The 972,021-nt window shown below is 33.5% G+C and overlaps 18 protein-coding genes, 2 long non-coding RNA genes and 1 other non-coding gene across 59 annotated transcripts; 11 read left to right on the forward strand and 10 right to left on the reverse strand.

Annotated features, from left to right (window-relative positions):
* Nucleotides 1-11,420: 11,420 nt before the first annotated feature.
* Nucleotides 11,421-287,517, reverse strand: LOC413616 (tyrosine-protein kinase transmembrane receptor Ror). 5 transcript variants are annotated; one of them, XM_026442025.1, is made up of 16 exons: nucleotides 287,177-287,517; nucleotides 286,604-286,679; nucleotides 63,324-63,417; nucleotides 52,561-52,771; nucleotides 52,164-52,323; nucleotides 20,953-21,117; nucleotides 16,250-16,337; nucleotides 14,880-15,099; nucleotides 14,670-14,794; nucleotides 14,045-14,592; nucleotides 13,655-13,894; nucleotides 13,434-13,567; nucleotides 13,104-13,320; nucleotides 12,677-13,018; nucleotides 12,320-12,588; nucleotides 11,516-12,211 (listed from the first exon to the last, which is right to left on the reverse strand). In XM_026442025.1, the coding sequence occupies exons 2-16, from the start codon at nucleotides 286,674-286,676 to the stop codon at nucleotides 11,516-11,518; spliced, it is 3,582 nt and encodes a 1,193-aa protein (XP_026297810.1). In that variant the 5' UTR covers nucleotides 286,677-286,679; nucleotides 287,177-287,517. The 5 variants fall into 5 exon arrangements, with proteins under 5 accessions (XP_026297809.1, XP_026297810.1, XP_026297812.1 ...); XM_026442024.1 differs by having other exon boundaries at nucleotides 11,421-12,211; nucleotides 286,604-287,517; XM_026442027.1 differs by lacking the exons at nucleotides 286,604-286,679; nucleotides 287,177-287,517 and adding an exon at nucleotides 63,786-63,804.
* LOC102654234 lies at nucleotides 67,000-84,102 on the forward strand. The gene is made up of 3 exons (XR_407440.3): nucleotides 67,000-67,346; nucleotides 75,300-75,539; nucleotides 83,550-84,102. It is a non-coding gene; the product is annotated as an uncharacterized LOC102654234 (long non-coding RNA).
* On the forward strand, nucleotides 168,411-224,765 carry LOC102654281. 5 transcript variants are annotated; one of them, XM_026442029.1, is made up of 5 exons: nucleotides 168,411-169,502; nucleotides 181,820-181,978; nucleotides 187,193-189,127; nucleotides 220,813-220,949; nucleotides 221,338-224,765. In XM_026442029.1, exons 3-5 carry the CDS (start codon nucleotides 188,950-188,952, stop codon nucleotides 223,855-223,857), a joined length of 2,835 nt encoding a protein of 944 aa, XP_026297814.1. In that variant the 5' UTR covers nucleotides 168,411-169,502; nucleotides 181,820-181,978; nucleotides 187,193-188,949; the 3' UTR covers nucleotides 223,858-224,765. The 5 variants fall into 5 exon arrangements, with proteins under 5 accessions (XP_026297814.1, XP_006557334.2, XP_006557335.2 ...); XM_006557271.3 differs by lacking the exon at nucleotides 168,411-169,502 and adding an exon at nucleotides 172,196-173,664; XM_006557272.3 differs by lacking the exon at nucleotides 168,411-169,502 and adding an exon at nucleotides 172,196-173,588.
* Nucleotides 287,518-287,984: 467 nt separating the features above from the next.
* LOC100577817 lies at nucleotides 287,985-292,305 on the reverse strand. The gene is made up of 11 exons (XM_026442254.1): nucleotides 292,090-292,305; nucleotides 290,959-291,340; nucleotides 290,446-290,538; nucleotides 290,284-290,362; nucleotides 290,041-290,212; nucleotides 289,513-289,594; nucleotides 289,339-289,443; nucleotides 289,092-289,248; nucleotides 288,448-288,657; nucleotides 288,216-288,285; nucleotides 287,985-288,142 (listed from the first exon to the last, which is right to left on the reverse strand). The coding sequence occupies exons 1-11, from the start codon at nucleotides 292,225-292,227 to the stop codon at nucleotides 288,083-288,085; spliced, it is 1,548 nt and encodes a 515-aa protein (XP_026298039.1). The 5' UTR covers nucleotides 292,228-292,305; the 3' UTR covers nucleotides 287,985-288,082.
* Nucleotides 292,306-293,821: 1,516 nt separating this feature from the next.
* LOC413814 (transcription elongation factor SPT5) lies at nucleotides 293,822-299,038 on the reverse strand. The gene is made up of 11 exons (XM_003249035.4): nucleotides 298,637-299,038; nucleotides 298,061-298,143; nucleotides 297,731-297,986; nucleotides 297,136-297,368; nucleotides 296,556-297,054; nucleotides 296,123-296,474; nucleotides 295,449-296,035; nucleotides 294,976-295,325; nucleotides 294,444-294,845; nucleotides 294,182-294,357; nucleotides 293,822-294,085 (listed from the first exon to the last, which is right to left on the reverse strand). The coding sequence occupies exons 1-11, from the start codon at nucleotides 298,858-298,860 to the stop codon at nucleotides 293,843-293,845; spliced, it is 3,405 nt and encodes a 1,134-aa protein (XP_003249083.2). The 5' UTR covers nucleotides 298,861-299,038; the 3' UTR covers nucleotides 293,822-293,842.
* A 69-nt stretch (nucleotides 299,039-299,107) lies between these two features.
* On the forward strand, nucleotides 299,108-306,154 carry LOC726915 (leucine-rich repeat and death domain-containing protein 1). Its single transcript, XM_001122632.4, has 13 exons — nucleotides 299,108-299,191; nucleotides 301,209-301,457; nucleotides 301,900-302,167; nucleotides 302,243-302,526; nucleotides 302,630-302,819; nucleotides 303,184-303,339; nucleotides 303,648-303,792; nucleotides 304,553-304,657; nucleotides 304,750-304,832; nucleotides 304,898-304,962; nucleotides 305,041-305,090; nucleotides 305,199-305,316; nucleotides 305,424-306,154. The coding sequence occupies exons 1-13, from the start codon at nucleotides 299,108-299,110 to the stop codon at nucleotides 305,505-305,507; spliced, it is 1,881 nt and encodes a 626-aa protein (XP_001122632.3). The 3' UTR covers nucleotides 305,508-306,154.
* Nucleotides 306,073-315,068, reverse strand: LOC411905 (protein O-GlcNAcase). 3 transcript variants are annotated; one of them, XM_006557269.3, is made up of 13 exons: nucleotides 314,719-315,068; nucleotides 314,525-314,576; nucleotides 314,106-314,439; nucleotides 313,577-314,021; nucleotides 312,928-313,499; nucleotides 312,531-312,851; nucleotides 312,289-312,463; nucleotides 310,195-310,248; nucleotides 308,669-308,754; nucleotides 308,396-308,565; nucleotides 308,125-308,320; nucleotides 307,877-308,036; nucleotides 306,073-307,801 (listed from the first exon to the last, which is right to left on the reverse strand). In XM_006557269.3, the coding sequence occupies exons 1-13, from the start codon at nucleotides 314,786-314,788 to the stop codon at nucleotides 307,665-307,667; spliced, it is 2,772 nt and encodes a 923-aa protein (XP_006557332.1). In that variant the 5' UTR covers nucleotides 314,789-315,068; the 3' UTR covers nucleotides 306,073-307,664. The 3 variants fall into 3 exon arrangements, with proteins under 3 accessions (XP_006557332.1, XP_395374.2, XP_006557333.1); XM_395374.7 differs by having other exon boundaries at nucleotides 312,913-313,499; XM_006557270.3 differs by lacking the exon at nucleotides 310,195-310,248 and having other exon boundaries at nucleotides 312,913-313,499.
* Nucleotides 315,069-321,942: 6,874 nt separating this feature from the next.
* Nucleotides 321,943-502,454, forward strand: Amih (hyperpolarization-activated ion channel). 14 transcript variants are annotated; one of them, XM_026442017.1, is made up of 16 exons: nucleotides 321,943-322,290; nucleotides 360,201-360,284; nucleotides 416,262-416,671; nucleotides 430,271-430,541; nucleotides 465,194-465,357; nucleotides 470,603-470,739; nucleotides 472,030-472,173; nucleotides 478,704-478,778; nucleotides 484,998-485,105; nucleotides 496,272-496,421; nucleotides 496,665-496,883; nucleotides 497,295-497,441; nucleotides 497,521-497,638; nucleotides 497,781-498,069; nucleotides 500,177-500,312; nucleotides 500,716-502,454. In XM_026442017.1, the coding sequence occupies exons 1-16, from the start codon at nucleotides 322,253-322,255 to the stop codon at nucleotides 500,857-500,859; spliced, it is 2,634 nt and encodes an 877-aa protein (XP_026297802.1). In that variant the 5' UTR covers nucleotides 321,943-322,252; the 3' UTR covers nucleotides 500,860-502,454.
* On the reverse strand, nucleotides 500,263-516,062 carry LOC107964825. Its single transcript, XR_001703895.2, has 3 exons — nucleotides 515,891-516,062; nucleotides 500,457-500,532; nucleotides 500,263-500,353 (listed from the first exon to the last, which is right to left on the reverse strand). It is a non-coding gene; the product is annotated as an uncharacterized LOC107964825 (long non-coding RNA).
* On the forward strand, nucleotides 512,938-513,877 carry LOC100578113 (protein CUSTOS). Its single transcript, XM_003249034.4, has 3 exons — nucleotides 512,938-513,147; nucleotides 513,240-513,375; nucleotides 513,473-513,877. The coding sequence occupies exons 1-3, from the start codon at nucleotides 512,994-512,996 to the stop codon at nucleotides 513,807-513,809; spliced, it is 627 nt and encodes a 208-aa protein (XP_003249082.2). The 5' UTR covers nucleotides 512,938-512,993; the 3' UTR covers nucleotides 513,810-513,877.
* Nucleotides 513,963-515,896, forward strand: LOC100578259 (zinc finger HIT domain-containing protein 2). The gene is made up of 5 exons (XM_006557268.3): nucleotides 513,963-514,157; nucleotides 514,377-514,662; nucleotides 514,775-515,035; nucleotides 515,103-515,306; nucleotides 515,415-515,896. Exons 1-5 carry the CDS (start codon nucleotides 514,108-514,110, stop codon nucleotides 515,733-515,735), a joined length of 1,122 nt encoding a protein of 373 aa, XP_006557331.2. The 5' UTR covers nucleotides 513,963-514,107; the 3' UTR covers nucleotides 515,736-515,896.
* A 387-nt stretch (nucleotides 516,063-516,449) lies between the features above and the next one.
* Nucleotides 516,450-526,340, forward strand: LOC551182 (phosphatidylinositol 4-kinase alpha). The gene is made up of 22 exons (XM_006557267.3): nucleotides 516,450-516,605; nucleotides 517,337-517,730; nucleotides 517,806-518,320; nucleotides 518,407-518,722; nucleotides 519,323-519,547; nucleotides 519,627-519,813; nucleotides 519,921-520,131; nucleotides 520,234-520,488; nucleotides 520,611-520,963; nucleotides 521,067-521,487; nucleotides 521,557-521,664; nucleotides 521,755-521,961; nucleotides 522,028-522,304; nucleotides 522,383-522,875; nucleotides 522,964-523,099; nucleotides 523,183-523,515; nucleotides 523,587-523,874; nucleotides 523,971-524,198; nucleotides 524,293-524,639; nucleotides 524,731-525,007; nucleotides 525,155-525,561; nucleotides 525,771-526,340. The coding sequence occupies exons 1-22, from the start codon at nucleotides 516,516-516,518 to the stop codon at nucleotides 525,994-525,996; spliced, it is 6,294 nt and encodes a 2,097-aa protein (XP_006557330.1). The 5' UTR covers nucleotides 516,450-516,515; the 3' UTR covers nucleotides 525,997-526,340.
* A 133-nt stretch (nucleotides 526,341-526,473) lies between these two features.
* LOC724264 (NADH dehydrogenase [ubiquinone] 1 alpha subcomplex subunit 7) lies at nucleotides 526,474-527,452 on the reverse strand. Its single transcript, XM_001120056.5, has 3 exons — nucleotides 527,195-527,452; nucleotides 526,668-526,846; nucleotides 526,474-526,550 (listed from the first exon to the last, which is right to left on the reverse strand). The coding sequence occupies exons 1-3, from the start codon at nucleotides 527,258-527,260 to the stop codon at nucleotides 526,499-526,501; spliced, it is 297 nt and encodes a 98-aa protein (XP_001120056.1). The 5' UTR covers nucleotides 527,261-527,452; the 3' UTR covers nucleotides 526,474-526,498.
* Nucleotides 527,453-528,226: 774 nt separating this feature from the next.
* On the forward strand, nucleotides 528,227-529,471 carry Sod1 (superoxide dismutase 1). Its single transcript, NM_001178027.1, is given in 4 exon segments — nucleotides 528,227-528,476; nucleotides 528,562-528,658; nucleotides 528,921-529,108; nucleotides 529,203-529,471. Coding segments are annotated over 4 exon segments (459 nt in total). The 5' UTR covers nucleotides 528,227-528,413; the 3' UTR covers nucleotides 529,314-529,471.
* A 541-nt stretch (nucleotides 529,472-530,012) lies between these two features.
* On the forward strand, nucleotides 530,013-531,365 carry LOC409397 (signal peptidase complex catalytic subunit SEC11A). The gene is made up of 4 exons (XM_392912.7): nucleotides 530,013-530,192; nucleotides 530,292-530,401; nucleotides 530,766-530,915; nucleotides 531,007-531,365. Exons 1-4 carry the CDS (start codon nucleotides 530,145-530,147, stop codon nucleotides 531,239-531,241), a joined length of 543 nt encoding a protein of 180 aa, XP_392912.1. The 5' UTR covers nucleotides 530,013-530,144; the 3' UTR covers nucleotides 531,242-531,365.
* A 1,248-nt stretch (nucleotides 531,366-532,613) lies between these two features.
* LOC724175 (probable cytochrome P450 304a1) lies at nucleotides 532,614-534,867 on the reverse strand. The gene is made up of 7 exons (XM_001119928.5): nucleotides 534,734-534,867; nucleotides 534,336-534,587; nucleotides 534,068-534,240; nucleotides 533,720-533,989; nucleotides 533,353-533,639; nucleotides 533,019-533,275; nucleotides 532,614-532,944 (listed from the first exon to the last, which is right to left on the reverse strand). Exons 1-7 carry the CDS (start codon nucleotides 534,822-534,824, stop codon nucleotides 532,757-532,759), a joined length of 1,518 nt encoding a protein of 505 aa, XP_001119928.2. The 5' UTR covers nucleotides 534,825-534,867; the 3' UTR covers nucleotides 532,614-532,756.
* A 1,378-nt stretch (nucleotides 534,868-536,245) lies between these two features.
* Nucleotides 536,246-538,325, reverse strand: LOC100577931 (TELO2-interacting protein 2). Of its 2 annotated transcripts, XM_006557266.3 has the most exons (6): nucleotides 538,208-538,325; nucleotides 537,315-538,060; nucleotides 537,110-537,238; nucleotides 536,876-537,037; nucleotides 536,601-536,807; nucleotides 536,246-536,527 (listed from the first exon to the last, which is right to left on the reverse strand). In XM_006557266.3, exons 2-6 carry the CDS (start codon nucleotides 537,849-537,851, stop codon nucleotides 536,258-536,260), a joined length of 1,305 nt encoding a protein of 434 aa, XP_006557329.1. In that variant the 5' UTR covers nucleotides 537,852-538,060; nucleotides 538,208-538,325; the 3' UTR covers nucleotides 536,246-536,257. The 2 variants fall into 2 exon arrangements, with proteins under 2 accessions (XP_006557329.1, XP_006557328.1); XM_006557265.2 differs by lacking the exon at nucleotides 538,208-538,325 and having other exon boundaries at nucleotides 537,315-538,159.
* Nucleotides 538,278-541,454, forward strand: LOC414015 (abl interactor 2). 7 transcript variants are annotated; one of them, XM_026442239.1, is made up of 5 exons: nucleotides 538,278-538,340; nucleotides 539,073-539,738; nucleotides 539,939-540,271; nucleotides 540,348-540,605; nucleotides 540,681-541,454. In XM_026442239.1, the coding sequence occupies exons 2-5, from the start codon at nucleotides 539,123-539,125 to the stop codon at nucleotides 540,842-540,844; spliced, it is 1,371 nt and encodes a 456-aa protein (XP_026298024.1). In that variant the 5' UTR covers nucleotides 538,278-538,340; nucleotides 539,073-539,122; the 3' UTR covers nucleotides 540,845-541,454. The 7 variants fall into 7 exon arrangements, with proteins under 7 accessions (XP_026298024.1, XP_026298022.1, XP_026298019.1 ...); XM_026442237.1 differs by having other exon boundaries at nucleotides 538,308-538,624; nucleotides 539,051-539,738; XM_026442234.1 differs by having other exon boundaries at nucleotides 538,309-538,624.
* A 109,258-nt stretch (nucleotides 541,455-650,712) lies between these two features.
* LOC409692 (disintegrin and metalloproteinase domain-containing protein 10) lies at nucleotides 650,713-813,178 on the forward strand. Of its 2 annotated transcripts, XM_026442228.1 has the most exons (17): nucleotides 650,713-651,029; nucleotides 664,840-666,231; nucleotides 694,333-694,486; nucleotides 708,945-709,066; nucleotides 774,650-774,920; nucleotides 776,903-777,055; nucleotides 778,876-779,060; nucleotides 783,777-783,917; nucleotides 790,500-790,624; nucleotides 790,758-790,886; nucleotides 792,271-792,439; nucleotides 794,594-794,763; nucleotides 805,460-805,627; nucleotides 807,778-807,905; nucleotides 808,920-809,034; nucleotides 809,177-809,311; nucleotides 812,381-813,178. In XM_026442228.1, exons 2-17 carry the CDS (start codon nucleotides 666,141-666,143, stop codon nucleotides 813,086-813,088), a joined length of 2,964 nt encoding a protein of 987 aa, XP_026298013.1. In that variant the 5' UTR covers nucleotides 650,713-651,029; nucleotides 664,840-666,140; the 3' UTR covers nucleotides 813,089-813,178. The 2 variants fall into 2 exon arrangements, with proteins under 2 accessions (XP_026298013.1, XP_026298014.1); XM_026442229.1 differs by lacking the exon at nucleotides 664,840-666,231.
* Nucleotides 813,179-842,321: 29,143 nt separating this feature from the next.
* Nucleotides 842,322-842,397, reverse strand: Mir9883 (microRNA 9883). Its single transcript, NR_127364.1, has one exon. It is a non-coding gene; the product is annotated as a microRNA 9883 (primary transcript).
* Nucleotides 842,398-845,928: 3,531 nt separating this feature from the next.
* LOC411238 (LIM domain-binding protein 2) lies at nucleotides 845,929-970,231 on the reverse strand. 8 transcript variants are annotated; one of them, XM_006558218.3, is made up of 11 exons: nucleotides 970,084-970,231; nucleotides 964,622-965,273; nucleotides 897,699-897,767; nucleotides 869,846-869,939; nucleotides 851,222-851,324; nucleotides 850,370-850,542; nucleotides 849,753-849,956; nucleotides 848,047-848,179; nucleotides 846,715-846,839; nucleotides 846,339-846,581; nucleotides 845,929-846,240 (listed from the first exon to the last, which is right to left on the reverse strand). In XM_006558218.3, the coding sequence occupies exons 1-11, from the start codon at nucleotides 970,118-970,120 to the stop codon at nucleotides 846,139-846,141; spliced, it is 1,935 nt and encodes a 644-aa protein (XP_006558281.1). In that variant the 5' UTR covers nucleotides 970,121-970,231; the 3' UTR covers nucleotides 845,929-846,138. The 8 variants fall into 8 exon arrangements, with proteins under 8 accessions (XP_006558281.1, XP_006558284.1, XP_016768970.1 ...); XM_006558221.3 differs by lacking the exon at nucleotides 897,699-897,767 and having other exon boundaries at nucleotides 869,846-869,921; XM_016913481.2 differs by lacking the exons at nucleotides 964,622-965,273; nucleotides 970,084-970,231 and adding an exon at nucleotides 915,132-918,053 and having other exon boundaries at nucleotides 869,846-869,921.
* Between the last annotated feature and the right edge of the window lie 1,790 nt (nucleotides 970,232-972,021).

Genomic DNA, 972,021 nt, shown 5'->3' on the forward strand with positions numbered 1-972,021 from the left:
ATTATATAAAAAATTTCATTTTTAATATTCAAAAATAATGAAATTTTAAAAAAAAAATTATATATAAAATTTCAATTTTCTTAATGTTTGATTTTATTATTTTAATTATTATTCTTTGTACTAATATTTATTTTTTTACTTTGTCTGCAAATACCAAAATTATAAAATAAATGATCTCTTAAGTCTGTCTTTAAGTTTTTATGCATGATTATCGAATTTACCATTTAAGAAAGATAACTGCACGTACTTAATAAAACATTTTGAGAGAATAATTTTAGTATCCAAATAGATAAATGTATCACTAATATAATAAATAAATAATAAATAAATCTTATAATAAATAAATAAAACTTTTTGTTGTATAATCAATATCTATATGGAAATTATTATATTTATTATTATATAATTTAATTTATTATTTTTATTTATTATTATTTATTATTTATTTATTTATTTTTTTATTTAAAATAATTTAAATAAATAATTTCTTTTAAAAAATTTATATCATAAAAATTTATAACATAATCGCTATATCTTTTTATCTTATATATAAAGAATTAAAATAAATTTTTATATATTTAAAAATATTTTCTTATATTTTCTTTTTTTTAATAATAGTTATTAATGTTTTTTAATATTTTACTTGTATGATATGAATTATACATATAATGTAAATAGATAGTGTATATAAAAAATTTTCATAAATTAAAAGAAGAAAAATAAATTATTTTTATATATTTTTTATATTTCTTATTTCATTTGCTATATTATTTTTACTGTTATATATGCAATTATTTAAATTGATGTTATATCTTTTTCTGTAATTTTATATTATATTCTATAAAAATATTTCAATTTTCTATTTCTATATATTTTCAAGAAATTAGCATTTATTATTATTTTCATGTAATATTTCACCTCTTTTTCTATAAGGTATCGTAAATTGAGAAATTTTACGTTGTATATTATACACTCCCTATTTTCAATATCATTGTTTCGTTCTTTTATATAATTTTTAATAAACTGCGCTTATATTTACTTTGAGAATTTGTAATTTCTATATTTCAGTCATTTATAATAACCAATATCAATCTGGAATGTTTAATTTTCATTTAAAATCTATATTTTTCTATTTTTTTTTTAATATCCAACATTTTAATAAGAAATTTTGCATTACGTGAAATTTAAATATTGAGATAAAATATTCCAGACTCGCTTATTATTCCAGTGATTAGTTCTATTAATTTTGGCGATGATCACGTGCAATTTTTAAAAAAATATCATATAATAATAATATAATTAAAAAATATAAATTTTTAATACAAGAAAATATTTTTGCAATATTTTATAAAAAATAAGATTAAATATGTAAAATAAAATTAAATTTATTAAATTTGTAATTAGAGATTATAGTTAGAAAAATAATAAAGAAAAATTTGAATTTTTTTTTAAATTAGGAATTATTATAAAGTTCTTATCTCTATATGGAATATTTCATCTATTTTTCCAATTGATATAATAAATATGAAAAAAATAAAAGTTTGCAATAGAAATTTATTAAAGAAAACAAAAGAAGAAAAATAATACATTATTAAAAATTCATTAAAGAAAAAAATGAAGGCTTGTAATGAAAATTCATATATAAAAAATTAAAAAAAAAACCTTCAATGTAAATATTACAAAAATTATATTATAAAAATAAATAAATTTTTTATAAAATCATATAGGAAAGAAAAATAAAAAGTAGTGAATAAAACATTATTTTATATAAATATTGTAATAAAATTAATTACAAATTATATATAAAACTTTGTATAAATATTATTTTATTAAAAAGTTTGTATATAATATTATAATTAAAAAAAAAACAGAAACATTGTTTTTACCTCATAGCAAACGAAAAATAATATAGCTTCTTTCTTGGAAAGTAGTTATTTCTTTTTTTCGATTTTGGTTTTTTATTTCATAGTTCATCATTGCAAAAATAAAAATGTGCACAAAATTCTTGAATTTCTTATTCCATATTATATCAATCACGAATAAGTTTTATAAATACATGAATTGTGAGTAATAACATTAGCTTTTTCATAAAATAAAATTTTCTTGGATCGTTTTCTTCAAAAAACGAGAGCAGTATTTCAAAATTCTGTTATTTAAATTATAATAGTTGAAGTGTTATTATAGTGATATTATTCAATATTAAGACAATTTTTATTTTAATGCTATCATTATTATTTAATCAATCGAATCATTTTTTTCATGTTCTTTTATATTGTTGTCATAATATCAGTTTTAATTGATGGAATTATTATCTCATATGATGTCTCAACATGAATTTATTCTATTTTCAGAATAAAGTTTAATTTTTAATGATTTAAACAATCTAAAGTATCGAAGAATACATGAGAAAATTTTTGATTAAAATTTTGAAAAATAATTAAATAATATTTTTATTTTGTTTTCATACATCAATTATGATTAATAATTCATAATAACTGTTGCATTCTGTGATATAATAAAAATCTAAAAATTTTGTGTTTAAATAATAATAATAATAATAAATATTTATAATAATATCGCGTAATTATATAGAACAATTTAATATTTTTTTAAAACAAGAGAAAAGTTATAAAGATAAAGAAAATTTTGTGACAAATATTTTGTACTTTATCTAGATTTATTAGATTATCTAGATAAATTTTATAAAAAAAGTTAATTTGAGATTTACTAATTAATAATAACAATTAATAAACATAGAAAAGTTAGTTTGAAAATTTAAAGAAAAAAAAATTTTTTTTTTTCTCATAGTTTCTCAATTCTTTTAATAATCTTAATAATCCACATAATTATATACATATATATATATATATATATATATATATATATATATATATATATATATACATATATACATATATATATAATATATATGTATATATATATGTACATATGTATATATATGTACATATGTATATATATGTATATATATTATATATATATATATATATATATATATATATATTAACATACATATATATATATATATATATATATATTAACATACATATATTAAAAAAAATGATTAAAAATGATTGATAATTGTATGTCATTTATTAAGTTACAATTTCAAGTAATCAAAATAAAAATAACTGTATATAATAAAAAATATTACTAACAAAAGGTTACGTTAATTGTGCTAGAATTTGCTTTACTAAATAATTTGTAATCTCGCATTTTTATAACGCATCGATAATAAATATTATGATATTTTGCTGATAAACAATCATATTACGAAAAGTCAACCACGATTTAGAATACGAGCGAGAAATACATTAATTTTAAAATATAACTTTATAATTCATTATCATATCGATGGAAAATCAATCCGATCAAATGTTATTTTAAATTGATGTAGTTTGAAATAAAGCTCAAATATTTATATTTTTAATTTGAATATGATTTAATGAAAATTTCAAAAACATAAAAATATATGAAATATATGCATATTGTACATTATCTATAATTACGTGTTAAGTATAACCAAAATAAATAATGAAAAAGATAGAGATAAAATAACAAATTGAGGAATTGCCATTTTTAAAATGTTTTAGATCAAAAAAATACAGAAAACAAACAAAAAAAACAAATAATAAAAAAAGGATTGAGATTTATTATTGACTACTAACACTATTTCTCGGGTGCAATATCTATTATTAAAAGCAAAATAGACTTGAATATCTCTAAAATGCTAAAAATATCTTTCTTAGAAAATATTTAAAAAATAGTGCTAACTTCCAATTTTTAATTTACTTTATTTTATTTTTGAAAATATTTTTAATATAAGGAAGATAACATTGATTTTGTTTGTTTATTCAATTTTATATTGTTGTCATAATATCAGTTTTAATTGATGGAATTATTATTTATTTTTATTTTTTTTTATCACATAAAATATAAGATAAATCTAAAGATAGACATATAGAAGTAGATAAATCATATAATGTATTTTCATTTCAAATTATAAATATTAGAATAAATTCAATAGACGATACATACTTTAAAACAAAAATTTCTAAAATAAATATAGTTCTAAAATAAATGAGTAAAATAATAAAATTTACAAATAAGTAACTAAATAAATATATAAACAATTTTATAAATAATTAAGTAAAAAAAAAGCAAATAAACAAATTAATTAAATTATAAATGAACAAAATAAAAAATCTAAAAATAAGTCAACAAAATTAGTAAACAAATAAATAAATAAATACAAGAGTAATTAAATAAATAAAAATAAATAAAGAAATAAATAAATAAATAATTTGATAAGTGAGCAAAACAAATAAATCAATAGATAAATAAATAAAAATATGAATAGATAAATAAATAAATAAATAATTAAAAGAGTAATTATAAGTAATTTAATGTATATATAAGTAAATAAAATATGAAAGTTCAAAAATAAATTACTAGTTAAATAGATAAATAAATAAATAATTAAATAAGTAAAGTAATATATATATATATATATATATATATATATATATATATATATATTTAAAAATTCTTTTTTTTTTTCGTACAGATTATTATTTGATTACTGATTTAATTTGAAAGGCAAGAAAAATTTTAATATGACGCCATGTCTTTTTTGATGACTTTCTTTCATAGTAAAATTACATTTCATATGTAATTTTTATTCTATTTTATTGGATTATTGTTAAGCAAATGATTGTTGTTAACCAATTTATAATAAAATTAAAGAATTATAAAAAAGTGAAAAAATTAAAAAAATTTATGAGAAATTTTAATAATTTTCAGATATTAATAAATAATTAGCAATATTTTTATATATAATTCATACCCAATTAAAATAAAAAATAAATAAACATTTTCAAAACAAATTTTCGCTAAGAAGAAAAATATAAAGATATTACTTCTTCTTCTATCTCTCCGCATCACTTTACTAATTTATTAATTAATAACTTTTTATTAATTTCAGAAAATATTTGTGTGCAATGCAGTTAATAGAATCAGTGCTTTTGCTTTGTTATAATATTTTTAATATTTTTTAGAGCACGATAGCTCTGATTAAATTTAATTAGAATAATCAAAGACGAAGGTATAATTAATATTTGTTTACAGATTATAATTTATAAGGATGCGTTATTAGTTTCTTATTTTTATTTTATTTATTTATTTATTTTTTTCTATTTTAAATATTCGTTTTTGGTACAAAATAAAATCAGTGCTTCTCTCAAAAAAATAACGTGATCATCTATCACACGAAATAATTATCCTTTTATCTATTTAAATTTTCATTTATTAATTTTTATTGTTTTATATATAACTTCTAAAGAGAAGTTAATTGACACTTCAGTTCTAGTATTTCAATATCATTATTACATGTAATATATATTATTATTATATATTTAATATTTTGTATTTTTTGCAAATTTAATAGTTTCGTATTTTAATTTCTTCAAGTAATCAGAATCGTATTTTAAATTATACTGTTTTGTCACAGATTTTTTTTCATCCTCCTATCTGAGAACCTTTTTCTCAATGACTTTTAGGCTACAATGCAATGAAGATATTTGTCGCATTATATGGTGAGTTATATACTTTTTGGTTCCTTCTGTCATTCAACATGTACTAAGATGAAAAATCCGAATCGAGACGAATGATTGGTTATATACGTAGAATTTTGCACGAGCACAATGACCGCGGATATTTATTTATAATAAATACTCGCGAGTAGTAACAATTATTTCTTTTGTGTTTTATTTATTAGTTCAGAGTATTTCAGAGTCTTCTTATGTTTGATTTTAACCCTTTCCATGTTCATTGCCAACTCACGTGCCGCAGGTTACTTGAGTGAGGGAGAAAAATATAATGATTTAGTTCATAAGCTAATACAAATTTTTTAACGACTGACGATGCGTTAGTGTATCGTATATGACGTACTTTCCACATTGTGTGTGTATGGTTAGGCTGAGGAATTGCGTTATTTCAATTATTATTTCTTTCACTATTCACATATTATATCACAATTTATATATACACAATTAAATGTTGCGAATAAGTAATAAATAGCAAGATTATTAATTTTTAGTCTTCAATTACAATAATTGTATAATTTTAGTTCATAGTAATGGTGACTATTTTAGAAAACATTACATATTTATAAATATTTATAATTAAAATATAGATACACGCGTTTTCGCATTTCACGCAATAGTCAGTTGATTTCAGGAAAATGGTATATAAAGTTAGAATGTATGAGTTGTGTACTAAGCGGATTTTAGGCATACTAGATTATTTTTTTCAGCACTCCTTATCATTTCTTACGTTTATTATAGAAAATATTGCCATATATATATTTATTTTTATCGCTGGTGAGGAATTTTTTTAAAATTAAAATTTTTTTTTTACTAAATTTTTCATAATCAATGATATGTTCATTATAAAATTTATATTATTCTAGATCATAATATTTCAATTGCTTTCCTTTTCTTATTTCAATTGTTTTTCTTTAATTATTCTATTAATCTTCTAAATAAGTTTGTTTCAGGTATATCAACTTTGTAAAAGTACCAATATTTTAAGAAAATGTATTTTAGCTTATTTTACCCTTTGCTAATTAATAATTATATCTTATGGAATTTTATTAATTATTTATTTATTTAGTTTGATTTTTTCAGAGACTATTGCAACTATTAATTAAAGAAGATGCGTACTTTATATAATATCTTTTTCCCTTTCCTTAATAATATCAGTATCTTTTTATAAAAGGGATGAATTTTATATAGGTAGATAAATAACTTATAGATATTTTGAGCATTAAGAAAGGCATTTAAAAAAGCATTTACATTTTATAGGAATCATATGATTAAAAAATAAACTTATTTACACATATATTATATTTTTATAAGATTAAAATGATAAGAGTACAAAGTATAAATAAAACTACAAAAGATTAATAAAAATTTTAATAAATATAAGTTTCTACAATATATTATAAAATAAAATATATAAAAACTTAATGTAACTTATATTCTATAAAATTTTTATTAATCCTTTGTATCAGAAACTAATGGAATGAGCATGGAATAAGTGTAAAATGAATGTGGAATGAATCAATGTAAGATAATCAATGAATCAATGAAAGATACTTGTATTTTCTACAATTCTTTTGATTTTATTGAAATTTTTTTGTAGATAGCTTTATCTATTTGCAATTAAATCTTTGTATTATTATATATTAAACTATTTGTAAAATTTATTAGTATATTGTAATTATGTTGTACTTATGTTAAGAATTATCATTTAATTATATCATAATTATTTAAAAACTATGGTTTTACATTTAAAATTAACATATTTCTATGGATATTTAATTAATCAAGAGTTTGTGAAATTTTTTTATAAGAAATTTTTAAAATATAAATAATTGTAGAACTGCTGTTTTGAAAACTGTTTAAACTGCTTAAAATAGAATTTATAACTGCATGCATAATTAAACTAAATCCATAATTAATGGTAATGGAAATAGTGTTGAAATGGTCAATAAAATAATTGTAACTTTATGTGAAATATATTTAATTTTGTTTCCTTTTCGGAAATCTCTAATTATCAATATTTTGTATTTTCATGCTAATAAATGTATAAAGTATTGATGTATATATGCAACAACATATCTATATCTCATGTAGAGTTATATTTTACATTAGATTAAAATATCATTTTAATTTCAGATTTAGTTTATCACATTGGCTTTCCTTAAAATTTCTTTTGCTGTTTTGCATAACAATTCAAAGATTGAACATTTTACAAATCTATATCGAGAGGAATATTTATCATTGATTTGATATAAATTTTTGCTCTAAAGGAAGGTGAATAGGTGTATGGGTTTTTAATTATGCGATTATAAAATCCCTTAAGATGTCATGATATTTTGTTTTTGTCTGTGATAAGGAGATGCATTGATAAAGATGAAATGAAAAATTGATCGTTTATGCTTTTTTTTTTGCTTTTAGAAAAATATTTTTGACGCTCACAAGATAATAGTTTATTTTTGTTCTACTTTTTATCTTGCTTCTAGAATAGTATTTTGGATATTCAATAGATAGTGACCCATTTGTTTCATCTTTTTATTTTTCTTTTACTATTTTCACTTTACAGATGGAACTGATTCCCAAATTGTAGTCCTATTACTTTTTTTTATTGTTTATTCTTGATTCGTACTGATATTTATTATATTACCGATTCGTAATGTATATTTAGATTAGAATATTTTTAGATTTTTAGATTAGATAGTACAAACATCATTCTGATTTTTTTCGTAATTATTATTTTAGAAAATATCACGTATTTTGTTTTATTACATATCATGATATTATTTATTATCTATAATTTCGTACTCTTTATATTTCTTTAATTTTAATCATTTCATAGAGTAAAGATATTTATCTGATATGAAAAATACATTCATTTGTATTGTTACCGAGTATCACTACAAAGTTTTAATTTTAAATAACTAAACAAAATATAAGAGTGAGTTACAACGTTCGAATATTTGTTTAGTGTTGTAGTGTATTAAAAAAAAACTTCAATAATTAAAAATTAGAGATTTTTAAGTCCATTTAATTACACATTGTTAATTAGGAAAATTTATGAGAAATTTGATTTGTATTATCAGTTAAAATTAATCTGTTATCAAAGAGATCATTATTAATACAATCTTAGCGCTAAATACTCAATTTTTATTCTCCTAGTGTTTTTGTCCTTTTGTTTTCTTTTTCTTCATTTTTAGCGCATACAGTTACAAACATATTCCATTTTTTATAAATTTAAAAATATTTTCTTAATATTGACATTTGTCACTCAAGTCAAAAAATATAAATATTTATATTCTTATAAAAGTAAATATTATCAATTTAAAATCATATTTTGACGGGTTCATTTTTAATGTAATTGATGAATCAAATATTTTTTTAATATATTTTTATAAAATCGAAAATATAAATAATAATATTTTATTTATAGAAATTAATAAATCTTAATAAGAGAAAATAAATGAAAATACCAATAATTTAAAGTAAAAATGTAAAATATTGCAATTAGTTTTCATACGTTTCTTATTTTTTTTTTTTTTTTTTCAATATCGAATATCCAAACAAGTTTAAAAAAAAATTATTAGAGGAAGAAAAATTATCAAATTACTAAACATATTTACATGTTTTAACATTTATTTAGGGAACATATTGCTGCAGATCGAAAATAGATTCGTATCGAGATATGACATAAGGGAAAAAAAAATGAAATAATATTTGCTTTTATACAAAAAATATGGATCGTATATATATATATATATATATATATGTCATATTTGATCGCGCGCGCGCGCGCGTGTGTGTGTGTGTGCGCGTGCGTGTGTGTGCGTGTGTATATATATATATATATATATATATATATATATATATATATTTCGATTTTATATTTATGATCCTTCATCAAAATAGTTGACATAAATTAACTTAAGTCTAATAGATAATGAACCCTCGATGCGGTTACTAAAATTATATAATTAATAATAATACAAATACCGATTCGTAAGTTCATTATCTTCAAATAAAAGTTCCGTTTTTAACATAATATATTAAATCGTTAATCTAATCTCATTTAAATTGATTCTAAATACTTGGCAGCTTCCTCTCGGCTGACGAAATGTCTCTCTGTGACTCTCTTTCTTAATACAAAAATTATAAAATGTATAATACAATCTCGTTTAAATATTCTCACTCCTGGTTTCTGTTAATTACTTATAATTCGCTTGTTTACGATTCTATAATTCACACTATCGTAACGAGGCAGATGTTAATTTTTATTTACGTTTTATTGTTATTTATAATTTTAATCCTTTTTTTTTTTCATTCAAGTTTTGCTAGAGACTAGTTTCGAACTGTTTGAATACAGTTATAACGCCTGCTTTTTATATCATATCATAAATTCTACGCTTTATACATGAATATGAATATAATTCTGTATAATTTACACACAATGTCGACAACTTTTTCGAATAATCGAAAGTTGTTGAGTCTTCGTACATCATCTTCGCTATCAATAGATCTTAGATCTATTTTTCTTTAATATTATAAACTTAAAAGAAGTATGAAAATTAATTTTATAAATTTCAACGATAGTTGAAAAGCACGCAATTTGCAATATTCCTTCCTTCCCCACATGCAAAAGTATAGAATTTTATAAAATTATATAAATGATATAAGAAATTTTTTCATATTAAACAAATTGTTTTTTAATCAATTAATAGAAATTTTATTTAAAGACGCGCAGAAATGTTCGGTTGAACAGTATAATTTTTGTTCGCATTTAGATATGATTAGAATTGCTTTCTGTTTTTAAAATTAATCATCACTAGATAGTTGGTGAATTTTCACAGATAAAATGTTTCTTTTAAAAGTCTATAAAATGCACAATAAAATTGTGCTTTCAAATAATCTACTGCTACAACGTACAGCCGACAATTGATTATTGTGCCATTTTTAAAAATCGGTTTACGAAATCTTATTAGACTTATATACCATGGCAGACACATGATATTATATTTATATTACAATCTAGTAACAATAGATCAGTCAAAAATTCACGATTTCGCGTATGCAAAAATATAAATAAAATTAGTAGTACAAAAAGTCTCATAGAAGCTACTTAATATATAAAATTCATATCGTATCAATAGTATCACTTAATATTGTGATTCTAATACAACGAAACATTAAAATTTTCATATACTTATATATAAAATCAATATATAAGTGTATTCATTTTGTTGGTTAATATGTTTAAATACATATTAACGCAAATTTTTTTAATACTTTCAAAATATCATAAAACACAAGGAGAAATAATTATAAAATAATACAAGAGAAACACGACATTAAACGGGTTGAGCCTACATTCCATATTGTATGTATATATATATATATATATATATATATATATATATATATATATATATATATATATATATATATATATATATATTTCGTATTTATACTTATGTATATTCCGTTATATTATATGTATAAAAAAATTCATTAAGGTTATACAATGAATTTTAATGTGTTTATCGACAGTATAAAATATTTATATTTCGATCGAAAGAAATAAATATGAAAACATGGCAGTGATTAGATATTAGTGAGAGATCTGTTTATCTATCCTGCTTAACAAATGTTACCCGAAAGCTTCGAAGATCGTATTCTTTTACTTATGAAACGAATGTAAAGATATATATATATATGTAATATATATATATATATATATATATATATATTACATAACACACGATTTACAAAATTATGTAATATATATATATATATATATATATATATATATATATATATATATATATATTACATAACACACGATTTACGAAATTATGAAATTCATACAAAAATCGTCCAAGTGAAACAATCTTTAATTATTATATTCACTTCGATACCCTGGTCTCTGTAGTGACTTTACTAGGATCTGGTAACCTGACGACTAATTGTGCTCCGTTTTGTATTGGTCTAGTACCATTAGGCGTATTTATTTTGCTCATCGATTGAGGTGCTGGAGGCAATACTTTTTTTGCTCCGCTTAATTTTGGCGAGCAACACTGTTTCTCATCAAAATCATTTAAATTGATGTTTGTTGTTTGATTTGGATAGACAGAAGTTTTCATCGGCGTACCATGTTCATTAAAGCCACAGTTTGGCCTCTGCTCGACGGGATTCGTGTTCTGGAAGCTTGATGGCAACATCTTGATACCATTGCTGTGGTCGTTCAGATTACAGAACGAAGGTTGTTGATCCGTGTTCACTTTGAAGTTCATATCCTTCGGATCGCATTTATATATTGGCGCTGATAACTGTGTAGAATTGGTTTTATTTGTGCTTTTGTGACTGCTTCCGGAATAACTGGTGATAGATTCGTTACAGAAATCGCTCAGGTAAGTTTGGTTTATGTACCAGTTGTGCAGACGATGATGAATCTCCGGGAACTGCGGTCTGCGATTAGCCACCTCGTGCCAGCACTCTATCATTAGACTATAAATCATGGTTGGACAATCCTCGGGGCAGGGTAATAATTGCCGTGATCGAATCATGTCTATTACTTCTTGATTATTGTATCCGTAATACGGCTGTAAAGGATATATAACGTTTAAGTATTTTATAATGCTTAATACTTAGATAATTTTTTTATTTTTCCTATAACATTATTTAGTTTTTTTTATGATTTATTTTCTTACTTGTAAACCGTAACTATAAATTTCCCACAATACGACTCCGAAACTCCATACATCGGACTCTGTTGTAAATTTGCCGTAAAGAATTGACTCTGGTGGCATCCATCGAACGGGTAATAAACTCTTAGATTGAACTCTGTAGTAATCACTACTGTATATATCACGAGATAAACCGAAATCGGAGATTTTTACTGTTAAATTATCCCCAACTAGGCAATTCCTCGCGGCTAAATCTCGGTGAACATAATGATGACTGGCTAAATATTCCATACCTAATACGAAATTGATTTAATAAATTGATTTTGATTTAATAAATTATTGTACATGTATTGAAATTATTAACTAAAATTAAAATCTAACCAGATGCTATTTGTAATGCGATATGCAGAAATTCCGGTTGTTCCAGAATTTTTCCGTTTCCATTGTTCAATGGAACATCTGATCTTGGTGAATGGCAAATGAGAAACTCGTGTAAATCGCCTTGGGTCATGTACTCGAATAACATGCACATTGGTTCCCCTTTCAGTATTACGCCCAGTAGGCAAATAATATTTGGATGCCTTAGGTCTGTCATCAAATCGACTTCCCGTTTGAAGTCGCTCTGTGTTTTTGGACTTGCATTCTCTTTCAACGTTTTCACTGCCACATAAATTGGAGGTTCGCATTTATTGCCCGTTTGTAATTCTCCCTTATATACTTTTCCTATAAAAAGTTAAAAAATAAAAAAAATTATAATTCATTGTACCAGATTTGAGAATATATACTATTTTGTATATATGTAATATACCGAAAGCTCCTTCTCCAAGTTCTTGTAATAGTACAACATTATTAGTAGTAAATTGTGGTACTCTATTGTTGGATGTTCGACTACTGCCACTACTTAATGTTCCTGTTCCGGGTGTTGTATTACCGGGACCAGCTAAAAGAGAGCTCATTTCCATAGGTTGGGTTGTGCTTCGCCTTCCATCATATATATTTTTGTCACATTGAATACCGGTTAACATCTAATGTATAAAATATAAAGTATTTTAAATATATTATTAAATATTTAAATTTATCAAATGTTATCAATATTTACATTTATCAAATGCATAATGTCTAAATGTTAGAATCTTACTTTATTCGTTGGCAAATGATTCATTTGCCTTCTAGATTTCTTGCTTCTATAACAGCAGCAATAACAGACCAATATGGTAACAAATCCTCCTGTTAGTACAAAACCAACAACTGCATAGATCCATAAGTTTTCAACTGTAAATAAATTTCCATTCATTCTGAACTCTTATGTTAGTGTATTTTTAGTTGTGTAAAGTGATTAACAGAATGAACGCAACTTACCACATTTAGGTATATTACAAAATTCCTTTTGTGGTTTACTATCAACATAAACATAACACCATGGTTGTAATTCTTTATCACCTGGATTACGACAATACGAATGCTTTCCAGCTAGTTCGGGATAATCGGAAATCTGAAGATTAAATTCACCATGTGACCATTGCATACATGATCTTCCACTAATACTTGTTTTTATGATTCCACGATAAGATTTTCCACTTCCCCAGTAACAATAATCATCTATAATTAAAAAAAAAAAAGAAAAATGATTTCCATTAATTTTTATAAAAAAGCATTTAAAACTTATATTATTAATAACTACTTTTATCTTTTCAAATAATAATATAGTCTTATTATTTAAAAAAATATTAGGAAATTAAAAATACATACTTTCTTGTACATTGTTTCCTGAAGAAATTCCAAGAGTTAAACAATCACGAGCTTCGGGAGTATCTTCCATCGGTAAATCTGAACAATCAATTAAAGGCACTTGATGTCCAATCAGTGGATGTCTTTTAGCAATTGCATACTCTTTTTTGCACAAGTCATTTTCTAACATTTCACATTCTTGTCGACAGATTCTTCGTAATTTACGATTGATCTCCATTCTATTAGATGATTGTGTTTCACCATAGCTTTGATTTATTATTTTTTTATTGGAAACTTTTCCATCTTTATATGGATTGAATTCTGAGCTAGGACCCAATGTAGGACTACGTTTTTTGGGAATACCATGAGCTCCTGTAATATCATCTGCATCATCTCCATCACCCATATCTCTTGACAAATCACCTTGATTCGAATTTAAAAAATGAAATAAACTTGCACTAGCTTCAGAATTTTTAAGTTTAAGAATACTGTCAGGATCACGACATATTGGAAATGCAGAAAAACATAATGATGGTTTTGCATAACCTTCACAATTTGATGAAACTTCACTGAAACATAAAAATAAAACAATTATTTTAATATGATGCACAAATTTTAATACTATATCATTATATAAATTACTTACTTTGAGTATTTAATAACACCAAAAGCTTTCATCAATTTATCATCAAGTAATTCTTGGGTCATTGGATATGGAATATAAACAGATTGATTTCCTAAAAATTGTGCACATGTTTTCCCTACGTACACCTAATAGAATAGAATAATTTAAAACTTTAATGGATAATTCATAATAATTTAATGATGAATTAGATATATAATAATTTTTATGTACTTCGCATTTTCCTTCATGATTGTCTTTTCTGCCAGGAGATAATTGCATATTGACATTTCTAAGGCCGCCGATTGTATGAATGTCAATAGTATTAGTTTGAGAACTAGTTGGTTGTGGACTTGGTGATAATATGCTAAATGGATTTGTTGATGCCAAGTGTGAGATATGTGGCGTTGACATTCCAGTCCCTGAGAGTTCTAATCCATCTCCAGGCCCAATACTGTTGACAATATAAAAATTATTATAAATATTTGAATGTATTTATTCAATAATATAAAAAAAATATAACAAATCTGATAGGTTAGGAATATAGAAAGTATTATTATTTTCTAAAATAATATATTTACATCATAATGCAAGCATATATATATTCATTTTTTATATAAAATAAAAATATTAACTTTTTAGTTCATTGCGTAAATATTTTATGTCATGATTCTAATCAAAATAAACGATCAATTTTTTTCAAAACATAACCTTAATACAGCTATTAATAGATAAAATAAATACTAAATTATGAAAAAATGCTTTAAAATGAACATAAAATCATATAAATTTAAATTTTTTATTCTTTATTTAATATACGTAAATTTTATTTATTACATTTTATTTATTATCGTACAAAATTTGTGGATATTTTTTATAACCTCACTGAAATCAACAAAGAATGATCACCTTGTTTTTGTAATATTTGTAACATTTTTTTTTTTGACACTATTTATACCATGTACAAAAATACATGTATTATGTAACAATACTAGGTACAAGAGTAGCTTCATATTTATAAATTATCTATCAAAATTTTAACAGAAATTTTATGTCATTTGACATCACATTCAGTATCCATTTGTAAACTGACGCTAATTGAAATTTTTGGCGGTAAAATAAGAAATTATGAAATAAAGTAATATGTTTTTTATAAATATATTTTTTGAATTGAGTAAAAATATATAATTATGTAAATTTTGTAAATAGTTTGTATACATAATATTGTTTACCTAACTAATATTATTACAAAATATGTATATTTTTTTACATACTATAAATAATATAAAAAAAAAATGTTACAAATGTTAAATGTTTAATATTTTTCAAATTCTAATTATCTAAAAATTTTTTTAAAGCATTTTTTCTTAATAAGAAATATTCGAAATTCAAATAAGAAATATTCAAATTCAATTTCATTTTTAATATAGAAGACATTATTTTAGAAAATTCATTTACTTTACATTTGATTATTAAATACAAATTTTAAAAAATTTCAAAAATTTTTTATCATCAACAGATCTGATATAAAAAATAAATTTTAAAATGGATATTTTAGGATTTAAATATATCATATTGTATTAATAAATAAACTTGATATTTACTCTTCAATGAAATCACCACCACCAATCATATCCGGGGAAAATCTATCATCCGATGTTTGACTAATAGGATGATCGGAATGAATAGGAACTGTAAAATAAATTATTACTTAAATTAAAAAACGTTTCCTCTAGCGAACAATACAATAATAAATTTAAATTTTTTAAATTTATATTTCAGTTATATTTTATTTTTATTCATAAATATCTTATATTTATGAATTAAATATTCTATTATTTATAAATAATTTATAAATCTTGTATTCGAAATAGTCGACAAATAGTTACATAATGCGTCTAACAATATGATACTGTAATCTATAATAGATCAATTGAAATTGAATCTTTCTTTTTTTCAATATATTGAAGATGTTTTCGAAAGAAGGATATCTATCCTTATTGCTCTCTTTGTATGCTTGATACGTCGCATAATTCTTTTGAAAATCTTCAGATTCATGCAAATCTGCATTTGTAGTTATAGTTTATTCACTCTCCTCCATCGGTGTTTGTGTTTTTGTATTGTTATAATTTTAAAAGAATTGAGACACGATGAAAGAGTACGTACTGTATTCGCTAAAAATCCTCCTGCCGTCAAATTTTTTGATTTTTCTATTTAATTTCTTCGCGTTTATTTCTTTTTTCGTTTATATTTTCATTTTTTTTTTTTTTTTACTATATCCATAGTTTTATCCATTTATTTTTTTTTCTGGTGTTCTTTCTCTCTCTCTCTCTCTCTCTCTCTCTCTCTCTCTCTCTCTCTATTTTTTCTTTTCTTCTTGGAGATAAAGAGAAAATAATAACAGTTTTAGTTTCATTGTTACATTTTATTCGAAGAACTTCGTGATTCACGAAATTAAATGTAACAATGAAGTTAAATGCAGTAAATGATATCAAATTATAACTTCTTAGATAGAAATCTTTTTGTTTTCATTTCCTCGTTTTTAGGTGTAGATGTAAAATATTTTTAATTAGTTTTGCAATCGTAGAATTTCATTGGAATCAAATTATTGATATTATAATAGATTCTCTATTGAATATTTGAATATGATTTCAACATATCTCTTTGTGATTTGTTATTTTATAACTTATTTTCTCAAATTAAATAATACAAATTTTACGAATCAAATGAATGTGGAGAATATGATATTTTTGGAATAGTTAAAATTAATTAATAGTTTGGAATAGTTAAAAGAAAGTTAAATTTTATAGTATTATTTAAAGTTTATATTCAAATAGATAATTAATTTTCAAGACTAAATTTAAAATTCATTTAAAAAGTCTACTCATTAATAGACATTAATAGAGATAATAGAAAGAATAATAATTTATATATATTCATTAATAATATAAACTTCTTTTTTATCTTTTTTTCTCTTAAAAATACTATTAGATTAAATTTCTATGCAATTTGTTTATCATTAAATCAATGATTTTCGAATGATATCTAAGAAATCACGTCGAAGAATTTTTTAAAACAATGAAACTGATACAGAAAAAGTTCTTTCATTTTCATATTTAGGGATAGATTCAAATTTTCGATTTTATTTATCTTGCTTTAGACTAGACAAGCATTTTGAGAATAATCATAGAGAATGTTGTTCCATCTTAAAGACTGATTCGAGTATAATAAATAATAATGCTCGATAATAATTATAGAGCAAAATTACTTTTATTGTAAAAGATTTCCATTCATCACATTTGATATCGTGATTAAAATTTTCCGAGGATGGTGATATTATCATAAGAAATGTTTATCGTGTTTCAGTTGAAAATCTCGAAAGCAAATTTAGGAAAGAAGTCCACTCAATTCGATTTACTGATATTTTTTAAATTATTTCAATATTTGAAAAAAATTATAAACGAGAACTTTAGTTTGCAAAGAAATTAATTATGGAAATCAATGATATAAAAAATGAACAGCCATGTACTTACTGTATTTTTGTTAATGAGTTTCATTTGAGAGTTGCGTTTTTAATTAAGATTATCGAAAATTTTAGATAAATGAGTGCATTTTGAATATATAGATTTAATAAATTAATGATAAATTAATTAAAATAGGTTTTTTGTTCTTTATTTTATTTATTCAGAGTATTTTATTTATTTATTTATTTATTATTATTTATATTATTTATTTATTTATTTATTTAGAGTCTTAGATCTTTATTTGATTAATTAACAAAGAAAGAAATTTTATTGGAAGAGAAAATAAAAAATTAAAATTAATCAATTATTAAATATTATTTTCATAAATATTATTTTTATTTATAAATATTATAATATATTTAAAATTAAACAAATAAAATATATTATAATATATTTTAATTTTGCATGATTTTCATAATATTTTCCTTAGATATAATAAAGAGCTTATGAGCTTATAATTTATAAGGAAAATTTAAATTTTTTAAATATAAATATATAAATATATAATTAAATATATAATTAAATTACGTGCTGCATTAATGATATGTTAAAATTAAAAATGCAGCGACCAACATATACACATTATATCATGTTATTCGATCAACGTTGAATTGTATATTCAATTTTTATTTAATATTTAAATGTTGATTACTTAAAAACAAAAAAAAAAACATGATTTTATAAAATCTTATAATAAAATCATTTCAACGTGATATATAATAATAAAATGCGAAATATATGAAAAAATAGATGTATTCAAACATTTCATTTATTATTTAAAAAATGAACACTTTAAAAAAACATAAATATTTCATAATAAATAAAAAAATATCTAAATGAAAAATAAATTTATTTATATATATCAATCATTCATTATTTGTAAAATACAATGCTCGACGTAATTCAATTTTAATATAAAACGATAAAATAAAAATCGACGATAAAATAAAAATATCCTCAGTCCTCGTTAAATCCAAAATGGACATAACAAAATATTCCATTGTATATCAATTATCGAAAAAAAAAAAAAGGAAGAAAAGAAAACATAAACATGGAAATTCCACTTTAAATATGATGATAAATAAAATACATGATATAATTTTGTTTTTAATCATAGCTTTTTTTTTGTAGATATTTATACGACTATTTTTGATGGAAATGTAAGAAAGCCGAACTAAATAAAGAATATAAAAATAAAAAAAACAAAAAATGGGGAAAAATAGGAAATGTCATAAAAAAAACTTGTAATCTCGCAATGCTTTATATTCACATAACAGGATTTTTTACTTCATAACAACAAAACGTAATATCCTATATCGATTCTGTTTTGATTTCAATTATCTTTCATTACCTAGACATTTCCGGTCGTGAATTTGATATGCAATATGATTCAAGCTTCCGCTTGTATGGATTCGATTTATCGAATAGCGTTGACAATGCGCGGCCATCATCGATACTTCGATCACCGTTATTCTTTTTTATCACTCTGCCTCTTTTCAATTTCGATTGAAAAGGTTGCTGCGCGGAAAGAGAGGAAATGAATCTCGGCAAAATATAAATCGCGTGTAATTCGATTTAAAGAAAATTTGTTGACGTTTCGAAATATAATTGTATTGAATGTTTCGTGAAGTTAGAATAAGCATTCTATCTCATTTAAATCATTATTAACTAATAAATTAAATTATTAAATTATTAAAATTAAAGAAAAATATTATCTCTATAATATTTTAAAACTAAAATTAAATTTTTATTTTAAATTTATAGATTATCCCATAAATTTTTAATATAAAAATTTAATAAATTAATTAAAATTTAATTTATTAAAATATTTATATCTAAATTAAATTTATTTCTAAAAAAACTAGATATTAATAAGTTCGTTTAACATTTAATTTCTAAATTTATATTAATAATTTTATTGCTACAAAAAAAATTATATAAATTTAACTCCCTTATTTTCGAGATACTTAAAATTATTAAATAAATTTTAATCAATCCTGATACAAAAGGTACAAAAATAATTTCTACTTTTTTATATTTAAATTTTCATTTACATTACTTTTAACTATAAATTTTATAATTATTTCAAAACAATTAATTTAACTAAATAATATTTTACTAAACCTTTATAAAAAAATAAATAAAATAAAACCAAATACCTTATATTAATAATTTTAATTAATAAAATTTAAAAAAAAAAAAGAGATCTCTTTGAATGAATGTTTTATTAAATTATTTTTTTAAAGCCATCATAAACGAATCATTTTTCCAAGAGAAATTTTGATTAGGATTAAGATCGTTTAATTAATTGCTATTCTTTATCATTTTATTGTTACATAATTGAATAGCTTATAATTTTTAAAAATATTGAATAAATCATGCGAAATAAAATTTTTTTCTATCCTTTCAAATCCTTTTGCTACAAATTAACTTCTATGTCACAATTCAACAAGATGTGTAAATTATAATTTGAGAAAAAAGAAAATAGCTATTTTAATAGATTTAAATGCGATGATATTTCGATATCGTCAATACAGTTAAAGATAAAGATAAATTAAGGATGAAATTTCCACTATCACGATTGTTAGATTTATCAAAAATAAATATCAAAATAAATGAAGTGAAAAAAAATAAAAGATAAAATTGATAAAGAATTGTATTCCACGAAATGAACTTGAAAATGAATTGCCAAATTATTTACGAATAAACGACGAAGTGAATGGAGGAGCGCAAGTAGAGTAAGCTCCAGATGTGAACAGAACGGGGGTGAGGTTATTAATGACCTCGAGTTGTCTTATCTTTTCCATTTCCTGTTCGAGATACATAATACGTGGGTCGGACACGTAACCGCTGCTGCATCTCTCTAACATAGTGCATTCGACTTTGCCACGTACGATCGCGTGCTGGAACTCGTTTCCACCGATAAGAATTCCTTTCTTTTCTTCTTTCTGTAACCAACGCATTTATCTGTATCGCATCGTGATACATATCAAGGATGTTTTGGGATATTTATTATATCATTATTATTTGTTCTTATGGGTATATACGAATAGATTTCAATAAATATAATTATAAAGCAAGAAAATAGATAATAATTATAATTAACATTTTAATATTAATTAATATTAGTTATAATATATTAATATAATTATAATTATTATTTGTGCGATAGTTCTAAAAAATCAAAAAAAAATTTTAGAAAGTTTCAAAACACATTTGCTCTTGATTTAATATTATTTGATAAAACAAATTTCGCAAGTATTAATAACAAGTTTTATATTAAAACGAAAGTCAATTACAAATTGTAATTTTAATAATTATCTATATTGTTTAATTGGAATTGATAATTTATGTAAATTATCAATTCATTAATATTATTAATTACTAAATTATTATGGAAACGAATCCTGGTTTCAAGAATATTTTAGAAATATTGTAATACATGTATGTAATTATAAAACACATATAGCAGATGTTCATTAATGATAAACATAATAATAAACATGTATCATTATCGAAAAATGAATATAATAATAATAACACAGCAAATTAGAAAAATATTTTGGTGCATTGTAAATACATCAAATTTCTATTAAAATTTATAATTCATTATAATTATATCCTTGAATCAGTAAAGAATATCACACTTTAAATTGCTCTGTATAAATCTAATGCGGGGATAGGAATTGAAAAATAGTAAAGTTCTCTTTAGATTTTTTTCTTAGAGAACATATAGTTAAAAAAAAGAATTCCGATAAGAATAATAAATTATCCAGTTCTCGATAGAATCTGACCACCTCGCAAATTTTCATCGAGATCTTTCTCAAGAATAGAAATTACGATTTGAAGTTAGGAGTGAAGATAGCTCGAAGATCGGTAGGAAAACTGTCAAGGAGAAAAGAACAAAAAAATTTTCGGCCAGCTACGATGATGAAATAAGCCATTAAGACAGCCGGGGTCTCGGGTATAATATCAAGGGAAGGAACGTAATCTTGTCTAATGTCAGGCAATGAAACGTAATAGCATAATGTATCACCGCATATCGCCTGGCATTCTCGCTGTGTATAGCAGCTTCTCTGCTAAATTATATGCAAAGTATTGGGTTTTTGGTACAGTTCGCTCCTTTCTGAATTCTAATTACTTTTTCTCGCGCGCGCTTTTAGTGATTACTAGAGAAACAATAGCCAACGAAGCTGGAATAGTTCGCGTTTGGAATTAATTATCTCGCGGAACGATGACGTTTCCGGAATCTGTTTTCAGAATATAGATACACAACCGTTTTCAAGAAGAATTTTAATTAACTTTAAAGGAAGGGGAACAGCGAATTTTTATTTATTATTATTATTTACGGATAATTTATCATCATTAAAATTGTATTTTTTTTTTTTGAAATTATCGAATTAATAATTGGAACTAGAGCTCGATATCTAAATATACATAATATAATTATAATTGTAATTAAAATTATATGAAAAATAAATAAACATTCTTATTCTAAATTCTTAAAAGTTATTTTTTAAAAAAATAGATAACTTCATAGTAATAAAAAAAAAAATATAAAAAAGTACATTTGATATCAAATATATTTAAAAAAAAAATAGAAAGAAAAATCTCTCGCAAAATTAAGAATATATAAAATATAAATCATAATATAAATCATTTTTAATATCCTAATTCGAAATAATAAATTTTAAATTTCTTAATGTCGCTAAATACTTCGTTATGAAATAAAATATTTGATATTTTTGATCTTCTCGATCAATTTTGAAATTTTAATAATCTCCTCTGTCGCTTTTCGACAAGCATTAATTGTTTCCGAGGTATTGTTTCAAGGAGATTCAGAATAATTCGATTCTGTTAGACGTGAACCAGATATACATAGAGAGAGACCTAAAAGCGTAAGAACGTAAGAAGCGCGATTGGAAATCACGTTTGTCTTTGATGAATCAACGACCGTCTCATCTATCTTGGTTAAAGGGTCAACACTTTTTCGAGCACGATATCCGCGAATACTCACTCCAACGAATGCATTATTCATGAGGCTAGCGTAGTAAATGTTGTCCAAAATTCAATTCAGTAGCCCACGAAGGCAGTCGTGTACGTGATTTGCCTTCTGCCGGACTTGAAATCCTCGTTCTTGTTTTTTTTTTCTTTTTATTTTTCCTTTATTCTTGCCTTTCGTCCTTACTTTTTTCTCTTCGTTTTTTTCTTCTTTCTTGTTATTCTTCTCTCTCTCTCTCTCTCTCTCTCTCTCTCTCTCTCTCTCTTCTCTTGTCTCTCCATTTCTTTCAATGTTACTCGACTAATCGACCGGCGATATCGGGAATGAAATAGTTATCAAGCAGAATGAATTAAGCCCGGGCCCGTTTTGTTTCGACTTTTTCCTATTTTTCTCGTCATCCTTGTTCTATCTTCCTCTTTTCATTTGGTTTTTTCTTTGTCCGTTTTAATTGGAAGTCTCACGGCTGACCAAAATGGTTGGGAACGGAAGTTGTTGGATATTGGAAGGGATGATTGCGATATTAAAATCCTCGTTGTGAAACGATTTTCGATGTCTGAACCGTATCGGGTGTCTGATGATCCTTGATTCGTGCGGAAAATTCTTGTGACTATCTATACTTTTGTGAATCCTGATATTCCATTTAAAATATATCTATTTAATGATCAGGATAATATCAAAAATTATCATTTATTGAATTGAAAATTTGAAAATTCAAGTTATTAATTATTATTATTATTATTATTATTATTATTATTATATATATTATATATATATATATATATATATATATATATATATATATAAAATATTATATTATATTCGAGTTATTAAATTTATTTTTTTTAACTTTGTTATGACAAATATTCAGTTGTTTGAGAAAAAGAATCATCTTAGTATATAATCGATTAACTTGTTATCTATATACAAGTTTTCTCAACTTTCTGTATATTAATTATCTCTATCATATTATTCTCGTATCGATTCTCGAAATGTCCCAAGTATATTGTCAATATATCAGCGTAATCGTTTAAAAAAGTAAATAAAAAAATATGGAATAAAATTTAGCGTTTAATAATGTACGCGATGAAGGTTCTAGAATCATTGAAATTTCATCGGAGATTCCGCGGAAATTGGATATAGATGGCACGTATAGAATAGGTTAAAAATGCAGCTGAGAAAGGACGATCAGTATGGTCAGCCTCTGGCGCATCTAATTTCCCCGTAATTTTGCTAATGGGCTCCAGTAGTCCCATGATATAATGCCATTAACTATGCTATTAAATCGCTTTTATCGCATCCTATCGGCATTCCATTAATATTAATGGTATTAATGGTCGCGCAACTTCCTGATCGGCGACATTTCGACGTGTATCGTTTCCGCTTTAAATTGGAATACGCATCATTGAGATTTAATTCTTTGAGAGGGAGTTCGATTTTATCTGTTATCTGTAATATTTTTATGATTTTCTGGTAATTAACTTATTAAGCGTATTATTATAAGAGAATTTAATAATATTAATGATTTAAAAAAAAATTAGAAGATAAAAGAAACTCTGTATATGTCTTTCTTTCTTTTTTTTTTCTTTTTTTTTTTTTTTTTTGATTTTTTGATTTGAAAGAAAACAAGATTTTTGTTTTATTTTTTGTCAATTTCACGTACATATTCCTGAAATCTGAAAATAATTTTATAGAATTTAAATTGATTTCGATTAGATGTAAAAAAAATCGATTAAAATTTACAATTTGTATAAATTTTTTACAGATAATTTTATTTATAACTCTTTGAATTTTTTAAAGTTTCTTTATAATTAATTTCTATTCAATTTTTTCCCCTTGAAATTCTTTTATCAAAATCTTACCATCGAGAAATACGACGTTAAATGAAAAGAAAAAGTGGAAAGAAAAAAGAGAGAAAACTCGATGACGGTGATTCTAAAGTTATGGTAATTCAAGATAGAGCATGCAGGAAATTAGCCGCGAAAATATAACTCGGCAGGCATGTATTCTTACTACTTACCAGGCCGACAAGAATCCGTAACCTCGAAAAATAATCCTCCCTCAGTCGGTCGTATTAAACTAGATTATGGTTCAAAGCTGCACGAGGAAGTTTCACCTTAATATTATTCTATGTCCGGCCAACGGCTAATCCCCATTAGCGAAATTACATGAAATTATAATAAAGCTTGCCAACACCGTTTCCTTGTTAAACCTTCTCTATTTTGGTAGCGTGTCTATGCGAAATCTAAAGCTTGTGTATGCAAATCATAGTTAATACGAGCAGCAGGGGTTAATACAATATTTTCATGAGAGATCTTATAATATCTGTGATGACCTGAACGAATTAGGTAATTTGTCAATGTGCTTAATGAGAAGAAAATAGAATATACGAAAAATATATATTATATTCAAATTATACATTTTTATTCTACCGTAATAAAAAAAATCAGTTTAATATTGTATTTCATTTTCAATTTCTCATATTACATTCAATTTTTAATTTTATATAATATATTACGTTAGGAGTAGAGTGATAGAATTTTAAATAACATGTGAAATAAAGAAGTTATCATATAAAGTTAATTCTAAATTACATACTTATTCAGAATATGTTAGGAAATAAATAATAATAAATATAAATTTTTTGTACTTGAATCACACTCTTGCCAATTGTTTAATTTAGATTTGTTTTCATATTTTGTCATTTTATCACGTGCAAATCGTTTCCACCGATCCATTTCAAAATTCGTTATTTTTTAATCTTGTCTTAGCGAGATTTTTAGATATTGATTTTTTTGGATTTTCAATTTTCCTAAACATCGATGGCACGTTGCAGTTGTGGTTTGATCAGGAGAATTGATCGGACAATGTTTGAACGATTTGACCGCGAATATTTGCTTTTACCCCTGAATTCATCGATGAACTTTCATCGTTTGACGATTTTATTTCCTTCTGACAAGTAATTCCGGCGTTTTTGTTTCAATCGAAGGGACAATCTGGTAACGAACGATAAGGGTTGATGGCTGCCGGTTTCATTAAATCGTTCCGTTTTTAATTGGAAAAAATAATTGACATTTATCTTTGAAGTTTGTCCCATTTTTTTTCTTCATTTTATTTTTTTTTATCTGTAAGATTAAGATTTTTGTTAAAAAATTTTTTAAATATATTATAAAATAGAATAAATCAATATTGAATTTTTCAATTTCCGATAACAAATAATCTTTTAATGGTTTTTCATCTCGTTCAACTTATATAATTTATTTGTAATTCTTTTACAATTTCTCTTATATTCATTTAAAACTTCTTTATTTTAAACAAACATAGTCATAAATTTCAGCCATAATTATGTTGTATTCGGGGTACTGTGCTATCATACACCATCTAACGTGTTAATACAATTTGTCCTCGGAGTGAAGAGGTCTGGACACCAATAACAAGTTTAAAAAGCTACTTTGCAAGTCAATTTTTACCGTGGCCTTCATTTCTTTCTTGATTTTTTTCCTCAAAGGGAAATTACTTTTTGATGAATTGATTAAATTTGTATAAATTTTATTTATCTATTTCAAATACGATATGTTCTATCATTTGATTATTTTTTGCAAATGGATATTGATAAATGGTATTGATAAATGCATTAATAGCTGCTTTAATAGCTTTTGTAAGATAATAACATGCATCAATTAATGCATTAATTATATTATTCTAATTATATGTTAAAAAAAACATATATGATCTTCACATAATCTATATGAAATTATGAAAAATCTATTTGTCAGAGATAAAAACCTACTTTTCAAGTCAATTTCAAAGGAATTCTTTCCTGATGCAATTTATTTCTGAATTATTTATTCGTTCCATTTATTAAAATGATTATGTTTATAAAAATTTTATTTTCATAATAAGCGTTCATAGTCCAAATATGAATGATAAAGTATCGAATTAATTTTATATATTTACATTAATCTTGATGTAAATATAACAAAATTATCAACTAAAAATTTTAATTATAACACATATCTTATAAGATATATAAGATATAAGATATTTTGATTAATCATATTTTAATTAATATTGTTTTCAACGAGATGTTGAAAGTTTTATTATTAAGAATTTAGTCATTCAATACGCCGATTTAATAAATTATTGCGATGGATGATGGAAAATATATATGCACGTATACAAATTGACGATCGAAATTTTTAATCTATCGGTGGTTGAACGAGTCATCAAGAAGAATCATAATTTTCTTCTCGTTAATTGGAAACACTTCTGTGGAGGCCTCAGGCTAATAATCCTCAAGCTGATCTTTTTCCTGGATTATCCTGGCTTCAGGCGAATAGTTCCTGTTGGAAATTGCCTCCTTTAGTGACGCCATAATTCCCATGGAATTTATAGCTGCTTCAACACCCTTGGACATAGAGCAGACTCGATTTACCATAATTCGTGTAAAATTGAAGATTTACCGTATATCCGTGAAAGGGTTTTCTCTTTGATTGGTATTTTTTAATGTGATTTTTGGTGAGCAACTGTCGAAGAAAAGAGTTTCGACAATCTTCTTTTTTGATCTATGATCCAATTTCGTGATTTAATTCGATTGAAGAAATTTAAAAAGTAAATTTTCGAAAGATCATACGTTGATGTATATGAGGAAAGAAAAATTATGAGAGTAATTAAAAAAAAATAATCTGACATAACGAATGAGATAAAGAGAACTAATTATGAAAAAAATCTGATGTATAAAAAAATCATTGTATATTTTTAATTTTGAAGTTACGGATTATTTGATTTTTTAAAAGTATGCAAATAATTTTCACGTATTTTTAATGAATTTTTAACGAATTTTTACAATATTTTTATATGTAAAAAGCAAATGAAATCCTATCCTAAGATATAACAAAAGTTATATTTCATCATCTGTGTTTATACCACATGCAACACGAAGTAAATAAGCCTCAAGCAACTGGCCATCGAATTAAATAAGAACAGATGCTGGCAAATAAAATTTCGACATAATTTGCGAGAGAAGAGTTTGTATGCGACGCATACATAATTAAATTTTATTTCACACTTTTTCTTTTCTATCCTATTTTCTCCACATTTCCCGACATTTCCAACCGCAACCAGGCGTCCAACGTCGAAAACGAAGAACTGTAGTTTCCGGCTGCGCATTGCAAATTCCGCTTATATTGTCCCTGCGATAAATCACGGTAATTTCGTTCCATGTTATTAAATGAAATTAAATCACCGTTTAAACAGCCGCTGCGTGCGGCGATAAATTAACGAAATTGAGCAACTGCGTCGTGACGGGAATTAGCATGGAATTATGGAGTAAAACAGCCGTGTTACGGAGGGCAGACAAAGCAAGGAAAAAAAATATTTCTCGATTAGAAATGCAGCTGAGAATGCTGTAATAATTAATGCGAAGAAACGAAGTTCGTCTTAATTATTTAATTTACAAGTTGAGAGATATCAAACAAAAATGTGTATCTTGTGGATGAATTAAAATACGATAAAAAGTTGTAATAATTTTTCGAACTTTTATTTTCTTTTCTATATTGAATAGAATTTTATTGGAAAATTGTATAATTAATGAAATATCGCATGGTGTTTGATTAATTATGATTAACAGATACGATTGTTCATAATATTCATACTATTTCTGTTATTTATTATGCCGGTGGAAAAAAAGATCTCTTATTATTGGAAAATGAGTAAGTTATCAATTTTGATATTTAAACACCTGTTTACTCGAATAAATAGCAATTACAAACTGCATATTAATTGAATATTAATTTTATATTTGTTAATAACAGCCGCGGAATTTAAAATTATTAATGTTTTTACTTTTTTATTATAATTATGAAAATGATCGAAATTCAATGTTAATATTCTCGAACGATCAAGTGTCATTATGCAGCATATAATAATTAAAAATCGAATAGATAAATAGTGACCTAACTTTAAATACGATTTACGATTTCATGTAAACAATAAAACATAATCCAAGTTACTTTTTAACTTGCCCATCTTACTACTGAAGTTGAAAACTTGGATCGCAAAGTTTAATTAAAATGTTGAAAATTGATAAGAACTATTGGCACAAGTAGATACGATCGTTTTTATGAATTTCGAGGAATATATATATATATATATATATATATATATATATATATATATATATCTAATATATATATATATATATATCTAATATATATATATATATATATATATATATATATATATATATATATCTAAATAAAGGAACATAGATATAAAGGAAATACGTATCGCGAAGAAAAGCGAGATAAATGATAGTTAGTTCTTCACGTAAGCTGACTGCGATCCTAAATATCATCGGAATTGCTTGTAAGCGATGCAAAAAAAGAATCGACATCTGATTGCCGGCAATCTGGATCTGTTTTTTTCGTTTTGTTCCTTTTCAGCTCCATTCGTCGCTGGTTTTATTGCTTTATCGTGGAAAATGGCGGGAAAGATTTTACATCGGTAGTATTTAATGAAGGGATGGAGCTGCTTTTATGAGCTATTATACGGGCAATTTTTCTTTTTCCTTTGCTCTTCTTTTTATCATCAGCTTCGAATTCCTCAAATAGCTTCGAATCGTATCGGCAATTTCAGTTTCCTGAAAATTCCTCCGCTTTTATTTATTTTAGAATAGAAATTTAAAAGAATATCTTATTCAATAGTTTTCATTCTCTATATAACAATAAACAAGAATTAATATTTTGTTATATTTATTTATATTTATTATGTTTTAAAATATACAATTTACTATTAATTTTTATTTTTAATTCTTATATTTTTATTTTATATTAAGAATTGTATATTCTTGAGAGTGCAGATAAGTGATTAGTAGATTATAGATTTTTATATATTTTTATATATTATATTTTTATATACTAAAAACATATTCAAATAATTAAAAAATATACAAGTTCGCAATCTAGTAACTTATATTCTTTTCTGGAAATGTGTATCACTTTTCTAAGAATTCAGTTTTTCCAGGAATCGTAAAAAAGTTTTTTTACTACACAGAAATAATAAACGATTTAAAAATTTTTTTTTTTTCATCCAATGATATCTTCGAAAATCGTATCGATAAATGAAAAATTATTTTAAAGACAGATTCCATTAACACAACAAAATCAAACATTATCATCATGATGATATTTGATAATTATTTATAAAAATTCTATAATTACTTATTTCTTATTTCCGAATTACTTATTTCCGTAATCCGAAAATACATTATTAAACTATTATTATTTGCCTATTCCATTGCTCGTAGAAAAATTAACACGGATAAAAACGAAATAGTAACAAGTTCATTTCCCCTATTTCATTGCTCGTAGAAAAATTAACACGGATCTCGGGTACGGAACAAACGACCCATGCCCAGAGGGTTGGCGTTCGTAGCCGGTCATGTTTAATAAATACACGGCCGGTGCACGGTGGTGCATAGTTTACACAGCGGGGCATTTCTACGCGCCGCTGCACGGCCCCAGGATTATCCAAAATGTCGATACAAAGCTGACCGCCATTCCAATTTATCCGTTTTGCCGGGTTCCGGTGCCCCTGGTTCGCTCCATCAGATCTGTCGATCGTGCTGGCAACGATCTCTAAAGAGGTGGATTTCTAATGGACCGCGGGTTCTGGCATTAACCGCCCCTTCAATTTCGAAATTCGGCGCGATCGTGAATTTTGTTACATATAATGTGACATGTGTTACACGATCCTCGGGCGAGCGATCGTGGGTGGATTGTTTCTTCCGGTGGAAACAGGATTGCTCGATCTTCCATGAATAATAATTGCGTTTCACATAGGTCTGTCTGGTATTGAACATTGTTTCATTTACTTGGATCGATGAGTTACGATGAACAATTTCAGATGGTGATTTTGCATGATTTCATTATTTGGATTAATATGTCTAAAAGATTTTGATTAATGATAGTATCGAGTTTAATGTATATTTATGAATTAAAATGCAAATAATGTTAATAAAGTTTAATTGTAAGATATAATAAAATATAATTGATTGTTCATTTTGGTAATACATTTGATTTTAATTTGAAACTGGAAACTATTCTTTCTGAGATATTTAATTCTTAAGGATAATATTTGGTTTATAATATGAAAGTGAATGAATATGAAAAATGTGAAATGTTTTTCACGGAGGAAACGAAAATCTTATTTCTGGAACTATTTATAGAAGATTCGAATCTGTCATGTTAAGAGGTTTGCCAGTATGTTGAATCTATTAGTTCCGCTATTTAATCCTTTGTAAATGGATTCGATCTTCAAAAATTCGAAAATGGATATTTTAAAAATGAGATTATCTTACTTCTGATATATTTATCTATTTTATTTTACGAAAAGTTTCGTATTAAGACCGATTTATAATGAATTGAGAAATCTTAAGATTTGATTCTTAAGTCCTAAACGATATAGTTTTCAGTTCTAATGTTCATTTATATATTTAAGTCATAGAAGTAAGAAGAATTTGATCATCTCTTTAAATTAAAAACTTCAAATTTGATCAAGATTAGCCAAAAGAAATTTTTTCATCTACATGATAACAGTTTTGATAACAAACAAAATTAATTGATCGTGAAGGCGAGAGTTCAAAATAGATAATCTTGACGATTTAAAATTAACACGAATAATAAAAGAAATATTGCATTTTTTATAAAATTAATTATTGATTATTCTAATCATTTATATTGCACAAAATAATAATGGAAACAGATTTAAGTTTATAATAATTTTTTATATAAAATTCTGTATATTAAATATTAAATAAGTCCTCATTTGAGAATGGAATTTTTTTAGGATTTGTAATTAAAATTAAGAAAGATTTGTTCTATCGTATACATATAGCCTAATCTTCTTATATAATTGATATATTTTATCAGTATAATTACATAATTTCGCATAATGACGATTCGTTTTCACCATCTTGCATTTATTATCGTATTTTTGTGACAAGTACGGCCAATATTTCTGGTTATTTATGCGTATTCGTTATCGAAGCACGAAATGAACTGTAACGCTATTACGGCGTAAAACGTGTCGCGGGACGCGTATTTACAATGAACGGGGTTGCACTTTAACTCTCGTTTTATTAACACTCGTGTCACCGCCGCGTGCATGCGCGAATTATTGAAACGAAATGGAATTTCGCCTGGGAAGCCCTCGTTAATAACGATTCGTGCCTTTACCGAATGCCGCCCTTTAATTGCGCTATTAATCGATTATGGTGCGACCTTTCCCTCGGACGATACGAAACTAAATCTCTCTCGTTCCATCCTCTCAAATAACGTTTCTACTTTTTTGAACAATCAAAACAAGAACGTATTCTTCGTTCTCCGAACCGATTCATCAGAAAATTTCTAAATAAAACTCTGTATTGAAATCTGAGGCGATTAATCGACTCGTTTGTTAAATTTTTAATTCGAATTAGATTTCATCTATTGTAGTTAAATGATCTAAAAATTTTATTACACTTCATTATACAATGACGTATATTTCCGTATAATTATGCCTTTTTATTTTCACATTCATCGACATTCAAATATTAAGAAATTTTTATTTCAGTTAAATCAATAATTCTAAGATTCTACTATTCGCAAAAATTAATTCGTGAAATTAGTCAGCTAAAAAGAAAAAAAAATAATTCTTTTATAAAAAGGGAAAGAGGAGAAAATAATAAACACAAACTACGTAGTCAGTTAACTGTATACAGTTTCTCAGAGTTTGCGTATCAAAGTTTACGTATAATTTGTTCAAATGCCTCTAGGGAATTCTGGTTGCGCAAGATATGTGTAGAGTTGAACATGATACATGAAATCACGGTGTACATCTATATCTATCTGGTCAAATAAAATTAATATACCTTTTTATTGTTTAGATCTGCTTACGATTTCTTGCTTGCTTGCTTTCTTCGTATCTATTTCACGCACCACGAAGCGGTAAAATCTCGGTCCACCATTGGAATTATCTCGGCCCTTTTAACGAACCGTTACGTGAAAATACAATGACGCCTGGCCCCGGTCTCTTCTTAACCCGTGAGCAAGCAACTCACGATCCTCTTCCTCCTCTATTCATTTTTTTTCGTTTTGCTCGTATCCGATCACGAATGTTTCTTCGTTTCGTTCGTTAGCTTATCCAACTCCATGGATCTCTGCATCGCGATTGTAATTGGAGATTAGTTTGTTAACCGAGTTTTGTTTCAATTATATGTTTTCATTCTTTTTTAATAGCGTGTTTGTCTCTCCTTTTTCTTTTTTCCTTCTTTTTTTTTAATTGAAAGATATTTCATTCGAAATTTATATCCATTTCGGAATTTTTCGTTTATTTTTGTTCATTTTTTTCTTTTTTGATCGATGAATAATTGGTTTCGAGTTATTATTGGTATATGTGAACAGCAATTTAAATTCGAATACAGAGTTCTGCTAAATTTCAATTCCAAACGAAACTTCAGTCTTATATTGTGTAGATTCATTCTGAATTATTTTAATTTTTAAGGATATTATTTTTATTACTAGAATAGTTAACGCTAATTCTGTATCTTTAGTTATTATCCATACATATATACCTATTACTGTTATTTTCTTTCTTTATAAAAATATTTGAAGAAATATTCCCATTATATATCATATCCCGTATTATAATCCATTCTTTCATAAAAAAAAAAGGGAAAAAAATACAACTAGCAAAAAGAAAGAAAATGAAATAAAAAGAAAACAAACACAAAAAAAACTGACAAAGAAATTTAGAATAAAATTTATATAGATCTATATAGATGCAAAATATTTCACCGAAAGCGCGTCGTACACGATATGCATCAACGAGAGGATGTGAGAAATCAAAGTGTCCAAGTGGCGTTCACGCGAACGAAAACTGCGGCATCAATTTCGCGGCGGATGTTGGTTTCACGGGGTGAGGCTTTACAGAAAGCTTGGTCAGATAGTAGACGATGAAGATTCATGCGAGATTACGCGAAACGCGAATTGTTAAGTCCCTTAAGCCAGGCTTTCCGACAAGTAGTGACGGAGGGGTGAATAGTAGCTTCAAGCTACGTGAAATCTATACGTTTATGGACGATTATGTAGCTCGCGTTTCCGGTTTGCGCGCGCAAAAAATTACGATTTGAGGGCCGTACATTTGATACGCTTGTACAGAATGGAGTATGTAAATTTTGCAAATTTGTTGAAAATAAAATCGGAATCGATCGCTTGCGATTTTCGCGGATGAAAAATGACACGAGGGGAGATATATTGGAGAGATGGTATATTGTGCAATTTGACAAAAAACTGTAGTCAAATTTAATATTTATTTTTTAAATTTCACCATTTAATTTCTTTCGTTTCGATATTTCTCCAGTTTGTGCAAATGAAGTTCGATTTGTCGGTTTTTTCACCGATGATGGGAATGTATTTATCTTTTTTTTTTTTTACAATATTGTTTTATTTTTTTTTCTCGTTGTTGTTTTTAGCTTCGCTTTTATATTTTTTTATAAAGTGAAGTATTATTCGTTCGTTACGGAGTAATTTAATATTTTGTTCGTTATTCCTTTTATGGAATTCCTTTTTTTTTTTTGTAATTTGTAGAGGTCTTATTTTTTTTTTTTTTATTTCAGTAAATTTTAAATATTTGCTCGACTTTTGTTCGAATTTATTCAATCGTGAATTATAAAGCTACGAAATATTGTGTTCATTAAAAGCTTTGTGTTATTTAGAATTTTGTTGATGTGAAATAATGAACGAAATGAAATCCGTACTTGTTGAATTCATATTAAATTTTATAGAGTCGTTGTTGAATATCTCGTAAAATTTTCTCTTGCTTCGTCAAATCGGAAGAATTTTATTTCATCAAAAATTTCATATTATTCCGTCTGTTTTATATTACAGTGGAGATCGGATTTTTAATTAATTCACGCTGGAATTTATTCTGTACTCTTGTTTTCGATTCCCTAGTATAATATACGTCCTCTTTTTCGCAATTTTCCACGCGTTTAATTTTCACTAGAGATTATTATTATATTTCTAGGTAATAATGAATTTGAAATTTATATTTTCAAACATCCAATGTGAAATTTTATTCCGTATTTTAATCCGTAATATAGACTATTTAATTTTTTCAAGCGTATATCCATTAAATTACCAAAACTTGATAAAAATAAATAAAACAAAAATTCGAATTCAAATATTGAACTATTAATCCATGTATATATATATATTGTATAACCTTAAAGTATTATTTTTCTATAAAAAAAAAAGAAAAAAAATTGTTCAATATATCCAATGTAACCAATTTAATCTACTCGTAAAATAAAATAGAAATTAAACAATTAAAAACAGAATTTTCACCGATTTTGACAATGCGTTTGTAAATATATGCAATATCAATAGATATCCTAATATATTTATTAATGAAGATGTACATTGAAAGGAAAAGTGAATCATAACAAATATGTTCATAAGGAACAAATTGATGATTAACACTAGATTTACTGACATTGATTATATATCTTTTTTTACTGAAATCCGTCTTTTATATTAAAATGCAATTTTTTGTAAATTATTTATTTAAAATTTATAGATTTTTATTTATTATTGTCTTCAATACATTTTTTACATCTAAACTCTATCTTATATATATACTTTCCACATATATACTTGTTAAATTTAAATTTAATGCAAATATAATTTCTCCAGTCACTGAATTGAAGCTAATATTTTGTTCGCCGTGATAGTCACTGCCCAAATCTTCAGTTAATTGAAAGAGAAAATTCTTTTGAATTTTATTTATTCCAATTTATTACAATTTTGATTCTTTTGAATAATATCCAAGCATTGATGGCTGCCTAATCTGAAAACAATTATAAAACACATGAAGGAGTCATCTATGAGATCCTGTTTTCACAATATTTTCATAAATCAACATCTTTTGTTTTACTTTCGCTTTCAATATCTGAAATAATTTTTTTTCTTTTCTTCTTTCTTAAGCTTTCTTTTTCTTTTATATATTATAATATGTATATGATAATTTTTATTTCCACTGTCGTTAGAATCTTCAATTTCATTTATATTGTCAAATTCTTCCTCGCTTTCGCATAATTCATTTATATCAGAATCCGATCCAGATTGGATCTTCATTTATGCTGGTTATTCTTTTTATTTTTTTTTATTATTCATTTTATTATTCTTTTTTTATCAATTTCATGTTTTTTGAAAACTTGCTCATAATAATATAAATATAAAAAAATATTTATTTTTAGATAAGTTTTGAAAATATTTTGAAAAATTTAAATCTTACGAAAATAAATTTTGCTAAGCTTCCAAATAGCACCTATTTTTTTTTTTTTTTTTTTTTTACAAAACGCACTGTTGGAATAATCTTTCACATAAATTTATTTGTTATTATAAAATAATAAGACAGATTTATTTAGAAAAATCATTTCTTTTCTCTGCAAAATTCATCGTTGAAAGGATTATTTGTTATCATATTACAATTATAAATAATTTGATAAATATTTTTTGATTATATATTTATTGCTAAACAATTTCATTTGCTTGGTATTGTTTTTTCTTATTCATTATTATTTTATTTTTGTTATTTTGCAATAATTGATCTATATAAATTAACTTGTCAAATTAAATAACGAATTTTTGTAAAAATAAGTATACAACATCTAGAAATATAGAATAATAAAATATAAATATTTTAGAAAAAACGAATAGAAATATATATTTGCTATATTATATCATTAAAAACCAATATATAATATTTAAAGAATAATATTTGCATATTCAGAATTTTTAAGCATAAAATCAAAAATCCGTCAAATTGACAGGTTTCGTAAATCTAATATTAAATAGATGAAAATTGTATGAGATGACAGGAAAAATAAAGAATCTCTATATTTATCTTTGTTGATATTACGCGCGTGCTTGTATATACATGACTTTTTAATCAATAGGCCGATAAAGACATTCGGATAATTATATTCTGTTGTCCACAGAATCGTAGTGGAAAAAATCGAATCGAAATCGTGGAAACGAATCTGAACCGGCGGACTTATTTTATTTTTATAAGCATTTGATAGTATGTGGGCAGCAGATGTAGCCTTAATGTAAAACATGAAGAAATTTTTGTTCCTTTGAGCGAGATATTCAGACGGCAAAGACTTTTTTTTTGTCGAGACTTTTCGTACTTTTTTTTTTTTCGATGAATGGTATAAAAAATTCCCTTCCTCTTTTTTTTTTTACAGATAAATAGGTTTTTATGAAAAGTTAGATATATTTATATACCTATTATTTATATCTATTATTTTGGTCATAATTTATATTTATAAAAAATTTTCAAATTGTATTAATATTTATGTTTATAACAAAGATAAGTTAAAATAGCTCTTGAAATTTATCTCAAAAAAAAATTCTTGTACCTCCTCCTTAGCATTTCTAAATAAAACATGCAAAGTCGCCCATTTCATGCTTATTATTTTCGATTACATCCACCCTGTACAAAAATAACATCCTTGAAATATATATAGGATAAATGGCTAATCGTTAGTGGTGATTCCCGACATAAAATTACGGAGGATCGAAGGTAGGGTATTAACGCGTTATCAACGCAATTTATAAAGAGAAACTCGGAATTATAGATCGTACGCGATACCATCAAACGATACCAAAAAGCAACTGATCGCCTTAGTTCGCACATTTGATTATTGTCCATTTGCATTAATTAAATTTGAAATGTTATATTCTATACAAGTTTATCTGGATAATACTATAATTAATTTAGAGCTCATGTAGAAATAATTTAAAAAATCACTTTAATGTTCCGTGTAAAATAGAGAAAAATACGGAAAGAATAAAATTATAAAGTTTCATTTAAAAAATTGATAGTAATTTTAAATTCATTATAAAAAAAAAAGAATTTTTGAAATATTTTTTTTTTATTATATATCATTCAATATAAATAAATTTCAATTGACAATTTTTCTTAAATTATTATGATAGATTGTAAAATAAACATCTTGTGGTATTAATCAGAAAGGCTATGAATTTTCTAAATAGTAAATATTTCTTCACCGATTCTTTCATAATCAAAATCATTTAAACTATTTGTTTTACAGTAAAATTTTCCTCATATTAAATCATTTTTTATCTTTACAACAATTAATTATCATCAAAAAAAAAAATAGAGATCGTATTCAACTAATTTAACATTAACTTAACTTTTCTAACAATTAATTTAATTATTTTCGTGTATTACTCATGAGGCAATATTGCGATGTTTTATCGATTGTCCAACATAAATTTGTCGATTATCGAGGCGTTAATTACGATATGTTTCAGGATCATTGCGGTGTCTCGAGCGTTTGGACGTGTAAATAGATATCTGGAATGTAATTTCACGCTCGTTGTGAACGACAGAAAGGCACAGAACGTGCGGTTAAAATCGAGTGCTTTCACGAGTCGAACCGACCCGATGGAGAAAGAGTTCTTGCGGTCGTCTTTAAATCGAAGTCGCGCGTCAGTGGCAAGTTTCTAAAGTGAAGTTACGTGGAAGTTAGGAACAAGTCCCTGACAGTTCCCGACGGTTTGTTAACCGATATTGTGCGGCTAGTCACGCTGGCCGCCCGTCGAGAAAGCCTTTTCGAATTGAATCGTAAACAGTTCTCGTTTTAAGAACTTTGCACCAGCATCCACCTCCTCCGCTTCGTGGAACGGTACTGAATTTCGATATGATCTATGTTTCACTTCCGTCAAACGGTATATAAACTCGATGGCGTGTCGAGAAATCAGAGCTGTTGAATCTCGCCTAGAATTCGGTTAATACATTCATTCGAAAAAGTTTCGAAATTTTTTCTCTTTCGTTAGGATAGAATTCGAACATTGAACATTGGTCGGACGTTGCAATGGAAGTTGAAAGTTGTACGATAATTTTTTCCTATGATGAAGTTCATAGTAGTATTTTATACCACGTTTTTATACGTAGGTGGATGGTATTTGGCGCATTGGATAATGCGAACGAGTGACGAGAAAGTTTTTGCTTTGAGCTTTTTCCGAGGAAAGCCAGTTTTTTTTATGTTTTTTGGGGGGAAAAAATATTCTAAATTCAATCAGTTTAATTTTGCAATTATTTATAACGATATTAGCTATAGTTATGTGATAATCACATATCTATGTTTTAGAGAGGAACGTTTAAAAATTTTCAAACTTTAACACTTAAATTATTTTTATTTCATTTCAAATATTAAACACTAAATGTATTAAATATTTTGTCGAACGAAAATATACATTCCACTTGCTCCGTGAGTTTACGATTTAAGCACACGATATCTCCATTAATACTTATAATCTCAAGTACAGTTCAGCACCCCGTGATAGTTTGTCCTCAAGCGTTAATTAACGATCAATACGATCGTTAAAAGGGAGAAAAGTTGGGCGATTTATCGCGTTCATGCGAGTCCTTGGAAAAGGAGGGTATCGGGAAGGGTATTAAACGCGCCAAGTAGCGTAATACCGGTTATAAATTTTGATCGGTAGATAAGCAGTGGTGGGTGCCCGCTATTAAAACACGCATCGCATCGCGTGGAGGCTAATTAAGATAAGGCGGAATATTATTAAGATTTAAGTTACATTCGGAATATTCGTTCGAAACCCGTTCGTTCGCTCGTCGTGGCCATGGATACACCCCTCAGTGCTCAGGTTTTACCAGTGCGGTTATCCGAAATTATCCTTGCAACCCCTCCGGCCTGGGGGCCGTGTTATGTGTTTCGTGTGCATTAAACGTACATGGAACAGATGCCTACAGACACCTGCGGGTCAACACTGCGGTTCTATATTGCTGTACAGTTTACGGTTTGATTCAAGAGTTAGTCACTGATCATTATGCGCGAACGTGTTGTACGAAGATGGTAAATGGATTGACACAAAGGTAAGAGAGTGTAGTAATATGGAAATTTGATTCATTTTCGTTACTGATATCTTTTTCAGCTTTCGAGAAGAAATCGTTCGATCATTTTTTTTACGAGATATTCGACTCGAAAAGTTGTCTAAAAATTGAAAAAATCAAATTGTTCTTCAAATTAAAATAAGAGGAGAATCAAGAATTAAAGATTTGCATATTGTTGACTTTGTTTTTTACTTATTGATAAATAAAAATTAATGAGGATATTCATATGAATGAACATGAATATAAATTTTCTTTATGAAACTCAAAAAATGGGAAGCGCTATGAAAATGAATATTGATAATATTTCATTCAAAGTAGATACATAGATAATAAATTTCATAAAAGTTGTAGAAAATAAGAAAATGATTCGAACATATCTTTTCATAGAATTTATAAAATCATTTGGATTTGATTAATTATCATAATTAAATTCAAACCGGATCAATTAAATAAAAATCCAGTTTATTTCGAATAGGATGAATTTAAATTAGAGTGTTTCATATATTAATAATAGATTGTTATAAACAATATTTTTTTCAAAAAATAACATAAATAATTTATATTAAAATTGGATTAAATTCTATTAAAATTAGGAAAATTTTAAATCGTTATAAGTTCGAAGATAGTGACTTTCGATCAATGAACGAAAGATCGTAAGAAACGCATTTTGTCCTTTAAAACGCTTTTTCATTTATCTCAATACGATTTCTGATTCCCGAGATAAGTAAAGAAAAGGGTAATTTTTAATAGTTTACCATCTCCATCTTTATTTGCTATTTGGATTTTTCGCTCACATCTCGTCTCACTGATTTATCCCAAATTTCGGATAAGTAACAGACGAGATTCCTGGAAGTTGTACGCATTTCTAAGAAGAAATCGAGTCACACGCCCATTGATAATTTTTGTGTTAAGCGTTATAAATATTTTGAATTCTCGACAACGATTAAAATATCGGAATAAAATAAAAATAAAATAACTTCAATATATGATTTCCATTCTGAGCAAATTTTAATAATATTTGTAGTTTCTCCTCACATTTTTTATATAAAATTACAAAACATTTTTTAAAAAAATTTCATTTTTGATTTAATGACTTGATGATTTAAATTTATTTAATTAACATTTAATATTTACATAGGAGTAAATACAAAGTAGTAAATACAAAGTGATTTATGTGATTCATTAACAATTCATTTATGTCGAAAAGGAAGACTACAATATTGATGATTAACTGTCAATGAAAATAATTTCTTTTCGAAAAGAAATACAAAAAGAAATATAATTTCAAGTAAGATAAATAAATGTAACAAATATTGAAATGAGCTAAGGATAAGACGATTCTCGGAAAGTTTACCGATAAATTACCTAACAAAATTTCGAGGCGTATAATTACAGACGGCTCGTCTGGCGTATCATTAAACCGAGATACCTCTCGTTAAGCACGTCCACGATGAAATTGAAGGTTCTGGAGCTAGAGGCTCGTGAGCCGGCCAACTTTCGTATAAAGTTAAAGCCATGCCGAAGGCGCAAAAGCATCTTCGAGGCGTGACTGAACCCGCGATTCAAGATAAGCTCGATTCTTGCCTCGTTTCGCGTTTAGAGCTTGCGTTTCTTCTCGATCGACCGACATGCCATTCTTATTTTGATTTTTTTTTTTCTCCTTTCATTAACTCGCCGTTAATGTGTACTTGAGGTCACGATTGAAAAGTAATAGTAGGAAGCAAATCAATAGATTATCTTTTGAATTTTTATATTTTTTTACAAATTTTCTTTATAAATTTTTTTATCCATTATCATCTAATATATTTTTAAATATTAGCATTGTTAGTATATCATTCATTTTACGACTCTATTTTTTAATTTTCATTAAATAATAGACTTAATTTTTTTTTTTATTTTATTTTAATTTAATGAATAAAAAAAAAAGAACGAACAGCAATAAGATATTTTGAAATAGTCATTATTTATTCAAGGGTAAAATAATTAGAATATAATCATGACTCCGATGTCATAAATTTCGTTCAAAATTTTCTACAATCTGTAACAAATGAATTTCCTAAAAAACTCGTTAACAAAAATCGATTTGCCTTATCAACATCTAAATTTCCCTTAATCTTCTTGTCCCCTAGTCCGTCAATATTCCTCCTATTGGCGGAATATCTTTTGATAAACGTGCCCGACTAGCTCGAGCAGCAAGTTGCAACCGCACCAAGGAACTTGTCGGATCGAAGTTTCCGTTTCGAAGCGTAACAGAGAGTTTCGAGGCACTTAATCGTGGCTGATTGTAAATCGTACCTGGTTGCAACGTAGCCGATATTTCGTAGATAGGTGTTAAGCCTAGCATCGGGGAAATGTATTTCGCAACGAGCATTGTTGCATTCCACGAATAGGATGCCTCGTAAATTACACGATTTCCCTGAGTCGCCGCTGATAACTGCATCCTCACTTCGACGCTTCGAAACGAAACTGCTTTGCGATCGCCGCGGGCCACCCACGAATCGGTTTATTACGATCTAGTGCTTGATTAATTGGAGGAACGATTTAAGGCGCTTTTGTTCTTTGGAAATAAATTATCTCCGTGCTGCATCCGTGATTGTGCTCGTATCATGGCAGTTATGCTGTTTTGATTTATTTAATCGTTCGGTGATTATGTTCTTTCAAAATAAAATCATTTTTTGAATAAGATTTCTAATATTTCTAATATTTTAAGATAAATTAATGAAATTACATTTTTAGATTTATTTGCATTTTTTTTTATATATTCTAATTTTTTAATTAATTAATATTATTACAATTGACAATTGAAATATTAGATATATAAATTTTCTTTGTTAAACATTTCAATATTTTATAAATTTTTATCTAATAATCTAACGCCTTAAGTAAGTTCTACCCTTCTAGTGTCTACTTTCACAACTACGTAGAGAGATTCATAGATCCTTCGTTGTAATCTCCAAACTTTTAACATTTCACAATTTCTAAAAATCTTCCATTTCACAATAAAATTAGAATTCCAGAAAATTATCTATAATTGCAAAGACAGTGTAAATAATCAATCATTGATTTCTCGAAACGATGTTTCACAATTTTTTTTTGAAAAATCTTATTGTACAATAAAATCTATACATAAATCAATTCAATTATTGGTCTTCTCCGTGAAAAATTACAACCTTGCATTTTTTATCCAAAAATCTTTTATTACACGTTATGCTTCAAAATTCCCTAGAATTACATTATCGAGATGCAGCTATCTCGAGGTATATTACCCGGCTCATTGTATCATCGTGCACGATTCGATATCGCGAACCGAAACTTACCAGAAACCCTCTTCTCTCCCTCTGTCTGGCATACTAAATAACCCTACGAAATCACGTCGGAATCGGGCGTGGAGGCTTTTCACCAAAGTCCATGGCACATCCTCTTACACGTTGCAGCTGCTGCAACGATAGAATCTTGCCCTCCACCCGTGAATACGTACATTCCTTATCTGTATATGATTACACGGTTGTGTAGTTTGAAACTCCTTCCTCCTCCTCCCTGTCTGCCTTTAACAGAGAGTTTCTCCCGATGTTTCTAGTTTCTCTCGTTTCTCGATCCGTGAATCTTTGTTTCTTTCTTCATTGTATCTGTATACGTGTTCGCATAGCATATGTGTTATAGGTGCGAAACTATTTTTTTTTTTCTTTTTATCTCGTTTAACCAGGGAATCGCGTGGATTTTAATGAAACCCACGCGTTGGATGGATAAGAGGGAGTGGAAAAATACGTAGGGCTGCGCTTGATCGTGTGATTAGATAGTCGATGAAGTAATTTGCGAAGCAATGCGTTGCCGAGTTGTTTTTGTTTCGTGTATGGGGTGGAGCATGTGTTTTATCGCTTTCGAGAGGAGGTATGGCGGAAACGATGTTTATCAAATGATGAAGATGTATGTAGAGGGTTTTTTTTTTTGTTTTTAGATGGTCTACGTTTAACAATGGGGCGAATGTTTCGTCCGTTTTTTTTTTCTTTTTTTTTTTTATAGAGAATGTGCTACGAAAACTAAGTTCGTTTAATGATGAAAATATTTGTGCTTGTATAATGGAATGTATGTAGCGGTTTTTAAATTCTGTATTAGTTCTGTGCATATGATTTGTATATGAAAATTTTATTAAGTGAAATTGCAGTATTTTTTTCTTTTTCTCAAAGAGAAAATGGAAATTGAGTTTATTGGGACGATAAGATTTTATATAGTGATTTCTAAATTTTAAAAATTTTTAAATTTGCGGTAAATTTATAGTTATGAAAAATTCGAGAAAGAATGGAAAAAAAATGTTAATTTGAAAAGAATATTTGTTAAAAAGGGAATAAAAGTGTATTCATAAATGTTATTTTGTAATAAAGTGCGAATATTTATACATTTATGCAGAACTTAAAATTTAAGAATGCATATGATATATAAAAAGATATAAAATATCCAAAGTTTAATATGCATTATGATATTTCAGGAATAAAGCAAATCTTTTTTTTTTTTTTTTTGTTTCTTCTACTCTTATTTTTGTGAAAATTTCGTATCCTCCTAAATTCTACTCTTTCATTGATAAGAATGATCTTTTCTTTACGAAATTTTTTTTGTCAGTGATATTCTTCTCAAAATATCTCTTTATTCTCTGAATTTTTTATAGTATCTCATTTAAAAAATTTCTTTCTCTTAATCCCTTTTTCTCTTTTCTTCAGCTTTTTCATCATTTCAATTTTAAATTAAATTTGTGAAACTGGCAAAAATTTTATTTTACATATCCTTTGAATAATAAAGATTTAATATTGTCTTTTAAATTTTTTCTTTTAAGACATTTTTATCATTTGAATACTTACTTTGTTCTGTGTATTTTTTTTCTTTTTTTGTCTATATAAGTTTCATTGTTTGAACTTCTTTTTCATGGATTTCTTTTCTTATTTTCATAGTTAGTCTTCTTGAATCTTTTCATTCTATTTTTATCGATAGACAAGAAATCTTAAGCTTCTGTAAATTTTCTTGTTGATGAATTTTTATCAAATTTTTGTGTTTATAGTATGTTTCAAAATCTTATTATATATTGTAAAATTTCAATCTATTACGTATTCTTTAAAAGATCTTTTGAAAATTTGTCAGAATATCAACAATGTTTCTAAAATTATTTTCGAATCACAAAATCTATTCTCTATACTCAGATTCCAAATATTTTTCAACTCATTCAAATTAACAATTAACAAAATTATCTTTAAACTTTCAAATGTTTTTATTACATATCAAAAATTCTATATAATATCATAAAATTTTCTATTGTTTTCAAAATTTTTCTCAAATCTGTTATTGCCCAAACAATTTTCTACGATTCAGCCAAGATTACTCTAGAGTCACAAGATCTTCGATACGAATTTCTATACGAATTTCCGCCTTCTTTCTATCGATCCTCCCGCGCTGTTTGAAATTCCGCGCACCAAGCCCCTCTCTGTTTGAATTTCTCTCCATTAAAATTTCTCTCCGTCCCTCTCTGTCCCACTCGCTTTCGGCTTTGTGTTCATCGGCTTGTCCGTAAATCGAACGGCCTTTGAGCAAGGAGTGCAACGCGAGCAGAAACGTGCATTCAAACGTGCACACACGCGTATGCTACATGTGGTGTTAATGCACGTTCATCGCGACTGTCTTCGGGTGACAAGCGAACTTTTTCCATTATTCCACGTATATATCGGTTTTCCAACCTTGTATTCAGGAATCTTATTGCTGTGGAGATGAAGGCGGAAAATTTCATTACGCAACCTCCGCGTTATAATTAATAGAGTGCATTAATGAACAGCTCGTGGGCGAATGAAATGTTTTTAAAATGGAAATTAGATGTTTTATTTGTAGTGCATTTTATATCTTTATTATCTTTTTAAAAGGAAATTACAGGAGAAAATAGTTTTTCGAGAAGAAAAATTGATGCTATTCATATTCGTGTGTGTGTGTGTGTGTGTGTGTGTGTTTTTAATATTTTCTTTTTTGCATATTTGAAATTATTTTTTTTTGGATATTAATTATTAGATTGTTGCAGAAATTGAATTATATCTTGATATAAGAGTTTGATAGTTGTAAGTTTAATAAAAATATATTTTGAGAAGCAAGATTAATGTTATTTCAATCAATTGATCGTTATTAATAATTCCTTTCATTTATATAATTATATTTTATTTTTAATTCATATCTTGAATTTTATGAAATATAATTCGTTGTAACAAATAATTTATTTATTTATAATAAAAAAAATTAGCGAAACAATACTTAAATTATATTCATTTAGAATCAAATTCAAATTCTTTAAAAAATATATTTATAATAAATATATATTATAATAATTATTATTATATGATGTTTTCATATTTATTATATCTTAAGAAAAGGGATGATTGGATAATAATTATAATACAAATATCCTCCTGTATTCTTAGCATATTTATATTACAATTACAACTTAAAAAAAAGCAGAATTCAAAATGTTAATTTATTCGCATTTTATTTTATATATCTTATCTTCATTCCCTTCTTCATTACACTAAAGAACACGATTCATTTAGAAAAAAATACTGAAACATTGAAATGTATTCTTATGAAGAAATCAAAGGTACATACTGAAAAAATTTATGTAACTTATCGATTAATCATAATTATTCTCCTTACGTCTCAAAGGAAGAAAAGGATTGTCTCTAGCATGCGAAAAAAAAACGAAATCCTTCCAACTTTTTCAATTATTTCCGCGAAAATAGGTGGATCAAAGTTGCCAGGTGGCCCTGGTCGGATTAATAATTCCTGGATTAATTAAAATTCGGCTAGAACGTGGGCGAAATAAGGGCGCAGCGAAGCGAGAATATCCGGACGATGGAATCGATATTAACCGGGACGAGTATAATTGTGAATTAATCGAATCAGCCGTAAAATGCGACCCGTCAAAATCGTTGAATATCGTTTTCGAATCGTCGTGAAGGTATCCACCCCTTCCCTTTATATAAAATCACCCCCTCATCACTCTTTTGCGTTCTATCTCCCTTCTCGCCTACGCTTGTGCTTATTTCACGGCCATTTTACCGCTCTTTGTGCAAATAAAAGCATCGATTGTAAATAATCGTGACATGACTCGGTATTATATGAAAAATTATGGACGCTGTCTTGAATATTCATCAACGATATGAACGGTCGATCAGAGCGGGATTCTCTCTGTCTCTCTCTCTCTCTTTCTCTCTCTCTCTCTCTCTCTCTCTCTCTCTCTCTCTTTCTCTTATAATGTAGGAAACGTGGATAAAATTGAATACAATTATTATAGAGTATTTTTTCCATTCGATTCGATAAACGATGCTTATTTGTTTTATTTATTGTTTTTATTTCTTTTTTTTCTTTTTCTTTTTTTTTATTATTCACTCTTTCAGACGAATTTGGAACGAAATAATGGAATCGGAAATTTGGTGAAATTGAGAATGTTTCGCGAGCTTTTTTGCGATGTATAAAGCAATTTTTTTTTTATTGGTTTTATCGGTTGAATTGTTTAATCGTTTATAATCGGAATTTTGTTCGATATGAGATAAAGGGATTATTATTCTGTACAATGTTTTTCACTTTGGTCTAAAATATCAGAATCAATTGTTTTTTCTTTCTTTCTTTTTTTTTTCTTTATACGATCGTTATTTTTTTATTTTTATATATTAGGAGAAATTGTTATTTGAATTATTGATAGAGAATATCAAAAACAGATTATAAAAACTTTCAAATAGAGAAATTAATATTTATTGATTTAAAATTTGTTTGTAATAAGTGTGTCGAAAAATTCAATGATTAATAAATTTGACAATAGACAAATAATAGAACTAGTCGATAATTCTCATGATATCTTGATAAAATAATTTTATTTTGTTCAAAATCGCAAGTAATATTTCTCGCATATTCGTAAAAATTCTCTATTTTACATGTTTTATATAACGATGACATGACAAACATGTGAGGGTTCTTTGAAAGATTTCAACCTCGACAGATTAAGTAAACACGAATACCTAGCTGACAAGGTTTCAGGATAACTAAGTGTTCAGCCTCTTCGTTAAAAACGCGATGGCAACGTGGATAAGTGAATTAGGAAGGCGTGGGACCAGACATCCTTTTAGTGCAGCCATTTACCTTTCCCAATTTTCTATCCTTCCCATTTATATTCTACCATTATTCCCAGTATGTAAAAAAGTTGATGAAGAAAGTATTTAAAAAAAACTTGATCTTGTAATTATGATTTTTACAAAGAGAGAAACATATTTTCAAAATTTCAAATTTTTTAATATCTTCCCTTTTTTTCTCTACACGTTTATCAAGATATATTATATTCAAACTATTCATAATATAAATCTTCAAAAATTTTTAAAAAATCATTCGCTAAACTTATTTTTTTTTTTTTCGACTTCAAATTCCATATTCCATAAAATTTTTTATTTGTTCCAAGAATCATTTACCACGTACCAATATATCAAGCAACACTTTACTAAATTAAATCCAACCTATGCTCATTTCAAAGACTCATTTCTTGATAGAAACTCACCGAATTTTGAACATATATATAGTTTCTTCAAATAATCCAACTTTTTCCCATTTAAATCTGAATCGCAACAGTATTCACTTTACGAATCATTACCTTCCACGCCACTTAAACAGGTCAACACCATCCCTCGAAAACAACACCTTGCCATAAAAGGCCCATGACGCCCGCGCGCAACGCAAACTTGTTCCGATCGTGTACCACCGGTAAACAGTTTCGACACGGCTTATTAGGCCTGCTCTGAATAATTGAGCACCGTGTTAATTAACTCGACTTCTCGCCCCTTTCGAATTAAACATCAGGGGGTGATGAGCGACGCTCATCTCGAATCCAGACCATCGAACGATTAAGTTTGAAACGACAAGAATTGCTCCCTTTCGCTTGCTAATCATACAATTGTTTTTCTCTTTCTCTCTTGTCAGTGAATATTCTAATTAGATATGCATTATACAGGATGTCTAATAGGAATTTTATAAAAAAAAAAAATTTCTCCATTGCACAGCATATATTAATAGTTTTTCTTTGGATGGATGCGTAGAGTTACGAAGTAGAGTTAATTTGCAATGCAATCGATGAGATGAAAATCAGCGATTTGTATTATTTTTTTTTATTCATTTTACTCAAAAATATTATTTAAATTGTTCATTTTTCAAAATATATTCTATATATTAATCAATATGCATATTTGGAATCTGATTGTGAATATAATTGTTATTATATCTCATAATTATTGTGTCACACATAATTTATATTATTATTATTACAACACATTGTCGATTATTTTGTTAATCGGTTTATAATGCTACATATTTTATTGATATAAACACAGTGCAAAACATAGGAACAATATTAAATCTTTCCACCCTCTACCAATCGTATTCGTGCTCTCCATTCTTTTTCCAAATCTCTCGTTCCACTCTCTCCCTCCCTCCAAAAAAAGAGAATAAAAATCACCAGCAACCCATCTTTCAGAATCTCTTCAAACAAATCGATGCCAGGGATTTCGTATCTCTCAAAGGATCGAAAACGAGGGTGTGTCGAAACGAATGGAAAGAAAGTTCCTTCCTCTCGATGGTGGTCGAAGTTTAACTTGCAGAGTGCTAATATTAAAGTTTCGTGTCGCGAGGGAGGGAGTTTCGAAGGCTTGGCCATCGAGTCCATCGAGGGGTGAGAAGAGAGGAGAGGAAACGTTCCTTGCCGCGCATCGGCCTCGATTAGATTAGAATTTGTTAGGGGTGTCGAGCGGTAACTTCGTCAGAGGAACGCTGTCAGTTTTGTTTCATCGCTGCTGGGCACGGCAGCTTTACGAGGGGGTGGAAAGTTGCTCGCGAGAAATTCCGTTTCGAGAAGTTTCCGGCTGAATATCGACTTATGAGAAACGACAAGCTTTACGGGGATGAGGTTGAATTAGCCCTGGCATTGGTCTTAATACTTCACAACTTTTTTTCCTCCGTTTTTTTTATTTCTTCTGTTTTGGATCTTGTTTTTCTTTTATCTGTGGAAAGGGATATTGACATTTTTGAATTTGCCTCTTGTTTGTATAAATTTGGATGAAATGAGAGGTATAATGTTCATGCTCTTTGAGTTTTCTCAATCAAAATTAGAAACAAAATTTATAATAGGAATATTTTTTTTTCTGTTTAAAGAAATATACATTTAGAATATTTTATTTATAGTAATTGTTAAAATGAAATAATTGAAACGTGAATCAAAATATTTTATAATATAAACAAATTTAATTTAAATGCGATTCAATTTTAATTTAAATCTCATTTAATCTATCGAGATATCGCATAGAATAAATTAACAATATTGTAGTTTTAAAGTCAAATTATCTCAAAAATCATTATCAAAATTTTCATATATTGAGCAACATCGTACATTCCGCTTGATTCAATTCTCTCTTCGAAAGATTAAATTCGGCGAATACTTCGCCATCTGCTTAGGCTTGAAAACAAGGGTGAGAAGAAACTCTAACAACATCGAATTGGAAAGGGGCTCTTAACGCTAGCTCTTGGTTCTTCCAATGTTTCAAGCGCTGGCGACACATCCGTGGAAACAGATTAGAACTTGTTGGTGGTGTCGCGTCTGAACTTCCATTGGAGAACGTGGTAAGCCTGTTCTAATTGCCACTGTACACGGAAACCGTACACAGAGGCTATTAACACGAAGGAACACCACGGTAGAGATAATGGAAACGGAAAGGAGTTTGATTGCGAGTTGTGAAAACTTTTTTATTTTTATTTTTATTTTTACTCCATTAGATGTGTTGAAATTATTTTCATTTGAATTAATTTGATATTTTAATTTGATAGTTTCAGAGATATTCTTTTTTTCTAAGGTTTTATAATGAAAAATAAGAATAAGATATAATAGCATATTATGTAATTTCAAAGTATACAGCATAATTTTTATTGTAGTAATATAGAAAACCATGATAAAGGAATCAACGATGTACTACAATTTTGCAAATATGTACCTATGCTAAATATAGTTTATATATTTTGTGTAGGAATTATATTTAAAAATTATTAAATTCAATGAATTAAAAATTCAAAATTTCTTAGTAATAACATAGGATATATATTAAAGTATGTAAAAATTATAAAATCGTTCAATATTTGTTATTTATTTGTTACTAATGAAGTTTCTTCAACTATATTTTTCAAAAACAATTTAAGTTCACAAAAATTCTTTTTTATAAACGTCAAGTTGTATAATATTTATGAAGTCATGAAACATTTTCTTCTGAGATTTATTATGTGCGAAGTTAGTGAATTGTCTTTATGAAAATTCTACTTCTCACGAATTTAACGTTACAATAAAAAATTCAGGAATATATTTTTTTTCTCGACAAAATTTCCAAATTTTCGTAGGAAAGAACGTTATCGCCAAAAAAAATGGTCGAGGTTGACATTTCGGCATTTTCTAAGAAGAATCACTCTGCCTGGGGGAATCAATTTCCCCTCACGTTCCCGGCAAGTAGACGTCAAAGGGGAATTTCGATGAGTCGAATTGACAGTTTTACGATCCCCTGTTAAAGCTTCCTATATTTCGCTTGTCTCCGCTCGAGATCACGAAAAGCTTTTCTTCGTCATCGTAGATACTTGAAATCGTGACACGTTTACTTGTGAACTCAATTCGTACATTTTGATGCGTACAAATTGTTTCATAGAGTTATAATAATTCCACTTATAAATAGTACAAAGTAGTGTTTTTAGGAAAAAATTCATATTGATTTTATATTCATTAACTTTTTAATTTATAGATTTTTTTATTATTGAGTAAACTGTCTTTTCAAATTTGTTTTCTCTTGGGTTAATCTTTATTTTATCTTTTGTTATTAATTCTTGTTATTAATTTTAATTTTTTAATTACAATTTCATTTTGATTTTTTTGAGGCATATCAAGATTTTATAATTTGTAAATAAATTTTAAACGTAACTTACCATGTCTGTTTTTGGAAGAATCGACTCGAAGAGTTCCTTCGCTTTGAATCTGATCTTTTCCATTTGTTACGCGACAAGTGTAGAAACCTACGTCAGAGACATCTAAGTTGATGATCTTTAAACGACTTCCAGCAATATTCTTCGCAGCATGTTCATGTGCCTGAGAAATAAAAACATTTTCTCTTTTTCCTTTTTGATTTTTCAAATATTTTTTCAAATGTTGCAAATATAATATAAAATTTAAAACTTTTGAAGAGAAAAATATTCTTATTGTGTAATATTTTTATTAAAAATATATTCAATATAATTTTTCCTTTTTGATGAAATTTAATAAAATTTGTAAAAAAATTCGATAAAAAAGAAAAACCTTGATAGGTATATTGTTGGTGTTACATACTTGTGCATGTATCTTCTTAATTGTAATTTTCGGTCGTTTTTCTTCGAGAGGTGCTTCGTTCTTGAACCATTTGATTTTAGTTGGTGGAGGATCTCCAACAACCTCACATCGCATATGTGCCACACCGCCAGCATCTTTCGAAATATTAGTCAAAGTCCGTATAAATTTCAAAGTGCCGCTTTTGGCCCCAGACACTGCCTCCATTTCAGTCCTAGAAAATTAAAAGGAATCATTCATTGATTCAAAATTGGATAATAGAATCAAAAAATATTATATTAATAAAAAGGATAATAATCGAAGAGTTAAAAAATTATTAATAATCTTTATTTGAGTATTTTGAAAAGTAAATATATATCTATAAATATTACGATAATTTATAATTAAAATAATTTTCCAACCAACATTTATACATTTCAATATTCCATTATTAATTCCATTATAAATTTAATTTTTATACAAATGCAAAGAGAAGAATAATAAATTATTAAAAAAGATGATTTTGATAAATGTTTTTCGAGTACCCGTTAGAATGTTCTCATTGAAATGTATGAACGACATGTTGTCACGAGAAATTGACCAAAGAACGCGGGTTAAATTTTTTATCGGCTTCCGGTTTACATGCTCCGTTTAGCATTATTACATGCATGGAGTGGATCGACGTATGAAAATTCAACGATTATTATGCCTTGTATTTGGATTTTTACTTCGTGCACCCGCTCTCGTGGAAAAATATTTCCCGCGATGGCCGAGAATTTATTGCGAAACCTGTTATACATTTCATATTATATTGTTCGAAATCATTTATTAAAATGCAACGAATCGCGATGTTTTACGACATTTTCAAGTTTGAAAAGGGATATAATGGCATAAATAATAAATAAAAATAAAAAATTAAAAGTATAGAAAGAGGAGTAAGAATAAAAAAGTATTTATATAATAAAGAAAAAGATTATATATATATATTATATATATATTTCTTATTATTTTTCTTCTTTTTTCTATCTTCTAGGAAAATTACAATTTTTAAATTCTAAAGATAAAAAAGAAAAAAAAACAATCTCTGCTCCTCTCTCATCGTGATTCTCCATTATATCCCCTCTATGAAATTGAATTTTGAGCTCCATTGGTATAACGCGAACTACAAATTTTTTGTTCCTGACAGGGTAAATTTAATCCGGTTCCAATAACTGAAACACAAAATGTACTCTAACCACCACCCACTCTCCCATACTCTTCGTTGCTACATTAAATCATAGATGTTTATCCGTACCAATGAAACTGAATTGATTCATTGTTCGATACTGGGCACGGAAGATGCAGAAAAGAGGAGGGGAGAGAGGAGAGAAAGAGAAAGAAGAAAAATAAAAAGAAAGGGAACGAGCTCGAGTAATAGATACAATGAACACGAGTCAGTCGTGTCCCTGATGGATTTTTATGCAACGACGATCCCACGTCAGATGCCCTCAGGGCGAGCAATGGTATTCACCCACATGCAGATCGATCTCTCGAGCCACTTCGTGCTGCTTGGACGCTAACAATGTAACTTTAAAACGAGAAAGGGATCATTAAAGGGGGCCGAGTTTTCATGCTGAAAGTTTCGCCCAATTGATAGAATAGAATTTTGATTATGCCAATAATACGAGGGATGAAACAGAAGGGTGATAGATTTCTTTCTTTTATGAAAGAACGTTTGCATTGATGGATGTTTTCTTGAGTTGCAATTTTTGTTTATCGTATTTTATCGCAATTTAAAGAATTAGAGTGTCTCTTTTAAAATATTTTTTTCGAAATAATATTGATGTTAAAAAAAACTTTTTGATGATGTTAAATTTCTGATTTCATTATGGTTAAACATTAAACGATTTCTTCAATGAATTTAAAGGAAAATATTAAAATTTGTTCAGATTAAAATTATAGACTTTTTTTCCTTTGTTAAGAGAGATTTCTTTAAAGAAACCTCGAAGAAACCACGGGAGATTTAAGGGGGATAGTTCGCCACGAGATGTGATCTATGTGAGAAATTATGTTAGAGACTTGTCTTCCGAGGAAGAAAAATGTTTTCTTAGAGTTAAGGTGAAAGAGATAGGAAGTCTAGAATGAGTTATTGATTATGATAATTGTATATCAGAGGTGTTTGAGCTTTCATTGTAAGATTTACAAGGTAGTTTACGAGATACAATAGAATGAATATATAAAATTGGCCCTTTTTAAAATAAAAAGAAAATCCGTGTCAAATATCGAAAATTTTATCAAATTTTTTATTCAAATTTAATGAATATTCAATTAATTTTAATTATTAATTATTGTACAAAATTTTCATGTTTAGCATAAATTTTGAAGTTATTCATCTTATATATCATCTCACAATCATTATCTAGATTAAAGAAGTTTAATTTTTATTTGTCTTATTTTTTCTAATTTTTATTTATTCTGATTTATTGTAAGAAAAAATGAACATACGCGCATCTGAGTAAAATTTTAATGCAAAAAAATTATGATGAAAATCAACAGATACTACATTGTATTTTTTCCCAACCATTTCTATTCTCGAAGACAGAGCATGCATCCACATAACGTGTATTTACACGACTTCGTACATTTGCAAACGAAGGAGGATGCCAGATCCTCTCGTGGAAGTTGCAATCAATAGTGACTTCCGGTCGATCTTGACACGAGGGAGAAAGTAATCGCGTATATTAGGCCAATATAAATCCGGGTACAGCGGACGTTGTCGCGCTGCGAGCGGAATATTAAGTATGAATATGTTAATGGACCGGCACCCTATTCTTCTCGCCCTCTCGCATCGCGAAATAATGCATAGTCAAACCTGAACTTCCCCTTATCGCGGTAAATGATGTACGATCGCCTGAGTCGCGCTATTTATCCAAGTGTTTCTGAAAATGGAGTGGCCAAGATTTCATTTTTTTTCTCACCTTACTCGATCTTTCACGTAAAAATATTGACCCTATCTTTCTCGATCGATTTTCGAACGAATCGTATTCTATTTTCGTCGAAAGATTTTGATTAATTTTCAAGTAATATCGTATGTATAAAATTCTCGTTTATAAAATAGTTTTTTAATAAAATTAATAAAATTAAACTCATCGTAATAATCGCTAATAATTAAATGAAGATTAAATATTGTCGTTATATGTATAATTCAGTCCTTAATCCTAAAAATTATACATTTATTACGAGAAACGATAGAAAATTTATATTTCCAATATTATTATTGATTATTGAAATTAATCATTCCATAATAAAAATATGAAATGATTATTATACATTACGAAAGTTATTATTACATGTATATAATGAACAATATTATCGCGAGCAAAATGTAAATTTTGCCTTCCTCTCTCCTATTTATTCCACGCACGACACTCTATTTCCTTTATATGAGTCACTGTCAAAATTTATCTTCAAGTTTCGTCCCTTGAAGCTGAAGACGGTGCGCAAGAGCTTCTTCTCTAATACAATGACGAAACACGATCACAGGCAAAGGGCTTTTCAATTTGCATGCACGTCAGACGCACAGAGTCTGTTCCTGAAAATGCGAAACTATGCACAGTCAATTGTTGTTGCTTCCCGATTAATTAAACAGCAGCTTCTGTTCCCAAGTACTATATATCGTAGCTCTTTGTTTTGAGAATGTTTTCAATCAATGCTGTGGAAATCTTTACGAATCTCGAACGTTTTAAAAGTTATAAAAATATTGGAGGAGAGAAAAAAACAGATTAAATCGCACAATTTTTAAAACGTACAGATGAAAATTGTTAATTGAATTTTCCGCCAAGTCTCGTTTGCCTTTTCTGATCTCACGATCAATTTCAAATTCAATCTCGATTTCCATTGGATTAATGAAATTTTTTTTTTTTATTGGTTTTCATCTCGTTTCGAGTTCCTTTCTGTATTCAGAGGATATAATTGAAAATTGAAAATTCGTTTCATTGTTCAATGGATTATAGATATTCAGTTTTGGGTGAATTGCATTTGTCTTTTGAATAATTAAAAAAATTTTAATCGGTATGTGAAATTAAATTCACCAATGATTTTAATAATATTATTAATTTAAAAAACAGATATTTGTAGATTAAAATATTCGTAGCAATCAAAATAAATAAAATATGGGATATTATAAAATATTCATTAGAACTAACTATCAATCAAATAAAATTATTCAATAAATTGATTGGCCATAAAAAATTTTTAATCATTTAAAGAAAATAATATAATATTTATGTCTATAATTAGATATAATTATTATTAATAAAAATTAAGATTAATTATTCATTAATAAAAATTTCTAATAAAATTATTACAATCGAAAATTAAAATTTATATATAAATCAAAATAAAAGCTTCGATATTTTAAATAATTTTGACTATTTTAATATTTTACTAATAATAATAATATTTATTTACTAATAATAACTAATAATATTTAAAGAAAAAAAATCTTATAAATTTGTTTCTCTTCCATTATTATATTATAGAATCGACTTTTCAAAGATTATTTTATGAATATTGTAATATTATTGAAATATTAATTCTGTATCTCGTTAATAAAATTTGTAATAGCATTATTTATCATTTATTACTTTTTATTAGCGTAATCAATCTCGAATATCTCGCATAATAAATAGCGCAAACTTACTCTACCCTAATCCACTCTTAAACGATCAAACGTTCGAAAACTCGATCTACAATAATGCCAAACTTAATTATCAAGAGCTTGCCCTACTCCTTTCCGTCACAGTCAGACTATTCCACGGCGCATAATTACGAGTGATGCTATACATATGTATATCCTATGGAGTACAGCGACCGCCAAGGCAAGCAATAACGTCCATCAAACATCACGGAACTGTCACAGTAGCCTACACCGTTCTTAGGTATCGAGCAAGTGGAGCGCGCTGTTACGCAAACCGGAAGCTACCCCTTGGCGCGTGGAGGCAATCACTGCGTTTGCCGATCCGTCTGTGTGTCCGTGCTCCTCGATGCACGAATACGCGCACGCTTCCCTGTATGGGCGCGTGTTTACATTAGAAACTGATTGCACACAGTCGCGGCGAGTAATTCAACCCTCCTACCCTTGGTTATTGAATATAAATCAAGCTATGATCAGTAAGTCATCGGCAAGATCCGGTGCACCTGTGGCCTCCAGGGTTGACCGTTCTTGACGCACGAACCGGTTAAATTGTTGATGATATCGCCGATATCGAGATTCCGTTTATGATCGAAGTATATCCAAAGTGATGGATTCTATTGAAGAAAATAGGGGGAAAGGGGAGTGACGATCGATTCGATCGATTTTTTAATTTATATTATTTTTTTACATACGTGAACGGTTAGAGTGAGAATTCTTAATTATGAAATTTTATCTTTTTATTTTGAAGATTTTATTCTTGTATTAGAGAGTACAATAAAATTTTGGTTTAATTTAAATGTTAAAGATATTTATTTAATTATATATACGATACTTGCTATTTTTAATCTCTATGTCTCTTTTAAAATTTTCAAGGTAGAGGAAAAAATTTTACCGATTTTTCGAATAATTATGTTTTAATCGTATCATGTCAGCTTGGTTGGCGATTTTATATTTTCTTTCTTCTTTTTTTTGTCAACCACCCTTCCCACTCTACGTCTCGGTCGATTTTACACGCTGCTATTAAGGGATTATCAAATTACTAGGCGAAGGGAGAGGGGCCAGGATAAAAAGTTATATTCGCGAAAGTTTCGTAAAATTGAAATCACCGGTGCATGCATTAACGACATCCCGCTTGGTTTTCGCAAATCGACACGGTTTAAAATTAACAGCGCTCACGAAATTCGCCGTAAGGGTTGCGAAGGGACGGTTGAAAAAGACCTGGCCACTTTCTCCGCGTGTTTATCATGCAAAGTAATTCTATGCATTTTGAGGAGCTGTTTTCGTCACTCGTTTGTTCGACGCGCGATTCTTGCTCTCTCTCTTTCTCTCTCTTTACTAAATCGTGATAAACGCGTGAAAATCGTGGAAAAAGTGGATATGGATAATTTGGCGTTTTATATTCAGAGTTTGGAAATTTCGGAGAAGTTCATCCGTAGCTGAATACATGGAGAAAAAAAAATTTATGTATGTTAAAATTGAGATAATGAATATTTTATCGAATCGAAATAAAATGTCATAATATATTGTATATATTCTCATGATTGCATGATTATTTTAATTGATTAATTTATTTACCACATTATTTTTATATAATAAATGCTTCGTTTTAATGCTCAAATTATTGTACAGTATGTTATATGATATACTGTGAATTGTATTATTTATATTATCGTAAATGTACATTTATAATATAATATAAATAATAAATCATAAATATATAATATTATTATCACGCATTACTAAAAATTCTTGAATGGAAGCGTAATTTGTAAAAATTGTTAAAATTGTAATTGTTAAAATTATACATTTATTTTATACGAGATATAATGATATATATAAATATATTATATAATTGTTGCACATCTAGAAGAATTAAAACAACACTTAATATACAAAGAAAAAATAAATATAATTATAAAATAAAGAAAAAATAAAATTGTATCGAAAATTTATATTTTTAAATACGAGTTTAAAAATTTAATAAAACTTTTCAACAATAATAAATATCTAGTTTCTCTCTAAGAAATAAATAATGTAGAGGAAAGGGATAATAAATAACGGAGTGGGAACGTATTAATTCCGAGGACGTTCGCGATGAAACGTGGTTTCGACTCGTGAAATTTTCGTACACACGGAGCTCGTGATCGTAAATATCGTTTATTAAACGATGGCTACGAGTTAAAATTTCACGGTGCTTTACAACAGCCGTGTAACGCGTGAAAATTATGTAACAGGAGATCAATTTTCCGACTTTTGCATGTCATGTCGCACGATCGTCAGACAGTTTATCGTATCCATTTTTTTCATGAAAATTTCATGTCTCTGAGATGCGTGAAAGAGTAACTAAGAGAATCTTAACTGGATCTTTAATTAGAAATTCGTATGGTATGATATAAAAGTGTTTTTAGTTGAAATTAATATTAAATTTAGTTTAGATTTAAATCAGTTCTAATCAGAATTAAATTGTAGGAAGATTGAAAATGAGAATATAATTGTACGTATATTTTTTTTTTGTCACAATATAAACATTTATAAAGAACTGAGAACTTTTTATTTATTGAAAAATATTCATCAATTCGATAAATTAATCAAACAATTTTTGTAAAATGTACATAACTTTAATTCATCAATCAATCATTAGTTAGAGACATTTTATTCTTTTCAATTAAAATATTCAGTTTAGCATTTTATAATTTCAGGATTTATTCAGGATAAATTCAGGATGACATTTGAAGTAAATTTTTCAATTTTTGAAAAGTATGTATGCTTTTTAAAGATTTAGAATTAGAACTAATTTTTATCTAATATTACTAATGAAAACTTCAATTTTCACAAATATACAATATATCTATCTCGAAATGATAGACATTATAACTAAATAAGACAAAGAAAATTCATCATTTCTATAATACTTAACTTCAAACTATAATAATTTTCTAAATCCTTAAATATTACAAGATCATTTTAATATCGAATCGTTATTTATTAATACAAAATCAGTTATTAAATCAATAACCCATAATAATAGATTTTTCAAAATTTTTCTTTGATAATTCATCGATAATTCATCAAATTGAAGTTATGTGCAAAGTCTTGCAAAAACGATTTGATTAATTATTATTACCAAAAGTTATTCGCTTCATCCACTCTTCCACCACCAAAACCTTCTAAAACCACGAGAGACCAATAATCCTCGTAACTCCGTTCTTCAACTTCGACAACAATGATCAGATGAATCATTGTGAGACGAACAGAGACGATCGTTACCCACGCAAAGATCAAGCACGGTTGATGCACGCTTACAAGTTCACCCTGGCGCGGAGAAAAGGTGTTAAAACATCGCGAAGGAAAAAGGGGAATCGTTAACAGTTGGGCGCGCCCATCGCGTTACGTCACTTCCTTCGACTTTGCCAGCTTTAAGCAGTCAGAAGACCGTCTCAGACAGGGATTAGGCGTTCACAGGGTTTCTATAAATAATGCAACGTTTAACCTCGCTTGAGGGATCGGTTTTGTATCCCTGCCACTCGGAAACGACGTTTTAAAGTCACCATGCAAATGATCGAACACGACCGTATCGTGGATTATCGCGGAATCAGGCCTTCACCCGGCTGAATTTAGATTTACTTACTTTCAGATGAGATTAGCCTTAGTTACAGTGAAAGTTCTGTTTCAAGTACAAAATGTATTTACCCTATTTTTCTAAGATATTTTTTATCATGATCTATATTCCTCGTTTTTAAGTAATATCAAAAAATATAAAAGTATCGAAAAAAGAAAAAGTTTTATATGAAAATTTTTAATTGCATGATTTAATAAGTTATATCAAACGATACGGAATGTAACATATTTGGATCTAATTAATATTTTTTGAACATATAGATAAATACAAATAATTAGACGTATAATAGGAAATTATTTAATTTTCGATTACGTTGAAACTTAATAAACAAAAAATAAAAATATAATTTAAACGTCGGATGACGATATACGAATATTCGAATATATTTTTATCGAATATCTGAAAAACTAAAATCAAGCATCGATTATATATTTCTATAGAATAGCGATTTTAACAATATATCTTAAGAAATGTAATAAATATATGAAAAAACATAAATCTGCAAAATTTTGGAAACAATAAAGATAATCTGATAATCTGAATATGCATCTCAATATGATTATCATTCACCGATTCGGTTCAGGAAGAACTTGATCCCGCAGGATCTTTCGGATATGTCGCAACAACGTCTGTCAGTTCACCCCTCGACAAACCGTTTGCAGGAAGGGGTTGGAAGGGTGTGCATCAATATTAATGGAGGCACGTGGCGTTCGGGAATAATGTAGTTGGCTGAAAGTCGCCGACCCGTGTACGCACGATATCGTAACCATAATGTTCTCGCTTAGATCGGTTACGACACGTAATTTCAATCACGTTCATCGCATTACCGCGGTCATTACATCGTCGTGTAAAATTGAACCGCCTTGGAGCGTGGCCTGATGGAATAGTGGATGGAATATGGTTGTTGTTGGAAGTTAAGACATTTTATTTGTTTTTGTAAAAGAAATTGGAATTCACATGTTTTTGAAACGATCGTCGTGATTTCCCTTAAACAAGATCGTGATAGATCTGTTGATATTGATTTTCTAATTTTTATATCTTAAAAAGTGATTGAAAATTAATATTTTCAAATTTGTCAATCGAGGGTGAGAAAATGAATTTCTCTAAAAATTATATTATTAGAAATATCGATTTAAATATATATTTTGATTATTACACAGATAATTAGGATTAAATTTTTCAAATACATTTCAAAAATTTGAAATCAATTTGATAGTTTTTAAAATTAAATTTAAAAAGAACTTTCGATTGAATTGGCATATCGAATTTTTAACATAATAATAGTCCAAAAAACATGATTTATAATCTTCAAATATAAAATATTTTGAAATCGTAAGCAAATTTTATATCATACAATCGTTACGAAAATTTAGTATATTTTTATTTAAAATTTTTTTTTTATTTAGAAAAGAATTTTTTCAAACCGCGATTAATAAAAAATATAATAAATAATAATAATAATAATAATATTCTTTCTAAATATTCATAAGAATTTTATCCTCAAATATCGTGAAATTCTATTTCTATTTCTTCTAATTCTATTTCTTAAATAATCGTCGTGCACTCAATTCTCAAGGAATAAATCGAAAACATCGAGACCATTTCGTTTTCCGCGCGAATATTTCATTTATGAAATCTGGTTAAAGAAAAACACGATAAGATTCGACGATAAGTTACCTCTCGTAATCATAGAAATTTCGATTGGCCCTATCGACGCTTCCTGACCGATTTACAAGGAAAGAGAGATTTCAAATTTAATCACGCCCATAGCCTTCGCTGTTCCACCACGCACGGGAAGTGGCATTATTAGCTTTCGAATCGAACCAATCGAGCCGTTTCCTTATTAAACCCCGCGGCATCCCCTGCGCATAGCTTTTCCATCGTACGAACCCATGAAATCATTCCTTCTTCGATCCTCGTCTCTCCCTCTTTTTTTTTTTCTGCATTTACATTTCCGAGGGAAAATTTTACTCGTCTCTTTCCCCTTTGCGTAATTCTTCGCGAACTGGTAATTCTTGATCGGGATATTCGACCATTTCACGTCGAACGATATCGATAATATCACGAACTGATCTTATAGATGGCTCTCAATAACTCTCAACCTGGGAATAGGCGATAAAAACTATTGTAGAAAACACGAAATGAGAGAGATTTGTAAAAAGATTTGTAAAATCTCAACAATTATTTCTTACGAATAGATGATTGGATATGATATACATTTGTCAAACATCTCTTTTTTGTTGTACAATTGATATTTATTAGATTTATTTATTAATATGTGATGTATATTGATTAAATCGATATATTGATTAAATTGATTGTATATTGATACATTCGAAGGAAGAAAATAGAAAAAGTTGAGGATCGTTGTAATAAAAAGAAATGATATTATTTTTAAATAATTGTTTTTCGATTATTTTCAATTCGAAATTATCATAAATATGACAATATGCGTTTGGTGTTGAAAAATGGAAAAATATTTTGACGACATACCCGTTAGTTGTTGCATCAAAGACATCGTTATAATCTTCATCAGTAGTATAGTCTTGTACATCTGGATCCAAATTTTCCACATCGCCATTTCCACCTGTGAAAAGAGTATTTCTTTATATCCATATGCATTAATTTGTTAAATTAAATTCCACATTAAATGCAAATTTATTTTTAAATTTCCATATATATATATACATATATATATCTCTACATTTATTGTAAAATTTTGATAAACAATAAATGATCTATCGCTTAAAAATTAATTATTTTTAAAATTACAATCTTTGAAGATAAAGAATTAATGAAATCAAAAATTGAACGACATCAAAAATACACATCAAAGTACACACATAAGGATTAATCTTAATAGTAACTCCTTAACAATAATCTTGCATCAAAACCTAAATGTTTCAAAATCATCGATCGCTAGTGGATATTCACGTAATTAATCCTATTTCTTACTGAAACAACTCCTTTAGTAGGCCTCAAGATCGATCCATTGTATAAACACCTCGCCACAAGCATGCCAGCCACATTCTCAAGTTGTCCAACTACGTAACAATGAAACAGGCTGAGAACAACGTTGCGGCAACATTCGATATTTCATACACCTGCGCAAATACCGTCAACAATCTATTCCTAGAAAATCCTCAGCTCTTTCGCAATCTCGATGATTTTATCGAATTAATGATTAGATTCTTTCTTTACGTCAATTTTATCAGCTTTTCGATATATATATATATATAAGCTTGATGCATTATATTAAAATGAAGAAACTTGTATATCGTTGATTATGTTGATTATGTTCAAAATAATGGATAAAAAAATTTCGATGGAGTTGGAATATTTTGCAATTAGGGATGAAGAGGTCTCGTTTAAAAGTCTTTAGAAAATGTATAGTTTGCGTCGTATACTGTTTTGTGTGGAAGTTTTAAAAAGGTGTTCATGAGTGAAGTTTATTGGAAAAGTTTAAAGCAATCCCTCGGTCTTCGAAGTATCGAATCACACTCGTGGAAGGGATTATAGGTTCCGATTGAAGGATAGAGGAAAGTTTTAATTGTGAAAAGGTTTAGTGTCAACTCTGTGTTTTTAGATTGAAAATTATTAACAGTTAAAAACTGTGAAAAGATTTTATTTCAAATGAAATTTCAGGTTAAACAAAAATGTTGTTTTTGTATGACTCAATATTTATAAAGTTCGTAGATGTATTTATAGTAAATAATTAAATTTTAAATTGAATATAAATAATAAAAATATGCACATCGATATGAATTAAAGAATAGAATTAATGAATAGAATTAAAGAAACTAAAGATAAATTTTTCAATATTTAATTCTTAATAATAATTATTAATCACGTATCACACGTATGATATTCAAATTTCATGAGTACATTTGTAGGATCATTTAAGGGATCATCAATCTTGACCGAAGCATCATCATATAATTCATGCACACAATTTCTTGTTTAAACCCTCCATGATCTCCAAACCAAACTCGATACAGTGGCTTAGGGAATGAGACATCACAGAATAATCTGGATTATAATGTAATTTATCGCGAAACGATCTGTATCTCCCCATAATCTCTGATCTCGTAATCTAAATCACGTTGTGATCCCTAACCTTGTGCACTGCGTGCAATAATCTACAAATACCTAACCAATGTGTAAATTCGAACTTCCATAAATCAATATTCATCAGTTCCTCCCAACTCGAATATTTCAAACAAAATTTAAATCTCTCCTCTATTTCAATCGCGAATTTCACGCGATTTTAATATGGCATAATATTCTCGATTCTATAGCGAATTTCAATTTCAACATTGTTGCATGACAGTGCATGCTAATTCACTAATGTGATTTGGCGTGAGGCATTTTAATATATGAAATCATGGAGAATTCATGGTTCAAATTGGACGGTTCGTGGCCAGGCATGAGGCCAAGTTATTAAATAATCCAGCGAATTATACCCATATCTAAGGGTTGCACCCCTTGCCACGTCAGCCGATCAGGTGCCAAGTGCAAATTTAAACTTGCAAAGCGATGCCTCTTCTATCCTGAAAGGATGGAAATGCTTCTTCTTCCTTTCCATTATAAGGGATCTTTATTGATTTTAAATAAGGGATTCGATTTTTAATAAGATTCATAGTAAGAAAAAAAGTGGCATAATTAAATATTTAAATAATTTTAGAGAAATTGACTTTGAATGATTCAAGAATGTCATATCAAAGTGTTAAATTGAAGATTCAAAATTTGAAAATTTTGTTTGAATATTGATCCAGATTTTTAAACATTTTTTTCATTTTTTTCTAAACGTAGTTATAAATGAATATAATGAAATTAAAATTTTCATTCATAAGAAGAAACAAATTAATTAAATTAATCTTAAAAAAAGTTAGCAATGATATTCGAAACATTATCTTCTATCATCATCATCTTTTCATCTTCTACTTACGTATATGCATTTCCATCATTATCATATTTTATTTATTGCAATAATAATAATAATAATAGAAAATTCTAGTTTTTAATTATTAATACAGAAACAACCATCTTTTCTATCAACAGAGGAAGTTTAATAATATATTATATTCTTAATAATTATACTCTTCCAATTCGAAATTTTGACACGATATTCTTATAGAATGTTCTTATTCAACGATTGAAAACATTATATGTATGTTATTTCTTCCCTAAAAAATTACACTCCATCGGAGATAAAATCTTTTCAATCCCATCATTTATCTTTACAAATTCATTGTAGAAGAATCTCTACAAATCTTTACAATGGTAAGCTTGAACCATGATTTTAACCAGCGACACTGGTTCCGAAATTTCGCGTATTCGCCGCTAATCCTCAAATCTGGTTTCTGTTTTTGAACACGGTCGGCCACGAGCGACAGAAGTAGCTCATAAAAAGCAGACACACGCCGTGGCTATGATAGACGGGGGGGATGGAAAAACGCGTGCGATTCCCCGGAGTGTAACTCGCATCCAGAGGAGGGCCAATAAAATCGAACGCCATTGTACTCCCAGCGTTTTCTTTTTGTTTGCATTTATTTGCCTTCATTCCACCACTCCCTCCAGTTGTTCCGCTATTGTTCCTCCATGAAAGCGGAGTATTTTCAGAGAGTTAAATGGACAATATATACAGATAGGGTAGGGATAGCAGGGGGCAGCAAGCCGTCGAATTGCAACGAAATGAGGATTTAATTTTGCGAAAATGGTGTTTTGCTTTTTTGTTTCGATAGCGATACCCTTTGTATCCGGTGAATGTAAATTGTAATCGGATGATCGGACGAGGGAATTGAATTTTTGTGAGGTACTGCGCGTTACAGTATCCTTCAAAAGTTTGGGTTTGGGATTCGTGCGGTTTGAAAGAGAGTGAAATTAAATTTTTTTCGATATGGATCGTTGAAGAAAGGCGAATCGAATAAGTTGGTTTCAATTTTTTGAATATATTTTTTAAATGTAACAAAATGTGGTGAGGAATACATTGATTAAAAAAATGATTTATCGAAAAAAAGATTCTTATATTGAGTATAATAGATGTATTTTGTGAAGAATATTCGAATATAAAAAAATTACATCCTTAAAAATATTGCTAATTTTATAAAATAAAAAAGTTTTTTTTTTTCTCATCGTTATTTTAGAATTAACGATGAAAGGAAAGTAATGAGCTATTAAAGAGAGTGTTTCGTACAGTGATATACACGTAAACCCATCTTTTTAATTCTATATTTACAACCGAAACAAACTCAACAAACATTTATAGAGCCCAATCATATGTACCCAGCACTTCAAAGAGTTGACGAAAATTCAGTTACATCAGGACGTTTTTATTTATTCATCGGTGGAAGTTGGTTACATTTTTCCCATTCCCTCTCTTTCTCTCTCTCTTTTTATCTGTCGAATTTTGTTCATTTCAGGCGTACGTGGCCGGCATTTAAATCGCTGGAAAATGCCACGGATTCGATGGCCAGAAGTCTGGTGACATCGATAACGAGCCTTTATGTATACAGGGTGGGTATAACTGAAATCAAATAGAATAGAGATAAACTGTGACGATGAAAAGTAAAATAATTAAACGAAAAGATAAAATTAATTAGAAATTAGCTTAGTTCATATGTTAATATGAACTATGTTATTTTAATATCGTTTTAATCATTTGTATTTATAATTATATTGAATTATTATTCTTAATAATTGGCGTATAATATGATTTATTCAAAGTAATTATAAAGATAGAAGAATATATTGATATATGAAAATTTAATCACTTAATCATTTGTTATTTCACAGTCGAATTCAAGAAATAAATATAGATCATAATAGTCAATAATTTTTAAAATATCATCAATCAAAATTTCTATTCGCAAGGATAATTAAGAATATCTATAAGATTCTACAATCCTAAAAAAATTGAGAATTAGTAAAATAAAATAATGGTTGGTAATGAATTATCGGACACCCCGTATAACATTTGAAGCGCGCGTTTTTCAAGTTGGCGGACTGATGCGTGAACAATTCGTTTTGGGAGCGTAAAAACGCATTTCCGCCCGGGTTTTTCACGTTGGCCGATTTGAGATTATTTAAAACGCTCCGACTCGGTTTTTCGCCGCCGTTGCGCCCTGTTATTGTCGCGTTAATACTTTCCGCTTTGCTGCGACGCCTGATCACTCCTCTTCTCCCAGGGGTGAATTTATTTTCAACTCGTCTGCTTTCGATCCTCATCGATCATGTTGCACAGTTTAATTCAGAATCAACGAAATTTCTGTATACATTTTCCATATTTTATTCTCGATTCGTATTCCACGTTGATGGAAAAAATTTTATTTGTATTTTAGCCGTTAGGCATGGGGGTAGTAAAGGAAAATTTTTAAAATTTTATTGCAATGTTCAAATGGGGATAAATTGAAAAATATGTTTAAAAAATTATATATATATAAATAATTAATTAATATTTTGATAACATTAAGTTGATCTAATTTAAAATTAATATATTTAATATATATTTTCATTGCATCCAAAAGTTTATCCCCTGAATAAATAATTAAATAATTTTGCCAAAAAATTGCTAATTAATCAATGACATATACAGAATCTTTCTTCATTTAACGCAAATTTCGATTACTTATAAATAAATCTTATATTTTCAAATCTCATCGATATATTAATATCCCATATAATAAACATCCAATCTCTAAACTAAAAACTAATCTCAAATTTACAATATCATTCAATTCATTCCATTTTCCCATTCAATATGAACGTTAATTCGAATTAAATAAGATTGCATCCATCGATAAAAATTTTAAGCGGCTATTCAAATCCCACGATTCACCACCACACTGATACAATCCCTCTAACTCTTCGACGGCTAACAAAACTCAAACATCGCTAAGCGCGCATCGCAACGTCGAATAAACCCGTAACTGTTTCTGACAGAGAGTGGACCGAGGAAAACACCCCCTGGAGAGGTTCTGAGAACGGTTGTTGCAGACAAGGCTAAACTTTCAACCCGGGGTCCACTGTTGCGGCTTCCTTCGTCGCGCGAATCCGGGCCACCCCTGCGGAGAACGTAGTTCTCTTCAGGGTGTAATTGGCAAGTAGCGAGCGTTTGAAGCTGACGACGCCAACTGCAAACCGGCCCAGCCTGCGAAAAATCCATCAACTTTCGGGTCGAACATTGGATTTGCTCTTTCTCTTTCTCTCTCTCTCTTTCTCGTTGATCCTTGGATTTGGATGGTGGCCAAGGAACAAGTGGTTGTGTTTCGTTGAAATTCGCAAATAGGGGCACGCGATTTTTGTGTTTGGTGGACGGCTTTGATGATGACTTTTCGAATTATTCTTCTGTTTCTTGTTGAAAGAGCTCGACTATCTTTCTTTGTGTATCTTGGGATTTTGGATTTTGTTTTGATCTTCTTTTGTGTTCACTTCTTGTTTTTAGAAATTAATAATAGATTTAATATAGAAATTTGTGGATTGATATTAGCATTAGAAAGGAATTGATTGAATACTAGAAGAAGAGTTATTCAGTATATTGATTTATATATATTAGAAATGAATCGTCGAATCAAATTTTTAATTTTACAAAAGTATATTCTCGTTTCAAAATACTATACGATACGAAAAAACAGCATATACAAAATTTTTGTTTCTTCTGTAAAATCTCAAATTACTTCTCAAATACTTTTATCCGAAATTATCCGATGCTTGGTCTCTCGAAAAATTTCATTTCTCTAATATTTAAAAATCTCTCATTCTAATATTTAAAAATCTATATTCCCCGAAATCGGGGAATATATCGAAGAATAAGAATTTCGCGCAAGGGATTCCGCTTCAAAAATATTATGTTTCAAAATTCATCAGCGAATGAAATTTGTAGAAACGGGGGCAGCTATACGGATTTGGGATGAGGGAAAGTCGTAGAGATCCCCAGCGGGGAGCGTAATCTTCGTTTAGCCGGATGATAGCCATCGGACTGGTTGTCGAATGATCGAGGCGAGATCCGAAAATCCGCGGAAAAAGAGACACGGCAGGATGGAAAAAAGCGTAGAAAAATAACGCTGGGGACGGAATAATAAATGCCGCGCGGATTTAAAGCGCTTGTAACGCCACTTTTAAAGCTTCTCCATCCTCCCTCCGGTGTTTCCATTAGGAAAAGTCAGAGTTCGTCTGCCAACTCTGCAAAATGTGACGCTTTTTCTCCCGTGTCTGGTATCTACCATGCACACTGTGTGTGTGTACGCGTGTATCGCGTTGGCCAAATAATTTCGCGTCGACGTTGCTAAAAGTGGTTCACGCGGCCATGCTGCCGGGACGAATGAAATTTCTTCGCGGTTTCCACCGTGCCCGGATGTCGCAATTTCTGCTTGCGTTTTCCGCTGACGGCTCGAGTTATTGCAGTTATTACAGCTTCTTTGAAGGGTTTGTTCCACGTGAGATGAGGGTGCTCGGTGGACGGTGTAATTGGTGGAAATTGTTGCCTTTTTGTTGCATACGTTGGATACGTGTTGTGTTTGGGATGAATTTTTCAAATTGAATTTCGTTGTCGTTGATGTTTTAACAGGATGGAATTTTTTTTTTTTTATAAGGGGGCGGAATATTGAATTTTTCCGAGTGATTACTCTTGCGGGTGTAGTGGATGACGTGACGATTCGACGAAATGAGAACGTATGTTGTATCAATTTTTCTTATTGGATGCGCACTCGATGCTAATATTAATATTAAGAATAATTTATCTCATTAAAGTTCGAAAATTTATATCCATATTTTGCGTACATAGAATTGTACATTGTATAAATTATAATACAAGCTCGTATATTTCAAGTGTTTATAAAAAAGTATACAGGATGTCCCAAAGGACAAAAAGACAAAAGTTAACATGTAGTAAAAAGATGATTTTTCAAGCAACTTTTTTTTCTTTTCATCACGTACAAACGAGAGATTGTATTGTGAAGGAATAATACAGGGAATTATTTAAATTCTTGTTCGTGCAAACGATTACAGGATGGCTTAAGTGGGCCCTATTGAGTCATTCGGATTGCCGTCTGTAATGCTGAATATTCAACGGGAGCAATCCATTATAGTGATGTATAGTTCCATCGTAATATTCATGATGCTCGTTATTTTTCTCAGTGTTTTCGCGGCTGAGATATACCGCACATCGGACCGATGTGCTCGATGAATAATTAATAAGTACGGTTTTACAAGCGGCACCACGCTTGTGCGTGAAATTACGAGTAAACCGTTGTTTATGAAGTTTGAACAAACAAAGCGAGAAATTTCCTTTTGCTTCCGGGATTCCCTTTGCTTTTAATCTATTCCATGTTTCATCGAGGGATAATACAATTTTCTCGCGCGCGATATTGTCTTTGATATTCCCTTCCTTTTTTTTAAACAAATAGTAACTTTTGATTGATTTAAAAAATTTATTACTTTATAAAAAAAAATCTCGATTAATAATTTTATAAATTAATGGCCAATTTATGGAAAATTTTTCGGTTTATCGTTCTAGAATTTTCAAATTTGTAATACAATATCACAGTGAACGGTAAAAAAACTGTGAATAAATTGTGGTTCTTCCTTTTTATTTTTTATATTTATTATATCGCATTATAATTACAGATTTATATGAATTTATATAGAAGATAAAAATATTTGTTAATAATTGAGAACTTTTATTAAAATATTCAATTAATATTTAGAAACTATATCATAAAATACATGTTATTAAACTATGCTTAAAACAAAGAAAATAGAAATAGACAATAAACAATTATATACTGGATCAAATAAATAAAATTATCCTTAAAATTAATAATATCAAATATAAATATTTCTTTAATAATAAAACTAATAATTCTTATAAATCTAGTATCATTTTTAAATATTACAATTTTTAATCCATTTTTCTATCGTAAATCTAATTTTTCAACTCAACGATGTATAAAAAAATAAACATGAATCTTTTCGTTCAATTTTAGTTTCCAATCTATCGCAATTGTTTGCAGACACGAACGAACATTCAACTTTGGAATCTAAAATATACAATATACAATAAGAAATATATATATATATATATATATATATTGAGGAATGGTACCTTTCATGGAACAACCGTCAAAATAAAAAGGTAAAACGCTTTGTGCCACGTGTGAAATATCGTTCTGTTTAGGGTTTATCCTATTGTGACTCGATGGTTCGACGGTTCGTTAGAGTCGTTTAACGGTTAAGTAGCCTAGCCAGGGGTGAAATATATTTGTCCTAGCGGTGACGTGAATTATCTGCAGCCGGGGAGCATCATCGTGGGAATCGATTATGGTGTGTGTAAAAGGTGTGCCATCTCTCGAGATCGTGTACGTTGTCGAGGATTAATTTATGGCACTTTAGAGGTACGTGATGGAGTTTTGTTCGGGATTAACGGTTTGTTGGTGTTTCGGTTTCGTTGTGGTGGGAAAAGTTGATGCGACCGATTCGAGGAGAGTATACATGTGTGTAGCTTAATAAATTTTCGATTATTAGATTAATATTATTCTTTCGCGTGTATGCTTTGTGATAATTCACGATTAAAATAGTACAAATTTCGAAAGCGAAATTAATTTTTGGAAAATTTCAGAAATTCTTATTAAAGAATCTTTTATCAGAGAAAATTTCGTTTCTTCAAATTAACAAAATTCATCGCATAATTTTTTCTAAAATATAAATATCACCAAATAGAGTTAATGTGCAAATATTTAAACGATTATTAAAAATTACACGTATATTGGAAATATATCTCTTTCTTGAAAATAGAATATTCGCAAAAATTAGTCGGCCAATGCGTCTTAAAAAATTCCTTATTTTCCCGAGAAAGGGACTTCCCCCTTGATGTTTCGTGTGCAAGATCCCACGCAAGTAAAAACGTCTCAAGGCGCATTATCGCGTCACAATGGGAACAGGCCAGGCCAAGCGTAGATTTACGAAAAGATTTTTCAAAAGCTGCCGCGTTCCCTGTTCTTGAACGAGGACAATAAAGAGAGGGATGGTAAGAATGGCGGAGATCCGAGAGAGTGCGCCGTATTACCATAAGAATAAGAACGCCTGTCACCGGTGTCAAAATACGAGCGATTTCGAGACAGGCGGGAATGTTGCTTTGAAGAACATTTTTTTTTCCCCTCGATTCGTATTCTTAATTTTTTAGGGAGCCAATAGTTCGATCGTACGGTGGATTATTTTAATTTTTAATATTTAATTGATGAATGGAATCGAGAATGGTATTTATGAAGGAAGATTTTTGAATTAACAGAATAGAGGAAATATTTTCATTTATTTTGTATTATTATTTATTTACTTCAAACGAAGAATCGAGAATATGAAAATTCCATTTTTGAAAAATTGAGATATTTATTATATTATATCCGATATTTGCCATTCCAATTCCTTTTATCTAAATTTTTATTTTTAAAAGTTAAGATCTATAAATAATTGGCTCATCGTTCGAATGAAATGAAAAGAAAAAAAAAAAAAAATTCCACTGCAAATTCTTTCCTTAATTCATAAAATTAAGTCAGTAAGCAAAGTCATTAAGGCTTTCCGTTCCACGACAAAGATTCCCTTTGTAACCTCGTTTCCCTATAAACAACCCCCTCCTCCTCCTTCTTCAGAGGGAGATGCAGAAAGAAGAAGGACGCGTGACGGAGAGAAATGGGATTTCTAAAGAAGGCACGGGAGGAAGCATCTCTGACAAGGCCTACAATGCCACGCGAGACGCCCTGCTGGATTTATGCGCGTGTCAAAGCCTCGGTATGCACGCGCGAGACTGCACGCTGCACACGTGCAACGCGCGAGAAATGGAAAATTCTGATGGCGTTCCATGGACAAATGCATGCTCTGATGGGAGGCATTGTTGGACCCCAGTTCTTTGCTTAAACTTTCCGCCATTTAAACTTTCGGATATTCGCCGGCCGTGTTATCATCCTTTAGTGTAACATGCTTTTAGACGTGCTGTGTCCTTTGGAACGATGTACTTTTTAGACTTTATAATAAATATATATGACAAGATATATCGTTGACGAGTTTTGCCCACTTTCTTCTTCCATTAAAATTAATTCCAATTCTTTGATTTATATCGTATATGCATCGTTGTTTTCTAAATTATCGATAATTATGGAAAAATGTTTTTATATCGAAGATCGAATATTGTAGAACAATGATTGTCTTAAGAATTTTGGACAGGCATGATTATGTATTTATTATATAAATTTCTTAAATTCTTTTAATTGGATTTATTGATTGAGATAATTTAGATTTGATTTTTTTAAACTGATTTATATCTAAAAATTTTTTATAATTTAAATACTTCAAATTCTATACATATTATCTATACATATTATAATATATTACGATATAAAAGTTTCTAAATTTGATTTGTAAATTGATTATAAATTTTTTTAGGATTTTTTTTTGGTATTATTGGTTGGAACACTAAAAAATAAGATAGTTTGAATTCGATATAATGATGTTTAAGTTAAATTAAATGCAGTGGACATCGTTTGGTCACGTGCTTTCGATATTTGTGTATAGGTATATTTGTAGATTTGAATTGTAAATATTGTATACGTGAGATAGGTCCAATATGTCGTCGTATCGGCAATTGTAAATTTGAATTGTAGATATTTGAATTCAATTTTTACCTCTGGCCGTTAGATTCAATATATCGCGGTATCTACATTGAATTGTAGATATTCAGAATTCTGTCAATTCACCTTTTGGTGTTAATTGGTAAATATTATTCTTGCGCGAATTATTGATTGAAGTTATTTCTGAAATTGCGATTCTATTCATATTTTATATTTTATTTTCTATATTTGATATTAAACGAATAAACAAATATCAAAAAAAAATAATAAATTTTTTCAAGACATTTTATATTTTATTAAAATTAAATTCTTAAAAATTCTTAAAAATTAATTAAAACTTAAAAATTCCATATACAGAATTCTTTATATTTACATTCTACGAAAGATCTAAATTTTTTACGAATAATTAAATTACAAATTAATTTTATAAGCGAGGAATATAAATTCATCAAAATTTAATATTCAAACAAGGAGATCTTCTTTGATATTTGTTCGGTATTCTTTTTATTTATCGTTCAAGAAATAACAATACGCTATATCATTCGGCTTCTCTTCCTACTAAGCGTGATATACATATAGGGTGTTAAAATATTCATGAGAAAAGATCAATTTTAGTGATAGTAAAACAAATGTAAAAATTATATAAAAAAATAGGTTAAGATTCATTTAAGATTATTTAGTATTATTTGTTTATTAAGTTAAAAGAAATCGAAGAATTCACTTTATCTTTGTCATCTTGTTCTATTTTCATTTATCTGCTTCATCTAATACAAACTTCAATTGATAGTAACACATATAACAAATAATTTCAAATCGATATATTTCTCTACATCAACTTTTTCATTTGTTTTAGGATTTTTCAAAAGTATATCTCAGGATTATACCAACACCCAGTATGCAGAGTTTACGTTCGAAGAGAATAAACGAAACGTTTGTAACCAGGACAAAGAGACGAATCGTGAAAGAGAGAAAACAATGACACGAAGATTTCATTCGTGATCCACGAGCTGGCTTTCATTTCAATGAAATGACTTCGACCGACTCGTTTCTCCGCGAGGCACTGCCTTTTCTCTATCTTCTCTCATTATACAAGGTATCCTCTGAAATTCAAATCTTCTGTTTTGTATTAGAAGAAATCTTTTTTTATTTATTTTACAGAATATGAAATTAAATTTTGCAAATAAGTATCTCGTTGATTTTTAGTTTCAGTTTTAGATTAAGTTTGATTAAATCTTTTCCAGAAGAAAGATGAGAAGAATATTTAAAATATACGATTGATAAGCCAAAAAGAAAGCCTTTTCCTCTATGAAAAGATAATAAAGTTATTATTGATTTTCATTAGCAATATTATTGCTAAATAGAGTTAGATTTTATTCATTTCCTTCCAGCAAATCGAAATATATAATTTATTCTAACGAATTAGATTGGTATATGTTAATTTATTCGTCAAAGATGATTTTTAGCAAATATGTTTGATATCTCTACAAATGATCATTTTTTAAGTGATCTGTAAAGAATTGTGATGGAAATAAATCTTTTATTTTCAATTATGTATCGAAATCTTGTATAACTTTTTCAACTTTAACTCGAAAGAAAGAATAAAATAAAACGAAACACTTTAAAGATATAGGTATTCGAAATAAGCAAAAAATAGTTCGAAATTCAAGTATAGTTGCTGTCCGTTTAACTTATTTACGTTAATACATTAACAGTAAAATGTGTTGGTGGATAGTGAAGAGACAATTTCTAACCGACTTCCTCTAAGGCAACTCCTTTCACGTGCGGGCCACGTTTCGCCAATTTTATGTTTAATTTCGCGTCGTTCGTTACGTGATCCACATCTTTCTGTCTTTCCACGAACATGATCCTCCATTTTCTCTGGAGAAAATAGCCATTATTCAGAGACACGTCGCGTGTTAATGCGACAAAGAACATGAATTTCATACGTTTAATTAAGAAGACTAGTTTTATGAGTTTGATAAAGCAAGATTCTTTGAAAATTGATTTTTAATATAGAAATTTCAGATGAAAATTGAAGTATCTATTCATGAAAGAAAAATATTATCTTAAAATTTATATTATATTATATTATATTTATATTTATATTTATATTTATATTTATATTTATATTTATATTTATATTTATATTTATATTTATATTATATTTCAGTATTATAATCTAATTGATAATCTAATTGATCTTTTAGTTTTTTCTATCAGATTTTTTGGGAGTACGAATTTACGCAGCTATAAGACAGTTTCTTAGGGGTAGAAAGTGTTTTTTGATGGCTTTAGGATAAGTTTGATACTTCTTTGACATCTTGGACAAGGAATTGCTTTTTGCCTTCGGGTTTCTAGATTCTTTTCAAACTTGAAGAGTTATCGATAGATCGATATTTGGTGAGCACTCAAATTTTTATCTATTTAAAATTAATCTTTTATTATTCAAATGTTTAATATGAATATATTTTATATGAATACTTTAAATTACAGAAATCTTTTTTTAATTTTTTTGTTAAGTATAGAATATCAAAAATAAATTAACTAAATGTGATATAATATAAAAATAATACTTTTATACATTTATATAACTTCAATACATCTTTATCGTTTACCATTACTAAATTCCAAATTTAAGAAAAAGGAGTCACAAAAAAAATTTCATATCCCATCATACAAATAAACTCGTAGTAAATGAGTAAAATTAGAATCAAATTAAAAGCCTTACTTTACGAATTCAATCCCAAAAAGACAAATAACCATAAACTCCATCCAAATCTGCCTCTTTCGCAAAGCACATTAAAAGAACAAACAGTCAACTTACTTCTTCGTCCCTTATCACCTTATCACGCTCCCTTCGTCTAATTAATCTCCCCATCCAAAACTCAACCCCCATCTTTTCACCCTCTCCTATCTCCATCGCGTCGAAACGGTCCGCCCAACGGAGTCCAGAGGCTGGAAACGTGCGTGCAAAACTTAACCACCACGACAAATTTGCTATCTTGATCGGGATTAAAGGGTCCGTGACAGGCGGAAGAATTCGCGTGCCGAGCCGCGACAAAATCCAGCCGAGGCCGAAGGTGGCTGTCGCGGAAACGTGTCGCGAGAGCCACCGTCGACATATTTCCAACCGGTGAAACACGGCAGCGTTTGTTATCGCGGCGCATATTGGACGCATTATTCAGACGATGTGGTCGGGGGTTGTGGTACGAGTGTGTTGCGTGCGGCGACCTGCGTGAGGAGATCGCCGCGGACCGCCTGCGGTGAACACGGAAATCCGCTCGCCCCAGCGGCTTTCACTTCTACTCCTCCTCTTTCGGGGAACAGAGAAGAGGGATCGAAGGAATACGGAGGGAAAAAAAAGGTGCGGCGATAGAGGAGTGGCTTTGAAGATTCTCAGGATAGTTTTGGAGAATTTTTAAATCGTTTAAAATCGTTGAATTTCGTTTATAAGTGAAGAAACGTGGCGGAAAACTGATCGAATTGACTTTGAGGATTTTTATTTGTTGAAATTGAAAAAGTATTGAGGAAAGATGTAGTAATGGAATTTTTGGAGGTTTTGATGAGAAATGAATTCGGAAGAGAATTTTGGAATGAAATGTGAAATGAGTAATAACAGGAAGAAATGGAAGTTTTAGAAAATTTTTGTTTGAAGCGTAGATGAATGATTTAGAAGAAAAATTATAGTTATAGCGAAATTAATGTTAACGCGATGTTTTCTCCAAATATCTTACAAATTTGCTTATATTTTTAAAGTAACGAAGATTAAATATTATGCGAATGAAAATGAAAATAAAAGATGGCAACGAGTTAATCAATCACGTTATTCACCGATCGATTGTAATTATATTTACAAGCATGTTGGAGTAAAACTAAAGGCGTAGCAAACGCGCGCAAAGTTGGTTATTAATCACTATTTAGTCGAGTCTCTATCAGTGGAAGTGATCAGTTTCAGGCAAGAGCAATCAATCATTGGTCAGTGTTTAGTCGAGACAATATCTCTCGAAGCAATCGGACTTCAGACTGAAATGGTCATTTATTAACCGGCGTTTAGTCTAGTCAAGATCTCTTAAAGCAATCAGCTTTTTGACACTTGGCAGTCAATCAATATGAAAACTACAGAAATTCAGTTCGTGTCGATCAATACAATTTAATTTTAATAAATACTCTAATTAACTGTTTTAAAATGATTCATTATACATACATTCGTTAAATTATCCTTTTTTATTTCATAATAATTTAAACAAAATTTTCTTAATAAACTAATTATAAATATATACTTCATAAAGAATCAATATATTTTTACATATAAAAAACATATTTTTATATATAGAAATTAAAATTCTTATATATTCAATTTACACAAACTTTTCAAGCATCCGAGATGAAAATTGAAAAAATAATCGCGCAACGAATAAAAAAATATTAACGCGACACGAAGGCGTATATACAACATATATAAATGCATACAAAGGCTAATAGATACAAACGAACCCCGTAGGAACTGTGTTTTCGACGAAAAGCAGAGGGGTGGTTACCGTTTTCTTTCCAGCGGCGCGACATTAATCTTAAATTCTTAAGTGAAAAACAATGATTAATGGGCGAGTGTTCGCGCGCGTCCGTGCTAATAAAGCGATCACGATGAAGAGAAATATCTAGCGTTGCTGGTGGCGTGCACCCCTGCCGTGGTGAAAATAAATGCCGGCTGATATAGAGTAACCTCCTTCACCCCTCGCTGCACCCCTTAACTTAAATTGTTTCTCGCGTTTATTCCTTTCCAAGGGAGCGCAAATTGTTCCCCCTTTCTTTTCGCGAGCCTGCGTGTGAAATATATTGTGCACACTGCGTTTCTCGGTGTACGTGTACAACAATTGTATTTTGTTTCTATTATATTCAGTTGGTAAGGTGTGCGCTTTGAAGAAAGCGTTGTGTTTGAAAGTTAAATTAAAATGATGAATTGTTCGTGGCAGGTGGGTAACAGGGTTGGACATTGTTAGTTGAACATTTCGTTTCTGAAAATACGAAGAAATAAGAATACTTAAAAAATAGATTTTGAAAACAAAAGTGCGTAATATAATGTTTATATTAACGTATTTAAAATTACGTATTAATATAATTCAAAATATAATGAAAAATGTAAAACTATCGTTTAACTATTGTGTAGTCTTTTTTTAAGAGAGATCAATTGTTTACAAGTCGTTTGTAATAAATATAAAATTATTTATTACAAATATTCTATTTCTAAGAAAACCCGAAGAAAATTCAAATTCGATTTATCAATTTACATATATAATCGTATACATTGCATTATCTGATTTAATAATAAAAATTATACAATACATACAATTCACAACACGATTAGTATTCTACCATCAGCGGTGAAAGAAATATGCGTCTAATCAAGCAACGAACTTGTTGGAATACACGATTGAAATTTGATAAAGCCTTCGATTGCTGTACAAAATCACCGTGTTTTTGTGCGCAAAAAAAAAAAAAAAAAAAAAAAAAAGAAAAAAACAATCTCAGACAAAACGCGTGGTGCACACGTGCTCGTATCTCGATTTCTATGGCGCAAACAGGAAATGGTGCCGGATATCGATTAAACTGCAATCCTCGCCCGTTAATTCCTAACTCCGACCCGATATCGAGTTCGTTCGTAATTACTTCAATTAAATCAAACGAAAGACAGCTCGCCTACTGTACAAGCTAGCAAACGAGCTCGTAACCGAAAACTTGATTCGCCCTCCCTCCCCTCCCTCCCCGTTAATTAGTAGGCACCACTGAATACGCGTCGAAAAGTGTTTTCCGCCGGGTAAACCCTATTTCATCCCTATTCTCGTCGCACCTGTGACGCGCCTTTGACGGGATGGGACGTCACTTTGCGAACGATCAATCGAATTCTCACCACTTCACAATTGTGGTGTGCACGGATCGTTTCTTGCCCCTTCTTCTCTTCTGTCTCGTTTCGAATTCTCTTCTCGGATTTAGGATCGGTATTGAAGGTATTGAATCCCCTTGTATCTCTGATCGTTCTTCTGATATTAACTTTCTATGTTAACTTTGGAAGAATCGAGTAAAAATTTGTTTATTTTGTTTTCAATGTTACGTGTGAATTGGTCATTATTTTTGGATAAAGTGTTTTCAATTTTTGATTTGTTATTAGATAGAGTTTGAAGGAAGATAGATTGTTTTTGTATGATTTGAAAATTATTATGGTGGAAAGTGAAATAAGAAGCTATAAATATTTTATTTGGTTTATTTTCTATTCTATTCTTTCTTCTTGTTCAATTCTATTCGTTATTTGTTATTTTTATTATATATTATTATTATTATTATTGTTATACATTATATATTATATATTATTTATTTTACTATTATTATTTTATTTTGCGTTTTTAATTTATTTTTTATATAATAATCTTGTTGATATGTTTAATGATCTTTTTAATCTTTTTATTTTACGTTTATTTCTATTTTTTGTTATTTCTATTTTTTATTTATTCACTTTGTTTTACGTTATCCTTCTCTGTGTATTTTCTCTGTATTTTTACTTTTTATTTCTCTATAAAGAACCTCTTTTTATTCCTTCCTTTTTATACCTCAGAAATCAGAGTTAACCTTCAGATCCTCCACCCTATTTAATCTGTAACCTTGTCTTACTTTTTCCCCTTATTTTCTACCTTAGATGTGTCTTTTCTCGACCCGCTTTCTCTATAGTTCTTTAGTTTCAACTTCCTGATACCACGAATCATTTTTTTTCCGCTTTATCAATCTCTTTTTTATTTCCTTGCAATCTCCGCTGGTGGTTTAATGTTCTTTCTTACACAATTTCTCAACGTTTCCTCTTTATTTTCCTTATCCTTTTAACAATATTTTCCTATTTAATCCTACTTCAGTTTATATAAGTCCTCAATTTATCTTTTATTCATTTATATTTGTTTTATCATTATGCTTTTTTTTAGAATTACGATTTTTTAGAAATTCTTCAAAATATTATCTTATTTTGTTCGTTCTTTATAATTACACGTTGCTGATATTCGTTATTTCTTTCCTTTTAAAAAGTTTCCTTTCATTTTCATAATTTTATACCGTTTCCTCTTTGTCTTTCATTTATGTTTCCTTTGTACCCTCCTTAATTACTCTCTTTTTTTCAATTTTTTTCATAGTTTTCTTACCTCTAAATGCATGTTTCATTTATTTCTTTAACAGATAAAAAATACAATACGAGTGCACTTTTCTCTTCTCCTTTCTTCTACACGATAAATTTTTTCGTTTCTTCTAATTAAATTATAATATTGCAACAATGTATTATTTAATTGTTCTTTATAATAATAATATTTATTACACAATCCTTTTTCTCAAATCACTAATACTCTAAATGATACGAGATTTGCAAACGGTTAATTTATTATTCAATTTATTTTGTCAAAAAATTACTGTATTAATACCATATAAATACCGTATAAATTATTATAATCTATTATAATCTAAATATCCGTAAATTGAATCGAGAATCCTGATAATATTTAAATTCATTAAGCTCCCCTCGATTGTATCAGTCATTTCATCGAATCGATATTCTTACTAATTTGTTCCAATTAATAGAGTTATCTCTTATTTAATCTTTTTCAGTTTTCAAACAAATATAATATAACAATTGAAAAATCAAACTTATCAAAAAATATTTTTATCAACAAATTTTTATTTTATCAAAATACAAGATACATTTTTATTAAACATACTTCAATTTATTACCATCATTTTATTTTGCGAAATCAACACGACGAAAAACCAAAATACTCGAATTTCTTCAAATTCCAAAGTAGGTGAAATAACGAATTCGAATTCCAAAACGAAATATATCCGCGCGATTTCCAAAAATATACAAATATTGTATATACATATAGCAATCATACATGTAGAATAGCGTTGCTAAATTTCGAAAAAAACCTTCCCTTAAAATAGAATCATCTTCTACGAATTAATCTACGAATTCACATAATACTATAACAAATGCAATTCAATTTGACATTTGACGATCTGATTATTCCGACAATGTCACCATCGTTCTCCTTCTATCTTCTTCTCATACTTCTTTCGCTTCGCACTCGTTGACGTCATCCTTCTCTTTCCCATTTCGATCTCGTTCTAACCCACCTTGACAATGACATAATTGTTTCGCGGCAGGAAAGGCTCGCGAGACCGTAAGTAATTCCAGCCAAATTGGCAAAGCCAGGGAGAGGAGCGAGGGAAGGAGAGAGAGAGAGGAAGAAGAGTGAGGTTCTTGGTGTCGATCGCAAATTAACTCGGCCTAATTAATGGCTCACTTATCCAACCCTTAGGCTTCGACCATCCGTTCAACGATCAAGGCGAAAGAACATGCCGACATTCTGGTTTCGTGTAACCACCCTCTCTCTTTCTCTGTCTTTCGGGTAAACGTGAAATTGACAAAGGGAAGTATCTTGAGGAGGGGTGGATTCTTGCGTGAACGTGCGTTTAATTTTACTTTGATCGGGTGCTTGGAATTGGGGGAAAGGAAAGGGAAAAAAACAAGAATTGTACAATTACTTTCGCATGGTTGAAATAATGTGACTTTGATATATTTATAAATTAAAAAATTTGCAAATTTTTAAATAAAAAAGTATTTCAAATAATTAAGTTTCTAACTTTAACTTAATTTTTTATAATTCAATATGTTGAAAAACACATGTTGAAAAACAAATACTTGTATTGTTTATACATATACATCTCTGAATATCTCTATCTTATATAAATCTTATATAAATCAATCCTTCATAAAAATAATAAATATATGAAATTAGTATACGAATATTTCTGTATTTCTCTTTGATTTTGGCTACGAGAAAACCTTTGGCTATCCCCGAGAAAAAAAGGAAAAAGAAAAAACACTCGTGTCCCGGCCCTCGACGAAATTTCAATAAACGTCGCGCAAAGCCGAGCGCGGCATCCGGTCATTAACCCGACATTGCTCAGCCAATTTCTCGCCACTTCTCTCCCTCCCTTCCCTTTCCACCTGTATGAGCGGCTAGGCAAGGGTGGAGAGAGAGAGAAATCGATCGAAACTTCTTTTTTTTTTCCGCAGGAGAAAAGACGAAAACCTGGAGAAGAAACCGCGATAATCGGCGGAAACCGACTCGTTTTCTGTTCCAAGCAGAAAGGGATGGCGAGGGGATGGATGGATGAATTCGTGGATAGCGCAAGAATGATGAGGGTGGAGCATTCGGTTGTTTCACATCAAAGGGACGTTTTGTCCCGCGCTTGGATTTGCACGGTGACCGGAGGGGGTAGCTCGCCGCAGTGCGCGAGGGCATATAGGGTTGCCGATAGGAGGGAGGAAGTGGAGGAGATGAGAGAGAGAAGATTCGTGTGAGGGATTTTTTTTTGAAGGAATATTGGATTCGAGGAAAGACAGAGAATTTGAGTATTTATGCTCGAAGAGGAAAGCGAAAGGGATGATTTTTATTATGAAAATTTTATTATAAAAAAGTGTATTATTGTAAGAAATATGGATTAGGTTTTATTAATTATTTTTATCAAATTGCTAAGAATGAAGTTTCAAGTATTGTTATTTCGTGGGAACATGATCGAACTAATAAAGTAATTTATTAGATAAAATAAAATAAAGATAGATAATATATGCTAATTAAAAAATTCTTATAAAGTGATATAGTTCTTATGATTCAATATATTATTAGTAATTCAATATTTCACAATCGTCTGTTTCACGAGATTTAAAATAAAATTATCACGTGTATATGATAGAATATAACAGTAATATGTATATAAAAAAAATAAAAAAATTTGTAAATTAACTAAACTATCTCAAGATTTCTGAACCGACAACTTAATCAACCCTAAGAAAAAGAAATCTCTTTTTCCATAAATTCAAACAGCCAACTTCCAAACTATACCGTTTAAATTGTACTACAGGGATTAAAGCCAAGATTTCAAGCATCGCGGAAGAATCTTCTTTCCAAGGACGATACACTCGAACCCCATTAACCAGTCACGATTCACAATTAAAATTCTGGCCGTGGTGTGGTAGACGGCCTTATCGGCGAGGTGCAGCCGCGAAACGTTTTATTTCAGAAAGCGGCGTTACGTTGCTACAGGCGGAATTGCGGAGGGTGGTCGTCTCGACGTTTCAAGAGAATAAAAGGGAGAGAGAGGAGGAAAAGAGTCGTATGTGCATGCGCGCAAGAGAGAGAGAGAGAGAGAGAGAGAGAAACTGATGAGAGAAAGTGAACGATAAAAAAAACCAACAAAGGAAAAAGAGGTGAAAGAAGAGAAAGAAAAAGAAAAAGAAGGAGGAGGAAGAACGTTCACACGTGTTCGAAAGCTTAGTCTTAAGAACAAAAAGAAGAAATGTCTGAAAAGGGGAGTTTTAAAGCGCGTGTCAGACAGTAATGACTTTTACCACCCTTCTCATATCACTCGTACGATTTAGTAAGGTTTCACATCGGATATAGACATTGAGAGACATCGTGTTGTGCGCGGATCCATGGCTCGATCATCTATTTAACATGAATTTGTATTACGAATTTTAAGGCAGAAACTATTTTTTCTTTCTTATTTTATAAGAATAATATGATTAATTATTAAAGATTGTAAAGTGCTATTGTTGTGATTTTTTTTTTTATTATCATTTATTTAACTGATGAAAATCTGATGTTAATTACCGTTTAAAATAGATTCTTGCGTGTGATTTTATTATTAAATGTGTAGGGTCGTGTAATTGCTCGTAAGAAATTTATAAAAGTAGAAATCTATCGATTTATCTAACTCTTTCAACCCTCTTACTCGCCAGTTACTAAGATATTTCTGTACATATTAGTTCTATGTTAAAAATTTCTCATCAACAAGATTTTATCTATTAATATTATATTGTATTATCTATTGACAAATTGATAATTATAATAATGTATTTTAATATCTTTTATTCTACAATTTTAAATTCTATCTAATATTAAAATAACTTAATATGAAATAACAAAAAAACATATTTATATAATAATTATATGTTTATATAATTAATAAACATTGTAACTATATTATAAACATAGTTTCACTTTTCTTTTCTGTTTGGATACACTGATTCTATTAATTCTTCTATATTCTGATTCATCCTATACAACAACACATTGACAATCCATTATCCGACAGATAAAACAAATAATAGTAACTCCTAGAGACTTTGAACTAAACATTGGAAACTTGTTGTAGCACATGGAAATAATCCAAGAATTCTTAAAATAAACAAGCGAATCCAAATATCATTTTCAATTTAAGATAACCGAGCAAAGTAATCATTATAATCTAGACATAATAATAACAATTCCTTTGAAATTTAAGTGACTTTATTACACATGCTTCAAACACCAATTGTTACGAGATCATTCATTCATTCTCGACATTACAACAATATCACGTATTTTATGCAAATACTCGTCAACGAATAATATCTGCAATTTCGTATCCACTTTTATAAGATAGTCTCTGCGTTCTCAACCACTTCCAGGTATGATGATCGATCGAGGTACAATTACGAGGGATGAAAAGCTCGATTCTCGTTCGCGAAAGACACCGAGGAGAAGCAGAAAAAAAGCTTGTAACTCTTCGACGTGGAGGGAGGAAAGAGGGGTGAAAGGGAGGTAGAGGAACAGAGGGAGAGACAGAAGAGCCATAGAGGGAAACTCGTCGATATTCCGCGACTTTATCGGCCTGCGGAATAATTCATGAAAGAGGGCGGATAGTGCCAATTATAAAATAACGAAGCCGTGGTAGCGACGTGGAAGAGACTGTAGAAACAAGGGAAGAATAGACGAGGATGGATGATGATACGCGATGAAGGAAGGACAGAGTAAGAAAGGAAGAAAATGAAGGAAGAGCGAGGAACAAGGAGTTGAAGAGGATCTGAAAAGAAAGTGAAAGGGTGCATGAGAATGTAAAAGGAAAGAAAAAAATTGTTTAAGAATTATTATTTGAAATTGTTTTCGTTTTGATTATGAATATCGTTTCGAAAAGGGTTGTTTTTTGTTAGATTTCGATCTGAAGTTATTGAAAAGAGAGATATATTATATTCTCTTTTTTTCATTATTTTTACTATAATTATTTGGAATACGTTTTATCATTTATCTCTTTTTTAATTAAAAAGGATACAAAAATTCGAGAATTTTAGCAAGCTTAATTTTTACATTTCTCCAATATTCCAAAAATGACAAAAATTTTCATCTTCATAAATTCATAAACATTATTTAAAAAAAACATTATAATATAAACATTATTTAAAAAATCCTTATATTTATTTATTGATTGAAAATCATTTGAAAAAATCAAAATTAATTGCTTTAAATTTTTACCTATTATATTTATTTATTGAAAAGATCGTCAAAATTAATTGCTTTAAACTTTCACCTATTTTTCTCGATTCGATCCCATTAAAAAAAAAGAAGAATAAAAAACAGAGGGAAACTGATGAGAGACACAGTTCAGAATCGCGAAATAAGAGAAACCACCATACGAGAGAAAAAGAAAACAAGGAGCATGAAGGATAGAAAAAAAAGTGATACAAAGCATCCCCTTTGTCGATGCTTGGGAAAAGGGTTGAAGAGCTGGTTGCCTCCTACGAAACATTTCTTCTCTCTTTCTCCTTTTTTTCCCCCTTTCTCTATCTCTCGATCATCCCCTCGTTCGTGATGGAACAGTGGCGTATTTTAATTCGTAATACCTCTCTTTTTTTGAGGATAGGGGTAGCGAAAAAATTTCACTCGTCAGAATGAAAAAGAAGAAAAAACAGAAAGAGGGAAAAAATTGCAAAAAAAAAAAAAAAAGAAAAAATAAATTAAAAAAAAGTGTCCACCACCAGTTTCAGGGTTACGATGACCCTCTGACGTGGCCAGCAATTTCGTACGTCACTCGCAGAAGCTTCACCCCCATCGAGACTAGGGGAGGGATGGATAGTGCCTCTCTCTCTCTCTCTTTCTCTTTCTCTCTCTCTCTTTTTCACCGCTTGTCTTCGTCCTCCAGGAATTTTACCAGCTTTAATTAAACTTTAATTTACTTCGTTTCAGCCGTCGTAGTATGAAAATAGTAGTAATAATAGGAAGGGAGATAAAAATTTCAAATTTACATAAGATTTCTTCTCATAAGTTTTATATTAGCCGATCTTTCCTGTGATCGAATGATCTTTGATCTGAAATCTCAGTTAGTTTCCTCTTTGGAAATTTGAATTACATTTTCGAGTCTCGGGAGTGTCTCAGATATTTCTTTCCAAGAGTTTAATTATGTATATTCGTGATGGTTTGCACGCGTAGGAATATGTTGCTTTCATATCACGAAATTACTCTGAAAGTTTCATATAAGTAATTTTTAACAAGGAGGATATTTGAAATATATATTTCGAATTGAAGTATTCATGCTTGCAGAGATTTTAATTACAAATTAAGAATTTAGATATTATATAATTACATATCTATAATATTATATAATTTGAATTATTCGATACACGATCTATATACTCGTATTCAATACTCGTATAAAATGACTTTAAAATTAGAAAATAAAAAAAGGAAAAATAGTAACAGAAATACAAATAAAATTAATAAAATAATATTTAATATCTATTAAAAAAAAATTGTAATGAATTATCATTATAAATTATGAAAAAACTTTCGATTCGATGAAAATAATATAATTAAATAATATTAAATTAATACTAAATTAGTTATTTAAATTTAAAATATCGTAATAAAATGTAGAACACAGATTGAATAGAAACAGTGGTAACAATGTAACGAAAGCCGTGAATACGAATCATCATTTATCTACATAATCTCTTCTGGATCCACCTTTCAAGGCGGTATGAGAAATTGCCTGTGCTACGTTTTGATCCATACCACTTTCCCGACTTCGGACGTCACTTGCAGAGAATCATTTTATCCTTTCTAAGCCTTGTCACGGCGGGGTCTCTCCTTCATCTATACGGAATTTTTAGGCTTTAATTAAAATTCGGGCGGCGACACGGTGAAATGAAGGTTTCCACTCTGTCTCACCCCCGCGAAAGGACAAATGGAAAGTTTCGTCAAGAACGTCGATTCATTTTCTCCCGTTTCTCCTCTGTTTTACAACCGCTTGAATGTTTGGGTCGGTAACGGAAGAGTTGTGATTAAAATAACCGTGTTCCTCCGGTGAAATTTTCTTTGTAGACGAATATTCCTTCTGTTGTATCCATTATTTATATAAAAATAATATTTTATCCTTATTATTTACTATAAAAATAAATATTGATTGGAGTAGTTTATTAAAAAAATATTTGTATATTTGAAAGTTAATTAATTTTTTAATTTTAATTTATTAGAATTTTCTTTATCTGGTACAATTTATTTTAAAATTTGCAACTCTATTTTTATATTATTCTAAATTAAATATAACGATGTATATAATATTTTATAATTATGTATAAAAAAATATATATATATAATTATTCTTATATAATTATTAATTTTTATTAATGTGAATTTTATTAAGAATTTTATTCAGTATTTATTTGAACAAATACGAATATCATTAAAAAAATTTCTCACAATAGATTGTCCACTTTTTACGAGATACGATATTCATGGACAGTTGATTTTCGTTCGGGTAATTAACGACCATTCCTTGGCCTTAACCAGGCGAAAGATCGCGCGAGCGGATAATTAAATCGCTTTCTAACTATGTACTTTGCTCCTTTTACGTCAGATTAACGAGCACACCCCCCTGGGGCCGGAAGATCACGCGTAAGTATGCTGTTTTAAACAAATTTCCCTTCACACTTCGACGCCAAGGTAGGCTTTGGTGGCCAATAAGAAATTTCACGAAAAAAAATTTCCTGTTAATCTTCTGTCGTATGAAATGATGAAATTATAATTTATTTTTTCTTATATGGATTCCATTGGAATTCTGTATATTAGAATCGGTACGTTTGAATTTAAGATTTTCAAAGATTTTGAAATGAGAAAAAATTGGTATTGAATTCAAATTGAAATATAAAATTCTACTTTATTGGATTTTGAATTGTTTGGATATACAGGGAAGTTTCGGAATAAAACAAATCTTAATGAATTCTAATTCCATTGACATACTATATACTAGAATTCGATATATGAGATTTTGAAAGATTTTGGAATAAAAAAAGTTGTAATGAATTCTAATTCCATTGGGATTCTATGTATTAGAATTCTTTGGATTCGAGAATATGAAAAAAAGATTGGAATAGGATTGTTTAGAATTAATTTGTGAAGATTTTGAAGAATAAAGAATAAAAACATTATAAATTATCTTTTAATGGTTTTATTATAAATTTCTTTTAAAAATTAGATTTAAAAGTGTCATCATTAAAAAAATTTTCCACGAATTATAAAAATTATTTTATATAATTTTTATAATTTTTAATAATATTACTGGAAATTTTCATGTTCTTTAATTAATAATTTTATACACGTGGATCGAAACGAATAATTTTACGTATATTTTAGTTGCTCATTACCGAAGGATTAATTAAATGCATCATTAGCTAAAGTTAATTGATTTATTTTCGTGGAAGTTAAAGTTATTTATTTATATTTAAAAAATTAATTAATTCGTGCCAAAATTATTAATAATATTAATGGACAGTAAAATGATAATAATAAAACACAGTATTTAATAAAGTTATAATACAAATATTAATAACAAAATTAATTTTTAAATAACAAGAATAATAATATTAATAACGTTACATATGAAATAAAAATAGAAATAAAAATAAAATCGTAAATCGTATATTTAAATCAAATTAATTATGATAAGAAATATCCAAATAAATCATCCTTTTATAAACAATTAAATAAATCGATCAGATAAATAATTCTCTTTCAATCAATCCCATTTTCTAAAATAATATTATTTATTCGAAAACTGAAATAGTTTAAATAAATTTTTATTTTGGCTTCAACTGTTTTTTTTTTCAAAGAAAATCAGAATAAAATCGGATGAAAAAGAGCTCCCTTAAGTATCGAGAAGAGACATCGAAAATCTCCCCTTTATTTTCGTCTCCAAGTGAATCACATACCTCGACCGATAATTTTATTTGCTACGTATTTTCCCTTCGTTGTGGAATTAAAGATTCTACACGGAAGACCTTTTCGTAGAAACGAATGAGGCTAGGGTCGTCTCTCAAAAGACGAAGATCAAAAGGGAAGGAAACGAAATTGGGGAAAAATATAGTAGAAATACTGGCTTTCTATTCAATCAATGGAGTTTCCCTGCGTTTAGGGGGCCGAAATAAAATTTTTCAGTTCAGTTTCTGCTTTTCAGGGAGCAAACAAATGACATTTGCAATTTCAATTCTCTTAGAAATAGATATAGAGTTATTTAAACTTTTTGAATTTGTGAATTATTTATAGTTCTTTTATTAATTTCTAATTTCTTAGATTTCCAATTAAAAGAGATTTGAATACAAATTTTGTAAATGGTTCGTAAATGATAATTTTTGTTATAAATTTTAATTAATAACAATAATTTTAATAACAAAATATTGACAATATTCATTTATTCTTGCTTCTAAATAAAAATCAGAAATTATCAATAATTTTCATTAAATCAAATCATTTTAAATCTTCCTCTAAATTTCCAATTTTTAAATTTTGATAAAATTTCCAAATTATCCACAAATCTTCGAAAAGTAATCTGAAATAAAATAAAAATCTTTTTTCTTCAACTAAAAAAATTAATCGATTTTTAAATTTCAAATTTGTTCCAATAATCCAAATTCATTCCTTCTTTTCTAAAGTTTCGCAAAATCGTCGCAATAAAAAAGAAACAGAAAAATAAAAAAGAGAAGCTTTCAAGAACCTATCTTTATACTCTTTATCTCATCGCATGTAAATTTCAAATTTCCAATTTTATCTCGATCTGGGAATCATGATAAACGCGCCGAAATTATCCTCCGCTTCCCTCCCTTCTCTCCTCTTGTTTCCAAAAAAAAGTGAACCGAATCGAATAAACAGAACGAAGGGGAAACAAGAATCGTGTCACGTTTCCAACCCCTTGCCACTGGTTCACCCTGGATGTTTACCTCTCCAAACGTTCATCCCTTTGCGCTCGGTGTTTTCCTTTCCTTTCGAATCGGCAACGAAATCCACCGGGGAACAATACTTACTTTCCTGTCCAGGCCGATCCTGGCGGACGTGCTCGCTCGCCCGTGAGAAGGAAACCTCTAGGAGGGGGTTGGACACGATGAACTTCCGTTTTAAATCGAAATCGAGGCAAATGGAGGTGGATGCCTTCCACTCGATGGAGAATGGAACGCTTTCACCATTCTTCCCGATGAGGGGGGAGAAGGTTTTAAATAAAGCGCTGCTCCAAGACGAGGAAGAGGATGGGAGTGGAAGATGGAGATGCGAGAGACAATTAGTCGTTCGGTGTTTTTTTTTTTTTTTTTGGCTCGAGAAATTTGTTTAGGGAGGGACGAAAGCACCCTTTAATGGGGGTTTCTTTTAAACAGATTTGCAATGATTTGATTTGGGGTTTGTTGAGGCTGAAGTGTTTTGTCATGGAGATGGATCTTTTTTATTCGAGAATGTGTTTGGAAATTAAAGTGTGGATTCGTGTTGGAAATTATATTTCTTAAATAAATATTTCAACGTGTTGGTAATTATTCTTTTATATTTAAAATTGTTTAGAGTATTGATTTTATTTAGAAAGTAATTTTTGAAGAAATATTTTGAGAGTAAAAAATGCATTCTATTGTAGATTTTAGATATGGATTTCGGGGGAATTATTTTTATAATTGAATTAAAAGTTTTGAATAGAGTGTATTATCTTTTAAAAAAGGCTTTCTGAATGCTTTTTTTTAGATTGTGTAATATAAATGATAAAACTTTGGAAGGTTAAGAATATTTATCTTAACTTTCCATTACAGTGGAATATTTTTTAAAGAAACAGATCAAACTTTGAAATTGTAGGATTTCTGTAGGATACCGGTGAGAATTTCTAGGTTACTGGGAACTTTCTTAATAAAAAGTTTCTGAATAGAATTTTTTAAAGTAACGCGTCTTTTGAAATTGCACGCACTCTGAAAATTGTTTTCAAAAGTTATCAAACAATACATGAATAATAGATGATTTCGATTCAACAGATTTACCTTTACACAAAAGATAAAAATATTATTTATTCAAGAAGATTTAAACGAATTAAAAATGTCATAATAAAATTATATCGAATATCGTTATCATTTTAATATTTTTAATATTAGCAAATCTCTTATGAGATTAACACTTCGAGTTTATACTTAGTCTTTTCATTCGAAAGGTTAATGGAAATGCAATAAATAAATAACAACGACAGAGGAATTCGTTGGAATGGAATTTAGACGAGGCCCAGGTGAGGTTCCTTTAATTAGAAAATTAGTGGTTGTTCTCCGGGGGCGTGTAACCGGCTACCGGACTTGTACACTCCCTCAATTAACCTGCTTCGGCGCCTTAATTGCACCCGCTAGGTCTTTCCACCTGTTAGATAACGAAACCACTTATGCACGGTGCACGCGTGTGGATCGTGTACGTAAATCTCTTTTTCCTCTCTCAAAGCGGAACCACCCTTTCTCCACGCTTCCCTCTATCCATTGGCCCGTACAATATTTTCCAACATTCTCCTCCCTTCCTATTGAAGATACATTCTCCAAGATTTAAATTTTGATTGAAAGGAAGAATAAAGTATATAAGATTTATAATTAAGATTTATAAAAAAGATTTATATAAGATTTATAATTTCACATCAACGTAAATGTAAAGTAAGTATGTATAATTTTTGTAGAAAATAAATCGTTACGAAATAATCGTTTTTACATTCTTGAAAACTTGATTTGTCTTATTTTATTCACTTATTTTTTTTGAATATTAATATCTATAATCATGAAGTTACACGAAATTTGCATTAAATGAGCAAGTAAGATATCTCTATCTATCTATCTATCTATATATATATAATATTGCCATTTCAGTTAAATTGCTCACAATTTAATAAATAATTCATATCTTGTGTTTGTTTTAGAACAACGAAGCTCCAAAAATATCCCAAAATATATAATCTGTACGTACCAAGAAAATAATTAAGAAGGAAACTTTCTTCTCTTCGAAACACTATCCTCGTTCAACGAATAAATAAAGAAATAACCTAACTTTGAAAATCAGTTTACATTATCAGAGATAGCAATCGACTGTGAAACACAGAAATAACGATCGTTGCGGTTGCGTTGATACTCGGACGAATAGCGAAGCTGCGTAACAGAGCCTCAAAAGACGGTTAATTGGGGGAGCGCGTAGAGGGGTTGCAACACGAGTCCTCCTTCGTTGGCTCGAGAATCGAGCAGATCCTGACCTGGACATCAAAGCCGGGGCTTAAAGCGACGTAACCGTTCGCCTGCAGCGGGCTTAAGGGGTGAATTTCACCCCCCATTGCGACGCCACGGATATCCCAGCCTTACTGACCGTCGGCTGAACGCGTCCGGGAAATCCGGGAGAGGGTGGAGAAACAGATACCTCGATTGTGGTCAATCCAGAGAGAAATTCAGTCGATGTTGTCGGTGGAAATATGTTTGAAAGAAGCTTCTCGATCGAGACTGCGTTGAATGTCTCTGGTGGAAGAGATAACGTGCAAGGTGAAAATCGAAAAAGATTATTCGGATTATTGGTAAGGTTTGTAAAAAAAAAAAAATTCAATTATATTATTTGAATTTTTAAGAATAATTTTAATATAATGTAAATATTATGTAATTTGGAAGAAATTTCTGTAATGGATTATGGTTTTGGTGATTCAAATACGTAGAATTAATAAAAATTATCGATGAAGAAGATTTTAAAAATATATTATTTGGAATATATAACTCTTTGGATAATAATAATGATTATAGTGGTTGAGATATATATGAAAAATGAATCATTTAACAATTATCTAGAAGGATAGGACGTGGACGCATTTGCATTCAATATTTATAATAAATGATAATAAATTAACCCCATTGTCTCCCCAACGAGACACCAAACAACAGCTAACGATCAAACCCATCGCTATTTCACGATCCTAATCGTCCACCCAGTATATTGTGTTTCCCTTCTAATCACCGTCTAATGCATTAATAATCTCGTGTATTATTCAAAAATCGAGCCAACTTTCTCCATTCGAATCGTGTCGTTGGGATGGGTTATCGGCGTTGATAAGTACTCGCCAGGTGTACACGCGATCCCCACAGTGAAAATTGCAATCGAGACATTAAAACGAGCCGGTCTCGTTGACCTCTTTATCGCGGTCGTGATCGCGAGCTGCGTGCACACACACACACACACACATACACACATGCGTGCGCGCACCTTGCGACAAATATTTTTTTCCCTCATTTCTCTCCCATTTTGAAACCCGTTTATATCTGCAACACGGCGACGAGGTGTTTTTTCCCCTCCGCCGATCGATCGTATTTCTTTCCATTCGATTCTCGAAGGGACGGTCGTTTGATAGGCGACCAATCGATATCAGTAAACGTGTGTATATAATATACGAAAAGAAACTGTGAAACACAGTGGTGTTCGCTTGAGCGTGAAATTAGGTCGATAAGCATTTGAATAATAGTTCAGAACAGGGTACAGTTAATAGAAGAGATGTAGCATGAGCGAAATGTTAAAAATCAAAGTTTACAATATCATGACTCTAGGTAAATTAAATTGTGATAAATGGATCGAATCGAAAGTGATGAAAAAAAAGAACAAAGCGATTTGTCTTGTCAGTGGATTGATCGATAAAATTTTGTGGCTATGACGAATGTGGTTGCGAAAAACTCGATAGGATTCGTGTCCCTCTGGTGATAGAAATAAAAATTATCACACTGTGTTTCGTGAATTGGAATATTTTGAGATAAATTAAATAATAGTGATTCAGAATTAATTTTTCGTTTACAATATATTTAAAAAAATAGAATATTCGTTTTAATTTTCGATCTTACATATATATCTATTCATGTGATATATTATAAAAGTTTTATATATAAGGAATTAATGAAATTGACTTTATAATTAAAAGTATGTTTTCTTTTTTTAATAAATAAGAATTTGAATTGATGAAATGAATTTGAAAGAGAAAAAGAAAATATTCGATTAAGAAGTTTAAAAAGAAATTATAGAAATAGAAATAAAATAGAACAGAAATAAAATAATAAATTGTTAGTTGGATAATTTACTTCCTATGATTACTGTTTTTTTTCTTTAATTAATTAGATTTTTTATCAATATAGTGTGTAGTATTTTCTTAATTTATTATTATTTAGTTAATTTAATTAAATGAATATTTTTATGAACAAACATATATATTTATGTGTGTAAAATTTATTCAATTTCTTGATTATTTTAAAACAATTTTACAGCTAGTACTGGAGAAAGGACTATTAAAGGACTACTCAAAAAAAACTTTTTTTACGTTACATTTATTATCTCACGTAATAAAAACCTTATTTCATGTAAGAAAACAACTGTATCAAACACGTTCTGTTGTCATTCTCACCCCTCTTATTCACCCCTAGAGAAATAACTCGAACCTTATCTAAAAGGATTCTTTATACACTTGTACACCTTTTTTTTATCTTACATGATAAGAATATCATTCTATTTTACAAAATATGAAGATACAATTACATAAAAAAATTCTTCACTGATATTTTAGTCTTTAAAATCTATTATTGAAATTGATGTTTCATTATTTTTCTTTCTTATCACATTTATTATTTGTTTTGAATACTGTTCGTATAATCAATGCAATTTATTTATTTTTATGTTTTATATCATTATTATTCAATATCAAAATACTTTCAGACAAAATATTTTAATTAAAAATTCTATCGTTCCAATCTTAAAAAATTTTTTTTTATCCTTCCATCATTTTTTTATTCTTTTTTTTCATCCTTCCAATTTCATTATTTTCATCCTCACTATCAATCAGAGAAGAAAACACTTCCAATATCCTTCCAATATCCCAGAAAATTCACTCTCGCGATAAAACCTCCACATCGTTACCGTCACCCTATTAGCTCATAAAACAAGAAACCTTTCACCCCTTCATTGTCCACTCTTCGAACCCTTTAACTTCAGTTTAAAATCGAAGCAAACACTTCGATCTCCAACAGTTCACGGTTCCATGGTTACACAATTATAGTATATCATAATCCAAACAATAAAACACTCCTCCTCCCATCATCAACCCCCATAAAAAGAGGCAATGGATTTTCGGTGAGACAACGAACACTAACCAACAGTCCACCATATTTGTTTCTCCCTATTCCATTTTCGGTGTACTCGAAATCCTTCTGGGATACCCGACCAAATCCTTACTCCGTGTTCCGCGGCTCGTTCCTCGGATATACGCGGGATGTCTGTCGTTGGAATGGGTTCAAATAGATCAGCGAGTTAGATACAGAGGACACGTACCGGTTCTAACGTGGCTATGAGAGATAGAAAGGAATGACGTTTTCGAGATCTCGTCGTTTAAAAAATCTGATCGTTCTTATCGGTGATAGGATCTTCTATTTTAAATAAAAATTCGATAGATAAGTTTCCGTTCGAGAATCGATTTGATGATAAATGTGATTGGAATGAATTTTAAATGTCATTATCTCTTTAATCGAACGTATTGATACGATGTTTATATTATCATAATTATTACATTAAATTGTTGTACAGATATAATCGTATTTTTTCGATTATGTGGCTGACCAAAGCTTCATTTCTTCAATCATATTCATAAAAATTTGAATCTGTATAAAAATCTGTTGTTAATTTCCATTAAAATCACGCATATTCTATGAGAATTTCAATACATCATCTGCAGGATATCGAGCATAGTCTAGAATAATTGTCGCGCTGCGAACGACATGAATGAGGATGCTTTCTTTATCCAGTCCTCATTGGGAACGGCTCGACGCGTTTTTGGGGGACACGGATTGGATTCTTTAGAACTACCCCTCTATGAACAAGTCTGAAAACTTGATCGTGCTTTTCTCCAAGGTTGGGGTGACGAGTAATTCTTTGTAGCTACGAGGTCGGTCGCCCCTGCGGTTATGTTGCAAAATGCGGACCTTTCCCCATTAAACTTTCCCACCACACCCTATTTTTTTCACCCTCTTCTTTCTTCGTTTCGTCACGCGTTGTCCGTGAAACGAGGACCCACGTCCATCGACTGCATCGCTTTCGATTCACGATGGAATTTCGAGGGTGGCTGAACATCATTGTATATTTGTGTCATTTTAATATTCGTAAAACATTACGTGAATATGCATATATATTATTTCGAAAAGTATCTTTTTATGTACTTGTTTTCTTTTTTTCTTTTGTAGAAAGTGTCGATGGAAAGAGATTAGAATAATAGTTTATTATTAATTCACTTTTTTTTTAAATATTTGTTTAAAGTCTAAAATTTTATGAATAAATATAAAAATATTGAAGAATATTTTCATTATTAATAAGTAAATGCAATTTATTTGTTGAATTCTAATAATATACAAATTTAAAAGAAAAACTTAAGCTTAAAATTTAATAAAATTCCAGTTTATTAAACTTTATTTAATACTACAATAATAAATAAATATTTCTTTTCTTTTTCTCTCTTCTTCACACCTCATAAATTAAAGATTACACGCCACCATCATTTAAAAGTATCTCCAATAAACGCTTTATCTCGCGACTAAACGAAACTTAATCACAGTCCATTCACGAAACCAATACTTTGGACAAAGAGTCCAAAGACGAGAGAGAAACGATTTTCTTCTTCTTCTTCTTTTTCTTCTTCGAGATCCTAGCGTGTGTCTGGAATAGGTGGGTCCGAGATAGAGAAAAGTTCGCAACATATTCCCGACCTGTTGTCCCGAGAATTAGAAAGACAGACAAAGGTGTATCCCGGTGTTTGCGCCGCGGCTCTGCAACTCGATGGATCCACCCGTGTCGCCCCCGTGGGCTAAGAAGGAATCACGAACCCACGAGGAGCAGAGAGGGTGAGCCGAGAGATGGAAATAGAAGGAAAGAGGGAGGGAAAAGCGGAGCAGCGTAAAACGTGGAAAAGCCGTTAGATTGAGTTTCAAGTTGTATGCCAACAAAACTCGGATCCCTACCTCTCCCCCTCCTTCCGTCCTCTTTCGCTGGGACGAGACCTCTTATTTGCCTTCAGAAACGTAATTACAAGTCGTGTTTCGCTGTTGGAGAGCTATGAGCCAGCCAGACCCAGGCGTTATTCCCTCGGTCAAGATTTATACGCGGTTTCGTGACGGGAATGGAAAGTGGCTCGTTGCTTACTTCTCTCGATGACATCGCTGGCTTTTAGTGGCAAAAGGTGATTCAAATTATTATTTATTCATCGCGTTAAAATGGAAGAATTAAATTAGTGAATACTTGATTCGTTCGGTTGTTGTTCGAGAAATGTTAGTTTTTAATAGAAGAGAAGAAGTTTTGTTTTGAAAAATTATATCCGTTCTATTTTACTTAAGAATTTATTTCAACACGAGTTTATTTACATTAATTTTTTCTCTTAAAATTGCTTCATTCGAGATTATTCAAATAGGTAGGTGCAAATTAGGAATTAGTTTGAGATCATTGAGAAATTATTTCGCGTAGAAGTTCCTTAATTACTTCACGATTAATCAACATCGAGCACCCGATTCAGCGGATGTTAATCGACTCACTTTCACGAGTAACTTTCTCTGTTTAAGACTAATTGCTTCTTTGCCTAAACCGAATTGCTTCTTAATCAAGGAGCGAAGCCGACTGTGGCTCCTCTCTTTACGCTTCATCCTTCAAATTTAGATCAGCTCCCTTTATCCACTTGTTAATAAACGAAGTTTCACGACGCGCGCTTTCACCACCGTTATATCAAAATTCCAATCTACCCTCTGGCGAGTCTTGTACTCGCAACATCCATTACAGCATCGTATAAAAGAGTAGCAAACGGTTTAAGGTTACGTGTATCAAAGGATCTCTTACGTTACATTATTCATATTATAAAGATAAAGATTCCAAGTACTGTCGAAGATATCGGAATTTTACAATTTATTCAGATTTATTTTGAAATTTCACATTAATATAATCTTTCCAGATAAAATTTATTAGAATGAATAATGCAAAATATTTTTAAACGTTATTGAATAACACAACATTATGAATAAAATCTGTTGAAAATATGATGATTTTTGTATCTTAAATACAACTATTTTTTTAATATCAATATTACTGCAATTATTATTACAGTAATCATATGATCGATGATAACATAATCTGAATGAACATTTTTTTTATAATTTTAATATCTACATTAACTCTTTATAAACTGCAAACATTCTTTCGAATAATTCCCTCGCTTGTATCATAAAATACATATCTTTATAACGAACATTGTCATTATCTTTTAAATGACGAAATAGGTGAGGAAAGTTTGCAACTTCCTTGATAACGAGTCACGGTTGCGTTGTTTCCTCAAACAGGGTCCCACTCACTATCTCTGTCTCTCTTTCTCCCTTTTTTCGATGGACGTGTCACGTTTATATTTTCCTTTCAGAAAGAGGCAGAAAATTTCCTCCGTAAAACGAGACGTTGCCAGCCCATAGCCAAGCTGAAACTCAATCTAACAAGCCTTCTTTGCCCTTCCACGCCCGTCTCTTCCTCCTCGAACCTTCTTATCCTCTTGCATTCTTCTCTCTTTCGCCCCCTTTATTACCCTCGGGCGATAGAATCTCGGTTTCGCGAACGGGAGACGGTGTGCAACGTCTTGTAAAGGTCGCCCTCTGTCCTCGAGATTTTTCGAAGGCTGGCCGAGGCGCGAATCTTCCTTCCTCCTCTTCTCCTTCGCCGTGCCATCTGCTCACAGTTCCTGCGAGAATAATCTTTTGCCCGAGGTAGAAAAGCGTTCTATGCGAGATAACGTTGATGCTCGAGATATTCCATCGGTTTCTCATGGAATCGGTCCATCAGTTGTACTCTTTCGACGCTGGAAAATTCAATTTTCAAAGAAGAATGATGAAAAATTGTTATCACAGAAATCCTGATCGTGATACCTTGGATTTCGTTTAATTTTAGTAATTTATGAATGAAGTTTATCGAAAGTATTTTCTTTCTTGTGAAAGATTGTGATGGATTAAATTGTGAGGAGATTAGATTTTAACAAAAGATGCTTCTTATTAAAAAAAATAATTCAAAGTTTATTAAAATATATAAAATATATAACAAACCATCTTTCTCGTTATTTTTTTTCACAAAATACATTATATATTCTTAAAAAGAAAAAAGAACCATTCGCAAAATCCAAAATCACTTACTCTTGAAAAAAATCTATTCTCAATTCTACCCATGTTTCATAAGCAAACATATTCATAAGCAAATAAATTTGCTAATAACAATCTCCATATTTGTGAAAACAGCGACAACTAGCGGCGACTTCCTAGATGGCACGAAGAAGCATCGTTCAGATTGAGTTTCAAGTTGTGCGCCAACTCATTTCATCGTTTCGCGATAGAGTCCCTACTTGCCAGGGGCAACGGGTCAGGGGCGTATCCACGATACGAGCAGGGCGAGCAAAGGGGGTGGCAGTTGCTCGAGGGCTGGTTGATCGCAATACTGTCCGAAGCTCGTTCACGCGTGCTCCATCGGGAGTTCCGTTTTCCACTTCTTCTCTCCCCTTCGTTTCATCTTCGTCTTTTTTTCCTCTCTTTTGTTTCTCTTACAAGTATCTTCCACCAGTTCTGCTTTTCCTTCTGCATTTCCCGCTTCCATTCGAATCTCGCAGCGACGCTCCAATGACTACGCTTAATCAATCGACCGAAGTTCCCAACGATGAAAACCAGCCTCTTTTCCTAACGAGCCCTTGAAAGCTTTCTTCGAGGGTGCAGAGAGATGGTTTGCGGTAGAGTTTGATCGATTCTCGGGGTGGGTTTAAATGAATCTCTGATGAGCTGTTGGGAGATGAATTTATCATCGATGAACAACAATGATTGTTTAATAACTTTATTGTCGAGAGAAATGTGGAAAGATTGTACGTGCATGTGAGATTTTAATTCTTATTCAACGAAGAAAAAAATTCATCGCGTAAAGTCCAAAATATAAATAAATTATATATAATTCGATATAAATCTTAGTAGTAATGAAGAAGTGAAATTAAGAGTAAAAATTTCGTTTTCAAAAAGAAACAAAAATCTTTGCTATTATACATTAGTTTAATTAATCTAAGATTATTCCACGATAACATATAAATATCCACCAGTAACCCTCATCTCCAACCATCGAAAGAACCCAATCTTCCAAAGGATCTTCCTCCACCCATCCATCTATAGATATACATCCATCCAATGTTTCGACTTGCAAAACGCATCAACCCCTCTCCAACCCATGCCCATATCGGAACCCCAATTAATCCACGCTCGGATGCATCGATCCTTAATGCACCCTTCGAATTCGCGACTCGTATCCGGCTATAGCTCTATAATCGCGGTGGCGCGGCCCGGAATAAATTGCCAGACAAACAGAACCGTCTTTTTTTCGTGCAGGGAGGGGAACGGGAGGGAGGAGGGAGGGGGGAGTGAGATTTTTCGAGCGGACGGCCGCCAGGGATTAGCTGGGAAGAATAAACAGGGTCGCGTGGCGCATAGAATACATCTCTACTCTTTTTTTTTCGGTTGATAGTCGGCCGATGACGCGTATTGAAATCGAGTCGATTTTTCTTTCGCACGCAAATATTTCGCAGGTTGAAAGATTGATCGAAACAGATCTGATAACATGTAACTAGTAACATGACATAAGTCGGCCATGTTGTTGTGCATGCAGGTTAGAGAGAGAAATTTCTACGTGGATTCTCGTGGGGATTCTCTATCGTGCGTAGTTTGAACCCTTGAATGGTATCTTTGGGTCATAGGTGGTTGGAATAGTTTCAGACAGTTTTAACTAGATTCCGTGGATTCTCTAGTTAAGCGGCTCTTGTGAAAGAGGCTTGCGGTTGGATAAACGAGTGGCGGTTAATTTGAAAATATATAAGAAATATATTATTCGTTATTATTAATATAATAACTGAAAATAAAATAAAGAAAGGAAGTATAAAGTTATACATTTGATTAGAAGCTATCTGAAATATGTAATTCATATTGTCATCAATTAAAAAAACGGAATGTTTTGTTTTTAAATTATTTAATTTTTTCTTTCGTTTCATTTCGAAATTGGATTCTTCCTATTTGAACACTGTTGAGAAACGTTAATAGAAAATTTAAAGATCCTCGAAAGCATATCTCCAGAAAACCAAATATTCAATCGATCAACTCTCGGAATAAATTACATCCATTTTCGAGAAATTAACTCACGAATAAACGCTTCCAACCTTTCGAAACGCGACGATTTATCATTCGAGCACTCGTCCCCGCGAGTAATTTCGTCATCAGAATCGTCGAAGGGATTCTCGGAGGAGAGGAAAATTCCCTCTCGAAAATCGGCCGGACGAGAGAGAAGAGAGAGGGGGGGGTGTGTGTCTCCTCGTCACAAAAGGGGCGAAAGTGTGTGTCCCGCGCGTGTTCGACGACGCCAAAGTGAATGCCAAGGAAATGGACGACGACGACCGAGCGGAAAACGCGAAATAAAAGATGCCGGGGTGAGAGGGAAGGGGGTCGCGAATAAAGGAGAGGAAAGCCGAGCACCCTAATATCGAGCCGAGGCAAGAGGCAGCCGGCCAAAGAGAGAGCTGCAAAGAGAAGAAGAAAGAGAGAGGGGTGAAAGGAGAAGAGGGAGAAAAAAGAAGGGAGAAAAATGCTAATACCTGCCCTCTACCGCGGCATGGAAAGGTATTCAAAGGAACTTTTATGGATTTCCCGTCGTTGATTTTCATACCTCGGCTCATTTTCCAGTTAAACGTACCGTCAATCCTGCTCCAATATTAGTATTTCGCGTAATTATGGATCCTTCGATGTACGAGTTATGAATCTATGAGGATTGGAGGTTTTTCTTTTTTTTTTTTTTTTTTGATTCCTATTGAATTTCCCGTCGAAAGAGGGACAAATTTTTCCTTTTACATGTATTTCTAGCAATTTTATTTCTGATTTTTTTTTTTTTAGTTACCTAATTTCTCGAAGTTGAAATTGTTTTAAGACCATTATTGCAGTCATATATTGCAGCACCGCTCACCTGCAACAGAAGATGAAATTATTATTAATTATTTTTAAATTAAGTTTAAAGAAAATCTTTTAAAAATACGTATTTATTCGATAATAATGAGATTATTCGGTTGTTCGGTTAATTTAAAGTTGAGCATTTGCAATTTTCTGAATGGGCGTTGCGAATTATTTAAAAGTTTGAACACTGAATGGGTTAGTTTATATTTATAAACTTTATCCAATTTATATTTATGAGGACGCTTAAAATACGTGTAACAACTTGTTGTTTCAACATAAATAGGGAACGTGCGTTAATTTTTCGTTTTTGATGACTTTCGATACACATCGATCGAAATAGAATATCAACATACTTAAGAAAATTGTTGGATTATTTAAAATTTTCATTCCTTACAATTTACAAAGTTGAAAAATTTTTTTTCTACCTATGCGAAATTCAAAATGAATAAAATACTTTTTTGCATATACATATCTTTAACAGCAACACATCCTCCGCGCAACATTCTCCAGAATATCGTGCAATCTCCCTGACAATCACTTTTCCATGCTATTCAACGTAACGGGGACATTTCGCTTGAATAGAGTTATTGTCTCAGCTGGCACAATGTTCTCGTTCGAGAGAAAGAGAGAGAAAAAGAGAGACAGAGAGAAAGAGAAAGAGAGAGAGAGGGGGAGAAAATGATATATGTATATATAGAGAGTATAACGTTTGACAGTGGATGCTAGAGCAATTGTTATATAAATGGAGCAAATGATAAGCTGCCAGCTAAAACGTCATTTGTTTGCGTCGCGAAGAATAAGGGAGGGGAGGGAAAAGATAGAAGACAAAGAGGATTATGAGTCTGAAATGGAAGCATAAAGATATTATGTTCTCAAAAATTCGTTGTTAATCTTTTTGTTGATAATGTTGGAAATAAACATATGGACATTGCATAAAGAGTTATTGTTATAAGATTGAGTTATTAGCACGGAACGAAACGAAAGGATTTATCAGTTTATTACACTTTCTAAAAGGGGAAAAATATATGAGAATTTTTTTTATTTTTTTCAGAGGCAGAGATTAAAGAATACCTGCATTTTATCCTTGTTATTGTTACTTTTCGAGAAGAATTATAATACATAGAAAATTAAGAATAAAAGAAGATATGGTAAAAATAAAAAACACAAATGAGTAAAAAAATAAATATTTTAAGAATCGTCGCGAATCCTCACAAATGGAAAATAAAATATCATTCTCTCCCTTGTTTAAACTTTCAATAATAAATCTAAAAAATGAAAATTTCATGAAAACATCAAAGTGCATTAAGAAATTCGAAAGCTACGATTAATTTATAATATAAAAAAAAAAACTTTAAATCATCCAAAAAAATTACAAAACTATCATCCTTTAGAAACAATCGGAATCCCCTTGTTGGCTCAAGGATGGAGAGCATTCGAAATGGGGCGACGTGCGTGACACTCGAGCGGGGTCCCTCGAGTGCACCCCACGCGAGAAATTCGGGCACCGAACCACCCCCTGTGGCGAATGCAGCCCGCATCGGGGGCACAAGTGCCATGAAGCATACGTGCCGTGTGAATTGACTTCGCTTTTTCGTTATGGCCGAATCGAGCGTTCTGCTAACTCGATTTCGAGAGTTAACGAGCCCTCTGTGCTTTCTTAATGAATCACACGCTTCTCGACTTAGACGCCATTGTGAATTATTTATAGCTGTTCGATAGCGAAGATCTATTGATTCGAATAGGTTTAGCAATTGGATTTGAACTTTATTCGTGGATTTTTATGAAATTGTTCTCTCTCTTTCTCTTTTTTTATTTTGTTTTTTAATTGATAGAATGAATGGATTTTTTTTTGTTAGTAAGGATGAAAAATTTTATTGGATTCGATTTGAATATTGTTTTCACGGATGGAGAGAGAGATAGAGAGATAGAGAGATAAAGAGATAGAGAGAGAGAGAGATTTTTGTTTTGTTTAGTGGTAAAACATTTATTGTTTGCGGATTTTTCGATTTGATTCTTTCAATAGAAAAAAATTATATACTTTGTTGATCGAATTTCCTCCTATATTTATAAATCTTTTTAATTTAATCTTCTATTATTGAATTCTTTTTCATTGCTTAAAAAACAGAGATTGAAATTGATAAAAAAGAGATTAAATCCAAATAATTATTAAGAGATTTAAATCAAAATATAATTGAAACAATTTGAAATATTTATCAAATGAATAGATATATATAATTAGAATAAATATAATATAATATATTCATAAGATATTGAATATTGAATAAAAACAATAAATAAGCATCTTAAGATATTCGTAATATCTAGCAATGTATAAATATTATATTTTCTATCTCTTCAAATATTTTCAGTGGAGGGGTAATAAATTCATTATATCGGATCTCCATCGTTTAACGATCGTCTCGTGCTTACACGGCGACAATCTAAAAGCCATAATTCACACGAGTCCTGTCAGCGAGAATCGTGTGGGCAAGCTGTAAAACGATATTATATTCGAGCATGCGTCGACGAGAAGACCATCGCCTGATTACTCGCCAGATGTCCTCCCCAGTTTGATGCAATTCAAATTTGTATCAATTAACGCATGGAACACGTTGGCCATGACCATTGTGAGACTTCTGGTCATTGCTTGAAGGAATCTTTGAAAAGGTTATCGCGTTTCAACGATCCATGAAAGATAGATTAAGATCTTGAGTTCGTACGAAACGACAAATCATAATTTATTAATGTCATTTGAGAGTTAAGATTTTATTATTCGTTTAGTTGGGGATGTGTCACTTGTGATAAATTATATTCTATCCCAGGAAGTTTTAATTTATGATAGGTTTGGATAGGTGTGATGAGATTTATTTCTCTTAGTTTTATTCTGTCCAGAATTATTTTCTTTATTTTTTTAATTAGAGTTTTATTCTGAACTCGAATAAAGTAAAGTCAAGAAAGGATTAAAATGAATACTTTCCCCTCTGTCAAAGTATTTGTATTTATGAATGTTGATAAATTTATTGAAATGATTTAACATATTTTATTGAAATATTATTAGAATTTATATTCGATTTTTAGTAGAACTTATAACTTATATATTTTATGAATCAAACGAGTTAAAGATCAAAGATTTACGATAGATTGAAAGTCTCTGAATAGGCTATCCTCTTCAGGGTCAATCAGAGTGCAATATCCAAAACTGGTTGAACCAGATCATTTTATCGAATTCATGAAATGTGACATCTAAAAATAACATTTAAAATTGTAATCGTAAAATTTAAATTTGGAAGATAAAAATTAAAAAGTTCTTCTTTCATCAATTCTACATATTAATCTATAATAATCAATAATAATAATCAAAAAAACTTGTTGCCTCTATCTTTAAGTGATCATATAAAAATATGATTTTAGAAAAACATAAAATTTTTGCTATTTCAGTTTTACGATCGTAATAATAATATAAATATATGATAATCATTCAAATGATTGCAAATTACAAATATCGTACAATTTACTTACAAATTTTTATAGTGATTACCTTTGGCAATCGATTATTAATACTATGATATTAATGTAATGATTAAAATGTAGTTGATTACTGGTTAACTTTTCCTTAATATTACTATGCGCATATTTAGACTACGATTAACGATTTGCCCCATCAATTATTCAAATACTAATTATTCAAATTATATAGCTATTAAATAATTATTAGTTTATTCAAACCGATTAACCAAATGTAGAATAAACAAATATATTTAAACTAGGATATACTTGCAATCTAGGAACAAGTATCTAAAAACGATTAATTTATTTTTTTATAATATATTTCTCTCTTACTAACTATATATTTCTTTATATTATAAATATCTTTGATCTCTTGAAAATATCTTTCATAGCAAATTTGATTCTTTCTGATCGATCTTGAACGGATATCCCTCAATTAGTAATAAATATCGATGTTCTATTCTAATAACCGTTTAACAAGTAACAGATATAGACAAACTTCAATGTAACGTTTTCCCTTCTTATTTTAAATCATGCCCATCATCAATTTGCAATTTGCAAAAAATAGGAGAAAATAGGAAACACCCTGTATTTTTTTTCTCATAGAGAAATGGAAACCAGTTTTATCGGACGTGGCTATTAAAGACCCATACTCACGACAACAACGCCTCAAGTTGCATGATGTCCCGCCATTTTCTTTCCACCGAGAGACCTTTTGTCGACGTGGCTGGGAAGTGTCTTTATTAAGATTGGCCGAGTATGTTTTGCGTTTAAATGCGTTAGAGGCTCGTTAGAGGCTTGTTTTCGTGCTGACATCAGATACTAGGCCACGACGTATTTCGCCTTTTCGTTGGCTTGCGCCACCACTTTTCCCTTTGACGCTCGCTATGGTTTAAAACCGGCCGGATTAAGTTTTATTGTTCCGGTCATTTGTACCCGGAGATGGTATCTGATGTGTTTCCTTCCTATTTCGCACCTTTTTTTCTTCTTTTTCTTCTTCTTCTTTTTCTTTCTCTTTTACTTTGAATTTCGAAATACTTTTCACTTAAAAGTCTTACTCTATTTTTTAATTAAAAGTGACGGAATTAAGATGGAATTTTTCTGATGATTCATTATAGCAGATAATGATTTTTTTTTTTTTTAATGAAGATAGAAAATTTTTGATTTATATTTTTAATTTATATTTTCATTATTATTTATGAGGATAAAGATAATTTATTTAAATATTGCTTCTCATTATAATACTATGCAATAATAAATTCGATTAAAATATCCTGTTATTATGAACTCAAATTTATTTTATAAAATTTCGAAATAATAATAAACGAAAGATAAAATTCATGATAAAAGGAAGATCTTCAAATTTGTTTCATTTCAAAAAGATCACGTGCTGTTCGTAGAGCTCTTTTCAACGATACCCGAGAAAAGATCTCGAATGCGGTATCAAACTGAGCCACGGAATACAATGGTTGACACTATGAACCTCCGACGGTTTGATTTTATTGCGGTTTCGATCTCGTTCTCCGATGTTTCTTCTCTCTTATTGCCTATCCACAGGTAGCAATATTGTCTTCGGTGGTTCGCGTTTCGATCCTCCAACTCTGTCACGAAATAACACGCCAACGAAACTAATTTCCAGACGATTGTTTCCCACGCCATTTTATAACTTTTTTCTCTCTCTCTCTCTCTCAAATATAATATCTTACTGGTTTCTGTTCTTATATCGGACGATGTTAATTTAATATTTGAAATATTGAGAGAATATGGTTACGTGACAGTTATGATAGCGATTTAAAACCAATGAAAATTTCATTTTTATATCCAAAGGATGGTTAAATTGAATTTAAAAATTGCAGAATTGAATCGAATCTTTTTAAAAGATACACAAATATAATATACATAGTATAATATTGAAAGAAATATGATCAACTTTATGTTCATAGAAAATAAGTACTCTTTGCTTTTTTCTAAACTTATAAAGACGAACCTTTCAATTACAAACTTAAAATGTAAAATAAATCGTATTATATTTAGCACTTTAAAGAATAATATTTAAAAAATCCAGAAAATTCATTTTCCCTTCAATAATATAAATCATTTTCTAGTTATTTCTTGCAATAATTTCCAATATCAATAATCATCTCTTCAAATATTGGTCACACACAAAATTAAAATTGCAATATTCCTTTCGTCCAATCTCGTTTCACCCATCATTATATTACAAATCTAATCTCGCAAATTAGTTCAATTTCCTAGCACCGCAAAACAACGATCGCAACCGCTAATAACCCCTAACTTTCATGCCAGCCACCAACAATACCCAACCATTGGAAAACAATTAAAACCGATTTTCTGAGGACGGAAAAAGGTAAACGATCGCCAAAAGTAAGACATTGGACTTAACGAGACGATAAAAGAGAACGTGGAAGCGTTAATAAAATCCGAACGAGCCGCCTCTGGCGAGACATTTCGAGAAGATTTGCTCGGAGGCCATTTTGTAGGGGGCGCCCTACGCGTCGCAGGAGGCGCTGCATGCAACAAAGACGGCGGTAACACCACAAAAAGCCCATTAAGGGGTCGTTTCTATTCCATTCGGCTGGAACGCGACCACGACGACACTGGATAAAAGGAAGAAGAGCACAATAAAAACTAATATTCTCCATTTACGTTTACGGCTATCGCTCTGTTTGGCTCGCGTGGAAAAAAAAGAGGATATAAAAAGGGAGAAGGAGAAGGGTTAATTGCATCAAAAGCAAATTGAGAAGAGGTGGAGAGAGGTTTAGAGACGTTTCGTGATAAAATGAATCAAAGGTTTTTCAAGGTTGAATCTTCGTGGAAAAGATCAGAGCAGAAAGAGAGTTCCTTGTGATGATGTATGCTAATGAAAATGGCTACAGATTTGGTTCCGGTTACCAAGGAAACATCGTTGGATTATTCTTTATAATTATGCCACGGTTGATCTTACTGTGCTTTTCTCTCCTTTCCTCTCTGTTTTTTCAAGGATTTGTGAACGTTGTTTGAAATTATCTTTTGTTGGAAATTTTTAAATTAACTCGAAAATGGTTTGGCTTTCATCATTGTGATCTTTGTAACTGTGATAATGCATTCTATATGGAAATAATAAAAAGGATTACTGTTTGTATTGATTATATCGAAGAAAAAGTATGGATTTGAAAGTTGTATTTGAAATTCAAAAGATAAGATAAGCCCCATTTGATTTTCGAGTCAATCACGTTTTAATCGTGTTTAGTTTCTCTCTTTTATGTTTTAATAAAATACATGTTCGTGATCTCTTGTTTTAATCCCATGTCAGAGTTCATCGTAAAGAGCGTGACAAAGAATTTTACAGTGAAACATTAAATAAAAAAAGCCTGATCATCGAAAAGAAAGCAAACACCGTAAACACATTTTAAAATCCCCGAATTTTCACAGTCGACCATTTTTCTCTTCCTTCTATTTTTCAATTAACCCGTTGACAGATCAAGGTATTAAGCAAATCCCCGAATAATCTCGCCGTTTCATCTTAATTCACCGGCAGAAACTTCACTTTTATCCCCTCCCCTCCTAGTCAGACCTGTACCTATCGATAAGCCAGCCAGCCAACAATGATCCAAGGATTACAGAGTTGCTCATTCGCTTTCCCATCCGCTTATGCATGCCGTACCAACGTGGAAGGGCCACCGGGGCAAAAACTAATATTGCCTTTAACGTGGCCATTGTTTTCTCCCTTCGTACACGGCCGGAAGAGAGCGGCCACACGCTCGGCTACATGCTGATCCTAGATAGAAAGCCGGCGGAACAAATGCACCGGCCCCCATTTCTTCCCTTTCCTTTTCTTCCTTTCTTTCTTTCTTTTTTCTTTTTTTTTTTTTTCCACCCAAAGACCAGCAACAATCTCTCGTGTATATAATACGCGGGAGAGAGAGAGAGGGGAGGGGGAGAGAGCACTCTCGTCGTGAAAGTTTTTTTGATAAGGCCGCAAAGGAGGACATAAATGGGGGATCGGGCCACGGAGGCCGAGTGCATGCCCGCGGGGGGGCTTTTGTTATCCGCCAGAGGACACAAATCGTGCAACTTTCTACACCGTTATTAATTTCCGGGGATACAGGACCACCTATCCACTCTTCCACGCTTGCTTCCGGATGAATTGCGAATTTCGAGAAATACAATTGGTACGGGTTAAGTTTTATTCTGTTCTAGATTCGAACGAATTGGTTCTATGGTAGATTTTTTGAGGCACAGGTTGTATGTGCTTTGTGTTAAATCGAGATTTGCAAATTTTTTATGCAGTTTTTAATGAAATGAATTTTAAATATTTAACTTTAGTCAGATTAATTTTTTTTTCTATGCTTTGATTTTTAAGTAAAATTTTGATTAAAATTTTGGTTTGGATATTTGATTATATTTTTTGAAGTGAATTTTAAAATAATTGATATAGGTTGAATTTTTTTTATGTCGCAGAGCAATTTTGATAGAATTGTTTCTATGATAGATTTTTGAGACGTTTTCTTTTTCTTTTTAGAATTAAAATCTGCTTGTTTTGGACATTTGTTTTTTTGATAATGTTATTTTTGAAGATTTTTGTATTAGAATTTTATATTTATATATTTATTTATACAATTTTTTTGATGTTTTTAATAAAAATTGTTAATGATTGATCTATGATGGAAAATTTTGAAATAGGTTGAAGTAAATAGTTCATGTTATTAAATATTTGGATTTTAGTATAATTAATAAGTGAAGGAAGAAAGGATATGAAAGATAAAATATTGTAATTTTTAGAATATGCTCCAATAATGAATATCTGTTTCTTTCTTAGCTCTCTTTTAATTATAATTTTCATTTTTCTTTTTAAACCATTTGCTTGATTATTAACGTGTACCACGATATCTCGTAATCTGAATCAACAAGGAATTTATGATTAATTTCATCAAACCGATTATTATACCAAACTTGTTTTAAAACTCTTTCAAGTAATCAACTTCTGCTATAAATTATTTTCTCCTGTTTGCAATAGTTAATAATATATTACGAAGGAACTATATCTACGTAAAGATATCAAAAAATGAAAAAATCATTGCATTAATTACTCGTATCTTGATGAAAAAATATATGAATTTTTCTAAATTATTAGCGGTTCAAGTAGAAAGTTACTTTGCATATTTTGTTATTATTACTCTCTTTTTTAAAATTACAGAATAAAAACAAAGAATATATATTTCTTACATTACTACAACATCAGTTTAAAATTCTGATAAAATTTCACAAAATAAAATTATCCTACAATTAATCACAATAAAAATCCATTCTTCCATCTCTTCGTAAAATACATCAATAACAACGCGATCCATCCCTTCATCGAAATTATCGACACAATGAATGCTAAACTCGAAACGATCACGAAAAGAAAGAATCAGAAAACAGCGCCATCGATTCGACATTTAATTTACAACCCCCTTCGCTCGATACATCGTATCGAAGTTTCGCTCCGTTTGAAAACACGGAGAAAGAACGAGTTTTCCCCCCTCCCCTTCTTTATTAAACCGGCGCAGAAATATTAATCCCGGAATAACATCGGCGGCTATCCGTTTAATACTTCGCCCGCAATCCTCCCAGAAGATATTCAAGTCTGGGGCGGCCGAGAATCCGTGTTTCCCTTTCCGCTCGCCGAGTAATTCTCGCGGAGGCCACCACCACCACCACTACTATCAAGCACGCGTCAAAGATGCGCCAGCTTTCAAAGGAAGTGCTCTCTCCTTCCCGATGTCTCCGCTTTTAACGCGTATAACCCATCGTGGAACATCTTGAAACGCGTCTGCTTCTTCATCTTGGTAATATCTGGCAACGATCCGTCATTGATTCGTTTTCTTCCTGCTCGTTCACGCATTTCTACGTGGCGAGAAGGCGAGATAGGAGGATAGGATGGGTTGAGATTACGTGAAACGAGAAGTGGTTTTTTGCACTTCTTTTGCCGTTTGCGATGAGAAATGTTTGGAGAATGAAAAGTGGTTTGTTCTTTCTTCTTCTTTTTCTTTTGGTTTATAGTTTTTTGGAGGAATTATACGTGGTATTGTTTATTGGAAAATAGTTGGATTAGATGAATTTGAAATTCTTTAGGAGAATTGGAGAATTGAAAAGTTTGAATGGTAGTGAATTTTAGATGATAAATTGTGCATCATGTTTATTAGAGACGATTATTTCGGTTGATGATGATTAAAATATTTATTCTCTGGTGTGATGAAAATTTTAAGAACGGAATAATTTGAGATTAGTGTTTAAACGTGATTTTATCTGAAACTTAGTGCGGAATTCTACGTATTTAGGACAGTTAAAGGGGATATGCTGTACCATGATTTGGGATTTCCAAGTATTGGAAGATAGATTGAACGAATTTTCTTATTTTCTTTTGTTACAACTTTCGTTGTAACTAATTTTTTCCTACAAATACAATACAAAATACAATGCAAATATATACGAAAATTATATATATTATATTTTTTAATACTTTCAAAAATATTTTATCGAATAAAGATAAAAAGAAAGAAATCTTGAATATTGCATTTTCTAATATCTAAATGAAATAAAAAATTTCCATTTCTGAAAGTGTCTATTCCATTTGAAGAAGAGAAAAAAGAGAAATCAAAGAATTCTCCTTCTATCATTATTGTAATTTAATCACAACCACGAAGATAAGAATGTATCAACCAGAAACATGTATTCCCATCGCATCAATAAAAGAAATTAAAAAAACATCGCACACACTTGATATGAAACAACCCCTTTTCCGCCCCAAGAAAAAGCCTTCTCTCCGTTATAAGCAACGTTTCCTTTTGCTCGAATGGAACCAACCGCCTTTAATCTCGCGACAATTCTCCACGTTCTCGGGGAAAAACGATCATCCTACGAGAAGGGAAAGGAGAGGAGAGATGATCAACGCGTCGATGATAATCGAACGATGCTGGGATACTCGATGGATTGAGTAAACCGTGGAGACCGAAGAGACGTATTCACGTCCCATGAAAAATGTGTCTTCTTCGATTCATGACAGGCAGTTTTGAATTTCTTTTCAAGAGCTTTATGACAGATTGTTGGTGAAGAGAAATGTAATATTCCTTTTTTCTGTGAACTCGAAAATTTGAATTTCATTGAAAAAAATAAATTGATGAGAATACATGTGAAAGAAAAGAATAATTATTTCAAATATTTATATGAAATAATATAATATACATATGTTAATATAATATATACGTATATATAATATATACATAATATAATATAATACGTTTCTTTTTGAAATCGTTTGAAAAATGTCAAGTTTTCTCCAAAGATACACGAATTGTACAATTTTTAGATCTCGTAACGAATTAAAGGATACGTGGAACTTCAATCGCTGCTATATCTTGTAAAATAAAAACCTAGCAAATAAATTATTATTCTATTTCCATGACCACAACTTAATAAATTATTCACAAATGAATAAAAATTCGCAGTTCATCGTACGTTAAATTCCAATAAATATAATATCTATCCATCACCATATTAGACTTTTAAGTATACAAAAATCGTGCATAACATAATCTACATAAAAATAAACAAACCTCTCATTACTGATATACCGATTTTTTCATCTATTATTTCTAAGAATATGACGACGAGAAATATGAAATTTGCACGAAGGCAAATCTCCCAGTCAAAACAACTTTCGAGCCGTTATCCCAACCCGAGACCGCAACGTAAAATCGTCCGTATCTCCGGCTTCAATCTCCCTTCACCTGTGTTTTCCAAACACACCGATAGATCAGTCACATGAAGACACGAGAACAAATCACACCGGCAGTCGAGTGAAGAGAGGAATCCACGCGATGTCGCACCGTCCACTGATCTTTCCGCGCTTCCGGTTGGCCGAAATCGTCGAAACTTATCGGTTTCCAATCGTGCCCGTTCACCAGCAATTGGAAAACTTTCCTCGTAATCCGTCAGATAAATCACACGTCCCTTATGCATCCCCTATCCATCCACCTCCCTCATCCTTCCTCTCTTCCATTTCTGTCCTCTCACTCTCCTCCTCCTTTTATCTCCTCTTTCACCGTTTTCTTCCGACTGTCTGCCACAGATCAGGAAGGGAAGGGAAGGGAAGGGAAGGGGAGGAGGGAGACACTCAAGGAGAAACCTTCGAGACCGTTCTAACCGATTGTCTCACGCATCGGCGGATCAAGGATGGCCTTCCCGGCTGCCTCCCTCCTCGGGCGACTTTCCTTTGGAATTTACATCTGTTTTCACCGACAGACAGATGCGAGCCATGAAACCTGGCACGAGGGAGGATGGAGCCAAGATCCACTTGACGCGCCAAGACGAAAGCCACCCCTTCGTGGCGTGAAACGATCAAATTGGCGAAACCCTAACGCGCCCCTTTGCTCGGTGGCCCGTGACAAGAGCGGGGAGGAGGGGGATAGGATGTAGGGATTCGATGATAGGAGGAGGGAGAGGTTATTTCCGGTATTGGATTTTTGTCGGGTTAATAATCGATGTTGCTGTTGCGAAATCGTGAATCTTATTTGATTTGAGAAGGAGGAATCGTGGATAGTGATAAAATTTTTATTTGGATAAAGGAGAATGGAAAGGAATAAATGATGTTTGTTTTGTGTGGTGAAATGAAAGAGATTTAATTTTTGAAATATTTAAAATTACGTTTATTAGAAATATGAGAAAGAATAAATTATATGAAAATTGTTATTGAATTTGGATAAAGGATATAAAATTAACAATATTGGTATACAGAAGAGTTTGCTCAGTTAGAAGATCAAAATGCTGACAACAAAATATATCAAGCATCGAAATGCTGATACATCGATAAAATAACAGATATACCAGATAACCTTCCCAAACTTTCACTACTAAGTTCGAAACTATCACGCTTCCAATGTAACGAACAAAGTCCCCAAGTGAACAACTATAACACCCATCTCTCCAAACAACCAAAACTGGGTCTCTCAGACTTCTCTCAGGTAATTTCCTTTATCCGCCAAACTTGTCTCGACTATCGTCTGTGCCATATTTACCTATCATCCGATCATAAATCGAAATGTTCAGAAATCTTAAAATTCTCAATTGATAATTTACTTATTTTTATATAACGACAAGACAAAAAAAATAATAAAACTTTGATTTAATTTTATAATATATGTTTATATTTCAGACAAATTATTTTTAATTATGAAGGATAGAATTAACTTAAGATCCTATTAGATTAAATGAAAAGAATTTGAATCTAAGGAAAATCAAAAGAAAAAACAAACAATTGTTGATATTTTTTTTTTTTTTTTGGAAATTTCTAAATTCTTCTTCAATCAACGAAAATAAGTCAACAGAAACAAAATTAACAATAAATTAATCATTTTTTTGGGATGATACGACAATTTTAACTAAACGGAAGAATAAAAAAAATCAACGTTAAAAAACTCAAATATAGCGAGAAAATAAAAAATAAACGGAAAATCAATCGATTCGATCGATTAACGTGAGTAACACACGAGTAATTCAATAAAATCGCGTTACAACGTCCCTTCAATTTCTTCCCTCAACGTCGAGGACTTAATGCCGCTAATAGAAACCTTCATTCCCCAAATCAATTAATTGAAAACCAACCTCCGCCCTCTGTTATTCGATCGCGGAATTTCGACCATGAATCTACGCTACGTCGCGCAAACGACGTCTGAGCACGCGAACGACTTTCCAGAGACGCGCCAGCCACGTGACTGCAAACCGTAACTTTAAACGAGTCACTTTGTCCTCCCTCCGCCTACTAGTGTCGTCCAAGTTTCCACGGAGACTAACGGGTTATTACGTATACCAACTGGATATTTTACCCGTAATTGCATGCGGGTTCCCAAACTCATTTGTAAACTCTCTCTAAAAAATGGGATGGAAATGTGATGGTCGAGGATGAAAAATAGAAATGGTTTTTTCAGAGACTAATTATTTATGTGATCATCGTAGATAATACTTTGAGAATAAAATCGAGTTATTGAATGGTCTAGTTATGGACGAGAAGGCTTGAAATTTGAGGGAAGAGATTAATTATAGCTGTCGGGAATTATTCGTTTATCATTTAAATTTTTAATAATCTGAACTTCGAAAGCGATTTTAAGTAAAATAGTTCAAATCCTTCGATGTTTAATCATGGATCATTCAATCCCAATTATATAGTTCAAAATTTTAAATTATTGGAGGGATTAATCTTCTGAATTTCGATAAAATAATGACTTTAAATAGAAAAATAATAGATTTTAAGGATTTCATTCCTCAAATTTTAGAGAAGAGATTAATCATAGCTATTGTTTTCATCTGCTACAAAATTCATACTTGGATCTGAATTTATGTCATTGTCCAAACTTTTAGTTAGTTAGTAGAGGAATGTTTCGGTTTCACGGATGAAGGGATTAATCCTCTGAATTTCGAGGATGGGTGATTGGTTTAAGTGGAACGTTCTGGCCGAACCTTTCGATGACCTAGTTTTGGAGGGACGAAGGATTGGAATGTTAGGAGAAGATTGATTGAGAATTTGATGGATGAACATTTCTGTTTAATCTCGATCGAGATTTGGCATAATAAAGGAAGTTTATCAATTGGTTTAATTTATATTTATACTGATTCAATAATTTAAATAATATTTTCGTTGATTTTTTAATATCATTACATTAAATAAAGATATAAAAAATGAAAATTATTCTTCTAATTTTCATTTTCATTTTCAGAAGCATCTCAAGATTTCAACAATACAATTATAAATAATACTCTAAAAATATAAATATAAAATATCTTTAATAAATTGTATTATAGAATTATATTTATACAATTTATTAGAAAGCGAAAAATAACTGACTAAAAAAAAAATAACAAAAATTGAACAAACGCAAGAAGATAAAATCGACCAAGTAAAAGTTTACCAAGTGAAACTTTATGGCAACTCAGGCTATTCAGAGAAAACGTTCGAAAACTGTGGGAGAAGAGGGGAGCAAAATAATCAGCTGCCTGTTTACGTTGAGCCAGAACCGCGGAGGGATTACAATTACGCGTGTGAAAGGGCGGTTCCGCGAAAAAGTTCTCGCGACTATAGGAGAGTGGGTTTTAAAATTCATGTCGGGACTCTTGGAAGTCGGGAGGGAAGAGAAAAAAGTTTTTCTTAACCTCGAAACGTTTGACGAAGAGGTTAGAGCCGTTCCAGCCAAGAGGAACGAGAACCTGGGGAAACTAATAAAAATAAAGGAAAATTAATATTGCACGACGAGTTTTCTTCCAACTCGAATAAATATGAAAGATAAAAGATTGTCGTTTGAAAATGATTATAAACGGAAAAGTTTGTGAAATTACAACATTGAATCTGTGTTTTGGTTTAGATTAATGATAAAATAAATTTGACAAGATTATTATTCAGATTTTCTTATGCGATGGATATTAACGATTAATTTTAACAAAGGATACAGTTATAAAATTATGAAATTACACGGTTTAATTTTTATTCTCAAGGAAAGTTTAACGTGGAAGTTTAATTTTATCACGAATATAAGGAAACAGTTTCAAGACTTCCAACAACGATAAGAAAATTGTAATAATATTTCTTAACAAATTTATGGGATTAATGTGACTGCATTTATTAGCAATAATTACGTAAAAAGCTAAAATTACCTTCATTTTTCCCAACACGTTTTCGCACTCATGCGCCCTCTTAACCCTTTCCAACCCTCACAAACTTCCTCCTAACAATTTATAATCTCGCATTTTTTTCCTCGCTCTTTTTATTATTAACATAAAACCTAATTTTAAAAAAATATTAAATTAAATTTCTTAAATCGATTATACAAGAATTTTCATTATTTAAAATTGTTTCGCTTTGTCAACGCACAAGAATTTGATTAAATTTTTAATCTCTAATAATTTTAACGATTAATTTTAATATAAACATCTAAATTTCATATTTCAAAATTACTTAATCCTCAAAATTCTCTCGAAGATTTTCTATCTTTCTAAATATCTATATTCCTATTCTTTCCTTTTAGTACAAGTATTTTAATAATAGAAAAGAAATAACGGAACAGATTGTAAAATTTCAAATTCCAGACGTGAGAAGAAGAAATACGAAAGAAGAGGAAGAAACCGAGCCAGACACTTTTCCTCGTTACTTTTTACCAAAGTTCCCCAACAGTTCCGCGAAACTCCCTCCCTGGCGGGTAATAATATTTCATTCGAGATATCGAGCTCCTTCTCGCGGTGTTCTATTCGCGCTCAGCCGGCGAGCAAGTGAAAAATCACAGATGATAATAAATTCCACGAGCAGGTCGAGGATCGTTTCCGACAAGAAGGGAATGGTGCGAACGTGAGCTAGAATCGTCGTGAAAGTGAATCTCTTTTCATTGTCGAATAGAAAATTTATATCGTTAGTCTCGAATTATTGATATATTACTTTTTAAAATGGGGCAATATTATAAATTATTATTCGAGATATGATGTTTAATGTTTGTGAATTGTATGCTTGTGAATAATTCAGACTCTATAATTATACGTAATTGTATATTACATGTGCGTGTTTACATGTAATGAGTTTAAAAAAAAATTCATTGTTTGCTTCGTTAAGTCAATGAACTTTTATACGAAAAACTTGTTCGTGTTTTACAACAGTTTTACAACAGTGTGCGTAATATTATTACACAATTTATAATTGTATTTAATCCTTGAGTTGAAATTTTTATAAAAAAGTTTATATCACTCGTTTGTAAATCCAAAAAGAAATATTGTATATAAAAATATAATTATAAAATGAACTTAATTAATATAAAATAATTACACATATACGAAATTCAAAAGATTTTAAAAGAAGATTTTACAGTGTATCAATCTTACGGTGCTTTTTATTTAAAAAAAGTTTCATTAAACGAGAGAAACAAATACAAATATAAATATTGATATTTACACGAATATATTGATAAATAATAACTGATATTTATCTTGAAAATAAATAACGTATTCTTCACGTTCTCTTCACGATTGCAAAGAAAGAATCTGAAAAATAGAATTGAACATCGTACAAGGTAAACGAATCTCTCCCTCGAGTTACGAAATCTCGAGTAAAAATAACCAAAAAAAAAAAAGGAAAAGAAAGAGAGAGAGAGAAGAAAAAGAAAAACAGAAAGAAAGTGGAGGAAAAATAAACGATAGCTGGGAGTATCATCGAAAGCAAACGGAATCCTTGTAGGAGTAATTAAAGGACGAGAAAGAAAGATTTAATTCCCAAAAGACTGCGATCTTCCCTTCCGTCTAACTGAGTTTTAAGGGAATCAACCCTAGCTGGAACTCCTGGGGGGTAGTAATACGTCACATAAGGCTCATCCCTTAACAGTCGTCTAATGGCTCACAAAGGAGCAAGGGGCTGATTACACGAGAAAGAGGGTGTTTTATGTACATGGCGTGTATCTCGGCCACCAAGCGGGGAAATAATAAAAAAAGCGTTCGCGTTGATTGAGTTATGGTCGTACCAATTCTCATGAAAATTCTCAGGAGAAGGAATTCTCGTAGCAAGAGAAATTTAAAAAGTGGAAATATTTGGATTAATTCTTGCTCGAACTTAATATCTATTTTAGTTATTTATTTGAAAGAAGTTAATTATGATATTTATAATGATCTATAAATAAATTTGTCAATAAAGAATCTAATCAATAATCAAAAATATGATTAAACTTAATCAATTGATATTTAAATATTTTAATCCATATGTACAAATACTTTCTACTGTATCCATTGTAAGGATTTTAATCATTGTCTGTTTCATAATGAAAAAAAGTAAGAGACAATGTATTGATAATAATTCAATTTTATGAATATATAAAATATAATTCAATATTTAATAATTTTATAAATCACTAAAAAAAAAAAAAGAGAGAGAGACCATACGATGAAAGAAAAGAAGAAGATATAATTTCATTTTAAATATTTCATAAAAAGGAATTCAAAATTGGACAATTCCCCTTTTATCATGCAAATTCAATAACTTTACGTTAACAATACTCCCATGTATATTACAAAAGCGAAGATATTCGCGTTTCCTCTTTTATTCACTCTACATGTACACAATTCCTATACACGCTCAATAGGCTCACATAGATTCTATCTATTACATGGAACGGGCTTAGATCCGCTTAGAAGGTTCTTTGTCGTTGGGAACGTAAGGCCTTGCTGAAAGAAGGAACCTTTTCCAAGAGTTCGAGGAGCGTCGAGGACTTGGACCAAGGACTCTCGGTCCACCCTCTTTAATCTCTCTTCTCTTTCACGGTGTATCGAGTGATCTGTGTCCTCGGGTGATCTTCCACGCCGCTTAAATTCTCTGATACCACTACTCTGATACTAAGTTGATGTTACCTGTGTGAAAATGGTAATAAAATTCAATAGCAAATTAAATTTTAATTTTTATCATCATTATTAGTCATCTTCAATTCGTTCCAGAAAAATATTGATCTCAAAATTTTGAAAGAACTCTTCTGTGAATATATATATAAATATAATTCTTTTTTTAATAAATTCAATATTCGTATCTGAATTAAATGATATTAAATTGTAAAAATGTAATCGAAAATATTCAATTTTCCAACTAAAATCACAATTTCAAATTACAAATAGGTGCATTATTTTTTAAGAGATACAACGAGATTGATCTTTCTAAATGGATACGTTAAAAATGAAATCGCTTGTTGAAATATTTCTTTTTTGAAATTTTAAAAAATTCAACGATTCATCGCTGCCATTTAACGAGAACGAGATTCGTTTCACCCCCTTTCGCATTAACGTTTTTTCACCGCGCTATATCCAGAGACTGTACATGGATTGTACACTGGGACTGTGCCATTTTTATTCTCACAGCCGCGAGTTTCATTGGCTTTCCGCGACGCCGTAAATATTACATGTAACACTCGACTTGCTTTACGCTTCTATGAATTCTACACGAGACGGCAATTTCGAGTTCTTGAAATTCTTCGGTCCATAACTCGGCGATCTTATTCATGCATGTCGGGGGATGATACCGAAAGGGCGATAAAGATGGGGACAATTTTCATTCCTGTTGCACTTTAGTGATATTTCAATTTGAAATTTATTAATGAACAATTTTTTAACGTGCAACGAAAAATTAGAATGTATTTTATACATATTGATAATTTATTCATTACGATACGTAATATTCTTATTTTTACTCTCATGGTCAGACAATTCTTCCTATATGAATCCAATTGACAATAATTAGAGTTAAACATCTGTACATATATTATTAATTTATATTAATATTATAATGTGAATGATTTGAAAAAAATTTTGAATATTTGATAAGGTAAAGGATATGATAAAACACGAATCAAACCAGTATGCATATAATAATAATAAAATTTAATATTTAATAAAAATTATCATCAAATAAAAAAATAACAATGTCGAACGGTTCTGATAATTTCTTATACTAAAAAAATGCATTAGAAAAAATATAAATTCCCCTAAAACATAAACATTTTATCCAAATTTAAATTAAATCATACTTGTCTCGTAGTCTCGAATAATCGATTGTTGAATAATCAGATCGTGTCTCGATAATAATACTATCCATTGTATCGAAAAGAATAAACTTGCATTATAATCTCGTTCAATAATAATAATTATAATAATAATTTCCAATATCTGGATGCAATATATACTATTATTCAATTCGAGGGGGATATTAAACGAAGCGGCATTATTGCATCCCTTGTATGGACGACATCGTTCTAAAATGGACGGTGCTTTAACAGGCTCGTAGTCAAAAGAACTGATGTTTATTTCATCGGGCTCGGGAGCGTTGAGAACTTTCGCAAGTTTCGCGAACTCAAACAGCCTCTTGTTCGACTCGAGTGTTAAATCGATCTCCGCCGACGTGGACGGCTATGTTCGGATTTGGAAACGCGTACGTTCCATCAGACAACTTGCGCAACGTCGAAAATGTAAATTTCACGAGGGATAGCGCGCCCATTGTTACGCGAACAACGATTTCTTGTTTTTCTGACTGGGTTTCCCCATATGCAGCATGCGAGGAAGTTTATGAAAATTGTGAATTAAGTCGAAAAAAATTTTTTTTTCTTATTCGTGCATGATATTTAGGAGAATGGAAAGAAAATTTTATCATTTTATACAAGAGAGAGAAAGAAAGAAAGATAAAGAAATGATAATTCGTGCTTTGGGACTTTGACGATGAAATTTTAAAATTTAGTGTTGTTTTTTATGTTGGAAAATTTAGACGATAATAAAAAATAAACAATGATAATTACCTAATTCGAAATATAAATTTATTGCAGTTTAATTTCATAAAAAAATTTTATAAAAAAGATATTATTTTTAGACGATAAAAAAAAAAGCAATAGCAAAAAAATGTCAACAAAATGATATTTGAAATATTTCGAAATTTACTAATTTTTCATTTTTTTTAAGAATTTTTCATACACAATACACATGCTTCATCTTAAAAACATAATTATTTTTTACTTCAGTTTATAAAAAATACATTTTTGTAATGCTAATGAAAATTATTTTACGGATAAAATCATTAACAAAGACAATTATTCTTCAAAATCTACTCTTTTCAAAAAACACCAACTCCAAGCAATATTTTACACAACAACACCTCTCTCAAATCAATAAAAAACCAATTCGAACTTCAAAAGCGCTCGAATTCAAATTTAAAAAGTTAAAATTTTTCTCTCTTTCTAAACCAACCTGGAAAACCACTTCGTCGATCCTCGGAAAAAAAAAAAGACCTTAGACCAAGTTTCCCAAGCAAGTCTTCCAAGAAAGTGAGAAACGTCAGCAAAAATTCAACGTTAATCCCTGTGGATGTCCCCCGTGGTAATCAAACCGATTCCCGATTGGAGGGAACGATCGATAAAAAAGGTGATCGAAAAAAAAAAAGAAGGTACGGTCGAGGAACACCTGAGTTTGTGCAATTTGATCGATCCTCTCGATCGATCCCGCCGGGATAGATCGACACGCCCGCCAATACCTAAATCGATCTACCTCTGGAACGATGTAATGTCAGGTAATCACGGTGCCCGTAATGATCGTGATAACGAGCCACTTCCCGTCCGAAAAGGTGATCGTCCCTCTGGTAATTGAACGTTGCAAGGGGGAAGGGCGAAAGCAGGAACCGGTGCGTGTTCTGGAAACCGGCTGGAAATTGATTAGGAGACAGTATTTTGGGTGTGGTGTGAAGAATCTGCGGAAAGACCTGTTGGCCATGTTTTTATTTTTCGCAAAAAATTTCGTTTTTCTTTTCTTTTTCGATTTTTGATTATCGAAAATGCTTGATGAAATGGATGAATTCTTAAGAAAAGTTATTTTATTGGTGTTAGATTAAATCATTAATCGTTGTAGATAAAATAGCCGAGTTTTAAAGAAAATTATTAGATTTAAACGATGATATAGAAAGCTTGGTTTTATACAAGTATTACAATAATAATGGCAATTAAATTTTAGTCAATAACATAGATAATGCTTATGAGAAATTCGTGAGATGTAATATTTTAATTCATACGTAGAATTTATTTTATTTTTATCTATGGAATTGCGTGTCGGCTCATCTTATTTTAATGTTTCAACAATATTTCATTTGAAATTATTTCAAAATCGCGAGGGATACGATTGTTCACAGTTATAGCAAAATAAATTGCAACGAGCTTGATAAATTGTAGCGTGTAACGAGGTAAAAATTACTACGATACCTGAGGCATTTTTATTTTCTCTAATAATAGGTCACCAGATCTACGATCTTATGTAGCTTTCTTACTCTACTTATTTGACCGTAAAGTATACGATCGATATACGCAATTCTTATACATTCTTATACACATTCAGTAATAAAGTACAAAACGTTTGCTATTTCAATTTCATTTATTTTTCATCTTTAATATCTTATCATATACAATTTACTCGCGAATGAAAAGGATAGTTTTTTCTTCCAGAAAATCTTCAAAAATTTTCGTTTGTTGTCATTTTTATTCGATATCAAGATTTTTCAATAGCTGGAAAATTTTTAATAAAAAAAAAAAAAGGCGGATAATTCCATTGGATTGTGAAAAATCCTCTCGTATCGAAGCATCCCTTAAAAAAATGTTCGTCTTCATTCGCGGTAAAAAGAGAGAGGGCACGAATGAACGGACAAGTAAAAATTTACAGCGGCGCGCGGACGTGTCCCGGTCGATCGTGAAAGAACAATCGAATCACGCGTCGAGGAAAGATCCGAGGCAGAAAGAAAAAAGGAGGGAAAGGGAGAGAAAGAGAGAGGGAGAGAGGACGATTGCCTTTTCAAGGCGTTCGAACGATCGACCATGGAAAGGGGTTGCTTTTCAAAAGGACGTTTGTACGTGACGCCGTAGGATTCGCAATATTTCCTCTCTCTCTCTCTCTCTGTCTCTCTCTTCCCTCACCCTTTGATCTCTATCACCCTTCCTTATTTATTTCTCCCTGGACTGTCTCTGTCTCTAATTAACTGGCCTCCTATCTATCTGTTCGAATCTCTCTCTTTGCAATCTTCTTCTACTTTTCTTTTATTTATTCAATTTTTTTTTCTCCTGATTTTTTCGGTCTTTCGACATGGAATTTTCCATTTAATTGGTCGTTATATTTATCGCGTAGAAATTTCTTAATTGTTAATTAGATTAAATATTGTCTAACATCGGTTGCTAATATCCGATAAAGAATTTATTCTTGGTAAATCAAAAATCATAAACTTTGATTGTATCGATGATATTTTGTACTAATGGGGATAATTGCTATTCTTATTTGTGCTTGCTTTCTATAAAAGTGATAAGTATTTTATAAATTTTTTTAATATTATGTAATAACTACATAAAAAAAAAAGAAAGAAAGAAATAATTCAATCTACTCCACGTTTCATATCATCCCATCATCGAATCATTTTACACAAATTTCAATTCATGAATCATATATTTCGAGATTTCTAAAATAAAAATCCAGAATTCACATCCATATATATATATATTAACAATTGAACAGAATATAAACAATTTTTGAACACCGCTATTCCTTTCCTCTTTTTAAAACCATTTCATTAACATTCCCATTTGTCCTCTCGTTCAACCCTTTAACACCTCCATTCATACCCGTCCATTTTTACATCCCCTGTTGCCCTCATATTTCCGTCTCCAACGAGGCACGCACCTGCCCTCACCGCTGATTCGCCTCTATTTCTCCATCTGTCCAGCCATTTATCTCCTCCCTGTCCGCCCCCGCCGCCCCCTTTCTTCGCTACGTGTACCGAATAGACACGTGTTCCCCCTATTCCGAGGCCGACGATTGATTGATCGGCGGAAGAGGGACGTACGAAAGGACGCTCAGGAAGGATTCAATCCAGTTTACACGAAAGAAAGAAAAGGGAACCGGAATTGAATCCTTGCAGGAATGACCCGCCTCCTCCGACCCTTGTTTCGTCAGCTCTAATTATTTCCCATTTCCACAGGCCTGCCAAGAGTACGGAAGTAGGGGGTTAATTGAAGGTTCGCGAAAGCGTTTCGCTGTTTTTCAACGTCTTCCCGATAACCTCTCACCTTGTCTCGAGGGCTAGCTTTCCTTTTATGGACGATCGGGAGAGAAATGTTGAATATATTATATTTTTATTTTTTATGTAAATTTTGCCTTTCTTGATTTTTGGTTTATTAATATCTTTTTTTTTAACATTTTGTTTGTATTTAAAATTGTTTTCTTTAATATTATTATTGAATTAGCATCATTTTTTAAATTTTATATTTTTCATTCTTTTCTTATTTTTTTACGTATATATTATTCGTTATATTTGTAGATTCGTGAGTATTATTTTTTAAAATTTTTTAAAATTCCTTTTTTTTTTAAAAAACAATCTTCTACCCTTCGTTTCACGATTCTCCCATTCATCGTTCTATATTTCTTCGGAAATCTCCCCATATCTCCAAATCACCGATTTTTCATCCTTCGTTCCATGAACTTTCAATTTCATCTAATCCTTTACCCTTTACCTCTCAATTCTCTTCATTTTCCTTTATCATCACAATTTCTCCTCCTCCCGTTTCTTCCCATTTAAACCCGTTACCTATCTGTCTACCCTGTTCCTTCCTCCCGCGCCAGACTAAATGAGATTAATCGTTACGTCATAGTGATTCGATTAACCTCGCTCGAACATATGTTGCCCGCAAATCACGATTTTCCTGCCAGACAGACTAGAAACGTGCTATACGGTCATTCGTTATGATCTCGGCCCATCTATGTAGACATTTTCACGTCATCAATCGCAATAATTAAACGGAAGTTGCTCGTGTGTATTGGTCGTTTCATGTAATTAAAATTATATATAACTATAAATTATAAACTTTAAAGCATTTTCAAATTTGTCACTCTTTTTTCGTAATGTTTAAATTCATAAATAAAATCAACAATCTTAATCATTGAACTTCAGTCTCGCTCGAACGTAAAATGTGTTTATAAACTTTAACTGTATTCGAGAACGTTACAAAGTTTTTAAAATGAAATTATGCTGCATTTCGTTTATTTCTGATTTATTTTCTTTTTTGTTTTTTTTCATTCCGTTTCATGGATTTCAAGGTTTATGAATTTGTTAACAGACATTCGTTTACTTTTGAACATAAAGTTACCGTTTCCAATAGGATTATTTTATCAAAAGTAGAAATGGGGTTCGAAGGGATTCAAGGATAAAATTTAGACAAAAATTTAACGATAAAAGAAAGAAACTTCACCAACTTTCTCAAACGACTGAAAAATAATAATTCTTTAATCCTTTTTAATAAAATATTCGATGAATCAACTTTGCTTGAATGTCAACATGTAGCAGGATCGATATCGGATCGACTAATTGGAAAGCTTGGCCGAAGCGTGTTCAACAAAACGAACTCGAAACGGACAATTTCACCCGGATGGGATCCGTATTCGTGGTAAAGGGGATAAAAGAGGAAATATCCTAACGCGATTGAAATATCGCATTGACGAGTTGAAACACTTTTACCAGCTGGCCATCGATAAGTTAATCGAATCGAACAAATATCGAGAAAGGCATTTAATGGTTTTTATCTCCATACCGGGCTCGCGTATTGAATGCGCCGGTTTTTCAACCGGAGAAAGGTCGATCTGTCTTCTCTCATCCCCCCACACGGGCCATCCATATGCGATATTAGAAGTGAACTGGCCGGTTTTTATTGTACGCATCGCTATGCAGAAATGCGGGGGAATTTTAGGAATACAGTGAATGCATCCACGTGCGTTAATAGAGAGAAATTGTTCGAAATTTCTTCTTGTGAGGTATAGCTTTTTTTTTTTATTGAAGGATTGATTGAAGTAAATTCATTGTGCGTTATGCGTGAAAATTAATTTAGCGGATTTATTTGAATTAACTAACCTGAAAATGAACTTCTTTTTTTCTTTCTGAGATTTTTTTTATTCGATTAAATAAATGGTATTGTATATCGCGTTAATTGCGATTAGATATATGGAACGATATAAATTATTTGATTAAAAGATTTGATTTAAAAATATTTATAGATTATGTATAGTATTATATTATGTAGAATTATTAATATAAATATAGTATTATTAATATGTAATTCTTAATTTTAAAAGAATATTTATCGAATTTAATGTAAATTAATGTAATTAATGTAAATTAAACATCGTAGTTCTTTTAGATTTGAATTTATTTCATTCGTTAAGTTATGCGGTTGAATTGAAATTGAAATTGGAAATTGGAATTGATAATGACTTATTGAATTATTCAATTGAAAACTTTAGTGAAAAACAACAAATGAAAACATAAATTTTCATTTAAATTTTTTTTTTTCGTATAAGAAATTAATATATAACAGATTTAAATAAACTAAATTTAAATTTAGATCTTGTAGTTTATCGAAAACTAAATTTAAAAGAGTCTAAATTTTCTAGATATTTCATCTTGACCTAGTTTCGATCACCATAAACTTAGCTCTAAACTTCGTCATAATTTCGTCTCGTATGGATGGAAGCATAGTATAAATTTAATATTATTCCTCGTTTCAAAATTCCAACTTTGACCCAGTGAAATTCAACTTGAACTAAACTTCGCGAATTATGTAACATTGTCCAAGATCAAACACGAGCATAACCTAAATTACGTGAAATCTTAACTTAACCTAGATAAACTTAAATTTCGATCTTGAGTGAATTTCGAACTTTATATAAATTCACATACGTTTAAGTTTGAAACTTAAACATTATCAATGTTAATTCAAACATATTCAATATTAACATCATATATTATTTTAACGTAAAATTAATTTAAACATTTAATATTTATTGGCAATGTTTTCTAGCGAATTAAAAATAAATTAAATAGTCCAATTTTTCTTTTATTCTCTTACTATTTTATAGTTCTTTTATTCTATTTTATAGTATTTTATAGTTGTAAGGGGAGGATAAAAAGTTTCTCGAAAGAATCTAATCTAATGGAATACGTATTTCAGTGAATAATGGACGAAGGATAGCGATCGTGGCTAAAACACGTGCCATTGGGAAAGCCATAAATACAAAGTGAAAGTACTTAGGGCGCGTTTCTATGTTTCTGATGGATTCTTCCAATTGAAATGCTGTCGATATAAATTTCCTTGATCGTTTCTTAATGTAATGAATGCTAAGTCAGATGACAAATGCCTGTTACAATACGATAAAACCGGTTACATTTATCCTTTGTCGTACTCCATTACTATAAAATGTGTATTTAACGATCTCGAGACATTGGCAGAACGTTGAGAAAGATGATAAGAGGAATCATTGAATAAAGTTATTCTCATTTAAATCTCGACTTGTATCTGTATCTTAGAAAAGATGATATAAAAGTTCTTCAACAATATCACTCGAATTCATAATATATTTTATCAGTCTTCTATAAATAATACAAATGCATAAATACAATAAAATTAAAATATTTTTCACTATCATATAACAGTATATATAGCATATAATTTAATATAACTTTCATTATCTAATATTAAACAAAATTCTCATAAAATATTTTCGATCGTTAAAAGCACGAATCCAAAGTCTTCCAATAATGTTCTTATATAAAATAAAACTAGCCATAAAACTAGCTACGATATTTTTCTTCCGCCGAGTCAGATACAACGCAACGCTTTACAGCGCGCCACCAATCACAGAGCTATTCCATTACACCGAAACCGCAGCGTTCATGTAATATCGTGTCGTGCTCTAAAAGCGAAACCATCGAGATCCAAGCAGATGCACCTGATCGCTTCCTGTGGTAGCGATTTTCATTGAACTTCATGGCATGCACGGGGTATAATTTCGAGAACGAATCGTTCCAGCAGGGGACATCTTAGGCTAAGGACTTTATTGCGTATCTACATGGATCCCCATAATTTCAGGGATTCATATAATGCCGGTCCACGTCATGCTCCATGGTCTCTGCTCGTCCTTGTCCCCCTCTCCTTCAGTTGAGACATCGTGCGCAGGATGCAGCGTACCCCATAAAGGGAATCTTCCCTTCGAATATATGCAGACACGAATACGTGTCTACCTTTTTCGCTCCTTCGAAAAGATTCTCCGTTTTCTCCCTCTTCTTTCTCCTTTTTATTCTCGATATTTCTTTAATATTCTTCTCCTATTCTTCTTTAATATTCTTCCCCCTTATTCTTGGACTTCCGTTTTCTTCGTGAACTTCGTTATTTTCATTTAGATTTTTATTTTTAAAGTCTTGGTCTTTGATCGTTTTCGAATATTGTTCAATTTTATTTTTCAATATATTCGTTATATTTCTCTCTTTGAAAAGTTTGTTTCTAATATTTTTCTTCTATAATTGGCTTACCTTTAACCAACATTCCTTTATTTCTCTTCTTCGTTTTTTAATTTTTTAATTTTCTTTTTAAGATTTGATTTCGCTTTGATATTCTTTTACTAAGCTTGATTTATTTTATAAAGAGAGAAATTCCTTTCTGTTAAATATTATTGCAACAACGTATGAAATCATTCAAACCGAATATATAAATTAATCTACAACACTTGTAATATTTACGGGACAGGAAAAATATCAAAACATCCAAAAGTTTCTATCAAAACACGGCCAAATTAATAGACCCAAAAATCGAAATTTCAATCTTATCTGTGAAACAAAACAAACCGATGCAGCCAATCTATTCCATTTCTCTAACCTTTCTCCTACAACATTTACCCCAGAAAAATCAATCAATCGGTCCTGCCCTCGCCCAGATACAGACCTACCTCAATTCCACCCTCGTCGCCCCTGCTACACGGCTGGAACCGGGGAATTTACGATCTCGACGTGCGCCGCCATGTCGATGATGGCTCTCAGGAGGAACAACGCGTACACAGGGAGTAATATTCGACACCGTGTGCAGGCGAAATTTAATCATCGAGCAGAAGGCGGATTTGAATCTAGTCGTCGATAGATTGGCGGAGGTAGTAGCCTTTCCAAGCCTTTATTGCCCGCCGTTAATTTGCCATAGTGCTCGATCCGCTTTCAATCGCCGATGCCGCCCACTGGAAGCGGTTTAAGCCTCTATCCTCGTTTCTTTCCTTCTCTTTCTCTCTCTCTCTCTCTCTCTCTCGCGGGCGCGCGCGCGCGTGTTTGTTCCATTTTGTACTTTTTTGCTTTCTTTTTTGTTTTATTATTTTTTTTTTATTTCCTACGGCTGTTTGAAGGTTTTCGTTTCAACGAGGCTGTATTAATTAAAACGTATACCGGGTGTACGGATTCTATTGATGAAATAATATTTAAAAGAAAGAGTTTGTCTTGAGGAATTTGCATGACGGTTTGAATTTAAATCAAAGAAGGAGGTGAAAAATAAAAAAATATGAAATAAGAGAATGATATAGGATAATGTTAAAGATATTTTTTTTATTCATTTTTCATGTTTCTTTCTCAATTAGTAATTTCATTTTTAATTAGCTCGAGTTATATATCATAGATCAAAAAATAAGATAGATCCACGTGTGTAATAAATAAATAATAATAATTTCTAAATTAATCTCGATGTAAAATTATTTTCGAAATTTTGATAATCTATCATCATCTCTTATCCTTCGTATAAACATTTGAAGAGCTATTTGGAAGATTTTGAATCGCGATGGAGAGTTAGTTCGAGGAGTTTAGTTAGTTTTAATATAGTAACCTTCATGGTACAGAGAAGTTCTAAATTGATGTTTGATATCGAAACCCTAAGATTAAATTTACAAATCCTTCAATTCCTTCACGGAAACGATAACCATCCGCAAATTTGTAGGATATCGTAATAAGATACATAGCAATAAATCCATAATAAGGCCAGGATATAACATTCAATTTGCTTTAAAATGCTTTCTAATCCTCGAGATAGTATGGTATCTCTGGATCCAGTGGCTTTATAACTTTATCGCGTCGAGTTATCTGCCAACTCACCCTTCCTATCATTAATCTTCATCTTCTATTAGAAATTTATCCATTTCTCTCAAAGAAATATAATTTCGATGACTTGTTTAAGATAAATGAATAGTTTGAACCAAAAAAAATTTATTCCATTGAACAAAACGTAACAATAATTTCGATGATTTGTTTAAGATAAACGAATACTTTGAACCAAAAAAAATTTATTCCATTAAACAAAACGTAACAAACCCCAATTAATTATTAAGCTGCATTAAAAGTAATAGCATAATATGATAATGAACTTCTTGTTAATTTTAAATAACATTATAAATAATTATTTTACACTTCTTTATTAAAAATATTGCTGCTGATTATTTCATTTCAAACATGAAAAGAATTTTTTAATACATCTTTTTAATAATTTAATACAATAGATAATAGAAAACAAATACAGTGTTTATGTCGTTACTGCAAATTCATGCAAAGTCACGAATTCCATTTTTAAACGAATAATAATTTCAATAATTTTTCCATATCATATTTTATATAACGCGAATCATTCGACTAATTTATTTGTTTTTTATTATTATATAACATTATTATAAAACTGATCCTCGTTCAATTTCAAAATTTTATAACAATCAATAAAAAAAAAATAAAGAATTCCATGAATCAACCGTTGATGAATAAATCACAATGAATCGAGGATCAAAGATTATCACGAATCCACGTGTCGTTAAAGATATGCAAATAAATTCACGGGAAAAGAGATAGCCCATAATACAAGAAGATCCAAACCGAGTGAAGTTCAACGAATCAACGAAGCCAACTTACTTTCCAACAACTGCCTCTCCCCTTTTCCCAGGATACTATCGGCAGTTTCGAGGCGAGTACATCATCCCCTTCAGGGGTTGGAACTCCCTCGAGAGTCTTATCCCAACTTGCCTTCATAAAGGGCCGATCCAACCGATGCATACCCTCTGCACGACCTATATATCGCGTATCACGAAGGCCCCTGTCTAGATAAGAATTGGCGGAACGTATCGATGGGTGGGCTCGATTGCTGGAATCGTCGCGAGACTCGTAAATTTTCGCCAATTTGCAAGCAAGGAGCTTTCGTGGGAAAATGAGGGGTGCGAAAGAAGGATCGTGAACGAAATTTGATTTTCTTTTTAATGCGATTCAATAGAATAGTTTTTTTATGAGTTTGGAGATGGAGTGATCTGTTTGTTGCTTGTAGTTGCAGAGAAATTTTTTTTTTTGATTTCCTTGACCTCCTTAAAAAAAAAACAAGGAAATTCGGGATATTTATAAGAAGTTTGAAATTTGTAAGATTTTTTCTTTTTTTGTATAATAATTAATCCAGTTTGTTTATTTACGAATTTTATGTTTTTATTTTTATGACGATTCGATATTTTGAACGAATTGATTCTTGATGTTAAAAATTAAGAGTGATGGAGATTTGTTTAAATTTCGAGATATTTTAATAAAATAAATTCTGTAAATAACTTTTCAATTTTTATTTTAATTCATTTAATCTTCGTGAATTTTCTGCTTTCTTTTGTGATATTTCAAGATTATTTAGAGATGGGATAAAGTTGCGATGAAGTGTGATGAAGTTTACATTTGTTTATGAAGAATCTGTTGTTTCGTAGTGGATTGCAATGAAATAAATCGTGACTGTATCTTGGAAAAAAAAAGATTCTTATAGAGCCAGATTTATGGTGATCCTTCTTCATCTTGGGGATAAACAGAATACGACGAAAAAACTTGGTTATTTATTTTAGTGACGTTTTATTCTGAGCTTGGAAATTTAGTAAGTACTTTAAATAATCATGTATTTTATCAGAAAATAAAACGAGGATAAAGAAATAAGATATATTTACAATTTATATTTACACGTAATTGTTTTTAATGCTAATAGAAATTTACTTTTTTAGGTTGACCAACTTGTGATTGAAGATTAAATAAATCGCGAAAACTTCATTATTTTAGAATATAAATTTCATCAGCTTTAATTAAAATCTTACTAACTTTTAGCTTCTTTAAAACAAGGTTATTAATGTTGATTTCTCCGAACAGTAACTTCCTCAAAGGTTGCTGATTAATCTCATTAACTAACTGAATTTTCAACTGAAGCACGGTTCCCTCGGTGAGTATTAGTCCAACAAGTTCTAATTAAATTCTGAAAATTGATCTTATTAAGATTTATTTATCTTCCCTTTCAATATTTATCATTTCAACGATATTGATTTCAATATAGATTTTCTTTAAAATTCATAATTATTTATTATAAAATATTCAGTATCATATAGAATATTAGAATATATCGTGTCTTTTATTCATTTAATTTATTGAATATTAAATTTTCTCTGAATTTTTTCAATTCTTCAAAAATCAAAAAGAATTTGATTACAAATCTCTAGTTTATTATTATTTTATTTATATATATTTTAAATCTTACAAATTCTTTTTTCACGCATTCTAAATCTTGTAATAAATTTTTATTACAATTTCTGTTTTCCTTAAAATTCCACACAAATCAATCCTTTTTTTCCCTCCATCCACAATCACTTCGTTCTTCAAATCTTTAAACATTCATCCATCTAATTAATCCTTAAACTTAAAAACAAAATTATTTAATAATTTAGTATTCAAAGCATCGAATAAGCCAAATCTTATACAATTATACATCATATACAATCTATTGATATTTGATTTATAATACAAAAAGATCAAAGATCATAAAATTTCAAAGATTATAAAAGTGCCTCATAAAAAAACACATATGCTATAAAATGTATTTCTCGAAGCTATTTAAATTCCATATCTTGTAATTTTCATTACAAATGTTTAATAATTATTCATGATGATCAAATTAGAGCTATTTAATTATTTTTATTATTTACTTTGGCATTGAAATTATTAATTCAATATCTAATTAAAATTTTCTTTCTTTATTGTTTTCTCTTTAATAAAAAAATGTTTTTTTTATTAAAAAAATTATTTTTTTATTAAAAAAATTATCTTCTTTTATTTTCTCTATATCAAAACAATTTAATATCTTTATGTATTTAATATTTGTATTATATTTTTACATCTCAAAAAAATATAGTTATCTTTAATAAATTTTATATATTATTGTATTTAACTAAAAATTTTAGTTAACTAAATTTTAATTTAAACATTAAACATTCCAAACATAGACTTTATTTATATATACAAATATGCAAAAATTCACTAATTCATTTTCATTATAAATATGAAAAAATAGAAAAGATTTGTGAAAATCTTTTATCTTTATACAAAATCATATGTGGATCAATTATAATAGCTATTAGAATAAATGTTAATTTAAATTCCAATAACAACAAATACATCGTAATACATTGTAATGTATTCATCAATCAACCCCTTCCTTCCTTCTCTCCTTCCTTCTACTACCCACAATCGCTTCGTCCTTCAAAGACACCCACCCCTCGTTCACGAGTCAACGAACTCGCCAATTCGTTCATTTCCTTACCACAAAACTCGCGTGGTCCGAGACGCGGTGTCGCGTGCGAGAGTTGGTTGTCGCGTGCACACGACAACGTAGCCACAACGGATCGATAAGCTTGACAACGGGCCGTGTATCGCGAAAGAGGAGATAAAAACGCGGTGATGGTGGGAGGCTGTGCAGAGGAAACGCGAGCGAGAAAAAACGAGCAAACGTAGCGAACAAACGAGGGCCCCGTTCAAATGACAACAAATTGTATTCGAAAACAAAGTACGCGTAATTGCGAGCGAGCCTTCTTCGTGGCCTAGCACGCACCAGCCACGGTCCTCCTCCTCCTCCTCCTCCTCCTCCTCCTCCCCGAGTTTTTCCACCCGACGAGCCGAACTCCTCCTCCTCCCCCCTTCCTACGTGGCCTACGTCGCGAATGCCCGTCACGTAAGGGGATTGGTTCGCTCATTAGAAGGTAACTACGAGCATCCTCCGGCTGAGGAGGAGTCTCTCTACACCTTGCCCGCTTTGAAATTCATCCCGCGGCTTTCGTGGACACGTAATACGTCGCGGGATCCAGGTCCGGAAGTTGGATGCTGTTGATGGCGGTTGAAAACGTGTGAGATGTGCGCGCCCATGACGCGATCATTGGCCAGGAATTGATTGTATATTTTTTGAGAAACGAACTTGTGATTTTGTGTATAAATCATTCAAGGTGTTATAAAACTCGATTACTTGTTAGAAAGTTTACAACAACGGAATATTGTGAGATTTTAAAAATTGTGTGAATATTTTTAGATATTTTCAATTATCATGTTAAACAACGCCCTTCTCAGGCTTTTAATATTAAATAGAATTAAATTAAATATATTAACGTATTATTGGACTTTTTGAAAGAATAAATAAACGAGTTCCATTTGTATATTCGTGGGAAAAAATTATTTCTAATATAACGAGAGATATTTTTATGAATATACTGAGCTTGTTGATTTGAAAAATAGTTTGAGATGCTTTGATTAAAGAAAATATACGTAGAAAATGGTGAACAATAATGTAGATAATAATAACATTAAGAATCGAGTTGAACAAGTAGCAGAAGTAGGAGACAGTCGCTTATAACATCTGCGCGTTTCGTCGTTAAATACTGATCCGTGACGTGACAATGGTGAAAGGGTGTAACCGGCATCCATATTTTTATTCCGATTGATTTATTAAGAGGTTTATGGGCTCGACAAGTTTCACCAGTTGTTCAATCCGATGCAGAAATTTATTTAAGTGTCGAGGCAATCATTTTAATACGAATTTCACTGTCATTAACTGAATGATAACGAATAGAAATGATTTAGACAGAAGCATCGATTTATGGTGAATTGTTCAATTGGCAAAGCAAATTATTAACTCACGAATTGTCCTTTGATTGAAATTTATTGGAGAAGTTTAAATGGAGATATAATGTTTTAATTTTTTAAATTCATACAGAGAATGGAACCTTTTAAATGAAAAAATTTGTAACGAGAGCATTTATTAAATATTCCATAATAAAAGATCCATATTTTTTTAATAAGCACATATAATATTACACGATTTAAATAAATGTATTTCATTTCAAAATACACCGAACATCCATCACGAACATAACTTCATCAAACGTACTTCAAACTACGCGAATAACTTTTAGTTGGAGCGAGTTTTCCTCATGTTCAAAATAATCCAAATATGAAAAATTTTTTGCAATTTGTCGTTTCCTTCGCAATTTCTTCCTCCTTATTTACTTTCTATCAAACTTCACGAAGAGTAAAAGATAATCTAAGTTTCTTAGAAAAGAACGAAGATACGGTATTTTTATGATTTTCAAAATATCAATATATCAATATTATTATTTAGTTTCCATATTTAATATCTATATAATATTGTTAATATTGTTATATATAATATATAATAATATATAATATTATTATATAACACTCTGAATAATTTGTACAATATCTTAAACATTAATCATGTTTAATTCAAAGCGTGGATTAAAGAGGTCACCATTGAATGGAAAAACGAGTAGAAGGGTGGAAAAGAAGCTTAAACTGTCGGTGAACATTTATTTCACTTAAGAAGGGCGTTTGCAGGTGGCAGGCACTCTTCACCCTCGAGACGCAATTATTTCTAATTATTTTCACATCTTTGCCTCACGGGAAGAGTTAGGAGGAGATTGTTATAGTTTCGTATATTAAACAATCACTTTGGTAGAGAGGGTTGAAGAGTAGTAATTTTCTTTTACCCTAGAGGCTGTATTTCTCCAAAAATATCAGTAAAAATGTAAATCCTTTTTCATAAAAATAACTAAAAACTACTCTTATTTTTTACATCCTTCTAAAAAAATAAATTCCATCCATTTTAACCTCATCTTGGAATCGAGTCGAATACTTGTCGCGCTCTTCAATCGTCGAAATTATACAATTTCGTGGAACAATCGATACGAGGCGCGAAACACACCGAGAACGTGTAAATTCCCGGCGAATTCCCCCGTGAATTCCCCGCTGGAATTCCAGTATCATCGGAGAAGGGACCCAGAACTCGAGTTCCGTGGGAATTCGAGCTACGTGAATGCAATTTGATTCATAAGTTGCGCTCTCGCGATGAAGCGCTCTCCACAAGCCCAACGGCTGTCGTATTTACGCCCTTCTCAGGCTTTTAAACGAATTTCTCGGGGCGACGACGTCGACGGCAAGGCCTTATGCTGCACACGTCCTATAAACGGAAAACTCGAAGGTTACCCTTCTCTTTCACGGGAGAAACTGAAAGACGTACGCCGCATCGACGAAGAAAAGGACAATTTCCACACGAATTTTATCTAGAATTTTTCCTCTCTTCGTATCTCGTTTTATTATCTTCCTTCGCTTCCTCTGCCTTTCTTCTTTTCATTTTCAGTTTTCGTTTTTATTTCTATTTGGTATCTGTTTTCTTTTTGGATTTATTTTTTATTTCGTTTTTCATATTATATATTGTTTTATAATAAAGAAATGTTGAATTATGTTTTTTAGTAAATATTAAAAAAAAAGTATAAATAATATAGTTTTATAATTTGTATTTTTTATAAAATCTTTTTGAGATACGTAATAATAAGTTTATCTTTCTTTTTGCTTATCTTTATTCCTCTTTTTTTCTTTCTCTTTCTCGAATTTATATCTTTCATCTTTTTCCTTATTTTTTTTATCACATCAAATTTTTCTTTCGAATCAATCTTATTTTCTTTTTTTATCCTTTTTCCTATAACTCTATCTTAAGAACTTTTTTATTTCCCCTTGTGACCTACATTATTTTTATATCAAATTCTTCTTCCATAATCCACCCTTCCTTCTTCTAGATTCGTATATCTTTTTCTACCTCTTTTTCCTATTCTTCTTTATCCATTTATATGAAATTATTCTTTTATTTTTACTTATAAACCCTTTTTTCAAATTTCTCTTTACAATTAATTAATTTCTTATTCAACCACATTTTTTCCATCCTTTCATCTATCTCTATTCCTTCTTACTTGTCTATATATTCTTCAAACTTTCTTCTTCAATTTCTTTAACTTGTATTCTTTTTTTCATCCTTTTTTTTCAATCTTTTTTTTCTTTCCATCTAATTAATCTATTTTCCTACATGTTTTTCACTCACTTTCAACTTACATATTCCCTTCATTCCTATTCCATCTTTTTTTCTTCCTATTTTTTTCTCATCTACGAAATTTCCTTTCGATCTCCTCAATTCTCATGCTTTCCCCTTCAAATATTCCTCCTCTTCCAATCTTCTTTTCTTTTCAGCTAATTAATCCCCTGTTCACTTATATGCTCTTCATCCATTCCCCTCCCCCTCCCCCTTCGTTCTTAAACATCAAACTCAATTCTCTCTTCTTAATCTTCTCCTCGTTCACCCACATAATTTTCCCTCTCCTACCCACCTCTCTCTTCCATTTTCACGAGATTCCTTCTCGACTCACCTGAACAATCCCTCTCTTCCCTTCCACGCCATCTTTCACCCCTTTTCGTCTATTCCCCTTACCTTACACGTCATCGCTTTTCCTCCCCTTTTCGTTTCCACGCCTCGCTTCATTTCTCTTCCTTTTCGCCTTCCTACCCCTTCTCCCCGCCCACTTCTTCGTCCATCAACGCGTCAGCCCTTTCTCTTCACCCAACCCACCCACGCATCACCCTCTCCACAATATAAGCACGAGTCTCTCTCGCTAATGTAACGTGATCACGTAGCTGGCGGAGCTTGAAGGCTCGCCGCGTTACAAAGCGAAGGATTTCAATATCTTCTCGTCACTGTGGCTCAATATTCCACGGAACTCGTGCGTGCAACACTCGATCGCGACGATGGAGCATGCTTCATTCAGGCTCACAGTGTGACAACCAAGTTTCTTGACTCTTGTGTATTGTTTCAGGTATCCTCCTTGGAGGAAGTTCATTGATTTATTCGATCGCTGATTGATTTAGAAGTTTTGGTTCTCGAGTTGTGGAAACGTGAAAGGAACAAGGGGGGGGGGAGAGAGAGAGAAAGAGAGAGAGAGAGAGGTTTGGATTTTAAATAATATATAGATGTGTTAATTTGAGATAGAACTTTTTTTGGAATTATAATTTGTTTTTTCAAAATGATTTATCCAGTAATTGTTGAAATAAAAGAAACATGGATTAACAATTCCATAAAATATCAACAGAATATTTTGTTATCTTTAATTGACAATTCTATATATTACATATTTTTACATATTTTTTTTTATGTTAGCTTTATATATTTTAATAATTTAATATAGAAAATAATTTAATCTAGAAGCACAACAAATTTCCTTATCTTTGACAAGTCTCACAACGTAGATTTATATTTCACGCTATCCCTAAATTAACAACCCTATAAATTTCATCTAACCAACCCCAATAAATAATAAAAAAAAAACAAAAGCAAAAATAGTGCATAAATTCACGGTTACGTGCCACAACAACAGTTTCAAACAAACCTCGTATCATGTAGAGAAATTCCTATCTACAAATCTTCCTATCTTGAAAACTCGCACAAAAATATCCATCAATTATTTCCCACTAACCTAATAGATTATATCTAGATGGCTCACACGTCTCACACAACCTCCTAAATTAACAACCCAATAAATCCAATCTACCGATCGAGTAAATAAAAATGGAAAAAAAGAAAAAAAAAAAAGAAAAAAGATATCATTCCTCCGTAACTCACGTTCAATCCAAACAACTATCGACACTTATCACAGGGGAGGAATATTCCTCTTTCCTCATATTTTCCCATCGTTCCCTCCCCCGAGAGAGAGAGATCGATCCACGACAGAGCGAGGATTAAAGCGGGTAGATCACGAAGGAGGGGCGGAGGGCTAATAAACTTTCCGCGGTATTAACAGACGATGGCGATTCCTTCGATATTACGTCTGGTGGCGGGCCGCCCACGAAATCTTTCGATCCGCATTATCATCGAGCGAAATTACGTAGCCGCGGGTGAAGCGTGTCGAGGCCAATCCACCACCACGTTTCCACGGAGTAACGTTACACCCTCTGATCAACGGTATTTTATTTTTTTCAGATCCGAGGGAATCGGTTATATTGTTGCTAGGAATTGGTTCGAAATAAAGTTTCCTCCGGGGATGCCTCTGTTTTTTTCTTTTTTTTTTTTACGATGGATTGTAAAAATATGCGCGTATCTATGAGTGTTTCGAAATGTAAGATGATATTTTAGGAATAACTTCATCTCTCGATAATCATGATGATAGAATAGAAATATTATACGTAGCATTATATTTATTTATTTTAGCAGCAATGCTTATCTACATATTTGTAGTAGCAAAATAAATTATAATTTCACGAATATGTTTTAATTTTGCAAATGCAATTATATTTCTACTATGTATATCAACATGTATTGTATTATATTATAGACATTATAAATGTATCCTACAAAGTAAGATTTGAATATTAAAAATGATACGCATATCGAATTTCATTGTATCTATACTAACGATGATAGACACGATATACCCCTCTGTACATGGAATTTTTTCGTGGAACGATGAAGGATTAGTTCGAAAAATGGATGTTCTATGTTCTCTATCAATTTTGCTTTATCCTCTCGAAAAACAGAGGATAACAATTTCGATCGACATTATCAATCGTCTTCCATTTCCATTCCACGCGAGAGATTCGAAAATTCGCTTCATCAGATTCGCCCTCATCCCTTCGAGAATTCGCTATTCCAACGACACCTTTAAGAGTCTTTTAATACTCGAACCCGCGTAAATCGGAGCAGCGTGGCCAAGCAACACCCCGGCGTAATAACATAATGGCGTGTTACGAGTATTACACAGATTACACAGCTTCCGTTCAGTCACGCATGACGAATCCCAATTGGGGATGAGAGAAAGAGAGAAAAAGAGAGAGAGAAAGAGAGAGAGAGAGAGAGAAAGGGGAAAACTCCTGCCCTCTTGTTCACGGTGTTTATGCGGTCCAGAGGGGGTGGTTACGAGACGACCCATTAACAGATTACTGATTTCATAAAGGCCGGCTAATAAACGGTATTAAAACGCAGATCTAGGATGCGTTTCGCGATCATCGAGAAGGGGAGGATTCGTGATTTTCGATAACGATTGTTAAATACTCAAGGGTTGGTTATCTTCTTCTGTTCGATGGGGATCATAATGATGATAATTACTTAAATTTATAAGATATTTGATTGTTTTTTTTTAATGTTTTAAATATTATGAATTTATTTTAAAGAAAAGAGAAAATTTCGAAAAAATGGTGGCTGCGTTATAGGCCTATATTAAATATATACAATCGTGTTAGAAGAATATTTTTTTCTTTCGAATAATTTTATTAATTATTCGATCGAATTAACAAAATTTCATAGAATTCCAATAATTCTATTAAAGAAAAAGAAAATGTAGATGTAAATTTTATTAGGGGGATGTACGCGTAGAAATCGATCAGTTTCTTTTTAAAGATAACAATTTTTTATCCAACGAAACAAGGGATGTTTCACGAGAGATGGTGTTCCTTTCCTCGAAGAGGGAGCGAGAAATGAGGGTGAAAACACTTGACGACAGATCGAGAGATCCACTTTTTCCATAAAACAACACATGCTGATTTATGTTAAGCGAAAAAAATTCCTCGAGAGAGAGAGAGAGAAAAGAAAAATTCGAATCGTTATAAAATCAATTTCATAGGAATGAAAAATGGAATTACCTCGAATAAATATTCCTCTTTGTCACGGATCATTGGAACCATCGATTTTGTATTAATATTATATCTTTTAAAGTCCTTGAGGATTTGATTTTTAATGGAGGAAATTGAGATTTAATCGAGAAAAGATAGGATAGAATGGTACTATTTAATTAAAAGAAATTAAAAGTATTAAGTAAAATCTTTCTCTCTCAAATATTCATTAATTAAGAAGATAAAACTATTAGAAGAAACACGAAGTTGTGAAAATAAATTTTAAATTCAAATTAAAAAATCAAAATGTGTTTTTAACCACGTAATCATTAGTTATATTAAATGATGAAAAAAATAATAAAAAATAAATAATTAACAAAAATTAATAAAAACAATATAAAAATCCGAAAGAAAATTAATATTCATATATATTCACTTAATATTCATACATATGTATCTACCTTCAATATTTAAATATTTTATTCGCAATCTATGTCATACAACATTATTGCAACAGTATTACAAAAAAAAAAAACACAAAAATGAAACTATTAAAATTTACACAATATCCAAAAAAAAACTTTCTATTATTTAATTAATTCGAACAAAACCCAGATCTTAATTATCATTATCATCCTTTATCAATCTTTTGCAAAACACATCACCTGCAATATAATATCACGGTTTCCAAAACTGGAAGTTCACATGGTCGCGAAGAAAGAAGCGAAGAGAACAAATTTCTCCGCCATTTAGAATGCGCGCGTTTGGCCTCCAAATTGTGACGTAACTCACCCCTCCGCCAACGTGTCGTACAGGGCGGAGGAGGACACTGGCGATGGTGGATGGGTCTGAAAATGAAATTCCGCTGAGAGGCGAATTCCATTCACTTACGTGTTACGCGCACGGAAAATCTACTAGGAAGCCAGCTCGCGTTTACGTATGCATTACCGACGCGGCGAATTTGCGAGGGGAATAAACTGCGGCCCTGTAGTTAATTAACCAGCGTATTAATTAAGGCCGACCTTAAGGATTTCTCGCTACTTCATCTCGCATTTAACAATGCCGTTCAGGTATCATTTTGTTACACATGGTCAGACCTCGATTGCACCTCGTGTGTCCCAGTAAGTGTAAATTAACGCTCGAAGTTGAGAAATTTGCGCAAAGTTATTTGCCCCGGAAAATTTCACTTTTAAGGAAGGGATTTGATGGATGGAAAAAGTGGGAAGTGTGTTAATTAATAGCGTTCCATGGGATTTTTTATTTTTGAAAAATTGGATAAATTTAAATGTCGATAAGATGTTTTCTAAATCCAAAATTTGAATATTTAAATGAAACGATAAAAATTTTCTTAACGATAAAAATAAAAGAAAATTTGGCCAATAGCAGGATTCTAATAGAAATAATATTTTATGTAAGATAACATGGTAATTGAATAAATTATTAGATAATCGAATAATAAATATTGTTTTTCGAAATGAAAGATTTAAATATTAGATTAGATTTAAGATTTAAAGATTTAATATTTTATAAATATCGTGTGTGTTCTTTATAAAAACATCTTATGTATTTATGTCTTGTAATTTGAAAACTAATAAAATATTAATAATGAATCGACAAGTAACAAATTGGAACGTAAGAAGATGATAATTGATGAACTGGGAATAGTTTAAGAAGCAGCTCACGTCGCAACGCATTTGCACACAGCCCACGTTACGACAATCGACGGAAGGATACGCGTAATACTCGTTCAGCACGTGGAACAACGACTACCACGACGACGATAACAGACAGACAGTAAGGCCTCGATCGAGAGCTGCACATGCAATTCGTACACTGACATTTAAGTCGAGGCATGACTTTTAGCACCAGTCGTGTCTGGTGAATATGCAATTAGATCGGTTTCTGTGATCCAGAATATCGAGAACTTGTTTTAAAGAATAGAAAAATTTTCTTTTTCATCCTACATTAACAATAAAAGTTAATATCTATGATTTATTTCATTACTTATTAAAATTACTTATTATAATTTTTGATACCTATATTACCATTTCATTTCTATAAAAAAAAAAGATTCGATTTATTTCAAAATTTGTTTTTTTTTCAAGCAAAAAACAAGTTTTTTGTAATTAATCTTAAACGTTAATATTAAACGTTATATTAATCATTTATAATGATAATAATCTTCGAGATTGAAATTCGAATACAAATTTAAAATTTGAAATTGTTTTGCAATTGTACAAATCGAAGATGTGAAGCGAAGAAATGCAGAAATCTGCAAACGACATTGGTCAATTCCTCGAGGGAAAGATTCAACTAGTTTGAAAAGAAATATCCTGACACTTGCATTATTTTCCTCCGGCAATAAGTTCACGAATACGACTTCGAAGAACTAGGAAACTCAAGCAAAAAGTTTGAGATCGTAGGAACAAATGATAAGAATCAGCTCGAGTGAGACAGTTTTCCGATAATGTGCATTTCTTCGATCAAATAGTGTATGCACGTATGTGTCATAAGTTTTGCATATTATATTTTAAATTGTAAAAATTTTACAGATTAAATATTTTTACGTTTCTCTAAATCTATTTCTTATACATCGATTCGAATTGTATTTTAAAACTTTAAACACTTTAATTTTGGATATTTTCCCATGTATATATACAATAAATAGATATACAAATGAAATACTATCAAAAAAAATGAAAATGTATTCAATTTCAATTCTTGAAATATGTAGACAAATGTGTAGATATTGAATATTTTCTCTGTCATTTCAATTTGGAAAATGTCCAGGAATCTACTCTAAGTGATTGTTCGAAATTAATTTTCTAATAATCAAAAAAAAAAAAGAAAAAAACAATATCAAAAATTCTTCTAATAGAAAATATCTTCAATCATGTATATTAAAATCATCGATTCAACCGATCAGCTTCGCCGATAAATATTGGTATTATTCCTACTCATGCACCATTTTCGAGATCCTCCCAATCTTAAACGCAACCCCCTATGATATTCGAGTTTCAAGACTCGAATTCGAAAGACGATTCCCGAGGTTTTTCGTTCCTCGACTCGATCGCTTCTTTTTCCCTCCTTGAACGAGAGGCGGGTGACGCGATGGCAAATTGGACGTGGAATTTCATTTCACCTCGGATGAGAGGCCGCCCCGTGGCGGGAAGGAAGGAAAGCTTTCCGGAAGAATGCAATATTCCGGCCGGCCAAGAAGACAAAGAATGTCATCCGCACGCGAAACTGGATACCCAAATGAAATTCAATATGGCAACGCGGAAATCATCTCTCGTGGCGCCCCCTGTCTATAACCTATAGCGCCTATCCCGCGCACGAAACGTGAGTTGCACGTACCACCGGTGGTATGCGATTGGCGGCGCATGGATTGCATCCAACGGCTTTATGAAACCGATTCAACGGAGAGGATTCTTTATGGAAACCGTGATATCCCATGGATAGCGATACCACCCTTTCCCGCTTGATGGGGAGGGAATAGTGGCGGTATTTGGGGACATGGTTGTTTGGGATTGCGCCCAGGGAATCGGTATTTTATCTCGGTTTGTATATCCTTGCGAATTTGATCCCTCGATCGATATTGTATTACGAAGAAGAAGATCGGTAATTTCGGCAATATCGAGTTTATATACGATATATTTAGAGATTTGAATTTTATTCAGAGGGTGTTAATAATTTTATTCATGGAAGTTTTGAACTATGAAAAAAGAAAAGTTTAAATTTATTTATTACGAAAAGAAGTGGCATAAGAAACAATTTTTAGAAAGGTTAATTTCGCGGTTAGAGTATGATGTCTTTCCATTTATTTGCTCCAAAAAGGGAATAATCTCGAACTCGTGGAAATATCTTTTAATAATTCCTCCACTACCATTGTGCAATATTGGAGTAAAAGCGGCTCAGGGGAACCACTTAAATCACGCCATTTTGTACCTGGCCAAGTACCTTTAATTATACTCGTAATCTTCTTGATGTTGGTCCCGCAAAAATTGATCGCTTTTCCGATTGGAGGAAACGTTAATGAGGCTTCCAACATCGTCTCACGATTATTCTTCGACCTTTTCTTCGATCACGAATCCGTGATATAATAGCTCTGTTCTATTTATAAGATTTAATCAATTCTGCTTGCAAAATCTAATTAATTAGCATTGGCAATTATATTTCGGATTATACTTGTATTAAGAGATCCTCGATATTTTTTCTATTTTTAAATTCTCATTCTTTGTGATCTTTCTGATTTACTTAATTAGTGGATGACGAGATATTGCTTCTCTGCAATTTTTCAGAATATTCTCTCGAAGAGGATATAAACTAAGGATATAAAATAAAATGAAAGAGTTACGGGGAAGAGGATGTTTTATAGTGGAATTTATTTTATCGATGCTGATCTGAAATCCTTGAAAGATTGGATGGGATTCAAAGCTTGGGATATAAAAGGGTTCGAAGAGGGATTTTGTATTAGCTAATAACATTTGTTATGAGAATTAAGATAAATAATTGATTGTTGATTGTTTATTGAAAAATTGTAATATTTAATGGTACAATGAATTTTGCAATGATTATTAAAAAGATTTATTAATTTTAAAGATATTCCATTTTGTTTTTATTGTCTACAAGTTCAAGTTTGTTCAATTTAATAATTTCAATTCGTTTAACGTTTTATTTTATCAATGATAATTATTTACAATATAAACTAATTTTTTTCAATATTCAAATGTGAAATGAAATTGCAAGTTAAAGTAATAAAAATAATTCAAATATTAATAGCACTGATTAAATTATTTAATTTCAAACTATCTTTATCATTTTAATTTATATCTTCTAACATATGGAACTTTATCTCCATAATAATCACGAATAATCTTTCAATAGTTTCAACAGGAATCAATACTGTAATGATTTTTTTCAATAAGCTCCAAATTCTTTATAACAATTCAAACTCCTAATCTTTAAAATCATTCTCAAAATAATTTTCACAAAATAATTTTTAACCGAAAGAAACGACGTTCGCAATTCTAAAAATCATACGCAAAAAACGTGCAAAGCATCCCTGTTCCCGCACGATCCCCCAATCCATCAAAACGCAGCATCCGACAAAGGTGGGCCTGAATTTTCCATGAGGGAAAATACGATACATTTCGTCGCTCCTCCATTCGGTAGATCAACGGCGGACAAATTTCAACACGCGAGGATGGCTCGATGTTGGCGGATAGAAGGGATAATCTTTCCTGGCTGTGTGCACCATTATCCCGGCTAAATTGGTATCCATTGTTTGTTGATGGGCCTGCTAATTACCCGGCGCCGCGCACTGACGTCCTAAAGGGTTCGAGGATTAAGTAGATCGGTAGGTATTAGTCTGCGGTTCCCTGTAAATGCGCACTGTCTGCTACACCCAGCTCCTTGCAATAAGTTTCCTTAATGCCTCGCGCCACCCGCGTATCGAAACGGTCGGATTAATGAGTCCTTGTGTACGTGAACTCTGCTGATTTGCGGGTTAAGGCGGATCGTGTGTCGAGTACCGGCGTGATTCGAATGTGCATTCCTATTTATAGCGTGCCTTTGATACAGTGTTATTTCAATACGATAAATAATAGGTATGTTGTATTTTTTGAAGCAAATAAAATTGGGAAGAATGGAGAAATATTGTGCGAGGATTAATATTAATAGTCTGTGATTAAATTTTGGAAAGAATAGAAAAATATTGTGCGAGGATTACAGAATTTAATATTCGTATAGAATGTTTGTAATTAAATTTTGAGTAAAAAAAATTGAGAAGAATAAAAAAATATTTAATATTGATATAGAATTATGTATGAAGTTTGTAAAAAATTGGGAAAAATAGAAAAATATTGTGTGAGCATAGTATTACAGAATTCAACGTTGATATAGAATTGTTAAATAAAAATTTGATTGTTTTTAATTATTTCATTTATGACTCTCAATTGCAATATTACCACGATTGTATCGACATATCAATTTGCATTTGTTCGATCACCACGTTTATGCAGGAATCATAAGCCAAATATAATTATTTCTAGTTATCAATAATTAAACACGCAAATAAATTAATAGCTAATTATATAACGGTAATATTGTAATTAATATTAATTATTGTTATTTCTACACCGTTAATTAGATTGACATGGCAAATAAGATTTAGTACATTATTAATTTATAAAATATTCATCAATAACTATGTATAATTTCTACAAATAAATTGTATATTAAGAATATTATTATATTTAAGAAAAAAACATAAATTCAGAAATAATTGCATATTTCTTTAAATATTCAAATTATAGAATTAAATTTTAGAATTATTTATCACGAGTAATCTTTTACTAAGATATTAATATTTTCGATTAGATTAAAAATGAAACAATAAAAAAATATCCAATATAATTTTACAATTTATTCCATTATTTTTCAAACATTTAATTTATTCTGGCAAAAAATCCTACCTTAATAAAAATGAAATTCAATCTCATCATCAAGATAGCTTCAAAAAAAGATATTGTAACTCAACTGCAATCAAGACCAAGAAATAAGACAATCAAGAAATGAAATAGAATTTTGTACGAGTAAGCAAATTCGAGCAAAACGATCAATCGACGAAGAATCATAATTACGATTTCGTAAACGATAACAAGAAACAATCTTAATACGCTCAATGAGCTAATAAACATTCAAAAGCTAGGTGAATGCTCGATTCGATTTGAAAACAACAAAGTTCTTGTTGCTGTTATCGTGCTAGCACAGACCTTCCTAATAGCTACAACGTTCTATAATTAATTTCAACCCTTCCGGGAATCCATTACCACGTGCATTTGGTCCCACAGATATCATCTGTTATGTAACGAAACCACGGTCCATCGAGAGCCACACTGTTAGATTTCATTCGATCCCGTATGCAATCCTGCGAACAGTTGCATCGGTCGGAACATATTGTCAGTCGATTCGACCGATATCGGTTGTTGTTTTAATTAGCTGTAATAGAATTTCGGCTAATTGATTGGGAAAATAGAATAGAAAAGAAAACATTTCGTGGTTTTGATCGGTGAGTGAAAAAAATTAAACTTAAATTTTGATTTAATTTGACTTATCAATGTATATAGAACAGAATGCATAAGAAAATTGAATAATAGAAATGTTTGTACAAGGTGTTGAAGTCGAATCGATAAATTTGATTTTTAAAAAATTAAAATTCTTTCTTTAGTGAAACAAGTCAAGAATAAAAATAATTGCGTAAAATATATTTAGATATGTATATTGAAGTTAATTTTAAACATGATACGTAACTGCTATCAATAATATTAATTCTCATTTTTTTAAACAAAATGTCAATATATTCCTGAAACATTTTTGGAAGATTGATCTCTAAATACCAAAATACAAAAATGTTTATTCATCGAGAGCCATTTATTAAATTACGATACGAGTTTGCATCTCAATTATATATCTACCTAAAATATATTATTATTATACGGCAATAACGATTTACAAAATTCCACAATTCCCCTACACACATTCACGATTAACCAAACCAAATTTTCCATTCCATTTATCACCAACATCTCGATCACCCACACCCGACATTTTCTCATTTTCCCCTCGAACGGGGCAAAAGTATCGATACCGTGAAATCGAAAAAATCGAGAGAGAGATGAGAGAGAGGGAAAAAAATCCTCCATCCTTATCGGTTAGATATCTGTTACCAAACTCGATTATTTTATCAGTGGACGTTATTTAACACCGGTTTTCTGCGTCCAGCTGGAAACGAGTGCCAACGTTTGTTCGTTTATCGCCCTATGCCCAGGTCCCCGTGTCGACTACGCTTATCATTATCGTCGCCTGGCACGCACGACATTCCGAATCCGCTCGTTTTCCGGCCTCGATCCACTGAATCATCGCGTGTGACCCATCGGGGGTCCCCGCGGGGGCGGAAACGCCGCGGCGCTCGAAACCAGGGGGAGGGGGGGGGGGAGAGGGTGGGGGACAGTCGCGATTTTTGAAACGGCGCAGAAACACGTAGGCGTCGTTCGTTCCTATCCGTGCAATTTACCCGGTTGATTGAAAATATTCGAGGGGCGAGCAGGGACGATCCGACGATTTTCGATACCAAAGCTATCTATGATCACGCTTGATTGAGACAGAGATCGAGGTTGAATTTTAACGATTGAAGAATAAAATTATTTCGATAAGTTAATTGAGTAATTATCGAGTTACTCGAGTATTTGAAACGAAATTGATTTTAATTCGATTCTTCAATATTTCAATCAATTAGTTTAGCCCGATTTTGTTGTTATTGGAATGGGGTTAATTCTTTTTCTCTTTCTTTTTTTTTTTTCTATTTCATTGAGAATTGAAGCGACGCGTGAAAAGATTATTCTCTATGGTTTCTTATAATAGTTTTATTGCGATAAATCTAAATGAAATATTTTTTAGATAATATAGAAAAGTATTTCATCAGATTTATTTTTTAATCCTATACATCGTGGAAGATGATATTTTGATTGAGATTTTTCGTTGAAATTAATATATTCTCCCCTGTTCCAAATAATTACATCATCCACTTCTTCCTAGTTTCGCCAATAAGACGATACTCATACCGCGATACCATCAAGCCTCAGACATTTAAAAAGCATCCCTCGAGTAATTAGAATCGAGGAATCCGATACCTCTGTCCATCTGTAGCGTGTAACTAGAGATTTTAAGGGAGACGAACCTTAAACCGCTATCTCTCTCGGTTGTCCAGTAAATTCGACCAGTTTAATTCCAGCGCTATACCAGAAACATTACATCCTTTGTTCCGTGCCCGGTGGATCCGCTTCCTACGCCCTCGTATCGACGAGTTACGACCACTAGGGCCGGCTAAACAACCGAGAGGAATCGCCGCGGGCTTCCACTTCGCGTGCACACCGGCCGGAAAACTGAAGAAGCCATTGTAGAATGAGGAGAAAACGAGGCGGTGGGATACTTGACGACGTTTCCATCCTCGTTTCCAGAACAATGATGGCGCCTGGATCGTTGAACGGGTGAGGATAATGGTTTTTACTTGATGCCGAGGAATCCGTTTTAAAATTGTGTGCTGTACACTGCTGTTTAGTCGTCGTGTTATTTTTCTTTTGAGAAGTTTTTTTTTTCTTTTTCGCCAAGTTTTCAAGTCAGATTCATTTAATAAAAATGTATATATATTTTTTGCAATATAGTTTAAGAAATTGTTACATAGAATGTAAGTTAAATTTTTAAAAATTTAATAGAGCTACATATATATAATAGCGAATCACAGAAGATGTAAGAAATATAATTCTTGCATGATTATTGAAAGAGAAATAATCTTGAAGAATAAGTATTTTCTTTTTTGGTCCAAAATCATCTTAATGATTTATAATAATAACTATAAATAAATAAAACAATGTCTTTTTCATTACTATTTTTGCTCGAATGCATGCATTAGAAGCTTCATTTGTACGAAACTGTATTTGAGATGTACATTGAGAGAAATTATGGAAGACACGAGCTTAGTTATTTCGTAAATTGCATAAGATAGTTATGTGAAAATGTAGAAGCTAAATTAAATTGAGATTTGATTAAATTAGGTGCAAGTTTAAATTTCGTTCGAAGGTTTATTGAATTATGCTAGTTTAATTAAATTATGCCTCGTCAGTGAGAGCGAGATCTGAAGTTTCCCTTTAACAGCTTTAAAATTGCAAAGTTGGATTTTCCAAGTATCTAATACGATATGATATAATAAAATAAATCAGTTCATTTGATATAACGTGAAATCGTTCCTTCGCCAAAAATCAAATATCGTGATCAAAAATGAATAAATAAAATAAATATGTATAAATAAAGAGAGCAAACGCGAAATTTATCAATTCACGGTGTAAAGAATAAACGTATAAATTCTTTGAAATATATTACGCGCGCTTATTCGAATAAATTTCAATCTTTCGAGAATCGAAGATAACGAGTTACAAACAGCGCGATTTCAACATTGTCCAATCGTTTAATTAATAATTGTCAAATATACGTTAAAAACACGTTTGCCGGTAAAGAGAAACGATTCGAAATAATCGCAAACCGCGAAATGTTTACCGACAGAAGCATGTAACGTGGCTTCAAACGCGAGTGTGAAATCGATAATTAAATCGAAAGAAATTAAACGAACGTTTATACCGTATCGACGATATTAGTCGTAATTAGTATTTTAATTGGCAAATATGGATTGGGAATATAAGGCTATCGTTGCTCTGTCTAATTACTTTAATTCTCAAGTATAGATTAGGTAAACGAAAAAATTTTTGTTATAATGGCGATTCTGAATAATCGAAACGTTTTTAAAGCATGTTTAAGAATTGATATGATTTGTTGAAAGATGATAATCGAAATTATTAGAGGAGATAGATATTTTTAAAAAATAATGGAGAATCGTTATCTTGATTAATTGTAAATTGGCGGGTTTTTTAAACATTTTAAAATAAATTGAAATAGGTTTGATAGTTTGAATATGTTCAAGAAAGAAGAAATATTTAAAATAGTTAGAAAGGAAATAAAATAAATTGTATATTTGTATTTATCGAGATATTATATTATTCTTCAACTTACAAAAGTTTTAGAGATTATATAAGCGAATAATGAATTGAAATAAAATAAAATTAAATCAATTTGAGATTGCTAAATTACAAACAAAAATAGATAAAAGAAAATGGGCCCAATGAAATATATAAATAATAAATAATAATATAGAGTTATCAAGTCATAGTAAATTGATAAGGATTTATTACTAATAAATAATAAATTTGAATAAACTATCGAAATAAATTAGAGAAGAAAGAACTACTAAAAATGGAAGAAAGAAACAAAAATTTACAAATAAACCATCTTTATAGTTCACGAATAAGGATATTAGACATAAAAAAAAAAAAAAAAAAGAAAAAAATGCTTCGAAGAGATCAACAACAATTTGCGAACTCCCATTTCGCTCAATTAACGCTTGATAACGGGAGGCAACGGTGCTACTTATCACTGGTGCGATAAAAGACGATTCTCGGTGCTGCACGACAACTTCCTTTTCCCCTCCCCCTTTTCTTCTTTCTCTAAAAAGAAACGATGCGATCACCAGAATGATGGTTTAATTGTTCCAACCGGTACGAGCGATATTCTTCGTTCTCGTCGTGGAAGAAGCGGAAGAAAACGGTCTAGGAACAAGTGGCCGTCCACTCGCAATTAAAGATCGCTAATGAGACGTATGCAAATACCGGAGGCTCGTTAAAACTTGCCTCTCCTTGTCCCTGTTCGCGCCAGCGTACCTGCTCCCTCCTGTAGCCATTCCTGAAGTATCAACCGAATATTTCCACAACCGGATATTCTTCTTCCTTTTGTTTGAGATTAGCGAGATAGATTAGCGAGAAAAGATTTTCTGACGATGAGTTTTTTTTTTTCGAATTCTTTGGAATCAAGAATTTGGAATTTGATGGAAGGGAAAGCGAAGAACGAAGCGATTCGATCGAGAAATGGCTTTGAGAAGAAGAGTAAAAAAGGAAGAATGAGAAGAATTTATGGAAAATAATATATAGAGAATCGTGATACATATTATATGAATAGATTAGGAAAAAAAGAATTGCAATTTGTGAAACGAAAACTTGATAATCTTATTACAATCTTGTTATTTGTATTTTTATCTTCTTCTGATGCAATTTTTCCCTAGTTTTGCTGATATATTCGTAAAATGTTTAAAGGATCGATTCCAAAGGCTGAAACAAATACAAGAATCGGTGTACTTAAACCCGGTTGAAAGTATCTCTAACTTTTATCAAAGCTTAAACTTTCGAGACTTCTACAAAGTAGCTTTTCCAATTTTTCCAACTATGCAACCGTACCAAGTTTAATAAAGTGCCCGATAAAACAGTCCTCTAACCTTGCGCCAAGTTTCCTTCCTGCAGTCCAAACGCACAAACTGTCTTCCTCATCCCATCGACGAAAGCTGTTGCAATCTTCTCAAAACCCTTCTTCTTCTTCTTCTTCTTCTTTTTCTCCTTTTTTTAAACAAAAACTTATCAACCCTCGATTTATTCCATCTTTCTCGTTAATCAATTTCCACGAGAGAGTCACGAGAGAGGATTTCCTTCCCTTCCCTTCCCTACGTCCTCCCTCCCTTCCCATCAAGAATTTTTCTTCCGTCGAAGGAAATGGAACGAAACAGAGAAAGGAAAACAGAGCGAATGAAGTCGATCCCATCGAAATGTAAATTCACTTCGCGTTCTAGGGCCATTACTTAAACAACATACGGCCGGGAATTTCCGTTTCGAAAGGAATGGACGAGGAAGAAATTAGATAGTCCCTCGAAGAATCCTATTACAAGGAGAGAGAGAGATATGGAGGGGGAGGAGGGGAGTATTACGCCGCGAAATAACATTCCAGCAGGTATGCAGCAGCTTGCGAAATGCAAAACGTTCACCCATCGATTCCCTTCGATTCCTACTTGCATCTCTTCGTGTCTTCGTACCCCTTTGTTTATGAGCTTCCAGAAAATTTGGCTTGAAGAGAGAAGTGTGCTGTTTCCGTTATCGGGTGGAAATCATTGGATTACCGAGAGAAATTGAAAATTTTCAGCGAGGTTGATACCATCCGATTTAACTTTCTCTTCCGTCTCTTGAATTTTCTTGAATTTCGAAGAGATATTTGGGAAGATCGTGCGGGCAGAAGATTTTTATCCTTGACGCGATTCAATTTTTCATTTTGACAATTTTTTTTAGTAAAGTGAATTTACTCGATACTGAATTAAAAATGATCTTATTTGGAAAAAATGGATAATTATTACAATATGCTAAACAATATAGAGACTAATGAATTATTCAAAACAAATTGTAAATTGTATCAAGAAGATACATAGAAAAAAAATAAAAGAACAAAACAAAATTCTAAACTTGGAATATAAACCAAAGATAAATATGCCAGATAATAATGTAAATTTCGCGCTTCTCTCTGCGCTCAATTTTGCAACAGTATTGAAATTTTCAATCGCGAAATTGCAACATGCAATTGTAAATTATCAAACAAAATTTAATCTATCTAATGTTCAAAGAGGGAACTTGGAAACTATCGCACTTGACGATGTCCTCGCGTTTCAAGCTGCTAGAGAGTCTAGACAGATATTCCCTCGTGTATACCATCTTCCTCCCCCCGCCCGCCTAATTTTCTTCAACATCACAACGCTACGTAACAAGGACCCACTTCCCCCTCTCCTTAATTAATTAATCAAACTATACAGCATCGAAGGTTGAAAATTCAGTCGAAGAATAGGTGAAGCCTTTCCACGAAACTTGGTGAACGACGTACACTTCGCCTAATAACATGGAAGATAGTTAACGTAAAAATTCGCTTGCTCAGGAGGAAAACTGTAGTGGATAGAGGGAGGCAGGATCCAGACGGTCGTTGGAAGGTGATCCAAAGGACGAGGGATCCTGGCAACGCGTTATCTCGACCCTCGACGAAGATGGTCGAGCGCACCAGAAGATCGTTTAGATAACGATCGAGAAGTCCGGCAGGAAACGAAGGGGAAGAAGAGGGTCGACAGACAAAAGGATGAGCAACTCGATGTAACTAGATGGACGGATACTCGATCTTTCTGATGGATATACTTTGTTACTCGAGCCCTTCAAGTTTCGAGAATTGAATAATTTTTTTAATCTTTCGAGAATTTAAATTTCGATTTAGATAACTTGAGATAACTTTCATAGTTCTGATTCTGATTGGGAGTGAGAATATGGAAATTTGTAACAACAATTTGAGCAGCATTCGAATAATTAATTATTTGAATGGTATTTTTCCTTAAGATTCATAAATTTTCAAATTCAAAAAAATGATAATTATTTTTGATACAATAAAATAAATAAAATTCATTTCAATAATTGAGTAGAATTGAGACTGATGTAAAAGAAGTTAAAAAAAATTAGATTTAAAACTTTAAAATCAGAATAATATTTCTCACTTGAAACAAAGAGATTGTTAGAATTGAGAGAAATTAAAAACTATTCCAAACAATTACAAAACTTATTCAAACAAATCAAGTATAATTATTGAATAGCTTTCTCTCAAATTCTCAATCCATTAATAATTCTTAACTTCAAACATTTCATCCTTAAAATTCATTTTCAATCATATTTCAAACGAAATATCCATACTGTTCCAAAATAACCAAAGAAGCAGTATGCGAAATACATAAAAGTAACAAAGTATACACGATTTTAAAACAAAACCCAACAAAACGAATAATCTTTTACCAAATCACGAAGCCCTTTCGAGATTACCATCCCCGCACGAGATCAATGCGCTCCAACTCCCTGTTGGATCCTGTTCCTTCTTCCGGTCCAAAACAGCGGAAGGGTTGTATTTGCGTAAACATCGACGCAATTGTTGTCTGAAACTGTTTCCAGGGGAAACTAATCCCCCCACTCGGTTGGAAGGGGGTGGCGCATTGGTCGTCTGCATTTGCGGCCAGGGTTGGGACAGTTTTATCGTTATTGCAGATTTTCGTAAAACGTTTTCCACGAAACGATAGTGGTGGGTGAATGTGGATGATAACGGGACTATTCTTCTGAACGATTTAAGGGAGGTTTGGAACGTTCGGTTTGGGAATCTCGAAAATATGGAACGAGGGAGGAAGAAATTGAGAAATATTCAATCGAGATAGGTAATTGACAATTTATGGATCGGATTGATAATTTGTTTGGTAGATTTTTTTTTTTATTTTTGAGTGTTGGATGTTGGTTTGGCTGAGGAATGTTGGAAATTATTTTTGGGGATGGATTGTTGGTTAGGCGGCGAGGAATTTTACGGAAATTTTAGGGTTCTGAGGTTTTAAAATTACTGGTAGAATGTTGGGGAGATTTTAAAGTTTTGAGGTTTTATTATTGGGAATGGATATTTACAAGTCTTATTATGAATAATTTTACGATACCTTGTTTCCTTGATATTTGTAATTCAGTTTATTTTTACTACTAAGCTTACAAATTGAACTAACAATGATTGGTAGAAAAGTAGAGCATAGATATTAAATTATAATAAAATATTTATTCTGTAAAAAATAATATCGATATATTACAGTTAATATTTTTATTTTTGCATTTTTAAGATTGCTAATAAATACTAAATATAGTGATATTCATCAACTATACAAAATTACATTAATAATTAATCTTATTTATATAAATAATTGATAGATGAATAACATTATCAAAAAGATAGAAAATAGTATTCAATCAGTTTTTAAATAAATTGTAATAAGTATTCAAAATATTGATTTCTACAACATATTTGATTAAATTATTATTTTTAAGTTATCAAAGTCATCAAAATTTTAAGTTAGTAGAATATAGAAAAGAGATATTCATTTCCGGACAATGGAATGAAACAAGGAACAGAAGAATTCGCAGAATTTCAATAATTTTTGGCTCGAATAAACTTCGTCTATCAGAGTTTTATTACTTTTTCTAGCGTGAAAATAACAGTTTATTATCACCTCGTTGGAAGACTTGACGATTCCTGTGAAATATTCATCGACACTGGTCGATAAATCCGTCGTCGACGCAACAGGTTAAACGTAGAAGCTCCACTATCACGCTTACCCTCTTGCCGAATAAACGTGGCGGTAAATAATTAAACTGCACCCCAAACACACTATTGATATCATAAAATAATAATTGGAAACTGTTCAAATAAAACTCGGATGCTTTTTGTAAATATAAAATATAAATTATAAAATATTTTCGAAACGATCAAAGTATCGAAATTCTCTCTTGAAGTTACATTTCATTATTTTTTACACTTTCAACTTTATAACTATTACAAACTTTACAATTTTGTACTCTTTTTAAATTTCCCAAAGCTACGAATTCTTCATTTTTTCACGCATCTTCAAATATTCCCATATATGAATTATATATGAATTTTCAAATTTTATTTAATTACTAAATTTAAAATCCGTCAAAAAATAGAAAATCCAAAGAGAGATGAAAAATTTAGAAATTTCTTTTTATTCTTCCCAAATCAAAGAAATGCAAGATTTCTCTTGAATAAACTATAAATGGAAGAAGGCTCGTAAAATAAAAACGATCCCTCGTAAATCTCCTTGCAGAGTTCTGCTTGATCGGATTCCTGTTCTCTGAAAGATAAAGTCAATACGATAAGAGGAATAAAGTTGGGGAATACGTCAGAAAGAATGTCGATAAACCGTCATCGCACCGGTGTCCTCTATTGTTCTTGATCGGATCCAAGTTGCCCAGGCTCAATTTCCGGCGTCGTTGATCCACATACTTTCTCTCTTCCCCGGAGTAAAAGACGAAAAGGAAAGAAGTTTCCAAACGTCGATTCGTGTGCGTAGATACTTCCTCCCTCGATACAAATTTCCGGAACGCTTATTGGATTCAACTATTTCGATTTGTACCAAAGAATCACGAAATTTTCAAACGATTTCGAGGAACGGTTTGAGGATTTTAGAATCGAAATTTTATCTACTTAGAGGAAAATCAGGATTTTTGAGAGGACCGTAATACAAAGTTATTGGATAAAGAAGCAATTGTTTGAGATTTTTTGAAATAGTTTATATTTAAAAAAATATTGTTTCAATTCAATATGATCATTATTATTGACAAAATAATATGATTTGATAATATTTATGAATCTTATTTTCAATAAGATTATCTATAAATTTAAATAATATAATCTTAATATAATTTATTTTTTTATTATTTAAATATCAATTTATTAATTTAATTATATGAATATTTTATTACTCCACGAATCCAAAGGAGTTATATTATATTTTACTATTTAAACTCATAAAATAAGGAAATGATAAATTTTATATTATGAGTACATTTGCCATACACAGCTAACAAGTTAATTAATTATATCGATGATTTAGTTAAATAACACTTTAAAACCAATCACAGCTAACAGCTTAATCCATATTAAACCTCGCCTAATCGCGCGAAATCGAAGAAGACGATATCTCCATTTCCCTTCGAAGGAAATGGAAGGGGGGAGTGCCATTCCCAGAAGCGATCGAGCCGTTGTTTACGTCATCAGGAAAAACAAACGCCGATAATCGTCGACGTCGTCGTTCCGCGAACGTTCAACGCGACGTGGGGCCACCCGCGGCGATCTACGACGCGATCCAGAGTTAATTTGTCGCTTGATCGCCGATTCGTCGCACCCGCGGGATTTCACGGGACGCCCGACATGCCATAAGGCCCAACGTGGTTAATGGACCACCATCCGTGTCCCTTAACCCCTATCAACCCCCAACCACTTCCATGAAATAAACTGCTTGGGATGATCTATTTCCTCGTCGAGGTTTTATTCTTGACGATTTTAGAACGACTTTGGATATAATATAATCGGATCGAATAATTAATAATGGCGCTTAGAATTCTAACGCGAATGATCGAAAATTTAAAAACTGGAATATGTTAATATATTAGACGGATCTTTGAAAGTTTTCAATAATTTTCAACAGGAATATAGTTATTCTAATTTACCCACCAATCAAATCTCCATTAAAAACCAACAAACCACAAACTCATAACGATAAACAAAAAAAAAAATCCTATAGCCAAGCCACCCCATCGAGACGTTCGACTCCATAATGATCCGAGGAGGAGCCACCCCATTCCAATTAAAAGATCTCAATTTATCTAATCCAATCAATGGGCCCTTCCCCGAGCGAAGGCAATTGGAAAAGAGTTTCCCCGCAGCGGGGGGGGAATAGTTCCATTCAGCGGGAACACGCGTCACCCCCGTAAACCACCCTCAAGGGAGGCGGAGGAGAGACACCGCCACGGTCGTGCGCCGTTTCGATCGCTGCAATTGCGCGGACCGCTCGTTCCTTCGTTCCTTCGTATTTCCAAGTAATTCGATATTTCCTTTAGTTTCGTAATCCTAGATTTTCCGAGCCATCTGCCACCGACCGGGGGTCGGTTCATTTTCGCTGACCCCACAGCCACTTACGCCTTCCTATTTTAGTAGGACGATCGCGATGGCGGGCGTAGCGTGGTTAATAGGGGCGAAGCAACGATTGTCCCCGTCCTTGCTGCTGGGGAAAAAAGCAAGGAGGCGAGAGAAGGAGGAGCGTAGGAGTTAAATAGTTGACACGCGGGGGTTTATCGCGCGACCCCTCGTGTTTCCTTCGGTGACGTGAACTGTAAAATTGGGGTAGAATTGCTCTGGACTGGTTTGAGTTTTGCCGGCCGGGAATCCAAATGTGCGCCTTGAATTCGAGGGTCGAGGGTCTAATTTCGAGAACCCGAGTGATGTTGTTTGTCGTTACACGGAGGTTGGTCGAATCTCATATTGATTAAAAAAATAATAATAATAATAATAACGAGATCGTTATTGTAGGAATTATTAGATCGTACGTGAGAGATAGAGGAGATAAATTAATAACAATTTCCTCGTTTCTCTTTCATTCTCATCTTTCTGTGTCTCTCACACGTTCTAAACAGATTCTTTCGCCGCACACAAAGCGCATTCAGTCACGTCTCGATCCGAATCCTTGGGTGGCCTACGTATTCTCGTTCGCGCGATAAGCTGAAACAGCTCGATCCCAAACACACTTCTTCTTTCACTCATCTCGCTCATTCTAAACTCGGTAACTTTGTACTTCGTTACATGTACTCGTAAACATTCGTTTAAAGCGTTAGAATTACAAAGTGTATTAATTTAATTTATCTTTTGCATAATTCAAAATATATTTACAAAAAAAAGAGCACAGAAAAATATCAAATATCGTTATTCGAAAATTCTTCAAACTCTCCGATAAGAGAAAAAAATTTAATGGAATCGCTAAAAAAAAATATTTAAAACTTTAAATAAGTACGCAATAAAATTAATATTCTTCAATTTTCGAATGTAAATAATTCGAATAAATCACGCGACTTGAGCCTTTCGAAATTACACGTATATTCAAGAAATTGCCTCTTGCCAAAGAAAAACTGAAACCCAAGCCACCATCGATTGAAACGTAATTCGTATGGTAAATGGCAATTAGAGCGCATCGTTATCATGAGTTGTATCGGATTTAGCACAAACATCCTCCTCGCGTTATGAGCTTCGTTTCACGGAAGACGTCTACGTGGAGGATTTCACGTGAAGAGGAAACGCGAGCAGGAAGGCGGGTTGCTGACGCTGAGATCGAGAAGCATAAATCAGGATCTAGGCGGGCTATCAAGGGCGGCGGAGACTCGGGCGAAATCTTCTTAGAGCAATTTGTAGTACAAACGAGGCGAGCGGCCGAATAAAAGGGTCGTTTATGAAACGCGACGAAGCAAAATGCTTCCACGGCTTCCAGCTACGACAAAAACAATCAACATCTAGAGGGAGAGGATGTAAATTATCCGAGAAATAGGCCGTGGAAAAAAGATTAATCCTCCCCATACAGCGGATTTATGGATGGAGTAACGTGACTCAACACCTAAGTGTTTCGAGAGAAATATTTTGTTTTGTAAATTTTCTGCGCAGGAAGAAATAAATAGAAGAAAAGTATGTATAATTATTTTGAATATGGAAAGAGAATATTATTTTAAGAATATTGTGAAGAATATTGTGCGATAATAGCAACAATATCGTTTGAAATAATAAAATTGTTTCATTTTTATTTGTAAGAGTTATTTGTCAAACTTTTGGAAAAAAATTGAGGAATTATTAAAGTAGAATAGAATTGTTGAAGAATTTAAAATTGTGCACATACAGAAAAGTGCGGAGTGTTACAGGAAATGGAAGAAAATTGTAAAAAATTGCGGAATAGCGTGGAAAAACTGCAGAATGTTTTCTATAGAAAACTGTAGAGAATGATAACAAAATTGCTGAGAATTATACATACACGAGAATTGTAGAAGCGTTAAAATATTGTGGAAAAATCATGTGAAATTACAGACCAGAATATATATAAAATTACAAAAGAAAATTCTTCTAGAAAATTAATAAATATCTATAGTAAAAAAAAAAACAACGAACAAAGAAAAACAAAAAAAACTATTAAAAAAATTACATAGAAATATATATAAACCAAATATTTTTTCAAAACCGATCTCTTTCAAAACAAGACATTCCTTAAATATTAACGAAAATTTATAATTAACCATTAACGTGATAGAAGAAATGAAAGTGAAGAAAGAAGAAAGTGAAAAAATGACCTATCAAAATGGAGGAGATTAAAGCGCGCGAAATTCGAAAACGAAGAGATTTATTTTTAATTTCTTATAATGTAAAAAGAGATTTAAAAGCTTGAAGGCCATATGTTTGCTTATCCATGTCGTTTCGGGTATTCCCAGAGTTGACTAACAAGATTTAGGATCACCAGGATCACGAGGCACGTGTAATCCGAATCGGTGCATCGAGTCACGCGATGTAATCGCAGCATTCTTCGAGCACGCGAATTGAATAAGACTTCCACAATAAGACTGTCTAGTCGTCGAGACTTGGGAACCGAGCCTGCCGTGACTGGATATTAAACTGATGATTTATGGTTTCTGTTGTGGTAACGTTCAGCTTTTTTTTTTCAACCATTTTGATTCATTTTTTTTTCTTTCGTATTTTCTTTTTGTAATAGATTAAATTAATTAGAAGAAAAATATGAAAGAAATCAATTTAAAAGAAGAAATGTAAAATGAATTTTTTTAGACAATTGCGAATATTTTAGATTTTTGTTTTGCTTTGATATAAAAAAAATTATATTTTGGTTAAAAAAGTAAAAGATTTACTTTTCTTTGGATAAAGTATAAGAAATATGAATAGGAAGAGCAGAAATTTTATACGTATTGTGAAATCTTGTTTTTTAAAATCTTCAATAAATATTGTTTTTCTTCTTTTATAAAATAAGATTTAAATATTTCTGATATTCTAACATTCCATCTAATGATTTTAGGTATTTTATTTCAATAGTAAAAGTTTGATGGAAATAATATTTGAAGAATTTTGGCATACATGACAATAAATGTCACTTGAAAATTTAAATTATTTTAAAATTGTATTAATATTTCATTATATTTTATATCAGGATTTTATAATTTAGATTACTTTTATAATTATTCGAGAATTTTAATTGTTTCGAAATTGTATTAGTACTTGAAATTTCGAGCATTTAATAATTTTTATCAAGTAGGAAGGAAGATTTTATGAAAATCCAGGAGCATTGGCTTAAATAATGAGCGCATAACTGTGTATGTATGAATTTATCGAACATTAAATATCTTTAATGAATAAACAATGCAAGTAAATTAAGAGGGGTACTAGCGAAAATGAGTTACTAAATTTATGGATGGCGTTAACTGGCCACTTTATTGACCAATAAATTCCGTGTTAATGCCCGTTCTTCGAGAATTCCCCAATTCCTTTATTCCATTTAGGAAAACTGGGATCAGCTTAACAAAATTTACTCACTTTTTTATCATCATATATTGCTATAATTTATTCGAATTATGGACCAGATAATACCTTAAAATATTTTCCAATTTCTTTTCTTATCCATTCCTGTAAAACATTATAACAGTAAACCTTCGTTATATTGCATTTACATTATCAAATTATATTTTTAAATTAATGTAACTATTATATTAATATTTCTTTCATTCTTTAATTATATACGTGATTTAAGTTAATTAAATATCACAATAACAATTATCTTTTTTTTTTCTTCTTAAAAATTTTGTTTATAAAGTGATGCAAAAAGAGAAAAGTATATTAATCGAAGTATATTAATTGTTAATCAAAGATCACCGTTCCATTTGTGAAAAGTTGACATAGTACGTAGATTGATGGAGAGCATTTCTAAAAAAAAAACGCAATTTTTTCAATCGTTTTAAATTTTTCTGCCTGTCGAGCCATGGATTCCAGATCAAAGGCATTGTTTGCCTCGATTCCTGTAATCGTGATGCGCGATCCGACGGGTTACGAAACCGAGTTTTTGCTCCAACGATGGGGTGCATGCGAAAATCGAACGTAATCTCCATTTCCATGAACTCTCGCAATTATATGGATGAAAAATTTTATATTTAATCGAGCTCTTTGAACGGGACGCGAAATCACATTATGATTACTTTAATTATGAAAAAGTACATTTATTTATATAATATCTCGTAAAAGTTTGATTTCTTAATTTTTCAATTTTAATCTAATTCATCAGATAAAAATGTTTAACATCAAACAATTTGTTAAAGTGTAAGAATGCTATGTGTACACACATTTTAGTACGAAATTTAATATCTGTGTATTTCTTTATTTCAAAGGAATTTTTTGAGCATAATTTAAAATTCTATGAAACGGCATTTCCTTCTACTTTTGTAAGAGAAATAAGAATCTCAAAGGCAGTATGAAATTATAAAACGCAATTAACATTGATGCTATCTTTGTTTCGCTAAATACAAGGTCCTGAAAAAATATACAAGATTGTGAGAACAGAATATAATTCTATTCTATTCTATTTTTTATTTTAAATAAAATAAGATTCTGTGAAAAGATCAATACCATTATAAATGATTAATATTAATACTTTTTATTCATTCAGAATTTAATAATCCTTGAATCCAATTTATTAAAAAATTGAATTTATATTTTAATAATTTTGCTTGATATTAAATTTTTAATATATATTTGGATGAATTCTAAACAGAGCATTCAGCTGTATTTAAAAGTTGTCAACGAAAATATAAAATATTTTCAAATTTATGTTGTTAAATGAAAGAATCTATAATTTATCGAATATAAATGTATTCATATTTTCAATACATTTCATTTGTTTAAATAATTCCATAGTTGTGAAAATATAACGAATCCAGCAACAGAAGCGAGAAGAAAAATCTCGTTGCCTTCTCAAATCGCGTTACGCTCGCCACATTCCTTTTGCCTCGACTAATTTATTGTTCGTTACGTGCATTAGCTGAAAGTTTCATTAACCTCTATGAATCCAGGCTGCATGTGCCAGGTAATTTCGCGTTCCAGGCCACGCAATTTATTTTCCATACAATTTTCATGGGTCCTTAACGAGTTTCGTGCTCGCGACGTGTATCGCAATTTAATTTGTTCGCGATTATTACAATCAGCTTGTATTGCCAGGAATATGTCAGATAACTTTTGCTATAATTTCTACAAACCAAAAATTAATTTATCATTGTGATTTTACGATTGTATTATACGACTGTTCTAAGGTTGGAAATTTTTATTTATTAAATATCAGAGAGAAATTCTTCTGGAAAAAAATTGATTATGATAGTTGATATTTTATATAAATTACAAGAGGCAAACTGATTAAAAATTTTCTGATTAAAAATCTTTTAAATCTGACTTTGTAAAAATACTTAAATCTTTAATTTTAATCTCAAAATTGGCCTTCAAATATTAATCAAACATAAAATAATCTATAAAAAGAAACATCTCAATCTTTTTACAATTTTATATAAATCTCTTTATAATTTTTAAACAACTTAAAAATCTATCTCAAAGAAAAAACAAAACAATATTTTAATAATAAGAATTCATTAAATAAAATTCTAAAGGACTTTTAAAAAATTTTAAATTAAATTAAAAATCTCTAAATTAGAAGCTTCGTTGTCCACTCCCTAATATATTATATATTCAACGATAAAAATTCCTCCTAAGAAAACTCCACAATTTAAAAAAAAATTCCAAACAAATTAAAAAATCTTCCCTACGCGAAATTTCATTCTATACTCGAATACCAATACAGAACAATCAACATCGAACTCAATTATGAACATAACCTCACTTCGAATTCCGTAATACGCGAGCATCCGTCCACAAATCCACGGGGAGCGGAACGTGTTTGGGCCGTGAAATTCCCCAGGAGCCGGTGATCGTGGCCGTTTGTCCGAAATTGCTCCGCTTGTGATCGACGGAATATGCATTCCACGCTAGGAAGGGGGGGGGGGAGGAAAAAATTGCATCTTCCGTGCGGATGCGTATGCATATGCATACGGGTGGCACGCAGGAAACGCGGCATTGTGTGTCCACGGGGCTCGTTTCTCCACCTCTCCTCTCCGGGTCTGGCCTTTTAATTAACTCGTTTTTGTTTGCCCGCCCGCGCAACACTGGAATTTTCGAATCGGCGTGCACGCGAAATTGCATTTTTCTTCACCGCCATTCTTTGAACGCCAGACTGTCGCGCCTCTATCGGGGAAATTGGGTGCGAGAACGATAACAATTAGGCACGGTGCACACGAGCGATGTTTGTTCGTCTCACAATTGTGTATATTGTCTTCGTCGTTTCTAATAACGTGGAAAAAATGAGGGTAAACATGTGATGGAAAAAATTGTTATCGAAAAAAATTAAATTTGTTATTAAAAAAATTATTTAAAATTAAGTAAAAAAAAAAAAATTTACTTATGAGATTACGTGTATATAATTTGAAAGTTTAGTTGTCTTGTATTTATTATGATTTTTTATATTAATATTTTTATATTAATATTTCATTTATTATTAAAGATTGAAAGATTTAAATTATTTGCTAGGAGTAACTAGAATGTCTATTTGATAATTTAGAAAGTTTTTAAAGAGTGTATGATATAAAGGAGATTTGTTTAATGAAATGATGGAAATAAAGAAATTCAATCTCAAAGAAAGAATAGTTACATATTGAAAGTTATTTCTTGGAGTATGGATTTAAATTATTGTTGAATTAAATCACTTAGATTTTAAATAAATATAAGTTATTTAGGTTTTCAAATTTCATATGCGTAATAATTTCATTATAAAATGGTTGCATCTAATAATAGACGTTATACATGATTCTTGCCAAAGATATTTTGTTTATTCATCATTGAGATATTTTGATATTTACAATTAATAATAATAATAATAATAATATGATATATATTATCATGATTCTCTCTTTTTCTTTTCTACAGATAAATATAATCAACCCTTACAAATATTCTCAAGTCATACATAATTTACTTAATTTGCAAATATTTTATTCTCTACATTATAAACATAATCAATTATATAAAAATAATTTTTAAAAATCACAATCTCATATTCAAACTAATAAAATACTTTTCACATATATCACATATATACCTCCACCCTTTCCAAAGTTAAAATCATTGCAAAAACTTGCCAACGACAATTTATTTCTTAAATAAATTGCGAGGAAACGAAACGAAATAATCCAACCCACTATAAATCATTCACATAATTCGAACAATTAAAAAAATAATTACCATTAATTTCGAAAAGAAATAAGATTCGATTCAATCGAAATCACAATCGAAATAAAACAACTTCTCCTTGACAAAAATCACATTTCATTCTTAAAAAAACACACACACACGTGAACACACCTCCATTGCGTCCTCCTCAATCTCCAATCTCTTCCTCAAATTCGTCCCTGAACAATCTAACCGCGAAATAATGAAGCTCTTCTCGACTTATACCATGCGGCACTTACGTCTCGACAGTCCAATTTATAATAGACTGGAACACCGGTGTGTGGATTTAACTTGGGATGTAGGCCACACAGTGGCATGTGGACGCGCGTCCGGATAGCGACTGCCTCCTGAACGTCGTCCAAGCTTCTCCTCCGGGACGATCGAACCCGAAGAGGCGAGGGAAAACGATCAACGAGACAGGTGTATTTGGATTCGACGGATTTATTCTTGAAACTTGTACACGTAGCACGCGATTCACGCCGCTGAAATTAGGCGTCGTTATAACTGGACCGATTTATTCAGACTTCGATCGAGTTGAGGAAGATTCTTTCGTCTTTTCGCTATTTTGACAAGCAATGGTGAATGATTTGAGAAAAATTGCATGGATTGCGTAGAAAGTTATAAGAAGCAAGTGATTGTCGATGAATTTCTTTTTTTTTTTAAGTTGGTTGTAATTCGTTAGTGATTTGTGAAAGAAATTGTTAAGATTTGGTGGAGGAAGAGATATTATTTGGATTTTTTTTTTCTTTAATAATTTGTGAATTTTTTAATGTTTGTGCTTAGAATCTTGAGAGAGAATGAACATTAAATGTAAAATAAGTTTGTGATTGTGAAGAAGATATTTAGATTTTGGTTTTATAAGGTTTACGAGAGATTATGACATGTGATTAAATCGTGAGATCAAAATTAAATCGTAATTTATTGAAGAGAGAGGAGAATCCCATGTGAGTTGAAACTAAAAGTTATAATTATATAATATTTTGTAGATAATTAGTTTTTATAAAAAAAAAAAGAAAGGAATAGATTGAAAATAAATGAGGTGATTGTATTTAATTTAATATTCCTATATTAAAATTATTTAATTTTTATTTTAATTTTATTTTAGCGATTTAGATTTATCGCAATATATTTCAGTTTTAATTTAGCTTAAAAGTTATTTAAAATTACGGAAGCGAGTGCCAAAATGATCTTCAAACAAAAATACATAACATCATTCTTAAATCCAATATATTTTAATTTCATCAAAATATTCAAATATAAAGATAAAAATATTCGTGTCAATTTCTTTTTTTTAATAATTTTCAGAAAATTTTCATAAAAGAAAATAAATTACAACATACAGATTCGTTGAGAAAGAAATTATTATAAATTGCGAAGACAACATATATAACAAAATATCCAAATATTTTAAATTGTTATCAAATACAATAACAAGATAACAATAACAAGATAATTTAGATACTTTAAAAAAATTTTTTAACTGAAAGAAGTGACTCCATATATCTTTCAATTAACATTTTTTCCTCGATCAACGATGTTATATCTTATGCTCATAATCATAACATTGATACAATGAATACAAATAATTATTCATCGAAAGTAATTCATTTATTTCTTCCTTTCAGAAAGATTTCAACAACAATACCATATTTTCGACCACCCGTTCATCGTCATTCATAGCCTCGATCAACGACGTCCCCTACGATTGTAATCATTACGAATTCCCCGCGAAGCATGTTTATGGATCGACCTAGGCAAAGCATGCGAACAGCGCATCATGAACGCGTATATAAACAAGATCCGTGCCCGCTCATTCATAAGTTTATGGCGCGTGAAATCGTGGCGCAGGAATTTACATACCGCGCTCACTGTTCCGCGTATCTTCTATCCGGAACTTAAACCGCGACACCCTCCGTTGGGACACTGGCCACTCGTTGCAAACAATACCATGTAATTATCACGGTGCTCGTTTGTCGAATTACACGGGTTATTAACCGATCTTGGTGCTACTATGATCGTGATATTTGATCAAACAACTCTATCTTCTCTAATGAAACGTCTAGTATATTATTGAAAATGTTGTCGCATAAATTTTATAATTATATTCCTTTCTTTTCTTTTTTTCTTCCAGATATTTAGATGAAATGAATATGGGTGGTAAAATGGTGTAATTATTGATGATTATTTTAATTCTTAATTGGTAGAGTAAAATACTCTATAATTGGTTTATATAACTTTCTTGAATGTTATAACGATATTAATTAGGTTTTGGATTGTAAGTAATTGCATAAATTTAATTTAGAGGATATCGTTTTTATCCATTGATATCTTAAAATTGTATGATTTAACTCAAATTTAATTCATACATATTTATAAATATTTATTTCGAAATTTGAACCTATTTCGTATAATCTCAGAATTTTAATATGATTCTTATACATATATTCAAATTAGTATTCCGCGCATAAAATATCGCCAACAATAACTTTCAGTCATAAATATTTTAAATTAAAAATTATCACTAACCTTTTCATCCCAAAAAAGAAACTATAAAAATCTCAAACACAATACCAATACAATTTATCTTCATATGCATACATTCCATCTAAAAAAAAAAAAAAAGGAACTCAACATCCCTCGAGAAATATATCCAATTACTTAGTAACCTGACTCACGAAAAAGGATCAATGCAAACAGCATTAACAAACAGAATTAACAAGCACATTCCTCGAACGCGTTCATCTTGCCCAACACCGAGAAAGAAACCATCTCTTTCCATCTCTCGCCACTAGCCTCTTCACAAACTTAATTCTGTTATACCCGAAGGCCACTTAGGAAAACCGATCTCCATCGAAACCGAAACCGAAACCGATCGGCTCTATGACCCCACGATCCTCCACCTGGTAGGGTGGTAACTCGTGCTAGCACGCGCGAGGCGTGAGGAGCGAGTTGACTCGTTCCTCGCGGCCGTTCCTCGTTTTCTGGGGTAATTTTAGATCGGCGAGATAGCACAGTTCACGTGTGATCGCGTGTGTTACACGCGCGCGCCCAGGCGTGTGTTAGGTGTGGGTGGAGAGAGAAAGGAGAGGGAGGGGGAAGGAATAACAGAGTATGGAGGGGTGAAAAAAAAGAAAGAAGGAAAGAAAGAAAAATGAAAAAAGGGATTCGGTGAGGAGAACGAGAACGGTGTTTACGAAAGAGAAAACGAAATGGATGGACAGGGAAAGAGAAGGAGGGAAGGAGCGAGTTCCTTTGGGAGGAAGAAGGTTAGATCACGAAGGAGAGGATCAGGGTGATGGGATAGCGATGGGATTAATTCGATTTTTACAGTAAGGAGAGAGAATGATTTGGAACGCGGTAGTTGAATTTGACTTGGTTTTATTCATTGGATGAGGATTAAATTCGAATGTTTGTTGAATAGAAAGATATTAAAAAAGTGAATATTTAATTTTAATTAATTAATAATTATTTTTAGAATCACGTGGAATCTTTTTCTAATTATCAATCATATGTAAAGTTGATGATATATTATCCTTAATTTATCCCAATTTCTCTTTTATTATACCATGAGAAAATTAATTGTCGAGTATCAATTATTTCTTTCAAAATATAGTCCGTTATTTAATACACAATTAAAATATAATTATAAGATGAATCGATAAGTTTGAAATAACGAAGAAGAGATTTTTCAATACACTTGAAATCTCGAAACCGTGAAAGCACTAATTTACAATTTTCGAATCACCTCGAATCCATTACTACCCGACAAAGACGGCAATAGATCAACCCAAGACGAAAAAAGATCAGGAAACGGGAGCGAAAGAGAGGGAGAGGAGCAGCGAGGAACGTTGAGGAGAGGTGGTGGAGCCAAGCTCGAACGAGAGGCGTGGAGAGAAGAAGAGAGAGAGAGAGAGAAAGAGAGGGAGAGAGAAAAGGCGAGAGGCCACGAGTGAGTGGTCTACTCTACCGCAGTTATGCCGACCGGCTCAACTCGGGTGCCGCCAAATCGAACCCCGGTTCGAATTCCGCACTACCGTGGCCGCGAGAAAGAAGCCGAAGAGGAACAAGAAGAGGGTGAGGACGAGGACGAGGAAAAGGAAGAAGAGACAAAAACGACGAAGGAAAGATCTGTGAAAAAAGGTGACCGAAAAAGGAGAGGGGGAGGGGAAAAAAAAAAAGAAACGGAAAGAAAAAGGCACGTGTGTCGTGTGAGAAAGAAACAAGTAAAATAGGAGAAGGAAGGGACAAAGGGAAAAGGTACGTCGCGTGAAGAAACTTCCTGCCTTCCTGTGTACCTGTGTAGAAAAAACAAGGGGTCCAAAAGAGGTGGGATGGCCGCGGGGTAGAGAGTGGGGGCAGAGGCGCGTTCGACGATGGAGCAGCGGGTCGAGTGATAAAAAAGCGAGCAAAAAGGCGAGCAAGAAGGTTGGACAGCGTGCTCCCGGTCGTTAGTGAGGTGCAAGTAAAAGAAGGATGAAAAAGGCATTGTTGCTCGAGCCGAGTCCACTCTCGTCGTGTTTTTTTACCTTTCCTCTCTCTCTCTATCCTTCTTCTTTCCTTTCCATTTTTCTTTTCTCTCTCTCTCTCTTTCTTTTTTCTTTTCGCTTCTTTAATGCCTACTTCTTTTCGACTCAAGTGAATGTGTGTCGCGTGTGAGAAGGTTGGAGTTTTTTTTCACGTGCTTTGGAAGACTAACACGGTTAAAACGATGTCGTGTTTTTTTTGAAAAAGAAGAAAAAAGGGAAGGATAAAGGATTTGTGATAATTTTTTTTTTTCTTTTTCTTTGGTGTGTCGTTTCGAAAAAAGGGAAGGGACAGAAGAAAGATTTTGGAGAAAGGAATCACGTAAGAAGAAGAATTGGCAATATTTTTTTCGAAGATGGAAAGCGTGGAGTTGTACCTTCGGGGTCGTGGATATTTTCTGCGACGATGATTCAGAGACGGGCAGCGATCATATGGCGCGTATTTACGACGCGGAACGATCGTGATTCGACAGCGAGAGATTGACAAGCAGGACAAGAGTGAGCATAGTGAGTGCATGATTTTCAATACCTCTGTGAAATTTTTTTCTCAAGTTCTTTCTTCGACTTTTAGAAATATTTTTGGGTGAGTATACGCCACTGCGAATATAAACGCGTTATTCAAAACAAATGGATATTTGTTTGGATATTGGATGCAGTTATATACTTTGTATTTCTTTCTAATCTTTTATAACCAAATTTTCGCTTATTTATGAGAAAAAAATCATAATTTTGTATCATTTTCTCACATTTTAATTTGATATCTGGAAAGTAACACAACTGTAAATAAAAGATTTCGTGTTGATACGATAATAAATATAATAGATTTTGTTCAACGTGACGTTATATCATAGTTGAAAAATATAAAAAAATAAAATAAAATAAAATAAAATAAAATAATTCTCTATAATGCTTTATTCATTATTTGTGACAATTTTTTCATTTTTTGAAGATAAAAAAAATAATACTATTAGAACGAGAGAGGTTCATAGGCAAAGAATTGGAGGAAAAAATTTGCGACAAGAAAAATGTATTTCTAGATTGTCCGCGTGTCAGCTGTTCGACGATTGTCAGACACTGGTCGCTGAAAATTTTCACTGTTTTCTTTTCCGCCTATTAATACCCGACTGTTTGGATTACGAATGGTGGTTTTAGGAATCCACGTCTTCCCTTTCGTTCCATTCACGAAGAATGTATCTTCATTTGGACATTTATTTTTCATCCACGAGTGGTCTTTTGGTCTTTTGCACTTTTTGGTCTTTGATTCTCTTATTTTCCGGAAAAAAAAAACGTACAAGAAATGGCGTTTTCATTTTCTCTTATTTGTTAGAGATACTATTTTGTTGATACTGTTTTTCAGTTAAATATTGAATTTGAAATATATATAAGTTACATTTAGTTTATTTCTTTTATTTGTTTTATTGTTCCTCCGAATAATCTGCGCTAAAACAAATAAAGTAGGAAAGATTGTATTTTTAGTTTTCAGATATCAATAAGATGTTCAAATATATAGTTTTATTTATTTCTTAATCTGAAAAGAATATAACTTCTCTTCCAGTCTATAATTCTATATCAAAGTATAAAAATAAATATCAATGAATGTGGAAAATAAGATAGAAAAATCGATATTTATAAAAAAAAATTTATATTTTCTAATAAATAATATTAAAAAAAAAAAGTTCATTAACAATAATTTCGATTCTTCTCTTCAAAACGATTCCTCTCTCGTCGAAAAAGCCTTTACCTACAATCCAAACCAAACACAATTAGTAATCACGTGGACCATAAATGCGCGCTAAATTCCACTTAACGGCCTTCGACCAATCTCTTCCCATTTCACGCTATTAACCTTCATGAAGGAAAAGCAAGAGAGAAGCAATTCCAAGACCAAACGTGTCCTCCACCCCTTAACTCCACCCCATAAACTTCTTTCTCGTACACTCCGCTTCCCAACATGGAAGATCTTAATTCTTAGAAAGAGAAGAAAGGAAGAAAGCATCAGGATTGCCGAATATCGTCAACCAAGCCAGTGATGTGAATTGTGATGATAACTGTGGTTCGAAGTGAAAAAAAAAAAAGATATAGATTTTTTCCTTTTTTTTTTTCATTTAACCGCGTCACTTTATTGCCATCCCTGCCCTCCATCGTTTTATTGCGTTGCAACAGCCTCGAAATGACTTTGCAGAGTTTCACAGTGGTGGTCGAAAACGGTTGCACCCTTGAAATATAGAACGACAGGGGATGACCGTTTTATCGGAGCCCTCATTTTTCTGACGCAATTCCGTGGATCTCGATTTTTTTTTTTTCCGTTTGTTCTACCCGAGGAAAATGAAATTTTCCTTGTCAGCCATGTGAGCCGGGGGACAAGAGAAGGGGAGAGGGTGGAATCGTTGGGGTAGTTCGATGTGTGTTTTTGACAAGGCTAATTGGAGAGGTTGGAGGATGAAGAAGGGATGAAAATTCCGGTACCATTGAATGGAGCGAACTTTGAGACTGTTTAACTATTGTTCCCTTTTTCTCTGCACTTTTAATTTTTTTTTTGTTTTTTTTTTGTTTTTTTTGTTTTCTTTTTAGGTATAGAGTCTACGTTCTATATATATACATCTACGTTTAAAAGTTTGAATTTGGGTTTGAAAAGGTTGAAATTGGGTTTCGAGGTGGAAAAGGAGATGTTTTTGAAAGAAATTTCTTTTATAGAATATTCTTGTTTTCTGTTTATTTTGTGCCTGAAATGTTGAAATTTTAATTGAGAAATTTTGGAAGGAGATTTTCGAATATGAATTTATTGTTTTGCTTCCATTTAGTTAATTTGTGTTTAGAAGATTGAAATTGGATAATTTGAGAATATGAGATATAAGAAGTATATTTTATTTTTATAATAGATATTTTATATTTAATGAAAGTAAATTTTGTACGTTTTATATTATTGCTCTATTTATCTAAATTACTAATTAAGTCATTATTATGTATATAGTATGTATAATTTGTAAGAAAGTTTTGGAAGCAGTTATTCATATCTAATCAAATTATATATTTTTAATAATTACACTGAATAAAACGCTTTTACTAGTAGTTAAAATACTCTATATATTCATTGATTTCATAAACAATTTCAAATCTATTATCATCTAAAAAAAAAAAATTTTAAATTGAATAAAAATTTTAAAAAAAAAACCTTAACTTCATATTCTCAAACTTTTTCCCCAATGAGATAATCAATATAAAAATGTAAATAAAAACACGAACAAAATATGAAAGAAAACATTGTGTTAAATCTTAAAACAAGAGAAGATAAAGAATTTCTTTGATTTTTTTCCTCGTTTTATCAAGAAACAGGATTTAATTTATTGCTATAATCTAACAGGATGGTCGAGATAAAATTTTTAAGCTTTCGAACGTCGACATCATGCTATTTTAGCGTCGACCGACGTTTTATATTAAAAAAAAAAAAAAAAAAAAAAAAAAAGAAGAGGAAGAAAAAGATCGTTTGTCGAGAATCAATTCAGTTTTCGTCACGATACATTTGGTAGAAACGAGAACGAACGTTAATCTCACATCGTTGATGAGAGCTTTAATACAGTTCTTTCTTTACACGCTAAAATCTCGTTTTTTATTCTCGTTGAAAAAGTTTTGACTAGCAAAATGAAACAAAATGTCCAGTAAGATTTCTTCAGAAAGGAAAGATTATTTTCTTGGAAAATAAAATTGCAGAATGAAAATATTTGTTGAATAGAATTAAAAACAAAATTTGATATATATCAAATGAAATCATTGTAGAATAAAAATGCAAATATGATGTGTTATTGTTTAAAAGTTTGAATTAATATTTATTGCATTTTATGGAAAAAAACAAAATACAAATAATCTATCTATCGAATCGAGACAAATGTCTAATATTTATTCTTTCTAATATATTTTCTATGTTATTTTTACAATCTTTCGTTTAATTTATGCAGCTTAATGATTTTACATTAATTATAGGATTTTTCAATTTTAATGTATTATAATACTCATGTAATATAAAATGTCTCTTTCATGAAATATATATGATTTCAAACATTTAATGGTAAAAAATATAATACTTTTAACTTACGTCTGACGAAAATTGTCTACACACTCTTGAAGTCAAAAGATCATTTCAATAAATCCATTAAGAATACGCTTACCTGAAAAACAAAAAACAGAAATATAAAATAAATATTAATACAAATAAAGAAATATAAAAATTCAATTTTATTTCATCAATCATCCCCATTATTATCGAATCAATTTCCAATCCACCCTCCTACGTTTATCAAAAACTTTCGTTTCCTTTCACCTTCTTCCTAGTCGACTAACTCGAATTCCCTTCTCCAAACTCCTCGAATAGTCACGCAGCTTACCATTCTCATCCTCCTAACCCATGAATCACTTGCATCCCCTGAAATTTCATATTATCATCCCTCCATTTCGACTTGAAAAAATTTCACAGATCAATTTATTTTCCCAACATAGATATTTGAATACTTATCTTTTTTAATAAACAATCGATAAACAATGTAATTTTTATAAAACGATCTTTATTAATTCTATTATGAATATATATATAATAACATTTAATATTATATTTAATATTTAATAACATTTAATAGTATTAAAAAAAAATTATTAAGAATTTATACGACATAATATAGCAGTAAAAATTGTGAAATAATCATAAAATTATCAGTTAGAATATCGAGATCAATATGAGATGAATATATCGACGAGAAGGAAATTTAATTTTTATTAACGAAATATTAAACGTTGAATGCATATTCTCTAACGCGGAACAAAGAAAATATTTAAAATTTAATAGAATTCATAATAAACACGTTCAGTTGATATATGTATCGAGATCCTCGATCACTAATTTAAGCATAAAATAATAAACTTGGAATTATTTTAAAGCAGAAAAAATATTCTGTCACTGAAAAATTATAAAAATTCGTATTTGTGGAATCAAAATTCAAACAAGAATAAAACAATGATAAATTCACCAAAAAAAAAAAAAAGAAAAATTCAAAATACAAAGAAGCATTAAAGCTCGAAAAACACGAGAACCGAATATTGGAAAACTTTTTTAATACATAAATCCCCACCATGCAACATCAAATAATGTCAATATTTTTAAGACAACTTTTACAACAAATCTGTCAAATCTATTTATGAATGATAGCGTAATCCTTGAATTCTTGAATCGAGTAAGTTGGACCCCGCCATATTTGGAAGGGGTTTGATTCACGGGTGGCGCGACACGGGGGTGTGAGTGCACGGTAACCCGCTTTCGAGGACAGGACGATAACCCAAGTTTAAATTGGAGGGTCGGCCACTTAAGATTCAGTTCCATAAACTGGAAAGTTCGGCCCCACTTTCCATCTAGGGGTGGCAACCCCCGACGCTGCAATTAGACGAGTATTTTTCGATCGAATTCAATTAGCCCCCGAAACTCGAAATCGCGGCGACGAAGTTTGTTCGCCGCGTCTGGCCGCCTCGTGGATCGAATCGTGGGCGAAACTCGCGTCTTTCAAGGCCAGTCGCCGTGATTTATTTTATCGTGGAAACCGGAAGCTTTGGATTTTCTGAATGGAGTTATCGGCCACGTTGTTATCCACGCGCTTTCCGCTTCCGAGAAACGGTTTTTGGAGTTCGTGACGTGGCTCGATTTACGCGAATGCGGAATGGAAGTTGAAAGTATTCGCGTGTTTGTGAATGGAAAAGTTGAAGGAAAGTTGTTTTTATCGGTTGACGAATAAAAAATTTCTCTTCGCGAAAGTTTTCAATTTGTTAACTTTTTGATATAATGATTTTTACTGGAAGATCAACACATTTTTATCAAATTTCTCTTTTTTCTTTTAGTATTTATATGCGTCATCGTGTTTGCAAGATTGAAATTGTTACAAAGTTTTCGTACGATTGTTCACAGATTACTATCCATGAATCATCGAACGTTCCTTGCAGAGATATATATTGCTGATCAAATATTTAAAACCATTTCGTGGAAATCTATCTTCACAAAAAAACAAAAAATTTGAAGAAAGTTAGATTAAGATATTGCTAGAGCGAAAATTTCAATAATAACAATAAAAAAAAAGAAACCAACGAAATTCCTATCCCTTTTAAAACAATCAACGTTAAACAAAATTACCCCTCGATCACAAATTTCATCTTTGAAAATTCATTCTGTTTTATGATTCACTCCGCGGCACACGTTCAATCTCTTCTCTCCGTCTTTGAACCACTTCAAACCACTTCGAACCACTTCGAACCACTTCAAACCATCTTGTCACCGATTCTTCTTCCACGCGTTGGAAATCCAATCCACCGAGACAACAAACTCCCTCCTAAAAATCGCACGAACGAGCAGGTTTCGAAGCGTCAAACGGTGCGCAAAGTCGGGGCAGTGAACCACGGCGAGGATCGAGAGCGTTTGCGGAGGGAAAGTAGTTGTCCTGTGCGAGGCCAGCTGGCGTTGCGCGACCGCATGTAAATCATCCGCAACAGGATCGGCCGGCCGAAACCACGTGTACGCGTACTTCTGCGCGCACTTACGCGGAACGACGCCGATGCACATGTTAACGTGACGCGGGTAAACGTCGGCAACACGTGTCGCGCGAGTAATCCATAGCTTGTCGTTACCTCGACCGTGTCGCGAGTGCACACGACGCGCGCCTCACTGTCGATTCACTGCCCATTCGTATCTCTCTCTCTCTCTCTCTCTCTCTCTCTCTCTCTCTCTCTCTCTCTCTTTTTGCGTTGATTTTTCATCGCGATTCGCTATTTTTGCTGGAACGATGGAAAAGATATTTTGGAAAACTTTGAATCGTTTCATTGGATTCCATGAATTTTTAAAGGATTCGGTGAATTTGGCGGAAGATTTTTAAGGAACGCTTAAGTTCCTTGGAATCTTTGAATCGCACGAATTCTTTGCTTCTCTTGAATTATCTTGTACGAGTGTGTGTGTGTGTGTTTATCTTGGATTCATTATTTGAAATATTACAGTAGTTAGTACGAATATATATTATAGAACCATAATAACTCGGATATTTAAATCACGTTATAGGAAGATTTATGAACAAGTTACGAAGGGAATCTTAAGAAAATTAAATTTTCCCTAGGTCGTGTAATTTCATCTTAACATCTCGTCTGCTTTACATCGTCGGGTTTATCGAACGTAACCAACGACCATTTGAAATACGTATTGAAATTCGCAACCGGAAATCGTTAAATTGCGCCACCACCAGGTGGCCTATAGTATATTTTGCGTCTCAAAAATGTTTCTGAACCAAATTCGTGTCGAAATATAATCTTGATTCAATTTCTATTTTCGCGATAATAATAATTTGTATACATATATAATACGTTCGGAATATTAAATTGATTTCTGAATCTTAGCATCGAGCGAAATTTGTATTACAATTTTTTCCCGTTTTTTTTTCGTTTATGAATAAGAAAAAAAAGTAGAATATATTTATATAATAGAATTTGATATTTTACCGTTTCTTTTTAAAATAATTTTTTTGATTAAATACATAATAAAGTTAAATATTATTGTAAAAATGTTAAATTTAATGATAAAAATTGAAATTCTAGGAAAATCTTGAGAATTTAACATCTCCTTTTACGTAATTTATTTTTCTTTAGCATTCTGCGATTTTTCACTTGTGACTTTATTTACGAAAGATAGATATAATTTATTATCCAATTTTACATCTTTATGTAACTATAAATTATTTAAAAGATTAGAATTTTATAAAGAATTTTGTATATATATATAATTGCTTTAAAAAATTATGTATAAATATATATAAAATAATTTCGTTTCTTATAATTTAATTATAGAAGTTTTTTTTACCAAATTACAGTTATTCTTCTTGATAATTAAGGAAAAACATTAAGGATTACATTTCTCATCGTTTCCAATAAAGAAAAAAAATACAATCATAGATCATTTTAAAATCATTGATTATTTTAAAAAATACTATCCTATATTATATATTTTAATTTTAATTTTTTCACCAAAAATTGATACATCCATTTGAAATTAAACAAAGTGCTTGTAAAAGAATGGAGAATTAATCACGGAGCTGGCATGTGACACGTGAAAGGACACTCGTTAATCCCTCTCCACTCCCTCGTCGTTTGATAAGTGTCACGCACGTCCTTAACGAACCCTAAGTTTTTGTCCTGAAGCGACAATTTTTGAAATCTCCGCGATTTACACGCGGCATTAAAATGCATCCAGCTTCAAATGAACGTGATTACGCCCACGAATATTTCGTCGAAAGTGACGGGGAATCTTGGAACTTTGTTTCCATCTTCGTAAACTTCCCTCGAGGGAATAGAAAAAAAATAGAGGAATGATGAAAAGGAAGAAAGTTTTAAACTCTTCTTGATTGTCGTTTCGAAACTTTGTTTATTCTTCTTTTCTTCGAGGAATGAGCGTTGAATGATTTGATGTGATGTATACTATTAATGTAAATTAATAAATTGTAAAATTTGTAGGTTTTAATCTCATATTTATCGTTTATTATGATGTATTTTCATCATTTTTATATTTTACATATTAATTTTTAAAGATATTAATTTGAATAGATAATAATTTTTTATTAAATAAATTCATTTTAAGAATTTATTAAAATTTAAGACTAAGAATCTAATATTTATCTATTAATTATTTTCAAATATTGAAATATTATTTTGATATGAGTTTCTGTTCACAGCACTGAGAATATAACAAACATTGAAGTTTGAAACAAGTTTGGATCTATACTCTGAAGAAAATTCCACGTGTAAAAGAGAAATTCTTGCTTGCATAAAAACTATAAAGATCATGATACAATATAATTTGGCCAAATATAAATAACTATATGAAATAAAAAGTGAGTATATACTTTATTTACATATGCACACTAATATTTTACTAATATTTCTAATTTAATATTTCTAATCTAATTTTTCTAATATTTTTAATTTAATATTATTTAAATAATATTAATATTTTCAAAACTTTATTAGATATGAAAATGTGCTTAGAAATATTAAATAAAAACCTAAAAACAAAAATGTGGAAGTCATAGAATACTGAAATTTAAAAATTATTAAAAATTTACTAAATAAATACACATTAAAAAATCTGCCGCGGAAAATTAAAAAATCAAATTTTTAATAATCAACGACAGTGGAGTAATACCGTACCAGATCAGCCATGAGCAAACAAACATATTCGAACATGCGAAGCAAGCTTCTTCGAACAAATTAACCTTGTTTCCGCTGATGCAACTATAATCGCCAGATCGTAACACAGCAGAAAATCTTGCATTTTCTATTCTAATTATGGTATCCAAGAGAGTTCAAAATATTAGAGATCAAAATAATTGCAGAGGAAACTGCTGCGAACAAGTTGTTTCTAAGTCAATTGCAAAGTATCTCTTGGTATGATGAATTTTTCTTCAATATTTTTCTTTTTTTGCTTTTCTTTCATTCTTCTTCCTCTCGATCTATCTTTTAGATCTTTTTCTCATTTTAATTTTTACATTATAATGTTCAGATTTTTCTATTCGTAATAGAATTTTTTTTTATATATTTTAATAATTCTTTTGATCTTTACTATTTACTTTCTTTGTCGAATTTGATTAAATTTTTATTTTAATTATTCATTTATTTTAAAATTGTAGAAAATTATAAAATGAAATATATATTAAAAATAAAGTAAACTTATTTTTTAAAAAGACATTTGTATAGAAATTTACATTTCTTAATATTTTTTTTTTGTAAAATAATAATTTTTTAAATGAAAATAAATTTTTTCCATGAATCCTTCCATCTTCGGTTGAATAATATTCATATTTTTATTCTAATCTCTGATTTATTTTCAACCTTTCTTTTTTTTTTTTATTCTCATACTTACATCTCCGTTTCCATCCTCTGAACCACGCCTCTTTTTTCCGAATCTCTGACTCTTAATCCCTCTTCATTTGATCCCCTTCTCTCTTAATCCGCGTGTACGTCTCTTTGAGCTCCCCCTTTTCTAGGATTCCATGCCTTAATCTCTTTAGTCTCTGACCCTTCTTTCTCTAGGTTTTCTCCTACTCTTCTTCTACGAGTTACCCTCTATAGATGAAGAACACTTCTTCTGCATCCCTCTCTTTTAATTCTTCTATTTAGATCTTTCTTCAACCTCTCTTCAGCCTTGAATTCTCATATCTTTTGATCTGCCTATACGGTTTCTTCTAATGTTTCTCTGTTTCTCATTGATTTTTTTTCTTTTCTCCTCTTTCAAACTTGTTTTTGCTCCAGGGTTCTTGTTTCCTTTCATTCCAAATGTTTGAAACATTTCATATAATTCTGATTTTTTTCTCGCTACTGCATATTTTTAAACTAACTTTATTTTAAGTGTATTTTCATCTTGTTTTTTTATTAATATTTGCTTTAGATCCTTCAGATTTTTTCTTGGAATTTTTTTAAGCTTTAGGAGTTCTTTCCAAGCTTTTGGAGTTCTTCCTTTTTTTACTTTCTGTAACATTTCATTTTTATCATAATATTTTTGTCTTCATAGTACTTCACATTTTTAAATTTTATTTCAAGTTTATATTATCCAGATTTTAATTAATAAATTATTTCATATTTTTTTTATTGTTTTCTTTGAGTAATTTCTCAAGCTTTTAGATCTCTTTTAGATCTCTCCTCTTTAAAATCCCCTTCTTTGGACTTCTTTTCTATGTCACAATTTCACTTTCTATTAATGTCTCTTTCTGCATTTTTCTCTTTCACGTTCATTTTTCTTAATTCTCTCTTCTTTAGATTCTTCCTCGCTAAATTTTTTACCTCTTCATTCAACGTTATTTCCTCTACCTTCCTTTGTCCCAAACTGACCTATCTTATTTCTCCCTTCTTTTTCTTATTTTCATCGTCATGTCTCTTAAACTATCTCCCTTTAAGATTCCTTCTTCATTTCCTGGTATTTCTTCCAGCTTATCCTTTTCAATTAAACCCTCCGAGATATCTGCTTCATTTTTATTTTTTTTCTTTTATTATTCCACTATCTTACAATTCTTTCTTTCATATGTCTTTCTCGTTTTACACCTTTCTTAATCATTTTCTTTATTACTTCTATTTATTTTTCCTTTTCCTTCTCTATTTTTTTCTTTCTTCTTTAATTTTCATTTCATCCTCATTTCTATTTTTTCTCCTTCTATTTTATTCCATTATTGTAAAATACTATCTTTTATAATATTTCATTTTTCTATATTTTTTAATTCTTCATTATTTTCTCTTTCCTAGTCACATACAATGACTCAGAAATCTTAAAATATTTGTTACATTTGCTTGAGAATTTCGTATAAAACGAAGACAACAATTTCATTAAAAAATACAATTCAATTAAAATTATAATCTTCCTTCAAATTTCTCATTAGATATTCGACATTCCTCAATTCTTTCCCATGACGGTCACTTTATCTCTTAATCATCTTTCTCCATTCCGCTATTTTTTTTGCCTCTCTTTTTTACCCCAATATCTCTTCTCCATCCACCGCCTTTAAACCTTCTCTTCTTTCTTCCTCTCTCACCCTCTGCTTCCTTCAATCCCTCCATTTTCCAAACCAAAAACGCGGCAAACCCACAAACGAACGACACAACGATACGCACCTGTGCTTTCATACTCTCTGCCTCTCTCGCAACCTTCACCATTCCCTCTTTGATCTCGTGTCGCAGACTCTGTACACACACAAAGAGAGAGAGAGAGAGAGAGGGGGAGAGGGAGAGAAGGGAGAGAGAAGAATCAGGGCCAAAAATGGTCTTCAAAGCATAGATTTACATTATATCAACGCTTTCCGTCGAAAATATTTTTCTATTCCACTCATATCTCCGTAATACAAGTGAATGCATCTCCTTCCTCAGATCAGTTTGCAAGAATTTTTCAGAATTGTTCGTGAAAGAGAAGAGTACAATACTCGCGAATTTTTTAACCAATGTAAACGCGGCATTATAATTTTTGGTTGAGGAGGCCGTTATGCCACGTCCACACTTGTTTTCAGGGAGCATGGGAACGTGGACACTTCACAGTGAAAAATAAACAAGTTACAGTGAACTCGTCTGCGAACAGTGGATAGTATTTATTCGAGAAACAGTGCATCAAAGAATCTGTTTGCGAATTCAGACACTGTTGTAATGCCGCATTGTTCTAGAGTGGACACGATACTTTTGTTATTTGCAAACAAACGTGAATTAGAATTTGTGACTATTGATCATCGATATTGTATCATCGATTTTCAATGATTGATGATATTATTGATGAAATATCGTTAACGATTATTCTTATTTTTTTCTTATTCAAAGTTATTATTAAGACGCGTGAAAATAAATTTATTAAAAACTATATTGAAAAATTATTCACTTGAGCTAATTCTATTTACATTATTTTAATGATATTATCTTAAAAATCGTAAATTCATTAATTACGTTTTTAATAATAATATTTTTTTAATAAGGAAAGATAGAAGTTTCATTTATTTTCATCCATCAATATCTTGACACTTGATGGCGGTTGAACGACTTTTCCAAAAAATGAAAAAGAATTATCTATCGATTTTTTTTTTTTGCATACATGTTCAACAAATATTGTCATCAGTATGCACGGCCATTTTGGATTTCGTTGTATTTTTTCTCATCCTTTTTTCTTTTTTTTTTTTCTTTTTTTTTTTTTTCTTTTTTGATACCGCATTGAATGTGTTAATAGACTATCATTCAGAATAGTTCGCGCGGAAACCAGAATGGATCTCGAACTTTTGTCGAACTTTTTTTCCAAATACTAAATTTGTAAACCTGCTAACACTGCTTCCTCATCTTTTTTTCTTTTTTCTTTTTTTTTTTTCCTTTTCCGTTCCTATATGCCGTTGAATAATTCATTCTCATGCTATTCGGTTGGTTTTTTGCCTGGAAGGGTTTCAATTTCATGGCGTCTGCGTGGAGTCCTTTGAACGCATGTTCATTCGATTTTGTCTGTAGTTATGTTTTCCACAACTCGGTACAACGAGTGTTTAACTCTTTGTATGGTGGATACAATTCTTTTTTTTCCTTCTTTTTTCCGCGGAAAAAAGGGGGTGGATACGCTGCCTAGTAGCGAAGTGCTTTGTGTAATAATGTTTCTTCGTATGATGTGAGATACGCATGGAGATAGTGAGATGTAAGAACATGGTTTAATTATTTTCTTGTTCTTTAATTGCTGTTTTTCGTGAGATAAGATTCTTGGTACTGGTCGTTTCAAAGTGATTAATAAATAAGTGATAAAATTTATTTGGATTTTTGTTAAAATTAAAAAATAAAATTGATTGTAGATGAAATTGAAAATAATTGAATTGTGAGAATAGAAAGAGAATTAAATTATGTTTAATCTGATTTGAAGTCTACGAGTTAATAATGGATATGTGAGATTAATGTAGTGTAATATCAATCGAATTAAAGAAATTCTAAAATAAATATTAATCTTAAAACTTCGATTGTAAGTAATTATTTAGATTAATACAATTTTATAATTCTTCATAATGATTCGTAAAAAAAATCTTACTGTTCTGTTTTTCGTCTTTTTTTTTGTTTTAAAATTAAATTTAATTAATTTTTGTAAAATACAGAAATGAATTTTAAATTTAAAATTAATCGTGTATTTTTAATCAATTGTACATAACGATCTATCCTCATAATAATGATAATTAATTTTCGAATTCAATTTTAATAACATTTTACTAATTTTGAAACGCATTCGAATTTAATTGCATTTGCAGGCTTACGTGTTATATACAAGAATTACAATTTGGATCATCAAAGCAATTTGTTGCATTTCTGGTATTAAACTGATTAGCTGGTTCCAAATTATTCAGTTGCATTCTCGGATTCGATCGTTTCGCGTAGTAAACGCTCCATGAAATAAGCTGTTTAAATGGAAACAAACGTTTCACTCGTAAAACAATCTTATAACTTTTTATTTAAAATCAATATAATATACTTAAAAATTTCAAAATAATATATCATTGTTCATTTTAATTTAATTTTAAATTTATTTAAATTTCAAGAAATTAATATTTTGTTTCATTTTTCAGAGAAACGACACAGTTTGGAAACAAATCTATCCTCTACAAAATCTATACAGAAAATGAAGAACGAAATCTTTAGCATTTGAAGAATCTAAAGTTAAAACAAGGAAGATTCTACTATTTCACATAAGAATTAAAAAAGAACAATGATCTATTACTAAAAACTCATCTCTATTCTTCTAAAAAGTTCTTTCATAAAAAGGGAAAAAAAAAAAAAAAAGAAAAACTCAATTGACAAAAATTAAAACCAAGAATCCAATAGGATCCGCCTACGCGAAAATAAGAAAAAATTCCAAAGAAAATGCTCGTCAGAAATTTTCACCGTGAATCTCCAACATCGAATCGAAATTTCCTCGACAAAAGTAACGACGAGGAAGCAAGCAACCCTGTCTCAAAATCCATCTCCAATCTTCCGAAAGATCCTCTCCTCTCGTAGGGAAGAGAGAGAGGGAGAGAGAAAGAGAAAGAAAGAGAACGATACCACCGAGAGAATCTCGAGATTCCGAGTATTCCCTGTGAAAACAGATCTTTCGTAGAGGCAAACAGCGTCGAAATTTCACTGCAACCTATATGGAGAAACACGTTGGACCCTTGGGAGGGGGTGGGAGAAAAAATTCGGCCGCGATAAATTCGGATCAGCGGCGCGGATAAATCGAAGGCAGGGAGAAATCGAAGCGAAGGAAGGGAGGAGCCGGAAGAGGAAGATCGCGCGACCGGATAAAACCTCGCGCGAATAAATTGAAAGAAATAGACAAGGACAAAGGGCAGGTGGAGGGAGGGGTGGTGGACGGTCGAAAACGCTGATAAACGGTTGAATAATGGGCGGGCAAATTGCAGGAGCGGAGGAGGAGCGCGTGATAAACGTACGGACGATGCAAATCCTTTTGGGCGAGGCGCGGACGTTTCGGAACTGGATGGGAAGCGCGGCGTTTCCGCGCCTTGTGTGTCCAATTTTTTATCGTGGAAATGATGACTCTGATGATGATTGAATTTTCGATACATAGCTCTTTTCTTACATCTTTTTTAATCGATCGAGATGAAGGGTGGAAGAATTAAGGATCGGATGAAAGAGAGAATTTGGAGAGAGTAAGAGGGAAGAAAAAGAATTTTGAGACAAAGGATTTGGAATTGAAAGGAAAATCTGTATTTAATTGGGAGGAAGTAAAAAAAGAGAGGAGCCAAGACAAATTTAGAAGAAAAATATAAAACTCGCGAAATATCAAGGAGAAGAGAAGGATCTCGGGAAGAAGTTTGAAAAAAGAAGAATCGGAAGAGAAGCCCATAAAGGGAAGGAAAATCTGAAGGTGGTAGTTCAACGCCGCAAATCCAATTTTAAAAGCTTCACGTGAGATTAAACGCCACTTGAACGCTTCTCCCATGACTTTAAACTCGCTTCTTAATGGCGCAATAAGTTCCAACGTGTCCACGGCTATCAAGCGAAAGTTACAAACTATCCTGTTGGAAAAAAGTTAATAGCTGATCGTAAAGGGAGTAAACCACGCATAATAAAAATCAGCCTAAACGCGCAATTTTCTCAAATAGTGTTTCCTTTGTGTTCCTTTAAAGAAAAACTGCATCTAAGACAGTGATTCTAATCTCGATTTTGATTTCAAATTTCGATGATAAGATAAGATAAACGTAACACGACGTAGACGAATTAAAAGATTTAAAAAATTTATCTGAAGTGATATTTTTCGTTTCTTTTTCTTTTCTTTTTTTTTTTTTTTGTTGTTGTGATCGTGAGATTTTTGTTGTTGAAATTAATGAAAATGATGACGACTACTGCCGGTGTTGGTGGGGCCGGGATGCTGAGGACCAGGCGCAGGGATTGCAGCGTGAAACCGAACAGGAAACTCGACCGGAAATCCTCGAGGGGGATGATTTATGAGAACGAGGAGCTTAGACTGAGGACTATTCACATTAACGCCGAAGTGGAGCAAGGTAAAGGATTTATGATATTATCGGATTACTGTGTTGGTAAATGTTAGTGTTGTTCAGAGATGTTCTTCACCGATTTCGTAATAAATTTTTATTGGAAACAGTCATGTTATATAGGTATGATTTCAATTATGGATCCACGTTATTTATTACAAAATTCACTTTAAATTATCATAATCATGAATAAAAGTTCTTAATAACTTTATAATTCGATTAGTTATAAATAATGAATAATAAACATTTAATTTATATTTGTTAAAGAAAAATTAAGGACAATAAAGTGTTAGACTATTCTTATGGGAAGAAATAAAAATTAAAACACGATAAACTCGATAGAACGAATTTATAAAATGAAAAAATAAATTTCAAAAAGAATTCGAATAAATCGTCTCAAAAGAAATACAAGTTAGAGTTAGATGTTTTTGAAAAGGGAAACGGTTCTCACTAGGCCGTTAGAGAGTTTCGTTCGCAAACGTTGGCAGCACTGCTTGACCAGTTCTTTTCCGCCACAAATAGACGCACCATCGTCGAATCCGGTGCGAACTATTTTCGAAACTTAGCCAAACGCGCCAACTTCGTGTCTGGCCGGCAGCTGTCCATAGCAGTTCCAGTCCATTCAATCTCTCTCAATCGTGAATTTTATTTAATAATTATTATCTCAACAATTATTGATAAATATTACTGATAAATACTTGCTTTGTAAAAAAATCTCAAGTATCAAATTCAAATTTTGCAATAAGTAAAAAGAGAAAGAAGGTATAAAGTATAATGAAATATTTATTGCGTTAGAAAAATTTGTAACAAAGAAAAATCGAAATTTTCGAATTCGTCTTTGATTATCGCGAAAATATTTATCGAAATTTGATATATCGAGAGTGGAATTTTCGAAATCGTGGATAAAGACGAGTGACGAATATAAAATACGAGTGATTCAAATGGATCTCTTCACTATCTTAAACAATTGACTGAAAGATTCTAATGACGGTGAGTATATTGATTTCTTTTTTTTTTTCCTTCTTTCTTTCTTTCTATTTTTATCTGTTACATTTACACAAAGTTAGAAATAACGTTTGTTGTGGGTTTACATGCAGATTTATAGTATCAATATGGGTAATGTTGAAATTTTGAGAAGAATAAACGTGCGTTATATATTGTATAAACATTTTAGATTGAAATATGTCGTAAATGGACTGATTATGTAAGCAGTGTTCAATGGTGTTCGTGCGACGTGAGAAAGATATTCGAATCATAAGGATGATTTAGATGACATACGTTATATTTTCTAGAATCGTGTCGGATATTCTTCCGTGAAAATTTGTCAGTGGTTAATAGGGACGCTCTATTCTCTTGAGATTTATTAACTTTTAGAAAATTCATAAATTCTCACAAACTTTGAAATTGATTATAAACGTTTATAAATCTCTTAAACTAAATATAAATCTATTGAAATAATAGGAAAATCAAATTCAAAACTTTTAATTGAAAATAACATAAATATTTTAATATCATTTAATAAAAATAGAATAGGATAAAAGAAATGATAATAAGATGATAAATGAAAGTATATTTATTAAAACTTACACTTAAACCAAATATAATAAATACAATAAAAATTAAAAATTCATAAATTAGTAACTAAATATCCTAAAAAATTTGATATTAATTGACTAAAACAAAAAAAAAAGAAAAATAGTTTTAAAACTATTATCTGAATATCCAAAAGAATTATCGCACAACGAAAAATGGAAAATAGAAATGTCGGTAATTCTAAAATTTTTCATCAGAAAGCGCGTGAATGAAATTGTATGCGATAAGAAGAAAGTTTAATAAGGAATGAAAGAAACTTTGATAAAGAGATACAGGTGAACGATGAAATGTTTAAAACGTGTCGAATATTTTCATATAGGCGAAGAACCGCGAAAACTCGGCTATTTTCTCGAAAATTTGTTTATCCGTTGAGCCAAGAAAAGCTTTGTTTTGGCAGCAATGCCCGCCCACGAAGAACGTTCGCTCTACCAAAGCTCTAGAAACCCAGATGTCGTCTCTATACCGATTCTCGACGAGCGACGTTCAACTCGGGCGGGAGAAAATATATTTTGAAAGTTAAAACAGTTTCATATCGTGTTAACATTGCTCACCGTTTATTATATCGTTGTTGGAAATCGTAATAAGAAGAAAAATATACCGTTAAAGTATCCATGAATCTGTAAAAATCTTTATATTTCATTTAATATTTTAAAGAAACGAGAAGAAAGATTTCTTTATTTTTTTTATTTTTTTTTTTAATTCTCTTGATTCTTTAATTCTATATAATCTATTCTTTGAAGTTGAATACTGGCTTGAAATAATAATTTAATGTTTATGATAAGGACTATGAACTCGCAAACTGAATTCAGGTTTCGGCCAACTTTGTTTGGCTTTACGTTTCCTGAGAAACTTGTTTATTGAAATTTGTTTGTCCGTTCCATCTAACTGTATAAGTTTAAGTTTAATCTTAAGCTTTCCCTTGTAACTAGTGTAAACAATTTCGAGCAAGAAGTTGTGAATGTCCTACCAAATTAAAAATCATGCTATTTGTTATTGAAAGTCTTAAATAGACAAGAATTATATTATACATTTTTGTGGATAAAAATAAATTATCAAAATATAGCCAATTGTTTCAAAATAAAGTTTTAAGTTAAAAATACAATATTTATATACTTTTAAAGGATGTATCCTTTTTACTAAATCTCAATCATTCCAAACTTCCATTTCGATATTTTCTTTAAAAATAAGAATCTAAAAATCTTTTCTTTTTTTGCCTACAATTTAAAAACTTAAACTTTCAATCAAGTTTCAAATTCGAAGAAATAATTCGTTCATTTTTTCCAACTTTATTCGTCACAATTTTCACAATTTTTTCCCCGGGACACTTCGAGGAATCCTGAAATCCAGACGTCCCTTGCGTCACGCTTGGATTATTTCCAGGCATTTTTAAAACAGATTACATTGGTGCGTGAAGGAAACATACCGCGTCCTAATCAACGATTCGTCATCCCACGTATTTTCTTTCGTCCGTGTTTCACGCCTAGGGGAAAAGACAAGAATGTTTTCGTCACGATATCTATCGCGGATGAATGAAATTTGAAACTCGGGAAAATTTATTTTATTATTCTTCTCCGTGCTTAATCTTCCATCGAGATGGATTAACTGTGAAATTGAGATTGGAATTGAATGGAAATACTTGAAACTAAATTAATATGTATTTGTGATTGTGTATTTTAATGAAGATTCTATAATGGAAAATTATTGGAAATTGTGACAATAAATTTTGCAATTAAAGTGAGAAATAAATTTTTGGAAAGTTTGTTATTATTATTTTTTTAGGATTATATTAAATAAAGAATATCAAAATTAAAATTTTTAAAAAAATTATCAACTGAAAAGTTTATTTTTATTGTATTTTTATTTTAGTAGTTTTTAATTTAATTTTTAAATTTATTATTAAATAAAAAAGAAAATTTTATATCTATTTGATATTTTATGCTATAAGTATGAAAAGATGTACAATATTAATGTTCTACTATTTTTAATTAAATAATAGAAGAAGTAAATATACAAGAAATTTTCCAAGTAATTTCTGATAGTTTTTAGTAGCTGAAAATATCTGAATTAACAGAAAGATACGTTGAAATGAATTATATTATATTTAACCATTTATTGGAAATCCTTTTCCAAGGAATTTTCATATTTCTTAGTAAATTATTTTGAAATTTAAATTTGTTAACAATAACATTATATTATGATATACCAAAGATTGTTATTTCTACGTAGTATTTTACGTTGTTTTTTTATAAAAATTTATTTTTAAGAAAAATTGAGACAATGACACTGGAATTTTTACGTTTAATTTTTTTAAAATGTCATCGTGAAAATTGTTTAGAAAATTCTTTCTAAATTTTTTTTTAACAAATAACAAAGATTTGCTCAATATATTTATCAATTACGTGAAACTTCTATCATCTTCATAACCGAAAAATCAAACAAAAAATATACAACGAATAATTATTAACAAAACAAAATATTACGAAATGATGAAATTTAAAATAATAAAAAATGAAATTCACATCGACACCAGACAAATATTCCTCGAGCAACCACCAAACATTCACCAAACCACCAGAGAGAGCGAAATTCCAACAAAGAGTTTCACAATGAGTCAAACCCTCTTCCAAAGTATAAATTTTGGCCAACAGGCTTTCGAGCGGTGAAACCGACCAAGAAACCGCGAAAACCACCCCAAAGAAGATCCCTACGAAACGATCCCCCCAAGATCCCTGTCAAACCTGAACAAACCAATATCTCTTTGCCACGTGACGAACAGAGTCTTGGTCGAAACTGGTCTCGTTGCCAGCAGCTAGTACAAAAGATTTAAATAGTCGCGCGCGCGACCGAGAAATAAGGAGAGGGCTGACGGGCTTCATCCAGTCATCGGCTGACTAGTTTTCTTCAGAGATTCAAAACGACAACCGTGTCGGTCACGAAACATTCGTGTTTTTCTCTTTTTTTTTTTTTTCTTTCCCGACATGTTAAAGATTGTTGAGTCGATAAATTGATATTTTTGAAAATTGAAATAATTTGATGTTTGATTTTTAAAATCGAAAATCATCAGTTCGATCGAAGAAGATTGTTTGGAGAAAATTTGGAAAAATTTGAGCCGAGTTTATGGTGATCATAGAAGTTAACATGTGATTTGATGTGGATTCGAGAAATTTTGAAGAGAATTAAAGATGATCTTTAATTTTTGTTGAAAGGAGGAGATTTTTAATGAAAAGAGGATGATCGGTTTTAATGTATCAAAAGATATGTTGACTCTGAGAATTGAAGCATTGTATAGATTTCAATTTGATGATTCAAGGTTTAAGGATTTCAATTTTGAGAAGATTATTTGAGAATTATTATTGGAGAAAAAATTAAGCAAAATTTATGGTGATTTATTGGCGGTGTAAAAATAGCATTTTAATATGGATTCGAGGAATTTTTAAAGGGTTCTTTTAATATTTAATAAAGGAGGATTTGGTTTCTTCTAGTTGAATTTTAATAGAGATGTACAATAAAAGAAAGATGTACAATGAAAGAAATTAAAAAGTGATTTGATTTGTGAAAAGTGCATGTAAATTGAGTGACAAGTTTTCTATTCGATAAATTTTTGAAAAAATATTTTTGTGAAAAGGTGAATAATTTGCCCATTTTTTAATGTATTAATTTATGAATTCATTGATTGATTCGAGTGATTTTGGTGAATTTGAGGAAGAATATTTTAGTGATTTTTTTTATTTCTACATTTACTTATTTAAAAAAATTTGTTTTATATACAAGAAAATGGTTGAAAAAAGGAAATATTGTTTTTTTGGAAATTCTGTACAATCTGCGCTCCGTTTAAAAGTAGAATTGTTCCAAACGACACTTATAATCATCCGAATCGTAGCCAAAGCAAAATTTATGGATTCCACGTAACATTTATTGCCAAGTGCAAAATTTTATTTCTGTTGTAAAATAATCCAATGTGTTTAATGTGGCTAAATGTGATCGAAAGAAAATAATGTGAAAATGTGAAAATGATCTTTTTTTTTTTTTTAGATATTTCTCACGATTGTATCATTTTCAAAATTCTTAGAATGAAAAATATAAATTTCAAGTTGCATGGATCGTGAAACACTTTTTAAAAAATTAATTTTTAATCTGTCAAACTTTCATATTGATTTGAAACTTTTCAAATCAAATCCTGCAATTTATTTAAACAACTTTAAAAAATCATCATCATCGAACGTTGGATAAATCTTACAAAATTAGAGGAAAAAAAGAATAATCGAAGAATAAAGGCAACAAAGAAAAGAGAAAAAATAAATTAAATTTTCTCCGAAAATTCGACTTTCAATCAATTCTGCATCGAAGAAAAATCTCGAACTTTCACAAAATTCAACTTTTTCAACCATTATTAAAAGAAAAAAAGATTTCCTATATTTTCTTTTCAACGAGAAGAATTCCATCAACGAGGAACAAAGAAAGAAGGAAATCATTCGAAGAAAAATTTAAGAAAGAAAAATGAGATAAAAAATAAACAGACGCATATCCAGAAAAAGAAGAATACAAATGAAACAAGACGTTGGCACAACATTGGTCTGAAAGAGCACGATCGAGAGATTTGGAGCAAGGACTACAAGCCAGCTCTGTTTCAATGTCGTGCCAGATGAATGGGTTGCACGTTGCACGAGATCACCGATCCATCACACCGAGTTAAAGCCAAACCCTTGTCTTCGCGACAAGAAAACCGGACGTTTTCCTCCTCTCCCTCCTCGATTCGTAGCGAGCTGATTCATACTCAGCCTCAGCCGGGGAGGGTGTTTATTTGTTGACGAAACGTTGGCTTCGATTATTTAATGACTCTTCGAGGGAATAACTGGAAGGCTATGTTGAGAATTCGACGCGTACGTAAATCAACGAATGATCGTTGATCATCGGTGATTGGACACATTTGTGGGGAAGGGGAGACACGTTTGGGACACGAACAAGATAGATTTGGAATGGAGAGAGAATGGACAGAGGGACACGATGCAGAGGCGAGAAAGGGGAAGAAGCAGAGGCGAAGGAAAAGCGAGTACGTTTTCGAGACTGTGACTTTTCTTTTACGGCTACGAGATAATCCTGACCTGGTGTAATGGGTTTTCGCGGAGGAATTAGCAGTATTATCGTAATGGAAACCGGGCTAGTGATATTAGAAAGGGTGTAATGGGGATGGGTATTATACGGTGGAATTAATATAGTTAGATTGTATGAGAATTTTTCTTCGTGGATGAAGAGAATGTAAGTAGATAGTTCTTCTTTTCTTCCCTTTTTTTTAATTCGTTTCTCGCTGCTGTATTAATTAAAATGATAGGCAGATTGTTTTATTGCCTCGATAAGAGAAAAGAGAGAATATCTTAATTCATAGTATTTTTATTTATATCGTGATGAGAAACTCAATAAAAATTCGGATATACGTGATAAAATATGTAAAATATATAAAGTAAAATATTCATTATTTTTATTTAGGGAATTAATCAGAATTTACACGTACATCTGCAATTTAGCGATTATTAATATTTTTGCTAATTTTTTTATTGCTATTTTTTTCTTTTTTCCATTAAAAATATGGAATAGAGAAATGTGATTTAAATCATCTTCGTATGTTTGTTATTTAAAAGATATTTAATTATATTCTCGATATACAAACTAATATAATTGTAAATAATTTTGTATATTTTAATTCAACTACAAGCTATTTTTAGTAGTTAAAAATATTCTTTAATTAATTATTCAAATATTCCACTTTGTGAGATGACGCTTTATCATTAGCTTTGACGAACTTTTCCGCAATTAAATATCTCCTTCAATTAATTTGTTGCGCATTCGATTGTATTCCTAATCATCTTTGCGTATCCAATTTCCTTAATTAGCTCCATTCGCAAATATGCATTTCCAATTAACCTTTCGATTACGTCATCGTGTAGCATCGTGCTTATCGATCCATATGCTTTGTTTCTCCAAATATTTTAGGCAATATTTCTCCATTATCAACATTCTCCATTATGAAAACAAAAATTTTCGACGAAATTAAACTCGACTTTTCTTCGTAATGCAAATTTCATCGAACTGTCAATCGATGATGATGATAAATAAAATTGTAAAATATTTTTATGAAATTCTCGAATTTTAAATTTCGTAAGTTTTAAAACGAATTTAAATTTATTTTTTCGCGATTTTACAATTTGTACAAAATTTCTTTAAAAATTATTAAAAAAAATTCCTCTTAAAAATTCCTCTTAACACAAATTTCTTAATCGTTATTTAAGAAAAAAATCGACATTCATAATTTAAATATATGATAATTCATACAATTTTTCAATCAATCGAATGTTTCGAGATAAAAACAATTTGTTTCAATGCCAGATTATAATTTGCTTATCTATAATATATATATTTCTATAAAAATTATCTATGAAATGAAAATATAATCTTGAATAATTCTCGTATGTGATGAATATTTCCATTGTTTTTTATTAATCTTCCTTTATCAATATTAGATTTCAACACGAATTAACAAGAAATTTAAATTATAAAAAAGAAACTTGAATTACGTATGCCAATGAAAAATAAAAAATCCCTATCAATTAACCACAATAAAAATATTACATTCGTTTAAAAATCCAAAAAAAAAAGTGGTTTACCACTTTACTCGCTTGTTCCTCCATTGAAATTAAATTTCACTATCCACCTTGTTTCCTCTCCATCATTCCTGTCCCCGCGTTTATCCTCGAAAGAGGCCGCAGCGCGCTCATTTCGCCCGAGAGGCGGGAAAAAGAAGAAGGAGAAAAAAAAAAGGAGAAATCGCGAAAAAACCGTCTGAACTAATTCGGAAAAACCGGCGAGGATACGCTTGAAACTGCAAGGAGCAGGCTTTCATGCTCGGTCTAACGGCGTCTCGACTCGCGAAGACGCTTTATGGAAAAAGTTTTTAATATTCTCTCTCCTTCCAGTCCTCCCGACCCTCTCTCTGCCCACCTTTTCTCATTGAACGAAAAAAAAAAAAAAAAAAAGAAAAAAGAAAAGTGGAAAATGGAAGAAACAAAGACAGAATTAATGACTAGAGAGGGCACACTGGTGGATGTGATTTTCGTTGATGGAAATCTACGGTAGCTCGTGAAAAATATTCGAACATCGGCTTACCAGGGAAATTCGTCTAATTCGTTCTTGAAAATCCTGGTTTAATAAAATCCGAAAGTTTGCGGATATTATATATGTAAAATCTTCTTTTCAGTGGAAAAATCTTTTTTAGGAGATGAAATCTACCATTCGTTTCATATTTCAAATACAATTTCATACGAGGAAATTTTTTTCTTTTTTTTTAAGAGTGAGATGAGGATGTGATGTGACGAACATTTTACTTCACAATTTTATATAGATCATTGATTATATTTCAACAATTTTCAAACTTGATTTATTTTTGCACGTGATGCAACTATTATTCAACCACTTATCTGATGATTCAGAGACATTCTGAATATTTAATATTAAAATTAGAAATAATGTAATTCAGTGGAGAGATATAGAGGATTGAAATGTGAATATTTTATTCAAAATTTTAATTACTATTTAAAGAAAATGAAACTTTAATAATTCATTTCATATATTCAATAAAAAAAAATTAATACAATACTTGTATTGTGATATAATTATGACAATATTTTATATCAAATCGTTAAACATATTTCTATTTATATATATTATCATTTCTGGAAAAAAATATCAATTACTTGTAGAGAAAGAAATTTCCCTTTGAAAGAATAGAGGATATAATGAAAAAAGAAAGAGGATAAAGGGGATGAAAAAAACTCACGAGCACAGGAGAATCATCGTTTGTTCCTCGATATTAAATTCTACCATGGGATTTTGCCACTCCTTTAACATGGATAGGGGTTGATAGATGTTTCGTTTATTTCTTTCTTGCTTTTTCCTTGTTTTTAGGCCTTTTTTTGGACGGATTAGAGGAAGAATGTTGTGATTTTGGTATGAATGATAGAGAGAATGGTAATAATACAGTATTTTGAGAAATTATATATATATATATATATATATATATATATATATATATATATATATATATATATATATATATATATACTGAAAATTATTTTGACAAAATAAATCTTTATTTATAATAAGCAATGAGAAAAAAATTATTTTAAGTATCTATGATTGATATTTTTGATTCTAAGGAAACATAAATTTTTCCATAAATTTAAAATAATAGCAAATCAATCGCAAAATAAAATTTAATCTTTTCTTCAGAAAATTCTGTTTCTGATGATTCTATATTGATGAAATTTGTTCTATATATTTTTGATTATTTAATTTGATAATTATTAGTCATATTCAATTTTTAAAGTAAAAGCACTCTGATTATTCTTTTCAAGCTATTTCCATATTTGCGAAATCTTTCCGTGGAAATAACAGAGAACAGAATTTCATGAGCAAGTCACGTTGTAATTATATTAGAGTTTTAACGTAATTATCTGCTGTAATTAATGTTATTGGAGCTTATTAAGCGAAAGTACTAATAGCAGCTTCTAGTTTCTGCATTAAAGTAAAATTTATTTCGGTTTAAGAAAGGAATTGCGCGATCCCTTCTAGCCAAGACCCTCATTTAAAAAAAAAAAAAAAAACAAAACAAAACAAAAAAACAAAATGATATATTCTGCGTAGCTGAACATTATTTGCTTAATTTGACGATGCAATTACGAAAATTAAATTAAAAATTCTTTTCGTTAAAACACAAATCCTATCTTCAAAATATATTCAATTTCAAGAATATTAAAATTTATTGATTATTATCATATCATATAACTTATTAATTAAACAATAATTTCTAAATTTCCCCATTACATTTAACAAAAAATTTATTTCAACAAAAATTTCTCAATTCTCCTCATTTGTCAAACGAAAAACGAAAAAATGTTCATTTTCTTAAAAATCCACGCTCTTTTCCAATTCTGAAACCTCCACAAACCTCCCACCAACTACATCGAGAGACAACAATGCTAACAAAAGGGAGGACGATAAAAAAAATCGTGGAAAAGATGCGACGATACAAAAGCACAGGAGGAAAATCCCGGGAAGATTCATATTCGGCGTCGAGCGACGCCAAGCCGGTGCACTCGCGTTGCGAAAGCACGTGACTGCACCAGCAAAATTAGCATACGCGGAGAACACGATCCGGCGGCCGAGATCGTCAGAAAACGCGAGTTGACAACGCGACAATGAACCTCTCCCGGCAAGAAAACCATATCGCGGCGTGGAACGTGATCGATCGATGAGGATCTCGATCTCTTTTCGATCCTAAGATCGGTGAAGAATTCGTGACCCTCGAACACGACGGATGCAAGACAGTGAGTAGTAGTTTGTGAATCGCGAATGATTGTTCGAAACGTGATGGATGTATCGTGCGTTCTTTTCTCGTTTAACGGAATTTCACGTTGATTTAGGAATATTTCGTAGAGTGGAAATTATTTGTGAAAGTTGGATTTGCAGTGTGAAGAAGTTTCTGAAATTAGTTTATGTATATTGATCGAATATGTGACGAAGAGTTTGATGGAGTTTGACAAATAGTGGAATATATTATTGCAAATTGGATTATTAGGATTTATTATTTGCGGTTTTATTTTTTTCTGCTTGTTAAAATAGTTCAAAAGTTTATTTAATAATATATTCGAAGAAAGTTTTTGAGAATTTTAATCAACGAGAGAAGAAGTGAATTATTTTCTTATTTCGATGAATTATTTATGTAGCGATAAGATTTTTTTTTATTTGAAATTTGAAATACGAGATTTTTAAATCTTGGAAAAATATTTTGAAGTTTATCTTAGAGAATTATTAGGTAATGCACAGAAAATTTCTTTGTTGCAAAAATTAATGATAGTTTTTTTGATAAACCACGAGTTAAAAAAAAAGAAGAATAATTTGTAAAATTATATTTATTCTAATTTTGAAGTGAAGATGGCGAAGAGCGTGTACGCGCTTTAAATAAACCATACTTCAAATAAACAAGAATCTTAACTTGGAAAGTCGGATTAAAGTGGTTTAAATACCGCGAAAAATTTCACATTCGTAAAGACAAATGTGAAAGTTGTTCGGTTCACGAATATCTTTAATCTTAAAAATAACGAAGACGTGGTCTGGTTTGCACTTGAGGTAGAAATTACGTCAAAGAACATCTCTCACTTCCTTACGTTTAATTTTGGAGCCTGGGAATCTTATGAAGTTGGGTACGATAAAATACAGCGAGCATCCAGTGAATCATTTTACCAAGAATTTTCTTCATTTGAAAAACAAATCATATTCACATTTACAAATCGAAATTTTTTACAACTTTCAAATTTTTCTTCGAACTTTTCCAACGAATTTATCTGTATCATATTCATAATAATTATAAAGAAAAACGAATATCCCAATCTCGAATTATATTCGTGTAGAAATTTTCTTTCTCTCGAAAAATTGATTCGAAAATTTGGTGAGAATTGGTTATACCGTTGTTTCAGAGTACTTGATTAGATTTCATTAATTGTCCTGGAAGAGGAACGTCATAGAGGAATTACTAAATTAAAGGTCTTTGTAGTCCTCGGAGCAAAAGCACGACTGTAATCTTGCCAAGTGCGAGGAAGCATAATGGTATTGTAACACCGACTAATTTTACCGGCAATGGAAATGGCCTTTTCTTTCTTGACGTGATTACTCGTTAAGTTTGCAGACGAGCCACGCGCTCCACGTTGAATTGCAATTATTGCTGTCATGTTACTTAGTAATTTATGTCACCCCTCTGATAAATTTTCAAGGACATCTTCAACTATTATTAGATATTATTTCATACTTTTGTCTTTACTTGCTCGCTAAAAATATTTTTATCTATAACTGAAAAGCTCGAAGAGTTAATACAAATCGATAAATATTCGAAAGGAGATAGTGATTCTTGAACTATTATGGAAATATTTTAATTTGGAGAAAGACAAAATTAATATTAACATAGATACAAGAAGACACTAGAATTATTAAATTTCGTAAGGGATATAAAAAAATTATTTATTATAAATTATTAATGCTCATAGAAAAGCTAACGAGAATCATAAAATTTTTAAAAGAATCAATTGAAAGTGAAAAATGAGTGCAAAAATAAATGAATTCGATATGTAATTAAATATAATGCAAAGGAAAAATATTTTTTAATTTCTACATTTTATATTGCGATTTTTTATTCGTCACGAGTGTTACAAATATAAAATTAATTCGATCAAATTCTATCTCTATTTCTGGAAGATAATTGATAACAAATGTATACGCGTCGTGTAAATTTCATCAATCAAAATTTTACAATACACGTAATACACGTAATACACCAGCCAGATGCACCCTCGCAAGAAAGTGAGGCACTTAAGACCAACGAACGTCCAGTAACAAACGAGTTTCATCTCCTCGTCTTTAAGAACGCATCAGTTACTCATTTGTCGACAAAAGCGGGCAGAAATACCCGGCGACCCCGAAACCGTGTGTAATTTGCCGGCTCGTCGACGGAAAAATGGCCGAGGGCCATGGAAAACGTGTCGTGTATTTTCACCTGCGTTCCGCCCATCTTGCGTTGGAAAATCCGTTGTCAGCCTTTGGAAACTCAACTTCCTGCTCGTTTTTAAAATTGCACGACCTCTTTTCGCGCTTTCTTTTCAATCATCCGCGCACGATCGCGCCTCTGCAAGCGTTCTATCTCTCTCTTTCTTTCTCGTTTGAGGTTTCGAGATTTAGAGAGAGAGAGAGAGAGAGGGAGGGAAAGAGAGAGAGACTTGAAAAACGATTTGAAAACAGTTCGTCGTTTAGAAATGTTGATGTTTTATCTTTTTCGTTTTAGCACGTGACGTGAGATTTTCTTCCTTTGATGTCGAGTTTTTAGGAACAAGGGGAGTGAAATTGTAAGGGAGGTTCGGTTCAGAGGGTGCAGAGTTTTGAAATATTACGCGAGGATATAAGATCGTTGTGAGAAATATTGCTTTACTTTGTTTCGAAATATTTACTCGATAAATATATTAATATTTACGTCGATTTTCTCTCATAATTGTTTAATTGTATAATTTAATTTTGATTTTATGATTGATTATCGCATATTCTTATACGATATTCTATCATATAATTTCGAATTTGATGAACAGTTAAATAGCTTGAAATCATTAAATGAGAAAACAAATTTCCATCTTGGTCCCATTTCTTTCTTCTATTTTCTATAAAAATAATTGCATTCGCATAAGCATCCACGCAAACTAATTACCAATTAATTGCTTATTAAACCCATATGTATTGCTCCTAACATCATGATTTTCGTGGCGATTGACATATCGCAAATCTGATAACGCGTTGTAGCAATTAACAAGGCCGATAGCCTCTCAAACATTAAGGGTTTGTCCCTTTGCAAGCCAGCCTTCCGTGATGGAAGGAGTTTGACATCCTAGCCGTACACCACCCTTGCATATGGTAAAGGATTGCAACCCCAAAATGATTATTCATGAAGCTATACGATGAATGACTCGCGAAATATATATCTTCGATCTATTTTGATATTTAAAATGAGCTTTCAATTCAATTTTAATTACAATTACCATTTAGGTATCATTGTAAAAATAAACTAGAAGCATTTTGATATAAATTGACGTTATTAGAGTTTAATTTCATCGATTATATTTATTAAAAAGTTTCTAACTAAGGATGACTTGTACGAATTGCGATAAAATATTATTGATTAAAAAGGAAGAAAGAAATATAATATATAACTCGTGTTTTGCAAGTACTCTCGTTTACACTCTAGCGTTGCATGCCGTTTGGGTTAACGAGTTTGTAAATTTGTCTGACACTCGTACCCATAACACGACTTCTACACGCCATCTCTGTGATAAATTAATGTTACGGTGTCGAGTTTGAATTTTAGATGAGATAGTTGTTGGTTTATCGAATCGCGAGTTGCATCTAAGGTAGGATATCTCTTGTAGCTTGACTTTATACTTGTGGTTTACATACTGTGGTTCGGTTATGCATTCTCGTTCCCTTTAATCTCCACGTCTCGTTCATTTCTAATCCAATTTTAGGGAAAAGATATCATTTTGACTTTGAAAATGATATTTCATTTTGTATATATTTTGTTTGCATAAATATTAAACAAATTTATGTTTAACATTACAATAATGAAGTATTGAGAGGAAACTAAAAAATCATAAGAAAAAACCAATAATTTTACTATCAAAATCCATTCAAGAAATAGAGGAAACTATGCTACTGAAGTCACTTTTTGTTTTATTCAGATATCTCTATTAGTTACTGAGATACAAGGATTCAAAGTCTCCATAGTATTTAAGCAGTTATGAATGAATCTGCAATTTCATACAATTTTTCCTTTCTTTCAGAAATCGTGTCTGTCGTTTGTCTGAAAATAAATCAATGAAATAAAGCGAGAGATTCGAATAAACGATAAGGAGGGAAATAGTAAACGATTTAAAAAATTGCTCTTTTCTTTATACGAAAATATTTCGAGAACTGGAAATCGTATTAGGATAAAATAAAAAGACGTTTTAAAGGGGAAGATTCGATGCTTCTAATGCTCATTCATTAATAAGAAATTATTATTGTATTATCTTCAGAGTTATATAATGATTCAAACTTTTCCGAATTTTAATTTATTTTAATTTAGGATAAATTCTTTTTTCTTTACATAAAAATATCTCGAGAACCGAAAATCGTATTGAAATAAAGGAAAGAGCATTTCAAAGAGTAAAGTTTCGCCCTTCTAATAATCAATTGAGAAAGAATTAGTTCTTTCATCTTCAAACTTCATCTTCATCTTCATAATGATTTTCCTAATTTTAGGAATTGAAGTTTAATCAAATTTCAAGATAAATTTATTTATTTTTGAAAATATGTTGTTTACAAATATTTCACTAACATTGTATTAAAGATTCTAAATTTTAAGAGTTATCTTAAATTTTCTACCTTTCCCTCGAAATCCATTTCTCTATTCCTAATGCAACTAATTGCTCGAATTTCAATTTCATTCGCGAAGATATTCGAATACATCAATCACGCGCGTCCCAATTTAACATATATCAAGTCGATTCTCTATCTAATTGAAATTTCTTGTAAACATAACCTACAATGTATCGAAGAATCTCTGGGAAATACGTCAATGAGAAACGCTTCCACCTGCTAAACAACCTTTAAACCCGTACCCAATACAAAGAATCCATTTCCACCGAATTAAACATTTCCCTCTTTCTCTTTCTCTCTCTCTCTCTACGTTTCCCTAAAATTCTAAAAATAATCGAAACACATCTCGAACGCAGAACCAGCATACCATACCCTCCCCCGTGTTACGTTAGACAAACTAACAAACACGATGGATTAAACGTGGCGGATCAACGATAATCTCTTACTTTTGACAAGTTTTTGCAGCAACGTTTCGTTATCGTTCGTAGGTTTACCACCGCCATAAATTGCGAGAGTCCCCTATTATATCCCATCCTCGCGCGTTCAAAGTTTCCCGCCAAAGTTCACGGTGAACTCGACCCGCCTCTCTCCTCCATTATCTTTATCATTATCGTCCTCCATTGTTCACGTATTATTGTGATAATAATAATAATTATTATTATTTTCCAACCGAAATTTCGAATTGTGTTTCGCGAGAGAGGGAGGCAGAAAGTTGGTGAGAAGGGGTGGGGAAATCTATCGAGGAGGCGAGAAACCATCGAATTCCGGCTGGACTAAATTATTTTGCCTGTCGCACACCAACATCTCGAACGTAGGATAGCGATTCGTCGGTCATGGGACTGCGTATTGTGTGGCTTCTGCGAGATATATATACTCTGTATCTCTTCGTTCCGTAGGTGTGTATGTGTGGATGTGTCACGGTCTGAGGAAATTGGGTAATTCTGTTTCGAAAGTGGAGTTCCGTGAAAGAGGGAAGCCGGCTAGCTGGGGTAGTTTGGTTTGGAGCAACTTGGACGTTACATTGTTTTCTTTGGAATTGCGTTAGCTCGCTTTGAACAGGCGTAATTGAATGGTTTCAACACATGGTTCTGACGGTTTTCGAGGTAATTGTTTCAGAGTTTTTAACGTATCGAGTATTTCGTTGGGTTGTATTCTTTAATTATTTCTTCAGTTTTCCAGTTGTATTGTTATTTCTTATTGGATTTCTTTTTAGATTTTTTTTCATTATTTTCGAAGTTTGCCTCTACGTCTCTTTTTATATTCGATTTTATATTCGAATATTTCATTGATTATTTTATTATTTATTGTTTTAATTAATTTAAAATTTTTCTTCCATTTATCGAATTCTTCGTTCGCTCGATCAATTTAAATAAATATAATATTATCAATTGTTTCCTCGAAATCAAATCGATTTTCTTTATATTCAATTTTCCATGATCCTATTTAAATATTCTTCACGTTAAATTCTTTCCTACAATCGAATACAGAATTACATTACCTTCCCCCATTGTTGTATATCCGTGCAACAAATATTAAAAAGTTGCAATTCGCCTGAAGCGAAATGACAAATCCCACGCTTATACATAAAGTCGATAATAAAGTTAGCTCTCTGCTCTACACGCTACGTTTCCTTTTTTTTTTTCTTTTTCTCTTTTTTTTTTTCTTCCCTTTTCACATACGTATCTCTGAACAAAAAAGGAACGAGCACACAGATTGCGCACGATTCCACAGTAAAGATTAAAGATTCAATGAAAGCTTGTCGTCTCGACATTTTACAAACGTTTTCCGGGAACTACTCCTCCAACTTCTCCAGGTTAAAAATACCGGGGATGGTAATTATTCAAAAGCGGGCAAATGGGTATTTTGACATGGTCATGCTTGGGAACGACGTCATCGACCGTTCTATGGAACTCCATGCGTGGGAATATGGGGTGAGTCATTTGAATAGGGCCAATTTAGCGACTATCATATATTTTTATCACTTGCGAAATGTGGAGAATTTAAGATGCGAACATTGGGTTTGGAAAAAACGAAGACAACAAAAGTGTATAATAAACCATGACGACCACGAAGAATTTTAAATTGTATTTTTCTTATCGTTGAATATATAATGTTGAAAAAACATTGACAAATTAAATTTTACAATTTTATAATTGTTGTATTAACGAAATTAACTAGGATTATAAAAAATTTTTTTATATTATTATATAATAGATAAATATTCTTGCAGAACAGTTTGTCAAACAATGATATTAGTAAATTAGAAATTTACAATTTTGTGTTGGATTAACTATGAAACTTTTATTATTAAATTTATTAATAATAACTAAATATGTAACATTTCACTAATCATAATAAAATTTAATTATGTAAGAGAATGCTGGAATATTTCTTTGAATATTAAATTGAAAAGGAACGTTTATAAATAGATACAAATTTTAAATAGAATCTTGGCTCGGAAACGAAAAATATTTAAATTTGCGGTATTTTGAGTAGAGAGTTATAAAGAAACAGGACTGTAATAAAACGATCTTTCTATTTCTTCAATGTCACGAACAAAGCGATCATAATTGTTTTATAAATACACAATGCAAAAAGAATACTGTCCCATTTTTACATATTCTCTTTTTTTTTTTTTTTAGACCAATCTTTTACGACCAATCCTGTATAATAAGACAAGAAAAAAATTTACGAAGGAATATAGCAAAAAAAATATTACAAATTTGATATCTTAACTTAAGATCAATTTAAAGAATAAAAGAAGTAACGAGATTATCGCTTTAAATAATCGAAAATTTTAGACACACGATGACTCACGATTCCAGATCGCGTGAACCAAGATTTATCGATGCATGATAGCACGTTTTCCTGCAAGGACACCCTGTATACTTGCTCCAACGATAATTTAGTGTCAGAGAACTATAGTGGTTGTAAAACTCGCGCGCAGGAATACCTCGAAGCCTGTCTGTTGCTTGGAACCATAAACAACGATCTCTTATTTCAACGACATTCCCTACGTCTCTGTTCTTTCTCGTCGCAGGTGCAGTCGAACGTATGATAAATTATATTTGACAAAAGAATATGTTACTCGATCGAGGAACTAAGATTTCCACCCTAGGATGCTGTAAGTCGTAATTTATCTGGGAATTTTTGATTTACGCGATACGCGGATTTCTCATAGGTCATAGGTTAAATGAAAAGTGGATATATTTATTTCGTTATTTTAAGATTTATAGAGAGGATCGTAGAAATTGATACGGCAATTTTTTTTTAAATTTTCCAATTTTCACGTTAACTGATGAAAAGTACATTTGATGAAATTGGAAATATTGGATACATGAAAATAATTGCATATCTTCCAAAAAATAAATTTAATAATAAATTTATTTTCTATTATCATTGCACTTGTTTTTTGAATACAAAATAATCTTCAACAAATGAATTAAAACAAAATTGAATAATTTTTTTTTTTTTTTTTGAAAAATAAAACTGGCCGGTGATAAGATTACTCAGAAGTTTCGACCACTCTAAGAGATCGAACTAGCTTCTCACTTTGAGAAACGCGAATTTCGGAAGTTTGTAGACTAGACGCGGGAAAATTTGAAGATAAGATCGATTTCTAAGTAATTCTACTTTGAACGAGTACTTAGCCGTCCCTGCTTTCAAGTTAGGAACAGGCAATACCTCATTGGAGATCCATCCTCTTATACGAAACTTAGAGGATTAGGAAACTTGCGAAGATTCTGAAATATGACATCATAAGCTAGTGATATTTAGTCTTAGGGTTCGGAATATCCTTTAACAATCTATGCTAAAACGAATTACCTACATTAATTTTTGAAAACTCGAATTTTTTAATTATCTTTTGATTTGTTAAAATAGAAATGATATAATTTTTAATTCGTTGAAAAAATTAATTCTATTCTTCCATTTCTATTATTTTATTTAAAAATCTTGGAAAATCATAATGCAATAATTTCTCTCTTCATCGTAATTTATAAATTTTCATAAATTTTCCAAGTTCAACTAATAATAAAAGCAATTTCTAACTTTTAAATAGTCATTTTCCAAAATTTGTCAAATTTATTCTTCTATCTAGAAAATTACATAGAATGGATTCGATATGTTTTATTCGTTTTAGCGAATTTTCCAATCTTGTTAATTCGAAAAAGGGAATATTCTTTTTCAGAATCGAATAAATGATTCTATGATTTTTAACGATGTTGCGTATGCAACACTAACGCCTCGGGGAAACCGTCCCATTGACAGAATGACGAACGTTCCAGGTAGTTGTTGGTTACTCCCAGGGCTTATAAATCAGGCGATATTTCCTGTTTCGACGTTCACGGAGACGTCTTGTTTCCCGTTTGCCACCTTAAAGTCAATCCTCGCGAAACCTCTCTGATCGAAGTAACCTCTCTTTCCATTTTTAGATTGCTTGCAAACATTCGAATATATACTTTTGCCCGATCCTTCGCCTGCAGTCCCAACTTTTTCAAATTTCCTCGTTCAAATGGATGTATTGTTTTAACTTAAGTTTCTCTGGATTATTATTTATCTTTTTAAGTATTACGTTAATATCCCAAATATGAATACGTGATAAGAGAAAATTCTTGGAAAATTCAAGAAAATTAATATTTATAAATTTAAATGCAAATTATGGCATTGGTTATTTTAATTTTAATTTTAAACGAGTAATAAAGGAAGATTAATATGTGTATATTCAAAAGTGTAATTTCTGATTTTCACTGATTTCGGAAGCATTCTCGAGAGAAATATTTTGAGAAACGAACGTTCATTCTTGCAGGAAGAATTCATCCGATTTAAAAGAGAATATAAGTTACTCAAAAGAGGATACTTTTTTTTCTTTTTTCATTTATTCACTTTAAAGAAATATAAAAAGTTAAATTAATAAGGAAACTTTGGCAATCCTGAAGAACTTTCGTAATATTTAGAGGATATTAAATTTACAGCGCGCGTAAAGTTCTCAGTTCGAGAAATTAAAAGATAACAAAGGAGAAGATTATCCGATTCCAATATTTTTCAAGTTAAAAACTTGTGCAAGAAGATAGAGTTATTTGTTTAATTCAAAACAAAATATCTCCTCTATAATTATAAATTATTTCATCATTCGCGTTAGAAATTTACAAAATAATCGAAAACAAAAGAATATCAGGATAATGTCTACTTTCTAGATTAAACCATTACACATAATGACCAATACATTATGAATATTTTTTTCAAACAAAATTCTAACAATCTACTCCAAATTCCTCACTCGTACACGCATCATATTGTAAATCGATCAGAAAAGGGGGAAAAAAGAAACATATTTCATCGAAAGGGGGAGATTTTTTTCCAAGGACGATGGAGAAACTAGAATAGAGAGAGAGAGAGAGATGGTTAACTGGACGCTCGTTCATAAGTCATAAGCTCGGGAGCTTGTAATCGAACGTGACACGGCCGTCCGCCAGCGGCCAAAATTAGATCACGCCAATATCCCGTGTAAATTATCGCGATCAGGCATCCGGAGGGAGGCGAGCCGTTCGAGGAAACTCTGAGCGACCGATTACCATAATGCAGATTGCCTTTCGTATTTATAACCGGCGTTAATTAACTCGTCGCCTCCCGCGCGAAGATTAATCCACCTCGGCGAGCATTCCTTCGCCTCTGTTGATATTCCAACGAGATCGACGAATGATGAATCGGGAGGGGGGGAGGGAGTCGGTTTCTCGAGCATGCTAATTGGCGTTTTATTGTGTGTCTCCGTGTCCTCGGCCGGGTTGTTTCGTAGATTCAAAAGGTTGTAGTTTGTGATAATTTTAACTCGTCTTGGACTACGTGTTTTTGTTTTGGATAATTGTGTATGGATTAGAGAGATGTATGATTTAATTATGAGTTTTATATATTTTAACATTAAATTTACGAATACTGACTACATATTTTTTTTAAATGAATCTTTTTGACGGGTATATTAAAATGCAATTTTTTGTAAATTTTTTATTTAAAATCTAAAAATAGGTTTTTATTTACCGTTGTGTTCAATTTTTTTACATGTGAATTCTATTTTGGATATATAGAACATATATATATTTTTTAGATTTAATGCAATAATTAGACTCCAAATATTGAATTGAAGCTAATATTTTGTTTATCGTGATAATCACTGCTTTTTCTTCAGCTAATTAAAAGAGAAAATTCTTTCGAATTTTGTTTATTCCAATTAATTAATTTTGGTCCCTTTGTATAATAATCCAGGCATTGATGGCTACCTAATCTGAAAATAATTATAAGATACATGAAGGAGCCATCTAGAGGGAATCCTGCTTTCATAGTATTTTCTTTATCACCAGCATTTTTTATTTCACTTTCACATTCAATATTTGAAATAATACGCATTTTTTTCTTTTACTATATTGTGATAATTTTCATTCCTACTGTCGTCAGAATCTTCAATTTCATTTATATTATCAAATTCTTCCTCGCTTTCGCATAATTTATAGAAAGAATCCGATCATTATTTTTTTTTTTATTCTTTTTCATCAATTCTATATCTTTTGAAGATTTGCCCTTATATGTAAAAAAATATTATTTTTTTGAGGTAGATTTTGAAAATATCTTGAAAAATTCAAATCTTACGAAAATAAATTTTTGCTAAACTTCCAAATAACACTTATTTCTGTTTTAGAAAACGAACTGTTGAAATTATCTCTTGAAAATTTATTTGTTTTATAAAATAATAAGACAGATTCATTTATAAAAATCTTTTCTTTTTTCTGCAAATTCACCATTGAAATTATTTGTTATCATATCAATTATAAACAATTTGTTTGATTATGTATTTATTGCTAAATAATCGTCACTCGTTTGGTGTTGTTTTTTGTTATTCATTGTTATTTCATTTTTGTTATTTTACAATAATAATATATAAATTAACCCGTAAATTGACGGATTTTCGTAAAAATAGGTATACAACATCTAGAAATAATGAAATATAAATGTTTTAGAAATAATAAAATATAAATGTAAGAGAAAACGAATAGAAATAAATATTTGTTGCATTATATTATTAGAAACCAATGAATAATGTTTAAAAAATAATATTTGCATATTCAGAATTTTTAAGCATGACATTGAAAACCCATCAAATTAAAGATTGACGGATTCTATAAATCTAGTGTTAAGACATCAAAACTTGAAATATCTATCTGTATAAATTTGTGATTCAAAATGTCAGGATTTCCTCAAACTTCAAAATCCAAATGTTTCTAAATTCAAAACAGATAAATGGAAATAAAGGGAAATTAATTCATAGAAAAATTTCGAAGAAATTAAAGCTCAGAGCTTTTTAAAGATGAAACTTTGAAAATTTAAGAAAAATTTGAGATTCGAAGATAATATTTGCAAAAAGAAGTCAAACAATTCTCTCGATAAAATCTCCCTATTGAAACTTCCCTTTTTATAATTCTCCAAGTGTACCACAACAACAATCCAAATAATTTCATCCGTCTGAAAATATTCTTCGTCCGCAAACCCATCCACCTAAAATCCTCCCTCCTCCTTCTCGTTAACGTCCATCGTAAATATGGCGGAGCAAACAGGCGCGAAGTTTTCTCCATGATCAATCAGGCTGTGTTACTGCGACTTCTTGTTTTGAAGGGGGAAAGAGAAAGAGAGAGAGAGAGAGACAGCCCAAGGCCGTGTTTCCACGGCGTTCGTTTGCATCCGGGCACACGTAATTTCCATTTTTCAAAGGGGCCAACGCGGGCGTAGGCCGATGGAAACTTGACGAAACCAAATATGCGGCTGATGCTGCTTTGATCAGCTTCTTCTCTCCACAGACAGAGAGAAAACCACCCTCTTCCATCGCGTCTCCTCTCCTTTTTCCATCGAGCATACCCAATCTCCGAGTTAATGTACGTCGTCTCTGTTTATGTATCTCTTCCGGTCTAACGCAGTTGCAAAAATCTTTCCTCCAAGATGAAATAATTAACATAAATGATTTTATAATATAAGCTGATAAGACGAGATGATTGTATGGATATGTGTTGATTATATGTATATAAATAATGTAAATATATTTTCGATTCGATTTTTTCTCTGATTCGATCACAATTTGTATCGATACTGAATCCCTTCAAATTTAAAAATTTCAATTTTATTCTGAAGATTTTATAAAAGAAAAGAGATCTTGTTCAACATATGAAATATTTACGTTATCAATTCGTGATAAATTTTCATTCTCTAACAATTTTTTCCATCGAATTCTTTAAAATAATTGAAGATAGAACATCTTGCAAGTACACGGATGGATTTTTTGAAGTGTGTGAAATAATATTCGTAGAAAAATCTCGTTAAAACAGATCAAAGAAAATGTAGATACGTTTCGCTTTCACATTTTAAAAATGGGTCGATATTTTAGAAAGGTACAGAGCATGACAAACTGGCGACACGAACACGTGCTCTTCTTTGCTCCATCTTTGCAAATCACTTCCGTCGTGACATTTCGTCAACCTGGAAATCAACTTAAAATAAATAACTTCTGTTAAAAGGACGATATTCGTATCCAAACAAACTGAAGATGTTTAATAATTCGAACAGAAAAGGCATAAGTTATAATTTACAATCTTCTTTGCTAAAAAAGAATTTTTTTTTTTGAAACGGATTTATTAAAAAAATCGTTATCCACTTTTTTTTATAAAAATTTTTAAAAATCACAAGATCATAAGATTTCTATTCTTAGAAGATAATGTGCAATAAATACACCGTGATATCAATACAAATAAAATACCATGAACGATCAAATTCAAGAGTAGTAATTTATCATTGAACATAAAGAAGCTTAACTTATCTTGAAAACAGTTAAAACTTAAAGCACTAAAAGCATCCGTGCATAAAACTAGAATATACGTATTATAGAACAGATTTATATCCGGTAATAAAATCCAAGTAGTGACTTAGCATTGCAAAATACGATGCCTATAAAAGTCGCTAAATCTATAAATACGAATATACGTTAGATATCGATCCGGGCAATCATCCTTTTGGACATGTTTTCACTGTTTCGTTCTAGAAATTCATGTTTCAATTCAGTGTTTAATTTATTTCCCATTTTTCAGAAGATTTATCTGTTCAACTTTGATCAAACCATCGTTCTTCAATAAAAAACAAATTCATTTCGCGATCAAAAAATTAATTTCCTCCTCTCGAAACTCCTCTTAACATCCTCAACATCGAGGAATCGAATAAAACGATTTCTTCGAAAAGAAAGAAAAGATGGAAAAATGGCGAAAGAATGAAAGAAAAAAAAAAAAAAAAAGAAAAGAACAAAATTTAAAAAGAGACGAGGAAGTTTTAATAGGATCGAAATAGCGGACGATGTCCAGCCGGAAAATCCAAATTTATGAACCTCCGGAAGGATTTAATTTATTTAAATTTCCGGGCAAAGAGCTCTCAGCTTTAATCCTGATTTACCACGTGGCTTTTCTTGTTGCGCCACGCACGCCGACCACGAAGCTTAAGCGGTCTGTTATCACGCGACTGCTTATAAAGCGTGTTTGCACGGCCGATAAGCGCCAGTTTTCGAACAGGATAATGGTGAACGCCTCGTGACTTCCGGTACCGAGCGAAAGTTTCGTCGTCTTCATTTCAAAATAAGTTTTCAAAATATCCTTCAATTCATAATAATTATTAAAATTGTATATAATAAAAAATATGTATGACGGAGTCGAAGATAATTTTACAATTATTGAGATGTAATCAATTAAAATCTATATCTGTATAAATTGAAATTGAATTTTAATTTTTATTTTAATTTTTTTTTTTTTTGATCCGAGTGTCAATAACGTCGAATAATTAATAAGGTTTATTCAACATAATAAACATTTATGTATCGGATAGAATAATTAATCTCATATAATGGATATGATGGATATATATCTCATATATGGATTCGATCTCGATAATCATTTATTCAATCATTGATTCTAGAAGATATATCTGTTGTATATCTGTATTTAAAAAGTAATAAAACTTAAAAAGTATAGATATTCTCAATTGGAAAAGACAAAAACTAGAAATTTATAAATATAATAGAATAATGATCAGCAAAAATTTTATCTCTAAAAATTTAGAAATTTTTGAACGAATAAAAATTTCATAATAATTCAACAAATTTAAATAGAATCAATTGACAAGAAAAATATAATCTCTCTTGATCGAATATAAAAATTTTAAACTTCCTCTCATTCGCGATATCATAAGAATCGCAATCAAATTTACCAAAACCGAAGATCAAAGTCAAACTTCCAGCAAATTTCCTATTTAACAAACACACACAAACTTCCACATATCCTCTCGATTTCTCGTGAACCACAAGTGCCAAGAATACTTCCTGCACACCTGTATCTCGCGACAATACAGCGTGTGTTCCTTTCTATACCGTACTTCCTCTCGATGAGAGGAGAAGGGATCGCATTAATCACTCGAGAACGGACACAATGGTAACATGGCGTACGAAATTCATCTAATAGACTTCCTAATCTCTGAACGATCGATCAAAAATGTAACGGGAGAGAGGAAAAAAGCTCTCCCTATACATTTTTATAGAGAAGATTTTTATGCCAAGATGCATAGATTGATGTATCAAAAAAATATATGATGCTATTTAAAAAAATAAAGTTCGATAAGTTTTTATGAATTTATGACTTTTTATGAGAAAAAATTGAGAGCATCAGAATATAACTTTTTCGAAATCATTCAACTTTTCAAAGTATTTTTTAATACTATGAAGAATAAATGAAATATTTAATAAAAAAGATTAATATTGAAATTCCTGAATGATAGTAAAATTTTTATCCAAAAATTCGATTTTGTATTAGGAAAACATGATATGATAGGAAGTCGATCAAAAAATTTTTCCAAGAAATGACGTTAAATTCTTGGAAATTGTTCGAACAAACAAAAAATTCGAATTTGTATTAGGAGAATATAATATGAAGACATCGCTTGAAATATTTTTTTCAAGAATTTTAACAGTTCTTAGAAATGATAAAAATTTTGTGAATTTCTAAAATTTTTAGAACAGATATCAAGTTCTTGAAATTTTTTCGAATTATAGATTGAAAATTTTCTGCAATTTTTCGACTTTGTATCAGGAGAATATAATTTAATAAGAGATTTTAAATACTCATCTTACATTTATCATTTGCATATTTATTTTCTACCAACTAATTTTTTTTCAGAGCTTTAAAATATTTTTTGCAGTTTATTTAAATATAAATATTCCTTTCTATATACTTATCTTTCATAATGAAAGCTGTCATGTTTTATAATACTAAAGCCGTAATAACATTTTTTATTTGTAATAGAGTTAAAGAATATATTCATTAGAATATCTTTGTTTTTCATAATATTAAAAAACGTTTTTAGATAAAAGTTAAATGGTGTCGAAAAGGAAACATTCTTACGTTCTTAATTTTTCCATATATTGATCCATAGAGAATTTATGTTAGTATAGTTAATATTAATTTTTTAAATAGAATTTTATATTAACGCTTATTTTAATATTTCAATAAATGCATTTATCATTCTTTATAAAATAAAAAAAATTTTAAATCTCATATAATAAATGATTCATAGTTTAAAAAATAATTTAATTTAATTAAATATCTTTTAAATTTTGAATAGTTTTTTGTTATGAATGTCCTTACTACATTTTTATAAAGAATACCATCTATTAATTGTATTGTATCTATTAGTTCATTGAAAGATGTATAATTTTATTTAAAGAAACATCATTAATTTCCATAAAGCTTCAATACATTTATTTGTGAAATAATTTGTGAAATATTAAAAAAAGAATATTCCTCTCTTCAAACTATATAATTTTTATCTCATTTTTTAATATTTCATTATAGAACATTAATGAGATATTAAAATGATAGCTTATTCTATATTTTCCTTTAATCCTTAGAATTAATTAGAATTAAATTGTTAAAAACTGATTAATTCTTGAAACATGATTGATTAAAAGATAAGTACAAAAAGATAAGTATAAATTCTATTCTATTTATAATCATATTATTTTAATAAAAAGTTGAAAATGTCAATCTTAGAATTCTAAGAAAAATTTGTGCCAATTTATATTCTCCTAATACCATGTTAAAAATTTAACTAAAAATTTTTATTATTCGAAAATTGAACTTTATACTAGGAGAATATAATAGGAGGTCACTCTAGAAATTTTTCCAAGAATTTTGGTAGTTTTTGAAAATGACATCAAATTCCTGGAATTTCTAAAATTCTTGGAAATGACATCACATTTTTGGAATTATCGAAATTCATGAAATAGAATAAAAATTTTAACCGAAAATTCGATTTTGTATTAGGAAAATATAACTTGATAGGAGGTCGATCGAGAAATTTTTCCAAGAATTTTAGCAGTTCTTGGAAATGACATCAAATTCTTCGAAATTTTTGAATGAAGGAAATTTTTAATTTTTAAATTTTTTAATTTCACATATATTTAAAATTTTTTAAAAAAAATTTCGAAAATTTAAAGCCTTGGCACTAAAATTTTGATTTGTTTGCAAAGATTATTTATATTTTTAATGTTTATTTACATTCTCGTTTTGTTTATTTATGTTTTCAATGTTTTTTTACGTTGTCGGTTTGTTTATTTACATTTTCAATATTTATTTATCAAAATTTTCGAAAATTTTAAAAATTTTAGGCCAACAATTTAAAATTTCGATTTATTTGTAAACATTGGTTCGTTTATTTATATTTTCGATATTTATTTACATTGTAAGTTTATTAGATTTATTTTAGATTTATTTGTTTATTTAGATTTTCAATGTTTATTTACAAAAATTTTCAAAAATTTTAAAAATCATTTGTAAAAATCATTTGTACTTCTATACTTATCTTTTATAACTTACTTTTTTATAGCTACTATTCTTCGAAATATTAAATGTTTTTCAATAGTTTTCTTAATTCTAGAAATATTATCTTTATTTATTTTGTTTTCACTTATCTTTTTCACTGTTTCTTGATTAACTGTTTTTTTAACAGTTTTAACAGTTTATTTAATTCTAAAAGAAGAAATATAGATAATTGGAATATAGAAATATACACGATTAAGAAATATGGATAGTAGGAATATAGGAATACAGGAATGAATAGAATTAAGAAATATAGATAATAAGAGGAACACAGGAATATTCAGGATTAAGAAATATAGATAACAGAGATATAGGAATATAGGAATATTTAGGATTAAGGAATATGGATAATAGGAGTATAGGAACACAGAAATATTCACAGATTATAACACACATTAAGGAATAGGAATAGTAACATAGGAAAATATATATTGATTATATATATTGAATATATATTCATATATTTTTTTACAGCTAGCTTCTTGCGGTATTAAGTATTTTTCAACAATTTTCTCAATTCTAAAAATATATTTATTTCAACTTATCATTCATTAACTTACCTTTTTTTATAGCTACTTTCCTTTATATTCCTTTGTTACTAAAAATTTATTAAAATTACTAAATATTAGAAACATTCATCATTTAGATATTTCTCATATTATTATTTCAATATTTTTTTATTTTGGCACATATTAATCAATTCTTTTTTCATTTAAATTGACAAGAGGACTTTAGTTTTGGGAAATGAATTCCTTGGAATCTCTCAAATTTACGAAAATGATGTCAAAATCTTGGAAATTTCCAAATGATGAACACTTATCATATATTTACCGTCATATTTACTTTTTTACTATTTTTCTCAGTGATGCCATTTTTTTTCACAATTTACATAAATTTAGATATTTATTTCTCTCACAAATATTTTTCTGTTATAAATACAAACATTTTTTGCGTATTTAATTATTTTAACATTTTTAAATAATTTAAGAATTGAACATTGTATTTCTATTATATAAAATATTTTGTTTGCTTTAAATAATATTAATATATAATCATTAAAATAATATAATATTATTAAAACAATATTAAAAAATTTTTTAAATCAAAATTAAATGGTTCTGAGAGAAGCAAATTCTGTTGTTATTTAATTTTTTATAGATAGAAACACAAAGAATTTAAATGTGAATATTGTTTTTTTAAATAGAATCACACTTTGATATACCAGTTTGTTATATCTTAACATTTTCTATAAGAAAATATTGAACCGTATATACAAAAAAAACCTATAATCTCGAAAATAAATAAATTTAATTAAATATCTTTTAAATTAATGGTTTTTCATTATAAATAGTCTTATATATTTTTATATATTTATTTTATAGAGAATGCCAAGATGCATAGATTGCTATATTAAAAAATATATAATGATATTTATAAAAATAAAATTGTGATTGATAAATTTTTTATCAGTTCATCTTCGAAAAAATTAAGGGCATCAGAAAATAGCCCTTTTGAAACCATTCAACTCTTATTTGAAACATTTTTTAATATTATTAATATTACTTAAAAATAAAAAGATATTTAATAAAAGAGATTAAAATCGAAATTTTCTGAGCGATAGTAAAATCTTTGTCCAAAAATTACATTTTGTATTAGAAGAATATGATATATTAGGAGATCGATCGGAAAATTTTTTCAAGAAATGACGTCAAATTCTCGGAATCTCTAAAATTTTTTGAAAATAATGTCAAATTTTGAAAATTTCTAAAATTCTTGGAACTAATTCTAAGAATTTTTAAAAGTCTTGGAACTGACATTAAATTCTTGGAAATTTTCAAATATTCGAATAATGAATCGAAACTTTTAGCCAAAAATTCTATTAGAAGGATTTTCTATTAGGAAAATATAATTTAAAAGAAATTTTTACACATTTATCATACATTTATCGTTCTCCTATTTTTTTATCATTTTTTTTAGTATAGCCATTTTTTTAGAGCTTTAAAACTTTTTTTTTTCACAATTTATATAAATTTAAATATATTCTCCTTCCACATTTATCTTCTACCATAAATACTGCCATTTTTTATTATTTTTTTAATTTTTGAAAAATTCAAGCACTGAATTTTTTTTATTTAGAATATCACAATTGTTTTTAATAACCAATTACATAATATATAACATTAACTGATATATCACGCTTGTTTTTTCAAATATTAAAAAATGTTTCGAATAAAAGTTAAATGGTTTTGAATTAGAGACGTTTGTTTTATCGCGATATTTTCGTTTGTTTTCTGAATGTTGGCCGAATATCTGCCAATACGTCGATAAGATTAAGCTCGTTGAAAGTTTATTCGTATCTCTCGGTTAAGTAATTGGAAGATCTCACCCCCGGGTGATTTATAACCCGGTTCCTTGTACCGGGTGAAGACGAAGTGAAAGACGAAGGTTTAGAGATCATTGCCAGAGCTCTGACCAATGATCGATCGTTTCGATAGGTGAAATAGACCGATCGATTCGTGACCCAACGGTTTCAGTCGTGATTAATCCTTCAATGATGGAGATCGAGTTGGAAATTTCTTTTTACGAAGATGGAGAAATTTTATTCTATTTTATTGTTTCACCGTATAAAACTTTCGATTTTTTTTCTTTTTTTGATTGATTGATAATTTCGATTTAATTAGCACATGGGGATAAATAGTTTCTGAAATATATATATCATTCAACTTTTAATTTTTATAAAGATTCGAATAAAAAGCCTTCATTTGTTATCAACTACTGTTCTTTTTATTTATCATGATAAATTTTATGAAATTTGAAATATCTTTTAATTCTAAATTTAATAATTCTTGAAATTAAATAGACTAATACTTTTTTGTAGAAAATATCAACAACAAAAAATCAAGTAACAAAAAAAAAAGAAAACAATAAATGAAAGAACTAATAATATATGAAGTTATAATAAAATGTGAACTTTCTCTATTCAATCATTCAATTCTATCTAAAAAAAAAATCAGGCTGAATCACCTTGAATTATAAAAAAAAATATGATAATTTATGAAATGCATAAATATTGAGGGATTAAACGATCTTCAAGGAGGAAAAACGAATCGCATAACGAAATTTATCGTGGTTCTTCAAAATTTAATTCTTCGATTCCAGGTCAGAACGACATCAAGAAGCTGCGAAGAGAGAACGAGCAGCTACGTAGAGAGATATGGAGCCTCAGAGACGAGTACGACAAGCTCGAGGAGATACTGAAGAGACAGAAGAGCCGCGGAGAAAGCGAAGAATACGAGGTAAGGGAGGATGATATCCAAAGTTGGGGGGATTAGCGAAGATGAGTGATCGATGCGTCGATTTTCGGGATTTCGGCCGTTTGATTGATAGCGAAGTTTGTTTTCGAAGCTGGATTATGGTTTGTAAGGTAACTGATGGGATATTAATGTACGAATCTTCGAATTACGTCATGAAAATGAATATCGACGCTGATGCGTCAAACATCCCCTTAATCCAATTACCATAATTCCAGTTTTCGTGCCTTTCAACTTCAAAAAATATTTACGTTACGAAAAAGACGAACATTAACATTTTTGATCGAAAGGAACTAAATAAATATATTGAGATAACATCTAAAATTAGGAAAAAATTTTTTATATCAAAAACTAAAATAACCATCTATTTCAGGATCGCTCCGACGAGGATGACGATGTGCGATCGGACTACTCTTTCGAGGAAGGGGAGGAACTTAGCGAGAATGGACAAGAGGATGCGACCAAGGAACCGGAGCAACTAGAAAACGCGGAGAATCAAAAAATTTCCACTGAAAAAATGGCGAGTAGCGCGCTGCACAGGTTGCACGTGGATTTCGACGATCTTTCGGTGGTCGACGAGGAGGAGGAGCCTAAAAGAGACAAGAAAGAGATCTCTTCCGAAGATAATTCGCAATTCAAAGAGGAGAAAAGTTCCCTTTCCATCCTGAAATCGAGGCAGCTTCACGAAAACGTCCCCTTCTATCCTGGCGCATATCAATCACCGACTTGCCTAAGCAGCCCAGCTTACTACACCGAGTGTCCCTTCAAATTTCCAAGCACGTTGAATCTGATGATGTCTACCGAACCAGCGTCGATGCTGACCACTACTCCCTGCCCGCCAATAAACGCAGATCCCATAATCCCGATAGATCCACTGTTGCCTTCAGTGAGCTTGGGTGGGCCAAGCGTGGATCAAATCAACGACCAGATACTGCACGCGCCACCTGCAGGCTGGCAGAGCAACGTTATGATACCTGAAACGCAGGTGGCCACGTTTGGAACAACCGATGCTAATTTAACGAGCGTGCAGGCATTTGCTGGGATTCGTCAAGATCAGGCAAAACCTGTTGAGCAGATGATCGGTGATTTTGCCTTGCCAACCTCTTTCCACAGAAGAAAGATCGATGGTTCGATGATAACGAATAATACGATCAACCCTAGTGTAGCTGGGAGTACGCTCAAGAACACGGAGAATATTGTCGAGAATGGATGGAGCACGGGTGAAAATTTGAAGGATTCGTTGGATCGGAGCGAGAGGACGAAGGAGGAGAGTCCTGTGTCGGGAAGCGAGAAGCCGAAACACTTTTTCGCCCCGTTGCCTTCGAAAATAAAGAAACAGAGCGAGGAATCTTCGCCCACGATCAGTTATCTTGGGAATAGTTCGAGCAGCGATAAGACTGGATCCACTATAATCCTCAAGAATCAATTAACGAAAGGATCAGCTGACGTATACGTGAACGGGGCGGTTCCGTACGAGGACAATTTCCCGAATAACAAAGGTGAACAGAGAACGTTCCTGAGCACGGACAATTTGCTGATCGAGAACGCGAAATCTAGCAACGGTAATCAATTAACAAAATCGATGTCATGGCAAGATTTGTCCACGAAATCGCAACCTGTCTCTGCCAATCAGGCTGAAGGCAAGCAACAGATGTTGACCCGAAGCGACAACACTTTGGACAATATATCAGACTCGAAACCGTACAAGTCGTATCTGAACGTAACTTTGAAGCCGCCACGCGCAGAGAGGGTGCCTGCTGCTCTTGAACAGGCGGCCAGCCCCGACACGCCTGAGATCCCAAACTTGCCCACTATAGACTATCGACTTTTCAAGAATCCCTTTCTACGAAGTTTCGAGGCGGCCGCTGGTTATATGAACCAAAACAACATCACCAGACCCCTGTCGGTCCAAGTGAACGACGACAACCTGTGCTACTACCCAACGCCCCACCCTGAAACCTCCACCTTCAAGAGGGGGATGATACCTTTCGGGGACAAGTACAGGCAGGCTGATCAGAATCGTCTCCTCATTCCTACCAATCAATTGATCAACGGAAAACTGATGTCCCCGGCGAACAAGCATCAGATCCAAGTGACTTCCTTCGAAAGGCCCAGTCCCCACACCCTCGTAGGCCCGTCGACGCCTTACGAGTTCAACGCTGGTCGCAGATTGAACCCGAACCCGTATCTGCACGGACAAAACATTTACCAGAACGTGTCCTATTTTTCGAGGGGCTGCTCCACAGTGTATCCTCAGAGGGGGATGATGTACTACGATAACTTGGCGCTGAAGGTGGCGGCCCAGACTCAGACCTCCATAGACGGCGACTCTCATCACGAGGACGAGCACGCGTTGTCCCACGAGGAGAGCGCGCCCAGCACGCCGAGCGGGCAGCGTAGAAAGAGGACGGTCAGAAAGGAGAAAGGGAACGTTGGCAAGGAACAGAAGTCTTTGTCGCCGGCCGCTCAGAGGAGATTGAAGAAGCAGGGCAGCGTCACCTCGTCGGAAGTGCCCGAGTCTCCGGGCAAGGTGACCACCGCTCGAAAGAGGACAAGAAGGCTTAGCGTCACGACGACGACTACGTCAGAGGGGCAGGAGGACAAGAACGAGAGCAGGTCGTCCTCGTCGGGTCAAGATTCGCCGAAGAAGGAGCAGCTGAGGAGGGTGTCTCTGTACTTCAACGCGAAGAAGAGGCCCTCGTTGACCTCGATGAGGACAGTGAGGAGCGGCAGCCTGGACATGGGCAGGGAAAAGGAGGCGCTCAACTCTGAGAGGGAGAGGACTAATTCTGTTAGCAGCAGAGAGATTGGCAACGAAGCCAAGACGAGGAAGGCGAGCACCAGCAGTGGGAACGTGCCTTGGTGCGCCTGTTGGGGCAACGGGTGTGTTTAGGGACTTGGTAATTGGTTTTATTGGCGGATCTCCTCAGATCTAATTAAACGTTTTGTTTACGTTGCGGAGGTGGTTTATCAAGGGTCTGGCCCTTAGCTTTCATTTTAATCAGTATGATGCGTGATTCGTCGAATGAACGAGTGAAATTGTAATAATCGTCGATGTTACGTCGATTCTTTTTAAAAGAAGAAATTTCTCTCCAGAAAGTTGAAAAGATTCTCCTCTTAAGAGTCTAAAATGTCCTGTTAAATGTTGGATTGCAAATATTGGAAAGGATGTTTCTGAATTGCGGGGAAATATGTAAAAAATTTTTGGCGAATTATATTCAGCAAGAAATCGTTCACGTTTTCAAGGTGAGCCAGATTTGGAAGGATTCACCTTTAAGACGAGTGGTTTCTCGAGTGGCCAAGGGAAATATCGAACAGAAAGGAAGGGAGGACGAGGAGGAAGCGTATCGACCTTTGGCGTAACTATAAGGCAACCGCTGCAGCCAATGGGAGAAGTCGTAAAACTAGGGCCAGGCGGAACCAGGACACCATAAAACCAGTTACCATTCAAGTGACAGTCGCAAGTCGTGGTAGTTCTTGCCAAGAATACGAAAATACGGTCTCTCGACACTTAAGGTGCAAGTGGATCGAATCAGGGGATTAATATTTAATCGGGCCTCATCGATGATAGGTCTCGATAAAAATTTCATGAAGAAACTGAGTCGGTGGAAAGTGGTGTTGTGGTATTATTATATAATTTTTGTATCTTATCATTTCTTGATAACGTGAACAATTTGGATGGAATGAAAGTTCGATCGTTTTATATTTTATATTGGACTAACAATTTGAATTTAAGTTTAAGAATATTAAATTAAGGAATACTACGTCTGTGCATTTAATTATGATAAGGGGATTCTTATAAGAGGAATAAGAAATATAAAAAATAAATAAATGTTAAATGTTAAGTAAAAAATATATATATATTAAATAAGTTAAAACTGAAATAATAAGAAATTATAGTTCTATTTATAATTTACTTTTTGAGATATATAAATATATTAATTTATTAAAAAAAAAATAATCAAGATTAAAAATTTTAACTAACTAGTTTTTATAAAATATATTTTTCGAATAAATGAATAAAATTAAATATATTTAAAATTTCATTAATGACAAATTCAAAGTTATAATCGATTGTTTTAATCCACGTAAATTTAATTAAATCGTTTCTGTCTGTATTCTAATTCGACTCGTAATTTCTTTATCGAAAAAATGAAAGCATAATTATTTAGAAGAACAATATATTCCAATCGATATTTCTTAAGCATAATTTATTTCGTAAAATAAATGCGATTGATTAAAAAAAATGGGAAAAATGAGAACAAAAAAGAACCAATCTTCTCTTTCAATCTCCTTTTTTATACTAATTTCTGGAACATCGATACTTTAAAATACCCATCGATTTGCATCCAATTATTTTCCAATCCGCGATACCTCTTTCTCTCCCTTTTAACAAACCATAGCACTGGCTAAGAAATTATCACGAGAAAGCAGAATCCCTCGTACTTTCGCCGAGTCATTCATCCCTCTCCGTAATTCATCGAATTATTGATTATTCTATGCAACTTATTCGAACAGCCCATTTATTAATGGCCTCAATGCAGAGGATTTCGAGGGGCGGAAGTTAAAGTTCGCGAGCATCTTCCGTAAACTTCTCCCGTTATTCCACGCCTCTTCTGCCACCTCCACCCTTTTCGATGGAGCGGAGAAGAAATTTAAAGAAATCGAGAGAAAGAAATCGGCTGGGTAAATTGAATGTACTTACAATTAAACGCTTCCTCCTTTTTTTCCCGCTCCCTCCTTCTTTGCTATTCCGCGAATGGAAAGTTTAAGAGAAAAAGGGATGAAGCGAGGGGAGCCGCGGTTGGAGATAATTTCTTTTCGCGAAATGCCCTTTCATTTTTTTCAACAATCATGGGATATTGAATATTTGTGCAAGTATTTTTGCTTGTTAAGACATTCTAAATTCTTACAATTCGATTTGAGAATATTCGAAATATAATTTATTTTAAAATTTTTAATTAATAATTAATACGAAGAGAAATTAAAAACACGTAAAATAAATGTCTATTATTTTTCATTAATTTCTCAAAATTTTCCCTCATTCCATTTCAATTTTATTAAAATCCTATAGATAGATCGTGACAATCATTTTCGAAATTTAAAATTTAAAATTATCGTAATTATGATATCAACAAAATAAATAAAAAAGAAAAATTCGATATAATAAAAATATCGAAATCAAATCAAAATCGATCTATTAATGCAAATACGAAATCGCTACGATATCTAAATGTAGGTAACCATCTTTAATCTACCGTTCTTCGTAAAGGTATACGGTACAATAGCCTTGAAACAAAGGTTTTTTGTGTGGCAACGTGAGAAAAGACGCGGGGTGCAAGTGGTGCAAGGGTGCAGTTGTGTCAACGTAGTGGACGAGGGTGCAGAGAAGGGTGGAGTGGCGCAGACTGGCGCAATTAAAATGCAAATTATCTCTTTTCGCGCGGCCATCTTTCCAGAAGAGGCTGGTGCTCGCAACCCTACGCCGTCACCGATTAACTTGGAACTAATTTACGACGACGGAGACGACGACGACGACGACTCCGTAGTTGGAAAACGGCGTGAGACGGCGTTTTGTCTCGCCGCGGACAGAGTTAATACGGGACTAACGTCATTTGCAAGTGTCAGTCGCGGGTTGTTTCTTCGCTTCGAGCATGATTCTCGCCACCGTGGCATAAAGGATAAAACATTTGCTTTGTTTTCAGAAGTGGATGGAATCATTTGTCGTACGCTGGAAAATTACTGTTCTTCCTTTATTCGGGGATCGAGCAGCGTCGAAGTTATCATTGTTAATAAAATTAAAATTAAATCAGATAGTGTAAATGTGACAGTGTAAGGGATCGTTTAATTATTCATTCATATTAGTCCTCGACAAAGGATTTGATGTTACGCTTTGATCGTGATAGATAAGGGATTTTCGAGTGGAGGTATGATGGAAATTGATGTTGATGAGATTTGCATGCTATATCAGAATTTGTTTGTTTAAGAATTTGCTTTTTTAGAATTATATTAGTTTTCCTGGCTTATACAGATTTGGGGAAGGAGAGAGAAGAGCCTTTAAACCGAACTACAAAATAATGTTGCATAATATTATACTCACATCATCATTCCATATTACTTCTTTAAAATATAATTTTAATAAATCTAAATAGAAGAATAAAATAATTGAATAAAATATTTGAAAAATTTTCAAGAAGAAATTCTTCGAAAATGTTTCAAATTAAATTCATTCCTTAAATTCACTCTTATCTACAACGCAGTCCAGAATCTACTAAAATCAAAATATACCCTCTCACGCATCTTCAAAACCTGTTTCCAACGAATTCTCAAAAACTCTCGACAAAAAAATGAAAAGAAATAAAAAAATAAAAAATTAAATCGATTTCACGAACCACCTATTTACAAGGGCTCAAACGAAGGAAACAAGGCCTGTTTTCAACTATTAATTACCATCTCCCCTAAGGATTTATCGTAATTGTGCAACAACCTTCTCGAGAGATACGTTTATCACGTTTGCCTGGAAACGGAGGTGGGTATACTCGTCTCTAGTCCCCGATATCGCTTTGATACAACCAAGATTATCGTATGGGAATAGTATGCACTCGAGCCCATGAATTCCAATTAAAAGCCTATCGTAAGTATTTATAGGGAGAAGACGGGACCGATATCTGGCTGTTACAATGGCCGTTAAGATAATCAGCTTTAATTACGCACCTCGTAAAGCCTTTATGATTCCGATCAGGATGGCGTCCAACTTTAAGGGGAATTTTTGCACAAAGACGTATATAGTTACCTGAAAAGAGAGAAGTTAATTGTTAATTTGTTAAAAATTGTAAAAAAGCGAAATTATTAAATAAAAGTTTCAAACAATTATTGTTTTATTATATAATGTATTTTCTTTATTATTTAAAATTGATTATTATGAATTAATTATTAAAATAAAATAGAGAATTTGAAAAATTGCGAATAAAGAATGTTGAAAAATGATATATTTTATTAAATTATTTTACAAAACATATATCAAATAAAATAACAATACGTAAAATTTATTTCTATATATCTTAAAATCTTTTATCCTTCTAGCAAACATCCTTCGAAAAAACCAAAGAAGTGCAAAGCGTTAATACATTTTGAAGCACAAAAAGACCTTTAAAATAGTTAAAAAAAATGTTAGAAAACACTAGCATAAATTGTGATCCAATCAAATTCCAAATTCAACTCCCTTCCCTAATAAAAATAAACGAAGATCCAAAGGAAAAGAGAAAAATTTCGTTCCAAGCTTAAAATTTCGAGCTAAGCAGGATTTCCGGCTACCGTGAACAGCAGTGTCCAGCGATATAACGGTGAGAGAACGTAATAAAGCTTGCAGTCCGCGCGTCGAAATTGGGCGGCACGACGAAAGAGTAATGAAACTGCCGCGAGTGTGTAACACCGGTTATATAGTAGAGCGCGAAAACAACGGAGGCACGGATGCATTCTTTGCACAAGGCGGAGAACGCGAAGTGTTTGAAATTTCTTTACCAAGAAAACTTGTACACCCACTTTCATCCGCCTTTTTTATTGGACGCGGAGAACCCTTGCAGGAATATTTTCCTGGAAACTTCCATCCGGTAATTTCGACATTTTTTTTTTTTTTTTTCCCTCTATTTCCTCCTCCGCGGAAATTCGCTTCGTGCCGAAGTTTTTCTTTATAATTCCCGACCAAGAGGTTATTGGATATACCGGTCAGAAAAAAAAGGAAAATTCTGTCTTGCAAGGAAATTCATCTGAACTAAAAATCCTGATTTTAATAAAAATTTGTGAGTAATGCATATTTTTTTCATTTCTATTTCACTCTATAGCAATGTGGAAGAAGAGCTAAGAATTAATAATAATAATATTTTTCATTTAACAAGTTTTAAAAAAATTGGAAAAGTTAAAACTTTGGGTGTTGATTTCATTCATTTTTCGAATGATATTCTGTTAAAACAAAATTTGCTCCATATAACTTTACAAAGTTTCATATATTTCAGACTGGAACAAATAAAAAACTTGATAAATTTTATAATACGAGCACTTTAATTATAAGTTTCAATTATAGATAACTTTGAAATTGGTCTTCTAAAAAATTAAAAGAGTTGATGATTTTTCTTTAGGATTTATTATATCAAAAGATTTTATCTGGAAATTTCCTCTAAAAATATACATAGGTGTTTAACTGTTAATTTCGATTAATATATAATAGTTTACGTTCTAAATTGCGTCGAAATATTGGTTAACCGCTGGTAATTTAATAATTCAGTGTCCCATAATAATTAATGAACTTTCGGATCGTTCTATGCGAATTCTGTTAATTTCAAATGTTAGAATTACTAGAAATTTTGATAATATATAATATAATTAGAGGAAAACTTATATTCAAATTATAAATATATAATATATAAGTATAACAAATCTTAATTAATAATATTGAAAAAATTCTTATAATAATAATCTATCTCACAAATGAATATTCTTCCATACTTTTATTCGTTCAAAAAATTAAAAATTATACATAAAAATTACACAATCCTTTGATTCATTAAACTCGTAATTGCTTTTGTCATAATTAAAAATTCGATTTTCCGTTCGATTTTCTTTCATCGTAATAAATCCACATAAAATTAATTGTATAAAAATTAATTAATCCCGTCACATCATATGTACAATTCCTGCCACGAATTACCAGCTCTTTTGTTGTAATTAAAAATTCCTCTGAATAAGTAGCCGTGTAACGTAACTCAAATAACATCCGTGTATTTTCATTTCTCTGAAATGAAATGATGAACGAGAGGAAAAACTCAAGCTTACTTTAATCGATAATTCAAAGAAGCTTTAAACGATTAAAAACTCGAACGGATCGAAGAGAGAGAGAAAGAAAGAAAGAAAGAGAGGGAAACATTGCGCGGTACAAATGGTTCATTTACACGAAACATCCAATATCCTGTTATGAGCGCACGTATTGTACACTCAGAGCCGGTTCTGCCGGAACTCCACGTTTTTGCAATCCTTCCTCCGTCGCGCAAATATTTGCGAATTGCACCGGCATGCGAAACGAGCTGCATGCGCCGATGGATGAACTCTGAACAAACGATGCATTGTCGACGCACTAAATTGATACCTTTTGATCTCTTTTCACGAGCTAGTACGAGAAATTATGAAAATTATACGAATTGTCGTAGGGGAATCAAAGGATTTCGTAAATTTTTCATTTTACGATTATCGAGGATATTGTAAATATTTGCGAGAATCATAGAGTATTATTTCTAACAAATTTTTTAATTTATGCAAGAGGATTCCGTTTGTTGATCGTTTTCAAATAATTGCCATGAATTTGTTTTATTTTATAATCGTAGTTTTATTATGTTCAATAAAAGAATCTGTGTTTCAAATAATATGATAAAATAACAATCTTATCTCTTACGTTATTTTTTATAGAATAAAATTAAGTGAAAGTGAAAGTGCATTTTTAGAATAATTCTCAAAATTTTGAAAATTTAAAATATTCTTCAATTATTAAGAATATTATTCCTTAATTTGCGTTATTCACGCATGATCTACATCGTCGTCGTTGCAAGAATTATTGCATCTCGGATTTTGAAATTAAAAATATAGAATAATTTTTTTCTCTCGCGAAAATTTCACTCGTATTATACGATTAATCATAGGACAGTTTTCAAATATTAAAAATCTCGCAGTTTATCATCGAAATGCAATTTCCTCGGAGGCCTCCGTGCGACACACGTTGCAATTCGATCGTCGAAGAGAACGTTTCACCGAGCTTTCGACTTTTATCGCGGATGCTTCTCCCTCAGTTTCAAATTTCCTGGCGATCCGGCCCGCCATCCAGCCTCGATGGTGAAAAAAAAAAAAAAAAAGAGAGAGAGAGAAAAGAGAAGGGTGTTGGGGCTGTTCGAGTAGAATGTAAGCTGATCCGACGAGAAATAAAAAGTTCTGAAATTCCAAAGTGTGTTGAAGTGTCGAATTCACTTTTGATCCGAGCGAAACACCATTCGAAAAGTTGATCGTTTCGAATCTTCTGCAGAGAAGTAACACGAATTATTTTTTTTTTTAAGAAAAATTAGTTTTCCATGGAGGTTGATTCTTGTTTTTATCCTATCAAATTCTATTATTGTTTTTGAAATTTATTTTTAATTGAATCAGATATAATCATTTCATAATATTTGATTGTTTATATTTGTTTTTTTAAATATTTATATCGATACTTTAATCTCTATTATATATTTATAAATAATAATTTATTTTTTAACACTACATTATCTTCAAATATTTTTACAAATATGTCAACTATTTAATAGCTCAGAAAATAAAATGAGAAAGAATTCCTAAATTTCAATTATAAATTTTTCATTAAATAAATTATTACTAACTGTTAAAATAATTATTTATAAATTAAGGATAAAAATATTTCGAGTATGTAATATAATGTACAAATTAAAATTATGGAATGGAAACAAACAACGTTGTTCGAGCAAACCCACCATTTAATCATAAATCGTATATTTCTAAATTCGCGAGTAAAACGGTCCCCATTATGTAGACACGAACTCCATAATGAATTCATCCGACACTCTAATGTACTCACTGTAAACGCACGAATATATACACTTAGCAGAGCTCACGAGACACGAATGCAGTCGCAGAAGACGTTTCTCCCGTATCTAATTTTGTTCCGTGGATGCAGCGTTTCTAAAAAGAGTATCGAACCGCTTAAAAGTACGCCGGAAATGGGAATTCCTTTCCTGTGAACGCTAATGGACACGGGCCACGTGCAATTCTCCCGTGAACCCTTTGTCAATCTTCATATTTCTTCTTGAAACTATTTAACCCATGCAGAAATATCTCTCCAATCTTAATTATCTATAAAGATTATTTCGTTTAATTGTATGATAATTGTAGAGAAATGGAATGATTGATTGATTCGATTCATGGAAAAATGTATATTCTATAGCATACTTATCCATTTGAAGGTTATTTTATTCAATAGAATTACTATCTAATCTATAAAGTATTATAGATTAATTTATTTTATTATAGGTAATACGATGATAAATGAAGAAATAAATGATTCATAATACTAATCCTTGATCGTTTAATCGATACAAAATTCTTAAGTAACTTTCTTATAGATATTCAGATTACTTTATTTAATTGCACATAATATGATAATGATCTTCTTCGACTTGCATGCAAAAATATCTTTATAGATGTTATATAGACATACATTTTGAATTTATAAATAACACCAAATTTTTTTAAACAACAAGAGATATCAGAAAAACATCTATCCAAACCATAATAACTGTCTTAAATTAAAATAACTCGTCTTCGAATCAAATTTACTCGTTGCTTCTCGAAGCAGAAGGAATCAACAGCTGCTGGACAGATCGAGATCTCGCGCGGTTATCGTATCAAACGCATAAATCTCCTCCTTATTGCTGTTATATGCAAAGCAGCGAGAATCGGCACGGGAACGAGGCAATCTCGAATACCTAAGAATAATGCATTCCTTCGTAGATCGATGCCTCGACCCTTGTGTTTAGATATACATATATATGCACGCGTGTACCAAGGTGGGAATAAACGAAGGAAAGAGGGACAGAAGGGGGGAAAAAAAGAAAGACGATTCGATAGAGATCGGTGCGGACTTATTTAATTTGGGGACCGGTCGGCCTCCCGAGTTGTTTGCAGAACGATCGTTAACGCTGATTTATACGCTCATTCATTTCCACGATGAACCTTTCTCCCTCCATTCTTCCTTTTCTCCCACACGCACACGCACGCAATCTCTCTCTCTCTCTCTGGCTCTCTGTGGCTACAACTCGACGCGGTTCTTCTTCCTCGGTGTGCATCCGCAAAAATATACGAGTTCCGGGGACACGTGTTCAACGTGAGCGTGAAACAGAGCTGGTTTGCTAATAAGGGTTTTAAAAGATTGGAGGAGACCAAGGCCTTCGGGCACGGAGGACACGCGGGCGTGGTTGTGCGAGAATTATGATTCGTTCGGGCGTGTCGATTAACGGAGGTTTTCGAATGGTGGGATGAATGAGGGTAAACGAGGTGGAGGATTTATATACGGTTTTATTTCCGTGTCTTTAGGATAGAAGTTATTAATAGCGTGTATTTGTCATTGAATATATATATACAGATTTGGGGAAGAGAAGGAGATAATTAATTTCGATTTGACGAACGAGTCGAGCCAACGAGAGATCTTATTTTAATTTTTTGTATTTTTAATCCTATTAAATTCCGTTTAAATTCAAATTTTATTAAGTGAGAGGAGATAAGAAGAACGTTATTTAATATAATAATATGTGCACTGTCTTTTTCTATTTTTCATCTACTAAATTTTGCAAAATTGAAGGATTTCACGTGTAGTTTTATCCCCGTGTCGTTTTCCAGGTCAGAAACACACCGGAAATTCTAATTCTAGGACTTAGGAGGGACTTGGATGCTTCTTCCTGATTCTCCGGGCAACCAACGGAAACGTCAGGATTCAGACAGACCTGGATTATAGAGTTAGGAACATCAAACTTCTGGGAACATGGTTACGCCAACTATTCGACCAGGGAAATTAGACACTATTTCTTGCATAAGATTAGAATCAGAATTAGTCGAGCGTGTCGCTTAGTATCGAAGGATTTCTTCGAATTTCTACCAGTATTTGAAATTAAAAAAAAAAATATATATACTAATTGAACGAGAAAATTTCTAAACAAGATACAAAATCAATACATTCCAAATGTTGATTTGATTTGAAATTTAAAAATTTAACGTTAAAATGATAAATCATTATTTTCATCCTAACTCTCAAAAATTAAAATAAATAATCTCGAAGAGGTTTGCACACGCGTTCGCTTGTCAAAATCCAAAAAAAAAAATCCACCTAAATTTCTTTTTACCAAGATTCATGTGGATTTCACGCTAATTCCTCCAGTATACCAGGAACCTTTTTTCACAGCATCCAAGGATAGGATATATTCAGGGAACGCAGCGTCGGGATACAAGCGAAAATTAGGTGTCACGAAGCAGCGTGTTGCCCGACGGGCAAGGACGAAACGCGAAGGCCGAGGCGAGGTAAGAAGAAAAAGAAGAAACGTCGATGGAACTCCACGGGGAGCACAGACGGATACACGGGAATAAGATACACGATATACTGGTGCCGTCCTGGCTGCATAGGGGTAGGTGGATGTAACGAGTCGTCTATCGGTCCGCTTCCAATTTCCCAGGAGTTCGCGACGAAAACTTCCGACTTTACGGATTCGATAAATTTGCCCAACTTTTCCCGGTAAACGGAAGTGGACTTTTCATAATCTTCCTTTGCTCTTCAATCCTCTTTTTCTCTCTTCTCTCTCCCCTCTCTTTCTCTCTCTCTTTTCGACTCATACGATTGCAGTAGTTGCTGCGAGAGAGTTTGGCACCGTTACTGAAAAGTTAATCGAGGATATGAGTTTCGTAATAAATGTAGACAAACGATGGTAGGATTTTACGATACGATATATGGATGCTTCCAATTGGAAATGGATTTTGATTATTCTATAAGTGATGAATTTTAGATAGGATGATTTGAAAAGAGACATAGTTTAATAGAGATGTTTCTAAGAAACTATATGGTTTTACGATAAAATGAGCATTGATGTTTTGAACACAATTATACGTATTTATTTTCACCATAAAATTTAATAACACGTTTCGTTTCCTTCTCTATTTTATAACGCTCTATTCAAGTCGTTCTTCAGTATCATCCCAAAATCCCATCGATCAATCATTCCGGTTCTTTCGAATTAACGAAAACGCGTCGTGACAAGCACGTGCAACATCGTGTCATCGTATATCCACGGACAATGGGTCCGACAATTAATAATGCAAACGAGACGTATCTGTGTGTAACTGGTTGCGCAACTTCGTGGCTCATTTCGTTTCAAGTCTGCGTGCACGCGACAGAATTAATTCGATTGGCCGGCGTACACGAATTTATCGAAGAACGCGGCATCGGTGCGATTAATTTAATTCGACGTTTCGCGGAACAAGCCAGCCTCCACTCGCGATTTAATTACCGTCTGCCGATAACTTCGCCGCGCCACATTTACCTTCCCTTTCGTTCTATTCCATACTCTCTATAAGTTTTATCATTTTATTTTTTTTTTCTCATTTTTTTTCTCTTCTTTTCGACGACAACCACTGTTAAATTGAAATTTTGCTTTGGGAAATGGCTCGTTCGAGTAGTGGCGAAAGAGAAAGGAAAGAAAAAGGTGTTCCGGAAGTGGAAGACTCGCCTCTTGCGATTTTTGGAAAACCTATGAATCGTAGTTGAACAAAAAGTACGGGTGAAAGTATTTGAAAATAGTAATTCTTTATCTTTAATACGGAATAATTTCTTTTTTCTTTTTGTAGAAATATCATTATTAAAATCAACGATCGAAGTTTCAGTTTGTGCTCTCGTTGTAGCAGCGCAAGATAAAACGTGTACTTTATTACGTTGTAAACGAACGAACTTTCATTAAAATCGGAAATTGTAGGTTAGTCGAATTTCTCGCGTAAAATATTCACACGAACCACTGTATTTATAGCAACATTTACATGTTAATTAACTGGATTCTATGTATATTTCTTCATATGATCGTAAAAAAATTTGATATTATGGAAATGATATGTATGTAGAACGCGGTAAGATAATACTTGATTGAAAAGTAGGAATGCATGCAAATCTAACTCTTTCTAAATAAACAGATTTATAACACGTATTCCTTTCGGATTTAAAGATCCAGATCGTTTATAAATGATATTTTAAAACATCATTCATTATGTATTCGAATCCCACGAATTATACCTTATAGAATATTTTAGAAAGACAGATATTAACCATTAAAGATATGAAAAATTCGAACCCCCGTAGTATCACGAATGTTAAAAAGGCTAAAAGATCTCTGCTCTCCCTTATCTTCGCCAATCCTCGAAAGATCCAACGAAAGCTTAACAACGAAATCGAAATCCCGTTCGATCTAACTACTTTTCCTCCAATCCCTCCTCCCTTCCCTCGAAATCCATTAATCCACTCGCCCAGGGACGGATCCACGTTCGATCATAATCCCGTTGTCGGCGTAACGTAGCCGATTGAAAATCGGTCTCGGCTCATCGACCAATCGTTTCTTCTTCTCTCCTCTCACAACCAACCAACCACCTCCGTCCAGGAATCGCGCGAGCCCTAATTTGCATTTATATCGATCCGCGCCGCGAATGGAAATATTAAATCCATTTTCGTGAGAGGAGGGAGAAAGAGAGAGAGAGAGAGAGAGAGAGTTCACCCACGCGAGGCTAGCGTGGATGGAAAGAGAGGGGGAAAAAGAATCAATCGTGCAAGACGATGTCACGTAACACACGTGCAACGGCACAAGCTTATCTGGCTTCCAACGAGAGCTCGTCTCTCGATTTATCTCGAACGAGGCTCTCCACGTCGCGGACGCGTTCACGAGGATTCCTCGACGTGTACCACGGGATTGAAAAACGCGTCGATGAATAATGCGCGATCGAGGGTTCCGGGGGTGAGGGTGGTGGAGGGAAGAGAATAGAGCGTTGCACTGCAATAGCGTTGGGAAGAGACTTGGCTCGTGGAGAGCGTGGCGGAATGTGGATCGAAGGTAAATATCCAAGGAAAAGATAGAGATGGATGTTTTGATTTCGATTTTTTTTCTTTTCTTTTTTTTTTTTTTTACTTGCGATTTTTTCTTTTTGTCGCGATGTGAAAACGTCGAAGCGATGATCTCGCTCTTGGATTTCTTATTTTTTTTTCCTCGTTTCGTTCAGTTTATTATAGAAAATAAGAGACGGATAAAATTAAAATACGAAATGGAAAGTAAGAGTATTTGTAAGAGAAATGAACTCGTGGAGTTTACGAAATAACCAACATTTTCTCCGACGAAAAATAGAAAAATTTAAGAACAGGATAGTTGCGCGAAGAATTGAAATTATTTTTTTCGAAGGTTAAAATTGAATCGTTTCGCCGGAAAAATTCAAATAAACGGGAAATATTATGGTAAATATTACGACAAGTAGAAATTACGAGCTAGAATGAGAGTAGCACTTTAACAACTCGAAACATGTTTTAGCAACAGTTTCTTGCGACAACGGGGAGAGTGGGTACTACAAAGCAAGATTAAAGGCACTTGACGAATCTCTGACACGAACTACCAACTACTGCAATTCCCTCTAAGTGCTGAGAGTGCAATTTTCGTGGATATATTAGACTATTTAACGGGGAAAAGATGACGAAGCGGTTGCCGGTCATTAGACGAGCAACTTCCAACGGATCTTATACGAATACAGTTTCCGAAAGTAGAACGATGACAAATGATACTCTTGAAAATAATTACAGGGGAAAAGTTACTGGTACAAGTCGCTGGATTCCAACGATCCTTCAACGCGGATTAACCAGACGTGAAATATAAAGCTGTGCACGAAGCTCGAAGTATAAATTATTCGAATTTCTCCGGTGATCGGTCATTAATCGCGGGGAAATTTTCGAAAGAAATCATGTACCACGATAGAAAGTGATGGATATACGTTATTTTTAAAGTGTACGAGTGATATTTTAACTTATAGATTATCTGTGATTGATTACTTGTCTAAATAGTATGAGCTTAATAATCTTCGAAGGATTCTTCGATTTAAGATCTTGACTTCTTTCCAACAACTTGCGCGAATTCTAAGGATTCCATCATAATATTCAAATCTGAATATCTATTACAAATTTAAAAAATCTTTGAATAATATATTTGAAAATTAAATTCTGGATATTATTTTCGTTTCCAAATATTACCCAAATGATTTTATTTTCTTTCCAAAACAAATCACGAAGAAATTCATTTCCACAACGGGATTAGATAAATTCCGTGTCAGATATAGAAGGAAAGATTCGTATTATCTGAAATTCACGAAACGTGAACCAAGCGTCTGAATTAAAGCGGAAACAATAATAAGGAAATTCTTCGTTGCCAGCGAAATAGGTTGGCGAGAGCTTGGTGTTTCGTCTTCTCCCGAGGATAGGAGCCGTTACAATGGGAAACATTACAAAGCGTCGTTATTGTCGTCTGTTCGCTACTGATAGGGCTAAACCGTGGCTCAGTATCAAATTAACGTTTACGATAGGTCACCATTCAAATCTGGCTTAAAGCCACGCATACGCCCGCCATATTGGACAATTCTATCATTGCCGTGCACGCGGTAACTACGATACCACGCTGGTTAATTAATTGCGATAAAAAAAAAAATGGTAAAACTTTGGTCCCCGTTTAACGTTCCGGGCCGTGAATTTTGCGAAATAGCAATGGGGCGAAATTTCGAATAAAATCGCGAAAATTAAACCTCAATGTTGATTTAATCAACGATCAATTTTATGGCTTAATATTCATCCCGGTTTTCGATACTTTTTTCTTTTTTCCTTTTTTTTCTCTCTCTCTCTCTCTCTCGTGGAAACGAGAGTCTGCCGAAAATTGATGAAAAATTCGTGAAAATTTTCCGTTAAAACGGTTTCGCGGAACAGAGCTCTTGTTGTTTGCGGTTTGAACGGATTAATTGATGATTTTTATGTGTTTATTTCGATGATTTGATTGGGGGGCTCGAGCAGAGGTTATCTCATGACAATTGCTATCGATTCATTTTTATTCTAACGGGAATGGAAAGGTTTATTTTTGTTTGAATAATCGAATCTCGAAATTGAAACATTTTTTTTTTTTTTAGTTTATGTCATTTCTTATTTTAACCCGATAATCGATACCTTTATTAAATTATTTAAATTAATAAAATCTAACAATTTGTACATTTGTACATTTATCATATTCTATATCTAAATTTTGTTTTATGTTATAAATTTCATTAAATTTCATTTCATAAACACAACTTAATTTAACTACAATTTAAATAGATAGATTCGAGCTTTGTATATATATATATATACAGTTTCGAATAAATTTGACCATATAAACTCTCGACCGTATAATACGCTACAAATCATTTAGTTCAACGAATCTCCCCAAAACATTCATAACGTAATAAATAACTTTAGCATATAAATTAATCTACCGGTATTCCGTCGAGCGTTAAAGCTCTTATAAACTCCGAAACAACTGTTTCATCTGGCTACGTTATTCCGTTAAACTCGATTTACATTTCGCTGAATAGTGATTATACCGAAATCACTATTGATTGGGAAACAAAATTTCAAAGTTTAAAAAAGCAGAATTTTAATAATTGAGTAACTTTGTTCTTTCTTAAGTAATGTCCTAATTGAACCAACATTAGCCAATATATTTCACATTAAAATATTTTCACACAAAACATTCTTACAGATTTAAAGTTCCTTTTTTTTAATTTTAATAACATTAATGAAATAACAAATTATTTTTCATCGTCGAAATTCTATAGATTTATTTAACTAGAGAAAGAACAAATTTCCAAATGTCACTATACGATGATAAGTCTCTTTATAGAATAAATCTATATAATAATAGATGGAGATTCTTGGCTGAAAATCTACTTAGAGAAGAGCCAGTAATACAGAGCCTCGATCGCCGGAAGCAGCATGCGTGGCGTATTTGCGTCATTTACATACGTGTCGGGAGGATGGTGTGCGACAGATAGGCTGACAGCCCCGCTAGAAGTCACGGATACATGGAAAAAGATTATTCCTGGGTCTGAGGTGCATTATACGGGACAACCCAGCTAAATGTCTTGGTTGCTTTCCGAGACGGTGAGCTAAGTCTGCTGGGAAAGAATTTCTTGTCACTCTGAAAATTCTTCTTCTTCCTCCAGTAATTTCCTCCAAGGATCCCTGTATTCTTGTAATACGCGAGAGATAGATGTAAGGGTTCAGAAATGAATTAGAAATTTCTGACGTGGGATGATGGAACTGGAGAAAATTTCAAAAAGTCATGGTTTATATAGTCTACAAAGTTGAAAGAGCGAAAGATTTTCTCAAGCCTTAACATACGAAACAATCATTCTTTCAAAGAGTAAATCTTCCAATACACTTAATACAGAATTATCCAAACCTTTTTATAAAGATATTCTTTTTATAGAAGTATTCTTCAACAATTCTAACATTCACTTTTCAAAATCTTACCATACAAATCAAAATAGACAGATAACACGCATTTTTTCAAATTTTATCAAACAATAACCTCTCCTCAAGAATCTTAATAATTCATTTTCTTAAATTTTTCCAAATTAAACAATGATATATACAAATGAATATCGCTCATTTAATCTTTTTCGCTCGATCGAATCAGCAACTCCAGACGACTCACACATTAGATTCAGTGTTTTCTTACAACTAACTTAAAATGATTTCACACACAAATTAACGCTTTTATATTTTTGATATTTTATGTATTTTTACATGTAAAGAAAGAAAATATTTTATTGAATATTAAAGTCAATATTGTTTTATATAATATTTTACGAATTATCAAAATCCTCAGTTTGTCAAGACAAGTAGGGCAATGGTATTTTTCCTTCTAACTTTTTTTTATTACATAATTATTTATTTCGTGTACTATTAATAAATTCATCAGTAAAAAATAGTTTTAAAAAATCTAATGATTCATTTATATTCGAAGATACACGCAGTCCTGCAGATTTTTCGCCGGGTATAAATTGTATTCGTATTGTATAAATATATCTTCCGATTCTGTGCATTCTGTTATCCATTAGAATTTTCTATATCTTCTACTGATATCTTCAATTGAAGTATTGCTCTTACATTTATTATCTATTACTTTTATTTTTCGCCTTTTTATATTTCTTATTTCATCTTCATCTTCATCATTGATTTTTCTATGAATAGAAATAATTTCGTCATTCAATAACGAAAAATCAAACTCTTCACTTGAATTAATTTCATTACCGTATTCTATGCTTTACAAAACTCAAAAACTTTGAAAATAATATTTCTATTTCCACAACTATCAAACTCGGACTAACGTCAAAGATGAAGTCCGACCCGTAATCATGGTCTAATTTGAAATAAAAAATCTTTTGACAATATATTATTCTACATCTCATAAGATTACCACATAAAGAACTTAGGAATTTATGAAGCGATATTCTACAAAAATCAAATATAAATAAATATTGTTGCCTTATTGAAGTTGCCGCATTAATTCAAGTGATGTTGAAGAATCACCGCTCGAGTTACGGCATTAACTCATTCATAATGCCTGAAGAATCACCGTTGGAGCGCAAAGGATTAAACCTTATCAAACGCGTCCAAACGATCGTATTCTCGAAGAAACGTGATGACAAACGATTCTAACACAAATTTTCTCCATGATTCTGGCCGTGCCAAATCCAGAGAATCGCCCATTTCAAGAGGTTAAAACCGTAACACCGATCTTCACACACAGTCTAGAGCCGCGTCTCGAGACACCGCAAACGTTTATACCCTCATATTTGCCCCTTGTAACCGCTGGCAACTGTGCCCTTGACAAGCGGACCGCGTCTACGAAGGCGGCACAGTAACGTTTTAGGTGGCTCAATCCGAGGAGGTCGTCGCAGCCACTCGTGCACGTTCGCGCTGGATTACACGATTATCCGCATCTGCGGATGAGGTTCAAGAACCACTCGACCGGAATTTTAGCCCTTCCACAGTTGAATACATCGTAATTGGTTCGCGTCCCGTGCCCCTCTCTTCACGCTGCAACGAGATCATACGAGCCGTATATTCCTGTTGTCAACTCGGTGGACGAGATGCATACCGTGATACATGAGCATCCACATTTGATCAAAATTGTTTCGCGATTGAAAATTTCTGTCATTGGAATTTCGTTGTTATACGGTTTGGAAAAGTTTGGATTGGTTTGTTTGGAAGAGTTGGAATTTGTTCGCTTGTTTTTCAATGGAATTTGTGGCCTTCTTCTTGTTTAAGCGTGAAAGTTTTAAGGATATCTTGGCGGAGATGTTAAGGGTGGAAGGAAGGAAGGAAGAAAAAAAGGAAGGAAGGGAACACAAGTGTGTGCAACGGAACAATTGTTTGGAGAGTAAAGAATGGTTTTGATTTATTTTAATGAAAGGAACAGTGGAACTTTTGTGCGGAATATCTGGCTGGAAGTTGATATCAATTGTAAGTAGGTTGTTGGTAGATAAAGGTTACCGTTGCAGAATGGGATGGATAAAATATATTGCATAGAATAAATATGAACGCGAAGTTGAACTTAGTAGATGATATCTACATTTTCTTAATCCTAAGCTAAATTATAATTTGCGTTATATTTTCTGACAGTTATTTGAATAAATTTTTGCTTTCCACCGTTGAAATAATAATCGTTGTAATAATTTAACACAAAATTAACATTAAATCTTTTCTTACAGATATTTAATATAAATTATTTTTAGCATATATCGCGAAAAAGAAAAAGAAATTCCATTATTCATAGCTAACGAATGAAACAAAGTAATGAATCATCACTGACAATCTCCTACAAAAGAGACAATAAAATACACATTCCGGCTATCAATTCTTATCCGACAAGTTCCTGTTTTTAGGAAACAACGAGTCACCATTCGTTATCGTTATTGAACCCAATTCAAAATGGTTCTCAATCAAACTTGCATTAATATAATCCCATCTCCAACGAACGCCAAATCATGACTGAACTCACGAATCAAATATGTCGTCAGATCCATAGATCTCTCGTAAGAGAGTTTTTCCTCGATAATTTTAAAATAGTGGCCCAAATCCTTGGAGAGCAATGAAACTCTCGTCAGCCATGAATCAGAACGCGGATACTCCCGCGGAAGAATTGCACGAGGATCCGACCAATGTTATCAAGATTTATCCAGGTCCCTTTGTCGCGAGCTTAATAATAACGCGACGAACAGTGGCGCAACAATTTGTGGCGAAAATGGCCAGCAATGTAGACGATCGTGAAGAGGAGAGCAGGGCCGAATGATGCTCTGGGGAACTACTAAAGTGTTTTCGTGACAAGAGATTTTCAGGGCGTGGAGAAAAGTGGAGATTTTGTTGCATATAGGTTGTTTCATAATACTTGATTGCTTATTTTTAAGCTCGTAGAATTTTGTTTTGCGAATTGTTTTTTAATTAATATATTTCTGATTTATAATGTATTATTATTTTATATCATTAAAATTTGATATTCATATGCATCTTTTCTATTTATTAAATTTATGAATCAAGAAAAATTATATTTACAAATTCCATTATTAACGAAAAATATTCTTACATCATTTTACATTATCAAAAAATGATATTTAATTATCGATAGATCGCAAATCTTCATTTCCTCCACAAAATAATTCATCCAACGGCATGGAAGTGTTAAATCAATATTAAAAGAAGAAGAATCCTTCGAAAATTTTCGTCACAACAAAACAATGTTTTCGCGACAAACATTCCAAGAAACGGTTAAACCGGCTGCACTTCGTATCCATATAAACCGGAACGCATTTCCTCGTTGTCCACCGGTGCTACAACCCACCCACATATTGTGGAACAGGCTGTATACGTGTAGACACGCACGCTCACGAGGGCGTTGATACACGTTGACAACGGAGAAGCCAACGTCCCAACGAGGCACGTACGATTCATGGGGTTGCTTACGAGCTCCCTGACCAAAATTCGCCCGCCCACGCAACCCTCTCCCCAGACGACTATTCGCTGTCGAACCAGAAAGCTAAAAAGATATTTCTCTACGATGAAATCGGTACAACGATGTGCATTTTGGTTGTAGGAATAATGTCCAATTATTCCAGTCATTTTTTGATTTATATGCTTCTTTTTTTTTCTAATTTTAAATATTAATTGGTGCGATTAAATAAGGAATATATATGTTGACTGATTGCGTAAAAAGCAATTATTCATCACGTTATGATTTATTCTTATTTCTTGATGTTTTTCTTCTTTTTATTTTGAATATTTCGAGATCTTTTCTAATGTTGTTTTTACGGTGTGGAGATCTTTCGAGGCGGGATGGGGTATGGATTACATCGTTCGTTCCCACAAGAATTAATCTATTCTTCAGGTTCTTGGAACAGGGTGGAAAGAGAGAGTTTTATTGTTACGGAAATATCCGTCTCATTTGATGATAAGATGAATGTTTGGATATTTGAGAATGCTTGTGAGGATGAATAGGGTTTTGAAATGGGGTTTAAGAGGAGGTTTGAATGAAGTCGATGGTTATGGTAATTGTATCTTTTGAATAAAAAAAATAAAAGCTTTCATAGTTTCGATATTATGAATTATTAATAATAATTATAATAATTATTAATAGTTATTTATAAGTAATTAATATTTTATGCTACATGTAAGAAGAATATTAAAAAAATAATAATAAAAAAGTTAAAAAAAATATATGGAAAATCTTTTTATATTTCTGGAAGCAAAAGTTATAATTGTCTCTTTTATCAAAAACATATTTATCTCTTAACGTCATATCGTATACTTCCTATATTTATCATTTCTTATATACATATTTATCTCTTATAAAAGAGAAGTTAAATGTTCGGAACAAGTCAATTTTTAAATTAAATTTTATTGTAACGGATAAATTATTAAATATAATATATTTTAATATTAAGTATAATAATATTTTATGATTACTTAATATAATATTATATGTTGAATTAAAGTGCGCTATAAAAAACTTAAAACTTCTTTATTTGATGTCGTAAATCATCAAAATACTCGAGTAACTTTCTTATGAGTTTAAACTTGGAAAATCGTGCCATAAACTCTATGGAAAGTTAATAACTTTGGCATTTGGAAGAATCAAAAGTTGCAGAATTAACACTCTTTCATTAAACGCCAGAAAAACGTCATTTATAATTTTAAAATTATCGAGGATAATCTGAAGAAATAATAAAAGAGATATTCGAATTGAAACTAATTTTACTCTCGCGACCTCGCTTGGCGTAAATAACGAAAATGGACGAATGACATTTAAAAATAATTGACAGGAAGAAGCAAAAACTGAATGGAAATATCTACTTAGCCAATTCAAATGGAAATAAATAGAATCAATGGGAATTTTATTAATTACCATTTTTTTAAAAAATAAATAAAAAGAATCAAGTAAAAGAAAATTAAGAAACTTGAATATAAATTATGTACAATTCTGTTGCGATACATTAATTTGATTTTTCACGCTTTATATTCAATTATTGAGATTGAGAAAGTTATATATTATTTATCAAATTACCTATCTCTGCAACGATAAAAGCAATATTTCTAATGAAAAAATTTTAATGAACGGCAAGATTTTTATTTCGCATGGAAGAAGACCAGACAGAAGTTATTCCACATAGCAATCCAGAGGTAATTCGCGATCTGTATTTCCCGGAATTAAAATTGTTGGGTATAATTAATCCTGTTTCTGGTAGATCGTTTTGCACCCCTTCTCACCCCCTCCTCCCCACGGTAGTGAAAATACTTTCATTCCCCCAATGTCGACGACGACTCATATTTGACCCATGCCATGACGGGTTTTTGACGGAGAAAAAGCTAATTTGACATAGTTATAGGCTTCTCTCTTCGAGTTGAGATCACATTTTATTAAAATGATAAAAAGGGAAACGATGTTTAAAAAAAAAGAAAAAGATTAAAATTTCGAGCATCGATGATACTAAAAGATATAATTCTATTTATAATTTAATTTCATCGTTTAAAATATTTTAAAAGAAATGGAAACTGAGATGCACTTAATTTATAATATTACTTTAGCTTCGTGCTTTTCATATTTTTGAAATGAAGATATATTGTATATGTTATACGAAATTGTAAAATTTTTCTTCAATTGTAACACAGTATTCGGAATTTTTTCTAAGAATTTTATTTCGAATTGTCAAAATAAAATAAAATGCTGTAAAAAATTCATTAAAGAAAAATAATTACGAAGAGATAAAGGAGGAGCAATTTACTTTTGGCGATATATCAGGGAAACGTTTGAAACTTTTCTGTTTGAAAATTTCAATTAACAGAGTTTTCCGGTACGGATATAATGGATACCAGATATCGAATTCGGAATTATATAATTGTAGCAATGGGCAAAAGGGCGGCCATTTCAAAGTTACAGTTAGCGACCAGGTGTTACACGCCCCGTATTATTTTCCTGGTTGGGAATGGTAACAAATGGCACCTGACTAAGCTTGCGATTAATCAGCAAGGGATTCATTTAACGTTCGACTTACCACGCCTCGAATATTCTCGTCTCCAATATTACATTGAGAACTTCTTCGAGGATTCTTTCAAATTTCCTTTTTAATAAAATTTCGAAAAAATTTTCTGAATTTCTAATGCCATTTCCAGTCGCTTTCTGACTATTGTCAAGAAATATTCATGCAATAAACAGGAAATATCTCAAAAATTCCATTATCTAATTTACAGCATTAAATATGCATTCAAAAATCAGTTTGAGAAAATCATCAATAAATTTTCAACAAGCATTCGTAATAAAAAGAAACAAACTTTGCACCGTAAAAATTATCCATCGCTATAATATAATATCTAAAATATGTGTATTTAAATAAATCGGAAACAATTTTGAAAAATAAATATTCGATCAAATCGTCCAATTTTGCTGCAACAAACTGGAGGCCATCGGAATTAATACGATCGGGTTCAATACAAGGGTTCGAGGTCCGGTTTCCGGGGGGGTGTACGCGCGGATATACGCTTCCGTAAGCTTGTAAACGGATTTACGCTGATAACGCGGCCCAAGTAGACGGATAAGGCGCACTGTTGGCATTCGCCGGGCGTTCGGGATCGAAATTGCCAATAGAACGTGTCCAGGGTACGGGAACTGAATTCGGGAAAAACCGAGGGAGGAAGTTAGACATTAGCGGCCAAAGGCTCGACGAGGAAAAGGGTGAAACCGACAAGGATGTATGAAATATATATATATATCGTGGAAATTCGCCGTTATTTAATCGACTGCGGATTTAATCAAACGGAAGGTCCACTTGATTATAACGCCGATCATGTCGGAATCGGGTAGATAAATGTGGGGCGGAGGGAGGAAATGGCGTAATTGTTTGACCTTGCGGATAAGGTTTTGGATCACGTATCAAGATGGAGCCTTTCGATTTCAGTGAAATCAAGAGAATGCCGTGGGAATATTGGGAAATAATTTAATTTCTGGATTAAATTAATCGATTTTGAAGAAATATTCGTTAATCTTTCAAAGGATTAGACAGAGACAAAAAATAAATCGAAAGAGAATACAATTCTTTCATTTAAAATTTTATTTTTATACAAATGAAATTCTTAATAATATTTTAAGAATTGTTGTGACAAAAACGCGATGAAATTATAATTGTCAATAAAATCCTAATTCAAATATTATCCATAATGAAAATTTATTTTAGTTTGTATTTTCATTAATTATTTTTTTTTATATACTTACACGAGTATTTTACACTTAATCAAACGCTTTTTTTCAACTAACCCTTCTTTACTCCCTACGCCAATAATTAATACGTTAGTTTGAGTAACGGTTCGCATTAAAACCCCGCGATAAAGATACCTGGTGGAGCGAAACAGGAGCGTCACTGGAGATTGTTCTCGAAGCAAGCTTTGACTCGAGAGAAAAAAAAAAACGCGAGTGAAAAGCCATATGAAAATTGAAACGGGCCGCAAAGGAAATCTCGATGAAAGGTCCTCCACGGTTAACCGGCGTTTAGCGAGCACGGGGTAAACACAGTAAGCGGTAAAAACGTAGCGGCCCGCGAAGGGGGAGAGAATTTCAAAAGGAAAGGTAAACCAAAGAGGTTCCACAGAGCCTGGGCTCGATAGCGGTTCCACCGTTGGTAATTACCGGTTCTCCGGTAACAAGTTACTACTTCTGAACGCCGCTGTAATTTCCCAGAAAAAGGACTTTTCACGGGTCAAACATCTGTCTTCCACTTTGCGACCGTCGCTTACCCCTGTGACGATCGTTCGTGGTCGAGTGTCGGGCAACGTACCACGAAAGGAGGGAAGAGAGGGGGGGTTAAATTTATCTTGGGCGTAGTTTGAATTTCCAATGTACCGTTTTCATAAAGAGACCGGTACCGTCGTCGCTTGTTGGAGAACTTTTGTTTTACAATGTGTGCTCAGGTGTATCAAAGTTCAAACGTGGACGAAACATTTGGGGAAGGGAAGCAGCGCGCGGTCTCGATATTGAAGGTAAGTTTTGACGTCGAGTTCTTTTCGAGTGAAATTTTAATTACATTTATTTCATTTTTCTGGTAGCATCGATCTTTCTTCAAGTTGTATGATAATATCGTTAGAATGATACGTTGTAACATTTAATGAATGAACAAATATTTTGTGTTGCATATAACCCTTGTATTTAAATTTCTTTTTATCTATATCGCCAAAAATTATTTACATTTTTCAAAATTAAGTGATACGATAAATTTTTTCTTGAAGATGAATTACAAACAGAACACAACAGAATTATGTTTATCTAAGAAGAATCCATTAGATTCAATTTTCGAGAAGATTTCATTTCATATCTGATTTACTAAAAAAATTCTTCGACAAAATGGATAAGACGGAAAACTAGATTACACAGATTACTAAAACACGAATCGCATTAATTTCAAAAGCTTTCAACGGTTTCGAAACCGCGTCATTCCTTTTATCGAGGAAAGAAAGTAACGCCCTATTCCGAAGCTAAAAGCCCAGTAGTCGAAACCAGTCCATCACGGGTTGGAATGGTGGTAGCTTAGCGGAATTCAGGTCCAATTCTATAGCGATCCCGATGGACCGGGTCCCCCAGACAAAAGAGAATAACGATAGTGCCGATAAATAGAGCGGGTACAGGCGGAAAGCTGGCCAGTCCCGGGAAGAAGCAGCGTAAAACAAGAAGCGCGTGCGGTTTGCGGCTGTCCAACCTGAACCGGAGGTAAAGTGAACAGCTCTTGGACGCACGTGAGAAACAGCACACGCTGGTATCGGTTAAGACCGGTTTCCATCGCAGATCTCGCGTCCACGGGACCTATTTTCCAGATATACGCGATTGCATTTTGAAGTGTATCCAGAGTGATCGATCTTGGATAATCGGGAATACCTTTTCGATTTGGTGTATAAGAAAATAATCATGCTCGTAGTTTAAAAGAAAATATCGATTTGATTTTTCCTGCAATTTTATAAAAAAATTGTAAATATTCATTGGATCAATTTAGAAATTTTTATTGATGCTGTATATATATATTTTAGAAAAATTCACTTTATTTGAGTTGATTCTAAAAGATATGGAATAGTAATTTGAATTTTATATTAATTTTAGAGGATGCTATATTCTATACAGTTTACTAGACAACAATAATCCAAAATATAATTTTCTCTCATCTTACATCTTCAAGATTTTATAAAAGATATAATTTTTATTAAAACTTCATTTTATCTTCTTAAAAATTTTATTCAAAGTTAAATTACCATAAACTAATTAATTTCACAAATAATCAAATATATACTACATCCAAAATCTAACATAAAAATTTCCACAAAATTATGCATCTCAAGATGCTTCCATTAAAATCTCGCTGACTATAAACATCTCCTCAAATACCTCTTTCTTCTCACCACCATTACATTAAAAAAATACGAGAAAATTCGTCGTTTAAGAAAAAAAGGCTCAGGGTAAATCGGTACAAGTTTGTTCGTCGTTAAGCTACTAAGAAAAAGAGATTTCCGTACATGGTTATTATGTAAGTGTACACGTGCGCAATTGGCCGCGTGAAACACCGGCTACACGTATGTAAATGCGGTTTACGCGCATATATATGGCCAGGTTTGCGGAGTTACTGCAAATTGCGCGTGTGAATACGCGGCCGTGTACATCCATTCTGAACGTAGGTACACGCGAGAACGCGTGTGAACCGCGCGTACACGCAACGGACACGCGGGCACGCGATGTACAACCGTCTAAGGAAACCTCTTTTTAAGGAAACTGTTGTTATTAATGAGAGTAGGGGGGGATCGTGTCGTTTAAAAAATATGGGAACACATGAATATCGAAGGTGAGGATACCAAAGGAAAGGAGCGTAACCAACGCTTTGGATATGCGAGCACTCGTTGCGTGGAGTGAAAAACATGGTAGAGAGAAATGAGTGTGCTCTGGATGGTCTCTTCAGGGATTTTAATTTGTGCATGGTGAAAAATAGAGAGGTGGAAACGCAGAATTTTTAGATGTAAGATGTTAATTTCTTTTTTTTTTTTTTGTTTCGTTTTAGCTTTGAGATTTTCAACTCTTGGAGAATTTTAAGGATGATCTTTATATATTGAATATTTTATTAAAATTTTTTAAATTTGTATTTTTGATGAGATTATTTAATATTTCATGTTTTTAATGCAGTTTTGTTGATATATTTTTAATATAGAATGATATTGATTTTGACATGTGTTGTCATTTTTGATCTTTTAGATCTATTTTATATACATCTAAAGTACACATAAAATTAATAAAAATTTTAGGAAAGATGTTAAAATTCCAGTACTTGAATTTTTATCTAAATTTTAAAGATTGAAAATAAGATTTTGTTAATCGTTCATTTCTCTTTAGAAATATTTTAAGGTGAGTAACTAGCTTTGAAATGTATAGCTAACAATGAACTCTGTCTTAGACTTGCCATCTTCCTTTTTGACTTCGATAATGAGATTTCTCCAACCATTCAAATACAAACGAACCGGTTCAGTGATCAATCATGTAAGCTGATTCTTGACTCCGAATCAAAGACTCAACAAATAGCTATCGTCATTTTTCAAACACTATCCTATCTACTTCTGCAACCAGTTTGTTGAATACACAACGTGGAATGCATGAAACAATGACAACAAGTTTCTCGAGTTACTTTATTCAATCTCTTCTATAGAATACTTTGCAAAAATCTAATCACGTTGCTATTATTTTAATAAATAATTATTCAATTACTAATAATCTTATATAATTCTCCAAATAATGAACTTTCAATTTGACATTTTGATGTGATATTCTTATGCATTCTTGTTGTAATTTAAACCAAACTCGTTTTCTGCATTGTAATACTATACATATTATTTTATATTACTTACAAGTATTAAAAAACAAAATCTAAATATAACTAATCTTAACATTACCATATACTTCTTTTTCTTTTATTTTGTAGTCACAAATATCATTTCTTTCCCATCGACAAAAATTCATAACATAATTCTATTAAGACAAAAATCATAATTATAACAATATTATGCAAGATTAATCAAATAACAAGTTCATATGATTCTTTCTTATTACTCTTCGTTGAAAATATATACACTTTTAAAATATACCTCGTTTGTCATTTCCATCGTTTCTATCTTAATTCACAAAATCACATACACGCACATGCACGCTTCCTTCCACTTTTGCGCAACGTTGTACGAACGTTTAAAGATTTGCATATCCGACTTTTGAAAAGTAGCTCCTCCTTACGAGCGGCAGTTAGAGAAAATTTCACGAGGCGAGCCGAGTAACGTTTACGCGGAGTGGTTGCTCGCTTAGCTGGAAACGAAACGTTGAGAGCGTGTGAATCGTGGAAAAAAAAGGCGGGTTCTCGCCTGAACTCTGAAAGGGCCAAAGGGGGAGGGGAATGGACGCGTATCGGGAAAAGTTGGCGGCGACTCGCCCCGGCTTGTAGTCATTTGTAACGTTCGACATTGTATGCAAATGCGGTTTCTACCCGGTGAAACGCGCGGTCGTATTGATTTGTCTTGCGCTGGATTAGGTGATGCTGGTGGCTTTGGTATTGCGGGAACGATGCTGATTGTACAATGACGGGTATCCACGGGTGATAATTTTGGTCCAATGATCATCTAACAGCTATGCCGGAATCGTAACATAGGTGCTTTGTTAGTTGAACTACTGAAATAGAGAATTGATCGATTCCATTTTCTCTCCTTCCGTGTTAAATTAGATTTCATTAGATTTTAAATGATTATAGGTTAGCTCGGTTGATTAATTAAGTTTCTGGGTGGATCAAACGTGTACGAATGTTTTCAATGAAATAAAATTCGAAATTTTAAAATTCATTGCATTTGTCAATTTGTCCTCTGTTATTTTTATTCATATCCATATATAAATATATAATGTTAAAACTTTTAATATTGAAATATATGTTAGAGCAGAATAATTTATTTTAATGTATCAAATAATTTATTTCGAGAATTACGTTTGAATAAATATCGAAACTGATACATTCATCGAAAGATTACGATTATACTACAGGTTTGCGGTTCGACAAAGCTGTGATAGTGATGATCACGTTACAGTATTGATGTTGTAATACTTGTAACCTTATAGCTTTAGTGATCCAATAACGGTATCGATTCTATTGTCTCTTGTAATTACTGATTCTGTGTAACAGGAATCTTATTGTTAGAAGAACATAATATCATATTTTCACAAATATCCGATAATCATGTGTCAGTTATGATCACGATACTTTTAACAAGTATATTTGTAATATAAAGTAATAAAATTTCTTACTTTATTCAATAATCTGCAATACTATCTCTTTCGTCCATTTCTACCAACGCGAATCCATGTAATAATATCAAAAAAAAAAAAAAAAAAAAAGAAAAAAGATAAAAAGGAGTGATTTTTATCAAGAACATAAGAAATGCTGTCAGTTTCCTATTAAACAAATTTCGCAAAAATTTTAACAAAAATCTATCGATTCATTTTTACATATTCAATCTGACTCCATTACTCAGAATATTCGAAACTCCGAAAGTGTCTTTGCAATTCACCAGACACGCAGAAGTTGGTCTCCTTTCCTCGAGCTTCTCTCGAGTTTCTCTTTTGCCGAGCCACAGTTCTGCCGCCTCAAATCTGATACGAACGAATGAATATTCACTGTCGATGCCGGGTTCCCTAGCTACGTGCCCTATCTCAATCGCGTAATCGTGGCAAGCGCAAACAACGGTGTCAAAAGGGTGTCCTTTGAGCACGCTCGAAGAATGCGCGAACAGATGCTCGTCACGATGCCGCGACTCGTAATTAACCAAAAGCCGGATCGAACGTTCAATTGCAAACACGTTCGCCGATCTATCAATCCTCCGATCCGAATCGATTATTTAATCCGGCTAATTAGATTTAAGACGATTCCCTAACCTTCAACTATGAAATTAATTATGTGAAATAAGAGTTTGCGTAAAAGTTGAAATTTCTAATCTCATAGAAATTCGAGAATGGCGAATAATTTGTTTCGATTTTAAGAAAAGAAAAAACGATTCATAAATTTATACATCCATAATCGTCATAACAAGGATGAAGGAAATTTGTTTTGATGAAAAATAAACCAACGAATCAAGTAACAATTATATCAAGAGATAAAAAGTTTGACACATTTATGCAACGTCATATTCATCACAAACAATTTTCTTCGACGATTATACAATCCAAATTCGAATCGTGAAAAAAATCCATCAATCCCCCACAGACAATCCATGCACCAACAATTACCAGAACGTTCACCAGCTGGAAGACGTTTAATTTCCTGCTATCAATTGCAAATTAAAACGCGTCCTCGCGAGCTGTTGTTCCCGCGAAACAAGAAGAAAAACTTCCAACCTTCCAACCTCCCTTTCCACCTCCGCTCCCAACCCTTCTCCTCCTCCCTTTCTGCCGCTTCTTTCACTGTCTTCTCCCGCAATTACAGCAAAGGCGGCGGTGCTTAAAAGTCGATTACTTTTCGTCGAGGGGGACAAAAGAGGGAGGGAACGATTTCGTGTAAACGTGGGCGAAGGATGGAAAGCGGCGGGCAACAGCGCAAGGACGGCGAGGAGGCCTCGAGACTTCCTACGGAGTAGTGGATTCTGTTCCCGACGTACAAGATGTAATCTCAAAAGAGACGAGGAAGCGAAGCAGACGGGTGAAGGGAGGAGGAGATTATGCCCGATCCCTTCGAGCAATCTTGTTAGCGCTAACCCGATGCTCGGCCAAAGGAAAAGACAACGGAGCAGGGATTACTATGTTGTCCTAGCGGGCATCGGTGTAACACGCTGTTGCATCCCCTTGCCTATTGCGATACTACGTAACGAGACTACGTGTTTACGCGCCCTGAGACACTGATCAATCCTTAACCGCGTCATTATTTCGCCCCATTCTTTCCCTTCTTCTACTGGCTGGTTCGAAGATAGGGGTTGCATGTGATCGAATTGATTCAAATACGGGTTCCTTGTAGGATGATGGAGGATGGTGGAGGATGTGCTTCGCAGGAATTATTCCAGGTATTTTTTTATCCTTATTTTTGAATTTGCACGAGGCTTTGGATCTTGCACAACATTAGATCCATTCTTATTAACTTAATTATAATATTATAAGAAAAAAGGAAGTTTGAATTTTGGTTCAATTTTTAACTTAGCTTGAAGTGTGAAAAAATCAGATTACAATATTTTCCAAATCAACAAAATCAAACGAAATTACTTAAAATACAACTTTATAAATCACGAAAGGTATCAGCATCGATACATAAAATAATTTTTCGATAATTTTTAGCGGATATAATTTAACCTCTCGTCATTACACGCTTCGTTATAAAAATAAACAAGAAAAGGGAAGAATCTAAAATCATAACACGAAAAGAAACGCGCCTCGTATCGCATCGAATAAAAATACAACGCGTGGAATCTAATTAAAGGAAGCACGCGACGGAATAAAAGGCTAAGGAACACGAAGCAGGGGCGATTTACAACGTCGGGCCTTTGGGTCCGGCGGTTGTAGCCATTTTATCTTGGCCAACGGAGGACACGATCCACGGCCATGATTTACAACGCTCGATTTTCTGGTTATCTTGTTGCGACGCGTAATACGGGTAACGAGACATCGTGTTACTCGACCTGGGACATCGGTCAATTCGCGTGTATCCGCTAATAATCTGTCGTTCGTCTCGGCGATACCATCAATATCGTTACTGTACTGTGCAGACAGAGGAGGGGAGGGGAGGGGAGGAAAAGTTTAATTGACGCGTCGAGGGAAAATATTAAATTTGTTTCGCGAAGGGAGATCGATCAATTTTTATGGATGAATGGCGGATTTTGTCCGCCAAAATCGTGTAAAATTTAATATTTTACAATGGGTTACAATGGATCACGATTCGTTTTTTTTTCCTTTCCTTTCGCCTTTTAATGAATGGAACGTTGATGAATTTTTTTGCAATGATTTTCTGCTTTTTAAATTTGGCGAGTATACGCGAGTTATAATACGACGGAAAAAATTTTTTTTCTTTCTTTCTTCATTTTCAATATTCAAATGTAATTTTGAAGTAGTATGAGATAGAATAAAATTTTTAATTACGAATTTAATGATTTATCAGTCTCTCTTACAAAAGAAATTCCACATGAAAGGATGCTGAAATTTTGGGGATTGGTTTCTCAGAAAGAGATTTTTTTGTCGACAAAGGATTGGCATAAATTGTTATATTACATCTATTCTTTTATATTATAACTAAATTAAATATTCAAAATTCACATTTTCACTATAATTATTAAATAATATCGTGACGAGTATTTTCATTTAGATATTTTTATATCATGTATATTCTTTTTGAACATTTAATTTTATAAATATAATATTGTTATAAATAAATACTATATATATTTGATGAAATAACTATGAAAATATAGAAACATATAATAACTTTTAGAAATGAAATACAAATTAACTTGAATAAAAAATTATAAAGAATAAAGATTAAAATTTAAAAAAAAAAAGAGAGAGAGATTTAAAAAGAATTATTCGTGGATTGTTATTAAAAGTTTCCAATTCTTCCAGAATATAGACAGTAATTTATTTTCACGAAAGAACTCAGTGACGTTTAATTTCCGCGGAATACTCGATCATTGCTCAAGTATGAAACGAAAGGAGGAAGTGCACACAATTTGACGTCTTTATCGAGTCGTGACTGGAACAACCTAACACGGCTTGAAATTGAGAGAGGCGAGGCCTTCTTCTTCGTGAAACTGGAGACGGGGACGTAGGTTGAATTTGCGAAGAGCCAGATCGATGACAGTGTCAACACTTAATCGCATAGCTCCTAAGTAAGTTGAGGGACGGTTGAGTGCTTTGACAGCGCAAGGAAAACGTAAGGTGATAGCCGGTCGTAATAACACTTTCGAATATCAGTTTTTTTTACGGCACATCCTCTAACCGTGAAACTATATCTCCCTAATCTAAGCCGCTACAGAATGCTTACTTAAATTTCTTCTTTAAACTTCATTCAATTTTATAAAAAAAAGAGATAAAAAAAAATAAGATGAAGAATTAATTAGAATAGAATTTTTTCATTAGATGAAATATTTAATTTCAAATTTGAATGATTTGAAAAGTTAAAAAAAAGAAAATAGAAAAAGAGAATTACTGCTTTTCGAACAAATTTAAATATTTTTTTTTCTAATTATTCTAATTAATGAAAAATCTAGCAAAGAGAATAATATGTAAAATTCCCTTTTCAAAATTTAATTCAATGATCCATTGTGGATTAATAATTATTGTGCACGAAACGTAATTAATAAATTGGTATCATAATAAAATCAATCTGATATTTAATATAGTAACTTGGAAAGTCACTCTGTAAAAGAAAGTTTATCACGAGATTCATCAATTTCTTGGTCGATGTTATTATGTCAATTAGGAGTGATCACGCGGTATGCAAATGGAAGGTTGGCCCGAATTAGTTGGGCAAAAGTTTGCACAAATTTCACGTCGTTACTACGGCAACCGCGAAACCGAATTAACGCCATTGTGAACCTCTAGCTTCAACATTACATCACCAAGAGTTTGCGCAAATTTCACATCGTTACCAGGACGACCGTGAAACTGAATTAACATGCTCTTACGCACGCTTGCTCTCAACACTGCTTGATGTCATTTTACAAATTTCATTTGCATCTCTTTACAATAATTAAGAAGTAAACTTCGTAACCAATTTGGAATTTTCACACTTTCAAAGACACCACATCTAATTCGAAACAAATTTCCAATGTGTTTTTCTCTCAATTAACTTAATCATTGTGCGCATTTATGATTTTACACGTTTCTTCGTTCCTACGTTTCATTCTATACTTTTAATAAAATTATACGAAATATTGGAAAATATTTTAAAAAAATTATTGTTTCCCTTCTTAATGATCGTTTCTTCGATAAATCATTGATTCTCCAACAAAAACGAAACAGAAGAAAAATTTTCAGGGCGTTCAATTGAGGCGTCTGAAAGGAAATTTCCCCTCCGTCTCTTAATGGAACTTCGATATTCGGGCGCAGCCGGTATCACGGCTGACCGAGTGGCCGATAAATCTTTTAATAATGCGAAAATTAGAAGGGCATGAATGTATAACTGCGGAATTTTCGTCGACGAGCCTATTTCTCTCTCTCTCTCTCTCCCTCTTCTCTCTCCATCCTCCAGCTTTTTCTCCCCCTATCCCTTTCCCTCTTTGTCGAGGTTGCACTGCCTGCAGGCTATGCTCGAGCGACGCCGTAACACATCGATTTTCCATTCTGGCAAAATGTCCGCGGACGGTAATTTTCTTAAGATGACTCGTCGTAGCCCCGCATCCCCCTCTCTCCCCCTCTTTTCGTTTCGAGGAGGGTGATATTGTGCTGAATCTCGACCTACCATCGATTCCAGCCTCCAAACATTATAGATTCCATTCTCCTCGTTTCGAATCGACAGATAACCGACGACGACCTCCGCGAATCTAACGACTGGCTGATGCCACCTCTTTATGGGCCGAGATAGGGGAAATTATACGATACGCGTATATGTCTGTTTCGAATCTGATTTAACCCCTCGTTTCGTTCACGACTGTGTACATTGGTGTAAATTTCGAGGAAATGGCTTTAGTCTGGGTTCGTTTCTTTTTTTTTTTTTTTGGCTCGAACAACAAGGATAATCAGTTTGAGAATCAGCAGTAGTTTTTTTGTTGAGATTCGATATTAAAATATTACATTTTATACACGAGAAAATAAAATAATAATACGTTTTTGTAGAACATCAGAAATCGCATAAAGTTGATTTAAAAAAAAAATAACGAATCTCTATGAGAAAAGAATGATAAAAAATTGGAATTTTATTATCTCGCTACTTGGAACAAGATTATATATTTTACGTTACGAGGATGAATTATTTAATAACTAAAGTTAATAATCATATTACGCGTATCGAAGATGAAAGGATTAATCGTAATTATGTCAGAATCAAGAAGAAACGGATTTTGAAGGGGGTTACTTTTCCTCACGGACGAAGAAAGTCAACGAACATATTACACGAGAGCGGATTCGACGAGATCTGACATCCAATTTTCGTCAGAATTGATATTCAAGGCACTGCCGACGCACAGGTAATTACCTAGGCTTCCTTTGTGCATAAATTCTGTCGGTCAAGCCGCTTTGCTCGGCCAGAATCAAATGTATCCCATAGAGAATTCAATTTGCCACATCAATCTGGAGTTAAGCTTAAAGTGCTCATTATCGTCTTTCAAAATGGGGTACCATCGAGCACATATAATTATAATAACAATGTGGCCGGTTAATAGCTATTGGACATGTAAATTCGCTTTGTCCCTTCCACGAGAGAAATTCTCGTTACCACGATAAAACCACCGTCATTATTAATTTTGCCATTTCCGCTTTAGAGACTTGTTTAATTTATTTCTTTATACACTTTTCTTTCGATCTAAAAAAATCATTGGTTATATTTTTTTTTTTTTTTTTAGAAGATGCGAATACGTAACTTTGATCATTTTTTAAATAATGATTTCGAAGAAAATTGTTTCCAATATTTATTTCGAATAGTTGAATAGATTCGTGAATTATGATAAAATATTTTTCTAAATTTTGAAATTCTCCTTCTGAAATATATTTCAAATGTTTTCAATTTTTCAAATTTGACCATCATAGAAAAGAAAGTGTAACTATTACTTTTAAAAAATTTTTTATTTATAATAATCGATTACTCAAAATGGATTTCCCAACTAAAGTAAAGTTTATGAGGCGTAAATATAGATTGAATATTTTAATATGAAAATGAACCTCCAAGATTGTTTGAACTTTCTAGAATGAAAAGGGAATTTCTTGTCGCTCCCCGTATTTCCATTCTCTCCGTGTTTATAATTAATTTTTGTAATGGAATTATAAATTCGAAATGAAGTCATTACATCACCATTAGAGGAGTAGGAAGAAAAATACGGATAAAAAGATTTTTCAGGATCCTTAACGTTTATTTATACACTCGTACGGCTGATCGTTTTTCCAAGGAAAGACTATATAGATAAAACAAAAGAAACTTTGAAACAGCATGTAAGTACAAACACAAATTGCCTTAAAAATAAAATTACATTAATTCATTCGAAAATCCACAGTGGTTAAACGCGATCGAGACTGATCTGAATCTGGTTTTCATCATTCGTGGAAACAAGAGAGAGTGGATACCACGAACAAGAGAGTCCTTTGCCATTCACAACGAAGCGAAATTAGAACCTGTGATCGAGCGGAATACTCCCCCAATAAACCAGCCATCGGTATCGAGCGTTCCACTTTACTTAAACATACGATCGTGCAACGTGCTCTGGCCCCTGCGGTCCTCATACTGTCGTAAACAAATTACACCAACGACCAAGAGAGAGAAAGAGAGAGAGAGACAGACAGAGAGAAAGAGAGAGAGAGAGAGGGAGATCCGTTCGATCGATGGATCCTCGTTAAAATATTATTCGTTGTGCCTGGTTCTCTTGTTACGAAACGCGGGGAATCGAGCTTGTTACCTGTAGCAGGGGAAATAATTTCGTTTCGCGTAATTGCTGAATATTAAACGAGTCGACGCGCGACTATTAAAGGGACGAAAAATGAGAAATTTCCGGGAAAACGGTGTTTCTACGCGAAAAAATGCAATTATCGCGTCGCCTCTTTCTATTTTTCATCATCGTCGAAAGGAAAGAAAGAAAGTCCCTTTCTTTCTTTCTTTCTTTCTTCTCTCTCTCTCTCTCTCTTTCGATCGAAGCAATAGACGCGCTCGTGGAAACGCGATAACGGCGTGAAAAATTCGGACGACTGCGATTAAATACACGAATTGCCGCGAATAATGCGATTCCTCGAACAAAAGAAGTCTCGGTAATTAAACCGGATCCGGTGAAAAAGTAGTAAACGTCTTCGTCCGATCAAGTTTCGACGACAGAGAAATTTCGCTGCTTAAGAATGCTCGTTCGTTTCCTTTCGTATCCGTTTAATTAGAAAATCGCGAAAAATTGACGGTGGTTGAACAAGTAAGTATTATGAAAGAGAAATTCTCCTCGGGGAAAAATATAAGTTTTAAATTTAAATATTTATAAAATTAAAAAATTTAAATAGTTTAATTTAAAATATTGATTTGTGGGATCAATGATATAATATAAAATTATTTTAAATTATTATTAAAATATTAGTTTGTGGAATTTTATTATCTGGATTTAGGTTTTCAATAATATTGATAAGATTATATTTTTTATATTTAAATAAAGAATTTTTTTTTGAATGAAATATTTATACATTTAATTCTATAAAGTTTAATTTTTTATTATTAATTGATTATAAATCATTAATGTTTATTTTTTTAGTAAGAATAATTTTTTCTATAATTATTATTTATAGAGTTAGATATATGGATTTAAGAGAATTGAAAATAGATCATTTTTTATAATTAATAATTTTATTTTTAATTTCAATATATATATTAATTTTAAGTCCTAATATATTATCAATTATTTTAGGTTATTTGAGATGGTTTAGGATTAATTTCTTATTGTCTTGTAATTTATTATATAAAAATAAAATCATTTACTTCTGGAAGCTAAGTAATTTCTTTAAAAAGTTCCTGGAAAAAATCAATCTTGAGACTCACTTTTCCAATAAAAACTATAGCATCGTGTATATATTCAGAATTATATGATCTCAAAACGTTTATCATGATTAAATGTGTAAAAAATATCAACATATAAAATTCGATCTGTATATATCGATAATCCAAAAAAAAAAAAACAAAATCTTAATATCAATTAAATATAAAATCAATCAGAAGAAATTTATGGACAAGCCTCGAGGCAAACAGATAGATAAATTAGGGTACGAAGATTGGCAAGGAAGATCGATATACATCATCATCACGCAGGGAGTATATGATGAGTATTATTGATCGAGGAATGAACGAAGTTAGTCTGGAATATCGTTCGAGAGTCACGTCTTCGAGATATCAGAAATATCGGCGAGCAGCGTAAACGACAGTTTAATCATCCGTATCCCGTCCACTGAAATATCTGTGATCGGCGCGGAATGGTAGGGTTTTTGCGAGGTTGAGCGGGCAACACGCCACGCGGAAACTCATGCATCAACCGGCTCGACTCATGATTTCCCCATTAGAATGCCGTTCGTCGTGTCAACGCGCGTCGAGATAGATATTTCATGGTGAACGGGCAGATGCCTCACGGACATCGAGGAGGGAAAGGAGTGGAGGAGGAGGGCGAGGAGTTTGGAGAAAACGTCTCTCTCTCCAATGGAAACTATCTTTCCTCGCTCCGCGTATTATTATCTTCCATAAATATTATATTTGACCGTTTGATAGAATCGAATAGAGAGGGAGAGAGAGAGAGATATTATATCGAGATTTATACCTTGATATAAGAATAAATAATAGACGTGTATATAGTAGATATAAAAGTAAATAGAATAGTGTCTCGTTTCATTGTTTATACTGCACCCCTCAAGTTATCTGGGATCGTGTTATAAGATTTATACGATATAAGATGGATAGAGTTTATCTGTCTTATTATTGATTCGAGTATCCGGTCGCGAAGTTTTTGAAATCTGATCAAAATTATGCTATAAGATGAAATAGAGTGGTTGGCTTGTCGTATTGTTTATATTGTGTCGCCAAGTTATCTGGGATGATCGTATTATATACCATCCGTCATCTTTAAATCCGTTGAATATCGTTACAAAGTTTCGAAAAGATTTATACCGTGCTATAAAATAATAAAAATGTCTTAATTATTTTTATCTTGTAAAGTTATTTAAGATGAGATTTGTTGTATGAAATAGTGAAATAGAATATGATCGTTGATCTTTGAAATTTTATCCACGATAGAAATAAGATATTTCTCTTTAAAATACTTTTAAAATAAAGTATTAGAAAAATATATATAAAGTTCGAATTTTAAATTGTAATAAAAATCTGTCGAACGTATAAGTTCAATTTTGAAAAGAAACATTGCATTCTACTCGGAGAAAACTGTTCTCTGAAGCAATAATGAAAGAGAGTCCTATCGATGAGACAATATATGGATAAAGGTTTGGTCAGCCGTTTTAGAAATATCATATATTTCACGCGATGCTCCATATATCGTGTTATATTACAACCATACGAGGTCCTGGTGTACGGCTGCACATGGCGTTATTACCGTGTAAACTTCTAGAAAAGATTACTCTTCGCAAAACATTTTTGTTACGAAATATAAAACAGAACGAGCGACCGTGTGGAAATTTACTTCCTCGCGTGGTTTAGCGTGCGCGAGTGTATCGCTGCAATAAAGAAAAGCTAGAAGAATGAGCTATCTATATATCTTTCTGTATCTCCAAATACTGAATACTATGCACGAAGCATCGATTCCAAATAAGACGAATCTATCTATTCACATTTAATTGTTCAATCATTCATTTATTATTAATACATTATAAAAGAATTCTTGAAAAAAAATTCTTCTATGTCGATGAACTTTGTAATAACAAAGATTCCAAGAATCATTTAATAAAAAAAATTAATGATAAAATTGTAATAATTGACAAATTAATAAAAATGGATTAATATTTCAATAAAAAAAATTACATAGAGAAGATACTATTATACTATTCATAACAATGTAATTTTAATATAACTTCAAATTATATGTATATATTATAAATAATATATTTTATTTAAAAAAAAATCCGTGAGATACGAAAATAGCTCAACAATCTTACTTACAATATTTCAACGTACAAATAAATTAAGGAAAAAGAAGAAATACAAGACAATACAAAATTTACAACAACCATCTCTTCGCAAATCATTTTATACTACAAACTAACGAATCGTTACTTTCCCATCTACTCTGCTATATTTTCTCGAACCTTTCAAAATTCCCACGTTCACGCTCTAACGATCCGCCCTATAACCCACTCTGTAAAAGTACAGACTTCAACTATATATGTACATACGTTCTTTTCTTCTCCTCGCGTGTACATACACCATATACACGTATATACACGTACACGTATTACGTGTAAAAGAAAGAAGTTTGCACGAGTTTCCGGTGAACGGAAACGAAACAACCGACCGTTTTTCCCATCGCATCGATCACTCGGTCGGAATTTAATCGGCGACCACGAAGCGGTCGACATTCATTAAACAGCCCGTGCGCGCACTTGCTGCGCTAATAATGATCCCGAAGCCACGAAAAGCTGTGCACGAGGGCGCAAAGGGGTCTCCACGGTAACCACGGGCAGGCCGACCGGCACAAATTTAATATCTGCTAGTTCATAATGACACTCCTGGAAAATGAGCCCGTACGCGCCATTCCCTTCTCTCTTCGGGCTTTATTTGTGTTATATACAGGGCGCGGTGGAAATCGCGCGGCGCCGTCCTCGAGGGGGAAGAGGTCGAGTCTCGAAAAGAGGAAGAGAGAGTGGAAACGAGGTTTCAAGGGTGTGGAATGGTAGTCCTTATTTTCTTGTACCATTACCTTCTCTCTCTCTCTCTCTTTCTCTTTTATTTTTTGCTTTTTCTTTTTGTCCGGGGTGGAGAGAACTTGAAATTGAAACTCGATCGAGTGGGTTCAATTGCGCGTGCAAGAGGCGAGTTTCTCGAGGGAGAAACGGTGAAAATTGTATTATTGAGTAATAAGTTGGAGTAATTGATTATTGGTGTGACAGGAAAGTGGGGTGGATGACGTTTAACGCGTTCAGAGAGATCGTTGTATCGAATTGCGGGTGTTAATAGGGTGTAAAGATAATCGTATTTTCGTTTGCGGTGGAATATTCTCTACGGTAAATAATTTTAAAATTAGTGACACGAATTTTATTTATTTATTATTATTATCATATCATTTTTCCATCTAAAAAATTTACTCTTATCGAAATACAAAATTCTAACATCTAATTTCATCGGATATTGACGAAACAGAAACCTTCCCCTGTTACCTTTCCCTATTACAAAGAAAAAAAAACGTCGCAACCATTATTACAAACCAACACCACAATCATCGCACGAGGCTATACTTAAAATCACTCCATCCTAAAATCATTCCGCAGAACTCATTAAATTTTCACCTACCGCTCCCGAGAACACCTTATACACACATATACCAACATATATACCAACACCCCAATTACACGCCACCCAGCGCAAAAACGACCTTCCCTCCCCTACCCTCGATCAATTTACTAATTATTTCTCTCGTAATCGAGGGTTGACACGAAAACTCATTAATTCGGACTTACACACCATCCCGAAAATCCACTGTCACGACACCACGCACCTGGTGGTGTACATACACGAGCAGAATAGCTCGCGAATTCCTCGGCCAGGGGCGGCTTTATTAGGGGCTCGAGGGCCGGGGGATGGGTTGTGATCACGCTCGAACGACGCTTAAAGGAAGGGCCGCCGGGGACTTGTCGAAAAGAAATCGCTTGGATTTCGAGCAATTAAAAGCGGAGAGGAAACGGTTTAAAAGCGCGGGGTGAACATCGACTCGCGCCTTTTCGCGCCGACGCCCTTCTTCTTAGGTAAACCAAACCGACCGTTTTGATTTGTCCGCGAAATAACAAGCGGGAGGCTTGGAGCGAACTTTGGAGCGCGATTTTCAAGCTCACGAGAGAGGGAACGCGGCGTAATCGCGAGAGAGGAGGGTGAGGTAAGGGTAAGTCGTTCGTTAGAATGGCGTAATCCAAGACATCAAAGGGCATCACGCCGATTCGAGCAAGGATTTTTTCGCGTTTTTCTTTTTCGCCTGCGATCTGCGTTCTCTTTGTACAAAGTCGGTTTTAATTTCTACCCTCATTTTCGACGACCGTTCTGCTCGTGAATAGACATCGAAAGGGAGACATGACGCTTCGAGGGTGATTTTAAAAACGATGGAAATATCTTGACGACATTTTTCTGATTATTTTCTTAATTTCGTGAAACAATATTTGATATTGACACGTTTTAAAATTAGTTTTTATGATCGTAATATATTTTTAGGAAAAAAATTGTCCGAATTGTTCACAAATTACACTTTTTCCTTTCAACTTGTTTCAATAAAATTTAATTAATAAAAGTTTTTTTAAACCTAAAAATTCTTATCCGAACGATCCCCATTAATTCAGATACTATTGCGCTTCTACCTAAGAATTTATGTTTTCCTGTCATCACAAACTACCCTCCTATAAGACCTTAAAACCAGCCATAAAATGCACTTCTCCCAATCACCACAGTTTGCTTGCAATTTTAAACTAAAAGCTTGTTACAGCCTTACAACAATTATCCTTAAAATATTACTCAACAAACGTTACTCTAAAATCCTTCGTTTAAATTCAAATTAAAACATCATCCAACTAATAATTTTTAGACATTGATAAATCGAATAAACTTTCTTATAAAACAACATTGGCTAATACATTCAAAAACTTATAATACATCTAAATCAACTCCTTTTACCATTCAAAAATCAACCCTCCAAAGAAATGTCCCACAAAAATATATCAATATATCCCCGTGAATTCGTATTAAAAACTTCTTTCAATTTACACAGAAGCTTGTAATCAATTTACGATCGTCCACGAGCAAAAGTTTCGAGGAAACAGTGGAAAGTAGCGGGCAAGGATATCTCGATCGATCGTCTCGAGGGGGTGAAACTTGGGTCGATCCTGGCGAGTAGCGCGCGATTTCAGCGCAACCCGATCCGTCTGGATTGGGGATGATGGTGTGCAGACGGGATAACCCGACGTCCTCACGGGCAATCAGACGACGCGATTGTTGCGCGACTCGCAAAAGCCCCGGGAATCCGAAACGAGAGTGAAGTTCCACAGGCCGGCTTCAATTATTAAAACGCGTCGCGACACCGGATACGCGCCGGCTGAACTTCGAAATGAGGGGTTCCATGGGTGGTGGCAAAGGATTTACCCGTGACTATTAAATCGAGCCTCGAGTTCCACTCTCTGTTTCGAATCTATAGGCTATAACTATTGTTTATTCGAATAAAATTGAAACAATGTTTTGACGGAGAGGGGATGTGATTCTTGGAATATCGAATTATTTTTAACGTCAAGTTAATAATAAGTGGTGATGAGATTTAAAGGATTTATGTAAAGAATTGATTATTAAATCGAGCCTCGAATTCTCTGTTTCGAGTCTATAGGCTAACTATTGTTTATTCGAGATGGGAATAAAATTGTTGGGGATGTGATTCTTGGAATAACATCGAATTATTTTTTAATGATAACGTGGTGATATTTTTTATTTTAATTATTGATGCTTTATTAAGACGCGTTAATAATAAAGATTCGATAAGCGAGCTCCTTTCACACGTTCACTCGAAGGACGTTATTATTCTAACCCTTATTTAAATTTATGATCGCTAACATAGTCCCAAATTGGGAAACTTACTCTATGATCCCCGACCTCAGGGGTGTTTCAGTTTAAACACGTTTCAAGAGAAGTGGCGACTCGCCAATAGAATTATACAACTATTATGCAACAAATTTCCCTTTGCTTAATAAAATAATAATAATAATAATAATAACGGAATATTTTTTATCCAACATTCCAAAAATTCTTTTTGAATCTTTACCTTACAAATACCTGATTAAAAAAAAAAAAAAGAGAGGTCATTCTTTTCAATTTTCAATAAACATGAAATAACCCACGTGAAGAATCTAATCCTCAAAAATTCTCCTCTAATAAACCGAGGCTCGTCGATCGAAATATCCGAATGGCCGCTAGGCAGAGAGAGAGAGACGTGCATGCATATACCACCAGTATACATCCAATCAAGCAAATCGGAAGGCAGATGATTCGTAGGCAAACCGGCGCAAGAATTCGCATAGCTGTATTCCACGGACAGAGGAGAGAGAGAGAGGTAGTAGTGTATCGAGGCGAGCGTGTCGTTCGATTCGATTAGCTTTGTCCGGGAACGGTATTCGCGGCGCGCATATTAGCAAAGGCACGCAGCCGAGGGCGGGCGGCAAGGGTGGGTTCGGCCAGGTATTCCTTTCGGCCGGCAACCCTAAGCGAGTTAATCAACGAGATGCATTCAGAGGGAGAGAGAGTGGCATCGCGCACGAAACGCGGCATACCGGCAAAAAGGAGCAAGCGGACCGTGCATCCAAGCACAATGGACGGAGGCCAGGATATTCAAGCAACGGGGTTAAACCTCATCCCCTTGGTCCAACGCGTTCGACCGATCGAATACCGTTTACCTAACGCGGCTCATGGTATTTCGACCAACGAAATTTCTAACGAACTTGCGAAAATTTGAAACGAAACGACGAGAGAAGGTTGAAGAGGGATGAGAAAAGTGTATGAAGATGACGATATCGGGTATTCGGGACGAATCTACTCTCGTAGGAGAGTATGTTTCGTGATAAAATTATATATCATTTAAATAAAAGATTAATTTAAGTTGTTGACTGATGAGAGGTGAGAAGTTACGAGCATTCAATGTGCTTAAATGAGAGTGATTAATTTAAAATATTTTGTATATTATATTTTGATGTATTTTTTTTTTTTAAGAATATTTGAAATTAAACTCGTTCTTTGATCGTGTAAAATTAACTTTAAGTTGATTTAAAGTACATGAACAAGTTGAAACGAGAATGATGACTGTACTAATTCGATGCGAGTTAGTTTGGACTGAACTATAAATTAGAGTAAATTGATGTTAATTGAACCGAATCGAACTGATCCAGGCTACTCTTAACCGTATTAATTGTTCAATCGATAGTTCTTTGAACAATATTATCAATTTAAGGACAATTCAAGTTATAAATACACGTGTATACCCACTTAAATCTAATTCATTCTAATTCTTCATTTTAATTCTATCTTTCCCCCCTAACGACCTATCTTTTAATCTAATGATACATTTCTAAAATATTTTTAACAAAATTTTATTCGAATCGATAATTTACAAAAATAATTAATAAAGATATATTTCCCGATATTTTCTAATAAATATATTTTTATTTTATTTCTACGACCATATACAAATAATTCATTCGGGGGGAAAAAAATCATTTCGTACATTGGAATTCGTCAAAATCCCTTTTCATCGCTCGCCCCAATATTCCGCGCAATGTAACACACCCTCGTAAAACCTCATGAAAAAAAAAAAAAAGGAAAGGAGGGAAACAAGAGGGAAAGAGAGAGAGAGAGAGAGAGAGAGGAAGAATGAAATTTAATGCATCAATCGGATAGAACGAAACCGTATTGGACATAACGATTTTCCAAAACGCTTGACAAAAGTGCTTTAATCCGAAGATACGGGGAAAATCGAGCTTCACCGATCCGAACCGGAAACTGTAGCGGCCAGATGCGATCGCAATTGAACCATCGCCGATTCGCAGCGCGGGAAATCGGCTAAATCAAAGGGATCGTTCCCGCGGGCTCGTCATTCAGAATGGAACGTATCGCATACCGAACATTATCCCTGCGCTGAAAAAGCTTTGCCACCGATCTTTTCAGGCCGTTTCGAGGCCGGGATTCGGGATTCGAGAAGCAACAAAAGTAGCGACGAGCCCACCCCTCCCCCCTCCCCCGCCCGACCTTTCGCTTTCCAATTTCCCCATTAATTCCCCTTCGATCATTCCTGTCGCTCAAGCTTAAGCAGAAAACCTATTCTCTGTCGCGATATATTATTCATATACGCGTACCCCGCGTGCTACGTTAATAATCCCGCCCTCTGACTACACGCTCGACTATGTATATGCGCGAATAACTCTCCCGGCTATAAATATCATCCGGCGGATTAAAACGACCGATTCGAAATGTCTCTCTCTCTCTTTCTCTCTTTCCCTCTCTCGCTCTCTCGTTTTTCGACCCTTTGAAGAAAGGAAGGGAGAAAGAGGGAGAAGGAAAAAATGCGGATGGAATTCGATGGATGAGAGTGCGGTTAAAATAAACTGGACGGACCAAGTGTCTTTTCCTTTTTTGCGCGATAAATAATTAAATGTGGAATATATTATAGTGTCGATATGTGCTAGAAAGATTAAATTTAAATTAATGAAAAACCATTTGATGTAATTTTATTGACATCTTAATTTGCTATAATTTTATTATTTCGTTATAATTATTCGAATCGATAGTATTCGTTAGAATGTAAAAATATTTCCACACGAAGATGGCGAGTTTGATTCGAAATTTTCTATTTCGCTCATTTAGAATCATTCTCTTGGATCATTATAGCTCTACTATATCTATTTTTGAGATATTACGCGGATATGACACGAGGCGTTACGTGCGAGTAAAAGGACTCATGCGTCAATAATGCAGTTTCGGCTAAGTACTGTCGGCTTTGTACTATGTTTCGTAGTGAATTTACGCGGCGCGCAAATTTAATAGCAGCCATGCGTGCGCATCAATTACGATTACTCGATGCGACGTAATATAGGATTATCGATCGACTGCCACGCACTTACGCCGTTATATATATATATATATATATAATATATATATATCGGTGGGACGATAATAACGCCGGAACCCGTCGAATTGGGAGGATATTACTAACGATTTTAATTAATTCCACGATACACCGCCAAATCCCTTGCAAAACGATAGCCCTCGCCTTGCCCGGAGGCCGGCATAGTCACCCCTTCAACCGTTTCACCCCAGTGTTCTGTCTTTCAGTCTCCGCGCTCCTCTCGCCTGTCTTCGAAACGCGTGAAACGAGAACGGAGAAATGAAAATTGGACGATCAATTTTTAACCAATTTTATATCTTATTAGGGATATGTAAGTTAACTCTGATTTATGTTGCAATTATTTTCTATATTTTTTTGCTTGGAATATGTAATCTAGAAATGGAATATTTGTATTAAATGGATGAGAAATTTTTCAAAATCTTTTCCACGTAAAATCGAAAGATTTTAATTTATCATTCGAAATTCCAAGTTTCTTCTTTAGCTAATGATTTACCGTTGATTTGCCAAATTTTCATTCAGAATCGAATATAAAAATTAAAAAATTATTTTTCATTTCTTTTTAGAAAGAAATCAAAACAACGTATTATGCACATATATTTATATCAAAAGAAAATTTTTTGTTTAAATGTAGTTTAATTGAAATCTGATAAAAAAATCCCGATTCATCTATCACATCGCGGATCCATCAATAATCTATGTTTGTTCTATGTCAAACGATCGATTAAAAACGACTCGTCGCGTCATATTATTTTTCGTCTTGAAAATTCATTCACACGAAAGATATCGTATCATTTTTCCACCATATATCCATCATATTCAGTTTTCGAGCGGAACACGCATGGGACCGACATTCGTCAAACTTTTAATAGATTGTAACACTGTATATTCATTAGATCATCCGAAAAATCGATTGCTTTTCATTTTTCAATTTCAACAAAAAAAAAAGAACCTTTTTTCGTAGAGATGAATACACTAAATACAATTTAATATACATGCAATAATTTTATGAATTTAATTCACAATATATTTATAATTTATCTTAAATATACATATCAATTATTTTCACCTCTCACTTTGAGAAAAATTAAAACATTTTAAGCATAAAAATTAACAGAAAATTAATACAAGATATTAATTGAAAAAAAAAAAAAGAAAAACGATAACACAACTTAATTAAAAAATCTTTTTCTCCCGAGAAAAAATTTCAACTCGATAAAAAAAACTGAACGAAAAACATGGCCATTTATCATCGTTAATTGAAAGCTCCGCAATATTACCGAGAACGATGTCGATTTCCGGGCGAAGGGATGATATTTGAATTGACCGGTCGGATATTAATTATAGCTCCATGAAAGCGAGTATCGCGGTGAAAGCGTTTGCTTTCCCAACAACGGATTCCGCACGCGTTTTAGTTTATTTCGCCGTGCGGTCGCCGTCCCAAATCCACGCGCCGCGATTTCTCTGGGAAATCGGAATACGCAAAATTCCAAACCACCGCGAAACGACTTCGTGTTCCGATATCAAAGTTCCACTCGCATACCCGCTACTCGATTTCGGCTATACAATAACTGCCCGGATCACTTCCAGTCTATCATTTCCACTTACCCTGAAGCAACGAAAGTACATTTACAAATTTACATTTTACGAGTAAAACGAAAGAGAAATTTTATCCTTAATAAATAAAAATTGTTAAGGATGGTTTTATCTTTGCTTACAGTTTTTGGAATTTTACGTATAATTTTTTTCCTTATTAAATAAAAATTGTTAAGGATGGTTTTATCTTTGCTTAAAGTTTTTGGAATTTTACGTATAATTTTTTTCCTTATTAAATAAAAATTGTTAAGGATGGTTTTATCTTTGCTTAAAGTTTTTGGAATTTTACGTATAATTTTTTTCCTTATTAAATAAAAATTGTTAAGGATGGTTTTATCTTTGCTTAAAGTTTTTGGAATTTTACGTATAATTCTTTTCCTTATTAAATAAAAATTGTTAAGGATGGTTTTATCTTTGCTTAAAGTTTTTGGAATTTTACGTATAATTGTTTTATACGCGTGTTTCGAATTTTGAATTCCTTTGTGTTATTCTTTCTTCTCTTTTTTTATGATAATGTTTAATGAAATGATGTTATTAAAATTTATATAATATTTCTCGAATATATTATGTCAATCCATGATTTACGAAAGCCGACCAATTATGATAGCATTATCACGCGTCACGATCATTAGGGAGTTTTCATCAAACATTACTGTCTTCGTTAATTAACGCTTGAACCATGGCTGGAAACAATAACAAGCGGAACAAAAACGAAAAGCGAAATCTATGGTAGACGGGTTGAATATCTACGTGCAGACATATGCATCGACGATGACTCTTGAAACCACGAAACTCGGATGGTGAATGTGAACCGGTCATAAAACAGAGAACTCCAAAGGTAATTTTCATTCATAGAATATTTAATTTTATAGTCGAAACTGCGTCGCGAATTACCATGAACTCATCTTGTTTAATCAGTCTGAGATTACACAGCCTCATTTTCCAAGTACTGAAATACAATTCAAACGGTTCCCTGTATCCGGATTAAAAGGGATCATGGATTAAAAGGGAATTACATTGATATAACAAAATTCCGAACCTTAAGGATTATAATGTTACGCTACTTGTTCTTCTATTAGGGTGTCCCAATTGAAATTTTACTAATTTCTGTTTTATCATATAATGATAAGTCAGATTTTTCACGATTAACGATAATGTAAATAATTTATGCTGGTTGGAAACTTGCGAATGAAATTTTGTAAAAATTGATATTAAAACAAATAATAACAATCATTTAAGATTTCATTTTTTTTAAAATTAGCATACGATTAATTATCAATAGTTATTCTATATATATGTGAAAACGAATGAATTTTCTCGTTTCGATCCTTATCCTTGAGAAAATTGAAAATATACCTTACATAGTATCGATAAATTAATCAATTATTTTTAAAATTGATTTTTCCAATGAAAATAAATCTCACGTATATTACTCGCGTTTAAAAATTGCGCGAAGAACAAACGAATAGAATAAATTGTTAGAATAAATTCAAAGAAAAATCTATCAAAGAAGAGCATGTCCTTCATACAACGTCGTTTCCAAGCATATTCCTTTCCTGCTACTTCTCTTTGAAAGAAAATAGAACCTCGAGGGACCAGGAATAAATTCACCAAGACCAAAGATACATTGTGTCGCGTAGGCGGCTGTGCGAAATTGGTTTTCACCAATTCTTTCTCAACATTTCTTTACGAGCGCTACACGTACGCGCAACCTTATCTCCAAAATTTACCTCCTTAAACGCAAACTCTGAATCTTCTCTTGTACAAATATTCTCACGACTAAAAAAAAAAAAATTTCTCAATTCACGAAATAAGTGCTGGAAAAAAAAATCGAACAAAAGCTGGACAAAAATCATTCTCAGAGGCATCTTTCTTCTCTTCCAAAAAAAAAGACTGGAATCATCGGAATAAATTCGAAGAAAAATCTATCTATAAACTCTGTTCGCGTAATAATTCACAATAATAATCGGTGTGAAAGCAGTCGCATACCGTTCGTGCATAACGAAGAGTAGAGCCACTCAACCAGTCGTCAGACAAGATTCGCTAATTGGGATTAATTCGCGCTAATTAATTAAATCACGGAATGCTCGGGTGGAAGATGGCGGTGGGTGGCGGTGCGCGTGTACACCGGTGTACGCGTGTTTGTGCGCGCGTGTGGATGTGTGCACGCAACGAACCGAGGCCAGAACTTTGTGACACGCGTCGCTGATAAAATCGCCAATTTAATACGGCGAGAAACTGGCCGCGCGGAATTCAAAGTCTGATCGGATCGAGAATCGATCGGACGTTAAAAATTTACTGGCTGATAAAAGGCCTACGTTATCCATTGATAAGGACACCCATGAAAACGTGGAATTTAATATTTAAAAATCCCGGGAATTTTATCGCACGTGATCGAGGTTATTCTGAATTTTGAACCTTCTATTGATTTATTTAATAATTTTGATTCGAGTTAATAATTGAGTTTGATCGGGTGAAAAATGGCTGAAGATTAAAAGGGTGTATTCGTTGATTAAAGATGAAAGAATCTAACAATAATTTTGCATCTGGACAGTTATTCGATTAACCCTTCTTCGATTAATTTCATCAATCGATTAATAATTAAAATATGACATATTGGATTACTAGAGAAATGTAAGGAACGAAGGAGATATTTTTAAAATAACAACATTTATTCGGTGATTTGATTAAGCAATAAGCAGATTGAATCAATTTTATCAAACGCCTCTCGGCGGAGCTTTGATCAATGCTGTGTAAGAATTGGAAGATCGAAACTAATTTCCGCGATACCTGTGAAACGCGAAATCAATCAAATTTCTCGTATCAATTTCTAATTTTGATGTATAATAAAGTATCAAAGAAAAGAGCAATGTAAAAAATATTAACAGAAAATATTACTCTGAAGATTAATTAAAATAAATTGAATCGAAATTACAAAATTTCAAATGATCGTTTGAAATTGGTTTGAAATTGAAAGGGATAACGAATTTCTTCAGAGAAACAATAGGAAAAGAAAAAGAGCGAGAGACGAATAATCATTAAACGAAAAGAATCTCTTGATGCGTTTTGAAAAAATTCATTTATAGCGAACAAACTACGAGCTGATCGAGCTGTCAGTCAAAGTATAAACCAAGAGTAATCCGATCAGTTTTGAATCAACATCAAACGCAGAAACTCTCTGCAGAACTTGATTTTTCAGCATAGAAAAACCGAATATCGCCTCTCTGCCTTCATATTAATTACTTCCACAAACGGTTCTGTGTGTTATCCACGGTAAATACAGTATCTATAAATACGGGAATAATTAAATTTCTCGATGGTAAATATTTAACTGGAAACATCAATAATTCCTGTGTATATACATTATTCGATTCACTATCCAATCCCACTATTTAATCCGTACAACAAAAACTTTTCCTTAAACGATGTACGTGAAATATGATATATTTATTTCTCAAATTAAATTTTAATACGTTTCCGATTACAATTATTAAAATAATTTTAATCCCCCCTTTTCCAAAGTTTAAATTTACGTAAAATTTAATATAAGATTTCAAATTAATTCTTGTACTTAATATTATATTACACATATCCTGCAAATGAATAGAAAATATTTATTATATTTTTTTTTAACAAATTCATTTAATTAACCGTAATTTTTCGCTGAAACGACATTATACTAAGAATAAATAGTGAATCTGGAGAATTATATTCTGAAATATCTATTCACAATTTTTTCCAATTATGAAAATATTTTTTTTCTAACAGACATTATATCGAAGATAAAAATTCATTCACTCTTAATATCAATGTGTACTCGCGAAAAATATTTTTCGAAACCAACTCTCGAAAATTTTTCTTTGAAACGTACTCGTATCCCAATTATAAAAAAAATATTCTCATCGTCAATTTTCAACAAACACTACGTCGTATTGAAAGATAAAAAAAATTATTCTCACTCACTTCTATTGCCAGTGTAACGCTCCCTTGAAAAATAGAAAACAATTCTCCCTTTCTCTCTTTTAAAAGTTATTATTCTCAAACTGTATCCATATTCTACAGCTCGTAAAATTTATATACACATTCCAGAAAGTCGCGTTTAGAAGACGAGATAATTAAAAGCGAGCCCTATAGCCTAGCCAGTTGGTATAGCCGAATAAAATGGAATAAAGAAAAAAAAAAAAGAAAGAAAGAAAGAAAGAAGGGGGGAGGGAGAAAAAGCGAATTCGACGAAGCTCGGTGAAAATAACGACGGAAAACGACTCGCAGATGTTAACCGGTGCTCGAGGAGCACGGGGAACACGCTTTATTCGCAGATTGCACCAGTTAAAAACTGTCGCCAGAAATAACAGCAACACGCGGGGCGGGTTGTATTCGTTTCGTTCGGGCGGCGGACCCGAGAGTTAAATTTGTAAGATGCCTCCACTTACTGCTCTTTTACTAACCTGTTGACTGGGGAATTTAAAAAAAGGAAGAGGGGGCAAAGCTCGTTACTAATTCTAATTTCTTCTTCCCGCTCCTTTTTTGCGACACTTGGTTACAATGTATCCAAGTGCTTCTCGTTTCTTAACCCCGGAGGGCGAGGCCTGATGATTTTCGTCCGGATAAATTTGGATTCTTAGTAATAATGCAATTCTTTTTAAAAGATTTTTTTTTATTTTACCATATATATATATAGTTTCTTACGTGTTTAATAAAAAATGTTACTCATTATCTAGGTTCAATTACAGAAAGCTCATGCTCGAAATGTTATTCCCTTCGATTCTAATAATTCGACTAATAATAATTGGATGAATTTCTTTATCTCAAGGTATAAAGTAAATTATACCATAAATCAATTACGGAATAATTTTAAAATAATTCTTAGTATAATTTCTTTATCCTCAAAAAAGATTTCGATTCGTTTCATTAAATTCTTCGTTTAAGAAGAATTTCCATAGAAATCAAAAGATCGCAAAATTTAATTAACGGCTTTTCGTTCGCACAAAGTAATTTCTCATCAGAATCGAACTACCTAACTAAGAATTTCCGATCGGCCATTCTGAATACCTAAAAAGCTCGCGTGTGTACTTATCGAGCACGGGTACACAGTTCAGGGAACAGGGTTTCGCCCGAATTAATAATCTAGAAACGTTATTAAGGATGTCGATAAGGAAATGCTGACGCCAGAGGCGCGCGCACTTTTCCAAACAGTTTTCCCGACGAGATAAACTTTCTAATTATGAAACTTGGACCAGGGGCTAAAGTGTATCAGCAGCAACGGATCAAAGTGATACTCAAGATCGGGCTCGGCAAAAACTTCTCTTAATATCGGCTGGAAACAAAACACGAAATTGACTAAAAAAAAAAAAAAAAAAGAAGAAGGGGGAACTCTTAATTTTATCCTAACTTTTTGCTTTTTGAACGATATCGCTATATCGACATTGCCTTCTCAATACTTTTTTTGATATTTTCGCACGAAAAAGTTCATTTCTTGTTAAAGACAATTTTTTTTACGAATGAAAATCACAAATATATTCTGTGCTGCAATTATCAACATATTATTGATCAATTTAAGAAAAAAATAAATATAAAGAATATTTTATATATATTTATACTATAAATTATTATTTTAATCCGATTGTTCATATGTACAGGAAATATGTATTTTACAAAAATTTTATTATACTTCAATTTAAAATAAAGAATCGTTGTAAAATTATAGAATACAATGATTTATTAATTCTAATGAATTTTCCTCGATATCCAAATTTTGCGATTTTACACATCATGTTACTACTATATAGAAACTTTTCTCCTTTTTTTCTAACACGATCTCAAAATACAACTTTTACAATTGAATTATATTTTAAACTTAAACCAATACAATATTTCCCCTCTCCCCTCGATTTTTATTTAAAAGAAACACCTACGTTCATCCGTACTTTATTCTCCCTTGAGACAAAGAAAAATCGTAGCAAAGAACAAGACTCGGTTAAGTTGCTCTTGAAGGCGGTCGTAAAACATAACCCTGAACCAGTGTACGAAAAACCATGACCACAGCCAAGGAAACGGCCGGGAGCGCGATGACCGTCATAAAGAACCGCGAAAACGCGTTTTCCGGTTCGAGCATCCCCGACAGGGTGGCAGCACTGGCCGATGGAACTTACGTGGAAGAGAAAACCGTCTCAAAGACGATCTAAATTTAAGTTTCAGATTTATAACGCCCTCGCTCGCCGGCCATTGACTTTGCTCGGACTCACCCCGCGCCCCTGCTTCCCTTCCTCACCCCCAGCCACCCCTGCGCGGCCTGGATACGACTCTAACTCACCATTTTTCCCTCCTTATTCCGTCTGCCCGGGACTGGGAATAAATCATGCGAAACGGAAAGTGAAAAATGACGTTTCGAGCGGTAAATCTTTCGAATCATTCGATTATTTTTATCGCGAGGGTAATTGGATGGAAGTGTGTTGGATTTTTGTTACGAGAAGAAAAAGGAAAAAAAGATTATGGGGGATATTATTGAAAGTTTAGAGATAAATTAATTTGGATATCTTCTTTCAAAGGGAAATTTTTTTTTAATTTGATTTTGTTATTAACGATTGTTATTGTGTTTGTATTTCAAGTTTGAGCATTAAGTTGTGAAATATATTGAATGGTGTAAAAAATTTACTATTCTAATATATATATATACTTGGAGTATATGGAAAAGAAGTTGAAAGAAAGAATATATAATTCAAATTTTTATGATTTTTATGATACAAGTTGATGATATTTGATATAAATTATGTGTATCATAAAAATGAGAATATGAGATCTAAAGAAAATTACTTTTTTTTAAAGTAAAGGCTACAAGAGTTAATTATTCTCTTTTTAGATTTTAGATTTATATGATATAATTGAATGTTGTAAGCAGAATGACTAGAAGAAAATATATCTGATAAAATGGTTGCTATTAATATAGCAAAATGATGATTTGATAAATTGAGAAATTGATACAAGAATTAAAAGGTATATGAAAATTAGAATTTTTTCCAAACATCTATGAGAATATATAATAATAAAAAAATTTAATAGTTGAGAAGCACTGATCTATTTATGGCAAGTGAATTAATAGTTATATGGAAGACACGAATATTTTTAACAAAGCATTTCTGTTGTGCATATCTGTTATTTCTGATCGTAAAATGTAACAGATGAGAAAATAAACGAAGGTTATGGAGATGTAGTTGACGTCAAAGTGAAAACGATCGTAAAAGTTATGTACAGAATTTTTAAAATCGAATTTTTATGGATCATTCAGTAAATGTACGTAATTTTTTTTTTAAATAGAGAATAATCGTATTTTTAATTCGAAGATTAATACTGTAACTACAATTTATTTTTGAGAAATTTCATTTAATCATAATTTTATATTATATATACTTTAAATTAATAATTCTAATTTAAAATATATTACGAACAACGATGAAATATTAAAGAAACTAAAAGATATGAAAATCAAACTTTAATCATTACTCATTACATTCATTATTAGCACACTTTTCTAATATTAAAATACGAACAAAAAGAATTACAAAACATATGGAAAAAATTCTATGTAACAGAAGATTTCTAAAGAGAATATTTCAGCAAAAATCTTTTCAATTCCACGCTAAGCATCTTATCGTTTTGCAACTTTAACATTCCAACTGTAACAAAAGAAAGAGAAAAGAAGAAAAATCTTTAGAAATAGGATCCCTAAGTAGATTTCGCGTTTCACAGAAGAAAACACCGGAAAACCGGAACGACCATCATCGAATCAACAGCCTCAACTCCGGTGTCCAGGAGTACGCACGAGCAAACAGCTGTGTCGTCTCGTTGAAAGGGGAACAGCGTTGAAAGATTCGAAATATGTTGGCAAATGCCACATCCACGTATCCCTCATCGATTTGTACGTTGAAACGTTACACATCACTGTGTTTCACGGCGAAACGTGGAAGGGAAAACAGGAGAAAAACAGGAAACGCAGAAGCACGCGGCGTCGACATGTATAATTCAGTCAACTTCCCCTCAAAGTTTGTCATCATTCGCGTTTCCACATCGATCGTATCCAACGTAGACTCAGTATAAATATTTCCGCACAACGAGATGCGCTTCCGCTATGTCCGATGATCGACGAGGTGGTAAATCGTGCATTCGAAAGTAGAAGGATTACTCGAGAATTTGCAACGTTTATCGCGCGTTCTATGGACTAAAACTGCCTACATGGAATGGAACATGTTGCGATGCATGCAAAGACTCGAGCGATGGGTTTAAGTCAATGGTTTGTTATTACGGTGGAAGTGGTATAATGTTGTTCGATGTCGAATCAGGTGATTACTTAAACCCATCACTCGAGTCGAAACGTGCATTGTATAGAGACGTTTATTATGTTTTATATAATGTTGAAGATGAATCGATGAATGGAATTTAAAAAGTACGATTAAGTTAGAAATGAGATTGAGGTTTTGAGTTTAAAAATCACGATGAATGTTTGATTGATTATATTATGGAAGATGAAAATGAAAGAATTATTAATTGGGTATAGATAAGAAATCAGAAATTTTATGAATATTAAACAACATAATATAGAAAAACGAATCTCATTGTGAACGAATCAATCAATAGATACATTTTTATTAAACGAAACAGTACATAAATAAAATCTCGCCAACTTTTTACCAGAGTTTTAATATAGATTGTGCAAACTTAAAAAAAGACTATAAGAGACTTCCTTAAAAAGGAAAGCGTACAAATATGTACAAAATTACATGGAATCCTTTGAAAATTCAGTTCTGGTCATTATATGTAGTCATAAATTTCGTGAAATCTCGAGCAGTTCCTTTAAGTTTCATTCTTTTCCCGTCCGTTTCTACCGAGCTTCTTTCGATTCTCCTTCTTTATACTTCTCAATAAGAAGAAGATCGTGAAATAAATTCAAGATATAAAACATTATTAACGAATAGTTTATCTATTAATCTAGGAAAAAGGCAATACTAATGCTGTTACTAATTTATTAGCCGAAAATAAATATTTCTAATGTATTAAAGAAGAATTATACATTTGAATAATTACAGTTCAGATGAAATATTTCAAATTCAAGAGAAAAGAGAGAAATTTTTTAACTTTCTAATTAAATATTTTAATTTTGTATATCTCTAAATTTTCAAATTATCCGATTGTTTAACTTTTAGATCTGAAAAAAGTCAAAATCTTATCAATTTTTCTCGATCTCATTAATTCATCTGACAATATTTCAACAATATTTCTCTTCAACTTTCGTCACAAGTCCCTCTAAATTACTTCATTACAAACTTAATCCTCCGATTCATTGTTTCCTTTCTCTATAATAGCAATCTTCATCAATCTTTATTACTTCTATTTTTATAGACACGTAGATAAACCCTAAAAGATTTTTTTCAAACGTTTACAGACATATTTTGCATTCATGGGCGTAGCCAAAAATAAACGAGACACTTACAGGCTATATTCTTACCTCGTAATTAAAGTATAAAGTATGCAATCTTGGTAATTCTCAAAAGAAAATCTAAAATCTTCGATTCATCAAGATTTAACGAAAAAAGTTATAATAATTTTCATATCGATTTAATTACAATTTTAATTCAATTAATAATCAATCGAAGAATTAGAGGATAGAACAATACGATCTATTCTCTCAATTTCATCTAACAAAATTATATATAAATTGCTCGTGATATAATAAATAATCCTTACGATCCTTAAATAATCCTCCAAAAATATCTCACGAATTTATTATACACCTTGTATAGTCTCAAGTCTCGTCGTGCTTACACCCCATCCCTTGCGCCAAGTAAAATTGAACGCGAGCTAGCAAAATACGGCGAAGGAAGACGTAACGACGAGCGGAACCGCGCTTTTTGCGCTCGTAAATACCGTGGAACGCGTCTATAAAAGTCGTTGCTTCTCTGGGTGTAAGGTAGTTACACGCTTACCGCCATATTTATTTCATCGGCGCGCGAAGATGAGTAATTTAAACGCGAGTCGATAAACGTTTTGCACTCGGCCAAATAAATGTTTAACGATCGATAACTCTCGCTTGATCGATTTGCCATTTATTTACGAACACGTTATCACCGGACGATAACCGAGAGAGTCTATTGCCAATAAAGTCACGACGATTATCCCGAATGATCTCGACTTCGGTCTTCGCGCAAGTTTGCTCGAGGCATTGATAAATCGTTTCGCGGCCTAGAACGATCCAATCGATTGATTCAAAGTTTTCCAGAGAGTGCGACTTCCTCTTAAAATTATATATTTAAACTTCGAGAATGGGATATTGCGATTTATATACAGTTATATACCAGCCAACTATGGAGTAAGGCAATATCTATTGAAAAATCTATTCGCGACAAATCGATGTAAACTTTGATGGCTTTGGCTATTAATATTTTAAAGAATAGTAATGAAGTTATTGCCTCTCTCTCGTTTTTTATCCGATGTATTTTCTCCTAAGTAAATGGTAATTTTTTCTTTTTTCTTTCTTTTTTTTTTTTTAACAAAATTATTAATAAAATTATTGCCGTTTATTTATATTATTTAAGAAGCAAGACTCGCAACATTAACAAGTATCTAAAAATACAAAACAAGTTCTACATTTTTTTCTTTTTTTCTTTTTTTTTTTGTAGTTACTAGCTTCATCCATAGTTGGCCAATATAGAAAGTTACGTTCTACGCGCCGAGTTTATAAGATTGATATTTTATTCATGACAAATGTGTACATAGTAGCCTAAAGGGTTGCCCATATCGAGAGGGCAGTAAACTTTAATCAGGTTCACATGAAGTATATTTTAACTTTGATTCTAAGCTTCGTCAGAAAAAAAATGTTGTAACTTGACTCTAGATAAAGATTCTAGTAGTGAGATTATTCGATGTTTTAATATCTCGTCACATTATACAGTATATTGAATGAAATAATATTTGACGAACATTTGAATATTTCGTATAATTAAAATACACTCTGTTCTATCTTCTCCCTTCCTATTCTTGGCATTATTCCATCTCATTATTATTTTATGGAACTTTCTATTCTCTATTTTCTTTGTATTACTTTTATTCAACGTAAAATTTCCCTCATACGCGATACCTATATATATTATTTCTACATTTCATTGCAAATTGCGGAAATTCCCTAAATTAAAACCCCCGAGACTCTCTCTAATTTCCAACTTTCGCGCAAAAAAATATCAAAAATACGCTAATATCCTTCTCCCATAAATTCCAAATATTCTCCTCCCTTCCACGAAACTTTAAATTCGCTTCTCTTAGTTTCCCTACTTCCCCAAAAAAAAAAAAGCCAAAATGATGTAACACAACTAATCTCTTTCAATCCTTAAATAACAAACTCTCCCCAAAATCCTATTACGCGCAACGTGTATATATTTCTTCTTCCTCTGTGTTGAAAAAAAAAAAAAAAAAATCTCGTCCAATTTTCACGACGCTTGCACAAGGGAATAGGAAAGAAAGACAGGAAGAAGTTACGAACTTGCGAGCTCGGGTCGGAAATAAAAAATACGGGGAGAATTAATCGTTACGAACAATTAAACTAAACGAGGGGAGAGGGAAGGGGGGTGGGACAATGGCCGCGCGTGGACTGGTAATTAAAAGTGAGCCCATTAATTCGGCTTACGGGCCCTGGCCGCGTTTGAAATTGTTTGCAAACTAAAGTACACGTCGCCAAAGCTTTTAAATGCCCGTAATTACAGGTCGGGTTGTCCAGTTGAAATTAGAATAGCGAAAACGACAAACGGGTAATAAATATAAACGGCGGAATCGATTTCTATCTATTCGTCTTTCCGCGCGGGGGAGAGAGAGAAGACATTTTCATGGGAAAAAAAGCTGGTAAAATTCCGCGTCTCGCGACACGCGGCTCGCGAAGTGAATTGCATTCAAATTTTTATGAAACCCTCCCCCCCCGTTTAAAGCCCCCGTGTTTCGAGTGTTTCGAACGTTTCGGCAAGCAGAAAATTCACATTTTATTGCTGCTTTGCCGGGCTATTTTCGCGTGCCTCGTTAAATATGTCTCCTCACTCGTGTCAAACACGCTCGAAGAAGGGACAAGGTTTCTTATCGTTGTCAGTCAGAGATCACGCATTTGGAAAATTTTTGAAATATACCGTGTACAAGAAATTTATCAACGCAAATATTAATACATGGATTAACGAACCGACGATTATTAAGAATTATTAAAATTATTATTGTAATACAAATATAGTGTTTAATATTAGAACTAAATATTTATTTTATCAGTGTGAATCGAAACAAATTTAACAAGGTTTTTATTTTAATTTCTCCTCGAATAAATAATTATTACATCACTGATATCTAATCCAATCGAAAAATCTTCCATGGAAAAAATTTTACACGTCACCTACTACATTTTGCTTTGAAAGTTTCGTTCCCAAACTCGTGCTTCCTTCAAACTCGAGGAAAGTAGAAATAAGAAACTACATCGAAAAGCTTCCACTAAATTAAATTTCGCTCCACGAATCTCTCCCTCCGCCATCCATCCCAAAAGAAGACGAAGAAGATCGTGGATTAACGTGAAAAGTTGGTTGATGATAAAACGGTAGAAAAAATTCTAGCACGCTGAATTCGCAATCGATTTCGCCAACTGGGAGGCCAATACTTGGAAAGAATCTCGTTTAATCCGGCAAACTAAACATCGAAAGTTGGTCCTTTCGTTCCGCGGGGGAATACTTATGCAGTTCGATCGATTTTTAAAGGAATAGTCGGGGAACTGAGAAGTTTCCACGAGTCGATGGACCCCGTTGCCACTTGTTGAATGTTTATAAAGCGGAATGTAAGTCTAAAGTGGCCACCCAGATATTTTCCGGTACACGTGTCTCTTTGGAGAAAAGGGTACGATTGATGTATGCAAATCTTTATAACTCCTTTCTAGCGCTTTTCCTGTAAGATATCAACTGCACTGTTGGTGTACAGATATATTACTATAAATTGGATGAAGAAGATTTTGAAATGATAGTTGAAGAAGGATTAGAATTAAGAAATAAACGTATAACAAAGTGAAGAATTATTTATGTGAAGAAAGATGATATTTATTTAAATAATAACGAATACTTTGCTATGAATTTGCACTCTAAACATTTTAAAGTTCCTATGGATATGTGAACATGTATAATCTAAAAACAAAATTTATTTCAATTGAAGGAATACGATAATTATAAAAATATTAACGTTTTCTAATATCAAAAAAAATTTTAAAGAAAAATAAAGAAAGAAGAAAAAAAATGTATAAATTTTTCTTAAAAATTATTCGCTAAGATAAAGAGAAATATTAATAGAGTAATAATTGATTATATAATATAAAGCAGTAACAAAAATCTTGCGATTTTTTGGATTTAAACCATTAATTATAGAAAAATAAAATTAATAATTAAATTATGCGGATCATTCGTTATTTGTAGCAATTTCTCACTTTTAAATAAAATTATAAAAGTTTCTCATTAATACTAATGCACAAAATGTGAGTGAATATTATGAAAAATTGATTGTCAAATTATTATATACAAATAATTCTAAATTCATCATTTTCCCTTTCAATAATTTAGAAGAAATTGAAGAAAACCGAAAGGAAAAAAAAGAAAAGGAATAACATGTATGTAAAAAAAAAAAAAAAAAGAAGAAATAAGAAATTTACATGATATCTTCCAGTCTCATCTTCGATTTCGTATTTTTACATGAAACAAAACAAGGCGGATTATCTAAAACAGGGGAAACGGACGTTTCTAATCCGGATCACGCGTGTCCAGAATGAGATCGAACTTTGGAATGGGATTCGAAACGACGGCCAGAGCGAAATGAACCCCGCGTCGACGTTTTTCCATTCGAATTTCGGCACAAGCTTTGCCTTTTCCATTCCTCTTCTCTCTCTCCCCCTGTTCCTATCCCCATTCCTTTTTTTTTTCTACAGTGAAAAACGGTCATGCGGCTGGGAAATGCGAGAACTCGCATTTCGAGGCACGTATTGGTATTTATTTTCGAGGAGACGTAAATATTCTACTCTTTTTCCCTTCCCCTCCCCCTTTAATTCTCTTTGGATTCGTTAGATATGCATGGTTTGCAATTCGATTTAGTCAAAAGTTTTTTGCATGGGACGGCGTTGTAAAATAAAATCCTACATTTCTGTTTGCTCGTGTAAAAAAGATTAGAATTGATTCGATTTAAAATTTAGAATCCTAACGATTCTAAGTTTTAATTCTTGTTTTTTTTTTTTTTATGAAAAAATGAAAAAATATATCAATGTCTTATTATTTATTAAAGTAATATTTATTGTTCATTATAATATTCTTCTTATTCTTATCATTGTTATCTGTAGATGCAGAAAAATTTATATATAGATATCAAGTTAAGATATGAATTCATAACAGAAATTTGATGCAAGCTATTCTTTCTTATTAGAATCTCAAGAGAAAGAAAAAGAAGAAATAACGAAATCCTTGGAATAAAAAGACATTGATTATTTTCTTTATTTAATAAAAGAAAAATTGAATATAATAGAATATAAAAAATAATTCATTCATTACCAGAGAGTACAAATATAATAAATGGTATCCAAAACGGATCTAAAAAAACAATATAATTCAGACTGCATCGTGATTCCCTCGATACAAATAGAACCTATACATATATATATATGTGTGTGTGTATTTAGGATTCCTTTTCTTATTATATTCTTCATCATTTTTCATCAATGTAAACGATATGTTCATAATCATCATAATACCATATGTTTTGAAATATTTTGTATTTATATTATAAAAAAATATTATTTCTATTCTGAAACTTATTATATTTTCCCTCAATAAAATTTAAGTGTAAAAGATAAATTAAACGAATCTTTTATATTTCATAATAATATTCGAATATTATAAAAATTAATTGAAAATTAATTTTCGTTTGCTAATATTATTTCTATTTGTATTTATGAATAAAAGATTTATATCGAAATTTATGAAAAAATTATGGTTGCTAATTTGACTAACAATATGGCGCTAATAATAATCGAAGCTCAATTATTTATCGATCTCAAAGATATGATATCATATCTCTAATGAATTGAACAATGTAAAAAATAATTTAAAAAAAATTATTTCATATCTCTTATTTTTCATTGTATATATAATTAATATATATATGCCAAAATAATATAAGAATTATTCAATCTATTATTTGAAACATATTATATATATACATATTCTCGAAATGTGATAATACTTCGAAAGCTTTTCAGAAAAAGGAAAAAAAGAATATCACTCACCTTTTAATGCAGCTGCGAAAAGTAGCACGACGAACAGAAAGCACAGTTTACCGCAGCTTTGGCGTCCCATCATGTCCTTAAAGAGGAGAACACACTTCAACACCACAGTCAATTACGAACACACGAAACGCAAGTCGAGTATTTATTCGCAGTGCGCATTGTTCACTAATCGAAGCTAGTTCTAATCGTATCGATGTATTTCGATTCAAGAATGTCAATTATGACACATTCCCGCACTTTTTCCTTCCCTCAAATTCACAAAACTAATAACGAAATTGTTCCATGAAATCGATCAGCGTTAATCTCGATTTCTTTTGTTTAAGTACACAATAACGCGAAATCTAAAATCTCATGCTCAATCGAAATATGAATTCGAAAATTTTTCCCGACTCCATGAATCTTAAATAGCCGTTTCACTTAAACTTTACGAGCGACATCTATCGATGAATTCGATCGATCATTTTAAAATTAACCAATAAATTTCGTAAACGCGCGAAACGTTCCGATTCACGTTTCAATGAAATTCTGGACGAGAAATTTCGCACCGCAATTTCATTAATATTGTAGACTTACCCTTGTTCTTTTTATACTCGTTTTTTTATACCTTTACAAGTTTCAAAACACGATTAATCGGATTTAACCGAACAAAAACAAAGGAACCGACTTTTGTCACACGTGCTTCGCGTATAACGAAAATTCCAAACGATTCGATTGTTATTTAAATCATTAGACTACGAATATTTTCAAGCTTGAGTAACAAAATACGTAATAATGTTCACGCATATCACATCCGATATGAAATATTTACTATTTTTGAACACTTATGACAGTACAGACTCACGAATGTATCAATGGAACGACACAAAACACCTTTACCCTTCAACGTATCGCACGACACTGACTTCCCTGCTTGCCGGAATCACCATGCTTACTAGAGAGCAGATGGCGCTGCTGTTCCAACGCGTTTGATAAACCAGAAGATGCCGGCATTTGGTTCCACGACCCGGTTGCAACAAGTTGCAGCGCGTGGCTTCTGAACTGCACGCTTCGGGAACGTGCATTCATTGAATGCACTCCGCACGTACGCGAACGGCATAACGAAACGCAATCGAGTGCGAGCCATCTCTGTCGAACGCGATTGTAATAAAATTAAAACGGCCTTTTCGCGATCTCTGCAATAAATGGGTTGATGTTAGTAGATTTAGCATTAGATTTACTTTTAACATTGGAATTTGTTATGAAAAAATTTTTCATTAATAATGTATATTAAATAATTTTTTATAAATAAAAGATTTTATAAGAATAAAAATATTTTATATTATTTAGAGCATTGCAGTAATATTGCGAACTAGCTGTTTAACCAAAATTTGACTACTTTTAAAAAAAAGATTTTATTTGTAATTGACGGTATTTATTACATCATACATACTAAAAAATGTATATTATATTAAAAGATAAATGAAAACTTGTAATTTCTTATTATCTCTGTTTGCAAACACTCTCCGTGGTTAACGAGCCATCTGAGCTATAATATACTTTCTGCACAAATTCAAATAAATTTACAATTATTTTCCATCCATACTGTTAAAAAAATTTTTATCAAATTACGTACTCTGACGGGTACACGTTCCTTTCGGTAACTTGATAATGCCGCTGAAACCGATTTAGTTATTTTTCTTTTCCTGAAAAGGAATGAAAAATACAATTATTTAATGTTTAAATTTTAAAAGTATATCTTAAATTTTAAATAAAAAAATTAATCATTGTTTTATTTATATTATAATAGAAAATATTTTTATTTTGTCAATTATTTTGTAATAATTTAAAAATAATAAATTACTTACTGATAACTTCTGCTACTACTAACATCGATCGTATCTTTACTAGTATAACTAATTGCAGCTAAACAACGTTCCTCGTCTAATTGATCCCGAGTTTTGCAATGAAACCTGTTTTTTAAACAATCCACTATCTTCACTATATATCCTTTACGAGGCGCTTTTGTACACGTGTCGGGCTCACAGTAATCTTTATTTTCGTACAAAACGGCAACTCTATATTAAATAAAAAAAAAATTTATGAATCAAAAGATATATAATAAGAAAAATCTGATCTTATTATTATTATTATATAAACTATTTATAAATATATTATTATTTATATATTATTTATATATATTATTTATAAATAAGAAAAACATTTATATTTATAAAGAAAAAGTCAAAGATATAATTTTTTATCTTACAACAATTGATACTTTTTAAATTATTGAAATATTGATAAAAATACAAAATTCAAGAAACATATAATAATAAACAATTTGATTGACATATAATCAATATATTGAATATTAGAAAATGTCTTCAAAATATTCAATATATTATAAATACGTTTTATGTTGCTTTTTCTTTATAATCTTTAAAAAATTATTCTTTATAATCTCTATAAATAATTCTTTATAATATTTAAAAAATTCACTAAAACATACGCAGGATCAGGTTCACACGGGATACATTCATCCGAGTTTCTTATGAGGAATCTGTAGCAGACCAAGCTCAGTCCCACTAGTAACCATACCAACAATGCGCTCACTACGGCAATCGATATTAATTCTGTCGTACCAAGCGTGACTTCCGTTTCCTCCTCTAAAACCGAGAAAAGAAATTGACAACATTAGAAAGCAGAGATCATAGGAAATTCAACAATTGGAGCGGAGCACTACTTTCTCTTCTCACCTTTATACAAAGGTGGCATATCTTCCGGCATTGCAGTCGATGACGAGCCTAATTTGGGCATCACTTGATAGGTACCGCTTTTTCTTCCTTTCGCGAGACCCGCACCTGACATGGAAAAACGATGAATTACAAGAACGTACGTTGGAAAATTGCAAATAAGGAAAGGTATCGTACCAGCGTCCTCCAATGAGGTTATCACCCTTAGTACGCCGCCAAACGCTGGATACCATTTTTCATCATCGAGATGTCGTACAACCTGGAAAAATGATGAAAATTGTCTGATAAATTTGAATAATGTGATATGAAATAAAATATGAATTTTAGAAAAAAATAATATTCATTCAATCAAAAAAAAAAAAAAAAAAAAAAAATGTACTAATAAATGAACTATGAATTTTTTGAGTGACCTACGTCTTTTTGCACAAAATAATAAGATTAATAAATTGATAAATTAAAAGTTAGCTTATAAATTTTCTTTTTTTAAATTTTATGCAAAATAGAATAATTAGATGACTTAAAGCTTTATTATTAAATTTAATGTCATGCAAATAAAATTTCATTAGTATCATTTGTAACTCGTAAAATATTATTATTATTATAATATTTTGTGCAAAGAGATTTCTTATATACATTTAAACAGTTCTCTCAAATGAGATATTTAAGGAAAATTGCCACTCTCGATCACGGCGACTCACAACGTACGGATTGCTGCAGCCAATCGTAAAAATCCTGATTAAAATTTTCCAGATCAGTTTTTTCTTTCGACTTCGCAGAAATGCACTTCACGCTAGCTATGTAGTATTTAACCAATGCAAAAGTCGATCGTTCACTGTACATGGACTGCAAGGTATCTTTCTTAAATGGTAAAGCGATACTGAAAAAAAAAAATTCCATTTTAACGTCGTCTGTGTTGCTCATTGAACAAATATGGTTCGAGACGGATACCTATTTGGCTGTACATCATCGTCCAGAAAGGGAAGAGGGATGATAATCGATTCCTCTTCTGCTGACTCATGTTTGTGTCCTTCAAATGATATAAGGATATATTTAATATTAAAAATATTTTTGAAATTGAAATTATATTTATATTTATTCTCACAAACTTACTAGAATTTTTACTTCTGTTTTTGTGCTTCAAATGTTTCTTTTTCTGTTTGAATGTGAAACGTTTTACGTCTCGTTTATTAAATCCAATTGCAGCTAATAAACGAATGATAGGATAAAATAAATTACAAATTAGAATTAAATTTATATAATATAAAAATTATAAAATAAAAATTAATTCTAATTATATAATAATCAAAAGTATTATTGTTCCTATTATAAATATATAAATTTATTATTTATCTAAATATAAATAATAAATAAAATAATAAAATATATTTATGTAAAGAAAAAAAATTAATTTCAATTCTTTATACATGAACAATCTTTCAAATTATTTCAATTCCTACATCCACAAAACTTTATTCCAACCTTCAATATTCTCGCAATTTATTCTTCCTCAATATTAAACAAAATCATTTTCCCTGATCTTCCATCGAGATAATTATCATCAGTCCAAAATATTTGTGAATACATGTTACTCTTTTTTTAGAAAAGATGTAGCCATTTTCTTACATGTAGAATAGGTAATAAGGCCTTCGCACGCGATCAACGATTTCGGCGCCGTGATCATTATCGGTTGGATTTTCGCCTGTTTTATATCTTTGCAAGAGTACAGCCAGCCATTTCCATCAGTCCGTAAGAAAATCTTTAATTGCTCGTGCAGTTCGAACAGCTTTCTCGCGTTTCGGTATTTTATGTTCCCCGCATAATAGGAATGTTTGGTGAGGGGCAGGATGTAAACTTGCAAGTAGCCACCTATTGTGTCCGCCAGAGCTTTCAACATTAGATGCTTCGTTTTTCCTATCGATAGCTTACGCACGCTCTCGAAACAAACGTGAAAGTAATCCATCAGCAGAGCGATGTACTCATCGTTCTCACAATTTAAAACTTTCACCTGAGGAATCAGAGTAAATGGGGATGAGAGATGATGGCTACTTGGAGTGTGAATCAATGATGGAACGATTTCGAACTTTTTTAAAGGAGATAGAATGAAAAGTTGAGGTATTAATAGATAATTCAATAAATTTAAGTAATTTGTTTTTAATTTGGAAATTTTTATTATTATCTTTAAGATGTTGTAGAAAAAACTTATCAAGGTTAAAAAAGAATATTTATTCTTTATTTTTTAATCATTTATTTAAATGGAATTGAAATACATTTTGGAATGTTTAAAGAAAATAATATACGCATAAAATCATTATGTATATTTTAAAAAATACAATATATATTTGTATCCTTTAAAATCGTGCTGGAATTAAAGAAAAATAAAAAACACTTCAAATATCCTCAAGAAATTAAGATAAAATAAGTATGATAAATAAAATAATATTTGTAAAAACAAACTATCTTATTTATGAAGGAATTTTAAATTTCTTAAATTTATTATTAAAAGATTAATTTAAAATAAAATAAAATATTCTTTGTAAACTAATTATTTGCAAATTAAATAGATAAATTAAATAGATAAAAAGGTAAATAAAAAGTATGAAAAATTTGTAAATGTAACTAAATAAATAAAGAGTAAAGATTAATAAAAAACTTAATAATGAACTAAAATGCATAATATAGAAAAATTAATTAAATTTATAATTTAATTCTATTCATTAAAGCTTAATAAATAAAATAAGGTTAACGCATATTTACCTTTGGTAACAAATCTTGAAACATTCGTCGACTATTCAAGATAATAAATTCCTCTGTGGTCCAACAATGTTTAGTAGCATCACTTTTATCAAATAAAACCGTGCCAATATTTTGTTCATGTTTGAAAATAAAACCCATCACCCTACATTCATAATAATACTAACTAAAGAGATTATATATTATTTAAAACATATTATTGTTAGCTTTATATTATTAATTAATTATTCTTTCTCAATTTTTTTATATTATATTAATTATAAAATAAAATAAAATAAAATAAATAAAATAAATATGATGTTAATATTTATAATTGTACCTTTCTATATTAACGAGAGTAGTTGCTACAAATACCCGAAAGAACCATAGGAAGCATGATCTCATACTCCAATCGGTAAATCCCGATTAGTACGACTTTGCCTTGAAAAAATTTCCCTTGGAAAATTTATACCGAGCTTTTGAGTGTTCCCTAATCATCTCGCCACGACTTTCTCTCGTTTCTTATGCAACTGATTTCAGATCAATGAATCGTCATAAATGATTAGTGCACAATTTTAAGTATATAAATTCTTAATATGTAATTACTTCGATTTTGTTTTCAATGAAAGAAAAAATTAAATCAATAGTTTCATTTCTTTTTAACTTTCTTGTTGTATTTACATCAAAATACAACTTTACATCACAAAACAATTGGTGAAGTATTTTATACAAATCGTTGAGCTTTTTTATCTTGCAAAAAGTTAAAATTATCTTATTTAAGGAAAGTCATTTCACTAGTTCACAATAATAATATATATTTATTTTAAATAATTTGATTGCTATTTTAAACATAACAAGTACAACGTAAAATCATTATTACGTTGTTTGAACAATTTTTTTTAAAAATTCCTCAAGCGCTTAATCTTTGCAACACTCGCATGGGTCCTTAATGGATTTCTTTGGATTGAAGAAAATTTTATTAACTATATTTTATTTGTGATAAAATAATTCTTCAATTAGCATCAGTAGCATATAATTCGATAACTAATCTGAATCATAATTTTTCATAAAATATATAAAGCTCAATATAATTTAACTAAAGAAAGAAAATGATTCTAATATTATAATGTGAAGAAAATGAGAGGAAAAAAATTTTCAGAAAATTTGGCGAAGAACTAATAAATTAGAAACTAGATACTAGAATTAAAAAAATATTCTAAGAAAAGATTGTACAAATTAATTTTAATATAAGCAATAATAATTGAAATAAAAACATGTAATTGAAAAATTATATAATTGAAGTTTACAAGCATATGAGATAAAGCATATATGTGAAAAAAACAAGAAAAAAAAGGAAAAAATGTGTTATAGAAAAAACATTAAATATTGTCAAAAATATAAGTACAGACAGTAAGCAAAGTTTAAGAAAAATAAATATATAGATTATACAAAACTTTTTAGGGAAGATGATTCCTAAAAATAAAAGATTTTTTTCTTAAATAATTATTTAAAAAACTATTTAATAATTATTTAAAAAACTATTTAAATAATTATTTAATAGAAAATTTAAAGAAATAATATATTTTAATATATTATATCAGAAAATATGTTTCTGATATAAGTTAATTATTTAGAAATTAAAAAGTAAGTAAGAATTCTTAAGATAATTCTTTTTAAAATAGAAATGTAAAAGATCTATCAATGATTGTTCCTTAAGATTTTTACCCATGCGAGTGTTAGCTTTTTCAAGTTTAAAAGATTGCCTTGGAATGAAAAATTATGTATTCGGTGCCTTCATCTTACATAAAAATCGCAAATGTAACATCTTCACTTCGTCTTTATTCAATTTCACCACACCTTCTTGATTATCTATGGAGAGTAATGTTCCCACTGCTTCTCTGTCTTCTCCAATAATTACTTTGACTCGATCTCCCCGCGATGGAACTACTGGTTCTAATTCTTCACAAACCAAGTTCACTACTCTGTCTTCTACGGGTAGAAAGACCGCACACATCCCACCCTGTTTAGAGCATTAAAAATTTTTGATAGCTATATTTTTTGATTCCAATATTCAACTAATATCTTGAGTTTTTTATCACAAAATTGTTTCACTTACGGATATTCCTCTAATAACACCTTGCTGACCCGCCAATGCAGGATCTTGATGAGAATCACGGATTCGAACTTCAATATCTGTGGTATGCCATTCAGTTCCTCCAATAACTCCAGCACCAACGCCAGTATCTAAGCCAGCGCCTGGTGTTTGTGGATTGTATGGACTACCTGCTACTCCTAAAAAATAGAATAAGTATGAATAAGAATGAAATAATATGATAGATATTCTAACTAACAATATAAAAAATAATTGAAAGAAATACCAGGAGTCATAGGACTGTAACCCATCGGTGAAGGCGTAGCAAAAGCTCCATGAGGACTAGTGGTATAACCAGTACCACTTGGTGAAGGAGTAGCAACATATCCCGCAGGACTAGGACTTGCAGTAGCACTTCCTGCTGGACTTGGACTTGGTTGATACGAACTGAAGCTCTGCTCTGAACCATACATTGTCCCAGGCGTTTGTGGCGTGAACGGTCCACCTGTGGGAGGATATCCTGGTGCATAACCTGGAGATCCGCCTTCTTCCATACTATATCCATCAAAATCATTTGTTCTTGCAGGAGTATTGGTAACAGCTGGATCCCAAGCTCCAGATTGTCCAGGTGTACGTGAACCATCGTGAGATGGTGTCATCGAACCATAATGAGGTGTACGAGAACCATCTATTAAAAATTAGATTTAAAATATTAAAAGTTAATTTAGCTATATAGTTATTAATTTTAATTAGTCGTGATTTAATCATATATAATTATATTAATTAATTATACTTATATAATTACGTCAAAAACTTACTTTCGTACATAGGTGTTTGAGAACCATGCATGGGAGTCTTAGATCCATCTCTAGCGTACATTGGTGTCTGTCCGCCACCATATGCTGGTGTCCTATTATAACTGCTGAAACCACCATCTTTTGTAAGTACTGCAACGTTTGCAATATGAGACCTATCTACAGAAATGGTTTGACAGGTAGAGTGTAACTCTACACGAGCAGTCGTATCTATAGCATCTTTCACTATTCCAACATTTCCTTTATATGGGCCGCCTGTTATTTTGATAGTAGTTCCTATCAATTCTCTATCACGTCTAGCTCCACCGCCGCGACCTCTGCCTCTTCCACCTCCACCTCTTCCGAAACCACCACTAAAAAATAAAAAATATGAATAAAAATAAATTTATAAATAAAATATTATTTATTAATTTGTAAATAATAATAAAACATAACTTTAGAGAATTATTAAAAAGTAAGAAATAAATGTTACTAACCCACTAGGATGCATTGGTGAAGCAATTCTCGGCGACATAAATCCTGTCATTGGTGACATGGATGATATATTGGATTTACTTCCACCAGAAAGTTGTAAATGTCTCGTTTTACAAACAAAAATTCCACCATTATCAACAAACATACGCGAATGTAAAAATGCGAAACTTCTATATAAGTGTTTAATTTCACCACCTCTTCCAGCATGTGGACCATCTACCACTTTAACAATATCTTTTTTCTGTATAGTATTTTGTTGAGAGTCTAATGCTACCGCATTTCTATTTTCACGTCTTTTTGTAAGTCCTTGAGGTCTAGCTTCTATAACTTTTCCATGCATGGAAAGCACATGGAAATTTTCACGCTCGAGTCGAACTATCACACCTACTGTTTGTGCATCTAATTGCACTAAATCACCCCATTGGAATTGACCTAAACTGTCTACACCAGTTGCCATATCGGAGCAAAGTTGTAAGTCTCTCGGAAGAACTTCTAATTCATGCATCGAAAGATCTGAAAATAGAACTACTCTATTTTGTTCTACTCGAACTATCAGACCAGTATCACCCTCATATCTTCCTGCCACAACCTATATAGAATCAAAAATATAGTTTTAAGATAGAATATTAATATTAAAAATAATTTTGTATTATATTTATTACTTTTTCAATCTTACTTTAACATGATCACCCATAGTGAAATATTTTCGTAATTCAGAAGCTTGGAATTCTAAAGCTTCTTTAAGCTCCTCATGTTTTGGCATAACCATAATCATATTTCCATCTATTGATACGATTTTTCCTTGTAAATTGATCAATTCACCCTCACATACTTCAACATTGTCTCCTGTACTAAAAGAATGTGTCACAGCTGAATCTTCCTTATTACCAGATGCACCAGTTCCTGGAGCTCCACTTAAATCTAATTCAACTCCCTCAGGAGCTTCTTCGAATCTTTCTAATTCAGATAAAGTTGGTTTTACACCTTCAGCAATAATAGCACTTGTCGTAAAATTTTTATATAAAAATCTGTAATAACAACATTTAAATTTAGATAAATTTAAAAGAAATTTTTATTATAAATGTGATAATTCATATTAAAATTCATACCCTTTTCTACTATATCTATTTCCTTCAAAAATTAAAAAATCACCATCGCTCGTAACTTCTCCTCCGATAGCACGGATTGCTTCGGGGTCAAAGGGTTTGGCTGCTGGTCTTCTTTTCTTTTTACGTTTTAAAGCTTCAGATTCACTTTGTGCTGTTCTTAAAGCACCACGTGGTCTAGTATAATCAATTCTAGGTAATAATTTCAAATGAACCTGATTTTGCGCTAAATCAACATAATCAACTTGAGCTATATCATCCTTATAAATGCCTCTCTTTAATCTAACCCATTGTTTCGCTTTTAAGCCTGTCTGTTCTTTAACTACACGTAATACATCAGTCATTTCTTTAATTGGTACCATCTGTTGTTTCCAAATACCCATTCTTAAATTTCCTACGTTTTCAATAGCTGCTTTTACATGTGGTTGTTTATATGCTTCTATATAAATATAACCCTTTACTCCTTCAGGTGCAACCACAGATTTTATTTGAAGAGGTTCATCTAAAAGAAATTTTAAAATTAGAATTCTTTTCAAGCAAAAATATTTTAAAATAAAGATTTAAAATAATTTTTATTATGTACTTGAAAATTGATATGTTATAAATTTTCGCATTAACAGAAGTACTGTGGCTTTTTCTTCTCCAATGCGACATTTTACCATCCATAGATTTGGATCTTTTACACCTGGCAGCAAAGTTTGTTGAGTGATCTCATCACTCATTTCTTCACCCCCATCTCCAAAATGTCGAGTAGCAATAGATTCATCTGCATATTTTTTTCGAAGATATTCTTCTATTTCATCCTCTTTTTGGGAACTGAAAAATTTTTTTAAAATTAATTTAAAAATATAAAATAATAATAATAATAATAATAATAATAATAATAATATATATAAATAAATAAATAAAATAATATTATATATAATTTTCTCATGAATGAAACATTTAAATATCATATAAATATCATTTTATATTATCGTGATGTATTATATATAATAATACATCACAAAAAAAACGGAATTATTTTGATATGATCGATAATGACAATAGTTAGTTAATAATTATAAACTTATAAACTATATATAGATATAAATACCATTTTGGTATTTAATCTGTAGTTTTATTTTAAGTTTAGAAGGATCATCCTATAAATTTAAAGATATTTAAAATATATTTACTCCCAAAGATTTGTTCCTCTACGTCTGCCTTCAATTTCTCTAGCAGTAGGACCCAATTCATCTACTTCATTTCCAACAATACCAATTTCTTGAGCACCTTCTTCCCATTCATCATCATCTTCTACTTCATCATCTACTTCAGCTTCGTCTATAATAAAATCACGATATTTATCTTTTTTCTTTTTCTTGCGAGGTCTATCATCATCTTCTTCTTCTTCTTCTTCATCATATTCACTACTTCCTTCCAAATCTTCTCCTAAATAAAAAATAAAATATTTCTTAGATAAAATAAAAGAAATATTACATTACATTCCTTTTTATTTTATTTACCTTCAGGTTCTTCCTCAGGCTCCACCATTTCTTCATCACCAGATCTTGCTTCTTCTGCTTCATCTCCTCTACCATCATCAGAACTGAAAATATAAATTTTTATAATTCTTGATCAATCTATTTCTTTTATTTAATAAATGACATATTATTTTACAAATTAATTAATGGTGTTTAATATTGAATAATATATATTTGTATAATTATATATATTTATAATATATGTTTATAATATAATCTGAATATGTAAAAAAATAATTTCAAAAATATATAAAATACCGTTGTAATAATCGATTTCGCCAAACACTATTATTCATGATTACATAAAATACTACATACATATATCATAATTTGATATTAATCCAAACGAATAACAAATGAATATTTCGTCTAAAATCAATTATTTCAGAGAGAGAAAGAAAGAAAAAATTAGGAAATTCATTGCCATCATGTAAACTTATATACATGTATATTAGTGAATTTCAATGCAAACGATATGGTAGTACTAATATTAACCTAACCTTAAAAAATTTATAAAATAGATATTAAATTTTAAAATAAATATTAAATTTTAATTACCCAGATGCTGATTGAGATCGTGATCGCCACCTTGATGGACTTCTAGATCGTGATCTAGATGGACTTCTACTGCGAGAAGCACTATGAGATCTTTCACCAACACTACCTGCATCGCTGCCAGCTGCGGATTTTACCGAGTGATTTTCTTCTTGATCACTTTCGCTACCGCCACCGCCACGATCACTTTCATTGTCAGAGAGATTACTCGCTTCCGAATCCGACATTTTATATATATATATATATTAAATATTTATTACTTTATATTTTATATTAATATTATATCTGTAGCTGCTAACTGAAACTTGGTTAGCTCACTAACGCGTACGTCGTATAGAATAACCAATACAAATACGTAGCAAAAATTTCCGAAGAACTCTCTACGCCGAACTGCGCGACACTGACATTATTAAGGTATACAACGTGTACTATACAATAGTAGGTAAGAGAGAAGGAAGCAGGTCTAATGGAGGAATGCGTTGCTTGGCAACAGGACGCAATGATGCGATGCCATCTATCGATGATGCAGCATACTATATTAATACTAATTATAAAATGGTGAATAAATATAATTATATAAATAAATTTTTTCTAATCTATACAAAAAGTATTAAAAAAAAAGATTTAAGATTTTAAGAATTTGTAATAAATCGATGTAAAATCGATTTTAAATCTTTAAAATTTTGAATTTTTTTGTAACTAAAATAAACCCTATATAATACCCTATATATATATATATACATATTATTTATTAAAATATATTTATAAATATATTTATTATTAATGTAATGGTATATATGAATATTTTAATTTAATTTAATCTATAAAATCTTTCATTTTATCTTTTAATGAATTAATATATAGAATATAGAAAAAATTATTTATCTAATTGTATTTAAAATGTTATAGATACTTTTATATATGTATGTGTCTTCCAGTAATTTTCCATAATAACGAAAATATGTTCAGTTATTCTGCAGGTATAATAAAAGACTAGGATTACAATTTAGAGGATTAAATAATAATAGGATAATAGGATTAAAAATAAAAAAATATAACGGTACTTTTATTATTATTATATTTTTATTATTTGCAACATTTATAATAGAGAAAACATAAAATCTACCTGTCTAAATATATATAAATCTTTATATTTCAGAGCTGAAAAATAAATTAGTTTCAAAAAGTTATTTTAAGTAATTAGTTTATTTAAAATGGTCTAATAACATTTAACCTACTCTTCATATATTTACTTTATAGTTATTTTTATATCATTTATAGTTTTTAAAATAAAATTAGATTTTAATACTAATTATTGTTAATATGCAATTAAAATTAAAAAATAAAATTTATTTTATTTTATTACAAAATATGCGTATATGAAGCATTGCATTTTATAATAATTATATTTAAATATGCATATTGTAAAAATCAAAAATGTTGTATCTATATTTTTCACATTATTATAAAATTAAGACACTTCATTTAATTTTGAAAGAGAAATGATAAAAATATATTTAATTGATATATTAGATCTCATTTTTGGTTACATGTTATAAACAAATAATATAGATAAAAAATATAGATAAAAAAAATAATAGAAAGAGAAAAATAGAAACAGAATAGAATTAATTATTAGCACCATCTCTTAGATATTAAAGACATTTCTTTAAAGATAGAATAAGATAAAGCGAGAATTGAAGATAACGCCATTTTTTAAATAATTTTTTAAAAAATTTAAAAAAAAAACATTTTTTAAAAAATTCTAAAAAAAAAATGACATATAATTCTTGCTCTATTTTAGCTTTTTAAAGAATTATTTTTGTTATTTAAAAATTAAGCTTTATATAAATATATTGAAAGATGTAAATATATAAATATATATATATATCATAATTAACAGGTAGCTCTGATTATCGAGTTCTTTGCAAAAAACATTCTATTTTTTATTTTTTCTTTTTATATATAGCTAAAAACTGTGGCGAGTGGCTACTTATAAAGTAGAAGGTACTCAAATAAAATATTTCAAGTTTAATATATTTATATATATGTCTTTAACAGTATATATTTCAGTACATATTTCAAGGTAGCTTTTGTTAAATATTTTTCTGTCGATATTATCGATTTAAAATGAAATGAGATATCAAAAATTATATAATTAAATATAACGATAATCGATTATTTTTGACACAGTTATAATCGTAATCGATTTGTGTATTTAGATCAAATACTTATGTATTATAAAGTAATTGCAAAAAAATCAAATACTTTAATTAAATACAACAAAAATCAATATATATTGATATATAGGTAATTATGATATAGAATTTTCTTTTTCTTCTTTTTAATTAAATATTCCACCACTCGAAATATTTATTTAATTCAAAATCCTTCTGGAGAATTTATATTTTGATATTCAAATTAATATGTTTCTTACAATTAACAAAATCATTTATAAAAATGATACTATAATTGATTAAATCGATACTAATTCCTGTTTTAAATTATATATATACCTTCTTCATCACCTAGGCAATAAATAAACATGAAATGGAATCGATCTAATCATCCATAGTTGAATTATCATTCTCAACTTCTAGAATTGTTTGCAAAAATTGTAAGAAACAACTTGTTCAGCGATATGTCTGATTTAGCTAAAGATTTATTAATACAATATTATGGATTTGGTGCAGCATCGAGTGGCAAAAAGTTTCTCTCGATACATCGTAATATCGAAAGAGTAAAGAACGAAGACGAAAACCAGATTACTGAGCAACATTCTTTAATCAGCAATGATGAGAATGTGGCCAATAAAGAGTTTCAGGTATTCAAAATTGTATATTTTATCTTTATTTATTTATAAAATATTGATAATGCTGTTCCTTTTATTTTGATGAAATATTTTTCTGTATAATTTTTTATAAAATTGATAATCCATTCATCGATGAAAAATGGATTTATTTCATTTTTTATTTAATATGTATTATATTTATTATATATTCTAATATTTTTTTTTATTCTGGAGACATTTACAATATTTTAACTATAATTAATAATATATTTCTAAATATTATTTATTATAATACTATAATAAATTTTGGCTTTTACAACTTTAATTAAATTATCTTTTAAAACTAATAATCATTTATATATTCGAGAGATATAATCATTGTCTCTTATTTATTTTTTTAAATATATTATATATTTTAAATATGGATATATTGTGAAGATATTTCATAATCTTTAATACAATTTTCATAATAAAGAAAGATATTGAGGAGGATCGAAAACTTAGTATTGGAGACGATTTATATCCACAAACCTCACAAGTTTTAAATAATTTGGAAGATGCATATGACAATAATGAAAATTTTGACATAAGAGATATCGATTTTGGTCCGAATATTCTTTGTAGCACTGTCGAAAGTGCATCACCTAAACAATCATACGAACAATTGTCTGATGTACATTTACCCGAGCAATCAACAAATGATGTTTCTTCAAATTATATTAAAATAAATATCGAAGATCCAGGTATTAATATTTATATCAAGTATTAATATTCTCTATTTAACTTAAAAAAAATTATATCTTTTATTATTATCGTAGAAATAGAAATAAATGATGACGTAAAAGATGCAAAGAAAGATGAACTAAATTTGGAAAATATCGAAGAGACATTTTCTGACGATGTTTCAGAATATTCTTCCTTGTCACATAAAGAATCAAAAACATTTCTGAAGAGTAATACAAGTTTACTGTCAAACGAATCTATTTCATCGCCAGTAATGCCAAAAAAGGAACCTATTTACAATGACATGTTTGCAGATTTTTCAAATACAGATTTAAAACAATTTCCTATTGCGATATTAAACAATTTTTCACAATTAAGGGTAGCTTATTTTTTCAAGTAATTGCACTAAAATATTAGCAAAACAATTAGCATAAGCTTTTTTGATATAATTTTAAATTTTGAAATATTTCTATTATTTTTAGATGTTATATTTGTCGAATAATAATTTGATCGAAGTTCCTGATGAAATTTTCACTTATTTAAACTATCTACAGTGGTTAGATATCAGAAATAATCAAATTACTTTTTTGCCAGTTAGCATTAAATGGCATAGCTGCTTAGAAACAATTTTACTTCAAGGAAATAAAATGAAGGAATTACCATTGGAACTTTGTTAAGTTTAAATTATAAATTTTATTAATTATATTATTTTATTTTATTTACAATTTTTTTTTATATTTTAAATAATATATATTAATGATGTAATTTTATAATATTAATAATGAACATAATAATAATTAATGTAGTAATAGTAATAGCAAATTATTAATAGAGATAATAAGACTCAGAATTAAATTATATTCTAAATATAGATATTTGAGAATATAATAATATGATATATAATAATGTGATAAAGATAGCTATAAAATTAACTGTAATATATTATTTTAAATTAGATTAACGATATATTCATTTTTCTGAAAATAATTTATTATATAAAAAATTTAAAACATGAAATTACTTAATCTTGTTTTAGGCACCCTATCAAATCTAAAAAATCTTCAAGTAGCAGATAATCCACTTATCATGCCACCGCAAGATATTGTAGCTTCCGGTTGTGCTACCATTTTGGAATTCTTACGAATTGAATGGAATAAACTATATCCTGATGAATGGATAGAACCCAAAAAAAGTAAATAAGAGTTTAGTTTTGTAAGAGAATTTATATAAATAAATTTATAATTATTTAATATTTAAAAAAAGTAAATATTTTTGAGAAGAACATAGGAATTTATTGTAACTTTAAATTTTATTAAGTGATATAATTTATTGATTTTTTTTAAATATGTAATACACAATATACTTAAATGAATAATCAATAGTAAGTTGATTTAAGAAAAAATATAAGAAAAGATTTAATCTTTTTTAATTTATAATAGAAAATAAAATAAATTAAAAAAATGATTTAAATTTAAAATATTTTTATTTATTTTATTTCAGATAAAATTGAACCAAAATTATCGACAATTCTATGTTATCAATCTCCACGAAAAAATAAAAAGAAAATAACATCATTGAAGGATACCATATGTAATAAAAATATAGCTATAAGCGAAAAACGTAAATTATATAAGCCAAGTAGCAGGTACTACAATAAAAAATTAACATCTATGAATGATAATTATTCTTTAAAAAAAGAATTCAAAGAATCTTTTTTTGAATCTTATTTACAAAAAATAACCAACTTCAAAATCAATAAAAAATTAAAATATAATTATGAAAAGACAAAATACGATGATTTCAAAATTATAAATAGTTTTAACAATAAAGATAATTATATCGATGTAATGATAAATAATAAAATTTTACGTTTGATGGGCTCATCTCCAAGATCTTTGTATGTTAGAAAAAATGTAAAAATTTTGAAAACTTTTAGTAAATCAACAGAGAAAGAGTGTAGACAGATTAATAAAATGAAAACACCTGTTCTTGCGCAAAGAAAAAATATTTCATTCAAAAAAAATAATAAGAGATATATAAATAATAATATAGAAAATATTGAACATATTTTCGATATTGTTACTAATGATGGAAAGAAATTTAAATTAAATCCTATGAAATTAAACGATTCGAATTGGATACTTTCATATTTGGAAAATTATTTAGGGTTAAATAAATAGTTAGATTATGTATTAAAAAAATAAAAATAAAAACAAAGTATGTTATGAAAAATATAGAAATATAGAAATATAGAAATTAAATAATAAATTTGTTTAATATTATTATTTTACTCTAATTAATATCCTATTTTTTAATAATTTAAAAAATTAAGTTTAAGTTTCTATAATTTTATATGTATATATATTAGCATTTTTATGATTAATTTTGATTTTTAATTCATTTAGATGTGAAAATAAAGGTGCAAACATTATAATGGAACATCGATTATTATGGTTTTCCAAATTAAGAGATTTAATTGCTAAACAAACAGCAACAATCCAAAAAATAAAGTAAGATATGATATATTTTTTTCTTAACTTTAACAAATTTTAATAACTTATTATTATTATTTTTTAAATTTGCTATTATCTTATCACTTTAGAGATGAAAATTTTTTAAAAGAATGGAGGCGGGATAAAAGAAGTTATACCAAAGCTATGCAGAAAGCAATGAAGAGAAATGAAGGTATATATTATAAAATGAATGTTATTATTTTATTATTTTTATATTAAATAATATTTTTTTAATAGACGACATTCCATTTGACATTGATGTTGAAGATTATGCTTCTATATTCAAACAAAATTCTAAATTGGTGAGATAAGTTTTTTATTCTCTTTGTCTACAAAGTTTTACAAAAATTTTATTTAAAATCTTTTAATTTAAATTATAGAAAAAGTTAAAATCAAAAAAAAAAGACAAACAAAGATTTTCATCGCCTATGTAAGTAAAAATTTATATTTATACTTATATTCAAAAATATTTTATAATTTATAAGATAATAAAAATATTATATAAAATTAAATAATATAATATATAAAAACTTTGCAGAGATATTAACAAGAAAATTAACGAACTGTTAGAATCCTTAAATAAACTCGAAATAAATACTACGAATGAAATAAGTCCTAGAACTAAACAGAACTTGTATAAAAATAAAATAGAAAAGGTACTTAGATTACTTTTTTATACTAAAATTTTAGTAATCATTATAGGAGAAAAATATATTCTTATTAAATGGTGATTGAATCTCATGCATTTTCTTTGAAATTTCAGATATTACAATTTCAAAATGAAATTCAAAATTTGCGAAAATACAATGAAGTCAATGTACCATATAAAGTATCATCGCAAAATTAAGCAAAATTTGCAATGATATCAATACCGATATCTTTCTGATTACACCAGGAGTATCAGTCTTGACATGTTTATTTAAATAAATCAATAGTAATCACATATCGTTTCAATAATATTAATTACACATTCAGTACTTAATACACGACGAGATAACTGGAAATATTATTGTACGCACATCGTTTCTTTTTATTGTTAAAAGTATCAAAAAGAGAAAACACGTATTAAAAAAGTTGTCTATTATAAAAAAGTTATGCATTCGAAAAATAATTTGTATTAAATATAGAATATTTATGTAAGAATGTGCATTAACATATTTTGTGTGACAAAAAAATATATATAATTAATAAATCATAATATAACTATATATAAAAATAAAAAAAAGAAAGTAACAAAATATATAAAACATTTTTACTTTCCAGCCTTCCCGTCTACACAACCCTTTTTTTCTTTGTTGTTTTTTGATGTAAGATCGTCGCAAAAATATATAGCGAATATAAAAATTCTACAAATTGGATAATCCGAATTAAAATAGATTTGATAATTACGAGAACAATTTTCATGTTCGAAACTTTTCTTTTCTTTCTTGTACATGGCACTGAATATATGATTCATTCCATATTTAAAGTCGAAAAAATGACACTCTTAGTCCATGATACAATTGTTTTGTAGTAGTACTGTGATCAATAGTAATTATAAGGCAAATATCTAAGATCTTTATATTTATTTAAATTTTTTTTCGCGTTATGTATCTATTTGTAAATTTACCTTATTCGGTAATTACTTTCTATCTTGACTCTGTACATTTGATACATTGACGCATACAATGCGGTACGAACAACTAGCTTGTTACTTTATAACTAATAATGTAAAGACTTAACCATTATTATTAATTGTTAGTGTTGAATACACATTATCTGTTTTCTTCTGAATATAAATAATTTTTGTGTATTTATAAATGAATCGATTATTTGCAATAGAATAGAAACTTATTATCATTAATAAAGTAAGCAACAATATAAAACATAACATGTACGTTTCGAATGTTCCTGTGATAAAATTAGATTAGTAAATAATTAGTTATTTTCGGACGTGTGAGCACTAATGAAATAATCAACATTTTCTAAACAATTCTATATATATATCACACGTTTCGTGGCACACATACACACGTATTATATAATACGATTGTAGAGCCAATTAGGAATCATTAATTATACCGACATCCATATAAACAAGAATAACATTAATTAGGATGGATATATTAAACATAAAAAGGCCTCGCAATAGGCATATTAAATATTAATTATGTACATACTTCGAAGAGAACATTTTGTAATTGGGCAGTACAATACCTATAGATTAGGTGATTTTCTTAGAAACGCGAATCCAATGTTAAAACTAGTTTTATTTTTTTTTATAACGTTTCAGTAAAAGCGAACCGATCGAAGTTTTTCTATCTTTGACTCACAGTTTTTTCTCCATTTGCGTATGTAGTTTTTATAAGAAAATATTTTTCAATGGATTAAAAAGCTTCGATTAATTCATTAATTGAACACACATACTGGTATTTTCTTTTTTTTCATCGTACATCATTCATCACGTATATACATTCTTTAAACTTTAAAAAAAATTTCCTATGAATATACAAGCATACTGGATATACTGAAATCTCATAGCGATGTACAACATAAATATAAAATTAACATATTCTTCTTTACTATTTGTTTCTTATTTAAAGTTTACTATTGCACGTTTTACACTTTCTTTTTCATATTCTCCCCACTCAATACAACATATATTTTGTTGTATATACATTGCATATTAAACACATTTGGATGAGTTTTCTTTTGTTTACGGTTTAAAAAGACAGATATCTCGTAACACAATTTTCAAAAAAGAATTACGAGTTACTAAAAGTTGCATAATATAAAATCTGTCTGTATTATTCTCTTCCATTCCTAAGAATGTATTTTTATCGAATTCTGTCCGTTGTACGAAAACTCACAAATAAAGACAGAAAGCTTTTCCAGATTGTTAGATAGTAATAAATAGATTTCTACGTTATTCGAAACTTTGTTTCAAAATTGTAGAATCTTTCTTCGAAGATGGTCCAAGCAGATACACTTTATTCACAAATATCACTGGTGTACTCACTCTTTGTTAGAAACTTCTACACATAGTTTTAATTCCGGGATGTTCTTCGTGTGCTGGATTTAAATCAACGAAGCCGAGTTTACTATAAAATTCATGAGATTCTTTGTCAGTGCATGACATTGTTGTATGCACACCAAACGAACCTAAATAAATTTTTTTTTATAAAATATATTATTCTATAAATAATAATATATAAAATTATATAAAAAATTATTTACCATTTGCTCTTAGAGCTGCAAGAATACAAGTAATTAATCTTTTAGGGACAGATTGGTCTGTTACACTTGGTAATACAGCGCATAATAATTTCGATGGATGTTGTCTACATAATTGATCAGACACATCCGGAACAAATGAATGAAAATAACGTATGGCATCCTAGATTTTAACATTAAATTAAATAGATTAAATAGATTATTAATTAATAGATAAATGATATTTAAATAATTAAATTATAAGAAAATACCTGAACATTTTGTGACAAGTCATTGATATTGTCATCTAAAGGATATTTCATTCGCAACTCAGGAATCCAAGAAACTGCTAATTTTTGATAATAGGACTTTACATTTAAGGCAGCCAATGCATAACCTACTATTCCACTCTCATCTTCAACTACCATACACAGCTCTGGACTTAAAGTTAGGAAACCTCCAACTAATCTGTTATCAAAATTCAATATTTATAATTCTGTATTTAAAAAAATATTATTAATATAATAAAAATATTGTTTTTACCGATCTGCAATGGCAGAAGACGTTACACAATTGCAAATTTTATTGCACACAGCATAAACTGCATCTTCGTCACTTGCTAAATAAGGCCTAATTGTATAGATTTTACTACTGGGCACTTCTGGTGCTTTATAAACAAATAAGTCATTTCCACTGTCTACTGGAATTAATCTCTGTAAAATAAAATTAATATTAATTTTCTTTATCCTTTTTTTTTATTAATGTAATTGTAATTTCTTTTAATATTTTTATATTAATTTTTTTTATTAAATGTACCTGTAGATCAGCCGTAAGTCCACCACGGAATACCCATGGTTCTTGATCTCCACTCATAAAAGTTTCTTTCCAGCCATTCGAGAACCCTATCCCAAGACACAAGTCTTAATAAAGTAAAATACGAAACATTGTGTACGCGCGATTATGCAATTTTTTTTTTAAATTTATGAAATGGCCTCCACTGCTCTGAATACTAATTTTGCTTAAAATTTGTAACATGCATATAATAAATTTCGATCAATGGTATTCTAAATTTCCTTAAAATAAAATTAATATTGTTTATTATATCATTATATTATTTAAAAATTCAAAGGAATTATATTTGCGAAATAAAGAAATCCATTAATCGAATACAAAAACTACGGTGCACCATTTCATTAACGAATGAAATCATATATAACTTAATCATGTTTAAATTGATTATTTATATATTCACTGAACAATTTTTAAATAAAAAAAGAAAAAACTCATGAGGTATTTTGGGAAACGAATGTCATTGTAGGAAGATTAATTTTTCAACTACAGAAGATCATATGTATATATACATGTTAAAGTTTAAACCAATTATGACTAGAGTAAAATATAATAATAAAGGAAAAATTGAAAATTGAAGAATGTTGCACCAAAGTTCGCGCAATGACAAATTCCTGAGATAAAGGAAAAGGAAATGGGATTAGGAAAATGGTAATCCAGTTTGCCAAAATGCGCCTGAAATAAAACTCCTATTACTCCTGAAAAGAAGCAGTTTCTGGAACTAAAAGAAATTAGTACAGGCAAGTTGGCAAAAGGAGGATATATCCCTGGTCATTCACAATTTACAAAAGATGCCTTTCATAAACACAATAAAAATTTTTTTAATGAATTATAGCGAATTTTATAAAAAAATAAATATCTTTAAAAATTCTAAAAAATAAAATAGAAGCACAGAAGATACAACTTTGGTTGATTGTGTTTAACCAGTATAACTCTCAGGAAAAGCTCTCAACATTTTATGAAATTCTTCTAACTTCGCCAATTTTGTAGAAATTTTAGATGGACTTACTTCACATGCAAAAATTATTATCATAAAATTTTCCGAAAAAGTTATTTTTGCAAAAAAAAAATGAAATTTGCATTAATATAATTTTAAAATATATTTAATATGAATATATCAATGAATTAAAGTGCAATTACAGATAAAAATGCCGAAAATAAAATAAAAATCGAACAATATTAGCAAAAAAATATTTTATAATAAAAGAAAAAAACTTTAATAAATATTTTGTGTGAATTTTTGCAAAATAAAAAAGTATGTCCATCACGTATCAAACTACGTTAAATACTACAAATATTTGTGTTGAATACATATAGATTCTTCAAGGCATCAGAAGGCTGCTTCTACGCGCAAATCTCTTGCTTATATTAATTATAATATTCTTTTACAAAGCTTCAAACGCGAATTGAAATTCTGCTATAATTTTCACCGGTTTGAAGCTTTGCTAGTCGCGCGCTTTTTGTTGGATTACTCAGACTGGTGAATCGCATACATGTGTAGCTTCCCTGGGTAAACGTTGTCATCGTCGACGGGAATCTGCCAAACGCTATCAACAAGACAAAAAACACAGAAACGCACGTTAGTCAGTGAATTAAAGCTGAATTGTTCCTCATACACTTATATTGCTGACAGAAATTATTGGCTGCAAGTATTATGTTTATCTTTTGAAAAATATATCTTATCATGTTGAAATATATAAATTATGAACTTGTGAAGAATGAAGGCAACAAATAAATTTCTGCCAAACATTATCTGTGAAAGAAAGTCAGCCAATATGTTAATAGCTGGCACAAGGTTATTTAAAACATGGTATTTGTTCGGGTCCACATAGATGCTGTTAAATAGTTTCCCAGAAAGTGTTTGCTATGAAAAATCTTTTCGCCGAATATTATGCTAGAAAGTCACATCAATTTTTTGTTTTCATTATTTATTTTATTATGATAAAAAAAAATAAGACTTATATAATATTTAAATCACGAATATGAAAATTATATAAAATTAAAGAAGAAATGAGAAATGTGACATTCTTTATTTGCTAATAGATGTATAAATAGGAAGCCGTTAGTCGATAAATAAGAAAATTATTTTATAAAAAGTTAGATGTAATTAAAAATAAAGAAATTTATTTTAATTACTAAATATAGGATAGCTAAAGTTTGTGTTCTAGTTTCTATATAAATATAAAAAATTATTTGGTGTAATTATATATAAATACAATTATGATTTTATATTTTTAGAAAATGAATGAATCAAATATATAACAAGAATAAGTTTAAGTTATATTTTGATTTTGCTCTGATTTTGACTCACGGCAACCCTGTTTGTTTGTTTACGCGCGCCATATAATACATTTGATTCTAAAGCGCAGAAACAAATGTATAAATGCAATTTCATAGATATGCGATCCATGAAATATTTCGATTCCAATTATTACTGATGCATTTTGATTATTTAAAAAGTAATAAAATTATTGAGATAATTTTTAAAAGAAATTATTGAATTTGTAAAACTGATTTCTTTCTCAATTTTTTCAATTTGTATATATATATAATTATTATTTTATTTAATATATTTAATATTTTACAAAATCGTTGTATTCGTATAATAATATTCTTGGAATATTTCTTTTTAAGTAAAAATGATAAAATTCATCTTATTAAGCGGTATTATTTAATAAGTTTAATATATTTTTAAATATATTAAAAATATAAATAAATTTATTTTCTTTTTTAAATTAATAAAACATCAGTAATTTATGAAATCAACTAATATTTTTTGCATGTTTTGTATAAATTATGTCATTTTACAAGGAAGTGCAATATAATATAATATAATCAATTTAAAAATATATAGAAAATATTTTTAAGTAATAAGTTTGGAAAAATATATGAGAAATAAAATGTATAAAAGATATTTTTGTATTTAGTATTAGTTATTAGTATAGTATTAAAAGATATTTTGAAATTTATATATTTCAAACTTCTACAAAATTATAAACATTAATTAATTAACTGTAAAAATTATAATTTAATTTATGAAGAAAAAAATACATCTTTCTTGTAAAAAGACAAAATGAGTGAGTTAAAAAGACGGATAGAGCATTACACTTACCAATACTCGAGACACTTTTGTTCTGAAATATAAGTATAGGTAATAAATTATAGTACTTTTGAGAAAAATTAATAACAGCACTCATCTGTAGCATAACAAATACAACTATCTATTCATTGTAATATAATATGAAAATTAAAAAAAAAATAAAGCATAATAATATTTTATATGATTTATAATTATATATTGCAGTATAAGTAATTTTTCTTTGTACTAATTTTAATCATTGTACCAGCATACTAGCATTTTGAATTAACTTTCTTCATACATTATAATATTACTACTTCTAAAAATACAATTACATTTAAAAAATGAATAATATTCGGATTTAAAAATTGCATTTTAATTGAAATATTTTTAATATTATTTTTACTTAATTTAAAAAATTCTTTTAATTTCTTTTTTTTTTTTAACAAAATCTAATAATGTAATGATAACTATATTTATTTTATTATAAAAATAAAATGTAACTTACCCAACCATTTCACATAACTGTTTAAGAGAGACACGACTCCTCGCATGTCCCACACATACGAATATAGATCATATAACAACTCACGATTATTACAGTGCGTAAGTCTCTGAAATAATCTATTTACAGCATTGCACATATCATTTAACTTAGCTGCCCGTGTATGCCATTCTTCGATCTAAAATTTTATAATTTGTTATGTATATATATTTAAATTATAGTATATTGATAAAAAAATTACATACATCAGATTCAGATGCAGTTTGATCCTCTTTTGATTTTCTCATGACGACGTGAGCATTACTTTTTAACCAATTAAACTCTTGCAATAATTGAATACCTTGACCACCATGTTCAAATGGCAAATAAAAAAGATCACATAAAAGTGATAGATCTTCTTGCGTCAATCGCTTATCGACATCAATCAAATCCTGTGATTCTTGATCTATATTATCGCCGTTGTCATGATTTTCGTTATCATTTTCAACAATCATTTGAGTACCATTTACAACAGGAGAGGTGCTATCTACTTCTACTTGCATACTACCAGATGCTTCACTACACGTCTGTATAAAAAATTTCATAAATTTCAAAAATTTCTATGCTATGATATTTAAAAAGACTTACAGAAGTATTTTCTACCATAACATCATCCTCTGTTTGAATTTTAACTGCATGTGCTGGGGAATTATTAGGTGTTGTGTTACAATCCATTGGTTCCATGGATGATAAAGTATTTGAATTTGGTACATTTTCCACAATAGTAGAAATTGATGGAATAATGGGTTCACTAACAACAGTTGTTTCAGATACTAAAGAATTCATAACAGGACCAGTGGGAGGTGGCACATAATTATCAGTGGTTGTTACATTTGAGCAAACTTCAGCCAATGCTTGAAGATGATTTGAATTATTTACTGGAGTAGGCGTTGCGGGGACGGTAGTAGTAGTCGTCGTTGATGTGAGACTCATACATGTATTCACAGAGGGAATTATTGGGATTGGTATTGTTGGAGCAACGCATGGTTGTGGTTTTGCTATAACACCCCATGCGTTTCGTTTTTTGTTAAATTCCACTAACCAATCGTTAATGGCATTTTTCAAAGCATGTCGAGGATGATATATATTCGGAGACATTGTTGAAGGAACATCTTCACCAAGCATTCCATCTTCCGTTTCAGTCTCTAATTTTATATCAGCTGATACAGTATCATCTACAAAACATATAATAAGATATCATAAAATAATACAAATTTAATACATTTTTTAATCAAAAACAATTGATATTTACTTAAGCTTAAATCTCTTTTGCCATCAACATTACATCTACTCCATTGAGCTAATGTGTGAATTGCTATAAAATTTGCTCCATATTCACAATTAGGATTAGTTAAAACACCTCTCAGTTTAGGTATTAAATCAGGAGATCTACCAGAATATGGTCCTAAGAATACACGTTTTTGATCATAATCATTAGCATGTAAATTATCCCATATAACTGGTGGCCTTCTCAAAACTTCTGTAATTTCTTCAATAGACTCAACAGTTAGAAGTCTAGATATTACTTTAGGACCAGTCCACATTATATCAATTTCTTGGGCCAATTTACTACCAAGTGTATTTAAATATTCTGATGATGCTACATTTGGCATTGCTCTAGTTGCACAATATTGTGTTGGACATAATAGAAATCTGGGTTGACCAAGATGATGGAAAATATCATTTGTAACAGAAACCTATAAAAAGATTATTTAAATTAATTAGAAATATTTATATATATTTTATAATTAATTTTTAATTTTAGTTTTCTTAATATATACTTGTGCATGAGCAAAAGATTGAAATACTTCCTTATCTGCTTCACTCATTTCTGGTTCTATATCGTCAAATAATAATGCAAATGCAGTACATCCAAATTGGCTAACTTGTTCTAATTTCCTTTTTAATACAGTAACTTCTTTTACACTTGAATATGTGATATCCAAGCCTGGTGATAATGCATAATAAAATGTAATGCCGCATTCTCTTGCAGCTGTTATTAATCCTGTTAAATGTTCAGCTTCTTCTACTGTATATAAATCTCTCCAATATGCACGATGCTTATAATCATCTTTTGGAGCATATAAATACGAATCCATTCCCCATTTTTTTAATCTGAAAATTAATAAATGAAAAGACTTGAAATAATATTTTATTTATATTTTAAAAATTGAAAAAAAAACTGATTTAATATATTTACTTTTGAAATAAATCCTTTCTTTGTTCTGTAGTCCAAGGTCGCCCATAAAATCCTGAAATATCAAAAAATATATTTTATTCAAACAATAAGAACCACTGTAATGAATAACGCATTCCAATCATTCCCCCTCCTATGCAAAGTCAAACGGTGACTACAAATACGTATTACATAGAATAGAACAGCCGTTTATGTACCTTCGACAACACCGCAAATAAAATTGTCGTTTTTCGTATTTATATTTGCGGCCCCATTTGTCTCCGCCATTGCGGATCACAAGAGGCACAATTATTAGTATAGAACTACAAAAATGGCTATGGTAGTAGTCCGATGCAAAATGCTCTCGTTTCTTGAAAGAACGGAAAAAGTAATTGTTGCAAATACTATCTTCTTTGCAACACAATTTTGTTCCACGAACGTCACGAGAGCATTACTCGTTTTCTTCAGGAGAAAAAAAGTCTATTCGGAATGATACAATTCCAATATAATAAAAACTCCGTCTCTAGTATTTCTGACAGACTGCACCCGCTGTCTGATCGATACTAAACGATTTCTCGATCCATCGACTATACGCAGAACGATTAACGGAAAGCTCTGTTGGACAGTGGCGACATCTGAAACTTAAATGAAGAATACGTGTTCGAACGTGCAAAACCTTCGTCTATATTCTTTATGAAATTTTGTATTTATTTGAAGAATATTATCAGTTTTATTTGTGTATTTTTGTTTGTGTATTCAAAGTTATTGCAATCTTTGAGTATATGTGATAATAAGATAATCGATAATAACAAAATATAATTTTGTTCATTTTTTTACGCGATAAAAGCATTCTTTATTCTTACTTGTAAGTAATTCTAAATTAAACTTAGAAAATGATTTATTATTATTCATAATAAATATTTACTTTAAAGAAAACATTTCTAAAATAATAGAGATTATAAATCGCAATCAGATTATATGTATTTATTAATTAAGTTAATATATTCCTTATAAATGGAAAATTTAAAAGAATTTAAAATAAAAAGAACATAAAAAAGTTTGAGCGAATACGAAAAGATGTCGCAACAGATACTTCATATTATGGTGATCGAACTTTGAAAAAATCTGTACGATTTCAAAATTAAGAAAGACATATATCAAAATAAGGTAAGCAATATGAAAATTGTATTTTTCTTTGGATTTCACATTTTTATTTTTTAATGATCTCTTACTTTTTTATTAAGTTATTAAATTATGATAAAATTTTAATTGTTAAAAAAGGAAAAAAATTATAAAAATGGCAAAGATCTTATATATTTCATAATTTTATGTAAAGAAATCAGCTTATATTTAAAATAATTAATACATATTATTATAAATAATATACTATGGTGTTTCAGTTTTTGTATAGGTAAAATTTATATTTGTTCTCACTTTTTATCTATATGAAACATAAATTCACTAGTGAAAACATAAGAATATTTTTGCATTAATCAAACTTACAAAAGAACGTATGAAATTTCTCCTATATATTCATTCTGGTTTTATCAGTGGCATCGATTAAACGTAGTCAAGGTATATGTGATTTCGGTATCGTATAACTTTAGTGTTAGTGCTGCAGGAAACTCCACATAAAGCATAGTCCTGCAATACACGCAACGAATGTTCAACAAATAATAATATCATAAATAGAAATATTCTTAAAAAAATTAATTGTAAAAATATAATTATGAAAACATATATTTTCTCATTGTTGCTATTTAATTTGCATTTAATAGTAATGATTTCTAATGTTATTTAAATGGGCTACTAAATATTAATTAAAACCAAATTTTAAGTACATATATATTTATAGAAAAAAGTAGAAAACAGATTAGTATAATGATTATAAATATTCAAATTCTTTTTGATATTGTATATATTTTTATATATGCCGAAATGATACATGCGCTGTTCGATATTTTTTTAATCAGTTTCTCGAGTCTTTATCGAATGTAATCATTTGAAAATTTGTTTCAAAACAAAGCATAAGTTAGAAAAATATACGAATATTTATTTTCCTAGAATTATAAACAAAATGTGACAATTTTTATATGTATAAAAATTGAATTTTTATGTTTCTCTGATAAGAAAATATAATTTCTACAATAAATCAAAATATTCGATAAATTTCTAATGAATTGCGTGTCAAAGAATTACAAAAAATATTTGATAGAAGTATTCATATCGACATTCTAACCGTGGAAAAAAATATCAAATGGCAAGAAGGGACAAATGCGATTCCGTCCGAAAAATGGTATGTAATATATAGGTATATGTAGGTTAGCGCATGCGCGTTACGTTGAAATGGAAGGGTCGACGAATCGTTTACCGCAAACACCGCGAGGAGGCGCGATGATCGTACTCCTCTAAAGAGGGGTGTAGTTTTTTTTCGAACAAATGGTGGGGGTGTCGAAGGGGCGGGTATGGCCCGTGGTCGTAACGACGGAGCCGTATCAGTGTGAGGCCGGCTATCAGCCGCCTAACATCGAGGTCGGGGTTACGCTTGTATACGTAACACGGCTGCCGCAGGCACCCACACACACACACACATATACTTGCATATACCCGTGCACGGATTCTCGCGGATTCTCTTGTCGTGGGCTAGGCGAGCAGAGGGATCTGCGAACTGTTCACGCGGGGAATCCTTTTCGGATGCTGTCAACGACGGGTGGGCAGCCTTTCTCAATGCAGTATGCGTCATAATCGATAAGGGCAGAAGCGGGGCGCGTGTATGGGATCGTCTTAAAGGAAACCGTCGCGCCCTTTGTCGAAATGAATGAAAGTCGCGAGAGAGGAACGGAAAGAAAGAGAGGGAGAGAAAGGGAAAGAGAGTGTGCGATTGGGCGAGGTGAGTGCGAGGATGTGTGGAAGGGAAGGAGAGACAGGGAAGCGTAAGGGAATCGTAGGTGTCGAGGTTAAGGGAAATCGTGACTAAAGGACGACGAGGGGTGGGGGGATAAGACGAAGTTCGCGCGCGCGTGTGTCTCGTAACAGACGAAAAAAAAAAAAAGAAAAAAACAATCATACAGTACAACGACACAACCTAAACATCGTGGACATCGGGATTGCTCGTAATTCTTCGTAACGAGTTCTCTTTTCGTTTGACTGTCGCAGAGAAGGATCAACGGTGCGCCATACGTCGAAACGAACAACCGGCCCCCGGAAGAGTGGAGTGTGGACAACGTAAAAAAAGTGTAGACAGGACGATTTAAAAGGAAAGAGAGAGACACAGAGATAAAGAAACGAAGGGAAAACAAATAAGAGAAAAAGAGAGAGAAAAGAACCTGATGGTATGATCGTGGGTAAGAGAGCTGCGTAACGTAAACGGGTCATGCGAGTAAGCCGTGTTATCGGTGTTCCGTGCTTCTAGGGGCAAGTATCGAGAAGCGGTGAGTGCGGTATCGAGAGTAATTAAGCAGTCGCGGGATTATTCGGTAATAATGGCTGATCGCGATTGACAGAGGGAGACAGGGCAAGTGTGTGCGCGGCCACTGGTGTACATTTTCGTTACGTTTAGCCGAATAGAAACGACAGAAGAAAATAGACAAAGGAAAAAAGAGAGGGCAAACGAAAATAGATAAACAGAATAGAGAGAGAGAGTGAGAGAGAGAGTGAGTGAGAGAGAGAGAAAGAGAAGTGGTTGTCGAATAAACGGCAGGATCATAATCAAAGAAAATCAAATGTCGTTAGCTGCCGTTACTAGGAGAATCTGGAACGGATATATCGTTAGGAACAGAGTGTCAATCGAGTGAGAAACAACCGTAGAACGAGATTCTTTGTGATCGTGGCCAAACGTCGATTCCCATCCTCGTTTCTATCGCGGGGGCAGAAGAGAGTGGATGGGCTTGCGAGGAACACGGTTCGTGGATCGTGTCGAAGCGTGGCAGCGAGGAGCAACGGAGCACGACTCGAGGCGGGCAGATGATTTTCGATCGATCGACGGTCGCACGGCATCGAGACTATCGCGCCACCGAGTTTCGTTACGTGTGTAGGTTGCCATGCCGTCGAACTGCCGTCGGAGATGCGCATCGACATCGTTCAGTGACAACGATACTTAGTTGAGCATGTGTCATTTTTGACAGGGAAGAACAACACGACATCTGATCATGTCCTTTCAAATGATGTTTGGTTACATTCTCGACGGAGAAAGAGAGACGGGTGATTAGTGACAAGGAGAAGGAAAGAGAGAGAGAGAGAGAGAGAGAAGAAGAACAGGTAGGAGACGAAGAAAAAAGCGTGAAGAGAAGGAAAGGAGACAGAGATTCGGCGTTAACGGAGGAAAGAAAGGGAGGATGGCACTTCGGTATTTGTGCTTGATCAAACCGAATGTGAAGGATCGCGTTGTAAACGCGACGAAACGCAAGGAACGAAGCGAGGTGAGGAAGCACGCGACCGAGGCAACTCGTTTCCCGCGACTCGTAGCCTCGTTGTCTCGTTTCTGAGGGGCGTCCCATCGACGTAGTTTTTACGTGTCCTCCTCGTCAGAACGGCAACGAGCGAGAGGATTCGGCACATTGCCCGTCGGTCGCACGTGCGCATTGATGGTCGACAGTAAAACTCCTTCCAGAGGCAGAATAGACGCGGAATAATCTTCGTGCTTTTTCTCGTGACGAGTTTTTTGTGTCAAACAGGTGAGAGATACGGCCTTCACGCACGAGGCTGGCGAACGAATCACGCGTATTCCGTCCCAGAACGAATATTAATAAATATATATATCTGTAAAAAAAAAATATATACATATATATATAAAACAGGAAAGAAAAGGAGATAAAATAGAAGAGAAAAAAATTGAGCGTATGTGGAGCCCTTCGGAATTGTTCAAACGGCCAACCATCGTGTCCCAAAGAGAATAATCGGTGACTAGTCGTACCAATCGTGTGCAACGTGTGGTGAGAGTGACGGAGAAAGGAATAGAAAGAGAGGGCATGCTCGGTATACGAGGTGGTGTGATCGTTTCTGAGCGAGCAACGGCAACAGCAGCAGCACATGCTACGGTGATCCGTATCAATTCGCGACTGTGATTTCTAAGCTTAAGGTTATAAACAAAATATTAAGAAAAAAAAAAAAAGAAGAGCAAGAGAGGAAGGAGAAGAGGCGGATGAAATATATAAATTATTAAAAAAAAAAAAAAGCAAGATAGAGAAATACAAAATCGTCCATTGTGATATTAAGATTATATTAAAGGAAGATTAGGTGAACATGTGCGTTTAAGGAGATGGGTGTGAATGAAAGGGGGCGCGACACAGAGTGTGCCAGACTGAAATGCGAGTGTAATTAATGGAAACAATGGTCGATCGCGGGGCATGCGTCGGATTTATAAACTGTGATACACTGATAACCACACTGAAGAGAGCCTGATGTTCGATCACTGACGTCGAATCGCGTGTACCGACCTATCTGGAAACAAAGTGGGATGAATTGCCAGTTTCGAGTCACGTTTTTGACCACCTCGTGATTCACTTCGCAGGTACATATTATTTTCACATCTATTCCTCGTTATCCCTCACTCGGTATTCTTAATATCATGGGCACTAGAGCATGAGAATTACATTTGAATTAGATTATTCTTAAATCTTAGGATATTTAATTTAATCTTAATGCGATATGTATAATTTATTAATGAAAAATGACATTTTTATGCATATTCTGTATAGTATAGAATGAAAAATAAGATGAAGTATTAAAAAATGAGATAATTTAATACAAATTATTGTTGGTCACCTGTAACTCAATGTATCTATTAATCAAGGATTAATAATTTTAATAATCTATTAACAATAGCAACTCTATTGAATTCTCCTTCTTTTGTTTCTGTTGACAATTTCATTTGATGAGATTTTCAGTTATCTTTATCACTTAGAAACATTGGAATATTATGATACTAAAACATGTATTATACATTAAATAGAAGAAAAAAGTATTGGTCAATTTTTTGAATGTCGATAAATGATTAAAGGAAATGGAATGATAGATTGAAAAACAGGTTGAACAATATTTCATGAAAATTAATAAATTATATATGGGATAATTGCTTTAGAGTTTTGTATTTATATTTTCCTCTTGTTTCTGCGAAATGGGGAAAAGCTTTCTTATATTCTAAATTTTTGAATTGTGTCTATTTATTCCATTTGGGAATATAATAAACGGCAATAGAATAAATATTTGAAATAGTATATTAAAGGAAGGCGTTAACGTTGCTTGGAAATTCTTTTTGTTATTCAAATGTTGCTTCTCTATTCGAATACTCTTGACTTTGTTTTCGCGTTATCATTGCAAATGAGCTACGTTTAAAATGTTTCCGGGGTCGCGAATCAACACCGGTGTTCCATTGTTCTGATCAACGATAAAAATCATACGTGTGATCGTGGAAAAATTATACGAAACTCGAGATGACCAAACAATACTTCTTTACAAATACTTCTTTAAAAATAGAAAAAGGATTACTGTAATCATATTCACGTAACATCAATTGCTCGTTCCTTTATTATTCTATTTTGAATCTTAGATATACCGTTTAATTTTGGTTGATGATAGAAACATAATAAATATTGTTTAATCATTGTCTATATGTTTATTTTGTTGGATAACATATTTGTAGTCGTAGCATGTGGAATTTCTACAACGATTAGCATGGAAGCCGTTTCTTGAGTAAATTAGAGTCATGAATGTGGAACAAAGTTTTTTTTTTCGTAGAAGGCTTCGTTATAGGAGGAATCGATTTTGAAAATTCGTCGAGTACGCGCGCACTTGAACAGGTTGCATAAAATGGAGCAGCAACTTGGCCACCCATCGTTCCATTTGATTTTTATTCGTGAGGCTAATGAAAGAATATTTATATTATTGTTTTTTCAAAAATAAAAACAATATTATATCGAGTAATGCTCTCGTATATATTTTTAATAATTGACGATTTGACAAAAATAAAAAATTTAAAATTATTTATAATTTTTCATTTTCCATGATACGTCCATGACAATTTTCAAGTACAGAATACGTGTAGAATACGAAAATTTTTATTCTACATTATTACTGATTACCAATATTTTTAAAATCACAATCTCAACGATATTTTATAAATCTTCACATTACTCGAAATTCGCTCAACATCCTTCCCCAAACAAACTCACCTAAAATTTTCCTCTTCTCTCTTTTCCAGTCGATCAGCTTCAATCGGAAATCACCGGCCACTGCAATCCTCGAGATCGAGAGCGGAAGCTGCTCGCGATACCGCCAATATCTTCTCCATTATCACGCTCAACAACATCGATGACGTGGATCCTCGAGGAAGAGGTCTAGGCGTGACAGGGCCGGCAAGGAGCCGCGTGGTGGGGAGGTAAAAGGGGCACGTGGACAGGCGGCGAAAGAGAGGAGAAGAGAGCTTAGTGCAGCGTCGCCGAGGCAGTCACTAGGCATCGTGTACCACCCCCTGGCCACGGGGGGTGGGACAGAAAGACCGTCAGCGTGGGTGCCGGTGCTGCAGGGGCGCGCCTGGCCCGTCGGCTCGCCCGCAGATTAGCACGCCGATTAGCGGCTAGCTCGGGCCCGTTTCGGCGTACCGGTCTGGCGACCTCGGGGGGCCTCACGTCGGCGGCGGTGGCCGTGGCGGCCACGGGGGAGCAATCCGCTCCCCCAGCAGCTGCGCCACGCCATACCACGCCGAACGGAAGCGCGAACGGATCGACCTCGAGCTCGAATCGCAAGAACAGAGCCATGTCCATGAGGAGCCTGCACCGGCGCGTCTCTCACCCGTAAGTCGTTTAATTCTACTGTATACTTTAGCCTTGCTGATTATACCGTTGGATTACACGTGACTGGCACGCGGATGGGATCGAGATTGGCACGGGTACGGGTTTTGCTGGTCAGAAAGTTTGAAATCACTTTCAGTTGAATTAAATTTTCATTGTTAATTTTAAGTTGATCGTGCCAATGTTGATTTAGTAATTTTGTTTACTTTAATTAATAGGTTTTCACGTAGAGAGAATTTTCTGCATTAATGATGTATGTGTTAATTTGGATCTCTTTGAATCCTTGGATGGAATGCATTAGTGATTTCAAATTTTTGGTTGGATAGTATATAGTGTATGAGTCATTGGACACTTGGTATATTTAGAATTAAGAAATAGATTAAGAATTTATGAAGTAGAATTGATTTTTATTAAATTTATATTTTTTGATAGATTTTAGTTTGCGCTTATATGTTTAAAATTAATCAGTGTCCTGTGACTTATGTAGTATAGGAATTGCAAATTAGAATGGAAAAGTTTGGAGCTTCAAGTAATAGGAACAAAAAGATTTTGTAATTTGTTTGCTAGGGTAATAAGAACTTAGAGAAAAAGAGATTAGAAATTGTATGGAATTATACATTTGATATTATAACAATGATCATTTAATTCACAAAGTTTTTTATGTTTAAATGATTTATGGGAAAATATTATTCAGATATATTTGACATTTACATATTGATAAGTAATCTTATATTTTTTAATTGAAAAGTAAGAAGAATAGATTTAATTCAAAGATATTTTAAATATTAATAAGTTATAAAAAAATAGGGATTTTACAAGTTTTTTTATGAAATTTTTAAATTTATTTTTTGAAATTTTATAAAAATTTCTAGGAAACAAACAATTTAATCTTTTTCAGAGTAAATCTATAAAATATATCTCGATCCCATCAACCAGATTCTTGTTTGATATAGAAATAGCTATAGAATTTAGCGTTTAAATTTGAGAACAGAAATCTGTTGACGCTTGGATTGATCGATTCGGTAAAGCAATTGTCTGGTAAAGATCCGGATTCGAGTAATAGTCCAATAATCCGATTGGACAATGTTTTTTTCTTTATGAATTGAAGATAGGGAAAATGGTAAAGGAGAGATTTGAATGGTTTAACGTCATCTAATTTCCTGTATCCGAACTTTTTTGTAACTGAGATCTCGTAGGCTTTTACAGTCAGAAAGTTTTATATTTAAGAGGTTAAAGATTCCCTGTTATAACTTGTTTTCTCTCAAGAAAATTTGACTAAAGTTAAAATATATTTTTTTATATAATTTTTTTTTTCATTTTAATATATAATTATTAATATTTTTGCTATTTTAATTAAATTAATATTTTTGCTATTTTAATTAAAATTTTTTTAAATAAAATTATAGACTCATTATAGTAAATAATATTACAATAATTTATTATTATTATTTCAAATATTATTATAAAATAATTTTCGAGTAGAAAAAATATCTTTTAATTTCCATATAAACTATTGACCAATTCATCATATTTTTGGTTATTTCATTTTTATAGTTAAAATTACTATCTTACTTTTTTATAGAATTATATACGTGAAAGATAATTCTATAAAAAAATGCAGTATTTACATAAATAATAAATTTTTATTTTTTTATTGCTAATACTATTTATTTAATAAACAAAATATCATTTATTTCATAAATGACAAATGACAATAGATGAGACAACAAAACTAACTTATAATATTAATCAGCAGTGTATTCATCTTAAATATGTCTGACCATATTTCGTCTATTTTCCTTTATCCAGTAGTATAGGTCAATCATATCTTCTTGCGTACACTCTTTCACTCGAACATAATTATTAAAATATTTTCGTTCAAATTTCAGATTAGATCTATAGAAATAAATAAATTGATCAATAATTCCACATGAAATTTTAAAAATTATTTTATTATTTATTCTATTTAAGAAACTTTAAATTTGGGATTACATTCAAAGATAAAAAGCAAACACATCGCGAAACTAAAAATTATCCAAGTAGAACTAAAAAGATCTCTTTTCAAGTGTTCCAAGCTTAACGAATATCAAACATTGTAGAACCAACGTTCTCAACACCTCGTATTCATGTCTCATTGTACCAAGAGCAACTAGAAAAAATGAAATCTCCTTCTTCATTCACATAAATTTCATTTTTTCCAAGTATCGTCATCATTACACGTTTTAAGCATTCATAAAATATATTTTCGATCTTTCACGCAAAATATCATAATGTATACAATCGTATAAATTCGATGCTCGAACTCAATGCTGTTTCTTCAATCACTATTCATAGTCAACAGATAACAGTGATAAGTTCAACAAGGCTTAAAATCTCTGCTTGCTTCTTTATTTCTAGCTTTATTCATTATCTATACTACAATAGGCAGTTGTAGTATTCCAAAATGGCAGGTTGAATCATAAATTAACCAATCTTTTAAAACTCACATGCGAGCGAAATGCAAGACAATTACTCGAAGCGAGAATCGATCATTGGAAGACGTGACTTATATTCATTTAATTTTGGCCACATATCATCCTTTCCTCGAGTTTCTTTCCTCTATTTTACAGCAATTAGTCCCAGAGGGACGCGTTTATAAATATAACGATCGATCCGCGCTTTTTCTAATCGCCGGGTTAAAAATATTCTTCCCGAAGAGGGCGGATTCTCCAAAATTGTCGAAATCGAAGGAACGGCATTTCTTCAGCTTTGGAAAGGAGGAAGGAAAAAAAAAAAAGAACAAGCTTCTCGTTTAAATGGGGAAGGGATCGATTGGAGGGCGCACGATTCCCGAGGATCGTTCTTCCCGCAGATTTTCGCATGAATGAGATTCGCTTGGAAACGATCGACTACGCGGACCTTAATAATCGCCTCTCGCATGTCTGTCGACGAGATTTTTATTTCCTTTGTCGCGAATCTTCGAGTCGAGAAATTCCTTCCTTCTTACCTCTTCCCTTTTTCCTTTTATGATTTATGCAAACGTCGGGGAAGTTTTTAGATTTTCCTTTTTCTCGTGCAATTTTTGCTCGCAACTTAATATTGAATTATATATAACGAGGATGGAATTATGGTACGGTTGGATAGTGTTTATTTCTCGCGTAAAAATAGAGATATTGGATACGGTTCTTTTTTTATTGAGAAAATTTGTTGTTGCTTTAAGAGCGTTTATAGAGTAGTTTATCCGGGGTTGGGAATTATTTATTGTCTGGTTTTAAGTAGCGCGAGAAAGAAATTATTGTTGTCTGTGCAGGGACAGTCTTACTCCCCTTCGGCGACTCTATCTCTGTCTCGCTTCGTCTAGTGTAAAATTAAATTGCTTGTGACTTGCAAAATAAGCTTCAATGGAACAATATTTTTATGCAACATCAATTTTTGTATTTGTTCAGTCTTTCGAATAATCTTTTAAATTTTTTTCTCCATCTCGTTTAAATGTGTATAAATTAATTTCTTCAAATTTAAACGATGAAGAGTATTCTGAGGAAGAAACGATGCACAGATTTCAGAAACTCCATTGAGCTTGTAAATCTTCCTTCGTGATATACAAGAGTACTAGTAGTAGTTGAAATGTGTATACTAGATATCTGTTGAATAGTCAGATCTTTGATGAACTTGGGCGATCGTACTTCGAGTAACGTTCCATCTTGAAATGATAGAATTTTCGAAATAGACTCCAGTCAATGCAATAGTCCAGTATTTGGTAATGCGATATCGGTTTTATCTTAAAGATCGTAATATAAAGCCAAATGGTTTTCCTAAAAGACAAACTATCTCTGAGAAATTAAACTTGTATACCTTCAGTCACGTGTATTGTTATTATTGATTAATTTAGTCAATTTTGATAAATGATAAAGAATGCAAATCTATTAAAATATATTGGAATATGAAGATTAGAATTTAAAATCTAAAGATATGAATGTGAAGATAAAAATCAGTATGTAAAGATGTTTTTCGTGACATATCTGCATATACAATGACTCTTACTACTGTATAATTTCTAAAAATCTGAAAGTGGGGTAAAACTGACTTACCGTGCTATTTATTTTGAAGATACTTAGCAATTTATGATCCCTATCCAACGTTTAAATTCCTTATCAATAAAAAAGTATCCTTTTTATCTATTCATATATTCCTTTAAAAAGAGGATAAATTTTTAGAATAATCTGACTCGTGTCGCAAATCAGAGGGATTTCCTATTTTTTTGACGCGTACGACTTTTTACAATCGTATCACCAACTTTTCCACAAAATTTCACCCATCTCACTTTCCTCTCGTTTTCCATCAGTACTATTGTCATCAGTATGCATAGCTAATTTGCATTTCGTTGCATTTCACAAATGTTTTTCCAACTTGTCAACAACCCAACCCTTTCGATTTTTGGCGTCACATCGAACGCGTTAAAGGAAGGATAAACGCGGTCGATCACCGATTCTTTTCACGCACCGCCCCTCGTTTCCCTCGTTTCCGCGCCTTTCCCCTCGAATCTCCGGGGTAAGATACAACGCGTGCTCCTCGAGAGAGGGCGGTCTAAAAAAAGGACGCCGCGCGAAAATAGGCTCGCGCGCGTTTACCAGCGCGGCAAAGCAAACGCGCGTGAACAAAGTTAGCCGCGTGTTACGCCTTTGAACGGTTCAAAACAGACTGATGCATCGGTTAAAACAATTAGAGGGAGGGAGAGAACAAGTATTCGTATAAGTTTGAAAGGAAGAATTGTCCAGGCCTGTGTAGCTAATTAATTGATACGATTAATTGAGAAAATGTGAGTGTTTTCTTCGAACTCGAGTGAGATATTATATATTCTTTTTAAATAGTTCTAGAGTTTAATTATTGTTGCATTATTCCTGTTTAGTCGTTCCTTATACACTTCTTTTATAAAAAGATTATCAATTATTATAATTCCTTTCAATTGATTTGAACATTAAACTTGTTTTGAGTAGTACAATCACAGTAAGGAAATTTTGTGCAAAATTACATTGAAATTCGAATAAAGATTTATTTTACCTATTAAATGTTGCAATATTAATATGAACGGAGAAAAATTTAGTAGTAATTTAAATTAATCCATCTCTATTTATACATACGCATACACCTGAGATCTTATTGAAATCTACGGAAAGAAAGGATATTAGACCACCGTTCGAGTCGAGCTTAAATCTCCATTACCTATTATCCGAAGTCAATTACCGCTGGCTTTAAAGGACGTGACTCGACGCAACGGTCGTGGAATAATGACTAACAGGTTGCAGAAGACACCTTGTAGTCAGAACATCGGATCGTGAACACTGGCTTTTAAACGACGTCAATTAATTCTCGTGATAAAACGTCGAAACGTCTCTATTCAACCCCGCGGATTGATCGTTGAAAATGGAGCAACTCGCTTGGATTCGTGTTACTACAGGACAGCTTTGAGGATATCACGGCCCGATCGAAACACGTATTCCTTTTCATCCCCTTGCTTCCTCTCTTTCTTTCTTCCTTTTTTTTTTTTTTTCATTTTTAAAAGAAAGCGATATAGTTACGTAATATCTGCACGAGAAAAGAGGAGATTCGTCTCCTCGACTCGGGTCCATCCTCGTCCTCCTTTCCCTTCGGTGCCTCTCCAATCACCGCTGAATCCTTCATCCAACTGGAAACGTTGCTAAAGAACGAAATTGTAACCCCGGGCCTCGGATTCACGGTTTGCCCGTGTCATCGTTGATGCTTTGTTCAACAGCTGATACGCTTTATCGGGCCTATGCAAATATCTTTGCGTTAAATGACGCGTCAAATCCGCGTCGAGCTGCCCCATTAACGCGAATAAACTTTTGAACGAAAGGTATTCCTAGCGAAAAAGGTATTCGTGGCCGATACGATCTCGTTTCGAACGGATTTGAATCCGTTTGGTATGGATAAGAAGGTTGAATCTATTTAATCATTATTATATGTCAAAATTATTTTGATTCTCTAGAATTTTGGATATTTTGGAGTAGATAAATTTATTTCGTGTAAAATATTTTTATATTTTAAAATTATCGTTCAAGTTGTTTTAGATAAAAATATTATTGTAAGTATTTAATTAGCGTACAAATATTTAAAAATAAAATGTCATCGTTGATAATGTGTGTCAAATTGCTTATCAGTTATTATAATATATCGGGATTTCAAGGATATATATCTCAGAACTGCATTTTCCAATTTAAGAAAAGAAAAATAATATTACATTTCTTTAAACATAAGGCTAGGAATTTTAACTAAAATTAAAAATTGTATGTATATATTTGATATTTTAAACTAGATATTAATTGGAACGAATTTTACAATATTCGTATTATAATATTTGTAATATTTTACAATTATTTAAAAAAGTTTCTAAAGTTAAAATTCTATAAGTTTAATTAATTATCTTAAAACAAAAGAGCACTGTTAAAATTAAAATAAATTGAAATTGAAGAACAGTACAGTTAATATTGTATATTTTTGAAAATATTTTGAAAACTGTTAGTACTTTCACTAACTTTTGTTTGATTTTCCAACAATATTACTTTTATGAACTATCTCTTTGTCTTGTAATTCCGCGAAATAATTTTCTGCCGAGTAAAGAGATCGGATTAACGACAACGCGATCGTTAAGCAAAAGCTGAATGAAAGGGAAGGATTACAATGGGACGCGTTTCATTCGAATCAAAAGGCATTACTAACAAACGCAGTTCTTGAGCTATTAATTCTATGTTTATCGCTTTCATTTCTTCTTCGTTTCAATTTTGCGTGATTTCCATCTTCTTCCCTCTCTATAATATTGTAGAAAATGTAGTTGAACAATATGAATACAAATAAAAGTATAATTACAAATAAAAGTACAATAGGTAATATAGGTATTTCCTGTATTCTCAGCACAAAAGTGTTCATCGTTCATTGTATTTTATCCTGCCAATGTATAAAATATTAAATATTTTTTTAAAGTAGATTCCTTTTTCAATATGAATATGATTCAATTTAAATATAAAATGATCGGATACTTTGGATATTTTTCTTAAATTAATTCTGAATTTATTGAAAAAAAAATTATATGTAATATACCTCTAATTATTTCAAAACTTTGTAATTACAGTTTTTTCCTTTTTGAAAAATTTTCATAATTTCTATGCCAAACGCATTTTTCTTAGAAACGCATAATATCCATAAATTTTCAGATCATTTCGAAAAGTGTGAATCTATTTATTAATTTAAAATTTTATTAATTTTAAAAATTATCGAGAGTATTTTTCGCAAGTGGACATTGCGTTGAGAGTCTCTCTCCAACGAGAGCAATCTTCACTTCGTGTTCATTTTCGAAAAATTACTCTTACAAAAAACTCATCGTTTTATTTTTAAATAAATTTTTTTAAAGATAAAAATTTCTTTATACATGATGAAAAAATTTTCAATCATTTTGCGGATAATTTACATTTAACTCTGTATCGTTCATTTATGCAGAATCAAGAAGACCGTAAAAAATTGAATATAAATATAAATCAAAGTAACGAGATTTTAAGTGTCTGTTTATTTCACTTCATTCAAGTGCATTTCCACTTGGAATCTTTTTCTCGTTTCTATGTTCCGCGCAATAACTTGTGGGATGATTACGTGGCCAGTATGCGTGTGCATGTCGAATTTGCATAATTTGTGCGTGATTTACATAATGTCAATATATATATATATATATATATATATATATATATATACATGTATATCATCGGTGATTAATCTACGTGGCCTCGAAATGGGTGGACGAACCGAGCAGTTGTAAAATTCCTGTCTCTGCTCTTGGCGTTGACAAATTGTGTTTTCTTTAAATCTTCTGGGATGTAAAATTGGGGGTGTAAAACGTTTTGTGGTATGTAAAATTACCGTTGTCATGAATTCCTTTTTTCAAGCATCTAAACGAATTTTCAAAAATTTTATTCTAAAATTTATTTTAAAATAAAATTTTATTCTACGTTTATCTTTTTGTCTTTCTCCTTCTTTTCTTTATTTTTGTGAGGCGATGAAGAAAGAAGGATGAAAATTCAAATAGAGACAGTAATCGATAAAATACATCCATGGAATTATTTGAAGGATAAAAAGTTATTTTGGAGGTATCTTATATGGTTAAATTAAATTATCAATTTCGAGATTTTTGATATCTCGAATTCGATTTCTGTTTTTTTTTCCTTTTGAGAGAAATTTATCAATTTCGATTAAGGGAACTCCTCTAACGAATAAATTGATGCTTTTTTTTACATTTCTTTCCTCTTTCGAATTTTTTTAATTCAATAATTTCACTTTTGGAATAAAATACTTTTAAATTAAAACGATGCAATAAAAATATCATTATCTTTCACATTCTTCTTTTGAAATATAATTATCAATGTGTTACAGATATAAACTGATGAATGATAATTTTCTCGAATATTAAAAGAGAAATTGATCGTTCATTTAGCAAGCATAAAATTGAAAAACAAATTGTTCTACGAACAATTTTCTCGTTAACTCAAAAAAATAAGACAAAAAATCAATCGTGTAAAAAACTCTCATCATCGTAATTCAATAATCCCATTCAAAATTTTACATGTTTAGTTACGTTCGAAACAAGTCGAGATATAAATTCAGGATCCACGTGCAGAAATTTCCATGAAGGTCTTTTAATCCAATTCCTTAATCGTCTCGATGCAAATCGAACGAAGAAAATGATCCGAAGGTTGATTTCATTAAGAGAACCTTTTGAAACGATATTTTTTGCTGGACGTGTCGACCGTGGTAAATCGATTTTTTCCGACATGCATACGAAGTCACATTTCGCGACGATCGAAATTCGAAATGCAGCCTGTATTGCGTGTGAAATGAGAGTGATTTCCTTCGCGCGAAATTCAATTTTTTCCCCTTGATTATTGTTAAAGAATAACGACGATGTTATCCTTAAAAAAAAAAAAAAAAAAAAAAAAAGAAGAGAATAAAAATTGTAGCATCCGCGCAATAGAAGAAAGTTAAGAAACAAAGGGAGCAGTCACGTTTCGTTTCGTTTTTCGCTCGCAGCCGAGCGAAAGGGTGAAAAATGGAAATAGCAGCGGCCACAGAAATCACGAACACTGGGTTCATCCGTGCTTAAGTTTCTTTATCCTGTGTGAGTTAATCTCGGCATCGTGCTTCGTCTGGTTCTCTTTTCCTCGTTTCAATGCAAACGTTAACATTGAATTTGCGAGAAATTATACGAAACATCACATATAGAGCAATTGCAGAGTTGTAAATCGTTTCAGAATCCTCGTAGAAATTTTATTTCTTTGAGATTTGAATTTTAATTTGTTAAATTCGATTAAAAAGAGACAAATAAATTTGAGAAGAATTATTTATCTACAATTTTTAATAAGATATACAATAAAAATAATTTGACAATTAATTATATTACGAGTTAAAATATTTGCACAATTATTTAATAAGAGCTTATACTGAAAAATTCACACATTTATTTATTATACATGTCTTCATCGATTATTCCATTTATCCTAACACGTTCAACTGATTATATATTTTGGCAATTTATTAAAATTATTTATTAGTAATCAGTTTCTATTATTAAAAAATCATTGGATAAAAGAATATTATTATTTATTGGAAGAATCGAAATATTGGATAAAAGTTTAACAACCTTAATATCCTCTGAACATTCGATCTCACCCTCAACTATTCCTCCAACTCTATTCTCCCCATAAGAATCCCCGATCATTGATTAAAAATAACTTACACCCCATTGAAGGTATCAAACGACTTTCTTTTCACCCTAAATCAAGCTTTTTTTTAAACTCACCGAATACAACCACTGAAAAACAGGAAAAAAAAAAACCTACGATTTCTAAATTTCTCCTTAAAATTCATTTCTCAGCATGTTATTTCATTAACTTTTGCTGTTTTGTTAGGATCGATTGAAATTGTTGGAAAATAAACGAAACAAGCATAGTAAGATAAAACGAAGAAATAATACGAAAAAAATTTTTAATCTTTAAATCGCGAATCTTTAAACGCTCCGCAGAAAAGAAAAATCCACAATGTTCCATGAATTTTTATACATTAGCACCGATCTAATTAGAATCGATCGAAATCGTTGGGAAATAAATTAAACCCGAACACGCACTCGGGCTCAAATTACAAAACGAAATGTTAATCATTTGTTGATCAGTGGCACACGATAAATTCCATAAACCTTGCTTACTAGAGAAACGTTATTGCGGTGCTTGTGTCTTCTCTCTCTCTCTCGCTCCCCATACGCGTTTCCTTACCTCTCGATCTTCTAATAACGTTTGCATGCATGCCAATAAGAGCGACAGAGAGAGAGAGACTTACACGACGTTAGAGAGTGGTAAGTGGTGGTTGCGTTTCGGAATCTAAGATAACAAGATAGAAACGGTGGAGGTGTATAGTAGGCGTTACAGAGAGTCGACCAGGGAGCAATCAATAACTGACCCATATTGTAGTCCTCGTTTTACTCTCTCTTCTATCTTCTCTCTGCGTCCTTCTCCTCTCTCTTCGTTCCTTCTTTGCAACCCCTGCTCAACAACGCACTAGTTCGATTCTCTCTCTCTCTCTCTCTCTGTCTTTGTGTCCCTCTTTTACATTCCCTCTCTCTTCTCAGGATTCCCGTATCCCTTTCCACCCCTGAACAACCCCTTTCCTGTACGTTTCTTTTCCCTTGTTGATCCTCTTCCTCGCGAAAATTTATCGAGTTATCGGAGAACGTGAAATTCCTCCTCTTCGACATTTTCTGCGTGGAGGAAGAAAATGTTTCGTGCGAGGGTTAATCGTAGGACAGGCATAGTTTAGGGGGAAAAAAATTTCACTTCGGTTGATATTTCATTGCATTTTATCTTTTTAGAATTTTGTGCCGAATTCGTGTTTAATATTTCGTTTATATTTTATTTTATGCATTTATTCGATATTTAAATATATACGTGATAGAAAAGAAAAAAATACATTAAATATACGCTATGATATCTAAAGAGTAAGATAAATCTTTATTTAAGCTCCATTTCTTTAGTCTATTTTTCATGCAAAAAATTTTATTTTCCATAAATATTCGATGAGATTTCAGGCAAGGTTGTTTATTATTTTAAAAGTTTGGAATTATGTAAAAGGATTAAAACGAAGCGTGATAGATGGAGGATAGATTTGATTTTGGGAAAAATTTCATTTTAAATGTAGAGAGATTTCTGGGCCAATCGAATCTCGAATTCGATATGCGTTAATGTGTTATTAATTACAATTAAAACATATGCCAATTATTTGCTAATTATGTTAATTATATTTTTATTAAAATGAGATTTTAATAAATACGTATTACCAAATGTAATCAAAATTATTTCTTTCTTAGAATTTTTAATAGAATGAAATAAAAAAATAATCATATAATCGAGGCTATAATCGTGTAATTTCTAGGAAAAGTTTCAGATGTGTTATCGAAAGTTTCTAGGCCAATCGAATTTCGAAATGCGTGTGATGTTGCTAATTAAATTTTCTCGGAACGGTAAAATATTGAAGTGTAAGCGATGTCGATACTTTCCAAATTGTTCCTTCTTTTCTAACTTATTCTGCGAACTATATATGCGAAACAACGAAGGTGGAACTGCTGTAAGCATGATTCTCGTTAAATGCTAACCGAGGTCGAGGTCTAAGTTTGGGAAGAATTTCGCGTTTTTAGGTCATTCACAAATCTCGATTCGATGTGTTTAACACGTCGTTAATTGAGCTCTCAATCAAGTTTCGTGTGATAAATTTGATAAAAAAAAACTAAATTAACTAAACTAAGATAAAATTAATATTTATAAACTATTTTTCAACTATATGTAAATAACAAATCAAATTATATTATTCGCAATTAACGAAAAGTACTCTCGTGCGCGTATCTATAATTTAAATTACGAGGTTCTCGAGGTTCGAAACTGTTTCAAATCTCGAAGCAGAATTTAATGTTTAATGTGCTTTAATTCAAAATCGTATATTCAATATTTGAATAATGGATTTCATGTTGTAAAAATTGTACTTTCGTATCGTGCTCTCTGTCGCTTTCGCATTTATTTAACTTTTGCTTTGAGTTTCGTATAACGAGGGCATAGAATTTTTTGGTGAAGCTCAAAGTTTGCTGTGATTGATGCTGGAACCAGTTTCAAGCTTCTATATTCGATGTATAGAATTGAAAACTATCGATTCGAGCATAATTTGTACTTTTGAATCGCTTTAATGCGCTTCAATCAATTAAGAAGCAACACGTTAATGCAACGTTTTATGTACTTTTATTTTAAAGTATTTTCTTTTAAAGCAGTTTATAATATTGAAATCTGTTTTATGATAATATTTTAGTTGTAAAAGATAATTGCTCAATATTTCATTATATATTCAATATTCTTTATTTCTAAAGAAAATTTCATTTGATCATTTTGTGATATATTTAAAATTCCAATATATTTTTTGTATCTTAACAAAATCATATACAACTTATTTCATTTTTTTATTTATTTAATACGTTAAGCCACTTAATTTAAATTTAAAATTTAGAGCCATCGGTCTTCATTTTTTATAAAGTTAAACATTTTACAGCTCGTTTATAATGTACATTCATTAAAAATCATTTTACATCATTTAGAAAATTACTATCCGTACACTAATTTCATAGAAATTAATTTTTCATTTTTTATTCTAGTAATTTACTTTCAAATAATTTTCATTTCACATTTTTTATATTTTTCTCAAGAATCTTTTAATTTATTTATCTATTTTTATAGTGCAGAAAATTAATGAAATGTTATTACGTATAATAGAAAAGTAGTCATAGTTCATGGACAAGCTCGGAATTTCCTTGAGGCGAGTTCCACGCATTAAGAACACACCCTCTTTGGATCGCGCAAATCCGTATACACTAAATATAACAACCCAATATCATCAGAACCGGTGAACTTGGCATGTACCGCTCCTCCATTACGAAATTCACCCTTTTTTCCTGCCAAACAGTTTAAGCATCACCTTTTCCATAACTTGTCAGCTACCACGCCGCATTTTTCTTTTTCACCTAGCCATTTTCTAAGTTTTTCCTCAGCCTAACTTTCTAGTCTGGTAAAGATATTAAAACATAAAGTATAAAAATATAAGAATGTACAATAGGAAGGCAATTGCATAGAAAATTATAAATATCTATTTTTCTTTTTTATAAAGAATGATCAGTTTGTTTATTCAACCTCTCCAATAAATATTCCCCCGATATAAATAATATAAATTTTCTAAAAAAAAAAAATTCCATCCATGCATCACAAATCTCGCTACGCGATTATCAAGATATATCCAACAAATCCAAGAAAATAATCTACTCAATCGATGCTCAAAATCTTCTTACCCAAATCTCCTTCCATCGTACATACCAAGTTAAAAGGGGACAAATTTTTTGCGCGATTTCATCAAAAATCCGCAATGGATTAGCAAGGATCCGTATATATATATATATATATCAATCCGTCCACTGTCATTTGGCATACGTTCAATTATTCGCATCGTAACGCTACGATTTGGTGTTGATATAGGGGAAGCACGATCAGCTTTATTAAAAGAAGGAACGTCGCAACAACGATTTCGCTAATTGTACAAGCGTGACGACCCTTTCCTCATCGAAATCACCGACCCAGATCTCTTGTCTCTGTCCCTTGGCAGCGGATAGGCAGTGTCGCTTAAATAGATGGCAGCCAAAGGCGTTTTTTCGAGTGGGCCTGAAAGCCAACCGGTCCAACCGAGCGGGCGGCCGAAAGGGGGTGGAAGAAGAAGTGCTAGAATGGTTCATATCTCAGCAATCTCTGTCGAGGTTCGCAGGCTAGCAGCCCTCGAGAGGGGGCTCTACAATCTCTAATATTGCGTTCTAACCCATATAACCGGGGCCGGCTGGTGAACACGACATCCGGTACGGGCTTCAAGATGAAACACACGCGGTCGCGTGATATCAAAGTCGGTGTTTATTAGCTACTCAGACCGCTTCTCAAGCGTCTGTTTTGAAGCCATCCCGTTGGATTCATTCGAAATTTTCAGAGATACGCCGCGTTTCGTGATTTCGGATTGGGGAACCCAAAAAACTGTTGCTCCTGCATTTGATTCGATTCTTTTTCTTTTCTTACTCGTGATTTTGGAACTTTAATTCTTCTTGCGAAGGAATCGAATTGCTGTACCATGGAATAATGTCCTTATTGTGAGTCTGAATGTGATTTCTCTGAGTGGCGATAGCTGTTTCCAAGGTTGTGTCCCTTTGGGTATTCGGAATTGTAAAAGTTTTCCATGTTTCCTATTTTCTGATACTGTATTTTTGAGAAATGTAAGAAACCATATATAAGAGAATTTAGTTCAGATTTCTTTTTTAATTCTTCGAAGCTTTTTGAACTATTTTTTCAATACGATGGGGATTAAGTTTATCAAATATTTAGGTTTTAAGAATTCATATTTATAAGTCTCATTCAGTTTTAAAAATCATATATATATATATATGTTTCTCTATTTGATTGAGTATTGTCGTGTCAAAGAATAATTTAGCGAACTAATTAAAGTTTCAAAGCTTTGGTGTGACTGTCGTGGGTCGCACGTAACCAACATACCATTGAACGCGTTAAGTATAGCTCCAGGTGAACTTTTGAACTTCTCATACTTGAGATAAAGGGTACGTAGGGGCAAATATTTATCCCTCGTGCTAACACTTGGGTCTTAAGGAAACGGGTTTCAAGATTTGAGTAAATTAACATAGAGTTGGCCAGAGTTTTTGTTACATCGATGATTAAGTAATTTTAACATGGATTCGAGAAATATAGGAGGGATAAAAGTAATCGAAAATACAATTTGATGCTGTTACAGTACTCGAGATGCAAATGCCTGTTTCGTTTTAAGAGACTTGAGATTCCATTTGAACCAGATGCGGAAGAACATCTGAAATAGTCAAGTGTAAACTCGAGTTTCGCAATTTTTTGTTTTATTTATGTAAAGCATAAATTTAAGATTGTTTCGAAATTTAGCTATTTGGATCAGATAGAGAAACGTTTAAAATTATTATTGGTTGTATAAATATTTTGCCAATAATGCCAATTTTTTTTAATATCGAAAATTAATTTATATCAATCTTTCTTTCTGTATGTTAATATTTTTTAATTCTTATATTGTTTATTTGTTATCATTTATCAATATTTGTTAATTAAGTTTTTCAATCATTATTCTTTTCTTCACAAGCAAATAGAAATTGAAAAATTACAAAAATTAAAAAAATAAAAAATGCTAGATATATTGTTATAATTTTATGGAATTAGAATGATACGTAATATATTAATTTTGCAAAGGTATTCAGTTTTTCTTGTGAAGCAACATTTTTATGGCATTCACAAGGGAGGATGAGATTAATTTAAAGTTAAAAAGATAATAATGATAATAATGAAGCATGAGTACTGATCGATTCAGACTTGTCAGATATCAATATAATCTAAAGTATTAGAATTTATATCTTTATATTTGAAATGTTTGATACAGAGAAATCGAGTCACGAAAATGCTTTGCTTTTTATCTTTTCTATTATACGAAGATAGAAAGATATAATGGAAGAAAATTAACAGGATTTATCATTTCTATCTTACTTTTCCTCATAAAACTTATTTTTCTGCTTTATTAAAATCTTACATAAATTTTTTTAAAGTTATTTTAAAATATTTATATTAATAATCTTTAAATAATAGCTCACATTTTTATCTTATAATCAATCTTTATTCTTAAATACTTCTCATAATCATTTATCGTATAATCGATATCTTGCCTTAAAGAAATCGACAATAATGGAAATGGAATAACAATTTTTTTCGTAAATATCGCGCGATTCTCGAGCAATTTATGTACCAGGTCTCTTATGATATCGCTTCATCTAATCGCACTATTATTATGAAATCGAGGAAAAAAAAACGTCACTGATCATTGTTGTTGTTGTGTTGGTAGGAGTCGGCGTATTGTCGGGGCTTCCGGCCGATCAGCATCCCAGACTATGAGCAATAGGGTACATTAACTTCTCTTTTTTCTGAATTCTTTTTATCCTTCACGTTTTCTATTCTTTATGCCTGGATTTTTATTATTCTTACTGTTTACTGACTGATATCTTTCTTGTTACGGTCTTGTTTAGCCAACAGATTATTTTCTTCGTTACACGCATTTTTCTTACACTTTATTTACACACATACACACATACACAAAAAAAATGTTTAGTTACAGGTGTGAAAAAAATGTGCAAAATTCAAATCGTGATTCTTCGAATCAAAGTAAGTCGAAAATCAAGAATAAGAAAGGATTATGTTCTTAGTTGTTGACAATTAAAAATTGAAAAAAAATATCTTTGCAAGCAACCTTTCTTCACGAAGAATACAATGATTCTCAAATTCACACGATCTCATTCAAGTTATAAAAAAGAAGAATGCAATTTGAATTTTCTTGCTGTTCTAACTGCTTTATATTATATATTTTTATATGAAACTTTGCTCGTGTCTAGAGATATTTTTGTAAATTGTCTAAAAACTAAAGAACAAAAATTTACAGTAACATTTCTTTATTTTCTTGATTTTTCTCTCATTTTGACTCGAAATCATCATTTCAATTTTTGGACACGAACGTATAGCCGAACATTTTATACACATATATTTATCATTATCTCTATTTTTGTCTTTCGTTCTGTCTCGTTTTTTAAATAATATCGTACAAATGTTTACGTTATATGAAGCATTATATTTCAATTATATATATTTATATATATATATATATATATATATATATCTTTTTCTCTTTCTTTCTAGAGCCCTGAGCTCTATCTCGCAACAATCTGATTAATAATTATCTCGCATGCATCGATTTTCTTTATTTTCATCAATCAATCTTTATTGTTCCCACTCTCTATTTTAATAACATTTATATATTATATAATATTCAATTGTCGTATTCATAGTGCATTTCAAATGATTAGAAGTACGATTATAAATATTATATATTAATATATATATATAATATATTATATATATTATATATATTTCGTAGGAGGCACATTGTTATTCATATTATTGACTTTCTATTTTATCGTATTTGCATGCGCCAAAGGAAATAATACACTTCATTACGATATGTTGTACATCACGGTTTTCATCTTATTGTTTTAAATTCTATAGTTTTATCATTTTTTTTCCTTCCTTTTCTCGAAGTCGTTCACGAATGTTTCGATATCCCGAAGGTAAGTCCTTTTTAGGATAAAGAAGATCAAGATTTATTACTGCTAACGATTATAATTCGAAGTCGTTTAATATTTTTGAATGGATCTCTGCCAATATATATTTTTGAAATAACAATTCTCGATTGCTATTTTTGAATTTTATACGATCCATAACATTTTGACATTTTCATTTTCTATTTTTACTTTTACGATTCAATAGCTAAATCCATTGAATTTTGATTTAATCGATTTAGTGCTGATAACGAAAGTTAGAGAAGAAGAAAATTTTGTATCTATTATATAATATTTTTTTTTAACTACAATCTTGCTCTATATATATATATATATATATATATATATATATATATATATTCCAAAAATTAATAAGAAATAAAATGTGAAGGAATACTTAATATATGATATTAAAATATATGATTAAATGATAAATGTTAGATGATTAAGTAATCGATGTAAGATCTAATAATATTAGTTAAGGATTAATTATTAAAAAAAAAAATCGTACAATATCGTTTTAATTAGAAACGCCAGCAATCGCTTCGTGATTTCAAGTTTGTACCCTCGAGACAATTCCTTTTTTATCTTGAGACATTTTCTCGAGAGTTTCCACTTCTAGTGTTACGTTCTACTTTATATCTTTTATATCGGTAGATAAAGTTGAACTTGTCGATATTCTGACGACGACATCGATAACGTTTCGTTGGCAGCACTTCTAAATGAGCATCTATCTTTTTTTTTTCTACTGTTTCTGGCTTGTCGAGCATTCTTTTCTCGCTTTTTACGATCACTAGAAAAAAAAAAAAAAAAAAAAAGAAGGGAAAGAAAGAAGAAAACCGACACTTATCGAAAATGAATTCATCCCATCGAATTGCTTTACTTCATAATTTCTTGCACTTCTCACCTTTGTTGTTTCTTTTGAATGAATCCAGCATATTTCATTGTTAAATCTCGTAAGAAGGAAAATTTCAAATATTATTCTAAGAATTATATTTTTATTAATCATCTTTAAAAATTAACGAATAGAGATTATTTACAGTTCACAACAATCTATATAATTTGTCATATATTTTCACATATATAAATGTTACAATTGATTAATATCTAAAATCATATACAAAAATATTATACAAAGAATTGTAATCAAATTTAAATAAAATTATAATTCTTTCATGCACCGAAATTTTAATCCATTCACTGATTAATTAAACCATAAATTTTTCAATGAAACAGCTATCGAATTTTTCTCTACAAATATAACAATGATAAAACAACCTGTTTCCTTAATTCAAAACAATAATTCGTATCTTATCAAATCAACTCGCGAAACAACTGGCATTACCTACGATAAAAATAATAAACGAAAAAACGATAAATCCCTGAGGGAATCTCCATCTCCCCTCCCCTCCTCCCAAAAATGATTTCGGACAACGTTCAAAACCTCGGTGACAAGCCACAAAAGCCACCTTCAATGGCGAAGAATTAAAGAAAAGAAAAAAAAATCCTCGACAGTTTCGAGGATCGGTGTGCTCCGCTACCTTCTTCCAATGTTTCTCACCGAAAAAAAAAGAAAAAAATCGGCCAATAACTTCTCAAATAAGCTCGAAACTCCATTGTTCGCTACGAGATCGTCGAGAATCGGGGGTGATATCCATGCAAGTGAAAAAAAAAAAAAAGAGAAAGAGAGAAAAGAAAAGATAAAAAAAAGAGAGGAAGAGAAAGAACGAGAGGTGAAAGGGGGAAAGGTAGACGATGATAGTAGCGGGTAGAGAAAGGGGGACAGGAAAGAGGCGTCAAACAGAGGCTGAGGCACAGACTGAAACAATAGACTCGTTCGTTTTGCAGTTTCGTGCACTCTAAACCGCCCGTTGAGCCTTCGTTTATGCGGAAACGTTGTATAGGTGAACGTTCCTTTTTATTCCGCGCGAAAAGAAGGAAATACGGGGTGAGATAGAGAGAGGGGAGGAAGGAGAGTATCCTCCCTCTCTCTCTCTCGGGTGCCAACCGGTGTTGCACCTTGCAACACACACATATATACTTCTCTCTCTCTCACAAGGATGGACGAGTAGACTTGCACCCTCTATTGCGGTCTGATGATGATTAACCCTTTTGTGATGACACACAAAACAGTTGGCACAAAGCGTCGCTCCACAATCACATACTACCGTAGGGAGATAGAAGAGAGCAGTGTTTCGCGCGGACGAGCCATCATCGTATCTTTGGGGAGAGGGTGGCGGCGGCCACTCTCGAGCGCGCGATCAAACCCCGGGGGTGATCGTGTATTTTTGGACGTGCCCGTGACGGACGAATCGCCGGGGAAGAGATCGTGGAAGGTCGGTTTTAACGTTTCGAGCCTCCGGGTTGCCAGGTTAAATTGTTTCGGGGGTGCGTGGGCGGGGGTTGATTTAATATTACCCGTTTCGCGACACGGCACAACATTCGAGTCTTTTTTTCCTTCCGTTTTCGAGATGGAAGATTGGTCTTATGCAACAGGGAACGGTTGTAAATGTAATTTTGAAAAAGGGATCGTGGGATTATTATTTTTATTATTTAATCGAGATCGATGTTTCGTTTCAATCGAAGTTAATATAGAAAATAATGCTTCGATATTGATTGGGGTGTAATTGTTATTGCGTTTCTGTTATTACGTTGTTATGTCATATGTTGAAAGGATGCGTTTATTTGGTTCAAGGTTTCGTTTATTCATCATTTGTCCTGTGATTCTTATGAATAGTTTCTAAATAATATTATTTTTGTCGTATTTTACAACATATTATTTGAATATTATTTGATATGAATACAAAATTATTTTTCAATCAATTAATAATCTGTTTATTGGAATTTAAAAAATTTCAAAAGGTTCAAATGAGGCAGCCCTTATTCTTATATTTTTCCTTCAAAAGCAAATGGAAAAATTGAAAGTACATATTTTAATAATTTTGATGATTAAATGATCGATCATCTAACTTACTTCGCAACAGAAGATATAAAAAAATCAAGTTAAGACATCGAAAAAGCGAAGAATATGGGGAATTTCTAACTAGAATTATCCAAGTTATCGAACAAGACGTAACTTAATGACAAGTTAATAGGTAAGAACAACGCTCAGGGGTACGTGACAATCGGCCAAGACTTGGTTGCCAAGTAAAGCAGGTTAAATCATTTAACGCAATCGATACATAAAGCCCACCAGTTGATTTTCATCAATTATTTCTCTATATCGATTTCGATGTTCGAATCGAATCGAATCACCGAGTCTTCTTCGCTTAATTAATGGAATCTTGATTAAACACAATTTGCTTATACCTGGCCAAAACTTCCTGGAACGAAAATTCTATGGAAGATATATCCTTTATCGGTGTTTTCCTCCATTCATCCTCGTAATTACGCTTAAAATCAAAAAAATTGACAGCTGTTTTTTACCGGATAGGATAAATTGAAAAACTTTCTCGAAATGAATAATCTTCGATCTTGCAGGCTGCTCAATTTCCACAAGTTCTTTCGAATGATTTGAATGAATCGAGCTACGATGGGGATGTTGAAATTGAACGGATAGGATGTTCAAATTGAAAGTAATAAAAAAAATAATTTTAAAAGTTTAAGGTATTTCTTTTTCTTAGTTTAAGAATGAATCAGAAAACATTTTTTTTTAAAATCTATCTCTTTGTTTAAACAATAAGAGAAAAAAATATTTTCACTCAAAAATAATATATTTTTCAATAATTTACGACGAATAATACAAAATTGTTTAAAATCCAAAAAAAAAAAACAACAAGAAATTTACATTACGATGGAAATGTTTCTTTGATGCAATTTTATCTGAAAACAAATTACAGCTATTGAAACATCCGTAAAATAACATTTATGATGGTTTAAGCTGATACGATCGATTAAATAATCACCAATAAACTCATCTGATTTTCACGAAATTACGAAACTCGTGTTTATAAAAGAAGAAAAGTTATTTGAATAGAAAGCTCATCAGTCGAACAATTATTGGTCGGTCTTTTCAGAAGCGTGAGAAAATTTTCCGCCGATATGGCAAACGTTTCCTGAATATCATGCGAGTTGTTACAAACATCGTATGGCCAACATTATGCGGAACGGAACAACAAAGTGGCGTGTATCGATTGATTATCCATTAACCTTTGCCATTGCTCCATAATTTATCGAACTCACTTCTGATCTTTGGTTCCAATTGACAGATTGCGCCGATTTAAAAATCCTGTTGACATAATAATTTGAGAAAAGATGATTCTTAAAGATGGTATTGTTTATTTATTAGAAAGAAGGAGAGAAAATTTCAAGAGAAGAATTTTAAAGGGAAAAGCTTTAATTTTTCGAAATCTTTAAGATTTAAGAAATTGAATCGTGTCCTTGTTAAAATGTATTATTGAAATTTTCTTTTTTTGACTTCATTAATTTTTCATCGACGTTTCATTTTTTTATTATATCAAGATTTGGTTGAATTTTAGAAAGATCATTCTGTTGTAATGGTGTAACTTTAAATTCAATTTTTTCATTAAATAATTTAAAGTAAGATATTTAATGAAAATTTCAAATTTCAAATTAAAATTGTTTATGATATGATTTATTTTTAATTTTAATTAATCGAGAAATTACATTATATATTTGCACATACTCTTTTTATTAAAAATAAGCCATTGAAAAATAGAATCGAAAAATTCAGATCAACAAGTTTTTAACATTTGCAAAATTACACTTGAGTAAATGCTACGATGCATTTCACGATGGTGAACAAGAAAAAGCGAAAGGATAGGAATGAATAAGGAGAAAAACTTTGTCGAATTATCTCTGAAAACACTCCTACGATTGCACCAATTCGAAGCAACTAAAGCGCCATCCAACAAAGGCCTAGCGACAATAGAGGCCTCTCGTTAAGCGTCGTTTAAGTGGCTCGTAATGCGAGTGTCGGCGCACTCTTGTAAACAGAAAAAGAAAAACAACCTTCTCCCTTTTATTTCCTCTTGGGATCGCGAATTTCGACTAATCTGCAAGGCCATCTATCTTCTTTTATCCTTTATTATATCTCATATCTTTAATAACAATCGTCAGAGTTAATTACATTAGTCAAATTATTCAAATGTGATTATTTAAACATTTCTCGATATAGAAATTTCAATTAATCGTAGAATATATCCACACCCTCTACACCTTAATGTATATTCATTCCTCCGTGTCGTACAGATTTCATTAACCTCCAATTTCATTCTAAAAAAAAAAAAAAAAAAATCTCAAATCTAAGCTAATATTAAAATATCATATATCAAAATTTCTAATTTACATTCAGCCCTTATTTTTTTTCCCCTTCACTCTATTATTCCAAATATTCCCTCACTTCGCGTCGCGAATTTACATATTAATCAAATCCACGCTTACGTATCTCTCATAGCCGGATATTTCCTATTACGAGCACGGAAGGGTGAAAAATAGCGAAAGAACAAACGAAATATCCTGGGCGAACGGTGCAGTGTTGCACTGTTGACAATGTGGTGCGGCGACAATGGAAATTACCGAGGATGAAACATCTTTCGCGCCTTTCGCCTTTAAATTGCTCGACCGGCCAAGCATGGATAGGATGGTCTTTTTCAGCCGCGTATAAAAGCTCTCGAGCTCTCGAGTCTACCTTCCAGCTTGCTGTCTCTGTGTACGCGTCTCTTTCTCTCTCTCTCTCCCTTTTTTTTTCTTCTTTCTTGTGAACAAAGCTCGTTTCTCCCTCCGTGTGCTCATAGCATGCCGCGTCCATTACACGACGCACGCTATTGAAATCTGCTGCCTCATCTGTTGTGGATGAGATACGGGGCTCGATCGTGATAGCGGATGTCTCTTTGAGACACGTGAAATTGGAGTAAAATGTTGTAAGATGTAAAACGAGGATAAATTTTCTTGATACGATTCGATTTTGTTTGATCAAGAAAATGGAAATTTGGAAGATGGGTGGGTTAGAAGGTTGGATAAGATTAACAAGATTTATAGTTTTCGAATCTTTCTCCAATACGAATTGATTTTGTTTAAGAAATTTAAGAGTGCTTTAAGAAAAATGTTTCGTGAAATAATCGTAAAATATACATCAATGAATGATTTTAAACTTGCGTGATCAGTTTCGACTCATCTAAAATCAATAGGAATCTACATATGATAAGGAGGATGCGAATAACGAGATTACAGTAGTTTTAACCCACCTAAGAGCCATAAAATCTCGTGTAGACATTAAGATACAAGATATCAAGGTATTCGTGGAGCAAAATTCACCTAGAAGTTGCAGAGATTCGTGTTGTAGAATCCCGTAGAAGATCAGCATTATCTTCATCCACCACAAAGCTATAGGAACTGTTGCAGTGGTAGCTATAGCGGGTAGTTTTACTCAAGAAATCTGGATCTCATACTTTACAGTTTCAGAAATCTGGTAGAATTTCAAAGTGGCACTTTGACTTTTTGAACCAATATTTTATGCTTCAGAGAATTCTTATTCTTCGGTGTATTCCTTAAAGTTCGATCCCGGTTTACAAATCCATGACTCTTTAAATCCTGTTCTGTTATCATTAAAGAGACAGTATATCTTTTTAAAAGACTAAAAAATCTTAAAATTCTGAAACGTGATTGCAATTGTTTTCAAATATAGATTTATGAATAATACAGATTTTTGTAATTTTTGAATGTACTAATTGTATAAATTCACAAAAATCTATAGATTATAGTTTTAATAAATTTACAATTATGAAATCCTACTTCAACTTAATAGGCAAATCTATTATCTTTAATCTACTTTTATATCCAAAAAAGAATTAATGATTCCTAATAAAAATTATACAGCATTTCTCTAATTTTAAATTCTAAATCTGTCATTGAGTAATCATCTGTACTGTCAATCATCTATTATTAATATAGCAATTAATGTAAAAGAGTATAGAATGTAATGATGAAGATGTAGAAATAAACGAAAGAAATTACAGTGGTAAAAGCAAGTGGTTCACAAGTGGTTCACTACAGCAGAATGAATCTACTCCATTGAAGATTCTAGTATTTCATGTAACGATGACAAGAAGTGACACTTTTTGCATAAAACAGGTACACGATTATCAACGTTTTAAAAAATTCTTCTCAAAGTCTTGAACGTTTTTTACTTTTTTATAAAGGTGAAAGAAGCACGCGATGGTATCTCTTTAGAAATCTTATCCTCGATTGTATTTTTTATACATTCACTATCTCGTTACATCGTTTGGTCGTGATGTTCTTTCCCTTTAAAGTGACCACCCTTTTTGTCTCATAGTTCGCGAAAGAGGAAAATGACTTCCGGGTAGTAGGGAGCGATAATTTTACGTGATTTTGCACTTGGTGTAATGAGCTTTTTCCACTTTTTAGCGGTTCCATTTAAACCAGAGAAAAATAATACGAAAATAGTATCTGTACGAAAGTCACTGTATAATTGTTTTGACGATAAGTTTTGCTTTTAATAAAATTAGGTGACATTAATTCAAGTGATTAATATATAATATATATTTCTTCCTTCTTTCTTTGAAATGTCTTATCTAATTTCGAAACATACGTATGTGAAAACTATTTCTTATTTAAAAACTAAAAAACTTTAATATTTAATATTTAAAATAGAATTTTAAATATTAGTTATATAAGATATTTTAATTAAAAAAAAAACAATAAGTTATTTTTCTCATAATTTTAATTTTCTTTTACTTGATAAAGAAATACCAGAGAAGAAGAGGATAAATAGTGATGAAAAACAAAAAAAGAAATTCGTTTAATTGATCGATTGAAATCATTTTTATGATTTTGTAAACATCAAATATTCAACTCAATTACGCAGTAGAACGAATCTCTTTTTATTAAATATTCTAAAAAAAAAAAAAAGAAGGAAAACTAGTGTACAACGATTTCGTGAAAATCTCTGTCTCTGAATTCGCGAAAAATTCTCTCAAATACCGGGGAAAAGAAAAACTACGAAATTTTTCACCACGTTCATAACATTCTTCACTTCCACCGGGTCGAAAATAATTTTCAAAAATATTTCACGTTTCGCTGATCTGTGAGAGGGACACGGAGGCGTTGATATGAAGGTGCGCTACGAACCGCGGGCGATTAACGATGAAAAAATGGAGAATGAGATCGAGTGAATAAAAACGAGACGACTTTTGTCTCGGTTTTAAGCGATATTGTCTTTCTCTCTCTCCCTCTCTTTTTCTTTCTCTCATTATTTCACTCTGACTTCTCATTAGTTGCGTAAGATACACTTTTTATTCTGCCTTCACTTGCGACTTACTCTTTTGTCTACTTGTCCAAGCACTCGAATGAAACCAATAAACGTGTAAACGTGTTTTTTGTTGAATCTTGTTCATATTTGTATTTTTTTTTTTTTTTTGCATCGTTCGGGAATGTATTTATTTAGTTATGATGTACAAATGGGGAAAAATTGGTGGAAATATTTTTTGTTTTATATTGACTGCAACCTTTTTTTTTCTATCGAACTGTAATTGATAGTGTTTCTATCGTTGATTCAAATTTTATATTATTTGTGGTCCACGCGCATAGTTTCAGTGAACGTTCGTGTCGTAAATGTAATAGTAACAGAATGTTCCCTTTCAAAAAATCCCTATCAAAAATATTAAAAGTAATATTAGTAGTTGTACAAGTAATTGTAAAAGTTTAAAATGGAACTCTTAAGTGAATATATTTGAATATATTTGAGATTAAAATTCTTGAAAAGCTATTTCTCATAAATGCATGTTATATAAAAAATAAAATTACTATCAGACAATAAAAATTATATTTATTTTCAACGTACTATCCAGATTTTATATTCTGGATAGTACAAAACGGGAGAATTTTACTTCCAAATATCGCACACTTGTTGGAAAAATGATATTCATATCGGAATTCGAATTGATTCGATCTCAGAATTACAATTTTCAAACAAACAACTTTGAATAAAAAAAAAAAGTGAAAATATCAAATCAAAATGCTAAATTAAAAATTCACTTGTAGAATTTGATGGAATATTCAAAAGTATAAATTTTCTTTATGTTTTTTTGTAACTCAATAATTCAATAAGTGCATATTTTAAATTACATTATTTTTTCAACAAATATATATATATATACATATTCATATCTAGTAAATCCATGCTTGATAGGAAGAGTTTAAGATTTATTACCTCACCGGTTTTAGTATTTAATACATTAAGAGGTTCAAATGTTCGAGATGGATGTTCGAAGCGCGAATTCGATCTCGATTTTCAGAAGATTTTTTCTCGTCGAATCGAGAATCGATGTTCGGTAAACGATAGAGTATTACTTGGGGAACTTTTATACACCTTGAGGATGAGATTTATTTTAGGGTAAATGCGAGTTTCCATGAACAGGATAAAATAGGGGATTTGAAAATCTGATAGGATTTAGTTAGATACATATAGACGCTTGTATGACGTTTCTAGTGCAATCTCTTTTCTTAGAATTGTTATTCTTATATACTCTGCGTTCTAAAGTAATCTTTACTTTTATTTATTTATCTATATATAATGTCTATATATAATGGATATATAAATCCATCAATCTTGGATATTTAGAAAAATTGTATTCTTTAGTTTTTTTTTTATGGAAACATTTATCCATAATTATTTTACAGTTATTATAATTTTGACATTAAATTTAATATCATTTAAAAATAAAAAATAATACACAAATCGGAAGATAATTCATTTATTTTGATCTTCTATTTTTCGCGAAGCATATCCAATTTCTATACTTCGAATTCATCGAAAAATTTATTTCTATCCTCGAATATCAATTAATCCTATTTTTATTATTACTCCCAAATACAATAATTTCTAAAATATAATTACCAAACGACAAGATCGATATTCTAAACTATGGAGACACCGTACCAGTGATCAAGCACCATTTGCAATTGGCCATTTTTTTTAGCTGTCAACGATGAACGCTCGCTCGATGATTAGCCGAGCCACTCCACTCGAATCTGTCGATTCGATTGCTCGTTTTGTTTTCCACCGCGTCGGTTTATTTGCAATAAAAGGAGCGTGCACGTTAATCAGATCATTATTACCTATACACGTGTATACAGGGTGAACACACATAGGCGCACGATGTGGCCGAGGCATCGAGTGAACTTATTGCCCATTGAACCATATTGCTCCACCATACTCACTGTAACCGGTGTAGACAGGCAAAGCTCCATTGCACAAACAGAGAAGAGGCATCGGTGCACCACACATTGCGTTTCTCTGAACCCTGCCGCTTTCAGGGAAGTATTTATTCATGATTTTCCACTATAATTTCCGTCCGAGGGACTCATGGTGGAAAGGATATCGTGCTTGCCATTTTGATTGATGACTCGAAATAGGTATTTTTTGTGACGGATTTTTTTTTAATATTTTTTTTCTTCCTCTTTTTTTTCCATTTTGCAAAAAATTTGGGTTTTGAATCTATATAACGTTTTAATTCAACCAATAAAATAAGTATTTTTCTGTGAGATTTTGTATTTTGTTTCTTTTCTTCTTCTTTTTCTTTTTTTTTTTTTTTTTAGTGGAAATGTAAGTTCTTAATTCGAAATATCTCCAAAGCATTTTATATTTTTTATTATTTTTTAGTCAAAAAAAAATAAAAAAAAAATAAAAACAATTTATTCAAAATTTATAAAATTAGCAGAAAATAGGATTTCATTAATTATAATGTTAGAAATTTAACGTTTTATAGTATATTCAAAATAATTTAAAACATAAAATATTCAATAAATTGTTTATTACGAAAATGTTGTAAAGTCATTTTCGGAAAACAGTTTCTATATAATTTGAAACTTTTTATTTATAAATAAATTATATACTTCATAATTTAAAATATTCACTCATTTATCGATCAAAAATTATTTAATAACGCTGCATAATTATTTATTGAAAATATTAATTTATTTCCCATAGTTTAAAATTATCAAAATTTAATATCAGTTCACAAATAGAAAAAAAAAAAATAATATTTTCAAATTAACATAACATTAATTTTCATTGAATTAATTTAAATATCGAAATAAAAGAATGTGTAAATTTTTATTCATATATATTTTAGACGTAACTTCGTTATTAAGTAGATTTACGCCTCATAACTTAGTTATGTCTAGATTCCAGGTTAGTCGAGTTGACATTTGGTTTAATTAATTGTAATATGATGTGATTGATGATATTAATACACATCTGAGGTGTATGGATAATTTACAATTTTTGTAAGTTTTATTAAATTCGGTGTTTTCATCGTTGTTATGAGCTTCGTTACGCGTAATTTGACCGATAGGAAAAATCCGGAGAAATTAAATACAGATTTAATCGAGAGTCAACATATAGCGAAATTAGAACACCTTGGATCTAATTTCAACTAACGAGCATTATAATCTAGTTCCATCACAATTTTACCTTAGTCTTGACCTAGACCTCGTATGGACCTAGACTGCCATATGCCACAAAGTTAACCCTGACTTATCTTGCACCTGATTACATGTTTCACTAAGATTTTAACACGTAAGAAATATTTTAAGATTATTATCCTAATTATCAAAAGTTTATTTTTATATTTTATAAATGAATAATTAAACTATTTTTATTTGAACAATTTAGTGCTCAGATTTTTTTTTCAATTTTTTTTTTCATCTTATCAGCAAGAGAGCTTGAAAAATTAATTTAAAATATTTATGGAAAATTTATATATGAAAAAATTTTCTTTTAGAAATTAAAAAATATTGAACATTGTAAGTGATATATAATTTACGCAATTCTATAATTTTAATAATAATAATTTTAAATTTAGTATCTTTAATTATTTAAAAATTCAGTATTTTTAAGTCTGAAAATATTTAAATCATTCTTTTATTTGTTTATTTATCATTTATATAACGCAAGAACTTTTCGTCATAAGATTAAATAACTTTTGTAGAGAATAAATATTAAACATTCCAAAAAATATAAGTATAAAGTCAATAATAATTACGTGAGATAATTAAAATTTTTTTAAACTTCAAAAAAAAAAGATGTTGAACAAAGAGCAGAAATTATTGAGAGCGATGGGAACAAAAAGATTTCGTTCTAAAATATCTTTGTGAGAAATTAATTCCAATGAATGATTCGTCGAAATGATAGTGATATCAAACTGCGGTGATGATTGTAGGTCATCGAGAAAGTGGAAGCGTGAATCGAGTCGATTCAATGGATTCTTTTTATCCAAAGATCGGGGTATTTCATATCACTGAACAACTCGTTTCATTAACTTTCAAGTGGGCGGAAATTGTGCTTTGTGAAATATGTACAAGGGACAATATATTGGTCTAGTTTAAGAAGCTTAAATCGAATTCGAAATTAAATAAGAATTTCTACAAATGTTTAATATACTGTTCTAAAAATATTTTTCGACAATAATATCTTTTATGATCCCTTATTTGAGTTACAATAAGTATTCAAAGATTTTTGTTAAATTAATATTATTCTTAAATATTTGAAATTTTACGATAAATATATAAGATTTTAAAAAATTAAATTCTTATACAATTATTTATTTCATGTTTTTTTATGAAAATGATTTTTGCTTAAATGATTTCTTAATCTTGTTAATTAAATCAATGATATAAAAATAGAGAAATAGAAATTTTTTAAAGATTTTTTGATATATAAAAATCAAATTATTTTAATTATAAAAAAAAAACAATCTTATATGAAATTTTAATACAATATGAAGAATATAAATATTCTATAAAAGCTAATCTTTATTAAATAATAATGTGTATAAACAGAAATCCTACGATATTTCATTGATTTTTAACTATTATATCTCATTAAATACGAATCACGATTAGCAAAATTATCGATCAACAATACACTTAACGCGTAATTATCAAAAGAATAACAGAATTCATCGATTCAGGGTTCAATTTATCGAGCATAAAGACGCGATATTATTCAAATGACACAGAAGTGATATTTTAACGCCATCTATGTGTACTTAACGGCACAAGTTATTTCGTTAAATTGCTCGAAGTTATCGCGATAATCAATCAATCGAGAACCAGGTGCTCGAGCACGATATTCATTTTCTGATAAATATTTCGTCTTATTCCCATCGATTGTATCCTCACGGCTGAAAAATTAGCTCGAACAAATGGCCGGGAACGGATGGGATTAACCTTTGTCATATCAGAATTTCTTGGCTCTGTCCAATCTCTCGATCCTTCCCTTCCTATTACAAATTCTCGAATAAAAATTTCTATTTCAGAATATTAGTTTCTTTTTCTTCAATTCTTATCTTCCATTTATATATTTTCCATTTCTCGAAGGAAATTCGTTCCGAATATTTTAGATATTAGACTCGTGGTTGATTGACAAATGCTACAATTAATTTCAATTTGAGAGTAGAGATTTTGTAATGAAATTTTTTTTATTTGGAAATCATCAATTTTTAGATATTTTTAAAGTAATTTTATTAATATGATATCGTTGATAGATAGAGATTTCCAAAAAGATATTTTTTCTTTTTATTTAATTGCTGTTTTTATTTTTTATTTAATTTTATTGAAAGTCAATTAAAATTTATGGAATTACATAAAAATTTTGTAAAAAGAATTGGCAATTAAGTGGATTAAAACGCACGAATTCGTTGGTTTTTTTATTTCTATATATTATGGCAACAAATAATTTATTTATTTCATTCGATATTTATTTCCGTATTATAGAATTAAATACACGTTACGAGTTCGTGTATTTTATAATATATAAATTATTATGAATAATTCTTTAAATATATCGTGATTTTAAATTCTATAAACCTGAACTCGAATGCGAAAGATATTGCTAATAAAGTCATTTCGAGATAATTATGAGATCCTTCTATAAAATATATTATTTTCTCGTATTATAAATCTCACTCTTTCAGCGAATTCGTTTCATTTTAAAACCACAAAATATTCGACAATTCTTTTCATTCCTGTATTTTTCTATCCAAATTATTATCCTCGCTCTCCTGTGATAAAATTTTATTTGTTTTAAAATGTAATATAATAACACAGAAATAAATACTATAGAAATAGCACGAATTAACGGTAACAGGTTTCAGTAAACGTAATCAAAGAAAGAGGAAACATTCGTTCAAATGATTCTCACGTTAAAAATTGATCAAATCATAAATTCATATTTATCCTAATTTATTTTTGAATCTAATAACGATATTTTAACACGTATGATGTTTCTTGTCCTTCCTAATAATAATAACAATTCATTTATATACATACATTTCCCTACCACACTTTATCAGAATAAATTTATCGTGTGCATTAAACTAACAAAAATCTGAATAATTTCACCATCGTTTCTCCAATTCCATCGACAAACAAGTCTTGGGTTATTCTATAGGTACGAGAAAAAGACAGAAGTCTCACCACCCTCAGGTATATAATTACTCGAAAGCGAGGCGAGGCAAAATTATTCGAAAATTCACGGAAGCTCTTCAATTCTATTTCTCCACCCCCTCCATTCTTCCAATCCCATTTCTTCGATCAGAACCGTCAGATCCGGCCGGTTCCTCCCGATCGTCACACGTAGATAGAGATCGTCGCGACGTAGCACGGTGCCGGCTCGAGTGGAGGTCGATTGTGCTCGAGGCCAAAGGCGGCATATTTATATTTCAGAATTTTCATTGTGAATCGGTTTCTGGGCCACAGAGGAGATACCAGCTAGGTTCACTACCTATTGAAAACCGGCCGTGGACGGCCGTGAGTAGTACTGTCGTTCGATAAACGGTGTCTTTCCCGGAGCTTTCGGTTCAAAGATAAGAATCTCGGATTCGAGGTCAGCCAAGCAGTGCTCGAGGCCTCCTTTGGCCATCGGCAAATTTCGAAAGGGCGCTCGACCTCGTACGAGGTGGTGGCAACCGTGGTGGCTGGTGAGAACTGGTGGTCGGGGGTGGTTACTACCCTGTGACACATGCACACAGCGCCTGTGTGGCACACAACACTCGTGTGCGTGTGTGTATAAGCTGTGTGAACGAGACTGGCACGCGATCGAGATCAATCGGTGTGGCTGTGTTATGGCGACAATATCTAATATCCGAGGAGGCGGTTATTGTGAAATAGATTGTACTCGCTTCTTCTCTCCTCTTTCTTTCTTTCCCTTTTTTTTTCTCCCCTTTCATATGATTACAACGAGCACTATCGTGTACGGAAAAAATTCGAGTGAAAGGAAAGAAGCAGGTGCTCGATACCTTTGCGGAAGGTCAAGCGCCCTCTGAGCCAGACAATGAAGCTCTCTTCGATTTGTACACTGTATGTCCAGTCCCGGTGTGCACTCTGAATTATTTCTTCGGGCATTCGAGGTGTGCACCCCTGTCCTCGGAATTTATTGGAGGATAGCGATGAATGATGGGTATTGTCTCTTAGTTTAGTGGAAGTCGAGATGGTTTTGAAAGGATGGCTACTGATGGTGGATGCTGAGGATTATTTTAGGCAGATGTATGACTTATATGTAAGAGTGCCTGAGATGTTATATTCTATCTATATATCTCTTTTTTTGTATTAATAGAAAATAGTTTTTGTTAGAAAATTAAAAAATTACAGGATAATTTTATTATATTTATTATTTTGATAATAGAAATATATTTTAATTAATAATTTGAAATTGTGATCATTCTGATTGTTCAGTGACTCTTCTTTAAATATTGATCATTCCAACATTAGTATGAAAATGTAATTTGATAATTTAATATCTTCACACCTACTCGAGATATTTCTATCAATTTTATTTTACGTGTATAATCATTAACACGATCAAGCAGGAAAATTTTTTAGAAAATTCCAATATCAAATTCCATTCTCCAATTTTTTAAATAATCTAAACGTGAATAAACTATCCAACAAATTCCATCAGAACTTCGTTCCTGTTCCCCAATACACAATTTGTACTCAGCCTCTGTGTAAATCAACGAACGCCCAACTTCTTTCTTCTGAATAAAAAAAAAAAAAAAAAAAAGAAAAGAAAAAGAAAGAAGGAAAAAAACAAACGCGAATCTCGCATCTATCACAATTGTTCCAACTGGCGCATCCGACCTCGTCTCTCGTGAATCGTGATGTTTTTCAGAAAGCAGAGAAATCCACGCCCTTGCGACAGGGTACACTTGGCCGACGAATAAATCAACGATTTCAAATACACACTTCTCGACTCGAACTATATTTCCAGGGTGGGTGGGTGGTCGACGTCTTGGTTCGGAAACGGGGTTGAAAACATTTCGGGGTTGGCAAGATGCAGTCCCCATCTCAGACCCATGGTGGCACGGTCGATACCGAGCCACGGAGGGCGCACACCCCCGAAACAGTGTCCACGTCGCTGGAACACGTGACTAATACCGGGAATGTCCAGTCGGATATGGATAAGATAGATCGTTTATGCACAGGGTGTCCGATTTTAACGCTGAAACTATCATCGTAAAACTATAGAATGGAATACTAGAATATTAGAATACTAGTAGAATGATCAGAATATAAAATGGAATGAAATAATAGAATGACAAGTGTCAGATTTTTTTTTATAAAATGTGCAATTGGATAAGATAAATTATTCATATATAGGATGTCTTGTCTTTTAAGTATTTTAAGTATAAGTATAAAAATTGTCAAATTGACAGCTCTTAAATTTTTTTATGATTAATCGATTATGCGAATTAACTAGAAGATAAATAAAAAGTTTTAGGATATTAAGAAATTAATAATGAAATTAATAATTTATAACATATCTGAAAATTAAATAATTTTTAAATATGAACTTATAAATTAGATGTGCTAATTATACTCATCTCGTGAGTCTTGAAATTTGGATCACCAATGTTTTATTGTTAATTTTTATAATTGAAATGAAAAAATATCACGTTTTTTCTTTAATAGAAAATAAATTCATATTATATATATCATTTATCCTATATTATTAAAATGAAAAATATCTTAACTCGTATTTAACAATTTTGAAGAAATTTTATCTATATTTAAAATCGTTTAAAATATTTCCATATTAACTTTGAAAATATTAAATGGAAAATGTATCCGAGGATAAAGGATTATATTTAAAAAAGCGATTAAAATTTCAGAATGAATTTTGAACCAATTATTAAAAAAAATTTGATGGTTAATAGAAAGATTAGCAAAAAAAAAAAAAAAATATTTACCTGAAAAGAATATTCACAAATCACCGTTCCAAGCGATAAGCTCTTTGAAAAAAAAAAAAAAAAGAAAAAAAAGAAAAAAGAGAACTCGTTTCATTTCAGGTCCGTTTTTCTGGGTCGAATACCATTTCACGCGAAGGAAAACGTTTTGGGACATCCTGTTATAATTTTCAGTCTGACAAGCTTAAAACAGCGGTGCACATCCGTATGAATTCTGTCTAACTTTCTTCCATACAGGGGTTGATTCTATTCAATCTGTATACGTGGATACATTTTAGGTGATAAAAGTACGTGTTATGTGTGCTATGCGACTTTTACAAATTCATTAAAATTTAAAACAATAAGAGAACGTATCGCTGATTTGCTATAACACAAATTAAAAAATTAAGAAAGATGATTTTAAAACGAATATCGAGCTATGAGACTGCATAAAAAATATATCATACAATAAAAATACCAAATCAAAAATATAATAAAATATACAAACAATAATCATTAATTAGAAAATCGAAAAAAATAGTATTTTGAAAATTAACTTTATTGATTTTTAATCATTTCTTTCAATATCTATATCATGATGCAATTAATAATTATAGAATTCATTAACAATTGTCAAAGAATAATTTAATTTTTCAATTAGTAAAAGAAATTCAATTTGAAACTTAAAAATTTAGAAGTTTAGAAACACGAAATTTACGATAGATTAAAATTTGTGATACGTTAAACGATTTTAACTTCTCAACATCTCGAAAAAAAAAAAAAAGTATCATATTTTTATTCGGTAAAAATTCCCAACAAAAATCGCTCCTGGCACGTTTATACATATCCATTTCACGCACAATATTTCTTCTCTTTGGCTCTCGTACCGGTGTTCCAAAAATATGTCAACGCGCACGCCCACTTATCCAGGAACAAACTGTTCGATTCTATTTACCACCACTCGTCTATGCATCCCGCCACATGTTTCATCCAACGTTCTTTCCTCGGTATTCCTCAACCGTGCGCTTAATTCATTTACTCCCCCCTCCTTCGTCCATCATCTCACCATTACATCCACCATGCAAATCTTCTCTCTAATGAATTATTTAAACGTACATGCTCCTCTCTTCCCTCTCATTCCCTTGATGCACATACTCACGCGTCTCTCCTCGACGGAAACTGCGATGTTCTTCGCGTTTCCGTTCGTCGAACCGTGATGTCTTCTTGGAGGGATTGCGATTTTAGAATTTACTATTACTGCATGGAAATTTTCCCTTTCTACGATCTTTTTGCAGGAACATTAAAACTCTTTATTTTTTAGAAAAAAGTAAAAAGGAGGATCGAAATAAATACGCGAGAATGAAACAATTTGTTTCTCTTGGTTTCTCGTGATTAGCTTTGATGAAAAATTTTGGCGCAAATATAATAATACGTGAAATTTTAATTAAAAATAAGTGCGACTTTTGGCAGTTTTTCAAAAATGTAATTCAAAATACAAATATGAATATGAATATGAATAATATGAGAACGTTAATGTGATATTATAATATGAGGTAGATATAAAAAGAAAATGAATTAAACTTTTTTTCTTTAACAAGGAGAAAAGTGAAAATGTAAAATTTTTAGTTGGACATAAAATAATTTCAATATAACGGGTATAAAAGTTTGAGAAAAAATAATTTTTTCTTTATAAATTCACACATAACTATAATAAAAACTATCGTTTTCTCTTCTTTCATTGTATTTTCTTTCATAAAGATTTATCTATCAGGTTTACTAGATCTTATCAGGTTTATTAGATCTTTATTTTGTATCGATTGACGAATTTATCGTCTGCAAATATGTAGGTTTCATTCTTATTGGTTCTCCGTTCGAAGGTAGTTGCTTTCAGAGTTTCTTCTAGATTATTCGTTCTGGAACGATCACAATGAACAGCATGTGCGCCAAAGAAATCGATAGCTCGAGCCGCGATCGGGTGACACGTGTTTTCGAGAAATTGTGTCCTCTATAAGTATAGAGTTTTTTGCGATTTGTTCTTATTTCCTTTTTTCAATCCTTTTCTTATTGCGTCTTTCAAATCGAGATCTTAAATTTTTGTATTTGTCGGATTTTGATTAAGTTATGTGCAATTTGAAACAAGTTTTAAAAAATTATCATACCATAATCCATATCATTCAAAAACTAAGATTTTCAAAAGAATTTTTTTTAAAATAAATTAAAATAATTTTTTAAACTCTTAAAAAGTTTAAATTTTTTAAAATAATTTCTAGTTATAAGGAAAAAAATATTATGAAGTAGACAAGAATTAAATTTTTTTGGTCCTTTGAGTAACTTTAAAAATTATATCTTACACGAAAAATAATAAAAATTGAACTTTGAAAATGAAATTATATAATAAGTAAAAAATATTTCATTGCAATAATTTCTCATATATGATGGTATTATAGAATTCCAGTTCGTTTTTTTCGAAAATTAAATGTTAAATAACGCAAAAATAAATTTGACTTTAATTTAATCATTATGCCAACTCATCTTTCATATCTAAGAACGTCAAATAAAAAACAAAACTATTGATAAAATGATTACTATTTTTATCATTGTTACTTTTATTATTATTAATATATAAAAAAAATTTCTCTGTATTTACATACCAACAAACCATAAAATATCAAAATTCTATAACATCAAAAGGATCGTTCAACTAATATATTTGTTAAAAAAATATTTAAAAATACTAACTCATATTTATCTTTAAAACGATTCTACATACATATCCCAATAATTTTCCATTGACACGTGAACAAATATACGTATCAAATATATTATAAATTTGTAAAAAATAAACATATACAAATACAACATTTATACTTAAAAACTATGTATATATAAAACCAATAACACCTATTATTTTCTTTAAAGCTCGCGATATTATTAATAAAAACAAAAATCTCTAGTATCTTAATCTGCGGTCATGAAATTTAAATTCCTTGCTTTATTTGCAACAGAATCCCGATATGAGTGGTTTAATAAAAGCGATACAATAACCGAATCAAAACAAAACGATAACTCAAAGATCGGATACTAAACTCATCTTTTCTTTTGCGAAGAAAAAATTTCTTTTCTCTTCCATTTTTCTCAATCGTGTATCACATTTATAATTTTCATTTTAGGGAAAAAAAGAGAATTAACGTTCGTTTAACAAAGCGATAATGATAAATGATATTTGTTGAAATTGTGTAAAAATTAAAAAAAAAAAAAAGAAACTAATCGATCTGGGTCACGGTTGTTTTCGCGGATGTTACGAAAAAAAAAAAAAAAAATCCGAGGTAAACACGGGAAAACGCGCTAGATGGATAAGCTGCAAAAATCTGTGTGTTTACGTGGAACGTGACGAATTAATTCTAAACTTTTCTTTCCCTTTTATACAGTTGCCATGGAAATGAGAACCGACATGCCGCGAAACACGAAAAGCGTCCGTCACAGAAGCTCGAAACCTCCTGGCCATTTTCCTTGTAAGTCCAAACAAAGTTACTTTGAAAAGTTGCTTGCTCCAGCATTTGTTCAATCAAGTAGTTCAGTCGTTTTAAATCGCTATTCGGCTTTATCATCGGGCGGGAAAAATTTCAAAACGAAATATCGCGGAATGGAGATCTAATACGTGCGTAGAATATTTTGCAAGGTTTTGACTCAGGAGGAGCATGGGAGTATTTCTTCTGCAATAAACTAGGTGCAAAATAAAAAAAATAAATTCGTGTTAAAATAGTCAAAGTTCTAAACTAACAGGTTTAAAAGTATTACGATGAATTAATTTCTTGATTTTGTACAAAGACGTGAGAATGTTTTTTGTTAGAATTGCAATAAATTTTTATAGGTCTGATACTGTTGAAAATGCTTATTAAAAATTATAACTTTTTAATAATATTATAAATAATTACAAATATTAAAATAACGAGAATAATATCAGTAAATCTGCTTTTTAAGGAATATAATTAATAATTCAACTCAATAAAAGTAATAGAATTATTACTCTTTAAATATATTATGATAATTTAACATCAATGGTTAATTATTACCAATAATATATATATTTTATAAAAATAATATTCCATACGAATCAAATTTTGAAAACGTTATCTCTTACATTTGCATTCGTTCCCAAATTCCCAATAATCAGAGAAACGTCTCTCCCTCCCCTACGATAAATCTACAGAAAGGCATTCTCCTCTCGCATATCAATACCATTTTATTAAAAAGATATCACAAAGATATGAATCCGATAAAAACAACACATCAATATACAATATAACAATGCATCACGAATCATCTCTCACAAATTTTCCTTCAAAATCAACAACCACTCCTCCATCATCCACGTGCCAATTGTCCTTCCTCGAATTTCAATTCCGTCCAATTTTCTGTAAAAAAAAAAAAAAAAAGAAAAAAAATTCGACGAATTTCACTTTTATCGTATCATCGATCGAATATCCCTTTCGAAAAGAATCCATCCATTTATTTTTTCCTTGGAAAACGAAATTTCAAAAGGGCACGCATCATCGTTCCCTCGGATGGAAATTCCATTCGCATAACTCGCCCCGGCTTGACGCCATTTTTACGGTCAATATTTTGCCCCGCTAGACTAGATGTCACCCCTTGCCTGGCCACCCTCACCCCTTCGAACTTGCGCCACCCTCCACGCGATAGCGCCACTGGCATGTTTCCAATTTTCACGAGGGGGTCGCCTCCTTTGTCCACAGCGTTCTGTCTGCTTTCTTGCACCCCCGTTTCGCCTCGATAAATTTATTTCACCACCGATCTCCTATCCACGCCACCTTTCCAACCGTTCTGTGTCTCGATCCACTGAGTTCTGCCTCTGCGAGAAAGATTGATGAAAAGTAAAAGTAGCCTGAAAACCGGGTCACTTTGACACGGTGTAATTAATACGTTACCATGAAGTGAATCGGTAACGTTAGAATTGGTTACGTAATTCGTGAATTTTTGTACGAAATGGAATGTTGCTATTTTTGTATATATGATTTTTTTTTTTTTTGAAGCAAAGTTTGTCGATTTATTTGGAAATTTTCTGTGAGATTTTTACGATTGAATAGGATTCTTTTCTTGCAAATTTCTTTTTCTTTCTTTCTTTTTTTTTTTTATTTAATCTTGAGAATTTTACTTGAAATTGTGTCAAGGGATATTCAGATGTTGGATGATTATTTTTAAAGTTAAGTGTATAATAATGTAAATAATAAAATAAATATTAATAATGTGAAAATATTTAGTTTGGTGATTCGATATATTTATTTTATTTTTTTCATAATTTGATGATTCCATATAATAATTGTTATTGATATCAGAAATATTTTAATTATATTGAAGAAATATAATCTTAATAATTTTCTTCGATTATAAAAATAAATAAATAAATGGCAATGTTTCGTATAATTCTTCCCTTTCATAGAAAAAAATTCACTTGTAATCCAACGTACAATTCAATCCATTTTATACCTAATTTCCTTTTCGGCGGAATGTTTACAAAATAAATGTTAATTTAATTCAATGCTCTAATAATGTATTGCTGAGCGGATAAGTGGTTATGTCTCAATATTTCATCGTTATATCATCGGAAATTGTATCCGATTTGCATATATGTGTACATAGATGTTACGCAAAGAAGCGCTTATGGAATTGATGATGTAACATGGATAATTTTATCTCCCATTTACTAAAATTAATCAGATCAAAAGTTTGGAATCGTTATGGACCATTCGATCACAAATTACAGGGAATATCGAATGAAATTTCTTCTCGCGATATTTTCGAAATTTTTCAATTCAAATATACCATCGATTCGAATTTTATTTGCAATTTGTGACTTTCGAATTATTGTAAGAATTCATACTTTTTCAATCAGAATTTCGACAGTTTGATAAAATTCTTTTAAAATTGTTTTAGAAAGTATATTTTCTTTTCAATTTTCTCAATTCTATAATACTTACGATTCTAAGTGAATCGAATTTTCGTTTTCAAAAATAAACATCTAATTTCACAAAATAAATGGAAATATGAATGGAATAAGAAAGATAATTTATCGTGATATTAAGAAAAATATAAGAAAAACGAGATAAATTTATATCTTTTGATTTTTATCAACCACATAATGAGTTATTAAATTAACCCTATTATTTCTCTGAATTTAATGTAATTTTAAATATAATAATTAATTAATAATAATATATATAATAATAAATAATATAATAAAATATAATAAATAATTTTAAATATTTTAATTAATTCGTAATAATTGTCGTTAAATTTTTGTAAATTTCTCGACACTATAAAGTTCTTAAGAAAAAAAACAAGATCCAAATAAATCTTATTATACTATTTAAACAATATGTTAAACATTAAATAAAAATTATTTTCCCATAATCAAACAAAGCGTGAAATATCACGCCTATCCTCCACGATCAATCAAATTACACAATTTTAATCGATCGCGAGAAAAGCCAAGGATCCAACCCCTCTGGATAAATTTTGATAGTCCTCGACAAATCGTGGGCGCGCTTGACCTTAACACTGATTGGTCGATACCTTAAAATAGCCGTGGCCGGGTATCTGATAACGGGGTTTATTTATAAATCTGACTCAACATTTTCGCGCGCCACGTTTCTTCCTCGTCATCGCGTAACAGGAATTCGCCTGTTATTCGTCTCAACGTTTAATTCCCTTCTCTCCCCCCTCCCATTGTCCTCGTAATCGAGAGTCTGTGGAACAGGGCAATGGGAGAACATTTTTATTGATTTATCGATTCGTCCCGTAACCACAGAGAGAAACGAGACGAGGATGGTCGGATAACGAAAAACGAAACAGAAGTGGTGGAAAAATATGGGGTGGAAATTGAGTATCAGATAAGGGGAACTCTTTGACTTCAATTCGATGCTGTCTCTTTATAAATCTTGAAAATCTTTTTCCCCCCCCTCCCCTTTTTCTTTTTAATCGAAAATGGACGTTCCTCTCCACAGCGCCCTTGGGAAATTAACGCCTTTTCGGGATGAATGGCGAATGGGACGAGAGAGAATGTACCCCTTGCGTCTATAATTGGAGCAAGAAAGCCGATGATTCACGTTGCCTTTGCGCTTCCATTGTTATTTAAGTCAATGGAACGGAACAAGTGCCCACTCGATGGTAGACAAAAGAAAATTTCTGTTCGACCAGACGGATACACTTTGTTCCAATGTTCGATGGTCACTCTCGGTTTCGCGACATAATTATAGAAGTGGCTCTCCTTTTCGTTGTTCTCCGGTTAATTTTGGAATCTTCGATATTATTTCATTGGGGCGAGATATTCGGTGTTCAGAGAGCGAGGGAATTTTATTTGTTCGAGGATTTTACGAAGGTACTCGAAGGGGAAAAGAATCGAAGGGTTGAAGGAGAAGAGATATTTAATAGTCGAGAATATAAGAGGGATGTAATGGTTTCCGCTCGGAGGATTCGATTGATACAAAGAAAATCTTTCCAATATAAAGTTATACGAGGGTTTTTCGCTTGTCGAAAGTAATTCTCTTTTTTCTTTCGAAAAATCTTTAATTTCTCTTGATTAACTTTGATTCAGGGACGACATATTTTTAATTTTATTCTCTAATTAAAAAAATCTGTTGAACAACTTTTCGCTACAGAATCTTTTAAAAACTAATTATCACTGATAATAGTGAACAAGTTAAATGAATATACATTTATGATATCGTATGACGAATATTAATAAAGTATAATATTAAATATAAGATCAATCACGAATAACCTCTCTTTATTCAAAACAAAGATCCACTAAAAAAAAAAAAAAAGAAAGAAATTTCATCCACCAGCAATGTAAATTTATTTTCTTGCACAACGAAAAACGATACTCCCAAGTAAAATTGATCTAAAACTAGTCGATAAATTCTCTCCCGAAAAAATTCTTCCTTTGGCCAAAAAAACATCCCTAACTCGCCGAATCGAAAATCCATCAATCATCCCAAACCCAGCGACACCGAAAAAAAAAAGAAAAAAGAAAAAACAAAACGCTGTCAAAACCACACGACGCCTCCTTGTTCCCTCGTAATCTCGTAATCGAGGACCTCGACCTTCCATTCGTCGATGGCTCTGCCATCTTCTCTCTCTCTCTCTCTCGTCTCTCCCTGGCGGAACAGGCGGCGAAAAGAAAGCGCACGAGGGAGGAAAATCGAGGCTCGGGGATCGAGTTTGCGCAGTCGCGGGACCGCTCGATGTCGCGGGGGCAGTCATCGTTGAGAGCGACGAGTTTCTCGCCGCTCTCGTGTACACGTATATATCAGGCGGGAGGAGCGTTCGTCCAGGATCATAATCGGTCGAGAGGAACGCACACACGCACACAAGCGCGCGCGCACGCACGGTGAAAGCATCAAAGCTCAAAGTGGGTTGAAAACTCGAAAATCCATCTCTCCAAGAAAAGAGAAAGAGAAAAGTAATACGAGGACGAGTAATATGTGGTCGATCTCGTCTCTTCGATCGTACCGTGGATAGATTTTGGAGCCAATGGCGGCCGACGACTCTCCGACAATTCGTCCATTCGTCCGAGTGATTCCTCGTCCCGCAACGATCTTCGACCAGTCATGAGATGGACGTGAGTAGGATCCTCCTCGATCGAGACTCGCCGGACCGCCGATCTTCTCCCATCGAGAATATTCGTCGTGGTGGGAATCTCGTGGGTAATCTGGTGCATCGATCGCGGTATACGGGTCGGCCGATCGTACACGGGCTTCCGGGAGCGGCGTGCGGCCTCCTGAAAGGGAGCCCGCTTCCCCGATCGATCCTCGAATATGACCTTCGAGTCACGTGTGCCGCGGCGCGACACGCAAGTCACCGATACGAGTGATTCGCGAGGCGGACCGGCCATCGATCACGAAAAGAATCGCGCGCCGCGGCGAACTTTTCGACGTTGACGCTTTCGACGCGGGATATTTCCTTCCCTTCCCCGGAAGGACGAGATACACTGCCACTACGGGGGGCGAGAGAGAGAGAGAGAGGGAGAGTCTTTCGAATCGATACGAGTCGAAGGAAGGAAAAGGAAGTCGTGAGGAAGTCGTGGATTCCTCGAAATCTTGGAAGAATAGAGGAAGAAGTGATTCGGATGTTGTAGATCCGTTCGTGCGGCGAGTAAGGAATTCTGGAATTGGAAAGTTGACGGTGGAATAGTTTGGATGGAAGTAAGGGAGCCTGGTTTCATCGGGTTGTGGTTATGTCATAGACGAATGGGGATCGCGAGGAGAGCTAAGATGGTAGACTGTAGAGGATGGTACCCTGTCAATAATTCTTGTGTTTCTTCGATATTCGTCTCGACGATCGGGGAGACTGGTCTCGAGGAATCTGTCTTGTTTATCGAGGATACGGTGAGCAGTTCTTCGAGAGAATCGAGGTTAGACGGCCGTCAATGATGCCAATCATCGAAGTTATTAACTGTGACTATGCTCGACATCGATCAGCAATAAGATCCGTCGAACTGTAACGTTGTTTTCAAAATATTTCAACCTGAAGTAATCGAATAACATATCTCTATCGCTTTCTCCCTCCTCCCCTGAAACGATTAATCGATGCAAAGCCAGTGGTACCAATCCTATCGATCTTGCGAGCGCACACACGTAGTAGATGGACAGTGAATCGTCATTGATCTTTTGTCATCGAATCGTCCCAACTGCTCATCAACGATGATACGAAGTGTTCCAATTCTCTCGATCTGGAAAATGAACCTCTTTCTCGGACTCTTCTCCTAATAAGAGGGAAACGTTCTTTCGAACCTCGACATCCGTCAATAATATCAGTGTTTTCAATCTATCGATCAACGGTGATAACATCAAGGAGGACTCCTCGTTTAAGATTCTACTTTCCGCTCAATTGTCCGCCTTCGAGGAGGAATCAAGTCAATATACGTCCGCTATACGTCTACGATCGTTCTATATGCGTACTCGAATCGTGAAAAAAATAAAAAAGATAAAGATAAAGATAAAGATAAAAAGCAGAAGAATCGGTAGAGATAGATCGGTCGGACGATAAAGAAACGCTTGGTGATACACGCAGAGCTTACTTACTACCCAGTTCAGTTTTCTACCAGTTTTTTCTATTCAGAAGCTGTTAGCAATTTTACCAGTCAATTTAACGAGTTTTTCGAGGGCGAAGGGGGGGTCGGTCGAGGGGAGATCGATAATCGCAGCTTCATTTCGAAAACATCCTTGAGCGGGATTGTTCAAGGACCATGCGTTCGAATGATCGAATGAGGATACGACGTGGAATCGATATCATCCTTGGCCATACGCGACTTTACACGAATAACAATAATAATAATAATATTAATAATAATAATAATAATAATAATATCTTCCAACGAAGAACATATGAAATAAATCGAATCGTTAATTAGGAATATACACGAAGAAAACGTCCAAGGATAGATTTTTACAACTTTTTGCCCGTTCAACAGACAAGAAACAAAAAGTATCCATCCAACAGCGTGGAAAGGTGGTTGTGTTGATTGCCAGGGCATGATCGAGTTATAGAATGTCAGAGGCTCGTTTCCACGGCGCGCATGTCCAGTGCCTTGACTACCAACGGGACAGCGATATATACTTTGGCCGACGTCGCGAGCCACTAGGGTTTCGAGGGGGGTGCGCTGGGGCAGAAAGTAGGAAGGGTGAAGTAAAAGAGGGAAGAAGAGAAGGAGAGTATCAAAGTTCCACCGTGTACTCGCAATAAAGTAGCCGCGATAAAAAGTGAGCGCTCTGTCACTCGCGAGTGGACGGTGAAGCGTGGAAGACGTAAGGAGAGAGACGTGGAGAGCCGTCAAAGTGGGTAAAGTTTATCTTCGAGTTGAAGTGGCAAGGGAAAGAGAGAAAACTTTACGAGAAAGCAAGGAAGAGTATACGAGAGAGAGAGAGAGAGAGAGAGATAGATCAAACTTGCCTCGACAACGTCCGTTTCTTCAAATTAAGACAATTATTAATCATTGGCTGTGCTGTTTATTCTTCGTTCGAGTTTTAAAAAAAATAAATCTTAATCGCGAAAAGGTAGAGAGACACACGAAGGAGAAAGTTAAAGTATAAAGAGATATTTTTGCTATATCCTTTCTAGCCATACACTAGCACGCACACATACACACACAAATATACACATATATATATATACACATCGCGTGATCGATTCGAACAGGTAACAATTATACAAAAGAGACTGACGGATTGAAACGCTCGAATCGTTCCGGACGAGAGAGATTCGATCGAGAAATCAAGGATATATACACACATATTGGGAAATCAATTATAGATCGATTCTGTATCGTTTTTCTGTACCGATGGTTCATCTATCGCCCGAACACGTGGTTTGCTCAACATGTCGTTCCGCAACATCCTGCGGAAATACATGGACAAGACACGCCAGATAATTGGCCACGCTTTGAAGAGGTGAACCAGGTCGAGCACGTGACGCCACGATGACGAGGCGCGGCAGGTGATCGTTGGCAAACAGTGAGAGGAACACTGGCGGAAGTGCGCCCGTCAAAGGTCTGCAAAGGGTCCGGAGGATGACGAAGTACGGATTGGCAAGGCTGGCACTTTGGAGGCCGAGACGTTCGGTTACCTCGCAGCCGGCCAACCAGCAGGAGAACAACCCTCTGATGTATGCCGAGAGCAGATTGTTGTATGTTGTTTGAGAGAAAGAACATTGTTGTCGCGCGTGCAGTCTGCTGCTGTGGCTTCCATTGTTGGAAAGGCGTTTTTTGCTCTTTTGGTGTCTCGACCAGATCAAATGTCCACTTGTATCCAGTTTCGTAATTTTTTAATAAAACTAATCCGATAATTTATTTTTCCCGTTGTCGCTTGATTCCGCTTGCACTTGTCGCGGTCAGAGCTGAACGAAATCTGAGGCTGGTTGATAAGGTTTTAAGTTCTTTTCTTTGTTGCTCGTTTTTCTGTTTCTGTTTTTTTATTTCTCCGTCATTGGAAGCAATTATTTTTAACAGAGACACGTAGTTTTAATTAGAAAGCTAAACGAAACAATATGGCATACTTTGAATAAAGAATTTCGAAAAAGAATTCATTTATCCTCGGATAACTATTTTCAGAAATTCAGGAGTCCGTAAATTTTATATTGACAACTACTTTTTATAATATGAAGGCTGTGCAATTTGTTGAAATTTACGGGATAAAGAAAAAAGAAAAGAGACGAAAGAATAAACAATTTTGTTCGGCTCTGCCACCCTTCGATCCCCAAATTTCATCCCTTTTCCACAGCGTACGTACGCGTACACGTAACTGCGCTTTGTTTGTCGCTTTCAATGTGTCTGCAGCGTTTTGAGGAACGGCGGGGAGCTGTGCAACGATCGCTAACAGGGGCACGCTATACAAAATAATCACACGCATGTAGTGATCGCAAATGATCATACACAGGATCAGTACTTGAATAGATGGCGTTTGAACAAGAATATGATGATATTTGAATATACCTCAAATTATTAAATTGGCAGCGATTTTGATTAATAAAAATAATAACAAAATCAATAATTTAAACAATTTTAATGTACAATAAGATTATTTTATCATTATTTTTGTTATCGTTATTATTTACAAAACGAGTCAAAAGATTTTGTACATTAATATAATATTTTTTTAATACAAATTATATACGGAAGGAAGTTAAGATAAGGAAATAAGATTTATTTTATATTATTTTACAGTTCAGTATTTTATTGTATAAGAAAATTGTTATAGATCAGAGAATACAATTAATTCAAATTTTTTCAACATTTGATCTTATAAATAAGGGTTTAAATAATCATGAAAGTAATTCAATTTCTGAAATTGTCTAACAAGATTTCTGTTCTCGAACAACCAATGCTATACAATCTATTATACAATCTATTATTTCTTCTTCTAATAATCTCTTTTAATCGCATTTGATACTTAAAATCGCTTATTATATCCATTCCAATAATTGAAAAGACAAGTATTGTACAATAGTCTGACTTTTATATGTATCGATCTCTCGTTTCTTTAATTCTTCAAAAGAATTAGAAGATTGAACCAAGGTTGATATTTAAACAAAGAAGAAACTAAGAAATATATCTCGATATCAAATGACCAGAAAAAGAAAAAGAGAGAGAGAGAGCTTGGATAAAACGCTTTTTCACAGGCGAAATCTGTTGATAAAGTCGCGTAATTTGTCGCGACAGCGATTGATGAGCACGTTTTATTCAGGCGCAGCACGTGCGTTGGAACACGATGAAATCGATTACGCGGGTGCTGGACGTTCATTTGCTACCAGTTGATGGATATCGTATGCCGGAAAACAGGATTTTTGCCCTGGAATCACCTTTTCTTTCTCTCTTTCTTTATACATATATATTATTTCTTTATATTTCTTTATATTTTTTTGTCACGACAGTGTTGAAGAGAATCATTTTGTTGTGTTGGAATTGGAGGATTCGAAATTCGAAATTTGATAATTTTCATTCTGAAATGATTTGTAATTTTTTAGAAGCTTTGTTATTTTTTAAATTTGACAAGATTATGAAATTTATTGTTTTTCAGAGAAATAATACGCGAAAAAATTTAACACATGAAAAGTAGGAAATTATTCAATTTAATTTTTACTTTATCTTATTTTAATCTCGATTTTATATATCATATTACCTATTTTATGATTTATTTTTGGATGAATTAATTTGACTTATATATATACTCTTATATACTCTTATCATCCACTTATGACTCAAAAACATAAATTAGATTTTTAAGAAATTTTTTAAATCTAAAGATTATTCATTTTTATTTCTAAATAATAATAATTCTAAATAAATATTTATTTTATAAGTATAATAAATACAATTTCAAATCTGCAAAATTAAAAAGTAAGCTTAATCTATAATACAAAGTATAGAAAATCATGCATTTCTTCGATATTATAAATAATCTATAAAATTAATAATAGTTATAAAGTAGATCGGTATGTACTATAATTGAGCTATAGTCGAAGGACATTTTACGAGTCATCTTTTTTTATTTATATCTTGACTAAAATGTAGTAAAATGTAGTTATATTAAAGGTTAAATGTGAAAAATGAACGAAAACGAAACGTTCCTTCATTTTCTTTTTTTATTATTTAATTCTTTCTACCTAGAGAATTCGATATTACAATTTTATACAAAGAATCGTGTTTAATTCATCAAAATAAATTAAGCCTAATTTTTAAAAGGATACATAATTCCTAATGAAACCCTACCCAAATAGATTTCACGATAGTTACATTAGAATAATTATAATTCAACCCTCGTAAAAATTATTTTAAAATATATTATCTTCAAAAAAAAAAAATCATTCGAAGAAATTGATAAAAATTGAATTTGGTAAAATTCGTAGCGATAATTGATATACAGATATTGGAACGAATTAGAGAAAAAATAAATCGAATTTAATTTTCAAAATGGATTCCTCCGTCTAAATAGACTTTACGTCAGGCATGTTAAGAAAATTATAACCTCGCAATTCTTGCAAAGGTTACCTTGGGATATACTCTTCTATTAGCCTCTTGAAAGTGTTAAACTTCCAGGAAATCAATTGGCGAGTTGGATATCGATACGAGTCAAATACATTTTACAACATTTTCAACAAGAAGATATTTTAGAAAGAACAACACATTCTATAAACTTTTGCACCTATCTAATCCAAAATGATTTATACCAATGATTTATAAATTTAAAATAACACAGTTCTCCTTTCTATTTATTGAATTCGCGCTATTGCTCTCAATTTTCCAATTGCACATCTTCCACAAACATAACAAACATAAAAAAAGGAGAAAAAGAATCGCTGAAATCCAATGTGACAATCGAGGTGCAGCATAACAGCCAAACTCTCCTTCTTTCTCTTCGATACGAATCGATAAATATTTATATACTTCACGCCGTGCCATGTACGTATTACATACGTATATATTGTATATATATACGTATGTACATATCTGTACACAGTATTGGTAGAACTATCGTGGATGGTGCATGATTAATCGAGTAACTGACCTTTGCGGCTATATTAGCGCATCGTACAACTGTAGCGGATCCGTCCACAAGGTACACGAACGGAAATAAAAACGCTTCGGTGGATTTATGTTTCCGCCCACCCTTCCCCGTTTCTTTGTGACCCGTGATGGTGAACGGTGTCGATCATTCCTCGATCGTTTATTAGCTATCGACAGCTCGTAAACGTCACTGGATCGAGAAATCGTAAAAGTAAAGTCGCCACCTGGGGTGGAAAGAGGAGGAGAGGGGAGGGAAGAAGTGAATCGTACGTGTGTGTGTGTGCGATGCGACGAAAACGTATTATGCAACGTGTATAGATAAGAGAAGGATCGTTAAATTGAAACTGATTCTATTTCCCTCGTTTTAAACGAAAAAAGGAGGGGACGTGTATCGAGACGCGTTTGAGGAGGAGTTTTTATCGTGTTTATTTTTGAGAGAGCGGGGTTGCTTTTAGTATCGAATAAAATTATAATTAACCTTTTGTAATTTCATTTAGATCGCGAAAAGTGTATAAATAAGATGTTTTATTGTCGGTATATCGTGTTATTTTTGAAGGGATTGTTTCGATATCGAATAAAATTATTATTATTAACTTTTTGTTATTTCGTGTAAAGAAAAGGAAGTATACTATGATTTTATTTATTGGAGAAATTTTGAAAGATTGTTTCGATATCAATATATTAATAACTAATTTTTTATAATTGATAAACAAAATAAAAATCATTGTTGAAACGATATGTTGTAGATATACATTTAAACTAATTACAAATGTGAAAATATTGGTGATTTATTAATTTAATGTAATTTAGTTTATGATTGAAAATAGTGAAAGATAAAAATTAATTTTAGATTTGGTTATCACAAATTTGTCCTTGTAATATTCAAAATTTAATTATTCTGTTCAAAATAGAACTGTTGAATAGAAATTTATTAAGTCACAATATAAATAAAAAATAGCTTTTAAATATTAGATGAAATATAATTATTTAATTGCATTTATTTAATTACATTTCGTGTTAAAAAATGTTTTAGAAATTAAAACTCGAAAGATAGTCCCTTCGTATGTTAAAAGATAATTCGATTTTTTTAATTTCATTAATTCCATATTGTACCAGCATTTAATATCGTGCGTGTGATAAAAATTTAATTTTGGACATTTAATCACGAGAAAGGGTGCAAATGGATGAAAGTTTGTGTAATAAAGATATTAGAAATATTTTAATTAAAAGTATTAGGATTAAGTAATTTTTTGTAACAATTTGTAACTTATATGCAGATCTTTCATGATTTTTAGAAATATCTTCAGCTATTTTTAAAAAAATTATTACATAATATTATAATTACAATTCTTTGATATCATTCTAAAATTTAAACAAATTAAACAACGATGAACAATAATTCATTACAATATTTTACAATGTATGTTATTTATAATGAAAATTATAATATTGAAAAATATCTCATTGCCTCAATCAATTTTTGTCATAAAGATATCAAGTTTTGATTTTTAGACTTCTTCCTGATTTATATTATCCATGACGTATCTTGAAAGAGTATGGCTCCCAACAGGAATTGATTCAGTGAAAAATTTAGAATTACTTTTTGTAACTATGATTCATGCGATAAGTTTCTTCATTATTATTCGACATATGGTGAAAACTTGTACAAAACTTTTTACACTTGTTACAGAAAAGATATACACGTGTTGTTACGAGTTTTATTATTAATATTCTCGATACACCTTGCAATAATTCCCAACGAAACTGCAACTATTTGACAAATGTTTAAAGTAATTTTCAGATAATTTGTACTTATTCTCATCGTATCACATAAATTATTATACGTGTAATTATTATTCCAATCTATCAACAGAAGATAAGATTAACTTCTATGTACTCTTTATATTTCTAAGAAAAATTTATCTATGTAAATTAAATTACTCTCCTTCCAAAAACAAAAAAATAAAATACACTTGAAACATTTTTTAAAGTAACAACTAACCCAATAGAATTATTTATTGCATATAAATGTTCATGTAACATAGAGAACGCAAAAAGAAATATACATATATTATACAATTCATATAAATACACATCTTTAATTCCCTTAATTATAGAAACATTTACAAATTTACATAATGATAACTTAACTACGATTAAAAACATATTACACGTACGTAATTAAATCAAAGAAAATTCGAGTAGGGGGGATTTATCGTCCTTCAAAACAAGGACAATTTATCATCTCCGATCACCTTGGATCCCCAGTGACCCACATGTCACAGTTTTCCAATGTTCTAGGTCCGTCTGTCGGTCTGTCTATTCGAGTTTGCTCTTTTTCCTGGTTTATGTGTCGCGGGTTCGCGACCGTGGTACGCTTTGGTCCGTATTGATCTGGTTTTACCCCGCATTCCACAACCCCCACGCAACCCTCTGCACCTTCTAGCCCCCTTCCTTCTCCCCCCCTCTCCCTTTGGATACATGTACGTATATATTTATACGAAGTCATCCCTTTTCCCTCGTATTTCGTATAATTTTCATCAGGCCGAGAAATCGATCAAATTTTGTTCGAAGGACGATGGATCGTTTTATAAAATGGATGATTGGATTATTTTGGTCGAGAAATCGTATCTGTATTTAGTTAGGAAGAGTAAATATTATTTTATTATTTTAGATTTAATATTTTATTTTATTATTGAAAATTTTTAATATTCCTTTTTCTCTTTTAATCGGGATTTGAAGTTTCTTTGGATTTCGTTCGCGAAATCGATTATTTTTTATTGAAATTTAATATTTTTTATTGCGATTATTGTGGAATTTTGTTAGTTGATTAAAAATTGTGATATTTTGTTAAAGAATTCAAAGATTTCTTGTTTACTTTAAAGGTATATATATATATAATATGAAACAAAATTTATGTTTTTATTCTTTTCCATCCTCATAATGTATATAAATAACATTTAATACAATTTTAATAATATCAAATCTGAAAAACGATTATTTACAAATTAATTAAAATCACACTAACATATGAAAGAAACAAAATAAAAAATATCATTTTGAATAAAGACAATTCTTTTCAAAATTTTGAAAATATAGTCCAGTGAAATAAAATTACCACCATCTTTCCTTAAACATCCATCACTAAAAATTCTCTCGAATGGCATTCCAATTTGAAACTCTTTCCACATGCGATTCTTCGATTACGAGCAAGTCTTTTAATCACGTTAAACGACTAATTTATAAAATGTGACGTGGATGTATAAATCGTCAAAGACATGATTCGCCATTTAACATATCACGAAAATCCAAAGTTCTCCTTCTTCGCTTTATATACATGACACGAGTGACTAGATTTTGTTAATCCATCGGTAAACATTTACATCGGTCGGTGTAGATCGCTCTGTAAATATCACTCGTGCGTTTAGTCGCGTGAATGGAAACGAAGATAAAAATCGTTTCCCCCTTTTATTTCGATCTCTGTTTATTCGAGCCACTTATTTATCATTAATGTCGATCATACAATTGATAAGAAATGTTGGGTAAGTGTTGTTAACGTTTGCTTTGAAAAAATTATTCAAAGGAAACGTTGATCTACTTGAAAATTATATTACTTCATATTGCATACAACATTGCATTGTGGAACGACGATATGATCAATGATTACCATTTTAAGAAAGATGAATTTGTAAAATGTTGATATTATATCTGAATGAAAAAAATTATGCGAAAATAAAGGGTAAAATTGAAGTATCACTTTTAGAAAAATTCAAGTTTGAGATTTCATCAGATACAGTAGCATTTGGCTAACTTCCAAATGAATGAGGATGAAACAACTGGATAAGTTATTCTATAGATCAGTGTAGGGAACGAAAACGTGAAATAAATTTCTTTTTGTACATAAAACTCTTATGAGTTTTAGCATTAAAAATAAATTTTGCCTTGAGCAAAATATATATATATATATATATTTCGTAAACTAATCTAATTTCAAATTTTAAAGTTATCCTTATAATTAGATTTCAAAAACATATCATATACTATTTTTGATTTCACTTGACACTTCACTTGACAAATAGAGAAGATTTGCTCAGAATTATGTAATAAGTTCTGACATAATTTTATTTCCTAATGGATGAAGAAATTCAATCTGGAATCGCGGTAAACAGGAACTGGTGCGTGTCAAGATAGGATGAAACAGGTTTCATAGTCATTGATCGTAACGGGAAGTTTCGAAGTTGATATGGAGTTGAAGTGGAGTTTCTATGTTCGATTGAACGGAGAGCAAAGGATAGTACACAATATTCCTCTCTCATTTAGATACTTTTGATATTCACGAAGTGCAACAAAGTTGTAATAGATAGAAGTTCGAGTCGACGAATAGTCTATAATAATTCTATTTAAATTCTATGAGAATCTACGAGTCTCTCATTTCAAATATTTTTCTCGATCGAACAATTTTTCTCTTTGAATTTCATTTTTAATTATAAAAATTAAACATGAAACGAAACATTCTTCTCAATTTTATTCAAATATCTTTTTTAACTTTCCCTTTCCTTTTATCTTAAATTATACACCACATATAAAAAACTTTTATCGTTTCACAAGTAAATAATTTATAATTAGAAACATCAGTATTTTTATAAACTGTATTGCGTTATCATTAAGATTAAAAGATTCAAATTGGTAAATATACTGTTTTATCTTGTATCAGCAGCTTTTCCATTAATCCTTACCGACAAACTTAATAAACTTAGTCAATCCATTCCAATTGCAAATAGTGTCTTTAAGAATGTTCAAACACTCGTAAACACCAGTGCTATTAGCAAGATAGTAGTTTCACGATTTTGCACTCTTTCGTTTAAATCATTTCAAAATTCGTAGATAAACATGTCAACACATTCGACAAATATTTATCTTTTCTAGACGAATCCTCCGAGTATACAGATTAACCTGAATAAAATTGAATATTGTGAATAAAATTTCTTTACTTGGTAGTTTCGTGAAATCACTTTATGGTTAAATGAATTAAAAATTACCGTAAAGTTTTTTTCCTTTCCTTTATTTTTCTATTTTTCTTTTTTCACAAAAAATTTTTGCTTTCCTTTCTGTGAAATTTAATTATGAGTGGAAAAAAGAAGGTATGTATAAAAACTTTTAATCAGAGAGATTAGAAATATTATTAATATTATTAAGTCGCACGGAAGTTCGGAATATACACGCAATCGTTAATTTAGTTGTATTGCGTGATCTTGTTTTATATATTCATTTCTGGATTTTAAATAACAGGAGATTCGATTTCAAGTTTAAGATTTGAATTTCTTATGTAGAAACTTTTTCATTTCGTTTAATTTTTAAGATGTAAGAGATAGTCTTCCTTGAATATTTTTCATTAGAATCTCTTCTAATAATTAATTAAAGCATTTTTAAAGCTTGAAAAATTATTGTTAAAAATAAATTCTAATACATTAATATAAAAATTAAGAAAACAAAATATTTTCAATATTTTTATTATATTCATTATTCCAGTAAAAATTACTTGCATGTCTGTAGAAATATATTATTGTATATATTATTGTAAAAACTATATTCTCAATTTACATTTTTATCAAGTCCTCAAAAAATGAATGAATAAAAACATCAAGAATAATTTTTAAGTCCACAATAACTTGTTAATCCTCTAACGTTACTATTTAATTTTCACACAAGAAGATTCTTCTTATTAATCAACATTTACAAAGGAACTCTTCCCAAACTCCTTTTTACCATTAAAATGAAAGCATTTAAATAATCTTTTAATTTTATAAGAACGTTCAATCCATAAGAAAATTTTACACAAGATAATCCAACCATTTTTCTAATTCAATATTACAGAAAAATAAAATTTTCCTCCCTTTTAAACTTTTCCATAAATTTGTGAATTAGCAACGTTTTATGGAAAAATCTATTTCTACCCTTTCTTCATTCCATTCCTCCCTTTATTTTTTCTTCTCCTCCTCTCTCTGTCTCTATTCATTCATTCCATCTCTTCCACCTCGTTCCTTTTTCTCTTCTTTTTTTTTTTTTTTTTTTTTTAGAGTGGGAAGGCATTTAAGGCACGCCGTGAATCGTAACTTTCACCCTTTCGTGATCCCGACTTAAGGACTTACGTGACCCACGATATTAATCACCAGGGCTTTCAGGGCTAAGGTCACGTATCGAGCATGACGGAAGTTAAACGAGGAGAACACTGCTGTGGCACGTGTGTAATGTGACGCGTAACATGCGTGTGCCGTTTACATGGTCGCGTGTCGTGAATTTTCCTCCACCCTCGTGGAACATGGCTCGTTGTTTCGTGTCGAGGGCTGTTCGAGTGGTTGGATCGAGTGGAGATGATGGTGGTTGTTGTAACGTCCGTGTAAGGGTGTTCGATGATGGGGATCGACGATAGGATTTTTCGAAGCTGCTCGAGTGGTAGGATTATTGCCAGGGGTGCTAGTGTTTGATTTCTTACGTCCGTGAAAGCTTTCTCCTATGTTTGTCGATTTCTCCAAGAGTCGTCATTTATCTTAAATATTTGAATTTTATGAACTTTAATGATTTTAGGAATTTTTAAGAAAAGAATCGTAATTTTTCGTAATTTATTTGCAATTCATTCATGTATATCATTAAACATAATTCCATTTAAACTATAAGAAAATTTTCACTCAGCGAAACATATAAGTTAAAACGGAAATAAAATGATTAAAAATTCATATCAAGATTAAACCACTATGCGTGCAATTGTTACTATGTATCATTGTAATCGTAAAATCTAAAGCAAAGTAAATTTTCGAAATACCAAACGTTAATAAATCCGATAAAAAAATTTCTGGAATCGCAAACATCCATCTTCCTCATGATGAACAAGAAGACATTCATAGCTCGGTTTCCACCTGCCTAATTCCTTCCCTGTTCGTTTCGTTTCCATGGACACGTTCCAATCCAGTCATCGGGCACGAATCCCCCTGAGACAGAAGGGAGGGGAAAGGGACGAGACGTGAATCGAAACGGAATTAAAATATTACACGTGATAACGTGTCCGTCAGATGGCAAACCCCTTTGATTCCTTTCCACGAAAATGGCGAAAGTATGTTCCTCGAGGAACCGCATCGTCCGCTTAATTGAAAAATTGAGTCGCGAACAGGCGAAAGAAATGTGGTTATGTGATCCACTGACCCAAATCGCGTGGCACACCGCGAATATATTCAGGTGAATAGAGAACACATATCCAGATTTGCAGTAGGCACAAGTCCAATCGATAACCTGCCGGATTTTATAGGCTCGTGTATTGCTATAAACTCGAGCTCTACCATCCTTTCTCTTTCTCCTGGGGTTCATATGTCCGTCTCTTTTTCTCTCTGGTATTTTGTGTGGAACGAGCTCTGTGATAAATCCTTATGTGAAAATGATACGAAGTTGTTCAGTGGAAGTCATCGTGCAATTAATTCGAAAGATGATTTATATCTTTAGGGATAATTTGGTAAGAGTTTATTTATGAACTATGTTTTTCGACAGATTAGAACATTTGTAGAAATGTTTGTAGGAAAATTAAATACAGAAATAATAGAATTTAAAAGTTCAATATATTTAAGATTCATGATAAATAAATATTTGTCGAGATGTAAGTAATTATATTATGATGTAAGTTGTTATAAGATTCTTGGAATAAAAGTTGAAAATCGATAATGAAATTTGAACTTAATTTAAAGTTCAACGTGTATAAAATATAATATTTTGTATATTATGAAATATGTTTCTAGGACAATAGAATTTATTAGATCAATCGAATAAGTTGAGGTTAGTGGAGAAGGTCAATCACTAGTCGGACTATCATCGTCCAATCAACTATTTCAATATATATGATATATTTTTTATTAATTTATATTTTTTCCTATTTTCTTTATATGCATTATATTACCTTTTTGTCCAATTTTTCTTCTTTCTCTTTCTATATTTTCTTTTATTATCAATATTTTATTATTCATATATTTCTTCGTGCAATATCGTATCTTGCAGTGATAAGAAGAAGTTTTCCAATGACGTACTCATTTCGAAAGTTATTCAACCGGCAGAAAAAGTAATCGCGAAGTTTAATTGGAAATCTTTCATCTAATTTATTATGTACCAGTTGCTTTGTAAATGGAATAGAGGATACTTTAATTACAATTATATATATTTAATTATTACGTATCTTATTTTATTGTTATAATAATTATTAATTATTAATTATTAATTGTTTTCATCTAAGAAAGTAAAAATTACAATTAAAAAATTATATTCTTTCAATTTACAATGAGATTCTTTTTCCTCAAAATATAATTATGTTTTTTAGTTTAAAAATTATATTGTTTATATAGAATCGATATAAATTAGTTGAAACGACGTTTTAAACTGTTCCAAACTGTTTGGAACGAGTATGTACTTGCTAATCGGTTGGTAAAACAGAAAGCTTCTGCTGCTGCCATCTGCAAGCAAATTCGGTGGTCGTTCTTATTTCAACTATTGTCTCTTTCGTCGATACAATTTTATTAACCGAGTAATTTCTGATAAAGAAAAGTATAATTTCCTTAGAAAATTTCTTCAAAAAACTATATTTGATTTCATTTGTGCAGTCATTTTTTAGAAATTTATAATCGTTACGAAAATAAAAAAGATTAACATTTTTAGAGTTTTATGCTTAATATTGCAATAATATATTCGATTATGTATAATAATGCCTGCAATTGCAGAAATGGACTATACGCATAGATGATAAAGCAGAGTATCTATAAAATCTAATCAAGATTTTCCAACGATAGATTTTAATTAGAATAAAATAGAAAAAACAAATATTAACAAGTTTCATTAAAATTATATTTGAAAATCAAATAATAATTTATTCACGTAATTTATAAACAATTACATTTATTTATTTGTTTAAAAAAAATTGACAAAATATCAATAATAAAAGATTCTTTTCACGCGATAAAACAAATTTCAATTTTTTTTCTTTTCTAATTTCACAATTTATAAAATTTATATATTATATATTATTAAGAAGCAAAAAAAGAAAAAAAAATTTAATCAAATTAAAAGTCAAGAAAACTTCAAATACAAAAAAAAAGAAAAAATTTTATGACTTCATCGAGTTAACATCGACCTTTATATTCCTTGGTATCCGCAATTAACGCGGATAAGTAAATAAATATCCGCTTGTTACTCTGAAAGAAGAGGCAGAGGGGAGGGAAGGAGGGGGGGGGGAGGGGGAGAAGAAGAAGAAAAAGACAAAAAATAAGAGGAAAAGACGAGAAATGAATTCGTATGTATCCATTGTTCTCCTTGAGAAAGTCAATTAGCCAATTGGACGTGTGTTATGTTCGGACGAAACGGAACGGATACGCATGTGAAACGCAAGATACTCTCGAATCGTTCGCTCTGGGATCGTTTAATCCTTATTGACCGTCAGGAATAAGCATGGTCTTTAAGCAAATTAACCGCTCCGCCTAGTAGTGTTACATTCCCGCGTGAATTATCCGTTCCAATTGAAGAAGATAAACAATGGCGGGTCGCGGTATTCCCGCCAATTTGTTGAAATGTCGATCACGCGATATTCAAAATTGTTACCACTAATCGAGGAGCAACGTTAATCGAGGGAATCTTGCTGATCGTGACTTAACGCATCGTGTTTCACGCCATGAGTGTAAATTACTATTTAGATTTCAAGGTTTTTGTTTTCTAAGATGGTAATTTCAAATTGCTTTACTATTTGTTCGTACTTTTTTTTTTATTTATTATTTACTCATTGAGTTTAATAATAGTTTTCTATTATGTACATTGTGTTGTTTATAATTCGTTAAATTTTCTTTCTTATTTATTAAGTATTTTTTATTGTTAGGTTAAGGATTATATTTTCTTCTTCTCGATACTTTTTATTAATCGTATTTAGTTTCTTCTTTTATAGCATTTTATCGATTGAACAAATATAATTGAATCTTAAATTATTAAAATATTTGATAATAACAGAAATATTTGCCCATTTTAAATTGTATTAACAAATAATTGCATATATATATTATCAATTTTCTTTCATAATATCAAATTATTTATTATTATAACTTATAATAACAAATTATAAATTACTCGAAAGTTAAATTTCAAATTGAATAATTAACATTTTATATTCGATTTTAGAATATTTAAAATTGATCCTTTAAATTTTTTACAAGTGTCTGTAAATCAATAAAATAAAATTTCAGTGATTAATAAAAAATTCTTTTCAAAATTTTAGCTCCTCTATACCCACGCAATCTCTTTATATCTGGTCTTAATTGTTAAATCATACGTAGGAATGTTGTTCAATAATGTTCTTATCGATCGAATAACAGTTTACATTCACTTTCTCGTTTTCATTACATCGTTATTCAACAGTAATCTTTATTTACATTAAATAGAAATGGAGTTACGATTCGTCACACGAGCGGAGCAAAATTTCTTCGTCGGAGGAGGAGGCATTGTTTCGTAGGAAATCGATTTCGGAAGCTGCGAGTACAGATGCACTCGAATACCTCCTGGCAAACGTATCGCCCTATATTATGTATACTTACCTACTTCTGTTTCACTTTGCAAACATTTGCATCGGTATAATTTATTTTTTATCAGTTCGACTAACTCAGTGAATGCTCCGTTTCGATCGAGTTTCTTATTCCGCAACGAATACCGCGGGATATTTCTTTCGATTTTTCGTTTATTTCGTTGTATGTACTTGCAAATATATCTGCAATTGAGGAACAGACAAGAATTTAAAAAGTTTGCTTTCATATTTGTATGTATCTGCGTTTGTATATCGTTATTATTCATTTAAGTACGAAAGATGACAGAAATTCTCTTTTTAATCATAATAAATAAAAAATTGGCCAAGTTGTTTAGAAATTTTTAAAAATATTTATCCAACCATTCTGCCACTTCTATAGTTTTAAAAAATTTTATGATACGAGTGAACAAATTTTTATATTTTTAGAAACATATCTTCTATTGCATTAATTTTTCTTTTCTTCAGACTGGTTAATTTTCTACAAAATTGAAATTATCCTCAAATTTTCCTAGCCTCGATCTTAAATCTTTTCAATTTTCATTATAAAATCAGATATAAAGACTTATTAATACGCGTGTGCATCGTTCATAAATGAATTTTAATAAACATTTTATCGGTTGATTAGTTGCAATGGAAATAGCACCGAATCGTTGATAGTTTGTTCCTTGGTCCATTCGTTGCTATTGCAATCGGAAATACGTCATCGGCAGCGTGATGTATCGTCAATTTATTATTTGCCAAACGTCGTTAGCTCCACACGCCAGGCATGTGAATTCTCAACTACATATCATGCCATGAAAATTAATCATTGCCACGTATACGCTTTCGTTGCCCTGAGTTTCTTCCATCACTTTCGATTATTTCCGAACATTTACAATAGTTTCTATCATAATTTATCGAGTAAAAAAAGAATCGAATGTTTTCGATAACGAAAAAGTTGTATTTTTTTTATTAAATTGTAATTTTATTTTCAATTAGAATTTTAATTATTTTTATTGAGTTTTTAACTTTTTACTCTTTTGTAAATTTCTCTTATTCTGAATATCTTAATATTTTTCTAACATGTATTATATTCTATCTTATTTTTTTAAACTATTTCTACAATTAAATATCTTGGAATTTCTTTTAAAATGATTTAAAAAGGAAGATTTTAAAATGAAATATTGTATTTTTATGTTTCAAAATATCAAAATATCAAAATATTTTAGATTATGTTTGTATTTCTATTTTTTCACATTACGATAAATCGATATTTATTTTACAATAACAACTTTGATTTCATACTCATTTTGCATTGTTTAGAAATTCCAGTTTTTAATTTGTTAATATTTCGAATCGTTCAAACGATATTCTATTGCAACAGATGTTAATATAATTTTCTTATTCTACGAATATCAATTCAAAAAAAAACGAAACAAAAAAAAAAGAACACATACAAGATTTCCCGTGTCATCTTTCTTAATTAAAGCAAAATCCATTTCATCTTTAATTTTTCTCAAGAAAGAATTACAATAAATAATAAAATATAACAGAAATTACTCGAGCAACAAGTTGGTCTCTTTTAAAAATCAGGAAAATTTACTATCTCCACTTCTAAGAAAAAAACAGTTACGTTTAGTTATTAAGTAAATCACAATGGAATAAGATAGATTTTTCCTTGCAACGATGTTACATGGTCGAACGAACTCATCTGATCTCATCTCTGCATGGAAGCTTCGAAGTTACCTCATTCTTTTTCTCCTTCCTCTTTTGTTTTTTAATTAAAACACTATCGACCTGTAACGTGTAGATAAATATGCTATATATAGATGATATTATAATTAAAATGACATGATGAAAATACAACCTGTGAATCAGAATTTGAAGTAGAATTAAGGAATTAAAGAGCTAATTAAAGAGTTTCCATTTCAATTTTTAATTAATAATGGAATTAATCAGAAGAAGAATCAATGTGGATAAAAAATTGATTTCAAATTTATTAATAAATCGTTTGATAAAACTTGTAATATATTTTAAGAAAATTATAGAAATAAATTTCATTTGGACATATTATTTTTAATATTTTGAATTTTCTCCAAAGAATATCTATCGGAAAATTAAAAATCACAATAGGTCATGGGAAGAAAATCTGAAAAAGTTAGAAACTTTCTGTGAAAATCGGTCTTCTAATAAATTGTCGAGAAAATATGGCGACTTCTTGTGTGCTGTTTCTGTAGGAAAAAACTCTGTGACAGGTTATTAATCGTGTTCTTTTAATAGAATTTTTCTTCTAAATTGGAGTATTGAAAATTAAAGTTATATAGAGAATATCTTTGAAAATATTTTATTCGTGATTTCTTATTTTAAATTGGTTAAAGAAGATTATTAAAATTTAGATAAAATTTAGTTTATCCAAGTCATAAAAGACCACAATGACTAATACATATATATATTATATATTGACTTAAAATACTTTATTAATGGAAGATGAATTAGCTTCTTTTTGCCTTCATGATTTCAGTTTAGATTCCATTAGTCTACAAACACCAATATATGAACTCAATCATCGTTTCATCATAGATGAAATCACATAGAGGAAAAAGAAAAGAAAAATTCTTTTAAAAGCAAAGATTTCACGTGTTATAAACCATATTAACCCCATTTAAAGATTTCGTTTAACACAAAAATATAGATCAATTTCTTTTTATATAAATTACCTACACAAAATTAATCCGATATTTTATTAACTTTTTAACAATCTATAATAAAACTTTATTAAATATTAATTATAACGTCATTAAATTTCGTACAATATTAATAATCCATTTTCCTTTTATTTGAAATCTTATATTCCATTATTTTGGGAACATCCACAGCATCTTTTTATTCAAATGCAATAAATGTACGTTACGAGATAACAAACACACATTTTACATTAATTGCTTAAAATCTCGTTCAGGAAGAATTTCTTCCTCCGACAAATCGATCTTATATTCCATTATTCCTCTAACAACATTCCATCCTATCTACTTCTTCATCTATAAAATATCTTCAATTTTCCACGATAAATGAGACAAGAAACTCCACGATATACTAGATCGCATCGACTTTTAAAAATTTACATTTCTCTCCTCTCCCTTCGTCCAATAATCCAAATTCAATTCAGAAACAAACTCACTTCACATTTTTACAAATCACTCACAATTAAATCAAATTACTCTTTTTCTCGAATCCCAACCATTTCGAACATCGAGAACTTCCTAACTTTCAACACTCTCTTCCTCGCGACACACCACTTCTCCTCGAGAAACGAAGAAAAAAAAAAAACCAAGAATCCCCTTAGAAATGTCGAGAAACAGACAGAGTTCAAGAATCCATGGGCGAGAGAGCGCAGTGGGTCGCGCACAGGTGAGACGACGCTTCTTACGTGTCAAGAAGCCCGCCAGGGAAACTGCCCCCGCCCCTTCGTCCCCCCTACCTAAGCGCAGCAGGGCCAGCAGGCGCAATTCGAACGCCGTCGTCGCGTCCTGCTCTGGCAGCCTCTACCGGAGGAACTGTTCAGTCGTGCAGTTAGTCAGTGAGCACAGGCCACAGGCAGAGTCAGTGGCACTAGTCACTCCCGGATGATCAGCTGGTGGTGGTGGCGGCGGCCGATCGTCGACGAGCACCAGGCCAGGGCAGCGGCACGTGTGCTGCGTCTCCATTCGAATCGCGCCGCCTGACGAGCTACAACACCAGCCTGTCTGCTCGCCAAACGCGTTTCGTATACGCATAACCCGCATAGTACATTCTACGTTACACACCATCGTGTATATACAATCGTGTATATCAATCAATTTCACAGATTTATTTAACAGTAATCCAAAGTTGTAAAAGATATATGTAGTATATGTACATATATATATATATATGTACAATATATATATATGTACATATATATATATATATATTCATATATATGATTTTTTTTCGTTTCGCGATACGAATTTCGTCGTTCTTTTTTCGGTGTGTTGTTGTTGGTTAATCCGTTGGTCGTTGTGCTCTTTCGGATCGTTCGTTCGTTGTACGGGGGTCGTTCAGGTGAAGATCTCTCTTTCCGAGATTGTTGCTCGGAAACGAGATTGTAATGAATCGGAGTCAAGACTTGATTTTGTGATCTCCCTAATTGGAAGGTTTCCTTTTTTTGTTCTTTAACGAATCAATCGCGGGAAGTGATTGCTCGAGTGCTCAGTTTTCGAGATTCCTCGTGCTACGAAATTCACGCGCGTGAAGAACGGTTATATTGTGTATCGAGGATGGGAGGACTGTGGTGAGGAAGAATCGAGTGTGAGGAGAAGGCATCTTTGGATGGGAGACGAGTGAATCAGAATTCGGCCGTGTTAACAGTGAGCCGACCTTTCCGGTCGACGACGAACAACAGAGTAAGTTTTGTATTCGTTTCGAAAGTATATACACACACATATATTTCGGTGTGTTACGCTCCTTCGTATTTATATTCGTGATAATTAATTCGTGTGAAACGACATATGTTGACATCGAAAGTGTTTACAAAGGCGACACGTTTTTCCAAGAATGATATATCGTTAATTTGGTAGAGAATACGTGTGACGCGGTTTTGTTTTTTCGTGAATATAATAATGTTGATGATGGATATAGTTGAATTTGGAACGAAATAATACGAGCGAGTTTTTTCGCCTATGTAAAGAGGAATATTCTTGCATTCGTTTTCGTTCTTCTATTTATCAGCACTGTGGTCGTTGAACGTGTGTTTTGATTATCGTTCGTAGTAAACCTTGTCGTGAAGCGTAAATTGGATATCGAGAAATATGTTGATCGAAGGTAGCTCGACGCGTTTTGTGCGAGAGTGTTGTGCGAGAGTAATCGTTATTAGTTTGCTGAATATTAATTAATATTTTTTTATGGAAATGAATCGAGAAATATAGGATAATTATTTATATTATTTAACAATTATTCATTCTCGTTAATCTTGTATTGGTTTTCGTTTTTCTGTTTCATATTTATTTCCTTTTGTTAATTTTATATAAAAAATTGTAATTCTATTTCAGTATTATAATTTATATTTGTTCAAAATTTGCCTTATAGATCGGAAACTATGATACGATTCATTCTCGTCGATAATTTATTTCAAAATTTGAACCTTTAAAATTTCATCTTTTCTATCATTACTTATGCATGAATTAATAACTGGAATCCATATTCTTTTTAAGAAATATCACTTTTCCATTTTTTTAATCCATTTTATAACTTTGTTATCAAGTCTTTCGATATCGAATAAAATATTTTCTTTCTTTATTAATGTTTTTTGATTAAATAGATTTTTTTTTTAATAAAACTTAGATTTTAATTAAAAATTAGAATTTTTATTCTATATTAACTTATATTTCTATATTATTCTTTATCACCACTTACTTATACTAATTAATTGTACATTTATATTTAAATTTAAATGCTATATTATCGATTAGTTGTATTTGTCATTCCTATTTTTAACGTTTCAATTTGTACACATTTCCATTTCTAAATTCATTTTACAATTCACAGCTTGTATTCATTGATTTTATATTCTTTTATATTTCTTCTTCACGAAAATCTCTCTTATTTTAATTTCTTAATTTTTTCTTACTAATCTAATATTTTATTCAACTCTCTGTTTCTATTTCACGATTTATTAGTATTTTTAGTCGTTATTTATTTATTAGTATTAGTTAGTATTTATTAGTATTTTTAATCGTAAAATTTTAATGTTCAATTAAAATTCGTTTTATAGAATTTTTCTTAAAATAATTACTTTTTTTCAATTCTGTCGACATATTTTTTTTTTTTTTTTTGATTGTCAATCTCTTATTATTTAATATTTCTTCTATGTCATCAGCCTTCATCATTGGACCGTATAAATTCAGGGTTGTAACTTTCAGATAAGACCTTTGTTCTATGCCACGTTATCAATTATTCATTAACCGTATTAAAACTCGAATTCTCTAGTTATTAATCATTGATGATCCACCGATCAAATTACGGGATTAGACTTCAGAATTCCATTATCGATCGAAACGCTGTATCCGCATTTTCATCGTTCATCATCCATCACTCATCGAACGATCTGAATCGATGATTTAATATCACGTTACTTTCACATTGTTCGTGACATACTAAATAACCGAAACAAAACAAAAAAAAAAAAAATCTTCATTGAAAAAGAATAGTTTCAATCCAGAATTCTTAATTTTGATCGAATTTCTTAAGATTCCCAATAAATATTTAATTCATCATCATCGTGCTCAAACGTCACGATATTAATATTTCACAATTCTAATTACGATTCTAAATTTTTATCAATTACACAGTTGAACTAGCATTATTATCGATTATGAATTATCGAGCCTTCTTTCTTCTTAGAATAAATTTAAATATTACCAAGTAGTATTAGTATTTAAATATTATGGAAAAAATACACGAAAAAATTCTCAATATCTTTTTCTCCTCTCTATTATTTTATTCCATTTTTCAGAATGGAAGAAAATATTTCATAATGAGAAATTATAAATTTTAAAATCATAAATCATTGTCTTAAAATAACTCATATTTCTCACTTTGGTTTAGATTAATTCAAGCTCCAATTTCTATCAGTCTTCTCTTTCTTTAGAATTTAAGTAGTATCAGTATTTAAAGATTATGGAAAAAATACACGAAAAAGTTTTCAGTGTCTTTTATTCCTCTCTATTATTTTATTTCATTTTTCAGAATGGAAGAAAATATTTCTTATAATAATGAGAAATTTTTAAACTTAATCTTAGAATAAGAAAAAATTGCAGCGTATATTTTCTTCATCGATAAATAATCATAAATCATTATCTTAAAATAACTCGTATCTCTCACTTTGGTTTAGATTAATTCAAGCTCCAATTTCTATCAATCTTTTCTCTTCTTAAAATAAATTTAAATATTACTAAGTAGTATTAATATTTAAATATTATGGAAAAAATACACGAAAAAATTCTCAATGTCTTTTTTCCCCTCTATTATTTTATTCTATTTTTCAAGAGAAAATATTTCATAATGAAAAATTACAAATTAAAACTTAATCTTAAAATAAAATTGCAACATATTTTCTTCATCGATAAATAATCATAAATCATTATCTTAAAATAACTCATATCTCTGACTTTGGTTTAGATTAATTCAAGCTCCAATTTCTATCGGTTTTATATGACTACTGAATGTTGCCTGTATCAAGTAACTGTATAATAAATATTTCAACGATAACTGAAGTTATTTTTATGATTCATTGATTTAGTTAATAATTAGACAATAAATAGAACGTGAATTTTATGTACAATAACATTACAAAAAGTATAATATTCGTATATACTCTTTTCTTTTTCTTATTCCAGAATAAAGTATTTCTTATTCCAGATTCTACGTTCTTCATTTCTATAATATCAAAGTTTTATAATCATTTGAAAATATTTTATGTTAAATACGAAATTTAACACAAAAAGTATAATATTCATACATACTCTTTTCTTTTTCTTATTCCAGATTCTATGATCTTCATTTCTATAATATCAAAGTTTTATAATCATAAGAAAATATCATCAAATACGAAATTTAACACAGATTAATATGCATATCTGTACCATAAAATATAATAGAATAAATACACCACTATATAAATCATTATACGAACGTTCATTCATGTAAAGCATCCAATAATAATAACATCAATAAGAGTGGTGAAGCAGCAAATCTCAATTTCACTTCGATTCGCCTTTCGTCTCGTGACTTATCGTTGCCGTATAATGAACGAGAACGACAGAAACAGAAATAGAATTGACTCGTTTCTATCACAATTATCCAGAATAACGTTGCCTTCACCCTCACATTGCATACATACTTTTAACTCGGTTTTGGTGAACCGAGTAGAAGTTATTATTCCTCGTCCGTTATCCACCATTTCAATCGAACACGGTAGAACTTAATTTATGCGAATTCTATTTATGTGAATGAAATTTCACATTATCGATTATCCGAACTCTGGCTGAATTTCAATTATCCGAGCTGTTACGAGAACATCGGTGCAATGTAATGTAATTAAAAATGTATATCGTATTTATGACACCGAATAAGTTGAAAAATTAATTCGTCAAAAGTTGGACACTTATCATACATTTTAGAGAAAATATTTTATGAGATTAAAGATTCTCATTAAAGATGAGAAAATTAGATAGATTCTGATTACCTTAAAAATTAGGATTACAATTTTTAACATCTTTTTTCGTGTTTTTAATAAATCAGCTAATATTAATGCAACTGATGATGTGTGCACAGCTGTTTTAAATAAACTCTGTGTAAAACTTAAAAAAAAATAATATATTTATGAATATATATTAATAATCAATAAAATTTGCGATTAAATTTCATTCAGATTTGTAAATATTCGAAAATGTTGAAAATTATCAGTGATTCTAATTTTTTTAATAAGACGATTGATTCGCAAAACGAGAACAAAAAATATTCTCGAAACTATCACACGATTTTTCATCGATGAATGTTCTTGATTGTATTTCTCAATTGTAAGTATCTCGTTTCGATCGAAAGAATATCTGTGAAATTGGAAAATCTAGCAAAAGAATAGGATTTAGAAATGTTTCGAAACAGAAATCAATGTTTCGTTTTTGTTACTTTAATTTCTTTTTGATTGAAAATTGAAAAATTTGCTTTATTTTTATTCTGTCTATTTTTTTCTTTTTTATTTTTTTGTATACGACGAATACTCTGCACTGATACTCTTTTCTCAATAGGATTTGTAAACGAGAATTCATGTGTTGTTTCGAATATCTTTTTTTTTTTTCAACTTTTATTTCTATCATATTTTTTTCAACCATTTTAATCTTTTTCTGGATTTTTGCGATAATATACATTACAAGTTATTTTTCTTTACTCTTCAAGTTTAATCAAGTTTTCTATCTTAATTATATTGGATCTGTTAGATAGTTTGTTGATTTATAAGATTTGCTTTCAATTAATTAACAAATCAAATTGGTTAATATTATCTTCAATTGCAAATATTTTACATGATTATTGAACTAATATTAGTTAATCTGTTTGGCGAGTATACTTGGTTTCTCTCATTATTTTTCAAAGATATATTTATATCCTGAATATTTTATAAAATATCTTCTATTCACACCATACATCTGTTTCTTAAAAATCCAATATATTTTCTTCAACTTTCTTCAACTTGTTTGTTCAATATTATAGCAAATATTGTTTTATCTCGCAGTATCGACGATACTTTGATCGGTAAATATCCCGACACTTTGATTTTCTTCAAACATGCTACCTGTTTGCCTACTTTCTAATCGTTCCTATTTAACAGAGAGAAGAAAAATGAATAGCAGAATGATTAATTTAATACATATATAAGGTGTACTAAAAAGTTCCATAAAATCTTTCCATAAGATTCTTTCTATCATTCTCTCAGTTTCTAGTCTCTCTTTTAGATTTTCCATATTACATTCCTTTGTACATTATAATATCTTCAACCGTACGAAACGCCTTATTTGATTCCTTCAATTCCATTTCCTCCCTTCTCTTGTTTACGATATGAGTCACTATTTAATCGTGGTGACGATCTACTTAACGTACGTTCTTTAATACTCCTTTTACAACACTCATAACACTTAGAACGAATTGATCGTGAAACATATCTAACATAAGTAAAAGTTAATCTATTATGCATGCATACAATAGAGCGTCGATTATTCGAACTAATTGCGAGACAAATTCTTTCGGTTAATCAAATTCAAAATAGGAATTCCTGAATGCGCCACAAAACAACTGGAAATTAATTAATTTTCAGCTTATGAATTTTTTATTATGTAAATGAGTAAGAGAAATGCATTATAAAAAAAATAAATCGATGATTTTTCTATACATACACGTATAGTGTACGTGTATATAGCTCATCTTGTGTGCTCGAACAATCAGTCATTAAATAACCGAAATTCGATTAATCGACGTTTCATTATTCATACGAAGCTAAGAAGGAAGAAAAAGGATACTTTATTTTGCGTTTGCTAGTGATTTCATCAGAGTTATCTGATCTAAAGTACACGTGTCTAAAGTTGTGTATAAATCGTGAAAACAATCGTTGAAAAAATCGCTGATATTCGATCGTAGATCGTTTAACTTTTTACCAATAAACGTATAATTGAAATTAACCGATACAGGATGTTTATAGCTTTATTAGAAGCTATAATCAGACATGGAATAATTTAATTACAATATTTTTTGAAAATTTATTCATCCAGGAAGCATCAAATCTTACTTCTCACTCTCTTCTCCTATGTTAATATACAAATACTTGAAATTTTTATCGTAAAGAAAGATAAAAGTTTGAATTACAATCTTTTTCAGTTTGAAATCGCTTTGTACACATTGGGACCAGGAAGATTTCACTTTCAAAGATCAATTAAAAGAGATGTTGTTCCGTTTTCTCGTACAAGCGAGAGGAAAGTACAGAGAAAACAGTCGAAAATAACGCGACGCTTTCACCCCGTTGGTCCGTTTAAGTCCCAATTAAAAATAATCACGGCCATTCTCGTGGTGAAATTAATGCGCGATCCGGCTGCGAATAAATTCGACGAATGTCATCTGTCGACTCAATTGACGGCCAAATTGGACCGAGCCGGACCGCCATGAATTATTCCGTGTTCTGTAAAAAAGAAAAAAAAAGAAGGGAGGAGAGAGAGAGAGAGAGAGAGACATCGAACATTCGATATGAAACGCTGACTTCGTTCATTACTTTTTTTTTTCCTTCTTCTTTTTTCATTCATTTACTCGTGTCCAATGGAAAGAATACAGAAGCCTTGCTCGCATTTGTCACAGAATTTCGCTTGTGGCGAATTAAAATGACAATTTGTCTTGAAATGAATTACGATTTTTAGAGGAAAAGGATAGGATTTGGAAAAGTTAAATTGATTAAAAAAAAGGGGGGGATTGAGAAGAAATAAAAGTTGGGATGGGAGATAATTTTTTCTTTTTTCTTTAACGATTAGATTCGAAGAAAGGTATTTGTAGATTATATTGGTATTGTATAAAATACGTGAATTTATACAAATGTTGTTGAAAATTGTAAAATATTTTGAAATAGATTTCGTTCTGTTTTTAATTTTGAAGATTTTAGTTCAAATTGCGTTTAAGTATATAAGCAAATTTACATTTACAGCTCCATAGTATCTAATATGCGATAATAGTAATGTAATTTTCAAATTTCAACTCAAACCTGGACAGAGATGTTCTCATTTGGTTAAATAATGATAGAGTCGGTGTGTGGCTTCATACTAAAATGAGAAATAATGAGGCCTAAATGTATACTTGCATGCACTTTCAGTCCTGTTTTCAGTACAATTATTAAGATTCTAGGAGACAATTGTATTCATCTTCTTGTTAATATTATTCTTCTAATAATATTAAAATTTCTATCAATTAAAAATTAAATATTTTAATAACATTTCGTTTTCGTGATATAGTGTTAACAATTTTCGCTTAATAAATTTCTTTCATTACCAAATCATTGAACAAAATTTCAAAAATTGTTGAAAGAACATTTTTTTTTAAACAATCAATTATATGAATCATTCAGTACAAGGAAATTTTTATTAATAATTTTCTCAAGTTTCACATTTTTATATATATAAAAAAAAAAAGAAAGAATTTTTCAAAGGTTTTAAATTTTATAATCCTTTTAATATTATTTCTCATCAATCCTTCTTAATTATAAGATCAACTGAAATTCAATTTTATCATGTAAAAAATATATACACATTCAAATATTTCTCATTTTATTCTGTCACTTAAAATCCAGATAAATAATTTCAACAACAATTTCTTTTCAAATTATCACAATTGTTAGAAATTTAAAATAAACATACAAAATTGTGTCTTTCGCACAATTTTATTAAAAATCACTCCTTCAGAGATCTCTTAGATCCAAAACCAGTTTCTTCCTCCACTTTACACAAGATATTAAAAATGACCATTAAGATAAATTAATTTAAACATCAACGTATATAAATCCATCACGGATATATGCTTTCATTTCTCTTTGTACATAAACATGTACATTAGTTGTATCGTTTAATATCAAATGTTTCTTACATCCTTCCTCGACAATCTCGAGCCTTTCACGACCCAGATTCTTCCAGTTAAATACCGTGTTCGGTGTATAAGTTCCGGTTACACGAGTCGCACCCCTCTTTGGAAGAGTGTTCCTCCCAGGCAGTTATACCTAGTCTTCATTAAATTTCTGAGCATGCACCGTCGCGTTACCTTAACTGTTGTCATTCATTAAAGGCAACCATGCTCATGTCTAGGATTATTGATTATCTAATTCTGGCTGTTGGTCTCTGTCAACGTTAAAACGATGAATTGTTTGCGTGCAAGATCGTGTTTATTGGAATTTATTGACTTTTGAACGCAAAGGATACTTTTAGAATAATATATTAAAGTTTCTAAGTTTGTATTAATTTAGAAGATTTCTAATATAAATTAATTTTCTTTTCACTTTTGATTCGTGTATCGTAAATTTTCCATGTTAAAATTTTAAAACAAATTCATAAAAATCGTAGAAAAATTTTAAATATCTAAAATCCAGAATTTTGTTTATTCCTTTTAACATTTTAATTTCTATTATTTTAATAGTCGATTTCTTTGTATCGCTACTACTACTACTACTATTTTCAATTTCATTATGGTCGATTCTTTCGACGAAATGTGCCAGTTCGACACAAAGGAGGGAATTAAATTAAAAAAGAAAAGTAAAGAAAAGATGAGGGTTAATCCTACATTCTATTCTTTTTACCCATTGAATGGCATTACCAAAACCTTTCTTTTACATCCTGCGAAAAAAATTCTGAAAAAGTTCCCTGATACATCCAACGTATAAAAACACATATATATAAAAAGTAGATATTTTAACAAAAAAATTACCTTTTATTTTATTGACCTTTTTTTTTATGTATCGAGAAATTTTCAAAATATCAATTAATTTCTCTCCGTCTAATAAAACGCGTAAAGAAAAGTTTAAAACACGTCTTTCAAACAAATGATTCATATTTCCAACAAATCTTCTATCAAGCGGGATAAAAATAAAACTCTGCCACGCCGGGGATCAATCGTTCGTAATCTTCTTATTATTCAATATCGAGAAAAAAAATTCGAAACAGAAAATTTCATCGTAGAAAATGATTATTAGAACTGGTTCATCGGAGGCGCGGCTCGTATGGCAAAAGGTAGAGATCAAACACCAGCGAAGGTCAATAAGAATAATAAATATTGGCGATGACAGGAACGGTTGCGTGAGCGTGTAACGAGAACTGTGATAAGATAAAAATCGTATCGATCGCCAACGAGTTTCTTAATTCCTCCGTCTTTCGTTCCATCCGCTTAAATCCGGATTTAATTGGAGCACGGATTCATCCTCTTGATCTTACCTTCCCTGTCGCGGAACACTCGTTTCCAGTTTCAATTAATCTTGGTGTAATTGCTAATCTTGTGTGGACGAAATAAACGTGGCCCGTTTTGGAGAAGTTTTAAAAGGGTCGAAAGGAAAACTAATTAGAAAAAAGGAAAGGATCTGTTCGTTTCGCGAGGAATCGCGTGATTTGTGTCGTTGCTCGATATTTTGGAGAAGTTTCGAAAATTGAATCGAATGATTTATTAGATACGAGAACAATAGATTATCAATATATTAAATATTTTATGTGAAAAGATATGTGATAATTTATCTCAAGCAATTTGCATTACAATCATAAAAATTCTAAAAAAAATTGTGTAAATATTAATTCAAAATTAAATGTAAGATTAAATATTCAGAAAAATTATTATCAAGTTTTATATTTCCTAATTATATAAAACTTATATATAACAAATAATAATTCATGATTAATATCATAAATATTATAAATATAAAGAAACATATTTTAAAGAAAAATATTGTACGTGAAATCGTACATTTCGCGGAAACATTTATTTCCATCAAATTCGATATCCAATTTCGAGCGCAATATTAATTTCAATCGCAAATAAAAACAAACAAATATTTATATATATCACAAAAATTGAAGACAAATGAAAAAAAAAAAGAAAATAACATAGAGAATATATATATATATTGAACTTATACTCGTCTAACCTTGAGAAAATACCGCGATATCACGATCGAGTGGGAGTCAGGTTTGATCGGTTGCCAGTAGAGCCATTAATTTTATTAAAATTAATTTCAACTCTCGGAAGGAATCTCGGTACAATTTCGCTTTATCGAGTGGATCGCATTTGAAGAATTCCAAGTAGCACTCGAATATCATTAAACGTCCTTCCATTTCGCCTGCACGATATCCGAGCAAAGAAATTTTTCTCCTCGTTCCGCGATAATACGTCACGTTTAACTCCCGTCCTTTTATCACGCTTGATAATTCAATCCCCAAGACCTTCCCTGAATTTTTACCTCCTTTCTTTACCTCTTTCGAAAGGATGAAATTTCGCGATTCCGTTCATTTTTTATTTTTGATCATTTTTTTTCTATATATGTATATTTATAAAATGAGAATAAATAAGTGGAATATTGTTGAAGGAATCGTTATCTGAAAAATATGAAAATTATTTGTATATTAAGTATATGTATTTCCTTATTCTTATATTTTTAATGATAAGAAATTTAAAACGTTTGAGATAAAAGTAATTTATAATATTATAATAAGATTTTAAAATCATTCGTTTAGAATTTTTCGAAAATCTGAGTTCAATAATTTCTTTTTAATAAAATTCTATTAAATATAAAATATACATTTATAAAATATATATTTATATAAATAATAAATATAAATATTCTATAAATATAAAATATAAAATATAAAATATAAATATATAATATACTGATCGAATTTGAAAATTGTTTTAAAAAAGAAATAAAATCTTTGATATCATAAATTGGCTAGAAAAAAATATTCCAATATAATAATTTTTCTTCAACGAAGAATGCATGTATTTTTCACACGTTTTTATAATATCATACACAATAACTGTTTAACATAATGCGAAATATAATGCAATTCGAACATCAGCTAACACACAATTTTATCACATCGAGTATAATAATATCCAAATATTATTGTTCGTATCCGAGTAAAACGAGTAATAGACAAATAATTCGAATAACATAAGAATACAACATTCAACATTATATTCGGTCGAGCAATCGCGTTGGCGGATCGAAAGGAGATGGCCAAGCGAACTCAAACGATTCCGTGCGTTCGTTATTTTTTTAACCGAATTCAATTGTACTCGGCACTCCAGGCGGTAATAAATGTCCGAGAGAGTGAAAACAGTGAGTGGTGCGAGACGAATAAAAAAAAAAAAAAAGAAGAAAGAAGAAGGTGGATAGGTAGAACTTAATAAGGTAGTCTGCTAAGCAGGCGTTCATTTTTAATTGGCGCGCTGACATTGGAACCAACACACATTCTGCGCATTCAGGTGCCATCAGCACGTATCCGTGTCGTGTACAGAACGTTTCATTTAACTTTGTCACGAGGAACTGTTCACGTTGTATCGCCGATTTTTATGTGTCTTTTATTGTTATAGTTTTGTAATTACGATTCGTTTCATAAAAGGAAAAATGAATGGAATTCTAAATCAAATTTAATTCGCAATAATTTCAGATGGAATTTGATGGTACGTGAGCTTTTCAAAGATTTCTGTTAATGTAAATTAATTTTTAATACGTGATGTGTAATTCTTATTGTTCGTGTATGTCGTTCCAAAAGATGGTATTAAATGCCATTTTTTTTTAGTTAACGCTTGATAAATTATCGAGGCAAGTAAAAAAAGATGAAAATAATAACGAATAATTAATCATTTATGAAAATGTTATCCACGCGTATATGCAACTATTAATCTCAAATTTCTTGGTTGGTTTTTGGTAGAGTTTTTTGGTTTTGAATGCAATATATTAATAAAAATATATATATTCTCGAATGTAAAATTTCTTTGTGCTCTATCAAACCGTTTGATTTTGTAATAAAAAATTAATCTAATCTATCTTTAAAAAGAAATCTCTAAAAATAAAAATTATTGGAAATCGGCGACACATTAATCACGATAAGAGAAAATAATTTGTATAAAATAATCGTAAATTCGTAATAAATAAATTTAATTATGGAAGGATAATAAAAAGCGATGGAACAAATTTAAGGAAGAAGAATAAGTCGCATAAATCTTAGTAAGAATTTGTAACTAAGTAGTTGAAACAACCTCTATTCATCGGTGCGTTGAAGTGGAGGTCAAGGCTAGGAGTGAAAAGCAACATGAACGAGGAATTCGGACAAGGATCGCATAATTTTGAATACTTTCGCAGATAAAATTCCTTTCTGGTTGGTGTATAGCGCCTATAAAGATTTAAATGAAGGTTTAATGGCCTCTTCTGTGGACGATATGATATATTTTCATATGTTAACAAATGATTTTTCTTTTTCGTGAAATTAAATTATTATCGATGAACATTTTCACGAAAATTTTCATTGAATCGTTTGATTATAAAAATTTAAATATATTTATAAAATAGATTAATCCGATAAGATTACATAATAATTTTACTTATTAATGAATCCATCAATATATTTTATCAGCGATACGATTTCAGAGCTCTGCGTCTCTTTTAAATAAATTATCCAGGTCACTTAATTATTAATTCTTCCTTTCATCATTTGATAGTATTTATCAAAATAAACGCAATAAGCTTCAAAATAAGCTTAAATTAATTAAAAGAACAATATATACAAAATTTTAATAAAAAATTGTAATTAAAAAATTTGGCTCGATTTTAACGTTTGAGATAAATTGCAATTTTTCAATCATAATTATTCTGAGAAATCTGATTATTAATATTCTAAAGTTTATCCTCGATCGAGGCTCGATTTCTTAGTTGTAAGAAACTTGTTATTTCAACTCGCTCGATCCATCATTAACGACGTGTTCGTTCTGGTTCTGGAAGTTTTCACGCCTACCAGACCGACGACCCGTGTCAACTGAACGCACCATTACATGGACCGATAATTCCACTTCGAAAGTGTCACGTCGATTCCACGATCCGTTTACGCGTTCCGTGTCACGTAATAATCGTATGTTGTTCACGATTCTTTTATTTTTCATTCATCCTGTTAAGCTTTCCGTATGTTGTGTAGTATATACGTGATATTGAAAACAATCCGTGATATTGAAATGTTTCGTTAATTGGTCACTGATAGGTATCGAATGCGGTCAATTAACAAGAGAGAATATTATATCAGAATTTATGGCTTGGAATGAAATGGATGAATAAATATATATATATATAGAGAGAGAGAGAATATAATTGCGAGTAATTGTAAAAAGAAAAAAACGAAAAGAAAAAAGAAATAAAAGTATTGGGAAAAATGAAATTGACGATGAAAAGAAAGATATCAAACGAAGAAATAATAATTCAATGATGATTTATTTTATATAATACTTTCAATTTGCTCTAATGGATATTTTTGATTCTCTGGGATAATAATGTAACTCATATGTTATTTATGCATTATTATTTATTATAATAAATGTATAGTTAATGTAATTATTATTATTATTATTATTATTATTATACGTTATTTCGTATAATCTGTCTACAATCAACATAAATAATATTTATTTAAACAAATAGTATATGATTACAGAATCAAATTTCTAAAATTTTTATATCCATCCTTAACTTAATATTAAAAGGAAAAAAGGAATTTAAAAATTAAATATATATAAAAAAACTTAGGTTAAAGAAACTAATGAAAATTCATGAAACTAATAAAAAGAGGAAAAAAAAAAAAGAAACAAGAAAATTTGCATGAGAACAGACAGCGAATCTACAAATAAATAGGAGGAAAAAATCTTTGATAATTCAATTACGCGATAAATCGGTGTGGAGGTGTGAAAATGGGGTAAACTAGTTGGCCGAAAGCATTGTAAATCTTATGGTCGTGGAAGATTTACGAGTATTCGTTTGCTGGAATTTCTTGGGTTTATCAGAGAGGACTTGTAAGAGACGTGAAATAAATTCTTACACGTGAGATGTTTTATGAAGAATTTTTTAATATAATTGGATCTAATACTCATAGAAATATAAAATCCAAATATAAATAATTTAATTGAAGTATAAAAATAATATCTATTTTCTTTAAAAAATATAATATAAATATAAATTGGTGAATTTATTCGATCAAATCATAGGTTATTTAATTTATATTACGAGACAAAATTAATTACATTTATCTTAAATAATTCCCGTTTCACGATTATTCTATATTTTATAATTTCTAATAATTTGAAATTATCGTCGCACAATCGAAATTAGTCATCAGGGATGAGCCAAGGATTATCAAGATGAATCCTGTCACGAGATATTTCCCATGAGACGTTCCTCACTTATTTTATCGTAAATATAAATCATTCGTGACAGAAAAGTTCTTGATACGAGGATGCAAGTGTAACAAAAAGTAATATATCAATATAATTATACAATTGTAAAATTATTTTTAATAAATTATATCGTTCAAAATATAACAATTACAGAATTAATAGGATATTATATCGAATTATAGAAACGTTTTATTTGTCTTCTTATCTATTAATTCAATTACATTTCAATTAATAATAATATTTTATTATTTCAATTTAAAACAAACCAATATGTGATAAGAATTATCTTTCTTCCCAATATTATCAAATACAACAATCGATATATCGGATTAGTAAAAAAACGAACTAATAATTTATAAAGCAAGAAACTTTTATATAAATGTTCCATTAACACATACGTAAATATTTTTTTTCGTCATAGTTTTTATACGTTTTTATACGTTATTACGAGATTGATTGCGCCACGTATAATACAAATACATTCGCTTTTCGCCATTTTCCTTTATTTTTATTATTAGCTTATTACATAAAAGTCAGGTTTATTATGTAAAAATCAGAATATCTCGTTATGAATGATTTTAATTTTTTGATATTAATTTCTTTTAATTTTCAAACATTTTAAATTTAATCACAATACATTTCTATTATTTTGATTGATTCTTATTTTCAATTATCTCTAAGAATTCTATAATTTCACGTTAATTTAATTTTCTTTTTTTTTTTTACTGATTCTCCGATATTAAAATTGATACAATGTTTAAAATGTTTAAAAATATATAATTTGTATTCTTTTCTTTCAATTCATTTTTTCACGTAGGACAATGTTTTCCAATTTTTTTCATTTTTTTCTTTTTTTTTTTACGAGTTATGGTCAGTATAGTGTCTGGTGTATGGTGTGTATGGTATGTCTGACAATAAATTAATACATGTACAAATTAATAGTTTGGGAAGTTTGTAATATACAGTTTTATGGAGGATACAGCTGATAGTTGATAGTCCTAGTTAATCCCCGTTTATGACTCTCTTAGATCCGTGTTATAATAGCTGCTATAACAAAGTCATAAAATTGATGACATTTTTAGAAATTGACAAACATATGAGTACACGAAGATTTAGAATCTGAGAATGGTTAAAAAGATATTTTTAATAACTGTTAATATTTTGATATGGTATCTATATTGAAATAAAAATTCATATAGTCGCGATTTTCGATTCCATTTTCGTTTTGCAATTTATTCGAATAGAAAATAATATATTTATAATAATTCTTTATTTATAATATAAACGATTAGACTTTATTAGACTTTATTAGACTTTATTATCGATGGTGTTGTCAGCCAATAATTCAAAATTTATAACTTCTCTATCTGGCTGATAATAGAATACCTTGAACTTTTCCCAAAAGTGAGATACAAATTAAATGAATTTATAAGATAAACAAGGAATATCTAATATAAAATTTTAATTCCAAATAATTCGTTCGATTTAATTAGAAAACAAACATTTTTTGAATATGATCAAAAATCACTTAAAAACGAAAAAATTTTCATTCTATACTTTTTACTCTAAATCATCCTACGTATAAATTGAAAAATATTTATCCAAAAAAATTCTATCTTCAAAAATCTTCAATTGGGATAATAAAAAATCTTTCTCCAACTTAATTACAAAACGAACGAACATTAAAAACGCGTATTCACCTCCACGAAAACTTGTAATAGAAAAATATCAAACGAGTAACAACCCCCAATCCTTTTTTCATCACAAATTGTCAACTTCAATGGAAAACACGGTAGGGAACGAGCTTCAATAACCGAACAACGTTCAATTCGATCGATAATTAATTTTACCCGGTGGAACATGAGTAATAATTACGATGATTATCCAATTGAATAATTCGGCGTCGCGAATTCGCGCGGATGAAATCGATTTCACGCTCGTTTCTCTTGCGTCAAGCAGAAATATCGAAAATAAAAAAGGAAAAAGTGGGGAAGGGTAAAAAAGATGTACAAAGGGGGGAGGAAAAAAAGGGAGGAAGAAAATTTTAATCCGGTGGTTATCGATGCATGGAGCAATTTTTAAACTGAGTAGGATGTAATAGGGCTAATTTCGAAAATCGATCCCGGAGTCGATAGTTGGGAATTAATTAAATCAGATTTTTCTACCGTGAAAAATCGTTTGAAATTCTTTTTTCCCATATCTCTCGGATAAATTCGTGTATAAGAAAAGGTAATGAGAAATATTTATTGAAATATTTCATACAGATAAGATAAATGGTTTTTAACGAGCAGAAATATATGAAAACAATAACTTATTTTAAGGGATATAATTGAAATTTCCAAGTTTCTTTTTAAAATTTGATTTTAATATTCGGGATTACAATGTGTTGCAAAAATTCGAATCTTTTTATGAATCTTTGATCTCTAATTTATTTGTATTGTTAATATAACCATAATTCGGAATATATAATCTTGGTTACCCGGATCTTTCTCAAAAATATTACTATAATTTATCATCCTAATCTACGAAGACACCTTCGTGACGAATCAATTCTCTCTGATCATCGTGTGTCAACAAACAACTCGAATCTTCGTCTTCAAGATTCGTAACCACTCGTTTGAAAGGAAGTTCGTGGAATCCCGAGCAATTGGTCGTTGACACATTTTCCCGCGATGATTTTCAAAGACGACACCAGCCTCGATTGACCTCGATATTTATAACAATCGTAATAATTTTGCATCGAATTTTACGTAACACGTATTAACACGCGCTCCTTTTTCACGGTTGTTAAAAAAAAAAAAGGAAGAAAAAAAAAGAATGATCGTCGAACAAGATTGTTGATAAATTTCGTCACGCGGTAGGATCACGGAAGGAATCTGTTCTTCGATTAAAATTTATTTATTTCCGATATCATCTATGATCGAACGAGTCACGTGCGCGGAACTGATAATTCTTTAGTCATGCCTTGGTAATTTCGTAGATTGTCTCATGTCGTGGGTTTATGCATATTTCACGGTGTCATTTGTCATAAATCATGTTTCTTTATCGCAAGAAATTTTTATTTTCGTTGCATCTATCCATCTTTGAATTGAAAAAAGATAGATTGGAAGATTATAATCCACTGTGAGATCTCTGAGAGTTGTGCTTTTTTTTTATATATATATATCGAGATTCTCAACATATAATCTTTCGAATTTGATATTTTCTAAGTTTTTTGATGAAATTCTTATTCTCATTAGAGAGATACTCAATTTTCTCTTTCCAATAAAGAAAAATATAATCTTAATGATAAGTTCTTTCACTTACGATATCAAATTAAATAATTTCTCAATCAACAAAATTCTTTCTTACAATTAACAATATACGATAATATTTAAATAAATCTATTTTCATAAAATGAACACTCGATCAATGATTATAATTTACTCGTAATTATCTGAAGCAAAAAAAAAAAAAAAAAAAAAAGAGCAACTATGCTTGTTTGGACAATTCTTTTCCAGTAGTTTCTTTTTTTTTTTAAACGACAGGCATTTATATTACATCATTTCGTCATTGACAAACCAAAGACTTCACCTCTCGTAGCATAAAACTTTCGCTAGTTCTTAGAATCTCGAATCACGCATATTTATGCTCGTTATATGCATATTTATACCTTTGCGATTTTATGCAAATTTTTCCTTAGTTAAAAAACTGAAATTGTTCACCGATTATTCATATCTAATTCCAATTTTTTTTTTATTGCTTCTCGTGTGACGAGCAACATTCGAGAAGGTAATTTGAAAGAGAGAAAAATTGTTACAACATCAAATTTAACAAATGTGAAAACGATATAGAAAGAATTCGAATTTCAAGGAAAGGAAGCACGCTATTTATTAATTTCGAATTTGAAAATCCTAATTTTCAAAGGCGAATTAAAATACTGGAAATTAATAATAACCTCTAATTATCATAATATGGTTGATATTAATAAAATTAAATTATTAATATGGCAAATTTGATATCATTATCAATGAATGAATCAATCATGTTATATTCTCAGCTTAATATCAACAGTCACAATAAACGATAATTTTAATAGATTATAAAATTATTATATTAATAATTTTACTTTTTAAAATAAAATAAAAACTGTTTTGTTATTTTCTTTCTACAATTTTCTATCCTTCAAGTTTCACAATTTAAGAAGGTGGAGAAATTTGTTGATAAAAAATTAATTATCACCGTTAATGAGGTGCACATTGAGAGAGATTGATGTGTTCGAACGTGATGCGAACCGGAAATATGGAGAAGGAAGGCTGACTAATACCAATTCGAACGAATCATTTTCAAAGCTCGTAAACGATTCGCAAATACCAGCTGCCGAGAATATTTCCATCGATCGAAAATTAACTGTATTGCGAATTACTCGTAATTAGATGGTTGAATACAAAACTATTTTTTAATTAGAATTTAATTAGAATTTCGAGACGTTTGAAGATTTTCTTAGTCATTCGAATTCTTTTTGATCCATTAAATAATATAATTGTTAATTTGTTAGTGAATTTGTCGATATGCAAATTATCGATATATAAAGGTAGTATTTTATGAAATATAAAATTTTTACGAATATTGGTATTTTGAAGATATAAATGTTTGTTATTTTCAGACTTCATAAATATTTAGAAATTATTAGATGGATCAATTTGCATACGGAATAGATTAATTATTGACTAATATTTTGTTATTATTAATTTTTTATTATTATTAATAGCTAATAATTAATTAATGATTGCATTCAAAATTGTGAGTTTAATATTTTATTACATATTATAAAATGGATTTAATAATAAGCATCTATATGCCTATATACATAATTTCAAATTTTTAAAATTAAATTATATTATTGACACTTATCAAACGACAAATTATCGCATATATCGCGTAAACAATTATAGAAATTTATATTACTTAATCATTTTAATTTTTTAAGCATTCATAAGATTATTTTATAAACTTCTTCCAATAATATGCTCACTATTCTAACCTATAATATATATATTTCTATTATTTATTCATAAACCGCTATACACCATCTCTAAAATAATAAAATAACCTTAGAAAAGCTATTAAGAAAAATTCCACGACGATGTTAAAACAATCCATCATCCATTCAATTGCCCGCCATTTTATCAAACGAAATCCTGCAAACCCTTCACTGCAACGTGGGTCAATTGAACATTTTTTGCTTGGGTTTTCATAAGATATACAAATGCTTTTAACGAGCACCAGTCCACGGTGCACATTGTGTTTCTTGCGCGGCTCGTTTCAATCGGAAAAATTTCGCCATTTTTTGCTGGAGCCAATGCAAAGGTCCGAAACTCAATGTTCCGTGTCCAAGTTTTTCCACGTCGACTTTTTCTCGCTATATAGGGGGGACGAGAACAACGAGGCAACGTAATTAAATGAACTCGTAAATATTTCTCGAGGAAAAAAAGAGTCTTATGGATCGTGCTGTTGCTTTCTTTATTTTTTTTTTTTTTTTTTTTTTTAGAGTTTTAAAAGTTCAGAAAACTTTTATTTCGAGAAATAAAAAGAGAATTGTTGTTTTTGATGTCTTGGAATTTTTATCGAAAAGTGATAAAGAAGTGTTTGATTTTTTTTTTATTTGCGCGAAAAATAGTTTGAAAGGAATAGTTGAAAATATATTTATTATTGAAATACGACACGATAGAATGATTGAAAAATTAATTTAAAATTATTTAATAAAATTAGTTTCATCATCGTCGAAACTACGAATAAATTGAAATTAAAATAATTAATTTTTTACAAATATTTTTCACTAATAAATTTTTATTTTTATTTTAGATCATATAAAAAAACAAATATTATTTTTATCACGAAATAATATTATGAACAATTCTTGAAATACTTTGGATTTATTCTTAAAAATACGAAATAATAGATTTTTTTTTAAAAATGTATAATAGAATTATGGCAGAAAAGAGACGTAAATTGTTGATTTCTCGTATGGAACTATTTGACTAACAAAAGGGAAAAGCAAATTATTCGTTGAATAACTGTAGGTAAGCATGAAACGCTTCATCGATCAAATAATCGTATCGTAGTGTAATTGTGTATTGTTTAGCGTTAATTAACTCACGGCAAAATTAGATGTACCATGAAAGGGGAAGCCAGATAGTCCGATAATTGATTCAGTAACTGTATCAGAGTTAAATCAAAGCAATCTGCTTGGAGTTAAGCATGAATCGTGTTATATCACGTTACATTCTTGAAGGTTTAACGTAAAATAAATACTTTTCCGCCGATACTTTCAATTTATCTAATCTAACCTTCCATCTACGTTAAATCTTTCTTCTTAATTTTCATATTTATATTTCATAATCAATGAACCATTTCAGAAACTATTTCAATTTCAATTGTTCTGAGAAAAACTCAATCGAATTTATAATTTTATTTATAATTAATAAATTAATAGATGCATTATCCTCTCATCTTATACATCAATTTCACCAATTCCCATTCATCATTGTTCAGTAAAAAAAAAGAAAGTCAAACATTTACAAATCCAATGATCCAATGATAATATATCAATGATAAAACACCATTGTTTCAACCAATCCCTTCTCAATCGTCTCAAACTTTTTATAGTGAGAATATCAGCTTGTTAACTAACCCTTTCTCTCTCTCTCTCTTCTCCCTCCATCCTTCCCCCCCTCATGACAAATTGGAAACGTAGCAATCGAAAACGAACCTTGACACCTTTAGCAACTCCACCCTCTACGATCCCCCCGCTCCTGTCTCCTCCCCCACCCACGATGGCTGGGTTGCACTGGTCGTTTTTCGAGAGGCGGCACACTCGACACCGGGATACATATGCCGTTCTACTCGGTCGACCGCATCACCCAGCGGGGAAGTTTCTTAAAATAGAGTCTAGTACCGGGGGCCAGAGGTTGACGTGTGCATATACAAACTCTCTCTGGATGATGCAAACATGCAGACACACTCGCGCATACATACATTCATACATACATACATACAGAGAGAGATTGTCGGAGAGGAAAGAAGGATGGTCGCGCGACTGAATGTACCCGCTCGACACACTGCGTTTAAGTGTGACAATCGTTCTTTTCTCTCAGGGTCGAGCCAGGTTTTCCCCTCTCTATAATTTTTTCTTTCCTTTCCTCTCTCGCTCTGTTTTCTTTTAAACTCTTTTCTGTTTTATCGATTTTAGACTTTTATTTTTTCTTTTTTTTTTTTTTTTGGAATATTTGGCTAAGCGCTTTAATTTTTTTGATCTCGTGTTTGGGAGACGTTTTTCTTGGATGTAAAAGAAAAATTTGAAAAAATAGAATTTGGATTGAATGATGGAATTGTGATAGAGATCAAGAATGAACAATGATCGTTAATTATTTAAAATGGCAATGATTTATTTTTTGAAGGATAATTATATTAAATATTTGCAACCCTTTAGTTTTTTGTTTGAGTTTAAAAGAATTTAATCATATTTCGAAACCTTTTAATCGACTTTGAAGAACTTATTTTCTTGTACAATTTTTCTTTTTATATACCATCGCATGTCAAATCGTTTCATCCTATTATTTTATAACTCGCAAACGGTGATACGTATACGTTACCAAAGTTTGACTGAAATCTATTTAGATGGTATCAACTTTTATTATGAACTTTGACTTTCCTAGTCTATTCTTTTTTTAGACTAGTTATTTTATAATGGAAATAGATTCTTCTAGCATAGTCAGTAAGCTCTATTTCTTTTTGCGATTGTTTCACCTTGTTCTCTTCCCGTACTATTTCTATTTCACGCCACACTTTATTTTCAATCCTCTTACAATCCATGTACAGTCTTTACATAGAATGATAATTTTATTAAAATAAAATGCCATCGGTAAAATCTGAAGAAAGAAAATTAAAAATTCTTTGTCTTAGAGAAAAATGATTTAATGAGATATTATTGTATCGTGAATCAATAAAAGGATGTATAAAGATACTTTTATCAAATTTATAATTTTTAATTTTCTTTTTTAGCAATAACGATATTAAAATGATATTTAATCTTCTGTACAAATTCTTTTTCGGAATATACAATGCTTTTGATGCATTTCACAGCTTCATTATGCACCTTCTTTTTGTTTCCAATCGTCACGTACTAAGATACTTACTCTTCAGTTATTACTTTTGTAAATATGCAAATAGCCACATATTTTTAGATCCATTCACTGGTAGCTATAATTGGTGAAAGAAATATGCGGAATAGCAAATTCAGCTAGATGTCAAGCGGTAGTAAGTGTCAAGTAATAAAAACCAACTAAAAGAAAGAAGATGTCCTATTTTTAGAATCTTATATCTTTTAATTTTTTTTTCTTTTTTGATGTTTGAAAATTAACATTTCACTAACAAAATTATAAAAATTGATTGTCAGACTTTTTAAATTCCTATTTTTTTTCTTCGATGTTTAAAATTCAATTGATGATAATTTTTAAAAATAAAATACTATTCAATACTTCTATAAACTTAAACAAAAAAGAAAGCTTAATTTTGTCAATCATATCCCAAATCACAATTGTTTTCACTGCATAGTTTCACTCAATCAAGAAGATTAAACACGAAGCCCTACACAAAAAAATTCTCAAGGCAAGCACTTGAAATATCCCTTACCACTATTTTAAGCTTCCATTTACACCCTCACGTTCTTCAACCATGATTCATCTACTCATAAAAAAAGAACTATCACACTTTCAACTGTCCCCTGTCCGAGTTTTTTTAACTCCAATCTGCTCATCCTCGGTTGATCTCTTTCAATCTTTCCTCGGCCCGACCTTTGACCCGCCCCTATACCTACTCACAAGTAACAATCTGTGAAACGAAATTTCTTTTCTTTAAATTAAACGTTATTAATTCTACGAACATTCATCAACTTCTATCATCTGATAAATTAATCGACATTATCTAAAAAGAAAAATCTAACATTTTCAATATCAATATCCCCATCAAGATAAAAAAAAAGGGGGGGCAAAGCGAATCATCAAACCATTTCCACGCCATTTTATCGCCGCCAACCGAATCATTGTTCACAGCCCCGTATCGACTCTTGTTAATTAGGGTTAGGGTAATTAGCGTTCGATTAGGCAGGTCGCGGAACTCGCTTCAATGGAGTAAGAGATTACAATGGTCGGTGAACGTGTTGGCCCCGTGTTCTAACACGGGGCCGCTCACTCTCTGCCTCTTTCCTTGCCCGCTCATGGAAACTGGGTCGTCGTCGTTGCGTTGCGGACAGATTCCTCGTTTCATTGGGAACCACCACCGTTTCGTTTGTTTTCCTCCGTCGTCGATCACCACCCCACCGCGACGGGGATGGATATGCAGGCAAGCATCTGTGACGAGATATTGTTCGGTTCGGCAGTGCATGGCAGGTGTCGCGTTGATATATGTACAACATGATTGTTGTCGGGGATACGAGTTTATGCCCTGGGAAGAATTTTATTTGGAAATTGGGATCCGGGAGGATGGAATCGAATTTTCGGAAGACAATCAATATTTTGTAATTGAAATTTTAATTGGGGAGGGGGATGAAACGATCGTTGCTTTTTTATTCTTCAGCTTGAACGTTTCATGGGGAACGATAATTGTTGTGAATAAATTGATTTCACGTGAATAGAAGAATAAGTGAAGTAAAGTCAGAAAAGAATATCATATCAGTATACTCATAATTATAATATTATTTTATGAAAAAATCTATGACAACAATTGTTGGTAAAAATTGTGACACGATCAATCACATGCAAAGTGTTATACTTACGACCCAATTGTTTTAGAAGAAAAAAAAAATTAAAAATAAAATAAATGTCGTTTTAATGAGCCTCAACGAGCGAAACGAACTACTTAAGATCCAGTGCACATGAGCGTCTCTTCGCTGCACGATTCCGCATCTGCCCTCGTCGTTTCCAATTACGAAAAAAAAAAGAAAAAAGAAAACAAGAAAAAACGTGGAACAGCGCAATAAAATAAGAACTCACGTGCACTTGAGACGAAAACTCGATTGAGAATTTCGTTTCGAATGGATTACTGATGGGCTCGCATCACGAGATGCCTCGACACGGTGTGTCGCGATGGAAACGCGGCTTTTCCACGGAACGCACGCATTGGCGACGTTTCGCGATCGTTCGCGGTGCGCGCGGTTCAATAAATGCGCGAGGCCATATTCATCTTGGCGGAGCCAATAGAATTAATTTGCGAATTTATCCGCGACGCGAGGTTTCCTCGCATTCAATGAAAGTGAAATTAAGTACGGTTGATCGCGAGGTGGTGGATCGCAAGCCTTGTTAAATGGCGCGTATTGTGCAACACCAGCGACCATCTTTTTCTCCTTTTTGTCTTTTTTTTTTTTTCCTCTGCGTAACAGCGATCGATCGAATTCGATCCTTGGAGGAGGAAATTCGAGAATAAATGTGTTTTTAGAGACTCGTATTTGTGCGTCGATGAAGTATTCCTTAAAGGAAATTTTTTAAGGGGTTCAGGAGATTAAAAATGGTAATTTGGGAAGAAACGTTAATGAAAATTTGGAGGATAATTTGTGGATGATTCATGTATGATTTTGTTACCTTAGTTTTTTTTTAAACTTGTGCGGTAACTAAGCTTTCTCTGGGCTATAAATATATAGATGGTTGATGAAATCTTTATTCAATAAATAACTATAATATAGCGATAAATTGATAAAATAACTTACGAAGATAAGAAACTGTGAAAATAAATATTTGAAATTTAGCTTTGTAAAATTATATATACATGAAAAATAATAATTATTTAAACATTTCTTGAGAAAAGGTTAACAAGTCTTTAGGATAAACATAATAAATATAAAATTCTTCTCAGAGTAGATTTACTTAATAAAGGTATATAAAAGTTTGCAGAAGATCAATAACGATTCTCTCTTCCAGACTCCTTTCTCGAGATTCAATAACAACGTTACGACATTTTTATCTCCTCACGAAGATTGATTTTCTTACTTTTCTATTTCCTCAAGAACCATTCAACTTTCCTTCAAAAAGATGGAATGTAATTGACATTTAAGCCTATCTAGAAAAAAAAAGAAAAATGTCTGCAAACTCGGTGCAACTAAAAATTCAGTTTCTCAGTTTTCTCTCTCTCTCTCTCTCTCTTTCATGAACCAAGGTTCGAACCGATACCAGTCAAGGTTTCTTTCTTTCGACCACATCGTAAAAATTCCCGATAAATTAACTGAACACGCTCGAGGAGGATTGTGCAAGCGTATAACCGCTCATAAGTATTTCAATATTTTTAACAATTTAAAATAAATAACTTAATAATAAAGCAATATTTCCAAAGTATGTATTATGAATAAAGATAGAAATAATTTATTAATCAATAATTCTTCTAGATGAATTGATCTTTTGTAATCTCAAAAATACAATCATATTTTGAATATTTCATTAATATACAATTTTTCTTTTTCATTTAAAAACTAATTTTCAAATTTCATATTCGATAAGAATTCGACAAATTTTTACTCTTTCTTCTTACACGTAAAGTGATCCTCTTGTATCACAATACTCGAAACGTAATTCGTTCAAATTAATTGGACGCTAGTAAAATTTCTTTACAGTATAAATTCCATTCCACGATTAAATTCTTTATTTACAAACATACGTAGAAAGGATCCATGGAGCTATGGATCCTTCCAAATGTATTTCGAAGCGTTGAAAAATATTTTGAAGCGTCGAAAGACGTACGAGACGAGGCCTCGTAGTGTAATAATTTCGATCCGTCCTTCTTCGCTACGCTGTCGTACGCTGTCCACTGGTAAGACACTGATGGCCGTATTTGCAAGAGGTGAACGCGTGGTGGAGATTTGTATTCTCGAGAGCTCGAACCCTGAGTCCCTTGATTTAGTGCTAATAAATATTCATTGGCGTACTTGAAACTGACCTCAGAGAATTGAACGGCATTATCGTGTGTACTCTTCGAAGATTAACCACGATTATTCGCTGCTCGCTCTATGTACAGACCGCTTTATTAAACCGTTTAAACAATATACCGGTAAATGGGCAATTTGTTGTGGCACGATGGTAACAGTAATAACAATAACGTTGCTTATTCGAAAAGGATTCTTCGATCGTGTAAATTATCGCTTATCGATAATAAGAGATTTTGATCGTTGCCGATCGATGATTATCACTGTGTGGTGATCAATTTGGAATAATTGTGAGCTCGACGTGATTGGATGATTGATAGATACAGAAGGATATTAGATTGTTCGATGTTAAGATATGTATGAGAAAATTTTTATAGACATAGTGAAATCGACTATTATAAATTATTCATATTCATTGTTGAGATATTAAAATTTCTTTAAGCTAAGATTTTTGTTCGATAAATTTATGGATCGTTTATATTTTGCTTTATAAAAATGATTTTATCAATTTTTTTCGATATAAAATGACGTTAAATAAATAATATAATTTTTTAAAATTCCATAACTGTTGAATAGAAATTATAGAAGATAAACATAATGTTAAAACATGTAAATGCAATTCAATCGTAATTATAAAAGTCGAAATGTATTTTTTCAAAATTGAAAAGCAACCGTTTCAGACTTTATCCAAGTGTTCCAATTATCAAAATTTAAATTGTTTTTTTAAAAATACCGTCGTTGTTACCACGATAAAATATACACGAGAAAATTTCGTTCGAACCAATCGATCGACAATTTTTCTCAAAACAGACGGAATAAAATAGGATAAAAAAATTGCAATTCCTCAAATTTGCACAATACAATTTCTCAAAACAAATTTGAATTATATTTATTCGTTGCTTAATAAGGAAGGAAAAATTGAAGGAAACAAGAAGAAATGGAAAGATGTTAGGACATCGTTGGTGGCAGATACTTATCTGTTATTGCAATCAGAGTGCAAGGTAACCGTAGAAGAAATCGTTCTCTGCAAAACGAGCTGTCGATAGCAGCGATCTAAGATCGTTATGCCCGTGTCTTTTGTCGTTGGCTCTTCTTCTGATCTACTTTTATCTGGTTGGATCCTTTTCTTGCCTCCTGCGTCGATTATCTCTGAACAATCCAGTGTCCAGCATGCTTCGAACGACTTTGAAAAAGTCAGGATAATCGTTTCTTTTCAACCTCTCTTTTCGTTTGATAAAAACTCTCTTCTTGTTCTTCCAAGTTGTTTACGATTCAATATGTCGCGTTAAATTAATTCATTAGTTTGTAGAGCGTTATATCGTATAGTATTTTATAGAATGTATAAAATTCCTTTTTTTTTATTGCGCTTAATATTTTATTTAGAGTTATCGTTGGAAATTGTCTAGAATTTTTAGTATGTAATATAACTGATATTAATTTTTACCTTGCAATATCCTGTTGGAAAATCGAATAATATTAACGTTCTTTCTTGTAAAATTTCTCTTAAATTTTAACGATATTTCATCATCGTCGTTCAAAATTATTTTTCATATTCCTTGAACATAATTTTCATAAAAACTCTTATATATATATATCTTTCATTCGATATCTAATTACGCACATAGATTAAAAGTAGACAGAAAATATAGCATCGCAAGATTATTTCCTGGACAAGTTTAACATTAATCGTGCCAATTGCAATGAAAAAAAAGTTTGTTCGAAAAGAATTAAAATCGAGAGGAGAGAGATGTAGAGAAAGAAAGAGCAAATCGGCGAGCAATTTGTCGAGATCGATTGTACGCGACGATAAGCGAGCGTCCAGAATCGCAAGGACGACTCTCAAAGATGAAAAGATTAAAAAGTGGAACGATGGTTCGAGGACGGTTTTGCAAACGAGCCGTTTCAGACGTGTTCCAAGGATATACCATCGTGGAAGTGAAACCGTACGGGACACGTGTATACCGATCACGATTAAGATACCGGTGTTGCTGCGCTCCTTCCTCGACCAATTCGTCCGAAAAAGAATCATGTACAGTGAAATTTCTAGATATTATTGTGTATTTCGTACATTCTAAAGAGATTCGATTTCTGTTATTATAAGAAATAGGATTTCTTTGAAGATACGATTGGTCAAAGAAGTATTTATTTATTTGAACGATTGTTTTTCTTGAAATTTAATCGACTTCTTTCTTCCTTTTGTGATTTCACTTGTTGTGTTTTCTCACTTTTTGTTTCAATGTTGATATTTTTCACTTGTGAAAAGTTAGTTAATAATAACGATAGAATAGAAAGAAAAAAGAGATTTTTTTTATGGTATATTAATTTAATTAATAAATTTAAAACAAATAAATATAATTCGTATTTGATAGATGCAATATTTAAAACATTTATATTCGATTTTTTTCTGTTAATTGTTCATAAATCATGGATTTTTATCGAGGAAATTAAAAAGTTTCAAGATATTTAAAGAAAAAGATACGATCAATATCCCAAAATTCGTAAACGCCTTCGGATGGTTAAAAAGGAAATGTCAGCCTCGATTTATCCTGCCTTCCGGACATTTTGCACGGCTGGCGAACGAAATATCGTCGATGTATATTCGAGAACCAATCCAAAATTATGAAAGCAGGCATACAAATATCGAAACCACACCTATTCCAAACTCCCATACGAAGCGGTAACCGCAGAAGGCCAGTTTTGCTTTCCTTCTCGTGCAATCTCGGTTCGTCGCATTCTGTATTGCGTCAAACTGCATATATACCTGAAATATTCTTCATAAATTTTATAATATTCAAAGTTCGCAATTTATCACTCCCCGCTCACTCCAAATTTAACACCATAAATCATATTTCTTTCAAAGTCGAATAAACAATTTATTTATAAGATTTCCAATATTGTTCTGCTGTTCAATTTACAAATCGGTGTATCCGATTTCTTCTTTTTTCTTTATTAAGTCGAATATCGTATTCGCGATCGTGTGTGTTAAATCAGGGCAGAATCATAAATCACGTGGAAATTAAATTTTTAAGAAAAGAGTTGTACTTCGTTCGCGTATTTTTACATTCTCTCTGCCAAATTTTGAATATTGGCTTCGTTCTAATTTAATTAACTAAATGAATAATATATATTGAATCAATTTATCAACCAGCTAATTCAAAGTAACGCGAAATTATAACATTTTTATCGATATTTTTCACGTTCCTTTAATTTCCATCTCTCGAATTCGTAGATGAAAAACATTCAAATTCATGTCTCACCCCTCGATTTCGATCAACCTCTTCATTAACACCCTTCCATAATACCCAGATGCGTTCCCCAAAATCGCTTGGCGGCTCGAATTCGAGAATGCGAAATTGGTGTTGAATCGAGGAATGGAATATGTTTTTCAGGGAGGGCGAGGGTGGCGGCGGTGGCGGCCGTTCCGTGATCAGCCCTGGTGGGGGTGGAGGAGGAGGTGGAGGTCGGCGGGCACCGAGTCTACGGCTGGTGAACGGAAGAGCGACTACGGGGGTCAGTTTGCACACCAGCAGCACAGAATCCGTTCGTTCACCCCATCACCACCTCGGCCAGCAACAGGGCGGCAATAATAACAATAACAACAACAACAACAACAACAACAACCATAACAACAACAATAACTGCCACGCCGGTAATAACCCCGCCGCGAACAATCATCCACGGCTTAACAAAGATGACAGCATCAAGATCAGCATCGAGAACACGAACACTTGCACGGACAGCCTCGTCACTGCTCTAGACGACGAGACATTGCTCATCACCGATTTCGTGGCCGACACAGGTGAGTAGTTTTCTATTTTTTTTTTTCGATAGCAATAATAATTTAGCAATAAAATAGCAATAAAAATTTCGAATAATTTTTAATCATTATCTTTGTTATTTTATCAATTTAAATGTTTATCGTTCGATTTCGAAAATGTAAAGGTGCCTTCGTGTTCGAGAATTTGGTTTTTGTGGAATGATGGAATTTTGTGGTTTTGATGGAATTTGAAATTCGCGCTAAAATAAATGGATCGATGTGAAACGTGGTTAACTAGAAATATATTTCTAACTAAAAATTAATTTAAGAAATTTTATTTAACGAATAGAAAATAATATCAAGAATCGGTTGAAAACTTTTAATAATTAAAAATATAAAAGGATGGAACAATTTTATATTTTTCAAATATGAAATATTTTAATTGAACGAGAGCGATACTTTATTTATTTATTTTTTCTTTTTCGTTCTAAATTTAAAATTAGATTTAAAATTTTGATAAAGCATATAGAATTTCAAGAAAGTACGCTCGTCGTTATGTCCACCGTTCAATTTACACTTGAATCTTATCCTACCGGAAATTTAATTGCGCAGCGTGTGTCATATGTTCTTCATATTTCACGCGAGATTTGTGACACGTTTTGTGGAAAACCTAGAAGTCTTTTGTACAATCTGAACAACTTGATCTCACGGAATAACAACTCCCTCCCTTGAAAAAATTATCATGATTAACTTTCACAGAATTTTCAATATTTCGAAACTCTTCAAATCAACTCTTGCAAATTTTTAATACGAAACACTTTTCAAAAAAAAAAAAAAAAAAAAACAACAATTATTCATTTCAATTTTATTTATTTTAACGATTTTTGATTCAGAAAGGAAGAATCGAGATCGAAAGGAAATTTTTAAAAGATCCGATCTATTTACAGAAAGGAAGAAAAAGCAAGAGTGGAGTGTAATTACACTTAAACACAGACACCCACGCTCTTCCACTTACATATCATGCTCATCTAATGCAACATAGAATTAAACGTGCACGCACGCGCACAAATCCATCCATGAATTATTACATCTCCGACGACGCGTCATCGAAACAGTTTAACCTTTTCTTTTTTGCCACACCTATATAAAACAACGTTTCGTTATATTTCCAAGGTGATGGTAAGTCGAAAGAATTAATCGTGAGGATGTTCCAATTATGATACTCCAATTAAGTGTTAAAAAGATGAGGTAACATTTCGAAATAGAGTCGGAAACTGAAAAGTCGAATTCAATCTTTGCTGTTCTCCTTCGTAAATTAGAGACTTCGTTAATTCGCGGTAATTAAGAAGGATAATTTTTGTATTAAAGACATGTTCCTCCTTGAGCCCGGATAATTAATTTTTTTTCCTCCAGGCTTATCTGTTCGAAACTTGTCAATGATACTTTGAAATTAATAACTACAAAGGTTTATACAGATTTCAATTTACAATTTTTTAAAAAGTGTGATGAAATAAAATATATAAAATGATTCGAACAAGTCGTAGAAATAATCTTCTCGTAGATGCAGTTAGTTAAAAGATGGTAAAGAGAAGAGTTCAACGTATGGTTTAGAGAGGTTCAGCTTTTTAGAGGATCATATTTTTTTCGCGAGTGAAACATATGCATTATGCAGGATTCCATGGAATAATCTTCAGTAAAAATGTGCATATTTTTTGAATCCTCGTTATTTTTAACCTTTTTTGATTAGAATAAATATAAATATCTATAATACCCTATACTAAATAATATAATATTTTATCAATTGATTATTTATCTGTTAAAATATAATTGTTTAAAAAATAAATTTCAAAAATCGTTCATTAACCGTATACTTTTCTCTAAACATTTCTTTTTAATCAGAGAAGGAATAAGAAAATTGTCCTGTTTTCCTTATCTTCTGTCTGTCCATTTACATACACGTCCATTTAACGAGGAGCAGAATACTTAGAATTTTTATTTTCTAATCAGATCTTTAAATCTTCTTACGCAAATATATCGATGAGCCATAGATGAAAGAGAAAATGATATTTGAAAACATGAAAACGGAATCCATACGAATGGCAATAAAGATTTTTCAGTTGTATAGGGGAAACCCCTAAATGAGAGTCATGAATTTCAAGTTATTGGCACACGTGTCCACGTGTAAATATAGAGCTTCGTAAGAATGCTCGTTGAATAAGCCGTTTGTTCGTCGACAAATGCACGTAACGAGCCCATTATCGGTTGTTGCAATATAGAAAAGCAATCGGGCCGGCCGCACATTTAGTTGGCGTGTTTATGACCATCTGACAACCGACCGCCATTGAAAAGAAACGAAATTTTTACCTTCGGTTATATTAATACAACTCTTAACCTTCCTTTCATTTAAAAGAGTTGAGCCTTTTTTGTCCATTTCCTTTTTAAAATTTTTTTAACTACTACTGTAAAAAAAAAAGTAATTTCCTCTTTTAATTTAGATGGAAATTTTATCTCTTAACGGTAAAAATTTAGAATTTGGAAGTTATATTATATTTTGAAAATTAATTTTTTTAATGAATGAAGAAATTTGTAAGTAACGAATAACGAATAAAAAGGGACAAAGAGAAAATGAAATTTTTAATAACGGAAGAGCAAAGAGTTGTAAAAAAAATGAAAATAATCTTGCCTTAAGAAGATATTTTATACATAATTTTCTTATCTTGAGACATTTTGAAATTATTACGCATATACCATATTTTTGCAAATAAGTTTTATCGTCGATATTTAAAAAAGTAAGCAACGAAGAAAGAAATAATATTTTTATTGTTTTATATAAAAGTAAAATATTCTGTCCTGAATTATTTTACACGAAAGAAAAATATATACGTAAAAGAAATTGTATAAAATGAAAAAGTATAAAATCTTTTCTCATAATTCTCATGATACTTTCTTCATAATGTTCGAAAAATACATCGTCTTGTAGATTGCACAAACAGCGTCAATAAGAATAAATAAGATATCTCTATGCAAACTTTTTTTAACTTTTTTTAAGAAATAAATACGATAAAAGAAGTTTGTTATAATACTCGTCACATTATGATAATTGATTAATCTAATAAACATAAAAATGACGCAAAAACATAAAGTTCATTAATAAACGAAAAGATATTGAATAAAAATATTAAGTCGAATACTGCTTATTTTTCTTTTTTATATTGGAATTTGTTTCATAAGAGGCGATTAACATTACTGGTTTTCATCTACGCCTCATTAGTGAAAATTTTCCAGATTTCAATGAATTTAAAATAAATTTAAAATCTTAATACGCGAATAACGCAATTATTCGTTTCCAGAATCTAAATTTCCTTTTTTTTTCTTCTCAAATTTGTATCAACCTTCATTGTAGTTTTAATTAATTGATAAAAATATAAATATTGGATGATTCCTGTCAAAGGAAGAAAATAAAAAGATATTCCTCATTTGTTAAAATGAATAGTAATCTTGAAATTGATAAAATTGACGAAGCAAATATTAGTATATTAATGTTTCTCTCTTCTGCTGAAGAGAATATGTTTAATTTAATAAAATTACACTATATTTGTAAATGTTGATATCGGAGTAATTAATGGAGTTACGATAGAGAAGCGTAAAATGTGCTTTCCATTGATAATTAAAACAGATTAACAAAGAGAAATGAAATTAAAATGATTGTAATGAGAATCGTTATAAATATTTATAAAATTTCTTCAGCATTGTAAAATCATCGAGTCGTAAAATTCTAAAAATTTTCAAAATTTTTCATTGAATATTTTCAATATTTTTAAAAATCGCATAAAACGCATAAAACATTTTATTATATAAAATCGACGTAGACAACTTCTTCGTTCGTCAAACTTGAATCAACATTAAACGATTAAAATGAAATTAAAATATCAACATGCATAATCCATCTTGTCTATCAAACTTGTAAACATATTTTTTCCGAGAAATCGGTATTCTACATATTTATTCATGGAATATTCAATTCCTACAATTAAGAAATATGAATTATTCACTTTGTCGTCTTTTTATCATTTACATATGTAACCGAGAATAATATACGATACATACAAGCGTACATTATACATAATTAAAGACCATAGAAACTCAAATTAAATTAAACGTTACGCGATAAAAATGGTACAGTAAGAAGTGATTTTCTTTCATATCATCTCAAATGAGGTAATTTCTCTTATCAAATAAATTATCCGTAGTATAAAGCACAATCGTACAGATCATCAATCATAAAGACACCGGAAAAAGGATATTTTGTTAAATACTGGAATATCGTATTGAAATCGTTCCATTTACACAATAATTTTTCTGACATTTTTCCTAAACTTCTTTTTTTTTTAATGAAAATTTTGCTGAAATCATCTCATCAGTTAAATTCAAAAGTTTATCTGAATTGATTTTAAGTTATTTTATTTTTAACTTTGTATAAATTATTATGCTTGAAGCTTTTCATCGCATCTTTTTTCCATAATCTTTACTTTTAACGTAGACAATATTGGATTAACATTGTGAGATTAATCGCAAACATTCTTTCTTAAACAATGATAATATAGCTGTTGTTCATACGACTGGCCAGCACGATATTTAATGTCTACCAGTTGTATTATTTGAAATTGGACTATAATCTAATCTTTGTCGTATAAAGAATACGTTAATACGATCGCTATTTAATAGCGTGATGGTAATTCGACAATGAATAACAATTATTTACCATCGAATTCTAAATTAATTACGTGCATATATTTTTAAACGAATTGAAGACGAACACTTGCGAGAAACGTATCCTTCTAACAGCAAAAACAAAAAATTCTTCTTACCAAAATCTTAAATCGAATATCTATAACCCATTCGAAACTTTCTCTGTTCATAAACTCTTGAAAATACTCTGCGTGCAGTGTTTTCCAAATTTATTTCATTAAATTCTTTCAATATCGTTGAATTCTCTCGCCAATCTTTGTAACTCAGATTTAAAATTTTATAAATTAAACGTATTCGTTCAAAGATTGATCAAAATCCCGATTTTAAAATAAAATCCAATCGTCCAAAACATCAATCCTCGACGAGTTAACTAACTACCAAAACTTACCAAAAAGTCTCTTTAAAACACCTCTGCATCCTCGACGAATCTTCCCGGGCGTGTCTAATTTCTCTCGTGCGGCATCCATCCATCTCTGAAGAATCATATACTCGGGTTTCTCGAGCGCCCTCCATTTTCTCGAATCCGCTTTAGAAGGAGCGACATCAGAAAAAGCCGCGTTTCCTGACAAAGTATGCAAAGTAGAAACTGTGGTATTGCAGTCACAGCGAGATGCACTTATTAATGCTCACAAATTTAGAATCTCGAACGGTTATACGGTTTTCTTTTTTGGAATTATTCCACGAATATCGAATGTGTAAAATATATTTTGCACAGATTTTTGTGGAAAAATTAAAATTATCGAACGATCTTTCCAATACGATGCGCATGAATTTTACAATTGAAAAACAGTTAAACAGAAATAGATATTATCTATTGCAAAAATAAAACTAAATTTATTTCTAAAAAAACTAGACATTAATAAGTTCGTTTAACATTTAATTTCTAAATTTATATTAATAATTTTATTGCTACAAAAAAAATTATATAAATTTAGCTCCCTTATTTTCGAGATATTTAAAATTATTAAATAAATTTTAATCAACCCTGATACAAAAGGTACAAAAATCATTTCTACTTTTTTACATTTAAATTTTCATTTACATTACTTTTAACTATAAAATTTATAATTATTTCGAAATAATTAATTTAACTAAATAAATTTATACTAAATCTTTATAAAAAATAATTTTAATAAAACTAATTGTTACTTTGAATATTTCACGTCATTATTGTTATTATTGCTCGCATAATAAATGTCTTTATGACACGTTAACAATACAACTCGAACTATAATCAAAACTTTATTCGAAATCGTTTTATTCCCGACTTAAGTTTCTCGATCAAAACATCGTCAAAAGTTATTTATCGGCAGCCAGTGTATAAATACTCGACGAATCCACCCGTCAATCTCCTTACACGCAACAGTAACGATTCTTATTCCGCGTACGCAATTCTGAAAATTAATATACACAACAAGCAAACTCCATTCATAGAACGTACGATTCACGTAGTTCAATATATCGTGAAGGGAGACGAGACCACGATGACGATCTCCTCGTCCAACGTGAAAAGTTTTGACGACCGATTGTCGCGCTCCTCTGCATACTTTGCATGCGCGTTCTCTTCGTCAATGCCTCGAATAAAAAAAAAAAAAAAAAAAAAAAAAAGAATCGAACGCACGCGTGATCGTTTGGTTCCACAATAAAACCGGTCAGTCGATGCCCGGTTTCTCTCTCTTTCTCTCTCTTTCTCTCTTTCTCTCTTTCTCTCCGTTCAAACAACGCCATTTTTCTCTCCTCTCTTCCACCTCTGTTCGGTTCCGTTCCTTCGACTCTCCTTGCCGGCTGTTGGTGGGTTGGCCTGGCTTGCTTTCGCCGGCCGCGTGGCTTCTTTTTCCTCGTGTTCCGCTCGTCATTAGTCAACCTCTGCACCGGGGACCAGTTACACGTTAAACGGGGCAGACCGTTCTCGCGATCCTGAGGCGCTTGGGTTTCGGGCGATGGCCGACGAGCTGGCGCGCGCCAGCCACCTCGACGAGCAGAGGAGGCCGCTCCTCAGGAAACAAGGACGGAGAGACGGGAGGCACGGGGCCAAGGGATTCCCTGTCCTTGTCTCCAGTTGGCCAGAGTTGTCTTGCAACCGTGAAACGTTCAAATTCGGTGAGTTTTCTTTCGCCCGACGAGGAATTTTCTCGCGGGGGGATCCTTGATGCGATTGAACGTGATCGACGACTTTTCGGGGATTGTGGGGGAAGTAATTTTTGACAAATTGGTCGAAACGCGTTAGAAAAGGATTTTTTTCTTTTTTTTTTTAATTGATCGAAGTGGTTCTTTTCGAAATTGTTGGTAAGGGAGGTAATTTTTGGATGAAGAGGATTATATAGGAGTTATTAGTGTGTGCTTCCTTTTAAATATTTGGCTGGTTTTATGAGGATACATTATGCGGTGAGCTGGTTTTTTTTTTTTGGTTTTTGATGAAACCTTTTGTTGTTGCAAGGTTCTTGTACAATTTTTTTTTAAATTCTTTGAAAGTTTTTTCCCTATTATTTTAAACGAGATATAAGTATGCGTGGAAAGATTTTTATGTTATTCAAAATTTGCGTGTTTTTTCTTAATTAAACGAAGATACCATTTTGTGGATTTCTTTATTACTTTGATGGAAAGAGGACAGAATTCATGGATTCTTTTTCAGAATTTTTCGATTTTTCTGATAACATATTTTTATTATATTTGAAACGATAAGATAATATAATAAAAATAAGAAATGTTTATATATTTTTGTTAAAAATATTCCTGCCTATCTTGTATAGAATTCTTGTATTATTTTTAGAAATTTTTCATAGATTAAATATTTCGAAACTTTTCTATTCTTTTTTGATGCCACATAATTACCATTGATAAATTTATATTGATTAACTTCCAATATTAATAAATTTAAAATATATTATTAAAAGCGTCGTTTCAAATAACTTTTTTCTATATATATTATATATTACAATCAGTTTTAATTATCTATAATTACTTATTTGCAAAACTTATCGATACTATACCATTGAATTTCATGTACATATTTATCCATGATATCATTTACATTATGTGACAGTTACTTATCAACTATTTATATAAATAGATCGATAACGAATATATGCAACAGGTAAGCTTATCGAAAAGCTATATCTTTAAAAATTTTTTTTTTATTTTTTTTAGATGCTTTTTGATCTTTTTATGCTATATATACGATGAACAACAAGTTAGATATTAATATAAATAAATAAAAAATTAGTATTTTTATCACTGTAATTTTAATTGTATACAGAATGTTTTATACCGGGTATTCCATGTTAAGAATATTTTGTTTACCTCGAAAAACATTTAGGACAAAAGTTGAATGATTTCAAAAAAGGTGAAATACATTAATTAATACAGTAATTATTCTTCTCATAGATGGATGAATAGAGACTATATGAGAGTCAACTTCATATTTTTAAAAACAATTATATACTTTTTTAAGTAAATATAATATATTATTTTCTATAAAAAAAACTGCTAAACTATATAGTCAAAAACTATTAGTTTAGAAAATATTCAATTATATTTATTTTATTCGTAAACTAACAATTTTTCGACTGAACATGATTTATACTTTTGTACAAAGAATGTCAAAATATATTGATATTAAAAAGTATTATGCACATATAAAAATAAAATTGAACTTGATAAATTATTTACATGTTCATATAGAAAAAAAAAATAATAATATCATAATGTAACTCTCCTGAAACGATTCAATTCTTATTCAAAGTATTTTATAATATTATGAAAAATAAAAGAAATATTTCAAATAAAAAAGATATGAGACAATATACTTCTTTAATTCTTTAAAATGAAAGATATTGTCAAAAAAAAATATATATATATAATAATGTAAAAAAATGACAAAAAAATCTTACAAGAAGTAAGTATGCAAAAGATAAGTATTCGTAGATATAAGAAAACTGTAGAAAAACTATTAAAAAATGACAAAATATACAATAGATAAAGTATATAAAGTATAAAGTATATGTAAATATATAAAGGTAAGTATTCTACAGAATAAATATATAAAACATCATAAAAAATGTTGCTTTAAAAATAAAAATAAAAATAAAATTTTTCTATGCAACTATCTGACAAAATATAATATTTTGTAAAGTCGAAAAATTAGCTAAAATTTCATTCATTCAGCACATTTCAAGAAAACGACATTACGACAAAGAACTGCAAAAATTCTTTGAAAAATTTCTCGAGCGACTTCCTCTCATATTATATTCTCGTAATAGAGAATTGAATTTTTGACCAAAAGTTTCGTACTGTTATACGAACATTTGGAAATTTTTAAGAATTTACTTCTAAGAATTTTAGGAATTTCGAAAATTTGACATCATTTCCAAGAATTTTAAAAATTCTCAGAATTTGACGTCATTTCTTGGAAAAATTTTTCGATCGATCTCTTATCATATTATGTTTTCCTGATACAAAATCGAATTTTCGGCTTTTATTCGTTCGAAAATTTAGAAATTCCAAGAATTGACGTCACTTTCAAGAATTTTAAAGATTTTGAGAATTTGACGTCATTTCCAAGAATTTTAGAGATTCCAAAAATTTGACGTCATTTCCTTAATTATCGAAAATTTCTGATACAATCTGTTTTCATATCATATTCTCCTAACACAAAATTGAAATTTTAGACAGAAATTGTTAGATTTTATATTTCCGCAAATTTTTTACATGTCATTTTTTTTTAAATAAATTTATATAGTTTCTGATCGTATTTGTAGGAAAATGTAATATTTAAAAATGTGGAGTTAAATTTTTTTTTAAAATTTATTACTTACCTTATATTTATCTATTTTATACTTAAATAAATAATTTGAATTCTGCCATATTGTCAGTCATTATTCATTTTTTATCAGTTTAATTAGCTTAATTCTAAGAAACTAAAGAATAAGTAAGATGATAGGGTTATAGATATTTATTCCATGTAATATTTCACCTGAAATATCTTGCTAATTTTTTATAATATTAAAAAATATTTTGAATAAAAATTAAATAATTTTCAGGAGATAACGTTGTGATATTATATATTTTTTTTTATATGGATATGTAAATAAATTCATCTGTGGAATTATATATTTTTTAATACATATATTATTGCATTTCAACATTCTTTATGCAAAAGTATAGATCATATTTATTCGAAAAATTGTTAGTTTACGAAAGAAATAAATGTAAATTCAATTTCTTGCAAACTAATAATTTTTGATATGGTTTAATAAATTTTTAATAGGAATAATTCGTTATATTTACCTTATCTTATCTTAAAAAGTATATGATTTTATTTAAAAATATGAAATTAACCTTCATATAATATACTCATATCTATGCTTCCATTTTTAAAAAAAATAATTATATAACATTATCATCACTTTCTTAGAATTATTTAACTTTTATCTAAAATATTTTTTAATATCTCTAAAAAGAAGCGATACTCCAAGTACTTATATATAAGGAATTCAATAATGTAATATGAAAAGTTTATAGTAATAAACATTTATTAATATATAAATATTATATTTCTTTTCTATCTACACTGTTTTCATAATATTTTTTGTAATATCTATTAATGAATTATTTATATAATTTCCTTTATTAGCGATTTTTATCATGTAATAACTAGTTTTTAAGTATAACAAGTTATTTTTAGAAATGACGACTTAATATCGTACTTCAACATAATAATTTTAAAATTCTTTTCTATTGGAATTAATTTTTATTACATTTTTATTAGTAATTTATTTATTTATTTATTGCTTTATATTAATTAATAATTATTAAAAAATTTATAAGCTAGTACAAGATATATAGTTTATAAATACTTTATAAAATTGGTAATTAATCGTTAATTTTATAATTTACAATTTGTTGTTAATGAATTCGATTCCAGATAATTTATGTATAAAATTTTAGAAATCTTCAATAAAAACATGTACATATAAATATGTAGTATTGTAAAAAAATTAACAAAAGAATAATTCTGGAATTTTGAAAACAAAACTGAATTTCAATTAAGTTTTAAAAGTACCAAATTTTAAAATCAAATGTAATCAAAATTTAAGCCAAACCAAGCTATCGATAGTTTCTCTGAAGATACCTAATGATTTTTTTTAAATTTAACAACACTGCTATAAAAGAGAAATTTTTGCAACAACTGCGAATATTTTACAGCAACAGCGATAAATTCGCAACACAATTATATATTTAGACACCAATGCAAAAATTTGTTTGATGTTTGCAAATTTATAAGAGTGGCAAAATACGAATCTAAAACTTGAAATTTCAAAACATTTCAATTATTTTATCTTTTTTTTTTTCCCTTAAAAATTACATTTATTTTTTCAAAAACTGAAATCTTAACAAACTTCAATTTCTAGAATTCCACAAACTTAAAATCTCGAAATAAATTGATTAACAAGGGCGAAAAGACAAAAAGAATAAAAAGAATTCGAAATTGATAACATCTAAAAAATCGTTATTATATCAAAAACTATTATTTAATTTATTTCTCAATCTTCTCAATAATACATATTAATTCGATTCTCTCAAATCTATCATCTGTTACCGCACAAACAATACACAACATAAATTTGTAATTAAAAAAAAAAAAAATGTAATTAATCACTTCTAAAATATAATCGAATCAAATGTTTCGCAAATATTTTACGAGAAGATCGATTGGAATTCCAATATTGTTTACCATCCCATCACCCAGATTCTTCCTTCTCTCGATTCTTTTTATCGCAGATAACATGCCTTGCGAATACAAAAAGACAAGAGAATTCTCTCGGTTAACTGTACTTAAGTCACCGAGCAAACGGTTCTTGCTTTTTACGTTTCGTGTGTGCTCGCGCTATCGGTGCGTATGGTGTTCGGCAACTGGAAAGGAAATCGATGAGAAGAGGTCGAAATGACTCGCGTGTGCTTCGACTCTTACTCTGCGAGAATGGGGCTTTCGAAATTTTTCGACGTTTTTTTTTTCCTTTTCTTTTTCCCTTCTTTTTCTTTTTTCCTTACCAGTTGAATTCGATGTTTATTTGCTTTATTTCTCAATCATTCCGCTCGTCCGAATTTGTTGAAGTTTATTTGAAGCGTGGAACGTGGAGTGATGGAATTTTTGGATCGCGCGGAATGTAAATTTCTATTTGGCAATCGTTTTAACTTGCTAAATTTGAAGTTTATTTGAAACGTTGGAATGATGAGATTTGAACGTTCACTACGTTCATTCGAAGTGTGAAATATTGAATTGTGATTGACAATCATCGTACATTTAATTGATTGAACTTTACTCGAAGCGTAGAATGGTGGGATTTGGTTTATTCGAAAATGTCGAGTCCCCGATTGACAATTATTCTTTAATTGATCGAGTTTTGCAAGTTTATTCGAAGCGTGAAAAACAGTGACTTGATTATGTTTATTAGAATGCGGAATGTTGGTTCGAGCTACGTGATCTTTTACGTGATTGGAACGGGATCGTTAGTGATGTAGATAATACTGGTTGGTATATTAATTGCACTTGGTGGTTGATGTATTGACATCGAGGTAGCTGTCGTGACTGATTGAATTGACTGAACGATTGGTGATAAGATATTTGAACTTTATAGTGAATTACAAGTGATCGAAATTGCAAGTTCTTGTTGATGGAATGCGAATTAAGAAACAAGTAAGAATAGAAAATATATGAAAAATGATAGATCTAAATAAACAATCTGTGAAACAAATTCCTTAGAAAATAAAATTAAATCGAAGAATCGAAATTTTTATTTTTCATGTATATAACAACATTTTGCAAAAAATTGCAATAATTTTGATCATTACAAATTTCCACTCATACAAGCAGGAAATATTCTGATTACAAATAAGAAATAAATAGATGAAGTTAATAGAGAGAGAGGTAAGGCAAGAATGTTGTAATGATTAGACGATAAAAAACTTTAACACGATCTTGGGAATATCGAACATTGGCATGGAAGGTTAAATATAGCCATCGTGACTATAAGAGTAAGAAGTAGAAGGTATAATAGTTCAATGCCATTTATTTTAAACGAAAATCCATTTTATCGACGCTAATTTATCGATGGAAGCTTCAAGAAAGTTATACACACTCTCATTCATAAGTCATGGAACGTCATGACGGGTCTGAGCGAGAGACAGGAAATTAAAAAAAAAAGGGGGAAGGAAAAGAGGTGTCTTTCTTCATCCTGGATTTATTAATGTACTCATTAGTGAAGTTACTTAGCAGATCCATACCGAAATAATGGAAAGACAAATTGGACGTACGTATATCTAAGATATACGTAAGCAGATGTTTGAGTAAATTTCCGGTAATTTCCTTTGATTACTAGCACAGCAACTTGATAATATAATTAAGTGATAAATTGAACGTTGTAATTAGAAAATGATACTCGAGAAATTTTAAATATTAAAAAAAATCAAAATATACATTAGCCTCTATTTTATATCCTGTTAATGTATTTTTCTTTTTTGATATATTCATTCCTGTCATTAATAATATTGAAGACATTTAGTTTAGTTGAAAAGACAGCTTGTAAATACTTTTATTTTAAAGATACGTTATAAATTCTATCTTAAGATGTATATAGTGAAGTATACAAAGAAATTCCAACAATCTACGAACGACACTAATCACAGAATAATATTTCGAAAGTTCTTTGAATCATTTTCCAAAAAAAGAACGACCAAACAACTCTAAATATTCCTTGAGAAAACAACAACTGGTTACAGAATAATCCCAAACAATTCTAAATATTCATAGAAAGATCATTATCGAACGTAATTAATAATAAAAATAACGAATAATTTCGATCAAATTGGTTAATCGTGGAACGATATTTGCAGGCAACGAGATGAATTACAAGGGCAGCGGGAAGGTCCACTTCGGAGTGGACGATGTGTCCCTCTACGGGACGCCGAAGGAGGAGCCGGGCCCGGGTCTACCGGGCCAGGAAGTCAAGCAGAGCTTCTTGAAGAATCAGCTTCAGGCCCTGTTCCAACCTACGGACAACAAGCTGGCCATGAAGTTGTTCGGCAGCAAAAAGGCTCTGATGAAGGAACGAATCAGGCAAAAGGCTGCAGGTCACTGGGTCATCCATCCTTGTTCCAGTTTTCGGTAAGTCCTTCCAGCCAAATCGCTTCACCTTGACAGCCAATGATGAGAATATCGATTTCGTGTCTCGATTCTGGATGCTTTCTAATCATGTTCGATCCTCGATACATAATATTGTCGATTGATCGTGTGATGAACGATCTTTGCCAGTTTTTTATAGCAACTAAGGATGGGTCGTTGAATTAGGATGGATTACATGGAGAAAATTTATTTCTGTATATCAAAATTATTTTTGAATCATAATAATAATTATTATTTACTATTTGGTTATAACATGTTTATTAATTATTAATTAGATTAATTGTCCAATCATCATGTCTTCTAGGATTCTAGAAATCACTATTATTTAGAATAAATGAAAATATTATAAGTTTTTTAGAAAATCGATTTAAAATTAGAGAAGATTTAAAAAATTAGTATATTTGGTATTTATGTAAAAAGAATTTTATTTAATCCAAGAATTGAGGCTTTTATAAATTTATATTTTTTTGGAATAAAATTTTCGACACTTTATAAATGATCTGCAAAATACTGAAATTTTAAAAAACTGTCAGTGTCATCAGAAAAGAATGGATACTCATCAATGAAAGCAAAAGAAAAATTAAAAATTATTAAAAGTTATAATATTTTTATAACTGATTAATTTTGTTATTTAGAATTCTCGCTTAGATCTCTTAATGTTATTCAAAAAATGAGAAACATTGAATATTTTATACAATATATAATTGCAAACATTTTTTTAAAATATTCACGTAAGGAATCGCTCCCTATGGTGTTGGCCATCCTACATTAGGGTAGAAATAGATTTTAAATTTTTAAATTGCTTCTTAATTAATCTAAACGAGAAAAATAATTGGTTCATTCCTCTTCCTGTTAAACTATACAATATTTATGGCTTATACGATCTTAAATTGCTATTACCTCTTCTGAATCTTAGACTCTATCTAAACTTAGAAAGGTGGTGTAACGGTTATTAATAGAATTATTGAAGAAATTTATAAAGGTTATGCAAAGGTTATTATCTCTATTTACGATGTTTATTTTTATAAAAATTTTGTTTTAAAAAATAACATAAAGTGAAACGCACTCTTGATGCCCTCTATGTTTAAAATATTCGAGAAACTTCGAGAACGAAGAAATTCAATTTTGATAAAGAATTAGTTTCTGATATTAACGACGTTGATTTTATTTATTATTGCAAATTAAACAATTCAATCGATATGTATATTATTTATGATATATATATTTTGTGCAAATTAAATGAAATGAAATTTGAAATATATATTTGAGGTTAGGAATATATGTAAAACAAATTTGCTTTTAAATTATCTTCATCTCTATATGAATTATCCCAATTAATATTTGGATATCTACAAGAATCGATTATTCTTTTTGAAATATAAAATTTCGTTCATTATTTTTAATTTTGTACGAAATTAAGATTTCTCTACGATTAATAATATCGTCAATTTTAATTAATTGAAACTCTTTATACTTCTTGTGTTAAAAAAAAAGCTTTAATCCTATAATATATTAATGATGACATGTAAATATCAATTTGTCCATAAACATTAACATTTATCAAAAATATCATGAAGAAATTATATTAAAAAAATTTTGAAAATAATTTAAAATAAGTCTAGGAAAATTTAGAGAAGAATTAATATTTTTAGGTCGAATAAATTTCTTCTCGATAGAAAATTGAATCGTGTATGTTTGATTAATTTTCGTGAAAAACAGAGCGTAGAGAGTGTTGCATGTAGATTTTCTTCAACGTTTTTCCCCCTCCCTCTTTCCCTTCTTTTTCCTTTTTAGTCCGATCTCTCAAAGCAACATTCCTCGATGATCGCTAACGAGGAGTGAATTTGTAGGATCTATCGCGCTGGTACCACTTCTGTTTGGCCTAATTATCAATTAAAACGTCTAATTAGAGTGGTTTGCTCCAAGTCCAAACCCGAATTGAACGGAACAGTTGTGTCGAAGGTTTCCTTCCATCGCGATTGCGCGGTGATCGGCTTTGACCCAGTTCGCAATCTTGACGGAGAAAACAATCGATGATAAATCTGACTACATGGAATAACAGATGATTCTATAAACACGATTCTGCGCCAGATTTTGTTTTCCTTTTGTTTTCCTTTCTTCGACTAGATATTAGATTTGCATAATCTTTACGCAAACGTATTCGAAAAAAAATTGTTTACCGATGTACGAACTGTTATCTTTCCGTGTTATTTTTAGTTTCCATTTATCGATCTGTTAATTCGATTAGTTTTTACAGGCAATCATGTTTTTTCCTTTAATCTGATTCCCCGATTATTCACGAATATCTTTTTCACGATTTTTTCTTGGTTCTTAAAAAATGCGAAAAAATTCTAGGAATATTTGTCCGTGAAATATCTTATTTCATCATGCAATTATTCGTCCAATCGAAACAGTTTATTTTCTTCCAGATATAAACGATCCAAGTTTGCCCATGATTAACTCTTCTCTTTTAAATCTCACAAGAGATTTACTGGAACAAAATTACGGAAGAACGGTTAACATTAAAAGTTACAAAAGAATAGAATAACAAGATTTAAGTTTTTATTAGCGACCGTTACGAATTCTTTTTTAATAAGGAATTCTCGTAGCAATGCCCGTGGAGTTTAAAATTTTTCACGGTATTCTCGCGTATCAAGCACGTTGAAAAGAATTATAGACGCTTTGGGTATCCTTGACCTCCGTCTTCCGGGACAGGATAAAGCACTTTCCCATATCAGGGTCGAATTCCTGGTGTTGCTTGGCCAACGGCTCGATCTGATCACAACCGGAATGCATTTGTGTCGCGACATATTTCGAGGAAAGGCCGAACAAAGAAGATATTCTTCCCCGGGGATAACACGTAACCATTTGACTTGCTTGATCGATTAATAGGACTGGTATGGTGGTCGCTTATGGTGGTCCATTTAACTTTTTACGTGAATATCTTACAGCAGTGTTTCCCAATCGTAACTTTGTGATGTATGATTCGTTAAAAATTTTATTATGACTTATTATCTAGTAATCGACACAATATTGATACAAATTTATTTTTTTTGGAGTTTGTGTGCATGAAAAGATTTATTTAATGAATTTACTAATTTTTTTTTTATAATAATTAATCAAGTTTTGGAAAAATATAATTTATGTTCATCATTGTTCTGTTTCTTTTTAATTATTCTCTAAAATGTTTAAATTGGATACTTTATGTTGGGAGACACTGTTCCCATGGAATAAGGATGTCTTTGACATCGATCGAGTTTTTGACTTGTTTATTGACAATTTGATTTAGATTAGATTATCCTATAATTGGCTTAAAAAATATTATCATAAATAAATAATTCATAAAATTATATATGTATAATTAATATATAATAGAAGTTATATAATTTTTATTATTGTATTTTATATCTTCTTTGTATAATGAAGAGATAATAAAAAGATAGAAAGATGAATTTTTAGGAAAGAGAATTTTGAAAGAAGAAAATAATATATAGAATTCAAAAAGAGAAGAGTTTCTATGAAGAAATATGAATGTCCTTTTTTATGAAGAAATATTGGTAGGAACGCTAGAAATATAGATTTTGTTTTGTAGTTTGTCTTGTAGTTTTTAGCTAAATCTTTTGAAAATAATCTAAATTATTTATTTTTTAATGAATAATTAATTAATTCTAATGAGCCTTCTAATTAAATATTCTGTTTAAAAATCTAAAATCCAATCATATTATCCACAATTCTTTGCAGAATTGCCTCGATATAATATTGAAATCAATAAATTAACAAAACTAGGTCAATCACATTTTCCTGAATTAACTTCATGTACAAATTATTTCTTCTTGCCATATTCATTTCATTTTTATTAAAAAAAAAAAACAATGCGAAAACATCACCATTTAATTAAAGATAAAATTAAATGATATATTTAACAAAATTTATTTAAAAAGAAAATATTTTAAAAGTTATGTAAACGAATAACTTTCACGATATTTTTCAAATATTCGCACTGAAATGCTTGAAAATCCTGGAAAATGACTTGGAAACACTGACTCTCTTTGTTTGCTCGCGAGTTCAATGAGCCGATTGATCTGAAGGATTCTCGAGGGTTATAAGTTGAAATTGCTCAAATTATCGTACTATATTTAGCTATAATTATTCCCGAAATAGCTCTATTTTTACGTTCAGAATTTTTCTTTAATTACCGATAATATAAGGATGTTTCATCCTTGTTACGTGGACATTTCATTCGTCATCAATGTTAACGATCTTCCTGAATTACAATTGCATGTACACTTGGCAACCATTGATCGGGAAAACCAGAGAAATCTTTTAATTATGCAGCATTCGAGGAATACTAATCCTTGTTCTAAATATACATGTGCAGGAATAATGGAGAGATATCAATGAATATTTAATGTGATAGATTTGTATTCGACTCGTGATGATATTTTAAGCGTAATTTAGTTTATTTATGGATCTTTGGGATTAACGTTTAATGAAATAAGATAACATTGCTATTTTAATCTCTCTAAGCGATTAAAAAAATTATACTCTCATTTATTCCTTCTTTTTCATTTATATCGTATTTCACATATCGAATAACTTATTTTCCCATTTATTCAATTTAAAATATTTCAAAACCATTGATTTTCTTAAACATCGATCTAAAAGATGTTATAAATAATTGCTCTGCAAGCACCATGCATCTAAACAATTGCATTGAAAATAAAAAAATTAAAATTTATCCAACCTTAAAATAAAAATCAGAATCATAATTCTCTCCGATTTTTTGCAAAAATCAAATTTATAGAAAACGATAAGAGTTGAAGGGCCGCCATATTGTCACGTGACAGATAGAATAAGCGCGCGATTTTCAAGAATTGTTATAAATATCGCCGTGATAATTGATCATGCATGAGGACCTTATTATTTTTAGTTGAACTTTTAAACGAGCATTTAACACATATGTGGCTCTAGCGAGATCAGAGGTTATTTTTATAGTTGGTGAACACGCGCCACGTTTTCTGGACTTGAAGAATCAGAATAGATCTTGTTGATCGGAGAAGGAAATCCAATAATTCGCAAGAATTCAATGGAGATTCCGGGAAATTGAAATGACAGATGGCGATCGTTTCAAGTGTAAATCTTTTTAATAGTTTAATTTATATTAATAGCTCTGCCTCTCCTTGGATATCATTGGTTAGATGGAAGGACAGGTTAATTATTCTGGCTTATATTCGTACTAATTTGCTTTGGCAGCTGGAAATCATTTAAAATTTAAATCTTCTTAAACATCGTATCGTTGGCAAGACTTGGTAAGAAGATTAGTTGCTATCGTTTATATATATATATATATATATATATATATAAGTGTATCAATAGTTGAAGATCGCCTCAATCATACGTTTGAGTGTGTTTTTCGTGTAGAAGCAAAGAAGATTTTTAATTTTCTGAAAAAAGAATTAAAAAGAAACAGAAAAAAATTATTTTCCTGGAACGTTTATTCAATTTGCACAATATTTTAAAACTTTGCAATTGAAAGATATTTATTCTCCATTTTGTTAAGATTTATCATGTAAATCTGTGATCAAAAGTTTTGTAATTTTCCTGAAAATTGAAATAAATAAATTAAATTAATTTTCTGAAAAAAGAATTAAAAAGAAAGAAACAGGAAAAAAATTGATTTCCTGGAATATCTATTCAATTTGCACAATATTTCAAAATATTTCAAAACTTTGCAATTGAAAGATATTTATTCTCCATTTTGTTAAGATTTATCATAAATCTGTGATCAAAAGTTTTGTAATTTTCCTGAAAATTGAAATAAATAAATTAAATTAATTTTCTAAAAAAAGAATTAAAAAGAAACAGGAAAAAATTGATTTTCTGGAATATCTATTCAATTTGCACAATATTTCAAAATATTTCAAAACTTTGCAATTGAAAGATATTTATTCTCCATTTTGTTAAGATTTATCATAAATCTGTGATCAAAAGTTTTGTAATTTTCCTGAAAATTGAAATAAATAAATTAAATTAATTTTCTGAAAAAATTGATTTCCTGGAATGTCTATTCAATTTGCACAATATTTCAAAACTTTGCAATTGAGAAAGATATTTATTTTCCATTTTGTTAAGATTTATCATGTAAATCTGTGATCAAAAATCTGAAAATTATAATAAATAAATTAAAGCATCCAATATCTTACTGGAATTGTTAATTTAAAATTGATTTTATTAATAATATAGATCTATATTTTTCCTTTTCATTTCAATATACATTGAAATAATAAAAAATGAATATACATTTTCATACATTTTGTATATCTATATCTATATCTGTGTACATTCACTTTTCCAACCAAATTCCAATTAAATCTAGAATAGAAATAAATATAGCGATGCAAAAATTTTTAAATTCCATGCAATTTTATTGCATTGAAAAGGAATTTTAAAAAGGCTGATTGTTCTTTGAACAGTGTCCAATCGTTCGGGTCATTGAAATCGGCCGGTATACATGTAATTAAACTGGATCGATGGTGTAATTCTACTTCTATGAATTAATGCTTTACCAAAGAGTTTATTTACGATTCATCGTTTGAAACTGGAATATGAACGCGACCTTTTCAACGATCTATGAAAGCACGTTCCTTTTTTTTTTTTTTTTTTTTTTTTCAATGAACCATAGCTCAAATTTTACTCGAGTTATTTGTTGAAACGTTGAGAGAAAAAAAAATACTGAAGTTTTCGATAAAAATTATCTAGTACAATGATTCTTGTAATTAAATTTTGAAAAGAAAGAAAAATAAAAAAAAACAAGAAAAAAAGTTTTTTTTTTAAATTAATTATGCAGAGAATTTTGCATAATGATAATTGAAGGGAAAGGAAATGAGATGTTCTAGGAGAATTTTTGAATAAAGAGGATCATTGTCTTTAGTAAGAGTTTACAAAAGAATAAAGGAATGATTGTTAAGAGAAGAAGAAAAGAAATATACGAGAATTGTGTAGTGTGATATTTTAACATGATAGTTTTTGCTGTATTTTGAAAATGTTATTAATGTTGATATTACTTCTTTAGAAGAAACGTAGAGAATATGAATCGTATATTTAGAATTAAAATTGTTAATAAATCAATTACTAAAAGTACTTGAAGATTTTTTATTTAAATAAAAAGAAACTAATTATATTTAATTGATATAATAATTTTTATCTATTAACTTTTAAGAAAGATTTTTATCTATTAATAAAAATCCATGATCTTGATTTATAATGATTTATAATGATAAAAATATATATGAATATATGTAGAATTAAAAGAAAATCTTAAAAATTTTTAATCTGCAAATTAAATTTTGATTTAATACCACCGTTGAATACGTATTTAAAAATTATAAATATTATAAAGAAGCTCTGAATATAAGAAGTTATCTGCCCCTCTAAGGATTTAATCTCTTCAGAGAATGAATTGTCCCCGAGGAAATGGAGAATTAAATTTTATATCAAAAGTAATTTTGAAAATGAACACCTACGTTGAACCTTTTTTTCTTTTATTCCTCTTAATAATTATCATAAACCCTTTACTCTTCGAAAAGATTGAAAAGAAGAACGTGTTCTTTTCATCTTTTTAAATATTTCCTTCGATATAAAACAATACGATTAAAAATTATCCAATCAACGAATTTAAAGAGAAATTGTAAATGTAAAGAAAGAAATTTATAAAAATATTTCTGCTTCACTACTTCGTGCCATATTTTAATTTCTAGGCTTTCTCAATATCGCTAATGGCCCGCGAGGATAGAAGAACGAAATAAATTCACGGGATAGGATCGAAAGCGCCTTTCTTTGCAAGTCTTTGCCTCGTTTCAAGCTATCTCGAGACTACTAAGTACGTATTCTCGTTCCGGCTGACAATGAGATAAAAGGAAAGATTGTACCTGCGGAAGAGAAATATTTGCTGCCTCCTCTTTTCATCAAGAAACGAACGATGTAATATTTTTAAAAAGTTACGATTTCCGTTTCATTTCAAAACGTCTATAACATGAATTTCCCCTCGTCGTTCCTCGAAATTATTCCTCCTCGAATTTCTTGTCGTCTTCGATTTTCTAATTCATCTCGATTTTTAATAGAATATTAACTGTTGATCTGGAATTATAAGAATATTGTCATTGGAAATAAAAAAATATAATAGATAATAAGTTGCATATTGTTTCCGATACGTGCATAAATTGAATATATTATTTCATTTTTCATTCAAGTCTGAGAAATTTTCACAGTTCATAGCTTAATATGATTTATGAGAATTGCAAATTAGCAAATTCTACTTTGCAGTAAAATGAGCAAAGAAATAAAATTTACTACGAGATATATTGGTTGAAGATATATTTACAATAGTCTTTACTAGAATATGGATTCTTTTGATTATTTGTAACTTTTTATGCTCTCTTAAATTTCAAATATTTCTTTTAATTTGTGTCAAAGTGAATATGCTAATTTCTAAAAAAAAATATTCAAATAGAAGATAATGTTTAAGTAATTTAATTAGAAAATTTTGAAAAATTAAGAATTATTATATACATACATATAATGTGTATAATTTTTTCAAATAATCGAACGAAATCACACACGATACAGAATTATAACTCTCACAATTTTTATTTGAAAATTAGTTGGAGATTCTATGAGAAATTGATTCGATCTTAAAACTATTGTATCGCACGAAAAATCTGATGATTCAATGGAGAACATATTTGAGAACATCGCAAGAGGACAAAGAGAAGGCAGATTAAGTGATGTGCTCGACATAATGGTAGTTAAAATCGTGCCGACCGGCATCAGCTGTAAGAATGATCTCAGAATAATCATCCGATTAAGCGAGAGGCTACTATGTCAGTGCGGGCACGTTGCTTCGAGAATCGCACGTGTCTCGTGTGTATATTTCGTGCTACGCGAATAGATAAACATAAATTTAACGTATTTTCAAAATATGAAAAGTTTGAGTTTGAAAAATTCTTAGAAATTCGTTCGAGTTATATTATACTTTCATATTGAATAACAAGATGAATTTTTTGTAATTTTTAGTTTAGAAATTAAGCGTTGGAATTTAGAAAATTTAGAGAATCGATAGGTGAAGGAACTCGATGGAATGAGATTTTGTTAAAATTTTTGATTAAAGTTTGAGAAAATTAAAAAATAATGCTTCTTTGAAATTATTATTGAAATTGCTGTAGAATGTATTGGCAAAATTCTTAAGTTATTATTAAATTCTTAAACAGACGTTGCATTCCTCTTTTAAGTAAGAATCTTGTTAGAATATTAATTTATTATATCACAAAAATTAAAGATTGCATTATTATTTATAAATTATTTGTATTTTATATTCAATTAAAATTTAAATATCGAGAAATTGAGCAAACGAAAATTTATAGAAATATTTTTTGAGAATTCATTTAGGAAAAATTATCTGTTTAATTTATGCAATCATGTATTCCTTTGATTTTTTTGGATTTTCTTCTTCGTTCAATCGAATAATCCATCCATAAATCCTTTTGATCGTACTTTGAGATATAATAATTGTCTTTGTAATGCAATTTAATCAGAATTAACTTACAATTGCGGTGTCTTAATCTGAGAACAATGACGATATTTAATCCATAATATTCTGTGTCACGAATAATTACGAAGGAACAATTGTTAAACTTGAAAATTATCAAATATTTTTTCCCTAATTTCAATTTAAATTAACATTTACATTTTCACACGAGAAAAAGTTCACAGTGTTCTTTCTTTCTTTTTTTTTTTCTTGTGAAATTCAAGACACATTTTTTAGAATTTAAAAAGAGGACGACGTTTAAGGAAAATTACGTCATGCTTGATATAAAATATTCCTTATTACTTCATACAGTGTTTCAATTATGTTTATAATTTTAACAGTTTGACGCAATTCAATAGATGGAATATTTTTCTTAGAACGTGTCGGTGTTATGATATATTCATTTTTTTAATTGATTTTCCATATTCGATTAATGTGACAGCGTCAATTTGATTACAAATTCTTGAAATTCTTTGTGATAATTTATATGATGTCTGTAAATGAATGCATAATAAAAGCGCGAATTTTAATTATGAAATTTATCTTTCAATACATCTATCTTTTCGTTTGAATTAAAAAAATTTTTAATCAAAATTTCATAATCCTACATATAAATAATTCCACTAATTTCTAAACCAATTTCGTAACATTTTTATTTCCCGATCTCGATAGAAAAAAATCAATATTTGGAAAATTTTCAATTCCTTCCATCCACAGAATTTTCATTCTTAAATAAAACATCATACAACACTTCAAAGAAATTATTAATTTAAACATCTTTTATATAAAAAAAAATCTACTCAATAAATAAAAACACAAAATTTTAAAATTCTCTAAAACAAGACATTCATCTATTCATGAAATCCTTTTTCCATCTTTCCAACTTTCCATCCATCGTTTCAAATAAAATCTGTTCATAGTATTATCGATTAAAAATCAGAACGACAGAGAGAGAGAGAGAGAGAGAGAAGCGTATACGGCAGATCTGATAAGAAAAGCGTTTCAATCACAAGCGATCCATTCGCGTGGAATGATTAGGCATCACGACGACAAGCGTCATTAATACGTTTCGCGCAAGACAATGCATATCGTATCTTGGCCGGTTCATATTCGCGCATTCCCCTGGGTCAATTAAGACGTCTCGTGGCTATTCTATCATTCCCGACCCTGGCTGCCTCTGTTGTGCAATTCCGCGTCCAACGCGCACAATCTAACCAGCTCGTCTATATTTCCATAGAATTCTCGCGAACCTCTGTTACACGGGCTTAATTATCATATCTCGTTGTGTTTATCGTCCATTGGAAGATCGTTAAAATACACGACGAAAGATATATTTTCCTTCTTCGCGATCTGTAAGATCCTTGAGAGAAATATCGATGGAGGATATTTGATCCGTATTTAAACGATTAATTCGACGATTTGAGCGAAAATTTTTTTTGTTTCAAATATAATGGAAGATCGTTTGTTTGGGGATTTTGGAATGGAAAAATGAAACGGAATATTTGGTAAATTTTACTAATTGGAAAGTTTAATAATTTTATTTTAACGTTAAACCGGTAATTAGTTTATTTTCGAGGGGTGATTTATCGAATGATTGGATGGTTCTTTGATTAATTATATTGTGATTAATTGTTGTTTTTTGAAAGGGAATATGATGGTATTAGCGAAATGCAACCCGCTATAAATCAATATCGTAAAATTTTAATTCATCATCTTCCATATTTTTGTAATTTTTCTGAAATTTTTATTAATTTCCGGCATCTTTTATGTAACTTTCGATAAAACAAGAATATTTTAAATTTTTAAAATTCGGGTTCTAAATTCTTTTATGCAAGAAGATAATTGATCTTGCAATATAATTTTTAGAAATTTAATAATTTGTTAATTAGCTTGATACAAACACAATTAGTACTTAAAAAATTTGAATAACTTAATATCTTAAAATAATAAATAAATAATCTAGCAATTATATCTAATAAATTTACTCAAGTCTTAATTCTTTTTTCGTTTTAAAATATCTACGAACACGGTGCTTCCATCTTGCGTTTGGTGGTATTTACGATACGTTAATGGCTCTTAAGAAGTGGAAAGAAGCTGGAACTCCTCCTGGACTACTAATTAGAATTCACAGTTTCTTACCTAAAAATAATTTAGCTGGAAAAAGGTAGAATAAACAGGAAGAAAATCCTTAATCTCGAGAATAGCCAAGATATCACGTACCATGTTATGAATTTAATATTTGACATTCACAGTTTTCTATAAGAAATTGTTACGCAAATTATTATGATTATTATCAATTACTCAATTCTTAAACGTTACCAATCGAATTGTAAAATATTAATACATAATCCATTATTATTCTAATGTTTTAAATTGTTAAAAATTTAATAAAATAATTTTTTCACAATTTAATAATATAAAATATTCGTTTGAAATATTAATTTTCCTATATATTTGATAAAGAAGACTTGATTTATATTCAAACTTGTTCATAACTTGTCTTAACAATTCTAATCTAAAAGATTTAGATTAAAGATTTAGATCTAAAGATCGATCTAAAAGATTTTTCATCGTCAAAACCCATTGAAATAAATTATTACAATAACATCATTCTCCATTCTAATTTTCTAACAAGAGAAGAAAATTTGAAGATTGAAAATTTTACGCGTTTGTGATCATCGACCTGGCTCCTGCCTACTCATTATAATTTCTTCTTTCCACCGAATTTGAAAAACGAAGGGAAGAAGGGAAAATTAGGCTGATTTTGCCCGATTGAAACGATAAACTGTTATTATGGAGATTCGTGGAACGAGACTTGAAAGCGGAGTGTTGCTTGTTCCTAACTGCACGGCCTATCGAGTTTTATTCCGGCGATCAATTAGGAAAAACGCTTAAGGGTGGAATGGCGCGCCATTTTCGCTAATGCCTACCTGTTTGTTTCATAGTTGTTCGCCCGTCTGAATTATAATTACCGCAGAAAATTGTTTTCCGCGTCCCTTAGCAATGATTACGGACGATCAGGGAAGACAAGGTGGATATTCTGCAATTCCTCCAAGCGATTGTACTTTCTGTTTAATTCAGGAGATTTTATTATTAAATAATATCGTATAACATTAACAACATTGCACACGATATATCTGTTAACTGCTTCAATTAATTTTTCTTATCTTTCTTTTTCTTTTCTTTTTTTTTTTTTAATAAGAATTTGAAATTTTAAGAATAAAAAAATATTCTTGAGTGTTTAGAATATTATAAATTCACTGGTTGAATTTCGAATTTTTCAAACATTGAATCATGAAATTAAAAATTATGTAAGATCGATTTATCTAATTAGTCTTCTTTTGAAGAATACTTTTATGAAGCTTTATATTGTACAGAGGTACATAATATTCTTCTTCTCGAAAACTGTTGACGAAAATAATTACAAGTTGAGGACAAAAAAGTTAAGGTTTCGCAGGAAGCTCGATAATGGAATGGAAAATTTTTCCAAAAGTTGGCAGGATTTTGCTTTTGTTTACTCTCATGGCCTCAGTTTCCACGACACATTTGTCAGAATATTTTATAACCAGAGTGCACGAAACCGGGGGAAACGACTAAAAGGTATATCTCGATCTCGCTCTACCATTTACTACCGGTCAAACAGAGGAAACATTTTCTTCTCTAGAATAAATGTAAACACGCGATGGTAATTTTCGTAACCATTATTATACAGTTATGCCATTTAAAGAATCGGTATCTAACGTGTTCGCAACGTGACTAAAAAAAAAAAAAAAAGAAATCTTGTTCAGATTCTTCCCAAATTCGAACAGTGATAAAATTTTGAAAAGTTTGTTCGAATGTTATAAGGATGATGTTGAGATAATAAAATATTGTGACTTTCAGAAAATTTGGACAAAAGAATCTTTCGATAATTTGAATAAGGAAATATTTATGACGGAATTACTTAAAATATTTATTCAAATTGTTAAATAATAGGATGATAAAGTAGTGTCCAATTATTAAAAAATTTGAATAATAACGAAACTTTTATACCAAGCAATAAAACGATATTCAAATAGATTGCATACAGAAAAATTTGAAAACCTCTTCTTATAACCAGAAGAAATCTTAAAATATTTAATAAACATAAAATGATAATTAACGAATGAAACAAGAAAATTCCTAAATAAGAATCGATTATCAACTTCCACAATGGATTCGACGATATCCCCCAAAATTCGAAAAGCAAGATAGAAGACAGTTTCTCGGTTCGATGGTGCGAGGCTGAACGATTTCTCGCCGCAGCTTCGGCATCAATCAGCGTCGTCACGTGGCCAATGCATTGCGTAACCCTGGCTGACCGTGCCACATTGCGACGGTCCGCGTTAGCGGTAGGAAACCATTGTTTAAATTTGCAAACTACCTAATGATAGGACAGAGCCGAACAAGGCCTCTGCAATTTTCAACTGCCAGCCGGTTTCCGATCACATCTGCTAAGTTTAGCTGTCGCCGAGATGTCATCGCACTTGCCGCGAGAAATGGACACCAAAACAGTCCACCAAATGAATTTTCCATCTCTCGTCATCATTTTCGTCTTATCCTTTTGGAACGGGTTTGGAGTTATAATTTATAGAAATTAATTTATGACGCTTTGAAAAAAATTGTAAGTAGAAAATCTTGAGATGGATAATGTTGTCAAATTTACTTATGTAAATTTTATATCTCATAAGTATTAAAATTCAAATTGAAAAATTGATACTTTCTAATTTTTAATTGTCAAATGTATAATAAAGCTACGAGTAAATCACTTTAATATATTTGCGACGTTATTAATACGTTGTTATTAAGATTTTTTTAAATTACTTAGCAATCGATCCAATGGTCACAAATATTTTCTCTTTCGAAACGGATATCATGAAAATTAATAATTTTTGTTATTAAATATTCCAATATTTGAATTACTTTTTTTCAAGACAAATATTTTTCATCAGGTTTGAAAAAAATATATCTTGGGGAAATTCTTTTTTACTTTTTAAAATTTTATTTTAATTTTCTCCTGCTGGTATCTTAATTCTAATATTATTAAACGAGTTGATGTTTGCACGAATTATAACGAACAAGAAATTCTTCCGGTAATTGCTCATTAAAATTCGATCGTGGAAAAAATTTCAATTAACAGTTGAATTAGTTAGAGGCTAACATTGGTTAAATTAATATCGATGGTGAAGAGAGTTCAATTGTTCCCACGTTATATACGTTCACATATCAAGAACAACGTTTCGATTTAACGACGTCAAAGTACAATACGGAACGATAAATTGCAACAACAATACGGGGAAAATCGAGAATCCATTAACGGCGGAATCGATGAAAAAACGATCGCTTTTTCCGACGTAAAAGTATTAATTACGTAGAAAATCGAGGATATATTTCGATATTCCGATCATCGATCAATGTCAATTAACGTTACGCATCTGACCTTACGTATCCCCTGTTTTTTTCTTCTTCTTTTTTTTTCTTTTAATTTCCTACATTGAATTTAAAGATAATTCAGATTATATTGAATAGAATCGGGACAGTCTTCATCAATTTCTCACGAGCACAAGGAATTATAAATAATTTATAATCGATAGGATAAATTTAGTATCACGCTGTGAAGAATTAAATATATTTTTTAATGTTCATATTGAAGCAAAAATCTTTTAAATATATTTCCGTGAATATGTAATATCAATTATCCTAAAAAAAGAAGATATTATACACGTATTTATAGTTCCTTTATCGTTAGATCGACATAAATTATTCTCCAAACACGATCAATGTAATAACATGGCTTATCTTGATTGTAACCACTCCAATCAGATTTTTATCGTGCCACTCAAAGCATCAATTTATCACTTTCCTAATCAATTTTAAATCGCTATTAAATTTTATAATTCTCCACATTATCAAATTTTTTTCTGATTTTCATGATCCTTCAAGTTCGATACGTTATCTTTTCGATAAAACTCGGAGAATGGAATAAAAGAGAATATAAAAAGAAATAAAGGAAAATTTATATTTACAAATACGTAAGATAAAGAGACACGTTACTTTCAATTTTTAACAATCAATAATTGTTCATTTTGTAATCTATATTTATCTCATAAATCATTAACACACCTATACATCATCATCCTTATCAAATTATAAAAATAAATTATTGGAAACGTGAAATCACACCGAAGGATAATTCGTCAATATTCTTCCTCTAAGAAAATATAAAAATAAAAATCCAGAAACTGTTGTCAATTTATTTAACCTGTAATATTCTCATAGCTTCTTATCTAGCGCCAGGCTGGAGAAAAGATAAATAAATTCGATATCAATGAAGGCAGGGTCGAATGGAAGACGATCGATCGCGTAAACTCTGCTGATCCGACTTTAATGGCCACGCAAACTCGAAACGTTGCGGGATTACTTCCTGGCCGAGTCAGCGACTCGCGTTCCAGAATAACTCGGCAGAGAAACGTTTGCCGATCTTATTAGACGTTTCAAATGGAAAATCGGATCGGATCCGGTCCACGCGATTTCCGCCTACGCTCGCGAAATATCCATTTTGAGAACACGGCTATTTCGGATCCAATAATTATATTGGGTTAATTATAGCGATTATGTTATGGGTAATTGCGATGAGAAAAGTTGAAAGTATTTTAATTGAATAGGATTTAATTGGATGCGAAAGAAAATGGCGTAGTTTGGTGTAGTGAAAAAATTAGAGATGTAGAGAAATTATGCAAGAGGTATGGTAATTGTTTTGAAATTGGTATTTGATGTTTTTACAAAAGTAGAATTCAGAATCACAAATTTTTATTTCTATCTACGATAAATTTTTTCCAAAGCACTTGAAGAAATAATTTGGAAATTTCACTCGTATATTTCGCTCTACGTTTTTAATATCAGATATAATATATAATTTTATTAAACGATATTGGATAATAACAAATCGGGTAATTAATGAAATTAACAATTTGGAATATTCATAAAATAACCTCGTAATTCATGTATTATGTACATTTTAATACGAAATCATTAATACATATAAATAAGATAATAACAAGATATCGAATAATTTTCTTTTTCTAAATTAATATCAAATTTAATTTTGTTCCAATTGCTTCAAATATTTTAATATCGTTTAACATTAACTTAAAATTACATATACAATATTTCAAAATTAAATTAAATAAGTCAAAATAAAAAAGAATTTACTTATCATTAATATTAAAAAATTTGATAATTACACAAATATATTTTTATACCTATACTTTTAATTGTAAAAATATATATCTATACTCTTCATAAAAAGATTAACATGTCCTATTTTCCTTCACTGGTCCTTCGATTATAATTGAAACACTATCCAAAGCGTATAATTTGTGGAGAAGAAAAATCAACCGAATGATATCACGAGTTTAACGAGCTTGCACCAGGTCTTATGACATCAAAATAATGAATAATGAATTGAAAGAAGAGTTCCCGGGCAACAAGGACGTGAGAGTCCATGGTACAATGGCCACAAGAACCGCCTCAAACTGGCTGATTCCCGCACTGATGCATCTCGATCTCGATTCGAAGAAGAGAAGATCCGTGCTCTCTTTCTCTTGCGTATCGTTTTACGCGGCGAAGCCTGTTGTAATTCAACGAGCCAGCATGCAAGCCTCTTCGCGCTTCATCCGACTTTATTTCGAGACCTCGTGCGCCCATCACGAGCGAAAACATCCTTGGAATTTCTATGGAAACATCGGTAAACACCGTTACGAGTTAACTGCGATTCGTGTTTCGATTAATCGTCGCCAATGAATAATTGAAAATGCGATATATATTTTAATTTGATCGTACGAACGAAGAAGAATTTCAAGTTATTCGAAATTATTCTTCCTATACAATTATTGGTTTCGAAAAATGGATTGAATATTAAAGATTTCGAATGATTAATTATCATTGATGAAGTTTGATGGAAGTTGAAGTTAGATTGTTGAAGTTAGATAGTTGCGGATAACTGATTTTGAATTTCACCATTTCTTCGGATCGTAATAATAAATTGTGTAATATTACAGTAATGGAAAAACGCATTATCCTGTAATGCAAGAAATATTCTTCAGAAAGATCCAACATGAAACAGAGTATAAAAGGTAATTTAGAAGACTTATAAATCAGTAAAAGTGCTATTATATTGCTAAAGTATACTAAATTATACAGTAATTTGTGAGTATATATATCTTTTTTTTTCATTCCTCAGCGTTGCCTAATAACTCTCTGAATGAGATTAATGCAGTTATAAATAATGACGATAGAAAAACACAATAACGTAATTATGGACGGAAGAGATGCGTGTTTTTAACGCATTATCGTAGAATAAATTTAATCAAAAATATTAGTTCACTGGTTCTCAAATAGATAAATTCTTAAATTAATTCTAAAAAAAATTTCCAATTTATGAATTTAACAAAAAGTAAAAGAAAAGAAGAAACTTGTTCAAAAGCAGCATGGAACGAAAAAAAGAAGAAGGAGGAGGAATTAAGATGCGAAGAATGGAAAATTCCCAATGGGGGTTTGCATCATCACAAAACACGTAACGTCGTATCGCATTGGACATGCATAGCGTTTCACGAGGGCGTCGGGCCTCTCTTAGCATAAATTTGAAATTGCAATCGACGTCCCCTTGTCTCGGGGTGTTCGAAACCTCCCAGAGCACCAGCTACATGCGGCTATTTATATATAATGTTGACACAGTGCGCTTAATTTAGTCTAATCGAGCGTGGCAGGAAGCCTGGAGACGTTATCGATCCTCTTCGAGTCGACTATACCAACTTCTGAACGCTTCTGAAGTGGCGAGCTTGCGGATCACAAACGTCAGGATATGACACGATAGATCAATCCTACCGTCACAGAGAGACGAATTCAATACAAGATGAATTTTATCGAAACGAAAATCTTTAGATAGTTGGAGGAATTTTGAAGATTTCTTCTGACCTTTCAAATGCAAGTTTTTTTCTTTCTTATTTTAAAAATTTTAACATTAGTTATTATTTCATTGCACGAACAGAAATACCACGTTTCCTGATATTCAAATTTTTATATTTTGGATGAATAGTTCGTTTGTAATTATCGGTAAAATTTATTCAAATGGATGCATATTTATACACATGTAGCATGTGGAAGAGTAATTTTCTTGCGATATAGATAGTCTAATCCTGGTGTCATTATGCCATCATGTGACAGGAAGTAGTCTGACATACCGGTTCAGTATCCTGAAAAATTCGATTCTTTATGTTAGAAAAAATACTTTTTCTGAAACTCTTCTCTTATTGCATTTGTTTGAAGATAATCATATCCCATCCTCCTACATTTCTCGTGTTTTAAACAAATTGTTCTTCTCCTTTCACTCGTAACAAACTTCCAACGATAAAAAATAACCTTTCCTCACTCATCATAAACTTAAAACAACTATTATCGAACAAAACCTGTAAACCATTAAACTCAACTGGCTAACCTTCCCTCGTCAAAAAAGGAGAATCGATCAAAAACCAAACCACACTATAACGAAATTTAATACGATCAAAAGGGAAGAGGAGAGAGAGAGAAAGAAAGAGAAAGAGAAAGTAAAAAGAAATTCAAGGCCTCGTCGCGTCAAGGTCACCGTTTACTTCCGATCGTCCATCCATCGGTCGAAGAATTCCCTGACTCACCTTCACCGGTGTCGGCCAATCTCGAGGGAGTTGCTCGTGTCGCGCACGTGTTGCATACTGTATGAGGGAACGTGGAAGTGACGAGGTGGAAAAGTGTTGGTGCGACCGTGGCTAGGCCTTCAGTGGGCCACGGCCGCCTCGTAATAGTTATAAGGAACGGGGGAGAGGTGAAATATTTTATTAGCCCAAGATTAACAGCCCACCGCTCATATTCGCCACCTTGGCATGGATGGATTCTAGAATGCAATCACGTAGCCTGCTTGATATATTTCCGGCTTTTCGAGGAGCCACCTGCCGCCGGTGATTGCGATTCTTCCGTCATAAGTTTGATTAAGTTTGCTGTGCGAGGGGTGTAAATTTGGCTTTTACGTATTTTCACTCGGGCGTAAGCAGGTTAAAATTGGGGAGACGTTCTTTCCAGGTAACAAGTTGAACAAGTTGATGATTTATCGCGACGATTTCTCTTATCTGGAATATTGATGGATTGGACGTTTCTTCGCGTTCCGTTGATTAATTGCCGTAAATATATTCTTTTGTCGTTTCATTGCCGATGAAAACGTTAAATTAAATTTTCCAGAATATATTTGTAACTATTTTAAACTATTTTCTTCCATTAATTATTAGTTAGGATAAGATTAATTTGTATGATGATGAAGGTTTCTTAGTTCAAATGTTTAAATTCTTTTTATTTCTATTATTTGTCGTTTCATTGTCGATGAAAACGTTAAATTAGATTTTCCAGAATTGACTATATTTGTAACTATTTTAAACTATTTTCTTCCATTAATTATTAATTAGGATAAGATTAATTTGTATGATGATGAAAGTTTCTTAGTTCAAATGTTTAGATTCTTTCTTCTTTCTATTATAATTCTCTTCTTTATATTCCTAAAGCACGTTGTTGTGAACAAATTAAAATCGGAATAATCACATCTCGAATCAACATTAATCTAAAATTAATTAAAATTTCAGGAATTTATTATTATTAAAAACAATCGAACAAGCGAAAAATCGTTTTACGAGTTTGCTCCGTAAATTTTTCAAGGTTAACAATTTCGAAAAACTCATCTCCTTCGCATTTTATTCTTTATCATTCCTTTCTTATTTAACGATTCTAAGCAAAATCAATTTAATATCGTCTCATCCATCTGTTCTGAATTCAATTTCAATTCTAAATGTAGAGATGCCGATGACGTTGGGCATCATAGACATAAAATCCAACTTGGTGAAGATCAATCTGTTATTTCTATTCGAGTAATCATTGCACAATGTTGGCCGTGTCACGCATGTGCTCGTGATGAAACGGCGCGTGGCTAAGCGTTATTAATTTCAAACCAACTTTTGTAATTACACATCAAATCAGATAAAAGTTATTATCCACGGTACTCTTGATAAATCTAATTTCTTGCTCGATAAAATTGAATTGAGATTGACTTTAACGTAACGTAACGTGTACGTAAAGATGAAATAGGTGAAGTGATATTTTTAACCGAAAAAGAAACATTCGCGCTACTTAGCGCGAAACAACTTTCGAGTTATCCCCTGGATAAAGGAGCAAGTTGTTCCGTGTATTATTTCGAGAAGCGTGTATATAATCGATATTTTTGAAACAAGTTCTGTTTATTTTCTGCCCGTCAGCTGTCGGGATTTAATCGAGAGGAATGAAATTCTGGAACTATTTAGAATTTCAATAGAAGCGATAATCGAAATTTTACGTTTTTTGTTGAAATTAATAGATTGGAAAATTTCGTTACTTCCCTTTGCTTGAAATATGATATATCGTAATATTTTATTATAAATTGTTAAAAAATAATTTATTATATTTCGTTGTATTATACTCGTTGTATAAAATTGTTATAAAACATAATGTAGAATTCTGAATTAAATTTTAAAACCGAATTTGAAAATAAAGTTAATTGTCCAAAAAAAGAAATGTAATTAAATGTTTAAAAATCAATTCCTAAAGGAATCAGAAGATCGTATATACAGAATATAATTCTAAATAAATTCTTTAAAAAATTTTTAAAAGGTACATACAAGAGAGACAAAACTTAAAAGTCAAGTATTTAAAAACTTGTTTCCTAAAATCTTAAACATATACAAATAAAGTTCTAAAAAAAAAAGGTCCAATTTCTGATTAAATCATCACAAAATAATGAAGCTTCAAAAAAAGAAAAAGAAAGGAATCGAAAATTAAAAAACTCTAAAGAAAAATGAAATTAAATATCAAAAGAAACCTTAAAAAAAAAAACTCATCGCGAAAAGATTAACAACTTCGTTTTCAACGTTCACCCAACATCGTCACGAGACGAGGAAAAACGAGAACGAGGAAAAAAGAATCTCGCGGAAAACCGAGTTGGCGCAAAACTGCGATTAACGCGGTCTTTGAACGTCTCTTTGCTATTTAGAACGCCTGAAATTGAGCGATACTAAAGCTTTAGGTAGCCCTGTTGCGTGGAAAACGATCTAATTGCACGAAGCGAAAGAAACCTCGAGCGCGTACGGAAATGGATATAAACCATAAACCGAAGGGAAAACAAAGGGGAATAGAATTTATCGACGAGAGGTCGTAACGTTGTTTCTCGTAAACAACTCGTAAAATGAAGATGCGTAAACGTAGTAACATGGACCTTGTTGGCGCGTACAACCGAAATTTCTCTCATATTTCCGCTCGATATGGCCTCCAACCTCATAAATTTCCGGCAGAGTGTTGGATACCGGATTTGGTGCGTCACGAGCTTCCGACGATCGTGAAATAGAAGGGCTTTACACTATTCGTGGATTTTACGATGAGATTGATTAAATAAGGATTAGATTTTATTTTATTTGATGTTCTTTTTTTTTTTTTTTGGTTTGAAAAATTTTTGGAGGACAGAATTTTTGGATTTGATGAAAATTAATTTATCATTTATATTCATCGTGATCGATTAAATGTATTGTTTGAAATTCTATCATTGAATTAATTCTACAATGGTATATTGCAATATATATTGTAATATACTCATTTTCAACATTTTATCATTTATTTCTATTGAATATTAAATTATATAATATAAAAATAAAATCAAGATATAAATATCAATATTAATTTTAACTACAATTTTTCGAGATTTATAGTTGTTCTAAGATTATTGAAGATAATTGAATAATAATAATAAAAATTGAATAATATAATAATAAATTATCAATAACAATAACTATTTTAGATATTTTAATATTTTCCAATTGCATGGCAAACTGAATATAAAAATTTTTCATATTGTCAAATTATTTGAGATTACAAAATACAAAAGGAATATAATTATAAACATCAAATATAAACAAATTAATAAAACGTCGAATACACAAAGGATTAGATATCATTTAAAATTCATATTCTCGTTACACCATCGGCCACATCAAACATCCGGATCTACACCGTGAAAATTATTCTAACACACACTGTTATTACTTCCCACATTAAAACGATTACAATCTTCAACAAACTCTATAATATACTTCCTTTCTTCTAATTATTCTCACATGACGATCACAAGTATTCTCACATGATGACCACAAATAGTCTCACATGACGATTCGTATTACACGAAAACATTGTCTTTCTATATAATTTAATCCATTCGTAATTTAACAGCAGTTATCCGATTAATTGTCAGCTTTTAACGAGATAAAAAAAAAGGAAAAAGGAAAAAGGAAAGTGTGAAAATGCAATTTTTGACGATTTAAAAGTTTTAAAATATATTAATTAATTATTGATCTTTAAAATTAAGAAATTTCATTATTTTCAATGTTTCAAATATTGTTTACTGATTTAGCATATCAAATTATATTTTTAAAAAATTCATTTTATATCAACAGATCTTAAAAAAATTTCTAAAAACGATATTATCAATTCAAAATCCTTACATACACAAGTCATCATTTAAATTATGAAAAACAAAACATTTATGAATTCTTCATTTTTAATGCAACAGATCTAAAAAGAAAATGGAAGAAAATGGAAGGAAATGGAATCGGTTTAAGGCTTTACAGAAAAAGCATCATCATATCATAAACGCGTAAACGACGAAACAAGTTCCTCCACTTTTCTTCCTTCATTTTCTCTTCATTTTCTTCCTTTTTTTTTTTTTTTTTTATTGCAACAGTGCAATTAAACGGGGCCCACGCGTCGTAGGGCCGCTGGATGGATTCCAGCGGGTTCACAATTAAGACGAACTTAATTAATTAATTCGTCTCTATTCTTGCGTTAATTCCCAGAGCGCGAAACCGCGACGACCGTGACCCACGCCCACTCCTATCTCTCTTCTTTTCCCCCTTTTTCTTCTTTGTGTTTCGCGGTTTTCATCCCATACACACATCCTCGCGGGTGGTTCTTCTTCTGGTTGTGGAAGTTGCGGTCCAGCCGCGACTCGTGCAAACAAGAGGATCGTCGAGGTTTTGCGGTGAAAATTTCAGAGATGAATTTGCGTGCAAGCTATTGGCGTGGATTTCGAAGGATTTAGAGTTTGGGGGCGAGGAGTGTGAAGTTGAAGGGTTTTTCGAAATATTATTAAAATATTCCAACTGTGTGAAATTCGAGGAATGCTTTTGAGGTTATTTTCGGTCGTTGCATTGGGATAATGCTAGTTGTTGGTTATTGGAATTTATTTTTGTTCCGATATTCTATGTTGTATACGAGCTTTGAAATTGAAAGTAAATCGAGGAAATTTCAAGTTACGTATGTAAAAGATTAAAATTTCAATCTTCGAAATTTTAATTTCGACAATTTTCTTATTTTAAAGCAATAATAATATATTTAACGCGTAACAAATTTCTTTTACCGTCAAATATTTTTCCAACTTGAGTAATTAATAACAAATGACTTCATTTCGATAAATAAAAGAAAATATTTGAAAATTTAAGAGATTTCTTTGAGTTTTTAAGAAACGTTCGTGAAGTGTCTGGTTAATGAATACAATGTGATACCTTTGATCGTACCGCTGCACGCTATAACGACTCAATTAATTATTCTTAAGTAGCGTTGATCGATTTAGTATTGAAACAAGTTCGAAGGATACATATTTATTGTATGTTGTTACATTACTTTTCAATCTAAAACTCGAGAATCTCTTCTACGATAATTTCTCGTTGACGTTCATGTTCATTGTTCATCAAAATATAAACTTAAAACTAGTCACAAAAATCTTCAGTTTTTTCTGCACAATCGAATTTATTTCTAATTCTCTAAATATTTTGAAACGAAATCTTCTTTTCCTTTGATTAAATTTTCCAAAATATATTCTCTAGTATTTTTTCTATCCAATAAAATTTCTTTATTCCAAAAACATATATAATATCCCATAATTCTTAACATTCTAATAGAAATATTTTCTTTCTTCAAAAAAATTGTTCACACAATCTTTACAAAATATTACTACTTTCATTAAAATATACATATACTAATTAAAGAATGAAATTTTATCCTCTATTTGTTAATAAATCAATAATGCTTCGATACATTCATAAGTTGAATTCTGGAAATTTATTCTTAACTTGCTTATTTGTTTTTCTTTTTTTTTCTTTGTCACTAATAATAAATATAGCCTTCACACCAAAAGAAACAAAATTATCTAGATATTCAACTATTATTCAATAAAATAATGTTTGTTGTCCGTGAATATCTTGGAATCACGGAGCAACTAGAGGCGACAAAATCTCGGTTCAGTGAGGACACAGCTTAAAACTGCACGCACGCGGCCGTGCTTCTGGTTATGTCAGCATCCTCTACCAGACAATGGACGACCCCGCGGTATTGTTTGGCACGCCTGTGTACACTGTGTGTACGGCTACTATTTCATAGTGATTCTTACTAATCGATGCAATACGTGTGTGTGTGTGCACCGGACATTACATCCACGTGCAATATGATGTTAATACACACTAGTGTCCATTTTTGGCTCGAAATGTCGGATTTGTTTCTTTTTTTATTATCTATGCTTTCGAATATTTCTTCTTTTTCTTTTTTTTAAATGTTCTTTTACTTTTTATCTTGAGAATTAAATGAATCCATTTTCCATTTAATATCTTTTCTTTCACGCTTTCTTCAAATATTTTATTTTCTTTCTATCCATTTATATTTTATTATAATCCTTTATTATATTTAGATTTGTTAATCCTTTTCCATTAATTCTCTTCCTCTTCCTCTTCCTCTCATTTTCCATTCTTTTCAAATCTATTTCTGTCCGACAAATCTTCTTTCTCGTATTCTTTTATATAATTTCCGTGGTTCGAATAATACGATTTTCTTGATCATTATCATAATATATTAGTAAAATATAATGTCTAAAATTTTAATGATATCATCGTTGGAAAAATAAACATCGTTAAATAGTATGTAACTCGATCGAATTCTCTTTGATCAAAATATTCTCTTTCTCTAATGAAAATTTGGATTTAAATTCATATATAAATTCCGATGTGCAGGTTACATTATATTATTTACAAAATTTGTATTCAATCATATCGTTGATCAAACGTACGCAATTAAAATAAAAGGCAATTTATTTTGTAAATAAATTTATCGAAGTTGAATCGTCATTTTATTTGATCGTGAACTCAAATGGCTTCCCTAATGAACGTTTGCAATGAAATTTATTCGTTTCGAAGAAATTTGTTTCGAATTTTTTTTTTTTTATTTGCTTTCGCGCCCTGTTATTCTTACTGTTTGCGAATTCACGTTCTGTTTCACGGCGATATTTGGGGAGATTGTAAAAATAAAATAAAACGCGAAATATTTTTTTGAAATGTTTGCTCTGACTGCCTCGAAGTGCACTTTTACGGTCATTTCTTTTTTTTTAATTATGGAGGAGATGGTATTGTTTCGAAATATACGAATTCTTCGAGATTTACGTTTTAATTGTGGAAAGGAGAATTTTAAATTAATAATAGAGAATATGAAAAAAATTGGAAAATAGAATATTTTATCATTTGCACGATGATGAAAATGATTTTTATATAACATTATATAAATTGTGACGTGTAATTCTTATATAAGTTTTAATATTTTTATAATTTCCACTTTTATCGAATAGAAATAAATTATACAGCAATAATTCTTTGCTATATTTATTTTAATTTTCTTTTCTCAAGAATATTCAAATGAAATAAGAAATGTCTATTCTTATTACTCTTCTAAATTTACTCATGTTTGAGATTTTATCATTTTCTTTCTATGATGGATATTCTTTGTTTTCATTTCCTATTTTATATTATATATTTTTTTATTTTCATAATTTCTTAAGCCTTTTATAATTTTAATTAATTTTAATCATTCATTTTTATCATTTTTTTTATGAATTTCAATTAAGAACTGTTATTAAATTACTAAAAAAAAAACTTTTATAAATTATAAAATTAAATCAAAATTAAATCAAAGATTCTCTATTCTTTCTTCTGGATTCTTGTTCCTGAATATTTCCAATACGATACTTTAATAATTAATTGTTTGAATGCTATTTTTCTTTCAACGAGTAAAGATTTATCTCGTATGTAACATTTCTCTCCTTTTAAGCGAAAGAACATGATTGTTTAATTAGCGTGCACTATAAATTATGCCCATTACGAACAAATTTTACCAAGCACAAATAGTTTGAATCATTAAACGCGCACCTGGAAACGCAGAAACACCTGTGACAGATCAATTATTCTTAAATAAATTGTATCAAGGAAAGTAATGGTCTGGAAACATTTCTGCTTTATACAGCTATGAAACAAGTAAATACATAATTTTTAAAAGCCTGGCAAATGAAAAATTATTATCGGTGGAAAAAATATTTGTAAAATGATATATATCGTTGCTTTCAGTCACATTTTGTTTCTTTTCTTTCTGGATATTCCAATGAATAATATCGATTCGTGTATTACGAAAATATCTATGTACATTCCATATATTGGATTTCTCGATTTAAACTTTCTTTTTCTAACATTAAAGAATATAATTTCATAGCAGGTCTTAAGAATTAATTTCTTAAGAATACTCAGTTACGCTGACTAATTTGATAAAATTATTAATTTCATCCATGATAAGGAAATTTGATCTCTTTCTTAATGAAGAGTGTATATGTATATGTCATTTGTTAAAATCTTATATGCATATTATAGATTTATTTTCACAATTCTTCCTGTATTAAAACAAATTGCTTTTTACAAAAAACAAACTTTTAATTCTAAGACGTTTAAAACTTTTATCGTTCGTTACATTGTTTATAATGAAAAAGAAAATCCTGTTTTTCATATTTAACTCGAATAATTCGAAGGCTTCAAGTATATTCAATTCATTTCAAAACAAAGATTTTTTTTCAACGAGTTGATCCGCTCATTACCAGAAATTTCGGTATGGAGAATTTTTCTCCGATCCAATCGAAATCATTCATGAAAAAAAAAACACCATGAACGAAAATCCAGGCCGCTTAATTCTTAATCGACTCTGCTAAAATCAATTCAATCAAGCTTAGCTGTCTGTATATGAAGTGTCGAGAAACTCGAGATGAACGCGTCGAGTACCGTGAAATATCGAGGAACCAGTTCAGGTTAATCTCGAAGACGTTGATTAATCCCTGCAGACTCTTCTCCTGGATTGAATTCATCGTCGAAACTGAGATGCGGCTGATTGGTATTGTAGAGTATAAATTTATTCATTATTTATCAGAATGTTGAGAAAATGTTGATGGATAATCTTGAGAATTATTTAAATATTATTATTACATTTTCATTAAATATTAAATGTTTTTCGCAATATGTACTGTCTCATTTTTTAAAATTTATTGATGATGAAAACTAAGTAAATAATTGAGACACGTATATCATAAGTAGGATTATTAAGGGATTACTATTATTCTACAAAAATGAAAGTTTAATATAAAATGAAATATTTTTTTAATCTACATAAGAATTTGAAAATTTTGAAACAGTAATATTGATAATCATATTATTGAAGATACCAATAATAATATGTGTGATATTTTTAATCCTACCACACAGTCAATATTAATAATATTATTGTCCTTTGAAAGGAATAATTAAATTAATTAAATTAAATAATGATTGAACAATTTACGTGACAAAGTGAAACACACCATGTCTTCATTTGCTTGTAACTTAATCAACGTTTTTATATATCAGTTTTGATCTCTAAAGTATCCACCGTGTATCAACACCTTAAAACAAGGGATCGATGAAGTGTGATCCGTAGAAAAGATACAATAATATATAAGAGAGATAGGACAATTGTCATTAATCGCGTTTCATCGGTCAATTTCTCGGTCTTTGGATATACAATAGAACACGAAGAAGCGGCCAATTAGACGACAGGAGGATTCTGTACATACCAATCGCTGTTAGGAGGATTAGCTGATAGCTCTGAATACATTGACTACTGGTCTCTAATGACCGGTCTCGTTCAATGGATCTGAATCAACGGATTGAAAGTGCGAGTTTTCCTCGCTTCACCGGATATAATAGAGATGAATCGGTGACTGGATAAATGAAACTTTTGAAAAACGGTGAAAAATTAACGGCGGAATTACAAAAGAGGGGTAATGGAACATGATGACTGTCTCTGTTTCACAGATTTTGACTTTTTACAGGTAGGTAACACAGTTGATAATATATTCCTTTGTGGCTAATGTGAATTCGATTTTATTATTCGATCAAATTGAATTTTCAATCGCATTTACAGAGATGATTTGATAAGAGAATTAAAAAATAAGTTTAGGAACGATATAAATTGCCTATTATGTTCTATATTTTAAGAACTTTCCTAATGATCAGTGATAAAGAAATCAACAAAATCTCGATTTCAATATTCAAACTAGGATTCAATTTATCCATAAATCAAATAATTAAGATTGATAAAAGAATTGTAAAAGAAAAAATTATAGAAGAAAAAAAGATTACATTCAAATATATCCGAGAAGATTTAACAGAAGTGATTTAAGTGTAGAAGAAATATTATTGAAATGGGCAAAGGATAAGAATAGACTGGAATGAATAACGAAAACCACGTGAGATTAATATTTGAACAAGATATCCAATTAAACTCCAAATGTTGTTTCTGAAATTGGATGAGTATTATGGAATTTTTACTGCTTCCTGAGAATATAATTTTATGGTTTCTCGTTTCAAAATATTCCATCATGATTTACCACGAAACAACCAGAGATTAGCAGGAAGTTGTATACGTTTTAATGTTCTTTAGTGGAAAATTTTATTAAAATTGTATTGCCTTTATGATACCTTAAAGGGAAAAGTCTTACCAGTTTTGTCATTCGATATCAGAAAACTTCGAATCTATATTTTATAGCAATTCCATTGAATTTCTTGCTTCTCATTCATGAGAATGAAACATCTGTTTCATTGATTGAAATAATTTATTCGTCACGTGTATTATACTGTGAACAAAAAAAAAAGTGTATATTGAATAAAGCAGTTATGCATTGAATACTTGTTCATTCAAGTATTGATATTTGAAATTAAACTATCAATATTTGAAGGAGCTTTTTATTGTATCTAATAACTGCCAGAAACATTTTTAACAAAATGATTACTGATAATTGTCTGACCAATTGCTCGACAATTAATTATTGATTACTGATTGATTTTTGACTATAATTATCGATCATTAACATCTGACAAACCATTTATCAATCATTGATTATCCAACGAATGATCATTTGAAAAACTATTGATTGAATATTGATTATTATAAGAAATACATAATTTAATTATAAAAAACAAATACGATTTTTTACATTGGAATTTTCAAAATCGATACAGGAAAATATTCTCATGGTAAAATATTCATCAAAATATTTCGATTTCAATGCTGTACACAGACGAAAGCATGTACATAATAATTCTTCAATTTCCTATCAGTTTACAAAGTTTCATAGAAATTGTTGCACAACGGTGGTGCTTTCCCTTCTGTTACACTTCAACTCGAGAACAGCACCGCTTCAAGGAGAAGAGAATCGATTTTAGTCGGCCTTCCAACGTTCCTTTGTCGTAAATTCCCTACGAAGGAGTATCGAAAGAGCCTTGGTGCCGTTTGTTCTCGTTCATACGACCAGAAATTTGTAATAATTCAAGAATACGCCGCATGTCTTGATACGTGGATTCTCCTTGAGAGAGTATATCTTGTTGGAGGTATTCTCCTTGAATGGAGAACAATGGAGGAATTCGTCATTTGCATTTACACTTTTCTCAGGATCAAATATTTATCTTTTAATTTTCCTTTTTAACACTATAATAATATAATTAATTCCCTCAAGTTTCAAGTTTATTCCAAGTAAAATCCAGAATAAAATTATCAAAATTTCTTATGAATTTTTCAAAAAATTTATCACACTTTATAAATCTTAAAATTTAATAAAAATTTATCTGTCAATAGAAAAATTCTATTTAAAAAGAAAGACACATAATTATTGAATCTGAAGATGTAAAAGTATCGAAAGAACGTGAAATTTTGTAACAAGTCACAATGTATAAATGTAACAAAAAAATTTTGGGAAAGTTAGTTTAGAAGTAAAATAGAAGTAAGAGCTATAATTAATCAATTAGCTGTTCTAACAAGCATAACACAGAGCTTGAGAAGCAAGGGTTGGAAATTCTCATCTTAAGTTATTACACCATTAATCCTCATTTGCCTTACTACATTAGGCAGAAATAATCTATTTAACATCTAACTTTAGCATCTTTTAAGAATTTAAGAACAATGTATTATTTATTACAAGATTCACAATATTTCTTCATTCTTATCTCTCTAAATATATAATACATTTAAAATATAACACAAGAATTTGTTGATTTCCAACTTTAGATTATTTCAAGTTTAATCCTTCCTGTAATAGATTATAAAAATTTAAAATGAATCAATTATCAATTACTTGTTCATAAATGATTATAATTAATAATTGATAAAATTTACCAGAGATTTTCTAGAGAATAATTTCTTCAAAGATGTGACAAAGATCATTTCGAGTCAATAAATATAATAAGAAAGTTGAATCGCAATGAAAATTGGAAGATTGCAAAATTAAAAATAAAAATGGATATCTAATGGTTTTAGGTTTCCAGAACGATAGGTCCAGTTCCAACGAAAATGTTGGCAGGGGACAAGCTCGGAAACGCTTTAAATTGTCTCGAATTCGCGTAGCTGGCCACGAGGCGCGCTCGTTAAAACAGAGATCCTTGTGTAAAAAGTCGTGCATAAATCTCGACTCTTAGGGATATGGTTATCGCCAAGGTGTAATCTCTCGACGCTTCTAGGTCAGTGTCTAGTGGCACGTACAGGGTGTTTTAAAAAGAGGTTTCAAGAAGGCTATTTAATCTAAATTATCACGGTTTATATCGTTAATGAATATATTTATTAAACGTATGTACCGATCGATCGATAACTCTTAAACTAATTAAACGAGGATATCGTGGATGAGATAGAATTAAAAAAAAAAAATAACGAAAAATTAAACGAATTATTACGAAGGATTTGATATATATTTTTGAAAATTTTTTTTTATAATAGTACAAATCGATAAAATTATATTATAATAGAATTAAATGAGAATTTTTTTAAACTTTGCTTTAGTACTCATATACCGTCTTTTTAATAGTTCTTTTTAATCTACATATATAAATTTTTTTCGATACAAAGATATTTCAAATTATATTGTTCGACTGGAAAATATTAATTTTATATATAGATTTTAATTTATAAAAAATTACATTAACTTTTCACGTTTGTCGACTTAAAAATAAATTGTGATCGGTCCTTTTATGTGTTACAGAAAATTCCTACGTGATTGAACCCCTTCATAATTACCTTTTCCTCAAACATTTGAAGAGGGTTCTAAAAATACCGGGATTGAAGTTGAAATGGGAAACGTGTAGGCGTTCCTGCTTCGATCGTATCATTTTTACTTCCCCCTTATTTATGCTAGCTAAGCACCGGTTTAATTTTAGGTTCGGTAAATATTTAAAGAGTCTTTCGAATCATTCTTTATTTTCGTTTTCACACGATTCGATTCATTCGTCTGCCGGATAGTAGTAAATAAAATAATAGACGTATCGAATACGAAAATATTTCATTACAATATTTCGATACAGATTGTTTTGTGCATCGAGCCCTTTCCAACTCATTACAAATCGTAAGATATTTTCAGGAAAAGAAATTTAAGAAATTTTATTTATTCGATTTATTATTGAGAGAGGAAAATCGAAAATTATACATCTTTATATCACAATTATCAATTCTTCTAGAGAAACTATTTTACAAATCTTCATTTCTTAGAAATGTAACTTAATATCAAATTTCATATTATAATTTCTTGTAGTTGTAATCAGTTATCAATTAATATAATTAAGAAACTCTAATTTCATTTCCTCTAAAAAAATTCAAACAAAATCTCTAATAATCTGAATAATGCTTACCATCTTTATCTTCACCACGATCTCACTTTCACTTCATCAAACACTTCAACTCTAAACTTCAATTGCTTATAATTAAATAAACTTATAATTAAATAATTAAATAATTAAATAATTAAATAATAAATGCTTATAATTAAATAATTAAATAAAGCCTCCTTCAACTTTTGTTTTCATGTTGATCTGTAGAATCAAACTCCTTAAAATTCATGTTCCATGAATACAACAACATACGCATAATAAATACGAATCGCTTATAAAAATTTGCCATTTCTTCTTCGTATCTCGAAGGGAAAATGTATAGAAACGAATTGGTTTCGAGGAAAAAGACAGGGGATAAACAGATATTTCTAATTTTCCGCGGTGGTGTCAAAGCGGAAGGTCGCGTTCATCGGTGCGTGCTGACGAGGAAAAGCATCCCTTCGTGGTTGATGGTTTCGAGGCAAGCTGGAACAGGTTCGCGCGGGCACATTTATTGCCTCGATGTAGCTACGTTATTACTCGGCGAAGTGGGCCAATGTTGGCCGCCTAGCCTCGAATCGAACTGATTAAAGCGGACCTTTCAGAAATTGCGCTTCTCGCCCTCCCCTCCCCTTTTCCTTTTCCTATCTTATAGCGAGGCTTTCTTCGTTCTTCGGGGAATGAAACGATCCCGCTTCGTGAAAGTTTTCTCCCCTTTTTTCTTTCTTTTTTTTCATTTTGTTTCATTTTATAGTATAGAGGCTGGTAAAAGCTTGAATCGTTCGGCATTGGAATGGTATTTTGTCGATGGAAAAGAGATTTTGAATTTTTGAAGATATGGAAAGATGCGGAGAATTATGCGATAATTTTGAAGAAAGAGAATTCGCCGAATTTAATTAAATTTATATTATTATTTCGAGGAACGGAAAGATTTTTAACTTTTTTTTATTTCTTTCAATGTATATACACAATATAATAACTTTGTTAAATAATTAAAAAATATATTTTTATCGTAGATAATCGATAAAAAAAAGATTCGAAAAGATCGATTCTGAAATAATTAAAAAAAATTTAAATACAATTATTACTTATAAAAAATCGTAATTAATATAAACACTATATGCTCCAAAAAGTATATTAGAATTGAAGTATTTGAATCGAATTGAAAAAAAAGAAAACTCTAATTAACCGCATCTTAAATCTCTTCTATCATCTTAAATCACAATTGCAATTAAAACACGTTACTCACAACACCTGAGAATCTGGAGGAAACAAAGAAGAAACAATATTTCCGCCGTCTCGAAAGCCTCCACTTCGTTTAAATCCCCAGACTCCTAGACTACTTAAACGTTGAAAAGGCGAAGTTGAAAGTAAAGTCGAAGCAAAAGCGGCGGCGGTCCGTTAATTAAACTTACGCCCTTGGAGAACGTTTCTCTCCCCATGTGTCTTCGAGAAAAAGCAATGCTCTCGCCACCTCCGGCTCCCTCTCCCCCTCCCTCTCTTCTTGTTCCACCAAGGTGAATCGCCATCGTTTCTTTTATTTAACGATGATGGGATTGTTAATGATTTCACCAGCGTGGTTTTAGGTCAATCCAACAAGCGTATTTTCGTGCGTGCACACGCGAAACAATCATATATTATATCGAGATGGATCCTCTCAGTGAGAAAATAAGTCGAAAGGATGAACAAAATACTACTTGATCGCATCTGAAATATTTTACAAGAAGTGAAGATCACAAGAAGAGAAAGTGTGATCGTTGAAGAATATTCTATTTGATCGTTGTGATTCTTAATGTAGTTTTTTATCATTCAATTTCGAACTTCTTTATATTAGATTATTCTGGTATACATTTTAACCATTAATTTCTATCGAATTTATATGTTTAATTTAATGAATAATGTTCGTTCTATTTTGATTTCAGATTCTACTGGGATCTCTGCATGCTCCTCCTGCTGGTAGCTAATCTGATAATTCTGCCAGTCGCCATTAGTTTTTTCAATGACGACCTAAGCACTAGGTGGATAGCCTTCAACTGCCTTTCTGACACGATATTCCTCATAGACATTGTCGTCAACTTCAGGACAGGTGAGTGTTCTCTCAAATATTTAGGAAAAATAACACCCATATTCTGTTACTTATTTTAATCGATACAATATAATATTCTTTGTGATGCGAATGTATATAAATCCACTGTTTAAACGATGTTTAAACATGATATTTTATAAAAATTGAATCTAACAAAATTAATATATAAACTTTTCAAGAATCTTAATTTCGATAACTATTTTCTTACATTTTACTGTATATATTTAAACTATAAATCGCAAATTCGAATTGATTTTCGGCACAAAATGCTGAAAAATAAACGAGATATAATAATTCAAGTTAACAATTTCGATTGAGACGAAAAATTAAGGATATTATTCGAACGAAGATCTCAAAGAATTCTCAACGACCTAACAGGTGACGTGACGACGAGATTATTCAAAGATTGTATTCTAAACCCAGGCAGGTCAATAGTAGGTCAAATGTAAATTCATTTTGCCCCAAGTCACACGGCAATAAAAGAGAAATATCCAAGAGCGTATACAGTCAAGACTCCATAACCCACGATATCGTAGTACCTTTAAAAAACTTTCTTTCGTTCCAATTGAGCCCCGCTTTCAAAGCCTTATCGACGGTGTGCCGAGGGCATTCAGCTAAAATCGTTCGATCGATTGAAAAAGAAGCGACGAAAAGACTTGGCATTTCGTTGGACGATCACTTTGGGACTAATGGTAACCTCGTGTCCGCGGTGGGGAGGGGGAGCGATGCAAAGTTTGCATTGTGCACGTTTGGGAGGAGGACATTGGAGGAAAGAATGGCCGACCTCGTTCTTCTTCTCCTATTTTTTTTTTTTTCTTTTTTTTTCCATGTGCCCTGTGCTCCTCTCATCGGGCCAACCCAAATCTCTCTTCCTCCACTTCCAACGAAAACGTTGGAAAGCGACGATTCGCTTAAACGTATCCCTCGCACCCTCCGTTTCCTCGTGTAACCACGTGTGGAAGATCGTGTTTCTTTGAACGTGTGTTTTTCAAAAGGGAGTGCGAGTGGCTCGTTCGTTGATTGGAGTTATCAACTTGTCCGGAGATAAATTCGGCTCTTTTAATTGCCTTGCTTTTTCACGGTTGTGTAAAAATTTTATCTTTCTTTGTTCCTTTCGTATCTTTCAGAGGATTTAAATATCGATGTTAACAATTAAAGATGCTGGTATGAATTTCGAAGATTTAAATATTGTTAATTAAATTATTGTAAAAAAGAACGATAATTGATCATTTGTAAGGAAAACTTTCTAATCAATTTTTTGATTAGAAATTTATTTTTTATAATATTTTTTTCTATAAATTAATATAAAGATAAAGAGAAATAATATTTAAAATGTTAATAATAATAATTATGAAAATTTTTAAATTTTAATTTTTAGAATTTTTACACTACCATTTTCAATCTCCTCCATTAATTTTACGAATTTTAGGAATTCCATGGTTTCGTTATTCAAAACTTCACAAAATGTCCAAAGGGCTTAGCAGCAGATGTTTATGAAGTGTTTTAAAGAGTTATCTTTATGCTTCGAGGTATTAAAGAGTTCTCACGATTATCAAATATTCTTCCAAACAAAAATTCTGTTATTAAAATTTAAATACTAAAATATTACCAATAAAATTCATCCAATGAAAATTATATACCAATAAATTAATTATCGTTATTATTGAATATTGAATGAATAGAAAAGAGGAAAAAATATTTTAAAAATTCTCGTAATAATTTTTTTTAATTCTCCAAGTTTTCATCGGATCATGATTAGATAATATCATCGTGAGTTTCTTTGAACTGCAAGCTTCTTTGAAAGATCCATGTCGCCGCCTCGAGAAAGCTCAGGGGAAGTTTGAAAGGGAGGAACTTCTAATTGTTGACATTAAAAAGGAAGCTACTGTAGGGAGAGACCGTGAAAGGAAACGAACAAAAGCAAGGGAAATCACGGCTTTCACGCGAGTCGATTACATTTTTATGAAGTTACATTCCAATGTGAAGCCGAAGGATCCAATTTCGTTTTGTCAAAAAGTGGTTTGAATAATGAGAAATGATCTGAAAGGGTTAATTCTAATAAAGGAAATTTAATCAAAATTGGAAATATGATATGAGAATGGAAATGTAATGGGAAGATTAATTTTATTGTATTATTGATTCGATAATATTCGAATTCCAATCTTGTTTTACGTTTATTTTTATTAATTAATTGAAATTTTAGTGGCCATGTTTCCTTCCCTCCCATTGCAATATTTTTCAGAGATTTATAAAGTACAGTCAAATTTTATTTTCACGTTTCAATGCAATACAATTGATTTTAAAATTTTTGAAAATATTAAATGCGTCCAATACCGTCGAAACAATTTTACTTTTTAATCAGATGTATTGAACTGTGAATATTATAATGTTAAAATATTCAAAAGCATTTTGCCATTCTGAAAAATAATAAAACATTCAAAATTCTCGTATCAATCAACGTGTTAACTGATTCAAATCCACAATTTTAAACGAACACACCAAAAACTGAACATTTTTCTCCCTTTATAAATAATTTCTCTTATAATATCATTTCAACAATTTGATAAATTACAAATTATCCAATTAAAGTTAAAGATGTCTACTAGTATATAATCAATTTCCAATTTTAAACGAACACACCAAAAGCTGAACATTTTTCTCCCTTTATAAATAATTTCTCCTATAATTTCATTTCAACAATTTGATAAATTACAAATTATCCAATTAAAATTAAAGATATCTACTATATAATCAATTTCCAATTTTAAACCAACACACCAAAAGCTGAACATTTTTATAAATAATTTCTCTTATAATATCATTTCAATAATTTGATAAATTACAAATTATCCAATTAAAGTTAAAGATGTCTACTAGTATATAATCAATTTCCAATTTTAAACCAACACACCAAAAGCTGAACATTTTTCTCCCTTTATAAATAATTTCTCTTATAATATCATTTCAACAATTTGATAAATAACAAATTATTCAATTAAAATTAAAGATGTCTACTAGTATATAATCAATTTCCAATTTTAAACCAACACACCAAAAGCTGAATATTTTTTACATTTTATAAATAATTTCTCTTATAATATCATTTCAACAATTTGATAAATTACAAATTATCCAATTAAAGTTAAAGATGTCTACTAGTATATAATCAATTTCCAATTTTAAACCAACCAAAAGCTGAACATTTTTCTCCCTTTATAAATAATTTCTCTTATAATATCATTTCAACAATTTGATAAATTACAAATTATTCAATTAAAGTTAAAGATGTCTACTAGTATATGATCAATTTCCAATTTTAAACCAACACACCAAAAGCTGAACATTTTTCTCCCTTTATAAATAATTTCTCCTATAATTTCATTTCAACAATTTAATAAATTATCCAATTAAAGTTAAAGATGTCTAGTATACAACCAATTTCCAATTATCATTACAAAAAAAGGAAATTAATTAATTTCGTATCTCCCGTCGCATTAACAAATTCTCAAATACCTTCAAATATTACAGCATCCATGACATCGTCTATTTCATCCCAAATCGTTAAATTCCCCGAGCGTCCATCAATCCCAAACACAATTCCGTCTCCCCATCCCATCCAAGATAAAATTATACATCAACAGTCGCCCCCAAATGAAACAATCTTCGACCGTTATTAAATCATCAAGAAATAAAACGCGCGTTGAGCTGGCAACCCCCTCAGGCGGTGCCATATTCTAATCACATTGCTCGACACATTGGTACACCGGCTCAGACAGTTTCGTTATTCGCCGGTGGATTAATTTGAAACGCGTACCCCGGGAACCGAATTGGGTCACGTGCCCGATGAAAGCCATTGTACGCGTTAAACCGTGTACGTGGGCCGCGTCGGATTCGCGATTGTCGCGAATTCTTGATCCAGATTATCGGCCGTCGGCCAATATTGGCGTTCCACGTGCCGAATACTAACGCCTCTGCCGGCGAACGCCGATCGAGTCGATCGGGGGTGAAATGTTTCCATGCTAATGAGGTGGCAGATTCCGGGAGAGGCAAAGTTGCTCTCTCTGGAATGGATGAATTCGTTTCGTTACTTGTATTGGTAGGAATTTTAACGATGCATTGAAGAATCGTTCGGGATCATTCGATAATAGGATTGAGAATATCAGTCTGAAAGATAATCTTGGCAGTTTTTTTTTTTTCTTCAAATTGAGTTGAATGAATGGTTCGTCTTGGAATTGATACGTGTATTAGGATGTGTGGGAATAACTTTCTTTATTAAGATTTATTTACTGTTATTTTTTTATAATAATTTTTGCAGAGAATTTATCTCCTCTTTCCATCCTTGGAATGGAATAAATGTTAACAGATTTTGAAATGATATTAGATGAGGAGATTTAATTCAGAGCTTTTAGATTTAGTTGTGGCTAATTTAAGAGAATAAAAAACTCCAAATTGAATAAATATGAATTAATGGATGTTTCATCTTGAAATTGTATATATATATATATATATATGTATTAAGTAATTTGTAATGTAAATTGAGATTTTGGATTTATATTTTGTCTTGAAGAATATCTTGAAGAGATCGAGGAAAATGAGAAGTCAAATATTCAAGCCAAATTTTGTAGTCAAATAAAAGCCACAGGATATCATTGCATATACAAGTTATACAAATAAATTTTGTCTTAATTTGAAACATCAAAAGCAACACGTTATTGATTCTTCCAATTTCAATTATTTGTGTTAGTTTACCGTTAACGTTTGTATTTAATTCTGAAGATTAATTTGTTATGATCGAGCTGTAAATATCACCACACTGAAATTTTGCAGGAATAAAATTTAACGTAAATAAAGCTCATATAGAAAGATTTAATCAGAAAAATCTTCTATCCACTTGTGTAATCAAAAATTTGTCTACTAATAGTTACGTAAACTATTAAAAATTAAAAATATTATTTAAAATTCTCCTTTTTACACTTTAGAGAAAGAAATTTTTTTCAATTTCTAATTTTAAATTAAAAAATATAGGAAAATAAAATAAAAAAAAAATAGATATAGATATATGGATAGATGTAAAATAAAATAAAGAAAATAATATAAATATAATATAAAATATAAATAAAATAAATAAAGAATAAAGAATAATATGAAAAAGTGTGCAAAAGTTTAAAGAATATAAATGCAAAATAACATGATAAAAGAATAAAGTTGATACATATTTATTTATACATATTATATATTTGCTTAGGTATAATGCAACAGGATAACGCCGAACAAGTGATCCTGGACCCAAAATTAATCGCAAAACACTACCTCAGGACTTGGTTCTTTCTCGACCTCATTTCCTCCATACCATTAGACTACATTTTCCTCATATTTAATCAAGTAAGTGCATATTAATTATCTGTATCCTGATGTACGTATCTCTAACTTTAATTTGTTAAACCGGAGTTGAGTTTTAGTTTCTCTCCAAAACTCGATTTATGTAATTAATCAGTTTACACAAGCGTCGACGTGATATGCAACATTTCAGGATATAGTGTTTCCAATTGTATAAATACATTAATTACAACTGTTTCTTGGTATACTTTGAGATGAATACTTTAACACTTTGGTATTTCCTCATTTTTAAGTCAATATTTAATTTGCATGTATAATTAATTATTACTTGTTCATTCATTGAAAATTTCAACTGTTCGCTTCGAGAAAAATTTATTTTCAATTGAGAAATTAAAATAAAAAATTCACGATGTAACATTAATCTTTTATTGAAATTTTTTAAAAATTATTTTGTTTAAGATTGTTTATCAATTGAAATATTTTACCTAACAAATGTAAATTATATAAGAATTTAATATGAATATTTGCAAATATCTTTTAAAAGTGATTTTTCAAAGTCATTTAAAAGATCCTTGATTTTTAAATTATTTGAAAGATGTCTATAATCGTTCGAAAGTTATTTATAAATATTTTAATGTCAGTTGAAAAAATGTTTAAAAAAGCTTATTCGAAGATCATTTGGATATTTTAATGAGTATTTTTTTTACATTTAAAATGCATGAATAATAACGCTTATTAAAAACAAAATATTTATTTTCAGAATGGTAGAATACTTCTATTTCATTCTGTTGAAGATTATCCTTTTAATTGTCCACATTATTTTTTTATTTAATTTTAATCTCAATTTCTTAATGAATCTAATTGAGAATGCCATTGAGAAACATTAATAGCGATGTAAGAAGAATGCGATTAAATCCTCAAAAATGAGAGCGGTTTAAATTGAATTTACCTTTCCAATCTCTGTTTCTTATTATACAGTATTTAAAAATAAAAAGATATCTTTTTATTTATAAATATCTTTTAAATTTAATAATAAATATCTTTTAAATTTAAATTTAAAATCAATTACATTATTTCTCGGAATATAATATTTTTTTTTCCTTTCCTCTCAAGAAAATTTCCAGAAATATCTACTCAAATTAAATTAATTCCGCTTGAAAACGTGGTATAATTTTCACCGGAATCCACCAGACAAGACAAATTAAGCTCGGTTTAAGCCGCCCTCAATCCCTCTTTGAATGAGCGCTAACCTGAGATTCAATTCACTAACGCAGCGCGTTAATGGGCCCGCGTATGGGGCGAGATTCCCACGGAATAATCGTTTTCAATCGTCAGTTTCAGGACTTTAGCGAGTCCTTCCAGATCCTGCATGCTGGCCGTGCTCTCAGGATCCTCAGGCTTGCGAAACTGTTGTCGCTCGTTAGGTTACTACGGTTGTCAAGACTGGTGCGGTATGTCTCGCAATGGGAAGAGGTCTATGTGAGTGTTTACCACTGTTTCTTACTACGAAAGCACCGTATCTATTTTTTTTTTTTATTTGGTATTCTATTTATATATATATAGTATATATATATATACATACATATATATATACACCTCATAATAATACCCACAGCTCGTGTGATCCTTGTGTAAAAATTTGAAAGAGGAAAAAAAAAAAAAAAAGAAAAAAAAAGAAAAAAAAAAGAAAAAGAAAAAGAAAAAAAAAAGAAAAAAGAAACCAAGCGTCTCGTCGTCGTATTATTTATTATTGTCAGTTTCAAAAAGTGACTGACTTTGTCTCTATATATATATCTATATATCTATATTTATTTATTTTTTATACCTTTTATATACAACCTACCCTATCTGGCCGCGCTGTCTGTCTGTACAGCTTTGCGTCGCCGTTCGTTGCAATGTTTCTTTTTTAATCTACGACGATAATAGGGGGGCCTGGCTGGTCCCCTCCCCCTTCCACCCCGTGATTTCATTTCTTTTTTTTTTTTTTTTTACATATATGTATATGTTACACGCGTATATACTATTTTATTCAATGTTTCACGGTCAGTTTTTGGAACTGTCTGCATTACAGAGAATCGCTGCCGCGTTTGCCGCAGAAAAATATTTATATATAATATAAAATATAAAGTAAAAGCATAATGTGAAATATTAAAAAAAAAAAAAAGAGAGAAACCAAAGGTAAATGATAATAATATATAATAAAAAAAAAAAAATAAAGGAGCTCGTTATACATATACAAATCCTTACGTTGTCTTTCGACGAAATAAATGTTATATACGAGATACGTTTATACATGGATATAGGTGTTCCTTGTCGTCCATGTATGTTTGGTAAGAAAAGAAAAAAAAAATAACAATAAGATAAAATAAAATAAAACGAAACGAGAAACGAAAGAGATACGACCGACCAATCGAGTCGTGCAAAAGAAAAAAACTCTCGTGCCAGTGGTGGATTTCCTTTTTCGTTCTTTTTTTTTTTTCCACGGACAGTCCCACAAACTCTTTTCCGCCAATCGATCTCTCTATCCACTCTATGTCGAAGTGAGCCGTCTCTCATTTACAAGAAGCTTCGATTCTCTTTTTTTTTTTCTTTCGAATTTTCGTCGGGACCAGTGTCCAGGCTCTCTCCCCCTGTCAATCTTTTTGTCTTCTTTTTTCCCCCTCCCCCTCCGTTTCTTTTCTCCTTTTTCTTTTTCCCCCTAATTCTTTTGTCAGGCAACAGATAGAACGAAAACACAGCGAGGCCGCGCGTGTCTATCTTCCACCACTGCAGAGAATACACCACGAAAAGTCAAAATATATACTCGGAACACGCACACACACGTTACGTACACACGTCTCGCTTTCCGTCTGCTCGACATGTATATTTTATTATACCGATTGTCCTCGCGACTCAATTCCTATTGTTCCAACTTCTCTACGAAACAAAATCTCCATATAATTCCTCCGTATCTCTCTCTCTCACTCCCCCTTTACCACTCGTGCATCGACCTATTTACATTCCCCTACTCATCGTGGCGATGAATGTTAGGATTCAGAGAGTTCATTTGAGAGAAAAGTTACTGAATCACTCTCGAGAGCGTATTTTTTTTTTGTTTTTTTTGCAAATGACATCAATAATTTTCGATTGCTTTCGAGAATATTTTTTTATAAATAATGGATATTTTGCGTTGAAAATTGCGTTGAATGTTGAACCCTCGAATGGTCATTATTATATGTGCAGTGTCCATTAAGGGTATATAAATAACTTTCGAGAATAAATCACAAAAAGTAAATTGGGTTATCTCGTTAACTGGCCAAGTCTGTATCTGTGATATATTATTGGAGAATCTCTAGTGTTTCCTTTAGTTTCTCTTCTCTATTAAGCGTAATGGGTACATCTAATATGAAAGTTTTAAAATAAATGGTTGAAATTGCCAATTCTAAGATAATGTTAATAAATGGAAATTTCGCAAAGATCGAGATTGAGAAAAAGTAATAATAATGTGTCTTTTTGTAATTTTTATAGTTATTCAATGGTATTTATGTCTAATATATAAATCCAAGTTATAAATATATGGAGATTAAAAAGATACGGGCTTTCACATCTCTTAATCGAAACGTTCAAAAACTTTGCTTAAGTAGTACCATTTTATTTATATAATTATATTTACCCGAACGCTCGAACTTGCACAATTGCTTTCCACAGAAACTTTAAACTTCCGATTCTTCCAAGACGATAAATTTATAACCGAGATTTCCAATAATTCTCTCGAGATCTTCCAATCTTAAGTAACAAAGACAAAGATAAAATTTCTCCAATCATCTCAAATAACTCTTAACAGCCTTTCTATCGCCATCGTCTATCCTCGATCGATCCTCCTCCTGTTACTTTCCAATTTTATTTTTTTCTTTTATTTCACACACAAAAAAGAAAAAAAATTATCCCGATACACAAGCATTCACATACAAGCATCGCGCATAAAGTTCAAGTATATATATATATGGAAATATACACGACACATACGTGCATGAGAGGCCGTGTATCATTGATATTCTCCATCAGCGATGGTTCCTCGAGTGCGTTTTTCCGATCAATTCTCGAGAGGATGTTTCACCAACTGATCGTATCTCATTAGTTATAGGTAAGTAGTTTCCTCTTTCGAGCGGAATATCCTTGTTATTAAAAGTATGTATGGGATCGTTGCAACATGGAGGATTCGAGTTTCGGAATAAATCGGGAAAATTCGGGCGAGATCAGGTGAAATCGGAATCCAAATACTTTATAATCGAGTCTTAACGAACGAGTCTTCGAACCGACATCCGATCATTAACGAAGTCGACCGAAGTCAGCCGAAGGGTCGTTCGCTCGTGTCTGTGCCCAGAATCGATTCGAGAGCAACGATCGGATCGAGAATTGAATCAATCGTGTTCGATTATTACTACTAAATATCACTTGATCCTATTCGAATTTTTCCGAAATTCTGTTTCGAATTTGACTCGATCTTTCGTGATCCATGGTATTCTATGCGCAACGACTCGATCGTTCGATGCGATTATCTTAAACCGTGTAAGATCTGGACAAGAGAGAGAGAATCGTTTTCGATGGGATTGTTCCCTCCTTGTCGATGAGAAATAGGTCGAGGAAGCATCCTCTTCAATCCGTTCGATCGGATCTTGGTGTGACACGGAACCCGGGTTATCGTTCACAGTGAGTTCTGTTTTTTTTTTTTTTTCTGTTCCCTCATTTGCATGAAACACATGAATAATCTTAACTGAAGAGGATACGTATTATCGGACTTGTTTTTTTTACACTTGTTTCGATGCCTTCTAAAAATTTCTTACGAATATATTTATCGTAACAGGCCACACGTTTACACGTTACAAGAAATTCGGTTCTACGACAAACATTACAACGAACAAAATCGATAAGTGAGCACAAGAAGAATGCGAAACTTCCATGCTGATCAATGATCATTGAGAAACGAGTCATTTTTCTTCGTTGGGCGGATAGATGATAGGGAAAAAATTATGCTATATTTCATAACGTAATTGTTGAATTGGAAGGGGATAGCATTTGTGAAGGAAATCGGTGAGAGGTTATCTAAAGGGGATATTTCGAAGCATCTAAACCAAGGATTTGCTCTTAATTGTTTTATCCTTTCTTATCTTGTTTCGTATAATTTTATTTCGATTTGTCTTCAGAGAACACGTTGATATTTTGCATTCATGATTTTTTCAAGATTTTCCTTTTTTCTGTATCAATTTGATTGTGTCTTGCCTATAAGCGATGAGCCATGGCGCAGCGAACAGACCAACGAATCAATCAGGCTTTCCGTCCAATCATCTCGAGAGCAATCTTATTTTCTTGCCACCACGTAATTATCCACACTCTGTGAATGTGTTTACTTGCGCTTTGAAGAACGCTCTTGTTGCCTCCCTCTGCTTTTGTTTTCTATCTCCTATCTTTTTTCCATTCTGTTCGACGAGAGCCAGATTCGCGAGCGTTGGTTCGATCATCGATCTAATTAATCATTCTCAGTCTCAGACGATTTTTTTTTTCTCTTTTCATTTTTTTTTTTTTTTTAATCGTTTGGATGTTAAAGAGATTCGTGTAGTTTTAATTTTATATTTCGAAGATAATTGGAGTTATTTAAATTTTTGAAATTTTGCCGCTTTGCAATATCGTTTAAAGATTTTCTAGAATATTAAATGAAGTTACATAGGAATATAGATATAAATAACAGCTGATAATAATTGATTAAAGTTTTTCTTTTTTCTTTTGAGAATCGTTCGACTTATTCTTGTTGATGTAATAAGAATTACAATCCATTCTGTATAAAATTTATTTTCATTAAATTCTAATTTGCTTCCTTAACAAAATTAAAGATACATGATATCTCTGATGTCGTTAAATCTCGTAGCGGTGGAAAGCTATCTAGAGAATTATTAAGATCATCCGTTACGAAACTCAATGAAGGCTCAAATTGGGATCAGTTTCAAGGTGGAAAATCGAGGAAAGGAGGGACCGGTAATTTTCTTAATTAACGTCCTTCGTCACCGTATTAAAATCAAATCGTCTTCGATTATCTCGGCTGAATCGATTCGCAAATTCGTTTCGAAACGAGCAGTAATAAGAACTTGGTAAATTGCTGAGCATGGTTCGGCTGACCGTGAAATCGGTGATCAAATCAAATATTCATCTTCGACAATTTAAAAAAGATTCGAATAATTGAGATGTTAGATTCATTATCCGCGTCATTTAACAATTTGGGGTACATCTGTAGTAAAGGAAATTAACATAAATTCGAAAGAGAAATTTAAATTGATCTGTTGAAGAGAGTGCTCATTAATTCTCATACAAATATTCGAGGATTAGAAAGAAAAATTTGAGAATTTTTTTCCTACAGATGTCCTTAATTCTCGACTGATATATGCTTATATAGTTGGATCATAGATTATGAAGATGATTTAATTTAGATTGCTTAATTTTAGAATATTTTATTTCGATATAAAATTCGGATGAAATAAAAAAAGATGAAAAATATTCTGAAATTAAATAACTTAAATTATCGTTTTATTAATCGTGATCCAAATATGCAAATTAAAGAGTTACATTATCATTCCATCAAAAGATTCTCAGAATTTCTTGGATTAATACTCGACGTATTTGCATTTCTGTTAATTTTCCAAAAATAGCAAAGGTTCCACGTAACCGTATGATATATTGTTTCGACTTGTCGTTTTCTTGGAAATCATACCATTTCGTGGATTTATTCCCGCAGAAGAGAAAAACGTTTCCACGAAGGATTCTGTGTATCTTGGTCTGAAGCAGCATCAGTGGATCAGCTAAAAACAGCACGTCTAATGATACACGACACACTTGGGCGTACTTAAAGCTGATTTACAACAACGGTCCAATACTCTGGGGATTAAGTCCAGATTTAGAGCTCTGATTCGCAGGATATGGTCCAGCCACGATGAGTTCACGATCGTATTCGATATTCTCATACTTTATTTATTACTTTAAAAAAAAAGAAAGAAAACTTCTAATCAATGAAATTAATGAAATTCGTTGTAGATGGATTTTTGAGTTGAAATGTTACGTTGTTCAATTTCAATTTATAATTTTTGTTTTAATATAATTTTTAATAATTTTTTTTTGTAGAATTTTCAAATTTTTTGATATCATGATCGATTTTTCAATATTTTAAATATGAAAATTTGAAAATATCTTCTTTATAATAAATATGAATCTTAATAATTTAGAAATGATGTTTATATATAAAATCGTGGAACTTGTTCGAAACTGGATCATTAGTTTAAATAGTTACATTTTTTGAACTGATTTGTAAATTCTTTACAGAATTTCAATTATATTTGTTTAACCACTGACTATACAATGATACAATTACTTACTGCGAATCTTGAATATCACGGCATTGATTCAAGACTAGACTACTATGAACCAAATCAACATTGCAATTTCTAAAACGAATTTGCTATCATTGTATTTTCAAAATCAATTGATCATTCACAGAATAATCTTCAGTTTCCATACTTATAATTATTTAACCAAAAGACACGCACAAATTTACTTCAATAACGAAATATTAAACAAATTTACTTCCCAATACAATTAATTCTAAACAATCAATTTTACTTTTAAATTTGTTGTTAAAATCAAAGTTTAGTCTTGAACTAAATGCTGCGACCAATTCGAAACCCATCCATCGAAAAAAAAGTTACGACAAAAACAACGACAAAAATCACATCTACATCTCATCTAATGACAAAAACTCGTCAAGAAAAACTCTCCTTGACACAACCAAGAACACAAAAAGACATCATTCCAAAGAAAAGAAAAGAAAAGAAACAACGATAGTAAAAAAAAAAAAAAGAAACAATTAACAAACAAAGGCACAAAAAAAACAAAATCAACAAAAAAGAAATACAAATACAAAAAAAAAAAATTAAAAAAATGAAAGTAGTAGGCATATTGCGAGAACACGTTTCCGAATGGGTTTACAGATCCCCCTTTATCAACAGCCGGAGAGGCACTACGAGCGTCGGGCGACACCGCCCCAACCAGACCGAACCAGCAAGGTGTGCCTGCCTAGTAACCCCGAAACCAAGGCCAAATGCCCTTTCTTGATTCAAGCGTTCGTTAATTTAAAACTTAATGTTTCTACGTATAAATATAAATACATATATACATATATATATATACGTTAGATGATCATTATTATTATATCTACTTATATATATATATACATATATATATTACATTTTTGTTATACGGTTGATTATTGATTATCGTTACGATGTTTATTATGACCGTTTTTTCGATTGATTATCGTTGTCGTTTGGTTTGGAAGTTTCCTATATATATATATATAGAGAGAACGAGTGCATAGTCTTGCCGTGTGATCATATCTTTTTTTTATTTTTTTTTATTGTATTTTTTTTTTTTGGATTTTTCTTTTTTTTTTTTTTTATTTGTTTTGTTCAATATTGAGTATCCAATGATACGTTTTGATACACTATACACCACGCCTGATAATGATACATACGGACATACATACAAATGGTACACACGGTATATTTGGAAATTTATTAGATATATTTCTTTGAAAGAAAGCGATGCCGATCAAGAGCTTTCTTACGCAGCGTGGCTGTATCGTGATCGATTGATTTATTATTTTTTTTTTTTTGATTTATCTTTCTTTGGTTTCTTTCGTTTCGTTCGTTTATTGTTCTCTGTTTTCTCTCTCTCTCTCTCTGTCTGTTTTCTTTCTTTTTATTTTTCTTTAGAGATCGTTCGTTCCTTAGAAATCGATGTTGTTGCACGATGGCATAGAAGTGTGACATGACTAATGAAATATATATTATTATTATAGAGGATAGAAAATTTCGTTCTGTTCGTTTCTGTGTCTGTGTATTGCATCGTGACAGATTTCTTGACATGTGCGACCAATGTTTACCAATAGTATACGAAATTTTAAATTATGTAAAATCATAATCGGAGGATTGCCACTGTGATGATTCGAACTGATGAACTGGTAGAAAGCGTGGAGAGGCAAACCGTGAGAAATTTCTACTAAAATCAAAGAATCAACCTTTGGACGTTGACTTCTTGCTTATGTTTCAATCTACAAGTGAAACAAAGCTCTTGATCCGGCTAGCCTCCATTAGTATCCGTAGCACTCGATATACATATGTACAATGCAAAAGTGTCACACGGATCGCGTGAAGCGTTAAACTCCACGGTTCACTAAATGAAATGAATCGTAACTTTGAATTGAAAATACGAACATACGTATAACATATTACATCCAAAATAGAATTTTAAACATCCGTGTGTTTTTAACCATCGATCAGCTCAGTGATCCTTGTGAAAAAAATTTTTTTGATGTGACATGTATATTTTTATTTCTTGTCGGGTCTTGTTGGAGAGATGCGATTTCGAGACCGATTAGGTTATACTAATATGCGTTTCATTTCTTTTTTCTTTTTTTTTTTTATTGTATAGTCACAGAGTCGTGTCGAATACCGGGAACAGAATGATCAAACGAAGAAATTATCCCGACGATATTGATATTCTTCATCCTTAATCATCGCCACGTCTCTTCGTCCCAATCGCATAACGAAATTTTTCCATTCACCACATTACACGAGGTGTGCATGTATATCGATCGTGTGTATGGACCGATATGTTCATTAAATGTTTCGTTGCGGAAACGACGAGTTTTGCAATAAACTCCGACGAGCAATGAGCAAAATAGAGAGAGAGAGAAAGAGAGGGGCGTGTGCACGTATAATTGTGATAGCAGAGGTATGACTGCGCATGGTACGCCATGAATATGGTGTGATACTTATTATTACACTATAATAAGAACGCGATGATGATTAGGAATGAAGGATCCTCCTAATTTTTATTGGTGAATGGGAAAAATTTCTTTCGAAAAAAAAGAAAGAGAGAAAAAATGGTGAAAAGGAGAGAGAGAGAGAGAGAAAAAGAAAGAGCTAAAGGATAATAATGAAAGAAAAATTTCGAACCAATCTCGAACAAAAGGACCAGGGGACAATAGGGGAATCTGAGGTATTCGACACGACGCGCTATCCACATGGCTGCTCTACAGACGAGAAAGTTGGTTGGATTGACCGTAGGTCTGCCTGTGAGTGTTAGGTGTATATTAACCCTATTTGCTCGACATTTTTTGGCAATGTGCCCGTGTTCAGTGTGTGTTCCTACGTTTTATTCCCTCCCTTCCCTCTCCCCTCATCGTGTATACGCATACATATATATATACATCTTCCCAAGAGTCAGTCAACCCACTATCCCTCTTTGATACCCCAGACGAATTTTTTTTCTCTTTGATCCATCGTCTCGTTCTCCCTCCCCGTTTGCGTTTTGCTTGCTGTTTTTGTGTCGTTTTAGATGCCTGATTTATTTCAAACGTTTCAAACGTATTTTATATCCCTTGATCCCCCTCGTCGTCCATTTTGGTATCCTACTCGAATTGTTTGAATTTCGTTGGCCTTCCTCCCATTGAAAATTGTTGTGCTCTGTTTTTTTTTAAGTGGAAGAAGAAAACGATGGACAGACACGACGACGTCGTCGAACCCAGTTTCCCAGTAGTGTAATTTTCATTCGATCGATTTTAATTCGTCTAAAAAAGTGTTTGGCGATAAAAATATGCGGTGTAGTCACGCTCAATTGATCAAATTTTAAATATTGAAATGATTATATTCGATGATTATATCGTATGAAGTGAATAATTTGCAAATAACATTATATATTCATATTTTATATATATAAATATGTAATAAATGTTTATAAACGTTATGGCCATCGATCAATCAATAATCAAAATGTTAATTGCTGTTGGCTTTAAATTTTAATAAATGAAAAATCATTTAAAACATCATAATTATCAAATATCGGTGATCTGATGATAATCGATGATAATTATTATTTTAATTTTGCTGATTGATTTAGTGATTGTTGTTAATAGTGAACGTGACTATTCCAATCGATCGATATTTGTGTCTTTCGTTCTAACACCCAATTGTTCAACTTGTCCCAATTCATTTGTTCTTGCAAATCTGTTGTTTTAAGAGAAACTTTATTTATTATCTATGTATCGAGCCTGTGAATTTAATCATGGTAGGTCCCTCGTTGTTTTACCGAAATTTCTGTTGTGAGAACGTAGTAGAGTAGATGATAAATGAATCGAGTTCAAATCAGACATGATTCTCCTTCATGATTGTACACGAAATATCTCGTTGATTTCGCATCTTTGCGAAAAAAAATTTTGCTTTGAAAAAGAAGCATAAAATAATTAATAAACAATTCTTTTGAAGAATCGGAAAATTTCCGAAAATTGCGATGAAAAATTGCGAAACTTTTTTTATTTCAGATAATATTCAGTGCGAAAAAATTAAAGAACCAGGTACATTTTTCCTTCGATATCCATTTCATCGAGATCGATACTCTAAAAATATCCCGGTTTTCCCCGATCTTTGTGAATATCGGTTCAAACTCGATCCCCTAGAGGTCACTACCGATCGTGGTGTACGGAATTCTCAACCAGTCGAAGCGCCACCTCGAAAACCCTGACCGAAATGGATCTTAGAAAGCGATTAATCATAGCTGTCGCAGAGGAGTGATAAATTGCGAGAGATTCGCGAAACTCTCCTTCCCATTCGTTCATTTTCATTTCGTCCAGACACAATCTGACGAAGGAACACAACGAGCATTGTTTCTGCAATTTTCTGCAAACGATTTAAACCCGTCTATTTTCAAACTATCGCGATTAATAGGGGCGAAGAAACAGGAACAGATCTCATCAGACCTAATAATAATCGATCATTGGATATCGATATCGTTTAATTTTTCTTCGTTTTCTTGTTTTCACATTTTTCACATGATTCTTTTCTTTTTTATGATTTTATACACGTTTCTTCTGCGCCCTGATTTCTTTTTTATTCTTCACGGGTGTCGTCGCGAATCGAGAAACATCATCAGTCACGAAAACTTTGATAAACACTCTGTACAATGCACAAATGTAAAACTGAATTACAAGAAAATAAAATGTGATTTGAATTTAATTGATCGTGGAATGACAATTCAATTTGATCAATTAATAATCGTTGATTTTTTATTTAGCATTATATACGTTCTCTATTTACAAACATTTGACGATGAGATGGAATCCGATTAAATTGGATGGAGGAAGAGAAAAATCCAGAAATTTATTCGAGAAGAGATGAACTTGAACACAACTAGTTTGAATTTTTATTATCCTTCCACCTTTTACTAGATCCCTTTATTCCCTGTAGCAGAAGGTATCGATACTTGTACACTTTTTTTATTTTCTCTCAGCATTATCCACCGAATTTTTACTTTTTTTTTTTTTATTATTATCGAAACACCTTTGAACTTTATTGAAAAAATGAAGTTGATCCACGATCGATGAGACGAAAAAAAAAAAAAAAGGAAAAGATACCAAAAAAACATCGATATTCTCTCTTCGTCGCAAAGACGATCTCCCGATTGAACTTTTAAACTCTTCTTGATTTTATACATCATACAGCTACTAACTCGCTAAGAAAAATAAAATGAAAAAAAAAAAAAAGGAAAAAAGAAAAGAAAAGAAAATAAAAATCAATCTCTCGAGCCTTTTATTACGAGCTTTGATAAGAAACTGCGGCTTCACGCTTGGCGCGATTGCTGCAACGAAAGCTTTGATACTAACGAATGGCTTCTTGGTTCTCTTACTTCTCTTTAACTCATGTTATCATTAAATTTTATCTTCTTATCTACTATCATTACGTATTTATTCTTGTTCTTATTATTATCATTCTTGTTACTATTATTTTCATTATTATTATTATTATTATTATTATTACTATTATTATTATTATTATTATTACTATTATGTGCTGTTTACGGTCAATTTGTGCATCATTTGTTCTCCACACCATACTTTTTGATTCACATTTATGCGCCAATCCATTATCGCGTCTTGCACCCCAGATATACGGTTATATAATACATGTACCATCGATCACAATAAACAAAAAAAAAAAAAATGGAAAAATATACAAGTGTATTAAAAATATAAGTAATAAAAAGAAGTAAAGGACACATGCCAGAATACAATATATATAAACGAACGAACGAACGAATGAACACAAAAAAACACCCACGTTCTAATTATAACACGATTATTTATTTATTTATTTATCTCCTCCTCCTTTTCTAATCGATGATATTACACGATGAACCAGCGTACGAGAAGAGGATGGACGATCAGAAATTTATTTTATCCGCTCCACGTGCGTGGATTTAACCTCGATCGATATAACCATTCACGAAACCGGATGGAATGATGCGTGCACGCAACAACCGAGAAAAATCTATTACACCTCGACGAATTTATATATAGCGTCATAGTTCTGATGAATAAATTTGGAAAAAAAAAAAAGTAAAAGAATGCGCTCGTTGTTCTCGTCAATCGATACGGATCACGATTGGCGCGCAAATTCGAATCGATTAAATTAAGCGAAAATGGAGATGTTACGTGTCTTTTTTTTTTTAGGAAACATCGTCTTTCTACTGTCCCTCTTTTCGAAAACAAAAGTGCTCTTTTGTGCGCAGAAAGTTTTTGGTTTTAACGAGAGAACAACAAACGGAGGAAAGAACGAAATTTGAGAATGAAAGGAAAGGAAAGAGTGGAATAGACAAGGAAGGATGAAAAGAAAGAAAAACAGAAATGTTATATAAAACAGAAAAGGAAAAGAAAGAAATAAAGAACAAGAAACTCGACTCGAAACTGTCTCCTGTCGCCTTAAACCGATCTTGCTCCTTCTGTTTTCTATTCCCTCTCTGTCTGTCTGTCTGTCTCTCTCTCTCTCTCTTTTTCTCTCTCTCTGCTAAATTTAACTATTTATATGTGTATATATATATCTATCTCTCTATCTCTATTTCTGTCTATTTTTAAATATTCCATAAGAAAAAAAAAAAGAAAAAAAAAAATTAATCAGTTTTTTCACCACCACCATTTCGACGAAGTTTATTTTTTACTTCCTTTCTCTGTCTTCTTACGTTCTTTCGTTTTCTAATCTCTGTCTTTCTCTCTCTCTGTGTCTCTCTCTCTCTTTCCCTCTCCTATGTCTCTATCTATATATGTACCTTTCTCTCTCTCTTTCTCTCTTTTTCTTTCACTCTCTTTCTCCACCTCTTTATTATCGAATCTCTTGATAACCTGGCCCTTTTCTTACTACGTCTTGCTATGTCCCGCTTTCTTTTGTTTCTAGATATTGCAGAACCTACAAAAAAAACGCACTGAGCGGAGGGGGCGCCTAAGCTCTGACAATATGAGTAAAAAGAAGTCCGGTTTCAGCAAAAGCGACCTTATTTTTAAGGTAACCCGCCCTGACGAATGCGCGAGCTCGCGTCCGCTCGGGATTCGCGATCGTCTCGTCGAACCCGCCTCGAAGACCACCTTTGGGGTCCCGTTTTCACGAGACTCGAGCGAACCACGCCGATTCTGTCCGTCCTGTGTCGTTCTCCTTCGGCTCGAAATATCCAGAAAATCGAAAATAAAAAAAAAGACAGATCTTCCATAAAAAGTCTTAATCTATTATCATCCATGATTTCTGATCTCGTGCTATTATTATTCGCTGATATACACGTCTGCTCGTCGTGAATATTTGGAATTTCGAAAATTGAACGGGTTCAAAAGTCGGAATATAATAAAAGTTTCAGTTTCAACGATGATTAACTGGAAGACAAGTGACAATGTTTAAGAAGAGTAATAAGATGAGAACAACAAGGGAACAAAGAAAAAAAGAAAGAAAAAAAAAAGAAAAAGAAAAATGGGAAGTCAGAAAGTGTGTCGTTCGATCGATGTCTCGCGAAGAACAGGAAGAGCGATCACGAGGAGGCTGGACGCAGGAGCTGTACGCTGATTGGCTCGTTGGTTTATTACAAACATTCGCTTCTACTTTCCGCCGCATTATACATTACATATTACCCGCAGCAATAGGCTATGCTTCTTATACATTCACCATCGGCACCCGCCTAGCGATGAGAAAGTACCAAAGTGTATTTTATACGTCATACTTATATACCTATATATATATATATAAATACATATATATATACATATGTACATATGTGTGACATTATTATATATATTATATACTTTAGAGAAACGTCATCGATCAAATTCGAGTGAAAAGAAAAAAGATATGTTTTATATATATATATATATATAAAACGAAAAAAAGTAAAGAAACACTTCTGTTCTCGAAGAAACCAAAGTTGATTCCCTTCGACTCGTTTTCGAGACGATTCGTCATCTCGTTGTCGAAGTTAGAGAACTGCTTATCCCCATGCGAGAAAGTGAGACAAAAGATATAATAATAATAAAACGAAATGAAATAAAAAATAAGAGAGAAAAAGGAAATAATACGAGTTGTAACATGAAATACTCGAAATGTCGTGATGAAGCAGACGACTCCATGTAGAGATGCAATGGTCTACTCATCTAGATCTCTCCTCTCTCTCTCTTTTTCTATTTTTTCTCTACCTATCTCTTTTTCTTTCTAAATCTTTCTTTCTCTCTCTATCTCTCTTTCTCTATCACTCTTTATCCCTTTATTAATCTCTTCAATATTTTATATTTTTCCAATCTTCCATTTCTCCATACTTTCCGCGATATTCAGAAAAAAGCTGTAGTTTATTTCTTCCAAGCTTAGATAGACTTATATTTCTCTCTCTTTCTCTTTCTCTCTCTCTCTTTTCTCTATTCCAATGACATATCTCCTCTCATAATCTCCCTATCGTTTACCCATTAGAACTTTCTCAAATGATGATGATGATGATGATGATGATGATGGTGATGATGATGATGATGATGATGATGATGATGATGATAATGATGATGATAATGACGATGATTGATGAAGATAATGATGATCCTTCTAATTCCATGGAACGATCGATCCGACGAGCCAGAAAAACAAACGGTCGCCGTCTTGTTTCATTATTATAACCAAAACCCACTGTCCAATGCACTATCTGTTGAAACGCTTTTTTGATCGCTAGACGGTGTGCACGATCCTTTGGAAACGAGCGCACGTTGATTGGGCGTCCCTTCTCTGTCGCTTTGTTGCAAATCGCACACACTGTGTTGCCCTGCTGTTAGCGATGGGCGGAAGAACACTCTCTGCCCCGGGTTCTCGCGAGACTCTCCTTGCTCCAATTGCTTTTGGATGTGTTTTGGGGGGAGGGAGGGGGCGTTGGGGATCCGGGGGATACGGAATGAACGTCTCTCTAGACGGGGTCTCTGAACTGTTTCGAACTGTTTCGAACTTGACCGTAAGATTTCGTTCTTTTTTGTTAGGTTTAGATCCAGCTATTTGACCAACCAAATGTCTGACAACATTTCGTTTCGTTTAATTAGACAAAATTTTGATTGGAGACAGAGTTTAATGAGAGTTATGGAGTCTGATGAATTTGAAGAAAACGTAGATGATAAATAAAACGTAGTGGTAGAAAGTAGAAGGTAGAAGGAAAGATTATAATTTTCTGCTTGGAGTAAGTTAACATTGAATTCTCGATTTTGTATAATTTAGAACTTTTTTTTTTTCAGATATAGAGAAAATGAAGTGATTTAAAACTGTGTAGGTAAAATTAAAATTGGTACGAGAATTAATTAAGAATTCTTTCAGTAAATCATTCCTACCTTAGTTAATTATAATAATGATTAATTAGAATTAGAGAAATATCCTTTGCAAATGTACATTTGCCAATTGAATATTTATATTTATTTTAATGAATCTAGTACGCAAACCAGTACGAGAACGAATTAAGGATTCTTCCAGTAAATCTCGTTCTACCGTGAACTAATCAATTTCCTACTTCCTGTAAGTATCTTCCCATTTATAAACTTAAATTTCCCAAGAAAGAGGACAGCAAAATATTAAAATTACTTCATTCGTATCCATGAGTATCCCTTTAGACAAGAAAGACCACGTTAAATTATGTTTAATCTCAATTTTGATTTTTGAAAACCACTTCTTGAAGAACAAAAGCGAACTCTTTTTTTGAAAAGACATTTGTCCAAACCGTTCATATGTGTGAAGATTCGACTTGTTTTATAGTACGATTCAAATCTAATAACCAGTTGTAAAAATCTACCCCCGAAGAGAACCATCCCCCTTCCCCGGTGCCCCCCGCCACCTAGCATCGCTGTTCTTTTTTATCCTTAGACGAAAAAAAACGGGGGGGAAAAAGAAAGAAAGAAAAACACGGAAATGAAACGAATCAAACAAGAAAACAGAATAATAATTAGGGTGCATTGTATGAGAGTAGAGAGCTCGCTACCCCTGCCGCTACTCTACGAACAAACCTTCAACAATTCTCGCCTCCTCTCTGTCCTACAGCTCCTCGAGCTTCTGTTGCTTCTCAGCCAACAAAAAACTGCACCCCTTTGTGATATACTGGCTGGCTATCTGTTGTGTGGCTGCAAGTAGGAGTAAAGAAACAGAGTAAAAAAATCACAGTAAAAAAAAAAAAAGAAATTAATAAAAGAGATATAAAAATAAAAAAAAAAAAAGAAAATATATAGCGAGAGGAAAAGGTGGCTTGCTTCTCGTTGCTTAGAGCCTGGCTTTTTCGCCGCTTGATGATTATTTAACTCGGCAGCTGGCGTTTCTTTTACGTTCTCTGTCTCTCGCTCCTTCTCTCTCTCTCTCTATCTATCTCTATCTCTTTCTCTTTCTCTCTCACTCCCTATCTTCTCTCTTTCTCTCTCTCTCTTTCTCTCTCTCCCCCTCTCTATCCGCCATTTTTCGTTTCGTTTTTTAATTTTTCCTCTACGTTTTTTCAATATTTCTTCCGTTCCACATTTGGCTCCGTCCAAGTTTATCATACTCCTCCTTTGTTCTCTTCTTTTTCTTTTTTTTTTTTTTTAGTTTTTTTTCCATACGTTCTCTGTTTTATTTTGTTCAATTTTTCAGTCTCCTCCGTTCTTTCACTCTTACGATCTGTATCCAAAAAAAAAAAAAAAAAGCGTTTAAAAAGTCTGAACGTCCTGAGGAGAACGTTCAGTCCCGATTGATGATCGATCGTCCTCCTTGGTATCCTTGGTCCAAGGTACCATAACCTGGCCACCTTTATTTTCTTCTTTCTTCTCTTCCACCCTCCCACCCTCATTTTTTTTTTTTTGCGTTTTCCCCCACATTCTGCTCCCTTCAATTTGTTCAGTTTGTCGTTGCGTTGTGTTTCCTATTTTGTTTTCCACCTTGGTTACTATGTGTTTCGTTAATTTCGTTGATTAGTAACGCTGTTGCCACACTTGTGCGCGGTCGCGCGCGTGGACGCGCGCGCGCGCACGCCATTTTCTTTGGCCCGGCGCGTGGACACGCGCACGGCTCGCGTGTATTGTACAATATATACAAAAACGCCATTATATCGTTTACTTGTACTTTTGACCATTTGATGATCATTTAGCTGTTCATTTATTATAACCGTGGAGAGTTGTGTTACGACCAAACGCTTTCGTCTTTTTTTAAATGGACTTGTGACTGTCTCTTGTAGAACAGAAGGTTGGATGTTCAGTTTTAATTCAATGTATATGTATATGTATATCGTTCCTTTGTTTGTGTTTGTGTCTCGTTATCTTTCTCCTTTTTTCTTTTGTTTTCTGAATGATTCAAACCATGCGTATGCATATCCACTATGCGCGCGCAACCATCCGTGAATATAGATTATATAAAACCGTGCGAATATATAGAATTTTTTATCTTCGATTGATTTATTGGAACGAAATTTTTCGATTCGATTAATTTATTCTTCTTTACGATTCGATATATTTGTCTCCTGGAAGTGAACTATTTGAACAGAAAAAATATTACGTGTATAATTTTAATTATACTGAACTGTTTATTCTTTGATGAGTTCAGATAAATGGAACTCTGCTATACATGTATATACGTTTAAAAATCTTAGGATTTAAAAAATTGAAGTAAAATTAATAACAATTAATTCTTCAATTATCAATCTTGAATATTTATAAATCGCATATTTTAAAAATAATTTCTTTTTCTAAAATTGTACATTTTATAAAAGATAAAAGAACATATTTGGAAAAAGAAATAGATAAGCTTCGAAAATATATAATTTCTCAAATCAAATTACACTAAAACAAAGTACTTGAAAACAAGAAAATAAATTTAAAAAGTATTTAATTATTCTATGTATACACTATATATATATATATACTACATTCAAATACTTGAAAAAAATATCCTAAGATTTTTAAACGTACAAATGTGCAAAAGTCAAACGAAACAAAAAGAAACAATTTAAAAGAAGAAAGAAAGAAAAGGAAAGAATCGTTAATTTCTGGTCTTTGTGTGCCTACATTGTGTGTCTCTCCCACCACGATGTGTAACGCGCGCGTGTCGTGTATGTATAATACGCATGCAATAATACGATGTTTGTTAGTTTGTTCCTTTGTTTTTTTCTTTTCTTGTTTGTTTTTTAATTGCCAGGTAATGTATTGAAATCTAGTTGTGGTATAGCATAAGATCTTTCATCGCCCTCTACTTTTTTTTACCCGTACTTGTCCAGTAGGCGCAGAAACAACATACACATACACGCACACACACATATACACACACATACACATATGTGATTTAATCAGCAATCATGGATACCATTATCACGATTATAGTGACACACGCCGTTTTTACAATTCTACCGGATTCTGCGCGCTTTTGTGTCGAGATCGAATGACGATTCCACAATTCCTTTGTGGATTATAATCCGGAACAAAGTCTCACGACTTTGTCCGCCGCGTCACGTGTGCGTTTATGCGCATTTTATCCAGATTCAGGACGACGAAAGAAATCCTTTGAAATCGAAATCGATCCCCCGTTCGCCATTCGATTTCGAGATACGATTCCGTGATACGCACGCGATTATTGCCAGATCGGTGATTCTGATTCGATCGAAGCGTTCTTTGGTGCTCTGTTACCTTGTTATCGAGACCGCTGTATGCATCGATATGCGCTATCTGTGAGATTAATATTCATTTTAAGGATTAAGAAAGAAGAAAAACTTAGTATCACGATTTTTACATACCGAGATATTTTATTATGGATTTTGTTCCGATTGTATAACCGATTGTAATTGGTATATTTATTTTAGAAACATGTGAAGAATTAACGATAATGAAGAAAATGAATTTCAAGAGATTAGAAAAAAAAAATACCACGAATATTTGTTAATGAGGAAATAATTGAATCATCTTCGTGTTGCAAATTATAAATTTTGGGAAAAAATAAACGATAGTAGTTTTAACAAAGAAAATTTACTATCTTTGCAAATAATTGTAATTAAAATGTAAGATATTGATAGTTATAATTTAATTAAATAATTAAATCGTGATGCTACGTTTTGTCCATCCATATATAACATCCATAATAAATAACAAATATGATATTAGTATTATCGATTACGTCGAATTTAAACGGAATACGATCGATCACGTAGTACTACGTTTCTTGCATTGCAGAATCTGTGTTACGTAATACAACGTTTCTCTTAAATTGACATTGATCGTACAGTTCTATATTCTTGAATGTGAATCACTATTTACGCTGTATCACACATTGCTACATAAGTAAGATAAATAATAATTCAATGATGGACGATTAATCATAAATAAATCGTGAATTTCTTGAAAAATAATTATTTATAAATACATCCTTTTTTTTTTTTTCTTATCCATCCTCCACATCCTTCAAACATTTCAAATTGGCTGCGAACAACTTGATACGCAATTCTTCGCTAATAAATTGATTCAATGAATTGTTAAATTATTCGTTTACATTCTATTCTCATATTATAATTGAAAATCAATCGTAACTTATACGATTCTGTAATTGAACAAGTTCAAAGAAAAATAGGCATACGTTATATTTTTATATGTTTAGTGAAAAAGAAATTGGAAGAAAGCTCTTTATCTTCTAATCCACGTTTCTTTCAAATGATGTAATTGTAATTAAAATTAATAATATTTATAATGTTTTCCATTAAATATTTCAAGTATTTGTATATACAAATTTTTCAATCGCATTGAATTATTATTCATTAAATAATTTAAAGAACAATTACACGATTCTATAAAAAAAAAATACAATTAAGAATCTATATTTACCATCTGATTAATAGCAAAAGGAAGAGAGACAAAAGCACAAGCTAAATATCGTAAAAATATCGCATTTAAATCTATTATGACACACGAGTAACACAAATTATTCACGTGCGTAATAACAAATTATTCCCGTAATAAAAACTACGTTTATTGCCGGTCAACAATAAAACAAAGGAAACGAAAGACAAACCGCGCAATATCACAAAGTTCCATATCTCTGAAACATTTGAAACAGAAATCTCTGGAACAATTGTCGACAATCCCATTTATCCGCGATAAAACAAAGCCAATAATAACACACTAGCCGCATCCTACGCCGTATCATCTATTCCAAAAATAATCTCGCCATCTTGTGCGCCAAGGGAAGTGGAAACCGCGCGCTGCCAAGCGCCTCCCTCCTCCAACTTCCGCCACCTCGAGCTCCCGCTAATTTCTCTCCCGTTACCGATTGCGCACAGATAGCGTGTCTCGATGCGATCTCACAGCGAGTCAGAAGATCGGCCAACTTTCGAAACGGGGAATCGGAATATAAAGCAATAAGAAACTACGATAAACGTGGGAACTACGATCTTGGCCTCGAAGTATCGGCCCGCCTCGAAATTGGAAAACTTTGACTTTGAGATTGAGATCAACGGGGTCAGAGATCGTTTCTCCGCGCTTCCTTCGCCGCGCGCACGCGTGCTTCCGGAAGAGAGAGAGAGAGAGAGAAAGAGAGAGGGGAAGTGCGCGGTCGCGCGCGTTATACGTGTGCTGTACATACACACGATACGCACATCATCGATACCCTGATACAATGGATCCTTAGACTATAGACCCTGGATCGATTTAGAAGCCGTGGAGACCATTCTCGATGGGATTTCAAAGAGCCGTGAAATTATGGATTCGGTTATTCGTGTTATCGTTATCCTTGTTTTTATGATATTATTATTATCAATAATAATAAAAAAAAATTTAAAAAAAAAATAAAATTTATAAGTTTTAACGTTGGAAACTCGTCAAAACGACCGGTTTTATATTTTCTTTATTAAATGATTATGGAAACTATAAATTTTTGGTACAAGAATTATATTGGAATAGATAATTTAGATTATAATTATTTATGTATAATATATTTAGATAATACTACGTAAATAATTTGATTTTAGATCATTGAATTCTTGAGGAAAGACTGAATAAATGAAACTTGATTTTTATTTTTTTTTTGTTGATGATACTATTATTAATTTATAAATTTTAACGTTGGAAACTCGTCAACACGACTATTTTATATTTTCTTTATTAAATGTAATAAGTTTTTGGTACAAGAATTAATTATATTGGAATAGATAATTTGGATTATAATTATTTATGTATAATATATTTAAATAATACTACATAAATAGTTTGATTTTAGATCATTGAATTCTTGGGGAAAGATTGAATAAATGAATTTGATTTTTATTTTTTTTTGTTGATGATACTATTATTAATTTATAAGTTTTAACGTTGGAAATTCGTCAACAAGACCGGTTTTATATTTTCTTTATTAAATGTAATAAGTTTTTGGTATAAAAATTAATTATATTGGAATAGATAATTTGGATTATAATTATTTATGTATAATATATTTAAATAATACTACATAAATAGTCTGATTTTAGATCATTGAATTCTTGGGGAAAGATCGAATAAATGAAACTTGAATATTTTTTTTTGTTGATTAATGATACTATTATTAATTTATAAGTTTTAACGTTGGAAATTCGACCGGTTTTATATTTTCTTTATTAAATGATTATTGAAACTATAAGATTTTTGTACAAGAATTATATTGGAATAGATAATTTGGATTATAATTATTTATGTATAATATATTTAAATAATACTAAATAGTTTGATTTTGAGATCATTGAATTCTTGGGGAAAGATTGAATAAATGAAACTTGATTTTTATTTTTTTTTTTTTTGTTGATTGAAGTTGTACTATTGAATGAAGATCGTGTGTATTGATACTCGTTCGTTTTAATTGGTATTTCGTCGTTTTAAATTGTACTTTTTCAACTTCTTCTAAAGTTTCAATATCATACTTGATGATGCTGTTATTGAAAAAAATTTTGCATTTTTATTGAAACTAGTAAGTGATTAATTGGCTAATGGTAGATTCGATGTTCAACCTCTTGAGAATTTATTAAAAACGAAACAGACAATTTTTATTTTTATTTTTATTTATTTTTTTTTTTTTTTGAAAAACAGTCGAAGGATTTCAATCGTAAATATTTATTCACGATAATATTCTTCTAGAACTACGTATTATGTATTATATCTTTCATAATATTTATTTAATTAAAGAAAGAAATAAATATATAGAATAATTATATATAAATATATAAATTGAGGATAATCGAAAATACAAAATTATTAATAAAATTTCAACATGTTAAAATTCATCAAATCTCCAGTATATTTGTAGAAAATAAAATTTATTTGTTTATCGCGAATCAATAGGTAAATAGGAAAAATATGCATCTATCGTTTAAAGTATTCCAAATGCGTGATCGTAAATAATTCTTGGCCCATTCCGCATACGAAAGGGAAAAAACACGGGCAGCATATGAGTTCATTCGCGCTTCTGAAATTCAAATCGCGGCCATTCAAGATCCGACGCGAATCGCATGAATAATTCGATAAACTCTCGTGTCGAAAAAAAAACGAATATTTAACGCGCTCGTTCGTTCTCGATGCGAGATTTATTTTTGCTCCCCAATGAATCTTTAATCATCCTGTTAATCGCGTATCGATAAATCTTTTATCGACACGTTCGATTCGAGGCAAACAAATCTATATCCGCGAGCGTGGAAATATTAAAATCGCGAAACAATTTTAATATTTAATTTTTGAAAAAAAAAGGAACGAAATAGCTATTCCTAGAAATTGCATCGTGAATCGAAATTTTTTTTTTCATAAACATTTTTCGAATTATTTTAGTTAAACATTTGTCTGTACGAGCGAAAAGTATTCGCTGAATTTTGTTCGTTTTGAATTTTTTTCACAATTTTGTCAATCTTTCCTCTCGAATTCATCGTTGAAATTTTATTTATTTTTTTGTGGACGAATATTGTATGTAATAATATTTCGAAATAAGTTTAAGTTACGTAAAAATAATTTAAAATTAAATTATATTAATACCGAATAATATAATAAATAAATCATATTATGATTTTATAAATTTAACCAACTTTAAAATTTTTTGTAAAATTATATGAACGATATTTCTTCAAAATTGTCAAAATATAAAATTTATATTAATTTATACGATGTAAGTTAGTTGAAAAAAATCAAAAGTTAAACTATATTATTTCTTTTATATTCTAACAAAAAGAAATAATATCATTTCAAAGGTAATTTAAAATATCAACTCTTTTCTCCTCAGAATGGTTTCCGCGTTTTCCAGCTTCTTTTCTTAGCGAGGACTTGGATTCCCATATCGTGCTTATGGCGCACTGTTCAGTCGAACAGTTTGCAGTTCACCATCGATCGTGCTCGATATTTAGAGAGAACGCCCAGAAACTTACCCTGAACATGTCTGGCCCATAAGCGGGTCTGAGAATCTTGGCCTAACCAGTCCAATTGACTGATATATACACACATATATATATATATATTGTATACATTTTTGTTTTGTTTCATCTGTTAGAGCATTCGTAGAGTGATCATTACTATAAACGTTTTTTAGGTTTACATTGACTTGTTCTTTTGTGTGCCACGTGATGCGTATTTTCTAATGTAGCATGCTTTTTGAACTGAAAACTGAAACCCGGGAGTATGAACAGCGAAGATTATTTAGGAGAAAAAAAAAGATACTAAAAATCGTTCGCGTTCAGATTCGAGAAATTTTGTCTTCCAATCTTATGATGAAGATGAATAAATTATATTAAATTTCCTTCTTTTCATAAAAGTTCTAAATATATCAAAAGTCAATTTCTCTAAATATATAATTCTTCTATTTCGATATAGCATACGAAGTTAATTTTCAAATATTAAATTAATTATAAATTTTCTTTTCCACTCGAATAAAGAACTGAATGACTGCAAGAGATTAATCCAAAAGACGAGAATTTCGATTCTGAACGTCGAAACGTCAGGTAGTTTTTTACTTGATCCTTGACTCAGACATTTGGATAAACAATTACCATGATAGTTTTTTGACAATGTATTTAAATTGAATTAATATTTGACGCGTTTTTGTGCAACACTCGCTTATTTGCTGTACACTACGCAACCGGAGCTTTGGATAACGAGAGAAGTTTTTAATTGAAGTGTGAACAATATCCCGGCCCCCGAAGCTGGCACGAGAATAAACCTTTGTCGTTGTTGTTGGCAGTTCCTGAATATGGCGTCGGTGTTCATGCGGATTTTTAACCTGATTTGCATGATGCTCCTAATCGGCCATTGGAGTGGCTGCCTGCAATTCCTGGTCCCAATGCTCCAAGGCTTTCCTAGTAACTCGTGGGTCGCCATCAATGAATTACAAGTAAGTGGCAAATAACAAGACGAGTTCTTCGTTTCGAAGTGTATCCTTGATCAAGTCCATCGACTATTTCAATTATTTATCCTATAATTTTATCCTATAAGTTTAAGAAAGAAATCACATCGTATTGTCGCCTTAAATATCTTCCTCGAAATCAATGAGAAAAATTAAAAATCGATCCATCTATAACGATCATGAATTATTCAAAATGGAAATGCGTCACTATTCGAGCGTAATATTTTCCAGGACTCGTTTTGGCTGGAACAATACTCGTGGGCACTTTTCAAAGCCATGTCGCACATGCTCTGCATAGGATACGGAAGGTTTCCACCGCAATCCTTGACCGATATGTGGCTCACTATGCTCAGTATGATCAGCGGTGCTACCTGTTATGCACTTTTCCTCGGACACGCGACGAATCTCATACAGTCACTCGATTCCTCCAGAAGACAATACCGCGAGAAGGTAGTTGATATTCAAAGAGCGTACAGCGAATCATCGAGGGGAATTTTTTCACCTTCAATTTTGTTTTTTATTCTCTTCCCTTCAAAATTGTAATATTTTCTTTTTTTTTGTTCGATTCACGAAATTTAGAATATTTGCAACTTTTTATGTTCTTCTTTATATCTCTTTATTTTTAACAGAATATCAATTCTTCTTAATTTTAAGGTCAAATTAAATTTATAATTACAAATTTAATTCGATTTGACAATATGATAAATATCAATCTATTAAATTGTTGCATTGAATCATCTCTCGTCAAAAATTAAATAATTTAATTTTTATTCCGCTCGTTCCACAAAAAGGGCGATGTTCAAATTGTGAGAATAGAATTTCAAGAAAATAAAAAATATAAATTAATAAAATTTCTGCTAGGTGAAACAAGTAGAGGAATACATGGCCTATCGAAAGTTACCAAGAGAGATGAGACAGAGGATCACGGAGTACTTCGAGCACCGCTACCAGGGAAAATTCTTCGACGAGGAATTGATCCTTGGAGAGCTCTCGGAGAAATTAAGAGAAGTACGAGGCATCATTGCCTATCGATTCTTCGATCGGTTTTCGAACAAATGTCTCAACCCATCCTCCCCTCTCGTTTCAGGACGTGATCAACTACAACTGCAGATCGTTAGTCGCGTCCGTGCCATTCTTTGCCAATGCCGATTCCAACTTTGTCTCGGATGTCGTTACCAAATTGAGATACGAAGTCTTCCAGCCAGGTAATCGATCGATTTTACCATTCCATCAAATTTAACACGAATCGATTTTAATTACTTTCACTTCCAACTTCTCCAAGTTTCTCCAAGATAAATTTTCAACAAGATCCCAATGATAACGCAAGAGTGATCACCGTTTTTCCAGGCGATATCATCATCAAGGAGGGTACAATAGGGTCTAAAATGTACTTCATACAAGAGGGAATAGTCGATATAGTAATGGCGAACGGCGAGGTCGCGACCTCGTTGTCCGATGGCTCGTACTTCGGCGAGATCTGCCTGTTGACGAACGCGAGGAGGGTTGCCTCGGTCCGCGCCGAGACGTACTGCAATCTCTTCAGCCTCTCGGTGGATCACTTTAACGCCGTGCTGGACCAGTATCCGTTAATGCGCAGAACGATGGAAAGCGTTGCCGCCGAGAGGTATAAGCTTTGGTTAGGTTTGTTCTATCGAGTTGGTGTGCTAATAGATGTCAATCATCACTCCCACTTCCATGTTGATTTTTTTGAACATTGTGTACTGTCCGACGAAGCGAGTTCTATCAGTCATTCTTATTATTATTATTATTATGATTATTATTATGATTATTATTATTGCTATCTAACAACATTTCATATTCGCTTGTCTCTCTTTAACATATCTTTGTTATATTATTATTATTATTATTGTCGTTGTTGTCGTTGTTATTATCGTTGTAATTATTATTACTGTTATTATTTTATTATTATTTTATTGATATTATTTATTTCTCGTATTTGTCTCTGCTAGTATCTCGACTCGATAATGCTTTTTTTTACATACACTTTACACACACAAAGTGAAATGATATCTTATTTGGCTCGCGGCCCTTTTCTTTACGATTGAAGAATCTCTCTTATTGAGCGACAGTGACAGTGCAGAATCTATTCTTTTTCTTGGGGAGAAAGTATTACAACGAAAAGCGCACTAACTTACAATGAAGGGACGGGTATCCGTTAGATACGCGTCTCCAATGAATCGAGAGAGTTTAATTAGAAATTTGATATTTCTTTTTCTCTTTTTTTGTCTCTCTCTCTCTTTTTTTTTTGGCTCTCTCAATACGTGGTTCGCCGTTCGACGAGCGATCGTCTCTAAATTCTGCAGACGACGCGAGTCGAACGGGGGTTTGACCCGTTTCGAAAAGAAAGAAGAAAGCTTGAAAACACCGCGACAAAATAAATCTTCACACTCGACACATTCACTTACATGGTAATGTTGTTCATGATTTTGCAAACATACTTTGTATAATGAGTTTTGGATTTCTCGGTTTTGCCGCATCTCCGCAGAGTCACATTTCTCTGTTTCGTTCCAGATAGGAATTTTGTATATTATTTATCGAATAAGATAAAGAGAAAGAAGCTGAAGCACATTTTTAGATATTAGATGATATCTTTATGATACAACTTTTTCCTTTTCATTTAAATGCACCACTATTATTTATCCTGTTCAATCAATTTTAATAGTTTATGAAAACTACTGCCCTTTAAGTTCAAACAATTGGACGTTTTAACCTCTCACGAATATCATAGAAATATCTTAGTGGATATAGAGTAGAATATATTGAGAAGAATCCAATCAATGATGAAACATGAATTATTTCTTCCCTTTCTTCCCTCTCTTAAAAAATAAATCAAATTTCAATCATCTATAAATCTGATACGAATATTATATTATTTATCGAATAAGATAAAGAGAAAGAAGTTGAAGCACATTTTTAGATATTAGATATCTTTATGATACAACTTTTTCCTTTTCATTTAAATGCACCACTATTATTTATCCTGTTCAATCAATTTTAATAGTTTATGAAAACTACTGCCCTTTAAATTCAAACAATTGGACGTTTTAACCTCTCACGAATATCATAGAAATATCTTAGTGGATATAGACTAGAATATATTGAGAAGAATCCAATCAATGATAAAACACGAATTATTTCTTCCCTTTTTTCCCTCTCTTAAAAAATAAATTTAATAGTTTATGAAAACTACTGCCCTTTAAATTCAAACAATTGGACGTTTTAACCTCTCACGAATATCATAGAAATATCTTAGTGGATATAGAGTAGAATATATTGAGAAGAATCCAATCAATGATGAAACACGAATTATTTCTTCCCTCTCTTAAAAAATAAATCAAATTTCAATCATCTATAAATCTAAATCTGATACAAATGAAAATATACGTAATCATAAACTATCCTCCTTTTCCAATCTTCGAGGAGTTAAAACGAATAAATCATTAATTACAAACACGCGTAAAAATGTGATTCTGCGGGGCGCATTTCAAAGCTACTGACTTTCTTTTACCTTGTATCTCACATTGTGAAACCTTTAGCGGTGCAAGTGGTATTAGAAACGAATAATACAACTTTTTTTCCAAGTCGCGGCGGAAATAATAACGTGCGATTTTTTAGGGAATACCTGTAACACTGCTAAACGGTTTGTAAGTCGATCGATGTGAATTAATCGTTGGTTGTGTTCCGTGCAACATTCCCTACGCTTAATTGTGCTCTCTCCATAGGTTGAACAAAATCGGCAAGAATCCAAATCTGGTGGCCCACCGCGAGGAGGATCTCGGCAGCGAGTCGAAAACGATAAACGCTGTGGTGAACGCGCTCGCGGAACAAGCTGCGCATGCCAGCGCCAGTGAGGAATCGGTAAATATTTCAGCATCGTTGCTGAGTCGATAAATTTTTCTCTATATTTTTTAGAAATATTATTAAATATGTAACATTGAACAGAATATAACGATCATCGGTAAATGATATAAAGAAAATGAACGAATTAAAATATATAATCACCTGATCGAATCGAACAATCCACTTTGCATCAACCACTCTCTCGTCGAGCTCTGCCTCAATCCTTGTCAGTTTTTACCTAGAACAAAAAAATATTTATGTATTAGAGTTAAATTTTGTTAAAAAAATTTGAACCATTGCATATTGTTATATAGGATTGGAAAATTAAATGAATTTGAATAATTGTAATCTTTTCAATTTTTAGAAAGAAAAATTCCTTTTTCAAATCATATTCGAATAATGTATCATTCTTCAATTCCAGGTGCACAGCATGGAGTTGAGGACCCTTCCTTGCCTGTTGCCCAGACCGAAGTCTGAAAACAATTTTGCGAGCCAGGAACTGTCTCGAGAGGGGCGGCGAATCTTCCATAAGAGCGACACTTTCCACAAGGACTCGTATCAATGACGACACTCGTTATACTAGCATACAGAGAGATACTAACGGCTCCATGGGCGACAATGGCTGCGTCCAGTGTCGATTATTGGCGGCACTTTTAAGCCTAGATCCTGGACACACTACACTAGAAAAGCAGTCTATACATAGAATATTCGCTATGCCAGTAGTCCTCTAGCGATCGATTTCTAGCGCCTTCTTATTATTAACCTGACGGCACGTTCCAGTTGTCCAGGATCTATGCGTAAAATCGTGCGGACCAAAAAAAAAAAAAAAAAAAATATACATCAACGTTCTCCAACGATGGCACAGCATTACGATGGAAAGGATAATAAAAAAAATCTTCGTTTTCGGCGTAATCTTTCTGTTTCTTTCTCATCCGTGAGAAGACGTTGACAGCAATAAACGAAGCACAAACCGACAAACGAAGAGGAGAAACACATTGTCGAGTAATAATAAATTTTCATAAACTTACGGAACGTGTCAAGTTCGACGAGGGAAGGAGGAAGAAAATAAGAGAAGAAAGAACAGACTTGGCTGTGGCATCGAATGGAGAACAGGGAGCCGTTATTCCTGCCACGAGTCTTCTTCATCGACGTAGGCGTCGCGATTATGGCGAAGAAAAAAAATAGACGACGACCGAGGATGAAGATTCTCAAACGACGAAGAGCAGGCCTAGAAATTTATAAAAAAAATCTACGTAGCCCATCGTGGACTAAATAGGATATCTTAAAACGACAGTGTTTAAGCGATGCGTAAATTTCTCTGTGATTTTGCAAAAAGCCGTGCGTCTCGCATTTTAAAGAGAAAGGAAAATAAGGGGGAAGAGAGTACATAATCTACACGCGAACGATATTAGGATTTTGTTTTTGGTTTTTCCTTTTTTTTTTTTTTTTTTTTTTTTTTTAAAAAAAAGACAATTAACCGATATTAACAGAGGAGAAGAAGGAAGAAACTCGTGAAACGAGGTGATATTCCAGTTATAAGTTTGTTAACGTGTTTTAACTTTAGCTTCGTATCGTTGAAATAATCCTGTGCGAATAGTCGAATAAAGAGAGGAGGAATAAGAGAGAAGAGATTTCGCGATATCCCGAAAGTTGGCAATCGAAAGAGATAAGTAAAAATAAATAAGAAGATAATAAAAAGAGAAGAGGAGAAAAGAAGAAGAAAGAAAATGTTTCGTTTAAGCTAAGATCCTCGAGATCTATGGAACACGCCAGCAGCAATTCGGAACTCGTTTCTTCGCAGAGTTTATGATAAATATCGTTTTATTTTATTAAAACAAAAAAAAAAAACTACAAAATAAAATGTCTCGAATTGATTCGATGAGAAAATAATGGATAAACAATATCGAATTGATTTATATTAAAAAATCGAAGTTTTAAAAGACCGTCCTGAGACGTGAACGAAAGAAAGAGAAAGAAAAAGAGTTGAACGCCACAGGAACGGAGAAATATTAAAAGATATACGAAAAACCTTTATAGGGATAGGGAAACAAAAGGAATCGGAAGAAGTTTAAATCGTTCTACAAACAAACAAACAAATAAAAAAAAAAATAAAAAAAAAAAAAGAAAATTAATATTATAAAAAAAAATCAAAGGCCCAAAGACCGTGTTAACTTGTTGAGTGTTCTTTGGGCTATAATGGCTAATATTAAGGAAAAAATAAAAAAACGTCAATGAATGAGAAATAATACAATTAAGTGGAACGCGAGAGAGAGCGAACGAGAGAGAGAGAGAGAGAGACAAATATACCTTTTTATTCAGGCAAATGACATGCGATGTATTATAAGAAGCGAACACAAAAGGAGAATTAAATTAGAAGAAAGAGAGAAAGCTATAAATATTATGTAATAAATTATTATTGTTACCGATTATCATTGCAATGATTATTACATCCACTACCGCATAAATGAAAATAAAAAAAAAACACTAGGCAGATTAAATAAAAACAAAAAAACTAAAACGTAAATGAGAGAACAGATAACACATTATATTATATATATATATACATATATACATATACATAAATATACATATAAAGTATGCATAGTGGTCAATACCGTGTTGCAGATATTATGTAACGTTTTAAACTGTAAAACTGCAAGGAAGGGTTAAACACCGACAACACCGATATACATTTACGGACTGTCTCAAATATAGTGACGATTTTTTAATAAAATATTGCTCCTCTTTCATTAATTTCATTAATTAGTTGAATATTTTCCAGATGACAAGAAAAAAAATAATAAAAAGACGAAATATTAAATTAGAATTAAGATCAATATTATTGAATTATATTATTTTTGTAGCTATTGACACGTATATTTTAGCGGTGTTATTCTTTATGCTTCTTGAAAGTTTAACGCGATTGTTGAATTTGTCTGATATTAACACATATTCGTAGCGGAAGAAAACTATGCTCGATTTCGAGAGAATATTTTCCGGGTCAGTGGCTCCTGACTCGAATTTTATTGTGCATTTCTCTTTTAAATCTTAGAATAAATAAAATATTCTTTATTTCTTTTTTTTTTTTACTCATTTCTAATACTATACTTTTATTATGATATTTATTTAAAAATATAATATTTTTTGTCAAAATTTAATTAATCCTTAAAGGCCATTATGTAAGGTGAAATTTCACTCCAAGTAAATATTTTTTCATATAATAGTTTTTAAGAGTTAAATAAATTTAACTATAATTTGATAATTCAAAAAATAATAAAAATATTTGCGCGATAATAGTGAAAAAGAAGATGCAGGAACCACTGTTCTATCTGTTAACTCAACTGAACTTAGATTGCATTTGTTAACAATAATACTCTTCTTTAAATAATTAAACGAACGCCCTAAAAATCTAATTTATATGAAATAGCAACGTTGCTTGTTACTTTGAAGTATTATATATAAATACTATATATACATGCCACATACATACCACATTACACACATATTGACTTATCACATAAGAACATACACGGCGAGTGAAAGAAACATGCCATTCGTTTCCTAGTTGAACGTATACACCTTTCATGCATATGTGATTGGATATGCATACATGTACATATATACATATATAAATATATAAATATCCACGTAAGAGAGTCTAGGAATATTATATACATGCGTTTCATATACATATGTAAACATATACACCTACACACATGCGAGAAAAACCTATTTTTCATGTAAGAGAGAGATAGTTTTCTGTCATTATTTTACATCCCCTCACGTCATCCTGAATAATATTATATTATATAAATATATACATATAAATAACGATAAAAATAACTAACTACGATAATTATGATTATTATTATTGTTGTTGTTGTTATTATCATTACTATTAATATTATTATTAATATCCTTATTACTATTATTATTATCATTATCATTACTATTATTGTTATTGTTATTATTACTATTATTATTAATATTATCATTATTATTACCATCATCATCATCATCATCATCATCATCATCATCACCATCATCATCATTATTATTATTATTAATATTATTATTATATTATATTATATTATATCATATTATATTATATTATACTATATTATATTACATTATATTATATTACATTATATTACATTATATTATATTATATTATACTATATTATATTATATTATATTATACTATATTATATTATATTACATTATATTACATTATATTACATTATATTAAATTATATTACATTATATTAAATTATATTACATTATATTACATTATATTACATTATATTACATTATATTATATTATATTATGTTATATTATGTTATATTATATTATATTATATTATATAATATTATATTATACTATGTTATATTATATTATATTATATTATATTATATTATATTATATCATATTATATTATATTATATCATATTATATTATATTATATCATATTATATTATATTATATTATATTATATTATATTATATTATATTATATTATACTATATTATATTATATTATATTGTATTATATTATATTATATTATATATATTATATTATATATTATAATACGATGAGAGAACGGCGTACCGCGAGTCAAAAAAAAATGTATCTCAAAAAATGGTAGAATACTCGTAGACCGGATGTTCGACATTTTTATAGATTAATCTATACACAAAATCGGTCTAGGACTAATCTGCCAACAAGATTTGGGCCTAAAATGTATGTATAATTAATTATACAAAGAAAAAGAAAAAGGAAATAGAAAGAAAAAGAGAAAGTGAGCAAGAAAAATGTGAGAGAAAAAAAAAAGAATATTATTATTATTATTTGAAAAAAAGGAACAAAAATAAGGCGAACATGGATGAATTAAATCGTAAACAATTATTATTATTATTATTATCATCATTATCATTACTATTATTATCTATTATTATTATTATTATATACTATTATTATTATTATCATCATCATTATTATTATTATTATTAATTTTTATTATTATTATTATAATTATTTATTATTATTATTATTATTAATATTATCATTATCATTATTATTATTATTATTATTATTATTATTATTATTATTATTATTATTATTATTAATATTATCATTATTATTATTATTATTATTATTATTATTATTATTATTATTATTTTTGTTATTGTTATTATTATTATTTTTCTTTTTATTATTATTCTGGTTATTACCATTCGTAGGATGAAATTACGATAGGGAAGGAACGAAAGGAAATTGTACTCTTTGCTATCACTGCTGAAAAAACGAAAATCAATAGATAATTATTTAGATACTGTTTGCTAATTTCGATCGAAGAGCGTGATAAAAAAGAGAGAAAAAAAGAGAGAAACGCTATTTACCGTATATAGAGAAAGATTAAAAATATAAGATATGTTGCATATTGTAAAAAAAAAAAAATCGGTCTATGTGTATCGTGTACATATAGACAATCACAAAAATAGCAAAGTAAAAAAAAAAAAAATGGAATGAAAAAGAATAAAAAAAAAAAAAAGAAGAATAATACTAAGATTAAATATCGAGCAAACGCGAACAAACATGGTGTTAAGAAATATTAAAAAAAAGAAAAAAAAAAGAAAAAAAAAGAAAAAAAAATAGAAATCGTGCGGCTATTCGAGATGCACATGTTATTTACTAAGCGACAAGAGTGAGACGCGACTAATTAAGCGAAATTAACAAAAACGAAAGCAACAAAAAAAATAATAATAATAATAATTAACATACAAAAAAGGCGAAGTTAGTTTTTGTATCGATATCGAGAAATAGGTTTCACAAAGGTAGCAGAGAAACGAGAACACAGATCGCAGGGGTCCGGTGAAATCGGAAATGGTACCGTAAAATCCGCGCTTGCAATGCAAAGAAATCGAAAAGTCAACAAATGGAAATTTCCAAAAATAAAAGGAAGGAAAAATGAGAAAAGTAAAAGAGGGAAAAAATAGAAAAGATACAAAGGAAAGTCAATAGCCTTCAATTTTCTCGTGAGATCGATGATTGGATGATGAATTGCGAGATGGTCGTGAACGATTGATATATGAATTAAATGCAAATACTTGACGCTAGAATTGTTGTTCTAAAGCCAGAATATAAAAAGTATATACAACACAAAAAAAAAAAGACTGTAGCACTATGAAATGTATATCCCGGATCTTAACATATCAAATGTCTCGTTTTGACTATAATTACGAGTTCGTTCGCGGCGAGATCTATCGCTGAACAGTTAATAACTGATTATCCATGTTTTGAAATACAGTATTTAAATAAGTTTGGTGATGGGTTGAAATTTTTTTTTTTAAACCGTGTTTAAAATTGTTATTTAGTGTATCATAGAATAGAATGATTCATCGTATAGATACAATAGGAAAATTCGATAAAAAAAAGTATTTTGAAAGTGATGATTGATGAATGATTCTAAATTTATTTATTTAATTAATATCTTAATTTATTTTGCTAATATTTTTTAAAATTAATTCTACTATGTACTTTAATATTCATACTTTTAATATACGTGATTTTTTTTTTTTTTAGTTTTGATTTTATGTTATATTTTGTTAAGACATTAAAAAATATTTATTGAAATATAAAAAATGATCGTATGAATGATCATTTTTTAATTTTTTCAATTAGTTTTACACAAACCATATTAATATTTAACAATATATAAAATCTTAAAACGGAAAAATCTTCTAGATAAAAGTTTCATCAATATAAACTACTATAACTTTTTACTGAAATAGAAAGTATCACTTCTATCACTAATTAAAAAAATTTTTAAAGAATTTCCAAGATTCTATGCGTTCCAAGACTTTCTAGATTCAATTCTACATTTCTCTATTAAGTTAAAACTAAATAAAAATTTAAAAATTATCTTTATTTCAAATTTTTATTTGTAAGTTTAGTTAAACGCTATCTTAATATTAATATTCAATAATTTTAATTTTGTAAAATATCTAATCAAACATATAATTTTATTTTTCAAATATTCCTCATCACCAGACAACAATTCCAAAAAATTTGTTCTCCAGAAACCTCTCCACCATCTAAATCTCGCAATTCACCTATTATTCTCGAAAAACAAAAAAGAAAAAAAAAAAGAAAAGAAAACAGTTAAAATAAAATTTCGTTTATATTATTATTACGACTTGCAAGTTTAACGAGCCTATCTATCAAATCGAGAGAGCATAGTCGAGTTAAATCATAGCAGTGACAATGTAGACAGACAAAACCTAATGTATACCTAAATTTAAAAAAAAAAAATAAAACATTTCCGTTTCCGGTTTCAAGGATCGAATATATAAAACTATTTAAAAAATGAAGATTATAAAGACAAAAGAGAAAAAAATGCTAACGATCGATAATGAAACGTGTGACTGTCCAATGCCAAGTAGAATGCTAAGCTTTGTTAGACAGTACACTGACAAGCCGTTTTTCGATGATCTCTACAGGGTGACACGTAACAATGGTTTAAACTGTATAGATGTGTTATATAGATCACGAATAGACGACGATATTATCCCGATAATCAATAATTTTGCTCGAATAAATACACATTATATACACACGTGTGCATAAGTGATTGAAACAACGAAATCGAAGATATTAAAGTTCGTTATCACAGATCAATCGACATGTCGACCGCCTTGTAAATGTCATTAGTAGAATTTAGTCACCGCAATTTATCTCGTTATATTTCTCTCATTTTCTCGATCTTTTGATCTAATTAGATAATTCTTTCATAGTGTAATAAAAAAAGACTAATTTTAGTTCATATTTTAATTCAAAAATTTTAATAACGATTTTCTAATGTTCTCAATATTTTTTTTGTTTATTGAGATAAGAATGAAATTAGCATATAAAAAATTTAATCTAGCATAAAATATAATTTATATATCGATATTATTTGTTTCGAAAAGATTAAAGATCGAATCATAGTCCCTTTACATCAGTTAAATCTCATTTCTATAGAAATTTTAACAATAATTTTTATCGAATTTACAAATTAAAATTACCTGAATAATATAATAGCGACTTGTTATTTATAATCCTTAATTAACTTTCGCGTTACGCTATGAAAGAATCAATAATTAAAAAACTCAAATAGCAATTGTTTTTAACGTAACAAACAAGATAGATACAAGGATACGAGTAGAGATCATCGTTAAATCGATTTAAAAGTGTGCCACCATGTAGAAATCATCCTCGTCATGCGAGAAATTTACATAGTAGCGCCTTGTAAAAAAAAAAAGACACAAAAAAAACAAATGTAATAACAAAAAACAATAAAAAAAAAGAAGAAAATACGAGAGAAAGAATGTATGTACGATTGAAAGTCTGAGAAAGAGAGAAAGAGGACGTACGCGATTGAGAGAGAGAGAGAGAAAGAGAGAGAGAATAAAACATTACCCTAGCGTCAATTTTCTACGAAAGAGTTTTCTACAAAATTCACACCATAAGCGTGCATCTTGGTCGTATCGCGCTTATTGTATGAATCTATGTAAGTATGTATGCTACACGCAAGCAATGGTACGAATCTCTTGACGTTTTTCTAATTAGACATCGTTCGCTAAGTTTGTTACAAAAAAAAATATATATATATATATATAATAATAATAATAATAAAAACATGTTTTTCGCGGAGTTTGCTGAAAAAAAATCATCGACGATTTCGTTCGATATAAAAATCGACGAGAACGCGTGATGCGAAGAGACAAGGAGAGAGGAAGAAAAATAAAGCGAGCGAAAGAGAGAAAAAGCGAGAGAGAAAAATGCAGCCCTATAACAAAAAAAAAAAAAAGCAAGTGTAGTAGCAAGCGGATATAAAAATTATGAGCTCATAATAGGTGCTTGTTCAAAATGCACACAAATAATTGTAAAAGCGAATAATATGGAATCAGATAAAAAAGAAAAAGAAAAAAAATGAAATGAAGCAATTAACGAATTATCATTCAATTATTGAGTTCCGAGTATCGATGTTTAACTTTTCGCACTCGACGACGCCTCTTTAGTCGTGTCTTTAATCCTCGAATCTTTCACTTTAAAATTTAGAAGAAAAGAAAAGAAAAGAAAAAAAAAGAAAAAACATCAGAAAGATAGTAATTTTTACTCATAGAATTTAAATAGGACTCATAGTAATTTCGACAAATTCACAATAGAAAATATAATTAATCGAACAAAAACGAATCGAGTGTCGAAAGGATTAAAGATCGATCGAATATTCCTGTCGCTCCGGGATGAATCGTTCTAATCATTCAAAGAGATAGAATTATAAAAAGTGATTATAGATTATAAAAAATGTTCGAGTTAATGCAATGTTTGCGATTGATGAAAATTAAAATATGTACATTTTCATTCTATTGTAACTCCGTTGTGTTATAAAACTCAATGGTGTAGTATGATAATACAGAATTTGCATTCCAAGACTCGATTTGGATTGTTTATATGATATTATATTTCTATTTAAAAAAAATATTTCGTTTATCTCTTCATTACAGTTGACTCTCTAGTCGTTTTTCTTTTGTGACTTTCAATCTATCTATCACGAGAAGCAAATCGACAATTTAATTTAAATGATCTTTTAAAGAAATCTTACTTTGTGAGAAGAATATACTAATAGATTTAAAACTTTAAATAAAATTTAACGTTTATTAATTACTTAAATAAGAAATATTCTATCATATGAAATATTATGCCTTTAATAAATTGAAATATCCAAAATTTTTCTTTTATATATTAAATTAATGTTTAACGAAGAGTTAACAGATGGCAACTAGAGAGTTATCATTAAATTATTTTACCTAAAAAAACTATATTCACTACACCATTGTTTGCAAGAGTGATTCAATCGCCTGTTAAAAAAAGGCAAATTATGTTTTGCGATTATAAAGAAACAAAATAAAAGAAGAAAAATATATATATATATATATATACACTTCACATACATGTAAGTGTATATGCGCGCGTGCGTACGATAAAGATGAATTCCGTTTATGCCAACTCGTGGCACGAGGAAGTTAAAATATATTTAAAAAAAAAGAAGCGAGTAAGAGGTTTAAATTGAAATAAGTAAAGGTTGGGATTTAATCGAAATAATTTTGTCATCCATAATTTGTCATACACATATACACACATATACATACATATATATACACATTACACCGATGAAAGTTTTTGTGTTCGTTATGTCGGTGTAAACAAGGAGAAATGAGGGGAAAAAACTGACCACATCAATTATAATTCCACTATAGTCGAAAAATAAAAAAATGAATTACAGAAAAAAATAAAATAAAATAATACGTATGAAAAAGATTCTATAGCGAAGGAATAATACATTATAATTCTTCAGACATATACGTATACATCTTCTTATTTCCGATTCTCTAGCCTGCGATTAAATATATTTTATTAAAGGATAATTAAAAAAAGAAAAAAAAATTAATTGCAGAAATAATCGAATAACGAGCATAAGAGTAAAGATGCATGCAAAATAGAGAGTATAAAAAAAAAAAGAAAACAATTAGTGGCCGCGGATTATAAGGCGCAATTGAATTAAACGCGAAATAAATAAAAAAAACTACGATAAAAAAAATAAGAACAATTACAATTAATGAAACAAGAAAAAAGAAAAAAAAGAAAAAAATACGAAGCAAGATTAGTTCTTTTTCTAACGAGCGAATCGTTTTTTAAGTGAACATGTAGCTGGCTAATTAGAAGTTATATAACTGGCCAATATACTTTTATAATGTACGAAAATGAAAAAAAACAGAAAACTATATAAGTATTCACGCGCGTTTAGACATCAGCACTTTTAAAATATACTTGCCATAATGAATGCCTTAGCAAAGAAATAAAAAAATTATAAAAAATAAAATAAAACATTACTGTACATTGAGATACGATGACGAGAAAGGAATATACATATACATAAGTATAATAAGTATACATACAATGTCATACACGTAAATATGCATATACATATACATATACATATACATACATACATAAATAAATGCCAGAAACAAATTGACAAACGAGCCAAAAAAAAAGCCAATGCACACATCAAAGATAATATTAGAGGAAATAAAAGTAAAACATACGTACACATATAAACACCTACAATATCTTTACGCGAAAATGTATATCTGTATAAAATGTACTTGTGAACATTGCTCCTTGTATATTTTATACATTTTACAATTATTATTTAAGAAAAAAAAAAAAAAAGAAAATGAGAAAGAAAGAAATAAAAAATGATTATAATCATTTAAATTAAGAAATGTGCAAAAGAAAATACGTATACATATATACATAAATATACAAAAAAAGAACAATGTATATGAAATCTCTCAGAAGCGCATTAAAATAAAAAGAAAAAAGTATAAAGAGAAAGAAGAAGAAATGATGATGCAAAGTGAGAATATATTATTAAATGTATTTAGATTAAGATTGAATTATTAGGGAGGACGAGAGAGAAAGAAAACAGAAGAAGAAAAAACGATCATTAAATCGTGTACATAAACATCGTTGGCAATATTCGACTTCGCCCGTCCATTTAGTTTTTAGACCACAAGTCTCTACGAATTGTTCCTTTCAAGCCAGCATCGAATAGGTCAGAAACGATTGAAGATAATTTGCGCCTGTAATTCTTATTAATCTTATCGTTAAACACGTTGACATAATTTAGTCGAAATGTTTCCTTCTCGAACAGAGAATAATTATAATATTTTAAAATACAACATTGTTTATGTTTAAGACACACACTTCCAAATACTCCGAGCATTTATTTTCTATTTCATTGATGATTAATTCCATTCATTATTTTATCTCATTAATTACTATTGCCATCGTCTTTGTTTTTTCATCATTTCACTTTACTTCATTTCAATTTTCACTTCATTGAGATGTAGGTATTTCTTCGAAATGATCGAATTTTTGTACATGTGGCGTTAAATATGTGGTTATAGCGATACAATAATAAAATTCAATCAAAATGATTAAAATTAACGAATAAAATTTAACGACACGATACAAGATATGTAATGCTAAATATTTTTAGAATTGTTTTGAAGATTTATTATTGTTTTCTTTTTTTGGTGAATCTATTAATCTTTTAATATTTTATCACCATTTTTTTAATGATCCCATTTAATTTTATTATTATAATTTCACTTTATTTTTCTTATAATTTTCTATTTAAAAAAAAATGCGTAATCTTTTTCAAGTTAAAATAAAAATAAAAATATGTGAAAAATATTTAGTATAATTTATGTTAGCTTTAAATTTATATTAAACTATATAGTAATTAATTATTCCTCCACTGTATGCCTTTCAAGTATGGAAATATTTGAGACTTGTGTTTTTAATTGCTAACGAAGGATATTCCTACTGAATAATTGTACAATATACGAACATCTTTACACGCATTTCAAGTACTCACATTCTGTACAAAAATTTATAACTACTAACTAATAAACAAATTTCGGCAATGAGTTAATTAAATAATCAATTTCACTTTTAATTTTTTTGTTTTTTTTTTTCTTTGATAAAATAATTTGTTAAACTATAGATAAATAGTACAAATTATAAGATGTGTACGACATTGTAGAATTTAAATTCGATTATCGATTGTTATCGAAACATTCGAGAACAATGTTAGAGAAAAACAATGACGATTCAAGTAGTTCTGAAGATGAAATATCAACAAATGCAATAAAAGAAGCAACTGATCATCAACTTCTAAAAGAACACTATTTTTCTAATGAAAAATTTAAAAACACAGATGTTTCTAAAAAACCAAATGAATGTAAGTATTATAACCTCACTTTCATATCTTCATATCTTAATCATATTCTTAATATCTAATAAATAGCAATTTTTCTTTTATTTTTTTTTTAGGTAATTCAATAGAAATTAATACAAATCCCATATCATTAAGAAAAAAATTAGAACATGAAGATACATTTTCCAATTTTGGCGTAACTCCAACATTTCAAAATTATGTTGCAAAAAAATTAGATGAAATGCTAGAAAAGTACGTAATTATTTAAAATATATAATTATTAATTTGAATTTAAATTATCTATTAAATAATTTTTATTTATTTTTTACATACTAAGACAATTTTTCAGATCCATTAAAATAAAGAAGAAAACAACAGACAATATTATAAATGAAAAAGATAATGAAAGTAATAATTATGGTATAAAATTGCTCAATTCTTCATCAGAGTTTTTAACACTTGAAGAAGATCTTACAAAGTTTCAAAAGAAAAGAAAAATGGAAACAAATATAGATGAAAAAGCAAATTTATTAAAATGCAAAGAAGTGGCCGTAGATCCTGAACATATATTATCAAAAATAGATACTAAAGCTTGGACAAACAAACGAAAAGAAATTGAATTCAATTATAAAAAACTGAAAAATGGTACTTTAGTCGAAAAACCTAACAATAGGTTAGGTTCGTGATACTATTATTTATAAATTAATTTGTAATGCATATATATAAATAAATGAATTTATATATAAATCTTAAATTTGAAAATATATTTTTTCCTTTTTAATATATAAATGTTTTATTATACATCTAAAAATTATTTTTTTATGATATCAACTTATACAGTATATAATACCAAACCAAATAACACGTTTGAAAATGATTACTACGTCTTAGACATGTAAAATTTAGAAATTATTAATATAATGCTAATATAAACTTATATTGAATAATTTAAAAATTTAATTAATTTAAAAACAATCTAAAATAATGGATATTCGAGAAACGAGTTCTACAAATATAAATAATATTTGCAAATTGTACGTATCAATATTATTAACCTCAAATTGTTTATAAATATTATGTTTAAATATTTTTAAAAGCAAGCCTAAGAATTTATTTTTTAAATTATTTTAAATATTTTTTGAAAAATTTTTTTATATTTAAAAAAATTTTATATCATAAATATTAATAATATTTATATTAATATAAAAAATTCATGAAAGATATATTTTTTAGAACTTTTTATTTATTTTTAGATGTAATAAACATCCTCATATATATATTTGTCCACGATGTGAGATAAAATATTGCAGTGTTGATTGCTATAAATCAGAAGCTCACTTAGAATGTTCAGAAAGTTTTTATAAGCAATGTGTAATAAATGAGCTCAAATCTCAAGAAAAAAACGCAGAAGATAGACAAAAGATGTTAAAAATTCTCAAAAGAGTACATGAACAAGATTTAGAAGACATGGAAACATTGGAAAATAATGAAATTGATGAAGAATCAGAAGAACAATTAGATTCGGATGATGAAGAGAATGTGAATTGAATTCATATTGATATAATAATTTCTGTTATATTGATACAACAATTTGTTTTTTTTATTCTTATTTAAATATCTAATATTAATATCTAAACTGTTTCTTTTTTAGATATCAGATTTAGAAAAAAGACTTTATAATATAAATTTAGATAATGCAGATGAAGTATGGTCTGTATTAACAAATGCTGAGAAACAAGAATTTGAAGCTCTAATAAAAAATGGTGATATAGATAAATTTTTACCAAAATGGATTCCATGGTGGATTCATTGTACGAAAAAGAAACTTGTTGAAGATATGGATCAAACATATGATGAACAATCACAGAAACTTCCTTCACTAATAGATGTTCCAATATTTAATGAATTACAGGTATTAAAATATATTAATAGAAGTTTAATGTAATATAATATTATAAAAGCTAAAATATTTCTTACAGAAAGCTTCTCCAAATGTTGAATATAATATAATAAATGTAATCTATGCATATGCATACATAGCAAATTATTATAATGGTGATTACCTAAACTGTCCAGTAGAAGCTACAATTCTTTTTCTTGATCTCAGTGAAAATATGAAATATAATAAAGTTTATGAAAATTCAGAATCAGCAATAACTTCTATTGTTCATAAAATTATTAGTGTAAGTTATTAGTAAATTATTAGTTCATAACATTATATTAGTATAAGTTTTATAATATTTAATATTCAAAAAATAAAAAGATATAAAAAATTTGTTAATTGTTTTCAGTGTAATTGGTTACCACAAGATGAACAAACTTTATTAGCTTTCAAAGAAGCTGGTAATATAATAATGCAAGGTGAAAATTCCGAAAATAAATATCTGTATATTGCTGTTGCACTTTCTGAATTATATAGATTATTAATAGCAGCAACAAAAGAAATATTGAAAAATAAAAATGACAGTGAAAATAAAAAATTTTTCAAAAAATTTGTTCGATATAAGATTGATAATATAAATTTATCGAAAAAAATGCTTTTTTTATATCGCAAAAAATTGGAGTACTATTTATCATGGACTAAAAATTGTAATATAAATATGTATATATAAATATATTTAATATATTATAATTTTAAATATTTATAATTCATTCAAAAAATATTATTAATTAAAGTTATATATTGTTCTATTACTAATAAGAAATTGCATGCATTCTACAATATTCAATTTTATAATTGAATTAAATTTTTAATAAATTCACTTACCAAATCCTTTCTTCAGTATCATTTTTAACACTCTTAAAATATTAACACTCTTAATATTTTTGCATTTTTTGTAAAAATTTTTAAATGTTAAAATTAAAAATTAATCTGTTTGTTCATTCATACGTCAGCAATATTAACAGTACAAATTCAAACTGTGACTTCAAGAGATTAAATCGATATATCAACTTTTAAATTACTATCGATTTCTATCGATCATCAAGTAAATCAAATAATATATTTATTAAATATAAAAATATCTAATATAAATAAATTTAGTATATATTGTATATATATTAATCATTATATAATTGCTAAATTTATCTTAAATTTTTATATTTTTCAAATTTCACTTTTATTCTATTTATAATTTATTCCCATTTAATTAAATATATTTTACATAATTATATGAAATAGATTTTAATCATTAAAATTCATTATTGATATTATAAATACATATATAAAATATTATTATTCTTTTGAAATAAACTGAAATTTAAGTTTATGGAAATTTAAATATCGAATTTAAATAATCGATAGATCGAATAACAGAAGGCGCTTTGTCAATGAGACAAGCAGACGATATTTACGAGAAATATAATCATACGGCAAGTAGACAGTGGGCAAAATGGTGGCAGACGAGAAATTGTTTTTCTCAAAAGCCGTCCAACATTTAGCTAGATGTTTAGCAGCAATTAAACCTACATCATCAGAAAAGGTACGTTAATTATTGATCTTGAATTGTAAATTAAAATGATATTTACGTATAAAAAAAAATTTGACATTTTATTAAGATTAGGTTAATTTCAAAAATATGTCAGCTAATATTCTGATATGTCATCTCATGATGTAATTCAGACAATCAATTCATTGTAATTAATTATTGACGTTATTATGTTTCTAAATAAATGAGTTGTAATATATGTTACAGATATAATTCACTTTAAACAATTGTTTTACAAATACAACTTTGTAAATAAAAAATTGCAAAATATTTTTTATTTATTATCAAATATTCTAATTTTTCCTTTTGTATTGATTAATTATTTTCTAATTTATTATTTTTAATTAAATAATTAATTAAACATAAAACATTTTTTGATTAAATAATATCTTGTTATTATAATTTTATGTAACTTATAAGTATTTGATTTTAAATAAAGTAATGATTTTTAATATTTATATAATATGAGTGTTTATTATATTTTTTCAAATTAAAAGAAACAATATCCTTTATTGAATTATGACATAAGATTATTAATATTTAATTATTATTTATTAAAATTAATTTAAATTATGTTGACAATTAATAAATATCATTATAAATACAATTAATATTAATAAGAAAAAAATTTGCTATACTTGTATCTATAACTCTTTGTTAAATACATTTGATTTAAATAATTATGTTAATAATGTTAAGAATTAAAGAAATTTTTTTTAATATAGATCACACAATTATTCAAGTTATGCCCACAAGAATCTACTCAAGGTATATATAGATTAGATCAAAGAGGTCAAGATGCAACTATTGCATTGGGAATATACTTTTTGGAATCTGGTCTACAACATCGGGATAAAATATTACCTTATCTTTTACGATTATTACGTGGTCTTCCAAAAGCTGTATGGTTGGATGAGGTCAAATGTTCACCTAGTGAACGAATTCCTGTTGCTGAACGTTTTAGTTTTTGTTTAAATACATTACTTAGTGATGTTGCAGCTAGATGTGAACCAGTACGTGAAGAAATTATTTCTACTCAAGTAGAAATACTTGCAGTTTTAACAAATCTCATTAGAGGATACAAAGATCAAAATGGCAATAGAGGGATGCAAGCAAAATGTAGATATTCTCTTTTTATTACTAACTATATTTTATTGCAATTATATTTATATATAAATATATATTTTTTTTTAGTGTCATTGTGTAAATGTCTAGTTCCAGTATTAATCGGTTTAGCTCGATCTATGGGTCGCTTTGCATATACTGATCCACCTCTTTTATGTCGTATTTTTCCGAGGCCGGAACCACCTCTCTTAAAACCAAATGCAGAAACACGTTTAATATCGGATAGAAAACAACATAGTTTTTCGAACTTTCGACCAATTATTCCTCGGTCGTTAAGTGGTAATTTGAATCCTCATCTGACTGTGGATACTGCACCAAGTTTATTGATCGGGGATCACGAATATCCTTGTGCTAAACGACCATCATTACAATCTTATTCATCAGTACCCTATGATCCACCCACATATTTTTTTAGTCGATATGGATCAAGTTTCAATCAGTTTCCTCAAATGAGATGCAATGAAAGCCCTGAGAGAAGAGCTGGTATGCAATTTAATGTAGTACATTTACAAAGTGTATTGGCTTTAGCAAAGAAATTGCTTACTAAAGAAATTTTAACATTTCTTGATGAAGAAACTCAACAAGTTAGTTATATTATTTTATAATAAAATTATATAATGTTAATTAATTTTATTTAATATAAATTCCACTTGATTATATTTTTATTTAGGTTTACAATTCTGGACAGGTGCAAATATTTCCTTATCGTACATTTAGTGAGACAATGAATTTAGTAATGGTTGCTCTTTTACGAGAATTGTTACAAAATCAACGCGATTTGCCTACTCCGTTTACAAGGGATGTACAAGAGTTCGTAAAAGGTCTATTTTTATCTGGTCAAACAGAATTGCAATCGCGTCAACATGATGCAAGTGAACGCGAAGACATGGATACTAATTTCCGAACTGTAAATAGATTTAAAGTAAATGTTATGGCTAATTCTGCGTGTGTTGATCTTCTTGTTTGGGCAATTGGTGATGAAACTGGTAAGTAATAAATCAACATTTTAATATAGCCTGGAAAACCATATATGTTTAATATTCTTATTATGTTTTAATAAAATTATTTAAATATAAATCTTTTGCATTGGTAGGATTATATGTAGATCATTACATTATTTTTCCAGTGAGAGACCAGTATGATTTGTCCGCGCTATTCGCAGATATCAGTTCAATGCTGATTGGCGAGGGTATTCGAATTTAGCTTATATTGCATTTCGATTGATCATCCCATATCTCTGATAACCTTCAATAATTTTTAACTAACGAATACAATTCCTACTTTGATATTACATTAACGCCGTTAATTTAATTGTTATTCCACTAAACATAATTCTCTTAGCTAATTTTAATTGTTTGTTCAAATTATTAATGCGAAAATAAGCGACAAATTCATACATAAGACAACAATATATATATACTTATATATTTCTATGCACTGCTATTTTAAATTATTGAAAGAGTAATTTCTATACAGTGCTCTTCATTTTCTGGGAAAAATTTTTAGAATTAACAAAAATTATCTGGCCTACAAATAGTAGCATTGCATTTGCAAATATTATTTATGGAATTACATATTATTTACAGGTGCAGATAGTTTATGCGGACGTTTAGTTGAAAAAATTAATTCTAATCATGGACCAAAACTGGTGCTGGCACATATGCCTTTATTAATGGTATGCCTTGAAGGATTAGGAAAATTAGCGCAAAAATTTCCTAATATTGCAAGTACATCTATATATTATCTTCGAGATTTTCTTGTTGTTCCATCGCCTATATTACTTAAATTACATCGTCAACAAAGTGAAAGAGGTAACATAAAATTTTTAATAAACATATTATATTATGTAATGCTGTATTACATATGAAAAATTATTTTTTTTTTTTTAAGGGAAAGATATACAAGATTCGAAACAAACTACTTCGTCGATACAAACAGCTTTTGAAAAATTACGAGATGCAGCTATTGGTAATCTTTGTATTGCTCTAGAAGCTGCTCATTCTGTAAATCCGGATTGTGTACCAGCATTAGTTGCTAGTGTTTCGAATAGATTATTTGCTGCTGATATATGCGACGGGTATTATAAATATTTTTCCATTTATACATTTTATTTATTTTTCCCTTTCTTTTTTTTTTTGAATGCTTTAATTACGATATCTCAATTATTTATTTCAATATTTTTAGTGAATCCGATGACAGGTCGAATAGTGAATTAATTTCGAAAAATATAGTAATCATGTTGGGGCACGTCGCTGTTGCGTTGAAAGATACCCCAAAAACTATGCGTACAATATTTCCGTTTTTTCAACAATTATTTTGTCGTACTCCGAGTGATCTTGATTTTCTGATCGTGGATCAGTTAGGATGTATGATTATTGCGAAATGCGAATCAAAGGTTCATTTTAAGATTAATTAACAATTATCAAATAAATTAATAAAATCTTTCATGTATAAATTATTATATTATGTAAAATATAGAAATATATTTTTTTTTCAGATTTATGAAGGTATAATGCAAATGTTTTCTATGTCATTGGGTTCAAGTACGGCAACTTATGCTTCTAATGATGATCGAAAGCAGTATTGTCACGTAGCTAAAGCAGTCACAAATGCTCTTGCAAATATAGCAGCAAATCTTCAAGGTGAAACAGAATTAAATGATTTATTACTTCATTTGCTCGAACTTTTTGTTCAATTGGGATTAGAAGGTAAACGTGCCAGTGATAAAGCATCAAATAATGTCACTATGACGGTAATTATAATTAATTATAATTATAGTTAATTATAATTAATTAATTAACTTAATAATTAATAATTATATGGCAATTTACAAAATTTGATCATAATTTTTATATTTTACATAATATATATCAGAAAACAGCAAGTAGCGCGGGAAATTTAGGTGTGCTCATTCCTGTAATTGCTATATTAGTACGGCGACTTCCACCGATCAGACATCCACAAAAAAGACTTTTAAAGCTTTTTAAAGATTTTTGGCTTTATTGTGTCGTAATGGGTTTTGCTGGCGATCAAGCACCGCGATTGTGGCCCGCAGAATGGTATGAAGGCGTTAAAGAAATTGCTGTAAAATCACCTTATCTTATTTCGCAAACAAGTGCACGACTTGAAATGAGAGAATTACAATATACTTCAGCTGTACGCAATGATAGCGTTTCTTTGAATGAATTACAAGAATTAAGAAGTCAAATATTAAAATTAAGTACTCGGTAAATATTTTTATTCATTTTATTGCAAAATTTGTTTTAAAGGATTATTGTATTTAAAGAATTAATGTATATTATAAACATTATTTCTTTTTTTTTTTTACAGAACAAACGATATATCACAATATGTGACAAAATTACAATTTGCACAATGTACATATTTATTATCGGTCTATTGGTTAGAGACATTGAGAGTGGCAAACAGTTCTGAACCTAGTTTACAACCAATAATGGAATATTTATGTGATACAGATTTACAAAAAGATAAAAGCGGTATGTGGCAATGTATTTGTTGTGTTGCTGATTCTGTCTTTGTGAAATTCAAAGATGTTATGCAACGTAAACCAAAAGATGAACGACGTGAAAAAGAACTCGAAAATCATGCTCAGTTCCTCTTGGTATATTTTAATCATGTACATAAACAAATTAGACGGATAGCAGATAAATATCTTAGTGCATTGGTGGATGCATTTCCGCATCTTTTATGGAATTGTAAAGTCCTTTGGAGCATGTTGGATATATTACAAGTATGAATTCTTTTTTATTCTATATTTATGCTATTATGTTCAATTAAATTATTATTTGTATGTATATAGATTTTATCGTTTTCATTGCAAATTGATCCAAATGAAGAAACACCAATTTTACGAATACCTAGTACACCATATAGTATTGAACTTATGGATACACTTGAAGCTAGAGAGGTATATATATATATATATACATATATTTATATTATATTAATATTAGATATATTAATTATACAAATACTAAAATTAAATTATATTATGTAGATAATTGTAAAAGATTTTACTGCAAGGTGTAAAGGCATAGTACAAGAAGCTATGAAATGGGCGCCTCAAGCTACTAGATCACATTTACAGGAATATGTAAATCAAATTCCATCTTCTGGATTAAAACATCATTCTGGTTTATGTTTATCTACAGATTCAGTTCTTGAATTTGTAGATCTTGCTATTCCAACCTCGGCCTTACCAAATGTAAAATAATATTTTTAATATTTTAAAATATTTAATTTTAAAAATAATAAAATATATTTCTTATAGACCAATTCATTAGATAAGCGACCAAAAGGTCCAAAAGGAGCCAGTTCGTGGCTTTTGTCAATGATGTCAACACGATCACGATATGCCGGAGAAATAGCAGGAATGTTATCATTGGCGCAAACCGAATCATCTACTTCTGAAATATCATTTGAAGAAATTAGGAACAAAGTTGTAGATTTATTAATCGATGCTGTATGGATGGCTTGCCGAGCACGAAATGATGTTACGCATCGTAGCGCTCTCTGGCGTGCTACTGCATTATTAATATCTATGCCTGGTAATTTGCAATAATAATTTTTTGAAAATTGCTATTCTTGTTTGTTATATAATTTGCAATATTACAATTTCTATTCAGGAACACATAGACGTTTGTTACATACAGTAGCTTCTTCGCAGATTGAATTGTTCACTCCTGCAGCTATGACTACAGCAGTTGAATGTTGGCAATGGATACTCACTGTACGGCCAGATTTAAAATTACGTTTCTTACAAGAAATGTTTGTTGCATGGCAATATACTGTTGACAAAAGAATGGGTTTGTTTGCACCAGATGAAGAAGAAGTTAGTCCTCTGGCAATATACGAAGGTTGCAAGTTAGGTCCAAATCCTCCCCAAGTCAAACCTCACGATATTTGGGTTACATTTATCGTAGAATTAATTGAAACTGCTAAATATTGCTGTCAGGAGACAGTTGACATGATTGTGATTTTATTACATCGGTCACTGCCCATGACTGTTGGTGCTTCTGGTGAGGAACCTGGAATGAGCCGCCATGTCGCCGCAATTGGAGTACGTTTTAAATTGCTTTCTTGTGGATTACTTCTTCTTCAAGGAGATATTTTATCAAGGTATTATATTTCATATACAGATCATACAAAATTCAATATCACTAAATATTAACTTACTGAATAATCAAATAACTAATTTTATTTATAGAACATTAAGCAAAAATGTGTTACGAGAACGTGTATATTGTAACTGTTTAGATTATTTTTGTCGAGATCGTCAAGTACCAACACAAGAATTAGAGCAATTACATGAAGATTTAGTTACGCTTATACGATTTTGGCAAGTCAGTAAGATATTTTCAATTTAGAAAAATATTAAATTTTTTCTATCTGTTTCTATTTATTTAATAATATTTTATCATTTTAGGTAATGCATAGTGATAAAAAATATTTAGTAATGACTGGTAATGAAAGTGAATTTGAAATTTTAACACCCCAGTCATATTCAACTGGTGGTTTTGGACCTAGCGAAACAATTAGTTCATTAAGTACAGCTTTAGGTACTACTAATAGTGAATTTTCAAAAACACCGACGAGCGTATGGATTAATACAGTTCCAATGTCAACTAGTAGTAATACATTAGGTAAACGTAGTAATCGTAGCAAACGTGTTATGAATGCTAATGTTTTTGTAAAGGATTATATAAAAAAAAGAAATTTGATTCTTGAACTGCTGGCAGTTGAAATAGAAATGTTATTAGTAAGTTTTAATTTTATACTTTATATACTTTTCTTAATTTTTTCAACATTATTTAATATTTTAAATTATAGGTTTGGAGAAATCCTAGTGGAAGACAAGAACTTGCACTTCCTGGTGAATCGAGTATTGCAGAATGGCGCGCTAAGGGTATGAATGATCGATGGCGTGAATATACGCGACTTGCATGGGAAATTAGTCCTGTACTTGCTATATTTTTACCAGTTCGATTAAAAAATTCAGAAATTATTATTAAAGAAGTATGTGGTCTTGTTCGTCTTAAACCTGTACCAGTTATGCATGTCCCAGAAGCTTTACAGTATCTTGTTACAACTGACACATTACTTAATGATGTACCTGAAGTAAGATATTTTTTAAAGATTATTTTCAAAATCTTTCATTAACTTATTACATTTTATTAACTATATATTCTAATTTACTATTTCAATATGTTTTAGTTGGTATATATGCTAACATGGGAAAGAGTATCACCTATTCAAGCTTTAGCATATTTTTCTCGTCAATTTCCTCATCATCCAATATCTGCACAATATGCAGTAGAGGTACTAAGTAGCTACCCAGCAGATGCTGTACTTTTCTATATACCACAACTTGTACAAGCTGTACGCCATGATACTATGGGTTATGTAATAGAATTTATAAAAAAAATAGCTAAACGTTCACAAGTAAATATTATATATATATATATATCATTTATATTTTACATCATATAGTTGTTTTTGAATTAAAATTTATTGTTATGCTTAATTTTTAATACAGGTAGTAGCACATCAATTAATTTGGAACATGTATACAAATATGTATTTAGATGAAGATAAACAAATTAAAGATCCTATTCTGTATGATATATTAGATTCGCTTGTAAAAAGTATTTTAGGATCATTATCTGGCCCAGCAAAACAATTTTATGAAAGAGAATTCGACTTTTTCGAAAAGATTACAAATATTTCAGGTGAAATAAGACCATATCCTAAAGGTTCAGAACGTAAAGCAGCATGTTTAAAAGCTTTATCAAAAATCAAAGTACAACCAAGTTGCTATTTACCATCTAATCCTGAAGCCATGGTAATTGATATTGATTATCAAAGTGGAACTCCTATGCAAAGGTAAATACATTGAAATATTTTCTTTATATATATTCTTTGCATATTATTTTATATTAGTCATTATTATTTTATATATTTTTATCATTTATAGTGCAGCAAAAGCACCATTTTTAGCGCGCTTTAAAGTACGAAAATATGGAATTAACGAATTAGAAAATATTGCATTAGCAGTATCAGCTAATGGTAAAATGGATGTTAAAAGAGAATCAGAAAAAGAGACATGGCAAGCTGCTATTTTTAAAGTTGGAGATGATGTTAGACAAGATATGTTAGCTTTACAAGTAATCAGTATTTTCAAAAATATATTTCAAAAAGTTGGATTAAATTTATTTTTGTTCCCATATAGAGTAGTAGCTACAGCACCCGGGGTAAGTTACTTTATTTTATTTTTTAATTATAAGAAATAATTTTAATCTCAATTTTTTATGATCATTATTATATCATAAAGTATTAATATAAAGTATTATAAAGATATTATATTATATATAAAGTATTATAAAGAATATATGTTTCAGTGTGGTGTCATAGAATGTGTACCTAATGCAACTTCACGTGATCAACTTGGTCGCACTACTGATATTGATATGCATCAATATTTTATCACACGTTATGGAGATGAAACAACGAAAGAATTCCAAAATGTACGTCGAAATTTCGTAAAATCGATGGCTGCCTACAGCGTTATTACATATCTTTTACAAATAAAAGATCGCCACAATGGTAATATTATGTTGGATACTGAAGGCCATATTATACATATCGATTTTGGATTTATGTTTGAAAGTTCGCCTGGAGGTAATTTAGGCTTTGAACCTGATATTAAACTGACTGATGAAATGGTGCTTGTAATGGGAGGTAAAATGGAAGCTGCACCTTTCCGTTGGTTTATGGAATTATGTGTACAGGCTTTTCTTGCCGTAAGGTAAATGAAAATAAATTCAACAAAATTTGAAATTATAAGATTTGTTAAACTTTTAAATTTTATATATATTATATTCAATTAATCTTTAAAAAAGATTCAACATATAAAAATAATTGAATAAATCTAATTAATTCAATTAGATTTATTTTTTTCCAAATAAATAATTTTCGAATTAGTTATAAATTCTAATTAAATCATAATTTTTACAGACCTTATCAAGAAGCTATTATTTCTTTAGTTTCTTTAATGCTTGATACTGGATTGCCATGTTTCCGTGGGCAAACAATAAAACTTTTACGCGGTAGATTTGTGCCGACAGCAACTGATCGCGAAGCAGCGGCCTATATGCTCAACGTAATACGTAACAGCTACCTCAATTTCCGTACGAAAACTTATGATATGATACAGTATTATCAGAATCAAATTCCTTATTAAATTACTACTTCTAAGTGATTTTCATTGACAATTGTTAATTTATAATGAAGAAATTCATTATTTCTGCAAAAATTGTTGAATGAATACTATGTATTATATTGTTACAGCAATGTTACATGTGCTGTTTGTACAAACTTCTTAGTGTCAATGTTATTCTTAGACTTATATAAATTTTATGAAAACATTGTGCTCTGTATGTATGTAAGAATAATGTATTATAAAGTGGAAAAATTATTTTATGTCTGCTATAAAGCAGAAAATGTGTATACATAAAAAACATTCCTCTGTTTATTATTTATGTACTGTTGTCGGTTAAATATTAAATGGGAAAATAATTCAATAAATCTTTAGTTTAATTATAAAAATTTTAATACTATATGTATATATATATATATATATATATATATATATAACTTTTATTTAATATATCTAAATTAATATTATTTATTATACTACAATTTGAATACAATTAAAATTTATATCATTGTACTCATATTTTATTTTATTGTGGTTTTGATAATGCTTCTAATTTTATTTTAGTTGTATCAATTTTCCTGAAATTATGCATAATATACTTAAATTATATAGCATTATACAAGAAATTCAATTTAAAACATTATATTTTACTTTCTAATTTTTTATGTATAATGTAAATAAAAGAATATAATCACCCTGCTTCTAAATGACCTTCTGTATATATTTCAATTGGTGGTTGTACAAGACGTCTAGCATCACGAGTATAGTAATATACTTTTGAGCTTTTATGATATGGTCCTCCAGGTACATGTGGAGGTGGTTGTGTACGTGCAGCAATACCATCTGCATGTCTTAGACTTGATACATGTTTTCTCTGTAATGTATATTATACTTTACATAAATTCATTTCTTATATTTTATTTATATTCATTTCTCTATTATATTTTATATAATAATATTATATGTCATAATTTATTTTACTTTAAATCTTTAAATAAATTAATGTATATATAATAATATTTAATATTCTATTAATAACAACTAAGATATGATTTTAAAAAATAAAAATTGTTTTTATTGAAAAATTATTAATTATATTAATTAGACAAAATATAAGAAATATATTTTCTATAAGCTCATAAAAAAAATAAATTATATAATATTTAAAAAAAATATAAAAGCAATATAAAATTAACATTAAATAAATCTAAATTTTGCTTACACCTCGACCAAAATCTCGAAGCCATTGTATGAATGGAGTTTGACTGCGATGTTCTATACCAGGCATTTTTATTAAATCCGAGTTTAATTTATAATAATAAATAAATAATTAATAAATAATTTCTAATGCAATCACTGTCCATAAAACATATAATACTAAACTTAACTTTCAGTTATCAATTTCGATATATTTCGAGTACAAAATTATCGATAATCGTTTCAATTATCGAATATTATGACATGAATATTTTAAATTATTTTACATATCTTATCTTTTATACATAAAAATTAAGAAAAATAAATTATTCTGTATAAATAAAAATATTAATATAATATTATAATTATAAATCAATAAATAATTCAAATTATATTCATATTACAAATTATAAATTTTATTTTTTCAAATTAAATTACTGTTATCTATATATTATAACATATCTATTAAGTTAATTCTATATTTAATTTTATATTTAATATTAATTATTATTTATTAATTAAAATTATATTGTTTAAAAATAATATAAAAATAATTATATGAATATAAAAAATAATACGTAAAATATTTTATTAACTCAATACTGAATTCATTTCAAATTAACATTTGAATCTAAATAAATTTCATAATTTTGTCAAAAATGTCAAAATATTTTTCTAAAAATATTCAAAAGATGGTGCTAATAGTCAATAGCCTATTATTATCTTTCTTTATTTATATTTATATTTTTTCTAAGTCTTAGATTCTATGACATTCTATAGATGATAATGATGATTGCGAATTTTTACTTTATTTCTGTTTTTTTCCCACTATGATATATTTATATTTATATTATTACTATTTTTTATATTACAAAATTTTTTTTCTTATTTATAATTTTATATTGAAATTGAATTCAATTTTAACTATTTCTAATATTGCAATCTTATTCTGAATCAAATCGATAATGTTGAAAGTGATACTAAAATTATAGAAGAAATCCTAGTGTTCTCAAAGCATGGAACAAAAAATATATTGAATGTTAAAATCTATTTTATAGTTTATCTGTGCTTGTTAAGCAGTAAGGTCATCATTTTATCGGCTGAAGTATTCATTACGATACATTAGCTTATTTGTGATCGTGATTCAGCAAAACGATAAGTACATCTCATAACTATACGAGAATTCTTACGGTGCAATATTTTACGAGCACTTGTCGTTCCGTGTAGTCGAGAAATTTTCGAAGATGACTAAAGCAGTGTGCGTTCTTCAGGGTGAAGTCAAAGGAACTATTTTTTTTGAACAACCGGTAAATGATTTTTTTTATTAATATTCAACATAATATTCTATTATAATATTTTATATTTATTTTTTATAATATAATTCTTGAATAGGAGAGTACCAATTCCGTGAAGGTCACCGGTCAAGTAACCGGTTTAAAAAAAGGATTGCATGGTTTTCATGTTCATGAATTTGGCGATAATACCAATGGTATGTATATCCAATAAAATATTATTTAATTTTTTAATTATTGTTAAAAATTATAAAAAAAGTCTTGAGACTTTAATAAATTTTAAAATGTAATTTCAGAAATAATATATAAGATAATAATAATAATAATAATAACATATGTATATATAACAATGATAAATACATATAAATACATATAAAATTATTATTTTTAATGAAATTGATGTTGTATGTATATATATATTTTTATAGACATAATATTGTCTGTATATCTTTTTAACAGGTTGTACAAGTGCTGGTGCACATTTCAACCCATTAGGAAAGGATCATGGTGGACCTGATTCAGATATACGTCATGTTGGAGATTTGGGAAATATTGAAGCAGATGCAAGTGGTGTTGCTAATGTTAATATAACAGATAAAACTATTCAACTTCAAGGACCACATAGTGTTATTGGCAGAACACTTGTAGTAAGTGTTACATAATATTTTTTTTAATTACTATAATTAATTATATTATATATAAATTAAATACAATTTGATTTTATTTTTATTTTGATAATAGGTTCATGCTGATCCAGATGATCTTGGTAAAGGTGGTGTTGAATTATCAAAAACTACAGGAAATGCTGGTGCTCGTCTTGCTTGTGGTGTTATTGGAATTACAAAAGTCTAAAAAATATATTCTTCTGATATAAAATTATTATTATTATTAGAAATTATAAAATATTATAATTATCTCAATTTAAATATGAGTATATCATTCCTAATTTCTTGTAATTTAAATGTTTTAGATATGTAATCTGCTTTCAATAAAGTAAATATTCTAATATATTTATGTATAAATATATATTCCACATATAAAATAAATTTCTTTATATGTAAATTTTTTTTCATGTTATTATAATTACATATAACTTTTGTTATATTTTATTTTATTTTATTTACATCGTATATACTGTCTTCAATGAATAATATTTTATAATAAAAAATAAAATGTAATATATATATATATATATATATATATATATATATATTATACATGAGATATTAATTATTTAAGATACAAAAAATATTCTCACTCATAAAAATTTCTTTTTCCTTGAAATCTTTAATATTTTTTCCTAAATTCAATATTCTTTTCAAAATCTACGATCATGGATTAATAGTAAGTTAGTTTCTGCTTCATTAGCGAAAGATTTTCCCGCTAATTTTCTTATATCTGGAGACGAAATGTATTATCAAATTTGTTAAAAGAATATATATATATGCAAAGAAAAATACAATTTGAATTTCGTTTACAATTCTCTTAAAGCTAAGTTCACGCGATAGCGTAAAGTAAGTGAATTGGATTTGAACGATTCCACTTGTTCCGGCATTCCTTGTTCATTGTTTATGTGACGTGGTGATACGTTGACTGGTTGTTGCCGGTTGTGTTCAAGTGGAGTAGAATTGAAATTGTTTTGTTTACTTGGTTATTGTAATTTTTATAAAAACAGTTGTAACCATGTTGCAATCTATATTCGATGATGTGCGGCGAATGAATAAACGGCAGGTAGAAGAATTTTCTTATTTGAATTATCATAGATTCTTAGAGTACATATGGTTATTTGAAAGAAATGATCTTTATAACTATTTATGAATCTTTTCGCAGTTCCTGTATCAAATGTTAAGTTTTGGTATGATCGTTTCATCAGCCTTGATGATTTGGAAAGGCTTAATGGTTGTAACAGGTGCCGAAAGTCCAATCGTTGTGGTTCTCAGGTATTTGAATACTTAACCTAACAGTTGTATTTGATTGCACCTTTCGCGCGAATAAATTCATTTTTAAAATATAAAATTATTGATTTTATATAAAACATTATTTTTATTTTCTTATATTATATATTATTATATATTAGATATGATTATTTTACTTAAAAATTATAAGTACAATAATTACTTTTTATAAAAATCAAATTATACAAAATATTTAAAAATATTTCATAAAATTATATGTATTAATATTATAAATTATATTTTAATTATATTTTTATATTTAATTTTATTTCCTTAACTTATATATAGATTTATTTATATATAGATTTTTAATGTTTTAGTATTTTAAAACATAATTTTAATATTATAGTGGTAGTATGGAACCAGCATTTCATAGGGGGGATTTATTATTTTTAACCAATTACCAAGATGAGCCAGTCAGAGTAGGAGAGATCCTTGTTTTTAAAGTTGAAGGTAGATATATTCCAATTGTACACAGAGTAATTAAAATACATGAAAAGTAAGTACTTTTTAAATTTTAATAAAATAAAATGAAAATTAAAATTGTAAATCTAAATTAAAATATTGAAAATATAATTGATATATTTTAGGGGCGATCAAAATAATACTGTTAAATTTTTAACAAAGGGTGATAATAATTCTGTTGATGATAGAGGTTTATATGTAACTGGTCAATTATGGTTGACACATAAAGATGTTGTTGGTAGAGCAAGAGGTTTTTTACCATATGTAGGAATGATTACAATATATATGAATGAATATCCCAAATTTAAATATGCAATATTAATATGTTTGGGATTATATGTTATGGTACACAGAGAATAAAGGATATTTCATATAGGAAATTATATGAAATAGACTATCTGAACATCTACAAAAAAAAAGTGCATTGTAAAATTAAATCTTAATTGATAATTCAAATATACATATGGAGCTATGTACAATGTGATTTTATGTCTTGTTGATTTCATACCAATTGAAGAATCTTTTGTATGCAAGAGATTAATATAATAGTTTTGCAGAATTATATGTATATTTACAATAGTAATAAAAAAAAATTAAGATATATGTGTAAAGCAACAGTACTTTTGTACTATATTAAAAAATGTTCTGCCATTATTGGCAAAATTTAATGTACAAATGTTTTTATTTTCAAGTAATACTCTATTTTTCTTTTTTTTTTTTTTTGAAATTTATTAACATATTTATTTAATTGTAAAAATTTTCATTGGTAATGCAATATATTATACATATAAATTCAACATTCATAATTTTACATTCATAATTGCATTTATACAGTACTTTCTAATTATAAAATAAGAGTTGTTATAATGCATATATAACATGTAGAAAATATAATTGATTTTTATTTATTTTCAATACCAGAAGATTATAAAATCAATAAGTATTCTGTATAAAAAATAAAGAAAAAAGGATAAAAAATTTGGGAAGATGAATATTAAAATGTAATTAAATTTTTCATTTTTACAATATATAAGATTAAGCATATCTTCCCTACTTTCTCTAGAATTGCAATATTTGTATATAAAATCTTTCTTTTATGGATATTGAATATTTTAAAAATATTGAAAATTTTTTAAATCATTAAAGTATAACCAATATTTGTTTGTAGACAAATCTTCTAAAAACCTTTGTATATTAATTATGTTTATTCGATGTAATTTTTGTCTCTAATTGTCACAAATTATGAAATAAATTTATAGTATACAAATTACATGTGATGTCTTATTTTTAATAAAAAGTTTATTTACCTAATAGTTTATTTTATTATATATATATATATTCATTAAATATTAACTAAAGATCGACGTATTATATGATTACCAATCAATCAAAATCATTAATAAAAATTAAATTGCAATCATTCAGAAAAAATAACATTAATTTTAATTTTATTATCTTAAATAATCTTTGATCTAGAATTATAAATTACCGCTAATAGAAATTATAAATTAACCGATTAATCATGATTAATAATGACACATGATATCATGAATTTCAATGTGATATTTTATTATATAATTATATCACAATTGATAGATATATATTTATTATATATCAGTATAATTAATATATCAAATATATCAAAAAGAGAAATAATAAAAATATATATAATAATAATATAATATATATATATATATACTGTATATGTGTGTGTGTGTGTGTGTGTGTGTGTGTGTGTGTGTGTGTGTGTGTGTGTGTAATCCAGACAAAAATATTATTATTTGTAAATTATTTATATGATTTATATTATTATATATAATTATGATATAAACCCATCATTTCTGTTTGATACCGATATTATGAATCATTTCATAATTATTTCATATTACGTGCTTTTACTTGAATCCATGTTTTTTTAGGAGTAACGATTAAACCTGATTCTTTATCATCAAGCCCTGTCGGTTCTCCTTCGACAAACGAGAAATTGAAATTCTGCATTAATACAGCGAAAACCTCAAACATATTATATCTTGAATAAGTTTCACCTGGACAAACCCTATGTCCTAATGTATAAAGAAAAAAATTTTATCAATAATATCGTATTATTAAAATTCATCTAGAATTACCAATTACATACCAAATCCAAACGGAAAAGTGAAATCTTTACGCAATTCGTTATTTTCATCAAGAAATCTTTCAGGTCTAAAATTTTCAGGATCACCCCATAAATCAGGATCAGTATTTAGCGCTACTAAATTCGTGACAACCAATGTATCTTTAGGAATATCGTAATCACAGAGGGTAGTTTTTTTTAATGTTTTATGAAATACGCTAAGTGGTGTCAATGTTTCGTATCTAAGTGATTCGCGTATTGTTGCTTCAATATATGGTAAACTAAAAGATTTTTAATCTTACGTTTAATTACGAATTCTTTTTTTCTATTATTATTATTAATAGAACTTATGTCATACTTTTTCCTATCACTCCATGTAACGAGTCTTCCAGTTCCAACTACTCTGTCTATTTCTTCTTGTATATTGTTCACTACTCTTGGATGATGCATTACAAGCTTGATTGCATGTACAAGAGCACTTGGTAATGCAGATGTAGCTGGGAACATGAAATCGACAAGAGTCATAATAAGTTGTTTCTGAGAGAAAGTAGATGTTATATTATTCTTTTCTTTTAAAATTTTTAAATATCGACCAATCAAACCCTTATCATAATCATCTAAGTCTTTTTTATTGTCTATATATTCCTATAATAATGGAATTTTAACAATTATTTAATATATAAAAATAAAATAAATTAAAAATATAAAAAAAAATGTATAAATACCTCAATGAAATTGATCATTTGATAAGTTGCTTTTATTGCATTTGTATATCCAAATATGTTTCCGAAATATTTCAAAAACCAAAATTGGAAAATTGCTCCACCACTAGTATCTAATGATTTTTGAAACATCATAGAAGATTCACAAAAATATATCAATTTATGATATTGTGAACGATCGAATCTTTCACCGAACATTATATTCAATATAACGTTTGCAACATATGGATATAGGATATCCGGAAAACATGCGTATCCATTTTTTAAAAATTTCTTTTTTAAAAATGAATTTATTAAAATCATTGAATAATTATTTTATAATTTTGAAATAATTTTCATTAAAAAAAATACCTTTTCTTCATCGTTAATAGGTCCTTCTTTTAACATATCAACTAAAATTGCTATTTCTTCCATCACATTAGTCTCAAATATTTCGTGTCTTCTACCAAATCCAAAATCCCTCATATGTCGAAGAGCAAATCTTCTTTGTTCATGCCATAATGTACCTTCAGTAAAAAAAATACCTGGAATTTTTAATTGAAAATATGAAATGCATTAATTTTCGTATTCTTATTTGATATGTATTTAATTTTTTTCAAGAAAATTACTGAGAAAATACCTAACGATTTTCCAAATGCTCTTTGCAGAACAATATCTACGTTGATCGGTCTTCCATTAAATTCTTGTTTTGTTAATACTTCTTTAATACTTTTATAATCGTTCGCGATGATAGTTTTATGACTACCAAAATAGCATGTAACAATTTTAGATTGTAATTTATTTACATAATGTATGATACCGTTATAAGGATATTCATAATCATGCCATAATAAATGCCAATAAGATCCTATTATTGGCAATCGCGGAAGGCCTATTATATTAATAAAATATTTAAATTAAAAAAAAATAAATAAAAAGATAAAAATGAAATTAGCTTTTAGAATTTGTAATTATGAAATTATTAATAAGTTATGAATTAAATCAGAATTGTCTTATATATAATATAATAAAACTTACATGGTGGTGTATTAGATGATACATGAATGACAGAGTTATAAATTTTATATATTATTAACAAAAGAAATATTATAAATAAAAAAGATATCATTTTCTTTACAAATATGAAGCACGATTTATATTTCTGACTGTTTTGAAATTTTACAGATTATTATATATGACAAACAAAAAAAATTTTCAGAATTATCATTATATGTACATATATAGAAGTATGTATATGGAAGTTATCTCTATTTTTTTGCGAATTGTTTATTTTTATAACAATTCTCGAAAAAATATAATAGATAAATTTTACTTCAAATGACATTTCTTTTTAGATTCACAAATAGGATATAATGAGTATGTTAAATATGCAAATATAATAAATTTTAATAAAAATTTATATAATTTCGATAATTAATAAAATTTTAATGAACAAATAATATGTACATATTCTTAGAAATTTATTAAATTAGTAAATTTGATAATTAATAAGAAAAATTGCAATACTTTAAATTAATTATTTTATTAAATATGTGATATAAATATAATTTAAACATAAAAAAAATGTATCATTTATAATTATAATTATAATTGTATAATTGTAATGGAAATATTCTGAATAATTCTGAAGAATAAATTCTACTGAAAAATAAAAAAAAGTATAAGAAATTAATAAATGTAATAATTGCTCAATTAATTAAAACATTTATATATGTTTAATTATTCTTTTTTGAAAAAACTGTTTATGTTAAAATATTTACATAATATTTAAAAATTTATTAAATATTAAAAATTTTATTAAATATTAAAAAATTTATATTAAAAAATTGTGTTTATAATAAATTAAGACACGCACTAAGACTCTATAAAATTCCTTTGTATTTTGTATTTAAATATAGAATTTTCATCGTAATTTTCCGTAGAAAGTTGAATGTAGTTTGACTTATATAATTTTATTATCTCTGATAATATTTTTTTATAATAAGTTTTTTTTTTTAATCATTGTAATTAATCACATTTATAATTAAAGTAAGAAAATAATAAATAAAAATATATATAAATTTAATAAATATATAAAATTTTAATCAAATTATTTTTTATATATTAATAATCTTTTGATGGAAGTGATATACTTGTCTTATATACATATTTAACTTTTTATCAATATCAGAATATTGAATATTAACATAAGTTTATTTAATAATTGATTTTGGCATAAAATATGTATTTTATTTTTTTATTTATCTAATTTAATAATTTTCTTTAATTTTTCACAAAATTTTTTATTAGGTATAGATTAAACTAAGAATAGATTAGCAAAAATATGTTTCTAACAAAAATTTCTATTTTACAATACAAAGTATCATACATTTATATTTCTTAAATCACAACATAAAATATCTAAGTACAATTTATTATATTTTATCATACTATTCTACGAAACTACAAAAAATAATATTTTCTTTTCTTAAATAATATAGCCCATGATTTATTTTATATTTAATTCTAAAACAAATGTTTATATATTTATTTATAGTTTATTCACTGAAAATACTTAATATCACCTAAACATACTACTTGTAGACTATTTTTAATAACTGAACGCATTCGATCATCATTCATAACTGCACAACCTACATTTGGAGATAATTTATATAATAAACAAATACAGTCCTCTAAATTCTGCATTATTTCTTTATCAAATACTGGAGTTTTTGTTAAATCAAAATGCAGTTTCAAAAAGGCAGTGTACAATGGTACACAATGAGCTGCCACTCGAAGATGAAACATCAAAAGAAAAGTTTTTGCAGTCTGAAAAGTTATATTCAATTTATATATAAAAATAATAAAAAAATAATAAATTATAAAATATAATAATATTTACTTCTAATGTTGCTTTTAATGTTTTTAAATCTGTATGATGTTCACAATACTCAGAAAGTATTCTTGTTAATCTTTCACACCATTTGGCACAACCAATATTAGTTAAGAGTTGAGGTAAACTCAGCATATATACATGTCTCAATTCTATATTTTGTTCAAATTCCATATTATCTAATAGAACAGCTAAAATATCATCTCGCTTTGTCCACTATAATAATATATAGTATTAAAAGATTTATGCTTAAATTAATATTTATGCCAATTTTGTAAACTTACTTCAAATACATTTAATGTATTGTTCCAATGTTCAATAGTGGCTAATAAACTTGTTAAACATACATATACCAAAATTACATATTTGGATTCTCTTTGATGCGATAAGCATTCCAAAGCATGAAAAATTACTTCAGCATATCCAGTATCAATCAATCCTTTTTTCTGAATATCCAAATTTAAAAATATTAATATACATCATTGAATAATTGAAATTTATGTAGTACAGAATCTTACCAAATGAGAATGTTGAATAATTTGATGTAAACATTCAAGACCTATTACAACATTTTCTGGCACATAATCATCAACAATTATTAAAGCTGTTGGAAGCACATCACTAATATGATTATATAAACCTGGTTTCTATTAGAAAAAAATATTAACTTTAATATATTATAAGATTACATTTATATAATCTTAATAACTTTGATTTACAAACCTCAATTTGATATAAAATCCATTTATAACATGCTACGGACGCTGGATAAAGTTTCCAAGTATCTTTCAATAACTTAGGCCTTATTATTAATAATAATACTGTAAAATTATCTTGTTCCATTAAAAATTCTGAGATGCTTTGATATTTATATAATTCTAAGATTTCGCTGATTAATTCTTTAGAAATAGAGACAGATTCTTCAGTGTTCCAAACATTTTTTTCATGATGTTCTCCAATAAGTAATAATAAATTGGTAGTAAAAGTCTTTATCACTGTTGCATTTAAATTTATTTGCAAATGTCCAGCATTACGATTATAAATGATATGCTGAAGCATAGATTTGATATTTTGCAAATTTTTGTCTATAATTTGTTTATAGTCTTTGAAGTCTTTTTCTTCGCATGGTCGATTAGCACCGATAGTTTTTTCAGGAACATAACTCTTTTGGACAATATTATTACATTCTATCCATAAGTTTTCCTCAGAAAATTCACTTGAGATTTTTAGAGCTTCTAATTCTTCCAAAAGATTATTCATTTTAGAAATATTTGTCGAAGAGTTTGATAAAAGATAACGATTTTCTTACGCATCAACTTTTTCGTAACGATTTATTAGTTTCGTATGTGCACATAGAAAGTATCATTTTCCGGATCGTCACAACAATTAAGTAAGTATTTCAATTGAATTTGATACCTTTAATTTATGAAATAATCGTCGACTTTTTTACGAACTTGCTTTCGAACGATCTGAACATTCAACACAAAGCAATATACTACTTGTTATCGAATATCGAATCGAACATATAATATTTTGACAAAAATCTTTAATTATATATCATAATATTAATATTAAATATATTAATTATAAAGAATATTTCTTCTACTTTGGCTTACCTTTGTAAATTTACAATGTAATTACTATATTTTGTAATATCGTTCGATATCTCGAAAAAGTGATCGATACGAATCTCATGAAATCTCGAAATACCTGTCATCTTCAGTTTCTTCTAACAATCTGTCATTAAGAGTTAGTTTTCTTTTTCGTATAATCTTTCTTTTTCTGTTTAATATAATTTTTATATAAGTGTATAGTTTATCGTATTCATATTTTAAAATAAAAAACATTTTTGTTGAATTACGTGAAAATTTTAATAAACACTGTCCAATAGTGTTTCAGTATATTATTCGCTTATACTGAACATCGTATCACGTAACATAAATCGTTATTTATTTTAATCTGTTTCGGAAATTTTTGGTAATTATGAATTAAAGAAGGTGTAATAGCTGATAGTTACGACATGGCTGAGTACCGTTAGTTCATTTTCTATTTTGTTCAAATCATTTCTCGTATCGATATTTCATTTTTCATGATTAGTTTTAAAATTTGTTTCTCCTCCATTTTGCTTCTTATATGTGGGACACCGCCCTTCAATCGGTTATTATTTAATAATTTCTCATTTCTTTATTAAAAGAACGTAAACTTAAATTTCAGTAATTTTGAATAATATTTTTTATATTTACGAAAAATTTTTTACGAGTTTTTTAAATTCAATTACATAACCTTATTTTTTAAAGTTGAAACAAATTTTTGTAATTCATAATTTCATGTTTTATTTCATAAATTTAGTCAATGCGAATAATATTTATAAAATCATTTTTAAAGTATAATGGTTTTTCAGTGTACTCCAGAATGTCATCTATATTAAAACATAAAATGAAATTTATAAATTTTTAAAGATATTACTCTGGTTCTCTTAAGGATCTGGTTCTTATTGTGTATCATCAGGAGTAGGCAGTGATTCTGAAGTGATGGCAGAGTTAGCAGCATTTCTTGGTCAAGAAATTCCGGAGGGGAGAAGTAATCTAGCTGATAATCATATAAATCTTGAACGGGTTGCTGATTATTGCGAAGCAAATTATTTTCAAGCAGAAAACAAGAGAATAGCTTTAGAAGAAACCAAAAATTTTACCACTCAATCATTGGCTAGTGTAGCCTATCAAATAAATACCCTTGCTTATAATTTTTTACAATTATTGGATTTACAAACGTCTCAACTTGCTGAAATGGAAAGCCAAATGAATCATATTGCTCAAACAGTTATGATACATAAAGAAAAAGTAGCTAGAAGAGAAATTGGAGTTTTAACAGCCAATAAAATTACAGTACGTCAATATAAAATTATTGCACCAGCAAATCCTGAGAAACCAATTAAATATGTGAGAAAAAGTATAGATTATACAATTTTGGATGATATTGGACATGGAGTACGTAGTAGTGGTACTCCAAGAAGTAAACAACGTGGAGGAAGTCAAGGCAGTGTTCAAAGTTTAGGTGCAGCTTCCACTGGTTCTGGATTAGGTGCTACTATAGTAGGACCAGCTCCTACTACTAAACCACCTACTCCTCCTCAAACAGTAAGAACTGGTAAATAAAAAAAATGCAATATATCCTTATGTTTTAAAATAATTTTCCAGTTATTTATGAATTTTATTTTATTTAATTTTATAATATATGAATTTTATTTTTTCTTTAGGAATATTGAGCAAAATATAATATATCCTTATATTTTAAAATAATTTTCAGTTGCTTAATATATAATTATAAATTTTTCGTTTTTCTTTTAGGAACATTGAGCAAAGGATCACGAGAATACAGAACACCACCTGCAGTTGCTCCACCTCAAGTTCCTAGTCACTATGCTCCTAATTATCCACTGGGTCATCCAAGAAGAGAACGTGGTCCTGGTTATAGTACTTTACCTTTGCATGCTCATACCACATCTCATTCAACTCACAATACCAACCATAATGCACATACAACAAATATTGCATCTCAACATACTTCACCACCTCAAGTAGGAACAGTTCATCCATTGCAAAGTCATCCACAAACACCACCACCAGCACCACCTAGTGTAACAGCAGGATATGTTCAAGAACAACACAATAGTATGCCTCGTAAGTATTTTTTTTTTCAATTTACATTAACTTTTAAATAATAAAGCAAAGAATAAAGATTGATTTTTGTTTCCAGCCCCACCTTCACCATTAGTCGGTATAACTGGTAATACATTAGATTTTACCAGTTATCATACATTGTCGGAAAGATTAAATCATCAAGTTAGTCGAAGTAGTGGTGCTAGTAGCCCACCATTACCACCGCCTCCACCACCGGAACAAGAAGAACATCCGCAATTTGGTAGACCTACGCAATCTAGTGGTGCTATTATGCCTATTGTACCAGATGAGGAAGATTTGCCTGGTTGGGTTCCAAAAAATTATATCGAAAAAGGTACGTCGAAAAATATTTTTTTAAATATAACAAATATAAATAATATTAAAATATAATAATATGTTATCATTTTAGTTGTTGCAATTTATGATTATTATGCTGACAAGGAGGATGAATTAAGCTTCCAGGAAAGCTCTGTAATTTATGTATTGAAAAAGAACGACGATGGGTGGTGGGAAGGGGTCATGGATGGTATAACGGGTTTATTCCCTGGAAATTATGTAGAACCTTGTGTTTAATGCATTTTCTAATATTGGTATATCAAATCTCAACTTAGATATATCAAAATCGTGAATAACGACTATTCACAAAAGACTGCAAATTTTAGAGACATATTTGATTTCCTAATTTTAATATATTATTTAGTATTAATAGTTGTAAACATATATGTACTAATATGTACTTGAATGATGTAAGAATGCAAAATGGTGCAACAAAATATGATATAGAATAGAGATATAAATTACAGATTCTTCCAAAAATCTCAAATATCATGCAAATTTTCTAAAAATCAAACTAACCACATTTTGTATCGATATAAGAAAATGTATTTTTTGGTAAATAGTATTCCCTTTAATGAATATTATTTTATCTCAATTTCGATAGATCATATTTATATATAAGTATGCATGAAAACATGTCATTATTATTCTGCTATATAATCAATTAGTTAATTGTATGTATATATCTTAGATGTAATCAATGCGATATTAATAATAAGCTAATCAATAATCAAAATATCAAACATCCTATTGTCATGTAACAAGAATCTTTACGCTTTATATTGAAAGTAATTTTCCATTATAAATTTGTCTCTTATAAATTGTTTAATGAATTTATTTTAATATTTTAATGATTGTATCCATCTCAGGATTTTATTTCTCATAAAATAAAATGAACGAAAGTAATTTTCATTCTATTTTTTTTTTTTTTTAAAAATCAATATATTCATAATCTAATTAATTAATAAGTAACGATTTTATTCATCAAATCAAATAGTACTGCCTGTAATAATTTTTGCAATCTGCAATAATGTGTTACTAAATAATATGTTTATGTGTACTAAATAATATGTTAAAAGATAAGTATATATCTCATAATTGATTAAGCAATGTTTTCATAATTGATTAAGCATTATCTATTATCTATTTTTTATTTTTCCCTTGTTATATTTTAATTATTCTTTTATATATGAGCTAAAATGCTTACATTGGCAAAAATTTTATTTTATTACGTACATAGATTACGTATCTCTAAATAAATGAATATAATATATATATATATATATATATATATATATATATATATATATATATATATATATATATATATATAATAAAAAGATCGCAGAATTTTTATTTGCCATTGAAAAAAAGATAATAAAATTTTCGACTGGCATTCTTCGATAAATTACAGATATTTATATTTATATATTTTTAAAAATTCTTCCTGATTCTTCGTAATTTTATAAGTTATTTTTAATAAGTAACCGTATTTTTGCTTTAGATTAATTATTTCTTAATTTATTTATTATAAATAAAACACAAATTTATGACTTTCTATAAAATTAATTAACTTTCAATTTTATTATGTCGTATTAATATTACTATTTATATAACAATTTATATTAAATTGAATAAAGTAAATTTACTAGAACTCTAGAATTTTTCTATAATTATTATTTTCTTTGATCTTTTTTCACATTAAAATATCTAGAATTTATTTATCAAATATACCAAATATACATATTTATTAAATATACATATCATGTACATTTCTTTGATTTATATATATAGAATTTGTTTTGTAATCCGAACGAATGCTTGCTTATTACTATTTATTAAATGCTGGAAATATTTTTCTCTCATTATAGATGTAACGAATATATATAAACAATGCAATTCCTCGCTCTTTTAAGTCATAAATGATTCTTATGGGATTCAGTTTCGCGGAGTTAAGTACGTGAATTCTTACAGGGCGAGAGATTCGTTTTTCAAGTACTTTGTAGAGAGAAAATAGGGAAGAAGAACCGTTTTACGAGAGCATGTTCTGTATCTAGGTGAATTTTTCTATTTTCACTGCGTACGTTGGATGAAAACAGGGCACAGCTTTGAAAGTGGTGCACCAAGCTATCCCCGTATATCACGTCTAAAAGAGGTCGTGTGAAAATAAGACTGTGACTAAAAGGGAAAGAAGAAACATTATTTTTTGTTATAACTCATTCTTAAAATATACCGCGATCTAGACTCGATGTCGCGTTTCGAAATTTCAATATAAAGAATCTTTCGTAAATATAAAATAATTTCGCTCAGATATACTTTTTTCTTTCTTTTTCCTTGCATTTATTTTTACATTTTAAATCTCGTTAAAAAAAAAAATATCCAAATCAAAATTGTAATTTTACTAAAGATAGAAAACTAAATAAATAGTATATAAAATAATAATCTCAAAACATTATTGACAGAATATTTTATCAATTCCATCAAATATATAAATTTCGATAAATTTATAGAAAACTGTGGACGATTGCGCTCGTCAGATAGACCCAGAAAAGCATAGAATTCATTCGATATCGAAGTTGCGCAGCGTACTTTATCAGGCTTCTTGGCGACTGGATAAATCTAAGGAGACGGAGTTGGCTCACGTACCAGCTATCTGATCTAATTCTCCAGATTGATTATCCCCCGGGTATGGGCAGACAGCTCAGACCCATCTTCGCCTCGCTTGTAACAGAAACCGCTTCATTTGATTAATACCATTTTCCGCGGACCAACCGCGACCATCTTCCCAACCCCGATATCTCCCTTTCTATCTCCACCTGTCATTCCGTTCCTTCTTTCAACGAATCTTAAAATATCCCGTCTTTTATCTCGCCAGCCAGTGTTTCGCTTCACCGCGAAACTCTCATCCTTTATATTATAAACGAACAATCCCTCTTCCGTTTCCGTTTCACAGAATCAGACTCTGGAAATTAATCGATATCGATTCGATTTAATTCGATTTCGGTTACAAATGTTAGGTTAGGAGGGGAGGGCAAAGTTAAATTACAATTCAACAAATCAAAACGAATTAACGTATCTAACTTATGCTTCCTTTCTCAATGAAGGATGAAAATATATCGTTCCGTTATTGCAAACATAGTCTTACACTATGGGGGGCAAAGGCGTTTCCTTCTAAAAATTTAATATCACGTCGATAACGCGGAAAACCGTTCAGAAAGGGGATGGTCGAACTCGCGTTCCCTTAGTCCAGAAAAGTCGGCGGATTTTATATCCGCTGCCCAGGGCGTGAAACGTCGCCTTTTTATTGCTTACCTTCCCTCCCCTAACGTGACTGCAATAACACGCGAAGAAGGGATCGGGAATATTTGCAGAGTATATCGAGGAAAGGTGACCGAGGGATATGTCGACCAAGAAAACGGGATTAATATTCGCCCTGGCTTTTGACTTCGTCGATCTGAAGAGGAAATGTGTCACCAGCCGATATCTCTGTGGGACGAGATTCGCTATATGGCGAACCGAACTTCTGCTTCCGTCTCAAGTTTAACTTGCCGCCATTGTTTCCAAACGTTTCCCTATCTGCACGAAGAGGGGTGAATAATTTAAACGCGATGAATCACGAGTAATCGTGTTTTTTGAAGTTTCATCGTTCGAAGGGATGTATCTGTGATTATAAAGTTGGTTAACGAAACTATATAAAAATTGTTCATTCGACAAATTAGCAAAGGGACGATCTTTCGATGATTCGACGACACATGCGAGAGAATTTTTTTACATCTATCAATTGATCAATCTGAAATGACACGTAATTACGGGTACAAGTTGAATTTAATATAACTTGTGAATCGTAGGTGTGTGCAGTTATCACCAAGGATCATTCATCAATCTTCTGGAAACAGTTCGTGTATGAAGTAGACAGTATCTAGATGCAATTAGCAAGCTACTTCTCCTAATGCCTGTTTCATATCTCGAAACTTTGGCCATAATTGAAGTCTAACGAGATTTACAGCGCACCGAGGAGGAGACGGGTTGAAATTAGTACGAGTAGTGTATAACGTTTCGTAGTTTCGTCTACGTATGTTCTCCTGTTTCTTTAAATTTCATTCTTGTTTCGTCACGTATGTGTAAATCAATCGCTCTACTTTAAAAATACTTGTCGAATAACTATTCCTCGAAGAATGCCAAAAATGTCAACCCATTAGTTTCAACTACGTTATTCAAAAATAATCATCCTAAATGATGATTCAAACTACGTATTCAATTTTTCTTTTTCTTTTTTTTCTTTTGAACGCTACAAATTCCTCGAGCATCTTTCTTACATGAAAGATGTTTCTTTGTAGCAGGGAACATTCAGCTGAGGTGTTGGCGAGTCATTAATATTCATGTATTTTAAACAATCTTTCGACGCTTTGCATCTCCATCTTCATTCTTTCTTCTTCCGCAGTAAGAAAATCGGAATATTCAAACGATAAAGATTCCTCCGTCTATTCTATCCACGATTCTAAATATAAATAAATACAACACGTTTGTTTCGAGTCGTACATTTTCGTTTCGAATCGAACGAATAAATATAAATACAACGTTTAAAAGGCAAAGGAGAAAGGAGCCATCTCTTTTGAAAATGCTCGAGCAGAAGAAACGTGTGGGGTGGGATGAATTTTGCCACGAATTTCGCGCAATTTCATCCGGGCGTATCGTCGGAAGACAAGATGATCCAAGTGGGAGCCACGTTGCTTTCCATAATGTATGCATTATGGTCCATCCTAATTTGACGGAGGATATCCCGACGACATGAATTTGCGTTACGCACAGCGTGTATATCGTGGTTTCGAGTGGTTGGGAGGGGAATTAGGGACGGGTTCAAGGATAAACCACGGGGGCATACTACACACAGTTCGGAGCAGAGGGCTAAGAGGGCTAAACCAGATTTCATTGCGATATTGCCTTTGGGAGATCTCGTGTACCGATGAGAACGATCTCAACTTCTCGCCCCTTTTTCTCTCCCCGACTGAATCGAAAATAAAAACGCCGGGATGATCTCTCGCTCGGTTGAAAACTGGATCGCTCGCTTCGAAACTTAGGTTTAGATCTTTAAACGCAAAGTTGGCCAAACTTTTCCACCGAAGTTGCCCGTATCGAGGTGGAGAACTGTCGCTTCTCAGTTCGCGCACGTGGATTGAATTAAACTTCCATCACGCATCGGCACACGGCATTTAATGACGTTTAATAACGCGAAATAATAAACGTCGGATATATAATAAAAGTGTGTCTCGTAATTGAATAATAATAATTTGAGAAAAAAAAAAAAGAAAAGAGAAAGCAAATCTGTTTGCTGAATCACGTTTTCCACGCGATACTTCAACCTTTTTTTTCCTGATGGGATATCGATTGAACACAAGCAAGTCGAGAGTCGCGGGTTCCTTTTCATTCGAGAGCATCACACATTCAAAAAGAGAAGGAAAGAGGCATTTTCCGGGAGGACGGCCGTAAAAAGCCGTCGGGGGCGTTGATCGATCCTCGGGTACAAATAAGTAAACCGTATCGTTTGTAGCACACAACATTAAGCTGTCCTGAACACTTGAGCCGCTTTCATTTCTTCCTAATCTTTCGAGCGATCGCAACACAAAGGCTGCTGTTTCTCACCCACGCCACCGCTCTCTTTCCATCGCTGCTCCATACAACAATCCGCACCCTCTGACCCTCCCCATTCTGCTATCTAACTGCCTTCAGTATGTCCAGTACAGCCCCAACGACATTAATCTGGGATCTGTCGACTATCCAGAATCCGCATAAAGGGGATGTCTCGAATAGATTGATCGAAAGGACTATAACTCTCTGGATCCGAATACGAAGGTTGGCCGAACCGGCAGCAGATTTTTATCCTCCGACCTCTTCCTATCTCGCGATATCCAATAATCCGAAAACAATCGTCCGTACGAACGCTGGATCGGACGGATTCTCTGCCGGATTTCATTTTTTTCATTTCGTTTAATTGCGGAATTACGGGATTCGCGTAATTTACGAGACAATTCGAAATGGGATGGATTGTTGGGACATACAACGCGAATATAAAAAAATATTCGTTTCCTCGTCGTTGCGTGGTGTTAAATGTAGCGCGAGCTAATAGCGGAGAGAAGAGATAGCATTAACTTCTTACGATAACGGTTCTTTTTCACGGCTCAACCTTTGTTCCGTTCTGTTCGCTCGAGATTCTTTATTAAATTACGAACTATTCGTCGGGATATTAAGGGGGCACGGGTGATAAATTTTTATAGGCTCGTTTCGAATTTTCACGAGGCTTCGCAAGCATTCGTACAACGAGTGGCAATATTATTTTAGTCGATTGCTCTTTCATAGAGGCAACGGTCACGGGAAATAATTTAAAAGCTCTTTTCGATAAAATTGAGAATTTGATCGATTCGATTCGATCTCTTGAAATTCGATCAAAAACTATTTTCTAATCCGCTTTTCCTTTTTTTCTTTTCAGTGTTTCATTATTCCAATCGTAATCGTGACGAACAATCCGAATTCTCTGTAAATATAACATTGATAATAATTTTAAATCAAGAATCGAGAAGACAAGTGTTATCAAAAAAAAATTCCTCCTTTCTTTCTAATTTGTTCGTGGCGATGTTCCTCTCCTTACGTTAATCCATTTTAAATTAAACCTTTATTTCGCTTCAGCTTAATCCTTCGAAAGGGGTAATAGCTTGAAGTCAGCTCTCGAGAAAATCTAGCCTAGAATTGCACGACGTAGCGCGAATTATTGCAGCGAAACAGATTCGGTGGAAATGAGAGAGAGAGGAGGGGGGGAGAGGTAAAAGCGGAGGGGAGAATCGAGTTCGGTGGAACAAGTTTGTCATCGTCGCGGCTGTCTAAGCGGCATTCGTTCAATCAACGCGCGTACAATCCACGTCCGGTTTTCCGTATCAAAATTGGAATTCTCGAAATAGCGGCACAGTGTGTACCGGTCGCGTCAGGACGGCTGGAGCGATCGCGTTCATCTATTCGCCACCTGAATGTCCTCTCCCTCTCTCTCTCTCTCTCTCTCTCTCTCTCTACCGATTCTCTTTGACCTCAAAGTGTTTCACCATCTCTACGCTTTGCTCCGATACAGCTTTGCGGGACACGCCGTCCTCCGAACAATTTCGAAAATTGAAGACGAATTTTTGCGGCGAATCGAAACTGCTTCTAAAGCGACGGTCTCCGATTATGGCCTCTTATTATTAGATCGTACGAAAATATCCGTTTCTTTTGACGATTTGACACGTCGTTCAAGTTTGTTCCAAAATTGTTACACAATTCGTCGATTCTTATGAAAGTTTAAAAAATTTGAAAATTTTTATCTATTTTGTTCTTAGTGGGCCGCATTATAGCTCGACTCGTTCCACTTGTTCCGAATTTTTTAGCTTCGATCGGTGTTTATACGTGCTTTATCGATGGATTTCTTAGCGCAAGATTGATAAAATGGCGTATACATAGAGAACATCGATCGGCTGCAGATTGTTGAAATTCCTCCCTCAGCGTGGTTCAGTGCTCGGGAAAATTGAACTTGGATTTTCTCGATGGCGAATCGATAACCGTCAATCGCACGACGAGAAGACGCTTATCAATGACTGTACTCTTATTTGTATCGTTCATGCATCTCGCGCTGCATTTTTTAACCCGATTACGTATAAATGATTCGACGAATCGAAATCGTTCAAACAGAAATATATCGCGAATTCGTAGAGAAACGTCTCGAGACAATTTTTTCGGAAATTATATTATTCAAATTTTATGTTCAAAGAGGTTTTTTTTTTTTTATTTAAAACTCGATTAAAAGAAGGGAAAATTTAAATATAAGAAGATGGTGATTTTCGATCGATGGATGAAAGGCTATTAGAAACACTTTTTAAAAGAAACGTTTTCTCATTTATTTCGATGTTGTTTTTAATTCTTAAGATATAAAGAAAAAAAGGATGATTTTTTTTTAATCATTTTAAGTCCGATTAAATTTAATGGAAATTTGAAAAACCGTCATAAGATAATTGTTATTTTCGAACGATTGCTTAGAAGCGCTAAATCTTAATCTTTGAAACGCTCTTTATTTCTAGATATCGTCGAGTAAAGAAAAGAGTAATTTTTTAGTTATTCGTTATCCCTATCCTCGTTTCTCTCTGATCTCTCGTTCGCACTTCGACTCTCACTGACCTATCCTGCGATTCCTAGAAGTCGTAATACGTATTTCCAGAAAGAATATAGGTCATCGGGCCACAGACTCATTTCTAATTTCTGTAAGTACCGTGGAGAAATCCTTATATCCTTATATCTCAGCAATTGAGATATCGGGATAAAATAAAAAGTAATTTTAACCGGTTTTACCATTTCCTCTATTCCTCCCGCGAGTGGATTCTGACGATATAATTTGTGGTTTTTCGCGCGCTTTTTAAACACGAAGTTTCACTTCCGACTTTGCATCATTCTATGTAAATAACGCTCGTTTTAAGGATGATATCGAAAAGTAAAAAAATTAAAAAAACGATAAAGATCCATTTATATTTACTTCCACCGAGTTTCTATTGTTGAAAGTCATCATTCGAAGAACCTGCAACGTATTCGTAATACGAAATTCATCGAATGGTCTCAAGGCGGAAGAAATAGCGGTGCATGGTTGATAGAGCATGGATCGTCTCCAGGAAATTAGGCTTCCATGGTAAACTATCCGGTGTTGCCGGTGTTGGCATCGATTTCCATTCCGGCGACCGCCTTTCCATCGCCTGGTCACGTTCCTGAAATTACTTACCGACTGTTCGCCCAATTACCACGGCTCGCTGCTCGTTCCACTTCCTTTTCCTTCCCCCTCCGCCCTCCCCTATTTGTTTCCCCATCCCCTTTCTTCCTTTCCTTCCTTTCCTTTTTTTTTTCTTTGTTTTTTCCTTTCGTTTCTCCTCTTTTGTTGGCCCGTTTACCGGGGAGAAGTCAGCCCTCCCCCCTCCGACTTGTCCTTTTGTGCAGCTTCCGAAAACGGTGTACGACTTGGAGGATTACGTGAGAGATCTTGAATTTCCACGCGCCACGTCCCCGTTTTTTTCCCTTCAGCCTCTCCTCCTTTTCTCTCTCTCTCTCCGCTCGACCCTTTGGATTAAAACGCCACGATTGTTGACTTTTTCTCCGCCATCCGGTGATCACCGACGAACAAGAGTCGAATTGGAAAAGTACGTTTCACTTCGCTCGTTTCGTTAAAATTTAAAGAAAATTATCCATCTTTCGATTTGTCGATCGTCTGTCTCGATATTGATTTGATATAAATATTATTGATCGTGTCGATGAGATCGATTTTATCTCAGTAGAAAGTAAATCTTTTTGTTTATGTTTTTCGTGCCTTTGTCTTGAATTAATCGAATGAAATAACGAGTTGTATCGTTTGTATCGGGCCAATTATGATTATTTCGTAGTACGTTACAAGCATTGCTGTGTGAAGGAGGCCTTAGGATCCGAAGTAGTACACAGCGTCCACGTGGACGCTCGACGAGCAGGGGAATTCTTCGAGATTAATCGCACGAGATAAGAAGTTGATACGATAGCTCTTAAAGGGTCTCACGGGATGTCGCGTCGCTGCGAACTTTTTCAATTCCGCAAATATCAGAATCCCTGGAAGAGAGCATGTTCCACCAAAAATTCGAGAAAAGAAATTTGAACCGGATCCCTTATCGGTCATACGTTACTTTCAATTTTTCGGATCTCGAGATCGAATTTTTTCCCCCTTTGATTCTCTGATTTGTTGAAAAAAGTATATTACTTTTCTTCTTCTTCTTCTTCTTCTTCGTTTGTTTTAAACTTCGCTCGGAAGTTTGGATAGAACGATACTTTATTATATTTCGGTGGAGCATAATCGTCACTATGATAATGACGCCGATATGTCGACGTGCAAGCTTGGTGAAATTCATTCGCACGTCAGAGCAGAGCACAGTCGTTCAGCTCGTTGCACCCGCGGGGGTGATCTGGTTGATCATTTACTATCATCGTGTCGTTTTCACGATCTTCGTATCTCAATCGTTCCCGGGGATTCGTATTATTTTCCAAGAGTTCTCGTAAAGAGAATCGTCATCCTCGATGGTAACAAAGGATCTACGATTATTGTCTAACAATGTCGGTCGTGTTAGCGTATGTGTAATAATGGGTGTTGTTAACTCGGCGAATTTCACCAAATGGCAATTACGTGCCGATGGGGGTCGAAACAGCTACGAGAAGAGACGTGCAATTGATATTTAAGACTTACTTTCAAGAAATTTTCCTTCCACTCCTTGGAATTAATTATTAATTTTCGAGATTCTTTCATAATCTTTTTAATTAATTTAAATGTGTGTATATAAAAGTTATAAAAAGTTGAAAATATATATCTTTCGTTTCGTGTAATATTTTCCATGTAACGCCAGAGCGTATTAAAAAGCGCGGCCGCGGGCACTTCTTATTTGTATTATTTCAAAAATGTGTGTCACGTATGGAGTGCGGATTATAACGTGGCTTTAAATGAGTTTCCACAAAATGGAAAATGTTCCAAGGGAGATGAGCCTTTCCGAGCAGTTTCACACCAGTCATTCAGCTAGACAGGCTTGATACCGTGCCTTCGTGTAATAAACATAATAGTAAAATGAAAAGAAGATTCGCCTCGCGGTAAACTTATTTACCTCTATCACCTCTAATTCTTCATTCGTTATCATATCTGTCATCGTAGCTCATCTCTTTTCTATCTCGCATTTGCTACTTGAAATTACGCGCATCTTTGTGTTAAAAAGATTTTCAAAGCAAATCTAAATTATTTTTCACTCCAAGAATCGATAATTGTGTTATTACAAGTTTAAAATTTCGAAAATTATCGATCGATATTCGGAATTTTAAATTTCATTGGACGCGATCCAATATGTTCGTAAAATGTAAATATTATTTCTCTTCGATAATTGTGTTATTACAAGTTTAAAATTTCGAAAATTATCGAAACCGATCGATATTCGAAATTTTACATTTTTATTGGACGCGATCCAATATGTTCGTAAAATGTAAATATTATTTCTCTTTGTTTCTTTAAAACGAGAGATCAAATTTAGAGTTAGTGCGGGATTATTATACACATATTTCGAAACGTTTGAAATCGCAATCTTCCCTCCCCTCCCCATCTCCTGCGGAAGTTCCAGCCCGAAAACGGCGGCAGATTTACAATTTCGAGGACACCGTTCGCGCCACCCTTCCAACGTGTAATCCACGGAACGAAAAAGTGCGACGGAATCGCAACGCGTGCATTTTGCTGGCTGATAAAAATTATTTGTTTTCGTGGTTGCGCGAGAGGAGACAGCGATATAGATAAGGAAAAAAACGAGGAACGCTTCGAATGCAATATTCCAGCCGTGTAATAATATTTCCCCGTTATTTTTCGACGAATGTTTTCATAGTGGTGGTCGAGGTGTTCGCAAATAAAACGTTGAAGAATGCGCATTGCAAACAGAATGTTTTGCACGCGTGTGTGCCTCTCTCTCTCCCTCTCTCTCTCTCTCTCCCTCCTCCCCTCCTCTTTCGTCCGTTGTTCCCTTGTTGTTTTTATCGAGTTTATATTTTTTATGGAATTACGAAAAATACGTCACGTTGCAGGCACAACAGCGTGGTAAAAGATTAAAAAAAAAAAAAAGGGAAGAAAAAGGAAATAAACGTAACGAAAAATGAAATTTTCATACAGGTTATTCCTTCCGTCTTCTTCTTCCCCGAATTCGTTATATATATATATGCATTATTTCGATTATACAGCTTCTCGTTTCGTCCGTCGATGAATTTTCTCGCGCGGGGAAAGTACGGAAAATCCATGAAAAATAATTTCGCCTGTTCTCTACGATATTTTCGGGAGGGGGGGAGGAAAGGAACGTGTCACACGATGCGCGTCGCATGTGTTTCACTCTGTCAAGCGCACGGCTAATAATTTCGTAATAAATTGTATAAAACTTTCGGTACGAAAAACGGTTTACGCTCCGGCGAGCAGCAGGATTTGCGGCACAATAAATTGAACAGCTCGTGCGCGTTTCGTTTTTTTCTTTCTCTTTTTTTTCCCTCTCTCCCCTCTTTCTCTCTCTTTTTTTTTTTTATTCTTTTTCTCCACCGAGCCGGAGAATTTGATGTTTCGAATTCGCAGGACGCATTAATTAGATTCTATCGGCCGCTGGTGCAAATTCTGGGAGAATTCATATCGACTGCGATTGAAATGAAAAATACGAAATCCGTCGGTGGCCGTAGTAGTTTTTTCGCAGTAACAAATTGGCAATATTCAAAAATATGCAAAAAGAAGAGACGGTGCGCGTTGTATCGGCACGAGAAAGAGGGGAAGGGGGAGGAAAAAAAGGAAGGAAAGAATTACACCGTAAAAAGCAAGTAAGGCAGAGATTAAATTGAAGCATCCTACGTTTATGGAGGCGCCAATCCCCCTTTCCTGGCGCATTCTCTTCCCCCCTCGTTTTCGCCGATGGCTCGGAAAAATCAAGTCGAAAACTGGTTTTTTTTAACGCGCCACTTCGAATCGTGTTTTCATTATCGCCCAACTTTTTACCATTTTTCGCATTCGCGCCGACCGAAATCTCTCGGAAATAGTGGAAATAAACAATTTAATTAAAGTTAACGATCGCGACAACGATCTTTAACCGAGGGAAATGAAAGTTGTGAAGGAGGAGGAGAGAAAATATAGGAGGAAATGTATAGGATTGCGACGCGTGCAAACGCGAGTTTGTGACGAGGTTTGTGTTTCCCAGATTCGAGTTATCGAACCTCCATAATTATCCTAAGGTTATCAGTATCCTTTGGGATTTGGAAATTCAGCCAGAGATCCCTCTCCTCTTGTGGCATGATCCCTGACCTGTTTACCGGAGGAGTATCGTGCAATCGATATTATGCACCCTGTCGACGATACTCTCCCTTAGCCTTGTATTCCCTCTATTCACTTCCTTCCGTGACATCGAGAATTCGGTGGCAAATATTGGTCAAGACCTAATGCTGTTGGAATAGAGATTTGACCGATTGAAACGGGGGATCGCAATTTTATTCGATTCACCGCCTTCTTCTCGAGATCTCCTCCGAGTTTCGGAGATCGAATGGAAGGAAAAATTAGGAATTTTAATCTTTCGTGGACGGAGGAAAAGTTTGAGTTTTATTTATTATGTAAAAGTATCAAGTTGTCCGCAATTTTCCGCGTAAATATTTTCGTGTTTTTAACGAACGGTAACGGTAACAGTATTTACGTTAAAGGTAAATAAAATAAAATGAAATAAAATAAAATAAATGTTTTATTGTTAAAAATATAAAGGAAATCATGTCATATCCGCCATCATGTTTTGTATCGATCTGTTTTGCGTGTTTTCGAATTTCACTCATGACAAACTAATGGCATGAGAGTGCTTTGTGCACTGTATGTAAATATAATAGTAAACAAATTGGTGGTTGAACATGTAAATCTATAAGAGTGCTTTCAATTTTAGAATATGTTTAACGCGCGATGTTGAAATGTTTTACGCGTTTTACAATATTATGAAGCTTTAAATATTCCCTTTGGTTTGATTTTAATTTTTCCAATGGAAATGCATATGTAATAAGTTTTCCAATTGAAGAGGAAATTAAAAATTGGAATTGATTGAAGAAGGAAATGGAATTTGGAAGGAATATGCGAAAAGAAAGAAATATATGGGACGAAAAGATTAAAATATTTCCTCTTTTAAATTGTGACCTCTTCGTGTAATATTCCAACAACTTGTGATTTCCTTTTCTCTGTATAAAGTGAAGAAAATTTAAAAAACTAATACAGTTTTTTATCGCCATGAAATGATTAACAACACTATTTCCAAGTTAATTAATTAATTATATTATCACAATATAATTACATTAAAATAATAACGTATCCGTAGAAAATACTTTGCAAATATAATCGATTTATAAATTAGGAATCACTGAATTAAAAAAATCTAGCTATATAATATTTCCAGTGCTAATTTATAATATAATTTTATTAAAATATTTTCAATTCGTTTCAATTCTTTTCGCACGCAATTATCAATATCGATAATAAAAAAACGAATTATTTTTTGGGATATTCTTGTATATTCCATACGTTACAAATGAAATCTCGTATAGAGAAATGATGTTTAATATTTCGCGCGAATTGAGCTCATAAACCGTGATAAAACGAAATTATATATACAGAAAAGGAGATTGTCATCGAGCAAACTTTTCAAGTAAAATTGTAATACGCGGAATCTCTGTAAAATAAAATTGTCACTATTCGGATTATAACGTGGGCTTTCAAAGGGGCTCCAACCTCGTATGAAATATTTTTTAATCATAATAACTCTAACGCAGGAACAGGGCAGTTAGCTTTATATACTCGTACCTGATCCACCCTGGCCACGGAAGAAAGCCACTTTCTGACCTCTGTTATAACTTCCCTCGTCCTTCATAAATCTCTGGACCGTGGATCGTATCTTTGAAAGGGCGAACACCGCCATTTCGGACCTTTGGAAAATGTGATACAAAATTTACGAGAAACGCCAGCGTTGTTTCTCTCGTATAAAGAGAAATTTGATCAACGCTTCCGTTTTTTATTTTTCTCTCCCCTTCGTATTACGAAGCTGATCATTTTTTAATACAATTAAAATACGTGATACGACGTGCGTGCACGAGTGAGATCATTAAAATTTAATCAAATTAAATTCTAGTTCCAAGTAATAAAATTCTCAGAATATTTTTCCTTAAATTTTTTTTTTTTTTTTTTGATTTATAATTCGAGAACCAAAGTCGATTCATCCGCAAAGGGTTAAAACGCAAGAAGGGAAGTTTTATACATATTTTATTTTGTATTTACGCCACTTGAAAACTCGAGCCGGAAAGAGAGGATTATTACGAACTCTCATTATAAATTTTATTTTCAATTATTACGATGGATTGGAATCTCGTGGGATAAAACTATCTTCAATTAAAGAAATTACTTCAATTTACTTTTAAATCCTCTTTCATATTTACATTAAAATAAATAATTCTAAAAATTAAATTTATCGAAGCTCATCTTGTATCTTGAATATACTACATTTTGATTTGAATTATTATTCTCTAAAATATCTCTAACTTATTATATAAATTCAGGTCAGTTAAAACAGCAATACATAAATTTAAACTCAAGTGAGATTATCAAATTAATCGACAAGCATTTTTAATTAGATATAAAAAGCCGCCATATTATTTAATTTTAATGTTCCTGCATTTAATCACTTATATAATAATAGGGTATCTAATCTTAGTTTATTATTAAATTTTTTAATGACAAAAAAATTAATTTATAATTGTTATCGATTAATTCTAAATTTCTATTGAAACTGATTAATTTATAAATCAAGTTTAACCAATTTATTGCTGGCACTTATATTTATCTTTACTTAAATTAATTTCCGAATAAAACTTTCACTTTATTATTTCTTCAGAATCCTCTATTAATTATAATTTTACTTCTATTTTTAATAATTTTATATTTTATGTATAATTAATTAATACAATTAATTTTAAAACCATAATTTATTATTACGAAGATATAGACTCTCGTAGCAGGTTTATCGGATTACTTCGACGAATTTACGAGGCGAATCAAGTTAACTCTGATGCGCGCGTACACGCGGAATTCTTTCTTCTTCCAGGGCCAGTTTCCCCGTGAAAAATTCACCCGCCGTTAAAATAAGAGTTGCCGATGTGAAAGTTTCGCGGGAAAACTTCCTTCGAATTTCTTCCTTTACTTTCCTTTTTTTTCTTTCCCCTCTCTCCCTTTTCTCGTTCCGGACGAACGATCCTCTTGTACTTCGTATAATCGAGACACCACTCCCGTTAAAAATATGAGTTAGCTTCTTTTCGAATTCCAACAACCCGAATCCCTCCTCTCACGGTGTTTTGCATGAAAATTCTAAAGGCAACCGCGATATCTCATCTCGACTATACTCGAAGGATGATCGTGCTTTCGCCCATATGTACGTTCGAAATTTTTCACGAGATCGAAAAGTTCGAAGTTCGAAGTTAATTTTGAGTTTCGTAGTATTCCCCGGTTCAATTGGTTTTTCCATAGAGATACGTTCTCTACCCTTTTTTTTTTGTTTTGATTTCTTAAATTGCAATCGCAATTTCGCGACCGCACCACAATATCTCCGATTGGATAGAATTTTTCCACGCTCTCGCGGTCGCAATTACGTTCATTTTCTACCATGTTGTGGGAAAAAATTTATCGATTACCCGTTCTTAAACATCGATTAAGCATTAATCGTTACGTGAGAACGGACGTGATACGTAGATTTCGAATTAAAATACTCTACGCCTTGTTTTTCCCGGGTTAACGTTTGTTTACTCGATTATTTTGCAAAATGTTTGGCTTGTATAAAGAAATACAATATACACGTGCACGTATTATTATCGGGTTCGCCATATTTCCATTTATTCCCCGTTCCAAGTAATTTTTATTTCATTTTCAATTATCTTTCGCAATTTCGAAAATTTATCAATTTCATCGCGAGAGAAATCTTCTTTTTTTTTTTTTTCCCCATATTTTCACTCGAGATTATATAATTTTCTATTCGACGATTGCTTCGAAAACACGATGGTTAATTAAAAACGAGTGCGGATCTCTGGAGTGACGGTCGAGTTTAATTTGTGCAACGCGGCGCATAAATTTTTTAGAAGATCAGAAATATTTCCCTTGTTGGTTATCTTCTTTTTTCCCTTTCTTTCACCCCCTCTCCTTCTTTTTTCTCCAGATACGGTCTCATCTAATTAAAAGAGACCATAGGATGTTTTTTTTATTTCTCGCATAGTTACATAGCGAAATGCTTTTTTTCCCCCTTTGGCTCGATGCTTATTTCTGTCCCAGATGCAACCATCGGAAAAAAAGCGCGGAGAGGATTTGTGCAGTTTGCAGTTACACGAGTGCCTTGTGAAGGAGGATGCAGCACCAGCACATTTTATTAGTTTGATATTTGCGCTGTTAGCGCCGCGCTGTTTGCGGTTTGTTTTTATGAATATCACGTTTCAAAAACGTTCTCGATTTTTTCTCTCTCTCTCCTCCTCCTCTCCTCCCCTTTTCCGGGTTCAAACAAAATTTGCATCAAAGACACTCGACGATATTTTTGTATTTTTGAAATCTCTCGCGTGTGACTCGCACGCTTGTTTGCCTCTCCAACTTATTATGCACGCCCTGCGGGCAAACTTTCGTCTGATCCTTTAACGAGGTCCTGGGCTAACAGGTTTTCAGCAATGACGCGTGGATGCGCCTCGTTTGTTTAGATTAAACACTCGATGAACCAGGAAAATAGTTGCAGGTTCATTTTACCCGGATTCACGAATGCGGATTTCATTTGGAATATTAAAGTTTACCTTCCAAAGTATTCATTATAAGTATCGCAATGAACTAAATACGGAATAATAATGTTGCGTGTAAACGCGGCAATAAATTTTATCCTAGATCGTTAACTTCTTTTTCCTTTTTCTTTTTTTTTTTTTAATTCAAGCTATTGAATTCTGATTAGTGTACAAGAATAAATCTTAGTTAAATGTTTAATTGAAAATGAATAATTTTTAATTTTTAATTTTTTTCCTTCCAGATATAATTAATTCGTTTAAACATTTCTTCAATTACAAGGATTTGTGATGTCGATTTGTCGAATTTTACTTGCAACACCCTAATACAATTCTACCTCTTCATGCACATTACACTTCAAAAAAATTCCAATCTAGTTCCGACATTCGATCGGTAATCATCAGATAAAGGGAAACGGAGCGTGATCGAGCGTAGAGAACGGCGAGAAAAGTATCGTGTCTATTGCGAAGGGACGCATAAAACGCGGGAGTGAAACAGGGGAAACGCGCGTTAAATCCGACAAGCGTGGTCGGGGTCGTTAATTCAACTTGTGTTATTTCTATATCGACGCGATACGAGGGCGACGAATAAGGAACGTTGGTGACCGTTCCCATTTTTACGATCGCGCCGTTATAACTTGAGGCCGCGATTCGCACTGAAATTTCTCCACCTCGCTCGTTCCTTCCCTCGCGTCGCGTTTCATCTGCGGCTAACGGCGCCAGTGTCGTTATTTCTCTCTCTCTCTATCTTTCTATATCTCTCTTCCCCCCACTCTCGTTTTTTTCTTCTCCTACTCCTATTCCTTTTCATCGTCGTACTTTTTCGCACCGTAAAAGCAGCCGTGCGACTCGAGCGACCAGAGGGCGTGAGCGAGCATGCGAGCGGCCGAGAGGGAACGCCGTAATTTCCCAAGTAATATTTTGCCAGGCGATGAAGTCGCGGAGCGCATGCCGTCCCCCGGACAAAAAAGTTCGTTTATTCTAACCGCGGCTCACGTACGTATATCGAGCTCCTAGTTTCCTCGATATTTTTCCACGGCGAGAGGATCGTTCGCCTGGCCTTGATCGCAAGAATTCTACACCCGAAGAGGAGATCGAAAATGTTTTTTTTTTTTCTTCTTTTCTTCACTGGAAAAATTTAGATAAATTATTTGGATAAGAATCTTCATCTTCGTCCTATGAATGCGCGTGAAATCGAATTCGTACGAGAAAGAGGAGAAGCGAAAATTATTCACAAAGTGCGAATAATTATTTTAGAAGAGGATAATTTAGCGATAAATATCTATCATTAATATTTCGTATATCAAATTATATTTTATATTTAAACTTTGACGGATTTTATTTTCGATTCGGTCTAAGGGCTACTCTGTTCGAACGATTATTTTTCACGTAATCGGTTCGCTGCGTCAAGTGGGTTGTCCTTGTTAAAATAGATTCGAAATTATCCACAGAGATTCGAACGATATTTACTGGACACGTGTGTGAAATGCACGGTAAATATCGATGGAAATCTAAATATTAACAGAAGCTTATAAAATCACCACTCACGCTCTAAACGCTGTATAATCATTAATCAAACGATCGCCTTACACTTTTAATCTAATGAAATCCATTTTAAATTCAAATGTCTCGCAATTATTTTTTTCCCTCCTTCTAAAATATCAACTTGTACGCTTTCGTTATATAGCAACGATATACTATAATAACAGTGTTGAACGATTTAATCGATAATTGGATAAGTCTATCTCACGCCTTATAGCTACATAATGCACAAAGCTTTGTTTGTTACCCTGTGTACGTTGCATATTGCACGTTATACTCTGAATAGTGGTTGATGTCTCATACACTATGCAACGCGTAACATTGCACTACTACTCACTTTGTATTATCTCGTGACGTGTACTATGCGCTTTGAGCACTGTCAAGTGTCTCGTGTGCACGTAACGTCGAGTGTTACCCCCGCGTTTTATACAATTCTCCCTGTCACAATTATCCGACCGTGCCTTAATACCCCTCCTCCTCGAGACTCGCATTCGTGCACATCCACGTTTCTTAAATGTAAATCGTAACGCCCGATCGAAAAGCTCGGCAGTTTTCGGCTCGGTCGTTGCCTCGACCCGTCACAGGAGAAAGAATGCACGCCGGCCGTGGACAAATGACGAATGGATTCGATTTACTGATAAACCAACGATAAATCATCGGCCTATTGTTTATCAACAAACGGGCCGTATTCGGTTGGCCGGTTGGATTCTTTTGTTGGATTTTTTCGACCAGCTACGGTCGAATGCCGTCTACACCCCCAGGTATTACGGAGTTTTACCCCTTTTTGCGTAACAGCTAACCCCTCCTATGTCCAACCCCTTCTCCATTGCTGACACAGAACATCCATCCCCGGGCTCGACAACCAAATTGCAATTTATGAGAAAGCTTTTGTCTTTTTTTTCTTCCCTGTTTTTTTTTTTTCTCTTTTTTTCGTTTGTTGATCGTCGCATCACTGCAATGCCAAAATTCCACTATATGCCCCGGACAATCGTTCCGCGACGCTCTTGTTTCGTCAGCCATTGTTGCCTGACCTGCTTTGAATTTTTTTTTTTTTTTTTTTTTCCCCTCCCCGACTTTCCCAATCACGATATCGGACACCCTGAAACGCGATATTCTTTCCCGGATACTATTTCATTCTTGAATTCCGAAAATTTCCAATTAGAGTGTTGGCAAACGTTTATCTCGATTTTGACGAGAAAAAATGAAATTTTTATCTCCTTTCTTTCTCTTTTCTTTTTTTTTTTTATCGTTTCAGCTCTGGGAAAAAATTTCATCGACATCTTATCGCAGATCTTTCTCACCGATAACGACGTTATAGGCATAAAAATTTTAAAGTTTCTCTTTCGTGGAAGGAATTACATACAGGTTTATATTTGCATATAACCTGATTTATGTTACATTAGTATTTTATTGGTCGTAATGCAGCCGAGAGAGAGAGTTGCGGGAGATTATCACGGATCACGATTTATGAATACGATCTTGTTTTGGCGTAAATTCTGCTTCAATCGCGCGATGCGATCGGAGTACAAAAATTACAACCATCTCGATCATCATTTGATTCGAATCAATGAAATCGATCGTGTACGATATTCGTAATATCGTAATTTTTCGGAGTGAAGAGTGAATTGAAGCTATGGATTCGCGCGAAAGATTTACGCGGAATGATAGTGAACACTATCTGTCTGTGTCGGAATATTTGTAACGAAAAATTGATTCGAAAAATATATATCGTGACGTTACATGGAAATTTGGCTACGTGTGATGAAAATACGCACTTTTTCTAAGTAAAAAAGATTTACAAAGCCATTAATGCTTTAATTCCCCTTTAACCCCCTAATTTGACATTTTCAAAGAAATGTATTATATTTTATGCTGCATATTGTCAGGATATTTTCCGCGTATTCGATTTTTAACTATTCATGAGATTCAAATCATAAAAGCTTGCTAAGAAATATTTATTGTACTACTGTATATAATTCATACATTAATAATTCCGTAATGCATAAAATATTACACGATTGCTACTCTTTATTTTGTTTTATTACTTTCATATTTCACATTACACATCCGCGGTCGGTATATCATTTAGTATTTGCGATATATCGTCGTTAAATTTAAGCTGAAATTTTTTTTAAATCGTCGAAATCTTCTTCTCAGAAAGGAAAGGTTCAAATCTGACGCGTCAAATCTAATTTCCCGGGAATATCGCGGCATCTGTTCACCGCGGCATTAGTATGGATGTAAGATTGTGTTCAAGATTGATTGTCACTCCTGGGTAACAAGTTCTATCCATTCTTCTCCGTTTAAAACGTCTTCATGTAAGTCTAAAGGAGCACGTTCGTCGATGAGCCAGGTCATTTTTGTAATAAATCAAAGTCACGGTGATCCACCAACAACGGTGCTGGCTCCAGTAAGGGTGAACTGACAGGTAGACAGAGGGAGAGAGGGAGGAAGAATGACCGGCAGGCGTTGTTATTAAGTTGGAATTTTTTAATCCCGAACACGAGAGTGTAATTACGTCCATCAGCTTTTTGTTTTCCTTCGAAATATGGGTAAAAGCTGTTCTCGAAATTAAACTTCTATATTTCCCCCCCCCTCCCTTTCTCTCTTTTCATCCCCTCCCTTGCACCCTTTTTTCCCAGAAAAGTTACGCACGGTATAATTAAAAAACTTTAAACGTTTCTCTTCGCTTTTACAAATTTTATATTTAACTTTTTTTTCTTTCTTCTTTTTTTCTCTCCCACATAACATCTCCATGTTACTCTCCAATTATACGCATATTTTATCCAATTATACAACAATTGCAATTAAATTTATTCCATTCTCGCGTCAAATCTTTATCCTTATCCATTCGATCCATCATCTCCTTCGTTCTCCTTATACATTTTCTTCTACCTGTTTCGTCTATTCTTTCCCCCCCTCCCTCAACTTATTATTCGCAAGAAGAAACGATCCGCGGTTTGACCTTTTGAACTCGAAATATTAATTATACCATCGTGTGTTATATAAATTAATTTTAATCGAAGTGGAGGAAACGATGCATAATAAAAAAGAAATGAAATAAAATATTTCATTAAAAATTGTTGACGCAATTGGTCGAGATCTAACAACTAATATTTAACAATGACGAATGAACAATGCAGTGAAAATGAATAAATTAACAACGCTTTTTTTATTATTCAATCGTGAATGAATTTTCCAAACATCGAAGCGATTGTACCAAACTTTAATAAGTTTGGAAAAATATTTTAAAAATTCCAGCCGACGAAACGAAATGAAATAAATAATACACGCCATAAATAAACGAAAAAAAAGAAAAAAAAATCTCGCTCGTAATTATTACAAATACACATAACAATCATATGTAACTTTCCTCTCCTTCGAATCCTTCGAAATTGATAGAATGAAACGTTGAAAACCGCTCTTCCTTCGCTGCTCGTTTAATCGAATCGCTCTCGATTAAAAGCTGGAATTCGCGTACCCGTCGTTACAAGATCCATGGCTCTCGCTCCAAATTATCTTTCGTTTTCGAGGCTTGCGGCTAGGTATTATCGAAAGCGCACCACCGCGGCTATCTACACCAAGCTTAAACTTTAATTTCCATTTCCCATACTTCCCCTTCCAGATATAGCACCAGCCACGATACCATCTTCTTGCATCGGGACGAGCCATTCGATTTTATAACTCGCCCGGAGGGGCCACCGCCTTCTGGAGAAACGATAAGCACGGGGTCAATGGTTCTTCGAGGGCCGCGCAACTTTACGATTCCGGTGTCGGCCCGTTTGAATCATTCCGTAAACTTCCGCCACCCACTCCCTTTGACGGCCCCCCCGATAGAGGGGGGGGATTAACTTTTCACCCTCTCTCCAAACAGCAAACTTTCCGCCCGATGTTCCGCTTCTTCGCCGCTCCATCGAGTTCTTCTTCTCCAACTGGATGGATCGTGATACTTGTTCTTCCCTTTTCAACCTCTCGAATCTCGATCTTCTGCCCTCTCGAGAAGTGTTAAGATCATTTTTTCCTTTTTTCTTTTTAACAGCGTTTTGATTAGAATTATGAATATATTTGTAACATATTGGCAATTTTTATAAATTTTATGCAACACTCGAGAAACAATATTATTAAGTTACGAATATGATGAATCATAGATTTTCGCAAGTTTGAAATGGAATAAAATTGGATACACTTACAATTTGTAAGTTATTGGAAGAACTTTGGTTCGGCAAAGTTTGGTTGGAAAAGAATCCAGGAAGTAATCAGAGATTACGATTTCGTAACTCCACTTTGTTCCTAATTATTTTCTCCAGCTGAATATCCTGTCCCTTCCCGAAATGAAATTAAAAGACCGTACTTTCGACCGAGAATTTCATTTTCCAAACTGCTTGTAATTATCTCCCCTATTAAGTGGCCATTTTAACGGTTATTAGTGAAGTTCGACTAAATGCTAAAAGATTACGTTCCCGATTCGAGCGAGAAATTGGCCGGGTTGGAAATTAAAAGGAGAGGTGGACGATCTGAAACGGAGGAATATTTGATTATTGTTTCCATGATTTCGAGTGAGCACGAGGAATTTTTCCCCAACGACTGTCGAACGACTCGGGCGAAAAGATCTCGCCCTCGTGAAATGATGTGGTTGTGTAGAAAATTGGATTCCTGCGCGCAGTTGAAAAATTAAATTCGCTGTTCTCTTTTACAGGCAAGAAGCGGCCGGTGAATTTAATAAGAGAGTGAGTTCGCACATTCTCTTTTCGGATTTCATTCTAAGGCCGGCCTTTGATGTTCTGAAGAGCTGCTTTAATCTTTGAACCTTCTGCCAGACTCCGAATGAACTCTTTTCACTTAAACCTGGCTCCGTGCGCAAGTGTCGAAAAATTCTGTATCGCCGTGCTCCGGGGTTTAAGGGAGAAATTCTTCTTTTGTCGGCCACTCAAAGATGATCATTCGCCATTTCAACACACCAAATAAATTAACCGTTTGTCGAAGTTTCGTTTAACGAGATTCAATATTGTTTCTTTGAGGGATTTAAGAGCGATTAACATCGGCCGCGAATATTTCAATATTCTTTTCGATTTTTCTTATTTTGTGATAATTCAATAAAATTCGCATTTTTTTTTCTGAAAAATCTAGTGAAAAGTTTATATCGACTGGAGCTTATTTATTTCTTAATTTATTTTGGTGTCTAACAAAAAATTCTCGAACGCAACGAAAATTAAAAATAGATGGGAATGTTAAATCAATCTCCTATAAAATAAATAAAAAAAAAGAAAAGAAAAGAAATTTTAGTTGGATATATAGTTAATAATTTTAACATATATAAAAGCAGTTATACATGGAAACTCATCAAAAGATATCGGATAGAGGATATTTAAACAAAATTACGTTTATTTCTTTGTGAATTTCACAATGACGAATTTCTTTTTTCGCGGGTCAAATATCTTCTCCTATTCTATTTTTTCATTTCGCAATATTTAAAAATTTCAATTATTTTTTGTTTTCGTCCTTTATCAACCGTGCGTTTTGTACCATAACGTTTCACATTTTTAAAATTACAACACTTTGGATAAATTTTGCACAACGTTCGACCGAAAATTATTTCGCCAGAAACAATATCAGCGATATTACTTCTTTTAACGCGAGACAAATGTTTTCTCAACTGTAGAGATACGAAATTCCACGAGAGATATATCCATTTCGCTTTATCATTTTTCCGCGACAATGATCCATACCTTCTTTCGAAAGACACAAGATCGGTGAAAAGTCTCCTTGACCGTCATATTTCAAAGGGTGGGCTTGCAAAGGGAGGGAGGGAGTAATGCGGCGAATAAACGCACGGTTAAATCGTCAAGGTTTAATTTCGTATTTTAACCCCCTTTGTGCGGGGACCGGGCTTTGTGCTCGCCCCCCAAGAAAAAAGGTAGGAATTTTTCTTAAACGCGATACTCCACGGGTAATAATGGGTTGAAATTTATAAAAGGGGGCGAAGAAAGGGTGTGTGGTTTAAGCTTCGAGGCTTAACCGTTACGCTCTCAACTCTTTGTAGGTGGTTATGTTTTCGTATTCGTTACACGTCCGCCAACGTCCATTCGTTTGTCGCCGGAACAAAGAGACTTATCCCCGCTTCATTATTGCCTGAAATTTCACGTTATTTTCACGCCTTTTCCATTCCATCCAATTATCGATGATACCCCTCCCTTTTATCTTCGATTGGATAAAAAGAGATTTTTTTTTTTAGATTTAAATTTATTGACAGGATAAAGAAATACGATTACGTTTGATTGTTCAACGTATAATCATCAAAATTTTGATATTGTTTTAAATTTCTCGTTTTTCCTTTTCCTTCAGAAAGATTAATTTTCCACAGACTGAAAGAGAATTGTATCATAATACCGTTTCCACAATTTTAATCATCCACACGCGTACAAATATATTTCTTACACGAGACTCTCTTAAACGAGAATCGTTTCGGTAAAATTATAAAAAGAAATCTTGATAAAAATTTCTCCCCTCGATTATCCACATCCAATTAAGCCGATTAAAGAAAATATATACGATATTCCATAAAATAACAAGTTTTACAATCCAATTAACTTGGATCATGAAAATCCTGTTGCTGAAACAAAACCCGGATCCATTTGTAAAAAGGCTGTCGCCCGGAGCAACGTTGTTTTCTTAGCTCGTCGAGCGTCTCTCTCTCAAATTCGAAACACACCTCGGGGGATGTTCCTCCCGGGGACAAGAGTTTGTTTTTAATCCCCCACGTTGGCATTGTTGCGAGCTTCCAAGGAAGCTCGCGATTTAATGCGTCTTCGTTCAGCTTTAAACCACCTTCTTTCCTCCCTTCCCTCTCCTCCCCTTTCCTTATTTTTCTTTCCTCTCTGGGTTGATCGCAAAAGCAACAATCGGGCAAGCGACCGCAACAACTATGCGTCCTTTTTTTCTAAATCTGTTTCTGTATTCTGATGCAATGCTGCACCGATGATCGCGCAGAGAGAGAGAAAGAGAGTTCGATGATATCCGTTGAAAGATCGGAAGGGGATGGAACGAGAGGGCGCGACGAGAGCAAGGTTCGAGCACAGCATTTTTCAAACGGGTCCATGAATAAATATGAACCCGTTTAAGACGAATACCCGTGATTAAGCTAAGTGCTCTTGGATACAAATGAATTTTTACGGGTTAATCTCGAGTGACAGAGGCAGCCGGATAAAATATCGGCCATTACCATGGAGATAACCGTGGTTAGTTTGCGTTGGTAATTTTGGTAGCGTGTTACAGTCATATCGAAAATTAGTGTTTCAGCTGTTACATTTTTATTGTTCACCCTGTAAACTATCCGCTAAAAATTTTCCAATCAATTCTCGTTTAATCCAATTTTCTATTAATTTTTATCCGTTTAATTAAACGTCATAGTTAATTTTACTTTCAACAAATTTCAACGCTAAATTTTACAGATACCGTTTTCTATTTAAAGCTGTTCTGCATAATCAATCGGTCAACAGTTTGACGGTGGTCTAATTTTTCTCTTTTCTTTTTTTTTAAATAATCGTGAGAAATTCTTCTCTCGATTAATCATCGTGAAAAATAGCATAATATGTTACGAGCGACAGGTTAGAGAGCGAGGAATCATACGGGCAAACGATCCGAAACAACATCGTTTCGAAGGGAAAAAGCGGGGAGATACGAGATTCGTGGCACTTATCTCCGGTTGTTAGGGAGGTCATTTAGGCAGAGAGCGGAGAAACGAAGAAACGTTCGGCGGATGTGGCGTTGCCGAGTTTAAAATACTCCGCCGCAATAAAAGCGGCGAGGCCCGCTAATGACTTTTCCAATATCTCGGCGGCCGCCAAAGAACAAGGGGGCTAATACGACTTCATAGTTTAGGCCATAGTGTTGTTCTCACTTTGCTGTTTCACGGACACGAAGCTGGCATGGTTGGCCAAAGGGGCAAAGAGCTACGGGCTTGCGAAACTAATGAAGCGTGAACTCGAGATTTTAGGCTCTATTTGGGGTTGCTCCGATTGCGCAACATTGACCTAAAAATCTTAAACTTTCGCGTCATTAGTATCGTTTCGCCCCGAATTTTCATAAAAATTTAGGGCCAACCACTGATCTTTATGATCTACCATCTTCCAATTGCATTCATCGTCGGCTGCTCCGAGCAATCGTTGAACAGCATTCGATAATTGATCCAACTCCTCACTTTATTAATGTTGTACGTAATTTTATCTAATAACCTATTTTTTCGAGTATATATACCGTGGTCTCAAGCAAAAGACGATAGAACAAACAATATTATTTTATAATCTATGGCTTTCTCAAGATCTCAAATCTTTGTTCCATTAAACAGTGACACGTTGTGGGTGCATTTGTTTTTCACTAATCACATGTAGGTTCTCTGAATCCCAAACACGGCAATTTTGGCAATTATCGAGGTGAAAATTTTACAGCCGCCAAATTTTCATTATTTTTAAAATATTGTTCAATAATGAAGATACATTGTTATATCGTATAACGCTCCATTTTTACTAACCCTAAACTCTCAGCTGTCAAACTGTTCTTTTTTGCCAACAACTTAATGCAAAAATGGCGGCAAATTCAAATCTTGTTAATTTTGGGACACCCTTTATTTCTATATGTAGCTTTATTTAGTATTGCCTACGAGCAACCGTAGATACTTGTGTCCACGAAACAACAAAGTGAACAGCATTGCTTTACAATATACGAACACTGCTCGTTGCCTATGGCTATTTATTAACGTTGCCTATTCCTGTCCATCGCTTATCTGTATGAACAACTGCTGACATTATCCAATTTGTCATTTTGCACTTCATTTTGTATAAGACAACGCTGAGAAAATTTTAAAATCGAAGCAACGATGATCCAAAAACTTTAAGAAACTGTGCTATCTTATTTGCTATCCGAAAGAATAACTTTTGTAAATTTAATTGAACAAAAAATAAGACGAGTGAGATAAAGCATGGATGTTTTGTTCCAAGTTCAATTTTAGAAGTTTTATATATCCAATTGATGGAGTTAAAAAGGATATGTTGGCAATTATTTATTACGTTGGTTTGGATAGATTTCACGTAGTTTGTATTCCACCCTCATTGTGGTTCTTTTTCTTCGAGCCTGATCCTGTTCTTCGTTAAGCCATCTCTCGTCCTCAAGAATTGGTAACGAAAGAACTTTCGGATGGTTAGTCCATTCCCAACGAGTGTTTCGCATTGCATGTGGCAAGTAGTTGCGATAAGCTCCTCTCGGCTATATCCAAGCATCGACTTTGCAGCTTACAAAATAAAACTCTGTAAAACTCTTTCGTATTTCCCGTGAATTTTTTCTTCCTTTGCTTTTTCCCGTGTACATTTATTTTGTATATGTACATTTATGTAGATATATAGAAGAGATAAGTATTAAAGAAAAATAAACGTAATTTTATTTCATATTCTCTACTTATATAAAAAAATATATTTTATCGTTTTAATAACAGAAATACATATAAGAAGAAGAAATCACTTTACCATTATTTTTTATATAAAATTAAAAATTAATTTGTGAATATATTTTATTGGATGATACATATTGGTGATGCATTGTGAAAATAATTTTGCAATTCCAACAAAGAACCAATCTCAATTCCAAAAAATTCTGATCTATTTCCTAAGTTAAAAAAAAATTGCTCGAATCCTTTTTTCATTTACAAAACTTAAAAAAAAAAATCCAATCAAATTTGACGCAAAGTTCCAACCAAAATCGACACAATTCCTCTATCTCGCGAGAATAATTCCGATATAACCGATCGGCCATCAAAATTCCGTGCAACGGCGTGTCAAACTCATTATCTTCGCCCAGCCCATACATTACGAAACGAACAAATTCATCAGTAACCGGGGCGAGGAATGCCTCCACGATTGTTTATCCCCGCAACGCGATTGATCAAGTCCACCATCCAGCCAGGGAGCGTATCATCCTCGCGTCTAAATGTCTGCACTGCGTCACGTATACGATTACGCCGCGCGGCCCGCGGACGCGTGCGTTTGCGTATGCAAATGCGCGCGTTTCCGGGCATGTGTGAATTTATGCATGCTGTCCGATGGTCGGCCGGCAGAAGTTACGTCCCAGGAACGGGGGGAGAGGGAGGAGAGAGGGGAGGAGGACACACGCCCGGCCACCTGGCCCGGCTAGATTGCAATCGTAGATGCATTTGCACTTACGTGCGCCCATGGTTATACGGGGGATGACACGCGACCGGTGTTTGCCGTGCTCGCCAATTAATTAAGCCCACGTCTAAACGTTGCCGTCCAACCGCTCCTTACCCCGCTCTCACATCCCTGTCACCCCTTTTAGCGGTTCCATGAACAATTTACACCGGGATCTGCCATGCACCGTCACCGCTCGGAGAGGCCGATTTATACTTTGGATGTGTGACGATCCCATCCCTCCAAAATCTATTCACTCATGTTTAGTTTAGTTCTTTTCAATCTTTCGGATCCTTTCAGATTCGATATTTTCGATTTGAATTTTTTGATATTGAAAATTATTTAAAACGGTAATCGAAATGTGGAGGATCTAATATTAGTCTGTTTTGAACTTTCTCGTTGAAAGACGTAATTTTTTTAAATCTTAGTAACAGGAGAGGCCGATTTATACTTTGAACACGTGCGACGATCCCATCCCTCCAAAATCTATTCCTCCGTGTGTTTAGTTTAGTTCTTTTCAATCTTTCGGATCTTTTCAGATTCGATATTTTCGATTTGAATTTTTTGATATTGAAAATTATTTAAAACGGTAATCGAAATGTGGAGGATCTAATATTAGTCTGTTTTGAACTTTCTCGTTGAAAGACGTAATTTTTTTAAATCTTAGTAACAGGAGAGGCCGATTTATACTTTGGACACGTGTGACGATCCCATCCCTCCAAAATCTATTCACTCATGTTTAGTTTAGTTCTTTTCAATCTTTCGGATCCTTTCAGATTCGATATTTTCGATTTGAATTTTTTGATATTGAAAATTATTTAAAACGGTAATCGAAATGTGGAGGATTTAATATTAGTCTGTTTTAAACTTTCTCGTTGAAAGACGTAATTTTTTTAAATCTTAGTAACAGGAGAGGCCGATTTATACTTTGGACACGTGCAACGATCCCATCCCTTCAAAATCTATTCCTCTGTATGTTTAGTTTAGTTCTTTTCAATCTTTCGGATCCTTTCAGATTCGATGATTCGAATGATATTTTCAATTTGAATTTTTTGATATTGAAAATTATTTAAAACGGTAATCGAAATGTGGAGGATTTAATATTAGTCTGTTTTAAACTTTCTCGTTGGAAGACGTATTTTTTTTAAATCTTAGTAACAGATAGATCCTTCTCAACACTTTCTTCCTTATTCGTCCATCCTTAGTAATCATTCCCCAACAACAAATCTACAAAAACACCGATACAATCCTATTAAAGAATTCGATCACTTGATCCGACGGATAATAACAGCGTTTTCAGTTTTCAGAACGCGCAGGTTCGTTAACTCGGGGATAAAATATCGTTCCGTGATCCGGCGTGACGCAGCACGCTTTCCTAAAAATATACTCGATTAATCCCACCGATATCCCCACGAATTGCTTTTCCACCCAGGTAAGGGAGCCACGATGACACGTTTCCCTCCCTGCGAAATCGTTCCGCTTCAATTTCGCAGAAAGAGAGAGAGAGAGAGAGAGAGAAGCGAGCAGGTCGCAGGTGGATGCTTCGAGTCAGAGTCACGGATGAGATGGAGTTTTTATTTGTTCCTCCCGAAGCTGGAAATTTCTGGCTCGAGGGTGGTAAATAACGGGGCACGGAACATAAATCGTCATCTTATATCTGTTCTCGGCGAGTCCTCCATCACCGCCGCCTTCGCTCTTCTCCTCGCCGCCCATGGAATTTCTTGTCGATCGCATTTGACACAACGGAACGGCGCACCTATCCGGCAGGCTGCAGCCTCTATTTATGGCGCTTCCGCCCGATGTTATCGCTTCCTCGAAACAAACTCGTGCCGCGATGCACTTGGATATAAATCGCTGTCCCATGGATATCGAGGGAGAAATGTTACGTGTCGATTTGTAGTTGAAAGTGTCCATTCAAGTGGTGGGTCCGTTCTTCCGTGGGATTTATTTCCATCGATCCACGGGAGATAGGGAAGAGTTAATACCTCGAGCGTGATATCTCTATTTTTTGCACATCTTTCGGAACGATTAACTCCGCTATGATTCTGTTTCAATCATCTTTCAGAATGAAGATTTCTCGATATATTAAGAGATTGTATTTTGGCATTTCTTATTATTCAATTGCTATTATTCGTAATATCCATGCTAATTACTGTTATTATAATCAAGCTGTTTGTTATGGTTCATGGTCTCTATGAAATTTCAAAATAAGACTCCGTTATCCAAACTCGTGATACAAATAGTATAATTATCTTGGATATTTTATATTAAATCAATTTTATCAATAATCCATGACCTTTCTTACAATCAAATGTAAATTATAGATATAATCGAGTGCAAGCAAGTCGTATATATATATAGACCGTCTCCTATAAGCAGAACTAGGAATTAAGCCAACTGAAGCCATTCGAGCTAAGAACTTATGGATAACTCAGTCTGAAATCGAAGTTCTCCGAATTATTGTATATAATCCTATTATCTGTATTAAGCTAGAAGCATTGTCGAATCGAGGGAACACATCCATATCGATCCACACTAGTTCTCGAGGAGAAAAGCTTTTGCCTAACGTTTCGAAATAATAAATGTCCCGTCCATTCTTCTTATATCGTGTAAAAAATCGTCGCCATTTGGAATCCACGCTTTTTCTAACCTTTAAACTGTAGAAATTATAGGTTAAGATTCGACAATCTTATATTTCACGAAGGATTAAAATTTTTCTAAATTGCCTTGAGCAGAAATTTCAAAGATATCGTTATAATTTTTAAAAATAAAATTTTATCGAACATTTGAATTTTTCATTTCAAATATCAAACTTTCTTTAAATTCCTAATAAACGAAATTAATACCTAAAGAAATTCTATCATTTAAATTCGAATTTCATTTCCTATTCCTTCCCACCAACTTCGTATTTCGACACATATAACAGCAACATAAATTATGTTCACGCTCTTAAAAAAAAAAAATCTCGTCTTGAAAAATTTCTTTCCTCCTCGATGGAAAGAGAGAGAGAGGGAAGATATTTCGAAGAGCGTCGAACGAATGGAAACCGTGCACAGGAAGTAGCGCGTGGTCCCTGATTGCGCATTAGCGCCACTCTTGTAATTCCCTGACCGTGGGGAATAATTAAAAGCACGAGGCCACCAGAGATAATTATGTCGCCGGTAAATCGCGCGGCGCGCCTCCAACGCTTCGAGCTACACAACACGCGGCCCACGAACACGAACGAGACCACACCACGTTTATATACACACGCGTACCACGACGCGGTAGTACGTCCGCCCACTGCGAAAGTGGCATGCATCCGCCACACGAGCATAATGCCGGCTGATAACCTCAAACGCAGCCGACCACCACCACTGCTGGCCCAACTTCCCTCTGTTACCTGTCCTCCCTGTTTGCCAGTCAACGCGCTTCCCGCGCCTCGCTTCATCCGATTTCGTTCGATCCGCTTTTTCCCGGTTAATCGCGCGTATGAATCGGATTTTCCGAGTCGATTATAATTTTAGTTTTGTCAAAGTTCGTAATACCGGATTTCGGTCCCGCGATTCGAGAATCCGCGAGTAATTCTTTCCCTTTGTCTAATCGAAATGAAAAAGGGACAGAGAGAGAGAAATGAATGGAGGGGGAAAAAAAAAAAAAGGGAAAAGTCATACGCGCTTTTCAATAGAGTATTCTACTAGCAGACTCTTTGAATGACAGTCGATTTTTCTAATACTGGTTTGTTTCCCGTTGAAAGGCAATATTTTGATAGGCGATTCAGGTCGTTCGTTCGTTCGATAAAATGCTAGGTTGAAACATTTATTAATTCGGAACGAGGTAATCCCTTTTCGCGGATTTATCGTATCTCTGACCGATGAAAAATGTGAATAAAGGAAATAAAAGGGACCGTAACTGTCTTTTTTTGTACAAGAAGCTAACTATAACGTGCAAATTTTTTTCTACGTTGGATTTATCCAGATAGAACGTGGGATAAATAAAGGAAAGAGTAGTAATCGTAACGGAGGATATCTGGAAAATTGTTTGTCTTGAAAGAATTAACGATAAAAAGTAGGTGGTACGAGGGAAACGTGTACCGTTCTTTTACACATGGTAATTTCATAAATCCATAGTATTCTCGGGCAAATTTATTTTTTGACAACACAGAGAATTAACCAACTCGCTCGAAATTGCAATAACGCAATTTCTATCCTTGTTAACAAGTTAAGATATATATTTCAACAAAATCCATGCTAATTATAAATTTATATAGAACTCTTTGACCTTTCAGATTTAATTGTTTCAACTCAATTATGTAATGAATCAATTAGTAGAAATCCTCTAAAAGTTTTTTTTTATTTACGGATCATCGATGTAAAATCTACTCTCAACTCGTTAATTACCCCGGTTATATTCTTCTCCCGTGTAACGATTTTAGAATATTTAGGAATATTTCAACATGGAAATACTTTACTCCACAGGGATTATAATTTTGAAGAAAATTCTAATAACAAGATAATTCTATCAAGGTAGAATTTCAACGAAGCAATATTTTTAAGGCGAAATTTCATATAAAAAAGAAAAAAAAATTCTGTAAAAGCGAAAATTTAGTAATGAGAAAATCCAAAATGAAAATTTTAACGACGAGAAAATTTCCCAAGATGAAAGTTTATCACGAAAGAATTTTCGAAAGGAAAAATTCAGCATCGAGAAAATTTCAGAAACAACAGAATTTTTCAAAAAAAACGGAATTTCGATAATGATAGAGTTCTTTAAAATGAGATTTCAAGAAGAAGAAAATTTCCCAATACGGAGTTTCACGAAAGAAAGAATTCTTCGAAGAATTCAGCAATAAGACAATTTTCCAATACACGGCACTTCAAATAAAGGAATTCTTCAAAATAAAATTTTAATTTACGAAAGAATTCAAAATGAAATTTGGAATGGAATTTTAACAACAAAGAAATATTCCACGATGAAATTTTCCAATTTTATAATGAAAGAATTTAAACGGAACTTGAAAATTGATAATATTCCCTGTTAATCGATATTTACCCGAAAAAGAATCCTTACATCCATGTTTCACAATAACTTTCTCCGATATATTCTTTTTTTTAGAAATTCCATTTCAACTTAATACGATCAGCATAACATAAAGTATTTCATCAATTTTGAGTCGACTATACATACACACGTATTTCTACGTATGGCACTTCAGACATCCGAGATCGTAATCGCATATACATAAGTACGGTGTATTCTGATTTCCATAGACGCGTAGACGCGCTTGTTATGGACGCAAATGAGAACAAAAGTTAGAGGGAGGCCTGAAGGTAGCGGTGCATTATAATGTTGATTTATATGCGCTTACGATGCATAACAAGCCACGTAACGTTATTTTCATGGTCGGCTTCAAATAATAGCGTAACATTTAACCAACTCAAGGAATTACTTATGGAACATTAGTATCTAAACTGAATCGCGAGTAAAGAGTTTTCATCTGACAAACGTCTTAAAAATATTTTCAACATTTTCGCGAGAACAAGGTTTATTTACGTATATTTGTGTTACAAGTCTTGGTTTACATTGTCGATTACGTAAGTTTTAAAAAATTTGAAAGAATTCGTTATCGATAATTATTTAGTCGAAGCAACGAATCGATCGCAATAATTCCTCGAAATAATTTGAAATTTAAAAAAGCAAAAATTCGAGAAAATTCTCTCTTTAAAAAGCTAGAACAAAAACTGGGAAATTACCAAATATAAATAACACGAATAATTTTGAAAAGATATATCTCCAAAGTGAAATAATAATAATGAATGAATAATGAATCTTAACTATCAATTATTAATTAAATGCAAAGAAGGCATTTGAAATATTCTATATTCTGTAAATGTTAAAAATATTGAACAGATTAATTTATACATTTAATTTATATTACATGAAGAAACGAACGAGGAAAAAATTTGAAGATTGTCTCCTAGAAGAAATTATATTCGAAATTCGATGATCTATTTTATTTATTAATATGCCCTATTAGGTATAGACTATCTGTTCTCTTCGAAACATTTGACATAAAGAGCTTCTATATCGATTGATCGTCAAAAGGCAAGTTATCGTTTGCCAGGAGCAACGTCAAATGCTACCACTTCAATGCGTGAAACTTGGAGTAATTTCAACCTCAAAGCATCATACTAGGTGACGTTAAGGAGATCGATTCGTGCCCATTTGGGATATCTATCGATATTTCATGCCTTTACCGTGTATTATTGAATCCATACATTATCCTTTGACAATCTCGCAGTAAACGAGTTCTATGCCTAAATATTTAAAATAGATTTTCTTAAGGGAAACGCGTACAGAAGACGACTGAGAAAACGATAAAGGAACATTCGAATAAATGAAGAATATTATCGCTAACAAAGAAGAAAGTTATAAAATCATAGATAATTATTCGAATAATAATTTTCTATGTTATTTCTCGAATCGAAATATTACGATTTTTATTTTCTACTTTCAAGAAATAATTCAACGATGAAAACTAATTTTTCATTTTGTTGGTATAAGATATTCGAAATATCGATGTTCCATGGATTCAAGTAATTAACGCTATACGATCAGAAGTGACTCGGTGTTAGCCGCAAACGTTCACGATCCTATCATTGACAAGAATATCGTCCGCCACGACATGAATTACAACAGTTCGATCGTCGATTCGATAAATGGTGCTGGTTTGGATTAGACATCGATCACCAGCAACTGGACATGATTCTCGTGATGAATTCGACGATGAAGATAGCGTGCAACATCGTAATTGAAACCTATCTCGATTTATCGATTTCTTGTCATTGTTAAATACGAAAATAAATATATATATACTAAAAAATTAGATTAATTGAAATTAATTTAATTTAACTGGATTCGATAATTGTAATATTCATGATTTTGTTTGAAATAATTTATAAAAATGATGGCCATTGTTAATACGATGCAAAGATTTGAATGTATTTACGGAATGTGTCGTTTTAATGTACTTCAAATTTCACAAGAAAAATTACAAAAATTGTATATATTTCTCATCTATCATTTACGCTGATTTTTATTCAGGAAATAAATATACATTCATTTTTTTCTAAACATTCTAATCTCGAAAATATCTATCTTTTCCAATAAACGCGAAATTGATATATATTTTTATATAAGAAACATAAACTCAGTGTTAATGAATAGATTGCAAAAGTTTCTTTTGAAACGAAGAATCGAAATGATCCATTCATTTATAGTGAACATATTATAAATATAATGGGAGAAATTGTAAAGAAACTATCGCTCTTCAAAATCCTATGGACAAAATATATGTGATTTAGGAATAGAAATTATTATTATGAATGTTATTTATATTGTGATTTAAGAATAGAAGCTCATCACTATGAAGCTAATAAATGATAATTTTTAAAAATAAAAATGAAAATTATTAATAATCAATTATTAAATAAATTTTAACAAGAACGAGATTACTATAGAAGAAAGTAATCGTTTTAATCGCAGCCAATTAGCTCATATCATTCGCTATAAAATTTATAATTGTATCATAAGATATAATTATGAATTGTATAGTAAATAATAATGATTTCCCAGGTCTCACCGGCTTGGAGGTTGCTGCGAATTGGAGACCCAACCCTAACCACGGCGTCCCATCCACCCTCCTTTTGTGCAAAAATTTATTTCAAATCAATGATAAATCTTCCTTTCGGTGTACGCTTTCAAAAACGTTCCAAATTATGATCGTTTTCCAATACGAACAACAAAAGGAATTTTAAGGAAAACCGACGCGATAAAAGTTAAAGCTGAAAGTAAAATTGAAATTACATTTACAAACTAACGTACATAACTTTATTCGAGATACAGACACGTGTGTTTCGTACGTATATCAATGTTTTGTACATTCATTGCCATGAAAATACAAAATATTGATAATTACAAGATTTAAAAGAAAGAGAACAAAAAGTAAATACACTTCACACATATTATTTATATATACAGAATCATATTTATTTCATTGACCACCAGTTTTAAGACAACAACTACTAGCCATTATCATTAATTATGCATGCAGTTACAAATTCTACTTTAAGCAGTTTTCTAAAGCAGTTCTACAAGCCATTTTTTTATATTTTAAAAATTCCGCATAGAAAAATTTCACAAAGGCTTGATTAATTAAATATTCTTAGAAATACCTTAATTCTAAATGTAATTAACCATAATAATTGTTAAAAATAATTCCGAATAATAATAAAAAGATTTTTTTGTAGACAGATGAGCCTATCTACAAAAAATTTTAATAAAATCAAAACAATTATATGAAATACAAGTATCCTTCATTGATTTCACATTCATTCCACGCTCAATCCATATTCATTCCAAGTATATCTCTAATACACAGAATTAATAAAAATTATATAAAATATAAGTTACTACAATTACTTTTATATATTCTATTCTATATATTATGTAGAAACATATATTTGTTAAAATTTTTATTAATTTTTTATGATCTTAAATCACTTATTACTACTTATAGTTTATAGTCTTATCTTTTCAATCTTATACAAATACATATACAAAATTCAACCTTATACAAATAAATTTATTTTTCAATCATATCGTCCCTACCTACATAAAATCTAAATGCTTTTTAATCCTTTTTCTTACTGGTTTTCTTAATGTTCGAGATATTTATAAATTATGTATCTACCTATATAAAAATCTAATATTTGTTTAGGGGCCCCTTCTACAGAAAGATATCATTAAAGAAAGAGAAAGAAAAAGAGAAAGGGAAAGGGAAAAGGACGTAATACAAAATAGACATCTCCTTTGATTGATAGTCCCAATAGTCACTGAATAAATTAAATGCTTACATATTAACTGATGATGAACCGAATAATAAGATATTTCCTTGAAGTATATAATTGGTGCTTCTTGAACCTGAAACAAACTCATTTAAAGAATTAGTATAAAAATTAAAGAAAAAAGGACAAAGATAAGCAATTGATCTGCAATAACATAAATTTTATATATGAACATTCACCATAATTGATTGCAAAAAAGAAATTAAACTTTAAAAGTATTCCTTACCAACGATAAAGACAAGTATATATCATGACAGCACTTTCTGTAACAAATGTAGGAAGTGATAAGGAGTGCTGAAAAAGAAAAGAATCTAGCAGCCAGAAGGGCTACTAAAATAAAAATATCTTCCACTCGATATGAACTCGAGCAAAAAATTGCGAATGGAATGTTCATTTTGTATCCCAATACTAATCAACTTTTTTATTAAATAAAACACAATGAATGCTTTAATATATTTGCAAAATTATTTAATTTACAAATGACAGAAAAAACATAAAAATATTCGCGAAAATTAATTAACTATTTATGCAACACTATTCTATGCACTCGAATTTAAATAACTAATGGCGAAAAATCCAGTGCAGTCTTCTTAATGACTGCTGTTGTACAATCACCATTATAGCTTTTTTAGCCACTTCAGGTGATTCAGAAACAGAAACATTTCCACAATCTTAGTGGAAGAAATTTGGGCATTCGATATTCGCAACACTACTCGAAAAAACGCAATTATTTGTAAACGCAACGCTACTTCTTAAAACAAATTTAATTCTTTTGAAATAAAATTTAATTTGAATAAATTAAATCGTTATTTCCGAATAATTAAAAAGCTATTATCAATTAAAGATAAAGAATATACATGCGATATAAAATATAAGGAACTGTTTATAAGGAACTGTAATTTATAATAAAAAAAAACGCGATATATTATAATTCGCAACACTAATCTAAACGCGATTCTCATTTAACGCAACACTAATGCAAACGCGAAATTTAAAACGCAACTCTAATTCAACCCGTTATTAATCAATCGCAACACTAATGAAAAATCGCGATGCCCACGATGACTGGATCTGGATGATGGGCCGGCATGCAAATCGGCCAAACAACACAACAATTACTACATATACTAAACGAGCACAATGACAAAATAGTAACAATGACTTCCCATTCTTTGGACCCGAAACAGATCCAAAAGATGAGGAGCCATTCGTTGCAGCCCTTCTTCGCGACAGTTTGTCGAGGCCTCTTCGGTCTTCCTCCTTCGGGCGCAATGCCCGCTGAAACTTAAGTCTAGGCTCGAGATTCACTGAACGTAAATCAAAGAAAAAAAAAAAAAAAAAAAGACTAAATCGCGGAAGCTAAGTGCACGTGGACGAGTAACGATCATAATGATCGTCGATCGTACACATGCAGAATCTCGAGCGCAACGTTCGTTTCGAATTTATCTCGCGACCACGACCGCGGCAATTCGAAAAATCGATGAATAAAGCTAAATATGAATGGCATGCTCCATTCGCATTTCCAGCTTCATTCTCCATTTTTCAAATTATATTTCCTGAAACAAGTTGTCACGCGAAAACGCGCCTACCCGACCAGAGACTGTGACAACTTGCCCGGCCCTACCTACTTATAATTAACAGACACACCAGAAGTATACTACCTATCCTACCTAGCCCTATATTTAAAAAATGGCAAAACAGGCATACCAATACACTCATTCCACGATTCTCACGCATAATACTCGGGCGCAAAAGCCTACACTAGGGAAAGCGTCCCGGGACGCCTCCGACACCCGAGCTTGGCATACTACTTGCACACTCTAACTTTACGTACCATTTTCCTGAAATCGATTGACGATGGCTAGTGATCATTGCGTAAAACGCGGTAAAAATATATATATATATATATATATATATATCTCAATTTTAATTATATTTATTAATGAAATGCTCTTTTTAAGGAAATTAAATCATCATTATTGTAATTTGAAAATAAGAATTATAATATTGCATATAAATTATTATTAGAAATTACTGAGATTAATCGTGAACATTTTAAGTTATAATATAAATTATAATATATATATGATAAACGGAACGACGCAATTTCACAACCTAACCACACACACACAATGTGAAAAATACGTCGTGCACGATACACTAACGCATCGTCAATCGCTAAAAATTTTTTATTAGCTTATAAACTAAAATCATCATGCCCATTGCCTTTCTCTCACCCAAGCAGCACTTGGGCACGTGAGTGAGATCCTGGCAATAAACATGGAAAGGGTTAAACCTGAAAATCCTGAGCTAAAAAAAAGTATTAGTGCGAATTTAACGGACTAAAATTACATCATTTTACTTTATTCTTTAATAAATCTTTTATTTAACAAATTTAATGAATTATTGAATTATTAATTTTTAAAAAGAAAGTAAAAATACAATAAAAAGGATATTTATTTGTCATAATTAAGAATAAAAAATAATTGACTCTAAGTGGAATATCAATGAAAACAACCTCAGGTGATCCCTTCATCAAAGCATATATTCGAAAATAAAAAATCAATGTGCAAAACTTTTTGCCCTGATTCAGAAATCTACCTGTCGCGAAATATCTTCTTGCACATAATATTTCATACATTTCTTTTTTACAGAGGAAATTAAATACTATTTAATTTAATTTAATTCAAATTATAGTTATTATAATAACTGTAATATAAATATATATATATATATATATAATAACTATAATAACTATAATATAAATATAACTATAAATATATATATTTATAACATATCAAATAATTATATATTATGATTAAAAGTAAAATTCAATTCGTTTTTGTTACTACATTCATATAGTTATTCACATATAGTTTCATTCATAGAGCTGTTTAATCTTTATTTTACAAATGATTATTAAAACATTTTCAACTATAAACAATCAAACTAATTTGTATCGTTCATGCTAATCATATTAAAATAATTAGATATATATATATATCATATAATATTAACTATCAATATTATCTTAAAAACGCGACGTGCAAGAAGATCTATCCTGATCTAATAAATAAAACACAAAGAAATGTTACTATTCACGGGTATAATGAATACCCGCGGTCATTGTGCTCGTGCAAAAATCTACGTATACAACCAATCACCCGTGTCGATCAGGACCTTTCGCCCTACGACATGATTGAGTGACCGGAGGAACATAAATGCATGCGACTCACCAATAGACGCGAAGAATCTGCACTGTCGTAGCCCAAGATGTCATCGCCAAAGTAGTCATCATCAGGAAGTGAAAACTGTAACAAAACAGGAAACATTTTAATTAAAACACAATACTGATTATTTAAAAAACTTGAACTGGAAAATATATATAAAGAATTACCTCTTCGCGTGGTGGATGATTGTATTATTCCTTTGAGAAACACTGACTCTACCCTGTACCGAAAACGAATATTTAAAAAAATAAAATAAAAAATAAAAAACTACCATCACGCCGATTTAAAACATAAGCGACGAACAAGCACTGACTCTAATTTCGCGAATAATTATGATATTCTAATTATTAAGATTATTATTATATACTATTATACATTAAAATGTTAAAAAAAAACTGTTACGGAACAAACACTGATTCTACAGACCGCATTGCACGCGATCATAAATATTTTTTAAAATTGATCTATTTCCAATAGAAATGTTCACTGGCAAAGTCAAGCATCTTTAACAAAATATAAAGTATTATGTGTAATTATTTTTTCAACAATACAATATTCACGATATAAAAATATTAAAATAATAAAAAAAATAGTTACCTCTTCGCGTGATGGACGATTGCCTTCTTCCTTCGAGAAACACTGACTCTACTCTGTACCGAAAACGAATATTAAAAATAAAAAAAATAAAAATAAAATACTATTAACGCGTCCGTTTAATTTACAATCGACGAACAAACACTGACTCTAATTTCCCGATTGTAATAACTGTTACGAAACAAACACTGAATCTATCGATCGCATTGCGCGCGATCACAAAAATTGTCTATAAATAAAGATGTATTAGTATTGGTGGAGGAGGGGATTATATGGAAAAAGAAGCAAAATATTTTTTCCATATTTCTTCTACTTTTTTCTGTTACACATTTGTTTCAGAAAAAGTTACTATTTTTATGGAATGATTATTGTCAATTTTTTATAAAATAAAATAAATAAAATTTTATGAATAAAAAAACTTCATATACAAAAACGTAGAATATATATCATGAATTTAAAATTATTAATAATTATGGTGAATGTTCATTATAAATATATACTATAATATATACAATTCAAAATTAGTGTAAAAAGATATGTAAATTAGTGTAAAAACGATGGAATAAAAATAGAATAAGTACATACAGTACGCAAGTGAAATATCAAACTTCTTCAAAAACTATGATGGCGTCCATATTGGAATTTTTCCCGCCTTTCAAGTTGGACCAGTAATCGGGTAATAATCTGTATAAAAGAAAATAAAAATTTTCAAATATATGTACGAAATAAAATAAAATAAAAATTAATCGATCACGCATTAAAATAAAACAATAATCGAACACAAATTCCATCTTAGAAATGTATAATATGAATTGATCAAAATTCTAACCGTCAAATGAATGGATAAAGAATATCGAACTATTCAGCCATCGAAAAATTTCAATTATAGAAATAAATTATCATATTCGATAAAAAATACGTTTTTTGATTGAATAATAATGCACGAATTATAAATAATATACACTTATAAAAGAAATTATGCACGTATCACGTAACGAAAAAATCACACGCTTCAAGGAGTAATGGAGGTTCTAATGACTACCGAATATCGATACCAATGATGCAACTTCATTATTTCGATTCTCGAATTAATCGAAATGCGCGCGCGGGAATTCGGCAAGTCGAAACCTGTCGAAACTTGTCGAAACATGTCGAGGGTAACAAAAAAACGCAAATCCTCGAATACTTGGAAGAGCGATATTATGAAAACAAATAATGTGCCTACAGCATTGAACAAAAAAGAAAAAAATACATAAACATTGTAGAGAGACGACTTGTGTTTAGAAACGAAATACGATATGAAATGCGTATTATCCATATGGTACGTATTATACGAATATAATAAAATAAAATTAATTTTATATATTCGTTTCAATATGGATAAAAAGATTATAAAAAATTATTCTAAATAAATTAATTTTAATTTATTTCAATAAATTTATACGTCAATAGATACATTAACTAATATATCATTAATGTCGTCGTAATTAATGTCCCTATTATAAGCCATTTTTCAAACTTCCAAGCTATCACGAAAATTGAACGAATGAATTTCTCAAAATCGTAAAAAAACAAGTAAAACGAATATATGAAAAAACTATATTAAGATGACGCAATAAGTGAACTCGAATCGCGATTCAACGAACACACGAAATACCGGAATCTCGATGGAAACGATTGACGGAAAAAACACAAAGAAATTCAAAATAATAATTAATTTCGATATTTTAATAATAAATAAATTGTTAAATAAACAAAAATGATAATAATTTATGAATTCGAGGCTAAAATATGATCAAAATTACTTACTGCGTAGTAGAATTTTCGAAGCCCCGGCGACGACGCGTCCTCTCACTATGACTTTCCACAGAAGACTGACGTCGCGCGCCAAAATTTTCTTACCGGCTTTCTGATTGGTTGGCGTTCTACATCAATTCGATAATCGAAATCGCACAAAATATTAAAATATTGCATAATATATTTTATTTATCCTAATTAATAATAATAATAATGAATTATTAATTTATTTTATATTATTATTAAATTTTATTTTATTATTTATTTATTTCACTCTTAAATTTATACATATTCTTTAGTAATTTATTTATTTACTTATTTATCTATCGATTATCGATTTATCGAATTTATTTATTGAATTATTCATCTTTTTAATGATTTATTTTTAGATTTTTTAAAAAATTTCTTTAAATTGCTCATTTATGTATATACGAAATCATTTATTTATTAATTTGCCATTTTTTAATAATTATTTATAAATTTATTTGCATAATATATTTGTTTATATACTTATTTGTCCATTTGTTCAATGATTTATTCACAGACATTTTATAGATTTTCTTATCCTTGTGCTTATTCAATTCATACATGAATTTATTTAGTTACTTAAACATTTACTCATTTATTCCTTTATTTGATTATTTTTATATTTATTTATTCATTTATCCAATAACTTATTTATAGACTTCATTGTTATATTCATTTATGTAGACATTTGATTTATTTATAAATTTAATTTTTCATTTATTTTCTTTTTATATATTTATTCTATTTATTTATTAATTTGTCTATTGACTTTTTTATAGATTTTTTTATTCATTATATATATACATTAATATATTTATTTACTCATTTGTTTAATAATTTATTTTTGAACTTTTTTATTTTATTCACATATATTCACATTGCATTATTTATTGATTAATTTCTACATTTATTTAATTATTTATATATTTATTCATTCATTTGATTATTGAATTATTTTTAACCTTTATTTTATTTTGTGTATTCATGTGTTATGTGTGAATTAATACATTTATTTACTCTTTCATTTATTTAAGTATTTATATATTTATTCACTCATTTTATTACTAAATAATATATAAACATATTTTTGTATTTTTCATTTATGAATGCATCTTTATTTATTTTATTATATTAACATCTTCATATATTTATTTACTTATTATATATTTCATAACCTATTTGTCAATAGACTTATTTGTAATCTTCTCCAATTTGTATATTAATATATATTTCTGTCAATATAATAAATTATTTCTCTGTTTATTCCTTTGTTTATTCACTTATTTCTTTCTTTAATTATTGATTGATATATTTATTCCAATAACTTTTTGAAAATTAAAGAATCTGAGAAAAATATAACAAACTGTTTTGTTTTATTCATTTATGTTTCTATTAAATTATTTATTTTTTTATTCATCTATTTTTTTTATATATTTATTCATTCTCGTATTTATTCATTGTTTATTGATTTATTTATATTATTTTATTATATATTTATTTACATTTATATTTTTTATTTTGCACATTTTTATGTACATTAATATATTTATTTATTTCTTTATTAATTTATTTTTTTATATATATCTATAATTTATATTACACAATTTAGTTGTTTATATATATCCATTTACTCAATTGTCCAATAATTTATTTAGATTTTTTTGTAGGATTTTTTACTTTGTTCATTTTGTTACATTCATAGTATTACATTTATTTAATTATTTATTTATTTTAATTATTTCATTATTTATTATATTTATTGAATTATTTATCTAGTTGATACAATTATCTATTTATAGAAAAATCTACATTAATTTATTAATAACTTATAGATATTATAACTTATTAGATTTATATGTTTTGTTTATATATATGTGCATTATTTTATTCATTTATATTTACACCAAATTATTTATTTTTTTATTCATTTACTTTTTTATTTATTTATTCATTTGTTGTTATTGATTTATTTGTTATTATATATTTATTTATACTTACATTTTTTATTTTGCTTATTTTTATATACATTAATATATTTATTTATTTTTTTGCTTATTTTTATGTACATTAATATATTTATTTATTTCTTTATTAATTTTTATTTTTATATATATCCACAATTTATATTATATAATTTAGTTGTTATATATATCCATTTACTCAATTGTCCAATAATTTTAGATTTAGATTTTTTTGTAGAATTTTTTACTTTTTTCATTTATGTATACATTAATATATTTATTTATTTACTTAATATTTTATATACTTATTTTTATTTGTTTAATGATTTGTAGACATCTTTATAGCTTTTCTTATTTTATTTATTTATAAGTGTACTGTCATTTATTTTATGTATTATTTAATTTACATATTTCTTTATTCAAATATTTAATTAATTAATTATTTAATTAATGAATTATTTATTTATAATTATTTATCTACTTTCTCATTTATCTAATAACTTATTTGTGAATATTTTTGTAGATTATTTATTTTACACATAAATATATATTAATTTATTTAAACATATTTATTTAGTTCTACATCTATTTAATTATTTATAATTATTTATTATATTTCTTAAATTATTTATCTATAAATTTATAAATATTTTACAGACAATATTTTACTAGACAAATGTATAAATAAATATAAATGTTTAAAAATTATATAAATATATAAATATTTATTGATGTAAATTGCTAAAGAAATAAATAAAGGAATAATTTGATGTATGCATAAATAAATGAAGAAAATTAAAATGATTACAGAAGTAATTAATTTAAAATTACAAATAAATAATTAATGAATAGCATAATTAACATACTTAATAAATAGCTAAAAAAAGAAATAAATAACACATAAATTAAAAAATAAAGAACTTTTCTAGATACACAAATCAATTATTAGAGAAAATGAATAATAAATCTATAAAATAATGCACATATATATAAACAAAACATATAAATCTAATAAGTTATAATATCTATAAGTTATTAATAAATTAATGTAGATTTTTCTATAAATAGATAATTGTATCAACTAGATAAATAATTCAATAAATATAATAAATAATGAAATAATTAAAATAAATAAATAATTAAATAAATGTAATACTATGAATGTAACAAAATGAACAAAGTAAAAAATCCTACAAAAAAATCTAAATAAATTATTGGACAATTGAGTAAATGGATATATATAAACAACTAAATTGTGTAATATAAATTATAGATATATATAAAAAAATAAATTAATAAAGAAATAAATAAATATATTAATGTACATAAAAATGTGCAAAATAAAAAATATAAATGTAAATAAATATATAATAAAATAATATAAATAAATCAATAAACAATGAATAAATACGAGAATGAATAAATATATAAAAAAAATAGATGAATAAAAAAATAAATAATTTAATAGAAACATAAATGAATAAAACAAAACAGTTTGTTATATTTTTCTCAGATTCTTTAATTTTCAAAAAGTTATTGGAATAAATATATCAATCAATAATTAAAGAAAGAAATAAGTGAATAAACAAAGGAATAAACAGAGAAATAATTTATTATATTGACAGAAATATATATTAATATACAAATTGGAGAAGATTACAAATAAGTCTATTGACAAATAGGTTATGAAATATATAATAAGTAAATAAATATATGAAGATGTTAATATAATAAAATAAATAAAGATGCATTCATAAATGAAAAATACAAAAATATGTTTATATATTATTTAGTAATAAAATGAGTGAATAAATATATAAATACTTAAATAAATGAAAGAGTAAATAAATGTATTAATTCACACATAACACATGAATACACAAAATAAAATAAAGGTTAAAAATAATTCAATAATCAAATGAATGAATAAATATATAAATAATTAAATAAATGTAGAAATTAATCAATAAATAATGCAATGTGAATATATGTGAATAAAATAAAAAAGTTCAAAAATAAATTATTAAACAAATGAGTAAATAAATATATTAATGTATATATATAATGAATAAAAAAAATCTATAAAAAAGTCAATAGACAAATTAATAAATAAATAGAATAAATATATAAAAAGAAAATAAATGAAAAATTAAATTTATAAATAAATCAAATGTCTACATAAATGAATATAACAATGAAGTCTATAAATAAGTTATTGGATAAATGAATAAATAAATATAAAAATAATCAAATAAAGGAATAAATGAGTAAATGTTTAAGTAACTAAATAAATTCATGTATGAATTGAATAAGCACAAGGATAAGAAAATCTATAAAATGTCTGTGAATAAATCATTGAACAAATGGACAAATAAGTATATAAACAAATATATTATGCAAATAAATTTATAAATAATTATTAAAAAATGGCAAATTAATAAATAAATGATTTCGTATATACATAAATGAGCAATTTAAAGAAATTTTTTAAAAAATCTAAAAATAAATCATTAAAAAGATGAATAATTCAATAAATAAATTCGATAAATCGATAATCGATAGATAAATAAGTAAATAAATAAATTACTAAAGAATATGTATAAATTTAAGAGTGAAATAAATAAATAATAAAATAAAATTTAATAATAATATAAAATAAATTAATAATTCATTATTATTATTATTAATTAGGATAAATAAAATATATTATGCAATATTTTAATATTTTGTGCGATTTCGATTATCGAATTGATGTAGAACGCCAACCAATCAGAAAGCCGGTAAGAAAATTTTGGCGCGCGACGTCAGTCTTCTGTGGAAAGTCATAGTGAGAGGACGCGTCGTCGCCGGGGCTTCGAAAATTCTACTACGCAGTAAGTAATTTTGATCATATTTTAGCCTCGAATTCATAAATTATTATCATTTTTGTTTATTTAACAATTTATTTATTATTAAAATATCGAAATTAATTATTATTTTGAATTTCTTTGTGTTTTTTCCGTCAATCGTTTCCATCGAGATTCCGGTATTTCGTGTGTTCGTTGAATCGCGATTCGAGTTCACTTATTGCGTCATCTTAATATAGTTTTTCATATATTCGTTTTACTTGTTTTTTTACGATTTTGAGAAATTCATTCGTTCAATTTTCGTGATAGCTTGGAAGTTTGAAAAATGGCTTATAATAGGGACATTAATTACGACGACATTAATGATATATTAGTTAATGTATCTATTGACGTATAAATTTATTGAAATAAATTAAAATTAATTTATTTAGAATAATTTTTTATAATCTTTTTATCCATATTGAAACGAATATATAAAATTAATTTTATTTTATTATATTCGTATAATACGTACCATATGGATAATACGCATTTCATATCGTATTTCGTTTCTAAACACAAGTCGTCTCTCTACAATGTTTATGTATTTTTTTCTTTTTTGTTCAATGCTGTAGGCACATTATTTGTTTTCATAATATCGCTCTTCCAAGTATTCGAGGATTTGCGTTTTTTTGTTACCCTCGACATGTTTCGACAAGTTTCGACAGGTTTCGACTTGCCGAATTCCCGCGCGCGCATTTCGATTAATTCGAGAATCGAAATAATGAAGTTGCATCATTGGTATCGATATTCGGTAGTCATTAGAACCTCCATTACTCCTTGAAGCGTGTGATTTTTTCGTTACGTGATACGTGCATAATTTCTTTTATAAGTGTATATTATTTATAATTCGTGCATTATTATTCAATCAAAAAACGTATTTTTTATCGAATATGATAATTTATTTCTATAATTGAAATTTTTCGATGGCTGAATAGTTCGATATTCTTTATCCATTCATTTGACGGTTAGAATTTTGATCAATTCATATTATACATTTCTAAGATGGAATTTGTGTTCGATTATTGTTTTATTTTAATGCGTGATCGATTAATTTTTATTTTATTTTATTTCGTACATATATTTGAAAATTTTTATTTTCTTTTATACAGATTATTACCCGATTACTGGTCCAACTTGAAAGGCGGGAAAAATTCCAATATGGACGCCATCATAGTTTTTGAAGAAGTTTGATATTTCACTTGCGTACTGTATGTACTTATTCTATTTTTATTCCATCGTTTTTACACTAATTTACATATCTTTTTACACTAATTTGAATTGTATATATTATAGTATATATTTATAATGAACATTCACCATAATTATTAATAATTTTAAATTCATGATATATATTCTACGTTTTTGTATATGAAGTTTTTTTATTCATAAAATTTTATTTATTTTATTTTATAAAAAATTGACAATAATCATTCCATAAAAATAGTAACTTTTTCTGAAACAAATGTGTAACAGAAAAAAGTAGAAGAAATATGGAAAAAATATTTTGCTTCTTTTTCCATATAATCCCCTCCTCCACCAATACTAATACATCTTTATTTATAGACAATTTTTGTGATCGCGCGCAATGCGATCGATAGATTCAGTGTTTGTTTCGTAACAGTTATTACAATCGGGAAATTAGAGTCAGTGTTTGTTCGTCGATTGTAAATTAAACGGACGCGTTAATAGTATTTTATTTTTATTTTTTTATTTTTAATATTCGTTTTCGGTACAGAGTAGAGTCAGTGTTTCTCGAAGGAAGAAGGCAATCGTCCATCACGCGAAGAGGTAACTATTTTTTTTATTATTTTAATATTTTTATATCGTGAATATTGTATTGTTGAAAAAATAATTACACATAATACTTTATATTTTGTTAAAGATGCTTGACTTTGCCAGTGAACATTTCTATTGGAAATAGATCAATTTTAAAAAATATTTATGATCGCGTGCAATGCGGTCTGTAGAATCAGTGTTTGTTCCGTAACAGTTTTTTTTTAACATTTTAATGTATAATAGTATATAATAATAATCTTAATAATTAGAATATCATAATTATTCGCGAAATTAGAGTCAGTGCTTGTTCGTCGCTTATGTTTTAAATCGGCGTGATGGTAGTTTTTATTTTTTATTTTATTTTTTTAAATATTCGTTTTCGGTACAGGGTAGAGTCAGTGTTTCTCAAAGGAATAATACAATCATCCACCACGCGAAGAGGTAATTCTTTATATATATTTTCCAGTTCAAGTTTTTTAAATAATCAGTATTGTGTTTTAATTAAAATGTTTCCTGTTTTGTTACAGTTTTCACTTCCTGATGATGACTACTTTGGCGATGACATCTTGGGCTACGACAGTGCAGATTCTTCGCGTCTATTGGTGAGTCGCATGCATTTATGTTCCTCCGGTCACTCAATCATGTCGTAGGGCGAAAGGTCCTGATCGACACGGGTGATTGGTTGTATACGTAGATTTTTGCACGAGCACAATGACCGCGGGTATTCATTATACCCGTGAATAGTAACATTTCTTTGTGTTTTATTTATTAGATCAGGATAGATCTTCTTGCACGTCGCGTTTTTAAGATAATATTGATAGTTAATATTATATGATATATATATATATCTAATTATTTTAATATGATTAGCATGAACGATACAAATTAGTTTGATTGTTTATAGTTGAAAATGTTTTAATAATCATTTGTAAAATAAAGATTAAACAGCTCTATGAATGAAACTATATGTGAATAACTATATGAATGTAGTAACAAAAACGAATTGAATTTTACTTTTAATCATAATATATAATTATTTGATATGTTATAAATATATATATTTATAGTTATATTTATATTATAGTTATTATAGTTATTATATATATATATATATATATTTATATTACAGTTATTATAATAACTATAATTTGAATTAAATTAAATTAAATAGTATTTAATTTCCTCTGTAAAAAAGAAATGTATGAAATATTATGTGCAAGAAGATATTTCGCGACAGGTAGATTTCTGAATCAGGGCAAAAAGTTTTGCACATTGATTTTTTATTTTCGAATATATGCTTTGATGAAGGGATCACCTGAGGTTGTTTTCATTGATATTCCACTTAGAGTCAATTATTTTTTATTCTTAATTATGACAAATAAATATCCTTTTTATTGTATTTTTACTTTCTTTTTAAAAATTAATAATTCAATAATTCATTAAATTTGTTAAATAAAAGATTTATTAAAGAATAAAGTAAAATGATGTAATTTTAGTCCGTTAAATTCGCACTAATACTTTTTTTTAGCTCAGGATTTTCAGGTTTAACCCTTTCCATGTTTATTGCCAGGATCTCACTCACGTGCCCAAGTGCTGCTTGGGTGAGAGAAAGGCAATGGGCATGATGATTTTAGTTTATAAGCTAATAAAAAATTTTTAGCGATTGACGATGCGTTAGTGTATCGTGCACGACGTATTTTTCACATTGTGTGTGTGTGGTTAGGTTGTGAAATTGCGTCGTTCCGTTTATCATATATATATTATAATTTATATTATAACTTAAAATGTTCACGATTAATCTCAGTAATTTCTAATAATAATTTATATGCAATATTATAATTCTTATTTTCAAATTACAATAATGATGATTTAATTTCCTTAAAAAGAGCATTTCATTAATAAATATAATTAAAATTGAGATATATATATATATATATATATATATATATATATATATATATATATATATATATATATTTTTACCGCGTTTTACGCAATGATCACTAGCCATCGTCAATCGATTTCAGGAAAATGGTACGTAAAGTTAGAGTGTGCAAGTAGTATGCCAAACTCGGGTGTCGGAGGCGTCCCGGGACGCTTTCCCTAGTGTAGGCTTTTGCGCCCGAGTATTATGTGTGAGAATCGTGGAATGAGTGTGTTGGTATGCCTGTTTTGCCATTTTTTAAATATAGGGCTAGGTAGGATAGGTAGTATACTTCTGGTGTGCCTGTTAATTATAAGTAGGTAGGGCCGGGCAAGTTGTCACAGTCTCTGATCGGGTAGGCGCGTTTTCGCGTGACAACTTGTTTCAGGAAATATAATTTGAAAAATGGAGAATGAAGCTGGAAATGCGAATGGAGCATGCCATTCATATTTAGCTTTATTCATCGATTTTTCGAATTGCCGCGGTCGTGGTCGCGAGATAAATTCGAAACGAACGTTGCGCTCGAGATTCTGCATGTGTACGATCGACGATCATTATGATCGTTACTCGTCCACGTGCACTTAGCTTCCGCGATTTAGCCTTTTTTTTTTCTTTTTTTCTTTGATTTGCGTTCAGTGAATCTCGAGCCTAGACTTAAGTTTCAGCGGGCATTGCGCCCGAAGGAGGAAGACCGAAGAGGCCTCGACAAACTGTCGCGAAGAGGGGCTGCAACGAATGGGTTCTCATTTTTTGGATCTGTTTCGGGTCCAAAGAATGGGAAGTCATTGTTACTATTTTGTCATTGTGCTCGTTTAGTATATGTAGTAATTGTTGTGTTGTCTGGCCGATTTGCATGCCGGCCCATCATCCAGATCTAGTCATCATGGGCATCGCGATTTTTCATTAGTGTTGCGATTGATTAATAACGGGTTGAATTAGAGTTGCGTTTTAAGTTTCGCGTTTGCATTAGTGTTGCGATTGATTAATAACGGGTTGAATTAGAGTTGCGTTTTAAGTTTCGCGTTTGTATTAGTGTTGCGTTAAATGAGAATCGCGTTTAGATTAGTGTTGCGAATTATAATATATCGCGATTTTTTTTTATTATAAATTATAAATTGCAGTTCCTTGTAAAGTAGTATTATATTTTATATCACTTGTCATTAAATTCTTTATGTTTAATTGATAATTAAGCTTTTTAATTATGCAGAAATCACGATTTAATTTATCCAAATTAAATTTATTTTAAAAGAATTAAATTTGTTTTAAAAAGTAGTGTTGCGTTTACAAATAATCGCGTTTTTTCAAGTAGCGAATATCGAATGCCCAAATTTCTTCCACTAAGATTGTGGAAATGTTTCTGTTCCTGAATCACTTGAAGTGGCTAAAAAAGCTACAATGGTGATTGTACAACAGCAGTCATTAAAGAGACTGCACTGGATTTGTCGCCATTAGTTATTTAAATTCAAGTGCATAGAATAATGTTGCATAAATAGTTAATTGAGTTTCGCGAATATTTTGTTTTTTTTTATATTTTTTTTTGTCATTTGTAAATTAAATAATGTTGCAAATACATTAAAGCACTCGTCGCGTTTGATTTTTAAAAAAAAAAAAATTAATTTATTAGCGTTGCGATACAAAATGAACATTCCACTCGCGGTTTTTGTTCGGGTTCATATCGAGTGAGAGATATTTTTATTTTAGTAGCCCTTCTGGCTGCCAGATTCTTTTCTTTTTCAGCACCCCTTATCACTTCCTATATTTGTTACAGAAAGTACTGTCATGATATATACTTGTTTTTATCGTTGGTAAGGAATACTTTTAAAGTTTAATTCCTTTTTACTAAATTTTTTGCAGTCAATGATGGTGAATGTTCATATATAAAATTTATGTTATTGCTGATCAACTGCTTATCTTTATCCGTTTTTCTTTAATTGTTATACTAATTTTCTAAATGAGTTTGTTTCAGGTTCAAGAAATACAAGAATTACATACTTCAAGGAAATATCGTATTTTGGTTCATCACCAGTTAATATATATGCATAGTTTAATTTATTTCAGTGACTATTAGGACTATCAATCAAAGGAGATGTCTACTTCGTATTACGCCCTTTTCCTTTCTCTTTCTTTAATGATATCTTTCTGAAGAAGGGACCCCTAAACAAATCTTAGATTTTTATATAGGTAGATAGGTAGTTTATAAGTACCTCAAACATAAAGAAAACGAGTAAGAAAAAAGATTAAAAAGCATTTAGATTTTATGTAGGTAGGGACGATATGATTGAAAAATAAACTTATTTATATACATGTTTGCATAAGATTGAAAAGATAAGCTTATAAAGTATAAGTAGTAATAAGTGATTTAAGATCATAATTAATAAAAATTTTAACAAATATAAGTTTCTACATAATATATAGAATAGAATATATAAAAGTAATTGTAGTAACTTATATTTTATACAATTTTTATTAATTCTGTGTATCAGAGATATATTTGGAATGAATATGGATTGAGCGTGGAATGAGTGTGGAATCAATGAAGGATACTTGTATTTCATATAATTGTTTTGATTTTATTAAAATTTTTTGTAGATAGGTTCACCTATCTACAAAAAAATCTTTTTATTATTATTCGGAATTATTTTTAACAACTATGGTTAATTACATTTAGAATTAAGATATTTCTAAGAATATTTAATTAATCAAATCTTCGTGAAATTTTTCTATGCGGTATTTTTAAAATATAAAAAGATGGCTTGTAGAACTGCTGCTTTAGAAAACTGCTTAAAGTAGAATTTGTAACTGCATGCATAATTAATGGTAATGGCTAGTAGTTGTGGTCTTAAAACTGGTGGTAGTCAATAAAATAGACTCTGTGTGAAATGTATTTACTTTTTGTTCTCTTTCTTTTAAACTTCGTAATTATCAATATTTTGTATTTTCATGGCAATGAATATACAAAACATTGATATACGTACGAAATACACGTGTCTGTATCTCGTATAGAGTTAGTGTAAGATATAATTTCAATTTTACTTTCAGCTTCAACTTTTATCGCATCGGTTTTCCTTAAAATTCCTTTTGTTGTTCATATTGGAAAACGATCATAATTTGGAACGTTTTGAAAACGTACACCGAAAAAATGAATTATCATTGATTTGAAATAAATTTTTGCGCAAAAAGAGGATAGATGGGACGTCATGGTTAGGATTAGATCTTCAATACATTTAGAAATCTTTTCGTAATATATATATATATATATATATATATATATATATATATATATATATATATATATATATATTTTTGAATCTGGTTTCTATTTTGGCTATAAGTCGTATGTTACATTTCGTTTTTTTTCTTCAAAGTCGATTTTACAAATCCCATAAGGTATAATGTTTATCCAATATCTCGTCTGTGGTTGTTCGATTCATCAAAAAAGGAAAACCATGTTAGGATTTGGTTATTTCATCTCTTATTTATTTCTTCAATAATACGTGATCCATATGTTGGATACGGAACCCTATCTTTCGTCATTCGTTTTTTATTCATGTCGTCATACGTAGAAGTAATATCGAAATCTGTAAAGATTAATTCTATACGATACGATCGTAACATCTTGTCGGTCCCGCTTTCGATTTCCATCACGATCCACCATTTCCCCGGTGAATCGAATCTTCAGACAGTCCGTAATTTCCGCGCGGAAATCGGACTGTAGGCTGAACAGTATTCGAAGGGAAATCGAGGCATAGGCCAAAGGAGAAATAAAACAGAAACGCCCGTAGAAAATGTCGAACGCAGCAGCATGAAAGTCTGAGTTGTAATAACGAGCCGCCTGTGCTCCAGTCGTAAATATTTCTTATTGAGATCGCTGGATTGTATCGGCGCGAGGGCAGAATCTGCCATTTTTCCAGGGAATCTCTTTAGAAAGGTGGAACCAAAAGAAACTTTCCACTATGCCTGGTCTGCCTTTTATAACATTTCGATCGAAAATTCCTTTTTTAACGATTCCATCCGATTATCAGAGAGTCGTAAAAATTCAATTTGTAAATTCGAAAATAGGTTTGTTCAAGTTCAATTATATGATCGTGATATATAATTTCTGATATTATGAATGAAAAATCTTGTATACATATAATCTTGTATACGAATTATCAGAGAGTCATAAAAATTCACTTGTAAATTCGAAATAGGTTTGTTCAAGTTCGATTATATGATCGTGATATATAATTTCTGATATTATGAATGAAAAATCTTGTATACATATAATCTTGTATACGAATTATCAGAGAGTCATAAAAATTCACTTCGAAATAGGTTTGTTCAAGTTCGATTGATGATCGTGATATATAATTCCTGATATTATGAATAAAAAATCTTGTATACGTATTTAATAATACAAATATATTTTGATAAAATATTGAATTTGATGGGAAAATAAAAAGGAATATTTTTTCCATGTACTCGCGCTCGATATAATAATTCCATCCATCAACTATTCCTGAAATGGAAGCGAATTTATTCCCGGTGTAATCGATATCGAAATTCAATGTTATTTAACCTCAATTATTTAACGCGATCATCAATTATACGAAGGTGTTGAAAGAGTCGGTGAAATGTGTCCACCAGCAGCCAGCCAGCCAGCCAGCCAGCTAGCTGGATACGGAAACGGTTTTGCAATCGGTGAGTTTACGGGCCAGTGAAGTGCGAACCGCAGAATTGCCGTTCGAGCGTTAAAATCGCAGATAATGTTATCGTTGTCGGGCTCGACACAGAAAGAAACGATCGAATTTTAGCGAACACATGTTCCCGTCAGGCATAATGTCCCCGTAAATCTCACGAGCCAAGCCGCTGTACGGGCGGGGAGACGTCGTCGAACTTTCCTCATTCGAAATGGATCCGTACCCTCCCTACGGTCTCAAGATGAATACTCTCGCGCGAGAAAATACATTTTACGATGGAATCCGACGAGAATCTTTGCGAGGATACGCGTTTCACTCGGCGGCGAAACTTTAAGACAAAATCGTTAACCAAAACGTTCGGCTAAAACGTTTTCTAATGTCTTCGTATAATTTCGTCTTCTTACACGATATATAGAATTGTGTAGAAGTGATGTGGGCGAGTCAAAAGTCGAGTTGTCATTTTCTTGCGATAACGTTGACTCGAAGTTCTTTCTTGGCATATATACTTGGCAAATATTTAACGAGTGAAACTTCGTCAGAAAGAGGAGGAACAAGTTTCTTTCCATTCCTTTATTCTTAAGTTCGTAGGATAAAGTTTCGGGAAAACATGTTTATTATTCGAAAACACGGCCAATCAAAAATTCACGATTTATGCGCGTTTTCTCCTGTCGCTCGAAACTATTTTTTTGGATGTAACGTTCAATGGAAAATTTATTTCGCCAATATTTATAATTGTCAATAATCAGAGTTATCTAGAGTTTCATTGGAAGAATTTTTTTTTTAAAACAATGTTTCAACGGTGAAAGATTCTCGATGCAAATTCAGAGATCATTTCTTGGTGCGAAAATTGAATAATAAAAGAACTTTGGAGGAATTTCATTAACGGGAAAGTTCTCGAAATAGGAAATTTCAGCAACACAGGAAGGATTTTCTCGAATTTCAACAAAAATTTCCTAAAACTTTATAATACAAGGAAGAATTTTTCATAATGAAATTTCAGAAAGGATAGAATTCATTGTTGAATATATCAGCAACGAGAAAATTTCTTTAACGAACTTGTATCATAATCGAATGATTATTTTTCCGAATTTTTCAATTCAAAAATTGACGAATAACAATTATCTACAATTATCGCAGAACGATTCGACGATGAATATTAATAATACTCGCGAATAATACACTTTCAGAATGATTATTATTTTACCTTCGACAACTCGAGTTTCTGTAATTACCTCTTAATCATCTCGGACATTGATAGACAAGATTCGATTCCCAGGTAAATTGAATTCGATTCATTAAAACATTGCGATGAAACGTCAGTTGGATTAAGTTGACAGCGAGCGAACACACACACACACACATACACATACACAAAAAAAAGCTGTCATCCAATAATTCGATTCAATCGTTTAATCATCAATATCCTTCACTTTCTCCGATTTAATCTTTTTTTCCTCTCTTTTTTTTTTTTTTTTTTTCTCGCTTTATCATCGAAAACGGTCAACGTCGATCTCGACGCGGTTTTCCTATCCATATCAATTCCAACTGATGAAACAAAAAGCTTCCCCCGTCGAAATTGTCTTACGGTTTGTTTCCACGTTTTTTCCTTTTTTTTTTTTTCCCAACGCGTCGGATCCGATCGATTAGTGGACACGTGGAGCAGATCGGAACAGGAGGGGAGACGCGTTTGACAAATTGTAAGATTAATCGTGTAGGATTTCGTCCCGTCAGGATATCATCAATTATTTCTTTTTTCTCTCCTCCAATTAAGCTTGAACGTGCCACCTCGCCGCGCCGCTTAATGATATCTTCTCGGAACGACTTGAACCTTATGCCTTGATTGCCACGAGTTCATTACTGGAAAAAAAAGAGAGAGAGAGAGAAAAGGAAAAGAGAAGAAAAGAAGAGAGATTGGGAAGAGTAGAAACAGTGTGTTCATTTGCCGGTGTTAAAACGGCGTCTTTCTTCGTCCCGTATGCTCGCTGAAATTAAAATAAACGCGATTAGAACGTGACTCGATTTTACGGCCGGATTGGCCGAGTTGCTCTAGGATCGAGTATTCGTGCCAGCAATCGAGAAGGTTGAATGAGGGACGGAATTGCGCGCCCTCCTCGCCATCCCCTTAAAACGGATGGAGCGTGCCGCGATCCATCCTCGCCTTTTCGCCCCCGAAAGAATTTTTACGTTGCGTTTTTCTAAAAATCCAATCCGCGATCTCAAAGTCGCGGAGAAACGAAGCGATGAATAGGTTTTTAGAGGGAGATAAAGTTATATACGTGTTGGAAGGAGTTGGATCCGTTGGTTGATTATTAAAAATTTTACGACGCGATGGGGGAAGATTGGTGTATTTCTGACAGATAAAAATTTTACGCTATTGTCGTCGTGAATACGAACTTTCTTGAAGTAATACGTGATCGGAGAGTCGTTTATCGGATTGGATGATATGCATTTTTTCATTGGTTTTATATTCGATCATTTGTATATGAGAAATATCCAGAGTTTATTTTTATAATCTTTTATATAATTAAATTATATAATTATATATATATAAAATATATAAAATTTTTATAATATTAATCTTAGAGGTTTCGAATTTCTCTTTGTCCATTTCGAGTTGGAAATCGCAAGTTCTTTCGTCAAACATTTCATTTATCCTTCAAAAAATAGATTGCATAGGGGAATTGGAATATTCTTCTGGAAAAAAGGACAATTAAAAGCGGGTCAAAATCTCAAATTTTTCTTAGATCATTGTCACAAAGATTGTTAATTTAAAGGATTGAATTTAGAAGAATAAAACAAGGAACAAGCACAAAAATGATTGATGATTTTGAAAAGTTTTACGAAAATAGAAGTGATATTATATCTTATCTCATCCATCATAAATTTGAATTACAATTAAATAAGTTTTATTAGTAGCTGTGATATTAATAAATAGCCTCGTTCAATATCACATCGTTGAATTCTATTTTTACGCGTGTGCTCCTATGTAGGACAGAATTGCAATTGCCATCAATGAAAAGGCAAATTTCCCGATCCAATCGCGTATCCGATAATCCAATTCAATAGAAAAATATCTTTCTTAGCAAGTGAATGGGAGAGGAAGAAGCTATTGACACAGTTTCAACGGTTTTCGTAAAACGTTGAACCACTCCAACCTCTTTGTTCCCCGCTTCCAAGATTGCAAAATTATGTCGGCTGATCCTCGCCTTTATTTGCAAGGCGTGAAACATTTATCTCTAGAGGATATCTCTAGATCGATATCGAGGTGTCGTGTGTCGAATCTGCCAGATGAAAATTCTCTTCCGAATTTCCATACATTTGAATTTACATTTTTAACGTTATTGAATTATTAACGAGGATTAGTTCTAGATTATTCCACGGACGGTTGATTCAATTATATTTAATTTAAATGGAAACATAGAGAGGTGAGAAAATGTAAATATAATCACCGTCTATTTATTCAAATTCCAATTAATCTATAGAAATGGAATTTTCCTGCATGCAACTCTGACTCATAAATTAATCACAATACTTCAAATACTACTAGAATTTACTCACGTAATTTTTCTCATAACATTTCCTATCGAGAAATAATTTTTGGCCATTCCACGAAAAAATTAATTGCCAATTTGTCGGCCAAAGGAGAGGACCGATTAATACTAAATGTTGTGTAAAATTCAATTTCTTAAATGCAGAGGGGAGGGGAGGAAAAAAAGACGAGTTAATAGACGGTTTAACATCTGCTGCTTATCGCCCGACATCTCCAAGGAAAGAGTTTGTTACGAGGGAAAAGTTTTGAAGCGAATTATAAGAAAGTTTGAAGAAAGGCAAAAGTGTCAAGTGGACGAACTTTCCATCGTGCTGGAATTACACGGGAGGAGAGGAAGCCTGTGAATAATGACTTTTCCGGGGGCGTAGACGCGCCGGAAAAACGCACTGCTTACGCGTTTACCAACTTTTTCCAAGGTAAAGAAGATATGCCCGTATCCCGCGCAACTATATACCCGAGACTGTCATTATTCGATTCGAACACACGTTTACCGTCCACGTTACGTCGATCCATCGATCGATATTTGCATTCATTATGCGTACAAACTGCCTTCTATATATGTATATAAACATTATAATTTCTCGATGAATACGTTCTTTTTTTTTGTATATATATATTCGATTTTCAATACGATTTGAGTTGAACGTATTATAATCGACAAAATGGCATTATTTAGCTCGACTTGACTCGATCAGTCGTTTTACGGTAAATAACCAAAAACAAAGATTCCCATCGAATGGACGAAACCATCATTTCTCTCTCTCTCTCCTTTGCGTCTTAGGAATCGCATCGATCTCTCCATCCGCTCTACTCGAAGTCGAATCTCGAATCTATATCCCTCCGTTGGAATGGATAATGCGCGTTTCCGGTTACGATCAATTTTCCTCGAATGGGCCGTGTGAAACACGCGTGAACGCTCGAATATGGATTCCATCGGATTAACAACGGAACCGCGATCGTAGTTTTAACCGTCGATATATATATATATACCTCTATGTATAGAGTTGAACGCCCGTTTCCGCGTTGGGATCCGGCACGCGGGCCCGGAAACCAACGACTGCTAGGCTAACTGCTTTATGAAATACTGATGGCGGAAGCCAACCCGTTTCCGCATCGAGATCGCCGATAAGAGAATTAGATTTATAACGGTGGGGGGAGGGAGTTGCGAAGGATCTTTGTTTCTTTTCCTTTTTCAAATTTGCGACCAATATTGGAAACAGGGAAAATGAAGGGTGTCCCAAAATTAAGGCAAGATTTGAATTGAATATAAAAGAGAGTATAACGCTCCATTTTTGCTAATTCTAAACTGTCTCAATTGTTAAATTGTTTAAATTTTTCCAGGGCTGCCAAAAATGGCGGCAAATTCAAATCTTAATTGTTAATTTTGGGGACACGGTTTATAACGATCGAGAAATATGTTTCGATTATTAATTATTAAGTTTGTAGACGATATGACGGTCCAAGCAAGCAACAATATCCGGGCGTCAAAAGTTTTCATGCAAACTCTTGAGAATTTTCATCGCTTTACAAGCATCTTGAACGATGCCAGCAGGCTGAGTCGGCCTGTCTACGAAAACGACATATAGATAGAGACTTGGATATTGTTATTCTCTGGGTGGTAGGTATGAGTGGCGCCAGCTTGTCTTGACGTTCCACCCTCGTTTAAGGAATATGACGTATCTTCCTCTTCTCCTGTCCCTTCATCGTCCCTCGCCGACCGAGCTACTCCCACTTATCCAGCCACTCTACCTCCTCACGATTCGGCTCTATACTGCATATACCCGTGCAACAATGGGCCAGGGTGTAAGGAAACGACGTCTTCGAGTACTTTCCTCTCGTATCGACCGCAAGATATATATATATATACACATACACCAACGTCTTTTCTCCTCCTATCCCTGGCAACCGCATTACCAGCTCCGATTCCTCCAACCAGACGGAATAATTTTCACGGATGACGTGCCTCTGAGCATTGTTTCTGCTGTGACGTTTCAAACAGCATGTTACAGTTTGCTATAGTTTGTTACAGTTTGATCTGATTGTTGGATATGTTTTTTTTGGAATTCGTGTCTTTGGATTTGGTTCCTCTTATGAGAAAATCGTAACAGTTTTCATTACTTTTATATTTATATATTAGTCTTGTCTAAGAAATATTATTTAAATGTGATCGGATGTGGCTCAGAAAAAAGTTTGTAGATTTCGATTGAACTTCTTACCGTGTTTTTCTCAATTAAAGAAATCTAATAGAGAGACTTACATGAGAGAGTTACATTTATATGGTAGAGATAATAGAGATAATGAAGGTTATGTCGGAAGATTTTCTAGGAAAAAATAATTAAAGGAGTATTTTCGAGGCGAAGAACGTTTAATATCTACTCTTATGATATCGAAATATTTTCAAGCATAATTATTATTATAATTATCTAAAAGTTTGGTAAAGTTTCTAATTGTTTGATGTCGATAGGAAAGTTTACTCAAAGATATGAATATTCAACCGTATTACATGTTCATTGGATGATATTTCTGTCGTACAGCCGCGATATTGATGAAAACTTTTAGAATTTTTACAAAGGAATACAACATCAAAGATGTAAAGATTTGTTTGATCTCTATTCGAAAAATAAGAATTTATTCTCTTTATTATCGTAATAAAATATAGAATACGAAAATATTTACCGATATGATGTAAATTAAAAACAAAATATTCGAGTTGGAACGTAGAATTAACGTATTCAAAGGGAATAAGAAAATAAATTTTCTAGTTTTCCGCTCAAACAAATTAAGGAAAAATTTCAATTCCTCGAAGCATTCGAATCTTCTCTTATCATTTTAAACGTGAAAAGAGAAATTAATTTTTACTTTAGATTTCTGATACCCTTAATATAAATAAACAGAGTGATTGTAGAGTCCATTCTAAGAACAAACACAAAATTTTGTATAAAAAATATCAGTGCAAGTAATTTAAAATTGTACAAAATAATCATTCATAAAAAGATCAATCACCTTAATTTACAACATCTCTTCATATTTACTTAGATATACATTTCTGCAACGTTAAAAAGAGTTAAAAAGATTTATGACGAGAAATGATTGAAAATTTTAAAAAGAAATTCGATTCCCACTAATAATACACAAGCGATTAATAATTAAAACTAAATCTAATTAATTTTCGGTTGAACTTATTCGTCATAAAAGATCCTCTCGATTCAGGTAAAGTACTTGCGTAAAAGGAAAGATCGAATAAGTCCTCATACAACGCTGATATCTCGGCAAGAATTGGCTTATTGAATCGCTACGAATCCCAGTTCAATTAAGGATGCTACTCGTACCGTCAACAAGAGCACCAATCCGTGGCCACGAGTACATTAGAGGTTTCCTAGAAAAGGATGCGGCGACGCGTAGATAGAGAGGGACGAGAAAGGATAGATAGGTAACTAGGTAACCCTACCCTATCGACGGATCAGCGAGGTATACGTAGCGACGCGGCCGGAACTCTGGTTTCCCCGTTCCGAATGCTAATAGGGTAATTAACAATCTCGGTATTAGCTGCCAAGAACGCGTACTAACAATATGTCATCGGACACTAAATTTGCGGTAAACTCCCGTTTACCTCCCAATTCCATTCCTCTGATGTTAATCATTTGGACGTTGCTTCGCGTTGCCTTTTAACTCTGAATTCGAAAGCGAGATTACGTATACATCCGATGATATTCCGATTTTTCTTTTCTTTTTCCCCCCCTCTTTGGGGAAACTTTGTTCGACCTTTAGTTTCCTTCGATTCGAGGAAACTGAAGAATTTTCGTATTGTCGATATTGTCGATAGTGTACGGTTTAATCGAGCTGGTTGACGTTAATTGGTTTTATCACAGGGGTTGTTTCGTTCAAGCGAGGAAGAATGGAATATTTTTACGGGGATTGAAGTCGAAAAAAAAGGTGTTTCAACAAGTTATTCGACGCGTATTCGATTCGTTTTAAATAGAATATGTATATATAATATTCGATATGTGCAAATTATTTTCTAAAGCAGTATTTCAATTCAAAAGATATTTCATCTTGAATTTTATAAAATTTAATGAAAGATAAGAAAGACACGATTCTTGTCCATCATAAATTTTATAAATTTTATAAAATTTATCCTTTTGTGTAGACAGAGACACAAGCAGAGATATAATCTATTTAAATATTTGATCATGGTTTCACGATCCAGATTTCTGAGAACTCGAATTTCCTCCTCTCCTCTTTTTACCACCCCAGTTACTTTATCAATCGTTAAACGTCGCTCCTCGATAAATTAAACGAACGATCGATCGTTGTCCAGAGGCAAAAATTAATTACTGTTCGTTCCAGAGAAACGCGAAAACACTCGCTTCTTCCGATAGATCTCTCCGTTTACTCTGTTTATCATCTCCTCGACATCAACCCGATCATCCCAACTTTTAACGCATAACAACACGGATATATAAAAAGGGATATTAATCACGCGGTTTATTAATTCTCTCCGATCTTAATTCGCGTTAACGTTTGACCGATTAAAACGAGATTATTCCAAAGAGAAGAGAGGGGCAAAAAGGGAAATAGAAAAGAGATTGAAGCAAAGGATTGGAAAAATATTTGCGAGAAACACGAGTACACAACACGGACGTTTGAGAATTACTCTTTATTTCACCCCCGTATTTGCCGTGTTTCATTGAATTTCCTCCGCTTCCGGGAAATTTTTATATTTCGTGGATAGTTTAGTAGTCGTTTAAACATCGACCAACTCTTTTACCCTCGGTTAAAAAATCGTCAGAGACGAGTCGATAAAGCGTTTCCGTTTTAGTTTATCGCGCCCAGTTGATTTTTCCTTTTAAATTCGAGGGGTGAACCGGTTAAACATTTCGGGGAACGAGAGATGCGTTACGTAAAAATAGTTTGTCGTCGAGGAGGTCTTTGATGATTTGATAGGAAAAGCGCGATCTTGGAGAAAACTCTTGGAGGGAGTTTATTCAATTTTGAGAAAAGTTAAAAAAGTCGCTTGGAAAAATGGATCGAATTTTCTGTTTAAATTCATTACTCGACGCTTCCATGTTTTCCATATTTCTCACATATCTGATGATACACTCGGGCACGTGTATATTTTGCGATTCGGATTAATTAGTGGAAATATGATTATTGGAAATTATAGTAGCCCGTATAATGATTCGAGTTTAGCAGTTAATGGCACCACTTAATAATTGAAATAATTATTTGGAAAAGTTATTGACTTGAGAAATAACGGCGTGAAAGATATTCGAGTGTAAAAGCCGTATATATTCGTAAATCTTTTTCTTTTATTCCTTTCAAGTTTTTTGAACGTTGACTAAAATAATTGGAATAGAAAAAATTGGATCTCGATCGAGAATTAAAAAAAAAAAAAAAAAAAGAAACAAATATTTGTAATATTTTCATTGTGAATTTTCTGAACGAATGGCAATATTATTTCTGTCGTTAGAAGATAAGATATTATAATTTCCAATATTTATTTTTTTCAACCATCGAACTTTTATCCCTGTTAAATTGCGAGAGTTCTTTCGATTTTCGAGGAAAATTTCCCCTCTTAACAAATTCACGTGAATGAAATCCTGTGTGATTTATCGGTTGTTCACGGTTCGCTTCTCGATAAACACATCACAGGATTTTCTTTCTTCTCGAGCGAGGAATCGGGGAGAGAACTGTTGAGAGAACGATCGAGAACAGAAAGCGTTTAATTTATCTCGAGGAGGGAAGTTTAGCGAATATTCCTCAACGCAAACATTCATTGGTTCATTAAGTGCGGCATGATTTTGACGACTAATAAGCAACCGCTCGAAGAGACTTCAACTTTCTTGCCGGTCTTCTGATTCGACTGGCATTTCACTTCAATCCTGACCTCCTTTCAACGCGTTTCTCGCGTTGTAAAATTGTTTTGACGATATTAACCGATAAACAAGAATTATAATAAAAATACGACCAATCATTTTCGAATTTATTTTACCATTTTTCTTTTTTTTTTTGACCATCTAAAGATCTTCTAAAGAGATCGATAAGTAAGTCAACATCGCGAAACTTCGTTTCTGATCGTTATTGTCTTTTACACGTAGATAAATCGGTATATAAAAAGCAAAGGAAGAGTAATTACCTTGGACATGCACTCTCGCGCAACATATTTTTCTTCCTTTTTCTCTTTTCCTCGTACGCTTCATCATCACGTCGTACCTCCTCTTAATGAGGAGACAAGGGAAAAAAGAGTATTCGTCAGTATTTGGAGTTGCGCGCGCGTTATTCTATTTTCTTTCTCTCCTCGTTTCCTGCGCATCGCGCTTAACGCCTGTAACTTGCGTTAATCAGATACAGGAAAATTCCAAGATGGGGAAGAGAGGAGAAAAAGAGAGTATCGAAGCGAGCAATGAGCCGCAAACTGGCAGCTCTCTCGTCGCCACTGAGAATCGCTTTATCGCCCCGATTACCGTAGCCGCCGTCTGCTTTTCTTCTTTTTTCTTTTTTTTATTGGATCCTTTACGGTTAAACGACGTCTCTTTGTATCACGCCACGCGGAAGACGTTTCTCTGTTTCGCCTTTTCTTTCGCCCGTTATTGAACCGCGCCTCTGGGAACATTCCTCCCCTCGAAACATCCGAGCGAAAAAGGATTTTCCGCAACCGATATCTTTGCGATTTAGATTTTAGGCAAGCAAAGGGATACGGAGAAACGCGCTCCCGGAATTTCCCGGGCCAGAAGAATAGATTTTCTTCTCGTGAAATTCCCAACTCCGCGAGATGGAATCGCAGAATGTTTTTTCGAGTTATTCGTGGAGAAGTAAAATTGTGAGACGAGTCGAAAAAAAGTGTATTTTCGTATTTTAAATTAATATTGTTGCAAAATTTTTCAAAATGCGAATAAAAATATTTGGAGATTTTGGAGATTTGAAATCGATACGTTAATTATTGTTTTTTTGTAAATAAGAGTTTAATATATTTCCATTAATTGTTGATGACATTTTAGTAGCATAATTCGAATTGGATTCATTGTTATATTTTTCGACTTTCCAGAAATCTATAAATCTGTCTATAATTTGATTAGTGAGATGAGATCGATAAGATCCGAATATAAATTGATGAAGAATGAATAGATAGAAGAAGAAATAATCTTTATATCCATTTAAAAATTAAAAATGACACTTTAAAGGGATTATAAATTGGTTTAAAACTTATCTTCTAAATCTTTTGTTTGAAATTTGAATTAAATGTTATCTTAATCAAATTCCTTTTTGGTCAAAATAACTCGTACAATCATTCTTCAACAATAATGTTAATTATTGGTTCCATGAAAAAGATCTTCGTCAAATTTAAATATTTTTCATTTTTGGAAAGCTTCATTAAGAAAGATATTCTTTGCTAGATTTTCAATGATTGAAATCCCATTTTTCTTTTCTTTTTTTATATTCTTTGAATTCAGTCTCGTTTTGAAAGAATCACTCTTCAAATTTTCGATACATTTATTCTGATTATTGCTATAGGAATGATCGTTCGAGATGAGCAAATAATAAACGCTTGTCGTTGAAATATTACGGTACAAGTAAAAGGCAGAAGCGAGAACGTAACATCGAAGGCAACGCGAGAAATGAAAAATTCACGGAAATCCGCATTCGAGGTTGGCGAATTTCAGTGAACACGCATCGAAATGTTCTCCCCTCCTCTCTCTCTCGTTCAACACTCGCCACGATAACTTTCCACGTTATCGACTATCGTAGTATCCGTGATTATGACGCATATTTTCCAAGCTACGTGTCGCGAAAATTTATGGCCGCCCGTTCCAATGCGCCTCCTTGGACGAGTACAGTGCGTGTCGCGCGAATGACACCCCCGATTCGCGTGAACCCGCTCGTTTGTTACTCGGTGACTGCAGTTCAATCTTCCGCAACCACTCTACCTAAACTTTACGAGACAGTTTAAATATTAACCGATCGTTCCTCGCGAAGAAATATCCTTGATGTACACACAAGACACGACACAAATGCGAATGTACGCGCGGAACGGTGTAACGGCGGGAATTTTATCGATGCTCGCACGTAACTCGCTTGATATTCTTTGCGACAGGGATTCTTTCTTTTTTCTTTTCTCAAATGACTCCAACGTGTGTTTAATTCCGTCGAGCTGACATTTCGAAAATAACAAGATTATAAATTTATCGATTCCTTCTTGCGTGGACACATCCCTCTCTGACATTTATCGAGCAAATTATCTTTCTTTGTATTAATTATCCCACCGATGTTATTTATGTACACACGTTTAAGAGACAAGAGAGAATGAGATTCGTTTCGATTCTTACGTAGACACATCCCTCTCTGACATTTATCGAACAAAGTATCCAGAAATTATTCTTTCTTTGTATTAATTATTCCACCAATATTATTTATGTATACACGTTTAAGAGGGAATGAGATTCGTTTTGATTCTTTCTTACGTGGACACATCCCTCTCTGATATTTATCGAGCAAAGTATCCAGAAATTATTCTTTCTTTGTATTAATTATTCCACCAATGTTATTTACGTACACACGTTTAAGAGGGAACGAGATTCGTTTCGAAAAGAGGGTTTTCGAGGGAAGAAAATAATAAGCAAGAGAGTCGATATCGCGTTACGCAAGAAGATAGACAAAGGGGATGGGTGGGGAGACGGTAAAGGCAGACGGTTAAGGGGCTGTGGATGTAACTGGAGCTTCTGCAGAGACACCGCCGCCGTATAAACTTCGTATAACAGGCTCGAATTCGCGGTGCGGCAAGTTCCTGGTAGGAGGATGAAAATGAGAATGGTATGTGCCGGCTCGTTTCTTATTCATATTCGCGTAAAGGTGGGAGGGAGGGGGAGGGGAAGGCTTCATTTCGGTCCGTGGCCCGCTCTTATTGCCCGTTAGCTACGTTGCCTTTATTTGGGGAGGAGCCACGTCATTATTTCGGCGTCGTTTGAACCAACAACTGTCTCGCCTGTCGCTACGTGCTCCGCGCGGATTCGCGCATCGTTGTTTTTACAGTTCTCGGATTTCGAGGCTCGTCGGCCTGTTTCCATCCCATCCTTCCCAAAGAGATGAGGGAATTTGGTAAATGCGTTTTTTTTTTTTTTTCGATATTTTCGAAACCATTCTTTTTTCCATCCTTTTTGACGATGAGATGAAATTGAAACGAGTAAAGTTTTTAACAAGCGTACTCTTTTCTCGTTTGGATTTAATTTTCGAGATTAAAGAAGAAAAATCGCGCGCGATTTATTTTTAGAGATCGTTGACGTTGATCACGTTTCACCGACGATGTTTTTATCCAATGTTAAAGGTGGTGTATGGTAAAAAGAGAGAGAGAGAGGAGAGAGCGTTTTGTGCCCTAGATCCAATAAAGGACTTGTCAGTAATATCAGTAATGTCGCTATAAGTGGCACTATGCCATCGATAACGTCATTATTTCACGCTATAAGTGTAGGCAATATAGGAGCAATATAGGGCAATACAAATAGGCAAAAGAATGCTTTAGATATAGGTGTAGTGTCGTGGATTAAAAGCTTCAGTTTTTTCAAATCGATTGTTTCGCGATGAAAATTTTAAAAAAATTACACGGATATGGAAGTGATAATGGAAAGATTTATTTTTAACAAATTATTAAGGCATATCGTTGATAATAAATGAAAAGAGAAGATCGGAGATCTTCGAATTTCGTTGTTTATTTCTTTTTCTTTTTGTTCGTTTTATATATTCCAATATTCATTTAAAAAAAATCATGGGCGATACTTTTCGTTCACCTTTTATCCTATTTCATCAACATCAAGATTACATTTATTCGTTCGTGATGTATTACTTTTATCATTTTCTTTTATCATATTTATTCCCTTCCTACCAAGTTGCTTGAAATTAATTGCGGTTTTTAATGTACGAAGTTTGAACTTTATAAAGTTTCATTTGAAATGAATTTATCTTATAGCTTTTACGCGACTTCAATTGCTTTAAATGTAATAAGTTTTCTAAAATACTTTAGAAGCAATTATATAACATTTTCGCTTAATGTAATAAACCGTTCGAAAAAAAATCTCGATCTTTTTAATCTAATATAAGAAAAAACGAAACGATACGATTATCGAAGGAAATAAGGAAATAATTATAAATTATTCCATTGAATGTAGAATTTAATATTTAATTATAATAATTTTCTTCCTATCCATCATATCCTATTACAAATAGATTTACAATTACAATGTTTTCCAACCGCGTGTCTCTGCAAAATATTTAACTTTAGAAATTTACAAATCCAACAATAAAATAAAACAATTTAAACGAACTATATAATTGAACATACTTCTAACTTCAGACAGATTTAATCAATTTTAAATTCTAAATTCCTCGAAAGGGATCCACGATAGTCTTTTAAAAACGTTGCGACTCGAAAAAGGTAGAAATATTTTCAGTTTCGTGCCTCGACGTAAAGAATTCTACCCGCGGAAGCTAAGTGTCCGTTTGTTGTTGACGAGGGCAGAGCGAAAAAGTATGCGGCGCATACTCGGCCACGCAGACAGGAACCCGTTCCCTTCTTTCTTTCCTTTTTTTTTCGACAACCCGAAACGGCATTTTCCGCCCCCTTTGTAAACGCGACTGGTTTCATTGTTACGCAGATTCGCCTTTGTGCGGCCGGGGAAATTATGCGCGAACTCTCGAGGAACGTTTTTGGTTACAATAAGCATTCATCGGGACAATGCGCGTGCACGATTTTACGTTTAAACCGGTTCCACACCCCGCGTGCTCTCTTTGACGCGGGGTGAACGCGGCTTAATTAGTAAACGCGACCGGAAGAGGAGGCTCCTCACCCTCCCTCCTCGAAATCGGGTCAACGCGAGAATCCTGCATTTTTTCTCCTTCCACGCTTTTTCCCGCCCTTTAAACGCCCTTTAAACGCGCAGCTCGTACGATTTGGAATCTCTAAGCGTAACCTGGATTCAGACTTCCCCCGAACTATTCATTTCGAGCCACCCTTTTGTGCGACACACGTGTTACACGGTCAAGGGCCGTGCGCGCCCAATGTTGTACCGCTTGTTCGCCGGTAATGAGATCGAGTTTTAGCTGTTTTCAGACATTCTTCATAGTTCTTCTCTTCCTCATTTTTTTTCGAGCAAACGTGGATTCGATCTCGTGAATTTCGGAAAAAGATTTTGTAAAAAATATCAAAGGGAGAATCGAAAAGTGAGAGTCGCATTCATGTTTAAAAGAATTTATTCACTCGAAAGTATAATCTAAAGACTAGCTTTTCGTCCCACTTTTTCCATTACATTACGATAATTTTTACATTTTTTCTATGATGCAACAATGGATAATGGACTCTATATATTTAAATCTGTAAAAAGATTCGACGATTGTTTCAATTTCGACACCTTTAACGTTATTCAGAGTCTCGAGAGTGTCTCACGTCCCTGTTAAAAATATCAATCGAAAATGGAAAGTTATGGCAGATGTCAAGTTATACCTGGTGAAAAGTGAGAAAGAACATGAAGTATTAGGTCTTTCTTTTTTTTTTATTATTTATTCACTCGAAAGTATAATTTAAAGACTAAAGATTAGCTTTTTGTCCCACTTTTTCCATTACATTACGATAATTTATATATTTTTTCCATGTTTCTATGATGCAACAATGGATAATGGATATATTTAAATCTGTAAAAAGATTCGACGATTGTTTCAACTTCGTTGACACTTTTATCCAGAGAGTGTTTCACATCCTTGTTAAAAATATCAATCGAAAATGGAAAGTTATGGCAGATGTCGAGTTATACACCCGGTGAAAAGTGAGAGTCGCATTCGTGTTTAAAAGAAAACAAAGTATTAGGTCTTTCTTTTCTTTTTATAATTTATTCACTCGAAAGTGAAAGTAAAGATTAGCTTTTTGTCTCACTTTTTCCATTACATTACGATAATTTTTACATTTTTTCCATGTTTCTATGATGCAACAATGGATAATGGATATATTTAAATCTGTAAAAAGATTCGACGATTGTTTCAACTTCGTTGACACCTTTATCCAGAGAGTGTTTCACGTCCCTGTTAAAAATATCAATCGAAAGTTATGGCAGATGTCGAGTTATACACCCGGTGAAAATATAATTCTACGGGGATAGAAAGAGAATTATATCGTCATACGTGTTCTTATTTCTCAATAGAGTAATATGATAGAGCGGATGGAACAAATTGCCGCGGCCCGTTATCTGGCACCGGTTCTGTAGCTGCTGTATTAATTTTTACTCACGTATCACATTTTTCAGGGCCGTGATCAGATAATAGTCGGCTCGGCAACCGCTCGCCGCGCTCCGAATTTATGGGTATCGATGAGATTATTGCGCTGCCGCGAGCGGTTTCACAGGAGGGGGGAAGAATGGAGGAATTGTGTCTCTATCATCCACATTTTCGAAAAGTAGGAGCAAGATTTCTTTGATCAAAATTTGCCATTGGTTATTTCATTTTCGCAATTCAACGTGTCGTGTCGATGAAAATGAAAAGATGAAGGATTAATTTGAAAAGAGATAAATATTTGGATTGTGAAAAAGAACGGAAAGAAACTCTGATGCTTCTTCTTCAAATTCTTCTATGCTAAATATTTCAAAGTTGATTATTAAACAATTGCGAAACAATTGGATTAGAAAAACTAAAAGCTTCGAATTAATTTATTCTACAAAGAATAATATCGTCTTTTGCCAGAAAAATATAAATATCAAATTGACGCGAGATCCTTAACAAGATCTTTCGATAAATTTTTGGAAAGAGACAGATGTAAAGATTTCGCCAAATATTCAATTTCGAAGAAAATTCGCCACGAATTAAGATCAACTTTTTTTTTTTTTCTCGTAATGGCCAATTTGCTTGCTCCAGTCGTAAGCAACTTTGAATCCATCCGACTTCCTCCCGCGATATATATATATATATATATAAAACATTCGTAAAGTTTTCGCGAAAAAGAGAGAAAGAGAAAAAAAATAAAAGAAACAAGAGAAAAAAAGCCGCGGAAAATAAGTTTCCTGATCCCACGAGCGAGAGGTTCGTTAACGAAGGAAGTTAACTCGGCGGATCTTGTTATAAAATGTAATTTCCAAGAATCAAGGTTCAAGCAAATCTTTGATCAGCATCGGGTCGGATCGGCAGAGGAGTTCGGTTTTATTATGTCTATCTTTCGTTCCCGCCGTCGTGTAATCGCGTTTCGAAAGATGCTTTAATCCACCGATCACCCTGGCAAACCACGTTTAAACTTTAAGCAAACTCGTAGGTCAAAGCGGCGCAACTGCCTCTTAATAGAGTCTTTTCGATATCGGTTACTTTCTGAACTTCGCATCCTTCGTTTGCATCCTCCACGAACAAGCCGCGTTTCAAACTTTCATAATTCATGCGCCTTCGATACCGGGGGAGGAGCTAAGCGTTTTCCACCCCCGACTGTTAATTCCTAATCCTTCGATACGTAGCTATCTCCTCGATCTTTAAACACGATCAATTTCTCGGTTTGCATAGCATTAACTCCTAAGCTGTACAAAATCGAAAGGTTAAAGAAAATGTTATTATGAAATATCGGAGTAGTGGAGAATTAACTCGCGAATATTTTGCTTGATATCTCGAAAAGTAATTCGTGTTAAATAAAAAAAAAAATCATCCAAACATTATACACAATAATCCATTCGACCTTTGCTACTTTGTTCCCTAATTCGATTGCACAGAAAGGATAAAAATGTTCTGCATATTTAAAAGTTTAATTTTCTTGTTATAACGGAATAGAACGTTGTGTAGTAAAGCTGAAGCGATGAATCGAAATAGATATAAATTTTACGTTCCATATCATTTTTAACATTAATGGTAGAATAGAAATCAATAACAACAATATATATAATATCAAAAGTTATTTTGATATCTAGCATCCAATTATTCTGTTAAAAATAATAACAAAAAACGATGAAAATTATTCCTTTCGAAAGAGACGATGCAAGTAATAATCCGTGAAATTTTCCCTACGAATTCCCAGGTTTTTATCTCACGCGTTGGATCACGATCAATTTTCACGCAAAGACGTCTCACAGAGCCGCGAGAGCAACAATACAGGGCTGCGAGTTAAATTATTTTCCACCCGACGAAGCGTATTCCTCATCGGCGTCGGTGGCGGAGGAACAAAAAAGACACCCTTTTTGATTCCTGCTGTTGCGCTCTTCCGCCTCGAACAAGCTTTATATTCCGATTGAATTGCAGTGGCAACGATTCATCGACTCATACTTTTTCCCCTTCTCTTCTTTTTCTTACGCAATGCGTATACGAGGTCCATTCGAGGGAATGAATCGCCGCTCGTTTCAATTCAGACTTCGGCAAACGCTCGTCGATTCTTTTCGGGTTGACCTCTTTTTTTTTCCTGCATTTGCCGATAAATTTCCTCCGCTTCTTGCCTCTGTCCGATTCAAGCGTCGGTCGAGCCAAGTGAAATATTGGGAACCGAAAATCGTCAGCCCGTCAAATTGACGGATTTGAATCTTTAAGAGTGTCGTTGTTCGACAATCGTATCGTTACGAGCGATACGGCGTGAGATTAGAAATAAATACGGATAATACGTCTGATGCGTAGATTGGTCTAGGGTGTTAATTCACAGTATTGAAAGAAAAATCTTGAAATTCATCGTTATTCGAAGGAATTTCAAAATTAAATTCTTTTTAAATTAGTTAGATATACGTATATATATTTTTAATGTTTTTCAATATTGGAAATAAAAGATGTTGACTGAAAAAATTAAGATATCTTGATATTTTTCGAAAATAAAGGCAAGTTTTGATACTGTATCTCTTTCTCGATAATTCATTGTTATTCGAAGGAATTTCAAAATTATGCGTCTTTTTAAATTAGTTAGATGTACGTATATATTTTTAGTGTTTTTCAATATTGGAAATAAAAGATGTTGGCGAAAAAATTAAGATATCTTGATATTTTTCGAAAATAAAGGCAAGTTTTGATGCTGTATCTCTTTCTCGATAGATGTAACGAAAAATGATTTCGTGTCGATTATCGATTCATTGGAAATCAATGGTCATATCTTCTCATCCTTAATTTTCCTTGAACCTTACTTTATTTCCTTGACTTCACCATGGAAAATAGAAAAGGGACCGAGAAAATTCCTTTGAAAAAAGGGGGGAAATCAATGAACGCGATAGAAAAAGAGAAAGAAAGAGAGTAGGTGACAATCTTGGCGCACAACGAAGAACAATTGGAACAAGCGTTTCCTTCTCGCAAACTCAGCATTGCCATGGGATCAAAAATCAATGACATTTCAGGCTACCCTTCTTTCCTCCTTTTCTCCATATCTTCTCATTCCTTTTTTCTCTTTTTTTTTATATTTATGTAACTCGGTCATCTTTATTCCACGGAGTCAGCTTTATTTTTCGACAGACTTGTTCTCCTTTCCCATTGAAAAGGGGTAAACTCCTCGATATATATAACTCTCTTTTACACACACATTCTTTTTGGATCCTTCATCGCATAATACTTGAGAACGCGATGGCACGGCAATAAGAAACCCCCGTTGTTTCGTGACGTGGATATGTCGCGCGAAATGAAATTTCACTCGTGTCCCGTTCAACAAAGGGGTTGCGTTGTCTGATAATGGCCGACACGAGCAGCGTCGATGTAGCACGATTACAGAAACATACTCGTGTCCCCTGGGGGGGAGGGAAAGAAGGAGGACGGCACTGGATTTTCCCTCCGTTGTTTGACGTCTCCCTCGTTTGTCTTCTCGAGCTTTATCGTTACTTTCCTACCGCGGAAGTTTGACAGTGTACGCGTGTTTAAGACTGCTCAGAATTCTCTCTTACACGGAGAAAATCGATCTTTTTAATTTTGAAATTCCTCCTTACTCTTTTATTTTGCACACAACATTTCTTGCGTATAAACATATACGCACACTTATTCTTAAATATAAATATGCAAAGCATATCTCTAATCACAAAATATATTTATTTTATGTTTTATAAAAGTATATACGATATAAATATCGAGATAAAATTTACAATATTGGCAAAACAAAGAAACATTTAATCCTTCAATATATAAGTTTATAATGGAAAGAAATATTAGAGGAGGAAGGAATCACTCTCAGAACGTGGATAACACGAATAGATAATATTTCAATTGTTGTTACCATCGTGAAATAATATATAAACACGCTATTACAATTACAAGTAGAGGGATATCGTTATCGGAATGAAGTTAACGCTTCGAATCGATTGAATAAACATCACTTTCGATTAACCATCAGCACGCGTGTTACTCTACCGTTTGAAGTAATTTTCCATTTGCCAAACTGGGAAACACGATACTACGAGGAGGGAACGTTGTACGAACGAAAATAGTTGCACGCTGTCTGATTAGTTTGAAACTGCGGTTTTAATGTTTGTCCTGCCGTGTTCATTGACCATTCCCCCCTCGTTTCCCCCGACCAATTTACGCGGGAACAAATCGTTCTCGAACCGATCTCGAATATATATCGACAACATCGCCTCAAACATTCTTGTCCTCTTCCTTTTCCTCCTCCATTTCTCACGTTCCATCGAATTTTCTACGCGAATAGAGGGGGAGGCGTGCGAAACGCTGATGCAAAGTTTCTATCTTCGGTACGATACACGGGGTCTCTGTTCCACCAGGGTGACGACTTTCCACCTCGAAAATCTCTGGCTAGATGATAAGGGAATCATCTACGCGAAAATCACCGCAACGACTCCTCGTTTCCTTTTCCTCCAACTCTTCGGCGAAGAAACGATAGAGTTTCGAGCAGCAGCTACGACTCGCTTCTCACTTACTTCTTAAATTAACTGGTGAAAGAATTAAAAGGTACATTTCGATAAAGAAACGAATCAGAGATTTATCTCATCCATCTTGGTTGGCACGGTTTCAAATAATAGTAATATCTCAATGGAATAGGAGAGAGAGAGAAAAAAAAAAGGAAGAAAATCGGGTCTCAATCACACGAATAGGAACGTTACACAAATTTTCCATCGCTAGAATTCCATTTCTAGCCGCAGAAAATATGAAAAGCAGCAGCTCGAATTCCATCCTTCGACAAGATTGCATCTGCCTTTCCCTCTGCCAGCCCCCCCTCCTCCTCTCATCCTATTATTTCTACATTACATACGCCGATCTTTTGATCTCTTATCTCGTCTCTGCGCCTGTCGATCCTTTCATAGCTTTTTCCATCCATTCACCGTTCCATCCAAGTCAAGTCATTCGCCGCCGTCACACGAATCCAGGAACGCCGTCAATACCCGTGAAATGGTCGCGTTCGTGCAATTATATGCACTTTTCATCCAACTCTCTCTCTCTCTCTCTCTCTCTGCCCTGTTTTCTTATCCCTCAGACACGCGTCGCCTCTCAGCCGAGGAAAAGGGGCTTTGGAATCGCTCAAACAACGCGGATCCCCACTGTCCTTTCCTCGTTTCCGTCCTCGCCCGCGGCCAAACCGCGTCTATCTGCCAAACTTTCCCCCCTTTCACCCTTCCACCCCTCTTTCCCAACTCACGAGACATCACGAGACTCAACTTTGAAAGTGGATACCCCCCGCCTGCTTGGTTGAAACCAAAGGGAGGGATCTCGACAAGGGAGCATCGCCTTAATCTTCCTAGGTTTTGGGCCGCTTAAAAAGTTGCGGCATTTCATTTCACCCCGTCCGTTCCCTCTCCCCAGTTAAATATCCTCTCCCTCTTCCCCGCAAAGATCGACGCGCACGTATCACGAAATCCGTTTCCACCATCCGCGCTCAACCCTCCTCCTCTTTTGATACGTCAGCAACCGGCGCTGAGGTAAAGTAAATCTCGAGCGAGTAGATGCAGCGCGCGACTTTAGCCGGATAGAGGGGCGGGGGTAGAAAGGGAGGGGATTAGTCGAGCAGTGGCACGGAGTTATTCCGGGGCGGGTGACTCATAACCTGCACGTTGGCAATATGAAGCCAGCTGCGAGTAGCGCGAAATGGAGGGGTCCAGCTCTGGAGGAAAGGATATCTGGAAGGAAGGAAGTCTTTCGCTCTCTGAAATTACGTAGCGGACGAGCTATCAGAGTGTTTCGTCTCAGTTCGTCTCTCTATTTCCCGCCCGATCAACGATCTTTCCAACGAACGTGCCGCGAGGAAAGAAACGAGGAAAGGGATGGATAAATGGTGGTTCGAAAATTTAAGCAGTGAGAAAACAAGGAAGTATTAGGGGTCGATACTTCTTCCCGATCGTCACCGATGTTCCGATCCCCTCCTCTCCCTCCCTGTCGGGGAGATTGTTTTATACGTGTGTCTGAAGCTCGCTCGCTTGATGGAAATGGATTTTCTATCTGTAATATAGAGGGATTTCTCTCCTCCTTTTCCCTCGAGCGACGCGACGCGTTTCGGAACAATCTTCCACCGTTTTCTTTATTGGACAAGATTTTTTTTTTCTCTCTTCGTTATTTCCTTTGAAATTTTCTGAATCGTTGGATTAAATTTCGTGCGTACAGTTTATATTTATAATAAAGAAAATAGAGAGATATATTCATTCACTGCAATCCTGCAGTCGCTGCTTCCTCTTGCTCGTCAAAGATTTAGAAGCTGTACGATCGATTTACAGCGACCCGATGTCGCGTGAATTTCGAATACCGTTTCGGCCGTTGCCCTCGGATGATAACGAAATTTGCAATTCCGGTCAGCTTCTATGTACCTCGTAGAATTCTCTTTTGGATGGATAAAGAAGATAATACTGTTGATTATAGATGCAAGTAGAACGATTTCCGCAACCGGGCAGATAGCAAAGGCAAAGTCGCGTGAATTAGTTTGTACAGTGGAACAAGTCGAGCATATTACGGCCATCGCGCTTATCTATAATTAAATGCAAAATTTTTAGCTTTACTTAAACAATCGTTATCGTTCGGAAATTATTATTTGTCGGTTATCAACATTTTGTTGTTTTTTATTATAAATCGATACATTTTAATAAAATTTTAAAATACTCTTCTCTCAAATAATCACAGATTATCGATAATCACATCAGGTAGAGAAATATCCAAAAGTGTATGATAAATCAACCTTTCCTTATCTTTTAAATATTTCTTTTCCCTTTTTTCCTCCCCTTGTGTAATCACAGTGTTGTGTCACTTCGCATGTCTTCTACGTGACTTATTTATGCAAGCCAGATCCGATCTCCTTTATTTTAACAAGGGCAATTTCGCCCGAGACTCGAACGCCCGACGTGATCGTGTTTGTTTTTCGGGAGGGATATTGAAAACAGGAGAGAGCCACTCCAAGAATCTATCGACATACCATAGGAAAATGGATCGGGGACGTCCATCGCTGCCGGACCTTGCAAATATTTTTCGTTAGTCCTATAGATAAGACCTCTTTGGATATGATCTCGCTGAAAGCATCATATCCTCTCGTATCCTTTCTCAAACAGTCCACGGCATAGTGGATTTTCTTCAAAAAGTCTTTGCCCGTATCCACTGGCATATTCTTACGCCGAGATCGCCTTACTGCGTAGACTTTTTGAAATAATAAACTCGAAAGATGAAATCGTATCGATCCTTGTTTCCCAGTCGGTTCTAAATCAGTCCTTATCTCTGATGCAATTTTTATCGAATAAATTTCTTCCCTCTATCGTGTTTTTTTCACTCCTTCGAGGAAAGATGGAGGAAATTTGAACGATCCAAGTTAGGAATAAAATTATTTCAATTCGTCGGTCGAAACAATCGAGTTGTTACATCGAAAGGATCAGACGTGGATAGTGATTGATAAAAGGAATAAAATTCAGTTCCAAATAAAAACTTTGTATTATTATTCGAGTATTTTAATTAAAGTTTTATTAATTGATGTAACCTTATTCGATATTTGAAGTAATTAATTCTTCAGCTTGTTAATCCAAAAACAATTCCGTCTCAAAGAAAAAAAAAAAAGAAAAAAGAATCGTCGAATGAAATTTTTATTATCGTGTTCCAAAAAAAGTATTCGAATTCAAAATTCAGCCGAAACTTTGGTTTAGAGGTAGCAAGCGCGCTAAACAAGCATCCCTTTGTTTTTCATCGAAAAGGGGGGGATGGTGCTCGGTTCACGCGTATCGCGTCGCGTTTTGCCGGAAACCGTTTAACGAGCTCGTTAATTTCGCGCCACGCGTTAAAATCTGTCCCCCCTATTAAAATTTCGCCGAATACCTCGAGCGGAATTCGAGTGCAACAATGCGCCACTGAGATAATTGTTTTCCATAAAACCGGTTAAATCTGACGCAACGCGACCGCAGCCAGCCAGTTGGTCGCTATTGTGGCGACGCGTATTCGTCCTCTCCGCCACCCGTTCCTCCCTCTCTCCCCTCTTCTCTCTCTCCGTTCCCGATAGAAAATCGTGGATAAAGACGGAATCCCGGTGACGCGTTTCCCCGACAGTTAATTAAATCCTCTGACACGGCTCGGCGCCCTTTGACCGGTTGCAATTAAAACTCATAGCTCTCGGCAAGTTTTCGAACGTTGGCCGGTGGGATCATGCCTCGTAACCGGCTAGAAAATTAATTAGTCCCCGTTCCCACGGTGGCGGGGACTAGACCACGAGTGTTTTCTTCTCGTCTCTCGCCGATGCTTGCTTTCGCGCCGAACCGTCCCACTTTTCGACGACGATGTCCTCGGACGTTTAAAAGGGGCATTAACGAGCCAATTCGGACGTAAAATTTAATTCCATTTGTCCCCTGGATCCAGTTACAGGCGTCAAAGTTGCGGCAATTAAATGACACGCCGATTTATTACCATTCCCGCTCGCATCGCGTTGGATCTCCGAAAGAGAGAGAGAGAGAGGGAGGAAAATTCCTCGTTTCTCGTCGCGGCAGCTTTTGCACCGACCTTCCAGTTCCGTCATCCTTTAACTACGATCTCTTTGTGAGGGAACGGAAGGAAGGAAGGAAGGAAGAAAGGGGAGGGAGGGTGGAGAAGAGAGTCCAGATCTGGCTGAAAAATGGAATTGCAAACGAAGGAACAGGCTTCGAGATCCTCTCGTCTTTCCGGTATCGTCGGCCGCGTGTACTTTTGTTCCCGTGCTTCCCACCCTCTCGGCTATGCTAAAATCTCCGCCATAATTGTTATGCAAACTGGCCGTTGAATAATGCAGCGCGCGAAATTCATACGTGCCGCGCTCGCGCACTTCTGTCCGCCAACGTCGTCGTTGTATCAAATAATTTTATGGCCTGTTTTAATAATTAATAAACCTCGGTCACGACTGTGTGCGTTGCAACCAATGTATCCAATGTGGCCTCTGCGACTTTTCCTTCCGTTGGTCCAACTCCTCATCCTCGTTGCTAGACCGTGAAGTAGTAGTGGAAATCTACGAGTTAAAGTGGGGGTATTTTTTTTTTTTTTTGAGCGGCGAAAGGGATGAGACGCTTCCTGTTGAGCACTAGAAGGTTGTTCTTTTTTCTTTCGATGTAAAATTCGTGACGAGATAATGAGCCGCAACGAGAGGGAGAGGGATTTGATGGTGGCATAGGGATAGAAGATTATTTACTCGGCATCTGTCTGAGATTCTCTCCCAGGATTAGAATTTGGAGTTTGTTAATTCATTTTTTATATAGACAGTTTGAATTATCGAAGGAATGATTTTTAATTTCACTTTAAGATAATCAACATTTAAAGTTTCAATATTTTTCCCATTTTTTAAATACAACTTTTTAGTAGTGCGAGATATTAACGGTATATTAAATGTGCAGTAATTTAGTTACAAAGTATTCGATTACATTTTATTCTTTAATAAAGTGTTAATGAAAAATTCTATATTTTTAATGAAATTTTGAATGCAGCGTAATATAAAAAAATTTCCAATAAGATAGTTCACCCTGTATTCCATAGTTTTTTTTATCCTCACATTGTTAAAAGAAGAAATTAGAACCATAGAATATGAGAAAATCCTAAAAGAGGATCGATATCGTAGTAAATTCTTTTCCAAATGAAATAAATAAAATCATATAATAAAACAAAATAATCTTCGTGTACATCTCGTTCGTACATTCTATTCAGAGTTTATTCGCGCACCAGACCCGCGTGAATGAATAGCCCCGCATATAACAGACGATGTAATATGCCCCCCTAAAATCTCAAACATCTTCTATTTACTTTCTCCATCCGTAGCTTTACCCTCAACCTTTATAAGAAATTGAACCGCGTTCGGAAGCAACGCTGTTCCGTCTCGCGATGCAGTCTCGATACACTCGCTTGCCCGATTTCAATGGCATTGTTACTCGCCCCTCCGTGAAATCGGTAAACCGCGCGATTAATCTTGATGACACGGGCGGGCGGGAAGGGTGAAGGGTGGGCCGTGTCCGTATTATGGCCCTTCATATTTCAGAACGGGCTTCATGCGGCCGGCCGCTTTTATTTGTAGATAAACAAAACCGTGGATCGCGCCGCCCCACCGTTTCAACCGTTCGTGGACGAGTTTATTTTTAGCTTCTACTGCACACTTTATAAATACTCGACAGTACAGTGCTCGCCACGTATCGCGGACGTACGTCACATTTTACGCTCGCAGCGAAACGGACAAATAAATCACGCTACCACCACCCCAACCCATCACTGTTGCCTCAATCTCCATCCCTTCCCTCTTTTCGCCTCTCTTTTCCTCTCCATGTGTATATATATATATATATATATACTCGGAATTGATTTTGGTCCGAATTTTCAGCAACTACCTTAAAGGGAATATAGAATTTCTAAAATCTAATTTTATTAAAAAATTCCTTTTAATACACGCGATAAAGAAGAATCGATCAACGTGTCACTTTTAATCCAGATCCTGCGAGGTAGAGAAACTGTCGAGGAATCTTGTAAATCGTTTTACACGCTCACGATTACCTGTCGCGTGCATTCGCGCTCATTCGTCGATTCAGCTCCAGTATCAATTAATTCCACGATTTCGAGCGAAAGGAGATGGCGAGACAGAGATGCGGTCCCCGTCGCTCGACCGCGAAAAACGTGGAATTTCGGCGAGGATAATCGGGCGCGGTTTAAGGGAACGAGGTTCCCTCGTTGGGGCGCGTCAGCGTCAGCACAACTCTCGTGGCCGCTCCCCGACATTATGCCCGATTAATTAACCGTGAAAATCCAGCCCGCCATCGTTCAATTAGGAATCCTGTTCTTGACTTGTCTTCATCCTCGCCGCTTATCGCGAAAGTCGAAGACGTCGAGACCTTTCGAAAAGTAGGTAGAAAGGGGAGGAGGCTATCTGATCGCGAGCGTTGAACGGGGTCGGGATAAGTTTTGGCTGCGCCGTGACGTCGATAACCGCTCTCTAATGTCCTCATCCCACCTTGTACGTTGAACGAAGGGATGAGAGATTCATTGTTCCCTAACGACCGCCATCGCTCTGAGCGATCGTTATTACCTCCCGGGAGGGTGGCGAGTTCGGCTGTAAATATTCTTCGCTCATGTTTCCAAGGGGGTATCTGGTGGTGGAAATCTTGGAGTAGGAATTTTTCCTCTTTTTTTCCTTTTTAGATTAATTAAACTCGAAGGTGCACGATATTTTGTGCATCAATGTAACGTTTTTGAAGTAATGTCGAGTATTATCGCTCTCTCCCTTCTTTTGCAGCTCATATTCCTTTATTTATTTTTTTTTAACAGTGCAGGATAGAATGAAGAATAGTTACGTTGAGAGTTAGATTACGTTGTTTTGAAACACGTTTTATTTTTATACTTAATCTTTCAAGATTGATATTCTTATTTTTGTAAATAAATTCTCCTTCGAAGAAAGATCGAAAGTTTGATCGTACGTAAATAAATCGGGAAGTATTTCCGGAGGAAGGAAAAGGGATTGTCGTCGTTGATTTAACGAAGGGTAAATTCGAAAGTTTACCGTGAAATTTTAAGCACGGTTCGATCGATAAAAAAACTTCTTCGGCGATTAATTAACACGGCGTCTCGTAATCAATATCGCGAGTGAACAATAGACGGAGATTAGACTGGAAATATTTTATAAGATAAGATTTTCACGATTGGACGGAAACGAGATTCGTGAGTGAGACGCACGGGTTTGTATCAATATTTTTCAATATTTTCTACGCCGGATCACATTTTTCCATATGGTACGTATTTATGAAAATAATATTCAATGTTTTCTAACAAAATTTCACGTATATCGATATATATATATATAATGAAAAGGACATTTGTAATTTTAATAAATATGGAACGGGGATTATTTTCGAATACCGCACAATTTGAAACGATATATATATAAAATTAAATATCTACTTGAACACTTGTGTGAAAATATCGTAAATAACTTTGCGTAAAATTGTATTTGATCACAATTTCAATTCGTACGCTTACACCGATAAATGAAAATATCGCGCTATCCCTTCGTAACGATTGCAGGTATCATCTCCACTTTAAACGATCTCCAAGATTTATCCGATAGGATTAAAGATAATTGCTCGAACGTGGAACATGGATCCGTGCACGCGATAACGAGTGCGCACATTTCTATGATCGCGTTCCGATAATAGGCAGGGATACTTTTATCGTCGCCGATTATACCAACCTGCCGATTATCGGCCTCGATATACAATTCTTGCCCGACTTTCGATTTACCTTTATCACTCGGACGCGTATTTATCGCGGCCAACTTCCAATTTTTCTTTTTTTTTTTCTCCCATTCTACATAATCGTCGCAATGATATCATAAAATATAATTCTCGCACACGGAATTTCCATTTCCGTTAATCGATAATACGGGAAGTTTGGCGAACGAGAACGCGTTTGGGAAGGAAAATGAGTTTTCTTCTTTTCCCAAATTCGTAAAGTTACAAGCGTCCCCGTTGTGCGTGCGAAAACGAAAATTTCCCCAATTCCAATTTCCATGCAAACTACCCCTCTTTGGTTTAACGTGTTTATTCAGCGCGTCCTTAAAAAAAATTTGTTTACTCGAATGGCGGTACAGTAGTTTTGCATACCATCTCTCCTTATGAGCTTAACTGCTCGAAAGTTTGCGCGATCGTGAGCATCGCTATCGAGTTGGAAACAGATTTTTATCCCCAGAGAGAAAGAGAGAGAGAGGAAGGGGAGAGGGATTTTTTAAAATTAAATTTATAATTTTTTTTTTCGTTTTTTTTTCACCACTTGGACTCGCGGAAATTTTTCCCACGAATTTTCCACGTTGATTTTTGTGTACACACATGTTAAAAGGTGAAACGTCAAGTGAAATTGATTAATTCACCGTGATTAAAAGCACCGTCTCGACAGTTGCAGCCGGCCGGGGCGAGCGCCTATTTCGCAGCTACAATAATGGCGCGCGATGTATAATTTGTTTAACCGGGTAATTAATGTCCACGATTTAGAGTTGAAATTACAAACGAATACGTGTCAAACATTATATCGAAATCTCTGGAAAGTTTCACAGAGCATCCGGGCCCGGCTTATATAATAAGCTTTAATAGATTATATCGAATTTGAAGTTTGCGTTACGCCGAATGGTAATTAATAATCGTGGTGTACACGCGTGGCCGTGTAATTCAAAGTGCGAATGAATTTTCGTTTCGCTCTTACCCGTGTTACAGGATTTGTTCGGGGGAAAAAAAAAAAAAAAAAGAAAAAAAAAGAGGAATCAAATATTTATTTTACAAAAGCGATCGTTTTTGAATCGAAAAGCGCCGGAGGTTGGCTCGAATAATGATATTGAATTATTTTCAATTTGCATAATAGGATTTATTACACCGTGCGATTATGTGTACAGATATATCCGGGTGAATTTTAGTAGTTGAAATTTAAATAAGAAGATAACTATTTGAAACGATTTATTTTCGAGAACTGTTGTTTATAAAAATGTAATATCGATCGTTCGAAATAACAATAAATGTCGAATAACGAATTATTTCATATATCGTCTTTTGATCTTGTATTAAAAAATAATTATATTAAATATTCTTAAAATAAAACGAAATTTCGATAGTTTTTTTTATTCAGAGCTGTGAAAATCGTTTCGAACGTGTACAGACTCGTCGTATTATGATACAATTGAAAAAAAATCATGATTTTGACGATAGAAATTTTTATAATCCTATTTTGTAGAATTTAGAATAGAATATCTACTCGTCGAAAGAACATAGAGCAGCATTATCTGAAGTCGAATATTTCAAATAAAACTTAAAGAATCGCTGATTTATTTATTGTTAATCTTTCATCCATTTCCTTTAATCATTATCCATTATCTTCTTACATTATCTTCCTTTCAATATTGATTCGATACTTTTCCATCAAAGGATCTCGATAAAAATTTACAAAGAGTTCGTAGAATTTGATCATTTTCGAATGGGAATAATTCCTTCGAATGAAAGAGTGCACATTATAAGTATGATTTTTCTGCAAAGAGAATAGAAGAGATCGAAAATAAAGATAAAGAAGCCCAGTAGAAATATCAGGGAAGGGATGCATGGTTACCTGATAATTAACGTATCCTTGTTCAGCGCAACACAAATACGATATACAACAAATCTCCGTTTTATTGAAACTCTCTGTCAATTAGTTGGAATTTGATCCTTGCAGGGATTATCACGAAGATTCACGATCCCATGGATGGGATCCTATGGGTTGCCCACGGGCGTGGAAATATACCGATTACTCGATTAAATATCGTTCTCCTCCCCCTCCCCCCCGATGATCGTTGGACTAAAAATTTACTGCCGGCGCAATGACACGACCGTATGCACCCACGCAAAACGTTATTGCGCGCCAGGCGCATCCGGCTATGTAAATCCCCGCACGATTTATTTTCTATTTTTCTGGAATCGGCCGGGCTCATTGTCGCGTAACTTATACACTTGTCATTCGATTGTCCATTAAGCCGTGCACGGTTCAAACGAGGCCCCCGTAAAAATTCATACCAATTCGCGGTATAATTTCACGATGCGAGGTTTAATAAATTTGGTAAATTTGGCGTTCGTCTTTTGTATGTTTTCTTTTACAATACGAGAAGATCGAGGGAAATTATGTATATATATTTTTTAATTTCGGAATATTTTCTTTCTACGTAAAATTTCCTTTTGCAAAATCTTTTTTCCGCTTCTGTATTATTTTCGAAATTATCGAATATTTTTACAGAGAGCTCGATTTTTTGAAATAAAGGAAGGTTGGAGAGAAAGGAAGGGTCCCTTTGATTACTCTTCGAGTCTCGTGACTCGTTCTTCTCGTAATCATTCAAAAAAAAAGGCGAATTTTATTTCAATACAATGCGCCCGACTTTAAACCGCTTTTGTAATCGGATGAAAAAGAAAGATTAAATTTATCCTTTTGTGATTTCAATTGAAGCGAGTTACAAAAAAAAAAGAAAATGGAAAAAGATATATAATACAGAGATTATTTGAAAGAATAAGAGGAGAGAATTTTGCAATTTTATTTATGGAGAAAAATGAGATGAAATTCAATTCGATTCGATTCAATTGCTATATTTTTCCGATAACCGATGATTATTTCGTCTAATGTTTATCATCGAATTATTTCGTAGCTAAAATTTTCAATTTTTATATCGAGTAAGAATTCATTGATTAACTCGTAATTTGTTAAATTTCACTACCATTCACACGAAGTGGATACACAGTTTTAATAAAGTTTTATAAATTTTTCGAGTTCCGTCGTCTCGCACGTGTTTCGCGCAACACGTGCCTAAGTTGGAATAATTTGGAAACTTTCAACTATATCAATGGCCGAGTACAATGTACAATCAGGATACGTTCGTGGCGGGGAGGAGATGGTTTCGGACCGCAGACCGATAAAGGCTTCTCTCCACGGCCAGTCGAGGATTTCAAAGGACTAGGAATTCTCTGCATGAGTTGAATAGTTGCAACATAAACGAGAAAGTCGGATGTGCCTTTTGTTGCCTCGTAGCGATGTCTAACATTATCGTGCGACGCGTTATCGCTTTAAGCTAGTTTGCTGAACAACGTTTCCCTTCAGATATCGATTTGCCCGAGTTTCACAATATTTATTTTTAATATATGCTTAATTCGATGAAACGAGATATATAAAAAAAAAAATTATTCCATCTTTGGAACGAAAGTCGAATCTCGATCCATTGTTCCGCCTAATATCGGTCAAAGAAAGTTTTTAACTCTATTAACGAAGTTCCAGTTTTTTCTTTTTCTACTATTCTTGGCGAAAAGTTTTCAACTGTATATATTATATACAGTTGAAACTCGTTGAAGAATAATGGTAACAATTTTTGAGATACGAAGTAATATGAAATATCTTCTCTCTCTTAATAGAATATTAGAAATATTAATTAAAAAATCAATGTCTATTTCTTTGTGAAATGAATGCCCTCTCATCCTGTATTCCCCCTTCGTAAAATATATTACTCTTATATACCCTTCGTTATCATATTTCACGTTTAAAAAAATCCATTTTATTATTAATGAATTTCGTTATTGTGCTCGAAAGTTTTTCTTTGCCAGCGATATTTCATATATTGAATTCCGTGATTTAAGGACAGGGCGATACAATAATTTTCCCCACGAGTTGAAAACATTCGATTGGCAGAAATTTATCGTTCAAATATTATGATATTACGCGGATTGCGAGGACGGATTGATGAACGGATCTCGGCCCGTGGAGAAAGTACAAGGCTTTTCGATATAAAATAAATACACCTTGACAAATTTACCGTGAAAATAATCAAACTTTTCAACGACGACGACCGATAGAGATCGAAATCGTAACGTAACGTTCACATTGTTCATCGTCATAGACTTGAACAATTATCCTCGTTGCTTCTTCCATAAAATATTCAATCCAAGGATTATGATCCACTTTTGGAAAATTCTCATACATTTCGTTATATATCAAACTGATTCCTGTGAACAAGGTATTTGTTAAAACGTTCAATAGAAAATATGTTGTTGTAACTTTGTGAGCTCAGATTTAGAAGACTAATTTTTAATTTTTATCACTTGTGCCATTTGATAATTTGGATTTCTGGATATTCCGATCATTTAATCTGAATAAAAATATTTTAATCTTTAAATATCGTTCTCGTTCATAACTTAACTCGAAGTTTCTGCACGAAAATATGGGAATAAGGATATGTATCATCTTGTAACGGATGAAAGGAGAGGGAAATTTCAATTAAAACGGTTCGAAATGGACTGCTAGGGTATTCGAGGTGGAACGATCGATTTCTCCGAAGAAGAAATTTGTCTTTATTCGTGTTTATCCGGCTGGAATGACGGAGCACTTTGTCTCGAATTTTTGCTCACTCTGTACGAGGATAAACTCGTACATTATGCAACCGCGAGTTCCAGCTTCAACGCGCTCTCCATGTGGCAGCGCAGAAACGGCGAACGACCACTTTGTTGCACGTCGTTGCACTCGATGCGGTAGATTTTCACCTACAAATCTCCTAGGACGGCGATTCTACAATTTCTTCTGCGAATCGGGATTTCGAATTCGACGTCAACAGTAGACACGAGTTTTAACTTTCATCTTTTCTTACTTTCCCATCGAATAGTCGGTGAAATTTAAATTTGACGAATATTCTGTAACATCGAGTCTGGGAAAAATCTGACAATTTCGTAAAATGGAAGAATATTCGATATTTGTGTTTTATCGAACGCAAGGAAATAGGAAATTGTCGATTGATTAAATCATATGTTTGTACTATTTGTCTAAATTTAAATTCTGATATTTTTCGAGATGTTGCGATTTATTTTTTCCATGGAAATTGTACGAAAATTCTTAAACTTTCGAGAACAATTTTTCGATAAAATATTGAGAAACAGATTGGAACTCGTCAAATTATCTTAAATAAAACTTGATCAAATTTTCGAATTTTAGAATAGAAATTTTTCTGAAAATAAATAATATTTTGTTTCGTTCGTATACGCACAAATTAATCTTAATTTTCTCAAAAATTTATCATTCAAATTTACATGTTCAAATTTTCGATATATATTATTCGCTGAAGATGTTGTTTTATTGATCGATGTAGAAGCAATTAGACGTGGAAGTGGGTCGATATAATTAATTAAGGTATTTGCTTCATTGTGGTCCAAGTCTCGAGGTTCAACGATCTCGATCGTTCCTATGGACCAATCCTAAATCGAAGGGTCATCGGTTAACCGATGGTGCAATGACACTCGAATGGCTACCCTTATTGGTTCAGGGATCAGTCACGGCTGACTGGTTGGCTGATACTTCATGGCTACTTACACACGCGTGTTCTCTCTCACATACACGCACATGTACTCGTTATTGCTTAAGGAAAAAATATTACTCTGAAATATGTAATATCGTTTTTTCTTTGTTTAACTCAGGTCAATCGATATTATTATTGGAATCGTTTCTCGAAGAGATCGAAAGGGATCGAATTATTAGTTTTTTAAAGAAAAGTAAATTACAGATTTCCATTTTCCAAAAATTAGAATTAAAAATTTGTTATTATATTTTGATTGTAAATTGGAAAGAAAATGATTCATCGATTCTTATTTTTTCCTGAAAAAGAGATAAAAAAAATATTGCGAAATTTTTGATTTAAAATAAATTAAAGTTTCATGTGATCCATTGTAATTGCGTATCACGATGCAATGGTTGTGAATATTTTCCGCGGAATTATATTGCAGAAAAAAATATCTATATTTATAATAACTCGATCGAATATCAAAGCTACTTTTATTTATGCTGGGATATTTTAAATAAGAATCTCAAGGAGAAATATATATTTAATTGAATCGATCGAAAGAATAAAAATGCTGGATCGACCATAATAAGTTTATTTCTTTTTAATACAACTCAAAATTAAAAGTTTCATCGTTTTTCCCAAGTTTTCCATCAATTCCTTAGAAAATTGTAATTTTTTTTACGATTTTACTAACTCAATTTTACATGTATCTTCATTTCTTCTTTTTTCATTTCGTACGATACGCTTCCAGATACAAACATTCATTTTCTCCCTTCTTTTATGAAATTTTTTTTCCGAAAGTCCATCCAATAAAGAACGAACAGTTCCTTATTCAATTACGATGTAAACGTAGCCGGAGTGTAGATGAATTTTGAAAGATTCAAGGATCTGGATTAACTAGTATGGATTACAAGTTTGAACCAATCCATCGAGAATTATGCATTAAGTTAAAAGCCAGAAATGAGAGGAACAAGGTTTGCGAGAAGAGTTTCGATTTCGAAGGAGCGATAATTTAATGCGAAAGGAATGGAATATAGGAAAGGAGAGGAAATACAAAATCAATCAAGAATTAAAAATATTTTCCAAAATGAATTTAGACGAGTCGTATCTTTGGAATGGAGATAAAATTAACTTTTCAATTTTCTACTACTAATGATAAAAGATGGAGGAAAAGAAAATTTAAGAAAATGAGATTTATAGGAAAAATTAAAGATTGATTATTTGTATCCACGTTGCGTATTCTCATTTGCTGGAGGAAAACATCGATATTCCGCTTCCTATTTTTCTTCTGAAATTCTCCTTGAAATTCAATTACAGCGTATTGTAATACATAGAATTATCCTCTTTTCGCATACCTTTATCTAAGGCAAACTAATTTTCATCGTTGGAACATTGTTCAACGAACGAACAGACTCGGGTTAAAAATTAAAAGCACGAAATATCACAGAGTTCTATCCATATCAGAATATTAAATTCTATCTTCCAATTCATATATAAGAACATTCTTTGAAGAAAAGATGGGATATCATCGATGATGATCCATCTCCAGATACCATCACAATCCCTGTCATCGACAAAAAGGTTTGTTTCGCAAGAACTAGAGCAATTCCCTCAACATTGCTCTCAGCTCGGATCCGGCAATATATTTTACCCTGCTGGAACACAAGTTGCCACCCCCTTCTTCGAGGACGTCAGATACTTTTCGAAACGATTCCCCCAGTTATTCCCAGAGGGTGGCCTCCGGCGATCCTCTAAATTTCGTTATATCCGCGTAACCAGGTGCGCCTCCGTCTCGGGGGTGCAATAATTTTCCCCGCACGCCGAACGTTTTTACGCCAGGATTCCTCAAAAAATCTACACCGTAAAGTTGCGGATAAATGATGGTTGACAAGGGGGCGGTAAACGGTTGAAGAGGGTTGAAACGAGCGCAGGAGAGACAGATAGATAGAGAGAGAGGAGGAGGGCTGGTAAAATGGTCCATGAACCGCTGCTATAATTTCACATTCGCTGTTAACAGACGACCCAGAAGTATCCCTATGCGTCGTCGTTCATTGTGCAGTCACCTTAATCGCAGCTGCAGACGGCGTTCAAACACTTCCGGCTGCGCGAGTTTTCCCTCGGCTGTGTGTGTTAGTCGGCTGCATTTCGCAGCCTCCTCCTCCTCGAAAATAATACATTGCAGTCACACCTCGACGCCGTTAATGCAACATCTGGCAAAGTTTGCGGAGACAGACACTCCGTTTCGGCCCCTTTTAAACGGGTTAAGTATCGATTCGCACCTGTGTGCGCGCCTCTTTTCGTTTCCCCCTCTTTTTTCAGTAAGATTCGAATAAGATTTTTTTTTGATATATACATTCAAATTTTTAAATAAGAAAATAAAGGTAACACGATCTAGTCTTATCCGTGAAATTAGAATTATTGGGAGAAGAATCGGTAATTGAAATATTTTGGACTAATCGACCAAAGAGACAATTATCGAAGATATTATTTTAGGAATTTTCTTCTGGAAATACTAGGAGATACGAGATTCCTTCGATAAATCATATGCATAATTTAAACGTGTCCCTATTCGTGTACTAATCTAGGAATTATTTCAGTTCGATCGCACGATTAGCGGTAATCGCATCGTTCCCTTCTCTGACTACGAACTTACCATTACCGCAATCATGATTATTTCATATAAATATTATCATTCACGGATCGCAACTATATATATGCGTCGATAATATTCATACATTATTTAATTCCATTTTGTAAATCGAATCTAACCGTGGTAATAAAATAAAAATTTTCTCCTCATCTTTCCCTATCGTTTCTCATCGATTAGTCAACATCGGCGAATGATCTATTCATTCGATTATAAGCGACCCCATTTCACCGTGGAATTTCTTTCTTACGAAGCCGATTTTCACGATATTAATCCGTATGTAATATAATAATTTTAGAAAAATTGTCGTAGACGATTAATTAACCATTTTGTGATAGAGTCCAAACAAAACTAAGCTTTGGATAAGTCTAAAAAAGTTGTTAAAGGCAATTAACTTCTTATTATTTCGATACGATTAATTTTGATTTTTATTCAAAATAATAATTTATCGAATGATTCGATTTCACGTTGTTTAAATCAATGATATAATGGATGATAGAATGACAGAAAACTTGAACTGACATTTACTTCGCACTTCTTCATTAACGTGACGCTTACTTTTGAAGAATAAGAAAAAAGGGAAAGACATGCAAACACGAATCTCAAATATACGCCATCGATCCGAACGCTTGCCCGCGTTACGTAATAATAACATTCGGAGTAGAAAAAGAAACGTTGCCGCGTAACAGATTGTGATTTGTGCGATAATAAATGTCGAGACTTTACGGGCAACGGGAGTATAAATTCCACACTTTTGCTTCCGGGTTTCCCACTATTGACTGGCCATAAAGGAAGATGAGAGTTCGTGGTAAATATGAAGAGTGATGGATTCATCTGGCCCACGTGTCCTTTCCCCTTTGTCCCTCCCACCCGTGTACGTACGTATGCGTGTATCGTCAGTCATTCATAATATATTTATGCTGGATGTAAGGTATAATAGCAGTGACAGGTTGTCGATAGGATATCCCCAATAGTTTGATACATTGCCTCGACATTATTGGCTATTATATATTATTCCGACACGTAACTAAGATCGATGGCGGCTGACGACTTCCGCTATCGCTTTCCCACCCAATCGTTTCGTTACACTTTTTTTTTTTTTCTTTTTTTTTATTAATATTCGTAAAACGATACGCTACGACGAATCTATCAATCGAATTGATAACCTTTTTTGTCTAGATCTTATCTAGCTTGATAACCACTTATCTATGTTGTGTCGTCACAAACTCATTCTGGGACGAGAAAAGAAATATTTTCAATAATTTTTTCTTTTTTTTATTAATATTCGTAAAACGATACGCTGCGACGAATCTATCAATCGAATTGATAACCACATTTTTTGTCTAGATCTTATCTAGCTTGATAATCATAACTTATTTAAGTTATCGTCACAAATTCATTCTGGGACGAGAAGAGAAATATTTTCAATAATTTTTTCTTTTTTCTTTTTTTTATTAATATTCGTAAAACGATACGCTGTGACGAATCTATCAATCGAATTGATAACCACATTTTTTGTCTAGATCTTATCTAGCTTGATAATCATAACTTATTTAAGTTGTCGTCACAAATTCATTCTGGGATAAGAAGAGAAACATTTTCAATGATTTTTTTAAACAAGTTTCGAATATTCTTTTACAAGAAAGAAAGAATCTTTGAAACTGGATCGTTATATCGTTCTCATGCATATTATAAAACGGGTATAAATGTTAATATCGATTTATCTCGTCCCATTCAATCTCGTCCCTGGTGATAAGAACGGGCTGGCAACGTGCAACGTCATCGCCGCCTATTCAGAACTGCAAAACTTCGCTAATCAACCCCCTTATTACGTTCTCGACGTAGAATCACTTCATTCGGAGTAAATTGGTTTATTTGCTTCCCTGCAATTAGGGTATCCATTTTCTCGCACTTTCGCGAAGGCAGAAATCTACGAAGAAATCGTTCGAGTTTTCCATGAAACGCCATTCTCTTAATCTTTAAATAAAACAAATCCTTTTTTCGCCTTTTTGCGAGCTGAAAATTCGAACGATCTCTCGTCTCTCTTGTATATCGTGGTGAATTAAAATCATCGCCGGCCATTTAGATAATTCAGCTTAACGAGCCTACGTGTAACGATATATCGTTCCTTTGTATTGTGGAGCTTGATATAATGAAAGCGTCGATATTAATATGCTGCTCGGTAATCGTAACCGACACGCAATATTTCTTGCTTAAGAAAAATTTCATGTTATATTTATCTTGGAGAAAAGTGTATTGGAATGATTCGTTTGATCCGTGCAAAGAAACACGTATTCGAATTTCGTGTATATAAAAAGCGAGCGTCTATTAAACAATCTGAAAATTTAGAGAAAGAAAATGTTAAAATCTTAACTTAAAAAGTATTTAGATATTACTTTCTGTCACATTTACACGTTTAAATTACTTGATCATCATACTTTGAGAGAGGAATATATAATTCTTTCCTCTATCAGTTTCCTATTTTAACATGCTTCGAAGGAAGAAAAAAAGAAACGAGAAGGAACACGAATGAAATAGAAATTACTATCAACCAGCGGCGAATCCGCTTTTCCAATTTCCCAGAGCGCAAACAGCTGCAATCACCTTTCGTCTGGAATCACCGGCTCGATTGACAATTAATATTCTCGGTTGAAATAGCGAACGACTCGATCGGCCAGATACCATCGATTACCCAAACAACGCGTTCAATTAATTCCAATCCCTCCCCAAGATCAATTCGCGTCGTATTTCATCCCGCCCCTTGAAACGAAGTCGAGAATCGAGAAGGGGCCGTGGCGTGACAACCACCTCTTAAAAACCTCGCTAATCTAATCGCGCCCCGTTCGAAGATTGAATTTTCACTCGAAACGTTCCGTTTTATATCTCGACAAAAGGCGAAGATCTTCGATCTTCGAACTTTAACCTCTTTATCGTGTCTCATACGACCGAAATTTTCCACGCGTGGGCCGCGATCCTTATCGCGACACGTCCAACCCTCCGGGGCCCACCCCGTTGTTTGCACGCCTAATTGGTATTCTTACTTTCTAAGCTGTCGAGCTCCAGCTCATGCATATATTCCCGTGGGGAGCTCGCACATCCTTCGACGTCCCTCTTAACCCTCGAATACTTATTCTTATTTTTTTATCTGTCTTATTTGTCTTCAGTTCTCAAAAGTGACGGTGTTAAAGAGAGAAAAAAAAATTGGGAAGAGGAGAGGGTCGATCGTGTTGTTTACGCGATTGTTTTAATTCCGCGTGTATTTTACTTTCAAATATCTCGTGGACATGAAAATATCCCATGATAAATGAACGGCGAGAAAAACGCATTTTAAATATTTATATTTCTCGAATCAGTTTGTGATTTATAGATTTGACTGTGTGACACTTTTATAAACGAGAGATTCTCAGTCCATCAAGTGTTTTTTTTTTAGTACAAAACTCAAAATTTTGAGTATTTCGTATTTCTGATTATTGCTCTTCATCGAATTTCTTCTCGTTTAGTAGTAAAGATATAGAATATAGTCAGCCTAATAACAAATTGGGTACAATGAAACAAATACATTCGTGCTCTTATGATTCTCTTGAGAACTTACCCTTGAAAAATTTCCTTTTATTCGATCTTTCCCCCAATTTCTACTAATTAAGGAATTAAAGAAAATTAATCGATGATACGTATTCCGATTGCGAAATTGGTTGATTAAATTTTTTGTTCTATCCGAGGAGCTTGCAAATTGCCATTACGTGTTTCGTTGCGCGCCAATCAAAGGCCATAGAGAGAGGCAGCAGGGCCCTCAGTCACGTCCCCTTCCCCCTACTGCTGGTAGGCTAATTCGTGAAACTGTCAACCGGCGTTTACTATGTAAGACGATCCGCACGGAATGCAAATGAGGGTGGTACGAGATAGCTGTTACTTCGCGAAGGACGTCCACTCTTCGAACCGGACAAGTTAGTTTCCTTACGAGGGAAATCAACTTATGCAAACTTCCCCTTCCCCCGTCGGATTTCTTTCTCGTTCGAGGCGAATACCACCACCTTCCTCCCGGTATCTTGGCGGCCAAGCTCACGTTTATCGAGGATTAAACGCTGCGCGGAATATTTTTTTTTTAATATCTCCCTTATAACCGCGCCGGTTATACTCGATATCGCGCGGTATTAATGCTTAAAACCGAAAGTGGCTGGCTCCCTCGACGCAGCAAGTTTGCGGATTATGCTCCCTGACACTCTTTTGTTTGCCCCTGGCTTTCCGTTCTAAATTCCGAAACTGCTTATCCCGTGTTTTCTAACGCAACCGTTCAACGCAGAGAGACAACTGTTTACCCTAATTTTTTAATCTCGCCCGTTGTTTCATCCGTTGAGAAAAGGGAAAGGGGAGGGAAAGAGAGAATTGGACGCGATGATTTGTTCGATCTCGATTTTGTGCTACGGTAAATTGGAAGGGGAGGAATGGAATTTCGGGGGATGATAATAGAATCTGTCGGGAGAGATGATTCCTTCTTGGAAAGAGGTGAATTTTCCCTCCCGTTGTTATTTTATTTTTCTCTCGTACACCTGCATCTAGTTTTGATTTCCAACGATGCACAACGGCTTTCTCTGTGTATTCCCTGTATATCCTGGCGAGAACGTGGAAAATTGAAAGAGTGAATGCTTCTCTGATGCGTGTTTCAAATATATTTTCAGAGAATTTCTCGGCCCAGACAGAGGGAAATATATTTGAATGGGAGGTAGGATAACTGGGCACGCCGTTGCGCGAATACCTATTCATTATAATATACAGGGTGTTTTATGCCACTAGTTTCTAAAATGGTGTGGTGGATAGAGTGAAATTTCATGGGAGAAAAATTAAATAAGTTTCGCGCGGTGCGCCATAGTTTCTTGCGTATTCTTCCAATTTCAAAAGATATTTTCAAGATTCGCTTTTTTTTTTTTTCTTTTACAAAAGAGTAGAATCAGATGTATTAAAGATATTTTAATTTTTAACCGTACAATCGTAAAGATATAAAAATATTTATTTCTGTTTTAAAAAATCTATTTTTCGTCAACTTGGAGTCTAAAAACTGTATACGCGTTGGACAAGTGGAACAAGTCGGCCTCCAGTCGGACAAACAGAAGTAAGAATTTACTTTATTCACTCCGAGTTTCAAAGATTTGTCTTTCTGAAACTGTCTTCCCTGTCTTTTCTAACTTGCTCCTCGAAAGGAGGGAAAGAATTACTTTAAATCTACTTAAAAATACATAATTTAATAACGAAAACTCTTATAGATAATGTTTCCTCCTTTCCTAGAATAAAATTTTAGGAGATAAAATTAAATGATTTCGAGTATCGTACTTCGCTTGATTTCAAAAATTTTAATTTTAAGTTTTTTTTTTTTAAAATGAAATATTATTAAACGATAAGAAGAATTGCATATTTACAATTAGATCTAAATACTAAATGCTACAAGGAATAAAACGGTAATAAATATTTCTTACGAATATTATAGATTTAATTACAGTTAAATTTTGACATCCAGAGAACCAAAGATTCGTTCGGGATTCATTTTTACCGTCCCACTAAAGCATTAAAGTCGGCAGGCCTTTTTTCTCGTCCGATCACAAACTGTCCAACTTCTCTTTTTCCACCACACAAGCGGTGCTCATTTGCCTAATGACGGTCCAATTTCGCTTGATGGATCAATGACGTTCAACCTCTCTGTTCGAGGGTATATACGCGATAATCTCGTTTTAATGGCGCGTCTAGAATTAATTTTATCCCATACTATTAAGCTTAATATCTATTATTATCCCAGTTATTCCCCGTATAATATAAACACTTCTGTTAAAGTAAGCCTTTCGAATCCGCTGTTAATAAGGAGCGTTGTTCGGCGAATGGCGGGAAAATTCAAAAAAGAAGAAATAATAACTCGACAATGATTTAGACAATGTAACGCGCATAATCGAAAGCATATTCTTTGGAAAATGAATTTCTCCTCGAAGCTGAAAATAATTCCCCTCGAAATATTTTCTTGCGCTTTCATTTGTCAGCTTTTTTGATCTTCCTTTCCTTTCATAACTGGGCACGCTTCAGCGACACAGTCGATCGTAGATACGTGTAACTTTGCCTCGATTCTCGCTCATGTGTGTGTGTTTTGTTCGTATACAATGCATATGAAGAATCGAAGGAATTACAGGAAAGGAAATACGTAAAATGTCGAACAATATTTGGATCTCGATTTATTATTCATAAATGCGTGTTGTTTGAGCAGAGATCGAAAAATAGTTTCTCGATAATAGAACAAGATGTTTATAAAAAAGTTTGATTCTTTCATTTCCACGTTGGATATTTATCGTAATTTTTTTATTAAATCCTCATTACGCGAATATTTGAACGTGAAGAATGAGATTAAATTATACTTGTCCGTCAGTTTCTATAAAATGGTCAAAATTAAACTGGATCAGGCGTTTGAAAATATTAACAAGATGTCATTCCCTGGTTTCCAAGAAATTGGAACGGATTAATTATTTATCAATTGCATAATTGAAAGAAAGTTATAAGTTATATATCGATAAGAAAGTTATAAAAAGAGCAAATAAAATGGAGAATGCATAGGACAGGATATATTTTTAATATTTGAAACGTATATGAAAGTTCTATATGTAACTGAAAGTCGATATTTATGTTAGAAGGAAAATTTAAAAAAAAATAATATTAATCGACAGAAATAACAATTGCATTTGTTTTTAGGAAATATTAAAAGCTCAATTTTCTAAAGAGTTGCTCGATAACAAGAATTTGGATTTTTGTTTCCAGAAGAAAATTCATATCGTAAAATGATCGTATATAAACTTGGATCGTTTCCAAAATTTTATCTCGACGACACAGAATCGAAAGAAGAAATATAAATTCTCCATTCTATAATTGTTTCTTTTCCTTTAAATTATAAAATGTCAAAGATATCTTGTCTACAACTGTTACACGACACAAATTATTTTATAAATATGAAATATCGTATTATCGTTTTATCGTAAAATAAATTTATCGTAAACAATGACAATTATGGAATGGAGATTTTATTGGAAATTTATCACAAACAGTGACACGAATGGAATCCTTTATCGGAATTCCAGAACTTACGTAACTATTCCATCTAATCTAATGCACAAATGATATAATATTTTATCGAGATAACGTATTTATGTACGGATATATAAAAAAGGAGTTAATCAAAGAAAGTACCGAGCAGAAGCATTATTTAGCTCGACTAAGTGGTCCGATTAAAGTCATTCACCGAGTTCTAATTTTTGTCGTTGCTCGCTTTATACGAGATCCCTTTGTACTTTCAAGCATTCTTTCGATCCGAGAATTCTCCGGTATTCTCGAACCCTCTTCAACTTCCTCTTCTTATATGTTACCGTCGACGTCGATGAAGCACGTTCTCAATGAGATGCATCAAAGTACCTTCTTTGCATGCTTCGTTTTGTGACTTACTTTAAAAAAAAAAAAAAAAAAAAAGAGGGGAAAAAAAAGAGAGAATCGAAATCAAGAATAATTAAAGAAACGCGTGACATATAACGTTCCTCAATTTATTTTAATTCGTTAAAAGAGTTGCTTCAACGTTTCGTTTATTATATATCGTTTTTTTTTTCCCCAGTCAATGTACATAATTGTATCATATTTTTAAATTTGTGAAAAGAATAATTGTGAAAAGAAATTTAAATTCAATGTTTCATTCAATGTTCTTTTATCATCATCTCCTCTTTTATTCCTTTGAATTAAATATTTGATTTCACATTTTTTTAAAATCGTAATTATAAAAGAAAATTCCAAGAATATACATTTTCCATCATCTTTTTAACGGTGCATTTCCTTCGATTAAGTGCTTCAAATGACGAGTCCGATTCGTCATGGTAATTTAATATTGGATTATAAAACGACGAGCTGGTCATAGAGATGAAAATAGTAAAAATTTAACATATCTGTATTGACGCGCGAAAGAAAATTAAATTGTATCCACCTAAATTAAAATCGATTCTTTTATAAAAAAAAAAAAAAAAAAATTGCTGTTGCCGGTATGAAATTTATATTTCTTTGACGCGATTTCGTTCAACTTTTATTATACGAGGTTAATTAAACGAGTTGCACGCATTTACAGTACGATAAATCCAAAAAAAACAAAGATACAAGATTGTTTATTCCCATTAATCAATCTCTCTTCGTTCAAGGAAAATCCAGATTTAATTTAACCAGGCGAGAAGCCATTGTTCGTTGATCAGATATAAATATCATTAAGTTAAATTAATTTCCAAAAATATTTTTACTCGATAATGTAATCAGTCTTTAACTTTGGACGAGAGATAAAACTATCCTTACACTTAACAAAGATACAAATGAAAATATTTCTCTGAACAATTGATTAATCGATTCCTTTGCTAAGGAGGGGGGTCGAGGTTGAGGTTAACCTCAAGAGAGACCGAGAATCAATTTTCAGGTCGGCCCAGTTCGATTACGACGACGACGATTTCCTTTTGATTTTCTTTTCCGTTGAACGAACGGCCGATGTTTTTTCGCGAACGACGCCACGCCGACGCGAAACGAGTTTTACGTGTAGCACGATACAACGTCGGGGATGGAAATGGAGGTCGTGGAACGAGTGTGCGGCCTGCCTTTTCTCCGCCACGGTAATGGTCCGTATTTGCTCGGCTCGGTTTCAATCGACTGCACGGAAAAATGTGGAGGGAACACCGTGCACTTTAATTCCTCCAAGAATAGCCTTCCTCTCATTCACGCCGGGATTAAATTTGATCGTTACTCCCTCGATTACATCCCCCCATCTTTTTTTTCCTTCTTCTTCCTCTTTTTCGAATAATCGTCCGAACATTTTCATGGATGAAATTTTAAAGCCTTTCCCTCCGCCACTCATTCATTTATCGAATTAAAAATTGCCGGGAATTTTTTGAATATATTTATTAGTGATTCGTGTATTTGTTATTAAAGGATGGAATGATAATTGAACGTGGAGGCAAAATAATAAATATCTTCTTACATTGAGAGTATTCTTCTTAAAATGAAATTGAAACGAGAGAGAGAAAGGAAAAATTCGATTGGCAAGATGCATGGTTGAGAAAGGTCGGTAAATCGCGGTATAATTTGCTTACGACTTTATTCGTCGACTCGGTACCCGGCCGGGAGTGAAACTTTCCTTCTAAATCGTGATTAAAGTTCCGTTCAATTAAGACGCGAGGTGTAATTCAAGATCACCATAAACGCCCCTCCACGGCCATTAATGCATACCGTACGTGCCGAATGTTTATGCCCAGTTATTAAAACTGTCCGACCTAACGAGGCCATCAATGAATCCTTCCTCGGCCGGCCGATATTAAATTCCTTCACGATTAATTGGCCAACTTTCGGTAATCGGCTAAAAGGGAGTTTGGTATCAAAATGGAAAGGAATTTATTTCCCGTTTAATAACAATCTTCGAAGAGTGATGCGTTCACGTTATACGTTATTTTCACCACGACTCTTGACATCACTTTCATAGTTTTTCTTCTATCTAACTTCGAAATGTTTCTCCAGAGGATGAATTAGATTAAATGATCCAATGATAATCTCCAATGATTAGGAAAAAGTTTGTATGAAAGTTATCGTAGGTTTCGAGAAATTATTATTGCATCTCATACACATTTGAAAGTGATGAAAATGACTATTATTGTATGGAATGATAGTAAATAAATCTAAGTTTTGGTTTCATTTTGAAAACATTTTATTTCGTTGAGAAGAAAAGAAAAAATTGTTTCGAGAATTAAAAGTAATAAATGGTGTTGGATTTTTAATTGAAATAGAATAAATTGTATCATTTGATCGCGTTAATTTATTAGGAAAAGGAGAAGCAGGATCAATTTGTATTTAAATGTAACGTATTTTGAAAACCGCAAAGTGCCTATGATATTAAACGATGGAATATAAATTACTTTTGAAACAGTTTTACATCGACGTGCAGGGGCTTCTTTTCAATTTCCGGGAAAGTTCTTATGTTCTTACCTCTCGTGACCACTTCACTTACTCGCTTCTCCAATCTTTTTATTCCATGAATTTTTTTCACTGTTGAAGTCACAGCGTCGATATTGTCTAGCCTGCTCTCTCGACCCCAATTGCATTTAGACAGAGATGTTCATAAGAAGAAAGTTTTTACGACCAAGGTAGCTTGATTCGTTTCTTAAAATGTATGATATTAATATCCTCTTGCAGAATGTACAGTATTATCAATGATCAAAATAAAACAGAGTCTCTTTTGAAACGAGTTATATTAATCATCGAGAATATATTTTTCAAAATTGGAACGGAATGAAGAAAAATTTCAATTTATCTTACTAAATTATCAACGTTTAAAGTTCGTAATTTGCTGATAAGAAAATATTGATAATAATTTCGAAGAAATCCAACAAAAGGAGCTTCGATTTTCGAAAAAATCGATCGATTCTACGAATTTCTTTCTCGAACGATCGTTATCGATATTCTCCGTCATAAATTTGAAAATATCGAATTGGAGGAAAATAATGCAATAACGGAGAAAAAGAGGAATCGAGAAATACTCGTGTATGGAATTTTTATCTTTATATATATTCGATGGTTCAATGCTCGTTTAAAAGCAGTCTCGTGCATCTTCTCGAGGAAGAGAACAATCGGCCAAGTTGGGCTTTAAACGCCGATTGAGACCTCGTTTAAGTCGTACATACCTTACGTCTCCTTTTTTCGCTTATCCCCATTTGGGGCAATCGTTTCGTAATGTAGAACGAAATCGAGCTTTACGAGGTTTCAGGATAAATCTCGGTGTGTTCTTTCGCCTTGATTTTTCTTCACAGGATCGTATTCCCCCCCTCCCCCTGTAACATACACGATTCGAATGGAGGATCGAATCTTGTTCGTTTCGTTTGGAAAATTCTTCTTCTTCGCACGTGTAAAATAAATAAAAAAAACTTTCGTGTTTCGAATGAAAAATGGGAATAAACAATTATTTCGTTTCATCTTGCATTTCAATTACGGTTTAGAAGAAAATCGAATCTGTGGATGGAATCGGACGAGGTGTAACGAAGATTCGTTTGTACGAATAAATGAAATTTAATTATTAGCGAAATTTCATAAAGTTTACAAATTGATATTCTTTTGTGATTCAATGGTATTCGATAAACAAAGAAAGTTTTCACAACTGAATTACACGATTAATTTAATATTATCGGTGAGATTTTACCGAGTCACAAGTTTCCAGATTCGAATTATATTAGTCGAAGTATTATCATTTCAGTTTCATCTTATTGATCGTGGATGACCTGAAAAAATTGTTGGGATATGTTTCATTTTTTTTTTTAAACGTTTTCTTTAGATTAACACGTATTACCATCGATTTTTAAGAGAGAAAATATAATCATTATTCGATAAATTATTCCGCAAGAGGGATTTGATTAAATTTCCATTTAATTTAAAATAATAAAATTATTTTAATCGATCGCTTGTACTTGTCGCGATAATCGAATTTACATACGAATTATTCGATAATAATAAATATTTCTGAAAAAGCGTTAACGACGTTGAAAAAAAAAAATTGCATTTTTAAATGGTTACGGAAAAGCACGATTTGCCTCAAGTCCAAATACGAAACGAGCCAAAGGGAGTTGTTAACAATCGATCATGTCCCCCGCAAACAAGCCTTCCACGCTTCGTAAAATTTCCATCCACCTGCAAGCGTTCACCTTGCTTCACAAACAAGCATCCCCTCCTCTTGAAAATCGTCTCTCTAACATCCCACGATTTAACGTCCAACAAATTCTTCCAAAAATAAAATACATTTCCTTGTAACTTGTTGGTTTCTAATATAAATTAATCGTCACTTCATATAGTTTTCGTTAGATAACGAGCGTGGAGCGAGATATGTTTGAAGGAAACTCGAGAATGCTCGATCGCTGAAAATCGATTTTTAATAACTCGTGCTCGTTAATCAAGCATTGAGTCGACGTACTCGCGACATTTTCCACGCTTTTGACGAAAATCGAGAAGCTGGTTTTTTTCTAATCAATGCCCGGACATCCGCTTGAATTATTCAATCCAGACGTGGTCGTTCGAGGGTCACGGAATATTCTCAAGTTCGCGTAGACGCCTCTCCAACGATCCGCCCTTTTTTCTTTCTTTCCGCTTTAAAACCTCTCGATTCTCCCTTTTTTTCTCTTCTTCTTTCGATTCTTTCGAGAAAAAGTTGCGATGATGGAACTTTTCTTTCTTCTTTTCTTTTTCACGAATAATTTCGACGATGGGTATGGATCCGAGATTCATTTATCCCTCTTTGAAAAATTGAAAGTTTACGATACAATTTTTTTTCTTTCTTTCTTTTTTTTTTCGATCCCTCTTTTATCTTGAATTGAAATCGCACGAAATCTCGATATCGCGAATATTATCGGTTCAGTGGCTCGGTTTACTATCGTTCTCAAATATTTATCCATGAAATACTTGAAGCGTGCGGTGTTTGTACTGAAATGAAACAGGCGGCCGATCAATGCGTTTGAGAATGGGGTGAAAATATACCGTACACGGGGTTTAACGTTATTTTCCCCTGCTCTCTCTCTCTCTTTTTTCTTTTTTTATTTTTTTAATTTTCTTTGAGACACATGCGCGAAATAGTTTTTCGAGACGACGCCAAGTAATAGAAAGAATGCGGTTGTTTGAGCCATTAGTAGGATTTGAAGAGCAAACGACGAGTATGTGCTTTTCCGGTTAGACTACCAAACGGTTGAGAAAGAAGGGAGGGAGGCGCAGGCCCTCTGGTTGCACGAAGTCAAGGAAATGTTGGGAAAATGTTTGAAGTATTCGTGGAATTTTCTACGTAGGAACGTGGCCGTAAAAGAGTTAAATAACTCGGGTGGAAATCAGAAGCGTTACCTGGCATTTTAATTGCATCGTGTCATTAAAAGGATTTTACGATACCCGCTCGATATGGCCAATTAGAATGAAAGAATTTTACAATAATTCGTGTAATTTCAATATTAGTGTTATTATTAAGAAAAAAGATATCAGATTAACAACTATTCGTTTCCATTTTCCCCCCAATATTCCATAATCGATATTAACAGATATGATAAATCCTTTTTCGAAAATGAATATCAAAATTTCTCTCATACATTTCCTCGCTTCTTTTATTTTTATCGTAGATGTAATAAAAGTATAACATCAACTTATTAATAATTTATAGAAAATTCTTTTCCTTAAGTTCGATCAAAAGGTTTGGACGATATTTAAAATAAAATTATCGATTCGTTATTTTCTTCCAAAGTGTATTTCCACACTGAATACAAAATTCCAACCAAGTGTGTATTCATATTTTATTATATTTTAATAATTACCATGTTCGTCCACGTAATGGAATCACGAGTTGTACGCGTTCCAACGATTTGGAACGCCGTTGTTCCCAAAGTATCGTCGAGTTTCGTGGAATAATAAGCGGTTTCATCCGAAGGCAATTTTCCAGGCGATCGCGTACAGCGATAAGCGAGGCTTCATTATTTTTCCCGTTAGGGTAACAAGGTGTGTCGGCCGCACGAGCCCTCTCGTTAAAAACTATGATAAGGGAGGGAGGAGGGGGAGGAGTATTCAAACCACCTTGGTTGATACGACAAGAAAATTATTCAGCGACATATCGGCTAGGAAAATACGTTTACGGAGGCTTAGTGCCTCTAAGCGCGTCAGTGAATTATTGGCTAGGGAAATCGAGCGTGGCGGGGTGCAAATCGAGAATAACCATCTCTATGTAAATCCGGATATAATTCCTCCCGTGATTCATAAGATATATGTCGTTGACGTCCCGACTCCCGCTATCGTACGCTGAATTTCATGACTCCGCATGAATTTCATGAAAAATAATTAGACCATACCGCCCTCACTTTTTTACGGTATGGAAATAAGGGGGTGCGCGATCTTTTTCCCCCTTTTTTTTCCTCTTTCTTTTTCCCTCCTTCGTTCCACGATAATAGCCGGGTCCTTTATACCCTTTTCCCACGAATAATTTTCCGTCGGATTATTTATTAATAAATAACGATATTTAATTGTTTGGGATAAAACGTGGTTTCTTTTTTTTTTTTTTTAATATTTACAATATTTTATAGATTTCGTATATTGATAACAAGTTTTCGAGTAGTATTGTATAGCAAGGAAGGTGTAACAATAACAAAGGATTTTTTGCGATTAACTTGCAAAAGCTGGGAGAAAACTTGGAAAGAGAAATATTAATCAACTTATGTGTTACAAAGTAAAGGGACATAAATAGTAGGTTTTGCATTTAAAATGTAGCAGGTCTTTTCATTAGCTTTAGAGAAACTATATATAAATTAATATAACGTAAACAAGATTGTATCCATTAACTAGTTTCAACAGAGATATCAGGATTAGAAATGTATAAGTACTTATATTTATATTTAAATACTTTTAATTCAAATAATAAGTAGTTGAAATAATTTATTTCCTAAATGTATGCAACAAGAACAACAAGATCAAAATGCAAACCAATGTATTTAGTATTATATTGAAATAAAATAAATCCCTTAAAAAAATCCATGATCAATAATAGAATAATAGAAGCAAGATATGAACAATTATTCACAAAATGCATGTACCTTTAATTAAAAAATTTATACCATTACCTAAACTAAAAATCCTCCATCTTGTCCCAAATAAACATATTATTTTCTTTTTATTTTTCAAAATATTTGATTCGCTTCACATTTAAACAAAACTCACTCCCTATTAATTCCATATAATAAAAGTTACAATTCTTAATCCTCTCCAATCAAAAATCTCGATTAAAAATACGTGTGAATACGAAATGTTTCCATTTTCAAGTCGAAATCGTTTCGTCCCTCCGAGTATAAACGCGAGGGTGAGCATCCATAAAACTGAAGGATGTATCAGAGACTTGGCCGCTTCTCTCGCTTGTTCTTGCATCGCGTAAGTAGTAGAGAAGAGAAAGAGAAGGGGAGAGAGAGAGAGAGAATCCCAAGACTTAAATTTCTCGCGCGGTTGAGAGAAGAAGATGAAGGGGAGGGGGATGAAGCTTGGTTTTACACTATTGTTGCGCGGAAAGATTGCGGCAAACAACGGCCGACCGGTGTAAATTATTGAAGAGAACCGCTTACCGGGGAAGTTACTCGGAAAAACGTTGTGAAAATGGCGTACGTACTTTTATTTTCGCGGGCGTTTTCCGCGCTCGCGTTTGTTTTTCCACGAATCGTTGCTGCTTTGGTGAGTACATTTTCCGGCGGAATTGTTGTCCTTGCCGTTTTACTGATTGCAGCTCGCTTTTTACCTCTTTCAATTTTGCCCCTATAGCTGCGAGGATCCATTCGCGGGAATACCTTTGTAACTGTTCAACTGTTTCGCATTGACCCTTTGTGTTGAAATAAAAAAAAAAAAAAAAAAGGAAAAAAAAAGAAAAAAAATTCTATTTCAAATTGACGGTTGGTTCTAGCATTTTTTTTTCTTTTTTTTTTACATACACTCGATCGCTCCCTTAATCAATTCGGATCAATTTTATTTCGGCGAACGTTGTGTTTCTTATTCCAAGGGCATGTATCAATTTTCAAAGAGAATAAATTTCTCTTTTTAACTCATATTGCTTTGCATCGTGGAAATGAATTACTTTTTGATCCATTAGATTCTTGAAAGTCGTCGTAATGCCAAGATTCGATGAATACTGAATCAGTTATATATGTGATAAATGTGATGGTGTATATAGATGGAATGATAGTTGAGTGATAAGGTCAAATAACGTCAATTGGGATTTCGAATCAACGGAGGTTTAATTTGGTGAAATTTTATATCCCAACAAATGAATATAAGGGACGATTATTGAAGGATGGCGTTGGATTTGCATTTAAGCGTTTATTTAAAGAAATTTTTCATCCTTCGTGCGAAGAATGAGGTGAAACTATTAACCAAACTCATGAATGTGTATTGGAAAATTACGGAGAAATTCACCTGATCTTGATTTTGATGAAAGTACGTTTTGCATTTATGCAAAATAAAAATAATTACGTACGTACGTAGTTGTAATTATATTCTGCTTTGGCTTCCATTATTCTCCAATCTAAATTTCGCTATATCTGAATTTTAAGATGAGAAACTTTTGTTCAAAAACTTGTTTAATAATTTCCCTGTATCGATTACCTATGATCACATCACACAACGATAAAACACAAAATAAAATAGTAAATAATTTAGGTAAAAAATTAATTAAAATCGTAATTAAAGAATATTGCCGATATGCGAACGAAAAATCTCATTATAATATCGGGTATAAATTTCTCATTAATTCGAGAATTCGAACGAGAAAATAATTTTCTAATAATCTTTCGTACCTTCGTTATTCCCCTAATATTTATAAACGCGTGTAAACACGTACAAATAAATCTCTTGCGATTCATATCGCAACTTTAAAAATTCGAACGAGAAACCTACAATTAATAATATTTAAACTTAACTTAAAATCGCCAAATTACGATTGATTAAAAAAAATCGGCCGTTGCGATTACAAAAACTAAAAAAAACCCGAATACGAACCCCAATAAATCTCAAGACAACGCGAGAATCTTCCAAACAATTATCGATTCTCGCCTCGATCGATTGTTAAAAAACCCACCCCCGCCGTCCACGCGACGTAAATAGGATCAGAAACAACACTTTCGACCGGTACCGGCCCAATGATCGGCCGATCATACACCGTACAACTTTTCCACCCATTTTTCCCTCGGCTCGAATCGAGAGAGAGTGGTGGGGCACAGGCGGCGTGGTGGGGATCCGACGACAAGCGGCGAGCGGCGTCGCCGACCCGGCAGTCGTTCGGGGCGGTTTCGGCGCGCCAGTGTACAACGAGCGTTCCACGAGCGCGCACACGCGTGCTCCACGTTTCCATCTCGTGCCCTCTCGTTACACGTGACCACCACCTCATCCATCTCCACGCGTGTAACCATCGTGCTCGCGAGTAAAGATTGGAGGATTCCGTTTCCTCGGGGTTTCCGTCGCGAGTGAGCGTCCCATGCGGAAGAACGGAAGAGAGAGGTGGATCGGAGGCTGGCTCCTCGCAGATTCCTGGGCTGTACCGTGTTCACGAGCTACGTTACGGCTACGCGGGGAGGGTGGCAAACGCGTTGATCGTCGGTGAGTACTTTTTTTTTTTTTTTCCTTTCGAATGTGCGCGCGCGAATCGTGTGGTTTTGAATCGGTCTTCGAGATGTTGTTACAAGATGTTATTGGTAAGAGGGATTGTTTTTGGTTTCGGTATTTTTATCGCCGTGTTTCCAAGTATCGTATAACATTCTGTATCGAAATACGTAGCTTTGGAGAAATTATAAAATATCTCTTTCCTCGCAAATTCACGAGCGATTAAACTTGTTTCTATTAATTTAATTTTATTTCATTCGTTGAATAATATCGCTTCAAAGACGCGATTGTGAGTTTCATAGAGAATCTTTGGCGCAACCTTTTCAATTCGTTTCAAATCGAGCGAAGCTCCTCCATCATAATCAAGCTTATTGATCACTGAACCGCAAAATAATTCACGGGGGATGTTGGAGCGGGCTTCACACGCGAGCTCGCGATCCAAAGCCGGCTTAACGTCTCATTCCAAGAAAGCCTACGTTGTCGCTAATTTTCCGCTTTCTCGTCGATCATCCTTAAATTCCATCAACCCTTAGCCAAGGGTGTCTTCGTGAAAAAGCAAAAATCGCGATAGCAAAATTCTTACGTCATTTTTTATTTATTTATTTCTCGAGAGAGATCCGTCGGCATTCAGGAAAAATTACAAATTACAAATTAGAAGAGTAAAATGATACGTCAGATTCGGGAGATATTTGTAAAATTTTTAAAGATTGATTTTGATATTATTATTTTTTTTGATATGAGAAAGAAGGAAGGAATGAAAAAGTGTCAAGTTTTAACGTTCCTTTCGGAAAAAATCAATTTTCAGTTACGTCGGATACATTACAGATTGCATTGAGAATGCAATTAAAGGGAAAACGTGAATAACGTGACTTTGGGAATGGCTTTCCCGCCAACAGGTGGAAGGCCATTAAAACAGGTGGAGGAATGACGATGTAACGGTGCGCCGATCAACGCTCTAGTTTCTAAATTGCCGAATTAAATGCATCGTGACGCGTAGGAAAAAAGTGCTTGCTTTCTTTCTAAATCGTTTTTTCGATCTTTCGATGTGGTGTTTTTGATTTTTTATTTTTCAATTTCCAAGAAGAACGGATAGCGTCGAGATAGCGAGATTGATTTTCAGGATTACTTAAAATCAATCAAAGTAAAATGAGTGAAAATTGTAAGAAGCGTACAGTTTCAATCTTTATTTTGCAACTTTATTTATTAAAAATTCCAAATTAATATTAAATATTGTCGATTAAAAGAAAGAAGAACGTTATCTCGACGCATTTGCATATTTACAACGACAAAATCTTTTTCGATTTTATAATTTTCAAAGTTTCTATACAGAATAAAACCAGTCGACGAAACCAAGCAAGGGTTGTTCGTCAAAACTCGCGATCTCGAGCTCTTTAAAACAGAGATTTAATTTGAAAATTAAGGGATTAAAAATCATACTATTCGAAACTCGAACAGTCGATACGCGGTTCAGGAAAAAAGTTTGAAAAGATAGTACCGGTTGAAAGATTAACGTTATCAACGTTCGAGCGATCCTATTCAACTCGAATAATATGTAGACGAGAGAGGCCGACGTTGAACCGAGGATGAAAAAGTTTTATCGTTACCTAAGAATATCCTGTTTTTTTATTTAGAATTCAAGTTGGAGGTACGTGGTTTACTTTACGCCGCGGTATGAATTTTTATTTCCAAGCGAAACGTGGTACTCCGCTTTTGCGAAGGGAAATTCCTTTATCTGTCCTCCCTCCCCCTCCCCCCCCAAAACGAGGACGACGCTGCAATTTAATTTAATTTCACCGGGTATAGAAGCACGCACGGTTTAAAACAAAATTCCGCGCTCTTTCACCGGTGTGTGTACATTTATATCAAACACTGTCTTGTAACGTAACACAAAAAAAAGGTGGCTTGTCTGGCCTTGTCAGCGAGAAATGTAGCTTTAAAATGACCGTTAACGTTTTGCCACGGTATTTTATGATTTTTAGCTTCGTTTAACATTCGCCGCACTCTTGAATGGCACTCGAGAGTGCAAGTTATTTTTCATTTCATAATCAGTTTCCATTATCCGGATAAAATAAAGGATTGAATAGGGAGGGGTTCTTTTTTCGTGTCTTTTTGCGTCGCATAATTGACTGGTTCGTTATTCAAAATGGTATTTTTTAAATTCTCACGAAAAATGATAATAAATAACGAAAGGTAATAAAATTGTAAAAAGAACGATTACGATTCAAATCGATTCAGTTCGAAATCACAAGATGGTCGAAAATTTTAACAACAAATAATTTTATTTATTCCTGAATATTTTCAAACATAGATATTATATATATATATATATATATTTTTATCATAATGATACGCAAAACTATTTTCAGGAAAAATTGAAACTTCAAAGGCTTCGAAACGTGAAACGTTCGAAAAATTCACTTCTCGAAAACAAACGAAAATATATATATATAAAGCTTAAAATCTGGAAGGATAGGGGAAATTTTCATCAGGAAAAAACATTGTTTATCGGGAAAATACAAGTCAACGAAATTTATTCCTGGCAACAACCAAGAATTTAACGTTCAAGACGTTCAATGATCAGGATTATCTGACCACATTTTTCCACGTGAAATTAAGTCAGGGCGCGGTATAATTAATTTCACCTTGATCCGGAATAATAGATCAATTATCAACCGTTGAAAACCGTTGATATCCCAATGATCGTTCGCGGCGAACTCGTTTCGAAAACCGTTCTCCATTTCTATCGTTTCAATCTCTCTCGAAATTTTTCAATTCGTCACCGGGTTCCGCTCGGATCCGACCACCACTTTTGCATCAATCACCGTTTGCTCGCCGATAACTTATCCTACCCCTTTTGCAATTTGCTCAAAGACACGCGGCGTTTTTTTCAAATTGCCAGTCAGCTGGCGACGTTCCCACGAATGTCGGCTCGTAAGAACGCGAAACAACCAGGCTAGAAATGATAACTAACCCGTAAGAACCCGTGTATACGTGTGTGTGTGTATGTGTGTGTGTGTGTTGGAAAAACACAAAGGCAAAAGGAATAGAATATCGAGCTCTGAATATGAAATCGAGGACAAAAAGGCTTTGAAAGACGCGTTTCGTGCTGTTTAACGAGTAGTCGGCAAACATACGTGACGGGAACAGTGTTTAATAAAGTCGAACATTAATATTTAGGTCGTTTGGCAATCGTAATTCGAGTTGGCCAGTGGAAAACGGTGTCGGGGAAAAGGAGAGAAAGGAAAAAAAAATACGCTTCTTTTTTCATTTTCCTCCCTTCCTTCAATTCTTTTTTTTCTTTTTTTTTTTCTACATAGCGAGGCGGAATAGGCGAAGTCGATCAAACGAGTTTCTTTCTGGGTCAATGTGATTTCGAAATTTATGTCGTCCCGGGAATCAAGCGAAAACGTTCGATTTCGGTCGAACTGTTAACCGTTCACGACGGCGCGTGACGAAATTGGAAAAATTAAAGCAATGCTCGTGTGGATATTCCAATGATATTGTTCCATTAAATTTTCCTATTCGACAATTTTTTTTTTTCCTTTCTAGTAATACCCGCGTGTCTTTATTACTTTACTCGACGAATAAAAATTGTTCAACGTTTCCAGAACGCTTAGATTTTATTTAAACGGAATCGCTGGATATTCTTAACGAGGGATACATGCATTATGTTACAAATCCTTTTTTATCTTTATTTTACTCGCGAGTGAAGCTGCGCTAAAACCTGGAACGATAAAAGTGCGCGTCCAGCCAAGAATATCCCTCTCCCTCTCCTTCCAGTATACGCGTCTGGGAAACGTTAATTTCACGGAGAATGAAAAATTGTAAGTGTAATCAAGTGAAATGCGGCTTCTTAATTTCAACATTGCCGCTATAATAAATCGTTGCCCCCCGCCAAATTAACCTAATTTTGTATCACCGCGATTACAATGATATATACATCTGCCCGTTTAGATTAAACGTTCTTAATTTCGAAGCGGCGGTTGATGCAACCTTAATATTTCTGCAATTTTAAATTTTCTTCTTTCTTTCTGCAAATCGCGTTTCTTTCCTTTCCTCGGGCGATTATCCGCTCGTAAAATGGTCGAATCTCGTCGCAATCTTTAATGCAACCCAAATGTCAAACGATTATAATAATTGGAGCGAAGTCCAATATCTTTTTTACATATTTGAGCAAAAGCTCGGTGTGAATTGGATAAGCAAAAGAAAAAAAGAAAAAGAAAAAAGATGCTCCAATAATAGGTGTTCAATTATTCGCTTCAACTTTATTATATATTAATTATTCGCTAAATGATTTCACCACTCAAGAATGTTTATCAACTATTAACGATCCTCTTCATCTATAAATCTCGTAGGAAAATTACTTTTATTTCCTCGATATTATTTTTCCTCCATTCATAATATACAATCTTAATTTTTAATTATGCAATATTCTTCATCAGTTGGACTTTCAACGAGTCCAAAATAAAACCATTCGAAAAAAAAAAAAGAAAAAATCAGGAAAGATAATATCTTTAGGGGAAGAAGGGGTAGCAAGAATGAAGAAACAAGGGGTGAAAGGGTAGAAACGAGAGGCAATTGGTCTCTCGACTCTGGTCCATGTAACTAACTCGGCCTACCGATCACGTACAATCAGACGAGATTCATTGAAAATCTGAAGCCGTGGCCCGAGCATGATACAAAATTCTGGTCTTCCTCCGAGGTAATTGAATCCCAGTGTGCGGCCAGCCTGTTCTCTCCGCCTTTTCCTCCGCTTTTCCCTCCCCATCTCTCTCTCTCTCTCTCCTCCCATGTTCCATTCAGTCGAACGAACCGGAACACACACTCGGGCTTGCAGTTTATTTTCCATCCATCTTGCTTTACGATAAGACAGAAGCAATATCTCGCTACAGGTGGCCGAATATACGTACATCTCTCGTTCACGGCCACTCCTGGTTCACAACCCTCGATGCCTCTTCCCCCGATTCCGCTCGTAGCCCGTGGAAATTCCTCTCGTTATGCACGCGTTACACGTACAATCGTGTTTCGCGTACCATCCAGCGAATCAGAAATAGGGGAAAGATACGAGTTTTCCTTTAGTCAGACATTTAGTTCTTTTCTTCTCTTATAACTTTTTAATTAAGGTAGTTTTTTTTTTCGTCTTCTTTCTTGTCTTCTTTTGGAAGAAGAGCGTGTAGATTAGTCCCTCTGGTGGTATTGAAAATAGTTTTAGTTTTTCAAAAGCTTTCTGTCGAAAGAGAGATTTTTTCGAAGAAGGGGATGCTCGTTAGAGCGAAAATTTTCTAGGAGATTTTGGTTCGATTCGAAAACCTTCCTTAAAAGGATCCTTTCTAGAGAACTTCCTATTGAACTCTTTTCACGGCACCGAACTCTATTTGTGTTGAAGCTTTTCTAGAGAATTAGATGGAGGATGGTTGAATTCTTTCTAGAGATAAACTTCAATTAGGAATTTTTCATTTGAAGGGGATTATAATTCGGTGTAAAGATTTTTTTTAGAATATGTTTATTCGAAAGTGTTTCACCTTTAGAGCGTTCTTTCTTTCGTTCAAATTTCTCTAAACTTCTCTAAAGAAGCTTCTCTTAATTTAAACTTAAATAAATAAATCCATTTTCGATCGATCGATTTTTAATTATAAATCGTATTCTCATATTTGCAAAATTAAAATTAATCAATTAACGATCCATTTAATCTTCCTAATCGTTTTTCATAGGATTCGTGTCTAAAAATTTTCCTATTTTTCGAGTATTTTTATATTTTGCTGTTATAAAAAAAAAAAAGAAAAAAAAATACAGAAGGTCGAGGAAGATTGGGGAAAATAAATAAATAAGATAAAACTGTTTAATGGAAAATACGAGTGGCGGTTCGTTTAAACTAAAACCTATAGCCCCGGTAATCTGCATATCGGAGATATTAATTAGTCCGGGCGCGCGGAACGCGATTGCAATAAATAAAACACGCGAGCGTAAGCGCGATAAACTCGACATCGAGACTCGTTTCGCTATGTTATTGCCGTTGCTTCATAGTTTTCGATCAAAAATATCGTCCTTTTTTCCCCCGAGATATTTCACCTTCCTCTCCCATTTTCTGAATATAAATTCTCCCCTCGTCGCGAGAAGATTCGATGATTTCATTAAATAACAAAACCGGCGTTGATCATTTTCCAATGGTACGTATTGCGGGATCGGTATCTCCCTATCCCAGTTTTTACTCGAATTTATTTATTTATCGGTACAGAGCCTCGTATTTACCAGTGTACCGAAATTTCCTGGGTTTTATGATCTAGAAAAATTCGATTGTGCCGTGATAAATGATTTAGAAATGTAGGAATATTATGCGGGACAAATAAAATTTAATTCTCACTCTCTTGGTGTTTCCATCGAATTAAATATTTCCCACGCACAGCGGGTAGTTATAATTCCATTGAAATCGATAGAGGTATAAATAATCATTTACCCGTGTTCCTTCCATTGTGGTTCCTGTTACTGAAAATATTCGCGTGATTAACCGATATTCCGTGTTTAAACGAACTTGTTGTTATCGATACGAAATCACGCTTTCTCGTTTCGATCTAATCAGGCTTTCGATCAAACATTCTATTCTATATTTACGTATTCTTCCATCAGATTTTCGTTTCTTAAATTTCATTGTCAAATCTGGAAAGTCTTCCTTCGATTGATCGATTTCATTCTTTTGGAAATCAAATAATCAATAGATAATTCCATTAAACTGGAAGAAATATATCAATGTGATATCAAAACTGACGAAGATGATTCGTAATTGTTAATTTTTAAAATGGCTGCGTAAGAAAGAAATAAAGCCGGGGAAACTTTTCTCTCATCTTCCATACTCTTTTATTTTTCAGAAGACTCGATGAAACTCGATAAAACTAAACCTTTCAACGCAATTCATTCACCTTTTTTTTTTCCATTTTCCATTCACGAATCCTCTAAAATTATTAACGAAGATTAATCCTCTCCATTCTCGTCAATCTTTCGCGAGCAATAATAATCGTCTCGCAAGAAATCACGCGGCCAACAGTTAATCCGATGCAGGTGTACAAGATGAAATTAAGCCGTGTTTGGCCTTTCTTGGTCTGTTGGGAAATTCGACGAAACACCAGTTCGTTAAGGAAGGGAAAAGCGAGCAAGAAAATGGTAAGAAGCAAGAAAGCAACTTTACTCTCCAACCAGTTAAAAAGTATTACCTTAGATGGCTAGCCAATCTATTCAAAAAATTGATCAAACATTTCTCCATAAACTTTTTTCCACGACGTGATAATTTCACTTTCACGTTATCGTTCGAAAAATTTCGATCTTTTTTCTTTTCTTCAGGTTTCAAAGTTCACGATTGATAACTGGTCCATGCTTCTTCGCTTCACTATTTCGAAAATAAGGTGTTTGCTCGATCCTGTGTTTTTAGTTAATCGAATTTCCTTGGACCATAAACTTGCGGATCAGGACCTCGATTAGCCGTGTCGTTGCGTACGCGTGGTTGATGGAGCAGGTACGTTGGGATCGTAAAATCGGGCAGCAATTAAAGTTTACATATTTCGTGGGGCGAAACGAGCAATTCGGGACATTTACGAGGAGATAAGGAGCTTAAGTCTTATTCAGGGTTGTATGCTGTCGATTCAGAATTCAGATCTCGCTTTACGCTACGTTTGAGAAATTTTGAATTAGGTAAATGTTAGATCAGAGATCCATTGATCGAAGAAAAATCGAACAATTATGAAATTTATAAATATTTTTCTAATATTTACTTTGGAAATTACGATAATGTTACGCATCATTTTTAACGTCATTAAGTAATTCGAATGTGATTGGATAAACAAAAATATCGAACAGATCGATTTAATTATGAAATTTGCAAATTGAAAATTAAGATTCTTCCTATTTTAGAATCTATTCTAACGTGTTTCAAGTGATTGCTCGCATGCGCCTAGGATTTATACGGTCTTGAGGGTGGCTAGATTAATTGGTGCTCTTACATAACTCTCCAATTTACGGTCTTGCTATTAGTGATGGCACCAAGTTCAATATATATATATATATATATATACTCGTAAACTCAAGACAAATCCGATAGCCCAGTTTCATTTCATAGAGTCAAGTACAATTTATAAGATACAATGGCTGTTGTGTACTCGAAATTTAGAACGAGTGTTTATGAATTTTGAGAATTGATTTGATATCGAATCGAATTTTTTTATCATAGTCTGACAAACTTGGGATAAAAAGGATAATATTTAGAAGCCAAACGATTGATTAACTGACAAATCAGTTTAATTTATCGACTTGATTGAAAGTTGAATTATTGTTTCGATCGAAATGTCTCTTTTCTCACATTTCATAAACGTAAAAATCGTAAACCTGGGATCGATTCAGTTTCGATTGAGACAAAATAAAATTGTGAAATCATGTTAGGAGAGAAAGGAGAGAGGAATACGTTTAAGAGAAAGCATTTCCATTGTATAACGAGGAGCGAAATCACGCTGTCCCCCGCGGTTTCTTTGAAAAGAAATGGTAAGTCGAGAGAATCTTTTGTTGCTTTTTTATTTCTCGACTGTCTACCGGTATCGCTTTGTAACAGAGCCTCGTTAAATTTATTATCGCGCAACATCACTCTCGAATATCCTAATTTTCCACGGAGGATAATATCAAGGATAACCAAGTCTCATTACACGCACAATTTATAAAACGCTCTATCGTTTATAATGAGAAAAGGTATTTGTGCCACGCGAAGGAACATGCTCTAATTACAGAAACAATGTGTGTGCGTGTATATCGTATCTTTGAAAAGGATTGGTGAGTGGCGATCCTTAAAAAAATATATCGTTAATTTTATCTCGCTCTTTTCATCGAAACAAATTAGTTCCCATAACGAAACGATCATCTTTGTCCTTTATTATATACACATATGCATAATGAAAACAGCAGATTTGCACGACTTTTGTGTACGACGTTAATTACATCAATCTGCATGGAATATCGTGGAACGATTTAAATATTTCGATTTTTCTTTTTTTTTTTTTAATCGCAGCAATTCACGGAGTTGTTTAAGTAAAAACAATGGGTATTGAAACGAATATTCTAGTTTCATTTAGCTGGATATATTTAAATAATTGTATGTTTATTTGAATAAGTAAACGATATTTCTTTGAATCTTTATTCGTTTACTTATTTCTGTCGTAATTAATTATTTCTCTTTATATATATAATTTTTGTCAATATTGTTCATTATAGTAGTATCTCGTGTACGAAAGATGGTAATTATTTTTTATCTCGTACGAATATAATATTAATCTATTTAAAAACGTAGATTCGATCTCTATTTTAAATTATTGTAATTAAAGACGCGAAGATAAAGTAATACGTACAATTATATTTCTATAAAATACATTATTTCGAAGGAGTTTAATGAAAAGGAACAAATTATGTTTCTATTTAATATAAAATTATCCCTCTCTCTAAATAATTAATTACTTCACAATTGTCACGTTTATTTAAAATAAAATAAAATCTGTTCTCGAAACGGAGACCGATTTAAATTTACACCGATTAAGAGTGTAAGAAAAATTCAGTTAGTTGAAACACAATTACAATTGACGTAATGAAACTTTTACGGAATGTGTTAAGTCGATTACAAGAAACGTTACGGAATTTAAAATAATTCAATCTATATTTAAATAAATGATTGCATCGACAAATTTTCTTTTCAAAATTCACAATATAAACACGAACGTTAAGAATACTCGATTTTCTTTAATTTAGTTTACTCTGTTGAAAATTTTTGAAAGAATGGATCAATTTACATCAGAGAAGAATCACTTGAAGAAAGTCGAAGAGGCAATTGTTTAAGCGATTGAATTGTTGCGAGCGTATCTTGAAATATGTCGAGGATGGCGGCGCGTTTGCACGCGTTTCCACCGGATGTGTAGCAATAAAATCAACGGTATTTGTCGGGCGTGCAAGTTTTACGGGCGAACGGGCCCGCATTGAACGAAATGGCGGGGAAATGGTGTCTGTATAAAAGAAGGCGGAAGACCGTGAACCGGCAAGTGGGCGTCCGGTAAAGTGGACCGCGTGAAAAGGCGCCTTATTGTCGCGTTTGCTCGCTTTTGGCTTTCTGCTCTTCAATGACCGCTTCCTATCACGATCGACGCCACGACAAAGACCGGCCTTTCATCGTCGAGACGCTGCACGTTATACGTGAAAAGAGAATCGATGCTCACTCGCCGGATCGAAATATATATATATATTCCATGGCGGATGTGAAACATTCTGTTGGATTCGAGTTATGAATAATATCGAGATGGAAAGAATCGATCGCTTGCCAATCTTTAACTTTTAATATGAAGAAGCAAAGTTTCATTATGAAGGAATGAAGAATCGTTCATTACGAAATCGAGCAAGGTTTAATTATGTAATTGTAAGTTATTCGTGAACAATGTTTTCAATTCTATTCGTGTACATTGATTATAATGTACGTCCATATTTTCTTTTCCAGAGGGGATAAGAATCGTTACTCCACGAAGGTATTCGATCCTGTCGAAAAAAAATCAAGATTCGAAATCATTGATTTTCACGTGATATTTAAAGAAGCTCATAGTTATTGAAACAAGAAGGGATACGAAATTATTATAGTGGTATACAGTTTCTAACAAACAAGAATGGTTAAAAAATTCCAAACTCCCTTTGTCGCGAAAAAAAAGAAGAAAAGAATGGTAATTAGAAAGGATCGTTACATTTGCACAAAACATTTGGAATTTCGTTAGTTACTTTTCTCGAGAGTGAAATTCAGTAACTCGGCAGTTAGCGACAATTAAAAACGGGGGAAACAAACAGCATGGGTATCGGAAACAGGTAATTAACATGTTAATTGTGTTTCGCCGGTTAAATCGGTGTACAAAGAGTCCGCGTGACTAAGGAAGACGCGGATGAAACCGAGGAGGGAGGGAGGGGTTTCCGTGCGGCAGGTGATAAATAGCGAAAACACGATAAGGGGCTACGAAAACAAGGTGGAAGCTTTGCAATTAAAATTCAGTAACTCGGTTACTCTCGGAGTGCACGTCTCGATTGTAGTTGTACCATTTAATACGATAAAGCCCGGCATCGTTTTACATCGTAGGTACAAATCACCCTCCAGTCGGAGGGTTTTCAATTGCTCGTAGGAGAGGATGATGAAGGATTGCGGTTTGAGATTTTGGGAAATCGTTTAATAAAATTAAACGTATATATTCTATAAAATAAATATATCTTTCCTTCACGATGTACGAAAATTTAAATTATTCTTTATTATTTGCTTCGTATCTGAACTTTAATATTTCCACGTTTCTCGCGTTTATATATTTTAAAAATTATGGTATTTTTTAATAAATTTCGTACATAATAAATTTTTGACAAGGGTAGTAAAATATTTGGTTCACATTATCAGCAACGTTTCTCAAAAAAAAAAGAAAAAAAAAACAAAGCGTTCATTAAACGTCCCGTAAAGATTTCCCAAAGTCTCGAAAGGGAACGACGATAGAAACGATTGTTTCTAGGTTGTTTATATTAATTAAGAGTAACGGGAACGAGACTGATGAAACATTATAACTTAAAGACAAGTCGTTGTGAAGTAAGGTAATAATATTTCGCAAATAAATTAATTAATACAGCCGAGGTAGCTGTTATCCTGCAGGACAAAGATAAATCGTTCGTTTAATTGGATTTCCGTAACAATAGAGAAATGCAAGGAAGTGTAAGCTATGAAATATTTAACGCGAGCTATACGAGCTAATTAATAAAATGAGATTACGACATAATAAACTCTATAAAAATAATCGTATGAATTTAATGCACCGATAGTTTAATTCTTTCCTCGAATGAATATATAATATAAACGTGTCTACGTTAATTATTCTTTTGTTGGAAAATTTTTTTCATTTTTTTTTTAAAAAAATGGGTTTGAAACATCGACAATGGGGAAGCTAAAATATAGAATAGGAATTGTACGATTACTCGTACGATAAAGTTATCACGTGACGATATTTCAAACGTTTGCTTCAACTTTTTGAAAAAAAAAATTAAATATATAGAAGAATAATTTTGAAATCCTTCGAAAAGATTAAAAGATTATTCATTAAAGTATAATTCAAAGCTCATTGGTCTCAAAGTGTGATTCATCTTCGAGTTGTGCGTCATCTCTCCTCTTTTTCCGAAATCGAGGTAGCAAAACAAACAAAAAGCTACGATTCGGGGAGAGAAAGGGGAGAGAAGAAGAGCGGGGAAGAAGAATGCGTCGCAAAACATTTTCAGATGTCGCGAAGCCTCGCTCGTTAGCGGCGCGAATTTTATTTGCATCCAATTAAAATGCAACTTTGCTAAATACTTCCAATACTTGCGCGATCGTGACCTCGCTCGATAAACTTGCAAATGTTTTGCGGTCGTGGAATTAAACTTGGCGGAGACGCGCGTGTACACCGATTGCGGGGAGGGAAGAGAAAAATAAATGAATAGAGAGAGAGAGAGAGATATTTTATTTATTTTTATTTCACGGGTTACAACGCGAATATACACGGAACGGAGTAATTTACCGTAAAAAATAGATTACAAAAAATAAGGGAAGAATGTAATATTTACATTGCGGATATTTTCCACGTTCATCTGCATTCCTTACATTTTTCAACGTTTAAATTTAATATTATAAAATTATTAATCACGTGACAAAGTATTACGCGGAAGAATGACGATTCTTCGATTCGAATCGTAAAGAGTGTCCCAAAATTAACGCAAGACTTGAATTAAATATAAAAGAGAGTCTTTAGATATTTATTTTTTAAGCGAATCATAAAGTACATTTCGTCCAAATTTTTCATCACCTTTCCGCATAATTGTGGCTGAATTTCGTCGATGCAGCATTTAATTTCCTCTTGTAATGCACATGTGGATTGTTGACATAGACCTTTGACTTCAAATAACCCCATAAGAAGAATCAGAACCCCAATTCTGATCACAAGACGAGAGAATACACGACCAGGAAATGTTTCATTTTTGGGTAATTGAATCATTTCATTGGCATCGTCTTATTGAAACCACATATCAGCCAACATCAATATCATCCAATTTCAGCAGAAAGAACTGTGTTATCTTGTCGCGATATCGAGCATCATTAAGTTGCTGCTTGACCAGCCTCATTCTCAAAAAAGTACGATTCGATGATGCCAAAACAGTGACACGTTGTGGATGCATTTGTTTTTCGCTAATCACACGTTTCTTCGAATTCCAAACACGGCAATTTTGGCGATTAACAAAGCCATCGAGGTAAAAATGTTCTTCATCGCTTAGGATTATTTTGCTGGAAAAACCAGCATCCACTTTTTCATGATTAATAATCCATTCCACGTTGTTGTATCGTATAATGCTCCATTTTTACTAAACTCTCAGCTGTCAAACTGTTTTTTTTTTCAGGGTTGCCAACAAGGTTAATTTTGTCTTCTTATATTCAAAATGGATTATCGATAATTTCACCGAGTACGCAAGGATACAAAGTTTTTGCGGCCGCCAAATTTTCATTATTTTTAAAATATTGTTCAATAATGAAGACACGTTGTTGTATAACGCTCCATTTTTACTAACCCTAAACCCTCTCAAACTGTTCTTTTTCAGGCTTGCCAACAACTTGATGCAAAAATGGCGGGAAATTCAAATCTTGCGTTAATTTTGGGACACCCTATAAGAAATATCCGCGTAAAATAATGCACGTAATGATCAATCTTCCAATCTCGCGGAACAATATAAAGAACGTGTGATTTCGATCGTTTTCCAGGCACGCATCGGTGGGAAGAAGCGCGAATCAACGTCGGTATGGACGTTGATCACCGGCGTCTCGTTTGAGTCCCCGCTTTAATAACCAGTCAACCACGCCAACTATTTCATTAGACGGAGGGATCCCGTTGGAGGAAGGATGGCCGAAGGTGGTCGCGTCGCGTGATCCACCGAGTTTGGGGGGAAGGCTCGCCTTTGACTCGCCGTCTCCCTTATCCGGGCGGGAAAGGAGGCAAAGGATGTAGCGCGAGGTGTCCCCGCCAAGTTTAATAAGCGTACCGACTGCTCGCCACACATGCACCTGTGTCTGCTGCGCCGGGGGATCGCTATCGATCTCGAGATAACGATCGAGCGAGTGTTATCCCTCCCTTAAGCATAGAGGAGGAGGAGGAGAGAGGAAGGGAGAGGAATCCGAGGGATGCGTCGGTCGAGAGATGTTTCATTCTCGAGACGAGAATTCGCAATTACAATGGAACGAAGAGGGGGATGAAAAATGCGATACACGTAGAGTGTTTGAAACTCGACTGGGATAGGGGCGGGTTGTGGTGGGAGGTTAAGTGAGATGGAAAGGGTGCAGTGAGGATGGTAATATCGATGGGCGGATACAACCAATTCGGAGAGATCGCGTGTGTTCAACTTTTTCTTCTTTTGTCGAGGTGATTGGAAAGTGAGGTGATGCAAATGTGGAATGACGACGATCCTTTCGTCGTCGTTGTGACAGTGACTTTGGACGCGTTGCTGGCCGCGATGTCCGAGGGCGAGTCGAGTCAGCGGCGAGGGGGCGCCTCCTCGAAATCTCGTGCAGCCTCCTATTGCTCTTTCCCGCCCCTCATCTCGATGCGGAATTTACTTCCAATCCGAGACGAACGGGACCGCGGTATGCCGAACACACGACCCGTAGAAACGGTTCGACGAAATGGAACGTGGACAAGGGATTGACAGCTTCCAAGTAATTTCCAAATTTTTCTCCCCTTTACATCTAAAACAAAATTTTCAAAGAACGATTTAAAAAATTCGGAGACTATGATACCTTGATAACTCGATCACGTGTCCGGCCAATCGTTCGGTTCATCGTTTCTGGCAAAGGTTGGACGACACGAGAGAGTAAAATATATATATGAGAAGAGGATAGAGAGTGTGCACGAGAAGAGGAAGAGGGTGAAAAGTAAGGGACAAAGGAGGAGGGATAGGTGGAAGAAGAGAAGAAGGGAACGACGGACTGCTGCAACGTGGAAGTTGAAGAAGCGGAGGAGGGGAGGAGAAAGGACAGAAAGCAGGGAAGTTTCCGTCTGTCCAAAGTGGATGGGGGTGAAAATGTTCGGAGTGTTGCTGGCATGTGTCTGGCTGGTTGCCGGCTCCCCGTTACATCCCTGGCCGCTAATACCGCACAAAGGTACGTGTGTTCGATCGGTAATTTTTTCCATCCTTCCCTTCTTCAGCGCGGAGAAGATAAAAACTCGATCGTCACGAGGGGTTATCGCGATCCTCGTGGACAGATGGCCGAAAGATTATTAGAGGAGTAACTGTTTCATATATCTCTCTCTTCCCCCTTTTTTTTTTTACGTATCTTCGATATACGTTGCTCCTCCTTTGCGATGCGGTTGCTCCACTGGTAGAACAGTTTGTTGCAACTTTTTTTTTCGCATCCCTCCTCCTCTTTCCATCGAAATTACACGAGGGAAAGAGTGGTGCGCTGCGCCCACCCACCATCCCCTCCTCCACCTCGGTTCCTAAACCGTTGTTGGCAGACTGTAGTTTTACGGCTGACACGAAGACCGTAATTTAAAATACTCCCGCGATAAAAGAGACGAACGATAACGGCTTAACGTAACGAGAGCAGAGGAAAAAAAAGAAAAAAAAAAGAAAAAAGAAGAGGAAAGAGAAGAAAAAGGGTATTCCATCTCGCAACGTTGATAATCCGATGTAGAAAAGTTGTCCGACGTTTTATCCATCCCCTCCACGGTGTACTTAACGTTGTGTTAAACGGTCTCGGGTTCACCGTGACTAACGATGATAGGGGAAGTCTCACCGTAAACACCGCGCCGCTGTTAGAAAACTGCCGGCTTTTCTTTCTTTTCCGTACTTTCCCTTCGTCGATCCAAACTTCGAGACTTTCCTCATTAAAAACACGTTTGTTGGATTACATAAACATGATGTCGTTAAGCGGGAAAACTTGGACGTAACATCATCTTTTAGATTTATGTCGGCCGGTTTCGCCGTCTCTCCGTTATCGAATTTAGAGCGCTTTCGAGAAACCGGTTTCCCACCCTTCTCACCATAATATTATATCACGTTTGCGGGGAAATAATAATAATAATAAAGCTCCTGCTAATTGGAGGTACGGTATAAATTACGAAACACAATAACGCCACTTGTCGTGAGATTTTCTACGATAATTATCGAAGTAGAGCGTTCGTAATTCTTAATTCTTCATCTTTCAAATTTTCATCTCGCCGATGCCTCTCCACAATTCGTTTTGAAAATTCTGTTCTTCTTTACTTTACTCATTTTGACGATATACTATTAATTAGAAAGAAAGAGAGTTGGTAGAAAAAGTTGGAATCGGGTTTAAAGGGTTTAAGAGACGAGGATTAATATGCGTTAACGTTAATGATAAGGGGAATCAAATGATTGGAAATCATCGCACAAAGGGAGGTAGACAAGTAGAGCGTTCCAAAAATCTTTAATTTTTTAATTCTTCATCTTCCAAATTTTCATCTCGCAGATACCTTTCCACGATTCGTTCTGAAATTCTGTTCTTCTTTACTTTACTCATTTTGACGATATACTATTTTATTTAGAATACTATTATTTAGAATTATATTTAGAATACTATTTTATTTACTACTATTTATACTATTTTATTTTAATTAGAAAGAAAGAGAGTATTTCGTTGGTAGAAAAACTTGGAATCGGGTTTAAAGGGTTTAAGAGACGAGAATTAATATGCGTTAACGTTAACGATGAGGGGAATCAAATGATTGGAAATCATCGCATAAAGGGAGGCAGACAAGTAGAGCGTTCCAAAAATCGTTAATTCTTCATCTTCCAAATTTTCATCTCGCGGATGCCTCTCCACGATTCGTTTTGAAAACTCTGTTCTTCTTTATTTTACTCATTTTGACGATATATTATTAGAATTAGAAAGAAAGAGAATATTTCGTTGGTAGAAATAATTGGAATTGGGTTTAAAGGGTTTAAGAGACGAGAATTAATATGCGTTAACGATGAAGAGAATCAAATGATTGGAAATCATCGCAAAAAGGAAGGCAGACAAGTAGAGCGTTCCAAAAATCGTTAATTCTTCATCTTCCAAATTTTCATCTCGCCGATACCTCTCCGCGATTTGTTCTGAAAAATCATTCATTTTGACGATATATTATTAGAATTAGAAAGAAAGAGAGTATTTCGTTGGTAGAAAAAGTTGGAATCGAGTTTAAAGGGTTTAAGAGACGAGGATTAATATGCGTTAACGTTAACGATGAGGGGGATCAAATGATTGGAAATCATCGCACAAAGGGAGGCAGACAAGGTTTTTTTTTCGTGCTCTTTGTATCGATATCAGCCCCTCCTTTGTGCCGCTACCTTCATTGAACCGCCGTGGATGGAAATGAAGACACGAAGGAGCGGCGGTAAATCGAGCGGCTCGGGAACGCACGCTCGATTTCGCAAATGCGCGCTTCCGTCTATTGCTCCGCTCGCGCGTAATCGCGCCGCAATTTTAGGAATTAGTCCATCAAGATTCAACGTCGCGTGCGAGATCAATCGACACCGGTTTTTATGTACTTTCTCTATTCTCGGAAAATGTTTTTCAACGAATTTTCTTTCTCGTCGATGCGAGTTTAATCTCGTCCTCCATCCGCGAGAATCTAATGATGAATTGAACTGGTATAGTTTAAAATTTAAATTTTAAAATTAGAGAGACAAGTCAATTTTCTTATATGGAGGATGTTTGAGATAGAAAGATGTCAATCATTAAGGTAAAATTATTCGTTGCGTTGGACGAGGTATTAAAATAAATTGATAAATATTGCATAGAAAATTCCACTTGTCGTTCATTCTTCTTTCGTCCTTCTCGATTAAATTAATTCGTTAAAACGACTCATGAAAGTTAACCATTGTTTCTTTTTATTCACCGCGCTCTGTATCGATTAATAAGTTTCCGCTCCTAAGAAACTTTCTCCACCTTCTCGGTCCAACTTTAAGTAATAATAATGGAAAGAGAGCGTAACAAAGTGAAATTAAAAGAATGGAGCAATTGCCAAGTTTAGAATATCTAATTTGGGACGGGACCCTTTTAATCAACACCTCTCGGATTCTCGGTTTTCGCGCCCCTCTGTTCGAATTCTCAATCGATGGAAATCGATCCTCGATCGATTCGAATCGATGATATTCGTTTCGTTGATGAAAGGAGAAAAATATAATGGTAAATATTTGACCATAGATAGAAGAAAAGGAGAGAAGAATTTAATACCTTTATGGAGCAAGAAATGGAGAAATTTCATTAAACGAATACATCGTTTAGGATCATTCTTAATTCGAATATGGTTTGTTAAGCAGTATTCAAAGGATAATTCGTGGGATAATGGAATGAGAAAGATTTTGGTTATTTTTTAAATTCTTGGAAATATAAAAGTCACGCACCAAACTTTGACGAAAAGAGATTCTTTATTAAGCAAATTCAATTCTAATGTTATTACTCTGTTCTCGTTCATCGTTCCGTTTATTATCCGATTTTACCGTTTATTATCCGAGGAATTACGAGTCAACAATTATCAGCAACAACAAGTCCCATTATTATTCAAAAACGACGAGAGAGAGAGAGAGATACAAGTTATTCATTTTCGGTCGTGCGATACGTAAATAATGAGAAAGTGAAGCTCGTTTGAGTTCCATGTGAGAATAGGAAATAATTAGGCCATAGTGGATGGTTGAAAGGAGAACAGAGGTAGCATTAGGCGGACGAAAAATGGGTAGAGCGCGAATATTCGTTCCGCATCGACGTGGAACGATCCCAAAAGTAGAAAAAAAAAAAAAAAAAATAGAACCGAATATCTCTTTCAATCGAACCTTTGTCATCGCTCTCACGAATTTCTGTATCTGTATTTTTGTTTTTTTTTTTTTTTTTTTTAAATTCGAGAGAGTCACGCTGCTCGTATCATATCGCGACGTTTGTCATTCGAAACATTCCATCCCCCATTCGTTCCGTTCTTTTCCATTTTCCTGCCACCCCCCCTTCCCTTTTTTCCCTCCCATTATCTCGATCATCGTTTCGAGTCCGACGAGAAATTCTATTTTCCACGATTCGAATTAAGCTGCGAAAGATCATCGAGCGAAAGATATTTTTTTTTTTTTTTAAATTGGAAATCAAGATCGCGACGAAAGGAGTAGCGATAAATGCGACGAATCGTAAATTTTATCGGTTTAATTTTCCCCCCGAAATTTTGCCACGCGTCGAAAAGAAGGATGGCGGAGTCGGTGGTGCGCGAATATAAAAGGAAATTCGAAAAACGGTTCGAGTTAACTTTTATCGGCTCGGCGCGACGTTACACGATCGTTACACACCGATAAATTATCCTGGCTAATTGCATCGGTGTATGTACGCGTCTTGCTCGTCCGCTCTGTGCGCGCTGCTACTACTACTTTGCGTCACGAATCAAACGCGGCTGCGCGCCGACGATGAATAATACCGTGGCGAAACTGGACACCGTATAATTGCATATTTTTGCGCCGACTAATGCACTCGCGGCCGTTCGTTACGCATGCTGGTCGGCTACGACGACGCGAATGTTTTATAAATTTGTGACGATGACCGACGAATGTTTGTTGGACTGTGGAGGGATAGGTGGATCGATACGGGAGCCTCGTTTCATGAGTGAGTGTTTTTTTTCTTCTTCTTCTTGTAGTTGGGGAAAGTACAGTGATAATTTCCTCATCCTCGGGTTTCCAACTTTTTCATTTAAATTTTGATTCGTGAATCTTAATCTATTCGATATATTTTTAGGGAGGATCGCGTGAAAAGGGAGAGTTAATGAAGATTGTGAAATATCTTCGAGGATCATATTATTTTTTCGATGCATATCGTTAATTCGAAACGTTTTATATTTGAAAATATTAAGTGGAAATTATTCTAGCAGATCGACTTTTAACATTTCTCCGGTGATATCGATCCACGCAAGAAAATAATTCCGAACTACGCGTAGAGTGGAAAACAGATGATCCATCATTCGCATGTGACGGGTCACTCGCCTCGATGGAAACAACTAATTATTTACAAATTTGAAAATATTAATTCCTCGTCCCATGTTTAACAACTTTCTTATTACAACGAAATTACAACGCGCTCAAAAATTGCTCGAAAATTACTTAAAACGCGTCCCGTTTTGATAAATCGATTTTCCTAAATTCGCAGTGGCGGTCTATGGAGGAGCAGGTTCGAATTTGTTAATTAACTTGTTTAATGGATAGAACTCGGAAGATTAAGGATTGCATTTGGACCGGGTCCAACTCCCTACGTGACCAAAATTGGGAAAGCGATCTCCCTCTTCCTCGTCCCCGATTGTCTCTCGAAAGCAGCTCGAATAACAGCTGCGAAATCGTTAAAAGCTCAAGATACGCGAAACACGGGCAGAAATTTGGGAGACAATGGAGAGAGTCCTGAGATTTAAAAGTCGCCTAAATAAGGACACGGTGATGATTCGTTCCAAAATTGACGCAAGATTTGAATTAAATATAAAAGAGAGTTTTTATTTTTTAAGCGAATCATAAAGTACATTTCGTCCAAATTTTTCATCACCTTTCCGCATAATTGTGGCTGAATTTCTTCGATGCAGCGTTTAATTTCCTCTTGTAATGCATGTAAGACTTCAAATAACCCCATAAGAAAAAATCTAATGATGTTAAATCGCACGATCTAGGAGGCCAATTCTGATCACCGAAACGAGAAAGTACAGGACCAGGAAATGTCTCATTTTTGGATAATTGAATCGTTTCATTGGCTAGCATCGTCTTGTTGCAACCACATATCAGCCACATCAATATCATCCAATTTCGGCAGAAAGAACTGTGTTATCATGTCGAGCACCATTAATAGTTGCTGTTTGACCAACCTCATTCTCAAAAAAGTATGATTCGATGATGCCAAAACAGTGACACGTTGTGGGCATTTATTTTATTTTTTGCTAATCACACATGGGTCTCTCAAACACGGTAATTTTGGCGATTAACAAAGTCATCGAGATGAAAATTTTGCGGCCGCCAAATTTTCATTATTTTTAAAATATTGTTCAATAATGAAGACATCGTATAACGCTCCATTTTTACTAAACTCTCAGTTGTCAAACTGTTTTCTTTTCAGGCTTGCCAACAAGATTAATTTTGGGACACCCTTTAAGAAATCTGCATGACTCGAACCGCATTTATCGCTTATTTTGTCTTCTTATATTCAAAGTGGATTATCGATAATTTCACCGAGTACGCAAGGATACAAAGTTTCCTCCTTCCTCTTCCGTAACTTATATTTTAAAGATCGATAGAAACGTGAGAATCGGTAAAAAATATTGGGAACTTATTTATTGAATTATAAGCGATCAAAGTTTGTGATGGATACGGATGTGGAAACAAAGTGCAATAACAGAAATAGAAGGGATCGAGAGCGGGATTGAAATTATTTATTGCTTGATAAATCGATATATTTCTGCGTACCAACTTTTGATTTCAATCTCTGTAATCCACCCACCGCAATGCATTCCATGAATATATTAACAACCTGTATACCGTACCGGTGAGAAAATATATCGAGATGTATTTTCAAAAATGGAAAAAAAAAAAAATAGATACGGATTACGGTTGGCGGGACAAACAAACATCCGCCTGGATGAAGAATTAATGAATAGAAAGGTAAAAATTTCAAGGAATTAAAGGGGATGGACGCGTGTGAATAATTATTTCGAAAAAGATCAAATCGAATAATCCGCGACCAAGGTAACACAACGCGTCCTCGTTTCCTCATTTCGAGAACACGTGTCCCATGGAAGCGAAGGGTAGTAGCATGGTGGTTAAATCTGGTTGAAACACAGGCCAAGTAGTTAAAGGCCGGTCCTACAAATAAACGTTGAATTACTGTTCGCTATTATTCCTGCCACGGTCTTGAATAGAACTGTCCGTGTTACTAACGTGGCTGCAAAGACGGTAATACAAACCCCCCACGATTCTCCCGAACGAAGAAGATTTCCACCCCCGCGATATATATATTTCGCTCGCATTCTTCGTTTCCTAAGATGAATTAACGAGAACAAATAATTCTAATTCGATCTTGGCATCTTGGATGGATAAGAAATAATAAATAAAAACTTTCTTTCGCGTGCAATCGATTTAAAAAAAATTTAATGAGATTTAAAAGTACGAGCGAATTTTAATGGGAAAGTTGATTTACATTTTCAACCCCGACCGTATCTTTTCAGAATCCGTGTAAGAAAGTAAAGAAATTTTGATTAATAATATGCACGGAAAATATGTGCGGATCGAGATCTAGCTTTAATTCTCGTATCCAGAACAAATAGGATACACGTGTCAACAGAAATGTTTTCCACTGTGTCGAGATACGGTATTTACACGGATACGGGAAAAATAAAATAAAATAAAATAAAAAAAAAAACTCTTTCGACTCCACCTTTTACCTCGCAAACTGTTGTTTAAATATTTAATAAAAAGATATCGCGGGAAAATGAATTTTCGGAAAAAACATCATGAAAACAAAACCCAAGAGAAGGGATCGTATTCGAATCGAAAAAAAGCGAATGTAACTCGATATCCTATAACGATCGATCATTCGATCGATGATAAATCCCGTATCCCGAGAAGATTTTGTTTTGGTGCGCACTCGAGAAGAAAAAGAAGAAGAAGAAGAAGCAAAACGGGTAACCGTTATCGGTCGAGCCGTGGTGGAGAGCCCTCGGTTTTTCGAGGAACCGAGTCGCGCAAGAAGAGGATGGATGAGTGGGAGAAAGAGAAAGGGGCGGAACGTCTCGAAAGGTGGCTGCCCCTGGCAGTGCTCGTGTGGAATAAAGGATCCTCGAAGGGTACTCGACCCCGATGTAACGACTTTGCACACGCTCGTAACTCGATATTGTGAAATCCTCTTATCGCGAGGCAGCAGCTGCAAGCGCATAAGAGCCATCGGAAACGCGAAAAGACTGTGCCGCGATTATACTCCGCCTGTCGTAAACTCTAATTTTCCTGTTTGCGCGTCCACGTTTGGTGATGGAAACCGACGCCGCTGAAAAATGAACCGTGAAGAGAGGAGACCGAGAACGTATCCCTGTTTGTTCTCTCATTTTCGAAAAGTTTACAAGCGGATCTCGTAATAAGCTCCTTCTTATCTTATCTCTTTGAAACCAATATCTCGATATCTTTAGAATTCAACACACTTTTTTCCTTGTGCGAAGGATAAATAATTTATCGGCGCGTTAACCGGTATGTAAAGCGAGGCGAGATCGTGTGAGAGAGGACGGTTATCGAGGAGGAGAGGGGAAAAAAAGGAAGGAGAAAAAAAAACAAAGTCGTTCCTTCTTTTAGGCGGGATCGAGGAGTTCGTTCTAAGAATCTTTGGAGAGGATCTTAACGAGGTTCGAATGGAAGTCGTTCGTCTTCTCAGGCTCTTTGGAGTAGTTCGCTCGAATATTCCGGCGATCGTAACGAGCAGCTAGAATTTCAGGGGAGATTTCGTCGAAATCTTCTTTCTTTTCAGGAAGAATTGAAAAAAAAAAAAAAGAAAATTGAAAGAATCGTAAATTGTTGCTAATCTAAAACTGTTATTAGTTTCCATCCATCGAAAAGATTCTTTAACCGTGATCATTCATCTCGAGGAAAAGCGTGGAAAATTTTTGTAAGCAAAATTTCACCCCTTTTATTATTACCTTTCTTCCTTCCTTTCCTCGCTTTTTGCGCGAGATTAATAAACGAAAACGCGTTCCAGGAGGAGCAGAGATTATTGAAACAATAACGACGTTATTCCACTGCATTTGGCGGATCAGGCGAGCAAGTTTTCAGGCGACAGGGAAGGGAGGGGGTGGTAAATGAATAATTAACTCGGTTACAGGTCCAATTAAAATTATAGTTTGAGACTTGGCTGGTGGGCGCGATAACGTATGAGGAGGCGGACTATTAGAGACAAGGATCAAGGGCAGTTTCTTAATTCGTTAAGAAGTTTCGACTAGGTATTAACGCCCCTAGATTCGATTAAAGGATGCCCGGTGGAGGCACGTCGAGCTATGAGCGTGATTTAATTTAATTAGCGCCTAGACACGGAGAGGAGGAGATGGGAGAGATGTTGGGAAATGGTTTCGTTCGGTGGAAGGGCGAAGACGTTTCGAAAACCCTCGGGGTCGGAACGCCGACGGGACTAATGACAGGGGTTGTATTCGATCTTGCCAACCCAGTCTCGCCTTGTATTTTGATAAGTAGAGATAGGGATTAGATAAAGTGCGTACAATTGTTACAATTATTTTGAAAATTTTGAATATTTATTATTAACATTTAATAAAATTATATTTAATGAGATATAGAATATAGAATATTTAATAATTATTCGAAATAAGCAGCTTTGAGATTGATTCCCTAGTTTCTTTCTTCTCCTTTTCTGGTAACAATATATTCACAGTAGAACAAGGATTACACGTATAATTAAATCGATTTACAAATTTCTTGAATAGACTTCCACTGATAATTTTGAAAATATATTATTAGAAATTGATTGACTTGGATATTTTCATTCTCTGATAAATTTGGCGCAATGTTGTCTTCGTTTTTTTCGCGTTTCTAAAATATGTTTGTCAAGGTAACGCCTGCGTAATTTGCTTTTTTCTTTTTTTTTTCTGCCGGGAGCAAGCCTTTTAACGGAGTGCACCGTGGATTATCCTAGGAGGCTTTCCTCCGAGCTCTTTCTTGGGATTTAATTAATGCCGCCATTATCGCGCGGTATGAAATAAAAACTGATTTAAAAACGAATCTTAGCGAGACGCGAGCTCTCATCCGAAACTTGAGAGGTTGATTCAAAAGGAAATATAGTATATTTTAATTAAAAGGGGAAGAAAGGCTGGTTTATTCTTATTATATTCTCCATATCTCTTTTTCGTGACGAGACCAAGCTTTCGGATCACTAATCACCCGTGTCGTTGCAAATACATCTTTCGTGTGTTTATTGTGTAAATTTAATTAAATCCAATTCGATAGAAATTTTAATACATCTTCACTATCGTTTGCTCGAAAAGTGAAGGATACGTTATTCCGTCTTCGTATTATCACAAAGTTATTAAAGTAAAACTTGAGGGGTATCGCGTTATTTCAGTGTTTCGCCAATGAAAACCAATCGTTTCCAAGAACTTTCTCGAGTGGGATCCAATATAATTAATCGAACTGATTAAACTGGGCTTTCATTTTTTCTTTATTTTCTTTTAGATAAAAAAAGAGGTTCAAATTATTGTCAGTTTATATTTATTTTCAATCCTACGCTTGATATTACGAATCTTGCAAACTTTTTCGAAAGTAATACAGCAAGGATTAATAATGTGAGAAGATAAAAGTAACATAACGTGATAACACAACGATAAAAAATTCATACCATCGTTGAATGTGATGTGCTAATGATAAATCGCAATGCCCAAGGCGTTAAAAAAAGAAAAATCGAAAGACGTTCTCGTTGTCACGTACGAAAACGAGACGAGATAATTTCACGTAAAGCGAAGCTTTTTTTTCGAATCGAATTCGTTTAAACGAACCTTCAACCCTTTAATTACCTTCCCACTCTGGATGAAAGCGATGCAAGGGAGAAGACGATCCTGTTGAAGTCGACAAAAAAAAAGAGAAAGAAAAAAAATGAAATCGACTCTTTGTGAAAATGACTGCAGTTTACAGAATGGTGGAAATGGTAAAAGGTTTGCCCGTTGAAAAGCAAAAGAGATTATCATGACAGATCTTGATGCTGTGCGGGGGTATCAAGCCTAGCTATAGTTAACTCTCTTAAGCGCGGGGAAATGGGTTCCGTTTTGCATAAAACCGGTGGAAAAATCGTAGGAGCGGCGATGAATCGCGTTGTTGATTAAGCACACTGATTACAGATGCCGGGTTAATGAGAAACGCTCGATCAAAATTATATAATAATTGGAAGATGCATCGTCCGCCCTGTCCTGTCTGCGTTAGATTACCGACACTGTTCATCACTGCTGTTATCATCGTTATCCCTAGGCAAAGGAATCGCCTATAATATATTTTTCTCATTTTCGTTTCTCTCTATTAATGAATCGGATTTTTATTTCATTCCATTCATCGGTGTTAAACGGATGGATCTTGGAATTCATCGAAAACACATTGTTTCAAGTTCGAGAGAAAGTCGTACAAGCAGGACAAAGTAATATTTATTCTTCTGAAGAAAGATTAAATTAGTAATAATGGTTCTCGAGATAGACGAAGAAAACCTTTTTAAAATTCTTCGATTGATGATATTAATCAGAGCAGAGTTTAAATACTACTCAACAGCCAAATATCCTCCACGTTTTTATAGAAAAATTCTATACAGAACCTGTACCAGATTTCCTTCTCTCTGGCCCGATATCTTGGCGAATCATCACAGAGCGAATAAAAAGCGCATACAACACTTAAGCCAATTACGCAGCGAGCATTGAAAATCGAATGGAAAAGACGTTGGACATTTTTCCAAGCGGATTTAATCGGACGCAAGCGTGGATGACTCGAGAATTTGCAATTACGTTTCTCTAATTCCTCTCGACGCGACGACATAGACTGGACTGGCCGTTTTTATCGCATGAGCGGGCCAGCTTATTTATCGATAGCTCGTAAAAGAGCTCGGCCGGCAAACGGCTCATAAAGGAGCCTCCAATAAAACTGCCGTCCTCCGCCCCATCTCCCCTCTTGTCCACACGCATTCGAAATCCCCTCCCCTCCCTCGAAACGGATCGTTAGCCGGGAATTTCGAGGCCTCCCACTCGTAAATTTCGACCATGAATTTTTACGACACGCCGAGTGTCCGTCACGTTCGATCACCGAGAGGAGACGGAATATTATTCAACTCCCCCCTCCTCGTTTGTTTAATTGCCCAACGCAATGGTAATTCGACGAATATTCGTTGGAATCGTATTTTTATTTCATGGGAATTTAGGTGTGTGATCGATAATGTATTATTATTTAGATGTAAGATTTCAATATCTACCACTGGAGATTTTCTTCTTCTTTTTTTTTAGATTTTTTTAATAAAATAAAAATTTGAACTTTAATATTAAAATGGTCGTTAATATCTGTTTCGATGCATTGTTGTTATTATTTGTAATGGAAAGAGATTCGAGGAGGGAGAGATAAAGAAAGGCAAGGGATTCTTTTCGCACGAACATGAAAGTTGGAATCGGAGATTGATCGATCTCGCGTGGAAGTCACGGACTTGGTGGTAATTTGGGGCGGCAATTAAATAGCATTGGCGGTAGCGAATGCTAATTAAAATTTGTACGTTGTTATCGGTTTGTCGCGTGGTTGATCGTTAACCAAGGGAGTGCAGGAAAGCGCACGTTTGATGGGCCGCAGGAATTGGACGTGAGCTACCTTGCAAATTCATTGCCGCTTTATTTTATTACCGCTGTACAACGGGGAGGAAAATTGGCGCAAGATTGATGGTGTCCCGTATTTCTGTCAAACGCAAAATTCACCAAACTCGTGCTCCCTTGTCATAAATACGTATTAACCTGATTTTCGCTACATCATTTTTCACTTATCGATAAACCAAATGGGAAACGGATCATCGACACGGATTCAACAAATTGAATAAAATTATCTCTGGTGTTTAGTTTTGGATTTGTAAAATAAAACTATAATTTCTTTTTCCTTTTTTTTTTTCCGTCGTGTATTTTGTTGCACACGATATATTACGGTATTAACAAGATACGATAAATCCTCGGATTCTCTTGAATCGTCGATTAATATTGGATTAAATGAAAAACTATTATTTAAAAGTTTCGCGTATGACAAATTTTTGGCAAAATATTTATCGCGCGGCTTTAAAAATGATCGTCCCGTTTCATCCCTTGCTTGCCAAGTGACTCGAGTCAATAATACGTCACCCGTTGAAGAATTCCCTCCATTCACCATCAGTCGATAAATCGTGGAAAGTAGTACATAATATTCGAAGGTCGCCTGTCGAATATATATCCTTTACACTCCCAATGGAACCAAAAAAAAAAAAAAAAAAAAAAAAGGAAACGAAAAAAGATGTCACGATAACAGAAAAAAAGAAAGCCACGACGAGTGGAATAAGTCGACCATGTGTCAGCCTTCCCACGATTCACCATCCGTACAATTCCACACAACCCGGAAACTGCATCGAAAGATATTTACAACGAAGAATTTCTTCGAAAGCACTAGTAATCGGTCGTTTTAATCCACTCCCTCCAAGAAAAGATAGTTGGAAACGCGTTAGCGTTCCTGCTATCGGTATTTACCCCCCTCTCTCCTCGTATCCAATCCGAATCCGCTAATTCAGTTCGGGGGAGGGGAATGGATACTCGCTTTGAAATGAATCTAATCTAACTAATCCCACCGCTGCTCTTTCCAACCTCCTCCTCCCTCTTTCTTTTCCCCTTCTTCTTCTTCTTCTTCTTCTTCTTCCGCTCGTAGGATTGTAGCGTTGGGTTGCACGCGTTGACCGTACGGATTTTCAAATGTCGGGGAGGGGGGTGGGAAACTTTACGGAAATGGAAAAAGTCTGGAAAGAAGATTCCTCCTCGTCCCCTCCGTTTGGTCACGGGGAGTTCGGGACACGGCGTCGAGGTTATTCTTTGCTTCCCTCGGCTGGACCGGCAAAAAGTCGATACGCCACTGCGGCGAATTTTCAACGTCGTCGTCGTCGTCGTCGTTGTCGTTGTCGTCGTCGTCGCCGAGTGCCCGGCCGCGATTCACGGTGGACGGTTTCACGCGGAGATCGAAGTTTTTATCGGAGCCCCCCCTCCTCCTCCCCCCACTCGGAATTATATTATGGAGTTCAAAGTCTGGCGGGCTAATGCTATTCGATTTACTTCCGCGGGGAAAATGGATGGATATTCCGTGGGACGTGATGTATATCCACTCCCCGTTTTTGAGTATTAGGGGAGGGGAAAAAAAGTGAGTAGAAAAAAAATCGGTACATTTTTATAGTACTTCTTTTTGCTTATTTTTTCTTTCGAATTTTCGGATGGAGGGAATTGGTACGTGAAAATTTTAAAATTATACAGGTTGTCTATTGTTAAAATCTTTAAATTTTTCTAGTATTTTTTTTTTTTGCTTATTTTTCCTTTCGAATTTTCCGATGAATTCGTGTGTAAAAATCTTAAAATTATATAGATTGTCTATTGCTAAAATCTTTAAATTTTTTTTAAAATCTTTAGTATTTTTTTTTCTTATTTTTTCTTTCGAATTTTTGGATAGGAAATTGATACGTGAAAATTTTAAAATTATACAGGTTGTCTATTGCTAAAATCTTTAAATTTTTGTAGTATTTTTTTTTTTTTTGCTTATTTTTTTCTTTCGAATTTTCGGATGAATTCGTGTGTAAAAATCTTAAAATTATACAGATTCTCTATTGCTAAAATCTTTAAATTTTTTTTAAAATCTTTAGTATTTTTTTTTCTTATTTTTTCTTTCGAATTTTTGGATAGGAAATTGATACGTGAAAATTTTAAAATTATACAGGTTGTCTATTGCTAAAATCTTTAAATTTTTGTAGTATTTTTTTTTTTTTGCTTATTTTTTTCTTTCGAATTTTCGGATGAATTCGTGTGTAAAAATCTTAAAATTATACAGATTCTCTATTGCTAAAATCTTTAAATTTTTTTTAAAATCTTTAGTATTTTTTTTTCTTATTTTTTCTTTCGAATTTTTGGATAGGGAATTGATACGTGAAAATCTTAAAATTATACAGGTTGTCTATTGCTAAAATCTTTAAGTTTTTGTAATATTTTTTATTTTTGTAGTATTTTTTTTGTTTATTTTTCCTTTTGAATTTTCAGATGAATTCGTGTGTTCAAAAATCTTAAAATTATACAGGTTGTCTATTGATAAATTCTTTAAATTTTTGTAGTATTTTTTCTTTTGAATTTTCAAATGAAGGGAATTGGTACGTGAAAATCTTAAAATTATACAGGTTGTCTATTGTTAAAATCTTTAATATGATTGAAATTTTTAGAGATTTTTGTTTTAGACATTTAGGATAATAGACAGACTCCTGTTTTGAATGAATCCATTTCTTTGATTTCAGGAGTATTGCGATTGATTCAATTTCAAGCAAATTTCTATTATTCAAACAATTAATAATTCCTTATCTTCTAGAGTTATAAATAATTTTCACAAACTGCATTTCTGCATATTCTGAATCTTAATGATAATCCATATTGATTAGCTCGTTTCGTACCAACTTTACCAGACATGTTCTAAAACGTATTCGTAAAACGATGAGAATACACGTACTTGGACAAATATATATATGTGTGTGTGTGTGTAGTCTGAGGATGGATCGCGTTATTTCAGATTTATTTAATCTAACGACCGCACAAGACAAATTATTGTTGATTGCAAATAGAAATTTAAGCTGACGAAATTTGGCTAAATATTTGAGGGAGAATTAACGTAAAATCTAATATTTCTTAGAGATACGTGGTTCCACAAAAATTTTTCCTAAAGAGCAAGTAATAAAAATCTTCATAATTATTTCGCCCCGAGTTCAACTAATACGTTGCGTCATCAAAACTAGTAATTATTCTGTTTTTTTGTAGAGCATTACACATGTAGGGCACAGCATATTCTCTCTCTGGAGTAACATTTCGCTAATAAAGAGAGACATTGAAGTTTCAACATTTTTTTTTGTTTTTACTTTAATTTTATAATGGCACAAGATACGTCGCAAATTTACATTACGAAATATTCAAGTTTTTAACGGAGTGTTATCCAGTTGTGGAAAATATCTCGCCTAAATAATCACAACTTGATTATTATATTATGTATTAAAAACATGATAGTAATTTAAGAGTTAATTTCGCGTAATCAAAGCGAAAAAAGAAATTATTACTCTATTCTTGTTCACAGAAATTTTACATAAAGTCAAAATCTTTAGGATTAGATAACAAGATAACAAAGCTCGAGTGAGTTTCTGGATAAACTCCAAAAGGGGGAAGTTGAACGTTTCCCTTAAATGACATTTCTCACTTTCGGAAGATCGATACACGTTCGAAGAAATAAAATGATTTTTCACCGTTTCCAACGGGTAAATACGTGACCAACGAACGGTGGAGGAACAGAAAGAGGAAAGCTCGATAGAGACGAAACGATTGTGGCGTAACGCAATCGTTATCTCTCTCTTATTTTCTTCTCTTTGTCTCTCTCTCTCTCTCTCATCTACTCATCATCATCCCTTCCCATCCTCCTCGTTCGTAATAAAAATTCGCCGCACAAAGGGAGCGGATCGGCATAGAACTGGCCGTGAAAAGTGTCGGAAATTAGAGTATCGATAAGAGAAACAAGAGGACACTATTGGAGGAGAAAAAAAACTCGGTCGCTGGGATTATTAAAAGTTTCGAGAGGGGACGAGACTACCACTCGTGTTGTAAATTAGTGACAATTTTTCGACCGTTAGAGATAAAGTCGGTAAAGAAAGAAAAGAAAAAGAAAAAAAAGAGAAACCCTGAAAAGGCGAAGGATTAAAACAGAAGAAAGAGAGACAGAAAAAGAAAGGATCAGTCGGGACCGTTGGAGGAGAAAATTAGGGAGTGCAAAGCGAAAAAACAAAAAGAGCTCGAGCACCAAGTTGGAATAAGGACGAATAGGAGGGTGGGACGAGGAAGGGACGAGGAGAGAAGCAGGAGGGATGGAAAAAAAAATACGTGGATGGACGAGAATAATGAAAAGAGACAGGTAGCGCGAGGCCAGCGGGGTGGGGATAATAGATGGGGAGAATGGGAGAAAATCGACGCGTCGTCCCGCAAACATCGACGTTGAAAACAGCGCTTGTCCTGGACCACCACGTGTAATTGCAACGAGAAAGTGACCTAGCGGTACGTGACACACGAAAAATTGGATAATGCGAATTGGCTTGAACAACCGGCCTTGGCTTGAAGGGGGGGAGGCTTGTGGACGGTTGCCGAATAAAATCGCCGCCATGAACGTGTACGCGTTCGAGGATAAGCTAGGAAAGGTTGGAAGAAGAAATCTGTTATATCATTGTTGCCGACGTGGTATTATTTTTTTCTCTCTTCGCGAGCGACGGAGAAATTGATACTTCATTTCTTCTTCTTCGCTCCTCTTTTTCTCCCCTTATTCGTGGAACGAAATGGCGCGAAAAAATTGAATCGTTCTTTCATTTCTTTTCTCAGCGTCTTATTGAATTGATGAAGGTTGGTTCGATGGACGAGAATCACTTTCGAAATTTTGTTAACGCAAAATTCTTCAGCAATCGGTTAATTTTGGGGGAGAGAGGAAAAAAGAGATAGTTCCAGTCGATGAGGAAACATTTACCTGGGAGACTCGTTGTGCACGGATTATTCAGGGGCGAGGCTGAAGAGAAGAGAAGACGGGAGAGTTTCGTGCGAGCCGGGTAATTATGGAAAGTTACTGCTCTTTGATCGAAGTGAATCCGTATATTTTATTGACAAACTGGAGGTACTAACTTTTCCATTAGGAGACACTAAGGATTTCCCAACAGGGGAATAAATCTTGCGAGTTGTTCTCCACCCGGTGTTTGCTCAAAGGAAGGTACTCTTAAAAATTGCGTTTAATAATGCATATACTTTGCTTAAAGTGGAGGATAAAAGGGAAGCAGTTTTCTTTTAAGGAATTGGTATTTAGGGAAGAGTTATCGCATTATTTGTCAACGGGGAGTTTATAAATTCGATGGAAAAAGTGAGCTCGTGGAATTTTCTCGCATAGATTAGAATATATGTTATTCCAATATGTTAATTACTTTTTCTTGTTATTTAAATACGATATATATAGAATGGATCTCGACAAATTTACTCTCAGCAAAATTCATCAAAGTTATAACTTTTGAAATGTAAGATATTATTCGATTCGAATATAAAATTTATAGAGAATGTTATTTTTTCAAAATATTTTCTATCCGATGTAAAGTTTTTTTTTGAATTTTTATTATTTCATTAAAAATTTTCTTATCAAAGATTCGTAGATACTTTGATGAAACAAACTTTTATTTAATTTTGATTCTATGTATCATCGCTCTACGATGATGAAACGAAACATTACCTAATTGAATTGCTGTTACTAATCACGTCGAGTGCCGGTTAACAGTGACTCCATGGCATTTAGCATGTTAAATGTATTCGTTATTCATCCTCGATCTATATATATATATATATATATATATATATATATATATATATATATATATATATATATAGAGTTGTCGCACCATTCTCGTTTCGAATCGAGCATATTTGTATTTCCATCTAGTAGAAAATATTTAATCATCAAATATTGATCGAAACTCTAATCGAAGAATTTATTCACGTAACAATTTTTCGAAATCAAAATTTCGATTAGAATTTAATTTAAATAAACGAATAGTTTTAAGTAGCCACGTCGAAAAAATTCGAACGTTTACATTTATTGTTATTTTTCTAATCGAGTTTCTTTGATTAGAAAATGTTCGATCATCGATGAAAACCGCAAGTAAACCCGATATTAACCGATGTGAAATTTATTTAACGTTTCCGATATTTCAACTCGGACGATTCGGGGAACTTCGATTAAAGTTTAATTGCTTCGCATCACCGGAAGCGAGCCGCGTTGAAAATGACATTTTCACCGTATCACTTTTGTTTCGCCGTGATAAATAGTACTTTTATAGTCTCTCACTTCGTTTATCGCCCTCGTTTCATTTAATGTTACGTAAAATGCTCCGTTTTCGTTTCTGTCGCTGATATAAAAAAATGTACACACACACACACACAGACATATATATTGATGGAACGTTTCGTAGTAACTCGTCACGATTTTAAAACGATTTACTTTATAAACTATAAAGTATTTCGAATAAATAAAGGTATTCGTAGAATGTCCAATTTTTCGCGTTCCACAGAGAGGACAGGGGGTAATTTTTTTCGATGATAAAGTAAGTGTACAAGGAAAGAAAAAATACAATTTTTTTTTTTTTTTCATTTAAAACTTCGTTTTCGAGCGAATCAAGTTTGAATATTTTTCAAATATAAACGTTAAATTTTATCGTTCAGGTTCTTGCTTTCGAACATTTACGATTTTCGAATTTAATTCTCTCCAAAATTAATGGAACAAAATGAGAGATTCTTCTTCGACGAATCGTTTTTTAAAATTCACTTTCCGCTTTCGAGTTATGAAATAAGAAATCGCGTTGATTTTTCTTAGAAAAAAAAAGGCAAAACTATTTATTTAATTTCGCAAGCAAATGTACTTGGAATATTTTACATCTCGAAATCGAATCGAATTCGACAATCGAATCTCGCTCATCAGCTTAAAGGGGACAAGCGAGAGAGAGAGAGAGAGAGAGAGAGTTTTAATTATGTAGTTGAAATTTTGCGCGAAATTCGAGTAACGAGCGCGCGTGTAGAGCATGTAAAAATAGGTAGAACGTGGAAAACGCGGATGTTCGTTTCCATGTGCCCGGGCACACTTCCAATGTACACACGGTTAAACTCCGTTGTGGCTGACCTTTAACGAGTTATTCTACCGCGCCCGATTCAAGTCGCGTCCGCCACCAGTCGCGAAACACCACCGGCTACAATTACAATTCCGACCGGTCGAAATTATAAAATTGAAACAATCAATTTATCGATGCCGCGAGATTGCTCTTCGGTTTTGCCGAATAGAAAGATGCGAGTGCCGACGGTATCGTGTAAACGAGTTCCGTTCCGTTTCGCAATTTATCAATTTCTCTCTTTATTTATTCCTTTCCCCGATAGCGGAAAATCTGTTGTCTCGATAATGTTGTATCGATTAATAACGTATTCGAATGGATATTTAAAAAATTTTTCTGAAAAATAAAACGAATATTGTTATATACATTATGTAGATTAGGTACTGTGTATAAAATATTAAGTAAAATCCTGATAATCAACGATATCTCTACTTTACAACTAAATAAAAAATTAATAACAAAGCAATAATAAAGAAATTATTAATAATAAATTTATTAATAAACAATTTAATCCATTATTATTTAATGAAATAAAAATTAACCCAAAAATTAAGTTAATAAAGTTAATATAATTAATCCATAAGAATAATAAATAACTTAAATGTTAAATTACAAAAAATATTCAAATTCAATCAATTCAATTAGAATTAAATAAATTTATTGATAAAATAATTATAGTCAAATTTCCAGAAGAATTAAATTTAAATTATTTATTTTATTTAAAAATAATATTAACAAGTAAATTATTAAAGATATATAAACATTATCTTAATAAATTTCTAATAATATAATTAATAAATCAAATCTATGATTCTTAATTTCTGGTGACCAAGTTCATAATTTATAATTTACTAACAATGATAAACTCAAAACTAATTCACAAACAGAAAATACTAAAAAAATTAAAAATAATCACCTATTAATTTCACATTCAATAATATAAAATAACACAATAATAACTAAAAATTCAATTAAAATCAAGAAACTTAAAAAGTTTACATTATACATATAACAAAAACATAAACAACAATAATATTATTATAAATAACAATTTAATAAATTCTAATCTAAATAATTTAACTTAAAACAATAATTTTATAAATTAAAATCATACTATAATAATATTTATTAGCTAAATTTATATTAAAATTTAAACAAATAAATATCGATAATTCCCAAAATTACCATTTTAGATTAAACTATTTTTTGACAAAATTTATTATATCAACAATCCTTATCTTATCAAAAATTACTATATCTACAATAATTTCATTAATTCTAACAATCTATTTAAATAATATCTTTAATAATCCATTAATTTTATTAATCTCCCTATGTATGTAATCTACATTTACATACTAATTATCTACATATTACTACCTATATAGAAAATACAATTTACTTTTATTCCGATATACCAATGCATCGGTGAATAATTTTATTCAACTTCACTAATTTAAAATAATTACAATATTATTTCAAAATTGTAACATTTTCTTTAACTGTGATCAGAAATCAATTTAAATATTAAAATATTTAAAAAATCGAGAAAAATTCCTTTCGAAATTGTGTCCACAATTGTTTCGAAACGTAATTCGAGATTGTCGCGTGATCATGGAAACATCGGGCTTATGAAATTCATGGATACCGCAAATTGAATTGATACGTTATTCCCCCAAGTCGCGAGAATTAAACGGGGATTAATATACGGAGGTTGATCTTATAAAGTGGTTGGCGAGGGTATTTCGTGAGGGAGCTCGGAACTGCATATCTCGGCCAAGAATTTGTTGCGTACTTTAATACGTCGTAAGCCGAGAGATATCGCGTATCGGAGAAAAGTAATTGCGCCGCTAAATGAAATACAATGCACGCAACGTTGTGCGAAAAGGTTGTGGAAAGCGTAAACTCGTCTTAATTGCTTCAACAAACTGGGAATAACTGGATGTACGAATAGCACGCGTTTAGTACGTAAAATTGTATCTAACGGAGAAAAGAAAAGAGAAAGGAAGGATCAATTTGTAAATAAATTGAATTAATCTATCGTGAGATAAAATATCAACTTCCAGTTGGATTATATAATTCTTTCGAATTGAATTTTTATGCTATCCTTGTTTCAAAGATAAACATTCTTTTAATATTAAAAAGAAGATTCTAAGCTCTTGAAATTGGAAAAATCTTTTAAAAATACTTTCGAAATTTGATTGGAAATTGTTTAAAGATTTACGATCTCTGTATTACAATTTTATTAAATTGATCCTTTCTTCGAAATATTATTATAAATATTTAAAAATGCATTTCTCTCGAAATGCTCACACAATGCATACGATATTTTATATACTCGATTTACTAAGATTTATTGTCTTAGCGTTATAAGTTAAAAAAGAAAAATATATTTAACTCGCGAGATCATCAAGAAAATATCGATAATAAAGTAACAAAGAACGATGTATTGCAGTCGTATCGAATGAAATATCGCGCACGAGCTTGTTAGCTCCGAAGGAAGACGTCTGACGTCTTTCACGCTGGTCCAAAATGAAAATTAATTACCAGAAACTGCTCCGAGACGTTAACATCAGCAAGTTAATTACGCGTTTGTATTCGTTCTCGAACCGAACCCCTCGCGATTTTCATCCCTTCACAATTTGATTTGCCACGTCGAATTTGTTGCCATATTTTTCAACCTGTATTTCGCGTTTCTATTGTTTGTTTCGAAAATATTAAGCCCGGCTTCTCGGCTTCTAGATGTAGGGAATATCGGAGAAAAACGGCGGGGGTTGGAGATGAAAGGGAAGGATTGTAAATCCATCTCTTGGAAGAGGGATTAAAAGACCAGTTGAATAGACCAGTTCTCATGATTATTTAATTCATCACCAGACCGACTTTTGTGGCGCCATCTTTTAACCCCGGCCTTTCTTACGGCCATTCGCCGCAAAACTCGCTCGTCAAATATTGATGCTGGTCGAAACATTTGAAATTAGTTTTTGCGAATGCCCGTCCTCCTTCAATTATTCAATTATTCAAGTTTTATACCGCTGCGGAGAATTTTAACGGTGTCTTTTTTTTACATATTCACGATTTCGTTTAAAAAAAAAGAAAATATCGTTCTTTAAGATGATATTATTTAAAGAAATTAAATAACTGCGTAGAGGAAACAGGATTTGCAGTAATAATTTAATATTTCATTCGGAAATAAATTTTCGAGCAGAAATTATAATAATTTTTATCAGTGAAAATGATAAAGTTGTCAATTTGCTTCGTACGTAATAAAGTTTGAAGGAACAAAAATTTAATTTTCACGGTATTTCTGAAAAATATTTTAAATTAACACATCGCGTATAACAAACGAGTCGTCGTGCAAAACACACGGTTACAATATCTCTCTCGGTAGAATAAAAATATATGAATTGAAAGATGGTGTAAAATATTACGAAGTGTATTCCTTTAAATTTGAAAAGAATAAATTCAAATCCTATGGTAATCGCTATTTACGGAAACATTAGCCATTTTGTATTATAAATTGTCAAATCAAAGAAATTTAAACGAACAATTTAATTCCAACAAAATTAATCGACGATGAATGCGAGAAGGATGCGTTACGAATCGTATTATGAATAATAGCTTTAGATTTATTCCATTTTCAACGTGTATCATCTCACTCTCGCTGATAAATGATCAATCTATTTCCAGACTTGTTCCACTCCGCCTATAAATATATAAACTCGATTCCTCGTTAAATATTTTATCGGTCACCGAAGATCCGATCAACAGTTTCACACGTGTGAAATTCTCGTGCTCGATCTGGTTGTTCGAAGTGCAGAGAGAAAGAAGGAAAGAGAGAGAGAGAGAAACCGCGCACGCGTACGCGAGAGAGAGAAAGAGAAAGAGAGAGGGGAGGAAAAAGGAAGAAAAAGGATAAACTGGAATGCTTTTTATCCATTTAGTTCGGTGTTAATCCAAAGTCTATAAAACACAGCGATGCTAGATCAGGATCCCATTGCCCTTTGGCTCCCTTTTAGCCGTTGTTACCAGCTTATCCCCTTCCAAACTGTCAGCTCGATTGGGAGCCGCTTGGCGTGATACGATCCTCTCTCTGGATAACTACGATAAATCCAACGAAGAATGGAGAGAAAAAAATTTGCGCAAGTTTATTTTGCATTCGATATTAAAATACGTAAAGAGGAATATATTTATATAACTAGAATTCGCTTTTTCGAATTCTTCTCGAGATTATAATAATTTGATTAAAATTATCACATTTTATGCTCCTCTCGAGTGAAGGAGAGCCGCGGATGAAATCAAACTCGAAGAATTTTAGTTGACAATCGTGGCGGATAGTTGGAAAACTGTTTCCACCAGAGAGAGAGAGAAATAGAGAGAAAGAGAATTGTCGGCCATGCTCCAAATATATCGTCGCAATGCTCAAGTTTCGATTGCAGTTATCCTCGTCGTTTCCCCCTCTCCCCAGAAAATTGCACCCCAAATTCGTCTTAGTTTCCATACACGAATTTCCACCCCTATTTGTCATGCTTGTATCGAAGCTACTTATTTGTACACGTCTCTCCGCATAGTAATCATGGAAACGAACGCGCTCCACCAAAACCAAAACTACCATTCCATTGGAATGATCGATTTCTCGAAAGGTCAGCTCGTTTCGACTAGGCGTTTAGTCATCGAGAATACTCTCTCTCTCTCTCTCTCATGGGCAATGACGAAAGTCAATTTACATTTTTCTTTTTCATCGAATCGAATTCCATTCTCCACCAGTTCTCAATCATCATCGTTTATTCCTCTAATCGACGATACTTGTTTCGACGAGATTCTAATAAACGCGTTACAATTTTTAAAAATATATCTCATTATTGGATATTCTTCCTCGAATCGCTTATGACGTTCATTTCGAAAGCAATCTTTGTACCAAGAATTTATCCAGAATATATACAACATATATAGACGAAAAGTTTTAAACTCGCTTTAACGCGGGAAGATCTGATCTGCGCTGATGGGAGGAGGGGGAGAGGGTGGGTGGCAAACGTCTCTGCGGAACGTTTGATTGTTGGGCGGAATGGAATGGTGGCGAGATTCGATATTACCCCGTCAGAAAAGTAATTTACGGTGTCGTTCGGATTTCATCCGCGATCGTGGTCTTCGAAATCGAAACGATTCATAAAGCGAGATAAAGGTTACTCGGTTTCCCCTCCTCTTGCGATCTTTTCTTCTTTTTCTTTTTCTTCTTTTTCTCCTCTTCTCTCGTTGCCACGACAGGGGACACGGTTGTCACGGTTGGTTGTTTTATCAAACTCCTCCTCCCCCCTCCCCTCTTTTATCGGAGTTTCGTTGGCAGGGCGAGGCCCAACTCTCGGGAGCGATGTAATTGGGTTTGAAAGGAAAGAGGATGGAACTTTGAGACAGTTTCGGCTTGTAAGACAAAGAGGCAAGTTTAAAGCTTCTGCTGAAAGCAGTTTACACGCAGGCCGACCTGTTAAATAGCCTCGTCTCAACCCCTTTCCCAAGATCTCCCTTTTCCCATCCTTTGAGCGATAAACCGTTAAATTTTCACCAACTTGACAAAAGGATAAAGGGACGGTGCACATAATTGGTATTCGTACATCGAGAATGATTCGTTTCCTTATTCGCTTCTCCCTATTTATTTGTCCCTTTCTTTCGTTGAATTTTAAAAAATGATTCGTACGATCTTAATGATTCTTTTATTAAGAATATTTCTAACAAAATTAATTCCCTCGCTAGAAAAATATCTATACAAACAAAATGTACAATGATTTATTTCTACTTATCTATCCATAAAAAGGAATTCGATACTTTGCCTTGCAATAATTAATTCGATCGATTCAAAACTCTCAAAAGAGGATTCGATTTAATTTCAGTCGGCAGAGATTTCCAACGATCGACCCTTTCTCGTCCATCCGCCCTAAGTGGCGCAGAATATCAGACCGATATTGCGTCGCGAGCTCGGCAAAAATAGAGCTGTCGCTATTTCCGCCGTCGTTATCGCCCCCCTCCTCCATTACCGTAACCGTAACCGTTATTGTATAGGGAAATCGGTTCGAACCAATCCCGTTAATGATTCGAGCGGTTCGGTCCTCGAAAGCGATACCGATTTCGACCGGTCGCGTCAATCGGCGCGACGCAATTATGACAGGTAGGTTTGCGTGCAGGGGGGAAGAGGGGAGAGAGGGAAAAATCGGCGCTCGACAGGCACTTTGGCGGGCGCAGATACGGTGAATTTGCGCGTGCGAAGCGTATCCACGATCGGCTCGGTCGCCGACAGATTTATCCGGAATTCCCGTGTCGGATATCACGCGGGCCATCGAGTGACGCGGTTATCCGGACAACGGTTCTTTCCGTGGCGGGAATGGGGGAAAAAAAAATGATTTGTGATGAAGTTATTTATTTTATATATATATAGTTTGTTTTTTTTTAGCGAGGAGTATTAGAGTTTTAGAGTTAGAATTTATACCAAGGTGGATATGGAATGATTCTAATCGAATTAATCGTATCTGTATGTAGAAACGTTTCACAAACGAGTTATTTGGCGCAGATACAAAGAAATTCTCCATCGTTATCGTAGGATTTCGATACGGGTACAAATTGGCAGCGAGAGCTCAACTGTTGGAAGTGGTGCTCGGCGGAGAACAGGCAATCGAGGTTGATCCACCTGCAATCGAGGAGGGAGTAATTTCCAACTCGTTTACTAAGAAGCTTGGGAGAAAGAAACGTGTAGAATTTGACGTGGGAATCGCTCGAAGAAGGGGAGACATTCCTCCTAAATTTTTTTATCCTCGTTCAAATATTTGAAGATTGAAAAGAAATCTTGGAGAGAAATATTGATGGCTTCAAATGTTTGTAATTTATAATATCTATATACGTAGCCTCTTCTTATTAATTTTCATGATTTTAAAACATTTACAAAATCATCATTTTAAATATTTTTTATTTAAGACGGCTTCTTCTCGATTCATTTTTATTTTCGCGAATTGTTCGAATTAATTAAGCAAAGTGAAAAATCATTCGCGATATTACTGAAATATTTATATATGTAGCCTCTTCTTATCGATTTTCATGATTTTAAAACATTTACAAAATCATCATTTTAAATATTTTTTATTTAATTCGAAGACGGCTTCTTCTCGATTCATTTTTATTGTTCGAATTAATTAACGAATCGAAATAGAAAACAACGTGAAAAATCATTCGCGATATTACTGAGATATGTATATACGTAGCCTCTTTTTATTAATTTTCACGATTTTAAAATACATTTACAAAATCATAATTTTAAATACTTTTTATCTAATTCGAAGATGACTTCTTCTCGATTCATTTTTATTGTTCGAATTAATTAACGGATCGAAATAGAAAACAACGTAAAAAATCATTCGCGATATTACTGAGATATCTATATATGTAGCTTCTTTTTATTGATTTTAAAACACATTTACAAAATCATCAAATATTTTTTATTTAATTCGAAGACAGCTTCTTCACGATTCATTTTTATTTTCGCAAATTGTTCGAATTAATTAGGCAACGTGAAAAATCATTCGCGATATTACTGAGATATCTATATACATAGCCTCTTCTTATTAATTTTCAAGATTTTAAAACACAAAATCATCATTTTAAATATTTTTTATTTAATTCGAAGACGGCTTCTTCTCGATTCATTTTTATTCTCGCGACTTGTTCGAATTAATTAACGGATCGAAATAGAAAACAACGTGACGGAAAAATCATTACCGAAATAATGGAAAATCTCGAGTACGCGGGATACACTCGTGTAGACTTACTTGCGATAGTCTCAACAAGAGGCAAACTTGAGACAAACGGGGCGGGGAAATTATATAAGCCCGGTAGCCTAATATCGATTCGCCGCTATTTTCGAGAAATTAATAATTGCCACGTATCGATAAGTATGCGGGGAGGGGAGCAACAGCTGCTAGGGCTAGGATATTGAATTAACAGGGCGCCCGTACGGAAACACAGGCGCAAGAATTCCGCTCGAATATTCGTGGAGGCGGTCGTGGCTTCGATCGATCACGCGAACTTTCCACGAAGAAGAAGAAAAGGGACGAGCCTTGGTGGATTCTCATTCGAATTCGTCATCGTATGAGAAATAAGTTTCGTCTCGAGCCTATCACTCCCTCTTCCTCTCTCTCTCTCTTTCTCTCTCCCTCCCCCCTGCAGCGTGGTTATTACGAGGCTGGAATTGATAATATCTCGAGGGAGAGTCGTTGCGTGCGGTAAATAGATAAATGCACTTGACTCGAAGTGCATGAAACGGCACGGCGAAGATAGGGCGAGGCGAATCGGGAAAATGTATTACCACGGAAATAATTTGCATTTAGATCCCTCGATATTTCAAACGAATGGAGACGGCGTTTTCGCAACTCTTCTGAAAATTTCCTCCCTCGTTCCGTTATCTCGCGACGACGATTCGGGAATTAACGCGTAGCGGAATATTTCTTTTCTTCTTCGATCGATAAAGTGACAGGCACGCTTTTAACATTGATTGTCTACAAGTTCTTATAAGTGAATTGTAGTAAAATTAATTTTCAATGGATAATAGAAATTGCTATACGTGTAAATAAAAGTGAAATAAAAAAACAGGGATTTTTCACTTTTCTCCAATAAAAGGAATTTAATAATTTCTCATCAAAATTATACAGAACCGCTAGTAACACTTACACTTGTATTTGTATATATATAAATTGAACGAGTTTCGTAAATACTTCGTAATTTAAAATATTTTCTTGTTTCTTGTTTCAGCGATCACTCAGGGATCGTACATCAGATACTACACAGCCGTCTGGTACGACACCGCGGCTCTAAAGGAACATCGGAGCAGAAGTCGTCGTGACGCTTCAACTTCCGGCTATCCGGGAGACGCGACGCTGAATCTACGTCTTCACGCTCTCGACAGGTTCGTAAAAAAAAACTCCTCCCATCCTCCCTCTTCCTGCAGCTACGATTCTACGCTTTACCGCGCTCCAAGCGCGGAGAGAAAGAAATCGAGGCGCGGTAACGCGGTCAACGGTGGGGTGGGGAGGAGGGAGGGGGTGGAAAGCCAGGGGTGAGAGCTTTATCGGAGGAAAATTCTAGTTTCTCGCGGCTGTCAAAGGCGGAATAATCTATGGATGAGCGGCCATTTTAACTGGACCGGGTAACACGGGAGGAAAGAGGGGGAGGGGAGGGGAATATAAATTTTCATTTCGGCTCGACGTCGACAGACAAACATTGGCCGTGATGTATAAATGATCATGGGATGCGTGGGATGAGGTGGAACCATGATCGGGATTTTTAGTAAAAAAAAAAAAGAAAAAAGAATCCAAAGGATGTTTTGGTAAATTTTTTTCGAACGTCGAGATGCAAATAACTTGAAATAGTTCCTCTTTCGATCGAAGAATTGTATGGAGATAGGTATGGATTAATTATCGTAGATATTATTCATTGTTTGAATGATCTTTAATTTTGTTTTTTTTTATATATATATATAGATTTATGAAGAAAAATGTGATTTGATACGGGATGAGTTGGTGAATTTTTGAACGTGGGACGGAATATTTTTTTTTTCCTTTTTTTTTCCAGGCTTCATTTTCGAGAAAATTATATTTGAAAACTCGACAAATTACTCGTAAAATTTGTTAATTTCCAATTCGATACGAGTGCGCAATCAGCAGAAAGTTATTTTATTTTTGAAAGCATGACAAAAATTTTTCCATTTGAAAACCTTTTTTTTCTTTTTTTTTTTAAATTCGTTCATTACACGTAAATATATCTAATTTATTATCGACTGACAAGACTCTCGTCCCAGAAATTCAGAAAATTATTCGAAAATTATACGTGGAGCATATATGGAGGTATATATTTTTTTTTCTTTACCAACTAACTTAATATTTTTTTTTTTTTTTTTTAGCTATTTTTAACTCGCAATCACGAAAGAGAACAGAGGTTTTAATTAAAAATTATTTTTTCCAAAAATTATTAAATCCAATCAAATGATAAAAGATTTATCCATTACACGATTTAAAACGTTATAGAATTTTTCTTTAATGATAAACAATTTTACAAATTTCTAAATTTCCAGAATACATTGGATTTTCTTAAAAATGAAGAAAAAATAAGAAAATATGATTTCACGTATTTTAATATAATTTTATCCTCGCGAAACAATTTACTTAAATTCGTTAATTTACCTTTGTTTGAAAACGAATTGAAAAGTTTCGCAATTTTCAATACGCCATATCCGCGATGATTTTCTCCTCGTACCTTCGAAATAATACAAAGGAGAATGTTAGCTCAACCCGTCACGATGCAAAGAGGTAATTATATTATGCACGTGAAACCTTCTCGAGGGTGGAACACAACTTTCCGTACTGCACTTCAACCAAAGAAGTCGAATTTTCTTACCAGCCAGCCCGTTCCATTATATTTCGACCGTGCAAATTTACGCGTAATTCAACGCGTCAGCAAATGAACATTCTGGGAGAAGTCTCTAAATGAAATATCGGACGAGATACTGAAATATTCAAAAAACAAGGAACATTATAACACTGGAGATATTTAACGAGAGAAAAAGAAAGAAAGAAAGGTAAAAATGATCGTTCGCATTATATAAAGGGTGTCCCAAAATTAACGCAAGATTTGAATTTGCCGCCATTTTTGCATCAAGTTGTCGGCAATCCTGAAAAAAGAACGTGTCTTCATTATTGAACAATATTTTAAAGATAATATTTTAAAAACTCTCTTTTATATTTATATTCAAATTTTGCATTAATTTTGTATAAAAGAAATTTCAAATTTCGATAGAAAATCGGGCAAAGTTACATCTTTAACTCTAAATTAATAAACATTTCATTTTCAATAGCTTCGTTGTTACATCGACGCGATTAAAAATAAATTGGACATGTAAGGACAAATTGTACGAATGCAAATTTAAATTATATTGATAAATTAACACCGAGTGCAATAATATATTCGATTTATCCGTCCAAATCCCTTTTACGTGTAACAACGGTATTCGAGATACTGTAATTGATCAGGGAAATATAAATAGCCGTATTTGAAAAAAAAAGAAGAAAGAAGAAGAGAAAAACTCGAATAAATTTACATGATTCACCAATTAAGGGAATTATAACATCAAGAGGCGGATAGAGGAAAATCGATACGAGATACATTATGACGAGATAATCTCTGGAACGAGTTGTATCGTAGTAATGGATGCACGATTATCCCCTTGCGCATTATCCGCATTCACGCACACGCGTACGATCGTCAGCCTTGTGCGACGTTGACGGTGGTGGCCGTATGCTTGGTCGGGCATCGAACACAACGACGTCAGATGCCATCGACACGTACCCCTCTAAATCTCCAACAACATTCGCCATCAACGATTCCTTCGATTCCTCCTCCTTCTTCCGGGAGGAGAGTGGTGAATTCATTTCCATTTCACTTGTTCCCTTATTCTTCCAGTTACAGAAACTTGTCTATTCCTCGCTATTCCTCATCATCAACCCTTTTTTCTTCTCTATTCCGCCATTTCGTTCCCTGTTTATTCGATTTTCCGCCGTATCGATCTTTTCCACCCCGTCTTGGCAACGAATCCGCCCCTCGAACTGGAACAACTGGAATCGCTTAACTTGTGCTCTGGAAAATCGGAAATAACAAATTTTGAATGAAATTGATATTCGAGCAACAACTAATTTTTTATTTATATGAAAATCGTTTAAGTCATTACTTCCAAGTAATTTCTCATTTGGAAATGAATTTTATTTGTTGCTCGTTTAAATAGAAATAAATTTTATTCGATTGGATTCGTTGCCAAGCTATCCTCTCTATCCCTCTTATTAATTCTCTCAGGCCTTTTGACTTTTTATTAATTTCACAAGAATAGGAAGAAATATTCGAGTCAACGAAATTTAATTAAAGAAAAAAAATCTAGAAAAACATACGTCAGAATCCTTCGAATATGCTTTATTCTCTAATGGAATAATCCGATATAACAGTTAGCCATGCTAGTTCAAAGTTGAACGAATCGAGATTAACAATGGAGGAACGTTCCTTCTTTAAGAAGAGGGAGGAGATATTCCCGATCCGACCTCGTGAAAAACGGAGGGAAATCGCGTGCGGGGGTGGCGTTAAATTCCCCATCCTGAGCAGTTCCACACCCCCTCCCCCGAGGACTCGCCCGTTTCCGTGGCATTAAATTTTCCCCGAAATTTACGGATGGCGAGACGCCGAGGGAAAAATAGCGGCGGGAAGTGGCGGTGAAATTTATAAATGCGTGTTTCGGATATAACGCGGGTATGAAGGGATTCTTTGCTTCAGATTCGAGATTTGTCTTGGCTCGTCGCCTTCGTTTCAGAAGACGTTCAAAAGTTGAGGAAAAACGTTGATCGTTCGATGAACACGAAGGGATGATATTTCATAAGAAGTTTCGTTCCGTTTTTTTTTCGAACAAGATCGAAGAGAGAGATTCGAGATGTTCAGTGGTAGAAGGGGAAATGGAAAATTTCTTTCCGGTTTCGCTCTATAAAACTCGGTTTTTATTGCTTGATTCGGTTATGGAGGCCGAGCGGCGGAGCAGTTTTACGAGGGGAGAGTATCAAACTCGAGAGAAAACAACTGGAATTCTTCCGGTAGCGTTTCGATAAAGCTAAGTAGAGGATAAATTCGAGGATGGTACGAGGCTTCCCCCGTCGTATCGATGGTAATATATTTCAGAGATAGTCAAACACGGATCGTTTTCCAATCAACCAACTTACATAACCGCGCTTTATTATCTCTTATTTCGTTCAATTATTGGGCCGATTCTTAGAGACATCTTTCCCCTTCAACCCTCGTCCTGATATTATCAAAATTTTCCAAGATATTCCATCCTGTGTGATTAAATACAGGATCATCGAAAAGGATGAAACACTCTTTAACCCTCCGTTACAAAGGGGTAGTTAACAGCGATTGTTATCGTTTGGACAATGGGTATCGGCGACGAGGAGCAGAATCTCAACTCCTGCCTCTCCTCCTGACAGATAAAGGGACGCAATTAAAATCAGCCTCGTCGAAATTTCTTTTGTCCCCCGTTGTGAAGGGCTTAATTGGAGCGTTCGTTAATGAGTGATAATCGTAACACACTGTTGCCAGTAAACCTGCGATACGGTTCCAATTAACCTTAATACCGGATACTTATCGCGTTCGGGCCAATCGCGTCGTCTAATTGTAGAAATTTCGGACGTGGCGAACGGTGGAAGGGCACCCCGGAGAGCGTGTACCACCCCGGAATCAATTCGAAATCGATTCCGTTGAGGTGAACTGAGGGTGGCTGTGTTCAACCACTGGGGAGGGAGGGGTGTGTGTGTGTGTTTCCATCCTCGGTATCATGGAGAAACAATTTCTTGCTTATTAAACCCCCGTGTTTATCGAACTACCTTTTACCACCGATAAGATATTCCATTAAGTTGCCCGTTGTTTGTTCCCTTTGCGTTTTATCAACCTCCCTCCTTAATATTCCTGAGTAAATAAATTTACATTTCATTGTTACTGCGTTCCTTCCTGCAAGGAAAAATTGCATCTACGTTAATTAGGGGACGAAGCGTGTTATCGATTGAATAAAATGAACGTTAAATCACTGCGAAATATGTAAAATGTATACAAGAATGATATTATATCCGTGCATATGATGTAAACTGACTTTTTCTTTTTTTCTTCTTCTTTACAATTTGATTTAAAATTAAATATCGAGTTATTTCAAGTTTATTTCATTTCAGTCAAAGAAGAGCTAGAGTTTATTCGGTTTTTTGGGGGATATTTCAACGTAATACGCGAGAAATTATATTAACAAATTTATGAATTAAAAACATCGATTTCGCACGTATTCGAGGAAAATATTTTTGTAAGACACGAAAGTTTATACGTCGAAAAATAATATATATTACCTCAACAAATTTTACAATTATGGATAATTCCTCGTCATAACAATCCTTCAATCTCTCGAGAAGGGGCGCGATAAACGTGAAAATAATTGACTTTAATTACGAGACTACCCTTTACAATTCGATAATGGAGAAACCGCTGCGTCCAAGAGTATTATTAATCAGCGAGGGAAGGTCGTTCTAAGGACGACAGCAGGGAGGAGGAGAGGGAGGCAAGAAATAGCTTTTACTTCTCGCGTTTCCCTTCCCTCCTCGACGTACACTGTATGCACGCGCGTACGTGAATGTACATTACGAGGTAAACGAGGTTGTCGTGGGTGGAGCGCGTACCACCCTTGCAACTAATCCCATTTCTCAATGGTACACGCATCACTCACCGCTCCTGACTAATCGTCCTTTCGAGGAGGCGAGCCTCTGCCTCGCATCGTAAATTGAGCAATAATCGCGAGCAATAATTTTCGATTCAGCCGGCCGTGAATTTCCATAAATATTCCAACCCTTGTTTCCACTTGTTTCGAAACGGTTAACGCACGGACAACGGTTTTGATTCGACGTATAATACAATCGTGGGATAAATTGGGCGTTGAAAGGCTGGTCCAGTGCCTGGTAAAATGCGTGGAATGTGTATTTTGAGGATCGGGTGAGACAAGCAAGACATCGTATTATCGTGTTTCAGACATCAAAGTTGAGGTAATAAAAAATTTCTGTATCAGCGTTCAAATTTGTATTATTATTATTTGTTAGCAAAGCGTGTGACGAATTCGTTGTATCATATATTTTATTAATCAAATATATGTATTTAAATAACCATTTAGAAACTATTATTATACTAAGTTATTACTCTAAAAGCAGTGTTAATTACACGTGTAGTTTAAATACACGTGAAATGGGGATCTCTATAGTTGAGAGCACATTATCGCAATTTCCTATTAAGTGTAAAGCGAATTTTATGCTCAGCTTTAAATATCAAATTATTATAATATTATAGGGGTCTCGGTATAGAAATAGAGATATTAATTTTATACAAGGATTACCCAATTTACGATTATAATCTTATTTGTCAAATCAAAAAGGTTATTTTTCAAAACTTTTTTTACTTGTTGTTACTTATTATAAACACGTTGATTAAAATATCCAATCGTGATTATTATCGGTCGATTGAATTAGCGACACCCAATTATTACTATCAAATATGATAAAACATCGATCGAAACGAATTAATTATCCGATTATCCGAGATTCAAAGCTGAATTGTATTATAATTAAATTAGAATATTTGAAAATTTTTCCAAATTTCTGGACGAGGCATCGCTTTAACGAACGTTTCGCAAATTTGCTTCTTTCGATTATCAAAAAGGATTTGTCTCCTAATTAGTCGGGATAATCAATGCCCTGTACTAATCGAAATGGATTGGAAAATTTCATTACAGATCCGATGGCGGAATAAATCGATTAATATTCTCATAACGTTCCCCCGTTCTAATTCAATTTTGCATAAATATCGAACGACGGGGGATTAATTACCCGGTCAGCATTTAAAGTTAAATTAATTGATAATCAATAGCCGATGGAATTATTAGACAATTTGGTATGTACGCCACAGGACCCTCAAAATTCAAGTAACCCTGATCGATTCTAAACATTAATCCCTCCATATCGGTTATGTATCAATCTTTGCGCATCTTTTCATTCTACGCAGATCTTGGAATTTTTCCAACATTTTTTAATACAGATTTCAAATTTAATTATATCGCAAACTATTAATAATTTTTATTATTTCTTATAGCCAATCTTCTCCTGATGTAAATCAAATTGTACAATGAAATCTATATCTACATCACACCATTCGGATTTTAAGAAATAGACAAAGACATACAAAAGGAAATCATTGATCATAAAACGATCTTCCCTAAAATTTCTCTCCATTTAATTAACTAATCAATTTATTAAAAGAAATTATCAAGAAATAGCATAAACTGTTCGGATTCCAGGTGTGGAACTCGCCGTATCATAATTAGAAACGTCTCATCTCCAGGATATTTCTCCTCGAAAATACGCGCACACACACACACACATCTACATACATTTGGCTGGCAACGTCACGGCACGTCCGATGCAAATCTGCACGCGATATTGCTATCTGGCGAGTAATGTCGCGCAGATACGCGCCCCGTATCCAAACTTTGGAATAGTTGTCCCTCTCCTCCTCCCCCTCTCTCCCGTCTATAACGCGAATGTCGTTTGCATACTCGACCGATGTCCCGCCAACCTTCTTCGCGGACCGCCCCCGTGCATTGTATTCGACACATGTGAATAATGCGCATCGAGCGTCGCTATTACCGTGCCACCGAGCCATTGAACGAGGGCCCCACCTGGACAAGGGCCCGCTCTTTGCCATGGAAATTCTATTCTATTCCACCCGATAAGGTACACCGAAAACGAGCGCTCTTTCGCCCGGCTATTGAAACACACGAGGCCGATTTAAGGTGATCGACAGTTGCCTCCAAAGATCAGATCGGTTTTATCCCTGTTTTACGATATTATACAGGCAACAAGTAGAAAGGATTTGTTTTACGGGAAATTAAACATGGTCGTGTATAAAGGGTGTATATAAAATTAACGCAAGACTCGAATTAAATATAAAAGAGAGATTTTAGATATTTATTTTTTAAGCGAATCGTAAAGTACATTTCGTCCAAATTTTTCATCACCTTTCCGCATAATTGTGGGTGAGTTTCATTTATGCAACGTTTAATTTCCTCTTGTAATGCACGTGTAGTTGTTGACTTCAAATAATCCCATAAGAAGAAATCTAATGGTGTTAAATCGCACGATCTAGGAGGTCAATTTTGATCATCGAGACGAGAGTACACGACCAGGAAATGTCTCATTTTTGGGTAATTGAATCGTTTCATTGGCTGTATGGCATCGTCTTGTTGAAACCACATTCAATCAATTTCGGCGGAAAGAACCGTGTTATCGTGTCGTGATATCGAGCACCATTAAGTTGCTGCTTGACCAGCCTCATTCTCAAAAAAGTATGGTGATGTCTCCTGCCCAAAATTCGCACCAAATCAGTTGTGGATGTATTTGTTTTTTGCTAATTACACGTGTGCTTTATCGTTTAGGATTATTTTGCTTGGAAAGACCAGCATCCACTTTTTCATGATTAATAATCCATTCCACGTTGTTGTATCGAATAACGCTCCATTTTTACTAACTTTTTTCAGGGTTGCCAACAACTTGATAGCGGCAAATTCAAATCTTGCGTTAATTTTGGAACATCCTTTATATTTAAAGATTAAAAATCGGAGGAGATGGGGAAGTTTTCAAATTATAAAGGGAGATATATCAAGAGAGAAGGATTTTTATTTTTACGTATCTTTCCGTACTGCAAACTTTCCTCCGTGTATATCAATTTCACAAGTTTGTAAAAAGGATATAAAGCTCGAAGCGAAATGTAAGAAGTCACGGATTTATGCATTCGATGTATCAACTGTCGTTGTTCATTCGGTTGCGCGTCACAAACGTTCCCTTATGGTTTCGAGAAAACGAACTTATTTATATGCGGCTTCCTTTTAGATTTACACATGTATAACGTTACGTAAGAACTCGCATAATCCAACGACAAATCAACTTACAAATAATTAAACAAATATGAAATAAATAAATAACAATAAATTTAATTGATCAACATTTAAATCCATAAAATATTAATCTTAAAATAACTCTCATAAATATAATATTTATATATTCTGACAAAAAAATTAATACAAATATTCTACTATGATATTCAATATTAAAACCAGATACTAATTCAGATTCACCCTCAATTAAATCAAACAGAGTTCGATTTAATTCAATTAATATTCTAGTAAATATTATTAAATATAATGGATATAACAAAATTGCAAATTTAATATTATCCTGAAAAAAAACTCATTAAATGAAAAACTTTTAACCATTATTATTAAACTAAATACTAAAAAAAATAAATTAATTTCAAATGAAATTATTGTCGATACTAATCGTATTGATCCTAAAATAGCATAATTACAATTAGAAATTCATCCAACAAATAAAACAGGATAAACACTTAAACCTAAAACCAATAATATAAATAAAATTCTAAACCCAATAAAATATATTAATCTAAATCAAGGATATAAAATTCATATAACTAATGATAAAAAAAATATTAATATTGGTCTATAAATAAATAAATTTGAATAATTAAAAAAAAATCACTCTTTAGATAATAACTTTAATGCATCACTAAAAGGTTGAAATATTCCAAATAATATAATTTTATTAGGTCCTTTTCGATCTTGAATATAACCTAAAATTTTACTTTATCAAATAATAGTTTGTTTAATTTCTTTTTTCCCATTTGAAGGATATTAATTAAATGAAGAATCTCTATTTTTATATCAATCGGATCAAGATTGTCAAAATAGATATTGACTTTCCTTTCCTCTTACATTCGTTGGAAACAACGATGAGGTAGATAATTTGTTTGCAAATATTTCCACAAGAATAGATTCCTCGTTTCTATATTTTATCCAAAGTAATTACTCGCCCTTTATCAGATTTCATCACGGCTCGCCGAACGGAATCATTTTAAAGTTTCTCCAAGATTTGCAATCTCGATTCCCACGCTCTCCCGCTCTTCAAAACTCGCGCGAGTTTCAAGAATACACAAAGTCGGCGATCGAACGTATCCAGACTTTCCTCGTTCTATCTCGAATTGGTCCGGCGCAAGATGTCGAGGATCGATTGGGTTTGAGACGACACATTGGGTTTCGCTTCAATTTTTCGCTTTCTTTCCATCAACTCGTATTAAACGTTTATCCAAAAAACGTTTCCAAGATAAATTTCAAACTCTTGTTCGATTTAATCATCGAAGAGAAGATTGGTTAAATGATTTATATTCTCCGTGTTCTAAAATCTAATCAATCGTTTCGTCAGCTTTTTTTTTTTAACTTTCTCGTGTCCTCCTTTCGATCACAGTTTATATCTCTGGAAGGGGAGGGGGGATAGGAAACTTATTTCCGTGGAACGGAGTCATTGCAAAAGTTTTCTAAATTTTTCCAAAGGATTGAAATTGTTTTTTGGATGAATTATTATAGTTTGAGCGAGTTGGAAAATTTCGAGGTTTACGATAGGATCCTTTCCTTTTCGGAAAGCGTAATTTTAAAAAATGAATTCCAGATAATATTATGTATTATTAAATCTCTTCTAACATTAAACGTGTTCCACAAAATGTTATAATAATTTACATAAGATGAATTGTTTACAACAGGAGTAGTAAAACATTGTTATTCACTTCTCTTATATTTTTCTTTCACTATTCTTGTTGGGTAATATCATTACATTATTACATCCTTCCTTTTTACCAAGAATTCGAAACGAATTCACTCGCAAATTTTTTTGTTAATAAAATAAAATCGAATTAATTTTTTCCTTTCTGTTTCTGTTTCTCTTAATTCTTGACAAAAGTCGAGAACGATGAAACTTTCTATAAAGGTATTTGGCTGGTATTTGATTAACGACCGCCTCTAATTACTTTAACGATATTTGTTTCATGCTCGACACTTGTAGCCAACTATTCAACTCGTTTCAACTAAAATTGTTAGCTAATGAGTTCCGTTAATACGGTGGTCGGGGATATGTACGATGATGGAAATAAAAAGAGACGTATTATTCCTTCGTTTTTCATAATTAAATAAAATTTAAAACTTTCAATTATATAAAATAAACGATGCACGCTGGAGGGGGAAGGAAATATTATTTGAATCGTGGCCACAAATTTATTCCACTTGCCCGACTATACACACTACGTTGTTACCCTATTTTCTGATTATAGCAATGGCTGTCTTACTCTACTTATATGCTCGCCTCGCTTTACATATCCGAACACGATCGTCTTATTCTACTTATCATGAGAATGACATTTTATTTTATTCCATTTGTTGTATCTGCATATTTTTCTATAATATGTAACATAGATACGTAGATTCTATCTCTTCTGATTGTAATAGTAGAAACAAAATAATCTACATTTTCTTCTTACAAATTCTACTTTTTTAAAAATTCAACATCTCTTTTTCAAATCTTCTATCCATTTTAATATCACAAATATTACATTATAATTATAATTGCTTTTAAACAAATTTTTTGACGCGTATATTTTTATAATCTTCGATCGAAAATGTTATTCCAACAGTTAGTTAACATTTGTCCCTTTTTATAAGTCAGCCGTTTTTTTTTAATTGAACGCAACGCGGATTATCGGATAGATTATCGGTATTATTCGGTTAAAGGTTTAAAAGGTTTATTTTCTCCCGAGGGAAATATTTTATTAACGTTCTGGACGAGAAAGCTTCGTAGAAAAGATGAGCGGTATTTCTTGAGGAAACAGCCGGGTGTGTAGGTGTTTTAAACAGTTTTTCCATCGCGTTAAAGCTCCCCCACGAATCCCTGCCCGGTCCATTATGGAAATTCATTAAATCCCGGCCGTTCGAATTCGTCGGTATCCCCGAAATGTAAATTTCCAACCTACCAATTCCGTAATTACTTTCGCATAATGCGCATTTATATGTATTGCGCGCGTTTCCACGGGCGTTAAATGTTTCCCGCTCAATAAATATGTATAATTTTTTTTCTCTCTCGCATACTTTGAACGCAAACGAAGTAAGCACAGACTCGCGTTATCGTCGTCCCCTAGTTTTGCATCGATCGATCTCTCGTTTTCGATCAGGAGAAAAGGAAAAAAATATTCAATAACATTTTTCAGATACTCTTTTCCACGTGTATATATATATAGTCAAACAAGATGTTGCATCTAAATCACGCGTTTACACGGTGTAAAATGATTATTGGTATAACGATATGGTAATTCACGCGCAGCTGTAATTTAATTAATGCTCCCTGTAGTATACCTGCAGGGAGGGGGAGAACATTACCAATTTCGATGCATTACTTCCCCTCTCTCTCTCTCTCTCTCTCTCTCCCCCTTGATATTGGCGAAATTAATTGTTAAAAGTGCGATGGCCGCTCGTACCAGTTATTATTTTGCATACAAAACACCGACAATTGACATAATGCGAATCGATGAAAGATGAACTCTCGTTTGCATGCAATCCTCCCCTCCTCTTTTCGTTTTACACGAGTACATATAATATTATATCACCTCCCCTCCTCCTTAAAGCGAAATCGAAGTTTATCTTGCGATACACATACATGTATATATGTATGTATATGTACGATATCGATATATCGAAGTGGAACTTTTCGAAACGAAAGGACAACTTCTCAGTAAACTTGTCTGGAAGAGGGATTGGATCAGAAATTACACACCCTTGGTTAAAAGTCGTCCCACCCCTTCCCTTCGTTAACGACGCTTTTCTCATTCTCGACAAGTTTTCCATTTCGAAACAGGAAATGAATAAACGGAGGAAGGATAAATACGGAGGAAATTATTATTACCAAGATGTGTGTGTATATATATTCGATGATCGATCCTCTTTTCTTCGACAAAACCCCGATGCTGGAAGCATCGGTTCGCATAAAGCAGTTCGATAACCACTTCATCAGCGGCGAATTAATCGTGCACGCGTTGCTTTCAATGTCTCATTAGTTACATTATCGCGATGCGCAAACGCTGGAACGGCTTTCTCCGTGATGAATGATTGAAATCAGGGTTGGGAGGGGAGGGAGGGGGTAGATATTAAGCATGAAAAGAGAGGCGACCTCTCGCCATCGGGATATCGTTGTGCTTAGAGACGATAATTAGGTGAAAACATCCACGCACGCATACACCCCCCTCCTGGATCGGATTATCGATTGTACACGGTCGCACGTAAATCGTGCGCGCGACTATCTGGAACGCGTAAGGGACCGGTTACAATATGTGGCCCATGTCGCGTTACACACCGCGATTATTATGCGACACACCTGTACACGTGAAGTTTATTTAACGGGAGAACCGGCTTCAATCTGTTTGCTTCAATCTTTTAATATCGTAAATATGATTTAATCACGGCATGGGTTCTTTTTTTTCTTTCTTGTGTTCTTTAATGTTAAATACTCTTGAAAGTGATATCAAGAAAAGAATTTTTAAACAAATATATGTACATATACGACAATAAAACAATAATTTTTGTATTATTATTGGAGGTGAATTATTTGAACAAATATCATAAGAATTCTTAGAATTTGGTAATTAAATCGATTCGTGCAATTTTTAAATGTCACATATTAGATTGCATATAGGATAATAAAACAGTAATTTTTGTATTATTGGAGGGCGTGAATTATTTGAACAAATATCACAAGAATCCTTAGAATTTAACAATTAAATTCGTGCAATTTTTATATGTCATATATTAGATTGCACATATTTTATTTTTCGAATTAATGATATTCTTGAAAGCAATATTGTAAACAAGAAAATTTTTAACAAATATATATATATATGTACATATAGGATAATAAAACAGTAATTTTTATATTATTATTGGAGGTGAATTATTTGAATAAATATAAAAATCCTTAGAATTTGGTAATTAAATCGATTCGTACAATTTTTATACGTCACATATTAGATACTCTTGAAAGCGATATTGTAAGCAAAAAAATTTTTAACGATTTTTAAACAAATATATGTATATGTACATATAGGATAATAAAACAATAATTTTTATATTATTATTAGAGAGAAGAGAATTATTTGAATAAATATCACAAGAATCCTTAGAATTTAACAATTAAATTCGTGCAATTTTTATATGTCACATATTAGATTGCATATATTTTATTTTTCGAAACCGATATTGTAAACAAGAAAATTTTTAATGATTCTTAAACAAATATATGTACATATAGGATAATAAAACAGTAATTTTTGTATTATTATTGCAGGTGAATTATTTGAACAAATATCAAGAATCCTTAGAATTTAACAATTAAATTCGTGCAATTTTTATACGTCACATATTAGATTGCATATATTTTATTTTTCGAAACCGATATTACCGATATTGGCTCACGCGGGCGGTGCAGTGTTCGTAATTCATTGTTTCAAATGTAATAAATCGGTTTGAATTACATTTACAATAACGCGATTTCGCGAAAGCATCATGCATCGACAAACGTTTGCCGCTGAACGAGATATATCGCGAGAATACCTATCTATCCGTTTAAATTATTTTTATCCCGTTTATTTTCAATCGAAACGTGTACGTATATATCCTGTAAGCGGTGGTTTATCCAATTTTCACGTAAAAAACGTCATATATTTTATTTATTAAGTGTATGTGAATTTTTCAATGATATTATATTATACATCGCGGATTAATATAATCTTGGATACTCGGTTATCGATGTAAGGAGTTAATGCGATATAAAGAATCGTTTTCTATATATTTTTCTAATTTTTATTCTTACTTTCAGGGTGTTCAAGATGAGGCTTATCAGAGATACGAGCTTGTTCCACGAAAATGTCGTCTTCGAGGGATCGAACGGCCGACAAATTGCTTTCGACCCGATGCATGCCTACAGCGGAACCTTGGAGGGTAAGTGAGCAATCATTGCAATTTTTTTATCCAGGCATTGATAGATGAAGAAGATGAATATTGGCACTGTTTAACGTAACCTCTGTTCAATATATCAAAACAACTTGGAAGAAAGGAAAAATAACACAAGCTTTTTCTTACTTTTATAAAAGCAAAATTGTATCTATCTTTCCATTTTCACAATTTTCATCGCAAAGTGATTTGTTGCAATTTAATTATTCATTTTACTTAACGTATTTTGATTCTACGAAACGCATTCGTCGTTCATTTTTCTTCCAGTTTCCTCCTCCAGTTTTCATACGTTTAAACGTAGAAAAAAAAACATATTACCAAGAAAGATACAGTATATATATAACCAAGAAGGTTCGAGGTTCGAACAGGACGCATCCAACGAGAAATTCACGCGCTAGCTCTAATGAAAGCACTTTGCGCTTATTTCTGAATCTTCGTCGGCAGGATAGAGGAAAAAAGGGGGCGAATTCCGGTTGGTCGGTGGTGAAAGAGCCACTAGACGATTCCATTTCTTTCTTGGCCAAGATCCCGCCAGTGAAATTAAAATGCAGACGGGAATCGATTCGCCATAGTCTGGTTCGGATTCTTGTCCGGTTTCCGCTGTGAAATATCCTCGCGATATTAAGAACTATGTGTATACGTGTATAAAGGATTGTGATGGCAAGTGATCGAATATGCATGGTTGTATTAAAATTACGGATCGAGAAATCTCGAAATTTCGTTCGTTCATCCAAGGAAAATATTGCACTGTAAATTGAAAAGCAATTTTCTGTGTACCTTCTTCGACCGCGGGAAGATAAATAAATAGAAAATTTAATTTAAAAATGGCCGAATTTTTTTACGAAAGTTTATTTTAATTACGGGTATCGAATCTCGGAGTTGAAAATCGCGTTAAAAAGAAGAACGTTGCGTATGCAGAGTGGATTAAAAAATCACTTTCTCATTTTTTCGATTGTACATCTTTTTAAATATTTTTTTTAAACAATGCAAATTTAATCAAAAAAATTTACTCTAGAATTAAAGAAATCTTAATAATTCGTTAAAACAATCGACGATTTCTGGAATAAATTTCGGAAATATTCATAAGCTGCATAACTATTCATCGCGAACGCTCTAATTGTAAAATTCTATTTGTATTTACAATATTATTTACATATCATTATTTACATATAAATGTTCATCAAAATTTATCGATCGACATGCTATTCTCTCTCTCTCTCTCGGCAATCTCGCAACTTCTCATTTTCGATTAACATAAAATCTTCGATCATAATCAACGATATTTTTTTTTTTTTCACATACACAACGAAGCGTCAGTTGTCGCGAACAGATGGCGAACGTAGCATCGAGATTCAAGTCACGTGGACGTTTCTCGCGCGTTTTATTCGATTACATGAATTTTAAAACCTCTTCCTTTCCCTAACCTCTCCACCCTCCTGCTGACGCATAACGAAAATTTCAATAACGCGTAAATATAATTACATTAACGCGTTACTCGTATCGCGATGTTCGAATAGCGCGCGCAATTTCTCTTTCTAACCTGAATCGAGACCACGATAAATTCTTTGATAAATTCCCAACGAAATTCGCGGCCAATGAATTTCATCCGGCACGCGACGATTTATCCTTTTCTTCGACCTTTTCTTCCTTCCTTCCTTCCTTCCTTTCTCTCTTTCTTTTTCTCTTTTCTTTCTTTTTTTTTTTCACAGCCTATCGTTCGTTCCTCCTCCACCCTTGCAATTTCTCGTTTCGCGCCTCGGGCACTCTTTTCTCTCGCATCGTTCTTTGTTTATTCCATTCTCCTCGTATCTTTTTTCCCCCTCCCCTTCCCTCCTTTTTTATTTCAGTAGTATCTCTCTTTGTTTGCTTCCATTCCGTGCTCTTTCTCCCCCCCCACCCACTCCCCGCTGGTCGGTAACGTCATCCCCTTCCTTTTGCGTTTGTTACCTCTCTCGTGTGGCAACGATACACCAAGCCAAGTGGGTTATTGGATGGTTTCCAATATGCCGGCTCGCTCGACCACTGCGGTACTTTATGCGCCCCCGTATCATTTCCACGCTTTTTTCCCCCCTTTTTTTTCTTTTTTTTCTTTTTTTTTTTACGAGGTGACATCGACGAGAGTGGCTCGTCGACAAGATTATATGAGAATATTTAAGGAATCTTCGAGAGTCGACGATGGATGGTTAATTCGAGAGTGAAGGGTAAAAATTTCAATTTATTTCGATAATTTAATGTAAAAAATAATAATAGGGAGTAATAGAATGGAGAAGGAGAAGGAGAAGGAAGGATCTCTGTGAACTTTTATGATTGAGAATCTTTATATTGGAAAGGGAGTATGTGGGATTTTAAACGTAATGAAAAATAGAGATAACGCAGAGTAACAATTGTGTGACGGGAATATCAGTCGTGGTATTATATATAACGTTAATTAAAAATTATTTATAAAAGAAACTTTCCAGAGATCTTTCTAGAATTCTCTGGATTAAAACTACTATTTTACCTAGTTTTTCTTCTTTTCAGAGACTAATTTATAATGAAATAACGCGAAATTAGCATTTTGTTCAACGGATCGCACAGATATTGGAAATACGAAAATAGGAGAAGCAATGACATAGGCGGTGTACTTGTCTTTGAATAAATTGATCCGCGTTCGATTCTCGAGAGATGTGTATTCTCGTTTCTCACGAGTTTTACACGGTATCGCCCAATCGTTCGTTGGAAAAGCATCGAACCAAAAATTTTCTCGTGCAGAAATTATCTCGATATTTTCCATTAAACAAAATAAATGGCTCGATTAATCGTAATGAAACGAAAAGTGTGATATGACAAAAAAAAAAACATATTTAAAAAGAAACGATGATCGATAATTTGTAAAAAAATAGCGAACAAAAATAGGAATGTAAAAACAAACAAATAAATAATAATCTGCGGTCTCTTCGAAAATACACCAATTCTCGAAAATTAAAATTTAATAATACATATATATAGAATAAAGTAAAAAAAAAATTACAAACCGATCTGAAATATAAATCAAAATATAAGGTGTAAAAATAAATAAAGTGGAAGCCGGTTGATTCGATTTAGATTCCCGCAGTGGCGTGTAAACACGTGTATGGAAGTCAAACAGCGACTACGAACGGCTAATATGAGTGCTCAAAATTCAATGTAACAGTGTAAACCTGAGTAAACGAAGCATCGTGCTTTAACAGAGTCTAGCATAAAAGCAAGTACACACGGCGAAGGAGTAAATCGAGTTGAAAATCCGAAACTTTGTCCAAGTCCCTTCCCTTTCTGCTCTACCAGATCTGTTGGTTAGATATACGTTTCTTTTTTTTTTTATACACGTTTTATTTATCTTCGATATTTTAACATCTTGTTTACAACTCGATATTTAACACCGTAGTCGGTCATTGTGCACACTTTGAGTTTATTAATTTTTTTTCTTTTTCTTTTTTCTCATACATCGTTCATCGCACGCGTGTTTAAATGTATTTTTAATCAACTTACGTCTCTTTCCGTACTTTTAATTAATTATTTAGTTCTCCAGCTGTTTGAACGTATATTTTAATTCAATTATATTAACGTGTTTGTTTTAAAAATTCACCCGTTGCATCAATTGTTATTAATATTATAAAAGAAGCCGCGGTTGATTCTCCTTTCTACGAATTAATCGATTTAATTCGTTGACCAACGTGTTAAGTAAAATATTGAATATCGAGTTGGAAATAATAAGGAAATCCGTTCTTTATCCGTTCTTTTTTTTTCTTTGATTTTCGATAAAAATAAAATTTAAAAATTTTACCGAACTGTGTAATTCGAATATTCGCGAATATAATATCGTATATTTTGACGGTGAAAACACCAAGATTTAAATTTTACAAGTCTTTTCTAAAAATATTTTCTTTTCTTTCCGAGAAATTAGAACGAAGGAAAAAATTATTTTGCAATTAATCGAGAATAAAATACACAAAATTCTTTCGATCGATCCTTTCATCCCCGATTCGAAGATTTGTAACAAGTCGAAATTTCCGCGTTAAAGTAACGATAGCTTATTATTCGGGAATTTCATAGGAGATAAAATTGACTCGTGTAAAGGATATAAATATTCATGATCCGGCGAAATAAATTTATCTTCCTCAACTAGGAGCATGGATGCCATGATTAAAAGTACATTGCAGCGGCGAAAGAAAAAGAAGAAAGAAAAAAAAAAATTGGACGATACATTTTTATAATTAAAACTTCAAAGTAGGCGGTAATTTCTGCTGGATTTTTATCCCAATATTTGAAATAATCACGTTCGAAAGAAATTTTCACCGGTTTTTACCTCTTCTTTTAAGGATATTAACGCGCCTATATTTAAAGTGATACGAGTCGAATAGGAGATGAAAAACATTTCCCCTTAAAAATCAAGAAAATCCTCAAATGGAAGCTCCCTCTTTTCATCAAAATATCTCTGCGCTACGTTTCGTAAATTTTCGCCAAATTATCGTTGAAGCGAACGAAAGAAAATTTTATTTATTTTCAACAATCACTTTGACTCTGTATATCCATATATATATATAATTCGAAATTTATATTTACGTTACATTGACGAATAGAAACGTAAGCCGTGTTTCCTTTAACCTGTGTAATATATCGATTACCTGCCACTAATTAACCATGTTGCACGCATTTGCCAATCAATCACCGAATTACAAGATCAACATATTTAATGCCCGTTTAATTATATTAATTACGCTAAAACGTGTTTTTCAAATTTCGAAATCATCGAGCCTGTATAGATGGATATTAATTTCGCGCTGGCTGCGTACAAACAAACTTGAATTACACGGTACATTTAACGTGTAACGCCACGTCTTGTCACCATGATGATACGTATTAAACGTCGAATAATAATTAACGATAATTATTAAAATTCACATTTGTCGAATTAGAGACTGATCATGCATTGTTTCACAATGCCAAAGCTCAGCATGTAAGAAGCACATATACTTCGTACAAAGTGGAGAAATAATCCAAGTGATACATCTCGACGCAAGTTTCCCTGTAAATGGCTTAGAACGTTGCGTGACATATCCTCGCGTATGATGGAATAATTTTTGAAGCTAAATCATTTCGAGCGCTCACTTTTCCTTATTCTTTTTCATCGATCATTATACTAAATTATCAATTTGACAATCTAATAATTCTACGAATAAATTAACAACGGAATAAATAATGGAAGACAAACATTATTCTTCTTTCCTAAAAAAAGAATCATAATGAAAGGAGGATAAGAAGGATGAAATCGAGTATCTCATATTGGTTGGCCGGCGTTGGAGCGTTAAACAAGCTATTTTGCAATCTCGTTCGCTGCTTTCCTCGACAGAGGGAGGGGCGGAGAGAATTTTAATCATCTAAGAGTCGTGGAAGAAGAAAGGGAAAGAAACGCGATGCTGGAGAAAGAAGAAGGGAGGCGGAGAGGGGCGAGGACGTCACTTACGAGGAATTGCAATTTTCTTTAAAGACTTGGAAAGAACGGGCCTCTCCCCCCTCCTGTCCCGGCCGCCAGGTGGCACCGGTGTCGGCCGAATTCTACCGCCGTTGTGCACATCTCCGCCCATCCCATCCCCGTCCAAAGCAATTTCCATCTACGAATGGTTTTCATCGACTGCCACCCGACTCTCGACCCCAAACCCTCTTGAAAGACTTCCGCTCGCCGGTCTGCCAACTTTCCTTTCTCTCTGTCGCCCCCTGCTCGATGGAAAAAATCGTCAATCGGCTCCAGCAACAACGATTTAAAACACGCAAGAGATAATATAATACAATGTTGATTAGAAACAATGTTTCTTTAATTATTCTCCATTCGTTCAACAGTAAGAGTTCAACATCGATCAAGAATTTATTCCTCTCTCTCTTCAATGTCTTTGTCTCTCTGGTAATTATAAATAGACGATTTCGACTAGACCAGATGATTGAATCGTCGAGAGATATAGATAGTTTCATTCATCTTGTATGAATGATGTACCAATCATTTCGAATTACTTCGAATCTGAGTGCAGTGTGAGACACACACGTCACGAAAAAGACATTTGGAGAAAGCAAACGTTACAGTGGTAATACTTTCCTGTTCTCGGTCTTGATGAGGGGATGGTATCGGGAGACACCCTCTTAGAAACGACGCTTCTTAATTACATCGTACAAGCCACCAGGGGTGCTGGATTAGGTTTTCACACGGAATTCTGGGGTCGTGAATCCCAGGGAACGGTGTAGTCGGAACCATTTTGAGTTCTCCGGGATTAAAGGGGTGGTAAATTTATATTGCGCGCATTCCATGATTCTCCGCTTCCAAGATTTTTCTACACGTTATCACATTGAATTATATATTGTATTATCCATGATCATTGTGATATACACTCGAATTATTAAGGAAAGAAAGTAAATAAATTCAGTTCTCGAGAGAGACAATCCCAATTTCATCCCCTTTTTTTCCACCATGATATTATTAGTATTATCGATCGACTCGTTAAGATTGAAATAATTATGAAGAAAAAATACACCTGGTCTGCCTCGTCAAAGACTCGAATAATTGCACAGTTATCGGGGAAGGGAAACTATCCGGCTATATCTCTCGACGATTTAATCATCTGGTCTAGTCGAAATCGTCCATTTATAATTACCAGAGAGACAAAGACATTGAAGATAGAGAGAGAGAGAGAGAATGGGGGGCGCACGATACCTTTGAGGGTTGTACATCTCTTTCGTTATGAATGAATCCGGCAATGAGTTGGCACGATACCAAAGGATTTCCAGGTGGCCGCGAAATTAAGCTCGACCCCGAGCTGAAACCCTCGGCTGCAATCTATGCTTCACTGAATTTACTGTCCTCCTACTTGCGCCACCCCGTGGAAGACGACTTTCGAGCCACGGCAACCACCGTGACAACCCCACCCTTCCGGTGTTCCCAGCCCACACAAGCCCTCCTCCTCCTCTCCTTGGAACCATCCTTCCTAACCTTCGCTCCTCCAAGAGTAAGTCCTGCCAGCTGCTACCCAGGGTGATTACTTCTTCATATTTTACGCCCCACCGACCGCCACCCCTCTTCCTCATCATCTTGTTCGCCAATCTCTCTTCTGGCCAACTTCGCTTGCCATTGTGGAGAGAGGTCAAGTCGTCCCCCATCGAGAGAACACCTCTTACGGTTTGTAAAAGAGATATTTTCTTATCGATCCTCCTCTCCAAGATAATTGAAATTATTCGAGTTATTTGATTAATTACAGGCGGAGATGTTTCATATTTTCATAATTCTTGAAACGTTTGCATCCATCGTCAACAATTTGAAAAATTAACGAACGATTGAGTAAACAGCGGAGGAGAAGATCCTTTTGGTTATTTACTTCGCAAGAGGATTTGAGATAAATCACATAAGAAAATCTCATTTGATAATACGATCTTGAGAAAGCATCGAGTTACGTCAAATTGATCGAAACGCGTTCGTTCTCATTGCGAAAATGCTATGCGTATTATTATCGATAAGGTCGAAGGTATTTTAAAACCTGCATTTCATCCAATTTCGAGTCAAAATCTGTCAAATAAACGCGGGACAAGCGTTTAATGCGACGGATTTTACAATGGCGGAGCGTGGACGGAATCGAAGACTGAACGCTCTAATCAAGTTAATGCGTATTTTCCTCGCGTCCACGCCACGCTGAATTACAACCAGCCCGGAATTTCGTTTCACATTTCGACTCCATCAGTCTTTGATGTTGGCCGAACAGCGTGCCTCGACTTCTGACGCGATGAATTTCCAAGATAATCCAGGACAGGATTATTCGCCTGTCCCTTTCCAAACTCGATCGCAATTTAAGGAATACCAAGTGGTTATTAAATTTTCCTTGGATATTAAACATTGTGTTTGATGTAATTAAAGAAAAATAAATTCTATTAATATTTTCGATTGTGAATTATGCATTTGATCGAGCAAAAGCAATTTCTCTATCAGGAAATGATGTGATATAAAATTAATCGACAATGCAATCAAAACCATCGTTTCAAATTGTCATATCAATTTGATCGATCAAAAATGGAAAAATTGTAATTAATAAACAATCATTCGTTTGCTTCGACGAGAACGAGGAATCAATGCTTTGTGAATGCTTGGAAAAAATTTCATTCGAAAGAAAATTTGAATATTTCGAATACGTAATGGTCGAAAAATTGACGAACCCTTCGTGATATTTCTTTGTCAAACTATCGACGAAAAGAAACGATCTAGAAAGACGATACATGAAGATCATAGATTCACAAATTAAAAGTCAGTGCCTCGACAAATCTTTCGTGATCGTAAAAAACACGCGATGAAAAATAATTTTACGGACTCTTGGATACACGCGATAATTGTTTCCGAAGAAACATTCGGGGAAGAGAAGTATAGAAAAAAAAAAAAAAGGAGAGGAGATGCAGAGGAGAGAGAGGCAAAGGTCGTGGAATTTCTTCGTCTCCTCGAAGGAGGAGGATGTAACAGCTGGTGGTAACAGGATAATTACTTCTTAGCATTTCACGGCTGGCCGAATCTCAGGCACATTATGCACCCGTGCTGGAAAGCTCCTTGCTCGTTTTCAAGAACTCGTGATTCCTGGCTCGTGAAAAACTTCTCCTCCTCCTTCTCTCCTTCTTCTTCTTCTCCTTCTTGCCTCGCTTATCCACCACCACGGTTCGGTGATTATCGTCCGACGATTCGTCATTTTTCTGCGCGAGGAAACACGTTTCCCAGCCTCGGATATATACGAGGTTGTACATTGATTAACAAAATCACGCAACAATGATCTCGCCCTTTGCAAAATGTGGAAGAGAGATGAGTTTTGAGAAAAATTCAACGGAGTTGTTACACAAATGTTTCGTTAACGAGTTTTGTTTTATTTTTTTTCACGTTTCGCCAAGTATTTATACAAGATGGCGTGTTTTAACATGCACACACGTCGGATTAATTATCTCTAGAGCTGTTTGTCGTGCAAAAAAAGAAAAAGATACGTTTGAAATAGAAATTGTTCGTTTTCAAAGAGAACGTAATTTGATTTAATTTGTCTTTTTTTTTTAAATGGAATTTTTTAATCAATATACAAAAGAATATTAACCTATTTACATTTTATCGAAAATTTCTAGGTGGAAAATAATTGGTGTAATGAAATACACAGTCGTTTCCTCCTATTACATCTGTTTTGTGGCGAAATTATATTTAAAAGGAATATAAATCATCACTTTATAAAAAATAATTCCAATTCGAATTTTCCAACAGGATTGAATTTCCATTTCTATATTCAACGACGAATCAACGAAAGAATCTTTTATTTTGCAAGTTGAAGGATTCCAACAAGTTCTTAAAAAAAAAAAAAAAGAAGATGCTATTAAACGAACCAGTTAATTGAAATGGTGAACTCGAGGATACACGCACTTTGCAAACCGTTTTGGAGCTCAAACACGCTCGATTCACCATCCTAATAATCGATAGCTTCTCCATGGGAACACCTTCCTGGGTCGAAGATTTACGAAGGCGCTTTGATTGCCGGCGATTAATTCTTTAAACGCAATCAACGGAATGCTTCTAATTCTATGGCCCATTGTTCCACGTTAATCGCATATCACTAGACGGCGTAAATCAACCAGCTTTCTTTTCGTTAATTAACTCTTCTCCCAATTGAGTTGTATTTTACCAGGTGTAATACTAGCTATAACACTTCGATCCTTATTATGTACGAAAAATTACACATTATTGGAGTGAAAACAAAATCAATGTTTATAAATTAATTGTTCATCGAAGATCTATTTCTTTTAATCTCGAAAATAATATTTCTACTTATCGAAAAATCGAACGCAACGATTCGAAATTAAACAAGAATTGATCAAACTTGTTTAAATCTTCCCTTTGAATCGAATTTTGAATAAAGATAAAGAAAGAAGAAACTATGAAACTACACGGGTTTTACTAGGTGGATACTAGGTGTAACGCTTGGGATCCATTACCTTGGATCCTTGCTTTACTTTTACTTACGTACGAGAAATTATTGGAGTGAAAATTAATGTTTCTAAATTAATTGTTTATCTATTTCTTTTAATCTCGAAAATAATATTTCTAATCTACTTAACGAAAAATCGAACGCAACGATTCGAAATTAAACAAGAATTGATCAAACTCGTTTAAATCTTCGAATCGGATTTTGAATAAAGATAAAGGAAGAAGAAACTATGAAATTATTCCCGTTCGTCCATTGATTAAAATGTATAGTTATTAGACGCCGTGGTGGAAATGATCGGTCGGGGAAAAACGCGCGGGAGCGAGCAGATTGGGGAAGGTAAAAAGGGTTAATAAGGGGTGTCGAAACAGAACGTGACCCTTACGACGTGGCTTAGAGCGTGGTAGAACGATAAAAACGCACGAAGCGGTTCATATTCATTTGCCGGTTAATTGGAAATTTATGGCCACGGGGAATATATTAGCCGGGTATACCGAAACTGTCGGCCGTAACTTTCGCGGTGATGAACTTTAAACGCGTATCAACCTCCGCACCCTTTCTATCTTACTTCCCTTCCCGCGCGCGACTTTAATAACGCTGGATATCCCGTATGAAAATGTATTAACACAGGGATGTAAGTTTTATATTTACCAAGAATATATATTGGAGTGTTGGAGTGTTTATTGCATTTGCAATTTTAAAATTATCTGGGTCTCCAAGATGATATGGGAATTGAAAGTTAATAAATATAAAAATGAATAAGATAATATAAAATCCTAATAGATCTTTAATTGAAAAATATGGATGAAAAGAAATTTTATAATTATTAAAATTTGATCCAAGAGGATTTGATGATCCAGTTAAATGTAAAGCAAATAAATGAAGAATTATTACTATAAATAAAATTACTAATGGTAAAATGAAATGTAATGAGAAGAATCGATTTAATGTAGCATTATTAATTGAAAATCCACCTCAAATTCATAATACGATTGTATCACCAATATAAGGAATTGCTGATAAAAGATTAATAATAACTGTTGCTTCTCAGTAGGATATTTGTCCTCAAGGTAAAACATATCCTATAAATGCACCAGATAATATGAGCGTTTTTTTATTATTTATTTTTAAGAGTTTTAAAGGATCATTTTCATGTTTCAACGTGTTCGATGTTTTAACAGAGATTCGAACGATGGATCAAATTTTTATCGCTCGTGATTTTGCGATGTCAATTTCCAATTTTTTTTTCTTCTTCTTTTATTTATTTAAAGTAGATAGAAGTTTGTAATTATATGAAAATGTATTAACACAGGGATGTAAGTTTTATATTTACCAAGGATATATATTCCAGATAATATGAACGAGAGTTCTTTTTATTATTTATTTTTAACAGTTTTAAAGTTATCCGGTTGAAACAACATTTCATTTCTTCACGGATCATTTTCATGTGTTCGATATTTTAACAGAGATTCGAACGATGGATCAAATTTTTATTGTAATTGTGCGACGTCAATTTCCAACTTTTTTTTTTATTTATTTAAAGTAGATAGAAGTCTAATTATACAGAGAATAGTTCCTGTTGAATTTCACCGTTAAATATAAGCCGATCGATCCGCAGATATATCGAACGATCCACACTGGGTCGCGTACATCCGTCTCACTTTGTCTTATACCCCGCAATGCGATACAATATTCACGAGTCGTTTTAAATGATCTATCGATGACAATAGTATCTAGAATGGGGTGTAAATTATGGATGGACAGAATGGAATCGGACAAACAAGCTTCCTTCCGATCGTTCGAGGAGACTCGAAATGATAAAAGAAGAAAAAAAATCCGAATCCACCGCAATAATAAAACGGCAAAGATGTATGGTGCAGCGAGACTGGCGCGGTAAAAGTCCCATAATTAAAATTGAAATTGAAAGATAATCGATTCCAATCTTGATATCGAACAATACGTGACAAGGCAATTAAACGCGATTCAAGCGGAACGATTTTTAAACTTTTCCATCCATATTTAAATCATCAAATGTAAAAGCGATGGAAAAAACGTTCTTCGAACGTCAAACGAATAACAATAATAATAATAATAATAATAATAATAATAAAATTTACAAATTTTCACACACAGTCATCTTGTACTTTTTTTTTGCACCGGTCTCGTTACTTTTCTCTCCGTGCCCTATATTCACGTTTTCCTCCACCCTCCGTTGGGGGAGGGGAAACGAGGCGCAAAAATCGAGCGGATTTAATGGGACATAAAGGTATAAAAATGACATTTTGCTGGAAAGGGGGTGAGGGTAAGATACGGTCACCGGTTGACCAGTATTTCAAACTAATGGCCAGATGTTGTCACCTCTCGTCGGCCAGTTTGTCTTAAGGGGCGTAACATAATGGTCGCGTGAAGGAATCCACCTCGAGGCCGCGAGGTGGAAACATTTTTCTGCCGTTCTGTCTACGCCGCCGCATTAGATAGCTTAATTGCCGTTTCACAGCGCTGTTTTTTAACCGGGTTACCGGGTTATCTTGGTGGAAGAACGTTTGTTGAACGGGGGAGGAATCGTTGGAATATTGAAATAAGCATCGATCTAATTGAAAATGCAAGAGAGGAAAATTAAAATAACTGCGTTGAGGGATTATCCATGATTAAGTTGTTCGCTTTTTCTTTTTTTTTTTTTTGGAGGGAGGAGAATATATTTGTTTCTTTTCGTTTCACGAAGTTTTGAAATTTTGAAATGTTATCGAAGATTCTTGGGAAATGTTTCTTAGGAAAAATACAAAATCCATTAGTTTTTCAATGCTTGTTACAAAATAGTTTCAAAATTGAATATGTAGATATATTTTGGTAAACTGATTTACTCACGCACTTACATGCGAAACAATTTTTTTCTCTCTTGAAATATGAATTTCAATTTTTCTTTTTTAATATTTTTTGCAGTAAAATAATAGAACGTTAAAATATGAAAATTTTATAATTTCAATTTTTACTTTATCTCTTATTACAATTTGTATAAAATTAAGAAAAACTAATGGATGAAATATTGAAATTTTAAGCGTTGATTTTAAAATGATGTTTCACGTGCATACAATTTTTTTAAAAAATTCCTTACGCGTTCATTTCCCTTCATTCTATCTCTCTCTCACTCTATATCTCGTTCTAAACAAATAAAAATGACAATCTATTTATATAATTCGAAGATTTTCACCATCTCTTCTTTTTGACAGATACGTAACTCAAGACACCAAAGTTTGAAAATACAATAATACAAAATATTTGCTTGAACAAGCGCCAAATACGAATAAATAAGAAATAAACGAATTCTCCTTCGACTTACAAAAAAAAAAGAAAAAAATAAAAGAAAAGCAGACTAAACCAATACGATTTCAAACTTGGAAAGACAAAAATGAAAGGGATGGATCGCCAAAGAAAAAAAAAATTCTCTACGCCTCCCCTAGAATTCAAGGGGGCGTATTCCATTCGTATTCGATTCGAAAATACGTATTTTTCAATCCCGAACGAAAGATTCACTCGGAAAAGTTAAGGTAGAATTCTGGGCGACAAGTGTCGAACGTCTTAGCGGGCAGAGGAGGGGGAGGAGGGGGAGTTCAATCTCGAATTCTGTGTCGACGAGAGAGAGAGAGGAGAGAGAGAGAGAAACGAAATCGATAGGAATCGTGGGCCACGGAAACACGATACGCTGTACGGGGGTGGGTCGGGGGTAAGGAAGGAAAGAACAACTATTCACGGTTCGTTTGCAGCGCACAATGCAAACACACGTGTCCCGCACGATTGTACGAGATTTTGGAAGCCGGGATTCAGATCCATTGTTACGGTTAAGTGGTGGGATGCACTCGATATAATTCCACGTGCGAACAAATGGGGGAGGGGAGGGGAGAGAAAGGTCGCAGCGACGCTGCGCCGGCCACTCGGGAGAAGGATTATTTAATTTATGCAAATTTGTGGCCTCGACAACTCTGTCGAACGTCTGTCGATTTTCCTCCAATTGTCATTCCAATTAGTTAAACGTCCGTCTCGTTTAAAACATCTCAACGTTAGGAATTTGTATTTGTACTCGTTGTTATATATATATAATACACATATATATAATAAATAATTAATAATATTTTTAATGATAGTATTAGAATTAAAATTGGAATGACAGATTTTAGTTCAGATCTTAATAATATATCTCAATATATATATCTTCACTGAAATTGGCAGTTTAATTTCTTTATTATCCAATCTTAAAAAAAGAAACTAGCTTCATCTGTATGTTGCACAAAATGATTGTTGCAAACAACAAAGTTCATTGAAATTAGCGAAAAAGTAAGCAAGAGAAGACTATTCGTGTATTGTTATATATAATTAATAAATATTTTTAATATTAGAATTAAAATTGGAATGACAGGTTTTAGTTCAGATTTCAATAATATATCTCAAGTTCACTGAAATTAAGGCAGTTTAATTTCTTTATTATCCAATCTTAGAAAAAGGAACTTTATCTGTATGTTACATATGTGGAACAAGTTGTATAAAATGATTGTTGCAAACAACAAAGTTCATTGAAATTGGCGAAAAAGTAAGCAACAGAAGACTTTACTTTGTATTGGTACTCGTGTATTGTTATATATAATTAATAAATATTTTTAATAATAGTATTAGAAGTAAAATTGGAATGACAGTTTTTAGATCTTAATAAATATATCTCAAGTTCACTGAAATTGGCAGTTTAATTTCTTTATTATCCAATCTTAAAAAAAAGAAACTAGCTTCATCTGTATATTACATGTGTGCAAAGGAACAAGTTGCACAAAATGATTGTTGAAAACAAAGTTCATTGAAATTGGCGAAAAAGTAAGCAACAAAGGACTTTACTTTTATCAGATTCTAAGAAACAAGAAGATTGTTATTATTTCCAACGAATTGGTATCATTTTTTAAGTTAAAAGAAAAAACTGCTTGTCAAAGAAATTATTCAAAGTATAATGTCCTTGAAAAGAGACTTATTTCAAGCTCGTTAATCAACACGTTTTATTTACTCAATTTCACATTCCATCCGACGAAGAGGGGGAGGGGGGAGGGAGGAAAGAAACTAAATATTGAAAAGCCAGGAGAATAATTTAAAAGATTAAACTTCTCGGAGGGTGGAAGAGAAACGCTCTCTCCCCTTTCCCCGTTTAAAACTCGCTCCACGATTTTTCTTACTTTTAACACACACACACACACACACACACACTGGGACGGGTTTTATTTATGGGATAGAACCACGGACAGGCCTCACCCCGGAACATCGGGTCGTTTGTTACTTTTTATCAGAACCTTTCCGCAATTATCAACGGCGTTTCGTTATCTTCCCCTTAATTTTTCATTTTGCCGCGCGCGCGAGTCCAAGATTGTCGGGGGGGAGGAAGCGGATGGAAGCGGTTTCCCCCCGCGGCTTGCGCGAAATATAAATTAAACGGCGCGCGGTTCACGCCGCTTAGTTAGCGGGGAGAATAATAAATTGTAATGAAAAGGCGACAGGAGAGGCCGCCAACCGCTCTTACACTCTTTGAAAACTTGGTAATTGCGACGAGAGTGCGTGCAGAAGAAACAGCTTCAACTCCTCCTCCTCGTATTAATCTTCCACTTGAATCTCTGAAAATCTACCGATTATTAAACGTCTTCCACCATTGATCTGTCCTTTCTGTCCCTGTTCAACGAGACGAAAAAACAGATGTAAACGTGTCACGTTTATGTATTATCAATCGAGCGTCTATTCTTTATAATCAGAGCAATGGCTGTTTTCTCTATATTTGCACAAACTATATTAATTCATCCAATTATATCCACGAAAGGAGAAATCTCGTCTAGAAAAAGAAAGGAAAGGAAATTGGACGAACGGATGGTTTCGTTTTAACCATCGAAACGCCCCCGCATCAAAATTGTCTGTCTCGTGCTTGGCGCACGTCAACTTGGAGCACAAAGCGATTAGCCCGATTGATGTTGCGCCAGCAACGTTCTACCATTGTGTGCGTGTATCGCGTTATTATTTACAATAATAACGGGCCGCAGAGAGAAAAGGCCGGCTCATATCTCCCGTAACTGGATTAGCCTCGACAAATTGAGTTCCTGATTGGCCTGGTCGTTCGATCAAAGTCATCTCTTGTATACGAGCGTGTAACATCTAACCACCGTGGCGTGGGGCTACGCGTTTTGGCGTGCACGCGGCCCGATGAATGCCGCGATGAATTTTCCATGCAATTCCGACGAGATTAGAGCTCGGGAATAAAACGATCCTCCGAATCGGAAGGAACGTTAACGAAATATCGCCGATTACGACGATGATAATATTATCGATAAATGTGAAATCGTTTCGAATTTTCCTTCCAGAATTATTCTTCGCTCTCGATCGAAAATGGCGGAACTATTTAACCTCCGACTCTAGTCGGAGCGTGACGGAATATCTTCGAAATTGCAACACGCGCGCTGTTCCGTGCCGTTTCCGTGCGTTTCGCGTCCCCCAATTACCGTCGAATTTTATTATTACGCCCCTCCACCCCCGCACGTCTTTCAGGCCACGTGGTGGCGGTGTGTTCAACTATTATTACGGCAATTTGAACCATCCACCGAACGTACACCGCAGCCCGGCATTATTTACTCGCAATTATCTCTTTGACAGAGACGGCTGGCGCGGACCTCCTCCTCCTCCTCCTCGCGTGTCACCGATATAACTGGACCGTGACTGCAACAACGTTAATCGGCTGCCACGTGTCGCAAAATTTACGTCGATACTTTTCAACTTTGGAACTTTGGAACTGGATTACCTACGCCTTTCTCGAACCAGTTTTTTATTTACTTCGCGATGAATTCATACTGGAATTGTTGGAAAGGAGAAAAATTGAAAATTCTTAAAAAAATTATAGAAATAGAGTGTATCGATTTTTCTAACAGAATCAAAATTTTCAGAACGTTTCATTGTGAGAAGGAAGGAATTTTGAGCGAGATTAAACAGAAATTCGAGAGATTTTTAAACTCCTCCCATTCGTCAGCATGGAAATCGAGCAATTACAACATATTCGTAGAGGGTATTGTCGGTGGTAAATGTAACGTGATCGCGTCAATCATTGGCCGGCACACAGGTGGATGCGATAGGGTGGTCTAGGCGACTATCAAAGTCTGTACCAACAGTCGATACAACAGTGGTAATAATTCATATCCGTTTCCGTGAGCTTTAATTTGGCCTGGCCGATATGTATCGCGTGCATCCGCGATAAAATATTCAATGGAACGGCAATGAAAACGTGTCCGGCGTGGAATAGAATGGAAAACAAATAAACGAGCTATCCATCGAACGAAAAGGAAGTAAAGAGTATTGGTGAGTGAATTTTAAGGAAGATTGGAATAGTCTTATCGAGAGAATTTTAATTTCGTTTCTCGTAAATGGAAAAATTATATCAATCGTAGGTTTGGGGATCGTATTGTTGATAGAAAATAAATGCTTGGGAAAGGAAAAGACTTCGATCATTCGAAAATTTTCGAGTTTACTTTATCTCCTCTTCCCTCGCCCGAGAGCACCGATTAAACGAATCCACGAACGCCCTTTCTGTAAGGAATAACAGGGGGAATTGCTTTTTCGAGAAATCAAATTTTACGCTCTGAAACTTCTGAGAAACGTATATTCACCATGGAACGAAATAAATGTGCCGTGACCGGATGATGAAAATGCTCGTATGAAAAGTTGCCCGTAAATCGTGCGTTTGTGTTTCTTTAATCTGGAAAAAAATTCTGACCAGTTGCGTTCGTCATAATTTCGATGTTATATTCTCCTTAAATCCATGTACACTATCGAAAAGTTTGAACTTCTTTTTTAAATAATTAAAAATTATATTCTTAACAAAAAGCGAGGAAATGAGAAACGTTCTATATTTAATCATTTCTCTAAACAATCTTCCAGAATTCGAAGCACTCGTGGACAAGCGTGTTAAAAATATTTTTCTATTCGAGAAAAATCCCGCGAATGCTCGATGAGAGACAAAAAAGGAAAAAGGAACATGGTATGAAATTTACAGACACCGTTGAATTATTCATTTAAATAACCCTTGTTCTCAAACTTTTTGCCGATACAGCGTTGTACGAATGATCGATGAAGCCTTCTCCCGTTAAAAGGAAATCAGAAATTAAATGCTGTACGCATTGCAACGTTGAGAATTATAACGGCTTGTTATTTCCGAAGACAAATTAACGCGATAAATGTAACACAATGAGGGGAGGGACGAAGTAGTGGCTCGACAATGGGGCGGTCGCGTCTGACCATAAACAGGGAATAACTACTGCGTACGCGTTGTATGCGCGAAAACAACGTTGAATCGATATAAATTGCGCCCTTGAATCAATCGTAATAATTATGTTTATTCCAGATATATATACGATTAAAAGATTTTTGCATCATAATAAATAGAAAATTGAAAACATATATACCCTCCCCCCCTCTTTCGAGTGCTTTGCTCGTTCGCTTGTATATTAAATATTTTCCAAAATCGAACCGGCCTCTCGCGTGATTGCAACTCGTTGCACCGTGAAATTTTCCGATTTTACGCTTACGCCGATTACGCGAAAACTTTTCCTCCTCGAAATTTTTTATTATCGCGTTAACGCATCGGTTTCAAAATATTAATTTTCTTTCATATTTCGGATTCGTATTTTTCAAGAATACAATTTTTACAAATTTCGAAACAATACTGTGTATATATATATTTTATAATTTATTTTCGTTAAAATAAAATTAGTATCGAAATGTTATAAATGTTATTCAATGGTTTCTCGTTGAAGGAATTTCAGAAAAAGATAACTCTTTCGAGGTCTAATAAAAATCGGAATATTCTCCGAGAAACATGTAGAAAGATTGAGAGTAAAAGAGAAAAATTTACCACTTATTCACGAGACGATTCCTCCGACGTCGGAACGGAACAGACGGACGCTCTCTAGCGGTAGTAGGTGAGAAAGACCGGGTTAGTTTTTCCCTTTCCCATCCCGGGGAGCGATTCGTTGGCCCGGAAAGAGGATTTACGATTATAATTGAACCACTGATAAATCAGTGGTGCGCTGGGGAACGCGAGAGAAAAATCTACTGGCTGAGAAAAGAAGAAGAAATTGATTATGGAATTGGTACAGTGGAATTATTAAGACGAAGATGATTGATATGATAAAGCAAAGTGAAGTAAAGCTTTTTCTTAAATTCAGAGGAGAAAAAGTGGAAAGTGAAATATTGATTGAGAAATTAAAACACGAGTAATTTTATATTTTATAATTTCGTATGGATTTTGTTTGAAGGAATAAAAGTAAAGAAACTTGAGGAAAGAATAATTACAAGTAAAATTGTCTGATATAGAAAAATATATTATACATTATATATAATGATAGAAATGAAAGATACGAAGTTATTCAAATTTCAATCAAACGTATGGACATTAAAGAAAAGGATCGTTGGTATGATAAAAATTAAAGAGAGAGAGACTAATGTTTGCGCGAAATATCATGCAATTATCACAGTTAACTACAGACGCTCTTATTACGAGGGGGGAGGTGAAAAAAGAGAAGAGAGAAAGAAAGAAAGATGCCGGTGGTTTTTCAGCCAGACGGTGGAAAAGGAATATTAACCGTGCGGTGAAACGAGGCGTATGTATGTATATGCCGCTCACGTAAGTGGATTTTCATGTAAAATATTTTACGAGAACGTCACTCTTTTCGTATATCTGAATCACGAGATACTTGGTTCCTGGTCTCTGCTCAAGACCAGACTTTGCTATTTTAATTTACAGTTTATCCCATTGTTCCGCTTCTTTGAATTCGCACGGTTCTAATTCAACCTTTATTTATCCACCACCTCCAGAGAGTTAGTCGTTAATCTACCACCCCCTCCCCCACACGGAAGAAATCTTATTTATGCACGGAGGAAATTTCGTTGTACAATTTATTTATTTCCGTTTGGGACGGAACAGAATTCCTTTCTTTATTCGCGCGTGATACATCGAGCATGAAATTGAAGAAAATTTTCCTCGAATAATTCGAATAATCGAATACCTTGTCGAATGATTAAACGTTTAGAAAAATCGTGAGTTTACGAAACTCTGTTCTGAGAAACTCGTAAAAAGATGAGAATTTCCAAAGAGTTTTCGAGAAGGTATCAATTCGAGAACGATGAGTAATTCACGTAAAAAAAAAAAAAAAAAAAAAAAAAAAGGAAGAAAGGAAGGAAGGAAGGAAGGAAGGAAAAAAGTTTCTGTCAAGTTAAACGACCGAGAGAACGGTCACGAGTGAAATTTCGGTTCCTTTCCGGTTTACGTGCGATCCGGTCGTCCGGAAAACTCGAAATAAGTGAATTTCTTCCCATCCCCTTGTCGGTATCCCTTTTGCCGGAAGAATTCTTACGCAAAGCTGGAGTGTGGCTGAGAGCATGCTTGACGGCGCATTCCTTTAAAGCTGAGCCACTCTTTTTCATTATCTGCCTCCTACCATTTTCCATTCGCTGCTCTTTCTTTTTCCAAGGTTGGAGAAACGGCGAGCGGTGGAAGAACGGTGGTCAGGAATATTGATCGATTTGAATTTTAAGCGAATCTTCTTATCGGGATTATTTCAGTTATAATTTTCTGGGGGGAAAAAAATTTCCGATTATAACGAAGGGGGATCTCTTTGTTATATTTTTTACGATAAGAAAAATCAGTGAAAAATTTTTAATAAGAGTATCTACATAAATCGTGACTAAGATAAAATATTTTTTTAATCTTCATTGAAATTTTCGTACATTAATAATTTTAAAATGTTTGTACTTTTTTTTAATCGAATAGTCGTGCAAAAGATTTTCGCATTGTTATTTTGTTTAACATCACAAAAAATAATTTACCAAATGTTTAATACTTACATTTCAATATTCTTTTTTTTTTTTAATCTAATATTGAGAAACATTGCAAATATTTAATATTTAGAAGATTACTTTTCGATCAATGGTCACAAAGTATAATGTCATGATAATAATTTATCTTAATGGATTTTTTAAACGGAAGTCGTAAATATTAATAAAATTACCAACACGAAACTAGTATTATTTTATCAAGAATTTAAAAAAAAAATTCCCTATAAAGAGAAAATACGTGTAATCGACAAGAATAATTTGAGTCTAATTTATTGTGCATTGACTGCGTGCATGCTTATCGACTAATGGCAGCTTTTATTACGAAAAAAAAAAAAGGAAAAAAAAAATGAAACGATAAGAAAGAATTCGAAGAATAGGGAATTTTTAAACGAAGAATTATAATTATATAGATTTATCGCCAGTCAGATTTGTAACGCGGATGTTATTGTCCGAAGTAGATCCGGGAATCAAAATCGCGTGATGCCTGTAATTACGCGTTGATTAATTGAGCACTCACGCCAAGCTGCCGCTACCTCATAGCGACGGCTGCCAACGTCTCTTTTTTACAGGGAATTTATTGCTCGAGAGCCGTTCACTCCGTTAAATAAACCGTTCCCGTTAAAATGTTCTTTCGCATTAATAATGCCATATCTGATCAAAAACACAGCGCCCCATTTTTCCACACACGTACGCGCGATAATGCGTAACATCCGGTATTCAATATACGTGTTGCTTGGCCGGTGAGCGCACGCGCGTCTGTCCATACGAGATCTAGGGATCCCTAGAATCGATTCGAAATACTAAACACTAAGAAATTCACGGATCCGTACATCTCGTTTAACTCGATACTTTTATTATTTGTTGTAAATTGTCATCCAACACAAGGATTTAACAAGATTTTATAGAAAAAAGAAAAACACCCGTTCGAATTTTATAAATTTTATCTCGAATCAACGATAACGCGTCGTTAGTTAATTTCAGCCACGATGGCGTTAATTTAAAATTTGGGAAATCGTGTGCAAAGATGATGTTTCCAGGGCGGGCATGAATTCTTAAGCGGAACGTTGCCCGTTTCCAACGTGGCACGTAGCGTCTCGCCGTGGAAAAAGTTTCGTCGAATTTGCCGAACGGTTGGCAGCGCGGTGGCCATCGGAGCAACGTTAGTTACTTGGATTAGCTTTTTCATTACGGCTGGCCCGGCCACGGTTTAAAACGGAGGCCAATTCGTGCAACCGGATAAATCATTCATGGAGCAAATTACCCGTTCGCCAAACGATCCTTGCTTGTTTAGGGAATCTAATCACGTTTTTCTCCGTCAGCCAGCGCACACGGGGAATCGACTCGTTGAAAAGTTGCCCGCCCTTTTTATTTTCCTCGCGCATTCCATTCTTTTTAACGCTCCGTAATCCATCAACGTTTTGGAAATTCCTGTTCACGATTCTTTCTTTATCGATTATCAATTTTTTCCTCCCTTCTTCCTCGTCCTAACAAATATTATAAATATTCACCTATAATCCGTTAATAATCTAAACTTTTTCAATTTTAAGAAAAAAATCGTTCGAAAGGGGAGGATTAATCATCGAAATGTCACGTGTGACGAGGGAAAAGAAAAAAAAGAAAAGAAAGTGGAAAGGAAGAGGAACCCGTGTATGTGGAATCACGCTGATAAATAACCAAGAAGTAGATTTGAAGGGTTCGACGCCGATCGCGAAAGTTACTCGAGGTGACAAGGATTTATTGGGAAAGTTGCGATTGTACGTATAAAGCGCGCACCAGGTGGGTGGTAGGCCACCACCAGCCTCGTGGCTGGTGTTATCGGCCAGGCCGGAGGGTGGGTGGGTGGGAAGCACGCCTTCCTGAGGAGTTGGTGGAAAGCGGGATGATCGTATCCGGAGAATTTCCAATCTGCAATTTGGAGTTTCACCACCCGACCCGTTCTCCTTCGAAGAAGGGCCACGGGAGAATAATGGAGATGTCGCCGAGCATATTGTCGATTTCGCAACTTTACGAATTCCCTTCCTCGGGAACGATCGATTCTTCGATCTGACGCCTCTTCTCCGCGCCGTCTTTCGCGGATTCGAACGAATCCTTCGTCGACTTCTCCTCGCTTTTCAACCTTGGCGAACTTTCCTTCGCCAAATCTTCATATCGCGTCTTCATATCGTTTTCTTTGACGATCCCCTCGGATTAAATTGAATCGGCGATCGATCTATCCGTTTACTTTGATTAAATTTTGAATTTTAATTTATCTCGACTCACGTTTACGTTATGTTGTAATCTTGGAATAGAGAAGATAGTGAAGCGTGAATGGAAGAATAATTTTTTTGTTAAATCTCTTAGTCTTTTCTTTTCGAATAATTTTTTTTATTTACTCAAGCATCTCTCATCATTTCTTTCTCTCTTTTCTTTTACCGGTGTCCTGGGGATTTGCTCGCTCTCTTGATGAAATTTTGAATTTTAATTCATCTCGGGGACAACGTTAGCACGTGACTCGCGAGACGGAGCATTCTTGTATTGTAATCTCGAATAGCGGATAAAATTTTCCAGCGCTTTCCAGTTGTATTGAAAAAAAAAAAAAGAAAAAAGAAAAACGAAAAGGCTGGTTGCTTTCTCAAGCAATCTTAATATTATTATTTTATTCTTCCTCTTTTTCGAATAATTTCCCTACTATTTTTCTATTCGCTCTTTCTTCTCCTATTCTCCGTTATAAAATAGAAAAATTTAAATTTAAAATCCTAGGATTGTATCATCAAAAATCCATTACTCTAATAAATCCTTTAACAATATAATTTCTCAGTAACGACTTCTTCTTCCTGCTTTTCGCAATCTACTCTGTTCCTTCAATATCCAGATAACGCATACAAAACCGTATATAATTTGAATCAGCTCTACGAATCCGCTAAACTTGGAAAACTCTCTCGTCTCGTCTCGAAAGACACTTCAGTCTCCCTTTCAATCCCGATTTCTGTCCTCTCTCCTCTATCATCTTGCCGATTGCAGCCTCAATGAGGAACAAAGATTGAGTGTGACGCGCGCGCTCGGAGTGGAGCGCATAGAGGCGCGCAGGGATGGATGACGAGTTGTACAGGATGGAAACAGGATAGAGCTCAAAGGGAAATTGAAAAACCAAGATGGGAGTTTCTTCTGTAATTCCGACCGCTTTGATCTTCAATGCCATATTGAATATCGTGCTCGTGTTTTTTTTTCTTCCCTTTTTTTTAAATATATCCTCGGTCGGATGCGTGCACGCTAAATAAAATCGACGACAAAACAATTATTCAGTACGATCGGCTCGAGAGTTTTTCTTTGATATCTACCTATCTTTTTTTCTTTTTTTTTTTTTTATTTATTATTACACGCGTATCTCGACGCGAGAACGATCTTTTATAGAGAAATAGTGTTTGCTGTGTGTGGTATGGTTATCAAAGGAAGGGACACGTAATCTATTTTTCTTTTTTTTTTTTTTTTATTATCACGTATCTTGACAAATAAAGGACAAGATCTTGCGCGAAATAATGAATGTATGAATATATGAAAGGAAGCTTGGAATCTATTGTGTTTTCTTCTTCTTTTTTTAAATATACGTTGTGAACGAATGATTGATATAAGTGAAATAATTATTTGATTAATCTTTCGTAACTTTTTCTTTCGTTTAAGTAAAGGACAAGTAAATTATATTAAACAACTTTGTTTTTCGAATTTATAAACTTCGATTGAAATTTCGTTTACACGAATTTTGATTTTGAGCAACATTTTCATGATTAATAAATAATTGTTTAACTCGAACATAAATAAATTGCAAATATATAATGCTAAATAATTTACAACTTAGTCAAAGGAGGTTTCTTAATTATGAAAATACACTTCTTTTTTATACATGCAAAATCCAGATATTTTTGAAAAATTCCTTTTCTCTCACATTTCTAATCTTAGCCAAGAGCCATATTCCTAACAATCGAGATTTCTATTTGTAAGAACCTTTTCACCAGTCTTTCAGAAAGATAATATTCTTATTATTATTTTCTAATTTTTTTTCCCTCTTTTTTTAGAATTTTCCAAGCTCCGACAAAGAACAGGCGTCTCTTGTTCGCAGAATATCATCTTATGATAGAGAGGAAAGATACGAAATACAAAAAGGCGTAGACCCTATAACTTAACCAAAGATGTACAAGTATTCCATCTATCTTAACCATTTCATAATCTAATCCTTACTCATTTTAACTTTTCATAACGTTCGAAAAAGGAGAAGAAGAAAGAATTACTCTCGATATCGGCTGAAATTCGTTCTGAATCGACAGGAAAACAGGACAATGTGAATGGTCGCTTAATTACCTCGCACAGAGAGAGAGAGAGAGAGAAAGATTCAAGTACGTGTTCGGTTTCTCGTGGGTGGCGGTGTGGCGCGCGCTTTTGAAATTTAAATATAGCGTACAAAAGGAAGGGTGGACAGAGGGAATACCAAGGGATTGGAGTGTACACGGGGCCCACGATGCCGAGGGCGTCTTTGACAAATACTTTCCACCTCGTCGTCGCGTCTCTCGTGACATTTACTCGGGTCACCTCGGGCCAAATGCAATTTATTTTCACCCGGCGGCCGAAGAAAAAGGCAAAGAGTAGAGCCTCCTCCTCCTCCTCCCTCCCGCATCTAGAGAGATAGATCTACATCTTGCAAATTACTTGCTAAGTCGAATAACAGAGAGATCTGATCTCGGTTCAGGGAAAATTTTGCTTCCTGTGTTTTAACCGTCTGCGGCGGAAACGCAAGCTCGTCTCTCTCTTCCGCTCTCGCTTCCACCAATATCGTTCCATTCGTATTTATCGGAATGAAACTTTTAATGATCGATTGAACGAAGCCTGGATTTGTTATTCCAAGTCCAGCGTCCGATGTTGTTCCAATTACACTGCAATATATCCATTACGAACAAACGAAAACAAACAGGCGATACGATAATATACGCGTGTGATGTACAATTCGAATGTATATATATGTGTATGAGAATCTTTAGATAATGGAACACGGATTTTTAAATATGGATAAATTATTCTATTCTGTAGTATTCTCGAAGTTATTTCGAAATTATATATAAGAAAAATATTCGTTGAATTATTCATAGAGCGCTCTCGAATAATGCAACTCGAATATCTCGCTCTCTTCGTAACTCGCCATCGATTAATTGTTCTTTTATCGCCTCGTTAGGTATGGATCGAGCTGCACCAGACACGTCCGATCTGGAGATTGAAATTTTTTTCACTAATTCATCATCGCCTCTCGCATCCCTTCGCTGTCCGCGAAACGTAACAACACGTTGATTTACAAGTTGATGAAAAACTCGATATTTCTCGCGTTCAATTTATTAACTCGTTGAAAGGAAAAATCGATACAGCTCGGCTTAATTTCCCGCAAATACGAATCAAACTTCTCTATCGTCGTTATCTAACGAGCTCGGAATTTCGAAAGGGATTTTTTTTTTGTATGAAAATATAAAAATTGATACAAAATTTTGAGAAGGAACGATGACAAATAATAGTATTAATTAAATTATAAATAATTCAGTTTTGTGCAAAAAAGGTACGAATACAAAGTGAAAAAATTCTAGGATGCTTCGTAAAGAGTTTTGATCAAGATGGAAAAATTGCTGAATTTTAGAGATCAGATTTTATCAGAGACGAGGATCTTTTTCTCTCTAAATGTCCAAACATTAAAAGAAAATTTTCTCGTTAGAAATGATTGGAAAACTTTGAAGCTTGTAATTATGTATATCAATTTGTCAATTTTGATGACACGTTAAGACGAATTGATTCCATTATTAAATCTTCGTTGAATCACCTGTTACAAGTTATGACCTGACGTGGTTCGATTGGAAATAAATTAATTTACGTCGTGATCAATTTACTTCGTGATCAATTAAACATATGGATGTCGCCCAATTCGTGTAATTGTATCGATATCAACGAGTCGATGAGAGCAGATCTGGGTGAATTTTATTTGAAATTCAAGTATAATAAAAATAATTATTTCAAATAATTTTCGATTGTTGTTTTTTCTTTTCTTTTATCTTAAATTTAACAAAATCAATAATCTATATATATATATATAAATGGAAGGATGACATAATACAAATAACATTATTTTTTGAAATGTTATTTTAAATTATCAGAAATATTATATATCTCGTAAAATTATTTCGAATAATTTGAAATATGTCCAACTCTGGCACCGACCAATGACGATATAGTACATGTGCATTAAGCAATTTCAATTAAAATTATATTAATCCAAATCGATCGATCTTTCTCGAAAATTGAACGAACGAATGCACTATTTTTACATTTCCCTCGATCCTTGTGCAATTTACATTTATCAAACCAAATTCAAAGAAAATATCGTACAAATATGTATATTAGAATCATTTCTCAACAATCATTTTGCTGAACAACGAATTCCACTGAAATCACGACAAAAATTATCCCATTTACCCAATAATCCATAAAAATCAATTCGCGAGGACGAAGTAAACGGCCAAAATAAAAAAAAAAAAAAGAAACAAAGATGGAGGTAAAGACGGAAAAAAAGAAGGATTCAATAAGCTTTCATTTTGCTTCCAACGAACGAATTGGTGCTCGTTACGAGAACGCTTCGAGACGGAGAAATCTCGTTGGGAAACATTTCGAGGAGAGCCAGATCCGATTGAGTTATGGCTAGTTGCCGGCGTGGTTGAAGAGAGAGAGAGAGAGAGAGAGAAAAAAAGAAGAGCATCGAGCTATCTACCTTTTTTTTTTTACCTGTCTTTTTATCCCTCTCAGGTTCGAACCGTCGGTCCACAACCATCGGTGGGAATTTGCGAAAAGCTCTCGCGCTACAAGCTTCTGAAACTATCGTTAGTTTTCGTGGGTGGGCGGGATTTATGGAGGTTGCAGCATGGAATTTCGCAACACGCCCGGGAAAAGCTGTTTTTCATAGGGAAATTTCGTTGTTCATCGGCAGGATCGAATCGATTGGATGCCCGGTGATCCTTTCTAACCGCTTTCACGCCCAACCTCCCCGTTATTTTCCCCGTGTTTTCGAGAATCTCTGGTCGCGGAGATCGCGCTCTATTTTTATCCTCTCCTCTTTTTTTTTTTCCTCTATTTTTATAACGAATATTCCGTCGTGTTTGTATATCTTCGTGTTTGCTTCGGTGTTAAAGATGGGGCAGGGAGAGAAGAGAAGAACGAAAAGGAGGAAATTATTGCGTCTGTACAAAAGAGGGGCGAGACAAAAGAGGAGAAAATTATTTTCTCCGAAGAAAGGAAGCTCGGCTGTTTGAAAAGAAATCGAAAATTTGAGGGAATCGATCCATATTTCCAATTTCTACTTTGAATTTGATTGGTCATCGCAATTTTAACGAAATTATTGTTATTATATGTTTGATTGACATTTTTCTTTTTTAGATTCAATATCCACCTGTGTTGATTTCTCCTATGTTGGAAATACAAGTTCATAATGCTACGAGACAGCAGTAAAATTAAAGTATCAAAAAAATATATCTTTCTTTGATATTATTTTAAATCTAACTTTGAAAACTGATTAAACGCTCAATCGATTTAAAGATATAAATCTCGATTTGAAGTTGTTTCCAATAATTTGTAAACCGTGATGGTGATCGACTTATTCTTCTGGCAACAAGGATTATTCCAATCCCCTTCTATTGACCGATTTTCCGGAAAAAAGGAATGGAAAAAAGTAGTTTGATCAAAAGTAATCGGATCTTGGGATGGATCGCGTTTTATACTAATGGGTAAATGAATCTTCTTGCGGGGATATTGACGCATAAAAGACCAGCGGCTGGCCAATGCACTAATTGCTGGTTGCAGCCTCTACCAGCCTCGATCGACCGCCCAAGTAATATTGGTATCCCGATCCAACTAATTACCCGGTTGCTCCATTAGTGTAATTGCTGCCAGCACAATATCCAAACATTACTAGAATATCGAAGCTTGTTTGCCGGTAAATTAGACGTCTGCGTTCCTAGCGACGTTTATGCGATCCACGCGACGAATCATTACTTTCGTTACATCCTTTCTCGAAATCGAAGATATCGTGATGATTCAATTATCAATTCAATTATATATCGATAAATATACACATTAAAGTAATCTTGCAATCCAATTGACGATATCCATGTTATGATATTTTAAATAAACGAAATGGTTAAAAAAATGTGATAACGGTTTGTGGATGAATATTCTTCTACAATGGGAGACAGGATCTCGAGGTTGGTCTCATAAAATGGTCGTGGAGGAAAATTCTTATCGGCAAGTTGTTCCGGAAGTTTAGCCGGAAATGGAGGGGACATTAAAAGTGAGGGTAACATCAGTATCAAATTTACGTCGCATTAAGTTGACGGCTATGTATCTTCCGAAGTTGAGACATATTTGTTCGGAGTCAGAAGACACATTGTCCGAGTTGGGAGATACGTCTTCCGCGAGTTGCAAGTTTCTCCGCAAGAGCGCAATCTTGCCATAAGTTACCGAGTATAAATTTTGAATTGTTTTAGGGGACGTTTGCAGAGGGGAGGGGATGGGACTTGAAACGCTCGAGGCGTTGAAAAATACATTCCAAAATACGACAAAAATTAATATGTCGATCGTTGAATGAGGGGAGAAAAAATATCGATCGAATCGAGCTTTTTTTTAAGATTTTACAGAGAAACAAAATGTAAAATTTGTACGATTCCGTGGATTCTAATCCGTTTTCACGAAATTTGTTTACTTTTTCTCGCTCTATCGAGTTGCAAATTAGCGAGCAAAATCAGAATAATGCAAGATGTATTACTGGAAGATTATAAGGTCGTTGTATGCAAGCTTTACCTATGTTAATGCGCGTTAATTATCTCTACATGTAGATTTAATATAATATATAATCATGCATGAATAGATAAATGTGTCAAAAGTGATAAGACAACGAGATCAATATTGGTATTACTCAAATTAATTACTGGCGACATTTTTCACTTAAAATTCGATGAAACAAAAATTATAGGACAATTTTTGCGAGATTGTTGCAAAGGAGAGACATTCCTTTACAAATTGTTTTTGGAACAAATTGGGGGAAAAATTTATCGAGATTCGTAGAGTTGCTCGAATTTGTCAAATATTTTAGTCGTTATAAAAGGATCTTTTGGAAAAAATTGGATCGACGATATTTTTTCTTTTTCAATTATAAAAATTTCATCGAAAATTGTACATTCAAAATTTAATAATCCTTTAATTTTCAGCTTGAGTGTATAATAACCAATCAAACATTATCGATAGAAAAATAATTTTTAAAAATAAACTCGGTCGTTCGAAAAACTCGATAATATCGAACAATTATAATTCGATATGTTATATTATTTATCGAAAATATACATTTCGAACATGTTCATCGATATGTAATTTCGATAATTTAATTTCGTAAACAATTTTTTCAATTTAAATTCAAAAATTCATTTCTGAATTTCTAAATTTTTCCTTCGGATTGATTCGATATTGTTGCCGTTTTTTTTTAATTAACGCGAGGAAGCACGGTGAAAAAAAAAATTTCCTAATCGAATTTCCATATTTCTTTCTTCCATAATTTTTCCCGAAGAGTGGAACCAATCAGAGTGGATCCTTCTCCTCGGAGAAGGAAGTGGCGACTGACAATTTGATTTAAATTTACGGTGGCTGTTCATCAAGCGTGAACTGTTCGTTTGCGTTCTGTTAAACCGAACACGAGTTCTTCCCTCCTCTCGATTTTTATCGTGGAACACTTTCGAGACGCTTTGGAATAATCAATGAGTCGATCGAGGTGGGAAAGAGAAGGATAAATAGTTACGTTACCCAAGTTATGACATCGTTCCGGTCTTACGATCCTCCACCACTTGGCCCCCTCCCCTTCATCTTGGAAACTTCTAATACCGTTCCTTACAACTGAATCATGAAATTCGAAGAGGGAGAAAAAAGAGGTTGAATAAGATCCTACATTTAAACACAGCGTTTAAAAATCAATAGGATCCTTTTTTTTTTTACTTTTCCAAGTCTCTCGATGAGGTGTAAATAATTGATAATTGTTTATCACAGTTATGAAAGAACAAGTTTATGCAAATTGTTTCTGCAAGTGCTTGCAATTAATCTTTTTGGACATCTTGTTCCAAATATTTACATTAATTGGATAATTTTTGAATTGTCGAAAAAAATGAATCAAAGTAATTTTCGATACTTTTCCACTGTATCGGCCGGGGAAAGGTTGATAAAAGGCCAATAAATTCCGAGACGTTACACGCGATATCGATTCAGAGTAACGAATACAGATAATCAAGGGGTAGAAACTTTACCTTCGACTCGGCTTTCCGGCATAAATCTAGAGAGGCCGACTCTATCCCTCTGCCAGCCGGATCGCATTGTTCTTGCCTCGATACGCGTACGAGAGAGAGTGGTCCTTTTTTTCTTTTTTTCTTTTTTCGGTATCGTAAAAGAAGGGGACCCTTACGACATTTTTATACCGACGTGGTTGGTCAAGCCCATATCTTATACCGCTCGTGTAGGGTCGGTTTGAAAAGAGAGAAGAAAAAAAAAAAGAAAAAACGTCGATACAGAAACCGCAACGCATAACCAGTGTGTACGGCACAACGACCACCCTTGGATTCACCGTTAAGCGAAAAACGAGGCCGCACAATCCTGTTATTGCCTTCGTACGATATCAAGGATTCGGATTGATTCGAAGTTACAACCCTCGTTCCGCCCACTATTGGGGAAACTCATGATCTATACGTCTCCTATAATTCTCCCCGCCCCCTATTTACCATCGATTCGCGTTAGAATAAATTTGAATATTTCTTCTTCAGAGACCACGGTTTCCTCCCTCGTCCACCGGTGTCGTTCCAACGGTGAAACAACCGCGCGAGTAGCATCTCATTGTCCCTCGAAGGGGCTGTGGAAACTGGTAAAAGGGGCGCAAGAGGGAGAATAAATACTCGTTCGAGTGTGAAGGAAGGAAATCGTGTAAGAAAGTCGGGTGGTAGTATAAAACCCCTGCCTCTTCCCAATCTCGTTTCCACGTGATGGGGAGGAGGGAGATACAGGCTCCCTGTTGGCCTCGAAGAACGCGGGAACCGGCGCATTTATTCCGCGTCTTATTCAAAACGCGGCCCGTAAGACATGTTGAAAGGAGAGAGGGAGGGGGACTAATGCGAATATATTTATTTTTGCGGCGGAGGAGGGAGGAGAGGACAGTTTGTTTACGTAACAAACCAATTTATTTCTTCGCAGTTCCCTTTCCTTTCGAGCCTCCAACTCTCCCCGAGGGAGAGTAAATTTCTGGCCCACCTACGACGGAGCTTGCCCTCCATTTTTCAAGGGAGGATAAAAGGGGAGGAAGAGCCGTGAACTCTGTCTCGCTTTTAAAAGTTTCCTTCCACTTCGCTCATCTATTCTCGTGTCGTATCCTCCGAAACACCTCTGAATACGATTATCGACCCCTCCCTCTATTTCTCGTCATGTAAATTCTATCGTTTGTCTGGATGGACAACGCTGTTTCGGGTTAAATCTAGTGCGTCGAGAAATACGAGAAATAAGGAATATTCGAGATATACGTGTAATACTTAAGAAGGGTACGATCAAATGTTCTTTTTATCAAATCACGATTTGAGATTATGAAAATAATTAACGAGAGGATTATTTATTATCGATATATTTCGCGTTATAAATTGAAAAATAAATAAATTTCTAGAAAAGTATATGACGCGATTTGCCGTCACGTCATCCGGACGACCATAACCGTTATCTACGTTATCAATTGGTCAACGTGCGCGATTATTTGTCGATCAAATTCGAATTCAATTAAATATAGGATTCAAGAAAGCTGGGAATTAATCTATAACGTAATGCATGGGCTCGACATTGATGAATAGGGGGTAGCGCCGTTCTGTGACACTCACACACACACACACATACGTATCGCTCAGCCACGAACGTGTTAATTGCCTTAATCCAGTATTCGCTTGTATCTATATCCTGACGGCCGGAAGATAAATTACACGCGCGTTGTTTTGGCGCCAATCGCGCGAATAACCCATTTCCCCGATCCTCCGCATCAACGACGACTCGTGTTCCCAGCCGCAAAATGTCAAAAATAATTTAGGGCCGTCAAACGTTACTCGACCACGCACTTTTATCGTGTTATTATTATTCGTAGGGGAAAAGCTTGCCAGAGATGAAACGACCGAATCATCGTAAAAAGCTAAAAGCTCGTCGTCGTTTCACCCGAAATTCCTTTCTTCTATATATATATTTTTCTTCTTCTTTTACGAGGACGCAGAGTTAATCTCGAACTCTTATGGAGAAGAAAAATGAATCCTAGTAACTACTTTTATTTTTTCTATATCTAAATCTATCGATATACTTTGATCGTTGAAATTAAATTTTTAGTTTATGGTTTTTTTGTATTTTTCGTTTCAGTTTTTGGGATGGATTGTTCAAAGAAATAGGGGAGAAGAATGATTATTCGTTTATACAAGCGTCACGATAAGCTAATCTCGTTAAGAAGACGTTTTAAAAGGAGAGATATTTATATTACGATTCTCGTTCACTTGTGTTGTTCATAACTCTTTTCAAACTGGCCAACGTCTTATAGTTGTTCCCCTTAACTTTACGTAGCGTGCAAATGTCTTTAAAACTCGAATAATGTTTGAACGAACAGTTTGGCGAGCGGAAAAGCGGTTAAATATCTGGAAAATCGACAACAAAGCGATTCCCTAACTGACAGCCTGGATGGATTCTTTTTCGCTTTCGACTTCCGCCACGTTTCTTTCCATCCTTTTTTTTCCTTCCTTTCTTTCTTCCTTTTTTTACTAACAACTCCGCTTCCGCCGCTACTTTTCCCCCGTTTTAACTTCATCTTCTTTAATGCCCTCGCCTCCTTTCTCTCGCTTCGAGGGAGAGAAAGAAAGAGAAATCCCCTTTGCCGGGTCAGTTACATCAGAAAATCCTATCCAGAGGCTTGTCTCGCACTGAGGATCGAAAAAAAGAAAGAAAGAAAGAAAGAAAGAAAGAAACGAAGCCCTCTTTATGATTGTTTTCAGATGACGAACAAATTAAAATGCATCCTCTCGTTCGCCTTTTAAAAGCGTTTCTTTTTTTTTTTTATTGAGAAATTGTGATTTTTTCGAATCATTCACACGAAAACTTTCTAATGTTGCATTTAATCTAATTTGAGAAGAAATTTAACAGATGAGAAACGAAAGAAGTTGTCTATTTCATAAGCAAATTTAAGTGGCTTTTTTAGCCACTTAATTTTTCATATCGCATACAAATAATATAATTATAATAAGTATTTGTAAATCAAATTATTCTGTACTGTCCTTTATCCTGTGATGAAAATTTTATTCGTAAATTTTTTTTTCAATATATTGTTGTTAGAATTCTATGTACATATTTTAATATTCTCGTTCGATGAAACGGCATCGAAGAATAAACTTTATTATTTCGTAGTACAGGAACATCAAGTAGATCGAATAATACGGGACAATCGAGAGACTTCACAATGCGAACTGATTTCTAGATTCATTTTAAATTCACGCTCTGATATTTTCTTTGATCCTCGTTGTCAAACTTCTTTCACAAAGAAAATTATTATTACATTTTGTAATTTTTCTTTTCGTCGTATTCCAAAATATAATTTTTAAAAAAGGAAAATAGATACATTACTTTTAAAAAATTAATCTTAATAGAAGTACGATTCTCCTCTCAAAACAAAGTTCATTTTCTTATTAAAAAAAATATTTATTTAAAATTTCAAAATTTCAAAAACAGAGATCGAACCCTACTATTTCTATTAACATACTTTATACACTCGCTTCAAGGTTCAAAAAAAAAAAAGAAGGAAGAAAATTAATTTTCTCAGAGAATATTGCCTCACGCGTAGCGGACCGTAAATCTTTGGCAATCGATAAATGGATTCAATGAACCAGATGGAACACCGAACTCTACTCTTTTCGCCCCGTGTCAAGAAGCACTTAAGAATCGGCGTTGACGCGGAATCGATGGGTTACACGACGCCAGAAACTTTGTACACGATTTGGCCAATTCGTTGCCCCAGATGTTCGTTTGTAAAGTGTCGCCGCTGCTATACCTATGACACGTTGCTTCGATAAAGGGAACAGAGTCGCGCCTAAACCTGACAGGGGCAAACATTTATCCCCGGGGCGAAGGGATGAAAAGTTGCGACAGGGGAAAAATTGCCCTCTGTTCTAAATAAATGCGTTTCTAAAAAAAAAACAAATTCCAAAACGATCCAAATGATTCCATTTTTTCCTCCAATCGCGTTAAAATTATGACAATTTTAATGATTCCATCTTTAAAATCAAACTAATTAATTTCAGATAATCCTAGATACACTAGAAAATCGAGTTGAATTCAAAGAAAACTCGTTTGAAAGGGACAAACTTGAAAATAAAAAAAAAAGGAAAAGAGCCAATAAAACTGCTCCAATACTCCTCCTCCTCGACACACTGAAACTTGTGTACGAATTATAATTTCCGGGCACGCGAAAGCATGCCGATCCTACGGATTACTGGTAACGACAGCGTGGTCAGCCAAGCATGCACACCGAGCCGAGGAGCGAGGGAGTTTGGCCGCTTCGTGAATTTTAACCGAAAAAGGGGATTTACCTCTCGCCGCTCTCGTTACACCCCCCCCCCCCCTCCCCAGTCTTCACCTTTCCGCGTCGTGGAATTTCCGCTCGATAGCCGAGCTTTGATTCATCCCCCTCTCCTTATTATCCTTTGCAATTTCTGAAGCAGAATTACCCCGTACGTAATTATCCGTCGAGAAAATTTTCAAACTGCGTGCACACATGTTTTTCTCTCGTTAAATATCGGAATTTGGATTTCTCGTATTGAAAAATTGTGTTCTTAATTTTAACCTTATTTTAGCGCCGTTTCCAGAAGCTTTGTACAAATTGTAATCACAGTAGGATAATTTTAATAAAATATTCTCATTGATCGAATTGAATGGAAAATGAAAATAATTTCTCATTATTTTCAGTTATATCGAAATTGGAGAATATCGAACAAAAGAATCAAGTTCAATCAAAAGAAATATCCTACTCGTAGAAAAAGGGAGAATCGTCTCTGTCTGCCTACAGAAATTTATTGTCATTGTTTGTTTTCATTACAATTTCACCCCGTGAATAAATAAACGAATCTAATTATCCCAATTCCGAGTTAAACACGCGGAGAGGGGGATATCGGGCATTTATTTCCCGATTAATCACCTTGCCTTCCCTCGGCGAGGAACCGGTCGCAGAAACATCCTTAAAGAAGGAGCGAGAGTTTGCTATTCCTTGCAACAGGATCTCGTTCAGCATGCAAACACGGCCGGACGGTTGTTTGCCTTCTCGAGTGCAACTTGTTGCGGATCCCAATTTCTTTCGCGAGCTCTTCAAAACCTTGTCGCGGGCTATTCTTGGGCGTTAATGCGAATTTGAATGCGGGGGAAAAATGTGATTACGGAGATGGATTTTTTTCTTTTCCTCTCTCTCTTTCTTTTTTAACGTCAGATCATTACGTTACGTGTTTAGGGCGAAAGTAAAAGGGGATTTATTTATATTCGTAAGAGAATATTTATTTATCCTCGTAAGAATTTATTTATACCCACGTTTATTTATTTATTTATTTATTATTTATACCCACGGGCAATTTATCAAGCGCCGCAGTTTTTAAATAACACGGGTAAATAAACGCAAACATAATATATCGACGTTTTGTACTTTAATGTAAAATATCGTATAAGTAGAAACGCAACGTTCATCGATCATCGTTTATTTATTTTCGAAAGCGATACCTTCGCGTTGCGAGAGAGAGAGAAAAAAAAAAACAATTTATGAAAATGTTCCACCGACAGAGGGAATAATAATAGGATGTTTGATACGTTTGAATATTTGATATTTTTAAAGAAGAGGAGAAAAAAAAGAGAGAGAGAGAATTTACATTTTATACTTTTTCTTTTTTTCTTTATACATATGAAACGTGTCCTCGCGAAGTAAGCATGAAATCTTAATGCGTTTCCCGCCGCGCATCACGTACGATATGATACTCAAGTTTCTTCTCTTCAGGAATAATAATAATAATAATAATAATAATAACATATACGAATGTACGACGGATATTGTTTTTTAATTCACGATTATACAAATAGGAAGAGAATAATTTTACATCTTCTTGGATCTTGAAGAAATCAAGAAGAACTTGAAATTATATAAATTAATCGATTAATAAAAATCCTTCCTAATAATTATCTCGTAAAAACAAATAATTCGATTATATTTTTCTATCTGAAAAGAAAACGATCTCAAAACGCACGATATATAGAAAGCTTCGTTGAAACGTGAAGTTTGCGGTTCCCTCTCAAAGCTGGGGAGAACAGTCGAGAAAAAGAGTTTCTTTTAGGAACGTAGACATCCTCGATGTCTTTGCCCCGAAAGAGAACAGAACAGATTGACCCGGATAATTGTGCCGGCCAAGCACGTTGTAACCTTATGAATAGATTTCATACAACTTGGCCGTACTTGAGGCGAAACGTCCGATAGCTAACAAGAAGGAGCGAGGCGAGGGGTTGGACAAACAAAAGAAAGAGGGAAGACAACGTCCGATTGGCGGGTAAGAAAAGAAAAAGATGAAGAGGATGTCGAAATATTTCTCGCGAAGAAATTAACAGGGGGAATTTAATCGAGTTTGATTTATAATTTTCGAAATTTAATCGAATGGCAAAAAGAAACGATTCACAATATCGAAGGCAAAAAAGATTTCCTTTTCTTTTATCCTCCAACATGTAAAAGAATCGTTTAAAAAAATACCAAATCTTTTTCCCTCGACTCGTCGAATCTACCATCGAAAAAATTATTTCTCTTTCTCGTGCGCGAGTATCGAGGATACCACGACGTAGAGAAATGCGAGAAAAAAATCTGGAGGTCGTACTTGGCGACTCGAGTTGGCACGGTTTATTGGATTTATCAAGTCTCTCGAGCTGGAGAAAAAAAAAAAAAAGAGAAGAAAAGGAGAAAGAAAAAGAAAAGCCGTGGAGAAGAAACGAATGGATGAATAGTAGAAGAAGACAGAAGAGGGGGAGGGGAGGGTGAAAAATTCACGAGCGCGTTTTCAAAGAAGAAAAGAAATATCGTTGCACGACCGTATTGTGGCGGTTAATAATCGCCGTCATTAAAATGCGAGGTAGTTGTGCACGCGGCCGTGGCGCAAATTGAAAAGGTCTCGCAGGGATAGTTCGCAGAAATGGGGGTGGAAAAACGAAAAACGAAGGGAAAGGGAGGGGGAGGGGAGAAGGTAAGTGGGCGAGGATGTGAAAATACGGCGGTCGTGCCAACTTTTCCAAAGTATTTTCTAAGCCGGGACTTTTTTAACAAACCTTCTCCCTTTTTTTTTTCTTTTTTTTTTTTTCGTTTACCTCCATCGCCTCCGCGAATATGAATATTCATGTTCGAATTCGCGAACACATGCGTGAACATGCATTCCGTCTCGAGGGTAGAAAATGTTCTTCGGACGAGAATACTTTCGAATTTTCCCACCCAACAAGGCCAGTAGTATTCCCTTTCCCTTTCCCTCCTACGATTATTTTATATACAACTCGGTTGATATCATTGAAATTTTCATCCCGAACGATCGAAATAATCGCGCCGATTCCGACACTTTGTTAATAGTTAACACGTTAAATTGAAAATCTGGAACACGTAACGCGTAGAGGTTGGCAATATTTTTGCTCTTCGTGAGAATCGATGACGGTTCAACAAAATGTTGAAGTGTATATATACGTGTCTGTGTGTGTGTAGAAATAGGATTATAGGGGGAGATTTAGAGGACAATGAATTTCGTAAAAAGTTCATATGCAAAAATATGTAAACTGTAGCTTTCTAGTTGCAAATAATTTAATGGGTTAAATGTATACCCTCGACCGTTTATGTCACATAAACCGTGTGTTATACATACAGCCCCAGTTTCCACAACTAGCTGCAAAGAGTGGAGTTATAAATTATAGGATAAATTACGATATCAACATTTTTAAGTTTCATTTATTCGGAGTGGCCCTCGTCTCGAGCAAATTTTACTGTTCTCCTCGTTGAATCAGAAATAGAAAGAAAGTTTAAGTATCTAGGGAAGACGAGTTGTTTAGCTCGTTTAGTTCTTGAATATGTCGTTACTTAAAAATATTCATGAAAATAAGCTCGAGGGATCGAGTGTACTTCAAAAATTCGTCGGATCAGAGATAGAAATAGAATCAGACATTTAATAAACATTTATATATATATAGATATTGTTTTCACCAAATAAATCAAAGAAAATAAAGAAATTATATTAAAACTTTTCTGTTATTGAATATGATTCTAATTAGTTTAAAGAATTTTTCTCTTGGAGTTCATTTATGGATCAAATGTGATTATCTATTTGAGATATTTATATTTGATTGTATGATCCATTTTAGGTCAGATAAATGGCAAATTATTTAAAGAACTTGTCACAATGTTTGATTATATTTAATTGACAAGCTGTAATTTATAAATTATTACAGAAAATATTGTAAAAAATATCGTAGTATGTTAAATGTGCATTATATCCTTCGAAATAGTTCTCTTGAGAAACTATAACGCCAGTTCAAAACTTTCCAGTATTGGTTATATTTGAAACTTTTTTATTGAAATTTTTAGTTAATTATAACCCTTTGAATATTGTCCATTGCTCCAAAATTGCTCTTTAAACTAGAACAGATAAAAATAAAATTTACCAGATTTATATGATTTGGATTGGAACATTGCTCAAACATTCATTTCTGCAATTTCTTATAAATATGCCAACATCTTTGTGTTTCAATCGAAATTGATATTGGAGATAGAAGAATAGAAACATGCATTTTAAATAGAATGTTTCCAGATAGCAAAAATCTATGCTTTAATTCTCTTCCTTAATAATTCTATATCGTTTATTGCATATACGCGATTTTCGATGGAAATTTTCGAGTAAGAGTCGAAAGAGAAAACCAGAAGACTCGTAAAAAGGTTCTTTATTCTTTCGTATGGTTACAGAAGAGCGTCTGCGTCTATATTCGGATAATAATACGATTATCTTGGCCGTTATCGTTATCATCTTCTTTCTCTTCATTTTCCCAGTATCTGGTAGAAGGGAATTTAGCTGTAAACGCAAAAATGAAACTTTACTCGCGATAAGACCGGGACAGGAACAATGTGTACAGCTTTTGGATAAAGCTTGGCCCTTTGCCACTGAAATGAATTTATAACCTCAATGGCTTTAATCCAATTTCAGAGATCTCTTATCGATACGTACATATCGATTACACGATTTTCCTTTCATTCCAATGTCGTTCTCAAAAGATTCATGATCACTTCCAAACATCTAGGGATAATTATTGTTCGTTTCTTGATTTTAAAAATCCTTCCCTACTTTCTTTATTATAATTTTATTTTTTTGCTTCCAAAGAAACGGTCAAGTATCTATATAAATTTGCGGTTTAATTGAAAAAGTTGTTAAAATTTGTACAATCGCGAAACAAGATAAAATAAAAATTCGCTACATTGATCAAAGATTGTGGATATAGATATAATTAAGTTTGAAGAAAGGTTTGGGTCGAAATGAATTAAAATAAGAAACGAATTCGCGATATATCAAGCGGACAAAAGGCGGCCAACGCTTTGTTAACGGTTTCGTGGCTCGATTTCAAAGGAATATCGTTTCATTGAGGGTCGGCGCCGCGGAAAGAGAAATTGTTGAGCTTGGCAAATCAGCAAGGCTCAGAAACAGAGCGAATAATCTCGCGATCCTTTTCACAACTTGAATCTTCACCTTTAATAACGTTGTGCAGACCTTTCAACAATTATAAAACCAGCTCCATGAAATTTCCATTGAATTTTCCAGTGAACATCTAATTTCTCGAGCGTTTGAACAAGTAGGAAAAAGAAGGGCGAAGAAGAAGCGTATAGAAGAACGTGCAAGTTTCGTTCCATGCCGAGACACTCGGCTGCGCCGGGGCGTTATCTCGAGTCGAACATAATGCAATCCTCCCTGGAGCTACTTCTACCGTTTTGATAAAAACGCCTTGGTATATCGGCGATACCCAGGCGCCATCCAGATAAATTTAGATCGTCGCTCTGGACGAGAAGAAACAAGTGCAAAGGTTGCTCGACGTGAGAGCAAAACAGAAAAATGGATGGAGCGAGGGAGGGAAAATTCTTAACCCTCGAAAGAAATTTCGTGCACCTGGCAGTTTTAGAGACAGCTGTGTGTCTCTACAAAATTATCGTTCTCTGAATGTTGCATCGTCATGATGCATTAGTACTTTTTTTTTGTGCGTGCAAAAAGTCGCTCAAGAGTTGGCTCAAGATGGATTTAGCATCGTGAAATGATGATTAATTGCGTTCAAGGAAAAAGAAGGAATAATATCAAGGAAATCGTAGAAACTCCTTGGCCAAAGATACGTAGACCCCGGTCCGGGGTCGTCAGCCACGGATTCGAGTTTTATTCTTTCATTTCTTCTCCATGTTTACGTTATTAATTAATTAATAGTATTTCCATTGTAATTTTTTATGGAATCATGGATCATTTTATGGATAAAACTTTGATCTTTTATACAAATACAAAATCTACATACACTATTTTTGATTATATTTTAAGATATCTTTTTAAAAAAATCTGTTTGTTTCGTTTCTGTCAAGAGTATTTAATGATCCGTATCCTCTCTTTCGTTACATCCTCCGTGCATTTTTCTGGAAGAATTATTCTCTTATGGGGTGGATGGCAGTTTGGTCAACGATGTGGAAAAACTCACAAAGATTCGAGTGCGGGAGCTGTTAAGGCCAACGTCCATTTAACGGCACGGACGCATGAAAAGCATCAAACGAATATCCATATATTCACAACTATTATCCAAAAAATCTTACAAATATTATTTATAATATAAAAAAGTTTTTAAATAATTCAAAAATTCATTTCCATTAGGAATCTCTTTTCCTTTCTTTAAATTTGTTCTTAGCATCTTTTGTTAAAAAAACATAAATAATATCCATTAGTCTGAAATTATAATTACATTATAAAACACATTTACACTCTTTCCTTTTTTGAAAATCAACAAATTAAAAACCTCGTGTCTCGCTTCTAATTCCCTTTTAATCTTCTCTATGAATAAAAGTATCTCTATTTATCAATCATCTCTCACATTAATCTCTTAAAACGACAATCTCCAATCAACTCATCTACTCTAAATAAGCCACTCTCGTGATCCATGAACGAATCGATTTATCTCCAACTCTGGTAAACATCTAGCCTCGAAGAATGAAGGAATGGAAACGAGAAATAAAGTTGATCGAACGAAATAAAATAAAAAGTAACGTCGAGATGGAAGGTTCGAGCATGTTCGACACATATATATTTACACAGTGGTCGCCATCCAAAGTTGGCTGGATCACGCGCCGACACGAAACAAGGTAGACGGATTGGGGTCGAAAGTCGTGTACTTAGCTTAATTAATAAAGCTCGCGGTCTGACGCTGCCATCTTTTTCTCTCTCTCTCGCTGGAAACTGTCTCCATCGTTCCATCTCTTTCTCCACGTCCCCGTTCCTCGACCTTTGTTCATCCATTTATCTTCGAGCTTTTAGCGCGCATGCTGCCACGTACCTATCGGATATTATAAATATCTCTCGCGATCTTAATTGTTAATTTATCCGTTTGCTCGATCTCCACCGTTTACCGTTCTGATTGTCGCCTAGGTACAATTTAAGTGATTTTAATCAACGTTCAGAAATGTCTCCACGAAACACTTTCCTGCAAAGCTGGTCGGATCTATCGATTATAAATGAAACTCATCGTGAACGAGATCAATGGAAAAATGAAAAGTCAGATCTATCTTATTCCTAATATGAGCGAGATTCGACTTTTGTCGAATATATCCAAATATCCAAATATAAAATATTTTTTTAAGAAGATAAGTTGGAACGATAAGATTCTTAGGAAATGATGTTAAGTATTATAAATCTCGAGTCTAAGTGTTCGTTAAATTCCAGGATTTAAAATCAATATATAAATCCATGAACGTTCTTTTTTTTTTATCGATACCAGGATGATCGATCACATTTCCAATCGCTTATACCGTGTTAAAACTGTTTCGATGATAAATCCTCTTCCCTCGTAAAAATAATAAAAGTCGTCGCGTCGTTTAAACGGGCCGTCTGTTTTCCAAATTTTTATCCAGATTGTCCCACGGTGTATCACGGCGACGAGAGATCAAAAAAAAAAAAAAAAAAAAAAAAACGGACAGAAATAAGCGTGAATCGCGAAATGTTTGATTTGGCGTTTCATCCAAATTTTTCGAGGGCGCTATATAACTCGATCGGTTAATCACCCGCGTAAATCGTCGATCCGATCTCGCTCATGCCATTTCCTCCCCCCCTTTCCTCATACGCGCGTGTGATTTGAAAAAAACGATCGATACGAACGATAGAGAGAGAGAGAGAGAAAGAGAGAGTTGGATCGTGGAGAGGTAATTTGCGGCATTTCGTTTCTCGCGTTGCGCCAATTCTTTCGAAATTCCATGCTCCCTGGGTCGCGTTTCTGCGGATTCTGCAGAGATTTCGTGCCACAAAATAGAGGGGAAAGAGAGAGAGAGAGAGAGAGAGGGGGAAAGCGAGGGTAGACGAGACAAGGGTTTGCAATTTTGATGGGTAGATCTGAATCGTGACCATGAGGCTGATGGGAATCTCTGACAGTTCGTGGGTCAGCGTTTTCAAGAGGATTTAAGCACTCTGTGTCTGGCCGGTGACGTTCCCCGGGGAACTCGATTAAATTACTCGATTAAATTAAAACTTCCTCTAGTGCCCGTGTAAAGACGAGAGAGAGAGAGAAAGAGAGATTCGTGGCTGTCTGTAAAAGCGATACTGCTTTGCATTTTAATGACATTTCGAACGTATATATATATATATATATATACGTGATATACCAGGTTATCAGATGTGGACACCGATATAGATATTGAATCAAAGCCGGAACCTTGAAGGTATTAAAGGTTCAACAGGTAAGAAACTCGAGATCGTTTCTGATTAATTTTGAAATTCCTTTAAATAAATACGCGCAAATTCGTGCGGTTTCCACCAGCTTTCGCTGTAATTGAAATTATCTTTACGTATTATTCAAGACTTCCCTTTTAGAGCTCATTGGTGAAGATTTGTTTAAAGATCGTTAGTAATTATCCAAGACGAATAAATGTCTCGAGATGTGAGATTTTTCCATTTGCATCGACGATCGAAATTTTGTTCGATCATGATGTCGAGTTTGAAATATATAATATGTACATGAGAATATTCGTCGAAAGAGGTATTCAAATTTCAACTGGAGGGAAATTTGATTAATTACGGGGTACAAAGGGAATCTTATTAGGCGAAACTCGGATCATTACAGCGTAAACAAGCATTAGAGTATCGGGGGGGGGGGTTAAGCGAGATACATTTAGAATGTATCAAGTTGTTGTAGTAGTTCCTTATTGTGTTTAAATCGAATTCATTCTTGTTTAAGTTTGCCATATAACTTGGCGTATCCCTTTGCGACAAATACTCCATGAACTAGTTACGATGCGCAAGGTAAATAAAGATCGGATTTCGATAACGGTACCAGGTGTTTTGCGGCTTTGCGGAAGCATTAAGTTCGTGCGCGAAAGTAAAGGGCGTCGGCGATTAAACGTTATTGATTAAATATTACTTTGTGAAATTTCGGGGGATGAAATATATATATAACAAATACCAGAGTCGAAGAGAGGTATTGAAAAATTATTTCCACTTCCGATCTTCTTTTTCCTTCTTCCTCTTCTCTCTTCTTTCTTTTTCATCGATGAATCGCGTATTTACAAAAGTTCGAGATCGCTTAGGGGGAGGGTAAAATCTGATTAAAATTTTGTCGCGCCTGGCAAAACTCCTTAATTAAAAATCTATCGCGGTAAAGAATATTACCGCAGTGGTAAGTCGATAATTATCCGCAGTGAAAGTAAAAATACGAGTTAAAATTTGTACAAAATTTGTTAAAGAGATAACAGAATACATTTGTACACTCGTCCCTTATCAAATTCATTCATAATAATTAATTCATTCAAGCTCCTAGGATGATATAATATGAAATATAATTGGATTTAATTAATATTATTAAATTTATATTTGCAATATTAATTTCAACTATAAAAAATTCTTTAACAACTTTGAACAACACTCTCGTCACTTTTTCCTCTTCCATCGCTCAGTTATTCAATAAATAAAGACTCTCGACCAATTTCTTTATTCGTTTTCACATCTTCAAACGCCATACACTTTGCATTATCCAGAATTCCAAACTCGATCGTTAATTTATCCATTTAGAATTGCAACCGGTTTGTTGGAGCATAAAATAATTCTCGATCGTGATGACGAATAATTAATTAACGACGAAAAGTGGTGTAGCTTTCGCTCTAATGGCGAAAATAGCAAAAAGTTGCCGGCTTATTTTTTTTCACGCCCATCCGATATCCTCCTTTTTCCGCGGTTTTAGAGTGTTCGGCTACTTATCGGATCCGAGCAACTACGGAAACTTTTCAACTCTTTCTCCGCGAGTCTCTCAGAAACAGGAAAGAGAAGAAAAAGAAGAAAAAGACGAAGATGGAAAGAGAGGAGATTCCGAGTAAAAGAGGCAGGAGTCGATGGATTATATCTCATTCTAGATTGCTATTTTTTTGTTTATATAAAGTTATTATTCACAAAATAAAGAGACGTTTGTGGAGGATCAATTTTAGAGAGCGAAACGAGTATAAAAATATAAAAATATACGCAAATATGATGCAGAAGATAAACAGATGTGCATGTTTGTTTCAAACCGTTACGACGAACAATCTGTCTCGACGCATTGCGATTTAATTTTTGCTGCAAACAGATGATTGAAAATGAAAAATGATATAAAAGATAGAGAACGAAAAGAAGAAATCTACTATTTTACTATATTCTAAATAGAAAATATAAAGGATGTATTATAAATTGTTATCGTTACATTGAAAAAATAAATTTCCTCTTCCACGAACCCTTCCAATACTTTTGCGGCTTATTGCAGATCGGTTTAAGGATACGGGGCGATCATCCTACCCATAATTTGTAACCGAAGCACGTTGAATCCTCACCACGGCGGCGAGCAAGGTCGATTATGGCCCGGGGCGTTCCTTGATAGAATTCCACGGCGTGGAAAGTTTGATGGGGAACAGTTGGCGGAGGGGGAGCACGAAACTGCGAGGATCGTTTAAATGGTGGTACGCTTTTAAAGGGGGGAGGGACAAATGGATCGGGTAATAAAATATGTTGCTCCTTGTCGGGAGGAAAGTTTGAAGAGCTCTCGAGGCTTCCGTTTCCCGATCGGTTCCGGCTAATAATCGTCAAGGATAGAATCGTCTTCCTCTTCTTTCTTTTACGATTAATTTAAATCGTAGAGAAATTGTGAAGATGATTAAAGATGATGAGAACACGATCTCTGAGGAAATGTTTTTTGGATTCTCATAGATACACGAATTTGTAAAGTATTCGCACATAAGCTCAAATTATATTTTTCTTACTCAATCGTCAAGGAAACACAAGGAAAGAAGATCATTTGCAACTTAATTATATTTGATATTTTCAAAAATTACTTTCAACCAATCCTCTCTCCAAATATTCAATAAAAAAGAAATTCCTCGGAGAATCAGATTAATTAGGAGACGATCGATCAAAGATCTTTCCCGCACACGTGGCGAATGATAAAAGTCAGGTTGAACGGCGTTCTTGAACGAGCAACGTCAAAGTATCGGAGAACAATTAAGGAGGAGGATCGTGAGAGGGAAAGGAAAGGAGGAGGAAAAACGCGAGGAAGCGAGTAATGGAGGGAAAAGCCTCGCGAGGAGAGGAGGGCATTTGTGTGCCATCCGCTGGAAGGCGAGATCTCATCAGAGCTTGTCGAGTCTCGTTAGGAATCGTCGGCAAGTGTTTACTTTCCCAAGAGATGGTGTACAAGCGAATCGGTCCAAGTACACTGGCCGGCCAACGTTTTACCCCATTATTCCGCACCGAGTTGAATTTCTGTCTTGATCTTTCGACCAGTGCTCGACCGACTGAGAACCGGCTGAGGGAGGATGAGGAGGTGGTCCCGAATCTTCCAACGGAGCGTGCGTTTTATTAAACAGAAATCCATCCTATCCATTTCGAGTGGGCGAATAACACGAGCAATCGATAAGATTGTCTCGAGAAATGACTTTTCCATCCTCCTTAAATTCCAACATCATCGACGAAGTTAACAAAGACTCGAAATGGGAAGGGTTTCAAGTAAAAAACAGTGTCTCCATTGTTTCGTGAAAATCCCCTTTCGCGTGGATAATATTCTACTATGTGTGTACTATAGAGTGTGAAAAAAAGGAAAGAAAAGAAACAGGAAACGACAATGTTGGACAATAAGAGGTGGTAGTAGAAGCGGTAATATCAGAGTACAAGTTCTATCAAGACTAGATACTTTGTCGATGTGGAAAGTTTAAACCGTAACCGAGAATAGTATAGCCCATAAGGCGCCAACTTTTGCAACATCCTCCTCTGTATCTAAAGAGTACAGTATGCGAAGCATATCGTTCGTTGATCGAATCGCTATAGAAACTCTATTGCTCTAATCTCTCTCTCTCTTTCTCTCTGTTTCTTTCGTCAAAAACGCTTGTCCAATCTCGTTCACCGATCATTCAAAGTGACGTGGAAATAGACGGGCTACAACTGTTATTACTCTTCTTGTCTGAAATTTCGAAATCTATTCGAAAGGATGGGACTACGAAATGGAGCGAGATTTCAAAAAGATTCAAAGGAAACGGTTGGAAGAATGGAGGGAGAATCCCTCATCAAAGTTCACTTGGCTCAAAGTCCTCGCGGGCCCTAAAGGGATTTCGTCGGCTTTGAGGGCAGCGAGATATCACGGCAAGTATTAGGTGGTGGCACGCTAATTTGTAGATACGCGTCTCGATCATAGCCTCGATGAGAGCCTTTGGAAATTATATTAGAACCCTCGCAGCATTTCGATAATTCTTTCGTCGGGCACAAGTGTCCCAAGAGGGACGATCCAGTCCACGAGGATCCTTCTTATCCTCGATCTTTCTGTCACCTTTGCTTTATATTCTCGGCTTCCAATCTCTCGCTGGACGGGTCACTTTCTTCGGGCGTTCAACTTTCGCGAAACTTCATTTTCCGCCACGTTGAGTATTTATTCACTGCTAGGAAATACTAGGCTTTCTGGTCACTAGTCGGTTATTATATTATTATATTATGTCGAAATTGTATAATATTTTTTTGGGAAAAAATGGTGATTGAATTCAAATCGATCGTGTTTAATTATCATGACACTTAGAAATTAAAAAACATATATTCAAAGTAAATATAAAAATCACAGTGTACACCAATGCAACGAAAAGTTTAAAAGCCGAGTCACAAAATAAATAATAAATAAATTTTATATCTACTTTATAACAGATCAACTCACGAACGAAACTTTAATTTTTCAGAAAAAACGCGAGAACAAGTTAAAAATTTTGCGATTTCCAAACCCATTCAGGAATCTTTTCGTTTTATTCGATTGGTTAAAGGAGATACAAACATTCAATGTTTCCATAGCGCTTAAGAAGTGGAGAAATTATGAATGGGTTAGCAGTGACCTGCATTTTTTCCCAGAGACTATGTCCTTCCAAAAATCACGTACCACGTTTTTCCAGGAATTGCGGCTGCCACTTGTCCGGAATTTGGGATAGGTCGGTGAGACGAGGTGCGAGCGAGAAATCCGAGCAACCGATAAGGATGGAAAAATGATCAAAAATTACCCTATTCTTTACGCGACGATATCTCGAGAACCGGAAGATGTATCGGGATAAATGAAGAAGCGTTTCAAAGGGCAAAGTTCCACGCTTCTGATGATCGTTCGCTCGTTGACCGGAAGTAATTATTCTCAGAGTTATGGCGGTTCAAATTTTTCCTAATTTTAACAGGAGTTTAATCGAGTCGAGGTAAATTATACGATAGACGTTTCTTTTCTTTCTTGAAAAATATCGCTTATATTATTGTTTACTATTGGTATATATTGGAAATTTTTAATCAATTTAAAAATTATTTCATTTTCCGTTTGAAACGAATTGGAATTTTTCTGATTGAAGTTTAATTATGTTAATCGATATACTTTTTTATCGCTTCATCCAGCAAAGTTAAATAGCTTGTAACTTGAATCATCTTCAATGTCTTCAGCTGTTCAAATTTTTCCTAATTTTAATAGAATTTAGATCATTTAAATTTTGACATAAATATATCCCAAGTTAATTGTACCTTAAATTCTTTGCTTGATTAAGTTGAATCTTTGTTGCAATAAAACACGACTGGACACACTTATTACGAAATTCAGATAGAATCAATTATTACATTTTTACAACGATATATTATCAAATCAATAACTAAACATCGTATTTTCAGCGCATTTTGTTTTCCACGTGACAAAGCGGCCTTTCGCGGAAACGTGTCAAAGCGTGTCACAGCGTGTTCCACGCCTGTGTAGTCAGTTGCATTAAAACACACGATTCCTATTTCGGCGTAGAAAACGCGGTACATAAAATGCCTCCCAATCACCTCTTTCCATTCAGCTACACGAAAAAATTACACGAAAAACAATCTTGTCTAAATCAATGCTTCGATTAATCATAACTAAATCTATTTTATCCCCTCCCTTCTCCAAATAAATAATTTTCAACTTCGAATCGACTCGATCTTCGAGCACAATAAAGGGTGTCCCAAAATTAACGCAAGATTTGAAATACCCCAAACATGGCAATTTTGACAAATTAACAAAGCCATCGAAATGAAAATGTGAGTGAATATTTTGTATAAAATTTTCGAACTGCGGCCACCAAACTTTCATTATTTTTAAAATATTGTTCAATAATAAAGACACGTTGTCGTATAATGCTCCATTTTTACCAACCCTAAACTCTCAGCTGTCAAACCGTTCTTTTTTCAGGCTTGCCAAAAACTTGATGCAAAAATGGCGGCAAATTCAAATGTTGCGTTAATTTTGGGACACCCTATATTATTCGAGGCCAATTGATCGATGTAAGAAACAGATAAGAATGACGCAAATATCGGAATACCAGGGATACTTGGGTTCGATGTATCGGGACGAGGGGCAATTTCCGAAGTCTCGTCAGATTACAAGGACGGGAGAAGAGAGGGGGAGAGGGTGGTTTTAACGTGATATCCTCGCTGCCGTTCCCGGGAGGGGGTTGTCGCGATACCGAGCTAGGTTGAGAAAAATTCGCACAGCATCCCCCGGACCCCGGCCCCAGGATTAAAGTAGTTTACATCGTGGACGATGTAATACATACGAAAAACCGGGTCGCCGAGGAGCGAAAAGTTCGTGGTATCACGTAAAAGGGGTGGGCCGCTTTCCCGCGGATCACGTTCACGACTTACTGCCTTCCCTACCCTACCCGGGGAGGGGTATTACGGAGGGAGCATAGTCGTCCATAGACGTAATCGGCTGACACTTCTCCCCTGCATGCATGCACCACGGTCCTGCTCTCGAGGAAAGATGGAAGAAATTCCGTTGACGTGTTTACACGTATCTATGACGATTATTCTTGTGACGCATGGTTATATATATTTTTATATAGCAAATTAATTTCTCTTATTTCGAGCGAGTTTCGAAAGGATTCTTGTTTGAAAAGGAGTAGATAGGAATTTTAAAAGTTTGTGCAAATTTTTATTTTAAATAATTGGAAATCAAACAAGTTGCATGCATCACAATCCACAGTCCTTTCAAGGTTTCCATCGAGGAAAAATGGAACAAATTCCGTTTACACGTATCTTTTTTTGTGACGATTATTCTTGTGACATATGGTTATATATATTCTTACATAGCAAATCAATTTCTCTCATTTCGAAAGGATTCTCGTTTGAAAGGGAGTAGATAGGAATTTTAAAAGTTTGTGCAAATTTTTATTTTAAATAATTGGAAATCAAACAAGTTGTATACACCACGATCCACGATTCTGTTCTCAAGGTTTCGAGGAAAAATGGAACAAATTCACGTATCTATTTGTGACGATTATTCTTGTGACGCATAGTTATATATTTTTACATAGTGAATCAAGACAATATCAATTTCTCTCATTTCGAGCGAGTTTCGAAAGAGTTCTCGTTTGAAAAAGAGTAGATAGGAATTTTAAAAGTTTGTGGAAATTTTTATTATAAATAATTGGAAATCAAACAAGTTGGATATTTTTTTGACGAGGGAAATAAAATGAGATTTTTTTTTTATCAGGAAACTTGTACTGCTACATTTAACGAATGCATAGAAATCGAATCTCGAGAATCACACATGAGATAATGCAGAGAGAGTAACAGAGATAGCTAGGTATCGTAGCTAGCCGAAGATTTGGAATGCAAGAGAACTTTAATATCATCGATAATCGATGCATGACAAGGCTAAAAGGGGACGAAGCTAGATGTGCGCATGACTGACAGTTTTTTAATATGTTTTTTAGTTTCTTTTTTTTTTTTTTGTCTTTTCGCGATACATGCATAGAAGGAGGGGAATACGAGGGGATGAGTTCGGGTCTCCAATTTTATCTGAAATTGATAGAATGGAAAAAAAAAAGGGGGAAAGAAGAGAAAAGGATAATAACAACATGGGGGGAGAAGGGTAACTCGAGAAATTTTATATCACGTTCCTCCACTTCGTGTTTTCGTACGAGATAGATGGGAAATCGAAGTTATTCTATTCGAATATTTATATTAAGTTCAAAATTCATCGTAATGTATGCGAGTCGGTCAGAGAAGATGCGCAAACAAGAAATGTATGCACAACGTGGAAACCTTGCTTTCGTGTTTTTACATCTCTCCTTACGTAGAGCGTGTTTTCAACCAACTTCTTCGCCACATTTGCCCTTAAATAAAACATCCTTTGAACGGAGAAAAGACGGGGAATTTCTCCTTTGAAGATTTGTTTCGAACAGTACAATAGTTTATTGAATATTGAAATGTAGATCGACATGGTGAAATTTTAATCCAATTTGCGTGAACAGAAGAAATGTGACAATGCGAAGAGAATAAATCCAAATATCTCGACAATATGAAAAAAAAAAATATATCAATCGAAGATTTTTAGGAATCCAAACTACGTCGATTAATAAAAGAAACAAACACTCCACTTTCCATCCATCCATTCGTGATTGAGACCAACACCACGTCGCACCGATGACGATGCATTAATAAGTTTAAACCCAGGAAGAGCGAGCAACAGTATCGAATCTCTCGAGTGATTGGTAAGCATTGATCGATCATTGTCTGATCAAGTATCAAACAAACGACAATCGTTCGTAACGAAAAAAGGAGAAAAAAAAAAAAAGATATCGAACGATACTCGACACGGTTTTACAGTGGTCGATCGTTTCCACTGTACGCACTTGCCACACACACACATTGAACGCATTCAAATGAAGTTTGCTTTTCAAATGGATTCTCCCTCCCCACGCCCTTACGGTACACGCATAAAGTACATTTCCCACGAATGTACCTTGCAAGACTACCATTCCAGCTACGAGATGGAATTTCAACTATATATATACATATACAGGAATAAAAGCCTCGCTCCATTTATGACTTTCCTTCACCGATCGATTGACCGATTGTACAGGGCCCCAATATATCGCGAAAGTCACCCGTTGACGTACAGAATGAAACGTCATATACCGCGTGAATGATATTACGTGGCGTTGGAAATGAAAGCAGTCGGCGAGAACTTGTTATTCGACCGCTTTCTGCGTGAAAGTAACAAGACAAATTTCCTTACCGGATGGAAATAACACATTTTCTTTTGCCATTTTTAACCGAATAATTGTTACGTCCCATCGAAGTATAGTATTCGTTCGAATGGCAGGCAAAAATGAATATTCTCGAATATTCTTATAATCGAGAAGTTTTAATCGAATCGTTGGATAATAGTTTGTATTATTCGCACGATTAATTGTCAACAATTTTTGGATGTAAATACATAATTTAGATATCCACGATTATTAAAAATTAATTGAAAAGTCACTGAAGAGCGTCAAATAAATTCGTCAAAGTTTCTTGAATAAGAAACGATATGAACAAACGAAGCAAAATGAATTACACGATGTACAAATAATCGATAAAAATATCCCCATAAATTTATCGGATCTACTATTAGCACGACTTTTCGATCATAGTTGTAAGTTTGCACATACACGCTGCTATTCGGAGAAGCGCGCGTCGTTTTGGTTGGAAGTTGGAGCCGTTGGCATGTTTGGATCGTGGCAGACAGCCTGTGGCTATAATGCCAACATTCCGATGGGCAAAGTTTCTAGGGAGAGGAGGAGATCACGATCGAGCGTGTCGAGAGAGTTTGGGTTGGCGAACGAAAATCGGCCGGGTCAAAAACGAACGAGGGCCGATAAAACAAGAGAGCTCGCAGGAAATGAAGGATCCTCTGGGGATTCCTGCCCCGGTGAGGCAGGATCAGAGAGGGGCCAGGAACACGAACTAGTGACAACATCGTTATTTCTCCACCGAGATTTCCTCGGGGATCTCGTTAGGTCCCGTTCTCCGTGCAGTTCGATAGTCTTTTAAGTGGTTTCCACGAGGAAAATTATAGCCGGCGTCAACCACTTGTCAATCCCCGATTTCCGTATCTCCTCAACCCGTGATTTGTTTAATTCATAATGAATACATATATAATGAAAAATCGAAATGGATATATTGTTGTATGTCGATTTTCGTTAAGGAAAAGACAGTTGTGAAAAATGCGACACAGACGTGAATGATAAAATTTGATAGAGGGAAGTTTATCTTTTTTTCGTTTTTTCACATTTAGTGAATTTTAGAAAAAGTTAACGACGCGACACACGTCAATCGTGGTGAAATAGAAAATCACGTGACACGTTTCTATGGAATTTTATCAAATTAACGGAATCGCATTCCGTCACAATTCCAACGTTATTTTTCATTGCGAATTTATTTTAGCAAGATCACACAATAGAACTCCATTTAGACGAGTTTAATGGAAAATAAAAATCGTGCAATAACGTTATGCTACAATAATGGCGCAATAGGGGGAAAAAATGATTTTTTAGCGGACCAATTTCATACGGAAAGGACATTTATTCTGTGGCACATCGATTTTGATGAAATTTTGTATGGATTGGATAGAAAATTCGAGAATGTAGGAATATATATTTTTCTTTTCTTGCTTGTTAATTTTCCGTACAAAGGGTGAAATAATGTGTCGAAATTGAAATAACTCGAAAGTGAAATTTCAAATTAATATCCTAATCCTGATATAACATATAACAATAAATAATTGTATATATAATTACTAATATATGAAATATATCTGCACACATTTGTTCTAGTGCTAGTTCATTTGCATAACAGATTAATATAAATAGATTCGATCAAACATTTACTCATAAATGGAGTCCAAAATTTAAATAAAAAAAAGTATGCCTTTTTTTTCAAATATTCCAATCATTCAACATCCATTACTTCGAAAAATTAATTCGTAACCTTGTAAAAAGAATCGCGAAACTTAACACAACACGTATCGAAATATCGTATTTCTATCCATCTATGCACCATTCCAAATTTTCGCATTTTTCAATATCAAATTCCCTTTTATAACGATATCCAATTATATCGGTGTAAATAAAATTAAACACCGGGAAGAAACGTGGTGCTCGTTTACATCTCGTTGCTCGTAAAATACGCGAAACACACTTAACGCGATAACCGCGACACATTTGCATGAAAATCCTCCCTCACGAATCCGGCAAACATAATCATACGCGATAAATAAATACGACAAACGAACCCTTTCGAACCTTAGAAACTGCGATAATTACTGAAATTTATCAAAAAGAGAGATAGGAGGGACAAATTGGACAATCAACATAATACATAATTTCGTGTTACATTTTGTACGTCATTTCATACGATTGGAATTACGATTGTTCCAGGCAAGCTCGGTTAATTTCCCGCGATTGAAATTCCATCCACGCGCATCCTCTTCAAAATATTGAAAATATCACGAGATATCTCGTCGTAAAGATCTCGCCAGAACTATTTCATAATTCTCGGTTTGTTGAACGATTATATTTCAATCGCACGCACACATTGGATTCACGGACTAATGACAAGGTGGATCGGTGGTAACGGTAACGAAATAGCTATCTTCGCGTTTCGATTTACCATCTTGCCGGCAGAGTGACCACTAATTTGCTGCATAACAAGACCGTGACTGGCCTAATTAGCGGGCTGATTGATAGAATCCGAGGCTCGAGCAATTAAGCCGTCTACGGAATTTCATGATTTGACGTCGCCTCCCCCCTCCCTCGTTTATCGTGTCCCTAAATCGATTTCGTTGCAAACGGGAGCCAAGAGGGAGAAAGGAGGGAGGGAGAGAAATTGATAGCCTCCTCTCCTTTTCGAGCGCGCCTTTTCAATCACGCGATACACATTTTCCTTTTCGTGCAACAACGACTGGCTCGTCGTTGCACGACACGGAACAGATCCAGCTTTATCCAGTTTTATTCGAGGCGATTTGGAATGAGAAAGGTAAATACGAGAGGAAAGTTTGATTGAAGAGGATCGATCGAGGGGAAATTAACGAAAGAAGGTTTATTTGTTGCTTCGTTCGAAAAGAATGCTTTTAATGTCTAATCGATATCGTTCAAGTTTGCGTTTCCCCATCTTGATTTTTCTTGATTTTTTTGGTCATCCAGAAGTTTATATTTTAATTTTATCCTGGATTTGGATTAATCTCTCATAAATGAAAAAGGGAAAAAAGAAATTTTTGGTAATTTAGGAATAATTTAGGAATTGGATTTTTAGGTTTTATTGTTTGAACACACCATATATTTACAGTTGGATTAGATGTTGATATACGAGTATATTTTACTTCAGCAACAATAATTATTCCTACAGGAATTAAAGTTTTTAGATGATTAACAACTTATCACGGTGCAAAATTAAAATTAAATATTTCAGTTTTATGATTTTTAGGTTTTATTATATTATTTACTATTGGTGGATTAACAGGAATTATATTATCTAATTCTTCAATTGACATTATTCTTCATGATACATATTATGTTGTTCATTATGTTCTTTCTATAGGGGCAGTATTTGCTATTATCTCGAGATTTATTCACTGATATCCTTTAATTACTGGGATGTGTTGACGAATGTAAACTTCGTAGATAGACACTTTACGTTTCGATCTTTCAAAAATTCTTCACGTGGTTAAATTTGATTCGAGCTATTTCGCGTTTCCATTAATGTTTTCTTAAAAAGAGATTGTTGTGGTTTGACAATTGGGGAGAAAAATTAACGTTTATTCACGGAATGTTTACAAATTATTCACAATTACAAACGCGTTAATTAAAAACGTGGTAGAACGTTCCATCGAATGTGGAAATTGGAGAACGAAATGAGGTGGATGGAAACGAAGTGGTGACACGCGACATCGAGATTCGGTTAGAACGTTCATTGCTGCTATCGACAAATTATGACGGACCAGTGTCGAAAACTATTGTTAAACTCCCCCTCCCCCTCCCCCCAAATTGCGCGAATAGAACACAAAGGGTATCGATGATGGACGCATCAATCACCGGTGAGATTTTACCACTTAAACCAGCGTCGAATAACCAGGCAGCTGGTATCAGAATTAATTTTCGTAACCACCGATCCTGATAGAATTCAACGAGCTGCAATACGTGTCCGGATCCGGGAAATAAAGGAATCCTAGTAAATGTTACTCGGTCAATTAATCGAAGAAGTTGATGAAATATTAAATGGGACAGGATAAATAAATTTTATACGAGTAACGAAAAAGAATTTTTTCTATAGCTTCGAAAGAATGAAATTTCATTCGATATCGTGTAAAATGTATACGAAAAGAAATAAATAAATAAATAAAATGAAGTTAATTTAAGGAAAAATAGGAATATTTCTAATAGAGAATAGAACTTTTCTTTTCCACTTCCTCAAAGAGACTCGCATTTACAAACCCTCGTGTGTAACATTATGAAACCAGTATCTATCGAAAGTTTGTCAAGCGATTGAACGAAAGTGGTGTAAAGGATGGCACAGTCCCGAGAAACTTTCCGTCGCCGTTCCTCCTCCAGAGGAGAGGAAAGATTTAATTCTTCGAGGGGGTGACTTTCATCGGAAGTCGACTTTTTAAAAGGTTCTCCAAGAATAAAAAAACTACCCAATGTTCTCCAACTTTGCTCGCTTTAAAACTAGCGTTCAACATTATTTTCTCGAAAATAACTCGCGGATTAAAATTCTTGGGAGGGGTGGACTCGATTTTCAAGCGGGATATTAACGCGGCGGCGATGAAAGGACCGTGGCGAAACGATAAATTTTCCCGTCCGAAACGAATCGAATATTCGTCGCACGTGTTAGAGGGGGGAGGATGAACGCACGATGAAAGGGAGAGGTGGAGGGGGAAAAAATGAAAAGGCGCGAAACCTTTTAAAATTCGAAACGACACGAATTAGCGAGACCCTCGCGCTCGGGTATTATTATCGGGTAATTAGCAACTCTCGTCGATTTATCGAATCGGGTTAAACGGCGACGTGTGCTGGGAATTAATGACGTCGATTTTCGAATCGAGCACCCGATCGGTAAGCACTTTGTTATCTAACCGGCCACGTCACGTGTATTCATGATTCATCCCACCGTCCTTTATTTATCTTTCCCACGGATTTCATTCATCCCCGGTGTGAATATCGCGAAAATATTCAAAGGATAACGACGCGGCACATGTCGGATGCGTAATGAGCCCCACTTTTCAAACGTTCTGCCCGTCATTTTACACACGTTGTAATCGGGTCTTTGTGCATTTGCCCGAAATTCGAATATATAATCTATTTCTCTCGTAATAGAAGGGTATATTCAAATCGCGGCATGAATTACGATGATCGATCGATCACTTAATTTCGAGAGAAATTTTTTTATATTCTACACATTTGTAAAAACAAACAGAATCGAACAATTTGGAAGAATCTTCTTTAAGAACTTTATCACTTGACGTTGTAATTGAGAAACTATAGGAATAATCAACAACGTTATAGAGGAACGAACAAGCATGTTATCACAACGAGTATTAAAAATTCCACGAATATAAATCCCTTTCTTCTCCGTTTAAATTACCTTCGATTCTCGAACTCGTTATTCAAACGCAAAACAATTTCTCATCCCCCGTAATTAGAGACTCGCATTCGACTAAACTAAACTGGCGATCAAAGGGGGAGCCTCGTGAACGGAGCCATTTAATTTATATTATTTCGATATAAATCCCAGCAACACTGAAACACCGGTTAATAATAATTCGCGAAAGCGGATGAGTGACAGAGTAAGAGGGGAGGAGGGATGATCCTCGAGGAGTGAACGAATTGAAATGGAAGGAATTCCATTCTCAAAGTCGAGCGTCATTAGAGAAGAGTGGAATTTCGCGATTAACGTGAATAGGCAACGCTACACCCATACATCCCCGATTTTCCACGAATTCTGAGATTTCGATTCCTACGCGGCGGAATAAAATACGGAAGGGAGAGAAGGATTGATCGAAAAGACTCGAGGCAAGGGTTGGAAGCATCCAAAGAAGGGAAAGAAACGGAAGAAAAGGAAGAGGAGAGAAATGGTGAAAAGGCCGAGTTGAGAAACGTAGATCTGTGAACGCTACTGTGTGTCACTTTGCAAGCCAGATCCACTTTTCGGCCTCGGATATATATATATATATAGACTTTGAGAGGGTGGATACGGTCTGCATTAAGTTTTGAATAATTGGGAGACGCTGCCGGGTCGAGGACTCTAATGCACCGCTAACGAAATTGAGTTTATACACGGTGCCGCCGCCGGCGAAATTGCATTTAAAGTTCCACGCGTTTGTTTGAAGTCTACTCGAGTTTTCTGATATTTCTCCGAATAATCCCGTTAATTGCTTTATGTATACGAAATGAAATCGAGCGTAGGAGAATCGGAGAATCATCCCCGCACTGGATCGAAATCCCTCCAAACCGAGATTCTCTTCTGCTGCCTCGCTTCTCGTAACAAAGCAATAGTAATATTAATAAAACGAGTAAGCAACATTGGATAGGATGGGAAGTAAATGAATGGACGAAATGTCAATTTGAACGAATGGCAAATTAAAATTGGTCGAGATGGAAGAGGCGCGGATTGGTCTTTTCTCGAAATTTTCCCATTCGTCGGCCGCATAAATTTCGAGGGGGATCGATGCACGGAGAACATATATCGAGGCGGCAGTGTCACGGCTCCAGTCGAATCCCTTCGTCTGCGATCCCGAAAATGGATAAACCGAGGAGAGGGATTCGATCGAGACCGAGTGATTTACCACCAAGGACTTGCACGCGAAACCTTTTCAGAGAAAGGTGAGGGGGGGGAAGGAGCGGGGAGGGAAAGAGACGTCTGCGTTCTCCATCTTACGTATCCAGCATTTTACATCAGATCGGTGGAGAAAAGCGGGGGAGGGGATGAAAGCCGACACACGAGGAAAGGGAAACCCTCCGAGGGGTTGAATTTTATTTTCCTCCCGGGATAATCTTTTAGCTGCAAGAAAATGGCGCATCCTCCCGGGGTTTCGAGTTACCGAGTCTGCGGAATAAAAGATTCAGCGCCGAAAATTACCCACTTTTTTTCGCTCTATTTCTCTATCTCAAAGAGATATTTAATGTAACGAGCTCCCCCTCTCGATAATGTTTCGCTACCCGCCAATTTCTCTAGTTAGCAGTCGCTCTTCTCGAATCTCGTTTTTTCATTCTCTCTCTCTCCGGGAAAATTCTCTCGAAAACGTTTCATCGATCGAGATAAACACTCTATCGATTTATCATTCAATAATAGCTTAATTTAAACTATAAAAAAAAAAGAAAAGTATTTATATTGTTTCACATATTCTCTCATGAAAGAGAAGAAGAATCAATACAATAAACAATACTCCAATTTTCAATATCGATCGAGAGATATATCCCTTTTCCTTTTAATTACCAGGATCTTTGGTCGAAAGGGAGAGCAGCTGCTCCGAGCGATTTACACGATCGAGTCATAAATCGGTCGGGGAGGGGAGGATCTTGACGCTACGATCTGTCTCGACGTACACAGAATCACGGCTCGTATTCCAAAGTGTATCCCTCCCCGTATACAGCGAGAGAAATGATCGGGGAGGGGAAGCGGAGCGTCGTTTGCATGTCGCGAGCGGGAACAGGCCGCCACCCGTTATCGACTTTCCATCAACACGTTGGTCACTCGAACCCGTCGAAATACGATTGGCTTTTCGAACGGTGGCCGCGCTCCCTCGACGACAGATCGTTGTAATTAAATTCCATCATGGAGAGGGAGTGAGAGAAAGAGAGGGAATAATAGAAAGAGAGAGAGAGGAGGGGGGGGGGGGTCAATTTTGCATTTAAAACACCGGCAACGTACCACCGTTTACATGTAACCGGCCGAATCCACCCCCGACAACCGACCCTTAAACGGACAAATTGCCCGCCGATACGCGCGATGAACTGTCAAACCGGACGCGCAAGTTTCCATTGGGGCGACAATTATTACACCTTCTCGCCTTTTCACCACTTTTCTTATTAAACCGCTCCTTCAAACAATCGTAAACGGGATATTTTTAATATTGGATTTTATGATAGAACGGGATTGGAATCAATTGGAGGCTTGTCGTGAATTTTTCTCGTTGATCGAAGGAGGAAGGAAAAAGAATTTGGAGAGGAATTTATAAGAGATAATAGTGAGTAGATGTGACGACACCGAGGAAATTATTATACTTTTCCAGCTACTCGATGAAATATCAAATATCAATGCGTTCTCTATTGCACAGATTTCAGAATTTCGCGTTTAGCCATTGTTACCTCCGGTTATTCACCAATTAGTAGTTTCCATATTGAACGATTATTATGTATTGCCGAGCAATTTCAACCAATCAAATCTATACCCTGGAATAAGTTGATCAAATGAGATATATTCGCGAGCAATTAAATTCGAATACAATTTCGAAAATTTCTTGGAACAATGCTTGGAAGATAGTCGAATTTAGAGATAATTGGTAAGAAGAAATCGTGATTAAGTAGATTTTGTATAAAAGTAAATGAAAACCTCGTTATTCGACCTAATATATGAACTTTCTTTCTCTCTCTCTCTCTTCTCTCTTCTTTTTATGAATTCTACATTTCGAATATTCTAATTATATTCCAAAACTATTCCAGTGGAAGAGGAAGGGATTCATTAATCCGATCCAATTTACATAATCCGAATACATTACATACAATTGATTCGAAAACTCCAGAGAAACCAGTCATCTCCCGAGTATTTCATACTTACTTTCTTAACAACCAATGAAATGGAGCCAAACGTGCAAATAATGTACAATTTTTCATAAAACATTACAGATAACACAATCGAAAATAGAACCAATCAATACAAATCCCATCGCCGATCTACTAAAAAAAAAATAATAAAATCGTAGAAACAAGGAACAAACAAAAATCGAAAAAATCTGATTTTACACCTTGATTTTTCATCAAATAAAAAAAAAAAAGACTCGATATATCTGATTTTTGTTGATCAAACAAAGATCCGTCCGGCTCGAAAGGGATGCTCGTCATAGGACGGAGATTTTTTTTTTTTTTCTATTTCGTCGAAAGAAGAAAACGAGAGGAGGGAGAGGATGGAACCGTCTGCGAATTAGCTAGCAGTCCGAGCACTTTGTGCGCGCAGTTACTTCCCCATTCCCTTTGCTCCCTTCCGCCTTTTGCACGCTCGCTACCCCTCAATGCGACTGCACCCGTCCACCCCGAGTACACACCGCGCCACGTCCCTCCATTATTCATGACATTATTTTCCACTTCGATAACTAACGCGATCGACTTTTCCGGGGGAATCCTGCGGCTCGCAAATCCGCGGTCCGGCACCCGTGAAAAATTTATATCGATTCGATCCCCCGCGCCTCGCCTCATTTTCGCGCTTCGAAATGTGAGAAAGGAGGGATTTTCGCGAGAATTTCCGTATTCGATAGGATATCGCGATAATTGAGCTCTGCTCGAGGAAAGATTGAATTGATCGTTTCGAGATTTTAATTATTTAATATCGTAATGAAAATTTGTTACAACGATTACAGGTCTATTAGGAAAGAAAATTTTGTAGTTGAAAGTAATGTAAATGAAAAATAAAATATAAAAAAGATAGAATTAATTTTTGCATCTTTTGTATCAAAGTTGATTAAAATTTATTTAATAATTTTAAATATCTCGAAAATAAGGGAGGTAAATTTATATAATTATTTTTGTAGCAATAAAATTATAAATATAGATTTAGAAATTAAATGTTAAACGAATTTATTAATATCTAGTTTTTTTAGAAATAAATATTTAATAAATTAAATTTTATATTAATTCATTAATTTTTATATTAAAAACTTATGGGATAATCTATAAATTTAAAATAAAAATTTAATTTTAATTTTAATGTTATCGAGATAATATTTTTCTTTAATTTAAATAATTTAATAATTTAGTTTTATTATATATAATGATTTAAATTTAATATTTTATTTTCCTATTAAAAAAAATTAAAATACGTGTCTGGAAAAGAATCGAAACATTTTTGGAAAGATTTCGCGTGTAAATAGCATCGAGTATTCGAAAGCACGTTTAAAAAAAAAATTTGCAGTTATTTTTTCATCGAATTTCATATATATATATTTCGTTCAGAACTTTCTATCAGAGAGTAACAAATATCGAGGCAAAATGAACGGCGGAGAAAACGTACAATTTAGGTAGTTTGGGGCGAAAACTTGAATGGGGAATCCTTTGGAAATTCATGGATTAGTGCGCGATGTAACTAACAGACGCTAATATCGTGTCACGAGCGTATGTCTTTTCGGGAAGCCAATACGGGTATCAAATTAAATTCCTGAGAATATAGCCCGTCATTATTAAAATATTTATAATTGGATCGATATTTAATAACATTGTCTCTTTTGACGCGACCGCGTCGTGAAATTCAATTAAATTATTCCCCAGCTTTGAAACTTTCTAAGTGGAAATAATTAATGTTTCGAATAATGTATAATATTGCGTGTAATAGTTCTTTTCTTTTTTTTTTTTTTTTTTTTAAATAATAAGATTAGGGAAATGAATTAATTGTACTTGAAACGTTCAGTTTGTGATTAAGCTTACCGAGAAGAATGGGGGTTGAAAATATTATATTATTGAGATAGAAGCGAAAGAAAAAGGATGAAATGTTGTTTTGAAACAGAGAAATTATCACTTGTTAAAACGAAAGTGTATAGGATATAGTGGGTAAGAATAATATTTCAATTGGATGAGAGAGAGGAAAAATTTGGAATTCATTAATTGCTTCAGAAAAATGGATTTAATTTTTAAACCAATTGGGCATAAAAGAAGGAGTTTTATATCTTTTTACTTATATTTTATTACGTAAAACCATTATTTTGCTATCCACTGTATTCTTTTCTCGTCTCTTGGCTTGGTATGTCCATCTGTAATTCTCACAGCAGCACGACAAACGAAGAATTTTTCGTTTACATACATTCCAAATAAAATCACTAAATTCGTTATAACCAAAGATTGCTGAATAATAAAATATTGGATTAAAGCATTGAATTTATATATTATTAAAATTGTATGAAAATATTAAATGGATCGAATTTTCTTCTTTCTAAAATGATGTAAATAAATATTTATTGCAAGTTACTTTGATCGAATTATTTACTATTTGCAAAAATACGACTGCTTCCAAACTGCTGTTTTAACAATAGCGTATTTGAAACTTACAAATAATTCTTATATTTTCAAAAATAAAAATTCTCCGAAAGAAAAACAATAACTCGTTTCGATCAATCCACAATATTATTACGATGAAATAATTTTCAGAACTTTATCATTTTAGCACGAAAACAAATATTTAATCCGATAGAGTCTTGGTAATAATCGTGCAATTTCTCTTGTTGCATAATAAATATCAAAATTACAATAAAACAGCTTGTTAAACGTATTATGCAACGAAATCGTATTATTGCAAACGATATTGTCATTAACCTTGTTAGATCATTAATTAACTTGGAATCAATATTCGCCCGAATCTGTTACGAAACGAAAATTAATCAACAATAGAAAATTGACGATAAAAGTCGATTTTACATCGACTTACTCGAATTAATTAATTCATCCCTAAAGGATCTTCAAGGATGTTCGTGCATTAAAAATTCAATCATCTGCTTGAATAAATACGCAACACTCGCGAGATATGTTATCGGCCAACAATTTCATCTATGCAAACATAAATAAACAGGAAATATTACGAATAATTGCAAATGCAATAAAAATCAATATTTTTACAATCATCTTTTCTTTAAAAATTATTCATTAATCTCGAATAACAATTACAGCGTCGTCAAAATAATCATCCCTAAACGTCAACATCGCCAATCATTTAATCTCTTAATATATTAAACTACAATTAACTACAACCAACGCTTCTCATTTATAATTCCTTTATCTAGTTTCGTTGAACAAGAATCTTCTTCTACGTAAATTTTTCCATAAGAGAAAAGAAGGGAGAGACGAAGGATGGGAAATGGAGAGATACTGTATGCAAAAAGAAAACGAGAGAATCACGCGTGGCCACATCGATGCATCGCAGATCCGATACACCATGATGATGCAACGAATCAAGCGAATATAAATTCACGCTTGCCGTCCGAAACGGGCAAACGTGATATAAACGCCGACTTCCTCCTCGGTACGCGGTTCTTGCACGCGTAAATCTCACGATTTACGAGCAATGCTAGATACGTTTGGGGGGGGAGGGAGGAGAAAAAGATGGTCAAAGTGAGTGTGGAAGCATTCTGGCGCGCGTTCACGCCGAGATATCGACGCTGATCATATTTTTGCTTCTCTCTGTGAATTCCAGAGTCGAAAAATTACATTTCCTTTTCCTCTCTCTGCGTACAGATAGAAAGAGTATAGAAAAATTCTAAAAAAAAGAGAGAGGGAAAAAGAGTAAAACGAGCGGAAAAAATAGTGTGTGGAATGGTATATATGGTAAATATACGACAGGGCTCTCGTTATTCCCCCATCATCTCTTTGGACCCCTCTTTGCAACGATATCGATTCACATGACACTCTTAACTCTTTGAAATTAAAAAAAATCAATCTTCAACTTTGATACGTTTTCAAAATTCTTCAAATAATATTTCCGTGTCCAAGATTCTCTGCCTCAAAGAGTTAATTACATAAAGTACACATATGTATATATTTCAAATTATAACATGGTACTCTTGTATTTAATAAGTAATTCAACTAATATGTAATATCTGAAATTACAAATTGTGCAAGGGCATATAATTACATGCCTCATTATCCCCACCCTATTCCAATCAGTCTCAATTAATCCGAATAATATTCCAGTCTATTATAAATTTAAATTTTCATTAATTATTACTCAATCTCAAGTTTTTCCAATGGCAGATTAAATTAAACTAACACCGTTCCGTTTCTATCCCCCAGACGACGAGAGCTCGTCGGTGCACGGGATGGTGACGGAGGAAGGCCTCTTCGATGGAACGATCTCGACGGCATCGGGCGAGATCTACATCGAGCCAACGAGCAGATACGCTCCCCCCGTGTGCCATCGGCAAGACGGCAAGGATAACGACACGACAGACGCCATGCATCACCACACGATCGCGTACCGTTCCGTGGACGTTCACGTTCCCCGCCGCAATGGATATCCGTGCGCGAGCGGGCTGTTGCGGGAGAACACGTTAAATGAATTAAGGTAAACACGTCTTCGAGTTGCCGTGAACTAGAATACGTTTCACGCGATGTTACAACGCGCGTGTAAAGTGTAATTTTCTCCCCCGCGGGGAAACGAGTAAAACGGGCGCCGTTTAATTAACGGGCAAAGTATGTTAGGCCGGGTTAATAAAACCGGTCGCCTTCGTTTCTTTACCGGGGACATTACACGCTTGAGACGAAGTTTAACATTGCATTAACGTTCTCTCAAATATGTAAACTTATTAAAACGTGCTATTCAACGATATTAAATACAAATGGATCGTGGTATTAGCGGTACGTTTAAAGCCAGAAATTTTAGAAAATTTGGAGTGTCTTTATTATAGTTTTGTCTTTTTTTAGTGACAATTTTTACGGTGAACAAAGATGGATGGAAAGAAGATTTATAGCATTTAAATTTCTATATTTTAAAGTCTCATTTGCAATCGAATATACGACAAATATGTTTCTGATCATGGACGTGGATGAAATTAAATTATTAAATAATCTAGGGAATTTCGTTATTTGATTATATTCCTTGGAATAAAAGGAAGGAGATAAGAAATAAATCGAACTCGATCTTTCCAAATTTAACCTCGTATCACGTTTGAGACAGCTTAGCATGCAATTTGGATGTATAATATCTTCCCGTATGATCTAACACATTCAATATTCCAGATACAAATTTAATATTGATCGATAGCCCAGTATCCACCGACCGATTTAATAGAATTTCAGCTGCCACTTTGAACACGGGAAACTATACGAAAGGTCACATATCCGACTTTTACATTGGCAATGGTTAATGCTCATAATGTGCTTGAATAAAGTGCAAAATAGTCTCACCATCACTTTGAGTCATCTCATTGAAAAATTATCAAATATAGAATAAATATGCAATTTATTATGCGAGAAAAATAGAAAAAGTAAATGATTGATAGATTTAAATATATTATCCGTTTAAACGATCGACGTTTTATTGTAAAAGTTTAAAAAATTTAAATCCAAATTTCAATATTCCAGTATCTGATATCATACTCATGCAAAGATAATGCAGGAAGGAACGGAAGGATTTTGAGCCGATTCTCGATAAATTATAACGCGCACGTGAATAATGTAAGATTATTTTAATTATTTTAATCGTTTATACAATACAACTTCCTTAATTTTTGAAACGATTTGATACAATTTCCACGGCGAATTTCAAAGGAATCTCCTTAGTTTAGTTTCGTTCTCCAGCTTATCGAGAAAGGAATAAGTTGTGCACGATCGAGTATCGAGTCTCGTTTGTTATTCCAATCGAGAATAGAAATCTTTGTATGCGTGTATAACGTTAGAACAGCGAGCTTTAAAATACTTTAAACGCTCGTTTGGTCCGCGTTCAGTTTTCGGAATCGCGTCACGTGCTACGCGAGGAATTAAACGTGTACAGCGAAAAAAAGAAAAAAAAGGAAAAAAGAAAGCTATAAAACGACAGTACATAAAATAGTCGTATAAAAACGAAACATATAAAACGTATCGCATTGATAACGCGAAGAAACGATATTGAATTGATTACCTTAAGAAGTAATGATGCAATGACTCAAATCCATGCTTTTGAATTTAACTTTAAAAATTCGTCAAAACCTATACGAATATCATCAACGAATCCTTTTTTATGATTGGAAAAGAAATAAAAAAAAAAGTTGGAGAAAGAAAGAAACGTTTAAAGGGAATCCGAGGAATTCCATCACGATTCTCCAAGACCCAACCCCCCTTGTCTTGGAGCTGGCGCGAGATTCGGGAAGGAGTCCCGTTGGAGACGATCCTCCAAGTAAATTGGCTTCAACCCTGTTACGTATTACTCGACATATGTCACCCTTATCTCCTCGCCGCATCCCCGACGATTTCTCTCGTTTATCCCGGGATAGTTGATCAGTTTACCGTGAGGGATCTCTCAGCTCTGTGCAGTTTTCCGAACGCTTACCGGCGAAAAATCGTTTGCAGGGCGAACGGGACGTGGAGTGGATATCTCGGGGGCACGGCGCGGCCGCTTTATCAATACGAGGGGAAGTCCCGTGCCAAGCCCGGCCTGTACCCGAAAGACGTTAGGAAGAAGGACCCGATGGCGAGCTCGCATAATTTAGAGGTGCTCGACAGGTAATCCTTTTTCTACTCGATCTTCTTCCCACCAGAGATCCATCTAGGAGAAATATCCTCCTATTCTTCCCTTTTAATTTTTACGAAGTCTTATTGTCATTATATAACACATTAATCTGGTATTTTCTGGTATTGTTAAGTTGTCGTTGGATGTTCAAATGGAATAAATAACGTGAGTGCATAGAAATTCTAAAACTAGGTAGAGTAATAATTTTTGCAATAAAGAAATTCGATTAAACAGAAATACTTTGTAAATACATTTTCTTTCTCTCTTTGATAACGTTTCAATATTTAATAATCACGGAAGAAAAGGAAAGAAAAGAAAAAATTGAACGATAAAATCGATCGCGATAATAATCGATCCTGAGAACAATCCCATTTATTCTCTTCTGTATTTATCATATTTTCCACGACGAAAATCATAATTTCATATCCCCGAAATTCGACCGGCAATTTCGAAACACTTTCGCGGTGACGTCGTTTCACCTGTCCGACCACGAGCTGCCTCGTTTCGCTCACGTCAACGCGAAAAGTTACGAAAAAAAAAAAAAAAGAGGAGACGCGCAGGGAGGGGGTGAAATGTCTTCGTGCAACTAATTGAAATACCCCTCTCTCCCTCCCTCTCCTCCACCCTTTTCCCATTTTACACGAAAAGCTGCTGGAACCTCGAAAAAAATAAAAAGTTATACAGGCCGTGTAAAAGTTTCACACGGTCGTTCGTTCTCGATCACTTCCACCATCCCTCTATCCATCCATCTATCTATTTCTTTCTTTTCGACGCTTTCCATTCGTCCCCTAAGCGAAGTCGCGCGTCGATGAAATATTCTAGCAGGTAGTGGAGGAGAAGGAAAAAAAGGAGGAGGAGGAGAGACCAAGTCAAGAGACTTTCTCGGCCGGCCGGAAGGGAAGAAGAGAAGCGCAACTTATCGCCTTATCGATCCTTGGTGTTTACCAAGAATGCTTGCGCTTCCATTTAAAGAACGTAGCTCCCTCCCTCCTGGTAGGAGGGAGGAGGAATCGTGGTGGAACCAGGATGAAAATGTGAAAAAAATCGAGAGCAAACACGAGAGCATTATCGACCGGTCCAATTTAATTCCGTTGTCGCGACCGAGTTGTCCTTATCCTCCGAATCGTTTCCGGGATCGGCTCTTTTTCATAGCGTTTGCTGCGCGGCGTTTGATTTGTTGTTCGAGTGCGGATCACGTATCGGGCAAATCGACTGTCGCCGCGTCAAAATCTCTCGTGATCTTTTTCGACGAGGCGTTCGAGCATCCACCAACCCTGGCAGAATCTCATCTTTGAAACAGATTTGGACAAAGATATATTTAATTTTTTTTTCATAGATATTCTTTTGTAAAAAATAAAAAAAAATACAAACTATCACTTTCTACGTATTTAAATCATTTTTTTCTTTTTTTTTTTTTTTACGAATGGTAACTGGTTTTGAATCGACGATGCTGTTATTGACGATGCTTTTTTTTCAAATGTTTTAAAATTGTATTTAAAACACTGTGCGCAAAAATTGCGAAATAATAACAGAGTAACCGTATTTTTTTTTTATTTTTGATAAAAAAAAAAAAAGGGCGATTGGATACCGCAGTAAAATTGAAAGGGATCCTATAATTTTTTATCCGAAATAGAAATACAATTCTGGGATAGCTCCAGCCAGTTCCATCGACCGAAATATAATTAAAAAAAAAGAATCTGTCAAAAAAATCAAACTTATTGAAACTCGTATTGTCAATTACGCAGAACACTCGAGAGGTAAATACACGTAATATTGAAATTCTTTTTCTTTTCTCTTTCTTTTCTGCAATCAGATTGTACAGGGAGCGATACTCGAGAGTGCTCCGCAAACGAACCTCGGTGGATCCAAAGAAGACCACTTGTATGTTATATCTACAAGCTGATCACACGTTCTTCAATCATTACAAGTCGGAAGAGGCCAGCATCGAGGTGATGACTCGCCACGTGCAACGTGTCAACTCTATATATAGGTATACAGGTGTGTGTTGGAACAACAATACGTAATATTTTTAGCTAAATGTTTCCCGTTTGCATGAATTCGTCGTATCTGGGAATCGGTATATTCCATGGAAATGGAATTATATCTCGCGGCTGATAAGTCGCGGCCAATTGGAAAGGCGATTCAATCGTTCGCCGACACGCGATGCCGTACGATGTGACATTTTTGTCGATATCGATCAGAAAAACTTGAAATTTATTTCTCTTTTTTTATTTTATTGCAAATCGTGAAATTTAATTGCATGGAATTTTTCGTTAAAAATCATCGAGCACTACTTTTTTTTCCTTTGCTTTGATTATCGTATATTGATTATAAAAATACCATGTAATTTCCAATTTTTAAATGTTTCAACTGCTTTCTTAGATATTATTATATGAACCTCCGTTGAATTTCAAGATATCGAGTAAAGTGATTCCAATTGACAGTGAAATTTAGTGTAAAAAAAAAGAGAAAGAGAGATATCGAATACGACTTTTGCCAAAAACGATCATTATAGTTTCCAATTAAACAGCTGCATAATTGTGATGACACGTTACTTGAGATCCGTGCAATTTTCCAATGATATTAATATCCAATTATAAGCGTCATTCACGTTGTAATCCAGATTATTACCTTGATACACGTTACATTACGATCAAAATTATTTATATAAAAAAAAAAAAAGAAAATACCAATAACATGATAAATAATCAAACATTTGCGACAATTGTCGATTTGTGGCCGCCTATCCTAATCGAAATTATCCTCGTTGAAGAATGAAGAAGAAATCTAAAAATCTAAAAATCTAAAAATCTCAATAGTTTTTTCACCGTGATGGACGAACGGTGTATCGATAGCAAACAGCAATGAAAATTCTTTCCCGGCCCAGAGAAATCGGCAACGTTTCCCTCCCCCCCTCAACTAACAAGTGCGCGTCTTCTGTCTCATTCCGTTGTAATAACTTCGCAAACCAATTAAAACTTTCCCGGACCTTCCAGTTAAACTAACTTTCTGCCAGCGGCGATCGGAGGAAATGAATGTTCCTTAGCCTTACTGCGGTTCCTTTCTGCGCTACGACCGATTAATGTCAGTTTCTGTGTCTGACGTTGACCGATTGATTCACTGCAACTTTATCGCGCCTCTGCACACACACACACACATCTAATGCGTAAACTTTAAACGATGGTTATCAACGATGGGAATAACGGGGAAAGGATATCCAGAACGAAATCGCGCGACTGAAAAAAAAAATTGCCTCCATTGTGCTCTTCCGATCGAGAGATAAAACGCTCCTCCCCCCTTTCCTAGATCTATACCCTTCTTCCCGATCTAAAAAGGGAAAAAGAAGCGCTTCCAAGAACAAGAGGAAGGAAAAGAGAAGAATATCGTCCCTCTCTTGGTTCGTTTATCTCGAACAATTGCGCGCGATTCGATTTCCCTTTGATTATAATCCCTCTCCCTTCTCCCGGGTGTCCCTTTGGAGCCGTTTGTCCGAAGCCATCCCCCGAAATTATACCGTTTAATAGAATTACGTCATCAGCTACAAATCCAACCGAGAAACAATCAGTTCGAACGACGAGCCAACGTTGAACAGGGCGCTCGAATGGGCGCAAATCAGAGGGAAGCGATTTCCTGAAAATCTCGTTTGAAGCTCGCGAATATTAAGCAAGAGGAGGGGGTGCGATGCAGAAAGGTTTTAAACGTTGCGTCCTAACCTGCAACTAAACGTAACAACGAGCAAATATTTGTGTCTCGTGACTGAGAGCCCTGTTTAACGTAGCGTGACCGCGCCTACACGCGGCAACCGGCCCACCGCATTACTTAGAATTCCCTATCTCTTCCGTCCCGCGATCCGCGGATAAACCCGGTTCACGTGTTTCTCTTCTTCCTCTTTGTACACACCTCTTATTCCCCCCCTCGTCCCATGGAATGGAATGTATACACAGAGGGAGGAGAAAGGGATGCGTCGATCTTCCGGAACGATGGTCGCCCCGATTATCGGCCATCTCTACACGCGAGCATTTCGGATGACCGATCGACCACCCCTCTCTGGAAACGCCAGCCCGAAACGTGGCGTCCCTTTGTCTCCGGATTAGACGGCATTAACTCTCTCTCTCTCTCTCTCTCTCTCTTCCCATCGCGATACCTACAACTCGGCCGCCCAGCTAAACGCTCTTGTCCGACGAGAGAATTGCGGAATTGCGCCGATTAAGGATTGGCGGCGCCCTTTATCTACCCCCTCGCATCGTCTGTCCCCCCCCTATTCAGTTTAACGCTGATTTTACACCACTTTAGGCGCGACTTGACGACAGAGATACGGGGATGAAGAAAAGTTTTTAAATTCTTCTTCTTAATGGAATTAAGTTTGATCCAACATCTTTAATCCTTTGCGCTCCAATTGTGACTTTTTTTAAAATATTCGGGAATAGAGAGAATCTAAGTTAAGCTGTCTACGTGTAATCTTATAAAGCGTGGAACTACATTTTCTTGATCTAATAGAAATATTATCTTCAAGTTTTTTAGTTTTGTAAATGAGTTTGAGCGATGAAAATAGAGATGTAGCGTAAGAATAATATAGAATTAATGAAAATCGATATTGTAAGATTCGCTCTCAATGGAATAAAAAATGAAAGACATTTTATCGTAACATTTGTCCTGACAAATCCAGAATCTTCGTAGAAAGCAACGATATAGATTTTAATATTCGACAAATTTTCTTTTCTTAAATGTACACAAAATATTAGAATATTAGAATATAAAAGTTGCAAAAAGGCTTATCACTCCTAATACTTCCAAGAACTATTTCTAGTAAAAGTATTACAATAAACATCTGAATTAAAATTCCATGAATAGCAATATCGGGTATATAAATTCGAGAAACAACAAGAAATAATAATTTAACTTATACTTGCACTGGATCAAAAATTCGATAGACGAGTTATTTCCATTCATCGATATCCATTGATCGATTTGTCGCGCGACCAACGAACTCATCGTCGAGTAAAAATAAACGTTGAACCCCCCCTCTTATCGCGATTAGAGGAAAAGTGAAGCGATAAGCGATATCGTGACGATATAGCGATATCTAAGCAAAGGTGGAGGTGTTCCAATGTCAGTCATTACACGTGGAGAACGTTTGAGAGGACGTTGGCCAGGGAGAAGGCGCGTTTTACGATCCTTATCCACGGACTCGCGTAAAAAAAACTTTATTTCCGAGCGGGATATCCGAGACAGCTGTCACGCGACGCGTTACCCCTTTATTTGTTTGCCGAGTAATTTTTTACGACATCGGAACGCCGACTTTGTAACACGAGTCTCACGTGACGATGCCCTTTTACCTATTCAATAATAAGCACAGACGTTTTCCTGTTCCTCCTCCTTCCTTTCTTTTTTTTTTTTTTTTCCTTTTTAATCTCACGCGTGCGGAATATTCATCTCCGAAGCAGAGATTAACTTTACCGATTCGTTGAAAAAATTCGCTGTAATTTGGTTCGATGTAAGAAACGCGCGATAAACGCGAAAAGATAAGGTAAAAATTCCCTTTGCGAGCTTTCTAAGTCTTCATGGGAAATAAATACGGGTAGAGAATAATTAAGATGTAATAATATTTTACGATAAATTGAATGTGTATCGCTGAATCTTGTCAGAAGCGAGATAATAAATGACAAATATTTGGAATAAAGATCAAGATCGAAGAATAGAAATCGGAAGATGAAGCACAACTCGATTAAATTATGTATTACAATCCGTTTCTTAATATCTTGAATGAAAGAACACGCGTCTTCTTCGATCCTTTACTGTCGCAATTTTCTTTTTTGCAAGTTTTGTATTATAATTTGATTCAAAAACAAGTAAATAACGTAAAAAGAACATGTATTTGCATTAATTTATTTTCAAGAAGCTTTTAATTGAACCAGAGTTATCACGTTATGAATATAGAAAGAAAGCAAATTGATGAAACGTCAAACTTGGATAGAATTGGATTTCACGTTGATTATCAACGGCACGTGGACGAAATATTTATTGAGAATATTTATGTAACCTCCTCGTGTGCAGGGAAAAATCTCTAAATGTCACCGCTTTTATCACGTAATGCCAAGGTCGGATTTTATTCTGCCCTTTCGTAATACCATCGATTAAAGATTAAATTCATCTGAGCGAGGAATTAATTTTTCAACGGATAAAATTACTCCTGCCGTCCCTTGTTACCTTTGCGCAACTTTTAACAACGTTCCAATTAATTCGTAAATAACGTGCAGTCAAAAGAGAGCCTGCCTGTCTGTCGCTGGATAGAGTAAGATCGTTTTACAGTTGAAAAATCATAGGATTCAACGGTGGAAAGGAATCGTGATCGCGTGTCACGTGATCGTTTTTCCAGTTTCGATTGGTATTCTCCCGCGGAGGTGGTGTTTGATTAAATGCCCTCCACCACGCGACGACCGAGCCGGAATACACTGATCACCGAGGGAAAATTACTTGTCTGGAGCCCCTGTGATTTTCGTTATCAGCTATCGGTTACCCTCGATGAGTACTCCCTCTCGAATTTCTACGAATTTCCTAGCAATATTATCATCTAGTGTGTGTGTGTGTGTGTGTGTGTGTGTGTTTAATTTCCAGAAATTCCAATTCCATTCGAATTCTCAATTTTCGATTAAATCTTTTTTTAAATGGATTTTTAACGCATTTCTTCTTTTTTTTTTTTTCTTGTCCTCGTAGATTTCAATCAGGATGGTCAACCGGACAATATTAGCTTCATGATAAAAAGGGTGAAAGTCCATGGTGAAGATGCCTTAAACGATCCAAGCTACAGGTTCACCGGTACTTATGGGGTAGAAGAATTCCTCGAGTTATTTTCCGGTAAGCCAACAATTTTTATCCAAACAAACTTTAATATTTGTTTCGTATGTGTTGTAGCATTAGACGTTCAAAAATGAAGAGAACGATTCTTCGTATCAAAGTTTATTTAAAAATAAATTATTGCAATTGATCATAAAATGTTGTCTCTTCACGTAAAAATGAATGATGAAGAATTAAAAATTTTAAAATCCACTCAGGGTACAGAAAGAAGCATACCATTGAATCTCCTTTTTGTTTTATCTCAAGCGTTTCAAAATTTCGATGAAGGGATTATGAATGGGATCTATTTTTTCTTGAAAATGCGCGCAACATCCTTCCAGGAATCGCGTCTATCGTCCGAGCGAGCGATAAGGATGGAGATAGGAAATGACCAAAAATTACCCTTTTCTTTAAGCGAAGATATCTCGAGAACCGGAGGACGTATCGGGATAAATGAAGAAGCGTTTCAAAGGGCAAAGTTCCACGCTTCTGATGATCGTTCGCTAGTTGACCGGAAGTAATTATTCTCAGAGTTACGGCGGTTCAAATTTTTCCTAATTTTAACAGGAGTTTAATCGAATCGAGGTAAATTATACGATAAACGTTTCTCTTCTTTCTTGAAAAATATCGCTTATATTATTGTTATTATTGGTATATTGGAAATTTTTAATCAATTTAAAAATTATTTAATTTTGAAGCGAATTGGAATTTTTATGATCTGATCGAAGTTTAATTATGTTAATTGATGGAAGAAGCTTTATGAATTTGGGATTTATCGTGTCACACTTTTTTATCGCTCCATCCGGCAAAGTTAAATGGCTTGTAACTTGATAAATAAACATATTAATCGATATTTCTGGCACAATAATTATCATGTATTTCAATTTTTAGTAGAATCATCTGCTTATATTTTTTATATTTCGTAGAAATATTTTATATGTGTGTGTATATATTTTTTTTCCATCCCAAACTCTTAATTCTGATTTCCATTGAAAAAGCATATTCGCGTGAATTTTTAAAACTGCATCTCGTATTTCATCTCGTTAACACGGAACGAAATATGTAAATCCATGGAACGAAGTTAATCAAAGAAAAGTATTCTTCAACCGAATGAGACGAAAACAAAAAAAAAAAGAAAGAAATCAACTCTCCTCGCATATTCTACACATATTTGATATTCTTTCTTCGTTGATATTCTTGACCCTGTTTTTCGTTATTTCTTCTTTAATTAAAGTGGCTTGTTTGCGACAAATTTACGATGAAATCGATAACAGATGAGTCGCGTTACATCGTTGAAATATTTTCCAATTTTAACGAAATGTTTCGTCGTGTCGTTCATCTTCACGTCGATCAGATTCAAAGCTCTTCATTAAACATCGCAAACTACTCTCCTTGCGTGTTCCATCGATGATTCGTTAACTTAATATCATAATTAATAAACACGTAAAATGAAGATTAAATTACACGGGTGTAAGAGAAGCAACCTCGATTCTTTTCCACTGGAATTATACGATTATCCAATCCAATTATTAAATCGCACGAGATTTGTAATAAATTATTCGTATGTACAAGATTTACAATTATTATATGAAATACGAAAGTGATTCATAAATGTATGCAGCATCTTGAAAAATTAATTTCATTTTGCAGACATCTATCTTTCATTAGAAGATAATTCGATAAATATAATTTATTGAAAATGACAGTTTATAGCTTCCGTGAATATTCCTTTTAATATATTTCCAAGGTTAATTGTTTTCCAATTTTCATTTCTTACTTTCTCATTGATCAATTATCATTCTCTTCGAACAGTTTTTCATCAATGATCCACGTTTTCCCACCTCTTCAAGTTTTTCAAGTTGCAAGAAAAGTTTCCAAGATTTGATTAATACTCGAACACGGGATTCGTTTTATCGAGCATTTTTGATTATTCGACGATATACGAGCGAATCCTTTTTCAAAGGATTCCCGTTCCACAGCCAATTAATTCTTGTTCGGCCGACGTGCGGCATCGATTGACAGAGCCAGCCGAGAAACTGGTATCGTATTAAAGTTTCCTCACACCAAGTTAAAGTTTGCCGAGAACAGACGGGATTAATTATTATCAAGTCACATCTACGGCGGTAACGAGTCGCAGATCGATGGCGGTTGAAATTTCCCAAGTTAGGACCATTGAAACTGTGATATACTATTTCGACGAGCCTTTGGATCGACTTAAGCCACCTCTCCATCTCTAGCGCTTGTCTATAGAATTCAGAATGAATATTTCTCTGTCTCCGATAAGTTTGTTCTCCAAGTAATTTTCAAGTAGAATTAGTTTTTGTTTAACACCGTCATATCCATTGAATGAGCAATGCTATATATATATATATATAAAAATCATTCAATTAATTTGATCGTTTTAATGACAACGGAACTGTACGATCCTTTTAACTTTTGCAGAAAGTTTCTCAAAGTTTATTTTATTTTACTTTTATTTACTCGAGGGATGCGAATATTTGCAACGATGGCCTCCGATTTAAATTGAAAATCGACTCGTTCTTAACAACGGTGGTGCAAATTTATTTCTTCTCTAAAACTTAAATTGCTTACAAGTCGATAAGTAAGCATCAATCGATATTTATATATATAATAACAATTTTCAATAGCAATACTTGTTCATCCGAATTATTTATAACGCATCATTTTGAAATGTTGATAATAAGCTGCGTACACAATCAAGTTTTGTAAAAAAAAATTGTATTTATTCAAGAATTTATTCGCATATTTGAATATTGGTCGTTGGGATAATATTGGGTTAATAACCTAAAGGGTTGATTTATAGGTATTATACGTATAATAATATAGCATCGACGTCGCGCGTTATCGATTATATTAAAACGCTAATATAAGTTACGTCTAGCCTGGTGTGTACGTGCACGCGTTATCCAATGCGTTTGAATTTACATTGTTTGGCGTAATTACGCAATTTTGGCTGAAATGTTTGCAGTTAGCGAGATAATTAGTAAGTACGATTGGACAGTCACGATTTCATCCTCGAAATTCGTATTTCTTCTTCGACAAACTTAATTCTATAATTGTTTATGAATATATCTCTAACTGTGAAATTGTGTTTTAATTAATAAATTTCTCTTCTTAACGAGATCATCTATTATTATTATTATCATCCACAGCGTCTCTCCGATCTGTTATTATCTTATCCCTCTTATTTCAATCACGTCAAAACGTCCAAACTCATTACGAATAGTTATTAAATGCGGCAAATATTGGTTCATCCGTATTTATACATTTTGGCTGGTGACCACCGTGACGTGTTTATATAAACAGATAGATGCTAGCTAGATGGGACACCGTATAGATATTGAAGCCGATATCGCTATTACGTCATCGGCTATTCGACAATTGACAGCGTCCACTACACACCGACGACGTGTGTATGATGTTGACATGTACAGTGAATTCGGTGTACGTCAATACGCTGAATATTCATTGATGACAAATACAGCGAAGACAATCTCATTGGCAATGCCCACGCACACACACACACACAGAATTCGATGTATCAAAATTCTTTGCATTTAATATCTTAGGAATTATACCTAAAATCTTGTATTTCTTATACTCCAGCTTCTCAAAAATTTCCTTGAAAGTTTTATTATTATTAACGATTGCAATTGTCGTATCCTTGATTTTTATCGAAATGAATGGAAAAGAAAACTTGAGCTGAATTTTTATATCATACAAGGAGAGAAAATTTGATCTTGTATTTCTTACACTCCAGCTTCTCAAAAATTTCGCCTCTAAAGTTTCATTATTAACGATTGCAATTGTCGTATCCTTGATTTTTTTAAATGAATGGAAAAGAAAACTTGAATTTTGTATATCATACAAGGAGAGAAAATTTGATCCATCCTTCTGAAATCTTTTATACATATATTTTCCATTTATATAAAATAAAAAAAAGTCGATTTTCAATCGTTAATTGAATAGTATTCATCGTAACAAAGGGAGAGGAGGGGAGAGCGAGTTTTTTTTTTTCATCATTTCATCAAGCGAGCGGAAAATGAATTGAAATCGAGGGATGGAAACGCACGAACATTTCTTGGTGAATAACTCGCAATAGCGCTATATATAGCTGATATAGCCAGGAATCGAGAAACACAACCGAAGCAGCAACCGACCATGACGTATTTGCCGCGGGCATCTAGTAACCAAATATGCCTCCTGAGATACGCCACACCGCAAACACGTATCCCGTGTTCCATTCTCTTCCGCCGCAAAAACCTGCTCACCGTGAATTCAGATTGCAAAAAGCATTGTGCAAAGAAGAACGAAACGTTGTTTTTCCGATGATTCGTCCCGCTTTTATTTTCCACGTCTGGTCACCACATTTCGTGCTCTCGATATTGATTCTAGGGTTTTTTCCTTCTTTTTGAGTCACCGATCCAAGGCATTTTTGGCCTCGTTCGAACTAAGACCTTCCTGGTATAGGAAGGAAAAAAGAAGCGTATAATAAAAGAAGAATACGATCAAGGATACGAACGAAGAAAGAAATTATTCTGTGATACAAAGATGCGATGATAAAAAGAAACTTGTAGGATATAATTTTATCATTTGAATTTTTGAGAAAATTTTAAAAATTCATCAAGCCAGATATGATCAATTGTCGAGTTCCAACTGGAACGAGAAAATGAAATGTTATTTCATTCTCCAATTTATTAACTCTTGTATTTATAGGTAATTTACAAATTTTTAAACTCTGATTCTTTCCAGATAGATCTTACGTTGATAAAAATTAAAAGGAATATATACTTTTACATTTTCTTCTTCGAGAAACCGATCCTATTTACCGATCGCAACACGTATGACGATCAAATTTCAATCCCAAACTAATTTCGTTCGTCATTTAATCCGTCATGAAGCAATTACGGGTCTAAATTCCGCATCGTGGTATTCAAACTAGCATCGCAATTGCATCGAATCGAGAACCCGATATTCCCTTAACCCGACGCGGACGAATAGTCGCCTCGCACAGCCTTTCAATTCGTTTCGTTTTTTAATTCGACCATTTCGACTAGACCGGTTCATCCATCCGCGAGAAATACAGGCGGCATTGAATCCCCCAGCCGAGAGACGTTCCCCCAATCATCGGCCGAGATCCGGGAAAAATAATAAATCAGGCGTCCAGAAAATGTCCGGTAATTTAATTTCTGGCCAACTTTTTTATTCCGTGGCAACTTTCCTCCGTTGGGGAATCGTTGTTCGAGGGGGAATATATGAAACGAGATGAAAAAAAAAAAAAAAAGAAAAGAAAAGAAGAGGAAAAAAAGAGAGAGAGTCCCTCTTCTCCTCGTGGGATATTTTTTTCGACGACGTTTGGAAAGAAAGGAAAAAATGGAAGAGGAGGAGGAGGAGGGAAGGATGGCAAGAATGGAGGGATAAAGCGAGCAATGAATACTCTATGAACGTCATGCATGAATTTTAATGAATAGAGTTGTTTACGACCGCGTGTGTTCATCGCGCACTCCACCGTTTTTTCAAGGTCGACCGTGTCTACCCACTTTGCACGGATGGAAATATCTTTATGCATAAAATAGGATTCACGGTAAATAAGGAAGATGTAAAGTAAAAAGTAATCATTAAATCGTATGTTTCAACTTGCTGCTCGATATTCCTCAAATTCGTCAGTTGCTTAATACAATATTTCAACATCTTCGATGGATTTATAATATTCTTATGAAGTTTATCTTATTAAATGTTTAAAAATATTTTATATAGTCTTTGCACTCAAATTCATCATTTGCTTAATACAATATTTCAAAGCAACATCTGTGATATATTTATAATATTCTTATGAAGTTTATCTTATGAAATGTTTAAAAACATTTTATACAGTCTTTGCACTCAAATTCATCATTTGCTTAATACAATATTTCAAAGTAACATCTTCGATGGATTTATAATATTCTTATGAATGTAATGAAGTGTATCTTATCAAATGTTTAAAAACATTTTATACAGTCTTTGCACTCAAATTCGTTACTTGCTTAATACAATATTTCAAAGTAACATCTATGATGTATTTATAATATTTTTATAAATGTAATGAAGTTTATCTTATCAAATGTTTAAAAACATTTTATACAGTCTTTGCACTCAAATTCATCATTTGCTTAATACAATATTTCAAAGTAACATCTGTGATATATTTATAATATTCTTATGAAGTTTATCTTATTAAATGTTTAAAAACATTTTATATAGTCTTTGCACTCAAATTCATCATTTGTTTAATACAATATTTCAAAGCAACATCTGTGATATATTTATAATATTCTTATGAAGTTTATCTTATTAAATGTTTAAAAACATTTTATATAGTCTTTATTCTACCTATATATACATATACATTTTTTTTATATTTAAATTTCACGAATGCAAACAAACATACATCCATGGATAATTCAATATTCAAATGAAATATCCACGTAAAAAAACGTAAATTCGTCCAACTATATACATCACACGGAGAAACAGTGATAAATTTTAAAACAACGAACAAATCGTCCCTTAAAACTTGCTAAAAGTGGAAACTTTTTCCAGAGGAGGACTACGACGCGTTCTGTTTGTCGTACATGTTCACGTATCGTGACTTCGAGAAGGGAACTTTGGGCCTGGCGTGGACCGGGGATCTGAAAAACGCGGGCGGAGTTTGCGAGAAAAACGGGGTAAGTTTCTCTCCCCTCTCGATCCAGCGACAAAACTAATTCGACGCCGTCTGGAATATAACATGGTTTCGGGGTCGGTATTCACGATACTCGGACAATTAGCCCGGGAAACTAACGCTATTTCGTCTTGCAGCACTACAGAGGTAGCATGAAATCGCTCAACACAGGTATAATCACCCTCCTCAACTACGGCAAACACGTACCACCGACGGTTTCTCACGTCACTCTTGCTCACGAGATCGGTCACAACTTCGGATCCCCTGTAAGTTGAACGCGGGTTGTTGCGCCGTCGGTTTGCATGTCGGTCGGCGAGCAGCACCAGCACATTCGAAAAGTTTTCGAGGGGGCTTTTGGTTTCAGCGAGCAAGCACCGCTGAAATCGAAGCAATTGACGGAGGAGGACTCGTATAAACGTAAACGACCCTTGTCGATCGTCGTTTCTGAAATTCTTTGATCGAGTATAATCCGCACACGATTATAAAATGATTCTCGATGCATTTTTTTTAATAATGCTTTTCGTTCGTTGCGATTCAAACAAAATCGAGAGGGATATAAACGATTTCGATCATCGGATTTGTTAATGTGGCTTCGTTAAATATAGGATTCCGTTCGAAAAAGTCTTTGTTCTGTCAACGTTTCGACGTTTGATGCGGATTATACAATTTTTTTCACGGTGCATCGAACGATGGATGTGGTTTAGAGACACAATACGAGTTCTTTTTTCTAAATTTGATGGTTAAATGACGTTCCTCCGTGTTTTTTAATATAATTTTTTTTAGCAAATATCGACGTGAGTTACGAGTTTTTATTGGTTTTTAAAAAATAAAATATTATGTTTCATTTTTCTCCACGAAGAAAAGCATAGGATTCGATATGAAATGAAGCATGTTATCATTTTTTTTTTTTTTACCGTGAAAATTAATACTTGTTTTTAACGAAAAAAATTTCCAAGATTTATAAAAATCTGGAATTATTGTGAATTCATAATAAAAATATGATATATAATGTCGATAATTGTAATAAAATTTCCAAATATGAAAAGTTTCTTTCGATACAAAATAATTACGAATAACAACAATTTGTATTCCAACTTTTAAAAAATAAAAAAAGGAAAATTGACAAGGATCGTTTATATTATAAATTGTTCTATCAATTGTAATATTCTATTGCTGAACTTGCTTCTAATTTTAACACTTTTTGCATATATTTGTGCAAACGAAAAAAAAAATAGAAAATTGCATTTCCTTCTTGGAAAAATCAACGAGTCAGCACCGTGCAAGAAACGTGTTCAAGGAAGGAATGCGAATAATGTCCTAGGCAATTAAGCGCTGGATTGTTCGAAAAGTTGGTGCTGCAATGTTACGAGAGAGAAGAAGTTTCACGTTCAACTATTTCCAAGAATGTTTGAGATCATCTTTGTCTATACTTCTCTGTACTTGTAATTTCTCGTGCAGTGCAGATCTTTAATTTTTTCGACAATTTAAGAAAATAAAAACAAAATATATTTGTGTTAAAAAAAACCATCCAAAATTATTTACAATAAAAAATTATTAAATCTGCAAGTTTACACACGTTACGTGCAAATCTTTTAAGTAATCTTTTTATTCCATTTTTCTAACTCGTCTTTCTCTTTCTGCCGAGCACAGCACGATCCAGACGAGTGTTCACCAGGCGGGGAGGACGGAAATTTTATAATGTTCGCAAGAGCAACCAGCGGGGATAAACGAAACAACAATCGATTCAGCCCTTGCAGCCTGGTCTCCATAAATCCAGTTCTAAATGCCAAAGCCCGCTCGTCCAAGGGGTGCTTTGCCGGTAAATAAGAAGAAGCTTTTTCAAAATTTTAATTAGTTCTTACACTTTTCCTGGACCGAGCTTTTCATTCATTCGTCTGAATGATTTATCAATGATATTTGGCTGCAAAAATATTTTATCCGATAATTTATTTTTTCTAGAATCAAACAATTGTAGTAATATTAATGTTAGAACGCGTGGATAAATTGAACAGATTTTTGCAAGGTTTTCCATTGCATGGAGATCTTGGAAACGATCTATTTTTCGCCATTTTTCTCGTTGAGTGTAATAATCGATTACTCGAGGAAAAATGTTTGGTCTTTTGAAACGAACGTATCAAGGACATCTCGTTAATGATCTCTAAAATTTTAAAAGTTGAATTTTAATTAGGAGAATTATTCGATACAAGGCAAAGTTTTGGAAAATAAATGATCGCCGATAGGAAAAAAGTTTTCCATTTTTATAACAATGTCTAATTATACAGCAAAGACAATGTGAGCAAAAAATATGAACAATTTAATTGGTGGCGGTATATGAAATTTATTACTGTATTCCTCTGACGTTATTATTACGAAACTTTTCAAACAGCACTTTTCAAAAAAAAAAAAAAAAGAAAATGGAGACCGTATTAATTAACATTTGAGAGAAATATTTTAATTAAAGTGACAAGATCTTTTCTGAAAATACGAGATTAAAAATTTGCTTGAGAAAAGATACGTTTTTAGGTTAAAAGTAACCATACATGTTATTAAATTCTTATTAAAATTAAACATTTGATATAAATAAGATCCGATATAATAATTATCGATCCAATTCTTAACTTTTTAGAGCTCACACGAGTTTACACGAATCAAAAGAAGAAAAATATGAAAATCCGAAAAGTAGAATGATTTAAAACTTCAAAAAGTGCTTTACAATATACGATTTTGTCTCGTAAAAACCTCAAAGTTTCCAAAGAAAATTATTGAAGACGATAAACACTAATGGATTCGAAAAAAAAAAAGAATTGGATATACCATTTCATTCCTATTAATAAATATATCTTTAAAGAATACCATCCCCGCTAGAAGAGCGGAAAAATGGAGAACAAAAGAAAGATGGAACGTATCGGTGACTCGATATATCGACCAGAGAGACAGAGTCTAATTGCAACTCAATTGCAATTTTAATAGCACAGAGTCTCCACACAGATCCTCGTGGAAAACTCGTTTCTGGAAACGAACATTGAACGCAGGGGCAAACGAGCGACAACTCGAGCAAACAAGAAACAGACACGACTCGTTAATTGTTAATAACAAAAAGATATCTGTGACCGTTGGCGGAGGCTAGCTGGGAAAAAGTTTGTTCGAATATCGAACATGGATACGATGCGCGTTATACGAGGTAGTTGGAAACGAGGGGAGATAAAAAGAGAATGAAATGAAATGTTGCCACGACGAATGGTAATAACGCAAGTTGCTGCATTTCAGGGAAATTATTAGCAGAAATTATTCTCGTTTCAATATGGATGGGAATTGATAACTTTAGATTGAAAAAAATGATATAACACACAAGTTACATCTTCAAGTCTGTTTCTCATTAACTTTTCTCGTTGGATATCGTCGAATCACGCTTTTTCAACTATCAAATAAGATCGAAAAAAGAAAAATGGGACAAATCATTCGATGTCAAAACCGTTTTATAAAATAAACTGAAAGATTGTAATAATTCGATCAATTGTCGATTAAAAAAAAAATCCTGCTTCGTGATCAAATCCTACGCTCATTAATTACTATGAATAGATCAACGTTTCACGAAGAAGAATTCGACAATTTCAAAAGTTTCGAAAAAATTCCTCGACACGTCGATCATCACGGAGCTGTAAGAACAGAGCTGTTCGAGAACCACTTGATCCGCAATTGATTACATTACGCATAGCCGACTTGTTGAGCTTCATTTAAATCCAGGTTTTCATTAAGCTGCAAATCAAGCTAACATTTATTCCATCCACTCCACTTGTGGCCCGTTTCAACTCGAGCCGATCAAAGTAATGGAGTATCGAGGGGAACAATAGTATCCGTTGCTTTCTTCGCAATACCGATTAAAAAATAAAAAAAAGTGGAAGGAAGAAGGAAGGGAGAGTTTATGGTCGGTGAAATGGCGAGTCGAGTTAATGGAGAATCGATGATTTTTCAGAGCCCCAAAACGCCATCTGCGGGAACGGCGTGGTGGAAGATGGCGAGGAATGCGATTGCGGATGGGAGGAGGACTGCAACGACCCTTGTTGCCATCCCCAACGGCTCCATCACGCCCTTCACGAGCTACCTTGTCGTCTTGCCGATGGCGCGGTGTGCAGCCCCAGCCAAGTAAGTGCCACTTCTCCTTCCTTTCCTATCCGTGTTCGGATAGCGTAGCCTCCCTCGTGAACTGTGATTAAGTCTAATGTCCCCTCATTTGCTACCCTCCAGTTGCTTCTTTTTTTTTTCTTCTATCATTCGATCGTTCCAGATAAACGGCGTCGATTCGAAAGGTCTCGAAAGATCTCGAGAAACTTGGATTATTAAGATTGTTAATAATATATTTCATCTCTGGAATTTTCCTCAAACTCGATAATAACGATTATCCTTTCGCGTGATGAGTAAAAAGCTGCTTGATCCTTATTCTTATCACGTTTATTTAATAATGAAGACTTCATAAAGGAATAATTTTGAAAGTTATTCCACGATTGAAGAGACAAAAAATTGATATTGATGGGGATAAAGTTTTGTTTTTAAAAATTGATGGGATTGATTCTGAGGGAGGGAGAGGGGCATGGCACGAGTGAAATTGAAGGAATATGTGCGAAGATGTGTAGCAAACTGAAAGTTAAAATTGCATTTTTCAGTGAAAGGATGTCAAATTCTTGGTTATATTTACGTTGAAATATTAAAGGAAACGGTAACGTCGGATGCTCCAAGTTTTCAAGATCTCTCTCCGTGGAGAGAGAGAGATATTTTTACAGTCGTTGCAAATACACCCCTTTAGCAGCGAGTTCCTTCGAAATTTCGACAGAGACTCATTTTCATTTTCTACGAAAGCTACACGTTGAATATGTTATGAATTCCTATTGAATATCTTGAAAGCGTAATGTAGGAAACGGAATGCGAGCGTGCAACGCCAACTTTTCTGTCAGACGCGAGCCCACCTCTTCCGAAACCTCCGTCGCATTCCCTCATTGATTCGTTTTCGTTTACGTTCACGTTACGTTTGAATGCCGAAAATTTTCACTAACTTTCTTTTTTAATGATAAAAAAAAAAAAAAAAAGAGCAATTTCGAAATGCCTTCCCCAAATTTAATAATCGCTCGTAATTCCTAAAATTGACGTTGACTCGCTAATTGGACATTGTTAATTGGATTCTGATAAATTAACAAAGCGGAACGAAATTCCAATTATTGACGCTTTAGGGATTAATATTATCGATTGTTTCATCGAATTAAACCACGTTACGTTTTTTAAAAAGAGAAGAGTTTTACTTGTCCACCTAACTATTCACCTTCCATCTGATCAGCTATAACTGTGATTCTATTTAAAAAATAAATTGTAATATCAACTGTATTATAAATCAAAAAAGACTCCTCTATTCACAATCCTTCCATCATCTCCAATATTATTATTCTCCAAGTATCTTCCGCATCATTTTGTTACCGAAAATCGAAATCGTCTCGAAATAAACGCGTCCATTCCTCCTGCTCGCAGCATTGCTAATTGATAACAAGGCAGGTTGCGCGACATCCCATGCAGTTTCTACGTTTATTAACGGTAAACCCGTAATTAAACGCGGAACGTGTCGTTACACGTGGCTCGTCGCCGCGCATGAATCTCCAACAACTCCGCGTTAATCCAACCAGAGCGCGTCGTTTGTGTTTCCGTCGAACTCTTGGACTCCCTCCCCTTCGATATATCGCGAGGGTCGCGATGATTAAACGGCGGATAACGAGTGCGCGAAATCGAGACGTTCTCATAATTTATGCAACCACGAACTTGGATCCTCCTTCAATCCACTCGAACGCGTACATCGAAACCTAATGCGGGCGTAACTCGAGGGAGGATACTGTTTCCATCGGCATTGATTTCGCGCGGAGGATCGTTCGCAGGAAGTTCGAGACATCGACAATTAACGTGATTAAATTTAAACGAGCGAAGGAGAGAGGGGATTGTTGTCGAGGAAATTTTCCAAAAATGATCGCGGAATTTAATAATTTTTTTACTAATTTTCGTTAATGGAATTGTCGATCTCTTCTCTGAAAAATCGAGCGAACGAAATAAGCAGTAACGAGTGGAATAATATATATATATTTGAGTACTGTAAAGAAAGAAACAAGATAGAAAGAAAGAAAGAAAATGAAACTAGAAAGAAATATATATTTCGCAAGATTCCAACGATTCAACGAGGGATGAAATAACAACAAGAGCGAGAATGGAAAGAAAAAGGAAAAGTAGGTAGGAGAAAGCATTAGTTAAATATTGAGCTTACACCCACCCGGCTGAAAACACAACACAATAATGGCTCTCTGAATACAAGGCCATTCACCAAAGCACTTTTCTCGATGACGGTGTGCTTCGTGTTGGAAACTGCAATCTCGTACATGTACGATTCTTCGCGCTCCAACAAATTTACTCCATCACGGACCGCCACGAGTGAACTTGAGGGTTGCGAATTAGTTTCCACAGCCTCTTCCAGTTCCCGTATTATTATCGACAAGGCGCAAACACAGGATCGATTTAATTTTCCACCATTTATCCTCCTCCATCTTGGAGCGCCACCTATTTTCTACCATCGATGATTCTAATTCTATTGTTTTCAAGAACCAATCGAAATCAACACGTCTGTTATTGGTTTCGTTTCTTGAGCGAGTTGGAGACAGTTAACTCTTTGCGTTTAATCGAGAGAAGTTAGGAAATTTGATTTCAAGAGGAAATTATAAGGAGACGAAATGATAATTAAAATTATTTACGAAATTTGTATACGAATAGCTTTCAAACTACGCGACAAATCTATGAGAGTAATGATGACTTTGGATTTCAGATTTGTAAGAATATCTCGTTCACCCGTGTCTCAATCTTTTTTCTTCTTCGTAATACGCTATTTTTCCACTAATTAATGCGCAGAACTTTGGAAATTTTTATCGCTGTAACGAGATTTCCAATCGTGGAGAAAAATTACACGGGTATTGTTCAACCGACGTGGTAATTGCTACATTTTTTCCTTTTTCCGTCTCCTTTTCGTGCACGGCTACTAATTATTACGCGTGGAAATCGTGAATAGACTGTAATTTAAAACACTTCGTTTCGACGTATTCAGCTTTTGTTTGAATCCCGAGCTCGGGATTCATTATGTTCGAAGGATCCAATTCGAATTAGGATCCGAAGATTTTCCACCAAACAATCGAATCCAATTACTTCTTTTCTTTTTTTCTTTTTACGAATAATCATTTCCAGATCAAAATCGAATAAAATTCGAATATCACCGAGTAATATCGAGTTTTTAAATTTCATACTCGAAACACTGGTCGCTAAAAAATTACTTCATCGGAAAATCAGGATTCTCTATTATTAAATTTTGAACGCGTGAATCCACGGCTTCCACGAATAGGCGTCCATGGAATGGACGAAAAAAATGAGAAGGATCGCGAATCGAGATAAACGTGATAGGGCGTGACTCGAAGGGGGAGGGAAGCAAGTGAAAAACGAAAATACCGAAATGGCATCGTTCTCTCCCGGAGCTCGGATGCATTAGGTGCACGCGGAGAGAGAAGTACCAGATGCAAAACACGTAGATTCGCGAAACTTGGAGGACGTAGACGAATGGACGACGTTTTTTCCCCCCTCCTTCTCCTCCCTTTCTCCTCCTTCCCCGAGCAAAGTTGAACGTGGAGGACAATAAACAAGGAGCGGGGCGGGGGAAGAGGAAGAGAGAGAGGAGAGAGAGGGAGGAAGCAAGGTGGTGGAAGTAAACTGTGGACATTAAGGGAAGGAAGGGTGGAATAAGAATAGGAGGAGAAAAAAATTGAGAAAGATAACGAAGGAGGTGCGGGGTCGAGACTGATGAGGGAAAGAGTGGGATGGAGAGGGAGGGGGGGGGAGTGGAAGGAGGGGAAACGAGCTGCTAGTGAGGAAAGAAAACAGGGGGACGGTGCAAGAAGAAAGATAAATAGTCGGAGGAAAGGAAAACAACCGGGTACTAGAAAGATAAAGCGGAAAGAGCATGTTTGCGGGGATGGGAACACGTAGCTGCGGTACAAGGGGAAGGGTGCATTATTTTCAAACAGGATTCGAGGTCTCGAGATTATTAATAGGCGATGCATCCTCCCATTTTTCGTCCTACGTTACAAAAGTGTATGTTTTATTTTAATCCCGATTTTAAATAATTTGGGAAATGATCAGAACTTGAGACAACACGAAAATATAAATATAAATTTGTTGTAATAATGTTTTCTTTTTTTTCTTTTTTTGTGAGAGAGAGAAGTCGAGAAATAAAGCTGATTATAGAAAAAAGTTTCCACTGAATTATTCGTGTAGCAAAGATTAACGATGATGATCAAACGAATATCCAGATGATTCGATATAACTCAGAAGATCAAATAACAAAAGTAGAAAATGTATGCACAAGTGATACAACTCGAAAAAAAGTATTGCTGAACATTTCCAAATATATAAATCTATAATAATAAATCTTAATAATAATTAATCCTAATATATAAAAAAAAATTCATTTTTGGTGAAAATTTTGATTAATACTTTGTACTCATATGTTGTACAGATTCGAATTATTCTGAATGAGTTTCGATAATAGTGATGACTTAACTAGAGATTTGAAGCTTAGAAGAATATCCAGATGATTAGATATAACTCAAAAGATCAAATAAAGTTGTTTTAAATTACAAGTAGAAAATATACAAGTGATACGACTCGAAAAGAAGTAGTTGCTAAACATTTCCAAATATATAAACCATAATAATAAATCTCCTTTAATATATATATATATATATATATATATTAATATATATTATATATATATATATATATAAAATTCATTTTTGATGAAAATTTTTATTAATATTTTGTCATATGTACAGATTCGAATTATTCTGAATAGTTTCGATAATAGTGATGACTTAACTAGAGATTTGAAGCTTAGAAGAATATCAGATGATTCGATATAAGATCAAATAAAGTTGTTTTAAATTAAAAGTAGAAAATATATGCACAAATGATAATAATAATAATAAATCTCCTTTCATTTTTGGTGAAAATTTTGATTAATACTTTGTCATATGTTGTACAGATTCGAATTATTCTGAATAGTTTTGACAATGGTGATGACGATGATGATTCGAAGCTTCTCGACGCAATGTATCGAATGTCTGTATCGAACAATCAATCTCTAACGAAATTAACGTCTTGCTTTGAAATAATATTTCCTGTTAACGGCAAAAGCTGATTATCTTGTTTCGGTCCACAGGGGAAGGAGAAATTATCGGCGCGATTCTGGAAAACATTTCGATGAATCCGATCGAGAGATACATCTCGAGAGATTCGATTCTCCTTCAAAGCACGAAACGATAACGCCACTTCCTTCCTTCCTTCCTTCCTTCGGTAAAATGAATCCATCTCTTCGTTTCGTTCTATTTTCACAATGCGCACACATACGCGTGCATACATTTGCATACGTTTCAATCGTGACACCTATACACGTGGTTTCATTTTTCCTCTGGAAAATCTCACGGGATCTCATCGTCCCTTATTTTTATTACCATGTCACGTGGAAAAAAACGCAACACTCTGAATAATATCGATGATGAAGATCCGCGTCGTTCGTTTACTTGGCTTACCTCGTGCATTAAAGTAGGATTAATTGGTTGAAATATTTACACGGATATATATTAAATATCGACGAAAAATATGAAAATTTATACCTTTTGTTTTAAAAAGGAATTTCGAATATACGCTAATAATAGCTCAAAGTTGTTTTTTTAAATCTTGTTACACGATAATCTGGTTAATTTTATTACAAGGTGAGACCTTGTACCTTTTTGTTTTAAAAAGGAATTTCGAATATACGCTAATAATAGCTCAAAGTTGTTTTTTTAAATCTTGTTACACGATAATCTGGTTAATTTTATTACAAGGTGAGACTCGACTATTACAGAGTGAATTTAATAAAAAATGAAAATATTTAAGTAGTACAACTCAAAGATATAGGTAATTAATTCACCATGAAATAGGTGAATTAATTCACGATTAATATTTCCTTTTTGAACAGAAAACGACTGTTTCAAAACCAAAGAAATCTGGACGCGAAAAATTTACGAAAAATTTAATAAATTCCACGGCGCGGTAATCGTGGAAAAGTATTAAATCTCTTTGAAATTTTTCTTTCGAGCCAACAATTGGAAACAAAATTTGTTCCGTGAATATAGAAAGATAGAAAAGATAGAAAGATCGCGAGGCAATTATTTACGTGACGGATATCAAAGGGAAATGAAATCTCTGTCGACCAGGGAAAATGGTTCAAGCTCCGGCAAACCGGATGAATTTCATCAAGGATGATTTCGTATAATATCCTCGCTTCGTTAACCGCGACATTTCGTTACATCTGTAAACGGCAATTACTCCAAGACGGGGAGAGTTTCACGATTTCCTTCTATTGTCGCGCCATCCGTCCGCCTTCGAGATTTCTCCCTATTGAAAGTAGTATTGAAATTCGATAAATTGATCCGTTTCACACCGTGTTATTACGTTTCGAGGGCCGAGATTCAGCGCGAGTGTAAGATTGCCGGTGTAAGAGAGCTTCTCGAATTTCATTATTACGTGTTCGCCATACAAGTAAACGTGTCGATGTGTCCAAGTGTGAGAGTGTCCAACAGATTCGTGTACATTACACAATAATCACTCCCTCTATTGTTATCGAATCTTGGAAAATTCCTCGACAATATCAGGCAATTTAATTCTTTTCCATTACATTTGAACTGAAGTGGAATGAAAAATTATCACGGAATACGTTTAAAATTCTGTTATTAAAATTCTCGTTTTTTAAAAATCGTCATCAAAAAAAATCTACAAAATAAAAACTGTAAAACTTCCCCTCGCGAGAAATCTTGTACTCCTTAAACTACGAGGCAAATTAACAACGGCGAAACTCAAATTATGATATACGCTAAGATAAGACTTATCAACCCCCTCGAATTAACAGGATGTACGATTACGTAAACACAGGGTGGAGGAGCGATTCCAGGAAAGATATATATATATATTTCTCGACAACAACCATTTAAATTTCAACCTCCCCTCCCCTCGAAATTGTACAAGAAGATGAACTCGACGTCGAAACGATACCCCTTATCGTTTCTAATTAAGAATATACGGGGAGATAGGCGCGGGCCTAAATAAAAGGGGCGAGAGACTCTTGACATTACCGGGCATTAAGGCGAGTCCTAAATCTCGCCGGGAATTGCAGCTTCGCAGCCGTTTAGAGATAAGTCTTATCCCCCTCTGATTGAAAACGTTAATCGCCAACTTGGAATGAGGCATCCCTTATTCTCCTCTCTAGGAAGAGGGCAGGTATAAAGGGGGCGCGATTAAACGCCACGTCTCAACCCTTAGAAAGGAAATTGAAAATCTTTTCGAATCTGTAATTGGCGAACCTCTCCCCTTTCTTTCTCTTTTCTCTCCCTCTCCCTCTTTTTTATTCGATAAATTAAGAGGGGAGAGAACCGATTGGTAGGAAAGCGGTCTTGGAGGAAAGGATTTTTCCGTGTAACATTCTCTCATTCGGGCCGAATGCACTTTTCCATCGGGTTATTTATTTCCCGATATATGCACGCACACCGAGAATAACATCCACTTGCATCAGCATCGAATTTCTTCTCTCTCTCTCTCTCTTTCCGTGCCAATTCGTTGAACCGGAAAACGTATCAGACCGGGGAACCTTATTTTCCAAGCATCGGCTGCCGATCCCACGGGGGTATCCCTCTATCAGATATTCAAACCGTGGATCGTTCTTATCTGGACCTTAAGCGAAAATCATTCGATTCGCTTAAACGTTTCTCTCCCCCTCCTCTCTGTTCCTCGATTTAATTAAATCGAAAATTGTCGAGCGACGAGATCCCCAATGCCCCTGCTGTTTCCCCCGGTGCAACCAAGTTTCTCGATACGAGGAGATATTGGCTACAAGGAGGGGGAGAGGTGACCTTTCGGTGGTGTTTTTTATCTCCCCTGATGGATCGATTACATCGTTGTCGGATATATTTAAGAGGGAAGATTTTTGGATGAGATGATTGATCGTGTTTAAATTCACTTTTAAAGTAATCTGTTAAACAATGGAGCAACAATGATATTATTGGAAGTTAGAGTGTGAAAGAATCGATTTTTTAATAAAGGAAAAAAGAAAAAAGAAAGGAAAGTTGACGATATTGAGACTTGTTTATCGAGTTATGCGAGCAATTTAAATTTTAGATGGAACAAAGGTGGAACCGTTTTAACTGTAACTTAAATTTCTTGATAACTAATTTATATGTAACTCAAATTATCTATCGTAATTGTATTAAATATCGTATCATTATATATCAATTCATGCATTTGAATTTCCATTTGAAAATCGAAAAGGATTTTTTGTTCGAAATAGTCCAACCGTTTCACCGGATTGCGAATTTCTTAGAAACTACGAAGGCGGTACTTTTAAATTTTCCTCGCATCCGGCCGAGTGTTTCACGTGTAATTGCAGATACAGCAATTTCCCAGATGGAAAGCCGGGGATGGATCTCGTAAAGTTGGTGGCGAGAACGGGAGCAGGAATCACGATTTCTCGAGCGGGCACAACGTCTTTAATGTACGGTTTAATCGCTGAAACGCTTTCGTAATATCGTGAAACGTCTGGAAAAAAACCTCAACAACGGCTCCTCCGCAAAGATTTTTCGTATATATATATCGATCCTCCTCCACGTCGGACGATATACACGATTTCTTCGAATATTTATCGAAGAACGGTTCCAAAGTTATAAAGAAAATCAGGGTGGAAGTTTTCCAAGCGTGAAATCACGGTTTGGCAAACAGTTTGCGCCCTTCCCCTCCCCAAAACTACTTCTGCACGTATCATCTCGACAAAGTCTGAAACTTGTGCCCCGCGTGCTCTTTCAATTCCATAAATATTCATTATTGCGTGTACGTTCTGCCACGAATAGATTTTCCGAACCGTGTATATAATAAACGATATAAATTGATACGATTTATATATAAATCACGGAATCTTGTTGAAAAATTGACGAAAGATCGGATTCAATCCGCCATTAGACGGTTGAAATTTTGATTTTTAATATAATTTTCATACGTCTATTAAAACATAATTTATTTATTTTCTTTGCTCTGACTTTGAACTAAATCGAATCCAATGAAAATTCTTGTCGCATAATTATGTACAATTGTATATATATATTCCGTAACATAATATCGTTCAATAGCATTATAATCAATTCAAATATGTGCCTAATGTACCCTATTAATCGTTCATTATTTGCCGATTAATTTCGATTTATTTGTTTACCGTGTATGCCACCACGTGTCATCGACTGTGTGCATATATAATAATTACAAGCTTGATCGAGCATTCAAACGTAATTTCTGGATTTCTGCAAAGATGCATTAAGTTTATTAATAAACGAATATCATATTTCGAGTTCATATATCATCGATATATATATATATATCGGCGCGTTGTTTTGCGTGATACAACGGAAAGTATCAAGAAGTCACCGCGTGTACCAATCAACGTGACATCGAGGCAACCTTTTTTTTTTTTTTTTTTTTTTTTTGTACAACTATCGTAAATTTTATCGCGTTATATACACCAGATAGGATGATCGATTACTAAAGTGCCGTTGTCCCAGAGATTCGTGTTCCAATATGTATGGGATCCAATACAAATTTCGCTTTTTCCGCGAATTTTCGATTGAAAAAGCGTGGCGAGCACAACGGAGCAATTAAAAAAATTGAAAAAGAAATTTCCCGGAAAAGGGATAAACAACACGAAGCGAATCCCAATAACCGCGCGAATTAGAGATAAAAATGCCTGAAAAGTGTATAATTTAAACGAATTCTTCTCAAAGAAGAAACAAAAAGAGAAAGAAAGCGAAAAATAGGAAAATTAAGAATTAAAAAGAGAAGAAAGGAAAGAAAAAAAAAAATAAAACGAGGGAGAGTCTTGATATCGCATTGGCCCAAATTCTCAGCCGCGCACAACAATGTTGCCCCATTGTTCTGTCCAGAAAATCGGCCGAAAAATCGAGATATTGTTCCCGGCCTCGCGCACAATACAGTGTTGGAACGCGTTCCAACTGGATCGCGCATTATCATCGACACGAGCGGCGAAAATAAATTAACGAGCGCTACAAAGCGGCCGAGCTTTTTAAAAAAAAAAAAGAACAACCGTGCGTTGCGCCAGACGGGTTGGTAAATCATGAATTTTCGACCGGACAAAGCCACGCGCGATCAACGGCAATTATAAAACGGCAATTAATGGAAAATTGCAAGAGGACTCCTCTTCTTTCCCAAACTCTCTGTTAATAATTTTCCGTTTTATTTTTTAAAAATTTTTCCCACCACCGAGAAGAAGCATTTACTCTTTAAAAAATTAACCAATGGAAAAAGATCGAAGAAAGATCTTGCACCAAATCGATCAATAACAAACACTTTGCCAGACTGTAAAAATAACCTGATTAAAATAATTTTCTTTTCTTTTTACATTCCGGAGAAGATTTCCAAAGACCCAAAACCTATATCTTGGACAATATAAACGTTGAAAGCGTTCTCACAATGAGACTCCTCTCCTTTTCAAAGCACATCCATCGCGAAACACGCTGCTCTTCCTCGTATTTCTCGAGGAAAAAAAGGAAAAAAAAAAAATAAACGATCGAGGGATACGTACACACGTTCCGCACAATTGGACACGCGTTTCTTTCGCGTCTGCCCCATATCATATCGCGTGTGTACGAGCAACGGCGTCGTTCATTCTCGCCATGTTTCCCAGGGCCCTTGCTGCACGTCCGGTTGCACCCTGCGCAACGGCGATAAGTGCAGGGACGACAACGGTTGCAGGGACGCGAGCTTTTGCGACGGGCGTAGCCCCCAGTGCCCGCCATCCATCAACAAGCCCAACAAGACCATATGCAACGAGGAATACGTCTGCTACATGGGGGTGAGTGTACACGCTTCCTGCACCGTTCTCTTGTTACACGTCATTCCTTTCCCATCATCCTGTGAATTTCCGCCACCTTCTTCCGCAACAACAACAGGACAGGTTGGTACTCGATGTACGAAGCCAAGTTTTCACGGGAAACGATTTCCATTTCTCCGAATTAACTCTGCGAATTTTTGTTCTCCCCGATTTTACATCTTGGTTAATGATCAAATTTGAGATTTTTAATAATCAGACGAATTGAAGAATAGAAGCAGTAGGATCTATTATTGATTTATAATATTCGATTGGTAAAAGCTCTTTGAAAATTTATACTTTGTTTCAAATTATCTGGATTTTTATACATTTAACGAGGGAAGAATCTATCTACGATTGCCTTTTAATTCAAATTCTTTGGAATATCGATCGAAAATTTTTAATGAAATTTGTATAAAATCTAATAAAAATTCCCAAACTAGAATGATCGCATCAAATATTAGGCACCAACTTACAATTTCCTGTTGCGAAACTGGCCTAGTTACTTATTCATCGAAGGCCGCCGCCATCCATTTCCCGGATCCAACACGAATCAATTACGCTATAATATATTCGAGAAGAAATATTTAAAGAAACATTCCTTCGCGTCAATGACTGAATATAATAAATCTTTCTTTTGACAAGATATTCGCGCTTAAATTTCCATTTCGACATGGACGACTTTGGACGAATAAATCCACAGAGAGAAGATTCGAAACCGAATGCTCTCCTGGAGCATGGTTGGCTATAAGATCGGTTTCTTGGGGAGGGAAAAATCCAGCGGGGAAACGATCTCGAAATGTGCGCGCGGTATTTTCCTACGCGCTTTGAAGCGTGGGATTTAAGGCTTTGAGGCTTTGGCGTGCACACACGCACATCGACCAATGAAATATCCTTCGGATCGAGTGCGATAGTGCATTTCATTTGTCGTTCGAAATCTCGAGAGGCATTCCTTGCTCGCATCTTCGATGAATCCGAGATTAGCTTTTCCGCTAAATTTTCAACTTCGTTCCGAAATTAATTCCACGGGGGAGAAGAATATATGGGGGAGGATGGTTTTCGAAATTCGTGGGAATGGAATTAAAAAGGGATCGGTCAATTTCGATCGAAAATTTGCCAATTTGGATTTAATTTTCAGATAAATTTCTATCCATTATTCCTATCTACGAGGTCAACATCCTATATTTTCACGTTAAATCATTCGATACATGATAGAAATGATCCAATGATCATAAAATTTGAGAAATAATGGACGTATTATTACATCTTTCTAATTTTCCTCCAACGTGTATTTCTTTACAAAATATCCTGAATATCCTGTTTTAATAAAATTGCCAACCAAGGTAACGAAAAATTACCAGATGGATCGATTTCGAGCTGTACAAGTTTACCTTCTTGGTCTAAACTAGCATCGAACAGCGGGTGATAACGGGCGCAAGGTTATTTCCTCTAGTTCCAGTTCGAGTAGAAACATTGGATTACAGCCAGCCAAGCTGAAAACGCGTTTCAGGCCGCACACGTGCAACAATTCGACAGTACGCATCGGCAGCTACGAATCGATACTCCCCCCGAAATACTGGCTTTCTAATCTGCAAGTACAATAACGAGCCGAGATGGGACGAGTCAGCTGCCGTTTGCAATTTGCTTTGCCGTTCTGTTTTCGAACCACGCTCTCCTTCTTCTTACCACGTGCCACGTAATGGTGCACGTTTTTCCAAGAAATAATCCCCCACGATATTCTATTTCTATTTTCTTCCGAAACAAAGACTTATTCGATATCCAATAATTATTCTTCGATTCTCTAATCTAATTTAATAATCCTCGTAGATGTTTCAATGTTCAAATGAGAATTATAAGTGGAATGCCTCGATAATAAACATCCTCCTCGAAGCAATTAAATATCAATTTTATTCCAAGAACAGAGTGTCACGATTTCTAACGTAATTACGATTCGTCTCGTTTACAACGAGAAACGAAAACGAAAGGGGTAAGTAAAAGTATCCTCGTGGCGGATATCCCCAATTGTTTATCCTTCTTCAAAGATCCCCCACCCTCCACTGGGAAATTACCTCAGTATTCAGAGGTTTATTCCAGTAGTAGGCTGACACTTTATCGGTCTGTTGCATTGCTTGCAGGAATGTACCGGGAGCATTTGCCTGGCTTACGGATTGGAATCCTGTCAGTGCATCGCGGGACCCGACGATCCCCCGACCAAAAGCTGCGAACTCTGCTGTAAATTGGCAGGAGAGGATCAACCGTGCCTGTGAGAGACGATCTCGATACGTGGTTTCGCGCGTTTCAATTATCCTCTTTTACCGCCAGGGGGGGAGAACATTTTAGTGGGGAGAGATAAATAATTCGAGGAGGTTTTAAAACGACCGCCCTCATCGATCGATCGATCGATCAACCCTTTGAGCGTTCAAATCATCCCAATAATTCATCGTCCGTATTTTCCTCGAATGGAATTTTTGATTTAACTTTTTATTGATTTCGAGTGATTTCATTCGAATAATTGATCGATACACGTGTATTTAATTTGTGTATCTAATGATGTATTCTTGAGAAAATGATCGATCAACCTTTTGAACATTCAAATCATCCCAATAATTCATGTGTATTTCAAATGATTTCATTCGAATGATTGATCGATACACGTGTATTTAATTTGTGTATTTAATGATGTATTCTTGAGAAAACGATTAATCGATCAATCAAATCATTTTTCAAATCATTCCAATAATTCATCGTCCGTATTTTCCTCGAATGGAATTTTTAATTTAACTTTTTATTGATTTCAAGTGATTTCATTTAAATGATTGATCGATACACAAATTTGTGTGTCCAATGATGTATTCTTGAGAAAACGATTGTCGCATTTATATTATTATTTTATAAACTTGAAATGTCGATCATTTTTTGATTTGTTCGATTTTATCTCTCGATTAAAAGTAACTATATAACAAACAAGCAAAAGAATCTTTTAATATTACATATAAAAATATCTTATAATGTTTATCTCGATCCTCTTGAATTTTTATTTTTATTTTTATTTTTATTTTTATTCTTTTCATACCGATAAACGCTCAAAGGGTTGATACGATAAATTCTCTCGCCTTGGATTTTTAATCTTCATGAATCCATATTTCCTTCTTATCTTCTTCCATCTTTCCCTCATCGCACGCAACGAAAGAAAGAAAAAAAAAAAACTCGAGGGGATTGTTAGCAAAGCTCGAGCTCGTCGAGCAAACGGGCATTGAGAAGGTACCTCTCTTTGCAGATCATCGTTCGCATGGAATTCAGCGCCTTACGATATTCCTGACATGCTGTCGAAACCAGGCACACCGTGCAACGATTACAATGGCTATTGCGACGTCTTCCAAAGATGTCGAGAGGTAATACAACCGTCGATCCCTCTTCTCTCCATCTCGTGTCAGTCTCTCGTTGAGATGAGACAGTCTTTTCATATTTTATCTCCCTTTATCGATCTTAATTACGCAACTTTTAAAATTCGTCGAATTTTTATAATTCGTCAAGGTGGATCCCAGCGGGCCATTGGCAACTCTGAGAAGACTACTCTTGTCGGACGCCAGCCTAGCAAGCTTCCAACGATGGATGATCGATCGCTGGTACATCGTCGCGGCAATTATCCTCGTCTCACTTTTGATCTTGGTAAGTTTTGATCTCCAATTTTTTTTTTTTCGAAAGTCGAAGAGAGTTTCTTTCTTTTATCATTAATACCGAAGAGACAAGGAGCACAAGGATATTTCAAGAGTATCGATTTCGGATATCAAGACAAAAATATCGAATAGAGTTATTATTTTTACGAGTCGTTTGCAAATTCTTTCTTTCTTTTTTTTGGTAATAATAGAAAGAGAAACGTGTAAATTTGATTCCAACATCAATTTTTAAACGTACGAAAATGTAGGGTAACCGTTAATTTCGATCGAATGCTCGAATGAGAATGTAATAATAACTTAAACGAATGATCTTCGATTAAAAAAAAATTGGAACCGATCGAAAGAGGCGGGAATTTTTAAAAATAATCCACCAATTTTGCTCCACTCAATTTTTCACTCCTTTCGATAAACGAAGTATAAATTCCCGGAAAAGCTACTCTTTCCACTTCTTAACAGCTCGTATTTTCAACTAGTTAAAAATATATCTCGTATCTCGATACGAAAAGGAGGGGAGGGGGCACGGAATATGTTCAGTGCTGCAAAAGTATATTCGTTGACGTATCGAATACCGACGCAAATCCAATTACTCGTCCTGTCAATTAAAATTTGTACATATGCATAAAAAAAACACGGGCAACAGTTGCGCGCGTTCTCGTTCCAATGGAAAATATGTTGCGAGCATCACGCGAGGAAATACGATTCAATTACATCGATGTTTTTGTTCTGTAAACCCGTAAAAGCGCACAGATATTTCTATGGCAAATAATAATCAGTTCGTTTAATTTCGATCCGGATGCGCGCACGAGTGTTCATTATTGAAAAAAAAGGAAAAAAAAAAAAGGAAGGAAAAAATTGCACGGTAAACATTAAAATTTACTGAAATATATTATTAAGGGGTACGCTCGATCGAGAGATACGATCCTCAATTTGTTCATTTTCTTTCTCCCCCGTCGATTTATTTAAAAAAAAATTTTAATTTCTATTCGAATTTCATGTGAACGCATAAAAGAACATATATTTATATACATTTCCCTTGGGATGATTGAAAATGGCACGAAAAAGGGAAACTATTCGAAGAAAGAAAAAAAATTCTATTTCGTTTGATTGAGAATTGAATGTAAATTGAAAATATTTATATCGGTTTCTTATTAACAATATGTCAAAGAAGCAATTTCTTTTTTGAATCACGTATATTATGTATATTTATAATGATAAATAAACGTACGTTAAATGGAGAAAGTTCACTCATAGATAAAAAATAATCCGAGCTTTTAAGTTGATCTCGAACTTTCCATTACTTGGCGACAAAAGGATTTACACGAAACAATTTATACAAAAATTTTTCACCTGTATTTCTTCGTCAGAATCATCACATTTTTAAATTCATCCACCGTGAAACGAAACTAGCAAAAATTAAGATCCCGAGACGGAGAAAAAAAAGAGTTGAAAATATTAATTTTATACACTTCGTGCTACCATTTCTAAAAATCAAGAAAAAATTAAAAAAAATTTTCACTCCCTCAAATCTTGCTCGAATATCCCGGAAATATTAAAGAATATCGATTTTCTATACTTTCTCTCTCTCTTTCTTTTTTTTAATATCTTCCGATCGAATAAACATGAAATATACTCCGACTGATTAAAACTTTTACATATTTAGCATTCTAATTAGCGTACCACCATTGCTTATCCGAGATTGGATTAGATTAAAATTGGATTATTACATCATACCCTGCAAAGGATTCAATGAGAGAGAGAGAGAGAGAAAGATCCACTATGATGAATTCGAAGATCGACCACATGAATATTTATAGTCGTTTCTGCGCTTAAAATACATCGACCCGATGAACACCGTGTAATGGATCCGAGTTTTTTCTTCCCCCCTTCTTCTAATTTTATACTCCATCATTACTCCATAAATAGAAATGAAACGTATCACGAGTATGGGAAAAAGAAACAAGAAAAGAATGATTGGTGATTAAGGAACGTATCGAGTGAAATATATATATATATCGTAAATTCAATTCTACGCAAGTTGGCCAACTTCCGGGCCACGAAGGCCGCCAAAGCAGGCGGAAATTCATCCGGAGATAGGTTTAAAGTAGCGGCGGTAAAGCACGAAACCGCCACGAATTATATTATAAACCATATCCCCGGGGAGCTTCCCGTATAATGCAACCGCAAACTTTTTCCCCGCCAATGTAACGAATATAATCTGTCAACCTTTGTCTCCTCCCTCCATCTTCCATCCCGTTTGTCAACTTTATCGTTGTGAATTAATACAGCAAATCTTGAGATATACGAATACATATACAGTTCGCCATCCTCGCTCATCCAAAGACACTTATCAACACGTCTTTAAATTATATTTCGATAAATTGAATTTCTATAATATTTATCTCCTTCTCGTTTCCCTTTCTTTCAATCAAATATCATTCAATTCTCTCGTCGTCAACGGGGACAAAAGAAAATATATATTATTTGTGTAATAAATAAAATTTAATAATATAAATTATTATTAATCATTGTGTATATATGCAGTATTGCCACCATGTAAAATGTAACAAAAGTGTTTTCGAAACTTGAAAATGAGGTTAAATAAAATTGATTCGAAACTTTGCCATTTAAGAAATTAGAAAGATTCCAAAGCTTCCAAAAATATCCCACAAAAATATATATATATATATAAAAATATCAACACCTTCGTTCCTTTTTTTCAATCAAATATCGTTCAATTCTCTCGTCGTCAACAAAAGAAAATATATATTATTTATGCAATAAATAAAATTTAATAATATAAATTATTATTAATTATTGTGTATATATGCAGTATTGCCATCATGTAAAATGTAACAAAAGTGTTTTCGAAACTTGAAAATGAGGTTAAATAAAATTGATTCGAAACTTTGCCATTTAAGAAACTAGAAAGATTCCAAAGCTTCCAAAAATATCCCACGAGTATATATATATAAAAATATCAACACCTCGTGTATTTTCATTAATCCAATTAAATGGCGAACGGATTCCTTCGCTGAAAAACCGGTTTATTTTCATGCCGCAGGCGTTCCTGGCGTATTTCCTGGCCAAACGACGGGACAACCGTGCAAGGAAAGGCGAGGCGAGAAACACGGGAGGCGAGGAGGCGGCGACGAGGGGGCGCTCGTCCGTGCGGAAGATACGATCTATGGACATTTGGTGGGTGAAAAGGAGGATCGTCGAGGCTATGAAGAGCATCGCGGCGTCTCCTCGTCTGTGGAAGAGGGTGGATGGCCCCTCGGGGGGTGGCACGTTCCTCGCAAGGATTTCTCGACTGGTGGCGGACAGAGATTCGGCGGGCGCCCGAGTGTCGTCCGAGGAGGAGCAATGCTCCAACGAGGTGGAGAAGTTGTGCAAGAATGGCGGTGATGAGACGAGGGTGGGGAGGGCGAAAGGTGGAAAGGAGAGCGTGCAGAAGCGAGGGGAGGAGGAGGAGGAAGTGGACGTTTGGAGGAGAGTTTGCTCGTTGCTCGTCGGGAATCGGGGCGCGCATTCGTCCTCCCACGCGAGGAGGAAATCGAGCAACAACAGTGAATCGGCGCGTGGACCCCGCGGGTGGAGGAGGAACGTTCAAGTGTGCACCGGTTCCAAGGTGATCGTGAAATCTTGTAGGAGAAGTGACAGATGCCAAACCGAACCTCTGGTGATGCCAGACACTCCCGATACACCTTGCGAGGTGTCAGAGATGAGATGTCAAACGTCGGATTTGACCGTGCTGCTCTCAGATAGTTAGTTTCGAAGAGGGAGATCGTGCAACGTTTCTGTGAATACTTGCAAGTTCCTTCAAGTTATATTTTTTGGGAAAAATATCGTTCGACGGGAATTTCGGTGTCGTTTGGCTTCCAACAAGTGAAATTTTATTCTCGTTTACAGCTTTCGATTGATTATTCGATAATTGTTTTCGTTGATCGTTGCTTGATTCTAAAATTAAGAGGATATGGAAGCGATGGATTCGTTTAATTTCGCGAATTTTTTATTGTAAATAAAATTTAATATTTGAATATTTCTCATCTTCGATGCGATATTTCTCTCTCTCTCTCGGGATAATGTCGTTTCTTTTGAATCTTTTATTCGAGATTCAAATTCAATGTATTAATTAAATTTTGATGGAGCCATATATTATTCATTTATTATTTGTCCAAACAACGACGTTAAATATTTAATTGTGTTAAATATTAATTAGGTCAAATATTAGTTTATATTTAATATTTCATTTCGTTAATTTATGTATTATTATTTAATATTTTATATTTTTCCGTTAATTTATATATTATGAATATATATATTATTCATTCAATGATATAAATATCATAATGATTGTACGAAACTCGAAGAACGAAATCCATCCAATTTATTTTTACTTTTCTTCGAAATAATTTTTCAAATGTATCTTTGTCTTCTTGTAATATTCGTTTCAATTTCGACTCATGTTATATGTGTTTAACATTCCTGCATGAGCAATTTTCTCATATACGTTTATTCAAAAACATCCATCGAGTGGACAGTGCAATTTTGTTTCAAAAAGACAATACCTTTACGATTGATCAAAGATATCCATAAAATTGCGGAAGATAACATTTTTGTGAAACTTTTGGTATGTAAATATTGTACAGAATCTTATACCGCTGTCATTGTAGACTACATTTTAGAATAAGATATGCGGCAAGGTTTGCGAAATCGAATGAATTCTTGTAATTCATTTTAAACAGCTCTTCAACTAGAAAGCGGACCAAAGATAGATGGAAAATTATCCAACGCTGAACTTCGTAGACTCGTGTATATACAACTGACCGATTGTTATTGTATAATAAATCATATGTTATCATTCATTATTAACCTGCATCAACTCATCTATCGTACCTATCATTTGTCAACTATACGGGGTAAGTCAATTAATTTTATTATACGAAATACTTCTATTTCTAATCACAATACTACACAGTGTATTAATTTAGAATACATATTGCAAGATCAATTCTAGCCAAAACAAATAAGAAAGTCGATATAGTATACGATTATAAAATAAATACTTTATATAGATAATAAATATTCGAATAGTATTTATTGAGATTTTTAATCAATAAATTTGGCAAAGAAGATAATAAAAATTAATTAAATAACGAAACCATCACAAATTTTACAAAATACAAATAAAGAAAGGAAATAAGGCCAGAAATAATAAAAACTGAATATCAATGCCATCTACAGAGTGTCGTTTAAAACACACACCGACAAGAAGAGAAAATACCAAAAGAAAGATAGAAATAGAATAAGAATTGACTACTAGCACCATCTTCCGAGGGTTAAAGATATAACGTGGATAAAAAAGATTTACAATCGAAACTCGATCCATAAAGAAGAACCGGAATATAATTATATCTAATGAAAATAACATCTCACTCTCGAAAAAATGTTTCGAATTAATAATAACAAAATGTTTAAACAAATTATAACATTATAACTTTTTAAAAAAATTAAAACATAAATAATTCAATAAACCATAATAATTAAAAAAATAATCGCGTTCGCAGCCAATTAGCTCATATTATTCGCTATAAAATTTATAATTGTATCATACGATATAATTATGAATTGTATAATAAATAATAATGATTTCCCAGGTCTCACCGGCTTGGAGGTTGCTGCGAATTGGAGACCCAACCCTAACCACGGCGTCCCATCCACCCTCCTTTTGCGTAAAAATTTATTTCAAATAAATCTTCCTTTTGGTGTACGTTTCCAAAACATTTTGATTCCAAAACGTTTTGTAATACAAACAACAAAAGGAATTCTAAGGAAAACCGTCGCGATAAGCTACATCTGAAAGTAAGATTAAAATTATATCTTAATGTAACCTATATAATTTTACATGAAACACATATAGACACATATATATAGATACATATACAGATACATATATTTCATATCAATATTTTATACATTCATTGCCATGAAAATATAAAATACTGATAATTTAAACAAAAAAAAGGGAACAAAACACAGAGTTATATTTATTTTATTGATCACTACCAGTTTTAATATCACCACTAATATCATTACCATTAATTATGCATGCAGTTACAAATTCTATTTTAAGCAGTTTTTTCTACAGCAGCAATTCTACACGCCAACTATTTATAATGTAACAATTTCATGAACTCATGATTAATTAAATATCCTTAGAAACATGTTAATTCTAAATAATTAACATAGTTTCTGAGGATTCAAAATATTTAACACAAGTCTACAATTATTTTCTCATATAATAATACAAAGACTTATTTCCAGATAGACGAATTTATTTATAAAAAATCAAACGAATTATATAAAATACATGTATCTCTCATTTGATTCCATATTCACTTCACATTCCACACTCATTACATTAATCTTTGGTACAAAGAATTAGTAAAAATTCTATAAAATATAAGTTATTACAATAATTTTTACAATATATTTCATTCCATATATTGTGTAGAAATTCATATTTCTAAAAATTTTTATAAATCTTGTGATTTTATTGCTTACACCTTATTTTCCTAATCTTATACAAAAACAATAAATATACAAATAAATTTTTCGATCATATATCAATATAAATAGAATCTAAATGTTTTTTTACTGTCTTTCTTAATATTCGAAATACCTATGAGCTATCTATCTATGTATATAAAAATTTACTTATATAAAAATCTGAGATTTGTTTAGGGGCCCCTTCAACGAAAGATATCGATATCATTAAGAAAAGAAAAAGGAAAAAGGAAAGGCATTCGATATTATACGAAATATGTATCTTCTTTGATTAATAATCCCGACAATCTCTGAAACAAATTAAACTATGCAAATAATTAATAAAATTCCATAAGATATTAATTAGTGATGAAAAGAAGTAATACATTTCCTTGAAATGTGTAATTGGTGCTTTCTGAACATTAACGTACCTGAAACAAACTGACTTAAAGAATTAGTATAACAATTAAAATTGTAATAATTAATAATAATTAAAATTATTGTAAATTTTACTTATGAACATTCATCATAATTAATTGTAAAAAATTTAAAGACAAATATATATATATATATATATCTTGGCAATATTTTCTACAAACAAATACAGAAAATGATAAGGGACGAAAAAGAAAAGAATCTAGTAGCCAGAAGGGCTACTACAATAAAAATATCTTCCACTCGATATGAACCCGAACAAAAACCGCGAGTGGAATGTTCATTTTGTATCGCAACGCTAATAAATTAATTTTTTTTTTAAAATCAAACGCGACGAGTGCTTTAATATATTTGCAACATTATTTAATTTACAAATGATAAAAAAAAATATAAAAAAAAACAAAATATTCGCGAAACTCAATTATTTACGCAACGCTACTCTACGCACTCGAATTTAAATAACGCAACACTAATGGCGAAAAATCCAGTGCAGTCTCCTTGATGACTGTCGTACAATCACCCTTATAGCTTTCTTAGCCATTTAAGGTGATTCAGGAACATTTCCACAATCTTAGTGGAAGAAATTTGGGCATTCAATATTCGCAACACTACTTGAAAAAACGCGATTATTTGTCAACGCAACGCTACTTTTTAAAACAAATTTAATTCTTTTGAAATAAAATTTAATTTATATAAATTAAATCGCTACTTTTACATAATTGAAAAGCTATTATCAATTAAAGATGAAGAATTTAATGACAAGTGATATAAAATATAATATTATTTTATAAGAAATTGTAACAACTTATAATAAAAAAAAAATCGCGATATATTATAATTCGCAACACTAATATAAACGCGATTCTCATTTAATGCAACACTAATGCTAACGCGAAATTTAAAACGCAACTCTAATTCAACCCGTTATTAATCAATCGCAACACTAATGCAAACGCGAAACTTAAAACGCAACTCTAATTCAACCCGTTATTAATCAATCGCAACACTAATGAAAAATCGCGATGCCCACGATGACTGGATCTGGATGATGGGCCGGCATGCAAATCGGCCAGACAACACAACAATTACTACATATACTAAACGAGCACAATGACAAAATAGTAACAATGACTTCCCATTCTTTGGACCCGAAACAGATCCAAAAAATGAGAACCCATTCGTTGCAGCCCCTCTTCGCGACAGTTTGTCGAGGCCTCTTCGGTCTTCCTCCTTCGGGCGCAATGCCCGCTGAAACTTAAGTCTAGGCTCGAGATTCACTGAACGCAAATCAAAGAAAAAAAGAAAAAAAAAAGGCTAAATCGCGGAAGCTAAGTGCACGTGGACGAGTAACGATCATAATGATCGTCGATCGTACACATGCAGAATCTCGAGCGCAACGTTCGTTTCGAATTTATCTCGCGACCACGACCGCGGCAATTCGAAAAATCGATGAATAAAGCTAAATATGAATGGCATGCTCCATTCGCATTTCCAGCTTCATTCTCCATTTTTCAAATTATATATTTCCTGAAACAAGTTGTCACGCGAAAACGCGCCTACCCGACCAGAGACTGTGACAACTTGCCCGGCCCTACCTACTTATAATTAACAGGCACACCAGAAGTATACTACCTATCCTACCTAGCCCTATATTTAAAAAATGGCAAAACAGGCATACCAACACACTCATTCCACGATTCTCACGCATAATACTCGGGCGCAAAAGCCTACACTAGGGAAAGCGTCCCGGGACGCCTCCGACACCCGAGCTTGGCATACTACTTGCACACTCTAACTTTACGTACCATTTTCTGAAATCGATTGACGATGGCTAGCGATCATTGCGTAAAACGCGGTAAAAATACATATTATATGATAAAATATATATAGATATCTCAATTTTAATTATATTTAATAATGAAATGCTCTTTTTAAGAAAATTAAATCATCATTATTGTAATTTGAAAATAAGAATTATAATATTGTATATAAATTATTAGAAATTACTGAGATTAATCGTGAACATTTTAAGTTATAATATAAATTATAATATATATATGATAAACGGAACGACGCAATTCCACAGCCTAACCACACACACACAATGTGAAAAATACGTCGTGCACGATACACTAACGCATCGTCAATCGCTAAAAATTTTTTATTAGCTTATAAACTAAAATCATCATGCCCATTGCCTCTCTCCCACACAAGTAGCACTTGGGCACGTGAGTGAGATCCTGGCAATAGACATGGAAAGGGTTAAACCTGAAAATCCTGAACTAAAAAAAATTATTAGTGCGAATCTAACGGGCTAAAAGTATATTATTTTATTTCAATTTTTAATAAATCATTTACTCTTATTTATATTTGATGAATTATTGAATTATTAATTTTATTAAAAAATAAAAATATGAACAATAAAAAGGATATTTATTTCTCATAATTAATAATACAAAATAATTGATTTTAAATGGAATATCAATGAAAACAACCTCAGGCGATCTCTTCATCAAAGCATATGTTCGAAAATGAAAAATCAATGTATAAAACTTCTTGCTCTGATTCAGAAATCTACCTGTCGCGAAATATCTTCTTGCACATAATATTTCATATACGTAAATATATATATTTTTTTTTTTGGAAAAAAATAAAATATTTTTATATATCAAATCATATTTCAATTCATAGCATAAAATTAATAAAAGCATATAATACAATGTCACGATGAAAAATTGAAAACTTATTTATTATCATGCTAATGATAATATGAATTTTATTATTATACAATCGATATTTTTACCCATTATATAACGAAGTCGAAGGACATTCGACTTCTTCACTATAAGGGATTTAATTAAAATCAATTCGACATTTCTTATTTATTCCAATATTCGTTTTTATTCATAAATATTCGATTCATATAGCTATTTAATTTTCATTTTACAAATGATTATGGAAACATTTTCAATTATAAATGATCAAACTAATTATTTCTATCATTCACATTAATAATACTAAAATAATTAAATATATTATATTTCATATTAACTATCAATATTTTAAAAACGCGACGTGCAAGAAAATCTATCCTGATCTAATAAATAAAATGCAAAGAAAGAAATGTTACTATTCACGGGTATGATAAATACCCGTGGTCATTGTGCTCGTGCAAAAATCTACGTATACAACCAATCACCCGTGTCGATCAGGACCTTTCGTCCTACGACATGATTGAGTGACCGGAGGAACATAAATGCATGCGACTCACCAATAGATGCGAAGAATCTGCATTGTCGTAGCCCAAGATGTCATCATTAGGAAGAAACTACACTAACAAAACATGAAATATTATAATTAAAACACAATAATGACTATTTACAACTATTTGAAAAAGTTGAACTGAAAAATATATAATAATTACCTCTTCGCGTGGTGGATGATTGCCTTATTCCATCGAGAAACACTGACTCTACCCTGTACCGATAAACGAATATTTAAAAAAATAAAATAAAAAATAAAAAACTACCATCACGCCGATTTAAAACATAGACGACGAACAAGCACTGACTTTAATTTCGCGAATAATTATGATATTTTAATTATTAAGATTATTATTATATACTATTATACATTAAAATATTAAAAAAAACTGTTACGGAACAAGCACTGATTCTACAGACCGCATTGCACGCGGTCACAAATATTTTTTAAAATTGAAGTCCAATAGAAATGTTCACTGGCAAAGTCAGGCATCTTTAACAAAATATAAAGTATTATGTGTAATTATTTTTTCAACAATACAATATTCACGATATAAAAATATTAAAATAATAAAAAAAATAGTTACCTCTTCGCGTGATGGATGATTGCCTTATTCCTTCGAGAAGCACTGACTCTACCCTGTACCGAAAACGAATATTAAAAATAAAAAAAAATAAAAATAAAATACTATTAACGCGTCCGTTTAATTTACAATCGACGAACAAACACTGACTCTAATTTCCCGATTGTAATAACTGTTACGAAACAAACACTGAATCTATCGATCGCATTGCGCGCGATCGCAAAAATTGTCTGAAAATAAAGATGTATTAGTATTGATGGGGGGGGGGGGGGGATTATATGGAAAAAGAAGCAAAATATTTTTTCCATATTTCTTCTACTTTTTTCTGTTAAACATTTGTTTCAGAAAAAGTTACTATTTTTATGGAATGATTATTGTCAATTTTTTATAAAATAAAATAAATAAAATTTTATGAATAAAAAACTTCATATACAAAAACGTAGCATATATATCATGAATTTAAAATTATTAATAATTATGGTGAATGTTCATTATAAATATATATTATAATATATAAAATTCAAAATTAGTGTAAAAAGATATGTAAATTAGTGTAAAAATGATGGAATAAAAATAGAATAAGTACATACAGTACGCAAGTGAAATATCAAACTTCTTCAAAAACTATGATGGCGTCCATATTGGAATTTTTCCCGCCTTTCAAGTTGGACCAGTAATCGGGTAATAATCTGTATAAAAGAAAATAAAAATTTTCAAATATATGTACGAAATAAAATAAAATAAAAATTAATCGATCACGCATTAATATAAAACAATAATCGAGCACAAATTCCATCTTAGAAATGCATAATATGAATTGATCAAAATTCTAACCGTCAAATGAATGGATAAAGAATATCGAACTATTCAGCCATCGAAAAATTTCAATTATAGAAATAAATTATCATATTCGATTAAAAATACGTTTTTTGATTGAATAATAAAGCACGAATTATAAATAATATACACTTATAAAAGAAATTATGCACGTATCACGTAACGAAAAAATCACACACTTCAAGGGGTAATGGAGGTTCTAATGACTACCGAATATCGATACCAATGATGCAACTTCATTATTTCGATTCTCGAATTAATCGAAATGCGCGCGCGGGAATTCGGCAAGTCGAAACCTGTCGAAACTTGTCGAAACATGTCGAGGGTAACAAAAAAACGCAAATCCTCGAATACTTGGAAGAGCGATATTATGAAAACAAATAATGTGCCTACAGCATTGAACAAAAAAGAAAAAAATACATAAACATTGTAGAGAGACGACTTGTGTTTAGAAACGAAATACGATATGAAATGCGTATTATCCATATGATACGTATTATACGAATATAATAAAATAAAATTAATTTTATATATTCGTTTCAATATGGATAAAAAGATTATAAAAAATTATTCTAAATAAATTAATTTTAATTTATTTCAATAAATTTATACGTCAATAGATACATTAACTAATATATCATTAATGTCGTCGTAATTAATGTCCCTATTATAAGCAATTTTTCAAACTTCCAAGCTATCACGAAAATTGAACGAATGAATTTCTCAAAATCGTAAAAAAACAAGTAAAACGAATATATGAAAAAACTATATTAAGATGACGCAATAAGTGAACTCGAATCGCGATTCAACGAACACACGAAATACCGGAATCTCGATGGAAACGATTGACGGAAAAAACACAAAGAAATTCAAAATAATAATTAATTTCGATATTTCAGTAATAAATAAATTGTTAAATAAACAAAAATGATAATAATTTATGAATTCGAGGCTAAAATATGATCAAAATTACTTACTGCGTAGTAGAATTTTCGAAGCCGGTCTCAATTACACGTCCACACTCGATGATTTTCCACGATAGACTGATGCTGCGCGCCAAAATATTCTTACCGGCTTTGTGATTGGCTGGCGTTAATTCGATAATCGAAATCGCACAAAATATTGTATAATATATTTTATTTATTCTAATTAATAATATTAAAAATAAAATATTAATATATTTATGTATTATTAAATTTTAATTTATTATTTATTTATTTCATTTATATATTTATACGTTTTTCTATTAATTAATTTATTTGTTACTATATTTATCGATTATCGATATATCGAAATTATTTATTAAATTATTTATTTTTTTAATGATTTATTTCTAAACTTTTTTTATCAATTTTATTAAATTATTCATTTATATACGCATGAAATTATTTATTTATTAATTTATCATTTTGTATATAATTATTTACAAATTTATTTCTGCATAATATAATAATTCATATTACTTATTTATCCATTTGTCAAATGATGTATTCATAGATATTTCATTGATTTTTGTCATATTCATTCAATTTATACATGAATTTATTTATTTATATGATTATTTCTATATTTATTTATCAATAACATATGTGTTATTTATGATTTCATTGTTATATTAAATTTATATTAAAATATCTATGTAGACATTTCATTTATTTATTTATTTATTTCCTCATATATTTTGTTTTATATATTTGCATATTCCTTTATTTATTAATTTATCTACAGATACTTTTATAACCTTTCTTTTTTTCATTTACATATAATATTTACATTCATTACATATTAAAATATATATTTATTCCTATAATAATTTATTCACTTATGTATGCATTGATATATTTATTTACTTATTCTTTCATTTATTTAAATATTTATCTATAGTATTTACAATATTTATACAATATTAAATATAAATTTATGTATTTATTCATTTATTTGATTATAGAATAATTTGTAAATAATTTTTTCATTTATCAATGCATTTATTTATTAATCTACTGACGCTTATTTACTTATTTATTTCATGATTTTCTTGAATTTTTTTATTTTGTTCACTTAAAATATATACATCTTATTATTTATTAATTATTTTTATATTTTATTTAATTCTTTATTTATTTATACATTTATTTGATTACTGAATTATTTTTAAAATATTTTTATTTATTAATGAATTTATTAATTTTCTTATTTAATAAGCTTTATGTTTAATTATTTATATATTTTTTACCTCATTTGTTTATTGATTTATTTGTAATCATTTCTATTTCAATTTGTGTATCAATATGTTTATTTATTTATTCTTTCATTTATTTAATAATCTATTTATTTATTTCTATACTTATACTGTTAATATATTATAATTATATATTTATTAATTTATTATTCTATTATTTAATCATTTCAATTAATTATACACTTTTTTTTATAAATATACTTGTCATATTCATTATATATTAAATTATTCATTTATATAGTTAATTATATAAATATAGACACATTATTAGTGAAATAAATGCACAAAAAAGATTATAAAGATATTTACAAATGAAGAATTAAAAAAATAAATAATAGTTAAGAAATAAATATATAAATCAACAAAACAAGAAACTCTACAGAGAAATATAAGTCATTAATCAAATGAATAAATAAGTATATAAATAATTGAATAAATTAATAATAATAAATAAAGAATAAATATTTTAATCCGTATAAAAATGGGCAAAATTGTACAAATAAATCAACAAACAAATGAATAAATACAAGAATCAATAAATATATAAAAAATTAAATGAATAAAGAAATAAATAATTCAGTGTAAACATAAATGAACAATACAAAACAAATTATTTTTCTCAGATTTCTTAGTTTTCAAAAAATTATTAGAATAAATCAGTGAATATTTAACAGAATTAAAGAAATAAACAAGAGAATAAACAAAGAAAGATATAAAAAAAAAATTTTGATAAATACTTTAATAAACAAATTAAAGAAGATTATAAAAAAGTTTGTAGTTTTAGAAATAGGTTATTAAATATACCATAAGTAAATAAATACATAAAAATGTTAATAAATAAATAAAGATGCATTCAAAAATGAAAAATGAATAAAACTGTTTATAAATTATTTTATAATCAAATGAATGAATAAATAGATAAATATTATAAATAATATAGATAAATATTTAAATAAATGAAGGAATAAGTAAATAAATATATATATTTTTTAGTAAATAAATATATATTTTTTAATTCATAAATAAATGAATAAAATAGAAAACCAACAAAAATCAAAATAAGTTATTAACAAACAAGTGAATAAATTAATACAGGAATAAATTAATACAGGAATAAATAAATATTTTAATTTATATAAACATGGGTAAAATAAGAAAATATTCAAATAAATCAATCCACAAATGAATAAATATAAAAATGAATAAATATAAAAAAAAATAGAAGAATAGAGAAATAAATAATTCAGTGTAAACATAAATGAATAAAACAAAACAGTTTGTATTATTTTTTAGTTTTCATAAAGTTAATAGAATAAATATATCAGTGAATAATTAACAGAATTAAAAAAATAAATAGAAAGAAATAAATAAGTGAATAAACAAAGAAAGAAATACAGAAAAAATTTCATAAATATATTGATAAACAAATTAAAAAAGATTGTAAATAATTCTGTAGATTTAGAAATATATTATTAAATAGATTATTATTATTAAATTATTATTATTATTAAATTATGATAGGTAAATAAATACATAAAAATGTTAATAAACAAATAAAGATGTATTCATAAATGAAAAATGCAAAAATTGTTTATAAATTATTCAATAATCAAATGAATAAATATATGAATATTTAAATAAATGAAAGAATAAATAAATAAATATATCAAATCATACATAAATTAATAAAATAAAAACAAAATAAGATACTATACAAACAAGTGAATAAATTAATACAGGAATATTAATAAATATTTTAATATAAACATTGGCAAAATAAGAAAATGTTCAAATAAATCAATCCACAAATGAATAAATACAATTATGAATATATAAAGAAATAGATAAATAAAGAAATAAATAATACAGTATAAATATAAATGTAAACAAAAAAAAATAGTTTGTTATATTTTTCTCAGATTTTTTCAAAAAGTTTTCAAAAAGTTATTAGAATAAATATATCAGTGAATATTTAACAAAATTAAAGAAATAAGTAAGTTAATAAAGAAAGAAAGAAATAAAGAAAGAATTTTATATATATATTGATAAACAAATTAAAGAAGATTGCAAATAAATCTGTAGATTTAGAAATGGGTTACTAAATATATGATAAGTAAATAAATATATATGAACAAAAAATATTAATGAACAAATTAAGATGCATTGATAAATAAAAAATGCAAAAAATTATTAATAAATTATTCTATAATCAAATAAATGAATAAATATATATAAATATTGTAAATACTACAGATAAATATTTAAATAAATGAAAGAATAAGTAAATAAAGATATCAATGCATTCATAAATAAATGAAGTACAAAAATCAACAAAAAAATCAGAATAATTTGTTAAACAAATAAGTGAATAAATTAATACAGGAAATACAGGAATAAATAAATATTTTAATATAAACATGGACAAAATAAGAAAATGTTCAAATAAATCAATTCACAAATGAATAAATACAAGTATGGATAAATATATTAAGGAATAGATAAATAAAGAAATAAATAATTCAGTGTAAATATAAATGAAACAATGTAAAAACAAAAAAAATAATTTGTTATATTTTTCTCAGATTTTTTAGTTTTCAAAAAGTTATTAGAATAAATATATCAGTGAATATTTAACAGATTTAAAGAAATAAATAAGTGTATAGACAAAAAAAGAAAACATTTTATAATATATTGATAAAAAAATTAAAGAAGATTACAAATAAATCTGTAGATTTAGAAATAAATTATTAAATATATGATAGGTAAGTAAATATATAAAAATAATAATAAACAAATAAGGATGCATTCATAAATAAAAAATGCAGAAATTGTTTATAAATTATTCAATAATCAAATAAATAAATATATGAATAGTTAAATAAATGAAAAAATAAATAAATAAATATATCAATCCATACATGAATGAATAAAATAAAAACACCAACAAAATAAATTACTACACAAATAAGTGAATAAATTAATACAGGAATAAATAAATATTTTAATTCATATAAACATGGGCAAAATAAGAAAATGTTCAATTAAATCAATCCACAAATGAATAAATATAAGAATGAATAAATATATAAAAGCATGGATAAATAAAGAAATAAATAATTCAGTGTAAACATAAATGAAACAATGTAAACACAAAAAAAATAGTTTGTTATATTTTTCTAAGATTTTTTAAAAATATATATATTATATATATAAATATATATATAAATAATATTTTTCAAAAAGTTATTAGAATAAATATATCAGTGAATAATTAATATAATTAAAGAAATAAATAAGTGAATAAAGAAATAAAGAAAGAATTTTATATATATATTGATAAACAAATTAAAGAAGATTGCAAATAAATCTGTAGACTTAGAAATAGGTTATTAAATATATGATAAATAAATAAATATATAAAAATATTAATGAACTAATTAAGATGTATTAATAAATAAAAAATCCAAAAAATTATTAATAATTTACTCTATAATCAAATAAATGAATAAATATATATAAATATTGTAAATACTACAGGTAAATATTTAAATAAATGAAAGAATAAGTAAATAAATATATCAATACAAACATAAATGAATAAAATAAAAAAACCAACAAAAAAATCAAAATAAGTTAATGAACAAACAAGTTAATAAATTAATACAGGAATAAATAAATATTTTAATTCATATAAACATGGACAGAATAAGAAAATGTTGAAATAAATGAATTCATAAATGAATAAATATATAAATATATATAATTCAAGAATGAATAAATGTATAAAGGAATAGATAAATAAAGAAATAAATAATTCAGTGTAAACATAAATGAAACAGTGTAAACACAAAAAAATAGTTTGTTACATTTTTCTCAGATTTTTTAGTTTTCAAAAAGTTATTAGAATAAATATATCAGTGAATATTTAACAAAATTAAAGAAATAAATAAGTGAATAAAGAAATAAAGAAAGAATTTTAAATATATATTGATAAACAAATTAAAGAAGGTTACAAATAAATCTGTAAACTTAGAAATAGGTAATTAAGTATATGATAAATAAATAAATATATAAAAATATTAATGAACAAATTAAGATGTATTGATAAATAAAAAATCCAAAAAATTATTAATAAATTACTCTATAATCAAATAAATGAATAAATATATATAAATATTGTAAATACTACAGGTAAATATTTAAATAAATGAAAGAATAAGTAAATAAATATATCAATGCATACATAAATGAATAAAATAAAAAAACCAACAAAAAAATCAAAATAAGTTAATGGACAAACAAGTTAATAAATTAATACAGGAATAAATAAATATTTTAATTCATATAAACATGAACAGAATAAGAAAATGTTCAAATAAATCAATTCACAAATGAATAAATACAAGAATGTATAAATATATAAAAGAATAGATAAATAAAGAAATAAATAATTCAGTGCAAATATAAATGAAACAATGTAAACAAAAAAAAATAGTTTGTTATATTTTTCTCAGATTTTTTTAGTTTTCAAAAAGTTATTAGAATGAATATATCAGTGAATATTTAACAAAATTAAAGAAATAAATAAATCAATAAAGAAAGAAAGAAATAAAGAAAGAATTTTAAATATATATTGATAAACAAATTAAAGAAGATTACAAATAAATCTGTAGACTTAGAAATAGGTTATTAAATACATGATAAATAAATAAATATATAAAAATGTTAATAAACAAATTAATATGCATTGATAAATAAAAAAAAGAAATTATTAATAAATTAATTTATAATCAAATAATTGAATAAAGATATATAAATATTGTAAATACTATAGATAAATATTTAATTAAATAAATGGAAGAATAACAAAAATAAATATATCCATGCATATATAAATGAATGAAGTACAAAAATCAACAAAAAAATCAAAATAATTTAAACAAGCAACTGAATAAATTAATATAAGAATAAATAAATATTTTAATTTCATATAAACATGGACAAAATAAGAAAATGTTCAAATAAATCAATCCACAAATGAATAAATACAAGAATGGATAAATATATAAAGAAATAGATGAATAAAGAAATAAATAATTCAGTGTAAACATAAATGAATAAAAAAAACAGTTTGTTATATTTTTCTCAGAGTTTCTGGTTTTCAAAATGTTACATGAATAAATATATGAGTGAATAATTAACAGAATTAAAGAAATAAATATTTGAATAAACAAAGAAAAAAATAAAGAAAGCATTTTATATATATATTGATAAACAAATTAAAAAAGATTGCAAATAAATCTATAGACTTAGAAATAAATTATTAAATATATGATAAGTAAATAAATATATAAAAATATTAATGAACAAATTAAGATGCATTGATAAATAGAAAATGCAAAAAATTGTTTATAAATTATTCAATAATCAAATGAATAATTATGTGAATACTTAAATAAATGAAAGAATAATTAAATAAATATAAATGAATGCTTACATAAATGAATAAAGTAAAAAACCAACAAAAAGATCAAAATATGTTATTAGACAAACAAATGAATAAATTAATAGAGGAATATTAATAAATATTTTAATATAAACATTGGCAAAATAAGAAAATGTTCAAATAAATCAATAAACAAATGAATAAATACAATTATGAATAAATATATAAAAAAGTAGATGAATAAAGAAATAAATAATTCAGTGTATACATAAATGAACAAAAAGAACAGTTTGTTATATTTTTCTCAAATTTTTTAGTTTTCAAAAAGTTATTAGAATAAATATACCAATGAATAGTTAACAGAATTAAAGAAATAAATAAGTGAATAAACAAAGAAAGTAATAAAGAAAGCATTTTATAAATATATTGATAAAAATATTAAAGAAGATTACAAATAAATCTGTAGAAATAGGTTATTAAATATATAATAAATAAATAAATAAAAATGTTATTAAATAAATAAAGGAGCATTCATAAATGGAAAATACAAAAATTGTTTATAAATTATTCAATAATTAAATAAAAGACTAAATATAAATTTTTAAATAAGTGAAAGAATAAGTAAATAAATATATTAATGCATACATAAGTGAATAAATTATTATAAAAATAAATATATACTTTAATGCATATGTAAATGAAAAGAAGAAAGGTTATAAAAGTGTCTGTAGATAAATTTATAAATAAAGGAATACGCAAATATATAAAACAAAATATATGAGGAAGTAAAAAAATAAATAAATGAAATATTTACATGGATATTTTAATATAAATTTAATATAACAATGAAATCCTAAATAACACATATATTATTGTTTAAATGAGTAATAAATAAATATAGAAATAATTAAATAAATAAATAAATTCATGTATAAATTGAATGAATATGACAAAAAATTAATAAAATATCTATGAATACATCATTTGCCAAATGGATAAATAAGTAATATGAATTAATATATTATACAAAAATAAATTTGTAAATAATTATGTACAAAATGGTAAATTAATAAATAAATAATTTCATGCGTATATAAATGAATAATTTAATGAAATTGATAAAAAAAGTTTAGAAATAAATTATTAAAAAAATAAATAATTCAATAAATAAATTCGATATATCGATAATCGATAAATATAGTAACAAATAAATTAATTAATAGAAAAACATATAAATATATAAATGAAATAAATAAATAATAAATTAAAATTTAATAATACATAAATATATTAATATTTTACTTTTAATATTATTAATTATAGAATAAATAAAGTATATTATACAATGTTCTGTACGATTTCGATTATCGAATTAACGAAGGACACAAACCAATCACAAAGCCGGTAAGAATATTTTGGCGCGCGACATCAGTCTATCGTGGAAAGTCGCCGAGTGCGGACGTGTAATTGAGACCGGCTTCGAAAATTCTACTACGCAGTAAGTAATTTTGATCATATTTTAGCCTCGAATTCATAAATTATTATCATTTTTGTTTATTTAACAATTTATTTATTACTGAAATATCGAAATTAATTATTATTTTGAATTTCTTTGTGTTTTTTCCGTCAATCGTTTCCATCGAGATTCCGGTATTTCGTGTGTTCGTTGAATCGCGATTCGAGTTCACTTATTGCGTCATCTTAATATAATTTTTTCATATATTCGTTTTACTTGTTTTTTTACGATTTTGAGAAATTCATTCGTTCAATTTTCGTGATAGCTTGGAAGTTTGAAAAATTGCTTATAATAGGGACATTAATTACGACGACATTAATGATATATTAGTTAATGTATCTATTGACGTATAAATTTATTGAAATAAATTAAAATTAATTTATTTAGAATAATTTTTTATAATCTTTTTATCCATATTGAAACGAATATATAAAATTAATTTTATTTTATTATATTCGTATAATACGTATCATATGGATAATACGCATTTCATATCGTATTTCGTTTCTAAACACAAGTCGTCTCTCTACAATGTTTATGTATTTTTTTCTTTTTTGTTCAATGCTGTAGGCACATTATTTGTTTTCATAATATCGCTCTTCCAAGTATTCGAGGATTTGCGTTTTTTTGTTACCCTCGACATGTTTCGACAAGTTTCGACAGGTTTCGACTTGCCGAATTCCCGCGCGCGCATTTCGATTAATTCGAGAATCGAAATAATGAAGTTGCATCATTGGTATCGATATTCGGTAGTCATTAGAACCTCCATTACCCCTTGAAGTGTGTGATTTTTTCGTTACATGATACGTGCATAATTTCTTTTATAAGTGTATATTATTTATAATTCGTGCTTTATTATTCAATCAAAAAACGTATTTTTAATCGAATATGATAATTTATTTCTATAATTGAAATTTTTCGATGGCTGAATAGTTCGATATTCTTTATCCATTCATTTGACGGTTAGAATTTTGATCAATTCATATTATGCATTTCTAAGATGGAATTTGTGCTCGATTATTGTTTTATATTAATGCGTGATCGATTAATTTTTATTTTATTTTATTTCGTACATATATTTGAAAATTTTTATTTTCTTTTATACAGATTATTACCCGATTACTGGTCCAACTTGAAAGGCGGGAAAAATTCCAATATGGACGCCATCATAGTTTTTGAAGAAGTTTGATATTTCACTTGCGTACTGTATGTACTTATTCTATTTTTATTCCATCATTTTTACACTAATTTACATATCTTTTTACACTAATTTTGAATTTTATATATTATAATATATATTTATAATGAACATTCACCATAATTATTAATAATTTTAAATTCATGATATATATGCTACGTTTTTGTATATGAAGTTTTTTATTCATAAAATTTTATTTATTTTATTTTATAAAAAATTGACAATAATCATTCCATAAAAATAGTAACTTTTTCTGAAACAAATGTTTAACAGAAAAAAGTAGAAGAAATATGGAAAAAATATTTTGCTTCTTTTTCCATATAATCCCCCCCCCCCCCCCCATCAATACTAATACATCTTTATTTTCAGACAATTTTTGCGATCGCGCGCAATGCGATCGATAGATTCAGTGTTTGTTTCGTAACAGTTATTACAATCGGGAAATTAGAGTCAGTGTTTGTTCGTCGATTGTAAATTAAACGGACGCGTTAATAGTATTTTATTTTTATTTTTTTTTATTTTTAATATTCGTTTTCGGTACAGGGTAGAGTCAGTGCTTCTCGAAGGAATAAGGCAATCATCCATCACGCGAAGAGGTAACTATTTTTTTTATTATTTTAATATTTTTATATCGTGAATATTGTATTGTTGAAAAAATAATTACACATAATACTTTATATTTTGTTAAAGATGCCTGACTTTGCCAGTGAACATTTCTATTGGACTTCAATTTTAAAAAATATTTGTGACCGCGTGCAATGCGGTCTGTAGAATCAGTGCTTGTTCCGTAACAGTTTTTTTTAATATTTTAATGTATAATAGTATATAATAATAATCTTAATAATTAAAATATCATAATTATTCGCGAAATTAAAGTCAGTGCTTGTTCGTCGTCTATGTTTTAAATCGGCGTGATGGTAGTTTTTTATTTTTTATTTTATTTTTTTAAATATTCGTTTATCGGTACAGGGTAGAGTCAGTGTTTCTCGATGGAATAAGGCAATCATCCACCACGCGAAGAGGTAATTATTATATATTTTTCAGTTCAACTTTTTCAAATAGTTGTAAATAGTCATTATTGTGTTTTAATTATAATATTTCATGTTTTGTTAGTGTAGTTTCTTCCTAATGATGACATCTTGGGCTACGACAATGCAGATTCTTCGCATCTATTGGTGAGTCGCATGCATTTATGTTCCTCCGGTCACTCAATCATGTCGTAGGACGAAAGGTCCTGATCGACACGGGTGATTGGTTGTATACGTAGATTTTTGCACGAGCACAATGACCACGGGTATTTATCATACCCGTGAATAGTAACATTTCTTTCTTTGCATTTTATTTATTAGATCAGGATAGATTTTCTTGCACGTCGCGTTTTTAAAATATTGATAGTTAATATGAAATATAATATATTTAATTATTTTAGTATTATTAATGTGAATGATAGAAATAATTAGTTTGATCATTTATAATTGAAAATGTTTCCATAATCATTTGTAAAATGAAAATTAAATAGCTATATGAATCGAATATTTATGAATAAAAACGAATATTGGAATAAATAAGAAATGTCGAATTGATTTTAATTAAATCCCTTATAGTGAAGAAGTCGAATGTCCTTCGACTTCGTTATATAATGGGTAAAAATATCGATTGTATAATAATAAAATTCATATTATCATTAGCATGATAATAAATAAGTTTTCAATTTTTCATCGTGACATTGTATTATATGCTTTTATTAATTTTATGCTATGAATTGAAATATGATTTGATATATAAAAATATTTTATTTTTTTCCAAAAAAAAAAATATATATATTTACGTATATGAAATATTATGTGCAAGAAGATATTTCGCGACAGGTAGATTTCTGAATCAGAGCAAGAAGTTTTATACATTGATTTTTCATTTTCGAACATATGCTTTGATGAAGAGATCGCCTGAGGTTGTTTTCATTGATATTCCATTTAAAATCAATTATTTTGTATTATTAATTATGAGAAATAAATATCCTTTTTATTGTTCATATTTTTATTTTTTAATAAAATTAATAATTCAATAATTCATCAAATATAAATAAGAGTAAATGATTTATTAAAAATTGAAATAAAATAATATACTTTTAGCCCGTTAGATTCGCACTAATAATTTTTTTTAGTTCAGGATTTTCAGGTTTAACCCTTTCCATGTCTATTGCCAGGATCTCACTCACGTGCCCAAGTGCTACTTGTGTGGGAGAGAGGCAATGGGCATGATGATTTTAGTTTATAAGCTAATAAAAAATTTTTAGCGATTGACGATGCGTTAGTGTATCGTGCACGACGTATTTTTCACATTGTGTGTGTGTGGTTAGGCTGTGGAATTGCGTCGTTCCGTTTATCATATATATATTATAATTTATATTATAACTTAAAATGTTCACGATTAATCTCAGTAATTTCTAATAATTTATATACAATATTATAATTCTTATTTTCAAATTACAATAATGATGATTTAATTTTCTTAAAAAGAGCATTTCATTATTAAATATAATTAAAATTGAGATATCTATATATATTTTATCATATAATATGTATTTTTACCGCGTTTTACGCAATGATCGCTAGCCATCGTCAATCGATTTCAGAAAATGGTACGTAAAGTTAGAGTGTGCAAGTAGTATGCCAAGCTCGGGTGTCGGAGGCGTCCCGGGACGCTTTCCCTAGTGTAGGCTTTTGCGCCCGAGTATTATGCGTGAGAATCGTGGAATGAGTGTGTTGGTATGCCTGTTTTGCCATTTTTTAAATATAGGGCTAGGTAGGATAGGTAGTATACTTCTGGTGTGCCTGTTAATTATAAGTAGGTAGGGCCGGGCAAGTTGTCACAGTCTCTGGTCGGGTAGGCGCGTTTTCGCGTGACAACTTGTTTCAGGAAATATATAATTTGAAAAATGGAGAATGAAGCTGGAAATGCGAATGGAGCATGCCATTCATATTTAGCTTTATTCATCGATTTTTCGAATTGCCGCGGTCGTGGTCGCGAGATAAATTCGAAACGAACGTTGCGCTCGAGATTCTGCATGTGTACGATCGACGATCATTATGATCGTTACTCGTCCACGTGCACTTAGCTTCCGCGATTTAGCCTTTTTTTTTTCTTTTTTTCTTTGATTTGCGTTCAGTGAATCTCGAGCCTAGACTTAAGTTTCAGCGGGCATTGCGCCCGAAGGAGGAAGACCGAAGAGGCCTCGACAAACTGTCGCGAAGAGGGGCTGCAACGAATGGGTTCTCATTTTTTGGATCTGTTTCGGGTCCAAAGAATGGGAAGTCATTGTTACTATTTTGTCATTGTGCTCGTTTAGTATATGTAGTAATTGTTGTGTTGTCTGGCCGATTTGCATGCCGGCCCATCATCCAGATCCAGTCATCGTGGGCATCGCGATTTTTCATTAGTGTTGCGATTGATTAATAACGGGTTGAATTAGAGTTGCGTTTTAAGTTTCGCGTTTGCATTAGTGTTGCGGTTGATTAATAACGGGTTGAATTAGAGTTGCGTTTTAAATTTCGCGTTTGCATTAGTGTTGCGATAAATGAGAATCGCGTTTGCATTAGTGTTGCGTTAAATGAGAATCGCGTTTATATTAGTGTTGCGAATTATATAATATAATGTATCGCGATTTTTTTTTATTATAATTTGTTACAGTTTTTTATAAAGTAATATTATATTTTATATCACTTGTCATTAAATTCTTCATCTTTAATTGATAATAGCTTTTCAATTATGTAAAAGTAGCGATTTAATTTATATAAATTAAATTTTATTTCAAAAGGATTAAATTTGTTTTAAAAAATAGCGTTGCGTTGACAAATAATCGCGTTTTTTCAAGTAGTGTTGCGAATATTGAATGCCCAAATTACTTCCACTAAGATTGTGGAAATGTTCCTGAATCACCTTAAGTGGCTAAAAAAGCTACAAGGGTGGTTGTACGACAGCAGTCATCAAGGAGACTGCACTGGATTTTTCGCCATTAGTGTTGCGTTATTTAAATTCGAGTGCGTAGAGTAGCGTTGCGTAAATAATTGAGTTTCGCGAATATTTTGTTTTTTTTTATATTTTTTTTTATCATTTGTAAATTAAATAATGTTGCAAATATATTAAAGCACTCGTCGCGTTTGATTTTAAAAAAAAAAATTAATTTATTAGCGTTGCGATACAAAATGAACATTCCACTCGCGGTTTTTGTCCGGGTTCATATCGAGTGGAAGATATTTTTATTATAGTAGCCCTTCTGGCTACTAGATTCTTTTCTTTTTCAGCGTCCCTTATCATTTTCTGCATTTGTTTGTAGAAAATATTGCCAAGATATATATATATATTTGTCTTTAAATTTTTTAGAATCATGATGGTGAATGTTCATATGTAAAAATTTACAATATTATTACAGATCAATTGTTTGTCTTTGCTCTTTTTTCTTTAATTATTATACTAATTCTCTAAGTCAGTTTGTTTCAGGTTAACGTTCAAGAAGCACCAATTGCAAATTTCAAGGAAATGTATTACTTCTGTTCTTCACTAATTAATATCTTTTGGAATTTTATTAATTATTTGCATAGTTTAATTTGTTTCAGAGACTATCGGGATTATTAATCAAAGAAGATGCATATTTCGTATAATATCCTTTTCCTTTTTCCTTTTTCCTTTCCTCTATGGTATCGATATCTTTTTGTAGAAGGGGCCCCTAAACAAATCTCAGATTTTTATATAGGTAGATTTTTATATACATAGATAAATAGCTCATAGGTATTTCGAGCATTAAAAAAGGCAGTAAAAAAAAACATTTAAATTCTATGAATATTGATATATATTTTCGAAAAATTTATTTGTATATTTATTGTTTTTAAGATGTTTATAAGATTAGGAAGATAAGATTAAGATGTAAGTACTTAGTAATAAGTATAAGATCACAAAAGATTAATAAAAATTTTAAGAAATATGAGTTTCTACACAATATATAGAATGAAATATATAAAAAATTGTAGTAACTTATATTTTATAGAATTTTTACTAATTCTTTGTATCGGAAATTAATGTAATGGAATGAATGTGAAATGAGTATGGAATCAAATGAGAGATACATGTATTTTATGTAATTCCTTTGATTTTATTGAAAATTTTTTGTAAATAAATTCGTCTATCTGTAAATAAGTCTTTGTATTATTATATGTGAAAATAATTGTAGACTTGTGTTAAATATTTTGAATTCTCAGAAACTATGTTAATTACGTTTAGAATTAACATGTTTCTAAGGATATTTAATTAATCATGCGTTCGTGAAATTGTTATGTTATAAGTAGTTGGCTTGTAGAATTGCTGCTATAGAAAGAATAGAATTGTTTAAAATAGAATTTGTAACTGCATGCATAATTAATGGTAATGATATTAGTGGTGATATTAAAACTGGTAGTGATCAATAAAATAAATATAACTCTGTGTTTTGTTCCCTTTTTTTGGTTTAAATTATCAGTATTTTATATTTTCATGGCAATGAATGTATAAAATATTGATATGAAGTATATGTATCTGTATATATATCTATATATGTGTCTATATGTGTTTCATGTAAAATTATATATGTTACATTAAGATATAATTTTAATCTTACTTTCAGATGTAGCTTATCGCGACGGTTTTCTTTAGAATTCCTTTTGTTGTTTGTATTGCAAAACGTTTTGGTATCAAAATGTTTTGGAAACGTACACCAAAAGGAAGATTTATGATTGATTTGAAATAAATTTTTACGCAAAAGGAGGGTGGATGGGACGCCGTGGTTAGGGTTGGGTCTCCAATTCGCAGCAACCTCCAAGCCGGTGAGACCTGGGAAATCATTATTATTTACTATACAATTCATAATTATATCGTATGATACAATTATAAATTTTATAGCGAATAATATGAGCTAATTGGCTGCGAACGCGATTATTTTTTTTTAATTGTTAAGGTTTATTGAATTATTTATAACATCCTAATTTTTTTAAAAAGTTAGGATGTTATAATTTGTTTGCAGTAAGCATTTTGTTGTTATTATTTCGAAACGTTATTTTTTCCAGAGTGAGATATTTTCATTAGATATCATTATATTCCGGTTCTTCTTTATGGATTGAGTTTCGTTTGTAAGTCTGTTTTATCCACGATCTTTAACCCTTTGAAGATGGTGCTAGTAGTCAATTCTTATTCTCTTTTTATCTTTCTTTTGGTATTTGCTCTTCTTGTGGGTATGTGTTTTAAAGAACACTCTATAGATGGCATTGATGTTTCGATTTTTTTCTTTACCTTTTCTTTCTCCCTTTATGTGGGGTATTTGTCTGTATTTGGTTTTAAGGTTCGAGGTAGAGGATATTAATTGAATACACTTTTTCGTAATTTTTCTTTTGAAATTATGTTTTTTAATCTTTTATGTAGGACAATTCCCTTGAAATTGCAAAATTTTTGTTAGTGATTGTAATTGAAACTTAAATTTTAAAATTAAATCATATGCAAATCAAATGCGGAGGTTTAAAAACTAGAGATAGTTGTTCATTTTTTTTTTTTTTCTTCTTATTCAATAAGTCATGTATGTTTATACGTACAAAATGCATATTATCTTTTCCAGACGTGAAGAGGAGATCCTAAACGACGATTCGAATATCATTTTTTTATTAACGTTTTGTCAGTTACAATTTTGATTACATACATATAATGTGAATTCTTCTTTAAACACATGTCGCTATGATACAAATGACGAGGATAAAAATTTGGAGTGCGTAAAAATGTAATTAGATGACAATAATTTTTTTTTTTTCTTTCTTTCTTTCTTTCTTGTGTTTTCCCTTAACCTACCCTATTGGTCATGGCGATGGGTCAACTTTGAATGTATATTAATATAATATACCGAGCTGGCCCATGTCCACTGAGGGTAAAGTGTTAATTACTTCTTGATCGCATTTATCATTTTCTTTTTTTTTTTTTTTTTCTTACGATATCTCTTTTTAAATCGTCTTTCTAATTCGCTACTTCATTTCTCCCTTCCTTTTATACACTATATCGGAGTACACCTGTCGCTCAAGACTGGTCCAAGTATTAATTACCGATTGACCGATGCGTTGATCAAGAATCTCGAATATTGTTCACACCGACCATATAGGCACGGATTAGCGCCAAATTCAAAGGACAGAATATATTTACAGATGAACAAACGATTCGCCCAAGTATAGCGTCGCTTGTGGACGTTATATTTTATATACACGTTCGGTGCACACGTTCTCCTTCGTAACTCCTTTTCTAACATTTCTTACACCTTTCGTTCGCACTTTCGTGCCCACCCTTCGTGTCCTGATCCAATAAATATCTCTAAGTACGGATACTTTCTTCGATGAAATCAAAATATCAAGAATAATAATCTCTCGAAGAAAAATCTACTAATAACGATAACGATCCTTCCATCCCTGACTATTATCGCGCGAAAATGATACGAAGCAAGACACGAGGGGATTGTGAGCGCGTTTCAAATTATTGCCTTATCAGTGGCGAGAATCGAATCGTGCGACGATCTCGCGATGAAATAAATTACGATGAAAGAAAAAGTTCGGTACACTGCGGTTCTCGCGCGAGTGAAAGAACAGAGAAGCTCGACTCGATTTCAACGAGTGTGAAGGAATTTGGAACAGAGCTGAGAACAGAGTAATTTGCCTTCTCCCAATGTGATGATAAATCGAAACAATTTGCAATGTTAACGACATTTCCGCATTTTACAGGGATTAGCATTCAGATCGATTGCTTGGAATATTCCCGATCATATATCAGGAGGATATCGGAGGAATTGGGATTAATCAGTCAGGAACACGTTTCACGTACCTTGATTACCTTTCGAATTTTTAATTGCTCATTGAAGAGGAAGAAAGGTTTTATTTTTTAAAATTCTTCGCATGATCGATCCAAAGTAATGTTTTCGAGTAAGATATCTTTGCTTGCGAGCCGATATTTGACTCTTTCAAGATATTTTCTCTTTCAAATTCTTCCATATGGATCTACCGTGGACGGAAAAAGATATCTTTTTTTTTTCTTAGAATCATGAATCGCAATTGATTTTCAAGAGCATTTTCAGAATAAAGGGAATACAAATTTTGGCAGAATTTGAACGTATAAGGAAGACGTCTCTCGTTATTACAGGATGGGATTTTTTATTCGTAGAAAAATCTTGGGTTGATAATCTTGATCTTTGACGCGATCGAAGTGATATTCCAATTTTTAAAAATCGAGAATAAAGAATCGGAACGAAAACGTAATTAAAAGAAAAAAATTAAGAAAGAACAAAATTTGTTTTTCTTCTCGCGATAAAAGAAATATAAATAAATTTCAAAGGACAATGAAACGAATCAACGTAAGGATTCACGGATCTCTTGCAAATTAATGCGAGATCTCTACTTTTACCATTCGCTGAAACCGTTAAATTTAATCTTTGTCTTTCCCTTTCTACTTTATATTCGATCACGAGATGGATCTTGGACGAATATTATCTTACAAAAGGAGGATAAGAAAAGGAGAGGAAGAGCAAATTGGAAAATGGTGATGAATCGTTTCGATCCTCGCCACATCTTGGCTCATAAATCTTTTTTTTCCTTTTTTTCTTTTTTTCTTTTTTTTTTTTGTTTATTTTTTGTATACCCTAAAAATGCATCGCCAAGATTCGAACGCGAATGTGTGTGTATATGTGTCTTTATGCGTGTATGAGTGTGTTCGTGTGTATGTGTGTGTGTGATAATTATTCACGAATCAAGAAGAGCGAACGGACGATCAATGAACAGTACACACGTGGATAAAATCCGAATTCGTTTACTAGCAGAAAAATTTACAAAGTCGAAGAATGTACAGGGTTCGCGTGTAATGGTCGCGGTACGAAAGCGAGAGAAACTCGACAGAAGAAAATGATTTTATTTTCGTTGGAAAGTTGGTCGATGCACTTCTCGTCGGCAAAGCATAAGCAGTCCTTTTTTTTTTCCTCGGTCTCGCCAGCGCCAGAACACTTCCTCGTTTCGACTTTCCTTTATTCCCTTTTTTTTTTTCTCTCTCTCATCTGACAACGCGATAACGAGGCTAATCCGATCGGCCCGCGTTTTCATTTTCGAAACCTTGAAAAATCTCGGCTCGTTATCTCCTCCTCCTCCTCCTCCTCCTCGGGCTCTCCCCCCGGTGTGTGCTTTGCAAACAATTTAAAATTTGTTTTATTTATTTTTTTTATTTATTTATTTATTTATTCATTTTATTTATTTATTTTATTTTATTTTTTTTTCCCCCTTTTTTCGTCTTCCTATTTTTTTACCCATCTCTCTCGTACTCTCGCGCATATATTTCAATTCTTTCCGCTTTCCGTCTCCTCTGTCGCTTTGTATATATTTTTTTTTTTTTCATTTTCTTTTTAATTCAATTCACGTTATTAGGGTATAATAATTAATTAATTAGTTAATTAATTAATTATAATAGTGTCATTATAATTCGTAATAATATACAACATTTGTCAATAGATCATTTATCCTAAAAACCCACCGCATGCTCGTGTCGAAATTAATCGGTTGCATTTATAATCCTACTTTCTCGCCCCCAGAAAAAAAAAAAGAAAGAACACCACCTCTCCCTCTCACACTCGCATGCGCGTATTTTTATTATCTCATTCTGTCTCTCGTTCGCGACGCAGCCACACGCTCAAATCAAATCAAATCAAATCGCTCGCACAACTCTCTTTCTCTCTCTCTCTCTTTCTCTCTTTCCTTCCCACAATGTTTCTCCTCCCGAATAATAGAAGTCAGTGAAAAGTCGCAGTGGAAGTCAGGCATACCGCTCGAATTTTCCGATTTTTTTTTTTTATTTTTTTTCATATATATATATATGTATATATATATATATTTTTTTTTTTTTTTTTTTTTTTTGCGAAGAAACACCGCCAACCTCTTCTCTTTTCTCCTCTTTTTTTCTTTTTTTTTTTTCCCCCTTCCTTCCTTTCTCTCTTCGCACACTCTCACGCCGTGGGACTGTACTGGCATCACGCGTAGCTTATCTATCTATTAATTCAATGATTCGTTAAGTGTGTATGTGTGTGTGTGTGATCTCTGTGTACGTGTTACATACGTGGTAATCGAGCGCCCAATTCGACGACTCGCGCTTCTCTTTCTTTCGAGCAATCGTCCCCGCGCATAGCCAATAAGAGCTATTGGTTGTGTACCGCGAGTTGGTTACAAATATATTGAACTCGTCATTCCGCCATTTTTGTCTTTTTTTGGAAATTTCGCAAAGCACCGTTTTTTCTTTTTCTCTTTTTTATTTCCCCACCTTGTTCGAAACAAAACGTAACGGGAAGGAGAACGATCTTGTGTGTACACTCTCTGTGATAAATTTGAGTAAATGTGTGTATGTGTGTATATATATGTGTATGCTGTGTGTGTGTGTGTGTGTCTTGCATGACGCGTGTAATACGATGACTTTGTACATATTCTCGGGGGAGGGAAAAAAAGTTTCTACCGAATCGAATCCGGCAAAAATCCTCGAGTGAAACCATCATCCGAAAGCGCAGAGTTCATGGACGTGATGAAACGCCGACGTTCGTGCCCTCTCCCCTATATCTCTATATTATACTCTTCGTGGATCCCTTTGTTTCGAAGCGTTCGCTGACGAGCACACGTTCGTTCGTTCCGACCCACTTTCACTTGGAATCCCATGATGAGATCCCGCGAAATTTTTATTTTATTTTCTCAGCGGAACGTTTAACTTTAGTGTAACATTTTTTTTTTTTCTTTCATGTTGGCCAAATCTTTATTATTATCCCGTATGGTGAGATGATAGAAGATTGTGCAGGGTTGATCGTTTGAATTTCGCGGCGGGTCGGAAGATTTCGGGCAACATCGGGAGAGATCGCGAAAATGGAAGCGAGTCGGGTAAATTCGGGCGAGATCGGACGAGGTATCGCGATCTCGCCCGAGCCCGCCCGAATTTTTCCGAGTCACTCTGAATCTAGGGACCCCGCGTATCTTAAATAAAGTGTCGACGACGCTTAGAGTGGCTCGAATTTCTCTCGAATTTTTTTTGAGAATATTTTCAAGGAAGATATTATTGAACTTGATACGAATCGTTTCATTGCGTGGTTTACTGGTCTGGTTTAACTCCATTCATCGATATTGCTCAATTTGATGCTGGAATAAATCTTCAAATCGAACGATAACGATGAAGTGGATAGGCAAAATAGGCTCGCAACAATTTCGCAAGAGGTATAATCGAGCCACGAAAGAAGGAACGTCGACCAATGATAAAAAAAGAAAAAATACGCATAATTGTTCGAATGAGTTTGGAATCGACGACAGTTTCGAAAAATCGGAATCGCAAGCAAAGCTCGTACCATGTCCTCGTGGTGACGCCGATCGAAGAAAAAAGAAAGAAAATTAATAAATACATACGTCTCGATAAAACTAAAGCAATGTTCTCTTCTTACAATTAAGCGTAGCGTATTGTGAGCGACGATTTATACATTATATCATATCACGCGAACAACTTCGAAATTTCCTCTTTGTTTGGGACACGCTAATTTTCAATTCTATCGTTCTCTAAATTTCCATGATCGAGCGCGATAAAACGTTGTTTAAAAAAAAAACGGAATAGGAAATTCATCATGTGAACGTTCGCGGGTCCGCGCGAAAAGCGGAAAAAGGAAAATTCTCGAACGAATTAAAATGAATAGCGAGGAAAGAAAAAGAGAAAGAGAGAAAGATAGGACGTGAACGTTAGATTCGAAGATTCGCGATTTTTTATTATTAATCGAAAAGAAATTCAATATGGCGACGAGGATTCGAGTAAAAAAAAAAAAGAACGCCAGTGAAAAACGTAGATATAATGCCCCGTTATACTTGGCGCGCGAGCTTAACAGCGAAGGAAGAGAACACAACGAATCACGAAGATTAATACAAAAATAGGAACAAACATATAAGCATACAATGAGGAACATCGTGTACAAACGTAACGCGCAAGGAACTTTAATGCTAGAATGATTCACAGTGTACGCAATCGTGCCGTGTATAAAATGTTTCGCTTCTTCTTCTTCTTCTTCTTTTTTTTTCTTTCTTTCTTTCTTTTTCCTCGCCGCCCATTTTCGAAAGGAAGTTTTTTATTATATATACGTGTCTCTATACGTTCGATCTCGTGAAAAGTGAAAAAAAATTTTTAAAAAAATCGATCAATCGACGATAATTGTTCTCGCGAAAAACGTTTTTCTCATTACACAATTGTATTCGTAGCGCGACGGAAAAAAAAAAGCACATGCACACCGTATAAGAAACTCGTGAAAAATTATACTCTTCACGAGGGTCACACAATGATTGGACGTGGATACGCGCTATGCTGGTTGTATATACGCGCGTGTGATAAAATATCGAAATGAAACGATAAACAGCGAGAGAGTATGTGCGCTCGAAGAAGAAAACGAGAATTGATCTTTTTCCTTTTTCAGAGCATCCCTCTCGCTCTTTTACTCTCCTTTTCCTTTCCTTTCCTTTCTTTTCTCTTCTTTTTTCTTTTCTCAAAGAAAGAAAGAAACAAACGACGTTGTATACCGATCATCTCTCGACTCGCTCGAACGTTCACATTGGAAAATTGAAACGGCCATTCCTTTTCGGACTCGTCTCGTGTCGTACGAGGAGAGGGAGACGGAGAGAGAGAGAGAGAGAGAGAGAGAGAGAGAAAAAAAAAGAAAAAAAAAACACTTTGATCATCCCTCTCGTTTCGTCATCTTTCTCGTCATCGAGGTAAAAAAAAGAATAACAACGTGATAAAAAGGATAAAATGTTCGAAAGATTGTTGTGTATACGCAGGGGCAATCAGGGCCTGTGCGTTGGCGTTCGATCGGGCTCCGCGCTTCAAAAATTCATTTCGAATCTAAAAAGAGATAATCCGGTCTCTTACACACCCACACCCTCTCGTCATCCAATTCGATGTATCACATCACTCTCTCTCACACGCACGCACGCGTACATACACACATACGTACACTCTTTCGCTCTCTCCTATATCTCGCATCATACGCTTGCACAATACGTACTTACGATATACCTCTTACAATATTTTATATTCATTTATTCTATTAATTATATCAATACTGTTGACGGATAGAGATTCATTCACAGCTCGCACCAGAGCGAACGATCGTCCCTGCCGTGCGCGGCGTATTACGTTCAACTTTTATCATCATCCCCCATTATTTTATCGTGTGTTTCTCTTCTTCTTCTTCTTCTTCTTCTTCGTCTTCTTCTATTTCTTCTACTAACTTCTTCTTCTGCCTCTTCCATTTTCGTTTCACCACCGACAGAGTCCAGTTTCATCCTCCCCTTTCTATTCTTTTATTTTCTTATATACTTTTTTCTTTTTGTTTCATTTGACATTAATGTTTTATCACACGCTAAACGATCGGCCCCCCCTCTTTCCCCTTTGTATAATCTCGACCAAGGGGCCGGGTTTCTCGCCAATGGTATTTCGGATCGTTCTTCGAAACGCCACGCGGATGCGTTTTGATTTTTACCGTTCGGATCGGCTGCCTCCTTTTTCTTTGCAGCTCGACGAATTCGGAGACACCGCGCACCTCCCCTTTCTCCATTCGAGGATCGACCGACGATAAGTTTTTTTTCTTTTGCGCGTCTACGGTTGTATCATGTTATACATACACATATATACATGTATACACACACACACACACACACATATATATATATACGTATATATTTCGCGTGTATATATATATATACCTGTTTACGTATTGCGCGTATCGGGGGAAAAACCTCGAACGGAAAACTGCGCGTCCATTCTCAGCCTCGAATTAATAACAGCGTATCTCGAACAGGGTGGATCACAACAACACGTGTTAGGAAAAAAAAGTATTCATCATGGTCGTGTACGTGAGCTTGAACGAGGTCGTCGTCTAAACGGATCGATGTAAAGCGGCGCGCACTTCTCCACTTTCTTTCCTTCTTCCCTTCTTTCTCGTTTCTCACGGAGAGGAGGTCAGTTCCCTTCGTTTCAGTTCCCGGAGAGAAGCGGGGAGAAATTGTTGGTCACTCCCACCCCCTCCCCCAAAAAAAAGGAGAAAAAAAAAGAGGAAACCCGATCACACGTTGCTCCTCCTCTCTCGTCACGAAAGATCACCCCTCCTCCTCGCTCGTTGCGACGAATAAAATTTTCTTCACTTGTGACCACGCTGTGCGAAAAAGTATTCGATCTGTTGCAAACAGATGAGCTGTTGCATCAGGCTTTGCAGCGGATCTTGGCCCTGAGACTGAGCTTGCTGCGGCTGCTGTAGCGACTGCGTCAAGCCTCCACCAGTAGGCTGAGCAGCCGGCGGCAACATGCCGCCCGGACCCGACTGCTCGGCCAACAATTGCCGCTGAAGCTGTTGCGCCTGGTAATGGGCGACCGCGACCAGCTCCGAGGACTCCATCCCCATGGAGGCTGCGGCCGCAGCCGCCGCCGCGGCGTGGCCCAATTGCACCTGCTGCTCCGTGTGATGCCCGGACAGGCCTGGCTGCTGATGGCAAGCCAGCGGATGGGGCAGGCCAACGTGCGGCAGCCTGCCGCCGGCCGAGCACCCGCCGGTCGAGGCTAAGTAGGCGCCGGGGAGGTTAGGGTTCTCGCCCCGCTAGGGAGCCATGTTCTTGGGCCTGCGCCCCCGTCGCCCCCTGGTGGGGGGGCGCGGGGACTCCTGGCCTCACTGGCTCACCGCGGGACTCTTCTTGTCTTGTTGCTGTTGACTGGCGTCCTGCGTCCCCTGTACACCCGCTGCTGCGCCACCCTGCCCACCTTGAACTCCCTGCAATCCCCATTGCACGTCACCCATCGACCCATCACGTCGCTCCCCTCGTTGTACGTACTCGTTTCCTCGATCTGTTTCGAGTGGTGGACAATTACCTGGCTGCCGGGCCCTCCTTGTGGCGGGCCGGGACCGCGGTCCGGGGGCCAAGAGTTGCCCGGGGTCGGTTCCGAGTGGAATTGATGGGGGTGCGGGGGCGGCCCGCCCGGCGTGTCGTGACTGTGCGGATCCAGGCTGTTGGTGGCGTCGTACTGCGTGTTCTCCAACCTCGTGATCACCCGCTCGTCCTCCTCGCCGAAGTCCCCTCCCATCAGCGACGGCTCACCGACGACCATCACGTCCTGGATCGACATCAAATCGCGTTAAAGTCGTTCTCCGATCGTTCGAAGAAACAATTTACAGTTTACAGATCGTAGAAAAGAGAGAGAGAAAAGGATTCGAAAATTTCTTTTGACGATCTTGCTCGAGGCTCACCTGTGATGCCAGAGAAAAATTAGGCCCCGGAGATCTCTTTTTGCTGGGGGCGGGTGGCGCGTTGTTTCCGGGACCCGACGTGCTACCCTTCCGCTTTCTCCGCTTGCTGGCCGGCCTCTGCGATTCTGAAAGAAACAAATGCAACGATGAGGGGATGCAGGGTCGGTCAGATTTAGGGTTACGCTAGCCATGTAGCAGCGCGCTAAGAAACTTCAGACCGCTACCCAGCTTTGGACCTTTCTCTCCATATCTCAAAGGTCTCTGACACACAGAAGCATGCATGCATCGGTGGACAGACAGATAGAGGATGATCGGCAGATCGATTATATATACGTATATATATATGTGTATACATATACACGTGTATATAGTCGCCTCTATTTTCTCCTTCAGGAGAAAATCAGATATAAGCTACTTGGAAGAGAGAGAGAGAAAAAAAAAGAGAGAAGTACTCTGCACTCACGATATATGTCGAATCACGTATCTTTACACAGAGAAACACGCATCGCATCGAAACAAAATCCGATGTTCTCTCCAAGATTCTTACGATCTCTGAATACACGCTCGGTTCCATGATTTCGCCAACCTTGAACCACGGGGGCGTCTCGTCGTAATCGAGAGGGGGGACGGTCGAAACAGGAAACGCGGTTGCGGCGCATACGCATGATAAAAACGGCCGATAAGAGAAAGATGCACGCAACCATCGATTGGGGGGAGAAGAAAAAGGAAAGGAGAGGAAAAAAATCGGGTGCTATCTGTCGAGAACGATCGCGCCAATCGAATAGAAGATCGTCTCGTTTCGTTACCGTTTCCTTTAAGGAAAAAAATAATAATTTTCCACGCTTTTTTTAATCTTGTTTTTCCTTCTAATTTCGAATCAGTGTGTACAGATATATAAAATTTCTTCCAGAAAAAAAAGGAATCTCTTCGATCGACAAGAATCTTCTTAGAAGAATCGTTGTTTTCGCAAATTTTTAAACGCGACAAAAATATGAATTTTACTATTAAACGTAACGCAGAGAGAGAGAGACGATTAAATATTTGACGACGAATCTATCCCCAAATATTGGGACGAAATACGATTTCCCAACGGGTTATGGGCGCGGAAGAGATAAAGGATGAGATAATAGGGAGAGGGGGCCTCGAGGGAGGGGAAATAAAAGTTGTTCTGGTCGTAGAAACCGATTGGAACCGAGGCCCGTGAACGCGGCAACAAGTCGACGAGGAATATTCCAAGTCGTCGAGCGATCGAAAAACGAATCCTGCGGTAGACTGGTCGACCGTTTGGCTCCACTGGCTGGTGCTTCTCATGTAAAGCAACTGTTCGTCTACCTCTCTTACCCGGCGGGGCAACCATCCTCTGCCATTTCTGGAACAAGGTCGTCTTCAAGCAGTCCCTCGGTGACAACGCGTACGCCTTGTGCCTCGACATCAACTCTTGCATCGGTTCCAAGATCACGCATAACTGGAAACATGTAAATGAAATTCGATAAATAATTCCAGCCATTGAAAAAAAAAAAAAGAAGAAGTCTACAACGAACCTCTCCTTCTTCCATAGAGAATAGAGTCTCTGTTAAATTCTAGATTTCTCGAAGCAAATTTTTCTCGAAAGAAGAGAGTACTACACGATGAGAGAGGGAGAGAGATTCATTTGTTGATCCATTTATATATACATATATTTCGATAATTTTCGTTGGAGTAAAAATAGACAGGCTTATACAGAAACAAGATAAATGCGACTGTTATTTAATCCGACGCGGGTTCGACAGGGAACTTATGCACGCTATTAATATGAAAATTATCGTATACGGTGTGTGTGTGTACCGGTTGAAAATAAACTTCCTAAAATATATTCGCACAACGGTGTGGTGCGCAACGGTAGCAGCAGCAGAGGCGGCTTGCATCGTCGAACACTGTCCAAGGGAAATTAAATTTGGTTTATGTTTGCCGTAATAAAACTGGAATCCATTTTACATTATTATCGTAAGCACGTAATTTCACGGCAGCCTTTATATTATAATGATGACAATTAAAGTAATCGATAGCGCGGCGGCGGTGCCCGGGTTGGACGAGAGTGGCGAAGTGCCGCAGGCCGAAATTTTCCAAAACTTTAATTTCGTTTTAATTAATATCCGCGGGTCGGGTGCGTAGAGACGCGTCGCCATTGGTGGCCAGATTTCCGATCGATCCTTCAAACGTGTACTTTTTTTTTTCTTCTTTTTTTCATTCGTCGTATTCACAATTTCTTTAAAATTAATCAAACTCGAGGAGAGAGAAAGATGTAAGTATTATTATGCGCGGAGAAGAGAATATTTTCTCGTCGGCTTTCGATTAACGTAAGCGACACAATCGGTTGCAGAGAGGAGAGAGAGAGAGAGAGACAGCCGCGCGAGTGAAAGCGCTTCCGAGCGCGCGAAAGAAGGTGGATCGTAACCCGGATACTCGCAACTTTCGCGAGCCGATCTCTTGGCTTCGATTACTACTCCTCGTCCATTTTAACCCTTTGTCGTAAACAAGTAAATATTAACGGTCCAGCCTCTCCAATGTATTTAATGTCTCGGCGAGAGTTCGGTTATTATTCGTCACGTTTAACGACGCGTCGACCGAGCCGAGTGTCTTTTACTCTCTTTGAACGTGAAAAAAATGTATTGGAAATTATTTCGAGATCGATGTCGTGAAATATATTTTTGGAATCGGTGGCGAGAAAATATATTATTCAGATTTCATCACGTAAACTTTTTTGAAGTTTGTAAATTATATATATATACAGAATTGGAGAATGAGATTTTTTGAAATTTTCAAAATGGAATAATATAAAACCTCGACCGACATTATTCGTCGAGCGTTTCGATAAAAATTTAATCGAAATCTGGCGGGTAACAACAATTGAAACGAGAATCTCGATCGATTCCGACTAATCTAGAAACGGAATAATTTTTCACCCATCACTTTCCAAATATAATAATGGAAAGTAGTTGTGGAATACAGAGATAGAAATAAAAATTTCGAAGAAATGTAATAATAATAATAATACGTACCCTAAGATAGTTGAGGGTGGAGTTGGTGATGCCCTGCCTCGTGATGTTCTTGCTAAGCTGTTCGAGCATCGTCGGGTCCTGTTGCATACCGACCACAGTCCTAGGCACGAGCTCCTTGTGCGTCCTCACCGACATGTGCCACGACTTTATCCTCATAAGGTCGTCAAACGTGAATTCCAATATTAATCTACCCTCCGTGCATACCTGCAGAACAAATACGCGTTCAAATTACTCTGTATAAACACGGCCTCGATGCCCTCCCGCGTCCAATCTCGTAGGTGAGAAATTTCATTTTACGTCACGCAACAGAGGATACACCCGCGTCTCGAATAAAATTTACGAAATGCAATTACGAGTTGCAGAGGAGGGGAATGCGAAAAGAGAGGGGGGAAATGAAAGAAAGGACTGTTCCATTTTATTCGTTTCTCTTTTCTCGAAAAATATTATTTGTTCGGATGCAAAGAGATTTCGAAGTGCAGAAGATTCGAGATCACGCGTTAAGGATTATTTCATATTCCTTACACATCGCTCGTCACTCTCGTGCAACAAAGGGTTTCGGAAATCGATATCGGAGATAACAGATTCGATCATGCGAACAAGCTTTCTCCCTTACTTACCTTCGTGAACATCGGTTTTCCGTGATGCGTAACCATAACGCAGTTATCACAGTCGAGGGTTATGCTGGTATTGTGAAATGACTCCTTCGGGTGTTTCAAATTGTAGTAAAGTTCCGTCACACCGCCCTCGAATATTGAACGGAAGTACCTGGGTATTAACGTCCTTCCTATCGCTGTGAACACGTCAATTGAACAAATGAAGAGCCGCGACGCAAAGAAATATATTCGAAGGGAAAATATATAGAAAATTCTTTCTTTCAGTCACGTATAAAGGAACACAAATTTTTTTCATTTTTTGAAACGAAACACCGAATCGAGTGTTGGTTACGAGATTATTTCAACCGCGAGGCGAAAAAAACCTGGAAAAAAAAAAACGTTAAACGCGTGCGTGGGATAATTTGAGAAAAAATTGGAAATCGAAGGAGGTGGAGCCGCGCCATATCTTACTGTCGCAATAATGCCCGCCCGCGGTACCCGACGTCGTCGTTTTACGCTCGATGACGACGCGATGCGACGTGTAATCACGTTGTTACCGTGTATTCAGGGACGAAACGGAGGGGCGAGGCGGACATTAAATCCACCGGTTGCAAAATTGCTCCACGGTGGCGCGTAATTATTTAGAATGTGTGTGCAAACGCGTGGTGCGTGCGTGCATGGGGACAATGGACCGTGAAGAAGAGCCGTGTCGTCCCGAAGGAAAAACGAGCAACCGGAGAGGTGTCTTCTCCGTAGCCGACGAAAACGCGTTTTCCACGTTTTCCACGCTGAACAACGTTATACGAACTTTCAAAAAAAAAAGAAGAAGAGGAGGAAAAAGGGATTGGATCCGAGGGGGTGGTTGCGAATACTCACTGTATCTCTTGGGTCCGTCCTCCAGGCAGAAGGTGAGGGTTAAGGTTGCGTCATCCTCGAAGAATTCAGTCGCGAATGCGTCCCACCAAAGATTGTCGCTCTCCTGTAACATAATGAACGGATGCAAGGATGTAATATTCTCCACTTCCGGGCGAACGATCGCGTCCTCCTCTCCCAATGAGAAAAGTCGACGCGAAGAACACGAGATGCTTCGATAACATAATTGTTCGCCGTCGGCGAACGGAATCGCGAGCCAGATTGTATACGTAAACGTAACGCGAGCGCGTCATTCTCGGCTTGCCACTTACTCGGCCAACTTCCGCTTCCAACTCGCTCGTTTACAATTTTTCGCCACGATCGGGGATCGCGTAACGAAAAGCACCGTTGTTTGCACCTGCCTTCCACCGAAATTACACAGCCCCTTTCCTTGTCTATAATCCGCGACGACATTTTCAATCTGCGCCTCAGAGTGAGAAAGATAAAGAGGGAGAGAGAGGAATATCCGTGTACACGGATCGCGTTGTTTCTCGCGAAGGAGGGACTCGTACTACCTGTAAACCGTGTGTCGTTTTCAAACATATTCGTGTTACTCTACATATATATTGGCGTTTCGTCGCGGCATGAATATTTATAGCGGCGATATAGCGTTTGAACGTTTGAAATTTTTACGTCGTAACCGTAACTCGTCACCTCGTGAAAAACCGATCGACTACACGGAACAACACGCAGCGCCGCCCCTGTGCCGCGCTCGATTTCGAATTATTGCTCTGATAAACACCACGTGCGGGCACGAATAGTATAGATTCTCGAGCTTTTCTTTTCCCGCGAAAAGAAGACACAAGAATGAAACGGTGTTTTCGAGAAGACACGTGTAAAAGGAGGGAGAGAGTCTTTATATAAAAGAGGAATCGTGCGTCAAACATTCGCAGGATTTATTTATAACCGAGGGTTATTTAGAGACGGAGATAAAATTACTACTACGTGTTATAAATATTTTATAAGGGAGTTGGTTTTGAAAGAAAAGAAAAAAAAAAGAATGTCGCGTCTCTAAATTTTTCCTTCTCCCGTGTTTCGTATATTCGTCGTGTGAAGCGAAGAGTAATTTTGTCGCTTGTTCGCAAGTATATCGTTATCCTTGGACACCTTTCGCTCGCACAGTTCGCGTTTGCCGAGCTATGCCAAAACTTTAGACGGGCGACAAACGCTCGATTTCGAGAAAATATGTGGATCACTGGGTCACGGGCTCATTCATAAATTCTCTATCGTGTTAACCGGCACGATTTGAATCGAGAGAGAGAAGAACGAATATCGTGATTTCTTTGTTATTTTTCCAATGAATGGTAATATTTTTAACGATCCCTAATCGAGAAGAAAATATAACGATTTCGCAATAAAATCATACGTTCGAGATTTCAAAGCTATTCCGAGACGTTCAACTCGCCATAAACGGTCTCCCATCAAATACAAGAAAAATCGTAAACTGTTGGATTGGAGAATCGATGCAAATTCTCGATCATCAGAAAAATCCTATCGCTTTTCATTCAAGAGTGTGGCTTCCACCCACGAGCAACACAAAGAGAGGTCAACGTTTCCCCTCTCAGGCGAATTTTTCGAAGAAACAAACGCGTCAGTCCAGATTTGGCGACGGAGAGGGAGGGGACGATCGAGTTTCCGGCTCTCCTTGTTTCGTCGTCGTCGTCGACGCCGGGTTTCGCAAGAAAAGACGTCGTCGGAGCGAGGTCACGCGCGGAAAAATAATAATAAGAGCGGAGAGGGGGGAGGAGGAGGAGGAGATGAGACGTGGGTGAGGCTGGATGCATAATTGAATGAAAGCGCAGCGAACAGGCGAGTCCAGGGGGGTAGTCGGTGGTGCGAGCGAGAGGGGGCGAAATGCTATAATTTCAAGCCAGACAGTCATGCGTTATTCAGCGACGAGTATAGGTCGCTCTCTGTCCTTTCCTCCTCCCCTGTTTTCCTTTCTGTTTTCTCCTCCTTTTCATTCTCCTGATCCTCCAGCTTGTCTTTCCACTCGAAATCAGCGCCAGAAATAATTCCAAATTTTCCAACGGTTGATCTTCGTCGCTGAAATCGTCGATCGATTCCAAAGCTTCGACGTTTCGCAAGAGATTCGAGAAATCATTGGACACAACATAAGAAGACGTTAATTATTTCGTTGGAAATAAAGAAGTATATACTCTCGATACTTTTTCGAGTATTCAAGTTCGAAACAAATTTTCGTGACGAGTTCTATCGATGGCAGAAAAGGATGAAGAAGAGGCGATTTCATTAAATCGCTGTCCACCAACCTCGTGGAAGGAGCGTTTTGGAAAACGCTTTGATCAAAATACGACGGAGAGATTCGTTAAGGCGATCGATATCGGCCGAGGATTTGGCGCGAAGCGAAGACGTTAACGCGTAGAAGGGGGCGAGAGGGTGGAGAGGGGGCGCGAGACAATCGGTTCTCGGGGAGGTCCACGTGCGAGAGATGGGGAGAGATTTATTTCGGACTTGAAGCGGTGCCGTGCCAAATCAAGCAAACTGTTGCCACTCTCTCGCGCAAATTGATATTTCTGGCAAGCGCAAAGCTCCATAGCGAGTTGAAATCGGGGAGGAATGCCGAGTCGATCAAAATAGACGAAGGATCGACACCGATCGAAACGGGTGGAAGGAACCCGCCGAGATACGAGATACGAGATGCCAAACGTTAAGTAATATCTCGAGAATGCTGAAAGTGTGCGTGGTCACATCTCTTTTGAGATTCTCATCGATTCTCTCAGGTGAGAGAAGAAAAAAGTGTCAGCGTTGCGAATAAATACAAATGTATGCGATTTTCTGAGAGAATGCTGTAACAAGTCGATCATCGTATTAATATTCTTGCTTATTTGCCTTCGATTTTTCTTCTCTTTGTGTAATTTTCGAAAATTTAAAAATTCTTTGCGCGAATATGAGAGACGTGTACCCGGCTTCCGACAATTCTCGTTACGTGTGTATCATTTTTGGGCCATCTTCGTAGGTATTTCGTTGTAAAAAAGGAAAGAAAGAAAGAAAAAGAAAATGAAAGGAACAGGCTCGCGACTTGGCAACATTTTAAACTTTCGAAAACTTTTAATCAAAGTAGCGTACCTCGGGAGCATACTCTACATAGAAGTTAGATCGATACGTAACGCGAACTCTTTGCCCGCGCAAATCACCAAAAACAACAACCGGTAAAGAACAACGTAAGTAAAACATTCGGTGGTAAGTTTCTCGAATTCTCGAATCTTTTGGTATCGCGGTGAACCACAAACGACCAAGGAATTTGTGAAAACTTGACCGATCCGAAACTTCGAAAGGAGAGTTGAACATCTCTCTCTCTCTCATACACGCTCATACGAGAAGGACACGTATTAAATTTCTTTTCGAAACGAATCTTTGACGAGATATGTACAATTTCTAATCCCTTTTCTTTTTAAATTGATATATACAGGGTGATTTTCGATTTGTTGTTGTTTCGAAAGTTGGTCGTAAATTTCTCCTCGCGAAGTAATTTTCATTTAATTATATTCTAATATCGAATTTTCTTCTTCTTTTAGTCGGATCTTGATCAGATTGAAAGAAATTTCGTATCGATTATTGCAACGATATAAGAGGGCTTCCTCGTCACCTCTATAGCGGGGTGTGTGCTCATTTTAGTTATCGCGTCGCCGATATAAAACTCGTGCAACTTTGTTTCGAACGAAGAATAAAATAAAAACGAAATTTAATGTCGCATAATATATATATATATATATATATATATATATATAAGAAGCATTCACTGCGTTGGAATATTTTTTGATTACGTAGAATAGAGAAAATTAAGATTACAAATTATAAATTAAAATAATTTCAAAAGAAATTATTATTTTTATTTCTTTTTGGAGCAAATGTTTGATTCTCGATAAATCCCCCCCCGCCGTATGTTCCGTGCTAGCTACAACGTGTGGCAAAAAATGGCGACTACGGTCGGAGAAAAGCGCGACAACGGGCAAGAAATTCAATCTCGATCCTCTGTCGACGAATGAAAAAGTAGGAAAATGCGTCGCGGCGCCGGAGACACACAAATCATCGCTGATTTCCACGATGTGCCGGGACAAAGCAGCGTAATACGCGCTCTTTTGGCCGGCGTATTAGCCGGAGTTAAATTCAATTTGTCCAGCCCGAAGTAATCCTGGCTCGGCGTGAAAGAGAGAGAAAAAGAGAGAGGGCAGCAGGGAGGGAGGGAGGGAGAGAGAGAAAGGGAGATGGAAAAGGGAAGCAGGAGGAAAAAAACGCGAAAATCCGGGACGTCGTTGCATCGCAATAACCGTGTCGACAGAGGAACGAACCCTGGCGACCCGAAAATTCGGATAAAATAGAAATTAAGTTAGATCTTTTTGTGTAATTGTTTTTTTTTTTTTTTATTTTTTATTCCTTTTTTCCTTCAACTTTGTTCGTTTACATCCTCGCATTTATATTTCGAAATATTCGTTCACTCGCCCCTTCATCACGGGGTGAAATCGCGGGTGTCTCTCTCTCTCTCTCTCTGTCTCTGTCTCTGTTTATATCTCTCGATGACGGTGGTGGTAGATATAATATCACTTTTATATTTAAATAATGAACAAATGAAATGAAGTTTCGTTCAGGAGGATTTTGAATTTGACGGATTAATTTCACTTCGCCTCGATCTTTGTTCTATCGGAATTGGTTTCTATCGGAATTATATATCGAAGCTTTATGTTTGATAGATAAAATTGTGGACGTCGTTCGACACCCGATTTCGATAATTTTCCCAAGTTGGGGATTGAAAGTAATCGATGAAAAATTATTCGATGGATATTCTCGGCCGGTTTCCAAAAATTTTTCGACCAATTTCAAGTTTCATCTCGGCAGGAAAAGAAGAAGGTATCTTTGGATATCGATCTTCGATTCGAGAGGGGTAATTTTATCGGAAAAATTATAAATTGAAGAATAAATTAATAGGAAACGTAATAATAAATGAGCATCTGAGTGGATTCGAATTGCAAGTTTTTAAAGTTTTTCATACATTCTCTACTTTTCGAGTTTAAATAATTTGTTAACCTTACAAATTAAGGTACTCGAAAATTTATCTAATTCGAAAAATGAATAATTCTTTTTGAAAATCGTTTGCTTAAATCTTCGATTAAAAAAAAAAAATCTTTCAAAGAAATGACGCGCACGTTACAATTCTATTTCCACAACATTCCGCATCGCGCATCGATCTAACGAGAACTTGAGAAAAAAGAAAGAAAAAAAGAAAAATATTAAACGATTGTAACTCGTCTCAAGTCTCGTTGAAATCTATGTAAAGACTGATCGATAGCGGTATACGGTTTGTTCGCTTCGAAACTCGCATATTAGTCAGTCCGACGAAAATAACGTATCGTTAACAAGTGGAGGACGACCGTTTTTACATATGAAACTTTATAAAAAAAAAAAAAAGAAAAGAAAAGAAAATAAAAAAAATGTAAAAAAGTCGAAACGTGTGCTCGATATTTATACCGTGTCTCTTTTTAGAGATCGGCAAACTTTCAAAGAAATTCGGAATTATCGAGGTGGGAATGAAAGGAGGAGAGAGAGAAAGAGAGAGAGAGGGGAAAAAAGTTATAAAAAGAGAACGAAGAGGAAAAGAAATGGAACGAGACACCTTTTTTCCAAAAGGTAGATGGTCTCTCCCTCTCCCTCGTATAAGAATCCTCGTACGAGAAAACGAAAAAGAAAAATCCTGGATAATTCCAAACGTTCGCAGCCGTCTATCGGTAGTGAAGCATTATAAGGCTGTCATTTGCGAGATGAATAAATATTTCGAAATTAATTATATTAAATTCCTTCGTAGGGGTTCGAGTGCAATTTTTTTTCCTTTTTCCGAGAGAAAAGAATCGCGAAGAATACATACGGATAATAAAATATATATATACATATTTTTTCACGAATATTTCAAAATTTCGAATACTATCTCTTGTTCGATCTTGAAAAAAAATATCCAGAGACTAACTAATCAAGATGGAGAAATAACGAAAATAATAAGAAAGAAAGCAGGAATAAAAAAAAATGAAAAAAAAGAAGGGAAGGAAGGAAGGGGAGGGAGGAGAAACAGAGAGAAGAAATAAGACGAAAAATAGAGCCCACACCTTGTATTATCCGAAACGTTCCCGATCCTCGTCCTAGAAACGATTCACCGCCAATAATTTCTGCCTCTTCTCCACCCTTCTCTCTCCCTCCCTCCCTCCTTCTCCCTCTCTCTCTCTCTCCCCGGCTGCATTTTTTTTCCCTTCCATTTTTCGCCCTAGCAGGGCGTCGCTCTTTGTGCAGCCTGTACCGCGGCGGGGTTGCCGTTGGCTTTTCACCCGGACTGTACCACCCTACTGTTGTTAGGGGGGTGTGGGGAGACTAGGGGTGGTATATGATCGTGTATATACGCCGGCGGGAAAGTATTGTCGGCGCGCTCCACCTCACGATATTCTTACGAAAATCGTTTCGAAGGTGAAAACGCGGGGCGGGGGTATCGATAGGTATATCGAAAATTCGGGAAAATTGCGTTTAATATGGCCACCATTTTTCATAAATTTCAAGTAAGGGGATAGGCGGGGGATAGACGGAGGGAGATTTCTCTCTGGGCAGTCGGGCCGGGACAAAACTGTTCCGGCCGATCGGAGTATATACGGCCCGGGGCGGCGGCGAGAGGGGCGAGGCTGGGAGGGAGAGGCAGGGGATGGGGGGTACAATATGGGTTATCGAGGGGGCCCCACCCCCGGGGGAGAGCAGGGGCCCTCATTTTATTACCCAGGCTCCCATAGAGGTTCTCAACCTTCTTCCCTCCGCGCTTCTACTCTCGCCTCGTCTTTTCGACGACGATGACGACGAAGATGACCGACCAGTTCTTCTTCTTCTTCTTCTTCTTCTTCTTCTTCTCTTCCTTCTCCTCTTCCTCCGCTCTCGTTTTTTCGCTTTCGTATTTGGCTGATCGATGAGAATATTTTCTACGAGATGTGGATATTCCTTTCTCTTTGTTTTCTTTTTTTCTTTTTTTCTTCTTTTTTCTTCGTCCCTCCCTTTCGCGCTCTCTCTCGCTCTCGTTTCTCGATGGAACGAACGTTGCGCGCACGGGACACGGAGCGAATGCGTTGATGAATAATTGCATGAGAATTTCACCCCCGCGTTATTTTCGCGAACCGATTCGCCGGGGATGGAACCATCCGGATGGATATTCCGCGGTTGCAAGTTTTGTCTTTGTAGGAAATAATGTGGGGAACGAATTTTGCGATCGTATTTTTTTTTTTTTTTAATATCTCTCTCTCTCTCTTTCGCGTTTCATTTTGTTTCGAGCCATCTTGGAAAGAAGTTATTTCGGAACGAAATGGAGGAACGAAGGAACGTGCGTGTTTTCGTTTGAAATTGTAGCATTTTTTTATAATGAGGGAGGGGCGTTGAGGAAATCGGTGATCGAACTTTGATATTTCGATATTTTTAAGGATGGAAAAGCTCTTACTTTTGGAAAGATAAGAGTTTTTAAATTTATATTTATGCGTCCCTTTTTCAATCTTAGGAAAAATATAATAGGGTGCCATCGAAGTTTGGCCATCTATTTCTCCTCCGCCACCCTAAAAGAGGAGAGTTAATAAGAAATTCTTGTTAAATTCTGTATTTTCTCAGGGAAAGAAGGTTCTTCTGTTCCAACGTTCTTTGTTTAATTTTTCCCCGATATACGCTTGAATTTTCTTTAATTAAACATTCCTCGCGTATATTTTATTATTCCAGAATTGTCACGAGCGTTAATATATCGAGCCGATTTATTTATTATCAACAAGCAAATATCACGAACGAAAAGATCTAATTCGATCGACACACTAATTCGTTGCGATAATTTTATATATTTCTTACATTAAATTTACTTTTCTTTTCTTTTTTTTTTTTCTTTACGTGGGGCGGAATAATTAATAAACGATCTAAAATTAACTCGTGATTAGTGAAAGTTTAAGGGAATCCATGCGATAATAACGATAAAATCTGAAAAGTCTAATTATCTAATGGAACACGCGCGAACATCACGCGTAAAATTTTTCCATCGATAAAAGCCGGATCAATCATTTCGCATAAATGTCCCGATTCTGTCTAATTTCGCGAAACATCGGCGAAATATATCTTTGAAACAAGGTTGCCAAGTAATTTTCCAACCATCCAACCCCCGAAAGAAAGGGGAAGAAATTTGCAAAGCATTTTACAAGCCTGACCCAATCCACCCCTTGTCTTATTCCACCGTTTTTTCCACCCTCTTTCTTCCCTCCCTCCTCCATATACCGGGAAAAGTTTCACGTAAACATCAGGATCATCCTTTACTTACGCGTACCTGACGATCTTAAAGAGAAGAAGAAGAAGAAGAAGAAAAAGAGCCATTCATTCAAAGGACACGATATGGAGGAAAAACAACTGGAATAATAATTATTATCTTGTTCGTTTCCAATTCCACTGTTGTTTTTCGCTGTGGAATTTTTTCGAAATTCATCGAATATTGGGAAGGATAAATATCCCTTTTCTTTTCTCTTCTTTTTCTTTTCTTTTTCTTTTTTCTTGCGTCGAAACAACAACGATATCGAACGTATTCTATGTCGATTGATCTTTCTACTATTCCAAAGCGAGCTTTCATTTCGTTCATCGTTCATTCGCCCCGATGAACCGTGAGTTCGAAATGTTATCGAATGTCACGCATGATTTTTTAGCGAAAAAAAGGAGGGGGTGGGAGGGGGGCGCAAAAAAAAAAAAAAAAAAATTTGAACAAGCGCGCGTGTATTCGATTCGTGAACACCAATTAGTCGGCGAAAATAAATAACGAAACGGATTCACGGATGAATGAAGTCTCCATAAGCTTTCCATTTTCTGGAAACTTTATCGACTAGAATTAATATTTCAATCATTCCCTCGCTATTTTCTTTCGATCTTCGACGGGGGAGAAATTTAAAAAAAAAAAAAGAAAAAAGGAAAAAAAAGAAACAGTTTCGCGACTTTCGCGGCTCTCGTTTCGAAGATGAACGCGAATTTTTATAAAAAATTCACCGAGGTTGAAAATCGTGGCCAATTATTTTAAAAAAAATTCCCGACATTCGCCGACATTTCAAAGACTAGCGTGGAGAAATTTTTTTGAAAAATTTCCACGGTGTTTCACAGTCAAAGATTCGCGCTAATTATTTAAAAAAAAAAAGAAGTAATTTCCCGACATTCACCGATGATCCAAACGAATATGTATGTATATTTTTTTAGAAAATATCCGTGGCGATCATAGTTTCAAAGAAATTTTACGATTTTAAAAAAAAAAAAAATAGCCAAATCCATCGATCCTAATGATTCACCTAAGAAGAAATCGTTCGTTTTTCATTTTAGGGGAAAATGAATCGTCGATAAAATTATTATTGTTGGAAAGTATAGCATATTCGAGTTAAAATTTTTGAATCAAATTCGATACATTCCTGTCCTTTCAAAAAGAAAATTAAAATTTATAGATGGTTCGTCGTTCTTTCAATTCATCTATTTCGAAAGCACTCCTAATTTTTCGTTTTAATTAATTCAAGAGGAAAGCACTCGAATCCCACGTTGAATACTATACTTACAACGTGCAATTTATTTTTCTCTATAATAAAATGATAAAACACTACTTCTCAAGCTAAATTCGAATTTTAAATTGCAGCAAATATACGATATTTAATCATTAAAAAAAAGAAGGATCTACAGAATCGACAAAATTCAACGGACTAATATCTCATCTATATTTCAAAGGATTCCAGCAACTTCTCCAACACTTTCCGTCCCTTTAATGATTCTCATTCGTCGTACATATACACCCCGCGTTATCATGATCGATAGTTTCTTTCCGAGGTACGTCTCTTTCGATAAAATATTTACAAAAATCAAAAGTTGTCGCAATGATTCAAGAATTAAAAAAAAAAAAATACTTATATTTTAATTTAGAAAAAAAAATTTCGTAATAATTCTCGATGCAAAAATTCTCTCTCTAAGAAGCTTCAAAATGCCAATGCGCATTTTTTTCCTTGCAAAATTTTCCAAACCCGCGCGTCTCCCAATTTCGAAGCCCGACAGGAAGTTGGAATCGAGGGAATGGAGGGCGGGGGAGGCGGGGTGGATTTTGCAAAATGGGTCCACGAGCGTGAAATTTCTCATCAGCGCTTTATTATCGGGGATTTACACGATTTCGATTGTTTCGATGCGACGTTGGGGAAACGAATACGAGCGCGCGGGCGCGGCAAAGGTAGAAAAATTGCAGCCCCCGTGCAATATAGATTTTCGCGATGAATACAGGGGCGGCCGTGATGTTTAGCCGCCGCGTACGAATGCGCTCGCGGCCGAGCTTGTTTTTCAAATTAGAAATTTCGTGCCGCGACTTGGACGTTATTAAAAATTTTCGTCCTCCTCGCTTTTCCCTCGATATTACAACGCGTGTTTATTTATTTATTCCTTTTCTTCCCTCTTCTTTTTTCGAAAGAAAAATTGCAAGATGAGGAAATATTAATCGTTTGTGGATATACTTGTTCTTATCTTAAGGATGGATACGAAACTCTCTTCCTCGATCGTGGAATTTTTTTTTTTCGAATATAATCAAGTTTATTAAGGTTAATTGATGATGTAGAATATAGAGAAATTCGATGAGATATTTAAATTTAAATTCGATATCTTGGGGCAAACAATCTGAGAATTATTTCATCGCTCTTTTTCGCTAGAAAATTAAAAGCCGGAAAACATTAACACATGTTATAAATTTTCAATTCGTTATTTTCTAAACAATTTAATACATTTTTTTTCACGCGGGAAATAAACAAACATACTAATCTTAGACAGATAACATATTGACACTTAACATTAGATCAAGGAAAAATGCAACACGGATGCGTACAACGTCGGTATCGAATTCTTAGAGATGGAAAGAAAAAAAGAATAATAATAATAATAATAATTTTTCTTTCGAAGGATGAATGGGTGTCTCGAGGAGGGATCGGGGCCCTTCTTAACCCAATACGATTATTTTGGCGGGGGGAGAGAGAGAAAAATATGGGGAAGTGGGACGACTTCCGCGTACGAAATGTAGACGTTCCATCCGTCACCGATGAAAAACCGTCGTCGTATCAGATAGTGCGTCTCGTATTCGTCAAAATGCATCGATGGAAATAGATCGAGGGGGGGCGATAAGTCACGAAAATTGCAAATTCGAGTATTTCTGCCATTATACCCCCGATTCGATTACAACCCGTTCGATTATTTATATCCTCGAGAGGGAGGGAAAAAAAATAATATTTCTTCCTTCCTTTCATCCTTTTCCTCCTCTGTCGCATCGATCTTCGTAATTTTTTCTTTCTCGAAAAACCTTTGCGACGTTATCGGCCACGTGTAACAAAATTAATTCCAGACACAATTTGAACAATGGCAATAATATTAAATTACGCGTGGAATTTCATATTCGGAAATATTGAAATTGGAAATTGATAGGATTGATTGTTAAATTTTGTCTTGTCGATGCCCAAAATCGACTAAAAATTGGAGAAGATGTACTCTCCGTAGTAAGTACAAATCGAATAAATGATAAATGATAGGATCAGGATATTCGTTCGGGATTTTGGGAAAAGGTGGCGAAAATGTATAAATTTCCAGAAAGAATTTCCATCCACGTCGCTTATGAATTGCACGAACACGAATACAATGGAAATCGTTTCATCGTGGAACGATCAAGATCGTTGGAAAAAAAAGAAAAATAAAAATAAAAAAAAAAAAAAAAAAGGGCACAATTACAGTCGAAGTAATTGCGGCAGGATGAACAACTGCGCACGTAACACACGAGTGCGCATAATCTATCGTTGCAAATCGAGCAAATAAATTTTGTCCGCAGACAATTAAACAATCAATCGACGCTCTAGGAGTAGCATATGGATTTTCAAAAAATACACGAGAACGCAGAGGGGGAGGTAGGGAGGGGAGGGGAGGGATTCTATTTAATTACAGTTTCAATTCGCTATTCGTTCCACCGGACCAGGCGTTTATTGAATTTTGTTTCATTTCCTTCGGCATTCGGTACAATGGAAAAAGTTCAAAAGTTCTTCTTCAACACGCGCACGCGCAATTTTCTATTAAAAATTTCCAAATAACCGATGCTTTTACCGGTGATTAAAACTTTTTTTTACGCTCGACGCGTATCATAGGAGGGAAATAAATAGCCAAGGAAGCATTCCAAATGTTTTTCGATACAAATTTGAGAGGGAGAGAGAGTGAAAGGAAATTTGGGGCGCAATTAAGATCGAGATTAACGTTTTTAAAACAATGTCGGGCACGGTCCTGAATGGAAAAGGCTAACGACGAGAAAGTATCGAATGGAGAAAGCACAGTGTGCAACTTCCGGTAGCTTCGAACAGCTAGTTGGAAATCTTTTCCTTTCGATCGATGATGTTTCGCTTCTCGAGTTTTTTTTCGTACGCAGTGGATAGATTTTTTAGATTGCCTCCGTTATATTCTTTTTTTTTTTTTTTTTGATACATCGACGATTATACGTTATTTAAGTAATTTTGAAATAGTGATTTTAAAATTTTTCTTTCTTTCTTTCTTTTTTTTTTTTCAATAAATTTAGCGAACTTTTTTTTTCATTTCATTTTATTTCATTTTATTTTGACAAAAATATTTGCGTTTTTGAAATGAAATAATTGGTAAAAATATTGATGATGCGGAGTTTTGCACGTTTATTGTTCAAAGAAATCGATAAATATCAATGATGCGGAATTTCGACTTTCGTAATTGAAAAAATATATAAAATAATAACGTGGAATTTCGATTTCTTTTTTTCTTTTTTTTTTTTTTTAATTAATATAAACAAATCGACGAGAATTTTCATAAGAATGAAAAATCAAAAATAAATCTTTCTGGTGAACCGTCGTCGAGATCGAAATTCGAAAATTCCATTACCACGAAGATATACGATTGTATCAAATGTAACGAAAAGAAAAAGATAAGATCAATTTAGAAAAATGTGCCGTTTTCAAGAAAATCCAATTTGAAAATTGAAACGTATATAGTTTTCGGATAAATTGGATTTAATCCTCTTCGAGCATTAACAGTTGGTCACTGAGGATGGATGCATTTCATAGTAGTGCGAATTTTTTGTCACTATTATTATTGTTATTGTTATTACTATTATTATTATTATTATATACTCAAACGTTATTGCATTAAGCTTTCATCTTTATCACGGCATTACCGTGATATGTACATTGAATAAAATAGATATACAAATTTTACATAATGCATCATTCCCGCGGTGCAATGCACTTTGGCCATTAAATACACGTGTATATATACGTAGCGCGCGCGCAGCATTAATCGCCCGGAGGATCGAACGAAAAAAATTATTCTTTCGCATCACCACAGTTGGATACAAATATTCAGTCATCGAATGATGACTAAATGCCTTTTCGAAACGATGACTTCACGTCGCGCCAAGAATCCAAAATAAAACGAAGTTGAAAGTTAAGGAGAAAAAAGAAGCGCAATAATGTGGATATTCTTCCAATAATTAACAATCTTCGAGTTCGAAATTTCTCACTTTCGTTCCGAGAGAAACCATTCCTGTGTCCGTACGAAAAGAAAAATTCTTCAGGGATGGGATGAAACGACAATAAAGTTGCGTCGAAAAATATTCGCAAAGGAAATAATAATAATAAAAAAAAAGAAAGAAATCTGGTAGCTTCGACGTCACTAACGAAGAGGAGAAATATACTTGGGCATATTTCATATCGTGCAACGTGACGAAGCTCGATCGGAAAGAAACGCTGCCGTGCAGTTTCGACTCGGTGAAGCGGAACACGTGCAATATTTCTCTATACGTTGAGATTAGACCGTCTATGAAGCTTGCTCTTGGATAAAAAAAAAAAAAAAGGCGGGACAAAATGGCGGGCCTGAACCTGGATTTTGCCCCCCTCCTCGGCTTTCAAGCTCTCGCAATTATTTCGCGATCGTCAATTTTACCCCCGAAATTTGGTGGAAATTTTCGAGCCGGCCGCTAATTAGAAATACGGCGCGAGGGGCGGTGAAATTTATTTTGCGATACTGGAAATAAGGTTATACCTTGCAACCGGGAATGCAAAACGCGCAAACGAGTAATTATAAATGAATAATATGGCCGCGCTGCCGGATAGAGGCGGAATTCGGCAGATATTGCAACTCGGCTTGCTGCTTCCTCCTCGTCTATTTGAAACGTTTCGATAATTAAAAAAAAAGGGGAGAGAGAGAGAGACCCTTGGAACGAATCAGATTTTGGATAATTGAATAATACGAGGCTTCGTGTTATCGGCTTCTCACGTTTCTTTCTTCTCGACAAATTTCGCCTGAACTTTGAAAATTCGATATTTTTATCACAAAATTTTCCATTAATTTAAATTTTCGCAATGAGACGATTGTTCTTTTTGGGGAATAAACGGATATTGGATTAATTTGCTTTTTGCTAATATTTTACATTAAAGAAAAAATTGGGAAAGGATTCAGTCAAAGATGTACCTTCGAACGAGTCTATTTTTAGACCGCGTAATTAAACGTTGGGGAGAAAGTTATATCTCGTGTTTGCCACGGTTTTACAATGCACGATTACAGTAGTAGGAAACGTAGAGTGTCTTATTGGAGTAATAAAAGAGCTGAATGTGCCATTACAGGATTAATATATCTGTGTACACTGTGTCTTCTATCCGGGTTACCTTTTACTTAAAACCCCTCCGTTCGTAGGTAAAAGCAGCATACTTTTTCACATTACCCAGGCAAACTAAGTCCTTCATATATCCAAAACTAATTTCGTTACACTACTCTCTCTCTCTCTCCTTCTCTCTAAATAAGATCCCTCTAAATTAAACTCTTCGTACTCAAAGCTTACACCCACCACGATACTCCCACTCGATTCCGTTTTACAATATCACACGCGTTCGACATAAAATTCAATCCCTTTAATTACCGTCCCCACATTCGAGATAATTTCCTGAATTACGATGAGAGCGACAAAAAAATTGAAGACGACGAAGAGATGATATAGAAGATATATCTATCACAAAGAGGAGAAGAATCTCCTATTTCGGATCGGTGGCAACGTAAACTCGAGAGAAGCTTATCGGATGGAACACGATACAATGATAAGCTTAATGTTCGAATTAGAGTTGATAGTAAATGATACGTCAAACGCGGTTAGACTCTGTAAACGAATTTCCAAAAAATATATATACAAACTTTATCTTAAAAAAATTTCACGAAAATCAATGATAAAAGCGAGCGATTTTCGCGAGGATAAAAACTCGAAGCAAGGCTCGTAACGTAAAACGAACGAAAATTGAAACAAAACGGATAAAATATCCGAGTCAGCGTGGCCCCTGATTTTAATTCGTCCCACGTCCTTTACCCTTCCTCCCCCAAGCTCCAACCAAGCTCGTTTCTTCTTGCACCGTGCCTCGACCAACACCCCTTAACACCCCCTTGACACGAACGCAACCCCAATGTAGGCGGAACTACGGCAAACTTTACAGTGACGTATACTCGACTGTCTCTCTCTCTCGACCTCTTAAAGTTTTCACTATCAAATACTGACATTTTTCATCGATCGATGCTACATTTATAGATACGCTTTTTATTTTTTTCGAAATTTTTCTCTTATAGTAGAATTGATGTACAAATGGACGCCTTTCGATCTTTGGATTAATCAGGAGAGACAAATAGATTAATTAGGTGCTCGTAAGGGAGGATCGAGCGAGGGATTGCGTTGTAAAGAAAATAAAAGGGCGCCGTGTTCGCACGGGCCTGGCGGAAGCCGGCCGGCGAAGGAACAGCAGCGGCGCACACGCACGCTGACAAACGCTCGAGATTATCTGGCGATAACGCGAGAAGAGAGATGATTTATGAACGAGGGACACGCCAAGTCGTTTGCTCTAGCCCACCGGGGATGAAGTGACCAACGAGGAGTTAGAATTCGAAGGAATTGATCCAAAGGAATCTCGAAGAAGTTTGTTCCAAGTTCAATATCGATGCTCTTTTACATAAAAATATTATTCCAGGTTGGATTATTCGTCGAGCCGCTCCTCTCTCAATCGTCGATTCTTTGATCGACGAGAATTATTCGATGAACTGTCCGTTGTGAATGATTCAGACGCGCTTAATTCAGATAAGAGCCGTGTGGAATGTTTGCTGTTTCGCGGATAAGTTTAACTCTCTAACTATCCGTCAAGTATCCAACCACCGCAGTTATCAACGATCAGGTGATGATCCAACAGAGAACGGTAGCTGCGGAGGTCGCTCGGGAGGAGATAAAAGAAAGAAAGAAACGAATGAAAAGCAGGTCGAGGGAAATAATAATAATAAGAGTTTAATAAATGATAAATAAACATTTGAGTAGCCCCGACGAGCTAATAACGATCGAGGCGCGGGGTGATTAATGACTCTGCTCGACTCGATCATCATTTACCAACCGATGCTGCTCTCCTCGCCAGTGGAACAAAAGATATTTTATTCTTATATACTATTAAATTATTATTACATTTATATTACGGGATCAAGGTCGTTGCACCGAACGAAGGATTTATTTTCGATCAAACTGACTCTTGCGATATATTAAGAGAGAGAGAGAGAGGAAAAGATAGGAGAGGATAGGTCAATGCGAAAGGGTTAATTGCAGTCAGGTTTTTATGCCGATGATCGCCACGCGACAAACGTAAACTGGCGTGACGGACCGATAATATCGAGATCTGTGAAGTGAATACCGGTTGTCCATTTGGTCCTCCTCCTGGAGATTAATGAACGCGCCTCTCGAGTATCAGAGGCTCATTAAGACACATTAACCCCGGCCCCTCTCTCTCTCTCTCTTCCTTCGCCCTTTTTTTCACGGTGCTTTGTCCTAATGGCGCATTGATCACTGTTGGCCGAAAAGAAAAACGGGCTCCTGGAGATCCAGCGCAAAAAGGCGAGCAGGAGAAACATTCGCGTGCCGCGACAAATGCGCCACGATCAATTCGACCTGGCTTGTTAATCGATTCGAAGCGGTCCTCTATTTCGAACCTCGAAGATTGTTTTATACTTGCGTCTTGGAAAATTATTGCAATTCTGGAATTGGAATTTCTTTTTTCTTTAAAGAATCTATGATTCTTTCGCAGGTATCTCATCGAATTGAAACGAAACCGACGATTTGATCGATTATGAAACTGTATATTCTCGTAGATGATCGGGGAGATTCGTCTTGGATAAATTCTGTCGCGAGAGTCGCATCAAGTCGAGCAATCCCCCCACAAAGAATCTATTAATCCGGCCTGTCTGAAATCGACGGAAAACTCGATAGTCCAGAAACGAGACATGCGCGGCAACGATAATCCGTCCCCGAGGATTGTATCTTATCACTATTATCGGGAATCTCTGAAAGGAGAATAAGTTTATCTGGGATAGAGAATTTTATAACGCATGAAATGGAACGCGGATGGATGTTTTATAGGGAGCCACTTCGATGCTGATTTTTATATAAAAAAGATAATGAGAAGATCGAGTTTTTGGCCGATAGAAGAAAATTGAATTGTTTCGATCGGATAATTAAGTTTAAAAATCTAATGAAATTTCAGTTATACAATATTCGCGTGGAAATCTGGAGATTTTCAAGAATTTTACAAAATAATTCAAGGAATCACAATCTTCTATATTTTTGGAAAAACCTACATTTTCGAGTTGTCACTTTCGAAATCTTCCTGGATCGAATTAATCAACTCGTGTGTTTAATTATCATCATTTCGAATTTCTTTGAAACTGATTTAACTTTAAGATGACAGTCAACAAGTTCTAAGCTCCGGAAGATAAAGATGATTCAAATGGGATTATTAGAGTACGAAAGTAATTAGGAAAAAACAATATTGAAATAATATTAATCGAACCGAGATCTCTTTACTAAACATCGTACGAAGAATAATGTAAAGTAATGGAGCTAAATATGAATAGAAAATATTCACGACTGAGAGAGGGATCCAAGGATTCGTCCGTCCGTGGAAAATAAAAATTCCTTCTTATCTTTTACACGGGAAATAAAATTAAAGGGGAGAATCGATCCAACTAGAGACAGATCTATCATTGTGTCAGCTTCTAGAAAAAAGAAAGAAACAAGGGCCGAGGTTGGAACGAGCGCGCGTATTCTACTGGTCTCGGCCCGTAATTCAATCTGATCAGAAACAAGGTTGCACAAACGGAAAGCGATTAATCATCGGCACATATTTCCCCGTACGTTAATACCTAGTCATCTGTCTCTAATCCGTTACCCTATCCGCTAACGAACTTACGCTTCACCTTACGCCAACTCTTTGCACAGTTTGTTGTAATAAGCATGCGACGCCGATTAATTCTAACCAACGATTTTTCACGATATTTCTCGAGAGAACACTTCTCCTCCTCCTATTCTATTCGTTAAAAAAAGAAAAATAATTAAATTTGTAATAACAAATCCATCCGGGAAGGAAGGATCTGTTGAAATCTTAAGATCTATCTATCTAGGTGATAGTATAAATTGGAAATAAGTGAGGTGAAAGAAAGAAAAAAAAAAAAGAAAAGAAAAAATAGACTCACCTCTGTACGCTGTTGTAACCTCTTGTTCAACTCGTAGAGCCTGTAGTCCGGTTGGCCAAAGTACGGAGTATGCCTCCTGGGGACAGGCAACGATCTGTCAGATCAGACCGATCGGTCATGTTAGGTGTGCTGTGTACAGTGTGTTCTCTGGTGTGGGTCGCGTGTCGCATGCATGTGGGCCGGGGGTGGGGGGAAGTTTAACATGCATCGTCGGACTTTCGAGTAAGCCCCCTCGGCTGGCGAGCGAGCCAATGGGACGACGGAATACGTCGAACGGCGGTGGTGGCACAGATTTCGTGCCACCCGACGAAACTTACGACTTTCACCGAGAAAACGATCGCATGCATAATCTATTTTCTCGGCTGTTCGATCACGAAAGGGTTCGACTCGAGAGAAAGAGTTTGGGACGAGGGTGGGTTGTTGCTTGCACAGGATGTCGCGTCATCGCTAGGAATCGAGACGATTGAAGAGATAAGATGATTCGAAGGAATCTTTTCTTTCTTTCTTTTTAGAATGGAATTATCTTCCGTGTTACGCGACACCCTGTGTATATATATTTCGAAGAAATGTATCGCAAATGGACGCTGCATCGAGAATGTAGCAGTAAATATAAATAGAGAGGTTGACTCTTTGGATTAATTGTTTCGAACAAAATTCTTTAATTTGTCTGAAGAGTAAAGCATTTTCTTTCAAGAATGAATCGGCAGTTTCCATCAAATTTACATTCAATTGTATTTTTATACTACTTTTTTAATACAAAGAAATGAATAATCGGATTGATCAATTTTGGGGGGGAAAAAAAATTACTAAAAGATTATTAATCAATCGCGGGAGGGATCTTTTATTTTTATAATCGATACGATTATTTTTCTTTTCAAAAGTTTTTATAACATCGGTGGAATATTAGCGGAAAATTCTGATTCGTAACGAATCATTAATTAGCCCGATGGAGGAACTTTGAACGTGACGCAGGCATAGAAAATTTGCATTCTGTGAATATTCGATTCATTCGGTTAATATTTGAAAAATGGTCGAGAAGAACAACGGAATCTTCGCCTCAGTCGTGCTATCGTGACCGAACCAGAGGCGTAAATCAGGTTTAATAAGCTCTCTCTCGTGCATGTCTTTTCTTGCTTGCTCGGATCTACACGCACGTCGAACACCTGTTAGTGAACACCGCGAAATTAAAGGAAAAAGAGAATCTCTACGCGCCAGAGATTGTACAGTTTTTTTTTTTTCGAAATTTGGTCGATAATCGACTAGGCTTGTTTTCTTTCTAAAAATAAGGGAGGAGTGGATGAATTAATTATGGAAATTTTCTTCCAGGAGGAAGATTTATCGATTCGTTTTTTCAAAATTTGGTAAATGCAATTGAGAAAGTAGTGAACGATGCAAGTTAAACAAATTTTACGTCGAATGTTTACACGCGTGTATTCTTTTGCAATTTTTTTCTCGACAAATGAAAATTCCTGTTTCAAAATTGCTGATCGTTGCTGTCAGCAACGAGAAAAACAATCATCCATTAACGCTTTTCTCACAATTCTTTCTGAAAAGTTTTTTCAAAAATTTGACACGGCTAATGTCAAACGTCAACAATTTGTTACTACTCAAATTTGCCAATCTTCAAAGAAAGGGAGGGGGAGGAAGAAAAAATTCATATCTCACCCTTTGAAATCGATTCTCCAAAGGTGGTTTCCAACGTATTATCATTCTGTACGTGTGTACGCACGCTCGTATCGAACGCGAAGTTCTAATTGAATATAAGAGTTGATTGTACAAAGGAAAGACCGTTGCACTGTGGCAACGATAACAGCGGTGTTTCGAGGGTCACGAATCGACTCGATATCGATCACTCTTGCGTCGGTGTTGCGTCTTCTGTTTCTCCCGTTTCGATCGTCTAAACTTCGTCGTAACTTCACGACGAAGGAAAATATATGCTGATCATAGAGCTGTTTGCATTCCTTGCTTAAATGGAAAGACTCGAAGATCTTTTCTCGGATCGCTTATTACAGTTATGAATAGATTTTACCCTTAAAAAAGCTTTTTTCCTTTTGGACTTAAATCTGATAAGATTGGAATTCATCTAGTGCACTCTGTATTCTGTTAATTTCTCAGAACCAGATTTCTTTTTTTACAAGAGCAAAGGAAGAATTGTTTTTTTCTTTTTTATGATGATTTACGATTCCTGGAGATTCGTTAGAAGTACGAGAATAGAAAAAAAACGTGTATTATCCTATTTCGAAAAATAATTATTCCCGTAAAGACACACATAGGCAAAACAAATTCTTATAAGAGCGCGGTGAGAAGTTTTAAATCATTCGACGAAGTGTTCTTCAAGTGTATTGAAGAAGCTCATTGTTACGAAACACAACGCTGTGTTACCTGCGAAAAAGAAGGAAAAAGAAGAAGAAGAAAAAACATTAACTTGCGCATTCAATGCACGTTTCATCCGTCTTCGTAACTGAAAAATCGTCTCGCATATTTTTTCCTAATACTCGTAATAGTCCAAGCGCGCGTGAATCATGAAATCCAATAAAATCGTCAACGATTGGATCGATAACAACAATCAATCACCTTATTTATCATTTAAAATTATCCCAAAAAGAAACTTTTATTTTTCCTCGATCGTTTTTTGAGGCGAAACGGAGAAAGGAGAGATTCAATTCTTGGCAATTGAATTTTGTAATATTCGGAATTGTTATCGATTTTAATATCGGCATCGTTCCATTAGAGAAAGGTGCGAATCTCGATCGAACAATTCGGTGACCCGATTTTACTCCTTCGAGATCTTGATTTTTGATCCTGCTTTTTGCAATATCAACGGTGAATGATGTGAAAGAATTGAAAATTTAACAATTTTAAGAGAGATGATTTTAAACATTCCAAGAGAATTTTTTTGTATCATCATGTTGAGTGATGGAGAAGAGAAAGAAAGGCAACGAATATTCTGATAATCAGAAAAGATAATTTTTTTTTCGATCGAGACGGATGAACAGAGCAGAGTATTTAAAGAAGACGACTCGAAGAGGACTTTCGAATATCGAGGCTCTCGCGCGACTGTGAAGATGCAAAGTTTTGCAAAGCATCGTTGTACATTGGTGACGGGAAACGCGACATCTATCCAAAAGCCAATATTATCAATAACGGTAGAGTGCTTTCCACTTTGAAATTGCAAGAATAATTTACCATATATATATATGTATATATACGTGTGTGTGTATATACGTGAAAATAAGAACGAAATGTTACACAAAGTTAAAAGCGCTTTGTTATAAATTTATATCGGGGGAGGGAAGGGTTATTATATCGGCTGAAAATGCTCGTGTATTTTGCAGGATATTTTGTATTAGAGATTAAACATAAACATCTCTTCGTTTCGAAAATGGGGAATTAAAACATTTTAATCGATCGTCAGAAATTGGAAAATATCATTTACGGTATTTAAGGTACTTATTACAGTGTGATACGTTTAGTTTATTGCGCGATATTGTTTAATTTATTATAATTCTGTTTATATAATACTGCATTAAAAGACAATTAAATAGGAAATTATAGTGGTTCATTTGCATTGTTCGTAACGAAAATGTGGGTTAATTTTCTAGAAAGCTTTACGCGATTACTTTTTTGAATTAAAAAAAAAAAAAAATCGTCGTATGGATTTCTGCCTTTTGCGAATAAAGTAAAAATAATCGACCCCTCGTATTTTCTAATATCAAATCTGTTGTCGTATATTTAAACTGCGTTCAATATTTGCCTATTACTTTGCAATAAAGTGTTTATAAATAAATTTCACGTGACATTTTTTTTTCTTTTTTTTCCGTATTTTCATTTACAGAATACGCAATTTTAATTTTCTTACGCGACACCAAAAAAGAGAAACAATCTAAAAATTTATAGATTTTACAAATTTTACAAATCTGGATTAAACTGGACAAAAAAAATTGTACGAATCTGTAGCTTATCGAGTCATTAATGTTATTAACAACTGGTAAACCAGTGCAAGAGGAGTTGGAAACGGCGACCTTGCTTTTTAACTCTACACATACTATTCCATTCCTTTCCTGTGTGAACAATGTGTGGAGGATGATCAATAAAGCAGAAAGAAAGAAACTTGATATGCAGGGAAAAATAAACACGTTCATTTTGTCGTGAAATCAAACTAATCATTAATCATCGAATTTAATCACGAGTCAATCAACGGATTCTTACAATAACGTAAATTCCACACACGTGTATATATATATATATTTAAAAATTATAAATAAAGAAACGCAAACCCTTTGTGTATATCTTTTCATATCGCGCAGAAATCATCAAAATCTCCAATCGATCGCACAGATAGAAAAAAATTTTAATGTCGAAACATTAAAATTGACGATTAAACGAATTTGATCGAAAATCTCTACATGAATCGGGATGTAAAAAGAAGTGAACCGAAAATCGAGCGCGCGCAGTGTGTATAGATTGAAGAGACACGAGTATACGATACACGTTGAATGCCGGTGCGAAGATCGATCGTGCCAGAAAGAACTTGGCCTTTCCAGTCTCCAGAGAATCGCCGCCGTGGGACTTGACGCCACGTCACAACCCCTCGCGCGCACGTGTACGTGTGTGTGTGCGTGCGTGCGCACACAACGGGGTGAATTTACCAGAGAGAGAGGGGTCGAGGCTCAAGGGTTGCAAGGGTAACCTACTGTCGTGCACGGTTCACCAGGGACGCGCTCGACAAATTTCTCGTCCCATTCGAGCTCTCTGATTCATCTAGATCGCGAACGATACGCGTTATTATTCCTCTCCTCTCCTCTGTTTCGAATCGAGAGAATTTTGTACAAAATGTTAATCGTTCGTTAAATATTTTATTTTATTTTCGTGGAAATTTTAGACGCGTTAGATTCGAATGAATAGGAATTAATTTCTCTGAAGATTTTAATTCTTTTCCTTGATTTGATCTTGGACCCTCGACTCGAAGGCGTGTCACGAATATATCTTGTTTAATTGTAGCAAGAGGTGGATTAGAGACTAGAGCGTTGTAAAGGTTAACACACGCTCTATAATTAACTAGAGCTTTTTTTAATTCGTGCCGTGGATATATATCGATCGTGGACCGATGCCGTGTATTAAAAATTGTCAAGTTACGAGTAGTTTATTTATAAATAAAGCGAGCGAAGGTTTAATAATAAAAGACGTATCATTGGCGATAGGTTGAAGCTTAATTTATAGTCATCGTGATATTTTTTTTCCTTTAATTTTATCCAAGGGAAACGATGATAATCCACGACGTTTCTTTATAAAGAATTATAAAATCTAATCGGTCGGAGAGAATATCGAATCGTAAATAAATATCGTTAAAGGAAAGAATCGAAGGAGACGGTTGATAACGTGTGTTTCCCGTAGACGAATCATTCTCATTTACGGAATTATATGTATAGATCAGAAACGAGAACGTGAGAAGCCATTGTATTACTTGTGTAATAAAACATCGTCACGTTACGAAATTATATTTTTGAACTTAACTTTTAACATTAATAGAAATCACTGTTCGTTCTTTCAAGAAAGAAAGAAAAAGATATTATAAAACATTTCGTAGGGAATAAAAGTCTTGAGAATTAATTTCGAGTCAACAAATCCGAACAAATCAAAGGCGAAGAAGTTGACGCGAGGATTTTGGGGGGATAAACGGTGTTTCTTGCGACGTTGCGAGCAAAAGGGACAAACCGGGAAACTCGTTGACGGATGAAGCTCGCATAAAACAGAATCGAAACGCGGCAATTTAGCCGGGGACGTAATTTCACGTGAGGCACGTACGCGCGCGGTATACCCGGCGTGCAATAATCCGAAACCGGCTCGCGCACCAGTTCTCTCTCATTCAAGACGTGCCGGCCACGTTCGAACTAATTAATTCGTCGCACGCCGCGCACAAGCCACCGCCTCGTTCCGCAATTTTTTCCTCTTTTCCTCGTGACAGATCTCCCGATACGGGGGAGGGGAGAGGGGGCCCAATCTCGTTCGACGAAAAACTTTGAGCTCGCATAATTTCCTTTCCTTTCTGCGATGGAAAGATATTTTTGTTTGCGATCTCCTCGCAATTTTTTGGATCTTCGTGAATTCATAATTCGAAAAGGAAGGTTTCTTTTGTTTTTCTCGAATTCTTTCGAATCTTTTCGGAAAATTTCTTCCGCTACGAGATGGCGACTTGCTCGAAGGAGATCGCGTAGGAATTTTTTGGGGAAAATTTTTACCCGAAGGCCGGGGGAAAAGTAAGCGCGAGATGGATGGTCGTCGCGGGATTTTCGCGGGAGTTGCGCTCGTTATCGGGTCGTGGGAGTTAATAGGTTTAGTTGGGGCGGCTAATGGGCGTCCCGGCACGCCGGCAGGAATCAGCTGACCGGCCAGCTGGCCCCGTGGAACCGTCGAGGTTGAGAGCCGTTTGCCGCACGGCTCTCAGATTGGGTTAGCGAAGGGCGCAGCAGTTGAGAGCGGAGGGTGGCCGCCTGGGGTGAGTCTGCTCTGCCGGGGGGGAGGGAGGAAGAGGGTGTTATTAGGGGCTGCTCATGGGGTGGCACTGCGATCAATGCTGGGGGAGTCGTGCCAGCAGCCCCCCTTTCGAACTTCTATATATAGAAGAATGACGCGGGTATATATATATATATATATATATATATATATATGTGTGTGTATAAATGCGTGTACACGCACACGCCACGTCTCTTACCGCCGATGGACATCCAAATATTCCTGTCTCGCGAGTTTCCAACCGATTTATCGGGAGACAGGTTGCTACGAGTTGGAATATTGTTCGAATCGAGGCGGAGAGGGTAAGTGGAGTTTACGTGTACGCGCGTAATTATATTATCTTTTTTCTAATTTTTTTCTTTCCTCTTTTTTAGGAAATGTGATGAGAGACGACGATTGGATACGTTTCGAAATGATGTTACGATATCTCGTTTCTTTCTTCTTTCTTTTTTGTCAATCGATTAATTATTACATTTCCGAGATATTATTATACGATGTTTGGTTAAGACGAATTTTTATCGATTCTTCTTCTAATTTACGTTTATAATTATTATTATTATTATTATTATTAGGAAAAAGTATCGGTATATATCAAGCATTTGTTTATCGTACGTTTCATTTCCACGTGATATCGAGTTTCTCGTAGTCATACGATAGTACTGTTAAATTGTACCCGAAATTCGATACACTTGAGTTTATTATTTAATAAATACGTAATGTGACATTATATTATAACGTAAATAATAATTTTCCTCGATATCGTACGTAATAATAATAATTATAAAAGTAAAATATAGAAGGAGAGGAGAGGAGAAAATTTTCGAAGCGTCGAAACTTAGAAGACGAAAGAAGGTGCGCGAATGCGAACGTACGTGTCCAACAATCTCTCGTGAGAGATTTTCTTGGGATGGGAGGAGGCCGCCACATCTGAGGAGCACATGTTATATTTATGAATATAAACTTGACGGCCCGGATTGAGATTTTTCGCGCCGCATCATCGATCTTGGCCGATGATGCTCCAGATATTTCATAGCGCTTCTTCTTCTTCTTCCTTTCTTCCATTTTAATCTTTCAAATTGCTCGTGCATTATATTATCCACCGTTTGAAATTAATAAGTTTTAAACCTTGCGAAAGGAAAATTTTTCATTCGTTCGAAACGTTTATTCCATTTTTTTATTCTTTGTTTAAAACAAGAGAGAGAGAGGAAGTATCGATTTTACACAAGTAAAAGGAAGTAAGGAAACGATCGTTTCTCGATATTACAATTTTAATACACGGAATAAATACGGCATAAATAATGACCTAGTAATTTTCCAAATTTCCTCACTGACGTTTCAATTATCTCGGTTAATTGCACGAACCGCTCAAAAGTCAAAATTTATAATCACTTTTTAACTCTATTTTGATGAAACTAAATAATTATAATCTCCAATAGAATACTCGTCACATTTCCCGCGCAGAAGAGAATCCTTTGATAATTTATATAAACTCGACCGTACAATTCCTCGACCGATCTGTGTTAAGATCAGTAAATCAGCGATCACGAGATTCTTAATCAGAATATTGTTGGTTGGCGTGCGAAAGAAAATGAAAATTATTATGATTAATTAATCGTGGCAGGTGTGTCTCGATCGAGGAAATCGGTATCTCGAAGCGTTAAAATTGCCGAGTTTTACGGGGGCTTTTGTCCCTTTGAAACGCCGATCGTTTCAAATAGATTGACCAAAGCACGGGAAGCAAGAAATGTCTCTATAAAAAGAGCGGTAGAAAGATCGTTACTTTGGAATTTATTGGCTCGTAGCTTTTATCGAAGGCGCGGGAAGGGGTGGCCACGCGCGCAAGAAAGGGGTGGAAATGGTGGTTTCCAAAGCCGCGAAATATCGCGTGCCTCGCGCTTAATCGCGGCAAATTGAACCGTCAATTCGATTCAAATTGATTTCTACGCGTACAAAAATCGTCAATTGCCTCCACCCGATTTTTCTTTTTTCCTTCGACATTTTTATTATTCGTAAAAAAAATACCGACTCTATCCGATTATTTAAACAACAGCCGAGGTTTCCAGTCCTTTTCCTAATTTTTCCAAAATTATCTTCGAATTTATAACACGCGCGAATATATATTATTCTACCATCTAAACAAATAGATGGTATTCTATCTATGGAAACGAGAGTATCAAGATGCGCACAAGATGCACGATAAACAGCGTTGAAGAAGAAAAACACAGAATTATTGAAATAAAAAATAAAATAAAAATATTCATTCTCTTTGAAAAATCGAATCTTCCTCCCACGAATTAATACAAGAGTCTCCATTACTCGAGAAAATTCGAAATATATTTTGAAATTCTCTTCTCTTAAAGATATAGAGAAGACTCCTTCTACGAATCGAACGAGAAAAAATTATATATAAAAAAAAAAAGAAAATGACGAAGAGAATTAGAAGAATTTGATCGCACGAACTTGATCGTTCGGGATTACGGATTCGCGTAAATGTATCACGCATATTTTCCACGGAATTGGAACGGAGAGGAAAAAAGCAAGGCACAGCTTATCAAAGGTACACAGTTACGTAACGTCTAAGCCTGATAAGGAGGTTGATACAGGTATTTATCGAGCCCAGATGTGAGCCGAGTAATCGTGCCGAGTAATTGAAACTACAATTTCATTGAACGATCCGAACAAAAGGAAAGGTGTGTCTGTGTGCGTGTTGTAGATCCCGTACGGATAATCGACTTTCTCGATCCCGCTCACGATACGTGTCTCTGTCTTCGAGTCACGGTGAACCGTGGGTTCGAAAATGCGACCCGACATTTCTCGAATATTTGTTTCTATGAAATATGTTGGGAAATATGTTGGAGCAGCCTTGGGAACCTGAGTGTCGCTAGGTGGAAAGATAACTGAGCAAATTGCAGAACAAATTATAGATAAAATTTTATATATCTGCGAGTTTTAGACGTTATTAACTTTTGGCAATACATATATATATATATATATCTTTAAAAAAAGAAGCGTGCTCCTCGAACGATATGAAATTTTCCAATTTTCCAATCCTTTTAGTCTCGATAATAAAAAAATTCGATACAAATACGATAAATTTCCTTTTCGAAGAATATTTTTATATAATATCAAAGGGGAGAGGAGAGTTCGATATTAATAAATCTCTGGAAAATCGGTTGCTAAAGCAGTGTTCGCAGAAGAAAGAAGGCTTGTAAACGAAGAATTAACAAACGTCTCATTTTTCTTCTCGCACTTTCCCTCAATTAGAAACTCGTATCGAAATGAAGTAGAGGCTCGCCGCGTTCATCCATCTACTGTCACGCGGCAATCGCATCACCATCGATTTATCGCCGCAATATATATACTTTATTATCGTTCGAATATCGTTCGCGTCCTGCTTCCCATCCTTCCTTTCTCTGCTTCGTAAGCGACACATATCGAGGCCCACCGATCGCCTCCCCCTCGATACAGACGGCAATTGAATATCCCCCCTCCCTCCCCTATTGGTGGACCTTGATCAAGATTCTCGCGGCCGTAGAAGAAGAAGAAGAGGAGGAGGAGGAAGAAGTTGGTGGCACGTTCACGAAGTTCAATCGTGGGAACGGAAAGCGACCCGGCTTGTTAAGCGGACCGGAGAAAACCGCGTTGGCCGATGTGTGCCAACCATAAAAGAGCAATAATCAGCGAGCCACGCCGGTTCAGGTCGAACTCGGCCAGTGGCCATTGCTGGAAAAGTGAACGGTGGTGCGCCTCTCTGATGACGAAACACCAAGTTCCAACTTGGATTATTTCTCATTCTCTCTTCCTTTTCTCTCCTTAAGAGAGAAGAGAAAAATTGTTAATCGAATTGTTATTAATCTTCATAATACTTCATACTTTGGATTTAATATCAACCTCTTCCTTTTATCCTCATAATTAATTAACGAAGAAGATATGTGTGTAAGCACGTTAGTTAATAGATAAGAGGATTTTCTTTCTTTTTTCTTTTAATTTCGTCTATATTAATTTAAGAAAAATAAATACGAGAGAAGAAGTGAAATTCTTGTAAAGTAAAGAAGGGAGAAAATATTATAGGTCGATGAGGAAATGAAGCAACGTCCAAAAAAAACAAAACGATTTCAAGACTTCGCTCTTGAAGAGTGTTCCGTTCAAGGATGAAATAAAAATATAATATCCCTGGTTCGTTATCGAGAAATAAAATTTCCAAAATTCGGTCGAAAACACGGGAACGGAGATCCGAGAAAGCAGGGGAAGCAGATTTATTTACTCGCGCGGGATACGCGCGGAGGAGTGTGCGCGCGCCGGTCTCGTGGAGCCGGCATGTGGCGTTTCACCGTTCTCTATGACGAAATCGCCGCCAGGCCAGGCGAAACCGGGCGTCGAGAATAGAAAGAAAAAGATTCTCATTTCTCTATCGACGGTTAACGAACAAACGCTTTGCCCGCTTTGCATCAGAATCGGTAAGCAAGCGAGCGCCGCTGCTTTCACGCCGCGGCTCGCACGAAATCGGCGGACGGAGGAACAACAGGCCGATGGAATAAAAGGGCGCTTGTTCCTCGCCTTTCTTTTTTCGCCGTGGCGAGATTTATTATTAGGCGTTTCGTCACTGTGACGCAAGGACGATGCTCGGATATACGACCGGAGACGATACGTCGAATCGAATATTTTATCATCCGGAGATTGTTTTCTTTTTCCTTTTTTTTTTTTCGTTTAAAGAATCAGTGAAATTTTTTTTTTTTTAAATACGAAGGATATTTTTATGAAACGCGATGATCGATAACGGTGGCCTGTGAAAATATTTGAATTTCTTTCTCTTTTTTTTTTTCCATTTTTGATAAAATGTCAATGAACAATTTTTGATTTGTGAGTGTGAGGAGTATAATGGATTACACGGAGGGGGGAAATTTTTTTTTTTATATCGATGATATTTCATGAAACGATGATTATCGATATATATATATATATATATATATATATGTACAATGGCTCGCGAAGGTATTTGATTTTTATTTTTCATAAAATTTTGCCAATGTGTAGGAAATAATAGGTTGATACATGAAAAATCAATGCGGAAATTTATTCTTTTTTTTTTTTTTTTAAATATAACTTTGTTAATGGAGAAAAATTTTAAATTAAAGAAATGTTGGAAATTTATTACTCGTTGTAAAAAAAAAATATATATATATAAATAAACTCCTCCAGGCAAAATTGTATTCGAAGCGTGAAAAGATTCTTCGAGAAAAAATCTTGGGGGAGGAGGGAGGGTAGGAGGGAGGGAAAAAAAAAAGAGAAGAAATATCTCAATAATAGTAATTACAGAAATATTCCGAAGAACGGAGTTGAAAAAATGGAAAATAAGAAAAAGATAAAAAAAATTAATATTCCATTGTGTTTTTAAATTAATAATCCGCATCAACGCGTGTAATTACGTATCATTTCAATAGATGTGATAAAAAAAAAATTCATTCGCATTTTCTCAAGATGCGTTTCAAAATAAAAATACGACGAACCAACGAGTCTAATTTTAACGAAATTCAAATAAGAAAAAAGAAAAAATCACGATACAGATAATAATAATAATAATTTTGATTTTCTTCCCAGAAAAGGATTAGAAGAAGAAGAAGAAATAACAAGATGAGAAAAAGAAAAAGAAAGTTATAATTATGGAAAGAAATAGAAATTATTGTTCTCCGTTCAAAACGGAGATATATTATCATGGTAAACAACAATAAACAATAATAAATAACAATAACCACATTAAAAAATTGCGACATGTTGCATAAGAATCTCCAACACGACTGCGCAAAATCTGAATCTGAACTCGTGTAATCGTTAATCGTAAAATTGGTACGGAAAAAAAAAAATGCTTAAGTAACAGATATAAATAGAATAAAGAAAATAATTAATTTCATTATTATTATAACGTAATTAATATAAATAGCATCTATATTGACATTTTATAAGAGGATATATAATCTTTCGTTACTTCCATTATTATTTCTTTTTTTTTACATGCATCCTCCTCCCATCAAAATATATTGAAACTATAAATTCGATACTTTATAACGTGAAACAAAACATAAAATAAATACATCGATAATTTTATCGAAAAATGATCGATGTTGAAAATATAAAAGATAGGATCTTAGGAAAAAATATTGAAAAAAAAAGAAAAATAGACTGAATCATTGCAAGATTCATTTTCTTCACAACAATTCGAAATCGAATACGAACGAAATTGTTTCGAATCGAGCAATCGAGAAAAGAGACAGATGAGATAAAGATACGGAAAATTGCGTTTACACTAAACTAAACTAAAAATGGACCAAAAACTGCGAATCGTTTGGTCAACCGATTTGTTCCGCTCGGCCTCTGACCCCTTAATGATTACGGGATATCAATTAACGGTGCATGTCCCCCGTTAATGAGAGTCCAAAAGGCGAGTCACGCAAAACTGATAATAATTAACACCGATAACGAAAAGATGAAGCGGTCGAAAACTGCACACACACATATACTGTCGAGATTATAAATTTTTTCTATAATAATCGTCGATATTATTCCGTGGAGATGTACACGGATAGCTGTTTCAATCTCCATCAAAAGATCGTCCAACCTGAAGAACGGAACATTACAAAACGATGACACATCTGTTCCAGCCAAATTGCCGTGGGATTACTGGACTTGAAGATGTTACACGAACCTGAAGAACCGGTTTCAAAGCGTACTAAGGACGGAAAAGAGAGAGAGAGAGAGAGAGGGGAGGGAGAAAAAATGAAGGAAAGAAAAAGAGAGAAAGAAAACTCGTGGGTCCAGCGTCGATCATTTACCCTCCTTCGTGTCATCCAACTCCACGTTTTCTGATTCTTTACCGTTTCCTCTATTACCTCCTTGGACCTTCGTTCTACGCGCTTTCAAACGCTCGTTACATCCTTAACGCATCGAGAATTTCCGTCTCGTCTCGACACGTGTTTTTTCCTACAATTTGCAGATACTAGTAGTTTTCTTCTTTCGCTTCCCCCCTCTTCGTTATTACTTTTGTCTCTGAAGAGGAGAGAGAGAGAGAGAGAGAGAAAGAGCAAAGTACTTGCACGGCTGCGCGAGATCCCGGGTGACGGTGTTCCAAGCTAAACAGCTATCTGTTGAGTCGAGAAAGATGAGTTATCTCGTCACTCGTGCGATCTTTTGCAACTGGAATGACGCCAAACTTTAATAGTTACACTCGTTCGAACGGCATTATACCGAACCTCGTTTGTTTTTGATCTATGCAAGATTCCTCCTCTTCCTCCTCCTCCTTCTTCTCCATTGACGAGATACGAGATTTGTTGTGACAGAGGATATCTTCTCTTTGGTGATTGATATCTTTTCCAAGAGAAACGTGAAGAAGGAGAAAAAAGAATCAAATATCTCTCCCTCGATTTGAGGAGCGTGAAATAAAAATCTGGCGAATGAAGAAATATTCCTCGCAAGAGGAAGATGTGTACAATAATTATTTCATGGAATAATTCGCATAATTGGAGAGGGAAGGCGGGAAGAAAGAAAAATTGGGGGCGGAAGCGGGCTATGATTATGCGCTGTGTTGAGACGATTTACACGGAAATGACGACACGATAAATCCGTAGTGTCACGGTCTATCATTGTCACGCTTTATACCACACCCTGCCCGGGGGTGGGTTGGGGGTTTATTCTCTCCTCCGTGATTTAGAGGGATCGATCCACCCGCTCGAAAATTCTGCTGCGTTCCCCCCAATTTCTGTTTTCCGCCTGGATCACGACGACGAGACTGGCGAGGTGAATATTATTCGAGATTTCGTGCATACCGAAGATGTTGCGTGAATACCGATAATTGGAATTCGAAAATCCTGTGCGAATAAGAACGAATTCCGCTTGAATAAAAATTACTTTTACTTTTTCGTCATGAACGGTGTCCTCTTCGAGAGAGAGTTGAATTATTTCCAATTATTCCATCGATATTTCGATGAAATATTTGATCGATCTGTAAAACGCATCCCTGCGATTTATCCACGAAGAAGGAGAAAGAAGGAGAAAAGATGTCGAGCAAATGCGCACACGTATAGAACGCGAAGCGCGTTGTTCGTACACCGCGTGGGAGGTCGCTAATTTATTGCGCATTAACGTCACTTATATCTAACCACGCACAAGACAGCTCGTGCTGATCCAACTCGTATTGTCGCGCACCGTGTCATCGCTCAACTTTCCATCTCTCGGAACAGACGCGCACCAAGTTTTCCCAAAACACGCGTGAAATTAAGGAAATAGTTTAACGATCCTTATTATTCTTGGATCTCTTGCCAGAGAAAGCATACTTATTTTTTTTAACGTTAAATCTACGAGATGTTGGTATATATATATATTCGTTTCGTGTTTGATTCTGAGAGATAGAAAAATATCGATTCGAGTCCCCGTTGAACGAAGCGAGACGGCAATAGGACGCAACGGCGGTGCAACGGAGACAGACAAATACCGCTCCTCTATCTTTCTCTTCATAAGTCTAATGTAAATTCCAATCGCTTTACTTTTCAGTATTATTCGAGATTCGGCAATATTATCTTAGAAATATGTTAATATAAAAGAAGAAAGGGATTAAAAATATAAAAAATAATCGAATCGTTGCGAAATCGATAATTGGTAAAAATACTTTTTTTCGCTATATCGCGAAATTCCTCGATCGAAATGTTTCAAAACGGTTTATAAATATAGAAAAAGGCCTGGTAGAAAACCAAAATTCGGTTTCAAAAGTTAATCTTGCCTGTGTATAACGTTTAATCCCGCCTTAACGAGGAATCGCGATAATTACGCGTATATCGGAGAGGGGGGAGGAGATCGTCGAACGAATTTTGAAAACAAATGGAGCGCGGGGAGTGCAACGACACGCGACGAGGAATCCTCCTCCCCCCTCTCTCTCTCTCTCGCTCGCTCGTCCTTAATTGGGTTCGTGCCACTGTGTTAATAAATGCGGCCAGGCAAGTGCATTCTGCGCATTGCGAAGTCCGGCCACGCGTATACCCCAGGCCCTTATAAAGGCTCAATCAGCCTGATCCCGATTGAGTCATTAATTGCCTTAAAGAGGGCAAGGCCTTGTCTACGCTGCCTCAAATGCAAAGCCGCGAGAGCGGATTTCATTCAAGAAACCGGACGAATTTCCTCCTCGAGCGTTCATTAGAATTCTCGACTTTGCTTCCAGAGATGCAACTCTTCTCCTTCTTTTTCTCTTTCGTCCGTGTTTCAGAGGTTGTTTCTTCTTTTTTTAAATAAATAAGATAACCAAGATTCGTGATCCTTTGTTCGAGACTTCTTTTTTTTTTTGAATCCTTCCATTGTTGTCGACGAATTTCAATCGATACAAGTGAAATTATTTATACGAGTTGGAAGAATCCAAGCAGGAAATAAGCTATTCGACAATATCGAAGTAGTAAAGTGATTAGAAGGAGTGTGACAAGAGGCTTGTTCGTCAAATTCTAGTTCCACGCGCCATACCATTTGGTGGAACGAATGACAATGCAAAAGGAAGAAGCGACGCGATGGCGAGGACGCCTATCTCCTCTCCCGTGTGCATTATGAAGAAGGATGCATTTCCTTGCACTTTTACAACAACCGTCTTGGATATTTCAACCGACCATTTCCTCTCCACCGGCCCTTAATGCATCGCCATTTAATAACCCCATAAAACGGGTTGGGAATGAATCATTCTAAAAAGCTCTCGAGAGTGTCTTTTCTCGCGTCTCGGAGTCAGAGGTGATTGGTCTCGTCAATCTTATCACGAGCCTTGATGGAGATGATCGAAAACGGTACCGTTTAGTTCGTTCGAGGGATCAGGCTTTTAGAGAGATTGCAACACTTTTTTCGCCCGTGAAATTCTTCTCGGAATCCCGCCATTAACGTAAAACCGGGCTTCTCTTTTAATAGGAACAATAACTTTCGCTTATCCCTTGAACTATAATCGATTGATTGTTATTATTATTAATATTTCAAGACTATTCTCATACAATTACAATTCTTTCGAAGAATTTATTATTGCCAATTGCATATTCGTCAAATCAAGGAACAAAGCGACGTCTATTAAATTCGTCAGAAACACCTGCCTACCACGAGGGTGACAGCCTTCTCCTCTTGACTCGAGGAGGATACGGTGGCCTAGATACGCGCTAGGAACGATGATTCGAGGGACGAAAAGGGCGTCGTTACACGATCGCACAGCGAAAATGCAACGCCGAGAGGCGCTATACACACACACACACACCAAGTCTCCTCTTCGTTTCATGCATTATGAGAAAGGAAGCACTTCTCTCCGCCAGCATCCCCGAAGCACCCCGGGCGTTTCCATAACTTCGTTCTTGCCTACCTTCGTTTCCACCCCCCTACGTGTTTCTCTTCGTCCAGTTTCCCGCCTTTTTTCCTTTCCTGTCGATCGAAAAAAGGAAAGAAGGGAAAGGTTCGATGATTGATAATAGATTCAGTGGAGAAGGAAAGGAACGCATAGAGAAATACGAATGATAATTTAACTTAATAATAATAACAAGGAGGAATATGAATTCGTATAAACGAAGATTGTTACAAATTATCAATATCTTCGATCATTTTCGTTTTGTTATTCAAAAAGATATCTGCAAAACTTGCATCAGAATCTCGATTATTCAAAGTTTAAATTATAGTCATTGGTCGAATTGAAGCAGATAATCAAAGTGTGTTGAAGTAAAACGTTTAAAAATAATAAAGGATGGATCTTAAGAAAAGGATCATAACGTGATTCGTCGAGGAACTTGTTCGGTCGAAAAGAATGGAAAATCGGGGCACGTTTTCGATGAACGGAAAGGAAGGCAAAGTTGTTGGAACGTTGGTTGGTACAGCGTGATTTCTTCCTGTTGCTTTTACCCCCTTCTCGACAGCCTGTTTCTCTCCCCTTCATCCCCTTTTTGGCACCGTATGCCCGTTTTTATGGCCTGCCTCGAAACTTTGCCCCCTCCCTCCCCTCGTCGCGTTCAATGAAACTCGTGAATCGTTTTTTCGAGGGGGTTCACGTCATTGTCGTCGTTCGATTTCCAGCCAACGTTTTTCGCCGTAGAAAAAAAAAAAACAAGGAAAAAAAAGAAAGAAATAGGCTCTTTGAATTTTTTAAAACATATTATTACGAAGTCGAGAAATATACGTTGCGAAGTTTTCGACTCCCTTTTTTTTTTGTAATAATCGTTGAAGTCATTTCTATTGATTCGTATATATAATTAATAAATCATGGAATCCGTGAAATTCTATTAAATGTATTGCTAGAGTATTAGAGATTATCAAAGAGGTGTGTTGCGTTACGTAATTTTTTAAAAATCCATTGGAATAAGTAGAAAATCAAGTTATATTATTAACACGTATTATTTAACACGTAATGCGAGAGTATACATAACACGTTTTTATATTTCGTGTTTATACAATATAACGAGAGGTGTTAGCAATATTTTAGACGATTCTTGGATTGTTTGGATCCGCAACAACGTTTCGTTCCGATTCATTTGCGTTCCCATATATATATATAAGAATTAATGACGTAACGAGATGTATTTTTACAATTTTAGCCTTTAACGGACTACATACACGTGTCGTAAGCAGATTCCTGACACATTGAAATACTTTTGCGCGATATATATCGTGTCCAGCCTCTAAATAAACTTCGAACGTTATAAAACACGCATCCGTCCACAACCTGACGTGCAAAGAGGGGACGTTCATTCGTCTCTGTGTGCCAAGTCTTCCCTAGCTAGAAAGAAACAATAGCGAGAATTTGAAACCATCGCTCTTCAATTTCCCCTCTGATCCTCGTCCAAATGACTGCCAATCTTTTACTTCTTCTTCTTCTTCTTCTTCTTCTTCGTCTGTTAACCCTAAAATTGGCTGTCAATCACAACATTTCGAGAAAAATTTCTTCTTTATATATATATTATTCTCGACTAAATTTGTTTTTATTTCTTCTTTTTTAAACAACGAATTACGATTCTAATCCAGTCGTTATGACGTATTTCTCACGAAGAAGGCAGTGTTCCAACAAGGCAGTGTTTCATAACAAATTAAAGAAGGTATCTCAAATTTAGAGACAATGTAATCTGATTAAAATTTTTTCCAATTGCAGAATTATTTCGAGTCGTCGATAATTAAACCGATGATCGTTTATATAACTTTGCATAAAATTTTCGAGAAGATTAAAGGAAGAAATAAGTAAACAAATGGAACGAGATATCTTGCGAGTTAATTCAGTGAGTTAATTCTCTTACAAAATTTTTCAAGATAGAAGACTTTTTCAAAAAAATGATACGAAATTTTGAATCGAGTTCAAAACTCGATCCAATAAAACTGGTAAAAATCAAAAGATGAAAGAAACTTCGGGGAAAGAAGCAAACAAAGGAAACTGTCGAAAAACTTTTGCAAACTTTTGCAAAATCCAACTAGCGTTTCATAATAAATTGAACACGTCGCGAAAATATCTCAAATTCGATCGAAATTTTTAGAAACAAGTGTTGCTTGAATGCAACACGATCACAATCTAAAATCTTGAAATTTGAAACGAAGAGAGAAAGAAGATAACAATTTTTTCAGTGAAGATGGGCAAGAGGAAGGAGGGGGAGGATTGGAAATTTCGAAATCGGATTCGTGTTCAAGGCGCAATGCGTGAATTTTTGGATCGCACGCGCGGTTATGCGTTGCGTAAGCACGAGAACACCGCCGCAGGCGTTTACACGCACGTGCGACGACGGAATTAGCCAAGACCTCGTTGTGTACCGACGACGAAGGTTCGTCCGTTGTCCTCCTGACCGAGCCTTCCTCATCCAAACCCTTTCGCACTTTCACTCCTACCTCGAAACGACCAGATCCAAATCCGACTGCCACTTTTCACCGCGTTTCCGTCTCGAGAAACGCGTTGCGGCGGACAATTTTAGAATGCTTGGATCCGATTTTTTGGAAATTTGACGAGTATGTTAAAAGAGGATTTTGTTACCTTAAAAAAAGGATTTCGATTTGATCCGCAAATTGTAGTATATTCGGAATTGTAACGAAGATACGAATATATTTTTATTGCAAAACAGAAACATTCGAAACTCGTGACATTCAATTGGAGTTACCGAAAGTAAGGCTGTGCCAATAATTTTATGACTCACTGTTTGTGACAAAGATGATGCATATATCGAGCGACCTTCGTTCTTTGCTCACCATTTTGTCACTTGAAATAATGAATTTTGCGAGGAAAGAAAAAAAATTAACGAATAAATTAATCCTTCCAAATTACGTATCATCCTACGACGAATCTCTATGTGAAACAATCGAAATATTCTTTCTAAATAATGATACGCCTTGAATTGTCAGGAAGACAGCAAAGTGTAACTCCATGCACCTGCTACACGTGTTCGTAAAAGGCACGTGCCTCTCACCGTATCGCCGTGCTCCATTCCTCGTCTCATGTTTCTTCTTCCCGTCGAGAGTTGTTCTTCTCCGTTTCGTCTTATCGTTGCCTGATCACGCTTCAATTAATCGCAATATGTATCTTAATTATCCCTTGACTTGATGTACGAATATTAATCGGAATAATAAATTTGTGATCGAGAAGAGACTCTTCCTTGTGCAAGGAAGAGGAGGAGAACGGAAGAAGAGATGAAAAAAAGTTTCTTTCTCTGCGCAAATTTATAATCGTAACAGATGAAGTCATACCGATTAAAACGATCGTTGGATCATTGTCACATCATATTCTTTCGTATAAATTATTCCACGAGTATATCTCGAACAATCACAGCTTCAAAGACACTTTTTTTTTAATTAGAAGGGGAAAAATTCGCAATATTATTATTCAACACTTCCAAAATTTCTCTGTACTCTCGCGAATCTGTGTAATAAAACAGAGACTGCTTCGATTAAATATACAATATTTCGCACGCATAAATCCATTAAACATTAATAACTGTTCGAATCACGCGTGGTTCAAGTTTCCCTCAAATTTCGATCGAAAATTGGAAAATTGGCGCATTGTTACAGATTGGAGAACAGGTTTTATTATCCGATCGAATCGATTCGGTCGTGACAGAAGTAAATCCAGCCACGTCTTGAAAAACGTGAGATCATCCGTAAGGCCTGGTTTACATTATCCGCGGGTAAGCGTGGCGTGGCAAGCGCATGACAAGCGTGAAGAACCGCGATCCGTTAAGGTGAGACGAGGTGTCGTCTCACTCGGCAAGCCGAGACGGACTCGTCTCTAGCGTTACAATAATCGCGTGGCGCGTGGCTGGTGCATCGCGGGCCACGCGTGCCTCTCTCTCATCTTTACTCTTATCATCCTTCGAGAAATTTAATTCTTTTAATTTCTTACGTATAATATATTTATAAATCTTTGAATCTTTAAATCTAAAATTTGAAGAGGGAGAGGAAGGGCCTTCGTTGCGCAACGAAGATGGAGAATTTTCTCGGTGGACAGGAAGGATACGGGAGGATAATTCGGGACGTGGCAAAGGGCAGTGGCCTTCGATTAATTTATTTCGAACGCACGGAGCCGGTCCAAGGGAGGAAAGTTATGATTTAGCGAGGAATAATCGGTCGGCCAGTCGAGCGGATCTAAAAATAATCCTCGCGCGGTTTGATCTACCGCGGGGCTGGGTTGTGAGCGATGCCAAGATAGGCTACGAGTCCTATCGTTTCGCGGCTCTGCGCGCAGCCCAGCCTGACTGTGATGAATGTATAGAAATTTCGCGGCCTCCCAACCGTCTTGGCTTCGTCCTCCTCTTACTCTACTTTCACGCTCCCTTGGAAACCGATCTCGTTCGTTTCCTCGTAGATACTTTGATATTATTCGAGATTATTTTTCAAAGAAATTGTTGAAATCAATTTTTGGAATAATTGGAACGAGTCTGAAGAAATATTATTTGGATTGGAATATTCCTTGTTTGTTTAAATCCATCAAATTTATCAACTTTAGGCATCTTGTTGTAACCATTTTTCACTAAGATATAAAACACAATAACACAATAATTTTATGCAGATCCTATATTCTTAATCTTCGTGTTACGTTATCGATCGTATAAAAAAAAAAGACACACGTTACATATAATATCTCGTGGTACGAGACGACCTCGAGAAACGGGAAAAATGGGCAATCGATCACATCGATCGCGCGCATCATCGACATGGCGTTCTCACACGGCAACGATGTATATATATATACATACACAGGCACACCGTGGAGCCACCTTGACACTGATACGCGGCTGTGATACGCGGCGAAGAAAGAAAACGAACCAATAATAACACACTCACCCTGAAACGCGCGCGGCCGCTCGAGGCGAACATGCGCCTGCCTGCCTCTTCTTCCTCAGACGTTGCACAGGCCGTGGTACGACATTGACGCAAGACATCGATCGATAAATAGGTTGCGTAATAAACGCGGTCGGAAATCGCGTGGCGCGTTAGTGGTACGATTGTAATTGCGCACCTGTGAAGAACGCGCGGCGAGCGGTTCACAGTTCATTTCACAAAGGAAACTGTGGCGCGTGGAGTCGCGATTACGTGGAATCAGCGGCTGCCTCTCATCGCTCTCGGTTTTCACCGCCGCACGGCCGAGCTGACCAGTCAATAAAATATCAAGCTATATTTCAAACAGCCGCTTAACGGGCCACCGCCGCTTCCGACAGCCTATTGAAAGGATTGAATTTCTTAGAGGCGTAACAACACACGTGGGAAGGTCTTATTAAGTTGCCACCACGCTTGTGTTGCTCGAACGCGATAAATCAAACGCTTTCGCGGTAATTACGGAGACAAGTTGGACACCTTGGACAGGTGTCGATGAAAATGATTATAGGGGGGAGGGGAGCTCTCTTTTCAAAAAAAGCAAATGCAAAGAAATGAAATGACCGGACGGAGGAAGTTGCTCGAAGATTCTTTCGTTCGAGGAGTCTTGATAAAAATTTATACGTGCGTGTAAATAGAATACCAATTAGATTAAACATCGATAAGAATCTGTTTGGATAAGGATAAAATTGGAGGGGAGATCTTACGTCCGCAGCTAGAGCATCGGTTATCGGTAATCGATATATATATATCGCTCTTCCGTGTCCCTCTCTTTGTACATTGTCTCCATTGCAACGAAAGCCACGCACGAAATTGCACGAGGAAGAAGAAGAAGAAGAAGGAAAAGATCGGATATGAATAAAAAATCGAATTTGAAAAAACGTTAGATGATAAGCGATGATAGAACGCGCGTAACGAGTTGGCGAGTTTCGCAAGATAACGATATACAACATTACGAATGCGTGGGTTTATCGTTTGGTGCGCAAAATCCAGCCCGAATCGAATCCGGGCAAAGTTGTTGTCGCCGCGTGTTCCAGCTGATCTCTACACACACACACACACACACACACGAATTTACGCGTTAGAATGGATGCGCATCCACCACGCATCTCGCACGACGAGCAGAAATTCGAGAACGTACGAGACGCATAAATTGAGCGTCCCTCTAATTTTCCTCATGAATATTCCTTCGTTATATCAATTAAAATCGCCGTGACGCCTGAATATTTATCACGGCCACATAAATTTATTAGAAACTGCATAATGAAGCCTGGAAAAACGGCGATCGGCTCTCCCTTCGTCCATTCACCCTCTCCTCCTCTCTTTATTATTGGATGTATTATGAAAAAATTCTTCGTACGTTCCTTCCCTTCTCATTCGAGTCGTATTTTAAAACGATTTCATTTCTTTTTTTTTTCTTTTTCTTTTGTGAGTTGAGCGCTATGAGGGAATCCTGATATCGATCCAGATATCGAGCTTCGTCATATCCAAAAAGAAAATATCTATTTTCGAGAGAATTTTTGCAAAGTTACTGAAATAAAGAATCGTTGGATATATAATCGAGCAAAGGATTGTTCTACGTGTAAAAATGAGTTTAAAAAAGAAACTTATTCCACGTACGACGAAAAGGATTTTTTTTTTTCCATTCAAGAAATAACGTTCGATGTAAATCAAATTTGAATCAATTACGATCGAGAAAAAAGAAGGAAAAAGTAAAATTTCATTACACTTATTACTCTTAATATATAATACATTCCACATCTACTAGAAAATTAAGCAAAATTCATTTATACATTCCGGTAAGTTTTCAATCGCTCCAATTATCCGACTGACAAATTTTATTCGTTTCAGAATCCTCCATATCCGAATTTCATACACCAAGAAACAGAAGAAATTCTCGACAGAAGGGCGAAAAATCTCGCTCCTCTCCACCGTGGCGTGGGAAATCGTTATAAATCAAAACGTTCGAAGGCTCAAGAACCTCGACGATACGAATCGTCGTTGTTTCCATTCCGCTCGAGAAACCCATTGCTCCATCGTTCTCTCTCTCTCTCTCTCTCTCGCTTGCCGCGAGTTCGAAACGAATAGCGCGCGCCTCTCCAACTATTACAAAACAAGGCGTCCGCGAGAAGAAGAAGAAGGAGGAGGAGGAGGAGGAGGAGGAGGAATTGAAAAATAACTGACTAATCTCGAATCTCGGTGTTCAAGAGAGGCGAGATTACGGTCTCTCCTCGCCACGAAAGTAATATGTATACGTGCGAGAAGCATAACTCGGCATCTCTCCCACCAGTGAGCGACACCTAACTCAACCTCGACTAATTACGCAACTGTTCACCTGCACTACCTGTCACAGCTAATAATCTTTTTCTCTTTTTCTTTTTCCTCCTCTCCTCTTCTCTCTTCGAACGAGAGAATTGATATTATTCGCGAGACGAGAGAGTTTTGGAAGGATCGATCGATCGTAGATCGTTAATATAATAAGAACGAGAGAACGCAAAAGTTGGTACGTAAAAATGTCGGTCGAGGCTTATTTATCAAGTTGTGAGCGTATCGAAGTTTGCGTTAGACGAGAGAGAGAGAGGGAGGGAGAGAGAGAGAGATAGAGTAAGACGGTGGTGCGATAGAGATAAGGTGTATCTGTATCTCGCTTCGTCTAATGCAAACTTAAATTGATTAGAAGCGAATGTTTGTGTAAAATTAAATTCTTTTATGAACATGATCGAAAGAAATGGAGCTTAAATAGAGATTTATTTTTTTTTTTTTCGAACTATTATGCTTGGAATATTTTTGCGCTTCTTTTTTTTTCTTTCTTCTACGCGTCATATTTTTGCATAGATGATGCACAAACGATCCGCGAGATTCGTAAAATCATCGTATCGGTCGATCAATAATTTCATTTAGACAATTAAATTTCTCTTTTCCATTGACAAATTTTCTGTTTTGCAGCCTCCTCTTCGAAAAATTAACATCCTCCGTTAGAAAAACGAACGTCTTATCTCGAAAGATGACCGCGATATTGTAACTTTTGATCGATAATTCTCGCCAACCGCTGATGATGACTTGAAAATGAGAAGAAACGCGACTCGTGAACACGTGAAAAAGAAAAAGAATAAATCAATTCTCGCTTTTTCAAAATTCAAATTCAAATTTTAACACGTGGTTAAAAATTAAAGGAACTACGCTAGGAAAAAAATAAAAAAAAAAAAAAATTTCAACGATCATTTATCTACGTAAAAACTAATTCAGCGCATAGTTATTAAGATTATCATTCAATGATTACACTTAATGTCGTAATACGTAAGCAAAAAAAAAAAAAAAAAAAGAAAAAATATAAAACAACGCAAATACAGCGGATGACGAAGGAAAAAAAAATATCAGAAAGGATTGCTGAAGGGTCGAGCGCGAAAATCACGCGGATACCGTAAGCGCGCATTCCACGAAAAACCATCGCTCGTCATTATCGCGCAGTAGTTGTGTCGTGTTCGAGTCTCTTTGTCATCGTTATCATTGCGCAACGAAGGCTACCGAGAACGAATACACACATAATCCCGTCGTCAGACACTGGAGGAAACCAATCCACTCCGTGTCGAACGGTTAGAATCCCTGTTTCCATGAATACGCAATAATGCACGATCCACGCGATACGCGATCTATCTCTGGCCCCGTTGTATATACATCCGATCTATCGATGATTCTCGTGTGTTGTGGCCACGAGAGAGAGAGAGAAAGAGAGAAAAGAAAATAAATAAAAAATAAAAATAAAAATGGAAAAAGGAAGGGGATGGGCGAGAGAGAGAGAATGGTGGTGTTCGGTGGTGGTCGTTGACGTTGACGAAGCGACGGTGTTTGACACGAACAGGTTTGACAGTGATTTTGACAGCGACACGACGGTGTCTTAACGGTGGACACGTGCGCTAGTTTAACAAACGGTTTATCGCACTCGTGGCGCTCAACACTTTGCCGGTGAACGAGAGACCCGATCAATAAATCCGTACGTACGTTTCGTCGATTGGGAGAATCTGTTATCTAGGGAATTTCCTGGGAGGGGAAAAAAAAAAAAAAAAAAAAAATGGAGGATTGACCGAGTCTATGAAGATAAGATACGATTTTTAGAATTTTATCGAGAGATAATGCGCGATTGGATGCGAAAGATCTTTGAAAGATTTTTTTTTTTTTTTTTTTCGTTCGAAGGAAGACGAGAATGGGACGAGAATCGATGGGAAGAAGGAAATGGTGGAGAGATAAATTTTCTTCCATGGTAAATTGCAGGCTTAAAATTTAAGCATCGTAGAATATGCTGGGTATTATGCAAATTAAGGAAAATATTACGTTGATGCATATGAAATCGTCGTTTTATCAAATACAATTTTAAATTTAAATTTAAATGTGTAGCTTCCATAGAGCAGCTTTCTTTTTAAATACTTTTTCGATATGCTACCTCTTTTTTTCTCTCTCTCTCGAAACAACGTACAAATTGTTTGTGGAACGGAAGACGATTTTCAGGCAAGATAACGAGAAAAATCTAAGTAAGAATCATTCTAAATCAATTAATTCTCTGGTGTACTTTAAAAATTATTATTTATTTCCCTTATTTTAATCCATCTGGAAAACGAAACTCTTCGTAGAGAGAGGATCGACAGATCTGTGTGTGTGTATATAATTTCGAGAGAGATGGAACGACCGCATTAATTCTCGGGATATCGGGAGTGGAAATAATAAAACAGGCACCAAGCGACATTGAGTTATCAGGAAACGAAGCGCTTCGATATTCGTAGTGTTACATCAGAGCTCGGTCTTAATTGATAACACCGCGATGAGACGCGAATAATACCGGTCATTGTTCCAACTCGTCGAAGGAAGAAGGAGAAGAGGAGGAAAAGGGAAGAAAAAAAGAGAAGAGAAGAAGAAGAAGAAGAAAAAAGAAGGAAAGAAAAGGAAGGAGGGGGGAATCGTTCCCTCGTCCCCCACGTCGCTGTGAAATATCGAAACAGCCACGGGACGTAATCGTGGCGACGATAATCGTCGGCATTGTACAAAAGAGTCCGCGAATCGTTTGGAAGAAACGACGATTCTCGATAAGATTCCACTTGAACCGCGCGAGGATCGCGTCATCCGCGAGATAACGATTGCGATACGTTACGTTTTTAGAAATAACAACAAGAGGAGATATCATTGCATTACGTTCGAATTCAATTACGAAATTGGGATGATGGGCGCGAATCGGATCTCGATTTTCGAGGAATCCCGGATTTGAGCCGAGCCAAGATGACTCGATGATCGTTACTACTACTACTACTTCTGCTGCTACTACCAATGCTACTGCCAGCATAAATTCAGAATGATGAAAAAGATGAGGGTGAGAGACTCTGACTCAGAGATGTCCTCGTCCGAGAACGGACGCCCCCAGAAATTTTCTTATATTGTTCCATGAGGAACAAGGAGTAAAGTAAGTTGGCGACACGTCAAATATGTGAAATCTAAGCTCCTCGATCGCGGTCTCGTAATTATTTATCGAGAGGAGAAATTTTTAAAAATACAGCGTGTACGGATTTTCGAATAAAAGCGATGGGTTTGAATGTCAAAAGTAGTATACGTGAAAGAATTTTTTTTTTTTTTGATGAATCTTACGCATACATGGGGTTAATATATTCGTGCGTATCTTTGGAGGATGGAAGGACGAGATGAAGTTGGAAAAATGGACGTGGAAAATCGTGTCGATCGAGGCTTCGTCGTCGAATCGAGATAATCAAGATGGAAAAATAAAATGTTTAATAACGTTTGCTGGAATGAAGCCTCGATTGATATTTTTACACGCCAATTTTTCCTTGTTTTCGTTTCTCGATCCTCCTCAAGATATCGAGCGAATTATATTAATTATATCGTGGTTGAATGAAATACTAATAATACGCAAGCGTGTTTCTAATTTAACTCGAGATTTTTTTTCTTTTTTTTTTTTTTTCTTTTACATCGATATTAAAATATAATATAAATTCGTTTTTGTAAGGTGTATACTCACTTTTGACTGTATGTCTGGCAGAGTTGACATACTATTCCGTTCGATTCTTTCATTTTTGACGCGTAAAGACTGCAAGAGAAAAACTTGACGTATATTACACCATTTTTTACACCAGTTTTACAGTTATTTTATTCATTATTCATAATTTTATCCTACTTTCGATTATTCGCGAGAAACGGGTTCGAGAAATGGTTTTTTGTACTAATTAATTAATCGATTGATTGATTAGTTGAAATGAGACACATTATGTAAGACGATTACGACGACGACGACGATGGCCGAACAGGACAGGGATGCATTGATGAATCGGGTGCAATAATAAGATGGATTATGGAACCTAACGTCGGGTAAAAATTTATTGCAAATATGATATACCGTGAAAAAAAAAACGAGATTGAATTACAATATAACATTTACATACATACGATGCTACTACGAAAACGCAATAAGACGATAAATGTATGTATAATAACAATTTGCTAATTATAAGACCTTGGTAAAAACTTCTGATACGAATGCAATAATATTATGTGCGAAAAAGTTAATCAATTCTTTAAACACCTATAATTAAAATTGTTATATCTTAACCTGTCTAGCTTTTTTATATTCGTAACCTTGACACATCAAAGCGTCTTTATCTTAGTTAGATAAAAAAAAAAAAAAAAAAAATAAAAACTCGAGAAAAATTCAGACAAAAAACGTCAACGTTTCGTCAATTAACGCATTTTATACACAAGAGAAAAAATCGAAAAACAAGAAGAAGAAGAAGAATCCTCGAAAGAGATTTCCTTCGAACGAGAAGGAGGAATCGAGGGGCGAGGGGCGGCGATCTAAATCTACGTAAAAGAAGAAGGGGGCTGACGAAGGCGGTTTGTCGTCGCGGAGGACAAGGCTCGGTCGATTTTCGCGTTCTGCAGGCCTGAGTCGGGATTCAAGAGTTGGGCAGAAGTTTAAATCGGGAATGGCGGGCCAGGAGGCCGTCATGCGGGAGGCGCGATGGTATTTTTATCGGGCTAAATATAGGTAAACCTCCTCCTATACGGAACGCCATAGCTGCGTGGAGGGAACCGCAGGGAGGGTCGGGAGGGTCTGCTCGTAACTACTCGTTAACCGCGTACCCCGGGGTGTCCCGCGACCGCAAAAGAGCTTCCGCGAAAAAAAAGGATCCCCCCTCCCCCCCGACCGCTCCCGGGGCTTGATCAATTTTTAATCGGAGGGACACGCGCCCGGTGACGTGAATCTCGGCCACCGTCCTTCCTTTCTGCCACGTTTTCGTGCGATTTCGACAACAACCCTTCTCCTTCTCCTTTTCTTCCTTCTCCATCTCGAATATAATGGAATATATAGATATATATTTCGAGTTATTTGGATAATTTTCCTGATTTCGTTGGATAAGGTTGGTACATGATTTGGGATATAAAGAAGAGCTGTTAAGTTAAAGATTGAGATCTCTTATGTTGTAATCTTTTTTATTCTTATTTCTTAAATGATTAAATGATAGAGTGGATTTTTCGAATAGATGTGTTATAATTGAAGTCATTTTTTCGTAGGAAGAAGTTTAAAATTGAACGGAAATAAGTAGAAGAAATGGCAATTATAATCTCTATTCGGCTTGTGACAATATTTCCCAAATGGAGTGTATAAACTTCACGAAGAATCAATTTGAATATTTTCAAAAAAGCATTAGGAAAAGCTTTCATTATTATCGACAAGAAATTATTGGAATGAAAATTCTTACATCGAACCTAACGAAAGATATTTGTATAATTCGATTAAACAAAAAACGTGAAAAATTGAGAAATATCGTTGAGGAGATGTTCATCAATAAAAATCCAATCCTTTGAGAATCTAACTTGAAGACACTCATTAGTAAAAATACTTATCTAATGAACAAACATTGCCTCGGAAAAATGAAAATATTTTCATCTAACAAACAAACGGATTACAGGATGATCAAAAAATAAAAAGAAAGAAAGAAAAAATTGACGGATTAACGAAGATCAAACATCGCGAACGAAAAGTCAAAATAATTCGATATAAACAAAAATCTTTACGAATGATTACAATGTCGCGATGTATAAATCCAAAAAAAGATACTTGAACAAACGCATAAAACACGCGTCGAAGCATCGTTGGACAAAGTGTGCTTCGCGTGTATATAATTTAAGCGGGATAATTTAAAAAGGAAAAGCGAATAAATTGAGAACCGCTGCCGCGAAGACTCATTAGCAAAGAAATACTGTTGGTCGCGATGATCAAACGCGGGAAGCCGAAAAGCTTCCGTTGTCCCGGCTGACAAAAAGGCGTCGAACAATTAATAAAAAGAGGCGGCGCGTATGGGACGAGGACGTCATTTGCAGCGCATTAACCGGCGCCCACCCTCGAATCGCCGATTGTTCTCGTTCTTGTCGTTCACCACGTTTCACCCCCCCCCCCTCTTCCCCCGTGGTCGCGATTTTTGGAAACGAGATAGAGGTGACCGTAAACGGGCCATACAGTGTAATCGCGCCACCATAGGGTGGTGTCCCGCGACCGCAAAAGAGCCTCCACAAAGGGTGGACGACATGTAATTCGAGCCCCGATTCGAGCGACACGTATCCACGTGGCGCCACGCAATCGTTGATACCGTATACATACAGTTTCCTCTCCTCTCTCCTCTTCCTCATTCTCTCTCTTCTTTTTTTTTTTTGTTTGTTTTTTTTTTTTTTTAATTTTTTATTTTACTATACGTAGCAGAGCGATGTTTTTTTTTTTTTTTTGTTTCGCATTCGTTCCCGCAGATATTTTATTTTTCAACCGGTTCGCAGAGATATTGACACGAGTGTCAACGATAAAAACTGATCGACACCGCGTCCACTTCCGCCGATGATTGATAGCAAGGTGTTCCACGTGCACTTTTTTTTTTTTCCTATTTTAATTTAATCTTCTTCCTCTTTTTTTTCCTTTTTTTTTTTCTCTCTCTCCCCACTCGGTAAGCTACAATCGGTGGATGTGTATTTCATTAACTCGAGGACAGTGGAGAAGAGAAAATAGAATTAAAGGTATGTATATATATATATATATATATATATATAGGTTTTGGTCGGGTTAAGTCGTGGAAAATATAATCGACTTGCGTGAATTTTTTCTTCTTTTCTAGTTATCCGAAATATCTACCGTATCTTATCGATTTGATATAGTTGATATATCAAAAAACATCGACATCGAACGTGCATTCTTACGAATTTTCCAAAATTAAAAAAAAAAATCTCGAGAGCAACAAAAGAGGACGACAATCGACTCGAATCGGTGAAAATTATTTCATTTAAAATCGAAATCGTCTGACTGAAATCATACGACTTGTCGAAAGATAGCAATATCTCAACTATCGATGGAACTTAAACGATGATTTCTTTAAATCAGTTCTTTAAAATATCGCGAATATCGATGGAAAGGAAAAAGAGCGCGGCACTTTCTCTCCTCGTGGCGCTGGCCACGTGGTTTTCCGTGTAATGAACGCTATCATGTCGCCAGGTTAATCGGTTGACAAAAGGTTATGTCATTTCACGTTGGCTGCACGCACGCACGCACGCACGCACGCACGCACGCACGCATGCACGCAGGTACACGCGTCACTTCCTGGTTACACGCTTGCTTTCCCTCGACTTGTCACTCGATCGAGTTTCCGATCGTTACGTCCACGATCCTGCCGTGAAATCCGATCGCCGTTCACGAACACGTTCACTTTTCCAAATATCAGGAATCGGGACGAAGATATCTTCCATGGGAAACTTCGTTGGACATCGGTGGACGAAAACGATGAAAAGTTGATGCGTTGTCGCAGAAGGGGATCCACAACAGGTTGTTGTTGATCCACAAAAGTTGCTGGAATTTTTATTTAAATGCATCGTTCGGGAGAAATATTTTTCGAGAAGAAGAAGAATGTCTGAAGGAGAATGAATTTTGGGGATGGAATGTAAAGAAGATTAAAAATACGTGGAAGAAAGGAGATAAATGATATTTGGGATCGTTAAAGAGAATCACATAGAAATCTGCCATGTGGCTGAAAAGGAGAGAAACGATCGCCTAGCGTCGAAAGTATCTTGACTTTCGATCGCGTTGATGGGCGAGGGAACTTTCAAAAGTAAAAGTTGACGATGCTCAAATTTCTATTCTGAAAAAGTATTCGAATTCGTAGTTTTCCAATTTTTCGAGCCAGAAAAATGAAAAATTATCGAACCAGGGGCTAACTATTTTAAGAATATCAACGTAACGTTTCACTATAACGTTTCGAAAAATAAATAAATATCGTGCCACCGTTGGTTACCCGACTATTTCGTGGTCGATAAATAAGGATTTAAAAAAGAAACAAAACAAAAATATCTTCAAGGAAAAAGTACGAAATAAAAACAAAACCTTCGATCGATAAATAATTTTTTAACGCGTGTAACGTGAGCTGGTAATAATATTTTTTAAAAATTTAATCGTCGTTTAAAAATTTGTAAAATTAATTTCCTTCCTGTAATTCAAAGCTTGGCATAAAAAAAAAAAAATAGTACAATTGCTGAGAAAAAAATAACGCGTGTATATCCACGCAAGACACGTATCTCGGGATTGAGAACTCAATCGCTGTCAGATAAACGTAACCGCTTGTTTTTCGCTACAGAAAATGCGCAGGAAATGGTGGCCTGATCGCGAAACCAAATACGGAACTGGGTTAGCCGAGTGTCTCGCCATTCTTGGTTCCCTTGGGCACCCGAAGTATCCATCTCTCCAATTACTATCGTTGCCAGTTTCGTACGATTCGATACGTAAAATATATAGCATAGAATTTAACTCAAGAAATATTAATATAGAATTATTTTTAGAAATTAAAAAATTCAAGACACCACGATTCTTATTGATTTAAGAAAGGAATTGTTCCAAAAATGATCCTTTATCATTATACCTGGGAATTGATCGAGAAAAACTGCACGTAGAATCTCTCTTACGACAATAACGAAAAGCGGGATGGACGCTCGCCTTCCATCCTTAAAATCCGATTTCGACAGGTTACGACCTGAACGAGCAAAACTACGAGGCATTCTAGCACGAGGCAGAGAGCGTTCCTTCTCTTTCTCAAGGCGGCGTAAAAACGCGGCCTTGCCCGGCACGCGGTACATGCGAACTCGCCCATCCAAGCCCGCGTGATTCATTTCCAAGGCGTTAGAACGGCTCGACCGTTGTCGACCAAAGACGGAGAGAGAGATATAGACAGAGAGAGATGAAAAAACGCGGCGATCCCGCGACGACGAGGTGCGAGCGAAGGGACGCGCACGCGGGAAACGCGCGGAGGAACACGAGAGCTCGGACGAAGGGAAAAAATGCGACACGATCGGGCAAAAAGCAGCTGTTTCGAGTTTATCGGAGTGGAAAAAGAGTGCTACGAGAGATGGGACGAGCAATCAATAAAACGGAGACAAAAAGGGAAGAGAGTAAGAGAGAGAGACAAGTGGAAGGAAAGATGGAAGCCGTTTCACGAGGATAACGCAACATCTTTCTCGAGAGCTTGCTTTAACACTTTATATATCTCTCTCTTTTATCGAAAATATCTCGAAAAATGACGCAAGCGATACATATATATATATATATATATATAACGAAAATCATCGAAATCTTCCATCTCGTACTATTTCATCACACGTTTATTAATATTGTTCTCTCGTATAATATACTTTGTGAAATCGTTGTATTACTACGTTAAATTATACGAGGCGACTTGTTGAAGTAAGTTTATTCTCGATCTTGGTTACCCATCTTCGCCCCACGTGGGCAGGAGTGGCGAGCAGGAAGTCGCGTTTCTGGTGCGGAGGTATTGGCACCGTAGCGCAGGACGACGAACTCGTCCATGGGACGATGGCAATGGAAAACAGTGGCGTTGCTACCGCTTCGTCCTTCGTCGACGAGTCGCGGCTGCGCCGTTATAACTGCGGCTTGCGGTCGGAAACACGTGGGAACCTGCGGGAGAGGTGCCTCTTCCCGTCCCAATGTATTGGCGTGTTCGTGGCCTTGCTAGTGTGAGAGCGAGCGGTAGCGATGGCTCGTCGATCGGAACTAATTTTCGAACAAATTAGTTTCAAGTTTTTGCGCGACAAATGTAACGCGTAATGTGCAATGATGAAACGTCTTAGAAGAATCTTTTATGAGAGATTGATAAGATTTACTGTGGAGATCGTTTGGATCGACGAACAAATGGATTTTCATTCAGAATTTTTGGAAATAATAAAAATCGATGATACGAATTGAGAGAATAAAGAATTAAGTAAGGATCGAGGAATTTTTGATAAAGAAATGGAAAGTAGGTTTGGAAAAAGTTTGATCGTACGCGAGGCGTGTTATACCCATCGCTGCGGAGGTTGGCCGTGAGACGACGTTGTGTGCGCAACGTCCCGTGAGAATCCATACCCGACCACACCAAGTGCGACACAAAGACGATCCTCCTTCGCCCGCGCAACGTTGCCCTATGAATCCCTTCCGTGTTTTTCCACCCCGGCCCACGCCGTTCCTGATTCTACAAGGAATTGGAGAAATCTTAGCCAGCCCCGGTACTCGACATATGGCGTAGACAGAAGTGCCGCTCGATTTAGAAAGCCACTCAATTCTAGACTCTTTTTTCCGTTCCCGCGTTGTTCGCTCGCTGGACCGACTTAAATTTTTCCCTTACGATGATTTTTCCCGCGGACGATCAACCAGAGATTGAGAAGTTAAATTAAGACTGTGAAAATCACGGGATATTTTTTAAAAGATACATTTTATATCGACGATAATTATGGAAAAAGTTTTCTACAACGTGTGTTATCTAAGCGCCTTCCGGAACTTGGTCCAATCGTTTTTATTAAAATGGATGCAACTTTACGAGAAATTTAATCCTAGAATTTAATTTAATTTTATCTGTTTAAAGAAATCTAGGAGAAAGAAAAAGAAAAATGAAAAAGTATATTCGCAAACAAGAAGACAGAATTTTAAAAAGATTCCAACAGCGATATTTGTCTTGTGAAATCGGCCGCAGACTTTTACAGACTAGTGAAAGTTCTTGTTCTTACTACTTTGTTCCTATATCGGGAGGCATGGCACGGAATGAAAGCAATTTCAAAAAAGCTTAATACCATTCCTAGATCCTTCGTAGAAAACAAATATAACACGATCGAAAAACGTTCGTTGTTTGTACAAACGTATGTAATAATGTATCTAATACAAGTGAAACAATTCATTTTATTAAAATTCCAATTACCATCGACGAAGAAACGAAATCACGAAATCACGATAATTCGCGCGTGTTTGCGGGATTAATGCTCGCAACAAAGCGAATGATGATGGTCCGCGTGGACCGCTCGAAACTGGTTCTTAAAATGTGTTCCAAAGCGTGTTCCATGCGCGAAACCGTACGGTCGAAGACAGAGCCCGTGGAAGGGCATCCGACCGTCCCCACCCCGACTCGATACCACGTGACTGGGTTACAGTAGCGTGTCTACGTTGCTCGCGATCATTCCACGGATAAAAGAGACCGAATAAATCCGGATTAAGCGAACCACCACGCATCCTGACAAGAATCCGGGGGGAGGGGGGGCTAACATTTCGATGCTCGAATAATATCCACTGCCAAAGTAGTTTTCTTTTTTTTCCTCGTTCGATTTTCAACCATCATTAATCTTTCTTATTACGTGTTGTATTATTAACACGTTCGTTATTACGTATTCATACTTATCGAATTTTTATACAGAACGACAACACATCATCGCACGTTGAATGTTAGAATTGGAATATAATCGAATAGAATTATATGTAGAAAATGTAATATTTGTCGAGGATTATGGAGGGTTTGAAGGTATATCATTTTTTAATATTCGTGCCTTTCTTATTGCAGCAAGTATCTTTCACGTTCTTTTTTTATCAATTTTAAAGATTCGATAGGTGTAGCTACGATGGATGGATTGATTTTTAATTTTTCCATTACGCGTATTACGTGCATGAAATTCAATACTGTTGAATAATAATATTTGGGCGTAATATGTAATGCAGAAAAATGATAAATTATATTTTTATCTTTTCTTTTTTTTTTTTTATATTATGCAAAATTATTCTAATTAAAGATTATATTATGCAAAATTATTCTAATAAATGTAACGAACATTAATAAATGTCATATTCTGGAGAGATTATTATCATATCTTGCGACGAAACAGAATTAGACATTAATGGAACATTTTTTTATATCAAATTTTGATCCGTGCACGAAAATTAAAAATTTAACTCAAATATTCTAATATTAATAAAAATTAATATTCCATCATCGATAAATTCATGAATCAACAAAGAATCACGCGATTTTTCCAAATTTATTAATTATATAATATAATAATATTTCACTACTCCAATGGTTAATCATTGAAGGAGAATTCTATTATTTTAACAATTTTTTCGAATTTAAAATGCGACGACAAACGTGATGCGAATCCAATAGAAAATATTTTTCGTTAATATTTTAACGAGGAGATATTAAAAGAGAAGATACAATTTAGAAAAGATATCCAATCTGAAATGCACTGAGATATCATACATACATCATCACTTGAATTTAAACAAATTTTCTCCTTTCCAATTATTTGCAAGGAAATCCAAAGAATACATACAATACTTTTACCAAGCTTTTATATTAAAAAAAAAAATAATCTTCGAAAGACAAAAACGCTGATACTGCAGCTCTGAAGAGAGGCCAAAGAAGGAGGCAAGAACTTTCCTTGGAACGAGAAAGAAAGAAAGAGAGAAAACGCGTGTACGGAAAAGAATTTCCACAGGACAGGATTAAAATTTCGAACGGTAGACTTTCCAAGATGGCATTTCGAAGTTTCATACGGCTCGAAGGGCTTATTCGAGAACTGCTTGACGACGAGCCACGCGACGTACCTTTCAAGGTGAGCGGGATTCGTCTTTCGAAAAAAAAACCTCGGGGAATAAAGTGGAGGTGCTCTTTCCTCCTCTCCCTTTCCCGCTCTCCCTCGTGCATATTCCAAAGCTAGTTGGCGCGCTTGTATCGCATCATCGTTACGCGGGAAACTTTGAACGAGAAAACGGGGAAACTCGTCATCCTCGAATTAAACGAGAACAAGGATTCCAAGATTTTTGTTTTATCGATTCTCCTCCTCGCCAGGTTTCAACGATCTTGGAATAAACGTGCATATATTTATATCATTTTGAACTTTTTCTTTCAAATATAATCGGTGGAAATTGGTTTCAATTTCCGTGGAAAAGAAAATTCAGATTAGATATCCCATGATTTTATAAATAAAATATTCAATATAGATATGAAATTAAGAGGATCTCGAATCGTATTTACCACAATCGTCGCGATGATTTTTTAATTCGGTATATTTATTTATTATAATAAGAATTTTTTTTTATCATTTATGAATCAAAATTGATAACATTAATTTACTATTAACGTGGAATCTTATTACACATACACAACAGTAATAGGGAAACCGGTTTCTAACTTATATTAGTTGAATAAATGTTTTTTTTCTTTTTTATTTTTTAGATACATATATATGTATATATATCCTCAAGCGTACAATTATATATTATTATTATCAACGTGAAGATATATAGTAATAAAAATAACAACAACAATAATAATAATAATATATTCACTAAATATTATATAGCAGAGATGAAATTTCCCTTTCCAAAAAAAAAAAAAAAAAGAAAGAAAAAACAAACTGGTTCCACATTATTATTCTTTCCTATTCCTTAAATTCTACCTACAACGTACAGCGATGCGTCAGACCCCACTTATCGACTGTTTATACAAATACACGAGCGTGTAAGAGTAACCACTCTCGAAAATCTACTTCCTTATGGAGATTTGAACCAGACATTTTTTTTTTTTTAAGACTTCCTTTACATACAAGAAACGTTAATATGCATTCTTAAGAGAGGTATTTTCTTTCCTCGTCTCGCTTCATCCCTTTCGAAAAATAATTCCGATCGACGCTTCATCTAATTTAAATCTAAATTCGAAGAGAGTCAACTCCTTCCTTCCAAGATTTTTGCTCGACAACTCCTGATGTGACCATAACCTTTCCCATCGCGATCGAGTAAAAGAGAAGAGCGTGAGTCTAAATGCAAAAAACAGGAGGGAGGGGAGAAAAAAGAAAGAAAGAAAGGAAGAAAAAATTCGTCGAAGGGAATCGTAAACCGGACCTCTAACGCTAGGCGCGCGCAGGTTGGAGGCGCGCGGCGTGGAACTGGTCGAGCGACATTTCCCGCGTCTCGCAAGGTGCCGCCAATTTCTCCAGGATTCCTCCGCTTTCCTCGTTGCGCGGCGCAAGTTGGATCAACGCGTTTCTCGCACGCGCGTCGCCTTTCGAAAGTTGGACGCGTATCCGCGGCGCGCGCGCGTTCAGTCCCTCCTCGCGGACGAGGACGCGCGCTGGTCTCTCGACGGAGGGATCATGGAGAAAGGGGGGAGCGGAGGGGAGGAAGGGGTCGGAGCTTGAGGTAAAGATGCCTTGGCCGGCCTGGCGGAGAGGAGGGTGGCAGGAAAGGGGGCAGCGAAGTTGGAGGCGGTGGGGGAGGAGAGAAGCAAGGAGGGCACGGAGGAGGAGGAAGAAGAGAGAGAGAGAGAGGTTTGAAGGAGGCGGCCTTGAGAACGCGGAGAGAGCAGAGTGAAGACGAAGAAGAAGAGGAGGAGGAGGAGGAAGAAGAAGAAGAGGAAGAGGACTACGACGACGACGACGATGACGACGACGAACGACGACGTCGACGACGACGACGAAGGAAAAGAGAGAGGAAAAAGAGGAACGTAGGTAAGGCGAGAAGGAGAGGAGAGATCAGCCGAGCCAACTCCAACGCCAACGAACTGCTTCACTGGCAAATCACTCGCGGTTCTCATTCCAACCTTCGATTCTTCATCCGTGAATTAATGAAGCAAGGAAACGAAGAACGTAGGAGCGCCGCTCTCTGGAGGCGCGGCGCACTATCGATGGAATATATGTATATATATACACGCTGTTGAAAAGTATTGGACCACGGTCAGAGATCGATGGATCGTGACGAAAATTTCTATTTTCGATCGATACCATGGACACGCGATGGGAGAGGATTGCGATCACGGCGCACCACGCGCCCGAGATGCGAGTCATTATGCAACTACGGTGACGTAAGAAACGCGACGCAAAAGATGAAGATCCAGAGACAAACGTCTTTGTCTTCCTTCCTTCCTTCCTTCCAATGGAGAACCACCGTGTTGATATTTTTCTTTTTTCTTTCTCAGATCTTGCAAGGTGACGATTATTACGGGCGAGAAAAGATTGGACTCTCGAAGGAGTCTCGTGCGTTTAGAATACAAGACCTTGGAAACTCGTCGAGATTTCCGGAACAATCCAACGACAATCGCGCGAGGAAAAGAGATTCCAACATTTGGATCGTTTCATATATTAAAACAAAATTAAGAAATAATAGTCACCGTTGCATGACTGAAAATCAGTATTTTATATAACTGGAATAGGAAATATTTCCCTCCAGGGATTGATGCTTCTTAATGCACCATTATTACCAAAACTGCTAATCAAACGATAAACACATCGTGTATACGCGAGTTGCTCGCTACTTAAGAATTACGTCTTAAGGAACGGTTTAATTATTAGAATTTAAACTCGAGTTACCGATCAAAATGGACGAGCGGATATATATATATATATGTGCGATGAACGCGGCGAGGCAAAAGAGGAGGGATAGAGAAGGCTGTCCTATTGATATTCAGCTATTCGATGTTAAAATTCCTCGAAAGAAAAGGTGAAAAGACTGAGAGAGGCTGGCCGGGGGACGACGGGACGGGGAAGCGATTGAGAGCCACTGGCTCGTGAGTGTGCGCGGCGCAGGTAGGTCGGTTGAACCCACGACTCTCTACGGAATACACAGACACTTGGCAAGATTCGCGAGGTCACGTGCTGCATTTGGACAGGCAGCGCTAATTTCATTATTTATAGCCGAAGCTTTCGATTTGCCGATCGGCCATTATTCCCCGCGTGAACGGCATCGGTAGCGGGTCCCTCCCGGTGTGGAAGAGAGAAGATCCTAGATCCGTGGCTTCTCCGTTTCCATCTTCCTCCGATACGAAGCGCATCGGCTGAAATAGACGGGCCGTGGTAAAAATAAAATCGCCGAATCCACGAGGAAGCAACAGCTCGCGTGGATTCAAATAATCGTAAACTTTCGATTCCCCGTCCGGTCTCCGGTGGAAATGGAGAATTTTCTCATCTGTAACAATTGCGATCTCGACGAATTCGTTCGATCAAACTTTCGAAAAGTACTTCTTTCTTTCCTTTTTCTTTTTTTGTAGGTAACTTTCTAAGGAGCGTAAGTGTTCGATTTATAAAAAATTAAAAGATTACTGTGATTTCCAGAAAAGATAGCTCAAAGACAGTTAGGTTAGAGTTTTTACACGTCGAAAATGAAATTCTATTTTCTCTAGAAAGTTATTCGAATTATCATCGAGGAGAGATATTTTTCAAGAGCGATTCTCTTCGAGAGAATTAAATGGAGTTTTTTAAAAATTCTTAAAAATATTGCTCTGGAAAGTTGACTATTGACACGATACGAGAGACTTGAACCAAGGCTTCGATAACTTTTCGCATAATTTATTCTCGAGCGGAGAAACTCCATCCATGAAATAAATCCGGGTATCGAAACGCGAGGATCGAAACCGCGAAAAGGAAGATCGGTGCTCTAAATCGGTCGTGGCGAGCAACCAGGTGATATTTCATTTGAGAATCGCTTAAGTTTCTCTTTTATCGTTGTTTTCAAGAGCACCAGGTGCTCGAGAGCTAAACGCCGGCATTACGTTTCCTTAGTTTTTAGAGTTGGCGGTGTTTGTGTGCCTCCCTCCCCCCCCCTTCTCCTCCTCCCCGTCCCACACGTTGAATTATCGCGTTTCACGATCGATTGTTTGAAATTTCCATTGAGCCCGACTCGAATCGGCCGAGATATCGAATGGCATAGAGCGAGCGGATCAGCTCGTCACATTTATCAGACGAGAGAGAGAAGATTCTTATCGTCGAAACCAGCTGTTAACACCTCGAAAACCAAACGTGTGTTTTCCCTTTCGCGCGACTTTTGGATAATGGATAAGCGATAACGAGGTTTCGTCGTCGACTGGTGCAAGTGAATTCGGACGATTTTGAAGAAACGAAGAGAAGAGAAGAGAAGAGAAGAGGGGATAATTATCTTGGAATCTGAATCTAGTTTAGAGGCGATAACATTGCCCCTTTTATCGAGCTGTGAAATCGTTATCGCTCGGATAATCGATTTCAGCCTGTCGACTATCAGATACTCGTAACCGTTTTATTAATATTCGAAAAATTGCCTTTTTCAATATTTCTTTTCCAAGCTAATGATCCTTCCATCCTAAATAATCCGATATTTTTCTAGAAGGGATAAAAAGTTACGCACAAGAAAGAATCAACTTCTCGAAGAGTTTCCATTTTTGTAAAGAGAACGATACGAATCGTTAGAAATTGGAAAGACAGGGAAAGGAACAAGGAGATTGAGAGACACTGGAGCCAGAAGAAATCACGTCCCGAAAATTTTGCCAAATTTCACCTGTCCCGATGCCTCGACGCACCTGTATCGACGACTGTATCCTAGCCTAACCCATGACTCAGGAAGGCCTCTTCCCGTTGCTCATTGTCACCTTGTCAGCTTCTTACGTTCCTGTTCCACCACCTCCTTCCCCTTGCACCTCCTCCTCCTCCTCCTCCATTCTCTTTACGCACACCGGACTCGAGTATACGTGTGTACGTGTACACGTACACACCTGAACCGGGATTAGGTTTATCTGCTTCCTGGGGCCGGCTCCTCGGCTTTGAAAGTAATTGGAAGGGACGGAAGACGCTACCGCGTGAATGATTGAGCGCGGCGGGGTTAATCGAGTGCGTGGAAAAGCTTGTGATGCATTCGATACCTGGAGGAGCGTGGATCAGATTCAGGATCCGATTCAGGATCCTCTAATTGACAAACTTTCCGCATTTTTAATAATTCGACGTTTTCGTTTGTTCGAACAGAAATGCTATGCGTTATAATTCTTTTTCTTTTCTCACTTGAATCGTGGAACAGAGAAGCATGATAACGTTTGCGTTGAAAGGAGAGAGAAGTCGATTATTTCGGTTGGCAAATATAAATTTTGGTTTGAAGATGGAGGGGATTGCATAAAGTCATCGAGAGGATCGTAATAAGGGTCCACGTATGCAACCTTTTTCCAAGGCTCGCCTTGAACCTTGAACAGTTTCAACGTGAAACTGGAACCGACCGACGATACACGGCTTGATACGCTACCTGCGCACGGCTTTATGCACGCTCGGCCCTCGCGTATTATCTCCTCGCGTGCCTCGCCTCGTGGAACGAGCCTTCCCTCTTTCCACGCCTCTGCTCCTCTTTGTCGTCCACCGATTTACCCGCCCGCGAAAACCTCGGCCACGGTTTCGAGAAACGTGTGGAGGATTTTCTCTCTTTTCCTCGAGAAATTTGATTGAGATTTGAGATATACATATTTGCGAGAGAGAGAATGTATTGGAGATCCTTCCTTCGATGATTACCAATTCTGATCAGTGATGAAGAAGGGGGCATTTGTGAGAGAAGAATTTCTTGGAAGGTTCGGTTGACGATAATGGATACTTTATTCGCTCGAATATATAGTATGAATTACTTAATTCATCAGGTAATGATCGTTTCGACAAAACCATGTTAATCTGAAAGGAGAGGGAAGGAAAACGAGTTTTTCCTTCCATAGATTTGCAATATCGTTAAGAAGAGAAATATATATATATTTTAGAGAGAAAGAAAGAGAGAGAGACGTTTGAAATTTTTTCTTTCTTTCGAACTGGAGGAAATAACGTTTGGAAATTTGCAAAATTACCAGGGGCTCTTAGCCAACCAAGGTGCTGATTCAGTTTGTCGCGAAGCGATCAAGGTCCTTCTTATCCTACCGAGAGGCCGCGATAAGATAAGCCCACCGACGACGTTCGACTTCCGATCAAGCTCGAACTTCTCTCCTCGCTCGTTCCAAGCCTTCTCGTCTCGATGCTTCCTCCTCCTTTCTTCTTATTTTAATAAAAAAAAAATTAAGGAAAAGAAAAATTAAATATAATCTCTGGCAATATAATCCCAGCCCCCAGACGCGTTGTAAACGACATCGTAAAGACCTTAAACACCGTAGACCTGTGTGTCTTTAATACCCACGAGGGACCGAAGAATTCCATAGTTGAATAAAATGACCCGAGGAAATCCTTCGTAAACTTCTATTCCTTTATTTCCAACTTTTACTGTACGGTCAAGAGGGGAGGGTTCTTGGGGAAGAAAACCGAGGAAGAAGAATTGTGGAATCTTTCCGAGTGGCCGATGCGGTGGCCATGCCTCCAAGTTTAAACGCTGCACAACAACTTGGGGCTTAGAATCTAACTGCTTGTTGCAAATTTTTATAGTTTTCAGGGAGAAGAGCATGTTTCCTTTCATCAATTTCATCAACTTGTAACCCAGAATATTTAAATAATCGAAAGTTTGAATTATTAAAGTATATCGATAAAAAGAAAATTTAATTTCTCGAACAGATAAATGCATGAAATCTCCAACATCACTAACCATTATAAACGTTAACAGGGAGATGCTTGGACAAAAAAAATCCACTCTTCTCGAAATCGAAACTTTATTATGCAAAAGCAGAAAATAGCATTCGATATCACCGCGTTACAAATACGGGGGGCCCGAGACAATCGAAAAGGCCCGCGCTGCACGCGCATTTATTCACGAAGGAAATCAATGTAGACGATCTTGAAGCAATAAAAAAGAAAAAGAAAAAGAAAAAGAAAGGAAAAAAAGGTTGTTGAACGAAGCAGCGCGAATGTAGCAGCGTGGAACGCGTATGATAATGAACCCTCGCGATTACCAGACGGGGCCAGCGAGCAGGGAGATGATGTCGAGCCGATAGAGACGTCCAGACCGGATACAAGGAAGGTCGAAGGAGAAGAGGCGGATAATCGTCACCGTGGCAAGCTATGCAACCGGCTATCGGTTCCTGGCAGGCCCTCCACCACCCTATCTGGCCCTCTCCACACACGGGAAAGGAAGTCGCGTTCCTCTGCCGCGTACACCTGCGCAAAAGGGTACCTCCCACCTGCGAGCCACCTGAAATTACGGATAGAACAGCGTCCCGGACACTTCCAAGCCCACCTGACTCGCGGACGTGCCCGTTTGTCCGAGATAATTGGCCGATCGATTCGAGCATTGCCTTCGTGCAAACGTATGTATGTATTATCTTGGATGAGAGAAGGGCATCGATATCGATGATCAGTTTGACTTGCAAAAATTTCAAATTATTTTCGATTATTAAACGTTGTCGTGGATCGATGGATCAATGAACCCACCACCTATCGAATCTCGGAGACTATTTATACACGCGGCTACGTTTCGTGATACGTTCGACCGCGCAACGGTCACCAGGAAGATCCTAGCCTAGCCGTGATAACGGATTCTTCGAGTATACTGTTACTACGCTCGAGAGAGAGAGAGAGAGAGAGAGAGATCGTATGCCAGCGAGAGACTGGCGAACGAACGAAGGAACGAACGATTGGCACGAAACGAAGTATCGAGCCGTAAAGTTTGAATGCAGACACTGGAGAGGATGGATACTTTAATTATTTCGGATCAAAAACTTACTTTTCTTTCCTTCTCGATACGCGGGGGAAAGTTTGGAGAAAAAAGATTTTAAAAGAGAGTATATATATATATAGGCTCGAGTGCAGCCAACTATCGAATCGGTTTCGAATAGGAAGTTTCTCGGGGCCACGCGATACAACATCCTTTTTCGCCAAGTTCGCGTGACCGTCTTTCGAAAGAAAGCAGCCAACAACACCGCGGTATAACCTGTTAGTCGATCAGGTGAGCGCGGCGCTCTTCGCGTGACGAAAAAATTGTTACAGTCGATCCGATTATTTATTTATATATCGCGATACACCGTAATCGAGGCGAGATTAATCCCTCCTCCCTAATCGCGATTTTTTCCTCGGCGGAGAATAACGTCACATCGTGCGTTTTGAAGAAAAAGAGAGAAGAGAAAAAAAAATGTATCGAGAGTTATCGGAAATCGCGGAAATCGCGGCACAGTAATAGGAAATTCGCGCAGAGATAAGAGAGGCTGCACGTGTGTTTAATTCCTCGTGTATATACGCAAACAATCAAAGTTCAAATCGGGACGAGAAAAATGAAAGATCGCGCGAAGAGAGAGAGAGAGATAGAGACTTCCTGACGGCTTGTCAAACATTCCATCGGCTCGCAACGAACGATAGCGTGGAAAGAAGAGAGAGAGACCTTTGCACCCTCGCGATCGATTCGTAAAAAAACCTTGATCGTGTTTGCGTGATTTACCTGAAGTAATGCGATCCAAAGGGGGAGCAGTAGAAGGGGTCGTTGTGCATATGCGGTTGTCCGGGTACTCCAGGTCCCTGGGGATGAGCGTGGGGCCCCATCGGGCCGGTCGGTCCTGGGCCGCACATGCCGGGCGCGGCTTGGGGCTGCATGCCGGCCGGGCCCATCATGCCGGCGGCTGGGCCCATGGGATGCGGACCGGGGTGGTGAGGCGAGCCGACCATGTGGGGGCCCGGGTGGTGCGGATGAGGCGAGGGCCCACCTCCGCCCATGTGCGGGTGGGGGGCGTGCGGCGAGCCGCTCATCATCCCGTGGGGCGGCATGGGGTGAGGGCTTGGAGACGCTCCGTTGAGGTGGGGCCCAGCCGTGACACCGGCGTGCGGCGTCGGCGGGCCCCCGTGGGTCGGCGTGGTGGCCGGCTGGGGAGGCGGCAAGCTGGGGGGGCCGGTGGGCCCGGTGGCCGCGAGCGGCGGCAGCGGGCCATTCGCCATGTTGTTGAGCTGGGTTAGCGAGGCCGCCGCCGACGCCATCGCCTGCAGGGGATTCGTGGTGACGCCGCTCGTCGTCGTGACGCCGCCGAGGGCTTGGGTCGCGATCCCCCCCTGACCGGTGTTGCTGCCGACTAGGGTGCCGGTGTTCCCGGTGTTACCGTTGCTGGACCCGTTGCTGGCCGCGCCAGCGGCGCTGTTCGCGTTGCTCACACCGCCGCCGAGCGATTGCAGGGAGGGCGGCAGCGGTGGCGAGCCGGCGGGGGGCGCTGCCGGGCCCCCGAGGCACCGGCCCGACGGACCGGAGGCGGTTACGCTGCTGGGCGCTACCGGCACGCCGGCGTGCAGTGGTATTCCACCTGGGGGGCGCTGTGCCACCCTCACCGGCATCACTCCCCCCTCCACGACGCCCTTCACCCTCTCCTCGAACTCCCGCCGGCCTGATGATCGGGGTACGAGCGCGGGAATCTCTCGGCCCGAGACTTTGCTTCCCTCCTTCTTTTCGATAATCGCCGATCTGTCTATCCTCGTCCAAAGATTTCGATTCGACGCGGCTCTCGACCGTTCCTCTTTCTCTTTTTTCCTTTTTCTTCTTCTTCTCCCTTCTTCCTAGCCGTGGCGCCTAGTTTGGTCACACTGTTCTCCGATTTCTTCTTCTTCTTCTTTTTCTTCTTCGATCACCACCACCAGCACCACCACCAACAACAACAACAACAACACCACCACCACGACCACCACCACCACCACCGCCACCGCCGAGTCGAGTCGAGTTTATCGACTCCGTCGTATTTTTCGCCTCCGATTACCGGCAAATAGTCCCTCCTCGCGTCGTTTAACGTAGTAGTAGCAGCAGTAGTAGTAGTAGCAATAGTAGTAGTAGTAGTAGTAGGAACGAACTGGTTCCCACTCGAAACCTCGTTTAATCACTGCGAGTGGAATTCACCGTGGCCAAAGAATCACAACACTTCACGGTAACGTAACTTCTCGATTTTCTTTGCCTTGGTGTGGATAAATTGTTGGAGCAACCACGTAGCTTCGGTTAGGACGGAAGGAACTACACGGAACTATTACCTCGTGTATCAAGCGTTTCAAGTCGATACGATATTCGTGTTTAGCGCGGGACTACGAATCATCATCAACATCCCGTGATGACAACTCGACGAGCCACCGTCCTTCTCTTCTCCCCTCGCCGGCGGCAAAATTCAATTCTATTATCTATCTCTATTTATCGATATCGAATTATTTGTTTTAGGGAAGAACACGCGTGCCACCTGTTCTCTCGCTTCACCCACTAAAATATCCAACAACGATTCGACGATTTTTCCTTCCACGAATAATACCCTGCGATATAATATCGATGAACACCAACAGAGAAATAAAGAGAGAGAGAGAGAGATAAAGATCCTTCTCGAAGTCACTCGTTACGCACTTGATACGCGAAGCAAAAATTATATATATATATATATATTCCAATATATCACACTCTATATTCCATCTATCTAAGAAATCACACACTATCTTGTTTCTTTTTTTTTTTTTTAATAACGCCGTTGAAAACGACACGGCCGTACACGGTCACCGTTTCGCTCGACTACGTACGATGCATAGAGCAGTTAGTGGCAACAGCGAACGAGATATCCGCGGGGGCACGTGGCCGTCACGTCGTCGGCGTCGCGATGCGCACCTACGTCGCGGACCAGCACACCTCGTCTCCCGCCCATCCTGCCTGCCTTCTTCTTCTTCCTCCTCCTCTCCTCTTTCAGCCAACGCTCGCCACCGACTCCCGCGGGAACTTTTAGCATCCCGTAACAGGACTCAGTCGCCGCTAGGCGACCCAAACACCAGGCCAGCGCGACCACGCTGCTTCCCAATTGGATGGCCGCGTTTCGGCATAGTCCGTGTCACTACGACGCTTTCGACTCTCCGAGTCCACCACCGCTGTCGCTCCCGCACAGTCACAATCACACGCGGGGGACGCGCGGCTCCTTTCGCACAAACAACTCCACGAAAAAAAAAAAACTAAACTACTCCGATTCCTAGCAAACTTTTCGATCGAATGCGATTGCTCCTCTCGTCTGATTCAATGATCGTGGTGAAGAAGAAAGAGTGAGTGAGTGAGTGAGACAAAGACAGAGACGGACGGACAGACGGACAGAGAGAGAGAGAGAAAAAACGCGGTTCGACCGAGCACCGAACTATCGCGAGACCGACCACTGAACACTCTCCAAGTCAAGTCGCAGTGCGCGCCGATCGACACCAAAGAAACAGACGGAGAAAGAAACAGACACGGGAGAGAGGGAAACGAAGGAACAGAGAGAGGGAGGAGACACGAACGCGGGACAACGCGCGTTGCGTGTCACGAAGTAACGAGCGAACCACTCTCCGCGAACGGGTTTTACACTCGACGAGAGCAATCGCGTTACTGCGGAGCGGCAGGCGTGGCGGCGCTGCAGTCGCACTCGAGCTTTCGAGGACAGAGCGGCACCGATGGAGGGGGAGAGCCACGCGAGGATCTCGGGTGGGGGAAGCTGAACCGAAGCCACGGCGAAAGGAGCGTCGGAAGGGAGCAGGCTCACGCACACGAATCGAAAGGTGGGGAGCCACGTGAGCGCCCGATGCCCGGTGTCCACGCAACACGACGTGGGACTCGCCTTACCTTGCGTTACCTTGCCTTCCCATGCCCGAGCCTTGCTCGCGTCGTATCGCCACCCCTGCCGCTCTCGAGAACCCTTTTGTTTTTTTCGCCCCCCCCTCCCTCCCTCCTTCCTTCTTCTTCTTCCTCTTCTTCTTTTTTTCGCGTTTTCCACAACTTTCGCGTTTCTTCTGCCAATGTACCGTTGTTGTTGCTGCGTTTCGACGATTGGAAATTCGAAATATACGATCGTATATAGATTCTCAAGAATTTAGAGTAAAATTTTTGAATTCGTTTCCAGGATGAGAGAAGATTAATTAGATTAGAAAGTTGAGTAAAGTTGGATCAAGGAAAAACGTTCGAAGCGTAATCTTCCAAGGAAATATTCAAATTTCCAAAATTATCTTCTAAAAATTCCTCGTGATATTCCCCTTCGACTATTTCGAACTAAAATGTTTTCTGAAATAATATTCCTCTATAATAAGCGGTACGAACGTCGGAGAAGACGAAGTCACGTCGATCGATCCAGCAAATATTCATTTGCCATGATTGGGGACAACTTGGTGAACATAGTCCATTGAGAAGCAGCTCGACCTTCTAAATCACCGGTGGATCCAAGTCGAACCAGTCCGGGATTTATTCCGCTAAGATCGGAGAAGACCAAAAGTCCAATTTATCGCGTTCAGGGTCAAGTTGAACACATTTGTACGACGTGATGAAGAAGGATGGTCTATCACCTTGACGCGTGGCGCGTGCGAAAACGACCATATCTCGTGCGCTGCGTTCTGCTACGAACCTTATTTCCTCCCTTTTTCACACCCCCCCTTTTTAGGGGGGTATATTTTTCCACAGAAATTCTCTCACTCGGATGGATTACTCGTTGAATCCAAAATCTCTAGGAGAAAAGGAACGAAAGAGGGAAGGAAATCGTTTTGACGTTTTTTTCCACGATTCGTTCCTCTTCGGGAAAAATTCTAATTTCGAAATGACCGTAACGATGTAATAAACTGTGAAAGTAATTTAAGATTAAAAAGTAATCGAATGGATATTTAACTGGTAGAAAGAAATCTCATGATTTCTCAAGATGCAACGGGCGAAATGGACGGACGAGGAAGATGAACTCGACGAAAAAATATATATAACTCTCTGTGAAGATATTGGCCAAGGGGGAAAAAAAAAAAAAGAACCTGACTTGGTTGCCCTCGATCTTCGTTGGACACCATCAGTTTCGTTTCACCGTTTCGAGGGGAGGGTAAAAATGACCCAAATTAGACCGGAATCAGAATTTTGCAAAGAAAATTCATTTCCAATTATCTTGCAATACGTATTTTTTTATCCATTACTGGAAAGGATATTTTAAACTTTGCATTTTAAATATTATTATTATTACGCGTAAAACTGATTATTAAAAATTGATTAATTAACTAAAACTATGTATATGCCTCTTCTTCTTCTTCTTCTTCTTCTTCGTTTCAGAGAAGAAACTTGCAAAACTTTCGACGATGAGATAATATTAATTTCTTCCAACTTTGCTGTTTCCTTGTAACTTTATTGTATTTAACACCATCGAAACTTTTCTAAAAATATTATTCTATATTGGAATGCAACAACATTTGTACATATGTATATAGAAACTTAAAACTCTATGCTGGAAAAATAACACTCAAAATTGGGGCTATGAAAAAATTCTTCCTAGGTCAAACGAACCCACCCTTGGACACATGTGTTTAAAACACGTGGAAATTTCTTTGGAAGGGGCCTGTACTCGATATATACATACATATATACATATATATATATATATATATATATATATATATATATTGTCGGCGTGAAAACAGGTCTGAAACGGTACTAAGCTAATAACGAGGCCCTAACCGCGGCCTAAGGAGAGTAGGACAGAGACTCAGGTAACTCGGTACTTGCCACGCAGGTAGAGTTTGAGACAAGAGGTATCATTGTCCGAGTGGCAGGTCGCCGAAGGCGACCGTTTACAAAGCGGTGGAAATTCCAGGTATCCTCCACATCTAACGGAAAATAACACAAAGTTTCCCTTCATTTCTTTTCACCCATTATCGAGAATATTACCTGACCGAGTCTCGCCACTCTCCCCCGTCACGAGTAATAATAAAATTTTTCGGGAGAACGACGAATGACGAATCCCTCCCCTCCCCTCCCCTTTGTCTTCGTATTATTTCATTGTTCGTTTACACAGTTTAGTTTCACTGCGAGGGAAACGCATAAATTTTCAAGGACGAACATTTTCTATGCTAATTTCTCTTGGCGGGAAAATAAAGAAAGGAAAAGAAAAATTTTATGATTCGAGAGAGAGAGAGAGAGAAATTAATTAAGCGAAAAGAAGAAAAAAGAAAAGAAAGATGCAAGAAGACACGCGTTAAAAAAATGAAGAAACGTTAAATTTTTTTCAAAAAGATTTAAAAGAAACATTCTTCGAAAATTCCCTCCCTTACAAGTTAAAAAAAAAAATAACAACAATCCTTAAACATTTATCCATATCCCTGAAATACGTTCATCAAAGCACAACGATGCAACACATGGAGAAGAATACGTATCCAAAAATAAAGGATAAAATCGAATCGATGGAGAAGGACTCCCCATCAACGTTTCCAAGAATATTTTCCACCATTGCCAAAAGCGAGACCAAACTCGGAGCATGGATTTACTCGAATACACGTCGAACATTCCTCGCTCGGCCTTCCAATGAAATTTCCTATCGTGGGTGGCTTATTTCTGGTTTACGCACGACCTTCTGGCACTGGGTGCACGCACGCACGCACACACAGGGGATAAGAAGGAAGATAGTCCCTCTCTCCCGTACAGACTACCAAGAATTCCCCGGGACCATTAATCTGCTCGCTGCGACACCACAGGCCCCGTTTCCACCTCCCCCTCCCCTCCTTTTTTTTCGTCAACCACACTCCCCCTCCCTCCAGGTAAAGCCACCAGAGAGAGACCCATCCAGCCTATTGTCCGAGACGGTGAGCCAGGTTGTTGCACCGATCAGAAACCACTATCACGACCGGAAGCGGCCGCGATCCTCCTCTGTAAGAGGGGCTAATTGCCCCCGGGGGAGGGGGTGCGCCGATTGTCGCGAGGAAGAATGGGTATTTCTCCTATTTCACGCGTTTCGTGGATTGAAAAAAAGTTAACTCTCTCTCTCTTTTTAATTTCGATCAAAGGAGAATCGATAGAGGATCGATAGATTAGGTTGGAATAACCAAGTCGGTCGATTTATTTCCACTAGAAATTTTTGAAAAATTCACGATACGGCGGAGGTACGGCAGAATTCAAGAGATATTTGATAATTAGCCAAGTTTCGTGGGAGATTGAACGTCGCTCGATATCCCGAATACCGAAGAATTCTGAAAAATTCATCGGGGAAAGCCAAGTATAGCTCCGTCCATACGGATCTATCTAATCGTCTAATAGCGTGGAAAAATTCGCAATACATACATATATATATATATATATATATATATATATATAAAGAATTCGAGATATTCGGTCAAGAAAAATTGGTAAACTTTCGATCGAAGAATTGTATCTGGAAAAATCGTAGAGCAGAGGGACGGAGGAGCGTCTGGTCACCCAGTAGCCTAGAAAAATTCCTCGTTCACAATGCGGTGGCAAGGTGAGCCGCGCAAGGAGCGAGGAAGGCGAGTTTTCATGGGGCAGGTAAGTGGTAGCGGGTTCCAAGGAGGAATCCTCAGGTGACTCGTCGAAAGTTCGTCGGAGAGGGTCGACAGGCAGGCGAGCAGGCAGGCGAGCAGGCAGGCAGGCGAGCAGAGACCGACGGGCGTCGCGCAAGAAGGAACAATTAGAGGCCAAATAAAGACGAAGAAGCGAGTCACAGTCGAGCGGGTTCGCAACGAGCGTGTGTGTGATTTCGGTCACGCCGCGCGCCTGTACGTTGACCCCTCGAGAAAGAGAGGAGAGAGACGGAGACGGAGACAGGCAGGGAGGGAGGGAGGAAGCGGAGAGAGAGAAAGAAAGAGAGAGAGGAGGGGGAGAGAGAACGGAAAAAACGAAGAAACACAGGGGCAGACAGCTGAAAAAGGGAGGGAAAAAGACGGAACGAGCCAGGGGAGGGGAGAGGTGAATGGGGGGAGGCGAACGAGGAGGAGAGCATTCGCTCACCGTTCTCCTTCGTTCTCCTTCCTCCTCTTGCGCGAGGAGAGGGTTCCTCCTCGACTCGCCTCGGCTCGAACTCGCTCCGTTGCCACCACGGGGGAGGGACAGAGACACGGAGGCAGGGAAGAGAGAGAGAGAGAGAGAGGCGGAGAAGGAGTTGCGAGGGGAGGAAGGGAAATACCGTGTGCAAGCAACAGAGACGTCGCGGCGAAGGAACGATAGGAAGACAGAGGTAGCTCGAGGAACGTTCAGGAGGCTGAGAACTCACTCCCGGAGACCTGCAGCCGAGGTACACGAGGCAGGTTCATCGCGTCGAGTTAATCGTACTCCAACGTTCGACGATGTTCACACTATTAAAAAAAACTACCATTCCTCTTTGCCTGCCAATCCTCTCACGATCGACAGATATTCTTAAAGAGAGGAGGGTGCCATAACGGTATCGTCTCCCCTTTTCCTCGAAACTTATCTTCGCGAGCGAAGACAAATACAACATGAATGGATACAAAGACGGAATCTTGAGATAGTCTAGATCAAGATACTTGATCTTGGATCGAAGAAGGTACGAATCTTTTTCTTTCTCTCTTTATTCCACATCCAAAAGTCTTGAAATCTTGCGACGAGAAAAGACGGAGTTGAGTTTATTCGGTCGATAATCGGTCGGATCGAGAATAAGAGCGAGGGAGGAGGCTTCTTTAAAGTAGAGTATCCTGTCGTGGCCGATAAGTAATCTTGTAACCGGAACACTGGAGGCGTGGATACGAGCCCTTTAAGAGCGGTTCATGTGTATTCGACATGCGTATTACGCGTGCTCACCGGGATTTGTCACGCGTCGACTAAAGCCGCTCTCGCACAATACGACACGCAGCGCAGGAAGATTCCGCAGGGAAACCAGTCCTTGGTACCAATACCATCTACCAAACTGAGGAGGCAGGAAGAGGAAGAATCTCAACTCTACTCCACCGATAATCGATCTTTTCTTCTTCCTGCGATTCCATTGTAGATCTCTGTCTGACCATCGATTATTGTTCTTTCAGGATTCGACGAGGATTGGCGAGAGGAGTAATGAAGCCGGTCACCTGTAGGATCATCGAGCAAACAAGCATCGCACCCCAAGGTTCCTCGAGTGCTCTAAGCTCGATATACTTAGCGGTTACCCGATCAACCCCAATCTAACCCGCCAGCTATCTGCTAACTCCTTTGGCGACAGACAAGATCTCTGAAACTTTCTCCCAGATACCTTCCGATTCGTCGAATTTCTTTCTTCTTTTTTAGCAAAGCTTAAAATTGCAACATCCTCCTCTTTCTTCTTGCTCAACAAAAAGTTGGACACGATTGTTCACGAGCGAGAGGATTGTTTACAAGCAAACACTCGGAGGGAGGATTAAGGGGCAATCTTTAAAGGTCATCTAATTATGCGGTGAAACGGCGTTAATTCGCGGTTAATTTCTTAACGAGATAATTCGGTGGCGAGGGAAAGGGTGGCGGTGCGCGGTCGCCTCTAATGGCTCCGCGTGGCTACGTCCGGCAAAATAAGGGAAAAAAGGGGGGGGTGAAGCGGGCAAAGAGGGAGCGGTAAGTAGGGAGAGAGAGAGAGAGGGGGGGTGGATGAAGAGAGAAACGGCGGGAACGGTGTGTTAATTAATTGGCGCGTAATTAAAAGCCGCAGCGACACACCGATGGTTCGTCGAGTCGATACACTTCAAAGAATTCGTGACGGTGAAAGATATCGGTTTAGCAGGCGCTACCCCGCGACAAGTAGACCACTCTTCCCCCGCGAAACAGAAAAAGAAAGGGAGAAAGAGATGATCGAGAGCGGAGCGAATCGAATCGAAAGATTCGACACTTTTTCGAGTTTACCTTTCCCTTTCGACGATATTATTTCCCTTTCCTTCCTTCCTCGTTAGGAGGAAGGAAGAAGAGAAAATCCGGATAAGGGAGATTGGAGATGGAAAACAAAGATGCATCAGGGATGCGCGTAACCGAAAGAAAACACGGTGCCACATTTCCGGCTCGCGTTACTCGCGTAATAACAACGGAAGTCCGGCTCCTCTCTCTCTCTCTCGAGGTCCGATTGAAAGTTTACTTAGATAGAATTAATTAATTAATCCTTGTTAACACATCCTATTAAATTATTAATTTCGTCCGTTCACAGGCAATTTAATCTTGACACAAAGATCGATATAAATCAGAGAGAGAGAGAGAGAGAGATCTTTGTTGTCCTTGCCTTGGCAAGTTGAGCGATGATTTCTCGGCTCGGTCGGCTGATTCCGCGATAAATTGCAAAGATATTATTGGAGGAGGAGGATGATTATAATTGATTTTTATTCAACCTCTCGTTCTCGTTTCTTCTTCATTTTCGATGAAAGTAGAAGAATCGATGATGAGAGACGATGACAAAAGGGGGAAGGGAAAAATAATCGAAATAATTAAATGCCGCGATGATGTTACACCGTCGAGCCACCACGTCGGGTCCTCGAGACGATACTCTGAAGCGCTCTTCTTCTCGGAAATCATTAAAAGGACGGGCTTGACGAAGACCACTCAACGGGAGGAGCACAGGTGAGGAATTTTTTATCATAAATATACCGGAAATCCGTCGTGCCGCCATTCGAAAGAATTGAAAAAAAAAAAGAGTACAAACGACGGGGAAGCAATTGAGAGGAGGAGGAGGGGAAATAGAGAAAATTATTAAAAATATACTTGGTGTTGCGACAACATCATGTAAGTCGTCGAACGAATTGATCTCTAATGGTCTTGGAAGTGAAATTATATTTTTCCACTATTACCTTGCCTTATGGCGTGGTTATGTAATGCTAATTGCACTTTTTTTTTCAAATGGATCTTTACGACTTTTTTTCCCCCCCCTCCCTGCATCAATCGATTCCTTCTGGCGCACATTTAATCGAAGTAATTTCTCTTCGATCATCGAGCATTACGTACATATTTTCGTTCGTGGATTAAAGAGATTTCGAATGTAATTTTTTTTTCTTTTTCTGTTTCTTTCTTTTTTTTTTTCCAAAATTAATACTTCCATCAAATTTTATTACACGTTTTTGCAAGTATGGAAGAAAATCTCTGCAAAATATCCCAACTATTCTAATATCCCCATTAATCTTTAGCGCACTTAACAATAGCATAAAATTGAGTCATCGACGGCATTGGCTCGTCAAATATCAAATTCGAGAAGAATCTTTCGCATCGAAGAAGAAAATTAAACGTGATAAAATTGCAAATTTACCGGTAATTTCACTCGTAAAAGTCACTCGACAAATTTTATCTCCTCTATAAAAACCATAGGCTATTCAACATTGCTTCATGATAAGCGGATTTCGAAATAATAAAAAGAAGAAAAAAAAACTTTGTCAAACGCGAAATTCGAAAAATTGATCGTATTTTAATTTCAACTTATCTATATATATATATATATATTCCCTCCTCTCTCAGTTTTAACGATACTCCACCCTGTTCCTTCGCGACACAGAAAATGAAAATAAATTTCGCAGATAGTATCTTGAATTATTCCGCGGCACGAGAGAGTGAGAGAGACAAGCCGCCGTTTACATTGTTGCTCGATCATCGGGCATAAATCTCGGCCTCGATATCATTAAAACGCGATACCCTCCATCTTTTTATCACCGCATAACCCCGTAACAAATCAAATGACCGGGGCGAACGAACGAACGAAACGGCCGGGGAAACGATTCCGTAACGTCATGGCATCCGTGCAGCATCCCGATGATATTTCATCGTCGTTGGATCGATTAATTAACAAAATGCAATTTACAACCGGTAGAATTAGAAAACATGCAGCATAAATGATGATCGAGAGGGGGGAGGGGGGGATAAGGGAAGGAGAGAAATGTCGCGGAGTGAATGACTCGGTTGGCTCGTAAAAAAACTTCTAGCCACTTTCGAAGTCGGCCGAGAATAATCTCTGGGACCATAAGTGGAACGAAAAAGCAAAGGAGAAACTTTCAGCGATAGAATCTTCGATCTTGGTGTTTCCTACTTTCGTTATTTTTTTTTTTCTTTCTTTCCTTTTTCTCTCTTTCTCTCTCTCTCGAGGAATAATCTCTCGAAAAAGAGAGAGAGAGAATCGTAAAAAGTAATAGGGACCAACCGTGTTACGAATCTTATTTACGATATACACGGATCGGAGTAGCGCATAGTAATCTCCATGCTTATTTATATATATAAAAAGGATTGTCTTTCTCAAATTCAATCGTAATATAAACGCAACAGATTGGAAATTAAATGCTTGCGATAGTTAATTACCATTTATAGATTCTATCTGAATATATATATATATTTCTCCCCTCGTATATATATGATTTTAAGAGAAATCGTAAATTAAGCGACAAACGAGAAAACGCGAGGCTGACCATTATTTTTCTGGAAAATAATATCCGCCATTTTTAAAAACAATTCGCCGATATTTCGTAGAAATATCCGATTATATACGCGAGTTAATTAGATAAGGATTCGAAATTGACCTGAGTCTCGAGTTAATCTCTCGTCATCATTAAGATCATTCCCCTCCCTTTATTACATCCCTGCCTCGTTTCCACGTATATCGATGAATTAAACCGCGTGCATCGTCCTATATTTTCTTCTTTTCTCCTTTTTACGCGCGATTCAAAAAAGTACACCATCGGTTGTGTTACATAATCTCGACACAAAGAACGTGTCTTCCCTCGCGCTGCGAGCAACATCCGAATGATTCTCGCCGCGGCGCAGAGAACCCTTTTTCCATTCGAGATCCGGGATTGAGAACCGCTGGCGCTACGCTCGGTCGAGTGTAGCGAGGGGGTGAGGAAGGAAGGAAGGTGTGGGTAAGGGAGGGTAGAGCGAGAGAGCAAGAGAAAGAGAAAAGGGGAGAAGGGATTGGAGAGAGAGAGAAAGCAAGAGGGAGAGAGGGATGGAGAGAGAGAAATAGAGAGAAGGGTGCTGCGGGGGGTCGGATGGGGTAAGAGGGGGGGGGCAGAGGTTGGTGCCAGGGTAGGTTTTGATCAATATCTCGCCCCCACCCCACACCACCACCCTTCGTGACGGTACACCATGCCCCCACCAGAACCCCATCACCCGACCACCATGAATAACTAAGACCATATAGCGGCCTGCAGATTAAATACATCGTGGTACCATACGATCAAACCACCCTCAAACCAAACCCACCCCCACGAGTCCACCGCCTTCACCGCGCTACGACGGCCGCCGCCACCCTCCTCCTCGCCCTTTTCACCCTCCTCCTCCTCCTCTCCACCGTGATCCAGCCTCCCCCTGAACCCCCGCCCCGGCCCTACGACCCTCCTCTTTAACAGCTACCACCGCTTTCAACGTCGTCGACCATCGTGTTCCCGTAAGAACGACTGATTTGCCGCACCACCGAACCGAAAGGGGTGGCCGTGGAGCGACGCGGAAAGCCAGGGTGTGGTGGGACGTACGTGCACACGTACGCGCGCGCGCGCTACCAGAGAGGGAATACCCCCTTTTCCTCCCCCGCATTCCGATCTCTCGCGCTTTCCCACGGGACTTTGCCCCGTGCAAACGTGCGCGCAAGGACAATGTCCCTCCGGGGACCGTTTTGCGACACCGCCGCGATCGCGAGAACCGAGCGCTGTTTTGCGTTGGTCAACGATTGGGGAGGGAGGGAGAGAAAAGAAAAAGGAGGAATCCAAAGAGGACTACCGCCGTTCGAAGGTTTGGAAGGAACGCAAGGGTTATTATTTTGGAGGAAGGGAAATGGGATGGAATAAGCGAGACTTTTGTTTGTTGGAGGAGAAAAGAAGAAGGAGAGGAGAGGTTGAGGTGGGAGATAGTCTGGTAGTCGGTTTGGTATTTAGAGAATAATCAGGGCTAGACGCGCTAGAGGGATCATCCTCGGTGGTTTCCTATTAGGCGCTAATTTAGTTGTAAGCTATAGGGTTGTCAGGAATGAAAGGGATCCTCCTGGGGACGATGTTCATCCTGATGGAGGAACATCGCTCCTCCGGTTTCTTTAAGAAACATATTAAAAGGGGGATGAAACGGTCGAGACACCCTTGAGCATTTCTTGAAATTTGATCTCCGACGACTCCATTGATGTCAACCCCTTTGTTCAAAGTCACCGCCACCACCACCGAGTTTCCCCGGTGTATATGCGTTATCTTTTACACTGGGTAAAGGGAAAGGAAAGGAAAGAAGGAAAGAGAGAGAGAGAGAAGGAAAAATATCTCTTCTCGGTTTTCTTATATGCCGATTACGAGAGATTGATTGATAATTAAAAAAAAAAAAACTTGCAATAATTTCCTTTCTTCTCTTTTATAGAACGGTTAAAAGAATTATCTATCCACGTAATGGTTGGTGATACACATAACAACATAGTCGGGCATAAATAATGAACGTTAAACATTAGAGTTTTAATCAACAGGCATGATTTCCAGTAATGTTAATTATCCTAACGACGACATATTTTTTCACCGTGTGTCACGTTAAACGCTTCACGCTATCGAGCCGGTCACGTCGTCTCATTTTCCGCGTGACGTGGATGTCGCCACTCGGGCGATACGCCGGGCCTTTTCGTTATCCGTCCACAGTCGTGCGTTAAATGATAACACCGTTTATTATCATCTTCGTAACTAATGCTCCGCAGTTAACCGTCTAATCAGTGCCCCGAGTATCGCGCCATTAGAGGACATTTTGCGACCGCCGCGCCATCTGTCATGTCTTTTCAATGCTACCGTCCTTATCGGTGATCGTACGACGACGACCAACGCGACGACAATACGCGAAATTACACGTGAAAAAGCGCGCGAGAACGATGGAATATTCCATTTTATTTCATTATCGACGAGTATTTCTTTCTCCTTCTTTTTCGAAAGAGAGACAGAGAGAGAGAGAGATTTTAATCGGATCATATGGGGACAGGAGTGACGCTTTGCACGCAGAATTTTGATGGGACCCCGAAAAGTTGCTATTACTAATTTCTGATGGAAACTCACGCGGTGTCGAAACTTAACCAATTACGTATTAATCGGATCACCGGACTTTATCACGCGTAAAACTTTTCCTTGTCGGTCGGGAGGAGGGGGTCAATCAACAGTTTCGTCTAGTGGAACGATTATACCACCGCCGTCGCCGCTCTTTCTAGGGACTTTGGGACTATATCGCTGGATAGAGTGTTAGACGCGTGATATTTTTACGATTTTATCGATTCCAGCGACTTTTTCGATCCTCTTTAATCCTCTTTAATCGGTGACAAACGACGAAAAGAAAAAAAAAAGGTGGTTTTGCGGGAAATATAGCTCAAACACCGACGTTCTACTACTTTCGTTACTACTCTTCGGGATTGTTCGCGAATTCGCAACCGCATCGGTTTCACAGGCGTCGACGACGTCTTCGTCGATCGCTCCTCGTCGATTTCTAACCGTCCTCTCCCGCAGATTCGCCTTCGCCGCTCCGTTATTGAAATACTTGTTACGTACTTAGCTTGCGCAAGTATTCGCGATCCAAGGGGGGGGGGGGGAGGGTTTATAGCGGGACGAATAATTCGGTTAGACGAACGCGAACAAGAGGAGCGGGCAACTATCGAAAAATCGATGAAGCGGGGACGAGAGAGAGGGAGAAGGAGGGATCCCTGATAGATCGAGAAACTCGAGAAACTTCAAAACCGATCGTTTGTTGTTAGTTGCAGATTAGCAAACAGGTTTCCCCCTGACGGACCATCCTCGTGGAGGCTCTCCCCTCTCCCTCCCCCGTTTATCCCAAGTAGCGGCGTGCAAGAAAGGAATTAGCGGATTTCAATCGAACTTGCCACGATTTTGATCGATTAATCCGAGACACGCCTTCCGGAATCTGTCCTTCCCCCCTTTTCCACGCTAAATCGCCAAGTTTCACGCGGGTTGATCGTTTCGTTCGCCCAGGAAACACCCGTTCCTTATAAACAGCTACGTCATCAGGACGAAAGTATCGTCGAAAGGTTCGATCGGGTGGGGAAGGCGAACACGTCGTCCGCTCTAATTGCGGTGAGAAAAATCCCTAGATAATCGAATCCCCTATGGCATATCCTTACGCTCGTATACATTATTCATACACGTACGTCTTCTTCTCGACTTTACTTTTTCGCGCGATTATCGAACAAAATGTTTACTCTCACTCACCGAGAGAAGCAAGTGAGTTTTGCCCAATTTGAAAATTTTTATGATACGAATGTTAAAATTATATTATTTAAATTTTATTATATTCGTTATTATTCGAAAGAGAAGATATCAGGCCCACGTTTCCACGGAGGAAAACAGCGTTGTTCTCCGGGTAGCGATTGAGCGGGAACCAAGTGACCAACAAGCGTGCGGGGATCGGTGACCAAAAGTGATCCATCGCTTTAAGGTTGAGCCCAGGTTCGTTGGTTCGCGGCTACGCCGTTGCTACTCAGGATTCCAGTTCTCCTCCGCCCTCCCCTCGGCCCCCCCGCCCGTCCCAGCTCTCCTGGATCCCCGCACCCTCCGGCAACCCAACCCAACACGGCAGGAACCTGTTCCGCCCTTCCTCTCTCTCTTGTCGTTGTCTTCCTCCGTCCTTCTCTTTCTCCCTTCTTTCTCCTCTTCTCTGCAACACGTCCTTCCCTCTCGCTCTCGCCTCCTCCCTCTCCCTCCCTCCCTCGTTCTTCTCTCCGTTGCTCGCGCGCCGTTCTAGCGTCGGGCTGCTGCCGCACGTCTCTGTACAACTGTAGATATTACTGTTGCTCGTGGAACGAAGAGAGCGCGGGAGGAAGAGAGAGAAGAGAACGAGGCGAGCGGAGGGAGAGAGAGAGAGATGGATAAATAGACGGAGCGAGAGACGGAGGAAAGGATGGCACGAGGGGAGAGAGAGAGAGAGAGAGAGGGGCGAAGAGCCGTGCACACGTGCGTGTGCGTGAGAGAGAAGGAGCGAGGGGGGAGGAAGATCGAAGAAGAGGAAGAAAGAGAGGAGGATGGAAGCGGGCAAAAGAGAAAGAGAGACTGCTGGCTGCACGCGCTGCCATTGTTTGCAGCGTGTGTCTCTCTACCGTTTCCTCTCTCTCTCTCTCTCTCTCGCTTCCCCGCGCTCCGCGCTCCGCGCGCCGCCGTTCTTTCTGCTTTTTCTGTTCCACGTCTGTTGGACTTTTCTTCCTTTCTTTCTTTCTTTCTTTCTTTCTTGTTTTTTTCCCCCTCCCTCCTTTTTTTCCCTTTTTCTTTTTCTCCCCTCCCGCTCTTGTCCCCCCTCGCGTGGGCTCCGCCGCTGCAGGTCCTACTTCTCTTTTTCTCTCCCTCTTTTTTTTTTCTCTCCTCCTCCCTCCTTTTTCAGGTTGCTACAATTTTTGCCTATCGGGGCAGCGCGAGCCAGTAGTAGGTTCTCGCGAAGTGTAAAAGAGAAAAAAAGAAAAGAGGAGAGAGAGAAGGTGGAATGACACGGAAGGAGGAGGGAGGGAGGTGGAAAAGTCGACGAAGGATGCAAGGTTACCGGCGCAAGAAGGACGTAACTGGGCCGATGATCCTGCCTGTATTGAGAGAGAGAGAGAGAGAGAGAGAGGAGGAGGAGGAGGGGAAATCTCCTCGACCTTTCTTTTCAGACGCTGCGCTTTTTGTCCGTTCGAGCAAACGTGTCTCCTCTCTTCCTCCTCCTCCTTCTTTCCTCCCCGCCTCCCTTGTTTATTCTCCCTCTGTCTCTCTCTCCTCGAAGTTGGTTTCGAAGGGACGAGAGGAGGAGGAGGAGGAGGAGGAAGAGACGTTATCCCAGGACGATGATCCCCGCGACAACCGTGTTCCCGCGCATTCGGCGACGCTTTTCGGCGGGAGATTCGAACGAGATTGTATAACATTTCTCCCCGTCGCTCTAAGAATCGAAGATAGAGAATATCGAGCGAATATCACATATAGGAGAAAACAAATCCCTTCCTTCTCCTATACGAGAACGAGAAACGTGAATCTTTCGAGCGTGTACGACTTCTAAACCAGTTTCCACGCCGGTTCCGTTCCCCGCGCACGGTGGAGAAGAAGAAGAAGGCCTCTTCTTTTCTAAGACAAGACCTTTTTGCGCATCCAACGGAACGAGAAAAAAAGGAAGAAGAATCGGAAAGAGTAGACGAGAGAAGAGGGAGCGAAGAGATTAAAATAAAAGAAAAAGAGGAAAGAGAGAGAGAAGCATATGGACGAAGCGACCGAAGACACTCGGACATATTCGTTTTTTATGTCGCCTTTCAAACAGGTTTTACATTCGGCCAATATTGTCGTAGTAAAGTGTTCTTGTTTACCGTGTCGATAAGCTTGTCGCGTATCTCTTAAGCGGGTGCGCTTGTTGGGCGCCAATGGGCGCGGAGAACGCAGAAGAGGTGGAGGAACAACTCTCTCTCTCGCTCACTCTCTGTCCATCCCTCTTCTATTCCTCGTGTGTTTGAGAGGTGGCGCGCTAGAAGGGAGCAGAGCGCGCTAGAGGGCCGCGGGGTTGAGTTGGAGGGAGAGAGAGGGAAAACAAAGAAAAAAGGTGGAGAGAAAGACGCGTAGGAGAAAAAGGAGAAACGTCGTCGTGGAAAATGGGGAGGGAAGGAAAGCTAGGCCTGTACACTGCAGAATCCTTGCTTCTTTTCCCACCACTCTTCGATCGTTTTCTTTCTTTTTTCTTTCGACTTGTTGTACATCTCTCATTCTTCTCCTTCCACGAAATCTCGAGCCATCTCTTGGCGTATCATTGCCACCCTCTCTCTCTCTCTTCTTCTTTCCTCGCTCAATCCAGAGGAACGTTGCGTCATTCGTCGAGTACCCCCCCGTTAAAGGAACGAGTCAACACTTGTTAGTGTAACAACACGATTAATATGTAAACTCGCGCACGCGAAATTGCCTGTGTACAGGGGGTTAGGGATGAACCGGAGATGAGAGTAGTCGAGGCACGAGGTTACGTGTCAGAAAATTTTTCACTTAATGGAAGCGCCATTAGAATCGTTTTGGAATTATTCCATTTTCAAGATTTAATTTTAATTAATAAGAATCTTTTTCATCGATTGTAATATCTCTTCAAAGAACTCTCTTTGAAGAAGATGAAATCGTAATCGAAAATACAAAAAAAAGGAACATATTCATCGATATATCACCATTATAGAAGAGAAATTATAATTTCTATATACATATATAGTTTGTATAAACGCATAACGAATGCAAATATCGATGGACGTAAACATGTGCATAAGTTCAATCGAACAGAGATCGCTTTCTGGAATTCCCTCGTAATGCTTGACCACAAATATCGAAGGAATTGGAAACTCGTGAACGGCGTACCCCTCGGGAATGTTGAACTTTTGTTAAAAGTGGAAGAATACAATCGAAACGAGGAGGGCAACATTCTAACAGGGGTGAGCTAATATTGCCATTATCGAGAAATTGTTGATCAATCGATGATAGTATTTCCACGCAGCAGCTGATCCAAACGAATGTAAATCCTCTCCTATTCTCCCATTTCTATATTTCTATACTCAACGATTGACGGATGCGTCATGGAAATTTCCTATTCTCGACGACGCGCACGGCAACGTCACCAACTTTTCCAAGATGTCGTCAGTGTGCGCACATTTTTCGAATTTCTTGCAACAATTTTTTCTTATTCTTTATCGAAAATCGATTAATACAGCGGCAATCGTTTAAATAGACTTATGATTCGAATTTTCGACGGAGTTTCTCGAAATGAAAAATAGAGAGAGAAAAATCTATTTCGAAACAATATATATTTTTACAAAAGTTCGTCGATTCGAATTCGATCCGAATATTAGAACGAGAATTCGGTCGGAGAAACGAGCGTGAAACGAATCGAGCGTGCTGCTTGATCGAATCGAGGTAGTGTTATCAAAATAACCTTGATGAGGGGACATGGAGAGAAAAGAAAAAAAAAAAAAGGCGTACGCGTGGGCGGAGGAGGGAGGTGAATAAACTTAATTATCGGCGATAAGATATCCCCGGTTTGACGGTTGCACGTGGTCATTCTCACTGACGCCAAAAAGAAAAAAGAAAAAAAAAAGAAAGAATTGCAAAAAAATCAATCGAGTGTATCCGATGTAATTCTTTAATTCGATCCTTTAACTCGATCGTAAAAATTGATAAAATATTTTAAGACTCTCGATCTCGTATTTATGGTTTAGAGTAATTTTTTAAAGAATTTTTGAGAGATTAATTTGTCATTATTTCGGATGGATCGTTACGAAAAAACTGCGTAGAATAATTCTTGAACACGGAAAAAAATTGAACGCATTAAAACGAAGAAATATTAATTACGCAGCTAGAAGAAAACTAAAATAAGGAGAGAGCATGTTAAAATTACAAATAAGAAACTGAATATTTAGATTAATGGACACAAATTTTTCGAATAAATAAAAGAGAAACTAACAAGGAACTGACAACATTACCATTGAAACAAATAAACTTTGCAAACAAAAAAACCGTTCGCGAAACATTCGTCGATCGCAGGAGAAATGGAAATGATAAAAAGAGAAAAAAAGGTGAGGAGGGGAAATTCAAAGAAACGCAAACGGTTTACAAAGAAGCAAGGTCGGGTTGGAAGATGGTTGGAACAACGGCGGAACGATGTCAGCGGGGCAAGCACGTGAATTAAGCGAGGTTGGAAATTAACCCCCTTAAGCCACCCTCTAGATTTACCCCAGGTGCTCGTCAGTGTCCGACCCTGAAACCGTCGAGCATCGTAAACTCGCTCGCTCGTTCGTTTTACTGTCGTAAGAGGACTGGCCCCTGGAATCCCGTGCGGCATTCGAACACCAAGAATCGTGATTAAACATTAACAGGTTACCTTCTTAGGATTCTTTGCGCGTACTCTTCGCTCCTCTTCTTGGGCCGGCGTCATTAGGATCGTGCGATTCAAAGAAGAGGAATCTTTTTTTTCTTCGATTGATCAATTAGAGTCGCCTCTTTTTTTTTCGAAACTCTATAATTAGATTATCCTTGTTCGGATCTCAATCGAAATTTTTTTGTATTTGGAATTAAATCGTACTTTGGATGATACAATCCTTATCGATGGATATATATTCGAAAAGCGTTTTTTATTTTTGTTTTCGATTATTAATCGGAGTTAAATTGGAATTAATTTGGATTTGGATTAATCAGAGTTGTTTAAAAATATAGGGAAGAGGAAAAATGGTTGGAAAGAAAGGAAAGATGCCAAAAAATAGCGACTTTTTTTTTCGAAACTCTATAATTAGATTATCCTTGTTCGGATGTACGATCTCAATCGGAATTGTTTTGTATTTGGAATTAAATCGTACTTTGGATGACCATCCTCATCGATGGATATATATTTGAAAAGAGTAATTTCATTGTTTTTGTTTTCGATTATTAATCGGAGTTAAATTGGAATTAATTTGGATTTGGATTAATCAGAGGTGTACGAGTCGTTTAAAAATATAGGGAAAATGGTTGGAAAGAAAGGAAAGATGGGCCAAAAAATAGCGACTCGGCGGATCTCGATGCAAACACAACCGGTGTTACCAGCTTGCAACTCTCTCACGGCATAAAATTAGCCGAAAGAGACTTTGGCAAACAATCATCGTTGCTTTGGAGAAGGAATAACTCAAAGGGGGAAAGAATGAAGCCCTGTATATTTATCGACCAAGTTTACCCACCATGCTTTTCACCTCGTATTTGTTTTTCCCCGCGTTTCCTACACCTATCAGACCCGATAAAAAAGAAGAAGAAGAAAAAAAAGAACACACCAATCCACCAAAAGATAACAACATTTCCCCTCCACTCCTGAATTTCTTCGATTTTCAAACAAACTTCTCTAGTCTTACACCCAAGAAGAATTTTAAAAAAGGAATATGTATGGACATTTTTAAACAAAGGACACTCCTCCACATCAAATGCAATCATTCCTTGACATGGTGTCTAATAATAGTTTCTGAACAATTTTGAAAGACATTTCCAGGATCAAAATACTTGACTGCTCGATCATCCTAGCGCCAACAAGTTTAAAAAAGGAAACGCGGATCGAGGGTTCGATAGAAAGGGAGTCGTGACCCCGACTTTTAAACCAGTGCGTAACGAGAGGTTGGCGGAAAGATTCGAGGGGGGGGGCTGGTTTTTGGTCGGTGGTGTCAGGAGGCACGTGCGGAAGCCGGTCGAAGGGCCCGTGAGAGACGACGACGACGTGGGACGAAGAAGGAAGAAGAAGATTGAAAAGAGAGAGAGAAGGGGGGAAGCTTTGGTTCTCGTGAAAATTACCGGGCCGACTATACGGCCCTGAAGAGCGCGTCATCCCCTTTAACCGGGGGATTGAATTTTTCCCCGACGTGGAGCAGCTCCTGGCACAGGGTGCGCACGACTCCGCCGGCCTGAACCCACCCCAACTCGCCCACTCATCCCTGTTTCCTAACAGAGAAAGAGAAAAAGGAGGGAGGGGAAGAGAGGGTGGCCCATCCCCCCCCTCTCTCTCTCTCCCCCTTCCTCCTCCGCCCCCCCACGGACAATAATTCTCCAGTGGTCGCGGAGGGTTGCCCGTGGCAACTCTTCACCACGGTGGAGACGAGCTGACGAGACGAGCGCGATGAAATTGTCTCTCCCTCGCCCACCTACCTATCTACCTCTCTGCACCCCTCTCCCTCTCTCTCTCTCTGTCTCTCTCTCTCCGTGTGCGCGCTGGTTGTACGTGGTTGTAGGAAGAGCAAAAAATGCAAGAGCAAGGAGGGCGGGGGAAGCGGGAGAAAAAAATAGAGAGACGACGGAGGGGGAGAGGGAAACGGGGGCGCAAAGTAACGGGGGATGGGTAGTGTGGGTTGGTTGGGAATTTCGCGTATCTTCGACACCGGGGGTGGCCGCGTTTAATCCTCCGGGCTGTATAAGGGAAGGAAGAAAGGGCCCTGCAGGGGTTGCGATTAAGAATCGGCACTACTTTGGCCAATGTTTTTCTTTTTCTTTTTCAGTGACCGCCTTCAAAGCTGAAATCATTCATACGAGGAGGAAGAAGGAAGATTTTGTATTTGAAATTATATCAAAACATTCACCCAATAATAATAATAATTATCAAAACATATTTAAACTTTATCACGATGGTAAAAACTAAGTTTCGATAAGAAAAGAAACTACATCGATAACGCATAGAACAATCGTTCTTGCAATCACAAAAGAAGAAAAAAGGTACAACGCACGAGAGAGAGAATATGAATGGAATCTAATAATATTTCGAGGAAAACAAAACGGAGGAGTCGCTATTCCTTCTTTAAAAAGAAAAGTATAGAGAGGGGGTAAAAAAAAGATGTTGAAAAGGTAGCCGACGTGAGTTGGCGCATTGACGGGGACTCCCTGAACGGGTGTCGGCCGGACGACCGAGAGGATTAGCGGCGGATCGTGTGCGTCCGGCCGTAACGAAGCAGCGCTCTCCGCGAAGCGCCACGGGTTTATCATAAAAGAAGTTGGCTGACCCACAAGGGGGAGGATATCCGTGTGTATAATTCGATCGGCGCCCCTCTAATCCGCCGGAATATTTTGACACGGCGGCTCACGGTCGAGCACGCGTCGAGGAGAAGACGAGGATCTGAAAGGGATCGAGGACGGCGCCTCGATTCACCCCTTCCACCTCCTGATCCAGTGTCGCTGGTTAATCAGCGGCCTGAGAATCGCGTGATTCATTCATTCTCCCTTTCGTGTAAGAAGGAGAAAATTATTTTCTAATATTCTATGGTAAACATTTAGTCCCATTGAAGCAAGTTAAAAAGTGTGATAAAAATTCAATTTAATTCATAGATTGTCTCGCATCGAAAAGATTAACAACCGAGGGCAACGGGCCTTGAAACTGAAGGGGAGGCTAGAAACTGATTAAACAGCGGGGGTAACTCCTTAATTTCATCCGCAAATGATTATACGTGTATATATATAGAGAGAGAGAGAGAATTCCAGGCTTCTTCCATATCCATTTCGCGTAAAGAGCTTAACGAGCAGATTACAGGGAGTTCTATCGGATCGCGACAAAAGGGAGACGCGTCGTCGATTTGATACGGAACGCCCAGAGAACCTGTGCAACGGGCCACGTGTGCGTGCAACCACTGCGTGTGCGCGTGTACATATCGTTTAACGCAGAGAGTTTGCGCCTACCATCGACTGGTCCAACCAACTCCTCGATTAACCAGAATTCGCTTCCCTCGATCTGACCAATGTTGCAAGAGATATAATCAGTTTCTAAGAAAATATTAAAATATCGAAGATCGACGAGATCTTTGCAATCCTTTATTATACGAGGTGATCAAAGTTGTGGAAAATTGACGAATGCTTTCGAACGCTTCACCCTATACAGCCGATCTTACATACGCCAAGGATGTATATATATATATACTTTTGCACACACGTTGCACGTGAGACAGTGTGCACGTATCTATATAGAAAGAGAGGAGGTATGTAGGGAAGACGTGAAGAGAGAGAGAGAGGCAGGGTCGAATGATCAGCCATAAACTGAGTCAGCGGGGATAGTATTGTCCTCCGCCACCCCTGCAACTCTCTCTCTCTCTCTCTCTCTGGCTCTCTTTCACCGAACCACCCCATGATTCCACCTCTCGTCCGCAGACGCGACTCGGAGCGAGGAGGAGGAGGAGGAGGAGGAGGAGGAGATGACGCCATGAAACTATCGCCGTTCGAATCGTTAACAAAACTAGACCCATTCCACTAGAGGAGAAGAATAGTTTGTGGAAGATATTTGGAGGGAGGAGGAGAAGAAATATGAATAACGGGTAGCATGCATATTTTATGAGACGTTTCGGATAATTGAGATTGATCAGTTGTCAGCTACGCTTTCACGCTTTCGCGAATCCATTCAAGATGGAATTTTTCTGTTACTGTTTTATGTATCATCCTCCTGTTCGATTGGAATGGTTAAAAAGAAGAAGAAGAAGGAGAAGGAAGGAGGAAGAAAGTTTTTACAAACACTTGTGTAATAATTTGAAAATTGTTAGAGATTTTTCTAAGAGGACAGAAGATTCGTTACGCGTGTGAAATTTGTTAATTTCAATTGTGCGAAAATCAATCGTTTGAAATTCGACGTTTAATTTAAAGCTCGAGGTTAGCTCGAGCCGAATAATGTTTCGAGCCGATTGTTTTGTTGGTAAAAAAAAAAAAATGAAATAGAAAAATCGTTACTGCATTGTTTCAACATCGGGGCGGATTTTCTTATTGAAAGTTTGAAAAACGCATGAAAAATTGCACGAGAACATTAACAGAGCTTTTACAAGGTTTACATTTAAAAGAGCAAACATTCTGCAATTAATATAAAAAATTTAAATTGGCAAATATAAATATAATATAATAAATAAATAAAGGGGATATCGATAAAACGAAATTCGATATTGAAAAGCAAGCATTGCATTTATTACAATTTTCGATAAACGCTATAAATATTCCAAATCTTACCGGAGAATTCCATTTCCATTTTTTCCCCCTTTCGATTATCGCTTTATTATTATTATTATTACGTGCATTTTCAAGATTGCCTTTCGAAATCTTTAAATACCTTTTTTAAAAGTTCATCACTCTTGATCCTTCCTTCGTAAATGAAACGATAAAACAATATCCAACTCATCCCCTTTTGCAGATTAAGCAGCAACGAAAGCACGTCCAATTATTCAATCATCTGAGAAAAATTGTTGGATCGAGGAAAGAATTAAAAATCAGTCGAATTAAGAGACGCAAATTATTACGCGAGCCGACAGCTTTCAAAGGTGGTGGACATTTCGCCGTCGGAGGAAACGTGTGGACGCGGCTTAAATCGATCAGCGGCCTTAAGAAACACGGTGCATAGCCCGAGGGACGGCGGTGGCATGCAACAGGCCACTAGCTTCGTAGAAAGAGAAGCCCGTGTAGAAAGACTGTTCGGATCAAAGCACTTACCACGGTATTTATGCTCGCTCCTTAAACAGTCCTTTCGTACAGGATAAAAACGCTCCCATTCATCAAGCGAGCATCGCGGAAGTCAATTATCGTGCCTCGTTTCTTAATTAAAACTGGTCTTGCTACCAAGCGTAACGATAAGTGAGAAAACTTTTCAACCGGTGCTACCTCGTTTTCCCTCTTCCTTCCTATTTCCTTTCTTCTGAATTCGATTTTCTAAAAACCCATCTCTTTTTTTTCATTCTCTCTGGAAATATACAAGATACACGCCTTTTACGGGGATGGCAAATTGTTGTATAACATTTAGAATTAGAAGAAAGAAGGTATCAATTTTCCACGTTAATAAATATCTATATGTACGCGCGACAAAGATGCAAGAGGAACTATTCAAGTTTATCATAAATGCCGGGCGTAATTTACTTTGCAAAGACGGACTTAACCCAATAACGTCGAATACATTTCGTGGAGCGAAAGAGGAGCGACATCACCGACAATGTCCTTTTCACCCATGCTACACGTAATTGCGAAGACTAACCGTGTTAGCGGTTCGTGGTCGCGATAATGTGAACTTCGCAACCCCTAATAAAGAACCGATCGGCGGTGCTCTCCCCGATTTGTTTTCCAAAAGCAAAATCTTTGCAACGAGATCCATCACAAAAATCCATCCAATTTATTTAATTCTCCACAAGCCTATTTGTGAAATCTTGTTGAAAATTCAAAGAGATTGTAAAAACTTATTTTAAATCGAGCTCTTTTTAAAATTTATTTTTAAAGAAAGAGAAAGAGAGAAACTCGTCGAACTTGGAGAGAAAAATGGAGGCAAAATTAATATCGGCGCGAACAGGTTTGAAAGACAATCCCCGAAAGTGCAGAACCAGGGATTATTTATCGAATAATTTAAATTATGCAAGCCGCGCATGGGCGTGGCGTTCGATTAGCAAATAAAAAAAGGAAAAGAAGAGAAATATATGGAGTTGACCTGTCTTTATCTGAATCCGGTGTATTTGTAATGATTTTATAAGATGACTACGCGATGATACCGCGGGTTTCTTCACGAGAATCCCGGGGGAGGCGCACCCTTCTTTCTTGTTCTTACTTTGAATACTCTTCCTTATTTATTTTCTTCCCCAAAACTACATAGACAAGGGTTAGTTAAATCTTCGATCCACGAGAGGGTTCGATTCGTTGGTGATTTGGCGAGATAAATGATAACCAAGTCACCCAGATATTTTACGCGGCGATATTGACCCGAACGAACGCTCTATCCCTGTCAAAGCAGGGATCCAAAGGGGCGAAATATTTTTTCGGGCACGTTGCCAATTGCTGACGTGACTATCCACTGTGTCAGCAGTGCACGTCAGCGACTACGTTGCACGAACGTGGAGAAAGGGGAACAGGAAATTTTCGCCGGTGACGAGGGAACCTCTCCTCCTTTCTTCTTCTTTTTTTCTTCTCGATCCTATTAAAAATACCGACATTTGCCACCGATTAATCGTCCCGATACTTTTGATCATTTCTCTTTCTTGAACGCTTCCGATATAAAACACGAGATTTCAGGTCAAAAATGAGAGAAAAATTATTAGATTATTTAGATTCCTCTCCTTTCTCTTCGATATACACCTCTCACAAAGATATAAAAGATGTCTTGCGATAAATCTAAAACACCTGACGAGGCAAAGGGGGCGCTAATGACATTAGCAAAACTGTCAGCACAGGTGAGATAGAGGCTGTAACGGGGCCCGCTCATTGCCGGTGTAAATATTTATCCGCGTTGATGCCGCATAAAATTGAAAATCTTCATAATGGTGGGCCACCGCGGCGCATACTAAGTCTCGTATTAGCATACATCGCTTAAATCTTGATTCGTGTTTATGGTAGCTCCCCATTATTAAACGCGAGAGATGGAGAAATAAAGGGAAGGGATTTTCGATCGAAATTATTATCGAAAATATCACATTGTATTGTACCATTCCCCGTTCTAATTAGAAAATTATTAGGGTCAAATATCGCGAGCCGGACGGAGTTTAACATCAAAGAAAGGGTGGTTATATATTGCGTATACTGCGAGCCAATTACCTTGCCATCGAGAGCTAATTAGAAAACTATTAGAGGCAAAATATATCTAACGCGTCAAAGAACGCGTCCATGTTGCATTCTTGCCCGATTCGCCATTCTATCGAGAAGCATTCCGATAACACTGGCAATGAACGTTTTCTCATAAATCGCGCTGCTTGTACAAGCACCACCTCCGATAAATGTATCGAATGCGAGGCTCGCCAATTTGCAAACGGTAATTACTACTACTACCACTACGTGTAACCGAGATGACGCAACAAGGATCAAGATTCGAGTCGAAATGAAAAATTTTCTTTAATCCCTCTCTTATACACGCGCGCATACACGATCGATCGATAAGAGAGCATTTTCCATAGCGGCGGATAAATATGAAACAAATGGCGTTGAGAGCCACTGGTGGTCGCGCTGCACGACAAGTGCATCGCCGTGAGATCGTGTGTGAGCGCCACGTTTACCGCACACACGCGCGCCCTCCTCGCCGATGTTCTCCTCGCGTACGTGTGAGCGTAGAGTCACCGACACTCGTCCTTCCATTCTATACAGGGTGTTTCAAAAATAATTGGCTCGAATTTCAAGAGAGAGAGAGAGAGAGGGAGGCGCGGTAATAAACGAAATGTGTGTCAAGTTCGAGTATCGCCGTCGAAGGCTGCTTTAACAATACCGACGCTGATTGAGCTGATGAAATAACGAGGTAAACGAATTACGAAAAACCTAGATTAGATACATTATCCGCTCGAGTATTTTATACACGACTCTTAGAATATGTGTGTATATACGTTAGAATGTTGGATATTGGAAACACCCTGTACATCTAGATAGCCATATAACAGTAACTTGGAGACGGTATACAAACATATTACATGGAAAGTCGGGGAGGGGTAGAGTAAATACAAACAGGATGCCCTAAAAAGAAAATAAAGGAGGAGAGAAAGAAGGAAGATTCGTGTCGTAAGGGTTCTCTTTCCCTATCACCCCACCACACACCGTGGCAGTGACGCCTACGCGAAAGAGTTGGCTTCGAAAGAGAAGGAATATAATTGCGCGCGATCGATAAATTCTCCGAACGTGCATCAACAACTCCGTTTTGCACAAATAACGTATATTTCCGCTAATGAAGTGCCTTGGCCGCAACTGACTTCCCCTTGTCCCCCTGTGAAACATTAATGTACGCCGTCGTAAAACCTCGTCGTCTCCGAAAGGTGGAGCACATCGGGGGTGCGCTCCAAGGACAGAGAGAGAGAGAGAGAGAGGGGAGGAAGGAGGGAAAAAATGATACACGCACGTACTACTAGTAAGCATTCCTTTTTTCTTCCCCTCCCCTTCGAAAAGCAAATTGTGAACGGCGTCGACTGGCCGCTCGAGCGTGCAATTAAATTTCATCGAAAACGGAAAACTCTCCATGGTGGCACCATGGGGTGAGGTTATAGCGTTATAGCTTGTCTTCGCCGTCGTACACACGGTGTTACTTTTCAAAAAAGAAAAATATTCGAATTTCGCGTCCTTTTTATGCAAATCGTTCCATCTCGAGAGAAAGATTTATTAATTCTCGTAAATCGACACTTAGGGAAGAAGAACAGAAAGAGAATCGAAGGGATTACCTTCCCTGCATCCGTTGAGTTGAAAAAATGAAGGAAGAGAGAAAGAGAGGAAAGCGTGGTGGAGGAGAAGAAGAAGGTGGTATCGATGGTTTTAGAAAATATTTCAGTTCCACTGTGACTCACCCTGTATATGTACCAGGAATAACGCGTGTATATACATAGGCCATAGATACGTGGACCAACACGCGGCCGTACATAATGTGATATAACACACGTACCTGCACGTCGTACGTACGTGGACGCGGTGCGCGCGTGTGGGTGAGGAGGCAAGAGAGAGAAAGGGCGGCGGGAGGGGAGGAGGAGGAGGAGGAGGAAGAGGTGGGAAACGAAGAAGGTGGTGGCCGACGGTGGGGAGGGGGGCGGAGGAGGTGGTGCACGGCGAAAAGCCGCGGGGAAATTATTGTCCGACGATGTATTAACGAGCAGCGATCCTATTGACGGCGGAATCGGTCCGAGCTTTGGAAAAAACCGGGCGAAAAAAGGCGGCGTTGCAATCACTTTCGTCTCTTTCGGCGAAGATGGCGAATCACGCGCGAAATTTTGAGAGGGAAGAGGATATATTTGTAAATTTCAAAAAAGCGATCGAAGTAATTAATAACGAAATATATAATAAATCTTGTTGTTTAACCAAGAGGATCGAATTAATGAATTAAGGAATTAATATAAAATAAAGGAAATATGGAAATTTTAATATTTCGACATTTTAAACATCTGAAAAGGGTCTGGAAAAATGGCGTAGACGAGAAATATTCGAGATAAACATATCGATATTTCTTTTTTTCCAGTCGTTGGAAAATGGGAAGAACGCGATCCAGCATCGCGCTTTCGGTAAAATATTCGGCGGGGAAAAGGGAGAAAAAGCGGAAAGGAGGACAATAGTTGTCCCGGGCGGACGAATTCATCGCTGCCTCCCCCGAAAACTTCGTCCCTCCTTCTAACGATTTTCCATATTTTCAGCACGCGACGCACAACGGTTGCAACTGTCTCCGAATTTTCCCTATAGAAACGATATCTTTTCCTAGGAGAAGGAATCTAGGATCGAGTTAATAAACGATCAATAAGGAAAGAGAGATGCTAATTATCGCGTGTTTCTAATTACAGAATATTAGATGGACGAAATGGAGAGAAAAAGAGATACCAAGTCTATTCGTATCGATAAATTTTCCATTTTGTTCGGCGTCACACGTCTCCCGAACACGTTTATCTACTCGTTCAACGAAGAAGCTCGTTTTACGAAAAAATCTCTCCCAAGATTTCTGCGAGTTGATTTTTCGTTTCGATATCGAAACGGCGCTTAAAAATAATGCTCGTATCTCGATCGGATCGATCGCACGGATCGAAAAATTCGGAATAATTTTCGCGGCAGAGAAATCAGAATGGCAAAGCAGGCTCCGCCGAATCAAACGGTCATTCCCTTTTATCTTATCAATCCCGCATCACGGAAGTCCTCTCCTCCCCACTTTTCCTCGAGGAGCGCAAAGAGCAAACCGCTGTGCGCAATAAAAAGAGAGAAAGAAAGAGAGTTGGACGAGGTTATCCTGCCGCGCAATCTACAAAAAGAAGGAAAGAAAAAAAGAGACCACGGAATCAGGATAGAAGTCTCCTCGAAAAGATCCACGATCCTCCTCCTTCTCCTTTTCCTCCCCCCTTCCACCGTATCGATCGAAAAATAGCGACAGATAATCGCGCGACGTAACGTTTTACGCCGTTACGTGTACGTTTCACCGTCGTCGAAGGTCGGAATTCGTTAAAGCGCGTGGAAACAAACAAGCGTGAGCAGACGCCGCAGGAGGATACACACGCACACACACATATTAGAGAAACGAGAGAAGCAGCGAAGGAAGAGAGAGAGAAAGAGAGTGAGAAATATAAAAGAAAGATACAAGAAGAGAAGAAAGAAAGAAGAAGCAACGACGACGACGACGACGGTAACGGCAGTAGCCGTAGAGGGAAAAGAGGAGGGGAGAGGAGAGCAACAAAGGACAATTGTTATCCTGCGAAACGCGAACTTTTGCGCCGCTTTGGGACAATGGTATCGCCGCGGGCGCGGACAAAACTTTAGCCGGGTTTTACATCGGGATCGGTCTCGTCCTCCTCCCCCTCATCTCGCTCCCCCCACGTTCACCTGGCCGTGCACGGGCAAGGCCCAACCCGCTTCCGAGAACGCATCTACATCTCGAGAAACCGGCCGAATTTTTATACTTGTAGACGGCGCGGGCCTGAAAACGGGCGAAAAAAGAAAGAAAGGAAGGAAGGAAGGAAGGAAAAGGGGCAGGGAGGAAAAAAACGACCCATCTTTCCTGCCAATTACGGGGACGATCGAAGGGGAGGGGCGGTCGAAGGAGTCGAGTCGAGTCGAGTCGAGTCGCCTGTTAACCGCGAATTCTTGTTTGAATTTATAACATCTTGCCGATTGTTCGAATTTTTCCTCGTTTTCCTCGTCCTACGAACATGTAATATTTTATCCAGAAGTGTTTTCGAGTTTGGAATCCGATCTCGAGCATCGATCCGTAAGCTTTTCGTACGAAGAAAGCGCGAAAAAGGGGGAGAGACGTAGCTGGACGAAGAATTCGAGTGGAAAAAATTGGTCGAAAAGAGAAGAGGTGTTCCGGGTTTCGACGAGTTTCAAGTTCATCGGCACGATTCTTCTCGCAATTCGTCCATTGGTGATCGTGTATAATTACAGGAGGAACTAATAATCCTGAGAATTCTCGATTATCGTCAGGAGGCCTGATAAGAAGCCCGAATAGATTAAATTCTCGATTTCGATCCACAAAGTGCTCCTCGAATATCCTCCAACGATGATCCGATTGTGATCCATCATAATGTTTCAAAATCACGATTAAAATCGTAGGAAAAACGTAGATTTGATTTAGGAAGAGAAGAGGAGAGACGCGAAAAAGCGGGATGGAAGACGATCTAAAAACGGACTTGTGCACAAGCAAGGACAAGGGATTATTCCATGCTGCTATGTGCCGCGAGAGAGGAGGCGGCGGGCTTCCAAGGACGAAGTCGAACATCTCGTCTTTTGTCGAACGGTCGTCGAGAGAGAGAGAGAGAGAGAGAGAGAGAAAAAGGCGGCGAATGGATCGGAAGAAAAGGAGAGGAATATATTGGAAGGAAACGAGATGCAAATGTATTCGCTTCACGGTAAAGTCAACGGGCGAAAGTGTGCAGAAGGTCAGCCTCCATCAGCGACAGGTGATTACATATATACGCACGAGACGCCGGAATTCAAGGTGGAGGTGAATTACCTGGCTAAGGATTTGAGGTTAGGTCGCCACCTCCCCTCGATGACCCTGGCTCCTCGAGGCCCTCCTCCTGTATCCTTCTTCGCTCTTATCCTTGATCGATGATGCGCGGTATTTCTCGCCTCGTGGAAATTATCGATCGCTTTCCAAACTAAAATTCGACGCTGCTTGATGATATCTACGATAAGATTCTCGAGATTTGGAAATGAAGGGGAGATTCCCCTCTCCTCGAGAAAGAAAAAGAGATTGAAGAAATATCTACAATGTTTATAGGAATGTCGAAAGAGTGTTCAAGGAGAACGTGAGAAAAAAGAAGTCCATTATGCTCCCGGTCTCAACCTTTGCATTTCAATCGAGCAACGCTGTTACCAAGCCAACGAGTCGATGCCTGTTCGTTATTAATCTCTCTTTCCACGGATGGGATCGCGTACGATCTGGATACAAAGAAAGAAAAAATAATAATAATCGATATAAAATAAAATGGTAAAAGAATGGAGGCCCAGCGTATTGCTCTACTCCGGCCGATTGCTCGAACCGCGTCGTTTGCGCGTGGCCAATATCTCTGTGGAGCGGGGCCACGTGCTCGCAAAGTTAACTTAATTACGGCCAATTAAGCGTCAATTAACCGAGTAGCACGGTCGGCTCGTAGCGCACGGCGCGCACGTAACGTGGAACGGTGGACATCCACCGGTGGCGGCGCATGGTCGTCTGTCAAAGTAATGATGTAGGAACACGGCTAGTATCTCCGACCTTTGGACAGAGGGAGCTTCCTCCCACTTGAAAACGAATTGACGAAATATCGCGATTTAATTCTCCTGAAATAATCGCGCGAGTACATTTTTACCGACGCGGTCTCCCAATACTTCTTCCGTTATCGATCGAGCATACGAAATTAATCATACGATCCACCGTTCGGAATTTTTATCGGGAGGGGGGGGACAGGTAGGCGAGTCGAATTTAATTCCGAAATTTAAAAGGAATCGAGAGGTAATGAATAATTGATGAAAAAGTTAAAGTCGAATAATGAATGTTTAAATGGAAAATAAAGCTTGATAATAAAGTTTGAATTTGGAAAAGAAGAAGAGGAGAAAAAATTTGGCGGCTCATCAGGATCAGGAAATGAAGTCGTTCTCTCGTAAGGATCGCATAAGTTGTCGCGCAACCACTTCCTTTTTACGTACGAACCGGCGAGATCACTGACACTCACGGGATGAGAGGTCGGCCGCAATAATTAATCATTCGTCTCCGAAGCAGCGGCAAAAAACCGACAACCGTGACGTGGACGGGCTGCGAATACCAACATCGGGGGGGGGGAGGGGGATCGTGAACGAAAACATTGACACGCGGTAAGAAAGTAAGAACCGTTCCTAAGAATAGTAGGCCGTATTCCAGATACACAGAGCGAGCGCCACCGCGAAAGGAAAAAGGGACGGAGAGAGGAGCGGCAGCGCGAGAGCGAGAGAGACGGGTGGATATGGTGAACGTGCACGTGTGAAGTGAGAAGAAGAAGAGGAAGAAGGAAAAAAAAAAAGTATTACCGACGTAGCCGTGACTTGGATCGTGCGTCCGCTTTTTTCGCTCGTGCTCGATGGATAAGAGGACAAAAAAAACTCGAGAACAACTACTTTTTTTCTCGCTACACGTTTTTTTTCCTCCTCCTTTCCCGCGAGAGGGATAGAGCAGGCAAAGAGTATATAGCGTAACTTTTTTCTCTTCTTCCTCTTTTTTTGCCTCGTCTCTCTCTCTCTTTCTCGTTGACTCGCGTCGATAAAAACGCGACGTATTCCTTCTGAAAGGAAATTCTACACCTAGAATGGTACATAATAATAGTAGAACGACGAAATAACTTTACGCGCGAGAGGCAATCCGTCAATAGGAGATTGTAGAGTTATTTTCTCAAAAATACAAAGCTCGAAACGAAACTCCATATTATCATTGTAACGAAGAAAGTTTAGCATAGAATGGAATGAATCTCACTTTGAAGCTGGAATGATGTTTGAAATGAAATTAAAAAATTTCGAAATGGGTTAAGGACACCATCAACTTGAAAAGATCATATTTAGAAAAATGGATCAACATCAAACAACTCGAATGATGTATCACGGTGTAAAAAAGACGCTCCATTAAAAAATACGCACACAACAAAATCCAAGTCGCCAAATACCTACGACAATCCTTTGATCGAGTGGCTGCCTTCCAAGCAAAACAGAACAAGATGACAAAGATTCCCACGGAAATCAATTAAACCGTGTAGCCACGAGAATCCTCTCTCGAGGCGGCCCCAACTTCCCGATTCCATTTCCACCACGTGCTGGTTAATGAAGCGGGGCCGAAAAGGAAGCGGAAAGAATCCCAGGTGGAGAGAAGGCGCTCGAGGCGAGGAAGAGGAAGAGGAGGATGCGACGAAAGCGTGCGCTGGTTGGAGAAGAGAAGGAGGGAGGGAGAGAGAGAGGAGGAGGAGGAGGAAGAGCTTAAAGGCAATGGGGCGACAAAAGTCAACGGTGCTAAAAGCGCCACATGGACTAGCTGTGGAGGTGCATGAATAATAATCTGTGATTAATAGAGCGCTAAGCCGGCTGGTGTGACTCGCGGCGTGAATGGCCGTAGTACTATTAAACGGCCTCTATATCATACCTAAGGCGATACGGTGTAATTTCGTGTTATTACATCACACCCCCGGGGGACAGAGACGTCGCGTACGAAAACGTGTGTTTGTACTTTGTTCTTTGAAATTATTTGTCTTTTTCGCTTTCCCTTTCTACTCGTCCGGATTTAGCAAATGAAACGTGAATGAAACGAGGTAAAATTTCTGAACGACGAAATGAATATATATATATATATATCGTCACTTCTTTATAGTTTTTAATCGATAATTGTTGATGCAATTCGTGTCTCTTCCGAGATTGAGAGTTTTACGATCTTGGAACAAAGTGAGTTTCGATATTTTTAAATTTAAAAAATTGAAATTTTCTTGAAATTTAAATCTCGGCTGCGAGTTGTGATCTTGTCGCTCGGCATTTGGGAAATTCGATTTCAATGGGAGTATAATTTACGTTATAAAACGTGACGCACGATGAATAATTCGGCAGCATTGTGACCGAACCTAAATGTTGTTTCCACTGCAATTACAATCGTAAACAGACGGAGGGCGCATTAAGTTATAATTATGTCTAAATGCCGCTGTAAATTATTCCGTTTTATTGGCAGCGATGCGAATGTTTGCCGAAATAAATGTACATTCTTAATCGTTATAAATATTATATATCTATCCATGGAGAGAAAACTTCCTTCGATATCTTTGATAATAAAAAAAAAAAGAATTTCATTCGACAATTTCGTTCCAAAAATTGTAAATGGAAATTTTAATTATTCTGAAAATTTCCAAATTCCTTTGTCGAAAAAAAGAAATTAGGTTAAATTAAATATGTTTCATCGTATCTTCGTTAACGCACGAAGCAAAAAAAACCATTATTATTATTATTATCTTTACCCATTGATCGCGTAAAAAGGATTTTCAATCTCGAGAAATGATTTTACATCACCGTAATCATCATCAACAGGGGCTAACAGTTGCTGGCAAACTACCTCGACGGTATGAGAAGACGGAAAAGAAAGAAAGAAAGAAAGAAAGAAAAAGTGCATTCAATCGCGATGTTATTCAGCGAGGAAAACATGGGGAACATTAACCTCCGCGGTTAATCGCGTCATCAGTCATTCCACGTCATCGTTTAGGCGCCAAGTAATTGGCACTCCTCCGTGCTTTTCCGCGATTTAATCGCATTTCATTTTCTTCCTCCCGAATTGTTTCTTCTTATCTGACATCCCACATACACGTGGAGAGGAAGGGAGAAAGATCTCCTCGTTAATACAAATTCCTTAATTGAACACACGTTGCCCTATTAACGGTAGTAGCCACGCTACGGGGCAATTAGGTATTCGTCGAATTCTTCTATTATTCCATACATTTCGATGAATTATTTCCTAATTTTTCAGCACGAGAAATCCATCATGTTTCAAAACACTTATTACAAAATCTTCGATATCTCATTGATCACTCTCCATCGAATTTTTTCACTCGTAGAACAAATTCAAAAACTTACTATAATAAATTAATTAAATTTAACCTCCTCGTTTCGCATCGATCCTTTCGCGAAGAAACGTAATATCACGACGAAAATCTTAGAAGAACACACATACACATACATATATATATACATATACGCAAAAGGAAAAGGAAAAGAGAGAAACGGGAGCAACGTAATTTCGGTTCTAACCGTGACCGCGGTCATCGGGTGGCGGTTCGCCTACGTAATACGTAGTAGTACATATAAGTGGTAGGTAGATATGCGCAAACAGCAAACAAGAAGTAGCTACCGGCTGCTTCCACAGGTGGTCGGGTCACGAACTGACCCCACTCCAACCCCTTGCTTCCCTCTCTCGCTCTAGCGCGCGCTTCCTTTCCACTCTCTGTCTCTCCCTCTCCTCCTCCTCCTCCTCTGCCACTCTGTCTGTCTGTCGCTCTCCTCGGAGTCTTGCTTGACCCGTTGCACGTCAGGTTAGGTGTGTAGGTCGCTAGTAGGTCGGCGGGAAGAGGGAGGAGGGAAGATGGGCTCGCGAGGGGCCACGTCGATTCGCAACGCAGACACGCCGTAAACCCCGACGTTTTAGCCACTTCTTGGCGCCGTCGGGGTGGTTACCCCTCCGATCTCGGTTTTCTTTGCCCCTCGATGGAAACGATTCCCTCTCTCTCTCTTCTTTTTTTAATAGAACTAGATTTACACTTTTTATTTTTCAAATATCTTTGAAACAATCTTTCTTTTTTTTGATTTTTAGATTCGAATTTTTATTTTAACAACGAAAAGTACGTAAAAGATAGGTTAAAAACGATGGTAAGAAATTTTTATGAATTGATAAATTTAGAAGAAGATAATATCGATGAAAATTTCAAGGAATCCGCGATTATATTTGTAGAATTTTCCTGGGGAAGATGATTTCTTTGGATCAAGTACGGTTGAAAAAAACCTTTCTAAGTTCCGCCTCTAAGTTTTGCCTTCGAATCTTTGATGGAAGAATAAAAGGAAAAAGTCAATTGAAATTCGAAATTTGGGAGGATTGGTCGGAGAATCGGAGGAGATTGACCTCGGCCGCCCTGGTATCGGCCGATGTTACACCTCGTAACATTTGCACACCTCGTCTCCACTCGTTGAATTTACGATCGTGGCGTGGTCGTAAGATTTCCTGAGTGGCCACGTAACTAAGCGAAATAAGCTCTGGTTGGAAGTTTAACAGGAAGTCAAGGTCACGGTAGGTGGAACTTTATGAAGTGGAAGTTCTCTGCTCTTCTCTACACCCTCGGTGAAGAGAGAAAAAAAAAGAGGAAAGAAACGAGAAGAAAGAAAAGAATGTATATATATATATATATAGTAAGGGGAGGAGGAGGGATGCATAGATGGTTTTATAGGCTCCCCGTAGCGAGGATTATCCTAATCAGTCGAAATTAGAGTGACGCAATTTGAAATTGACGACAAGTGTAATTGGAGAGGTTACTCATATTCAAATGAAACTACGTCACCTATTGAATTACATATAATCGAAATAAATAAGAGTGGGGGGTAGATATTATAATCCTCGAAACGCTGTTAACTCGTTTTTCCTCCTCCTAATAACTCGTTGAACAAAATTTACACCACTCTTCGTTCTACTTATGTGTTCTTATCAGACGATATTTTCATTAGTGAGCTTAAATTCACGAAATACTTATTTACACGCGTTGTATACTAAGAAAAGCTTATTCTTTGAAAATTCTTCGAGAAGAGAGGGAAAGGAAAAACTTTTCGGGAAACTTCATTATTCGACTCTTCAAAGAATTGTGATTAAAAATTATGATTTACAAAGATTAATTAAACGACGAGAGAATACACGAAGAAACAACACGAGAGATTCGCTGGAAAAGAAAAAAATAAAACTCGAAATTTCGAAACCGTGAAAATATCTCGCGGAAATTATTCCTTGCCAATCCATGGATCCTTCCCTCCCCCCCTCCCCCTCGGTTCCTTGCCTCCATCGGAACGTTGAAACACAAATGGTCCAGGGAACCGACTTGTTCGAGGCACAAAGTACGAAGCAAGGGAGAGAGAACCGGGTTGCATCGCACGGTTGCCCGGTTGCTTTCAGTCGTAGGATACTGAAGGCACTGCGGTTACCATGGCAACCCACCACCGCCGCAGCTCGATGTAATTATTTGAAAAACGCCCGCCGCAGCCCCATCCCCCTCGCCCCACCGCTGTACCACCCCCCTCCCCTTCGGGGGTTGCTGGGTACAGGACGATGCAAAAGTAGCCGCAGTCTTTTGCATCATCACGGCCAATCGAAGATATTATATATTTTTGTCCATTTCATTACTTGCTCCTCTGGAGTAATTCATGGAATGATCCATTCCATTGCATGGATCATTTCACGAGAATCGTATATTTTTTAGATCGAAAAAAGAAAAATTAAAAGAAGGAAGGGGAGGAAAAATCTATTCTTTCTCACCCTCCATTTAAAATCTTTGAGATATCGTCGAGAGGCTTTGAGAAATGCAAAATGGCGGATATTTTTTTACAAAGATTATTCCCGGAATATTCTTAGACGTTAGATTTCTCTTCCGAGAGGGGAATGGCGGCCAATCATGCGGCAATTTGTTCCGCAATAACGGAATGACGTATACCGATTAAAATGCCGGCAATTAAAGAACGGAGCCGCGAAGAAACAAGATTTTAAGTGGTTGTCGCGGGTTTGCCGCCTCGTCCTGTGTATCGTCATCCGATAAAACTGGTAGGCGCGAGATAATAATATATCTTGCGGCCGAGTTTAATGAATTCGTAACGCGTGCCAGCCGCTAATAAACGTATATATATATAAAATGTCCTCGGGAAACGATTATCGATACGGATCAATTAAACTGGACTGGAAAGGGGTAGATGATCCGTTTACAGAGATCGGTGGAAGAAAGGACGATCTTGTGACAAGTTAAGTGAAATTGAATAATTTGGAATAAGATGTCTCTCCGAATAAGACTCGAATTTTGTGAAGAGAATGAAGAAATTATTCTTCTGAAATATTTTTTCCTTGAATCTTGCTCGAATATCTATTCCCTTCTCCAAAAATAATTAGATAAAATGAAAAGATCGAAGAGACGAAGAGAAAAATTTTGCTCTTGGATGAAAGTGTACGACTCTTCCCATTCGAACGACAATAAAAAAAAGGAAAAAAACGTAATAAGGAAAATTTTAAACGAGCCGACGTACGCGAGGAAAATTTCTGGAAAATCGGAAATTCGCGAAAGTGTTGTGTAATTAGAGCCGCGTGGAGAGTAGTATTTTTAACCATCTGGTGGAAAGGAAAATGGACGGCCGGGTAAACAATGTCAATTAAAATTCTAAGTTTTTCGGCGCTTGGAAAAAGGGGAGGAGAGAGGAGGCTGCGTGTTTACGCGTGTCGAGATAACGAATACATTTTATATAGTTTGATTGCTGCGACAAAAGGATGGAAATATATGTAACGAGGCAAACTTATCAATTTAATTGCTTCATTGATTTTCGTCCCGTGGCTTCCGCCCGCCCGTCCGTCCGTCCGTGGCGCAACATCATTATTTTTAATGTAGCCGTCTAGTGGTCATAAATAATGAGAGGGGAGGGGGATTGTTTGTTTAAAATTGCATTCGTCGGGATTATTCCGTCCCCCGTGTTGTACGGGGAATAATGCGTAAAAATATGGACATTGGTCGGATCGAAAGGTATGGATATTTTTATTTTTATTTTTATTTTTGGAAAGATGTTGCGCGTAATTAATATTTTAATTCGTATCGATATATAATTATAGGATGAGAAACAGAAAATATCAAATCCATTTTGAAAGATACGTAAGGGTGAGAAAATATTTTTTTAAAAATCGATTCTCCTTTTTTCCTTTCGACAATCAAAAAGGACGATTCCTTAAGACTCTTCTGGTAAAATAATTGTATGTATTTTCGTATTTTTATTAAACGAATCTTCGCAATTTTCAACTACAAACGAACACATCTCAAATTTTTATCGTTGAAATTCTATTTCGAAAATTCAATCTTATTTAATCGCAGCATTCCTTCTACGGTTAAATTTGCCAGAAAACTTTGACGACGCGCATAGAATCGAACGCCTCTCCGCCTCAACGTGACGAAGGTCTGACGATGGAAGGAAAGACGTGAACGAGAAGGTGGTCCGAACAGAAGACGAAGAAAATGGGTGGGTGAGAGAAGCGCGAGAGAGAGAGAGAGAGAGAGAGAGCATCGGTGGCGATGCTCACTTGTTGCTCGGTCGACTAATTGCCAAGTAATTGGCCCCGTACCCCCGCTCGTATAAAGTTTGCTTCATTGTCTTTAATAACAGCGTGACCCGCGCTAATGACTCACGTCGCATTCGTCGGTTGGAGGGGAAGGGGAGAAGGGGGGTGGTCTCTCGATGAGAAGGATCGAGTAGCTCGCGGCGCACGGGAAAGAAGCGGAAATTGGCGAAGAAATGGAGAACGGCGGGAAACGCGCAAACCCGGACGAAATAATGATTTCCCGAGAGGAGAAACTCGAAACTTCCTGTTGCGGAAGGGCGGCTCGTTTTCTTTTTCTATTAATTGTTTCGTACCGAAAGAAAGGGGAATATATTTTATATTAGGAGAGATTTGAAAATTAGAATCCATTTCCATTCTAATTTCATTGGATTCGTTTTGTGAATTCTTGTCGAGGATAGATTTGGAAAAATTGGAGCGATATAAATTTAGTGTATCGAAAGTTGAAAAGTTTCGAAAATACCCGCGAATTTCGAATTCTTTTTATCAATTCTTTAAAGGGTCTCGTTTTTTATGTACGAAGAGAATGAGGGAAAATTTGATCAAAGATCTTTAAATTTAACCTTTTTAAACGAAATCTTCTATTCTGCATATTATATCCCCCGTTAATAATGAATCATCTAGGAATTTTCTAATCCTAGGAAAAGGATATTGAAAGATTAATCGTAATTAATCGCTATTACATCGTGATTAAACAGATATTATTATTAGATATTTATTAGATCGAAACTCGTCGCTATTTTCTAATTTCTAAGCGCGACCTCAATTAGCATTTGTGTTAACCATCGATGCACACGTTTGTACCAGTATTTTTTCTCTCCTCTTTTTTTTCCCCCCCTCTTCTATAGTTTGGTCGCCTGCACGTTTATTCCAATCGGAAACGACAGCCTGGCCACAGCATCCGTGAGCCCCAGGAACGAGGACAATCTATGACCAGATGTGCGATTGTGCCAAGAATTGAGAGTGACTCATTCTCCGGTATACGTAAGGGGCAGAAACCGTTCGAAGACCGATGCAGATGCACCACCACAAATGTGCCGCGTCGTTGTTTCAAAATTGCCAAAGGAAAACCTTCGATCCTTGATAAAATCGTGCGATCTTTTCCTTTCCTTCGTTCGACTTGATTTTTTTAAGAATTGACGTTTATCGCATTTCTCTATTTTTCTACTTCAAACTATTCTAATTAATTAACATATATCTTTTAACAGGGACCTCGAATTCTAATTACATTTCTCTCAAACGATGTGAAAATTGAAATTTTCCTCTTCGATTCTCTCTCTTCTCCTCGTAAAACACACAATCTTCGAAGAAGAATGTAAGAATCGTTATACGAATCGATACAATTTTTTGGTGCGCTGATAAATTGAATCGAGGAGCGGGATGGGAAGGAAAAAAACGTGAGGATCATCGTGGGCGTCCAGGAAAATAAATGTCAACGTTAAATATTCATACGTTGCTTTGGAATTACATACAGCTTGATACAACGAGACTCTCGCGAATCTCAATATATTATTCACGCATGACCGATCCGCTCGATTTCCATAGATCCTCGATCGAAGGGCCACTTTGCTGAATCGAGCTGGCTCGAGCCCGGAAATGGATAAATAAATATCGTGATTAACAAAACAAAAAGAAACACGGACAGAAACACGAGTCTCAAAATCTAAAAAGAAATGAATTAACGTTTTAAGAATAAAATTGCAAAACGATATTATATTTCGATGAAGGAATAAAAAATTTCGTAAATATCACGACGCATGTAACGCAACATTCGATCGGATTGCTTAGGCGCGGGTACGCTATTCAAAACGAAGAAGAAACGGGCCACGTCGTTACACTACACGGTCGATGGATAAAGAATAGCAGGCTGGACGCATTCTAATGTGACGAGCAACAACACACACCGAGTGGATTGCTCGGTGGGTCGCTGACCATACCCAACATTTAACGCCGGTGTACCGTTACGCGCGGTCTGCGGGGTGCCAATCGTTTCTTCTATCCGGATTAAAACTCGTTAAGGCACCCCTTTTGCCCACCCCCGGGGATAAGTTTACGACACTCATCCAGGTATAACACGAAAAACGATGGAAAAAGCATAGGCCTTGTGTTGTGCCTCCTCTCGCTCGGAATACCATTCTTTCTGCCCGTCTTTGCCGCACTTTCGTTTCGACTATATAATGGAATAATAGGATAATAGTATAATAGGAGAAATAAGCAATAAAGAAAACGTCCGGTTGTAAACTCGTCCTGACTCGGGATTAGAGATTATCCTAGAGAAAGAAAGAATATTAGAGGAGGAAGGGGGGAGGGTCTCGTTTCTTTCTTTCGAAAATTAATTTTCTCCACGATCGAAGCGGGAAGAAGAATCATTCTTTGACAAATCTTATTTCTCCAAGATTCTACCGAGAGCCACGATCGATTATATTATTCTTGTTAAGATGGATTTTCGAAATCGAAAAAAACAACTGGATTCGAGTTAACAAACAAGGAAAAAGAGGCAAATCCTGGGGAAGAAGAGAGAGAGAGAGGGGGCGAGGAGACGCGGCGAGGAGACAGAGAGAATCTCAGCGACGCGCCGGCTAGACGGCATCGTAAACTTGGGTCGAGAAACTTTTGAATTTTAGTAAGAGCCGCTCTTTCTCTCCATCCCCCTCCCCTCTTATCCCTGCCCCTTATAAATTAGAGAGAGAGAGAGAGAGAGAGAGACTCCTCCTCCTCCCAGTCACACGAGGTTTCCCTCGCTCGAGGAGTTGTTTCCTTACCGAACGAAGCGCCGATTAGGGGGAATCCTGGCGAGCTGCCGTACCGGAAGATACCGCCGCCGCTGTACGAGCGCGCCTCCGACTTAGGCCGGACAGAGGTCGCCAGGAGTATCGAAAAAAGGACGAGGTTTGCTTCCTGACTAAAAGGCGGAGAGGAAGAATAGCGTGGAAAGAGTCGATAACTCCCTTTTAGGAAGGGAAGGGGAAACTTGTTGATGTCCAGGTTGAAGGAAAATGCTACTTTTTGATAGAATAGTTGCCAAACTTATTATATTTCTTTCCATGTAATGTAAAGTATATTATACGAGGATTGGCCAATTAAATTGGTTGGTTAATTATAATTGGAGAATTCCAATTCGGTGTCAGTGAATATTATTTAGAAGAAGGAGAGGGGAGGATGGTTTCATCGAAGGGTAATTTCTCTCTCCTCGCGATTATTCAACATCTATTTAGCATAGAAACGCTCTTCTGGGTCATAGGTATTCAGATTTTCCGTTCCAGGCACCTAGTTTCCTTGCAGGATTCGCGAAGGGTGCCGCACAGGGAGGGTGGCCCCGAGGGGGACAAGGGTGAAGCGACTAGATGAAAGGAGGGGTAGTTAGAGAAGAGGGCTGAGACGAAAAAGGGAGGAGATGGTGGAGGCAAAAGGAAGCAGACTGGTGTAAGGAGAGAGAAAGAGCTGGGAAAAGAAAGAAAAAGCGACATGGAGAGACGGAGAGAGAGAGAGAGAGATGGAGAGAGGGGATAATTCCACGGCTAAATATCGGTAAAAATCAATACTATCTCTTTCCTCGGTGCACCGCCATCGTGGCTAATAATGCACGAAAAAGAATATGAATCTTTGAAAAGAGTGGTGTGTCGCCCCCCATTAATCGTTGATAACTATTCGATTTCTAATTGAAATTAAAAATTTCTATATATATGTACAGGGAATGTGGAGAGTAATACCGATCAATCTATCTTTTTTGGTAAAAAAAAATATTCGTTAATTCTTCTGTTCAATCGTATTTATATATATATTAATTCAATTATACATCGAATGAAAAAGAGAATTATTAATATAAATTTTGTTTCATCGAGTCTGAAGGATATATCTGCAACGAGAATTAAAATTTTGAAAAATTGTAAGAATATTTAATAATTCATTGGACGGATACGGCTGATTCATCGATGCGAAAATCAATATCGATTGTAAAATATATATCGTATTTGCAGGTATTGGTTGGATAGAAATTTTTTTGTTAACGATTCTTTTTCAAATAGATGAAAATGTTCGTCTTAAAAATTATTATTTGTTCTTCCGTTTCGTTAATTATATTTCTTCTCTCTCTCTTTCTCTATCTCGTTTCCAGCACGATATTAAATATCGCGCAATTGTTATTAGCAAATTGATCGAGAATTAATTAATAATAATATTTTCTAAACCGGCAGGTGGTGAATTCGACGAGCATTGTGCGTATGGAGTACGTAAATATGGCGTAGCTTCTACGTAAATTACGCATTCGAGCGTTAATTGCATTCATTTCGAAGTCTTGGCCAATTCTTTTCGTTGCGAATTGACTTGATAATTTCCTCAAATTTCATTCTATTTCATAAATTCTATTATTTCCTTCAAAAAAATATCAGAACAATCCCCTCTTGGCAAATTTCAAACTCTATTATATTCGATATAATAAATCATCGATAATCAAAAAATAATTCTATACGAAAATAATTAAAATTCTATTATAAAACAATTTGTCATATTCGACTAGCTCGATAAATTTATCGATATAAAGTGAAAAAAAAGAGGAATTTTTCGAATCCATTTTCATTAACTTATATTATAGTACATAATTAATAACGACAACATATTTATAACTCGTATCTTACTCGTGTAATAATGTTACCGGTATTAGATCGATCGATGCAAGAGGATCTAAACTGTATAATTAGCGGTCAACTTTTAAGAAACCGAACGAGTTATCTCGATCGATTTAACTCCTACGTGACTCATACGGCATACTCGATCGTTATTATAATCATTGAATCATTGAAAAATATTACAAATTTCTAAATTTTAATATCGAAATATCGTTAACGGGATAATTTTTTGTTTAAAATAAATATCTGATGAAATCTTCTTGTTCTTCCCACGAATTTTGACGACTTTGAAACGCGTTGCATTATTTAATTTTAAATAACCATGAATTCGACTGCCATTTATTAATTATTTATACAAACATCATCATAACAAAAACTCGGTATCTATTTTTCAAATCCACGAAGATAAGATATAAAATTCTTCCAAAATATTATTCATATAAAAATACTCAAATTCATATCCCGTTAAGATCCCTCTTTCTGAAATATACATTACACAAACAAAAAATCCCTATACGATATTCCCTCGATTCTGAAAACAAGAAACAAAAAAAAAGAATCGATTGAGTCTTACGACCAATTAAAATTCCCCTTAGATAAATCAGAGACCAGGCCTCACAACTGCTTACGATCCAATAAACAAACCCTCGACCGACATTTCCATCCCAATTTCTTCATAACTAACTTTTGTACAACTTCTCTCCTAATTTCCAGAAGAATCCAAACACTATACACCCTCTGTACGTATACACACGCAGAGGGGAGAGGGAAGGGAAAAGTAGAAGGTAAGAAACGAAAGAAACGTAAGAAACGTCTCCGATCAATTATGCGCCGCCCGTGGCGGTATAAACAAACCCTCGTTGCGGCCGGTATAAAGCGATACGAATTTCTCGTTGCTCGTTTTCACAAATGGCTCGGCACGGAGTGGAACATCGCGTGGAACCGCGATTCGACCACGACCTGAGACAAACGGGTGAGACGAAAACGCACGCCAGAGATCCCGATCCCAAGATTCCTTTTACACGCGAAAGTGTAAACGGTGGTGGTGGGATGGTGGTAGTGGTGGTGGGATGGTGGTGGTGGTGGTGGCGCGGACGCGCGAGGAGCGGAGCTTGCCGGGCCCCGGACCACGTCGGATCGCCACCCCATCTCCTCGCTTTTCTACCTACACTACCTATAGACCCCCCCCCTCCTCCTCCTCCTCCTCGCCCCCTCTCCCCGACCACCGTTACTCTGCCCCTGCCCCTGCCTCTGCCCCTCCCCTGCACCTCTCAGCCCCATCCCTGTTCCAACCCAAACTCGAGGAGCAAGGAAGAGCAGGAGAGGGAAGGGAGCTCGAGTGGTTCTCAAACAAAGTTTTTCGAAGAGAGAGAAAAAAATGGAAGATTGATTCGTTCTTTCCTTTCTTTCTTTCTTTCCTTCGATCAAATTTTTGGAAAATTAATTATATTCGTAAATCATCGAGCGATGAAGTAGTTTCTTTCTGATTCTTTTTTTTTTTTTTACAGGTAGACAGAGAGTTAATTCGATTATGAATCTCTATGAGAATCTACGAAGTTACGTTTTATCAATGGCACGACGATATCTTGATTCTAAGAAGCGCATCCTTGACACACGTTCTATCGATCCAACAGTCGAACTTTATCGTTGACTTTGCTCTCCAACGAAAAAGAGAGAGAGAGACAGAGACAGACAGAGAGAGAGAAAGAGAGAGAGAGAGAGAGAGAGAGAGAGAGACTTTATCGCAAGGGATACAACGTAATAAGGGAACAAAAGAGAGAAAGAAAGAAAGAAAAAAAAGGAGAAATAACAAATAATTTGCAGACAGGAGGCCTAGGGTGAGATATCGTGAAAAATTAATATACAGGAAATATGAGAACCTTCGTACCACCCTATGTCCCCCTCTCCCCACACTACCTCCACTCGTTGGTTCACCCGCTCTCCGTAACACGGGGTGGCTAGGAGGGTTTAGGGAGAACAGGGGAGGTGGGTCGCGTACTACCTCCTACAAAAGTATAGCGTCACCTCCCGCGGTACAATCCCAACCAAGAAGCTTCTATTCTACTCTCTCTCGAATACGATACAATGTTTATACCCTTTATACGGTTACCAGACAGACAGAAACAATAATAAAAAAGGAAACGAGAGAGGCGAAGTCCACTTGATTCTCGTTAATTTATCTTGCTGCAATTTTCGTCGCTGCTACGGATCCGCGAAAGAAGGGTTGAAACGGGGAGGAGAAGAAGAAGAAGAAGAAGCGCGAAGGTAGAAGTTGCGACAGGTAGACAATTATTCAACGTCGAGGAAATTATAGGGCCAGCCTATAAGGGGGGAGGGGAGGGTTAATTAAACCTCGACAGAAATTAAAATTCATATTAGGAGAATCCGCGATTATCGTTGCCACGTTTTACAAATCCTCGATTAAGCGAAACCGGTTGTTTATTATGTACACGCGTGCAATGAAACGAGAACCTGAACTTCCTTATTACGTCTTAATGAGTGATATCAATTATCTATCCGGCTCTTCCAACTTTGTAACAAGTTACCGATCGATCTTTCCTCGAAACGGGAGTATCGTTGCCAAGAGACATCGATTTTTATCACATCGATCGATGATGCGTTTTTTAATTCAACCTTTGAAAATATTGCAAAAATCGAATTCGAAAAATTTCTCCATTTATCCGATTGAACACATTTACGAAGATTTAAGACACTTGTAAACTCGAACGTGTAAATACACGCGTGAGGAATTCACGCGTGCCCACGCACGCTACGTTCGAACACGAAGAGAGAGAGAGAGATACGTGAGACGATTCGTTTTAAAAATTTCCTCCGACTACTTATCCTCGATATCTCGTGTCGTAGAACTTATTACTAATTTTTACCTTTCTTTTTCTTTTTCCTCCCCCCTCTCCCTCAATTCGAAACTCGAGTTTCAAAGTTATCCAAGGCAATTCGAATAATACAGTCGCCCTCGCTCGATTTTAGTGACCGATCGAGTCACGCCCCTGGAGATGTCTGTTAGAAAACTATTCGAAAAACTGGTTTACGCACGTTCCCCACATCACCCTTGTATAAATTATAGTAACCGCGTATACCATCGAGGTAATTTTCCAACGCCTAGTACTCTCTGCCTTCACGTTTCTCCACGAACGAGAGAAATGTACTTTTCGAGAGAGAGAGAGAATATGTGTGCGTGCGTGTATCGATAACGAGAGTATTTTTTTTCTCATCGTATCGATAATCTAGATCATAGATAGTGAATCACTGACACCGCTGCCAAGTTTAGCACGGAACGGACTCCGATGCTGGCGCCGTTCATTACAGGTTTCGTCTGCAGAAACGATCCGGCTTAAACTCTCTTTGCAAAAAGGAGTACTTAACAACAATATGTTTCCCGCAGTGTTTTTTGGCAACGATCGGGAAAAAATTTTGGCAATCGGTGACAACCGGGGAAAATATTTATATCTCCGATTTCATTTTGATAAAATCGAGATATTTATAAGAATGCTCAGTGCTTCTCAGCCCGAGGAAACACCTTTTCTTTCTCCTTTTTCGAGTCGTGGAAAGAAAATGGGGAAAGACGGAGATTTATGAGAATTTGATAATGTCGAGTTGAAATCTATAAATAATTGAATCTATTTTATATTAACAAAAAAATAATAATTCAAAATCTGAAGTCTGCACGTATTATAAAATTAATCATATAAATTTTATACGGAAAACTGTACGATGATTTCCTGTGTTCCATTGAAAAATAACGAAAGAGGGAAACTATTCTCCGTAAAAATAATTGCCACTTTTATTTCCCTATATTTATAACTTTACCGCTGATACGTAACGTGGACCAATGCCTATATGCCATGTATGCATATATCGATTTCGAAAACGTGTTCGAAAGGAAGCAATGACCGTCGATCGGCGAACGATGGAAGGAAATTTTTAAGGGCGTTAAGAAAGCGTAGCCCAGCCGAAGCTGGATTGAATCAGGAAGAATGCGGACTAACCGGGAGACGAGTGATAAATAATAGCGGCTACCTGCGGCTACCGCGTTATCTAGGAATGTTAGCAAGCCCGACTTGCGTCAGGCACACGTTTCTCTTACGTTTTACATATGTTAAGGGTGACGACGAACGAAAGAACTTCAAACCAAAGTCCATTTTAAATTCAACACTATTTCTTTCAATACCCTCCCCATATATAACTGTTCTTCCTTAGCAGGAAGCAAAGTTCCATTTACAAACGATCAAGCATGCATTATCAAATATTCGACAAGAGGCACGTTTACTACTCACTTAATTCGCTAAATTCAATCGCGTTGCTTATCGATCAAAGAGATCATTTTAATGATATCATTATATATTATCGTACCATGATTGATTTTATTATTTACCCCTCGATTGATAAGCAACGCGTCGACGAGAGAGAGAAAAAAATCAAGACAAGACTCACCCTTGGTCCATCCTGTCGACGGGTCCACCGGGTCCCATCATCGCTGGATGTCCAGGCCCGATAGGTCCTGTCATCGGGTGGCCGGGTCCAAACGGGCTTCCAGGTGGCATACCATATTGGGGCCCGCCAAACGGTTGACCATGCGAAGGAAAGTGAGGATTCCCGGCTCCCGGAGGTACGAACGGCGGCCCCGAGGAGCCGGGTCGACCGACGAACTGCGGAGGCCCGCCAGATGGCGAGCCGAATGGGCTCGGCCCGGGCCCATTATACGGGGGCCCGGAATTATTGGGTGGCGGTGGGAAGCCCGACGAGTTGGGCGGTGGCCCAGGGCCGGGTGTCGAGGAGCCGCTGGGCGCTGGCGAGGCAGTATACTGAGGGGTCGCGGAACCAGGGGGTGGCCCTTGATAAGGAGGCGCCCCGGCTGGACTACCAGCACCACCGGGGAAAGGGCTTGGGCCTTGGAACGCCGCATTGCTCGGTGGACCACCTGTATTGTTGTAGGGACCGGAGCCAGGGCCACCACCCTGGCCAACGGAGTTGGGTGTAAAGGGCGATGCCTCCGAGCCGGGCGGCGGGCCCTTCCAAGAGGCTGGTGTTCCCGGATCCTCCAGTGTGGTAGTGGCTGCCAATGGCGTGTTTAGGCGGCTACAGCCTGGAAATGTAAACGTTTTTTTTATGCTATTCGTCCATCACATTGAATTGATTGATGTAATTTTAGGGAAACAGAGGAATGTGCAAGTGTATATTGGATGGGCAATGATGTATGTATCGGTAGATATTAGTTTTTGGAGTGACAAGGTACTCCGATTCCAAAAGAAACAGGAATTAACGTTGATATAGTGGTTACGGTGATGTAAGAAGGAAGCTCGTGCTATTTCAGAGTCTATTCGATGCTCAAGTTTCTATTTCAAACATTGTGCACGTTCATACGAGTAATATCTTTGTTATACTTTACTTATTATACAGCGCGCGAAGCTTTTTAACAATTTTTTCAACTTTTGAGCTTATTTCTATACAATGTGAGTAATATTGTTAACTTGTATTGTTATTCTGTTCATATTTCATCTATATTTGATGTAATAATTCTTTTGAAGGTCATTATAAGACTCATTAATATATAAATAACATGTCAACATAATGTAAACAACTATAATGGAATACTGTGCATATCGATGTTTGTATACAAAGTAATATAAGGTATATTGTGTTCAAAAAGTTGTAAAGGAGCAAAGTAACAAAAGAAAATCACCATTGTTTGTCCCATTGGCCTTCATTGTCTTATGATCACCCAGCTCATTCCATTGCACCGATCACCCACTATGTAGGAATCAGCACTTGGTGAAAATTGTCAATCTTCGTCGACACACTTTATTCTCAATTAAAAGAGGTCACAAGAACGTTACGTTTCAATTCCTACGTATAGAATAATCCCAATATTAATTGGAATACGTTTAAGGTTATGTGCCGGTAACCTAACCTATGTCGTGGTTAGAACGCGTTTCACGAGTCTCACCGCGACGAGGCCACTTGAAGTACACAAAGCACGAATTATAATACTTTTCAAGAATCTGAATTCGCAGTCTGTCGACACATCGTCTTATCGAAAAACGCGAAAGCAAGGGATAACAATGGGCACCTGTACGGTCGCGTTGCCGGCATTTTCACGTTGATTTTCGACGTGTTTCAAGACGTTCCACCAGCTTTCCAGTCGAGATCCAGGCGCGCACCCACTTTTAGGCGCGTGCACAGGTCCGACATCACGCTAATCTTCATTCATTTTGCCGTCACATTGCAGAAAAATTCGCGACCGTCCAAACACAAATGACTCAGTGTAAGAGAGAGAGAAGAGGCAAGCGCGAATAAACACCACTAGAGTCAACAGACGACCCTCGTCAGGGACGTAGCGCGCAGGTGGCGCCACAGCATTCGAATTTGTATATATTTATCCAGCTTTTAATTCATCCGTTAATTCACATGGAACGAATCGTAATAATTCGTGGAATTATAAAAAAGAATCGGTCTTTCGTCCAACGTGCGAGCACTCCATCGATTTTTATCGATGGAAAATGGAACGGCGGACTTGCATGGTAAACACTCGAGGAACGCGACAGTATCGACACAGACGCTTCGAAACGTCAAGTTTCAAGTGTCAAGACAGCTTTCGCGAATGAAAATACAAGAAGTCTGTGAGGAACGCGTGACGATAAGAAAAAAAGTCACTAGTCTCCGACACTTTCACTCGCATTTGTCACTCACACGTGCACCGTACGCGACGACTCGAAGAAACACACGTACGCACGTGCGCCAGGAGTGTAGCTAGTCGACACACGCACCTAGTAGCGAACTAGACTAGCTGCTCCCTCACCATGACCACGTGTTCGGTGCTCACTATCCACTCCTAACTGCCCGCGCCCGGATGTCAACTGGATTTCTTCCTCGGCCGTAGCCAACGATTGTTATTCCATACGTGAAAATCGGACGACGCTGCCATTTTTAACAGACCGGCTGCATGAGTCGACGCGGCAGCAACGACTGCCTCACACCCCGCCCAAACACACTGAAAGCACACCCCATGAAGGCACACGTAGCTCCGTGCTCTCCTCTCCTTTTCTCCGCCGTTTGCCCCGCACGTTTTACCGTACCAGTCGAAAAATATCTCGGCCGGTTAACACGCGCGTGTATACGCGTCTTCACGCTTTCTCTCGATCCCTGTTAAACCGTGGTCGTAAAGTAATCCGTTCGTATTGATTCTAAGCCGCGCGCTACCTTCGCGTAATTACACCGCTGTGATATTCCTTGCGCGTGCACCCGAAACTTTTCGCACCCGATTTTTCCCCTAGACGCGACTGTCCTTGCCGGCTCTACGCCAATGCGTCACGCTCCTCCACGCTTCGTTTCTTCGATTCTCTCTCTCTCTCTCTGATATCCGTGCCGCGTCTACCGCGATTAAATAATTCCTCAATAATAAATATCCTCGGATCGGTTGTAATTTCCGATCGATTAATCAAGAGGAAACTTTGGCAACGCGGTGTCGCCTGTTGCATGCGAGTAATACGCTCCGTGTACGCGTTACGATTTACGTTGCGACAACGTAAATCGCGTTGATTTGTAAACAGCATGAGACGAGCCGGCCTTGTTTCTCTTCATCCAAGGAGGAAGCAAACCGGACGAGATACGTAGGTGGGGAAGAAAAAGAATCGCACACAGAAGCGGGAGCATAGGCCAACGCGCGTCAACGCCAACTCTCTCCCTCCCTCCTTCTCTCTTTCTCTCTCTCTCTCTCTCTCTCCGTCTTTCTCTCTCCCGCTCTCTCGATCACTTCTCGCACTTGCTCCCTTCGATTTTCGTATCCAATCCTCTCCCCCTTATGCGGCAAACTAGAAACGCATGACGCGCGACAAAGAAACGCATCGCTGCGTTTCTTCCGTGATCCTCCTGTTGGCGATCACCGAACAACGACACTCGAAAGTTTACGACACGTTTACTTTCTCTACTACACGCGGCGGCACAGGCGACCAAGGAAAAAACGTGGCGCACAAAGAACACACGCGGATACCGGAGGCCACGAAAAAACTATCACGGGGAAACACATGACTCGTTTCACTCGTTTTCCCATTCACGGGCGACGGGCTCGCTCTACTACCCGATACGAGTCGAGAGGAGGGGAGGAGGGGGGGCGAGGTGGCGAGGCGGCGAGGGGGTCGAGAGGGGAAAGAAAGAAATATATATATATATAAATAAACAAAATAAATAAGATTGTTAACGGATTAATAATTAACGAAGGGGGGGGCGGGGGAAGAAAGCGAACGGCCGTGATTTCGTCGTCCACCGTCGCGTCGATCGTTTCACGGGAACTAAACCACGAAGCCGAGTGTTGGCCGAGACGTTGGTGTAAAACATGCAAGACGACGCAAGGAGGCAGCTGTTCCACGTGGAGTGTCGCCCCACGGATGCGTACGGCCCTGCGCCTGAGAGGCGAAACCCCCGACCGCAACGGGACTGCGCCTCGCCACAGTTACTCTTTTCTGTCACCGCCGCCGCCGCCGCCACCGCCGCCACCGCCGACGTCGCACTCGCCACTTTTACACGACACGACGGGGGGAGAAAAAAAATGTTTCGCGACTATATAAAAGGAGATTTTTTTTTACACGATCAGATATATAATAATAATAATGATACGGGTCGAGACGAAATCTCTCGATCGCCGATCGCGGCTCGATCGTTTTTATAGAATCGGAGGAGGGAAGAGCGGAGGAGGGATGTTTTTCGCGCGTGCAATGGCGCAGCGGCCGCCACATTTTTTTCTCGCTCCTCGCTCGTTTCAAAGTCCCTCCCGTCGAGGGGGGACTCAACACTCGCCGGTTGACAGTGTCACCCTAAAAATCAATAAGGGGTTCACCCTCGACCCTGCCCACCCTCTTCCTCCTTCTGCACCTTTCTCCACCTCCTCCTCCTCCTCCTCCTCCTCCACCTCCGCCTCTTACTCTCCGCGTTTATCCCAGGAACGTATAGCTGGGGTCGATGGGTCGGCGAGGTTATGGTGGTCAGACGACCAGTCATTCTATTAGGCGGTGATGCGACGCCAGGAGGCCTGCTAACCTTCAAACCGCCACTTTCATGCGGTTTACGTTTAAGATAGCTTTCTTTTTCGACTCGATTTCACGTATTCGTCATTCTTTATTTATTAATTTTCTTTTTTTTCTTTTTCCTTTTTTACGAAGCTACGAAAAAGATAGTTTGATTTTAGAAAATTTATCGTTTCGTTTCTTTTTTTTTAAATTCTTTTTTTCTCCCTGTAAATAAAAGTCTTGTTGTCTTTTATAAAAGGTATAAAGTTAGAGGTATAAAGTAGTCTCGCATCGAGAATATTGAGAACTCGGCGGGCGCATCCAGCCAGAACTTAACTGCATTTAACGTTTCTAAGCAACGCGCGTTCATTTTTCCATCCTTTTCGTGAATGCAGCCGCGTCTGGCGTCGCGGCAGCCGGCGCGCGTTATGCTTCCTTGTTCCCCGGCGAGTCGTTGGAATAGAAAGGCGGCATCAACGGGAAACTATGCCGACCTACCTCACCACCACGTCCAACTACCAGAAAACGGAGAAGATTAGCTCACGAGGCCGGAAGTTATGCGGACCGGAGCACTTTCTAAAATTTTACGAGGCTGAATCGTAGGCTCGGGCTATTTTCTTGCTATTATCAACCGACATGAATTCGAATATGGAGAGGAGGGGGAGGAAACATGGATCGAATGGTACGAATTTAGAGAAAGCAGAGGTATCGAAGATATGTTCCTCGATACTTTTTCCTTTCTTTCCTTTTTTTCCTCGACCGAGAAAACCGACCGAAATCGCAGCATCGAACTTTGACTCGCTTAATAATAATAAACCATCGAGGTCGAGCGTTGAAAGTAATAATCGAGAAAAAAATTGGAAATCTCTACTATTTACGTAACTCGAGGCATACCTGACAAAAATATACCGCTCAGTTCCATTCTTTCCATCTTCCATCATCGTCCATTATTTCCACTCGGCTGTTGCCACGATCCATTGAGACCAGCTCGGGGAAATAAAATCACTCACTGTGCGTGGCCGGGAGAGAGAGAGAGACTTCTCCACTCGAAAGCGAGGCGAAATCACGAAGAAAGTTTTTCGACCGATAAACGTGTTCGAAGGTCGCGGTTGTCAGGCGAGAGAAGCACGGGAGTAAGAGTACGCTTGACTCGTTGTCACGCGAACAACGCTCGCACACTGTACGTCAGTACGCATCTCGATGCCTATCTGTTGGTGAAGGCACGATTCGATAACCCGCGGATTCGGGGTCAGTATGGCCGCCTTTTATATCCCGAGGACGATGAAAAGTCGCCTTCAGTAACACAGTTGACGTGTCGCCGAACCACGCGGCTAATACACACGCGGGTACACACAGCTTTAAAACGCAGCCGTGCTTCGTTAACGAGGCTATATATCTTTTCACGCGAAAGCTCAATGAGCGGATACACACGTGTAATGCGCGCGTCTTGAATGAGGCGCGGATAGAGAGGCAGATCTATTCGGACAAGTGTCAATTTTTTTTTTCCCCCTTCCCCCTCTCTTTTCTTTCTTTTTCCTCCATCAAATGCAAAGAGCTTCTCGAGATAAATGGGTTGGCAGCATGGGTTACGCGATAACGAATATATTCGTGTATAATTTTCGTAGGTTGTATATAAATGCACGAAAGTTTTCAAATGCAAATTGCATTTGAATGATACGTCGAGAAAGTTTGAAACGCGATCTTTTATTTATTATACTTACTTTGGATCATTAGAGCAAAGAGAGAGAAAAAAAAAGAGATTTAAAAAAAATCTGTATAAAATAGAGATTGCGTAATACTTCGATTAGGTACGGTGGGAAAGAATTTCTATTTTTTTTTTCCTCCTTTTTTCATTCCAATATCCCTCCCCCCCCGCGTGTCACCGATGAGAGAGAAGTTCTCAAGCCGCGAAAACTCATCCGACGTGGCATTTGGATTTTTTTTATCCCGTCTCGGTGATAACTTTTTCCCGCAAACCCGTACGGAAATATCTGCCGCGAACGCGTGGCGAGCCACGAGGTGAATGACAGTTGCGGACAGTTCGTACACAACCAACGTTCCACTGACCCTAGCTGAAAACGATTCGGGCGACGAGTTGAAACACAAACCCAACCCTTTGCTCGCACGTGCACTCCTCTCTCTCCCCCCGTGGACTTTCCGCACTTTTGGTCGACGCTCCTTCTTCCTCCAGGGCACAACTGTCCGAAGAAAGCCGCACGCTGTTCACGGAGATATTAGGATAAGTTTCATTCATACAAACTTTGGAACAAATCTCGACCTTCGGAAACCTCGGCGAAGGGAAGTCTACGAGTCGCGCTCGATCTCGAACAAATTAAGTTTAACGCCAATTATCTTATATTGAAAGTTAGTTTCGAATAATTAGTTTAGAATAATTATCTGATAATATATATATATATAATATAAATTTAATTCTTTCGTTTCATCGTAGGATTAAAATGCACGTGCTCGAAATATAAAAATTACTTTTTTTTTTTTTTTTTTAGGAACATGTAAGAGGATCATCTTTCTTGTATTTTGATTGAAATTATTAAGTGAAGTTAAATTAATAAAATAAAATTCTATGTAACGATAAATTAAATAGGATAATAGAGGAAGTGTGATCATTGTGGAATATGAAACTTTTAAAAATATGAAAGGAAAGTTGGAAAGGTAGCGACTCTTCTCGTGGATTGTTCGCAGCTGTTCCTAAGTGGACTCGGAAGCTTTGGAGTTCATGGCACACAGAAACAAGTTGAATCTACGGAAAGGCACGAAGGGAAGGCCAGAAGAGCAAGTTCGTGGTTGGTTAGGGCGGGGTGGCATGAGGAGGTA

This window comes from Apis mellifera, linkage group LG8, assembly GCF_003254395.2.
Source record: "Apis mellifera strain DH4 linkage group LG8, Amel_HAv3.1, whole genome shotgun sequence".
NCBI lineage: Eukaryota > Metazoa > Arthropoda > Insecta > Hymenoptera > Apidae > Apis > Apis mellifera.

Coding starts and splice junctions, on each gene's coding strand:
- LOC102654281 (XM_026442029.1), top strand. CDS start 188,950: ATGAAAATGATGACGACTACTGCCGGTGTTGGTGGGGCCGGGATGCTG. Junction 189,128..220,812: donor TAACGCCGAAGTGGAGCAAG/GTAAAGGATTTA, acceptor CTTCGATTCCAG/GTCAGAACGACATCAAGAAG. Junction 220,950..221,337: donor GAGAAAGCGAAGAATACGAG/GTAAGGGAGGAT, acceptor CATCTATTTCAG/GATCGCTCCGACGAGGATGA.
- LOC413616 (XM_026442024.1), bottom strand. CDS start 286,676: ATGATGGGACGCCAAAGCTGCGGTAAACTGTGCTTTCTGTTCGTCGTG. Junction 63,418..286,603: donor TTTCGCAGCTGCATTAAAAG/GTGAGTGATATT, acceptor CTCTTTTCACAG/GTGGAAATGGCGATGTGGAA. Junction 52,324..52,560: donor TTAAGAAGATACATGCACAA/GTATGTAACACC, acceptor TTTATTTCTCAG/GCACATGAACATGCTGCGAA.
- LOC100577817 (XM_026442254.1), bottom strand. CDS start 292,227: ATGGGTTTTATTTTCAAACATGAACAAAATATTGGCACGGTTTTATTT. Junction 289,444..289,512: donor AACCTCATTGGAGGACGCTG/GTACGATACCTT, acceptor TTTCCATGTCAG/GTGCGGGTCTCGCGAAAGGA. Junction 288,143..288,215: donor AGGAACGTGTACCCGTCAGA/GTACGTAATTTG, acceptor GAATTTGTGCAG/AAAGTATATTATAGCTCAGA.
- LOC413814 (XM_003249035.4), bottom strand. CDS start 298,860: ATGTCGGATTCGGAAGCGAGTAATCTCTCTGACAATGAAAGTGATCGT. Junction 298,144..298,636: donor CGATCTCAATCAGCATCTGG/GTAATTAAAATT, acceptor TTATATTTTCAG/TTCTGATGATGGTAGAGGAG. Junction 294,358..294,443: donor TTACAGTCCTATGACTCCTG/GTATTTCTTTCA, acceptor TCTATTTTTTAG/GAGTAGCAGGTAGTCCATAC.
- LOC726915 (XM_001122632.4), top strand. CDS start 299,108: ATGCGTTGCTTGGCAACAGGACGCAATGATGCGATGCCATCTATCGAT. Junction 302,168..302,242: donor AATAAATATCGAAGATCCAG/GTATTAATATTT, acceptor TTATTATCGTAG/AAATAGAAATAAATGATGAC. Junction 303,793..304,552: donor TTATATAAGCCAAGTAGCAG/GTACTACAATAA, acceptor TAATTCATTTAG/ATGTGAAAATAAAGGTGCAA.
- LOC411905 (XM_395374.7), bottom strand. CDS start 314,788: ATGGCGGAGACAAATGGGGCCGCAAATATAAATACGAAAAACGACAAT. Junction 308,321..308,395: donor TCTTCTGCCATTGCAGATCG/GTAAAAACAATA, acceptor TTTTGATAACAG/ATTAGTTGGAGGTTTCCTAA. Junction 308,037..308,124: donor ACTTGTCACAAAATGTTCAG/GTATTTTCTTAT, acceptor GTTAAAATCTAG/GATGCCATACGTTATTTTCA.
- Amih (XM_026442017.1), top strand. CDS start 322,253: ATGTCCATGAGGAGCCTGCACCGGCGCGTCTCTCACCC. Junction 470,740..472,029: donor TTTTCCTCATATTTAATCAA/GTAAGTGCATAT, acceptor TTCAATCGTCAG/TTTCAGGACTTTAGCGAGTC. Junction 478,779..484,997: donor AACCAGACCGAACCAGCAAG/GTGTGCCTGCCT, acceptor TTTTGTTTCTAG/ATATTGCAGAACCTACAAAA.
- LOC100578113 (XM_003249034.4), top strand. CDS start 512,994: ATGTTAGAGAAAAACAATGACGATTCAAGTAGTTCTGAAGATGAAATA. Junction 513,148..513,239: donor TTCTAAAAAACCAAATGAAT/GTAAGTATTATA, acceptor TTTTTTTTTTAG/GTAATTCAATAGAAATTAAT. Junction 513,376..513,472: donor TTAGATGAAATGCTAGAAAA/GTACGTAATTAT, acceptor ACAATTTTTCAG/ATCCATTAAAATAAAGAAGA.
- LOC100578259 (XM_006557268.3), top strand. CDS start 514,108: ATGGATATTCGAGAAACGAGTTCTACAAATATAAATAATATTTGCAAA. Junction 514,158..514,376: donor ATAAATAATATTTGCAAATT/GTACGTATCAAT, acceptor ATTTATTTTTAG/ATGTAATAAACATCCTCATA. Junction 515,307..515,414: donor TTGTTCATAAAATTATTAGT/GTAAGTTATTAG, acceptor AATTGTTTTCAG/TGTAATTGGTTACCACAAGA.
- LOC551182 (XM_006557267.3), top strand. CDS start 516,516: ATGGTGGCAGACGAGAAATTGTTTTTCTCAAAAGCCGTCCAACATTTA. Junction 518,321..518,406: donor TTGATGAAGAAACTCAACAA/GTTAGTTATATT, acceptor ATTTTTATTTAG/GTTTACAATTCTGGACAGGT. Junction 523,875..523,970: donor TACTTAATGATGTACCTGAA/GTAAGATATTTT, acceptor AATATGTTTTAG/TTGGTATATATGCTAACATG.
- LOC724264 (XM_001120056.5), bottom strand. CDS start 527,260: ATGCCTGGTATAGAACATCGCAGTCAAACTCCATTCATACAATGGCTT. Junction 526,847..527,194: donor TTCGAGATTTTGGTCGAGGT/GTAAGCAAAATT, acceptor TATACATTACAG/AGAAAACATGTATCAAGTCT. Junction 526,551..526,667: donor GAAGGTCATTTAGAAGCAGG/GTGATTATATTC, acceptor GCATAATTTCAG/GAAAATTGATACAACTAAAA.
- LOC409397 (XM_392912.7), top strand. CDS start 530,145: ATGTTGCAATCTATATTCGATGATGTGCGGCGAATGAATAAACGGCAG. Junction 530,193..530,291: donor GGCGAATGAATAAACGGCAG/GTAGAAGAATTT, acceptor ATCTTTTCGCAG/TTCCTGTATCAAATGTTAAG. Junction 530,916..531,006: donor GTAATTAAAATACATGAAAA/GTAAGTACTTTT, acceptor GATATATTTTAG/GGGCGATCAAAATAATACTG.
- LOC724175 (XM_001119928.5), bottom strand. CDS start 534,824: ATGATATCTTTTTTATTTATAATATTTCTTTTGTTAATAATATATAAA. Junction 534,241..534,335: donor AGCATTTGGAAAATCGTTAG/GTATTTTCTCAG, acceptor TAAAAATTCCAG/GTATTTTTTTTACTGAAGGT. Junction 532,945..533,018: donor CACTTTTCCGTTTGGATTTG/GTATGTAATTGG, acceptor TTTATACATTAG/GACATAGGGTTTGTCCAGGT.
- LOC100577931 (XM_006557266.3), bottom strand. CDS start 537,851: ATGAATAATCTTTTGGAAGAATTAGAAGCTCTAAAAATCTCAAGTGAA. Junction 537,239..537,314: donor GGATTTTATATCAAATTGAG/GTTTGTAAATCA, acceptor TTTTTCTAATAG/AAACCAGGTTTATATAATCA. Junction 536,528..536,600: donor CATTAAAAGCAACATTAGAA/GTAAATATTATT, acceptor ATAACTTTTCAG/ACTGCAAAAACTTTTCTTTT.
- LOC414015 (XM_026442234.1), top strand. Junction 540,272..540,347: donor ACAACACAATAGTATGCCTC/GTAAGTATTTTT, acceptor TTTTGTTTCCAG/CCCCACCTTCACCATTAGTC. Junction 540,606..540,680: donor AAAAAATTATATCGAAAAAG/GTACGTCGAAAA, acceptor TTATCATTTTAG/TTGTTGCAATTTATGATTAT.
- LOC409692 (XM_026442228.1), top strand. CDS start 666,141: ATGGGGGTGAAAATGTTCGGAGTGTTGCTGGCATGTGTCTGGCTGGTT. Junction 790,625..790,757: donor GAGTTTGCGAGAAAAACGGG/GTAAGTTTCTCT, acceptor TTCGTCTTGCAG/CACTACAGAGGTAGCATGAA. Junction 790,887..792,270: donor GTCACAACTTCGGATCCCCT/GTAAGTTGAACG, acceptor TGCCGAGCACAG/CACGATCCAGACGAGTGTTC.
- LOC411238 (XM_016913479.2), bottom strand. CDS start 916,009: ATGCCGGTGAGGGTGGCACAGCGCCCCCCAGGTGGAATACCACTGCAC. Junction 849,957..850,369: donor GAAAACCGATGTTCACGAAG/GTAAGTAAGGGA, acceptor TTTGTTCTGCAG/GTATGCACGGAGGGTAGATT. Junction 846,582..846,714: donor ATTTTTCTCTGGCATCACAG/GTGAGCCTCGAG, acceptor ATGTCGATCCAG/GACGTGATGGTCGTCGGTGA.